At 46.4% G+C, this 1,153,433-nt stretch overlaps 2 protein-coding genes across 3 annotated transcripts in view; one reads left to right on the top strand and one right to left on the bottom strand.

Moving 5' to 3' along the window:
• Nucleotides 1-210,389, top strand: part of STT3B (STT3 oligosaccharyltransferase complex catalytic subunit B) — a 488,477-nt gene extending 278,088 nt beyond the window's left edge. Inside the window, exons 11-16 of the mRNA XM_086942109.1 lie at nt 717-904; nt 46,672-46,843; nt 47,377-47,550; nt 79,262-79,375; nt 147,635-147,847; nt 208,671-210,389. Of these exons, the coding sequence (XP_086798235.1) occupies nt 717-904; nt 46,672-46,843; nt 47,377-47,550; nt 79,262-79,375; nt 147,635-147,847; nt 208,671-208,751 (942 nt within the window). The 3' untranslated portion in view covers nt 208,752-210,389. The remainder of the gene's footprint in view (nt 1-716; nt 905-46,671; nt 46,844-47,376; nt 47,551-79,261; nt 79,376-147,634; nt 147,848-208,670) is intronic.
• A 138,861-nt stretch (nt 210,390-349,250) lies between these two features.
• OSBPL10 (oxysterol binding protein like 10) lies at nt 349,251-1,139,047 on the bottom strand. Of its 2 annotated transcripts, XM_086942107.1 has the most exons (13): nt 1,137,961-1,139,047; nt 1,137,281-1,137,885; nt 811,947-812,122; nt 792,483-792,559; nt 702,359-702,550; nt 576,221-576,428; nt 543,022-543,173; nt 480,853-481,008; nt 449,713-450,208; nt 378,612-378,798; nt 376,748-376,930; nt 356,126-356,279; nt 349,251-350,474 (listed from the first exon to the last, which is right to left on the bottom strand). In XM_086942107.1, exons 2-13 carry the CDS (start codon nt 1,137,559-1,137,561, stop codon nt 350,430-350,432), a joined length of 2,307 nt encoding a protein of 768 aa, XP_086798233.1. In that variant the 5' UTR covers nt 1,137,562-1,137,885; nt 1,137,961-1,139,047; the 3' UTR covers nt 349,251-350,429. The 2 variants fall into 2 exon arrangements, with proteins under 2 accessions (XP_086798233.1, XP_086798234.1); XM_086942108.1 differs by lacking the exons at nt 702,359-702,550; nt 1,137,961-1,139,047 and having other exon boundaries at nt 1,137,281-1,137,697.
• Nucleotides 1,139,048-1,153,433: the final 14,386 nt, after the last annotated feature.

Genomic DNA, 1,153,433 nt, shown 5'->3' with positions numbered 1-1,153,433 from the left:
GGTATTGCTGGGGTATCTATTCTAAGGTAAGGAATCTAATTTAACCTGTTTCTTTCAGATGCACAAGTTACTTACCTTCGGTAACGATATATCTGTAAGAAACAGTAGTTAGTATTAGATTCCTTACCGCCCCACCCATCCTCCCCGTTCTGCGAACTGATATCTAGGGTTAAGGTCATCCCTTTCAGGGCCCTAGTTTCATGGCACCAGTGTTGGTTTTTATTATGGCTCTGTGTTTCTGGCGCGGAAAAGCTATGTATAAGAACTGGCGTCAGCGTGCGAGGGTGGCGTCTAAGTACTCTGACGTCATCCAGGTGCAAACGACGCCGATGACTGACACGGAGCCGCAGACGACGCCTACCGACGCGCAGGGGTACTGCTACGCAAAATTTTCCAGATCCAGTCTGACGCCTGAGGATATTCTAAGGTAAGGAATCTAATACTAACTACTGTTTCTTACAGATATATCGTTACCGAAGGTAAGTAACTTATGCATTTTGTTTTTAAATGATTTTAAGTGATGTCTTGAAATGTATTTTTTATTGCTCTTTTATGATTTACTCAGTCAAATTGATAGTTATTTTGATTCATTAGTTGTATACCATAGAACTATGTTCTGCTTTTAAATGATGTGACTGTATCTGTTTGAAAGGGTAGGTTTAAATTAAATACATTAAGCTTTTTTTGTATTGATAAGAACATTGTTGTTTTCACAGGCTGGTAAAGTGAGGAAACATGTGTCTGAACAGGAGAAAACCGAAGAAGGACTTGGTCCAAATATCAAGAGTATTGTTACCATGCTGATGCTAATGTTGCTGATGATGTTTGCTGTGCATTGTACTTGGGTAACGAGCAATGCTTATTCAAGCCCCAGCGTGGTTTTAGCGTCATACAATCATGATGGGTAATATTTTTATACTTTTTAGTCCATATTGCTGTTTTGAGAAGTATATAGTTATTTAGGAAGCAGAAGATTTAATAACTGAACTGTATCATGAATTTCAGTACAATAGCTTAATGGCAGTCCTGTGCTCTTTGCGTTTGGTAGAGTGACTTTTTCTCAAGCTGTGGTTTTTAAATTACTTTAACAGCTCCATTGTGCAATGGTTGATGATGGCTGCATTGCTCACTGAAAATTCTCACTTTTTTAAAATTGAGAAGGTTGACAAGTTGTATTTTTGCAATATTTAAACGCTGCATACAGCCTATGCAACATTAGGGCACCATGAAACAGATCAAGGTCCTAGGCAAAGGATCAGCAGAAGCAACACATTTATGGGGAGAGAAAGATGTCCTATTTAGGCTGCAACCACCAGTAGTGAAGAGCACCCAACAGATTATGAATTTATTTTTTTGATAAAGATGGTACATAGATGGACAAATTTCAGCAATTATTACATACACGATAAGAATTTGATTAATTTATCCATTTCTATCTATTCTCCAATTAGTTACAGGAGCCCATAGGCGAATACCCTCCTTACGCTGCCTCATGCCTTTATATTCATAGAGGAGAAACTGGGGGGAGGCTTGGGCCCTGTCACTGACCGGCCTAGGCCACTATCAATTTGAACAACAAAACAATGACCGGACAGTATTCGTTTGGCATCAAAGTACACAACCCTAATGTATTAAATCACTAGGTTGGACGACCATTTGTATTGATTGACTTATTTTTTTATAAAATGTTTTTGCATAAATATTTTTGGCATCAAAAGTTACATCACAACATTACATAAATTTACAAACAACACATTATATGAACTCAACAAAAAATCAAAACATTGCAAAACACAAAGAAATTGTCATCATTACTAACAAAGACAACTGTGAAAAAGGCCTCAAATTAATCGCTTTACAGAGGCTCCAATCCTGAATTTCTAATGGACAAGGGGAAAAATTCTAAACGTAAACCTCCTTGTTACAACCATCACGAGACACATAAAAAGATACCACATCCGGTGCTAAGGCTAGGATAAACATAGGAACAGTAAAACAATTCCAAAATGATTTTTTGTGTTCAATCCTAGCGTGCCCTGATAGTTTCGTGTCTCGGAGGTGCAAACGTCGACGCGTTTCGAACCCAATGTTTATTCAACGGGTTCTCCTCAGGACAGGGACTGGGGGGGCGTTGTCACTGTGAATTAATTAAGACATTGTGTAAGTAAGGAGTTTTCAAAAAATAAGCTCAGCGTGTGGACTCATCCACTTTTAAATCAAAAAAGGTACCTTATTTGTGAAACGGGAAACTTCTCCCTGCAGGAAGAATAAAAGATTGAATTTACATTAGATCCACTTGCCCTCTATATGAGATGCGCTATAAACACGTTGTGGCAAAAAATCACGTTGTGGCAAAAAATCAAAAACGTACCTAGATACTGGGCGGGTTCGCCGCTATACAAGAACGTTGTGCCGGCCTTGAGTTGAGTCTCTCCGTGTAAATCTGAGGACTATGGAGAGTTTAGACTTAATATTTGTTTTTAACAAATTGATGTGTTAACACCGCATATGGTAGAAGAAAGTGATCCTACCTTTAAACGTGGTGGATAAATCGAATTAGGCGCGTGGGAGGCGGCGGCCTCCGCACGGGTTGGCGTGCTGTTAAAAAAGAAAGTTGGGCGCGTTTAGAATTAGTTTGTGAACAGCCGTTCAACAAAAGAAAAACGCGTTCCTGGCGGGTCACTTACTTTTCAGCAATAGATGCTGGCTGTAATGGTCCGGCACACGATGACTTCCAAGAGACTGTTTGTTTTGTTAAAGGGGGCGTGTCTCTTCTTGTATTTAAACGACCTGTTGGTCTCAGTGCATTGTGGGCAGGATTCTATGTTATGAATTCCTAGAAATCTCGAGAGCCACATCTGAAAGGATGGAGGGTTCATATCTTTCCACGCCGCAGAAATTAAAATTCTAAGTACTGCAACAGATAAAAACATTAGATCTCTTTCCGCCTCGCTTAAACACAACTTAGAGTCTGTACCCAGTAAAATTAAGGTAGGGGATAGGTCGATGGACTGACCTAGCAGCCCCTCCATAAATTTAATTATTTCTTTTTTAACATTTTCCAACTGATTGCAGGAAGAAAACATATGTATAATGTCAGCATGACTTTCATTACATCTGGGACAATTATCATTCTCGCTTAGACCCCAGGCGAATATCTTCGTGGGTGTATGGTAAAGATTAAAAATAGTCTTGTAGTGTTGTGCGCGAAGGTTTGATGCCCGGAATATTTTTTTATTCAATACAAGCGCAAGATCTAGATCGACATCAGAATCTCCTAATTTTGTCGCCCAGTTAGACTCAACCTTCTCAATATCATCCGGGATTTGGTCCAATAAGCAATTATATAAAATCTTAATCTTCCTACAGCCTCTATTTAATAACTCAATCAGTGGAAAATCCGCTGTGTGTGAAGTCTGTGGCCTGACTGCCTTAATTGCCCTGGTAACTTGACCATACACCAGCCATTGACTGTCTGGAATACCAAATCTTTCCTGCAGCATTTCGAACCCCAGAATTTCCCCTTCCATTAAATCTCCCAAGGATCTAAGCCCCAGCCTTTTCCACATCAGCAAATTATTATCATTTTTGAGTTGAGGAAAGAGATGAATTATACAGTTGCAAAAAGGAGTTGATTTTCGGGATATTAAACATTTTCATAATTGCTTTCCAAACCTTCCATGCGCCAATCAGTGTCTTCAATCTTGTTTTTTTATAGAAGCTTCGTTCCAATTCACACTGAAATACATTTACAGTCTTTTCACCCAATAACATCCTATATATCTGGGGCGGACATTGTTGATCTACAAACCCAGGTGTTATATCAGGTACAGATGTAGATTGAAATAGAGTAGTCATTTGGGTTAGCAAGCAGGCCCAATGATATAACTTTAGATTCGGCAATCCCATCCCACCCCTTTCTCTGGGCAGTGCCATTAAGTTTGTAGATCGCCTTACCCTTCCATATTGCCATACAAATCTGATAAACATAGGTTCAAGATGTTTCATGATCCTGCCCTCTATTGCTAAAGGGATAGCCCGAAATAAGTAGAGAACTCTAGGCAACATAGACATTTTAACTGCATTTACCCTTCCTATTAATGGGGTTAACCTATGCAATATTACTATACTGTTTGTGGAGACAACCCTCTTTAGCATCAGATATGGCATACACACTGAAATTTTCTCTCATAATTTGGCGCCAAAGGAAGGCCACAAGAATGGCACGTTTGCATTGCTTTATGGGTCAGATGGCATTGAATATAATTGTGAATCAGCTTGGGCTTTTGTTACTAAATTTCTTTTACAATGGCAAATACTTTAGTATCAGTTGTTTTCTAAACGTTAATTTTATTGTATTCAGAGATGTTGTGTTGACTTGTTTTGAAAAGGTTAAACCATGCACATACACCAGTGAGATTAGTCACTGAAACGGAGACCCTCCAGACTGTTTTTTTAGTTTTGCCATTTGGGATCTGAGCAAGGTTAAAGGTCCATCTATTTAAGTTGATGCAAAGGAAAATGGGAGGAAAAATGGAATGTGGTGGAAAAAGGAGTTGAATATAGTACAGTAGGGTCATGAGACTGGAAGATTGAATTGGATACATAACCATACATTGTGAGACCACCAAACTTAACACACAAACTAACTTCAGATCTGCTAAATGTATTAATTTAGCAACTGAACTCTATCTGTTATGTTCTTTCAATGAAATCCTCAAGTATCTATCTTCAACGTAAATAATTTAATCGGGTAATCTTGTGAATGACACTACTATTGTTACTGCACCTGGAGTTTGGTACTTTTTATAATGATTGTCTAATGTTACCACCTCTTGCCTGGGGTGTCTGGTAGTCTTTGGACAATGGGGCCTACATCTCAACCCTTTTGGGACCAGCAGTGGAGTAAGGAAATGCCTGTCCTATGGTCTTATTTTGTAGGGCAAACACACAAAATAGAATGTCTTAGCTGGTGCGTTTTTCATTGAAGAACAAAGGCTAGTCATAGTAAACTTACAATGTTCATAGTGGGGTGTAAAATGCTGTTTTCTCAGTTAAGCTAGTTTCTGTTTATCGTGCAAAAATTCCCATCTCACCTCATTCAGCTTCATACATCTCCTGTGCATTCCACGAGGGCGACTTTTAAGTTAGTTCATTTGCATTTTGAGTGGTAATTTAGTTACAGATCACACTCCTTGTATCACCAGATTGAGCTCAAAACTGCTTCAGTATAATTTTAAGATTGAGCACATACTGGGGAAAAAGATAAGAGCAGACTATTTGTCTAGATCACCATTGCAATCAATGTACAAAGAATTTTTTTCCCTTGGATAATTAATCCTGAGTGTCAAAACGGCACTACATTCAACCATACATAGTTTGATTTTTTTTAATGTTTTACTTGTTTCTGGTCTCTCGTATATATTAAGACTAAGCATTTCTCTGTTTGTTACATGTATGAATTTGTTGAACATATTTTTTAATTAGTTTAAATATGGTTTTTAACTTTTTAATTGTGATTTTAATAAATTAATCTTTGTGATATCCAAAATAGTTTTTCTGTGGGTTTATAATTGATTTATGGGTCCTAAATTCTAAGTGCATTTAATACAATCGAATGTTTGTAGGGTTTTTGTATGGTTAAAGGTAGTGCAGTTTTGTCCCTTAGGATTAATTATTCAAGAGAAACTTTTTCTTTTTACATTGATTGTGTTTGATACCCTGTCTCTTGGTGAGTGGGGCCACTCCCTTCTTGTTTTATATAGATCACCCTTACCACTGGAAGGAGAGGATGCTTTACCTGAGGATGAGTGCTTGGACGCAAGAATTGCTGCCTGTTCAAGTGGTGGGTTCTTAAAATGTAAATGGTTTGAAGAGCTCAAGTTAGATAAAGTACTCACTGCTTTAACTGCGTAATACAAGGCTGGTTTAAGGAAAGGAGCCTGCCAAAAGATATAAAACTTTGTCAAAATCGTAAATGAATTGTCATTAGAGGAGGGTAATATTATGCGAGGTGATATGTTTGTTCCACCAGAAAAGTTAAGGGTACGTATTGTTGATTTAGGACATGAAGGTCTCATTGGACAAACCAACACTAAGAGGAGGATTTGTATTATCTTTTGGTGGCCGTCAACGGATAAGCAGATTTTTGAGGTTAAGGAGTGTATGATATGCTGCACCAGTGACATTGCGGGTAAAGCCCTTTGCCCCACCATGTCAAGCTGTGGAGTTACCAGAAGGACCATGGATGAAACTAGCTGTGCTTTTTATTGGACCGTTTTACATATTTCCCAACAAGTATAAATGTTGTTGTGGTTGCTAATTATTATTATAGCAATTGGTGGGAAATACTGTTCATGACGGATCCCAACACAGAGGGTGCTATAAAATATTTTCATAGAATTTTTGCAAGAGAAGGATTTCCTGAAGAAATTGTATCTAACTGGGTACAATTTGTATCAAAGGAAATAAGTGAATGTTTGCAACAATTCGAAATCCAGCATCGTAGAGTATACCACCTTCACACAAACGGTTTTATTGAGCGCATGAAACACATCTTAGTGGGACATACAGTTGGCTGTAAGTAATAGGATGAACCTTTTTAAAAGCAATACAAAGTGTCATGGGCACATCACACTACACCAAATTGTTAATTTGATTTTTTTGTGGGATAGTAGCTACGTTTGAAATGTATCCTGCTTGGATAAGAAAGTCTGCATTACGTATGTTGCCTGCTGCTGAGAATGAATCTGAAACTGATACCAAATTTACGGTGTATGATAAGAGTGGAGCTGGAGGTGAGGAAATTCAGGAGAAAGCACCTAAACTGCACATAGATGATTGGGTTAGTATCAGCCATCCCCATAAGGTTGTCAAGGGTTTGTCTACCTTTGATTCACCAATAAGAGCAGTAACTGTATCACGCTGATGGGTGGAATATATCCAGAGTCTATAAATTACCTAAACAAATAGTTTTGAAGATGAATGGTTAGTTAAATTAATTTATTTTGTAAAGTGCAACAATTACCCGTAGGTGTTTTGGCGCTAAGCTCGAGCAGAGCCTACTTAAGTGTCAAGCCAGGAGAAAACTAATGTCAAAGATGTTGCTCAAATGGATGAACCACATTGAAGTAACAGGAAGATTAATCATCCAAAACGATTTTAATACCAGGGTCCGGAAGATATGTTTCCTCTTTCAGACTTTGTGTTTTGGCTGAATTTCTGCTTAATAACTAGTTTAGCATTAAACTGTAGCTTTTTATTGTAAATCGGGTTTCTCTTTCTGTTCTTCATTTTTCAAGTTTTTTATTCGTAGCTCCTTCAGGTCAAATTACATTTAGTTTTCATTCTTTCTCGGTTACTTCAGAACAATTTTAGTATATTATGCATATTTGTATATTTCTTAGTATTATATAGAAAGGAGATATTGTAGTGTGCTATATTCTGTGGTTAAGATCAGCTCTATGTCACACATTGTGACATAATTGGTTCTACTATGGAATGTTCAACTGTAGAGTAGAGGTTGGGGCGGTTAGTCTTCATGGAGCTGTTGTATAGTTGGAAGCCATATTAACGTGTCTTCTGCAACTCCTGCCTACGTGATTTTACTACACCATGCCGTAGCAACCTATTGGACCAATAATACATTTTGAAGGCCTGGTACAGACACAGCTAATACCCATAGATCTCCAACAACCTAGGAATTGCTCAAAAGCAACATTTAAGGCTCCACTACGAAAATAGAAACTATATTCTCCCCAAGGATCGCAAAGGAGCAGGTCTTTCACCTCATAGTTTTTCTTTCTTGAGAAGTAACAACTTACACCCAGGCTTGTTCTGATTCTGTACTTCCTAGTTGTCAAAGTGCCAGTCAAACCTGTATCATCCTTTAGTAAACCTCTGATTCATCACCAAAGACATTCTAAGAAGTGAAATTCAGAATGCTGGCCCTTCATCAAATTTTTCACACACATTAAAAGGATTGATTGGCTCTGTTCTGTATATCCTCAAGGACTCTTATTTTGACATTCCAATTGCAGATCAACACAGAAAATTCCAGTGATTCTTCACAGGCGATTCTCCCTGTCAGAACCTATGTCCTTAAATTCAACATAAAATCTGCTTTCAGGACGTTCTGAGTGCATGGAAATTGTAACAACCTATCTGATAAAGAAAATACTATTTGTTTATCTGTACATGGATGACTGGCTCATAAAAGCAGCCTCACAACGAAAAGCAGCTCAAAACGTCCAGTCTGAATATCGACTCGGAGAAGTCAATCCCAATTCCAGTCCAATGTCTCACATACTTAGGAGTGAAAATAGACACAAGGACACCGTGAAAAAGTGTATCTTTCGGAGGAGAGTTTTCATTTCTAGGGACCGGTTTGTATTTGAAGGAAAACACCAGCTTGTTAAGTTGCCTCCTTCCTATAATCCATAGCATCTTTCATATTCATAGCCACAATTCAAGACGATTTGACACCTTTTCAACAAGGATCGGTGGTCTCAGAATTAAACCAAATGGGAGGACCATGTATCGACCTAGACTATTTGATCGGTAGCATGATGGTGCAACAATGAAAATTCATGCAAAGGAGTATTCTTCCGAAAGAAAATTCCAATACAGATCATAGTGACTTAATCTGCAGTGTCAGGATAGGAGGCCCACGTTGATCCCCTGACTATTCAAGGCCTTTGGACAGCAATAGAAAAGACTTGCACCTTCAGTCTGTTAGAACTGACAGTTGTGCGCCTTGCCCTCCAGGCTTTTCTACTCTCCCTAGAAACTTCATGATTCAAATGGAGAACCCCACCACAATGCTTTATACAACAAGCAAAGGGAAATGAGACCACGGCACTTCTCTCTAATCTCAAACAATGTATCACTGGGCCTTGGTATCGCCCTGACAGCAATACACATCCCAGGAAGTCCGAACCAAGAAGCAGATTCTGTCGACATCCCCAATAAAATCCTGAATGGGTCCTGACTGACAAATTAGTACGAAAAGTCTTTCAAGAAATAAGATTCCCCGTGTTGGATCTTTCATAAACTAACCATATTAAGGATCACCAGAATATGGGATGCATGGTTTAAAATGTGTATTTTAAAACTAAAACACTAGTCTACTGCATTCGAAATAAATTGACACAAGGAATATGAACAGTAAGGCAGCCAAGGGATTGTATGAGCAACAAACAGTAAAAAGAAAATTACATTATTATTGCTTTGGAAGCTAAAGTATTAACGACCTCATTTACTAAGTGCTATACTAATTCTAGCACATTGGTATGTTAATAATAAAAGCCTATTTTGAGTTTCAAAGATGGTTCTCACCTGCACACCTAATTTAAGAACAATAAGATCCATTGTTGCCTCACAAAAAGCAGTTGTGTTTGCTCATGGTACAGCGGTATAAGCATCATTTATTCAGTGCCAAGTTACCCTTCTGGGTGAGCGTCCGCTTTGCAAATGCATTTTATGTTCTATATTATTGTGTGGTGTGTACTGGCCAAGGAGCTAGTGAAAACCAAATGCTCCACAGCTTCAGTTAAGGCAGGTGTGCAGTCCCATTCCTGTGTCCTTCTGTCACCTATGTGAAGTCCACTCTAACTTTTGGCTTTCTCAGACTGTTTTTTATAAAATTTCCGGGTTTTGTTGAAGACTTTCACAAAAAGTACTAAGCGAAGAATGGCATAATGCCGTTTCAGCTATTTGCACTCTCAGACCATGTTTAGAAAGATCACAAACGTGCCACTTAAATATCCTCCTTCTAGTAACTCTTAATGTTTCAAAATAAGGATGAGACTCAAAGGATCGAAGGCAATTATAAAATACGACCGATATATTAATGTAAGCTTGATTATCCTATCTGCAAGAACAGAACAAAACGAAAAAATGTGCATCTGATTAAATTGCACATTCACGTTTGATTAATTAGCTAGTTTTTATTATTATTATTATTATTATTATTATTATTATGTTTCTTATATAGCGCCAGAATCGACCCCCGAAGGGGTGTCTCCGCGCTTGCCTTGGGAACCCGTCCTGGCTTTTCCCTGTGAGATAGCCCCTACAGGGCATCCCCAAGGTGAAAGCCAGGCATCCCGCCGCGGGGGGCCGTTGTGGAGATTAAGCAAGCTTAATGCCCAGAGTTGCAGAGTGTGAACCCATGATTAGGTCAGGCACCGAAGTGAAAATTATCGAGTCCATGGACATTTGAGCTCAAGACCCTGCCGCGTCGGGAATTGAACCCTGGTCCCGGGTCTGACCTCTGCTTCAGGGTCTGCCTGCTCTAACCAGTGAGCCACACTTCTCCACGCAGAAGGGGAATTCAGGCATTAAAATGGGAAAGGCAAAAAAATATTTAGGACAATATTTTGTTGCCGGGACACAGCAAGATAAACATAAAATTTGTTAAACTTCTTTTAAAATTTTTTTTTTTTTTTTACAGTTTTATATAGTGTAAACTTGACCCGAACCGGGTATCCGAGCGCTTTACATTGCACCAGTTGCATTACATGAGGACACTTCTCCGGTGAGCTTGACAGTTTCATAAGTTTTTTCTTTTATCAGAGTTACCCTTTGGTGGGAGGCTACATAATTGAGACCACATGAGATTGTTGTATATTCCTTCCTCGACTATTTGCTCTTTATGGCTTTCTCGTTATCAGCAGGCAGAGTTTGAACAATTCTCGGGTCTTAATATGGTTAGGTCTCACTCAAGAAGTCCGTCCTTTTGACTTGATGCAAAATGTGTTCTCCTATTGGGGGATCTCCATTGATTATCATCCGCTTGAATAGTCCCGCCTACGCGCTTCAACCTGGCGCCTTTTTCAAAAAGCCAGATCACCAAAAGGTTTTTCTGCAAAGTGGTGAAATTATTTGATGTCTATTCGAGTTTTCCCCACTTGTTGCAGGTCTTCCACTGGTTGAGAGTCAGTAGTGTCAGCTGTGATGACGGTGCCCTTTGAGCCCATAGGTCAAATCTAGCACACCAATGACCTGCATTTAAAAGTAGTTACTAGCAACATTGTGTTGCTGTTAAGTGCAAGTGTGCATGATTCAAATTTGGAAAAAGGGATACTACCCTCCTGGTAGCCACAAACGTACCAGTTTACTTGAAGTTTCATTAAAGGTAACAACAACCCTATTGGCTAAGGTTGGAGCAGCTAGCTTGAATCTCTCACTGATGCACCGCTCCAGGTTAAAGTGGAGGACTGCTAGAGTAAGAGAAATCAGCAGAAGTTTTGTCAAACGAGTGCCTTCTCTAAAGGAATTATAGATCAACAATAAAGAAGTCAAGAGCTTGACCCACATAGATTGAGCAGTGCAGGTATTTTAACTCTCCTGCTGTGTACTGCTAGAGCTCACTTTTTAATAACATCAATTGGGAAGAGAATTACCATTTCCTGTGCCTCTGAGGACTTCATATTTGTACTCCTAGTAGAAATCAATATTTATTTATACTTAATTTAGTCGCAAACAGTTGGAGCACGAATTTCTCTTTTAATTATTTTTTCAGCAAGGTAGCATCTCAAACAAAACCCTCTCATAGGTTTAACGCATAATAGCTGATCATGTTGGCATTAGTACTCTACTCCTTCCACATGGAGAGTTAGACTTGTAAATAGTTTTGCCTTGTCTGTAGATCCAAGGACTGACATTTTTGTCAGTATGAGAGTGCAGCAGCTTTTCTGTCAAGCACACTATCCCTGTATCCGTCATCTGACAGGGGCATAGTGTTAGAGGAGTTGCAGGGGTTACTGATGTCTGGACAGGAGTATGGTCTTTAAGCACCAAACCAAGAATTTGGATGTGGTTTGCTCACAATTTGGTTTCTAGTTATCCCTGATCCTGTTTTTAAAATGTCTTTCACTTGCCTTAGACCTGCCTACTAGGATGTACATATCCTAAGTGTACGTGAAATCAGCCAGAATTTCTATAGAACGATTTTGCCAGTACTGCAAAGTAGTTTTTAAGTGTATATTACTCTTAAGTCTCCCATGCAATTAGTTTTCCCAAGTTTTGTTAGGCCGTTCCATGGGTGATTTATCACTGGTGTGCTGGCAGGGTGTAGGTTAATAGTTGTAGTGGACTGTACGGTTTTGTGTTGTTAAAATGGTTCTCCAGAATTGGGGTATCTTTCATAGATTCACATGCTTGAATCATTCACTGTCGTTGAAGTGGGAGTCCCACGGTACATTAAAAGCAGTAAGTGATAACTTTAACATTGATGTTAATGGAGAAAAACATTCACGTTAACATCTTGTCCTAGTTATTATGAATGGTCAAAATTCCAGCCAATCAGGTGACAGCACTCCCTAGAACCTCCTCCACACAGGTTCCAGGCTCTTCGATTTTCTTCCACACGTTGTGTGAAGGGAGTCTCCCTGAGCTCTGCTCAGTACTTTCTCTTTTGGCCTACTGAACAATCCTCTTCTTCAGATCAACATGTCTTCTACTAAAACGCTTTTGGGGCATTGTGACTCCTGTGGGAAGCCCAGACTACACTCTGAGGATCCCCGCAAGTCGTGTATTTACTACCTTCACCCTGATCACCAGATGAGAGACTGTAAAATCTGCATAACTTTGTCTCAAAAAACTTTGAGATAGAGAGGGATGTCCTCTTCTGTGGCCACAGAATTTGAAGGCCAAAGACAATCCTCTGTCTGACAACGATAGTGATTCCTCCCTCAGAACTAGTGCTTCTAAAAAGAGGGCAAGTGATGTGCATTTGGCTCTCCTAAGCCTGTAAAGGTGCTTAAGAAACACCACCATTCTGTAAAATCTGATGATCAACTCTCCTCATCTACAAAGGAGTATGCTTCTCACAAGGGTGCCTCTGTGCCCTCTACTCCTACGGCGTTATCTAAGGTAAAGACAACTTCCAGGTCTCTACCGGAGACAATTTCGTCACCTCAGAAATACTCCGTCAATGAAGTTGTTGACGATGCCCTAGTCAGCGAAAGCTTCCGTCACTACGACGACTACGCATACCTTCTTATCACCTCAAACTAAACTTATAATGTCATCATCTACTTCTCCGTCGCCCATAGTTACAGTAAAGGTGAGACCTACGTCGACGACAGCATAGTCTATGAAGACAATGACGAAAAAAGGACTATCATTGAAAGATTTGTCGACGGATGGGTAATCGCCGCTGCATATGTTGGTGGCTCCTAAAAACAAGAATCTCTCGTCAACGGCAGCCTCTTCGACGGTCATCCTGTTGACTGACTCAAAGCCCTATAACCACGGACCTGCGTCGACTATCTTCGTTGACGTCAAGGATGTTGACAGAAGAGTAGTCGACGAAGACACTGTCGTCGACCTAGACGGTTTGTTTGACAGTCTTTGTTGGCTCCGTCGACTGTTCTTTAGTCGATTATTTTGCCCGCAACTCAGGATAATGGATCCATTTCTACATCAACAAAGATGCAAATTGCTGAGGACACTGTTTTCTCATCTACAGTTTCCTAGCCAGAACGAAGAGCTTTACAAGAATTACTTCTGCCCATCTACACTTCTTGTAATTTTTCCCCCAGTCCTTCAGAAGAAATTTTGATTATGGGAGTGACGAGGAAGGAGATTTGGAGGAGGAGGGCATGTTTGTTGTGGCTCACAGCCCTTTGTTTAAAGACCCCGTAGGATGATGAGAATGTTTACTACCATCAGGACCCCAACTAAGATAGACAGAGGGAACAAATCATTCAAATGCCTGTTTCCCTAGTGTCAAATCTACAGCATATGGTGGAAGATTACTACCGCAGATTCCCTCCATCATAACCTGCTACTTCAGTCCCTCAAATTCCTATTGCTCAGCCATCTTTGATAATAAGATCTCCTGCTCCTTTTTCTCCACCACCTTCGGCACCTCAACTGTAGGGTCAAGAACATCAAACTATTGATGATGAAAGAGAGGAAGGAGAAGTGGATGAGGTATCACTGCCTAACAAATAGGACGGTTATCAGATACAGACACCGTCTCCTTCAGCCCCACTTCTGGTGGAGTCGCCACCTGAAGACATAGGAGTTTTTCATACCCTTATGGAAAGAGCGACTAAGAAATTTCAGCTTCCCTTGACCACCAAACAAGCTTATCCGTCCCTATACAATTTTAAGGAGCAGACTAAAAGACAGGTTTGTTCATTCGCCATAGTAAATTTCATATGGGAGGAAGACCTAAAGGGTAATGAGAACACCTGCTTAAATTCCAGCACTGTTACCAAACTTGGAAAATAATTATAAGGCACCTGACAACTCGCCTGCCTGCCTTGTACGGCAACTAAAGCCGGATTCAGTGATTTACCAGGCGGCTCAACGTTTTGCCAGAAATCCTGCTTCACCCCTGTTAGGCCCTCCTAATAGAGACTGAAGAATTCTTGACTCCATTGTCAAGAAATTTTCTACTATGGCAGCAACGATGGTTAGAGCGGCAAACTCTCTTGCCATTCTGGGTAGATACCACCGCCAAATGTGGTCAGACATTTCGCCGTTCATTGATATGTTTTCTGAGGACTCGAAGGCAGAAGCAAGAAACATTCTTCAGGAAGGGGAGATGATCTCAGCAGAGATGGACTGTGCTGTAGACGTTTGGTCAACAGGTTTCCGGAAGTTGGCTGGGGTCCTAAGACAGGGAAGGTTCAGATTTACCTCTTTCCACCAGGAAGTACAAACTAAAATCCTCTATGCCTTATGATGGCAAATTCATGTTTGGCCAATACATTGATGAAGTGCTGCTGCAAGCGATTAAGAAAGATACAGATACTTCTAAAGCGCAAGGCACCCTGCAGTTTAAGAAGCAGCCTTTTCGTTGAGCTACAGGCCGCGGTTCATCTTTCTTTCGGGGAGGTTATAACCAGTACAAACCTTTCTAACCGTATCAGGGACAATCCTGATATACATCAACACAACAGCACCATCAGTCGTACAAGCAACCTCCTGCTGCTTCCTACAAGCACTGTAGAGGAAAGACAGCCTTCAGAGGCAGAGATGCCACCAAGAAACAGTGACTAACGCCCGGTGTGGGCCACAATTCCCACCAGTTCTTGCGTAATTGGTGGACAGATTTTCTGTTTCCTCCCCAAACGGTCTACGATAACAACGGACAGATGGGTCCTAGATATAATTTCCAACTGCCACACTTTGGAATTTAAGCAGATCCCTCCAAATGGCCCACCCCAAAATCCTTTGCCTTCTCATTTCATGGAATTACTCTCAGATAAACGTCACAGCGATTTTTCCTCATAAGAAAGAAATCTGAAGAATTGTACCTCATCTTGGACCTACATTGCCTAAACAAATTCCTGACAACTAGACATTTTGTATGTTATCTCTTCAGGAGGTGCTTCAGTTAGTAAATCAAGGAGATCACATGACTACTTTAGATCTTCGGGACACCTATTTCCATTATACCCATTAACCCAAACACAGGAAATTCTTACGCTTCAGAGTGGCTGGGATTGACTATCCATTCCGGGTTCTCCTATTTGGCCTTCGTTCAGAGCCTTGAGTGTTCACCAAGGTTTTGGCAAAGGTGGCGGCCCATCTATACCAAGCAGAGATTCATATTTTCCTTTCCCTGGACGATTATCTCATAAAAGCCAAATTCTTTACAGTGGCAAGCAGTCGTACTCTGGAATGCCTGACCCTTTTCCTGTCCTTGGGACTGTCCATCAACGTCCCAAAGTCTTGGCTAATCCCCTCAAGGGTCAGAACGTTTTTAGGAGCTACTATAGACACTCAACAGGCCTTCGCCTCACTGGAAAGGCAGGAACAGATGCAAGCTGGCAGCTCTACACCTCGTAAAAGAAAGTCCATTTCAGTACAGAAGTGCAAATCACTTCTGGGAATGCTGTCCTCTTGAATTTGCCTTATTCCCAACCGACGATTGCGGGTGAGACCCTTGCAAGAAGAACTAGACAGTGGTTACAAATCTCAGGGTCCTTCGAGGATCTCATCTGGATAACACCACAGATGAAAGATGCGCTTCAATGCTGAACTTACATCCAAAGCATAGCTACAGGCCAGTTGTTCCTAATACGCCATTCGTCCGCAACACGCAGTTACGACCGACTACTCCCTCAGAGGTTGGGGAGCACATCTGGAGGGTTTAACAGTCAAGGGCAAATGGGGCAGTCAACAACAATACCTACACATCAATCTTTTGGAACTAAAGGCTATTTTCCTGGCTCTGAAGTATTTTCTTTAAAAAAATCCCAGGAGCATCCGTTTTAATCCGGATAGACAATACTACAAGTACGCACTATCTAAACAAACAAGGTGGAACAAGATCGACTATGCTATCTCTACATGTGCAACAAATTTGGGATTGGGCAATTCAGCACCTGATAATCTTAACAGCGGAACATGTTCCGGGAGTGCCCAATATCCTTGCAGATTCCTTGAACAGGTCAATCTCTGCCAGCCACGAGTGTGAACTACACCAACCAACCAACTTTCAATCGCTTCTTTCAATCACGGGGCAAACCGAATTTAGACCTATTTGCAACCAAGCAGAACTGCAAATGCCGATTATTCGCCAGCTGGCTACCCCATCAGGGATCGTGCGGGAATGTGTTTTTGATCGCATGGTCAAAAATATATGCTGACGCTTCTCCTCCGATTCCTTTAATTACAAGGGTGCTCCGTAAGATGAGGAAGGAATCTTGCCAAATACTGCTCCTAGCACCTAGGTGGCCTTGCCAGTTTTTGTTCTGGAGCTCTTCGTTCTCTCGGAGTGCAAACCCATTCAGTTACATCTGATACTGAACCGGTTGATGATGAATCATGGCCAGGTCAGTCATCCTGACCCAGCATCTCTTCGATTGACGGCTTGGCTCTTGAACACTGAGTTCGCCAGTCTAACCATCCCTGCAGATAGTCGGGAGGTCCCTGCGAATGCTAGAGCTCAATCTACTACAAAAGACCTACAAGCGCAAATGGAAAAGATCCGGTCATTGGTTTTTAAGCTCTGAGGTACATCCTATTCAGTCGCCACCAGAGCAGTTGCCCTTTTTCCTACAGCTGGCTAAGTATGGTCTCTCCCATTCAACCATTAACCACATCGCTGCTAAGGCTTTTCCCCTCCTGTGCTGGAAGCTCATCAAGTCCATTGATCATGACGAGCTCAGCTCGTCATCAGCACAGCTCAACCGTGCTGCATGACGAGCTGAGCTCGTCATGAGCATGGAAGGGGTTAAGGTTTTCCTTGCCACAATATCCAGATTTTAATTGCATAATGGGTCAGTCACTTTGTTCGTCAAGAATTATGGAGCAATTTTTTACAGGCTTGTTTATGATGTTCGCACCAATAAGGCGGCCACCACCACCTTGGCATCTCAACATTGTGCTGGCGCAACTTATGAAAGGACCATTTGAGCCCATTTATAGAGTAGACCTCAAATATGTCACATGGAAAACGTCCCTTCTGCTGGCCCTTACGTCACCTAGACAAGTAAGCGACCTACAAGCTTTCACTATTCGTCACCCCCCTTTCCTTCGATTTACAAGGGACTCAGTTATACTTAGTACCAATCCTACTTTCATCCCTAAGGTCCCATAGGATTTTCATTTAAATTAACCAGTCATATTAAAGACTTTTCCCAAATCCACAAACCCCATCGGAAAGATCATTACACTCTTTGGATCTCAAGATATGTATAAAATTATATTTGCAGAACACCTCCAGCATCCACAAAACTGACCAGCTATTTGTGGCACATGGGAAAGTCATGAAGGAATATCCTGTTACTAAACAGATTGTAGCGCGTTGGATATCAGCAACTATTCAGTTATTCCATTAGCAGGCAGACAAACCACTGTCTTCGACAGTGAAAGATCAGTCTGCGATAGCTGTTTCCTCTTAGACAGCTCTCTTTGCCGGTGTGCCTATACAACAGATTTGTAGAGCAGCAACCTGGTCGCACACATTTACACGGCATTGCTGTTTGGAAGCCCCAAGCAATGCTGACACAGCTGTAGGATAAGCAGTTCCCCGTAATCTTTTTCAATATGGTGAGCCTCTCTCCTTCCCACCTTCCTATATGGTTTCACTATTCCTTTTATTTTGTTTGCAACTGAATTAGGGTTGTTTTTGTGTATGCATTGTTATATGCACTTTTATATTTAAATACACAAGTGCATGTAAATGTCTATATAGGTATGTGATCAAGGCCACTTGAGGTGGCCGAAACGCGTCAGACGTGGTCTTTGAACAATAACATTTTGAAACACTAGAATCCTGGAGTCTTTCAGTTTTTACAGTGGATTGTACCAGCACTTTGGGTAATGACAAGAATGCTTTTTCTCCATCAATATCAATGTTATTACTTAATGCTTTTAATGTACTGTGGGACCCCCACTTCGACGGGGAATGATTCAAGCAAGTGAATCTCTGAAAGATACAAATACTAGAAAACCACAGTTTATAGGTAAGTAACTTATTTTGTTTTGCATTGTAAGAATCCTCCATAATTGTCATAAACCTAGAATAAATTGTGCCAGTGTACAGCGACCTTTGAACACTTCAGCCATATCACTTCCTGGGGGATGGATATATATATATATCACTCAAACACCACCAAGGCTCCAAGCAAAAGCCCTTTATTGCAGGTATGGAAACGGTTCACTGCTGAATCCTTCAACAGTCACCAGCCTATAGGATTTAGGACACGTGAACTGCAGAGGCCCATCCAGGGTCTCTTTTGTCCGGCAGAACATTTTTGCACGTAATGTATGCATCGGCATTACCACTCCCTGAATCCTCAGCACATCTCATACAGAGTAGCCCATCAAGGGGCGTGCCATTAAAGGGAAGAATTGGGAAAGGCAGTGACTGGGCTGTGCATTTCATTCGACCACACGCCTTTGAAGAAGAGAAATCGAAACGTGTCGGCAGTGGCGCAATGACTGTTAAAGGATTCAGCAGTGAGCAGTTTCCATACCTGCAATAAAGGGCTTTTGCTTGGAAAGACTTAACGCCAGTTACGCGTTTCGACTGTCAAAGCAGTTCACACTGGATTTTCTACCAAACCACATATTTACAAGCTGATATTTAGACATAGACATTGGACACCTTATACAAACCTGATATCTTGTAGTACTACTTTGGCATCCATTTTGTAACAACGATCATTTCACAGCCAATTCATATTCTATTTCACATACTTTCAAACTGGGCTTTGAGATATATCGACCGAGGCAAAATGCCACGGGTGACTGAGTATTTGATGCTAGTTTATCCTGGAGATAAAATGGTGGCCATATTGGAACAGAGTATTATAATCAAGATGGTCTAGCCACCTATTCCATTCTCCTTGTGTATGGCTGGCTAGGGTTTAATCATACTTGAATGTATGTGTTCCAGTTCAAAAGACAAGTTGGCCAGTACTTTTTTTTACGCCTGTTTCATCTTAATGTACATAATGACACCACACTTGCATATATGCTTTCGCCAAATGGCTTATTTTAGGTGTGGTGACACTGCAGGGTATGTTGTGCCACTCATGCATGTTCAAACCATTGTCATGTATAATTTGAAATACATTGAAGAAATACATAGAAAAAAACAGCAAAAAAGGGCAACTCTCCAAGTGTAAAATCTTGCATGTGTGGTTTGTGTTCACCAGCTCATCCCCTTCAGCTTGCCCCTTATCCTGTGAGGTACATATTAAAGCAAAAACAGTTGTACAAATTTCTATACATCATAATCCAAATATTAAAGACCAACAATCTTATTGCTCCAGCTCAGGCTGAAGCTCAAGTCCTGTGTGTGTTTGGTCTGTTTGCTTCTTACATCCACCTAATCACAATAGCATGCTGGATCATGACGGCTCTTCAGAGGTGCCTCTGCAGACAGTGATTCCAGCATCAAGGGAACTTAATGGAATCCATTACATTCTACTGCACTGGAGGTGAGGTGGGGGAGGAGCACAACCTGGCTCAAGGCCCTTTATATTCCCCTCCAGCAGAGATTACGGTAGTGACAGATACCTCCTACCTTGAGTGCGGTCCACTCCTTAAAGACCTGGAGATAAAGCGCCTTTAGTCTCCAGAAGAGCCGAAAATACACATCAGTGTACTGGAATTGAGGGCTACCTGGTAGGCTTGCAAAGCTTTTCTCCCTTTCATTCATGTTCAATTGATCTAAATCTTGACAGACACCACACCTGCAATATAGTATATAAGCAAACCAGGGGTAGTGGGGTTTCAGTCACGAAGCTCTGAGGCTCTGTGAGGTTCTTTTTATTGACATTTATTCACTCTGCATGTTCTGGGGGAATTGTTCTTAAAAACTAAACTGCTTCGGGGGAACTTTGTTAGTTGCTGCTACTTAACTCTATTCTGCTGCTACTTGTGTTTATACAAATTTTATGTGGAGTGTTGTAATCCTCTTAATCTTTATCGGAACTTGCTTGGTTCCCCACGCGCTGATTGCGGTCAGCGCTCCACTCGTTGCACGTCGCCCGGCCACATCCTTTACTTAATGGCCGTGGGTCGGACGCGCACGCCAAAGTCATGTTAAAGGCAAGCACGTCTGCGCTCATCCGAGACCGCATGGGAGAAAGGACCATAAACTGTGCCCAAATTTTAGTTCCTCCGGTACAGCTAATCCAATATTTATTTGAGAAATTGCTGAATCTTCATGGTAAACACCATCCTGATTGTAGCCTACTTCATCCTATTGATGACATTATCACATGTTATAATTTTACCTTCTGTACACACCCTCCAGTGAATCAAATAGTGCAGTCATAGACATTGTTTCCTTTTGGCAAGGTCACTGTCTCTCCCAAGGCTGTAATTCCTCCAACAAAGTCTTTAACTTTTAGAACATTAATTGTGGATCCCTCCCCAAACATAAAGAGGGTATTTTTAATCTATTAAGCAGTGAACAACCAGATGCAATTGTTTTTAACTGAAACATGGTTACACACCAGCTCAGGACCAGATGTGGCCACGGCTTTACCAGCAAATTATGCTATGGTCAGAAAAGACAAATATAAGGGTAGGAGGAGGCATTGCATTAATTTTTAATAAATCTTACTCATGCAAATTTGAGGATTCGTGTCTTGCAGGTTGTGAAGCAGTCTTATTCAAACTTACTCTGACTTCTCAATTTACTTTCTCTGGTATGCTGGTTTATCTCCCCCCAGGACCGACCGGTCCTTGGGCGTCATCACTCCAAGACTTAATTGCCCTCTACCTACTTAAAATGGCTAATTTCACCATTTTAGGTTATCTAAATCTTCATTTTGACAATACTGAGTGTACAACAAGCAGCACATTGATCTCGGATCTGGCTGCAATGAATCTACCGCTTTAAAATAGTGGCCCGAAGCATACGGCAGGCCACTTATTAGATCCAATCTATCCCATATTCAGTGCCTCCTGCTCTTACCTTATGTTGATCAGATCACTTTGTGGTAAAGTTTCACTGTACAGCCCCAGCAACTTTGTTTACACCTGCATCAGGATTACAATCACAATCCAGAAACGGAGGAAAATTGGATATGCAAGCCTTTAATCAAATCTTGTCCAACAGTTTTCCAATTATTGACTCCATGTCTATTTCTTCTTTGGAAACTATATACAGTTGGATTTCTAATGCAATTGAGGACTGCCTTCCACTTTCCATTAACAAATTGCATAATCATCGTCCCCCTGCTTCACTGGTTTAGTAAACAACTAAAAACTGAAAAAGCAAAGCATTGGAAAGATGTTGGAGGAAAAATTATTCATCTGAATCTAAAATGACTTATAAAATCCCTCTAAAAAATACCAAGCTAAATGTAAATTAGCTTGAGCGGAATATGTTTCCTCCACTATTTCCAATGCACAGAATTGTTCACGTACTCTTGTTTACAATGGTTAAAAAATTAGCTGGTTCAGACACACAGCCCACTTCTGTTCTAGATGAAGCTATGTTGGCTGAAAACAGGATAATGTTACTCACCGGGGGAGGCATGGATATTCCCACATTTAAGGGACATGGTAGTGGGTCAACAATTGATTTTATCTTTTTAAGTAGTACTTGTGGCAGCCATATTATCAGTTATTCCGCTGTGTGGTCTCATTTTAGTGATCACAACCCAGTTCTGTTAAGTGTGAGAGATGAAATTGTCACAACCGAGAGTAGGCTGAATATGGTTGAGAAATGTGATATCCGGTTAACTGACCAAGCCCGCAGAATTTAATGGTGTAAGATAGTACCAGATGAGTTTTTCTCAAATCTCTGTAGTAGTAGCCGGGAGGAATTGGACCTTTGTATGGATGTAGATGCAGGGGATAAAGAAGTTGTGGAGGCGTATCAAAAGATTTGCTTCCAAATTGTTTCTAATCTGACACTCAACAGCAAAGGCAAAGCCCCTGGGAATGTAGGCTGGTTTGATAAAAATTGTTCAGTGGCCAACCAAAAACTTAAGGCGGCCCTTAAATGCAAACCAGTGGACAGATTGCTTGTGGCTACTCTCAGAAAAGATTACAAGGCAGTTGTTGAAAGGAGGCGACGGGAGATTAGAGAAGACGCCTGGGCCGAATTAACGTCAATTGACGTGCTGAAAAATAGTGCCAAGTTTTGGGCCGTGGTTAATCAACCTTACTTTGCTGACTCTCGTAATAACGAATTGGACTGTGGGATACAAGAAGATAAATGGTTTTTGCACTTTAAGTCAGTCTACGAACAGGAGAACTTGGGGGCTGAGGCTTCAACCACTTTTATCAGGCACCCTTACACTCTAATAGTAAACGAAGGTGAGGTGGCCGAAGCAATTGGTAAAATGGCCAGCAACAAGGCTCCCGGGCCGGATGGTGTTCCTTCTGACCTTTTTAAATCTAACATAAAATTTTGGTCCAAAATTTTAGCAAATGTTTTTAATACAATCTCCACAACAGGCATGCCAGAGACTTGGTCCCAGTCGGTGATTGTGCCCATTGATAAAAAAAGGTGATAGGGGTGATCCGGGTAATTACCGCCCAATCTCACTCATTGATTCAGCTGTAAAGGTCCTAGGTAGAGTGGTCTTATCCAAACTAACTGATTGGCTGGAGGAAACTAATACCCTCTCTGCCTTACAATACGGCTTCAGAAAGGGGCGAAGCACAATAGACCAAAGCCTAAATTTGCAACTGCTCATCGGGAAGTACACAATAGCGAAGCCAGGAACATTGTATATCGCATTCATGGACCTGTCCTCTGCTTTTGATCAAGTAAACAGGTCCAAGTTATGGGGCCTGCTTCTAAAGATAGGAATAGATGCTAACATTGTGTACTTCTTGGCAGACCTCCATAGGGACCTCACAGCCACGGTGAGATATGACCGAAAAGGGAATTGCACGGGCAAGATTAGCATCACCAATGGTGTACGGCAAGGTTGTATCTTAGCCCCCTTGCTATTTACACTATACATCAACGATCTGGGCGGTGTTTTAGGAGCCGCATGCAAGGATATACCACGGGCAGGGAAGTTTCTAATACCAGCATTATTATATGCGGATGATGCCGCCCTTTTAGCTCGGACCGCAGTGGGACTCCAATGTCTTTTAAATTCATTTTATGTGTTCATGTCTTCTTTTGATTCAAGTGTCAATTATGGTAAATCTCATGTTATGGTGGTGGGCCCGAAAGGTAGGGTTTTGAAGAATGTAAAGACATTGCAATGTAACTGGCATAAATTGACAAGAGTCTCCAGGTTTCCTTACCTGGGGGTTGTATTCGATGATAGTTCCACCTGGCACCCCCAATTGTTGGGAAACAAAAATGCCTTTGTCCGTTCCATTCTGGCAGTTCTGGGTTTTTCCCGCAAACTGGGGGTAAAACCCTTGCAGTCAGTATTGAAGGTATATGCTGCAAAATGTATTGCCATTGCTATGTATGGTGCAGACTTGTGGGGCTTCAGACCAGTTAAGATGCTTCAGGTAGCGGAGGACAATTTTCTGAAATCGATTCTATCCTTGCCACGATCTACGGCCGGTTTCATAGTGCACCAAGAATGCGGCGTAGATTATTTGGAAGATCGAATCGCTGTGGCCCCCCCTACTAAAATGGATTTCAGTTTGGCTGAACCCGGAACTGGAGGTGAACCACGAAGTTTTAAAGGATTGTCTCACACTAGATCATTGGGACTTTATCCCCTGGCTGAAATATGTTCAACAACTATCCACAACATTAGGTCGGCCAGAATTGTTCACTGAGCCGGCAAAACTTGTGAAAGGTGACCTGAAATGGGTTAAAAGCGCCTTTATGTTGAACAGAGGGGTGGATAGAGAAGGCTTGGAGCTGGTTAAACCAACCGTGAGAACTAACCAGCTGATTGTATCCTCAGGGTGTGACATGGAATTATATCTAAAGGTTGTTAACATTCCCAATCACATATCTTTTAACAAAGTTCCGGTTAAATAAAATTCATTTCCTGATCTCCGGTCGCCCCTGTTGGACTAAGCCCCCAGATTTGGATCTGTGTAAATGTGACGGTTTTTCCCTTATGGATACTGTTCATTTTCTGTTTTTCTGTGGTCACTTCATAGATATAAGGAAAAAGTTTATCATACCCGTATTAAAGGGCAAAGGGTTTAGACAAGTGAAGCCCGCTTTACTGTACCTTCAATTACTGTCTAATACATGGGAAATTTGCAACATGGCCACATTTTTTACCATAGCTATGAGACTTAGCAAAAAGATTAATTGGTCTTAGATGAAATATTGTATATGGCGAGTTTTTAGATTATGTGTAAAATGTTTTTATCTTTTTTTCTTAAATATCCTGGCATATTGTACACACTCTTAAAATGACACCATGTGTCCGCATTTTATATATTTTCTATTGGGTACTCTTTTTTTAACTGTATTGAATGTCATTGTGTCTTCTGGTGTTTTTGGACCTCTATGTTTATATTTGTATACTTTTGTGGTTATTGATATGAACCGAATAAAGTACTTTTGACTGACTGAATTACAATGTGACACTCTTGCTAATTTTTTTATAAATAAAGTGGAGCAAATATACCGAAAACTTGTTACAATTAGTCCAATGGCTCCTACCCAGTCAGTTTCCTTCCCTGAACTCATTTCTACGGTTGAATCTACCACAAAATTGGAAACGTGGACATCTTTTAATATTAATTCTTTAAAAAAATCTTAGGCAGCATTAAATCAGGGTCTCCCTGTGATCTTCTTCCTGCTCCAGTACTTCAGCAACTTGAGTTGCCATCCATGAAAATTTTTATGGAGCTACTTAATGTTTCGCTCCAAGAGGCTATGGTTCCGCCTGATTGGAAACATGCCATGGTCCTCCCACTTTTGAAAAAGGTTAATGCTGATCCTGCCCAGTCATCCAATTTTAGGCCTATTTCCCTGCTTCCAATTTTTTCCAAAATCCTGGAAAAACATGTAAATGTACAATTAACTAAGTTTATTGAATCTTCGAACTTCTTACATCCTTCTTAGTCCCGCTTCAGAGCGGGTTTCTCCACTGAGACGACTCTTCTTGGAGTTACTGAAATGCTATAGCAACGCCTGGATACAGGTAACACAGTGGCCCTCGTATTGCTAGACCTGAGTGCTGCATTTGACAATATTTGCAGTCTCTTGGCATTACCTGTACAGCACTTGGCTGGCTGTCTTCTTTCTTATCCAAGCGGACCTTTCAGGTTTTCTCATCTCATCTAGGGCTACTTCTAAAATCCATTCTTCTCCTTATGGGGTACCTCAAAGATCGACTCAGTCCTCTTCTGTTTAATGTATAGTTACAACCTTTGGCAGCGGTTGCAGAAGAGGCTGGGATTTATTTTTTCTTATGCCAATGACACCCAAATCATTTTTTTCCCTTTCTGCAGAAAAGCTGCTGGGACCTTCAACTCTTCAAGTGGGTTTGAGTAACATTGTATCTTGGATGCAAACCAATCTACTCAAACTCATTGGTGAAAAAACTGAGTTCCTTATTCTAGGAAAAAATGCAGGCCTTTGGGGCCCCCAACATTGGCCCAGCGTAATGGGTCCTCTACCGTTGCCCACCTCTCAAATCTGCAAATTGGGATTTATCATTGATAATAAATTATCCATGAAGCAACAAGCGGTAAAAACTGCAGCCACCTGCTTCACCATTTCAAAATGGTTGAAGACAATCATCTGGATGCTCCCTAGTGCTACCCAAAAGACCGTTGTCCAGGCACTTGTAACATCTAGACTGGATTAGGGGAATATTCATTATTTGGAGCACATAGGGATGTGTTAAGTAAGCTTCAGGTTGTGCAGAATTCCGCCGCCAGATTGCTTTGCAAAATCCCAGGAATGTCTTCTACCTCTAGTGCCTTGAGAGATCTGCACGGGCTTAGAGTAGACAATTGGGCCAAATCTAAAGCCCTGAACTATATGTTCAAGATCAAGGCAAGTACTGCTCCTACCTGCGAAATCTAGTCCTTCCCTACCAGCCCTCTCGCCTGCTGCGTTCCACGCCTCAGGAAAAATTTGTGGTTCCTAGGGACAAACTCACAGGAATGGGTGGTTGCTCTTTTTTCTATCTTGGCCCACTCCTATGGAACTCTCTCCCTAAAGCGATTTGCAAAGAAACCACACAAATGTCCGTAAACTGCTAAAAACCTGTTTTTTTAATTAATCTTTTTTTTTTGGTTCCTTCAAGTCTGCGCTGCGAAACCCATTTTGGGTAGCTGTGTGCATTATAAAATTATTTTAACTTAACATGCACCCAGTTCCAATCTGTCCCTGGTACCCAATTCCTTGGTAGGCTCTTGGAACACCAGAGTGACCGCCTCAGTCAGCGTTATCTAGCCAACTACAAATGGCTTCTTCATCCAAGAATAGTCCAAGACCGCTTCAATCATTTGGGCAATCTTCAGGTTGGGGTATGTGTTTCAATTGATATGGAAATTTTCAATTCCGTGTGCGTTTCCTCTCATACCCTTAATTCCTTGAGTACTGAAGATTTACCAAAGTGTGGTCCAAGTAATTATCATCACTCCAACATGGCAGAGACTGTCATGGTGCAAAGACCCATGGCACCTAACTACAGCAGGCCTTCCTCTGTCACTGCTCAGAGGATCCCATGTCTTAATCAGACAGACATGTTCTGAACCGCAAACTTCAGAGCCTACATCATCATATATGGAGATTATGCACCATAATCTATGGTCCTTTCTGCATGTCTCCCTTCTACCAAATCTGTCTACTCAGGGTGGTGGAACAAAGTTGTTTCCTTATGTGCTGATTTAGGGATAGAACCACGTAACTCATCTCGTTCTAATGTACTACAATTTGCACTGTCCTTAACTCAACAAGGCTGTGCTATGTTGTCGGGCCATCTTTCTCATTTACCAGTGTTTCTTAGCTTACCAGACCAACCATCCCTGTTTACATCTCCTGTGGGGTCAAGAATCCTCAAAGATGTTGACTAACATGTATTTGCCTATGCCAATCAGTGTGCCACAGTAGAATTTTAAATTGGTTCTCACATTTCTCACGGGGACTTCATTTTGAACCCTTCATGATTATCAGTTGAGAATACTAACCCTCAGGACTGTTTTCTTAGAAGCCATTACTTTAGCTTGAGGTGTTAACAAGTGTCAACTCCCCCATTTACAGGTTTCTTTCCAGACACATTGGTGCTCCAGGCAAAGATTGCTTTTTTACCTAAGGTGGTGGCCCCACTTCATCTAGGAAAATCAACACTACCAACCTTTTATCATCCTCTTCTTCCTTTTAAGGATGAAGAAAGGATACACAGGTTAGACTGTAGGTAAGCAGTAAACTAATACATCATCCGTACAAAAATGATTTGAGATTATATGACCCAACTTTTTGTTGGTTACATAGGTTCTGAAAAAGTTTTAAGCAGTCTCAAAACGCACAACTGCCAGTTGGATTTTCCTGTGTAGTAAGATCTATTATGCCTTAATAAGAGTTGTCTACCTGAGCCAAAGTCTTCCACATTAGCTCTAGCTAGAAAAGTACCAGTAGAAGACCTATGCAGAGCAGCCTACATGCTTCTTTCAATATCTTTGCCGTACATGGTTTGGATTCTGAGGTAAGAAGAGATGGACACTTTGCCTTCTCTGTACTTGGAGGTTTTATTTTTTATATATAGAAACAGGTTTTTCCCTGATTTCCTTCTCTGCCTGTTTACTGCTTGGAAATCTGTTCACAGGTTAGGAATCTGCAGGTAGAAGTACCTACCAGAAGAATATTACCTTCCAAACTATCTTTCTGGTGTATGTGCCATCCTTCTGCAGATCATTCACTGCCCCTTCTGCCTTCCTGTCTACTGTAGATATAAACACAACTTGTACAGATGTATATTCTTTTAATAAATTACTCAAATTCGTTATTTAATGTACCAATATACAAGATTCAGTTCTCTCAAAATGTTTCAAAAGTCACAATAAAACAGAGCAAAACTCTCGTTAGGATGCAGGTCTCGAGGCTGTATGACTCCTGTAATGTCATCACAACTCCACATCTGACGTGGCTGAACCTATGCCAACTCCGGGCACAGTCTGCCCTTGGGATAATTAACAGGTGAGTAATCTGTAGATCTGATAGACTATTAGCCGCAGATACCTTCACGTAGAATTATCCCCAGGCATGAGACTTGATCCGGAATTTTTTTTGCCACAGCATCCCTCACGCTGGGCGACATCACGCAACTCCGCCCAGGCGTCGTCTGCATACGTGACATCCGCAAGGTCACATAAGCCCCACCCTGGCGCGCCTACGTCAGTTTTTTCTTTTTCGGCGTGCATCTCGGATCCGGTCTTGCTGAGAGCCTGTTTTGGGTCCTTTTTTCTCACCAATTGTCTTCTGTACTGATGAAACAGTGTGCGAATGCCTTCGGGCTTCAAATCTTGCACGTCGTGCGGGCGTCTTATGTCGGCGACGGACCCTCATCTCATTTGTATGTTGTGTTTGGGGGAGGATCACGGCACCACTGATTGTGAGGCGTGTTAGCAGTTGAAGCCTCAGCGGGAGTGCCACATTGAACTTCTATTGCCGCGTCTCTCCAGGTCGACTTCCTCCCCTCGATCAGCTTCGGCAGACAGCTTCAGATACGGCGTGATCGTCGTCTCCGCCCTTCTCCGATGTCGCGAGAGCATTGCTCCCTGGTTGGTAAGTGTCGCAGTTTGTCCACAGGGGCTGGTGTTCGGCCTTCCGGAGGCGGGGACTCTCCGTGGGTGATGCGGCCCGTGTGTCGTCCTCCTATCCACCGTTCCCCGGTGAAGGGGTGTCGAGAGACCAGATGGAGACATACGCAGCGGTTTTGCAGGCCTTTCTGGCGTCTCCTCCTCCACCATTCCTGGGGCGTCGGCTGATCCCTTGCCTCACGTGGGGCCCTCAGCACCAGTGCCGCCGCCTCCGGTGCGGACTGGTTCGGATACATACTGAGAGGAAGGGGTCCCAGCGTAAGTATAACAATAAACATACAATGTGAAAAAAGTTGCAAAAAGTTTACAGAAACAATGAATGAATCCACATTGTTTTTATTCACAATGGGGATAGGTATACTAAATATAGTATCAATTGATTACATATTATAATCGGTTGTACAGTGCCCCAAGGGGAGGAGGAGGTGATAAGGTGAGGATAGTGTGGTAAAGGGAATTGTGACAGTAAAATCAACCAAATATCAGAGATGCATTTGTATGTAAGTTCCAATACAAAAAACAAGACCGTTGGTTCAATGCATCAATCCACAAATATCATACTTCACAATTTACATTTAATGTCAAAATATTGGCGTGAAGTTGACAAACAAGGAGCTATTGTCGACGTTTCGTCCCTCAGTAATTCGCAGGGATTAGTAGTACCCTTGCTGCGGGGTCTTCATCAGGACGGGGTGCGGGGCAGGCAACCTATCCAATATATATTAAAGAGAATTGTTTTAATGGTTGCAGAAATGGTGTTGTGACGCAACACGGTTTAATTTGAGATCTAGTGCACACCGAAAAATAGCATACCATTAATTAGTTAATGCTCATCTGGTAAGTAGAGGACAGGACTCACGTCTCTGTGGGATTGTTCATTTCTTTAAGAACGAGGAAAGAGAATAAGAGTTCGGATACAGGCTTGGAGGATGTGGTGCTGTTTGGGTGCGACCTCTCTGGGTTCCCTCCTTCGCGCCACGGCGCCTCTGCCTCGCCGCAAACTTCTGCAGGAGTCCTTGTGACGTCGCGGGAGGTCACCGGGGCTCGGGTCGCATCCCCGAGCCTCGCTCGGCCCTCTGGGCGGGTGAAGGCCTCGTCCAAGGTTCAGCTGACGCCGTCCAGACACCGGTGTCTGCTTCAGGTAGCGCCACAAGGGTCAGTGACCTCTTTTCGTCCTGCTGTGGGCCGGGGTGGGGACTCCTCGTCCCCCTCTGGGCCATTCTCGTTCCTCGCCGCAGGCGGCTTCCTTGTCGGAGGGCAATTGGGACGTTGAGTCGTCTCTGGCGCCACTACATGGGTCGCCGGGCCGCCCCCGCAACATTCTCGGCCGAGGAGAACTTCGGTTCAGTCCCTCTCGTCCCTCCACGAGGCGGCAGCCTCGGCGGAGGTAGAGTCGGCGCTGTTCCGGTGCCGCCCTTTGCCCACTTCGGCTCTGGCCCCACTCCAGTCCTCACTCCGGTCCCCGGTGCGGTGTGACTTGGAGGAGACCTCTCCGGTCTCTCCTTCGGAACCGGATGGTGCTGGCGCCTTTCCTCAGGGTGCGGACTCCACGGCTCCACGCAGAGGTCGTGCAGCGGATTAGTCTTCGGACGTTCCCTCTAATCTGGAAACTGGCTGCATTTTAGTGTCCTCTTCCCCGGAGACTGGCCACCACGTGGTGTCTTTCATCGGCGTCGAAGGGTGGCTCCCCACCTTTTCTGAGGCTGAGGTGCTCGTCGTAGGAGCGGCAGGTGCCCCATTCTTCGGTGCCTTCTGGCTTTCAGGTCTGGCCCTTGCCCGTCCCGCTTGGCTTCTGGGACGGCAGTCTTAGTCTACAGCCGTCACCCACGGAGGAGCTGATTTTTTCTCCGTAGGGCCTATGGAGGCAGGTGCGGCCTTTGCTCAAGCGGTGTCCACAGCTGTGGCCATTCTGCTCATGGGTGACCTGATAGATCATTTCCCGGCGGACCAACTTTTGGAGGTTCTCCACCAGGGCTCTGGGGGGAGGGAGATCTTACTCCCCTTTGAGGGTTTTCTCCTTTCGTCCCTGGAGAGAGCTTGGGGGCGTCCGGCCTCGGGAGAACCGGTGCCTCAACACCTTCTGCACCGTCACCTTCTGGCGCCACGTGACCCGGCGTGCCTCTCCCGCCACCCCTCTGCTGCCAGTCGGCTTGTGAGGACCACTTTTACCTCCCTGCCGCCACTGTTTACTCCGTCGTCCCGGGAGGCCCGCTGGCTGGACTCTTGGGGGCGCAACATGTTTGCCTAAACCAGTGCGGCCCTTAGGGCCCTTAACACCTTATGTATATTGGCGAGGGCCTCCTCTTGTTTGTGGGACTCGGAGTCTCTGAGATCCACGGCTTCCCAGGAGACTGTTCAGGTGGACTTACAGCATCATGCTTTGGATGGCCGGGAGCTGGCGGCGTTTATTCTCCGCTCCGCTCTGGACATCGGAGTTGTTGGGCAGGGACATGGCTTCCTCAGTCGCCCGCCGTCTTTATGCTTGGCTTCGGGGCGGCGTGTTCCCTGAGAATATTCGGGAGAGGCTCATTGATCTTCCGTTTGGCAGCTTGTTGTTCCATGCCCCAGCTGCCTTCCAGATGTTCCTGGTGGGGCTTTGTCCTCCTCTGCCTTATTCTCCTCCTCCTTCGTGACTGCTGAGTTGAGCTGGGTTTGGGCTTTTGGATGGCCTAGCTGTAGTTGGTGTTTGCTGGCCATTGAGTTCTCCTTTCTGGGACTTTGGCATTGTTGGCTGCTGGACGGCCCTTGTTGCCTGTGTGTTTTTTGCTGGAATAAAACACAGAATTGGCCCTGAGATTAGGCCTTCTGTTTTTCTTTGGGCTGATGTCAAGCTGCTTTTTCCAGTGATGCTTTGCTTTCTCCTCTGCTGCGGAAGTTTTTCCAAAGAGGGTTCCCGTGTTTTGGGACTCACCGTACCCTATGTGGGGTAGTGGTAGCTATTATATAGCTATGCTCTGCTGGGGAGTGCTGGTTGCCTTCGGGTGCCTGTTCTCCTTGGTGTTTCCGTATGTTGCTTTTGCTTCTTGAGGTTGTGTCGTAGTAGGTCCGGCCATTTCCTCTCCTTCCTGCTCTTGTGCTGAGAGCTGGGATGCTTAAGTGTCTTCATCCTTCTGGCGGCTTATGGTTGTAGCTACTGTTCTGGCTGGCCTGTTGCCTTCCCTCTGGGTGGGCTCACCTCTTCCTTGGGCCCTCTGGGCTTCTTCTTGTTCCTCTGCCTGTCCTGACGTTGAGTGGAAGCCCGGTAGCCCTGGGGGTGGAGTGGGGTGCTTCGGCCTCTCCGGCCTTGCCCTTGGTTCCTCTGTTGTGAGTGTATGGGCCTCCACTCTTGCTTCTTCCGCCTACATCCCTTCTGGGGCTGCTGGCGTTGGCCTTGTGGGGGTCCTCTTGCCTGTTGCGGACGAGGTTAGAATTAGAATTAGAATTAGAAATAGATTTCTAGAGCGCGGTTGCTGCCTAAGGGCGTCCAAGCGCTGAGGTAAGAATTGGAAAGACATGCTGAGTGACAGATTAGAGCTCGGAGGCTTTGGCGAATAATAAAGTCTTCAGCTTTTTACGGAATGAGAGCAGGTCCGGGTTGGAACAAAGTGAGAGGGGGAGGGTGTTCCAAAGTTTAGCTGTGTTTATTGAGAACAACCTACCCCCGGATCTAGCTCTCTTCACTCTAGGAACCACTGCCAGGAAAGCCTGCCTCCCTGGTCTGCATGTCTGGTCCCCTGTAGGCCTTCTGTCCTGTCGAGACTGGTGGGGTCCTTTTGCAGACCCTCCTTCCCCTTGGGTAATGCTAAGGTATCTATTCTACGTGAAGGAATCTGTGGCTAGTAGTCTATCAGATGTACGAGTTACTTACCTCCAGTAACTGTGTTCGAGGCATATGAGCTGCAGATTGCACACTATGCATAGTGTTGGGCCCGGATGTTTGCAGTCTGTTTTGTAGAAAAGTCTCTGGAAGTCACGGGATAGGTGACTCCTCCTTTGGATGATACTGCGCATGGTCATCGGCTCCAACCCCAGATTGTTTTTCGCCATTAGGGAAGTGATGGAGGTATATAAGAGATAGTGATGTCCATGTGATATGTATCTAATTAAGATACTACTGGAACAGATAAAGGTAGCCGGGGAGGCGGGTGGGAGTGTGAAACTCTGCAGCTCTACATGCCAAGAACAGATGCATACTGGTAAGTAGCATTTTCCGTTCGAGGCACTTGAGCTGCAGATTGTACACTATGCATAGATTACATAGCAGTTCCCACACCTTGCGGCGACCACGCGTATCTGTTGCAGTTGTTTGAACCCAAGTTTTTAGTACAGCCTGGCCCACAGTGGCTTGTTGTTTAGTTTGTACATCTGAAAAAGCCCTGTGTATCAATTAACTAATTGATACACAGGGCTTTTTCTTTCTGTCTGAAGAAAGACAGTATAATATATCGCTGATTCTGGCACCCCAAACATACCTGAATTAGATGCTCTGGAGTATAGTGAACAGAAGGGATGTTCATCCTGCAAATCTTAGCAGGTCCCACCCTTGCCCCCTACCTCTTTGATTTGTTAAGAAATGACTATGAATGAAGTATGTGTTAAAGGGTCTGCAGATGATATGAAAAAGGATCTACCAACCATCATTGTTCTGGTGGCTGTTTTAGAAGCATTTGAGAGTGTGCAACATCACACTTTGATTTGCTTCTGCCGAGCTGATGTGCGGCACTAAAGTTAGTTTTTCTTATGCCCAGTGGTTATTACTCACATAGTGAGAATTTGTCTCCCCTAGGTTAATTAGAACTGATGCATCTGGCCCTGTTGGGTAACTGCTTTTTGGAAGGCCAGTCCCTGATGTGATTCTTTGACAAGGCACTCTGTTTAAAGGCACTGAGTAGTGTTCCAAGCCTCCTAAGGCTGAAAGGCACCACAGTAGTGAAGTGGTAAGTGTGAGCGAGCATCTCGTACTAATGGGCAGGAAACAGGGAGTAAGAGGACTGTGCTCCTGGATGGGGATGAATCATAACTCTGTACTGCATATACACAAATAAAGCAGCTGTATATAGCTTTGAAATTATTTTATGAAGCAGTTTCTCCAATCTACTATGAGATGTTCCAGTAAGTCTTAAGATATACAAGAAATGAAATAATCTGTAACAAGCTTAATTTGAGTGCTTGTTCTTAAAGTGGCTGCTTAAAAAATAAGCATTGGAAATGCAATAGGTCTCGCATTAGGAAAGTTTGAGCTATTGGTATTCTAAATGACACTTTTTTTATTTATGTGTTGGTTTTGAAAGTAGCAAAATTAATAGCTTTGTCAGTTACAATGTCAATAGTTTTAACTTTTGCAAATGTGACACCTATAGCATTTGTAATGCAATGTGTGTTGTATTTACGTGACTTAGATGTATTGATATTACAAATAACAATGGCTTTTAATTTTGTAAATAATTAATACTTAAATAAAAGTTATTGTAATTTATAATGGCAATAGCTTAAACGTTTGTAAATAACTTTTGTGAAGATTATGTTCAGTGTATTTTATTGTGACGAAAATCCAAGAACATTGCATTTGCACCTAAACACACACAGAGCCACACACATATAGATGTGGTGGTGGTGGATCTGGGGGATATGGTGGTGGTGGATGTGGTAGTGGATGTGGTGGTGGTGGTGGTGGTGGTGGTGATGGTGGGGGTGGATGTGGTGGTGGATGTGGTGGTGGATGTGATGGTGGTGGATGTGGCGGTGGATGTCATGGTGGATGTGGAGATGATGGTGGATGTGGAGATGATGGTGGATGTGGAGATGATGGTGGATGTGGAGATGATGGTGGATGTGGAGGTGATGGTGGAGGTGATGGTGGATGTGGAGGTGATGGTGGATGTGGAGGTGATGGTGGATGTGGTGGTGGTGGTGGTGGATGTGATGGTGGTGGTGGTGGATGTGATGCTGGATGTGGTGGTGATGGTGGATGTGGTGGTGGTGGATGTGGTGGTGGATGCGGTGGTAGTGGTGGATGGGGTGGTGGTTGTAGTGGATGTGGTGGTGGTTGTAGTGGTGGTGGGTGTGGTGGTGGTGGAGGATGCGGTGGTGGTGGATGTCATGGTGGATGTGGTGGTGGTGGATGTGGTGGTGGTGGATGTGATGGTGGATGTGGTGGATGCGGTGGATGTGGTGATGGTGGATGTGGTGATGGTGGATGTGGTGATGGTGGATGTGGTGATGGTGGATGTGGTGATGGTGGATGTGGTGGTGGTGGTTGAGGTGGATGTGGTGGTGGATGTGGTGGTGGATGATGTAGTGGTGGTGGATGTAGTGGTGGTGGATGTAGTGGTGGTGGATGTAGTGGTGGTGGGTGTGGTGGTGGTGGTGGATGCGGTGGTGGTGGATGCGGATGTGGTGGGGGTGGATGCCATGGTGGATGTGGAGGTGATGGTGGATTTGGTGGTGGTGGTGGATGTGATGGTGGATGTGGTGGTGATGGTGGATGTGGTGGTGATGGTGGATGTGGTGGTGGATGCGGTGGTGGATGTCATGGTGGATGTCATGGTGGATGTCATGGTGGATGTCATGGTGGATGTGGTGGTGGATGTGGTGGTGGTGGTGGATGTGGTGGTGATGGTGGATGTGGTGGTGGATGCGGTGGTGGTGGATGCGGTGGATGTGGTGATGGTGGATGCGGTGGTGGTGGTGGATGCGGTGGTGGTGGTGGATGGGGTGGTGGTTGAGGTGTATGTGGTGGTGGTGGGTGTGGTGGTGGTGGTGGTGGATGCGGTGGTGGTGGATGCGGATGTGGTGGATGTGGTGGTGGTGGATGTGGTGGTGGTGGATGCCATGGTGGATGTGGAGGTGATAGTGGATGTGGTGGTGGTTGTGGAGGTGATGGTGGATTTGGTGGTGGTGGTGGTGGATGTGATGGTGGATGTGGTGGTGATGGTGGATGTGGTGGTGGATGCGGTGGTGGTGGATGCGGTGGATGCGGTGGTGGTGGATGCGGTGGTGGTGGATGCGGTGGTGGTGGTGGATGGGTTGTTGTTTGTGGTGGATGTGGTGGTGGATGTAGTGGTGGATGGGGTGGTGGTGGTGGTGGTGGTGGTGGATGTGATGGTGGATGTGGTGGTGATGGTGGATGTGGTGGTGGATGCGGTGGATGTGGTGATGGTGGATGCGGTGGTGGTGGTGGATGGGGTGGTGGTGGATGCGGTGGTGGTGGTGGTGGATGCGGTGGTGGTGGTGGTGGATGCGGTGGTGGTGGATGCGGTGGATGCGGTGGTGGTGGATGCGGTGGTGGTGGATGCGGTGGTGGTGGTGGATGGGTTGTTGTTTGTGGTGGATGTGGTGGTGGATGTAGTGGTGGATGGGGTGGTGGTGGTGGTGGTGGATGTGGTGGTGATGGTGGATGTGGTGGTGGATGCGGTGGATGTGGTGATGGTGGATGCGGTGGTGGTGGTGGATGGGGTGGTGGTGGTGGTGGATGCGGTGGTGGTGGTGGTGGTGGTGGTGGTGGTGGTGGTGGTGGATGCGGTGGTGGTGGATGTGGTGGTGGTGGTGGATGTCATGGTGGATGTGGAGGTGGTGGTGGATGTGGTGGTGGATGTGGTGGTGGTGGTTGTGGAGGTGGTGGTGGATGTGGTGGTGGTGGTTGTGGAGGTGATGGTGGATGTGGTGGTGGTGGTGGTGGATGTGATGGTGGATGTGGTGGTGATGGTGGATGTGGTGGTGGATGCGGTGGTGGTGGATGCGGTGGATGCGGTGGTGGATGCGGTGGTGGTGGTGGTTGTGGTGGATGGGGTGGTGGATGTAGTGGTGGATGGGGGGGTGGTGGTTGTGGTGGTGGTGGATGTAGTGGTGGTGGGGGTAGTGGTGGTGGGGGTGGTGGATGCGGTGGTGGTGGGGGTGGTGGTGGATGTGGCGGTGGTGGTGGATGTGGCGGTGGTGGATGTGATGGTGGTGGATGTGATGGCGGTGGATGTGATGGCGGTGGATGTGGCGGTGGATGTCATGGTGGATGTGGAGGTGATGGTGGATGTGGAGGTGGTGGTGGATGTGGAGGTGGTGGTGGATGTGGAGGTGGATGGGGTGGTGGTGGTGGTGGTGGTGGTGGATGGGGTACTGGTTGTGGTGGATGTGGTGGTGGATGTAGTAGTGGTGGTGGTGGTGGGTGTGGTGGTGGTGGTGGATGCGGTGGTGGTGGTGGTGGGTGTGGTGGTGGTGGTGGGTGTGGTGGTGGTGGTGGATGCGGTGGTGGTGGATGTGGCGGTGGATGTAATGGGGATGTGGAGGTGATGGTGGATGTGGTGGTGGATGTGGTGGTGATGGTGGATGTGGTGGTGGATGCGGTGGTGGTGGTGGATGGGGTGGTGGTGGAGGTGGATGTGGTGGTGGATGTAGTGGTGGTGGTGGTAGTGGTGGTGGATGTAGTGGTGGTGGATGTGGTGGTGGTGGATGCAGTGGTGGTGGTGGTGGATGCGGTGGTGGTGGAAGCGGTGGTGGAAGCGGTGGTGGATGTGGTGGTGGATGTGGCGGTGGTGGATGTGGCGGTGGTGGATGTGGCGGTGGATGTGGATGTGGAGGTGATGGTGGATGTGGTGGTGGATGTGGATTGATGGTGGATGTGGTGGTGGTGGATGTGGTGGTGGTGGATGTGGTGGTGGTGGATGTGGTGGTGGTTGATGTGGTGGTGTATGCGGTGGATGTGGTGGTGGATGCGGTGGATGTGGTGGTGGATGCGGTGGATGTGGTGGTGGATGCGGTGGTGGATGCGGTGGTGGTGGCAGTGGTGGATGGGGTGGTGGTGGTGGATGTACTGGTGGTGGGTGTGGTGGTGGTGGATGTGGTGGTGGTGGATGTCATGGTGGATGTGGAGGTGGTGGTGGATGTGGTGGTGGATGTGGTGGTGGATGTGATGGTGGAGGATGCGGTGGATGTGGTGATGGTGGATGCGGTGGTTGTGTATATTGTCTAGAAGCCTTGTATCAGCAGAGCTGGGCATTAGAATCACTCACTCGTGGGTACAGAAGAGAAGGAGGGCACAGTTAATGTTAACGCAGGCAGACACAATGCAGCAGCGGTCAGTGGTCACACAGGGGGCTGCGTGGCGGTGAGGGGAGCGACTGGCCTGTTGTAAAGGAGAATTGTAGGCTAAGGTCTAGGGCTAGACTTGGAGTTACCCATTTGTAAATCAATGGAAAGACATGTAACAGTAAATATTAGAGGGTAGATTTTACAATTTAACGGAAAAACGATAGGGATGCTTACAGGATTAACAAATTGCCAACAAATGTTTTATCACTCATCATAATTCTCATTTAAAGTAGAGAATGAAAGCGGAAAAATTAAAATAGAATGGAGAGATGAAAAAAAGAAGTAGGAGGCAAATTATGGAAGATAAAAGTGGAACTGAAAAAATAGCAAGAGATCAAAGTAGCAAGATAGAAAACTAAGAAAAAATAGAGGAAAAAGATAAAATAATGAGGGAGACAAAGAACAACTAAGAAATAAAGTAAAATAGAGATAGTATGAGACGCAAAGAAAAGAAGATTTGCTACATACTCATAGTACGCAGAGGCAGCTTAGCGGAGAGAGAAAAAGAGAAGAAAAGACAAAGGAAGAAACAAACAAAGATAACGTATAAGTGAGAAAAGAAAGCAAGACAGAAAATGTTGGAGAAACAAAGGCGGACAGAGGGAAAGAGGCTGAAAAAGCTAGAAAGAGAAATAAAAAAAACACAAAGGTAAAGAGGTGAAGAGTTGCTAGAGAGGCTGCAGACCGAGACAGCATGGTGGTTTTGCTAGAATCCCTGCAAACGCGGACAGACTTGGAGAACAAGCGCAGTTCGTAGGTAGAGGCCGAGAAAAAAATGCAGATAAGGTACAGACGAAGAGAGGGAGACAAAGAGGGATAGAGAGCGGCAGAGAGCATCTGCAGAGCGAGACTGTGCCCACGTAGGTAAAGCGTGGCATGGCCTGTGGCTAATGTAGAAGAATGACCCCACAGCGGCAATGTGGCAAGCAGAGAGCAGCATTGTTCTGGGATAGTACCCAGGCGGATGCAGTGCCACTTCGGAGGGACCATGCACTGACATCATTGAACGGGGTACTTACAATTTTCAGCCTGATAGTCTGGCACAAACTGCTCGTCATTGTCAGGTACCTTATTCCAGGTCATTCCCGGCACTCTGCTCTGATGCAGAAGCAGTGCGCGACCATTCTCAATGGGGGGCAGACAGCAACAGGAAGGGTAAGGAGGGTGCAGATACCTACAGCAGTGGGGGAGGGGGTGTGCCCCCAGCAACAGCTACGTAAAGTGTCAAACTCGTTTCCCTTTTGTGTGCCCCCTGGAATCTCCTCGACTCGGCATACCATATCTAAACGGATTGAAGCTGCAAAAGAAAACAACAGTCCTCCCAGATCCCAGAGATGTGCCTGACTGCGTGACAGGAAGGGGGAGAAGCGAGCCAAACTGAGATTTGTAGAACGCGATTTATTCGCAATTAAATATGTGGTTTCGAGACATTCCCGCGAGTTACTTATTCCATCAAGTAACAGAGACTGAAAAAGAGATCAGCAGAAAGAATAGTTTTTTGGAATTTATTGAGAGTGCGGTTCACAGGCACTGTGTTTTCAGGAAGCAAATTAACCCATTTTCTTGGCCCCCTCTAGTTCACGACGAGCTGAAGAGAGAGAGAAACAAGACGGAGGGCATTGCTGTGGGGAGTTGGGAGGAGAAATGCGACACAGCAGCACTTCACACGGCCGGGCGGCCGTGAAACTGAAAGCACGGCTGGCCGGCCGTGAAAGCCTTTGATGCTGCAGGGGGTGGAGCGGCACCAAGCTGGGCAACAGATGGCTGACAACTTGATGCTGTGCACGCACATTTTAGGTCAATGTGCTTGCGCATTGACCTAAAAGCGCACGGGCACAGGACCAAATCGCCAGTCAGTTAAAGTTTGTTTAAAGCCCTATAGTCTCGTGACCTCAATGCTTGCGCATTGATAGGTCACGAGACCTAAAAAGCTAAGCACTTGAGTGGTGGTAATTTTCTCCTGTTCATCTACTCTGGAAGGTCTTATACTTTGAAAGCACTGTTAAGGTTTTCCAGTTAACACAAGACAAAATAGAAATGTTAGTATATTGAAAGTTGATATAATCAAGCGAAACCGCTTGACCTCTGCGCACTGTTGCTAGTCCAAATTGGATATAGAACAATTAATCAAATGTACATTTGTCAAAAAAACCATCAACACTGGACTTTTCAGTTAGTACATGTTCTTTACTTTCAAAAATTCATCACCACATTATTTTACGTCATAATGATCATTTTTCTGAATTAATAGTGTTATCTTCACATCAAGAACTGTAATTTGTCTCACGAATTGCCCTTGCCCAATGCATTTCGGGCCACACAGCCCTTCTTCAGGGGCTGTAGCTGAAAAACATAAACAATATGATCTTTCACTTTAATTGAAAGACCCACAACTGCATAGTTTACAGTTCGCTACAGCAATCAACTGAAAATTACAATATGTTCAAAAGAAAGATTCACCTTACACGGATAACAGAATAAATAAAACAACATTTTGAGATGAGTGAAAACATATATCCTATGATCTACATGATGCAATCAAGAAACAAGCATTTACAATTCAATGGTTTTGCCTTTGTTAACGTTAGAGCTATTGGCATTGCTCTTGACATTATTTTTATTTATGTTTTTTTAACATAAATGGCATTGTCATTTACAATAGCAAATTCAACCACTCATCTAACCCATCTGAACACCCAGCCACTGATCCACCCGCTCATCTATCTACGCATGCGCTTGCCAATCTTCATTCACCCACCCAGCTGCCCACTTGTCCATTCCGGTACCCACTCATCTATCAAAGCAGGCGCCCGCCGACCTCATCATACATCCACTCCCTCGTCCCTCCCTCCAGCTGCCCACCTACTCATCCATCCACTCATCCTTCCACCTATTCATCCATCCGCTCACACATCCATCCGCCCACTCATCAATCTGCTCATCCTTCCACCCGCTCATCCATCCTCTCACTCATCCATCTGCTCATCCTTCCACCCACCCATCTGCCCGCTCATCCTTCCACCTACTCATCCATCCACTCATCCTTCCACCTACTCATCCATCCACTCATCCTTCCACCTACTCATCCATCCACTCATCCATCCGCTCATCCATCCGCCTACTCATCCATCCGCCCACTCATCCATCCGCCCACTCATCCATCCGCCCACTCATCCATCCACCCACTCATCCATCCGCCCACCCTTCCACCTACTCATCCATCCGCTCATCCTTCCACCTACTCATCCATCCGCTCATCCTTCCACCTACTCATCCATCCGCTCATCCTTCCACCACCTCATCCATCCACTCATCCTTCCACCTACTCATCCACCCGCTCACACATCCATCCGCCCACTCATCAATCTGCCCACTCATCAATCTGCTCATCCTTCCACCCGCTCATCCATCCTCTCACTCATCCATCCGCTCATCCTTCCACCCACGCATCCATCCGCTCATCCTTCCACCTACTCATCCTTCCACCTACTCATCCTTCCACCTACTCATCCATCCACCCACTCATCCATCCACCTACTCATCCATCCATCCACCCACTCATCCTTCCACCCACTCATCCTTCCACCCACTCATCCTTCCACCCACTCATCCTTCCACCCACATAGCTGCCAAGGTTTCAGATTGCTCTGTGTGACATTTTCAGAATTGTACTTCAATTATGAGTGACATTTAATGACTACGAGTGACACTTTCTTACGCGCAAAATCAAGCAATGAAAATGAGGGAAATAGGTATAGGCTGAATAAATAAGACTTTCCGCAAATGAGTACAGCGTCTTAACAAAACTGTAAATATCGCAATCGAACTGCACTTTAACACTATTGAAATCATTAACCCCGAGCGGCCGCCCCTGTTGGCGCGCCGCTACCTGCCCAACCCCGCAGGCATCGGCACATATCAACATGACGCACCGGCCATCACAGAGGCTTTGCTGACAGACTTTGGCGACACCACTGGCACAGAAAATAATTGGACGGGCAGCGGCACCACTCATAGTCACAGAATCCATCAGTACTGCCACGGTCAACTGGATGTCCGAGAACTCCTTGAAAGTCAACCCGGATAAGACGGAAGTGTTGCCCATTTCTATCTCGGGCAACCCTTGGAGTGAGAAATTTTGGCCTATGGAGCTGGGTACACCACCGAAACCAGCATCCGCAGTCAAATGTTTAGGCCTATATGTGGATAACAAATTATCCATGGAAAAACAAGTTACCACGGTAGTGGGTACCTGCATAGGCCTTCTAAGACAACTAAGGAAGATCTCTGCCTTACTTTCATTCCCTACTTTGAGACACGTGGTCTCAGCCACAATTCTGGCTAGGCTGGACTACGGGAACTCCCTATACATAGGTTTGCCCCAGCGGCTGCTGGACAAACTACAGGGGGTTATGAATGATGCAGCGAGGCTGATCTATAAAAAACCCAGGACTGCTCATTCCTCTCCCCTGATGCAGGAGCTGCACTGGCTCCCAATTCGTCAGAGGATTGTCTTTAAAGGATTGTGTATCGCTCACAAGCCTCTGTATGGCAAAGCACCAAAATATCTGAAATCCCGACTATCCCCCTACACACCGGGTAGGACTTTGCGTTCGTCGGACGCTACTCTTTTGTCCCAATCCCGCTTCAAACTGACCACGGTGGGGGGTCGTGCGTTTTCCAACACGCTCCCAGCCTTATGGAACAAACTGGCTCCAGAACTCAGGAAGGAAAGTAACTTACTATTCTTCAGAAAAAAACTAAAAACTGTACTGTTTAAACAAGCATGGAGCAGATCTTAGGTGCACAGGTGGTTCCAAGTGAATGTAATATCTCACCACGTAAATCTGGACAAACAGCGCTTAGAGACCCCGGTGGTAATAACGCGCCATATAAATTAAATAAATAAATACTGTGACCCCGACCGTCTCAACAGGAGTTTGTGGGCTTAATGTCACTTAAGTCAGAGTAACTTCAGCTGTAACAGGGCACACTGTACCCTCTCAACCCTTAGTTGAACCAACAGCACACATTTTATGTGCAGACTTCTTTCTGGCATCCTGACGCCCTCAGACATCCCGAAGACTCTACCCGCTAAACCCCGCAATGGAGCAGCACTGACAAAGGCAGCAGTTAGGGTTATAAGAAGCAACAATTTTTAAGTTAGGAGGGGCACAGTTTACTAGTAATCCATTAGGGTAAGACAGTTACCGCTTTCTTTCTTTCTTTGCGATGTGTTCCGACCACCGGCCGCTGCAATCGCCGATCACTGTGTGACGTGCAGCTCAGCTGTAACTGCATTAGGCGCGGTGCTGGACCATTAGATTTTGACTGCACGCAGCAGCCCTGACCGGTGCGGGAAGCAGAAGGAGGCAGCGCTGCATGCGCCATGATTAAAGCGCCATCGCAAATTTGCCCGTAACAAACCCCCCGCCTTTGGAAGCAGGACGTGACGCGTCCCTCCTTCCGTCGTCACTCGTAGTCATTAAATGTCACTCAGACCCCCTGGGTCCGCAAAAGAGAAATCAACGCGACAGGCTACTGCCCGGGCGCCGCGTGAGACAGGAGCAGGAAGGCGGGTGCCCTCAATCCCGGAACAGATTCGGGGGCGTCGACGAGAAGAGGCTTTCGGCTGACGTAGCCAAAAGCCAAAAATTCTCGGGAACGCCCCCGAATCTGGTCCGAGATTGACGGACAGAGCCCTCTCCCAATGGCTAGCCTCCATTTATGGAGCTAGCCAATGGGAGGGGAGGCGGATACCCGACCCCAAACAGAAATCATAAAGTTTTTTGGCGCATGCCCAGTCAAAACCTAAAAAGGAGTAAACGCGCCTGAATCACACAAAAAGAAGTAAAAACGCCGGAATCACACAAAAAGAAGTAAACACGCTTGAATGCATGTCACACTTTAAGAGCATGTGCGTGAGCAGTTTGAATAATCCTGCATGCTTTATTGAATAAGAGATCTCAAGATATAGTCTGACACGCACTACAAAACCATAATTTGTCACTCTCCACTTCGGCGTGTGAGAAACAAAAGGGTTTGACTGAGAACACAGTGCACCAATAGGGATCTAGAGTGCACCGACGCATATGATGGGGCTCAGCCCTCATGCTCGTATGTAAGCACTGTACGAACTTCGTTTTTCTCTAGGTTTGTCTGTGTATGGATGTTTTCCTGAAATCCTAGTACTAATCTATATGATGGAAGTAAATAAAAGACGCTTCACTACTACGAAGCTGCATAAAAGGCATCTGAAGTTAGTGGGCATGATACGATTAAAAATCAGGGCTGTGAGCTAGTCTGGTACTTAGCCCATCAATTTTATGACCACCGAAAAAACACTTTGATGAAGCATGTCACCTACTAGGTGGGTGAGTGAGGGCTCTTTTAAAACACCCTGCAGGTGGCTATGTCCCTATAATGAACATCTAAAAGGGACAAAAAGGAAAAAGACAGGAGCAACCGTAACAGTAATAGATGATCCGTTCTATATTTGTCTTGTATCAATCTGGAAAATCTACACTCCCAAAAGTACCTGTTGCACTACACAGAGGGCTTTTCAATGAACTATGTGCTCCTCTTCTGACTTGTCCAAGAGGGTTGAGGGCCAATTTCGTCACCCTGAGATCTGTCATTTTCACACATTTATTAATGAAGGGTCAACTGGGGGGAAAGAGGGGTGGCGGCTAAGTCGTCGACCAGTCAGCCTACTCAGCTCTTGTCCCAATCCTAAAGGCTACAAGAAACAAAACATTTTCCAATTCGGATGGGGAAGGGGGGGGGGGGGGGGATTGGGGGAGGAGAGAGGTGGACGGCAGAACCACCCTCCCTAACCCCCAGCAGCTGAAACGTCTGCCCGAAGCCGCCTGTCAGGACCTACTGAAGCCACCGCACACTGCTGCTGACGGATGATGTGGGTGTGGCCAGCTCGCCACAGATGCCCACGGCGACAGGGGCAGCAGGTGAGCATGTCGCCAGGGTTGCAGAACACCCCTGCCCCCCCAACAGCTTACCTTTACCTTACTGCGGCAGCTCAGACGAGCCTGGCTTGCCCCCCTCAAAGTTGGTGACGCACCTACGCAACACAGGGCGGCCAGGGGCTGGAGGACTCCCGCTCCTCCCTCGAGACTGGCCAGAACTCCGGGGCTCCCCCTTCACTTGGGAGCCCAGGGAAGGACACGGCAGGCGGCTTCTTCTCCTTGAGCTGGAGCTCTTCTTCTCCGGCACTTCCGCTTGTCCCACCCCTGGCCTGCCTGACTTCTGGGTCGCGGCCAATCGCAGCGCCGCCCTGGGGTCGGGAGGCTGGACAGCGCCTCCTAATCTCCCACCGGGCCGGCGGCGGTGTAAACACGGGGCGCACCGGCTTCAATTAAAATATAAAGCGAGGTGGCACTCGCTCAAAGGCGGCAATGTCCCTGGCAGGGTGGGCACCTTCCAGGGGGCTCAAAAAAATCGGCAAGGGACGGGGCAACTGTATTGAGGGCGGGTGCCGTCAATGCCGGATCAGACTCGGGGGCGTTCCCGAGAACTGGCTTTCGGCTGACGTCGCCAAAAGCCAAAAATTCTCGGGAACGCCCCCGAATCTGGTCCTGCATTGACGGACAAACGTGTCTTCCAATGGCTAGCCACCATTTATGGAGCTAGCCAATGGAAGACTGGGGCGGATTCCAACCCCTATACTATACTCATTAGGTTTTTCCTAGCACATGCGTACTTCGTACGCATTGGCTAGGCAAAACCTAAAAACTCACAGTATTGACTCACTTTGATAGATTTAGAAATGGCAGGGGAAAGGTGTGGTATATTGAAAGTTGCCTAGTTGAGGTTGTTGCATTCCAGGCGAAAGTGCATCTATTAAAAGTCTTAGGGCAGTTGGCGTCCAATCAGCTTAAGTAGAAGAATGTGTTAATCAAATAATGAAAGGCAGGTGTGTACAGATTTGAAAAATGAAAGACTTGCATAGTGTCCTAATTGATTTAGCAAGTATTAATAAGCTCGGGTAGGAAAGGTACTTAATATTTTGCAGAACTCTTATGAGGGAGAAACATACAGTCAAGAAAAATTGAGAGGCAGAGTGGTTGCAGGTAGTTAAAGGCATTTTAATTATATGTATGCTAACTGGACAATAAGCTGCAAGTTCTCAGGCATTGAATATTCCTCATTGTCAGGATGGGGATCCACAGCCTGACAATGGAGATATGTCAAGATGTTCGTTTTTGAAACGTACCACTGATGTACAACTGTAGTTGCTGATATGTAATGCTTTTATTTTGATTTCCCAGTATGAATGCACACTTTTTGCCTTTCTGGGAGGTTTATATGTATATTATTGCATTGATATCGTTCACAAAATACAACCAGTCTCATTTTGTTCTGCCTATAATTAGAATTGAGATGAGTTTAGATGTTTACATTGAAGAGATTTGTTTAAGCTCCTGTACTTAAATATTTCAGCACACGAAACATCCTAGATGATTTCAGAGAAGCATACTACTGGCTAAGACAAAACACAGATGAGCATGCACGTGTGATGTCCTGGTGGGACTATGGCTATCAGATAGCAGGGATGGCTAATCGGACTACTCTAGTTGACAACAACACGTGGAATAATAGCCATATAGCACTGGTAAGTGTGAGCAAAAGTTGAACAGTTTTAGTAATACGGCAGTCTGTTCCTGGTGTTTTTTTCCATGCCCCATTTCAGTGAACAGTTTAAATGTAAAATAATGATTATCATAACTGATTTTATAATTTGACCCCGTTAATTTATAGCAGGTTGGGTATGAGACTGCTTTACGGTTTAACTAAATTTATTGTATGTGATCCTACCCACGTACAACTTTCACTTAAATTGTTTTTGTTAAGATGATAGAGAATCTTGGACCTTATGAGTATTTAAATGTAGCTGTTAATTTTTGTCGGGTTGTTTAGAATTCTGGAATTAATATAGAGTAGAATTTATTCATATTAGTAATTGATCATTGACTAATATTATTTAGGTGCCTGCACATGACATGTATACTTTATTTGTATGATATAGACTGTGGTTTTGAAGCATTTTGGCAATCAACACATTTCTTGTGGTCTTTGGCAAATAAATACTTGCAAACTAAAAATTATGTCATGTATTTGATAAGTATGATTCTTGTTATGATCCAGGTGGGAAAAGCAATGTCTTCAAATGAATCTGCAGCCTATGAAATAATGCGCAGCCTGGATGTGGATTATGTGCTCATCATTTTTGGTGGAGTGATTGGCTACTCTGGCGATGACATTAACAAATTTCTATGGATGGTTAGGATAGCTGAAGGGGAGCATCCAAAGGACATAAGGGTAAGGAGATCTGTCTGTAACATTCATGATGCAGATTATGCACTGAAATGTGTATTTTGCCATGAAACATTAGTTTAAAGAAGTTCCTCTTGCTCATCTTTAAAATTGTGTTTCCCTTAAACATTACCCTTGTTGCTAGCACTTTGGCAACAGAGCAGTTCTTGCTCCAGCTAGAAAATACATGTTTTATTGAATGAAAGAATGAATAAAACTTTTACCTTGATCAATTAAACAAACTACACATTTAGTAATTAAAAGTGAGCATATACAATTGTAAATCTGCACTTTTACGTAAAGAATATCAATCAATTATAGTGGCAACTAATAACTTATTCCTTATACGCATATTCCTTTACACACCTTGTTTTTCAACTTCCCCTGCTAATTTTAAAATTGAAGAATATATTTTTTTGCAGCAAAGCTACATTTAATTAACTTTGCTCACATCTGAATGCTTTGTATGCACCTGTCTCAGCAAATTAATTATTTGACTGTGAAGCCCTGGACAAAAGCAGATGAACTAGAACCTTGTATGTTCGAGGCATGTGGGCTGCTGAATTCATATCTGTGCATAGTCCGCCACCTAGTGTTGGGTCCGGATGATTGCACATTGTTGTCCTGGAAGAGTCTTCGAAGTATCACGAGATAGGTGGCTCCTCCCCTGGACTACAGTGCGCATGGGCATCGCCTCCATCCCCAGATTGTTTTTTTCCGCCATTGGGTTCGGATGTGTTTCGGTTCCCTCTGTCGGAACCGATAGTTGTTCTACTTTTTACTTGAGACCAAAAGGTCTTTAGGCTGGGCGTCGGTATAGTTGCGTTCGGGTTTCTTACTGACTCTCAGCTCCTATATCTCGCTGCCCTTCCACGTGCTTTCGACGCGGACGGGCCTACACTACACCCTTTGCTATGGAGCGGACTCCATTCAAGAAGTGTCCGCTGTGTCATTCTAAATATTCGCACCTCGACGTGCACCCCGTGTGCAATACATGCTTGTCACCGGATCACCGTGAAGACACCTGCATGGCGTGTTCGAAATTTAGAAGTAAGAAGACTTTAAAGATTCGCCGGGCTACTCGGCTCCAGGCTCAATTGTCGGCTTCGGCACCCCCACCCGATGACATCTTCCAGGAATCGGTCGAGGGAGAAGACGACGTACAAGGGTCGGACCCTGGCCCCGCGTCCGAGGAAGAGACCTACGACGCGGATGAGGAGGCCTGCGACGAAGCCTCCGACGAGGTAGGGGACGACGATCTGGCTTGTGCCACGATGGGTGATAGCTCGGAGGAAGAGCATCCCCAACCAGACTCCGGGGTTACTCCCCATCTTACGGCCCAGGTCGAGGGATCGCCTTCGGGCCTTACCCAAGATCTAACTATGAGTCCTACGTCCCCGCCTCCGGGCCCGGTCACGGACATTTCTAAGAAGAAACCGAAAGTGAAGCCAACTGGTCTCGCACCCTCTGATGCGAAACCGAAACCGAAAGTGGCGTTGGTGAAGAAGGTTCTGGAGGCGTCAACTTCCACGAAACCCAAAATGGCCGACTTGAAGAGCCACGCCAAAATGGCCGACCAGAAGAGCCGCGCCACAATGGCCGACCCGAAGCCCTCTGGGTCGGCACCGAAGGTGAAGGCATCCGACGCGGCTGCGTCGGCACCGAAAGGGGTCGCGGACCCGAAGACGGCTTCGAAGAAGCGTCAGGCCGACGGTGCGCCAGGCCATGGGGCGTCGGCACCGAAGAAGAGGCCTACCGGCGACCGGGCTCTCGGAGACGAAGAGTCGCTCGAGACAGTTCAGCCCTCAGCATCCCTTTCAAAGAAGGTGGGAGAATCCTTAAGGCGGATCCAACAGTCCACTGTGGTTCCCAGCCAGGACACTGTAGTGCCTAGGCCCACGCCGAAGCCTGCCAAGGAACAAACGCCCATTCGTTTTACCCTTCCTCCCAAGTCGGCGCCGAAGGCCTTCGCGCCTAAGCAGAGCGGACACTCTCAGGAAGTATTGACGCCGAAGGCTGCCTTGGTGGTGTCGAAGCTTCGGCTCCAGCCGCTTGCGGTGGAGGAACGTCGTGAGGTGATCATCGACGCCAACACCGGAAAATTGTCGCTCCTCAAACGAAAGATTACGTCGGAGCCGGCCTTGGAACCTTTTAGGATTCCACTCAAGAACAAAAGGTACTCTGCAGACTCTTCGGCTCTGATGGAACCTCTGTCTCCACAAGCCCTGGAACACTCGCCGGCCCATTCCCCCGTGCCTGATGTGGACGAGGAAGAGGCCGAGTACAACTATCCTGCGTACTCGGATCCGGAAGAGGAGCAGGTGCCCTGGACAGCAGGAGGCGACACAGACGACCCGCAGTCGGGGCAGGACACTCAACTTTTCGCCGCAAAGACGTCCCCGACAGAGGACTCGCGCATTCAATGCATTAATAGAGAGAGCTGCAGCGAACCATGACGTCGAACTGCACTCAGACCCCGTGGATGCGGACTTCTTAGTCGACACCTTCTCGGTAGCCGAAAAACAAGTCAAGACACTACCGATGCTTAAAGGGGTGCTGAAGCATGCACAGGAGGTATTCAAGGAGCCCACCCGGGCGCGGGTGGTCAATCCTCGCATCGACAGGAAATATAAAGCGGCGCCCACGGATCCCACGTATATTAAGGGATACTTGCCATTGGACTCCCTGGTGGTTTCCAACGCTCGAAAGAGGGCGAATTCGCAGACTACTGGTGACGCTCCTCCCCCGGACAAAGAGTCCAAGATCTTTGAGGCATCAGGCAAACGCATTGCTGCACAGGCAGCAAACATCTGGAGGATCTCTAACACTCAAGCCCTGCTTGCACGTTATGATAGGGCCCATTATGACACATTAGAGGCCATCCTACAACACTTGCCTGACCAATATAAGGAGGCGGGGGAGATGCTCATTCAGGAGGGTAAACTCATTACAAATGCATCCATCAAATGTGCCCTAGATGTGGCAGACACTGCCTCCAGGGCTATCAATACAAGTGTGTTACTTAGACGTCATGCCTGGCTTCGCATTTCGGGGTTCAAACCCGACATACAAACCACAATATTGGGTCAAACAGTGAATCCTGACCATCTGTTCGGCCCTGAGGTGGATGCCTCCCTAGAAAAGATGAAAAAAGATACTGAAACTGCCAAATCTATGGGGGCTTTACAAAGTCAGCAGTTTCGGGGTAGTTCCTTTCGCCGCTCCAATTCAAGAGGCACCTCGAGGGGACAGGCATCCCAATCCACACAATACTACAAGGGTAACACCCAGTCCTCGTATAACAACAACAAGGGCAGGGGTGGCTACAGAGGCAACAATATCAAAGGCAGGGGACGTGGAAACAATGCATCCAGGTCCACCACCACCAACAAGCAGTGACGTCTTGTCACTTCCCCCCGATCACACGACACCTGTCGGGGGGAGACTCCAGCAGTTATCCAGTATTATGGGTATCTTTCATAGATTCACATGCCTGAATCATTCCCCGTCGTCGGGGTAGGAGTCCCCGGTAAATAACAATAGTAATGTCACATAGACATATACTTAGTACTAGGCCAGAGGCCTCACATTAGTAGCCTATCTAGGTCCTTATGTAAAAAGGACCAAACTTTGGCCAGGAGCCAATCAGCTACCATCACCCTTCTCACCTTCCTGGAAGGAGCCCTAGTCCCTCAGATTTTCTACCGCACGTCGTGCAGAGGAGTCTCCACTGAGCTCTGCTCAGGTTTTTTCCTATATCTTTGGTTTTTTGCCTACTATTTCTTCAGGTTCAGTTGGAAAAGGAGTATTGATATTTAATATGTCTACTACTCCTAAAAAAGGACTTTTTAGGCCATGTGCCTCATGTAGTAAAATGAGGCTACACATAGAGGACAAGCATGAGGAATGTTTGTACTGCCTCTATCCTCAACATTCTGCCAAGGAATGTAAGATTTGTCGCACTCTCCCGGTCAAGACATTGAAAGACAGGGAAGGGCGACTGCTTTTGTGGCTCCAGAGACTGAAGGACAAAGACCAAGTCTCCTCAGGTGAGAGTGAGTGTTCCTTCAGAAGTTTCCACTCCTCTCCTAAAAGGCCTCGACAGACATCTCCAGGTCAGTCTGCTGTGCCTCCTCACAAGAAGCCAAAATCTATGGAGGGTCATCCTAAGGTCAAGCCTTCTCTTCAGATGACAGCCTTCAAAAAGCCTGCTGTGGTATCTTCTGGCCTGCCTGTGACGATGTCGACAGTATCCATTTCGACATCCACAGCGTCTACTTTCTCCATGGCTTCAACTGCTACAACGTCGTCGACGACGGGTAGGTCAATACCTTCTGTTATTCCTCTCACAAAACCGTCGACGACGCTCCCGTCTGCTTCATCGTCGACGAAGGCAAGGCTTCCAGCGTCGACGAAAAACCCATCGTCGACGTCGAGTTCATCGTCGACGAAGACTTCATCGTCGTCGAAGACACCGTCGACGAGGACACCGTCGACGACGAGACCGTCGACGAGGACTTCCTCGTCGACGAAGACTACACCGTCGACGACGACGCCGTCGACGACGACACCGTCGACGAGGACACCGTCGACGACGACGCCGTCGACGACGACGCCGTCGACGAGGACACCGTCGTCGACGAAAACACCGTCGACGACGACCCCGACGACGAGGACACCGTCGACGACGACCCCATCGTCGACGAGCTCGTCGACGACGACACCGTCGACGAAGCCATCGTCGTCGACTTCTGCAGTGTCGACGCCGCCGTCGACGAGGGCATTATCGTCGACGAGGACATCATCGACGTCGATGCAGTCGACGATGAAAATGTATGATACAATGTCAACAATTGTAGACGCTCCATCAGACGCTACAATGAATCTACAATTAAAGGGCTCTCCATCACTGAAGTATTCCTATACCCATTTTAAGATGTCATCATGCATGGTGACACCAGAGATGACTTCACCTAGCAAAGTCCAGCAACTGCTGCCAACGCAGTTTCTAGAAGCAGAAGACCCTGACGTGGAGAACATGTTTCCCATAGCATCCAGTCCCTCTCATCTTAACATCAAGGTTCATGAGAGTTCAGACTGTGAAGATCTTGAAGAGGTGACAATTCAAGAAGAAGTTCGACAGCATACCACTGTTCAGCCTATGGTATGCCTTCCGGCGTCAATTGTCTCTGACCTACAGTTTCTGATTTCGGACTATAAGCAAAGATTTCCGTCTTCTGCTCCTGCTTCAGGAGTGCCAGCACAGCAGGAAGCTCCAGCTCCTCAACGTCGCCAGCGACCACCTCCGCTGGTTGTGCATCAGGAGCAAGAGAAATTGCCTCCACAAATTTCTTCAGATGAGGATGAATATGAGGAAGAAATGAGACATGATGAAGTCCAAGATGAGGAAGGTGAAATACATGATGAGGATTCTGATGATAACGCCAACCTGGATCCGGCATCCCCAGAGCAAGTACAGGATGATTCTCCCCCTGAAGATTTAGGGGGATTCCATAATATAGTAGGGAGAGCGGCTGCGAGATTCAACATCCAAATAGTTTCGGAAACGCAGGACTGTTTCCTCCATGACTTTAAGGAATCCTTCAAAAGATCTGTTCGATCCATCCCAGTAATCGATTATATATGGGAGCAAGGACTTAAAATTATGAAAAATCCTTCCTCACTCATTCCAGTGCCGGCTAGACTTGAAAGGAAGTACAAAGCCCCAGACACTGCTCCCGCATGCTTAACTGGCCAGACTAAACCGGACTCAGTTATATCACAGGCCGCTCAGCAGAAGTCTAGCAACCCGTCAGCGGCAATAACAGCGCCTCCTGATAAGGAGGGGAGAAAACTTGATGCCATCGGCAAAAGATTTTCTTCTATGTCCGCCCTATCAGTCAGGGCTGCAAATTCTCTAGCATTACTAGGTCGCTACAATCGACAGATATGGGCAGATATAGCTCCATATCTAGAGGCAATCCCAGAAGACCAGAAAGAAGAGGTTAAGAAAATTTTGCTGGAGGGCGAACGCTCTGCCTCAGAGATGATCGATGTGGCCTTAGATATCGCTTCCACAGGATTTCGTCAACTGGCAGGAGCAGCGGTTTTGAGACGCCAGGGCTGGCTAAAAGCCACAGCATTCCGGCCTGATGTGCAAGCCAAAGTTCTAGACATGCCATTTGATGGCGAACTGCTCTTCGGTGAACATATCGATGATATGCTGCAAGGTATTAAGAAGGATACCGACACGGCGAAAGCCTTAGGCACCCTACAATACAAAACTAATTCCTTTCGAGGATCCAGAGGTAGAGGGCAGCAGAATAGGGGCAGCTATCAAGGTTACAAGTCCGCTTATAACTCTTCTCAGCAGTACAAGCCTCAATATCAGCAGAGACAGCAACAAGGACGAGCTTCCTACAACAAGTCGTCCTTTCGAGGGAAAGGAGGAAAGAAGGATAATTACAGACGCCAATGACTGCTTTCTCCAGCATACCTCCACCTCTTCTCCACAATTCGCAGTTGGAGGAAAAATTACCAACTTCCTTCACAATTGGAAACAAATTACAACAGATCGTTGGGTGCTGCAGTTAGTTCGCTTCGGACACACTTTGGAGTTTGTGGAACATCCTCCTCCGAACCCACCATGTCCTATGCAGCACAAGAATCTACGCCTACTTCAACAGGAGCTCTCTCTAATGCTCCAGAAAAGAGCAGTGGAGAGAGTTCCTCGAGGTCAGAAGGGGAGAGGATTCTATTCCCGATTCTTCCTGGTCAGAAAAAAGGAGAAGAAGCAATGGAGACCAATACTGGATCTGAGAAACCTAAATATATACCTCAAGAAGCAGTCCTTCCGTATGGTTACCCTCCAGGAGGTATTACACCTACTCAATCCAAAAGACTATATGGTATCCTTAGACCTCCAGGATGCCTATTTTCATGTCCTCATTCACAAGAGTCATCGACAATTTCTGAGGTTTGCAGTGGCAGGCAGGCACTACCAGTTCAGGGTTTTACCATTCGGCCTGAAGTCAGCTCCACGCATCTTCACGAAGTGTCTGTCACCAGTAGCGGCATACCTTCGCCAGCATCATCACCAAGTCTTTCCCTACCTAGACGACTGGCTCATCAAAGCTCCGACTCGGATAGGCGTAGCCAAGTCCTCTTCGGCCTGCCTTCATCTATTCAAAAATCTGGGCTTAACACTCAACCAGGAAAAGTCAACTCTCCAACCGTCACAACGTCTCAATTTCCTGGGAGCAACGTTGGATACACAACAAGAGAAAGCCTTTCCTTCCAAAGAACGTCAGGTCAAGCTGAAGACTCTGGCTGTCCACATTCAGGCCAAACAGAGAGTCAAAGTTCGACTATTCAAATCATTGCTAGGAATGATGTCTTCCAACATTTTTCTCATTCCTCACTGTCGCCTACACATGCGGCCTCTACAGGAAGCCTTAACAAATCAGTGGATCCAATCTACAGGGTCTTTCGACGACTGGATCAGGATCACTCAGGTCATGAAGAAAGCTCTGAGATGGTGGCTTCTGGGCGACAACTTAAACAAGGGTCTCCCTTTTCTTCTCCCGGTCTCTCCTCATGTGATAACCACAGACGCTTCACTGGAAGGATGGGGGGCGTTCCTGCAGGAACTGCAAGTACACGGTCAATGGTCAGTGGCAGAAAAACAACTCCACATCAATCTGCTGGAATTGAGAGCAGTGCGCCTGGCACTTCGAGCATTTCTGCCCCGTATCAGGAACTCCCCAGTGCTTGTGAGGACGGACAACACCACCACAATGCACTACCTGAACAAGCAGGGGGGTACTCGATCCAGGACGTTGTCTCGAGAATCTCAGCAAATCTGGATCTGGCTGGTACAACACGACATTTCTCTGCGGGCAGAGTATGTCCCAGGAGTAGACAACACCCTGGCAGACTCGCTAAGCAGGCAGCGTTCACTTTGCCACGAGTGGGAGCTCGACCAGCAGACGCTCGACTCGGTGTTCTCCCGTTGGGGCAAACCTCACCTGGATCTCTTTGCGACGAAAGTGAACGCGAAATGCCAACATTACGCAAGCTGGCTTCCCCAGAAAAGGTCCCTAGGGAATGCCTTTTCGATGACATGGTGCAACGTCTTTGCTTACGCTTTTCCACCGTTTCCCCTGATCCCCAGGGTTCTCCGGAAACTGAAAGCAGAGAGTTGTACCATGATCCTGATAGCCCCAGCGTGGCCGCGCCAACACTGGTATACGGAGCTACACCTTCTATCGCTGGAACCTCCAATTCTATTCAGGACATGCCCACATCTCCTCACAATGAACCAGGGACAAGTCCAGCATCCGGATCCAACATCTCTAAAATTATCAGCTTGGCTCCTGAGTTCAGAGAGTTCCAGGATTTAGATATTCCACAGGAATGCAGGGTCGTCTTAGCCCGGGCTCGGGCTGAAAGTACTAATAAGACGTATTCCCTCAAGTGGAAAAGGTTCTGTTTGTGGTGTAGAGCTCAGAATTTGCATCCGTTCACTTCTACTCCAGCACAAATTCTGCCCTACTTGCTCCACTTAGCCAATTCTGGATTGGCACACGCTTCAATAAAGGTCCACCTGGCGGCCATATCCAGGTTCAGACGATCTTCGTGTGGAGCTTCATTATGGACCAACAGACTAATCAAACAGTTTCTGAAGGGATTATTCAGATCTTTCCCTCCAGTTAGAGCACCTCCACCTACATGGCAACTAAATGTGGTACTAACTCAACTAATGAAACACCCGTTTGAGCCAATCCACAGAGCAGATCTAAAATATTTGTCATGGAAGACAGCTCTATTGCTGGCGCTCACGTCGGCAAGGAGAGTGAGTGAACTGCAGGCTTTTTCTGTGCAAGACCCCTTCATCCAGTTCAAGAACGACAGGGTCATTCTACGGACTAACCCTAAGTTTATACCGAAGGTTCCGTCCTCTTTCCATCTCAACGAACCTATTGTCCTACGATCTTTCTTCCCGAATCCATCATCTGCGGCTGAAAGATCTCTTCACTCATTGGACCTCAAACGATGTCTCAAATTTTACCTTCACAGGACGGAGCAATTTCGAAAGTCCAACCAATTGTTTGTTGCATTTAGCAGACCCAGGAAAGGCTTAGCTTTAACAAAACAGAGCATTTCCAGATGGATTTCAGCGGCCATCGCCTTCTGTCACCAACAGGCGGGCCACCCTCTGCCTTCAAAAGTACGAGCACACTCCACTAGAGCGGTTTCCACCTCCTTGGCGCTCTTTGCTGGGGTATCCATTGTCGACATTTGCAGAGCGGCGACATGGAAGACACCACATACGTTCACCAAGCACTACTGCTTGGACTCTGAACTTATGAAGGATGCAGCAGTGGGGCAGGCTGTCCTACGTCATCTATTTCATTAGTGGTGAGCCTTCTTCCTATCATCCCACCTTCCAGGTAATTTATCGCACATTTCTTATCAGGTTGTAAGTATCATGTAAACTGTGTAACAACTTGTGATAAGATTACTATGTCTTTACGAATGTATTATGCGAAATGTGCTCATTATTGCTTGCTATTCTGATTCAGGCATGTGAATCTATGAAAGATACCCATAATACTGGATAAGAAATGCGTTACTTACCTGTAACAGCAGTTATCCAGTATTGGTATCTTTCATAGATTCACATGCAACCCACCCGCCTCCCCTGGAGGGGCTCACCTTCTCCCTCTCAGTAGGTACTACTTAGCACTGTGCTTACGAAAATCTGAGGGACTAGGGCTCCTTCCAGGAAGGTGAGAAGGGTGATGGTAGCTGATTGGCTCCTGGCCAAAGTTTGGTCCTTTTTACATAAGGACCTAGATAGGCTACTAATGTGAGGCCTCTGGCCTAGTACTAAGTATATGTCTATGTGACATTACTATTGTTATTTACCGGGGACTCCTACCCCGACGACGGGGAATGATTCAGGCATGTGAATCTATGAAAGATACCAATACTGGATAACTGCTGTTACAGGTAAGTAACGCATTTCTTCCTGCCGGCGTGGAGGTCCATCACCACGGACAGGTGGGTGAGGTCTCTTATCCAGTACGGGTACTGTCTAGAACTTACGTCCATTCCACCGGACATACCGCCAAGAAGCCGTGCTATGTCCGACGAGCACTTGACCTTGTTGCAGCAAGAAGTTCTGGTCATGCTGCAAAAAGGGGCAATAGAGCTCGTTCCATTGCAAGAACGGGGAACGGGGGTTTACTCCCTGTATTTTCTGATCCCCAAAAAGGACGGATCACTCAGGCCGATCCTGGACCTCAGGCCCCTGAACTGGTACATCAACTCGGAGCACTTCCATATGCTCACATTGCAGCAGGTGCTTCCCCTGCTTCAACAGGGGGACTTCCTAGCAACGCTGGATCTAAAGGATGCCTATTTTCATATTCCCCTGCATCCTTCCCACAGAAAGTATCTCAGATTCAAGATCTTAGACCAGCATTACCAGTTCAGGGTCCTGCCGTTCGGGGTCACCACGGCACCGAGAGTATTTACAAAGTGCCTAGCGACTGTGGCGGCGCATCTCCGTCGCCAGCACGTCCATGTCTTTCCATACCTAGACGACTGGCTTATTCAGGCAAAGACGGAACAGCAGTGCGTAGACCACGTGTCACGCACCATTCACCTCCTGCACGATCTGGGATTCTCTCTGAACTACCCGAAGTCCCATCTCCAGCCCGCCCACGTGCGACAGTATCTGGGCGCGACGATCGACACTCTGGCAGCCACTGCGCAGCCGAATTCAGTGAGAATCGCCAGTATCCAGGCGCTGATCCTACGATTCAGACCCCAACACTCGCTTCCAGCGAGGGTGTTCATGCAGTTGATAGGCATGATGGCCTCCTGCATCTCCATTGTCCCGCATGCGAGACTACATATGCGTCCGCTTCAGGAGTGCCTTGCACGTCAGTGGACTCAGGCTCGTGGGCAACTGACAGACCTAGTGTTGGTGAGCGGTCGGGCGTACAACTCTCTGCATTGGTGGAATCCACAGAACCTTTGCAAGGGCCGACCATTCCAAGAGCCTGTCCCACAGATCATCCTGACGACGGACGCCTCTCTCCAGGGATGGGGAGCGCATGTACTCCACTACACTGTGCAGGGACTATGGACACTTCAGCAAAGGAAGATGCACATCAATGTGTTGGAACTGATGGCAATCTTCATGGCCTTAAAGGCGTTCAAAGTACATCTGTGCAACAAGGTCGTGTTGATCCGGACGGACAACATGACGGCCATGTACTACATCCAGAAGCAGGGAGGTACACACTCTCCACAGCTGTCTCATCTGGCTCAGAGCATGTGGAAGTGGGCCATTCAGAGGAACATCTTCCTCATGGCAGAGCATCTCCCGGGCAAGGACAATCAAATGGCGGATCTGCTCAGCAGACACAGCCATCAGATGCACGAGTGGGAGATACATCCATCAGTACTCCAACCGTACTTCCAAAAGTGGGGTCATCCAGAGATAGACCTGTTCGCCACAAAGGAGAACGCAAAATGCCAAAGCTTCGCCGCCAGGTTCCCACACCCCCAATCACAGGGCAATGCGATGTGGATGAACTGGTCAGGCAGATTTGCGTACGCTTTTCCCCCAGCACCTCTGATACCGCTGGTGGCACGCAAGCTCAGGCAACACTCGATGACGCTCATCCTGGTTGCTCCAACGTGGGCTCGCCAACCATGGTACACCACGTTTCTGGAACTCTCCGTGGTACCGCATCAAAGGCTTCATCTCACTCCCAGCCTTCTGACGCAGAGCCATGGCGACATTCAGCACCCAGATCCGCAACAGCTCAACCTGGCGATCTGGCTCCTGAAGTCCTAGAGTTTGGCTACCTCAATCTTCCTCCCGATTGCATGGACATCATTCGGGAGGCAAGGAAGCCCACTACTAGAGCTTGTTATGCGGCTAAATGGAAGAGGTTTGTCATCTACTGTGTGGACCACAGCATTGACCCGCTAGATGCTTCCATTCAGAACATCATATGTTACCTTTTTCACCTGTATCGATGTAATCTAGCGTACTCTTCCATCCGCATTCACCTGTCTGCTATGGCAGCATACCTCCAGAATAGGCAGCACCTGTCTCTCTTTAAGGTCCCTGCTATCAAGGCCTTTCTGGAAGGACTCAAAAGGGTCATTCCACCAAGGACTCCACCAGCTCCAGAATGGAACCTCAATGTGGTTCTTACAAGGCTGATGGGTCCTCCCTTTGAGCCACTGCACTCTTGTGAACTCCAGTTTTTGACTTGGAAGGTTGCGTTCTTAGTAGCAATTACATCGCTACGGAGGGTAAGCGAGCTGCAGGCGCTTACCATCCAAGAACCTTTCTTCCAAGTACATGCTAACAGGGTGGTGCTCCGCACTAACCCTAAATTCTTACCCAAAGTGGTCTCACAGTTCCACATGAACCAAACAATTGAATTGCCGGTGTTCTTCCAAAACCCAGAGACGCTGGCGGAGCGTATGCTCCACACTCTTGATGTGAAAAGGGCCTTGATGTACTATGTGGACAGGACAAAAGATTTCCGCAAAACCAAACAACTCTTTGTTGCTTTTGCCACACAACACAAGGGAAATGCAATCTCCAAAGCGGGGATTGCTAGATGGATAGTAAAGTGCATTCAGATCTGTTATGCTAAAGCTAAGCGCACTCTCACTATCCCACCAAGGGCCCACTCCACTAGGAAGTTGGGGGCCTCTATGGCCTTCCTAGGTAACATTCCCTTAGAAGACATCTGTAGAGCAGCCACATGGTCTACCACACATACTTTCACTAAGCACTACTGTGTAGACGTGCATTCCAAACAGCAGGCAGCTGTTGGTCAGGCTGTTCTAAAAACGCTTTTTCAAACTGCTGCAGCTGGCACGGGCGGCCGCCGTTAATGGAGGGACTGCTATGTATTCTATGCACAGATATGAATTCAGCAGCCCACATGCCTCGAACTGCAAATGCTACTTACCAGTATGCATCTGTTCTTGGCATGTAGGGCTGCTGACATTCATATCGCCCACCCTCCTCCCCGGCGCCTGTAGCAGCTGCAGTATTTATTCATATACACATATGCTCATAGCATGGTCATCACTCACTTTCTTCACTCCATCTCTGCCAATGGCTAAAAACAATCTGGGGATGGAGGCGATGCCCATGCGCACTGTAGTCCAGGGGAGGAGCCACCTATCTCGTGATACTTCGAAGACTCTTCCAGGACAACAATGTGCAATCATCCGGACCCAACACTAGGTGGCGGACTATGCACAGATATGAATGTCAGCAGCCCTACATGCCAAGAACAGATGCATACTGGTAAGTAGCATTTGCATTCTTGTCAAGCAAGTAACCACCTTTAGAATTTGTTTTTGCCTCAGCCCAGCTTGAAAAAATGCCATATTTTGCAGTTGGGTGATTTCAAGCCTTAAATACAAGCTCTCCCAATTGCTATTGTTAAATAAATTAATATATAATTGGTGCAGTTATATAATTGGTGCCATCCTGCCTGGGTTTAGGAGTAAATGACCTATGTGAACTATTACCCTTCACACCTTTTTTCTGAGAGGAGGTTCATCTCAAATATCTTGTTAGAACTTTGACACTTCCAATTTGTTCTAAGCACCAAAGGAAAGGCCATCTAAATTACATGCTATTGGCTATGTGCTGCGTAATTACCCTTTCAGAAATTTGAATGCATAAGGATACTTAATAATCACACCACTTATTATATTCAGTTAATTAATTGCTTTATTCTATTCTGAAAATCCAGTTTCTGCTACGCTCCCTCCCCACCCATCCCAATAACCCACCCACCAAACGCCCTACTTCCAGCATTGCATAAACCAACGGAGCAAACATTTGTCATGCAGTGTAGGTTACAGCATTTATCTGATAGACTACTAGCCGCAGATTCCTTAACGTAGAATTATCCCCAGGCGTGAGACTGGATCCGGAAACATTTTTGCCCAGCATCCATGCGTGCCGGGGGGACGGCATCACGCGACTCCGCTCTGACGTCCGCGTACGTAACGTCAGCGAGGTCACATAAGTCCCACCCTGGAGCGTCTACGTCAGTTTGTTCCTTTTCCGCATGCAACGTGGATCCGGATAGTGCTCCTAGCCTGTTTCGCGCCATTTTCACCTTCGCTTGTTGCATGTGTGTGGGACCAGTGTGCGAATGCCTTCGGGCTTTAAGGCGTTCTCATCTTGTGCACGCCAGATGTCGGCGATGGATACTTACCCCATCTGCATGTGGTGTTTGGGAGAACACCACGATTCCACTGATTGTGAGGTGTTCCAGCAGATGAAACCGAAGTTCCGGCGGAAGCGCCGGATGAAACTTCTTTCAGCCTGCATGTCTAGGTTGGCGTCACCACGCCTGCCCCCTGCAGAGGGTTTCAAGAATCGCCGCCTCCGTCTTCGACATCAGCCTTCTCCCAGGCTGCAAGAGTCGCAGCTTGTCCCCTGGGGCTGGTTCCCGGCCTTTTGGGAGCGCGGGCTCTCCGCGGGTGGTGCGGCCCGCATGTTGTCCCCCTATCCGCCATTTCCCTGTGGGGGCATCTAGAGCCCAGATGGAGACATATGTGGCGTCCTTGCAGGCCTCGCTGGCTTATTCTCCTCCTCCTCGGGCATCTGCAGATCCCTTGCCGTGTGTGGGGCCCTCCGTGGCGTCACGGGGGGCTCCGGCGCCGACTGGCTTGGATCCAGGTTCAGAGGATGTGGTGCCGTTGGGGTGTGGCCCTTCGGGGACCCTCCTTCGGCCACAGCGCCTCTGCTGCGGCGCTGGCGGCTGCTGGCCCTGGCGGCGCCACAGGGGCTGGCCGAGGGCCCTTCTCGTCCCGTCACGGTCTGAGGCCCTCGTCCCTCCCCGGGTCCCTCTCGCCCCTCCACGCAGGCGGCTGCCTCATCGGAGGTCGGGTTGACGCCTTTATGATGCCATCCCAACCCCGGTCTCCTGCACCAAGCGCTGTGGCGGAGGTCGTTCCGGCGTCTCCCCTGGCGTTGGACGACTATGTCCTGCCACAGATTGCAGACTCTACGGCGCCAGGCTGACGTCGGGCCGTTGACTTGTCCTCGGACACCTCTTCTCCAGAGGTTCGACGCTTGCTGCTGGGGTCATCCTTGCTGGAGATGGACCGGCGTGTCGTGGCTTTTTCCCATACGTCATCTAAGGATGGCTCCTTGCCGTCACCGCGGCTGCGGTCTTCGCCGGAAGCGCCGCAGGTCCCCCACTCCTCGGTCCCTCTACCTCCTTTCCGGATCTGGCCCTTCCTTCCTCCGGTTGGCTTGGTGGACGGCCACCTTAGCTTGCAGCAGTCACCTGCTGAGGAGCTGCTTTCTCCACCGTGGGGCCCTAAGACGGCGGGTGCTGCCTTTGCTTTCGCTGTTTCCATGGCTGTGGGAATTTTGCGCATGGGTGACCCCCGCTGCCCATTTCCATGTGGATCATCTTCTGGAGGTCCTCTATAAAGGTTCTGGTGGTAGGGAGCTGCTGCTTCCTTTCGATGGTTCGCTCCATTCTTCTCTTCCGGGGGCTTGGGGGCTGCACCGCCACGGGGAACCCAGTGCCCCAACACCTTCTGCACCGCCACCAGCCGGTGCCATGTGATCCTTTGTGTGTTTCCCTCCACCCTTCTACCAGGGTCCCTCTTTTGCAGAATGCCTTCCTATCTTCCACCGCTGTAGTCGCCCCGACGTGAGTGACCCGCTGGCTTGACTCCTGGGGGCGCAATATGTTCGCCTCCACCAGTACGCCTCTGAGGGGCCTTAACACTGTGTGTTTTGGCTAGTGCCACTTCTTGCTTGTGGGACTCGGCGGAGTCCCTTATGTCTGCCGCTTCTCAGTAGGGTGCCTGTGTTGATCTGCGGCACCATGTGTTGGATGGCCGGGAGCTGGCAGCGTTCATTCTTCCCTCCGCTCTGGACATCTTGGAGCTGCTTGGTCGTGCCATGGCTTCTTAGGTCGCTCTTCATCGGCATGCCTGGCTTCGGGACAGTGTGTTCCCAGAGAACATTCGAGAACGGCTGGTGGACCTTGCTTTCGATGGCGCTCTTTTGTTCCACGCCCCTGCAGACTCGGCCATTCAGAGGTTCTTGACGGGTTTCGACCTCCTCCTCCCTCACCCCTCCTCCACCCTCCCCCCTCCCCCTCCCTCCTCAACCCTCCTCCCTCCTCCCTCCCCAACCCTCCTCCCAAAAAAACGATGGATTTAGGCCCAGATCTCTGTACTGGGGTGAATGTATGACATTGTTCTGCATTCTGTCCATCAACTGTGGTTTTTGCATTTATGCACCATTATGCCTTCTGGCACTTTAGTGGGTCTGTCCACCTTGCCTTGTCTGCTTCTCTTAGTGGGCTCTGCATTCAGTTCTGCCACTCCCCCCCCCTAGGGGTTAAGCTGGTTCTTGAGTTCCTTGTCCCTCTTCGGGCACAGTCTGTCCCTGCGGGATATTTGGCGATTCTCCTTGGGTGACCTGAGTCTACCCTTTCTGCTTCCGCCTGCCTTATTGCTGAAGGCACAGTCCTGTCTTGTCCGTTGGTTTCCGATTGTAACGGGCTCATCTTCCCTCTTCACTGGGTGTTCCCGGTGGGGGAGGGGGGAGGGAAAAGAGGTAGAGACAAGGCCATTGTCTCTACCTCTTTTCCTTGGAGTCTCTAGGTTGCTCTTCTTCTTAGGTGATCCTCTTCCTCATTTCAGTGCTAGGGGTTCTGGTCCCTATGCTTCTCTGCTGCCCTTGTTCCTTATGGGGGATGTCACATTCTGTGCTGGGACTGGCTTGCAGTTTTGTTGTTCCTTGTTAGTCCCGTACCGGTCCCACTTCATGGTTCTTGATTGGGGCTGTAGTCCTGCTACATTATCATGACATTCCTTCATATGTTCTTTGTCTCTAGGGGGGTGGGGGGGGGGGGGGGCTATTTCCGTACTGGCAGGGTGGCTGATGAGGGCGGTGCTCTGTTCTTTATACATATTCTTTTTCCTGCCCTTGGGTGCTGCATTGTCTGGCACTGCCCCTTATGGTGTTGTTCCTCACAAATCCTTTGCTATGTTTCTGCTGTTTCGCCCACTGTTCCTATACTGTTCCCATACGGTCACGTTTTGTCTGATGGCTCCGCGCTGTAGCACAGAAAAGTTCTAAAAAAAAAACTGACATAGGCTGGCCGGGGTGGGACAGATGTAAACTCGCTGACATCACGAACGCGAACAACGTCAGGGCAGAGTCGCGTGATGCCGTCCCCCCGGTGTGCAGGGATGCTGGGCAAAAAAGAATTCCGGATCCAGTCTCACGCCTGGGTATAATTCTACGTTGAGGAATCTACGTCTAGAATCGTCTCTACCAGATACATCGTTACCGAAGGTAAGTAACTCATACATTAATGTCTGTGTTGGCACACCACCTGGCTTTTAATGGAGAGTGATCACTAGCACTCCTCTATTTAATAGATGCTTCAATTTAAACTTATGTTATTCTATCTTAAATGTGCTACTAGGTGTAAGAGGCCTGCCTATCCCTAGGGTAACTTAAATCAACTGGTAAAGGTGCAAGACGCTCTATCAAGACCTGACCTAGTACACCACCGGGCTTTGCCAATGATAGTTTCATATTTCCTGCTAAGCTGTAGCGGGATAATTAACTGGTGAATAGCTAACACAGAGTGGGCAGCTTAGTATTCTTTTTTTCTTTTAAGATCTTAAGTGTTTCATTCCCAAAAGTGTATATTTTGTCTGTATGTAAAAGGCTTGCAGCATGTGTAGCTGCAGATCACATAGTGTGTACACTCCTGCAATCTAGTGTATCGTTCGGAAAATTGCAAATAGTATTTCTTTAAAGTAATATCTGTTTTGTGGGGACTCATAGTACCTCCTCCAAAACCCACGATGAACCAGGGCACTGAATCCACTTCAGATTGTTTATATCCCAGCATCTGACTTTGGCGTGCTCCGGTGCTTTTTGCAACTGAAAACAAAAAATTACCAGGAGGGACAACCGGAAAACGTAGGCAGCATCAAAGACTGAATAAAATAATATACACAACACCGAGCGGGACAGCATCCCTTGACTTGAAGACAAGAGAGCCGTAAGAGGACTGGCTTGGGGGGAGGAGGGGTTATGGAAAACACTAATCTTACTCTTACATTTTGCCTCTCTTGCAATAACAAGTTCTGATCATCAGACAAGCACAGAGTCGAACCTTTGTTTATTTTATTTTTTTAAACCTTTATTTTTTTTTTTTAAACCTTTATTTTTGTTTTTACATAACAGCACAACCAATAGAGGCAGAGATTTCAGTAATAAGAGTATGGCAGAGTGAGATCAGTGACAAGCATGGTCAAAACACACTACGTGATTGTACTCTACTTTACCATACATTAGACCGCATTAGCCTGACCATAAGAATATTGATGCCTCAACAGGCATCCTCCTAGGTTGCACAGCCACTAGAGCCTGAGTCCTGCTGATCATTCAAGCATCCCAAAGGATTCAGAAACCCATTACACAACTCCCTCCAAGACCCGAGGTCCTCCTCCAGCTTCTCGTCCCTTCTACTAACCTTCATAGGCATCTCCTCAGCCAAGCATCACTCATCCAGGAATCCAGGAGCTCAGAGGCATAGTTCGAGTCCAGAACTCCAAATATTGATGATGATGGTGATTTATTGAAGTGTAAGGCAGTCATTCTGGGGATCCTCCCCAGGTTCAGGAGTGAATTTAAGAGTAACTTTGGAAATGCAATATTTATGCCTGGTGCCAGCCTTTGAAGTGGCAGAAAGATGCTCGCCTGCACCCACATTTAGTTCTGGAAAGTTCTTCCCCTCCCCTGCCAGGCTCCAATGTGTCTGTGGTGACAATACTGGTGCCAGGTTCTTAATGTGTGCTGGAGGCTGCCCCTATTGAAGTGTTAGTGTAGTCCTATCAGAATATCCCATCCTGTCCACACCTAAACACTTGTCACACTGTATGAGAAGAATTTACAATTTCTAACAGCAGAGTAATGTGGCCCGAGAGACTGACAAGTAGGCCCCAGATGGTTAGGACAAGAAAATATCAACTTTCTAAAAGCGGCATTTTCAGAACTGTGACTTAAAATCCGACAGTACCATTAAAGAGGGTTTGAAATTGCTATTTGAGTGTAAAAATGACATTCCTTCCTGTTCCCAAAGAAAAAGTAGGACTTCTTTAATGTAACAAGGTAACATAATGTTATGCAAGTAGGCCTTATAGAAGTGAAAAGCGAATTTAGGATTTTTTTACTATCAGGACATGTAAAACCTAAAAACACATGTCCTACCTATTAAATACAATGCACCATGCCCTATGGGCTTTTTAGGGTTCACCCCAGGGGTGACTTATTTGTAATAGAGGAAGGTTTAGGCCTGACAAAAGGTTTATTTTTCTAGGTCGAAATGGCAGTTTAAAACTGCAATACAAGTTGCTCTGGCAGGCTTCAGATATGTTTTTAAAGTATTTTTTCAGTGGGTGTCACAGTGAGTGCTGCAGGCCCATTAGTAGTATTTAATTTACTGACTCTAGTTACCAGTGATACCATATACTAGAGCAGGGGTCTCCAACCTTTTGTCTAGTCAGAGCTACTTCTGGCAAGTGAAAATCGTCGTGAGCTACTGAACCCGAAGCAACTCGTGCATTTTTCAGAGAGACACCCCCACGCCCAGTTTCATTGACTTTAAGCCTAATTTCATCAGAGCCCATACTGTGCACTTCTGACCTCCGTTTCACTTGTTTTTTGTGGCCTTCTGCCCTCTGTTCCACCCGTTTTCCACTTGTTTTTCGTGCCCTTCTGCCCTGTTTCACTCGTTTTCCCCTTGTTTTTCGTGCCCTTCTGCCCTCTGTTTCCCTTGTTTTTTGTGCCCTTCTGAACTGTTTCACTTGTTTTTCGTGCCCTTCAGCCCTGTTTCACTCGTTTTCCCCTTGTTTTTCGTGCCCTTCTGCCCTCGGTTGCCCTCGTTTTTCGTGCCCTTCTGCCCTCTGTTTCACTCCTTTTCCATTTGTTTTTCGTGCCCTTCTGCCCTCGATGACGTCACAGGAGTCAGACTCTCACGAGAAGAGTCTGCTGCTCCAGGAGAGGAGCGTCATCCTCTTCGCCCGCCTCCACCCTCAGCTAAGCTCCAATCCGAGCGACTGGTTTGGGTGAGGGCGGGCAAATGCAGCCGGAAAAGTAAATAGCCCATGAAGGGCTACACAAGCTACTTCCGGGGTCTCCGCGAGCAACCGGTAGCTCGCGATCGACCGGTTGGAGACCCCGGTACTATAGACTTAAAAGTGAACTAATTGTGCCAATTGGCTGTGATCAAATATTACCGTGTTTAACGGAGAGAGCACTAGCACTTCAGCACTGGTTAACAGTGGTACGTGCACAGTCATAAAATCCAACAAAAATGGATTAATGTAACAGGAGGGGTGAAGGCAAAAGATTTGAGCCAAGTCCCACACTTACCAGCTGTAGATCCTTAACATCGGGCAGATAGTTTTGTAATAAATTGTTCAAAATGTTAGTGCTATACTTTTTGCTTCTGCCTCTAATTCACATCCCAAACACCATAAGCATTTAGGAACAATACTGTGGAACCTTGTTGCAAAAGGTCATTTATTTGCGCCCCAAAGGTGCTATCGAGTGGCTATTGATTTTGGAAAGGGTAGTGGGATTTTACTAATGATATTTACTCAACCTGAAGGACGGCGGCTTCAGGCCAATTCTGTCTTTGCCATTGAATGTCTTTCGGCGAAAGGACAAATTCAATATGGGTCACAACCATTTTGTTTGCTGGTCTCCCCCACAACCTAAATTTTGCTCCCCGGTGAACACAAGTGATGGCATTGGCCAGGGGCCATCTATGGAGGTTGGGGTGCATGTATTTTTGTACCTCAACAGCTGGCTTCTGAAGTTGGGTTTGCCAGTGTCAGTGGATGGTACACCTACACAACGGTTGGTCTCTGGACTTAGTTGGGATTCCTCTTAGAGCCCATATATCACCTAAGCACCACAAGAAAGATCCAGCTTAATGGTGTAATTCATGCAAATATTGCACTGAATCATTTCCTCTACTGCAGTAAGCCTGAGACATTAGGGATATGATCCCAGTGTTTCTGGATCTTGGGTCTTGGTGAGAATGTCTCTGGGGGTTTCTTGGTCTCCTGGATTTATGCATCCTCCTCATCCTGAATTGTAGGTGGGACTTGCTGGCACTGCAGTGAGAGTTCAAACCCAAGGAGCCAAGGATCATTTACTGCTTCAAATCCATCCAGTTCTTAAGAGACTGCCCAAGATGTGGCGCAGTGGCTGGTGGATGCCAGTTTGATCTGGGTTCGACCAATCTTGTGTCCCCACCCCTTATAGTTGTGACACACGTTGTTGCTGTATTGGGCCGCTCACCTGGGAGATGTAGCAATCAATCATTTGTAAAGCGCACTACATATCCGCCAGGGTCTCAAGGTGCTGGGGGGAGGATGGGGGGGGGGGGCTACTTATCGAACAGCCAGGTCTTGAGTATCCTCCTGAAGGTCAGCAGGTCTTGGGTCTGTCGTAGGCACAGTGGGAGGGTGTTCCATTTCTTGGCGGCGAGGTGGGAGAAGGATCTCCCACCGCTGGTGGTTCTTCGGATGCGCGGGACGGTGGCGAGTGAGAGGTCGGTGGAGCGTAGCTGACTGTTGGGGATGTAGAAGGAGAGCCATCTGTTGAGGTAGGCTGGGCCGGTCTTGTTGAGTGCCTTGTGTGCATGGGTGAGGAGCTTGAAGGATATCCTCTTGTTGACGGAGAGCCAGTGCAGGTATCTCAGGTGGGGGGGTGATGTGGCTGTCGCGTGGTTAGTCGAGAATCAGTCGTGCCGAGGCGTTTTGGATGCGTTGTAGTCGTTTAAACTTGGTCGGGGCTCCTGCATAGAGGCATTTCCGTAGTAGTCTGCTGCTGACGAGGACCTGGGTGACTGTCATTATTGAACCTGTCGGGATCCATCTGTAGATCTTGCGGTTTGCTTTGGCAGTGATGGGGTCCTTGGTGAGGGAGAGTATCAGCTGAGTGTCGTTCAGTGTAGCAGATTATGTTGAGGTCGTGCTGTCGGGCTACGTGTGCGAGCGGGGCCATGTAAATGTTGAACAACGTCAGACTGAGGGAGAATCCCTGGGGTACGCCGCAGATTATTTCGGAGGATTTGGAACGGAATGGGGGAGGCAGATTCTCTGGGTTCTGCCGGAGAGGAAGGAGGTGGTCCAATCCAGAGCCTCGTCTCGGATCCCTGTGGCGTGGAGGCGTGCGCGTAGTGTGCAGTGGCAGACCGTGTCGAAGGCGCCAGAGAGGTCTAGGAGGAGGAGTGCTGCGGTCTCGCCATTGTCCAGCAGGGTCCTGATGTCATCAGTGGCGGCGATGAGGGCTATCTCGGTGCTGTGGTTAGAAAGCAAAGATGGGCGCGATACTGCTGGCCTCTTCACCGGATCGCCCCTCAGCATTCTGGAAGTAGTAGTGCGAGTAGCATCAGGAACCGGAAAGTTCAAAGTGTATCACCTTGGTTGGTGCAAATCAGTTCTAGAAAGTTCGATAATCTCTAGACCCGAGACATAACCCGGGTTTCGGGATTTATATCCCTCATCAGTAGAGATAAAGTTCAGGGGTGGTGAAGAAAGCCGCCGTAGATCCGTCAAGGGCTTTGTTGCCTGCTCGGCACGCAGGTGCGTTTACCAATAAGCCCGTCGGCTTTGGAGGCTCGCAAAAGCCCTTAAGTAGAAAGCAAAGATGGGCGCGACACTGCTGGTTGCTGCGGAACCCTGACTGGGAAGGGTCCAGGATTCTGTTTTCTTTGAGGTATCGAGTTAGCTGTCTGTTAACAATTTTGTTTATGATCTGGCCGGGAAGGGGAGCAGAGAGATGGGCCGGAAGTTCTTGAGGTCTCTTGGGTCTGCCTTAGGTTTTTTGAGTAGGGCGTTGATCTCTGCGTGTTTCCAGATCTCTGGGAAGGTCGTGGTCTCGAGGGAGAGATTGATGACGTTGCGCATGTGGGGTGCGATGGAGCTGCTTGCTCTGTTAAAGACGTGGTGTGGAAGTGGGTCTGATGGAGAGCCGGAGTGGATTGTGCGCATGGTCTTGATGGTGTCATCTATGCTCATGCTGGCCCAGGCTAGCAGGGGGTCGTGGTCGATGGTGTGCGAAGGGTCTGTTGTGTTGCTGTCTGTTGGAGCTGTCTGGGTGTTGAAGCTGTCGTGGATGTCTGCTATCTTGCAGTGGAAGAAGGTGGCGAGAGTGTCGCACAGGGCTTGCGACAGCTGGATGTCGTTGTGTTGGAGCTGGGGTTGGAGAGTTCCTTCACGATGTTGAAGAGCTCCTTGCTATTGTGTGCGTTGTTTTTGAGGCGGTCTTTGAAGGAGGTCCTCTTGGCCGCCCTGATGAGGTGGTGGTGGTTGCGGATGGCGTCCTTGTGTACTGCGTGGCTGTCCGGAGTTTGTTCACTGTGCCATTTCTTCTTTAGTTTCCGGCAGGCTTGCTTGGAGGCTAGGAGTTCTGGGGTGAACCAGCTGGCCCTCTTGCTGGTGTCTCTGTGGGGGGTGGGGGGGTTTCTTTAGCGGGGCGGAGGTTCGGGTGGCACCGCCCACGCGGCTCCGTCGGAGTCGCGGGCGCAGCATCCAGCTCCACACCCTCCGGTCCCTGGGCAAAACGCGACGCCGGAGGAAATCGAGCGCTTCCTCATGGCCGTGAGGTCCCTCTCTCCGACGACGGGCTCGGCGGCGCCTTCGGGCCTAGTGGACCCGTCTGGGGCCCCTAGCGGGTTGGGGGCTTCGACGCCGTTGAGTGCTTCGGCCCCGACGCCGCTGGTGCCTTCGGGCCCGGCGCCGCAGGGCCCCACGGTCCCAACGCCGCCGGCACCTTCGGGCCCGGCGCCGCAGGACCCCCCTGGATCCGCTTTGAGATCCGGGTCGTCGCCGGTTGGCGCCGTCCTCGATGCCTCCCTCGCTCCGGTTCCGGCGTCGGAACGGCGCCGCTGGGTGCTGCTTTCGATGCCGCTTGGGGAGTTTAGTTTGTATGAACCGGCCTCATCGTTTGACGACCCTGAGTATCAGGGGATGGGTGGCGAGGAGTATTGGGAGGGGTCTGAGGACCCTCTGACCCGAGAGTGTCAGTCTCAAGAGGACTGGACAGGTGGGCTTGGGGATACCAGTGGTCTGGACACATCGCCAGACACTGGCTTTGTCTCACCTCCTACCGTGGCTACGTAGGAGGGGGCAACTTACAGTGTGGTGTTGATGAGGGCAGCCAAGGCCTTGGGCCTTGAGCTCCCCGTCGCGGCCGTGAGGACTAACCTCCTCAAAAAAGGTCCTTAAACCGCAGTCAAGCTCGGCCGAGCCTCTGCTGCCCTTTAATGAGGCTTTGACCGACGTTCTTTTGGGCACTTGGTCCAGGGCCGCTACGGGTTCGCCCGGAGATAGGAACGTGGCCCGATGCCACCGCCTGGCCCCGGGCGACCCATGTTTCCTGTCCACCCACCCCACCCCCAAGAGCCTGGTCATCCAGGCATCCGATTCCCAGACCGCATTCCCGTCTGCTCCGCCTCACAGGGAATCCAAGAGGTACGAGCAGTACGGTAAAAAGATCTTCTCCTCCCTTAGTCTGGGACTGCGGTCTTCCAACACCGCATGCCTCTTGGGCCGCTACACCCACTCTCTGTGGGATACGGTTGCGGAAGTGCTGCCAGAGGGTCTGTTGGAGGTACGGGCCAAACTTGGCCAAGCCCTTGTGGAGGGCCGGGATGCAGCCAAATATTATATCCGGTGTGGGCTTAATACCACAGACTCACTAGGTAGAGCTATTGCAACGATGGTGGCGATTAGACGCCACGCCTGGTTGAGGTCCGCCAACTTTTCGGCCGATGTCCAAAACACACTGATGGACATGCCGTTTGATGGCCGTGGCCTTTTTGGCGACAAGGCAGACCATGCGCTTGAGCGCTTTGAGGACTCCAGCGCTACGGCCAAGTCTTTGGGCCTCTATGCCCCGCGCCAGCAAACGGGTGCCTTTCGCTCCTTTCGTGGCCAAGGAAGGGGCGCCCCCACACGTGCTGCCAGCCACACGCCGCAGACTAACATCCAGCGCGGTGGCAGGCGTGGAAATCACAGTGGAGGCGGTCGGGGACAACGGCGAGGACATTCCACACCCTCCCCCGCAGCATCCGCCTTAAACCCTCCTAGTCCGTGCTTTTCGGCCCACGATGCCAGTGGGGGGCAGGGTTCGCCATCACCACTCTCACAGGCGCACTGTCACTTCGGACAGGTGGGTGCTGCAGATCGTCCGAAGGGGCTACTCCCTCCCCTTCGAGACGACCCCTCAAGCCATGCCACTGCAACACCACTGCGTATCGGGGAATCATTTGCGGCTTCTGCAGGCGGAAGTTTCGGCCCTCTTGGCCAAGGGGGCCATCGAGCGCGTTCCTGGGCCAGAAGTAGGACGTGGTTGCTACTCCCACTACTTTCTGGTACCCAAGAAGGGCAAAGGGAGCCTACGCCCTATCTTGGACCTATGGAACGTCAACGGCTTCCTCCGGAAGGAGAAGTTAAAGATGCTGACTCTTGCTCAGGTCTTAGATGCCCTGGACCCAGGAGACTGGATGGTAGCGTTGGACTTGCAGGACGCTTATTTCCGCATCCCCATCCTGCCGGCCCGCCGGCGTTGCCTGTGGTTCACGGTTGGCCACGAGCATGTTCAGTTTACCGTGCTCCCCTTCGGCCTTACAAGGTCCCCACAGGTGTTCACGAAAGTGATGGCGGTGGTCGCAGCTCATCTGCGCAGGTCAGGGGTTTCAGTCTTCCCCTACCTCGACGACTGGTTGTTAAAGGCTGGCTCGCCCCAGACAGTCGTCAGCCACCTCCAGACGACGGCAGACCTCTCTCTCCAGCTGGGGTTCTCCATCAATGTGCCGAAGTCACACCTGTGCCCCTCTCAGAAGCTCCTTTTCATCGGAGTGGTTCTCGACTCGACGCAGTTTCCGGATTACCCACCCGAACAGCGGGTTCAGGATATATAAGCTCTGATTCCAATCTTTCAGCCTTTATCCCGAGTTTCAGACAGGTTGACGCTGCAGCTTCTGGAGCTGATGGCTTCCTGCATCCTTCTGGTGCATCACGCCCGTTGGCGGATGCGGGCTCTGCAGTGGGACCTGAAGTTTCAGTGGGCGCAGCATCAGGGCAACCTGTCCCGACCATGTCCTGATCTCGGAGGGCACTGCGAGACAGCTGCAGTGGTGGCTCACGGACTGTGATTGGGTCAGCGGCAGATCCCTCTCCCTTCCCCAACCGGAGCACATATTTGTGACAGACGCGTCCCCCCAGGGCTGGGGAGGCCACATGGGAGAGGCGGAGATCAGAGGCCTCTGGTCTCCGGCGGAGTCCCGGCTCCATATCAACCTTTAGGAGCTGTGGGCGATCTAGCACTGAAGGCATTCCTCCCCTCTGTCTGAGGGAGTGTAGTGCAGGTGTTCACGGCCAACACCACCGCCACGTGGTACTGCAACAAACAGGGCGGGTGGGGTCGTGGACCCTCTGCCAGGAGGCTCTGCGCCTTTGGCAGTGGCTGGAACATCCGGGTGTGACCCTGGTGGTTCAACACCTGGCAGGTTCTCTGAGCGCCAGAGCGGACAAACTCAGCTGCTGGTGCATGATGGATCACGAATGGCGTCTGAACTCGGACATGGCGCAAGGCCTCTTTCAGCAATGGGGAGAACCTTGGTTAGATCTATTCGCCACCGAAGAGAACGCGCAATGTCATCAGTTCTGCGCGTTGATATTTCCTAGGCGGCACTCGCTCGGAGACGCTTTTCGTCGCGAGTCGAGTTGCGGTCTGTTGTACACCTTTCCGCCTATACCATTTCTGCCCAGAGTGCTGAAGAAGATCAAGCGCGACCGGGCACACGTCATCCTTGTTGCTCCGGACTGGGCAAGAAGGTACTGGTATCCCGAGCTACTCAATATGTCAGTCGATCCCACGGTTTGTCTGCCTCTTCGGGAGGACCTTCTGTCGCAGCAGCAGGGGACGGTCCTCCACCCGAGCCTGTCCAGTCTCCACCTCCATGCTTGGAGATTGAGCGGCGACAGTTGAGGCCATTTGACTTGCCTCCCGAAGTCTGTAACATCATTCTGGCAGCCAGGCGTCCCTCCACAAAGTCGGTATACGCCTGCAGGTGGAACAGATTTGTGGCATGGTGCACAGCAAAGGCTTCGGATCCTCTCTCTGCCCCTCTTTCTGAGGATCTTCTCTCTCTTGCCCAGCAGGGCTCTGTGCACTATCAAAGGCTACCTTTCTGCTCTTTCAGCCTTTTTGAGGCTGCCTGATCAACCTTCTTTGTTCAAGTCCCCTATTGTTAATCGATTCCTGAAAGGCATCACACATACGTTCCCTCCTGTTCCCTTCGTGATGCCTCAGTGGGACTTGAACTTGGTTCTTAATTTTCTGATGTGCGCTCCCTTCGAGCCACTTCACAACTGTCCTCTCCTCCTTCTTACTTTGAAGACTGCCTTCCTGGTAGCCATCACCTCTGCCAGGAGATTGAGTGAGCTCCAGGCTCTATCTTGTAAACCTCCTTTCCTTTCGGTCCATCTGGACATGGTTGTGTTGCGGACAAGGCCCTCTTTCCTGCCCAAGGTAGTCACAGCCTTCCACATCGGGCAATCCATCACCTTGCCCACCTTCTTTCCACCTCCGCATCCCTCGAGAGAGGAAGAGAGGCTCCACCGTCTGGACCCAAAACGTGCGCTCTCTTACTATCTAGATCGCACACGCCAGTTCCGGGTGGATGACCAACTCTTTGTTGGTTACGTGGGCGCCAAGAAGGGATAGGCGGTACAAAAGCGGACCATCTCGCGGTGGATCATCTTGTGTATCCAGACGTGCTACTCCTTGGCTAAGAAGGAACCCCCTGTTGGACTTAGGGCTCATTCCACTCAGGCCATGGCGACTACCACTGCCCTGGGCCGAGGAGTGCCCTTGCAGGACATTTGCCAGGCAGCTACGTGGGCCTCGCTGCACACGTTTGCAAGACATTATTGCCGGGACAGCCAAGTCCGGAGGGATGGCTTCTTTGGCCGTTCCGTCCTCCAGGACTTTCTGGTGTGATTATTGGTTCGCAGACCCACCACCGGGGTTGGTATTGCTGGGGTATCTATTCTAAGGTAAGGAATCTATCACTAACGTGTCTCTTTCAGATACACCAGTTACTACCTGTGTAACGATATATCTGTAAGAGACATTAGTTAGTGATAGATTCCTTACCGACCCACCCACCCTTCCCGTTCTGCGATCCGATATCTAGGGTTAAGGTCATCCCCTTTCAGGGCCCTAGTTTCAAGGCACCAGTGTTGGTTTTTAGCGTAGCTCTGCGTTTCTGGCGCGGAAAAGCTGGGTCTAATAACTGAAGTCAGCACGCGGAGTCGGCGTCTAAGTACTCCGATGACATCATCACGACGCCGACGACTGACGCGGAGCCTCGAACAACACCTACCGACGCGCAAGGGTACTGCTATGCAAAAATTTCCGGATCCAGTCTAACGCCTGGGGATATTCTAAGGTAAGGAATCTATCACTAACTAATGTCTCTTAAAGATATATTGTTACACAGGTAGTAACTTGTGCGTTAATGCACAGCCTGAGACCTCAGAATCCGAGGTAACAACACCTGAACAGTTTGAGGATGAGAATGGATCCTCAGAGGAGACGGGTGGGAAACCAGCATTTTTTCACGACGAATTTCAAGTCATCCGACAGTCATGGCAACGCAACACACGGGGCAAACCCCCGGAAATAAGAAACGGAGAAAGACCAGAAGAGGGGGACAGTGGCGTAAAAGCACATGGGTCACCATTGGTCATGAGAAGCAAAAAGAAATTCAACAAGCTGCTCTGAATCAAGCTACATCCGATAACCTTACTGTCATAAATCTGACTCCAAGGACTCTCACACGAAATGAGGAAGAAGTGTTAAAGCTGGGATTCACATTTTGCCCTCAGAAGAAACTTGAATTCACGCAAACGCGTATCGATCTTTTTAAGTTTACCAAGAAGCTAAAACTTCGTAAGTTTTTCAAATTACCCCCCAAGAAAGCGAACAGGGGAGGGAGTGAGTGTCAATATGAAACTGGCATTCTCCTGGGGGCAGGATGCACCCGCCATACAGGCTCTGGAAGATCTGAGATATGAAATCGACGGCCCTGAGGAAGACTAGAACCTGGCTGGGTTCCTGGGCATTGAACAGAAGAATGTGGCTACACTGTTTAGACCAGCGTCCACTTTCTTATCACAGATACCGAATGATGTTATTGACACATTCTCAGGAAAGGTGGTACAGGAACTGGTGAACCTACAAACTAAGATATGTGATACAAAAAAGAAGTGCAACTTCACCTATGAGCAATATAAGGCGATTGAAGGATTAAAGGGAGATGTCAATTGTCTGAAAGCCCTCAGATAAAGGCAGTAATGTGGTGCTGCAGACTTTTGATGCCTACAATAAAGAGGCCTTATGCCAATTGGGTGATGTTGCTTTCTATGAGAAGGTGGGCAAAGATGTGTACAACAAAAGCGTTGCAGATTGTCATTTGCTGTTTAAAAAGTGGTATGAGAGGCAGAATAGAGACAGAGGAATATTTATTTCTGAGGCGCTTAAATCCTATAACACCCTGTTTCTATCACCTGCCCAAGGTACACAAGAATGCCCTATTACCACCAGGGAGACCAATTGTATCGTCTCGGAATTCTTCTAGAGCATATTTCGATCTACATAGATCACTTTGTAGCAAGTTTCGTAGTGAGATTGAAGTCTTATATTAAAGATACTAAAGACTTCCTGAAACCTATAACTGAGGTGGAGTGGCAAGAAGGTGACCAGATGATCATGATGGACATCACAAGTCTATACACCAGCATAGTTCGGTTCTTTTTAAAGAAATGAGCACTGAAATTTACTGAGCATAGTAACATGCTTATGGAGCTCTTAGAGTTCTGTTTGTGTAATAACATCTTTCTGTACCAGGACAAATATTTTAAACAAATGTCTGGGACGGCCATGGGCACCTGCTTCGCCCCCAGCTACGCAAACCTATTCGTGGGCTGGTGGCCTGGTCAGTGGGCAAGGAGATCTAGACCCAAAGGGTGGTGGCCTAGTATAGATATATAGATGATCTTTTCCTAGTTTGGAGGGGAACTTCTGAAACTGCTGAAGTATATGTTCAGGTACTAAATGACAATAATGTAAATCTTAGATTTAATACTGAAATCAGTGATAAAACGGGGAACTTCCTGAATTTGGAAGTCACGATTATTGAGAACAAGATCTGCACCAGATTATATAGAAAACCCACTGCGGGCAATTCGATCTTACATACCCGCAGTGGACACCTTCCCAAATTAATTAACCGTATCCCCTATGGGGAGCTATTACGGATTAAACGTAATAACAGTAGGGAGGTGGATTTTCAAAAATATGTAGGGGAGTGTATAGAGGTTAAAGCAAGAGGTTATGGTGAACAGGTATTGGATGGAGTATTGAAAAGACTAAACCTTATACCCAGGGGTGATCTTCTGGAAGATATAATTCAGAAAGAAACCAAGAATGGGAAGTTTTGTATGATTACGACCTTTTCACAAGATTCAGAGTAGCTGAGGATCATTTTCAGGAGACATTGGAATCTTCTCAAAATGGATCCTGTGATTGGAATGGACATTCCGAGTCAATCGTTGCTTACATTTCGTAAAGCAAGGTGTTTTAAAGAGACTCTGACTAGCAGTTTTATGAAAAAAGAGGTATCAAAGACACTGCACAGAGACCTAAAGGGATTTTATCCCTGTGGAAAATGTAAGGCCTGCACAGGGAGCAGAAGAGTTCTGACATACCAGGTGCTAAGAAATTAAAAAGCAGCAGCAAGTTTTTAACATGTAGCACTCCGTACACAGTATATTGCCTTGTTTGCCCATGTGGGCTCAAGTATATTGGGAGCTCGATTCACCAAACTAAAATGCGTGTTCTAGAGCATTCACGGGCAATTATGAATGGCGACCTGACATATCCTCTAGCTCGCCATTTCAAGACAGAACATAGGGGGAACAGGTCTTTGTTCACCTTCTTTGTCCTTGACCATGTACCATTAAATCCAAGAAGTGGTGACAGGGAGAATAGTCTAAGACGATTAGAATCAAGATATATTATTGATCTGCAGACTAAAACACCTGGAGGCCTCAATTCCCATGAGGAACGTGCCGCACATCTGGCGGAATGAATGTGTGAATTTGCATTTTATGAACTTGTAGATAATCTGTTGAGGGTTCTGGTTTTGAATCATGAATTCTTTGAAGTTTTTTTGATCATGGAAAGAAAGTGGGTAATTTCTGGGATTTTTGTAAGGACTGAGTAACTAGAACTTGAGGGCTTTGTAGAGGAGATATTGATAATGGGGACATCTTAGTATGGTTAGTTGCAATCAGGTAGTATGTTGAGATCTTATTTACTGTTCCTTGTTGAGAAATATTTAATTGTGCGCTTAGCAGCTGAAGTGGTCAATTAATTGAGCTACCAATTCTTTGCTTTCTACCGAAGAATGGTACAGATATGTGACTGTTTGCAACCGCCCCACCACTGTAACCCCTTCATCTTTAGGCATGCATGTATTTGTTACAATTATTTTTACTTTCCTTTTAGGAAAGCGACTACTTTACGCCACAAGGAGAGTTCCGGGTAGACAAAGCAGGTTCTCCAACTTTACTCAACTGTCTTATGTATAAAATGTCCTATTACAGATTTGGCGAAATGCAGGTAAGTGTCTATTGAGATTATTTGTTGGCTGCATTCATGTTGGTTTCTTTTAACATTAATCATAATTCTGCTTACTTCAGTAATACACTACTAGTGTTGGAAAAGCCAACAAGGTATCATAAGCTATACAGTATGCTCACATGTGTTATTCTTATCAAGAGTTTGAATCCTCGCCAGGCCTGCTTAGCCTTATACCCGCCCATTGTGGATAAATGTTATTTATGATGCATTGGAACAGCAAAACTGCTTCTACAATGCAATTCTGCAGTTATAAGTAAATCACGGAAATCATTTGCTTGTACGTAGCCCCTTCTGGTGTTTTTTTTCTGTTCAACTCCAAGATTTCTTTCCTTTTACAATTCATACTTTTTTTATACTGTCTGCATGGTTTGTTCAATGTGTCATTGAATCACACCTTAGTGTCAATTTCCACATGTTACCTTGTTTGTGAACTCTTTTGTAATCCTGCCTAGCGAGGACTTTGCTTGGTATTCATTGGATTTAGGACGAGGGTGGCTGACTTGTAGTGTTTTCCTGTGGCATAGCACTAAATAGTTGAGGCTGGACATGTGGGTTCCGGTGAACTGGTATACATGACAACTAGGAAGGGACATGGCTTGAGTGACAGTCCTCCCCATGGGGACCATTCATAGATAGTGTATTTCTGTTTGATGGGCATGACAAAACCCAATCCAAATTGCGAGGCACAATTGAAAATCCACCAAATACATTAACATGGGCAACATTGCACTTTGGTGGTTTTGAAGTATACTTCTAGCTGCAGATTCTTCACCTAGGACCTAGTGAATTCTTCAGCAAAGCTTCCATGTCCTGGTAGGTGATACATGTGACTACACAACCATGCAAGCGACAGAGCAGAGCCGGATGTGTCATCCCTACACAGTGAGGTCAGTTGCTTTCTTTCTGCGCCTATGGGTGCAGATCTGGACAAATGAGCAGCTATCAATAGTGCAGCGGCACCAGGGCATAGCGGTGTACATTAGTGACAGTTTGTTGTTTTTTTTACTGCAAAACTAGCTCTCAGATCTCTTCTGTTTTACTTGCTGGCCATCCTAGAGGACCTTAGGGTGCCACTAGTCCACACTGTACGAGAAGGTCCAGGCGCAGCCAATTATGTATGTATTTGTATGTTCTGGACACTACAGACTGCATTTCCAGATCTTTTGGCACCAGTGTTGTGCTCAGGAGGCCTGCCTGGATGTAATCAAGAATGTTTTCGGGAAACATGTAAGCGTCCTTAATGAACAAACTGTTCAGCTCTAGACTTTGTGGGGAAACCGGATTTGGTTCTAGGACAGGTGAACCACTGTCATACAATGGCATGATCTCTGGGGATATTGACACCAGCTAATCCATTTCTCCACCAATAAAGCGAGCTATTCAAACTGCAACAGCCGCACCATTCTTTTAAGGCCACCGCAGTGGCACCAACAGAAACTGTTCCATCTGGCAGAGGCAGCAATCCTTCAATTATTCCTCCATGGTGCAGCTGTTACAAGCTGCTGTAGTCTGCTCTTCCGGACTCCAGCCTGGCCTATAGGAGACAGAATACAATCTTGTCTACGCACCCCCCAACCCACCTCCCCCCCACTTCTAAAGATACATCACATAGATCAGGTGTAACCTGCAATTGTTAGAAAGGGCTATACCTTGACCTTAAAATCCTTCCCACCCCACCTTCCTCCCATACCATCGTGATTTTTGAAGGAGCTCTTCACAGTTCTGGTGCAGGAGGTTAACTTTCTGTTGTCAAGGAGTTCCACTGAGAAGGTACTGGACTTCCAGAAGGATTGCGTTACTTCCTTTTTCCAAAAAAGGATGGTGGCATCAGGCCTATTTTGGTTGGACCTCTTTCTGCTGAACACTTTAAGGATTGACAGGTTCAGAATGTTCACTTTCTTGTTTTCCTTATTAGTAAAACGATCAACAGTCATATGAATAGGGGGAGCTCTGTCTGTGAAAAATCAACAGCTAGTCAATATGCATTTTTGAGCACATACAGTACAAGGGAAGTACAAATAAACCTGATGTCCTCATAACAATACCAGGTATTGATGCAAGGTTCTCAAGGTGTCTAGATACGGCCTAAGTGGGCTTCAAGTGTCCTTGGATGGAGACTGTGGAACATAGACTACCTCATAAACCTCCGGTGTTTTGCCACAGAGGGCAGCCTCTCTAAGCCAGCCTTTTAAGTTGGATATTAGGCCCTTAATTCATGAACAGATTGTGTTGCAAGCTGCCTTACATGTTTAGTGAGGGTTTTAGCATATCAATGCAATAACAGTCCAGCAGTGGTGCTAGGCTGCAGCTCGTTCTTCCCATGAAGCTTTCCAGTTGTGCCCAGTGCATCTAAGCCCCATGAGAAGCTCTAAAAACATAGGATGTTGGCCATCTGCATGCCCTACCGCTCCAATAGAGCACTCGTACCTTGCGGCAGGAGTAGGAGATTGCCTTCTCATGTAGCAGTAGTAGAGGCTGGGTCCTGGAGCACTACAACCATGCAGCAAGTTTAGACCGCTGAAGGTCGCGCTCCTAGAATGAACACTGGACCAATTCCTGTCCGCTCTTGATACAGACTCGGTGGAATCCTTGGACTTGTAGGACACATTTCCATATACCGATCCTGTAGTCCCATAGGCATTACACGCAGTTCATGGTAGACCAGAATACTTTAAATTTACTGTGCTCCTCTTTGGCCTTCTTCCCCTTGAGTGCTCACAAAAGTGAGGGTGTTAGTCACTTCCCATATTTGAAGTTGGCTTGGGGAGGGTAGGGGGGGTTTAATGGAATTCCTTTAAGATAGTTCAGGCGTGATAGGTGCTCAATGGTGAAACTCAACAATGTCAGAAGATTATCCCGTGTCCAAAGAAGGTCGAGGATTGAACTCACAGCTTTCCTCATCTGAAAGAGACACGTTGGTGATAGATTCCTTACCTTAGAATATCCCCAGGCGTCAGACTGGATCCGGAAAGTTTTGCGTAGCAGTACCCTTGCGTGTCGGTAGGCGTTGTCTGCAGCTCCGCGTCCGTCGTGGGCGCCGTGATGACGTCGTCTGAGTACTTAGACGCCGCCTCCGCATGCTGACGTCAGTTCTTCTTTTTTCCGCGCCAGCCAGCGCAGATCTGGAAAGAGCAGTTCCCTAGTCACTTTTTGACTAAACTTTTTTGTGATCTTTTGATCCATTTCGAAGTCTGTACGACTCCGACGGTGCCGTTGGGGATGCCCGGATTCAAGCATTGCAACAAGTGCGACCGTACCATGTCGGTCACGGATCCCCACCGCCAGTGCCTGATGTGTTTGGGCGTCGACCATGACGACGAGGCCTGCTCCGACTGTCGGGCCCTGTCGAGGAAGGCCAGGCGGGAGCGGTCCCGCAGGCGACTCAAAATCCGCAAGTCGGCCCCGCGCCGTGTGAGGTCCCAGTCCCGGTCCCACGGGAGGTCAAGGGACAGGTCGCGGGGACGGAGCCGTCACAGCTCCGGGAGTCGGCGCCACTCCTCCGGGTCCAAGTCGTCAGGTAAGAAGCATAAGAAGTCGAAGAGACATCATCGCTCTTCTAACTCCCTCCGACGCTCGCCCGATGCGGCCGGGGGTTCAGGTGACACCGCCCACGCGGCTCCTCAGGAGTCGCGGGTGCCGCGTTCGGCCCCATACCCCCCGGTCCCTGTGCTGAACGCGACGCCGGAGATCGAGCGTTTCCTCATGGCCATGAGGTCCCTTTCTCCTCCGACGCGTTCCGCGGCGCCTTCGGGCCCAGCGAACCCGTCTGGGGGCCCTAGTGGGTCGGGGGCTCTGACCCCGACGCCGTCGGGTGCTTCGGCCTCGACGCCGCCGGCGCCTTCGGGCCCGGCGCTGCAGGGCCCCACGATCCCGACACCGCCGGTTCCTTCGGGCTGACGTCAGTGCAGGTAAATACCCAACCCCGCGCCCCGTAGTTAGGAAAGACACTTTAGGGTTGTAACTAAGCGCGCTTTTTATCTCTTTTATTTCACAGCCCCTGTATGCACACCACGGTGAAATCTTTGAAATATTGACTTCTCTAGTCTGGAATTATGTGAATCTGGTTCAATTGCTTAAGGTAGGCTTTGGTTTGACGCAGGGCGAGTGTCTCTCTCTTCTGAAATAGATCGCTATACTAAGCACCCCATTTTCTGATTGTTTCCACAGAACCAGTATAGGTCCTGAGGAGAACCCTATTAATCATACGGGTTCGAAACGCGTCGACCACCTTTTCTACGTATCTGGTCTACATTCTTTTCGCTTTAAATCAGCCCATGTATCAACGTCTGTAAGAAGAACACCCCTCTTTCAGAAATTCAGTTGAAAAGACTTTAGGATTATTTCTCTAAAAACACCAAGGGATTGACCCGACTGATTTATGACCGATAAGTGGTTTCATGCATTTTGTATTGTCGTATTTTTGTACCTAATTGTTGCTCGTATTGTTTTGCTGTTTTCTGTGTATGCAAGTGTTTTGTACGATTGGAAGGCCACGAATGTTGAGAGTGTGTAAATAATTTCTTCACCTGTAATTACTGTTCACTGTACATATTTATATAAAAGACTGTCGTTCTATCCATGCACTAAAAAACATTGTCACGTATAAACAAAAATATATTTTTTGAAAAGAGGAATACATTTCCAGTTGATTAATGATTCAGCAGGTTGTTTCTGCTTTATTCTGAACACCAGTTAGATTCATCCTTGTTTCCAAATAACTTCCCTCAGCAGAGGCGCTTGTGTTGCTTTTTAGTTCGTTTTGGCTCAGCCGTGCTGAGTAACGAGTCAAGACCCTTGGGTGTTTTGCGGTTATTCTAGCGGGCAGATGCTCGCGAGGTCCTGTTTGACAGAAAAAGTCTGTCTCAGGGTAATTGTGCTTTGTTGAACTTGTGTTGTGCCCAGCTGTCGGGCTTTTGTGCTTGGTCACTTGCACTTCACCACTATTCCCTAACGCACTTTTTTATTTATTTCTACACCTTCTTTTTGTTATGGCCGAGAAAGATACAGTTTCCTTTAGCGAGGAGCATATACAGAACTTGATGAGAGACTCCCCAGTGTTTGCTTCAGCCACCCTTAGCGTCACAGCCAATACACAAAACGAGTCAGACAAACTCACTCGACTACGCAAAAAACAGATCCGGACGGATCTACACGGCCACTTTTTGCTTCAACACCTGCGGGCCGGAACCATCCCAGCAGGACTAATTGTCTGTAACATACCTGTCATCTTCACAGAAGATCCAGATTATAAAAAGGATTTCAGCGGAATTGAAACTAAGTGCAGCGCGACCTTATGGTCTTGACCATCGAAACGGCACATAGGATTTCAGTCAAAGAACTGGAAGAAATATCCACCCTCCAAAGAGAGTTTGAAAACAACCAACTAATCTCAGACTCAAAAACACTTCTGGAGAAAATAGACAAGGAAATCTTAGAATTCAAAGACGTAACAGTCGCACAGAAAAGCAACAAATTCGAAATTGACAAAAAGAGCTTTTCTTTGGAATCCGCTTACCCTTACTTGAATAAGGATTTTTATACACGGGCGGACTCACGTCGATATTTACAGGGTAACCAAGGAAGATCCCGTCAAAAATTTATTACATTTTCTGACACAACTTCCTCATCTGGGAGTGAGCCTGATAACACTAATCGCCAATACCAAAACAGAACGGACAACGGACAAGGTCAATATCAACAGCAGCAAAATCAACAACCTTTTTTAGGACGCGGCCAACCGAAACCCCGCGGCAGGACCCGGTTCACCCAACCATGGGAAATGAGAACACGCCAGAAGTTCTACAAGAACTAACCAAATCCCCCATCTTCAACCTTTCGACTAGAACTCTTACTCCAGCCGAAACATCTATCTTAACCAAAGGCCTCAACTTTGTTCCTTCACGCCCTACGGACTATGTAAAAATGAAATTGGAGACACTAGAATTTTGCAGAAAAATTCGCCTGAAAACCTTCTTTCAGGAATCTGAAGAAATTCAAACCGCAGAGACGACAGGACTAAGAAAGAAATCATCGTTCTGCCCAAAAGGACCAAACATCCCCAAGGAAGTGATTACATTTGAACGAACTGTACTCTCAGGCATTTCCGCCTTAGAAAAGAAGAAAACCTTCGTGAAATACAACCTCACAAAAGCAGAGAAGGAAGCCTTAACAACCATTAAAAATGACCATAACATCGTAGTTAAACAGGCCGATAAAGGCGGAGCAATTGTTGTGTGGGACGTAAACAAATATAAGAATGAAGTCTTCCGTCAACTCAATGACCAAAACTGCTACAGGCGGATCGGCAAAGATCCCACCCTAGAAATAAAGAACCAAATGTTTGACATGATCCAGAAAGGATTCGATCAAGGATTTGTCGGGCCCAAGGAACTTGCATTTTTACAGAACAAAAGCCCCAGAACCCCGGTGTTCTATGTTCTCCCCAAAATGCATAAAGATGAGATCAACCCCCCGGGCCGGCCAATTATATCCGGCTGTGACTCACTTTTTGAACCGGTGGCGAAGTACATCGACTTCTTCCTAAAACCCTTTATTGAGACCATCCCAGCCCATTTGAAAGACACCACGGCGGTCCTAAACCGAATTGCGTCGATTGAATTCAATAGCGATAACCAACTGCTAGTGACACTAGACGTAGTGTCCTTATACACTCAGATTCCGCAAGACCAGGCACTTGAAACCTTAACTTTTTATCTGGAAAATCGTGAACGACCAATGAGTCCCAACTAATTTCATCCTCGACCTAGCCCGTCTGACACTACAAAAGAACTTTTTCACCTTTGATTAAGAATTCTTTTTTCAAATAAAAGGGGTAGCAATGGGCTGTCCCTTTGCTCCGGAGCTGGCGATAATGTTTATGGGGCTATTCGAAGAAAAGTTCATCTACAACAACAACCCATATGGCCATCAAATTTCTAACTATATGCGCTATATAGATGATCTATTTTTAATCTGGACAGGAAACCAAGAAGATCTGGACAAGTTTGTGGAATGGCTCAACTCAAGAACAGCAGATATCCAATTTTCAGCCACATCATCGAATGAATCTATAACATTTCTGGACGTGGAAATACAACCACAAGCACAGGGACTTAGCACAACATTATTTCGCAAAACAACAGATAGAAATAAAGCGCTACATTTCACCAGCAACCACCCGAGAAACCTCAAAGAGAACCTGCCCTATGGACAATTCCTTAGAATTCGACGGAATTGTTCCACCAAGGAGGAATATTTCAAACACGCAGGCCATTTAAAAGAACGACTGACACTCAGAGGATACCCCAAAAAACTCTTGAAGAATTCCCTCAAGAGAGCATGGTGGACTCCCAGAGAGACCTTACTTGAAAAGAAAGTGAAACAAAATCTTACAAGAATGGTATGCGTCACTACCTTTTGCCCAGCGGCTAACCAATACAAAAAACTAATTCTATCCAACTGGCATCTACTCAAAAATCTGCATGAAGATCTGTCAGCCCCCCCGTTGTTTGCCTTCAAAAAAGAAAAAAGCATTGCTAACCATATCATAAGAGCTGCCCTTCCTCCGGCTAAATCTCCGACCATACAAAGCCTGTTTGGATTACCCCCCACCAAAGGTCACCACAAATGTGGCACATGCATATGCTGCGATGAAACCATTGAAGACTCGGTCTTCACATTCGAAAACATTCATTGGAAGCACGAAGCTTTCACAAATTGCAAAACCAAAAATGTTGTCTACGCTATCATCTGTCCGTGCCCTTTGGTCTATATAGGCAAGACCACACAAGAAGTGAGGAGTAGGATCACTCAGCATAAATCCCGGATAAGGAGAGGCGTAGAAAACGCCCCATTGGTCAATCATTGGACAAACATGAAGCATAAACAATCGGACTTGAAATGGACAGTACTGTCGAAAATTGAAAAAGACCCCAGGGGCGGAGATTTGGATGCCAGATTAGCCCAACGTGAGGCACTACTAATAATGAAGTTCAACACTGCCTTGCGAGGATTGAATGAGATGTCAGAGATTTACAAAACCAACACCTGAACCACCCGTAGATTCACCATGAAATGAACTACAAGTCCCAGAAGCCTCAGAGAGCCTTATCAACCAGGAAGTACCAGTCTACACAGCTCTGCAGCTCTGATTCATTCTGCAGCAAGACTCCGAGGACGAAGGACCCACGGTCTCACCCGGTACGTAGTTCCCATGATGACTATCCTCCCTTGATCACACATACGGGTTTCTCAAACCTAACCTAAGGCCTCCACCTTTCCCGCTTCTTCCATAGGAAAGCAGAGGCGTAAATCAAGCCCGCTCCACGGATCACCAGAGGCATGGACTAAACGTCAAAACATCTGCTGACGTCAGTGCAGGTAAATACCCAACCCCGCGCCCCGTAGTTAGGAAAGACACTTTAGGGTTGTAACTAAGCGCGCTTTTTATCTCTTTTATTTCACAGCCCCTGTATGCACACCACGGTGAAATCTTTGAAATATTGACTTCTCTAGTCTGGAATTATGTGAATCTGGTTCAATTGCTTAAGGTAGGCTTTGGTTTGACGCAGGGCGAGTGTCTCTCTCTTCTGAAATAGATCGCTATACTAAGCACCCCATTTTCTGATTGTTTCCACAGAACCAGTATAGGTCCTGAGGAGAACCCTATTAATCATACGGGTTCGAAACGCGTCGACCACCTTTTCTACGTATCTGGTCTACATTCTTTTCGCTTTAAATCAGCCCATGTATCAACGTCTGTAAGAAGAACACCCCTCTTTCAGAAATTCAGTTGAAAAGACTTTAGGATTATTTCTCTAAAAACACCAAGGGATTGACCCGACTGATTTATGACCGATACGTGGTTTCATGCATTTTGTATTGTCGTATTTTTGTACCTAATTGTTGCTCGTATTGTTTTGCTGTTTTCTGTGTATGCAAGTGTTTTGTACGATTGGAAGGCCACGAATGTTGAGAGTGTGTAAATAATTTCTTCACCTGTAATTACTGTTCACTGTACATATTTATATAAAAGACTGTCGTTCTATCCATGCACTAAAAAACATTGTGTCACGTATAAACAAAAATATATTTTTTGAAAAGAGGAATAAATTTCCAGTTGATTAATGATTCAGCAGGTTGTTTCTGCTTTATTCTGAACACCAGTTAGATTCATCCTTGTTTCCAAATAACTTCCCTCAGCAGAGGCGCTTGTGTTGCTTTTTAGTTCGTTTTGGCTCAGCCGTGCTGAGTAACGAGTCAAGACCCTTGGGTGTTTTGCGGTTCCTTCGGGCCCGGCGCCGCAGGGTACAGCGGCCCCGGCGTCGTCGGCGCCTTCGGGCCCGGCGCCGCTGGACCCTCCTCGGGCGGTGGATCGTCACCGGTGGACCTTAAGACCCCCCCGCGTCGGTCCGTGTGGTGTCCCCTCCGGCGTCGTCCTCGGGCGACGCCGTCCCCGATGCCTCCTTTCAATTGGTTCCGACGTCGACGTATCTCGACGCCGTTTGGAGATTTTAGTTTCTATGAACCGGCCTCATTCAGTTACGACCCTGAATCTCAGGAGATGAGGGATGAGGAGGATTGGGAGGGGTCTGAGGACCCTCTGGCCAGAGAGTGCCAGTCTAACATGGACTGGACAGGAGACCTTGGGGAGGCCAGTGGCCTGGACACCTCTCCAGACACTGGATTTGTCTCTCCTCCTACCGTGGCTTCGGAGGAGGGTGCTACTTATGGTGTGGTGTTGATGAGAGCTGCCAAGGCCTTGGGCCTTGAGCTCCCTGTCGCGGCCGTGAGGACTAATCTCCTCACTGAGGTCCTTAAGCCGCAGTCATGCTCCATGTAGCCTCTGCTGCCGTTTAATGAGGCCTTGACGGACGTTCTTTTGGGCACTTGGTCCAGGCCCGCTACAGGTTCGCCTGTAGATAGGAACGTGGCCAGACGCCACCACCCGGCTCCGGGCGACCCATGTTTCCTGTCCACCCACCCCACCCCCGAGAGTCTGGTGTTCGAGGCATGTCGGCTGCTGAATTCATATCTGTGCATAGATCGCCGCCTAGTGTTGGGTCCGGATGATTGCACATTGTTGTCCTGGAAGAGTCTTCGAAGTATCCCGAGATAGGTGGCTCCTGCCCTGGACTACAGTGCGCATGGGCATCGCCTCCATCCCCAGATTGTTTTTTTCCGCCATTGGGTTCGGATGTGTTTCGGTTCCCTCTGTCGGAATCGATAGTTGATAAACTTTTCTAACTCGAGACCAAAAGGTCTTTAGGCTGGGCGTCGGTATCGTTTCGTTCGGGTTTGTCTGTTTCTCAGCTCCGAACTCTTGCTACCCATCCGCGTGCTCTCGGCGCGGACGGGCCTACTCGACGCTCCAGACATGGAACGAACTCCGTTCAAAAGGTGCCCGGTGTGCACCTCCAAGTATTCACACCTCTATGTGCACCCCGTGTGCAACAAATGTTTGTCACCGGACCATGATGAGGCCAGGTGTATGGCCTGCTCGAAGTTCCAGTGTAAGAAGACTCTCAAGATTCGTCGGGCCGCTAGACTCCAGGCCCAGTTATCGGCACCCCCGGCGCCCCCGCCGGACAACATCTTCGAGGAATTTGTTGAAGACGACGACGTCCTACAGGTTTCGGACTCTAGCCCCACGTCCGAGGGGGATGCCTACGACGCGGGAGACGAGGAGTTTGACGAAGCCGGCGACGAGGTAGGGGACGACGATAAGGCCATTGCCACCGTGGGGGATAGCTCGGAGGAAGAGCATCCCCAAACTGACTCAGGGGTCAACCCCCTTCATGCGGCCCAGGTCGAGGGATCGCCTTCGGGCCTTACCCAAGACCTCGTTACTAGTCCAGCAGCCCCGCCTCCGGGCCCGATCACGGACATTTCTGATGCGCCACTCCCGTTAACAAAAACGAAAGTGAAGCCATTGGGATCCACGCCTCCGGTTTCGAAACCGAAAGTGAAAGCTGCACTGGTGCAGAAGGCTCTGGAGGCATCTACTTCCAAGAAGTTCAAAATGGCCGACTCGAAGAGCCGCGCCAAGATGGCCGACCCGAGGGCCTCGGGGTCGACGCCGAAGGCGAAGTCGACCGACGCGGCCGCGTCGGCGCCGAAGATGGTCGAGGTCGATGACCCGAAGAAAGCTTCGAAGAAGCGTCAAGGCGATTCCACAGCTCTGGCTTCGCCGGCTCCGGCTGTCGGGGACAAGAAACGTGACGTGTCGGCTCCGAAGACGGTGCATCCCGCCGACCCGACTCCCGACCCGACGCTCGAGCCGGTCAAGCCCTCTCCAGCCTTAACAAAGAAGGTCGCGGAGTCCCTGCAACGGATTCGGAAGGACGCTGTGGTTCCCAAACCAGGGGATGTGGTGCCGAAGCACACACCGAAGCCCACAAAGGTGCAAACGCCTATCCGCTTAACCCTGCCGCCGAAGTCGACGCCGAAGGCTTTCGCTCCGAGGCATGGGGCAGGCGTGCCCTCGAAGGAGGTGTCGACGCCCAAAGCGTCATTGGTAGTGTCGAAGCCTCGGCTCCAACCACTTGCAGAGGAAGAGCGTCGAGAGGTCATCATCGACGCCAATACCGGGAAACTGTCTCTCCTCAAGAGGAAAATCACCACGGAGTCGGTGTTGGAACATTTTCGTATTCCTCTCAAAAACAAGGATTCTGCGGGTGCTTCGGCCCCGATAGAGCCTACATCTCCACAAGCCTTAGAACTTTCGCCAACGCGTTCCAACGCGGGGGATGGTGACAATGAGGAAGTCGAGTACAACTATCCGGCGTACTCAGATCCGGAGGAGGAACATGAACCTTGGTCTGCCGGAGGCGACCCGGAGGACCCGCAGTCGGGTCAAGAACCGCAGCTCTTTGCGGCAAAGACCTCACCGACGGAGGACTCGGCAGCCTTCAACGCTTTGATTGAGAGAGCTGCAGCTAACCATGATGTCGAGCTGCATTCGGATCCTGTGGATGTGGACTTTTTGTTTGACACTTTCTCAGGGGCTGAAAAGTCAGTCAAGACCTTGCCAATGCTCAAGGGAGTGCTTAAGCACGCGACGGAGGTCTTCAAGGAGCCCACTCGGGCGCGTGTCATCAATCCTCGCATTGACAAAAAATATAAGGCAGCGCCCTCAGATCCAACATACATCAAGGGACACTTGCCACTGGACTCCCTGGTTGTATCCAACGCACGCAAGAGGGCGAACTCACAGACCACTGGTGACGCTCCTCCCCCAGACAAAGAGTCAAAAATATTTGAGGCCTCAGGGAAACGGATTGCTGCGCAGGCAGCTAATATTTGGCGAATCTCAAACACGCAGGCCCTACTTGCACGCTACGATAGGGCTCATTATGACACCCTAGAAACACTCCTGCAGCACTTGCCTGACCAGTACAAGGAGGCAGGGGAAATGTTAATTCAGGAGGGAAAGCTCATCACAAACGCTTCCATCAAATGTGCGCTGGACGTGGCTGATACAGCCTCCAGGGCAATCAACACTAGTGTGCTGCTGAGAAGGCATGCATGGCTTAGGATATCAGGTTTCAAACCGGATATACAAACAACCATCCTGAACCAAACAGTTAATCCTGACCACCTGTTCGGCCCTGAGGTGGATGCGACACTGGAAAAAATGAAGAAAGACACAGACACTGCTAAGTCTATGGGGGCCCTCCAGTCTCAGCATTTTCGGGGTGGTTCCTTTCGCCGCTCCAATACCAGAGGCACCTCAAGGGGTCAGGCATCGCAGTCCACACAGTATTATAAAAGTAATACCCAAACCTCATACACCAACAAGGGCAGAGGTGGCTACAGAGGCAACAACATTAAAGGCAGGGGACGTGGAAACAACAGCTCCAGGTCCACCACCGCCAACAAGCAGTGACGTCTTGTCACTGCCCCCCGACCACACAACACCGGTCGGGGGGAGACTCCAGCAGTTCCTGCCCGCGTGGAAATCCATCACCACGGACAGGTGGGTCAAGTCTCTTATCCAGTACGGTTACTGTCTGGAACTTACTTCCACTCCACCACACATACCTCCAAGAAGCCGTCCTATGTACGGCGAGCACTTGCACTTGTTGCAGCAGGAAGTTCAAGTCATGCTGCAAAAAGGGGCAATAGAGCTCGTCCCACTGCAAGAAAGGGGAACAGGGGTTTACTCCCTGTATTTTCTGATCCCCAAAAAGGACGGATCCCTCAGGCCCATCCTGGACCTCAGGCCCCTCAACTGGTACATTCTCTCGGAGCACTTCCATATGCTCACGTTACAGCAGGTACTCCCTCTGCTTCAACAGGGGGACTTCCTGGCTACGTTGGATCTAAAGGATGCATACTTTCATATCCCCCTGCATCTGAAAGAAACACGTTAGTGTTAGATTCCTTACCTTAGAATATCCCCAGGCATCAGTCTGGATCCGGAAACTTTTGCGTAGCAGTACCCCTGCGCGTCGGTAGGCGTCGTCTGCAGGCGTCTCCTGCGGCTCCACGTCCGTCGTCGGCGTTGTGCGCCGTGATGACGTCGCTGGAGTATATAGACGCCGCCTCCGCGCGCTGACGTCAGTTCTTCTTTTTTCCGCACCAGTGGACGCAGATCTGAAGAGCAGTACTCCGGTCTTTTGACCAAGTTTTTCGATTGTTAATTCTCTAATTGTGCCTGATAGGATGCCTGGGTTCAAGCACTGTGATGACTGTGAGCGCACGATGTCGGTCACAGACCATCACCGCCTCTGTCTCCGGTGTCTGGGCCCCGACCATGACGTGGACTCCTGTGTCGACTGCCGGGCCCTCACCAACAAGGCTAGGCGGGAGCGGTCCCGCAAGCTACTGGAGCTCCGGGTGTCGGCCCCACGTCGGGACCGGGAGCGGTCCCGGTCCGGCCGGAGGTCGAGAGAGCGTTCGAGGGAGCGGTCGCGGAGCCGCGCCGAGCGTTCCGGGAGTCGACACCACTCGTCAGGCAAGAAGCACAAGAAGTCGGGGCGTCGTCATCGTACCCCCGACTCCCCCCCGACGCTCGCGCGATGCGGCCGGGGGCTCGGGTGACCCCAACCCCGCGGCTCCGCGAGAGTCGGCGGCGCGGCCTGCCTCATACCCTCCGGTCCCTGGGCACGGCGCGACGCCTGAGGAGATCTAGGCGTTCCTCATGGCCATGAGGGCGCTCGCGTCTCCGACGGGGCCTACGGCGCCTTCGGGCCCAGTGCTACCGTCTGGGGGCCCTGGCGGTTCGGGTGTCCCTGCCTCGGCGCCGCCGACGGCTCCGACCCCGGCGCCGCAAGGGCCTTCGGGATCGGCGCCGGCTGGTCTTCCGGCCTCCCCGGCGCCGTTACCATCGGGGTTACCCCCGACGCCGCCCCCGCGCGGCGCCGGTTCTCCGGTGCCGGCTCCGGCCGGCGGCGGGGTTCCGGCGCCGGCCCTGGGCGGCGCCGTCCCCTTACCTTCACCGACGCCGGACGCGGCGCCGGACGGGCGTCGCTCGACGCGGCGCCGGACGGGCGTCGCTCGACGCCGGACGTGGCGCCGGACGGGCGTCGCTCGACGCCGGTCCCGGCGCCGATGGGGCCCATGAACCCCGAGGAGCCGGTCTACATCGTTGACTCCGAATACGGAGAAGATGAAGAGTTCGGTGAAGGTTGGGAGGGGTCCGAGGACCCTCTGTCACGCGAGTGCCAGTATGACCCGGACTGGACAGGTGACTTGGGGGATGCCAGTGGTCTGGACGACTCTCCTAACCCTGGTTTGATCTCTCCTCCTTCCGTGGCATCGGTGGAGGGAGCTGCCTATTCTGTGGTGCTGATGAGGGCCGCCAAGGCCTTACACCTTGAGCTCCCCGTCGCGGTCGTGAGGCCTAACATCCTCACCGAGGTCATCAAACCGCAGTCATGCCCACAGGAGCCACTGCTGCCGTTTAATGAAGCCTTGTCAGACGTTCTGTTGGGCACGTGGTCCAGGCCCTCTTCAGGTGCGCCTGTTGATCGGAACGTGGCCAGGCGCCACCGTCCTTGTCCGGACGACCCCAAGTTCCTGTCTACCCACCCCACCCCTGAGAGTCTGGTGATCCAGGCCTCGACCTCCCAGTCCGCATTCCCGTTGGCCCCGCCCGACCGGGAATCCAAGAGGTATGACCAATTTGGCAAGAAGGTCTTCTCGTCCATTAGTTTGGGCCTGCGGTCTTGCAACACCGCTTGCCTCTTGGGCCGCTACACCCACTCTGTGTGGGATACGGTCGCGGAACTGCTGCCAGAATGCCCCATGGAGGTGCGGGCAAAACTCGGTCAGGCTGTGGCTGAGGGCCGAGATGCAGCGAAATATTCGATACGGTGTGGTCTTGATACGACCGACTCGCTGGGCAGAGCTATGTCAACGACGGTGGCGATTCGTCGCCACGCCTGGCTGAGATCCGCCAATTTTTCGGCTGATGTCCAGAATACCTTGATGGACATGCCGTTTGATGGCTGTCACCTGTTCGGTGACAAGGCGGACCACGCGCTGGAACGCTTCAAGGACTCCAGGGTCACGGCCAAGTCCTTGGGTCTCTCGACCCAGCGTCAGCAACCGGGTTCGTTTCGTCCCTTTCGTGGCCAAGGAAGGGGCGCCCCCACACGTGCTGCCAGCCACGCGCCGCAACAATCCTTTCAACGCGGTGGCGGCCGTGGAAACCGCCGTGGTGGCGGTCGGGGACAACGGCGGGGTCAGACCACACCTTCCCCCGCAGCATCTACCCCTAAATCCTCCTAGTCCGTGCTTTCGGCCCCATGTGACGCCAGTGGGTGGCAGGGTTCGCCATCACCACGCTCACTGGCGCACAATCACTTCGGACAGGTGGGTGCTGCAAATCGTCCGAAGGGGCTACTCCCTCCCCTTCGAGACCTCTCCTCCAGCCATGCCACCGCAGAACCACCGTGTGTCGGGGGACCACTTGACACTTCTGCAGGAGGAATTTACGGCCCTCTTGGCCAAGGGGGCCATCGAGCGCGTTCCTGGGCCAGAAGTAGGGCGTGGTTGCTATTCCCACTACTTTCTGGTGCCCAAGAAGGACAAGGGGGGCCTACGTCCTATCTTGGATCTAAGGAACGTCAACGGCTTCCTCCGGAAGGAGAAGTTCAAGATGTTGACGTTAGCTCAGGTCTTGGCTGCTCTAGACCCACAAGACTGGATGGTAGCGTTGGACTTGCAGGACGCCTATTTTCACATTCCCGTCCTGCCGGCCCACCGGCGTTACCTGCGGTTCACGGTAGGCCTGGAGCACTTTCAGTTTATCGTGCTCCCCTTCGGCCTTACCAGCGCCCCACGGGTGTTCACAAAGGTGATGGCGGTGGTCGCAGCCCATCTGCGCAGGTTGGGGGTTTCAGTCTTCCCCTACCTAGACTGGTTGTTGAAGGCGGGCTCGCCCCAGACAGTCGTCCACCACCTTCAGATGACGGCAGACCTCTTGCACGACCTGGGGTTCTCCATCAATGTGCCGAAATCACACCTGTGTCCCTCTCAAAAGCTCCTTTTCATCGGAGCGGTTCTGGACTCTGCGCAGTTTCGGGTTTATCCTCCGGAACGGCGGGTTCGGGATATTCAGGCTTTGATTCCCATCTTTCAGCCGCTATCCCGAGTTTCGGTCAGGTTGACGCTGCGGCTGCTGGGACTGATGGCTTCCTGCATCCTTCTGGTGCATCACGCCCGGTGGCGGATGCGGGCTCTGCAGTGGGACCTGAAGTTTCAGTGGGCACAGCATCAGGGCAACTTGTCCGACCACGTCTTGATCTCGGAGGGCACTGCGAGACAACTGCAGTGGTGGCTTACGGACCGCGATTGGGTCAGGGGCAAGTCCCTCTCCCTTCCCCAACCGGAGCACGTTGTCGTGACGGACGCGTCCCTCCAGGGCTGGGGTGGCCACTTGGGAGAGGCAGAGATCAGAGGCATCTGGTCTCCGGCGGAGTCCCGGCTCCATATCAATCTGTTGGAGCTGCGGGCGATTCGTCTGGCACTGAAGGCATTCCTCCCCTTTGTCAACGGGAGTGTAGTGCAGGTGTTCACCGACAACACCACCGCCATGTGGTACTGCAACAAACAGGGCGGAGTGGGGTCGTGGACCCTTTGCCAGGAGGCTCTGCGCCTCTGGCAATGGCTGGAACGTCAGGGCGTGACTCTGACGGTTCAACACCTGGCAGGTTCTCTGAACGCCATGGCGGACGAACTCAGCCGTCGGTGCTCGATGGATCACGAATGGCGTCTGAACTCGGACGTGGCGCAAGGCATCTTTCTGCAATGGGGAGAGCCTTGGTTAGATCTATTCGCCACAGAAGAGAACGTGCAATGTCATCAGTTCTGCGCGTTGGAGTTTCCAAGACGGCACTCGCACGGCGACGCCTTTCGGCGCGAGTGGAGTTGCGGTCTGTTATACGCCTTTCCGCCTATACCACTTCTGCCCAGAGTGCTGAAGAAGATCAGGCGCGACCGGGCCCAAGTTATCCTTGTGGCTCCGGACTGGGCTCGAAGGTACTGGTATCCCGAGCTACTCAGCATGTCAGTCGGTCCCCCGATCCGCCTGCCCCTTCAGGAGGACCTTCTGTCGCAGCAGCAGGGGACGGTCCTCCACCCGAACCTGTCCAGTCTCCACCTCCATGCTTGGAGATTGAGCGGCGGCAGTTGAGGCCATTTGACTTGCCTCCTGAAGTCTGTGATGTTATTCTGGCAGCCAGGCGTCCCTCCACTAAGTCGGTATACGCCTGTCGGTGGAACAGATTTGTGGCATGGTGCACAGCAAAGGCTGTGGATCCTCTTTCTGCCCCTCTTTCGGAGGTTCTTCTGTTTCTTCTTTCTCTTGCCCAGCAGGGCTCTGCTCTGGGCACTATCAAGGGCTACCTTTCTGCCCTTTCAGCCTTTTTGAGGCTTCCTGATCAGCCTTCTTTGTTCAAATCCCCGATTGTAACTCGATTCTTGAAAGGCATCACTCACATGTTTCCACCTGTTCCGTTTGTGATGCCTCAGTGGGATTTGAACCTGGTTCTAACTTTCCTGATGTGTGCTCCCTTTGAGCCCCTTCATTCTTGTCCTCTCCGTCTCCTGACTTTAAAGACGGCTTTCCTGGTTGCCATCACCTCTGCCAGGAGAGTGAGTGAGCTCCAGGCTCTTTCTGTCCAACCTCCTTTCCTGTCCATCCATCCTGACAAGGTGGTTCTCAGGACTAGACCTTCTTTCCTGCCCAAGGTTGTTTCGGCCTTTCACATCGGGCAGTCCATCACCCTCCCTTCCTTCTTCCCGCCTCCGCATCCTTCAAAGGATGAAGAGCGGCTCCACCGTCTGGACCCAAAACGTGCGCTTTCATTTTACATGGATCGCACACGCCAGTTCCGGGTGGATGACCAACTGTTTGTTGGCTACGTGGGTGCGAAGAAGGGACGGGCGGTCTGTAAACGGACCATCTCTCGATGGGTCGTTCTCTGCATCAAAGCGTGCTACTCTTTGGCTCGGAAGGAGCCTCCTGTTGGGCTGAGGGCCCATTCCACTCGGGCCACGGCGGCTACCACTGCCCTGGGCCGGGGAGTCCCCTTGCAGGACATTTGCCAGGCGGCTACGTGGGCCTCGCTGCACACATTTGCGAGGCACTACTGCCTGGACAGTCAAGTCCGGAGGGATGGCTTCTTTGGCTGTTCTGTCCTCCAGGACTTTCTGGTGTAGTTTTGTATTGGTTCGCAGACCCACCACCGGGGTTGGTATTGCTGGGGTATGTATTCTAAGGTAAGGAATCTAACACTAACGTGTTTCTTTCAGATGAACAAGTTACTTACCTTCGGTAACAATATATCTGTAAGAAACATTAGTTAGTGTTAGATTCCTTACCGAACCCACCCATCCTCCCCGTTCTGCGAACTGATACCTAGGGTTAAGGACATCCCTTTCAGGGCCCTAGTTTTACATGGCACCAGTGTTGGTTCTCTCATGGCTCTGCGTCTCCTGGCGCAGAAAAGCTGTGTGCAAAGAACTGACGTCAGCGCGCGGAGGCGGCGTCTATATACTCCAGCGACGTCATCACGGCGCACGACGCCGACGACTGACGCGGAGCCGCAGGGGACGCCTGCAGACGACGCCTACCGACGCGTAGGGGTACTGCTACGCAAAAGTTTCCGGATCCAGACTGACGCCTGGGGATATTCTAAGGTAAGGAATCTAACACTAACTAATGTTTCTTACAGATATATCTTTACCGAAGGTAAGTAACTTGTTCATCCTTCCCACAGGAAGTATCTCAGATTCACGATTCAAGATCAGCACTACCAGTTCAGGGTTCTGCCGTTCGGGCTCACCACAGCGCCAAGGGTCTTTACAAAGTGCCTGGCGACTGTGGCGGCGCATCTACAACGCCAAAACGTCCACGTCTACCCTTATCTGGACGACTGGCTCATTCAGGCAAAAACAGAACAGCAGTGCGCCGACCACGTGGCCCGCACCATTCATCTCCTGCACGATCTGGGATTCTCTCTGAACTACCCAAAATCCCATCTCCAGCCCGCCCATGTACGGCAGTATCTGGGCGCGACGATAAACACTCTGGCAGCCACTGCGCAGCCAAATTCAGTGAGAATCGCCAGTATCCAAACGCTGATCCAACGATTCAGGCCTCAACACTCGCTTCCAGCGAGGGTGTTCATGCAGTTGATAGGCATGATGGCCTCCTGCATCTCCATTGTCCCGCACGCGAGACTACATATGCGTCCGCTTCAGGAGCGCCTAGCACGTCAGTGGACTCAGGCTCGTGGGCAACTAACAGACCTAGTGTTGGTGAGCGGTCGGGCGTACAACCCTCTGCATTGGTGGAATCCACAAAACCTTTGCAAGGGCCGACCGTTCCAGGAGCCTGTGCCACAGATTGTCCTGACAGCGGACGCCTTTCTCCAGGGATGGGGAGCTCATGTACTCCGCTACACAGTGCAGGGACTATGGACACTACAGCAAAGGAAGATGCACATCAATGTATTGGAACTGATGGCAATCTTCTTGGCCTTAAAGGCATTCAAAGTACACCTGTGCAACAAGGTTGTGTTGATCCGGACGGACAACATGACAGCCATGTACTACATTCAGAAACAGGGAGGCACACACTCTCCGCAGCTGTCTCATCTGGCTCAGAGCATGTGGAAGTGGGCCATTCAGAGGAACATCTTCCTCATGGCAGAGCATCTCCCAGGCAAAGACAACCAGATGGCGGACCTGCTCAGCAGGCACAGCCATCAGATGCACGAGTGGGAGATGCATCCATCAGTACTCCAACCGTACTTCCAAAAGTGGGGTCATCCAGAGATAGACCTGTTCGCCACAAAGGAGAACGCAAAATGCCAAAGCTTTGCCGCCAGGTTCCCACACCCGCAATCACAGGGCAATGCGATGTGGATGAACTGGTCAGGCAGATTTGCGTACGCTTTTCCCCCAGCACCTCTGATACCGCTGGTGGCACGCAAACTCAGGCAGCACTCGATGACTCTCATCCTGGTTGCTCCAACGTGGGCTCGCCAACCATGGTACACCACGTTTCTGGAACTCTCCGTGGTACCGCATCAAAGGCTTCATCTCACACCCAGCCTTCTGACGCAGAGCCATGGCGACATTCAGCACCCAGATCTGCAACAGCTCAACCTGGCGATCTGGCTCCTGAAGTCCTAGAGTTTGGCTACCTCAATCTTCCCCCCGATTGCATGGACATCATTCGGGAGGCAAGGAAGCCCACTACTAGAGCATGTTATGCGGCTAAATGGAAGCGATTTGTCGTCTACTGTGTAAACCACGACATTGACCCGCTGGATGCTTCCATTCAAAACATCATTTGTTACCTGTTCCACCTGTACCAATGCAATTTGGCGTATTCTTCCATCCGCATTCACTTGTCTGCAATGGCGGCATACCTCCAGAATAGGCAACACCTGTCACTTTTTAAGGTCCCTGCTATCAAGGCCTTTCTGGAAGGACTCAAAAGGGTCATTCCACCACGGACACCACCAGCTCCGGAATGGAACCTCAATGTGGTTCTTACTAGGCTGATGGGTCCTCCCTTTGAGCCACTGCACTCTTGTGAGCTTCAGTTTCTGACTTGGAAGGTCGCTTTCTTAGTAGCAATTACATCGCTACGGAGGGTTAGCGAATTGCAGGCGCTCACCATCCAAGAACCTTTCTTCCAAGTACACGCTAACAGGGTGGTGCTCCGCACTAACCCCAAATCTTACCCAAGGTTGTATCTCAATTCCATATAAACCAGACAATTGAGTTGCCAGTGTTCTTTCAAAACCCAGAGTCGCTGGCGGAGCGGATGCTCCACACCCTTGACGTGAAAAGAGCCTTAATGTACTTCATTGACAGGACCAAAGATTTTCGTAAGACCAAGCAGCTTTTTGTTGCTTTTGCCTCACACCACAAGGGAAACGCTATCTCCGAAGCTGGGATCGCTAGGTGGATTGTAAAATGCATTCAGATCTGTTACGCTAAGGCCAAGCGCACTCTCACAATTCCACCAAGAGCCCACTCCACCAGGAAGCTGGGGGCCTCTATGGCTTTCTTAGGCAATATTCCCTCAGAAGATATCTGTAGTGCAGCCACATGGTCTACCACACATACTTTCACTAAACATTACTGTGTAGACGTGCATTCCAAACAGCAAGCAGCTGTTGGTCAGGCTGTTCTCAGGACACTTTTTCAGACTGCTGCAGCTGGCACGGGCGGCCGCCAATAATGGGAGGACTGCTATGTATTCTATGCACAGATATGAATTCAGCAGCCCACATGCCTCGAACTGCAAATGCTACTTACCAGTATGCATCTGTTCTTGGCATGTAGGGCTGCTGACATTCATATCGCCCACCCTCCTCCCCGGCGCCTGTAGCAGCTGCAGTCTTCATACATATACATATGTTCATATATCTGCTCGCAGCATAGGCATCACTCACATACTTCACTCCATCTCTACCAATGGCTAAAAACAATCTGGGGATGGAGGCGATGCCCATGCGCACTGTAGTCCAGGGGAGGAGCCACCTATCTCGGGATACTTTGAAGACTCTTCCAGGACAACAATGTGCAATCATCCGGACCCAACACTAGGCGGCGATCTATGCACAGATATGAATGTCAGCAGCCCTACATGCCAAGAACAGATGCATACTGGTAAGTAGCATTTGCATATCCAGGCCTCTAACTCCCAGACCGCCTTCCCGACGGCCCCGCCGGACAGGGAGTCCAAGAGGAACGAGAACTATGGTAAGAAGATCTTCTCGTCCCTTAGTTTGGGACTGCGGTCTGACAACACCGCATGCCTCTTGGGCCGTTACACCCACTCTCTGTGGGAAACGGTGGCGGAAGTGCTGCCAGAGTGTCCGTTGGAGGTACGGGCCAAACTCGGCCAAGCCCTGGTGGAGGGCCGGGACGCAGCCAAGTATTCAATCAGGTGCGGACTGGATACTACTGACTCGCTGGGCAGAGCGATGGCTACGACGGTGGCGGTACGACGCCACGCCTGGCTGAGATCCGCCAATTTTTCGGCAGACGTCCAAAATACACTCATGGACATGCCGTTCGATGGCCGTCGCCTCTTTGGCGACAAGGCAGACTACGCGCTTGAGCGCTTTAAGGACTCCAGGGCTACGGCCAAGTCCTTGGGCCTCTCGGCCCCGCGCCAGCAAATGGGTGCCTTTCGCTCCTTTCGTGGCCAAGGAAGGGGCGTCCCAACACGTGCCGCCAGCCACTCGCCGCAAACTGTTGTCCAGCGCGGCGGCGGCCGTGGAAACCGCCGTGGAGGCGGTCGGGGAAACAAGCGGAGTCAGTCCACACCTGCCCCCGCAGCATCCGCCTCTAAACCCTCCTAGTCCGTGCTTTCCGGCCCATGTGACGCCAGTGGGAGGCAGGGTTCGCCATCACCATTCTCACTGGCGCACAGTCACTTTGGACAGGTGGGTGCTGCAGATCGTCCGAAGGGGCTACTCCCTCCCCTTCGAGACGACCCCTCAAGCCATGCCACCGCAACACCACCGCGTGTCGGGGGATCATTTGCGGCTCCTGCAGGAGGAAGTTTCTGCCCTCTTGGCCAAGGGGGCCATCAAGCGCGTTCCTGGGCCAGAAGTAGGACGTGGTTGCTACTCCCACTACTTCCTGGTACCCAAGAAGGGCAAAGGAGGCCTACGCCCTATCTTGGATCTGAGGAACGTCAACGGCTTCCTCCGGAAGGAGAAGTTCAAAATGCTGACACTGGCTCAGGTCTTGACTGCCCTAGACCCAGGAGACTGGATGGTAGCGTTGGACTTGCAGGACGCATATTTCCACATCCCCGTCCTGCCGGCCCACCGGCGTTACCTGCGGTTCACGGTAGGCCTCGAGCACTTTCAGTTTACGGTGCTCCCCTTCGGCCTTACAAGCGCCCCACGGGTGTTCACGAAAGTGATGGCGGTGGTCGCAGCTCATCTGCGCAGGTTGGGGGTCTCCGTCTTCCCCTACCTCGACGACTGGTTGTTGAAGGTGGGCTCGCCCCAGGCAGTCGTCAGCCACCTCCAGACTACGGCGGATCTCCTGCATCAGCCAGGATTTTCCATCAATGTGCCGAAGTCACACCTGTGCCCCTCTCAGAAGCTCCTTTTCATCGGAGCGGTTCTCGACTCGGCGCAGTTTCGGGTTTACCCGCCCGAACAGCGGGTTCGGGATATACAGGCTCTGATTCAGATCTTCGGGCCGTTATCCCGGGTTTCGGTAAGGTTGACGCTGCGGCTTCTGGGGCTGATGGCCTCCTGCATCCTTCTGGGGCATCACGCACGGTGGCGGATGCGGGCTCTGCAGTGGGACCTGAAGTTTCAGTGGGCCCAGCACCGGGGCAACCTGTCCGACCATGTCCTGATCTCGGAGGGCACTGCGAGACAGCTGCAGTGGTGGCTCACGGACCGCGATTGGGTCAACGGCAGATCCCTCTCCCTTCCCCAACCGGAGCACGTAGTTGTGACGGACGCGTCCCTCCAGGGCTGGGGAGGCCACTTGGGAGAGGCGGAGATCAGAGACTCTGGTCTCCGGCGGAGTCCCGGCTCCATATCAACCTGTTGGAGCTGCGGGCGATTCGTCTGGCACTGAAGGCATTCCTCCCGTTTGTCCGAGGGAGTGCAGTGCGAGTGTTCACGGACAACACCACCGCCATGTGGTACTGCAACAAACAGGGCGGAGTGGGGTCGTGGACCCTTTGCCAGGAGGCTCTGCGCCTCTGGCAATGGCTGGAACATCAGGGTGTGACTCTGGTGGTTCAACACCTGGCAGGTTCTCTGAACGCCAGGGCGGACGAACTCAGCCGTCGGTGCTCGATGGATCACGAATGGCGTCTGAACTCGGACGTGGCGCAAGGCCTCTTTCTGCGATGGGGAGAGCCCTGGTTAGATCTATTCGCCACCGAAGAGAACGCGCAATGTCATCAGTTCTGCGCGTTGGAATTTCCAAGGCGGCACTCGCTCGGAGACGCTTTTCGTCGCGAGTGGAGCTGCGGTCTGTTGTACGCCTTTCCGCCTATACCACTTCTGCCCAGAGTGCTGAAGAAGATCAAACGCAACCGGGCACAAGTCATCCTTGTGGCTCCGGACTGGGCACGAAGGTTCTGGTATCCCGAGCTACTCAGTATGTCAGTCGATCCCCCGGTACGCCTGCCTCTTCAGGAGGACCTTCTGTCGCAGCAGCAGGGGACGGTCCTCCACCCGAACCTGTCCAGTCTCCACCTCCATGCTTGGAGATTGAGCGGCGACAGTTGAGGCCATTTGACTTGCCTCCTGAAGTTTGCAACATCATTCTGGCAGCCAGGCGTCCCTCCACAAAGACGGTATACGTCTGCAGGTGGAACAGATTTGTGGCATGGTGCACAGCAAAGGCTGTGGATCCCCTCAATGCCCCTCTCTCTGAGGTTCTCCTCTTCCTTCTTTCTCTGGCCCAGCAGGGCTCTGCTCTGGGCACTGTCAAGGGCTATCTTTCGGCTCTTTCAGCCTTTCTGAGGCTGCCTGACCAACCTTCTTTGTTCAAGTCCCCTATCGTAAATCGGTTCCTGAAGGGCATCACTCATACCTTTCCTCCTGTTCCCTTTGTGATGCCTCAGTGGGACTTGAACCTGGTTCTAACATTTCTGATGTGCGCTCCCTTTGAGCCACTTCACAACTGTCCTCTTCGCCTTCTTTCTTTAAAGACTGCCTTCCTGGTAGCCATCACCTCTGCCAGGAGAGTGAGTGATCTCCAGGCTCTGTTTTGTAAGCCTCCTTTCCTTTCAGTCCATCCGGACAAGGTTGTATTGCGGACAAGGCCCTCCTTCCTTCCCAAGGTAGTCACAGCCTTCCACATTGGGCAATCCATCACGTTGCCCACCTTCTTTCCGCCTCCGCACCCCTCGAGAGAGGAGGAGAGGCTCCACCGTCTGGACCCAAAACGTGCGCTCTCATTTTATCTGAGCCGCACACAACAGTTCCGGGTGGATGATCAACTTTTTGTTGGGTATGCGGGCGCTAAGAAAGGGAAAGCGGTGCACAAGCGGACCATCTCCCGGTGGATTATCTTGTGCATCCATGCGTGTTACTCCTTGGCTAAGAAGGAACCCCCTGTTGGGCTGAGGGCTCATTCCACTCGAGCCACGGCCACTACTACTGCCTTGGGCCGGGGTGTGCCCTTGCAGGACATTTGCCAGGCAGCTACGTGGGCCTCGCTGCACACGTTTGCAAGGCACTACTGCCTGGACAGTCAAGTCCGGAGGGACGGCTACTTCGGCCGTTCCGTCCTCCAGGACTTTCTGGTGTAATTATTGGTTCGCAGACCCACCACCACGGGGATGGTATTGCTGGGGTATCTATTCTAAGGTAAGGAATCTATCACTAGCGTGTCTCTTTCAGATGCACAAGTTACAACTTGTGTAACGATATATCTGTAAGAGACATTAGTTAGTGATAGATTCCTTACCGACCCACCCATCCTCCCCGTTCTGCGAACCGATATCTAGGGTTAAGGTCATCCCCTTTCAGGGCCCTAGTTTCTTGGCACCAGTGTCGGTTTTTGTCATGGCTCTGCGCTTCTGGCGCGGAAAAGCTGTGGCTAAGAACTGACATCAGCACGCGGAGGCGGCGTCTAAGTACTCCGACGTCATCACGGCGCCGACGACTGACGCGGAGCTGCAGACGCCACCTACCGACGCGCAAGGGTACTGCTACGCAAAACTTTCCGGATCCAGTCTGACGCCTGGGGATATTCTAAGGTAAGGAATCTATCACTAACTAATGTCTCTTACAGATATATCGTTACACAAGTAGTAACTTGTGCTTCTAGCCTGTTTGCGAGATATGAAAAAATATTTGGACCTCTTGACATTGTTGAGTTTCACCATTGAGCACTTGTCTAGACATACAAAGCACTAGCCATGGCCAATATGAAATATCATACATTGTATTTACCACAGTGCATTGGTATGCCAGGCAGTGTGCTCCCTCTCATCTTCTGCGATTTACTCCTTGCTGAGTTATTGGGCTAACCAGCTCATTGGGATCCACCTACACTCAGGGATTTGTACAGAAACCTGAGTAGACTGGTGGCAGCATTGCTAGCACCCCCAAAGTTCAAGGGTTACTCCCTTACTGAAGGACAAATATCCTGAAAACATGTGTCTAGAGATACACACCACTTGCTTCACCAATGATGGTGAACACTAAACATTTTCAACTTATTTGAGTGTTATCATGCATTGTATTTACCACAGTACATCTGAGCAAATTGTGTGCTGGTATGTCAGGCAGTGTTCTCTCTCACCCCTTTTAATATCTCGGTGATCAGTCCTGGGTTTCAGCCAGGACAACTCTAAGGTTTCTTGGTCTCCTGGCCTTGTGTTCTCGTTCCGAACGTCATGTGACACATGCAGTGGACCCTAGGATCCCAGTGTCCCATCTTCTGTGCTCTCTCTTGGACTCCTTTCAGATCTCAAAGATGATGGTGCAGGGTCTGCAGACATCTGGGAGACAGCAACCCGACGTCCGGCAGGCCACTCTCCCTTTCCCACACAGAGTTCACTGTAGTGCTTCTGAGTTGAAGAGGCCAAGGAAGAATGATCAGGGATCTGTGGTCTCAGTCAGGGAGCTTGCTCCATATTCATTTTCTGGTGGTCCATCTGGCCCTAAAAGCTTGCCTTCTAGCAGTCAATGAGGGGCTGGTGCAGGTCCTCAAGAACAATGTAACTGCGTGTAGTGTAATGGGATGGGCGAAGTGAGGGTCCTGGATTTTGTGCCAGGAGTTGCTATACCTCTGGAGGTGCCTGAACTAGCAGAACATCGTACTGTTCACCGCTGCCTAGTGTGATCCTTGAATGACAGAGCATGCCAACTGAGCAGGCATGGTCTTGTGGACCATGAGTGACTTTTCCACTCTAGAATGATGCAGGGCATCTTTGATCACTGGGGTACACCATGGAGAGACCTGTGCATCACTGCCGAGAACAGTGTTCACAAATGTGCGAGTTGAAGTGTACTCCAAAGCACTTTTTAGAAGACAGTTTCTTGCTGTACGGGAAAGAAAGATGCCCATTTGCATTATGTTGCTACCTCTTATTCCTTCAGCTCTGAGGAAGATTGAGGCCCACCGGCCCAATTCATTCTCATCGCCGCGACTGGGCCAGGAAGGAGGGCTGCCCAGAGCTCCTGAACTTGAGTATTCAGATCAGGAGTCCACCTAAGGATGACCTCCTGTCTGCACAACAAAGCAGGCTCCTACATTCGAGTTGCCACAATCTGTAGCTCCATGCTCACAGTTGAGGGGCAACCACTAAATGCGTTTGACTTTCCAACTAAGGTGGTTGATCTCATCTTTGCAGCCATACGCCCTTCCACTAAGTGTGGATTCTGGAACAAATGTGTTGCTTGGGGTTTTGCTCGTAACACAACCTCATACGAGCCAAAATCTATTGTTTAATTTGTTTTTTGTCAGCCAATTAAGACCTTACAGTGTTGCTGTGCAAAGGTTATTTGTTGGCACTTGCGCACCTGACTGACCGTCTTTAAATCTGCAGTTGTGATGTCTTTTATAAAAGGTTTGGGAAGCAGGTTTCCCCCTCCTGCCCCCGAACCATTTGTTATGCCCCGGTAGGACTGAACTTGCTTCATGACCGTTATCATGTGGAAACCCTTTGAGCCTTTGCACTGCTGTTCCTTACGGTTCTTAACACTAAACACCCATCTTCCGCATTGTAATTACATCTGTATGTTGCAGGGTTAAACTGCTGGACCGTTGACTTTCTTCGACGTTGGCCAGTCTATCACTGTGCTAGTGTTTTTTGCCCCATGTCTACCCTCAAAAGAAGAAGAGAAGAGGGACATAAAGGGCAAGGAGATGAGAGCCATGTCAGTGTGGCTAGTTCTCTGCATCAAAATCTGCTATGCAATGTCCAGGAAGGTATCACCTGAAGGTCTGTGGGCTCCTTTTACCAGGGCTACTGCAACAGCTCTAGCGTAATGGTGAACCTGTCCTAGCGATCTGCTAGACTGTGACATCGGTATCTGCAAATTCCTCATTATCCTTATAGGCCCCAATTTTGTGGAGTGGTCTCTTTTTAACACCTACCAATATCCCAAAGTTAGACATTTAGCACACTGTCTCAGATCATTTGTTCTACGCTCTGCATCTGAGGTGCAAAAGGCCACGGATGCTCTGCTCAGTCACTTCATTGGCAGCACAGAGCCATACAGTGCCAACTGCCAGCATAGAGGAGCATTGTTTGAAGAATTCTCTATATCCAGTCTGACTGCTAGAGATATTCTAACGGTAAGGCATCTGCGGTTAGAATATCCATCAGAAGGTTTGTTCCTGAAAGTTTCTTGTACTTTTGAAAGGTCATGGACTAGCGTAGTAGCACCTTATCCAGAAATGTGATAGTGCATTGCTTAAGACACTATCCTTATCTGGGATTCTATTTTGTTTTCGGACTAGATGCGCCCTTGTCAAAGCTACTTAGTCCTGCCAGGGCACAGTGTTTTATGTTTCTGGATGAGGTCTAACTGATGTTTGGGCTGTCTAACCATTCCTGTTAGAAGGCACAACTCTCCACCTCTATATTAGTGTATTTGTAGCATGTGTTACTCAGTAGATGCATACTTCTGTCATCTAGTGTTGAGCTCAGACGTTGGCAGTTTGTTTTCCTTCGAAGAAGTTTATAGAGTGACAAGGTATGGTGATTCGTCCTATAGTCTGTATTGCGCATGTTCATCAGCTCCTTTGTTGAATTGTTTTTCTCAGCCATAGGGTTTGGGCTTCTATCTCCGTGCTCTGAGACTGAAGGTTTAGACCTTCCATGAGGCCTTTTCAGTGCCAGATTCATAACCCTTAGACGGATAACACTCAAAAGACAACAAATGACTAGTTTTTTCCTCATATTTTTTCCTGCTCTGCCCAGTCCCACTTTGCCTTCTAACTTTGATGCCATCTTATTCGACCCGATCCTCACAAAGTGATGGCAAAAAAGTTGTCTTCGTGTTCTACCCCAAGTGCCATGCTATATCTTTTATGCAGGATCAACACTGTCTGCAGCCTCTTCCTGTCTACAGAACACAACACGACATTGTGTGAAGCTTGCCTGCCCTTGTGGTCGAAAAAGACACTTCACCAACCGAGTGTTTGCCACTAATCCGTACTACTATGCAGACTCACAGAGCCGAAGATGCGCCTGATATCTTAGGGCACCAACTACTTGACCTCCAAACAGAAGAGGACTTTGAGGGGAAGCTGAAGCCCGGGATGTGATAAATGACATCCCATCCTACTTGCAAGCAAAGCGGAAGAGTCTGACTCAGAGCACAAGCCTACAACTTCAAAGGGCATGCAAGTACACAAACAAAAGCCTCTCACACCCACACAAAAGGATTCCCACCCGCTCACGGAATCCCACCGCCCTCTGGCCATGGAGCTGCTGATGTAAAGCAAGGGAACAAGACACCCGTCTGTCCCTCTGCCTAAACGAGCACAGAAAGACACCGAAAAACCAAAGTCACCAACCGTTTCAGGGTCATAGCCGTCCTCTGTGCCGGCATCCAAAACGTAAGCCTTGGTGCCTGAAAAGCATACGGAGCTGAAAGCGAAGACTTAGGATCCGGAAATTCCCTCTGCATGCAATGCATCTTTCCATGCCAAGGACAACACCGTGCCGAAAACACCTTCAATACAGAAGCCATCGGCCCCAAAAACACACTCTGTGCCAAAAATACTAAGTCACAGAACCGGGGGATCAACTTGTGGAGGTTATACTCACCGAATTGCAAGAGAAACGAAACGCACAAAAAAGATTTAGTAGATTAGTCCAGACACTGGAAGTTTAGTTACAAATCCACCTCTAGCACCAACAATCTCCCTAAGGGGAAGAAAGCATTTCAAGAGGATATCCTAGGACCTCAGCAACAAAAGACCCCACGAACAAAACATAACGATAGGGGTACAAGCCCTATACTGTTTACTCAACCCCCCCTCCTCCTCCTCCTATTCAATCAGTACCTCTACCCTCCCCTCCACCACCTATTCTTCCTCTGCTGCAACCTTTCACCCATCATACCCACTCTCCTCATGATCACCCTTGGCTATCACCCATACCATTGTTCGGGGAGCATAGCACAGTGGATAATATAGACCCCGTGAAGCACCATATTTTCCACATCCTATAGCGACCCTGACCTAAAAACACTGACAAAGCATGAGATCACATGTTGTAAACCCACAAGATACTAGCCCTGCCTTTACCCCTCAAATCCCCCTCCACCAGATGACACAACAACTTACCATGAAGTCGTATGCAGGGCTGCACATTACCATAAAGTAGGGATGCATACACTAGAGGATGTGGATGATTTCCTCATAGAAACGCTATCCAAATTGCAGTATACAGTATAATTTTTGCTAATGCTAAAGGGCAGGCTCAAGCCCACAGCTGAATTCTTCAAGCAACCCGTAAAATCAAGGGTCTTACCCCCAAGGGTTTACAAAAATATAATGAGCCACTTCACAGGGAACTTGCGATTCTCTTCCAGGGGATCTCCATCAATAGTCCTAAGCATTAGAATATTCCTGCCCATGCGCGGGACCCCGGAAACACTATATTATATGTACCCCACATATATATATATATATATATATATGTATATATATGTATATATGTGTATATATATGTATATATATGTATATATATGTATGTATGTATGTATACCAAGCAATAGCAGCCAAATACACAATAGAGCTGGATTATGCTGTAAAGAATTTCCACCATACATGAAACATAAGCATAAGAAACATGAAAAACAACTCCAAAGATTGTTTTGAAACTGTTTTAATGCTGGAAAAGCAGTAGAAATTCTCATTATAACCTGAAAGCTCCCAGGCTGCATTGCAAACACAGTCTAAAAAGACTAAAAAAGATAACCTGTAGCTGCATGCTACAAAACACTGACACCGTGCCTTTAAGGCACTCATGACCCCCAGTACCCCATCATGCCTCAGGGGTGACAGTTGGGTCAGTTGTTCTCTCCGTCTCCTTCAGGAAGAATCCTGGTTACACAACTCCACTCTTTCTGTTTTCTGACAGAAAATTCACTCCGTTTTCAACTTTTTTGACCTTACTTCGATGTTTTTCATCTAGTCAAGTAGGTTTTCTCTTGTTGGTTGGCTTTTTCATCTTAAAATGCCTTCCCTTTTTGACAAATGCCCTTTTTGTGGCAAGAAGAAGGCAAAGACGGACAGCCATGAGGTATGCATTCTGTGCTTACCTGAAGACCATGACCCAAGGACCTGCCCTCACTGTGAATCTCGGTCATCAAGAACTTTAAAAGACAGAGAGAGGATTCGTGTCTATGGCCTAGCCCATAGGTCTTCAAGAGGGAGGTCCCCAGCCAAGAAGAGGTCCAGAGAACCTTCAAAGGGCGAGTCTTCTCGTCCTACAGCTTCAACGTCGGGCTCGGCGCTGAGAAAGGAGCAACTGTGGGTCATTCTTCAAAAAACGACATGTATCACCGTCGACGGCGGGCTCGCCGTCAAGAAGAGCAGTCGAGACGTCCAGACCTTCCGCCATCGTCAACTCGGCCACGATCGGCGTCGAGAGATAAGACCCCTCCGCCGTCGTCAACCGGGCGTCGGTCGGCGTTGAGGGGCGTTACATCTCCGCTGTCATCAACTAGGCGACGACCAGCGTCGAAGTGTGAATCCTCCGCTAACGTCAACCAGGCGATGTTCAGCGTTGAGGGGTGAGGAGCCTCCGCCTTTGTCGTCGTCACGACGTTCGGCGTCGAGAGCTGGCTCACCTCCGTCGTCGCAGGCTAAGCGACCGACGTCGAGAGCCACAAGTCCTCTGCCGTCGACAACCAGGCGTCGATCTGCGTCATGGAGGACATCTTCATCGACGTCGCGTCGACGTTCGGCGTCGAGGGCGACCAATAACCCTCCGCCGACGTCACATAGACATTCGATGTCAAGAGAGGAAGCTCCGTCGTCTGCCACACAACGCCGCTCGACGTCGAGAGACCATCATTCATCACGCCGTTCGCCGTCGAGGCAGACGACGTCTAGGTTGCTTGATCCACCGGCGCCACATAGAGAGTCGGCGTCTAAGGAAAGGACCTCGTCGATGGCGGAGCAGCGCCAGTCGAGGTCGAGAGGTCATCAACTCTCGGGATCGAGGCATGCGCCTTCGGAGCATTCGACGTCGAGGCACCATGAACGGTCCAGATCGACGTTGAGACAACGTGAGCGAGCTGAACGCTCGACTACAAGATCCAGGGATGGTTCAGTGATCCTAGTGACTGAATCAGCCTCCCGCCTCTCTACGGGCTCTTCCAGATCCCAGTCAAGATCCAGGATCCCGGCCCGCAGATCTAGAAGTCCTGCCCGCAGACCTCCCACAGAGGGTGTGCAGTTGTCTCCCAGATGGAATAGGTCTCTGCACAATTGGCGAGACTCAGGAGCCACAAGACGGCTGCAGGAATATGTCAGCCCAGTGCACAGATCTCCACTGCAAAGACTGGTCGAGGAAGTGGATAGACAGAGCCCTCTCAGGCGCAGAGAAAGATTGCCTTTGAGACAAGCTGCATCTCGTTCCCCTGCACGAGAAGAACGTTCAGGGAGGTCTCGCGAGAGGAGACGCAATCGCTCCCCTAGACAGGAGGTATCAGCCAGAAGATCTCGAGAAAGGAAAGCTCGAACACCAGGTACTTCTTCTACCTCTTCTACCCGCTCTTCCGTATGGGATTACTCCCTCACCTTGGTTGATAGCCCTATCTCTAGGGTTTCCCCGGTGGACGATATCAACACCTACCATGATGTCCTACAGAGGGGTGCACTGAAATTGAACATCGAGATGTCTGTACCACAGGTCTCCACAACAGTCATCTTTGAGACTCTTCACCAAAAGTCGGGGTCTCGTCCAGTGCTACCGTTGGTCCCAGGGATCATGGATCCTGTCAATGATGTGTTCCTGGCTCCAGCATCAGTAAAAGCGGTGCCGGCCCGCATCCAGAAGAAGTATAAGGCCGCACCCTCTGATCCGATCTTTGTGGAAGCGGACCCTCCCGCCGACTCAGTAGTTGTGGTGGTGGCTCGAAAAACCCACTCTGTCTCTCCCTCCTCCTCAACTCCTCCTGACAAGGACAGCAAGTTGCAAGACTCGTGGGGCCGCAAGGTGTGCAGTTCTGCCGCTTCGCGGCTGAAGGTTTTTAGCGCGGCTGTGCTTTTAGGCAGGTACGATAGAGCCTTATGGGACTCAATGGAGCGTTTTAATTCGAAATTGCCCAAGGAGGACCAGCAAGACTTTGAGGAGACCTTGACGGAAGGAAGCCTGGTGGCTAATCAGATAATTAGCACTGCTGCAGATGGAGCAATACTGGCGGGTCATACCTATGCCCATGGGGTATGTGCCAGGCGTTCGTCGTGGCTGCGCCTGACAGGCCTCAAGCCCGATGCGCAGCAACGCATCCTAAACCTCCCGTTTACCGGCACATCTCTCTTTGGCCAACACACGGATGACGAAATGAGTCGGATGAAAGCCGAGCTCGACACCGTCAAGGCAGTCAGCCTAGAAAAAAGGAAAGAGTTCAAACGCCGTTTCAAGACCAACAAAGGCAGAGGGGCTCAACAGAGGGTTCAAACCCCTTAGTGGTCACAGAACAAATCCCAGGGCAAGACCCAGTTTCGGGGTGGTAAAGCCAACCGAGGTAGAGGAGCTCACCAGCAGCCTTTTACCTCGACAGGAGGAAAACAATGAGCACTGGCTTCCTCTAGCGCCGTTGTCCACTCCAGTGGGAGGAAATGTTTCAAAACATCTGGCAGAGTGGGGCAGCATCACGAACGATCGGTGGGTGCTGAATACACTGCGCAATGGATATGTTCTTCGTTTCCGTGCGCCTCAACAGGACATTCACCCGAAGAAATCTCGTCCGCACCAACTCGATCTGCTCCGAAAAGAGGTGAAGGCTCTTCTCCAAAAACGAGCTATAGAAGAGGTGCCTCCCTCTCAAAGGGGAAAAGGAGTCTACTCCAGATACTTTCTTGTCCCCAAAAAGGATCAGGAAAACAAGTTCCGGCCCATCCTGGATCTTCGTGTTCTGAACAAGAACATAGTCAAGGAGAAGTTCTGCATGCTTGCTCTTCACCAAATATGTCCACATCTGCAAGTAGGAGATTGGATGTGTTCGATGGACTTGCAAGAGGCCTACTTCCACATTCCAATTGCCATGCGACATCGGAAGTTCTTAAGGTTTCTGGGGGGCAGCAAACACTACCAGTACAGGGTCCTGCCTTTCGGGCTAAAGTCAGCGCCGAGAGTCTTCACCAAATGCTTGGCAGTGGTGGCAGCCTTCCTGCACAAAAAAGGACTTTTCGTCTATCCCTACCTAGACGACTGGCTCATAAAAGGCCCATCTCCTCAACCGGTAGAGAACGACTTCCACCTTTGCCTGCTACAATTGCACAGACTCGGCCTCCACGTCAACATGGAGAAGTCGGTACAACTACCAACCCAATCCATACACTACCAGGGCTCTGTTTTGGATACAGAATTGGGAAAAGCGTATCCTTCGGAGGAGAGACTATTTTCTATGCAGCCGAAGTGCAGAGTTCTGCTACAGTGCCAGAATCCAACAGCGCATCAAGTAGCGTCTCTGCTGGGTTCCATGGCGTCCTGCATCTTCCTGATTCCTCACGCCAGGCTGAGGATGTGACCTTTGCAGCAGGCTCTGGAGGATCAATGGGATCAGTCGACAGGGCTCTGGGAAGAATGGATCTTTCTTTCCCAGGTGACGAAGACCTCCATCAAATGGTGGACTCACCCTCGCAACCTTCTGGTGGGAGTGCCTTTTCACCAACCTCTCCCGACACAGTCTATAGTCACAGACGCGTCTCTCCACGGGTGGGGAGCACACATGGGGTGTCTGCAGATTCAAGGGAGGTGGTCAGCAAAAGAACAGACCTACCATATCATCATGCTGGAGCTTCGAGCAGTCCATCTGGCTCTGAAGTCCTTTCTTCCTGCTCTCGAATCACATTCAGTTCTGATCCAAACAGACAACACGACGACCATGTTCTACCTGAACAAGCAGGGCGGAACTCGGTCGCGTCCTCTCTTTCTGGAGGCACGAGCCATATGGCACTGGCTCTGCTCGCCAGGAACCTCACAGTAGTAGCGGTGCATCTCCCAGGAGAGCTAAATATCAAGGCCGACGCACTCAGCAGGCACTTCGAAGATCAGCCAGACTGCACGACGAGGTGGTGGCAGACTTCTCCCATCGCTGGGGTCGTCCAGAAATAGATCTGTTCGTGGACGACGAAAACTCAAAATGCCACACCTTCGTGTCCAGATTCCACGGTCCAGGGACAAGGGGGAATGCCCTTTTGATGGACCTGTCAGAGACATTTGCTTACGCATTCCCTGATTCCGAAGGTGGTGTCCAAACTCATCAGATCCAGCATAACCATGATCCTGGTAGCCCCAGACTGGCCTCGGCAGTGGTGGTACCCGGACCTTCTACAGCTGTCGGTGCTTCCACCCAGGAGATTGCCCTGCAGGCCGGACCTGCTGACCAAGATGGGGGGGGGGGGGATTCTGCATCCCAACCTTCCCTCACTGCACTTAACAGCGTGGCTCCTGAGGTCCTACAATACGGACATTTAAATTTGCCACCTGATTGTATGCACATTTTAAAGGAAGCGAAACGACCCTCCACAAGAACGTCTTATGCGTTTAAATGGAAGAGGTTTTTTCTTTGGTGCAGAGAACGTCACTTTGATCCCTCATCAGCACAGGAGGAGGTGATTCTGCCTTACCTGCTGTACCTAGCAAAATCTGGTCTTAAATATGCCTCTATCAGGGTGCACCTCTCGGCCATTATGGCTTATATGAAGTCTCCTACTCAGCCCTCCTTCCAGATGGAGGTGGTCAGAGACTTCTTACAGGGGTTGAAGAAAGTGTACCCCCCTGTTAGAAACCCTTCTCCTCCGTGGGAATTAAACCTAGTATTGTCTAAGTTGATGGGCCCCCCCTTTGAACCTATCCACAGAGCTTCTTTGCAGCACCTATCGTGGAAGGCCGCTTTTCTAGGTGCAATTACATCAGCGCGCAGAGTAAGTGAAATACAAGCGCTGTGTACAAAATAACCCTACACTGTTTTCCATCACAACTGAGTAGTCTTAAGGGCACATCCATCGTTTGTACCTAAGGTTGTCTATGATTTTCATTTAAATCAGTCTATTTCTCTTCCTTCTTTTTTTCCAAACCCTACGACCCCGGCTGAGCGGTCTCTGCACTCTTTAGATCTGAAAAGAGTCCTTACGTTTTATTTGGAAAAGACCAAAGAGAGTAGGAAGACGGACCAATTGTTTATCAACTATGGTCCACTGAGAACGGGCTTTCCAGCTGCCAAGAGATCCATCTCCAGATGGATTGTTTCCTGTATTAAATTGGCTTATCAGCTTGCAGGCGAGCCATTACTTTTGTCACCTAAAGCACACTCTACTAGGGGGAAAGCGGCCACAGTAGCTCTCCTGCATGATGTCCCTATGTCAGATTTGCAAGGCTGCAACCTGGAGATCAGTTCATACCTTTACAAGGAATTACTGTCTAGAATCTGATTCCAGGGCTGATACTCAAGTAAGCCTCTTTGAGGAATCTATTTGGGTAGCCTGCAGTCTGTACAAGCTTAGTTGTTTCTAGGCTTAGTATTGTTACTACTGTATTGTTACTCCTTTGCCCGCAGGGAGATGAGGTGAGGCTCGCTATTCTATTCTAATGCTTAAGACTATTGATGAGGATCCCATGGAAGAGAAGGATTAGTTACTTAACTGTAATCCTAGTTCTCTTCCAGGGGTATCCTCATCAAAGTCATAAGCAACCCTCCCGTCTCCCCGGGCAAAGGATCTTTCTTAACTTGGAGATATTGTTAACCTATTTGTTTCCATGGTTTTTCAGTCTCCGAAAAGAACTGACCCAACTGTCACCCCTGAGGCATGATGGGATACTGGGGGTCATGAGTGCCTTAAAGGCACGGTGTCCGTGTTTTGTAGCATGCAGCTACAGGTTAGCTTTTCAGTCTTTTTAGACTGTGTGTTTGCAATGCAGCCTGGGAGCTTTCTATGCTTTCAGGATATAATGAGAATTTCTACTTCTTTTTCAGCATTAAAACAGTTTCAAAACAATCTTTGGAGTTGTTTTTCATGTTTCTTATGCTTCATGTATGGTGGAAATTCTTTACAGCATAATCCAGCTCTATTGTGTATTTAATACCCCTGGAAGAGAACTAGGATTACAGGTAAGTAACTAATCCCCCCCCCTCCTGCTCCTGTCAGAGAACGAGAGGTATGACACAGAGGGCAAAGTGTGTGGCTGCACAATCAGCCAACCACCTCAGGATAGCAAATGCAGTAGGCCTTCTCTCTACTCTCTAGAAATTACAGGGCGCAATGGGGTGAGATGCAAGATTTACTTCGGCTTCTCCCTGGCTAATGCAAGCAAAGAGGGGGAGAACTGTTAGAGGAGGGGAGGATCATATCTAAGGCCACTGTTCAGTGTTCCTTAGATGCAGCAGACCCAAGCGCAAGGGAAGTTAACACAAGCATCATTATCTACTAAATATGCTGTTGGATGGGGAACCTCTCTTTTGACCACAGGTAGATGAAATGCTGGAAAAAAATTCAAACAGGACACGGATACTGCAAAGACTGTTGATGCCTTGCAGACCTACCATCACAGGGGTTCCTTTCGGAGGGGCCAGTATAGAGGGACATCAAAGACGAGCACCTCCACAGGCACAGCCAATGCTCATAAACTGCAGAGGTCATATCTGTCTCCGTACACCAGAGGGACATACTTTAGGTCACAATACAAAGGCAATAAGGTTTGAGGTTGTGGATCTGCTTCTAAAGGGACCAACTCCACCAAACTCATTCTCTATGGCTATCCCTTCCACACTTAAAACCAATAGAGGGACTGCTACAGGACCACCACGCAGACTGGGCGCTAAATATATCAGACCAGTGGATCCTTTCCATAATAAAAAACAGATATCGTCTCTAACACACATTTCCACTTCCCAGTCTCCCACCTCGAACACAAACTATGTCCGCTGAGCATCTAGAACTTCTGTAAGCGGAGATTAAAACTCAACTTCAAAAGGGGGCCATAGAGCCGGTCCCAACACAATACTAAGGGCACGGAGTGTGTTCCCTAACAAAAGACAGTACTTTAAGGCCTACATTAGACCTCAGGCCACTCAACATATGCATCCTGTCAGAGCACTTCCACATGGTAACTCTCCAAGAACCAATACTATTGCTACAGCAAGGGGACTTAATGACATCAGTAGATCTCAAGGATGCCCATCTCCACCTTCCAATATATCCAGCCCATCGACGATTCCTTTGTTTTCAAGTAACTGGCCAGTATTAACTGTTCAAAGTATTGCCATTCAGAGTAACTACTGCCCAAGAGTTTTCACAGAATTCTACGCAGTAGAAGCAGCGTATCTCAGAAGGGGGTTGGGAGTGGGGTTGATCAGGCAAACATGTGTTCCCATACCTAGATGATTGGCAGATCAAGACTGCAACCAAACCGCAATGTCTGCAGGACACTCTAAAGATAATCAACCCTTTACACTAGTTAGGCTTCACGCTCAATACGGATTTGATTTGAGGTTATATATAGCGCTCGAATGCCCTGAGGCATCTTGGCGCTGAAGCAAATGGGGGGAGTGAGGCCGGGACGAGTATTCTTAATCATCAGTGGGAGAACAGCCATAGTTTGACTTGATTCCGAAAAATCAGGAAGTCAGAACAGCGTTTGATGGCTAAAGGTATAGTGTTCCAAAGTCTGGCTGCCTTCAACAGGAAACTCCGGCCATCCCAGCCATGATTTCTGATCTAGGAATAGATAGTAGCCTCGCTTCCGAGGATCTGAGCTTTCTGCTTGCAAGTACCCGGCTAATTTACTACGGAAATAGCTAGGTCCAGAGTCCTGCAGTGCCTTGAAAGTTATGCATAGTCTTTTAAACTCTAGGCGTTTTGCTATAGCCAGTGTTGATTGATCAAGGTTTGGGCTGTTGACTTATGTTTGGGAATTTCAGCAAGAAATCTCGCTGCCGTATTTTGTAATATTTGTAGGTTCTGAAGAGAACTCTTGCGGGTACCAATGAATAGCGAGTTGCCATAATCCAGCTTGGTCAGAATAAGAGAAGTAACAACCTGTCTTTTGAAGTTCATTTGGGATGAAAGGTCTGATTTTCCTTAGCAGTTTTAGCGTGTAGAATACTGAGGAAGCCGGGGCTTTAACTTGATGATCAAAATGGAGCTTATCATCAAAAATGGCTCAAAATCTCACCTCCCTTTACAAGTCCAACCGTTCTTAGGGGCAACCCTGGACTCCATTGCAGCCAAAGCCTATCCCAGTCCTGCAATAGTTCAAAAGTTCCAGTTAGTCTTGCCTCTTTTTCAACCACATTGTCATGTCACATTCCAAACATTGATGAGCCTTTTAGGGATGATGGCTTCATGTATCTCCATTGTCCAACACGCATGCCTATACATGGGCCCCCTTCAACTGTGCCTCCAATCACTATGGTCTTAAGCGGAGAGGCATCTGCAAGATCTTGTGTTGGTAGGGCCAGTGACACATCTCTCTCTGCAGTGGTGGAACACCAAAATCGGTTGCAGGGTTGGCCCTTCAAAGCCCCAGACCTGCAGGGTTTGAGGCATGTGGGCTGCTGAATTCATATCTGTGCATAGATCGCCGCCTAGTGTTGGGTCCGGATGATCGCACATTGTTGTCCTGGAAGAGTCTTCGAAGTATCACGAGATAGGTGGCTCGTCCCCTGGACTACAGTGCGCATGGGCATCGACTCCATCCTCAGATTTTTTTTTTTCCGCCATTGTGTTCGGATGTGTATTGGTTCACTCTAGTCGGAATCGATACAAAACTTTCTTAAGGCCAAAAGGTCTTTAGTTTTCTTCATCGGTATAGTCTTGCGTTCGGTGCCTGATTCTACCAGCTCGGTTCCGAGCCGGATTCCAGAGAACCGCGTGCTTTCGACGCGGAAGGCCCAGTCGACGCCACAGACCCTATCGACTGATCATCATGGAACGGAGTCCGTTCAAGAGATGTCCCGTGTGCAACTCCAAGTATCCCCACATTGACGTCCACCCGGTGTGCAACAAGTGTCTGTCGCCGGATCATGATGAAGCCAGTTGCATGGCTTTTCCCGTTTCATATCCAAGAAGACGCTTAAGCATTGACGCGCTGCGCGCCAGGAGGTCCAGCAGACTGCACCGGCGCCTGTGGACATCTTCGATGCCGGGGATGATGAGGGAGCTTACCGGGAAGTTGATGAAAACCTGTCGAATCCCGCATCGGAGGTCGACTATAACTACGACGCGGACGCTGAAATGTTCGAAGCCAAAGAAGTCGTCGACGAGGTAGGAGACGACGACTGGGCCTTTGGGGCCATGGAAGATAGCTCGAGCGAAGAGCTAACTCAAACTGACATTGGGGCCGTAACGCTTCAAAAGGCTCAGGTCGAGGGATTGCCACCAGGCCTTACCCAAGATCTTACAATGGGTTCTACGGCCCCGCCTTCGGGCTCGGCTACGGACATTACTATTGAGCCGCACCCTGCAAAATCTAAACCGAAAGTAAAACCAACGGTCTCGATGCAAGCAAAAACACTGGTGCCCCCCTCGAACCCGAAAGTGCGCATTACTTTGGTCGGATCGAAGGCCTCGGAGCTGTCTGCACCGACGAAGCAGAAGGGTGTTGTCGATCCGAAGACACAGGTCAAGGGCGTCGAGACGAAGTCTGCCACGCCGAAGACAAAGGTCAAGGTGGTCGAGCCGAGTAAATCGGCGCCGAAGACTGACGACACCAATAAAGGACTCGGTGATCCGAAGGTTCTCGAGACTCTGCGTCAACAAGACAAGGCCAAGAGCGGCGCAACCCACAAGTCCACATCTAGTGGTACCTCGAAGGATCCCGTCGACTAGGCGCGGCGGTCCGCCGCTTTCTCCAAGCAGGTGGCGGACTCCCTAAAGCGCATCAAGGAGAAGGCCTCGACTGTTGGCTCGAAAGATACTTCACCTTCGAAGCCGGTCGAGAAACCTCACAAGGCGTTGACGCCAATTCACTTCACGTTGACGCCAAAAGTGGCGCCGAAGGCTTTTACCCCTAGGATGGGCGCCGGCGTGCCCGAGAAGGTGCCCTCGGTGCCGAAGTCGACAACAGTGGTCCCAACCTTAAAGCATTGACCACCTTTATCGATGCCGAAACGGGCAGACTTTCCCTCCATAAACGGAAAATTGCCCCGGAACAGCCAATGGAGTCCTACAAAATTCCTTTGAAGAAAAAGGAGGATTCCACTTACACTCCTGTTCTTGTGGAACCACTTTCTCCACTTGGCCATGATGTCTCGCCCACTTACTCTGACGTGGACACTGGGGAAGGTGATGATGAGGATGAGTACAGCTATCCTGTCTACACAGACCCTGAAGATACCAATGAACCCTGGGCAGCTGGTGCTGACCCAGGTGATCCTCACTCACTTTGGAAATTGGCCTTTCGCCTTTCCAGTATGTTGAATTTCTTCAGTTGGCTTCACTTCTAATTCACATTAGGCAGACCCACTAGTAGACATAATGTAGAATAAGTATGTGAAGTATTAACCTCATTTCCAATTTGTTAATCACATTTGGGCATACGCTGTTGGCGCGATTTCTATGTCTATGGTATAATCTACCCTAGTGCAGAGCCAATGATCATTGTTCTACGTCAGTACTCTCGTGTTTCCATAACGACTATGTTCATTACCTGTATAGGCATAGCATGCTGGTGAACATAGGCTCCCTGGATGTATTGTTTCGTCTCAGGGTCTTTAACACATCAGGTGCCACTGTACCGTGCTGATTCTGATTTTCTATACACCTAACACCTAGTGTCTCCATTTCCACTATGTTCATTGCCATTATATACACAGTGTGCTGCTGTACATAGGCCCCCGTAATGCACTGTGTTGTTTCAGGGACTTTTACACATTGGGATCCACCATGCCATCTACGTGGTTGCCATTTGTCAAGCGCTCGCACAATGGGTAAAAGTGGCAGGGTTGTTCTAGTTGGGTGTTGCCATGCCCGTCGTTTTGTATTGTTTTTTGACAATCGGCGTTGACATAGCGTAACTGAGCATGCGTATCATTGAGCATGCGCGTTACATCGGAGATTCTCGTATTCACTCCGTGTTCTCGCGCATGCGCTGCTCCCTGACCGGCGCTCATAGTGTGAAGCTGGCGATTTTTTACCGCGCATGCCTGGGACTGTACCCACTACGTTGGGCAGCGGTACTTTACCGCGCATGCGCATTGATATTGACATGAATACCGGCAGCGGCGATAGGCATTCAGCTGCTGTCGTTTACCCAATCAAAGGGGGTATAAATTCATTAGTCTCACCTCTCCTCGTCGCCTCCCCTTCGGCTCAGGATCTGCCTAGGGGTACCGACGGAGAGGTGAGCAGCTTGGATTATTAGGCGCAGTGCTTAGTCCTATGTTCCTGATGTTGGCCCCCCTTTCCTCTGTGCAGGTCCAGTTTCTCTGTTTGTTATTTGCCTTTAAACAAACGCAGGTTTTGCTTCAATTTTAACCTTGAGCTGCTGCAACTCCTTTACACCAACAGATTAAAGGTCTAGGTTCATTTTACTGTATGGAACTTTTCATATGGGCACAGGAAAAGGGGTTTGTTTCATTGAGGACCCACTAGTCTATATTAGCATATCTCAGAGCCATACTGTTTACATCTAGGTTTTGGCTCAGAGTATACAACTTACTGCACAACCATAGATTGGGCACCAGACATTACAGGTGCTCTTTCCAGCTGGACTGTGCTAGTCACCTACTAGACACTAGTTTTGTCCATTAGCCAGGCCTCCCCTTGTCTCCCATTGGATGGCGTTCGGGTGGGATAGTTACACAACCAGTTTTTTTGCACAGATTGTACAACCTAATTGTGACTACAGATCTCTGAGTCTACTCAGGTTGATTAGTTCTAAAACATTTTTTGTTCTGTGAACAGAGCGGGGCCTCAATCTCCGAGCCGTTGCCGGGTGAGGTGAGGCTCGACTCCCACACATTGCTGGGTAAGTCCCAACACACCCTGTTTGAAATTTATGTTCAGCAATGACTGTTGGTTTACTTTAATATGAAACCCTTATAATATATGGCCGTCCTAATAAGGACCTGCCTAGCTGAGTCTGTTTTTTGTTCCTAATATTGTGAATAGTCTACTTCTGACTGTATGATGCACAACAATTGTTGTTTCCTGTTGTTTTTTCATTTTAGGATTACTTCCTCTATCAACTTCTAATCCGGAGGATATGGTAGGATGGTCTATTCGACCACACCAGTAGTCAGGACAGGTCTTTAACTAACATTTTGGTCTGTTCCTTTTTTCGCCTCACTTTGTATAACTTTTCTGAGTGTACCTTTGCAGTAGCAAGATCTTTTTTGTAGTTGGCCCTGAAGAATGCCGGTGTAGTTTCACCTTCGGCAGAAACATGTTGGCCTGATTTACAACATAGCAAAGCATCACAGTGATTTTTTCACACTGTTCTACACTTCTTTTTAATCTGGCGTCCTGGTGAATATCTCTAATAAAAACATTTTTTCTTTGCCTCGACCGCCATTTTAGATCACTTATTCTTTATTCCCTGTTTTGCACTGCACTTTTTCAGCACCACTCTGTGGCACGGACACGTTAACAAGATCAACCAGTAGTGTGTGTTGTCTGGCCAATTCATCTGGGCCTGGACTCACCACCCTGGTTAGAGGTCCTACATGACGAGGCTCCGCCAGATGGGTGGGCTGATAGGATTTCTAATACCTATTCGTGTCATGTGACCACTGGGCCTGGTCCAGTGCAATCCAAAAGGGTCACTTTATTAGGTCCTCATAGACTCAGCTACGTTGTCTAATAGACCTTCCAACTCTCTTCTGTTTATTGGATCCTCACTCTGCCCCAGACTCTCAACTCTATACTGTAAAAACGTCACCTACTGAGGATTCAGCAGTGTTTAATGCCCTCATTGAACGGGCGGCTAAAAATCATGACGTCCAGCTCCATGCTGACCCCATTGAGGTGGACTTTCTTTTTGACACCTTTTCCGTCTCAGAGAGAACTGTCAAGACTCTGCCTATGTTGAAGGGTGTCTTAAAACAGGCTGGGGAGATCTTTAAAGAGCCTACCAGAGCCAGGGTGATAAACCCTAGGATTGAGAAGTATAAACCAGCGCCTACTGACCCTACTTACATCAAGGGACAGTTACCTTTGGACTCTCTTGTTGTTTCAAATGCCCGGAAGAGGGCTAATTCTCAAACAACGGGTGATGCTCCTCCCCCAGATAAAGAATCAAAGGTGTTTGAGGCATCGGGGAAAAGGGTGGCAGCTCAAGCGGCCAATATCTGGTGCATTTCAAATACACAAGCACTTCTAGCGAGGTATGACAGGGCACACTATGATACACTGGAGACCCTGTTGCAGCACCTGCCAGACGAATACAAAGAGGCAGCTGAGATGCTCATCCAAGAGGGGAAGCTAATATCCAATGCTTCTATTAAATGTGCACTGGACGCGGCTGACACCGCGGCCAGAGCTGTTAACACTAGTGTCATGCTGAGACGACATGCCTGGCTTAGAATCTCAGGATTTAAGCCAGAGATCCAGACCACCATTCTTAATCAGACAGTAAACCCTGATCATCTGTTTGGCCCAGAGGTGGACACCACATTGGAAAAGATAAAGAACACTGAAACTGCTAAGTCCATGGGGGCCTTGCAGTCCCAGCAATTCAGGGGTGGTTCTTTTCGTCGCTCAAGCACTAGAGGTGTTTCCAGAGGCCAGCTCTCCCAAACCACGCAGTACTATAAAGGCAACACGCAGTCCACATACACCAAACAAAGTCGAGGTGGATATCGTGGAAACCGCGCCAAAGGCAGGGGTCGTGGAAACAACAACTCCAGATCCTCTGCCACCAACAAACAGTGACACCTTGTCACTGCCCCCCGACCATGCAACACCGGTCGGGGGGAGACTTCAACAGTTCCTGCCAGTCTGGAAATCCATCACCACAGACAGGTGGGTCACATAGCTCATACAGTACGGTTATTGTCTGGAGTTAACATCCACTCCACCCAACATGCCCTCAAGACACCGTCCTATGTCCAACGAGCACTTGCACTTATTGCAGCAGGAGGTCATAGTCATGCTGCAAAAAGGGGCAATCGAGCTCGTGCCTGTGGAAGAAAGAGGCACAGGAGTTTACTCACTGTACTTCTTGATACCAAAAAAGGACGGGTCCCTCAGACCCATACTGGACCTCAGACCCCTCAATCAGTACATTCTATCGGAGCACTTTCACATGCTGACCCTGCAGCAAGTACTCCCGTTGCTCAGTCAGGGGGATTTTCTCGCAACTTTAGATCTAAAGGATGCGTATTTTCACATTCCGCTGCACCCGTCACACAAAAAATACCTCCGGTTCACCATCCAAAACCAACATTACCAGTTCAAGGTTTTGCCTTTCGGGGTCACCACGGCACCCAGGGTGTTTACGAAGTGCCTGGCGACGGTGGCGGCGCACCTAAGGAGACAAAACATTCACGTCTACCCTTATCTGGACGACTGGCTCATCCAGGCAAAGTCGGCCCAGCAATGTGCCGCCCACATGTCCCACACCATTCACCTTCTTCACGATCTGGAATTCTCACTGAATTACCCAAAGTCCCACCTGCAACCCGCCCACATATGGCAGTATCTGGGTGCAACGATAAACACTCTGGCAGCCACAGCACAGCCAAATTCAGTGAGGGTCAACAGCATTCAATCGCTGATACAAAGATTCAGACCTCAACACTCGCTTCCAGCGCGAGTGTTCATGCAGTTGATCGGCATGATGGCCTCCTGCATCTCCATAGTCCCGCACGCGAGACTACATATGCGTCCGCTTCAGGAGTGCTTAGCACGTCAGTGGACTCAGGCTCACGGATAGTTGAAAGACCTAGTGTTGGTGAGCGGTCGGGCATACAACTCTCTGCATTGGTAGAATCCACAAAACCTTTGCGAGGGACGACCGTTCCAAGAGCCTGTGCCACAGATCATCCTGACGACTGACGCTTCTCTCCAGGGATGGGGAGCTCATGTACTCCATTACACTGTGCAGGGACTATGGACACCACAGCAAAGGAAGATGCACATCAATGTTCTGGAACTGATGGCGATCTTCATGGCACTAAAAGCCTTCAAAGTACATCTGTGCAGCAAGGTCGTGTTGATCCGGACGGACAACATGACAGCCATGTACTACATTCAGAAGCAGGGAGGAACACACTCTCAACAGCTGTCTCATCTGGCTCAGAGCATGTGAAAGTGGGCCATTCAGTGAAACATCTTCCTCATGGCAGAACACCTCCCAGGCAAAGACAATCAGATGGCGGACCTGCTCAGCAGGTACAGCCACCAAATGCACGAGTGGGAGATAAATCCATCGGTACTCCACCCATACTTCCAAATGTGGGGTCATCCACAGATAGACCTGTTCGCCACAAAGGAGAACGCTAAATGCCGAAGCTTTGCCGCCAGGTTTCCACACCCACAGTCGCAAGGCAATGCGATATGGATGAACTGGTCTGGCAAATTTGCGTACGCTTTTCCCCCAGCTCCTCTAATACTGCTGGTGGCACGCAAGCTGAAGCAGCACTCGATGACTCATCCTGGTTGCTCCAACGTGGGCTCGCCAACCACGGTACACCACGTTTCTGGAACTGTCCGTGGTACCGCATCAAAGGCTGCGCCTCACACCCAGGCTTTTGACGCAGAGCCATGGCGACATTCAGCATCCAGATCCGCAACAGCTCAACTTGGCGATCTGGCTCCTGAGGTCTTAGAGTTTGGCTACCTCAACTTACCTCCTGACTGTATGGACATCATCCGGGAGGCAAGGAAGCCCACCACCAGAGCATGCTATGCGGCGAAGTGGAAGCGGTTTGTCATTTATTGTGCAGGCCACAACATTAACCCGCTGGATGCAGCTATTCAGAACATCATTTGTTATCTCTTACATTTGTACAAATGTAATCTGGCCTATGCTTCCATTCGCATACATTTATCCGCAATGGCTGCTTACCTCCAAAACAGACAGCACCTCTCACTTTTCAGGGTGCCTGCCATCAAAGCCTTTCTGGAAGGACTCAAACGAGTCATTACTCCGCGGACGCCACCAGCTCCGGAGTGGAACCTCCATGTGGTCCTCACCAGGCTGATGGGTCCCCCTTTTGAACCACTGCATTCCTGCGAGCTTCAATTCTTGACTTGGAAAGTGGCTTTCCTTATAGCAATTACGTTGCTACAACGAGTTAGTGAACACCAGGCACTAACTATCCAAGAGCCATTTATTCAAATTCATACTAACAGGGTGGTGCTTCGCACTAACCCTAAATTCCTTCCTAAGGTAGTGTCTCAGTTCCATATAAACCAGACTATAGAACTACCTACGTTCTTCCAAAATCCAGAGTCACTGGCGGAGAGAATGCTCCACACACTTGACGTCAAAAGGGCCTAATGTATTACATTGATAGAACCAAAGATTTTAGGAAGACTACACAACTCTTTGTTGCCTTTGCGCCACAACACAAAGGTAACCCCATTTCCAAGGCTGGTATAGCCAGGTGGATCGTTAAATGTATTCAGATCTGCTATCTGAAAGCCAAGCGCACTCTCACTATTCCACCACGGGCCCACTCCACTCGAAAGTTGGGGATCTCCATGGCTTTCCTTGGAAATATTCCTTTGGAAGACATATGTAGAGCAGCCACATGGTCTACCACACACACATTTACAAAACATTACTGTGTTGATGTGCACTCCAAACAGCAGGCAGCTGTAGGGCAGGCTGTTCTAAAAACACTCTTTCAAACTGCTGCAGCTGGCACAGGCGGCCGCCGCTAATGGAGGGACTGCTATGTATTCTATGCACAGATATGAATTCAGCAGCCCACATGCCTCGAACCGAATATGCTACTTACCAGTATGCATTTGTTCTTGGCATGTAGGGCTGCTGACATTCATATCGCCCGCCCTCCTCCCCGGCGCCTGTAGCAGCTGCGGCATTCACACATACTTCTAGCATGGTCATCATTCACTAAGTTTCACTCCATATTGGCCACAATAGCTAAAAACAATCTGAGGATGGAGTCGATGCCCATGCGCACTGTAGTCCAGGGGAGGAGCCACCTATCTCGTGATACTTCGAAGACTCTTCCAGGACAACAATGTTCGATCATCCGGACCCAACATTAGGCGGCGATCTATGCACAGATATGAATGTCAGCAGCCCTACATGCCAAGAACAGATGCATACTGGTAAGTAGCATATTCGTTTCCATTACAACAGCTGTAGCTCTACACGGTTGGGGGCACATTCAAGATCCACAGTGCGTGACCAATGGCTTCCAACTCAGAAATAACTACACATCATTCGCCTAGAGTTTCTTACAATTCAATTAGCTCTCACAGCTTTTCAACAACCTCTTGAACACAGGGAGGTTCTAGTCCACACAGACAACATGACCGCCATGTACTATATTAAAAAACAAGAGGGTGTACACTCCATGCAGCTCTCCTGCATAGGCGAGCAGATATGGCACTGGGCCATACATTACAACATCCACCTCCTAGCAGAATACCTACCAGGGGTGGACAACGGCTTCACAGATATGCTCAGCAGTATGCAACAGCAAGTACACAAGTGGAAAGTCCTGTGTCTACGAGAGTTTCCAGAGGCCCATCGACAGTGAGAACTCTGCCGTTATCGAAGACAGTCAACGCATCCCTGTCGACTAAGATTGCGTCAGCGAAGATCCCGTTAACTACTGGCTTGTCAACAAGTGTCCCGCCCATGACTACATCAGTCACACTTTCATTGAGGACAGTACTGACGACAACACCGTCACCAATGGAATATGCTTTCCCAGTTACATCTGTGTCGTTGATGCCACAAGCAATGAGGATTACTCTGGTTACCAGAGTGCAAAACATTTCTACGTTCAGCCATGCAGGAATACAGTAAGGTTTCACCATTGATCTGGTCACATCTGCTGGAGGGTTAAGTAGAGGATGATGATGGCCTTTATGGTGTGGCTCACAGTCCATCGGAGCTCCATATAAAATGTCAGGACGAGGATGAGGACTAGCATTATAAATCGCAATATTATTTACGGGGATATGGTGCTCCTCGTCATCATTACCATTCATATGGTGTTCAGCCAGATCTGCGTCTCAGAGACATGGCCCATCTCCCACCGTCACTTATTCAGGATATGCAGGCTATGCTGGCAGATTACCAGCAGCAGTTTCTGCCGCAAAAGGATCAGCCAGACAGGCCAATACCTCAATCATGTGCACCAGTTCAGCCGCCAGCCAGACCTGTAAGTGTTCCTGACCCCGTGCTGACTGACCCTGGCACTGCGGATGCGTCCTCTTCGGATGAAGACAAACAGGAAGGTGAGCTGTCTGATCCAATGTCTTCTCCGGATCCTTGGGAGGATTGTCATACCAATACCCTCCCCTTCTTCGCACCTCCCATCAGATTCTCATCCAGAAAATATTGCAGGATTTCATTATTTAATGCAGAGGGCAGCCAACCAGTTTCATCTGCCTGTCATGGTCAAGCAGGCCCAATTTTTTTCTTATGATTTTAGGGAGGGCACCAGGAAATTGGTACGATCCATAGTGATTATAGATCATATATGGCAGAAAGACATCAAAATTATGAAGACTCCTGCAACCATACCACCAGTGCTCCCTCGTATTGAGAAAGTATAAGGCGTTGGAGGATTCTCCTTGCCTCATTGGGCACCTGTTGGAAAGTAGGATCTGCTTTCCTAGTCACCACCACTTTTTGCTGGTGTCATTATGTTTTTCTGTCTGAGATTCTGCTAATCAGGGCCCCAGTCTCTGTGCTTTTACCATAAATTGGGCATGGTGAGTACTTGGGTACACTCCAGATTGGCTACTGGTGTACCTCTAGAAGTCCCTAGTATATGGTACTAAGGTACCCAGGGCATAGGTTGACCAGGGGTCTCCCATGGGCTGAAGCATGTTTTATGCCACCCATGGGAGACCACTCAGATTGTGACTACAGGCCTGCCATTGCAGGCTGTGTAAGCTGGTGCCAGCACCACTTATGACATTTGTAGGTTTCCCTATATCTTATGTCACTACACTTAAAACCTATGTCACCTGTTGGACCCGGCCCTTTGGGCAGGTTCACCCCTAGACTTTTTGCTTTTTCCTAGCCTGTTTCTGGAACCTGGTGTGGGTGATTCTAGGCCTCTGCGCACTTTTTTCACTGTGGTACAGTGTAAAGTGCTTGAGCTCTCTGTATGAAGAGTGAGTGACCTGCCCTCCCATAGGAATGAATGGGGAATATGTATGCCCATGGTAGTTCCTGTTGTGTGGGGAGTGCAGGGGTCGAGTTTGATATGTGTGAACTCGTGAGAATGAATGCTGCAAAATGATGTATGCAGCATGACTGTGTCTAGTCTAGAAGTACCACTTTTGGAAGTTGGCATAATTGTGTAAGTTGGTGCTAGCGTGTGATTGGCTGGTGAGTCTGCCCAGGAGTGCCTGGACCTGCTGGTGGATGGACTGTCCGGTTTGAGTAGGACAGGGTCTGCAGGGTCTGCAAGGCCCCAGAGGAGGGGGTCTGAGTCAGCCGTGGATGAAAGGCCCCTATGCTGTCAGGGATGGGAGGAAAGAGCGTCTGGTGGTGCCGGGCCGTGCCTGTCGCCCACCCTGCTAGCTCTCCTTCCTGACGGCCCACTGTCACCTCTGGCCCTGAAGCTGTCAGGAAGACGAAAACCAGAAACATTCCATTACTCAGGGTCCCTTGCACGAAGTACTTCAAAGGCATTCCTGGGTATAAGAAGGAGCTGTGTCTCCCTCCAACTTGTTCTTGTTCTAGCTCTTGTGGCTAACTTGGATCTACCCGGGGCGGGCGCTGCCCAGCCCCTGGGTGCCTGGATTCCTGGACTCCTGGGGGACCCTTCTGCCCTGCCTGGGCTGAAGGGGGGACTTGGCTTTGCCCCTGGGGAAGCTCTGGGACCTTGGCAGCATGGAGAAGCTGCCTTTTCCTGGGGAGAGCGCTGGAGTTGGTTCCTAGCGCCTGGAGGCGCTGTGCTTCGCCTTGAGCGCCTGGGAGCACTCTGCCTGCTGTCTAGCGCTTTGGAGCGCTTCATTTCCCCCAAGCGCTTGAGGGCGCGTTTTCTGGACTTCCTAGCGCTTAGGAGCGCTTTCATGCTCGTTTATAGCGCTGGACGCGCTGAGGAGTCCTGGCCGTGTTTACTTCATTAATTACGAGTGCCCACCTCGATCTGCCGCGGAGAGAAACAAACCACGAAGGGGCCGCGACCGGATTGGCCGAGACCCGAGGAGAGGCGCGCCCTGATTGGCCGCTGGCCCGGAGAGTCGCGCTCCGGTTGGTCGAGACGCCTGCAGAGGCTCTGGCGTCATTGGGGGCTCGCCGAAGGAGCCGCGATGGGATTGGCCCATCGCTCGTGACCCAGGGAAGACGAGGCGGCGAGAAAGAAAGGTGGAGGCCGGCTAACAGGGCTCCCGTGTGCCGAGGGAGCCCTGCAGCGAGAGAAGAGACTGCCCCGGGAGCCTGGCTGGCTCCACTCTGCGTCCCGGTCCCGAGACGGGGGACCGGGCCAAGCGTGGAGAGTCTGCGAGGAGCAGGAGCTCCTCCGTTGCCGCCGAGCCCCGCCCCGCCGCGCAGGAGACCCGGTGAGTCTGGGCGGAGGGCTGGGCAGAGTGGGGAAGAAGAGAGGCGCCGGGACACGTTGTCCGTGTTCGCGCCTAGTGCCATCGCGAAGCCGTGAAGGCTTCAAGGGCGGCCCCGGTTGGCAGTGGGTCGCCCCAACGTCCACGGAGCCCGGAGAGGCTCCCCGCCTCATGTGGTATTCAGAGCCCTGAGAGGCTCTGGGGGGCATTTTTAGAAGTTAGAGTCCCCCGTGGGGGACTCCACCGTGAACGACGCAGAATCAGGGCGGCCCCGATTGGCAGAGGGTCGCCCCACCGTGGCAAAGCCTGGAGAAGGCCCTGAGGGGGCATTTCTTTGTCCAGAGTCCGACGAGGCTCATGGGAGCACCAGTGTTTTAAGAGCCTGTGTGGCTCCAACGGTTGGCATCATTGCTTTAGAGCCTCTGTGGCTCCAACGTCTGGGGCATGTGCTATGCCCAGAGCCTGTGTGGCTCCAGCAGTGGCGCAGTTGGCGCATAAGGGCCAGTGAGGGCCCTGGCGCAGTTTTATTGTTCTCCAGGTGCCCAGCACTTAGTGGGCACCTGCTACGTTTAGGCTTTTTGGTACTTTGAGACTGGCGCTGCATGGCAGCGCACCCTGACACTGAGACTCAGGGCGTCTGAGCCCCAACAAGGCCATTGGCCTAGGGACTGCCACAGGTGGTGGCTTATGTAAGTTTGCGCAATGGTATGGTTATTGCACCTCTGAATGTGATCTTTTGCATCATGTGTTATTCCTGCACCTCTGAAGGTTTTTAGGCCTCATGTGATTTTTGCGCTATTGCTTTACTCTTGACACCTCTGAATGTTTGATGCATTATGTGTCTTTCTTTTCATGCGCTGCACCTCTGAATGTTTAGTCATCATGTGTCTTCTTGCGCTGCACCCCTGAATGTATTGTGATTACATCATGTGCTCTGTCCTTAACACCGCTGAATGTGTAGGTCTATACATCATGTGTTTTCTTTCTTTGCTACTCCTCTGAATGTATATTCATGCATCATGGGTAATGTGTTCTGATTTATACCCCTAAGTGGATTTTATCCTTAGGTGGTTGTCCTTTTTAATACAGGGGGTCCTATTGAGGTCCTGGTTCCCTGCGTGACATGCTCCTAAGGGGTTTAGGGTTGCGTAGTGTGTACTTACCTGTTCCCAGTAGTTACTGGATGTGATTCATAGCTGTTACTTTGTGTTACAGTGATTTTATACTCTTTTAGTCTAAGTTCTGATAGTATTTCATTACTACTAAAGTGCTGATTGTGACAGTGGCCCTTGTGGCCCTGTCTTGTGAATAATCCCATGTGAATATTGCCCGTGCCAATTGGCACCATGTATATGTGTGATTTTATCTGATGTGCTTTTACAATACAAAAGGTATTTTTATAATAACCTGGTGTGGAGTCTCTTTTGTGGTGTACCTAGTATGTTGTTGCTATTGTGCGCTGACGCAAATGCTTTACACATTGCCTCCGAGTTTAGCCTAGACTGCTCGTGCCAAGCTACCCAGGGGGTGAGCAGGGGTTATCTTGGCGTGTGACTTCCTTGCCCTGACTAGATTGGTGGTTTCTGCCTCCAGAACCAGACAGCAAGCTGGGCTGCTGCTGGGCTGCTGCTGACCATAGACCTGCTTCTGAGCCAGGCTTGAGCAGGGGAAGGCAGAACAAAAGATATCCTGTCACAGTGAGGTGTAACCACCTCCCAGACAGAGTTAAGTGTATTAGGGCAGGGTGGGGGCGCTCGCCACATTTGGTGCCCTCCTTGCATACTCCAGTTCAAGGAGCTTTTTGCTCCCGCTGTGGCGCGAAACTGGACAAAGGACAATGGAGTATCCTCCACACTGTCCAGGCCCCCCTCTGGTGAGGGACCCCTGAATTGTCCCAACCCTCTCCCAAGGGTACTTAAGGGTTTACCTGTGGGTGGGTCCCTAGATTCATTGTGGGACAAGATTCAGATCATACACTAATGCAACTTCGACCGTCTGAACACTCTGGACTTCGCTTTGGAACCGAGACTGCACAGGGAAATATTTCTGCTGATCCTGGGCTCGTCGTCCTGGTCTTGTCGTCCTGCTGGTCTTCTGCAACGTCTGTGTCCATGCTCCATACAGGTTCTTCACCAGGCCTGTGGACATCCAAGACACCTGAAGGAATCACCCTTGGAGTGAAAGTCAATCCCCTGCATCTGCAGGCACCCCAACACAGCTGATCAGTCTGCACATCCTGGGCTCCCACAGACTCAGAAAGGCTTAGCAACCCAGGTGGTGGTTCTACAACTCCCTCAAAGCCTGCACTGTCTTCATATCAAGATTGAGGCCAGTATTCCTCTTTGGAACTGTTGGAACAGAACCCCTGTGCACCGTGTCTACTTGACATTGCCAAGGCTTGTTGACTCTCTCCTCTAGAGATCTTCGGTCTCCCAGAAGCACCAACCTCAAGCAACTACTGCAGCCAAGATCTTCGCCTTCGCCACTTCCTTTGGCCCCATGGGCCTTCTTCATTGGTGAGCTGCTCATGGTCCTCTTGCGACTCCTGTGCCTCTGGCACGTGGGTCCTCTTGAGGGTCTTCTTTGGCTCCAGTGGGCTCCCCTGCTTGCTTGGGCCCTGCTCTGACTGACCTGCTTGTGTTGACTCACTTGGACCTTGCTGGTCCCGACACTACACCTTTTTCGTCGACTACGTTGTTTGCTGCTTCCAAGACTTGTTAGAGCCCCTGCCGGACACTGACTCCCTGGCTATCGACATCCGACGTGGGACAGCTCGTAAACAGCTCCTGGTCCGTACAACTGCACTTAAAAGGGCACCGTCAACCTCTCCTGCATCTCAGACATCAATGGGAATTAGTCTTCTGTGCCTCCTAGTCACTCCTGAGTGGCATAGACTCTGTCCCCTCTGCTTGCGGGTTCTTCTCACCTTGAATCCACCTCTGGGTTCCAACTGACTCCTTCGTCGTTTTCTCCAGCAGCATCTTTCCTAAAGTCCTCCATTGTTGTCTACTGTGGTTTCCAACGTCACTTGAAACCTATGCACCGCCTTCCCTGGTGTTGGTATCCTGGTTCCTGGAGTATCCACGGGTGGGGTGACTCGCCAACCTTCTATCTTCCACAGGGTGTCTTCAGGGTCCGTTGGAAAGGGTCCTCTTTCTTTAAAACTGCAATCCCGACTTACCCATTGACTAACATTGAGCACGTTGTAGTGTTCCCACTCTGAACATTACCTCCGTGGGGGTTCCTAGATACTCACCTTGGGTGGTTCCTTTGGTCCCTGGCTTCTTCGTCTTGTGGGTTCACTCTTGTTGTGAGTCGTGATTCGCATTTCACTATTTTGGTATATGGTTTGGTCTGTCCGGGCGACCATTGTGTATTTGTGCTACTTACGTGCTCTATTTCCTAAGTATTGTTTGTATTGTTTATATATCCGGGTAGCAGATAATACAATGTGTTAGTGAATGTTGGTAATAAAATACCTATTTTTATAACTACACTGTGTGATTCTTTTTTAAATTAACCTATACCATAAGATTAAGTACTGGTAAAACAAGTTGCTTTACACTCTGGTCTAAGCTTGAAGGCTGTTCTACTCAGCTACCTCTTAGAGAGCTTTCTAAGGTGGTCTAAGACCACTAAAATCACCATAAGGGTTGCCTGGATTAGTGCAGGGTGCTACACCTACTTAAGTGAGCACTATATATTAAGCCAGCCTCTCACAGCACCCTAAGCTGGACTCGGTCATCTCCCAAGCGGCACAAAGACATTCCAAGAATCCTGCTACCTCAATCACCCCGCCACATAAGGAACAGCGCAGGATGGACAATCTCGGGAAATGTTTCTCTTCTATGGCGGTAGCTACAATCAGGGCAGCAAATGAATTGGCCATCATCGGCCGCTATGACCGCCAGATGAGGTCAGATATGGCCGATTTAATAGACCTTATACCTGAAGGTAAAAGAGAGGAGGAACGGAAGATACTTTTAGAAGAACGTGCAGCTCCGGAGACTATTGACTGCAACCTTGATGTAGCCAACACTTGCTTTAGACAATTGGCAGGAGCTTCCGTTCTCAGATGTCAGGGATGGCTGAAGGCAAACATTTTAAGCCTGGAGGATTTGGCTTTCAATGGGGAGTCCGTGTTCGGAAAGCATATCAATGAAGCATTATTGGCGATCAAACCTGATACGGATACTGCAAAATCGTTGGGCACATTACAATACATAAAGGTACCATTGAGAGGTGCTAAAGGAAGAGGCCTTACCTCTTACAAGGTGAGGTTACCAGAAAGCTCAACAGTATGAGCATTATCAATCACAATACCGGCAGAGGTACAATACTCCATTTTACCGTCAGTCGTCTACAGCTGGTTTCTCTCGCCAGGGAGGCCGCAAACGAATGCCTTAACAAGGTTGTGACTCTAATAGGAAGTAATGATCACATCTGGGTACCAGCTTCCCTACCCTCCAGCGTGTGGGTTAAACGATTTCTAACTACGTGCACCACTGGCGCAAGATAACAGATCTTTGGGTGTTGGACCGTGCCATCTTTGGCCACACTACAATTCACTCAGCGCCCGCCGACTACTCCTCCCAAATGTGCCCCTCCCCCTCAAAGAAGCTTTGGTCTTGCTTGCCAAAGGAGCAATACAAGAAGTCCCGATGTCGCAAAGGGGAAAAGGTTTCTATTCTTCTTTTATCCTAATAAAAAAGAATTCAGGAGAATGGATACCAATATTGGACTACCGGAATCTTGACAAGTTTCTCAAGAAACAGCCTTTCAGGATGGTTACACTCTCCAAGATTCTACATTGTCTAAACGAAGGGGACTTCATGACCTCGCTTGACATGAAAGACACACATTTTTATATCCCTATCCATCCGAAACATTGGAAATTCTAAAGATTCACAGTGGCTGATGCCCACTACCAATACAAGGTACTTCCTCAAGAATCTTTGTTTACCAAGTGTCTGGCACCTGTAGCAGCAGCCCTGCGATCTCAAGGTCTCCAGGTATTTCCATACCTTGACGACTGGCTTCACAAAGAACCAACAACACAAAAGGCCAGTCAAGCTACTAACGCCTGGATTCAATTGTTCAGGACTTTGGAACTCACTGTAAACGAAGAAAAATATTTGTTCCATCCCAGTCAAGTCATAGCCTTCCTGGGAGCATCCATAGATGCCCTCCAATGTACAGCATTCCTATCACACGAAAGGCAGTTACGATGGCAAAGAGCATATCAAGAAAAAGTCCGTTTCAGTACTGACGTACAAGTTGCTCCTAGGGATGTGTTCTTCAGCAATAGACCTGGTGCCCCTGGCCAGCTGTGAATGAAACCTCTTTAAAAAGAACTACAGAGACAATGGCAGCAAACCTCTGGATCCTTTGAGGATGTAATACAGATCACAACATGCATGGTGGAGACACTGCGATGGTGGTTTCTCAAATGGACTTACTTTCCCCCTAACTATCCTAGACTTCATACTGACAACGGACGCGTCCATGGACGGCTAAGGAGACCTTCTGCAAGAGTTAGATCTAGGGCAAATGGTCCTCTGTGCTTTTCATATCAACAGGCTGGAGCTCAAAGCCCTTTTCCTAGCTCTCCATGTGTTCTTTTAAAGATTAGCAGGTTCCTCCATACTAGTTAGTATGGACAATATGACCAGCAAGTATGGCTTCAACAAGCATGAGGGAACCAAATCCATCACACTATCAAAAGAAGCACAGGAGGTATGGGATAGAACGACGCAGCATGGGATCTGGTTCAAGGCAGAACATGTCTGAGGTCTGCACAATACTCTGGCAGATACGTTAGGCAGAACTCAGTCCAGTTGTCAAATGGGAACTAGAACAGCTCCAGCTCTACAAGGTGTTTCGGATATGGGGAAAACCAGCTTTAGACCTCTTCGCAACGAGAGAGAGCGCCCCAAATGCCAATACAATACCAGCTGGTTTCCTTACCAGGGTTGATGGGGAATGCACTATTAACGCATGGTCCAGGATATATGCATAAGCTTTTCCCCCCATCCCGTTAATCCCCAGGGTACTGACCAAGATGGTGACGCAAGCCTTTTGTTTGATCCTGTTAGCGCCACGACGGCCCAGGCAGTACTGGTTCTCGGAGCTTCTCTTGCTGTCGGAATCGAGGCCCATACACTTACAACCATCTCTTATGACCAGAGACCAGGGCAAAGTAGGTCACCCAGACCCGGAGTCTCTTAATTTGCACGCAAGGCTACTGGGTTCCTAAAATTCAGTTACTTGGATATCTCTCGGAATGCAGGGAAATTATTGCAAAATCCAGAGCTGACAGCACTAACTAGACATACAGCCTAAAATGGAAGTGATTCTGTTTCTGGTGCCAACGAAAGAACCTGCACCCGCATCAAGCGCCCCCCGAACAGATTTTGCCATATCTCCTCTCTTTGGGAAAGGGAGGTTTCACTTTCTTTTCAGTAAAGGTTCACCTTGCTGCTATTTCCCACTATAGAAGATCTCCAAATTCCCACTCTCTGTACTTCTAGTCTTGTGAAGCAATTTATGAGGGGCCTTTTGCGTGCCTTTGCACTGGTGCGCACCCCTCCTGAATGCAACCTCAACCTAGTCCTCGCTCCGCTAATACGGCAGTCTTTCGGACCAATTCACAAAGCAGAGCTCAAGTTTCTCACCTGGAAGGTAGCCCTCCTACTGGCTCTCACTTCTGCAAGGAGGGTTAGTGAGAGCCAAGCTTTTACAGTCCAGGAACCTTTTCTTAATTTTACTGATAACTATGTAGCTCTGTGGACGAACCTGACTTTTATCCCAAAAGTCCTGATGCAGTTCCATCTTAAACCAATAATACTTCAGTCTTTTTTTTCCAAACTCATCTAGTTCAGCAGAACAAGCGTAACACGCTGGATGTTAAAAGATGTTTACAATTCTACCTACATAGGACAAAAGACCTAAGAAAAACAGATCAGCTACTGGTGGCTTACAGACGGGCAGGAAAAGGAACAGAAGTAACTAAAGCCACTGTTGACAGTTGTTTAGCCAAAATATTTCCAAGTCTAGAGTTTTGGATTTTGGCTATCTCTTTAGCAGCACCACTAATGGTCGGGGACTAGAGGGGGCACCACTTGGGAGATTAGGGTTTACTCAGGCTTTGTCGTGGTGCAAGTTCAAGATGGAGGGAGCCTTTTCTGTTCCTGAGGCTCTAAACAAGAAACCAGCAAACTAGCCCTTGCAGTCACTCTGGTAGTCCTGGATGCAGGGCAGGCTTCTTCTGTGGGTTGAAGGCAGGCCCCAAGCAGCTAAGCAGGCTTTCCGGGTGCAGCAAAGCACCCTTGTGAAGTACACAGCAGACCACAACAGGCAGTCGTCTGAAAGGCCTTCCACAGCTCTAGAAAGTGATCTGAACGATCTGAAGAGTGAATCTGAGAATCCTGTTTATACCTGGTGACTTCTTAGAAGTAGGGGAAGTTTCTAGAGAATTCCCTTTGAAGTGCTTGTAGTATCCTACTCCCATGCCCTGGCATTAAGCTGGATGTATGAACAATGTAGGAGTTAAAAGTGCTTTGTGTGCAGGCAGAGCACAGCCTACCCAGTTGTAAGTGGGGCTGTGCCCAGCCCCACCCCCCATCCTGTCAGTTGATGGCCCATCCATGGAACACTTAGTTCCTCTATTGCGTGGCTGTCTGCAAAGAATAAAGTCCAACTGCCAACTACCAAGTCATGTGACCCCGGAGAGGCTCCTGACACCAAATAGTTTAGAGCCGGAAAATGCCAACTTTCTAACCATTGCATTTTCAAAATTGGAACTGAATATCCAACTTTGCCATTAAAGAGGATTTTTAGTTATCCAGTATTTGGGTGTCTTTCATAGATTCACATGCCTGAATCATTCCCCGTCGCCGAGACGGGAGCCTCCGGTACATAAAAAAGTAATGTCCTAAGGACATACATAGAGAATATAGGCCTAAGGGCCTCCCCTTTTGGGGCCTTTCCACGTCCTTATGTAAAAGGACCGAACTCTCATCGTTAGCCAATCAGCTCCGACCTCCTTCTAGAACCTTCCCGGGAGGAGCCTCCGTCCCTCAGATTTTTCTACCGCACGTTGTGCTAGGGAGTCTCCAACCTGAGCTCTTCAGGTTTCCAAAATTCGAAGTCTCAAACTTCACCGAAGTTCACTTTGTACGAAAAGGATTTCATCCTAGCATCGACTACATGTCGGAATCTAATAAGAAAACTTCGTCCATGGCGGACTCACAGAAGAAAGCCCTCCTGAGGGCCTGCTCCTCCTGCGGCAAGCAACGGATTCAAGCGGAGGACAAGCACGACCTGTGCTTATATTGCCTGTACCCTGACCACGTCACTGACAAGTGTAGGGTGTGTAGAGCCTTCCCAAAGAAGACGGTTAAGGAAAGGGAAACTCGCCTTCGCGAATGGCTCGACAGGCTTAAGGTCCGAGACACTCTGGAATCTTCCGAGGGTAGTGTCTCCGCGACCTCCAAAGCCTCCAAGAAGAGACCCAGGGTGCAATCCCCTGGAGAGACAGACACTCCTCCTAAGAAGGCGCACAGGAAGCCTTCGGAGGCACGCTCCACCACCTCCTCCGTGTCTGTTAAGGATGGCCAGAGGTTCAAGAAGCCCGCTCCATCTACTAAGCGGACCACCTCAATTACGACCACTGTGTCGACTACTACGGCCTCATCGCCCTCCACGGCGACCACGACGACCACCACTGCGTCCTCAGGCGCACCGGTCTCCTCGACCATTCCTCTGAAACCTTCATCCAATACGAAGGCCGCCTCTTCGTCACCTAAGAGGTCTGAATCTTCAGGTACGCCTTCGCCGAAAACACCTCATACCGAAGGCTCGTCACCGTCTCCTAAACAGTCGAAGTCAAGTTCAAGAACCACACCTTCGACAAAGATATCCCAGGTCCACGACCCTAACATCAGTAAGGCGGCGAAACCCTTACCCCCGCAAAAATTGGTACCATTAACCCTGACGGAGGTGCCCAAATCACCGGCACGCTTGGCGGGAGCGCTATCTTCACGCACGTCGTCGGAAGAGACCCCGGCGCCATCTTGGAAAGAATCGAGATTGGTCGAAGTCTCTATTCACTCGAGTCCAACGCCCTCGGTTCTCCCAACGGTGGAGTTGGCACCCGAGGAAGAACAAGACACACTACAGAGTGAGGAGTCGGACGAAGAACAGGAGGTTCACGAAGAACACCAGGACGTCCAAGAGATCCGGGACGGAGTGACGTATCAAGGCAGCTCCCTGACCGTAGACACGGTGAAAACCCCGATGATCTGTTTGCCACTGTCTCTGGTCAACGATTTGAAATCCCTGGTGCAGGACTATAAACGAAGGTTCCCGGACGCAGACAGCGGTGCCCAGGTTCCGGTCACCCAAGCGCAACCGTCGGCCTCGCACCCTTCCGCTCCCCCGGCCCGTCCTCGGAGCCAACTCCGACCGCAAACACAGGCGGAGGATTCATCGGAAAGCGAGGAGGATGACACGGACTTAGAGGAAGGCGAGGTGCAAGACGTCGCCTCGGACCACAGAGACGACGATGCCGATGCTGCGTCATCACACCATTCGTCTGCCCCGGCATCCCCGAGACCACGCCACTCTGAAGCAGCGGACGTGGGAGGTTTCCACAAACTGGTGGACAGAGCTGCAAGGAGGTTTCACATGGCGGTGGAATCCGCGGAAACGGAATGCTTCCTCCATGATTTCAAGGAGCACACACAGAAATCGACCAAGTCTATTCCTCTGATAGACTTTCTATGGGAACAGGGCAAGAAGCTGATGCTCACGCCTGCCTCGGTGCCGGCGGTGGTTCCGCGCCTAGACAAAAAATATAAGGCCCCGAACTCCGCACCTGCCTGCCTGACCGGCCACCCCAAACCGGACTCGGTTGTCACTCAGGCGGCCCAAAAACAATCCCGAAACCCCTCCTCGCCGCTGTCCGCGCCCCCGGACAAGGAAGGAAGGAAGCTGGACACCATAGGCAAGAGGTTCTCCACCACATCCGCCATGTCCATCAAGGTGGCAAACTCCATCGCCCTCCTGGGCCGATACAACCGCCAGCTATGGGAAGACATAGCTCCCTACCTGCAAGGCCTGCCGGCCACGGTCCAGGACGAGGTGAAAGCTCTTCTGGCGGAAGGACAAAACTCCGCGGCTGAAATTATCGACTGCGCCATCGACGCAGCCATGACGGGATTCCGCCAGTTGGCAGGGGCTGCCGTGCTCCGCCGCCAGGGCTGGCTCAAGGCGACGTCTTTTCGGCAGGAGGTCCAATCTAAGGTACTGGATATGCCGTTCGATGGGCAATTCCTCTTTGGGGAGAAGATAGACGAGGCACTCCAGGCCATCAAAAAAGACACCGACACGGCGAGGGCTCTGGGCTCCCTCCAGTCCCGGAACCAATCCTTTCGGGGAGGCCGCTCCAGAGGTCAGTACTCCTACAGAGGTTCCTACCAAAATCGGTCGTCCTATTCCTATGGCAACAGGAACCAACCCCAACAGAAACAACAGTCCCGACAGTCATCCTATGGGAGATCGTCCTTCAGAGGCAAATCCGCCAAGAAGGGCGCTGGCGGCCGCCAGTGACCACTTACTCCGGCCAGTCCCACCACCGTCTCAATCCTTTCGAATTGGGGGAAAACTGACCCACTTCCTCCACAATTGGCGAAAGATCACTACGGATCGGTGGGTACTACAAATAATTCAATTTGGACATTCCCTGGAACTGGTCAACACCCCTCCCAACACCCCTCCACTGAAGCGTACTCACAGACACCTGCACCTCCTTCTCCAGGAAGTCGCTGCCATGTTAGTCAAAGGAGCCATCGAAAAGGTCCCGGACTCCCAGAAAGGGAAGGGTTTTTATTCCCACTTCTTCCTGGTCCAACAGAAAGGGGACAAGTGGAGGCCGATCTTAGACCTCCGGGCGCTCAACGCCTTCCTACGGAGTCAATCCTTCCGGATGGTCACAATCCAGGAGATCCTGGGTGCACTGGAAAGAGGCGACTCGATGGTCTCCCTAGACTTACAGGACGCCTACTACCATGTCCCCATCCTCGTCAGGCACAGGAAATACCTAAGGTTCGAAATAGCGGGCAGACATTACCAGTTCAAGGTCTTGCCGTTTGGCCTCAAATCTGCCCCACGTATCTTCACAAAGTGCTTGGCGCCCGTGGCTGCCTTCCTGCGACAAAGGGGTCACCAGGTGTTCCCCTACCTGGACGACTGGCTGGTGAAGGCTCCTTCCCCGGAGGACGCGCTGGCTTCCTTCAACGCCTGCAGCGCTCTTTTCCAACAGCTGGGTCTGACGATCAACCTCAAAAAATCATGCACTACTCCGTCAACGAGGATCACCTTCCTAGGGGCAACCCTGGACACGGAGCATGCGAAGGCTTTCCCCTCAGAGGACAGGATCTGCAAAGTACTGTCTCTGGCCACGGCGGTGGCCAAGAAGCCTCGCATCAAGGTCCGGACGTTCACCTCCTTGCTAGGGATGATGTCTTCATGCATTCTCCTCGTACCGCACTGCAGGCTCCGCATGCGCCCCCTACAGGAAGCGTTGGCGAGACAATGGAAACAGTGTTCAGGCTCATTCGACGACATTCTCACAATCACGCCGGCCATCATAAAGGCCCTGCTGTGGTGGAGAAACAGGACTCACCTGACGGCCGGATTGCCGTTCCTCCTGCCGCCGGCACCACTGGTCATCACGACCGATGCCTCACTGGAAGGCTGGGGCGCAGTACTGTTAGACCTTCGAGTCAGCGGCAAATGGGACGCCCAGGAAACACAACTACACATCAACCTCCTGGAACTGAGGGCAGTGTACCTGGCTCTACAGGCCTTCCTGCCACGCATCGGCTCTTCCCCTGTGCTCGTCAAAACAGACAACACCACGACGATGCACTACCTGAACAAACAAGGGGGAACGCGATCTCTCTCTCTCTCACGAGAATCGCAAAAAATCTGGAACTGGTTGGTGGCGCACGGCCTCTCCCTCAAGGCGGAGTACGTTCCAGGGAAGGAGAACACTATCGCGGACGCCCTCAGCAGGCAGACCTCTCTCTCCCACGAATGGGAGCTCAACGGCGACACGGTGGCCCACGTCTTCTCACAATGGGGCACCCCGAGGATCGATCTCTTCGCGACGGCAGAGAACACCAAATGCCGAAGCTACGCAAGCTGGCATCCCCAACGGGGGTCGCTGGGAAATGCTTTTTCCATCGGCTGGTCCAGCGTGTTTGCGTACGCTTTTCCGCCGTTCCCGATGATACCGAGGCTCCTCCGGAAGATGAGGACGGAACCGTGCACGCTGATACTGATTGCTCCGTACTGGCCGAGACAACATTGGTTCTCGGATCTTCTTCGCCTATCCACCAGGCCCCCGATTCACCTGCGACAACTCCCGAACCTCTTGACAATGTCCGGAGGCCAGGTACACCACCCGAACCTCCGTTCGCTCAACTTGTCGGCTTGGCTCCTGAGCACCTTGAGTTCGGGGAGCTAGACATACCGCAGGACTGCAGGGCAGTACTGGCCAAGGCGAGAGCGAGCAGCACGACCAAGACCTACTCGCTGAAGTGGAAGAGGTTCTGCGTGTGGTGTTCGGAACACGACTTACACCCGCTCCGGGTCACCCCAGTACAGCTGCTACCATACCTACTGCACCTGGCTCAATCGGGACTGGCTCACGCCTCCATTAAGGTTCATCTGGCTGCGATTTCTAGGTTCACCAGGACCCCATCGGGACCCTCCCTCTGGTCCAGTCGACTGGTGAAACAATTTCTAAAAGGACTTTACAGATCCTTTCCGAGGCCTCGGAAAGTTCCTCCAACCTGGCAATTGAACTTGGTGCTAAACCAATTGATGAAACTCCCATTCGAGCCCATACACCGGGCATCGCTCAAGCATCTTTCCTGGAAAACGGCTCTCCTGCTAGCCCTGACGTCGGCCAGAAGGGTCAGCGAACTTCAGGCGCTGTCCATTCAGGAACCGTATCTCCAATTCAGGCACGACCGAGTGGTACTCAGGCCCAACCCTAAATTCATTCCTAAAGTGCCGTCAGACTTTCATCTGAACGAACCAATTGTCCTCAAGTCATTCTTTCCGGACCCTTCCACGGCAGCGGAAAGGGCGCTGCATTCCCTGGACATTAAAAGGTGTCTCAAATTCTACTTGGACAGGACCAAAGACGTCAGGAAGTCTTCTCAACTCTTTGTAGCCTACAGCAACCCGAGAATGGGACTGCCCTTGACAAAACAGAGCATCTCACGCTGGATTTCATCAGCAATTGCTTTCTGCCATGATCAGGCCGGACGGCCTTTGACAGACCGAGTGGCTGCCCACTCGACCAGAGCGATGTCAACGTCAGCAGCGCTCTTCGCTGGAGTGACGATCCTGGACATCTGCCGAGCGGCGACATGGAAGTCCCCGCATACCTTTTCCAAGCACTACTGCCTGGACATCGAACTGCAGAAGGACGCTGCAGTGGGACAAGCGGTGCTGCGCCATCTCTTCCAATAAGGTGAGCCTTACCTCGTCCCGCCATCCAGGTATGCACATTCTTCATGGTTTTCTCTGCTATATGCATGACTGTATGTTACCATGTTTCTCTCAGGTTGTCTGTAATCTATGCAGGCCTGCTAGGTGTGAGAATGTGCTTTACCACTATGCATGTATAACTGCTGGCTACTCTGATTCAGGCATGTGAATCTATGAAAGACACCCAAATACTGGATAAGAAATGCGTTACTTACCTGTAACAGCAGTTATCCAGTATTGGTGTCTTTCATAGATTCACATGCAACCCTCCCGCCTCCCCGGTAAGGACTCACGTACCTCTATGTCTACATTGCGACACCCTAGCTGGGTGCGTACGAAAATCTGAGGGACGGAGGCTCCTCCCGGGAAGGTTCTAGAAGGAGGTCGGAGCTGATTGGCTAACGATGAGAGTTCGGTCCTTTTACATAAGGACGTGGAAAGGCCCCAAAAGGGGAGGCCCTTAGGCCTATATTCTCTATGTATGTCCTTAGGACATTACTTTTTTATGTACCGGAGGCTCCCGTCTCGGCGACGGGGAATGATTCAGGCATGTGAATCTATGAAAGACACCAATACTGGATAACTGCTGTTACAGGTAAGTAACGCATTTCTTACAAATTCTCAGACACCAAACATTAAATGCTTACTTGCACTTATTGAATGAAATAAGGCAGCCCAGTGTTATCCTATGAGAGAGGTAAACTTCGTAGTGGTGAAGAAAAAAAACCTAAAAGTACATGTCCAACCTTTTTAATTTCAATGCACTCTGCCCTATGGGCTACCTAGAGCCTTCCTTAGAGGTGACTTGTATGTAGTATAAATGGAGTTTACGGCTTGGTAAGGGGGTTATATTGCCCACTCGAATTGCCAATTTAAAAATGCATACATGTTGCATTGTCAGGCCTGGGACATGTTTTAAGGGGCTACTGAAGTGGGTGGCACAATAAGTGCTGCAGCCCCGCTAGTAGCATTTCATTTCAAGGCCCTGGGTACTTGGTATTCCACTCTACAAGGGGCTTATGAACAAATTAAATATGCCAATCAGATGTTAGCCAACTTTATCATGTTTAAAGGGGGAAGCACAAGCACTTTAGCACTGGTTAGCTGTGGTAAAGTGCACGAAGTCCTAGAGCCAATAAAAACTAATTTCAATAGAAAGTGAAGTGTAAAGACAAAGTTTGGGAGTGACCCTTTAGAGACCTTCAAGTCCAACAGTTGATTTTTCTTTCTGTCTACAGAAAGAATGATTGCTCTATCAAAATGAAAGTAATGCATGCAGATATGGTGCTAATCTTTCCATCAGAAAGATAGCTCAAGAGAGCACAGATGAAAGTCTCGGGGGTAGGTATCTATTTGTAGCAAACGATGATGAGCAAATCAGCCCTCTGCAGTGCGTAGGCAGTATCCTTGAAATGACAATCGGCAACATGTTCTTGTCATGCACCACATGGTTAGAAATATTGCAAACTATTGTGGGGAATGGTCGAACACAACTGACGTATTTGACATTGCGGAGAATGGATATAATGTACAGTTGAAGAAAGGTCTTCACATGCTTCCAACCAACAAGAACGTTGAGGTAATTGCACTTTAACCAGCCAGTTGAAGTATTCTTCTAAAGAAGTTAGCTACAGGCGACCCAAATGTTAAAACCTCAAAGCTATTTATTGCGGTCACTTCTTAGTAAGGAAAAAGACACCCCCACCCTGCCCCTTCAAACTCCCCCCCCCCCCCCCTGAAAGTTTAGACTCCTCTTCAACCCTAGAGGATGTATTATCTACCAGAAATACTGTTGCTGAAGGTAAGTACCTTTTTTTTTTGGGGCCATTCATGAATGCACTCGAGGGTGCATGAACATTTTGCGTAAATGATACTCATAAAATTTGATGTAGGATCTGACTTAATCATTTTGAAACTAGGATAAATCAATGTCTATGAGAAGTCCCAAATATTTCCCTTTATATTTGGACTATGTAATGATGAACTTGTTGTGATGTATTGATGTATTGTAGGCAGGGATCTCTAACCGAGAAATCAAAGACCTCATTTGCAAATCAGTATGACCAATAAGAAATTGTTTTTTAAATTAAAAAAATATATATACTCAGTAGTCACTTACTGTGCCTGTCCTTCAGTTACTCAACTCACATCCATGCTTATCCTAAAAGCTTTGTCATCTGTAAATGACAATGGTGAAGTTGTTGACAATGTTGTGTAGATTATCGCACTGTACATCAAATTTCTAACTTTCTTTGAATCATTTTATAATATTTTTACAATATTTCTAATGATTATCGTAGTCTTAAAATTTGTGTTGGATAATATGTCTTACTTATTCAGCTTGACTTTCGGACACCACCTGGCTTTGATAGAACACGGAATGCAGAAATTGGAAATAAAGACATTAAATTCAAGCACTTGGAAGAAGCTTTTACATCTGAACATTGGCTGGTTCGGATATATAAAGTGAAACAACTTGACAACAGAGAGACACTGGATCATAAACCTCGTGTTACCAATATTGTACCAAAACAGAAGTATTTATCCAAGAAGGTAGGTGTCCTTTTAACATACTCAGATTTTAATTTTCCATGTCTTCATTTAATGCACCTAATCATTTAGCAGTATCCAGTAGGAATGGCTACTTTTTAGGTTTGGATATTCAATGTCACCTGCAATATTTCACTCCGATCTCTTTGAGCATAATGTTAAAGAATCTTCCAGTGTGTTATTTTTACGCAGTCCTCTATATCTAACTGTTGCCAACATTAGGCATTTGAGAATGTATGTTTTGTTTTATGATGCCTGTTTAGGTTTTTCGACATATGCTTTAGCAAGTGCAATTTCTGATTTTTCATTAAGCAAGCGTGAGGCTTTATGAATGGAATTTAAATGGTATGGAAAGGTAATTTAGCATTCAGGGTATTTATTGTTGCCACAGTTGAAACCTAATTTACCATAATTTTTTTTTTTTTAAAGCCATTTGATTTAATGATAACAGTTTGCAAGTCAATGCCTTGACTTCCCAGTAATAACAAGGCATCCGTTTCAAAGCATGACTTGCCCTTCATTTGCCATTACAAAGATGTACGCTTACATACACCCAGATAGCACATACAATTTCATACACAGCAGTATTTGGTAATAATTTAGTCTGCGATCAATGTTTTTCTCTGTTTTGCTCTTTACTAGTGCTTTATTTAATTCCAAAATATTCTTCTCAATAGCCAACACGTGTTTTGTCATAATCAAGACTTCCGCAGGGTTAAAGATACCAAAAAGATAAGATTGTCCAATTTCAAATGAACTGTAAGTCACTAATCTACCGCCACCAGTGACTTCAAACTTCCACACTTATCTTGTGCGAACACAGTGAGCTTACCTGAGCATAGAGAGTACGGTCAACATTAGGAGTGCAACTCAAATGCTTCCATATAGAGCCAGGTTGTTAAAGCACTCCTGAAAGTTTTAAAATCAGTGATGGATTGGATATGCAAAAGGAGAGAGTTCCAACCAGTCGGAGCTAGCACCAAGAACTGGTATTCTATGGACTTGATATTTCCAGCCTAGATAAAAGCCCTCTGAGCCACACTCCTTCTTTGATTTACCTGCAACCGCTTGGGTTGCAGAGAAAAAGACCTTGAGAGCTGTCCAAAGCAAAAGGAAAGTGAAAATAGCCAAAAGGCGAAGTTTTGTGATAGCGCCCCACCTAAGGAAAACCAAAGAGAAAACATCAACCACATCGGCAGAAAGAGGCCTCTAATGGAAACGCTAGCCTCCTCTGATTCAGAAAAAAATTTACTGAGAGATTGGAAACGTGTCAGACACTTAATCATCTAAACCTCTAGAAGCCCCAAAGACAGTTTTGGATCAACCCCAACCCATGGGCCCTTGGGTCCATGTTGACGCGCCCACCTGGATGTGCGCAACCACTTAGCTACACTTCAAAATGTTTGCGTCTGACAGTTACATCACCTTAATCATTCCTTTTACCCCTATTTCTTCCTAGCCTGCCCCTCAGTTTTAATTGTCTGTGTGCTAGCAGCTAATGTTCTTCCTATAAGGAACAATTGGGAGTCTCCTTCCTAATTCATATCAGACAGTTAGGGCGATAGATGTTTCTGGGGTGGTAATATTCGGTGTGGGTGGGAGGGGAACGTTTAGTTTCCGAAACCTAATTAAACCTACATGATAATTATACTTGACCCATGGTCCTCTCAAGTACAACAGCGGATCAGCAATTGTAGGACCTTTGTCATTTCGTGAGAGCTTGATTGAGGAAGAGCACTTTGAGCTGGCTTTTGAATCCTTTGAAGGAAGGGTTCGTCCTGGATGGCATTCCAAATTCTGGGTGCATTTCCAGAGAGAGACCGAGATAGGGTCTTTTGTTTACCGGTTTTCAGGGAGATGAGTAGCATACTGTTTGTGCTCCTGAGATTTCTTGTTTGTCCCGCTTTGTTGAGTTTGGTGGCTAGATAGGTGGGTTTGCCAGTGTGCAGAGGTTTGTAGGTGAGACAGGCAGTTCTGAAGTTAGCACACAATTCTGTTGGGAGCCAGTTGAGCTCTTTGAGAGCAGGGGAGATGTGTTCATATTTCTTGACACCCATCATCATTCTGGCTGCTGCCTTTAGGGTGGATCTAAGAGGTGTAACTTAGCCGTGCCTGTGAGGGTGGCGTTCCCGTAGTCTAATCTGGATAGCACAAGGGATTGCGTGACTTGCTCACGGTCTTGTGGAGGGATAAAGTGTTTGAATTTGTTTAGTAGTTTTAAGTTGAAGAAGGCACATCTTGCGGTGTTCTTGATGTGTTTGACCATGTCAAGGTTGGTGTCTAAAGTTATTCCCAGTGACATCACAGAGTCTGCTGGGATGAGAGTACAGTTGAGAGAATCAATAGACTTTAAGCATTCCGTGATTCGGGGGGTCTGTTCTTTGTTGGCTATGAGGAGGATTTCTGTTTTATCTTGGTTGAGTTTCCGATGGTTTTGGGACAGCCATTTTTCGACTATTCCTTCCCAAGGTTCCAATCTCCGGGATAACCTTGAGTTACTTACTAGGCTGTCACAATGCAACTGTTCTAGGCGGAGATTTCAAAGCTGTCCTGGGCCCAACTTTTGACTTAGGAAATTGGAAGGCGACCGATCCCAAAGTAAGAAAAATACTAGCAGACTAGGCGGATTAATTACAGCTCTGCAATGTGTGGCAGGTTTGGCATCCCTGAGAGCGAGAGTACACAATAGACATCAGCTGCCCATGGATCTGTGTCCAGAAAAGACTACCTCTTTTTACCTGCGGCAAATATACCAGATGCGATTAAAATGAATGTTCTTCCTCTGGGATTAGCCAACAACTCTCCAATACTCATACAAATTGAGACCCCTTAAACGTGAGTGCCAAATGTGGCAATTGAATGCATGGAACCTAACCAACATTTTGGCCAGGTATTTAAAAGCTACTTTGAACACAAAGGCTCAGTGGATTACCCTGGTACCTTAAGAGCAGAGGGAAAGCCTTGTTTCACGGTTGAGCAAAGGCTTATCTAAGAGGGAGGGATGTGATGTCTAGGCTAGATTTCTCAACCTAGAACACTAACGCCTTTTTAAGCAGGACAAAAAAGTCTGTTGGAGTTATATAAATCTTCCTTGCGACAGCACTACTTAGATGAAGCTAGCCAATGTTGGATGGCTTCCAAGGGTTTACGAAATGGGAGATAAGTCTAGAAAATTGCTATAATGGCTAGTGACCTGTGACACCGTGCTTTAGTATGATCCCTAGTATCCTAGATGTGAAAGGGATACAAATAATCAGTGGGAAGAAATTTTATCTATCTTTGTCCTCCTATTGCCATGCTCCAGACAAGAAGAAGACATGTACATCTCACACTAGCTCACGCCTAAGTGATGCGGGATAACTTAAGCCTAATGCTTATAGGCTTTGGAAAAAAACTTTGATTCCTTTGACTGGTCATGTCTGTTAAGTGTGTTGACGAAGATGTTTTTGTGCCCTGCTTTTTGCCTCTGTTTTAATCCAATCCTCGGGTTGAAGTAAAGATAAATGATTTCTTTCACGCACATTTCCCTGGTCTTACCTGGCAAGGCTGCCGCCCCCCCCCCCCCTCCCCTTCTTTCCCTAGCAGTGGTCCCTTTCTACATGGTTCAGAGGTGATGCACAACTGTAGGGTATTCAGTAGGAAGGGGATTGAAAAGCTCATAGCGCACTATGCTGAGGATGTGCTCCTCTGTGTAGGACGTCTTAGGACCCTGATTGCTCCAGACACTTAATTTGGTGATGGCCTCTGGTCTGCAAGTAAACTGGTCAGGTCACGTCAGATCCTGACTCTGTATTTGTTGGCTCAGATTCAAATATCTTGACATCCAAAAGACTCTGGAGCTTCATTTATACAGAAGCCTAAATCTTTCCTCAATTCTAACCTGCTCATAATCAGATTTGTGCAAGTGGTTCAAGCTTTAACTCCACTCTCTAAGGAGAGTGACCATTTTTAAAATGCTAGTCCGACCAAGATTTCTCTAGTTATTACAAAATGTTCCCTAATTAATACCAAATAGCTAGTTTGTCAGCTTGTGTGCCAAGATACATTCCTAAATTTTGGGCAAATTAACCCCTCCAAATTGCACACAATCGGTATATGATGGAGGTCCGGGCAGGGTGGACCTCCAGCTTTATTACTTGGCCTCCCAAATCCTAGTGCTCAATGTGCTCAATGACTGGCTGTATGGCAGACATGTAAACCATATGTTTCACACAGATGTCAGTCATTGGTGCTAAAAGTGTTCTAGGGTTAACTTTTGAAGCCCTGATCTCCCCCCCCAAAACCCCCCCCCGCCCCCTCCCTCCAACCCCCCACACTTACTGCAATAGTTACCCTAGGTTTGAGATCCACCCTTTAATACAGTGCCGAGTTGAAAGGTTTTGCATTTCTAGATTAAGAACACCCTTCAAACTGAATATGATCTACATAAAATGCAATCCTGTAAATAGCTCCAGCTTCATCAGTCACTATGGGTGGGCCCTCAGCACATAAGCAACATGTGGGGCACTATAATTGCCCCAAGAGAATTATCTTCTCCCTCCGAGCCTGCGACTCATACAACTTAACTATCAACGTGCTACTTACTTCACCCATAGAAAACTGTGGAGGCCTGGTGAGCTCCTGTTGCCCAGGTGTTTTCTTTGTGATGAAACGGATGGCAAAGACTTTTATAATGTCTAAAAATGCCAGTCATAGCACAGAACAGCTGTTATTAACCTGCTGTCCACAGACCCCTGGGAGCCTGCAGCACAATGACTTTTTACTTTATTTACTTCCCTAATAGTGTGGTTTTTCCAGCATGTTGTTTCCCTGCAGTGCGTGCTGTGGACTGGGTTGCTACTAAATATCTGTTTTCATGTTGTGAGTGGATGTTTCTACCAAACCTAATTGTAAATTTGTGATTTGAGGCAACAGGTAGTGTTTTTTTCTCACTGTGCCTATCAGTGGATCATTAAGGTGTTCAGACACTTAAACATGCGATACTTGACATCTCTCCAAAGTTCCCCGAGCAGTTGCGGCATGTGCCAAATGTAATTTGATTGTATGGGAAAGTGTGTGAAAGAGGTACAAAGCTACTGAAATATTTACAGGGCCAAAGTATTTACATTTGAACTGATTTGTTCTATTGTGTTTTGTTTATGTTGAGGGTGGTGATGTGAGTGAGGTGCCAGGAAGTATGTGCAGGAGAAGAGTTAAAAGAAGCTGCAGAAGGGGAGTAAACAGCATAGGGATCCCTGGCTTCCTGCAGTACTTAGTAGGACGTCCTCAGAAGCCAAATGTTTGAAGAAACCATTGTCTGACAATATCTGGGGGATTGCACAGGTGATTATAAGGTGGTGGGTATAGAGACTGATCAGTGAAAGAGAATGCTCAGTTAAGGCAATCAGTTAACCCCTCTTGTGGTACGTTGCCTGGAGGAAAGCCATCGACAGCTGTGCTAAAATGGAAGGGCTTTCTATAAAGCCAGAGGCTGCTCTCAGAAATGCCAAAAAAATACTGGGGGAAATGCTGAGACTACTATTAGTGGACAGTTAATATGAATTGATTATTTCTTCATTAATTAAACAAATGATATTTCCTATTGTGTTTGCACTGTGTTCTTTTCTATTTTCTAATCCATTCTGTCTTCATTTACTAAATACGTTTTGTTTCATAAAGTTTAAGTTTGTGACCTTTAGAGCCAAAAGTTGCCTGCAGAAATTGCAAGCTATGTTCGTATGTATCTTCTACCAAACATTTTAACCGCTTAATTTGTGTAATAGGTTGTTTTTCTAAAGGAAACCTCATACTAGACATCCGTAACCCGTTCTGAAATGTTAATATTTTTCATAGGCCTTGGTAAATTGTCCTACGAAATCTGAAGTACTTCACAGATTTCCTTTTATTCTACTTCCTAGGCATTCTTTCGAAATAAGTAATCTACCTGAAGAAGATAAATGGATGTCGTATTTCTGCTGGAAACATGGCTGACTGAATCTTCTGCGCCTGACATTGCTTTAGCTATTCGACAGGGTTTCCTATTCAGTCCATTAACAGGACTGAGAAAACAGGCAGAGGTGTGGCGGTAGTGTTGAGAGATACTTTTCATTGCACTATTTCCAAATTAATAAACATTGGGACCATACAAGGTATATCCTCCTCTATAGTTATAAATCCTTTTGCGCTAGCTCGGGCCTTGATTTACAAACCTCCTAATAGCACAAATAAATCTCTTGGCCTGCTTGTCGATTTGGTAGGTCAGCTCTGCATATTACACTCAAATTTTCTGCTACTTTGAGGCTTTTTTGGGGGGGATTTGTAGAGTGCGTTATCACAGTCGGGTGTCTAAGCGCTGTCAGGATAGAGAGGCACGTCCTGCCCTGGGGATGCTTGTAGATTTGGGGAAGGCCCCAAGCTTTTGAAAAAAGAACTGTTTTCAACTTCTTCCTAAAAGGGAGAAGGGTGTGCTCCTTGCGCAGTTTCTCCGGCAATTTGTTCCAGAGTGGGGGGATAGAGGTAGAAAAAGCTCTTCCCCCTTTAGAGTTGAGGCTGAAATGAGAACATGCCAGCAGGCAGGCCTCTGAGGATCATAGCACCCTGTTGGGGGTGTAAAGGTTTACCCGACCTTTAATGTAGGTCGGAGCTTGGCCATAAATGGCTTTGTGCGCAATACCGAGGCCCTTCTTTGTTCTCTGCTTGACTGGGAGCCAGGGCAGCTGGCGTAGGAGAGGGGTGGCATGGGCCCTTCTAGGCAGTCTGAAGATTAGTCTGGCAGCATCATTCATGATGACCTGAAGTCTAGCTAGTATCTTTTCCAGAAGACCGATGTACAGGGCGTTTCGTAGTCGATACTTGACACTATCATGGCCGATACGGCCAGTCTGAGAGGGGCAAGCCTCTGTAGCTGTCTCATCAGGCTGACACATGTTCCCACTACTGCAGACACTTGCTGGGTCATAGATAGTTTGGCATCAACTTTGATGCCTAGGCTCTTTACAACCATGGCTGGTTCTGGGTTGGTGCCCAATTCCTGAGGCCAGAAGAGGTTTCTCCAGGGATTGAGTCGGAGGTGATGGCCAGTGCCTCAGTCTTATCAGGCTTGATTTTGAGGGAATTGGCCGTCATCCAGTTGGCAATGAATTTCAGGATGTTTTGCATTCTTGAATGGGAGGCTGGGGAGTTATCTATCTGGATGATGATTTGAGTATCATCAGCATAGTTGTAGATCTGACACTCCATGATATTCAGTGTGGCTATCAGGGGCTGTAGGTAGGAGTTAAAGACGAGGGGAGATAGCGCTGAGCCCTGTGGGACCCCACAGGAGAGTTTGCCTGGGTCGGACGAGTGGTCCGTCAGCTGTACTCTCTGGGATCGACCACTGAGGAAGGATGTAAGCCACCTCAGGTCTATGCCCTGCATGCCTAGTTTAGAGATCGGCGACTAAAGTAGGTTGTGCCGCGAACAGGTCCAGTAAAACTAGGACACGCAGCTTTTTCTTGTCGGCCCGAACCCTGAGATCATCCAGCACTGCTTGCATGACCATTTCCGTGCTGTGATGGGCCCTGAACCCTGCCTGCAGAAGGTTGTTTGCTTCTAAATGATGGGAAAGGGATTTTAACACATGCTGTTCCAGCACTTTCGCCAGGGAGGGGAGTTCGGAGATCAGCCTATAGTTTAAGTTATTCTGATTGATTGAGGAGTAAGAGTACCTCGCTTTCGACCCCTGGTAGTGCCATCTTGAAAATCTTTGGTGGGCAAGGGTCCGCGGGTGAGCCTCATTTGACCCGCCCCATTAGAGGAGGCAGGGAGTCGCTGGTCAGTGTGGGGAATACGGTGAGGGGTATAGCGTACGAGGGGGCCGAAGGGTCATGTGTCAGCGGGCAGGGGACGATGGGAGTGACAGAGGTCTCCTTTAGTAGGTCCTTAACCTTCTCTAGAAAGAAGGTTTGAAACTTGTTGCAGTCTTCTGGACTTGGGGTGGGCTTCAGTACCTCCGCTAGTCTTAGCTCTGATAGAAAACAGAAGGTTTCCTTTTGTGTATTGTCTGCTGTGGTGATCCTAAGTTAGGAAAATTCGGCTTTCCTTGCTAGGATTGCTTTTTTGTAGACTCCGATAGGTGGAGAGGAGCGACCCTCGACCCTGTCACCAGGCAGGTCGCTCCCCTCACCACCACGCAGCCCCCTGTGTGATCTGAGCCCGCTGCCGCCAGTTTTTGTTGGTATCCCGCCTCTTTTGCCTGCATTATAGTCTTGCTCCTGTATTATTTTTGCGTCTGTATTACTGTACTGTTCTGTGGTTTTGTGTCCATTGTGCCACTCTTGTGCCCCCTTCTTTTCCTGTGTTGTCCCTTTCTGCCCTCTGTGACCCACACCTGCTCCCCAGTCAGGCTTCCGGCTGCTGCGTCCCCTGCAGCCCCGCAGCCCAGCAAACCCATTCGCCAACCCCCTCCTGCCTCCCAGCTCCTGCCTCCCAGCTGCTCCTCCCTCCCACATACCCTCATATGGAGGCCGCGCAGCAGTAGAGAGAGCGACCCTCGACCCTGTCACTAGGCAGGTCGCTCCCCTCACTGCCATGCAGCCCCCTGTGTGACCTGAGCCCGCTGCTGCTGCCGCCGGTTTTTGTGGTATTCAGCCTCTTCTGCCTGCATTATCGTCTTGCTCCTGTATTAGTTTTGCATCTGTATTACTGTACTGTGGTTTTGTGTCCATTGTGCCACCCTTGTGGCCCCTTTTCCCGTGTTGTCCATTTCTGCCGTCTGAGACCCCTACCTGCTTCCCCGTCAGGTTTCCCGCCGCTGCATCCCCTGCGGCCCTGCCCCTCTGCAAACCCATTCGCCACCCCGCTCCCGCCTCCCAGCTGCTCCTCTCTCCCACATCCCCTCATATGGAGGCCGGGCACTGGTGCGCTGAAGGCTCGCCTAAGGCAAGTCCATCCGCGCCCAGCGCCAGGACCCCTGGCCCCTGCAAAGGCCACAACACCTGCCTCTGCAACGACTCTAGCGCCCTCCACGCACTCAACACCGGACGATCACGCACCTACTGCCTGTCCGCCCTGAAGCGCCCCCAAGGACCCTTTTCCTGCCGGAACTGCAGCTTCACCAGCATCCGGTCCGCAAACACGCCCACCAAAGAACCCAACTTCCTCAGATGCATCCTGCTCAGCACCCGCTCCGCCTGGAAACAGGCCGTCGAACTCTGGGACGTACTCGACACCAACGCCCCAGACGTCGCCTTCCTGACAGAGACCTGTCTGACCCCCTCCTCTGCATTTGACATTGCCATAGCCATCCTGGAAGGCTACAAGAGCACCCGCATGGACCGCACCAACGGAGTAGGAAGAGGAATTGCCATCATCCACAGAAACACTCTCAAAATCCCGACACATGCCAACGACGCCCTCAGCACCGTCGAACACCTGCACTTCCAAATCCACACCGACCCCAAGACCACCCTCAAAGGCACCCTCATCTACAGACCCCCCCGGACCCCGACCGCAGTTCAGCGACTCAATCACCAACTTCATCAGCACTCACGCCCTTGCCTCCACGGACTACATCCTCCTAGGGGACCTGAACTTCCACCTTGAGAAAAACAATGACCTCAACTCCTCCACCCTTATCGGCAACCTCAGACTCAGACAACTCGTCACAACACCCACTCACTCCGCTGTTCAAACGCTTGACCCCATCTTCTCAGCAAGCACCCACGTCTACTTCGACCACACCACCGAACACCACTGGACCGACCAATGCTGCATCCACTTCACCTTCTGGAAACCCACCACAAACCCCCGCACCCAGCAAATGCCTCGCTGCAGCTGGGGCAGGATCACTGAGGACCAGCTAACAACCGCCCTCTCCCAGAGCCCGCCCGCAGACTCTACCGACCCCGACACCGCAGCCTGAGACAGTGGATCGACAACTGCGCCAACACCCTTGCCCCTCTCAAGAAGCCCCCCAACACCCACACCAGCAAGAGAGCCAGCTGGTTCACCAAAGACCTCCAGGCCTCCAAGTGAACCTGCCAAAAACTAGAAAAAAACTGGACCAGCGAAAGAACACCGGAAAGCTACACAGCCCACAGGAACACCACCTGCCGACACCACCAGCTCATCAGATCCACCAAAAGGACCGCCTTCAGAGAACGCATAAACAACGCACACAACAGTTAAAGAGCTCTTCAGCATCGTGAAGGAACTCTCCAACGCCAGATCCAACACCAATGACATCCCACAGTCACAAGACCTGTGCGACTCGCTGGCCCCCTTCTATCGCAAGATCGCAGACATCCACGACAGCTTCGACGCCGGCAACCGCCGACGCTCCCACGACCACCAACCGCCTGCTCGCCTGGACCAACAACGACGACGACAACATCAAGATCATGAACACAGTCCACTCTGGATCCCCGGAAGACTTCTGCCCACACCACATCTTCAACAAAGCCAGCAGCACCATCGCACCCCACCTCCGGAAAACCATCAACATCTCTTTCGAGACAGCGACCTTCCTGGAGAGCTGGAAGCACGCAGAGATCAACGCCTTACTCAAAAAACCGAAGCGGACCCCAAGGACCTGATGAACGTCCGAACCATCTCCCGGCTCCCATTTCCGGCGAAAGTCCATTGAAAAGGCCGTCAACAAACAACTGACCAGCTTCCTCGAAGAGAACAGCATCCCGGACCTGTCCCAGTCCGGGTTCCACAGTAACCACAGCACCGAAACTGCCCTCATCGCCACCACCGATGACATTAGGACCCTGCTCGGCAACTGAGAAACCGTGGCCCTCATCCTCCTGGACCTGCCAGCCGCTTTCGACAGTCTGCCACTGCACACTAAGACCACTCCTCCACAATGCCGGAACCCAAAAGAAGGCCCTGGACTGGACCTTTTCCTTCCTCTCCGGGAGAACCCAGAGTGTGTCGTCGTCGTCCCCCATCCGCTCCGAAACCATTGAGATCATCTCCAACGTTGTTCAACGTTTACATGGCAACGCTCGCCCACGTCGCCCGACGGCACGATCTAAACATTATCTCCTACGCCGATGACATCCAGCTGATCCTCTCACTCACCAAGGACCCCCACACCGCCAAATCCAATCTCCACGAAGGAATGAAGGCAGTCGCCGACTGGATGAGAAACAGCCGACTGAAGCTGAACTCGGACAAGACGGAAGTCCTCCTCCTCGGTTCCACCCCCTCGGCCTGGGACGACTCCTGGTGGCCAACAGCGCGAAGCGCACCCCCTACACCCACCGACCACGCACGAAACCTTGGGGTCGTCCTCGACTCCACCCTCTCCATAACGAGGCAGGTCAATGTCGTCTCCTCCTCCTGCTTCAACACCCTCCGTATGCTTCGCAGGATCTTCAAGTGGATCCCCACCGAAACTAGGACGGTCACCCAGGCCCTCGTCAGCAGTAGAGGAGACTACGGCAACGCACTCTACGCATGAGCCCCGGTCAAAATACTAAATCGGCTCCAACGCATCCAGAACGCCGCCACTCGCCTGATCCTCGACGTCCCCGCCGCAGCCACATCACACCCCACCTGAGACCTGCACTGGCTCCCCATCAACAAGAGGATAACCTTCAAGATCCTCACCCACGCACACAATACACTCCACAACAACGGACCAGCGTACTTCAAAAACGGGCTCAGCCTCTACAGTGCCAGCTCTGCTCCGCAGACCGCGCCCTCGCCACTGTTCCCCGCATCCGAAGAGTGACAACAGTCGGCAGATCATTCTCTCACCTCGCCCCCAAGACTTGGAACACCCTCCCCATCAGCTTACGGCAGACCAAAGACCTCTAACCTTCAGGACACTCCTCAAGACCTGACCATTCGAACAGTAGCAGCGTTCCCCTGCCACCCTCCCCCTCTCCCCCACCCCTCCCCCCCCTCAGTATCAGTAAGGTTAAAGATAGAAAATAATGACGTTATGTTGATTAGATGCCATGGCACGTGACCTGAACAGAGGTTTTGTAACGTCCAGCCTAGCTGTACAATAAAACTCAATTGGGACTGACCATGTTGTAGCATTATCATATCCTGTTCTATCATATCAATAGCAGATGATACAATGCTGTTCAGTGAATAGATTCTGGAGGACAGTCGTTAACCCATTGTCCACTACAGAAAGTGTTTTTTCCAAATGAATACGATCAATTTCTCGTACTTTTTCTGCAGTTTCAATTTGATTTAATTTCCAAGCTTCATTGTAAGCTGCGTATATACCGGCGTATATGAAACATTTTTGACGCTGTTTGCAAGGTCCCAGTACGAAATCTCGCAAGTCAGCACCTTCTTCAAGTAAAGTTAAGTGTTGCTTAATTTCGGGAAGTGTGGATATCTGTAGCCAGTCTAGGCATAGTTTTCCTACACTGTATGTTGTAACTATCCCTGGATGTTGTCTTTGGGAATATCTTGGGTCTGGCCTATTCTGTTTGAAACCCTGTACTTTGTTCAGGAATCTATCTTGACAGTTATTAGTGTCTGTGGGCCAGATCAACCATTTGTTCCAATCCGGAATTGCTCTGTTTTTTAAAAAAAAATATAGGCCACGTCTAACCCCTCATCTGTAGTGGTGTTTCTATCAGGTATAGGCTTTGGTATAGACGGGTTGTTTAAATCTTTTATCTTGGCTAAACCAAGACCGGTTGTTTGCTGAATTGTCATTCAGGAACAATATTTGTTCTGGGATCATGCAGGCTCTAAACAATACTTCTAAACCTTGTACCTGCCATTCTTTTGTACCCCAGATGGTTTTTGTCTCAATGTTTTTCCAAAATTCAAAACCAAATGTTGACATTTTTTCATAACATTTTTCAGAATAAATCAGTTTAGTATTTGTCAACATGTTTTTCATTCCTGTCTTATTTAACACTTTGAAATAGAATGTTTCAGGATCAGTGACATTAAACCCTGAGAAGTATGGGAATTTCTCATAAAATGTTTTTGAACTGCCTTTTGGCGGATTTGGACAATGTTCTCATTGATTATAACTGAAAACATTTCTAGGATTTGCAGATTTATGCAGATAATGATGCCCAAAGTGATTGTAACAATACATTTCCTCATAATTCGACGAACCCTGTAAATCATGTTCTGTAAATTTTGCTGACATTTCTAAATCTGACATCATATTATTATTTTCAAAGTCCCAATCATCAGAGAAAGTACTAGGTGATACAAAGTCACTTAAAGAAATCTTGAATTGGTGTGGATATTTCAAGAGCTCAACCGGGCCATAGATTTCATAATCAGTTTTGTCCCGTGCTATACCACCAGGTATAGGCTTTGTTGTGATGTTGACAGATGAAAGTTCTCTTTTTTCGACGTGTGAGGATCTGTGTGGTTTCAGGACCAAGTTGATGTTCTGACTTGCTGTGTCCATTGAACTATATTTTCCATCAATAAATCTACCCAAACTTAAAACCAAGATGAGTCATAGAAGGAGGAAAAGTACACCTAACACAATCAATAATTTATCCATGGTGAAGTTAGATATGTTTCTCTGAGTTGATGAAAGAGCTCTGTGATTTTATTTTTGAAAGTTTTTGTTGCTGGCATGTTGATGAAGTAGCCAGATGCAGTTCTGTCAATTGGTGGGATTGCTTCCGGATTTCCATTGATCTTTGCATTTTCTTTTGTTACATTTGTGTAGTCCGAGGCTACATTGTTGTAGACTGGTGTTTCTTGATGAACTGTTGCAATTTGGGTTTCAAGAGGCACAAGTTCCATGGCTTTGTTGCATAGTCCTTTCTTAATCACTGCAGGTTTGTCAAATGTGATTAGTCTCTCAGTTTGAACCTCTTGGATTGTAGCAAGATTTGGTCTTCTGCTATTTCTTGGGAGTCCACTGGGCCTACTACTTATTATTGGCCACATGGTTGTGGTTTCACGACGTCGATTGATACAACTCGGTTCTCCTTTTTACCAGCAAGGGGCGGTAGTGCAACTGATCTTCTTCCGCTGACAGCTAAGACAGGTACTGCTTTTCTGTAAGAAGGCCCAAATTCCTTCTTCACCGCGATCTTTTCTCTGACCAGATCCCCAATCTTTGGAATCCAGACAGGTGGTTTTTCTTCAGTGGTAGTTGGCTTTAGCTTTTCATTACTCAGACTTTTTCTTGTTTCATTTAAGTCCTGTAAAACAGCCAAACGATCTTTGATATCAAAGGCTTTTTGTTGCACCACTGAAGTCTGACAATCCAAGTCCTGGATGATCATTCTAGTAACAAATAAAAGTTTGTACGGACTGATACCTCCTAGAGAATTTCTTGGCATATTAAGACTACGTTGGACACTTATTAGATGTTTGACCTACCCGTCCCCCGAACCTAATACCCTCGCTGTTCTAGATTGCTTTATGTCCCGGATTTTTCTCTCCACTACCGCATTTCCCTCGGGATGGAATGGACTAGAATACCGCAATGCAATGCCCCTGCAGGCCATGGCCTCCTTGTAAGCCCGAGAGCTAAACGCAGGACCCTGGTCAGAATGTAGCATGCCAATTGCGTATGTGCCGATAAAGACTCGCAAATCTTTTATAACAGTTCTGGCGTCAGCCGAGCGCTGGGGCCACATCCAAATGAATCTCGTCTTAATATTTGAGACCGCATTTGTCCGTTCGGACGTCTGCGTGTAGACAGTCTAATGCTGTCTAACAGAGGTGTCTGGGCTTGTAACTGGTCCGGTTCACAACTTTGATCTCTATTGCAGTCCTGACAGTCCATTGCAAAGTTATAAACATGCACACTCATCCCCGGCCACCAGTATTGTGATTGTAATTCTATCAGACATTTCAGGATCTCTTGGTGCCTCAGACCCAATCCCATGTGTGCATCTTGTATCAAGAAGACTCTCCGGTTCGTGTTTGGAATTACTCTATCCCCCACTCCAGGGATTTGAGCAAACGGAACGGAGTTCGCATCAATTATGTATATCTGAAAGAGACACGTTCGTGATAGATTCCTTGCCTTAGAATATCCCCAGGCGTCAGACTGGATCCGGAAATTTTTGCGTAGCAGTACCCTTGCGCGTCGGTTGGCGTCGTCTGCGGCTCCGCGTCCGTCATCGGCGTCGTGGGCGCCATGATGACGTCGTCGGCGTACTCCGCGTGCTGGCGTCCGTTCTTTTTTCCGCGTCAGCAAGCGCAGATCTGGAAAAAGCAGTACTTCTAGTCACTTTTTGACTAACTTTTTGAATCTTTTTGATCATCTTTTCGAAGTCGTACGACTCCGATCGGTGCCATAGGGATGCCTGGATTTAAGCACTGCGAGGATTGCGACTGCACGATGTCGGTCACGGATCCTCACCACCTGTGTCTACTCTGTCTAGGCGTCGACCACGACGACAAGGCCTGATCTGACTGCCGGGCCCTCTCTTCGAAAGCCAGGCGGGAGCGGTCCCGCAGGCGACTCGAACTCCGGCAGTCGGTCCCGCGCCGCGAGAGGTCCCGGTCCCACGGGAGGTCGAGGGACAGGTCGCTGGTCGGAGCCACCACAGCTCCGGGAGTCGGCACCACTCCTCCGGGTCGAAGTCGTTGTCTGTTAAGATGCACAAGAAGTCGAATAGGCGACATCGCTCTTCTGACTCCCCCCGACGCTCGCGCGACTCAGCCGGGGGGTCGGGTGATACCGCCCACGCGGCTCCGTCGGAGTCGCGGGCGACTCGTTCAGCTCCACACCCTCCGGTCCCTGGGCGAGACCCGACGCCGGAGGAGATCGAGCGCTGGCGTCCGTTCTTTTTTCCGCGCCAGCAAGCGCAGATCTGGAAAAAGCAGTACTTCTAGTCACTTTTTGACTAACTTTTTGAATCTTTTTGATCATCTTTTCGAAGTCGTACGACTCCGATCGGTGCCATAGGGATGCCTGGATTTAAGCACTGCGAGGATTGCGACTGCACGATGTCGGTCACGGATCCTCACCACCTGTGTCTACTCTGTCTAGGCGTCGACCACGACGACAAGGCCTGATCTGACTGCCGGGCCCTCTCTTCGAAAGCCAGGCGGGAGCGGTCCCGCAGGCGACTCGAACTCCGGCAGTCGGTCCCGCGCCGCGAGAGGTCCCGGTCCCACGGGAGGTCGAGGGACAGGTCGCTGGTCGGAGCCACCACAGCTCCGGGAGTCGGCACCACTCCTCCGGGTCGAAGTCGTTGTCTGTTAAGATGCACAAGAAGTCGAATAGGCGACATCGCTCTTCTGACTCCCCCCGACGCTCGCGCGACTCAGCCGGGGGGTCGGGTGACACCGCCCACGCGGCTCCGTCGGAGTCGCGGGCGACTCGTTCAGCTCCACACCCTCCGGTCCCTGGGCGAGACCCGACGCCGGAGGAGATCGAGCGCTTCCTTATGGCCATGAGGTGTCTCTCTCCTCTGACTGGCTCCGCTGGGCCTTCGGGCCCAGCGGACCCGTCTGGGGGCCCCTAGCGGGTCGGGGGCTTCGGCCCAGACGCCGTCGAGTGCTTCGGCCGGACGCCGCCGGTGCCGCAGGGCTCAACGGTCCCAACGCCGCCGGCGCCTTCGGGCCCGGCGCCGCGGGACCCCACTGGACCCGCTTCAGGATTTGGGTCATCGCCGGTGGACCATACGACCCCCCCGGCGTCGGTCCGTCAAGTGTCACCTCCGGCACCGTCCTCGGGCGTCGCCGTCCCCGATGCCTCCCTCGCTTGGGGAGTTTTACTTCAATGAACTGGCCCCATCAATTGACAACCCTGATTATCAGGAGATGGGTGATGAGGTGTTTTGGGAGGGGTCTGAGGGACCCTCTGACACGAAAGTGTCAGTCTCCAGAGGACTGGACAGGTGAACTTGGGGATACCAGTGGTCTAGACACCTTTCCAGACACTGGTTTTGTCTCGCCTCCTACCGTGGCTTCGGGGGAGGGGGCAACCTACAGTGTGGTGTTGATGCGGGCTGCCAAGGCCTTGGGCCTTGAGCTCCCCGTCGCGGCCGTGAGGACTAACCTCCTCACTGAGGTCCTTAAACCGCAGTCATGCCCAACAGAGCCTCTGCTGCCGTTAAATGAGGCCTTGACCGACGTTCTTTTGGGCAGTTGGTACAGGCCCGGTACGGGTTCGCCCGTAGATAAGAACGTGGCCAGACGCCACCGATGGGCACCGGACGACCCAGTTTTCCTGTCCACCCACCCCACCCCCGAGAGCCTGGTCATCCAGGCATCCACTTCCCAAACCGCATTTCCGTCGGCTCCGCCGGACATGGAATCCAAGAGGTATGAAATGTACGGTAAAAAGGTCTTCTCCTCCTTTAGTCTGGGACTGCGGTCTTCCAACACCACATGCCTCTTTGGCCGCTACACCCACTCTCTGTGGGATACGGTTGCGGAAGTGCTGCCAGTGTGTCCATTGGAGGTACGGGCCCAACTCGGCAAAGCCCTTGTGGAGGGACAGGATGCAGCCAGATATTCTATCCGGTGTGGGCTGGATACCACCGACTCACTAGGTAGAGCAATGACAATAACGGTGGCGATTAGACGCCACGCCTGGTTGAGTTCCGCCAACTTTTCGGCCAATGTCCAAAACACATTGATGGACATGCGGTTTGATGGCCGTCGCCTTTTTGGCGACAATGCAGACCATCCGCTTGAGCGCTTTAAGGACTCCAGGGCTACGGCCAATTCCTTTGGCCTCTCGGCCCCGCGCCAGCAAACGGGTGCCTTTCGCTCCTTTCGTGGCCAAGGAAGGGGCGACGCCGCAGGCTAACATCCAGCACAGTGGCGGCCATGGAAACTGCTGTGGAGGCGGTTGGGGACAACGGTGAGGCCAGTACACACCATCCCCCGCAGCATCCGCCTCTAAACCCTTCTAGTCCGTGCTTTTCGGCCCATGTGACGCCAGTGGGGGGCAGGGTTCGCCATCACCACTCTCACTGGCGCACTGTCACTTCGGACAGGTGGGTGCTGCAGATCGTCCGAAGGGGCTACTCCCTCCCCTTCGAGACGACCCCTCAAGCCATGCCACCGCAACACTACCGCGTATCGGGGGATCATGTGCGTCTTCTGCAGGAGGAAGTTTCGGCCCTCTTGGCCAAGGGGGCCATCGAGCGCGTTCCTGGGCCAGAAGTAGGACGTGGTTGCTACTCCCACTACTTTCTGGTACCCAAGAATGGCAAAGGGGGCCTACGCCCTATCTTGGACCTATGGACGTCAACGGCTTCCTCCGGAAGGAGAAGTTCAAGATGCCGACTCTGGCTCAGGTCTTAGCTGCCCTGGACCCAGGAGACTGGATGGTAGCGTTGGACTTGCAGGACGCGTATTTCCAAATCCCCGTCCTGCTGGCCCACCGGTGTTACCTGCGATTCACGGTAGGCCACTAGCACTTTCAGTTTACACTGCTCCACTTTGGCCTTACCAGCGCCCCACGGGTGTTCACGAAGGTGATGGCAGTGGTCGCAGCTCATCTGCGCAGGTTAGGGGTTTCAGTCTTCCCTTACCTCGACGACTGGTTGTTGAAGGTGGGCTTGCCCCAGACAGTCGTCAGCCACCTCCAGATGATGGCAGACCTCTTGCACCAGCTGAGGGTTCTCCATCAATCTGCGGAAGTCACACCTGTGCCCCTCTCAGAAGCTCCTTTTCATAGAAGCGGTTCTCGACTCGGTGCAGTTTCGGGTTTACCCACCCGAACAGCGGGTTCTGGATATACAGGCTCTGATTCCAATCTTTCAGCCTTTATCCCCAGTTTCGGTCAGGTTGACGCTGCGGCTTCTGGGGCTGATGGCTTCCTGCATCCTTCTGGTGCATCACGCCCGTTGGCGGTTGCGGGCTCTGCAGTGGGACCTAAAGTTTCAGTGGGCCCAGCAACAGGGCAACCTGTCTGACCATGTCCTGATCTCGGAGGGCACTGCGAGACAGCTGCAATGGTGGCTCAAGGACCGCGATTAAGTCAGCGGCAGATCCCTCTCCCTTCCCCAACCAGAGCAAGTAGTTGTGACTGACGTGTCCCTCCAGGGCTGGGGAGGCCACATGGGAGAGGCGGAGATCAGAGGCCTCTGGTCTCCGGCGGAGTCCCGGCTCCATATCAACCTTTTGGAGCTGCGGGCGATTCGTCTAGCACTGAAGGCATTCCTCCCCTCTGTCCGAGGGAGTGTAGTGCAGTTGTTATCGGACAACACCACCGCCATGTGGTACTGCAACAAACAGAGCGGGTGGGGTCGTGGACCCTTTGCCAGGAGGCTCTGCGCCTCTGGCAATGGCTGGAACATCAGGGAGTGACCTTGGTGGTTCAACACCTGGCAGGTTCTCTGAACGCCAGGGCGGACAAACTCAGCCACCGGTGCATGATGGATCACGAATGGCGTCTCAACTTGGACGTGGCGCAAGGTCTCTTTCTGCAGTGGGGAGAGCCTTGGTTAGATTTATTCGCCACCGAAGAGAACGCGCAATGTCATCAGTTCTGCTCGTTGGAATTTCCAAGGCGGCACTCGCTCTGAGACGCTTTTCGTCGCGAGTGGAGTTGCCTTTCCGCCTATACCACTTCTGCCCAGAGTGCTGAAGAAGATCAGGCGCGACCAGGCACAAGTCATCCTTGTAGCTCCAGGCTGGGCACGAAGGTACTGGTATCCCGAGCTACTCAGTATGTCAGCCGATCCCCCCGGTTCGTCTGCCTCTTCAGGAGGACCTTCTGTCGCAGCAGCAAGGGAGGGTCCTCCACCCGAACCTGTCCAGTCTCCACCTCCATGCTTGGAGATTGAGCGGCGACAGTGGAGGCCATTTGACTTGCCTCCTGAAGTCTGTAACATCATTCTGGCAGCCAGGCGTCCCTCCACAAAGTCGGTATACGCCTGCGGGTGGAACAGATTTGTGGCATGGTGCACAGCAAAGGCTGTGGATTCTCGCTCTGCCCCTCTTTCTGAGGTTCTTCTCTTTCTTCTTTCTCTTGCCCAGCAGGGCTCTGCTCTGGGCACTATCAAGAAATGTAAAATTGTAAATTGATACTTGTATAGCGCAATACTCACACGCAAGGGTCTCAAGGCGCTTGTACGAATACCGCTGTGGAACCCATCCTGACATTCCCTGTGAGGCGTCCACTCCTGGGCTCCCCCAAGGTGGAGGCCAGGCATCCTTAGCGTTGTGGGGGCCGTTGTGGAGATTAAGCAAGCTATTGCCCAGAGTTGCAGAGTGGGACTCCATGATTGGAATAGGCACCGAGGCGAGAATTATCAGGTCCGTGGAATTTTGAGCCCAAGACCCGCCGAAGCGGGGAATTGAACCCTGGTCCCGGGCCAGATCTCTGCATCAGGGTCTGCCGCTCTAACCATTGATCCACATTCAAGGCTACCTTTCTGCTCTTTCAGCCTTTTTGAGGCTGCCTGATCAACCTTCTTTGTTCAAGTCCCCTATTGTTAATCGATTCTTGAAAGGCATCGCGCATACCTTCCCTCCTGTGCCCTTTGTGATGCCTCAGTGGGACTTGAACTTGGTTCTTACTTTTCTGATGTGCGCTCCCTTCGAGCCACTTCACATCTGTCCTCTCCTCCTTCTTACTTTGAAGACTGCCTTCCTGGTAACCATCACCTCTGCCCGGAGAGTGAGTGAGCTCCAGGCTCTATCCTGTAAACCTCCTTTCCTTTCGGTCCATCCGGACAAGGTTGTGTTGCGGACAAGGCCCTCTTTCCTGCCCAAGGTAGTCACAGCCTTCCACATCGGGCAATCCATCACCTTGCCCACCTTCTTCCCGCCTCCGCATCCCTCGAGAGAGGAAGAGAGGCTCCACCGTCTGGACCCAAAACGTGCGCTCTCGTTCTATCTGGATCGCACAAGCCAGTTCCGGGTGGATGACCAACTCTTTGTTGGTTACGTGGGCGCTAAGAAGGGGAAAGCGGTGCACAAGCGGACCATCTCGCGGTGGATCATCTTGTGTAGCCAGGCGTGTTACGCCTTGGCTAAGAAGGAACCCCCTGTTGGGCAGAGGGCTCATTCCACTCGGGCCACAGCGACTACAACTGCCTTGGGCCGAGGCAGTGCCCTTGCAGGACGTTTGCCAGGCCGCTACGTGGGCCTTGCTGCACACGTTTGCAAGACACTATTGCCTGGACAGCCAAGTCCGGAGGGATGACTTCTTTGGCCGTTCCGTCCTCCAGGACTTTCTGGTGTGATTATTGGTTCGCAGACCCACCACCGGGGTTGGTATTGCTGGGGTATCTATTCTAAGGTAAGGAATCTATCACTAACTTGTCTCTTTCAGATGCACAAGTTACTACTTGTGTAACAATATATCTGTAAGAGACATTAGTTAGTGATAGATTCCTTACCGACCCACCCATCCTCCCTGTTATGCGAACCGATATCTAGGGTTAAGGTCCTCCCCTTTCAGGGCCCTAGTTTCAAGGCACCAGTGTTGGTTTTTAGCATAGCTCTGCGTTTCTAGCGTGGAAAAGCTGTGACTAAGAACTGACGTCAGCACGCGGAGGCGGCGTCTAAGTACTCTGACGACGTCATCACGGCGCCCACAATGCCGACGACGGACGCGGAGCCGCAGACGACGCCTACCGATGCGCAAGGGTACTGCTACACAAACATTTCCGGATCCAGTCTGACGCCTGGGGATATTCTAAAGTAAGGAATCTATCACTAACTAATGTCTCTTACAGATATATCGTTACATAAGTAGTAACTTGTGCGTATTGCCGAGTGGATAGTTTAGAGGTAACGCCGCATAATTGCCTTCCATTGAGGCTATTACTGCCAGCAGCGTTTCGCCATCTATTTGTTTTTTTTGTACACTTTTTTGTGGCTACGGAAGCAGAGTTATCAGCTGCCACTGTGGCTTTGTCAGCCTATAAATTCCCTGCAACGTGAACGCCATCACGTTGCAGACTCTGCGTATGTATCTGCAAAAGAACTACTTGTTCCCATAGTTTTTTATGCTTTATTGTGGCACCTGTCTCATCTTTGTAACCGTTTTTTATCCAGGTCTGCATGGAATTATTGTAAGTTCGGATGCAGTAATGCGGATCGCACACTTTAAGTGTCGGGAATTCGCGATCGGCATTTTCACGTGCCATCTTTAAAGATCTTACTTCAGCTCGCTGAGCTGTACAGTTTCTGAGAGATTCAGTTTTTGTGACCATCGGTCTGAATTTACCTAAGCGCCAGCGACCTTTAACAATCGTGCACGCTGCATTGTAAATCTGTTTTTCCACAACGTAGTGTATTGCAAATCTGTCCGTGTAGATTGCACAGGTGTACTGTTCGAGAGGCAGAATTTCGATCGATAGAGGACATTCATTTTCATATTCCAGATATTCTAGTTTTTTCATTTTCCTATCAAATGTGTGTGTCGCGTCTTCTGTAGCAAGAGAAGTTACCCATTTTATCCATTTTGGATCTACAGCTTTAGCATTAAGATTGCCTGGTATTGTTACTGCCTCAAGGGCTGATACTGCTGTTAAAACAGATATCCTTTTCCCTTGGGATAGGGCTCTTTCTTTTGCTACAGTAGTTTGAACAGCAGTTAGAATTTTTTCAGTAGAACTGAATTTCATTTCAGCTTGTGTGTACAAATGTGATTTGTAAGCTATTGGTACCGTTTCTCCCTCATTAGAGGTCAGGTACGTGAATCCGCATCTTCCTGGGATGACTCGGATTACAAGGTTGCGTTCGTTTGTGCGTGTTTGCAGTTTTGTTTTAGTCAACATGTCTGTCTGTAATGATCTTAAAATTTCTGTGTGTTTTTGAGTCCAATTAATTGGTTTAAATTCAGGTTTTATTAGTTCGTAGAGGTTTAACCCTCTCTACATAATTTAGAACGTATGTTCTTCTGAAATTCAGGAAACCTAGTATTGATTGTAAGTTCTTCAGCGTTTTTGGAGCTTGGAGTACTGCACATTTCTCTAAGAAGTTGTCTGCTAGGCTTCTGCCTTCACTTGATAATTCATATCCTAAAAATAGGACAGTTAGATGCACAGTTCGTGATTTTTTAAAGTTAAATTTGTACCCTTCAGCTGCGAACCTAAGTATTATGGTGTTCACTCTTTTCAAGCAGGGCCGGCCCTGGGCATGTGCAAAGTGTGCACCTGCACAGGGCCGACAACACCCAGGGGCCGCCACGACGAGGATCACATTGGAAGGATCTGATCCCCTGGCAGGATTTGGCGGCCTCTGGCTCCGAGGGGCCCCTCCGCGGCCGTGGAGCAGCTAGAAAGGCCGAAAGTGTAAAGGGGGTTCATTTTTGCGCAAAACCTAGGGACACACACACAGGCACAAGTATGAGGAGAGACAAAGTGCCATGAAGTTCGGAACTGGGGAGGGGAGGCACGGCATGGGGAGGAGCTGCTGTTACAACTTGGCCATGTCGCCGGAAGGGGGGAGTGAGGACGTAAGGTCACGTCCTGCTGCCAGGGTTTTTCGGGAACCAACTGAGAGGTGGAGGCTGGCTGCAGAGCTCACTGGTTTGCAGGCAGCAGTGCCACCGGAATCATGGTGCTCGGCTGGCTGGGAGCACTACAGATCGGATTGCACCTTCTGCCGGGCCGCCTGTTGTAGTGAGGCTAAACTGGCTGCCCCCGGCCAGCCAGTAAATAATTATTTCCGAGGCGCTGGAGGGCCGGTCGAGGGAAAGTGCTGGAGCCTGTGTGTCTGACTGTGACGAGAGCGGGAGGTACAGGCAGAGTGAGGCTGCTTCTCATCGCAGCTGTACAAGTCTCCGCAGTAATACTGGGCCCTATTTCCTGTCATGTATACAGATGAGCATTAAAAAAAATGAGTAAAGTCGAGACAACACCCTCAGAGAAGCAAAGAGCAGGACCGCTAATGTCAGTCATGCACATTTGCAGCGCAACAATTAAAAGTGCTCAATAAGTCGTGACTATTAAAAAAAATACCGGAGCAGGTGCCTTGCTCTGTGGAAGGAAGGTAGGCCCAAGAGAAGCGGCTAGTACAGGGTGTTGCTGGGATTTTTGGAGCAGCAACTTAGACTGCACAAGGTAAGGCTGAGTGAGAGCAGATGCGTAGCTGTTTGCCAAAAATGTTTTCATTTTTCTTGACGGATATGGCCTCTATCGAGAACACATGACTCAAAATTAATGTTTTCATATCAAAACAAACAGTGCAGCCTGGTGCAAGAGGGGGAGAGGGATAATGACAGAGAGGAGAGGGCTAGAGATTGAGCGCGTGAGAGAGGAGAGGGATAAAAAGAGACAGAGAGGGGAGAGAGATAAAAGGCTAGAGAGGATAGAGAGGAGAGTGATAAAAGGATAGAGAGGAGAGGGATAGAGAGAGAGCGTGCGAGAGGGGGAGAGGGATACAAGGAGACGGAGACGGAGAGGGATAGGGAGCGAGCGCATGAGAGAGAGAAGAATAAAAAGAGACAGAGGAGAGGGATAAAAAGAGACAGGAGAGGGATAAAAGGATACAGAGAGAGCGCCTGCAAGAGGGGTAAAGACAGGGGAGAGGGCTAGAGAGCAAGCATGTGAGAGAGGAGAGGGATAAAAAGAGACAGAGAGGGGAGAGGGATAAAAGGATAGAGAGGAGAGAGAGAGAGCGTGCGAGAGGGGGAGAGGGATACAAAGAGACAGAGGAGAGGGATAAAAGGTTAGAGAGGAGAGGGATAGAGAGAAAGTGCGTGCGAGAGGAGGAGAGGGATAATAACAGAGGAGAGGGATAGAGAGCGAGAGCGTGAGAGTGAGGAGAGGGATAAAAAGAGACAGAGGGGAGAGAGATAGAAAGAGACAGGAGAGGGATAAAAGGATAGAGAGGAGAGGGATAGAGAGAGCGAAAGCGTTGTGGTCACACACAGAGGAAAGCTTGCATTGTGAGATATAGTTGCCGTAGTAGTTTATTCAAAAGACTGACGTGTTCCGATTGGAACGCTCTTTGTGGTGTTATTTCTGATATTTACATGTGTTGATCGTCTTCATTGCTTAATTTTGCCCGCAAGAAAGTGTCCCTCATAGTCATTGAAATGTCACTCATTATTACACTGAAATTATGAAAATGTCACGCATGGCAATCTGAAACCTTGGCAGCTATGAGGACGACGAGATGGGTGAGTCTTCCCCCGCCCCATCTCCACTCACAGGGTTACCAGCAGCATGTGTGCGGACCTCATTGTACCAGATGTATGACGTTACAACGCATACTTTTCCACGCATGCCTTTACAACGCGGTTTTTACATCGCAATCCGTTACAACGCATAGCGCTTTGGGGTGCTGGATAGTGAAAAGTTTAATTTACTATTCCAACTCCAGTCACCGTGGACACTACGGAAGGTGTTGGATAGTAAATTAAACTTATTCCCTATCCTAGAGCGCCGCCCAGCGCAATGCGTTGTAATGACCGCATTGTAATGGTAGTGCGTTGTAAAAGTTTCGTTGTAAAGGTTGTTCACCCATTGTACCCCCTGTAGTTGTAGATATGATTATTTTTTTAATGAACATGCCTATTTGTTTAACAATAACCCCCTCCCATTGCAGGCTCAGGCCTCCTGCATTTTCAAGCATGTGCTACTGTGGAGCTTCTCCTATTAGGGGTCGGATTTCAAGGCGTCTTGTTTCTTCCACTATTCAAAAGGTCGTGCTGCTTTGGATGGGTGTTTTTTGGAGGGGGCACATGCCAGCCATGTGTTTAAAGAGCTTGGAAAGACCTCGTCTTGGCAATAAATCGGGTTATAAATAAAAAAGTATGTATTCATTTGTAATGTGACTTTTCTGTCTTTATTCCCTTTAATTATCAGTCATGGATCTCATCATTCAGGCAGCCCTAGAACGCAATTAAAGTGCATTCTATTTGTATTTGCTGATCGAAGTATGCACAGATAAGTGCTGAAAATACAGCTTTAAGTGGCTGCTCATTTTGTTGGTGGGGCAAAGTGGTAGGTGGTGGGCCGGGCCACTGGGGGGGGGGGGGTGGCCTCATTGTGCTTTGCAGGGGGGCCCCCTCAAGTTTTGTTACGCCACTGAGGATAGAGTGATCTGCGGCAGCGCGCAGACTCAACCTAACCTGCTGCTTTACTTCCCCGCATGTGTAACTAACTTGTGGGACTAGTGGCGTATGACTCTCTCTGCACAGCCCAGCCATTTGGTGGTCGTCGACGTCGGAGCCGGACAAAGGCTGAGCGGCCCCTGAGCTCAGTCTGAGAATAAAGTGAAGAAGTGTGAATGCACCTGCCGGGTATGGGCAGAATAGATCCATTCTCTCAGATGATTGATAATGATATTTCTGCACACTGTTTGTGGCACTGACTAACTATTGCGACGCGTCATGGCAAGCAAGCGAGTCCTATGAAGATAGGTAGCTGGGCGTGAGTGTAGCTGTTAATGCTTGAGGTCGGAGGGGCGAATTTACTATAGCCGGGAGCTTTGCCGCATCGAGGTAGGCCGCCCGCTGTCTGTCTTCCAGTGACAGCGCCGCCAGCCACTGATTTCCTTTAGGCCCCTCTCCGCCTCTGCCTGCAGGGCCTATAATAAAGGTGGAGTCGGGGGCTGTACTCTTTTGCATTAAATTAAGCGGCAGTGTATGGCTCCCAGCCAGTGAGCGGAAGGCCTAATCATTGCCGAGTATTACATTTCGGAATCACTGACACTTTCTCCGAGTGGGGCCCGCCGCATTCAATTTGCCGGTGCCGCATCCCTCGACTCGTAGGCCGCTGTCTGTCTTCCAGTCAGTGGCAGCGGGCGCGGCCTCCCATGTAAACTGGTGGTGATTGATTTCTTTAGGCCCCCTGCTCCGCCTTTGCCAATAAAGGTGGAGAGAAAGGGTATTTCTGCACTATTAAGCGGCAGACAGTTGAAATATGGCTCCAAGTCCCAGTGACTCCTGGGGGCCCCTAGAGCTCGGGGGGCAGGGGAGCGGTGGAGCGCGGAGAGCACCTATGGTTACTCCAGGGGAAGGAACTCGCTGCTATCTCTCTCTCTAGCAGTCCTGCTGTCCGTTACTGGGACTCACCAAGCTCTGCCAGAGCACCTCACTCCTCAGCTGGGGCGTCCCGTAGACCCATGTTAGCAAATTTCGACAAAGGTTAAAAGCTTGTTGTGTCACGAGGTGGCTATGCAGTGTCTGCAACGGACGTGGTTCTGTAGTAGGGGATCTCTGTGTATAGTCATAATCTAGTGAATAGTCCCGCCCATGTGCGTGGACCCCGGCAATCAAAAATAATCTCTTAAGGTGTCAAAATAATGCAGAAACTGCAAAGACACTTAAGAGAGAATTTAAAGACAAATAATGCAGCCTATATCCACAGGCTACACTGTCCAGTACTTCAACTAGAATTTCCACCAAAAAAACATCACACACAACACAGCCTGCAGTTTCTACCATAGAGAAACTTGCCTCCCCCAGTCAAAGACTCTGGAATGATAGAGAGGAAGGTAGGGACAGACAAGCCCCATAGGCTGCCATTATGTGGCTTAAATAGGATACTGTGCCTTTAAGAGAACTTTCCAGAACTTCTCCCAGTATCCCAGAATGCATAGCAGGTCCCTCTTACTTCAGTTCTTTTTTCCGGCTCCTGCTTACAGGACCCTGGCATTGAGCTCTCCCTTTTACAAGGGTTTATTGAATTCGTTTTTGCACTTTTAACTTTTAAAAGTGTTGCTGTTACTGCTTGGTGTTCTCTTCTCACTTTTGTGCTGTTTTTAGGCGTTTTGGGGCTCCGAAATGCCTGGCCTTTTTGTCAAGTGCCCAGCATGTGAGAGGAAGAAGGCCAAAAGCGACCCCCATGATGTCTGCATCGTGTGCCTTCCAGAAGATCATGGCCCTGAGGAGTGTGTTATCTGCCAGCAACTTTCTGCTAGGACCCTCAGGGACAGATTGAAGATCAGGCTGGCTGGCCTGGAGGATAGGCGCCAACGTGCTGCAGGTGGGTCTGGGCAGCCTGGGAGGGATCCCTCTGCCTCTGCTGAGGCCCCTGGGGGGCTCCCCAGGGGCAGGAAGTCCAGCCAACGGTCCCATTCTCCGTCGGCGTCGATGGCATCGACGACGGCGTCGAGAGGGATGACGACGGCGTGCTTCCCTTCTCCCCGGGGCTCCGGGTCGAGACGGCGCGACGGCTCGACGGCGAAGGAGAAACCGGCGTCGAGGCCGCCGTCGACGTCATCGTCTTCGTCGACGTCGAGGTCATACCGACGCCGAAGGCACAGTGACGTACATCGACGCTCGCCGTCGAGGCGGCGCCGACGCTCGCCGTCGAGGCGACACCGTCGGTCGTCGTCGAGGCGACACCGTCGATCTCCATCGCGGCGACGCCGCCGATCGACGTCGAGGGGCTCCTCGACGTCGGGAACATCAAGGCGACAGCGGCGCTCGTCGTCGAGGGCGGACCGCCCGACGTCGAGAGGACGCCGAAGGTCGACGTCGAGGAGTCGGCGTTCGACGCCGAGGAAGAGGCGGTCGACGCCGAGGAGACGGCGCTCGACGCCGGAGTCCAGGAGACGTCATTCGACGCCGGAGAAGCGTCGTTCTGCGTCCAGCAGACAGCGGTCAGCGTCGGGGAGCAGGTCACCCGCTCCAAAACGGCGGAAAAGGGACTCTAGTCCCAGGAGTCACGCTGCTTCCAGCGGTGGTCGCAAGAGGAAGAGGTCGCCTGCGGATGGGGATGGATCTCCGCGCCCCTCGCCTGGAGGGACACCGGGCTCGGTGTACTCGGAAGTGTACACTCCGTCCCGGCCCAGGACTCCGACTCCTCCCCCCGTGCCTAAGGAGGACCCTCCGCCCAAACCACCACTGCCTTCAGGGGACACTCCTCCACCTCCGGTCCCTCCGCATGGGCCCGCACCGCAGCCGAAGGTTCCTCCTCCGAGGTCCACTTCCCTGCCGTCCCTGCCTGCTCCTCCCAAGGGGACTCCGAAACCGAAACCCCGGGAGGAACCGAAGACGCCTCGTGATGAGCCAAGGAAGACCCCTCCGCGCAAACCGAAGGAGCGCCCACGGGCTGGCAGGTCTCGCTCTCGCTCTGGGCGGAAGGACAGATCGAGGCACAGATCATCCACGAGATCGAGGCACCGCCATAGGAGGCGCGAGTCTCGCTCTCACACGAGGTCCTCTGGGACCAGGGATTATTCACCTACCCTATCGGGGTCTCCGGACACCAGAGTGTCCCCGATAGATGACCTGGTGGCCTTTCAGGACGTACTGTTGCGGGGCGCAGCGAAGCTCGGCATCTCCCTGACGGTGCCTACACCGAAGACATCGGTCATCTTCGAGACGCTACATCAGAGGCATCTGTCTCGTCCTCTCCTGCCCCTGGTGCCGGGCCTGGAAGAACCTGCTATGGCTCTGTTTCTCACCCCGGCTGCGACGAGGGCGGCCCCTTCGAGATTACTTAAGAAGTACCGAGCTCCCGAATCGGATCCGGCCTTCTTGAGGGCCGAGCCTCCACCTGACTCCGTCATCGTCACGGCGGCCCGCAAGCAGCATGCCACCACCCCGACCTCCACGGTTCCCCCGGACAAGGAATCGAGATGGATGGACTCGGCAGGAAGGAAAGTTTGTGGTACTTCCGCGACCTCCATGAAAGCGGCGAGTGCCACGGCTTTGTTGGGTCGCTACGACCGCGCCCTCTGGGACTCCCTTGAGCGCTTTGCGGAGCATTTGCCCCGGGAGCAGCGTGAAGACTTCACGGAAGTCCTGAGTGAGGGGATGCTGGTGGCCAACCAGATAATCAGCGCGGCTGCGGACTCTTCCCTGTTGGCGGCTCATGGATTTTGCCACGGGATCAACCAGCGGCGTCACGCATGGCTCCGGCTTACGTCCCTGAAACCGGACGCACAGCAGAGGGTGGCCAATCTGCCGTTTTCCGGCGAGACCCTCTTCGGGAAACATGCCGATGATGAAATGGCCCGCATGAAGGCGGAGGCCGAAACGCTGACGGCTGTGGGCCTGGAAAAGCCCAAAGAGACCAAGAAGCAGTACCGCCCCTTCCAACGGCGGTTCGGCGGACAGGGCCGAGGTCGAGGACAGGCCTCAGGACACTCCCAGCAGCAGCAGCAGTTCCGGAAGCCGTTCCAGAAGCGGCAGAGGGGCAGGGGAGGCCAGCAATCGGCTCCGGCGCCCAAGGGCCAGGCGGGGCCTAGGCCCTAGGAACTTACTTCCCCCGGATCCGTTACCCACTCCGGTAGGGGGAAGCATCCAACTTTTTCTGGCAGAGTGGAGAAAAATTACTCAGGACAAGTGGGTGCTGAATATTGTTTGCAATGGATACAGTCTTCGGTTCACCAGCCCTCCTCCAGCTATTCCCCCGGTCAGCTCGCAGTTTCAGCTGCGCGAGCTTCAGGCGGAAGCGGATATCCTGTTGAGGAAACGGGCGATAGAAGACGTACCTCGGTCTCAGAGAGGAAGAGGTCTGTACTCCCGGTTCTTCCTGGTTCGCAAGAAGGACAAGAACGAGTTCAGGCCCATTCTGGATTTGCGACAGGCAAACAAATGGATTCGCAGAGAAAAGTTCCGCATGCTGTCGTTGCATCAGATTTACCCTCAGTTGCAACAGGGGGACTGGCTTTGCGCTATAGACCTACAGGATGCTTACTTCCATGTGCCCATTGCACACAAACACAGGAAGTTCCTGCGGTTCCAAGTCGGCACCAATCACTATCAATACACAGTACTCCCATTCGGACTGAAGTCTGCGCCGAGAACGTTCTCGAAGTGCATGGCAGTGGTAGCAGCACACCTGAGGAAGAACAAGGTGTTCGTCTACCCGTACCTGGACGATTGGTTGATCAAGGCATCCTCCTTCTCGGAAGCGCGAGCACACTTCCAGAAGACGTGCGTTCTCTTGAACAAGTTGGGGCTGCACATCAACATGGCCAAGTCTGTCCCGACTCCGGTCCAATGCATACAGTACTTGGGAGCCTCCATCAATACGCTGTCAGCAAGCGTGTCTCCTTCGGAAGAGCGACGATTATCACTCCTTCGAAAGGCTCAGGCTCTTATGACGACTCCATCTACAACAGTGAGGACGGTGTCTTCTCTACTGGGATCGATGGCCTCTTGTATCTTCCTGACGCCACACGCACGGCTGCACATGAGACCGTTGCAGGAGTGCTTGGAGGACCAGTGGGATCAGAGGAAAGGATCTTGGGACGACAGGATTCGGCTGTCGCTGCATGCTCTTCAGTCTCTGAAGTGGTGGTGTTCGGCGGAGAATCTCCTAAAAGGGGTTCCCTTTCACAAGGACATACCCGAGCAGACTGTCGTGACGGATGCGTCTCTTCTGGGATGGGGAGCGCACTCCGGGACTCTACAGATTCAAGGCACGTGGTCACCGATGGAGGCCACGTATCACATCAATTTCCTGGAACTCAGGGCTGTTCACTTGGCGCTGAAGGCCTTTCTTCCGTCCTTCCAGACCAACTCTCTGCTTGTACAGACGGACAATACCACCACGATGTATTACCTCAACAAGCAGGGGGGCTCGATCGCGCACCCTGTCTCAGGAGGCGCAGACGATCTGGCACTGGCTTCTAGCCAGAGGACTGTCGATAACGGCCACCCATCTGCCAGGTGTGCAGAATGTTCAGGCAGACGCACTGAGCAGGCTGCTTCAGGAAAACCACGAATGGGTCATAAACGACGAAGTACTAGGAGAAGTCTTCGCAAGGTGGGGAACTCCAGACGTAGATTTGTTCGCCACCGCCGAAAACAGCAAGTGCAGAGACTTCGCCTCCAGGTACTTCCAACAAGGGACGCTGGGGAATGCGTTGTGGATCAACTGGACGAACAGCTTTCTGTACGCCTTTCCTCCCATTCCCCTGATTCCGGCGGTGCTCATCAAGCTGGCCCGGTCCAGGACTCGGATGATACTCATCGCCCCGGAGTGGCCCAGGCAGTGGTGGTTCACGGACCTACTTCACCGGTCTCTCCTTCCTCACATTCGGTTGCCGTGCAGGCCGGACCTTCTCACGAAGTTCGGGGGACGGATGTTACACCCCAACCTCTCGTCTTTGAGTTTGGCGGCATGGCTCCTGAGATAGTGCAATATGGCCATCTGAATCTGCCCGATGATTGCATGGACATACTGAAGGAGTCTAAGAGACCTTCCACTCGGACTTCATATGCTTACAAGTGGAAGAGGTTTTGTATATGGTGCCATTCTAAGAACCATGATCCTACTACCTGCAAGGAAGATGTCATCCTTCCTTATCTTTTACATTTGGCGCAGTCTGGCCTTAATGTCCATTCCATTAAGGTACATCTTGCTGCATTGACTGCCTACAGGAAATGCCCTTCACAGACTTCCTTTTTCCAGATCCCTGTGATCAAGGACTTTCTGGAAGGTTTGAAGAAAGTATTCCCTCCTGTCAGGCTTCCTTCGCCTTCGTGGGAATTGAATGTGGTGCTGTCCAGATTGATGAAGGAGCCTTTTGAGCCTATTCATAAGGCTTCGTTGCAGCACCTGTCCTGGAAGGCGGCGTTCCTCGTGGCCATTACATCGGCCCGCAGGGTGAGTGAAATTCAGGCGTTGTGTTGTAATGAACCTTATACTGTATTTCATGCTGCTAAGGTTGTTATGCGTACTCACCCTAAATTTCTTCCCAAGGTTATTTCTGATTTTCATATCAACCAGACTATAACTTTGCCTACGTTTTTTCAGAACCCTTCATCCCCAGCGGAGAGGTCTCTCCATTCCCTGGATGTGAGGAGGGTCTTGAAATTTTATCTGGATAAAACCAAAGATATTCGTAGGTCTGACCAGTTGTTTGTCAATTATGGATCGGTCAGGACGGGTCTTGCGACCTCTAAGCAGTCCATCTCTAGGTGGATTGTGTCCTGCATACAATTGTGTTATCAGAAAGCTAATAAGACCTTAGGGGGTAAGCCTAAGGCTCATTCCACCAGGGGCAAAGCTGCCACGACGGCTCTGCTCCGTAATGTGCCGTTTGCTGAAATATGCAAGGCAGCCACTTGGAAGTCGGTTCATACCTTTGCTAAGCATTACTGCCTGGACACTGACGCCAGGGCAGACGCTCAGGTTGGACAGGCTTCGCTGCGGAATTTGTTCGCACAGTAGTGGCGTTATGTATTATTCTCCACCGCCGCTTTGGTGTGGGGATGGGCTTGCCATTCTATTCACTAGATTATGACTATACACAGAGATCCCCTACTACAGAAGGAGTAGTTGTCCTGTAACTCCAGTTCTGTAGTAGGGGTATCTCTGTTATAGTCATAAGCGCCCGCCCTCCTCCCCGGTGGAGATTGTTTCATCATACAAGAATGCGACAGGTCTGGCGTGCTTCGCCTTCAAAAAGAACTGAAGTAAGAGGGACCTGCTATGCATTCTGGGATACTGGGAGAAGTTCTGGAAAGTTCTCTTAAAGGCACAGTATCCTATTTAAGCCACATAATGGCAGCCTATGGGGCTTGTCTGTCCCTACCTTCCTCTCTATCATTCCAGAGTCTTTGACTGGGGGAGGCAAGTTTCTCTATGGTAGAAACTGCAGGCTGTGTTGTGTGTGATGTTTTTTTGGTGGAAATTCTAGTTGAAGTACTGGACAGTGTAGCCTGTGGATATAGGCTGCATTATTTGTCTTTAAATTCTCTCTTAAGTGTCTTTGCAGTTTCTGCATTATTTTGACACCTTAAGAGATTATTTTTGATTGCCGGGGTCCACGCACATGGGCGGGACTATTCACTAGATTATGACTATAACAGAGATACCCCTACTACAGAACTGGAGTTACAGGACAGAAACTACTCCTTATCCGCCAAGCGTAAGACACTATATTCGATATGGCATCGATATTACTGTTTCTGGGCAAAGAGCCACCGATTATTTCTCTGTGGGGGGTTGTGGGGGTCCGGTGCCCCTGCCATGGCCCTGGCACTGCAGCTGTCTTTGCGCCCAGTCCCTCATATCGTGTGTCACAATGCCCTCCTCCTCCAAAATTGTATCGTTCTGAGACGAATTTGGAAGGGTAGGAGCAGCCGCAGGTACTGGTCATCTAACGACTTTTCTTGACGTATTATTAAAACACCTTCCTGAGCTCCGCCCCGTCCGGACCCCCTCTTCCGGGGCCACCACCTACGCTCCCTGCACAGGGCCACCATGAGCCTAGAGCCGGCCCTGTTTCAAGTGAGTCTCCAGGTCATCGTCTGTAAGATAGATGTCATCGCCATAGGATAATGCCTCGTCATCATACATTTGTAGTAATTCTGTTACCCTGGCTGAAAATAATCCTGGGCTATTCTTAAATCCCTGTGGGAGACGACAAAATTGTTTTTGGGTCCCCATGCTGGAGAAAGCGGTCAAATATCTGCTTTCAGGTGCTATGTTTTGACAGAAGAAACCATTTGAAATTTCTAATGTAGTTTTATATTTCTTGCGCACAATGTTATTCATTAGTGCTGCACTGTGTGAGTTTTGTACTGCAAAAGTTTTACAGCAGGAGTTTAGATGTCTGTAGTCCAAAACTAGACTATATGAATCGTCTGGCTTGGAGACAGGAAACAAAGGATTGTTCATTTGTGAGGTGCATGTTTCGATCACCCCCTGATATTCAAGTTGATCTACAATTTCTTGAACTTGTTTTTTAGCTTCTTGCTTAACAGGATACTGCCTCTGTGCAGTAGGTTGATTTTTTTAACTGGATTTTATGGTGAGAAGAATCCTCATCCCATCCTACATGATTTTTATAAAATGCAGGGGCTTGGGCCACTGTCCATTTTCTAGCAAGTGTGTATTTTTCTATGTATTGGAATGTGATTCGAGAAGGCAGGCATAATCATTTCTTCGCCATGTGGGCACTCCCTGACAAACTCTGGTGGCCAGTCCTTTTCTGCTAGCGATATCATAGCCTTTAGATAGGTTCTCCCAAAAAAGACCTTTTATTTTCCTAGTTTTATCTCCCTCTATACGTAATGTTATTACATATAGTTTATGGGGCACACTCACTCTGGTTTCTGCAGTTTCCACTTGAATGTATTCATTCGTGTCCACTGTCTCCAGAAGATTCATCAGGATCTTGCGAGCTATGCTCACTTCTGCTGCGCTGTCTAGCATTGTCTGGGCCCACTCTCCGTTTTTCAGTTGTGTCCCCAAAATTCTCTGCATGTTTTATTTTAATACTGGCTACCTTATTTCTGGGAAATTGTAATTTTTTACTTTGTTGAGCAGGTTTCTTGTCTTTGGACTTGACGTGCTCTTCTTTATGTTCTGACCGTCCTCTTCTTTCCCATTTCTTTGATGAAGTCTGAAAAGATCGAGAGGGACGTGTATCAATATCTTTATCTGTCAGGTTTTCTCAAATTGTCCCTATTTCTAAGGTTGTATCTTTTTTCAGAGGGCTCCCTCTTGGACCTCAGGAATGTCAATCGCTGCCTCTGGAATGAGAAGTTCAAGATGTTGACTCTGGCTCAGGTCTTGACTGCCCTTGACCCTGGAGACTGGATGGTAGCGTTGGACTTGCAGGACGCATATTTTCACATCTCTGTCCTGCCAGCCGACCGGCGTTACCTGCGGTTCACGGAAGGCCAGGAGCATTTTCAGTTTGCCATCCTCCCCTTTGGCCTTACCAGTGCCCCTCTGGTGTTCACGAAGGTGATGGCGGTGGTCGCAGCTCATCTGTGCAGGTCAGGGGTGTCAGTCTTCCCTACCTCGACGACTTGTTGTTGAAGGCGGGCTCGCCCCAGGCAGTCGTCAACCACCTTCAGATTACGACTGACCTCCTGAATTTGCTGGAGTTCTCCATCAACGTGCCAAATTTGCACCGGTGTCCCTCTCAGAGGCTCCCCTTCATCGTAGCGGTTTCTCGTTTATCCTTCCGCGCAGCGAGTCTGGGATATTCAGGCTATGATTCCGATCTTTCAGCCTCTATCCCGGGTTTCAGTGAGGATGACCATCTGGCTTCTGGGCCTGATGGCCTCCTGCATCCTACTAGTGCAACGTGCCAGATGGCATATGCGGGCTCTGCAGTGGGACCTGGGTGCAGCATCAGGGCAACCTGTCTGATCAGGTCCAGATCTCGGAGGGCACTGCATGACAATTGCAGTGGTGGCTCACGAATCGCGATTGAGTCAATGGCAGATCCCTCTCCCTTCCCCAACTGGAGCACACAGTGGTGGCAGATGCCTCCCTCCTGGGATGGGGAGGCCACTTTGGAGAGGCGGAGATCAGAGGACTCTGGTCCTGGGTGCAGTCCCGGCTCCATATCAACTTTTTGGAGCATCGGGCGATCCGACTTGCACTGAAGGCATTCCTTCCCTCGGTCTGGGGAAGTGTGGTGCAGTTGTTGATGGACAACACCTCCGCCATGTGATATTGCAACAAACAGGCGGGTGGGGTCCTGGACCCTATGTCAGGAAGCTCTGCGCCTCGGGACATGGCTGGAACATCAAGGCATTACCTTGATGGCTCAACACCTGACAGGTTCTATGAAGGCCAGGGCGGACGAACTCAGCCGCCGGTGCTTGATGGATTACAAATGGCATCTGAACTTGGACGTGGTTCAAGTTCTCTTTCAGCAGTGGGGAGAGCCTTGGTTAGATCTATTCGCCACCGAAGAGAACGCGCAATATCAGTTCTACGCGTTGGAATTTTCAAGGTGGCACTCGCTCGGCGACGCTTTTCGTCACGAGTGGAGTTGCTTTCTATTGTACGCCTTTCCGCCTATACCACTTCTGCCCAGAGTGCTGAAGAAGATTCGGGCGACAGGGCCCAAGTCATTCTGGTGGCTCCGGATTGGGCACGAAGGTACTGGTATCCTGAGCTACTCAACATGGCGATCAATCCCCCGATCCAACTGCCTTTACGGGTTGATCTTCTGTCGCAGGGGACGGTCCTCCACCCGAACCTGCCCAAACTGCACCTCCATGCTTGGAGATTGAGCGGCGACAGTTGACCGCTTTGGATCTTCCTCCCGATGTCTGTGCTGTCATTCTGGCAGCCAGGCCTCCCTCCACGAAGACGGTATATGCCTGCAGGTTGAACAAGTTTGTGGCATGGTGCACAGCAAAGTCTGTGGATCCTCTTTCTGTCCCTCTTTCTGAAGTTCTTTTGTTCCTTCTTTCCTTGGCCCAGCAGGGCTCTGCTCTGGGCACTATCAAAGGTTATCTTTCTGCCACATCTTCCTTTCTACAGCTTCCAGATCAGCCTTCTCTTTTTAAGTCCCCGGTTGTGAACCGTTTTTTGAAAGGCATTACACACACTTTTCCTCCTGTGCCGTTCATCATGCCTCAATGGGACTTCCACCGTGTCTTGATATTTCTGATGTGCGCTCCCTTCGAGCCCCTTCATAACTGTCCATTGCTTCTTCTTACTCTCAAGACGGCTTTCAAGGTAGCTATCACCTCTGCTAGAAGAGTGATTGAGCTCCATGCTCTTTCTTCTAAACCTCCTTTCCTTTCTGTTCATTCGGACAAGGTGGTTTTAAGGACCCGTCCTTCTTTGTTACCAAAGGTTGTGACGCCCTTCCACTTCGGGCAGACCATCACTTTGCCCACCTTCTTTCGGCCTCCGCATCCTTCGAATCCTTCCCTATCAGGGCCCTAGTTTTTTGGCACCAGTGGTAAGTATCTTGCATGGCTCTACGTTCCTGGCGCGGAAAGTCGTGTGCAGAAGTGAAGTCCGCGCACATGAGTGGCACCTAAGTAGTCTCTGTGAGGTCATCTCGGCTCTTACAACTCCAGCGACGGACGCAGAACTGCACGACGCCACGTACTGACATGCAGAGGTACTGCTAGCGATAAGTTTCCGGATCCAGTCTGACGCCTGGGGATATTCTAAGGTAAGGAATCTATCACTAACTAATGTCTCTTACAGATATATCGTTACACAAGTAGTAACTTGTGCAATGACACTGTGAAGCCACTCCGAACACTACAATTTGGAAAGGCTTCCTTGCATAGACACAGGAAGGGGTAGGCTTGCAAGCAGGGGAGGATATCAGCAATATAGGTATCCCTTCTACACCTCTACCTCCCAACGGTATCGTCCGCCGTACACCCAAAGACAACCCCCTCAAGCGGCGTACAATAGACCTCCACCTCAAGTTAGAGCTAACCGCCAAGGAAAAGAGGCAAATTCCCTCAAATGACCGGTCCCAGGCTTTGGCTGCCCCAATTGCATCACCTCTCGGACTCGGGGCAAAACATCCAAATTCATACACCGTAGGAGAGACATAACATCTGACCACTGGGTCTTAGACCTTGTACAATTCGGCCACACCCTAGAATTTATCCAAATTCCTCATCTCAACGCTCCACTCACATCGATTCCGAGGCCTTTACAGCAACTCCAATTAGAGGTCACAAACTTGTTGCTAAAAGGAGCAATAGAAAAGGTCCCCCTATCGCAACAAGGAACAGGATTTTACACCTGTTTCTTCCTCATTCGCAAAAAATGGAAACAATGGCAGCCTATCCTCAACCTCTGGGATCTCAACATCTATATCAAAAAGCAGTCATTCGCCATACAACGGACAGATGTTACCTTGCGTCTCAACCGCAGGAATTTGTCAACCCTTTATCTCCAGGATGCATATTTTCATATCCCCATCCATCCTTCCCACAGGAAATTCCTCAGTTTCTTGGAATGCCAGCAGCCACTACCAATTTCTAATCCTACCTTTTGGTCTAAAGTCAGTCCACAGGATTTTCTCAAAGTGTCGAGCACCGATGGCAGCGTTCTTAAGAAGACAGTGTCTTTATCTGTTTGGACAGCTAGCTAATCAAGGCAAATTCCCGCCAGGCTGCACGGAAATCTTTAAGGGCTTTTATAACCCTTTTCAAAGAGCTGGGTCTCCCACTCAATTGGAAGGATTCAAGTCCACAATCCTCAAATGTCACCACCTTCTTGAGGGCAAACCTGGACACAATAGCCAACAAAGCCTGTCCCACTGTAGAAAGTCAGCTAAAGCTCATGGTATTGGCCAAAGCCATCCAGAAAAGAGTCTCTTTGAATACGCCTTTACAAGTCATTATTAGGGATGATGTCCTCATGCATTCCGCTAGTTTCATTCTGCAGACTACAAATGTGTCCCCTTCAGGAGCAGCTAAGCCTCCAATGGACACAAGTCACGGGAAACTCTGATTATGGTCAAAACCCTAGCTTGGTGGACTCGGGGGGGGAAAAAAACTCTCAATAGGCCTCCCCTTTCTTTCGCAACCATCTCCTCTGGTCATAACCACCAATGCCTCTTAGCAAAGATGGGGTGCATATCTTTAAGACCTGGAATTCAGTGTCAAGTGGCAACAACCTCATCAGAGCTCTCACAACAATCTCCTTCAGCTGCATGCAGTACATCTGGCTTTGCAAGCTTTCCTCCCCAAGATAACCATTTCACAAGTCTTCATAAGGACGAACAATACAACAACCATGCACAATCTGAACAAGCAGGTAGGTACCAGGTCTCTGCTTCTCACAAGAAGCACAGAACATTTGGAATTGGGCCATCCAACATGGGGTTCACCTACGAGCTGTACACGTTCAAGGGAAACAAAAAGATAGCAGACATGCTCAGTAGATTGAAATCTGCCTGCCACGCGTCTGAGCTACATTAGGAAATGATCGACCACATTCTCCCAGTGGATGGGGGGACTCCAAATCTCGACCTTTTTGCAAACCCACAAAACGCCAAATGCCAATACTTCGCTAGCGAGCATCACTATCGGAGAGATCATGGGGGAATGCATTTTTGATGGCATGGTACGGAATCATTGCTTATGCCTTTCCGCCCATTCCCCTGGATCCCCAAGTTCTCTTCCAGGGGATCCTCATCAATAGTCATAAGCATTAGAATATTCCCGCCCATGTGCGGGACCCCGGAAACACTGTTATATGTACCCCACATATATATATCCATATATATATATATAAACATATATATATATATATATATATATATATATATATATATATATATATATATATATATATAAAAATAAGCAATTGCAGCCTAATAAACACCAGAGCTGAATTATACTGTAAAGAATTTTCATAAACCATGAACAAACATGCATTATAAACATGAGACAACAGTTTTGTTTTAGAACTGTTTTAATGCGCAGAAAGCAGTGTAAATTCTCATGAAACACTGGAAGCATAGGAAGCTCCCAGGCTGCATTGCAAAACTACAGTCTAAAAAGACTGAAAAGCTAACCTGCATCAACATGCAGCAAACTGACACTGTGCCTTTTAAGGCACCCATGACCCCCAGCTTCCCATCATGCCTCAGGGGTGACAGTTAGGTCAGTTGTTCTTTCCGGCTCCTTCAGGAAGGACCCTGGTAACTCAGCTCCACTCTTTTCTGGCTTTGTCAGAAAATTCCTTCATTATTCTGATTTTTTTGACTTACTTTGACATTTTACATCAAGTCAAGTAAGTATCTGTCTTTATTGGCAGTTTGTTTTTAGGTATTTTCTCTCAAAATGCCCTCACTCTTTGATAACTGCACTTCTTCTGGCAACAAAAAGGCTAAAATAGACAGTCATGATGTCTGTATACTTTGTTTGCCTGATCATCATGACCCAAAGACCTTTCCTCACTGCGAGCACCTGTTAGAAAGAACTCTTAAGACCAGGGAGAGGAATCGCATTCATGGCCTAGCCAAAAGGTCATCCAGAGGAAGATCTCCGGTGAAGAAGGGCTCCAAGAGGGCTAGATCACCTTCAAGAGACAAGTCTTCACATCCTTCAGCGTCGGGCTCGGCGCTGAAGAAACAGCTACCGGTGGGTCATTTATCGAAAAAAACGACCGTCGACCGCGCCGTCGAAAAGATCTGGTTCGTCGCCGACGTCGAGGATTCCAGCTCAGTCGTCGAAATCTCCTCCGCTGTCATGAACCAGGCGACGATCGGCGTCGAGGGAGATCACACCTCCGCCATCATCAACAGGGCGACGATCGGCATCGAGAAAAGTGACTCCTCCGCTATCGTCAACTCGGCGATGATCAGCGTCTAGGACAAAGACTCCTCCGCCGTAGTCAACCCGGCGGCGATCGGCGTCGAGGGACGTTACACCTCCGCCGTCGTCATGTGTGACCCCTCCGCCGTCGTCATCAAGGCGACTATCGGCGTCGAGGCCCAAGATCCCTCCGCCGTCGACAGCCAGACGTCGATCGGCGTCGAGGAGACTATCTTCGTCGTCGTCTCATCGGCGCTCGGCGTCTAGGGTGGCCAATACCCCTCCGCCGTCGTCGCATAGACATTCGACGTTGGGAAAGGAAGCTTCGTCGTCGGCTGGTCATCGCGGTTCAACGTCGCGAGACCATCATTCCTCGCATCGCTCGCCGTCGAGACATTAAACGCCGAGATTACTTGCTCCGTCGACGCCCCAGTGGTTTCCGACGTCGAGAGAAAAGGTTCCATCGTCGGCAGTGCAAAGAGACCAGCGTTCGTCAAAGTTGAGGCATTCGACGTCAGAACACCAGACGTCGAGGCCTCATGAAAGGGCTGATTCGACGACAAGGGACTCTGTGATTATGGTGACTGAATCGGCTTCGCGCCACTCCTCATCTTCTGGCTCCTCAAAATCACCCTCAAGGTCCAGAAGTCCGGTCAATAAAACACCTTTACGACGGACAGATCCTTCTTCGGAAGGGGTGAGGTTGTCCCCAAGATGGTACCAACCGTTGGATCGTTGGCGAGACTCTGGGGCTGCCAAGCGGATGCAAGAGTACGCCAGTCCCGAGCACAGGTCTCCACTTCAAAGATTGGTTGCGGAAGTGGACAGGCGCAGCCCTCCCAGGCGACAAGCTGAAAGATCGCCTGTGAGGAGGCCATCCAGGTCTCATTCTCCCAGAAAGGAAGATCCAGCCAGATTTCGCTCTCCAAGAAGGGAGGAGCATCCAAGAAGATCGCGTGAAAGGAGGCATGGTTCTCATCACATGAGTCGAAGAACTCCATCTTCTTCTTCTTCCTCAACCCGATCTTCCAGGAGAAATTATTCTCCCACGCTTACAGATAGTCCTATCTCCAGAGTTTCTCCCATGAGTGACATCAACACTTATCTAGATGTCCTGCTGAGAGGGGCTAAAAAACTGAACATTGAAATGTCTGTCCCCCAAGTGGCTACGACAGTGATTTTTGAAACGCTGCATCAAAAATCGGTTTCACGTCCATTACTACCCTTGGTTCTGGGTATTATGGATCCTGTTAAAGGCATTTTTCTAACTCCAGCGACTATTAAGGCGGTGCCGGCTCGCATTAAAAATAAAATACAAGCCAGCTGACTCTGACCCAGTCTTTGTGAAGGCTGACCCTCCAGCAGACTGTGATTGTAGCAGCGGCTCGGAAGACACTTGTAGTGTCTGCCTCCTCCTCAGTTCCACCAGACAAAGACAGCAAATCACCGGTCTCGTGGGGTCGAAAAGTATGCAATTCTGCCTCTTCTTTTCTAAAGGTCTCCAGTGCGGCCGCTCTATGAGGTAGAAATGCTAGAGCCCTACGGGATTCCATGGATCGTTTCAAGTCCAAACTGCCAAAAGAGGACCAGAAGGACTTTGAGGAAACGCTGACAGAAGGCTGCCTAGTGTCCAATCAAATTGCACAGCGGTGGACGGCGCAGTGCTAGCGGCTCATTCTTATTCTCATGGAGTTTGTGCCAGTAGGTCTTCTTGGCTGCGCCTCTCAGGCCTCAAACCCAATGCACAACAACGCATCTTAAACCTTCCTTTTTCGTGTTCTTCTCTCTTCGGGGAACACTCTGACGAGATGAGTCGAATAAAGACAGAGCTGGACACTGTGAAAGCGGTCGGTCTATAGAAGAAAAAGGAGTTTAAGCGCTGTTTTAAGACCAACAAGGGAAAAGGGGCTCAACAGAGGGTTCAAACCCCTCAGTGGTCCCAAAACAAGAGTCAAGGCAAGTCCCAATTTCGAGGAGGCAAATCGGGCAGAAGTGGAGGAGGTCACCAGCAGTCCTCTAACACGGAGAGGGAAGGAAAAGCTTGAGCAATAGCTTCATCTAGCGCCGTTGCCCACTCCAGTGGGAGGAAGTGCTTCACAACATCTGGCAGAGTGGGTCAGCATCACAAAAGATCATTGTGTGCTGAATATACTGCGCAATGTATACACGTTACGTTTCGGTGCGCTCCCAAAGAACATTCCTCTGAAGAAATCTCTTCCCCACCAGTTGGAACTGCTCCGGAGAGAGGTAAAAATTCTTCTGCAAAAAAGAGCCATAGAAGAAGTACCTCCCTCTCAAAGGGAGGTACTTCTTCTATGGCTCTTTTTTGCAGAAGAATTTTCACCTCTCTCCGGAGCAGTTCCAACTGGTGGGGAAGAGAATTTTCTTTTGGGAACAAGAAAATATCTGGAGTAGACTCCTTTTCCCTCTCAAAGGGGAAAATGAGCCTACTCCAGATATTTTCTTGTTCCCAAAAGAGATCAGGAGGAAAAGTTCAGACCCATCCTAGACCTTGTCTTCTAAACAAGGTCATAGTCAAGGAAAAGTACTGCATGCTAGCTCTTCACCAAATATGTCCGCATCTGCAAGTCGGGGATTGGATGTGTCCGGTGGATCTGCAAGATGCCTACTTTCACATCCCGATTGCACTGCGTCACCGAAAGTACTTGAGGTTTGTGATCGGCAACAAACATTACCAGTACAAAGTGCTGCCATTCGGGCTCAAGTCCGCACCACGAGTCTTCACCAAATGCATGGCAGTGGTGGCGGCTTTCCTTCACAAAAAGGGACTTTTCATCTATCCGTACCTGGACGACTGGCTCATAAAAGGTCCATCTCCTGTACAGGTAGCGAACGATTTCCAGCTTTACCTGCGCCAGTTGCACAAACTCTGGCTCCACATCAACATGGAGAAGTCAGTCCAGCGGCCAACACAGTCCATCCACTACCTAGGCTCTGTTCTGGACACAAAATTGGGAAAAGCGTTTCCTTCGCAGGAGAGACTTTTTTTCTATGCAACAGAAGTGCAGAGTTCTGCTCGAGTCTCGAAACCCAACAGTCCGACAGGTTGCCTCCCTGCTAGATTCCATTGCGTCCTTTACAGCAGGCCCTGGAGGACCAATGGGACCAAGCGACAGGACGTTGGGAGGACCGGATCAGTCTAACCCAAGCAGCGGAGACTTCCATCAAATGGTGGACTCGACCGCAGAATATTCTGGTAGGAGTACCTTTTCACCAACCTCTCCCAACGCAGTCAATAGTGACAGACACTTCTCTACAAGGCTGGGGGGCACACATGGGGGTGCCTTCAGATTCAAGGTCGGTAGTCTGCGCAAAAAACACAGTTGATGGACAGAATGCAGAACAATGTCTTACATTCACCCCGGTACAAAGATCTGGGCCTAAATCCATCGTTTTTTTGCACTCCACACCACCCTAGGTGAGACACTGGCTATATGCAAATCAGCCTTGACCCTGTGCCTAATGGGAACAGTCCAGCCCGAACTACCAAGCCATGTCTTTCCTAGACCGGAATCAAGCATCCAAGGACCGGTTTCTGGCTATCAGCCTTCTTCAGCCTGGATAGCTTGACTCCAGTGATGTGGAGAGCCTGGGACTCACGTCTGAGCATACCCAGCCCACTCAGGGTGAAAATTGCAAACAACACAGTTGATGGACAGAATGCAGAACAATGTCTTACATTCACCCCAGTACAAAGATCTGGGCCTAAATCCATCTTTTATTTTTTTTGCACTCCACACCACCCTAGGTCAGACACTGGCTATATGCAAATCAGCCTTGACCCTGTGCCTCATGGAAACAGTCCAGCCCGAACTACCAAGCCATGTCTTTCTGTCCATCAACTGTGTTTTTTGCTCTTGATGGATTGGTCAGAGACATTTGCTTACGCATTTCCTCCCCTATCGTTGATCCCAAAGGTGGTTTCCAAGCTCCTCCGGTCGAACATGGAAATGATTCTAATAGCTCCGGACTGGCCACGACAGTGGTGGTACCCGGACCTTCTTCATCTGTCTGCGTGTCCACACAAACGGCTACCTTGCAGACCAGACTTGTTGAGCAAGGTGAACTGGAGGATTCTGCATCCCAACCTTCCGTCACTGAACCTGACAGCTTGGCTCCTGAAGTCCTGCAGTACGGACATCTGAACCTGCCTCCTGAATGAATGCACATTTTAAAAGAAGCTAAGAGGCCTTCCACAAGAGCGTCTTATGCGTTCAAGTGGAAGAGGTTTTATATGTGGTGCAGGGAGCGTCATCTTGACCCTACTACGGGGCAGGAGGAGGTTGTTCTACCATACCTCCTTTCCTTAGCAACATCTGGGTTGAAGTATTCTTCCATTAGAGTACATCTGTCAGCCATTGTAGCGTATAGGAAATCACCAAGCCAAACTTCTTTCTTTGGTCAGTGGTCAAGGATTTCCTTCAGGGGTTGAAGTAAGTCTATCCCCCTGTGCGGAATCCTTCTCCTCCTTGGGAGTTGAACCTGGTTCTATCCAAGTTGATGGGGCCTCCTTTTGAGCCCACCCACAAGGCCTCGTTACAACACTTCTCTTGGAAGGTTGCGTTCTTAGTGGCAATTACATCAGCGCGAAGAGTAAGTGAGATACAAGCACTGTGTACAAAAGAACCCTACACTGTTTTCCACCACAACAGAGTAGTCTTAAGAGCACATCCATCCTTTTTACCTAAAGTGGTCTCTGATTTTCATATTAATCAGTCCATTTCTCTTCCATCTTTTTTTCCAAACCCTACGACCCCTGCTGAGCGGTCTCTGCACTCTTTAGATCTTAAGAGAGTGCTTAAGTTTTATTTGGAAAATACCAAAAGTATTAGGAAGACGGATCAGCTCTTTATCAACTATGGTTCAATGAGAACAGGCTTTTTAGCTGCCAAAAGATCCATCTCCAGATGGATTGTTTCCTGTATTAAGTTGACTTATCAGCTGGCGGGCAAACCATTACTGTTGTCACCTAAAGCACACTCTACTAGGGGGAAAGCGGCCACAGTAGCTTTCTTACACGATGTCCCTATGTCTGAGATTTGCAAGGCTGCAACCTGGAGATCAGTTCATACCTTTACAAGGCATTACTGTCTTGAATCTGATTCCAGGGCTGATACTCAAGTAGGACAAGCCTCTTTGAGGAATCTATTTGGGTAGCCTGCGGCCTGTACAAGCTTAGTTTTTTCTAGGCTTAATATTGATATTACTGTCTTCATTACACCTTTGCCCGCAGGGAGATGAGGTGAGGCTCGCTATTCTGTTCTAATGCTTATGACTATTGATGAGGATCCCCTGAAGAGAAGGATTGGTTGCTTACCTGTAATCCTAGTTCTCTTCCAGGGGTATCCTCATCAAAGTCATAAGCAACCCTCCCGCCTCCCCGGGCAAAGGATTATTTTAAGTTGGAGATCTGGTTAACCTAAATGTTTCATGTTTTTTGTCTCCGCAAAGAACAACTGACCTAACTGTCACCCCTGAGGCATGATGGGAAGCTGGGGGTCATGGGTGCCTTAAAGGCACAGTGTCAGTTTACTGCATGTTGATGAAGGTTAGCTTTTCAGTCTTTTTAGACTGTAGTTTTGCAATGCAGCCTGGGAGCTTCCTATGCTTTCAGTGTTTCATGAGAATTTCCACTGCTTTCTGAGCATTAAAACAGTTCTAAAACAAAACTGTTGTTGTCTCTCATGTGTATAATGCATGTTTGTTAATGGTTTATGGAAATTCTTTACAGCATAATTCAGCTCTGGTGTTTATTAGGCTGCAATTGCTTATTTTTATATATATATATATATATATTTGTGGGGCACATATAATATAGTGTTTCCGGGGTTCCGCACATGGGCGGGAATATTCTAATGCTTATGGCTTTGATGAGGATACCCCTGGAAGAGAACTACGATTACAGGTAAGTAACTAATCCGTACCCACCAAAATGAAGATCGCTCTATGCAGAATAATACTCAAAGCCCCAACATGGCCTTTTCAGCATTGGTTTGCTGAGCTCCTCATACTTTCGGAAAGACCTCTCATTCCATTGACCATCTGTCCCTGCCTTCTAACCATGAATCAGGATCAGCGCCTGCATCCCGACTCAGTCATTGCGCTTATCTGCATGGCTCCTGTGCACAATGAGTTTGCCCATCTGAACATTCCTCCAGATTGCAGGGACATACTTTCTAAAGCAAGAGCTTTCAGCACTAACAAGACTTATTCATACAAATGGAAGAGATTTTGTTTAAGGAGCCAACCGCAGCAACTTCATTCTCTCACTTCCTCACCAGAGCAGATATTGCCTTACCTGCTACACTTCGCACATACAGGTAGCTCACACCTCCATCAGGATTCACCTGGCTGCCATTTTATTGTTTTAGGCGCTCACACAACATATCCTCTCTATGGTCCTCCAGAATAATCAAAACAGTTCCTGAAACAAGTTTTCAGACCTCAGTTTCCTTCTTGGCAACTCAACACTGTCTTCGCTAAATTCATGAAACAGCCATTCGAGCCCATCCTCTGATCCACCTTAAAGTTCCTGTCCTAGAAGGAGATTCTCCTGGTAGTTCTCACTTCAGCCAGGTGCGTCAGTTAGATTCAAGCACTTACAGTTAAAGAACCTTGCTTGCAGTTTTGACAAGACAGGACTATTCTACGTACAAATCCTCGATATAACCGTTAAGTCCCCTCAGAAGTCCATCTTAATGAGCCTTTCATTTTGTAGACTTTCTTTACAAATCCTTCAACATCAATGGAAAGGGCTCTTCATTAATTGGCATTTAGAGTTACATCAAGTTCTACCTCGACATAACCAAGTCCTTCCGAAAACGAATCCAATTGTTTGTTGTGTGCAGTGCAGCAAGGAAGGGTCAGCCCCTCTCCAAACAACATATTGCTAGATGGATTTCCGCTGCGATCAGATTTTGCCATCTGGCAGCAGGGAAGCCTTTGCAATCGTCAGTCCATGCTCACTCTACTAGAGCTCTGTTGACCTCAACTGCACTGTTAGCTAGTGTGCCTCTCCAAGACATTTGCAGGACTGCAGTTGGAAAAATCGGCTTACCTTTACACAGCATTACTGTCTTGATTCCACTCCTCAAGAGGAGATAGCACTGGGCCAGGCAGTTCTAAGGCATCTTTTCCGGTAAAGGTGAGCTATCTCTACCGTCCCATGATCTTTTCGTTAGTTCTGCGCGTTGTTGGAAATTGTGTTGATTTTCTTCAAGCTCAAACTTTCTTATAAATTGACAGTTGCTTTATTTACAGAGTTGCTCACAGATATTCTTTGTATGCATTTCAGTTATTCACCACAAAAATCAAAACATGCTTCTCACTACTGCTTGATACTTCCATATTGGAACTGGAAGTAAGAAAATTAGTTACTTACCTGTAACTATAGTTCTCCAGTTTTGAAATCTTTCATAGATTCACATGCGACCTGCCCTCACCCCCAAAGAGGCTCTTCACTCCTTTTTTAGCTTCTCTGGAAAATCTAAGGTTTTTGAGCTACTCTCAAGAGTATTGCTGCCTAATTGGCTGAAAGATAAGTTTGGTCCTTTTTTAAAGTGACGATAACAGACTACAAAAGTAAAAGGCTTTTGGCTTTCTTGGTTTATATTCATCATTCTATTACTATTATATGGTACCGGGGCTCCCATCTCAATGATAGAGAATGATTCAAGCATGTGAATCTATGAAAGATTCTAATACTGGAGAAGTATAGTTACAGGTAAGTAACTAATTTTCTTATTAATGCGGAAAAAAGGAAAGCATTACTGTTTACTTTACTTTTGCATATCTGCTGTAGGTTTTCTTGGGACCTGTCCAAACTTTTTGAGGTATGGAAGAACTTGTGGCTGATCAGAAGATTCATAAACACAAATACTCAGACACAAATAGCCAAAGGTTAGCGCCTGGTTACTGTCAAGTGATTTTCAGGGCTATACAATTACTGTTTTATTGCAAGATACAAAAAAAACAATTGATGGACTGAATGCTAAACAATACAAACATTCACCCTTAGTCACAAGGACCTGTGTTTAATCCATCATTCTTTTGCTCACCACGCCGTCCCAGTTTGGACTCGGCCATATGCAAATCATGCTTGACCCTGTGCCTCATGGGAACAGTCCAGACCGAACTGCCACGCCAGGTCCTCCCGGGGCCGTAAACAAGCATCCTGGGACCTGTTTTGGGGCATCATCCCTCATCAGCCAGACTAGTTTGAATCCAGTGGCCTAGTGAGCATGGGACCCATGTCTGGGCATACCCTTGCTACTTAGGGTGACAAATGCAAAAGAAACAATTGATGGACGGAATGCTGAACAATGCAAACATTCTCCCCCAGTCACAAGGATCTGGGTTCAATACATCATTCTTTGTCCATCAATTGTTCTTTTTGCATTTGATTGATTGAAAGGCCATGGCTGAGATGCATTGTGATTGTATATTCGATTTCAGAGTATCTGATTAAATATGATCTGAAAGCAGGTATCTACTATCCCCCAAGGATTGCTTTCAAAAACCTGGTTTAACCCAGTGGTGTAACAAAACGTTATGGGGCCCTGCTTCAAGGTATGCAGAGGGGGGCCTCCATGCCCACATTCTGCCGTGGGCTTCCCATCTCATTGTGTTCAGTAACTAACCACCCACCCTTTAATATAAGCAAATGTTTTAGTGATAATTAACACTTACGAGATCAACATGCTCTGTAGTCTGAGGGAGAATGGAACTTCTAACATATTACATGTGTATTTGTAAAGCACACAACCCCCAAAAGGGCATCTTGGCGGTGAAAACAGATGTTTGTTACCCAACTCAATGGTACTCATTTTATCGACCTCTGAAAGGATGAGAGGCTGAGTGGACCGGCCGGGATTTGAACCTGTGACCATGAGGTCGATCACAGGCCTCTGCAGTGGATGCATTTGCCCACTGTGCCACAGGACCCGACTTATCAAAAGCTGATTGGGGTATTCATTTACACAGTTGTGGCTGAGTGTTTGCGTGTATCGGTGCCTGTCTGTCAGTGAATCTGTATTTTTGGTCTCCAAGACCGTAATTCATTTTTTCCTCTAAGATCTTAAGGGGATTTTTTTTATGGTACGTTTAGATTCAAATAAAAGCCATTCAACAAGAAGTCAAAACGAAACTTTCGTCATTGCTAGCATCCTCACTTGAGTAATTAGCATTGGCAATATTTTATCTTGCATCCTTGGCATTTCCCGCATGTCCTGGGACTCCTGTGGGTAATGTAGTGCTTGGCACTTATGAATTCAAAAAGTTTTTTTTTTTGTGGGTTGGTAGTGAGGAATGCGGTACTCTATTTCCCATCTACTACTTTGAACTTAATATTAATCTCAGTAGCCAAGAGGACTTTTGGATCGTTATGAACTGCATCCGTGTGATCCGACTACCATGTTTTCTGTTCTCAATTGAGCAGTCGGTTTATCACTGTTTAAATGCTGCCAGCAGTTCAGTTATGCTCCTCTCACTGGATCGTTTAGGTCTCCTCTCTGGGGCCTCCACTAGGGCTACTAATTCCATTTATTTTGTGATAATCTATTTTATCTGGATGTTTGCTTCTCCATCCTTGGTGGTTACTATTTTTTGGGCATAAATAAGCTGGCCACCGGCTAACTTTTCCTTATACTTGGACTAAGGAGTAAATGCACCCACATTCCCCCCTTCCCCTCCACACCGGAGCCCTTCTATCAGGCACTGCCGTTTCTGGCTTAATGTGATCCTGTAAAGCTATACATCGACTAGGGATAGGAAACCTGGGACTCTTAGGGAACCTCTGGATCCTTTAGGTATCTCTAATTGTGTCAATATTTTTATTTTTGTTTGTTTGTTTGTGAGGTTTGTGAGTGAGGGTTCTTTTAAATAACAGGGGTGACTCCTCCTATAACCCCATTTCTGGAAACACTCTTTTGTAGTGAAATCTCACTCACATAGGACATAAGTAAAATGATAGATGTTTAGGGTTAGATTTTAAATTAAGTTTTCAGTTTGGAAAATCTACGATAGATCAAAAGCAGTACCAGTGCAATAAAGTTGCAGCTCCATAATTCACAAAACTATACATATCATAAGGCAAGTGCACCCCAGCTTACAGAGCCTTATTGGTTGTTTCTTGCTGCATCTGTCCTTGACCTGACTGGGCGCCTTCAGAAACAAGGACTCATTTGACACTTCCAGAGCCTGTGTAGGCACATGACTACCTTTGGACGATGCTACAGACCAGTGCCTCAGAATCTTGACCTGGATACACACAGCTACATAAAATTTGGGCAAGGTGGTGCAGTAGGGCTGTACCGACACGTTGATGCCAGGGACCCTCAGAAAAGCACAAATCGTGGAATCTTTCCAACTAATGCTATGGCAGTTTTGTTAACATTGATAGTATCAAGTAGTTACATCTATCATTGTGGTTTTATTCACCTTTTTTCCTCTTTAGTAGCCTCTGTTGCTTTGGATTACTACCCTCTTCCTCTCTCATTCTCACATGCATCGCATTTCTTCCTCTATCTAACACTTCTTCCCATTTTTCTTTTCATTTTATTTCCCCAACATTCCACTCAGCTTACTCAAGTTTGTTTCTTCCCTCAGTCCTCTCTTTTGCATGCATCTCTTCCTCCTTCTTTTGCAACTTTGGCCACCCTGTCATCTCCTCATCCACTGTGCACCAGATAGCTCCATCCCCTCTACCTCGATTTTGCCTCATTTATCTCTTCCTTTCTTCGCCATTTATTATGCCTCATTGGGAGCTTAATCTGGTCTTGACTTTTTAAATGTGCACTCCTTTCGTGCCATTCCATAATTGTCCCCTCAGGCTTCCTGGACTGAAAGCAGTCTTCCTTGTGGCAATGCAGTAACATCAGCTTCGAGAGTGAGTAAGATGCAGGCCTTATTTTGTAACCCGCTTTACCTCTCAAATTCTATCTTGACAGGCTGGTGCTTTGAACAAGGGCCTCCTTTCTCCTTTCATGTAGGCCAATCTATCACACTGACTACTATTTATGCTCCTCTACATCCCTCTAAAGATAAGGACCAAATCATCCTCTGGACCGAAAGAGAGCATTGTTGTTCTACCTTGACCGCATACGAGAGTTCTGGGTGGGTGACAAACTCTTATTGGGGTATGTGGGTGCACAGAAAGGATGGGCGGTGTAGAAGCGAAATGTGCTATGCACCGTCCAAGAAACAACCTCCTAAAGGCATGCCAGCTTATTCCACCAGAGCTAAAGCTACAACCACTTATTAGCGCGCAGTTTCGGTCCTGGGCATCTGCCAGGCAGCAACGTGGGCTTCCCTGAACACGTTCACCAAACATTACTGCCTGGACAGTCTGGTCTGTAGAGATGGGCACTTCACCCGTTCGGTCCTGGAGGACTTCCTTGTATGAAATTGGTCTGCAGATCCACCTCTAGGTATGGTATTGCTTAGTTATCGAAGGTAAGGAATCTGCAGCTAGAAGTCTATCAGATTAACAAGTTACTTAACTTCTGTAGCACCATATGTGGTAGAGACTGCATCTAGCTGAATAATCCTTACTTACCGACCTGCGCTTCCCGCTCTGCAGAACAAATTTCTAGGGACAGGGCTGACACCCTTTCTGGGCCTTCGTTTTATACACCATTAGTAAGTCTACTTCATAGCTCCGCCCTTCTGGCGTGGAAAGTCGTGAAAAGAGCTGACATCGCACCTAGGTTGCACCTATATAGGTACTGTGCCCTTACTTTGGCGTGGGCGACACTGACCACGCACGTGGAGCCTTTTGAATCCACTTACCGGCACGTAGGTGTACTGCTCATGAAACATCTTCCCGATCCAGTCTGATGCATGAGAAATTCAAAGATAATGAATCGGTGGCTAGATATAATCTCTACCAGATAATTTAATACTGAAGGTAAGTAACTTGTTCTTTAACTACTTTGATGCTACTGACGGAACCGTTCCGTCACGCCCCTCGGGTGGGCTGTGCTCATGACGGAACGGTACAGTCACGGCCCGGCCGCCGCGCCTGCACGACGCTGATTTCGCGCCTGCGCGGCGGGTTTCATTAAGCGGGCAGGGCCGTGACGGAACCGTTCCGTCACAAGCACAGCTCACCCGCGAGCCGTGACGGAACGGTTCTGTCACCAGCGCAGGTGAGCCGCGCGCCCGCCCGCGACCGTTAGCGCTGCGGCGGAATAGCCGCCGCAGCGAAGGAGTTAAGACCCATGCATTGGGGCTTTGAGACCTTCCATTCATAGTTTTCTTTGCAATCTGCAGGATTTACATGTTCATAAGTTGATATTTTATTTGCCTTTGCACCACATCATATAGTGATGCAGCAGGAAAGTTGTTTTAGTGCCTCGCATGGCTAGGACATCTCACAAAGACAAACAAAACTCTCCGTCTTTAGTATCCATTCTGATATGAGAAAAAAGCTCAGTAAGGGACACTGATTCAAGACCTCTGACACTGGAGAACTACCTCACTGGTGTGGGTTGTGCCTCCGAGACCTTTCATTGCACTGTCGCGTTGTAAGATGGGATGAGTGCAGGAAGTGAAAGTAATTTTGCTGGTGAATTCATGAGCTAATGAGCACGGCGTTTCATCCCTGTCTACCCTATTTCTGTCGTTGATAGCCGTAAGGGGCCATATTCCTCCTGCCTCCTTCCACAGTCTCCGCTTAACAGTTTAAGTCCAATTTCCTTTTAAACTGTCCATTACTTATTTTCTTCACATCAGACCATGGCATGGTATCAGTGGTGCAGCTGGTGCATTGGCACTGGGGCCAAAAGGTGTGAGGGACTCTGTTCTCTATGCTGCTGCAGCAAAGCTGTTCACGTTATGTGGAGGCTTTCCCATGCTGGTGCCCTCCTGTGGACTAGGAAAATGCAATGGGAGGGGGTGGATGTAATCCTCCGAGTTTACTTTGCCAATTAAAAAGTCGTCCTCATTAAGAAAGCATAGTAACTGGCCAGTCGAGTTGCCTTGGGACTCCATATAGAGGCAGACAATAAAGCAGCATGTGCTGCACTGCTGCAGCATTGCCTATAGGCTGAAAGATTCCTTCTGACCACTTCCATCCCACCTTTTGTCCCTGTCAGAAGGTCAAGCAGCACTGCTTGAGTTCAGCTATCAGTGTGCAGCAGGTGCAATGGCACAATTATTGCTTCCATTTAGTACTTGGCTGATGGCAGAGGGGCCCTTATTCTTGGCATGCATTTGGGCCATCGCCACCCTTTCTATGCCACTGCATCGGACCCCAATTGATGTAGTTGTTTTAAATGCCCTGATCGACCACATCTGTGAGTAATAAGGGCATACCATACAGTATATTCTTTTTGCATGCTTTGGAAGAGAGGATTCATCTGTTACACATGCGAGTTGCATCCACTAGGTGAAGGGGATTCCTCCCACTTTCTCCAGTATGTTTGTTTTTAGCTTTCAAGATGTGACCTGGTTTGTCCCTGAAATCAAAAATTGCCTGGCATCTTTCAAACGAAACACCCTATTGTGATCCACCAAATAAGATGTGAATGCAGAATTGTCTTCATGTAGCGAAATGTTACAGCTAAGTGATATATACATTAAAGCATTGGTGCTGTTATATTACATCAACAATGGCAGATTGCTGGAACCAGCACTTTCTGGATGGCTAAAGGGATGCCCCCATCCAGGCAGAACCTACCACTTCAGTCAAGGCTCGGTGATTACACTCTCTGTATTAGGTGTGCTCAGCCTTGTGTAGCTTGCAAAAACAATTAATGGACAGAATGCAGAACACTGTCATACATTCATCCCAATACAGAGATCTGGCCCTAAATCCATTGTTTATTTGCTCACCATTCTATTCCACTTTGAACCCAGCCGTATGCAAATCAGTCTTGGCCCTGTGCCCAATGGGAACAGTCCAGCCCGAACTTCCAGGCCAGGTCCTCCCTGGACTGGAAACAAGCATCCTCGGACTGGTTTCGGGAGTTTCACCCCATATCAGCCAGGATAGCTTGGCATGGAGAGCACTAGATCCACGTCTTGGCATACCTGTCCCATTCGGGGTAACCCATGCAAAAACAATTGATGGACAGAATTGGGTAGCTTGGCACTGAACAGTAAAGCATTCCTCAGAGGCAATGTGTAAAGCAAAGGCACAGCAGTCACTTGTAATAAATACACTGATCGTCACCAAAGAGACTTTACACAAGATGTATGTAAATAACGTTTGTATTCAACACATATTCAGTCACTATAATGTAAATATCAGTTTTTTGGGAATAAAACACATTTGGAAATCTTACTAGCAGTACTAGGCCCACTCATTTTGTTATGATATCAGTAGTATGCACAATGTGGACAGTTACTAATTTAAACTCCATTCCCCCCAGAACCCCCCCCCCCACCCCTGCCACCCCCCACACCTTTCCCCCAAATAGAGCACCCTTATATGGTCCCACACACTGTCCACCCCATGCCCCCTCTTATCAATCCTGAAAATACAATCTCACACAGTTATAGGGTACACCCGGGTCACAACGATAACAAAAATATGTATGTAGAAGAAATTAGAACACGTTTTAGCAGCACTGAGGGCTGGAGCCACACTGGTAAAGCCAATTTCAAATGTATTGTGCTTTTGACATGAAATCTACGTATAAAGCCGCGCCACCGGCCAGTGTCTTGAATCACAGGCAGTCTGCAGACTATCACTCCCACACACACAATCTGCACCGCTACTTGTTACAACAGATTTCAGCCCAGTCAGTACAGAATGCTCTAGCACACATACACATTCAGCGCCTTAATGCTGTGCTACTGGTACCCGCTGCAAAAGCAGCAGTTGATGGACAGAATGCAGAACAATGTCATACATTCACCCCAGTACAGAGATCTGGGCCTAAATCCATTGTTTATTTACTCACTATTCCATTCCAGTTTGAACCCAGCCATATGCAAATCAGTCTTGACCCTGTGACCAATGGGAACAGTCCAGTCCGAACTGCCAGGCCAGGTCTTCTCTGGACTGGAAACAAGCATCCAAGGACCGGTTTCGGGGTTTCACCCCTCTTCAGCGAGGATAGCTGGACTCCACTGGCATTGAGAGCACAGAACCCATGTCTGGGCATACCCGTCCCACAGGGGTCAAGACTGATTTGCATATGGCTGAGTCCAAACTGGGGTGGCGTGGTGGGCAAAAGAACGATGGATTTAACCCAGATCTCTTGACTGGGGGGAGAATGTTTTAATCCTTCAGCATTCCGTCCATTTGTTGCAATTACACTTTTCACCCTAAGGGGGATGGGTATCCCCAGACGTCTGTCCCTTGCTCACTGTGCCACTGAATTTAAACTAGCCTGAAGGGTGACATACCCCGAAACCGGTCCCAGGATGCTCGTTTCCTGTCCATGGAGTACCTGGCTTGGCAGTTCGGTCTGGACTGTTCTCATGAGGCCCAGGGTCAAGACTGATTTGCATATGGCTGGGTCCAAACTAGGGTGGTGTAGTGAGCAAAAGAATTATGGATTTAACCCAGATCTTTTGACTGGGGGGAGAATGCTTGAATCATTCAGCATTCCGTTCATCATCATCCATCATTTGTTGCAGTGCTACTGGGACCCAGCAGAGCCAATAGATAACACCCTGCAGACTTTGTGGCATCAGCCTCCCTGCACTCTCTAGGTTACTCCAATTGTCCTATACCCCTGGATGTAAGCCAACCAGCCCTTCCTTCCAGGATCCTTGGCCGCACACAGCCGAAGTCACACTTAGCCACCGTCCTCGTGAAGCAGGTGGGGATATGTACCTAGTTTTAAATAGGAACCAGACCTAAACAAGGGGGAGTTTAGCACCCACTTGGGAAGTTCCCCCACAGGTCTCAAAACCCAATGGAGTCACGCAGACTCTTGACCCGCTCCCAGACTGTCTCAGATGCGTTCGTTCAACCCAGTCAATCTCTCTCGCTACTACCTGGCACCAAGATGTATTCGGGAGGGTCAAGGTGAGGAGAGGGCAGTTGGTCCACCGCGTTGAGGGTCAAAGGGGAATAACCAATGAATTGGAAGTAACACAGGGGAGACTTTCGGTAGGAGGAGGCATCCTGATTGGTACACAATCAATGTCATGCACAGGCAGTCCGGGCACAGGGTCTGGTGCATGTTGGTATGGGTCGCACCAGACACTTCAGGTCTTAAACACCAAGAGTTGCTAATTCTGTACCTCCCTGGAAATGACTCTGCTTTTTTTTGCCTCGCTGCACAGTGGATTTGTACCCCGTGATTCATGTCCAGTTAGCAGCCCAGATTAATTCAGACGCTGCTTGGTCGTCAACTTTGGCACTGACGCCGCTCCAAGTATTGATTGATGTGCCTACCCTGAGGATGACCTCAGCTCCTCGAGACACGCGTCTTTTACAATCATAAAAATCGCAGAACCTACCACGCATCGACGTCCTCGGGGCCAACTAAACTATGCCCCCCTCACGAACCTCATTAGCACACTACCAACTCGACAACCCTGTCCTGAAGAAGATCCTAATCAACCGTGGATCGAAACGCCGTCGATACCACAGCGCAATTGTTTGGCGCACTTTAGCGTTTGGCTCATAATTTTGGTAACATGTACTTTGATTGACTGAAAACTTCTACTTGCTGAGCCACCATTGTATATATATTGGTCACCTTGCACCGTTCACGCTGTTCACCTTTATCACTTGCTTCGTCACTGTTCACTTGTATATATATCACTCCGTCACCAAGTGCCTTCGGGTTGTCACATGATTCTTCTTGTACAGTGTTGCCTTTAACTGTATTTCCATGTGAAATTTCTTCCACAAATTGGTTAATTACAAGCCATGTACTAACCACTTGAGTCTCCTTGTTTCTTTCCAATGTAATGTTTTATGCATGCATATCTAAACTGCCTTAAGATTGTTATCTGTTGGGATATTGTTTTTTCTGCATCCCTGGAAATGAGGCACAATAACTGCACATTGAGATGGGTTGTCCCAGGCAATTCCGATCACGCACACAAAGTTGCAAATTTCGTAGATCGATGGAAATGAGGTTCAACTCCTGCTGCACAATGATACAGGTTGGACCAGTCCAGTCACACACACAGGCGCAAGTTGATCTGAGCCACATGAGGTAGAATGAGGCAATACTACGGGTACACGCCCGCCTGTGAGGGTTGCACCCTGTGAATCGGATGCTGCACGCAATGAGCATGCAGTCGGCGTAATGCACAAGAGAGATGTGGCACGATTATTAAAATGGACCATGCGGGGTCCTGCAACAGGTGAATCGGCTCACCACCAACTAGACGCTAATGAGTGTCGGGGTCCCTGTGGTACAGGAACCACACACCTTAGATGCTGGCAGGATTTCGGGGCACCGCACTAGACAATATGGTGTCCAGACACTAGTCTTGATTCCATTCACACCGTGCTACCAGTTGGAATTCAGTAGCCGATGTGGGCACTTGACAGGGCACTACTCTCCAGATGTTGCATGTAGATTGCGTGCATCCCTCGCGGGAGATTTTTGATGTCCCTGAGATTTCCGGGTGATCCAAAGGCCCTCTGACAAGCACTTGGAGAGCACACTTCAGGGCGCCACACTTCAGCACGTCTTCGGCATAGGCCAGCCAATAGTCTGAAAGGGCACAACACAGTCCCATTCACGGGCAGTAATCCACCTTGTGCACAACAGAGTCCTCTGGTAATGTGCACTATGCAGTCCAGCTTCTCTGGTCCCACGTCCCCTCAAGTGTATCCCACCCTTTTCTGAAGGATGACATCAGAAGTAATTCTGTTGTGTGTCTTTGCAGTTAGGGGTGGTTTAAGTACTTACCCTTTGAACCACAGATGTCTCCACTAAATTGTAGGCCTATGACGGCGTTGTGAGCACACAAATCCAAAAAACGTTCTGGCTCACCGCAGGGTCTCAGGCCAACTACGATGTCGGGAAGACCTGCAAACAGTACCTTTCAAAGATGCAGGGCAATGGGGCCCTTGACGTCACTCGCGTTGCAGGTCGAGCTCCTTGCTGATGGGATCCGAAGCGCTGGGGCCAACAGGCGTCTGGTGCTGCGGTGTGAAGTGCGGAGTGCCCCCAGGTCGCGGTGCGAGCAGTGGCTTGGTGGCAGTGACGTCGGTGAGACCAGGGTGCGAGGTGGAGGCGGTGCTCGTCGCGGTGCTAGCAGGTAACGGTAGCGGTGCTAGCAGGTAACGTTGCAAGCAGCGGCGTTGTCGTTGCTGAAGCGCTATCGTCGGCGGACGAACTAGAGTCGATGACACCGGTGTCTGTGGGCCAAGGCTGCTGTGTGGGATAAGGGTGGTGCGTCATGTAACTTACAAGCAGTGCCCCCGAAACACGGTGCAAGCAGCAGCGTCTATTTAGTCGGGGAAGTGGCGGCGCCAGGAAGGCCACGCCGTTTTCGTGTATCAAGGCTGTGCAGAGTAGTGGCTCGGTGATGGCGTCAGCCGGCGTGACCAGGGTTGCGGTGTGACGTTGCAGCAGTGCCCTCTGCAGTGCCTTCAGGACACTGGTTTAGCAGGGTCATCGTAGACGTCGAGTGATATTCTTCAGGTTGGAGCACAAAACACACAGTCCCCAGAGCTGCGGGTCGAAGAACCTGAAGTCTTTGCTGTTCCTGAGTCTTCGTGAACAGGGGGCAAGCAAGCACTACCTCAAGCCCTTGGAGAGTCTTACTAATTTGGTTGTGGAAAGTCCAGTCAAAGCCTTTCACTGCCCAGGACAGAGGCAGCCACAGCAGGTCAGCCCAGCAAAGCTTGCAGCAAAGCGTCTGTTCCTTTTAGCAGCTTCTCCGGCTCTACATCTGTGTGGTCTTCTTGATCCAGATGAGTTCTAAAGTTCAGGGGTCTGGGACCCAGTATTTGTACACAAAAATCATCCTTTGATCTTCTAGGCAGAGGGTATCCGGCCAGAACCAGTTGGGCCTTCTCTGGCGTGTATTCCTAGCAGGAGGTGGAGACCGCTTTGTCAGAGGCAGACCAGGCCCTTTGAGCTGCAAGGAAATATCCTCCCTCTTCGCCCCTTTACCCCTCAACCTCCCCACCCTTCACCCCCATCGTAACCCAGGTCTGTTTAGCCCTTTCCTGACCTACCTAGACTATCGGGAGCCACCCTGCTTCCCAGCCATCTGTCGTCCAGAAACCAGACATGCAATCCACATTCCAGCAGAGGCACACTGGATGACCGTGCAAAATAATACCCACTTTTTAAATGTGGCCTCAATGAACTCAGAATAAAAAGGGCACCCTCGCTAAAGGCTGCGTCTTTAGATGCGAAGTTCAGGCATACCAAACTTCATTCACATATACCTTTTTCGGGCTACATATGTGGGTGGCACAATCCGTGCTGCAGGCCCACGAGTAGCGGTTGACGCACAAGCCCTGGCACCCACAGTGCCCTTTACCTGGGGCTGACAAGTGTCACATCCAAACATAACACAATTTACCACAGGAGCACCAGTGCTTTACCACTGATTAGCAGTGCGAAAAGCACACAAAAACGTAATACCAGAAACAACAGTCAAAACTGGGAGGGCAGAAAGCAAAAAACTTGTAGGAAACATGCCAAAGGATGCCAAGTCTAACAACCGGCTATACAGTGGGTGGCACATTGAATGCTGTCTCACTACTAGCCCAGTGCTGTACCTGCCCCAGGTATGTGGTGTACCTGTTTACGATGCACACAGAGGTACGGTACCTAAACCCTTTGCCTACGCACTCCTTGCCTAATGTGGGATAGGCGGGCGCACGCACTCCTCTGCAAGACAGTGCTCAGATTTCTAAGGTAATGCAAAGAGTCTGCAAACACTGGGAGGAAAATTCATAAACTTTTGGGTTACATATCCCCAAGAAGGGCCATGTCCAATACAGATATATTTCTAAATGAGCAATTTGGAGTTTGTGTTTACTGTTTTAATTATGTCGTCTACATCTATTTGTAACATGCAAACTAATCGTAAAGAAAATAGTTATATACATACAAGGTTTGGTGCTTAAATGATGATGAATTTTCTCTTTATTTTCAGACTGCTAAAAGGAAGCGTGGCTACATAAAGAATAAACCGGTCGTAAAGAAAGGCAAGAAGCCAAGCAGGAAGGCTGCTTAAGTGCACTGTTAAGATTGCTGATAATGAAGCAGTTATCTCTGAGATAACCTGTCTCTGCCTTTAGAGCAAGTCATGTTTCACAGCAACATGAGGGTACAGAACCATCATGGTCCAGATTATTGTAAAAATAATTTCAGGCAATGTCTGATTTAAAAAGATATATAATGGCTTTTAAGAACAGCTGTTTTAGATTTGTAATGTGAAGCACGACAGAAATACTGTCAAGTCGGCAGTAGGTCATTGTTTTTGGTACATATTATCCTTCAAATTGGACAACAATTCGAACTAATTGCACCAAAGAACCCTGTAATTTGGTCCTTGGCACATGAATACTTGTCAGTTTTTTTCCTCTAAAATTAAATCCATTCATATATTTTGTTTTTCAGATACCTAGACAGCAATATGTATAAGTGAACGTGTAAAATATCTGACAGTAATTTATTCTTGAGTCTGTTGAAGATGTAAACAATTAGGATGCAAAGTATAGTGAGTAGCAACAAATGTCTTCTCCCCTCTAAGTTGCATTTTATTTCCTTGTGGATGATGGAGACCATGCTTGACGGATCGAGTTGGAAAGAATGATCATGTTATGTTTGTATTGCTGCTGCAAGTTAATTTAGTTGAGACTGCAAGATACAATCTGCAGCTGGGACAAATTACCATCCTTTCAATAAGTTAATCTCATGTCAAATATGTTTGTTGTGTTCTGTAAGGTAGTTTACCCAGTTGCCACTCTTGATAAGTTTACCAAAAAAACACACACATTGACGTCTTCAGCACTGGAAAGTAAGGGCTAGATGTCAAGTCACTTTCTGGAATACAGGTAATGTGGCAAGGCTTCGGGATACTGGGCACGGTGAAGGTTGTTTTAGCAGAAGTTAGAAAGATAAGCCAAATGTTTACGTTTTAAGACACATTAAGAAGTTGACAAGTTCACAAGAATACTATTCTGTGGTTGGGTGAAGGAAAAGCCAAGTGAGCAACCTGCAGCTGTTTGTTCCTGAAATGTTCCATCTTCTGTTTCTTTTTGGGGGGATTTCTCCTGCTCTTTTTATTGCTGAATCATTTTGTGGATAAAGTTTTCTTAAGTGCTTTTATGATTTAAAAAAATGTTTTTGTTTATTAATTGACAATTCTGTCAAAGGAAATGCACTAAAATGTTAAATGGGGAGATTTAAAGCTTTGGGTGAACATGTTTATTTTCTGATGGAACGCATTCTACAGACTTGAAATTTCCAATTTCTCAATAAAATAAGACATTTTCTAGATGTATTTCACGCCAGGGGACTACACAAGTTATTTTTGTACAACAAAGTTAGCATAGGACATCCTAGCCTGAGATTGTGACGTAGTAACATGCAAAATAATATTTACCTGCAGCTCTTGAAGAGATGTAAAAATGAGAAAGATCAACATATTCAAACATGACTGCCTCTCCTGGGCTGAAGGAAAACCTAATTTCTCTAATTATTTTTATTTTATATTTGTTTCACAACCCATAAAGCTCCAACATGCTCTCTAGTAAGTTCAACTAGGGTTGATCAGCCTGCACCTTCAGTCTTTTTGGGACTTTGACCTTTTTTTAAAAAAAATAATTCCGACAAGTTGACTGTAGGAGAAAATAAAAGTATAATTTGATTTTGTGTTAGTGTCTTGTTTTTGTTACTGATGTAATGAAACAAATACATGGCTGCCTTCTTCAAATTCCCATAACTGTTAGAGCATTACATTACATTTTGTAACTGAGACTGATGTGGAGGATAGAACTTTAATATTACAGATTTTGCTAGCTTTTAAGAATGAATTTCAAATTGTTTTTTTTTTTTTTACAAGGCATTTATTGAGGATGAAGTTTGAAAGCAAGCTAAATGGCCTTTAAAAAGACATCTGGAGAATATTTACTTTCAAATAAAATATACAATTTCTATTCTTATGTTTTATGTTGGTGTGATTATCTGATTTTGTTAAATTTGTATATATCTTTAATTGAAAATGCTATTGATATTTTCACTTTAGCTGAGAAGACTTAGCTTTACATTTCAAAATGATTGTTGATCTGCGCATATCTATCAGTTGTGTCTTAAGCTAAGTATAGATTGAGTGTTTTTGCATTTAGGGAAGTATGTGTCTTGTTCTGTTGCTGTAGATAAACATACTTTACATATTCCTGCCATCTAGTGTTTGGCACAGATGTTTGCAAGTTGTTTGTTTTTTTGGCAAAGTTTTGAGTCACAAGATACCCCTTTGCTGGTCCTGTAGCCCACAGTGCACCAGGAGAAAGTCTCCACCTCAGGTTGTTTTTTTCATTGTCTGAATCAGACATTCTTGTACCATCTCCGGGACTGACAACATCTTCTTTGGAAACTTTAGTGCTAGTCATCAACAATTTGCTATAGTGATGGAAGAGCTCGTCACCATATCTACCGCATAGGTCTCTGAGCGGCAGTGATGCAATTTTCTCGATTACAGCATTTTCAGAATGGGACCCCTCCCCGCCACCCCCAAACATGTTCACTTGAGGACCAACCCTAACAGCACCCTAATTTCAAGTCTGAGCACTGCTCCAGATGAAGTCTGGCATCAAGCCATAAAGCGAACCACAAGAGGCACTGACCTTCGGGTCTGGCTTCAGACTGCAAGATCTCTCAACCAGCCAGGTAGCCAGAAGTCGGGCTAGTCCAAGAACCCCCCTTCCCCAAAGGCTGCGGTATCTAAACCCCTTTAGTTTTGCAGCTCGTTTGAATGGGTTATTCCCATCCCTTTGTGAACACTCCACCACCCATGCCATCCACTTGGAACTGGCTGACAGGGAACCACCTCTCCTTGCTCTCTCAGGAAGTGCTGACTCTTAGCCAAGGGATCCATAGAGAGGGTGTCGGCATCAGAAGTAGGTTGTGGTTGCTATTCCGGCTAATTTCTTGTTCCCAGGAATGACCTCTCAACCTCTTCTTGAAAAACCAAAAATTAAAAATGCTCACGCTCACACAAGTCCTGTCTGCCCTGGATCCGAGAGACTGGATGTTACCGTTCGACTTGCAGAACACATGGTTCACATCCCATCCTACCTACAGACGTTACCTGCGGTTCATGATGGGCCATGAGCACTTTGTTTGCCATGCTCCCCTTTGGCCTTACATCGCCATTCTGGTGTTCACAAAAGTGATGGAGATAGTTGAAGCTATCTGCGAAGGTCAGGGTTTTCAGTCTTTGCCTACCCTGACGATTGGCTGTTGAAGGTAGGCTCGTCCCAGGCAGTTGTCTCCCACCTCCAGGTTATGGCAAACTTCCTGCACCCGCTGGAGGTTACTAGCAACATGCCAAAGTCACACCTGACTCCCCCTCAAACACTCCTTTTCATCTTAGCTGTTGTGGACATAGTCCATTTTGGCCCTATCCTCTCGAGAGGCAAGTACAGGATATTCAGCCTGATATCAATGTTTCAGCCTCTAGTATGGGTTTCGGTGAGACTGATTTGGAGGCTGTTGAGGCTCATGGCCTCCTGAATCCTGCTAGTTACTCATACCAATTGACTGGGGGCGAGTGTCTGAAAAGTTTCAGCGCTCTGTCCATCATCTCCTTGTGTTTGCTTTGTTCACCCTAAGTTGGCTGGCTATGCCCAGACATTGGTCCCTTGCTCACATTGCCACTGGATTCAAGCTAGCCTGGCTGATGAAGGGTGTTACCCAGAAACCGGTCCCAGGATGCTTGTTTTTGGTTCAGGGAAGACCTGGCTTGGCAGTTAGGGCTGGACTGATCCCATGAGGCACAGGGTCAAGACTGATTTGCATATAGCTGGGTCTGAACTGGGGTGGAAAAGTGAGTTAAAGAATGATGGATTCAACCCAGATCTGTGACTGGGGATGAGCGTCTGAAAAGTTACAGCGCTCCGTCCATCTCCTTGTGTTTGCTTTACTCATACCAATTGGAATATGCAGATTCTTCAGTGGGGCGTGAAGGCCCAGTGGCCAAAACATCAGGGGAACCTCTCTGACATGGTCCAGATATTTGAGGGAACTGCCGAACACCTGCAGTGGTGATCCACAAACCACTATTGGGCAGTGGCAGACCCCTTTTCCTTCCCTGACCAGAGCTAAATGTAGTGACAGATGCGTAACTCCTGGGATGGGTCAGCCACTTGGGAGAGGTTGAGATACCAGGACTCTGGTCTCTGGCGGACTTTGGGCTCCACATAAACCTGTTGGGGCTTCAGACGATCCATTTGGGACTGAAATTCTTCCTTCCTTCCTTCCTTCCTTCCTTCCCTCCTTCCTTCCCTCCTTCCTTCCCTCCTTCCCTCCTTTCTTTCTTCCCTCCCTTCCCTCCTTCCTCCCTTCTTTCCTCCCTCCTTCCCCTTGACATGGCTGGAGCACCAGGGCTTATCCCTAGCAGTTAAAACACCTGGTGAGTTCTCTGAACGTTCATGTGGATAAACTCTGCCATCAAGGCCTAGTGGCTCACAAATGGCGTCTCCATCCGGAAGTGGTGCAAGGTCTCTTTCAAGTGTAGGGAGAGCCTTGGTTAGATCTGTTTGCCACCTTCTCGAGTGGAGCTTCGGCCTCGGGTACTCCTTTTCACTAATACCACTCCTAGCCAGAGTTCTCAAGAAGATCAAGAACGACCGGGCCCGGAGTCATTCTTGTGCCTGATTGGGCACAGTGTCTGCTATCCGGAGCTGTTGAGCAAGAGCATCAATCCTCCAATCAGGCTGCCTCTTCGGGTGGATCTGCTGTCACAACAGGCAGGCTTTTGCACCTAAACCTTAAAACTCTTTGCCTTCATGTGTTAAGATTGAGCAGAGACAGTTGACAGTTTTCGATCTTCCGCCTGAAGTCTGCAATGTTACTTTGGCAGCCAGGCATCCCTCCACTAAGCTGGTGTGTGCCTGTTATTGGAGCAAATCCGTGCCGAGCAGAGACAGTTGACAGTTTTCGATCTTCCGCCTGAAGTCTGCAATGTTTCTTTGGCAGCCAGGCATCCCTCCACTAAGCTGGTGTGTGCCTGTTATTGGAGCAAATCCGTGCCATGATGTACAGACCATCATATTGATCCTCTGTCTTCATCCATTTCCCAAGTTGTCTTGCTTATTCTTTCCTTAGCCCAGCAGGGCTTTTCTTTGGACCTGTTAAAAGGTCATCTTTCCTCCATCTCTGCGTTATTAGGGTTGCCACACTAGCCATCTCTTTAAATCCCCCATTGTACATAGGTTTTTGAAAGGTCTCCAACATGTTTCAATAGCAACTTTTATTATGCCCCAGTGAGACTTGAATTTGGTTCTTATGTTTCTGATATGTGCTCCCTTTAAGCTGCTTCACAACTGTCCACTCAGGCTCCAAACCATCAAAACCTCCTTTCTAGAGGTGATAACATCTGTCCGGAGGATCAGTGAGTTACAGGCTATGACTGAAAATAGTCTGTACCTTACCATCTATCCAGACAAACAAGTTCTTCTAGCTCTAGCATCCTTTTTACCAAAGGTCATAACTCCTTTTCACCCAAGCCAGTCTATCACTCTGCCTACCTTCTATGCTCCGCCTCCTCCCTCTAAAGAAGAGGCATGATATCACTGGCTGGACCCAAAAAGTGTCATTCTACCCTGACCTCACAAAAGAGTTCCAGGTGGACGATCACTCTTTGTGGTGTATGTTGGACGAAGAAAGGAAAGGCAGTGCACCTCGCGAAGGATGGTGCTATGCATCAAAATCTTCTATGTATTGTCCAAAAAGCAACCCCATGAGGACTTACGTGTACACTCTACAAGAGCCAAGGCGGGCACCACTGCATTAGCTTGCGGAGTACCTGTACTGGAGATCTGTCAGGCAGCAACTTGGTCATCTTTGCATACATTTACGAGGCACTACTGCCTGTACAGTCAGGTCCGGCAGGATGGTCACTTTGCCCGTTCGGTCCTACAGGACGTTTTTCAGTCTAGTGCATACTGCAGCCCCACCTCTGGATAGGTATTGCTTTGGTATCTATTCTAAAGTAAGTAATCTAATTTACTCACCTTTGGTAACTTCTTTTCTGATAGATACATCTGCCGTGTGGATTCCTCACCTTGTGAATATCCCCCTTGCGTCAGCAACGTTCGGAAATTTTCTTCGTAGCACGCCGACGTGGGCGACGTCACAGGAGCACGGCATCGCGCGCGACTCCTTCTGACGTCACCGACACTACAATAGGCCCACGCCGGCGTGATGACGTCAGTTCCCTTTTTTCCGCGTCTCCGACGCTAACGGTTTTCGGGATCTTCTGCGATACCTAGTATCTTTCTGTTAAATAATTGTCATTGTTACTCTCTTACGACTTGGTTCTTCTCCGGAGATGTCGTCGAGGAAAACAGGCTTTAAGCCATGTAGGTCTTGTGCCCGCATGATGTCCATCACTGACCCACATAAGGATTGTTTGTGGTGTCTTGGTTCGAGTCACGACGTCAAGAACTGCGATTCCTGTTTTAAAATGAATCCAAAGGCGCTTCGAGAGCGTGAAGCTAAATTACTTTTGGCGAAAGTGAAACAGGATTCTGGACGATATTCGAGATCGACGTCACGAAGATCGAAGTCGAAGCAAAGGTCTCGGTCGAAGTCGGGATCGGCGTCGAGATCCAGAGCGGGTTCGAGGTCTGGAGAGGAGTCGAGATCTAAAGCGAAGTCAAAATCCAGAGAAAGATCTAGGTCTAGATCTAAGTCGGCTTCCGGTCACGCTTCGAGCTCCTCGAGGAGAAAGCATAAGAGGAGGAAGCACAGTTCGAAACATCATTCGGAGAAGGAATCCTCTGACTCGAAGAGAAGGTCTCACAAACATCGTAAAGACTTTGTCTCTCCTTCGCCTGCTTTATCAAAAGAAGGTTCTCCGGCTCCGGAGCTGGAGCCAGTATCCTCGGAGCATGAAGAGGAAGAAGAGGTGACTCCTCAAGATCCGGCTTCAGCGGAGACTCCTGTGAACCCAGAAGGTCAGGGTGAGGATGTGTCGGGGCGGCCTCCATTGGAACATCCGGTAGGTCAGTACCCTTCCTTTCCTGGTCCTGGACAGGATCCCTCGCATTTTCTCAATGCGATGTTTGGAGTATATTCTAGGGCAATGTACCCCACTGGAGCGCCTGTTGGTCCCATGGGTCCATTATCGTACAATCTGGGTATTCCTCAGTCGTACGCCCCAGCTCCATTTATGCCTTTCATGCCGGCGCCTCTTTCACCACGGCTCGGTACGGCTCCACCGAGGTCTTCGACTCCGCATGCGGCTTCGCCGACTCCGGATCGACCTCGCAGTCGAGATCGAGATACCACACCTGTTCATGACTCTCGTCCTGCTGCTCCGGCTCCTCGATCGACGTCGGAACCGGCTCCGTCGGAGTAGTTACCGGATCCGTCGACTTCGATTCGTTTGGAGTGGTCGAGGCGAAGAGCTCAGCGTCTTCTCGAACAAAAGGATGATGAAAGTTCTGATGTGGAAGAAGGCGAGCTTCCTAATCATGATGATGATTTCGATGAGCTTCAGGATGCTAGTGGTCTGGAACTCTCTCCCGAGTGGGGTCTGCCTTCGACTTCCGATGCACCATCAAGGGACGTGGCACCCTATCACGTGGTTATTAGGAAGGCTGCTGACCTTCTTAGCTTAAAGCTGCCCACAGTGGAGTACAAGCCCAACATCCTCACTGAAGTCTTGCATTCTCCTTCTTCGATTGTTGAGCCTACACTGCCATTTACTGATGCCTTGACGGATCCAATTAAGGAGATTTGGAAGAGACCGTTGTCTGCTCCTGCAGTTTCAAGGGTTATTGCAAGGCGCTATAGGGTGGCTCCTGATGACCCTGCATTTCTTTCTACGCATCCATCTCCGGAAAGTCTTGTGGTTCAGGCGGCTTGCTCTAATAGGGCTGCAGGCTCTTTCCCTCAAGTGCCAGCTGACAAAGAGTCTAAGAAATTAGATCAGTCTGCGAAGAAGACTTTCTCTTCTGGGAGCATGGCTCTTAAGTCATCAAATGCTACTTGCCTTTTAGGTAGATATGTGCACGCGCTAATGGACTCAGTGAAGCAATTGTCATCAAAACTTCCTGAGGAGGATAAGAAGAACTTTAATGAAGTGGTTTCTGACACTCAGGCTGCGGCCCGCATGGTCCTTCAAAGCGGCATGGACACTGTGGATTCTGTTGCTAGAATTATGGGCTCATCCATTGCGACCAGGAGAGCCGCATGGTTAAAGTCTTCTGATTTCTCAGCGGATGTGCAGTCTACATTGCTGGACTTACCCTTTGAAGGAACTGGCCTTTTTGGTAAGAGGGCTGATGTGGCCTTGGAGAGGTTTAAGGACAGCCGTGCCACAGCAAGATCTTTGGGTCTGCAGATGAGGGTCGACGACTAGAAAATTCAAGGGATTTGGTAAATCTTCTTTTCGTCCCTTCAAGCAGGGCCAACAACAACAGCAGCAGCAGCAGAACCCTCTATATAGGTCCTATAGAGGTAGACAGAGGGGTCGTGGACGTGGACGTCAAGTCTCCTCTTCCTCCACTTCCTCCAATAATGCCCAACCCCCACCCGCATCAGCAAAGCAGTCCTAGATCCTCCATTCTGGATCATGTAGGGCCAGTAGGGGGTCGGCTTACTCACTTTCTACGAGATTGGGAATCGGTTACATCAGATCTTTGGGTTCTCAATCTCGTAGAGAATGGGTATGCACTTCCTTTTCAGGAGTTCCCTCCCAATTACCCTCCTTGCCAAGGTTATTGTTCGGAGGACCACCTGCTTCTCCTGCAGGAGGAAGTCCTGGCACTGTTTCGAAAGGGTGCAATAGAGGTGGTTCCAGAGCAGGAGAGGGGTCAAGGGTGCTACCCCCGGTATTTGATTCCCAAGAAGGATGGCAGGCTTCGGCCGATCCTGGATCTCAGGATTTTGAACCTCTATCTCAAACAGGAGAAGTTCAAAATGCTCACCCTTGCTCAGGTTCTTCTGGCGCTGATGGAAGAAGACTGGATGGTGTCGATCGACTTGCAGGATGCGTATTTTCACATCCCTATCCTGAAGTCGCACAGGAAGTATCTCTGTTTTACGGTGGGATCGCAGCACTACCAGTTTGCGGTCCTCCCGTTTGGACTTACTACTGCGCCTCGAGTTTTCACCAAGGTGATGGCAGTGGTGGCTGCGCATCTCAGAAGGTCAGGGATTCCTGTATTCCCTTATCTAGACGACTGGCTGATCAAAGCAGAGTCGCCGGAGATGGTGCTCCATCATCTGCAGGAGACAACTCAGTTGTTACACAGGTTGGGTTTTTCGATAAACGTACCCAAATCTCACCTGGTGCCCTCCCAGCGCAACCTGTTCATAGGTGCGGTACTGGACACTTCTGTATGTCGTGCATTCCCTCCACCTCAAAGGATTCACGACATTCAGGAAATGATTCCTTTATTCTACAATGGAGCGGTTGTTCCAGTCCTGAAGGTCCTTCGCCTGCTCGGTCTGATGGCTTCTTGCATTCTGTTGGTCAGTCATGCACGCTGGCGCATGAGGGCGCTCCAGTGGTGCCTCCGCAGGCAGTGGTATCAGCACAACGGAGATCTCAGGGAGTCAGTGAAGATCTCCAGGGAAGCTGCAGCGGATCTGTCTTGGTGGGGCGTGGAAGGCAATCTGTCGCAAGGAAAGCCTTTTCAACTGCCTCCATCAGTGGCCACAGTGATAACGGATGCATCCACTCTCGGGTGGGGTGCTCATCTGGGAGACCTGGAGGTCAAAGGTCTTTGGTCTCCGGAAGAAAGGTTGTTTCACATCAACCTTCTGGAATTGAGGGCGATACGTTTGGCGCTCAAGGCCTTCCTCCCTTCGCGGTCGTTCGGTTCAGGTCCTAACGGACAACACGACTGCGATGTGGTACATCAACAAGCAGGGAGGAGTAGGATCGCAGTGTCTCTGCAGAGAGGCTCTGCGTCTCTGGTCCTGGGTTCAGGACCATCAGATTTGTCTGGTGGCAAATCATCTGGCCGGAGTTCTGAACATGCGTGCAGACAGTCTGTCGGCAGTTCTCTGCCGACCACGAGTGGAGGCTTCACCCGGAGGTTGTTCACGACATCTTTCAGATGTGGGGGACTCCTCGGGTGGATCTATTTGCCACTCGCGAGAATGCTCACTGCCTTTCATTCTGCAGTCTCCAGTATCCGATGCAAGGAGCATTGGGGGACGCGTTTCAGTTGGGTTGGGGAGATCAACTCCTTTACGCGTTTCCTCCCATACCTTTGATTCCTCGGGTTCTGAGGAAGATTCGTCAAGACCGGGCCCAAGTCATATTGGTTGCTCCGGATTGGCCAAGAAGGGTGTGGTTTTCGGACCTACTCCACCTCTCCTCTCACCCGCCGCTCCGTCTCCCTCACAGGGCAGACCTCCTCTCTCAGATGGAGGGGCAGGTTCTACACCCCCACCTCCAGACATTACACCTTCATGCCTGGAGATTGAACGGGGCAACTTGAGTTCTTTTTCTCTCCCTCACGAGGTGGTGGATGTCATTCTCTCTGCCAGGCGTGACAACACTAAGTCCATTTACTCCTATAGGTGGTCAAAATTTGTTTCTTGGTGCAGGGAGAGGGATATTGACCCTTTGAAGGCTCATTTGTCTAATATTTTACAATTTGCCCTTTATCTGGCACAGCAAGGTTTGGCTGTGGCCACGGTCAAGGGTTATCTTTCGGCCTTATCGGCGTTTCTTTGTTTGCCGGATCAGCCTTCTCTCTTTAAATCTCCGGTCGTTTTGAGTTTCTTGAGGGGTCTCATGAATATGTTTCCTCCTACCCCTTTTATTGTTCCTCATTGGGATTTGAATCTTGTGCTGACCTTTTTAATGGGTTCTCCCTTCGAACCCTTGCACAAGTGTCCATTGAGGCTTCTCTCTTTTAAAACTATCTTCCTCGTTGCAATCACCTCGGCAAGGAGGGTAAGTGAGCTTCAAGCTCTAAGTTCCAAACCCCCATTCCTGACCATTCATGCTGAAAGGATGGTTCTTAGGACCAGGGCTGCTTTTCTGCCTAAGGTGGTGACTCCTTTCCATCTTGGGCAGTCCATTACCCTTCCTACCTTCTATCCTCCCCCTCACCCGTCTAAGGAGGAAGAGAGGCTGCATCGCCTGGACCCTAAGAGGGCGGTGTCTTTCTATTTGGACAGGACTAAGGACTTCCGGGTGGACGACCAGCTGTTTGTTGGCTTTGCTGGCTGCAAGAAGGGCAGAGCGGTGCACAAGCGCACTCTTTCCAGGTGGATAATCCTGTGCATCAAGATCTGCTACTCTCTTGCGGGTAAGGACCCTCCTGAGGGTATTAGAGCTCATTCAACTAGAGCAAAGTCTGCAACATCTGCTTTGTCTAGGGGTGTACCTGTTGAGGATATTTGCAGGGCCGCGACTTGGGCCTCCCTCCACACTTTCGCGAAGCATTACTGCTTGGATACCGAGGTGAGGAGGGATGGCCACTTCGCGCGCTCTGTCCTCCAAGACTTCCTGGTGTAGCAGAGTGGGCACCCTCCTCCGGGAGTGGGGACTGCTGTGGGAATCTATTCACAAGGTGAGGAATCCACACGGCAGATGTATCTATCAGAAGAACAAGTTACTTACCTTGGGTAACGCTTTTTCTGGTAGATACTATATCTGCCTGTGGATTCCTCACTGACCCACCCGCCTCCCCGTTGTCCACTCTGCTTTACCTGGTTTTTCTGTATATATGGTTTATACTATTGTATTGATTTAGTTCTGTATGTACTGTGTACATTGTATATTTGCATGTTTGCTATCGTTGGTCCGTCCGTGTGCCTCGAAGGCACGGAAAAAAGGGCGGAACTGACGTCATCACGCCGGCGTGGGCCTATAGTAGTGTCGGTGACGTCAGAAGGAGTCGCGTGCGATGCCGTGCTCCTGTGACGTCGCCCACGTCGGCGTGCTACGAAGAAAATTTCCGAACGTTGCTGACGCAAGGGGGATATTCACAAGGTGAGGAATCCACAGGCAGATATAGTATCTACCAGAAAAAGCGTTACCGAAGGTAAGTAACTTGTTCTTTGGTTAGAGACTATCTAGCCGCAGATTCCTTCTGCGTATACACAAGAAAAATAGCACCATGTAGCCTATCCTAGATGTCAGGCCGCTAATTGGCTCCATAAAGTTTGTAAACTTATACGTGACCACCTTGCTGGATGTCATTCCACTGCTCTACACAGATCACATGGCAACCCTCTGTGGCAGGGCTGTATATTTTCGCATTCCCATACATCCAGCACATTACTGCTACCTCCGGCTTTGTGCTAAGTGGACACAACTACAAATTAAAAGTTCTGCTCCTTGAGGGTAACATCAGCCCAAGGATATTTACCAGGTGTCTAGAGGCCGTAGCTACACACCTGCAGAGAAATGTCATCCATGTCTTTCCTTATCTAAATGATTGGTAGATGGCAACTGGGAGCAATTCTTAGCACAAACGCAGATGTCAGTGTCACTGATACACAGGATAGGTGTTCCTATCAGTGCCAAAAAGTTGCATCTTAAGCTTCAGCAGCTCCAACCCTTTCTGGATCTCTTCTAAATGACATCATGGAAAAAGCCTACCCAAATAAGATAGTGATGACATGCTAAAGGCTGGGTTTTTTTTTCTCTCGTGGACCTAATCTCTTTTCATAGTAAGAGTGGTAACGAAACTGCTGTGGAAGATTTCTTCATGCACTACAGTAGTCTTGCTACAAGTTCACAAATGCATCCAATGCAATATTGATTAGCATGGAATTGGTCACAAGCTGTGGATTAATGAAAATATCTACTGTTGGTACAGCTGGGGTCTCAGCACACACTCCTGTGGTGGAACAACAAGATCTTGTTGTTGGGTATGTCTTTTATGGACCCACTACTGTAAGTGGCCTTTCTCACAGATGCCTCAGTCATTGCATGGGAAGCAAAACTCACTCTCACAACTTTTTCAGGCTAACCGGAATCCACAACAGAGTTGCCACATCAATTATCTTAAAGCATGTGTGTAAGACATTAAGCAGGGTTTGTGCACACATTCATTCTTTGAAAAACAGAAAAAATAACTGTGGGTCTAGAATGATAAGAAAGCTATGTGTGTGGAGATGGCTATATGTAGGCTTCTGAATATAAGCAGACTACTGGACAATCACCATATGTGAGTAAGTGTCCATCAGTTACTCTTCCTATACCGCCCAGTTCATCATGTGGTCTACTTCACAGTAGGTAGTCCAGATTGACCAACTCCAAGGTTGTTATTAGGAGATGGTTGGTAATGATGAAGTAATGTATAGGGTGATAGGTGGATGCTGTTAGTAACTGAAAGCAGTGCAAATGTGATATGTGATTAGTGATAAGGGAATGTGATTATAAATTTGGATAGTGAACGCAATATAACTTTATTCTGGAGTCGTGCACTTCCAACTATAAAAACAAATAGAGTGCAAAAAAGTCAGATGGTTTTAACAAATAAATACTGACTGGGTTATCTGGTCGACATGTTTCTGCGGACATTTAAAGGTCCACATTGGTACCTGCTGCTGCCTCAGGACCCATAAACTTTATTGCTACTGCTCTTGTGAAAGATTAAAAAACATTAGTGAACAAAACTGGTAAATGTCACCTGTTCACTTCTGGATTTCCTCCTTCAATCTAAGGGGAAAGTGTATCTCCTCACCTGGCAAGCAGCTCAGGACAATGGAGCACCGCTCTCTCCGTCGGTACCCCTAGCAGCCTTCTGGGCTGTTTGGGGAGGTTACTTACTCACATATGGTGATTGTCCAGTAGTCTGCTTATATTCCGAAGCCTACATATAGCCATCTCCACACACATAGCTTTCTTATCATTCTAGACCCACAGTTATTTTTTCTGTTTTTCATAGTTTCCCAGGGGGGGGTCATAACTGTGCTGAGGTCGGTAAATATTCCGCCGGACCCTCTCTCTATCCTTTTTTGTTGCACCTTCATTCTTTCTCATTTAGCTGCAGTGGCAGCCTAAATGAAAATTGGTGGATATTTGTCTCTCTAAAATACCTGTAGTCCAGACTTTCATTGTAGTTTTAAGTAAAAAACTAACATTTCTTCTGAAAACGGCTTCTATCTTTGATATGAATCAGAATATTTTGTAATATTTTTTCTTCCTGTCTCCAGAGATTCTGGCTGAAAGGACCTTGTACTCCTATGATGTCAAAAGAAGTGATATTACCACACTGGCAGAGAGCGCTTTGGGCCTTATTTAAAATATGGTGAACAAAACGTGGAGAATATTCTGTCCACCATATTACACGTGCCTAGGTTATAATACACCTAATATGGCTGCGAGCGCATCTGCCACATTTGTGACATCCGTCCGCAAAACTCTTAAATTAGGCCCTAAATCTATAAGTGGAACAAAGTAAATTGGTTCCTTTCAGAAACCTCATACAGGAATAAAGGGGCCTTCTAGAAGGTAAATGAGACTTCTGAAGGGAAAGAAAAGAGGGGTTGCATGTGCTATCACATCTGTGTCTCTAGATCCAATGCTCAAAATGTAGCTACAAGTAGCTCATATATAAAAAATACATTACATAAACACAATGGTACACAACAATCTCTGGCCTTTTTGAAAACATGTAACGAGACATCAGACTGGAGCCCTTGGCAAATATATTGACAATAGGGACATTGACAGAATTATCTGCTATGCCCCGGCCAAAAAGCATCCTTGGGAGGTCTTGTGATCTCACTTTATGTGGGCCAAAGTGCAACGTCTGCTGGTTATCGAAATTTGACGGGCTGCTACGTGGGTATCATGTCATACGTTTATGAGCTACTATTGCCTAGACCACAGCTTTCCAAACTTACCATGTTGGTGACACACCCTTTTGTGAAATAATTTTCAGGGACACGGTAACGTGAGCGCAGCAAGCGAGCATTAACCCCCCAGGGGGGGCTTGGGGGGTTCTCCCTCTGAGAAATTTTTGAAAACGTAGTGGGCAAATGGTGCATTTCCAAGCAAATTTAAGAAAGCATGAAGGTTAATAAAGCAATTGTTAATCTGGTCTAACAAAGCCAGTGACTGATAAAACTGAGTGTAGGAAAGGTTAGGTTTGTGCATAAAACAAGAATATAATAATGCACACATTGACTTATGCCCCAGTGATTTACCGCAAAAAAAGGGCAGGTGCACGACCTGCCAACCCTTTCAACCACGCACAAAGTCCACCTGCTGCTTTGCAGAATGAGTTATACAAAAATCCGTTCAGGAAGGGGGAATTGTGAGTGATAAAACAATCATGCAACCTATCAGCCGGTCTCTGCACATTCAACTCAGGTGGGACCGCTTTCCTCTGTGCAGCGCGCCAAAAGGCAACAGAAAATAAGACTAGTCATATGTTTTCCGTTCAGCACTTCGCACTAAAATTAACTGCATATAAGAGAGGACAAATACATATGTCAGAAATTGTAAATATCAAAATGTATGGGGACACAACATATAGCACGAAAGCTGTTCATTGATTATTTTTTTTAAAATGTGATTTGTAATATAAGACACCTAGATTTCCAAAACATGATGTCCTTTATGACTAACAATATGTAAATATGTGCAAGAATGAAAAACTTTGAATAAAAACAGCAGCACTTACTATTTTATTGAGATGAATGAGGTGATAAGATGAACACAGCTGGTCAATATTTGGTGGAATATTAGATAAAGACACTGCTGCTATCATAGTCTTGGATTTCAGAATTTGGAAAGTGTCTCATAGCACAAGAATTACAACATGTGAATAAAAACAACAGCACTTGTCTTACTTTTTCAATGAGATATATGAGGCTGATAGGACGAACACAGTTGGTCAATATTTGGTTGAATACTTGATAAAGACACTCGCATTTCATCATCAAGCATTTTTAAGCATTTACATTTCAGTGTCTTTAAGTTTGTCATTGTTGAAAAGGTTGAAAAGCATACTTCACAAATGTATGTAGTAGAAAACTGAAAGAGAATTTTTTAACGCTTTTTCCCTAGGTTTGGATGCATTTTTGTAACGCAAACCCAAAAGCTGTCTAAATCACCCTCTGAATGCATCATGAGCATACTTCGATCATTTTTTATTTCAGCTAATTCTTCTTCAATAAGAGAGAAGTTCCCAGGCTCCAAAACGGAGGTATTAGTGATAGGAGGAAATGATGCAAGCTGGACAAGAGAATGTTGGCCAACTTGTCTTGGCCCTCTACCTACTCCCTGTGAGGAAGCTAAGAATTTGGGTATCTGGGTTGATCCCAAACTATCTTTTGATGGCCACATTCATAGAGTAGTGGGGAAATGCTTCGGGGTACTGAAGACTCTCAATCGCACCCTGGACCTTCTACCCTTAGAGGCCAGACGAACCATGACCCAAGCCTTAGTGACTTCCTGTATAGACTACGGCAATGTGCTATTCCTAGGAACCACGGAAAAAAACATCAGGCGACTGCAGGTTCTCCAAAATACAGCAGCACGACTGGTCCTTAGACTACCCAAAAGAGCAGCTTCCAAACCAACTCTGGCTGCTCTACATTGGTTACCTATAAAAAAAGGATCTTATTCAAAGCGCTCTTAATGTGCTATAGGATTACATCGCACAAAGCCCCTCTTTATCTGGCAGACCTAGCCCTCACCTATGAGCCTAGCAGAACACTCCGCTCTAGAGGAACTGGCCTACTTAAAATCCCTTGTGTAAAGAGAGCCAGAATGGGAGGCCGCTCTTTCAGAGTGTTGGCGGCCAACAAATGGAACTTCCTTCCAGTGAACATCAGGTTAGCGGATACTGAAACTAAGTTTAGAAAACTATTAAAGACCTATCTGTACACCCTATAGTTCTGGTCCCCCGGTCACGGCTTCCTCACTCTCCACAGAGCGGGGACACGCCGGGATGGCGTCGCCATGCGCTCTACAAACTCTATTATTATTATTATTAGGTGCAGCTGAAAGGAATGGATTTCTGATCCAATCATAGTCTTGGATTGCAATATTTGGAAAGTGTTAGACCTGACATCATTGGCTTGAGTCTCTCCTCCATTTTTTTTCTGTTTGCCTCCTCTGGTTACGATGTTTTTGCTGGTATATCGCTTTGGGCACTGTGCCACTGCTGATCAGTGCCACAGTGCAAGTGCTCCCTATGTAAAATTGCTGTATTGATTGAATTCCATGTTTGGCTTATTTGGTTTACTGTCAGTCCCTAGTCTAGTGCACCAGGAGTGCCAGGGCTTGTAAATACAAATGCTGCTCGTGGGCTTGCAGCACATGTGCCACCCACAAGAGCGGCCTAGTAAAAGTATGTCTACAGGTCTGCCATTGCCAGACCTACGTGCAGTCTGGTACTGTCACGCTGACTGCGCAAGTACACCTACTTACCAGTCCCTAAACCTTCCCTTAACTTCATGTTAGTCACCCCTATGGTAGGCCTGAGGGCAGGGTGCATTGTAAGCATAAGGTAGGAGAAGCCTGACTAAGTTGGCATGTCCTAATCAGACCCTCCAGTTTATCGCGATTCACGAAAAAATCGTGAAATCAGCAGACTACCGCTATAGCCGCGATATTGACTATTTTGGCCGCAAAAAACAGGTCTTCTGGCAGACATAAAAAATGATGCCTTTTAATTGGCTGTACGCGCATACGTCACAACGTGAACTGCGCTGTACAGCCGTAATAGCAGGAAACAGGAGAGCGCCCGTATCTGAATTACAAAGAAGGGACATTAGTAGCTGACTTTGTTTGTGCCGTCGGCGACGTTGAGCATTTCAATCCTAAAGGAGGCAGTGCCAAACAAGAACAACCATATCTTATTGTGAGTTAGCAAGCCAACCCTATTTATCAAAGAAGCATACCATGCAGCCATGTGTGTTTACGGTTGAACATAAACACGAGATGTTAATTAAACGCGCATACCGGCAGCTGCCAACCCGGTTCAATTACTGTTAAGCAGGGCTTGTACTTGAGTAGTTTAGAGCTACGTTTGTGCTTCTCCTGCCTATGTTTCCAGTTGTTTTCCGATTTTTCCTATTCACTTTTGCGATCAATCTTCATACAGCACATAATAGCAAAAGCAAAACAAGTGAACATTTAAAGCCACGCCCATTGACGTGGGCAATACATGGTCATTTTATTTTTCTAGAGGAGCAAGAGGAGGATGTGAAATCCGTACATTTTACGGCACTAAAAAGTTCCAGCCATCTGTCATTTCAGAGACTGCTTTTTTATCAACATACATATTTAGGACTTCTGCACTGCTTATGTGCTTTCTGTGGGTAATGCAATGTCAGTTACTAAGTTTATTTTAGCCTGCACGCTTAGGCAAAATAAACTGAGCTGGCTAATTTGTGGTGGTGTCTAGTGTACATCTGATTCAATCAAACCAACTTCAGACGCCGCACACTAAGCCAGTAATGTGTGTACCCACACGGGCAGCTTAAAACCACCACGAATGTGTATGCTGTGTTTAGCTAATCATAATTCTGGAGAGAGTTACAGTGCCCAGCTGCACTTGCTAAAAGATGATGACTATAAAAACATTACCAGGCAAGAGACTGTGGTTACTTCGAAAATGCATGCACCTTTGTCAAACACAACCCCAAAATAGATGGGGGCAGGTTTATGAGTTCTGGCGCGTCTCTGCAAATCAGCAGGGATGCGCCAGAACTGATGCGTCACGCAATTCCCTGCTTGCGGCACCACAGATGCGCCGCATTTACAAAGCGGCGCAACATGGTGCAAGGAAGGGCAAATGCGTGACCATCTTGTGGTGTACGGGCGGCGCATTGCTGAAGTAGCGTCGCAAGTGCGACGCAACTCCTGCAATGTACAGAGGCCACCCATACATAACGTGGTGCGTCACTGACGCAGCAGCGTCGTAAAACTGACTCAGTGAAATCTTGTAGATTTCACTGCGTCAGTTTTACGGGGCTTTCCTACGAGGGAACGCCCACCCTGCGACAGAACGCCCACATGAAACCTGATGCAGGTTCCATGTGGCGCAGGGCTTTACAACATGACGCATCTGCCTAGATGCGTCACGTTGTAAATAGGTCGCAGGGATGCGCCATGTTTCTGCGCCGTTGCGTCACGCAACAACGGCGTAAACGTGGCGCAAGTCCGACATAAATCTGCCCCATGGTATTTTTCCTGCATTACAGGAGAGGGTCTGAGCAATAATCAGTTAATTGGGCGGGATATACGGGTAGTAGTATGAGGCGGAAAGGTCTTTTAGCGCAGGTGTAAATCTTCACGTGTTTGGGAATGAAGTGGGAGTGCATTTCACGTGGCCCAATACAACCAATGCTTCTAAATGCAGAATTGGAGTAACTTTGTTGACACACTGAGCCACCCAAGTTCTGCTGGAGAGTTATGTCGCCATTTGCACACGAGTTAGTCACAGCCTGGAGAAATATACTTTCACATCATTCTACCATCACATTTCTAAAAGATAACAATATGCAGATGCAGACCAGTGGTAAAGAAAATGGCACTGCGTATACGAGGGCTGGCTGGAAACCGATAGCCCACTCTATGGCACTGCACATACGAAGGCAGGCTGCAGACCAACAGCACAGCCCCAGGCACTGCATAGAACAGGGCAGACAGCAGGCAAATAGCTTACTCCATGGCACTGTACATACAAGGACAGGCAGCAGACCAATAGTACAGCCCATGGCACAGCACAATTGCAGACAGGCTGCCTACAAACAGCACTGCTCATGGCGATGCACATATGAAGACAGGCTGAAGACCAGTAGCACAGATCATGGCACTGCATATGCAAGGACACGCCGAGAAGTACCCAGGAGGCACTTTTTGAACCCCAACCCACCCCCAATACCCCTCCTCCCACTCAAAAAAAAAAAGCTTGGAGAGGCTGTTGCCACAGAAATATATATTGGAAGGTTAGGGGTTCGAATACAAATTCTATGGTAGACAGCACACACCGTCTGAACAATGCTGCATTGCTAGAGCACCCTCACAGGGGATGACACAGTGGTAGCCCAGTCCTAGGCGCTGCCTCCCCTCACTTGTGTAATGCACTGTACAGACCCTCCAGGATTTGAGGCTGAAAATTAATGATTATGAGTAAAATAAAGTGCTGCATTTGTGCCGCTAAATTTCCATATTTGTGCCGGTAAATTTCCATATTTGTGCCGCTAAATTTGCAAATCCATGCCGCTATAACCTGGGGGGTCTGCCCAATAGTGAATTACAGCCATTTTCGTTTTTCACTATTGTAAGGTAACCTGCTCTCCATCAGTTAGAATGGGCTGCCAGGATTATTAATGCTATAATCCTAGCTGGCTCGGGGAGCATGGTGCAATGTCGAGTTTGGTATCCCTGAACTCTGGGTTTAATAACGCATCAGTTTGTGTGGAAGGTTTTTGGACTCTGGGTTTGAAAATAGCACTTTTAGAAAGTGGCTATTTTCTTGTCTAACTATTTCTGGTTTCTGCTGGTTTGGTGTGTGTGTGACAGGAGCTGGGTGGCTCCAGAGGTCTGAGTGAGTCAGTGTGGGATGAGTGGGACATTTGCATTGAGAGTAGGGGGAGAGTAGTTCCTGATAGCCTGCCCTGCCTGATACAATGCTGGCTCCACCTCCTACCAGGCGACTGATGACTCTGTGCCTGCCAGGGTCGATCCTGGCCCCACCTCCTACCAGGAGGCAGATAGCTCTGCTCCTGCCAGTGACAATGCTGGCTCCACCTCCTGCTGGGCGTCTGAGGACCCAGCCCTGCACAGTGAATAGGCCAGGTGCCTCTTCCTGGCTACACCCACAACAAACCCAGGATGTGGGGAAATTCCTCTGCACGGACAAAGGGATCAAAGCCTAAAAGGGGTATAAGGCACAGTCCGGGTTCCGTGCTGCCTACAGCACTGAATCGGCTCTTGTGGAAATCTCGGAGGCGGTCAGAGAGTGTTTGGATGGTGGCGGCAGAGCGGCTCTAATTTTATTGGACCTCTCTGCCGCGTTTGACACGGTTCCCCACCAACGCCTCCTGACCAGGCTTGCCGACATTGGCATTGGAGGTCTTGCATTAGATTGGCTGAGCTCATTTCTGTCGGCTAGATCCCAACAGATTTGGCTCCCCCCTTACTCCTCATCGGCGAGACCACTCGTGACAGGAGTCCCACAGGGCTCGACTTTGAGCCCTTTGCTCTTTAATATATATTTGACACCTTTGATTGAACTAGCAGAACATCTGGGAGCCAAAGTTATAGCCTACGCGGACGACACGCAGCTGTTGTTTACCTGGCCTGGAGAGGCGCTGGACACTGAGCAGATTCAGAACTGTCTGTCCTCAGTCTTCAATTGGTTAGCGTCTGCTCAATTGAAGTGTAACGAGGACAAGACCGAAATCCTGCTCTATGGCCAGTTCCCCCCTGATTTTCGATCCCTACTGTGGCCGGTTGGCTTTCCTGCACCATGTGCCTCTAACACCTTGGCTAAAAACCTTGGGGTCTGGTTTGGGGAAGACCTTCGCTTTGAGGGGCACATCAAGAGGCTCACTGGTGGCTGCTTTGGGACTCTGAAGTCTCTTAGAAAATTTTTCCCTTATCTGCCTGCCCCGGCCTGCGAGTCAGTCGCGAGAGCTTTAATTCTCTCGCGCCTGGACTACGCCAATGCCCTGTTCAGTGGCTCACCGGCCTATTTGATCGGGCGGCTCCAGATTATTCAAAACGCCACCGCCAGACTTTTGGGGAATATCTCCAGGCGGATCAGTGTTAGAAGTTATCTGGAGAGCCTGCATTGGTTGCCGGTACAGCATCGAATTACCTTCAAAATTCTGACTCTGGCCCATAAAGCCATCAATGGGTGTGGCCCTGCCTATCTGATGAAACGTTTCACGCGGTACTTCCCTAACAGAGATTTACGCTCAGCAGCACAACATCTGCTGCTGGTCCCGCGCTTCCAGCGTGTCCGGCTGGGAGGCCACTCTGTGACAGTAAAGGCCGCGCGCGCATGGAACGCCCTCCCTGCGGCTCTGCGTTGCATTGACGAATTCACTGCTTTTAAAAAAGCGCTGAAGACTCACCTGTTTAGAATAGCTGTCTAGTATGTTTGCTGATCTATGCTCTGCGTCTACTGTTCCCCTCTTTCCGCGCCAGGATACTCCGGAGTAATTGTGCGCGCTATAAAACAGCTTAAAAAAAAAAAATAAGAGAAGGACCCCTGAACCAAGAATTTAGATCACTTCTGACAAGGAAACCTGAACCAAGGACAAGAAGCCTGCTGATCCAAGGACTTGCCTACCCCTTCTGCCAGTTTGCTGTTTGTTGGGGGAATCCTGCAGTTGCTTCTTTATTTTTGCCAAGGAACCAGGAGAGATGAACTGTGTGTACTCTCAAGCTTTGCTAAAGAAAATCTCCAAGGGCTGGAAGAGTGCCAGCCTCCTGTTGAAGTCACAGGGCTAAAGGACTTCATCTGCTAAAAGTGCTTGTTGCTGGAACTTGAGAATCCAGCACCTCTGAAAGAAACCAGCAATCTCTACGCCGACGGACGCCGCCGAATCCAGCTCGACATCGTGAGTAACGGCTCCAGTGTCCCGCTCCTCGACGCCGGGCCCTATCGACGCCAGCAGCAACGCCAGTGAGTAGCGAGTTCGGCTCCAGCTCCAAATGACCCCGTGTCTGCACCACTGCTGATCGCATCGACTTCGAGCCCTCTCGACGCCGTGAGCGCTGCTCACTCTTGCAACATCACCATCGACGACGACGGCGTATCCTGCTTCGCCTCGGGAGCGCTGCTCCTGCCTGACATCTGTCGACGCCACTGCAGGTCGCTCCGACTCCGAGGCCCGATCGACGCCGAAGACGCGACACCGGACATCTCGACGCCGCTGATCATCGTGTGCTTCGCTTTTCCAAGGTACTGTGTTGTGGGGGTCTGTGCGACTCCGGGCTCGACGTAGCGCTCCTCGCGGTCGACGCCAAACCTTTGGATTAACTTTGCCTCGACGTCGTGTGACTCCAGTGTGGGTTACATTGTTGCCAAGAACTGTGTTTTAAAGAAGAAGAGTTGCTTTTGTTGCTAAAGACTTTGTGCAAGAAGAAACTACACTTGAACTATTATTTTTCCTTCCAAGAGTATTTATTAAGATTGTGGTATAATTTTTGTCGTTATTTGGTCTTGTGCTAAGCCTTATATAAAAATCCTTATTTTTATAATACTACTGTCATGTACATTTGTAGTGTATTCACTTTATTACTGTATGTGGTCATAAATGCTTAACGCACTGCCTCTGAGATAAGCCTGTCTGCTTTGCCAAGCTACCAAGGGGGTGAGCAGGGGTTATCTAAGTGTGTGATTCCCTTGCCCTGACTAGAGGAGGTGAGTCCCTATTTGTCAGAAGTGTATACCGCTGCCAACTAGAGACAGCCAAGTCTAACATTGGTGGGTCAGCGGTGAGGATTTGAACTTTGCATTTATGACCCATGTGCAGTGATTAGTGTGCGCTACATAGTGAAAGCCGACCATAGCGCAGCCACAATCTATTTTGGTAGGATTCTATTTTTGTTCTCCGCTTTTCTGAAGCTTGATTTTTTGAACACTGCCAGTTTTGACCATGAGTGATGCCGGAGTCACTACCCCTGTTGTTGTTGTGGAGGAATTTGATAAAAATTTGATAAAGCACTACAAGAAAAAGCAGCTGCGGCGCTTCTGCAAGCAGTTTAAAGTTCCTACCACAGGCATCACAAGGAATAAGACTTTCTCAAAGCTTAGGAGGCCTAGTTAGAGGCCAGAGATCCCTCTGATGCGGTGGTGGTACCGCATGGGGAAGGGGATGAGGCGGTGCCAGTGAATGGGGCCGTGTCCTCTCCCGGTAGCAGTGTTTCTTCTAAAGGTCTTTCCCCTGAAGAAAGAGAAGAAAGGGCGAAAGAGCGAGAATACAACATGGAAATGGCAAAACTTAAGATAAATGGGCAGTTGGAGTTAGAAAATGCAAGAGGTAGGAGAGAAGCTGCTTTGGAGATCAAAAGGTTGGAGTTTGAAAGAGAAAAGTTAGCTTTGGAGCGTGACACAAGGTTGAGGGAGATAGAGCTCAAAGCTAAAAGTTTAGAATTGAATCCCTCTGGTGGCAGCATCCCATCTGTGCCTGCAGAAAGTAGGTTTTATTTTCCCAAAGATGTGATCAAAGATTATCATAAGAATGAAGATATTGGTCAATGGTTTAAAGCATATGAGTTAGCATTGTTGGCCCACCGGGTCCCTGAGAAGGATTGGGGAGCGGGGTTGTGGGGTCGCTTTGGGAATGAGGGGAGAGATAACCTGTTGGACATGCCTGTTGAGGATAGGATGTCTTATGCTCATATGAAAGATGCTTTAATGTTGAGGTATGGCCTAACCCCAGAAAAGTACAGGCAAGCCTTTAGAGAATGTAAGAAATTGCCTGGTACTACATGAGTTGAATGTGTCATTTTTTTGCAGAGCCAATGATGGTTGGGTAAAAGGCAGCAAAGTGGAAAGTTATGAAGCTCTTTATGATTTGTTTGCTTGGGAGCATTTGTCTAATAACTGTTTTCCAGAGCTGCGCCAGCACCTTATTGATAGCAAGATATATAACCCTAGAAAACTTGCTGTGGAGGCGGACCACTGGGTCAGTACCAGGGTCCACAAGGGTCCAGTGGGAGACTCAGCCAAAGGTGGGCAGGGTCCCCAGCAGAAGAGTGGGGGGGACAAGGGTAAACAAAAGGAGTCCCAGAAAGGGCCCCAAAGTAATCCCCAAGGGAACCAAGGGAAAGGTTCCCAGCCTCCCCCTGTCAAGAAGCCAGGGGCCCGACAGGTAAACCTGTTCATAGGGGCCCAATGACCTGCAGGGGTGGGGGAATCATATCGCCCGACGCCCGAACCATGTTGATTTTTATGATGGGCAAGAAGATTTAATGTCTAGTTTGTCCGACGGACAAGTAGACATTAAATCACGTAAATAATATCGGAGCTGTGGGCACTGTGAGGCTCACAATCAATCAGCAATGGGTAATAGAAAGTCAGAGAACCTTTGGAGGCCTCTAATCCACGTGAGCACTGGACCGCGCTCCCCCCACCCCCCCTGCAACGCCATAAAATTATCAGGCACAGGAAAAATCTATGCCCGCGGCCCGCCCCCTTAAAACATGGATACAGGCACTGTCAGCAGCTCAGCATCGAAATATGCGAGTTAACATTGGCCTATGGCTGCACTTCTCTACCTGCCACCACCGAGGAATGGCGTAGGTGCCTGTCGGGCCGGAATGCTACCCGTGCAGTGGGCCGAGAGGCCCGAGGTACCAGCTGCTGCAGGGGGCGTCCTCCCGCCGTCACTTATAGTAATCTGTTTTGTAGAGAACACCAAGAAAGAGGCGTGCCAGAGACATGGCAGGGCACACACTGGCTGAGGACTGTCGGAGGGAAGCAGTGAGAATCGGAGGCCATTGGGGAGGCCTGGGCTTGTGACGAGGTTAATTGTGAGGCTGCATGCGGCTGAGGCATGGGGGTTGTAGAGTGTGAGCCTGCTTGGGTGTGTTACATGGGTCTGTTCTGCCGTAGGCTTATTTGTGCAACCCGTCAGTGTGGGACACTTTGTGTGTCACTTGTTTTTTTGTGAACTGTGACTCCAAATGTCCGGTATTTATAGAGCGCGACATTGACACATTCGGCCTGTTTCTAAGCGCTCGGTTTTCAGGAGGCACTGGGAGGTCAACTTGTCTTGTCAGGGTCACAAATCATCTATAAGGGAATCCACGATTAAACAGTTTTTTTTGGGAAACAGGGCAGTAGGCGATATTAATTTAAGACTATTGCTAAACTCAGCCTGGTGGTGGGCTTAGGGGCACTGCGCAGGAAAAAATACAGGGAATCTCAATGACCCAGGAAAGTTGCACATAAAGGTGCAGGAAAACCTCGCTTCAAAGCAACGCACTTCCAGCATTCACTTGTAAGAGGCTGACTAAGGGGTGGGGCAGGAGGGGGATTTTCATTTCCTGTCTTTGACTTGTCTGGTCAGCCACTTATTTCACTCTGTGTGTCCCTGTGCTCAGAGATCTGGCCCCGTGAGCATCCTCTACAGCGCTAATGATCATACAGGATCAACGAAAAGCTCCATGGTGTGCTGCCAGCACAAAAGCCAGTTTTCACAGGGGCTACACTTCCATCTGTCTCGCTGACACTGAGGTTGAAGCAGCCAGGCCATGCATTGCTGTTTCACTTAAACTGCCTGCCTCCGATAAACTACTTTATCAGAAACTGACATGTATCCAGAATGCAGGTGCAGAGGCAGGGCCATTGTATTTATTTAGTGCTGCATCAGAGTACTGGCTCATCAACCCCAATGCTTCTGCGCCAATTAAAACAAATATGCAGTTGATGCGCACATGTGCAAGGATCTATCTGCTAGTTCCTCTCAACTGAAAATAAAAATGCTGTGCCCTGACCCTGGATCCCTTCGACATTAGAATGTAGTAGCAGATTAAGAGCTGGGCTTGTGGTGGGATGGAAAGAGTCATTCTATGGTGTGAGGGAGAACACCACATACCTGTGAGATAGCACAGCCTGTGAGCGCACTTGCTGCATAAATCTTGTGCTATGCATCTCTTAAGTGTAGGTTGAAGTACCTGGCACACCCCACTTATCCTTCAAGATGCAGAACAGAGCACCTACAGGAATGGCAATACAGGGTGCACGAGCAAGAAAAATAGCTCAGTGAGTTCACATACCTACTGCCACCATAACTGTAATTGCTTAGTTCACCCGTACTGTAGCATGGTGCTCCAACATTCCTAATGTCTTCTTTCTCTGCTCGCCCGAAAATGTGAGACGAGTTCTGGTTGCAGTAGCATTGAGGCTAAAGGCTCACTCTCAGAGTGCGCCTGGCAGCTATTAAGATCTAACTGGTTCCATAATTGCTACAGATCTATATTTTAGCAACCCACCCCTAAACCGCTTCTAGCTAAACATGTGTGAAGAAACAGTAGCGTACATATGTGTCTCTTATTTACATTTTAACTGGAATGAAGGGTGGGGGCGACTACTGGAGGGTCTTTGTGCCTGCAACCATCAGAGTAGGTGCTATATAGATTGCTATATTTTATTGTTATTAATAGGGGTGTTTACTTTATTCGTTGTCAGTGCAAGGTGCGTGTTTCTATTGTATTTATTTGAAGTGGTGGTGAGGTTCATGTTGAGAGGAGTTGTAGATTTTCCTTAATTGCTAAGGTATCAAATGCACTATACATGGAGGGGTCTTGTGTATTTGAAGACCTTTACACCATATGTGGCTAGGGCTAGGAAGCAGGGAGAGATGGGCTTGTGACATGTTGGTATTTGTGCAGTGTGCTGCTCCGTGCTCTGCTTATGGTTTTGGTGTACTTCCTGCTCCCTACCTCCAACAACCTTTTCTGGTCCTTCAGGAAAATACTAGACATGAGGCTGCAGAATAGGTTAGGTGATGGTCACAGAGCTCAATGACTAAGAGAGAGCATGAAAATGAGTAGTGGCACTTTCGGACGTTTGTTCAGCTGAATAGCTAATATTTGATTTAGACATCTTGGTAGCTGCAGCATAAATAAACATAATTTGTCAGATAACCTTTGACTATCCATCAGGCTAAGAAAGGGTTTCCAACCCTACTATGATTGAGCCCAGGTGTCCTTGCTAGGTGTGACATGGAATGCCGAGTCCTTCCAATTACTCACTAACCCTCCATCTCAATGATCCTGATCCCTTCACATCTAGATTGACAGTTTCTTCAACTTGGTTCTCCTTCCCTTTGCTGTGAAAATGGAATGAAGTTTGAGTTGCTGCTGTATGAGAGTGTGTGAGTGGTAGCCTACATATGCTACATATCTTTTATTCTGAGTGATTAACTTCCACATCTACCGAAGGGTTGCATCTCTTCATGTCAGTGAACCTTGTGCTGCTGCTGCCATTACTGCACCTGTACTGTGCAAGAGAAACTTGTACTGATACTGCCAGCTTTCTGTGTGATGCTTGTTACACCAGCCCAGGAGCATAAAAGGGGACATTGATGTAACTTCTCCATTAAAAGTATAGAAACTCGGACAAGAATTGTGGATACTGTCTCAGTGAACCACAGTAACTCTGCTACGTGATTTTGCTGCCCCATGAAGAGTTGATAAGCTCGGCCAAGAAGTGCAGTTATTCCCACCCACACATGTTTATCAGAACATCTCTTGCGTATTTTAGAAGCTGGAGAGCTAGGAGTTGGACTTCACGAAGGAGAAAATCCTTCGGACCAATAGGTTCATATTCCGACACAGTCCGCCCCAAAGACACAGCAAAAAATGTAGTCAATTACCAGTCTGCACTCTGCCTTTTTTTCTACGAATGAAAATCTGTCACCGGCAGACTGGCTGATAAGTGGGTGCAGTGCACAATGACATCTTCACACATGCTGTCCAACTAGCCAGTACAACATTTGCATGTAAGGGTGCATCACCATTCACAACTTAATTATACTGGCATTTGAAAACTATATTGCAAGGTATGTTGCACTGATTGCAGTGCAGGTGCTCTCTGTGCAGACCTATCTTAGTGATTTATGGAGTAGGTAGGGCAAGCAGAATTGACAGAGGGCAAGTAGATTTCTGTAACATTTTGTCCCTTGGCCAAGTAGAATTTTTGAAGATTTCCACACCCCTGACCTGCTATGTTTGTAAGTAGGTAGGACATCGTTTTTATGATCCCCAGTGTCCCGTCAGTTGGCGAGTGTAGCCCTGGGAGGGGAGGAGATGGTTGCCCCTGGTGGGAGGGGTCCCGCAGAGATGTCCCTGGTCTCGCTAGGAGACATGGAAATGGTCCCTCCACCCCCTCTGCCTAGTAACACTAATAAATATACGATTCAGAAAAGGGGGTGGTGATGAACAGTGTCTGAATTAAGCAGACCACTCTTACCCAGTCCAAAGATCAGGGCTTGACCCATCACCGTTATTTAGCTCACTGCACCATCCCAGCTCAGAACCTGGCTATATGCAAATCAGTCTGTCCCTGGCCCAGTGCATCATGGGAACAGGGCAGACTAAACTACCAAGCCAATTCTTCACCAGAAAGGAGACAAGCTTCCGGGGACCGGTTTCTGGCATTTCAGCCGTCGGCGGCCCGGCTTGCTTGAATCCTGATGGTGCAGTGAGCAAGGGACTCATGTCTGAGTATACCCTGCCACACCACAAGCGTGGAAGGGTATACTCAGATGTGAGTCCCTTGCTCATTGCACCATCAGGATTCAAGCAAGCCGGGCCGAAAATGCCAGAAACCGGTCCCCGGAAGCTTGTTTCCTTCCCAGTGTAAGAATTGGCTTGGTAGTTTGGTTTGCCCTGTTCCCATCATGCACTGGGACAGGAACAGACTAATTTGCATATAGCCAGGTTCTGAGCTGGGATGGTGCAGTGAGCTAAAAAACGGTGTTGGATCTAGCCCTGATCTCTTGACTGGGTGAGTATTCTGCTTAATTCAGAGACTCTGTCCATCACCACCCCTTGTTGACTAATAAATATAGGCAGTGGGTGACCATTAATGGCCATAGAGTGTGACAGCTGTCAAGTGTCACTTGATGTCCAGAGCGCAGGTGGTTCCCCACGCATTCTACCCTGTGATAGCTGCTGACAACTCCCAGAAAGAGTGTGAGGTAGCTCAGGTTCCCTTTGAATGGGGGGGGGGGGGGGGGGGGTTCAGGTACTCTTCAGGTTGCTTTGAGGCCCGCCATGCCTGTTGATTGTCTCCTGGGTAATGATTTGGAGGACTCCCCTTGGGCTAAGGTGGAGAGGGAGACACATTTGAAAATGTTGGGTGTGCCAGAGTGGGTGTGTGCAACCACTCGAACCATGACAGCTAGTAAGGGTGTTGATGGGGATCCAGAGCCTGAAAGTATGGCCCAGGACCCAGCTGTGAAGAGAAGAGGCAGGAGGCACGGGAAACCGGTCCCACTGTTCCCGTGGTCCAGGAGGAGGTAGACCCTGAGGGGGATGCCCTGGAGCCCACAGGGGAACAAGTTGCTGAACTGGGAGACCTTCCCGAGCTGACCCACTGGCAGCAGGATGGTGGTCCCTCCAGGGAAGAATTTGTTGCAGAACAGAAAGTGTGCCCTTCTCTTGTGGGTATGAGGCAGCAGGCCTCCGCCCAAACCTCAGGTGATCAGTCAGGGTCACATTTTGTCTACTGGGAGAACGATCTCCTGTATAGCGAGCCTAAGGCTGCTGAGCCTGGGTCAGCCCGTGTGCTGGTGGTACCCCAGGGCTTCAGAGCCTTCCTACTGGGTTTGGCTCATGACGTTCCGTTAGCTGGACATCTGGGGCAGGACAAGACCTATGACAGGCTTGTCAACCATTTTTATTGGCCTCAGATCAGAAGGGATGTAGACATCCATTGTAAAACCTGTCACACTTGCCAGGCAAGTGGGAAAAGCGGAAGGAAGCAGAAGGCTCCCCTCCAACCTTTTCCAGTGGTCAGTACCCCCTTTGACCGGGTGGGGATTGACATTGTTGGGCCCCTGGACCCCAAGACAGCCCTGGGCAACAGGTTCATCCTGGTCTTGGTGGACCATGCCACACGGTACCCGGAAGCCATCCCTCTCAGAACAGTGACGGACCCCGTGGTGGGACGGGCACTGATGGGTGTTTTCTCCCGCATGGGGTTCCCCAGAGAGGTGGTGTCAGACCGGGGCACCAACTTCATTTCCAATTATATGAAGTCTCTGTGGAAGGAGTGGTGGGGTAACCTACAAGTTCACCACTCCTTACGACCCTCAAGGTAATGGGCTGGTTGAGAGATTCAACCGGACCTTTAAAGGCATGATCATGGGTCTTGAAGAACCAATGAGGCGTGAATGGGACGTCCTCTTGCCATGCCTGCTGTTTGCTTACCGAGAGGTGTCGCAGAAGTCTCTATGGTTCAGCCCCTTTGAGCTTTTGTATGGTCACCCGGTAAGAGGACCTTTGAGTCTGGTCAAAGAAGGCTGGGAGCAATCTCCCAGGAAACCTCCCCAGGATGTATACAGTTACATGCTGGCCTTTAGGAACCAGACTAGGCGCTTCAGAGATCTTGCTCAGGCAAATCTGGAGGCCAGCCAGGAAGACATGAAGCGGTGGTACGACCGGAATGTCACTCTGGTCGAACTTCAGCCTGGTCAAGAAGTTTGGGTCATGTCCCCTGTGAAACCTTGTGCGCTCAAGGACAGGTGGACTGGGCCGTTTAAGGTTGTGGAGAAGAAGAGCGATGTCACCTACTTGGTGGACTTGAAATCTCCCAGGAACCCCTGAGGGTCCTGCATGTCAACCGTTTAAAGCCCCACTTAGAAAGGTCTGAAGTGGCCATGCTCCTAGCTACAGATGCTGGAATGGAGGAGGAGAGTGAGCCTCTTCCTGACCTCCTGTATGCAAAAGAGCAAGATGGGTCAGTGGATGGTGTCCTCACTGACCCTTGAGAAGCAGCAAGATTGTCGCCAACTGTTGGGACAATTCCCTGATCTGTTTTCCTTGATTCCTGGTGTCACTCATTGGTGTGTCCATGATGTGGACACCGGGGACAGCACTCATGTGAAGCACAAGGCTTATAGGGTGACTGACAACGTCAGAGCATACATTAAGGAGGAGGTCTCCAAAATGTTTGCCTTAGGGGTGGTTGAGTCCTCTAGCAGTCCTTGGGCCAGCCCAGTGGTCTTGGTCCCGAAGGCTGCAGCGCCTGGTGCTTCACCAGAACTTCGGTTCTGTGTGGATTACCGAGGACTCAATTCAGTCACGAAGACTGACGCGCACCCCATCCCCAGAGCTGATGAGCTCCTAGATCGGTTGGGGGCTGCCCGGTACCTTAGTACGTTTGATCTAACGTCAGGCAGGGCCGGCTCTAGGCATGTGCAAGCTGTGCACCTGCACAGGGCCACCAAACCCCAGGGGCCACCACGCCAATACATATCCTTAATATATTAATCCTATGAGGATGGATACATATTTGCGTGGTGGCCCCTGGCAGGGATTTGGCGGCCTTCGGCTCTGTTCCACTTCTAAACTCCCTGAACCCCTCCCCTCTTTACTGGCCTGCGCGCTCCGCCCCGCCCGGACCCCCTCTTCCGGGCCCCCTACGCTCCCAGCCCAGGGCCACCATGAGCCTAGAGCCGGCCCTGCGTCGGGGTACTGGCAGATCGCCTTAACTGATGGGGCAAAAGAGGTCAGCATTCTCCACACCAGATGGGCTCTACCAGTTCTGGGTGATGCCCTTTGGGATGAAGAATGCCCCTGCCCCCTTCCAGAGGTTGGTCAACCAGGTCTTGGCTGGACTGGAGGATTTCAGTGCCGCCTACCTGGACGACATCGCAGTGTTCAGCGCCAGCTGGGAGGAACACTTACGCCACCTCCAGGAAGTGTTGTTTGCCCTGCGCAGAGCAGGCCTCACAATCAAAGCCAGTAAGTGCCAGATTGGGCAGGGTTCTGTGGTGTACTTAGGGCACCAAGTAGGGAGCGGCAAGGTGGCCCCCCTGCAACCCAAGATTGATACCATCCTGGCTTGGGCACCGCCCAAAACCCAAACTCAGGTGAGAGCTTTCTTAGGTCTCACGGGTTACTACATGAGGTTTGTCAAGGATTATGGTAACATTGTGCACCCCTTGACTTCGCTGACTTCCAGGAAGCAGCCACGAAATGTGATCTGGACTGACGCCTGTCAAACGGCCTTTGACACCCTGAAAACTGCAATGTGCACAGCACCCATACTCCAGGCACCCGACTTTCCTAAAGAATTTGTTGTCCAGACGGACGCTTCAGAGCATGGCGTGGGGGCTGTTGTAGCTCAGGTGAATGAAGAGGGCCGAGACTTGCCAGTAGCCTTCATCAGTAGGGGGTTACTTCCCAGGGAACAGAGGTGGAGTGCGATAGAGCGAGAAGCATTTGCTGTGGTCTGGGCGCTGAAGAAGCTAAGACCCTACCTGTTTGGGACTCACTGCCGGGTTCAGACAGACCACAGGCCCCTCCGATGGTTGATGCAGATGAGGGGTGAGAACCCAAAACTGTTGAGGTGGTCCATTTCTCTACAGGGGATGGACTTCACGGTGGAACACCGCCCTGGCACAGATCACGCCAATGCTGATGGTCTGTCCAGATTTTTCCGCCTTAGTGATGAGGACTCCCTAGGTCAAGGGTAGTTCTCCCCACATTTCAGCTGGAGTGGACACGTGTTAGACCTGACATCATTGGCTTGAGTCTCTCCTCCATTTTTTTTTTCTGTTTGCCTCCTCTGGTTACGATGTTTTTGCTGGTATATCGCTTTGGACACTGTGCCACTGCTGATCAGTGCCACAGTGCAAGTGCTCCCCATGTAAAATTGCTGTATTGATTGAATTCCATGTTTGGCTTATTTGGTTTACTGTCAGTCCCTAGTCTAGTGCACCAGGAGTGCCAGGGCTTGTAAATACAAATGCTGCTCGTGGGCTTGCAGCACATGTTGTGCCACCCACAAGAGCGGCCTAGTAAAAGTATGTCTACAGGTCTGCCATTGCTAGACCTACGTGCAGTCTGGTACTGTCACACTGACTGCGCAAGTACACCTACTTGTCAGTCCCTAAACCTTCCCTTAACTTCATGTTAGTCACCCCTATGGTAGGCCTGAGGGCAGGGTGCATTGTAAGCATAAGGTAGGACACGCCTGACCAAGTTGGCATGTCCTAATAGTGAATTACAGCCATTTTTGTTTTTCACTATTGTAAGGTAACCTGCTCTCCATCAGTTAGAATGGGCTGCCAGGATTATTAATGCTATAATCCTAGCTGGCTCGGGGAGCATGGTGCAATGTCGAGTTTGGTATCCCTGAACTCTGGGTTTAATAACGCATCCGTTTGTGTGGATGGTTTTTGGACTCTGGGTTTGAAAATAGCACTTTTAGAAAGTGGCTATTTTCTTGTCTAACTATTTCTGGTTTCTGCTGGTTTGGTGTGTGTGTGACAGGAGCTGGGTGGCTCCAGAGGTCTGAGTGAGTCAGTGTGGGATGAGTGGGACATTTGCATTGAGAGTAGGGGGAGAGTAGTTCCTGATAGCCTGCCCTGCCTGATACAATGCTGGCGCCACCTCCTACCAGGCGACTGATGACTCTGTGCCTGCCAGGGACGATCCTGGCCCCACCTCCTACCAGGAAGCCGATAGCTCTGCTCCTGCCAGTGACAATGCTGGCTCCACCTCCTGCTGGGCGTCTGAGGACCCAGCCCTGCACAGTGAATAGGCCAGGTGCCTCTGCCTGGCTACACCCACAACAAACCCAGGATGTGGGGAAATTCCCCTGCATGGACAAAGGGATCAAAGCCAAAAAGGGGTATAAGAGAAGGACCCCTGAACCAAGAATTTAGGTCACTTCTGACAAGGAAACCTGAACCAAGGACAAGAAGCCTGCTGATCCAAGGACTTGCCTACCCCTTCTGCCAGTTTGCTGTTTGTTGGGGGAATCCTGCAGTTGCTTCTTTATTTTTGCCAAGGAACCAGGAGAGAGGAACTGAGTTTGTACTCTCAAGCTTTGCTAAAGAAAATCTCCAAGGGCTGGAAGAGTGCCAGCCTCCTGTTGAAGTCACAGGGCTAAAGGACTTCATCTGCTTAAAGTGCTTGTTGCTGGAACTTGAGAATCCAGCACCTCTGAAAGAAACCAGCAATCTCGACGCCGACGGACGCCGCCGAATCCAGCTCGACATCGTGAGTAACGGCTCCAGTGTCCCGCTCCTCGACGCCGGCCCCGATCAACGCCAGCAGTAACGCCAGTGAGTTCGGCTCCAGCTCCAAGTGACCCCGTGTCTTCACCACTGCTGATCGCATTGACTTCGAGCCCTCTCGACGCCGTGAGCGCTGCTCACTCTTGCAACATCACCATCGACATCGACGACGCCGTATCCTGCTTCGCCTCGGGAGCGCTGCTCCTGCCTGACATCAGTCGACGCCGCTGCAGGTCGCTCTGACTCCGAGGCCCCATCCACGCCGAAGACGCGACGCCGGACATCTCGACGCCGCTGATCGTGTGCTTTGCTTTTCCAAGGTACTGTGTTGTGGGGGTCTGTGGGGCTCCGGGCTCGACGTAGCACTCCTTGCGGTCGACGCCGAACCTTTGGATTAACTTTGCCTCGACGTCGTGTGACTCCAGTGTGGGTTACATTGTTGCCAAGAACTGTGTTTTAAAGAAGAGTTGCTTTTGTTACTAAAGACTTTGTGCTAAGAAGAAACTACACTTGAACTATTATTTTTCCTTCCAAGAGTATTTATTAAGATTGTGGTATATTTTTGTCGTTATTTGGTCTATTGCTAAGCCTTATATAAAAATCCTTATTTTTATAATACTCCTGTGTCGTGTCCATTTGTAGTGTATTCACTTTATTACTGTATGTGGTCATAAATGCTTAACGCTCTGAGATAAGCCTGTCTGCTTTGCCAATCTACCAAGGGGGTGAGCAGGGGTTATCTAAGTGTGTGATCCCCTTGCCCTGACTAGAGGAGGGGAGTCCCTATTTGTCAGAAGTGTACCAAAGTTTGTTTTGAATTAGACCACAGAATTCGTGCTGCTTATTGTCCTCAAAAAGTTTAATCATCCTGTCACGCAATTCGTCGACACGACAAAGCACTCGACCTCTTGAGAGCCAATGAACGTCTGTGTGCAGTAGAGCTTTTTAAACCTTGCCCCCATTTGTTCACAAATATGAGCAAATATTCTTGATTTAAGAGGTCGACTTAATGTAATTCACCATTTGAATCACTTTGTCCGTAACTTCCCTTAATTCATTCCCAATGGTTTGCGTGACTAGTGCCTCGCGATGTAAAAAGCAATGAGTAAATATGATAGTTTAGTTTTCTTTCTTTGTTAAAGCTATAAAACCTTTTGTTGAGCCAACCATTGACGGTGCGCCATCCGTGCATATCCCGATACAATTTAACCAGCGCAAATTATTTTCCTTCATGAAGCAATCTAAAGTTTGAAGTATATCCTCACCTCTAGTTCTCAATGGAAGTTCTAGGCAACACAGGAATCGTTCAATAATTGTGTCAGTGTGAATGAAATGTATAAAAACTAGTAATTGAGCTAACCCACTGACATCTGTTGATTCATCTAGTTGCAATGCAAAGATCATATTGTCATCTTGAAAAATATCCTTCATTTGCAGCTTAATGTTAGCAGACATATCTTGAATCCGTCTTCCAATTGTGTTATCTGCCAAATGGATTTTATTAACTTCAATCTCAAATTCAGGCCCAAACATTGTTCGAACAATAGCACAGCAAGATTGCCTAATGGTGGTTTCGGCAACAGTGTGTGGTTCCTTGTTTTTGGCAATTATTTGAGCAACCAAGTAATATACATACAGAAATACTGGCCCTGCACCTCCAGCTCTGGCGAACAGAAACCACGGCGAGTCCCAAAATTTCAGGCAAAGATGTTTTATTATCACCACAGCACAACGGTCTGACTCGTTTCAGGCGGATGCCCTTGCTCACAGATAGTCAAGCTAGTGTGTGCCATTTTTTTTATATGCAATAGTGAACACCATGTGGTCATAGATATAGAAAACATACTACTCAAAATGTCTGTAGTTCTCTGGTTTGTAACTGAAGGGCAACAGGTAAAAATATTAACCCATCAAGCAATTCATATACCGAATAAATTCAGGTAGCAATAATCTCTACTGTCAATTTCATAAAGAAATATATCTGCCTAAATGCAGGATATTACCAAGGTAGTCTGAATAGTATTTGTGCAAGAAATGCAAATGTAAACAAATACCAAATGTGCAATATATATATCGCAAATGTAAACATATTGACTGCGCAAATATATGCATTTTGATGATAATATATCGATTTGGTTAAAAATCAATAAAATAGTAATAGAAAAATTATCAAGATGAAATAACATATTTAAAAATTGAACTGTTCATATATAAATGTAAACATCATAATTGTGCAAAATACACAACATGGTATAAATACTAAAACAGACTACGGCAATAAATATAAATATCTGATTGCTATAAATAGACAAAGACAGTAGGGACATCAATGAGGATGGCAGCCCTTCATTTGATCATAAAAGACTATGTTAAAGTGTATGTTAACAATTATACGTGTATTATAAGACAAACAAAAACCCCAGGTGAATTCCATGGTGCAGTAAAAACTGTAAATCAATTTCTGCATCTAAATGGAAAATATGTACAATTAAAAAATGGCCAAGAAACAGTAAATCATCAAATGAGCATGGGAGGTGGCCATAGTTAAACTAATGTTAGCAGGAACCAAACTAAGATGGGATATAGATGGACGGAAGAAAGGCTACATAATCTATAGAAAATGATATAGATCTTCCGTTGTATTAAGGCCATTTGGCACTTTACTGTCCAACTCAAGAATCATTTTAGATTCCAATTGTCTGAGCATCTTATCTCTGTCGCCCCCCCCCCCCCCCCCCCTGCGTGGTTTGGGGACAGCAGCTAATACATAATACTTGAGAAACTCAAGGTTGTTATTGTGCATCATCTTAAAGTGTCTTGCAACAGGATAGGAGCTGTCGTTGTTTACTATAGCTCGGAGATGCTGCAAGATTCTGACATGCACCTGAAGCCTGGTACTCCAAACATACCTCAGGTGCACGTCAGAACATAAACAGCATACTCCGTCTTACAATTAACGATGCCCTTGATTGGTGACAGAGTTGGACTAAACGGAGTGGCATACTTAGTAGTATTGATTCTAAACTTGCACGCTCTACAACTAGAACATTTGGTGATATATATATATATACACACACAAATAGTCAGATTGAAAAAATGTAAGCAACCATGTACACATATATATATACTTTCTATATAAATAAATATTTGAAGGTAGCCCCACCAGTAAACAGCAAGTAGTTCAGTATTTCAAACAAAACCATTGCATCAATAGTGGTACCTGCAAGATATACGCACAATCTTAATAGCGGGGTTACACGTAAGCATAAATACAGCATTCTTGAATGTTTCAGAAATCTCCTTGCCCCATACTTTTGTTACAACCACTCAAGTAAAGTTAAGGAAATAAAAATATGAAGTGTTGAAAAACAATTTTTTCGGCAAGCCGAAGGGAAGCAGATGAGGAGCATGTCTGTGCCCTGACAACCACAGGGCTGTTTAACCCTTGACTGCATAGAATTAAAAAAAATCTTGGTAGGCAATACTATTGTGAACACACAGAGCAGGCACCTGACCTCACCTGTGCACTTTCAGCCCTGGCAGCTCACCTCTGTTTGATCCCTCGGTGCCAGGCGTCCCTAAGTTATCTCGCTCCGCCACACCCAGCCCCCTGTGCCCCTAGTCGTGCATATTTCAGGCATATAAATAACGTGTTTATATTACCAAATGAACCCCATAAAGGTGAAAGGCTGGCTCGACTCGCGTTTCACTCAAAACTTCAGGTTGCCCTCGGTGCCGTGGTGTACATATGGAAAATAGAGATTTACCGATTTTAAAAGTGCCCCAAAAATGGTTTAAGCCTCACCAGTTACCAGCCGAGTGCCTGGGATGGTGGGGTAGAGGCGGCTCTGATATCCCGGTGTCCCAGCAAGATCACGCACTCGGGGCCGTAAGCAGTGCCGTAGAACTCCCGGAGGGGGAAGGGGGGGGGGGGGTCAAAACTGATATAGATGGACACTGCCAACAAATTCATTGCAGATGTTAGGCAAGAACATGAAATGATTTTTTATTTTTTTTGAAGTAAGGAAGCATGCACAGCATTTATTCACTGCACCTTATCCAGGCGGTGGAAGAATCATTTTGTTTTCGCTTGAGGTAGAGCGTTATAATTAGGTTCTGTTTTGACTACATTTAATTGCCCACAAAGTGCACTTAATAATTTATTTTAAATAATCTTATAATGTCCAGTTGCCTTAGCGAAAGAAAAAGACAATTAAAGCCCTATTAAAAATGACGGTATTTGGACAGTTAATGGGGATTTGACAATATGTTTTCTTTTCTACTAAAAATATTGCGCCTGCCCTTCGCTTATTTTTAAACGATAAATCAGCCCTGGCAGCTCACCTCTGTTTAATCCCTCAGTGCCAGGCATCCCTAAGTCGGCTCCGATATCCCGGTGTCCCAGCAAGATTGCGCGCTTGGGGCCGTGAGCAGCGCTGTAGAACTCCCGGATGGGCGGGGGGGGTGGGTCAAAACTCTCTGGCGCACCACCTTGCATGTCGCGTCCATGTCGATGAGGGGTCTCACGTCGCATTCCCCTGATATCGGCTGGCCGGCAGACGTCATCGCGTCGCATCCCGACACAGTAACGTGTCGCGCCACACAGTTTGAAAAGCTTGGCCTAGACAATCTGGTCTGGCGGGAAGGGCACTTTTCCCACTATGTCCTTCAGTACCTTTTAGTTTGTCATTTCACAGACCCAACACCTAGGGAGGTATTACTTCGGTGTCTAATCAAAAGGTGATGGATTTATGATTAGAGGTCCATCAGAAAAACAGGTTCTCCAGTATTGTATCTTTCGTAGACTCACATGCTTGAATCTTCCCCGTCGTCCTGTTGGGAGCCCCATGGTACCAGTAATATAAGCAGTGTTAAAGTATTAGCAGTAACACCCCATTGAAAACAATAGACATTGTTAGCCAATTAATTCTTTTAAAACATCCAAATGTTGACCAATCCGAAGAGAGACCCAAAAGCGCTCTTCCCCTGCAGAGCCACCATAATTTAGATTTGTAACCACAAGTCTTGAGAGGGAGTCTCCCCGAGCTCTGCTTAGTCAGTTATTTTTTCCAGCTGCTCTACTGTTTATCTTTTGACCTGAAAGCTAACCAGTTAAAACTCAACCCTTCATAAAACATCTGTGGTACTGTGGATTTAGTTTACTCTGGCTATTTACATCATGTCTGAGGGCAAAAAAGGCTTTTCAGGCCTTGAAAGTCCTGTGGGAGGTTATGATCTTCTCTTTAGACTCCCACAAGGAATGCTTCTATTGATTATATCCTCAGCACAAACCAAGAGTGCAAGTATTATTGCACTTTTTCAGTCAAGACCCTCAAGGATCATACTGCTTCTCTGGTTGCAGAAGAAGACTTTCTCAATCATATACAGAGTTTGAGGAGAAAGGTCATTCCTCCTCAAGAAAAAGAAAAGGGATGTTGTCCTCCTCTGACAGGCTCTAAAAGATCTGAGTCTCATAGCAGGGTGGCCAGTAGTGAGAGGTCAAGAAGTAAGGAGCCAGCTGGCCCTTCTCTATCTCATGGAAAAACGATCTCCTCACCATTATATGGTCCATCAACTCCATTCAAGCAGCAGTCTATGAAGAATACCCATCGTTGATAGAGCCGTCTCCCAAGTTCACCCCTTCCACGACCACTGTGACAACGGAAATATCGACTATGGTGACAACCAGCACTACAGTTTCTTCCTCTGCGAAGAATTCGGTGGCGATGATGACCAGATAGTCTCCATCAACATGAATTTTGTTGACAGAGGTAGCAGGGCCATCGACCTCTGATGTCCTTTTGTCGACTATTCCACCTGGGGCTACGTCGTCAACCCAGCCGACGGCAGTCAGATACTTTATACATTTCTCATAATGGCATTACTTCATCTACACCGCAGGACTTATCTAAAGTATGCCCTTTGCCTCCAATACGCCTGTTGGAACTACAGGAGTCGGTGGATGAGTCTTTTTTTAGTTTCAAATTTGTTTGATTGATTTTAAGAGCAACAGTAGGCACTACAATACGAAGAAAATGCATCAGGCATGAAAGGCAATCGATACAGATAAGTACATGTTCTCTACAGATCAGAGAGCTGGCTAGTTGTAGTTGACATAACAAAGGTATAGTGCCTGGGCTGCAAATGTCACATGTAGTGAGGTGACGAAATTGTAGGAACCAAAACCAAAACACCCACCCCATCCCCTGCCCCCCCCCCCCCCCCACCTCTCCCACCCCACCCAGTGTGCCGATTATGTGAACCAATCATGGATGCATTCGTGTAGCAAATATCGCAGTCATCCGGAGGATCACAAGGGGTCATGTGTGGTCTCTGTGAGTCGTAGCAAGCGAAGGTTCTTGGGGCATGTGATCTCGTTAAATTCTTTGGACAGGAGGGAAAGCAACGGGAGCCATACCTTCCGATAGGCAGCCACGGAGTTTGTGAGCGTGGCGTGGATACGTTCCCTTCCCAAGGTGAACCAGATTTTATGCAGCCATCTCGTGTGAGTGGGCCTGGCATTTGGCCCCAGAGGGACAGAACGTGTTGTGTTGCGGCTTGCATGGCGATCCCCATCTGGCGACCTCTGGGAGACTTTAGGGGAAAGGTGATTGCATTAGGTAGGCCTAAAATGGTGTAAGCTGGGAATCTAGGGATTTCAGTATCAAAGGTAGAATCAATGTCATCCAGGACCACCTTCCAATAGTCCTGGACTTCACGGCACTCCCAGAGGAGGTGAGTCAAGGTGCCCCTTTCCCCGCAGCCTCTCCAGCACAGCGCGCTACGTGTTGGGTTACCTTTGTTGAGCCGGACTGGAGTGAGATGCCAGTACATGGCCAACTTCGTTGCCGCTTCCCTACCTGCGGTGTTGCAAGTGGTGTGAGAGGCTCTATAATACACAGAACTCCATTTTTTGGGTGACAGGGCTATCCACAGTTCTGCCTCCCATCGCTTCTGGCCTGCTGTCTTGCACGAAATAGCGGGGGTGAGCATTTTGTAGAGATCTGAGATAAGATGCCTTTCTGAGTCCTTCGTCACCAGCAACTTCTCAAAAGTCGTCATGGGTCTACCAACCAGGGGGGCGACGTCTGGATGTGTGAGCCAGTGCCTGAGTTGGAAGTACTGAAATAGGTGGGGGGAGACGTCATAGCCCTGGATTATGTCCGCGAGGGTGAGAAAGCCCTGTAAGTCGAAGAGGTGGCCGGTGGAGAGGCAGCAGACGCTGCGCCATTGCTGAAATGCATGAGGAGCATTGCCTGGCGGGAACTCCGGGTTATCCAAGATAGGGGTAAGTGGAGAGGGGAAGGTAGTCAGCCCTTTCTTGACCACGACCGCAATCCAGACCTGCACGACGGTACGAGTAATAGGGTATCGCAGGAGGTAGCGTGGCCGATGCTGCCGGGGAAGGAACGGAATTTTCCAGAGGGATGTCTGGGCCATCGCTCTGTCCTGAAATAACGATCGCTTCTCGGATTCCGGTCTGAACCACTCCACTAGATATCGGAGTTGTGCGGCTTGGAAGTATTGTAAAAGGTTGAGGATACCAAGGCCCCCTTCGTCTACCTTCCTGTATGCTAGTCGTTTATGTAGGCATGCCCGCTTGCCTTCCCAGATAAAATGATGGAAGGCAGCTTGTAGGCTCGCGATGGTGCCAGCTGGAGGGAATACCGGAAGGGTCTGGAAAATGTACAGACTTTTGGGCAGAGCTGACATTTTCACTGCCGCAACACGTCCTAGCAGGGAGAGGGGTTGCTTGGACCAGCGCGTGAGATCGGACCGAATTTGGGAGGAGAGGGCCGCGTAGTTGAGTCACCGTAGACTCCGTGGATGAAGTAAGAGTGACGCCTAAGTTTGGGAGTTGTGCGGTCGACAATAATCCTCCCCCATAAGCAGGCAGAGTTGCCCGTGTTTCGGCATTTTTGCCCAGAGGTGGTATAAGGGATTTCCCCCTATTGATTTTGAAGCCGGAGACCGCTCCGAAGGATTTGAACTCTGCCAGGAAGGCGGGGACAGAGCGGTCTGGACGATCCAGAGCAGCTATGATCTCGTCGGCGTAAAGGCCGATCACGTGAGGTTCCCGGCCAAAGGTCATGCCCTGGATGGCATGGTTGTCGCAAATCTTTTGCGCAAGGGGCTCTATGTACAGGGCAAACAGGAGAGGTGAGAGGGGGCACCCCTGCCTCGTGCCACGTTGGATCTCAAAAGGGTCCGAACGTAGGCCGCCTAGGCGAACTCGAGCGCGAGGACGGTGGTAGCAGCTCGCGATCCAGGCCTGAAAGCGGTCCCCTAGCCGAAAGCGCCGCAGGACTTGTTGAAGGTAGGTCCAGTCAACCCGGTCGAACGCTTTCTCAGCGTCTACAGCCAGCAGTGCAGAATCCGAGTTTTGAAAGTGAGCCTTGTCAATCAAATGAAGTATCCGTTTAGTGTTATCGCTGCATTGGCGATCCGGAACAAAGCCCGATTGGTCGGGTTCCAAGATCCCGGGCAGACATGGACCAAGACGCGCCGCTAGGACCCCCTTAAAGCGTTTCAGGTCCAGGTTAAGTAAGGATATAGGTCGGAACGCGGAGCAAAGTGTGGGTTTCTTACATGGTTTAGGCAGTACTACTATCTCGGCTGCAAGCATATCTGGGGGGATGGAGCTCAGGCCCTCAAAGGAATTGAAGAGCCGGGTGAGAACAGGAGCCAGAAGCTGGCTGAAGGTTTTGTAAAACCCGGCTGAAAAGCCGTCAGGCCCTGGGGATTTGAGAGGGCGAAGGCGAGAGATAGCAGTGAGTACCTCATCCAGGCGGATAGGGGCATCTAGGGCATCCGCGCTGGCCTGAGATAGCTCCGTGACCTTTGCCGATTCCAAGTAGGTATTAACATCCTCCGACGACACAGAGTCAGCTTTATATAGAGTGGCGTTGAATGTCCGGAACGCTTCCGCGACCTGGGTCTCTCCAGTGATATCCAGACCAGAGTCATCTGTGAGGCTGGTAATTTTGGAACGTTGGGTTTTCGCCTTCAGGGCGCTAGCAAGTAAGCGGCCAGTTTTGTTCCCCCCGATGTAATAGGAGTGATGGAGGAGTAAAGCGGCGAATTCCGCCCGATCTGTATCTAGGCTGGCTAATTGGGCTCTGGCGGTCTTCAATTGTCTCCAGACCCACGGGGCCCCGGTGCGACTGTGGACCCTCCCCAGTTCAGAGACCTGAGCAGTGAGGTCATCCCTTTTTGCTTTGCGGACCTTAGCCTCTACCGCTGCAATTGCGATAAGATCGCTGCGAGCCACCGCTTTCAAGGCCCCCCCAGAGGGCAGACACCGAAGTCTTGGGCGTGTCATTAATAGCCAGATAATCAGCGAGGCACGCGTGAAGTTGCTTGGTGACCTCCGGCCGTTGTAAGAGGGTTTCCCGCAATCGCCACGCTCCAGGGGGGCGGGTGGATTTGGGGACCTGGAGTGTCAACTCCACCGCGTCGTGATCAGACAATGCCGCCGGGACAATGCTCACGTCTCTGAGAGTGGTAAGTAGTTCAGAGGAACCCAAGTAGTGGTCTAACCTGGCATACGTGTGGTGTACGTGGGAGTAAAATGTGAAGTGTGATGTGTTGGGATGTGTAGCCCTCCATAGATCCACTAGGTCTCACTCGTGTAGCCATTCTTTACTGGTGGCTGTAATGGCGCCGGTGTCCCCATAGCAGTGTCCCGACCTGTCTATAGTTGTGTCCATCACTAGATTGAGGTCCCCCCCCAATGAGCAAGAGAGAGGTAGGGGACTGAAGTGCCTCGGAAATGGCGCCCTTTAAAAAGGCTTCCTGTCCCGAATTCGGGGCGTATAGGGAGACGATCGTCAAGCGTTGCCCCCCCCCCCGTAAAAAGGTGTATGCTAACAGCCTGCCCTTGATCTCCCACGCTGCCACGGAAGCGCTTGGATACCAAAATAGCCACCCCACCTTTTTTGTTGGGAGAGAGGAAAAAACTGCTGGGGAAAGGCGCGTGAGCGCATCCTATGCCAGTCTTTAAGCAGGAGACGGGTTTCCTGTAATAAACATATGTCGGCCCCGGAGTTCTCCAGGTACGAGATCACAGCCCTCCGCTTAATAGGGTTCTTCAAGCCCTTCACATTAATGGTTAATACCTTCAAACTAGACTTCATCGTAGGAGATCAAATGATCCATAGGCTATGTAAATGCAGTCCCATTGTTGGAGCCAATGACGACTCGATGAGCACTCCAGTCCCACAGAACCCTCTGGCACACTGGGTCCCTCCCGCAATCCCACTCCCAACCCCCCGTCCCAACATCGCCCGCTCAATCCCTCTCCTCCCCTCGCCCCCCCCCACCAAAGCCCCAACTCCCAAGCCTTCTTCCCCAAACCAAGACCCAAATTCTCAGACCCGAATGTTCATCTCCCCCCACCCAATGCCCACTCCCCACTCCCCAACCCCCTAACCATAAGAATGTATAGTCCCAGTCCTGTCAGTCCACCCAAGGCTGTGGTAAAGTTACTTACAAGGGTCATGTCCAATGACTGCCATTGCAGCCCCCCACCCTGCACCCCCCAGCCCATGAGCATGGTACGTGCTATGGTCAATCTCCCCATCGAGTGTAAAGATCATTTAGAGGGTGATGTCTCCCTGGTTACTTCTGCCACTGCCATTGCCCTCTCCTGCGTTATGATGTGGGCCTCGGGTTTCAAGCGTTGTGATGGGGATCGTCTACGGCCCACTGATTGCCAGTCTCCTCTGGAGGACCCTTGCGACGCTCTCACCGTTGGCGCGTCTTCTTCCAGATCAAGTCCCAGAAGAGCACAAGTGTCTTTGAGCGAGCGCATTTGGTGTAGGGCCCCATTCCATTTAAATATCAGCCGGAACGGGTGGCCCCACGAATATGGAACTTCTTGCCGTCGCAACTTTAAGCGCTTTCCGTTTTTGTAGTGTGATGGCCGAAAGATCCTGGTATAGGGCGACAGGGTGGCCTTGAAATTGAAGAGGTTGTGACCATCTGGCTTCCCGAAGAATCCTCTCTTTTAGCGGGAAGTCAGGGAGAAAGGCTAAGATGTCTGGCGGTGGGGCGGAGGCGCGTCTAGGAAGCCCAACTCTGTGTGCCCAGTCGATGCAGATGATAAAGTAAGCAGGTTCCCCCAAGATGTTTCGGAAAAGGTCCTGTAGGTAGCTAGTGACATCCGTCCCTTCTGCTTTCTGAGGGACCCCATGGACCCGTATGTTTTTGCGACGGGAGCGGTTTTCAAGGTCCTCCGCGTGGGCCTGGAGGTCCAGCTCCGCGTGGGCCTGGAGGTCCAGCTCCGCGTGGGCCTGGAGGTCCAGCTCCGCGTGGGCCTGGAGGTCCAGCTCCGCGTGGGCCTGGAGGTCCAGCTCCGCGTGGGCCTGGAGGTCCAGCTCCGCGTGGGCCTGGAGGTCCAGCTCCGCGTGGGCCTGGAGGTCCAGTTGTTGGTCCGTAAGTCTCAGGACTTCCTGTGGAGCTGTACGATTTCACTGCTTCTAGTCTGGTCGGCCTCCTCGATGACGACTATTCGTTCCCCAAGACCCTCCACGTCTCGTCTGAGTTCCCGGACCTCTCCTGCCACCTCCTGCTTCAGGGACTTGAAATCATCCCTGAGGGAATTGAACAATGTCTCCAGAAAGGACCTAGTGATGGGCACTTGGTCGCCGGATGGCTCCGGAGGCATTCTTGCGGTCTCGGGGGAGGGTGGGTCCTTGCCGGCCTTGTGTTGGGATTTTGCCAACATCTGCGGGAGTGTCTGGGTCGCTTTTTTCCCCCCAAGGCCCGCCATGTCGTATCCAGCCATCGGAACGGTCTCATCTGGTGGTCCCCGGGGGGCCGGGGGCAAGCGCAGGGGCCCGGCAATCCCGAGGGTAAGTGCGATCTGTCGTGTAGGGAAGTTGGCGCCCTCACTGCTGTCTCAGGGGTCCCTCGGCGAAGAACGAGGCGGCCAGCCGCCGCGCTGATGACTGCTTGCACTCTGCTCCTCACCGCCTGGTCAATGCCAGTCTTTTGTGGAGCGTCCGAGACCCAGGGCTCAATAGTGTGGCAGCGGCCCTCGTGGCACCAAGGGACAACAAGTCAATGGGTGGCTTCTTCAGGGAGCCTCGGCGTCCCACCGCCGGCCCCCAATGACCACCAGCAGGCGGGCAGGAGAAGCCAAGCAAGGTCGCGTATCGGGTTAGGCCTCCCCCTCCAAACGGCAGCGCTCGTCCTCAGGCGACCCCCGGGTAGCTACATGCATGGACGGCAAGAAGTGGAAGGGGCCTAAATGTCCGACAGCGCCAAAGGGAAGCGCGCTGCCCCACCATCCCCTCACCGGCGCAGCGCGGTCTTCAGGCCCAGCCGGTACCAACACCGGGAGCTCGATTATGCCCCCGAGCCTCCTCCATAGTGTCCACCGCTGCTCTCCTCACCTCTGCTCACTGGTCTGGTGCAGCCCGTCGGTCTCCGGTGTGCCTCTGTCGCAACCCAGGCCCCCCAGTTTCGTCCGCTGCTCCTTCAGGCCGATTCCGCCGGGCTTCGCTGGTGAGTTGCGGCGCTGCCGTCCCCTCCTTGTTCGACAGCCGTGCAGGCCAAAGCCGGGATTTCCCGCCTTAGGACACCCGGTCAGCCCGTCTCGGGGGCATCGTGATGTGCTGAACGTGCCTCGGATGCCGTCTCCGCACCGCAGGGACACTCCGGCAAGGTCGTGGTGTAAACTGCAGCTGCTCCGCCCGGGTAGGCCTGAGACCGGGGCCTCAATTTTCGCAACTCCCGGCCGGCCCCTCTTCCACCACCGACCGGGTAGCAATGGCGGCAATCAGCGCTCTGTGTTGGCCCTGGACCCAGGGCCGGAGGCAGTGGGTCGTCCCCGTAGGCTCAGCAGGCAGCCAGCCGGCCCCTCCAATGATCGGGGCCGGGGCAGGGAATGTGCAAACAGGTCACTGCTCCGGGGCGGCTGCCATTTCAGGAGTCGCAGCTGAGTTGTCTCCTTTTCAGAGCATCGCGGGGGTTGCGCAGAACCAGCAACAGCTCTCCGGGGGCAGCAGCCGATCTCAGCTCCGGGCATCCGGTGTGCGTGGTGCTCTGGGGAGGTTAGGCGTCACTTTTAGGGGCTTTGGGAGGTATCGGGGCAGGGAGCCGCGGAGACCTGCGTCCGATCAGGTCGCCATCTTGGACACGCCCCGATGAGTCTGAGATGAGCCCATCTCAGCTCAATGTCAAATGTCAGGAGACTGATGATGAGGAAGCGGTGTACCGGAACAGCCTACGTATTTGGAAGTTGATTTTCTGTTTGATGACATGGGTCATCAGTCAGCTCAGGAGTGAGACACTTTTCTTGAGCATTATCCATATGAGGATCAACAACACGCACAATCTATATCGATACCTGTATCATTGGTCACTGATTAATGCTCCATGATCAATTACTATTATAAGTGGTTCTCGGATGCTAATGCCCCGACTCAGCAGCCACCTCCAAGATAGGACTGTCCAGAGGTTTCTTCTACTCCTAGCCATTCTCCCACACCTCACAGATAAAGACCAGTGCTACCAGCCATAACTAAAAGGGACACACTTAGCTGACTGTGACAGAGATCAACTGCCTGAGGAATGAGAAATCCCTGCAGACTCGATCCTCCTGAATGAGATGATTACATTGCTTCTATTTGGGGTTCACTCATGTCTCCTTCTGCAGATTCCCCACCAGCAGAATTTGGTGGATGCCACAAGATTCTTAAGAGTGTCCAAATGTTTTGACCTCCTCTACCTGCAAAGCATACTGAACACTTCAGTGGTGGCTGCCATCCTGAAGCTGGATAATACAAGGCTCCTGAGAACTCACCAACTTGCCTTATTGGGCAGACCGGACTCTGTTATGAGGCATGTGGCTCAGAGGCATGCAAGAGTCCATCTTCACCATGCACAGCTCCTCCTGATAAAGAAGGATAAAGGTTTCAGAACATAGGGAAAAGGTTCTCGGCCATGTCGATGACCAACATTAGAGCCTCCAATGCTCTAGCCATCCCAGGGAGATACAATCGGCAGATGTGGTCTGACTTGTCACCGCTCCTAGAGTATCTTAGAGAATAAGGAGGAGACCCGGCAAATCTTAAGGGAAGAGAAGTCTTCGTCTGAGATAATCGATGTAGCCAAGGATATTCCAGCCATGGCCTTTTGGCAGAGGGCAGGGGCAGCAGTTTTATGTCGCCAGGGATGGCTAAAGCAGATGTCGTTTTGACCAGTGGTTCAGTCAAAGATCCTAGTTATGGTCATTGAAGAAAATCTATTCGGGAAGCACATGGACTATGCCTTGGAAGTCCATAAAATCGGACACCGGGACACAGACTGTTTGTTCACTTTGCAGCAAAGGCGATGCCAGTCTTTTGGTGGCAGAGGACAATTCACTTCCTGGCCGTCATTTCAACAAGCCAGATACCAACCATATGCCCAGCAGGGGTTTTGAGCTTTATTCTCTGCGAAACAATCTTACAGACCTACGGCAGCACCCACCTACTCTAGGCAATCAGTGTGTCAACGTGCTCTGGCTGGAGGAAAGTCTCAGGACAATTCCAGGAGGCAAAGATGTAAAGCGCCTGCTTTACATCTTTGTCGACTCAGTCCCCCCTCAATTCGGAAATCCCTTATCCATATTCTTCAATCACTGGAAGATCATCTCGTCCGACAGATGGGTGTTAGATGTAATCCAGCTTGGTCTCACCCTGGAATATGTTTAAAAGCCTCCCAATCTCCCTTCGCGCAGGTCTGTGCATAGGCATCTGGCAAGCTTGAAGATGGAAATTCATTTGCTACCATCCAAACAGGCGATAGAGGAAATTCCTCAAGGCCAGCACAATTTAGGATTCTATTCCAACGTCTTGCTCATCAGTAAGAAGTCTGGAAAGTGGCAGCAAGTAATGGATTTGAAACTATTGAACTAGTTCATCAAAAAACAGCCCTTCATGATGTCTCTTCAAAGGATTCTGCAACTTGTGGAAAAGGGGACTACATAACTTCCCTTGTGCCAGATAAATATTTTCATATCATCATACGTTTGAAACACATGAAGTATCCAAGATAGGAGGTGGCAGGGCACCGTTATCAGTTGAAGGTGCTCCCTTTTGGATTAAGGTCAGCCCCCAGAGTCTTCACCAAATGCATGGTTCCAGTGGCAGCTTTTTTCAGACGTCCTGAGCACCAGGTATTCCGGTACTTGGATGACTGGTTAATAAAGTGTACCTCTTCCCTATAGCAAAACAGTCAACCAAGGCCTGTCTTCAACTTTTCAAATTTCTAGGTCTCAAATGTAACAACAAAAAATCCTCTCACTATCAAGATCGACTGTGTTCCTGGAAATGGCAGTGTCAAAAACCTTACCCACGGAGGACTGGATTCTCTTCCTAACATCAATCGCAGAATTCCTATCTGCAAAGAGTGCACTTCATTAAGGAAGTACAAGTCCATATTGGGCATGATGTCATCCTGCATCCCATTGATTGTCAACTGTTGTCTTAGCATTCAGCCTCTACAGGAGCAGCTGGATGCTCCGTGGGTACAGGGCAATGGATCCTTCAAGGACGTAATAGCATCATCAGTGAGGTCCGCTATGTCCTGGTGGATGAGCAAGGAAAATATCTCACACGGTCTTTCATTTCTTCCTGCGATTCCACCAGTGGTAATGACAGATGCTTCCCTTGAGGGATGGGGAGCCATTTATATGACTTGGAGGTTTATAGAAAATGGTCCAGTCAAGAAGCTCTGTCACACACAAACCTTCAGGAGCTGAAAGCGGTGTTCACGGGTCTTCAAGCTTTTCTTCCCAGACTCCGCAACTCGTCTGTTTTGCTGAGAACAGACAACACCATGACCAGGTTCTATTTCACCAAACAGGGAGGTACGAGGTTGCAGCCTTTGTCCACTGAAGTGCAACATATTTGGCAATGGTTACCTCTCAAAATTTCCCTAAAAATAAAACATGTCCTGGGGGTCAAGACTGAGAGGGCAGAACAATGCCACAGGTTAGAACTAAACCACTGGCATTTAAGGCAATTTTTTCAGCGTTTTGGTTCTCCAAACCTGGATCTTTTGCCACTTGTTGCAACAAGAAGAGGAGCCTGTACACAAGCAGATCCCCTCAACCAGAGTCCACGTTCCACTACTGGTGAACAGGATTGTTCGCATGTGTTACCTCCATTTTCACTCATTCATAAAGTCCAAAAAGATCCTAATCTAGCAATCTGCACATTGGTCACTAGCAATCTGATTGGCTTACTGTCAGCAAAAGTATCAAGAAAGCAACTGATAAGCGTGTGCATGAGTGGTGCCTGTGTAGTCCCAAGCACATCACATCCGGCACAGAACATCGTCGATCTAGAGCAGCCTGCTGACACACTGGGGTACTGCTCAAGATTTTTCTTGTCCAGTCTTGCGCCTCTAGAGTATTCAACATGTGAGGCATCCATCCAGTGAATTAATGTCAAAGTAAATAGTTTAGTACTCCAGTCAACAGGTCCCTTGGAACCTGTTTGTGCTCTGTAAGGCACTGACCTACGCATTGCTTGAAATGTCTCCGAAAAGTGTGGCACACATTGGATCTTAGCCTTTTAAAAATCATGAGTTCTACTGCCAGGAATAAAAAATAAACTTAAGTCTAGTTCCATATCTAAAACTTTTTATCAAAGCACTGTGCTAATAGATGCCTTATGGTGGTGTGTGCGCGTGCAGTACATTTTCTTATTGTTTCCTGGACAAATCTCCATAATCTGGCCTGACATAAAAACGTTCCAGCTCCTAATTGACTTCTTTGAATTGTTTCTATTTACACTCCAGAGTTAGACCTCTTTAATAACTTTCAAAAATAACCATGAAGTGCTCTCCAGCCAGCTTCCCAGCCAAAAGCCTATAACCTGTCTAAGTGGCAGACCTATAGAAATTGACCGTACAGTACTCCAGACTGAGCTTTACTGCTTGTGCCTTCCGGGGGCCCAGCTTTACTGTATAAACAAAGCAGTTGGGTTTGTAAATTATCCATGAAAGGTCCAGCCATCGGGTATATCAAACAACATACCAGTCTGTGAATCTCTGCTTGAATCCGGATTAACCTGCAAGTTCAAATCTGTAATCACAATCTTCCATGGGAGTTAAGCTGCTGTGATCAGTATCCCCTCCTCCAGATTAGCTTTTCAGCAGATAAGCAATGTGCTGGACTTGTTTCTAATTACGTTATTTGCATAGAGGACCGCAGATGCCTTGTCCTTTCTCAAGACGACAGACAGAGAACTTTGTCTTTGTGCAGACAACGTATTGTGGACAATGATAATCTGCTCTAATTGATGCGTAACTGCAACGCTTCTACTGAACAATTTTCTCTGTTGGGACAGTTCTTGGGTTCAACTTGATGGTAGTGTCCAGTGCAGAGTCAGAAGTTGATCATAACCCCACATTCTAATCCTCCATATGGTTCAGCCACCGCCAGTTTTCTTTTCTAGTCTGCTACAATTGTCCTGACCTCCTGTGAGATGGCTACTCTGGAGAATCTTTACCCTCTGTAAGGCCAGGTAGCACAGCAAGCCAGGGACACCTAGCAAGCCTGGGAAAATGGCCTAGCTAGATGTCTTTTGGAACAATGCACTATTTACACCAAGCACCAGGGACTCATCTTCATTCCCAAAAGCCTTCTCAATTTTCTTGATGGAGGCTGCCCCACCCAAACTGCAAGCCAACTTTCAGCTGTACTTTTGTGAGAGAAGCCTCATGAGTTCTGCTCCAAAAATGAACATTTTTGGTTAACAAATTCCCGGCTCACTGCACGCCAATTGTGTCTCTTCAAGATTAAAGAGTGCTGCTAACACTGGCTAAACTATTTTCTTTCTGAGTGGCGCTAATTTCAAGACCGTTCGTTCATCATAACTGCGAAATGTTCCACAATGTCAAAGAAGTTCAGTTCATCCAGTAAAAGGAAAAAGGAGAACTCTATATAAGGGTAATCACCTCCGTTGCAGTTCTTTCCTGCTCCCAAGCATAACATTGGTGTCACATATCCCAGGTTGCTTATAGATTTAAACCGATGGTTGTCACTATTGCTCTTGGAGGAAGAGAGATATGCACTTTGGAGTGCTATACAAGAAAAGAAGCATAGAAAATGTCTGGACTTACTGCCTTCTCAACAACAGACTCCTGAAATGAAGGCGTCCGAGATCCTGGAAGGCTGACCTCTTAATCTCAAATATCTTTCAGAACAAAAATGCATCTACTTCATTGCACCCTTCTACACCCCAAGCATCTGAAATGACAAGGACACAGCTCTTAAAATGGGCAGAATGTACATTTTTCATCAGAGTAAGGTAATTCTTGTCAAAAAGATCAAAGCTGGCTGTCCGCAGGCTCGTCTTTTGGCAAAGCAGTTTCTCTACTGTCAAATGTGCAGCCATTGGTTCCTCTCTTGTTTGATGTCGCCACCTCAGTTCTCTGTGCCATGCATCTGCTTCAGAGCTATGAACAATGCCAGCTGCAAGAGCATCTGTACCCCAGTTCTCTTCAAACTCTTCATCCCTCATATGTTGGTTCTGAAGCAACTGATGGTGCTAAGCTGTTAATCTGAAAGAGGCACGTTAGTGATAGATTCCTTACCTTAGAATATCCCCAGGAGTCAGACTGGATCCGGAAACTTTTGCGTAGCAGTACCCTTGCGCGTCGGTAGGCGTCATCTGTGGCTCCGCGTCCGTAGTGGGCGCCGTGATGACGTCGTCTGAGTACTTAGACGCCGCCTCCGCGTGCTGACGTCGGTTCTTCTTTTTTCCGCGCCAGCCAGCGCAGATCTGGAAAAAGCAGTAACCCAGCCAATTTTTGACTAACTTTTTTGAGATCATTTTTGATCCTTCTCGAAGTCTTGCGACTCCGATCGGTGCCGTAGGGATGCCTGGTTTCAAGCACTGTGAAGATTGCGACCGCACCATGTCGGTCAAGGATCCTCATCACCTGTGCCTAACTTGTCTGGGCGTTGACCACGACGACAAGGCCTGCTCCGACTGCCGGGCCCTCTCTTCGAAGGCAAGGCGGGAGCGGTCCCGCAGGCGACTCGAACTCCGGAAGTCGGCCCCGCGCCGCGTGAGGTCCCGGTCCCACGGGAGGTCGAGGGACAGGTCGCGGGGACGGAGCCACCAAAGCTCCGGGAGTCTGCACCACTCCTGCGGGTCGAAGTTGTCGTCAGGTTAGAAGCACAAGAAGTCGAAGAGGCGTCATCGCTCTTCTGATTCCCCCCGCCCTCCCGACGCTCGCGCGACGCGGCCGGGGGTTCGGGTGACACCGCCCACGCGGGCGTCACGTCACGTCCCGCCCCGCCCCGCCCCACACCCTCCGGTCCCTGGGCGAGACGCGACGCCGGAGGAGATTGAGCGCTTCCTCATGGCCATGAGGTCCCTTTCTCCTCCGACGGGCTCCGCGGCGCCTTCGGGCCCAGGGGACCCGTCTGGGGCCCCTAGCGGGTCGGGGGCTTTGGCCCGACGCCGTCGGGTGCTTCGGCCTTGGCGCCCCAGGGCCCCACGGTCCCGACACCGCCGGCGCCTTGGGCCCAGCGCCGCAAGGTCAAGTGGCCCCGACGGCGCCTTCGGGCCCGGTGCCGCGGGAAACCGCTGGACCTTCCTTTGGCTCTGGATCGTCACCGGTGGACCTTACGACCCCCCCCCGGCGTCGGTCCGTCAGGTGTCGCCTCCGGTGCCGTCCTCGGGCGGCACCGCCCCCGATTCCTCCTTTGCTCCGGTTCTGACATCGAAGCGACGCCGTTTGGAGATTTCCACTTCTACGAACCGGCCCCATTGATTGACAACCCTGAGTATCAGGAAATGGGTGATGAGGAGGATTGGGAGGGGTCTGAAGACCCTCTGACCAGGGAGTGTCAGTCTCAAAGGACTGGGCAGGAAACCTTGGGGAGGCCAGTGGCCTGGACACCTCTCCAGACACTGGTTTTGTCTCTCCACCTACCGTGGCTTCGGAGGAGGGGGTAACCTATAGTGTGGTGTTGACGAGGGCTGCCAAGGCCTTGGGCCTTGAGCTCCCCGTCGCGGCCGTGAAGACTAACCTCCTCACTGAGGTCCTTAAACCGCAGTCAAGCTCGGCCGAGCCTCTGCTGTCCTTTAATGAGGCCTTGACCGACGTTCTTTTGGGCATCTGGTCCAAGCCCGTAGATGGGAACGTGGCCAGACGCCACCGCCCGGCCCCGGGTGACCCATGTTTCCTGTCCACCCACCTCACCCCCGATAGTCTGGTCATCCAGGCCTCCAATTCCCAGACCGCATTCCCGTCGGCTCCGCCGGACAGGGAATCCAAGAGGTATGAGAAATATGGAAAGAAAATATTCTCCTCCCTTAGTTTGGGACTGCGGTTCTTCCAACACTGCATGCCTCTTGGGCGGCTACACCCACTCTCTGTGGGAGACGGTGGTGGAAGTGCTGCCAGAGTGTCCGTTGGAGGTACGGGCCAAACTCGGCCAAGCCCTTGTGGAGGGACGAGATGCAGCCAAGTATTCTATCCGGTGTGGGCTGGATACCACCGACTCGCTGGGCAGAGCAATGGCAACGACGGTGGCGGTGAGACGCCACGCCTGGCTGAGGTCCACCAATTTTTCGGCAGATGTCCAGAACACTGATGGACATGCCGTTCGATGGCCGTCGCCTTTTTGGCGACAAGGCAGACCACGTGCTTGAGCGCTTTAAGGACTCCAGGACTCCAGGTCTACGGCCAAGTCCTTGGGCCTCTCGGCCCCGCGCCAGCAAACGGCTGCCTTTCGCTCCTTTCGTGGCCAAGGAAGGGGCGTCCCCACTCGTGCCGCCAGCCACTCGCCGCAGACTAACATCCAGCGCGGTGGTGGCCGTGGAAACCTCCGTGGAGGCGGGCGGGGACAACGGCGAAGTCAGTCCACACCTTCCCCCGCAGCATCCGCCTCTAAACCCTCCTAATCCGTGCTTTTAGGCCCATGTGACGCCAGTGGGGGGCAGGGTTCGCCATCACCACTCTCACTGGCGCACTGTCACTTCGGACAGGTGGGTGCTGCAGATCGTCCGGAGGGGCTACTCCCTCCCCTTCCAGACGACTCCTCAAGCCATGCCACCGCAACACCACTGCGTATCGGGGGATCACTTGCAGCTTCTGCAGGATGAAGTTTCGTCCCTCTTGGCCAAGGGGCCATCGAGGGCGTTCCTGGGCCAGAAGTAGGACGTGGTTGCCACTCCCACTACTTTCTGGTACCCAATAAGGGCAAAGGGGGCCTACGCCCTATCTTGGACCTACGGAACGTCAACGGCTTCCTCCTGAAGGAGAAGTTCAAGATGCTGACTCTGGCTCAGGTCTTAGCTGCCCTGGACCCAGGAGACTGGATGGTAGCGTTGGACTTGCAGGACGCGTATTTCCACATCCCCGTCCTGCCGGCCCACCGGCGTTACCTGCGGTTCACGGTAGGCCATGAGCACTTTCAGTTTACCGTGCTCCCCTTCGGCCTTACCAGCGCCCCACGGGTGTTCACGAAGGTGATGGCGGTGGTCGCAGCTCATCTGCGCCAGTTAGGGGTCTCAGTCTTCCCCCTACCTCGACGACTGGTTGTTGAAGGCGGGCTCACCCCAGACAGTCGTCAACCACCTCCAGACAACGGCAGACCTCTTGCACCAGCTGGGGTTCTCCATCAATGTGCCGAAGTCACACCTGTGTCCCTCTCAGAAGCTCCTTTTCATCGGAGCGGTTCTCGACTCTGCGCAGTTTCGGGTTTACCCACCCGAACAGCGAGTTCGGGATATACAGGCTCTGATTCCGATCTTCCGGCCTTTATCCCGAGTTTCGGTCAGGTTGACGCTGCGGCTTCTGGGGCTGATGGCTTCCTGCATCCTTCTGGTGCATCACGCCCGGTGGCGGATGCGGGCTCTGTAGTGGGACCTGAAGTTTCAGTGGGCCCAGCATCAGGGCAACCTGTCCGACCATGTCCTGATCTCGGAGGGCACTGCGAGACAGCTGCAGTGGTGGCTCACGGACCGCGAGTGGGTCAGCGGCAGATCCCTCTCCCTTCCCCAACCGGAGCACGTAGTTGTGACGGACGCGTCCCTCCAGGGCTGGGGAGGCCACATGGGAGAGACGGAGATCAGAGGCCTCTGGTCTCCGGCGGAGTCCCGGCTCCATATCAACCTTTTGGAGCTGCGGGCGATTCGTCTAGCACTGAAGGCATTCCTCCCCTCTGTCCGAGGAAGTGTAGTATAGGTGTTCACGGACAACACCACGGCCATGTGGTACTGCAACAAACAGGGCGAGGTGGGGTCGTGGACCCTCTGCCAGGAGGCTCTGCGCCTCTGGCAATGGCTGGAACATCAGGGCGTGACTCTGATGGTTCAACACCTGGCAGGTTCTCTGAACGCCAGGGCGGACGAACTCAGCCGCCGGTGCATGATGGATCACCAATGGCGTCTGAGCTCGGAGGTGGCGGAAGGTCTCTTTCAGCAGTGGGGAGAGCCTCGGTTAGATCTATTTGCCACCGAAGAGAACGCGCGATGTCATCAGTTCTGCACGTTGGAATTTCCAAGGCGGCACTCGCTCGGAGACGCTTTTCGTCGCGAGTGGAGTTGCGGTCTGTTGTACGCCTTTCCGCCTATACCACTTCTGCCCAGAGTGCTGAAGAAGATCAGGCGCGACCGGGCACAAGTCATCCTTGTGGCTCTGGACTGGGCACGAAGGTACTGGTATCCCGAGATACTCAGTATGTCAGTCGATCCCCCCGGTTCGTCTGCCTCTTCAGGAGGACCTTCTGTCTCAGCAGCAGGGGACAGTCATCCACCCGAACCTGTCCAGTCTCCACCTCCATGCTTGGAGATTGAGCGGCGACAGTTAAGGCCATTTGACTTGCCTCCTGAAGTTTGTAACATCATTCTGGCAGCCAGGAGTCCCTCCACAAAGTAGGTATACGCCTGTAGGTGGAACAGATTTGTGGCATGGTGCACAGCAAAGGCTGTGGATCCCCTCAATGCCTCTCTTTCTGAGGTTCTTCTCTTTCTTCTCTCTCTTGCCCAGCAGGGCTCTGCTCTGGGCACTATCAAAAGCTACCTTTCTGCTCTTTCAGCCTTTTTGAGGCTGCCTGATCAACCTTCTTTGTTCAAGTCCCCTATTGTAAATCGAATCTAGATTTTTAGGCATCTATTGTTTTGGCAATGTTCTATAGAAATGAGTATATCTTAGACAAAGGTTTATGTATATGTTTCTCACTATTTATATGTCTGTTTCTTTTGGGTAACATGGCCTCCGTGGCCTCTTTTTGAGCTATGTTTACATGCATTGCTTTTCTTTTCCACCTCGCTGTGGGTCCTCCCTGTAGGGTGTTTCTAGCGGGGCTCCACTGCCTGAAGTTCTTCCAGTATGCGACTAGTTTGTTTGGTCCCCTTGGGTTTTGTAGTGGAAGGATGCCTCCTGCTTCCCTAATTGAACGTGTGTTCGAGGTTTCTTCTTGGTTTTTTCACCCCAGATGGTATCAGTTGCTGTGGGTATGTGGAGCTTTGCTCTGAAACGGTTTCTGTGGCCCTGCTTTTTTGCGGGCTTTAGCTATTTATGATTCCAATTCCCACCTTCGGTCCATGTAATATGGAATCATATTGATTGGTGTATTTTGACACTGGGTTTTACATTGCCATTGGTTCTGCTTACCCATGCCTTTCAGTGTCTATTTTTACTGTTATTACCTGTGGTTCTTATGGAGGGGTGTGTTTTTATTCTCACCTTTAATTTCTCATTCCACTGGTTCTAACTGCCTTTCTTTAGGCCAGTTAGTTCTATATTCAGATTTTGTTTTATAAAGACAGTTTGCAGACCCACTTCAGGGATGGTGTTGCTTTGGTATCTAATTCTATCTTAAGAAGTTGGCAGGTAGAGGTCTCTAACAGATGGACAAGTTTCTTACCTTTGGTAAAGCCTTATCTAGTGGAGATATAGTCAAGCCGCAGATTCATCACTGACCCACGCATCCTCCCTGTCCTTTGAACTGTTTTCCTCTTACCTACAACATCATGTTCTTTATAGGGAATTGCCACTTGTAGTCATTGATTCATTATAGTTCATTACCACTGCTAGCGGTTAATTTAAAGATGGATCTATCTTTTTGGCACATAGTTTCCACAGCCAATTTCTATGGTGGCTCTGCATTTTAGTGAAATTAGTCACAGAAGAAATTGACGTCAGCGCATCGGGAAGGGTTTTATGTTCTCTGTCGACCTCACATTTGGTGGACATTGCTATGTAGTCGCATGATGCCCTCAACAGATGCACAGAGGTCCTGCTGGAAATTTTGACGAATCCAGCCTGGTGCCTGGGGAGAATTCTATGGCAAGGAATCTGCTTCTAGACTGTGTCTACCAGATATGGCGTTACCGACGGTAAGTAACTTGTCCTTTAGTCATGGTGATCATGGATGTATGTTTATTTGGAGTGGATGAAAGTTACACGACCGTATAATAGCTGGAGTATGAGATTGATTGACAGTCGTCTCAATCTGCATATTGATGACCTGGAATGTTCATGGGTTTAGTGTAAGGATTATGTGAGGGCTTGTCTCACAAAACCTAAAGCGCCATCAGCCTAATACGGGACTTTTCCAAGGAACCTACCTCTTTGGAAATGAATGCCAATGGTCATGGTTAATATGAAATGTTCACTTATGCAGGATTAATATGAGGAGGTGAGCATTTGAAGAAGGGAGTGATAAGTATAGTGAGAAAGAAACAGTGGAGAGAAAAGGATACAAAATTGAGAAGGACATGCGAGATCTGGTATGTATGGAGAAAGAAAAGGAAGAAAGCAAGACAGGAGAGGAGAACATACATACTAGGAGTGGAGAGAGAAGAGGATGGAATTGTTAATTCTGGACGATAAAACAAAAATGTATCAAAATCCTATGGCAGGTTGTATGTTTCAACACCATAGAGAACCAACTGGCCCCATTCAGTGGAAGATAAACAGCAGAGACCTGACCTAATGCCTCATGAGCGGTCCTCATTCTTGGGCTGAGAGTAGTGTTGCGACAGATGTGCAGTCATTGCTGATATCTATAGGCTTTGGGGTTCAGATGGGAGAAGGGGCACCATCTTCCGTCTCGGGCTGAGGACTGTGTCTGCTACTCACACATAAGACTCCCAGGGCCAATGTAAAGGGAAGCCGAGCCTCACTGGGGGGCCTCATTTATGAAAAGTGACGCATCGCTGCAGGAAAACAGCGATGCATCACTTTTCATTGCGCCCTCCTTGCGACATGCTGGTTGCGTCATATTTACAGTATGATGCATCATGTCGCAAGAAGTTACAGATACGTCAGTATTTCTGCCGTATCTGTAGGCGTTAAAAATGACATTGCTGGAGTGTCACGAAAGTGACACTACTCCATCAATGGGTCTTTTCACATGGGCAAGTCCAATTTCAAATGTGCCCACATCAGTCTTATGCCTGCTGTAAGGCAGGCGTAAGATATTGACGTATTTGCGTCCTAGAAGTGACGCAGTGAAATCTCATAGATTTCACTGCGTCACTTCTACGAGGCTTACTTGCGTCAGAACGCCCACCCTGCACACATTATACCTGGTGCAGGTATAATGTGGGGTAGGGATTTACAGAGTGACGCATCCACCTAGATGCGTCACTTTGTAAATAGGACGGAACCTAGCGCATTTTTACCCTGCTGGTGCGTCACAAAAAGTGACGCACCGGTGGTGCAAAAGTGACGCAAGGGCTCATAAATAAGGCCCTGGGTATTTATTTGCCCTGGAAATGTGCCCTTTTCTCAGCGTAAAACACCTATGTGTTGCTTTGCACCACTTTGTATCAAGGTGAATAAGAGAAAATATCCATAGATTTTGACAAAAAGCCCGAGATAGTAAGAAAGTCGTGCCAGGGTTTGCATCAAATACTAATACCTCTTGAAGGAGGATTTAACATGGGTAATTATGTTTATTTCTTAGTAAATAGACCCAAGTGCTATTACAATAGGTATAAGTTCCAGCTGTTATTTATAGCGTTTAGAATCCTCTGAACTTCTGTATCAAACGCAATGTAAAAAAGTTTATTAACTTTGACTCGCTTATTCGTCAGTCACTTCATATGCATATATGTATGGCATTTGATTAGCACCAACCTAGCCGAAAGGCATGCATTGCTTTATGGGTTTGGCTTATCCCATTGTTAAGCGCCCCACAGCCCATGTTGAAGAGATTGGCGAAATAGAAGAACGTTTAAAATGTACGGATGTTTACAGCCTTTAGTGAAGAGCCACTGTGAAGTCACCATTTCCCATTGAGTGAACACCTACAAAACGACAAACAAAATGGCTGTGGGTGGGAGGGTCGCCCCACAACCCTGTATTTAATCTAACAGCAAAACGGTGCAGTTCTTAAGCATGAGCCGTTTGTCCAGGAAAATTGAGTTTGCTTACCCGGAGAATTTTCCCGGCAAATTAGCGGTTTTCGAAAACACATGTTAGCTTTCCTGCACCAGTGATACCTTTAGAGATCGGTAAAGGGGTGCGCCGGTGATTCCATTAGAGGTAGGTGAGGAATGTTTCCCCATCACCTTAGCAGGCTGTTTACTAGGAAGCTCTTGGAATATTCAATGCTGACCACTAGATGCCAGCATAAGACCATCTTTGGTAGTGCCGTCGCTCCTATGGCTCCCTGCGGCTTTATTCTGTCGCAGTTCGGCTGGCCCTGAGCCGCAGCTAAACGTTGATGTAGGACCACGATTCGATTGTAGTGTTATCTCAAGGATTTTTGGGGCCCTGGGCAAGACACATTTTGGAGCCCCTTGTTAGGAACAGTTTTGAATTTTATCATCCATTTTATGCTAATTGAAGCTAGTAGAATGCCCTAAAATATTAAACAATATTAACATTTTTGAAACGGACACGCAAACACGTCTTGCCCGAGGCCACAAAAATCCTTCAGATTACATTAGAAAGGGGGAGACGTTGTGCTAGAGAAAGACAGAGGTAATACAGAGGGCGATCACCTTTCCAGGGGGCCCTTTAAAGCTGGTGGCTCTGGGCCATATCCCAGTTAGCCCATGCCTTAAAACGTCTCTGAGTCTTGCTGCAAATGTCATTGATTGTATCAGTGCTTGAAATGGAAAAATAGAAATGCAGATACACTGTCGAAGAGTGCCTGTGTGTTTCTGAGAAGTGCAGGTACTCTTCAATTAAAAGTATTACGATGCTTTGAGAAGTGCCTGTACTCTCCCTCTCAAAATAAACAAGCATTTACAATGCAATGGTCTCAGCATTATTAAAGGAAGAGCTATTGGCATTGCTCATGACTTTTTTTTTTAAATCATAAATAAATGGCATTGTCATTTACAATGCCAATAGCGTAATCGCTCGCAAATGGAGGACCTATTGCATTTACACCCACACAGAGCCACACTGTGTGTGGCGCCCGACTTGTATTTTGCTGTTTCCATCATTGTATCCAAATATGTGATACAAGTCACATCATAAATACAAAGTGTGGCGCCCGACTTGTATTTTGCTGTTTCCGTCATTGCATGCAAATATGTGATACACATCATAAATACAAAGTGTGGCGCCCGACTTGTATTTTGCTGTTTCCGTCATTGCATGCAAATATGTGATACACATCATAAATGCAAAGTGTGGCGCCCGACTTGTATTTTGCTGTTTCCGTCATTGCATGCAAATATGTGATACACATCATAAATGCAAAGTGTGGCGCCCGACTTGTATTTTGCTGTTTCCGTCATTGCATGCAAATATGTGATACACATCATAAATGCAAAGTGTGGCGCCCGACTTGTATTTTGCTGTTTCCGTCATTGCATGCAAATATGTGATACACATCATAAATGCAAAGTGTGGCGCCCGACTTGTATTTTGCTGTTTCCGTCATTGCATGCAAATATCTGATACAAGTCACATCATAAGTACAAGTCAGGACCATTGGCTTTGTCAGTAGTTCTTAGTTGCACAAGATAAATAAACAGCAACTATGGCTTGTATATAATATTGAAAAATCTTTGTGCTCGGAGGAGTCAGAATTCCACCTGGGTCCATGAGCCAAAACTGTTACATCGCCAACCATCATAGATTAGAATTGGGCCTTCCAAGCCATCACGTTTGGCGGAGTTATTAGACTCTGGCAAACAAAAAACGTAGTAACGGGAGGCGATATCATCTACTGTGTTGTAATGCCACTAACCATCTGGGACACAGCAATCGCGTGGTAACGGCATGCGATGTAATTGCGTGCTGTGTAATTGTTTTTCCGATGTTAAAACTACGTTGTAATACCATGCGTTGTTACGGTTTGTGATGTATCGTCATACATCCGTGTGCCGCCTGACTTGTATTTTGCTGTTTCCGTCATTGCATCCAAATATGTGATACACATCATAAATAGGCATAACAAACGCCCCCGCAAGCCCCGCGGTGCGGGGGCCCACTCCCTTCAGTAAATGAAGGGGGCCCGGGCCCCCCTCAACTCTTCGATGAGAGAGGCTTGCTCTGTGCTTAAGCAAGCCTCTCTCCCTCTGAAGCAGGTGCAGGTTGTCTGCAGCCTGCTTCAAGCCCCTCGCCCCCCTCCCTCCTCCCTCCTCCCTCTGACTGAAGAGAAACAAAGTATCAACATACTTTATTTCTCTTCAGTCAGAGGTGCCAGGCCCGGAAAGAGGTTGGTGGGGGGGGGGGGGCAGAGAGCAGTAGGCAGTATAGTGCACTACTGGGACTCTGACAAGGGTGGGGTGGGGGTGGGGGTGGGGCCCCAGAGAGAAGGAGGCAGCACAGAGCACTGCTGGGACCCTGACAAGGGTGGGGGTGGGGGTGGGGCCCCAGAGAGAAGGAGGCAGCACAGAGCACTGCTGGGACCCTGACAAGGGTGGGGCCCAGAGACAGCAGGAGGCAGCACAGAGCACTGCTGGGACTTTGACAAGGGTGGGAGGGGGGGCCAGAGAGCAGGAGGCAGCACAGAGCACTGCTGGGACCCTGACAAGGCAGGAGGCAGCACAGAGCACTGTTGGGACCCTGACAAGGGTGGAGTGGGGCCCCCAGAGAGCAGGAGGCAGCACAGAGCACTGCTCAGGACCCTGACAAGGGTGGGGTGGGGGCCTCAGAAAGCAGGAGGCAGCACAGAGCACAGCTCAGGACCCTGACAAGGGTGGGAGTGGGGGCCCCCAGAGAGAGCATTCTCTAGGGCAAAGCTCATATGAGAAGGGATGAGGCAGTAAAATGGTGCCCTCAGGTAAGCACTCTTGTTAGAAGGCACCATGTGGGCATCCGCAGAGGGGGGGCAAAGGGTGGCGAGAAGGGTGAAAGGCAGAGGGGAGAAGAGTGCAAGGCAGAGAGGAGAAGGGTGCAAGGCAGAGAGGAGAAGGGTGCAAGGCGGAGAGGAGAAGGGTGCAAGGCGGAGAGGAGAAGGGTGCAAGGTAGAGAGGAGAAGGGTGCAAGGCAGAGAGGAGATGGGTGCAAGGCGGAGGGGAGAAGGGTGCAAGGTAGAGAGGAGAAGGGTGCAAGGCAGAGAGGAGATGGGTGCAAGGCGGAGAGGAGATGAGTGCAAGGCGGAGGGGAGAAGGGTGCAAGGTAGAGAGCAGAAGGGTGCAAGGTAGAGAGGAGAAGGGTGCAAGGCAGAGAGGAGAAGGGTGCAAGGCAGAGAGGAGAAGGGTGCAAGGCAGAGAGGAGAAGGGTGCAAGGCAGAGAGGAGAAGGGTGCAAGGCAGAGAGGAGAAGGGTGCAAGGCAGAGGGAAAAGGGTGCAAGGTAGAGGAGAGAAGGGTGCAAGGCGGAGGGGAGAAGGGTGCAAGGAGGAGGGGAGAAGGGTGCAAGGTATAGGGGAGAAGGGTGCAAGGTGGAGGGGAGAAGGGTGCAAGGCAGAAGGGAGAAGGGTGCAAGGCAGAGGGGAGAAAGGTGCAAGGCAGAGGGGAGAAAGGTGCAAGGCAGAGGGGAGAAGGGTGCAAGGCAGAGGGGAGAAGGGTGCAAGGCGGAGGGAAGAAGGGTGCAAGGCAGAGGGGAGAAGTGTGCAAGGCAGAGGGGAGAAGGGTGCAAGGCAGAGGGGAGAAGGGTGCAAGGCAGAAGGGAGAATGATGCCAAGCAGAGGGGGGGAAGTGTGCAAAGCAGAGGGGGGAAGTGTGCAAGGCAGAGTGGAGAAGGGTGAAAGGTAGAGAGGAGAAGGGTGCAAGGTAGAGGGGAGAAAGGTGCAAGGCGGAGTGGAGAAGGGTGCAAGGCGGAGTGGAGAAGGGTGCAAGGCGGAGTGGAGAAGGGTGCAAGGCAGAGGGGAGAAGGGTGCAGGGGGGAAGGGTGCAAGGGAGAGGGGAGAAGGGTGCAAGGTGGAGGGGAGAAGGGTGCAAGGCTGAGGGGAGATGGCTGCAAGGTAGTAAAGGGTGCAAGGGGGAGGGGGAGAAGGGTGCAAGGGGGAGGGGGAGAAGGGTGCAAGGGGGAGGGGGAGAAGTGTGCAAGGGGGAGGGGGAGAATTTCAAGGGGGAGGGTGAGAAGGGTGCAAGGGGGAGGGTGAGAAGAGTGCAAGGGTGATGAAGTTAAAAATGTGCCCCTCCCACCCCCGGAAACATTTCTGCGGACGCCCATGGCAACACACACTACTTCGTGAGAGAGAGGGGAGAGAGAGTGGAGTGAGAGAGAGAGAGAGTGGAGTGAGAGAGAGAGTGGAGGGAGAGAGAGTGGAGAGAGAGAAAGTGGGTAGAGAGTGGAGAGAGAGAGAGTGGGTAGAGAGTGGAGAGAGAGTGGGTAGAGAGTGGAGAGAGAGAGTGGGTAGAGAGTGGAGAGAGAGAGTGGAGAGAGAGTGTGGAGAGAGAGAGAGTGGAGAGAGAGGGGAGAGAGTGGAGGAAGAGAGTGGAGGGAGACAGTGGAGAGAGAGTAGAGAGAGTGAGAGACAGTGGAGAGACAGTGGAGAGACAGTGGAGAGAGAGACAGTAGAGAGAGATAGACAGTATAGAGAGAGAGACAGTGGAGAGAGAGACAGTGGAGAGAGAGAGAGAGAGTTGAGAGAGTGGAGAGAGAGAGTGGAGAGGAGAGAGAGTGGAGAGAGAGAGTGGAGAGGAGAGAGAGTGGAGAGGGAGAGAGTGGAGAGGGAGAGAGAGGGGAGAGGGAGAGAGTGGAGAGGGAGAGAGAGGGGAGAGGGAGCGAGAGTGGAGAGAAAGTGGAGAGAGAGTGGAGAGAGAGTGGAGAGAGAATGGAGAGAGAGAGAGTGGAGAGAAAGAGTGGAGAGAGAATGGAGAGGGAGAGTAGGGAGAGAGAAGGGAGAGTAGAGCCAGATGGGAGAGAGAGAGAGAGAGAGAGAGAGAGGGGAGAGAGTGGAGGAAGAGAGTGGAGGGAGACAGTGGAGAGAGAGTAGAGAGAGTGAGAGACAGTGGAGAGACAGTGGAGAGACAGTGGAGAGAGAGACAGTAGAGAGAGAGAGAGAGAGAGTTGAGAGAGTGGAGAGAGAGAGTGGAGAGGGAGAGAGAGTGGAGAGGGAGCGAGTGGAGAGGGAGAGAGAGGGGAGAGGGAGAGAGAGTGGAGAGAAAGTGGAGAGAGAGTGGAGAGAGAATGGAGAGAGAGAGAGTGGAGAGAAAGAGTGGAGAGAGAGTGGAGAGGGAGAGAGGGGAGAGTGGAGGGAGAGAGGGGAGGGAGAGAGAGTGGAGAGAGAGACACTGGAGAGAGAGAGAGAGGAGAGCGAGAGTGGAGAGAGAGTGGAGATGGAGAGAGAGTGGAGAGAGAGTGGAGAGAGAGAGTGGAGAGGGAGAGAGAGTGGAGAGAAAGAGTGGAGAGAAAGAGTGGAGAGAGAGAGTGGAGAGAGAGAGAGTGGAGAGAGAGAGTGGAGAGAGTAGAGGGAGAGAGAGAGGGGAGAGTGGAGGGAGGGAGAGAGGGGAGAGTGGAGGGAGGGAGAGAGGGGAGGGAGAGAGAGTGGAGAGAGAGAGAGTTGAGGGAGAGAGAGAGTTGAGGGAGAGAGAGAGTGGAGAGAGAGTGGAGAGAGTGAAGAGAGAGTGGAGAGAGAGTGGAGAGAGTGGAGAGTGAGAGAGTGGAGAGAGAGAGAGTGGAGAGAGAGAGAGTGGAGAGAGAGAGAGTGGAGGGAGAGAGGATAGAGAGAGTGGAGAGAGGAAGAGTAGAGAGAGTGGAGAGAGAGTGGAGATGTTGAGAGAGTGGAGAGAGAGAGAGTGGAGAGAAAGAGAGTGGGGAGAGAGAGAATGGAGAGAGAGAGAGTTGAGGGAGAGAGAGAGTGGAGAGGGAGAGAGAGTGGAGAGAGTGTGGAGAGAGAGAGAGTGGAGAGGGAGAGAGTGGAGAGAGAGTGGAGAGAGAGAGAGAGAGAGAGTTGAGGGAGAGAGGAGAGAGAGAGTGTGGAGAGAGAGAGAGAGAGAGAGGAGAGAGAGAGTGGAGAGAGGGAGAGTAGAGAGAGTGGAGAGATAGTAGAGCGAGAAGGGAGAGTAGAGAGATAGAAGGGAGAGAGAGTGGAGAGAGAGTAGAGAGAATAAGAGACAGTGGAGAGAATGAGAGACAGTGGAGAGAGAGAGAGTGTGGAGAGAGAGTAGAAAGAGAGAGAGTGGAGAGACAGTGAAGAGAGAGACAGTGGACAGACAGTGGAGTGAGAGACAGTGGAGGGAGAGACAGTGGAGAGAGAGACAGTGGAGATAGAGTAGACAGAGTTGAGAGAGAGAATGGAGAGGGAGAGGGAGAGATAGAGTGGAGAGAGAGTAGAGACTGACTGACTCAGAGACTGAATACTGACTGACGGAGAGACTGACTGGCTGAGAAACTGACAGAGAGAGAGAGAGAGAGACTGACTGACTGAGACTGACTGACTGACTGACAGATTGACGGAAAGAGAGAGATAGAGAGACTGACAGAGAGAGAGAGACTGAATGACAGACTGACTGACTGACAGACTGACAGAGAGTCTGAATAACAGACAGAGAGTGAGACTGACTGACTGAGAGAGAGACTGACTCACTGAGAGAGAGAGAGACTGTGATGGAATTGGGGTCAAAGTGTGTATGAAGCTATGCAATGCCTCTTAAGATTGCTATTGTCTACTAATAAAAATGTATTATCAAAATGTGCTGTTTGTAGTTACATCTGCTTTTGAAATACTGCATTGTCGCTTTGTCTAATGTTTTAAAACGGTAACGAGAAGGAGAAGTGGATGCGCTTTTGTCAAAACTGAACGATGAGTGGGACCAATATTGTATATCAAGACAGGAGTCTGCATCAGGAAACCCACCTAAAATTGGGCAAACTTCCCCGGCCTACTGATGGCAGGGACCCTGTAATGAACGGACCACCACCTTTGATAGCCTGCGGGCAGACTAAGCCCAACCTTTACCTCCACCTTTCAGTGTTACTTATAACGGCTGGATTGGTGACAGTGGCGTAGCGATCGACCCGCATCTCCTGCAGTATGGCGGGTCGCTGGCCTGAGAGCTCTAGACTGGCACGGAGAATGGGGGGGGCCCCTCCATGTAGTTTGCAGGGGGGCACCCTCAAGTTTCGTTACACCACTGATACAAAGTGTGGCGCCCGACTTGTATTTTTCTGTTTCCGTCATTGCATCCAAATATGTGATACACATCATAAATACAAAGTGTGCCGCCCAACTTGTATTTTGCTGTTTCCGTCATTGCATCCAAATATGTGATACGCATAATAAATACAAAGTGTGCCGCCCAACTTGTATTTTGCTGTTTCCGTCATTGCATCCAAATATGTGATACGCATAATAAATACAAAGTGTGCCGCCCAACTTGTATTTTGCTGTTTCCGTCATTGCATCCAAATATGGGATACACATCATAAATACAAAGTGTGGCGTCCGACTTGTATTTTGCTGTTTCCGTCATTGCATCCAAATATGTGATACAAGTCACATCATAAATGAAAAGCGTGGCGTCTAACTTGTATTTTGCTGTTTCCGTCATTGCATCCAAATATGGGATACACAGCATAAATACAAAGTGTGCCGCCCGACTTGTATTTTGCTGTTTCCGTCATTGCATCCAAATATGTGATACAAGTCACATCATAAATACAAAGTGTGGCGCCCGACTTGTATTTTTGCTGTTGCCTTCATTGCATCCAAATATATGATACAAGTCTCATCATAAATCCAAAGTGTGGCGCCCGACTTGTATTTTGCTGTTTCCGTCATTGCATCCAAATATGTGATACAAGTCACATCATAAATACAAAGTGTGGCGCCCGACTTGTATTTTGCTGTTTCCGTCATTGCATCCAAATATGTGATACAAGTCCCATCATTTTAGTTTATTAAATACAAACATCGCAACTGCACACAGCTCCTCTTTGCATTGGGAAGACATTACATGGGTTGAGCATGGGCGTTCCCATGACCCACCCATGTATTTTGAGACAAATCCAGTGTACAAAGACTTGTAAATCTGGGTTTGCGCCAAAATGGTGCGCCTACCTGATAGTGTTATTCTGCAGCACACATGGAAAGAGCAAAATTCCTCTATGGATTATTTTTGGGCAGTGTTGGACCCGGCCCGTTGGGCAGGTTCACCCCTAGACTTTTTGCTTTTTCCTAGCCTGTTTATGGAACCTGGTGTTGGTGATTTTAGGCCTCTGCGCACTTTTTTACTGTGGTACAGTGTAAAGTGCTTGAGCTCTCTGTGTATGTATGGTGAATGACCTGCCCTCCCATAGGAATGAATGGGGAATATGTATGCCCATGGTAGTTCATGATGTGTGGGGAGTGCAGGGGCGAGTTTGGTATGTATGAACGCGTGGGAATGAATGCTGCAAAATGATATATGCGGCATGACTGTGTCTAGTCTAGAAGTACTACTTTTAGAAGTTAGCATATTTGTGTAAGTTGGTGCTGGTGTGTGATTGGCTGTTGAGCCTGGCCCAGAGTGCCTGGGCATGCTTGTGGATTGACTGTCTGGTTTGAGGATGACAGGGGCTAGAGAGCCCAGGAGGTTGTCTGAAGTCAGCCCATGGATGAAAGGCAGCATCTGCTGCCAGGGAAGTGGGAGGAGATGGCACCTGATAGTGAAGGGCGGTGCCTGCCTAACTACAAAGCTGGCGCCACCTCCCGCTGGGCGACTGTCACCTCTGTCCCTGATACTGAAGGGACTTCCCTGTAACCAGTTCTGGCTGGTTCTCACACTGCCTGCTTCAAAGGACTTCCAAGGACTTCAAAGACTTTCCTGTGTATAAGAAGGGGCTGTGTCCCTTCCAAAAGGTTCTTGTTTCTAACTTGAATCTGCCAGGGGCATGCTGCTGCTGGGCTCAGGGGAATCCCTGGGTCCTGCCCAGCTCCTGGACCTCTGATGGACGTTCCTGGACTCCTGGGGGACCCCTCTGCCTTGCTGGGCTGTGGGGGGGGACTTTGCTTGCCCCCTTGGAATCTCTGGGACCTTGTTGCAGCATGGAGGAGCTGCATTTGCCTGCAGGAAGCGCTGTGCTTTCCCCTGAGTGCCTGGGAGCCCTCTGCCTGTTTTCTAGCGCTGTAGAGCGCTTTATTTGGATTATAGCGCTGAGCAGCGCTTTGGCCGCCCTGGCGAGTGCCCACCTCGCTTATTGTTAATTTTATTTAACTTTGGCTGCCCACGCCGTGATTGCCGCTGCCCGGGGCCAGGAAGATGCCCAGAAGCTGCTGTCCGTGACCAGGAGCTGCGGTAGCGAAGATCGAGGCAGCTGTGCTCCTATTGGCCCAGCGAGACGAGCCCCTCCAGTAACGCCGCGCTGGGATCGGGCCAGCGCCGCCGCGTCATCGCCGAGGCCGCGCCCTGATTGGCTGATGGCTCAGCATCTTCCAGGGGCTGGTCCCGGGATCTGCGCTGTCATTGGCTGGCTCCCGGGCGTGTTTTGAGGATGGCCGTGATCACCGCCGGGCCCGGTAAGAGGAGAAGTCGCGTGGCCGCTGCTGGGGGCTCCCGGGTGTCGAGGGAGCCCCGGCGAGAGAGAGGAAGGCCAGCGCGAGGCTCCCCGAATGGAGGGAGAGCCTCGAGTGCGGAGAGCCCCCGCTCGCCGGCAACCGGTGAGTGGGGCAGAAGAGAGGAGGGGCGCCGGGACACGTTGTCGGTGTCCGCCCCTCCCGAAGCGGGAGCTCGCGCCGAGTGCCAGTAGGAAGCCATGAAGGCTTCAAGGGCGGCCCCGGTTGGCAGTGGGTCGCCCCAACGTGCACGGAGCCTGGAGAGGCTCCCCTCCTCATTTTGTATTTAGAGCCCTGAGAGGCTCTGGGGGCATTTTGAGAAGTTAGAGTCCCCCGTAGGGGACTCCACCATGAAGAGAGAGTCAGGGCGGCCCCGTTTGCCAGTGGGCCGCCCCAACGCGATAGAGAGCCCAGGAGAGGCTCATGGGGGCACCATTGTATTTAGAGCCCTGAGAGGCTCCAACGCTGGGTGCACAGTAGTTCCAGAGCCTGTGTGGCTCAGGTGGCGCAGATTTGTTCTAGGGGCTACTGAGAGCCCTGCCACAACTTCTTGATCCCAGTTGCCCAGCACTTTGTGGGCAGCTGCCACGTTTAGGCTTTTGGTACTTTTGGACTGGCGCTGCATGGCAGCGCGCCCTGACATTGGACACAGGGCATCCTTGCCCCATCAAGGCCAGTTGGCCTCGGGACTGCCGCAAGTGGTGGCCTATGTAAGTCATGCGCAATGTGATTTCTATGGTTTTAATAGTAATTACCTACTGTGTGTTTTGTTTGCGCTATTGACTTCTGTTCTGGCACCTCTGAATGTGTAGGTTTATGCATTATGTGTCTTTCTTTCCATGCGCTGCACCTCTGAATGCTTAGTCATCATGTGTCTTCTTGCGCTGCACCCCTGAATGTATTTTATTGCATCATGTGCTCTATTCTTAACACCTCTGAATGTATTTTAGGCATCATGTGTTTCTCTTTATTACTCTTCTGAATGTAGGTTATTGCATCATGGGTAATGTGTTCTTTTCCTAGACCCCTAAACGCTGAGTGATACTTAGGTGGTTGTCTTTTCTACTCCTCTGAATGTAGGTTTATTGCATCATGAGTAATGTATTCTTTCTTAGACCCCTAAATGCTGTGTGATACTTAGGCGGTTCTTCTTTTTTTAGTACAGGTGGTCCTAGTAAGGTCCTGGTTCCTGTTACCAGTGGTTACTGGTTGTTATCTTTGATTATTATTTTATGTACATTTATTCTTTATTCTAGAAGTGATTTTATATTCTACATTTTATCTAGAAGTACTATATCTGATTCTGACAGGTGCTCATGTGGCCCTGTCTGGTGTACATAATCCCTGTGAATATTGCCCGTGCCAGTTGGCACAATGTATATGTGTGATTTTATCTGATGTGATTTTACAATACAAAAGTTATTTTTATAATAACCTCGTGTGGAGTCTCTTTTGTGGTGTGCCTAGTATGTTGTTGCTGTTGTGCGCTGGCGCAAATGCTTTACACATTGCCTCCGAGTTTAGCCTTACTGTTGTGCCAAGCTACCAAGGGGGTGAGCAGGGGTTATCTTGACGTGTGACTTCCTTGCCCTGACTAGAATGGTGGTTTCTGCCTGGCTTTGGCGTCAGCCTTAGCCTACCAGAAATAGCCAGTTCTAACATTGTTGGTCAGCGGTGCGGATTTGGACTTGTGTTTGCGCAGTGCCATAGCGACAACTGGCTACATTACAAAACTCTGCAATTGTTTTTTTCAGATAGTCACATGTTTGGGATTATTGTTTTTGATTTTTTTCCTCAAGAGTGTCATTTTCAAGTGTGTTTCTGCGCTTTATGTTTAGTGGCAGATGAGAGAAAGTGACAGGGCGGGACGCCAGTAGAGGGGGAGGTTCCCATAGATTAGGAATAGTTGCTGGGTCCAGTGTCCAATCCCAAATCCTGTCCCTGTGTGGGTAGATGGAAGAGAGGGAGTGTGAGGAGAAATGACTAGCTCAGGAGGGTGGTTGTTCCCTGAGTGTAGTGTGTGTGTCTGGATTCCCCAGTGTGGTAGGATCCAGTGGTGGCAGCTTAAATGTGTCCAGTGCGTGTGAAGTCCCATTCCCAGAGTATGGTGCCTGGTGCTCAGTAAGAGGGGTACAGGTTGTGAGTCAGAGGCAGTGAGGAACTGTCTCACCAGTCTGGAGGGGGAGTGTGTGGGTGAGTGGTGTCTTGAACTGGAGGAGTTGGTGTGAGTTTTTTTTAAGGAGCTTGCACGTGAGGTGTACCTCTGGTGGTGTGCAGGAGGTCCTGCAGAGGCACTGGACAAGAAGGTGGATGTCTGGCGGTGTGCTAGATGTCTTGCAGAGGCATTAGAGAGTGGTTCCAAAAGGAGTGGCTTGTGTATCTGATGATCCTGTGAAGGGGAAGAGGTTCATGTGTAACCCAGCTAGGTCCCAGTAGTATGGTAGGAGTGTAGGGGCTCACGCCCTGTCTCAGTGGAGGCGGAGTGAGTGTGGGACGGTGTGTCCCACGTTGGCCTGAAACCCTATCTCAGGGCCTGGAGGGTTCCCTAAGGGAGCTCTAGGTCAGGGGCCTAAGCTGTACATAGGTCATTTGAGGAGGATCTTCCTGTGTCTAGAGGACGGGGAGTGTCTGTAACCAGACCTGCGGCGGTCCTAGTGTTGGGAAGTACAGCTCCTAAGTGGAGGGTGCAGAAGTCCTGGCTCGCTGAGCATTTGGCCGTCTAGAGTGCTTGACCATTTGTGGGGCCTCTGGAGGTCGTTCCCCGAGGAGGGGGGAAAGCCAGGTTGGGGTTGTGGCCTGACCTGGAAGGAGTACTGAAGGAAAGTGTGTCACTGATACGCCGCTGGCGTGTGCTCTGTCTAGCCTGGGACATACTGAGAATTACCCTGTGATAGGGAGTACTGGAGGAGAGTGTGTCGCTGATACGCCGCTGGCGTGTGCTCTGTCTAGCCTGAGACATACTGGAACTGGAAGGGGGTGCAGAGGGACGGTGTCCTTACTTCTGACCCCGGTGCAACCTGAGGGTTTAGATCTTAGGTTGGGATATTAGGAAACTTCTAGGTCAAGAGGAATCTCTGCCAAAGTGGATCAGCTGAAGAGACTGAGGGGGGCTGCCCTTGCTGTGTGTTCTGGGGCTCACCTGCAGTTTGTTGTTTCCACTAAGGTAGAGGAAAGGGGACTTTGCTGTGTGCTGTGTCCCCCCACCTGCTTGAAAAGGGACTGTGCTGTGTGCTTTGTACCTCAGAAGTGGAATAGTTTCCAGGTGGTAGACCAGTGATGGAGTGAGGTCCTGGTCTGGTAGGAGAATTGTGTTCTGATGAGTGCTTCTCTGTGAGGGTGCGGAAACCCAGAAGTAGAGGTAGGTTGGGGCATTCTTGCCCGTGACCTCTGGTCAGCCTGAGGGTATGGTCCCTAGGTTGTTGGATCAGTGGTAGTTGTAGCTACACTGAGAGAGAGAGTGGAGAATGGCTATTGTGTGCCAGGGGTTACTACCCCCCACTCTGTGGATTAGTTAGGACCTGTGATTTGGATGGCCTATGGCCTGGTCCTGGCTGTGGATGACTAGGGAGTACCAGTGGGGTACCCTAGTTGTGTCAGAGAGTTATTGTTTGGAGGTAACCAGGTGGGTTCAGAGTGGCGTACAACCGGAAGGTGTCCCTGCTGTGCGGGTCCGTGTTTTGTCGCCCAAAGCAAGGAAGCCCATCAGTGGAGTGATTGGTCTACCCTGCGTTTTGGCTGGAAGGGGGTTGTGTTGCACCCGGCCCGTTGGGCAGGTTCACCCCTAGACTTTTTGCGTTTTCCTAGCCTGTTTATGGAACCTGGTGTTGGTGATTTTAGGCCTCTGTGCACTTTTTCACTGTGGTACAGTGTAAAGTGCTTGAGCTCTCTGTGTATGTATGGTGAATGACCTGCCCTCCCATGGGAATGAATGGGGAATATGTATGCCCATGGTAGTTCATGATGTGTGGGGAGTGCAGGGGCGAGTTTGGTATGTATGAACTCGTGGGAATGAATGCTGCAAAATGATATATGCGGCATGACTGTGTCTAGTCTAGAAGTACTACTTTTAGAAGTTGGCATATTTGTGTAAGTTGGTGCTGGCGTGTGATTGGCTGGTGAGCCTGGCCCAGAGTGCCTGGGCCTGCTTGTGGATTGACTGTCTGGTTTGAGGATGACAGGGGCTAGAGAGCCCAGGAGGTTGTCTGAAGTCAGCCCATGGATGAAAGGCAGCATCTGCTGCCAGGGAAGTGGGAGGAGGTGGCACCTGATAGTGAAAGGCTGTGCCTGCCTAACTACAAAGCTGGCGCCACCTCCCGCTGGGCGACTGTCACCTCTGTCCCTGATACTGAAGGGACTTCCCTGTAACCAGTTCTGGCTGGTTCTCACACTGCCTGCTTCAAAGGACTTCCAAGGACTTCAAAGACTTTCCTGTGTATAAGAAGGGGCTGTGTCCCTTCCAAAAGGTTCTTGTTTCTAACTTGAATCTGCCAGGGGCATGCTGCTGCTGGGCTCAGGGGAATCCCTGGGTCCTGCCCAGCTCCTGGACCTCTGATGGACGTTCCTGGACTCCTGGGGGACCCCTCTGCCTTGCTGGGCTGTGGGGGGGACTTTGCTTGCCCCCTTGGAATCTCTGGGACCTTGTTGCAGCATGGAGGAGCTGCATTTGCCTGCAGGAAGCGCTGTGCTTCCCCCTGAGCGCCTGGGAGCCCTCTGCCTGTTTTCTAGCGCTGTAGAGCGCTTTATTTGGATTATAGCGCTGAGCAGCGCTTTGGCCGCCCTGGCGAGTGCCCACCTCGCTTATTGTTAATTTTATTTAACTTTGGCTGCCCACGCCGTGATTGCCGCTGCCCGGGGCCAGGAAGATGCCCAGAAGCTGCTCTCCGTGACCAGGAGCTGCGGTAGCGAAGATCGAGGCCGCCGTGCTCCTATTGGCCCAGCGAGACGAGCCCCTCCAGTAACGCCGCGCTGGGATTGGCCCAGTGCCGCCGCGTCATCGCCGAGGCCGCGCCCTGATTGGCTGACGGCTCAGCATCTTCCAGGGGCTGATCCCGGGAGCTGTGCTGTCATTGGCTGGCTCCCAGGCGTGTTTTGAGGATGGCCGTGATCACCGCCGGGCCCGGGAAGAGGAGAAGTCGCGTGGCCGCTGCTGGGGGCTCCCGGGTGTCGAGGGAGCCCCGGCGAGAGAGAGGAAGGCCAGCGCGAGGCTCCCCGAATGGAGGGAGAGCCTCGAGTGCGGAGAGCCCCCGCTCGCCGGCAACCGGTGAGTGGGGCAGAAGAGAGGAGGGGCGCCGGGACACGTTGTCGGTGTCCGCCCCTCCCGAAGCGGGAGCTCGCGCCTAGTGCCAGTAGGAAGCCATGAAGGCTTCAAGGGCGGCCCCGGTTGGCAGTGGGTCGCCCCAACGTGCACGGAGCCTGGAGAGGCTCCCCTCCTCATTTTGTATTTAGAGCCCTGAGAGGCTCTGGGGGCATTTTGAGAAATTAGAGTCCCCCGTAGGGGACTCCACCATGAAGAGAGAGTCAGGGCGGCCCCGTTTGCCAGTGGGCCGCCCCAACGCGATAGAGAGCCCAGGAGAGGCTCATGGGGGCACCATTGTATTTAGAGCCCTGAGAGGCTCCAACGCTGGGTGCACAGTAGTTCCAGAGCCTGTGTGGCTCAGGTGGCGCAGATTTGTTCTAGGGGCTACTGAGAGCCCTGCCACAACTTCTTGATCCCAGTTGCCCAGCACTTTGTGGGCAGCTGCCACGTTTAGGCTTTTGGTACTTTTGGACTGGCGCTGCATGGCAGCGCGCCCTGACATTGGACACAGGGCATCCTTGCCCCATCAAGGCCAGTTGGCCTAGGGACTGCCACAGGTGGTGGCCTATGTAAGTCATGCGCAATGTGATTTCTATGGTTTTAATAGTAATTACCTACTGTGTGTTTTGTTTGCGCTATTGACTTCTGTTCTGGCACCTCTGAATGTGTAGGTTTATGCATTATGTGTCTTTCTTTCCATGCGCTGCACCTCTGAATGCTTAGTCATCATGTGTCTTCTTGCGCTGCACCCCTGAATGTATTTTATTGCATCATGTGCTCTATTCTTAACACCTCTGAATGTATTTTAGGCATCATGTGTTTCTCTTTATTACTCTTCTGAATGTAGGTTATTGCATCATGGGTAATGTGTTCTTTTCCTAGACCCCTAAACGCTGAGTGATACTTAGGTGGTTGTCTTTTCTACTCCTCTGAATGTAGGTTTATTGCATCATGAGTAATGTATTCTTTCTTAGACCCCTAAATGCTGTGTGATACTTAGGTGGTTCTTCTTTTTTTAGTACAGGTGGTCCTAGTAAGGTCTTGGTTCCTGTTACCAGTGGTTACTGGTTGTTATCTTTGATTATTATTTTATGTACATTTATTCTTTATTCTAGAAGTGATTTTATATTCTACATTTTATCTAGAAGTACTATATCTGATTCTGACAGGTGCCCATGTGGCCCTGTCTGGTGTACATAATCCCTGTGAATATTGCCCGTGCCAGTTGGCACAATGTATATGTGTGATTTTATCTGATGTGTTTTTACAATACAAAAGTTATTTTTATAATAACCTTGTGTGGAGTCTCTTTTGTGGTGTGCCTAGTATGTTGTTGCTGTTGTGCGCTGGCGCAAATGCTTTACACATTGCCTCCGAGTTTAGCCTTACTGCTTGTGCCAAGCTACCAAGGGGGTGAGCAGGGGTTATCTTGGCGTGTGACTTCCTTGCCCTGACTAGAATGGTGGTTTCTGCCTGGCTTTGGCGTCAGCCTTAGCCTACCAGAAATAGCCAGTTCTAACAGGCAGGAATCAATCAGGGTTGGTAAAGCGGAACTACTCACCAGTGAGGTTCTTAAGGCGCCGGGTAGTGGGAAACCCAAAGGAATTGTACAAGGGACCTTGGGCAGTAATCTATTTTAAGGAACAGTGGTCCCTAGTTTTAAGAATCATACATAAATAGAAATACACTGAATATCATGGATGTCCTTTGTCCAGCCGGACAGAATTTTTTATTTTCCAAAATCTTTAAAAATAGCTCAAAAAGTCAACATAAATATCAAGTGGGCACATTCCGTGACCCACAATTTACAAGACAAAACAGAAGGAAGATTATATACAAAAAAACGTACAAAACGGTCTGTACTAGTACTAGATTATACAGACTTGATTCATTTTAAACACACCATTGTAAAGGCTTGTTAGAACATTATTTGGTACATATGGTGTTCACAGGTCGACAACGTTTCGATGCCGCACTTAAATACAGGGCATCATCATCAGGACAAAAATGTAAATCATGTTTTGTCTAAACATACTTTCATACATTTGCATAAATATCAAAACCTGTTGATCGAGTAATACAATCCAAACAGGGTTGAAGCCAGGGGGGCGATACTGGGTAGCTGGAGGAACTTGAGCCGTCCGCGTAATAATCGGCTTCACTCGTTGTCAGCATGGGTTTAAAAACTAGTTGAGGGGAATGGTTGTACATGAACGTTGTCCCCACATATGAATGAGAAAAGCAGAGTGTTTGGCAATTATAAGGACCTCCACTTGCATTTTTGCGTGCCGATTGGCTTTTCGATATCAGCAAGCATGTAAAAATTGATGCGGAGATATTCAACAGTGTTTACCACGTGTCATTCGACGCGGCAGGATAATCGCAAATGCAAGAATTTATGAAGCAACAGCTCAATGGCTGGCAAGACGGGGGTCTGGCGAGGTTCCCTGGGATTGACACGTGGTAAAAATGCAAGTGAGGTCCTTATAATTGCCAAACACTCTTCTTTTCACATTATTACGCTGAAGGCTCAAGTTCCTCCAGCTACCCAGTATCCAGGGGCGTAACAAACGCCCCCGCAGACCCTGCAGTGCGGGGGGGGGGGCCTCACTCTCTACAGTTAATGAAAGGGGCCCCAGGGGGCCCCGGCCCCCTCAGCTCTTCTGTGAGAGAGGTCTGCGCTGAAGCAAGCCTCTCTCCCTCTGCATCTGAAGCAGGTGCAGCCTGCTCAGAGCCCTTCGCCCCCTCCCTCTGACTGAAGAGAAACAAAGTATCAATATACATTGTTTCTCTTCAGTCAGAGCCAGAGGCAGTCCCGGAAAGAGGATGGGGGCCCCAGAGACAGCAGTCTCCACTGCTCCTCTGAGGCAGCACAGAGCCCGGCCCCCACTCTCTCCTCGCGATAAACAAAGCCCACCCCACAAGAAAAGAGAAGAGACAAGGATGGGGTGGGGGGCCCACCCCACAAGAGAAGAGAAGAGAAGAGACAGGGACAGGCCCCCATCCGAGAAGAGACAGGGACAAGGATGGGGTAGGGGGCCCACCCCACAAGAGAAGAGAAGAGAAGAGACAGGGACAGGCCCCCATCCGAGGAGAGACAGGGACAAGGATGGGGTGGGGGGTCCACCCCACAAGAGAAGAGACAGGGACAGGCCCCCATCCGAGAAGAGACAGACCAGGATGGGGTGGGGGGGCCACCCCACAAGAGAAGAGAAGAGACAAGGATGGGGTGGGGGCCCCACGGTGGGGGCCCCACCCCACAAGAGGATGGGGTGGGGGGCCCACCCCACAAGAGAAGAGAAGAGAAGAGACAGGGACAGGCCCCCATCCGAGAAGAGACAGGGACAAGGATGGGGTAGGGGGCCCACCCCACAAGAGAAGAGAAGAGAAGAGACAGGGACAGGCCCCCATCCGAGGAGAGACAGGGACAAGGATGGGGTGGGGGGTCCACCCCACAAGAGAAGAGACGGGGACAGGCCCCCATCTGAGAAGAGACAGGGGCAAGGATGGGGTGGGGGGCCCACCCACAAGAGAAGAGAACAGACAGGGACAAGGATGGGGTGGGGGGCCCACCCCACAAGAGAAGAGAAGAGAGGGTGGGGGGCCCACCCCACAAGAGAAGAGAAGAGAAGAGACAGGGACAAGAAGAGACCGGGACAAGGATGGGGTGGGGGGCCCACCCCACAAGAGAAAAGAAGAGACAGGGACAAGGATGGGGTGGGGTGGGGGGCCCACCCCACAAGAGAAGAGAAGAGACAGGGACAAGGGTGGGAGTGGGGGCCCCAGAGAGCAAGAGACAGCACAGAGCAGTGCTCGGGACCCTGACAAGGGTGGGAGTGGGGGCCCCCAGACAGAGTATTCTCCAGGGCAAAGCTCACATGAAAAGGGACAAGGCAGCAAAATGGTGCCCTCAGGTAAGCACGCTTGTTAGAACACACCATGGGCGTCCGCAGGGAGAGGGAAAGGGGGGCAGAGAAGGGTGCAAGGCAGAGGGGGAGAAGGGTGCAAGGCAGAGGGGAAGAAGGATGCATGGTAGAGAAGGGTGCAAGGCAGAGGGGAGAAGGGTGCAAGGCAGAGAGGAGAAGGGTGCAAGGCAGAGAGGAGAAGGGTGCAAGGCAGAGAGGAGAAGGGTGCAAGGCAGAGGGGAGAAGGGTGCAAGGCAGAGGGGAGAAGGGTGCAAGGCAGAGGGGAGAAGGGTGCAAGGCAAAGAGGAGAAGGGTGCAAGAAAGAGAGGAGAAGGGTGCAAGGTAGAGAAGGGTGCACGGCGGAGGGGGAGAAGGGTGCAAGGCGGAGGGGAGAAGGGTGCAAGGCGGAGGGGAGAAGGGTGCAAGGCGGAGGGGAGAAGGGTGCAAGGCAGATAGGAGAAGGGTGCAAGGCGGAGAGGAGAAGGGTGCAAGGCAGAAGGGGAGAAGGATGCATGGTAGAGAAGGGTGCAAGGCAGAGAGGAGAAGGGTGCAAGGCAGAGGGGAAAAGGGTGCAAGGCAGAGAGGAGAAGGGTGCAAGGCAGAGAGGAGAAGGGTGCAAGGCAGAGAGGAGAAGGGTGCAAGGCAAAGAGGAGAAGGGTGCAAGGCAAAGAGGAGAAGGGTGCAAGGCAAAGAGGAGAAGGGTGCAAGGCAAAGAGGAGAAGGGTGCAAGAAAGAGAGGAGAAGGATGCAAGGTAGAGAAGGGTGCACGGCGGAGGGGGAGAAGGGTGCAAGGCGGAGGGGAGAAGGGTGCAAGGCGGAGGGGAGAAGGGTGCAAGGCGGAGGGGAGAAGGGTGCAAGGCAGATAGGAGAAGGGTGCAAGGCGGAGAGGAGAAGGGTGCAAGGCAGATAGGAGAAGGGTGCAAGGCAAAGAGGAGAAGGGTGCAAGGCAGAGAAGAGAAGGGTGCAAGGCAAAGAGGAGAAGGGTGCAAGGCAGAGAAGAGAAGGGTGCAAGGCAAAGAGGAGAAGGGTGCAAGGCAAAGAGGAGAAGGGTGCAAGGAAGAGAGGAGAAGGGTGCAAGGTAGAGAAGGGTGCAAGGCGGAGGGGGAGAAGGGTGCAAGGTAGAGAGGAGAAGGGTGCAAGGCGGAGGGGAGAAGGGTGCAAGGCGGAGGGAAGAAGGGTGCAAGGCAGATAGGAGAAGGGTGCAAGGCGGAGGGGAGAAGGGTGCAAGGCAGATAGGAGAAGGGTGCAAGGCGGAGGGGAGAAGGGTGCAAGGCGGAGGGGAGAAGGGTGCAAGGTGGAGGGGAGAAGGGTGCAAGGTGAAGGGGAGAAGGGTGCAAGGCAGAGGGGAGAATGGTGCAAGGCAGAGGGGTGCAAGGCAGAGGGGAGAATGGTGCAAGGCAGAGGGGAGAAGGGTGCAAGGCAGAGGGGAGAAGGGTGCAAGGGAGAGGGGAGAAGGGTGCAAGGGAGAGAGGAGAAGGGTGCAAGGTAGAGAAGGGTGCAAGGCAGAGGGGGAGAAGGGTGCATGGCAGATGGGAGAAGGGTGAAAGGCAGAGGGGAGAAGGGTGCAAGGTAGAGGGGAGAAGGGTGCAAGGTAGAGGGGAGAAGGGTGCAAGGCAGAGGGGAGAAGGGTACAAGGCAGAGGGGAGAAGGGTGCAAGGCAGAGGGGAGAAGGGTGCAAGGCAGAGGGGAGAAGGGTGCAAGGCAGAGGGGAGAATGGTGCAAGGAAGAGAGGAGAAGGGTGCAAGGTAGAGAAGGGTGCAAGGCAGAGGGGGGAAGGGGTGCAAGGCAGAGAGGAGAAGGGTGAAAGTTAGAGAAGGGTGCAAGGGGGGGTGGAATAGGGTGCAAGACAGAGAGGAGAAGGGTGCAAGGCAGAGGGGAGAAGGGTGCAAGGCAGAGGGAAGAATGGTGCAAGGTAGAAAAGGGTGCAAGGCGGAGGTGGACTAGGGTACAAGGGGAAGGGGAGAAGGGTGCAAGAGGGAGGGCAAGAAGGGTGCAAGGCAGAGGGGAGAAGGGTGCAAGGGGGATGGTGATGAAGTTAAAAATGTGCCCCCCCTGGAAACATTTCTGCGGACACCCATGGAACGCACACTACTTTGTGAGGGAGAGTGGAGAGAGAGAGAGTGGAGAGAGAGAGAGTGGAGAGAGAGAGTGGAGAGAAACAGTGGAGAGAAACAGTGGAGAGAGAGAGAGAGTGGCTAGAGAGAGAGAGAGAGTGGAGAGAGAGAGTGGAGAGAAACAGTGGAGAGAAACAGTGGAGAGAGAGAGAGAGTGGCTAGAGAGAGAGAGAGAGTGGAGAGAGACAGTGGAGACAGAGTAGACAGTGGAGAGAGAGTGGAGATAGACAGTGGAGAGACCGAGAGTGGAGAGAGAGTGGAGAGAGCATGGAGAGACACTGGAGAGAGTGGAGAGACCGAGAGTGGAGAGACCGAGAGTGGAGAGACCGAGAGTGGAGAGAGAGAGAGTGGAGAGAGAGAGTAGAGAGAGAGAGTGGAGATAGACAGTGGAGAGACCGAGAGTGGAGAGAGAGTGGAGAGAGCATGGCGAGACAGTGGAGAGAGAGAGAGTGGAGAGAGAGAGTGGAGAGAGAGAGAGTGGAGAGAGAGAGAGTGGAGAGAGAGAGAGTGGAGAGAGAGAGAGTGGAGAGAGAGAGAGTGGAGAGAGAGAGAGTGGAGAGAGAGTGGAGAGAGAGAGAGTGGAGAGAGAGAGCGAGTGGAGAGAGCGAGTGGAGAGAGCGAGTGGAGAGAGCGAGTGGAGAGAGCGAGTGGAGAGAGAGAGAGAGTGGAAAGAGAGAGAAAGAGTGGAGAGAGAGAGTGGAGAGAGAATGGAGAGTAGAGAGACAGTGGAGAGAGAGACAGTGGAGAGAGAGACAGTGGAGAGAGAGACAGTGGAGAGAGAGACAGTGGAGAGAGAGACAGTGGAGAGAGAGTGAGTAGAGAGAGAGACAGTGGAGAGAGAGTGAGTGGAGAGAGAGTGAGTGGAGAGAGAGTGAGTGAAGAGAGAGTGAGTGGAGAGAGAGTGAGTGGAGAGAGAGAGTGGAGCGAGAGAGTGGAGAGAGAGAGTGGAGCGAGAGAGTGGAGAGAGAGAGTGGAGAGAGAGAGTGGAGAGAGAGAGAGAAGGGAGAGAGGGTGGAGAGAGAGTGAGTGGAGAGAGAGTGAGTGGAGAGAGAGTGAGTGGAGAGAGAGTGAGTGGAGAGAGAGAGAGTGGAGAGAGAGTGAGTGGAGAGAGAGTGAGTGGAGAGAGAGTGAGTGGAGAGAGAGTGAGTGGAGAGAGAGAGTGGAGAGAGAGAGTGGAGAGAGAGAGTGGAGCGAGAGAGTGGAGAGAGAGAGTGGAGAGAGAGAGTGGGGGAGAGAGTGGAGAGAGAGAGAGAAGGGAGAGAGGGTGGAGAGAGAGGGAGTGGAGAGAGAGTGAGTGGAGAGAGAGTGAGTGGAGAGAGAGTGAGTGGAGAGAGAGTGAGTGGAGAGAGAGTGAGTGGAGAGAGAGAGAGTGGAGAGAGAGTGAGTGGAGAGAGAGTGAGTGGAGAGAGAGAGAGTGGAGAGAGAGAGAGTGGAGAGAGAGAGTGGAGAGAGAGAGTAGAGAGAGTGGAGAGAGAGAGAGTGGAGCGAGAGAGTGGAGAGAGAGAGTGGAGAGAGAGAGTGGAGAGAGTAGAGAGAGAGAGTAGAGAGAGAGAGAAGGGAGAGAGGGTGGTGAGTGAGAGAGTGGAGAGAGACAGTGGATGGAGACAGTGGAGAGAGAGACAGAGGAGAGACCGTGGAGAGAGAGACAGTAGAGATAGAGTGGACAGAGTTGAGAGAGCGAATGGAGAGAGTGGAGAGAGAGTAGAAACTGACTGACTGACTCAGAGACTGAATACTGACTGACCGAGAGACTGACTGACTGAGAAACTGACTGAGAGAGAGAGTGACTGACTGACAGAGAGAGAGAGACTGATTGAGAGTGAGACTGACTGAGAGAGAGACTGACTGAGAGAGAGACTGACTGAGAGAGAGACTGACTGAGAGAGAGACTGACAGAGAGAGAGAGACTGACTGAGGTACAGAGAAACTGACTGAGAGAGAGAGAGACTGAGAGAGAGGCAGAGAGACTGACTGACAGAGAGATAGACTGATTGACTCTGAGAGAGACTGACTGACAGAGACTGACTGACAGAGAGAGACTGACAGAGAGAGACTGCCTGAGAGAGACTGCCTGAGAGAGACTGACTGAGAGAGAGAGACTGACTGAGAGAGAGAGACTGCCTGAGAGAGAGACTGACTGAGAGAGAGACTGACTGAGAGAGAGACTGACAGAGAGAGACTGACAGAGAGAGAGAGACTGACTGACTGGGTGAGAGACTGACTGAGTGAGAGACTGACAAAGAGAGAGACTGACTGACTGGGTGAGAGACTGACTGAGTGAGAGACTGACTGAGTGAGAGACTGACTGAGTGAGAGACTGACTGAGTGAGAGACTGACAGAGAGAGAGACTGACTGAGTGAGAGAGTCTGACTGACAGACTGACTGACTGACAGAGAGAGACTGACTGATTGGGTTAGAGAGAGAATGACTGACTGAGAGAGACTGACTGACTGGGAGAGAGAGAGAGAGAGACTGACTGGGAGAGAGAGAGACTGACTGACTGAGAGAGAGAGAGAGACTGACTGACTGACTAAGAGAGAGACTGACTGACTGACAGAGAGAGACTGACTGACAGAGAGAGACTGACTGACAGAGAGAGACTGACTGACTGACAGAGACTGACGGGGAGAGAAAGAGACTGAGAGACTGACAGAGAAAGAGAGACTGACCAACAGAGAGAGACTGACTGACAGAGACTGACTGATAGAGAGACTCACAGAGAGACTGACTGACCGAGAGAGAGACTGAGACTCTGACAGAGAGAGAGACTGACTGACAGAGAGAGACTGACTGACTGGCTGACAGACTGACAGAGAGAGAGAGAGAGAGAGAGAGAGAGAGAGAGAGAGACTGACTGACTGACTGACAGAGAGAGTGACTGACTAAGAGAGACTGAATGACAGAGAGAGATAGACTGACTGACTGAAAGAGAGATACTGACTGACAGAGAGAGAGAGACTGTGATGGAATTGGGGTCAAAGTGTGTATGAAGCTATGCAATGCCTCTTAAGATTGCTATTGTCTAATAAAAATAAAATTGTATTATCAAAATGTGCTCTTTGTGGTTACATCTGCTTTTGAAATACTGCATTGAAGCTTTGTCCAATGTCTTAAAACGGAAACGAGAAGGAGCAGTGGATGCACTTTTATCAAAACTAAACGATGAGTGGGCCCGACGTTGTATATCATGACAGGAGTCTGCATCAGGAAACCCACCTAAAATTGGGCAAACTTTCCCGGCCTACTCATGGCAGGGACCCCGTAATGAATGGACCACCACATATGATAGCCTGCGGGCAGACTAAGCCCAACCTTTGACTCCACCATCCACTGTTACTTATAACGGCTGTATTGGTGACACTGGCGTAACAATCGCCCGCATCCCCTGCAGTATGGCGGGTCGCTGGCCTGAGAGCTCTAGACTGGCACGGAGAATGGGAGGGGGGCCCCCTCCATATAGTTTGCAGGGGGGCCCCCTCATGTTTCGTTACGCCACTGCCAGTATCAGCCCCCTGGCTTCAACCCTGTTTGGATTGTATTACTCGATCAACAGGTTTTGACATTTATGCAAATGTTTGAAAGTATGTTTAGACAAAACATGATTTAAATTTTTGTCCTGATGATGATGCCCTGTATTTACCACCCCCTTTTGTACCGCTTTTGGCCACCATAAGTGTGGCAGGGTATGCTCAGACGTGAGTCCCTTGCTCACTTTGCCACTGGATTCAAGCAAGCCGGGCTGAAGACGGCTGGAATGCCAGAAACTGGTCCTCAGAAGCTTGTTTCTGGTCCAGGGAAGGCATGGCTTGGCAGTTCGGGCTGGACTGTTCCCATGAGGCACAGGGTGAAGGACCGGGTTTTTAGAACCCAGCGGCGTCAGGGAGAACACCTGAAACCTTTGAGTTCCCCTGTCTTGGCAAACCGAGACACAGGATACTTCTTGATGACGTCAAAGACCAAATTTATTGGCTGCAACCAGGAACAGAGATCTACGAAGCACACACGGGTGGTTCGCTAGAGACTGCACAAATTCAATAAGCGGAGCATGGTCTTTTATGCCAAAAATCAAGCCTCAGGCAACATTTCAAATTAGCATTCGGTGCATAAAAACTGACCAATGACAGTGTAACATTTCAAAAGTAGCGTATGACGACAATCCCAGACAATCCCATTTTCCGTTGTCCAGCCCACCAGAAATGACCACGCACATTCCCAGGTTTCCTGTTCGATCAGGCTGGACAAACCCATCATAAAGCCTTCAACCCAAATCAATGATTATGTCGTAAAGGAAAGACAGAAACAGATTGGAAAGGAGATAGAAAGGTGGGAGCAGTGTACCATAAACTCGGGCACGTCCTGCTCTTTGATCTTTATCGGACCAGCTGCTGAACAAGGAACTGGCTCAGCGAGGTCAGCCTCGGGCAAGGAGTCAGTTCGGCCAGGTCACCCAGGAGTCAGCTAAGGCGTACGTGTCTCAATGACTCGTTCGGCCACAGTCATCGGGCCTATGTTAGGGCAACCACAAAAATGGCTGTCGTATACAAAATGGAACCCGGAGGTTCAAACTAAATCCTTTAATACAGAGTGTTCTCCTATATCGATTCATACGAAAACACTCAGACACGCTACACTCGCCATTTGCGGTCTGCTGACACCAAAAGCGTCCATTTCCGTCAATCTTTAGTGAACGGGTTCGGAACCATCGAACCCGGTTCGCGAACCACGGAACCACAGACCCTGCTTTTGCCCTTACATAGGCAACAGACCCAAACCCATGTTAATCTGAATCCGGATCTATATTCATCAGATCATCAATATGTTGCTGTAGCATCATCCTGCTACCTAGTACCTCTCTCTGGACAGGTCTCCTTGCACACGGAGTAGCGCAGAGTACACAAATAGCAGGAGCACACTGTACACAGAGACAGAACATGAAAAGGATTGCTAAGACCATCCCAATGACCATCAAAATCTTCCAACCCCAAGTGGATATCAATCCCCATAACCATCCCATCAAAGACCAATCTCCTCTGTCCAAATGGACAGAATCGGAGATCTTATGCAATTTGGAAATGGCCTGGAAGACTGATGGAGCGTTGTCTGGAATGAAAACACAGCAGCTCGATTGAATCAGCTTGCAAACTCCACCTCGATCTGCTAGAATAACATCAAGGACAACTCTATTTTGAAGTGTCATGAGTCTATCCGACTGGAGCTCAGCAGTCAGGTTACCAAGGGCACCAGCAGTTTCAACTATGGTGGACTCAACCACTCTCGTCAACTGGCGAATATTCCTACTGTTAGCCATAGGTCCCCAGAACGGCAGAAAACCCTTAAAGAAATCTCCCAGTTCTTGTCCTGCAGTGTCTTCTTGACTGAAGACACCTCTAGCAACTCTCGTCTTATGGTAATCTGCCGCAGCTGTAAAAGTGGGAGGCAACAGAAAGGAAACAAAACATGTGCCCGAGAAGTCGGGAGGCAACCATGTATAAGCTTTGTCGTAGCAAACAAAGTAGGAACCCTTAGCAGCTAGGAACGCTGGGGAAGACTGAGACGCAAATACATAAGTCTCAGCGCAAACACTCTTCCCTAACTGAGCCTTCGGATTCTTGCCGTTGCCCTGCAGACAATAGTGGCCCTGATGGGGCACTATCCAAATCAGTGGAGAACTTTTCGCTCGCTGGTTAACACTCAGACTAACTCCATATCCAGTAATGTTCCAACCAATGTAAGCTAGTGTCTCATCTCTCGGAATAGTGTCATACGAGCTAATCCCTCTAATCATGTCAACAATGCCTTTAACTATAGCACTGTTCTTTGGGTTGTCTTTCAGTGAACGTTGGGGGTAAACACTATGGGCATAGATAAACATTGTTCTATAAGCCCAAATCAAACCGTTCAAACTAAAGGGCAAAACTAAATAAGGAATACCCTTATCGGTTGTATGAGGCATCAAACCACAAATCCAACAGTTTGTCGTATTCATCACTAACTGGTGTTGGTGCAGAAGTTGGATGAAGGAATTGTTAGCAAATTCCAATCGTCTAACTACCTCATGCTCAGACAAAGAATGGAAAGAATGAGAAGAAATAGTAGATGAAGGTGTAGGTTGTACAGTGGGATTAAACATCATTTTAAAAACAAATGTTACATAACCAGCTATAAATATCATAAAGCTCAATAGTAAAAATAAACATGGTATCAAAAAACTTTTCTTCGATATTATTTTACATATTCGTTTTCTAAAAGTCAGTGTCTGTACAGGTCTCTCCAACTCATAGAAATCCATCCTAAACTAAATGTGCTGCCCACGGTGGTAGGTTGTTTTTGCTCCGGAATGCCTCTGCTAAACCAGGAAGGCTGCCTTGGGCCAACAGAACCCTTGACCTAGTGTCTCAGGCTTGCACTCCAAAGACTGATGGCAACAGCGACCCTAGCAGCAAGAACCGGATGGCGGTTCAAGAAAAACAAAAATGAAAAGATCCTTGGTGGATAGTTTAACCTGCAAACAGAAAAAAATCATCAAACTTTATTAGTCTTTATTTATTTGTCCGTAACTCTCGGTCTCGGATTATAGCGGCTCTTTCCAGCCAATTCTTGATCAGCGAACAAAAGGTGAGGCTCTGTAGTGTCCAATCGATCTGCAGGAGGTACTGATTCTTGCATAATCCTGTCGCTCTCTTTCTCTGAGTTTGTTTTAATCAGTCGAGTATCGCTGAACGGTATAAACCGTGGGACAACTTCTGTTTCAGAGTCTGCAAGTCCCTCCTGGACCCACTTATCGTAAGGCAAGGGCAGAGGTGCCCTTTTAGTATGGGATCCGTGGATCCAGTTTCGCTTGCCTCGTACTCGGACCGCAGATCTTGTTGACAAGAGTACTTGGTAGGGCCCCGCCCAACGGGGCTGTTCGTTCTTGGTCCGCTGGAAGTTACGTACAAAAATCCACTATCCAGGTTCAATAGAATGGCCTGGATCTTCTGCAGCTTGTGGAAGGCTGCCATGCATCTGTTGGCATAAGACACTCATTTTAGTTGTCAGTTCACGCAAGTAGTCAAGCAACACAGGATACTCGAGGTCACTGAACCTCGTTGGTCTTGGTACGCCCCATATATTTGCCGGGCGACCAAACATGACCTCATACGGACTCAAACCCATTCGCGAATGCACAGTCATTCTTGTGGACAAAAGTGCTAATGGCAAGGCATCTGGCCATTGTAAACCAGTGCTCTCTTGGATTTTGGCCAATTTTAACTTAAGAGTGCCATTATAGCACTTGACTAAACCAGCTGATTGGGGGTGATTTTCAGCGTGGAATTTCTGCCTTATCCCGAGACCCTCACACACTCTCTTCATGACTTGACCCACAAATTCACTCCCATTATCACTCCAGATAATTCTCGGCATTCCAAACCTCGGGAAAAATTCTTTTATCAAGGCCTTCGCTGTGGACAAAGCAGTATTGTCCTTAAGGGGGTAAGCTTCTACCCATCTAGAAAAGGAGCAAACAACCACTAACACATATTTCAAGTTGTTGCATCTCTCCATATGGATGAAATCTAGCTGCAAAGCCTCGAACGGATACGTAGGAGGAGCAGAATGACCAGCTGGTGTTGGAGTTCCCTTACCAGGATTATGCATCAAACAGACCATACAGTTCTTGACCAAATTCTCTGCGCATTTAGGAATTCCCACATTCTGCCAAACAGGGGCCAACAGTTTGCAAATCCCTTTCACACTAATATGTGCCATTCCATGAGCCATTATAACAACTGGAAGCACATACGCGTTAGGCAACAACCATCTCTGATGCTCTGACAAATCAGTCCAACAACCATTCGAATCCAATCTACCCTTGCTTTCTCTCCATTCATTCAACTCTTTCTCTGTGGCTTCACCTTGAATGGATTTCACGCTCTCAATGGTATCTTCATACATACTCTTCTCTGGAACCCATCTCGCTGGACCCGCAACATACATTAGACTCATCACGTTTCTAGCAGTTTCTTTCGCAATTTCATCCGCGAATGCATTACCACGACCAACATCATCCGTAACCTTTTTATGGGCACTGCATTTCACAATCGCTACTTGCAATGGTAACGTAAGAGATTCGAGAAGTTCATTCACCAGTTGCCCATGTTGGATCTTCGTCCCATGCGATGTCAAAAATCCACGTTCAGGCCACAAACGTCCGAAGCTATGAGCCACACCAAACGCATACTGACTATCCGTGTACACATTCACACATTTTCCTTTCGCCAACACACACGCTCTCGTAAGTGCAATCAATTCCGCTGCTTGTGCTGAGTTATGTAGGATACGTGCAGCTTCAACAACCGTATGCAAAGTTGTCACAGCATATGCTGCAGTCGGATCACCATTCGGCAACTTAAAGCACGAACCATCAACCCACAAAGCATCATCACAGTCAGGAAGAGGAGTATCCCGGAGATCCACTCTCCCTTTCGTCTCTTCTTCGGTTCTTAGAAAACAATCATGCTGTTCTTCACCATCATCATCTGTCTCAAGCGAAATCGGCAATAATGTAGCTGCGTTTAAGGTATTACACCTTTTGATGTGCACATGACTCGCTAAAAGTGTAAGCTCATACCCTGACAACCGAGCACTAGTTAAGTGCTGTGTCTTGGTACGATTCAACAAAGTATCCACTGCATGTGGAACCATTACCACTAACGTGTTATCCATAACCAAACCAGCAGATTGTCGAATTGACACAGCCGCTGCCGCTGTGGCTCTCAAGCAACTTGGCAACGCTCTAGCTACAGGATCCAAAGTCGACGAAAAGTACGCACATGGGCGTTGCTTATCGCCAAACTGCTGAGTCAAAACTGACAATGCACATCCCTCTCTCTCGTGGACATACAATGTGAAAGGCTTACTGTAGTCGGGAGTACCCAACACAGGAGCCAAACACAACGCATTGCGTAATTCAGAAAAGCTCTTCCGACATTCGTCAGTCCAAGGAATAGGATTTGGAGTATCCTTAACAGTAAGGGCTATCAAACGCTTCGCTAACAAGGAAAAATTAGGAATCCACTGTCTACAATACGACGTGATACCAAAAAACGCACGTACTTCTCTCTGTGTCGTAGGAACACTCATTTTCGCGATAGCCTGAATTCTTTCTGGGGTCAGTTTCCTTCCCTCCTTCGATAAGAGGTGACCTAGGTAGGTAACTTCTTGTCGACAGAATTGCAGTTTCGAGAGAGAAACTTTGTGATGACAATCAGATAAATGACGTAATAATGACAAAGTGGCATCCTTACAAATCTCCTCAGTATCGGCGGCAACTAACAAATCATCAACATACTGAATAAGAGCTGCACCTTGAGGTAAAACCAACAGATCAAGTTGTGTCTTTAAAGCTTGACTGTAAATCGATGGACTCTCGCAATAGCCTTGAGGAGCGCGCTTAAAGCGGAAACTTCGTCCTCCTAAGGAGAATCCAAAGATATCCCTACTCTCCATGGCAATCGGGATGCTGAAGAAAGCATTCTTCAAGTCTATCACCGAAAACCAGGTGGCAGAAGCCGGAATCAAAGTCAATAATGCAGTAATGTCAGGCACAACAGGAAATTGTGGAACAACAATTTTGTTCACTTCACGAAGATCGATGACAAATCTATATACAGGAGGCTGTGAAGGATCAGTTCTCTTTAGAACAGGCAAAGCAGGACTATTGCACATATTACCTCGCGTCTCTTCCATAACACCCTTGTCGATCAGATCATAAATGATCGCTAAAAGTACACGCTCACCATCACTCGAGATAAGATATTGTGGAATGCGCGGTAACTTAGCATTCGCCTTCTGTGTCACAACATACGGGGGAATATCTAACAGGCCCACATCATTTGGACCCGTAGCCCACAGTGAATCCAGTAACAAAGACAATTCCGATGGAAGACAATCTTTCAATACATACATCGGAGAGATCACACTCTCACCCAAAGTAAGATGTACTCCTGCCGGAGAACAATACAAAGTTGCATACAATCTCTTCAACAAGTCCAATCCCAACAAATTCTCATTACAACCTGTAGTCAAAAGAAGGGGTGCTTCAAACCTACGAGGACCAACAGAAAGGGGCAATGGAGCAGAAATCGGATTTGTGACGGGGGCGCCAGAAAAACCTACAGAAACAGCATTAAAGCCAGACAAAGGTGCGCCAGGGAGTTTAGAATGCATAATAGAACTCTTCGTAGCACCAGTGTCTAGCAGAAAAGGCTCTGACACACCTGATGCAATCACTTCAACATAAGGTCCACTCTGATCTACTGGAACTGAAACAACTCCCTCTCTTTGTCCATGGCTGTCCTAACAATTACTACCATTTGCTTCGTCACCTTCAACGTAATAATCATCTACGTAGTACTGTGCTGTCCTACCACACGAATTCTGCTGCTGATCAAAACTATTCATCGAATTCTGCGGAGGCAAAGGACGCACGTTCTGTCCGCGCCCTCTACCTCGAGGCGCTTGCTGAGCACCTCTACCTCTCACACCAGGAGCACTATTCGCTCGTTGTAGCAAAACCGGACAACTATTCTTGAAATGACCCTCTGCTTTACAATACGCACACTGATTAGGGCCATACGGAAAACGCTGTTGAGAAGTCTCGTCTCTTTGCGAGTTTCTCGAATACTGTAGAGGTTGCTGATAATCACGCTGATTATTAACACAGGGTGGATAAGCTTGTTGTAGAAGAACTTTAGTCGTCAATTCCTTAGTCGTCTTATCCGCTTTCTCTAACTCATCCTTGCGTCTATTCTCATAGTACTGAGCCGTAGCTAAAATCTGCGCTGATGTAGAAACAGGCCAAGCACTCTCAGAATCCTTCAATTTAGTGCATAACTCGGGAAGAAGATTGTGTACAAACTTGTCGACGAACAATCTCTGGCCACCCTCGGTAGCCATATCCTGCCCACTATGATCGACAAATGTTTCTTCAAAACGCGTGAAAAAATCTGACACAGTCTCATCTTTCTTCTGCTTACATGCAGACAACTTGTCCCAATTAACACGTACTTCGGGCATCAGAGTCTTCATGAGATTAATGATCCTACCAGGAAGTTCTGTAATATTATTTTCATTCTTAGCACCTCCAACTTGTCTATCATTTGCAGCAACAAGATTAACCCACGAATCACCCAATTCATTATCATGATCCGTATGTCAAATGACATTCCAGATGGGCTGTGGAACAACATTCCCAAACAACATATCTATGTCCGCCAAATTCATGACGCACGAACCCACAGTTTGCGTAAGCTCTTCATAATATCCCGCTGGATTTTTCCGCGGATCAGGCAAAGTCTGCTTAAGCGCTAGAACTTCAGCACACTTCCATGGAACATGTACCCACACTCGCTGAAAGTGCGCAGCAACAGGCGGAACAGCAGTCGCATCAGCAGGTCTCCAAACCGGAGAAACCTCTCGCATCGGATACTGACGCGTTTTTCTCCCAACTAACGAATCGGGCTCAAACAGCCGTTCAGAAGAAGCACTATTTCGAAATGACAATAACGTTGACACCGCTCTCTCGATGTCGAGGAGACTCACAATCGTTCCCTTCGCAAACTCAGAACGCAATCGCCACAACTCTTCAGGAGGTTTACCCACTTCGTCCATCCATTGGTCATGGAGGAACGCACACATGATCTCAAAAACATATCGTTGCTTAGGTGCTTCCCATTGCCGAAAGACATCCATGATACCCTCAAGGTCGTACTGAGACGTGTACGTAACCCATCTACGTGCCATGTGATCCAAAACCACTCGTTCATCCGTATCAGGCAACTGACTACGCGACTATCTACGCTTACTCACTGGAGACATATCCAATTGTCCCAACCAAGGAGTCAGAAAACCAGAAAAGGCAGCAGTCATCCGCTGTCTAGGAGAAGGAGTAGTCGGAAGGATAAGGGAAGACGAAACAATAGTAGAAGAATCCAAAGTCGGAACTGAAGGAGTGTTAGGGACAGGCATAGAAGTAGCAGTCGTAGAAAAGGGCAAAGTTGGCGGCCCCTGAGGAGGCTGCGCCAAAGGAACAGTAGCCAACGGAAGAGCTGGCTGTAGAGGAATCGCAGGAGGCAGAATAACCGGCAGTTGCACAGCCACCACTGGTGGCGGTGGTGCCGTAGCATTCTGCGCATAGGGTGGCGGTGAATTTAACAGATGCGACATTAAAGGATCTTTTACAAGATCTTTCTCGTCTTTCTGTTCTTTAGGCGGCAAGACTGGGTAGCATCTATCTACCGCTAATTTCCTCACTCTAAGCATTTGTTCATTTTCTTGTTCCTCTTCATTATTTTTATACGCAATAGCAGCTTGCACCATTGACATACCTCTTTCTCGCTTATTCTTTTTCGCTAATTTCATTTCTTTCTGTTTGGCTTCTTTGCGCCATATGCGGAAAGAGTCAAACATCGCCGGCCGGGCTTTCTTCTTGAACAACTTCACCTCAAGGTTATCTAGAACTTCTTTTTCAAAACTACCGTAACGGGGCCACTGTAGGACACCGTCACTCTTCGTATATTTTACCCAGATTTCATTATAGCTAATAGGGCCCACACCATGTTTCACATACAACTCGTATGTAGGAGTTCAGATCGGAGGAACCGGACACGAATCTTCTAACCGGGAGTCCCTCATTGAACCACAACTAAACAAGTTTCTAAAACTGCTAAAACCAGGCATCTTGCTCACCAGTCTAGCTTCAAACAACAAGGGGAATCTTAAAACAATAGTCTCGTGAATACACAAATCCCTTGGCTTTGGAGCTTGCAGGTACCAAATCAAAGCGATCCACTAAAGGATACCAGACAAACTAAGGACTAGGAGACGCTCCGCTTATACTTAACTGAAATGTCGATGGCGTCACCAGAAGACCCGTCAATCGTCTCGCTCTACAAATGTCTAAGGCTCCAAAACAGGGAGACAGTCAGGGCAGCAGTCCTTCGTAGCCGTCGGAAAGCGGGAAACCTCGCAGCAAAGACTTTCGGACCACGACGACATACAGGGGTCGATGAAGTGGCTGGCCTTCCTCCAGAATTTTCACACGAAGCTTCTCACGAACCTCTGGCTTGGACCGGTACCGCTGAAGTCGCCTGCGTTGGGCGCCAATTGAAGGACCGGGTTTTTAGAACCCAGCGGCGTCAGGGAGAACGCCTGAAACCTTCGAGTTCCCCTTTCTTGGCAAACAGAGACACGGGATACTTCTTGATAACGTCAAAGACCAAATTTATTGGCTGCAACCTGGAACAGAGATCTACGAAGCACACACAGGTGGTTCGATAGAGACTGCACAAATTCAATAAGCGGAGCATGGTCTTTTATGCCAAAAATCAAGCCTCAGGCAACATTTCAAATTAGCATTCGGTGCATACAAACTGACCAATGACAGTGTAACATTTCAAAAGTAGCGTATGACGACAATCCCAGACAATCCCATTTTCTGTTGTCCAGCCCACCAGAAATGACCACGCACATTCCCAAGTTTCCTGTTCGATCAGGCCGGACAAACCCATCATAAAGCCTTCAACCCAAATCAATGATTATGTCGTAAAGGAAAGACAGAAACAGATTGGAAAGGAGATAGAAAGGTGGGAGCAGTGTACCATAAACTCGGGCACGTCCTGCTCTTTGATCTTTATCGGACCAGCTGCTGAACAAGGAACTGGCTCAGCGAGGTCAGCCTCGGGCAAGGAGTCAGTTCGGCCAGGTCACCCAGGAGTCAGCTAAGGCGTACGTGTCTCAAGGACTCGTTCGGCCACAGTCATTGGGCCTATGTTAGGGCAACCACACAAAATGGCTGTCGTATACAAAATGGAACCCGGAGGTTCAAACGAAATCCTTGAATACAGAGTGTTCTCCTATATCGATTCATACGAAAACACTCAGACACGCTACACTCGCCATTTGCGGTCTGCTGACACCAAAATCGTCCATTTCCGTCAATCTTTAGTGAACAGGTTCGGAACCATCGAACCCGGTTCGCGAACCACGGAACCACAAGGGTCAGACTGATTTGCATATGGCCATGTCTGAACTTGGGTGGCAGAGTGGGCTAAAGAACGGTGATGGATTAAACCCAGATCTTTTGACTGGGTGCGAGTGTTTGATTGGTTCAGATGCTCCGTCCATTACCACCCCCTTTTGTACCGCTGTATTTAAGTGTGGCATCGAAACGTCGTCGACCTGTGAACACCATATGTACCAAATAATGTTCTAACAAGCCTTTACAATGGTGTGTTTAAAATGAATCAAGTCTGTATAATCTAGTACCAGTACAGACCGTCTTGTAAGTTTTTTTGTATATAATCTTCCTTCTGTTTTGTCTTGTAAACTGCGGGTCACGGGCTGTGCCCACTTGATATTTATGTTGACTTTTTGAGCTATTATTAAAGATTTTGGAAATTAAAAAATTCTGTCCGGCTGGACAAAGGACATCCATGATATTCGGTGTATGCCTATTGATGTATGATTCTTAAAACTAGGGACCACTGTTCCTTAAAAAAGGGGAGGGGGACTGGGGCAGCCCGGTTGAGTGCTGGGGTCATCCGAAGAGCCAGGTCTTGAGGTTCATCCTGAACTGAGACAATGTGGGAGCGAGGTGGAGGGTAAGGTCATTCCAGGCTTTGGCTGCAAGATGAGAGAAGGACTTTCACCCCCGTTCTGATCTTGTAGATATGTGGGACGGCGGCCAGAGTGAGATCAGCTGATCAGAACTTCTTTCCGGTGTGTGGTTGGAGAGGTGGTTGTACAGGCATGTGAGTCCAGTGTTGTGAATGGCCTTGTATGTGAAACCTCAGCTGGCCCGGACACGGAAAGATTGACAGATTGATAGCTCTTTCTCGATAATGTGGGTGGTGGTGCATGGCCGTTCTTAGTTGGTGGAGCGATTTGTCTGGTTAATTCCGATAACGAATCGAGACTCCTCCATGCTAACTAGTTACGCGACCCCCAGCGGTTGGCGTCCAACTTCTTAGAGGGACAAGTGGCGTCCCTCTGGATAGTTAGGGTGGGAGGCGATGGAAGCGGAAATCTGGGCAGTTACACCGCAGCGCGGGGACACACTGGCCGAGTGTATAACCATGCGCTTTACAAATGTGCCTAATATTATTTGTGTGGGTGAGGAGTTTAAAGGTTATTCTTCTTTCGACTGGGACCCAGTGGAGATTGCAGAGGTGTCGGGTGATGTGACAGCAACGGGGGATGTCGATGCGTTCTGGACGGTCTGAAAGTTGTAAAAGAGTTTCTTGTTGATTCCGGCATAGAGAGCATTGCCGTAGTCTAGTCTGCAGCTGATGAGAGCGTGCGTGACAGTTTTTCTGGATTTGGATGGGATCCATCTGAACATCTTTCGAAGCATGCAGAGGATGTTGAAGCAGGTCGAGGATACCGCGTTGATCTGGCAGTTCATTGTTCATGCAGGTGGTGATGACTTTCATCCCGTCTTGGAAGTTGTGTTTGGTGATGTTGGGTTCGTTGGTGAGGGAGAGGATAGGCCGGATGTCATCTACGTAGGAGACTATTTTGAGACTGTGGTTCCTGACAATGGTTGTGAGGGAAACCATGTAGACGTTGAAGAGGGTGGGGCTGAGGGAGGAGCCTTGGGGTACTCCACAGTAGGTCTCTGTTGGTTCTGAGAGGTAGGGGGGAGGCTGACCCACTGAGTTCTGTCGCTGAGGAAATAGCAAATACAGTCAAGGACCTTGCCACGGATGCCGGCGTCATGGAGTCTGGTGCCTAGTGTGTGGTGAGAGACAGTTTTGAAGGCAGCCGAGAGGTCCAGTAGGATATGGGCTGCTGTTTTGATATGGTTGAGGAGGGAGCAGATGTCACCAGTGGCAGCGACTAGGGTGGTGTCGGTGCTGTGGAATCCCAATTGGGAGATGTCCAGGACATTGTTAGCTTTAATGAAGTTTGCTAGCTGGGTGTTGACAGCCTTTTCTAAGAATTTGGCTGTGAATGGAAGCACAGAGATGGGCCTTGAGTTCTTGAGGTCCGTTGGGTCTGTGGAGTGTTTCTTCTGGAGGGGGTTGACTATGGCGTGTTTCCAGTAGTCTTGAAGGAGTAGTTGATAGTCCAAAGTAGTTCGGGTGCGATGGCAGAGGCGGCTCTGTGGAAGATGTGGTGTGGCCAGGGGTCTGAGGGTGCCCAGGAGTAGATGTATTTCGTGGTCTTCAAAGTGTCTTCTGTCGTGAGTTGGGTCCATTTGAGCAGGGTCTGTTGGTTGGTGTCGCATGGAGGGGGAGATGCAGCAGTGAGGAGGTCTTGGTTGTCGAAGTTATTATGGATCCTCATAATCTTAAGGTGGAAGAATGTGCTGAGTCTGTTGCAGAGGTATTGGGAGGGTGGGACGCCTGTTGCTTCGCTGCAGGGTTTGACAAATTCCTTGATGATGGTGAATAGTTCTTTGGTATTGTGAGCGTTGGTGAGGGTTCAGTCTTGGAGGGATATCTTCCCTGTGGAATTGATGAGATGGTGCTGTGCAGTGGTGGCTGCATTGTAGGCGGCACATGTTTCCGGGGGTTTGTTGTTGCTCCACGTCTTTTCGAGTCGTCTGCATGAGCATCAATTCTTGGAGTGCAGGGGTGAACCAGCTTGCTTTCTTAATGTGTCTTCATGAGGGGGCAAGTGTGTCGGTGCAGTTCGTGATTCAGCAGTGGAGGTTGCATGTTGCGGTGTTTGCGTCTGGCGTAGTCGGTCGTGGGGTGCTGATGAGGGTGGAAGTGAGCTGGTCTTAGGTGACTTTCTTCCAGCTTCTGCTGGGGAAGCGGTGAGCGTTTTTGTGAACAGTGTTTTTTTTTGTTTGAAGAAGTGGATGCAGTGGTTATCTGTCCAGAGGAGTTCCGTGGTGTGGCTGTAGGAGATGCTGTTTCCTTCGGCGAAGACTTGGTTGAGTATGTGTCCTGCAGTTTTGGTGGGGGCAGTGACTAGTTGTTTCAGTCCTATGTTGGCGAGGTTCTCTAGGAGGGAGGCAGTGTTTGAGTACTCGTGGTTGTCCAGGTGGAAGTTTAGGTCTCTGAGTAGGATGTAATCTGTGGAGGCGAGGCCGTGGGGTGCGATGAGGTCGGTGATGGCATCGGTGAAGGGAGCAGGGGGCCGGGCGGCCTGTAGATGAGGGGTCCGCTGAGAGCTGTACTAGGGTTGGTCTGGATCTTTGTGTCGTCCAGGATGGTGGTCATTTGGAGGGTGCTTTTGTAGACTATGGCGATGCCTCCTCCTGGACGGATGGGCCGGTCCTTGTGCAGGATCTTGTATCCGTCTGGGATGGCAGTGACATTGGCAATGTCAAGTGCAGAGTTTGCTTTGATCCAGGTTCAGTAAGGAAGGCGATGTTGGACGAGTAGGTGTTGAGGAGTGTGTTTGTGTAGGGAAGATATCCTTTCCTGCAGAAAAACAATCCTGCCTGTAACGTAGGCACTGTTGCACTATGATGCAAGGGTGTCTGCATTGGTGTTAGACAGCATCCATTGAACCAGTGAAAGGAGAGAGCAGAAATGCTCCACATTTTTGTAAATATATAGCATTTCTCTCTTTCAAACAATGCAGCAACTTTATTTGCTGCCCTGTGTTGTGTGAAAGTTTAATAAAAGTGCCCCCGGTGACAGACCACTGATCGTGTGTACATGTATTGCCCTCGATAGCACGCTTCAACTTCACATGTCCCCATATGAAAAGATTTTGCAGCCTATCTCCCCAAATATCTGGGTGTAATGTGTTACAGGACCGTCCCTGCTTTTCATTTAAATTGATTTGCATTTGATAATCAGGGAAGATTGTGGTTCTGTGTTGGGAAAAGTGTAATTTATCATACGTAGGTTTGATTATATCATTGACATTTGGGAATGTTTAGATCGTTATTTCTGTTTATATAGGTTTTCTCGTTAAAACCAAAAACCAAATCCATCTCAAGGTAAGGTTGCATTTCAGAGAGAAGGCTATCTATGCAGGGGGCTTTGGTGCGATCAGTCAATTAGGGAACAGGCTCTCATCAGAGTAAAAAACAAATCCATCCTTTCTATCAAACCAAGGATGATGCAAAATGCTTTAAGGTAGCACAGTAGACTAATGCATCCTCTGCAGAGATCTTTGTTTCACGTGAATGTCACAAGGCTGACTCCTTGTGGATCTACCATCGCTTATCCTTCCAAGGTTAATGTTTCAGTACTGCTGAGTTATGTAAAAGCATGTATATGCTCTGTTTATGAATTGCAAAAGTTTGCGAAGTGCAGTTGAGGAAAAAAGGCTGATACAGTTGAATGGTGATTGGAGCAGAAGCTGGGTTGACAGTGGAAGTTGACTGCTGTTCTATTGTTATTAGTGCTCTTAAGGAAATGTGTCTTCAGTTCTTTCCAAACTCCCAGTAGATTTGCAGCGGTCTGATGCATAGAGAGATGCTCCAGATTCTTGGTGCAAAAATGGAGAAAGCCTGTGAAGGTGGATGTGGTGTGGTCGTATTTCTTCAAAGCCTTTTATCAGGGTGTTGCCATCTGCCAGATGGAAGAGTACAAGGGCTTTAATAGCAGTTCTGAAGTCACTTTCTAAAAGGAATGGTTTAACTTTCTTCAGCAAAGAGAGATGGCACAAGGCTATCTTATAAAGTTTTCACTATGTGTTAGAAACCGAAATAACTTGGCATTGGGTGGAAATTGGACCACCTATCCATACCCATGTGTTGTAATTTAGTAGTGACGGGGTTAGCGTTAGCAGAAGCCATCCTGTATTTAGAGATTATCTTGACCGTTTAGTGGAATCCATTTTGTATTCCTGTCAGCCATTTTGTTTGCCATGTGCTCACTATGTGCTCTGTCCTACCTTGCTGTTCTCTGCTTTTAAAATCTGCTTGGAGACAAGATCTATTTAGCCTCCTCTGCTCTGCACATGATCAGTTGAGCTTGCAGCTGTTGTCAATCTATATCTGGAAGATGTATTATTTACAAGAGAATGGCAATTTAAAACTCCGAGACATTTCATCCTCGAGTGCTGCAAACTAGCACTGAAGGAGAACTTTTTTGCCTATGGTGATGACTTGTATCTCCAAATCCATGGAACTTCCATGGGGAGCGCCTTCGCTCCCTCGGTGGCAGGGCTCTACGTCAGTCACTTTGAGGAACAACATATAACAAATAACACCAACATGTTCTCTTCCAGTATATTATACTGGAAGAGATACATTGATGATATCATCATGATTTGGGATAAAAAGCTGGACCTACAGTCTTTTATGAACTGGCTCAACAACCTTGACCCATGGCTAAAATTTACACACACAGCTACAAGTTGCAACCTTGACTTATTGGATATAACCATATTCGCAAAAGACAATGTGTTGCATACAAAGACCTTCAGAAAACCAACGGCTAAAAACAGTATTTTATCCTATAAAAGTTTTCACCCAAAACCTTTGAGGGACAATCTCCCCTACAGTCAATTTTTACGCTTAAAGAGAAACTGCAGCAACAACGCAGACTACAGAATGCAAGCTAATGAATTAAGCGACAGACTGAGGCAGAGAGATTACACAGAGAAAACAATTAGACTGTAAGAAAAGAGCAAGTAATCAGCCGAGAGAATGTCTCCTCCAAACATTTCAAAAAGAACCAACACCAGATCTAACCACCTGTGTCGCTACATTCAGCCAGGCTTCTTATGAAGTAAAGAAACTGGTAAATAAGAACTGGCATATCCTCAATACAGGACCTTTCAATTGGCCTAGACCAAGGTTCGCAAATCGGAGATCTAAAAACATCAAGGATGTCCTAGTACATACCCGACCGATAAGAAAATAAAAAACGGTCCTTACCAGAGATATAACCATGTCACCAGTAACTGGACATTATCCGTGTGGGTCATGCGTAGCATGTAAAACAACAATTGCTTCCAAAACACTACAACTTTCTGACACACTTCTCTGGCAGCAGCGTCAACACACGAACTGCAATTCGACACATGTCATCTACATGGTGAGCTGCCCTTGTGGCAAGCGTTATATCGGAATGACATGCCGCAAAGTGAAAACTAGAATTGGTGAACACCGGAGCAATATTAGATTAAAAAAGAATACCACCAAATTGTGCTCCCACTTCGTGCAAGCAGGTCATTCCTGTGATGACATCCATTGGACAGTAATTGAAATGTTAAATGAAAAGTCTCAGAGATGTGAAAGAACACTATTTGAGAAAGAACAGAGGTGGGTGGAACGCCTCAAAACCTATGAAAACGGACTCAATGATTCTATACCGTGGTACCAGTTTGCAAAATGATCCTGTCTAAATAAACTGTTCATTCCCAGTATTTTCTTTGAGTGGACACTAAAAGAATCACATTTACAACTTCAGGCACTAATAAAGCTTGTTTTCAAACAAAAAAACAAGAAACTTCGTTTGACACACCCATAACACGTTGCTCGGAGCGCCTGCCCCTTTAAAAATGTTCGCTCAGTTTGAGTCTCCCATTTCCGGGGGCAGAGTCAGCACAAGACGAGGTTGCAATTACACGCGGGTAATGGCGGAGCGAGGCTGTACAAACAACTGAATCCCGGTAAGGTGACCGCGAATATCATCTACTAATGCAATACATTTCAAACACAGCTCTGTGCCCAGTGGGTTCCCCCCGACGCAAGCGAGTGCCTCCCAGTCTCAAGGTATGACAACGCGCAGCGTGTATAAATAGTTCATTTGCCTTGCTTATGAAAATACCTACCCTTGCGCCTTTCTACATGCCAGCGCGTAAAAGTAAAGTTTTTTCCTTTCCCACCTCTCAGTGTTTCTTTACAAATTTTTGAAACTAGCGCTTTTATGTGCCAGCGCGTTAAATGAATGGAATTCCAATCCTCACAACTATGTCCACAGTGTAAATAAACTCAACCCTGTTACCCCTCCCCCAATGAGATAAGTCTCTGGAACGAATGAATAATATTTTTATTCAATCTAAAGCGCAAACCTAAATCAGGATGTTCTGAATAAGTGTGTATCTCTCTATGTACTCTCCCTATTCTATTTCAGAAACTGGAGGAGTCTTTATTCCTGGAAATTTACACAGGTTAATACAACACAAATGGTGTGAGTAATACGTACATGTTTATATGTTAGTCCTGACGAAGGCTCTATAGACCCCTGTGAGCTGAAACATGTCGACGTTTGTGTAATAATTGTATTGAAACTACTATGATCCAGTAACTCGATCTACCCAGTAGTACCGTATCTATTTTAATCAATCTGGAAATCACACCAACAATTAAAATTACTCTGGGTGATTTTTCAGTTTTTAAACCTTTTTTCCTTTTTTTGAGACTTTAATTTTGACACACTTTTTTCACTTCTCTGGACACTGCACTACAGGCGCCTCGGGCTGAGGCTGGCAACATCACTATTTTGGAGTAACCAATGATAACTGCCAACAACCCATATGCGGGGCGGACGAACCAGATATACCGCACAAACCACACTGGCATAGGGTTTTTGAGGTTACTCTAAAAACTTTCCTTACCAATGGTCTGATGTGTTACAAGTGTCTGTTTCTTTTTTGATAAATTGCCTACTTACCCTGGGGAATGAAACAGACATTCAAATCCCTAATCCCCCCTTTTTTGATTAATTGTCAATCTATATCTGTCAGGATGTGTTTACTAGAAACTAGCCACTGTTAGCTCCTCCTACTTGTCGACCCTGCATTATCTGTATGACCTTATATGTACCTAAAACCAGCATTTGTACTTGTACCGCCTTCTTTTGAGCCCCTGTGTGGGTATAAAAGGACTACGCTTCTTCCAGTCAGTGTGCTACTTCATGCATTACCGAAGGGTCCTGTGTGAATGTAGTTCCACCTCATGAGTTTTAATAAACGCTGTCTTTTCTATTCCAGTTTCTGTGCCAACTTCTTCCTATTTGTCTGAGGACTCTGTGCAGAGAAGGTTGAACCCCTAACACTGGTAGGCCTTGCTGAGGCTCACCACCACAAATTGGCGCTTCCAACGAGGGGCTCATCGGCGACTCAGATGCCCGAAGGATTGGTCGCGACGAAGGATTGGAATCTCGCGTTGGACGCGATCGCTGCCTGAGGAGACCCGAGTCTTAGCACCCACTGCGTTTTTCCTTTCTTTCTGATCTGACCATCCAGGTGGTGCCGGTCCTCGACTGAGATCTCTTCTGTTGATTCACCGTGCAGTGACCATTTGGTCGATTTGAGAACTTGGCAGTTGGAACCTGGACACCATTTGATTGGTAATAGCCATTCTGCGGCACTTGCTGTTGGTTTGAAGCCTTTGATTGGTAAAGTAGTTTAGTAACACTTACTGCGGCTTTGTTTGTACGATTGGACAATATTGAAATCTGTTTGACAATTATATATGTATTGCAATTTATATAGGCAGGTAATGAAGAGATTTTTCTCTATTTTAATTTGAACGGCGCAACGTACGAAGAGTACCTTAAGCACTACTTTGATTATAATACTGCATATTCTGCACTATTTTTGGCATGCCTGTTTCCAGCACACTTCGTAGGATGTGTTGCTTTTGTAGGGGTACCAGTTTGAAACTCGACAACGCACAACTGCCCCCCCCCCCCGAAAGGGAACGCCTGATAGGGATATGTATATCAAATATGGTCTTTCTTCTATAATGTACAGCACATTATGGAATAAATACACTCAGGAGGATTTCGAGTTACGCTGGCCTATGCATGGGTCATTTGATTTGCGAAAGATTCAGTATGTGGAGCAACAAATGTTTAAGCGAAAGGCTAGGCAAGAAATGTTTGACTGTGTGCGAATTTGGGAGAAGGAAGTGCGTGAGCGAATGAACCGTGAGCAAGCCTTGATTGAAAAGAACAACGCAAGAGTATGCATGCGAAGGCATTGGAAATGAAAAAGAGGGGAAATTAAAGAAATTAAAGAGAAGGGAAGATAAGAAGCGTCATTTACAGGTAAATGGCCAATATGTTGTTCGTAGACCTCTTTTTCCTATTCTTAATAAACCCCAAGATGATTCTCTCTTATTATATCGTTGTCCACCTCCGTATACTTTTCCTTCTGCTCCTTATGAGCCAGATGAGGACTCTCCTACAGGGCAAAGCTAGAGAAACTCGCTCAATGTTATCTGCTGAGCGTGCGTCTCAGATTAGATCTGCTCCGTGTAAAGCCGTTTCTAGTACTGCCACTGCTTCTGAACTTTTAAGGGAGCAAATATATTTTAACTAAATACCTAACGGAGAAGGAAGGGTCTGAGGGAAAACATTTGAAGACCTGCCCAGAGTGAAGTCCCCAAACACAACAGGTGATGGACTGAATGTGGATCAATGTCACACACTCAACCCAGTCCAAAGATCTGGGCCAGAATCCATCGTTTTTTTGCACTCCACACCACCCTGGGTTAGACAGTGGCGATATGCAAATCAGCTCTGACCCTGTGCCCCATGGGAACAGTCCAGTCCGAACTACAAAAGCCATGTCCTTCCCAGAACGGAATCAAGCATCCGAGGACCGGACCGGTTTCAAGGTGACACCTCTCATCAGCCCGGCCAGCTTGACTCCAGTGGTGTGGAGTGCCTGGGACCCACGTCTGGGCATCTGTTCTCAACAAAGGGCTCGGTTATGTGATCACAAACACCGGAGATCCCTTTCAGACACAAGTGGAACTTGTACAGTTCTTTCGGAAGCTTCGGCTTCGGTATTTCTTTCATGACAAAGACACCACAGCAGAACCCTCTACTAATGAGAACACTGGCCTAAAAAAGAAATCAACCTTTTTGCCTCCAGCCCATCAGATACCTCCACAGGTAGCTACCTTTGAGCAGGCTGTGAGGGACGACATTGACAAGCTATGGAGCAGTCCAAAGAATGATTTTGTTAATCTGTCAAGGGCGGAACAACAAGCCCTGCAGGCCCTCACACAGGACTGTTCTATCACGATCAAGCCCGCGGAGAAGGGCGGCGCAATCGTGATACAGAATACCAATGATTACAGAGTTGAGTGCCTCAGACAGTTAGGTGTTCTTACATCTTATGAACCCCTACCGGTGGATCCCACCGTGAGGTTATCCAATGAAATCAAGACTCTGGTAGAAGAGGCTCTTTGTGAAGGCTGGATCACTAATCATGAGGCAGTGCTTTTAGTGACTACACACCCTACAATGCCGTACTTTTACACTTTACCCAAAGTGCATAAAACCCAGTGACCACCTCCTGGGAGACCGATTATATCAGGTCTAGGCTCCCTTCTAGAGCCCCTGTCGGCTTTTGTGGATCATTTTTTGAGGCCTATTGTTCAAACCATGCCGACATATCTGAAAGATACCACCGATGTCTTGCGAGCTATACCTGATATTGAATACAAAGTAGAGACAAACTATCTGGTCTCGTTTGATGTGGAGTCGTTGTACACGTCAATACCTCAAGACGAGACCCTAGACACTATCCGAACCATATTGAGTCGAACTGATTTGGACTCCATCACTCCAGTTGCCTTCTTAATGGCCCTTGCCAAGCTAGCTATGAAGGACAATTTTTTCAGGTATGAGGACACTGTCTACTTACAGACCTCGGGGACCAGTATGGGCAGCATTTTCGCCCCAAGTTTGGCGAATCTGTATGTCCATACCTTCGAACAACAGCATGTCTTGACGCCAGTTAACCCCTTCTACCCTTACATTAAGTAGTGGAGGAGGTATATAGATGATATCCTGGTAGTCTGGAGAGGAGATCGTGAGTCAATTCTTTTATTCCATCAGTGGCTCAATATGCAAAATCAATATTTGCGGTTCACAGTGGAGATCAACAAAGAAAGGATTTCCTTCTTAGACCTTTCTATCTATGCCACCGAGTCTGGTCTGCAAAGTGAATTATTTCGCAAGCCGATGGCCAAGAATTCCCTTTTACTATATGGGAGCCAGCATCCTAAAGCCCTTAGAGACAACCTGCCTTACGGGCAATTTCTAAGCTTGAGGCGTAACTGCTCGGAAAAGGAGACTTTCGCTAAACATGCAACAGAGTTATGCCACCAACTCACTGAAAGAAAATACCCCAAAAAACTGATCAAACGCTCCCTCAAACGAGCAGCAAACAATAACCGATCAGGTCTCCTTGACCCTCCACTGTTAAAACCACCGTTAGAGCGCATCACCTTTGTTAGTACCTTTATCACCAGGTCTAACCAAATACAGCAGATAGTGAGGCGACATTGGAGGCTCTTGAATGCGAGTAATGACAAGATCTAGCCCCCGTTATCCGCTTTCAAAAGGACGACCAGTCTTCGAGATAGGTTGGTACATACTCGACCTAAAGACATACCTAATAGACCCATTGGCACTTTGTGGAACCTCCCAGCAGTGACAGGTCATCACCCCTGTGGTGCTTGTTCGGTTCGCCATAAACTGCCCGCTCTCTTCAAATAGACAAATGCACAGACCGTCCATGGGTGCAAAAAAAATTTACTAATTGTAATAGCGCCAAAGTCATTTACCAGCTTACATGTCCGTGCAACATGAAATATGTTGGCATGACCACCAGGAAGATACGCATGAGAGTCCTTGAGCACAAGAGTGTATTCAGGTGCAGGAAAATGGTGTCCAAACTATCTAAACATTTTGTTGAGCATAATCATCAAGAGACAGAGTTCACATGGACTGTCTTAGAGAAACCACATATCCCGTCACATGTAGGTGATATTTCTAGGTTTCTTTTTCTTAAGGAACAAAAATGGGTTTACAAATTGTTAACTGACACCAGGGGACTGAATGATGATACCTTGGGTCGCCCTGAATTGATTCCTCAAGAATTCCCAGGGTTACATGGCTCATACACTAAGATTGATAGATGGACATCACTCCGAATAACGATTGACGCCCCCTGTATATTATAAGAACAACATAGAGGTCCACTGCCTCCCCTGCCAAGGATCTCACTTGTTCCTGAGAGGTGACAGTAACACTGTAGATGGTCTTTCTAATTATGATAGTTCATACACAAGTCATCAATAGATAATGTTGAGTTTGTCACCTCCAGGGTTCCTCCTCTTAGTTCAGGGTTAGTATTCTACCCATTCAAAACACTCCAGCTTAAGGGGTGTTCCTTGCAGTTCACATGTAGGACTGTTCGTAGTAATAAGCTCCTGCCAATAAAGCTCTGTTAAAAACGAACTACCAAAATGGCGTCGATGACGTCATATTGTAGTTTGTACATCGTGTGGGAAAGTCTTGTTCTTTGCGAATGTATTTATTCAGCAGGCTCCTTGTTACCTACTGGTTTTAGAATCTAGCACTAATAAATTGTGACTGGTTTTTCCTTTCGAATACTATGTGTAATGAGACGTGGTTAAAAAGTGCTAACAAGTGGTAAAGAAACACCATAACATTGCTTATGCTATCGATATATTTTAATTGAGACACATTCTACATCGGCATTGTCTGGCTGGCCCATAGAGGCATTTTTGTAGGGGGGTAGTTATCTCAGTTGACTCTGTATGTGCTCGAACTACAACATGCAGCCTGATGATGTCACTCTGTAGTCCTGTCGCGTCATATCGCGAGACTACACTCACCCGGTTTCACTGTAGTCGGTTGCAATACAGACCGGCTATTGACTGAATAGGATCGATGTACTAGATGGCTTCCTCAGTTGGCCAAGGTACGGAATAAATTGTGAATATGCACGAGCACGGTATGACAGGATGCTCTTTCTCCATTTCCGCCCCTCCCCTTTATAAACGGCCACAGTAATGTCATTGTTGCATCCCCCTGAGCTCAGTTCCTGGCAAAGAGGCAACGACGGACAGGTTAGTAGTGGGCTGTTTGGAGTTTGTATTATATCCTAGAGCGTGGGGTCAGGTTGGGGTGACCCCTATGCTACTTTGCTGAAAGCTACTCGTGTTTGAGCTTAAGAGTAGTGTTATGTTAACCCCCTTTAATGATTTTAGATGCCAAGGGAGACACCTGGGACCTGTTCTTGGGAATGGGACCTGTTTCTTTTGTTAAAGACCTGCTAAGAGCTCTGGGAGGTGTAATGATGTGAGGGAACTAACTAATGTAGTCAGAGGATGATAAGTTTAGATTCTCCCATCGTTCCTTATTTATACCCCTCCATTACCTTCCTCAGAGCGGGGCCTCTTTTATCCTGAGCAAGGTTCCAGGAGAGGTGAGGTATACTCCCTGTACAATACAGGTGAGTACGATTAAGTCAAATATTTTGGTCACCTTTCTGGGATCTTAACCATATGACACCCCGCTATGTTGAGGACTCGCGCTGTATTCTGATTTTTTCCTGAACAGATATAAATGATACTGATTGCTACAGAGGAACATGAAATTTGGATTACACATATGTATCCTTTAATTGGTTTAGTTATTTTCCACTTTTTTGATATGCCGTAGCAAACGTTTAGGACTGTGGCCCTGAAGAAAGCTGTGGGATTTGTTTCCCTTGAGGCTGAAACATATTGGCCCTATATATGCAGTTATATGGTTAGACTGCTTTCTTTTCACTGTTCTTGTTTTTATTAAGGGAGAGATCAAGTTATATTAAAGTTGGTTGTATTGATCCTCTATCCTTTTTTAAACTCACCACACTTTATTATTTATGCCCTGCTCTTAATCCCATCACGATCATTAAACTCATGGTCTTCACGGCGATTGAGGATGTGACCCAAATGAGTATGGGCTATGGACCAGTCTCAATTATCATGAGACATACCATCCCTGTTTGGATGACCAAATGAGAATATTTGATCTACATTTGACATTGTTGGGAATCCAGTATTTTCTCTGTATGGGTCTATTCAACAATTGCAGTGAGTCCAAGGATATGGGTTGTTCTTTTGGCACTTTATGAGGTAGTTAGTTGTATCTAGCCCTTTTATACGCTCACTGATTTATACAGGAGAGCGCGTATTTTCGGGAGTCTAACAGGCTCTTATATAGACCCCCAGTTTGTTTTTGTTATTTGAGAAAATATATTTTACCAATACATTTGCCACAGAGGTTATCGAACGGTTTACAAAATATTCAGTAGAAATAGAACCTGATGATATAGCAGTTAATTGTAAAAAAACTATGTGAAGGTCTCTTTGTCGTCTCCCAGGTGGCTGACACGATTAGACGCTTGGTAAAACTGCGTGTTAAAGCAGCCCGTTTATGAGAGGAGAAGAAGGCCGCAGACGCAGTAGCACAAACATACCAAATCAGCATGGCACAAACTTCTACTCATGAAACAGATAAGAATGTTGTAATCAATGTGAAACTCATGCGGGAAGCCGCACCTTTATATGTTCCACCTAAAGGAACGGGTACAAGTGATGATAAGACTTCTATTGATGCTAAAGGATATTTTATTTATAATTGGGTTTACACTCCTTGGAATAGAGCAGATGTTATGGCCCTTAAAAATGCATTGCCTGATCCGTGTAAAAATCCAGCTGCTTTTTATGAGGTAGTTGAGGGTGCTATCAGCTCTTGTACTATGACTTGGCCTGACATTGATTTATTTTTCGGATTGATATTGCCGCCTGATATGTGGAGAACTGTTTGTAAAATTGATGATCGTGCAGCTTTTGGGGCGTTATGGAAAGACTTAGAGCAAATGGATGTAGAAAGGGAGCCCGCGCAGAAGCCATGTCAGTTAATTTTAGATCTTCCCGCAGCCATATTAGTTAAGTTAAAAACGATTATTCCCCCTAAAAAGATAGATAGGACAGTGTCAGCGTCTTGCAGGCTAAGCAAGAAAGCTTTGAGGAAGCATTCCACGATTTTAGTTGCCCGTCATTGACAGATGACACGGGTAGGCATCTGTTTGTCGATAAATATGTCGCAAACCTGTTGCCAGGAATAGCTAGTCGCCTAAAAGCCAGTGAGAGTTCATGGACTACCTCGTCTCCGGTTTCTCTTTTGACTATGGCTCAGTATTATGAGCGACAAGAATTAGAAGCTAAAAGTAATGAGGATACAAAGTCTAAAGAGTTGAAAACAAAGGTTATGTTGGCTCAGGCTTATGGTCCGCCTTCTAGAGGTAATGATAGAGGAGGACGTGGATCTTTTGGTTCGTCCTTTCCTCCCTATACTCATTCGAATTTGTCTGTTGAACAGAGTGCATACTGCAAGAAATTTGGACATTGGATTTCTGATTGTCCAGTGCTGCGTGCTCAGCACGTGATTGGGGACAAATGAGAAGTCGTTCAGGATATTCAGGGCCTAGAGAAAGCACGAATGATCGCGCTAGGTTTGATGCTAATACACGAGGGCAGGATGGGTTTAACACTTTTGATAGAAGGAACCAATATCAAATATCCGACTATGTTCCATCTGATTTACAAGATTCTGCTTATGCATGGGATTGCCTAGGATGGGGTAAGGAATCAATTGTAGTTCGAGTAAATCAGAGGGGTCCCTATGTTACAGCACATGTTTTGGGTTCTACTGATCAGTTTCTGGTTGATACAGGAGCTAACCGTAGCGCCTTGTCTAAACAACTGGTTCCCAGGGCCCTCCTGTCTGGCTTAACCATTACATCAATAGGTTTCGATGAAACACCTTCCCTTAGCCCATTGTCACAACCACTTGCATTCCATGTTGATAAGTTTACTGTTCCATGTCCGTTTTTATTTTCTCCAAACACACCAGACAATATTGTGGGTCTTGATATGCTTAAATATTTCAGGGCTACGATACGATGTTCTCCGGAAGGAGTCCGGGTTATTTTGAATGACAACTACCCTGTGACTGAGAGATCCTGTATTATTAAAGAGGACATTGCATTAGCTTCACACCCCAGTACTTTGTGGGCTACGTCAGACACCGATGTAGGACAAATGGTTATTCCGCCAGTGCATAGTAGTGTCAAGGAGGGTGCTTCTTTGCCAAGACTGCCTCAGTATAAAATTTCTAAAGAAGGAGAAGAAGCACTTACACGCATTGTTCATGATTTGATTAAAGTGGGGGTGGTGGAAGAAGTTCCTTACAATGTTTGCAATAGTCCGATTCTTCCCATTTTGAAAAAAGATACTGACACCAGGATTTATAGATTCATCATTGATTTAAGAGAAGTCAACAAGATTGTAGTACCGCAGTATCCTGTGGTTTCTGACATAACAACACTTCTTACTTTGGTTCCTCTGACAGCAACTACAGTCTCTGTGATAGACTTGAAGAACGCTTTCTTTTCGATTCCTATTCATCCTGATAGCCGATATTTTTTCGGTTTAACTTTGAATAATCGATCGTATAGATTTTGTAGAGTTCGTCAAGGCTATGCTGAGAGTCCTAGTCAAGCATTGAAAAGACAACTTGATTCTTTCGTTTTGCCTGAAGGTGTGGCTCTCATACAATATGTCGATGACATCTTGTTGGCAGCTGATACCCCTGAACAGTGTGAAAAATTTACTTTGTCGTTGCTTTCTTTTCTTGAATCACATCATCACAAAGTGTCACAGACGAAATTGCAATATTGTAGACCAAAGGTAACCTACTTAGGTCACCTTCTGTCTAAGGAGGGCCGTGCATTGACACCAGATCGCATTCAAGCAATTTTAGACACCCCAGTACCTTCCACACAGAAAGATGTCCGTGCGTTCATTGGATTGACTTCGTTTTGTAGGCAACGTATATTGGGCTTTTCACACATTGTTAAACCCCTGCTAGCGCTCTTGACTAAAAACACTCCGATCCCCATTCCATGGACAGATGAATGCCAAAATGCTTTTCGTCAGTTAAGACAAGCTCTTTGCTCTGCACCAGTGTTAGGCACACCAGATTATACGTAGGCTTTTACACTCTATGTACACGAGAAAGATGGGTGTGTATTGTCAGTTTTAGTACAGACACACGGCGACAAGCAGCGTCCCTGTGCATATTTTTCCACAGTTCTCGATCCTTTTGCTCGTGTGCTGCCTGGGTGCTTCCGCTCAGTTGCAGCGACAGCTGTGTCCATACTTCAAAGTGAAGGGATAGTTTTGTCACACAAACAGTTGGTGCTAGTACCCCATGCGGTTGATGCCCTTTTAAATCAGACAAAGACGCAGCATTTAACGAGCGCTCGTCTGACAGGATATGAATTGACATTGTTGGCCCCTCACATTACACTGAAGAGATGCGCGACATTAAACCCAGCCACGTTGTTGCCATACCCGGTGACTCAGTCTCAGTCAAAAGAGCCTCATGATTGTATATTCCTTACTGAAGAACAGACAAAGGATCGCATTGACTTGCAAGATACGCCCCTTTCAGATGTAGATGGGGAACTGTGGGTTGATGGGTCCTGTTTGAAGTTACCAGATGGCACGACTTCAGCTGCTTATGCAATCACCACGTTTGAGACAGTAGTGGAAACAGCTCGCATACCTCAGAAGTCGGCTCAAGCAGCTCAACTAATAGGTTTGACACAAGCGTTAACCATGGGCGAATTTTGCAGATTCGCGGTCCGCAAATTCACGCGAAATTGGCAAAAATATCTGCGAGTTTGTGTGAAAATCCGCGAACTCACGGATTTGTGACCACATGTGTCTGTAACTTTGCCACCGCGCCCATAGGCGCAGAGGTCCCTCAAGTGAGCTGTCCATCATAGTGAGGAAAGGGCAGGAAGACGTTGCATACCCTAGTGTGTGTGGGGTGGGTCAAACGGTCGGGGCTTCCATGCGAGTTCACATGCCTTGTTTATAAAGGGTCAGAGACCGATCAGAGCAGCAGATGAGAAGAAACAGCCTCCTGGTCACAGGAAGTACACGGGGATTGCGCTCGAGAAACTCGTGGATGCAAATAACTCTATCAAGGATTACATCTATTTGTAGGCGGTAGATATGGGGAGAAAGCAACCTGCCTAGTCTCGACCGTGCTCACTAGTTGTTGGGGCTGATTATAATGCGTTACTGAATTTGAGCTTCAACTCGGGCACTTTTATAATCTGTAAGTGCTTCCTGTTGAGATTTAATTTTTGTGACAGAAGCATTGTGCCAGAATGAATCCTGCCTGCATATTTATCCACGATGATGCCACCGGTTGTGCCATACCTCTACTCAACTAGAGTACTTTCTACTGGCGAATCAGTAAGTGCTACCTCATTGGGTAAATGTATAGTGCTTTTGCTACACTACAGCTGCGTAAAGGCCCAGAAGAGTTGTCTCCAGTGACATGTGTCTGTAACTTTGCAACCGCGCCGACAGGTGCCGAGGTCCCTCGAGTGAGCTGTCCATCATAGTGAGGAAACGGCGGGAAAGCGTTGCATACCCTAGTGTGTCTGTGGCGGGGCTTTTATGCAAGTTCACAAGCCTCTTGTTTATAAAGGGTCAGACCAATCAGAGCAGCAGATGAGAAGAAAGTAGCCTCCTGGTCACAGTAGGTACACGGGGATTGCGCTCGAGAAACTCGTGGATGCAAAGACCTCCATTAAGGATTACATCTAATTGTAGGCGGTAGATATGGGGAGGAAGCACACCTGGACAGTGCTCACTAGTTGTTTGGGCTGATTTTAATGCGTGACTGAATTAGAGCTTTAACTCGGGCACCTGCTTAGATCTGTAAGTGCTTCCTGTTGAAGTTTAATGTTTGTGACAGAAGCATCGTGCCAGAATGAATCCTGCCTGCATATTTATCCACGATGGTGCCACCGGTTGTGCCATACATATACTCAACTGGAGTACTTTCTACTGGCTAATCAGTAAGTGCTACCTTGTTGGGTAAATGCTTTTGCTACACTACAGCTGCGTAAAGGGCCAGAAGATTTGCCTCCAGTGACCGTAACTCTGGTCCTTTAAGTGAGCTGGCCATAAAAAAAAAAATCCACCTGCGAGCGAATTGTTCGGCAATTTCGCGAGATTTGCGGATCATGAAATTGCAGAAAATTTGCAAATTTTGCGAGCGGAACGGATTTTGCGCCCATACTTAACGAGCGTGTGAACTTAGCACTGACTTGTGTGTGAACATTTACACGGATAGCCGCTATGCTTTTGGAGTGGTTCATGATTTTGGCCTACTCTGGAAGGAAAGAGGCTTTCTTACATGCCACGGGATGCAGATAATGCATGGAGAATTAGTACATAATCTCTTGACTGCACTTACATACCCAAAGAGAGTTGCTATTATGAAGTGTAGCGCACATAAGAAAATCATTGACAAAATAGGAAAAGGCAATGAATTTGCAGATCGCGTAGCCCGTGAGACTGCGATGCAGCGAAGCACTACATCCATGTACGTAGTGAAATCACAAGCGGAGCGTTGGCATGATGCTAGAGAGGAAGTATTGGATATACAGAGATCTGCCTCTATGGAAGAGCTTGAGAAATGGTCTAACGAAGGAATGTTAGACGATGAGGGCTGTTGGTGTAACAAAGAAAAGAATAAGTGGAAATTGCCTGCAGCCTATTTGCAACCTATGGTTCAAATGGCACATGGGCTGGCACATGTTGGAGCTCTAGCAATAACTAAATTGCTTACGCAAGTTTGGGAGCATCCTGAAATTGCCCGCACAGCTAAAAGAGTGGTACAGTCCGGTTTGATCCGTTGGCAGTATAATCCTGGAAAAGGGACACAGACTCCTACAGGTGGGTTTGCTACACCAACCGCACCTTTTGAAGTTTTGCAGATGGATTACATCCAACTTGAAGGCTGCAATAATCTCAAATATGTCTTTGTGGTGGTATGTGCCTTCAGTAAATGGATAGAGGCATACCCTACAAAGGATAATACTGCTCTCACCACAGCAAAGGTGCTTCTAAAGGAGTTTTTCCCTAGATATGGTGTTTGTAAGCTTTTATGGAGCGACAACAGACCTAATTTTATTGGGCAAGTTGTTGAGCATGTCCTGAAAGGATTAGGGATCAAACAGAAATTCCATGCAGTCTTCCACCCACAATCCACAGGATTAGTGGAGAGGTACAACGCTACTTTGAAACTAAAGTTGGCGAAAATTCTGGCTTCTACGTCTTTGAAGTGGCCGGATGCACTGCCCTTGGCATTGTTGTCCATATGATCAGTGCCATTTTCACGATCGGGCCTTACGCTCTATGAGGTGGTATTTGAGAGACTGATGAACATTTGGGGAGTTCCTAAGCCACGCCCCATACATGATGTACCTTGTGTTCTGATGAATGATTATTTGGCACAGTTAACTGACAGTTTGACCTCTATTCATCAACAGGTTTGAGAAGCGCTTCCTGACAGATCTACTGGTGAGGCCCACGAACTCCGTCCTGGCGACTATGTGATGGTCAAAGTCTTCGAGAGGTCGAACAGCTTGGAGCCAACGTGGTGAGGAATCGAGCAAGTGCTTCTGGCCACGAGGACAGCAGTTCGAGCGACGAACCGGAAGAACTGGGTCCACAGCACACACTGTAAGCGTGTGTCGCCTGCCTTGGTGGAACCTGCTGTGCTGACGGATCATTGAGAGATGCTGGACACGGAGGAGAAGCAAGCCATCCCACCTGATGAATCTGCGGAAGTCTTCCCGGACCACACGATCGCTGGAGTATCCGGATACCAATTGAGACCACAGAAAGAGCCTGCATCGTCGAAATATACTGGTTGAGCTACCGCCCTGGGTTAGTGAAACGGAACGCCGATATGGCAAGGGGGGGATCAGTCCTTCATAGTGTAGTGACACCCGTCTTGACCCTCGGTGAAGAAATCAACGGCTGCCCAGGGAGAAGAGCTCCAACGATTGTTTCAACGTGTTTGCAGAAAGATCAACTGTTGCTGTTGCTAAAATGAATAGCAAAAAGATAATTTTTGCTGTAGGGTTTGTTGTTGCTTGGTGGTTATGGCAGCAATTACGTGGTACATTGAGAAGGTGGCCCCTACTCGACAGCTTTTCATTGCCACTACTCCAGTACCAGTTGAACACCGTTACTATAAGCTTCCCTACCATGAGAAGAAGCATCGACAATCCTATTTAAATAATACCTTTATCCAGATGTTGCACCATACTCACAATGCCACAAATACTACAAACTATTGGGTGTGTGGGATGATACCTGCACATCAAAAGAAAGGAGGAACACTTTTTATTCCTCTGCCGTTTTCCCATAATGGTTCATGTCAACCTTGGTACGCGCTTTTGTTTGCATCTGGAAGACGTAGAGTAGGCGGGCTTCTTTTTCCCCTTGATAAAGTATGCTACCAAGATAAGTTCGGTTATCCGCAAGCTAAAGGGACTAAATGGGAATGGGTAGAGTATCAACCGGACAATATCTCAACACCATATGTTTTCACAAATATGAGAACTTTTTCCAGCAATGAACAATTTGTGATTTCTGTTACCAGAGCCAAAGCAGATCTATGTATAAGCAGTATTGGGAGAATTCCAATGGGGAACAGTGAATGTACTGTAATTCTGACTATTGAAGGTGTTAATAACAGTAGCTTTATAGCCTCCCATAATACCTATTTTATCAGTGGTAGCCACAGATATTATCAACTACCTGCTGGGTGGTCAGGTGTGTGCTATGTGTCCTTTTTATTGCCCCCTGTGTTCCTGGCACCTGCATCATATCACCGGGACCTTACATTTTTTGATGATATCTCTAGAAATAGATACAAAAGGACAATAAGTGCTGATAAAGTAGACCAAACTGACCCTACTCTGCAACAATATGTCGATTTTAATTTTGGTTTGTTCTTCTTTGTAGGTGCTGCATTAAACAGAAGGAAAATAAGACGATTGACTAGAGTTGTGGAAGCTGTTACCAATCAGACAGCTATGGCACTTGGGAACATTACAGAGGAGCTACAAATTGCAAGAATTGTAGCTCTCCAGAACCGAATGGTGCTTGATGTGATTCTAGCTGATCGAGGTGGTGCATGCCGCATCATTGGAAGCAGCTGCTGTGTTTTCATTCCGGATCACTCACCTTCAGTATATGACATAATATCAAAACTGCATAAGATGCTGCAGAAATTCATCCAGAGACTGGTACTTGGACTGTTGCTGGATGGTTTTGTGCTTTCGTTTCTGCTTGGGGCTGGAAGCTACTGACTATCGTGTGTGTAATGATTACAATACTTTTTACATGCTGTGTGTGTATCCAATGCGGTCCAATGCTTTTCTCCATTCGCATCTCTGCTTGTATACCTGCCAAAAGGAATGTTGCAGAAATAAAGGCCAAACAAATGTTGAATAAAGAAGTGGCCGAAATAATACTAATAGATGTACAGGATGCATATCTAGATTACCCCAGTTAAACAAATGTCTTCAGCTAACGCTGAAAGGGTCGTCTGTTGTAATTTAGTAGTGACGGGGACAGCGTTAGCAGAAGCCATCCTGTATTTAGAGATTATCTTGACCGTTTAGTGGAATCCATTTTGTTTGCCAAGTGCTCACCATGTGCTCTGTCCTACCTTGCTGTTCTCTGCTCTTGAAATCTGCCTAGACGAGATATATTTAGCCTCCTCTGCTCTGCACAGGCTCAGTTGAGCTTGCAGCTGTTGTCAATCTATATCTGTCAGGATGTGTTTACTAGAAACTAGCCACTGCTAGCTCCTCCTACTTGTCGACCCTGCATTTTCTGTATGACCTTATATGTACCTAAAACCAGCATTTGTACTTGTACCGCCTTCTTTTGAGCTCCTGTGTGGGTATAAAAGGATCACGCTCCTTCCAGACAGTGTGCTACTTCATGTATTACCGAAGGGTGCTGTGTGAATGTAGTTCCACCTCATGAGGTTTAATAAACTCTGTCTTTTCCATTCCAGTTTCTGTGCCAACTTCTTCCTATTGGTCTGAGGAGTCTGTGCAGAGAAGGGAGAACCCCTAGCACTGGTAGGCCTTGCTGAGGCTCACCACTGTGAGAAGTTGGCCTGGTATATAATGCTCACTAATTCTTAGTGATCACTTTGTACCATGCCAAGCAACCCTTATGATGATGGTTGTAATTCAACCTTGTAGACCAGTTATCCTAGTGGTAACGTGGACAAAGCAGTCTTAGGCTAAACTCTGAAAGGCATGTGAAGCCAGCTGTATTACCATACACAACCCCCTTGAATACCAAATGAAAGGACACCACACAGATATATATTGAAAATATATATTGATTTATTAACTATAAAATCCCCTGGACTCTTTATGAGCACAGAAGCACAAGCGTTAAATCACAAGACAGTTTAAAATACACAAAAGTTGCACAATATGGATGAGCCCTAGGGGCCACCTAAACCATATACTAAGAAAGTGGTATAAGAGATACCAATAGGAAAGGGAACAGGCCTAGGGCCTTGGGAATCGCTGGAGCTATTCGAGACTAGCAATGATTAAGTCGGGAAAGGCCCACGGGACTCGGGTGCAGTGTTCAAAGTGCACGCACTTTCCAATGCAAAGTCTATGGTGCGTAAAAAGTACTAAGTTAGAAAGTTAGGAACCTTCCGAGTGACCTACGGAGCTGAAACTTAAGACACAGGCCCTTGAGATGTGTACCAGTGCAGGAGCACCGGCGGAGCTGAGTTACCTCACCCACAGGAAGCGGGTGCACAGGGTCGAAGTAGTGTTGGGTTTCGTCACGCTGGTCGATGGTGCTTGGAGCTGAAGATGCTGCAGGCGGCTCGATGTGAAGAGTTCCGGTGGATCCAAGGGTGGATCTGAAGATGTGAAGACCTGAAAGCAGAGGGGACAGTGTTCAAAGTCACTAGCCAGTGACTACCGTGGAACCAGATTGGAACCAGGCGATGTCGGGTGCAAACAGGCGTTGTCGGGTAGATTCTTTCTGCAGCCACGTGGATACCCGGGGTTGAGGACGTCCAGGAGTCGGTCACGAGCTGTCCCACGTAGGCTTCTCGCTGTTGGCGGTGTCGGCGACCTGATCGGAACAAACAGGCCTTGGCAAATGCAAGCCATGCAGAAGTTGAAAGATGCTTATCACTCGGACCAGCTAGGTCAGAGCGGGTGCTCCTTTTTACAGGGGCTTGGTTAGGTCTGGAGCAACCAGACCTGCTGTGTAAATCGTCGGTTTCGTTGCCAAGATGGCCGCTGACCACGTGGCTAGTGGCCGGGATGGCGCGTCGAGTGGCACAATGCAAAAGGGCCCCACGCAGATTGTGGAGATGCTGGAGGGCTGATCTTCGGTGCAAGGGCTGCTCGGTGGTGGGGGTTTTCAGTCCCCAAAGCACAACGTCGAGGATGCCTCAGAAGCTGCGCAGTCAGCTTTTCGAGTGTCTTCCAAGAGGTCCGGTCCCACGTCACTCGGTGCCTCCATGGGTCCCTTCTTTGCAGGGACTGTGGATCGGGCTCTGAGAGGTCTGGGAGTCTGGTTCTTGTCGGGCTCTGGGCTCGGGCTCCGGCGGGAGGCAGCGGCAAAGCAGACGTCGAGTTGCTGGTTGGTACCTGTGTTCACAGGGTGGCCACTCCTAGGCCACAAGGGAGATTCTCTTCAGTCTTCTGTGCAGCAGAATGTCGAAGTCCAGTCTTCTTCTTCGTGTAAAGTTGATTCAGGATGATCTGCTGTGCAATGGCACTGCTCCCACTCTTATTCCCAATCTGAGGGGTGGATCACCTACTAGGTCCCTCCTCTGGGAGGAACCAGGAAGGGGAGTGGTTACACCCCCTCTCCTTTGTCCAGCTCCTCGCCAGGACTGGGGCTGGAAAGCCCCAGAACCGGTTTGGGCTGGCTTATGCACAGGGACACCTTGTGTGCCCCAGGCATGTCTCAATCTATTCAGCCCTGTCCTACCCAATACACAAAACCCTGTCTGGGGTGGTGCTCGCACCTCCCCAGGCAGGAAACCCTTTGTCCAGGCCCTCCTCGCTGGAAGGACTCCCAGCAGCAGGAGGTCAGACATGTGTCTGTGGTGGCAGCATCCATTTTGTGATGCTGAGGCTCTGGTTAACTTTAACCGGGGTTAAGGCTACACACATGTCGTGTCCCTCTAGAAGGGTGGAATGCTATCCCCGTCGACAGAACTGTAGAGGGGATAGTATTCCAATTCGTATGACACCTTACTCGACATGTTTTGATAAAGCCAAACCAAAGATAGCATATAACCGCGAGGATTATAATGCACTTAAGAGTATATGGTATGGCAATATCCCGGAACAGCTTAGGGAGTGGTTCCCGACAGCTGCAGACAGGCTCAGCTCATGCTAGAGCACCATCTCACATGTAACCATGCACTCTGCCCCCAGGATTGCAGGGGCCTTCTATAGGAATGGCTTACAGGTTAACATGTGTCCAGTTTAAGGTTAGATATAGGGATACTATATCTAAGTAAGAGGTGATTACACCAACTTACCCCAGCTGAGTGATCAGCCAGTTGTGTCAAATCTGGAGGCCAGGCCAGGGGTGGCACAAGACGTGCTGCAGCCCCTGGTAGGCCTTGGATGCACCTATGCCCTGGGTACCTAGGGTACACTGTTACAGGGGCCTATAAGGTGAACCAGTTCCAATTATGTTATGCACCTAGGGTACATGGAGTCCATTTTAAGGAGAGAGCAATCAGCCTGGGGCCCTGAATAGCAGGATCCCAGGCCAACTATGTCAAAAACCAGCTAAACACCAGGCAAAAAGTTTGGGGGTAACCATAGTCAGATATCCACCTTCCTACAACCACCACACATGTTGCTGAGCCAGGTTTGGACTAGCTGTAATTTGTTGAAGGAATCAGTGGCGCCTAGCAAGTCTAAGATATGGTGGGGTTCGATGGAGGCAAACTCTCCATATAAGATGCGTCCCTGTTGCGACATTTCTCCTAGTGTCCACAAGCAGGAATTAAAGGACTTCCTTCTCAGTGCAACACAAATTTAACCAATCCTGGAGCTGCTCTCATCACAAGAGCAGCTCCATGATTGGTGGGAGCAGGCTAACCCAGCGCTCATTTTTAGCCTGTGGGCCTGTGCCAGCAATGCCCTGGTTGTTCCACAGACCTGTTATTGCTGGTCTACAGTGTGCATGTAAGTCTGCCTGTAGCAAGACAGCCAGCCAACCCGACATGCCCACTGAAAGGGGCAACAGTCATCATTCAATCACAGGAATCAGCCTCAACCCCTGCTCTCACAATTGCGGTGTACACAGCGTGAGCTGGTGGCAAAATAAAATGCCATTATTGTGCCATTTTATTTCTTTGTGTTTGTTAGGCTTGGGTTGAGCTCGCATACCACCGCAAGTGAGGTACGATCACTTTCGCCCAAAACCAGATGGGAGGTTTGCAGTCTAGCTGCATTATCTCTCTACTTAAACTCATGGCTGGACCGACGCGCAGTGGACGCGCTTAAGTCTACAAGGTGAACTGTATTTTGTTCGCTACTCATGGAGCGCCTGGCAAAGGGCTCCCTTTAACATTTCACTGTTTATTTGCTTCTATAATCGTTTTAATCACTCAAAGCTCAGTGCGCCTACCGGTGGCAGAGGAAGAGCGCCTGGGATAGGGCTAGGGTGCCATAGCTCTATGCTCTCATTTCAACACTGCACTGTTTTATTGTTTAATTGTGCTAAATTAATTTAGCTCAGCACGCTCACCGACAGTTGTGGCAGAGCGCCTGGGAAAGGGCTGGTGAGCCATAGTTCTTTCGCTTGCATGTTGTAAATTGCAGCAACTGCACACTCTAGTCTATAAAAGTATTGTACTTGTTACCAGTTGCACTTTAAAACTGTGGTCATCCCCGGTCCAACGCGGAAAGTTCCTATTGTTTGGAGGGAGGAGCCACCCACCGGAAGTGAGGTACGATCACTTCTGCCCAAAACCAGGCGGGAGGTTTGCAGTCTAGCTGCATTATCTCTCTACTTGAACTCATGCCTGGATCGTCTGTGCCCGTCCGTGCCTGGACTTCGCCAGGAGCAGGAACCCCTGCCGGTCTTGCCCAAGAACTAACAAATGAGGTGAGGACCTTTCACTCCTACACCAGCCAAGAATTAGTCAAGATTAACGACTACTCAACTAGTCGGAAAACAAACAAGGTATGTGCCTCATCCATAGAAGAGGCGGGCCCGTTTTCTTGTAATTCCTGTAAATTCCAGAGTATACAACTAACACCGCCACAGAGAGTCAATACCGCCACTGTTCAGGGCATTAGAACTCCTCACCACTCCATGGGCCGGAATTGCTCTCCTAGGACAGACAGTGGAGATGGTTAGAACTGTTTTCTGGCTAATGTAAGGTCTTTACCAAAACAGTCAACATATGGGACCTGCTGTCCTCCACTAACCTTTACATAGGGTTCCTGACAGAAACCTGGACTAAACCTTGCTCCAACCCTGCTATCGCAGTGGCACTTCCAGAAGGCTATCGCATACAAAAACTAGATAGATTGCACAGGAGAGGAGGAGGAATAGACATAATTTACAAAGACCCCATCACAATCTCCATCCTAGACCAAATTTCCAATGACCACATGGAAATATTGGTCTTTTAGAATTGACTTCCACCAAAGTCTCTGCTGGAAAGTTGCTTTGGTATACCACCCCCTGGGACCATTATCCAACATCACCACCACTCAGCTTATGGAATTAATTTCCGCTCATGTTATATAAGCCAGGAATTTTCTTCTTCTTGGAGACGTTAACGTGCACAGCAAAAACCCAGATAACCCAGGGGCGACTTCCCTACTGACAGAACTGTCCTCATTCAATCTAACTAGAATAACTAAGGAACCGACCCACCAGGCAGGTCACAAGCTGGATATAATATTAATAAAGTCCCCCAACATATCCTATGGAGCAACTTACCCCTTGACATGGTCAGATCATGCCATGGTCCAATAGCACAGACAGTACCTAAATACTACCCTAAAAAAAGTTATAGACAATGGCATAAACCCTCTCATTTTCAAGCTGCTTTTAGTCCACCTCAATACTCTGAAACTGACAATGTAGAGGAACGCCTAGCATCCTTCAATTCCAGCCTGCTGTCTACCATGGACTGCCTAGCCCCTTTGAGACAGTGCCACGCGAACATAATACGCCGCCAGACACCGTGGTACTCTGCCACCCTTCGGCTCGAAAAAAGTAAATGCAAAAAACTGGAACGCCAGTGGCGGTGCTCACATGACTCTACAGACAAAGAACTATTTAAGCATGCACTTGCACAGTACCACAATAATCTGAAAAACGCCCGTAAATCTCACATCGCTTCGCAACTTGAACAACCTGGGAGCACTCCAAGAATTTTCTACCAGATCCTAAAAAACATTCACCAACCCCAAGACCTGTGACATTGAATCCGCCCCATCTCAAACACTGAGCGACAATATAGCAAGCCATCTAACTCAGCGTGAGCTGGTGGCAAAATAAAATGCCATTATTGTGCCATTTTATTTGTTTGTGTTTGTTAGGCTTGGGTTGAGCTCGCATACCACCGGAAGTGAGGTACGATCACTTCCGCTCAAAACCAGATGGGAGGACTGCAGTCTAGCTGCATTATCTCTCTACTTAAACTCATGGCTGGACCGACACGCATTGGACGCGCTTAAGTCTAGAAGGTGAACTGCATTTTGCTCACTACTCATGGAACGCCTGACAAAGGGCTCCCTTTAACATTTCACTGTTTATTTGCTTCAATAATAGTTTTAATCATTCAAAGCTCATTGATATGATTTATAGTAAAATCATCTAGACCAAGAGCCCTCAGACTGACCCGAAGTCTGATCTCCCACCGGCCACTCCCATTTCTCACACGCTGGAGAACTTCCCACTACTTACTACAGAGGAGACTGAAGCTTTATTAAGAAGTGCCAAATCTGGGTCCCCACTGGATCTCATCCTGGCTAAAATAGCTGCCACACTATCTAAGCAACTAGCCGACCCCATCTGCTCTACCCTAAACTGCTCCATGAAGGACAGCTTTCTCCCACTGGATTGGAAAGCTGCATAGATCCTCCCAATTACAAAAAACTCTAAAATCCCTACGGAAGACGTAACCAACTACCACCCCATTTCCCCACTTCCCTTACACAGCAAAATCTTTGAAAAATACATTAATAAACACCTATCAAATTTCGTTGAATCCTCGAACTGCTTAGATACCTCTCAATCCTGATTCCGTCCTAGATATAGCACAGAGTCTGCGCTGGTGGCCGTCAAGGGCAACATCAGGATGCTGCTGGATAATGGTCAAGCAGTGCTCTTGGTGCTGCTTGACCTATCCGCTGCATTCAATACAATCACCCCCAGACTCTACTTAGGAGACAGAGACATTGGCTTCAAAGGGAATGCTTTGAAGTGGATTAACAAATTCCTGTCTGACAGAACTCAGACCATTAATGTAGGTCCATTTTACTCACAGACCACCAATTCTAACACTCAGACCACCTTTGTAGAGGGTATGAAGACCATCGTGGAGTGGATGAAAGAACATTTTCTCCAGCTCAATGCAGCTAAGTCAGAAATTATGCTGTTTGGGGAAGCCACCTTGAAGTGGTCCCCTAGCTGGTGGCCAGAGGAATTAGGCCCTACCCTGTGTCCTAAACAGGTGGTAAAAAACCTTGGAGTTCGATTAGACCACAACTCACATTGGGAGACCATAATCACTTCCACTGCCGGAGCATGTTTCCATAGCCTTAGCATACCCAGAAGAGTTTTCCCTTTTCTGCCACTATCAACACGGAAAACCCTGATTCAAGCATTAGTCCTAAGCCGTCTGGACTATTGTAATACTCTGCTGATCTCAGCCAATGAAAGCTCCATAAACAAACTACTTGTGGTCCAGAACACCGCGGCCGGCCTGGTGACCAAAGCCTCCCCCCCCCTCCCGAAACGCTTCACTCCCTCTTCTTCAGAAACTACACTGTTTACCAGTACGGAAGAGGATCAACTTTAAGATCTGTTGTATGGCATACAGAGCATTAAACAACCTAGGCCCCAGCTACCTTAACGACAATTTTGTTAGCTATGTCCCTTCCAGACCCTTGCGCTCTGGAGTAAAAGTACTGCTCCAAGTCCTGCGCTTTAAAAAAACCCGCCTAGGTGGCAAAGCTGCTGAACACCTCACTGTTCTGATTGTCCCTCCTTGGTTTATTGTGGCGGTCCTAGCGCGGAGATACCCTTAAGGGGTGATTCGGGTACTCTATAAGCTAAATAAATAAATAAACATAGTTCCACGTATACGCCTAGTATTGCCGGCCACCCCTAATTACCACCTCAAACTTGAGCCTATAATGAAGAAGAGGGTCTTTAAGAACTGCTAAATGGGCTATAATACTATTAAAACATTCCACTCACTTAGAGTATCAACACCATCTGTCAGTTGACTCCTACATGTTTTTCTGTACCTTCACCAAGACGTTTTCATGAACAACTAGAGTGCTAACATTCAGTGCTCAAGACAAAAGAGAGGCACTCATGAACGCCATTTTGTTGAAATATGAGCTGTTGAATTTCAAGCCTTCCCTATGAAGGAGGCTCACATAAATTAGTACTGGAGTGTTAATGCAGATATAAAACCAGCTGGTTCAAAAATGTGAGGAGAAATATTAGTTTTTATTCATTTGAGATAATGCATATTATAAGGGGGCCAAATAAAGTTAATGAGAGATTCCACTTAGGTACAGCATCCTGTTCCCAAACCGGTTTACTAAAAATACCCATCTTCTTTTTTTAATCTTCCATTTAATTGAATTTGAGTACATTTTTGTAGAGGCACTGGAAATTATTTACAGTCAAATTTCATATTTAAAATGAATACGTTTGTGCTCCAAGGTAGACCCACTAAAAGAGTTACTCTGGACTTTTTGGGGTTTATTTACAAGGCCCTTGTGCCGTCAGTGCGTCACTTTTTATGTGATAAAAAGTGACGCACCGGCCGCGCAAGGGGCTTGTAAGTAAACCCCTTAATGTTTTTGTTTTGCTTTTCCCCCCACTTACTCTTGTCACTTCATGTATCTTCCTACATAAATGCGCAATGGGTTAACAATATTTTTTTATTGTGAGTTAAATCTAAGGAAATTGTTAAACACATTTCAAATATATATGTATTCTCTATAGTATATGTTGCTCTGTGTACCTTATGAATGATTGCTTTCAAAGTGAACTCAAATATTTAACACTGTAATTCAGACAGAACAACTGGCTTCAAACCAGCAGGAATTAATGTTTTTGGGGCAGTGCTTTATTTCAGGAACTTGTACCAACAAAGATTAGAAACATTTCTATGTGCACCTATTCTGCCTTCTGCACAGGAAAGTGAATGATGCTAAAGCTGTCTTCTCCAGTAGCTCCCAGTGCAGGCACATTCTGTAAGCTGGGTGAACCTTCTAAAATAACTACATTAGTCAAGGGTAATCTATCCAGTCTGTTAGCTGAGTTACTTAAACATTGCATTGCCGAAACAGTATTTTGCAAGATAATTAATGCTTTCTAGTGTTAAACAGCGTGTGCTTTGATGCAGACTGACTGTAAATTGTTAGTGTCTCTTTTCAGCACCAGCTGTTAATACCTTTACCCGTGGAGCACTCACAGAAAACACCACATTTATTAACCTTTTTACTCTGGAAGTTTAAAGTCCTTCAACACTAAAGTCATTAACACAATTCCGACTTCTTAGCTTATTTTGTGCACCAGAAGTATTGGCACGGAAGCTGTGGAATGACAGGGACCTTCCAAGCGTGGGCTCCTCTACTTCCCACCTGTGCATTCCGGACTAAGATGGCCAGCCCTGCTTCCGCCAGTGGTTAGATCCAGGGTCTACCTGAGCTGGCTGACTTCCTCTGCACATTCGCCAGAACATCTTTGAGACCAAATACAGAGAAACCACCTTGCATGTTTATGTAGGTGGTATGTGTATGCTGTGAACCTAGCCAAAAGGCAGTGGGACACTGTGAAGGGGGCAGTGCAAAGATAAACTCAATACCGAGTGGGGCACAGCAGGGGTCTGAGACCTGAAGTGGACTGCTAATGCATCATGATGTAGTGTGCAACCCACTCTTTCCAACATTGGAGCAGGAGTCAATACAAGAACGACATTCAAGATCCTGTATACATTGACCGAGAAGGCCTTCTGCTTTTTCCTTTTTGCCTCCATCTGAGGGTTTCCTGGCTGTGAGTTTGCGTTTGTCATCCAGATACACGGGGGGCACAGGTGGCGATGACTTTGTAAAAGGTCCTGCTGGTTTTGAATATGGTGCTGGCTGCCAATTGTTTAACGTTAACCCAGTATCCGTGAAGCGGTGCAAAAGTCGGATGAATCTTGCATGGGGGTATTCTTCTATGGCCCCATGTACCAGGATGGGGTCAACTACATATAGTGGTGCACACTTACACTGTATGTAAGTGATGAGGACTTTACCAAGCAGTACTGCCATATGGCAAGATACTCCAAGTCACCAGTGAGGGGAACTGGAATCACAGCTAGGTGTGGTACGCTAGCACTGGAGTGTGCGTGGTGTTGGAGGTCAAAATTGTGGAGGGCTGTGTTATGTCAGGTTATGTTAAGTTACACAATCTATCAGAAAGGCCTCATGTGAGCGCAGCATGCAGGTAGCTGGAGCAGATTAAAAGAATAGAGATGTTGCTGCTGGTGTAGCGCAACCAGCTGCACCCCCCCCCCCCCTTTACATTTTGTATGGCCTCAGCCCATGCACCATCATGCCCCCTGTCTCAAGTTGACCTTCATCTCCTCACTGTTCAGCTCCCATGCACATTGTCAATGTTTAGATCATTTATGCTACTAGGTCTGCTACTCAAGGAAATCTTTACCATTGTTCAAAGTTTCCTTAATCCTAGAGTGGAGCGCACGGATCTGCCTGTTTCGGCAGAGTGGTGCGAGAAACTGTCAGTTTTTGTTATTGATAAAATCCAGGCAATACAGGACAGCCTAGGATCTGATTGTGTAGGGCAGGCTGAGTTCCACATGTCGAGCATGCCAGCTCCCACTTTGTTAGCTCCCCCATTGATGGATTTCCTGCCGATTACTTTGGCGGGTTCACTATTCATCCTCTTATCCCTTAAATCTGGTTCTCCTACAGACCTGTGTCCTGCTAGGTTGCTTGCAGGGGTCGCGGAGGTTGTTAACCCGGAGGTGAATGCCCTTATAAATTTATCGCTCCAGACTGGCATTGTCCCTCTGGTATAGAAGCAGGCTAACCTCCTATCGCTTCTAAAGAAGCCTTCCTTAGACCCGGATATACTCACTAGCTATCGTCCTATCTCCCTTCTTCCGGCGGTGGCCAAGGTGTGCGAGAAAGCAGTCTTTAGACAGCTAGCCACCTTTGTTGAGTCATCTGGCGCTCTTCACCCGGCTCAATCCGGATTTAGGGCGTCATACAGCACGGAGGCAATAAAGGAATGTCTGGACGCGGGCGGCAGAGCGGCCTTGATTTTATTAGACCTCTCTGCGGCCTTCGATACGGTCCCCCATCAACAACTTCTCACCGGGCTTTTTAGCATTGGCGTGTCTGGCCGGGTCTGGGAGTGGATTAAATCCTTTTTAGAAGATAGTACACAGCAGGTCTGGATGCCACCTTTTTCCTCAACCCCTCGGAGGGTGTCTACTGGAGTTCCGCAGGGCTCGACGTTGAGCCCTTTGCTTTTTAATATTTTTTATCACACCCTTGATCTTTCTTGCAGAGGAGCGGGGAGCGAAAGTCATAGCCTATGCAGATGACACCCAGCTCCTCTTGGAACCGGGTGTCATCTGGGTGTCCTGGAAGGAAAGCGATCTGTCCCCCACAGTAGCCCAGAGTGGTCTGTCCACCGTTTTCAAATGGCTGGCTAGAGCCCAGTTGAAGTGTAACGAGGATAAGTCTGAAGTCCTTCTCTATGGTTCCTTCCCTCCTTCCTTTAGGGAGACTCTGTGGCCCTCAGAGTAACCTGGCCTAATTCATCTGGCAACCCAGTAAATAATCTGGGAATTTGGTTTGGGGAGGACCTTAGGTTTACTATGCAGACAAAGCGACTTTGGGGGGGGGAGGGGGAGGGGGTGGTGGTTTGGTATTTTAAAATCACTCAGAAAGTTTTTCCCTTTGCTGCCTAGACCTGCTAGGGAAATGGTGACTCGGGCTCTCATCTTGTCCCGTATTGACTATGCTAAAGGTCTGTACATTGGACTTCCAGGGTATCAGTTAAAAAAACTACAAACAATACAGACTGCGGCAGCTAGGGTTCTGCTGCAAATCCCTGGAAGGTCAAGTATGAAACAGCATCTAAGGGACATGCATTGGCTCCCTGTGGTCTATCGAGTCCAGTTTAAGGTCCTTACTCTGGCTCATAGAGCCTTGCATGGATTAGGCCCGGCCTACCTCCGGAGGCGTTTTGCCTTCTATGTCCCACGCAGAAGTCTTCGTTCGGCTACTCAGCACCTGACAGTCGTCCCCAGTTTCCACAGGGTTCGCCTGGGGGGCAGTTCTCTCTCTGTTAAAGCAGCGGAGGCCTGGAAGTCCCTCCCTTTGGAGCTGCGTAACATTCAGGAAACTACGCTATTTAGGAAACAGTTGAAGACTTTTCTTTTTAATCAAGCCACCTAATTTGTGATGCATTGCTATTATGTCCACCAACCATGCTGGGACACTCCTGAGTATCCGTGCGCGATATAAATGTTTTGTATCATAACATAACAAGAAGCTCTTGACTTTTAACTTCGAGATACTAAGTCCTTCTCTAAATGTAAACACCTTAAATCCTACCACTTTAACTTGGACCAACCTGACACATGAAACATAAGAGTGATAGCTAAGTTCATCTCAGAATCTGTGACTGCATACAAGTATTACTTTTTTACATACTATAGACAAGACCAACTCAACTTGTCATTCTAATTCCACCTCTGCCATATTTTAGCGCCATCAACCGCAAGGGGTTCACTCATGGAGAGCCTGCCTCGTTTGGCTGGCATTGGAGTTGTAGTGCTATCTTAACTACCTCCTAATTCTGTGAATTGTAAAGCAGTGCAAAACCTCTTGCTGTAACCTCAGACTGCAGTGAATCAGATACACAGAAGACTTAAGGAGGAATAGATTATGAAATGACTATCACCCAGAGCGGTGGTATCACCTGAGAGAGTCCAACTACCACATAAGCCCATAGACACTTAAAAGTGTTAAAGTATTATTAACCCCTTGTGTGCTCATGACGGAGCCGCTCCGTCATGAGCCTCGGTTGAGCTGTGCTCATGACGGAGCGGTTCCGTCATGGCCCGCTCGGCGAGCCTGCGCGGCGCGTTCTATTGAGCGGGCGCGTTCGTGACGGAACCGCTCCGTCACGAGCACAGCTCAACCGCGGCACGTGACGGAGCGGCTCCGTCACGAGCATGCGAGCGCTGCTCGACCGTCGCCCCCTTAGCGCTGCTGCGGAATTCCCGCCACAGCAAAGGGGTTAAGGAGTCTGCAAAATGCAGGGATTTAAACTGATACCAAGCATCTGACCAAAAGAATTCATGAAAGAATGGAGGCAGGCAGAGGTAGGGCTTGCCATTAAGCTGCTTGAAGAATGGGGTTTTAGAGGCTGGAATTTGAGGAAGTCCTAGACCATGTGTAGAGGTAGAGAATGAAACCGGGATGAGCCTCGCATGAGGACGGTCATTCCCCTCAATGCCTTGTAACAGTTGGACAGACAGATTTCACATTAAAGTTGGAAGAGGTTAGGGGCCTCATTTATAAGGAATTGGTGTTGGGCACCGGCACAAGTCTTCTTGCTGCACTGCCCTAGCCAAATGTGAGGGGACAGGAGTGCACTGCATTCAGTAAATACGGTGCATTCCTGGCTTTTCTGCCAGTGCCAACACACAATTTGCTGCCTATCGCCAACGTAGGTACCTTTGCACTATGGTGCCTCTTTTGCAGGCCTCACTGTTTTTGTGCAGGAAGGGGCACCTTCCTGCACAAAAACAATCCAGAGAGACGTTTTCTTCTTTCAATGTGTGCTGCAGAATGCAGCCCACAGAACGAGGACAAAATGACGAGCAATAAAATAATTCTCCTCATTACGCCTGCTCTGGGGAGGTGTAAGGCCCTGCTCCAGGTATACACGATTAAGTAAATCTCGGGCAGCATCAAAATCCATGGGTACTGCGTGGGAAAACCAACCCATCTCGAGCGCGCATGCTACACATCTTTGACGCAGAGTAAGACAAGGCAGTGCTTTGTCTTACTCCATATCCATGAGGCCATTCAAAGCCACACATAGGGTCTTTGTGTCTCCTCATAGATATATGATTGAGAGGCCTGCTTCCCTGGACCATCAAACATGACAGATCTCGCCAGGCAGTCCACAGGTCTTACATCATACCTCTGCAGAGCTGGCGCTGCTCAAGCAAGCGATCGCAGCCCACTTGCTCTCAAGCCTCACCCATCCACATCCAACCAATCAGCTGGAGCTTCCGGTTGTATTTGGCAATGGGCACTGATTGGTGCATTCAGCACCCATGCAAATAAGGGCAGGAAAGGAATGGAGTGTGTAAGACTTGGGGAAGGTATGTGTGCAGCATGCATGGTGGGGATGGTGGCAGTTAATTTATTTTCAAATTAGAACCGCACTGCCTGCTACGACACACCAGATAGGGCATGTCCAAGTGAGAGACCCCCCCCCCCCCCCACATCCCCTTGCTGTGATTTAAATGCACAGTGCAACCTACCATGACCAGCACAATGCTGCATGCTGCTGCCTCCTATTCAAGATATTCACAACACCGGTCCATCTACCTGCAGTACTGGCCTACAGATGCGATTGGATTAATATCACGAATCCTGATTTTTTGTGTCGATTTTCCTTTGATAGTCATGCTTTTGAGATGCTTCTCACCCTTCTCCAAGGTTATCCGGAGGGTCTTTTCCCCTTTTCCTCTGGGGCTCACCATGTGTTCCCTGTACACAGGGAATGGTGTGGGGTCTTCGAGGAGGACTAGCTTTATTCACCGTCAGAGTGCAGGCAAGAGCTATTCTCACCTTCACGAGAAATGGTTTTGTCTGGATCAATCTCAGATAGCTCAATTCTTGTCTCTATTCAGATTCATTTATTTTTTCTCCATTTGTATTGATCTTGATAGTGTTTCATTACTACGTCATGTCTTGTATGAGCAGAATAAAGTCTTCAGTAGTTTTGAGCCCAAACTCTACCCATGGCACTAAAGCAGAGGCCACTTTGACGAACATCAGAGAAGAACTGCTTGCTGCCTGGACCATGCCCGGGACTTCATATTCATCGGATTCTGTCCCTCAGTGGAATCAGACACTCCCAGACCAGCTCCTTGCATCCTGCACTGTTGGCAGAAGTGTCCTTCAATGGTCCACTGTATTATTATCTGATAGGCTCGTCAAGTCAAACAAGCATCCTGCTCTTCACCACAATAATCAACAATACACAATACGTCTCGGACTCTCTTCTTTTCCTGGATGATACTCCAAACATATGGGTGTAATGGCAGGTAAAAGTAAATGTCATATTATTAATGGACTAAACGTTGGGTGCAAGTAATGGCATGGGGAAGTGAATGGGGTTGAGTAATATGGGGGCGGGGTAATGAGTGCTGGTAAAAGTATTTCCTCACATACAAACATTAAAACTCAATCTCATTTTGCCTTTCTTCCTTCACTTCTCTCCGAGAAGTGGATATAATATAATTGACTCTTTTTACGTTTAACCCCTTCTATGCACAGTCGGCTGCATGTAAATTTGACCATTCACTTGGGTTATTTGTTGTAAGTGCTGTTTGGGAAATACCTGTAAAGTAATATTTGACTTTCAGTGTTGAAAACCAGAGGTAGCAGCAGCCAAGAGCTCAAACTGTATGTAATACAGGCATGAAACAAGATGAGTATTAAAAAGCTTTCCTTACCGGAGATGATGTAGATGATGATGGCGCTGATGGGTCTTATATACCCTATGCCAAAGCATGCCCAGCATCACTTCACCAAAATTACAGGGGGTAGTAGAAATGCCACCACACAGCCATTGAAAAAACCACAGAGAGGAACATATTACCACCGCTGAACCCCTCCAAAACATTTTTGAAGAAATGTTAATGTTAAATGAACTTGCACCGCGCACAGCTGCCCCAGCCAAGGGGCGTCCCGGCGCTTGCTGTAAGAAGTGTGTCAGTAAAGAGTGTTAGTTCTGTCACAGTGAGGTGGTTGTACATTAGCAGAAAAGGTGGGTTTTTATCGCTTTCCTGAAAGGTAGAAGTTCTTCAATTTTTTGAATATGGATAGGGAGTCCATTCCAAAGTCTTGCAGCAAGGTGTCTAAATGACCTACCGCCCATTCTTGCCAGTTTGAAGCGGGGTACTACTGCCAGGTTCTGTCCTTCTGAACGCAGCTTACGTCGGGGAACGTACGATGTGAGGAGGGAACTTAGCATGGGGGGAGAGGCAGTTTTAAGGATTTTGAACGCCAAACAAAGGTTTTGTAATGGATCCTTTTTTCAACAGGAAGCCAATGAAGTTTCAAAAGGACAGTAGACACTGACTTGTAGTGTGAGAGACCGGTTAGTGCTCTCGCTTCAGCGTTCTGAACTCGCTGGAGCCTCGCTTTCTCTGCTACGTTTGCCCCTAACAAGAGAGAGCTGGCGTAGTCTAGTCTTGACAGGATTGCTGACTGCACCACAATTTGGCGGGCTTGGTGGTCAAAGAACTTAAGGATGGGTCTAAGGTTGCATAAGATACCAAAACAGGAAGCTGCTACCCTTTTGGTATGGAGAGTGAAAGACAGCTCGGTGTCCATCCAGACTCCCAAGTTTCTTACGTGGCCTCTACATTCGGGAGGATGGCTGAGAGTTTCTGGCCACCAATTGTTTCCCCAGGTCGTTGTTTCTTTTCCCACCAGTAACACTTCCGTTTTTCCAGTGTTCAGAAGGAGACAGTTTGTTGTCATCCAGCTGGTGATGTCAATAAGTGTCTGCTTAAAATGTTGTGCACTAAGGCCATTTTCATTGTCCAGTGACACCACCAGCTGGGTATCATCGGCATATGTCACTAGTGAGAGACCATGTTTTCTAGCTATTTCTGCCAAGGGTTGGACATATACATTGAACAGGGTAGGGCTCAGAGCTGACCCTTGGGGCACACCCTGTTCAATGGGGTGTTCTTTAGACAGAAAAGGAGGGGTAGAGACTCTAAAGGATCTGCCCGAAAGGAAAGCTTTGAACCATTTGAGGGCAAGCCCTGTTATTCCTATCCCCTCCAGCCTTGATAGCAAGATCTCACATAACATCACAAGGCTTTTTGATCCCAGGGAAGTCACAGGAAGTGTATAAAAGCAAGACTGGAATGGAAACAAAAATCAGCCCTAGCAAAAATGTTCAAATGAGCCCCACTCTACGGGAAGCCATGACAAGAATGGGACCTTGGGGGCAAGGTTGGGTCAAGGAAGCCCGTCCTTGTTCTGAAAGCAGCCCCCTATACAGAATCCTATTAGGGAAATGCCAAAATGGCCAACACAGACCTATATAAAATATTACTATATGTGTAAAAATTAAAATTAACGTTAAGATACCACAAAAACCGATGAGAGCAGGCATATGAGTTGCAGCGAGGTAAATATGGGGGTCACAATTGCAACCCCTGGTGATCCCATCATGAAGGCTCTACCATCAGGTATTGTACCACAGAACATCTGTCTGTCCTTCCTTGCCATGGCATGGTAGAAGGCAAACAATGGCGCTGTTTGTCCTGCTATGGATGATGAGAGTTTGGAGGTTGACCATTTGAAAGCAGAGGTAGCGCAGTAGCGATGTGCACCCAAGAAACAATGGCCATCAGAACACCCAACTTGTGGGGGAGAATTATTGGGATGAAAGGGGGCGTGGGGGTTAATATCTTGGTTAACAAGTTGGACATGCAATTTCACAATCATTCAGAGGCAAATAAACCAACATATATTCGGATAAAAAGATGGCTGAGCTCTTCTTTAATACCTTTGATTGGAGGTTGAACCGCCATCTGCATTTATCTTCAGACAATAACAGAGAAGACATACAGGGATGGGCTAGCATGCCCGTGCCTTCTTTGTGTCCGCATTCAACTGGACCCTCTTGAAACACCATGTGCTTGAATAATATTGGACACGAAGATGTAGATGACAGCACTCAACCAATCAGGCACTGGTTAGGCCAAGCGTGGCATCTGAAAGTTGAATTACCAACCATAACTCCAGGAATACTCTGGTACTGAATTGACTGTATTGTTTGTTAACCATGGCAACACCTTCAGTACCATTCATGTACAACTGATCTAAATGTTCATCATCATTTTGCTATTGACCTACCCACATGTCCGAAAGCAATCTGAGGAGCAGGGAGGAAAGGCACAGTTGCTCATTGGAAAAACAGATCATCATGCTTGAAGTAGGACCACAGGCATAGTCTTTGTCTAGCGTCACACAGAGAACTTGAATCTGGAATTTTTGAGCAGACATATATTTTCTCATCATAAATGCATTTGTTGACATCACACATTGCCGTAATTGCAAGTGTTGATCATTCCATTTGTCGCACAATTAAAACAGGGTCTTTTTTTTTGTTTTCCTTTGAAATAACATGACCAGTTGCCAATGTTCTGAGTCGAACTTGAGCCTGTCCAGCCTACCCATAGATGAGAGGTTTATACCGAAGGCGCCAACTCCATCTCCTTCTTGCCTTTTACAATTGTGCTCTCCCAAATTCCTCTTGACTACCAAGTTTCGTCACCATTGGGACTGTCGGTGCACGCTCCAAAGGCAGTTGAAAATGCAATGACATTCCCTCAGTACAAAAACCCAATAACATGTACAATTGAGTATAGTTTCAAGGTCTTCAAGAACCGTATTAGTACTGAAAAGTCTAGAGAATAAAAATAATGATAAGGAATCACTTGAGGGCAGTGACTGCAATTGTCATAAATCAGACTTTAAGCAGCAAAGCTTGGCTAGACTTGACACATAAACTAGTGTTTGCTGGGATGTCTTATTACTGTAGAGTTTTGGAATCCACTCTTTTAAACTTTACTCTTCAGTTACAATCTGTTCACATCTGTAGAAGAGGAAAAATACATGTGATAGGTGGAAATGCTTAAATCATAGTCAATATATTGTTAATTAGTCTGGGGTTTTTTCCATTCCATTGTTTTTTTAAAATTATTATTCTGTGCCATTACAGACAGGCATCAAACTTATGAAAATCGGCATTGGCCCACTCCCAAAATAGGGGCAACAAATCGAAAGTGAGAGACCACAATCCATCGGCTGGCAAACACAAGCACTCTCAGAAGCATGTCGGCCTCCACAGTGAGTTGCAGGTTAATTTCCTAGGCACACTATTAGATCTGTGGCTTGCTACACCAATGAGACGTTAAACGACCCTTCTGAAAAACTAACATGGTGATGGATGGGACTACCTAAATCACCCTCGACCACTGGTCATTACTTTTGGTAATATTCCATTTTAAGTCGTTCTGCTTGACAGCACAGCTATTTGCGAGATCTAATAATATATATATATATATATATATATATATATATATATATATATATATTTGGGTTCCCTCTCATTTTATACTGTTGAGTGTTTGGACGTATATTTCTGCGTCCTAATGCATTACATTTGGGAATATTTTATATCTAAAAAGTGCGCTCGATCATTACGCATTCAGTGATTTCCATCATAGGTGCATCCATAACAAACTATTTTTTCTTCATTAAATTAGCTTTTCCTATTGTTATCTGCATGTCAGGACTTGTGTGTTAGCGTGACCTTCATATGGCCACTTATATATATATGTTTTTTCTCAGGTTGGGAAGGCAGTCTTGGGTTCAGGTATATAACAACGATGATGTGTATGTTTTTTTCCGGCTCCCTGCAGCTTCTCATCATTGCTTTGCAGTATTTTTTTCTGTTATTCTTACACATCCAAGTGACTTTTCCTCACTGCTGATTGGGTGAAATATATATATATATTTTTTAATTAATTTCACAGCAGTTTTTCATCACTGACTCCAAAATAGCTTTTTTTCTTTTCTTTTATTTAAGTGGATGGCAAGAACACCATTACGATATTGCAGTAGTTGTTTCTATTCTGCAGAAACAAATGCAGAACTATAACGGAGCCTTCATCACCAGGTGAAGTTTGTTTTGCACTGAAACGAAAGCAGAACCATACTGAAGGATCATTTGCCTTTATTATACTTCTATATTTGTTACTGTGCAAAAAGAATGTCAGATGGTAAGATAACCTCCATTATAGTCTGGTGTTCCTTTCAGTATCATGGAAACAAAAGCTGGACCCTAATGAAGGCTCTCTCCCAACCTCCATTTCACATACAGAAAAATATATTTTTACCTCACTCCCTCCCTGATACTTTGTTACCTCTTGAAAATGATATTTCCCTTCAAGAGATAACCGATGCTTTGAAATCTTTAAAAAAGGCCAAAGCGCTGGGACCAGACGGCTTCTCAGTTGAACTATTTTTAGCCTTTTCCTCAATTTTTGCACCAAAACTATTAGATCTTTTTAATTCATTTCTCTCCAACTCTAAAGCCTATGGTTCTTTCTTAGAAGCCCTTATTATTGTCATCCCCAAACTAGACAAGGACTCTTCGTTTTGTAGAAATGTTCGCCCCATCTCCCTAATCGATTAGGATTGTAAAATTTTTGCAAACATTTTGGCTACCCGCTTAGAAAAGATTATCCATCTTCTCTTCAAACTAGATGAGGCAGGATTTGTTAAAGGCCGCCTTGCCTTCCTTCGACAATGCCAGAAAGTTCTCTAATATTCTTGCTCTTGGAAAGAAGTACTCTTCTCTAGCTGCCCTATCACGATGCTAAAAAAGCTTATGACCGAATAAATTGCCAATACATGCTTCACACTCTTCAATGGTTTGGTTTCAGTGAAAGGTTTATTTCATATATCAAATTACTATATAATGTTCCACGCACGTGGGTATTTGTTAATGGCCTTTTTTCCTCATATTTTCATCTACAAAGAGGTTCCCATCAGAGCTGACCCCATTTCTCCATTACTTTTCCTCCTCTGCTTAGAACCCTTTCTCTAAGGAATTAGACATAACCATAATATTACTTGTTTTAAACTTAACTCCCACCAAATTGAACTTTCTGCCTATGCAGATGATATCCTTATTTACATGTCTAATCCTTGCGAATCCCTTCCCCCTTTTCTACAAGAGATTGCTTTGTTTTTCACTGTTTCTGGTTACAAACATAATTTTTCCAAAACTGAGATTTTACCTTTAAATTCAACATTCTACCACTATATGTTTGACTCAACCAATTTTACTTGGTGCCCCCAAAAGATTAAATACTTAGGAACATAGTTTTCCTCAAATATTCCTGACACTCTATCCCATAATTTTACTGCCTTAAAACTTAAACTCACTAATTTGTTATCTTCCTGGTCCCCATTAGGATCGATTGTGGCACGATTGTGGCAAAAGATTTTTTAAACTTCTAAAACTGCCAACATTACACAATCCCTATATTTCATTTATAACAGAGTTGTAATTACTCCCATCTTTTTACACAAAATTGACCATTCTAAATCACCATTATGTTGGTCCTGTCGTTCTTCTGAAGAAATATTGATACATTTACTTTACTATTGTCTCAAGGTTTATGACTTCTGGAAAGCTATATGGTCGAAATGTGCTTTGATTTTTTTCTTGTGATGTTCCATTTGTTATTCACAATATGTTTTTAGGTACTTCATCTCCTGATTTTGAACAACTCCCTTCAAAAACTATTTTAATTGACCTTTTTATTGCTGTTGCTTTTAAAGTTATATTAACTTGTTGTAAAGACAATTCTAAATGATCTTTTTTACTTTGGTGGAATTTAATTTGTGATGAACACAGAATTGTCTCTGTCTCTCACTCCTCTATTCATCTAAAGATTAAGTCGGATTTATTATGGTTACCTTTTACCACATTTCTGTCCTCACACATCTTTCTTATAATACCAATTTTTAATCTATTCATTTTTCATTCTTTTCTCTCTTTCACTTCTTCCCTTCTTTCTCCCATTCTCTTCTCCTTTTTCCTTTCTCTCTCTCTTTTCTTAAAAAAATGAAATATAGATATATATATACATATAACATACTCTTCTCTTTCTAGAACACATTATTTTATACGATGTTAGGATGTTTTATTTAATTATTTTTATCTTCTTATAGTATTGTGTTTTATTATAATAGTTGCACTATGTGCTTTCTTTTATTATTCCGGTTTCAAATAGATTATACTATCCTTTGTATATCTCTTGCTAGATATCCTCTGAGATATTTAGTTTTAACCCTGTGTTCATTCTTTTAATAAAACATTATTTAAGAAAAAAAATATATACATATATATATCTTTGTATCTATGTGAAACGAAAATCCAAAGTGCACTTTGCCAGGTTTGGCAGGGATTTTTATATGCTAATGTGAACAGGCATACACAAATGTATACTTACGTATGCCAATGTTTTAACATGAAATCCAGACCTACTGCCTTTGTTTTTCCAGTGCTCGCTTGCTTTTGCACATGAAGATGGTCTAGCAGTTCAGGTTAAACTTCCTCTTTTAGGGAGGAGGCTAAGAACAATTTGCATAGGGTTGACATTTTCTGTGCTAGCACATTCGAGCAAAAGGATATTACACACCAATTATTGGGTTTAATTCAAGCATTTCCATGCAATCACTTTACATTTTTCACATTTATAGACCGAACCTGAGTGGTCCCAAATACTAATGTACTTTACAATATTTGTATAAATTTTTTTTCGGTCAAATAGGAAATATGACTCCATAAACATGAAACGTACAGAAATCTCTCTTGGACTGACATGGTGACAAAAACAAACAAACAATGTTTTGAGTTTTTTTTTATGGAATGTTTTCACATTTAACTAAATTTGACATTTTGTTTAGTGCTCAGGGTACCATTATGAAAATTAGTAGTCTATGGATAGCTGTGCAGTTACTTTATAACATTTTAGTGTGATTTAGAAAAACCCTATCTTTTACGTCAGTGTTTTTTTAACAAATTCATGTTGAATAATTACTTACATACCAACATTAAAAAATAATAATTTCACAATGAGTTGTAGTTTTTGTGTAATGCGCTGAAGCCCTTATTCCAAGTCGCATGTAACCAATTTTTTTTTTTTTTGTAAGAGACGATGATTGCTAGTCAGTTAAAGTGCACCTTGGTACATAAAGCAAGGAGAGGAGATATCTATAATGATGGTAAATGGCTTGTCTTATTTTGGCGAAGGCTCCTCCCCTTGAATTGTCAATAGCCCGCTCATATATGCACCATACCCAGCCTCCAATGATTGTGGTTGGCTGATACAAGATGTCTTGTTCTGGCAATTGAGCGCTCCTAGTGCTGTGCGATCCAACCACTGGTCAGTGAAATTCCTCACATGACTGAATAGTAAAGAAAAAAACTATCTAAATATTTAAATCTAGATCTAGGCATCTGATATACACGAACTGAATATATTTAACAGTTGAAAACATCAAAAAATGAAGAAAGTGATCATCAAAAACGTTTCAGAAAACAGGAAATAAAAATCCAGAGTTATGTAAATCGGAATCATGCTACCAAACAGGTATCTAGAAGGAATGGAGTTTCTCGATCATTCAAAAAGACAATAGAGTGATTTGAGCAGGAAGAAGTGGCCATAGAAGATCACACTGGCTAAGTGCAAAGAGGTTTTGGCAAAGTGAAAAATAGAAGAATCATGGATAGTTCTCGTTGTTCTTTAAAAAAACAAAAAAACAACCATTACCAACATATCCACTGATATTGTGTGTACCTAGGTACGGTATCATCATTTGTATGTGTAGATAAATGTATAATCAACATGGCTGTGGTACAGACTCCTGTAGCGGGCAGCTGTTTGGAGATACATCATTCACAGTTTATAGGGAAAATTTCATTTTTTAATAGGATGGCAGGATTTTCCAAACAGCACCGGAAGTTCATAGAATAAATTCAAATAAGGCCTTAAATTAGGCGTGTCTTGAGGAGGTCTGTGTCATTGTGTCTTCCACAGAGGATTATAATAAATCCAGCCTTCACCCTGAAAAACAAACACAAAATGAGTAAATGGTTGGGTAGGCTTATGGACTATCACCATAGTCTACATCCTTTAAACCCCAGAGCTTCTTACAGCTACACTTTACCTGCCAACTTCACACACTCAAACAAATAGTTTGAAACCTGATTTCATTCCTGTAAGATGGATGTCCGGTGAGACAAATCCAGTGGATGAGTGTGTGGTGAGGTAAGGGATTAATGTAGAGAAACACAATATTAACCAGCTTTTCCCCACCCCAAAACATGCCTCTTGTGCCTGCTAAACTAGTCATCCTGAACAGATGCTATGACCATGCCACCCCAATAATCAGCCCTAAAATCCATATTATAGTACAACAGAGCCCATCTGTCCTACAATATATTCACTTCCATAAACTCATATTGCCCATCCAGAAAATGTAAGACTAAAAATGGCTGCCTACAAAGATAGGAAGCAGGGTCATTTTCTAAAGAGTGCTCACTGAATATAAAGCTCTTCAGACCTCTTTCATGAACAGCATTGGCTATGTAGAAAGAATATCAAAGAAAGCGTTGATTTATTTGTGTAGCTCCCATAAACACTGCATGCAACCACATTCAAGTGCTCCCTTGAGGAGATAGTAGACCATAACGAATGTAAACAGAAAAACTAGATCTAGGTGGCTTCAGCACCTGAATATATGTTTTTGTAAGAATACTGAGCCAAGTGCCACCGGAGTGAGCCCGTGGCTGCACTCAGTGGACCAGCGCATTGTTCCTATCCCACCAGCCTGCTCAGAAGGTTCTCAGACCCAGCTCCTCTAGAGTCTTATGAGTACATCCCTGATGCACTGGCAAGGATGGTGATTTCCAGTACGCGTGCTAAGCATCAGAAGTGGAAGGGCTTGAGCGATGGCACAGAGAGTAGTGCCACTTGGCAGAGCAGACGGATATCTAGGTAATTCATGGCATTAAAACATATTTCACATACATCACTCAAGGCCCCACTGAATCTGTAAAAAGTAATGGATAAAGTTCCTTTTGTTAATCTTCATTCCCATTTAGGTGTTTCACAGGCTGTACACAGGAGGTGGGCATTGTGCTTCCACTGGTGGCCTGCATGTTGGTTTAGCCCTGTTTATGCAAGAAACATGGCGGCTCTCCTTTCGACCACTTGGCGTCCAGCTGCCCTTCGATGTCAGCCACTCATGGAACCTGGGTCCCAGCTGGACCCGGTGGTGGGATATTTGTATGGTGGCTCTGAGTGTCAAGGGTGACAAATGCAATCATTACACAGGTCTTGAAAATAGGGGACATTCTGGCCATGGCACATACTCACTCTGCAACCATTCATGCAGGGCCCAAGAATTACCATAGAAAGGTGATGGTGCGGTGTGCAGAAAATTGTTGTGTGAATACAGATTGTGAGTTGCCAAAAGCAAGCAAGGATTGTTCTCAATGTGGCTATCGGGTTTCACATGCAACTGAATCCTCATATTGCAATGACTGAACATGACATGAAACGGTGCTAGAGAACAACACAACATATTGGGGCAAAAATCATATTTCTGGTCGGTGCAGGAGTGCAAATAAATGTAATGACTGACTGTGAAATAATGAAGCTACCAGGTCATATTTCACTTTAACCTTCAAATATGGAAACATAAGCCTCTAAGAACCCAGTGAGACACAAAAGGAGTTTTTATACATCACTGAGGCACTATGGAATGACAATGAGGCATTGTGAAATTTGTTCATGAGGCCTCTACTCCAAGAATAATGCTTTTGTTCTGTGGTTAACCTGGGTTTGCTTCAGGTTCCCGGTCAACTAATCGCATGCGCTGTGACGTCAAGTGTTTTGCAGGGCTTTCTGAACCAGACTAGTAGAAGGAGTGGCATACCAGACTGATGAACCTGAAGCACAAATGGCAACATACAGGTGCAAGCTGAGGCAGGATTCTCTAGCAGAAGGATGTCATGGAAACCTACTCATGGCTGGCAGAATGGGGCTCCCCTATAGATCCCATATCCAAGGAGCAGCATGGTGGTCAGATTTGCATCTAGCGTGTCTATCTAACATAACCTGACCCATCACCCTGCATCCCATGACACAATAACCACACTTTGGTGGTTATTAAGCACAATATGAAAAAACTTCCCATATAGGTTCAAAAGCAATATAACACTCTCCCAAAAACACATACTGAATGTGTAACTTGTAACTTGTATGGGTAAACTCTTTAGTGGCCCATTTAGGGGTACAAAAAGTCAGGACATTATACATCAACTAAATAGTGCACAGGTGTACTCAAAACTAGCCCTTAATAAAGGATATTACCAACAGGAAGTGCCATCAAGATATATCACCACGACTGAAATGCTTGTGAGCCAGTTTTGATTTAAAAAAATAATTAAAAAACCTAAAATTCTGCATATCTCCTGCAGCAGACACTTTTCAGGAAGAGATCTTGTTGGGTCTGGCCCACTCTGCTTGGTCACCCACAAACATTTTGCCTTCACCTCTCTTATTTTTGATGAATTCATTTTTGTTGGCCTTAGGACTCTGCACTTGTTAGCAGTGGTAAAGTGCTTCTGCTCATTCCCTAAAACATGGTAAAAGTTGTGTACATATGATTGGCACAATTAATTTACTTATAAGTCTCTATTAAAGTAGTATAGCGTATACCCAGGGCCAGTAAATAAAATGCTATTAGTGGGCCAGCAGCGCGTATTGTGCCACTTACTTAAGTAGCCCCTTAAAACACTTACCATGCCTGCCACTGCAGACTGAATGCAGTTTTAATCTGACAGTTAGACTTTGCAATACAACCCCATTACCACGCTTTAAACTCCCCTTTTATCGCATATAAGTCACCTCTCTGTATGCCCTAGCTAGCCTATAGAGCAGGGTTCTTTGTAATTAAAAGGCTGGACATGTACTATTTCACTATTGTGAGGCCTACCTTTCCCATATGATAACATTAGGTTACCTTATAAACTTTATTAAGTGCTAACCTTTGATTGAGAACAGGTAAACATGTTGTGCTTGGTGTCTTCGAAATTTTAATTTAAAAACCTTTTAATGGTAAAGTCGTATTTAAGTTACAATTTTGAAAATGACACTTTCAGAAAGTTGGCATATCCCTGCCATAACTAATGGGTGCCTTCAGCCCATTCCTGGGTCACATGACTGGGTGTAGTTCAACTTTTTTCATTCCTCCCAGACAATAGAGGGGTTAGGTGTACATGAATGGTCATCAATGGGAGAATGGGATAGGTGGAACCAGGGCATAGCCCCACTTGCACCTAGATATGAAGTACTCTGCCTTCACACAAAGAACTTGGCATCCCTGCATTGTTCATGCAGACAGCCAGGATCCAGTGTAGGGGGAGCAGTAAACTTCCAGCAGTAAAAAGGGAATTATCTAGAAATGTCTCTTACTTCAAAGAAGGCACCAGGTATAAAAATAGGACCCTCAGACTCACTATTCAGTTCACTTTCTGGACCTGCGGAAAGACTCTCAGATGAATGCCTTCTGTGTACCTCAGAGAACTGCTTTGCTGCACTTTGAAGGAGTACTCTGCTGCCTGAAGCCTGCCTTGAACTCTCAGATGCCTTCCCTGCTGCTTTTGCCCTGTCCCACTTTTTGAACCCAGTACTTGCAGAGTGATCCCAAAGACTAGCTGGCTGGCATCCTGATCAAAGTCTTAGGGACACAAAAGGCTCTAACCATCTTCAACCTGCACCTGGACTCAGCCTGACAACATTCTAGAACTTGGCACGTCTCAGCAGGATAATGATGATGCCCTCATGAAAGTCTACCACGCTTTAGCAAAAGCATATGTCTTCGCTAAGGAGAAATACAATGTTTGTCGTCTTCTACTCAAGTTTTATTTACATATCGCTAAGGAAATAAAATCTGATCCAGACAAGAGAGAAGATATCACACTGGTGTCTGTACTCTGAAATGTGTCATGGCATCATTCTTTCATAGGCATGGCCAGTTACAGTACATAAAAGAATCGTCATCCAAGGGTGCTCCACTGTGAGACATTTTAAAAAAAGGGACATGAATTTCAGTTGCCCCCGAGAATGTCAAGCCAGGTTTGAGTTTTCTTTTTTTTGCTTGAGAACTGCAGAAGCTGACAACATGTCTTATTTTTTAACCTTTCCAGTTGCAATAAAATCATGGTGGATGCTAGCTCTGTTGGGTTGGGTTCTGGTTTCACCTAACATGACAGTGGTCACAACACTCCATTCAAACATACCTACATGAGCAGAAGCTTCAGCAAACAGAAATCAGCAAGACTCCACAAACAAGGGTGTCCAATACAGACATTTTCACTTGCTTATATATGGAAAATCACTCACAGTTTTTAATGATCACCAAACCCTCCAAATTATATTTTGAAAGCCTAAAGTATAGATACAGCCAAGGGCTAAAAGACAGGGTCTGTGCCATCAGGACTATTGGTTCTGCATTGTTCAATGCCAGGATAGGAGCAACATCTGGCTATTTTCTCTGGCTTCTCTTGGTTGCACAGCTTGTTATAGCCCTCAGCTGCTTGGGAATATCTATGGTTCTATTTTCTGGTTTCCTGACATAGTCCCTGAAACAAGAACACTTGTTGAGGTGGCCATTCCTCCTCTGAACATGATATTCCTAATGTATGGCATACTTAAAATTGTCACACCAGACAACGGACCCCGTTTCAGTGGTAAAGCCTTCAAAGAGTTGTGAGCCCATCGATTTATTTTCACAGCTCCAAAAGCACTCCATTGAAACCTCAGTGCAGAGTTACTTTTCATGGTGACTCTGCAGTTTTACCAAGCTGAGTCATGTCCCTGAGACCAGAGCACCCCAGGAAACTCTCTTCCTTAGCTGCTCTTTTGGAGGAAAATACAAACCTTACACGTCCTAACACAATCGATAGGGCACCCCAAAGGAGTATGCACATGAGGAATCACATGAAAGAATAGAACAGGAGGCAGAGAGACAAGGCGCTACACCTCTGCCAAGGGGACATCCTTGGCAGAGGATGTCTGAATCCGAATGGCTTGCATAAAAATGGCTATCCATTTGACCCTCAACTTTACACGATTGCTTTTGTTGAAGTATTTCTGCTTTTGTGGAAATTCATTATATTTCTGCATGTTAATGGAAATCCTTGTGTTCTAAGAAGATGATAATGTCCTTGGAGGACAGGCATGCAGTAAGTGCATCTTCTTAAGACTTGATTATCGACTCTTCATCAGAAATTTGCCATCTCCGCCCCCAGGTTCCCACAGCACAGGTGTCTCTCCCAGGTCTACACTGACAGCCATCCCTATTTCCTCCGCACCCCAGCCACCGTGTTCTGCTCATTATCATGTCAGACCCCTCATCGCAGTCACAGACTGATGGTTGTAGGTTGATGGCTAAATAAGGTGGCTGAAGAATCATAATGGACAGGGTGTTCCTGGTACATTGCCAATGACCGCATCTTCCAGTAGGCATTCTGCAAGTACAGGGCTCAGGAGTGGTAGTGGTGCAAGGACACATAGGGAGAGACAACACCCAGCAGAGCAGGGTTGTGTTTTGACAGCTCCTGAACTGAAGATGCATTTCATATACATTAGCACAGCTCCTGCTAAATCTAAAACCCCCATGATGCATTGCAAAGCATATCACTCACCTCCTTTGAAAAGTATTTAGGTTTCCAGGCTGCGTTGAGCGCCGCTCTCTGCTTCGCCTCCCTTCGCTGCCGCTCCTCTAGCCGCTGCTTGTGCTCTGTGGCCAGATCGTGGTCACCGGATTTTAAGGAGTTGGTGACGTGCTGCCACAGATTCCTGAAGAGGACAGAATGGGAAAAATAGGTACATTATTGTGTCGGCTGTCTCGAATAACTGATTAAATGTACAGTGTTTGGGTGGCAGACCTCTGCAATAAATTGCTAACCAGGAAGAAGGGAAGAGGCTAAAGACAGAGTGGGGCAATTACGCCGTGAAGGGCATCTTGCTATTTTTGTTCACTTAAACACAGCGTCTACATAGCAAAAATCTTCAGATCAAGTGGAACTTTGAAAACAAGCATTGGTAACACCAATAGTCTAGCCTTTTTTTTTATCCTGTAGTCTTTCCTAATGCTTTTGCCGATGTGAGGTAAATGCCTTATGTTGCTGCTTTGTAGTATTGAAAAAAAAGGAGAAAAAGTAAAAAGATGCAATGATGCAGCCACTGTTGGTGGACTCATTATTACATAGGCGCGAGCAAGCATGATGCTTATGCACACACATGCATCACCACATGTATGCTTGCCTATGGAATGACGCAGGCACCACTTTCTATTTTTTTAATTTACCAATGTACAATGCCGGGTGTTACTTGGATTCATAAATAATTTGACTTTATGAACGTCTAAAAAACGTGGAACAGCCAGGCAGCAAATGACAGCCGCAGGGCCCTAAAAAATTAAGAAGAAAACATATTATTATAAAGATCTAGAGGGGTAGGGGAACAAAGGAAAAGTGGGTAGGGGGCAAAGGAGCAATTGAGGAGCTTGAGACTGAATGAAGGGGAAAAAAAAGTGTTAAAATAAACAAAAGCTAGGTGGGGGTGGGGACCACATGCAGTTGATCATCATGCTATCTCAGGATGAGGGAGCTGCCACAACCTGGTTCATATTGGATGAACTTGCAGAATGGATGGATCAAAGCGGCCTTAAGCTCAATGACAGCAAAGCCGAAGTTCTCATTCTTGGTAAGCAGCCCCCAATCTGGTCCTCCACTTGGTGGCTAGATGTACTGGGACACGCACCTGATCCCAAGCCTAAAGTGAAGAACTTGGAAATTTAATTTGATGCTAAATTGACTTTCAAACAGTCAATTGGCCTGCCTGTTGGGGAAGTATTTTGGTATTCTTAAAACTTTGAATAAAATCATCGGCTTCCTCCCTGAGGCGGCCAGGCAAACAATAATTCAGGCCCTGGTTATGTCCAGGCTGGATTAGTGTAATGTTTTAAATATGGGGGCTATGCAAAGTACACTGTAAAAACTTCAAAGAGTACAGAAGGTGGCTGCTCGGCTATTGTTAGATCTCCCGAGGCCATCTTCGAGGGGCCCTGCTCTTACCAAGCCGCACTGGCTTCCGGTGAGAAAAAGTTTCTTTCAAAGCGTTGTGTCCATGCCATTAAATTCTAAATGATAAAGGACTCCACTCCTTATTTCCACTGGTGAAGCTGAACCAGCCTAGTAGAAGTCTCAGGTCGACTGGAATGATGCTTGCTACGGTCCCTACGTTAAAAGAGTTTGCATAGTAAGCTGCTCTTTCATCTTCCTAGCCCCAAAACTGTGGAACACTCTACCCCTGTATCTGAGACAGGAATGCTCAGAATTCTTTTTTCGAAAGTAACTCAAGACAAGGCTTTGTAAACAGAAATAGAGTCTGGCAGTGAGTACTGTGTTCTCCAGACTAGTTATTCTTGAGCTTACTCTTTACTTTTCTTTCCTTTTATGGTTAGTGAGTAACCTGCTTCTACCTTTTGGCCTCCTTTTGAGAGGCTTAATGGTTACTACAAATGGGGATGCTCCATTTGGAGTAACCATTAAGCCTCGGCAGAGTTCATGCAAAAAAAAACCTCTGCTGCGCTACACAGAGGCTAAGGAAGAGGCGGAGTGCGTTAGATAAATGCTTTTTTATGCTGATTTTCAGTGCCGAGTGTTTGTCCGCACTGTGCAATTATCGCGAACAGCACCATGTGCAGTGCAAGCGGGCGCTGCTTCCTTTCAGCCTCTTGAGTAGATTTTTTACACGAGCAGCAGAAGTTTCTCAACCCTAACAACGGTTTCTCAACGTGAGTGGTCTTGGGCATACGCGTTCACTCGCAATGAGAAATCTGACTGCCCGCGTTGAGAAATCTAGCCGGGTGGTTGATTTTCCATGCTGGCGCTGGCCAACTTGCCGTTGACAATCGCGAACGAGGAAAAATCTCGTAGGGAGATGGATTTTTCTCGATTGCCAACTTGATGTTGATGAGCTTTAGCAAGGAAAAAAACTTCGCTCAGCTGAGTTTTCCGGAACTCCCCAAGCTTCGCGTAACGCAGAGTGAGGAAGACTCTGCAAACTCCGCGTGCGGAGCAGAGTTCACCACCCAGACTTAGTAACCATGCACTTTATAAATGTCATTCATTATAATTTTTTAGGGGAAAAGAAATGGATGAGCTTGGGCTGGGGCGGATGTGAGAGCAGCACGTAGTGCATGGGGTGGGCATCAGAGGGGTACCAGCACATAAGGGAGTGGGCTAGAAAACACATGCACTCACATGGAGTGCTGAAAGAAAAAGAAAAAAGTAGTTGCTTGAATCTGAACTATAGAAGGATACAAGTCATCCAATCAAAATGATGGGAAAGAGGCTATGCTCAAGCAGATAGACAAATACAAGAAGAGGAACGAAAGTCATGGAATAAGAAACAAGCCAAAAAGTGAGTGACAAGAAAGCCAATCATTGATAAGAAATGTGTGGACTCTAAGTCCACGGTAGACTTTTAGTATGGCCAACAAGAGGTCTTTGCAAACAAGACAGTTAAAAGCTGTCTGCAGGCGAGACTTAAAAAGCTACTCCACTTATCCATTTCCTGAGGGTCTATTAGCAACCAGAAATCACTTCCTGGTGCAAGCAGAGTCAGAATTTGTTCCTTAGGCACGTCCTCCCTGCCCTCCCACCATCCCGTTTTCAATGACAATGGAGGAGCCACATGTTTCCCTGCATGTACATGTACGAGGCTCTGTTTACCTGTGCATTTATAATAGCATATGGTTGAAAACCCTTTCCATATAATTTCTCAATTTTATCCTACAGATCTATGCAGTGAACTACAGCCTGGGGAGTTCTCCACTTGCAAAGGCAGGAGAGGGGCTGGGTACTTTAACCCATCATAAAAGGGGCAGAGAATTGGCCACTTTAAGTTTATTCGTAGAGACACAATGCTGTAGGGCGGATTTTACCAGATGTTTCAACTTATTTCACATAAACTGTGAAGATTCAGAAACATCTGTCTTCCTTCCTTGACTTTGCCGGATGCACTGCTGCCCGGCACCTTCAAACCGGAAGCATTTTGACATTTTTTGCAATCCTAAGGTTACGCTGACTTTGGACACATTCTAGGCTTCTTTTTAGCTCAATTGTATGTTTTTTGTGCAAGAAGGGCCTAAGATCAGCAAAGTTTTTCACCTCGTCATCCACTGACAAACTCATTTGAAAATTATTATCTTAAATTACTCATTCACGTGTTTATCTGTGGCCTTTAAATATTTATATTACTGCCCATCTGTCTATTTTATATGGACAATGAAATACGAGTGACTTCAGTGCCCTTTGCTTCACGTCGTCAAGGCAGTGTGTTCCCAGTCCTGGTTAATTCATGGGTGAAAAGAAATTAATCCAAAGCCCAAGTACTGTCAAGAGGCTGAGCAATGTAATAAGCTTCATGGTAACTCCATTAAGGGAGCGGGACTTTAATGGTCGGTGCAGCCCACTACAGAGGGCTCTAAGGCTATTAGAACATTCCACCTCTAGAGGGCAGTATGTTCTGATTTGTAAACATAGGCCTCACAGAGCCCGATGGGATTGAAATCCATGAGGCCTTTGTTCACAACAACAGCTGTGAACAAACAATGGAATGTTGATGCTACGGCCTTCTACCGCCCATTAGAAGCCTGGGCTTCTACTGCCCATTAGACGCCTGGAGCACTCGATTTTTCTCAATGGAGCGCTCAACATTCCAATGTTCTAATAAACTTGTCATTAAGGTCATTATAATGCCTGACCCAGGACAGAGCTGGACCACACAAGTATTTTTAGGTCTCGGACCGGAAATGCTGGCTTGCCAGCTTCCGGTCAGAGAATTAATGATTTTGAGTATGGAGCTTGAACCCGCCTCTGTACTCGACCTCTCCTCAATTGGCTGGCTTCCTAAACGGAGGCCAGCCATTGGAGGAGAGATCCATCACTCCGATGTAGCCCCGTCCTTTTCGGATTTGGGGGCGTAATTTTTGCTGTTCTTTAGACAGTGACGTCATCCGTCACTCAGCACAGCAAAACACGCCCCCAAATCCAAAAATGGCCGTGCGTTTCTCCAAGGCATTTTCTCCTTGCCTCGGAGAAACGTGGTGGTGTTTTCGGAGCTGCTCGCCTCCTTAGGAGCTGCTCGGCTTCGCTCGCCTCCTCCCTTCCCTCTGCCCTCCTCGTTGCGCTGCAGCTCTCCTCCGTCGTGCTAAAAATCACATCGGACCGCATTTGGTCCACTTCTTCACTCCTCCCTAGGAGCTGCTCGGCTCCACTTGCCTCCTCCCTTCCCTCTGCCCTCCTCCGTCGCGCTCTCGCCTCCCTCCCCCTCCCTCTGCTGCAGCTCTCCTCCGTCGTGCTAAAGATCACATCGGACCGCATTTGATTTCCCCGCTTTTCAGCTCGTGATTCGATCCTGCTCCCTCCCACTACCCTCCCCGTGGGGTTGGGCTCACCTGTTTCCTGCCCGCTTGGGCAGGTGTTCCGAGTGGGTTTGCGTCCTAGAGGTGCCCCGAGCCGTGCACTATCCAGTGCGCCCGGGGCTCCTCTTTAAAAGTGTCTAAGATAAACAGTATAAACATGATCTAATTTAGCCAACAGTGAGGTCATTACTGACCTGGCAGCCTCACAAATGAAATCTTTATAATGCAGCATTTCATCACAAAAGAAAATATTGTACATGGATGGCACCACAGAATACCAATAGGGAAGTCTAGTACATCTCTCTTTTTACGTCGAGCTAAAACAGCGCATGCGCCGTTTGTTCCGCGACATTTTGTAAAGGGGAGCTCAAAAGTGCCACCCAGCCTCTGCTTCCTGGCCACAAGCATGAATGCACGTGCGTGCACCATCTGCTTTTCCTGCATTCTTTGTTGTCATGGCGCCTCTCACACCTGCCCCTCCCTCTCCCCCATCACAGAGCGGCCTCAGGCTCAAAGTACGTCGCACGCTGTGCTCGTACTCAGCAGACGTTTTGTGTATTCCAATAAACAGACACGTGTTTTACTGGGCTACTAACGCTCCCTCCCACCACTGTGCCTCGGTCACACTATTCTTCCCACCCACTCTACAGGTAGGTAGGTAGGTAGGTAGGTAGGTAGGTAGGTAGGTAGGTAGGTAGGTCGGTCTCTCTCTCTCTCTCTCTCTCTCTCTCTCTCTCTCTCTCTTTCTCTTTCTCTTTCTCTTTCTCTTTCTCTTTGTATTCTGCTCTGGCGGCCTCTTCTCCCCCATCCCTCCGCATTACCACCTCTCTCTGTCTATCCCACTTGTTACTTCTCCTTCCGCTCTCTCTCCTGCACCCTCTGTATCGTTTTCTTTGTTTCTCCCACTCTGACCAGGTTCATCTGCTGTCACCTGTGCATTGGTCCCTCCTCCCCTGCCCCTGTCACTTCTCCCCATATCTATCTGACACTCTCATCTGGCACCTTTTTCCCTCCATCATTCTATTGCCTCTGCATTGTCCACACTCTTTGTCTCTTCGGTTCCCCTCCTTTCCCTACAATCTCGTATCTCCTTTTTCTTCTCCCTAATTCCGACCTGCCCCCTCCCCCCCCCCACAACTCCAACCCACCGGAGGGGAGGGATATTTCCCATTTCTTGCGTGCTTAACTATTGTAAAACCGGGAGTGCCCAAGGAGGATATTTGTAAAGCGCTCAGCCCTCTGTGCTTCTAGGCGCTTCTTGTTATGTTAATGGTTTGAGCGGCGTGTGCACAGTACAGGAGTACAGTGCACAAGTCATTAGTCTCCGGAAGGTTAATCCAGTTGGTCCAATTGAAAGAATTTAAGGCCACAGCTCGCACACTGCATAAACAAAGCCTTGAGCTGGCTACATTGTGTTCTGACAATATTGTTTTTACTGTCGCCACCTCAATATTTAGACTCCTGTGCACCTCCTCACACATTTTCACAGAATTACAATTGCAACGGGAATACCCGCCCATTGCTCTGTGCACCCTGCAAAGAGGCCAAGCATTGGATGGCCACGTATTCCGAACACCTTTTGAAGTCACTGACAAGCACTGTGTTAAACTCGCACTGCTTTCAGCCTCACCTTCAGAGCTCTCAATTGTGCCCGCTATAAACACCTACTCAAGAGTAAATGTTTCATGGAAAAATAAAGAAACACAGCACCCTGGAAATAGTTTACTTAATCTTGCATTTCTTAAGAACGTTAAACGGGAAATAGAAACAAGAACTAAAATACTGATATGGATTACTTACATTTTTTTACATGAATTATTTAGAACTCAATCAGTGTTTTTAGCCAGTGAAGTTAAGGACCTAAATATAGGGCCCAATGGTGACCTGTTTCAAAATTAGTTTTAATTACTACCTCGTGTGAGATTCGGGGGGCCCGGCCCACTTACCGCCCTGCCAGCCCACATGTGTGTTTGCCAACTATACCACTCCAGATATTCAGGACAGACCTGGTACTGCTCCAATAGGCAGTGGCTGCTGGGGATGCTGGTGACTCTTTCAAGGTGCTTGGAATTGGTTTGGGGTTCCACTCCAGTACGTTTCTTAAAAATCAAAAGCTTGAGAAAGCAAATCAAATTAGAAAAAATAAGGACCTCAGCCTCTCCCTGCACCGTCCCTTCACTGATGCACTCTCTCCACAGCCCCTCCCTGCACCGTCCCTTCACTGCTGCACTCTGCTCAGCCTCTCCCTGCACCGTCCATTCACTGATGCACTCTCTGCTCAGCCTCCCATTGCATCGTCCCTTCACTGCTGCACTCTCTTCAGCCTCTCCCTGCACCGTCCCTTCACTTGTGCACTCTCCTCAGTCTCTCACTGCACCATCCCTTCACTGCTGCACTCTCTTCAGCCTCTCCCTGCATCATCCCTTTACTGATGCACTCTCTCCTTAGCCTCTCCTTGCACAGTCCCTTCACTGCTGCACTCTCCTCAGCCTCTCACTGCACGGTCACTTCACTGCTGCACTCACTCCTCCTCCCCACTGCACCGTCCCTTCACTGCTGTACTCTCCTCAGCCTCTCACTGCATTATCCCTTCACTGCTACACTCTCTCCTCAGTCCCACTGCACCGTCCCTTCACTGCTGCACTCTATGCTCAGCCCCCCACTGCACCGTCCTCTTACTGCTGCACTCTCTGCTCAGCCCCCACTGCACCGTCCTTTTACTGCTGCACTCTCCTCAGCTTCTCCCTGCACCGTCCCTTCACTGCTGCACTCTCTGCTCAGCCTCTCCCTGCACTGTCCCTTCACTGCCGCACTCTGCTCAGCCCCCCATTGCATCGTCCCTTCATTGCTGCACTCTCTGCTCAGCCCCGCCCCCCATCCAGGCTGCAGCCCTCACTCCTCCACTGCACCATCACTCACTGCTGCACTTTCTCCTCAGCCTCTTATGGTACCGTCCTTTCACTGATGCACTCTCCTCAGCCTCTCACTGCACCATCCCTTCACTCTCTCCTCAGCTCCACTATACCGTCCCTACTACCTCATTCTCTCTATCACTACCTCACTCTCTCTTTCACTAACTCACTCTCTCTTTCACTAACTCACTATCTCTCACACTACTACACTATCTCTCATTCACTCTCTCTCTACCTCAATCTCTACCTCACTACTCAACTCTCTTTCTCACAACATCACAATATCACTACCACAGGAACTATATCTCTCTAACACACTACTTCACAACGTAACTCTCTCTATCTCACTACCTCACTCTCTCTACATCACTACCTAACTCTATCTATTACTATCTCACTATCTCATTCTCACTGCCTCACTATATCACGACACACTCTCTCAAAAATTCACAACTCTCTCACTACCTCACAACTTCACTCTCTCTCTCTAACTCACTGCTTCACTCTCTCACTACCTCACACTCTCTCTATATACTACCTCACTATCTCTCCCTCACTATATCACGACACACTCTCTGTAAAGTTCACTACATCACTCTCTCACTACCCCACAACTTCACTCTCTCTATCTCACTACCGCACTCTCTCTCTCTCTCTCAAATACACTAACTCACTTTTACTCTCTCATACACTACCTCACTCCAGCTCACTACTTCACAACATCGCTCTGTTTCTATCTCAATACAGCACAACAACTCTCACCCTCACTACCTCATTCTTTCACGACCTCTCTCTATCTCACTACCTCACAAAGTCACTCACTACCTCAATCACTCTATCTCACTACCTCACTTTTTCTATCTCACTAACTCACTTTCACTCTCTTTCACTACCTCTTTCTCTATTTCACTACAGCACAACATCACTCTATGCTTATATCTCTCTACCTCACAACATCCCTCTCACTACCTCACTCTTTACTACCTCACTACCTCACTCTCTCTCACTCTCTCTCTATTTCAATACCTCACTCGCTCTCTCTATCTCACTACCTCACTCTCTCTCTGCTAATGCAATAGGTATCACATATGCAAAAAACAAAGCTAATGCCAATATAAATGACAATGCCATTTATTTAGGGATACAAAAAAGATAAAAAAATAATGAGCAATTCTAATAGCTCTACCTATAATATTGCAGAGACCATTGCCTTGTAAATGCTTGTTTGTGTCATGTATCCTTACTATGTGGAGTGAGGACACTGCCTTATCTTTTTAAATCAGGGACAAGAAGGCGTGAAAGCAAACCATTGAAAACGGTCGAAATTGCCAAACATTTTGCGCCCACTTACTACAGATTAAAAACAAATGCCCAGCAAGTTACTAGGAGTGTCAGTTCAACGGAAGACTACCTTGACAACAACCCCCAGTGATAGTAGGAATATGGTGATCTAATAACAATGAGTGTGGTGGCGACCTGAGCAACCTATAAGTCACATGGTGGTCTTTTCTCTTCCCGTGGTATATAAAACAGAGACCATTGAGCGGGGTAACACTAAAGCACAGTAATTACGTACCAAAAACATTTACTTTGCGATCATAAATATTCAATATGATACTCATATATGCTTTACCTCTGTAAATGCTAATAAAACCCCACAGTTTTTTTGTTTCTGAATTTGGGCTGCTCATGTCTAGTTTTCTGTCAAAAATTACTCCAGCTCTTCAGACCAGAGAACAGTGTTTTTTGCCACACCACAACATATTTCCTCTCAAATTTAGTTGTGAACCAAGAGACTCAAAAAAATAGAACTTCATATGGTGCCCGAACAGTATCTAGACTGCAAAATTAAGCTTCTCTCTCAAGTTTGGTCTTCAAGCTAGAAATCAGAAACGTCTCCTGCAATCATGGTTCTCTCTGGGATGGTGTCCAAACTCCTCTTAAGACGCGCAACGCGGATCCCAAACTGCATGACAATTACCGACCTTTCAGAAGTCTTGCATTTATCGATAACCTTTTGGAGAGATCTGCCAATAAAAGAAATACACCGTCATTTTTCTTGAGCGGTTCAGATCTTGTGTGACAAACAGATCCCATTACATCAAAACTAGAATCTCTTTCTATTTCAAATCCGGTTCCTTTTAGTGTCCCTCAAGTTTTTATTCCTAGAAAAAAGAGGACAACCATTTGCAAACGCAATAGGTTTGGGTTTAATCTGCTTCCACTCATTAGAGATGGCACTGGAGCAGGAACCAGCAGGAGTGTACCAAGGGGACTATAGTTGTAAAGTAGTCCCTCATGCATTCCCCAAGTACTCAAGTGAAGGCAAAAGGATACACTCAAACAGCCAATAAGCCATGAGCTTGCAAAATGTCCTGCAGATGGAGGTATCCGGATAGGTGATTCAATGTCTGGGCATGGTAAACACTGGGGGCCAGATTTATCAAAATTTCAGACAACACAGCAAGAAACCTTGCTGCGCTTGTTGAAAAGGACAGGGCAGGAATGCACCGTATTTAACATTATGAGGTGGATTTCCTGTCCTTTCCTTGCACTGGTATACAATATGCAGCCTTGGACCAAAGCAGGCAGCCTTGCACCATGTTGCAAAGGTACCTGCGTTGCAGACAGGATTGTTTTTGTGCAGAAAGGGGTATCATCCTGCACAAAACAATCCTCTGAGGCTTTTTAGGTCATGCGTAGCGTTGCAGCTCAATGCGCTGCTTCTCTTTGTGAGGCATGCTCTATTTGAGTATAATTTAGAAGTGGGGAGCCTAACCCCTATTTTTTCTTGGCTGGCGTCATCGTCTATGGTAAATGCTGGCTTCCGATTGATAATGAGGCTTTTAAGTCCCTCCTTGTAACCGCCCTGTCTCCTTTTGGGACTGCCCATCAGGACTGGATTGTTTACTTGCGGCAATATACTGTCTTCTTCAATTAGTCCCTTTCCCTCGAGACGTGTCTTCACTAGGCTCCGATGCACCTGATTGGGCCTCGGGCCCCGCCCCCGGCAGTGTCAACATTGCACAGATGCCGAGCCAAGTCTCCAGGAGAGGAGGGGAAACGAAGAAGGTAAACAAGCGCTCCAGCTGCCCTCTTGTCCCTCTTTCTCAGTCAGGCGCTATCCTCCAAGCGTGGTATAAATACACCCATGGCCTTCTGTCCGACCCCAGGGGTCAGATTTTTGACGTCCTCCACGGCTCATCACGTCGTTTGGTGCTGCTTGATTTGATAGGTGGGGAGAACATTTATTAAAAATACATGTGAAATCTAAGTTTAAAAATATCTTCTTAGACCTTAATCAGCTCTCCAACATTTTTATCTGGGCTTGTTGTTTTTCCTCCCACAATTGTGCGATCCTGCTCTGTGTACGTCCCGCCCTCCGCACAGCTCCCTGCATTCCACACATTGTTCTTAAAGCCAGGTACATTTGTGAAGGGCGTTCTTTCTGTTGCGTGTGCACACTGCTTCTACCATCTCGTGAAGCTCTTAAGGAGGGGCTATTCCCAGGTGGTCGGCCAGTGGAGTTGTCTGAGGCAGGATTATCCGTATTTACCTGAGCCCTTCACAGGTTCCTCTTAAAGGAGATTAAAATAGAACTCTGATCGCGTCGGGATACGAGGCTTTCAAGGGGAATCCTGGTGTAGTTTCACGTTATGAGTGGCACAGACTTAACCTGTTGACCGCGGCGGAAATTCCGCCACGGTGCGGGTGATTTATGACTGGGCGGGATTAGGATGGCCCCCGGCCATCCTCCGCACACGCCCACCGTGACGTCGGGCGGCAAGGGGCCATCCGACGCACGCAAAGGGTTAAAAGAAATACTATTATTACACCTGCCTTGAAAATAACTTTTTGTAATGTTTTGTGTACATGCCAAAATTCCGATTTACAATAAATCCAACAACAGCTAATTATATTGTGAGTCGCGGACGCGCAACGGGGGCTGAGACTACATTCTGATACTCAGAAAGAGAGCACATTCTGCTACCGGATGGCGCAATTTTAATCTTTGCCACACTTATTGTGAATAGACTGCACTGAAATGTTTTTAACAAGGAGTTGTTTTTAAACCATCTGCACTTTAAATATTGCATACCTGCTGCCTATTCTCCCCGGTCCACCGTGACAGCGCCGTTTGTGTGGAGGGAGAATACGCCCACATCCAGTTTCGGAGGTTAGCGCTCGAGCGGCCTGACCCCCATAAAACCGGATGTGTCCTAGACCGCGCAGCGGACGCGCGACAGAGGCAAGCCCGTCTGCGCCCATCAGCGTACCGGAGGCGGACTGGACAGGATACGTTACCGGTCTCATTCCTTGCCATGACAATCCGATAAGGAATGATAGCGCCACACTTAAAAAGTTTATCACCCCTTATAAATGCTACAAGCTTGCTGAGCTAGGAGTTATAATAGACCCTTGAACTGTAACATGTGTAATTGGACGACCTCTCGTTACCCAGCGAATGCTTCCGGGCCCTCGCCTATCGCATTAGAAAGTAATGGGATGAGCCATGGAAACCTTAATATCTACCTGCTCAATGTGAGATCTTTAAACAAAAACGCCCAGCACATCTCCGACATGGTTTTAGAGTCAAGGCCAGTTATACTATTTCTAACAGAAACCTGGCTCTCAGACACCTCCAATCCTACCCTGGCAATAGCAGAACCCACGGGCTATTCCATTCTTAGGAAGGACCGCACTAGCGGGAGGGGTGGGGGCGTTGCCATAATCTTTAAAAAGGACATCCTGACCAAAACTATCTCCATTATGAAATTGAGGGTGCTGAGAGCCTTTGCTTCCACTGTACATTATCCGCCCACCAATCTCTGGCGTGTGTTCTCTCATACAGTCCCCCAGGTCACCCAGGACCTTTCTTAAAAGGTATCATTAATATCATAGCACCACTTGCCCTTAGATATAACCAATTTTTGGTCCTTGGAGACTTCAACGTCCATATGGACAAGCTAGAATGCGCGGAGAGCATGACACTGAGCGAGACTTTTAACTCTCTGAATTTGCTTCCTCTCATAAATAGACCCAAACATGAGAAGGGACATATATTAGACAACATCTTCTCAAACTCCCCGTGTAAAATTGAGGAGCCCATCCCCCTTGTGCGGACTGACCATTTCTTGTTAAAAATCTCGATGGTTAAAATTAAGAAACCATCCCACATCGTCTCCAAACCTCCCCTCCTCAAATTTAGAGCTCTCCACAAGCTGACCCCGGATGCCCTCAGCTCGATACTGCAGGCATATCCCGTTGTTAGCAGTAAGAATCTAGAACTGGATGCCCCCAACCTGGAAAAATGGATAAAACAAGGAGTGGAGACCGTTGCTCCTGAGATTCTACGGTCCCAACGAACCATACAACGCTCTGCCCCATGGTTTAATGAAGCCCTGCGCAAGCACAAAAGTGCCTGTAAACAGTTGGAAAGGTTATGGAGGAAAAACTATAGTACTGATAGTAAATCTCTTTACAAAAAAGAACTAAAAATTTACCATCTGAAAATTTTGGAGGAGCAGAAACGGTTCTTTGAAGCAAAGATTGAGATATCAGCCAACAAAAGTAAGGAAATATTTAAAATTGTAAAAAACTTTACCTCACCTCCAGCAGTAGCCTCCGAATGCGAACCCTCTGAAGCCTGGACACACAAAATAGCTGATTTCTTTCACAAGAAAATAGTTGATATCAAGTCGTCCTTCAACTCTTCTGGCCCGACTCAGATCAATATACAACCAACACATGTCAATCCTTCACCTAATGCCACCTTCCTCAAATTCCCCCCGATTACGCTAATACAATCGCTTAAAATCCTGAAGAATTTAAAATCTGGTTCACCCTCTGATCCTTGTCCGGCGAAAATATTGGCATCAGTGGCCGAGGTAATTAACGCCGAGGTCAACTCGGTGCTGAATCTATCCCAGAGTAGCAGCTAGGTTCCAGCCATTTGGAAACAAGCCAAAATGTTGCCACTGTTGAAGAAGTCTACAGCAGATCCTTTGATAGTGTCTAATTATAGACCAATTTCGCTCCTGCCTTCCATAGCTAAGGTCATTGAAAATTACGTGAACTCTGTCACCACCGAATTTATGGAGTCAAACATATGCTTCCACCCGAGTCAGTCAGGATTCCGTGCAAATTTTAACACCGAATCAGCTCGCCTCGAAATATTAGAATCTATTAAAATGACACTTGACTCGGGCGGGAGAGCGGCTCTAATATTGTTAGATCTATCTGCTGCGTTCGACACCGTAGCCCATGAGAAACTCCTACGGAGACAGAGATTGTGGGGTAGGGGGCACAGTGTTGATGTGGTTCTCGTCGTTCCTAGAAGACCGAAGGCAGGAAGTCTGGATCCCACCTTTCTCCTCCCTTATGCCTCCTACGGACTCTATCTTGAACCCCTTATTGTTTAACTTATACATGGCTCCCCTCGCCTCTTTGGCAGAAACAGCTGGTGCCATGATCATCTCTTACGCGGATGACACTCAGCTACTGTTCACCTGTAAAAAGGGTGAGGCTCTGGATGGTGACATAATCAGGAACTGCTTAAGACAGGTCTTCTCCTGGTTTGGCCACAATCAGCTTCAGTGTAACTCCGCTAAATCAGAAGTAATTCTGTTCGGTGTTTCGGACCAGGAAGTCTGGAGAGAGTGGTGGCCACCTGATATGTCCCCCCCTCCCCCTCAGACCTCTGTGGGAGTAGCCAAAAACCTTGGGGTTAAATTGGATAACTCACTGAACATGAAGAACCAAGTTCGATCAGTGGTCGGTACTTGCTACGGAACCCTGAAAATGCTCCGGAAATTTCTCCCCCTCCTGTCCCTCCCCCACAGAAGGACGGTGGTCCAGGCCCTTATCACCTCCAGACTGGACTATGTTAATGTCCTTTATCTAGGTCTTCCAGACTGCCTCCTCAGTAAACTACAGGTCGTCAGGAACTCGTCCGCCAGAGCCATCCTGATGTTGAAGCCGAGAGCCCACATCTCGCTCCACCTCAAGAAACTACACTGGCTCCCCATTCACCGCAGAATCCAGTTTAAGGCCCTGTCCATCACCTTTAAGGCATTACATGGTATTGGGGCTACCTATATCAGGAGGAGAGTGAGCTACTACATACCCGGGAGAGCCCTCAGATCATCTCATCAACATCGGATGAGCGTGCCTAAATTCAATCTCGCCCGCTTTGGAGGGCGTTCCTTTCAAGTTCGGGTTACTCACCTTTGGAATGAACTCCCGATAGCAATCAGACAAGCACCAGACATTCTGCACTTTAGGAAATTATTGAAGACATGGCTGTTTCAGCAGTAAGTCTGGCCCTCCCTGTACATGTTGCCTCCCTCATTTTATCGCTCTGTTTCCGCTAGCGCCGGGACACTCTTCTGAGTAGATGTGCGCTCTACAAATATAATTAATAAATAAAAATAAAATAAAAAAATAAATGTTAGTGTGAGAGCAGTGGAAAAGAAACGCCCACCTCAACCCTCTTCATTCATTAGTAGCACTTATTTGGGGGCCAACCACAGCACAGAGACCGCCCTGATCGCAGCCACCGATGACATCCGAGCCTTGCTCGACAACGGAGAAACAGCGGCCCTCATCCTCCTAGACCTTTCCGCGGCCTTCGACACTGTCTGCCACCGCACCCTAGTGCAGCGCGTCAGCAACGTCGGAATCCAGAAGAAGGCACTGGAATGGATCATCTCGTTCCTCGCCGGAAGGACACAGAGAGTCCGGCTCCCCCGTTCAGATCAGAAGCCACCGAAGTCATCTGCGGCGTTCCTCAAGGCTCCTCGCTCAGCCCACCCTCTTCAACGTCTACATGAGCCCCCTTGCGGCCATCGCACGCCAACACAACCTCAACATCATCTCCTACGCCGACTACACCCAGCTGATCCTCTCCCTCACCAACGACCCCGCAACCGCCAGAGCCAACCTGCACGAAGGGATGACAGAAGTAGCCAAGTGGATGATAAACAGCCGCCTGAAACGGAACTCGGACAATACAGAAGTCCTCATCCTGGGATCCTCACCCTCCGCCTGGGACGACTCCTGGTGGCCCCCCGCCCTGGGCAGCGCACCCAAACTAACAGACCACGCACGCAACCTGGGCTTCATCCTGGACTCCTCCCTCTCCATGTCCAGACAAGTCAACGGCGTCTCCTCATCGTGCTTCAACATCCTGCGCATGCTACGTGAGATCTTCCGGTGGATCCCCACCGAGACCAGGAAGACGGTCACCCAGGCCCTCGTCACCAGCCATCTAGACTACGGCAACTCCCTCTACGCCAGATCCACCACCAAACTCCAGAAGAGACTCCAGCGGATCCAGAACGCCTCAGCACGACTCATCCTGGACATCCCCCCTCGCAGCCACATCTCCGGACACCTGAGAGATCTGCACTGGCTCCCGGTCAACAAGAGAATCACCTTCAGTCTCCTCACCCACGCACACAAAGCCCTGCACAACCAAGGACCAGCATACCTCAACAGCCGCCTCAACTTCTACGCTCCCACACGCCAGCTTCGATCGTCCAGCCACGCCCTTGCCGCCGTCCCCCGGATCCGAAGAGCCACCACTGGAGGAAGGTCCTTCTCCTACCTGGCTGCCAAGACTTGGAACTCCCTCCCGACCCACCTCCGCCTGACCCAGGACCACCTCGCCTTCAGGAAACAGCTCAAGACCTGGCTGTTCGAGCAGTAGCGGACCCCCCTCCCCCAGCGCCTTGAGACCCTCCGGGTGAGTAGTGCGCTATATAAATGCATTGATTGATTGATTGATTGTATCCCAAATCTCTGCAGAAGTGTTGTGTATGTGCACATATTTAAACAGAAGTTAAAAGTGCTCAAGCTTCCTTGGTCCATGAGTTAGTACCCTGTCTCGTTCATCTTTTTTTCCCCTCTGCATTCTGGAACTTGTAGTCAGGGCCAGTCTTTAGCATGAGTAAACAGTGCTCACGCCCAGGGCGCAAGAGCAACCTGCAGCAGTCTCCCTTCAACCTGGCCCTAAAGAAAATTGTAGTAAACACTGTTTTGAAGTCTGTTTTTCTCTTTTCTCTTGCACCCCCTTCCCCTATCCATCCTATTTTCCCAACACACAAAGATAAAAGCATGGACACCGGAGATTGTTCTCAGGCCTTTCCAGAACAAGTGGTGAGTTTCTCGGGTTCTGGCCGTCAAATTGGTCTCTGCTGGTTACAGGACTCAGTGAGAGCTTGGCACTGTCGTATTGGTAAATATCTGAATTCCTAGTAGTAAATATCTGAAATTACGATACACATTTTATGTTGGCACACCCAGACTTTCTCATAATGTGTTATGGGGACAGTCTTGTATGCCCTTAGCTACCCTGTAGTACGGAACCTCCAAATATTGATTGCCGGTCATTGCTATCTTAGCTTACGTTTTGGACATTAATGTGAAACTTAATGTGGTTGAAATCTGTTGTGTTGATGATGGCGCATCAAAAAGTGTAGCTTTTTGTTGCACAAAGGCGGGAGTACCCTGGGAGACCACACTTTGGAAATGATTATCGGTTGCACACTGTATTTTTAAGAACTTATGTCCAGCTGCAGATTTTCGCATCAGTTTTCGGAGTAAGGCCGGGCTTGTTTTTCTCAGAGACGTAACTTGCAGTAGTTGGCAGCTTCGCACGAGGGTCAGAACTCATTCCCGGGGGTGAGTAGCTCCACTATTTGAAGATCTATATAAACCAGTTTGGTTTCTAGAAAGTAGCGGTTGAGTCCGTGAATGAACGATTCATGGGTTCTTCCCGATCCCGGCGGAGAAGGGTAGGACGTGGGTCCGCTACACCGGAGTTTCGAGCCTTATATATAGAGGCCTCATCCTTGATGTAAGACCCGCCGGGATTGATGTTGTATATAGTTCTTGACCACTAGGCAAGGAACAGTGCAACAGAGGTACAACATTCCCACAATTGGTAATGAGCATACAATCCTGACATAGCTTTATTGTTTTTTGTTTGTAGACTTTACCACAGAGGTCCTGATGAATCGCTAGTCAATGTACTAACGCGAGAAACATGTTGACCGATTTTTAAACTCCTCCTAACTAGTCTAGAGCAAGGAAACATTAATTTCCAGTAAGCCCAGGCTTTTTAATTGAAGCAAGGGACCACCAGAATAAAGTAGTCTCAGGTACCCTTTGCTCCATTTTAATCCGCAGTTCTGTCTACAACTATCTGGCCCCACACCCTCACTTCACCCATAGGCAGTTGGATAAAAGATCTCCGGTAAAGAGCCCCTCTTTGAGGTGTGCCTGTTGGGTATTGCACCGCCTACCCAACGAGGAGCACTGCCTATGATGAAGCAAGACACCTGCAAGGGTGTGTGAGGCAACCATATCCAATATAATGGATATCCAGTGGTAGGCGCACACACGCTAACCACCACGCATCCTTTTCTTGTGACCAGCACACTACCTCTTTCCAGGAACAGCCTTTTCCATCTTCTTTGATCAATACTTTTAAACACGCTCAGGTGTTTTCCAGTGTGGAAGCGTGCTGTGTTGGCTCGCCTTATGAGCTGTCTGTGCGTTGCTCAACAGCTCCGCCTTCTACTGAGCCTTAGGATTAGAACCTGGGGGAAGCTGTGGAGCCAGGTTTGAGTCTGGCAGGACGCGCAAACATCCTGTGATTCTGGGCAACTCACTTAATCTCCCCGTGCCTGAAAAAGGTGAATGTGCCCATGTAACGCAACTGCTGTTCATGTAAAGCGCTCTGATACCTTGTTTATTTTATTTTATGTATTAGGAGTAACATGTAACAAATAGCGCGGAGGCTTGTGCCAGAGCAAAGAAAGCAACGAAAAGCGATGGCTGTGTCTTAATAACAAGCGTAGTGTTTTTTTTTGTTGCCAAGTGGTTTTGTGTGTGTTTGGCCGAAAGTAGTCTGCTGGCTTCTACCTACCCTCTTAAAGTGACAGAGCTACTGCTCTACAGCATTGAAAGTTAGGGAGTTGTAGTGATTGGATCAGAATTACAGGATCCGTGTCTGAAGTACTAAACATAAACAACAAGAATCCTACCACTAGTGTGAGGAAAAAAGGGAGGGGAAGCACTCAGTGTTGTGTAAAATACCCCTCACACACCAACAGGCCCCTTGGTGTCATGCTTCATCATCGGGGTCTTCGCACCCCGCTAGAGGGATGCGGCACGCTGCGACCTACGACTACGTGGGAGCGTTGACAGGTGTTAACTATGTGTGGTGTGTGTTGATTGTGAGTGATAAGAGGATTAAATGTGAGTGGGAAACGTGGTGAGGAAATTAAAAAGTACCTGGCTAGTGGGAAAAATGAAAAAAACTTTATTTCGTACCCCTAGCTGGTGCTATTAAAAGGTGTGCAGAAAAAGACGAGGTTGGTTTGTCTTAATTACGGACAAAACCTCTGGTGTGCGTCGACATGTTTCGGTACGTGTGTACCTTCTTCAGGACGGGGCACAACTCCCAACCCTACTCACGTATTTCTAAAAAAAGGGGGGTAATTATATTTAATAAAAAGTGAAATCACTCATTTCAAGTTGGCTACAATGTGCCTACAGCGGTTCTTGGGATCATGTATTTACATGTCTCGTAGTCTTTGATGTCTACTGCATCATGAGCAAGTCCTGAGCATCAAGGTGGGTAGGTAGATCCACAATGAAATCCGCCTGTATTGGCCTCCTTCTACCACCCCGTGCTGCTCCGCCGTGGTGGTAGAAGGAGGCCAATACAGGCGGATTTCATTGTGGATCTACCAACTTGAAATGAGTGATTTCACTTTTTATTAAATATAATTACCCCCTTTTTTTAGAAATACGTGAGTAGGGTTGGGAGTTGTGCCCCGTCCTGAAGAAGGTACACACGTACCGAAACATGTCGACGCACACCAGAGGTTTTGTCCGTAATTAAGACAAACCAACCTCGTCTTTTTCTGCACACCTTTTAATAGCACCAGCTAGGGGTACGAAATAAAGTTTTTTTCATTTTTCCCACTAGCCAGGTACTTTTTAATTTCCTCACCACGTTTCCCACTCACATTTAATCCTCTTATCACTCACAATCAACACACACCACACATAGTTAACACCTGTCAACGCTCCCACGTAGTCGTAGGTCGCAGCGTGCCGCATCCCTCTAGCGGGGTGCGAAGACCCCGATGATGAAGCATGACACCAAGGGGCCTGTTGGTGTGTGAGGGGTATTTTACACAACACTGAGTGCTTCCCCTCCTTTTTTCCTCACACTAGTGGTAGGATTCTTGTTGTTTATGTATCAGTGCCCGTGGAGTAGGAATCCTACTTTGTACTCTACCTCCCTTCTTTGTTTAAAATGAAGTACTAAACCCCAGGTCTTAACCCGGTCCCAAGATTGATTCCCAATACCCCAATACTCTTTTACATGTTGTGAGCTCCCTGTCCCCACTACCACCCTTTCCTCTTTCCCCTGTGCTTGCTATTTAAATCACATTACCAGAACACAAGCCTGCAAGTGTTACTACACCACACCTACAGCGTTCACCATACGCCTCAGCATGGACTGCAGCTTTAAGTTATTAAAAAGACTTCCATGCTTACTGATCCCTCGGTGTTCGATACGTCTCTCATTTGCGAAAGTTTGAGCTATTGGCATTGTAAATGACAGTACCTTTTATTTATATTTTAAAAACCTGCAAGCTGTCGGTAACTAGCCCTGAAAAGGGCTCGTTTAGCTCTTTGTACTCCCTGTTGCTGCCTGTGCTTGGTTACTGAAACCAGTGGTAGCAGAACTAGTGTCAGGGTTGCCAAAGGGTAAGCAAGGGTAGGAAGGCAGATGCTACTGCTGAATATCCATAGTTGATGCCCAGGACCAGAAGCACTTTAAAAGCATGGAGCCCCCTTCATTCGCCAGCAGTCTACTGTTTCATGCGCGCTCTCACCTGGATTCGAACGGTCCTTGTTTCTCAAGCGGCCGTATCTTCTTCCTGATTCCCGGAAGCTTGGTGGTATCGATCACTTTGGTTTCTCCATTGCTGTAGGTGAACTCCAGTGTTCCGTTCCACTCCCCTTGTGCCTTGCACACGATGGTGCTGGTGGGATTGTGCTTCACCTCTGCAGTAACTCTAAATAGAAGAAAAAAATTAGGAATGGAGTTAATGCACCATTCTCCCTCACACAAAAATAATATACAACTTAGGGCTGGATACATATATATCTTCATTGAAAAACCAAAGGCTGCACAGGTGTTATAATTAGGAATTAGCATTTAAAAAACCTTTGAAATTAACTGCGAATAAAAACAAAGTTACAGGAACTTTACAGTTCGGAAATGGAATTTAAAAAATAAACCGTAGAAATTGGTTACATGGATGTTGTAGTTAGACTGAGGTTTCACTCGTACAAAGCCAGTGAAATTCAGCAGTTATAGGTAGTTGAGGTTTACTCATGACATGGTCAGTAACATCTATGATGACATCACAGATGACATCTCAAATGACATCACTGATGATGCGTGACTCCCCGGCTTTAATTGTTTACATATGCTGGGAGGTGGTAGTCCCCGGGGCTGCGGGTGGGGGGGGGGGGTGGGGGAGGGTTAGATGGAGGGGGTCTGCATGTCTCCCCCATTTCAATACTTCTTAAAGCCACAGGGAGGAGGCAGTCCCCAGGGCTGCCCCCACCATGCTAATTTTTCACCTAGTCCTGGGGAGATGTCAGTCCCCGAGCACAGGGGTGCTGCATGCTGCCAGGATTTGGCCCACTGGCCGGCTTCATAAAAAAGACAAGCGGGAGCCCGTGCATCTCTCTTTATTTTAAGGTGGATCCACAGTAAATAAAAACATTTTTAAACACCTTTACCCCCCCCCCCAGCGAGTCCTTGTGGCCGCCCCTCCATATCTGGGGGGAAGGGGAGAGGGGTCCGGGTATTCCTACCCTTCCCCCTTTTCATTCGTTTTAACGTTTTTTTGTATGACTCAGCTTCAAGCCGAGTCCCAAGATGGCTGCCAACACTTCCTAGTTGAAGTGTTGGAAGGCAATACAATTTTAGTAGGATAAGCAAGTACACTGCAAGGACTCACGTCCCTAGATATCTGTACTTTTTAAACTGTAAAATCTCTGAAACTACTGAACGAAAATACACCAAATCACAAATAGCTCGCTTTCTGGGCCAACACTTAGCTTCCTGCTAAATTTGGTGTCATTTTGTTCAGCGGTTCGGGATGTAGTCTTGTTTAAAAAATGAAAAATCCCTATAGACATAACATGGGACGAATATGTTTTGGGGCGACTCTTCTTTCCCGGACCCTGCTTGACGGATCACCCCAAAACTTTCAACACAACAGCTAAACCAAAAAGGGGAAGATCGGTTAAAGACTTTCTGGGCTATGTCATTAGGTCACTTTCTAAGGCAAGTGTCAGAAATAAGGGGTCATCATGTGACCTGCCCCCTTTGCACCATCTTTAGGCCAGTAACAGAGAAAACAGGCCACTAAGTGACCTCTCTCCTCTGCAACCTTCTAAAGTCAGTGTCATAGGGGAGGGGCCATTGGGTGATTCGTCCCCTTTGAATCCTCCTAATGAAAGTGGCTTAGGAACACACAACACACATTGAGCTTGATTCACAAAGGGTTTTGGACCGCCTAGTGTTGCTTAACTGCACAAAAGAGGACTTTACAAACGTAAATTCTTACATCCTATTTCAGTTCAAATTCAGTCTGATGCTTGTAAGAGGCTGCGGGGCACTGAAGCCAGTTGCCGCAGAGAACACATGCAGTGTGCGGTGGAGCCGGGAGCAGTCTGTACCTGTGGATCTTCCCTCCATAGAAAGGCTTGGTGTGGAAGGTGACGGCGGCCGAGTAGCCGCTCTTGGCACAGACAATGTTCACTTTGCCTCCGAGTTCGACCCAAGGTATGGTGAGGATGGAGCGTGCGTAGGCGCTGGGAAGCGTGAAGACGTAATCCTCCCCGTGCTCCATTAACTTCAGAACTCCTGCAGGAAAAGAAAGGGGGGTGAGCAGGCGCTATAACCACACGGCACAGATGCACTTGTCGGTGATAGCCAACTAGCCAAGGGGTCAGGCGTGTCCATCCCACTGGACCTTGCTGATGACAATCATTGCTGTCGACTCAATGCATCTACAAAGCCGATAGCTGGATGACCACCAGAGAAAGTAGGTCCTACCCTTCAAAGAATACCAGTACCTTAACCCCTTCGCTGCGGCGGCTATTCTGCCGCAGCGCTAAGGGGGGGGTGTCGCGCGGCGGTCCCATGCTTCTGACAGTACCGCTCCGTCACGGCTCGCGGGCGAGCTGTGCTTGTGACGGAACGGTTCCGTCACGAACCCGCCCGCCCATTAAAACGTCAGCGCAGGCGCGGAATTCGTGACGCGCAGGCGCGGCGAGCGGGCCGTGACGGAACCGTTCCGTCACAGCACAGCTCACCCGTGGCTTGTGACGAAGCGGTTCCGTCACAAGCATGCAACGGGTTAAACCAGCAAAGACAGCAAAGGAAACAACAAGATTTAAATTGTCTGTATTTGTATTTGGTCACCATCATCAAAAATTATTTATTTCAGGTAAAAACCTTAACAGCTGTACAAAAATGTAAAACATCTGAAGTCACACAAGTTCATGTTTCCTGGTATCAACGAGACACATCAGACTGTTCGATGCATATCTGTGCCAAAGAGGAAACTTAATACATGTATATGTAGTGCACCACACGTACATGATGGCTCTGTCTAAAGCAATGGCACTCTGGAACATTTTCTCAGGGGCCAAAATGTATGGTCTGGAGTGTGATTGAGGGCCATATTGTTGCCATGGACCAGAGCCATGAGACCTCCCTGGTGATGTGTGTGCTTAACAAGAACAAGGGCATTTGACATCATAACACAAAGGGGTCAACCAAGGAAAAACAAACTTGTCAGGTAGTTTGTAATAAAAACACAGTCCAATGACGACAAGCATTTGCAATGCAATCAGTCCTGCCTTTGGGACCTTATATGTATTTAGCTATGCAGCACATTGGCCTGGGTGCTGAAACATCTACTGTTCTTTAACATGGAGGGAAAGTAAGTACCAAACTGCCTGACATGCCAGGTATGGAACACATGGAGAGAAATATTGACTTTCAGCTGGAAATGGTATAGGTCAAACCTCTGTTTTTATTATCAAATCATGGCCTTCAGTGGTCATATGAATGAAAATACAAGATTTGAAAAAAATAATATTGTCAACGGGTGCTCGTATTAGACAATTTCTCTGAACTGGTATCTAGAGAATGCTAAAGTAATTCTGGTATTTTACTGAACTCTGCTGGTCGTTTTCTATCAAGAAAGTTAAATAGAGGCAGTTGCCAGAAAAATAAAAAGTCCCAAAGCAGAAAGCGAATCTGGTACTGGTCGTATTTTATCAAGACCGATAAAATAGAAGCAGTTGAACAGAACAAAAAGTCTCTAAGCGGAAGCAGACACGACCTAGGGCTGGTCCACAGAGCCCACAAAGAACATACACATACAAGTATATGCTAAAGTATATACAAGAGGTCTTGAATGCTCGACCTAAAAACCTTAGCATCGGTCAGCTATGACTACCATAAGGGCTTGAAAACGTCATGTAGGACCTATAGATATACTGTCCTGAAGTGTACCATCCTCGTGCCCTATCATATATATGTTCTAACCAATCAGGGTTAACTATGTCAGGGTTTAAAAGCCACATTTGAACATAAAATGATTAGCATCAGAAGAATACATTCACAACATAAAAAAAATACATTCCTAGCATAAATAAATACATTAGATGAAAACATCACTTCATTGACCCAAACGTCTGCTATAAAATATTAAAAGTCTTTGCCTGTCTTCTTTCTGATTAGCCACACTGTTTCAAGAATCTACTCAGGCCAAAGACTAGAAGGGGAGAGGTTAGGGTACAGTGGTCTAATCCAGTCATGTCTATGCTTTGCATACACTGGCAGAAAAATCAAACTCTCTGTTGCACAATTTGTGCACAGATCACAGAAGACCCCATTATCAGAGACCGGTTTTCACTCAACCGTACGTGTAATGATTTTAAGTACTCCAAATCACAGCCTCATGAACAGGGACACTGGAACTCTGTGATTGTGTTGCTGTGCGGATTTTCGCATAATTAAAGATTTGCCACATAATCCATCATGTGCCGCATATTCTGCAGATTCTACCCCCCAAAAATTATTTCTAACTCAAGCAGTTTAAAAGTTAGTAAAAACGCAGCAACACACTTAAACCCCCGTCTCCCACCATCAGGGGTAGCAAGAGCTATATTAATACGCACCTTTTTCCCTTCTCTATCCCTCCACTTTCTCAATCTAAATGCCTGACTAATATAACCCCTACTCAAATTACTTTCAAATTTCACTATACTAATTCACCACTAACACTGTATGAGTAGTAGAGTGGCATGCTACTCACCGAAAAAAGCGCTTCAACCCCCCACCGCCAATCAGGGGTAGCAAGCGTTATATAAATGAAAACCTTTTTCCCTTCTTTATCTTTCCACTATCCTTCTCAATCTAATTACTTTCATATTTTCACTATACTAGTTCACCACTTATTATTTCTGGGTAACGAAGTAGCGTGCTACTCACCGAAAAAAGCGCTTCAATGCCTATCAGGGGTAGCAAGCGCTATATAAATTCAAAACTTTTTCACTTTGTCTATTCCTCCACTATCATTCTCAATCAAAATAACTGACTAACATATCCACCACTCAAATTACTTTCATATTTTCACTATATTAATTCACCACTAATTAATTATGGGTTCTGGAGTATCGTGCTACTCGCCGAAAAAGCGCTTTGATGCCTCATAAGGGCTAGTAAGAGCTATATAAATGCAAACACAATACAATACAATACATTTTGCAGCGCAGTAAAAAGGCACTTTGAAATAGTTGGTTAGTCACCTCTCTGTAGCATATTGCTATATGTGGGTGCTAAATTGGTACTAATGAGGTGCAAGCAATGCCAAGATAGTGCTAACAAGTTTGAAAATGACAAAATAATGAAGTAATACTATCACAAAATGTGTTGCATAATGCTGCATAATTTGCCTTTTCTTGCCACATAATTTTCTCAGCTCTGCCTCAAAATTTGAGCTTCCCCTGCCACATAATTCCAGTGGCCCTGTTCATGAACAAAGACCTAGCCAGAGTCTACATATGCTTTGTACATGGGGAAAGACTTTGGAAGAATCAAACTATTTGCAAAATTGCTCTGGAAAGTATATGTGTGCGGGATTAGTTGGACATATTCCCAAAATGCGGCTTTAACAACTCACTTTAAACTGCAAGTAATTATTGTATGGGAGTCGTTCCATAGTTCGCCTATGCCCGGGATCTGCAACCAGGGCCGGCGCCAGGCATGGGCAGCGTGGGCAGCTGCCCAGGGCCCTGAGCCTGCTCGCAGCTGTGGGGCCTCGCACCTCTAAAGACTTCAGAGGTGCGAGGCCCAGGGGGGCCCCTGAGAGTTTATATGTTTTCTCTATTTAATCAATCTCCCCTGCAGGCCGGTCTCTGTGGGCCTAATGGCTGAATCTGCATGTCGATGACAGTACATTAGACAGGTACTGTAAGTGCCCTTACGCGTGAAGTGCGCCCTGCCCCTGTATGAATGAAAAGTGGGATATCCTGCAGGGCGCACAACAAACGGCAGCGATTCACAATGGAAACTGCTCACCTAGGAGGAGGGGGAAAGGCAGCAGAGGGGTGAATTAAAGGGGTAAGAGGAACGAAATAAAGTGAGGGGGAGCAGATAGGTGTGAGTGTGGCAGTGAGATGAGGTGCACGCAGAGGAGCAGAATCAGCATGTAAACGAGGATGGACCAGGGTTTAAAGTGTGCTGGGTCACTCAAGTCTCAGACCCGGTAGTAAATTAAAATGGACATGGAAAAGGGCCCTTATCTGGCCCTATATTCATGTCCTTAACTTTGCCTGCGAAAACATTGATCCAGTGTCTGCACTATGAATGTATAACATGTCAGCAGGGTCAGACTGGTCTATAGGGCAGTCAGGCTGTGCCCCACGGTCTAATCTGTCAGGCAGGGCTTTAAGTGGGCCAGGTCCTGCTAGTGCACAGCACCGGCAGTTCTAGATCTGGTGCTGAGACGAGCCCGCTCTCCATTTTTGCCCTAACCCTCTGAGTGAAAAAAGAAATCTTAACTATGCAGCAGGGCCCCCCTTCTCCGCCTTTAATGTAACTTTAAGACTTGTTATAGTTCTTTCACAGTCTTATCATGTCAGAATGGAAGCATTTTCAATATTATTTACAACTAAGCCGTAGATGTTACTTATTCATCTTATGCAACTAAGAACCACTGGCAAAGCCAACATTCCCAGGTGTAATTTTACTTGTTGTATTATTTATCTGGAGGCAATGACAGAAGCAGCAAAATACCAGTCGTGCAGCACGCTATGCTATGCACAGATTTATAGCTTACATGTTTTTAAGCTACGCCCTTAATTACATCAACCATGCCATGCCCTTTTGAAAGACCCCCCAGTTTTTTCATCCCACTTAAAGCACTGCTGTCAAGTCAGTATGTAGGTCGTTTTTTTGGGTATGTGTTGACCTGCTTTATGGTTAGGTGAGCCGGTTTTTACTGTCGATTTTCATTATATTAAAGCAAACATCTTACCTTACAAAAAACTTATATAGCATGTCTTTACAAGTTGAAAACTGTCCTATTTTGCAAACATTAGGCACATTTCTAGCTAACTAACTCGCAAATGGGGGCCCCTTTTATTTTGGTACTGTGGGCCTTTTTTTTTGTCCCAGTCTGACGCTGCATGTTACGCAGGGCCACTGGAATTATGCAATTTTTGCATAATTAAACATTTGCTGCATTTGCCACAAAATCCATCATCTGCGGCACAAGCTACAGATTTTAACAAAAAAAGTTGTTTCTAGCTCAAACAGTTAAAATGTTACTAAAAATGCAGTGAGACGTCTTCCTGCATGTTGGAAGGCCCTTTGCAAAGCTGGAATAGTCAACTTTCTGTTTCCCACTGCTAAATTTGGGTTTGGGTGTTAAATTGGTACTAATGGTGTGCAGCCAATGCCCAAAGAGTGTTACCAAGTTCACAAAATGGCAAGAAAATGAAGTAATACTATATCAAAATGTGCGGCATATGCCGCATAATGTGCCTTTTTCTTTCCACATAATTTGCTCGCCTTGCCACATAATTTAGCCCTCTCCTGCCACATAATTCCCGTGGCCCTGATGTTAGGGTAATCCATGGCAGTGATTTTGTTCCAGTTTATATTTCCCATGCTTTACTTGTTCTAGCATTCCCCAAGAGGGCTAGCTATTTCCAGCATGTGTGTTCCTGTATTTCATTTCACCGCATTTTACTCTTGGATGATGCACCCTTGGATGAGTCCCCTCCAGGTGTTTATAGCAGACTACAGTTGAGCACTTTGGAGTTGAGGCTCTCACACATTGCCTGTCTGTGGGTCAAAGAGGTGTTCAGATTACACGATCATTCAATATATGGCCTCTCTTCAGAATACAAAGAGCAATGGTTCTGCATTTCAGTTGTGATTCAATGCAAATGTGTGTAAAGGAGCTACTTATTGTTCAAAACAGTGACAAGGTGAAAGTAAAACAATTTATTGTTGTTACTTATTTCAGCTTAAACAGCTAACAACAATTGACAAAACCAATACTCCTGGCTGTTTTTAGGTGTATGTCAGCTGTTGTGTTATATTTCTGGATTCATTCACAGAAAGCACAGAGAGGAACCAAAGTACCAGTCAGATGGAACACTATGGGAATCACAGAAATGTAACTTATGCGTTTAAGCTACGCCCTTAATTACTTAGTCCACACCTCTTTTAGAGACCCACCCATTTTTTTCAGCCCACTTAACACCCTGGGCTTGTGGAAAGGGAAACAGGGTAAGAGGAGAGATGTAATGTGCAGAATCAATGCAAACAAGGTGGTAGAGAGATGAGGTGAAGGGCATTGCATGTAAAAGACAACGATATAAGAGGAACAGAATCCACACAAAAAAGGTAAGAGGCTGGTGAACTTTGAAACTATAAAACATACAATAATTTGTGGTGTGCCAGGCAACCTTCCCATTTCCCCGTGGATTTGGGTATTAACCCTCCCCAAGAATACTTTGAAAAGTGGCAGAAGATAGTATTTGTGGCTCAGGTTCCATAAATATGTGAAGCCACATGTGTGATCTATTCTAACCCATCTGCATCACTTTCCTGTGCCTCATTCTCATGTAAGATCTGCACTCCTGTCTTTTCCCTTCTTCCTTTTGTAATCCCCACTTTCCCATGTGCTTCAGTCTACCCTTTCAATCAATACACTTTCCTTTCTGCAACATTCTCCCCCAGTAATCACCTCTCCTTATTGTGTACTGTTCTTTACAGGGGAGGCTCCTCCACAAGGGCGGAGGAGCATCGCCCCACTGCTTTCTCGCACTGAGAGAAGCAGAAACATAAAATGGTAATAACTTCCATTGTATGTTTCTGCTTCTCACACTGTGAGAAATCAGAAGGGTTTGGTTGGGGGTGGGCGGGGCAGCTCTAGGGCAGGGGAGGAGGGGCTTGCCCACTCCTGAGGGCGCTGAATATTTGATCGGCCCTCTGGGACCCCCCAAACCAGTCATGCGCACTCTGCCCTTTCTCCATGTTGGCTGCAATGCAGCCTACATGGCACAATCCACTCGCCACCTATTTCTGTTATGTACTAAACCTCTGGCCTGTGGATTTTATTGGATCTCTGCTATTTAATTTTTATCATCCCCAGTTATCCTTACTCATACAGTCCTTTGGTTTCTTGCTGATATCTTGCGCATATTGATACTCAAACATGATTTCCCTCAGTGGCAATCAGGTCTCTGCCGAATAATATGATTGTACGTGCATGCTAGCAGTTGATTTCTAAATGAAGACAAATTCATTAAAACCTTATAGTACACATCAAGGGTTCTCATTTTTAAAAGATCTCAAACCATATGGTGTTCTCTTTGGTGGCTGATGGAAGTAGGTCAATTGCCTACATTGGCAGAGTCAGCAAAAAAATCTTGGATTCATTTTCCAGCATACATGTTTCATCCACTTGCCTTTACTACATCCATAAGCAACAGAAAATTCTTTTTCTGCCCTTTCACTAGGGTGAGGCTGTTGTACAGTCAATTATCTTCTCACTTGATTATGCAAATGCCCTCTTTCTTTGGCTTCCTGCCTTTTTGCATTCAGTACCATTCAGAACCATGCTGGGTTCCTCATCTGACATGGCTGCAATGCTCTGCCATTTCTTCTCACCTTTATGCTGTCTGCTGGGTTTTTGGTCCAAAACCCTCTATCTGCAAAGCACTATCCATTTGTCATTGTGCACTGCATTAAAAATGTTCTCTCTTTCTACTGCACTCCTTACTTTCAGTCCAGAACCCCATACGCTGTGCCACCAAACTCCTATACCATCCTACAATGTATATGGCCCGGTTGTGCAGGACTGGAACTAGCTCACTCTTGAGCTATGGTGTAGCTCCAGTCTTTTGGAAAAACTGTCTTTTCTCCACATTAATAAAGTCTGCACCTCTCCTTTGGACATCTCATCCCATTCAATAGAACAATAACCATGTTTAATTCATTTAAACTACATTTAAACGTCATTCAATCTACCTAATAGCGATTTAATATCTATGTACATTTTATTAGGATTATTAATGCTACTTTAACCATTTTACTGATATCCAAACTAGGTAAGTAGCTTCTTGCAAAGTAGCTTCATCAATGCCATATAAATAATGGCCAATTTATATTACTTTCTATGATGTCACTTCCTGTGAGGTTAAATCGTATGCAAATTATAGGGGCCTCACATGTTCCTAATCTGCCGGGGGCCCCAAATATCCTAGGACCGGCCCTGTCTGCAACTAGTGACGAATGTGTTGGAACCAGGGAAGACTTGTGGCACCGGCTAGAGGTAGTAACTCCTTTGAGGCGTCGCTGTAAAAACACTGTTCCTGAGTGGCCCATAAACTTATTCAGAATAAAAGAGGTCGCTCGGCGGCACAAAACTCAATACGTTTAAGGGGGATGTCCAGGAATAAGGGAATTAATGGGGTTCTCTGGGTGGAATTACTTAGCCATCTTAAAAATTTATTTTCTTGTACTGTTAGAGGGGTTGCTGTAGTATAGCCCCAAATTTCCGCCCCATAGAGAGCGGATGTTTGGCTTGATTCTTTTTTTTTTGCAGATATATAAAACGCGAACTCGACCCAAAGGTATTGGAGCCCAATACATGAGCACCAGTTACGTTACACAAGGACACATTCATCTTTTTTTGGTAGGCACAGGGAGATTAAGTGATTTGCCCAGAATCACAGGATGTGGACGCGACCCCGAGGCTCGTACCTTGGTTTCCCAGCTCCAAAGTCGGCAGCTCTAGCCATCCGAAAACATCCTCTTCCCTATTTACCTCGACAGCTACTGGAAGAGCCCTACTTTCTTGCCCCACAGAATTCAGCAGGAGTCCGGGCCGTGCAGCCCCTCTCTTTACATGGGTCGCCTGGGGTGTCGGCACAATCGCCAGGACCCCTTGGTCCACTCTGGCAACTACTGAAAGTAGGGCACAGTCACAAACATCACACTTTCTGCTCTTAGAAAAGTCCTCAGAGTTTTCCAATTTTTCCTGCAGAGTTTTTCCAAGACATTTTGCTAACAATATACGTTTTCAAGAAAATGATGCTATTAAAAGTGTTTTTGCAAACATTTGTCTCCTGTAAACACACTTTTCACCAAAGGTTTTTCCTGCTTTGTTGTAACTTAACAAGCATGAGTTTGTGGACATTACAACATTTGAGGAAAAGAATCTTTGCTAGGAGCAAAATCTTTTGACTATTGGCATACCTCGGGTCAGTGCTGTTTTCTAAAAGTTGTAGTGTTGAACATAGCAGTCTTTGAAACAATATATACAAGCCAACATATGAAACGGCCCTTGACTATTCTGCAGAAAAGAAGCACAATCACCACAAATCACTCCTATAGCACATACAGTGGATCTGTTGTGATCACCAGGACACACGTTTGAACCCCAGCAAGGCAAACTCAGCTTTCCATCCTTCTAAGGCTGGTAGATTGAGTACTATAAGGAGATCCATATGCCTTACACTTTTGCCCCGAATTTTACGTTTATTGAACTAGCGTAGCTGCTATTTGGACCACTCTGAAGTGAGAAACTGTAATGAAAACTCCCAGTCTCATAGTGCTTAAATTTGAAGTGTCAGCTGTGCAGTGCTGGGAAGTAGGGGGATTGCACCGATTCCAACAGCTATTTGTGGGCTGGATCTGGGATCCGACCGACCCAGGGAAGCATGCTAAATTTGTCCTGGTGTTATTTTCCAACTCCGGGACATAATTAGGCAGTGCCCACACGTTGTCTACTTATCGTTTGGAGCAGCAACATGCAGGCTGCAGAGGTCATTCTTATTTTCACTGCCAGCCAGGCCCAAAGCAAATGCTTAGTTAAAGGGCCATTAGCGCTTCTTTTGTTCAAACATCACTCTGGCTAGGAGCTATCAGGAACCCATTGCCTATATGCCAATGCAGGGAAAGGAAACGAAGGCACATAGTGTAAGGCCTGGCATCTGTTGGCGTCTTTCCCCAGCCTTTTTGCTTCCGACCTCTTGGTTTTTGTGGTACCCTAGATATTATTTTTGCTGGTTTAGTGTTTCTGTGCACTTTAATACTGCTGATCAGTACTAAAGTGGAAGTGCTCCTAATGTAAATTGTGTTGATGGATTAGTGTTTCCATGATTGGGATATTTGATTTCCTAGTAAGTCCCTAGTAAGTGCATTGTGTGGGCCCAAGGCTTGTAAATCAAATGCTACTAGTGGACCTGCAGCACTGGTTGTGCCACCCACACAGTAGCCTTTCAAAGGTGTCTCAGACCCGGCGCTGCAGTGTCTGCACACAGTTTTCACTGCCCTGTTGACCTGGCAAGTGCACACATTTGTCAGGCCCAAACCTTCCCTTTTCTTACATGTAAGGCATCCCTTAGGCAAGGCCGGATTGAAAGCCAAAGCAGCTCTGGAAATTTTTGTGGGACCAGCCCCTTCACTGCATAGTCAGTCTCGGGCAGTGTCGTTCGGCTGCTCTGAGACTTGTATTTTCATTGCACTTCGCTGCTCTTACTACTGTCACCCACCCAAGCGTTTAGCAAGAGCTGCCCTGATAGGTTAAAATTAGTCCCCCTGGCCTCCACCCACCAGGGAAACGCCCGATGCCTAATATGGACAGTCCGGCCCTGCCCTCAGGTAAGGCCACGGTAGCCCTTGACAGGGTGCAGTGTATGTGAAAGGTAGGACATGTACTGGTGTGTGTGACATGTCCTGATAATAAAATACTGCCAATTTTGTTTTCACTATTGAAAGGTTATCTATCCCATGAGCTAACATGCGAGTTGCTTTGTAACATCTTACAAGCATAACTTTCCATTGGGTCAAGATGGAGAAGTGGAGTTTAGTAAATTTAAAGATACATCTTTTACTAAAGATGATTTTTATGTTGTGTGTTTGAAAATGCAATTTTAGAAAGTGGGCATTTTCTTGCTTAACCATCCTGTGTGCCTCTGCCATTTGGTATACAACGGTTAGCACACATTTTTTACAACGCGGTGCTGTTACCACGCTACTTTTACCACGCAAGTCGTTAGAACGACTTGCGCTGGGGGGCGCTCCAGGATAGTAAATAGTTTAATTTACTATCCAACTCCTTCCCTAGAGTCCACGAGGACTGGAGTTGGAATAGTAAATTAAAAAATTTACTATCCAGCGCCCCTCCACGCAAGTCGTTGTAACGACTTGCGTGGTAAAAGTAGCGTTGTAACGGTACGCGTTGTAAAAGTACGCGTGGTACCGTCATACATCCCTGCCATTTGTGTATTCACTGTCTGGGTTCAGAGTGACAGGAGCAGGGATGTGCATTCACACTAGTCAGACACTAGGGGGAGGGCTGTGGTGTGCTCTACCTTTCCTGGGTGACTCATAGCCAGGCTAAATAGACCTGGCAGCATTTAGAGTAGTGGGAGGAGTTGTCACTTGCACCTAATTGGACTGTGGCTGCCTTCTACAAAACTGTCTCCACCTCCTGGAGTGAACGTAGCCGGAACCAGGCAGAACTGATTTATGTATGCCAGTGGAACTTTTTTACTGCCAACTTCAAAGGGAAATGTGGTATAAGTATTGGGGCCCTGACATCAGAACTTTAGAACTCTTTTGGATCAAGAAACCTGACAAGAAGAAGAGATTGGATAGCTGCGAGGCGGGAATACCACTTTGCTGTGTGCTTCGCAGTGTTAGCCTGCAGTGGCTGCTTCTGTCTTGGGCAGTAAAAAGGCTGGACTGGATTTTCAGTATCTGTTTTCCATGAGTTTCTCCAAGGGCTTGTGGTAAGACGCCCCCTGTTCAAGAAGTCTCATGAACAACAAAGACTTCAAGTTCATCTACTACCAGCACTGGGAACTATGTGTTTCGTGCTGCAACAGACGTTAAGCAACCTGACGCCATCAATGATGCTGCTGCTGGCTCCGTGACCTGAAGGCACCACAGAGGGCACCGCCACACATCTAACCTCAACCCTGGCCTCACTGACTTTGCCGCCACCGAGCCGCTGCTTGCAATGTGTCCAGTGGGCACCGCACTCAGCACCGCCTTGCTTCACACTGCCACCCTGGTAGTCACCGATGCATGATGCTGCCACCGACAGTGCTGCCTGCACAGTGACCGGTGGACACCGCTCGTGGGGGAAAACAGAGCACCGTCCCTGGTCGCACCTCAGCCTTGGTCCGACCGACACCGCTCCAGGCTGACATCAATGCTGCTGCCTGCACCGTGGTTTGGGGGCACCGCTCATAAGTTACACAATGAACCACCCGTCTCACATGGCAGTCTTAGCCCACTGACATAGGCGCCATTGACTCCAGTTCGTCAGGCGACAACAGCACTTCGGCAATGACTGTGCCGCTACCTGTACCGTTACCTGTTAGCACCGCAACAAGCACTGCCCCACTTCCCACCACAGTCCTGGTCTCACTGACGCCCCTGGATGCCGTCACCAAGCCGCTGCCTGCACCGTGACCTGAGGGCATTGCACGCTGAACCGCAACCCTGACTACCACCGACGCTCCCGTCTTCAACCGCACTGAGTTTGACTTGCAAGTCTTTTGACTTCAAGGGCCTGACGACTCCTGCATTTCTAAAGGTACTGTTTTGTGGATCTTACCGACACTAGCTGGCCTGCGACGCCGCGGTCAGCCAGTACTGTTGGATCTGTATGTTCACAATGCTGTGAAAGCCCTGACAGGGCTATCGACTTCAAGGAACTGTTTTTAAAGTGTTTTTTTCTTTATGAGTATTTTGAATCACCGTATGTTGGATTTTTATCGTTTTGGTCTTGTTTTATACAGTTAAATATTGATTTCTTTTATTCCAAAAATGTAGTAGGAAAAGATAGAACAGCCGACGCGTTTCGTCCCAGCTTGGGACTTCTTCAGGGCGGTTTCTGATTCGAAGGGTTGTATTGGTAAGTCCTAAAGAATGAGGTTATCGTACCGGACCACAATCTTGAGTCTGGATAATGGATATGTGATAAAGATATCCAAGGGTCTCAAAGAAATGATCAGGAGATGACTGATAAGGGCAAAGGACAGTCAGAGATTCCAAAATATAAACTGAGCCAATCCTTTCAATGTCAGAGAGGGGGTATGTACGTCCCAGAGTTCCAAATCAGGAATTGTGGCGCAAAGGCCAGTGCCGTTTTCATGGTATCACTGTTCAATTTTCCTATGAAAAATTGCATGGGGAAATTGTGTTCTGGGAACCCTCTTTTTCTCAACCACCAGTTGATGAATCCCCGCTAAACTTTGCAAGAAGAAGCTGAGACACATAAACCTTTGGGTTTGTAAAAAGCACATTTGGGGTTGAACTTTGCCGCCAGCTCTCACCAGGCTCCCAGTTGTCACCGGATTGCCCCTCCCGACGCCGCTATCGCTGCTCAGCGGCCGCAGAGCGGAGGACAGGAGAAGCGAGGACTACCTCCCCCAGGCTGCCCAGCGGCATCGTGACCAGCCGCCGCCTGCTACCAATCATGCGCCTGGAGGCGCTACTAATTGCGAGCACAGTCCCGGGGGAGCGGGGTTTGTAAAAAGCACATTTGGGGTTGAACTTTGCCGCCAGCTCTCACCAGGCTCCCAGTTGTCACCGGATTGCCCCTCCCGACGCCGCTATCGCTGCTCAGCGGCCGCAGAGCGGAGGACAGGAGAAGCGAGGACTACCTCCCCCAGGCTGCCCAGCGGCATCGTGACCAGCCGCCGCCTGCTACCAATCACGCGCCTGGAGGCGCTACTAATTGCGAGCACAGCCCCGCATCGCGGGAGCGCGCGGGAGAAGCCCGGGGCGTAGCCCGGGCAAAGGGCGGGCCCTCTGTGGCCCTCAGAGGACAGAGGAGACCGGACCGGGCCAGTCCCCTTGGTTTTGTCTGTAAGGTAAAATGTGACACCGACATTATGCTTATTTTCACTTGCTCTCCCTAAAGCCCTCGCTACTGATCCCATTTCGAGACTGTACTGTTGATCTACACCATCATGTCACGTAAGGTGGCTTCTAAGAGATGTGGTACGCAGAGGAACGAGGCCACTGGGCCCATGGATTGCTATCTAGAAAGGGTAACCTCACCTATCACGCATGAACTAGATAGATTAGAGCAACGCCTGTCCAGAGATAGCGTGCTTCGCAATCTCCCTGTTACACAGACGGCCGATGGAGCATATGGATCAGCCTTGCTTGACGAACTGAATGCCCTTTGTAAGACCCAGTATGTCGCTGCAGACTATGTAACCAAGCCACTCCATGCTCTGGTTAGTCCCCTGGCAACCCCTAATGTCCAGTCCACTACGCCATTATTGATAGACTGTAACACACCAGATGCTCTCTCTCCATCTCCATTTGTAACAGCTAACAGTAATCATACAGGGCCCCCTCACATCCCACCCGCCAATAGGAAGCGACATGGGTCTACACGCTTGGGGAGTGAAGCCAAACAACGGAAATCGTGTCTAAGTTCCCTAGCAACGACTACACCTACCCCGACAGCACCTAAGATACATAAAAGTTTGGATTTTCCTGTTCCCACCTTCCAGCCAATTTTACTGGACTTTATAGAACGGCTGGTTACCTCTATTATATCCCCACTGATAGCAAGAATAAATAGTCTAGGAGAAAAGCTTAGTGAAATTGAGATGACAATTAATGCCAGTACGTCACTAATAAAGAACATGGCAGAACCCAGCCAGGAACCTGCTCTACCTGCCACTGTGGCGCACCAATCACCTACTAACAGTGGGAACAAAACAATAGCTGCACATAGGACAACTCGGAAAAATCCAAATGTAGTTAGCCGACCCACTACAACCCAGAGGCCTAGCCCAAAAGCAAGGTCTACCTTAGGCCCAATCCCTCATACTGTGATAGCCGATAAACAAGGTATTATCTCTGGCAGAAGTGACCATATAAATTTACCCCCAATAGCCGCCCCTTTTGTATGTGTCCTCTCGGGTGTCCCAGCACTTAAGAAAGGAATACCTGAAAGACAGCACGACTTAAGAAACAAAGTCATCTTTTGGCTAACGAAAAATAGACCCCTGCCACCTAATATTGACGGCTCGATAGTAAGCGTCAGAAAGGTGGGTTGGCTGGGACCGCTCCCTAAGGACACTAAAGGGGACCTTGTCCTGGTAAGATTTAGAAATGAAAGTGTTGTCCCCTATCTACAATCCTGGCAGCCTCAACTGGGAGATGGCCCTATATCTACATGGCAATTACATGACTTTTATCCTAGGGAGTTTTACCTCACCCCGTCAAGATCAATAGTAGAGAGTAATCATCAGCTAGCTAGAAACGTGTATGTACAAAATGGATATAAAATGAACTAATTTAATGTTAAACTCTGTACCTTTTAACCGTGTAAATAACTATTTTTAGTGAGATGTAATTACTGTGACTGTTTTTAATAATCTGTATGCTTTTATGATTTATATTTTTTTTTAATCGAATAAAGCTTAATTGAATTGAATTGACATAAACCTTTTTTTCAGAAGTTGGGTGACAATTCGTCAATAATGCCAAAGTTATTAGCAAACCTAAAAAGTATCTTACTATGGTAACTAGGTCTTTACTTTAACTAGATAGTGGTAACTATATATAACATGCATAGATATGTAAAATATAGATGCCAGTAGTTGTGGTTATCTCAGAGCTTCCCCAATGAAAAGAGATTTTTTGTTTTTCTAATCACTTTGGTGCCATTTTACAACTCAGAAGGAATCCTTCCATGAAAGGTAAACCCTATTGGGCTCTTCGTTGTAAGTTTCATGTTGATCCATCAAGCGAGAACCTATAAATGGGGAGGGTGGGGGGGGGGCAGGGATTGGGGAACAAAAGTGACATGTCGCATTTTAATTCCCATAGGATTATATGTAACAGAAAATAAAACAGCTGAACAGACTTAGACCAAAATTGACGTACAAATCGAATGTTACTCTAAGAATTGCCTTGACTGGATTTTGTGTAAATCCTTTCAGTAGTTTTTGAGAAATTAGCATTTAAATGTTGTTCTGCTCTGAGAATAAAGATGTAAATTTGTATAGCTATTTGGACCATTAATCCACAAATCCCTCACGAATTCACAAATACACAGAAGATTTACAAATCCAATAAAAATATAACTGGGCCTCATTGGACTAGGGGGCTTTTCTAACTGCTCATTGCAGATTTGCAAATCCTCATAGCTCTGTCTGGCTGTCGCAGACATATTTCTGTTGTGGACACTATTCCCCAACACAGTGCACCGAGCAGCTTGTTAGGGAAAATACATGAAAAATGGCATTAAACTACCTTGGCTGAGGCCCATATGGAGAGCTCCATCTTGCAAAAGGAATATGCTACTTACCAGTATGTATCTGTTCTTGGCACAGAGGGCTGCAGAGTGGTACATTATGAATAGATCGCCATCTGGTGTTGGGCTCGGATGATTGCACTTTGTTTTTCTCTTGGAGAGTCTTTTGTATCTTGGTGACTCCTCCCTTAGTTGGCAGTGCGCATGGGCATCGGCTCCATCCTTAGATTGTTTTGCCATAGTAGGGTTAGATGGAGTAGTATAGTAGAATACAGATCAGAGTGCCCATGTAAGTGTATCTAAATAAGATAATGTTGGAACAGACACAGGTTTCCGGGGAGGCTGGGAGGGCATGTACCACTCTGCAGCCCTCTATGCCAAGAACAGATGCATACTGGTAAGTAGCATATTCCGTTCGAGGCATATGGGCTGCAGATGGTACATTATGAATAGACTATACAGCAGTTCTCTCCCTAGCGGTGGTCGCCCGTGTCTGTTGCAACTGTCTGAAACAATGTTTTTAATACTGCTTGTCCCACTCTAGCTTGTTGTGTTGTGTGCACATCTACACAATAGTGTTTTGTGAAGGTGTGCGGTGTAACCCAGGTAGCTGCTTTGCATATGTCATCTAGTGGAATGTTTCCCAAAAATGCCATAGATGCTCCTAGTTTACGTGTAGAGTGAGCTTTAGGAGGAACAGTTAATGTTCTCTTTGCCTTTAAGTAACATATTTGAATGCATTTTACAATCCATCTGGCAATGCCCGCTTTGGAGATGGGATTGCCTTTATGTGTAGGAGAAAACGCAACAAATAGCTGTTTTGTCTTTCTGAAAGTTTGTGTTCTTTCTATATAGTACAATATGGCCCTTCTAACATCCAATGTATGTAGGGCTCTTTCTGCTACTGTTTGTGGTTTCGGAAAGAAAACCGGTAATTCCACTGACTGATTGATGTGGAATGCTGAAATAACCTTCGGTAAGAATTTTGGGTTTGTTCTAAGAACCACTTTATTTTGGTGTAGCTGCATAAATGGTTCTTGAATCGTAAAAGCCTGCAGTTCACTTACTCTTCTAAGTGACGTGATAGCTATGAGGAAGGCCACCTTCCATGTGAGGAATTGTATTTCACACCTATGCATAGGTTCAAAGGGTGGCCCCATTAGTCTGGTAAGCACTATGTTGAGATTCCAGACTGGGGAAGGTGGTCTTCTTGGTGGAATGACTCTTTTGAGTCCTTCCATGAAAGCTTTAATTGCTGGTACTTTAAACAGTGAAAGATGTTGTCTGTTTTGTAGGTACGCCGCTATGGCTGCGAGGTGAACTCTGATAGAGGTATATGCTAGGTTACATTGCTGTAAGTGTAGTAAATAGCAAATGATTTGTTTAGTGGATGCGTCCAGAGGGTTGATGTGCTTACTGTTACAGTGTATAGCGAACCTCTTCCATTTTGCTGCATAGCATGCTCTGGTGGTAGGACGTCTTGCTTGTTTAATGATTTCCATGCATTCTGGTGGTAAATCTAAATACCCAAACTCTATGACTTCAGGAGCCATATCGCTAGGTTCAGTTGTTTGGGATCTGGGTGCATTATTTCTCCATGGTTCTGTGTAAGATGCATGGGTAATAATCTTAGCTTTTGATGTGGTACTTGTGAGAGTTGTAGCAGCGTGGTGAACCACGGCTGTCTTGCCCACGTGGGTGCCACTAGTATCATTGTCATTGAGTGTTGCTGCAGTTTCCGAACCAGTAATGGAATTAGTGGTAGAGGAGGGAATGCGTAAGCAAATTTGTTGGACCAATTTATCCACAGTGCATTGCCCTGGGACCGGTGGTGTGGGTACCTGGATGCGAAGTTTTTGCATTTTGCGTTCTGATGATTGGCAAACAGATCTATCTCTGGTTGCCCCCATTTTTGGAAGAATGGCTGCAGTATTTGGTCGTGCAGCTCCCATTCGTGTAGTTGTTCTGACTGTCTGCTTAGAATGTCTGCTATCTGATTTTGAACTCCTGGTAGGTGTTCCGCTAACAGGTAGATCTTTTGAGGAATGGCCCATCTCCATATGTCCTGTGCTAGTCTGGACAGTTGGAGAGAGTGTGTCCCCCCCTGTTTTTGAATATAATACATTGCAGTCATGTTGTCTGTTCTGATCAGGACTGCTTTGCTTGTTATTTGCATTTGGAAAGCTTTTAGTGCTAGAAATATTGCTAATAGTTCTAGGTAGTTGATGTGCAGTTTCTTTTGCTGCACACTCCACCTCCCCTGTACTGTGTATCTGTCCATGTGCGCTCCCCATCCGGAGAGCGATGCGTCCGCTGTTATTATCACTTGTGGAATTGGCTCTAGGAACGACCGTCCCTTGGAAATGTTTTCTGTGTTCCACCACTTCAGAGAGCGATACGTCCGGTCGTTTACCAACACCAGATCTGTAATCTGACCTTGAGCCTGATTCCACTGTGTCGCTAGACACTCTTGTAGTGGGCGCATTTGTAGTCTGGCATGTGGTATTAGCAGTATGCAGGAGGACATCATGCCTAATAGTTGCATAAACACTCGTGCTGGTAGTGAGTGTTGTGGTTGAAATCTTTGTATTAACCCGACCATTGTCTGTACTCTGATTGGGTTGGGGTATGCTATTGCTTTTTCTGTGTCTACTGTAGCCCCCAGGTATTGCTGAATCTGGTTTGGTTGCAGGTGTGATTTTTTGTAGTTCACCGTGAATCCTAGGTGGTGCAACAATTGAATTGTCTTCTGTGTGTTGTGAAGACATTCTTCTTTTGACCTGGCCTTTATTAGCCAGTCGTCCAAGTATGGGAAGACATGTACTTGTTGTCTTCTTAGGTGTGCTGCCACCACAGCTAGGCATTTTGTGAAAACTCTTGGTGCTGTTGTGACACCGAAGGGGAGGACTTTGAACTGATAGTGTTGTCCTTCTAACACAAACCTTAGGTATTTCCTGTGGGCTTTGTGAATTGGGATATGAAAGTAAGCGTCTTTTAGATCCAGTGTAGAAAGAAAGTCCCCTTTCTTCAGTAAAGGGAGTACTTGTTGGAGCGTGACCATGTGGAAATGCTCCGAATTTATGTAAGCATTGAGAGGTCTGAGGTCTAATATTGGTCTTAGGGACCCATCCTTTTTGGGGATCAGGAAGTATAGAGAGTATACTCCTGTTCCTTGTTGATCCTTTGGAACCTTCTCTATTGCATGCTTTTGTAGAAGTGCTAGAACTTCTTCTCTTAACAATGTCAGATGATCTTGACTCATTGGACGCTGTTTGGGGGGGATGTTTGGTGGGGTAGCTGTGAGTTCTAGGCAATAACCATGTTGGATAATTTGTCTCACCCACTTGTCTGATGTGATGTTCTCCCAGACAGGTAGGAACTGTGATAGACGTCCCCCGACCGGTGTTATGTGGTCTGGGGGGAGTTCTATGAAGTCACTGTTTTGGTGTTGAGGCGTTGCGGTTGTTATTATTCCCGCGGCCTCTACCTTTATTGTTGTTACCTCTGTAACTGCCTCTTGAATTACCTCTGGGTGATGTTGGTGTGAAAGAGGTGGATTGCTGATTCGTTCCTGTATTCTTTGAGCCCCCTCTATAGGTGGATCTACGAAAGGAACCTCTGTGTGTTGGCTGTTGCAATGTTCCCATTGACTTAGCCGTTTCTGTATCTTTCTTCATTTTTTCTAAGGTCTCGTCTGTGCTTGAGCCAAACAGTGTCTTCTGATCAAATGGTTTGTTTAGTAGGGCTGTTTGTACTTCTTGTTTGAATCCCGAGATTCTAAGCCATGCATGCCTTCTTAGCATGACACTGGTGTTAATAGATCTTGCTGCAGTGTCTGCTGCGTCTAATGCACACTTAATGGAAGTATTGGTTATTATTTTACCTTCCTGTATTAATTGATCTGCCTTCTTCTGATGTTCTTTTGGGAGATGTATGAGAAGTTTTTCTAACTCATCATAATGTGCCCTGTCGTAACGTGCGAGTAGTGCTTGTGTATTGGCTATACGCCAGCTATTCGCTGCTTGTGATGCTACTCTTTTGCCTGATGCATCTATTAACTTTGATTCTTTATCTGGTGGAGGAGCCTCTCCTGTAGATAATGAATTTGCTCTTTTACGAGCGTTTGAGACCACCAGCGAGTCTAGAGGTACATGCCCTTTAATAAATATTGGGTCCTTTGGAGCCGCTTTGTATTTTTTATCAATTCTTGGGTTTAGCACCCTGGCTCTCACTGGGTTTTCGAATATTTCCTCTGTGTGACTAAGAAGACCCTTCAACATAGGAAGAGTACCTGATGTTCTCTGTGCATTAGGTAGAGTCTCTAACAAGAAATCCTCTATTTGAGGTTCTGTATGCATATCTAGTTTGTGATATTTTGCTGCCCTATTAATGAGCTGCACAAAACCTGTGTTATCATCAGGTGGTGAAGGCTTTGAGGGATATAGCTCTGGGTCGTTGTCCTCATCTGACCCTACATCATAATTTTCCCATGGGTCCTCCTCATCTAGGATAGTTTCGTCATCCTCTTGAGGTTCTCCCTCCCCTATATCACTGTCTACATCTGACTGAGGTGTAGCTGGTCTTGGTGTGGAGGGTGTAGGAATATTTGGCCTATTGTGAGGAATAGGAGAAGAGGGTGTGACTCTCGGTCGAGGAGAAGCAGGAGGAGTTATATTTGTCCCCATTGTTCTCTTTTTTGAAGGAAGAGGTTTATCTTCTGACTGTTCACTCTTTCTCTTCTTTGTGACCACTTTCCCAGTTTGTGGATCAATAAACAAGATCTTTTGTTTGGGATCTGTCTGTTGCTCCTGAATCGGTACCGAAGATCCTGGTTCCGAGAGCTGTTTTTGTTTTCGATCGTCAGATCTTGTTGTTTTCGACACCGAATGTCTGCTCGATTCCGACTTTCTGGGTATCGAGTGTCTTTTGGGCGATAAATCATATTTATGTTTCGACATGGAATGTTTCGATACCGAGCTTTCCCTTGTTTGTTGCCTCGGTGCCGAAGTCGATGTCGCCCTTTTCTCGGATCCGACATGATGGGATTCCGAGTGTTTCGGTTTCAGTTTCGGTTTCGTTGCCGGGCCCGAGGGCGGGGCGTCGGAAACTTTTTTCTGCGGTTTGACCGGGCCCGAGGGCGGGGTCGTTACCGCACGGGGTCGGTTTTTCGGTAAGGGGACGTCGTCACTCACGGTTTGTTGCTCGATGAGTTCTTCGACTTCCGACTGGTCCCCTTCCGACCCCGACTGGTCTTCTTCTTCCTCGATTTGCTCGTCTCCGAACAGCTCCGGGATCGCCTCCGCCTGCATTCTGGAAACCTCGTGTCTTCGAGCTCGACGATTTCTAATCGTTAGCTTGGAGGAGAATGCTGCACAGGCTTCGCAGTCCCTGGATTCGTGTTCAGGCGATAGACAGAGGTTGCACACCTCGTGTAGGTCCTTGTGTGGGAACTTAGCACCACACGTTGGACATTTTTTGAATGGAGTCCTTTCCATGGACCCCGGGCTTGACTGCGTCGAGAAAGGCCTTCTGTTCTTCGACGTAGATCCAAGTTTTTCTCTTCGATTTTGAATTTGCAACGCGTCGGAATGGAAATGAATGCGTTCGATAACAATACCGTCGAATTGGAAAGGGAATACGCGCCGATAAATCACTTTTTTCTGAAGTTGATCTGGAGCGTCTCGATCCTCATCCGAACCCGATGGCGGAAAAAAACAATCTAAGGATGGAGCCGATGCCCATGCGCACTGCCAACTAAGGGAGGAGTCACCAAGATACAAAAGACTCTCCAAGAGAAAAACAAAGTGCAATCATCCGAGCCCAACACCAGATGGCGATCTATTCATAATGTACCATCTGCAGCCCATATGCCTCGAACATAAATTTAAAAAAAAGATTTTTATCACAGGATTTGCAAATCCTATGCAAGATAAAAAATTTAAAAAAGTATTTGGTGCCATACGGCTGCACATGGCGAACAACCACAAATGGGAGATGGCTGCACACAGCAGGTTGGGGCAGGACTAGGCCACAGTTTCTGCCACCAACCCCCGATGTCCATAGCCAAAGCCCCTGCACAGAGGGGGTTGACTGTCCAGGGAAGTATGGGCCATGCATGTCATACCCTGCTGTGCACAGCAAGATGCCTTGTGCAGTGGGGTTGGCCATACGCTGTGGGATTGGTGCGGGCCTGACCATATTAGGTCAAACCTCTGTGCATGGATGAAGTTCCTGTGTAGAGGTGCTTGGCCTCCACACTGGGTTATCTGCTGAGTCTGACCAAAGGCCATGTGTTGCATCCCACCCCTCTGTGGGGTTTGGCCAGACAAAGATATGAAAATCTGCCTTGGTCCTCCTTTAATAGGAACAGTTCAACCCGAACATCCAAGCAAGATTCTCTATGAACCGGAGGACAAGTAACCAACAATCGGTTAAAACCTATTTGGGCTTCATCAGTCGCGGACAACTTGGCTTTAGAGACACAGTAAGTACGGGACCCACGCTTGGGTATACCCTAGACACACACAAAAGGTATGGGAGGAACGCTTTCAAATAATCTCACCACTTGCAATCACTCGGGCAGCATGCCAGCCCATTGTTTTCTGCCCACCTTGCCACCTAAGTTTGGACCCAGCCATATGCAAATCAGCCTTGGTCCTGCTCTAATAGCAACAGTTCAGCCTGAAGGGTAAGGTCAGGTCCTCTCTGAACAAGAACACAAGCAACCCAAGACCAGTTATTGCCTATGTGGGCCTCTTCAGTCGGATGCAGCTGGGGTCCAGTGCCATAGTGAGCCTGGGCATGCCCTTGGCACTTTAGGGAGTTATATCAAATCCAAAACTAGCCAATCAATGTCTGAAGGTGCACACATAAGACATTATGGACATTTATCTTCCCCAAAAAGGAGGGAACAAAATCAGCATTTTATTGGCCACTTCTATATTCTTTTATTTTAGTTTCAGGAAAATCTGCTTCACACAAAGACAGAGTTGGTTACACAGAGATAGTCCAAAGGTTTATTCTTTCCCTGTTGAAGTGGGATCATAATGGTTTTGACAGATTACTACAAGTGTTCTTATTGGCCTGTAGACATCCGTTCTAATCTGAATGAGCCCGTGCCAAGCAGAGCAGCGAGGCAGAGAGTGAGATGTATTGTCTGTCCTCTCCCTTCGCCCCTTCACTTATTTGATCTATTTTCATTGTATATCATGTAGTGTGTGGTCAGTAGTGGTTGCAGTGAGGGGTGGAAGAGAGAGTCATCCCTTTTGAAGCCTGATTAAAAGGTTAGTTCTCAGTGTTGTAACGAATGTTGAGGGGGCCCGTCCGCTTCGGACCCTGTCAGAAGCTCAGGCCAGGGCCCGTGCACATTGCCGGAGGGGGCCCCCTATGCTCCAGACCCTGTCAGAAGCTCTCTGGCCAGGGCCCGTGCACATTGCCGGAGGGGGCCCCCTATGCTCCAGACCCTGTCAGAAGCTCTCAGGCCAGGGCCCGTGCACATTGCCGGAGGGGGCACCTTATGCTTCAGACCCTGTCAGAAGCTCTCAGGCCAGGGCCCGTGCACAGTGACATAGGGCCCCCCAATGCTCTGGACCCAGGCCAGTGCTCTCAGGCCAGGGGCCATGCACATTGCCGGAGGGGGCCCTTGTAGCTCCCGACCCAATCAGGAGCTTTCAGGCAAGGGGCCGTGCACAATGCCGGAGGGGGCCCCCTGGAGCTCGGGGGCTGTGGGGGATAATTAAGTGCTGTATTTGTAAAAAAACAAGTGCCAGGGCTCTCGCCAGGAGGCCACTACAGCTTGCACCACAGATTGCCCCAGCCATGCTGCCAATGATTGAAACACAACTACTGAGCATCACACTCCTACGAGTGTGACGATTAGGACTATTCAAGGCCCCAAAAGCTGTGAGAATGGCTTGAGCTGCTGGTAAAAGTCACTGTTAATGTATATTGGAATAATAATGGATTGCTGTTGTGGTCATCTCTAAATTTGCCAGACAGTGCCACCTTGTGGTAGGCTGTCACAAGCCCCGGTGTTGACAATTAAGTGCTGGTACTGAGCACCGGAAACCACTGGCTCAAATTAAGCACAGGGGCTATTGTTACACCAGTGTTAGTGCTGCTTTACACTACCAGCCATTCTGCTTTGTTCTGAATTACGTTCGTAATGATGTTATTATTCCATTAATCTCCATAATGCTGCTCATAATGTATTTCTCATTTAAATCCAGTCACAATGGAATACTTCCACATTATCCCAATGCTCTGCTGTGCTCAAACAACCTTAACTACCTCCATTGCTGTGCACATACAGAACAAGCTCGTTGTTCATCTAGGTTTCCCTCCAAACATCTGCTCACCATGTATTATCTTCATAATTCTGAATTGCTTCCACAACTCTGCCCTTCATGATTTGTCTTCATTAGCATGACATACCAAACTACTTTCATTCTGTGCCTTAAGAATCACTGGAAGGCTAGATTCATTGCAGAAGGTGTGCTCCTTAAATATGCCTAACTTAGCAAGAAGGGTTAAGGGTCACATGTTTGACCGGTAGGTTATCAGGCACTGCACCCTCCCCCACAAAAGGATTTGGAAACTGTGGGAAATCGCAAACGACGGGACATCTGTCATGGCAGCAGGCATGTGCAGGACACAACCTCAACGCGTACACACCTTCATTTAAAGTATGATCCTTTGTGTATGGAATCTGCAACAGATGGCAGCATTCCGGCTGGGTGGCATTGCACTTTTCTGTAACTGTGAACCAAAATAAAATAAATCCCAACTCACACAACCATGCACGCCTGATCATCCAGCGCTGGGTGGCTTTGTGCATCTTTTCAGTACAAAAAGAGATCAGATGTACATCAGTTACAGGGCCTGGGGTTGCAGCCGACCTGTGGTCTCATTGGCCATGAAGTCAACAGCAGGAACCGGAAGTAACCCGGGCTCAGCCTCGGAGTCCATTCCCTGTGCTTCCCAGAGCACCTCAGCACAAATGTGGACAAGGTCTCCACATCTCTGCTTCCTTGAGGGGGCAAAGTATGTTTAACGTCAATCCTGTTGCCCTTGGCATTGTGGCGAATCAAAGGCCCTACATTTACAAAATATTCTGTATAAAAATGCCACTTGCATGTGTCAGTGAGTTAAATGTCTGCTGCTGACATATATGATATATGCGGGCAAGGATGAGTTAGACCTCGTTGCTTCTGCTGTAGAATTGAGGACCACTAAATAAGGCAATGTGGCAATTGCAACACCTCCTATTTACAGCACTTTGAAACGGCAAAGGCGCTATATAAAAGCAAATTATTATCATAAAAATAGTATTTTGGATTACTTGAAAGTCTTTATATAAAAAATAATATTGTTACCAATCCAGCTCATCAAAGAACTTTGAGGAGCTTTCCTGTTACAACGAGGTGGTTAGCATTTTTGTGGGGATCCAAGAATGTTAAACATACAACATACGTTTTAGTAGATGCGGTGAAAACATTTGATAAAGGGCTTAATAATGCAGGATGTTACTAGGTGGTAACTGTAGTTTGTAAAACATTTAGAATTTTTAGAAGGTAAATGAATTAAAGCACTCTTAGACAAAGTGCTTTGCCATCGATCACACAATTGAATCAAGCATGCGAGCCAAGATTAAAATGTATGTACACTGGGCCCAATAACCGCAGTATAGCCACTGGATCACATCTCTTCTGTTTTTCGACAAAGTGCATGTAAAGTTCTTGAAAAGATCAAGCTCTATACAAAACAAGCATTGGCATAGCCCATAGGTCTAGCCTTTGGGACCTTATAAGTGTTTAGTTATCCAGCACAATATCCTTGGTGCAACAACATCAACTGTTGAATGGCTAAACGCTTATACAGATACAGTCCTAAAGGCGAGACCTATTGGCCAGGCCAATGTTTGTTTTTCTTTAGACAAAGTGAGACTAAGTGATTTGCCCAGAATCACAGGATGGTTGAGTTCCCATCAGACTCGAACACCTGGGTCCCCAGCTTCCAGGTCGGCCACTCTTGCAGTTAAGCCACATCCTCTGCCTTCAGCATCAATCAACTAGGCAAGCACTTCCTCTCTCTCGCGAGGACACGCTGCGTTGTCATCTTTAGAATGCACGTTGCCATTTACAATGCTGGCACAGTTCGCAAATTCAACTGAATAAAATCTTGTCACTTTTTATTATTATATTTGAATGAGCAATGGGTGCCACGGTATTAGTCAAAAGTTTAGAACGGAAAACACAATGATGTCGGACTATGCTTACGCGGGAGCACAGACTGATATGGAATAGTACTTGCACCGCTCCCTGTTTTGGAAATGAAGGATAGGTCCTTAAGAGTTCACGATGGCCCTTGGAGTTGATGGGGGCCTATGGAGGGTTGGCAGAGTCGCAGGGGCGCAGTGATGAGTCCAGTGTGACAACAGGAGAGATTACGTCAGTGCTTGCTGTGTCCAGCTCTTCAGTTTACCAGCCAGATTTTAACAAACAATGTAAAGATGTTATTGTCATGCACTTTTTTTGTTTTTTTGCCAATTGATGTTTGATTTGAGAATAAATATGTCCTGACAACGCGCTCTCAAACACCCGGCTTCCATTGTCTCAGTTCGGGTGTCGTGGTTGGTACCATGCCCTTGGGGGGGGAACTAGGCTCAAAGGGCCCCCTCATACAAATAGGCGCTTTAGACTACAGGACGAGAGAAGAGTGGATTCAATCTGCGCTGGTTTTAAAACCTTCGATTATGAAGACCCAAGCGCCATGTGTGCTGGGTGTGGTTTTAGCCAAGGTGTTTCACACCAGGTTTGATTGGTGGTGCCAGCTACACTGAAAAGCAGAGCACAGTGTTTGCCAAACATCCTCGAAAACATGTGTGCGTTTTAAGTGTCCTAACACTTTTTCACCTCACCAACCACTGTTTTCCCATCATTCCTCTTTTAATGCCCACCCTCCCAAAAAAGGAACATTTGCTCTTTGTTTTGCTCCGCCTCCTGTACATTGTACATGCATCTCTCAATATTCCTCCCCTCCGTTTAAGCTGGGTTTTTTTGCACCCCCTGCCTGCATATTACTACAACCACAGTTTGCATCCATCGGATCTTACTTTTAATGCTGTGTTTCTCCTTTCACCCTCTGTACATTTTACCCCTGATTTGGCCACTAGATTTATTTTCATTTTTTCTCTGCACGCTGGTACGATACTCGTATGTAAAGCGCTTGACGCCGCCTGGCCTGTGTGGGCACTATAATACAATATCTCAAAAACATTAAAAATTATGATAGAGGAATCAATTTGGTGAAACGCTCCAACCTACATCTGTTGTAAATGTCATTTGCACCAGTTTTTTATTGCACGTGACAATATCTCGTGTGTCTGAATTACAAAGTTTGTGGTAAAAACAAAACTCCATCATATCAAAACAATGGTAACGTTGGAGCTCAAATGCAAGTCTACGAGTGGAAAACAAAAAATCCAAACAAACATACATGCAACAGGAAAGTGAAGAAAAGATTAGAAAAGGATCAAAGGAAACTCAAGCCAGAGGCATTGAACACAAGGCTGCGCCTTCGAATACAAGGCTGTGTCTTCGAATACAGGCATTAATTATATTTTTAGAGCAAAACGAATATTATCCAATGAAAATATGAAAGTTTTAAAAGTTAATGGCCCCTTGAACTGAACTTCCCAAAGCTTTGACAAAGTAAACAAGCAGAAGGGTGCAAGAGGTGACAGGCATAAAGCAATAATTAACAAGCGTGCCCACGCTGATGAAAAACAGATTGCCTCTGTGCGCGCTGCTGGCTCCCGAGAGCAAAAAGCTCTGGGAGTAAACCTTTTAAAAGAAGCCGGGACATGCACACTCCTTTGGCCAATTGCGTAATAAAGCCAGACGCAAAGGTCAATGGCGTGTGAGCCCCACATGCACAAGCTTTTACGAAAGCTGAAGTGATTGCAAGAGGTCGTTTTCCTAGTGCAGCGCATGTCCTGCGTTAGGCTCGACCTAAAAATGATGAACTATTTTCTAAAAGCAAAATCAACAGCTATAGACAAGCACAGCTGTGAGCTAAAACATGTATTTTTTTCTAGACTAGTAGTGAGCTCTTGAGGACACATCAACACGAAAGGTTGAACATTGCTCCATCAATGCCCACACACTGTATTGTATTGTAACATTAGTATAGTGCTGACTACCCCCATGTGTGGCTCTGAAGCACTTGCCTACCTGGGTAGCACGTTATACCATGTATATGTGATTGGAAGGGTGTTGTCTTTGTTTTGATACTACATGTTTTCATGCCATGCGTGGTGTCCACCGAGGTGCGATTATCATGTTATAGGACGCAGCTCTTAGCAGTGTGATGAGTGAAGAGGTGTGGGAGGCATTTCTTATGAGCACAGTCCACTAAACTGGTTACTATTTTTTGTTTGTCCTCATCAAGCAAGAACATTTCTTAGAATATGGAGGAGTCAGAGGGCCTTTATCTTGTTTGGATCTGTTCCACAACGACCGCCTTCTAACTCTCTGGGGATGCGGTTTGCCTTGTCCTCTGGGGCCCCCTTTTTTCCATATCTAGGTATACGATTTTCGGAAGTGGGGGGAGCAAGTCATTATGACTACTCTATTCAAGAGTCCGCTTGAAATCGTTGTTACCATGGCCTTAATTATTGGACCCCCAAGATGTTGCCAAATTGTATTTTTCCCAAATATTCCAGAACCTATTTTTCTTACTTTGCCTCCCCTTTTTATCCAGGTTGTATACCCTTAATACTGGGTTAAGCCAATCGGGGTATCTTGGTGGAGTTTGTTTTATCCAATTAATACAAATTTCCCTCCTGGCTAGGAGAACCAATAAAAAGAGGATTCTTTCTTGACCCTTCGACAAGTTAGTAGCATGCAAATTATTTCTGACCCCAAAGATAAACTGGTTACTATTACTTACAAAACTTAACAGGGCTACTGGCCCGCTGACACTGGTAAAACTGACATTGATCCGGGCAAAGTTTCCAGCTCAGACATGAAAACAGCACATTTTGGCCCTTTTTAGTTTGCCGGAAAAGGGTGTTTTTACCTGAAAACATGCATGCGCCTATAGCAAGAATTGTGTGTTTTCTTTCATACATAATGTTTATTTCATGATGAAAGAAGGTGATTTGCTTTTCACAGGGCATGTCAGAATCCGAAATACTTTTATCCCTTGTTATTGAAAATGACACATTTGTAAAGCTCCTTCTTGGGTGGACAGGTTTGTTTGTTTAGAAGTGCTAAGATTTAGTTTTGAAATTTGGTAAACAGTTGGAATTGTTTGATAACAGGTTATTTGTAATAGGTTTGACCAATGGAATGGAAGCAGGGCTGTGGATTAGGGCAAACTGATTGGTCTCCCCTGCAAACTGTGATGAGTGGCCCCTGAGTCTTCATATCTCACAGATATTAATTGAACTTGGCCTAATTGGGCCACTTGAAGGGTTGGGGGCCCCTGAACGGGTGAGGTTGCAGGGCCTTATGGTAACTCCCTGATGCAGGGAAGGAAGCCAGCGGATCACCTAGTGCACAGGTTCACGATTTTACAAAGATGCAAGGTGAAAACTGGTTCTGCTGTTCTAAATGACACTCCTTACATTAGATAGGTAGTTGTATAACACATGAAATACTATCAAAGCAAGTAGACCTCACTTTTCTTTTTAAATAAGCAGTAGCAAATCCAATAAGCCTTGCTTTTTAGGGGAAATGTTTGGTAAGAGTTGAGTGACTTTGTGTGTCTTATTCCCAGCTGTCCTAGAAAGTAAAAGACACAGTAAAGTGACCTCCTGCAAAGCAAAAATATGGAAGCTGACAGTAGGACACCACAGCTGAACTGACTGAATTAGCAGAGTTAAGCCATACCCTCCAATAAAGAGCATTATAAAACGAATAAGGACATCCAGGTTGCCCTGCACATTTTAAATTGGCAAACAAGTGTCAATAGAACATGTCATTATGACAGCAAAGTAAAGCAATGAACGTACAAGGGTGATGAGTGAATACCCTTAGCCTAGCTTAAAGACACTTCCAACAACACTTTCAAGACAAAAAAGCCATAGAACAGCAGTTAAATTACACAAATCACACACTGGCCGAATGACTAGCAACTGGTAATGTTGCTTTGCGGTCTAACAAATGGGCTACTTCAGTCCAACTCAAAATCCATGGGGGGACACAAAAGGGACAATGTAGCCATCCATGAACATCCATGGCCTCTTCATAATAAATTAACGTATTTAATGTATGCCCCTACCTCCATTATTTTCTGAGAGGTTGTTGCAGTACCGGTGGTTGTCCATGTGTTGGCCATGTGTGATGCTGAACTTAACTACACGCATTAGTTTGGCTCCACCCCTTTTTCAGTCAGTAGAAACCAGTAAGTCCACACTTTTGAGTATATTTACACTCGCATTTTGTGAATGCCCAAAAGTAGTAAAGTTACTAAAAACTGTAAGTAAATTACAGGTGTAAATTACTCAAAAGTGTAATGTACCTTAAATAGCTTCGCTTGTTAGGTCTCACCTGAGACAGTGCACATGCTGTCCTTTGCGTGTCATATTGTTTGCTTACAGGGAGCTTAAAACCCACCCATGGCTTACCATTAGTTGGATTCAATGTAATTCTCAATTGCTTCCTAGTCTTTGGTCAGCCGGTGCTGGCTTGACATCCTCTTCTTGTCCCTGCCACCCGGGAGTAATACTTCCTTGCCCAGTGCCCTTGCACTGATTGTCCTTTCAGAGCTACTTTTTAATTCTTGTGGAAATATTCCATAAAATTGCATACATTTTCTCCTACTGTACATCATGTCACTTGTTCTTCAGACACTCCATCGTGTTGCTTGCCCCCTCCCGCCCACCTCCCACTGTCCGTCATTTTGCTTGCCCCCTCCTGCTATCTGTGGTGTTGCTTGCCCTCTCTTGCCCTCTTCCTACTGTGCCTCGTATTGCTTGCCCCTCCTGCGCTACTGCTGCTATCATCTATCTTCTTGCTTCCCCCTCCAGCTGTTAAGATATGACTCTGGCCCCCTCTTGTCTTCCTTCCGCAGTCCCTCATGTTGCTTATCTCTCCTGTGCTCCTCCTGCTGTCTATTTTAGTCCGCCCACACCCGTCATAACCAAGAAAAAACAATATAATGCGGATACCGCTACCGCGTCACAGTGGGATTTTGTCTAACTTTTTTTTACTTAATCTGCGGCCTACCCAGACTTGTGTTGTTGCTTGCCCCCTCTAACCAACCCATTAAATCCTGCGTTGTTTGCATCTACCGCTCCAAAAAAAAGCATTGAAAAATGATATTTGGCAGTGTTAATGTCTTTTCTAGCCAACTGTGCAGCATGGTTGAATGTAAAACTCTGACACGGCCAGCGTGGACTGCGAATTATCGCTTTTATTTTTACTTTCAGACATGTTGCACAGCAGCAGCACTGCTGTACAACATGGCTAAATAACATTGAACAAGCCAATAGATCCCACAAAGGCGAAACTTATTGGATTTGTCAATGCTTGCTTTAAAAAAGGAACTCAGAAACATTCATGTTACTCCCAAGTCCTGGCGACAATGCCTTTAGAGAAGTAAAAATCAACTTAGTTTTCAGGTCTACCCTATATGTGGTCTAGAATCTTATTACAAATAAACAATTGGAACGGTCTCAAAATATCAACTACATTTTCGGCACTCGTTGTTTCCATTTGCATGTATTTGGAAGTCAGCGTACCAAGTTGGAGCGTGACTCCTTTAAAATACAATAGAATTGTGATTGCTTAGATGCAGTTGGTAAAAGAATCTCTCTCGGGCAGTTAAAAAACTTAGTCAGCTAGCACCTGACGTTCGAAGGAACCAATTTTTACACACTTAAAAACCTGCTTGAAGTGTTCATTATAGCAGGGCTCCCGGTTTTATGGTATTTATTTTTTTAACATTTCCGTCTGTATTTATCCATATTTATTTTTGGGCCATTTTATCTGTATTTATCCATATTAATTTTGTGTTTTGCATATCAATGTAGTTGTAAAACTATACATTTCCATATTTATTTAAATGATAGACGCGCACTCATACTTTAATGTCTGTCGTATTTTAGCTATTTAAGTTACCAAATATTACATAACAGTACATATACTGGCAAATATTAGCATTATACCTCAAATGTGTGTTGAAAAATGCCAATTTTTAAAGAAATTTCATCCAGTTTTTTAATTTCCCATGCTGTCCATCTGCTCAGCTGTTGGGCAGTAATTCATGAAAGACAGCACATAGAGCCACTTAAAAGAAGCACATTTTCTGTATTTATCCATTTTTAAAAATAAATGCAGACAGAAAGCACATTGTTTTTTGTCTGTATTTATCTGTAAAAATTTGTAAAATCAGAAAACAGGGAGCCTTAATTTATACCAGACACCAAGTGACACAGTTAAGTCTATAAAGCAGAGATTGAAGTCACTGGTGCTGAACGGGTTAACAAACCCTAGGCCAACCTCTGATGTTATCACGCTACGCAAGCGTGCGGCACCAGTCCCGGGACCCGGTTAGTGAAAAGCATTCAGAAACGAGAAACGGCCATGAGCATATCTACGGGATCCTGTGCTAGGATCAAAGTAATCCTGTAATCAGGCGTCATAGCACCTAGGATGCGCTCGGGATCCCTGGTGGGAACCCTATGATGAAGCATGCCACCAACTAGGTTGGTGAGTGAGGGTTCTTTTTAAAAGCGTATTGGTCTGTCTTTTTCATAATGCTTTTTTGTATGAACTTGAAATTGTGAGCCCATTCCAATTAGTGATTTGACTTAATCAGGGAGTGAGAACGAGCTCCCAAAAAACTCCTTGCTCTCTGTATTTGTTGTACTACATTCTTAATGGCCATTAAATCAAACGCAAGAGATATTTTTTAACAGCACACATCTGAACTCACATCTTTCAAGATGTTCTCATGTGCAATAATGAAGCAAAAAGGAGGCATGATGAAATAAAATATTTGCCGAAGATAACCGAAGTTGGCTAAGAGGGAAAACTGAATTCATCCCAGATTTTTGGCATTTGTGCATTTCAGCCACTGCATCAGTATCTCCTTCTCTATCATTTTTCGAATCAAAGATTAATGTTTATCTTTAGTTCTTGGAGCATTTGGTTATGGCGTGGGTGGAAGGCAGAAACCACATGAAAGCTCTGTTCTTTTTGGTGTAAGAGTCCAAGAGACCTCAATATAGCCAGAGAAAGTCATTTGGCTAGAGGCTTTTGTGACTTTTCCACCTATAAGTATAAATCTCCGTAGCTTATTTGATTACATCAGCCATATACCGTAAAGCAGTGGTTCCCAAACTTTTTCGACCCGCGGCTCACTTGACCCATTGGTCATTGCCCGTGGCTCCCCCCTGTTACTTTTTTTAGAGGGTGGGGGTGAAGTAAGCCCGGCCTCAGGACTACTTGCATTTTTTTCCCTGAAAATAATTGGGATGAAGTTGATGAAGGTAGTATAATCAGATATGCAGGGTGTTTCGTATTACTAAGGCGGCGCCTCTAATAAAATATTCCTAGTTACATTTCTTTGCCCATGCCTTCTTTAGAGTACCTTCTCAAGCCTTTTTATCCGACTTACAGAGCTAGATAGCACCCCTATGCTTGTAGGCCCCATAGCCAAAGTGTATATGCGCTTAAAGGATATTTGCATGCACTTCCATTTCTACCCATGTCATATGTGTCAACACACCTATCTCAGCAGGGTGACACATGCTTTTTGCTGTCTCCTCCCTACAATTGGCTCCAAATCAATGCATGTAAAATAAATTCCTCAGATTTTTTTTTAAACGTCCCTCTTTCTTGCTTACAAATGTTGCCATTATGCTGTATATGATGTTTACTTCCCTGTGCTCAAGGATAGAGCAGGCCTGTCTGAAAGTGTGTGTACTGAAAGAAATGTGTACTGGAAGTACCTATGATTCAAGTACAAATGTCAATACTTAATAATACTTATTGTGTTTAATAGACAGGACAACTGTACTATCCTGATAACTTGCATTGGTGTAAAATGCATTTGGAAAAAAAAGAAACTATTAATGAGTCTAACAAAACTAATCAGGCATCTTCCTCTTACTTTGGGAGTGTTGTAATGTGTGGATCCAGTAAAATATGGAGGTCATCTCCCTCGACATGCCATTAATTAAGCACTACATTTACAGCTTTAGACATATCACTTACAAATCATCCACATCATGCGTTTAAATCTAATAATTTTATCTGAAACCAACAACCCCTTCAACATTGAAGGTATTAAAGTGGTTGGTGCACGGCTCCCCTGGCTAGGTTTGACGTCTCCCCAGGGAGTCACGGCACACAGTTTGGGAACCACTGCCATAAAGTATCTGGTGAAACACTTGCCAATTGACCAAAAGTATTCGCCAACATGGGTCCTTTGCTCAGCGCCCGCGGGAACCAACCAGCACCTGAATGACCAGCCACAAGCAGGGCAAAACCAATCTTGGATTGCTTATGTTCCAATTCAGAGAGGATCAGACTTTGCAGTTTTGTCTGGACTTTTTCTATTGGAGCAGGGATAAGACTGATTTGCATATGACTGGGTCTAATCTGAGGTGGCATGGTGGGCAAAGACCCATGGGTTGGAATGATTCTGTAAGTGATAGTCAGTGGTTATACTTATTGCAAGCATTCCTCCTTTTGTGTGTCCGATGTATCGCCCTAAGTAGCCAAGGCTGTGCCCAGATGTGGATTCTTTGTTCGCTGTGTCATTGGAACCAAGCTGCTCTCGACTGAAGGGCCCAAGTCAGGGTGGAACTGGAATTGATTGCTTGTGTTTAGGTTCAGAGAAGATATTGCTTGGCAGTTTGGGCTAGATTGTTCCGACTGAAGCAGGGTCAAGACTGATTTGCATATGCCTAGGTCTGGTGGGCAAAAGAATGGTGGGTTTGATTGCTACCCTGAGCGAATGCCAGTGGATAGACTGATCGTAAGCATCCTTCATCACCTTTTGTGTGTTTACCTTTAACTTCAGCAAGTTCATTTTGCACATGCTGTTTGAGATATGATAGATATGACATTAAAGACATATGGCAAAATGCAATTGATATTTTTGTTTACAGATTGATAGAACTTTCTTTTCCCAACATCACTGACTAATAAGAAAGGAAAGAGGGCGCCGCTAGGCCCCCCCGAACGTATTGCGGGGCGCAGCCCCCTCCTTCATCTGACCTCTATCGGTGGTAGGGCGCGCCCCTGCCGCGTCTTGATGACGCGGCGGGCGCGCCCCGCCACCGATTGGTGCTGGCTCCCCGGTTGACCCGGGAGCAATAGAATTGCTTCCGGGTCAAAGGGGGGAGCCAAGGGGGTGGAAAAGTTGCAACTGGTCTGCCCCGGAGGGGTTAAAAGGCTGGGGAGCGCGGGAGGCGTCCTTATATTCCCGCGCTCCCCAGGCTTGCCCCTTGCCCTCATTTCCGTGAGGCTCCAAACAATTTTCTGCTTTTGTATTGCTCCAGGTGGACTCCGTGAACAGGGACCGGAGACCTTCTACGGAGCTCCGGCATCGGCGGAAGGACAGCGGGAATGGATATCTGTACACCGGCGGTGTCGTCATTCCCCGGCCCTCTCCCGTCAGCCCCCCTTGTGCTTTGTATCACTCTGGAGGCGCGGCTGACATCAGGAGCGGGAGCAGATCGGCGATCAGCATTCGTGAAGGTTTGATCGCTAGCAAGGTACAGGGTTCTCTGTTGGGCAGTGTTTACGGGCTGAGGTCGCAGCGCGGGTTCAGATCCAAGCTCAGCCTGAACTGCCGCTGCGTGTGAACTTGGGGCTTGGGGCACAGCAACACGCATCGAAAAGAACAGCGCGCACCATTTGTTGGACATTTGTTTAAAGCTGGTGGTGATAAAAAAAATAGATGCTCTGCTTGTCTTTAATCAAGTAGAAGTGCTCAATGTGCCGAACGCGTGTTCCCCTTTTAGCGATCTAGGAATTGTTTGAACTGGCCACACAAGGGCACGCGATTATTTAAAGGACACAGTGTGCATGCGACAGGCATTGGGCAGCTGGGTTAAATCCTGAGTGGGCGGGGATTTGTGCAGGTGAAACGCGATATCTAGGAAGTGAAGCAGGGTTGGCCATGGTTAGTACTTAGATGGGAGACCACATGTGAAACGCTTGATTAAGTAAAGCGAAGCAGGGTCGGGCCTGGCTACTACTTGGATGGGAGACCACATGTGAAATATCAGCAGCCTTCTAATTTTTTACATAGCTTGAGGGGGATACACAGGGCAGCTTTGCATATTTTACTCTGTGGGGGACAATGTTGGAGTGAGTGTGGCAACCAAAGGACATTGTTTTAATAAACATGGTTGTGGGTAAGCGAGTGTCTTCAATGGGAAGGGGAGTAATCGTGTTGTAGTGTAATGCTTGCCTATTTCTTGGTTCCCCAGCTTGGAGGTTGGTCGCATTGCATTTGAAGGTTATACTTGCTTTGTTTCTAATCGTCTTTTCATCATAGGATTTCAGTGCCAGGACTGCGGGGACCAACGCGGTGGACAATGCAATTAGGGGACACAGGCAGGCCTGCATTTCACTGCTTCTGTTGGGCCGCCGGGCTAGAGTGAGCTCGCCCAACACCCAGGCTAGCTGGTGTGTCGCGGTCACAGTTGCGTTGTTCTTCCGGCCAATCTGTCTACCTCCAACTTGGTACAGGTAAAAGCAAGGTCAGGTCCTGGTGGGTTCAGGAATACATCGTGCTCATAGGTTTGGCGCAAGTGTAGGTGGTTTACCTGTTGCAAGGCAAAAGAGTATGGCTAGTAGACGTGGCGCTAAGCGTTCCAGCGTGGAACATATGCTGCAGGGTATGATGCGTAGTATGGCAGCAATGGACAGGAGATGGGGGAAAGTGGACCAGATAGGAAAAAGCGTGGCTGAGCTCAGACTGAGGTTTGATGATCAGGCTGGGCCATCTGGAAGGCCCAAGCGAATAATAGTGCCCCTGCAGCCCAGAGGGGAATTGGATCCTCTGCCCAAGCGGGCCAGGGCCAAGAAGAGTAATGGTCGGGTCCCCAAGCAACAGGGGGAGGGAGGTCCTTCTGGGGGGGGTCCCTAAAGGGGGGCTTTTCCCACCGTTAGTTCCTATATCTACTCCCCTAATCCCGGCAAGTGTACCTGTAACACCGGCACCTGCCGCACTGGTGCCAGCACCAAGCACAGTGCCTCTGGTGGTCGCAGCGGTAGTCCCGGTGGTACCCACGTTTAACCCGGCATCTATCCCGGTACCCAGCACGGCATCCCCCAGGGTGGAGGATACATTGATCAACTGGATTAGGGCCTTTTCTGTGTTTATGGCGATTACAGCCGAGCGTTCCCCTAATTTGCAGGCAGAGATGGCATGTTACCAGAGTAGGATCACAACTTTCAGTGATAAATATGGAGGGGAAGGGTGGAAGGAGTATGACAAGAGTTTTAGGAAGGCTAAAGAGTTTAACCCCTCACTTTCCTGGGATCGGGTTGATTCCATTTCATGGTATGGCCAGTTTACAGCAGGGCAACCTGGTAGTGCGGGGCCAAGTTGGAACAGAAGCTACCCCTCCAAACCTCAAAAGCCCTTTCTGCCAGCACAGGGTGGTGGCACGGCCCCTAAGACAGGTAGCAGTGGGGGGGCGAGAAGGGATGTGCTGAAATTTTAACAAGCGTTCATGCACCAGGGCACAAGGCACTTGCAAGTTCAGGCACGCATGTTCCATTTGTAACCAACCTTCCCACCCAGAAACAACTTGCCGCAATAAAGGTAACGCCTCTGGAAACAGAGGAAGAAAGAAACTGGACTAGGGAGGGAGGAAGGCTGGTATCGCATTCACCCATTGACGTTCTGGCTATGACTCCCTGGCTGAACAGGTACTCAGACCATGCCTCTGCGAGGATGTTGCAAGTAGGTTTTTTGCGGGGCTTTAGGATCCCAGCGGTGGGATACACCGGAACAGCAGAGTGTAGGAACCAACTATCTGTTAGGGACAACCCAGATGTGGCAGCGACAAAAATTGCTAAAGAGCTGCGCCTAGGATGAATAGCGGGTCCTTTTAATCACATCCCTGTGCCTAATTTTGTTTGCTCGCCTCTTGGCGTGGTGCCAAAGAAGGAGGAGGGCGAGTTCAGGCTCATTCATATCTTGTCAGCACCTTGGGGGTGCATCTTTAAATGACGCCATCAATAAAGACATTTGTAGTGTTAGGTGTGTGTCCTTTGACCAGGCAGTGGATATGTTGAGGATTCTGGGACCTGGAGCCTTGTTGTCAAAGTCAGACATTGAATCTGCTTTTCGGCTGCTGCCGGTTCATCCCCTAGATCAGCATCTGCTAGGCTTCTCTTTTCAAGGCAAATTCTATATGGATATGTGCATGCCCATGGGTTGTTCTGTTTCCTGCGCCTACTTTGAGAAATTCAGTTTTTTTTTGGAATGGGTTTTTAGGCAAACGACAGGACACCATCATGTCATGCATTACCTGGATGACTTTCTCTTTCTCGGGTCGGCGGGCTCGCAGGAGTGTGCATGGGCATATACAGGAATTTTGTGTGCTCATGCGGGCCTTTGGGGTCCCGCTGGCGCCCGGGAAAACTGTGGGTCCAGCAACCACATTGGAATTCTTAGGCATTGAATTGGACTCGGTCGAGGGTTGCTTCAGGTTACCCAAAGACAAAATCATGAAATTTAGAGCAGCTCTACAGCAATGTCTGACCAAAGACAAAGTGACACTACAGCAGCTACAGAAGACAGTGGGCCAGTTGAATTTCGCACTGAGAGTGATACCCATGGCACGCCCATTCTCCCAAACCATGACGGGTCTGCAGGAGAAACACCATAGCACGAGACTGCCGGCTGAGGTCCGCCAGGACATGCGTATTTGGATTGCATTTCTGGAGGGCTTCAACGGCAGAGTAGTGTGGTCCGGTCCCCCACTACGTCTGCAGAGTTAGGTTTATGGACTGATGCTGCGGGCAGTGTGGGATTTGTCGCCATACTTGGAAACAAGTGGGTGGCACACGGTGGCCCGTTTGGTGGGAGGAGAGCGGCCTGACAACTAATATCGGTTTCTTGGAGCTATTTCCAATCTGGGTTCCATTAACAGTTTGGCCTGATTAGTTGTGTAATCAATATGTAATCTTCTGGTCGGATAACATGACGGTAGTTGAATGTATCAACCAGCAGGCGGCACCATGTAAATTTATACTTCGCCTACTGAAAGAAATTGTGCTGGTTTGCATGAAACTCAACATGCAGTTTAGGGCCAAACATGTTCCAGGGGTGTTAAATAATGCAGCTGACGCCCTCTCTCACTTTAAGAAGCAGGTATTCAGGGAACATCTACCATCCGCAGAGGCGAAAGATAGCATGCATGAAGGTATTAATTCTTGCCATTGTGGCACGTTGGAGATTTTAAATTGGCACCAAATAAAGAGGGAAAACCACCTCTGTTCAAACCCTTCAACCAGCCCCTCAGCAAGAAATATGATATAATTGAGGGTGTCAATGGGTACATTATGTTACTTCCCCCTGTCTACAAGGTCCCTCATTTAACAACAGGCACAACTAAATGTCGGGGTCCCGAATTCTAAAGCTTGTAGTCCTAAATACACCCCAGTCCTCTTTAATCCCCCAACAGACACACTTTTTCCCCTCCTCCCTTTGTCTTTCAGGTTTGTTGTTTTTCTCTCTCTTGATTTCGGGAAAAGTCTGATGCGAAAAATATAAGTGCCAGTCCCCAAGCATTAAGGGCCCACAGGCAACCACCGGCTCGAATTAAGCACTGCAGGGCACGATTCTGTATGTATATATTTTTTACACTAATGGTGCTGAGACAGACTAGTCAAGCTTTTCAGCTGCAGCCCTGAGTGCAGTAATGGATTCATCCAGGTCTGGGCCTGTGTTCACTGACCCGGAAGCTCACCGGCCCTGAGGGGCGTGCGCCGCCCGCGCTCGGTCGGTGGTGAGGGAGGCGGGTGAGCTGCAGCTGGAAAAATCCCTCGGACACGTGTGCCCCACGTGCCGCGCGCTCACACCGATCAATGACAGCTACACAGGGAAAGAGCTATACTGACTGGTGTTCTGTTTGCTGTCACCAATAAAGGATGCATGTGCCAGTCGAGTCAACATCTGCAGTGCGTGTGATGTGCAGCACCCCTTTCATCACGTACTGCATAGTAAACCACGCTGACACAAGCTTCGTGAGGGGACATTTACTAACAAACAGCTAGGGAATTCAATTCGCTTTATTGGCACCCCCATGGTGCTGGTTTTCTGCAACCTTCACTTTGACCAGCGCTATATGGAAGAAGAGGCCATATGACTTCTGTTAAAAAATAACCTTTATCTGCACCCAGGGCTTTTCATGGGATGAAAAAAGTGTGCTCCGGGGAGGGAGGGAAAGGCTCCAAAAGGGGCCTGGCCTATAAAATTAAACCAGGAAACCTAGATATGGATCGGCCTCCCAAACGGTTTGCAGTCTTCACTGGCTGCCAATAAGAAAACATATCAATTTTAAGGGGTGAATTAAAAAAAACGTACCTTTAGGCCGGGTACCGCCTCCCTGCTCCTGCCCTTCTGTCTCCGACTCCAGGAACAGGAAGCAGGCAGCCAGGCTCCAGCCAGGGGCTGGAGCAGTGGGCATGTTCTCCATGCAGGCACCATGCAGCCTGCATGGAGAACGGGGAAAGTGCGCATGACTGGTTTGGACGGCCCGTGAGGGCCAACCAAACAGTCATTGCGCACTTGGGAGTGGGCAAACCACTCCAACCCTTCTATGAGAGCACAGCAGCCCCGCCCGCCCTCAAAGCAGCAGGACACGAAGCATAAAATGATAATGACTTAAAGTTATTATAATTTTATGGTTCTTCTTCGCATTGCTTAAAAGCAGTGGGGTGACGCTCCTCCGCCACAGTCGAGGAGCTTCCCAGTCTTGCACCACACCTGACAGTTCCTTCCCACAGACTGACGACCTGGGGAGGGAGGAGCCTGGCGTGGCCTGCCGTTCAGCCTTACACTGGAATTGTCTTCCTTTGAAGTTGTGCTGGGGGGAGGGGTGGCGCGCACAGCGCCCCGGTGCTCGTGACGAGCTCAACTCGTCATGCAGCAAGGTGACGCTGTGCTCATGACGAGCTGAGCTCGTCACGGCCACACCCGTTTCCTCAGAACGTTCAGCACATCGGGGGAATTAGCCCCGCGTGCGAGCGTTGCGGCCGTTATGACGAGCTGAGTTCGTCATGAGCACACGGCCACCATGGCTCATGAAGAGCTGAGCTCGTCATGTGTATGGCAGGGGTTAAAGCCTGCAGCACTTTGTCGGACTTCTGGTCATGATTCAGAACAAAGACGGCTCTGGGCAAATGTTTGAGCTTTACAAATATTAAATCAAATCAAATCAAGAGGCGTGGCCTATACATTGAAGGGTGTGGCTTAAAACAAGTTAACTAAAGCCCTCTGCTTCCCATTGCACACCACACAAGTAGCATTTTGCCGCCTCTCTGAGGTTTCTGTTACTGCATCCAGGCAAAATACAGTCATGACCCTTAAACGAGCTAAACATATTGGCTTTGCAATCAGATAAACGGCAACAATGATTTAGTTGTGAATAAGGAAGTCTAAAAATGTTTCAATTCTGGAAATATGAGACTGAATTAAATATTTCTCTGGTTGTGGAAGGTGTGGTGGTCTTCGGAGTGCCTCAATCACTCCTGTTCTTCCTTTCACACCACTTTCCTCTGATGTTTCTCCGTTAGACACTTATGCCCTTTTTCACCCCATTCTATATAAAATCCTCCATCTGCACATCTCATACCTCACCTCTTTCCTCTTCAGCACGGTCTTTTCATTCACTCCTTCATGCACTTCCTTGCATCTCCTTCACTTCACCATCCATCCTACGCACAGGACACACCCACTCTCACATCTAAGCACTGCATTTCCTTTACTTTCCCCCTGTCTATAGTTCAACTGCATTGTTCGGCCTTCACACACTTTTTTGATGTAGAATCACAACTGGCACAAGTAACCAGTGCTCCGCGAGATCTGCAGAGAGGCCAAGGATTGAATGAGCATGAATTCTGAACACCTTTATGATCGACTGTGAGAAACTCGCACTGCCTCCAGTTCATCTATAGATATTTTAATCATGTCTTATTATAAATGACCACCCACAACTCACACAGACACCGAGAGGAGACACATTTCACAGAATGCACCAAACCAACGTAATATCCTGCACACAAAAATACAGAAACATAACATCTGGAAAAAAGCTAACGATTTTAGGGAATAGAAGATTGGGTAAAATGTGTGAGCCGTAAACAGAACTACATCGCTAACATGGATTACCTTAACAGTCTCTGCAGTCGTTGCTTTGAAATTGATCAGTGTTTTTGCCTTTAAAGTTGAGGACATCAATATAGGGACCAACTGTATTGTCAGCTTTAATTACAATTTAAGTTTGACAACTGAAGGGGCCAGCCCCACTCAAAGCCTTGTATGCACTTGTACACAGAAGGGTGCTCTTTGCAAATAAGGCGGATAAGCAGACCTACATTTATACCTGTGCTTCACAAGCATGTTGGATGTCAAACATCACATTACAACTGCATAAGGCATTAAGGAGACAGCAGAACAAAGGACCACATGGCGGCACACATTTTGCCTAAATATAGTACTGCTTGATCCTATCTCTTTTTAGGTCTGGCCTATATAGCTTAACCTCTCACTCTAGCCTGATGTATTAAAATATATATACATATACAGAGGGGTTTTTGGTCAGCCATCTCATTCTATTGGTCTGATAAACTGTTAGCCACACTTAACTTCCAGCCACCACTGCATACAGCATGGTGTAATGGATCAGCCTACTTCAGCAATTGGCTGTCTTGCACTGTGAGTGATTTGTCCATCACATATAAGCATCTGCCTAAAAAGTAGTATATTTTAGAGCCAGGTCGAGTGGGCCAATCTCTCCTGTCGTTTCTTTTTTAAGGTACTTTTATCTTAACCATATATTTTTGTTACAGATGCTGGCAAACAAATAAATAAAAAAGCAAACTTTCCAAGCCAGACCTATTGATGTTTTGCAAATTTTACGTTTTTAGCAAATGTGTTTATAAAGGTATGGTTGGAACTAAATAGTTTAGCAGCCCTGTCCCAGGATGATACATTGGGAAAGCCTGCCTATATTTTCAGAGATCAGGAAGAAACGGGTCTGCTGTAGTGTCCCGCGAGAGAATGCATTTGAAGCCAAAACAACAGGGAAGCCCATAGGCCAATTGCATCCTAACAGTAGATGATAACTATTTCTGTCCTTAAAGGCAAGAGTGCAACTGCAATGCACTTACTGCAAAACAGTACGGAGCCCAATTATCCTGCCTGGAAGCCAACACTACCAGTTTCAAGATGGCCACCGGAGGGGAGCTCCTCCACTGAGCTCCTGGGTTAAGGGATCACCTTTTGGTAAAAATCCCTGTTTAACTTGGCCCCTCCAGCGCTCTCCTTTGCCCCGCTGCCATACATCAACATCGGCAAACTTGGCCCCCGCAGCACCGCACTGACCAGCCTCAAGAGACCCCTCTTACTTCAGCTGTCCAGAAGAGCGGGCTGCTGATCGATTTCCACGAGCCCACTGGATGCTGCTGACGGTGCCCCAACGAGCCAAGTATCCTGCGGGCAAAGGCTGCTGGTGGACCAACCTAGGATGCCTTTCCTGATCTGGCGATCTCAGTGAGTCCCGTCCTACCCTCCCCCTCTGCCCTGCTGCAGACCACTTTTCCGTTTTTTGGACCCCCTTGTCCTGGGTATGATCGAGATCAGGCGGGGCTGCGCTGACACCCGGGCGAAGTTCTCTAGCCTAAAGACGGACGATCTGGGAAAAGGCCGAGGCGCTGGGAGGCTGCCTTGCCAGGTCGCCCTCCTCCCTCCCCCCCACCCCGTATAACGCTCCCAAGACAATCGCGCTCGGGCCTCGGGGGCTTCAGGGAGCAGAGCGAGACAAACGGAGCCTGGGCACTATTGGACCGTATACTCAACAAGGAGCCTAGAGGGAAAAAGGAACAACGGGTTGCCCTCCACTCACAAAATCCTCTCAACAATATAACCCCGTACCTAAAATCAGAAATCTCTTCTCATGCATTTCTGTTTGCAAATTGTGTGAAGATTTGTAGTTTTCTACATAATCATTACTCAACTTTAGTTTGTCATCAATTTAGTTATCTATCATAAAATCCCCATTAACTTCGTCGACAGTCTCAAAGAAATCTGGGACTATTAGAGTAAAAATTGAATAGAATCTTAATGCAAACAGTCCCCCACACACATACGTTGTGAAAAAATGTGAAAAGGCAAAAGGACCCCTCACGGGCGTACCACCAACTGGGTAACTGGCAGGTACTTACCAGATAAGCCCATTTTTCTCATCATCGGCGGTCATTTTGCCAAAAGAAAAAGTGTCCAAAATTAAAGAAAGAAAGAAAGTGTGTGCAGTGAAGTGACAACAAATCAGACTCCACGTTGTGGCAAACAGTGATTAAATTTGAAGGGTTCACTCTTATCGTAACAACTTTATTCTTTACTCAGTGAAACCCGTCAAGAGTAAAACAGGGTAGGATGCTATTCATGCACACCATTACCATATGCCAACATGTTTCTTTGCCAACGTATTTTTAGGCAAATTCTTCAGGGCCAGACTCTTCGCCACAGCACCTAAGTTGGACACGTCATTCTGAAAGACCTCTATAAGCCATTGTGTCTCCTACCAGCTTAGAGGTTCAAGAGAAAAGGACAGGGCTCCTCATGTGAGTCCTCCTGTATGATCCAGCCTTCAGTCGTTGTATGAATCAACCGAGGCCTCACGGAGCGTATCGTCTCCACCTCTGCAGAGGTCTGTGTGTGTGGGGGGCTCTATGTGTGTGTGTGTTTGTGTAGCGTATTGTCTCCACCTCTGCAGAGGTCTGTGTGTGTGTGTGGGGGGGCTATGTGTGTGTGGGGGGGGGCTATGTGTGTGTTTGGGGCTGTGTGTGTGTGTGTGTGTGGCTGTGTGTGTGTGTGGGGTGGGGGCTCTGTGTGTGTGTGGGGGGCTCTGTGTGTGTGTGTGGGGCTCGCTGTGTGTGTGTGGCTCGCTGTGTGTGTGGCTCGCTGTGTGTGTGTGGCTCTGTGTGTGTGTGTGTGGCTCTCTGTGTGTGTATGTGTGGCTCTGTGTGTGTGTGTGTGGCTCTCTGTGTGGCTCTGTGTGTGTGTGTGTGTGTGTGTGTGTGTGTGTGTGGCTCTGTGTGTGTGTGGCTCTCTGTGTGTGTGGCTCTGTGTGTATGGCTCTGTGTGTGTGTGTGGCTTTCTGTGTGTGTGGCTCTGTGTCCGCTAATACTCTCTACTACTCTCTAATGCTCACCTATTGCCATTGTAAATGACAATACCATTTATTTATGTTTTTAAAAAACATTTAAAATTAAAAAAATGCCATTTGCAATGCCAATAGCTCTGACTTTAACAAAGCCGAGGCCATTGCATTGTAAATGCTTGTTTTCTGAGGAATAAATTCCTAAGCCCTATGAGGGATTCCTCCACTCATTGAAGCAGGTGTTATAGATTGAAAAAGCTTAGACTAGCACATAGGGTCATTTAAATACAACGTTCTCAATCATAAACTGCACTAATACAGGAACTCCAACACATTGCACATTTGCGAGGACTTTATAAGGCATTCTACGAAAGGGATTCTGATTGGATCATCACGAATACCACCAGCGCTATCATAAAACTTCTGGATCATACAAGAATCAATATGTGAGAAAAACAAGGACCCCCTGGGTATCAATATAGACTCCTAGGGCAGGGTAAACACGTATGTGGGTAAAAAACCTAGGACATAAATGAATGACCAATTAACTTAAAATAGTAGGTGTGAAGAAGGAACGAAAAATTAAAATTGTATACAAATATATATTTAATAAATATTGAATAAAAATCATATAGAGAGGCAAACTATATGGTCAAATAAAGATATAATTCATTAAAAACAAACACAAGTGTCATAATACAGTACAGTGCCTAAGAATCCTACACATGGTAGCAAACAAAACATTCATAAAATTAAATGACATAAGAATACAATTATGAAGCAACTCGACGCGCGTTTCGGCAGAAAACCGCCTTCTTCAGGAGTCTCTGCTGATAATCTAGAGAAGCATATGTAAAGAAAAAGATATATGTCACATAAAGCTTGGTATTTTCATATGACTAACATACTTATTTAACAGAATCTAAAAAATTAGCATGACTGAAAATTCATAAACTACGAATACATATTATGCATAGCGACTTTGTCAAACTTCACAACATACCAGATTTAAACATTAAAAATTTGGTCATTTCATGTCATATGATTGACAGATATTTACAAAATCATTGTACAGTACTTAACCATCTCGGAATCTTATTGTTCTATACATCAGGAATGATGTCATAATGTTTAACAATGGATTTATATCAAAACCTTTTTATAAGCGGATTTTTAACCAAAAGGTTTCTATTAATCAGGGACAGCATTATTACCTATATCATACCTATACACTTACATTGATGTATTATTCTTGAAGTTGTAGATGTCTTCATATATATATAGAGTCAGAGCCACTTGATAAATGCTGATACCTGGTCAAAGATAATGCACTTAGCTGAGAATAAAGGAGGGGCCAATTGAAAAATAAAGAATAAAAGGATCTCTTTGAACACATGGTGCCATTGCGAACCAAGGAGAAATGCATGTTTTATATGTCTCAACTGATGGCTTTATAATGCTGGAGGGGGCTGACTAGTAACAAGCCCAGATATGTCTCTAACCGGATAAAACAAATTACCTTAGTTTGCATAGACATCGTCTTATTCTCCACACGTGATGTTCAATGACAAACCACAAACGGATAGAACTGAGGGTCGGGCGATGATCAATGAGTCATCTCAACAATCCTGGTGCTATATTAATACAAAAACGAGAGACTAGGGGATAAGGTGTCGACCCAGCAGCCTAAACATGTAAATGATAACTCACTAAAAATTAATCGCTATACATGAGAAGAAATAGAAGTTACCTCTAAAATTCTAAAGATGGGACTTCAAAGTTAGCCGTGGATGCTGATACTGCCAAGTGAAACAACTGGTTTATAGCTGTGAAGTTGAAGAGAAAAACCAGAATCGGTTATAGATGAGATTGCAGATATAAAACGGGGGGAGTTTTTAATACAGGCTAGGTACGGTGGCTGTTATATAGTGGTCTTCGCTACATACAGAGAAAGGCGTACACATACCTTTCGTATTCACAAGGAATATCTCAAAACGGGATTCTTAATCATGATAGATAAAACTCGGCGATTTGAGGATAGCGGAACCAGTAAAGCTGTAGAGATAAAAGAAAGTTTCAGGGTGGCTGAGAAACCGTAATCGATATTTATAAAAGGAATGGCAGATACAGAACGGGGAAAGTTTCTAGTTCAGGCTGGGTAAGGTGGCTGTTATCTATTGGTATTCGCTAGATATAGAGAAAGGCGCACACATACCTTTCGTGTACAAAAAGGGATATATCATACGGGATTCTTGATCGCTGCAGATAAAACTTGGCGATTTAAAGATAGCGGAAACAATAAAGCTGTAAAGATAAGGGAAAAGTTTCAAGGTGATTGTACTCTATATTTACAGGTTAATAACAGAAGAAAAAGATCTGGATATATATCCGGCGGAATACGGGAGTCCTCAAAGTAACCTCGCTAAATCTTACCTTTTTCAAAAAATGGATCGTACGGACAGCAAGATGGTGCTGCTCCAATTAGCGTGGACCGTCACATTGGATCCTCCAGCCGTAAAAGTGAGCTCAGTTCATTAAGGCTCGCATTTAAAGCCCCGATATTGGCGCGAACCGTGCGGGGAAGTGGTAGACAGTGATGATGGACTGTTATCCACAAAGTATAAGTAAAAGGGACCGTTCCAACATGGCGCTACAAATCGCCAACACCGTAACGGATTCAATTACTGAAATGAATCATCATACCAATTCAATTTATGGATGAAAACCTAACATAAAATAATTAGTTGCCAGACAATATATATACGCGGCAATGTCTAAGTATCGGAGAAACGATAGTTAACATATAATCTATAAGAATATTTCTAAAACGGCTCGTTTCAAGATGGCGCTACATATAGCTGCCAGCGTTTACAGATCTAAATACTGAATAATTAAAACAAAATAAGATAAAGTTACTACAAGCTTTGAATTATTCCAGTGTACAGACTAATTAGTTATTGTGTGAACGGAAGGTATTCCCAATAGGAATGTAAGCCAGAAGCTGAGTCCCATCCGTGATGGTGGGGACTGAGAACCTTTCTAGGATAATGTTCCTAATTCTAGTTTGTGTATGAAACCGGGTATGCAATCTATGATATACGTGGATATCAATTGATGACATAGATAGATATATGCATATATGCTTCATGGCGAAAAATCGGTGGCAATAAATAAAAATAGCAGCTGATGAACATAAAGATAAAAATTAGTAATATAAACAAACAACAAACTAATTAGAGATAATCAGTAGTCTATGAGTCGGCATTTAGATGTGCCACTATGTTCATAGTTATGTAATACATGTAGATATACAGTTAGTAAACATCGAAGATTCGTGTCACCAATAGAGCATGATCATACATTGTATAGTGACAGTTGGGAATATACCAACACACATAAGAGGTACCATTATCTAAAAGAATGGTGATAGTTCCAAAGAATACATCACTTAAAAGGAACATGTGAATTAGTGACAGTGATATAGGTTTTAGGGGTGCTAGTGAACGGGACGGTCACTTGTCTGTTAACGGTTGTCAGATTAGGTTATAGCGTTCTCCCACGGGATTTCTGCATTTAATCCTTTTTTAAAGGTACCCATGGCAAAAATCCAAAAGACTTCTCTCTTTCGTCTGACTCTATCACCACCCTTGTTGTCAGGGAGTCTGATCTTTTCCAGAATGCGCCATTTAAAATCATCAGGTCCATGTTGTTTCTCTGCAAAGTGTTTGACAAGGGGTACCAGGGTTTTGTTTGTACGGATGGCAGACCGATGTTCAGTAAGCCTGGTCTGTATGGGTCTAGAGGTTTCACCCACATAGCCCAGATGGCAAGGGCACATGATGAAATATATGCAATTAGCTGTTTTGCAGTTCCACATATTTTTGGCGCTAACAAGGCAGCCATTGTGTTCAAAGGATTCTCCCGTGATGATATTATTGCAAGACTTACAGGATGAGCATTTAACAGTGCCTCTGACTGGAAAATTGTTCGTAAGAGATCTTTGAGCAAATTCTGAACAGACTTTATTAGTGGTAAAACGAGAATGCACAATCAAATCCTTAAGATTTTTGTTCCTACGGTGGGCGAACATGGGTTTATCTAGTTTGCAATTAGTTGGGTTCGAGTTTAATATATGCCAATTAGAGTTCACAATGTGTCGAACCGTGTTGTCAAGAGTAGAGTGTTTCGTGATGCAAACTAACTGTGTGTTTGTATTAGTGGGCTTAGGTCTAAGGAGAGAGTCTCTATCGTAGAATCTTGCTCGCTTATATGAGTCTCTGACTAGCCTATGAGGATAGCCTCTGTTCAAAAACTTTTGCCGCATAATGTTTGCTTGGATGTCAAAGTCAGCTAAGCTGGAGCAGTTCCTTCTGACTCGAAGGAACTGGGAGAAGGGTATACTTTCTCTTTGACACCGAGGGTGGAAACTTTTGAAATGGAGAAGAGTATTCCTTGCAGTAGATTTTACGAAGAGATCGACAATTAGTTTGTTATTCCAATGTTTTATAATTATGTCCAAAAATTCAATCTGATTATTGTTGTACTGTGCTGTGAATCTAAAAGTATACCCTTCTCCCAGTTCCTTCGAGTCAGAAGGAACTGCTCCAGCTTAGCTGACTTTGACATCCAAGCAAACATTATGCGGCAAAAGTTTTTGAACAGAGGCTATCCTCATAGGCTAGTCAGAGACTCATATAAGCGAGCAAGATTCTACGATAGAGACTCTCTCCTTAGACCTAAGCCCACTAATACAAACACACAGTTAGTTTGCATCACGAAACACTCTACTCTTGACAACACGGTTCGACACATTGTGAACTCTAATTGGCATATATTAAACTCGAACCCAACTAATTGCAAACTAGATAAACCCATGTTCGCCCACCGTAGGAACAAAAATCTTAAGGATTTGATTGTGCATTCTCGTTTTACCACTAATAAAGTCTGTTCAGAATTTGCTCAAAGATCCCTTACGAACAATTTTCCAGTCAGAGGCACTGTTAAATGCTCCTCCTGTAAGTCTTGCAATAATATCATCACGGGAGAATCCTTTGAACACAATGGCTGCCTTGTTAGCGCCAAAGATATGTGGAACTGCAAAACAGCTAATTGCATATATTTCATCATGTGCCCTTGCCATCTGGGCTATGTGGGTGAAACCTCTAGACCCATACAGACCAGGCTTACTGAACATCGGTCTGCCATCCGTACAAACAAAACCCTGGCACCCCTTGTCAAACACTTTGCAGAGAAACAACATGGACCTGATGATTTTAAATGGCACATTCTGGAAAAGATCAGACTCCCTGACAACAAGGGTGGTGATAGAGTCAGACGAAAGAGAGAAGTCTTTTGGATTTTTGCCATGGGTACCTTTAAAAAAGGATTAAATGCAGAAATCCCGTGGGAGAACGCTATAACCTAATCTGACAACCGTTAACAGACAAGTGACCGTCCCGTTCACTAGCACCCCTAAAACCTATATCACTGTCACTAATTCACATGTTCCTTTTAAGTGATGTATTCTTTGGAACTATCACCATTCTTTTAGATAATGGTACCTCTTATGTGTGTTGGTATATTCCGAACTGTCACTATACAATGTATGATCATGCTCTATTGGTGACACGAATCTTCGATGTTTACTAACTGTATATCTACATGTATTACATAACTATGAACATAGTGGCACATCTAAATGCCGACTCATAGACTACTGATTATCTCTAATTAGTTTGTTGTTTGTTTATATTACTAATTTTTATCTTTATGTTCATCAGCTGCTATTTTTATTTATTGCCACCGATTTTTCGCCATGAAGCATATATGCATATATCTGTCTATGTCATCAATTGATATCCACGTATATCATAGATTGCATACCCGGTTTCATACACAAACTAGAATTAGGAACATTATCCTAGAAAGGTTCTCGGTCCCCTCCATCACGGATGGGACTCAGCTTCTGGCTTACATTCCTATTGGGAATACCTTCCGTTCACACAATAACTAATTAGTCTGTACACTGGAATAATTCAAAGCTTGTAGTAACTTTATCTTATTTTGTTTTAATTATTCAGTATTTAGATCTGTAAACGCTGGCAGCTATATGTAGCGCCATCTTGAAACGAGCCGTTTTAGAAATATTCTTATAGATTATATGTTAACTATCGTTTCTCTGATACTTAGACATTGCCGCGTATATATATCGTCTGGCAACTAATTATTTTATGTTAGGTTTTCATCCATAAATTGAATTGGTATGATGATTCATTTCAGTAATTGAATCCGTTACGGTGTTGGCGATTTGTAGCGCCATGTTGGAACGGTCCCTTTTACTTATACTTTGTGGATAACAGTCCATCATCACTGTCTACCACTTCCCCGCACGGTTCGCGCCAATATCGGGGCTTTAAATGCGAGCCTTAATGAACTGAGCTCACTTTCACGGCTGGAGGATCGAATGTGACGGTCCACGCTAATTGGAGCAGCACCATCTTGCTGTCCGTACGATCCATTTTTTGAAAAAGGTAAGATTTAGCGAGGTTACTTTGAGGACTCCCGTATTCCGCCGGATATATATCCAGATCTTTTTCTTCTGTTATTAACCTGTAAATATAGAGTACAATCACCTTGAAACTTTTCCCTTATCTTTACAGCTTTATTGTTTCCGCTATCTTTAAATCGCCAAGTTTTATCTGCAGCGATCAAGAATCCCGTATGATATATCCCTTTTTGTACACGAAAGGTATGTGTGCGCCTTTCTCTATATCTAGCGAATACCAATAGATAACAGACACCTTACCCAGCCTGAACTAGAAACTTTCCCCGTTCTGTATCTGCCATTCCTTTTATAAATATCGATTACGGTTTCTCAGCCACCCTGAAACTTTCTTTCATCTCTACAGCTTTACTGGTTCCGCTATCCTCAAATCGCCGAGTTTTATCTATCATGATTAAGAATCCCGTTTTGAGATATTCCTTGTGAATACAAAAGGTATGTGTACGCCTTTCTCTGTATGTAGCGAAGACCACTATATAACAGCCACCGTACCTAGCCTGTATTAAAAACTCCCCCCGTTTCATATCTGCAATCTCATCTATAACCGATTCTGGTTTTTCTCTTCAACTTCACAGCTATAAACCAGTTGTTTCACTTGGCAGTATCAGCATCCACGGCTAACTTTGAAGTCCCATCTTTAGAATTTTAGAGGTAACTTCTATTTCTTCTCATGTATAGCGATTAATTTTTAGTGAGTTATCATTTACATGTTTAGGCTGCTGGGTCGACACCTTATCCCCTAGTCTCTCGTTTTTGTATTAATATAGCACCAGGATTGTTGAGATGACTCATTGATCATCGCCCGACCCTCAGTTCTATCCGTTTGTGGTTTGTCATTGAACATCACGTGTGGAGAATAAGACGATGTCTATGCAAACTAAGGTAATTTGTTTTATCCGGTTAGAGACATATCTGGGCTTGTTACTAGTCAGCCCCCTCCAGCATTATAAAGCCATCAGTTGAGACATATAAAACATGCATTTCTCCTTGGTTCGCAATGGCACCATGTGTTCAAAGAGATCCTTTTATTCTTTATTTTTCAATTGGCCCCTCCTTTATTCTCAGCTAAGTGCATTATCTTTGACCAGGTATCAGCATTTATCAAGTGGCTCTGACTCTATATATATATGAAGACATCTACAACTTCAAGAATAATACATCAATGTAAGTGTATAGGTATGATATAGGTAATAATGCTGTCCCTGATTAATAGAAACCTTTTGGTTAAAAATCCGCTTATAAAAAGGTTTTGATATAAATCCATTGTTAAACATTATGACATCATTCCTGATGTATAGAACAATAAGATTCCGAGATGGTTAAGTACTGTACAATGATTTTGTAAATATCTGTCAATCATATGACATGAAATGACCACATTTTTAATGTTTAAATCTGGTATGTTGTGAAGTTTGACGAAGTCGCTATGCATAATATGTATTCGTAGTTTATGAATTTTCAGTCATGCTAATTTTTTAGATTCTGTTAAATAAGTATGTTAGTCATATGAAAATACCAAGCTTTATGTGACATATATCTTTTTCTTTACATATGCTTCTCTAGATTATCAGCAGAGACTCCTGAAGAAGGCGGTTTTCTGCTGAAACGCGCGTCGAGTTGCTTCATGATTGTATTCTTATGTCATTTAATTTTATGAATGTTTTGTTTGCTACCATGTGTATGATTCTTAGGCACTGTACTGTATTATGACACTTGTGTTTGTTTTTAATGAATTATATCTTTATTTGATCATATAGTTTGCCTCTCTATATGATTTGTATTCAATATTTATTAAATATATATTTGTATACAATTTTAATTTTTCGTTCCTTCTTCACACCTACTAGTTTAAGTTAATTGGTCATTCATTTTTGCTGATGTCCTAGGTTTTTTACCCACATAGGTCATACAAGAATCAAACCAACAAGACCAAAGCCGCCTTGTCCAGGGTACTAATGTCAACCGGCAGAAAACCCCACTCCCTTACCACACATGCCTTTACCGCACAATTTTGTGGTAAAGGCATGACCGGTAAAGGGATGTGTGGCAAAGATCACACCTGAGGCCACCTGCCCTTAGCTCGAAAAACTACTGTGAACCCCCCCGGCACTAAAAATTTCCCCTGTCCCACCCTGAGTCCTAAAAACTACCCAACCCCCTGAGCTCTAATAACTTCACTGACCCCCGAGCCCTAAAAACTACTCTGACCCCCCTGGCCCTAAAAAGTGCCTGATCCTTCCTGAGCCCTTAAAACTAACCTAACCCCCGAGCCCTATAAACTACCATGAAACCCCCAAGCCCTAAAAGTAACCAGAACCCTAAAAAGTACCCCAACCCACCCTTGAGCCCTTAAAACTATCGACACCCGGCCCTAAAAACGACCCCAGCCCTTAAAAACGAATCCCACCACCTCCCCAAACCTGGTCCCAGCTCCACTTACCAGACCACGTCCTCTCCGGATCCTTCGTCTTCCTGTGCCCGCCCATCGCAGCATCTAGACCGCGAACTGCCTTAACCATGGATATAACTGGTTAAGGCGTAAGAGTGGTTAAGACAAGAATGGTTTTGCTTGTGGGGAAATGGCACACGTGGCTCAGCACGCGTTGTTCAGGAAGTTTCCCATCCCCCTCATTTCCTTTGCTGGGAGATCAGGGAAGCAACTTTTTTTTTATTTTTTATAAAAACCTTTATTGTACCTTACAATATTACACAGCCATTGGCCTACAACCCATAGGGCCGGCCGCAATCATGTACTGATGGATACATTGCACCAGGTTAAGGCCTAAAACTGGTTATAGTGGTTAGAAGAAAAGTGACAATTACAAGGCAAATTGAAAGGCACAGAAATAGCGATAAGTTGCTGATCAATAGAGGTTTTAGTTTTCTATTTTTTATGAAAACAACAAAAAGAAATCAACAAAGACATCACATTGCGGTCGCCAAGGAATATGTAGAGTTACATTAGTTGAATATAGGGGCGTTCCCCTTATGCGTACCACTGTTTACACTGATGAATCAAACACTTAATGAAATGTCGGGAATGCTTGGGCTTCCTTGTAGTGGCTTTCCATGAGTCCCGCCCTTGTCTACCCTCAATTCCTATCCTCTGAGTCCTGGGTCCCTCCCCCACTTCCGTTGTCATCATCTCCCCTGTCACATCCTTAGAGCACATCAGTCTCCCCCCCCCCCTCATCTGATTCTAGTGGGTCATCCTCCGGCAGAGGCTCACAGATCTCCCCTCTATACACATTCCATGGGGTCCAGATTTTGTTCCATTTCCCTGGGCATGCTCGGCTTAAGTATACCGCCCTTTCCGTCACCATCACCCTATCCATATTCATGCACCATTGTGTTTCCGTTGGTAATTCTGCAACCCCCCAGCGCTGTGCGGTATCACGTTTGGCTACTATCATGCCCAATGTAACCCCGAGTTGGCCATGTCTGGACAGGTCGTTTGGTCCCCATACGTTTAGTAGACATTTTCGTGGCTCGGGGATAAGAGAGGTCTCCAGGGTCTGTGATACAGTGCGCATTATTTGCCTCCAGTATTCCTGGATACGTGGGCAGTCCCATATTGTGTGGAAAAAGGTACCGTCCTCCCCACAGCCACGAAGGCAATAAGGGTGTTGTGCTCTGTGTGTGTGGTGTAGCGTTGTTCTTGTGTAGTATGGTCTGTGTAAAATTTTGAGTTGTACGAGCCTCATTCTGGCTGAGATGCCCACTTCTCTTGGGGACGCAAGCGCTTCATTCCATTCGTGCTCGTCCATTGCATTTACGTCCCCCTCCCATTTAACTTTCAATGGAGTCATTGGGTCAGGCAAGTTGTTAATTAGCTTGCTGTATGTCAGCGACGTCGCGCGCTCAACCATAAAATCTGTGAGGAGACGATCCGCGATAGGGCATGATTCTGGTACACCCTCCCCGGGGGGGATGGCAGTGAGCAGTGCGTGACGTATCTGAACGTAGCGGTAAGATTCCTGTGTTCCCAGATCGTACAGTTTCCTCAAACGGGCAAATGATATAACCTCTCCCCTTTCCCATAGGTCTCCCACCGTGGATATCCCTATGGTGTCCCAATGAGAGAAGCCCTTACTGTGTCTCAGGTTTCCCAAGGCACGAGAGTCCCAAAGTAGGGTGAGCTTGGTTATTTTCCCCTTCCAGCCTAGTGCCGCCAGTGCTGTGTGCCACAGCGCTGCGGTGAGTCTCGTGGGTCCTACCAATTTTTGTACTCGGCGTTGGTCATAGAGCCGGGCTAGCATACTATTGGCGCCTAGTTGTGCCCTATCTGCCTGGAAAGCCGAGTTGTTCTGTGAAACATGGATCCATTGATTAATGGGCTTGAGTTGAGCCGCCCAGTAATATAATTTGAGATTCGGCAGTGCGATACCCCCGTCGTACCATCCCCTGTGCATTTTGGCTTGTGCAATACGCGCCGGGCGATTGGCCCATAGCAGACCAGATACCAAGGCCGCCACCTTCTTGAAGTATCCCGGTGCCACTGGATACGGTGTGTTCTCTAGTATGTACGAAAAACGGGGTAAGGACATCATTTTATAAAGTGCCGCTTTACCCAGCATCGTTAAAGGCAATCCCGCCCAGAACTTAACGTCTTGTTTAAGCCGCTCCATGGGTGGCGTCAGATTTTTTTGCGTAAATTCCGTTGGGTCCTTTGTAATGTGGATCCCCAAATATTTAAAAGAGGAGCCAGCTACCCTGAAGGGGCAGTCTGCGCCCAATGTCGGGACCGGGCCCTTCAGAACATACATCTCTGATTTATTCCAATTTATCGTATACCCTGAGATTTTGCCGTGGGCATCACAGAGGGTCAGGTGAGCCGGCACCCCCCGTTCTGGGTCTGTTAGGTACACCAGCATGTCGTCCGCGTAAAGGGAGAGCCAGTCCTCCCAGCCCTCTTTCCAATGGATTCCTTTAAGTAAAGGTGTTTGTCTTATCAGAGTTGCTAATGGTTCTAAGGGGATTGCAAAGAGCAATGGTGAGAGGGGGCAGCCCTGGCGGGTGCCTCTCCCCAGAGGGAACGTTCGTGAAATATGACCATTTGCCACCACATGAGCGCCCGGCTTAGTGTATAGTAGTCTGACCCACGATATAAATTTCGAGCCAAAACCCAAACAAGCAAGGACCTTAAACAAATAATTCCATTCTACTAGGTCGAAGGCCATTTTTGCATCCAGGGCCAGTATGACCGCCTGTTCAGGGATCATGTCTGTCCTCGCCAACACCCCGTGCACTCTGCGAAGGTTCATTGCCGTGTTTCTGTGAGGCATAAATCCGGATTGGTCCGGATGTATGAGGTCGGGTAGATGTGCCATCAGCCGGGTAGCAAGGAGTTTGGCCAGGATTTTAACCTCCGCATTTAGCAAAGAGATAGGGCGGTACGAGGAGCATTCCTCTTGCGGCTTCCCAGGCTTGGGAATCGCTACTATGGTAGCTATTCTCTGGTCGAGCGGGAGTTCGCCTTTCTCTAAACATTCTTCATACATGGCTAGTAGGTGTTCACTTAGCTTCTCCGATGCGGTCTGGTACCATTCTATTGGAATGCCATTTGGTCCGAGCGCTTTGCCGGGCTTCAGTGCTCGTATAGCCATGTGTATCTAATCCCTAGTTATGTCCGCATCCAATTCAGCTGAAGCCTCCGGTTGTAGTGTTGGAGTTTCTATTCGTTCTAAAGCTGCCCTAGCCATGTCAGCGGATATTTCCCGTTCAGGGGTATAAATCTCTTCAAAGTGCACCGCCAGTGCCTCCACTATTTGTTCAGGGCTTGTCTGAATCACTCCTAGGCTATCCCTCACCTGCTGGATGCCCCTGGAGCTCCCCCCTCTCTTATCTAGCCAGGCTAACATCTTTCCCGCCTTGTCCCCTATATCATATATCCTGTTCTGTGTGTCAGCTATTTGACCCTTCACCTGATGCCGGACGTGATCCGTGTACAGTTGTTGTTGGAGTGAAAGTGTGTGTGACGCGTCCGGTGTAGGATTCGTCTCATGTAAAGTTGTCATGTCTCGGAGAGCCAATTCGAGCCTGGACAGCTCGGCTGCTATGTCTCTTTTGTGGCCCGTGATCGAGTTTATGGCTTGCCCCCGCAGTACCGTCTTATATGCTTCCCATAGAACCTCCGAAGAACGCACAGAGGTGACATTTTCTTCGAAGTATTGTGTTGTTGCCCTCTGAAGGGCCTTCCTGACCTTTGGGACCTTGAAATATGCTGCTTGTATGGGATAAATTCGTTTTCGAGACTTTTCTTGAGTGGAGATTGTCAGGGTGATCGGAGAGTGATCCGATATGCCTCTAGGGTGAATGTCTATGGTATCTACATGTTGTATGCCATCACCTAGCGCTAAGAAATAGTCGATTCTCGATAGACTGTTATGAACCGTGGAGTGAAATGTGTATTGCTTCTCCTGAGGGTGGACATGTCGCCAGATGTCTATTAGACCCATAGCTGTTAAGAATCGTTGAAACCGGGAAGGTCCCCCAGTCGGGCCCGTCACCGGGAATTTGTCGAGTTGTGTGTCTATTGTGGCATTAAAGTCACCCCCAAGAATTACATCTCCCTCGGGAAGGGTCAGTAAAAAGTCACTGAGTGCTGGAAGCTTCAGTGAGTGAAGTGACGGTGGGATATACACCGATACCACGTTAAGAAGTCGTCCCTCCCATTGTCCCTGTAGTCTGCGAAGCAACCCTGCCCGTCAGTCTTTGTGCCTAGGGGGATGAATTGTGAGGACTTCTTAATTAAAATGCCAGTACCTCGAGAGCCTGAAGTAAACTCCGAGTGTACTATCATCTTATATCCTCTCCTGTCCAGGGCCTTGGACGCCCCTCCCGTTAAATGTGTCTCTTGTAGTAGTGCTAGGCTAGGCTTTTGCCTCTTTAGTGCGGTTAATACCAGGCCAGGCTTCACCTTATCCCCCAGACCTCTTACATTCCACGTCAGTATTCGTAGGGGGGAGCCATGTGAATGTGACTCGGTCCCCTCTGCACTACGTATCAGACCATCCGCCATTTCTAATCATGTAGATGTATATGAGCGTATCCAGGTTCCGGACCCGGACCCTTTGCTTCATCTTATCAGCTAGATTGCTCAAATGTAAAACTCCATTTCTCGACCGTCGTTGTGAATTTCTAACAAACAACAAACAACCCCCCCTCTCCCTCCCCCTCCCTGCCTCCCTCCTTAACGTACCTTCAACTGCCCGCCTCCCCAACTGAGCAGAGCGCTTAACCCAAGGGAAGCAACTCTATGGTCTAAATGTGTGTTTACTTCTTTGGGGTATGTGCTACCTAGGTCAGAAAGGACCGTACCCCTGCCACATTTTCAGCCTAAAACAAGCTGCTAAAACTGGTTCCTCTTGGATTTGGCGTAGATATATTTATCTAATGGGGATATTTGGGCATTCTGGGATTCGTCTCTCTTGGACCTTCATTGTACACCCTTCTGCACAAAGATTTGCTTTGCCCCGGTAGGATTCCATGAGGGTGGAGCTACCAATAAGGCCAAATATAAATGGATGAGCCTCTAGCTGTGCTGGCATGGTGCTGCCATGAGATTTATCACTTCATTGAGATCAAGAATAGCCCATCAACTCCCCTCTTCAAAATGATATATTCAAGTGTGGTTGCCTTCCTCAGGCTGCTTCACTCAGCTAAAGAAGGTCTCTGTTTAATAGCTCTTCATTTCTTATGCTGCTGCCTGCCAAAACAGCCCCTGGGATTCCTTGAGGGTCTAAACGCTTGGGAATTATTTATTTGCAGAGTTTGGAGACGATATTAAGCTATTTTCGTCTTGAATCAACATCTTTAGCTTCTTGTTTAAGCTTTCTAACCGACTCCTATAAAGAAAAAAGAACAAGTTCTCTTAAGGTAGATCAGTGGAGCACACAAACAGAAACTTTAAAGATGGGCAGCGTGCCTCATTTTCTCCAAATTAGACAAAAGGAAAGTGACATCACAGGTCCATTGCCTCAATGATATCACGTGACCTCTCATCGAGATTAAAGGCGAGGGTACTTTTTTATACAGTATTTTGCAGAAAAGTGAGTCTGCAGCATGTTTGTCAATAAATAGTGATTGCTAACAGGAACAGCAGCCACCTGCAAAAGAAGCATCTCTTCTGTGTACTTCATTCTTAGAGATCAGAAGCCACATTTGGTACAGCACAGGGGTTGTAAAGCAGACCAGAGAGGGTTTAAAGCAGACCAGAAGGGGTTTAAAGCAGCGATGTAGCTGCAGCAGAGCTTGGATACTACTTCTGGGATGTCACCAACCAGATCCAAAACAACAGGGCATTTTTCGGAACAGGCAGATGTTTATATTATGTTATGTAATGTTTATAGTGCACTAATCACCTGTGAAGCCATCCAGGTGCTTTGTAGGTGGACAGGCCGCTGTCATCTGGTGAGGGTAATCAAAGAGGCAGGTTTTCAGCTTCTTACTGAACTCAAGAAGTAATAAGGAGGCTCTGATGTGGTGAGGGAGGTGGATCCAGGGAGGGAGAGGTGTGGCGCCGCGGCCAGGGTGACTGACTCCGGAATCTGGGGATCACGGTTTGATCCCCGGCGCCGGCGGCAGATTAGCCCAGCACCATGTGACTCTGGGCTTGCTTAATCTTCCCGACGGCCCCCAGCGCCTAGAGACCCTAATGGGTGATGGTTCGCGCTTTACAAATGTGGATTATTATTATTATTATTATTATTATTATGATTCCATGCTTTGTGGGAGAGATTTGAGAAGGCCTGGCCTCCGGCTGTGGCGTTGTGGATACGGGCTATGCATGCCAGTGAGAGTCCGGCTAACTTGAGGTGCCTGGGAGCTTAGAAGAGTATGCGGCCGTTAAGATATGCAGGGCCGGAGCTGTGCAGTGCTTTGTATGTGTGGGTGAGCAGTTTAAAATGGATGCTTTTGTTGAATGGGAGCATTTGCAGTTCTCTAAGGTGTGGGATGGTGTGCATGTGACAGGAAAGGTTGAGTATGAGACATTTGTGTTGTTTAGAATGGTCTGGAGCCAGTTTAGGAGCTTCTTAATGATTCCTGCATAGAGTGTGTTGCCGTAATAGATTCTGCTGGTGATCAAGGCATTGGTAACCATTTTCCGGCTGTTTCCAGGTATCCATTTCAAGATCTTTTGTAGCATCCTAATGATGTGGAAGCAGGTGGAGATCACTGCATTTACTGGGGCTGTCGTGTCGAACTTGCAGTCAAGAATGATTCCAAGATTTCATGCATTGGTGATGGGGTGGGTGAGGGTCCGAGGTTAGTTGGCCACCAGGTGGAGTTCCAGGCAGAGGCCTTCCTTCCGAAGATCACTACTTCAGTTTTGTCTGTGTTTAGTTTGAGGCAGTTAGTTTTTATCTATGACCTTACTGCAGTCATGAATGTGGCAAAGTTGTTTTAAGTAATAGGGTTCTTGTCGGACAAGGAGAATGTAAGTTGGGTATCGTCTGCGTAGCAGAGTACATTGATGTTGTATGATCAGTCAGCAGAGTCACAATAAAGGTGAATCATTTTGGACTGAGTGTTTATTCTTGGGCCACTCCACATGTAAGGTTTTCGGCCTTCTGTGTGTAGGGTGGTGGGTTGACTCTTTGTGTTATCCCTGAGAGTAAGGAAAAATCCAGTTGAGAGAGGGTCTTTGTATGTCTGTCTCGTGTAGTCTTCTGATTAGGGTGGTAGAGGTTAGGTAGTAGAAGATTTGCTGTGTCTCCATTGTCTAGGATCAGGCTCGGTGCTGTTATTTGGCAGACACCTTATTGTGTGTTGTCTAGGAGCTGGTGTGCTCTGAGATGGTAGTTTATGGATTTTTCCATCACTTTGGCCATGTAGTGCAGAAGGGAGATTTGGCAGTTGTTTGCCAATTGTGTGGGGTTCTGTCAAGGGTTTCTTCAGCAGTGTATTGATCATCGCATGTTTCCAAGCATCCAGGAACATATCAGAAGTGATGAAGCTCTTCATGATGTGAGTGAGGACTTCACTGATAGAGGCGGCTCCCATGTTGTGGATGTGGTGGGCGCAGGGGTCTGTAGGTGCCCCGGAGTGGATGGTTGTTATGATGCTGGATGTTTCTTTCATGGAGAGTGTTACCCAGTGTTGTGACAGTCTCAGGTTCTCTAAGCTCTCAAGGAATCTAGTAGTGTGCGAGTTGCTCTTGTCTTCAAGGTGAAAGTCTCCTAGTAGGATGTAGTTGCTGGAGTCAATGGTGAAGGGGACGATGAAGTCTGCGATGTTGTCGGCGAAAAAAGTTATAAGTCTCGCAGATCAGTATACAAGGGTTCTGCGTAGAGTGCATGTCGCTGACGTATGTAGCTTGTAGTACAGATGCTCCATGTAGAGGGTGTGGCTTGTTTTATTGTAGTACAGTGTAGGAGTCCTTGAATATGATTGTGATTCCTCTTCTGCCGTGGCGATGTTCAGTGCGGACTCGAAGGTCAGCCATGTTTCCATAAGGAAGAGTAGATCCTGAGCATTGTTGTGTAGGATGTCCCAGATTTCCATGGTGTGTTTTCTGAGTGAGGTGGTGTTGAGGGGCATGCAGTAAAGCCTGGCTTGGGGTGCATATTTGTGGGTTGGTGTGGAAGGAGCTCTGTTAGTGGTTGGTGAGGGCATGGTGGGTCTTGTGTTGCAGGTAAAGTGGTGGTCAGATCAGGTGAATGCTCCTTCCATGTGCCGGGGTACAGCATAGTAGGTGTGCGTGGATGGGCGCCCTAGGTTCAGAAACTGGAGGAGCACTGCAGAGTAGCCTGCAGTGGTGGAAAGACAAGTGTTTGTTGAGCTGGGCACAGTCCAGGCACGGATGGGTGCAGACAGGTTTGCCTTTGGTGCTCCCGCTGTGGCCACTCTTAAAGAGGCCCTGGGATAGGGGAGGAGTGCATGGGGCAGTGGGCGGGGCTAAACTGGAGTGCAGGAAGGAGTGGCACCATGGGAGGGAGTATGTGCAGGCGGTGGAGGTGGGATAACAAAGCATGGGTGAGGTAGAGAAAGGCAGCAGGATGCTGAAAAAAGAGCAAATAGCATAAAAAAGGGTGACAAAGCACGAGAAAAGAGCAGAGAACGGCAATAGAAGGGTTAGAAAGTGCAAGAAAAAAGCAAAGAGACACAAAAGAAAGTGTGAGACAAGAGCAAAGAGGTACAAAAGAGAGCGAGACAAGTGCAAAATGGTAACAATAGGATGAGAAAAGGAAGGAGAAAACAGCAAAATGCAACAGAAGGGTGTGAGTGAGTGCAAGCGAGCGGACAGCAGAAGGGTGAGAAAGTGTTGAAAAGAGCAAAATTTAACAGAAGGGCAAGCAAGAAAGGCAAAAGATGGAAATCAAAGAGTGGTTGAGTGTGAAGGCCGAGAGAGCAAGAGGCGTCACAAGCAGGAGAGGGAGCGTGCATGGGAGAGGAGGCAGGAGCCTTAAGGCACTGGAGCCCGGTCCATGATGAGTGCGACCGGTAGGAGGACTTGTCAAGGTAAGTCAGGGGACAGGGGCCTGGGCACCTCCTTAAAGCAGGTGGACTACAGTTGATCAGTTTTAGGCATAGGTTAACATATTTAGGACCCAAAGACTGAAGAAACCCATTGAGAGCCCATATTGCATTCCTGTACAATACTGAACAAATATTAACGCACTTGCACAATGCTGTATAAAAAGGAACCTTGAGCGAACCTTAGCTTGTAAAGCTCTTCTTTAATACAAACAAACAATAATACTGTGAGAACTATAGCTTGCAAAGCTCTCCTTCAATACCAAACAAACAATACTATTGAGCACACCATAGGTTGTAAAGCTTGTCTACAGTACTGACCAAAAACAAAACTGAGCTCACCTTCTCTTTCACCGCTTTTCTACCATACTGAAAAAACAATAGTATTGAGAGAAACCATAGCTTGTAAAGCATTTGTATAATATGAACAAACAATATTACTGAGAGAACCATAGCTTGCAAAGTTCTTGTACAATGCTGAACGCACAGAAACACTTAGCGAGCCATAGCTTTTAAAACTCTTCTACAGTACTGAATAAACACTAATACTTAGTACATCTTACCTTGTTAAGCTATTAAACAATGCTGAATGTACTGAGCGCACATAAAGCTCTTCTACAATACCAACAAACAATAATGCTGAGCGCACCTTTGCTTGTAAAGCACTTCTTGTATACCAAAGAGGCAATATTACTAAGATCACCTTAGCTTCTAAAGCACTCCTCGCATACAAACAGAAAATAATGCTGAACGCGCCTTAGCTTGTAAAGCTCTTCTACAATACGAACAAACAATAATGCTGAGCGCACCTTAGCTTGTAAAGCTCTTCTACAATACGAACAAACAATAATGCTGAGCACGCCTTAGCTTGTAAAGCTCTTCTACAATACGAATAAACAATAATGCTGAGCGCACCTTAGCTTGTAAAGCTCTTCTACAATACGAACAAACAATAATGCTGAGCGCACCTTAGCTTGTACAGCTCTTCTACAATACTAATAAACAATAATGCTGGGCACGCCTTAGCTTGTAAAGCACTTCTTATATACCAAACAGACAATAATACTGAGAGCACCTATAGCTTGTAAAGCTATTCTACAATACGAACAAATAATATTGCTGAGCTTGCCTTAGCTTGTAAAGCACTTCTTGTATTACAAACAGACACTAATACTGAGCACACCTAAAGCTTGTAAAGTTCTTCTACAATACTAACAAACAATAATGCTGGGTGCGCCTTAGCTTGTAAAGCTCTTCTACAATACAAACAAACAATAATACTGAGCGCACCTTAGCTTTTAAAGCACTTCTTGTATACCGACAATAATACTGAGCGCACGCTAGCTTGTAAAGCACTTCTTGTATACCGACAATAATACTGAGCGCACGTTAGCTTGTAAAGCACTTCTTTTACACCCAAAAGACAATAATACAGAAAGCACCGTAGCTTGTAAAGCACTTCTTGTAAACCAAACAAACAATAATACTTAGTGCACCTCAGCTTGCAAAGCACTTCTTGTATACAAACAAACAATAATGCTGAGCGCGCCTTCACTTGTAAAGCACTTCTTGTATACCAAACAGACAATAATACTGAGCGCACCTTCGCTTTCACAGCACTTCTACAGTACTGAACAAACAATAATATTGAGAGAACAATTGCTGTAAAGCTTTTCTATAATATGAACAAACAATAATCCTGAGGGAACCCAAGCTTGTAAAGCTCTTTTATAAATGCACAAAAAATATTACTAAGAGAACCATAGCTTGTAAAGCTTTTCTATAATATGAACAAACAATAATCCAGAGAGAACCCAAGCTTGAAACGCTCTTTTATAATATGCCCAAACAATATTACTGAGAGAATCATAGCTTGCAAAGCTCTTGTACAATGGTGAATGCACAGAAACACTAACCAAGCCATAGCTTTTAAAAGCCTTCTACAGTACTGGATAAACACTCATACTGAATGCATCTTACCTTGTAAAGCTATTGAACAATGCTGAATACACAGAAACACTGAGTGCACCTTAGCTTGTAAAGCACTTCTACAATACAAACAAACAATAATGCTGAGCGCGCCTTAGCTTGTAAAGCACTTCTTGTATACCAAAGAGGCAATAATACTGAGCCCACATTAGCGTATAAAGAACTTCTTGTACACCAAACAAACAATAATACTGAACTGTAGGTTGTCAAACTCTTTTACAGAACCAAACAAACAATATTACTGAGTGCACCTTAGCTTGCAAAGCACTTCTTGTATATAAATAGACAATAATACTGAGCACACAGTAGCTTGTAAAGCACTACCTGTACAACCAAAAGAAAATACTACAGAACACACCTTAGCTTGTGAAGTACTTCTTGTATACCAAAGAGGCAATAATACTGAGCCCACATTAGCGTATAAAGAACTTCTTGTACACCAAACAAACAATATTACTGAGTGCACCTTAGCTTGCAAAGCACTTCTTGTATATAAATAGACAATAATACTGAGCACACAGTAGCTTGTAAAGCACTACCTGTACAACCAAAAGAAAATACTACAGAACACACCTTAGCTTGTGAAGTACTTCTTGTATACCAAAGAGGCAATAATACTGAGCCCACATTAGCGTATAAAGAACTTCTTGTACACCAAACAAACAATAATACTGAGCGCACCTTAGCTTGTAAAGCACTTCTTGTATATAAATAGACAATAATACTGAGCACACAGTAGCTTGTAACGCACTACCTGTACAACCAAAAGACAATACTACAGAACACACCTTAGCTTGTGAAGTACTTCTTGTATACCAAACAAACAATATTACTAAGCTCACTTAGCTTGTAAAGCACTTCTTGAAAACCAAAGAGACAATAATACTGAGCGCACCTTAGCTTTAAAGCACTTCTTGTACACCCAAAAGACAATAATACAGAAAGCACCGTAGCTTGTAAAGCACTTCTTGTAGACCCAAAAGGCAATAATACAGAAATCACCCTAGCTTGTAAAGCACTTCTTGTAAACCAAACAAACAATAATACTTAGTGCACCTTAGCTTGCAAAGCACTTCTTGTATACAAACAGACAATAAGGCTGAGCCCACTGTAGCTTGTAAAGCACTTCTTTTACACCCAAGAGACAATACAGAAAGCACCCTAGCTTGTAAGGCACTTCTTGAAAACCAAACAGACAATAATACTGAGTGCACCATATCTCGTAAAGCACTTCTTGTATACAGACAATAATGCTGAGCGCACTGTAGCTGGTAAAGCACTTCTTGTACACCCAAAAGACAATACAGAAAGCATCCTAGCTTGTGAAGCACTTCTTGTATACCAAACAAACAATAATACTAAGCTCACCTTAGCTTCTAAATACTTCTTGTATACCAAAGAGACAATAATCCTGAGTGCCCCTCAGCTTCTAAAGCACTTTTTGTATAGACAGAGAATAAAACTGAGCACACCTTAGCATGTAAAGCACTTCTTGTATACCAAACAAACAATAAAGCTGAGCACACCGTAGGTTATGAAGCTCTTCTATTGACATATGGGAATATGGGAACACAGGAAATGCGAGCATCATGTAACAACAAGAAGCCCCCAATATCAATTGAATACACTTGCACTTTGAGTGTTGTGTGTTCAACTGTGTTAACAATCACGGACAGAACCACAAGGACCATGTCTCTGAAACTACCAGCATTCACCTCCAACATGTCACCACCAGTTGCACCATTCGTCTCCAACATGTCACCACCAGTTGCACCATTCCTCTACAACATGTCACCACCAGTTGCACCATTTGCCTCCAACATGTCCTCACCAGTTGCACCATTCGCCTCCAACATGTCACCACCAATTGCACCATTCACCTCCAACGTGTCACCACCAGTCACACCATTGGTCTCCAACATGTCTCCAGCAGTTGCACCATTCCTCTCCAACATGTCACCACCAGTTGCACCATTTGCCTCCAACATGTCCTCACCAGTTGCACCATTTGCCTCCAATATGTCAACACCAATTGCACCATTCACCTCCAAGGTGCCACCACGAGCCACACCATTCGTCTCCAACATGTCACCACCAGTTGCAGCATTGGTCTCCAACATGTCACCACCAGTTGCACCATTTGTCTCCAACATGTCACCACCATTTTTAACCATTTGCCTCCAACATGTCTACACCAGTTGCACCATTCACCTTCAATGTGTCACCACCAGTTGCACCATTTGTCTCCACTATGTCACAACCATTTGCCTACAACATGTCACCACCAGTTGCACCATTCGTCTCCAACGTGTTACCACCAATTGCACCATTCACCTCCAACGTGTCACCACCAGTTGCACTGAACTGTGTAGCAGTCTCTGATCAGATAAAGTGCTAAAGTAGACAAAAAGTGTGAGGGTTGGAATGCTTGGAATCATCTCAGCCGCTGGCAATTACTTGGGCCACATCCAGGTCCTTCGGGATTTTTCACACCTTGCCACCTCAGTTTCGACACAGCCATTTGCAAATTAGTACTGACCCTGCTCCATGCAGCCCGAGTTACTACCAGTAGCTAAGATTAGCGAAGGCATTCCAGTGCATTACAAAAAACACCAAATAAATACATACATGTACATACCATAATAAAATGCCCCCTTGAAATTACAATCTGGGTCAACAATAACTCTCTTTAGTGAAATACACTTTGTAGAAACTAGATGGAGATTAAAATGATGATCCTGTAGTAATGATTCTGAGACTACTTAGCCACCTGTAACTCCTAACGGGAAAAAAACGTAAGAGTTTGGTCGATTACCACTTGTCAATGCAAGTCTAAGTCCTATAGGGGTTCTGACCCATATATTTAATCTTGGATATCTCAGACAAATCATAAACATAGCTCTGCATGCTAGATTGTTAGATAGGTCCCTACTAAAAAAAAGTCTGGTAAAGTTACAAAATTTGAAAAACATGAGAGTCAGACGGCAACAGGAGACAAGAGAAATAACCAAGTCTCATCTGCCAGGAGGGCTCTTCAGATGTAAACTGTTGTTTTAAATCCACAAACGCACTTCAGGTGCTGCATCAAATGCTTGATCAATAAAACTAAGACATGGACGCCTAGTAGGAGTCTCTGCACCTCAGACAGAAATTACACATCAATCGAAGAATCCTTGTGCCACTCTCTCCACCATGGGTCACGGCAGAACACAACCCTTAACTTATTAAAATAAAATGTAGGGTCTTCTGAACCACTCCAGGTAACGCTTCCTAAATCTGGTAATGACAGACAGTGTAATTGAGAAAAGCGCGTCAGAAATTGCCGTAATAATGATGTTAACTGATTATTGTGGTGGTGTTATTACTTATTTCTATTAACTGTAATTTAGGTATTAATATGAACAGAGTTGCCACATTATACTGGATTTTAAGGATTTTTCTGATGAATTTATGGAAATGTTCTTACATTTTGCATATAATTGTGAAGTTACCCGAATTGACTCTACATTTTACAGTGTTGTAATGGCTTTCCAATAAACTGAAACTTCATATCATAATAATGGTGATGATGACAACAGAACTCAGCAGCAGAATGTCATGGTGGTTTCTCTAGTCTAAAGTCATCTAATTTTCTTTTTTTGCTTATTCATTGCGGGTTGGTGTTCTGTATAGCGCCATCTCTGTGTGTTTTATTATTTTTATTCTTATTACAACTTCAACAAGTTTTGGGCATGTTTCTCTGGGCAAATCATCCCTAGGGAGCACCGCAGGCCTCTCAGGGAGACTAGACTTTGTCCAACATTTTCCAAGGTCTTATTGACACAACAGACTCCTGGTGGGCACACTTGGAGGTTGGTATAGTTATTATAAAATGAATAATAGGGTTAAAAAAAATGATGCACAAATTGTATTGACCCAGTCTGAGTTAAAATCATATGGACTTTATGTATCCTTATAAAGGCAAACAGCTTTCAAGTTATCTATGCCAATTCAAATCTTTATTCGACACTTAAAAATGCCATAAAAGTGATCACTGATAAAATACGTGCATACATAGGACAAATTCAATAAAATGTCAAAATAATTTAAAACTACATCTCATTAAAATCTTAAAAACGAGAGCAATAGAATCAGGTGCATAAAGCTAAAAGGATCTGTTTTAAAAGTTTAGCTGTTCATAATGATTTATTATTATCGAGGTGCCCTTAATAAAATTCAATATTCCAGTGTATATTTCGAAAGAGGATAGCCTTTGTAAAAATGCCATTGTAGGCAAATAATTTTGAGTCATCCATGCACTTTGTTAAGATGTTAAAATCACCCACAATAGTGAGTGATGGGATTTCCCGGATTTCCCGCCTTTACGTCTAGCATTAATTGAGCTGCCAACTCAATGAGATTGTCCAAAGAATTGGACCAGCAAGATGAAGGTCTATGATCAGTAAGATGATTTCCATATTGTAACAAGGGGATTTACAGAGAATGAGGGGAGGTTTTTTGGGGGGTTTCATTTGGGGAGTTTTACATAGCATGAACTAGACCCAAAGGTATTAGAGCGCTTTACCTCAGCACCATTTACGTTATAGAAGGACACATTCATTTTTGTTAGGCACGGGGAGATTAAGTGATTTGTTCAGAATCAAAAAATGCTGAGCATCCCTGCCGAGACTCGAACCTGGTACCCCTGCTTTGAGGCCGACCGCCCTAGCCGTTAGGCAACATTCTCTCCCCAAAGAGGGAGAGGGAGGCTGAGCCTTATCAAACTTTAAATAGGGCAGAGGTGAGAAGAACTGTAGTCTTTCTTTATTGCCAGCCACAAGTCCACATCATCTCTCTGGGACCAGGGGGAGCTGGCAGAACGCGAAACCCGCAGGGACCAAACCAGGTGCTGTATTCAGTAATCCAAGTCTCTCTGATGAAGAGCTCTTACCATTGTGAGCATTCAAGATTGGAATGGACGGAACATTTTTCTGTTATCAAATATTTAATTCTTTATCACTACAAATTTGTGTAATGCATCAAAGTACTACTTCAGTTTCCCAAGTTGACTCTTCAATCTGTGGCTGGCTTATCCAACCAAGACGAAGATTCCTAAGCCCTTCTTGCTGTTTTCATCGGTGTGAGCCAACATGCCCTTTTGAGTTGGGCATCACTCACTACTGTCCTCCATTCTCCCTCCTCTCCTTTCCTCTCTCAGTTTCGGTGGCTGATATGGCCAAAAACAAAATTTATTTTGACCACCAGTACATATCTGTGCTACAGAGATGTGGGTCCGGCCGCAGGCTGGTGTGCAACATCATACTGAAAAATAATAAAAACGATAAGAGTTGCCCTTGTCTCCACTGGGATGAAAAAGAAAGATTTGAAAAATGGTGCCGCTTGCATAAACCAATATACTCAGGACCATTGAAGGACACCTTTCCTAGGTGCTGTGCCTGATCAATATAAGTACGCACCCTACGGTTGCCCATGCGAACCGCTGTTCTTCAACAAGCATAAATATTATAAGTAAGAACAAGATATGATTTCAAAAAAGTATTTTCTTACCTTCACCCACCATGGAAACACCAATGGACATTCCAAGGAACTTGCTCTTGGTCCAGATGTGAGCGTTCACACACATTCGCTTCTCCTTGCACTCGCAGTAAAAGCACGACACTGGCGGGTGATGCGACACCTGCTCAGCCACGAACCTCAGCTTGTAGTTCTCGGGTTCCTCCTTCCCCGACCCCATGGCCTGGGGCGTGGCTTGTTCCGAGGTGGCTGCAGAGCCACCAGTAGTCCTAAATGATTTCACTTTGGCCTTAGGCACGTCCCAGGAGCAATGAAATGTCTCTCCGATGAGAGGGTTGTACGGCTTCTTGGCAATGGCACCTTTCCGGCCCTCGTGGAAGGCCGTCAGGTAGTATTCCACAAATCGGATAATTCTGTCCTCCGGCGTCACCCCTGCAGCAATGGACAGAAAGAGGTCTGGGTGGGCCATGAAATTTGCATACATCTCCAGCAGGGATCTCTTCTCCAGGATGAAAGTTGGAAGCACCACCTATGGTCAAAGTGGACAACATCATTCCCACTCCTTTCGCAATTGAAGGAGGCATGAACAATCGAAATGTACAGAATGCACGTGATTTAAAATGGTTTTTTGCATCACATGCCAAAATGTTTATGAAGAGACAAAGCTTAAACATATTTACAATTGCTATTCTCAGTATGTATTGTAATACAGTACATGTATAAACACATCATTTAAAATAGAGAAGGCCAACAAGAGGGTTCCTTGAGTTAAACGAAACAAAAGGTGATGAGAAGCTGCTTGCAACAAGTCTAACCACAGGCTCCAGCTTGGGGTAGCATTCCAGCCCATCGTTCTTTTGCTCACCACGCTTCCTCAGTTTGGACCCGGCCATATGCAAATTAGTCTCGACTCTGTTCCTCCTGGGAACAGTCCAGCCCGAATTACCAAGCCAGGTCCTGCCTGAACCTAAATACAAGCAACCCAGAACTGGTTTTGCCCTAGCTATGGGCTCATCAGCCGGATATAGATTGGTTTCAGTGACACAGTGAGCATGAGACCCACGTCTGGGCATACCCATGCCACTTGGGGCAGTACATGAAACACACACATGGTGATAGGCGGCTGCTTGGAATAAGTCTGGGATGCTTGTGTTCCAGCTCAGGATACCTGTGTCATACTTTGTGGGAACAATCTTTCGTCTTGCCTCGGTCTATAAAATGAGTACCAGTTTAATTAGGCAGCAACTACTGTGCCTACCTTAAGTGGTTGGAAACAGATGGCAGGATATGAATCACTATATAAATAAATCTCAATAAAGCGGCTGTTTCATGAGTTGGGGAAATCACACATAGTCTAATCTAAATATTTTTAGATTGGATAAGCAGTCTTTACCCTCTGCCAACATTTATAGTTCTAAAAATGTATCATTGTTTGTGAACTACCCAAAGTACAGACTCTGCAAAACCGCACGGATGACTTTCATGATGGAGGAACCAAAATGCCGGACGGAAACTGCTTGCTCTAGCCAGAGGAAACATTCTGGACCCAGCTAAGTGCTTACTATTGTCTGGAGAGCGTCGAACGTTTATAAACTGCAATCACAAAATAAGTGTATAATACACAAAACAAATAATGAATGTACCAGTAGGCAGGTGAAAAGTTATTGAAGAGGAGGCGAATACCGCAGTGTATTGTTGCGATTCACACACTACATTAGCAAGAGGGGGGGATAGCAGCAGACACATTTGAAATTCAAAGATGGCCGCCGTGTTTACAAAGGCTTGTACTTAGGGTGATCTCAGTAGATTGCTGGGGGAGATCAGTGAGAGCTCAACAGCAGGAGGAGGAGGAGTGGTGGTGGTGGTGGTATACATGCCTTTTTATTCAGAGGAGCACACATAAGTGAAGGTGAGCAGAAGAATTAGTAATGAGTGACTTAGAGGGAAGGTAGTCTCAGGCAATAGTTAGCACATCATTGGACACTACGAGCAAATACCACTCAGTTTTAGTGGACCCTGTGACTCCAGGGGCCGTTCTAGCAGTCACAGAGTGCTTCCAGAGGGGCCGATTCACAAAAGAACCCCACACTCATGGCGGAGGCTCCGCAGCGCTGGTGGGGGCCCATACTCGTGACGGGACCTCCGTACTGGAGCTACCCAGGGCAGAAGTCCTGCCACGAGTGCTTGACACCCCCACAAGTGCAGGACCTCTGCCACCTACTGCGAACGTCCTTTGTGAATCAGAATGTTTTACGACAAACCACTCTCACATTTTGTAGAGTGCTAGTTGAGCTTTTATGTGTGGCTTGAGAGCTCACTTGTCTGCCACACCTATTGTTACCAGTTCATTAAAATTCACATGGATTGGGCTCTGGCTCCGCCCAGGGGAGTATGCCTCTCTTAGATTACATCTACCTCCCAAAAAGTCCTTGCATTGCAATGTGGGAGTGACTATTTCACAAATCAGAAGTACACACATTACATTGTATATCTTGTACGTGGATTGTATAGAAAAGCAACAGTTTTTGTTTTGCTTTTTTCGCTGCAGCGGGCTTATTAAAAATGTAGTCCAGACTCAAAATGTGTGCTAGGCCTATTGGCTTTGCCAGTGCTCTTTCAAAATGACATTTATAGCAGAGGCAGCCCCCGAAGCGGGCTTCAAGGGCCGGCGCCTTAATGGACATCGGTTTGCGCAGGTTAGCGCCAACAGAACTTGCCGCGTGGCGAAAAGCGCCCAACGCCCTCCCCCTCCCCAAGAACAAAGGGAATAAGGAAGGGGGGAGGGGGATATAAGGCGACGCTCCCCCTGGGCAGCTCACCTTTTTCATCACGGCGCTGATGAAAAACTGCGGCCAACAACCACCACAAAAACAATGTCTGTTGGCTGTGTGTAGGAATACAGGTACACAGGTATAGTACGGTTCCGGGAATGGGCGCAGTGCGGCCGTTAATATACAGAGGCTGTATCAATGTATGTAGAGCTAAAAAAAGTCAGCTATGTGTTTGGCACGTCATTCAGCAAAAATAAGCTGGCAAGCAGCCGCTTATTTTAGCACCAATGTACACCCCGATATTTTGTGAAGTGTATTTTCCTGAAAGGCAGCCTATTCATACCTGCCTGCTGAACCCCAAATGCCATGGAACCTTTCACAAATCCTGAAAGCTTAAGCCCAATAATAAGCAAAGCCTATTCCACCGCAGTGCTAAGGGGGAGGGGGGGCCGCGTGGCGCTCCCGTGCTCGTGACCGAACCGCTCCGTCACGAGCCTCGGGTGGGCTGTGCTTGTGACTGAACGGTTCCGTCACGGCCCTGCCCGCCTAATAGAAACTTCAGCGCAGGCGTGGATTTCGCACCGCGAGGCGCGGCGAGTGGGCCATGGCGGAACCATTCCGTCACCAGCACAGCCCACCCGAGGTTCGTGACGGAAGGGTTCCGTCACGAGCACGCAAGGGGTTAAGAAAGGGAATGTCTGCCACCCCAATGATTGAATATTAGTTTGAACAGATAGTATTCTATGTTTCATATAAGTTTAGTGGTCATTTTTACACCCAACATGAAAAACATTAGGTATTAAATAGTTTTCTTTAATGTGTGGAGTCACAAGCATTTTTAAGCAGATTCTTGTGCCTCTGCTTCGAGGCACAGTCGATCAATCAATCAGTAGATTTGTGGAGCGCTACTAGTCCCCGTGAGGGTATCCAGGCGCAGTAGAGTACAAGACCTGGTGCACTTGCTCCCCTTGCATTCAGCAGACTCAGGGAGCTTGACGACCACCTCTGAGAAGCGTATCTACTCCACCCCGACCTGTCGTGAGTATTACGCCAAGACTGCACAGAGGAGGAGAATACTACACCACACACACTGCTTACAAAGTGGGGGTGGCACCCATGAATAACACTAAACTAGTAACTTAAAAGGAATACAACTTTAACACAATATATATTCTATTTCAGAGGATGAAATCAGGGCCGGCTTTGGGGTGGTGGAACCGTGCGGGTGCACTGGGCGTTGACTTAAAAATTGATGTAAATTGATACTTGTATAGCGCACTACTCACCCGCAAGGGTCTCAAGGCGCTTGTACGAATACCGCTGTGGAACCCATCCTGGCTTTCCCTGTGAGGCGCCCACTCCTGGGCACCCCCAAGGTGGAGGCCAGGCATCCTTATCGTTGTGGGGGCTGTTGTGGAGATTAAGCAAGCTATTGCCCAGAGTTGCAGAGTGGGACTCCATGATTGGAATAGGCATCGAGGCGAGAATTATCAGGTCAGTAGAATTTTTGAGCCCAAGACCCGCCGAGGCGGGGAATTGAACCCTGGTCCCGGGCCAGACCTCTGCATCAGGGTCTGCCGCTCTAACCATTGAGCCACACTTCTCCGGGGGGCATTGACCTCAGGGGGGGGCCTGGGTTTAACAATAACTTATTATTTAAATGCACCTGCTGCAGTGTCTTGTGTGTCCAGCATCCAGGCAGCAATAGCAATGTTAAGATAACTCTTGTGATTAGTGATCCTGCTAGAGAGAGAGAGAGAGAGAGAAACTGGAGTTTTGTCTAGTGTCAGTTTTGACTCGCCATAAAGTACCACAGAGGGTTAATAATGCTGCTACAAAGAACAGATCTGTATTTCCTGTGAATAGCTGAATGGATTAGTAAAACTATCCTTTACCAGCTTTTAAAACAAATTAAATGTATTTGAGAGATGGGCTGTGGAGAGATGAGGGGCACTTTTACGGGTGGTAGTAGGGGAATCTGAGGAGGTGGTCTTGGGGTCGCACCAAAAAAGATTATTGCACCAGGCCCTGGAAGAAACACAGCATTGAGTACTTTTGTAGCGAAAGCAAAGCCATTCATTCACCTTATCTGATGACCACCGTGTTTAATACAAGTCCACCACAAGACAGAGTATTGTTGAAGTTCTGCCAAATGTCAGAACCAGTTATCAACATTATGGAGAAAACAGAGAAGGAAAACGCTATTCAGACATAGCCTCATTTAGAGTTCGGCAGACAGGTGACTCCACCACAAACATGACGGGTATACATTCGGTCCAACGTATTTCAAGTGCATGCAAATTTGAGCGCTCGAATTTACGTATATTTTGCCGTCCGAGATGCAGTGCTTTGGCACAACAGCCATTTAATAGTTTTCGTCGAATTTCTCGGATACAACCACAAACAGTTTGATAGCCCTGACAAAGGTCTTGTCTAAAAGAACGAAACGCGTTGGCTGCCTGGTGCTCTATTTCCAATAAAACAAGGGAGGAATAAAGAAATTTCAAATATTTCCTACATTGGATGGACATTTAATCATTATTTTTGGAGACATGATTTGGTGGTGCAGCCCACAGTTGTAAATAGTATATTTTGGTCATTCAGCCTGCTCCTTGGAAACGGCAGGGGCAGTGGTGCTGCACACCCTGGGAGCATAGTGCTCAGTCTTTGTTTAACTCCTTTAGGGTATGAGAATAGAGAATACTGTCTTCTAAATAGAGGGAGGTGCGTCACATACACTCTTTAGTGTTTGTATGGTTTTGCTGTTTCCCTTTTCTGTATGTTATATATACTCAATATAAATACTGTTAAAAGCAGTCCAAGTACAAAGTAGCATTGATGTTTGGACTCCATAAAATACAGAAACTGGGGTCTTTCTCAGGACAACATAGATGCACAATGATTTGCCATTAACATGCCATAAAGACACTGTAAACAACAAACATTGGCAAAGCCAATAGGGATTGGCTTTGTCAATGGTTTTTTGCATGTTTCACAGTAGTGCGAGCTGCTGTGCAACAAGGCAAAGAAAATATTTTAAAAAACATGCGCAATGACGCTGCCAGCGTTGATGCGTCATAGAGATTTTTCTTTTCTACTCTAAACCATGTGGCACAACAGCTTGTGTTGCTCTGCAACAAGTAAAAAGAAAATTGACAAATCTAACAGTTCTCGCATAGGCGAAACCTATTGGTTTTCCAGATTGGTTTTTCCCACCTCCCTATGCTCTTGTGGTCTAGTGCCAGACAGAGCTCTTCTGCTGAAAGCCCTGACTTGCCAAGTGGAACCAAATGCAGTTCCTGGGCCCTTGGAAGGGCAAACTGGTGAGAAAATCCACACATCAACTCTCAGCACTGGTTTTCTCAATGTAGCACCACCGTGAGGGCTGAAAAAATCGACGCATCACTGATGTGCGACCGAATAATCAATGCAGCACCTGCTGTGTGGCTGAAAAATAAAAGCAGCCCGAGTCCTGAGTACTGTGTCACCAATGTCCGTGGCACCCGCTCCGAATCCGACACAGCCCCTGCTTTGTGGCCGAAGAATCTATGCATTGCCTGCCTTGCAGCTGTGAAATAGACGCGGCGCCTGCTTCGCAGCTGCCGCATTGACACAGTAAGTCTTGATTTTTGATGCATCGTACTTCGATGCTGTCTCTTCATCGGCGTTGCCCAGCAGTAAGGAACGAGGGTGCATGTCCAAAGATCGACACATCACCTCCCCTTCCAGTAAGGAACCAATGTATCACCTCTCCTGCATAGCAGTAAGGAACCATGCATCACCTCCCCTGGGAGTAAGGAACCAATGCATTGCTTTATTTTTCCAGAGTCTCACATCCCCTATCCCTGTTTCCGTCCTTGAATTTTGATACACCCCTAGGTATTTTGTGCTAAAAGTGATGCGTCCATAGATTTCTATGGATAACGATTGCTTAACCCCTAAAAAGTGATATCTTTACTTGTGTATGTTGGATTTTTATTGAGTTGGTCTTGCTTCATTCAGATAAATATTGGCTATTTTTCTAAATTGGTGTGTACTCATTTTGTAATGCTTTCACTGTGTTACTGTGTGTATATGTACAAATACTTGCACATTGCCTCTGAGGTAAGCCTGGCTGCTCGTGCCAAACTACCAATGGGGTGAGCAGGGGTTATTTTAGCTGTGTAATCCCCTTACCCTGACTAGAGTGAGGGTCCCTATGTGGACAGGGTGAAAAAACCACTGCCAGCTAGAGACCCCATTTCTAAAAATATGCAATAGAAGGGTGCCTGCGTGGGTTAATGCAGTGCCCCCACACTTTGTCTGTTTGTTCTAAATTTGACATCTCCATAAAATACATTCAGAGCTCAGCAATTCTTATTCTGTACACAAACACCCTTAGTGTGCACTCTCCGCTGCCTTTCCAGTAACCGCCTTGAAATAGGAGAAAAAGCAATTTGCTTTAACAAATAAAAATTGAAGAACAAGAAGTAACATTTGTGGATATAAGGCAGCCAGCGCTGGCTGGGGGAGAAAAAGAACGCGGGAGGGGGCATGAAGGGACGAAGCGGGAGGGGGTGGGAGGGATGGAAAGGGCCTGAAAACACATTCACTCTTATGGAGTGCTAATTTCAAAGTAACAAACAAGTACCTCTGCAAGTGGGTGGCCAGTGGAAGAACACTAGCGCAGAAAACAAACTGTATTTGGTTCAAGCTCCATTGGAAGACTGGAGGAACTGAAGAGAAAGTGGAAGGTGGATGGACTGCCTAATGAGAAGCAAGGAAATGAGAGTGATGTCAGAGCCAACCAATGGTAAGTAATGGGCGGGCTCTAAACCTGTTTAGGCATTTTTTCTATTTACAAGAGATTTTGCAAGCATAGTGGAGGCGAAACCTAAAAAATGGGGGAAAACATGTTTTGACTGTGGCGAGAAGAAATGTGTGCTCAAGGTAAAGAATCCAATTTAGAGACTTACCCAGGGTACCTGAAAAATGAATAAGACGTATTTCAAGGTACCAAACAATGTGGTGGTTATCAACATAAAGCCCAGAAGAAAGGCTCACCAGATATAAAGAATATTGATCTTATAGTTTGCATTAAGAGGGTTTAAAAAGGGTATGTGGAGAATAGAGAAACATGGATCAACGCTAAAACATATTGGATTCTATCTGTATGCAAAAATTGCGCTAATTTGATAATCAAAAGCACTAGCCAGCACTCACTATTCCATCAATTAAAGACTGGAGCCGGCACCGAGCGCACAAGCGCAATGGCTCTCATATAAAGCGTAGTCCTCGGACAGGCATGCGTGCATGCGTATCTTAGGTTTAAAATGTCTCCGTTTGATGTAACGTTCTGATATCGCTAACAGTCCAATGATCATTCTGCCAGCCTTATCAGCCAGTTTGTTCACAATATTGCCATCGTTCTGGAAGGAATTGAGGGATTCCAGAAATATTATGCTTGATATATTGTTTCCATTCAATAATTTATTGACATCTCTGAGAACCTCTTGTTCGAAAGCTAATATCTTGGTTGCCACCGATTGTGTGGGAGGAGTAGTTGCAGGTGGTAGCCTGAACTCAGTGGCAGTGATTTTCATTTCAAGTGGGTGTTTGTTGACATAGTATCTCAATCGAACTTTATGACAAACGTGTTGAAATTCCCATTTAATATTAAAGTCATCATGTTTGGTTGTAGGGACAAAGGAGAGACCTTTGGATAATAAGACTAAGGCCTCAGATCCAATAAGGGCGTATTTTTAGAGGTTGAAGATGGGGGCCATGGAGGCGTGTTTAGTTTGGGAGTATGCCATGACCGTAGTTTGGGGAGAGTTTAGAAACTAACGAGCCAAATGGTATTAGCAAGTTTCTTCCAGAAGAACCGCATGGCCCAATCAGAAGCCATGGCTACAGCGATTGAGGACAATTTGCACAGCACCAAATCCACAGTGATAGCAGATACTTGCCCAACAAAGGGCAGGCTAGTGTGAAGCTATGCATCACGGCACCAGAGCAACGCGTGCCTAGCATGAGATGTGTACTCGAGTATCTCCAATGCAAGGGCAAACACCCAATGGTATTTCAATCAAGATGTGCAATTTTGCAGCAATCCGACTTCTTACATGTATTAATATCAGGCAATATTCTGTTTGCCTCTTGCCTCTGCTTTACCTTTGTGGTAGAATTCTAAACAAAACCAGGTGAGGCTCATTCAGTTGACCTGTGCTTGTGACCGATGGGCATTTTTGTGAGTCTGCCTGCATAAATTATAAAAGGGGGTGCTGCTGCACAGGGCAAACGGATTTTGGCGCAGCACGTGCATCAGATTTCGATGGAAAAAGTTGTTGCACGCAAATTTTGACTGGTGCTGCAGTTTGCACCACTTTCTGGTCTCTTCTCCTCGCAAAAAGATAGGAAATTTGGACCCAGAACTTCATGTGGGTTTTGCTTGTGAGTCACAACAGCAAAGCAGATGAAGCAAATATAGATTTCTTAGAAAAACACGGCCCTGGCCTCCCACGCGCTGCCTCCGCATTTAACCCCAGCGCTTTAGGTGTCTGGCTTTCTGGCTTTTTTTTATTCCTTTCCTGGCAATGAAACCCAATTAAAAGTGGAAAAAGCAGCATGGCGATGATGGACTGTCAAAGGAAACTTTCCCACTGCGCGCGCGGATAATAGGAAGGACATGAGCTGGAAGCAGCACTGCTCGGTGCTCAGCAGCAGTGATCTGCTGTCAACAAGCAACCTTTGACCCCGCGTCTGGGCGCCAACAGGACTGCAGTTTGAAAACCCAACCCTTACCTGAAGAACAAGAATTCTTCTATCCTCTAGTGTTTGAAAATAAAGAGCCCCAAAAAGTTACATGTATGAGGCCTAATTCACAAATATGTGGAAAGCTTTGAAGTGCCTGTGCATTAGCACTTGCATTTTAAATTCTCCACCAGTACATTTGCTGTGCAAGCAATCTGCCTTGAAAGTGCTGGTGGTGCAAAATGGGGAGGAAGAAAGAATAATTTCCTAGCCTGGCTGAAGACACGCAGGACACAGGATATAGGTCAACGCACCAAATTAAAAGCGGTCCCAATTAGCGACTCAGATTGCTAAATAAACAAGCATTGGCAATGCAATAGGTCTCGCATTGGCGAGAATTTTAGCTATTGGCATTGTAAATGGCAAAGCCTTTTATTCATCTGTTTAGAAAACTAACACATAAATAAAAGGCATTCCCATTTACAATGCCAATAGTATAAACTCTCGACCTCCAAGTGGGAGGTAGTACTACCCAATGGCGGCCACTCGCCTTTATGTGCAGAATGAAGACCTCCCCACTCCATACGTGCGGCCACCATTGGCTAGTTCTTGGATAAAAAGAAAAGATGGCAGCCGCTACAGTTGAAGCGGAACGCCATGGCAAATTAAAGAAAGAAAAGAGCATGGTCGCTATAGTCAAAGCGGACCACGCTGCCAATGTAAATAAGGAACGGAGTGCTGCCACTATAGTTAAAGCAGTATGAGGGCTTTAAATGTGACCCGGCTAGCAATAGGCAGCCAATGAAGACTGCTCAGGGAACTGTGACATAAGCACATGCCGCTAACTTCAAGATCAGTTAGGCTGCTACATTCTGAATAATCTGCAGGTGGTAAAGCAGATAGGATGGTAACCTTAAGTACAGGCTGTTCGCATAGTCTAGTTTTGATGTTACCAGGGCAACGTATGAACACAGCTCGGAGACACTGTTCTGAGGCACAAATGATAAATTGCTACCGTTGCAGGTGGGGTGTGGGGGGCGAGCTCCGAGGTCCACCAGTTGAGGGTGTCAAGATGAGGGTTAGTGCCAAAATATAGTCTTTTATAATGTCACCCATTTCTTTTCCAGGGCTATGATGTGTGTGTTGCTGACTGTTAGACCTAGTGTCCTTGGTGTGGTTCCCCCGCTGACTTTTTGCCTTTAGACTGTCTGTTTTGCTGACTTCGTTTTTGCTGCACACTTTACCACTGCTGACCAGTGCTATAGTGCTTATGCTCTCTCACCTGAAGACATGGTAAAGATTGGCTTGTATCCATTTGACAAATTTAATTTACTTGTAAACCCCTAGTAAAGTGGCAATACCCGTGTCCAGGGCTTGTAAAACAAATGCTACTAGTGGGCCTGCAGTACTGATTGTGCCTCCCACTTAAGCAGCAGGTTAAGCATAACTTAGGCCTGCCATTACAGTCTGTGTGTGTGTAGTTTTAATCTGCCATTTCGACCTGGCAAAATAATCCTTTTGCCAGGCCCAAACCTCCCTTTCTTAATGTACATATGTCACCCCTAGTGTAGGCCCTGGACAGCCGAAGGGCAGGGTGCAGAGTATTTAAAAAGTTGGGCATGTACTTTAAAGTTTTACATGTCCTGGTAGTAAAGAAAACTCTAAAAGTCATTTTACACTACTGCAAGGCATACCTCTCCCAAAGAATAACATTTGTGTTATCTTATTAAATTTTAGAAGTGTAGTTTCAAAATGGGAACAGGTAACCAGTTCATGTTTGGTACCTTTTGAACTGTAATGAAAAATTGTAACTTACATGAAGTCTGGTTTTAAATTACAATTTTAAGAATTCCACTTTTGGAAAGTTACCATTTTTCTGCCTTAGCCTTTTGGTGCCTGCAGCCTGTCTCTGGGTCAATTTGGCTAGGTGTGGGTGACAGTTGGGCTTTGTGTATTCCTCCTAGGCAGCCACGCATAACAAGGAGCTTAGGTGTGCCTGAATCCACACAAAGGACTGCATACCCCCTGTAGTTAGTTAGTCTGGAGCCAGGGCCAGAAAGGTAGACCACCTGTCCACTTCAAAGGCATGCCTCTAGAAGCTTCTCCCTACTTCAAAGGCACACTATGTATAAATACTGGGCCTCAGAAACATCATTTCAGTATACTTCTGGACCTGTGGATACTCTGCCAGTCAGGACTGCTGTGCTGATGGAAGGATGCCACTCTGATGGACTGCTGTCCTGCTGGCATATTTCCTGGGTGAGAAGGACTGGACCAGTATCTCTTGACCCTGAACCTAGAGTGACTCCAAGGGCTAGTTGGCTGGCCTCCTGATCTGATGCCTCAGGGAAACAGGCTTCCAACAATCTTGCACCTGGACGCTGCCATCTGCAATTCTACCATGTCAAGTGGTGCCACCCCAGTCCTCGACCCTTGAAGGTGAGCTTAAGGTGCTCTGCTATCTTCTGTGGACCAAGCAAAACTGCAGAGCACACCTGAGCAGCACCAATGATGCTGCATGGATTGGATCCATCCGAAAAAGGCACTCTGCCTCCTTAGACTCATCAGACCTGTCGCTGCATGACACATTCTTGGTGCATGCCCTTGCATCCCATTGATGGCAGCCTTGACAACTAGACCGGACTCTGCACCGCAGCCTCATAGCTTCTCGGAACTGACGCATTGCACCGACTGCACTGCATCTTTGATGCCAGACTTCTCATCACACGCCCCATTAAAAGTATCTTCGACGGCGATGCAGACCCTCACATCGCAGCCTTGCCGCATCTGGAACTGACAGATTACTTTGGCTGTGTGCTGCATCTTAATCGCACTCTCCACCTTGCACTGAAACGCTGCTAGTTACCTCTCTGTTTTAAATTCTGATTTGAATTTTACTGTGTTGAATAACTTGTGTTTTTAACTTGAAAAATAACTGTGAATCTGTCGGGAATTTCCTGGGGGCACCGCATTGGGCTGAACTTCGAAGTTAGCGGTCTAGTTCTTAGACAATAACTGACGCTAACTGACTGACGTCAGACGCCACATATTAGGCGGCCATGTCACGTCTGCGCACAGGCTCCTAATCGCACTCTCCACCTTGCACTGAAACGCTGCTAGTTACCTCTCTGTTTTAAATTCTGATTTGAAATTTACCGTGTTGAATAACTTGTGTTTTTAACTTTAAAAATAACTGTGAATCTGTCGGGGAATTTCCTGGTGGCAGTGCATTGGGCGGAACTTTGAAGTTAGCGGTCTAGTTCTTAGACGCTAACTGACTGAGGTCAGACGCAACATATTAAGCGGCCATGTCGTGTCCGCGCAGCGGATTCACGCAGCGGACGCGCCTAAGGCAAGCCCGTCTGCGCCCGTCTGCGCCCGTCTGCACCCGTCTGCGGTCGGCCGGGGACAGGGGCAGGGGCAGGGGGCTATGCCGGTTCCGACAGGGAAAGGGTTAGCTTTGATAAGGCCCAACTTCTCACGTTATGGAAAGAGGTACCTCTGAATTGCGTGTATTCTATACTTCCTTGGGGTAATGGACAATGTGTGAGCTGTGCTTATAAGTATCAACCTACCCTTGTCAAGACCACAGGAAAGGAAAAAGTGGAAAAAATAATAAATATGTTGTTACTAAATTGTCGTTCTCTTAGTAAGCATGCTGTAGAAATCCATCTGCTTTTGGAAGAACGTCAACATGAAGTATTATTTCTTACAAAACTTGGTTAAATGGGGACTCAGACTATGATATAGTCCAATCTCTCCCCCCTAACTATGCCATAGAAAGGCATGATCGAATTGCTGGAAGGGGTGGCGGGATAGCAATAATCTACAAAACTGATCTGGTGTGTAGAACCAAAGCCAATCCAGTCCCTGACTGTGGGAGTCTCTCTTTTGCTATTGGTTTGAGCTCTACATTTACCTTTTCAGGTATTTTGATACACCGCCCCCCGGGTCCCCTAGGTTTGTTAAAAAATGAGCTCCCTGAAATTGTAGCAAGTTTAGCCAGTTCCACGTCTAATTTCACGATCTTGGGTGATTTCAATATACATTTGGATGAGGTCTCCACTACAGCCATAAAAGATTTTACGGATGACTTAGCTAGTTTCCAATTGTTACTAAAAGTAGAGTCCTACTCATGTTAAGGGCCACTTATTGGACCCGATTTTTTTAAAATATAGATGACCTTAGATTGGAAGAGGTTGTTCCTGTTCCATGGTCAGATCATTCACTGCTGTCCTTTTTAGGTCTCGGCTAGAAACTAGCGAAGCGCGTTCTCGCCAGAGAACTATAGTCGGCGTCTCAGAACGACGAAGGGAGACCAGACCTGGCCGCATGCAGCGTTTCCCCATAGGATAACGTTGTGCGTGCGGCCAGGTCTTGTCTCCACAGCTTGGCATGGCAGACCGGATCGCGACGCGCGCCTCTCTGGAATGCAGGGGGAGTCTGCAGAGAGGCGCGCGGCGCTGATAAACAGCCATGCTTTTTTTTTTTGTCCCGTCTCTGAGCATGGAATGCGGCCGGATTCAGATTACAAAGCATTTGCTGGGCGTGTGTGCGACCAATTACCTGCGCCATCCTGTCAGAGCGACAGACAGAGCACCACTCTGAAGAGCCCCGATGCCCACAGGAAGCTCCATAGCCAGAGAAGTCCCTCTGGGTCAGGCCTCACAGTCCAGCCATTTCCCGAACTTTTTTCCGCACCAGAATCGGAGCACTGCTCCGTGTTCCACGCCCGGCCCAAAAAAGCACACTGGAGAGGAATGCATGCAGGCAGAATAATTAAAGTTCCAGGCCGGGAGAAAATGTTGCAGGAGAAAAGGAGCCGATAAAATTAAGAACCAGCTCTAATTAAAACCACTGGACACAAAAGACCAGGGGATGTGAAGCGGGCATAAATATTTTATATGGGTGTGTCTACGAGACACAAGGGTCTCACTGCGTAATGGAAATAAGCGAGAGGAACGAGGTAATGCCATACACCGATATTGCGGGTGCATTTGTTGCGCGTGCATTTCTTTTGTGCTGTCGTACCCGACACTTTCACGTTGCAAAATGTCAGAGGTACTAAAGGTAATAACAAAGTTGTGACTTGCTGCCCTCCGGGCTTCTGAACCAGCGACATTAGCATTCTTGGGCTTGTAGTACACATATACAGTGTGTTTAGCGTAACTACAAGTCCCAGCATCCGTGTAGCTGAAGGCCGAAAAACCAGGACAGGCTTAAAGTCTTCCCACAACACTTACTTGGAAAGACGTTAACATGTACGCTATATGTCAAATATGGCGCTTTCATAGAACCTGGTGGAAAGAACTGGGCACCAATGTTGGAATAAAGAACGGCAGGCCATTTTTCGCTGTGAGCAGAACAGCACCCCCTTCGCCCACCCCATTTTGCATTTTTTATTTAATACTGTCGACCTCTTTTTCCAGTCAGCTGCTGTAAATGTGCGGAATCTTGTGTGAGTAACCAATTTACTGTTGTTACATTTGACTGGCACTTCATTTACCCAGTCCTTGTAGTATCCTTCTCACCCTCATTAGAAGGTGTCCGAGAATTGAGTCTCATAATTGTCACTTTTGCCTCATCTAACTTAACTTTTGCTTTTGTAATTGTTCACTTGTAATGTTCTCCCCATGTATTATTTCTGTTCCTATTGTGAAGCCTTTGACACCTTCGGGTAAAGTCTGCGCTGTATCCAAACGCATAAACGTCCCCTACCCACAGGACTGCATCCGCCTCCCAGTGTGTCCTTGATATCACCCGCCCCCCGCCCTCTGCCTAACGCGCTCTCAATCCGGGATGCCAGCCGCCATGCTCCTCATGTTGCTGCTCCAGCTTTTGCATATTTTCACACAGGGGTTACCTGCAGTCGCCGTGGGGTGGCACACCACACAGGATTCACATCTCTCTGATGTGCTCGTGGGGCCGGCGTCCTTGGGGTGATCTGGGCTTGCTTGACTCTTATGCTCTCGTTGTGAGGTGCTTTTAACACGGGCCATGCTTTGTTGGGGAGGTGCTCACGGGGCAATGGTGGTGAAGTCTCAACGACACGGGGTTTCCCACTGAGCTGGTGGCGGGAGGGACCGGGCTCCACTATGGAGAAGTGTGGAGCGATGCTCTAGGAGGGCTCGAGGTGCTTCTTTGTGGGTGCGGTACTTGTGGGACGAGATAGTTTGCGGAGAAGTTGCTCCTGACACGGGGTCATCCATGGGGAAAGTGAGTGAGAGTACGAGGTGCTTGGGTGGGGTTCTCTTTGAAGAAAGTATCCCTGTAAACGGGGCCTTCTCAGGGTGGGGGGGCAGGTTGTGGGGGCTTGTCCTCTAGGCAAGAGGTGCTTGTGGTCGGTCCTCTGAGGTGAAGGTTCTGCCATGGCCATCATTGCGTGAGGTGCGTGGGCGGGGTTCTCTTTGAAGATAGAGCCCCTGTAAATGTGGCCTTCTGATGGTCGGGGTTGGTTGTGGGGCTTGCTCCTCTAGGCAAGAGGTGCGTGGGCGGGGTTCTCTTTGGAGAAAAACCCCGGTGCCCACGCTTTCTGCATGTTAGTGTTGGTTGTGGTGCGGGGCTCAATGTGAGTGAAGTGTTCGTGGGGCAGTAGCGCTCCGCAGGTGAGGTGACTGTAGGGTTGGCATTCTTTGTGTGAGGTACTTGAGGGGCATTAGCCCTCTCTGTCTAGCCTGCTCCCAGGGGGTGTTCCAAGGGGCGTAGGGCATCAAACAAGAGAGGGGAATGGCCCCTAGCGTTTCTCGGCTGGTTGTCCAGAAGCCTGTTTGGTTGGAGCGGGCCCTTACACTACACGACCTTCCATAACTAATACACCAATTTTTATGTCCCTCAAGGAAGTGACTCTGTGTGTGTATGTGAGGGTGGCTCTGTGTGTGTGCAGGTGGGTCTGTGTGAGGGTGGCTGTGTGTCTGTGTAGGTGGCTCTGTGTGGGTGGCTCTGTGTGGGTGGCTCTGTATGTGTGTGTGATTGGCTTTGTGTGTGTGGCTGCAAATGCAGTAGGTCTCGCATTTACAAGAGATTAAGCTATTGGCATTGTAAATGACAATGCCATTTATTTATGTTTTAAAAACATAAATAAAAATAATGTCATGGGCAATGCCAATAGCTCTAACTTTAACAATGCTGAGACCATTGCATTGTAAATGCTTGTCTATTACAGTATCTGATACTCAGACTCAGACTGTCAGGAGGACTAAGACGGTACGTCAATGGTCTAAACTTTCTGCAGAGCCTTTTATTAAGATCTTAAAAAATACAGTCCCCACTTTTCAGTCGAATCCAACACAGGCTAATGACAACTTTATTAATTGGATGGACCAGCCACTTAATGTGGTGCTTCCGAAAATTAAAATGTCAGAAAGAACTAAGGCTGATAAAAATCCTTGGTATTCGGCTAAGCTCCGCCAATTAAAACAAATATGAAAAAAACATGAAAGACAGTGGAGGAAGGACTTCTCTGAAGGAAAGAGAACCCAATATCGCATTACTATTAGACAGTATAAAAAGGAAATTAAAAACGCTCAAAGCTTGTACTACCAGGATAAGATCTTATCGGCAAACTTTTCAGGAGAGGTATTTAAGATCGCTAACAGACTTCTCACATCAGCTACTCCTATAGTTAGTACAAGTTCACCTCAAGCTAGATGTGACCTTGTTGCCAATTTTTTTGCAGAAAAGAATTAATTGATATACAAGTCACTTCCTAAAGTCCCCCCTCCTTTTCAAGAGGCAGGAGTAAGTGAATGCAATTCTTGTTGCCCAGCCCATTTGTTGGAGGTTTTTCCTGCACTTGATCTTATAAAACTGCAATCCCTTCTGAAGGGACTTAAATTGGGTTCACCGACAGGTGTTGCCCCTCCCAAAATCCTGCTGGAATTTTCTGAAGTAGTGACCCCAGTATTATTAGATTGTATCAATTCTTCTCTTGAATCAGGCATTGTGCCTCAACAGTGGAAACAGGCCAGAGTTAGGGCTTTCCTTAAAAATCCTAGCCTGGATCCGGAGAATTGGAGTAACTATCGGCCTATTTCCCTGCTGCCTGGTATTAGTAAGATGGCAGAAAAAATTGTAAATTTTATCTAGCTGTTTTTATCCCCCCCCCCCCCCCCCCCCGATCCCTAAGAAACAGGTTAAAAGCTTTGGAGTCTGGATCGATACCAACCTTGACTTCGAAGAACAGTCATTCAGAGTAGCAGGAAGTGGCTTCAGACTGCTCAGGAAATTCAGGAAAATACTTTCATTGCTTCCTTTTGGGGCAAAACGCATCCTGATGCAGGCAATAGTGCTCTTGCGGCTTGATTACGCGAACGCATTATACTTGGGTGCTTCAACGGCCACTATTAAGTGACTGCAGGCAATGCAGAACTGTGCAGCTCGCTTCCTGCTGAATGTTCCTAAACAATCTTCTGAAAACCTGCTCTGGCCAAATTACATTGGCTCCCTGTCCAGCAGAGAGTGCAATTTAAGGCCCTCTGCATTATACACAAATCTGTTGAGGGAAATGGTCCCCCTCTGATGAGGTCCTGGAATCAATGGTACACTCCTAACAGGAATCTGAGATCGAGTAGCAAGGGTCTCTTGTCTGTGCCTAGAATTAAGCATGAGAGGACTGGAGGTCGTCTGTTCACGTTCAATGGACCCAGATTGTGGAATTCTATTCCACTTCATATACAGCGTGAGTCTGATCACCTCAAGTTTCGTAAACTTCTAAAAACGTTTCTGTTCTAGCTGATTTGTGTTGTATTAGGGTGCCCAGCGCTGGGATGCCTCGGGGTATCTATGCGCTTTAAAATACTACTCAATAACAATAACAATCTTGGACGCAGACCCTCCCAAAGTTCCACAAGTCAGGACTAAAGGTACTTTGTTCATCGAGCCTAACTGTGTCTCTGTAGCTGGCCTTTGCTCCATCATGGTCGACCTAAACTGTGATTTTGTCCCAGTCTGGCGCAATCAGATATCCACAGTTTTCTCTTTCTGCGTTTTGCCATTATTTTCACTAAAACCTTTTAAAATGCATATCTCCGATTTTACTGATTGGATTTTTGTCATTTTGATCTTGTTTTACTTAATACAAATCACTCTCACACTGTTGTTCTAAATTGGTATGGGATCCTTCTTGTGTGGGGATTATCACCTTTTTACTCTTTGAAGTGCTGCACAAATACTTTAAACATTGCCCCCAAGTTTAGCCTGACTGCTTGTGCCTCACCATGACCAGGATGGTGGTTGCTTCTTGACCAGGGTTCACACCTCAGTCAAACAACCCAATTTTTCACACCGAGTTTGGGTACTACCGCAGGGAAGGCTGACCGGGGTGTCCACTTCGGATGTACCTGGGGATCCTTCCAAAACCAGAGTCGCAAGGACTCATCTGCAGGTAGGTCAGTTAAAGGTTCAACATATACAGCCTGATCTTAAAAATCTGTAAAGCTAGAATCCTGGGTTTTAATGTATCCTTTTAAGAGTTACACATTTATGGGACTTCTCACTAGAACTCTTATGCATAAGCATTTCTAAAGGTTTACATTTATGCACATATAAATGATTAGTAAAAGTGCATTTAAGTATGCTATGGTCTGCTTTTCCTCCATTTGGAAAACGCCATCACTGCAGAGAACACCCTCTATGCACCCACCAATTTTGAGAGGTTCCATTTCATCCCCAACTTGAAATGTACCCCTGTCCAAGGTAGGAGTTAATCTTTGATCATATCCAGGGTGGGAAGGTGCATTGTAAACTTGTATTTATACATACAAAATGGCACATTTGTGGGTGGGTGTTCGACCACTTTGCATGGCATTCCCTCCATATAACACCCTTTCTCCAACTACGGGAGCAGATTTACTAATATATATAATGACATGGTTCTGGAAAAATATTATGCATAAATAAAGTCTTTTATGACTATAAATTCATTTTTGCGACTGGCAAATACGATTTTGCAACTGCAAATCATGTAGCCGTATTTTCGCCATATTTGAACCTTAGAGGTCATAAGGTTTTGCGAATCAGCCATGGTGATTGCACGGTATGCACGTGCATTGAAAGACAATTAATAACATATGCAAGCATAGAAAGTATATGACATATGTTAATCATATTTATTAGGAACCTTTCTAAATCTGCTAGTGATTTGCGGGTACAGAGCAAATAACAAGAACCAGGAGCAAATCCAACATGCACCTCATAGCAGGCAAACAGCGCCTTGAGTAACCACAACCTGCAAGCGAGAATACCAACCACATGCATCGAACATACGATGCACTTCAGAGGTGACCTCATGGGAGACACCAAGCATCTTCAATGAATGCATCCTGCATTTCAGCCCCTGCACTAAACACATCCAGCACTTCGATGCAGTCACTAAGCACCTGCAGTTAACCTAACATGCATCTTGGAGGAGGCAGCAAGCACGTTCAGTCCCGCATCCTGCAAGCCAGCACCTGCACTAAACGCATCCGGCACTTCAAAGCAGTCACCAAGCACCTGCAGTGAACATACCATGCACTTCAGAGGTGACCTCATAGGAGACACCAGCACCTTCAGTAAGCGCAGTCTGCATTCCAGCACCTGCACTAGATGCATCCGGCACTTCAAAGCAGTCACCAAGCACCTGCAGTGAACATACCTTGCTCCTTAAAGGAGACACCAAGCACATTCAGTAAACACATCCGGCACTTCAAAGCAGACACCAAGCACCTCTAGTGAACATACCATGCACCTCAGAGGAAGCACCAAGCACCTTCAGTAAACACATCATGCATGCCAGCACCTATTCTAAACGCATCTGGCACATCAAAACAGTCACCAAGCACCTGCTGTGAACATACCATGCAACTCAGAGGGGATACTAATCGCCTGCAGTAAACATACCATGCACCTCAGAGGAGATACCAAGCAACTGCAGTAAACCTACAATGCACCTCAGAGGAGACAACAAGCACCTTCAGTAAACACATCCGGCACTTCAAAGCAGACACCAAGCACCTGCAGTGAACATACCATGCACCTCAGAGGAGACAACAAGCACCTTCTGTAAACACATCCGGCACTTCAAAGCAGACACCAAGCACCTGCAGTGAACATACCATGCACCTCAGAGGGGATACCAAGGGCCTGCAGTAAACATACCATGCACCTCAGAGGAGATACCAAGCGCCTGCAGTGAACATACCATGCACCTCAGAGGAGATACCAAGCGCCTGCAGTGAACATGCCATGCAACTCAGAGGGGATACTAATCGCCTGCAGTAAACATACCATGCACCTCAGAGGAGATACCAAGCAACTGCAGTAAACCTACAATGCACCTCAGAGGAGACAACAAGCACCTTCAGTAAACACATCCGGCACTTCAAAGCAGACACCAAGCACCTGCAGTGAACATACCATGCACCTCAGAGGAGACAACAAGCACCTTCTGTAAACACATCCGGCACTTCAAAGCAGACACCAAGCACCTGCAGTGAACATACCATGCACCTCAGAGGGGATACCAAGGGCCTACAGTAAACATACCATGCACCTCAGAGGAGATACCAAGCGCCTGCAGTAAACATACCATGCACCTCAGAGGAGATACCAAGCGCCTGCAGTGAACATACCATGCACCTCCGAGGGGATACCAAGCGCCTGCAGTAAACATACCATGCACCTCAGAGGAGATACCAAGCGCCTGCAGTGAACATACCATGCACCTCAGAGGAGATACCAAGCGCCTGCAGTGAACCTACCATGCACCTCAGAGGAGATACCAAGCGCCTGCAGTGAACATACCATGCACCTCAGAGGAGATACCAAGCGCCTGCAGTTAACATACCATGCACCTCAGAGGAGATACCAAGCGCCTGCAGTAAACATACCATGCACCTCAGAGGAGATACCAAGCGCCTGCAGTGAACATACCATGCACCTCAGAGGAGATACCAAGCGCCAGCACCTCAGATGAGACACCAAGCACCTTCAGTCAGATCTGTCCTACATTTCAGACCGTATGCTAAACAGTTGCAGTAACATACTATTGACCTTAGAGGGGTCACTAAACACCTTCAGTAAACACATCCTACATCTCAGGTACCAACCATCGGTTTAAACATGATATGCACAGCAGAGCAGAAAGCAAGCACCTGCCACAAACACAAAGTCCATCTCTAAGCAGGCACCAAGCACTCGCAGTAAATACAATTTGCATCTCAGAACGGACACCAGCATCTGCAGTTAAAACATCCTGCACCTTACCACAGGCAGCAAGCCAACAACCTGTAGTAAACACAATGCACACGACAGAGTAAACAACAAGCACCCACCCAACGCTTCAGAGGAGACACCAAGCTGCACCTCAGAACAAACAACAACCAACAGCAGTAAACACAACTTGCACCTCATGGCAGACACGAAGCACTTCAGTAAACACATCCAGCCCCAAACATTTGAGGCAAAATACCGAGCACCTCAGAGCAGGAAAGAGCAGACACAAAGCACCTGCAGTAAAAATACAATGCGCCTCTGAAGAGTCACCAAGCCCTTCAGCAAACACATGCTACATCTCCCATTAACACCAACGTACACGTCAGAACAAACACCAAGCACCCACAGTAAACACACTGTGCACCTGCGAGCAGGCTCCAGTCACCTGCCCTACACAGTGCACTTCCGAGTTGGCAGCACGCATCTACAGTAAACAAACGGGGCACTTCAAAGTAGGCAGCAAGCCCCCGCAGTAAACACGTCCACCTCAGAGCATGCGCCAAGCGGCCACAATGAACACACCACGCGCTACAGCTGCTCGACAGGCTTAAATACTATCCAGGGCAGTCAGCGCGAGCGCTGTAAATCTTCCCGTGGAAAATGAGGGCGATTAGCTGTTTTGCTGTAGTGGACACGGCAGATGCGCCTCGAGCCAAACAGCAGGAAGCAGATGTCAGTGAGTGATGGGCGGAGCGCGCGCCTCAGCGCCTTCTGCACGCGCAGGCCCAGCGCGCGGAGTCCATGAATCAAGGCACGCTCCACGCAGCGCTCAGCAGAACGCCAGGCCGGGGGCAGGCGCAGCACTGCTGCGGGTCACGAGGCGAAATATACCGATGTGTGCAGCTGCGCCCGAGACACACACCACTGGAGCTCAGCTGCAAGCTAGCAGCGGCAAAGCGTGCATTGGTGCAGCAGGTGCAGTGCACCGGGGCACAGAGGCTTGAGGGGCCCACTGGAACCTGATTTATTCTCTGTTTCATAATTTGAAGCAACAGTCAGGGGGGGCTTTTCTTTCCTTGTACTAGGGCCCAGGGAACACTGGCTAGCCAGCAGAAAGCTAGGGGTTAAATTTCCATGGCGTGCAAATAGAAGTTGGGGATTCTGAGATGTGTGATAATCCTACGATCCTGTAGTTTGGAGGAGGGTAACAGCAAGTTCATAGGGAGAGCTGAGACAGAGCCTGCTACACTCAAGGCACAAGAAGTCACTCAAACATTTGACATGTAAATGACATGTATACATATACACACATTTCATCCTCGTTCTATAGGTGTACTATGCATGCCCTCAGCATATGGCCTACAGTGTTGCTATGGCCACATGTATGAATGGGTGCACAGACATAATATCGACTCCAAAATATCGACTGGACATAATATCGACTTTTAAATATAGACTGGACAAAATATCGACAGGACAGAATATAGATGACCAAAATATCGTTTTTAAGGTAAGTGATATAATATCGACTGTTAAAAATATAGATAGTAAAAAATATCGAATTTTTAATAATATCTAATTTTTTATAGTGTATTTATATGGTATAATATGAATCATTGCGTAATTTAATTCTGTAGCGGGTTGTGGGTTTATAGGGGAATAGGGTGGGAAGTATTTTAATTATAATTAATTAAATATTTAAATTTATTTATTGATAGTAAATTTAAATTAATACTTAATTAATTTATAATAGTTAATTAATTAAATTTTAATTGGTAATTAATTTTAATTAATTGATTAATTGGTAATTATGTAAATTTTAATAAATTATTTTTGTAGCGGGTTGTGAGTTTATAGGGGAATTGGGTGGGAAGTGATTAAATTATAATTAATTAATTAATTACATTTATTTATATTTATTTAATTTCAAATAATTTTTAAATACTTTTTCATTATTAAATAATTAATAGTACATATTTTTATTAATTAGTATTAATAGGTGATCAATAGAAATAATTATTGTTAATTAGTAAATATAATATATTAATTAATAAATTGTATACAATTATTAATTATTTTTAATTAATTATTAATAGATATTCAATAATACATTTTATAATTATTTATGAAGTATTTACTTTCCCTAATGTTGTATTCTCTGGAGTGGGAATTGTAATTTTAACCCCTACACTATCCAACTTTTTCCCTACTGTTGCACCCACTGGAGTGGGAATAGTAATTTTAACCCCTACGCTATCCAACACTTTCCCTACTGTTGCACCCACTGGAGTGGGAATAGTAATTTTAACCCCTACGCTATCCAACGCTTTCCCTACTGTTGCACCCACTGGAGTGGGAATAGTAATTTTTACCCCTACGCTATCCAACGCTTTCCCTACTGTTGCACCCACTGGAGTGGGAATAGTAATTTTAACCCCTACGCTATCCAACGCTTTCCCTACTGTTGCACTCTTTGGAGTGGGAATAGTAATTTTAACCCCCACGCTATCCAACGCTTTCCCTACTGTTGCACCCACTGGAGTGGGAATAGTAATTTAAACCCCTACGCTATCCAACCCTTTCCCTACTGTTGCACTCACTGGAGTGGGAATAGAAATTTTAACCCCTACGCTATCCAACACTTTCCCTACTGTTGCACCCACTGGAGTGGGAATAGTAATTTTAAACCCTACGCTATCCAATGCTTTCCCTACGCTTGCACTCTTTGGAGTGGGAATAGTATTTTTTACACTTCTGCTATCGTACGGTAATATAATAGTATCTTATTTAATTATAGTATGTTACTATATATATATGTTTTAACAAATATGATAGTAAAAATTTATTTTTATTAATTTCATTTATTTAATTATTATAAGTTAATTTAAGTATTTTTAAGTATATTTTAGTAATTAAATTTTAATATTAATTTAATTTAACACTGTTTTTAATAAAGTCGATATTTTTTAAAACTATATTATTGTAAACGATATTTTGTACTCGATATTTTTGTACTTACCTGTTTGTAGATACAAACTCGATATTTTGTCTGTCGATATTTTGTCCACGATATTTTTGCAAGTCGATATTTTGTCCCTCGATATTATTTCAGTGATCCGTATGAATTTTTTTTGCATTCACAAACGATGCGATTCAGTAAAATCGTCCATTTGAGAATGGAAGATAGCCTTTCAAGATGTATGAAAGGCGTTGTAGTCGCAATTTTTATTAATCGCACAAACTGGTATTGCCTAAAATTGCAACTACAAATAGGGAGTCGCAAATTGCGATTCCCTTAGCACATGAATGAAACATTTTCCCAAATGCAAACTGTGCATTTAGGAAAACGCAATTACCATCGACATCAAGTCAATGCAAACTTTGAAAAATGCACAAAACATGCATGTGTGTGCTGTACATGTGCACATTTATTTTTTTGGGTGGCTTCAGGGTGGCCTTAGGCCACTGGGCACCCTTGGCTTGGCATTAGCTAATTTGCGATTGGAGTAATATTACCTAATAGCGATTCGCTATTTACAGAATCGCTATTAGATAATATTAAGGGATTGCAAAATCTTTGCAATTTCTTACATACATAGCATTTTGCGATTACTAAATAGCGATTCAGTAAAAATCGCTATTTGGTAATCGCAGAATGCTTATTTGATACATGTGGCCCTATATGTGGTACAACGTTAGTTTCTAGTAACTCACACAAAAGTGAAGTTTTAATATAGCACAAATAATTACTTAAAGTTGCATTCACATCTGACAGTGAAACTGAAACACTATTAATTAAAGTGATTTGCCAAGGATCACACAATTTTTTCTAGTGATGTAGCCGGAACCTGAACCTAGGTTTTCTTTTGCCACTTTGTGCAATTCAGCCACTGGATGAATAACTCTGTTTCTCTCTTTCAGCATCAAAGGGAAATATTTCTGTTTAATTATCTCAGGACCTAGATCAGTGCACCATGTTCAGTAAATACACGTTCCACATATATAAAAAAAATCAATTGAGATCAAAGTTTTCCAAAATGATCAAAATATTTTTTTTGATAAAAGTACAAAATAAAGTGTATAGTCAGGCAATAACCCATATTTATGCTAATATCCTTGCCATCCCCTGTCTTAACAAGCAGTGCAGAAAGAGATGTTGAACACCCCAATGACTGCATTACATGGAATAACAAAACAAAGGGGGCCCACCCCTTAAGAGCTTACATTGATTAGTAAAACAAAAGGGGGAGGGTCTCTTGTATTCCTCAGAGTTGTTGTCAATTACAGGTCTTCAAAGACATACATCTAACTTGCTGCTCATCTGCTAACAGACACACAGGCAGCAGAAAAGCCCTCTTTTAGATGTCAGGCCCACACCTGGCCTGAGGTTTTTCGGATTTTGTCTTTTAAAACTATGGGCCCGATTAAAATGTTGGTGGTACGTATACTGCGTCGCAAAGGTGAGAGTATACATACATGCAACATGAAGGCCCGCCCGCCCGCCTTATTTGAATGCGGGAAGAACTTCGGCTGGACTACTCCGTCACAGCCATAGGCAAACCTCTCAGACGGACCATCGGAGAAACGGCTACATCTCCACCCACTCTATCAGGATGGGCAGACATGTACCCATGTTTTTTGCTGTCAACACCACCAGGCAAACCCTGGCAGTGAGGGACAATAAAAACCAAACAATGCTCCCCGCCATGACCCCCATGGCTGGGGAGCATTACTTTTTTTTTCTTAACAAGAAAAACCTGTTTTGGGTTTTTCTTTTTGAAAATAAAAAAAAGAATACAGTTTGGTGGAGGGTTCCTTCATGCTGACTGAGCCCTGCACCAAACAGCAAGATACATAGACAGGAACCGCCGTGCGGGGGCTCCAGCCAATGCTTTTTAAATGACCGCCAGCTTGGCGGCCATTTATACATTTGGTGGACGGTCCCTCCATCATGGGGATGGAGGGATTTATTCTGTCCCTGTGGCGGAACAGCGGACCAAACGTGAATATCTAAACCAGGCCCTATGTTAGGTAGAGAAAATAGCAATGTCTGGGATGCTTGGATCAGCTCTGCGTCGGCTCACTAGTCCATAATATACAAGGGCCGACCCAGAGCCAGACATTCAGCTCGAAGGACTCTCACGCCTTATTTGCTTGCCCACCTCTACTGATGAATTCCTCTGATAATTTTGGGCAGGTAACACTAAGAATGTTTTGGAGAAAAGACCTGGAAAAAAATGCATAACAAGCAATGGCGGCTGGCAGGGAACAAGGGTGGTGGAGGGGGGAAAGGAGGGATTATATATTTTGTCTTTAAATTACCTTTAAAATGGCCGACGTCTTGAAGCTTCTCTTGTAGGCGATGTCCAAACCAGGAAGCAGCCAGGCTCCCCATAGCCAATCACTACTCCGCAATGCAGCATTGTGATTGGTCTGAGCGCCGTGGTTCGGCGCTCAGATGGGGACTGGGAGCTTCTGCATGTTCCTCACTAGGCTGTGCAATACAACCTGGTGGGGAACATGCAAAGTGCACATGACTGTTTGGCCGGGCCAAGACGGCCGGCCAAGCTTTTATGCGCACTTGGAGTGTGCAAGCCACTACGCCCCGTAAGACCCCAGCCCCACCCCAACCAAACTCAGTAACAAACAAAAACAATATGATAATAACAAGATTATATTATTTACATTAGTTTCTGCTCTGTGAGCAGTGGATCAACGCTCCTCCACCTCAGCGGAGGAGCCGCCCCTGAAAATCTGTGGAATTAGGAGTGGTAAATACCAATATTGCTTGCTTTTTCTAAATTGCTTACCTCCAGAGAAGTGGTATTTACCAGTTGTAACCGACTTGGAATCAGGGCTTGGTTTTCGTACGGTGGTCATACGCGTACAATGCTGCCACACGCCTGCATTTTCATAGCACTGTTCACAAGGCTTGCTGTTACTCAATTCAACAGTACTTATGTTTACCATCCTCAAAAGGATAATCATGTGTGGTGCTAATGTGACTAAGTCTGAAACACCCAGGGCCACTTTGCAGATGCACAGAGTATTATGCTATTAATTTCTACTCTTAAGGGGGCCACAGCTCCTGAAAATCAAACCCTATGAAATCAAGAGGCCCCTCCACTCTCTCAACAATGGTAATAAATAACATATCAGTCTTTGCAAATCTGCATAAAAGGCGTACACCACGCCCTCTTTTCCAACAGAGATGACTTTACTAGAACCAGGACACAGGGCTTCCCATCCCTGAAGTAAGATAATGTCAGGTACTAGGAAGCGCTTTCTCACATTAGGGCGCGTTCTCGAAGTAAAATACAAATGTATCTTCACTCTACAGAAATAAATGGGCGAGTACACCTTTATTAGTACTGTTTTCCCGAATGTTTAATTTGGCTACATTTATTTTCACTGGCATGGCATAAATAGTGTATGTGCAGTTGCGCAGAGTGAAATATGCTATTAATTTCTATCGTTGAGTGGGGGAGGGGCTGTGATCCACAAGAGGTGACGCATATTACACTCTTTGCCTCTGCATATTGGCTTGTTATGAGTTATGCCATGATACATTTTTCGTGTGCATTTGTCTTTAACTAAAACTAGGCCACCAGGTGTTCAGACTGCAGTGGATACACCACAGTGAGCCGCCTCCTGGCTCCATAGGAGCCTGGCGTCCATGGGTGAAGTCACTGTACAAGCCATCTGTGAGGGACAAACAGCCCTGGCCTCATGTCAGTGTGTCTCTACTGTGATACTACACTCCAATATGACCGTTACACTGCAGTAATACATGTGTGAATGTGTGTTTATTGGTAAAGCTGCTCTAAATAACATGTTATTGGGTCGGGTTTATTTTCACTGCCATGGCAGACATGTTGAGATCAGTATGTTTATACTAGTGAAGGTTAAGGGGCACTTTCCTTTGGGATTTTAAAACTTATGAGTTAGTTATATAGTCCAGTAAATCTACACTAGCTTCTTGAAGCTTACAAGCACATTGAAATGTTAAGGACTTTATACAATAAAAGCTGGTTTCCGGTTAGTTCTTAGCACAAGTCTGGCCAACACCAAACTCATTGGACTAGAAATGATCATAACTTTCCACAACAAATTGCACAAACATTTGGCGCACACACACACTGACCCCTTCACTTTCTGAAAGCAAATTCAGACCTTCCGAATTCTGCATCCACCAACTCGTCCAAGGCATGTCTTTAACTTTACCTTTAGATCACAGCCCCATGGTGGACAGTATCCTCAAATTCAGAAAGGTACTGGAACAGGTGCAATTACAAAGGACCGAGTATTTTTTGATCAGGTAGCATACCATGAGGGTTCGGTCAGGCAGTTTTTAGGGTAAGTGGAGGGAAGTTCTAGAGTGGTGTTTGTACAAGCAAGAAGTAGGATGGATAAAACAAAAACAATACTTCTGGACCAGGTAAAGAAGCTGAAAATAACACTTAGCAAATATCACATAGCTCCACATAAACACCTGTCCAGAATAAGAAACACACTGCAGCTCTTGAAAGCAAGAAGGAAGGTTGTGGGTTCTGAATATTGAGTTGGCAATATCAGTAACCTCAATTTAGTAGGCATAATATCAAAGACAAAAATACAACAGGTGAGTATGTATGGATCTTCTATATGTGACTCAACATCTACGTACCTTGAGGATGCTCATACATAGGTACCTTATGATATACAGACGTAGGTACCTTTATGATACACGTATGTAGGTGCATAGGTGTGGAGTTAAAAAAAAGTGAATCTATACTTTGCTACATGCACATACATTTCGATATATTTTTCCTCAATATTTAGGCTACGATAATAAGGTATAATGATATTCGCTGCTCGATATTCCACACTACAACTAAATGAAGTAAACAGGACGTGTAGGAATAACTGATTCTGGAGAGAGGTATCAGACTTAAGGGCGCGAGTATCGATGGAGCAGGATCTCAGCCACAGTGGAGCTTCTACCCAAATACCTTTATGCTAAATCAATTTTTTTTAAATTCTGTTACACAATATATATGACATTTTTCCAAAACAAGCAAAATCAGACACACTTCACATATGAGGTGAATTTTGGGTTTGTGCAGCTAAAGTTTTCTGTCTTGTGATAGTCCAGGGAATTTCAAGGTTTGGCTATTTGGGGTAACATTTGTGAATGTATCGGCATCTGTGGTATTGCCAAAATATTAATCAAACTTCATTTTTTGAGCTATTTGGCAATATTTACACCTGCACTGCAGAACAGGAAAGCATAATCCCTACCTGTTTCATGGCCGCATTCGGCAAAACAAAAACAAAAATCACCCAACCCTAATAATGAAGCAAAGGGTGCGCCCTATCGATGCCCTGGATTTTTATAATTTCCCTGACATAAGAAGTAACCCTGGGCGTAGTGGGCGTAGCGGGGCTACGCGGAGGTCCACTGAGTCTCAAACATACTCCGTGGAGATCCGCTACGCCACCCGCCTCCACCCACCACTGTTACAAGTAAGTAAATATTAAGTAAAAATACATTTAAAACCACTTAACTATGTACTGCGGCATCCCGGGGTTTCACCAGGATTACCGATATGCCAAGGAAGATGGGGACTGCAGCCCGGGGACGCCGCGGTACGTAGGTAAGTGGTTTTAAACGTATTTTTATTTAAAGTTTACTTACTTGTAATAGTGGGGGTGGAGGCGGGGGGTTGCCAACTCCGCTCCGCCCGCAGAGTGTGCGGAGATTTGCCTTCTCCGTGTTCTCTGCGGAACATGGAGAAGGCAAATCTCCGCAAACTCCGCGGGTGGAGCGGAGGTCTCCGCCCGGGGTTATTAAGGAGCTGTGTCCTAGTGAAACCATTGATTATAAATACTAAGGGGAATATTCCTGTTTAAGCCTCGGCTACCCTATCAATAAAACACTCTTTGATTCATGCTAACTAGAATTTGCCACTAGAATAGTGCCAAGTGGGCTTTCCAATGGGCAGTCCCCTTACCTGCAGGCCAAGGGGAGAATCCCAGGAGGGCAGAATGGGTGGATATCCTGGGCTCATATGTTCTTCACCTAAAATTTATGTTGGGTAGGATTTCATTTTTTTAAGGTTTGCACACTTTAAGGCACAAACAGGCCATTTGGTGAGCTGTTGAATACCATTTTAATCTACTGCTTATGCTGTGTTGTTATGTTGTTGGTGCATCTTACGAACCCATCTTCAAAGGCTGACAAAATCAATGAGTTGAACAACATCACCATAGCCATCAGGGCCGCCACAAGCGCGCTTGACTTCAGGAAACATTTGAAGACGTAAAGAATCATGATGCTGTAAGAGTTCCCAAACCAGCTACCTCTCAAATTACCTGTTGACTCCATCCCTACTTTTGACCAGGTAGAGATCTCTGCTGCCAATGGCTAGGTTTGTGCTATGCAAATACCATATCCAGATGTGCACACATGCATGCATAACGTAACCACTGAACATACCCGCGTAAGGTCCATTCCCAGTTTCAGCTGTGAAATGAGATGAAGAATCACGCTGCGTTGGTCCTCCATGACGCCTATGTCGTCTTCTTCGTTGTCTTCATGATCTGTCATCTCATCTCCAGCATTGATCTGCTCTGGTGGGCCGGACTGCGACAGCTGAAAAAGAAAAGTATTGTGGCATCACCATCGGAATGTGCACGGTGATATCTGGGAGCGCAAGACGCGTTGGGTGACGTCGAGTGATCCAGAATAGCCAACGTTCCATGAGATCATCATTGGGTACAGCGGCAAATACAATACAGTTGCAAATATACTGCATTTAGGGAAGGTTTACTCAATTTTTTACATAACGCTGCACGGTAACAGAATTTTTGGCTGCATTGCACAAGGGGAAAAACAGCAGAGTCAAATCCATTAGCATTGGCCTGCTGTTACCTTACATGGCTCGTCATCTCGCAAAGGTCAGTGTGCTCCATGTAGCATAGCATTTGTACTAGACGCGTTCCCTTACAGTAACGATTCCTATGTCTAGGCAGACATAGAAATATCCCACGCACCAGATGCAGACTGTACACATCTGCACACATGCAATGCATGGGGTTTTAGGAGAAATTGAAACATTTCTCCTTGATAGCACCTGATTCAAGGAGGCATTACGTTTTTGACGCAAATCCCGTTCTGGCCACCTTAGTAGATCGGGTTTTGTGTCAAAACTAATGAGTGCTGACGCTGATCCACCCAAGCAGCATCCAGCGCACAAGACCTTTGCGCTGAAAAGTAAATTCCCAGGGCCTTATCTACGGTCAAGTCACGCAGCGCAGCGATTCGTCTTGCTGCTCTGTACTGTGTGACAGGGAAAGGGTAGGTATGTGCCGTATGTAAGCCAATACAGTGTATTCCTGCCTTTTTTCCCTGTGCTGGCACCTTTTTGGCTGCCCAGCACCATCGCAGACACCCTTGCACCATGCTAAAAGGGTGCCTAAGTTGTAAGGAGGATTGTTTTGTGTAGGAAGTGCCACTTTCCTGCAGGAGAGCAGAAGGAGCCTCTGTACCTGCTAGTCTAAGGCAGAAGCATGCCAGACAGTGGGGAGCGCCAGCAAGGATGTGCCGTAATGGCGGTACTGCAATACCTTTGGAAAGGAGTGTATAAGTATTTAAACATTACAGAGGCCCAGCAGGAAGCAGGGTGTTCTGGGGGACCACCTAGGGCACTGGTGGGTTCGAAGCTCTTCGTTGTTAGACAGATAAGTGCACTCCTCCGTCTCCTCTCGGGAAGAATTAGCAACAGCAGGAGAAGTTGAGACATTGGGGCCGATTCACAAAGGGCCGCCGCACTCGTGGAGGAGGCCCCACAGTCGGGGCAGGGGTCCCGCAATGGGTAACAGCAGTACATAAGTCTTGCCATGAGCAGGGCCGGACTGGGAACCAAAACCGGCCCTGGCAAAGTGCTCGCCCCCCCCTCTCCCCCGCGGGGGGTTGGGGGTGCCGCCAAGCTCTTTGCCGGGGCCGGTTTTCTCCCGATTTTGTTACAGGGACGATATTGCAGCTATGCTGCAGAAACGGCCCTGTAACAAAAACGGCCCCCAGGGGCCCAAAACCAGCCTCCACCCGTGCGGCGCACCGGGGGATTGCCCGGTGCCCGCTACGGCCAGTCCGGCCCTGGCCATAAGGACTCCGCACTCGTGGTGGGACCTCCACAATGGGTAACTGCAGTACGGAGTTCCCACCACGAGTGCGGGACCCCTGTAATGGGTAACGGCAGCACGGAGGTCCTCCCGCAAGTGCTGTACCACCGCCTTGACTGCAGGGCATCCATCAGGAGTGCGGAGGCCCTTTGTGAATCAGGCCCTCTGTTTCAGGACATGTGGTGTAGCAGTGGTGTTAGGGTTTCGGGTCTGCTAGCACTCAAACGGTTCAAGGTGCCTCCGAACTCCGTGGTCTCCTCTGGGTTTAGGCAATTCATTGTTGAATGTCTTCTTTTTGCATGGTATGTACTTTGCACCTCGTTAAGTTTGCAAGGTCCCTTAAGGAGGGGGTGCAATTGTTTTTCCAGCTGCTTACCACTTGATTCTATGCTTAGTATAAGCCCCATATAACGCATGTCTAGATTTTACGATTGTGCTGACTATTATTCATGTTTGATTATTCATTTAATAACCTTATATCACCACGTTACGCTATATAGCCCCCTTCATGCTCTCTGGACTATAATTGATTTGTTATGCGTGAACTATTGATCTTATGTTTATTTTACTACCCATGTTTTGTCTCATGATCAGACTGTTACCTTCCCTACAACTGTAAAGCGCTCTGATATCCTTTGGGATCTAGTCTGCGTTATATAAAACTTTATACATAAATAAATTAAATAAATTATTTACATATCATGTAGGTATGTGTATTTTAAAGTACTTTCCTTTTTTAAAAAGAAGAACCCTCACTGGGCAATTGCTAGTGGAGTGTTATGTGATGTATTGCTCACTTCTGAGTTTATAGCTCACAGTGCCTTCCTTATTCAGCCTCGCACTCTTCTGCCTCACTACCCTGAGAGTCCAGTCCTAAAAGGGGCACTTAGTGACAAGTTTGAGGGACTGCAAGACACCAGAGGCAAACGAGCCAAATTGGTGTCCCACTAACCTCTAATTGCCCAGGGATCCCTCCAGTGCTTAATTTGACCCAGTGGTTTCCGGTGCTCGGCCCCGGCACTTAATTGCCAACACTGGCACTCATGACAGCTGTCTCATGGTGGCACTGTGTGTGTAATTCAAAAATGAGCAGAAAAGCAGTTGTTTATTTCAATATACATTAAAAACAACTAATACCTGCCATCCAAGCCATTCGTATAGCATTGGGGGCATTGAACAGTCAGATTTGTCACACTTGTAGCAGTGTGATGTTTTATTTTTTGTGACACATGCCTTCTGTTCTGTGCTGCTTAAACTGGGAAACTTTCCATTTCTTCCCTGCTGTATATTACCAGTGCCTAAAGATACATGACACTGGAAGCAGTGGGCCATGCAGTCTATCAGGATGTTCAACTGAGGGCCTTTGGACTGCAGCAGGTGTGCAGGTGTACTACACGGCTCAACAGTAGACAGCCTGTTAACCTGATGCTACAAGGCACACAGAAGACTAATTGATTAGGAATGTGTGATGGATATTGTTTGAGGTTTATATTGTATTCAGCTTGGTAACTTACATCATCACTGATTTATTTGTTATTATGGGGAGCATTTCAGTTTGCATGCTATATATAAGATTAGCAGAAAAACGGCATAGTAAACTACCGACGTTTGTGTGTATGTGTTTCTGTGTTCAATAAAATGATTCAAAAAAGTTGTTGTCCAAATACTATTTATTATTCAATAGTTTTCATGATGGTTTTTTCGGTGATATTAACATCATATCAATCCAATGTATGGTGCTGATCCCTTTAGAGTAAAAGATAAATGCGAACTCCTCCAATGCATTTCGGGCGAGGTGCCCTTTGTCACGGAGTGTTCATATCAATGGTAGCGGAGTCCGCTACTCCAGGTGTGCAGGGAAGGTGATCTACGCTGATGCGTAGATCACCTTCCCTGCACACCTGGAGTAGCGGACTGGAGGTGTTCGCATTTATCTTTTACTCTAAAGGGATCAGCACCATACATTGTAAATGTAAATGTAAATGCCCATTTGTATCGCGCGGCAATCGCTCCAAGGAGCATCTAGGCGCCCAAAAGAAGACCACCAGATGTTAGGTAGTCTCTATGCTTACTTGGATTGATATGATGTTAATATCACCGAAAAACCATCATGAAAACTATTGAATAATAAATAGTATTTGGACAACAACTTTTTTGAATCATTTTATTGAACACCTACGGAGTGCCTCACCTGGGGATGTATCAGCATTTCTATGCGTACACTACAGACTAGGCACTTGCCATCGTCTTACAGGTTTTCAGAAGTGGGATGAAAATTGAATCTCGATCTGGATGACATCAAATCAAACCTGTTGAAAAGCTACTACTAAAATTTGAACTAGACACGACACAAACATTTACCTATCTGCAACTAAAACAGAGAGTGGGCAAATATGCACGCCTAGATCTTTCATTGTTGGCTTGGATACTTGAGGAACGATTGTCGAGAAAGGCAATATCTTTGATACATAACACACCGCTTTAGAAAACAATCCAGAGAATGGGAATGTAAAAACTGGAAGAGAACAAGAGTATAGAGCATAAAGGACAAGCAAAGGGAAGAAGCCGCCCGTACCCGAGACAGGTCACCGTATGATCAGGTTTATGATTTGTACAATTATAAGGATGCTCCATAGAATAAAATACACAACAGGACATCTCCTCAGATTTAGGAATAGGTGAAGGGACACTTGCATCAGATGCTGTGGGTAATGCTGAAATTGTTTATAAACACTGGCCTTGTGGCTACTACACAGTCCAGACATGCGGACATCACCAAACCCCTAGGATTAGGGAATGGTCTAGAAATATGGATTGAAGCATGGAAGTTGAACAGCTAAATACATGAGCAGAGACTGGCCCTAAAGAAAACTGGTAAGGCATGGGCATTATGGTAGACGTTTCATATTCTGCATTGAGAGATAATAATATTGCAGCGTGACACTAGGCTGGCCCACACACTGGTTTCTGCCACCAAGGTTTGTTATGGAAACCTACATATGACGCTCAGAAGACAAAGTTAGACCAACATTTATTCCAAGATCATACATTACAAGAAAAATGTGATATTATTTTGCTATGTGACCTGCGAAGAAGCTGTCTTTTATTGTACAACTGTTCTTGTTTATTAGTTGATATTATAAAAATAGGAAAACCAATCAAATGTTTTATTAAAAAAAAACACTTTTAGACTTTATCCTTTAACACACTGCACTTGCAGCAGTTCTACAGAATGCGCCCTGCCTTGAACAGGTGCAACACTTGATGCAGCACTGCGACGGCGGCAAATATTCGGCTGCCTTGGGGTTCAACCCTATCTGTGGGCGCTGATTCCTTCTGCAAATAACTCTTTCAAACAATACTCATCTACTAATGCTTAGGTGGTCAAAAAAAGAGGTTTTATGTACTATATAGGAACCCCACCCATTTGACACTACACAACTATTTTCTAAAGTAGAGGTATTCCCCGCAGAGACGTCAGAAGCTGTTTATTTTGGAGGGGCTACAGGTTCGCCTGGTCAATTTGTGGGTTTAATTCCATAGCTCCTTCCCCTAAATCAGGCCCCACGTACCTTTAAAACATATAGCTCTGATCCTATAGTGATTTTCTTACGCGTAGTTGCCATGTCATGCTTCCGCCTTTATTCCATTGGTTGCAAACAATGGGAGAGCTTAGAAACAGACATGATGCAGGCAAGAAAAGACATCTTGCATAATGGCCAAAAGGTTGGGTAATTCACTGGGGTGGGCAGACATCACCACTCGATCAGAAAGGTTTTAAGGCATGGGGAAAGTGAGCAGCTACCCTGGGCCAGCTTCTTTTAAGGGGCCCCAGGGAAAGTGAACTTTTTCTCTCTCACTTCTGTCTGTTTATCTATCTCAATACTTAACATATAATTGACCATTATTTTGGACTTGAATTATCAAAATATGAGTAAGAAAATTCAAAGTTGTTTTCAATAGGGTTCCCAAAAATAATTATTGCCCGGGGGCCCCCAAAATCCTAAATCACACAGTGTCAAATGTACTCTAGTGGGAACGTCTCAGCCAAGGAATAAGGTGTGAGATATTCTAGCGTACTGGTAGAAAAAAACGGTCACAAATTCAGCACATGACTGTTTTCGACCAATATTTTATTTTGTGAACCAACCTATGTACCTGTCGGTCAGTTAGTAAAATAAGAAATCGGGGAAAAATGCAGAGTGAACTGCGTAATTAATATTCACGAGGCAGGTCGCAATTTGTGGGCCCCTGTGATTGGCTACAATGACAGGGATGCTGCTCAGCAAAGGACAGCAGGCCACCATCCCTTTCATTGCATTTCAAAATGGAAAACCTGTTTTCTTACCTAGCACGAGTTCCTTAAAGCAAACAGGGCTGATTTAAAAAATAAAATAAAAATAAAAAAAACTTTCGATTTTGAAAAACTTCAGTGAAAAATGGCAGTGGTTCTCTGGACCACTGCCAACCCCCCTCGAAGCTGCCACCTCGATTTACACGGAGAAAGATTGAAAGGTTATGCCTTCCCCTTTGCAAATCAGTTACCAACCCAACGTGTGAGTCGGAAACTGATCAATGGTTTGTGAACCAAATTATTGTTGAAAACCAACGATACACACATTACCAATTCACAATTCTTAAAACACACCCCTTCCAAATTGCAAATGGGTAATCATTTCTAAATACATTTTAAAACTCGGAAACATATTTCTAAATTGCAAAACAGGTTTGAAACATAAGAAAAAGCAATTACAAACCCTGTAATTTAGAGATTTGCGACCACTAATTCACTCAGAACATCTGTCCCCCTCTGACCTAACATCTAATCCCAGCGTTGCCACTTTACCAAATTATGCTGGTAATAAGCACTGGATTAGAAAATGATTCTAAGGGTAGGACTACACAAACCAGATAATGTACAGTGAAGAAACGTAAAGGAATCTGTGCATCACTCTATGAGCCAGATGCATGAAGCAGTAGTTCCAAAATAATGTAGGCGATTTGCGGCCAGTGTGGTATTTTGTGAGCCAACCTAAGCGCTAATAGGTCAGTTCACAAAATACCAAATTGAAGTGGCTCGCAATTAGACCTACCTCATTAATATTGACTAGGTAGGTCCCGAATTGACCCCCACAAAAATTCTAACCCATCACAGGGACAGTAGCCTGCTGGTGTCAGCAGACCACCATGTCTAGAACTTCTTTGAATTAAGCAAACTATTTTATTTATTTTTTATAGATGCAGCTTATTTTCCTTAAAGGAATATGGGATGTGTTATTAAAAAAAATGAAAAGTTTAAGTAACATTTTTAAGAGTAGTTAGTGGCCCATTGGAACACTGCCTAGTCTTAAAAAAATATTTTTGTCAACATACACAATGGGGAAGGGGTCCTTTGCAAAGGCTGACTGGGCACCTTTCTGTTGCTTATTGGTTGCTTATTACTTTTTTGGGTGTTAAACTGGTACTAATCATGTGCAATCAATGCCCAGACAGTGTTAACAAGTTTAAAAATGAGAAACTAATGAAGTAATACCATCAAAAAATGTGTTACATTACACTGCATAATTTTCCTTTTCTTGCCACATAATTTACTCCACCATGCCACAAAATGTGGCTCTCCCCGCCGCATAATTCCAGAGGTCCTGAATATAATACACATTCACACCCAAATGGTGTGATTTGGCAGTGTCCGGTTAGTCCGAGTACATGTACTAGTATCTTCGTATGATCAATGTGCTGTGTCATGTCACGTTGCCCTTCTAGCCCGTCCTTTACTAATCAATGTTGCAGAGCAGCTGTATTAGTGTGGGCCAAGACCTAGTCAGTCATGTTCAATGTTCACCCTATTGGCTTATTTCTATCTTTTAAAGTCCCAATACATTGGCAGAGACAGCACAAGCACAGAGAGGGCTGAAGTCAGCAGGACCTGCAGAGAGAAGCCTTAAGGCATAAAACAAACCTGTCAGTACCTTGGTTCTCTGCTGGTGCATACATCTTTTATATGAGAGTGATTGAAAACCCTTTAAAGGTAAGATTTATACCAAGACTTTAGTGCAGTAACATTAATTTTGAGAGCATTCTTTATAATCAAAACATAAAAACAGACAGACGTAAAAACATAGGCCTGTTTTTCTCTGATGGCAGGGCAGATGGCGAGGGCCCTTCGTGGAGCAACCAACTGCTTAAAATAGACACGTGTCGGCTGCCAAGGAAACAGTGCATAGAAACGCAGGCTCCGACAGCAGTTACCGACCAGGAGGCCCGGCGAGCCATTGCCCACTCTTAAAAGTAAATACCACACCTCCTCTCCAGCTCCCACCCAACTTTTCCCCTTCTGTACTGCTACCCTGTGGATTTTTTGGGCTTGTTAGCATTTCAGCCTCTATTATCAGTCACTTGGAGGCAACTGCAAATACTCTCAAGTCACTAAAATCAGGACATTCACAAGGAGAGGGCAGATAACACAACATAACGTGTTTTTGTATAGCGCACGGTCACCCAGAAGGGTATCTTGGCGCTGAATTACAGATGTTTATTGTTACCCAACACAATGATACTCATTTTATCAACCTCGGAAGGATGAAAGGCTGGGTAGGCCAGCCGGGATTTGAACCTGTGACCAAGAGCCCAAACACAAACCCTACAGTAGACACATTAGTCCATTAAGCCACCAGACCCGGCCAAATGGGGTCTTATCCCCGGACCCCACACATGTTGAGACCCCGTTCTCCTGATGCAACATATTTTTAAACAGTAAAACAGAAACTGGACTTATTATTGCCTAAATCAGCTAATGCAGCAACACCACCAGATGGCAGCAAATATGGTGTTTTCCCAAGAGAACCTCTGTTACTAATTACCAGCTGTTTTGTGGAACAGAAACCTAAGAGAGACCCGCAAAAGTACTGACCCCTGGCTCCTCTAAAGCTTCTGATGTGCCTCAAAAAGTAGCTCTCTGTAACATGGCGCCAAAGAACCACGCTGAGGCATATCTATCAAGCATAAGTGCCCCATCAAACTGTGCAGCCGCATTTGCATAGCAGGCATTTCCCATCAGTGTGGCCCCTTGGCTCTGAACAGCCCTAGAAGCATATCTAATATACATGGCTGGGAGAGTATACAAGCAAGTAAATAGGCGATATCCCCAAAATAAAAGGGTCTCCTATTAGTGAATTAGAAAGCTATAAAAGTGGCCCACGTTTGGAACTCCCGGCAGTTTTGAACTTGTAAAGACAAACTGTATAGGTGTCTTGCAAAGTATGGAAGACTGCGTGCATCTGTGCTTGCTACAGGCAATGTTTGCTTTAATTAACAGTGAAATCAACAGTAAAAAAAAAAACACCCACAACACAACAAAACAGGGCCACAAAGACCTAAAAAGTAGCCCATACAATGACCTGTCAAACCAGCCCACCAAGCACGGTCTGGTTGGCCCTATATGCCAGCCCCACTCAACAAACCCAAATAATTAGGATCACGACATGAAGGACCACAAGGACGCCACTCTCACACGCATCAACCGTAGAAACTAAAATTCTATAGCGCACAGACACAGGGCGCAGAAGCGCCAGGCGCTATTTTGCAGAAGTAGTTAGCGGGGGCAGAAGGCAGACTAGGTACCAGGCAGAGGGGGTGCACGGCGGACTCACGGTAGGCGGCGTCTGCCGGGGGGGTCTCAGCTTCCTCCGGAAAGCCCTCATTCAGGCGCCGGCGCTGCCCCGGGAGCGGTGCGGGGGCCGCTGCTGCGGGCGCTGGGTACCGGCGGCCGGCGCGCGGGAGATGGCATTAGCGGTGCCATGGAGGAGGCAGCGCCCTCCCCTCAGCACCACTCCCCCCCTCTCTCTCTATTAATTGGTGAAGTGGAGGAAGTGAGGTGCGCCGTCAGAGCCTCGAACAGCCGCCGCCTGCATTTTTGTGGGGCTCGTGACTGGGATCAGTCGGCTTAGCAGCAATTAAGAGCCGCTGCTGCCGTCCGTCAGTCAAGCGGCTTTCAGCCGTCGTGGGCACGGACTGGCTGCAGCCGACCGAGCACGGGAGGATGGCGAGCCCCGCGGGCGGGCGGGCAGCGAAAGTGGGCCAAGGCGCGCAGCGGGCCTCCTGCGGGGCAGGGTCATGCTTGGGCTTGTAGCTCCGGGCAGGCACTGGCCCTGTGCCCACCACGAGGGGCTGCCATTGTGACCTGTTCTTTGCTGTATAATGCTGTAAGAAGTGAGCCTGGGCAGCAGTGCACGCGCTCTCCGTCTCCTCCACGCATTGTTTCCACCACTATTTCATGTCATTCATTGGGGGAGTTTTGCTGCTCACTTTAGCCAGCAAAGAACTAAGCTGGGATATTCACATAAGACAACATGCAGCTGACTAGTAGCCTTTAACATTTGCCTCACATGACTGACTAGCAGCCTTTAATATTGACCTCCCTTGACTGACTAGCAGCCTTTACCATTTACATCCCTTAACTGACTAGCAGCCTTTAACATTTACTTCCCTTGACTGACTAGCAGCCTTTACCATTTACCTCCCTTGACTGACCAGCAGTCTTTACCATTTACCTCCCTCGACTGACTAGTAGCCTTTAACATTTAACTCCCTTGACTGACTAGCAGCCTTTAACATTTACCTCCCTTGACTGACTAGCAGCCTTTAACATTTACCTCCCCTGACTGACTAGTAGCCTTTAACATTTACCTTCTTTGATTGATTAGTAACCTTTAACACGCACCAGTACTACACACCGGAGAGACTACAAATATATGGGCTGAGAGAGGAGGCAACCTGTGAAAGATGTCACTACCCATCAGCAGATTTCATGCACTTAGCGTGGAGTTGCTCAGGTGTTTCCCAGTACTGGGGAAAGGTATTTCGCAAGCTAAGCACCATAGTGGAGTCAGAAGTTCCTCTCGAACCAGCCGTTGCGCTGCTGGGATATTCCCCAAAATTGCCAAAGGCAATCCGCAGATTGGTGGACATGGGCTTGCTGATGGCGAAACGCAGAATCGCAATGTGCTGGATGCGGGGGCCTCTGCCCACATACCGCAGTGGTCACATGATGTTCTTTTCTGTTGCACGCAATAGTAGAACTTCAGCGAGCTGCTTCCACCTCAGAGCAGACCGAAGAACTTCTGGGGGCTATAAACAACATACCTGCAGGATAAGGGAACGCATTCTGCTGATGAGACAACGACAGAGCCTGAAGTAGGGACTAACACCACTGCTATATAGAAGATAATGTAGTCACACGCTCTTGGGCACACATAAAATGCAGGGAAAGGGGCTGTGCCTAACTGGCAGACTGCGTGGATTTCTTGAGGTGGGTGATCAGGCGACATTGGAGGTGATCAGTGGGGGGGATTGGGTTCAGATGGTTCAGTATACGTAGGATCCAAGGTTAAAAGCTGATGCTTACAGTAAGGGTCCTGATAGTAGTAAGTAGTGTTGACATCTCTTTGTTTGTTATAACACTTGTGCACTGTTTACGGTCGCTGGTACAAAGCCTTGGACACATTGATGAGAGATACAATCCTTAATAGTGACGCTGCCCTGCCTCTGGCATGTGGGCTACGAAGCTGTGTATACTGCCTCATATTGACAAGCTGCCGGCCTCAGGGTTGTGGGCGCACAGCTGTGTATTTCACGGACGATTTTTGCAATAAAAATTTATTAAAAATGTAAAAAAAAAACTTTAACACGCACCTTCCTTGACTGACTAGCAACCTTTAAAATTCACCTTGTTTGACTGACTAGTATACTGGAACATTCTCCTAGGTAACCTTAAACCCTCCCACGTTTTTGCCGCAATCGGACTAGTCTCCTCGAACAGCCACATAGTTTACAAGTCTATGAGCCTCACACATTCACCCAGTTGACTGAAGTGTCATCTTAAGGATTTGGGGGCCCAGGCAAGACATACTCAGGGGACCTCTGTACAGAACAGATTTCAATTTAATTACCCGTGTCTGGCTTATTCAAGCCCGCATATTGCTAAATATTATTGAAATGAGAAATTAAGCTTCATCAACAGGTCACACACACAAAAACAGTTGAAATATGTCTTGCCAGGGACCCCAAAAATCCTTAAGATGACCCAGGATAGAAAGGCAGACTCAGGGGTAGCGGCAGGCATAGAGGGAGAGAGGTTTAGCTAGAGAAATATAGTAGACCGGGATTAAATATAAAGCAGGTTCACTTTCCCAGGGGGGCTTGGAGGGTGGAGACCCGGGGCAATTGCCCACTTTGCCCAGGTCTTAAAACATCTCTGGTTGACCAGGGTAGAACCCTCAAACATTCACCTACTTTAGTAGCCCAGTATCCTTTAATAATTTACTAACTTACCACCAGTATTGCCTGAGGGGGTGACAGGAGCAGGCAAACCGCATTTCAGCAGAGGAGTCTGTATGGACTACGCATCATTTGCTAATCTGCCCCAGCTGACATGATTGCTGCTGCATCTGGCCCCCAAGATTGCTTTTCCGGGAGTTCCTGCCTTCTCCTCCCAGGCGTCTCCCAGCTGTTGTTCAGGGACCACCCAACTGCTGGAATCCATTGCCTCAGCTGGCTCTTCTCGGCGGTTGGGTGCAGGCACCACTGAGGAGGCCACATTCCCGCCAGGGCTGGCCTATCCTGTCGCCGAGGATCCAACCAGCCAACGGGGTGAGGGAGGCAAGGCGAAGCTATCTTCTGAAGGCTGTACGGTGGCTGGGGAGAAAGCAGTGTGTTGCTTTCCCCCCTCCCTGTTTCTGGGTGGAGCCGGGGCCAGCCTGGTACTGTAGCGGTGGTTCAGCAGAACCAGTATTTTATTCTATCTTGTCTGTCTCAAGGTGAATCGGGGCTTAATTTGTGCCTGTGGTTTCCAGTGCAAGGCACCAGCACTTATTTATCAACACCAACACTTATGGCTGTCTGCCACATGGTGGCTCTGTTTGCCTGATTTAGAGATGAGCACAACAACAGTTATTTATTAATTCAAAATACATTACAAATGACCAATACCGTGTCCAAGCTATTCTTATGTCTTTGGGGCCTGGAACAGTCTGACTTGTCATGCTTGTAGGAGTGTGATTGTCAGAATTTGTGTTGATACTGTCATTGACAGTGCTGGCAATGGGGGGTGCGAGCTGTGGTAGCCTCCTGGCACTCATTGTTATACAAATTAAGCACCGGGTGAACCCTTCACAGATTTAAATCCCAGCACCACCAGTCACATTTGTTTTTAAAGCAAAAGGGTCACTGGTGTCTTAGGGCTTCATATATTGGCCTCCCAAGCTCAAGGTTAAGAGATCCAAATTTCCTGTCCCCATGGTCATGTTTTTGGCTTGAGGGTCTCTTGGCCACAATAAGGATACTCGTAGCACATGATTACATATTTAAGTCTTTGTGTCTGGATGGACACGTGCCTGTCCTAATGTTCAACGGGTGACATTTTTGAAACATTGTAGTGCTGTTGTGATAGGGTAACCCCCCTTGCACAGTCCATCTCTGGGGGCTTGCTATTGTGCATATCGTTCTTTAAAGACCCCTTAATTTTGGCAAGCTATAGTCTGTCTTGTTTTAAGAAGCCTTAACCTGTGTTGCATGGTGCCCTGGTGGACACGTTACCAGGCATTGTTTACACCTGTAAGGCGTTCCAAAGCAAGTAAAAAGTAGTCGGGGAATGGGATTCAGACATGGCGGTGGTAATGGGATGCTAGACTCCACTGGGGGAACTGTGATCTGTACTCCTCCCCTCTCAGGGCAGCCCAGATCCAGCAACCCTAGTCTAACCCAAAGCCAGTAACTAGTCTCGAACAGGCACCATTCACCACAGGGGGTCCAGAAGAGGCATTTCCACCTGTGTCTATGCGGGCAAAGAAGAGAGAACCCGTGGGAGTGAGGGTGGCAAGTGCCTGCACATCTATACCCCATAGCTTCAAGCCAGGGCATCACCTACCTCCCCAGGATGAGGTCATCACAGTACAGGTAGGTGAGGAAGGACTATGACAAAGCTTTCCGGCTAATGACAGGTACCAATCACAACGTGTTTGGGGACCAAACTGAGTTTAATTTATGTTTGTGCTGTGTGATGCTAAGGAAAAGTGGTTTTCATGGGCACCTGTCTGCAGACGTGGTTGGCGGGGGACCATAAAGGGGCATGTTGGGCCTTCTAAAAGAACAATTGAACAAGACCACAGGGGGCTGTAAGTTCAACTAAGTGTTCATTTTGTGGGACAGCAGATCACCCACAGATCTAGAGAAAACGGTAGCCAGAAGTGAGCACCCCTTCCACTTGGTAAAGTTCCAAGGCTCCTGTTTCCTTACAGGCATTGAACCCATAGTTAGACTCCCATCCAGGAATGACATAGCTTGTCAACTCTACTGTGACTTACATTACAATCGCGGAATGCTGACCCTACAACCATTAACATTTGTCAGCTTCTTGCCTTAGGATGTTCTGCGTGTGCAGCAACCTACAGCAACAAATGATCACCTGCAGTGGTGTTGGGCGACCTGAACGCCTCCTCGGGCGAAGTCAGGAACCTTTACCCACTTTTGCAAGAGGGATAGACTTTGCAGTTTAGGGTCCTGTCTAGAACACCAGGGGGTCATCAGTACCAGGGTCTCTTCCTCAACACCATCACCCTTCCACAAGCCCTGAGCTCTCAGGAACAGTTCACTGTTAGATAAGCAGGGTCTCTTATGCCACTGTGACACTGAGCCAGACAAGACATACATCCCACACCCAACACGGACACTGGAACAGAGAAGACACACGTCCAACACTCAACACTGACACTGGAAGAGAGAAGACACACGTCCCACACCCAACACTGACAGTGGAGGAGAGAAGACACACGACCCACACCCAACACGGACACTGGAGGAGAGAAGACAAAAGACCCACATCCAACACAGACACTGGAAGAGAGAAGACACACGACCCACACCCAACACGGACACTGTAAGAGAGATGACACACGTCCCACACCCTACACTAACACTTAAAGAGAGAAGACACATGTCCCACACCAAACACTGACGATGGAAGAGAGAAGACACACGTCCCACAGCCAACATTGACACTGGAAGAGAGAAGACACACGTCCCACACCCTAGTCTGACACTAGAACAGAGAAGACACACATCCCACACCCTACACTGACACTGGAGCAGAGAAGACACCCGTCTCATGCCCAACGCTGACACTGGAGGATAGAAGACCAACATCGCTCACCCAACACTGGAACAGAGAAGACACATGTCCCACACCCCACACGGACACTGGAGGTGAGAAGACAAACATCCCACATCAAATACTGGAAGACAGAAGACACACGTCACACACCCAACACAGACACTGGAAGAGAGAAGATACACGACCCACACCCAACACGGACACTGGAGGAGAGAAGACAAACATCCCACATCAAATACTGGAAGACAGAAGACACACGTCCCACACCCAACACAGACACTGGAAGAGAGAAGATACACGACCCACACCCAACACGGACACTGGAGGAGAGAAGACAAACATCCCACATCAAATACTGGAAGACAGAAGACACACGTCCCACACTCAACACAGACACTGGAAGAGAGAAGATACACGACCCACACCCAACACGGACACTGGAGGAGAGAAGACAAACATCCCACATCAAATACTGGAAGACAGAAGACACACGTCCCACACCCAACACAGACACTGGAAGAGAGAAGATACACGACCCACACCCAACACGGACACTGGAGGAGAGAAGACAAACATCCCACATCAAATACTGGAAGACAGAAGACACACGTCCCACACTCAACACAGACACTGGAAGAGAGAAGATACACGACCCACACCCAACACGGACACTGGAAGAGAGAAGACACATGTCTCATTCCCAACACTGACACTGGAGGAGAGAAGACAAACATCCCACATCAAATACTGGAAGACAGAAGACACACGTCCCACACCCAACACAGACACTGGAAGAGAGAAGATACACGACCCACACCCAACACGGACACTGGAGGAGAGAAGACAATTTAGTGTAAATAACAAGGACCCCCTGTTTGCGCAACTGAATATGTTTGACAGGGAAAGCTAGACAATGTAAAAAGTGGTAACAAATATAACATTATCAGGGAGAAAACGACAATTATAAAGCACAACAATGAATTAAAAAATACAAATTTTGTTTATTAGTAAGTATATATACTCCAGATAAAAACATAAAATTTATGACACATAGTAAAATGAGACATATAACCTATTCTACAAACAATCAATATAATGCATAAATGACACCGTTAATTATTAGTTCATAAAAATGTAGTCCTCTTCTCGACGCGCGTTTCGGCGTTTTTCACAAGAACGCCTTCTTCAGGAGCCTCATATACATTCTGAAAAATATATACAATAATTCAAGATCATGCTATGGTGAGTTTCAATTACCTATCATCAATATCTTCAAACAATTGCATATAAACAGACATATTTAAACACATGAAAACATATAAAAGAAAGCTACTTTACACATCGTAAACTCCCTACTTGCGTGGCCATATATAAGGCCACTCAAGGTACAACCTATGTGGTGTTATATTTGAGCAGTAGTGTAGTTCACCTATACGTATGCTTTATGCAATAGAAAAACCCCATACCTCTATTGCATATATGACTCAGGGGGGTAGATCGCTTGGAGTCATGGTATTAGTAATGTTAGAAGAACAAAGCGGATGTAGTCTTCTAACTATAGCAGAGATCGTTAAATGATATATAAACCGATTCTCCACACTTCTATAAATAGATACTGAGAGTGGAAAAGGGGGGCGATATTGTTTCAATGGATACATTTCATCAATTCAGATATTTAGCATTCAGTGAACAGATTTTATCAAGTAAAGTCGAATGCATGTACCTATTCTAAATTTGATTTCATGGTATAGATACAAATTCAATACGGCTGTATAATAGTTTATATACACCTTTTCCCTAACAAAAATACTTCACAAAAATACTAGATGTCCTATATGTTTCCAACAGATACAGGGAACACTAGAACGCAAGTCTGTTCTCACTTGGAGTGGTTGAAGAAACTCAGAGTATTATATTTCTACCCAACCAAGGAGCCGATTTACTAAACAATAAAGAATGTATAACAATTTTAGCACCATACTTGTAAATTGCGATTCATCCTTACTCTTTCAATGTTAAATCTTATCATAAGAATCCTTACCTAAGTTCTAAGTGGACGATACTCCTACTTCCACTGTACTCGTTGTGCCTCCAAACGATCCTTATACTCTATTGCACAAGAAAACATGGACAAGGTCCGTTTTATTTATACATAGTTTCGGGTGAATGGGAACGCTTTGAAATTTAAGGGGTCAGTACCTAATGCGGAGGTAGTAGGTATCAAAACGGGGAAGCCGCTGTAAATATAGCGCTTGTTTCTATATGTAGTCAGTTTTAGGCTGCAGACGTAAAAAATAAAAAGTCCTACGTTTACTTTTGGGCGTTTTAGACGGACGAGCATTCATTACCATTCGAGCGAGGTATAACCTATCGGCATGCAGTTAGCGAACTTACATGAATAGTGTTGGATTAAGTCGATACTGTTTGACTAACTGGGGACCGCAGAGGGTATATCTGCTTCCTTCGCGTTGTTTAAATAATGCTGGCAAGCAAAAGAAAAATGTAATAAAAACATTACTATGGGGTATCTTTAAGGCAGGTTTCTAGTATCTTAACATACAAGTGGCGAACTTACATGTTTAGTCTCTAGTTGAGTCGATACTGATAGGATGACCTAGGACTGCAGTAGGTATATCTGCTCCCTTAACGTTGTCTCAGTGTACTTGTCGGTTAAGAGAAAATATAAAATATAATTGGGTATTACTACAGGGCACCGAACTTCAAAGACTCTAATACAAGAATGTTAAAGCGGGTTTAACAGAAATTCGCTTACCGATAATTAAAATTCACACTACGTGAACATCAACCCGCGGGCGTCACGATCAAGGATTCTAGCGGCGTCCCGCAGCCGTTGGGAAGGGTAATCAATTTGCTAATCTCCCTCCCTTCTTTTTAAACGGAATTCTCTTAATCCCTTGAGTGGAGTAATTGGTTACCTTAAAGTGTCCACGTCAGGGGAGGCGGTCCTAAATTAAGGCATGCAGACAAAGGACTCCGATAGTAAAGGTAGCTGGGTTGCTAACACTAGAAATAGAAAACGGGTAAAACATCCCGAGTAACATTGTTGCATTCTGTCATTTGCGTGTGAAATTGAAAGCATTCATCTTTGCGGATAGCAAACATTTATTAAACATCTGGTATTCACTAACCAGAAAGAAAACAAAAAGAGAAGACAAACATCCCACATCAAATACTGGAAGACAGAAGACACACGTCCCACATCAAATACTGGAAGACAGAAGACACACGTCCCACACCCTACACTAACACTGGAGGAGAGAAGACAAACATCCCACACCCAACACTGTAACAGAGAAGACACACTTTCCACACCTCCTTCCCGATGCAGCGGAGCGGGTAGGTGAGCCAGACTGCTCTGAGCAGGAGCAGCGACACGACGTTGAGTGTCTATATACTCTGCTGCGGTCTGATGAAGCAGCACTTGAATCCTTAAGAGGTTGGCTGCTTTTCTACCGAGAGAAGAAGTGGTATGTCGAACCACACCACACACTTTAGATAGTTTTCATTTAGTCACTAGGTCCTGAGGAATTGCCAACTGATATATTAGAGACATTTTATAGGCGAGAAATATGTTGACCACTAAGGGGTGGAGCGTAATTTTTGTCAAATTAAAACCAAATAGTCTCCCTCCTTCTTCTTTTTACTTTTTAATCAGGCTGTGACCTCCCCAGAATAAAAATAATTATAGAGGATTCCCTTACCTGTTTTAACCCACACAAACATCTACATCTTACCAGGCCCCTCACACCCACAGCACCTATATGGCAAGGAACAAAAGATCTCCAATTAAGAGCCCCTTTAAGGGTGCCCGCGTTGCATTGCAGCACCGGCTCGATGAGGAGCAGACCCATATGATGAAGCATGACACCTGGCTTGCTGGGTGTGTGAGGGACCTAGTTCCGAAAGGTGGCATTCCCCACCTCCCCACCACTCTGAGTACTTACCAGGTGGCCAACTTGCCACCCAGGAACACAGTACCTCTTTTGTTTTCTAGTTCTATCCAGGGCAAGTACGGTGGACCTTTATCAAGCCCTCATTGTCCCCCTTGTTGTTTCCAAACACTGGAAGAGAAAAGACACATGTCCCACACCCAACACTGACACTGGAAGAGAGAAGACACACGTCCCACACCCAACACTGACACTGGAAGAGAGAAGACACACGTCCCACACCCAACACTGACACTGGAAGAGAGAAGACACACGTCGCACACCCAACACTGACACTGGAAGAGAAAAGACACACGTCCCACACCCAACACTGACACTGGAAGAGAGAAGACACATGTCCCACACCCAACACTGACAATGGAAGAGCGAAGACACACGTCCCACACCCAACACTGACACTGGAAGAGAAAAGACACACGTCCCACACCCAACACTGACACTGGAAGAGAGAAGACACACATCCCACACTCTACACTGACACTGGAACAGAGAAGACACACGTCCCACACCCAACACTGACACTGAAAGAAAGAAGACACACGTCCCACACCCTACTCTAACACTAGAACAGAGAATATGCACATCCCACACCCTATACTGACACTGAGAAAGAAAAGACACTTGACCCACACACTGGGGCACAAAGAGAGAAGACAAGTGTCCCACATTCTACATGGCACCGTACAAACATACATTGGGAATGGAAGACAGTGACACAAACAGGAAAATGAACCACAATGCCCACTGATTATCCCAATGAGAATCAACCCCCTGCCCCCCAAACCAGCAGATAACAATCTGCATCGAGGACACCCAATACTGCCAAGAAACCATGGAAATAGTGAATAATGAGCTACAGAAAACATTGCATGACAAGACAGTTAGAAAGACAAGTATCTCTGACATCTGCTCATGTTCACAGACCAGTATTCCTAAATTTACTCATGCTTCCTGTCAAGTATTCCTAAACTTATTCATGCTTACAGACACGTGTTCCTAAACACTGGCAGATGAGTATCTCTGATATTTACTCATGCTTACAGACAAGTATTCTTAAGCACTCAATAGCCTCATATTTATTGCTGAGAAGCTAGGGGTGGGTACTACAAACAAGCATTTGCTATGCGATAGGTCTAGCATTTGCGAGAGTTTAAGCTATTGGCATTGTAAATAACAATGGCTTTTAATTTATCTGTTTTGATAATTAATACATAAATAAAAGGCATTGTCATTTACAATATCTTAAACTCTTGTAAATGCGAGACCTATTTCACTTCAAAGAAGCGGCCGCCATTGTCCCAGGGTGCTTTGAAAGTGAAAACGTGCTTGGTGTGCTAAATGTTGCAGGAAAGCTTGTCGTGCCTGCAGTAGGAGAAACTCATTAAAGAAAATAGGGCTTACAGACTAAATAGGACTTACCTTGTAACAACCGAAGTAAAAGGCCCAGTCCTCATGGGAGGTTACAAATGAATACAAGGCGGTACTGAGCAGGGACTAACAAGCCTATTAATGAATCAGAAGCAATCATTTACGAAGGACAATGACACAAGTCAATGACAAATATGGGCCGAGAGTGGGGGGCTTCAAGTCCATACTCCAATACAGTGTGCCGCCTCGCAGAGCAGCGCATGCGCTGCTCAGGCTCGACCTAAATAGGGAAGACAGCTCTTGGAGCCCGGTTTACTTTCTGTATCTGTGGCTACCTTCATGACCCTTGAAATCAAGTTAGGAATAGCGATGGCAGGGGTACCAACTCCAGAACAGGTGAATGGATTTGCACTGCTGGATACCTACCAGATACAGCAGCCTACCAGGAACCTGCAAATGTGTGACTGAAAATCTGGTCAAAAGTCCTTAAAATCTGTTGCGGTGCGCTGCACTTGGCCAAATAAACAAGCAGCAAATAACAGAAACTGAAAAAAGACTCTCTGCCGGAGAACAGCACACCTTGACAGCACTTCTGGTGATTGCACTCTGGAACATGCGTTTCAGTAATGGCTGCTAAGGACTTCATCAATGCATGTTAAATACAATTTTAGGGTAATTAGGCGAGCTATCGGTCTACTGCCGAGCACTTTACGAGGTGTTAACTGGCACAGTGATTACATTTTAATCAGGCGTAGAAGCCATTTACTGGGATGGGACTCCAGACAGATGCTGCCCTATGTCAGAGGTTTCATCTGCCTAGAAACTAAAATAACACATGTGAAGCTCGGGCGATGATGATTCCAGGCAACCTCCGAGTCTAGGATTCTGACAACAGCGACGAGTATGTGATAACTGAGGTCAACATACAGAGCCACTGCCCTTTTACAGACCTTTCCACTTGTAGCAACTTGTGCTCTCTGTAAAAAAAAAAACACACATAAAAACCTTAATACCTGATATTTTAATATGTACCATAATATCAGGTGGTTTTTAAAGCATGGCAACCCTGCACTTGCTTCAAGGAGCTATAGAAGCAAATGTGCCAGAGTAAAAGGTATTGCAGATAGCTAAAAAGTGGAATAAAAAGGCCGAAGGAAGAGCCAGGGTCTCCCCTTAATCTACATTGGTGGAGGGAGCTAATTGCGGATATAGGCGGTGGATGCTTATATAGTTCTGCATCCTAATCTTACCCGTTTGATAGTGAGGACGGAACACTGTGCTTTCTCCTGATTGACATGCCGTGTTATGTTACATTGATTTGTATAGAGCACTAATCATTCGAGGTGGTATCCAGGGGCGTGGTCAGGTGTGAGTTACCCAAGGTGCTTATGCGACTGACACTCCGATTGTCGTTTCTATCTCAGACAGTCTAAGCACAGCCGGACTGGGAACCAAAACCGGTCCTGGAAAAGTGCGTGGCCGATACTGCCGCAATGCCCGGTGCCCGCTACGGCCAGTCCGGCCCTGAATCGGAGTGAAACCCAGGGTCGCTTATTGTATTTATGCTTACCTTAGCTAAGTGGATGAACTGCAGCTTCCTGAAGCTTGACTCTGGCAAGACCAAAATTCTGCTATTTGGGTCCAACTCTTCCATCTGGTGCTCAACGATGTGGTTTTAAAACCCTCTGCCTGGCCTATAAAGCCATCAAAGTGGCCAGTGTACATATCCAGAAAAAAGTGTCTTGACTCTCTTTCATGGACCCTCTGCTCTTCTGGAAACACGTTTTACAAGTGCTCCTATTTTGGCGCTCCTGTTTCGGAGGCGGGTCTTTCTTCTGTCACTCCATGAAGATGTGGAACTCTCGGTCTTCTACTTTAAGACACTGTGCTGGTTGCCAGGCCTTAAAAGAGGCTCTTTGAGCCTGGATTTTATGTTCTGTCAATTCTAACTGCTCCATTGGGAAGATCAAGATTTTAGATCTTGACCACCCCTTGTTGGGGTAACAGTGCACTTTACAAATATTCATTCATTCATTCGTTTCAGACCCGGTGTAATGTGACAATAACAGAGAGACCAGGATACAGTCTGGCTAGCATTCTCCACCAGCTGGCCTAGGAATTCCAGTTTCTTTGAGACTGGGGAGGGAGGGTAGTGTTTCAGTAGCCCATGGGGGAGGAAATTAAAACATTCATGAACGTGACCTGGTGGGAAGACTGAAATACTTAATTATTTATTTTCGGAGTTTTACATGGCACACGCAAAGCCTCATTTGGTTTCGCACTTCCAGAAATGGGGTAGGAGGTAAAAAAAGAAACTGGACATTTATTGTTTCGGAGTCCGGTGTGATAATTAAAGCACAACTAAAATTCGACAGCGAGGTGTCTGGTAATTATTATGTCTGAGAATTATCATCTGTTACAGTTTTGCCTGAAAAATGGGGTATAACATGTACATTTTTGGTGTTTACAGCACAAAAAAAGTGCAGGCCTTGGTATTTTCGATGTGTATTTCCACCAGCAACTTTAAGAAAGGTTTGACCTTCTGAAATTGATCCCGAAGACGCAAATGTGATTGCACCCGCTATTTCCCGGGTACAATGCAATCTCCACAATTCATAATTTCAATATTTGCGATAATAGAAGTTACCACAGACATCTGAATGATATGAGGCGCTGATAGTAAGACCCATAGGAGCATCTCCCAGGATTGTGCTTTATAAACAGTAGGAAGGGGTAGGATGTAGCCTCACGGCTAGAGCAGTCGACCTCGGACCTGAGGAACCGGGTTTGAGTCTCCGCAACCAACGACGCTCAACAACCTGTGATTCAGGGCAAATCAATTAATCTCCCCGTGCTTAACAAAAAATGAATGTGTTCATCTGTAACGAAACTGGTGCGCCTCGATACCCGATGTCTTGGCTCTAGTTCGTGCTATATAAAACTCTAAAACAAAAAAAAAATAGGACATGCAGTACCATGTTGCATGGTGGCGATTTTTAAACAGCAAAGAGACAATCACTTAAATGTGAGAGCGAGCTTGACTACTTTTTATGACGTGTGCTGTAACAGGAGTATATAGAAGAAAAAAAGAAAAAACAATGTACGAACCAATAGCAGCACCAGCACGCAGACGGTGGTTTTATGAACGTTTTGATTGTGCATTGATTTTCTGGAAGAGCCTTCTGCTTCATTTCAGACACAGTTAAACCATGGGAGTTTCATTGCTTTAAGATCAGACGTGTACATAAATGCATAGGCTTATTTTCTTCTGAGAGCAAAATTGCATATACTTCCACAATTTATATCAATCCAGGACGTAGAAAGGGCGGTGTTATTCAAATCGTGGCCCACACTTTTAGGACATCTCTTTGAGACATACTAGTCTCACGACAACTTTTGCCAACCAGAATCTTGGATAGCGCCTTGCAGCAGTGGCGGTGATGCCTCTAAGAGCTATCCTAACCTGGACTTCAATTCTGCGCTTTTCATCGGTATCTGCCACCCTGATGACCACCTTTGCGCATGTAGCTTCTTAAAAATAAATTAAAATCAGTTTTTGTTGGATTCGCACATGTAATACTGTCAGTTGGGAACCCCCATAATCTGATTGGTCTTTATATTTTCATGTACTTTTTGATTCTCTGTATTATTGTCTCCATGGGAACATAGAAAAATGTACTCTTTGAAGTAGAACCTTTGGCAGGGGCATACCGGCAACTAAAAACAGCCCTGAAAACATTTAAGCACCAATTCCATAATGCATTGAGGATATGGTACTAGAATATCGAATTTCAAATACTGTGATGCCAAAATCTCACACTAAAAATATTAAACGAAAAAACTGCAACCCGATATGTACAGGTTTACTAGACTTGTAAACAATGGGATTCTATCAATGTGGGTGGTGACTAATTTTATATGATTTTGTATATTCTCTAAACTCGTGGATACACTGCAATTTGAAAATCAGGCCTCTCTGCGAGTGGCAGAACGAGGGCACTGTGTGTTTTTAAAATACCCCTCGTACACACAGTGTGTGCAAGGGGTATTTTAAAAACACACAGTGTGATTCTATCATCTCCTCTATACTTCCCCAATTGAAATGAAATGAAATGAAATGAAATGAAATGAAATGAAAAATTCCATTTATATAGCGCATAACTGCCCGGAGGCCTCGCAGCGCCAATTGATTGTTCAGGTTTACTATACTTCACTCCACATGCATCTACCACATAGATGTATCTTGACGAGATATATAGCTTCAAGGTAGGCAGATGTGGAGTTAGCAATGGTAAATCTATTCTTACAGATCTATACTGCACTCCACAATATTTTGGTTGTGGACATTCATGTTAGAATTATCTTGTTGCACAATATTTCTGCAGTCGATATTCTGATGTACAACCTCGCTGAGCGAAGGGACTGATGAAGCCCAACCTTTTCAGGCCAGTTCTGGTCAGGTTCTCTCATGCCCACCCCAAATGTTTATGAAGGACGCGGAATGTAGGCCAACATGTGCACTTTATTTCCAAATATACTTACTAAAAAGCACTTGTGGTAGAAGCAATCCTTAAGGACAGCTTATAAAATATTAAAACAAGCAAGAGTTGCTCAAGTAGAAAAGAGCATTATTATTCGACTGGAGCAAATCCATCCAGCATACATCAGAGCATGGTGTGTGGGGGGGGGGGGGGGGGATTTCTAGTGACCAGAAGTCAAGACATCTCTGCCTCCAACTGCTCAGAACTGTCAGAAGAGAAGAAATACTGCGAACAAGTGGAGATGCCCACTTCTCAGCCATTGTGTACCTGAAATTGTGTTACAATGGGAGATAATTGACCCCTAACCTTTTCCTGATGCAAGCACACATCTGGCTGAGCAGGTTGAGTGGCAGGATGTCCATGGCGGGCTCCAATTGCAAGAGGTAAACAAAAGGTAGAAAGGTGGCATAAAGACCCTACCCTAGACTAGCTAGGATTAAAGGTGTAGGGTAGCGTGCCACACCAATGTATGGAAATAGGAACCTGAGCACTGCAGTCCCTTTCCATCTGTTGTAGTAGAACAGCAGAGAGAAGAAGATCAAATGAGGGAGGAATATTTACTACCTGAGAAATAGGTAGTTCAATGATATGAACCTTGACAGCTCTGAACCCCAACTTTCACCAAGTATCAAGTCACTTGGATTCACTGTGTACACAATCCTCACCCTAAAAGATAATCACTCATCAAGAAAACAAAAACAAACCTACTCTTTGGTCCTCCTTCCGCCCCATCCAGGAAAAAGAGATTAGCAATCTGATCGCCGCTGCTAAACCCTCTTCCCACTCCCTAGATCAGCTACCCACGAGCCTGGAGAAAGATCTGAAGCTTACCCTAGCCCCAATCTGGTGCAAGATCATCAATAGTTCACTGAGCACAGGAATCATTCCAGACTGCCTCAAAGTAGGACAAGTCACGCCGCTACTAAAAAATCCTGGCCTTGACACTAAGGATATGAACAACTTTAGACCGGTATCAAACCTTCCTCTTTTATCCAAAATTCTAGAAAGATTTGTTCTTCCACAGCTAAACCAACACCTAGAGAATATCAAACTACTAGACCCACACCAATCAGGATTTAGAAAGGGATGCAGCACCGAAACCGTAATCTTAAATGTCCTAGACGACCTTCACATGTCACTTGACTCTGACCAATGTAGCCTTCTCATCCTACTTGACTTATCGGCCGGGTTCGACACAGTTGACCACACCCTGCTCCTCAAAGTCTTCCAGGAGTGAGCGGGCATTGAAAGGACGGTACTTAAATGGTTTTCCTCCTTTTTTCACAACCGCACACAAAGAACAAAAAGCAATAACTTTGAGTCTGACCCCCCTTCCCCTTAGCAGAGGAGTTCCACAAGGGTCAGTACTCTCTCCACAACTTTTCAACATCTACATGGAACCCCTCACCACACTTCTATGGAACTCCAACATCCCCTTCTACCTCTATGCGGACGATACACAACTTTATCTGGAAACTACCTCGATCGAAGACATACACAGACTAAATGTCACGCTCAAAGAGGTCCAACATTGGCTCTCAATGAACCACCTCAAACTCAACCAAGAGAAAACAGAAGCTCTCCTCATCTCTAATAGAGACGAAAACCCTCGAATCGAAGAATGGCTCAAAGCCATAGACGCCCTCAATGGTGCCCTTGCGCCAGCGGACTCGGTGAAATACCCTCGACCCCAAGCTGGACATGAAAAAACACATCTCAAAAGCTGCCGAAAGTGCGTTCCTAAATCTGAAACTGCTTTACAAAATAAAACCCTTCCTCCCCCCGAAAGATCTTAAACAGGCCACACAGGCATTGGTGCTTTCCAGAATTGACTATGGAATCGCAGCACTGACCGGGACAGCTAAATCTCACCTAGGTCCCCTGACCACTACCCTCAACGCCACAGCAAGAATGGCCACAGGAACCAAGAAATTTGAGCATATGTCGCCGGCACTCAAGGAACTGAAGTGACTTTCCTATTGATCAACGAGCCAGCTTTCGCACAGCATGTCTCACACACAAAGCCTTGCACACAGGTAAACCAGAATATCTGGCCGCCAAACTCAAAAGGGCCGGTCAGTCCAGGAACCTCAGAAGTTCCAACACGCTTCTACTCATCCCACTGAAATCACGGAAACACAAAACCGCAAACAAATCCTTTGCGGGTATGGCGCCAAAGATTTGGAACTCCATCCTCCCCCACATCAGAACGACCACCTCCTTCCCGAAATTCAAGATACTACTCAAAGCCCTCTTCCTAGAGCGCTCTCGATCGTAACGAGTAATCCACAAATGACTTGGGGAAGGACAACTAACTCCCCTTCTTGAAACCCCACAGCCTGAAGATATGTTCTGTAACTGTGTACATATTGCTTTTAAGTTGGCAAACTGAAGATTATTTTTTTTTTCTCTGTTCTCGTTTTCCACCCCAAATTTTTTTGTTCATAAATGTACATGCTGTGAAGAGCTCTGATAGTCCGAGAGTTTGAGCTATTGCATTGTAAATGACAATGTCTTTAATTTATGTGTTTTGAAAAGGCGCAGTAACTGCCAGCCTGGCTTCTCGTAAGCAGCGTCTACAAGTACAAAGTGCTTGTTTACACGCCACTAGTAGGTTTTCAAAATACATAAGTAAAAGGCATTGTCATTTACAATGCCAATAGCTCCAAACCTCGCAAATGCGAGTCCTATTGCATTGCAAATGCTTAGCAAATCGCCAAACTGTATTTCATGTGGCTCACTCAGTTGGTTACTGCTTTTGTCACAGAGATCCTTTTGGTACTTGCAACTTCTAATTTATAACACTAATAAAGCACCGTGAGCTATGAACTATCATGAAAGAGCTGCATGCAAACTGCATGCTACAGGTTAGAATGTTATGTTTCCTCCAGTCTTTCATTAGCCTAATGTCGCTAAAAATGTTTTTTCTGGGTAGAAATACATTCTTAGCTCCTAGTATCGGTGACACACTATGCCTTGTAATCCTCATTATTTTATGAAATCTTTCCTATAGATTGATTTACACACGAATGATTCATTTGTTCTTTGTGAGAGATATAAAGTGCTCCAACACCTTACGCTGGTCTGAGTAACGCAATAAAGCAAATGGAATGCTGTGAGAGAGTGGATATTGAGAGATGAGGGGCACTGGTGGAGAGTGGTAGTGAGGGAATTAGCAGGATGGGGGTTTTGAAGGGGGCGCAATAAAGAAGTTCCACTAGCGTCAAAGCCGGAGCTTTTCCTAGTAATTTCAAAATTTAAATAATTAATACTATTTTTTGGGGTCGCAGAATGTTCGTACATTATGTTGTAATCTTTGGTGGAGGGAGGGTACCTCAATTACAAAGATATATCATGTTCTGCAAAAGTCCATCAGATGAAAAAGACAGACCCCATAACCAGTGTCTGGCTAGCAACCATAAGCAACCTACGAAAAACGATCACACTAGACCAACCCTGCTGGAGGTTGCTGCTAAAATGAGACCATGGTTCTCGTGAGTCCTTCCTCCTCTGAAAGCAACCACCTAGCCTGCAGCTTGACGATTAAATACCAGGGGGGCAGAATGGTCAGTAAGGATCTACCCACATAGCCAAAACACAACTAAATTACAGAACCAGCCCTCTGCGGGTAGCCTACCATCTGTCCGAAAGACGCTGTGACAATGTTATATAATTGTGCTTGAGAGTATACAGAACTTATGGTTAAATGGAAGCTGAAAGAATGCCTGACTTTCTCGTGTGCCTCCACTTCACCCCCAGAGTTCGCCTGCCTCTTAGTTTTACATTTGAGTCAACACGCGCCATTACTTACCCCTAAACGGCTTGCTCAGGCAATGCTCCCACTTTAGATACGTGACAAGTATTAAAATATAAATTAAATATATAAAGCTGCTCCCGCACCATGAACCGGCAGCAGACACCATTTTCTTCTCTCTCACCTGCGCACATGGAATCTGTGAACACACCTTGCAAATTTATACTCAATCGTGAAGGAGGAGCAGACATATGTTGCGCTGAAGCGCGGCAGCTTTACGCACAGGCCACTGTGAAAGTAAAAGTGGGCACCGTGCTGAACCATGAAGCACAGTGGCTGGGGGCTGGATGGGGCTGATGGGCTGTGAGCCATGATTTCTTGAAAAAAAACGTGTAGAAAAAACAGGCGCATTATGATCAGCATGGTGTGCGTTGAGAGGAAAAATGTTTTAGGTACACAATGACCCCTAACGCTTTTTCTTTTGCGCATTGGAAGTGGTAAAACAAGGCGTGCCATGCACAGACTGTCCCGCGAGTGGTGCATGTGGCTCCATTGTGAAAGTGAAAGCGCACAAAGCGTGCTGCAAATACCAACAAAAAGAAAGCACCCGCCATCTCTAAAGCTGGCGTCCCACCAGTGCTTGTTAGAGTAATAAAGTAAAGAGTTCTGCTGAAGGGCTAATGCAAGCTTTACAGTAAGGACACAGTAAAAGGTCCAGTCCTGATGGGAGGTTACAAAAGAAGCTAGGGAGTTACTAAGGAGGGATTAATAAGCCTATTAACAAATCAAAAGCCAACATTTACATAGGACAGTCACACCAGTCGATTGAAAAGATGGGCAGAGAGTGGGCGGAGCTTCAAGTTCATACCTGAATACAGCATGCCTCGCAGAGCAGCACATGCGCTGTCCAGGCTCAACCTAACAACCTTGTACTTGAAAATTCAATAAACGCAAATTAAAAAAAATTAAAAAAACAACCTTATACCAGCTCTCTTACCTGAATAGAGTGAAGACGATCCACCCTTGCACTCTCTCATCTGGATGTTGGTAATGCCTGCTCTTTGACCTCCCAAACTCCCACTGGCCCTCCTAAAGGGCATCTTGGATGATGGAGCACTTCTCATCCAGGACTTGAAGATATAAGATAACATTAACCCATCAGACTCGCCTTGCTGGTCTGCACCTTTTTCAAATCCAGCTGCACCCTTTACAAAGCCATCACGACCTGCACTCTCTCCTTCCTGGCTGACAAGCTACCCATCTCTGGTGGCTCTGGACATGCCCATAGCCAAGCCACTATCAGACTGTAGACAAAGAAGAGTAAAAAAAACAAAAAAAACAAGGCAAAAGGCTTCTCCATCTATGCACCCAGGACCTGAAACAATGTACCTGTACCCGCCAGGACTGCCCCAGCCCTGATGCAACTCAGGAAAGAGTTGAAGACGCGCCTCTTTAAAGAAAGCTACATTATGATGCAGTTGCAGTCCACAAACCAGACACCTTTCAAATCACTTGTTGATTGTATATTTGCCTCTGACACTGTACAGCACTTTGCTGCCTTTGTCTAGGTCCGCTCTATACAAATGCCACTTATATGCAAAGGCTAGGTCAAGAGGCTTTCAACGCGGATACCCAGTGATCTGACTTTATAGAGACAACATTAAAAAGAAATTAAAAAATATTGTGTGCCCAGTGGAAACAGTGGAGGAAGAACAGACGAAAAAATGGCCACTGGAGTAATGGTGTCAAATGCATTGTTACCTGAATGGACTTAAAGACCCTAGGAACATTCAAGAGGGAAGCTCACTTATGACCTGAATATGAGGCTGATTTGCAGTAAATTTGAAATTCGAGCAGAACAAGGAAAGGACCAGGCCTAAAGTGAGCCATGAGTGCAAGTTCATTCTCTGGAAATTATTGTAAATAAGGTTAACAAAAATATAGAGTGGTGTAGCAAAAGGTTAATAGTGTATGAGATCATTTCTGCACAGTACTGATCTCAAATTTGATTAGTTAAATCATGTAAAAACCCTGAAGAAAAGGTTTGATTCATCTGAAATGCACTGAGGATTATACATGACTGGCAATTGGCATAAAGATGATAGAATCTTTTCAATGTTTAATTATGAAAGTCATGTTGAAAATGAAATGTACGTGACAGTCCATCCATATTAAGAATAAAATAAGAGGACTTGAAGAATAATTAGTTCAATAGGAGGAATTTTTTAGTTGGGCCACACACAGAAGAATGCCTCACAATGTTTACTTTGAAACTGGTGTTTGAAGAACAGAGAAACAGGATACGGACACTATTGATAATAGAGGGTACCAAGTATTTCTTTGCCTCTTTGGGCACCGAGGTTCGGTTATTCTTTTTTTTTGTTTTGTACTTGTATAGCGCACAGCTACCCGCAGTGGGTTTCCCGGCGCTTGTACGAATACCACAAGGGAACCCTTCCTGGCTTTCCCTGTGAAGTGTCCACTCCTGGGCACCCCCATGGTGCAAACCAGGCATCCCTCGCGTTGTGGGGGCCGTTGTGGAGACTAAGCAAGCTATTGCCCAGAGTTGCAGCGTGGGACCCATGATCAGAATAGGCACTGAGGCGAGAATATCCGGTCAGGGGAATTAATGAGCCCGAGACCCACCGGGGCAGGAATCGAACCCTGGTCCCTGGCCAGAGCTCTGCATCGAGGTCTGCCTGCTCTAACCATTGAGCCACACAACTCCACATTCTTCACTAGTAGTTCTTGCATACTGACATTGGGCAAATATTCTGGTTTTACATATATTACAGCCACATCTATTTATTTTCTGGCTATTCGATTCGTTTAAATCAGAATTAGAATATAGTTATATTTTCTCATTGTTTACCTTTTCTATTTACATCCCTTTAATCAGCAATTCATCATAGGTAAAACAATATTTATTACGCTTAATGACCAAGCGGTAAACGTTACATCGGTTTTACCGTGGGTTGCTGATGGTTACAATGATAATCTGTACCATCAACGTATTCTTACGCGATCAAAACACAGAACAATTGGGAATTGATTCTTTCCCTCCACTTTGCGCCTTGTGTGGACTGAGAGGGATTTCCCTTTAAGAAGGAGCGTCTTTGTAATTCGTCATCTCTTGAGACGTTTCGAGTGGTTTGCTTATAAAGGCGGTTCCGTGTATGCGTCAGGTGATATATCTTTTTCAACGGCTGCGGGACGCCAGTAGCCATCTTCTGCGGTGCCTGCAGGTTGCTTTGAGTAATACCTGATCTTTTTACCGGTAAGAACACTCTCTCGTGTTAGACAACCTTCCGTGTTTCGTAATGTCTTTGGTATATTGCTTGCATTATTAGCCTCGCATTGATATTATTCCATCTGCCTTCACATATAGATCTGCATCTAGACTACCTTCGATTAGCAACGAGACGCCGGCAATTATCCTTTGCAGCGCCCGAGTGATACATTAATGTAATATATTCCAGTTTCTCCGGCAAGGATATGCAGATACAAGAAAGCATTTTTTCATGCGTAACAGGAACATAATTTGGAGTATTGTATTATAAACAATCATCTGACTTTGTTTCGCACAACTGACGGCTTAAAATCCTTGGTAACCCGTCTATAAAAGTAACTTCTGACTGATACATCTTATCTGCTTTTACATTTAGACTTGTACCTTAACTACTCTCTAATAAGCTACGGGACGTCGGCAAACCCCTTTTGCAGCGCCCGGGTGAAATATTAACACGACACAGCCTTTCTCCCGGTAAGGATATGTAGACACGGGAACGTAGTTTTAGGTCGTGCTAAACGGACAGAGTTTAGAGTTTATATGAAAACAGTCATCTCACTGGACTTTGCGTAGCTAACGGCTATTTATTTTGCATTTACAATCAGCTTCATTGTGCAAGAACTAAATGCCCACATAGAAGGACACGGCAACTTGTGCAGTATCGGAACGCCAGTTACCGTCTGTGTAGCGACCATACATAAAGAAACCACCATTTTTGTATCGGTAAGGATATCGAGCAAGGGGAGGTCTCCCCAATCTTATTCTAAACTCACTCACCAATGATATGGTTCTCATTTGTGACGATCCACGTATTCTGTTTTTGATTCATTTTTAGATCTAATTTCACAAAAATAATTATATGGGAGTCGTCTAAGGGGAGAAAGTGAGAAAGCAACTTCATTGCAAGTAGCCAATGCTAACTCATAAAGGTAAGCATAGGACTTAAATTCTCAACAGTTTTAGTTCCCTTGTCATCTGGGAAATTATAGTATGAAAGCAATAAATTTAATGCAGAGATGAGCTAAAATTACACAATTGAGTTTAACTATATGCATGGATCTAATCGACTAGTATCGAACATGCCTTTTTCAACTTTAGGAGATGATTACCTTTGCTGCTCTTAAGCCTTTTATAAGAGATTTGTGGCTTTCTCATTAATCGAAAAAGATGTTTTGTGCATTGCAGTAATTTATTTGTCAGTAGGGTTTACATTTTTTCTCTCCTTCCTTTTTTCCTATCGTTTGATTTCATGTAAAGACCATAATCGAGGGATAGTAAAAGGGAAAAACGAAGAAAGCACAGTCTTGGGTTCACTGATTTCATTAGAAACAAAGACTAGGTAAGTGAGCTAGGCATCAAATAATATGTGCTTTGAATCTCTAATCAACCCACGAGACATCCTTTATTGTAAAGTATAGATGGTGTGAATACAAGATGCCACTATTTTCTATGCATCTCCAGGCATTGTTCCCGTAGGGTTATCTCCACATCCTAAACATATCTGGTAGTAGGAGACACTAGGGGTTTAATGTATAATCAGGTAAATCTCCTTTTTTCCTCCCTTCCACCCCCCTTTCCCCCCCCCCCTTCTCTCTCCTTCCCCCCCCTTTTTCCCCTACTCGTAGTTTAAATATCTTTTTACGAGTCACAACCTGAATATACACATATCTTGGGAAGTATTTTGTGTTGTCTTCAAATGCAGGGTGGAGACCATGGATACAGGTACCCCCCCTTAAAACTGACTAGTTTTTCATTTGATTACTACTGCTCAAATATAGCTATGTTAGTTTTGTACCTTGTTTAGCATTATTTAAGCTGCTATACGAGTAGGGAGAATACCATTAAGGAACTTGTTTTGATTCGTGTATGTTTACAGTTTAGTATATTGTTGTAATAAATATGTGTTGCTAAAAATAAAAAGACCAACATATTGCTTTTACTAATTTGTATTAATTTGAAATAAATTATATTTTCCAGATTTGGTGGCTCCTGAAGAAGAGGTTCTTTGTAACTCCGAAACGCGCGTCGAGAATATAATTGATTGCCACTATATTTTTTTATATATATAATTTTCTATTTACTGTAAATAAATTGTATTTTGGTCTCTTTGTAATCTGTTTTTCATTTTTGTTGTTTTATTGATTGATTTTAATATGAATATCTGTATACTTATTAAATGAAACTACGTTTTTTATAATTATTGGTGTTTTTTGGTTCCTTTATGCACCTTCTCCCTTTTCTGTTTTGTGAATATTATGCCATGCTTTTTACATTGCAAGTTAACTCTCTGGCCAGTTAGTGCTTCATTGTGTTGCACCTTCAGAGATGCACCCTTCTTTTTCTTCCTACAGACCCATGTCACTGCTGTGGTCTCCTAGGTATTGTCTAAGTTTAATTATTAGCCTTTAGGCTACCACAAAGAGTTCAGAACCTTGCAGTGGGGATCCTTACGCATCTGCACCTATCGGACCATTGCTTTGATGTACAAAACTGTTTTGCAGTTGCAATGCCTACATTTACAGAACCACAGACTCCATGACTGCAAATCAGGGGGCTGCAATGCACCAATAATTCTTTGCATATCAAAGATGTGTTTCTGAGTCACGAAGTACAATTTGCGAATCAGCACATTGGGTAAGCGCGGAAGTGGATTACACTTCCTTCTAAGAACTCCTAATACATGTCTCCATGATTCCACTGTAATTGCTGTCATAACCACTGAAGAGTAATTGACAAGGAAAAGGGGGTATTACCTATGTAGCGCCCCGTGGGAAGGCTTCCAAGTTGTGAATGTAGGCACTTGGCACTGCAGAGAGCAGACATCGGGCCAGTGAACTGCAGCACGCGGCCCCCCAAACCACTGGCTGAATGGCATTTTTTTCTTAATGCAAACTCTCCCTTTCAGTGTGCTCTTATTCACAGACCTTCATGCCTGCATTCACTGGGAGTTGTAAATATTTGATGATTGGCCATTTTGTGCTGCAAATGATCAGTACTTCAGTTGCAGCTCAAAAAGAAAGTGGTGTCTTAAGGAGGCGCAGTGAAAAAACACACAGACTGCATTGCAATTACATTCGAACTCTGAGGGCAGCATGTCTCTGTGTGCCATGAAATGACACCCAGAGTTCTGTCTAATGGTCTCCACCTGCTGTGTGAGTCTTTTTACAGGAGTAATGCTCCCTGTCCATCTGAGTGCTTCGCTCATTACAGGCCCTCCAGGTCTCTCCTCTCTGAGAACCATCTTTTTCTCCAATAACCATATATTAAGAGGTTGGGCTTAGGGGTCTGTTTGAAGTTTAGCGCTTTCTGCAGGGTCACCCCGGTATTATTTTGCCTTTATACTGAACCCTATTTTTGCTGGTTGAGAACTTTACTCCTGCTAACCAGAGGTAAAGTACTTGCATTCCTTCTTTCAGCATAATGATATTAGTGTACACCTAACTGGCATATTTAACTTACCTATGTGTCCTTAGTATAGGGTACCAAGGTGTACCCAGAGCCGGTGGGTTAAATGTTGCCAGTGGGTTGAGCACTCATTGTGCCACCCACTGCAGTGGCATTGCAAACAGGACTGCAGGCCTGCCACCAAAAAAACCATTTTGACAGACCTAAAACCATCCTTTTAAATCCTTACAAGTCACCCCTAAGCAAGCATTACTGCCCACTAAGGCAGGGTGCACGGTATTTAAAGGTAGGACATATAAACCTGTTTACAGTGACTAGCCCCTCAAAGCTATTTTCATAGTAGAAGGGTTGGCTACTCCATAGGAAAGCACTGAGATACAATATTAAGTGTAATACATGTTATCATCACAAAGGAAACTACCACTAATTTCATTTTGGGACTTTTGGGGACAGGACTTTTATTAGAAGCCCAATTCACCAATGAAGCTGAATTTGGAATAAATAGTTTAGAAAGACAACTTTTAAAAACGTCACCTTTGTCCTACCAGGGGGTGTATTACAGAAAATGCCCCCAGGGTGCAACGGGCTAGAGTTAGCCCCAGGAACCTTTACCACATTGGTTAGGGAGTCCCCGGGGACCATTCCTACCCATTATCTCATACCAGGCATAAATGGGGTATCTTCATAAAACTCCTGGACCTGTGGAGATCTGAAGAGGACTGAACCTGCTGAAAGAGACCTGAGAGAAGCCTAGAGAACTGAACCTGCTCTCTCTAAGAGTAGGGGATTCCAAGGGGCACACGGCTCACCTCCAGTTAAAGCTACAGGGACACAACAAGCTGCAAGAGGTGTTTTCTTGCAACTGTCCAGCTGACCAGTGACTTGACACTGCTGTTGCCTCTGCCGGATACCTCGTGAGTCTCTTCGAGCCAGATGTACAAAGCATTGGTTACAAAATTATGGTCGCAGTTTTTGACCCATATTTTTTGCAACCAGTGTGGTATTATGCAAACAACCGATTTAGTAATAGGTGGATTTTCACAATGAGGATTTCTAGTGGGTTGCAATTAGACCCACCTTATGAATATTAGCGAGGTAAGTTGAAAATTGCGACCCAACATGAATCGGAGCCATGATAGGAATGGTGGCCTGCTGAGGTCAGCTGAACCACCATGCCTATGATAACTTATAAATAAAGCAATTTTTTGCAACCTATTTTCCTTATAGAAAAGTGAGATGCGTTTAACAAAAACTAAAATATTACTAACATTTCCATGAGACCACTGCCACTTCTTAATTTTTTTAAAATATATTTTGTTCTCTTGGGGAGGGCTTCCCATTTGCGAATGCCTTACTGCCTGTCAGCAGTCAGTAAAGTGATAATGTTCTGCAATCAGATTTCTTTTGCGACCCATTAATATATACCAATCGGATTCATATTTGGAAGGTATGCCCCAAATACGGTGTTGTAATCCATTCAATTATAGTTCTCTATATCTCTCTTCCATGGTTCCTTCCTCTTTCTCTTCCCCCTTCCCTCTGCTCCTTCTTGGAACATTCCACTAGAGCTTGAGTTAGAATGTTGGTGATTGTCAGTTGAGGAGATCAGATAATCAGAGAATAAAGAAGTTTTCCACTTACCTGCAGTCAAGTCTTCTTTTATTTCGAAATTATTATGCACGCCCATTCCAAATATGGAATCATTATTGGGTCACAAACCCAAATTGCGATTCAGTAATATGTTACTAAATTATAATTTTGATTTCATTCATAAAGATAAAACCTTTTTGCAGTTACCATGTGTGCAAAAAGGCTTCATACCTCTGGCCATAAGTGCCTCCACTGAGTTCCTGAGCGGTTAGAAGGGTACTCATGTAGTGGATTGGGAGGTAAGAGACTAATGTCAGAAGGTAAAAACTTTGACCAGGGCAAATTTGGTTAGTGTATGAGGTCTGGGCTCCATCACGTTCAGCATCACACTGCACCAAGATCTTGTTTTAACCCAAGTAGCAACTATAAAGGCGCTATCTTTACTTACAACTTTACAAAATTCATATCTCTGGTGCCTCTTATTGGATTGTTCTCATTTTGTTTATTAAGTTTTCCTCTATTTTTATAATTCATTTTGGGATTTTATTTTTGCATTTTGACTTTAATACTTTTTTTAGTGGTGCATAAGTACTTTACACATTGCCTCTAAGTTAAGACTGTCTGCTCGGTGTCAGTGCTAACACAAGATTTAGTTCAGGTTTATTTAGTGGCTTTAATGGTTGAACCTGACAAAGATTGTGATTATTATTCGAGGTGGGTACATAAAACCTTCAATTGATAACCCAATTTCTTAAAGGGTCCTTTGTTTCTAAACTTCGTATATTGCTAGATTGAAAAATATTTTGCTTTCTGAAAACAATTGAAGGCATGTCTATTCCATTGGCATCTCCTCATCCTCTCTCTTTCCTGGACCCTTTCAATAAACTTTTATTAGGTTAATTTAGATGGTTTTTCAATTTTCTGGTATAGCTATAGAACACTTTAGTTGTTTGAAGACCACATGTCTTCCAATCTTAAAAAAGTAAAGTAAGAAGTACAAAGAAACCACGGGCTTTGAGACGACCTGTTCAACCACTTGCTTCCAGGTGATTTAATGATTTGCAATTACTTAACTATATTGTCCTTCAAGTTGTGACATTTTCTACCCACTTAAATTGACCCATTTGAGTTGGCATTAGGTTTTAATGTGGGGGCATCGAATAGTCCAGTTAGACTACAGATGGAAAATGCTGAAACGTTTGGGCCAAGAAGTCACCATCCTAAGTGGCTGACTCAGTCTTTCTTGTGTATGACGAGCAATACAATTAGTATTTAATACAGTTTAATTAGTTGTGTGAGCTCTGGTATCCATGCGTGTAGTATGTACAGACACTGTTATTACACAGTGGCAGTACTTCAGGAGTACAGAGGCACAACAACAAAAAAAGGTAAATGTAAGGTTGAGGTCCATGTGGGGAGGGTGTTGAGTGTCAGTAGGGGGGGTTGAGTCAAGGGCTTGCCTGCAGCCAGAGCCCTGAGGTCATCCCCTTACTGCGCATGATCCAAAAGCCTCAAGAACTCACAGAAAAGAAGAAAGGCTAAAGTGATATTATAGTTAGGCCTAGTATTATTACAACCCTGATGACATGTTAAATGACATCACTGATGAAATCTCAAATTCTATTTAGCGAGGATGTTTATAAAGTGTAGCTTTAGATTACCAGAACTTTGTAAAGATTTTGAGCCTTTGGAGACTGGTGAATAATATAGAATGTTGGGGTCCCCAGCATAGATGTTGTAAGCATGGCTCTAAGGTCGTTTGTCACTGTGTCCACTCATTATTGTGTATAGGGTATCTTGCTACACTACAGAGTGTAGTCGATAGAGCCTGAAAAAAAGTGTCCTTACAGTGGCAAATATATATTGGTCATCCTCTTGACTTAAAATTTCTGGACATTTGAAACATTTAAGGGGATAATTCCATCAAGGTGAATGGTGTGCTGAGCTACTTCAATGCCACAAACCGTGTAGGATGGTGTCACAATAATTTTACCTAACTATATCAATACATTTCCCTTTTGTTTTTTCAGTGAATTTATAAAGCTTTTCTAAAGGAGAGTAAGATATTATTACCTAACTATAACTTCACTTTAACCTTTAGTTTTTTTCTGTGAATTCTAGTTAGGATAACCTATTAATGTCCACAATGGACGGGGCTCAGGAACGTCTAAGGCATATCTGCAGCTTCCTTTCACGAGGGCTTCGAAAGCAGAAGGAGACCAACACAAAAAAGTATCAAGAGTTAACCTATAAGTATGCTGGATGGCTCAGTGAGTTGAACGCTCGTCACTGAAAAGGGCAGTTGTATGCACATCACAAGTTCAAAGCTTGGAAATGGATCTTTCAGGAGGTAAATGAACTCAGCAGCATAAAGTCGGGCAGAGTGACATCTGTTATCTGTAACGCTTAGAAGGGGAAGATATGTGGCATGTTGCTGTATAGAAAAAACAAGGTATAGTGCCAGCTCAATAAGCTTAAAAGTGCGGGGAGCAATTGTTACATTTACCCTAACCATGGCCACTAAATGCGTCAAATGCCACCATAAAACCTGAGAGCTGTAGGCTGCATACAGTTCCATGCAGCAGGCACATTATCCCACTAACCTACCATGGCAGCTTTTCCAAACAGAATTAATTAAAGGGGTCTGCTACCACACTGCTCTAGGTATTTGAGTAGTAGTACCTTGAATTTATTCAACTTGACATTTTACAAAGAAATATTTTGCTGATCAGTTTTTCCTATTAAAAATACCAGAGAGCTGCACTTTACGTCTTTTGGCTTCGTGTAGGTGTACAGATGAACCAAGGGCAAATGCTTTTCATGAAGTGCATAGATCCCAAACTAAAAGCTTAATGAAGCACAATAGCAAACACAGGGTGCATTAAGAAATGTTCTCTGTATCTGCAGCACAAGTGGGTGGAACAAACAGCCTTTCAGGATTCGATCAGTCATGTTTGCATTCGCATGCTCATCCTCTTAGTCTTTCTTTGCTGCTCATTAACAGAGGTCTACTCATCCGCAGGTAACATCTGGAGATTTCCCAGAAGGCATGGGGCCCCCAAAACACTGATGGTTCAGTCAGCGGATGTCAGGAAATGTGTATTTTATATATACCGCACGCTGCCCCCTGCTGGACATTGTTCGGTACAGAGAACAGCTTCAGCAAAGGAATCATTAGTACACTGGAGAAGCCCGCAGCCGGATACAAGCCACTTTTGAAATACAGGCTATTATCCTCCGATGAATGGTAAAAGTCTTGGGGCTTTACATTAGAGGCTTCACGAACAATAATTGTATGGGGGCGTGACCTAAAAAGCATAACTACCTCAGAGGATATGGTCTAAGCAACAAACAGAGTGGCTTAATGTATCTTGTCTGACATATTTCTAAATAGAACCTTCGTTTATAAACAGTAAGACTAAAATCAACAACATTACAAAATATGTTACCAAATGCATTTATAGCACCTTCCCTCGGGTCAGGTGGTCATAAGTTTGCATTATAACAATTGTTACATCCTGTAGTTAAAACAGTGCCTTTATTATCCTGAACAGCAAAGGATCAGACGAGCAAGTATCCTCGTAATCCTAATGCAACACCACTCTCGACCAACTGCCTTTCTATAACACCAGGTAATACCTCACAAGAGACATCACAGCCATATAACCCAGAGCATGAAACATTCTATAAAGAACATAGAAAACATACACAACAGAACTAACGCCCACTGCACATAACCCCCTTTTCAATTAAATCCAAGCAAAGAAATAAAAACTGCAAAAAACGCAAAAGGATAATCCATGGAACAAATACAAGTAATGGATAGGTACTTATTTTATTTATTTAGAGTGTTTTATAAAGCGCGAACATGACCCAAGGGTATAAGAGCGCTGTACATATGACTGAATAAACAAAACTAAACATAGAAAAGTAACACAACATAAAATATGTATTTGTAAAGCGCAAGTTCAGCCGTAGGTATCTTGGCGCTGAATAACAGATGTTTATTGTTATCCAACTCAATAGTACTCATTTTATCAACCTAAAAAGGATGAAAGGCTGAGTGGACCCTCCGGGATTTGAACCTGTGTCCATGAGGTCGAGCACAGGACACTGCAGTGGACGCATTAGTCCACCAAGTCACCAGACCCGTACATCCAGAGAAAAGAAACAATGGACTATTGAAACAAATAGCAAAATAAACGTCCATCATTCAATTATTAGTCACTGGTCTAGATTCTTCTTGGTGGATTTTCTGATGCTGCTTTGAAACCATTCAGTTCCAGGTTTGGGGAGCAATGTTTGAGTGGGGTTCACCTGTGAAGGATGTGCTTCCGACCTATATAGAAATTGCTGTCATTGTGGAATCTGTTGAGCCTGGGGATAGGCTCCCCAAGAGATTATGAGAGGAATCTCTTCATTCAGATATTTTTCACCTCATTTTTGAAGGAATGGGTTGATGGGTTTGAAGGTACTTTGGGTGGTAAGGAGTTCCAGATATGTGGTGCTCATTCAGAAAAGGAGCATATGTAGGTTTTTTGTTTTCTAAATCTAGGGGCTTCAAGCCAGAAAGAGTTCGCGCTTCTAGGGAACGGCTGACACCCGAGATTCAAATACTTTCTGCCAACTACCTCGGTTCATTAAAATGTAACCCTTTGTGTGTGAGGCAAGCGATTTTCAGTTGAGTTCTGGCCATAAGTTGGCAGGGTATGCTCAGACGTGAGTCCCTTGCTCACTTTGCCACTGGATTCAAGCAAGCCTGGCTGAAGATGGCTGTAATGCCAGAAACCGGTCCTAGGAAGCTTGTTTCCGGTCCAGGGAAGGCATGGCTTGGCAGTTCGGGCTGGACTGTTCCCATGAGGCACAGGGTCAGACTGATTTGCATATGGCCATGTCTGAACTGTGGTGGCAGAGTGGGCTAAAGAACGGCACGCCATAAGTTGGCAGGGTATGCTCAGACGTGAGTCCCTTGCTCACTTTGCCACTGGATTCAAGCAAGCCTGGCTGAAGACGGCTGTAATGCCAGAAACCGGTCCTAGGAAGCTTGTTTCCGGTCCAGGGAAGGCATGGCTTGGCAATTTGGGCTGGACTGTTCCCATGAGGCACAGGGGCAGCCTGATTTGCATATGGCCAAGTCTGAACTGGGGTGGCAGATGGGCTAAAGAACGGTGATGGATTAAACCCAGTCTGTTGACTGGGTGTGAGTGTTTTGATTGGTTCAGATGCTCCGTCCATCACCACCCCTTTTGTAACGTCAAGGGGGTGCCAGGCAAGACACCAAATTGATGGAGTGATGTGGTAAAAGAGTCCAGTGCCTGTTACCAGCCTCGCTGCTGTGTTAAGGGCCACTTTGAGTGGAGCTGTTTTAGCCTTAGGAAGACCTGACAGGGTCACGGATACCTATTCTAGTGTGGAGACCACTAATGATTGTACTGTTTGTTTGAAGTCGTGAGGCGGCACAAATGGTTTTAATTTCTTCAGTAATTTGAGTGGGTAAATTGGTCAAATTGACTTTAAGTACAATCATACATTTAAAAATTCTTAGGTACCTTATTACCAAAACACTCACTCTCCATTTTCCAAAGGGAAAACCATATCTGTTCTCACTCACATCTGAGCTCCTTGCGAGACCACATGACTGACCCTAGACAACACTACTTTCACCATTTGCATTAACTACAAAGTCCACATAACTAGTCAAGCAAGCACACCTGGACGTAACCGAAGATGGTACCAAATTATCATCCACACATCCTTCTTCACCCAGAATACATATTTCCATCCATCAGCCACTAGTAATAGCTCCTCGCACTTTGGTGACCAACAGCACGTTGAATACCATCGACATAAGAAGCCTCACCCCTCATAGTTGCAATCCTACTTATGTGCAGTACACTTCCATCCTCCCGTAACACCATATTCTTCAAAACCTTAGCATTGTTTGGATCACGGAACACAATTTCCTCCTTGGAACTTCTCACCCTTTTTTATGTTTTTTTAACTTGCACCCATTGCCCACAGTGAGTTTCTTATCCTTTACACCATGCTTGGCATCATAGTACATTTAATATTTATTTTGGAATGCAGTAATTTAAATTTTGACTTCTATGGGATCCCAATGAACAGATCTGCTTTTACCCATCCTCCCAGGGTTACTCTCAGAATACCTTATACGTCCTTTCAAGATTACAAAATGACTCTCTCCGGTGGAATCACAAGTTATATGACAAGGACATAACATCCTCATTACTTCATTCCAGCAGCTATTGCTGCCATCATTGCCCAGTTGTGGTGTTCACTTAATAATTCTACGACCCTGCATTGGATGGTACAAAGCCGCACACTTGTGCTTAATTCCAGAACATTTCAAGATTTTAAGTAAAAGAATGGGCTCTGTTATCCATTAGAACTGAAGCTGGAACAACTCTCTTTGAAATCCTGAAAGTTAACCTCACGTTCCGTGTCTACCCTGCTCACAAACTTTAACTCAATCCATTTGTTAAAAAAAATCCAACAGAATTATGATATGATTGCTTTACACTTTTCCCCACACAATATGCCTCATTTGTACAGTGCAACATTCTGATAAGTTGAGTTAGGGTATTCTAGAGGACTCAATGGTGGTCTCAACGTTTTCCATGACTGGACAGCAGAGCTTAATTTGAGCTAGTGGTTGCAGGTGGGGCCCACAGGCACTCCTTTATGGGGACCAGCTCTTTTTTTCTCCAATAGACTTTTATCCAAAGCAAGAGGAAGAACACAAAACATGTGGTTGATAATCTCGCTAACCTTGGGGTCATTCCAGATACATTCCTTCCCCTAAGTATGAAAATCAAAGGTTTGTGATCAGTCTGTACGACAAGCCTCAAAGGTAAATCCTAAATTTCGTTACAGCCCACCAACAGGCCAGCAATCTTTTATCACTGAATAATGCATTTCTGCATTAGACAACACACAAGAAGCATAGGCTATTGTCAGTGTTTTATTTTTTACATCTCTGGTTCAGAACTGCACCTAACTCAATATTGCTTGTATCCACCATAACGACACATGCTAACTCTGGATCATAGTGCTTCAAAGGTGTTTTGACGCTCAACATCCCAGTTGAATACCACCCCTTTTTTGAGAAACTTGAATAAAGTTTTAATTGTGATGCAAAATTAGGTATAAAGCATGAATAAAACTCACAGAGACCTAAAAACAACTTCGACTAACCCATATCATGTGGAGGACTAACCTTTACAAACTGCTGATAAAATTAGATGTAGGTTAGACTCCCTTTCAAGAAACCAAATGTCCTAAGAACTCCACTTTGTTAAAAGAAAAACACAATTCCCGCTTTTCACCACGACATCATATTGCTGAAATCTGGTCAACACTTTATCCAATACTTTATTATGGGTCTCACGACTGTCAGCTAAAATAAGAACATCCTGGAAGAAAAAAATCCCTAAAATTCCCTTCAGAATTTGAAGCATCAGCCTTTGGAAAACAGACGTGATGAAAGCCGGCCCAAAAGGCATCCAACAGCACTGGTATGTACCAAATGGTGATACAAATGCAGTATGGGGACATGACTCCATATCTAGTTCAACCTGGTGATAGGCTGATGCAAGATCTAAGTTCATGAGCCAACTAAATTCCCTCAAACTCTATAGCATTTCGATTACATTGGGCAAAGGATGGGAATCTGCCCAGATTTCCTTGTTCAAGGAAAAAAGGTCTACACACACTCGTAATTCACCATTCTGTTTTTGGGCCACCACCAAAGGTGATAACCAAAGAAATAAATGACTCAATAGTTTCAATAATCCCTTTGGAACATAGAGAAATTCCAACTCCAAATCCTTGGGAATACTGAAAGAAACTCCTCTCAAAGTGCATTTCACCAGTTGAGCCCCTCTTCCAAAAATGGGTTACCTATGCTCAACAATTTATGACATATACTTTTATCATTACAATGACTGCTGAATTGGTCCCTCACTAACTGATCCACAAAATTTTCAAACTGACAATAGGCCACTAACTGTCTAAGAGAAGAAATGTATGAGCCACAGTTTCCCCTGAACATTGGACCTTTTTTAGGAACTTGTCCTTGAGGACTACTAAACTGGGTTGAGCATAAAACCTGTCCTCAAGGTTCTTGACAGTTTCTTGATAAACATCCATCTCTTCATCCTGTACCACCATTGAATTAGGAAGATGTTTCAAAATGTATTTTCCTTCAAAGACCAATGAATGGAGCAAAACATATTTATTTCACTTCCGACCAAAACATAAAGCTTTTATAGGTCCCAGGTACGTTTTAAAAGCATCAAATGATTCAATGCATGTTGGAGGATCACCTAGTCAATCAATCATAAAATGTTGTGCAAGCAAAATTTTACAATTTCAGCAAAAACACTTAGTGCCTCCGTTCAAACATGTTACAGTAGCATCCATTTAAGCAGGTAAAAATTCCTGTGCTTAAAACCCAAATACACTAGCATAGAACTACCTGAAACCAAATAGGATGTAGTTTGAAAAGGTTTGTGTATCACCGCACAATTACAGTACTGTGAAATTGTGCTATAGTAGCTAAATGGTGTGTATATCACAGCAAGAAAACTAAGCAGTAAATACCACAAACTGTGCTGAAACGCATCCCAAGTCTGAAAACAATATATTCCTCGTAGGCGTCAATGGACTGGTGCGCACATCACCATGATGCACTGCAGCAAGTAAGATAGAAGACATTAGTGGACCGGTACGTGCATCACTGTGATGCACTGAGACAAGCAAGACACAGGAACATAATTTATCTGCAGTGAGAACCGCCCAAAGCAAGATGGCCGCCACACCCACAACATGTGCGCTAGATGTCATACAATGTGTGGTGTGTGTGCGTACAACGCATGTTGTACTGTAGTTCAGCAAGCCTCTGGATTATTAAGTTTAGCAAACCCCTGCATTCCACATATGTGCAGAGCAGGCCTACCAAAATGAAATGGCCCATGGGACCGATGTCTGCAGGGAAAGAGACTCCTGCACCAAGATCGGCTCCAGCTGCACGAGGAGTAGCTCTGAGACCTGGGAAGGGTTCTGGATAAAGACTTCTTGGGCGATCGGTTCCTAAATGCAGCAGGCTCCTTTCCAGACGATTCACAGAAGACATGCCAGCCTACAGGTAGGCAGCTTGTGATAGCTCATTGTCACAAATATTGTAGTGAAGAAGCAACTTTGTTAAGACTGGAGGAAAGATTGATTGCAAATCCAAGACATAATGAGCTGCATAATTGCACGTGTCCTGCCTCAAACTCAACTGTTATTTTCAAAATACATCATTCCAAACATTTCATAAATGTATGTAATGCTTGTACATGAGCATTTATGTCTCTTTAATACTACACATATGACAGACAGCTCTGTCATATAGGCAGTCAGAGAGCACTCGTCTACAGAATGACACACGCATGTTCAATCACTGCTACTTATAGGGCCGAGGCTGACAAGTCGCTCAACGTCCCTTCATACAAGCTGTGGCCAGACACTGGCTCTGATTACGAGTTGAAGGGTACTGGCAGAGTGCAAACTCTGTACACACAATTACCATTAGCATGCAGTAACACCCCATCAGTGCTGTGTAATTAGGAGTTGAACCCCTTCCCCTCAGAATGGGGAACGACTCTTTGACGCAGGGTGGAGAGGGGAACAAAGGTAAAAGGGGGCTCATCATTCCATGCAGAGCTCTATCGGTCAAACAGCATTTTCTCTCAGAAGCCTCATCCTTGTAATTAGAAGTGCACAGACCCATCAGCAATGTATGGCTGGGCACGAGCATGCAGCATTTCAATGCAGCACATGCAAGTTGCACAGATTAAACTGGTGACCAAGTAGAACATATCATACCTCGTCTATATGTTGTTTGCCTGTAAGTGTTCATCTGCAAAATTAAAGTGCTTCAGCCCATAAAATAATTAAACCAAGGGTGGAAGCGGGAGCCTGCCTGGACTGAGTCCAAAAATATTGCAAGTGAAAGATCTGCTTGAACCTACCCTCCAGGATTCATTCCTTAAATGCCTGAGATGTGTAAGAAAACATTTCTACAGGTCATTATGCTGAAAATATGTTTCCTGGATAAATCAAGTTCCTGTTTCGGGTGGATGTGTTTTATTCAACAATTTGCACACAGACCCAAATGCAATTCAGACATTTGAGAAGATAATTTAGAGGGTTACCAGTGGACTATGGATGCGTTTTATTGAGAACAATCTCATGTAAATGAAGAATATCTTCTATTTTTTCACAATTATTGTGGCTCCATAAGCTTTTGAGGAATTGGTTAACGTATACTGAGTTCATGGAAGAGCAAAACTTGTCATAATTTGTTTTATTCCAGGCAAGGAAGGACGGTATGTTACTAGTTCATACACGTAAGTATTTTTCTTGGCATGGTGTATGCTGCATTCACTTTTATGGTCAGTCGGAGTAATATTTTACCAAAGACTCCGCCAGAAAAAAAACACTGGTAAAGGCATGGTCGCGTGGTGCTCGTATACCATAGTGAATGCTCTCCGATTACATCTGGGACAACCAAGACTTCTTTTATTGAGTCCCTATATTCAGGTGTTTCTAGATTTCCATTTGTGAACCAAATGTCCACATGGTACATTCCACACATTCCATACGTGAAATATGAAGATTTGGCCATGTTCCGACTCTGCAAAATTAGGGGGCTCTGTAATTTGCTTTTGCGTAATTATGGACAATTTCTACAAACTTGAGTGATATTACAAAATGTTATGAAATGCAAAACTGGCGTTGTATTTTAGGATTAAATGCATCCTCATACCACTTTGGACATATTTTGCACAGTAACAAAGGTGGCGTGAACAACAGTTGCTTGCACATTCATTAGTGGTCAATTCTGACAGCAACAGAGTATTTGTGGTAATTGTTTTTCATCGAACAGCCCGTAATTAAGCAATCTTGAAGCTATTTACGGCAGCAGACCACAACTTTCTCCTGCGCCTCACTTAAAATGCAGAACTGGAAGTGTCGGCGATACCGACATGCAGTGTAGGGCAGTGGCGGCTCCTCCGTTATGGCAGAGGAGCGTCACCCCACCTGCTGCAAGTGCAGCAGGCACACACATTATTAAAAATGGGGAAAAGTACCATTTTATTAATGTGTCCCAGGCTTGTGCTGTGACAGCACAAGGGCAGGGGGCGGGGCTGGTTAGTTCAATTGCACTATTGCTTCAACCCCTGCCAGTGCGCATGTGGGATTGGCCGGCTGTTTACAGCTGGGCAATCTCACAAACTCACTTCAGAGCCTACAATTCCAAGGTATTGCAGCCGCAAGCCCCCAGCTTCAAAATAAGCACTGGGTTAGCCTACTACAGCTGCTGCAGCTCCAGGATTGGCTGGTTTCGCACTGTACAAGAGAGGAAGTCCTTCCCCTTCCTCCCTAGCGACTGCCAACAGAGAAGAGCGCCAGGAGGAGAAAGACGGCAGCCGGACCCTCCAGCAAAGGCAGAATGCATATGGTGAGTTTTTTGGGCATCGCACCCCACCATATTTAAATGTTGCCAGCCGCGGCTGGCGTAGAAAACACTTCCGGAAGCCAAAAAGCATGTGCAGCGCATGTGTCAGCTTCGTTTGGAGGGTTTTGGAAAAGACAGCATTTTCCTCAGTTTTTAAGTTGCAAAAAGTATTATTAACCACTGCATTTACATAGCCAATGAGTAAAATGTGTTTGTTTAATCCAAGATCACCCAGGACAGTGTGGGGAAGAGAACAGTACATTTCAGCCAGAGATGTTAAAAACAACATATTTCTCTAAATGTATTGCATCAGCTTCACAAGCATTTAAGAGACGAAAGAATGGAGGAAATGGGCCACTAAAACAGGCACCCTAGTGCCTGTCGAGAGATACAGTCTGTAAGGGACACATGTAAGAATATATTTTCCCATAGACACAGGATGAGAAAAAATACTTTGATACATATTCAAAAGTTGTGTGCCAGACCTCTTCTAATATTCATTTTTATTTGCATTTTAGTTTTTGATTCCAGCTTCCTGTGCAAACAGTTGACTTGTGTTTCACATTTGTTACTGTTTTTTCAAGGCTTTCAAGACACAGTGGAATGATCATCTGCCAACTGCAGTAAACTTTGTATATTGCTAACGGAATAAAAGATAATCTAGTAAATCTGCGCCTACGGTCATCAAAAAATGTCATAAAATAGAAGAGCATAATACAATTAAAGAAGAACATAGGAAATTATTTACACTTGTTTGTGTTTTTGTTGTCTGGATTACGGATACAATTAGTACTTTTGAGGTATGTAATATCAATTTATATCATTCAACGCTTAGTGACAATTCAGTATTTGCAATACATATAGTTATTACTATTATTCATAGTTTCTCTGCGATTGTGAAACCCTGCTGTAAGGAACCATTGATTTTGTTTTACTGTCAGCGCTTACTTCTCCCAACTAATTTACTTTAATTTAATTGCGGGTTTCTAACGCGCTAGAATCGACTCCCGAAGGAGTATCTCTGAGCAATAGACCGCTGCAGAACCCATCCTGGCTTTCCCTGTGAGATGGTCCCTACTGGGTATCTCCAAGGTGAAACCAGGCAACCCCGGCGTATGTGGGGGGCCATTGTGGAGATGAGGCAAGCTAATGCCCAGAGTTGCAGAGTGTGATCCCTGGTTAGAGTAGGCACCGAGGTGAGAATTATCGAGTCCGCTGACCCTGGTCCACGAGTAAGCCAGCACCCAGTGCTTAATTTGAGCCAGTGGTTTCTGGTGCTCGCACAGGCACTTAATTGTCAACACCAGCACTTATGAAATCTGCCACATGGTGGCATTGTTTGTGTATTTAGAAATAAGCAGAACAGTAGCTGCTTATTAATTCAATGTATATTAAATCCAACTAACTGCTGCTACCCAAGCCATTCTTATTGCTTTGCGGACCTCATATAGTCTGAATTGTCACACTTATAGCAGTGTAATCATTCTAAGTTGTACAGGTACTGTCATTGGCAACGCTGGCACAATGTGATATTACTTTACTGTGATGATAAGAATTTGTGTGTACGCGCAATGTTCTCAGTGCGGGCAAGTTCTTGTTTGCGCTTGTACTCTGCCCGAGTGCCATATGTATATATTTGAAAGTGCTAACTTTGGATTTCCCCACGAGTGCTTCCACTGCAGTTAGCTTGTTTCCTGTTACTCCCCAGTAACCTGTTGGGATCCGAGCTAGCCGCACACGGAGAGTCGTGGGTCTGAAGACTTACAATAAAAGATACCTTATACTTCACAACGCCTCCTAAGGAATTAATCACATTTTGGTGACAATCTTCTTCCCTTCGATCCACTGACACCATTACTCATTTTAAGTACTTTTCACCTTTTTTGGCAACACCTTTCTGCTCGCCTTGGGGTATCACGCTACTGCCGACTTCTCTGGCCGTCTGCGTTGAACCATGTTGCTTTCTATGGGATGTTACCGCCCACTTCTTCCTGCACCCTGATTTGTTGAGCTCCTCCTGGATTTTCCTTCCGGAGCTTTGCCTACTGTCTACTATCTGGATTGCTTGGGCGGTGACAACATTCCCTTTCCGGATCTATTAAATAGTGTGTGCATATTAGCTTCAACACTCACTAACCCGCCAGGTTTTCCAGGGGCATGCCTCCAGCAATCTCTACGCCTCATTGGCTGGTTGCTTGCAGCACTCAACACTGCAGGCCTTCCCCAGCTAGAACCGCGTGCAGCCACTTTCGGATCCGTGGATTTCCATTGCTCATAGCGTCAGCGCAAAAAGCGTGGATGTTAATTTCATCAGCTGTTTACAAGCGGTTTGTATTTCCTGGCAAGCAGTTGGCTAGTGTTTGATGGCAGCATTTGGAACATACCCATGGTCCTACCATTGGACTGTGATTTTATTTCATTCTGCTTCATTTGTTAATTACTTTTACCACGCCAACTCACCTCACTTCTTCAGAGTTCTCGGAAGCCTGTTTCTTTGCTATTTTTCTATTTTACCATGGCTACTCCGCAGAAATCTTCCATTACGCAACCACCTCCATTTTTAGGCCAGTTGTAGTGACCTCTTCACCAATAAGACGACATCCAAGAAGTGGTATTAAGAATTTATTTGACTCGTAGTTCAGGAGATAAAAAGTGCATGCAGCAGAACAAGCAGGTAACAGTATAATGAAGTCACGACATTCCTACTATGCTCAGAACAGCACACAAGATTCCATTGCATTTTACAGTTCTAATAAACCTTAAAGCAACATACCATCACTACACCAGTCTAGCAGACTTTTCATTAAATAGGTACATTGACTCAGACTTTTTGAACACCATTTAGTTGCAAATAATTGATGCCAAAGGCTTAAGTCCTGCTCGAAATTTGCAATGTTATTTGGTAGTTTGGGTCATGCTGCTCAACGCATTTTCGATAGCTTAGCTCCCTAAAATTCAGGAGTTATTATCTAAGCTAGGGGAGCATAATGTTTCCACTATTGATCTCCTATGTGCATATCACCAGATTGCTCTTACTGTTGATTACTACATTTGTGACACCATTTGGCGCATACAAGTATTTGGTTTTACCCTTTGGACCGGTGTCTTTTGCCGCAAGCGTGTTCCAAGAACTTATGGATAGCTTATTTGGGACATGACTTGTGTGCAAGCGTATCAAGCTGACATTCTTGTTTACACCAAGGATTTGGCAGAGCATAACAAAATATTGAGGAAGGTACTAAACATCTTGTTGGATAGAGGATTGACTGTCAGGATAGATAAATCCAACTTTGCTGCGAATGAATTAGGCTACTTAGGTCATACATTATCTCTACCACAGGTATCAGTCCCAAGATGTCTTTTAAGGGCTCGCAGAGTATTAAACTTGCTTTGTGCCTGGATATGCTCCAAGTGTTGAACCCTTACGCTTGTTGCTCAGAAAGGGACATACAACCGCAATGCTGGTTCTAGGATTCGTTTAATTGGATAGTCTGGTCCTACCAGAGCTAGTTGCTACGCCTCCTTGCTATCAGAGCAACCAAGTGCTCTGTTACCCCCGTCAGCACGGACCAAGATGCCTCGGGTCTCAATTATCTGGGCCAAATTGGACCCGGTTTTCTCACTGCAAAGCTGGTTACTATCCAATTAAACGAATCCTAGAACCAGCATTGTGGAAGTGCTAGAGTATAATCAAACATTTTACAACTGTCCTGATGAAGTGCGACCAGACCTGATAGGGGCTACTCTTGGCATGAAACATGTCCACCCTATGCATTGCACACGCCCTGTAGAATCATTACATCCAGTCGGGCTGACTTCTTTTAGTTAGGCTAGTGCCCCCTTGGAATAAAAGTATTAGACAGGGTTGCTCTAGACCTATTTCAGTTTTCACACTCACTGCACTACCTAGCCCACACACCCGAATTCACCCTACGGCTTCATCAACAAAAGATCTCTGCCAAAGAGCCCCTTCGCATGCACCCGTCAGGCATTGCAGTGACGGCCCGACAAGGGGCAGGTCCAATGGTGAAGCATGACATCCTTCGAGGTGTGTGAGGGCACTTTCTAAAAAGACCTCAGTCCTCTCTCACTCCTAGGAACTGCATACCCTCGGTTTTCTCATATTACCTAGGAGCCTGTATGCATGACCTGGTTTCTTTCATTAAAAAAGACAATTTACACATATCACATACCACATATCAAAGCTTCTAAGCATACATGTCAAATGTTTTTGCGGACGTGGGTCAACAAACTGAAGCGCGCCTCTGTATAAGATATGGACCTGTTTCTAGGATTAAAAAATGTCCTGCAAGGAAAGTGAAACATGACAGATACAGCATCTGGCGCCATCTAGTGATATTTGCAGCTTCTCAAATAAATAGGTCAGTTTTGGTTTTAAAATCTATTAATAAATGTAGCTGCACTAATGGAGGTCCCTAGGCCTACCTTTATGTTTTTTACTTTCTCCAGTAAGATCATCATTGCCACACAATGTGTTTTCAACTTGCCTGTTTTGTATATTTTTGAGTTTGTTTTATATTTCTAAAGCTATCTAGCAAGTTCCAGACCGCTGGACAGAGACCACTATGAATTCACTAAACAAAATCCGATCTATATCTATATGTTCGGAAAAATGACTAATCATGTCTACAACATGAACTTAAAACCCTTCACCCATCCGCATGACTTCCCTTCCCCTTGTTTTTTGCTCCCCTCCCTCTGTTGTCTCCTCACCTCACTGCCTTGTCAAAAGCTGTATGTGTGTTTCTGTACAGATCCCCTCACAGTTTCCAATCTCAAACTGACCTTTGATCCAGTTGCCTGTCAATTAGTTAGTCAACTGCATCCCATTCGGGCCAACTGGAATCCTGCAGCTCTGGACATTCCATCAGGTCTATGACATCTGGCCCATTGAGAGCAGGTCACTGCTGCACCTGATTCTTAGAGAGGTTTCCATGCATTGGAGTCAATAGATAAATGCACAATGCATGGGTGCCTGGTGATGTGTCAGTACATCAGAGCATAGGACCAGGAAAGAGGTACAGAAGTGTTAGCAATGAGCGATGGCAGAAAACAATACTTCAGAGTGACCAATCACAGGTAATGTACAACCACCCTACCTCACTTCCATGTCTTCCTAGGCAAAGCAAGTTTCAGATTGAATTTCAGCCCTCAGGATTGCCATCTTAATTAGCATTTCACTGCTAATTTAGTTTACTTTGGGAGGTATATGGAATGTGGCACACACTGATGCACTAAGATTTCTTAGCAAATTATGCTGTTGTCCTCTTGCTCCTGAATTAAAAAGATGTGGATAAAGTATTGTCAGTTTCTATTTTCAAGGTTACTCAAGGCTTTTTCCATGAGGGGGTTCTTGCCAACCAGTCTTTTCAGGTGTGGTGTGGTGCAGCGGCCAGAGCGACTGACTCCGGAGCGTTTGACTTGAGGTTCGATCCCCGGTGGCAGCTCAGCTCAGCATCATGTGACTCTGGGCAATAGCTCACTTAATCTCGCCAATGCCCCCCAGGGCTTAGATACCCTTAGGGGTGATAAGTCGCACTTTACAAATATGGGATTTAAATTTGGATATAAATGTATGTAAATGTAAATGTGTTTGTATTTTATATAGCGCACTTCTACCCAGAGGTCTCGTAGCGCTGTATTCATACCGCTGTGGAACCCATCCTGGCTTTCCTGTGAAATGTCCACTCCTGGGCACCCCAAGGTTAGGCCAGGCATCCAAGCGCTGCTGGGGCCGTTGTGGAGATTAAGCAAGCTATTGCCCAGAGTCACAGAGTGGGACCCATGATTAGACTAGGCGAGAATTATCAGGTCCGGGGAAATTGAGTCCAATAGCCACCGAGGCGGGAATTGAACCCTGGTTCAGACCTCTGCATCAGGGTCTGCAGCTCTAACCACTGAGCCACGCTTCTCCACTTCCTTAGTACTAATCCATACAGAAAACAATAAGTGGGAAGTAAAAAGTGAACCCTGAGCATAAGTGTAGAGGGTTGCACACTACTAGATATATATTTTAGATGAGAGGTCATAGTACAGTTGGCGGGGGAAGATGGGCACCATATCACTCTGTTAAGCCACACTATCTCTGCTTGTCATCGCTGCAGGCGGTCTTTATGACCCCGTCCGGTCCACCTCTACAGATTCACAAAACATTTATACATTTTCGGGAAGGCTGGATGCATGCTGAATGTATCGGGTAAGGTTGGATCATGCCTGTTCTCTCCATTGTGTGGAATTGAGGGAAGCAAGAACCCAGGACATCAGCAGCCGCCACCCCTGCAGGTGCTGGGGAGATCACGAATATTTTTTGTTTCATTTATTTACTTATTTAGTTTCATAACAATCTTAACCCCTTCGATGCTCATGACGAGGTCAGCTCGTCATGCAGTACACTGGTCGTGTGCTTATGACGAGCTGAGCTCGTCATGGAGCATGGGCTTCTGAATATTTCAGCACCCAGCGGGAATTGCTCTAGCAGCCAAGGTGTTAAATAGGTAACTAGCAGTGGGCTTTTAGGTGCTTTACTATAGGAAGCAAGATTAAGAATCAGGACAGAAAATTATTTTGAGTGCATTTATTCTAAAAGTACATGATCAAGCAAACCCTAACCTGGACATAGTGGAGGACATTGGGGGATGGGCAGAATAAAGAGAGAGAGAGAGAGAGAGAGGGAGGCGTGTGTGAGTGGTAGGAATAACAGGCTTTTAGCTGCTTTCTCACAGCGATGAAGGAGGCTTGAGTTCTAATGACGAACAGAAGAGTTCAGAGCTGAAGTTGCTGTTCCAGAAAAAGATTTTGGACAAATGAAGTTTTGAACCTAGAAGCTTCGATCCAGAGAGAATTCTGAATTTCTCTGGATTCCAGAGACTGATAGCCAAACAGAGAAAATGATTGGGCTGTCTGGATTATTGCTTTACAGGCAACAAAGAAGAATTTGAATGTGATTCTTACTTTTTAAAGAAGCCAGAGACACTCCCAGAATATGGGGGAGATATCGTTGAAATTTTCTCAGGATGCACCATTCTTGCAGCAGAAGGACGAATGACTTTGAACATTGCTATGGATTATTGAGGACTACCTGAAAGAATAGAACTGCCAAAATCCAGCCTGAATATCACCAAGGAATGTTCATTTGAAAAGGTGTGTTTTTTGAGGGAGTAAAGGAAGAAGTTTGTAGCTTATGTTACATTGTTGATATGTGGTATTGGTGCCACAGAGCGGAATAGGGTCAAATGAGGGATGTGACCACTGTCAAGAGAGTGGATGAGAAATCATCATCCAGATGCTCCAGAAATTTAGGATTTAGCTTGTATTTTTGTGAAAGAGAGAAGGAGAGGAGCAGCAAGAAGTTTTTGGCCATCTGAAATAGGGTCAAATTGTCCAGATTAGTCAATGTTTTAGGGTACATTTATGTGTTATCAGTAAGTCTGGGCGGTGAACTCCGCTCCGCTTGCTGAGATTTCTGCACTCCGCATTACGCGGAGCTTGTGGACTTCCCAAAAACTCTGCTCCGCATTCTTCAACGTCAAGTTGGCCAGTGCGAGTGAGGAAAATCCACTTCCCGTGAGATTTTTCCTCATTCGGGATCGTCAACATCAAGATGGCGAGCGCGAGCATGGAAAATCAACCTCCGGGCGAGATTTCTCACAGCAGGCGGTCAGACTTCTCATTGCGAGTGGTTGCATAGGCTCGCGACCGCTCACGTTGAGAAACAGTCCATTCACATTGAGAAAGCTGCCGCTCGAGTTAAAATCTATTTGAGTGGCAGAAAGGAAGCAGCGTGCGTGGTGCCATTTGCGATAATTGCACAGTGCAGACAAGCACCTGGGACTAAAAATCACAGTGAACAGCATTTATCCAACGCACTCCACTGCTTGCGGAGCTCCGCGTAACACAGCAGAGGTTTTTTTTGCACTTCGCGGAGTTCCGCGTAGCAGAACTCTGCCCAGGCTTAGTTATCAGTACACTCTTTGAAGGACACACCCAACTTCTCTAGTAGAAAACTTAGGGGTTCCTTGTACAACTTAAAAAGATTAGATGTGAGGGTCAAGCTTTGGGTACACCATATGGGAAACACCCATTACAACGCAGTCATTACATCGCTCTGCTTTTACAAAGCAGCTGTTACAACGAAGCTGCCTTTACCTCGCATGCCGTTACAACACATGCATTACACTGCATGTCACTACAACGAATGCCATTAAAATGCATACCATTACAACGCATGCCATTACAACGCATTATAAGGTAAGTAATAGTGTTTTTTTTTGTTTTAGAGAGGGTATGGGTTTTGGGGTAGATGGGAAAAGTAATTTTTACCACTACGCTATCCAACACTTTCCCTACTGTTGCATTCACTGGAGATGGAATAGTAATTTTTACCCCTACACTATCCAACACTTACCCTACTGGTGCACTCACTGGAGTGGGAATAGTAATTTTTACCCCTACACTATCCAACACTTACCCTACTGTTGCCCTAAACGTGTTATGCATTGTAATGGTGTGCGCTGTAATGGTGTGCGTTGTAATGGAATGCGTTGTAATTGTAGTTTTTAAAAATGCGTTTATAATGGCATGTGTTGTAAAAGCATGTGATGTAATGGTAGTTGCTATGTAAAAAGCACATTGTAAAAGCCTGTGTTGTAAATGGTTACATTGTAACGTCATATATTCGACCATATGTGCTGCAGCAACAAATGATGGGCGGAATGCTGAATGAAGCAAACATTCCACCCCAGCCAAAAAACGATCTGGTTTAAATCTATCATTCTTTTGCTCAGTATGACATCCAGGTTTAGACCGAGCCAGATGCAAATCAGTTTGACCCTGTTCCTCATGTAACAAGCCTAGCCTAAGTTGCCAAGCCCGGCCCTCCCTGGACCGGAAACATGCATCCTGTGAGTGGTTTTGGGGTAACACCCCTTATCAGCCAGGCTAGCTTGGATGGATTTAACCCAGATCTTGACTGAGGGTGAATGTATGATTTATTCAGCATTCCGTCCATCATTTGTTGCCGCAGCACTTTTCACTCTAAGTGGGATGGGTATGCCCAGACGTGGGTCCCTTGCTCACTGTGCCACTGGATTCAAGCAATTGAGATCTAATTGGGATTTTGCAAAACCAAATGGATCTTGATTAATTCTTGAGTGCCTAAGTTGATGTTCTTAGAACTGTAGGCATAGAATATTGTATTTTTTTTAATCTGAACGTTTCTTTAGGCATAAATGACCAAATTGATCATAGACGTGAAAGTTTATGGGAAATGCACTTGATGACACCACTGTCTTGAAGGAGATTGATCATAGTTAAAAAGCTTTTTTTAAGTTTACTGCCTCCAACCCAAGGCTTAGTAGAGAAAAAGGTACATCCCCATATTATCACCCTTTAAGAATGATAAGGATGATTATGATGAGGATGAATCGGAGTACCGTTCATGGGAATGTTTTGATGGAAATATGGAACTGGAAGTGAATTGATCAATCAGTTTTGATATGTCTTAATATTGTGCAAATAAATACAGCAAGATGGGGGGAGAGGGGTGCACTAGAAATCATTGGATTAGGGTAACCATAGCTTGCTTCAACCACGCTCTTGTGCTCATGCTAATGATGCCCGCAAGAAGTGCCCATTCCTGATGCTGAGGTGCGACCACGTCCTGGCCTCGAGGCGAGAAAATAAAGACTCATTAGCTCAACCAGATTTTTTAAATATTATTGTTACTATTTTACTAATTGAAGGTCTTTTCACTAATTCACTTGCTTTCATGAATGCAGTTCAAGTACCGGCTTGTATTTATTTAAGAATCAGTAACCTGACCATATCAGAAGCCCATGAGTGCTGGTATATATGTGTGTGCTCTGCCATTTCTATAGGTGCTTGTTCCATCTAGATGTATGAATGGAAATTATGACCAACTAAATCTGAGACTCATTGGCTATAAATGGTTTTATTTATAAACAAACCCTTTCAGACTTTGATTAGCACGTGAGAAGATATTATTTGACAGTGAATCCAAGGGATGCATAAACTGAAGAAGGTTTAATCTAGGAAGTAAAAAAAAAGGTCAAATTGTAGCACTTTGTCACATAGTAAATATTTTTCGATGAAATACAATCACAGCAAAATCCACTCACTTTTTTAATCTGCCAGAGGAGTGAAAATTGTTTTGAAAATTAACAGCATCTGCTCCTGAGGTGTTGGGATCTAGAGAAAAGGCTGGATTCCTTGCCATAATATGGAAACCTACAACTTTGGGCTGCTCTCGCCGCTCTGGAACACTAAACGGGGTCCAGGGATGCATGGCTACCTGCAGGTATTCTAACTGTCTGAAAGTAGCCAATCAAAATGATACTAGCACATCAGCCTCTTCTTATTGAATGAAAGGAGAGCCAATCAAATTGTAGACAATGTTGTTTCGGCAATATGGCTGGCCACCCTTTCAACCTACAGTCGTAAACGGCTAGAGATATGGCACATTATAGCAAAGGACTAGAAGGAGGTCGAATTGGAGCTGGCAGGGAAAATTATATCTTTTCGCAAAAATCTAGATGCAGGGAAAAATGTAGAAAACTTTAAATTGTAGGAAACTAGCAAACAAATGATGGCAGAGTACTTTGTGGCAAACTGTAGCAAGAGACTGCAGGCAACGTATATTGTAACAAACTGTAGCAAAGTCCTGTGAAAATTGTATTTAACTATAGCAAAGGACTGGATACAAGAACACCTGTAGCAAAGAGTAACAAAAGACGAAAGGTATCTGAGCAAATAACTGAAAGCAGAGACAATTGGAGCAATATAAGAAAAGGAATGGAGGCAGGTCAAAGGGTAGCAAATTGTAGCAAAGTGATAGAGTTGGGACACATTGTAGCAAACTGCAAAGAACTGGAGGTAGACACATTATATCAAACTGTAGCCAAGAGCTGAACAAGCTAACATCGGGTGAGGATAGGAACATAGAGACAGAAGTACATAACAAGCATTGGTAAAGCCAAATTGGTTTCGCATTCTATTTGCCGAAGCAGGTGAATCAGCTTCTCCAATGTTTATTTGCTTTGGCCTTATGTATGGCCACATGCATTTCAGGGTAGCCATCCGTAAGGGCGGACACACCAGTTATCCAAGTATAAAAAAAAAAGCAATTACAAAACAGCCATCATGCGTATGTATGCATGCACACAAACTTGAGGCCATCTTGTAACGATTTTTGTAATTGCTAGGTTAAAGGAACATGTAAAGACTGACGTCCATGGATCTACATTCATAGGCAGGCATAGGCAGCCTTCTTGAAATATTTTTTAGCAAGCGGTTACCAAAACCATTGCAAGACAGCTGGCGGCGTACAGGCATGCGTGCTGACACACAATGTTCGTTTTGTGATTATTTCGTGCTATACTTTATACTTTTACATTTTTCTTTCCAAAAGGGTTGGTGGCCATTTTTAAAAAAAGAGTGAAAAAAAACAAGTGTGAGCAGGATGCCGGCAGCCGTGTAAATGAGCATCAATGAGCTGCCCAGCAGCAGTATGCAGGTGTTTGGCGCTCGCACAAGGAAAAAAAATAAGATGGAGGATGGAGTGAGGTGTTTAATGACACTGAATGAAATGGGCAGGAGCAAACAACGTATTATCAGTCTGCAGCTGCTGTACCTTGTAAACAGAATTTTAAATAAAAGAATAAAGCAGCGGAAGAGAACAAGGAAAGCAATGCACTCCCAAGGAGTGCTAAAAGAAGAAGAAAAAAAGAGTTCCCTTATGTCAGCAGTGGGAGAGTAGAATGTATCCAGTCAGAAACAATGTCTAAAAAAGAAAATTGTCCAGCAGTTCAACACCCAAAGAGGGAGGAAAACCATCTAATAAGGACCTGGGAACTGAGAGAGGCAAGAAAGTCATCATATCATGAGCAAGGGTGTGAGCCAAAGACCACGCTGTATGTTGTATTGTAGCCAATAGGTCTTCGATAACATAAGGTTCCTGTAGGCGAGACCTAAAAAATTGTATGAAGCCTGTGCGGTAAAGCCTCCGAAAACACACACCATACAACAGGAAAAGATGTACAGAGAAGAGAAGAAAGGGAAAAACAACTGGACGTTGCTGGAACTGAGTCTTATGTTGAGCTGGAATCTCCAGGTGAGCAAGACGCAGCAAGGACACTGCAAAAGAAGCTACAGGCTGAAACCATAACAGAGAGAGCTGGAGACTGTCAAAACACACCCACAATCGGCAGCTTAAAGGGGTCATGACAGAAGGCAAAGCAAGTGGAAAACTACAACTTTTGCTGAATCCAGGAAACGCTGCAGATGAGATCCCAGTAAATATTAACGTTTCACTTCATTTTCTTTTAGTCAGGGTGGGCTAGGACTTTATTACGGTTGGTGACTGAATACAACCGCCTTATCCGGAAGAAAGTGCCAGAACCCAACAAATGGACTCTTGTTAAGAAATGCAGAGCACCTGAAAGGAAACATTTCATTTTACTTAGGGTTTTAAAAATCTTGCATCGAAGCTGTCGTCATTTGCTCCAGACAACAAAATCAATCCACCTGTGAAGATTTACACAGCCTGCTAACACATCAAGACAGCCCAGAGCGTTCAAACTCTGCTGGGCGCTCTCCGTGAGTCGCAGTATCAGCGAAGGGGAAAAAAAAACAAGCTGAATGTGATTGATTAGATGTCACTCTCTCCAAACGTTCCTGTCAGCGAGAAGCGCTGTACATTGTAAACAGAACGTGGCGTCCGTCTTTGCTATCGTACAAACACGTCTCTTCTTGGTGGCATAGCGTCAAAACATCACCTGAGCTGAGAGCGATTTGACTGATAAAGTTATTTTTAAAATGCACTGGGGAGAGGGGTTCTGTCAGTCAGGGACAAAACATAAACATGTTTATGCCTCATCATCTACTAGGAGACGTTGAGTGGCTCTCATGCATATAGATATATAAATATGCTTTCATAAAATGATAGTGCGAGTATGAACTGTCTGCGTTGTAAACGCAATTTCTTGGTTCATTCCATGGACAGAGATGGGTCTGAGTCTCATTGCACACACCTGTCTTTGCAGCTGGTGGCAGTGCCTAATTTGTAAAAAAAAAAAAAAAGAAATAAGTGCCAGGGCCCTCTTCAGGAGGTTACTGCATCTTGCACCACCCGTTGCCCTTGCCAGCGCTGCCAACGACGGTGCCAACGCGACAACTGACCGTCACACTCTTGCAAGTGTGACAATTCAAAATATCCCAGGCCCACAAAGCTCTACGAATGGCTTGGGTAGATCATCTTAGTCATTGTTGATGTATATTAAATTAAAAACTGCTGTGTTCATCTCCAAATTTGACAGACCTGCTGGTGTTGATTATTAATTGCAGGTGCTGAGCATTGGAAAACACCAGCTCAAATTAAGCAATAGCTGCTATCCGTCTTCTAGTTAAGCAGTGGGTACATGTTGATGTTGAAGACCAAAAGATAAAAGACTGAGACCTGAAGACACTGTAAGACACTTTCCTACTTGTGGGCTCAACAGACCGTATTATGATAATCACAGAACAGAGTAATCATGGTGAACATGCTGTACACTAATAAGGAAAGGAGTAAAACAAAAAGCAATTTGTTTGTGATGTGTGGGAGGTGGTGGTGCAGGTTTACCAAACCTGGTTCCTCAACAATACAGTGGAGGAGAAAGGAGAACATTCTTGTCACCAGTTTATGCGTAAGAGTAGTGAACAACTTAGGTGATGCGGTGAATAGGTGACTGAATGAGTCGGTGTGAGGGGGTGAGCCTTCCAGTGAGTGGCACTACCGCACTGTGAATCGAACCAACTATTGGCTATGGTGAAATGTATGTACTATTTCCCCGTGAACTTACCACTAAAACGTCCCGCAGTTCTTGGTCATCATGGAGCACAGTCGGCATGGTGGGCCATGTCATGTTGGCACTGGTGGCAGTTGGCAAGGTGGCGAGTCCTCCGTTCCGCACATGCTCAGTTGACTGCGATTTTGGCCATCCTAGGATGTTTTCTGAAAGAAACACATGGATTTTTTGCATTATTGGAACTTCAGCTATAGGTAGAATGATGTTCTCTATTGTAGTGAGTCCACACATTATTTTACATTTGTGCAACTTTGACTTAAGGGCCTGAATACTCATTGCTATTGCTGAGCGCTCTTGTGAAATTACTCACATAACTATATCACAATGTACTACTCATGTTTTATTCAATTTTTGTGTATTACAGTGTTTTCTTTTCATTTACTTTCATATGTATTTTCTCATATAAGACTGTAATAATTCACATGACATTCTTCACATGCTGTTTCACATATGACAAGTACACCTCACGGTTCCCCTGCAAAACAATACAAAAGGGGAGCCTTGAGGTCCCAGAGACAGAGAGGTGCATGTGCTTGAACCAACAGAGTTATTTTTTCCAAGAACACTGGCTGATGACCTAGATAGGCTCTCAAAGAGAGGACCTGGCAGTGCGAGCTGAGTGTTGTCCGCCCTCACCAAAACAGTATGTTATGTTCTATTCCACCTTCGCGAGAGATGACCTTTTCAGTGCTTATTTGTGTTATCAGAGACTCAGTAACACATGTAATTATCACAAAACTCATTTCATCTAATCTTAGAACGTTTAGGTTCTGCATTTTATTTATCCATGTTGACACTGTAGCTGTGATATGTGTCACTATAATTTGGCATACATTCTGCACTAGCTTGGCTTCTACTAAAGGCATCTACTGGCTCAGATGTTCATTGTGTAAGTTAGTTCTAGAAAAATTGTAAGGGAATCAGACAAAGATTTACCTGTTGCCCTTGACAGTTTCATCATATACTAGAATATATCCTTTTCGAGGTAAGTGTGGGCGACATTCATGCGTCATCTGTCCAAATGTTAAGCTGGTATACCTGCACTGCCCAAGGTTCGCAACGACCGACATACATCAGTGGAGATTCTGTGGCCCAGCCAAAGGGTCGGCAGAAGGTTGGACGTAATTTACTCCTTGCTTTGGCCTTTCAAGGGGTAGAAAAGGGCTACATAAATGACAATACAATACTATACACTTGATGGTGGAGGTTCTGCCCTGTGATCTGATCTACGGATGTATGTCGTTACAACGCATACTTTTACTCCGCATACCATTACATCGCGGTATTTACAACGCATACCGCTACAACGCATAGCGCTTTGGGGTGCTGGATAGTGGTAAGTATAATTTACTATCTAACTCCAGTCCCCGTGGACCCTAGGGAAGGTGTTGGATAGTAAATTAAACTTACCTCTTATCCTAGAGCGCCCCCCAGCGCAATGCGTTGTAACGGTATGCGTTGTAATGCCTGCGTTGTAGTGGTAGTGCGGAGTAAAAAATGCGTTGTAACAGGTGCATACCCTGATCTACCACTATGTATAGTGGAGTCATGTCCGCGACAGACCACCATGGAAATGTTCGCAAAACTTTCAGTATAAGATAAATATAGTGTCTGTGACATACAGGGAAACACCCTCCAACAAGTTATAGAGCCAACATATAAAAGCACTGCAGTGTACCACTGCTGTCGAGGTACATTTCAGGGCCCACATTTGGTGGCAGACATTCCACTTTCCAAGGCAGTGGCAGGCAGTACATCTACAAAGTGTCCCCCTTCCATGTACCTACTTCCATGGCAGATGAAAGAAATTTGGTAGAGAACCCTATGTACCTTTTATCCTGTATATGAGTGGACCCAAAAGGGGTGAAATATTTTACTGCACCAGCTAAATACCATTACCCCAGGGTGAGGTATTTACCTAGAGTGGTAAATACCACCTGTTCAGGTTTTTCAGTTGGAAATATAGAATAACGTGAAATCGGCATTTAACTTGAAGAATTGATGGCCAGATGTAGAACAGTGTTAGAGATACTGTTTGCGAATTCCAATGGGGTCGCAAATTGGATGGCTCATGCATAATAATGAGGCTGTCGCAATTTGCGACCCCATTGGGAATGGTTGGCACTCACAGGGATGGTGGCCTGCTGGGGTCAGCAGACCACCCTGTCTGGGACTGCTTTGTCAATGAAGCAGTTTTTAAAAAAATGCAGCAAGTTTTCCTTAAAGGAAAACAGGATGCATTTAAAAACAAAAGAAATGAAACGTTTTTGTTTCATTTTTTCAGGGCAAGTAGTGGTCCCTGGGACCACTGCCTGGTCTTAAAAAATGTTTGGGCACCCATTCACTAAGGGGAAGGGGTTCCCTAGGGACCTCTTCCTATTTGCAAATGGTTTTCCACCCTCTTGTGATAAACTGCAAGTGTTTTGCAACCACAAATGCGGTTGCAAAACATTCTTACATAGGGTTCAGAGTCGCGATTAGGAGGGAACGCCCCTTCCCAATACCGAGTCACTAACCCTATTTCGCGAGTCGCTATTACATTAGCGACTCGCAAAATAGGTTGGTACATTGTGCTACCATTTTTTGCAGTCGCAAAAAGGCAAAATGCCCCTCTGCAACTGCACAAAACAGTCATACATCTGGCCCTCTGTCTTTTGCTTTTTTTCTGGGTCTTTTCTCCTAATACATTTTGGAAAGTTTGACCCACAAAAATATCTAACAAAGGCCAGATATCTTATAACAATGGCACAATTCAGTCATAATTATGATGCCTCTGCAAACTTGTTTGCGCGGGGATTGGGGTTTAACCACCAGCCATGATAAGGACCTAAGTAGAGAAATCAAAATTAGCAGAAGTCTTCGCTACTGATTCCTAATAGTACGGAAAGAAGCTGCATCAGCTCTAAATCTGACCAATATCAGAGTTACTACAGGATCTGTTTGCTACAGGATCTGTTTGTTCTGTAAATAGAGATTGGCTAATTTTCCCACTTTCATCTTCATCAAAATTCATGCCAAAGTGGTCTGAACCAATATGGAGTCTCAGTTTAGTCACAGCGGCATCACCTCCCTTCTCCACTGCAATGTAGGGAGGGAAAAGAGAGACACTCAACACTACAGACAGGCTCCTCACACAGTAGGGCCCACACCATTGAAAAGCTGGAGTTACGGAGCCAGGGCCACCTCACTCCACGTTATCACAAACATGGCTTTCCATTTCATGTTGTTGGTATCATTTGCGTTAGTCTCATTAGTGGAACAGAAGCAAGCCAAGAATACATACACAGGAGGCAATATGTTACAACACAAGAGACCAGTACTGGAAACTGTTGCCTGTGATGGTATGGAATGAGGTGGTCACTCTAGACGTGAGAGACTGAGATGCCAGATAGTTCCATGGACGCCGACTCCAACTCAGTGTTTTCTTTTTTAAATCATTCTTACAGGCGTGCTAGTTTGAATAGTTCAATACAAGAAAAAAAAGCAATACAACTCCCAGAATGCACTGATTCAGTGAATTGTAGCCGAGGCAATGACAGCTGCAGGAGCCTGGGAAGTTTAGCTATATCCTCCTTAGGACAGGCTAGAAAGGGCACTGCTCCAAGCCCTCGGGACTCTCAATTGATCCCCACTTTAGTGCCAGTCTTTTCTGATGGTCTCCATAGAGAGAGCCTCCAGACCGGGGAGGGAGGGAAGGTCTGCCACCCAGGGGACTACATCTAGGGAGTGATTTACTCCTGTAACTGAAATGCTACTAGTGGGCCTGCAGCACTGATTGTGCCAGCACTTTAAGTAGTCCTTTAAAGTATTTCTCTTACCTGTAATTGTAGCCTGTGTGTTCAGTTTTAAACTGCCATTTTGACCTGCCAAAATAAACCTTTCTCGAGGCACAAAACTGCCTTTTTAATATATATATACACGTCACCCCTAGGTTAGGCCCTAAACAGCCCCCAGGGAAGACAGGGTGCATTGTATTTTAAAAGTAGGACATGCCATTTTACGTTTTACTCCTAGTAGAGAAAAACTCTTACATTTGTTTTCCCTTCTGCAATGCCTGAAATGTCTCAAATGGGAAAACATTGCAGTTGCTTTATTACATTTAAGAAGGTCTAACTCTCAAATGGGAGCAGGCAAACATTTCTTGATTGGTGTCTTTGGAATTGTAATGCAAATTTCTCTTTTATGGCAAAGTCCGATTTTGAATTACAATTTTGATAATGCCACTTTCAGAAAGTTGGCAGTTTCCTGCCCTAGCCATTTAGTGATTGCAGTCTGTCTCTGGGTCACATGACTGGGTGTAGTTGGCAGTTGGTCCTTGGGCATTTCCCCTAGGCAGCCACACACAATCGAGAGCTTCAGTGTCCCTGAATGAGCCGTTTCTGGCAAGATGGGAGGGCTGGGTTAGTCACAGCCCCACTTAAACCTGAATAGGTGTTCTTCACACAAACGATTGCATACCCCTTGTGGTTAATCTGGCGTCAAGGCAGGCAGGAATCATGTACACTCTAAAAGGAAACCCTGAATAGCTTCTCCCACTTCAAAAGAGGCACTGTGTATAAATAATGGACATAAGACACCAACTCTTCAGTACATTCCTGGAATTGTGGATGCTACAGAAGAAGGACGGCTGTGCTGCATGGCTGCCACAACGACCGCCATTCTGCTGCCCTGCTTGCCGAGAAGGAAGATTGGATCTACACCCTTCATCACAGGCTGAAGTGACCACAATGGTCAACCAGCTGACCACCTGTTCTGAGCTGCTGAGACATAACTTAACTAACATAACTGCACTCCTTCATGTGCATGTGTTTTCCCTTGCTCCCCGGATAAGATCATTTGGCTTCTCACTCACATTGTTAAAAAGGGTTCCAAAGACAACCGGTAACCAAAGACCCTTTTATGTTGCCCGGCGGTATCGCCTCTATGACCCACCAATATTAGTCAATGAAGAAGCAGGCGCTGGAGACTGGAAGACGGGAAACGAGGATTTTATTCTCTCCGGAGGAGAACACATCAATTCAGACAGCAAGTATCGTCACGAGGTGCTCTAACCACATCTCTGAGGCCGGGCCTCTTATACTAGAGTTTACAACCTTTATTGCACATAACACATTCTCGTAATATTTTAATACTTGAAAGAACATCCTCGGAATCTCCCCTCCAGACCCGTTCCCACATACATTTACAGTTGGATTCCCCACCCCGGTCACAACAGGTGATGGTGGTCGCACAGCAGGGCATTCCGCCGATTCACGGAATGTGTGGGGTTGATCGGATCTCATGGGGTGGGGGCTTTGATCGGTTCGGGGGTCTTTTGATGGGGAGGGGAAGCTTCCTACTGTACGGGGTAATAAACAGTATCCGCAGGGTCAGGTGGCAGCCTGGGAACGAGGAAGACAAACGGGGACACAGGAAAAGGGGGTTTGCATAAAAAAAAGGTTTGAGGCCATGAAAGGAATGAAGGGAGGTGTCGCGCTGGGAACAGGATGGGATTCCGTGGTGAAGCTGCGCTGGAGAGGGGTTTATGACCCAAGGCATGAGAGAGCGGGGGGGTTGTCAGCGTGCGGGGGAATGCTTGCGAGGTTAAGAGAGAGAGAGACGCGTTGGCTATTAGTGAGGGGCAGGGAGGCCATGGTGCTCAAAATGGCTGCTGCTTACGCGCATGAATGGGCCTGGAAAGGGGCAAGATGGCGCCGATAATGTTCACCAAGTTTGTATTTATTTTTCACAGTCCTCCCTTTAACATTTCCAAGACATCTTGCTGGCCTATTTCCTATCTACCCCTATATGCAGTGATCATAAGTAAGGGAGAGGGGACTTGGGTGAAAGAACTGTACGTAAACATCACATTATAAACATCATATAAAAAAAATCTCATCAGTCAGTAGGCGGGTTCATTGTTAAGTTGGTTGCAGGAAAAAGTCATCGTAATGCAATATCAGACTAGAATCACGTAGCGAGGACGTTGGGTACAGATCATAGAATAAGAACTGGTAAATTATCATATAAATAAGTCCTTTTTGTATACGGTGGGTGCATAGTCAGTCCAATGGTGATTGGGAGAGAAAGGAGAGATAGAAAAAAAATATCAGAGTTCTCGTTGTCTTTTGTCGTCTTCTGTTGGCACTGTTAAGCACCTGGATTACAATTCGGTCTGTCAACAGGAATGTTCATGTGGATTGAGTCGTTGGAGGTCTGCGGGCAGGGGCTTGTTTCGCCAGGCCTCATAGGAGCAATGCGTTACTGTTTTGGAGCAGATGCATTTTCTTCCGTAATGCAGAGCATAGATTTGCAATGGAAAATGCAATTTGTTCCAGAACTGTGAGATCTGTTCGTTCCTTGAGTCTCTGTGGTGGGCACTTCCTGTTGCTTCCATCATCTTCAGGGTGCTTGGTAGCGGGCAGAACCACAGACTTTGTTTATCTTTTCTTCGGGGGTGATCCTTGGTGGAGTTCTAGGTCACCGTTCTGGGATTTAACATAGTTCGTGGTCTACTTAGTCGGAGCTCCCCCCCCTTTCTGACGCAGGGAGTACTCTTCTCTGGGTAGCTCAGTAGGTTTTGGAGGAATTTGGGAGTTCGGATGGAAAGGTGCGGGTGTGAACAGTCCTTATGGTAGGTCGGAGGAGGAGGGGATGGAGCAAGGCCAAGTCGGGGACAGATCAGGGGGAGGCGGAGAGTTTGCGACAGGCGAGTCCGTAACCATGTTCAGAGAGCGGGGACTTTTTGGCACACGTTGATCATAGAGCAGGGGCTTCAGGTCCGCCCTTTCCTTAGCTTTGTTTGAAACAGTGCCCCGTCCTGCGACTCCTTACTGCCGTGGTCTCGCCTTGGCCTCCGTTGCTGACGTTCCACAATCCGCAGTCAGGCCGCGTGCTCCCACATCCGGTCTCTTTCTCCTCCGACAGTGATATCCTTAAATGAGTGTTGAAAAGACAGTCTTTAGAGATTTTGCAGAAAAAGGTAATTACATGAATCTATTTTCTCTCCCAACACCAAGCGACTAGCGTAAGCACTCGCTACATTTGAGATTTTTGCGGCTTTACGTATAAACAATTGATGATGGGTTTGCTGGATTCCTTGCAACTTCCTTTTGTTGGCTAATTCTTTGATGCTTTGATGATTATTACGTTCATTTGTCATATGTCTATTATAGTAGATGTCAGTTCTTCTGGCAGAGACCCATTTCTCTAGTACGAGTCTTGCAAGGCTAGGCTAGTCTTCAGGGCCTTGTATTTTACAAAAAGTGCAACGTGCTATTCACCATAGTCTGATAAGCATCCTTCTGAGGGATGAACATAGGCTAAACGAGTCTGCATTACATAAAAACATCTTATTTTCAACCATGCCTACTGCAACAAGTTCTTTCGTTTTTCAATCTAATTTTCAACTTTGCACACATCCTTCTAACTTTCTATATAAATCCTCGCAACCTGGTTACTACAAAAACTCGGGAGGGGTGGTTTGCAATAATTATTAAACTTATCCTCGGGGAAGGAGGGATCTGATGGATACCAAACCGGGGGCATTTTGGGTAGATGGGGGTGTCTCGATCATTTCTTACAGCTTGGGGTACGGAGACAATTTTCAATGGGGATGGTCGCATCACCACAGACACATTTTTATCATAGGAGCCACTGACAAAGAGTTCCCTGAGAGTGGGTCAAATTTAGGGAACCTTAGTCGTCTTACCTGTCCCTTTCCTATCGGCCAATTTAAATTTCATCCATATTTTAGTAGAAAAGGAGAGGTAGTAACGTGGTACCAATACAATTTTATTTAGGACAGATTTGCACAAATACTTGTGGTATTTGGGGCCAATCAGGAGGTGCACCAGGTTCGCCAATTAGGTGCCAGTTGCTAGGAAGAGGGAAAGTGTGGAGGGGTGGAAGAGTGAGTGAGAGAAAGAGAGAGAGAGAGAGAGAGAGAGAGAGAGAGAGAGAGAGAGACAATAGGCCGAACAGTACACGTGTGACATAGAGAATGACCGTGTATTGTTTGGGCTATTCAGTGCGTTACCCAACGTTAGACGTTTCGGGTCTGTGTTAGGAGGTGGGAAGCATGCAGTTTTGGGACAGAAAAGCGTTAGATTTGGTAAAAAGGTCGTGAGAGCGTCCTTGTCGTGCCATTTTGTAGCGCTAGTCCGTCTTCATGCATCGGGCGTGACGTGGTTCCAGATCCCTTATGATACTCTAATCGGGATTCTAATGTAACCTGCAGAGGGAAAAAAGGGGGAGAAAAAGGGGAGGTAGGGGGACAACATTCGAACACATCAAATGTAAGGGCACGAAAATCCTTTACTTACCACATAATCGTACTTGTCTCTTCGGGATATAATCCCTTAGGGTTCTGGTTTCTTAAAGTCATGGGGGCAGGCAATGTGATAGGTGGTTCATGGGGAGGTTCGAGGATGGCGTTAAGGATCGTGTGTAGTAAAAAAACGCTAAAAAGAGGAATCAGAGGTGCCTAGCGCGAGGTACCCGGTTTCGTAGATGTATCCGGTCATCGGGGTCCCAAAATCATTCCCAAAGCTGTGATGTTCTTAAGGCATACCAGTTCTTTGTTCAACCCTGTACCTTAGTACCTTCGACCACCATATCCTTATAGCAATTTATCAATCACACCATTTTACTTTACCCATTCTCTGAAGTCGAGGTCCTTCTTCATAAGCAGCGTATCATACCTTCGTTTTGACCATCAACCCAGGGCCGAACAACCATTTCTCGGATAACCTTAAAAAGAGAGCAGAACAGTTGCGCACAGAAAAACCCTCCCACCGATACCCGTATTTACAAAAGTACGCGGAGCCTATCCATAGCTTCTAAGACTTTTATTTGTAGAGTTATTCAGTACGTAAAAGGTGAGAGCGCAATTCATATTTTGGCCTGACTTGTCGTCGATGGAAGCACATACAGTAGGGGGTTATTTTGTAGTACAAGAACATGTAAAAAGGTCTAATTAATTATTTGTAAGTAACCAAAAACATTTCATTGCGTGACGAAGGAATCAGGGGCATTTCAGTTCATAGATGGAAACACAGTCAAGCTCATCGTAATCACATTTCCTAAATGCAAACCGCGGGCGTGCATCATGAGCGACGTTATGTATCAGTTACAACAAATATCAAAAATAAATTGTTCATTGAAATCAGCATTTTTACAGAACCTCTTCTTAAATGTTTGCCAAGTGCACCCTCCTCCCTTTAACATTGAGTGCGCAATGGTTCATATATATATACATATATATCTTAGTACATCAAGTTTCATTAGCTAAGGAACACCATGTGGCACCCGTAAGTTCCATTGATACCAGCGCCATTTTGGGCGAGGCCGGTTTAGTCCGGAAGTAGCATCAGGGGCAAAATATCCCCGACAATTGGCGGTTGGACCAGAGTCCCTTTCGGTAGTCCAAAAGAAAACTGTGCTAACAAAAGGGGCTGGTGGTGTGGACCGTCAATCAAGAGAGGGAGGGGGTAAAGTCTCTCTTACCGGGTCATGTTGATGTTCAGCCGGAACTTGCTCGAGTTCGTTAGCCCATAATGTTCCTGGGTGGTTCAGACGGAAGCTGATGCAGACACGAGAGCACCGCCATCTTGTTGCTGTGCCGTGGTTATTTCATTTGAGATCAATGCAGCTGTTCCTCACCGGAAGCCTGAAGGGGCCGAGGGCTCTTGGGACTTTGGTAGAATCTTCAAAGTCGAGGGGATGTTTTGTCGATGGTGGGGGCTTGCGCCCAGGTGGGCAAGCGCCCGAGTTGCAATTTCGGACAAAGTTACTCCAGCGGCCTAGACCCGCCTTTCGAGGGCCCAGACGCCATTTTGAGGCCCTGCAGCAACCTTTGCCGTACCCATCAGGAGTGGAGGAAAACTTCTTGTGATGGCGAAAAACAGAGCATCATGCGGTTGGAGCAGGACATTTTGGTTCGGGGCGCCAGGGTGCAGCAGTGGAGCCTTCATCTGGGGAGGTGAGGGAGGCTCACCGTGCCGTCTTCCTCTCCCGGTGCATCCTACGCCGTCTCTTGGAATCAGGGGCGCACATGATGACCACCCTACACCCCTGATTCCGACTCTTGGGGGACCACTGTACATCCGGTACTCCGGAAGTATGCCTATCGGACATTGTGTGTCCTGTACCACGCAAGTATACCAGCCGGGTCTTGTATATCCTGTACTGAGAAAGTATACCAGTCGGGCATTATATGTCCTGTGTTACGGAAATATACCAGCCGGACATTATATTTCCTGTGCAGCGTAGGTATATGGCCGTCGCCCGGCTGGAGGACATCGGCGTCGGGCCAGGGCAGGGAAGCCTCCTACCTGTGGAGGTGGAAGAGGCTCGTCCGCGTCGCCTCTTCCTCCCTGCCCACCCTGCATCCGTTCGATGGAGGAATTCGTGATGGCCGGACCAGGAGATATGAGGGAGGGGGTCATTTTCATCCGCCCCCCTCCCTACTCGCGGCCCGGGGGACGCCATCCCTGGAAGGGCAATATGGGAAGACCATTTCATTGCCCGCTGTGTGGGGTCTCCAGTACCTTCTCGCCAGCAATCTCTTTTTGGGCTCATGGTTGCTGGCAGGCCCCGCCCCACACGTGCTATGCGTTTCGGATGGGCGGGACCATCGAACTGTTACATTTCGAGGACTTCCGGAGTGAGCATAACATGTTTTGTATTTTTCCTATTAGTCAAGTTTGCTTTTTAGAGAGTTCTACTAGTTATTCTATTTACTGTTGGTTGTGTGTTTTACCGTAATTAAATCCTAAGTTATATAATAGACGCTTGGCTTTCTTGAATCTTTTCTCTAACGGGGGGGGGTTGTTTACACTGACCTGCAGTTGTGTTTGTTTTTCAGAGTGGGGGAGCAACAGAGAGCAATCAGTCCCAGAACTCCAACATGTCGTTAAAATTTGTCTGACGAAATCTGTGCCACCGAGCATAATCGAACGGGGTGGTCCTGTCTGTTCTGTCTGCACTAGTCTGATTGGTTTTTATCTCACGTCTTTTTCCTTTCTGTCGGTCCGTCCTTTCTGTCACCCCTTCATTCTTACCTATGCTTTGCAGAGTCGGGCATTGGGCTTTCCAGTGTCCAAGATATTTACAGAAAGCACATTGGTTTTGTTTTAAATCTGTCCGTCCTGTGCGTAATGTCGGGGGATTACCTTCAGGTCGTTGTGTTCCGGGGTTGGCTTGTCGGCACATCCCCTTACACCATTCGCTTTTCATGTCTACTCCTCGGGGCTGTGCCATCGCTGGCCCTTCCCTTTGCCTACTAGACGTTTGGAGGTTTGTCCGTCGTGTCCCTTCACCTTTTCTAAATTCGTCGCTTTCCCTTCGTTGCGTGGCTTCTTTGCGCCACATACCGAGACTATCGAGCATAATAGGTGTTGTTTCATTCCTACGAAGGGCTATTTCTACTGTTTCTATTTTGTCGAGATCAAAGGATCCTCTCAGTGGCCACTGTCTTTCTCGATCCCTTTTCGTATATTTATGCCACAGCTCACTATAGGCTATAGCAATTAATCCATGCTTCATGAACATGTCCTTATTAGGGGTGCCTTCCAGCGGAGCCGGATGGTTCATCTCTAATAAGCGGTCCGGGTTAAACAGGCTACTGACCAGTGGGGAGAAGACAGGCATGACGGATCACAATGGGATAATAATCAGCACTACCTATCTTATCACTGCGCGCAAAGACTAGACAGAATATTTCTATTCTACGTTGTTTGCACGTAGTGAATACCTCATGAACCAATTCTGAGCAATCAATCAACGTTAGGTCAAAAATAAAAAATCAATATGGTCAATGGGGAGAATAAGTAGGCTCGCAAAGGTTCGCGTCACCTACCCTTTCACTATCTGTAAAGAGGGGACCTAATCTTCCCTGTTTTCAGATAGAGAATCTCCAGAAAACAATCTATAACAGTTAATCAATGGGGCGAAGGGGCAATTGTTCAGTGGGGGAGAAAAATAGGTCCGACGGGTGCGTACCTATCCTTCGCTGTTTATAAAGGGAGAGCCTGTTGTTTCTCCGTTTGTAGACAGTGAATCTCCAATAAATTAACAAAGAGTAATACTAGTATTTTCACAACAATTATCAATTTCTTTCAATTATCTATCACTTTCGCAATTCGTCGTGTGTACACGACCTTACCCGGACCGCATGGACAGTTTCTCGTCTTCCGAATCCAGCGCCCGATCGTCCTCTTCTCTTCGTACTTCTCGTGGCACTCCTGATGGTTCCCAGTCAGGACCGCAGATCACTCGAGAGAGGTCTGTTCGGAACCAGTGAAGTTCGGATGATCGGCTGTCAGACAAGGGTCTATCGGACAGGGTACCTTCCGATCGTTGCAGTCGTTCACTCTGTCGTCAGGACCTCTCCCACTGGATCCACGAGTCGCTGATGGGCCCCACGTTTGGGACGCCAATTGTTAAAAAGGGTTCCAAAGACAACCGGTAACCAAAGACCCTTTTATGTTGCCCGGCGGTATCGCCTCTATGACCCACCAATATTAGTCAATGAAGAAGCAGGCGCTGGAGACTGGAAGACGGGAAACGAGGATTTTATTCTCTCCGGAGGAGAACACATCAATTCAGACAGCAAGTATCGTCACGAGGTGCTCTAACCACATCTCTGAGGCCGGGCCTCTTATACTAGAGTTTACAACCTTTATTGCACATAACACATTCTCGTAATATTTTAATACTTGAAAGAACATCCTCGGAATCTCCCCTCCAGACCCGTTCCCACATACATTTACAGTTGGATTCCCCACCCCGGTCACAACAGGTGATGGTGGTCGCACAGCAGGGCATTCCGCCGATTCACGGAATGTGTGGGGTTGATCGGATCTCATGGGGTGGGGGCTTTGATCGGTTCGGGGGTCTTTTGATGGGGAGGGGAAGCTTCCTACTGTACGGGGTAATAAACAGTATCCGCAGGGTCAGGTGGCAGCCTGGGAACGAGGAAGACAAACGGGGACACAGGAAAAGGGGGTTTGCATAAAAAAAAGGTTTGAGGCCATGAAAGGAATGAAGGGAGGTGTCGCGCTGGGAACAGGATGGGATTCCGTGGTGAAGCTGCGCTGGAGAGGGGTTTATGACCCAAGGCATGAGAGAGCGGGGGGGTTGTCAGCGTGCGGGGGAATGCTTGCGAGGTTAAGAGAGAGAGAGACGCGTTGGCTATTAGTGAGGGGCAGGGAGGCCATGGTGCTCAAAATGGCTGCTGCTTACGCGCATGAATGGGCCTGGAAAGGGGCAAGATGGCGCCGATAATGTTCACCAAGTTTGTATTTATTTTTCACAACTTGGTATGCCAATAATACACGAATTGTTGCATCTCTTTCCAACCAGGACACAGACACAGGCAACAGATTGTGTAACTGTATGTGCATTGGGCTGATGTAATAACGTCATGGTATGTGGAACCCAATTTGGACTCCTGAACCTTTGTGTTAACATGTACGCCTACCAAAAGATTGAGTAAAATGAATTGTTTATAAAATAAGAGTAAAGGATTAAAACGGGTTAAATAATGAAGAAAAGCAAAAGAAAAGCAGAAAAACATATTGATTCATTTGATTCAAATTCATAAATGTTGCTGTGCAGCCTGATGGAATTGGAAAAGGGGTTTCTTGTGAAAATGTTATTTTGACACAGCGCACCGAGACGAAGCGCGAAGCAGGTCATTGCACGCCATTGAAACCAAAACGGTTAAGAAAGGATTAAACAAGGATGACTAGGTGTGCATCTCTTTTCTTGAACTCGTTAACTGTATGTGGGCCATCAGCACTTGGACAAGCAATCACTACCCAAATTTAAACTCAGGAAAAATGGAACTCATTCTATTTGGAAATAAAACTTCCTTCTGGTCACCATCATGGTTGCCAGATGAATTAGGCCCTCTGCCCTCGCTGGTGAAGAAAGTCAAAAACATGGATGTCCAAAATCCAAATGGATAACAAACTATCCTTTGGAGACCAAGTAAACTCAGTCAAACCTCCATTAGTCTCACCCTAAGGATGATTAAAAAGATTCTCTGGTTCATTTCGTATGAATCATAAAAAACAGTAGTGACTTCATTGGTCCTTTCAAAACGAGATTACTGCAATGGACTTTACTTAAAATTACTGCAGCAACACCTTAACAAATTACAAATGCTGCAAAACGCTGTGGTTAGACTTCTATTCAGTATACCTAATTTCAAGTCCGTCACATGTGGGAAATTCGTAAATTGCACTGGCTCCCAGTGAGGCATCGCATAAAATTTAAGCTACTTTGTGCAGCCTTCAGGGCCCTCTAAAATACAGGTCCCCACCACCTTAGACAGAATCTTAAATGGATGAACCGAACAGAACACTTCACTCCTTGGGAGCTAAAATCCTTGTAGGTTCCGAATTCAAGAGAACCAACCAGGGTGGTAGAAGTTTCATCATTGATACTGCCAAGGAATGGAACTCATTGTCTTTCCATATAGATCCTAATCTGCTTACTTTCAGAAAGGAGTTGAAATCATGGCTATATAACATCTTGGCCCTGGCCCCTGAACCATTCTTGTTCAAATCTGACTTTCTTCCAGTCTTGCATGACCAGATAGCCATGAGGGTTCACTGACAAAATATCAACCCCAAAAATATCCTCATACCAAAATATCAATGTCAAAAATATCGTCATCCTATACTTATAATGGTAAGTACAAAAATATTGGGAAATATTTATCTCATTAATATAGTTGAAATAAATATTGATATTTAAATATATATATATATATATAAAAGAAAACAAATATTAAATTAAATAAATACAATTCTAAAAAATAAACTTTAGTTGAAAAAAGTTAAACATATATAATTTATATATATATATATATATATATATATATATATATATATATATATATATATATATATATATATATATATATACATACTAAAAGTTATTAAACTAATAATTTAAATGTACATTATAATTAAAAAATAATATGAAAACAAAACTATATATATATATACATATACCATTAATATAAAATCATTACAACATATAACATTGTAATTAAAGAGCAAAATTAACTTAAAATTCATTACATTTAGTAAAAAATATTTTACACATAATAAATATCAATAATTAAAAATATTTTTTTTTATAAAAACATAATATACATTTTACCAGTTTAAAATACATTATAAAATATAAAACGTAATAAATATACTAGTCCCACTACAGTGTATACAAAACATGCAAACTCTTAAAATAAATATATTAAAAATGTACTACTCTAAAGTCACACAAAGCAAAAATAATAAACCTGGGTAACATTTACAAATCTCCTCCAATAAATGCAACAGTAGTAAAAGTGTTGGATTGTGGATAGGTAATATTTACTGTACCCATTCCAGCCAGTACAACGGTAGGAAAACTGTTGGAGTGCAAAGGGGTAAAATTTAGTATTACCACTCCAATCACTATAATGGGAAAGTGTTGGATTGCGGAGGGGTAAAATGTGCTATTCCCACAACAATGAGTGTAACAGTAGGGAAAGTGTTGGATTTGCAGAGGGGTAAAATTACTAATCTCACTCCAGTCAGTATAAAAGTAGGGAAAGTGTTGGATTCTGGAGGGTTCAAATTAAGTATTCCCACTCCAATCAGTGCAACATTAGGGAAAGTGTTGGATTGCAGAGGGGTACAATTTAATATTCCCACTCCAGTCAGTACAAAAGCAAGGAAACTGTTGGATAGCGGAGGGGTAAAATGTACTATTCCCACTCCAATAAGTAGAACAGTTGGGAAAGTGTTGCACCAATAAGTGCAACAGTATGGAAAGTGTTGGAAAGTGGAAGAGTAAAATGGAGGAGTAAAATGTACTATTCCCACTGCAGTCAGTACAACAGTAGGGAAAGTGTTGGAATGCGGAGGGCTAAAATTTACTATTCCGACTTCAAAAAAATACAACAGTAGGGAAAGTGTTCGATGGTGGAGGGGTAAAATGTACTATTCCCACTCCAGTCAGTTCAGCATTAAAACAAGCAAAACATCTTCAACAAAATAAAACTATTTGTAAAACAAAGTAAATAAAAGAAATATATAAATATGTTGAAAAACGAAATACAAATATATTCAATATAAAAAAAATAACAATGTTAAATACATATCACAAATACCTACAAATATTATTATAACTAAAATACAAAAATTATTTTCATGCAAATACATTTTATTTAGAAATTATTTAACAAAAACATTTATTTTATTTTAGTTACTTCCCACTCTACCCACAAAACTCACAGCCTGTGCCTAAAACATTATTTTATTAATCTAAATATTCAAACTAACTGTCATTAATTAAATATTAATGAATTATAATAAATGTACTTCCCACAATTTAATCTTACAAAACTTACAACGCTCATAACATTTAACAAAAACATATTCACACAATTAACATAATTAATTTAATAATTATTAAACAAAATAATTATTAATTGCTTAAAATTAATTTACTTACCACCCCATATCCCTACAAAACCCACCACCCACATCTAAAATCTAAAAAAACAAATTACACAATTAACATAATTAATTACCAATTGAACAAATATTCTTAATTAAAAAACAAATTATAATTCATTAGAATTTATGGATGCCTCACCCTTTACACCTTTAATCCCCACAATCCGCACCTAAAATTACACTTTAAAAAAAATAACTACACATTTAAAAATTATTTTCATTTAAATAACTAGTAGTATTTAACAACTAATTATAAATTAATTTTAATTAATTTACTCCCCAGCCTTAACCACTATAAACTCAAACTCACTATAATTTTTTTATTACACAATAAACACGATTAATCAATATTACTTGATATTGACTCATTAAAAATAAATTACTTCCCACTCTTTACCCCTATAACCCCACACCCCACTGCTAATAAAAAGAATCACACAGTTAACACATGTTCAATTTATTAATTAATATTAACAACTAATTATTAATTCATTAAAAATAAATTACTTCCTACCCTTTACCCCTATAAACCCCACAACCCACACATAAACGTTACCAGAAAATACATTAAAAGCACAATTAACACAATTAAATATCAATTAAATAAATATTATTAAATACAAAATAATCATTCATTGATTATAATTAAATTACTTCCCACTGTATTCCGCTAAAAACCCACAAGCCACTACAGAACTAAAAAACAAAAAATTTAATTAAATGTAATTTAATATCTACAAAAATGTAAAACGTATTAAAAAACAGAAACAATAGTTATATAAACAAACTACATAACTAACATGTAAAATATATACCAAAATACATAACACTAATTAAAAAATGATATTTTAAACAACTATATTTTTGCAAATGATTTTAATGACTTCTATATTTTAAAAATGGGTATTACCTTAAAATCGATATTCTTGACATTGATATTCTTGATGACGATATTTTCATATAACGATATTTTAAGCTCAATATTTTGATATTGGTATTTCTGTTGCGAAATTCTGTCTAAATATCAGCCGCAAGGGATGTTTTCGGCTTTTCGGCATTATCACTTAAATATGTTAAAAATGCATATTTCTAGTTCACCTAATTGGATTTTTGTCATTTTGGTGTCAAAGTGTGTATTAAATTGTACTCTATTGGTCTAGATTGGTGTGGGACTTTGTGTTGATTTTGATGTTATCACTATTTGAAGTGCTGCATGTATACTTTACACATTGCATCAGAGTTAAGCCTGACTGCTCTGTACCAAGCTACCGGGTTGAGCACAGGTTAATTTGGGGTTTGCTTGTGACTTAACCCTGGCAAGGATTGTGGTTGCTGGTTTAGTATGCCCCTCAACCAGTAACCCTACTGCTTACAGCACCTAACTTCTTTTACTACCAGAGCCCAACATAGGCTCTGAGTGTACATGAAGAAGACGGTCCTAGGACAGTCAGAGAGAGGTAAGTGCCCATTTCAGCTGCATGTGTCTGCTAGGATTGTGTCTGTCCTTACCCCAATGTGCTTATAGTTCGCAGTCAGGGGGGAAAGGTTAACCCTCCAAGTCCACTGTGTATTGCCCCACCTTCCCACAGTACCTGACCACCAGAACTTTGTCTGTCAGCCAGAGAGGGGAAGCAATCTGTTTTGCTCTGAACAAACAAGTATGTAGGCTCATTAGTGCCATAGGGCTTTCTTCTACTCAATACAGGGAATATCACTTCATTCATTCATTTATTTATACTTTATTTCGGTTCAAGATAAAACCATAAAAGTCACATTAAAAAAACAATAGAAGAGAATACATATCATGCCGGCATCAATCGAGGGAATTTGTATGAGAATAAACAACTCTATTTAGTTAAAAAGGCAATCATGATCGATAGTGCATTAACACACCAACCAAAAATAAATTCTATTTAAAATCTTTAAATAGCTAAAAAATCTAGACATAGATATTTACAATAATTCATTGGATCAATAAAAAAAACGTAATTACTGCATGGCATAATATTCCATTTAAGTATTTTTTGCAATTTGTGCCATAAACTTAAGCTAGTAAGTACGTAAAGTAATACCATTTATATTAAAATCATGAATTTTTATACTCCTTCTTCCCCATCAGTAATTATTAACGTGTTAGCCATGGGACATAAGTTCATTTAGAATTGAAGTCCTGCTTTAGCTCTTATGAGACTCACGTTAAATAAAAACCTACTTATGATAAAAACAATTTTGTGGGATGAATCAGTTTTCAGTATTCTTTCTGCCTCTGTGCATATTCTAATGTTCAAGTTAAGGCAAATTGGTTTGATCCATTTATTCCTTGCGTTGCCATATGCACTGCAGAATACTAAAACATGCAAATTGTTCTCTTTTGATGCATTCTTACATAGTTCACACCCAGGCGCGGTGCGTCCATTGGGGCGTGAGGGTGTAGCCCCCACCCCCCCGCCCACAGCTCCCTCGGCGTCTTAGAACTTAAGTAAACTGAATCAGTTTACTTAAGTTCATAGACGCTGAGGGAGAACTGACATTCATGAGAGTCAGCATGACGTTGGACCGCCCACCCCCTCAGAGACTGAAGGGGTGGGCGGTTTGGCATCATGTTGACTGACATGATTGTCGTGTCACCACGGCAGCAACACAAGTGCGCATGAGTAGGGACGGAGGGCGAATTTTTGCACCGTGCCCACTCATGCGCACTTGTGTTTTCCTTTGTTTGCATATGCCCATTAGGAGCCCCTCGGGCTCCTAATGGGCGTGTTGCGGGCGAAGATTAGCCGTGCCTTAAGCTACGCCTGGCGCTGCTGGCAGCGCCAGGATTGGCTGGGAGAGGCTGCCGGGCCGTTTGTGCAGGCGCCAAGGGGAGCAGCAGTGGTGGCGCGGACCGGCTGAGGTAAGTTTTCCTTTCTATTTATTCTATTTATCCCTACCAGGCTGCCACCCACCCCCGCGCGAACCCCCACCCCGTGACTGCCAAGCATTACTTACTTTTAACGTGCGCAGGGTTTTCGTTTGAAATTTTACTTTGGCGACCTCCAACCTGCCAAGGGTTTTCTGTATCTGTTTTGGGGGCCTGGCCTCCTTCCTGAGGGGGCCGCCATTTATCCGGACCAATTTCTGTATTTAGCATGTGGGGCAGGTGCAGACTATGCAGCGTGAGGCATTAGTGAGCGAGGTTATTGCTGGCGGCACCAGCCTCACAGCTCTCTCTGCCCTGATTTACAGAGCGATAAGCAACTTTTACCAGCGTCCTTGAAGCCAAGGGCGGGCCGGGCCCACACAGGCTTCCCCTCAATCTGGAAGAAGGCCTGTATCCGCCCGATTCTGAAAAAAGACTCACTCAATCCCTCCGGCCCATCTCCTGTCTGCCTCTACCAGCTAAAATCCTCGAGAAAGCCATGAACTTCGAACTAATGACTTTCCTTACGAAGAATAATCTTCTTGACTCTACACAACATGGCTTTCGAGCATGCCATTCAACTGAGTCAGCCCTTATCATGGCATCAGAGGATATCAGGAAGACCATGGACGAAGGTGGGAAGAACGGCCCTCATATTACTTGATTTAACCGCGGCGTTCGACACCGTCAATCATTCGGTCCTACTGAGTCGTCTGGAAAATCTGGGCATCTCCGATGCCGCTCTAGCCCTCTTAGCATCATTTCTGACAGGCAGAATCCAACAAGTCCACTGGGATGGACTTAAATCAGAGGAATTTACTCTTCCCGGAGGAGTCCCACAAGGGTCGGCATTATCACCAACCTTGTTCAATTTATATGTCACCCCCTTGGCGAAACTGATAAAATCCCATGGCTTGAGATTAGTGTCTTATGCAGACGACATGCAAATCATAGTGTCGGTCTCCGATTCCATTGAAGCAACCGCAGGCCGTTTCAGGAATTGCCTTCTCAGTGTAAAAAACTGGATGAGCCAAAACTTTCTCAAATTAAATACTGAGAAGACTGAAATCATAGAATTCGGTCAGAAGCCCTCGATATGGAGTCAGCTATGGTGGCCCCCGGAAGCCGGCTGTTGTCCTACCCCAGCCGAGAAGGTCAGAAACCTCGGATTCTTACTGGACAAAAACCTCTCCTGCACAGCGCAGGTGAACCAAGTCACTTCAGCTTGTTTTCATATGATGAAGGTACTTAGAAAGATCTTGCCCTTTATTCCACCCACCTTAAAAAAGACTGTCATTGCTGCCCTAGTAATGTCTCGGGTTGATTATTGCAACTCTCTCTATCTAGGTATGGGAGAGAAGCAATTGATCAAGCTGCAGGCTATCCAGAACGCGGCCGCCAAGGTTCTCCTGAACCTGCCAAAGCGTCACCCCACCTCCCGGGCCATTCGAGAGCTGCACTGGCTGCCAATTAAGCGCAGAGTCCAGTTTAAAGCCCTCTGCTTAGCCCACAAAGCCGTTCACGGAAAAGGATCAGATGATCTGGCCAAACTCCTCCCGCGCTATGTGCCCAACCGAACTCTAAGATCGGCCAATCAAGACCTGGTCTGCGTGCCTAGAATCCGGAAAGTGCATTGGGGTGGAAAATCATTTTCTAATCAGGCCTCCAAACTCTGGAACTCATTGCCTATCGAACCTCGCTCACAAGCCTCCAAACTGAGATTCAGAAAATCCCTGAAAACATATCTGTTCTCCCTGCCCTGATCTGTCTCGCATCACCTTCTATTTTACAGCGCCAAGACGCCGCGGCATTCGAGCGCTTAATAAAAACTTCAGTCAGTCAGTCAGTCAGAGGCGCCGCCTGGGAGGGACCCACTTCCTTTGTCATTAAAGACAGCTCCGTGGTTAATGCATCACCTGCAGTGGTGGGGTGCAATTTGAAGGTCACGCGTGGGATCCTAACAGGGGACTTGCTGGGGAAGTCACTCAGTGTTACAAGGATGAATGAGCAGCAGGGCACACAAAGTGATGAATGAAGTCAGATGGATCATTCATCGGCAATACATACTGCATGAGATGTACTTGCTTTTTGATAGCAATGTTCCAGTACTAGAGTGTTTACTCCACCAGTGCACCCTGTTTATGGTATGGAAGACTCAGTGTTGTACTGAAAGTTGGTGTGATGCTTCCATGGTGCCAGGAAACAAGCGAATTCAGCGGTTACCAGGGTGCATCAAAACAGGGCGGTGCGTGTTAGCAGGGGGTGTAACACAGACCCCCGCAGCCCCTGCTGTGCAGATGTTGGCAGGAAGCTTTCCTCCATCTCTGTTGACCTAGAGCCCCAGGGGGCCAGCGTTGCGCTTGTCTGTACACACCAGCATCGGTAAATGATGTCCCCTACCAGAGCAGAGTATTGTTGCCTTGAGAGGTGCGAGCTTTAATTTGGGGACACTATTTATGAGGATTTCCTAATCAGTTTTGTTTAAAACCAGTGCTTGCACCACGTCTGTGAGGTCTGGCTTGGGACTCAAAGGTTTAATTTTTTCTTAACTTCCACAGATCATACTGATCAACCCTGACAATATGTTTAGCCAGATATAATATATAATTGAGGGTGAATGGCAAGATGATTTAAGTTTGTTACATTTAATGGCAACAAACCACTTTCCTGCTGCTCCATGGAAGTTACTGTACAGTGTTCTTATGTGTGTCACTCTGCTGTCTGCTAATCATCTACCATTAATTTAGGCTTATTGTCAGTCAGTTTTCAAATATCATTTTGCCGTTTTACAGTTGCAGTCTAATTTTATATGTTTTACTCATTTATGTTTTACTTATTTCTATTGAGTAGAGGTGTTTGTTTTCCTCGTTTTACTTATTTCTATTGAGTAGAGGTGTTTGTTTTCCTCATTGCATTACTGTCCGCACTTCATCTCAGTAAATGGAATGTTTACTTGTATGTATGCTTCGTTAACTCTAATCAGGCTGAATGTGGCTGACTCTGGGCCTTTCTTGTGTATTCATTTTGTTCAATTTATTTCTTCTGAGTTGTTGTGTTGACATAAGATCTGGCACAGTGGCACTACTAAAGCTGCCATCTACAGAGGGGCCGGGTCAGTCCAAAGTAAACTTCAGAACCCCAGGTTTTGCTGCCCTTTGTTGCAAGCGTCTTCACTGGCACCATTGCGACTCAATGCGACCCCCATGTTGGCATAAGCTTTCCTTTCAGTGTGGCTTACAGTACAGCGATAACTTTACGCCCCACCACTTTCAAATGTCACCATCCGCCCCTGTTCACACCAATCATTGTTGTTTTTATTGCTATTTACTGCCCAATTCGACGAATTTGCATTAATGTTTAGTACACTATACGTAAACTTCATATATAGGGCTTTAGCCAATGGAGGACGTATCTCATCCATAAACATTTCAAAGTTGGCTGTTTGCTTATATAAAAGAAACTTTGATGTCAATATACCATTATTTGCACCACACATCAAGGTATTTTGGATGTAAGACCAAAAAGTGGCTTTTAGAAGTGTTTTACTACACCCAGACAATTGTGTCGGTGCTTCCCAAAAATGTTTGAGACCTAGTTCTTTGAACCAGAAGTAAATATGTTTTACCCATGGAGTACCCCTACCTTTATCGACTTCTAAAATCTCTTTGAGGCCCTCTTTGTAACTGGACAATTCAAGGGTTGTCCAGAGTCGCACCCAAAATAAAAGGGGTCTTAATACTGCGTGGTAATCCAAACGTTTGATATTAAAGTCCATCAGAATGGGTATCAGTGGTGTTCTTACTGGAAACCCTAACACCCTCCTTATGAACTTGTTTTCTCCCAGTTAAAATGTCTTTTTACAATGTGGTCCCCAAATGTTGGCACCGTATAATGCGGCTGCTTGTACTTTGTACTTCTACACTTCCAGGGCAGGGATTATTGCTTTTGAGCTGCTAGCCCCATGCATCTTTACTATTGGGAACGAATTTTGAACTTGGGCAATTATTTTTTCCAGCTGTTTCCAGGACAACTGTGCATCCAGTGTTATCCCTGAATAATTAAAAAATGTACGTACTCTAGCTTTTGGTCCCTAATAGATATATTCTGCTTAAAAGTCTAGTGTGGGTTTATGGCCATGTACTTTGTTTTTCCAGAATTTATCTCAAGGCCCTTTTCATTGCAATATATATCAAATAAATTCAGCAAGGATTGTAGACCTTTAGGGGTTTGAGATATCAGAATGGTGTTGTCAGCAAATAAAAGGACTGGCATTAAATCCCCCCCCCCCCCCAGCTTAGGAGAATCATGTGCACAGCCCAATAGATAACTAGGGATGTCATTAACATTAAGAGAATATAATGTGGGTGCCAGAACACACCCTTGACGTACACCCCGTCTGACAGGAATTGCTTCTGTTAATTCGCCCCTGAGGCCCCATCTCACTTTTGTGAAATTGTCCTCATGGAGTCTTATTATTTGGTTCAATATCTTGATGGGAACACCCTGTTTTTTTTAAGCAGTCCCAGAGCAAATTTCGAGGCACAAGATCAAAGGTGGCCTTAAGGTCTATAAAAGCTATATATAAATGGCCCTTTCTTATATTTATATATGTCCAGCATAAACATAAAAATCTAAAAACCTGATTGATTGTGCTCGTTTTTATTCTAAATCCAGCCTGGAATTGTGAAATCACTTTATTTCCATCGAGCCAATCGTTTAATCTCCCTAAAATATGTCTGGAGATTTTTTTTTGTAAAATATCGATTAAACTGATGGTCGATAATTTCCGTGATCATCACGATTACCCTTCTTAAAAATTGTCACAATTTCCGCCCCTTTCCATGTTTCCGATATCGGCGAACCACCCGCTATTGCGTTACAAAGATAATTAATATAAGTACCCCAAACACTTTCATCATGTTTTAATAAATCCGCCGGGATTTTGTCAGGTCCTGGGGCTTTGCCTGGTTTAAAAGCTCTTATTGCTAAGAGTGTGTCTTCCAAGCTAAAGTGCAGAATATTTGTATTTGGACTAAGGACCACTAATGTTGGGCCCGGTTATTCAACCGTTTGATTGTCAGCATAAAGCAGTGGTTCCCAAACTTTTTCAACCCGCTCCTCCCATGACCTATTGGCCATTGGCCGTGGCTCCCCATTATGTTTCTTATTTTACACATTTGAACTGGGGAGCCACACCATGAAAGGAATGCGAACTAGACAATACCAAGGGCCCAGAGTCCTCAGTTTTCTCAATGCAAAACAATGTAAACTATTTTAACCAGGTTTTTTTCCGTTAAACAGAGCATTTTTAAGCCATGGCAAAATAAACATATACCTGACCCAAGCCATTTCAAAGTATAAATCGGATTACAAATAGAGGTAAGATGAGTATGAAAGGTGAGGAAGTGAGCACTGCTCCTGAAGGGATCTTCTTAGTAAAAAAGAAGGGGTGTAGGCTGTAAGCATGGGCGAATTTTGCGGATCTCGCGTTCGCGGATTTTGCGGATTTGCGAACTCGCAATCCGCAAAATCCGCGAATTCTCGCGAATTTGCGGATCTTTTTTTTTTTATGTTCGCACGGGTTTCTGCAAGTTCGCGAGGGTTTTGTACAATTTCGCAAGTTGCGAAATTGTACAAAACGCGTGCGAACTTGCAGCAACCCGTGCGAACACAATAATATGAAGAGAAAGAAGCTCCTGGTCACAGGAACAGCACGGGGATTGCGCTCATGAAAGTCAAGGATGCAAAGGCCTCTACCCAGCATCACAGCTGACTTTCCACGGTAGATTTGGGAAGAGGCACACCTGTCCAGCCTCGAAGACGCTCATGATTGTTTTTGGGCTAATGAATGAGTCACTGAATTTGAGCATCAACTAGTTCGAGCGCCCATGTGTGTGTTACTATGCAATCGCCCCGAAGGGCGCAGGGGTCCCTTGAATGAGCTGTCCATCATAGTGGGTGAATGGCGGGAAGACGGTGCAAACCGCGAGCGTGTGCGCGGGGCCAAACGTGCGGGGCTTCCATGCGAGTTCACATGCCTCTTGTGTGCATAAAAGGTCAGAGAAAGATCAGTTCAGCCTGGCCTGTTGTAACTATTTTAGGATGGCGCCGGCAAGCTGCCAGCGCCATCCTAAAATAGTTACTAAGTTAGCTTCAACAGGAAGCTCTAATAGATAAAATCGAGCACCTGCTTTATTTTATCTATTAGAGCTTCCTATTGAAGCTAACTTAGTAACTATTTTAGGATGGCGCTGGCAGCTTGCCGGCGCCATCCTAAAATAGTTACAACAGGCCAGGCTGCAAGTTTTGAACTTTTGCCCCCGGAAAAATCCGCCGCTCGCGGATTTGCGGATTTTCGGTAAATTCGCGGGAGTTCGCGGATTGCGAATTTACCGAAAATCCGCGAGCGGAACGGATTTTCCGCCCATGCTTAGTAGGCTGCTGGGCCCGAGTTCTGAAGGGAAGGCATACAACTGATGACTTTCCTGTGCCAAATTTGCGTTTCGCATACCTAAAGAACACTCATTGTCAGCTGGGCTTTGCTTCCGAAGATTAGCGGAACCTGAAAAGTGACGCTGTGTGTTAATTTGGTGCTCATCCTGTTTGCCAAAAGAAGTATACATGGCTAAGGAGGGCACGGTTTGTAGCAGTGACCAAAGAAAGTCCATTGACTTTCTAGATGGGTATCAGACATACAGCTGTCCAGGATCACAAAATGCATGACAGCCTTCAAAGCTACCAATTCGGGCCTCGCCATCTAAGACATAAACTTACAATTTCCTTTTCCAGGCAAACTTCTGTTTATTTAGAAAACATGGCCGTCTGAAGGAAAAAGAAATGAAATGAAATTAAATGAAATGAAATGAAAATGCGTTTTATAAAGCACGAAATAGTTGCCCGGAGGCGTCCAAGCGCTAAGATTGCAGTATGTTCTAAGCAGAGGAACCAAAGAGACATGTGCATGCGGTTTCGTCCAGAGACAGGGTCAGCAGGCACACCGCTGTTCAAGGTTCAGGCAGAGCCAGTGGTTTGCTGCGGAGCCACAGCGACCGCGCCACAGTTGCGAAAATAGCACTGCAAGGCACCTGCGAGGAACCGAGCCTGCCATGTAGCGAACGCCCGACTCCCGAGTTATACCAACATATCCTGCATTGTCATTAAAAAAAAACATTGGTGCAGTTTGATAAAGTTTAGAATTAAAGTGTTGCTAATGAAAGTCTGCTCTCAGATGTAAACGACTTTTGAAGAATCGAGTTGCCCAGCCCACTTTATTACCGCAATGTGCTAACGTAAGGACGTTTGCATATTTATCTTGGCTCGAGTCCCTGAAGAAAACAAAACAGGTGATGAAAGTGACATAGTGGTTCCCAAATTGTGTGCTTTGGTGCACGGCGCCCCTGGCATGTTTTGCTGGCGCACCAGGGTGCCGCGGGGCAAAGATTGGGAACCACTGGCATAAAGTTTAGAAAAATGCTTCTCCTAAGTATTTGCATCTAAGAAAAGGTCCTTAGTATCCCTACTTGTCTTACTACCCTTGGCTATTATACGCCAGAACCCTTCTTGGTCTTTAGATTTGGCCGCTTCAATTAATGCTGTCCAAGTATCGTCCTCCCACTCTTTGCTTGTTCTTGGACTTGCTTATATTTAATTCTCGTATCTATTACATTATTCTTTTTTATTGCCAGTAGGAGATCAGCTTTTGCCTCTCGGCACTCCTTATTATACCAAGGGTTGGGACCTGTTTTTGCTCCAGTTCCTTCTCTACCTTGTACTCCTGGTATTTTACTTAATATGGGTACCAGTGCCTCCTGCAACTGAGAATGTGCAGCCATTATCGGAAATACCACTTCTGAGACGTCTAGATGTGTCTGGATAATATCGGAAAAGGAGTTATATATTTGTAACATGGATTCCACATTGCCTAATATATTCGGCCACTTTAAGTCGCGACGATTGTTACTTACTATGCTACCACCAGCTAGGGGCATTATTCCCTCTTTATTCTCAGCTTTACCAATAAAGAGGTCTGGTTTTACTGACAAGTGCAAGGGTTGATGGTCACTGTCAGATCTATCCTCTATCATCATATCTAATATATTTGGCCAAAAATTAACTATGAAAGGTGGCCACCTGAGCTGGATCTTCCGATGGCTTCGCCCCCCCATCACTGCCTAACGCATGCGGAAACTCCATAAAACAGCAGCCAGAATCATCCTCGACCTCCCCAAAGAGACACACATCACCCCTCACCTCAAGAAACTCCATTGGCGACCAGTCATGAAGAGATGCCAGTTCAAGCAGCTCTCCACTCTTACTAGGCACTACCCAATGAAAGACTGGCGAACCTCTACAAACGAGTGAATTTCCACCAACCTACCAGGGAACTCCACTCCAAATCCCTCTCCCAAGCAGCTACCCAGGGCATCCACTGGGCAAACAGCAGAGGCCACTCCTTCCATCTGGTGGCTAAGACCTGGAACACCCTCCCCCTGCACCGCAGAGCCTCACTATTGCACAAACAGTCCAGGAAGGACCTCAAGAGTCTGGATGCTTAACCAATAGGAACAGGCAGCGTGATCACGCAGCATAACCCCACAGTGCCTCGACATCCTCTCAGGTGCAGTGGCAGTGCTATACAAATCCTGTCTTTTTGATTGATTTATTGAAGGAGGAAGGAATAGCACATCTTAGATGCATGTAGCTGGATAGCAGACAACTGATTGATGCAACAAGTTGATCTAAGGATAACCTGAAGTGAGGCAGCCACGCTGGAGGATTTAGAAACCAGGTTTGCGGTAAACAGCCTTTACAACGAAACCTTTACAACGCACTACCATTATGACGCAACCATTACAACGCAAACCATTACAACGCATTGCACTGGGGGGCGCTCTAGGATAGGGAATAGATTTAATTTACTATACAACACCTTCCCTACTATCCACGGGGACTGGAGTTGGAATAGTAAATTAAACTATTCACTATCCAGCACCCCAAAGCGCTATGCGTTGTAATGGTATGCGTTGTAAAAACTGCGTTGTAACAGCATGCGTGGTAAAAGCATGCGTTGTAACGTCATACATCCCACGTTTGCATTCCCAGTGCAGTTACCAGCTTTCTTCTGCAAGCCAAGAACAGCATAAGGAATATTGTGGCATACCGCTGACTCACAGACCTCAAACGTCAGCCTGTAGAGAGGATAGGGAAGCTGTTTTTAAGGGATCTCAGTCTCACCAGTGCTTTACTTGTAAAGCATGGGGCAAATTATGAAATGCCTAGCAGCATTAGCAATGGTAGTAGGTCTGGCATTATAGGGCTTCACCCTGGAATCACTCAAGCACACCACTCATCTGCATGCACACCTCTCAATCTGCACTCACGAAGGCTCAGCTCTAATCCTGCACTCGCAAAGACACACAGCCCAATCTGCACTTCACAAAAACTCATACTGCAGACACACAGGCTTACGTCTCTCTAGACTCAAACAGGCCCAGCCTGAAAAATAAAATACTTTTGCCCACAAAACAAGATATGTGTGGAGTTACTATAGAGAGAGTGCACTTACTAATATTATAAGGGATGCTTCCTGCTTGGCAATAGCACACGGATTGAGGAATAAATGGATGGAGGACTGGATGTAAGGATGGATGGACAGACTGATTGTTTTTAGTGTGGTGCAGATGGGTAATATGATAGTGTGGAACTGGTGTGTGAAGTGGTCTTCCAGTGGAAGCGTGGCAATACCAGGGTGTGAGCTGATAGTGTGGGGCTGGAAATGGCAGTACAGTTCTTGGAGTGGTTGTCTGGCTCAAGGAAGGCTGAAATTGAGTAGTGGTGTGTGATGTGGGTGGTAAGTCAGTAAGGTGGGCATTAGCAGCAGTGTGCTACTTGCATGTGCTGGAGTGCTGGTTGTGTGCCTTTGGGAACAATTAGTGATTTGTTACTGCACTGCAATGTGATGCTGAGGTTTGAGAGCAATGCCAAAGAGGTAATGTACTGCATGACCCTGGTAGTGTGGTGTGTGGAATAGTATTGTAATACTGGAAGAGGTAATGCAGTGCTATGATGCTATGGTGCAGTAGTACTGTAGTAAAGAAGCTAGTCAGGTAGCATTCTGAGGCAGTAGTGCAAGGTAAAGAGGTAGTGCACTGCAGTGATGAGGCAGTACCGTAGCAATGTGGGTGGGTCAGGAGCAGGTAGCATGTTCAAAGTAATATTGTAGTCATGGTAATGCAGCACTAGTGGTGGTAGTAGGACAATAGAAGTATTATTGGTGTACTTAGGGAAGCACTGTTAAGGCTTTTTGTGCATTCATATTTTTTTGAATCATTAAACCATGCAGAATGCAGTTTTGTTCTTGATTACACATATACACATTGATATTGTGCTATGCATTTAAAACAAAATACATATGAAATGTAGAAATGTGTTTTGCAGAGCCTTATAAACAATACCTCGATTTAGGCCTGGCAGCCATGTTTTGCAAAATGGATGTCTTCCCACTGCACATTTCACTGTTTGTTATTTCTGCATCACACAGAGAAGCAGCGTCTGCTCTTTTTAATTCCACAATCATTGTTCACTCTTCTTAAAGCAATCTTCCAAGCTGGGTCACAAAATTGTATCTTATGTTAAGGTCCTTCCGTTAACTCACTGTACCCTATTCGTTCTTAATAGCTTGCAGTTGTTCATGTTGTTCAAGTGGCTACCACTGCACACAGACCCACCATGACACAGGTCCTCATCACCTCAACGTAGGAATCACCGCAGACCTCCTACAGAGACTCCAAACCATACAGAACGCCTCAGCCAGACTCATCCTCGACCTTTCCCGACAAACCCACATCACATCCCACCTCAGGCAAGTCTACTGGCTCCCCCGTACAGAAGAGATGAAAATTCAAGCTGCTGGCCCACACACACAAGGCTCTACATAACCAAAGATCCACCTACATAAACCACCACCTGAACATACACCAACCATCGATAAGACTACGCTCTGTCTCCCTATCACATGCCCAGATTCCCGCATCTAGTGAAGCAAAAGGGGAGTTCGTTCCTACTCCCACATTGCAGCAAAGACCTGGACCAGTCTCCCCACACAACTCCAGACCATCCCCTCACTTCCGAAATTCCGAAGGACCCTCAAGACCTTGCTGTTCAAATGAACCTCCGTGGCCTGCAAGAGTCTGGATACCCTGACGGGTGATTAGCCATGCTTTATAAATCCTGATCGATTGATCTACTTCAATTTACCAACTCCAGCTGGCATTGGCAGAGAGGGCAGAATCAATATTCATGTAGTGGGATAGGGCTTAGGTGCTACAATAAAATTATGGGTAATGAAACTGTTCTGATTTGCTAATAAGCAGATACATTTCTTCAGACCATGATGAATTTGCAGTTTCTATTCTTTGGGAACATTTTCTATATAAACCCTTGATTCTGGAAGGGAGCCAAAAGACTTTCGGATTCTACTAGAGATGCTCTGTAATGCTCTATTTGACAAGAGCCTTTAGTCTGTGCCACAACTTTCCCATTTTGTAATAAAACCTTGAGTTGTATTTCACGGATCTAGAACTCGGTTGAGTGAGCCCTGTACTTAATTGACTGTATTTCTAATATTTTGACTGTTGGCAGGTGCATTACCTCAGGAACACATTGCCTCAGGAAATTGAGGTTTAACACAGTTTACAATTGATCAATCCATGGGCGTTCTGTTGAAGTACATTTTTGGGTGGAAAGAATTGCCGGAGGCCAGTGCCCACGGTACTCATCCCTCCCAGGAAATACTTTGCACATGTGGGGGTCAGGTTCGAGGAGCAATCACAGCAACTAGCTGGACTGCTATTGGCCCATTTCTGGTGCCACATAATTAATGCCCAGGAGAAGTGTGTTTGCTTTTTCATCATACAAGCTCACCAATCAGAAAACATGTTACACTGAGTGTGAAGTTACTTTTTTGAATACAAATTACATATAATGTCCTCAATCAAATAAATGCATTCTAGGAATTGAAAGAAAAAACACCATTCTCTCAAGGAATACCATGATAAAGTATGTGAAAATGCATGTAAATTATCTTAGCATTGGGCATCCCATAAAAGACCACAAACAGAGAACCATACTCTGAAAATAATTATGGAACAGGAAAGTGGGTTCTGGTACTGAAAAACAGCATTATGCACCTCATCACTTCCCTACTCCCACCTCTGCTGCTGCCAGAAAAGAACACATACCGTAATTATATAATTAGTTAAGAGACTTGGTTAACAGCTTCACAGTGGCATGTGTGTGACCTAAAGGCCCAGCTCCATCCCACAATATCTCAGTAGCTTGACTTGATACTTTGTGAGTGTGAATGAACCTTCTCCAGCCGGCCATAGCTATACTGACTCTCACAGCTTTATCAATGGATGATCACAGCTGCTTGGAGAGCAAGCATCATTTCGGTGGAGGCCAACAGGTTTCGCCAAATCAAAAGCTAGACTCAAGTGAACGAACATCTGGATGCAGCCATAGTCCATCTCTCTGTAGAACTCCTGAAAGATCTTGGTTCTATTGATCACATGACATAAATGACAGCTGTGCTGTCAAGCCAGACCTAAAAATGTGGGTTTCAGCTATGGAGGGGAGAATCTTGTATTGGAATTTTACTTTGTCATGTGTCTGGAATTGTAAGGTAGAGGAAGCAGACCACAGGTGTCCCTCACTCTCAGACACACTGGGGATCTAGCGCGTCACACGGTACAAAACACAGACATATCCACATCTCTGCTTCAAAACACTCAATGCAAACTAATGTATTCTGAGCTGGTGATCTGGATGTATTAGGTTTTTCTGATGTTAAAATTATGCTAGCTCCTGAGATTGAAAGGCACATAAAATGTACACTGCTTGATTTGAGACGTGGGATGGATATACAGCACAAAGTCACAGAACTAGAATGTGCATTGCACTCAAACAACCAGCACAGGCTGTTCTTAGAAGCCTTTTAGCCGGTTATGACATTTTCAACATGTATGTTAAAAGGTGAAAGGCTTTGATCCAGCCGGTCTAAAGAAATTCAGTCTCATATATACAAACTCTACACCATGATACTCACCATTATTTATAAAATTATCACTAGGCCCATCCTCAACTGAGACTTGTATTTTGACCTACTGAATCATATGACCTAATTAATCAAATCAAGCAAACACTTTAATTAAGTCACATTTAATAGGCAATGGATTAACTCAATGAAACGATCAAGACATGCAAAGAAGCTGTGAACATCCTCCTTGGGGCAGATTTCTAGGATTTTTGTAGGCAAGGTCATATATGCTGGGGTTTTTCGGTTAGAAATCTAGAATCTAGAAAATATATCATTAAACTATCTGAGATGCCAATAAACTCTCTTTGTTGAAGATTTAACAATGATTTGTTGGATGAAATTATCTTCAATTTTGCTATTAACCCTTTCGATGCTGATGACGGCTACCAGTCGTCATGAGTCACGGTGGGCGTGTGCTGATGACGACTGGGAGCCGTCATGACCACGCCCGCAATCGGAATGTCCAGCATGGGCGCGGAATTCCAGCCTCAGCCAAGGTGTTAAAATGGTGATCTCCCTTCCTGAAGAAAAAATATTTTAGCTGAAGCTTACATTTTAGTGTATTCTGTGCAATGGTTAGACAAGGTTTTACTACATCAAATAAAATACTTTGAAACCAGATATTGTTAATTCAACTAAAATAAACGTTGACACTTTGCCAATATTAGAGGCAGCTTTCCCAGGAGGCATGGGCCTTACCTGATGTTGCATTCTTGTTCTGTTGTCCCACCTGGTACATGCTCTGCTGTAGCAGGTTTAGGCATTCTCCCAGGCAACTGAGGGTAGCAGCAGAGGTAGCTTTGAGGAGCAGCAAGTCCTGGTCCAAGGCAGAGAGCGGGCCAGAGCCAGGGAGAGATTCAATGGCATGCACAAGGGTTTTCTGCTGTCCTTCCACTTGGCTCATGACCTGCAAAGGGAAGACAAGAAAACAGAAAGACACAAGGTTAGTGGGTGTGGCATCAGCATTAATGGGAGGTTTAACAAAGACAGAAAAAATAAGATCTCATACCGCGGGGCCTCGATAAAGGTAGGGTCCATTTACACCTGAGCCTACAAACCTCAGGTGTGTCTCAAGGGGGGGTGCCCTGCAGAACATCAGTAGGCAGGCCATGTGACGCTCAAGAAAGTAGTACGGTAGGTAAATATCTCTCATTTTAGCCACCTATTGTACAATAGTTAAGTGCGGCTATTGGTCAGTGCACAACATTTGTATTACCCTCCCCACTGTATGACGCTATAGTGAGGTCACAGGTCAGCTTCACTCATACCATTATCCATACTACAGTACGAAGCTGATGCGGTCTCACAGGTTAGTGTCCCTCAATTGTAAAATCCATCCCAAGAGAAGATGTTCAAGTAAGGTGGTAGGTCACTTCCCTTCAATTGCATTATTCACCCCAACATATGATGCTGAGGTGAGGCCATAGTCAGTTGCCCTCAACTGCATTATCCTCCATGCAGTATGATGCTGAAGTGAGGAAATGAGATCAAAGGTCCGTTTCGTTTATTTGCATTATCCATCCTAACCTGTGGATTTGGAGTGGTGCCAAAGGTCACTTTCCTTTAATTAAATCACTCACCCATTGTATGATGCTGAAGTGGTGCCCAAGGGGCACATTCACAAATTTACACCATCCACCCGACCATATACATATTTAATGACTATGTAGCAATCAGTATTCCTAAGTGACATCATTGACCTTAATATCATGGGTGGATTTCCCTACCAGAGATCATACAACTCATTTTATCATGCTAAATTGATGCCATTGAGGGCTTTTTCCCGCAGTGACGCCATGCACCCTACTTATAATCACAAACTGATATCAGCTGGGTCAAATTCCTTAGATTACATCACTCACAATATTTCATAAGAGTCTAGTGATCCTCCATCGATGAGTATGAGTATTGTTAAGTGCCGTGGCCTCATAAACCCTGCTATATATTTATGAAATCTTATCACATACTTCAATTTCCCCCAAATTATGGCATTTGTCATGTCTTACAAGAATTAACTGGTGTCCCGTGTGTTAGTATCTTGACCAAAAAAAGCACTTTACTATATTTTAAAATACTGAATTGTCATAAAGAAATGTTTTCCTACTTTGCAGTATGTATGCAATCTTACAAGAACAGAGCAATGACCCAAAATATGTCTTTCCATGATTCAGAATCACTGCCAAAGAAGAAGAGATGCAATCTTAGAAATTTCTAAGCACAAAATTACTATCCCATACCCATTAAGAGGTAATATCCCCCAAGTGATATATAATTCACATTATCATATAAAGCTGAAGCACTGTTAATTGGCTAAGATGGACTAAATGAAATAACTTATTTCTAACGTCTAATGCTGAAATGTTTCAAACTAATGGTAAGTAAAACATAAATCAAGAGAGATCAAAGACAATGAACTCTTTACAGCTACAGGATGGGAAATAAGAAATCAAGGAAATGCACTTTGTGGCCAAACTAAGCATCACGAGCTCTGATATTAGCCCTTTACATGCACTGACAAAAATAGCTAAACACATTTTTTTGTTTAATAAATCACAGAAAGCAACAATATTGGGACACTAATTTCAGTTTGACAAACCAGGAAAGCGTGTTGTATCAATGGTATGCAGATATTTTTGGAAAGTTGGCCAATAGAAAAGAAGGAGGAGAGAGTGAGATAAAGAGTGAGGACCAAGAAAAAGAGGAAAAACGACAGAAAGAAAATTTGACAGAGTTTTAGTGGCCAAAAAAAAACAAATACTACAAAAACAACGGTACAGAAATGAAGAGTTTGTGTGTAATTGGTTCCTCAGAAAGCGCGCAATTGCCCGGAAGAAGTAAATATGTGATTGTGTGTGCATGAATGTGTGTATGTAAGTTTGTAAGAAAGTGAATTTGTATCTTTGCTATCACAAGAAGGGAACAATGGGACTCTAAAGGGTAAATCATTGTACCATTGCTGTCTATTATTTTCAATTCATCCAGATAAAAGGTGTCAAAATCTAGTGTAATGTAAACAGCAGAGACAAACATAGAGAGTCGGAACAAAAAAAGAGTGAAAATGGGAATTAGGCAGCTCAGACATTAAAACAGCGAGGAGATTATATGTGATATAATAAAAGAGACACAGTGAGAGGAAAGTGGAGTGAGATAGAAAAAAGGAAGGAAATACAGAGTCTAAGAGAAAGAGAACAAAGCAGAATGAAATGTGTGAGAAAGAGGATAAGGACAGGCAGGGAGAGGCAGTAGGAATTATTGGGGGAGGAAAAGATAGAAGTGGGGGGGGGGGGGGGGGGTCAAAGAAAAAAATGGGAGTGCCAGGGAGAGACAGAGGAAGTGAAGTTTGTATGTGTTGAACTTGGCAAGTACTTTCACTGCATCGTTAAGAAAGCCTATGCATATACATCTTTAATTTGTGAAGAAAATAGCAGAAAAAACATAATGTTACCCTGACAGCAAAGTAAGACAAATGAATGCTCAAGGGCAATTTCTGAATAGAACTGTGTCTTTAAGACAGAGTAGGGCATCCACTTTATCAACAAAAAAGTCATGAATCAGCAATTAAAATGCCATCTTGTCAGCAAAGTGAATACATCAAAGAAACCCCACTGGTTCCCAGTGACAAGCTACACATCATGCCACATCCATATTCTAACTAAACAAGTGTTGTTTTGATTGGATTAACTGTAAGAACTGTATATATTTCAGGTTATTGTGGGTCCTTTTCTCAGGCTATGAACAGGAACTGCATAGGACCTTGGTCAGCTTTGCCAGCTCTTGTGGTCCATGCATTGGTGGAGAAGAGTTCATGCTGACCCTCTGTGAACAGTTCTACGTTACACAACTTTTGATCTTGCTAATGGACAACATACTTCCGTATACAGTTGTACTTTCTCTAGTACGTTCCTGCCCTCTTCTTCTTCCCCCTATACACATACTTCCCCATCCTACGTTGGGAAATATTGTCTCGTAAGGGATCCCTTAGATGCCCTGAGCAGATTGCACTTTTCATGATGTTGCACTGACACTGTTCATACCAGGGGAACCATTCCATTCTTAGTAGGTATCATTAGGATGCATCATATATTTGCATGCATCAAATCCAATAAAAATACTAGAACTAGAAAATACAAAAAACTGTATATAAAGTTGGTGAATCAAAGAATACAGATTTTTCATTTTAGTAATACACACAATATATTTGAATTGGCTGAAAAAATAAATTTGTCACTTGGGACTTAACGGTGCCCTCATTTTTACACTACTGGAACACTACCATTTGGTCTTCTTAAGTGCTTCCCTGCTGTCTGCCACTGTACAGTGCCTCCCCTGAAGAAGCTCCATCTAGACAAAAAAGCTCACATTAGTCATCTAAAGTGGCCAAATTAAACACAAAAATAGAACAATTCACTATGTGGCTGATATACTATTGTGAGCTATAGTGTGTTATGGGGTGGTGTGTTAGGGTGTGTCATGTAGCACAATGCCATGCTGTTACATTGTATCATGCTGTGCTATGTTAGGGTGTGTTATGTTGTGACACGCTATCTGATGTTTGGTATGCTAGGGTATTTTATGTTGGGTGGTCTGTGCTATGCTGTTCTATAGTATGGTGTAAGGAAATACCCTTTTTGTATAGTCACCCACAAGTGTTTGGACTGATGCTGCTGGTGTTTCGACTCAGAGTGCACTGAGGCTTCTAACCAGACTTCAGTACCTGTACCCTTACCCTAGGGGTGTGGAATTTAATCAAATATCTACTTGTCCACGGGTCAGGTTGCTTCATAAATGTACTTGTCCTGTAACATATTCCACTTTTCCCTTTGGTGCCATGCAGTGGGGTGACAAAATATGGCAGCAATCTCATTATGTAGGAACTCTGATATAGCCTCCCTGATTATGCCAGGGCTAATACCATAGTAGTGTTTAAATACTTACAATCCCCTTATGTTGCCACATTTCACCGACTTACATACTGGGTAATGGTAAGCAATAGTTCCAGGGCCCTTTTGAGTCTGTGCAAACCTACTAACTTGCATGTTTTAAGGGTTTTCAACAACTCTTCTCTAATCTTTTTCTATCCTGAGAAATGTTGGAAATTTACTCCAGACAATGGCAGATGTAAGCCTTCTCCTAGAGTTGAGAAAAAAGTAGTTGGAGGAAAAGTGAACTTGCAAACACTCAGATTTTTGCATGAGCAAATCTACACAAGCAAATTTACTCATGCAAAAATGCAATTCACAAATATTTTCTAGGAGTACTATTTCTTGTCCTACTTCTGTAAACTCTTGGGAATTCACGAAAACCGTATAGCTGCACTAAATGCAAGGACATACACCATGGGTGCACGTTCGAGGCTTTCTTTAATAAGTGGGCCCCTAATTTGATCTGGCATTGATCATGACCTTTTGCTTTTATTAAAATTCTGTCTCTCTCTGTATTGGCTGGCTTTACTGTGAGTAAAAGCATTCTCTTTCACAAGGGGCATATCGACACACAACCTAGTTTTCTTCAGTGCCAGTAACTACTGTGGAAGTGTGTGCTTTTTGAGACTGAAAACAATTATTGCCATTGTAAATGGCAATGCCTTTTATTTATCTGTTTTTAAAACCAACACATAGACAAAAGGTGTTATTTACAATGCCAGTAGCTAAATACCATTGCAAGAGAGAGACACGTAGAGCTCTGCCAGTGTGCCTCGATGTTACCCAATTCCAGTAATAAAACAAGAACACCGTACTATCCCAGTGCTGAAGACCCACTGTGTGCTCTGCCAGTGCCCCTCAATCCTGAGCCTTGCTACTGTACTTGTGGGGCTAATTCACAGCTCTGCCAGTGTAACTGAACCCTGATTTGTGCGACCCCTGCTATGCCACAAAGATCCACAAGCAGCTGTCTCAGTGTATCTCAATCAATCCTGGACTGCAGCCCCCCATTTGATTCCAGCTCTGAGACCACACACTGTTCTTCTAATGCACCTCCTTCCAAAACGTACACCCCTGACGTTATATTATATACAGCTCCCCAAGTGTACCTGCAGCTCTGATCCCACATGGCGCTGTTCCAATGCACCTCACTCGTAACTTACACCACTCCCTCCATTCCACCTAGATGAAATACAGCTCCCACAGTCTACCTGCAGCTCTGAGATCACACGCTGCTACAGCTCCCCCAGTCTACCTGCAGCTCTGAGATCACACGCTGCTACAGCTCCCCCACTGTACCTGCAGCTCTGACCCCAGACGCTGCTCCTACAATGCAACTCCTTTCTAACTTACATCACATCTGCCATTCCATCACATATAGTGTCCCAGTGTACCTGCAGCTTTGACCCCACACACTGCTCTTTTGAGGTATCTCACTCCTAACTTATTGTGCAGCACAAGAAAACTTAAACGGCCAAGACACATAAGCCCACAGCCGGGTGAGCTGCGAGGAGCAGGCAAAGATGAGTGTCCGATGCTCCGAGGCAGGCTGCAGCATAATCCGCCTTCTCCGTCCCCTGGCTCCGCTATTCTGCTGGAGTCCCATGACTGATTGGGAGGGAGGAGCTCAGAAATAGAGAACAAAGAAAGTGAAACCAGCTACGGCATCGCTGCTGGTTGATATTGGACTCGATCTTGTTTGGGAGGCGGGAGGGGTGTTATTGGCATGCAAGTATTTTGGGTGCTGTAATGGGGCGCTTATACGTTTTTTTTTAAATACTCCCTAAACAAAGAAGAGATATCCGGTTTTGGTGCTTGCTGTAAGGAGCGCTACCCGTGGGTGTCCTAGTCCCGGAGCAGGACAGCGCGAAAGACAGAGGTGCATTGTAGCGTTAGAGTGCCCGTGCACTGAAGAAGCCTATCCATTGCGGGAGGAGTGTGTGCTCAGTGACATGGAAATTGGATGCTGCTTATCTCTACCGGCTCCGAGGCAGCAAGCGGAAATAAGGAGCAGTGGTGCACTGCATACCGGAGTTGGCAGCAGCATTCTAGGACCGGAGCTGCCTCTATGTGAGCTCTATTATGTAGCGAGAGAAGCCAAGTTCCAGGCTAGCACAAAGCATTGTAGCTTCTTCTCAGGGGAGGGACGGAGGGTATTAATGAAAGTTCCTGTGCAGCCCAGGGACCAGGTCCGTGTCAGCAGAAGCCTAGTGACCGTCCTTTTAACAGTTAACCCACCACCAAGTATTCCTTGATGCACTGTTACTGATATGACGGAGAGGAGTGGGAGAGGAGGGGGAAGTGCTCGGAAAAGGCACCCTCGGAATGCCTGTGCGCCGCCTGGCTCTTGTGAAGACATTTCTTACCAGGTTGTCAAATAAACAAGCTGATAAGAAATGTCTTAACGACAGCCGCAAAGCAGGCAATGGTGTCCGGAGTCGGGTGGGAATGCCTCATGAAAAGAACGGCAAGTATGCTCCCTGCAAGAATGCTCCCTGAAAAGCGCGTGTGCAGAGAATGCTGTAACTCCGAGAATGCTTCATGAAAAGCCCGAGCCAGGGTAGGCAGGGCCTTATGCCGACAGGGCGGATACCAACCCCGCTTCCAGAAAAGCCGGACACAAAAGCGACGACAATAGATCTCGCCAAGGCGAAGCAGCGCATGCGCGATGGAACGCAGGCGAGACCTAAAAAGTAAAAATGAAGTGCACATGAGGTGTGAAAGAAGAAGCCAAGTGACCTGTCGAAACTTTGCAGGAGCTGGGCCTTCATACAAATAAATAAGAAAATGGGCAATGTGGAGCAGGAAGGAGAGCGGGACAGAGAGCAGGGTGTAAAGCAGGACGGGTAGCACTGGGAGATGGTCAAGTGAAAACTAAGTATGAGAGGCATGTCAGGCAGACGAAAAGACGGGGAGGGAGCAAAGAAACCTATGCGCTACCATGGAACACTCAATACAAAGTAACCAAAGTACCCCCCTGTAGCATGCAGTGGAAGGATACAACTCATCCAGTCAGAACACTCTGAGAAGGAGATGTTCGTGGGTGGGACAACAGAAGAATAGGGAGCAGAGCTACTGAATCAAAAGCAGACAACTAAGATAGACAATAAAGCCAACCAATCATGAGCAAGCGGCTGACCTAAAGCACATTTTAGGTATACGCTTTCCATTGGAAACGAAAAGGTCTGCTTATGGACAGATAAACTGTGTGTAGCTGAGACCTAAAAAGAACCTTTCACTCTGGAAGATCTTGAGTGCCCTCTTATTGTCATCACCAATAGTTATCCGAATTTCAACTCTAAGCGACAGATGCACTAAACACAGAAGCGCCTGGAAGGTCAAGGGAGTGACTCCAACTGAGGTTTATGTACCGGTAAAATACACCTGAAAGTTCAGTTGTGGATTATTAAGTTTGTTGTGTTGCAATGAAAAAAATGCACTATTTAACCAACATCAATAAAAAAAAAATTCCAGTTTCCCAACCCAGCTTCCTGAAATAATTCACATGATACCGAGCTCAATCCCATACCAGCAGAGGTCAGTCAATAGGTCTGGGTTTATAGAAGCTCTACCTCCATTCATGATAACTTTAATGTGAATAAAATATATAGGCAGGGAACTCCGGAATGAAGATGGGGGTGTATCTTTATGTCTACAATCTGTACTTCAACATACTTTACTATTCTACCTTTACTTTGTTGTTCCTTTAATTTTCCACCAATCCAGAACATTGCAATGACCTTTAATTCACCCATGTCATTAACCCTAAACTTTATCATAAATATAACCTTTTCTTTCATCTTACATTTATTGCAATTAAATTACATACATTTCACTACTGCTAGCTTCAAACTGCATTGAAGTGCCTTTTATTGTTTTAAATAGGTAACCTTGTACTAGCACTAAAAACCCTAACCCTAAATGACATTACATTCATTTAAATATTTATTTGTAATAAAGTAATATTATCTCCAAATCTAACCATATTTTAATCTATTCAATTAAACTGAAACATTTAATAAACTTACAATAGTCATAATACAAATCATGACCCTGCATTTAATTCAAATAATTTAAATTAACTGTGATTGCATTATATTAATTCTCATACAAACTCTAAATTAAATGAAAGTATTGGAAACCCAGTACTTACCCTAACCTTGTATTTTAGTGAATACAGTTATATCTAATCAATTTGTTTCAAATTAATTTAATACGAATCCTAATTCTAGCAGTAAATGTTATTGAGTCTTGACTAAATTAAGGGTCATTAAACTATTAAGTAATGTTATTCAGACAGTGGCTCTGATCCTTAATTGGTTTAAATTCAGTTACGTTTCAATGGATTTCTCCAATACTAGCCATAACTCTGAATTATACAAAAGTTCTTCGGTATAAATTATTTACTAATAAATTGTTCATTTTTCAATCCAAAAAATAAGGTATACTTACTTTACAGGTTGTTTTCCTGAAGCTTTAGGCAAAAATAAGTTTTATGTGCAGTGCCTAATTTCTAAAAAAACAAAATAGATACCAGGGCACCTGATATTGCAAAAGATGAAATTTGTGCTTGTACCTCCCACTGCCCCTGCCAGTGCTGCAAAATGCCTTGATCAATGGACCGGGGAAGCATTGCTATTTCTATTTTTAGTGCCTGATTCATTGCTAAACTGACGTGTGCTACTGAAAATAGCCAGGGAGCACCACCATGAGGTGGACTGTCATATTCAAGCGCCAGTGCCAAGAATTCAGCACCGGCAAACACTGGCACACATTAAGCACCGTTTATATGCACCAAAGAATAGGTGCTATCAAAGTTGTTGCAGGAAAGATACCGTCAGATAAAGTAAAGGGAGCCTGGCAGAGGCTGGCATTCTCCCTCACAAACAAAAGGTTATGTGCTCTAAAAGACATGAAACTGGGCCAAGGTTTTCCAGGCTTAGACAATTGCGATGACTTGGCGACCTTTTTTGTCAACAAAGTGCGTCCATCTATCTTTCCTTTCCTGATCCTATTACCTCTCCGGTCTTTGTGAGGCCTAGCGGGGGACCGGGGGTCTATCTGGCATCTATTCTGTCCCTCTCTGAGGCGGAATTTACCCGGCTAAGTAGTAAGATTAGGTCGGGCTCCCCTCTGGACCCCCTGCAGCCTTCACAATTTAAGGAATCCCTTTCCTTCTTTAGGGTACCTCTCCGCAAAATAATTAACTCTTCCTTGTCATCTGGAACCGTTCCTGCTTCTTGGAAGCAAGCTTGGGCTTCTCCCATCCTGAAAAAAACTAATCTGGATTCCACAAAACCAGAGAGTTTCCGGCCTATATCCCTCCTTCCTTAGATAGCCAAAATCACGGAAGCACATGTCAACAACATGCTTACTCAGTATGTGAATTCCCATAACATCCTGGACCCTTCTCAGAATGGGTTTCGTCACGGCCATAGCATGGAAACTGCCCTTCTGGCCACTACTGAGCACCTGCGATTTCTTATGGACAAGGGTCAAAGTGCTATCTAACAACAGTGGTCCCATGCATAGATAACTACCAGATAAGATGAATATAGACATAATGGAACTATATTGAGAAGCGTGATTTGTCCAGCCGGACAGTGATCACAAATTTTTACTATAAAATAAATTCAACAAGGAAAATACCTTACATTCACAAAGAGTGAGAAACAAGCCTGTGCGCTCACGCTTACAAATTGGCAAAGTAGGAAGATAGGAAAAGGCAGAGGAGAAATGTTTAGGCAGAAAGTGAGCGATTGAAAAAGTTACAGAAATTCAGTTACACCATTAATTGCATATCTCATTCGGTATACATTCACATATATGGTGTTACAGTAAGTCGACGGCGTTTCGATCCCTTAACCATAATACACGGGATCATCATCAGGACAAAAATATTGTGCCTAAGGAGTACATTACACAATAGCCTAAAGAAGAAAGGAAAAAACGGAATGTATCAGCAAGAGAATATCACAACAGAGCGTATTCGGTGACATCAAGTGAATAAGGTGAGTGAGAATTCCTTAAGGGAATAGCTAATCACAGCATGCGTGATCTCATCAGTGGAGGACAATCGGGGGTACGGCGAGTGTCTAGAAAAGTGGCCAAACGCTGGCGTGAATAAGTCACAACAAGGATGCAGTTTCAAGAACAGTGGACCTATGCGGTTGTCATCGCAATCATAATTGCTCAGAGGAATATAGTAAGGACCATATCATGTAGCACTGTTGTATACATGATTTATGCAGTTTTGTTGAACGTCAGCATACAGGTGATCACAGTGAGTGCCCCAAATTGTGAGATCGCAGGTACGGCGAGTGTCTAGAGGAATGGCCAACCGCTGGCGTGTATGGATTACATCATGGATGCAGTTTCAGTGAACCTATGCGGTTGTCATCGTAATCGGGTCTGTGCATAACTGCCCAGTGAAAACCGAAAGTGAGGGACAGGAAGGCTACCTGTTAACTTGCGGCTAAGTGAAGGATCGTGGCTTGCTGTGCAGGACCGGCGGCTGGAAGGAGTATTTGCCAGGATAGTGGCACTGCTGAGGAAAGAAGGCCAGTCAGTGCTATCCAGCTAGGAGTATGCTTAAGAACCGGCTCTAAGGTATTGGACTCACCCGGATAATGCCTGGATAGGGCACTGAGTAAGTTGCGAATTAATGAAATAGCAGTAAGGCAGCTCCAGGGCGGGGCCGTCTGCCGGGCGTGTGGGCTCCCGCGTTGGGGGACTTCCGTAAGCCGAGTGGAGAGTCTAGAGGGAGAAAGGGTTAAGGAAGGGAGATTAAGGTGGTGCCCTAGACGTGGGAATGGTGGGACATGGAGACAGCTGAATAAAGCTAAACTTACCACAGGAGGTTCGAGTGTGAACCTTAGTTAATACGCAATCGCGAATTACGATACCCACAATAGGGGAGGATACACATCAAGCGCCAGGAATAAGGCGCGGGAGTTCGAGCCTGCAAGTGGGAAAAATAATAACTTGCGTTCAGGGCAATGCTCCGGGGTGGGAGTGTCAAAGACGTGCCCACGGGATAACAGGACTTACCCAGGGCTTCGTGTATGGATCCGGCTGTGTCCCCGAAGGGCGGGGAACCAGGAAGTTAAGCTGGGAGGTGGAAGCTGATAGGCGAGTGATCCAGCCTCAATGGTCATAAAAATAAAGAAGGGACTGACGGCGGCGGCCATCTTCAGTGAGTGGAATAAGGCAGGGAACCAGGTAGTGAGTGATGGAGCTTAATGGGAGAGGAATTAGAAGAGGGAATTGCGGCGGCCATCTTACGTGAATGAGTGAGAGCTTCCATAAAAATTACATGAGCATGCATGGAAACTGCATAATGCAGAGTGATTAAAAACAGAAATTATTATAGACACATTTACATGTACTGCAGGATTGGAAAAGCATTTGACCCAGTTACAGTAGGCTGGTCCAGTCCTCCTGTAGATTCAGACCTGTATTTAAACTGTCAGTTCTCAGTATCCATTTCAGTTCTTCTTTGTTGAGCATCCTATGCAAGTCACCTCCCCTGGGTGGTATCGTGATATGGCTGATTACAGTCCATTTGATCTGGTTCTCTGAATGTCCTTTTTCCACAAAATGTTCGACGAGTGGAGCATTGGCAGTTTTGCTCCTGATTCTGCTCCGATGCTGCGATATCCTGAGTTTGATCTTTTGCTTTGTTTGGCCCACATAGATCATGTTGCAAGGGCACAGAATCGCATAAATCAGGTTGCAGCTGTTGCAGTTGGTGAAGGTCTTAAGAACATTTTTGACATCTTTAAACACAAACTCCTTACTTTCAATACAAAAGTCACACACCACACACGTGTCACATTTAGAGTGGCCCCTCAAGGGGGGAAGGGACCAGAGGTCGTTTAAAGTGGTATTAGTCTTTTTTGATGGTGGTAGTGCTGCTCTAACCAACTGGTCTTTTAGGTTTTTGTTGCATTTGAAAGCAAATAGTGGTAATTCCAAGGAAAGATTTCCAGAGTTAATGATATGCCAGTTTTTTTTAATATTTTTCTTTATTTTATTGGACGCAGAGGAAAATGTTGTGACACAGACTAGTTTGTTAGATTCTTTTTTAGCCTTGGGTTCAAGAAGTGTCTCACGGGGGCAGTACCATGCCCTCTTCATGGCATTCCTCACCAGTCGTCTGGGGTAACCTCTGAGTCTAAGCTTGTTGGCTAAGATGTTTGCCTCCCTAAAGTAATCAGGTTTTTGGAAACAGTTTCTAGGGAGTCTTAAAAACTGCGAGTAGGGAAGACTGTCCCTAAGGGCTCGGGGATGGCAGCTATCATAACTAAGGAGTGTGTTTCTCTCAGTCGGTTTTCGGAACAAAGAGGTGAATAGTAAGCCATCTTTGTGTTGAATGCAGAGATCCAAGAATGGGATATTGGCTTTGCTCTGATCTATGGTGAAGGTTAGTCCATTGCAATTGCTGTTAAGCCAATGCACAAAAGTTGGAAGGATTTCCACAGGGCCTCCCCATATCATAAAAACGTCGTCAATGTAGCGTTTCCACATGAGGACGCCCTGATGGAAAGGATTGGTAACTGGGAGGATGGTGGTGCATTCTAGCGAATCCATATACAGAATAGCTAGCGTGGGAGCAAAAATTGCCCCCATCGAAGTACCCTTATTCTGTTGATAATACTGGTCTTCAAACATAAAATAGTTGCGGGTCAGCCAGATTTCTAGGAGCTGAATTATGAACAGAGTCGGCACAGGGTGTGGACGGGGACGTTTGTTCAATATTTCTTCCATAACCAGTAAGGAGTCTCTTTGGGGAATGTTGGTGTAAAGTGACTCGACGTCTAATGTCCACAGGGTTTCTGAGTCAGGGTCGAAAGGATGATTTTCAATAAGGTTTATCATATTCATGCTATCCCTAACATAACAGGTGACTGGTACAAAGTCTCTCAAGAAGAAATTAACGTAATGACCAAGTGGTTCTAACACCGAGCCACATCCAGATACAATTGGACGGCCTGGTGGATTATTGAGGCGTTTATGGATTTTGGGCAGTGTGTAAATGACCGGTATTCGAGGATGGCTAACATTAAGATAGTTGAATTCATGTTTGGAGATAAAGCCTGTTTCTAGGGCCTCAGATGTCACCTGTTTTATCAGGGTTTGCAGTTCTTTGGTGGGGTTGGTGGGGAGTCTGCTATAATGATCAGTATTTGAGACTTGGCGAGAGAGTTCTGTCTTGTAGCTATCTATATTTTGGAGTACAATGCCACCCCCTTTGTCCGCTGGTTTGATAACCAATTCACTTTTGTCTCGTAGTGATCTGATTGCATTCTTCTCATCTAGAGTGATGGTATAGGGGATGAACATGTGAGCTTGTGATAGGCTGATTGTCTCCTTGAGGATAACTTTTTCAAAAGTAATGATCTCCTTCTGGATCATACTGGCCGAAGGTGAGAAGGTTGGCACAATCAACCGGGGGAACGCCAAACGAGACAGAAGTTTTACAAATGGTGAACAGCCCTGAAAATCCTGATATGTCTATCCCACTGTTCAATTTGTCTGACCATAATCTCTCCTCTCAAGAGGTTTCTCTACTGAGTAAGGGACTCTCATTTGTGCCCACCTCTTACCCAAATTTCTTAGAAATACAGTCTGAGCTTCTAGGCTAGGGGCCTTTTTTGATTTAAACTCTACTCAACCCAAGATCACAACTACACCATTCAGACCTCCCTCTACCTTCTAACCTTCACCATAGATCAGAGCAAAACCAATATCCCATTCTTGGATCTTTGCATTCAAAACAAAGATGGCTTACTATTCACCTCTTTGTTCCGAAAACCGACTAAGAGAAACACACTCCTTAGTTATGATAGCTGCCATCCCCGAGCCCTTAGGGACAGTCTTCCCTACTCGCATTTTTTAAGACTCCGTAGAAACTGTTTCCAAAAACCTGATTACTTTAGGGAGGCAAACATCTTAGCCAACAAGCTTAGACTCAGAGGTTACCCCAGACGACTGGTGAGGAATGCCATGAAGAGGGCATGGTACTGCCCCCGTGAGACACTACTTGAACCCAAGGCTAAAAAAGAATCTAACAAACTAGTCGGTGTCACAACCTTTTTCTCTGCGTCCAATAAAATAAAGAAAAGTATTTAAAAAAACTGGCATATCATTAACTCTGGAAATCTTTCCTTGGAATTACCACTATTTGCTTTCAAATGCAAGAAAAACCTAAAAGACCAGTTGGTTAGAGCAGCACTACCACCATCAAAAAAGACTAATACCACTTTAAACGACCTCTGGTCCCTTCCCCCCTTGAGGGGCCACTCTAAATGTGGCACGTGTGTGGTGTGTGACTTTTGTATTGAAAGTAAGGAGTTTGTGTTTAAAGATGTCAAAAATGTTCTTAACACCTTCACCAACTGCAACAGCTGCAACCTGATTTATGCGATTCTGTGCCCTTGCAACATGATCTATGTGGGCCAAACAAAGCAAAAGATCAAACTCAGGATATCGCAGCATCGGAGCAGAATCAGGAGCAAAACTGCCAATGCTCCACTCGTCGAACATTTTGTGGAAAAAGGACATTCAGAGAACCAGATCAAATGGACTGTAATCAGCCAGATCACGATACCACCCAGGGGAGGTGACTTGCATAGGATGCTCAACAAAGAAGAACTGAAATGGATACTGAGAACTGACAGTTTAAATACAGGTCTGAATCTACAGGAGGACTGGACCAGCCTACTGTAACTGGGTCAAATGCTTTTCCAATCCTGCAGTACATGCAAATGTGTCTATAATAATTTCTGTTTTTAATCACTCTGCATTATGCAGTTTCCATGCATGCTTATGTAATTTTTATGGAAGCTCTCACTCATTCACGTAAGATGGCCGCCGCAATTCCCTCTTCTAATTCCTCTCCCATTAAGCTCCATCACTCACTTCCTGGTTCCCTGCCTTATTCCACTCACTTAAGATGGCCGCCCCCGCCAGTCCCTTCTTTATTTTTATGACCATTGAGGCTGGATCACTCGCCTATCAGATTCCACCTCCCAGCTTAACTTCCTGGTTCCCCGCCCTACGGGGACACAGCCGGATCCATACACGAAGCCCTGGGTAAGTCCTGTTATCCCGTGAGCACGTCTTTGACACTCCCACCCCGGAGCATTGCCCTGAACGCAAGTTATTATTTTTCCCACTTGCAGGCTCGAACTCCTGCACCTTATTCCTGGCGCTTGATGTGTATCCTCCCCCATTGTGAGTATCGTAATTCGCGATTGCGTATTAACTAAGGTTCACACTCGAACCTCCTGTGGTAAGTTCAGCTTTATTCAGCTGTCTCCATGTCCCACCATTCCCACGTCTAGGGCACCACCTTAATCTCCCTTCCTTAACCCTTCCTCCCTCTAGGCTCTCCACTCGGCTTACGGAAGTCCCCCAACGCGGGAGCCCACACGCCCGGCGGACGGCCCCGCCCTGGAGCTGCCTTACTGCTATTTCATTAATTCGCAACTTACTCAGTGCCCTATCCAGGCATTATCCGGGTGAGTCCAATACCTTAGAGCCGGTTCTTAAGCATACTCCCAGCTGGATAGCACTGACTGGCCTTCTTTCCTCAGCAGTGCCACTATCCTGGCAAATACCCCTTCCAGCCGCCTGCACAGCAAGCCACGATCCTTCACTTAGCCGCAAGTTAACAGGTAGCCTTCCTGTCCCTCACTTTCAGTTTTCACGGGGCAGTTATGCACAGACCCGATTACGATGACAACCGCATAGGTTCACTGAAACTGCATCTATGATGTAATCCATACACGCCAGCGGTTGGCCACTCCTCTAGACACTCACCGTACCTGCGATCTCACAATTTGGGGCACTCACTGTGATCACCTGTATGCTGACGTTCAACAAAACTGCATAAATCATGTATATAACAGTGCTGCATGATATGGTCCTTACTATATTCCTCTGAGCAGTTATGATTGCGATGACAACCGCATAGGTCCACTGTTCTTGAAACTGCATCCTTGTTGTGACTTATTCACGCCAGCGCTTGGCCACTTTTCTAGACACTCGCCGTACCCCCGATTGTCCTCCACTGATGAGATCACGCATGCTGTGATTAGCTATTCCCTTAAGGAATTCTCACTCACCTTATACACTTGATGTCACCGAATACGCTCTGTTGTGATATTCTCTTGCTGATACATTCCATTTTTTCCTTTCTTCTTTAGGCTATTGTGTAATGTACTCCTTAGGCACAATATTTTTGTCCTGATGATGATCCCGTGTATTATGGTTAAGGGATCGAAACGCCGTCGACTTACTGTAACACCATATATGTGAATGTATACCGAATGAGATATGCAATTAATGGTGTGACTGAATTTCTGTAACTTTTTCAATCGCTCACTTTCTGCCTAAACATTTCTCCTCTGCCTTTTCCTATCTTCCTACTTTGCCAATTTGTAAGCGTGAGCGCACAGGCTTGTGTCTCACTCTTTGTGAATGTAAGGTATTTTCCTTGTTGAATTTATTTTATAGTAAACATTTGTGATCACTGTCCGGCTGGACAAATCACGCTACTCAATATAGTTCCATTGTGTCTATATTCATCTTATCTGGTACTTATCTATGCATGGGACCACTGTTGTTAGATAAAACTATGTTACCCGAGGTCCTGTGCTGACTCGTTGGGTGCCCTTGTTGTTTTCTTGCTAAGGGTCAAAGTGCGGCGCTGCTTTTGTTAGATCTCAGCACCGCCTTTGTCCCATGTCATTATACTCCGAAGGCTTGAGGAGGCATGGATAGAGGGTTCAGCCTTGGACTGGCTTCGCTCCTTCCTGTCCAACAGATCCTTCCGAGTCTCGGTTCCCCCTTTTTCCTCCCAGATCCATACTATTGATCAGGGGGTGCCTCAGGGCTCGGCCTTGAGTCCACTACTCTTCAACTTATACGTCCAGCCACTGGCTGCGGTCGCCAAGCTGTGGGACCTCACGTTGGTCTCTTATGCCGACGATACGCAGCTGGTGATTACCTTGGCGGACGGTTCCTCCCCCTCTGCCTCCAGATTTAAAGATGGTATGACTGCGGTAGCCGATTAGATGGCTGCTAACTGTCTACAGCTGAATGCTGGGAAAACGGATGTTCTGCTGGTAGGTAAGAATGTGGATCTGTGGAACGAGCAGTGGTGGCCGATAGCCCTAGGGTCAATACCATCTCCCAAGAGTGTGGTAAAGAACCTTGGTGTCCTGGTGAACTCCTCTCTTTCTTTTCAGGCCCATACTAAGCAGCTAGCCGCCACGTGTTTTGGCACCCTGTGAGGCCTTAGACCCATCCTGAAATACTTTGATCCTCCGATACGCCAACTCATCATGCAGGCAACCATTCTCTCTGGCCTTGACTACGCGAGCTCCCTTCTAATGGGGGGGAAAAAGGCGGAAATTCAGAGAATGCAGCGCATTCAAAATGCTGCTGCTAGAGCTCTGGTGGGCCTGCCGTGCTTCTGCTCTGCTACCAGCACCATTCAGAGGCTGCACTGGCTTCCTATTGAAGACGCATTCACTTTAAGACACTCTGTCTTTCTTTTAAAATCTTGAAACTCTCGAGTCCTGCCCTGCTGGGAAACTTGATCACCCACTATGTTCCGTCTCATCCTCTCCGCTCTGCAGAGCTTCACTTGGCGGTTGTGCCCAGAATTAGGCTAGCAACTGAGTGCAGCCTCTCGATTTATTGCTTGAATAGAAGACGATTTGTTCCTTCTCCGTGCGATTCAAACGACAGCTTGAAGATAATTGATTTCCTCGCCGCCGAAGTGGACGTTCTTACGCCACCCAATGGCCTACGTCCGGTCTGGACCACCCGCTACCCCAGGATTCTGCTGTTCTCCACGACCAGGATCAGAACCTTTACTGGCTTAACTCCCATTGAGTCCACTCTTACTGGTCAGATATTCACTGGACCACGCACTGCACCCAGCCCACCCTGTCCTGAAGATGATCCTCAGTGATACGGATCGAAACGCCGTCGACTAAACAGCCAGACTCTAGGCGCCCTCCCACAGTGGTTCTCCTTATGAACATTGAACTAAGACACTATTATTGAATTGGAAACCATTGTGTACCTTCACTGTATATATTTGCACCTTGCACTTTGCGCCGTTCACGCTGTATTCCTTGTCACTTGCGCTGCCGTAGTGTCACCACCCACTGCACTTGTGCACCTTGTACAAACCCTTTGGGCTGATATATGTCATTTGTTTAATTGTTTATACAGTGCTGAAACCATTTGTATTTATCTGTCCCCTCTCTCTACAATTTTGTGAATTATAAAATGATGCTTTTCAGCACAACCATGAACAAAATAACTGACTCCTTGATCTTTTTAGGATAATACTGTATAGATATCCTTACCAGGTATTGTTTACTGTTTTATTTAATTATACCCTTTGGGATATTGTTTTGTATACACTTCCTTATACCCCAATCCCAATAGGTTGATGGGTTCATACTCCTGTTTCTCTGTATATACAGAATTAGGCTCGCCAGGGCGGGCGGGCGCGCTTTCAGGTACCTCGCGCCCAAGTTGTGGAATTCCCTTCCAGTACATATCCACGCCATTGACTGTCTGTCTGTTTTTAGAAAAGCCATCAAGACCTTCTTGTTCCCTTCATCTTAGTCTCCTGTAGCTCCTTTCTTCGTCTCAGTCCGGTTCATATCTGTGTGCCCTTCGTGGCTAGCGCCGGGACGCCCCTTCGCTGGGGCAGCTGTGCGCTCTACAAAACGGTTAACATAACATAACATAACATTCCTGAACATAACTGTCTAGGAGCACAGTGGTAATTCCAGAGCACATGGAAAAAAACGTTTTATAAACCATATGATACTTATTTTCTGCCTGAAGAAAGAATACATTTTTAAATACATCTCTGTGTTTGGGAAGTAATGAATTTGAACTCCATGCATTAAAAAATATAAATTTAGGAGGGAGTCCCCTTCAGTCACAAATGACCTTCTTTCCTACATGCATTTTCCTTTGTTGGGTAGAACCCACCCGTAATGAAAACAGCATTTCTCTTGGAACATGCGGGACTCGAAGCCATTGTTGGTGCATTTTTGGAATGAGTGTGATGTGTGAAGATAGTTACCTCTGGTGTCAGGAGTGTGCAATCTGTAAAGTATCTACTTGTCCAAAGGATGGAAGGTTTCATATATCTACGTTCCCTGGATAAAAATCCACTTGTCCCATTCGATGCCATTCACTGAGGTAACAAATCCTGCCAACCTTCTCATATCAAAGTTCTGAAAATATCCCCTTTGATTATGGCCCGGGTTTGTGCTATGGTAGGGTTTGGAATCTACCAAGGCTTTGACAGAGCCACATTTCCAATTTTACCAAACACTGAGCATACCAGGGTTTCATTTTCGAACATTGGCAGGCTCTGTTTATGAATGGCATCCTGAACTCTGAATATGAAACACTTTTGCTAGGCTGAAATTATGATTGTAGCAGAATTATATATTTGGATTCTGAGGAAGCATCTAGTGAAATCCTTTGAAGAATATACTTTCGAGCTTTTAGTCTAACAGAACGTTACTGAAAATAAACCCAGGTTATGTTTGCGGTCCAGGGTCTAGGTTGACATCCGCCGATCAACGAGACCACTCACAGTCTGGACTTCTCCACTCGGGCAGTCTAATTCTCAGGAAAATCACTTCAATTCCCTGTGCCTCTGTGTTACGTTGGCACTTTCTCCGTTTGCCTTTTGTCCCTCTTTTGCCCCCGTCCCTGCCGCGCGACTCTTGGCATTTGCATGCGTTACGTCAGAGAGCTATCTGACAGTTGTGTTTACAGTTTAACGGCATTGATTGTGAGCCGGTGACCGGAGCGCTCTTTCCTTCCGGTGTGTCATATATAACTTGAAATAAAGTGACACCTTAAAGTATACCGTGTGTTTACTTTACAAATTTGGCGACGAGGATGGGATACCGGAGAACCCACAACTTGAGGAATATATTTTATGACGTGACAAAGTGCACGACGGCATCGTGAAGAGTTTATTCCCTAACACGAAGCATTTCTAAGTTGAGGAAAAAGAGCAGCCACCGTTATTTCCGGTAATTTTGATATATGAGTGAGTTGAGATAATTTCCCATGGACTGTTTGCGGATTATATGAGACCGGTGAATTCTAATTGAACTTTGGGCGTTCTCATGAAATTGAAAAAATACAGAAAAGTAAGACCCAAGTTGATGTACACTGGAATCTGCGCAAGTTCATGAGGTGAGCCCTTTAAGCTGGGTGAGGAGATGTGAGCGGTGAAGGGAACGAAGTAAAATCTCTGACACTGCATTGAAATTGATCTGAAACTACGCATGCGTGTGAAGCATGTTTCTCCTCATAACTTCAAATTAAAGTTAAAAAAAAAGAAATTGATTACATACAGGAGTCAAGGGGCCATTTTGAGTAAAAAAGTCACCGTGTTGTGAAACTATTAAAACGCGTGAGCCCTGTATGCCGGGAGGAGGAGCAGTGAGCGGAGCTGCGAACGCGATTAATTCTCTTAAACCGCGTTTGAATGACAAAAGAGCGTGAAAATCTCCTCAGCGTGTGGCGCGAACAGCAGCGCAACGAGTTGAAGTGAATGGCGCCACCTAGCGATGAAGGAATAATGAGCAGAGGCAAACAGTAACTGGACGAAGATAATAAGAAGAATAACTAGTGATTCGAATCGAAGCTTTGCACTATAGCAGGAGGAAAAAAAAGAAGATTATAACATTTTGCAAGTAACCCAGCAAGTGAATTTAAAATTAGGAAGTGTAGTTATAAAAGGTGTAAAGAGTAATACAACAAGTGAAATTTTAATGAACATATACAGTAAGTAGTAACTGTACGATTGAATAACTAATATAAAAGTTGGAATTTATTGCAAAATTAACATGGATAAAAACAAAATGTATAATTTACCGCCACCGGAGCCATTTATGGAAGGAGATGGTACTAATATTGCAGAATGGGAGGAGTGGAAGGTATATTTTAACAATTATATATCCATATTTGACGAGGAGGAAGAACCATTAAAACCAGAGGAGAAGGTAGAAATATTGTTACACAGTTTAGGAGCCAGTGGACAAAAAGTGTACTATAACATAGAAAAGGATGTCAGTGAGGGTGCAGACAGGAATGCATTTGAAAATGTAATGGATGTTTTTGATGAACATTACAAGCAAGTAATGAAGGTCAATGCAAAAAGGAACGTAGTATACAGGGAGGATGAAGATCACAAAATGGAAGTGGAAAAATTTAAGGAAGAACCATTAAAAACAGAGGAGAAGGTAGAAATATTCTTACACAGTTTAGGAGCCGATGAACAAAGAGTGTACTGTAACATTGAAGTGGAAGTCAATAAGGGAGCAAACAGGAATGTAATTGAGGATTTTATGGATGGAATAGGTGATCATTACAAACAAAAAATGAATGTCAATGCAAAAAGGAACAAAATTTACGAGGAAGATGGTGATTGCAATATGAAAGAGAACAAAAGTGAGACCAAACCTAAGTGTAGCATTGACATAGATGGAGTAGAAATTGACTTTATCGTTGATTCAGGGTCACATTGTACAGTGATAAGCAAAAGTATATGGAAGAGTAAATTAGAAGTAACACTTGGAAATGAATTAGAAGAAGCTGACACGTCCCTGACGACATACACAGGAGAAAAAATAAACTTAATTGGATGTAGAGTGGCGAAATTGAGTTACATGAAGAGAAGTACATGGAGTAAAGTATATATTTCAGAAGAAGGGACCTCTGTACTGGGGGGGGAAGTGCAAAAGAAACTAAAAATAACGATAAATCCCAACGGTACAGAACCTGTTAGTAGGCTGGCAATAAACAACAGTAGACAAATTACAAGGTTGAAGAAGTCAAGTGAGAGAACACCACCATCTAAGGCAAATGTTGGATGGACAAGGGCTGCATGGAGTAATGAATGGAAAAATGAAGCAGCAAATGACGGATCCGTACAAAAACAAAATACATTATGGAGAAAAGATGTGGTAGATAATATTAGCAGAGATTACAAGGAAAAGATCAGTGAAGAAGATGTGGTAGAAAAAAGCGAACTTACCTATAAAGGAACGTGTATGGTATCACAATCTACGATGGAAGAGGTGGACCTTTGCAATGCGAACTGCCTCAAAGATGGGGAAGCATGGCGCTCTGCTGCACTGAATGAGTCAAAAACTATGACAAGAAAGAAATATGCTGATGACATTGACCAGGAAGAGGAAGATGGTCAGTGTCTGGTTGGGTCAAAACGTAACATGCAAGGAGAGTACTATGACTGGTTATATAGAGAAGTGTCAGAGAAGGAAAGTAAGGAGGCACACAAACACGTACAATGTCCACACCCCAAAGTTCAATTAGGAAAGAACAGGGTGCTTAAAGAATGCCGGAGAGAATATGAGTTAAGAGACACAGATGACTCAACCACATTCTTATGCGGAACTCACTTGATGAAATTGGAAGAAGGACAGGTCTTTGATGTGGCATGTATTGAAGGAGGAGGATTTATTGGAAAGGAGAGTACAAGTGGCATTGGGACAGAGTACAACAAGAGACCTGACGTTAAACCTAACACTGATGGTGAAAATGCGAGGGAAATCAGTTGTATGAGTAGGCGCAGACGCAGCGTAATATGGTCCAGGAAATATCCTAAGAAGAAGGATCCCAAGGCTGTTGTCTCTCACCGAGATGGAGAAGTTGATACGAGTAATAACAGACAGGAGCACAATACCGAAATGGATTGCCGAGGCGGGTTGAACTATGAGGAATCGGAGGAAGAAAATAAGATGGCACACAAACCCGTACCATGCCCACATCATGTGGTAAACTTAGAAATTGATTAGACGCATACTGGATTTGTGGGTCGGCTCGAGTACAGTGGATCAGAAGACTCTGCGAGTCCTTATGTGAAGTTCATTCATCCACGTGGAGGATGGACAGGACTTAGTGTGGGCTAATATGGAATACAGACTGCGTTGACAGCAACACCACCAGTTGTTCTAGAACTAAGAACAACCAAAAGTCTGCAGTTAGACTCTCCCCAGATGATGTCAACGAGGATGAAACCAGTTACCAGAGGCAACTTGCTACCTTGTGAACTGACCCATAGAGTGCTAAGATGTATTGTTGGACTTACAGTATATGTTCTTTTCTCTTCCCTTTTCTTTCCTCCCTTCGGAAGGTGAAGTGTTACGTTGGCACTTTCTCCGTTTGCCTTATGTCCCTCTTTTGCCCCCGTCCCTGCCGCGCGACTCTTGGCATTTGCATGCGTTACGTCAGAGAGCTATCTGACAGTTGTGTTTACAGTTTAACGGCATTGATTGTGAGCCGGTGACCGGAGCGCTCTTTCCTTCCGGTGTGTCGTATATCACTTGAAATAAAATGACACCTTAAAGTATACTGTGTGTTTACTTTACACTCTGTTACCCTGGTGTATATAATCAGAGCATCTCCCATGGACTAGATCAATGGATGGTTTACATTTTGAAAGTAGATTAATTTGGCAGGCTGTCTCCTATGGACCTAATTCTTGAAGCTATTTATGCACGGAAAGAAAGCTAACATATGCAAAGAGGTTGGTCTTGAACTCATCAATGGTTACTCTCATGGAGATGTTTGTGTGACCATATCTACTCATCAGAGCTAGAAGCAGATGGAAAGTGATGATTGCAGAGCTGCAATGTCCCGTGACTTTGTCAATGCCCACAAACGTAAATGTCAGGTCATTCACAAACCACTCTAGTACCTCTTCCCATCCCTGAAAAGGTTAGGTATTTATTCCTGATATGTACAGGGGTAAAACCTTTTCTAGGGGGAAATGGGCACCCACATCACAGCATTAAGATGTTGGTGCATGGAAAGGTGTTTCTCTATGGGGCAAACGTTCTCCTACTGGAGAAAAAAAGATTTTAACAAGAAAATTCATATTCGCACTGCAAGTTTTCACGAGAGCACAGTTACGTGAGTCTATTCTACTATTACAAAATAAAATTCACACCAGCCTGCTAAGAGTATAGTTTCCAGGCCTACTTATATGAAGTTTAGAATTCATGAAAGACAAATCTGCAGAAATGCAACGTCATAGATCTTTTGTAACATGCTGCCCACGATGTGCCCCTTGTTGTTTTTCCCTGATTATCCATTGTCATTTTTTAAATGCTCACTTGCCTCAAACATATTTTACAAATCTATGCCTCAGACAATTGGTGTTTGAAGCCCTCCTTTAAATTTGCAGGATAGTTTAGCAAAGCTGCCGGTGGCTTTCATATGTTTTTCGTTCTAACTGTAATTAATAGTTAGGGGCTTTTTATATTGAAACAGTCACCAATCCTACCTTCTTTCTTCTGAAAGTATTTGCAGACAGTCAAGGAGACATTTGGGACCATTACAAATAGCCACAAATTGTTAGAGTTTACGAATATCTATACATGTTTTTGTACTGGAATTTTAGCCTGAAATGCAAGTTGGTTTTACATTTTAATATTTTTCCTCAGAGTGTCCGTTCTAACAGTAAAGCCTTTGCATTAGTGAGCCATATCTACAAATTTGAACATATTATCCATGCAGGTGCATACCTTTATTTAGCAGCACACTTCTTTCCCACAGCCACAATGTATATTAGAAGCAGGCAGCCACAAGATTCAGGGTGCAGGGGCTCGGGCAAACTTGTCCAGTGAATGAAATAAGCATGAAAACGTGTTGACACTAAAGAACGTCGTGGATGTCGGCTTTAGAAATCTCAAATCCCTAGTTATTTTTTCCTCATTTAAAATAGTCTCCCCACATTAGATTATCAACATTCTGTTTCCTAAAATAAAAGGACTGATTATTGAATTTTGTTGCGCTCCTAAGTATAATTTAGGGACTATGGGCCACATAAATGTATGAAAGCATTTTGCATTTGCAATGTAGGTAATTGCAATTTTTAGCAATTACCTCAAGTGCGAATGCAAACAGGGAATAGCAATCTGCGATTCCCTAATGCACATGTAAGAAGCCTTTCCTAAATGCAAATTATGCTCTTAGGATATTCTATTACCATCAACTTCGAGTTGATGGTAACCATGTGCTAACTTTAGAAAATGCACAAAACAACCTTTTTCAAAGGGCCATGTAGCGCCCACATGCCCCTAGAGCATGTGTGTGCCTTACATGTGCATCTTTTTTTGTTAGGGGTGCTTCAGGGGGGCCTTAGGCCCCCACGCACCCTTGGCTTTGCATTACCTCATTTGTGATTACCAATTAGGTAATCCCAATTTAGGTAATGCAAGACCATTCTCAGCTATGAGCCTTGAGGCCCACAGGAACAAATGGAGTCACAATTACAAATAACGATTCCCTAATTGCGTTTGCGATTTTTAGGAAATCGCAATAAGGGAATCGCTGTTTCCTGTCTGCTTTGTTACATCACATTTTGAGATTACTAAATAACAATTTCTTAAAAATCGCTATTTGGTAATCGCAAAATGATATTTTCATGCATGTGGGCTACAAAGATTTGAAAGGGCAAAGCTTCATTGCTCATGTACAAAATCAGCAATGGTATTTTTGCAAATAAACTCTGTTAATGCAGACATTTCACATGTGTCAGTCCTGGGTTAGGGTCAGAGTCGCCGGGTCTGTGTCAGGACATCTGAAAACAAGCGCCTTGAGACCCTCCGGGTGAGTAGTGCGCTATACAAATTAGTGAACTTGAACTTGAACTAGACAGCCGAGGAGTTTAATACAGTTATCAAAAAGAACAACCTGTGAATGCTTATATCAGTACACCTGTGACATGACCCTCAATATATAGAATAAACTAGCAAGTAGAATGTGCCCGACTTCTTTCCCGGCATCATACCTCCCAATTCACTCTAATCCATCATTTACATGGGCACTGGGGGCAAAGGCTTCTTTAAATGGTGCCGGGGGCTCTAGAATGCTGTCAGATATGTTCCTTAAAGGGAAAATTAAATCTTTCACGCAATGTAATCTAGTTTGGGCTGGACGATAAGGAAAAGTTCAGGTGTGCACAGATCCGACCCTTGAACCAGAGGACAAGCAGGCAGGTATCCAAGAAAAGACTATTTGAGAAAGAGACCTGGAAGAAAATAGGGAGAAAAGAAAGTATTAAAGTGAGGCCAATAGGGTACCTCAGATGGGCATACATGGGCACATGGGAAAGAATACTTATGATATGCATACAACCCAAACAATGGGAAATCCTTAGAAGAGATTAACAAAAGCTTGCGGATTGCTGAAAACAAGGGACCTACACTACAGAGTAATGTATGGCTGGTATTACAAACAGGGAAGATTGAAATACATATATTGGAATGCTAGACATGCTGGAGAGGTTGTGGCGGTCGCGGTATATAAGATTGCATATATATAATATGGTGGGTGCACCCCACCATAAAGGTAAAACCCTTCTGAAGGAGCTGGGAAGACACTAGCGCAGGTCCTGGGTAATCCTCTCCCCGAGAATCCAGGCGCATGGAAACTAGGTTTGCGATCCTTGGAAATCAAATGTCTACATAAGCAAGAGTGGGAAGCAAAACTACAGTGTTCAGGGGCAGCAAAACTGACACTGATAACTATAAGAAACACGTAAATTGGAGAAGCTGTTGGACGTGCTTAATAAGTGGTTATTTAGAAGTATGGATCTGTATGTCACTCGCAACTCTGGGGAAAACGGATATTCACTTTATTCCCTTTGACTTTTTGTGTTGAAATTATAACAGGTCAGGATGAAAATTCAATAAACATAGTGTGGACAAAACTACTTTAGGGAGGGAAAATGACAGTCTGGAATGCCTGGCTCAGCTGTTTATTGGCTTGTTAGACCATACAGGACAACCGCCGAGCCAGGTTCTTAATTTCTGCCTTTCTTAAACTTTAAAATGATTTCCCAGTTCACCTCGGAGGATGCGAGTTCATTTTTGCTTGATGGCAAGACAATGTTTCGAGATTATTTTCACTCTGATCAAGCTCAGCCAAAATGCACTGTGTATGCATAATTTTAACTAACAAGTTTGCCTTTTCCAACATTTTCGCAAACGTTCCAATTTTCATACAAAGGTAGGGAATTGTAAAATGTCGTAAATTCGTGAAGTGCAAAGTTTTCTCTAGCACTTCGCGAAAGGTGCGAGGAAAAAGAACTTTGCAATTTCACACCTCTCTGCTATGGGGAGGATGCTTTAAAAAAAGAGGCAGTAAACTGCATTATCAGCCTGTGTCCTCTAGCCTTTCACTAGCTGGACATATGTAGAAAACTGGTGGTGGCACGTTCAGTGAGTTAGGGTGGCAGTAGTTGCCAACAAGGCCTGACACTTCAATTTGCAACCAGGCTGAGATCAATACGTTCCAGTTCACATTGCATTACAAAATTAACCTGTAACCAACAATGCTGCTTGAGGGGTGGCAAGCGTTTACACTGCATACAAAGAAAAACAACGTTTACAATCCCGGGTGTAAGTCAGGCAGGCCGGGGGCGGGACGTCAAGACACACCGGAAGCCCGGCCGGGCTTCCGTGAGGTGAGAACCTCGCACGCACAGAAGGATGAGACCGCCGCCGCCTGCAACGAGCCCTCGCCTGGAGACGAGTACCGCTGAGTGGGGGCCTTTGCTGAGCTGCGAGGGCGGGGGGCATGTGTGTGTGCGTAGGGCGGCGGGGGCTCTGTATGTGTGTGAGCGTGCGTGTGTGTATGTGTCTTGGAGTCTGTGTGTATGTATGCGTGTGTGTGTTTAAAAGAGCCCGATGACTGTGGCATGGGGGGGGACGGGGGGGAGAGTGTGTGTGTGTGAGCGAGCGAGTGTCTGTCTGTATGCGCACGCATGTGTTTATGTGTGGGGATGTGCACGGCGCGGGAATTGCTGCGAATGTGGACGGAGCCGACGTGCGCGTGCACGAGGTCAAATCCACAGGTTAAAGCGCGTGGCACCCTCTTGTCCCTAATACCCCCGAAGTCGATGACTATAGTTGTCGAACTTGGACAGCATCCTACGGATGCTAGTCCAGCTCGACCTAAAAAGTTAGTGAACATGCACAAACTTGTAGGCTTCTATGTATTCATAAACCACCTATAGGTAGTTTTACCTCCGGAAGGGCACACAAATAACTCCTGTCAACAAAAGGGTTAATTGAGTTTTTACGGTAGAGATGGGGACCCCCAAAATTGAACGAGCGCAATGGAGTGCGTGTTCCCCAAAAGACAAACATATTTTTACTGTGGAAAAGCCAAAAAGAAAAAATATTAGTAGTACTTAATAATATTTGCATTGCATTTCTACGTGCAGGACTATACACTTGGGGGCACATTCACTATTGGTTTGCACAATGTGGCACAGTAAGGGAACTTTTCTGCTCTCTCCTTGCGCTGGTGCACTGTGTGCTGCCTAGTTCGCAGTCACCTATGCACAATAGATAGGATAGTTCTGTGCAGGAAGGAATACCTTCTTACACAAAATAATGCAAAGAGGAATTTCCCTCTTTTTATATGAGCTGCATCATGCAGATTAGATCAAAAGAGGAAATAACAAGGAGAAATATAGATATTTCTCCTCCTTATGCATCTGTCGGGTACACGCACCATTTGGCTCAAATCAGGTTTACAAGTCTTTTTAAATCTAGGTTTACCTCAAAATACATAGGTGGATGCGTGGAAACGCCCATGCTCCATACACGATGCAGAGTAATGCAAAGCAGTGCTATGTGCTGCCTTGTGTTACTTTGTATTTACTGAACCATGCAATGTGGCTTCGTGTGGCTTAGTAAATGCCAAAAATGATTGTGCATTGGAGCTGCGCCATGAAAGTGGTGCAGCCTGAATGCAAAATCATGGTGAATCTGGGGCCAGGTCTATGTCTGGAAATACTAAAGTGTTACTGCAGAAGTTCTGGAGCACTCTTAGAATTATTTGTGAATTCCCCCCAAAAGAAATTGCGCAAACAAATTTCTGAATATTCTTTTCAATTTTTTTACAACTAGGCCCATGCACATTAGGACAAGTACTCAATTTCACACATTCCACACTAAAAAAAACTTTCTGGAAACTCTTACAGATGACGTCCATTCCATGCCAGCTGGAAGATAAGACTACATTTAATTTGTTTTTCTAAATTCAAGACACTGAAGTTTGGCACAACAACTCTAACCAGCTCAGGTCCGCCAGCAGCGTGTAGATTCCCCACAATCAGAAAAAGTTCACTCATTTCCTCCATTCTCCATCAAACTATTTATTAACCGTTAGATTGTGATCCAGCCATCTCATGACAAGTTTACAAGAGCATGACTGGAAATACATCGCTAACAAAAATGAAAAGCTTCATAACGTAGTCCAATTGACAGGAAAAGCTTTAACTCTCCTAGCCTGTCACCCTTCCCCTCTCCCTGGACAAACCAAATTGAAGACTATTCATCCTTTTTACTTGGCAAGCTGGACTGGGAACCCAAAGCAGCCCTGGCAATTTTGTCAAACCAGCTTCCCAGGGGAAGGTGGGTGCATGAGTGAAGCCCTGCAGCTTTAGTTACTGGGGGCCAATATTGCAGCACCGCTGCAAAACCACCCCAAGTATCAACATCACCCCTTCCCATCACTTCAAAGCCAGCCCCCACCCTTCCGGCCTCCCGGGGAAAAGCCTGATGCCCGCTACGGCCAGTCCGGCCCTCAACTTGAACATCCCATTCCTTGGACAGGACGTACAAAGCAACCTGCTCACCGGCACAAAGAAACCTAATGGCAATAAATACAGACTGACTGTTAATTGTAGATCATACACTGCCAAACTCAGCCTTAATCCAAGCAACCAATACTGCTAACACCAAAGCACACATTGTACTTAAAAAGACCAGGCCTATTGGCTTTGTCAATGCTTGTTTAAATAATTGATTCTCAACAGGCTGTAAAATAGTGGGCAATAGAAAGCGAGAAGCATGAGTTTAGGTGAAAGATGGAGAAAGAGGTAGGAAAAAGAGGGAGAGAGGACATCTCAGTGCCGCTCCATGTAGAGGTCACTTAGGCAGCCCGCATCTGATGTGCCACATCAAGCAAGCACGTCCAACTAAATTTTACAGATAAAAAGCGTGAGGAAAGATGAAAGGAGAGCATGAAGTGTGTAAAGGGAAATGATGAAAGGACAGAAATGATGGCGCTGTGACAGAGTACAAAGAGAAACAACAAGAGAAGACGCACTCCCGGTCAGTTTCAGTGAATACGGGAACTTCCAAGCTGAGAGGCCTCGTGTAGGTTCCCATTTCAGCATGACCCTTTCTTAGAAGTCCTCCAATACATGATATTCCAGACCAATGTACAGCCAAGAAGCCCTGCATAACTTCAGATTCCTGGTCTGAATCACTTATCTGAATATTAGAGGTCAATACTCGAGCCGAGATACCCTGCATCACTGGATATTCCAGTTAGGTACTCCAGCCGAGGACCCAGCCATATGCAAATCAGTCTTGACCCTGCTCCCCATGGGAACAGTCCAGGCCAAACTGCCAGGCCAGGTCCTCCTTGGACCAGAAACAAGCATCCTGGGATCAGTTTCGGGATCTCACCCCTCATCAGCCAGGCTAGTTTGAATCCAATGGCACAGATCACCGGACCCACGTCTGGGTAGATCCTTGGCCACTTAAGGCAAACATAGAAAACACAACAAGATGATGGACGGAGTGCTGAAACTTTTCAAAAACTCAGTCCCAGTTTAGAGAACTGGGTTTAATGCATCCTTCTTGTGCTCACTATGCCACTCCAGTTTGGACCCAGCCATATGCAAATCAGTCTTGACCCTCCTCCCCATGGGAACAATCTAGTCCGAACTGCCAGGCCAGGTCCTCCATCCACCGAAAACAAGCATCCTGTGACTGGTTTCGGGGTACGAACCCTCATAAGCCAGGCTAGCTTGAATCCACTGGCACAGCAAACAAGGGACCCATGTCTGGGCGCGCTCTTGGCCACTTGCGGGACTGAAGATACTCGGCCTGCTCTCAGCTACTGAAAGGTGATCCATTGTGTGAATTTCTTCAATAAGTCCATGGTAGCCATGACATTTTCTACCTTCGGTGTAACTTCAGACGCAGAAGTGGAGGCCACGATTTCCACTTTGGGGTAGCAGGAGAAGACAACTATTCTGATGAGTGTGTTATTGGCGAGGTTGCCAAAATCAGCACTCGGCATTGCCACGGGCCTGCTCGGCCACCTTCTGTGATGACCAGGGAAGAGCATGTGCACAGTCTTAAGCGAGATGTATAGAAAAAATGTAGGTGTCCCACTTAGCATTCTTCACAGAGGTTGGGAAGGAAGCCTCATGAACATGCTCTGACGATGATTAAGGTGCATCTGCATTTTAGAAAGATTTGGCTTTATACTGTCTAGGCAGCCCTTTAGAATGAGTTGGATGGTTTGCCTGACACTGATCATTATGGGATGACCGTGACTACAGTGCCCTCATGCCTATGGGTAAATGTTGCGCTTTATAAATTCAAATCAAATCAAATGCTTATGGCAACGTGCTGGCACTTTATAACGCACCCAAACAAATGTGTTTTCTAACCTCAGTAAATTCACCCCTAAGTCCTAGGTCAAGAGTTGCTCTTAGCAGGCCGCATGTCTCTTCCAATCCTTCGCTTATCACAAATATGAAATAATGAAGAACTTTCTCAAGAGACAGTAACAAAGAGAGGTTTTTTTGTGGTCCAAGCCTGTGCTTTAAATGGGCAAGTACTGTTGTCAGGTGATTTGAAAGGGAGGGTCCCAGCAGTTCTCAGCAGGAGTGCAATACACTTAATGGAAGAGTACAGTCACAGAGTACAGAGTTGGGAACAAGTACGCCAAGATATTTAGTTTCAGCACTTTTACATTTCGATTTCATGACCTGGTCCAGGCAAAACAGATGTTTGCCTTAGAGACGGCTCCCCGTCCATTTAAATTAAAAAAACTGTTTTTTGGAGTTCAACAGTAATTCAAATCTGCACTAGGTGGCGCCCTTGGGCACATTATAGAATAACCAACACTGTAACAGAGCATATCCTTGGATTTTGTGCAGTTTTTTAAATGTTTTTTTATTTAATCTTCACTACTCAGAGTAGAATTGTACTTATTAACCTAATATCACCACCCTATGCCTTCTCTATTACCTAGTCGAGGGATGGTGAATTGTTTGTTATCCCAGGTTGATTCCTGCCGAGAGGCCCGACTCTATTAGCAGTTGGGAAGCTAACTCCTAGTTCCAGCTGAGAGGCCAATATCACTTCCCATTGAGGCCCTGACCCCATTCTCATTCCAACTGTGTTTCCAACTAAAACTCTTAGCTTCACTTCACACTCCATTTATGTGGAAAATGTATTCTGCCACATACCGATGGCTCCATTCTCTGGCACAATGGTGAACATACTATCTGGAACAAAGATGAAATATTCAAGCATTCTGATTATGCCATACAATAATGAGCTTATCTACTGCATGCTTTATTATAATTTTCTAATTCCCCAAAAAACTATGAGAAAGGTGTTCCACATTCACACAACGATGGCCCTATTCCTACACCACATAATATCACTGCTCAGGGCATCTTACCCCTAACCCAGTATTTCCTGTGCTAGTTCACTGTGAGGAACATTGCTTCTGATGACCACATGCCTGATTATGGTGCGATGATACACTGGCTTAATTTCACCAAGATCACAGAGGTGGTGGAAGTGACGTCACACAACCTCAGGCCACAGTGACAACACAGAAAGTCAATCACCTTGAACCTCCAATGGCTGGCTTTTATATTTTGTTATCGCTGACTGTTGGAAACTTATGTCTCTTCATCTTCTTGGAGCAAAGCATTTCTCTCGACCCAGTATGATTATTTTAAAGGAGTAATCGGTCTCAAATCTGTATTTACATTTCAAAAACAATTGTTGTTAAAGTCAACATGGCGTCGAAATCTCTACTGCTGAAAAAGGGGATGTCTTCTTCAACCTGTCAGTCCATAGCGGGCTGATGCCAGGTCACCTCTGGCCCCAGCAGAGGCAACTTTCAAATCTTACGGCTGACAAGCAGAAGTGTACAACGAAATTAGAGGATGTTTTTTTAGTCCATGACTGGTTTCACTCTTGGGCGTATTCTTACGTTTAAATAGGTATTTCTCCATAACAAGTCTGTTGTCATAATTTTATTATTTTAGAATATTATTACTGTTATCTTCCTTCTCCTCATTGTTCTTGTCTGTTCCTTTAAGATGAAAGACTAATGAGATTCATGCTTGGTTATCTAATCTAATTTCTCTTTGAACATATATTTTCAAAGAATGATACATTAATGTTAAAATGTTGCTTGTTAATAAACAGTGCTTGGTGACAGACGCAAATACATTAGCAACAGCAAATGCCACCTTTTCTTTTGAAAGATTAACTCGTCGAGTAAACCAGGCTGGTTTCAAGGAAGCTCTCAGAGGCTGTGAACAGCATCTTAAGGGTAACAACTGTTGCCTTCATTTAATGCCTCCCACCTGGTGAGTCTGGTCACCTTCTGTGCAAGACAGAACAGGACTAATCAGGTCTAAGTAATAAGGCAGAAATGCAGAGAGAGTGAAAATAAAAGGAAATTACAATTTGACTAAAAACCACACTTGGGTGCAGTGAGAGGTGGGTGGGTCTGATACTTAGCAAAACTAAATGAAGGTGGAGTGTAATGTTTTGAATTTGTGGAACTTTTAATGTATTCATTCAAGTTTCTTTACTTGCCAGTTGAATGTCTTTTACGTCTAGATCTGACAAATTGGTATACAAAATGATGACAAAAATTCCCACCTCTTCTCTCCCAAGCTATCCTAGGCCAACAGCCCTCATCTATTTCCTGTTTTTATCTATAGAAAAAAGTTCACAGTGATTCGATAATTCTGATAGGAACGTAGAACAAGTTCAGTCCAGTTCACTCTGATTAAATATTGCCCGTTGGCAGGCCTCTAGGCGCGCTAAGGAAACAAAAGTGTAGGGAAAAAAGTGACTTGGCAACAATGTGCTCAGGTTACAAAAGTGAAACTCAAGCTCTGGTCTCCAGAGATGCCAACCTACCCCTGGATGACATCTTTGTGATAACCTAACTCTAGTCTGTGTAATGGACGGGGGTGGGGGGGGGGGGGTTGTGGGGGTTCCAGGAAAATAAAAAAGAATGTTAACAATAAAGATGTTGATATTAGCTTGGTTTTATATAGCGCTAAATGTGGTGCCACTGACGTTTCTAGGCTCAGTATATTAAAAACAGGGTTTTCAATAAAGATGATGATGATAACAATAATAGCTTATTTTTACATAGCGCTAAATACGAAACTGGTGTTTCTAAGCACTGTAAAGAACAGATTCTAAGATGTCAAACTATCTGATGTATCACAGGTGCTGTTCTCGCAAATTAACCTTCTGGCCTGACTCTGCGCATATGACCACGTGCATCAAGGAATTCTTTTTTTTTTACAAGAACTTACCTTCTAACCCACATTTCTTTTAAAACGCTATATTGTTTGCATCACAAAGAAAGTTCTGTCAAGAAGGTTTGCAGATAGAATGACTAACACACGCCATCGGTCAAGGATTGCTGCCCGAGTCACAGATTAGTTCATTTATGTTCCTTTAGACTCGTTACTTAAATAACACTTTAATTAAAAAGAGCTCATGGTTTGTTGAAATGAAACAATCTCGGGGGTCCAGCCAAATTCCTCTCATAGCTCAGTTTCCAACTGAATGAAACACATTCTGATGTACTCCGGTGTCTAGAACCTGAATATCTCATTTATATAAAAGTTTACTTAAACGTTTTGTAAAAGTTCGTATCACACATAGGCTGAGGTATCATAGCACTGTACAGCGCATGCGTGGTAAACACATTCGCAGTGAACTCATGTGCAGGGCTCAGCATCCTTCCCTTCCAACATGTGTCCTGCCCTTTTAGGACAGTTTCTAGAAATGGGGTGTGTTTGCCCTCCAGTGCCCTGGTGTGTGCTGTCTGTGGTGTTGCGCTCTAGTCTACGAGCGTGAATGCGATGACGCGTCACGCTGTAGACGAGAGCGAGACACGCGCGCATGCGCAGATGAGCTGAAAACGAAGAGCGCGAAAGCAGAAACGGCAGTTGGCGACCGGAGCAGTAGATGTCAGACGCTCGGCGCTCTATGTGATTAGTAGATGTTGCTGTTAAAGGAATAAACCCTGTTCCAAACATAAGAGGCTCCGAGCACTGTGTGGGGGGACAAAACGACTTCATTACAGTGCCGACAAGGACTGGGATCACCCCACTGTCCACACACAGTCAAACTGGGAGTTGGTCCTGAACTCCAAGAAACCACACCAGGCCCAGAGAGCAGCGCGCAGAAGCAGCACCTACGAGGAAGCATAGAGCATGGCAGCAGTGCACCCCCACTACTCAGCAGAGGTCCAGTCAAGGAAATCCTCAGGTCAGTGCTGCCCCAGAGGTGGAGGGTCTCTCAGCCAGCACACTGGCAACCAAGGGAACAAATCAGAAGCCAGAGGAGGGCGAGCAGTCCACCAACCCACCGCAAGGGACAGGGGATAACACCCCGGGCAGCCCCAGAAGCCAAGGAGACGCCGCAGGTGTAGTGGAAGCCTCCAGCACGCCCAATAGTCCCAGGGCACAAGTAGTAGCACCTAGAGACGAGCCAAAGATGGCAAACCAGTCCTCAGCGTTGATGGCTCCTATCCCATTCCTACCCAGACCAGGTGAACCCCAAATGAAGTGGGAAGACTGGAGGGAGTACTTCAGGAATTACATAGAAGCACTAGAGGATGAGAACGGAGAACCATACGCCCCAGCACGGAAGAAGAGGTTGTTGCTCCACAACCTGGGTCCCGAAGGGGTGAGGGTGTTTGCCAACATAGTGCCCAAGGAACGTGACGCAACAGAAGATGACGTTTTCAAGAATGCGCTAGAAGACCTAGACAACCACTTTCGACCAGCCGTGTGCGTGTCCATAGACCGTTACAACTTCCAGCAAAGGAAACAGGAAGCTGGTGAATCAATAGATGACTACGTGGCCGCACTACGGCGTCTGGCCATCACGTGCAAGTATGGAACACTGCAAGACGAGTATATAAAGGACCAGATAGTTATGCATACTACCAACAAATCGGTCCAGGACAAGCTATGGGCACAGAGCGAAACATCGCTTAAGGACGTCATAGCCATGGTGAAAAAAGCCGAGATGTCGAAGCGCTGTGCAGACGCAGCCAAACGAGAAAGCACGCAGAAGCAGATGGTCAACAAGATCGATGAGGCCTCGACCACACACAAGCAAAAAGGATCATACGGAGACCAGAAGCAGGAACCCAGATGGGCAGGGAAGCAAATGGGACGACCGTCCACAGACAGCAAGTTTTCATGTTATAGGTGCGGGAGCACAGCTCACTCAGCTCAGGACAAACGTTGCCCTGCGTTTCGCGCCAGATGCGCGTTCTGCAGCCTGGTTGGTCATTTTGAGAAGGTATGCCGCAAGAAGGGGAAGAGGTCAACAGTAAAGTGTGTGGAGTCAGCACCGTCAGACATCTGTGCGGAGGACGATCTGGAGGACGGCGACATGGTACTGTGCATAGAAGGTCAGGTACTAGAGGTAACAGGAAAACGCACGGACAAACCACGCACGGACATGTTCATCGGCGGAGTAAAAGTGCATGTGGCCGTTGATTCGGGGTCCCCCTGGACGATAGTGCAACGGTCCATATGGGAAGGAGACTTCGCACCGGTAGTAGGGCCCGAACTACGCCCACCGGACATTCGTGCTATCTCATACACCGAAAACACCATTCCCATGATAGGCTTTCGCCCATTGAAGTTCGAGTTCAGAGGAAGATCGGCAACCTGCAAATTGTATGTAGCGGAGAGGGGTCCCTCGGTACTCGGGTGGAGAGATGCCGGAGACCTAGGAATCAAATTAGACCCAGGCGGAAAGGAACAAATCCTCCTTACAGAAGAACTGCGAACCACCAACGGTGAAGAGTGGAAATTGACCTACCCAAAGGTATTTGACAGAACAGTTGGGAAACTGGACAAATTCGTCCACAAGATAATACTCAAGGAAGGGGCGACACCGGTGTCCCACAAGGTCAGAAACATCCCCATATCCACAATTGAAGCTGTACGACAGGAACTCCAGAGGCTGGAAAGACAGGGCATCATAGAACCCATAGACAGTTCAGAGTGGTTGGCCCCCCTGGTGGTAGCCAAGAAGCCCAAAGGCAAAGTCCGTCTATGTGTGGACCTCCGCGAACTCAATAAGTGTCTCGTTGTCGAAAAGTTCCCCCTCCCTAGAATTGAGGAAATGCTGGCGAGAACAAAAGGCATCACCCACTTCTCTACTATTGACCTCACGTCGGCGTACCACCAAATCGACCTGCATCCCACAAGCAGAAAATACACCTCTTTCATCACGCCCTTTGGGTGCTACCAATTCCGCCGCATGCCTTTTGGCCTGGCATCGGCAGCCGCGGTCTTCCAAAAGTTGATGCATCGATTATTCAAAGAAATTCCAGGAGTCCAGTATTTCCAGGACGACATCCTGGTAATGGGGTCCACCCGGGAAGATCACGACAATAAGCTGACCAAGGTCCTCACCGTGCTGCAAGACAAAGGCCTCACGGCGGAATGGAGCAAATGCAAAATAGGGATGTCATCGGTCACCTACTTGGGACACGAGATTGGGACACACGGCATATCTCACAAGGAACAGAACGTGAGAGCCATCAAGGAAGCCAGAGCCCCGAGAACCAAAGAAGAGGTACGGTCGTTCCTCGGTATGGCTGAGTATTATAGTAAATTCGTGAGACACTTCGCCACAAAAACGCACAGGATGCGCCAGCTCATCAGAGACAAGTCTAAGTTCGACTGGGATACAGAAGCTCAAAGTGAATTCGAAACCATAAAGAAAGACATCAGTGAGGCCATCCCCTTGCAGGGTTACGACCCCTCAGGCAGCACCATCCTAACAACTGACGCCAGTGACCAAGGCCTGGGAGCGGTGCTAGCACAGGAGAGGGCGGATGGCTCAGTTGAGACTATCAGTTTTGCTTCACGAGCTCTCTCTCCCACGGAACAAAGATACAGCATCATTGAGAAAGAGATGCTAGCGGTCACCTGGGCAATGTGCAAATTCCGGCAATTCATCTGGGGCAGCAGGTTCAAACTCCAAACCGACCACAAACCATTGGTCAAAGTCCTGACGTCCTCTGGCCATGACACTGCTACCTCGCGCATTGCAAAAATGACGCTCAAATTATTGGACTACACGTATGATATCGAATATCTACCAGGAACTCAGAACAGGGTAGCTGACTACCTCAGTAGAGCTTCCGCCATGGAGGATGCTCCGGAAATCACACCGGACATGGATGAGATGGTAGCGAACATGGCTGACAATGAGATGACAATAAGCAGGCAAGAATGGGCAGCAGCTTATGAGCAAGACGAGGAGAAGTCTGAGGTCAAACAACACCTCACGTCAGGATGGCTGGACAAACGGAGGCTCACGGCGGGGATGAGGAAGTACTATGAAATTCGGGATGAACTATCCCTGAGCGACTCGGGAGTCTTCCTGTACAGAGGTGAGAGAGTCATTCCACCAGAGGCCCTTGTACCGACGTTATTGAACCAACTGCACGAAGGACACCTGGGCATCGTGAAGACTAAGGCCCGGGTGAAACAAATGTATTGGTGGCCTGGCATGGATACCCAAATAGAAAGGCAGGTGAGAGAATGTGAACAATGCCAAGGAGCTGACAAAATACTTCGACCTCTCAGACCAGAGCTAGGGAAATTTGAGAACCCCCAGAACCCGTGGGAAGACTTAGCTGTTGACCTCCTAGGACCAGTGCTTGACAACAGAGGAATAAATAAATTCTTGTGTGTGGTCATCAACAAATACTCAAAATGGCCGGAGGTGGACGTGCAAGAGTCCATGGACACCGAAACAGTGCTGAAATTTCTAACTTCCCTGTTCTTAAGGGAGGGAATACCCAAGACAATACTTAGTGACAACGGACCTCAGTTCGTCTCAGACAAATGGGCCCGATTCATGAAGAGGAATGGAATCAAATCAAAACACACCGCCATCTACCACCCAGCGTGTAACGGCCAAGTGGAGCGGTTCAACCGCGTGCTCATGGGCTCCATACAGGCGGCCATCATGCAAGGGAAGGACTGGGAGGCAGAAGTACAGAGCATGTTGTGGGCGTACAGGATCACCCCCACGGTGGTAGGGTATAGCCCCTTCCAAATTTTGAGAGGTTGCCTCCCGTTCACCCGGGACAACGTGGTGTGGAGAGAAAAAACTGTAACCAGCAAATGGTCCCCAGCAGTGGTGCAGCACAACCTAGAAAAGGCTCAAAAGATATATGCAGCCCATTACGACAGGCGGCGCAACACTAAAGAAACCGTGTTGGAAGAGGGAGAATGGGTCAGAGTCAAACTTCCCACCCTGCAAAAGAAAGGAGAGAGCAAGTATAGCCAACCCTTACAAGTCAAGAGGTACGGGGAAGAGCCGCTCTACTCAGCGATGGCAAGGTGTGGTCCCAAGACCGCATGGCGAAAGTTAACAGGATTGTACGGTGGCCCAAGTCCGAGGAAGATGAGATACGCATAGGAGGAGAGGAAGAGATGTCCACAAATGGGGAAGGCCAGAGTGAAACCTCAGATGATAGAGAAGAAGGTGGAGAAAGAGAAGCGCAGACAGCAGAGTTAGCGGGAGGCCACTCCATCCCAGCTACTGACGAGGCGAGAGAGGATCAGAGAGACAATGAGAGGTTTCCAGGAGGAAGCGATGAAGAAGAGAGCAACCTGGTAAGGCGCACGCGCATGGGCAGAACTGTCACCTTACCTTCAAAATACAGAGACTTTGACATGAGTGGACATTAGAGATGGACTCTAGAACTGTTTAAATGTTAGGTGCCAAAGGGGGGGAGATATGTGGTGTTGCGCTCTAGTCTACGAGCGTGAACGCGATGACGCGTCACGCTGTAGACGAGAGCGAGACACGCGCGCATGCGCAGATGAGCGGAAAACGAAGAGCGCAAAAGCAGAAACGGCAGTTGGCGACCGGAGCAGTAGATGTCAGACGCTCGGCGCTCTATGTGATTAGTAGATGTTGCTGTTAAAGGAATAAACCCTGTTCCAAACATAAGAGGCTCCGAGCACTGTGTGGGGGAACAAAACGACTTCATTACACTGTCGTGTCCCTTTCTCTTGGTGCTCTGGATACAGACCACGTCAGTGTGCACGGGCACATTGAACGTAACGCCCCCAGCGCAGCCGCAAAGTCACGCCTCCAGGCACTACATTTATTGAACGGTGTGCTGGCTGTTTGAAACCTCCAGTGCACCTTTCACAGCACAGGCAACAATGCGGCCTGAACTTCAAAAGGGAACAGATTAGAAACCCCCCTGCAGGCGGGTACAGTGAGTGGCTCCACCCACCTCCAAGGAGACGTGTGACAGGAGGGTGGAGCCACTCACTGCACGCGCTTTTAGCGGCCACACTCAGATGGGAGCACTAACTGTACGGCACCTCATTGTTGGGCACAGTCAGCGAGCCCCCAGACAGCTCCTTTACCTCTGCATGTGTTGTGTTTGTAAAACACTACAAGCCCAGGGGCAAAGTCCTTCGTCAATTGCACGGGGCCACGCCCCCATACAAATGAGGGATTGCTCCCTTGAGGTCACCGTGGTGTATATGAAGTGATGCTGCAATCTGTATTATGCACCTACGGCTATTTCTGTAATACCAAAGTGTACCGGGACATAAAAAGCAGACAACCACACCTAATGTTTCCCCGGGGCACTTTTAAAATTTTGGCCCTAGATATTGACATTTTTTTGAAAAAAGACAGGTAGGCTGAGGACCTTTAAAAATGGTAGACTCTTGGTCTCCAAAGCAAATAGCTGCACACGATTCACTTGATACAATAGGTCAGTAGGCTCAGTGATCCACCCAGGAACTCATGGGCCACAGTTTGGCATCAAGTTCATCTTTTAAAGTGGGAATGCCATAAACAACTGCAGCAACCGATCTTTGAAATGGGTGGGGCATTGGCTTTCAGGACATTTTTCACCAAAACGTTTCTGCAGAATTAGACCAAATTGTTTATTATTTGATAGAACTGATGAAATGATTTCATGGCAGAGTGTCAAGGCCAGCATTATACCGGGGTGGCACCTTCACCCCCACAGATGTCCACAATATGCCAAGGATTACCAGCATTATCCAAAGGGCGCTTTCCATCATGCCACTGAAACCAGAATGAAAACAGGGGTGGGCATCCAGGGACAGCAAAGTATCAATGATGGGCATCAAGATGCCAGTGGTGCCCTCAATATGCTAAGGATTACCATTTTTATGCTAAGGCCAGGTTTATTTGAAGGGTGGATATCATTAGGCCATGGGGGCATTCAAAATATTACATATAACCACCAAACTGCCATCTTTAAAACAGGGGTTTGTACCATCTTTCATATCATGTGCACCAACCACATGTGAACACACACACAAACGCAGGCACAAGAATGCCCACAACCTTGTTTCTCAAAACATGTGGCCTGGTGACAAAGCTATGTGGGGCCCTCGGGATGCTTCTCTTTTTTAGGTCTAGCATATGCAGTGCACATGAACTGTCTGCAGGACCTGTTGTTATCTCCTCTATTGGCTTTTGGCATGCCCATGAATTGTAATTTGTTCGTTGTTGTGCCATTTAGAAATCCAGGGTTTTTATTGGTGCATTGGGTCCGATTCTCCCGCCTTTGCGTGCTTGGGTCATGCTCAAGCGATTTCACTCCTTGTTTGCTTGCGTTGGCCAATCCCAATAGGTCCACGGTTTCTCCTGGTCATCCTGATCGCCCTTTTTATTTTGTGGGCTATCAACATCGTTTTAGGCTTTCTGGCCGTTTTATGGAGCAATGCTCTGTTCGCCACCTACAAAGTGGCAATTTCTGTGCAGTAGTTGTTGAGCTGTGCCAATAGCTCTAACTCAAAAAAAAAATGCGAGACCTATTGCATTTCTAATGCTTGTTGGCAGGTGTGCTCAGTATTTGTTTCTTTTGTTAGTAAAGAGACATTATGACATTTGGTGCCATCTAGTGGCGGGGTCACGGAAACTGCCTGCTTAATGAGGAAGACAACAGGCTTGCCTACAATTAAAAATCTATAAATACATTTTACTGAAAAAGTACTGCATTTTTTTTATTTCTGCTTCTTTTCTTGGGAAGAAAACCTTCCTCTAGACCCCATTGAATTTGAGGTGATCCCACTTCGACGTTTTCCACCAGTTTCCCTTTTTTGTCTCCTCTTCCATGTTGTTATTCAATTGGAAAGCCCTCCTGGCAATCAGAATTTTCCCTTGGAGTAAGTGGATGTGCTCAGAAAATCAAGATTCTGGAAATCAGTATTTCCATTTGTAAAGAAGAGATGCATTTATTTTTACCATAAGTGAAGGCCATGTGTAAAAATAAATGTATTGACTAAACTAAGTGTTAAGGAATGACTAATTGTGCGGAAGAGAAAAGCAATCTGTACTGAATATTATGAAATCAAAGCCAATTCATGCGAAACATTGTGTGGTATGACTATCCAGCTATTTTGACACCAGCACGCGCCAGTAATAATAATAATACTGCTACTGAAAATGAACAGCCGTCTTTAAAAATATACACGTGAATCAGAAAAGTACAATTGCTCTAATGCGAAGGCATTTTTGTATGTGCTTTTGCACACTAGGTAGAATTACATAAGCCAAAATGCCTTCAGGAGGAAGTAATTAGGAATTTACAAACCTTTCACAGGTGTACTCCTGGGAATCTGTGCCTATCACAGGCTTCCTAGAGCAGTCTTTGACACTTTTCTGTTTTAAAACAAATATGTCCTAGATCTGCATCCAAGCAAGAAAGTAAACTCACAGATGCAAGTCTCTGAGTTATCTGGGCAGAGGGAAACGCAGGCCCCAGGCAGGCTTCTAGGTGGGCAGGGAGTTGTGTGTGTGTGTGTGTGGGGGGGGGGGGATGCTTGGCATGCAGTCTTTTTAGATCTTTGAGGTGGTCTGAAATAGAGTATTTTAGAGGCATCTCATCAAATGTCGCAGCTGTGGCTTCATTATATGTTACAACCTTGATCTGGGTGACCTACATCATTGACTGAAAGGCGAGTTCCTTCCCTTTTAAACCCCACAAAATTAGAAGACAGAAATGAAACATGAGCTTGGAAACATATGGAGCCTTGAAGCACTGTGTTAAGTTGGTGGGAGGAGAAGGCCCCAATTTTAAGTAAAGAACATAACATTACAGCAAGGAGCCTCAATGGCACAGTATTGTGGTCCAGGGGAATGAGGTCCAAGTACATTTCAAACAGTAGGGCCATAAATGAATGACCCTTACCTTCTGCCTTCAAAGCCAGCCTCAGATGTCCATTATATCTGGATATCCATCAAGCTAGCTTCTGTAAGAAGTTGGTAGAACCCTCACTAACGTGACCCTGGCAGCGAAGCGTCATCGCAACAGATAAATGAGTCACTACCTTCTACGGCATGTTAGTGGAACCTCTGATCCTCCACCTGTGCCCTATGAATCCTCCGTCGGCGGCACTCCTTCATGTGGGCCTGCTTGCCACTAATCTGTATAAAGGTGGGTACACTCCCTAGTCTATATCTTAGGAGTAAGGAAGTAACATGCTATGTGCACATCAAGTGCCTCCATTCTGTGATGCAAGTCCTAGTGTCGTGTAGTTCCTAAAAATAGATAGGAAATGCATGTTTGTAGGTAACATAAACTACGGGATTGGTATCTAGACTAATTCCGGACACCCCCAAAGGGGGTAGCTCACAGTGCCACCTTTAGCCCCTAACCTTACCAAGGAGCGAATAGTTTCTGGCAATAATCGAACATGACAACCTTTGACCCTTCAGGGACCGTGGAAATAGTACAGTACTTTTCGCGCAGTCAATCGTGCTTACTTAGTCTCAGAGAGACGCACAGAATAAATGTTGGGGACGTTTTCAATCGGCATTTATTGAACCAGTGTCATTTTAATATAAAACACGCTTGCTGCAACAATCATTAGACAGAAGCAAATGTAAAAGATTACAAGCACCAACAGAGTAAATAGGAGGTAGAATTCTACCATGGTGCTAAAACAGCGAATATATGCAGGCATATAAACATGACAGTAATCAAGCGTACTTCTACTATACGGAACCTACCTAAGTGTACCTAGTATGTATGTGGGTGTGAAGCCAAGAATCCCATAAGGAAGAGCCAACCTCATTAACTTATGGGAGAGTGAAGGACCCCCCTTGGTCACAAGTTGAACACCCCGCAAGGGATGTCAGATTGCTGTGTATCTTGAAGCTTCAGCAGGCCGGGACCTAAGTGTCTTGTGTCAGCGTGGAAGTGTCTCCTCTACTTCTCTAATGAAGGTATAAAGAACCCTCAGAGTTCCTACCACAATCAAAATGTTGTAAGTACAATTATGTAAATGTGCCTAAATCAATACCTGCAACTATGCAAAGTAGTTCTGTCGTCCAAGGATGAAGATGACCATGACTTTTATACAGAGTATGTTAATCCTGTTATGTGCGGGGGACTTTTCTAAGAATCCTCATGCATAATAAATGAGGCTAGTTCCAAGGAAACTGATCGACATTTATTCAGCACATAACTGGGTAGAAGAAGGTCAGTGCTAGAACCCTTATGCATATCAAGGTAGGACAAATGTAGGTGAAAGGTTATTTTGCTACTTAGGCCTAGGTTGGGGTGCATAAAACTAGGGAACTAGAAGTGAAAGATCCCAGGTGTCACCATTGGGGCCCAGTAACTCTGATTCCCCGGGTACCCTCCAGTCCATATTTCTCACAACCAGCTAGTGGAGCTTCATCGCTGAAAAGGCTACGATAAGTAACAAGGCAATCATCAACGACTGTACAGTAATCGGTCTCCCTCACCTATTGCTTACATATTTCACCTTAATTTCCCCCTTGTACCCTCTCATCCCCTTTCCCCGCGATCTTACTCTATCTCATCTGGCTTTTCCTCTCTCTCTCTCTCGCTCTCTCTCTCTCCTTCGAGGTTCCATTTCTCATCCACTTCATGAGATCTTTTGCAACAAAAAGGTCAATCTAAGTCCAGAGGACTACAACTTCGCCTTTGTGTAGATTTACTCATTTCCAGAATTCACAAAAGTTGGCCAGATTTTGCCTTTTCATTCTTACACCTTGAACACATTTCTGAATTACATTTTCACATGCATAATTATACAAGTACACACAAGTACATAGTTTTCACGTGATACAAGCTTAAAGCAAGGGCAGTCAATAACTTTTTTTCTTCTTTTTTCCTCGGCAGGAAGTTCTTCTATAGAGAGATCCGGTATTCTACACCCCCACTAATTTCTGGCACGTTTCCTTCCCCTTACCATACTGGAACGAGATTTAGGGCCTGATTTAGAGTTCGATGGTAGGGTTACTCCGTCACAAACGTGATGCATATCCCGTCCACTGTATTACAAGTGCATTATATCTAATGGCACTTGTACTACGGAGGATGGGAAATCCGTCACAATTGTGTTGGAGTGACCCGTCTTCTGAAGTCTAAATCAGGCCCTTAGACTTCTCCTTCACAAGAGTAAATGTCCGATCTTTGCCAGGGTGAAAAGAAGCATGAGACTAGTTTAATACTCACGATGCCCGTTTAATTCTACGACAGCCCTAATACTGCCAAAACAGACTTAAATGTACTCCAGCCCAGCCTTGGATTAAGGGCCTGATTTAGAGTTCAGCAAAATGGTTACTCTGTCGAAAACGTGGCAGATATGCCGTCCGCTGTATTACGACTGCATTATATCCAATGGAACATGTAATAAGGAGTGCGGGATAACCGTCCCGTTTGTGATGGAGTAACCTGTCCGCCGAAGTCTAAATCGAGCCCTTAGACTTCTCCTTCAGAAGAGCAAATGTCCGACTTTTTCCAGGGTGGAACGAAGTGAGAGAGACTTTAATACCAATAACCAGGTCTGTTTGTTGAAGTTCACAAATCCACAGATCACTCCTTTCTTGTAAGGCCCACTCTCCCTCTCCTCCCCACCACTGACCATGAATGCACATCTGCTTATGTGTGCTTAAATACCATTGAGAATTTGGCCCTGTAGGTCAATGCCTGGAAGGAGCGAACAACTCAGTATAACAGCTAAAGGCCAAACCAGTAATTTCAGCTTCTGTAGGGGCCAATGACAAAAGAAATGTGAATACCAAAATAATACACATCAGCTGCTTTTTGACCTACTGAGACCCGTAGAAGCATCTGCTGGTAGTTGAAGTCACCTCCAGTAAACGTTCTTTGCTAATCTTGCTTTGCCCTTGTAGCCCAGGTGTAACATCCAAACCCTCTGTAGTCAGTAGTCCAGCCCTCTCCTGACTCCCAGTGTAAACACAGATGCACTGTGAGTGATCTTCAGAAGCGCAGGCCCCTGCTCCCAGGGCGCGGGAAACAATGCATTCATTCCTTCAAATACCCAGAAGAGTGTATGGTGATTTCAGGAGGATGTTTGCCTTTAAGAAAGAGGCCTTTAAGGAATACTGCTGAATGCTGTCACTGTGCAAGTCCCACTGGGAACTCTTCTCAGAGAAGGGCGGATGCTAATCCACAGAATCTGCAAGAGGCGCCCAATGAAGGTTCAGGCCGATTTTTAGGTCGGATCTTTGTGGGCATTCTGAAAGCTTCCCTGGTAATGCATTCTGCCCATTTCTTACCATTTCATTGGCTTTGTGGTTTGCAGCTCACATTTGCTTGCTTTTTATTTGCTGGCTTGATTTGGTTTAGGCTGTCTAGCTTGAGTGTGTCCCTCTGTGGAGATTAGCCTATTTACTGGAGTAGTGCTTGATTTCTGTAAACAGACCATTACATCTTGCTCTTGTCACATTTGCTGTGCATTCAAAGACAGAGGTAAAATGTCAGGTTTTGTCTTCCAAGGGAGCTTGGTGTTTACTACTACCCATGCTCGTGTGGTTCAAATGATATCATACCTAAAAAATGTTGTGGCTCGAAGCACTACGTTCCCCAACCTTCAGCGAAGTAAAACAATGCGTGTGTGCAGTTCCCAAGCTCAAAACGTCCTATTGTAGCGTTCCCTTGTCCATCAAGTAGCCTTCGCTGAAGGTTGGGGAACGTAGTGCTTCGAGCCACAAACATTTTTTAGGTATATCATTTGAACCACAGGAGCATGGGTAGTATGTTACAGGCAGTTTTACACAGGGGGTGGATGAATTAAGGGTGTTGCGCTGTATTTGAATTATATATTTTTTCATTATAGTGGCGTTTGACGTTCGAATCAGAAAACATTGAAAGAGATATCTTAAGAAACAGAGTGGAACTCGTAGGGATTAATATTGGTAAGAATATTAAGAAGGATGTTAGGTGGATAATTGAAATGGGTTTTTAACAGGAATAGTGAGAGGTCTTACAAATGCTTCCAACATTTCTTGCAGGATCGAATGATCCTGGATATTGCCATATGCGCGGAGCACTATCCATTATAATTGGACACAGAGATAATTTATCTTGATGATAGTGACGGCCGTATTAAGTAAGGTGAGCTGGAGTTTAGTTTGTGGCTAACATACCAGTACAGAGGGGTACAGTGGACCATTGGGGTGGAGTTTTGAACGCTCAGATCTCTACATGATACACATGGGAAACATGCAATGTTGGGCAAGAAATAAAAGTTCTCCATGTCAGATTAGAGGGAAAGAGTGGTGTAAAGACTTAGTACTTATGCTAAATGACCCTGGCAGGTGACTAATAATTTGATGAATACAATGTTCAATAGGTAGGGTGGTATCTGTGCAGAGTTCTGATTATACAATGGAACTTTTTGATGTTAAATTGTATTATGAGATTGTGGAAAATTATTATGTTTTGACTGTATGGTGACGATATTTTATTTTTATTTTTTCCTTGTTTTCAGCCCTGATGATGTCCCGTATGTGGACGAAACGCGTTGGCTGTTAATCTGTTAATTTTGGTTGTACATGAAAAAAGTGATGTGTCTTCTGGAAGCTGACTGAAATTGATATATGCTTCAGAATAAAGAAAAAACAACGTCAAATTTTTACTTGTTTGGAGGAGTATTTATGCGAACTGTTGGCCTATTAATACTTAATTCAGAAATTGTTGTAAATTGAATTTATTTTGCATACTCCCTCTAATTTTCAGTTTTCACCCAGCATTTTTGAGGTTAGGACGGTGTACCTTGTGGAGGTTGAGTGTGGGCGTAGATTCTGACTAGTGATAAACATTACTTTTGTGGGAATAACCCCTTGGGTGCACACCATGAGACCCTACACCGTCGCGTATAGATTTAAACATTCTACGTCATTTCACACTAGGCCCCTCCACCCTATTTTATTTTTATTTATTTTTAAAGTTTTATATAGCGCGAACAAGATCTTTGCAGATATCAGAGCGCTTTACAGAAACAGTAGGTAGGATAAACAAACTAATCGGTAGGGAGTGCGTTGCCAATAGGGTAATAATCGCACAAGAGTATGCACGCTAATAACAATCAATAAGTAATAATATTGCACAAGAGTATGCACACTAATAACAATCAAGAAATAATAATATTGAAGCCATGCAATGTCGACTCAAATAAGATTATAGTACCCCAGAGGGAGAGTAAACACTCTGTTGAAAACAGAATAGTAGGCAATAGTGAGTGGATTGCAGTTAGTAAGTCACTCAGGTCATAGTGTACAGACCTAATAAACAATCTGGAAACCAAATAATAAAGCATCCGTGCAAAGATTTTGGTCCAGTAGCAGTCATAAAAGAGTCAAAAACATAGATAAGCATTCGGGTAGCCGATGAAATAGGAGCCATGTGCTGTGATTGTTCCAGTAACAGTAGGGTTCAGGTGAACTTAGCCATAAGGATGGCTTTGACCTCTTTCTTGAAGAGTACAGAGGAGGGGATAAGCCTAGTTTCTGGCGGGAGCGCATTCCAGATCCTGGGTGCCATTCCTGAGAAGGAGCGTTTGTATGTTTTTTCCTTCCGGAATCTACGAGGTTTCAGGAGGAGATTCTTTGTGCTTCTGTTGGACCTTGTGCCTCCTGATATAGTTAGCTTGTGAGTGAGGTAGTTGGGTGACTTGTGGTGTACGGCCGAGTGTGTCATACAGGCAATTTTCAGCTTGACTCTGGCTTCAAAAGGCAGCCAGTTTAGGGCTTTTAAGTCAGGGGATATGTGTGAGTGTTTTCTTGAACCAGTGATGAGTCTCGCGGTCGCGTTCAAGGAGGCGCGTAGGGGTGCCGTTGTTGTTAGGGGGAGCCCGCTGAGAGCCACAATTCCGTAGTCTATGCGAGGAATGACTAGGGCTTGTACAACAGTTCGGAAGTCCTTGGGAGGCAGGAAGGGTTTGAGTTTTCTCAGCGTGTTGATTTGGAAGTTGGCTCCCTTGGTTGCTTTGCTAATATGCTGCTGCATGTCGAGATTGGAGTCAAGTGTGATGCCAAGGGATTTCGCCGAGTCCACGATGGTGGGCTGGACATTTAGTGCGGTTAGATGATTGAGCCAGGTTTGGGTGATGGCCTTTTTCGCAGGAGGTGAGATCAGAAGGAACTCAGTTTTCAGAGCATTTAGTTTAAGGTGATTGTCGGCCAGCCATGCTTGGGTGTTTCTTAGTGTGGCATTCAAAAGTTTGATGTCTTCAGGTGATTGAAGCTTGAGGTAGAGCTGAGTGTCATCGGCGTACATATGGAAGTGTACATTTGATGCTTGCAGCAAGGTGGTGAGTGGTTCCATGACAAGGTTGAACAATGTGGGGGATAGGGAGGAGCCTTGTGGGACGCCTAGTGTTACGGGCACAGGCGAGGACAATGCGTTGTTGATCTTGAACTTCTGAGACCGGTTGTGCAGAAAGGAAGTGAACCATTTGAGAACAGTCCCGGATATGCCCATTCTGGTGTTCAACAGCTCCAGTAGATTCTCGTGTTTGACCGTATCAAATGCTGAGGAGAGATCAAGGAGGATGAGGAGGCAGGACTCATTGTGATCAAGGATTTGAAGGGCGTCATCAATTATGTGTGTCATAGCCGTTTCCGTGCTATGTTTTGCTCTTAAACCTGATTGGTGCGGGTTGAGTAGGTCAAACTGCTCAATGTGTTTTGTCAGTTGGAGTTGTACGCATTTTTCTAGCAATTTGGCCAGAGTGGGGATATTGGTGATGGGTCGGTAATTGTTTAGGTCGGCCAGGTCAGCTGTGGGTTTCTTGAGTATAGGCGTGACTTGCCCTATCTTGAGGGAGTCTGGGATGAGTCCTTGTTGCAAGGAGCAGTTGATTATTTTAGTCCAGAGTGGGAGGAGCATGGGGGTGAGGGCTTTAACAGCGTTGGCAGGTAGGGGGTCTGTGAGGTGATCGGCGGGTTTCAAGGTGCCGAGCAGCTTGTGAATTGATTCTTCAGTATACGTGTCGAAGGACGTCCATGAAGCGTTGTTTTTGGGTTGAGTGTTAGTTATGCACATGGAGCAGGAGTAGCGACTTACATCGTTGAGGAGATCACTTCTTATATTGTCGGTCTTTTGCTTGAAGAAAGCAGAGAAGTCTTCACAACTTGGTGTATCCTTTGCTGAGTTGTTAGGTTGTAGAGGCTGCGTCTTTGTTTGAGTTTTGACTAACTCGAACAGTTTTCTTGGTCGATTTTTTGCTTGATCCAGCTGTTGGCTAAAGAAGACTGATTTCGAGCGTTTGATTTTCCTGAAATAAGCGTTTCTCTTACTCTTAAGCGCTCTAAGGTGCAGTGCTGATGGGTCTAATCTCCACGTGCGCTCTGCCATGCGCATAGCACGTCTGTCTTCATTGAGTCTACCATCATACCATGGGTTCGAATTCTTGGTGGTGACTCTCTTCATTTGCAGGGGTGCAGCTTCATTGATTATTGCAGACATAGTGTCTAGGTAGTGGTCGGTCAGTGAGTGCACATCAGAGACGCCCGTCGGGGGAAGAAGGAGATTGCCTGAGTGGGCAGGCAAGGAGTTTGGGTTGAGCTTTTTCATGTCCCTCTTCCAGATCTTGGTTTTGGCAGGTTGAGCCGGGATAAGTTTGACCTTTTCGTTGATGAAGAAGGTGATGATGTGGTGGTCTGACCAATCACAGGGTTCGATTGCCTCCAGCTGGGTAGAGTCTTCTTTGGCGATGATTAGGTCAAGGATAGAGCCTTTTTCATGTGTCGGATGGTTGCAGATTTGGGTGAGGTCAAGCGCGTTGAGGAAAGTCTCAAGGCTATTCACCACAGCGTCTTTCTGGTCGTTCCAATGAAGGTTGAAGTCTCCCAAGTAGATTTGATTGATCTGACACCCGGCGTTGGTGGATATCGTGTCCATGATTTGTTGGGAGAAGGTGAGGTTGTCCCTGGGTGGGTGGTAGATAACATGAAGGGAGCACACAGGTTTGCCTTCGCTAGTAATATCGAGGCAGATGAGTTCGCAGGAGGAGAGGGAGGGGGAGGGACCTTCAGTGATGGCGAGGTTGCTCCTGAAGATGCATGCGATTCCCCCGCCCGTCTTGCCATTTCTGTCGAGTCTAATAATGTGATAGTTGGGGGGGACTAGTATGTCCATAATAGGTGTGGAGGCTTCAGTTAGCCACGTTTCAGTCAGAATGGCTAGATCGAGGTCCCTTGATGAGATGAGATCCGCGATGCCGGAGGAGTGTTTCGGGGCCGATCTGCAGTTGAGCAGGATACACTTTAGTCTGGGGGTGAGGAGAGTGGGTGAGTGTTCTAGAGAGAGGGGGACTTTTCTGAGATTACAGGGGACGGAGCTTCTGTTGCTCCGTGTGGGGGGCCTTAGGGGATTTGTGAGAATCGTGGGTATGGGAAGGTGTGTGGTGGGTGGGAGTTTTGTGGGACTTGGGCCATATGAGCGGAGTAGAGTGTGCAAGTCTCGATCAGAGAGGGGGTGTAGGGTGCGACGGGGGCGGCCGGTGGCCTTGCGGTCGGGGATTGAGGGCCAGGGTGGAGAGTGATGAGTGAAGCGGTTTGAGGGGCGAGTGATGCACTTGTTGGGCGCAGAAGTGGAGGGAAGGGGGTGTCTGGGGTGCGTGAAAAGAAGTTCTTTGATGGAGTGAAGATCTTCTTTGACTTGTAGGAGGGTGGATATGATCATATCCAGAGTTGGATTGGGGATGGTATTGGGAGTGAGCGCAGTGGGTGAGTGATTGAGTGCAATGGGGTGGGCACTGGATCGAGTGGGGCGGGATGTGCACGCGATGGTACATGGCATTGCGGCCGTAGTAGGCGGGGTACAGGGCTCTGCGGCCATAGTAGGTGGGGTGGCATTCGATGGATGAGGGAGTTTGTGATCAAGGGGCGTGGATGGCGTGGATGAGGACAAGGGGCCATTGGTAGCGTAGGTGATGGCGCTGGCAGAAGGCGGCGTAGGTGAGTTGAGGGATGAGTGTAGGCTGGAGAAGGAGGGAGTGACAGTAGGATGGTGGGGGCTAAGAGTGGGGGGGATTGAGGATAAGGGGTTGGGTCGAGGGAGGTGGTGTGTTCCGTGAGTCTGGCCGGTAGGGTGGGGTAGTAGGGAGTGAGAGTGGGGGGGGAGAAAGGGTGAGAGTTGGTCGTGTCGCGGGTCGTGGGAGATGTGCTCAGTGCGGTGGGGGTGGATTCTGCGAGACTCATGTGAGGTGTGGGATGGGGGTAAGGGGGGAGGGGGTATAGGGGATGTGTGAGGGGTGGTGATATTCGCCAGTGCATGAGGGGTGTGGGGAAGTGAGATGGGATGGGTGATTGATTACAGTGGGATCTGAGACGTTCGCAGGAGTCGTGAGGCGGGGGGTGAGGAGGGTGGGGGTATGGGGAATGTGCGTGGTGGAATGGTCTTCGCCAGTGCATGGGGGATTTTGGGAAGTATGATCGGGTGGGTGACTGATTACCGCGCTGGTCAGAGGGGAGAGGTGTGAGATGCTCCTCTGCTGTGAGGGTTTAGGCAAGAAGTATTGACGCTTGGAGTTAGTGGGTGTTGTGTAACCCGTGGTGTTAGGCGTGGCGGACCACCTGTTGGAGATATGATTTAGGAAGGTGGGGAACAGATGGTCGAGTAGGTCGAGATTCCTATCTGTGGATTGGAATAGGATAATCCCATTGTTATAGATGGAGATGGTCGCTCTGCCCGGGAAAAGTTGGGATGGTGTAATAGTGAGTGTTAGGCCATGAGCGGTTTTTCTAGAGGTGGAGATGGTAAGGGTGGCGAGGAGCATTTTCCTCCATTGTGCTCTGCGTAGGGTGTAGAAGATGATATCCGTGCTCGTGGCCCCATTAGTTAGCGAGAAGTAGGAATCCACAAACAGGGTTTCGGGATGGACGCCAATCACGCCAATCTTCAAAACGTTATGCAACTCCGTTCTATGACACTCTATGCCACTTTACACCACTCCACCTTATGCCACTCAATTTTATGCTACTTAAATCCATTCTACACTATGCCACTCCACTCCACAGCACACCTCTCCATAGCACTGCACTTTAAAATACTTTACTCCACTCTATGATACGCCACTCTATGTCCCTTCCTCTATATCACGCCACTCCATAGCACTCTACTCCACTCTATGCCACTGTACTTAATGCCACTCTATGCATCTCCAATCTACAACACAGCACACTACGACACTCTTCTCTACAACAATCCACTCTACGACACACTACACCATTCCACACTACACCATTCCACTCTACACCATTCCACTCTACACCATTCTACTCTACACCATTCTAGGAGACACAATGCCACTTCACTCTAGACCACTCATCACAACTCCACTCTATGCCACTCCATGCAATGCCACTCCCATCTATGGCACTTTACTCCACTCTAAGCTATGCTACTCTATTCCCCGCCACACTTTGGCACTCCACTCTACTGCACTACCCTCTACGATACTCCACTATGCAACACTCTACGCCACTTTACTCTACTCTACTCTACCCCACTCTATACCACTTCACTGTGGGCCACTCTACAACACTCCACTCAACAATATTGCACTATATGGCCCTCTACTCTATTCCACTATACTCCACTCTACCCTACAACACTTTATGACATTCTAAGCCATTTCACCCTAGGCCACTCCACTCCTGAACACTTTATTACATTTCTACCTGCCACTTTACTCCACTCTACACCACTCCACATTATACTTCTCCTCTTTATGCTACTTGAATACATTCTATGCTACACCACTCTACCCGACAACACTCCACTCCATTCTACAGCACTCCACTCTACTACACTTTACTTCACTTTATGCTACCCCACTCTACGCCCCTCCCTCTAAATCTCTCCACTCCATGACACTCTACTGCACTGTATGCCACTTCACTCTGTAACTGTACTTCAAGGCACTTTATGCCCCTCCAATCTACAACACAACATTATATGCCACTCTACTCTACTCTGACACTCCACTCTACAACACTCCACTCCATTTTATGACACTTTATGCCTCTCTATGCCACTTCACTTTAGGCCACTCTAATCCACTATACAACGCTTCACTCTACTACACTCGACAATACTCCACTCTATGACACACTACTCCATTCTACTCTACGCCATTCCACTCTACGACACTCTAGAAGACACTATGCCACTCCACTCTAGACCGTAGAACACCACTCCACTCTATGCTACTCAACACTATGTCACTCCACTCTATGACACTTTGCTCTACTGTACGCTACGCCACTCCACTCTACGCCACTCTTTGGCTCTCCACTCTACGGCATTCCCCTTTAGGATACTCCACTCTATGACATGCCACTCTACGCCACCCTATCAAACTTTACTCCACTCCATGCTATGCCACTCTACACCCCTCCACTTCAGCCCTCAAATTTCAGTGGAAATGATTGGACAAAGGGGAGTATAAGACTTGCCATGACTCCTCTTTTCTCTGTTTGAGGTGAAAAGAGATATAAGATCTGTACGCCACTTTTATTTTCAATACAGACATGGTCAATGCTCAGGTTAGATTACACCTACTGTCCATTTGTATTGCATCTCTAAAGACCTAGGATGCTTTGCTGTGTCCCCCAGAAGGTAGGCACTAAGATCCTGTGTGACACGAGCAGCAAGTGGAACAGGAGGAAGTAATCTTTGCCAGGGAGAAACCAAAACAAAGGTAGACATGTTGCAAGTCTGTGAGAGACAGATTAGGACCAATAGGGTGTGCAAACGCCTGGTGTTACAAGACACAGGGAAAACATATTATGAGCTGCAACCGTGCCAAACAGCAGGGACACCTGGTTTATAGAATGCTGAGGCACAGGGGCTCAGGGAGGGGGAAGTGCCAGGACTGCGTGGCGCAGAGGTGTCAGTGCTATACGGCACAAGAGCAACAGGGTGGGGGAAGTGACAGGATTGCTTTGTGCTCAGTGTCAAAGCTATAGTGCACAGAAGCAACAGGGTAGGGATAGTGCCAGGACTGCAGGGCATAGGGGTGTCAAGACTGAAGGGCACAGGTACATCAAGATGGGGGAAGTGCCAGATTTAACTAGTGCAGGGGCATTAAGTCTGTAGGAAACAGGAGCACCAGGAGTAAAGGTTGTGGGGTGCAACCACTACATGAGGTCACCAAAGCACTAAGTAGGCAGAATATTGAACAATGTCAACAGGAAGACTGAAATAGTTTTGCAAGTTAAAGAGACTTCCATGAGCTCCTGAGGGATGAGGATCTAAATATTAGATTCCCGGATTGCAAACCAAAGTCTCTGCTTTGGACGTTCTTCAATGTGGCACTGCGAGTAAAACAGGCATGAAGTGTCACATGACCGTCGGTGCTCTGGTCACCAGTGTGGCTTTCACCTGGATAGAGGGCTTTGGGTAAACAACATTATTGACTTTCTTTGCCATTTACAATTGTAGTCTATCATCCACTGACATCCAAATGAGTCTCTTTAGAGTTAGTGGCATGAGCTGAATTCTTGATTTTTGGTGTCCAATCAAGCAGTATTGGCTTGCGTCTTCTGTATCTTTGTTGACTTTCCCAGGTAAGCTATCCTAAAAGTCCAGCTTTTCTCCATGATAGTTCACCAATTGCTGTTATTTTATTAGCTTCTAGGGCAGCCTGTGTTTTTCTGAGGTCCCTAATATTTCAAAGGCTGTTCCGTGAAACCCGCCCTCTCTGAATTGCAAGACTATATTCTAAGGCGCTTCCTCATCAGGAGACAGAAGTACCAAAATTACACGCTTTCCATGATGTGGGCAATCACAATCAGCAGAATCCCCACAGTCCCTGACACTATGCGCTTCATGTGCATATAACCTTGTCTTTTCACTCAGCTTCGTCGTTTAGCAAGGCGGCCCATGGCCATCTTTGTTGGTAGTTAAGAAGTTGCCGCCATTTAGGACAGATAATTCCTCTTAAGCAGTTGAGACCAGTCATGAAAGCAGTTTACAAGATGAGGATTGGCTCTTGCTTCCTTCTGGTTCTGAGGTTAAGAAGAGCTCTCTACCCAAGCAAACATGCATTGCTGTTGTCATCCTCTCTGATGTGAGCTGCTGCCAAAAACTAAAAAGGGCATTCTAAGACAGGACGGTCACGTCTGTACCTTGTCTACTGCAGCTCCCACTAAAGGGCAGGACATCATGTGGAAAAAAGCAGGTACGTCCTAGGCGCCTATGATACTGAAGGTGGGGCAAGCCTCTGAGGGACAGAACAGCAGATAGTGTCAAGAGACATTATAGTAACTTGGGTGAAGCCTGGTGTAAGGGTCTCAAGTTCATCTCGGTAAGACACCGAGGACTGCCACAAAGGCAACTTCATTCAAATCACAGTCCTAAAGGATTTCTGCAAGCAAGGAGGAGAGGATGTAGCCTTACAGCTAGAGCGGCCGACCTTGAAGCTGGGGAACTGGCTTCGAGTGTCGGCAGCGACGCTCAACATCCTGTGATTCTGGACAAATCACTTAATCTCCCTGTGTCTAACAAAAATGTATGTGTCCTCATGTAACAAAACTGGAACAAAACTAGTGCTCATGTAAAGCCCTCTGATACCTGATCTCTCGGGTCTAGTTCGCGCTATATAAAACCCTAAAAAAACAAAAAACACACAAAGAGTGTGGTTGGGCAGCCAGCAGTCTAGATGCTTGGCAAGGAAGGGCCAAGAAGTGTTCGGGTTGCAGAGGTACCCATTTTATTTGGCCAAGTCTGGGCTAGGCAGAAAGGCTTTATCTCGAATGACTGCTGGATTGGACATCCCATGACCCTGGCAAAAGAGGGACTGGAAAAAGTCACACAGCAAGAGCAATGAATATCCTGCGGGACAACATTTCCAGTTGACTTGAATATTTAGTAGGGAATATTGTTATAAATATTAGCTGAACATCAAGGACCAAACTACCGAAAGCTAAGTGCATATTGGGACGTATGGATTTACTATTCTTAACTCCATATCAGCATACCTTGAAGCTCGCCTCTCTCTCTCTCTCGAAAAATATATGTATATATATATGTCTCTCATTCCAAGGTATTGGACAGGCTCTAACCCACCGCATCCAGTCTCAGTAAGGTGCCGCTGCACCATTGGCAGTTCGTGACTTCAGGCCGACATTGAGTTTGGACCAAATGTGGGTGAAGCGTTGGGGACCCAGGAGGACAATTTAACTCACCAGCTTCTGCCTGCCAAGAACCGCAACCCACGCTCTCATATTGCTCAGGGCCCACTTAAGGCCACAGGGTTTGGGAGAAAGAAACTTACCTGCAAGCCGCGAGAGGTGCATGCTGCCTATGCAACTGCAGTACTGTTCGTGACTTTACTCCGCCCACCTGAGCATCCACCAACGGAAGAACGATTGGGACTACTTTGCGGGTGCCTGTTGGGATTGGCTGTGATGAAGGCACAGACCGAAACGCGTCATGCCATGGCTCCCGTGATATTACATTTTCTTCTGGTATTCCCCGCTGTCTCTCTCCGATTCTTTCAAGTAAGGAATCTTTCGTGACATAATCCCGCGCCAGTCCTGGGCGCATTGGAGCAGACCCGCTTCGTCTAGGGGAAGAGCCACAAGGACAGCTTCAGCAAATCTCTCATTCCAAGGTATTGGACAGGCTCTAACCTACCGCATACAGTCTCAGTAAGGTGCCGCTGCACCATTGGCAGTTCGTGACTTCACGGAGGGATTGGGATCACTGTATCATCTCTCTCAGGCCGACATTGAGTTTGGACCAAATGCGGGTGAAGCGTTGGGGACCCAGGAGGACAATTTAACTCACCGGCTTCTGCCTGCCAAGAACCGCAACCCACGCTCTCATATTGCTCAGGGCCCACTTAAGGACACAGGGTGTGGGAGAATGGAACTTACCTGCAAGCCGCGAGAGGTGCATGCTGGTACTTGCAGTCTGCCTACGCAACTGCAGTACTGTTCGTGACTTTACTCCGCCCACCTGAGCATCCACCAACGGAAGAACGATTGGGACTACTTTGCGGGTGCCTGTCGGGATTGGCTGTGATGGAGTAGGCATCTGATGATGGCACAGACCGAAACGCGTCATGCCATGGCTCCCGTGATATAACATTTTCTTCTGGTATTCCCCGCCGTGTCTCTCCGATTCTTTCAAGTAAGGAATCTTTCGTGATATATATGTATATGGCGGCATTGGCAAAAATAAAATAATGCACTCACAAAACTGGGTCCACGCTTGTCTGTTCGTTTTGGAATTGGAAGTTGAAGATGAGTTGGAGTGATATATATATATATATACATACATATATATATATATATATATATATATACATATATATATATATATATATATATATATATATATATATATATATATATATATATAGTGTGTGTGTGTGTGAGCTATAGCATTTCTGCTTCTACACACTCCTTGCAGGCATGTTACATAAGCGTTGCTGTGTTCGTCAAATAACCCAATGCACTATCCACTGCTGATGCTAGACATTGGCCATGGACTTAGCACAGTGTTGGCCATTCACAGCCGTGCTGGTGTATCCTATGTTCTAGTAGCATAGCAAGAATCTCGTGGACTTGATGCTAGCAAGCAAGATGCTCCCATTGATGAATGTTGGGATAGTAAAATACAGGAATTATCAAGGTTCAATCGACCCCCTGGGCCTCTAGGCCCCAGTGCCACTGCACCTCCTGCACCAATAGGATTTACGACCCTGGGCACCACAGATTTTAGCATCCTAGTTACGATCCCGCAAAGCAGAAAGCAAACAACTTGACCTCCATTATCGCTAAAGCGCACGTATATTGGCTTTTTGTACCTTTAAGGCGGGCACTAATAATAATATGCGATACTAAATTCCAAGCAGTTATCCACGCAGGCGGATAAGGTATTGACTTTTGGATCGAAGAGCCTTTGCAGAGCTCCTGTGAAGGTTTCTTTGTATGAGACGCCATTAGGTGGTGGGCTGTTTTGAGGGCGGCAGCACACGTTGCCCTATTAGATGGTAAAAGTTACATTATCAATAGATTCCAAGTGTTTCGTCAATAACAGCCGTGGGCAATTATAGTAGCTGCTTCACTTCAAGAACAATTTCTTCCCTGTGAGGCATCTTGACATAAAAATACAATATTAATTTTTGTTGCATGAATGGACTGCTAACCAGAGCACCCTGAAACTATCAAATGCAGGGAGCCAGTTTCCCCATATGGGCTTAGATAGACCTCTATTTAATGGCCTCTTGCCGGTTGTACACTAGTTGTGTACAGGTGCAGCACAATGTTGGCAGCCAGCTGCCCAACTCCTAGTGTGTTAATCCTCTCCCTGACAGCCTGAACAGTACCTGCTTCCAGCAAATAATTACAGCTTCTGGGTGGTTCACTGTGAAAACATCCGAAACAGGGAAGGGGCCAAAACATATTGTAGAGACGTCAAAATGACCTATTGCAAAGCGACCTGGTTTGGACAGGGGGGGTCACCTGGGTTTTTGCCTACCGGGCTCGGTGGCCATCTAGGGAAACCTACCAAACCCAGACATTTCTGAAAACTAGACACCCGGGGGAGTCGAGGGAGGAATGGTGTGCATAAATAGGTAATTTTGATGTCTCCATAATACGTTTTGGGGCCTTATCTGCTGCGGGCACTTGGTCCACCCACACAAGTGAGGTTCCATTTTATCAGGTGACTTGAGGAAACGCTGGGTGGTAGGAAATTTGTGTCAGCCCGGTGATCCCACAACTTTCCCACACAGAAACGTGAGAAAAGTTTTACTTTTTCAGCTACTGCACTGCTGCAATACCAGCCTCCAGTGACACAATCGGACCCCACAGCCAGAAAACCGGACCCCACCCTTCCGGCCCACCGGGGAAATTCCCAGTGCCCACTACGGCCATTTTGCCCCTGCAGCCAAGCACCATCCATGCACACAGCCAGCCAAGCACCAGTCCACGTACACCGCCAGCCCACTCCACGCACACCACCAGTTAAGCACCAATCTGCACACACTGTCATCAGTGCAAGTCCACACACAAAGCCAGCAAAATGTCTGCCGAAGGTCAGTTTACGCAGACTGCCAGACAAAATCCAGTTTACACACACTCAAACTTTCCCTGGTTTCTAGTGGTTTTCTGCCCTGGCCTGGGTGCAGAAGAGACTAAAAATATCACTGAAACAGCCAAAATGTGTGTCTAAAAAACAGGAAGCAACCCTTGCCTATGGGGCTTCTCACTGGCATGCCCATAAACATATGCCAGGTGCCTAGTGGGCTTTCTGCCCCCTTCCCCCGGGGCTCGACAGATAAGGGGCCATTGCCCAGATCTGCCTTCTGGGGTTGGCAGAAAGACTTTTTGGGGGTGGGGGCATTAACATGCCCAGTCTCGACAGTCACTCTCCCTACGTATATTAAAAGAAAAATCCCTGTTGTCTAGTGGTCTTTCTGACCACCCCGGGGGCAGATCAGGGACTACTGCCCCCATCTGCCTCCCAGGTGGGGCAGGACGACTGTGGCAATATTTTTTTGGGGGGTGGGGGCATTGGAATGCCCATTCTGGGCAGCTCCCACTCCTAAATATAATAAAAAGCAAAGTACATGGTGTCTAGTGCGCTTTCTGCTGACCCCTCGGTGGCAAGCCAGGAGCGATTGCCCCAATCTGCCTCCTGTGGGGAGGGGAGGGGGGGGGGAGAAAGACTGTGGATTTTTTTGTGGGTGGGGGCATTGGAATGCCCATTTTGGGCAGACCCCTACCTATATACATTAAAAAAAATCCCTGGGGCCTAGTGTGCTTTCCGCCCCCCTGGAGGGGCAGTTCGGTGGCTTTTGTCCCCATCTTCCTCCCAGGGGAGGCAGAAAGACTGTTGCAATTTTTTATTGGGGAAGTGGGGGCATTGGAGTGCCCATTTTGGGCAGCCTCCACCCCTACATATAAAAAAAACAACAATAGTGGACTTAATGCCCCTAATGGGCAGATATGGGATTAATGCCCCTATCTGCCTCCTATGGGGGGGCAGGAAGACTGAAGCATTTTTTTTATTGGGGGTGGGGACATTGGTGTGCATATTCTGGGCAGACACCACCCCTATATATTACAAAAATCACTGGTGCCTAGTGTGCTTTCTGCCCACCTGCTTCCCAGGTGGGGCAGAAAGACTGACATTTTGCAGGGGTGGGGCATTGGCATGCCCATCAAGGGCAGCCCCCACCCCTAAATATGCACTAAAAATAAATCCCTGGTGCCTAGTTCGCTTTTTGTTTCCCCCGGGGGGGGCAGATTAAGGGCTACAGCACCTATATGACCCCGAGGTGGGGTAGAAACACTCATTATGCCTCAAAAATTGTAATTAAGGGAAGCAAAGGCCCTTGCCCAAGGGGCCTCTTTCCCCTCCCTGGTGTCCAGTGGGTGGATCCCTACTTGGGGATCGCACTCTTGATGCAGACCTCAAGCAGGGATCCACTAGGGAGGGGTACCATGGGAAAGGGGTGATTTTCAACTTTCCAATGATACCTTTTTCTGCCTTTCTACGTGCTTGGGGGCTGAGATAGCCCCACGAGAACATAGAAAGTGAAACTCAAATTAGCCTATCTGCTCATTTCAGTTTCGGTTTCACTGAAATGACGTCAGCGTGATGTGCACGCTGATTGTGATTTCAGGGAACCAGCTAAACAGCCTCAGAGGGGGGGGGAGCTCTTCTCCAGCTCCAGAGGTTGTTTAAGGGGAAAGGAAATCCCCCCTGGTGCCCGCACCAGAACGACTTCCTGTGCTATGGCGTCGGACGCGCAGGAGCCATTTGATGCACATGAGCACTTTTGCGTTGGACAGCTCCTGCGCGTCCGACACATGGAAAGGGTTAACAGGGTCTATGGAGTCTACCACACCTGATAATGAGTGAGTAAAAAAGTCTACACAACTTGTAATTAAACAGGTGTACACAAATCAATCAGCTTATATCAGGGCACTCGTATTTGAGGTCTTAGAGTGCAAATTAATCATGAGGGAAATATATGAGGATTTCCTTCAAAATGTCTCCTGTTCCACTGCCATGGCCAGAGAACTAGGGGTGTGTGACATTCGCGTAATTTGTTTTGATGTAGATACGCATAATTCCAGCAAAATTAAATGAAATGCAAATCCATCGTTTTTCGCTGTATGTTAGCATGACATGCATCTTTGCAATAATATTCGACACAAGACGCATTTAACAAAATTGCCATGAAGAACGATTGTTCACATTCTGGTGTTGCCATCCATTTGCGATTTGCGCTTTTATCTGTAAATTCTTACAAGGAATGGCCCATAATTATGTGAAATGGCATCATTTTAGGAATTTCACATTACAGGAGTAACGAAATGCCCAAACATAGACAAACTGTGCTGGCATAATTTAAATTTTGCCCAGGCCTAAAAAGAATAACACCCACTGGCATGGTCTGGCAGGGCGTGTAGGTGCCAGTAGTCGCTAAATACTTAAGATGTCACCCAAAATGGCACAACCACGGGAAATCAAGAAAAGATTAAAGAAAGGAAGGATTTATTGCTGCACGATATGTCCTTACAGTTCATTGGGCGCTGCCAGCAATTCCATTTGTAAGTCCTGATGAAACTGTCTCTCTTGTAGAATATTTTACCTCTGATCTGGCAACTCTGTCGTTGAGGTTAGTACAGCTCCTTGGAGTGGATCCTCCACATCTCTCAGATCAGACTCACCATAAACCCCGTCTGCTGCTCCTCGCATTAAGTCACTGAAGTTTTGATGGGAGCACAGGAGGCGAAAGGCAGCTAACCAGTGCTTAATTTGAGCCAGCGGTTTCCAGTGCCCGGTTCCAGCACTTAACTGTCAACACAGGCACTTATGACAGTCTTGCACATGGTGGCGCTGTCCGTCTAATTTAGAATTAAGAAATACAACAGTTGTTGATCAATTCAGCACATATAAAAAACAACTAATACCTGCCACCTACGCCATTCTTATATCTTTGGGAGCCTGGAATAGTTTGAATTGTCACACTTGTAGGTGTGTGGTGTTTAGTAGTTGTCGTGGTACTGTAACTGGCGGCATTGGTAGGGGCAATGGGTTGAACAAGCTGCTGTGGCCTCCTGATGAGGGCTCTGGCACATATATTTATTTTTACAAATTAAGAACTGAGCTACACAGAACGAATTTATCATGCTAAGTGAAGATGTTGGGTGCGTTCCATCTCCACCCTCACTCACACTGTGCCATGTGCTTCACCCTTGACCCACAGTATCCTAAAATGAGCCCCAGAACCATCCCTGCAAGCTGCTGTCCCACTGCACATCCAAACTAACAGCTATATCCATCTTCCTGGTGTTGATTTCTGAAATTGTGAAGGATGCTGTAAATTTCAATGGAGAAATAAAAAGTCACTCCCTAGAAGTATGGAAGGATAGGGCACCTTCCAGAGGTCTTAAAGTGTCAGGATCCTGCACAGGCACTGAGATTTTGTGCCATTTATGAATTTCGCAGAGAATCTCAAGACGAAGAGGTAATTTTTACACCACCCACTATACACTTGATCAATGTAGGGATTAACAGCGCGGACAGAGCTCTTTGATCTTTCCTAGTCTCTCCAATTTAACCAGGATAATAATGACAGTGGTGTAAGATTGAAAGAGGTTTCATTGGCTAGAGAGGTTGTAGCTTTAGCAGTATTTGCAGATGTCAAGCACACATCATTTAAGGTATAGCGGCTTCAGGAATAGTCTGCTGCGGAAGGCTGTAGGCGCTCTTACACCAGGAAGCACTAGTGCATTAGGCTTGATTGTGAGAGCACCAGTCATGCAACCAAGTGGATTCACCTACACAGAATGCCCCATTGGCTCAATGTTGTAGTTTTAATTCCATCAAGAAATACCCTTCTGGCGGGTTGCAGTTCACGTTGCATTAGGGAGCAACAGGTGTGTACATTTCTATGTTTAAGCCGGGAGTGAGATCTGATTCAGTTGCAGCTCACATCAGGACACATCAATTTGGTGAGGTTTGAGCTCCGGGCTCTTGCTGTGGGAGGTTGAACATGTGCATACGAGGAGAACCTTGCCCGCGAGGTGGCTGCCTGAGAAGGCCACCTCTGTTGTCTGCTACCATTCCACGGGTATTTCTGTAGACGCTTTAACAGTGATTAACTTATGACCAAGATGATGGACTGCGTGTATTAGCCCACTCTGATATCTCGTCGGATGTTTAGGACATGGTACCTTCACGAAGTGTTTAAACATTCCTGAAAACAACATGTCCGCTGAAGGTTGCTAACTCTGGAAGGAGGTCCATGCTGGGAACCATAGATGAGCAGTTGGGAGATGGATAGAGTAGGGAGCTCACGGCGTCTTGGCACAGGGGAGAACGACGTGGGATTTCAGCGCTTTGCAAGCGCCTTCAGAACGGAACTTTGCGGGCTGACCGGGGTGAAAGGACACAAACTGCTCCACACGCCGAGGGACTGCGAGGTCCAGCAGGCTCTGTGTCTCCCAGCTGCTGCCTCTTCCCTCGGCGTTCCCGCCCCCCCACCTGGTGATTTCAAATACCTTTCGCGGCCCCCGCTCCGCGGGAGCCGCTCACGGCGTCTTGGCACAGGGGAGAACGACGTGGGATTTCAGCGCTTTGCAAGCGCCTTCAGAACGGAACTTTGCGGGCTGACCGGGGTGAAAGGACACAAACTGCTCCACACGCCGAGGGACTGCGAGGTCCAGCAGGCTCTGTGTCTCCCAGCTGCTGCCTCTTCCCTCGGCGTTCCCGCCCCCCCATCTCCTAGCGAATAAATCCAGCACCTATTCTCGCGACGCGGGACGCGCGCGGGACATAGCCCGGGGCTAAGCCCGGGCAAAGGGCGGGCCCTCTGTGGCCCTCAGAGGACCGGAGGAGGACGGGATGGGCCACCCCACTTGGCCCTATCAAAAGGACGAGGTATAGAGACATTCTACTCTTTTGTTTTTCTTTTGCGTTGTGATTTGCCTATTGACGCCAGGGACCCCCTTTTGTAAATCAACCACCATGTCTGTCTGGGACGAACTTAATGCCCTGTGTGGCACAAACTATGTCCCCGATATTCTTACTTCCCCTACAATGGACAGAGATATGCTTCTCACAAACTGCACCCCACAGACCCTTGAAATATTCCCGCCTCAATCTGATACACTGTTTCAGAAACCAATCAGCAAAAGGAAAAACGAGGGTACTCCACCAAATGCCACCCGTATGTGCTGTAGCCCCTCTTATTCCCTCGTCAACCCAAGCGTATTAACGCCATCCAAAGCGGGGACCACTTCAAATGACTCTGTTTCCCCCCTCCATTCGACCCTATTGGCCCATATTGAGCGACTGTTGAATGTGGCCTTAACACCCCTGCTCTCAAAAATTACAGATCTGGGAAACAGGTTGTCTGATGTCGAAAAAATAGTACAAAGGATTGCACCTTTACCTGTAAATACTGTTACTCTCTCTCGCCCTACGTTCTCTCCTGATCTTGTAAACCCCGTGTCCATCGAACTCAGGAAAGATCCCTCTCTTAGCACATCCATTCAAAGCGGCAGGAAAGTTACTCCTAAGCCCACCCGCCTCCCACGCAAAGCCTCGAGGCCCCCCCAAGAAAGAAGACACCAAATGAACTTACCCCCTGAAGCCGCCCCCTACGTGACTGTTCTCTCCGGGGTCCCCGAACTTAGTCAGGATAAACGTGAAACAAGCCAGGACCTGCTGAATAAAGCCATCTTTTGGCTCAAGAACAATAGACCGCTACCACCCGAACTAGATGGCGGAATCCTGAGCGTCAGGAGGGTGAGATGGCTAGGGATGATGCCCAAAGACATTCCGGGAGACCTGATACTAATTAAATTCAAACATAGGAACATTGTCCCATTTTTAAGATTTTCCCAGCCCAAAATTGGAGATGGCCCTATTTCTATCTGGGACTTGTTTGATTTTTACCCTGGCCCAAGGGTATCGAACTATAACACCTGGTGAAAGGGGTTTCTGTTTACCATGCGTTCTTAATTTGCACTAGATTGGTTTTACTTTTGTTTTTAACATCCGGTCTTTTCTCAATATTGCAATGAACTGTTGATTTTTGTATACATGTATGTATTTCTTTTTGCTGCTTTTATGGTTTTAAACTCAAAAACCGAAATAAAGCTTATTTGATTGATTGATTGAGTAGGTCCTTGTTGCTTTTCATGTCTCTTCAAGCTGGGTCTCGAATATGACTTGCGTCTTTTGACCCTCAGTCAATACCTTCTCCAGTCTTGTTGTCCACAGATAACCTTCTCTTGACTGTCTAGCCTTACAAGGCTTCGCTTGTCATGATTACAATAGCAATCAGCCAATCAATAGGGTTGAAATGCTGCCACATATTACTTTTGTTTGCATGCTAAGTCTGAAAGAGGGGCAGGAAGACGAATTGGATGGCCTGCCTGCTATAAAGAGGTGGGATTGTGAGGCTGGGTGCCAAAAGCCATTTTGTCCACATGCTACTGAAGATGTTTCACTTGGAGTTATTTATAGTTTTTGGATGCAGCTATTTGATAGGTGGACATTCACATAAGGCCAGAATTCGAGTGTACAGGGAATCGAGACAGGGGCACCTTCAGTATTCATGCAGCTATGCCAGTGGCTTCTACAGATCGCGTGTTATGTAGTAACCAGCAGCAAGCGGTGAAGGCTCATGGAGTAGTAAATTCTGGATAGCTGGGAGCGAATGCCTGTTGCCACCAGCTGGTGTCTTGTCTAAACCATATCTGTTTGGGTCCTAATGCCAGGAAGAAATATGGACTTGCAGCCTCAGCGCCACAGAAAGTGTTGGAAGGCAGATGGAGGGGTTGCCATGTACTTCATCCTCCTGTTGCAGCACTAGAGTGGCAGCTGCCAGCACTCACTCAGCACTTTGAAGGCTTTGTAGGGGTGGGATGTCTTCCAATCATATAGCTCGGTCTTGATATTAAACTTGCGGCTCTAAAGCCATGTCGGAGATGGGCCTGCCGCAGGCTACCATACTGGTGCTGGGTACTATGAGGCCACCTTTCTATAAGCATAGCACTGGGCACATTCAGAGCCCAAAGTCCGACAATGAAGTAAATGATGTGGTTTATATGGAGAAACAGTGACAGGTGATAAATCTTGCTGGAATGTACTCCTCGGGAGGCTCTTCCCCTCTCAGAGCATCCCAAGGTTTACAGCAGATCATTTACATCAGGAGCTTCAAACTTTACTCTCGGAGTAGAGTGACCAGATTTTTTAATCAAAATGCCAGAACATTCCACAAACATAGACGTAGGACTTCAATTTTGCATTGACTGAGGGGCAGAGAATGACTTAACTGACTGTGTTCACAAACATACAAGACACATTAAAATGAGAAGTTATTGGCGGAAATTTTTATAAATGTTTCTCCTGTTGGCCTGTTAATGAAATGCATTTAGCACTTTATGTCCTGTCCATATATATGACCAAGGTTACTTTTTTAATGCATTGTAAAGCCTAATATGTAAATATGTACTGTGGACTTTTATGACAAATTATGTATCTTTTATATTGGTGCATACTTTTATGACTCCTTTTTGGAAACGAAATAAAGTTATTTGAATGAATGGAAATGAGAACCCTGGGGAAAACGAAATGCAACTTTTAAACGCAGCTTTATCTGTGCTAATTAATTTGCTTTCTGATGAGGGCTGCAAAATAATCCTGCACTGGGACACATAAAAACTTGCCACCCGTTTAGTCAACCCTCTCTGAAAATCGAGTTGTGCCAGAAGTTGCCGAAATCTGCCGCAACAGATGGATACAAACTGGAACGGTCAAATTCACAGCACCTGCTAACCCTATTCAGAAGGGCTGGATCCACTCCAAATTTTAAGGATAGCCTCAAACTATGTGCAAGATCCTTAGTTTGGTTACTAGTGTGTAAACGTATCTGAGGCGCGAATCCTGGAATTCTGGCAGGTATCTGAGACTCGTGAATCACTGTAGGACACCCCTGGATACAATCTTAGATCCTGCAGAATTTTCTTATTTATTTGCCAATGTTTGTTTTCCTGTTCCCACCCAATTTGTTCAGAACAATGGATGAAGCTCTTGCTGCCCTCAAGTCACTAACTTGTGTTCATTTAACCAATGTTATGCCTTTTACTTCACAAATAGTAGACAACATAATGAACCCAGAGGTGATTTCACGGTTTTTATGTCACACAAAATGGCAGCCCAGCCTTCCTCAAAAGAGTGAGCAACACTATAGCCGGAGAAAATAAAAAATGACAAAGGCATAACTAGTTCACAAAAGAATGTGGTAGCAGGGAGTATGCGCAGCGGCTTCTCAGGAGGGGGCCATGGAAGCGGCGATGTGAAGCGGTGCTTTCATGCCACAAATTGCTAAAAAGTACCTCTTTGAATTGGATCCGACGCGGGGCACAAAGCCATGCCTCCATCTGAAAGAAGATGAAAGAATGTTATTACAGAGTGCGGTGAGCAATGCGGTCAGTCTCTCCCCTCTTGGTCACGCTTTGATCTTCTGAAGATGATATTTGTGCACAGAAAATGAGTCACTGCGCGGCGTGCGAAGGCGGACCCAGTGTCAGACAATGGCTTTGTCATAGGGAGGATGCGCGCCAGGCTTTTGTTCATCCCTTGTTACTTAGGAGATCAATAGAGTCCATGAAGATATTGAATTTAAAAGAATAAACACAGGAAGGACTATATCAACATGTCCCACCATTCCTCCGTCTCTTTCAGCATCTCCCACAGTTAAGAAAACAAAAAAGTTGGTATTTTTAGCCCGGTTCCCTATCTGGATATCTATGATCAATCTTTTCAGCCACTTCTGGGCACAATGGAGAGCTCTTAGCTGCTTTTCAAATGATAATAGATAGAAAACATAATCCATTGTTTGCAAAATTGCTTAGACATTGGTAGAGGCGTGCAGTGGGAGCCCCCAGTAGAGCAGCAGAATACCAATGGTAAATTACTGCGTTCTGGAAGAGGAAGACAGGCCTCTACTGATAGGATTCTGTGGTCTCTCCTGTCCTGGGGGAGTCGGGAAGGGGGGATTGCAACTAATCCTTCTTTAGATCTCGGCGCTGTCTCAAAGAGATGTGTTGTGTTCTATCTGTGGGCATACAGGTCGCCCATCTCCTGCCATTGGTACACTTCAGCGTCACTCTCATTTTCTTGGATTTCATTTGTCATGGTATGCAGGTGTCATGCCCCCTTCTTGTGTTTGGCCCTCCCATAGCGGAAGGACCAAGTCCATGTCTCCTTACACTGCTCCCAGTTTGCTGAGCTATTTTTTTCTTAATTTTCAAACACTCCATAGGAATACTTATGTTTTCAGGCCGTCTCCTTTGTACACATACGCACAGAGTACTAAAATGCATGCACTAAAAAGTTGTTAAAACATGAGCAGCACTTGTCTATTTTGTTTTGCACGATCTGATGGTATTGGAGTGCTTGCTCCATCTTGCGATAGCGCGAACGCAGGCAGATGGTATTGGAGTGCTTCCTCCTGCCCTCCCCCGTCATTGCCTGCCCATCTCCCCATCCTCTCCTGCTTCCCTGCTTGACCCTACCCCCACTACCTCCCTCGTCACTGCTGCTTTTATTTATTTTTTGCAAGATCCGATGGTATTGGAGCGCTTGTTCAGTCCTCCATCTTGCCATAGCGCTAACACCAGCCGATGGTATGGGAGCACTTTAAGTGCTCAACAGTTACATTACACAGTGACACATTCATTGTCGTATGCCGCTTCACCTCCAGGACTGACCACTGCCGCAGGATCCCACACAATACCGTCTGCACCGGCCACGACTCCATCGGACCAACTCAGATGCCTCCTGCTCAACACCAGATCGCTCAGCAAACATGTCACTCAAATCTGGGACACCATCTCCACCACTACTCGGATGTAACCTTCATCACAGAGACGTGTATATACTCACGCACCATAACCAAGTGAGTCACTCCGTAGTGTGTGTTTTCCGCAGCTGGTGCCGGTGTCGAGGGTGGACGGCCCTCAAGACCAATAATCCATCAAAATATGAAGAATACCACACTCTTGAAAGGGAAGTTTCTTTCAATGTATTCAATCAGTACAAATATCGCCATATCACCACCACCTATGGCGAATCACGGGTGATATTTGTACTGATTGAATACATTAAAGAAACTTCCCTTTCAAGAGTGCAGAGTTATTCATATTTTGATGAAGCATATATACATATATATATATATATATATATATATATATATATATATATATATATATATGTATATGTATATATATATATATATATATAGATATATATATATATCTATATATATATATATATATATATATATATATATCTATATATATATATCTATATATATATATCTATATATAGATATATATATATATATCTATATATATATATAGATATATATATATATATATATATATATATATATATATAGATATATAGATATATAGATATATATATATGAACAAAACATCCAGCTCCCAAAACGAACTCCATGGAAGAAGGCACAGGCACAAAGTGGTTGCAGGATTAGGCATCAGTTTAATCAATCATGTCGCCCTCAATCCCAGGTATATATATATATATATATCAAACCGCGAGGTACCCTGCGACGGAAGAGTCGATCCGCAGCGTGAAATACACAGAGACACTGCTGGAACCTCGTGTCCTGTTGGGGATTTGAAATTTCAAGGCGGCAAGTGGGCAAGTGGGGTGCTCGAACAACTGCCCACTGTGGATTTTAAACTTGGTAAGGGAACCAACGGCGAAATCACTATGAAGTCACCACTGTAGAACTCAGTCTACCAACATGCATCTGTGCTCCACGCCCACCGGGGCAGAACAGATAAATCTGCGCAGCTGTGCAGAAAACATTGCTGCCGTTTCCCGACTTTGCCTGTGCCAGTGAGAAAGGGAGATGAACTCTCGAAACGCGTATGGTTTGAAGGCTCAAGAAAATGTTGTTCATGCATGCAGCTGCAACCTTGTGAAAATCCCCAATAAAAGGTATTGAAGCACGAAGTGTGTGGCACCTCAATGCAGAGAGCAACTCTTGTTTGATGTTAAGCGGTCCGCTCTGACCGCGAGGTACCCTGCGACGGAAGAGTCGATCCGCAGCGTGAAATACACAGAGACACTGCTGGAACCTCGTGTCCTGTTGGGGATTTGAAATTTCAAGGCGGCAAGTGGGGTGCTCGAACAACTGCCCACTGTGGATTTTAAACTTGGTAAGGGAACCAACGGCGAAATCACTATGAAGTCACCACTGTAGAACTCAGTCTACCAACATGCATCTGTGCTCCACGCCCACCGGGGCAGAACAGATAAATCTGCGCAGCTGTGCAGAAAACATTGCTGCCGTTTCCCGACTTTGCCTGTGCCAGTGAGAAAGGGAGATGAACTCTCGAAACGCGTATGGTTTGAAGGCTCAAGAAAATGTTGTTCATGCATGCAGCTGCAACCTTGTGAAAATCCCCAATAAAAGGTATTGAAGCACGAAGTGTGTGGCACCTCAATGCAGAGAGCAACTCTTGTTTGATGTTAAGCGGTCCGCTCTGACCGCGAGGTACCCTGCGACGGAAGAGTCGATCCGCAGCGTGAAATACACAGAGACACTGCTGGAACCTCGTGTCCTGTTGGGGATTTGAAATTTCAAGGCGGCAAGTGGGGTGCTCGAACAACTGCCCACTGTGGATTTTAAACTTGGTAAGGGAACCAACGGCGAAATCACTATGAAGTCACCACTGTAGAACTCAGTCTACCAACATGCATCTGTGCTCCACGCCCACCGGGGCAGAACAGATAAATCTGCGCAGCTGTGCAGAAAACATTGCTGCCGTTTCCCGACTTTGCCTGTGCCAGTGAGAAAGGGAGATGAACTCTCGAAACGCGTATGGTTTGAAGGCTCAAGAAAATGTTGTTCATGCATGCAGCTGCAACCTTGTGAAAATCCCCAATAAAAGGTATTGAAGCACGAAGTGTGTGGCACCTCAATGCAGAGAGCAACTCTTGTTTGATGTTAAGCGGTCCGCTCTGACCGCGAGGTACCCTGCGACGGAAGAGTCGATCCGCAGCGTGAAATACACAGAGACACTGCTGGAACCTCGTGTCCTGTTGGGGATTTGAAATTTCAAGGCGGCAAGTGGGGTGCTCGAACAACTGCCCACTGTGGATTTTAAACTTGGTAAGGGAACCAACGGCGAAATCACTATGAAGTCACCACTGTAGAACTCAGTCTACCAACATGCATCTGTGCTCCACGCCCACCGGGGCAGAACAGATAAATCTGCGCAGCTGTGCAGAAAACATTGCTGCCGTTTCCCGACTTTGCCTGTGCCAGTGAGAAAGGGAGATGAACTCTCGAAACGCGTATGGTTTGAAGGCTCAAGAAAATGTTGTTCATGCATGCAGCTGCAACCTTGTGAAAATCCCCAATAAAAGGTATTGAAGCACGAAGTGTGTGGCACCTCAATGCAGAGAGCAACTCTTGTTTGATGTTAAGCGGTCCGCTCTGACCGCGAGGTACCCTGCGACGGAAGAGTCGATCCGCAGCGTGAAATACACAGAGACACTGCTGGAACCTCGTGTCCTGTTGGGGATTTGAAATTTCAAGGCGGCAAGTGGGGTGCTCGAACAACTGCCCACTGTGGATTTTAAACTTGGTAAGGGAACCAACGGCGAAATCACTATGAAGTCACCACTGTAGAACTCAGTCTACCAACATGCATCTGTGCTCCACGCCCACCGGGGCAGAACAGATAAATCTGCGCAGCTGTGCAGAAAACATTGCTGCCGTTTCCCGACTTTGCCTGTGCCAGTGAGAAAGGGAGATGAACTCTCGAAACGCGTATGGTTTGAAGGCTCAAGAAAATGTTGTTCATGCATGCAGCTGCAACCTTGTGAAAATCCCCAATAAAAGGTATTGAAGCACGAAGTGTGTGGCACCTCAATGCAGAGAGCAACTCTTGTTTGATGTTAAGCGGTCCGCTCTGACCGCGAGGTACCCTGCGACGGAAGAGTCGATCCGCAGCGTGAAATACACAGAGACACTGCTGGAACCTCGTGTCCTGTTGGGGATTTGAAATTTCAAGGCGGCAAGTGGGGTGCTCGAACAACTGCCCACTGTGGATTTTAAACTTGGTAAGGGAACCAACGGCGAAATCACTATGAAGTCACCACTGTAGAACTCAGTCTACCAACATGCATCTGTGCTCCACGCCCACCGGGGCAGAACAGATAAATCTGCGCAGCTGTGCAGAAAACATTGCTGCCGTTTCCCGACTTTGCCTGTGCCAGTGAGAAAGGGAGATGAACTCTCGAAACGCGTATGGTTTGAAGGCTCAAGAAAATGTTGTTCATGCATGCAGCTGCAACCTTGTGAAAATCCCCAATAAAAGGTATTGAAGCACGAAGTGTGTGGCACCTCAATGCAGAGAGCAACTCTTGTTTGATATATATATATATATATATATATATATATATATATATATTACCTACTGGCGGTCGCCAGTAGGTATATATAGTTAGGATTTTTTCTCTATGGAACTTTTGAAAATTCTATGTCTAATAACTTTGGCGTTTGTGGACGGAATTGGCTGAAATTTTCAGGAAAATGGCACATTTTGTTTCTGATCAGCCCCTGAAAATTTGGGGGGGTTTCGTCAAGGGGGAGCCGAGAAAAAAGGGGGGTCCCAAAACGCGTTTTTCCCATTCATTTTTCCATAGGACGTTTGGCCTCACTTTTAGCTTGAACGACTGAATGGATTTACACGAAACTTGGCAAAATTGTAGGGACTGTTAGCCCGATGTGCCTTTGCTGGGTCTCAATATATGTGCTCCAGTGGATTTTGAGAAATTAACGTTTTAAAAAACAGATATATCTGTGACAGCGTCCTGGATAGCGCACTAGTTCGCGTACTATTCGCGTAACGGAGCTTTGCAAAGTGAAGCTGATTGGCTGTCCGGTGTCTGTCAACATTCTAAACAGTCCGGAGCGGCCGCCATCTTGTCTCTCAGTAGGATCGAGAGACAAGAGGAGGCCAAAACGAAGGGGGAAATGAAGGAAAGGGGGCAAGGTAGACCTCTTCTGACACCCTAGGATTGATGAGGGGGATATTAAAGTGCCCCGCGGGGCCAAAAAAAAAAAAAATTGCGATTTTTTGTCGTAGAGGCGCAAATCGGTACGTGAACCGGGCAGCTAACCGGGCAGCTAACCGGCAGTGTAACGGGAGAATGAGGAGAAGCTGAATGGGTGTCAACATTGTAAACAGTCTGGAGCGGCCGCCATCTTGTCTCTCGGTAGGATCGAGAGACAAGAGGTGGTGAAAAACGAAGGGGGAAATGAAGGAAAGGGGGCAAGGTAGACCCCTCCTGACCCCCTAGGATTGATGAGGGGGATATTAAAGTGCCCCGCGGGGCAAAAGAAAAAAAAAGAAAATTGTGGTTTTTCACGGTAGAGGCGCTTCCCGGTACGCCAACCGGGCAGCTAACCGGCAGCGTAACGGGAGTCCGACATCTTGTGTTTTTGGAGCGTCCGGTTTGCGTACCGGGTAGCGTTCCGGTAAGCGTAATAAGGGGAAAACCAAGAGAAACAGTAAAATAAAATTTAAAGGAATAGATTTCCACCAAACTTGGCAAAATTGTAGGGACTGTTTGTTTGATGTGCCTTTGCAAGGCCTCAAGATATGTGCACGTGTGGATTTTGTCTAATTAAGGTTAAAAAAATATATATATATCTGTAAGCGTGCTCTGGCGCGCTTACGTTACGGGTTTTGTTTGCGCTGCAGAGACGATACGTCACGTTTATGCGACGCGTCATGAGGCGTCTCACGTGGCTACGTGATACGTCACGTAATAAAGAATATATTTTACAGCTATAGATATTAGCTTTTAAAAAACCAATGAAATTCACTGAAAAAACCATAGGTTATAGACCATATATAGTTAGGAATTTGCATTTACAAAACCATGAAAATTCACTGAAAAAACCATTGGTTATAGACCATATATAGTTAGGGATTAGCATTTACAAAACCTTAATTTACTCGCACAAAACCATAGAAATTCGCATATATAGTTAGTTGCAATAACTATATATCGTGCACCCGCAATCCACTGCTGATGATGTCACATGCTACATCATTCATGACATGGTCAGTGACATCACTGATGACATCACTGATGACATCTCAAATGACATCACTGATGACATCTCAAATGACATCACTGATGACATCACTGATGACATCTCAAATGACATCACTGATGAAATCACTGATAACATCTCATTTGACATTACTGATCACATCACTGATGATATCATTCATGTGATAATACGATGAACCTCTTCAGACTCTAATATAACCTTAGATACAATCAGTGTAAACAGACACTCACAGACTGTCACTCATCCATGGAGTTACTCACACACCTAGTCAGTCATGCAAAGAATCAATCACACCTCCATTTCCTCAACTATACAGTTATACACACCTTACTTAATCAAACATATACTAACACATATTTACTCTCTTATACAATCACTGATACAAGTTCACAATGATCCATACAGCCACTCACACATTCACTGGCTCTTATGCACAGTTATTTATATATGTCAACTCTTACATGTACTGTGTTGTACATATGTACTTACTTTGACATGTAGCACTGAGAAATCCAATCACTCACCAATACACATCTTGCAGACAGTCAACCGCCCATACAGCTGTTTCCACATGCACTTTTGAACCCATACATCTACTGAATCAACTGCTCACACATCTATGCACAGAGTCACATACCTCCCAGCCACCCCCACACACACACTCACTCTCCCATACAAATATTTGGGCAACCAATCAATAACCCATATAGTTACTCATATAGCTACTGATCAACACATGCAGCAGTTTACAGAACTACAGAAATAATGATGCACAAATTAAGACTGTTTAGTCACTAACCCATGCACTCAGTGAGACACATTTAATCATTCTCTCATACAGTCAGTCATGCACCTACTAAATCCTTCATCCAAACACTTATACATCCACTCATTCTTCAATATGTAAGACATATTTTAACTTTACAGAAACATACAGTCACTGGATGTTGTCATCAGTGATGTCATTTGAGATGTCATCAGTGATGTCATCAGTGATGTCACAGACCATGTCATGAATGATGTAATATGTGACATCATCAGCAGTGGATTGCGGGTGCGCGATATATAGTTATTGCAACTAACTATATATGCGAATTTCTATGGTTTTGTGCGAGTAAATTAAGGTTTTGTAAATGCTACTCCCTAACTATATATGGTCTATAACCAATGGTTTTTTCAGTGAATTTTCATGGTTTTGTAAATGCAAATTCCTAACTATATATGGTCTATATCCTATGGTTTTTTCAGTGAATATATATATATATATCTATATACACACACACATATATTTCTTATTTTAATATATGATTTTACCCTCATTCTTCATAAAATTGCCTAAACCGTGGGAAATAATTGATATTACTATGGATCTAATAACTCTACATAATCCTAAGGAATTCAACGGATTCCATGGTATATCATCTTGCAGACCAGTTTTGTACGTGCCAAGCCTATAAATCCATCTCTGCTCATGATCTAATAAAGTTTTTTTGCAATGCAATGCTTCTTTTCACTTTGTCAATCACGGTCCAGAAAAGGCCAGTGTCCTGAAATCCTTTGTCTAGAAAGTGTTTCGTTATTTTCGTGGAATCCCTTTTGCAGCGAATGTTGCTGCATTCTTGACTCATTCAAATTCTGGGTTTCCTTGTGGTCATGCCTACATAGCATAGTTTGTATAGGCACTCTATCAGGTTAAGCATATTATTAGAATTGTAGTTAGTGTGTGTCCTCTGTTGCCATGGTATTCGTAAATTCAATCAAGGGATTTGGTGTATTTTCTCAAGTGGCATACTGAACATTGTCCACATGGGTAATTCCCCATTACCGTAGGGAGGCTCCATAGGGTATCTTGGTGCTCTGGGGCATTTTTGTCTTGGCCTGGTGTGAGCTACCAGGTCTCCAAGACTGGGGTTGAGTTTGAAAGAAAAGAGTGGTTTTGTGAACTTCATCTCGTTACATGCAAGAAAAGGCCAATTGTGCATGATGAATTTCCTGACTTGATTAGAAATATTACTGTGTGCGCTTACACAGATAATACCTCCTTTGTCCTGTTTGCTATGTTCCATAAGGTGCTTTTCCGGGTGGTTATTTCTGGCCCTCTTCTCTGATTTACGGATTATCGTGGTGGGATACTGTTTCTCCATTATTTTCATGATAAGAGCATTAGCTTCTTTGTGTTTTGCCAGTCACAGTGAAAAGGCCATAGGTGTACTTGCAGGAAGTGAGCCCTAATTCTTTCAAATTCGAGACTTCAATGCAGTTTCCCTTTACTTAGGTTCTGTGGAAGTCTGTCTGAGAGAAATCTGTTTTTAATTTAATATTCTCAGGTGACATAAAATGCGGAACATGTACAACAGCTAGTACTGTTCTTCCCCCAAACTATCAATTGAAATATTGTCCTTGGTGATATTAATACTTTATCATCAACCGAAAGACTGGATTAAGCAGCTTATGCACAACAGCAGTACTGTCTGTTTCTAGCAAGACACTAGCAGAAAACATTTACTACGCGTAGAAAGATTTGTGGCAGGAAAAAAAAAATGACTCACCTGATGAAGTAATTTCTGTATTGTGTATTCAGTCATGGATAGGAACAATGCCACCTTCTGTATAGAAATAGTTGCAAAGCTAACGTGATAAGAAAGGCCAAGGATGCATCCACAGTTCTCGCCTGCGCCGTCCTTCCATTACTCAGGACCCCCTCTCTTCCCTCACCCCAGAGTTACTTAACAATTGCCAAGATGTAGGATGTCATCCCAAGTAGGCCTAGGTGGTGGCGTTGGAATGGAGGGAGTTTGGGATTTTAGGTACAGAGTTTGTATTTATTTATTTAATTTATTTGAGTTTTATATAGCGCTGGCTAGATCCGGAGGTATCAGAGCGCTTTACATGAGGTTCCACATTGTTACAAAGATATATCAGTTACAAATTACATTTGTTGCAAGCATTAAAGAGCATAGAAGACAAGATGAAAGGAGCGTAGAAGGGTGAGGTCAACGGGTGGGAGGGAGATACGGTAAAACATGCCTAGATGATTCTCACTCTTGCATTTAACCATGACCACTGTAGGCAGTCAAATGTCCCAAAGCAGGAAACCGATTGAAAGACATCATGGACAGCTTGACTGGATCGGAAAAACATGTTCCGAGCATAATCTGACAATATTGCAAAAGTAGAAATTATGCCTTTTTCATAAAGTATGTTTGGTAGCCAAAGTGGCTGCCCGACACATGACATTAATGGGCTCTTGACACTGAAGAAAGACTACAGCTGCCTCGTGATTGATGAAATTGCCCCACATGCTCCTCAGGAGTGAGGTTGTTCAGTAGAGAACCCCTTGGAAGTCCTGGAGAATATTGACTGGTCAATGAATGCCTTTGAAACCTTCTTCCAATGAATATTACTATATGGCTTAGATTTAAATGTTGGGGGGTGAATGACTCTAGTTATACCTACCAAGGGTTTCTCACACATTTTTTAGGTGGGTTGAGGTGAAACTAGGGCAAGGTTCTGTGATGGCTCACCCTTCGCCCAACCCCAAGCTCTTCAATCTCCTAAACTGGCAGCTGTGACCTATTCAGAGGGAAGCAAATTAATATTAGCAGAGTAGCATCTCTGCAACCCTGTGGCTGGAGTACCTCACTCCTGCCACCTTCTTGCTTCTAGGGAGCAGTGGTGAGCCTCATCCAGTGCTAGGTGTCTCATGAGGGAGAGGTGTGGCACCCCGGCCAGGGTGACTGACTCCGGAATCTGGGGATCACGGTTTGATCCCCAGGGCTGGCGGCAGATTATCCCAGCACCATATGACTCTGGGCAATAGCTTGCTTTATCTTCCCGACGGCCCCCAGAGCCTAGAGACCCTAACGGGTGATGGTTCGCGTTTTACAATTGTGGATTATTAAAGATGGAAGAGGAATCGCCCAGGGTTTCCTGGCCCCTGTGTTTTGAACGGGAGAGTCACACTCCTCTCTCTCATCCCTCGTCCCCCCAACTCTAGAAGAAAACATTGAAACCATCCTTAGCATCCATCCATTCTTAAGCATGATAAAAGTACTACATCCTGGCCCGAGGACGGATAAGTGGTACATTGTTCTGGCAAACCGCGACAAAGAGCCTGGCTGGTTCTCCTGTTATGCGTGGTCCGGTCCATGAAGGTCTTTCCTGATGTCTTGTTCGTGTAGTAGGTCTACACCTCTGAATGTCAAGAGAACAAAGAAGTGAAACTGAACATTTGGATGATATAAAAGAATGAAGGTTCTTTGGTGACACTTTTTCACTAGGCTGGGTTATTTTACATCAAACAGGAACAATGGGTCACATACAATTAATCTTCATAATGAAGGCTAGAAGACATCTTTGAAATTCACTTCTCTTTCTCATGATCAGGAAAGGCAGTGGCGGTTTCTTCACGAGGGCGAGGGAGCATCACCCCACCCCCCACCTGCTGCTAGCTGAGCTAAAGCGATGTGAACAATGAAATGGCAATGAAATGATTTCCTTGTCATTTTATCATTCACAAAGCGACCCGCAGCGGTCAGCCTGCCCAGGAGCTGGGATGAAAGAGGGGCGCGTCCTCTGCTATTGGAGACTGGGGACGTGGCTGCCCTGACACTGCAAAAGTACTAGGGTCAGTTTGGCCGGCTGTCGTGAGCCAGCCAAAGTGACATGCACACTTCACAGGCCCTGTAGGCTCCAATCACAGGCCTACAGGGCCTAAAGGCGTGCAGTCAGGACGCTCCATCCACTTCAGGTGCTGCTCTACTGCAGCATGAGAGCAGCGCCGGGATTGGTTAGGGAAGATTTGGCTTCCACTGGAGCGCGTCAGAGCTACAGACTGCAAGGTCACAGATGCAGCAGCACAGGTGAGTGGATTTATTTCATTTTGAATGTAATTTTAATGTATCCGAATCTTATTATTTTGTATTCTTTTTTTATGTAAATGTGTTTTGTGATGCGGTGGGCACTTCTCTCAGCCCACCGCTAATATATGTTACCAGCCGCTCCTGCAAGCGATCTGCATCACCGAAGCAGGATGTACTTTGTTTCCGTTCCCTTCAGACTAAAAGAACAGCAGATGCCATTTGAAGAACATGGTGCTGAGGTGAAAGCGGTCCCTGAAGCCATGATATTAGGATCTGAACCAGATCACAGAGCCAGCATCTAACACCCCGCTCCCAACGGCCAGCATCTAACACACCGCTCCCAAGGGCCAGCCTTTAACACACAGCTCCCAAGGGCCAGCATCTAACACACCGCTCCCAGGGGCCAGCATCTAACACGCCGCTCCAAAGGGCCAGCATCTAACACACCGCTCCCAAGAGCCAGCATCTAACACACCGCTCCCGGGGTCCAGCATCTAACACCCCGCTCCCAAGGGCCAGCATCTAACACACCGCTCCCAAGAGCCGGCATCTAACACACCGCTCCCAAGAGCCGGCATCTAACACACCGCTCCCGGGGCCAGCATCTAACACCCCGCTCCCAAGGGCCAGCATCTAACACACCGCTCCCAAGGGCCAGCATCTAACACACCGCTCCCAGGGGCCAGCATCTAACACCCCGCTCCCAAGGGTCAGCATCTAACACACATCTCCCAAGGGCCAGCATCTAACACACCACTCCCAAGGGCCAGCATCTAACACACCGCTCCCAAGGGCCAGCATCTAACACACCACTCCCAAGGGCCAGCATCTAACACCCCGCTCCCAAGGGCCAGCATCTAACACACCGCTCCCAAGGGCCAGCATCTAACACACCGCTCCCAGGGGCCAGCATCTAACACACCGCTCCCAAGGGCCAGCATCTAACACCCCGCTCCCAAGGGCCAGCATCTAACACACCGCTCCCAAGGGCCAGCATCTAACACACCGCTCCCAGGGGCCAGCATCTAACACACCGCTCCCAGGGGCCAGCATCTAACACCCCGCTCCCAGGGCCAGCATCTAACACCCCGCTCCCAAGGGCCAGCATCTAACACCCCGCTCCCAGGGCCAGCATCTAACACCCCACTCCCAAGGGCCAGCATCTAACACACCTCTCCCAAGGGCCAGCATCTAACACACCTCTCCCAAGGGCCAGCATCTAACACACCTCTCCCAAGGGCCAGCATCTAACACACCGCTCCCAGGGGCCAGCATCTAACACACCGCTCCCAGGGGCCAGCATCTAACACCCCGCTCCCAGGGCCAGCATCTAACACCCCGTTCCCAAGGGCCAGCATCTAACACACCGCTCCCAAGGGCCAGCATCTAACACACCGCTCCCAGGGGCCAGCATCTAACACACCGCTCCCAAGGGCCAGCATCTAACACCCCGCTCTCAAGGGCCAACATCTAACACCCCGCTCCCAAGGGCCAGCATCTAACACACCGCTCCCAGGGGCCAGCATCTAACACACCGCTCCCGGGGCCAGCATCTAACACACCGCTCCCAAGGGCCAGCATCTAACACACCTCTCCCAAGGGCCAGCATCTAACACACCGCTCCCAGGGGTCAGCATCTAACACACCGCTCCAAAGGGCCAGCATCTAACACACCGCTCTCAGGGGCCAGCATCTAACACACCGCTCTCAGGGGCCAGCATCTAACACACCGCTCCCAAGGGCCAGCATCTAACACACCGCTCCCGGGGCCAGCATCTAACACACCGCTCCCGGGGCCAGCATCTAACACCTCGCTCCTAGGGGCCAGCATCTAACACACCGCTCCCAAGGGCCAGCATCTAACACACCGCTCCCAGGGGCCAGCATCTAACACACCGCTCCCGGGGCCAGCATCTAACACCTTGCTCCTAGGGGCCAGCATCTAACACACCGCTCCCGGGGCCAGCATCTAACACCTCGCTCCTAGGGGCCAGAATCTAACACACCGCTCTCAAGGGCCAGCATCTAACACACCGCTCCCAAGGGCCAGCATCTAACACACTGCTCCCAAGGGCCAGCATCTAACAAACCGCTCCCAAGGGCCAGCATCGAACACACTGCTCCCAAGGGCCAGCATCTAACACACCGCTCCCAAGGGCCAGCATCTAACACACAGCTCTCAAGGACCAGCATCTAACACACCGCTCCCAAGGGCCAGCATCTAACACACCGCTCCCAAGGGCCAGCATCTAACACCCCGCTCCCAAGGGCCAGCATCTAACACACCGCTCCCAGGGCCAGCATCTAACACACAGCTCTCAAGGGCCAGCATCTAACACACCGCTCCCAGGGGCCAGCATCTAACACCCCGCTCCCAAGGGCCAGCATCTAACACACCGCTCTCAAGGGCCAGCATCTAACACACCGCTCCCGGGGCCAGCATCTAACACCCCGCTCCCAGGGGCCAGCATCTAACACACCGCTCCCAGGGGCCAGCATCTAACACCTCGCTCCCAGGGGCCAGAATCTAACACACCGCTCCCAAGGGCCAGCATCTAACACACCGCTCCCAGGGGCCAGCATCTAACACACCGCTCCCGGGGCCAGCATCTAACACCCCGCTCTCAAGGGCCAACATCTAACACACCTCTCCCAAGGGCCAGCATCTAACACACCGCTCCCGGGGCCAGCATCTAACACACCGCTCCCAGGGGCCAGCATCTAACACACCGCTCCCAAGGGCCAGCATCTAACACACCTCTCCCAAGGGCCAGCATCTAACACACTGCTCCCAGGGGCCAGCATCTAACACACCGCTCCCAGGGGCCAGCATCTAACACCCCGCTCCCAAGGGCCAGCATCTAACACACCGCTCCCAAGGGCCAGCATCTAACACCGCTCCCAGGGGCCAGCATCTAACACACCGCTCCCAAGGGCCAGCATCTAACACCCCGCTCTCAAGGGCCAACATCTAACACCCCGCTCCCAAGGGCCAGCATCTAACACACCGCTCCCAAGGGCCAGCATCTAACACACCGCTCCCGGGGCCAGCATCTAACACCCCGCTCCCAGGGGCCAGCATCTAACACACCGCTCCCAGGGGCCAGCATCTAACACCTCGCTCCCAGGGGCCAGAATCTAACACACCGCTCCCAAGGGCCAGCATCTAACACACCGCTCCCAGGGGCCAGCATCTAACACACCGCTCCCGGGGCCAGCATCTAACACCTCGCTCCTAGGGGCCAGAATCTAACACACCGCTCTCAAGGGCCAGCATCTAACACACTGCTCCCAAGGGCCAGCATCTAACACACCGCTCCCAAGGGCCAGCATCTAACACCCCGCTCCCAGGGCCAGCATCTAACACCCCGCTCCCAAGGGCCAGCATCTAACACACCTCTCCCAAGGGCCAGCATCTAACACACCTCTCCCAAGGGCCAGCATCTAACACACCTCTCCCAAGGGCCAGCATCTAACACACCGCTCCCAGGGGCCAGCATCTAACACACCGCTCCCAGGGGCCAGCATCTAACACCCCGCTCCCAGGGCCAGCATCTAACACCCCGTTCCCAGGGCCAGCATCTAACACACAGCTCTCAAGGGCCAGCATCTAACACACCGCTCCCAGGGGCCAGCATCTAACACCCCGCTCCCAAGGGCCAGCATCTAACACACCGCTCTCAAGGGCCAGCATCTAACACACCGCTCCCGGGGCCAGCATCTAACACCCCGCTCCCAGGGGCCAGCATCTAACACACCGCTCCCAGGGGCCAGCATCTAACACCTCGCTCCCAGGGGCCAGAATCTAACACACCGCTCCCAAGGGCCAGCATCTAACACATCGCTCCCAGGGGCCAGCATCTAACACACCGCTCCCGGGGCCAGCATCTAACACCCCGCTCTCAAGGGCCAACATCTAACACACCTCTCCCAAGGGCCAGCATCTAACACACCGCTCCCGGGGCCAGCATCTAACACACCGCTCCCAGGGGCCAGCATCTAACACACCGCTCCCAAGGGCCAGCATCTAACACCCCGCTCCCAAGGGCCAGCATCTAACACACCGCTCCCAAGGGCCAGCATCTAACACCGCTCCCAGGGGCCAGCATCTAACACACCGCTCCCAAGGGCCAGCATCTAACACCCCGCTCTCAAGGGCCAACATCTAACACCCCGCTCCCAAGGGCCAGCATCTAACACACCGCTCCCAAGGGCCAGCATCTAACACACCGCTCCCGGGGCCAGCATCTAACACCCCGCCCCCAGGGGCCAGCATCTAACACACCGCTCCCAGGGGCCAGCATCTAACACCTCGCTCCCAGGGGCCAGAATCTAACACACCGCTCCCAAGGGCCAGCATCTAACACACCGCTCCCAGGGGCCAGCATCTAACACACCGCTCCCGGGGCCAGCATCTAACACCTCGCTCCTAGGGGCCAGCATCTAACACACCGCTCCCGGGGCCAGCATCTAACACCTCGCTCCTAGGGGCCAGAATCTAACACACCGCTCTCAAGGGCCAGCATCTAACACACCGCTCCCAAGGGCCAGCATCTAACACACTGCTCCCAAGGGCCAGCATCTAACAAACCGCTCCCAAGGGCCAGCATCTAACACACTGCTCCCAAGGGCCAGCATCTAACACACCGCTCCCAAGGGCCAGCATCTAACACACAGCTCTCAAGGGCCAGCATCTAACACACCGCTCCCAAGGGCCAGCATCTAACACACCGCTCCCAAGGGCCAGCATCTAACACCCCGCTCCCAAGGGCCAGCATCTAACACACCGCTCCCAGGGCCAGCATCTAACACACAGCTCTCAAGGGCCACCATCTAACACACCGCTCCCAGGGGCCAGCATCTAACACCCCGCTCCCAAGGGCCAGCATCTAACACACCGCTCCCAGGGGCCAGCATCTAACACACCGCTCCCAGGGGCCAGCATCTAACACCCCGCTCCCAAGGGCCAGCATCTAACACACAGCTCTCAAGGGCCAGCATCTAACACACCGCTCCCAGGGGCCAGCATCTAACACCCCGCTCTCAAGGGCCAGCATCTAACACACCGCTCCCAAGGGCCAGCATCTAACACACCGCTCCCAAGGGCCAGCATCTAACACCCCGCTCCCAAGGGCCAGCATCTAACACACCGCTCCCAGGGCCAGCATCTAACACACAGCTCTCAAGGGCCAGCATCTAACACACCGCTCCCAGGGGCCAGCATCTAACACCCCGCTCCCAAGGGCCAGCATCTAACACACCGCTCCCAGGGGCCAGCATCTAACACACCGCTCCCAGGGCCAGCATCTAACACACAGCTCTCAAGGGCCAGCATCTAACACACCGCTCCCAGGGGCCAGCATCTAACACCCCGCTCCCAAGGGCCAGCATCTAACACACAGCTCTCAAGGGCCAGCATCTAACACACCGCTCACAGGGGCCAGCATCTAACACACCGCTCCCAAGGGCCAGCATCTAACACACCGCTCCCAAGGGCCAGCATCTAACACACCGCTCCCAGGGGCCAGCATCTAACACAGCGCTCCCAGGGGCCAGCATCTAACACACCGCTCCCAAGGGCCAGCATCTAACACACAGCTCTCAAGGGCCAGAATCTAACACCCCGCTCCCAAGGGCCAGCATCTAACACACCACTCCCAAGGGCCAGCATCTAACACACCGCTCCCAGGGGTCAGCATCTAACACCCGCTCCCAAGGGCCAGCATCTAACACACCGCTCCCAAGGGCCAGCACCTAACACCCCGCTCCCAAGGGCCAGCACCTAACACCCCGCTCCCAAGGGCCAGCATCCAACACCCCGCTCCCAAGGGCCAGCATCTAACACAGAGCTCCCAAGGGCCAGCATCTAACACACCGCTCCCAGGGGCCAGCATCTAACATCCTGCTCCTAAGGGCCAGCATCTAACACACCGCTCCCAGGGGCCAGCATCTAACACACCGCTCCCAGGGGCCAGCATCTAACACCCCTCTCCCAAGGGCCAGCATCTAACACACTGCTCCCAAGGGCCAGCATCTAACACCCCGCTACCAAGGGCCAGCATCTAATACACCGCTCCCAAGGGCCAGCATCTAACACCCCGCTCCCAAGGGCCAGCATCTAACACACCGCTCCCAAGGGCCAGCATCTAACACACCGCTCCCAAGGGCCAGCATCTAACACCCCGCTCCCAAGGGCCAGCATCTAACACACCGCTTCCAAGGGCCAGCATCTAGCATCTAACACACAGCTCCCAAGAGCCAGCATCTAACACCCCGCTCCCAGGGGCCAGCATCTAACACACAGCTCCCAAGGGCCAGCATCTAACACACCGCTCCCAGGGGCCAGCATCTAACACACAGCTCTCAAGGGCCAGCATCTAACACCCCGCTCCCAAGGGCCAGCATCTAACACCCCGCTCCCAAGGGCCAGCATCTAACACACCGCTCCCAGGGGCCAGCATCTAACACACCGCTCCCAGGGGCCAGCATCTAACACACTGCTCCCAAGGGCCAGCATCTAACACACAGCTCCCAAGAGCCAGCATCTAACACCCCGCTCCCAGGGGCCATCATCTAACACACAGCTCCCAAGGGCCAGCATCTAACACACCGCTCCCAGGGGCCAGCATCTAACACACAGCTCTCAAGGGCCAGCATCTAACACCCCGCTCCCAAGGGCCAGCATCTAACACACCGCTCCCAGGGGCCAGCATCTAACACACAGCTCCCAAGGGCCAGCATCTAACACACCGCTCCCAAGGGCCAGCATCTAACACACCGCTTCCAAGGGCCAGCATATAGCACACCACTCCCAAGGGCCAGCATCTAACACACCGCTTCCAAAAGCCAGCATCTAACACACCGCTCCCAAGGGCCAGCATCTAACACACCGCTCCCAGGGGCCAGCATCTAACACACAGCTCTCAAGGGCCAGCATCTAACACCCCGCTCCCAAGGGCCAGCATCTAACACACCGCTCCCAAGGGCCAGCATCTAACACACCGCTTCCAAGGGCCAGCATATAGCACACCACTCCCAAGGGCCAGCATCTAACACACCGCTTCCAAGGGCCAGCATCTAACACACCGCTCCCAAGGGCCAGCATCTAACACACCGCTCCCAGGGGCCAGCATCTAACACACAGCTCTCAAGGGCCAGCATCTAACACCCCGCTCCCAAGGGCCAGCATCTAACACACCGCTCCCAGGGGCCAGCATCTAACACACCGCTCCCAAGGGCCAGCATCTAACACCCCGCTCCCAAGGGCCAGCATCTAACACACCGCTCCCAGGGCCAGCATCTAACACACAGCTCTCAAGGGCCAGCATCTAACACACCGCTCCCAGGGGCCAGCATCTAACACCCCGCTCCCAAGGGCCAGCATCTAACACACCGCTCCCAGGGGCCAGCATCTAACACACCGCTCCCAGGGGCCAGCATCTAACACCCCGCTCCCAAGGGCCAGCATCTAACACACAGCTCTCAAGGGCCAGCATCTAACACACCGCTCCCAGGGGCCAGCATCTAACACCCCGCTCTCAAGGGCCAGCATCTAACACACCGCTCCCAAGGGCCAGCATCTAACACACCGCTCCCAAGGGCCAGCATCTAACACCCCGCTCCCAAGGGCCAGCATCTAACACACCGCTCCCAGGGCCAGCATCTAACACACAGCTCTCAAGGGCCAGCATCTAACACACCGCTCCCAGGGGCCAGCATCTAACACCCCGCTCCCAAGGGCCAGCATCTAACACACCGCTCCCAGGGGCCAGCATCTAACACACCGCTCCCAGGGCCAGCATCTAACACACAGCTCTCAAGGGCCAGCATCTAACACACCGCTCCCAGGGGCCAGCATCTAACACCCCGCTCCCAAGGGCCAGCATCTAACACACAGCTCTCAAGGGCCAGCATCTAACACACCGCTCACAGGGGCCAGCATCTAACACACCGCTCCCAAGGGCCAGCATCTAACACACCGCTCCCAAGGGCCAGCATCTAACACACCGCTCCCAGGGGCCAGCATCTAACACAGCGCTCCAGGGGCCAGCATCTAACACACCGCTCCCAAGGGCCAGCATCTAACACACAGCTCTCAAGGGCCAGAATCTAACACCCCGCTCCCAAGGGCCAGCATCTAACACACCACTCCCAAGGGCCAGCATCTAACACACCGCTCCCAGGGGTCAGCATCTAACACCCCGCTCCCAAGGGCCAGCATCTAACACACCACTCCCAAGGGCCAGCACCTAACACCCCGCTCCCAAGGGCCAGCACCTAACACCCCGCTCCCAAGGGCCAGCATCGAACACCCCGCTCCCAAGGGCCAGCATCCAACACCCCGCTCCCAAGGGCCAGCATCTAACACAGAGCTCCCAAGGGCCAGCATCTAACACACCGCTCCCAGGGGCCAGCATCTAACATCCTGCTCCCAAGGGCCAGCATCTAACACACCGCTCCCAGGGGCCAGCATCTAACACACCGCTCCCAGGGGCCAGCATCTAACACCCCTCTCCCAAGGGCCAGCATCTAACACACTGCTCCCAAGGGCCAGCATCTAACACCCCGCTACCAAGGGCCAGCATCTAATACACCGCTCCCAGGGGCCAGCATCTAACACCCCGCTCCCAAGGGCCAGCATCTAACACACCGCTCCCAAGGGCCAGCATCTAACACACCGCTCCCAAGGGCCAGCATCTAACACCCCGCTCCCAAGGGCCAGCATCTAACACACCGCTTCCAAGGGCCAGCATCTAACACACAGCTCCCAAGAGCCAGCATCTAACACCCCGCTCCCAGGGGCCAGCATCTAACACACAGCTCCCAAGGGCCAGCATCTAACACACCGCTCCCAGGGGCCAGCATCTAACTCACAGCTCTCAAGGGCCAGCATCTAACACCCCGCTCCCAAGGGCCAGCATCTAACACCCCGCTCCCAAGGGCCAGCATCTAACACACCGCTCCCAGGGGCCAGCATCTAACACACCGCTCCCAGGGGCCAGCATCTAACACACTGCTCCCAAGGGCCAGCATCTAACACACAGCTCCCAAGAGCCAGCATCTAACACCCCGCTCCCAGGGGCCATCATCTAACACACAGCTCCCAAGGGCCAGCATCTAACACACCGCTCCCAGGGGCCAGCATCTAACACAGAGCTCTCAAGGGCCAGCATCTAACACCCCGCTCCCAAGGGCCAGCATCTAACACACCGCTCCCAGGGGCCAGCATCTAACACCCCGCTCCCAAGGGCCAGCATCTAACACACCGCTCCCAGGGGCCAGCATCTAACACACCGCTCCCAGGGCCAGCATCTAACACACAGCTCTCAAGGGCCAGCATCTAACACACCGCTCCCAGGGGCCAGCATCTAACACACCGCTCCCAGGGGCCAGCATCTAACACCCCTCTCCCAAGGGCCAGCATCTAACACACTGCTCCCAAGGGCCAGCATCTAACACCCCGCTACCAAGGGCCAGCATCTAATACACCGCTCCCAGGGGCCAGCATCTAACACCCCGCTCCCAAGGGCCAGCATCTAACACACCGCTCCCAAGGGCCAGCATCTAACACACCGCTCCCAAGGGCCAGCATCTAACACCCCGCTCCCAAGGGCCAGCATCTAACACACCGCTTCCAAGGGCCAGCATCTAACACACAGCTCCCAAGAGCCAGCATCTAACACCCCGCTCCCAGGGGCCAGCATCTAACACACAGCTCCCAAGGGCCAGCATCTAACACACCGCTCCCAGGGGCCAGCATCTAACTCACAGCTCTCAAGGGCCAGCATCTAACACCCCGCTCCCAAGGGCCAGCATCTAACACCCCGCTCCCAAGGGCCAGCATCTAACACACCGCTCCCAGGGGCCAGCATCTAACACACCGCTCCCAGGGGCCAGCATCTAACACACTGCTCCCAAGGGCCAGCATCTAACACACAGCTCCCAAGAGCCAGCATCTAACACCCCGCTCCCAGGGGCCATCATCTAACACACAGCTCCCAAGGGCCAGCATCTAACACACCGCTCCCAGGGGCCAGCATCTAACACACAGCTCTCAAGGGCCAGCATCTAACACCCCGCTCCCAAGGGCCAGCATCTAACACACCGCTCCCAGGGGCCAGCATCTAACACCCCGCTCCCAAGGGCCAGCATCTAACACACCGCTCCCAGGGGCCAGCATCTAACACACCGCTCCCAGGGCCAGCATCTAACACACAGCTCTCAAGGGCCAGCATCTAACACACCGCTCCCAGGGGCCAGCATCTAACACCCCGCTCCCAAGGGCCAGCATCTAACACACAGCTCTCAAGGGCCAGCATCTAACACACCGCTCACAGGGGCCAGCATCTTAGACACCGCTCCCAAGGGCCAGCATCTAACACACCGCTCCCAAGGGCCAGCATCTAACACACCGCTCCCAGGGGCCAGCATCTAACACAGCGCTCCCAGGGGCCAGCATCTAACACACCGCTCCCAAGGGCCAGCATCTAACACACAGCTCTCAAGGGCCAGAATCTAACACCCCGCTCCCAAGGGCCAGCATCTAACACACCACTCCCAAGGGCCAGCATCTAACACACCGCTCCCAGGGGTCAGCATCTAACACCCCGCTCCCAAGGGCCAGCATCTAACACACCGCTCCCAAGGGCCAGCACCTAACACCCCGCTCCCAAGGGCCAGCATCCAACACCCCGCTCCCAAGGGCCAGCATCTAACACAGAGCTCCCAAGGGCCAGCATCTAACACACCGCTCCCAGGGGCCAGCATCTAACATCCTGCTCCTAAGGGCCAGCATCTAACACACCGCTCCCAGGGGCCAGCATCTAACACACCGCTCCCAGGGGCCAGCATCTAACACCCCTCTCCCAAGGGCCAGCATCTAACACACTGCTCCCAAGGGCCAGCATCTAACACCCCGCTACCAAGGGCCAGCATCTAATACACCGCTCCCAAGGGCCAGCATCTAACACCCCGCTCCCAAGGGCCAGCATCTAACACACCGCTCCCAAGGGCCAGCATCTAACACACCGCTCCCAAGGGCCAGCATCTAACACCCCGCTCCCAAGGGCCAGCATCTAACACACCGCTTCCAAGGGCCAGCATCTAGCATCTAACACACAGCTCCCAAGAGCCAGCATCTAACACCCCGCTCCCAGGGGCCAGCATCTAACACACAGCTCCCAAGGGCCAGCATCTAACACACCGCTCCCAGGGGCCAGCATCTAACACACAGCTCTCAAGGGCCAGCATCTAACACCCCGCTCCCAAGGGCCAGCATCTAACACCCCGCTCCCAAGGGCCAGCATCTAACACACCGCTCCCAGGGGCCAGCATCTAACACACCGCTCCCAGGGGCCAGCATCTAACACACTGCTCCCAAGGGCCAGCATCTAACACACAGCTCCCAAGAGCCAGCATCTAACACCCCGCTCCCAGGGGCCATCATCTAACACACAGCTCCCAAGGGCCAGCATCTAACACACCGCTCCCAGGGGCCAGCATCTAACACACAGCTCTCAAGGGCCAGCATCTAACACCCCGCTCCCAAGGGCCAGCATCTAACACACCGCTCCCAGGGGCCAGCATCTAACACACAGCTCCCAAGGGCCAGCATCTAACACACCGCTCCCAAGGGCCAGCATCTAACACACCGCTTCCAAGGGCCAGCATATAGCACACCACTCCCAAGGGCCAGCATCTAACACACCGCTTCCAAAAGCCAGCATCTAACACACCGCTCCCAAGGGCCAGCATCTAACACACCGCTCCCAGGGGCCAGCATCTAACACACAGCTCTCAAGGGCCAGCATCTAACACCCCGCTCCCAAGGGCCAGCATCTAACACACCGCTCCCAAGGGCCAGCATCTAACACACCGCTTCCAAGGGCCAGCATATAGCACACCACTCCCAAGGGCCAGCATCTAACACACCGCTTCCAAGGGCCAGCATCTAACACACCGCTCCCAAGGGCCAGCATCTAACACACCGCTCCCAGGGGCCAGCATCTAACACACAGCTCTCAAGGGCCAGCATCTAACACCCCGCTCCCAAGGGCCAGCATCTAACACACCGCTCCCAGGGGCCAGCATCTAACACACCGCTCCCAAGGGCCAGCATCTAACACCCCGCTCCCAAGGGCCAGCATCTAACACACCGCTCCCAGGGCCAGCATCTAACACACAGCTCTCAAGGGCCAGCATCTAACACACCGCTCCCAGGGGCCAGCATCTAACACCCCGCTCCCAAGGGCCAGCATCTAACACACCGCTCCCAGGGGCCAGCATCTAACACACCGCTCCCAGGGGCCAGCATCTAACACCCCGCTCCCAAGGGCCAGCATCTAACACACAGCTCTCAAGGGCCAGCATCTAACACACCGCTCCCAGGGGCCAGCATCTAACACCCCGCTCTCAAGGGCCAGCATCTAACACACCGCTCCCAAGGGCCAGCATCTAACACACCGCTCCCAAGGGCCAGCATCTAACACCCCGCTCCCAAGGGCCAGCATCTAACACACCGCTCCCAGGGCCAGCATCTAACACACAGCTCTCAAGGGCCAGCATCTAACACACCGCTCCCAGGGGCCAGCATCTAACACCCCGCTCCCAAGGGCCAGCATCTAACACACCGCTCCCAGGGGCCAGCATCTAACACACCGCTCCCAGGGCCAGCATCTAACACACAGCTCTCAAGGGCCAGCATCTAACACACCGCTCCCAGGGGCCAGCATCTAACACCCCGCTCCCAAGGGCCAGCATCTAACACACAGCTCTCAAGGGCCAGCATCTAACACACCGCTCACAGGGGCCAGCATCTAACACACCGCTCCCAAGGGCCAGCATCTAACACACCGCTCCCAAGGGCCAGCATCTAACACACCGCTCCCAGGGGCCAGCATCTAACACAGCGCTCCAGGGGCCAGCATCTAACACACCGCTCCCAAGGGCCAGCATCTAACACACAGCTCTCAAGGGCCAGAATCTAACACCCCGCTCCCAAGGGCCAGCATCTAACACACCACTCCCAAGGGCCAGCATCTAACACACCGCTCCCAGGGGTCAGCATCTAACACCCCGCTCCCAAGGGCCAGCACCTAACACCCCGCTCCCAAGGGCCAGCACCTAACACCCCGCTCCCAAGGGCCAGCATCGAACACCCCGCTCCCAAGGGCCAGCATCCAACACCCCGCTCCCAAGGGCCAGCATCTAACACAGAGCTCCCAAGGGCCAGCATCTAACACACCGCTCCCAGGGGCCAGCATCTAACATCCTGCTCCCAAGGGCCAGCATCTAACACACCGCTCCCAGGGGCCAGCATCTAACACACCGCTCCCAGGGGCCAGCATCTAACACCCCTCTCCCAAGGGCCAGCATCTAACACACTGCTCCCAAGGGCCAGCATCTAACACCCCGCTACCAAGGGCCAGCATCTAATACACCGCTCCCAGGGGCCAGCATCTAACACCCCGCTCCCAAGGGCCAGCATCTAACACACCGCTCCCAAGGGCCAGCATCTAACACACCGCTCCCAAGGGCCAGCATCTAACACCCCGCTCCCAAGGGCCAGCATCTAACACACCGCTTCCAAGGGCCAGCATCTAACACACAGCTCCCAAGAGCCAGCATCTAACACCCCGCTCCCAGGGGCCAGCATCTAACACACAGCTCCCAAGGGCCAGCATCTAACACACCGCTCCCAGGGGCCAGCATCTAACTCACAGCTCTCAAGGGCCAGCATCTAACACCCCGCTCCCAAGGGCCAGCATCTAACACCCCGCTCCCAAGGGCCAGCATCTAACACACCGCTCCCAGGGGCCAGCATCTAACACACCGCTCCCAGGGGCCAGCATCTAACACACTGCTCCCAAGGGCCAGCATCTAACACACAGCTCCCAAGAGCCAGCATCTAACACCCCGCTCCCAGGGGCCATCATCTAACACACAGCTCCCAAGGGCCAGCATCTAACACACCGCTCCCAGGGGCCAGCATCTAACACACAGCTCTCAAGGGCCAGCATCTAACACCCCGCTCCCAAGGGCCAGCATCTAACACACCGCTCCCAGGGGCCAGCATCTAACACCCCGCTCCCAAGGGCCAGCATCTAACACACCGCTCCCAGGGGCCAGCATCTAACACACCGCTCCCAGGGCCAGCATCTAACACACAGCTCTCAAGGGCCAGCATCTAACACACCGCTCCCAGGGGCCAGCATCTAACACCCCGCTCCCAAGGGCCAGCATCTAACACACAGCTCTCAAGGGCCAGCATCTAACACACCGCTCACAGGGGCCAGCATCTAACACACCGCTCCCAAGGGCCAGCATCTAACACACCGCTCCCAAGGGCCAGCATCTAACACACCGCTCCCAGGGGCCAGCATCTAACACAGCGCTCCCAGGGGCCAGCATCTAACACACCGCTCCCAAGGGCCAGCATCTAACACACAGCTCTCAAGGGCCAGAATCTAACACCCCGCTCCCAAGGGCCAGCATCTAACACACCACTCCCAAGGGCCAGCATCTAACACACCGCTCCCAGGGGTCAGCATCTAACACCCCGCTCCCAAGGGCCAGCATCTAACACACCGCTCCCAAGGGCCAGCACCTAACACCCCGCTCCCAAGGGCCAGCACCTAACACCCCGCTCCCAAGGGCCAGCATCCAACACCCCGCTCCCAAGGGCCAGCATCTAACACAGAGCTCCCAAGGGCCAGCATCTAACACACCGCTCCCAGGGGCCAGCATCTAACATCCTGCTCCCAAGGGCCAGCATCTAACACACCGCTCCCAGGGGCCAGCATCTAACACACCGCTCCCAGGGGCCAGCATCTAACACCCCTCTCCCAAGGGCCAGCATCTAACACACTGCTCCCAAGGGCCAGCATCTAACACCCCGCTACCAAGGGCCAGCATCTAATACACCGCTCCCAGGGGCCAGCATCTAACACCCCGCTCCCAAGGGCCAGCATCTAACACACCGCTCCCAAGGGCCAGCATCTAACACACCGCTCCCAAGGGCCAGCATCTAACACCCCTCTCCCAAGGGCCAGCATCTAACACACCGCTTCCAAGGGCCAGCATCTAACACACAGCTCCCAAGAGCCAGCATCTAACACCCTGCTCCCAGGGGCCAGCATCTAACACACAGCTCCCAAGGGCCAGCATCTAACACACCGCTCCCAGGGGCCAGCATCTAACTCACAGCTCTCAAGGGCCAGCATCTAACACCCCGCTCCCAAGGGCCAGCATCTAACACCCCGCTCCCAAGGGCCAGCATCTAACACACCGCTCCCAGGGGCCAGCATCTAACACACCGCTCCCAGGGGCCAGCATCTAACACACCGCTCCCAGGGGCCAGCATCTAACACACTGCTCCCAAGGGCCAGCATCTAACACACAGCTCCCAAGAGCCAGCATCTAACACCCCGCTCCCAGGGGCCATCATCTAACACACAGCTCCCAAGGGCCAGCATCTAACACACCGCTCCCAGGGGCCAGCATCTAACACACAGCTCTCAAGGGCCAGCATCTAACACCCCGCTCCCAAGGGCCAGCATCTAACACACCGCTCCCAGGGGCCAGCATCTAACACACAGCTCCCAAGGGCCAGCATCTAACACACCGCTCCCAAGGGCCAGCATCTAACACACCGCTTCCAAGGGCCAGCATATAGCACACCACTCCCAAGGGCCAGCATCTAACACACCGCTTCCAAGGGCCAGCATCTAACACACCGCTCCCAAGGGCCAGCATCTAACACACCGCTCCCAGGGGCCAGCATCTAACACACAGCTCTCAAGGGCCAGCATCTAACACCCCGCTCCCAAGGGCCAGCATCTAACACACAGCTCTCAAGGGCCAGCATCTAACACCCCGCTCCCAAGGGCCAGCATCTAACACACCGCTCCCAGGGGCCAGCATCTAACACACAGCTCCCAAGGGCCAGCATCTAACACACCGCTCCCAAGGGCCAGCATCTAACACACCGCTTCCAAGGGCCAGCATATAGCACACCACTCCCAAGGGCCAGCATCTAACACACCGCTTCCAAGGGCCAGCATCTAACACACCGCTCCCAAGGGCCAGCATCTAACACACCGCTCCCAGGGGCCAGCATCTAACACACAGCTCTCAAGGGCCAGCATCTAACACCCCGCTCCCAAGGGCCAGCATCTAACACACCGCTCCCAGGGGCCAGCATCTAACACACCGCTCCCAAGGGCCAGCATCTAACACACCGCTCCCAAGGGCCAGCATCTAACACACAGCTCCCAAGGGCCAGCATCTAACACCCCGCTCCCAAGGGCCAGCATCTAACACACCGCTCCCAGGGGCCAGCATCTAACACACAGCTCCCAAGGGCCAGCATCTAACACACCGCACCCAAGGGCCAGCATCTAACACACAGCTCCCAAGATCCAGCATCTAACACAAAGCTCCCAAGAGCCAGCATCTAACACCCCGCTCCCAGGGGCCAGCATCTAACACACCGCTCCCAGGAGCCAGCATCTAACTCCCCGCTCCCAAGAGCCAGCATCTAACACCCCGCTCCCAGGGGCCAGCATCTAACACCCCGCTCCCAAGGGCCAGCATCTAACACACCGCTCCCAGGGGCCAGCATCTAACACCCCGCTCCCAAGGGCCAGCATCTAACACACCGCTCCCAAGGGCCAGCATCTAACACACCGCTCCCAGGGGCCAGAATCTAACACCCCGCTCCCAAGGGCCAGCATCTAACACCCCGCTCCCAAGGGCCAGCATCTAACACACCGCTTCCAAGGGCCAGCATCTAACACACTGCTCCCAAGGGCCAGCATCTAACACACTGCTCCCAGGGGCCAGCATCTAACACCCCGCTCCCAAGGGCCAGCATCTAACACCCTGCTCCCAAGGGCCAGCATCTAACACCCCGCTCCCAAGGGCCAGCATCTAACACACTGCTCCCAGGGGCCAGCAACTAACACCCCGCTCCCAAGGGCCAGCATCTAACACACCGCTCCCAGGGGCCAGCATCTAACACCCCGCTCCCAAGGGCCAGCATCTAACACACCGCTCCCAGGGGCCAGCATCTAACACCCCGCTCCCAAGGGCCAGCATCTAACACACTGCTCCCAGGGGCCAGCATCTAACACCCCGCTCCCAAGGGCCAACATATAACACACCACTCCCAAGGCGGCAGAGAAATGTATGTTCTAGAGAAAAGGACAGAAACGTGGTGATGATAAACCCACTTCAGCCAGGCTGAGGGTAATCCAACGCTGACAGAAAACCGACAGCAGGCACAGAGCGAAAGGTCACACAGAGCCAGCGGATGTGCTGTTGGCAAGGAAACCCAACAAGAGATGACCCTTCCTGCAGTCAGCTTCCATGCATCTGGGCCTTTTGTGGAAGGTGTTCTTTCCTTCTTGCAAATGCTTTCTTTTGTAGAAAGAAATCTCTAGCTGCAGGAATAGCGAATTTTTATGTTCTTTTCTTTCACTCAGGGTGTTTTCAAAAACCTTATCTCAAGAGGTATTTGGGAAAAGCCCTTGAATGTATGTATTGGTACCTTGACCTATCTGCGGCGTTTGTTTGCTTGTACCTGCTTTGTTCTCTTGTGCGGCTACAGTAGCTACCACCCTTACTGAGAGGAGTAGGCTACACCAATCTGAAAAGATTAAATACCAGAATCTGAAAGTCAAGCACCGTGACTCTAGAATCCCATTTGCTTTCATATGTGTCTCTAAATAACAAATACAAAATAATGACCACCGAGCCCAAGAAAAAAAACAGCTCATATTTTCAATCCATTTTCCTTGTCCCTATTTTAGATAACTCACAGGACATGAACTCGGCTCTAACTCAGTTTCGTGACACTTTCTTCCAAAGCCTTAAGCAACTTCCTGTCAAATTATGTAGAGCTAATGCTCCATGGATACCGCCGAATTGAAAATCGGCAAAGCAAGTTGAAAAAGATAAGAACGCAAATGGAGGGCTTTAAAAACAAACACAGAAAACAAATTAAACAAATATACAAATCAGCAATACGTGCCTACCACTGTAAAATAAAATCAGCACGTAGTCATTTTGTTGTCGACAAGATAGAGCAAGCAGGAAAGTCCTTAAAGGAATGATTTAAAATCCTAAATAACTGCCAATCCCCAGGCTGCTCATCAGTCATTCCTGCCTCGCAATTACTTTGTGACACTTTAGCTGCCCTCTTTCAAACTAAAATAGAGAATATGTACCATCGTTTTCATTCCGTGGCTAATTCTTTAGCTCACCTCCACACCATTGAATTATCAGGTCCGTGGAATTTTGAGCCCAAGACCCGCCGAGGCGGGGAATTGAACTCTGGTCCCGGGCTAGTCCTCTGCATCAGGGTCTGCCGCTCTAACCATTGAGCCACACTTCTCCACACTTTAGTTTATCAAAAGTGCAAAAATGTCAACATGTGCATTGCATTGTAAAAAGCGCTTAAAATGTTAGGGGGCAAGTGTACCGAAGTCATCATACAAGTTATGTAATAAGGACTGTGATAGAGGCAAGCTGGAAATATGTGGATGCAAAAAAAATGTAAACAGCTTAAATAGAGACAGATGCAAACAAAAAAACAACGAGCTAGAATGAAATGAAATGAAACAGTTTCGGGAATGCTGTTTGTTACTCAGAGCAGAGAAGTGTCTAAGGGGAGAAGTGGACCACAGATGTAACTTGTTCTGCATCTGAAGTGAAACTGTGGCCCGGAGCGAGGGACACATTAAGGATAAGAACTGAATATGCAAATGCTTCTCAAGTAGATTATATTATGGAAATTTACATGATGTCTATACCTTTCACATCTGGGATGGCCACGGACCCCATGGCTCAGTTCTGGACAGCTCTGGTAAAGTATAAGAAATCAGCGCCTTGACACAGCCAGGTTGAGGGGTGTGTGTGCTATGCTCTCGAATCTCACCTGTGCTTGAGTCAACCAGGCTGTGTGAGCTGGGCCTCTGCAGAGGTGCTGAAAAGGTAATGTGTGAAAAGACCAATGCTTGCCATCCCTGTCCTCAGCTCTCCAAGCAAAGCAGCTGCAGCAGGCCTTAAGGCCACGTGCTCGCACACGCACACGGGCACACACTCGTGCAAATACTCGCCAAGACGCAGCAGTCTACGGATGCTTGAAGCCAGTCCATTAAAACGCACATTGACTAAAGCTTTTACCTGCATAAAGCCAGTCACAGACAGCAAAAATTCAAACACCAATCCAGATACAGACTGCAAACGTACAGGTGCCCTGCACACAAGAGTGCACACATGTACGGGTGCCATGCACACGAAGGTACACTAACATACAGGTGCCATGCACGAGGGTACACACACATACAGGTGCCATGCACACAAGAGTAATTCAAAAAGAACAATTTATGGACAGAATGCAGAACAATGTCATACATGTACCCCAGTACAGAGATCTGGGCCTAAATCCATTGTTTTTTGCTCCCCATGCCATTCCAGTTGGGACCCAGCCATATGCAACTCAGTCTTGACCGTGCACCCAATGGGAACAGTCCAGCCTGAACTGCCAGGCCAGCTCCTCCCTGGACTGGAAACAAGCATCATTGGACCGGTTTCGGGCTTTCAGCCCTCATCAGCCAGGATAGCTTGACTCCAGAGGCATGGAGCGCATGGGACCCACGTGTGGACATACCCGTCCCACTCGGGGTGACAAATGCAAAAAGAACAATTGATGGACAGAAAGCAGAACAATGTAGAACATTCACCCCAGTACAGAGATCTGGGCCTAAATCCATCCATCCTGAAAGCCCGAAGGAGATTTTGAACATCACTATAAAAATGTATAAAAATGCAAATATTTATCTGGATCGGGGGTATTTCCCTGGGAGGTCCTAAGTTTAAGACCGATGGCTCCCTATTAAGGTTGAAGTACCTGCAGCTGTCTTCCTGGCTAGCAAGCACCACTCGGGATATGGGAAGTGCCTGGGAATGACCCAAAAGTAAGGAGGTCTCCATTTGGTATTGGAAGTTTTTTGAAGACATGGATAGGAAAATGAAGGCACCGTACTCCTTTTGGGAAGGAACTATGCAGGAGAAGGAAATCCAACTTATCCGGTATACTTTGAAGTTATTGTACTCTGTGAGTCTGTGGTCAAACCAGCAAATCTCAAACAAAAACATTTCTTTACCATTAATAGACTATATTGGACCCCTCAAAAGATTGCAAAGTTTGCACAGGAGCCGACCCCAAGATGTAAAAGGTGTGGCCTTTTAAGCGCTAATGACCAACATTTTTTTTCACCTGTTCTGAGATCATGGGTTTTTGGCAGGATGTTGAGAACATTGGTACGGACATCTTGGATGTTAACCCCTTCGCTGCGGCGGCTATTCCGCCGCAGCGCTAAGGGGGCGGGGCGGCAGCGCGGTGGGTCCATGCTGGTGACGGAACCGCTCCGTCACCAGCCGCGGTTGAGCTGTGCTGATGACGGAGCGGTTCAGTCATGGCCCCGACGGCTCAATAGAACGCCCAGCGCAGGCGCGGAATCCGCGCCGCACATTCACGTCGGGCGGGCCATGACGGAACCTCTCCGTCATCAGCACAGCGCCACCGCGGCTGATGACGGAGCGGTTACGTCATCAGCACGGAAAAGGTTAATATCACTTTAAGGCTCGAGTTGGTCTTAGTGGGGGTGGAAATGACCTAATGTAGTCAGTCATTTGAGCCAAACGCAGAAATATCTTTTGTTCTATCCCGTGCTCTTAGCCAGGAGGTAGATCGGTAGGGATTGGACTTATCCAACTCCTCCCAGTCCAACAGACTGGCTTAAAGCAGTACATTGGTTTTGCTGCATGGATACTGATGGTAAATCTGATGGGGCGAATGCAAGTAAGATATGGGATGGTTGTTTTCAGGTCGAGCCGTATGATGGTTTAGGAATCGATAGAAGGAGAGGTCCTATGATTACACCGAGGTGCAGCTCGGAGGCCAGGCCTATTGGGTCGGCTGGTGCGGTGAGGGCCAGTGTAAAAGCGGCGGCTGAGAGTTGGATAGTTATCGTCAAAAGGCCAGAGCTTGCAGAAGCCATGGTGTTATGAGGACAACAATATAAAAAAAGATTCAGGATCACTTAGTGCCGAGTAGAGACCCCTACTGAAGGAAGTTCTAATGTTCATCAAAACCTGCCCTCAGAATGAACATTGCTTCCTCTCCTAGCTGAACCAGTGGCGTAACGAAACTTAAGCCCCCCCCCTGTAAAGTATATGGAGGCGCCCCCGTCATCCTCGACCCACCACCTTGCTGAGGGGGCCCTGGAGCTTGGGGGGCCCCATCACTGTGGGAGCTTGTGTTACACCACTGAGCTGAACCAAGATGATGGCCTCTGCTTCTTCTGGGCTGAATTGTATGTCGGCACACAGAGAAGCCCCCTCCCCCCCTGACCAAAAAAAGAACTGGTGATGCCAGAGAGGAGCAATACACAAGGGTAGGGCACCTCCCTATTTCCTTTTAGTTAGGGATGACGGGCAGTAAGGGTTTCCGATATCGCTTTAAAGCCATCGAAGAAGGTACTAGGCACCTGGCCCAGTAAACCTTAAACACAGGAGGCAGGGCTTTACGTCGATTGAAAGAAATGTGTGAAGGTGGGGGGAGGGTTCTCTAACAGGGGTGTGGCCAATGTAGCATATCTGGGCATCCTTTCCATCTATACTACTATTATAAAGAGAGAACTGTGTCCTTTGAGCCAGGTAAACTCGAAAAGTACACCACCAATCACAACACCCAATACAGCGTTGGAAAGGGGAGGTCCAGGAGATGGACATAGGCTATAGAAAACCACACTATATACATTAGGGGGGGGGACGTTAGGGGAAAAGTAGTCCATATAGGCGTATGGATACAGTGATTGCGCGTGGCGTTCGGCGTCGTCACAACGCTTGGGAGAGGCGTAATGGCGTGTGGGCGTGAAGTCACCTCAACACGACGTTCGCTGTCGGACCGTAGCGCAGGAAGGAGCAAGGGAACAGTGGTGTGAGAGGGGAGAGAGTGGTGTGAGAGGAGAGAGATGAGAGTGGTGTGAGAGGGGCGCCGTCTCCTGAGCCCGCTCATTAATTCATGGCCTTAGTGGCTCAGTACAGTGCCTCGAGGCCACGACAGGGTCATTCCAAGTGTTTACTCATGTTTTTAAAGTGCTTGGGTTTGTTTAGCTCAACTGTTAATCGTGACAGGAGGCGAGGAAGTGTGTACCCCGAGGCCAGCAACATTCTTAAAGGCTTGGTTTTGTGAACATTGGAATGTGCGGCCTCATGAGACACAATAAATGCGGAGCCCGGGTCCTCGAGAGACACACGTGAAATGCGGAGCCTCGGGACCTCGAGAGACACACGTGGTAAGCGCAGCTTTGGAGTCTCCTCTGCCATTACAAGACTGCGCTCATCTCAGCTCAAGGGGTTTAGTGCCTGCTGCTGAGGTCTGTTTTCTGCCTGCTGAATGCTATGTCCGCTCAGACTTTCATCATTGTGTGGTCGATAAGATGCGCGCTGCTGGGGTCTGTCTCTTTGCTGATCAAGGTTATGCCCGCTCAGCCTTTCATCATTCTGCGGTCGATAAGATGCGCGCTGTTGGGGTTGGTGACGGTAGCCTGTGGCACGCACACACTGTAACCAATGACGTAGGCGGCCCGTACAGCCCCTGAGCATAGCTGGCACGACGGGTCCCGTGCTTGCTGAAGGCGTGCACTCAAGTGTTTGCTTTTGGAGTTTTGGGATTTTTGACACACCTGATGGATGTTTATTTATTTATTGGCTTCTTTGCGGCGCTGCTGCCTCCCCATGCCAAAAGAGCCCACGTCAGACAAGATGAAAGGCGTGCCACAGGTAGCGCCTCGGGTGTGTGGAGGGGGGAGGCGCCATCGCAGAGGTTCCAAAGTATTCACACTGTTCCCCTACAGTGCCCCACCCTGCCAAATTGCCCTCCCGGTGCCAAAAGCCTGAGCTGAGAGCCCACGTCAGACAAGATGAAATAGGTGCCCGAGGGTAGCGCCTCAGGTGTCTGAAAGGGGGAGTCGCCCTCACAGAGGCTCTAAGGTATTCACACTGCTCCCCCCCCCCCCCACACTGCCCTCCTCCCTGCTGGGGTCACCTCTGCCAGGTGGTGCTTGCACGTGGTAACTGGACATCCCCACCCCCTGCCCAGATAATCCCCACTCAGCCCCACCGGGGGCTCACGGTCCCGTCTGCTGGGTGGGGGAGGAGGGGGCGTCAGTAACCCAACAATGAACGCCTCCTCTGATCCGAGGATGGGGTGTTTGAGGAAGGCACGGCAGGAGGGCTACTAAAAGGCCTTTATGGGTTGTTAATGTCTGGGCGGGCAGGATACAGCTGAGCACACCTTTTATCCAATCCCTCTCTCCTCTCTACACCTTAAATATCCCATATTCTCATTGCGGTTACCTAGATTCACAATAGGCCTGGGTGAGAGTTGCGTATTTTGCTTTGCGGAAATTACACAAAATGACCAACGAGTTACACAAAATTACATGGAATGCCAGTCGACATTTTGCAATATTTTTTAGTGGGAATGTGTCCCTATGATAGGTGTGAAATTAGTTTTTGCATCTATTTGGGCATGAGGTTGCATTTTGCGCAAGAATAATGCTGCACAATCGTGCATCAACTCGTGTTCTGTTAATTTGTGTTGGGCCACACTCCTGCATTGGTATTTTTACCCGTACATTTCAGTTGTGCAACGTTGAGGAATCTCAGGCATTTTGCCTAACAAGCATAACGCAACATGCCAGCAATGACACGAGATTACGCCAGGGTAAACATTTCGCCTGGGCCTCATTTACATGCGTTTTGGCCAGAATGTTTGGATTATTATGGTTTAGGGAAAAAACGCACAGTGGCACCAATTTTCTAAGGCATGCAGGGTGAGGAATGGAGAAGGGGATGAAGTATCACAACAGCCGCAAAGAGCTTTGTGCACCATGCCAGTCACAGTTTTGCAGGGACCCACACAGCCATTATAAAATGGATGCAACAGAGGTATGTTCTGAGTAACGCACACTATGCAATTACCAGTCAGAAGTTCACTTTTTGTTGTTCGCTTTACGACCTGTCAATGTTATTAAGAAGTTGGCTAAAGTTGTATTGCATTGAAGAGTCTTCGGGGTCCAACAGACGTGTGGAGAGCGAGAGAGACAGGTGTGTCTAGAGAGAGAGAGAGGTGTGTGTAGAGAGAGGTGTGTAGAGAGAGAGAGATGTGTGTAGGGAGAGAGGTGTGTGTAGAGTGAGAGAGAGAGATGTGTGTGTAGAGAGAGATGTGTGTGTAGAGAGAGAGAGATGTGTGTGTAGGGAGAGAGAGAGAGAGAGAGGTGGGTAGAGAGAGAGGTGGGTAGAGAGAGAGGTGGGTAGAGAGAGAGGTGGGTAGAGAGGGAGGCGGGTAGAGAGAGAGAGAGAGGCGGGTAGAGAGAGGCGGGTAGAGAGAGGGGTATAGAGAGAGGGGTGTAGGGAGAGGGGTGTAGAGAGAGGGGTGTAGAGAGAGGGGTGTAGAGAGGTGTGTAGGGTTTAGAGAGGTGTGTAGGGAGGAGAGAGGTGTAGAGAAGAGTGGAGAGAGGTGTAGAGGAGTGTAGAGAGGAGAGAGGTGTGGAGAGAGGTGTAGAGAGGAGAGGTGTAGAGAGGTATAGAGAGAGAGGTATAGAGAGAGGTATAGAGAGAGGTATAGAGAGAGAGGTATAGAGAGAGAGGTATGGAGAGAGAGGTATAGAGAGAGGTATAGAGAGAGGTATAGAGAGAGGTATAGAGAGAGGTAGAGAGGGAGGGAGAGAGCGGGAGGTAGAGAGAGAGACAGAGAGCGATGGGGAGAGAGCTAGAGAGGTTGGAGAGAGAGTGAGAGAGAGAGAGAGCTAGAGAGGGTGGAGGGAGGGAGAAAGGGAGAGAGAAAGATAGGGTGGAGGAAGCACGTGTGTGTATGGGTCCAGGGAATAGCGTAGGGTCTCACCCAGAGGTAGGAAGTACGCAAAAATTAAGGGTACCAGGGGTGAGCCACCCAGGTAGTTGCTTGGAGCCCTTAAAGGCAGATGCAAATAAGAGGAAAATTGGACAGTACAACTTTTGCAACTGATTGTGGGGGTCCTAGGCCAATGAAACCAAACAAACTAAACAGAAAAAAAGACACCCAAGGTCAAAGAAATGCCGATCCTTACAAACCAAAAATGGTAAATTGCACCCTGCAGAAGTGTGCGCATTTTTTAGGCATGCATATCAGCCCACTTAGAATGATACAGCTATACTACTATTATAAAGAGAGAACTGTGTCCTTTGAGCCAGGTAAACTCGAAAAGTACCCCACCAATCCAAACACCCAATACAGCGTTGGAAAGGGGAGGTCCAGGAGATGGACAAAGGCTATAGAGAACCACACTATATACATTAGGGGGGGACGTTAGGGGAAAAGTAGTCCATAAAGGCGTATGGATACAGTGATTGCGCGCGGCGTTCGGCGGCATCACAACGCTTGGGAGAGGCGTAATGGCGTGTGGGCTTGAAGTCATGTCAACGCGACGTTCGCAGTCCGGACCGGAGCGCAGGAAGGAGCAAGAGAACAAAACACGACATGCGGGGAGGAGCGGCGGCGCGGGACCGACACACAACATTGGAGTGCCCAGCGTGGGGAGGAGCGGCGATGCTCGTGGGAGCGCAGGAAAGAGCAAGGGACACACACCCGACATGCGGGGAGGAGCGGCGGCGCGGGAGCTGGTATGTACGCTCTGCTGCTCCCGCTGATGGCCGCTCTGCTGCACGTCTCCTGCAGCGGTGCTGCCCCCAGCCCCCTTCTGCCACGGACAACGTCGGGGCGGGCTGATAGTATATAATAAAGGGTGTGGCGTAATCCTGTGCTTATTCAAGAGGAGTGGATCTCGCACAGCTCAGGTGATCTCAAAATGAGGATTTGTAATGAGCTTTCGTGTGCCGCAGGGTGATAAACACTGTCTAGCCCAACAGTGTGTAAAGAAGAATCCAAAAGAAGGTCTCCCGCCTAGGGAGAGGAAAACCCAGCGCACTACTTTAAAGAGACCAGTGGTCTAGTCCATATTCCATTTAAACAATGAATGGTAGTCTGATATAAGTTTATCGATTATCCAGATTTATTCAAATAGATGTGACGATGTTGAAGCAGGTATAGCACATCAGTAAATAACATTCCACATATATGTAATTTCGGGTGTGTTAACCCATCACACGACCCAATGCATTTCGGGCGTAGCCCGTCGTCAGGGGAATTACTCTACAAACAAAAGACAAAAGTCAACTGTAGTATCCGGATAATATGCAAGATCAAACAGAACTAATAATAACTGGATATGGTGCCAGATTATAACCCAATAAAAGAAAAGCCGAGATGAAAAAGAACGACGTGAACCAGGTGCATAGATGTAGAAACGGATATGCAAGCATAGTGACAGGAACAAAAAGTCGTGAGCTAGAAGTACCCGGTAACCGCGATCGATATACAGTAATTAACTCAAATGCTGTAGCGAGAATAGGAAACATACCAAGAGACAGCGTAGTTCGTAACCGCCACCAATATAGCGGAATTAGCAACGAGCTCAAGACAAGCGTACTCACCGGTGTGAAGCTAACACGGACTCCGCTGAGTTCCGAGAAGGTGAACGCTCGGAGAGTGAGCGGGGAAGTAAATAATGATAGGGGTAAACATAGAGGTAGGACTGCGTGGTGCAGGAAGGATAGGCGCCATCTTAGAGTGTGTGAAAGTAGTAAAGTGCAAAACATGTAAAAGGGTGCCATCTATGAATGTGCACAGCGGTAAACAAATGAAAAACATGGCAGTATAAACAGGAGAAACGAGAGTGATAATACAAAATGCAACAAATAACCAGAAATTATAAATAACATAGAAATTCCATTCGATCGTTAAGACCCGAGGGGGCCATCGTGGTTAAGTAACGAATCCAAAAGTTCTCTCTTTTAAGGAGGTAGTTCTTGTTGTTCACTGTGATGGGAACTTGTTCTAGTACTTGGAATTTAAGTTGAACAACTGAATGTCTGTTCTCCATGAAATGGATGGCCACACTAGATTTCTGATTTTCAGTCCGAATATTACTCTTGTGTTCCAAGATTCTCGTGCGAATCTTCCTCTCTGTGTGGCCCACGTAGCACTTGCCACATGGGCATTTAAGAGCATAGATTACATTCTTGCTGTTGCATGTAGCGTTCACTTTCAATTTGATAGGAAAACCTTTCATGGGATGGTTCACTATATTACCCTGTAAATCCTGTGCTTCCCATAGTATTTTGACACAGCTATGTGAACTTTCTGGTACTTCATCTAGACATATCACATAGTAACGGATATGCGCCTAAAACAAGCCAAACCTATTGGCTCTGCTAGTCCTAGTTAGTTGTATAAAATGAAGGAGTAACAACAGTGATTTGTTTTTTGTATAATTAGAATTCAAATTGCTTTGATTCTGAAAATAGGAGACAGAATGATTTATTACTTAAGTCTATGGAAGGGGTGGTGATATTCAGAATGTCTCAATCATCCGCGTTCTTCTCTTCACATCAGTGTCCTCTGTAGTTCTCTCCGAGACAAGCATCCTTTTTCTCCCCACGTCTTTCTGAAATAGTAGCGTCTACTACCAATCTGGAGTGGTAGGGAGGAGGTAAAAGGCAGCGGGGTTGGGAAGGAAGTTAAAAAAAAACACTTACCTGGGCCAGCAGGCGGCTGCCTCTTCTCCATCCTCTTCTTTTTGTCCCCGCAGACAGCAGGAAGTACCCGGGATGCTAGGCTCCCCAAAGCCAATCACAAAGCTGTAATGTGGTTCAGCGCTCAGACAGGGACTGGGAGGCTTAGTGTGTTCCTCACCAGGCTGCGTAAAACAAGCCTGGTGGGGCGGTTGCAAAGCGCGCAAGACATCATTTTATTTTAACTTGTGAGCAGTGGGAGGACGCTCCTCCGCCTTAGCGCAGGAGCCGCCACTTTTCTAAAATCCTCCTTCTGCATATCTACCTTCTCATCTCCTTCCCCTTCGGCACCCTCTTCTCTCTAGCATGTACTTCCCTGCATCTCCTTCACTTCACCATCCCCCCAAACCCAAGGTTCTCCAACCTTTTTAGTAATAAGAGCTACTTATATTCAATGAAAGTCATCCCGAGCTACTAACATTATTAGCGTTGTATTAGTGACCACGTCAGACATGATTACATTACTGGCACCATATACAAGATTACCAGCCGTAATCGTCCTGACGCATCGGCCAGGGTTGCCAGCAGTAATGTAAAAGAGGCTAGGTTAATTTGGAATGTCGCTATTTGAGTAATACAGCTGTGCCTGCAATGTCCCTGGCACCAAGGCAATAAAGGTAATTACAAGTCTCCCCAATGCAATATGATTTATCCCTCAAATATCAGCTTTTAATACATGTCAGAATTTTACCCATTTTTCTCCAAACTTCACTCGTGAGTTCTGAAAATACACACAATTGTGTCTTGAATACACTCACTCAAAAATAACTTTATACGGCCAAGGGCCATAAAAGACAAGTAATGCAATAATCAGGATAACAAACAGTTATGAATCACATCCTATAGAGAGATTTGCATAAAAAACAGTATTCCAATATGACAGAAGCTATAAAAGTGTCAAAGTGTTGTGTGCATGGTGTAGAAAAAGATGTCAGCATGTCACATTAAATAATAATCAGGAAAAGGACACATTCAGAAATAGACACATTCGGAATGCAAAAAACATTGAAACACCCTTCGTGTCAGCATAAGACATGTCCATTACTTTGCAGATACATTTCCTTTGCTTGAAAACGTGCGTTATATAACTCACTATAGTCAAACAGACCCTTAGGGATGGAAGGGATTGTAAATAATGAAAAGCTGTCTTACAGGCTCTAATATTAATATCCTTTAAAAATGGAAGTAAAATAGTTTCCGAAAACTACAGTAAAATGTGCAGAAGAGCATTAGATGCGGCTTGGTTTGTGCTGAGGGGTTATCGCATGGGCACGGGTCGCGAGTCGAGGGTTGCCCAACAGGATCAGGAAAAGGCACCATTTAATGCAGGGCACTGAATCTCAGCCTGGTTTACAGGACTCGCTGGCAGTTGTTAAGTGTCCATGTGACATATGTTTCCATAGCGTGTCCAGATTTCGAGGCGCTGTACAGGGGCACCGCGAGTTTTTACCATCTCAGTGCGATCTCTGTAACTCTCAGCTCAGCTCCAGGGATGACCTTTAATAGTCTGGCTAGGAGATGAATTAAAGGCCTCAGGGCTGCAATAAAAATCAGGGAAAACCAGAATATTACACATAATTTAAATATAGATTAGCCAAGGGATGCAGGTAACTTTATCTAATTTCATTCAATCCTTAATCACATTACGGCTGAAGTTGGCTTCCGCTTTGTCCAGATTGCTAGCCACAGTAAAAGCGGTTGAATGCTAATGAGATCGATGACCTAGTCAAGGCCAAGTTCTGCATGGGTAATGCAAGTGATCTACCGGCAACAGACTCACCTCAAATCGCAGGTACCAATGAGAAAAGGTAGAGCCTCAGGTACTAGTGGGAAAAGGCTGAATTTCAGGTACCGGTGGGAAAAGGCAGAGTCTCAAGTACCAATGAGAAAAGGCGGAGTCTCAGGTACCAGTGGGAAAAGGCAGAGTCTCAGGTACCAGTGGGAAAAGGCAGAGTCTCAGGTATCAGTGAGAAAAGGCAGAGTCTCAGGTACCAGTAGGAAAAGGCAGAGTCTCAGGTACCAGTGGGAAAAGGCGGACCCAAGGGACACCTCTTCTTGCTTTGACATGGACTGAGTTTCATCCACACTTGCTGTGTCATCCGAGGGTGTTCTGCCACTACTTTATTGGACAACAATCTCCTTGTGCGGGTCCTCCAGACACAGTTAATATACCTGGCAGGTCAGCAGACTGCTTCATCCTCTCAAACCTGAGACAGGTCGCCTGGACTCTGGCATGTTACAGTCGTGGCTGAGCCCCCCGTGATACATATGCTGAACATCATTCGAATTATGTTAAATCAGTCGGGTGATGACATCTCCAGCAATGAAGCATTTCTGGGGAGAGACTTTTTGTCCTTGTTCCAACTAGTTAAATGAACCGTGTTAATCGTATAGGTTAGCAGGTTCTGAATGCCTCATAACAGATGGAGTCGTCTCTATACCTCTCTATATTACAGTTCACAGCTTGTCAGTATCTCAGCAGTGCCTCCATCCGAGCAGAGTAACATCCAGGGCTGTCAGATAGAGGACACAGCCCCCCATTTAAGTGACAGGATGTAATCTGGCATGTGAAAATAGCGCCTCCAAGGATGCTGAGGCGCGCAGGGGTTGGATGGTTACTGTGGTGATGGTTGCAGTGGACAGGCTGCAGGATCTTAGCGGTAGATTGGCTGCTGATGGATAAAGGACTGTTATAGCCTGGATCTTTGATGCAATTAATTAAAGTAATTAGTAACTGAGATTAACACAATGCCAGCGCTAATGATATACTGTCTACTACACAATGAATTCATTGTAACAATAATGTACAAGGTGAAGCCTGAGGAAAGAAAAACAGAACGAAATGTAAAATCACAAGTCACTAAAAGAAACAAAAATGAAGTGTTTGAAGGATAATGGAACCAGACTTTGCAGAATTCCCATTTCACGAAGGTGACTGGTGCCACATGGTCTGTAGCACAGCGGGGGCTCCGCGGACACCGAAAGCAGCCAGGTCTCGCGTGGGCGTCCTGGGACCGCATGAGTGGGCAGTGATGGGTTCATGGATTTACAGGCCAATGGGAGCATTGATGACTGAAACAAGATCAGCAACAACAGAGCTTCCAGAAGTGGATTGTCTAATGGGCTGAAGAAGGCAATCTTGGAGCACAGATGAAGCAGCAGGGACTCTGCGCCCAGACATTAAAGGGCTAATGTCACCTTCAGCTTACCTCCATTTCGGATAACCACCACCGTGGCAAAAGAACTAAAGGGGACTTGCGAGACTGAGGAGGATAAACATCACTTGCGGATTAGAAACAGACACCTGTGAGGTCTCTCAAAGTCAGCGATGGGTCGCGGATCAAGAAGGTTCACCAAATCTGCAGGCCAGGAATGCGCTCATCCCACAAGATGCTCTTTGGCCAATCACTGCAGTCTGGGCTGCAAGGTCCTTGTCCTTACTGATTGGCTTTCGCCCTTGAGATGACCTCCACGCAGACTTCAGCCAGCTGGGATTTGCTCTCCAGCCCACAAGGACCAGGATATTCTCATGCAGTTCCCCCTCTTCTTCCAAGGCATGTCACAGCGGCGGGGCTTCTCTAGGTCTTAGGCGTGCTTCTGGCCTTGAGGGGGAACGGCAGCACCTGGAGCCTTACCCCAGGTGCGTCTGTCTTTGGGCTGGAGCACGCAGTTTCCATCCGAAATCTATTTAAGGTGCAACTCCAGCCTAGATGGTGCTAGCATTTATCCCGCTCTGAAGACCCTAGTAGGATGTCAGAGCCAGCCAAAGCATGGCTCTTCCTAGCATTTCAAGACAGTGTGCATATCCTCCTGCAATGTTTACCTGTTTCACAGGCTTTCTGCATAGGCCAGCAAGGGGGAGTGGGGGGTGGGTGGGTGGGAGGCAACTGGTTATGCTTTGACCAAAAGTACAGGGTACTATAACGCCTCACTAACGTGTGGTTCAAGAGTTTTATACTTCACTAAAGTACTACAACGCCTCACTGATGTGTGGTTCAAGAGTTTCATACTTCACTAAAATGCTGCAACGCCTCACTGATGTGTGGTTCATGAGTTACATACTTCACTAAAGTACTGCAGCGCCTCACTGACGTGTGGTTCATGAGTTACATACTTCACTAAAATGCTACAACGCCTCACTGACGTGTGGTTCAAGAGTTACATACTTCACTAAAGTACTACAACGCCTCACTGACGTGTGGATCAAGAGTTTCATACTTCACTAAAATGCTGCAACGCCTAACTGACGTGTGGTTCATGAGTTACATACTTCACTAAAGTACTGCAGCGCCTCACTGACGTGTGGTTCATGAGTTACATACTTCACTAAAATGCTACAACGCCTCACTGACGTGTGGTTCAAGAGTTACATACTTCACTAAAGTACTACAACGCCTCACTGACGTGTGGTTCAAGAGTTTCATACTTCACTAAAATGCTGCAACGCCTAACTGACGTGTGGTTCATGAGTTACATACTTCACTAAAGTACTGCAGCGCCTCACTGACGTGTGGTTCATGAGTTACATACTTCACTAAAATGCTACAACGCCTCACTGACGTGTGGTTCAAGAGTTACATACTTCACTAAAGTACTGCAATGCCTCACTGACGTGTGGTTCAAGAGTTTCATACTTCACTAAAATGCTGCAACGCCTAACTGACGTGTGGTTCATGAGTTACATACTTCACTAAAGTACTGCAGCGCCTCACTGACGTGTGGTTCATGAGTTACATACTTCACTAAAATGCTACAACGCCTCACTGACGTGTGGTTCAAGAGTTACATACTTCACTAAAGTACTGCAATGCCTCACTGACGTGTGGTTCAAGAGTTTCATACTTCACTAAAATGCTGCAACGCCTAACTGACGTGTGGTTCATGAGTTACATACTTCACTAAAGTACTGCAACGCCTCACTGACGTGTGGTTCATGAGCTACATACTTCACTAAAGTACTACAACGCCTCACTGACGTGTGGTTCATGAGCTACATACTTCACTAAAGTACTACAACGCCTCACTGACGTGTGGATCAAGAGTTTTATACTTCATTAAAGTACTACAACGCCTCACAGACGTGTGGCTCATGAGCTACATACTTCACTAAAGTACTACAACGCCTCACTGACGTGTGGATCAAGAGTTTTATACTTCTCTAAAGTACTACAACACCTCACTGACGTGTGGTTCATGAGTTACATACTTCACTAAAGTACTACAACGCCTCACTGACGTGTGGATCAAGAGTTTTATACTTCACTAAAGTACTACAACGCCTCACTAACGTGTGGTTCAAGAGTTTTATACTTCACTAAAGTACTACAACGCCTCACTGACGTGTGGTTCATGAGTTACATACTTCACTAAAGTACAACAACGCCTCACTGACGTGTGGTTCATGAGTTACATACTTCACTAAAGTACTGCAGCGCCTCACTGACGTGTGGTTCATGAGTTACATACTTCACTAAAATGCTACAACGCCTCACTGACGTGTGGTTCATGAGTTACATACTTCACTAAAGTACTGCAACGCCTCACTGACGCGTGGTTCAAGAGTTACATACTTCACTAAAGTACTGCAACGCCTCACTGATGTGTGGTTCAAGAGTTACATACTTCACTAAAATGCTGCAACGCCTAACTGACGTGTGGTTCATGAGTTACATACTTCACTAAAATGCTGCAACGCCTCACTGACGTGTGGTTCATGAGTTACATACTTCACTAAAGTACTGCAATGCCTCACTGACGAGTGGTTCATGAGTTACATACTTTACTAAAATGCTGCAACGCCTCACTGACGTGTGGTTCATGAGTTACATACTTCACTAAAATGCTGCAACGCCTCACTGACGTGTGGTTCATGAGTTACATACTTCACTAAAGTACTGCAACGCCTCAATGACGTGTGGTTCATGAGTTGCATACTTCACTAACGTACTTCAACGCCTCACTGACGTGTTGTTCAAGAGTTACATACTTCACTAAAGTACTACAACGCCTCACTGACGTGTGGATCATGAGTTACATACTTCACTAAAATGCTGCAACCCCTCACTGACGTGTGGTTTGTGAGTTACATACTTCACTAAAGTACTGCAACGCCTCACTGACGTGTGGTTCATGAGCTACATACTTCACTAAAGTACTACAACGCCTCACTGACGTGTGGTTCATGAGTTACATACTTCACTAAAATGCTGCAACGCCTCACTGACGTGTGGTTCATGAGTTACATACTTCACTAAAGTGCTGCAACGCCATGAAAACACATCCTACTTGCTCAAAATATGCAAAAATAAGTGCATGGTGTGCACTGCAAAGTCCCTGCAAGATGTCTGGCCAGGTCTTCAAGAGCTACTTTGTAAGGGAGCAAACCTCCAATAATTACCTGAACCCCAGAATTTGATCACCCCAATATTTACCAAGCTATTTCAGCTCCCGAACCTCCAGTTGAGCTAGAGACTACATTTCTCATCAGGAAACAAAAACAATTTAGCAAAGTTGACCAGAATAAAAATATATGCATAAAGGACAGAGTTCTAGATCAAAAATAGAGCTAAAAGAGGTTTTCATAAAAAAATTATCAAAGGGCAGTACAAAGGGGGAAATGCATGAACTGCTATGAAGCCCAATACAGAAGTACAGAATAAATGAAAAAACCATAAAACCCTCGCTAGGCATGTTCTAAGCAAACATTTTAAGTGTCCGATTCATGAAGAGCACCAACAGCATAACACCTACGAGGACAATGATGCCATCCTACGTAACACAGAATCCCAGAGGTGTTACAGGCAATTCAGACAAGCTATTAATAGATTCTGCAAATTCAGCACAGTATGATCATGGTTAGGGTCGCATTTGGCAAATCAGGAACAACAACATAATAATTAAAACGACTTAATTATTTAGCACTAACCCATTTCTTACAGTAAGATAAATCTACCACTTGCTGCCACAGCAACTGCACTCCGGAGATGTATAATATAAATTAAACATTTACTTAACATTGGCTCATAGAACTAACCGCATCAGCGGAACATCCAGCAGAAGTTCTTAAAAGTATTACTTTTGGTATATCTTGGAAGCTTCATTTACAATACATACTTTCTAACAAGATGTTGTACACTTGATGCTCCAGGAAATAAGGGGAGAGATGGCTTTTCAGCAGGACACTGATTGGGAGCGGGGATGAGCAGGAGGAACTGAATAGAACACAAGAAAACTGCATCCATTTTATAATAAACTAGCAGCCCGTCCCGACGTTGTCCGGGTATGAATTGCTGCCGGCCAGTAGTATATTGTTTCGTAGGATTTCGTTTTAATAGCATTTCTTATTTGTGACAGGCCTGTGAAAGCTCCGATTCACAGTGCACTGCTGATGCACTTAAGAGTGCGCGTTCAGTAGTGTGTGAATTAGAGTTTCCCTACTTTATTTTTCCTTGCAATATTGTATAGCGCGAACTCGACAACGTGGCATGAGCACAATTTACATTACAGAAGAACACATTCATTTGTGGTAGGCACGGGGAGACAAAACGATTTGCCTGGAATCACAGGATGTTGAGCTGATGCCGAGTTTCGAACGTAGCTTCCCAGCTCTAAAGTTCGCAATTCTAGAACTTGGGCGGGAGGTGTGTCTAAAAGTGTATGTCGGTGCTGGCCATCAATGAGAGAGACCTGTGCATTTTTCAAATGGGTGGTGAAAAAATATGAGTATGTTGCTGGAGATGTGGGCCGCCGTGCCACCAATGTACTTACCGGGGAGGGTAAACACCCATTATTCCACAACTTTCTTTCCGCATACCATCACTCCGCATACTTTCATTACGAAAGTACCATGACTCCGCAATGCCATTATAACGCATGGCATTACATTTTATATGCTTTTACCACGCATACATTTACAACGAAATTCGTTGTAAATGCATGAATGGTAAAAGCATATTTTTTTTTTAATGTTTGGATAAGGTAAGTATGGGTATAGGGGTATATGTTTTCGGGTACTGAGGTATATGTTTTGGGGTGTTTGGGTATTTTAAGGGTTCAGATATAGTTTTGGGTTATGGGGTACAGGGGTATTTTAGGGTTCAGGGATAGGTTTGGGTTTTGGGGTACAGGGTTATTTTTAGGGTTCAGGGCTAGGTTTGGGTTTTGGGGTACTGGGGTATTTTTAGGGTTCAGGGGTAGGTTTGGGTTTTGGGGTACAGGGGTATTTTAAGGGTTCAGGGCTAGGTTTGGGTTTTGGGGTACAGGGGTATTTTAGGGTTCAGGGCTAGGTTTGGGTTTTGGGGTACAGGGGTATTTTTATGGTTCAGGGGTAGGTTTGGGGTTTGAGATACAGGGGTATTTATAGGGTTTAGGGCTAGGTTTGGGTTTTGGGATACAGGGGTATTTTTAGGGTTTAGAGCTAGGTTTGGGTTTTGGGGTACAGGGTATATTTATAGGGTTAAGATGAGTTAGTGTTTAAGGGTGTTGGGGTATTTTAAGGAGTAAGGGTGGGTTATGATTATGGGTGCAGGGGTATTTAAAGGGAGCAGGGTGGGATTAGCACACGATATGAGACATGGCATGAAGGGCGGAACGTACCACACGCCCCCAGCGTTTGTCACGCCCCCAGCACACGCCCACAGCACAACGCAGACACGCCTACAAGGGACTACTTTGCTGGCACAGTTCTTTTACCTTTTAAATGTATATGGTGGGCGTCTGCATAGCCTATGCCCGTCTGCTGCAACTGCCCTTTCCAACGCTGTATTGGGTGTTGTGATTGGTGTTGTGGTTCCTGAGATTACCTGCCTCAAAGGTTTGGGTTCTTTCTTTATTATATTAGTATGGATGACGTACTGCACAGAATTGTCCTGTGCTCTCCATGTCAAGCTATCCTGGCTGATGAGGGCTGAAAGCCCGAAACCGGTCCTAGGATGCTAGTTTCCAGTCCAGGGAGGACCTCCCTGGACTGTTCCCATGGCACAGGGTCAAGACTGATTTGCATATGGCTGGGTCAAACTGGAATGGCATGGTGAGCAAAAAAACGAGGGATTTAGGCCCAGATCCCTGTACTGGGGTGAATGTATGACATTGTTCTGCATTCTGTCCATCACTGTTAATTTTGCATTTAACACTCCGAGTGGGACGGGTATGCTCAGACGTGAATCCGGTGCGCTCCATGCCACTGGAATCAAGCTATCCTGGCTGATGAGGGCTGAAAACCTGAAACCGGTCCTAGGATGCTTGTTTCCAGTCCAGAGAGGACCTGGCGTGGCAGTTCGGGCTGGACTGTTCCCATGGCACAGGGGCAAGACTGATTTGCATATGGCTGGGTCAAACTGGAATGGCATGGTGAGCAAAAAAACGATGGTTTAGGCCCAGATCTCTGTACTGGGGTGAATGTATGACATTGTTCTGCATTCTGTCCATCAACTGTTGTTTTTGCATACTGCACAGAATTGTGGCATAACTATTCATAACCTTATTACATTTCTAAATGACGTAGATAACTCAATTCAGGTGCAAGTTCATTGGTTACAGCACCAGTGAAACTAAACGTTTCAAAAATAATTTTCACACGATATTTGCAGTTTAAATATTTTGAAAAAGACTATAGCATTTATATAGAATAGATGAAGCCCAAATAAATCATATTTTATTTCAGAGCTTCAGTAATGAACCTCATGCTATAGTGTTTTCGGTTTCGTATAAACAACATATCAGCAGACAGTTTAATGGCATGTTCAATTCAATTCTCAAGTTACCTGGTTGAGCAGCACCACTTACTTGTGATGCTCCACCTCCCAAGGAAATAAATGTGATAATGTGTGAAATGATACATACCTTATACTACAAAGACATATCTATAAATTGCAGAGTTATAGGTCAGATAAGACTTTTTTGTTTCAGATTTTACTTTCAAACTATTTAACGGAATCAGTAAAAATCCGGAAGATACTTGGTCTATCTATCTCTGGTTCTCCATGTCCAATTTGGCCCAAGGGCTTTTGAAGAAAATCCCTTATGCGGCATGCATATGAAATCCCAATTTTAATTCTTGCTTTCTCCACTACAACTAAAACTATCCGGATCGCAGACAGAGCTCATGCCAGAACAGGACATTTGATGTACATCTGTACAGTGAGTTTTGAGACATTTGCATTAAAAAAGTAAACATTCTTTAACAGGTTGATATTAAGTATATCTGTACAGGTAGGTTCATGAGCCAGTTCATAAAAGTGTGTGGGGAAAACAGTTTGACAGAAATGGTTTAGAAAGTTTCTGGTTCATGAACAATTAGACCTCATCTGATAGGATAAAGAGGAACTACATTTTGTCTCTGTCCGCCGTCCCCGGTTGGTGTTCAAGAACGTGCTGTTTACAAATCTTGCTCTACCAAAAGCCAGTGCTACAAACACTTTTCAAAACTCTCTCTAGGTAGGGGCAAGCTGGTCACCCACTGACCCCAGGAAGGAGGAGGACACTTACGATAGTTGTAGGAAAAGTCCCTCGTTTTCCAGGAGTAGCAAGGTAAGTAGCAGGGCAGCGTTCATGAATCAGAGCCGATGATGTCCTAGGGCAGACTTCGCCAACGAGTAGCTTATGAGCTAATGGTAGCTCTACAGCTACCTGTTTAGTAGCTCTCCTCTGTGCAGCCCATCATACTAAATTTGATTTGCTAGATTGAATTAACATGCTTATACCAAAACTGATAATGTATCACAATTCCAGCAGTGTGGAGAAGACTGCTTCGGGAGATGCAATGAGATACGAGACTCCCCCCCCCCCCCCCCCCGCCCCCCCCCCTCTGGGAAGGCACAACACTGAGACAAGCCCTCAAGGGCTTTCAGGGCTGGGATACAATAGGTATCTTCTCACTCGCTGACATGTGGGATGCTAATGTGGTTCCCTTTGAACACCTCCAAGGGGAATATCAAATGCCGACTACTCAGTGGCTGAAGTACAGACAATTAAGGCATGCGCTTATCGGGGGCTTAGATAAAGACGGGGAAACACAGGAGGACTCTCCGTTAGAGAGGAGGCTGCTAGATGTGCGAGTCCGACACAAACTGATATCTCTACCAAATGGCACGTTACTGTGGAACAAACAGGGGGCATTAACACAGCTGAAAGATAGGTGATAACAGGACATAGGGGAGATTGATGATGAGGAGTGGAAGGAGGCATTGAGTTTCCGAACGGTAGTTGCAATTAAGACCAACTACCAGCTAATTCAGCTAAAATTCCTCCACAGGACACCCAAACATTGCTTCACAAAATTGGGAGGGCGAAGGACGCCCATGGTCTTAGGAAGTGTGGTATAGACGGTACATTTATTCATACCTGGTGGCAATGCCCTCGAGTCTGCTTTTTTTGGGAGCAGGTGGCAAGATCCCTGAAGGGGGAAGCTGGAGCTGCCATTGAGTTGATACCTAAAAAGGCTCTACTGGGAGTGTGGGAATCCTCAGACCTCATTCGATACCAGAATATTCTGGTGAATGTGGGATTTATGGTGGCAAAAAGCGACATTGGCCAGAAATGGGGATGCAAGACCCCATAATCCCCAACACCCCCTCCTCCTGTCACTCAGAGAATGGGAAGCAGGATGGAATGCTGTAAAATACTAGCGTTAGAGCTATAAAAGGGCAGAAGTTGCGAAAAAAAGTTTGACCTGGCTAGCTGCTTTGGGGTCACGGGATGAGGATTACAAGAGGGTTGGGACTCCATAAACAAGAAAGACCACACTTATTTAGTCTGTCTTAGACATTTGCATCTGTGGTTTAATGGATTATAGTGGGTTGAAGGAGGGAAGGTGAGGGTAGAGACTTATACGATTGCCACTGTGTCGCAGTGTCAGAATGGTGTGCATGTACAAATGTTAAAAAATTATTAAAAAATAACCTGATAATGTATGCAAGATAAACATTTATGTATTTTCAAACTCATAAGATGTTTGGAGAAAGCAGATGAATTTCCAAACTCTATTTAAGGCCAACATTTGTGTAATAAATCGTATGGCAGTGGGGAGACTTAACACTAGTATCAATATCTAGAAGCCATAGACAATACAAATGGATCTGTTAAATATTACCCATATGGAGGGCATTCAAAATTGACCAAAGCATTGTTAAATTACTGCTGGCAGCAGTGCCCGAAGCACAGAGGTGGTCACTGCTGCTGATCTTGCATGGATGGTCACAAATGTAATCTTTTCTGAAGTGGTCACTATTACGACACCAATAATGTTAGTAGCCCTGGGTGATTTTCATTGAACATAAGTAGTTCTTATTCCTGAAAAGGTTGGAGACCAATGTCCTAGTGAGTCAAAAACAATTTATGAACAACGGCCCAAAGAAGATGTGGTTCAAGAAGTTTATGAACGGCATTTTTATCGCACTCACCAAGAATTAGGCCTTGCTCATGAATAGCAATGGTGCTGGAAATGCTTCTGCATTACGAATCAGAATTTTGCCGATGCAATCCAAACACTACATTTTTGCATTTTGTTCCAAATAAGGTATCAGCATTCAAACTAGAATTACCCTTTTCTGACAGTAGAAGCTGCATTATTATCCAGGATATGAATAGCAGGCGTAGCACAATGATACACAACTAAATATCAAAGGCATGGCCATAAGCAATTAGACTGCTCTCCCAAGATAGTTTCAAAATTAGTCAAAGTGACGTTCACTATTCTAGGACTGCATAATATTACAATAGTAAATACAACTGCTTAAAACATTATTGAGTATGTATGCGTTATCAAGGCTAAGATGCAGAAAAATGGCTACAAAAAAAGTTTCTATTTTGAAATGATATTTGGGCAGATAAACATTGTCATCACTTTGAGATATCGAAAATTGTTTCATATATTGCTTATCTAACCCTCAATGTAAATGTAGGGGTTTCTACTAGAGAACTGAGGTTTTAGTATCAACTTGCCAAAATATTGACTACCAAAAAATTGTGAAGGTCAATATTTATAAGTTTGCTATACTCAAGGTACATATATGTGGAGTTAAGAATAGTTAATCTATACTTATCTAAAAACTGACTTTCATAATTGAGTGGTAGAGAATATTTTAGCAATTATATTTCAGTAGGTCATTCATTCTTGAGATCTCAAAGCTTTAATTCAGCTTGCATGAGAATACTTTACAACAATGGCGTCTTACAAATGTATTATTTGTGATATTATCATAGCCATAGTCCTGATAAGGACTATTTACATGCAATGTGGTTGGTGTTGCTCAAAGCTGGTTTTCAACAAGCCGTACTGCCCAAAGTTCTATTTTTTACTTATACTTTCATGTTTAGGAAACCAATATGTTCTCTGTACAAATGAATGTTAAAGATTTGTTCTACTTGTTTGTATTAAAGAAGTAAATGTAAAGATGTGGATCCTTTTCCGAGTGGTAATTATATTGTCTATAAATCTAGTTCACAAAACAATTTCATTTTATAGTTCCCTCAGAAAGCACTGACTAGGTAAGCATAAAAGAAAGCAAACAGAGTACCCATTATAGTACAACATTTCTACATACGAAGATAATACTCACAATTCAAAAGACGGTTAACAAGTAACAAATATATTATGCCTATCAATATTTCAGTCGGCTTCGTCTAGCTTACTTAGCATGTACTAAGCTTTTTGCCCTAGAGTCACAATGCTTCTCCATAAGATCAAAGCATCAAAAACAGTTATTGTGACGAAGTTGATGGCAAATAAAATTGGCCCCGTTGGAAGCAAGCTGTCCAGTTTGTGGATTTTCAAGGGCAGATATATTTTGGATATAGTGTGGTACCGTGCTTGAGTTTGTCTGTGTGTATCAATCCATTTTAATGTCACTTATACAAATGCTAATTAGCAATACCATTAACATAAAAGGCGATTCCATCTGTTATGATCGCATTTTGGGTCATCTACGTATTTGGTGATTTAATTAAATAATATTGCATATTCATCACTACAGCCCAGTTCCTTGTTTGACACTTTCATAAAATATTCATCGAGTGGTGCTTTTTGTATGGAAGGCCTCATGTCATAACCACCAGGGATTTTGGTAAGATTTATGCTCGCTCTCTTTTGTATCAAGTATTTGAAAGCCTTTTTAATTGTTTCATAACATAAGTAAATGGCATCACATTTTGATATATCAGGCGTAAACTGATTTAGGTATAATGTCAAATTCCTGGCCTAACTACAAAAGAGAACAATCATCAGTTAAAGTCCCTGAGTGTTTAAAGTGGCTTATACAGATAGCTCTGATAGTGTCTGCCCCAGGACACAGTGCTATATCTTCATATATATTTTTAAAGATCTCAGTTTTCATTAATGCAGATCAACACAAAGATCAAATAATGAACATTTGCCTAGAAGTTTATTTACTTAATTTATCAGATCATAGTTTGAAGGATTTGTTTGCAGTCCTACTATCTGTAACTCAGAGGTTGTTATTTAAAGGGCAAGAAGGTGGTTAGTCAAATCGCTGGGTTTGTTCTCTATGCTTCTTCAAAAAAGTTCACGCATTACCCTATAACGACAGGAGTTCTTGTTCTAGCTCCTAGTCGTTTTTTCAAACGCATTTCTTTGTATACGTACAAAAGTATTAGAGATAGCTTTCTATGTTGTTGTGGTCTAATTGAAAATGGTCGAAGAAGGTGCGACGGCTGGGATAGTTGGCGCATTCTACCACATAAGTCTAATAAAGTCTCAAAGTCTTATCCATTCTGTGTCCAAGTATTTTCTGGTTCTCAGGAGTAGGAAGAGCCATCCATTCTTCCTCAACTGGAGAAGTCCAGGAATCAACAACAAAGATTAAAATTAAAATTAAAATTAAAATTGAGGTTGTGGTTTCAATAGTTATTTTCTTTTCTTGTAGTTATGTAAACCCCTTGCCAACACATGTTTCGTCTCAGGCTGTTCCTGTTACAGCAGACTTCATCAGGGCTTAATATCCAGTCTCTTATGCCTATTCCTGAGTTGTATAGGTGAAACATTAGCAAATATATTCTATTGATCATCTTATGTCATCCCAATTCTGTGCTGCGGCAGTGGAGAAGATAGAAGATAACATACCTTAGAAATGAGTGACTAAATATACTACCCACAGTGTCAGACTAGAGCCACATATACAGAATTGGGACATCATAAGATGATCAATAGAATATATTTGCAAATGCTTCATCTGTACAACTCAGGAATAGGCATAAGAGACTGAATGTTAAGCCCTGATGAAGTCTGTCTTAACTGGAACAGCCTGAGACGAAACACGTGTTGGCAAGGGGAATACATAACTACAAGAAAATAAAAGAACTATTGAAACCACAACCTCAGTTTTAATCTGTGTGCATGAAGAACTTTGTTGTTAATTGAAAATGGTGGTGTAATACTTTGTTACATTAAGGTGCTGCCTCCTCATTGCAATGAAATTTAGACAGAATATTAGTTTACAAATCCTTATGTTCAACAAAGCATTTCTTTGTGAGCTTTTTAGAGAAAGTAAAATACACTACTTAGAATTCCATACATAGGATATGAAATTGGTTTAGCATTTCATTGTCCTAAAGTTGTTAATCTGCACACACATCATCATTTCATACCAGTTCCTTGTATCTTTACCCATGAAAAATCACACATGATCTAGCATGCAAAAAATGTTGGTAAATGGTATATGGAAAATTCACAAACAAATTGTCAACTTTATTCATTATTTAAACATGAAATGAAATGAAATGAATGAAATGAAATGAAAAGGCGTTTTATAAAGCGCAAATTGCTGCCCTGAGGCGTCCAAGCGCTGAAAAAAAGAAAAAGAAGGACAGCGCTAGCTAAAGGGGATCCTAAGTCGAGGGGAGTGGGGTTCTATCTGTTAAACGGGAAGGTTTTTAATTGTTTCCGAAAGGAAGACAAATCCGGGTTAGCCCTCAGATGCAGAGGGAGGGAATTCCACATCTTGGCTACGTTATAGGAGAATAGCCGGCCTCCTGCTCTGGATTTCCTTATTTTAGGGACTGTGGCAAGAAAGGAGTTAGACGAGCGCAACTGTTTAGTCGGATGGTATGTGGTAATTAAAGAATAATTAATCGCTGGGCCTGTTTTCCAAAAGGCCTGTTGCGCAATACACAGAGATTTCAAAGTAACTCTCTCTCTGACAGGAAGCCAGTGGAGGCTCCTCAGTCCAGGCTTGGCTGAGAGTCTGCGGGGAAGCTGGAGCAATGTGCGCGCAGCGCACTTTTGAATTATCTGGAGTTTCTGGAGGATATAGTCTGGGGCTCCTAAGTACAGGGCATTGCCAAAGTCAAGGCGGGATTGAATCAAGCCTTGAATCACAATTTGTTTGGCTTCAAAAGGCAAGAGAGGCAGAATCTTTTTAAGGAGTCTAAGAAGGCCAAAACAGATGGCAGACAGCTTGGTAGCCTGACTGTCAAATGTCAGGGACTTATCCAGCCATACCCCAAGACTTTTTAGTGTCTTTGGGGGTAGGTGGCTGACCTAGACAGGAGGGCCATATGGAGTCAATTGTGCCTGGAGCAGAGTGGCCGAGGAGCATCAGCTCAGTTTTTTCTCCATTGAGCTTAAGGCATGACATAGTCATCCAGTTCTTTACTTCCTGTAAACATCCTAGTAGATCAGTCATTGCTTGAGTGTCACTTCCCTGAGCAAGAGAGACTACCAGCTGAGTATCGTTCGCATAGGTGATGATCTTAATACCATAATGACGGACGATCTCAGCCAGTGGTCTCATATAAACGTCAAACAACGTCGGGCTTAACGATGAGCCCTGTGGGACTCCACATCCCAAAGATTTGCTAGAGGAGATTGTATCTCCCTCAAAGACTTGAAAGGATCTATCGCTCAAGAAGGTGTGGGCCCAAATTGGTTTTGTATAATTAGCAAAATTTAAGTTTTCAACTGTTTTCCAGATTCATATTTCTGTACGGCTGTAAAAAAGAGTCCTTAAAGTTTTCTAAATTCACTCAATGAGAACAATAAAGAATATAAACTTAGGAAATCAACAAAATGATAGTCCAAAAATCAACTCAAGCGTAAACTAGAGGTCTGAAGGTGCAATCAGGCTCCGAACTCCAAAGCTCACTAATCTCTAAAAAACGGTCAGTTCTACCTACACTTACTGACTATATGCTGTCACTATATGTTTGTGAAGGTGATGTATTTGTGAAGGTGAGAGTTTACTTTTCAGTCATAGCCTGAGAATTAACCTCTGCTTCTTTTCACTGGTGCCCTGTCTCTAAGGCCAGTCCAGTTTTCTGCAAGAATCAAGAGAGAAGCAATTCTTCCTTCTATTGCTAACAAGAGTATCCATCAGAAAACCCAATGAATCATCCAAATTCTCAAGTGAGGGCAGAGTTCCCAGAAGGACAGTTTTGTACACAGGAAGAGGGCACATGATAAAGGGGACTTACCATTTAAATCAATGGAAAAAGAATAGAGAAGCAATTTATAAGAAAAAGAAGCACAGCTTGGGTCAAGAAGACAGATGCTGAAGGAGGCCAAGAAAGAGGCAATTGCGTTTGAGGAAGGCTTTTGATTGTATTGCTGATTTATCTGGGACAGGTTGCCCGAAGGGAAGAGAGATGAGTCTCCTACCTCTTTGACTTGATGGAGTCGGTCAGGATACGGGCTCTTGGTTCTCCGGGCGGCAGCGGGTGATTTATGGTGGGTGATGGTGACAACGGTCGCCCCGCTGGGAGCCTGCTGTCTCTGGCTACCGGGAGATGCAGATATGGGCGTCCCGGGTGGAAGCAAAGAGACACTTCTGGGTCTTGAAGACGTCGAGCTCTAGAACAAGCAACAAAGTATTACCGTCTACCCCTGGGCTACATGGCTATGATTAACACGTCTTCTTCTAATAGGGGCCTAATCTCCCTCACCCAAAAACCTGCAGCCATGCTTAGTGCAAATGCTGCTGCATTTTATACTACAGGCTACAGCTTGCTGCTGCTAAAAACACCTATATTAACTGTAGTGCCCATCATTTCTTCTGCTTTCATATTTAGTACTTTGTAGCCTGCATTAGAACATATAAGCATCTAAGAGACAGAGCAGAGTCTGGAAGAGATAAACACACATGGGGCACTGGCTAGTCTGTTTCTAGAAGTAGTTATGATAGAGAAATCTAATTAGTCCGGCAGGAGTCCTATGGGAGACGACCCAGAAGGATCAGAGCCAGAGACTTGTATGGATGTATGGTTGCAAGAATAGTGTAAGGTTGACTGCCTATTGAGTCACATATCACAGAATTTTAAGTAGTAAGATTGGTGATATGGTTCAGTATCATGAACATGAAGTCCTGGTACACAAAAGAACATATTTACTGCCACCTCCATGGAATCCTTTTGCAAAGAAAAACTGAGGGTAGAGAGAGTGTATTACCATTCAGTCCTCTCACAGTTCCCTTCTTTCTTGGAGTTGAGGGAGCACCTAGCACTTTGGGAAGTCTACCTTCACTACTACCACTCCAACCTACCCGCACTGCCCAATATCCATTAGCCTATGTTAGTCTGTAACTCGATAGAGCACTTAACAAAAAGATACAAAAGTAGACAAAAAGAAGATTAAGCAAACAGGTGCTCCTCAAAGTGAGTTTGGGAGCAGTTGGAAATGTACCCTCTCCACAGGGTCACCCCAAATGTTTTATCTCATTGCTGAACCCTATTTTTGCTAGTAACAGAACGGTGTGCTTTACCACTGCTAAGCGGAGGTAAAGTGCTTGTGCTCCCCCTTCAACTTAATGAAACTGGTATACACCCGATTGGCATATTTAACTTACCTATAAGTCCCTAGTGGTACCAAGGTGTACCTTGGACCTGTAAGTTAAATGGCACAAGTAGACCGAAGCAACCATTGTGCCATCCAGTACAATGACAATGTAAACATGACTGTAGGCCTGCCACCATTAGCCTGGATGTGAAGGTTTTAACTGAAAGGTTTGACTTGTCAAAATAACCTCTTTTGACAGGTCTAAACTTTCCTTTTAAATATTTGTAAGTCCCTTCTAACTAGCCCTTATTGCCCAAGTTGCAGGATTCATGATATTTAAAAGAAGGACTTGTAAAAGTTTTATGTTAAACATTTCCCTTTAGTGACTAACACCATAAAGCTGTTCCAAATGAAATCATTGAGATATAATATTAGGTTTTAAAAATGTTATATCTGCCTAGGGAACAGCTACAAATTTAATTTTTGGAGTTTTTGAAATATTTTTTACAACCCCAATCCAATGGTGAAGTTAGATTTGTAATAAATATTTTGGAAACATGATTTTTTTGCCCTGCTTGAAGTCCCTAGAAGCAAACTCTGCTTGTTGCTCCCTCTCTCTGCCAGCCAGTAAAATAGCAAATCAAATATGTGAATGAGGTGTAAGCTCACTTGCAGGACAGGGACAAAAGGCTTTAGGAGTGGGCCATGTTATTGTGCCCTTGACAGGATGGACCGCGGTTTGGGCGCAAGGACTTGATTAACTTCAAAGAGACCTACTCTGCCAATGTAGCTGGCACTCAGGCCTGCATCTTTTTTTTATCCCCTTTGCGAGACTGGATTCCGTCATAGTGGGCTTCTTATTCACATTTCAGCTTCAGACTCTTCTGGAGTATCAAGACCTGTGTGACAGATCAGCTTGGGTTTTTCATATCACACTTGGGGTGTACTTCAATTGAGGAAACCAGACCGGCAAAATAATTTGTGTGTATCCACTGAAAGTTCATCTTTTGTTTAACCAAACATCTGTCTTTGAGTTTGTTGGGGGTGAATTGACTGCCTAAAATTGGATTTTAGTGTTAGATGTGGGAAGACACTGGGATTACCATAATACACTCACTGCACACAACCTCAGCTCTCAGAGCACAAGTGGAATGTGGCTGAAGCCTTTAACCAGCTTGAAAATGACCAAAGTGGGTAAGGTTAGCCCCACTAGGATGCCCCAGGCATTCCCAGGGGTCATTCCTACCAACTAGTTCATGCCAGGCATAAATATGGCATCTCGAGTCATCCAATGCAGAACACTCCTGGACCTGTGGAAGATCAGAAGAGGACTGAACCTGCTGTCTGAGACCTGAGAAGAGCCTAGAAGACTGGACCTGCTCACCCTCTTCTACCCAGGGCAAAGTAGATTCCAAGGGTCATAAGGCTGACCTCTGGTTCAAGCTACAATGACACAACAAAATACAAGAGGCCTTTCCTCCAACTGCCCAATGGACTAGTGGCAACTTGACGTGGACTTGACTCTGCTTGCTACCCTGTGGGTTTCTAAGTGCCTCCACTGAGGACCTGGGGGACTTTTGAAGTGAACTTATGTGGTGGATTGGGACTTAGTAAACGAAAGTTACATGGTAAAATCTTTGACCAGGCTGAACCTGGTTAGTGTATTCGACCCGCACATCACGGTCAGAGTCAAACTGCCCTTATGTCCCCATCTACTGTGATCATTGACTGTCATTGGCACTTCGTGCTTCTTGGCGTCCTTCCTATTTAAAACTTTCAAAATGAATATCTCCGGTTCTCCTTATTGGGTTTTTGGTATTTTGTCTATTAATTTGTACTCTATTGTTCCAAGTCATGTGGAATTTTTACAGTTTTCCATTTTAACTTTATTGTAGTCATGCAGAAATACTTTACCAATTGCCACTAAGTAAAGCCTGTCGGCTCTGTACCAAGCTACCAGGGTTTTATTAAGTGACTTTAATGGCTCACCCTGATAAGGATTGTGATTATTACTTAAGGTGGGTACTTTGACCCCTCAACTAATTATCCAAATTCTTACAGGATCCCATGGTCCGAAGCAGATTATGCAAATGAGTCAGTGAGGTCAAAGTTAAGTGGCTGGTGTTTTCTAGGAGAAAAGAACGTTTTTTTAATTTCTATTTAGGTTACGTCAAGTTCTGCTAAGCTCCAGAATCTGTCCGTCAAAATATATATATATATATTTTTTTTTGAGAGGAGGCAACCTCTAATGTTATCATCCATCTCACAAACCACAGGCAGTTAGCACAAACGCTGTAGAAATGTCTGAAGATGTCTCTTTAAGCCTTACTAGTCCCAACAAACACACTGGCCATCTTTCAGTTACCGTCTGTGAGTAAAGTGTGCTCTTCATGAAACAGGGAGGAGTCAGTTTGTCTGGACTCAACCACCAAACACACATGCCTAGAATGCAATGGGATTGCTGTATGATCTGTAGAACTGGCGCCTCCAGAACTTACATGGTTTGAGGTTTGTTATGTCCAGTCAAGAACACCATATGAAGCGAATAAGCTCTTCCCCCTCTATGGCATTATGGAGAACCTAAACAGTGATGGGTAACCCCGCAGCCCACCAAATTAGGATTCTTACAGGGCTGCTTCACGGCTAGGCCTCAGAAAGGCCTTGCTGTACAGCAGTGCAACTTTAATGTTTACGAACAGAGTACATGTACTTGGGTCCCACTGGTTTCCATGGCCATATGATGAAGGTGACATCACTGACAGTCCAGGGAAGAAGATGGTATCCCTGGGGTAGGTACACTGTGCATTAGATGGAGCATTCCTGCCCTTCGGGGATTGGCTAGGGAGGAATGGAATACACAAGCCTTCTAACAGGGGTCTGGGATTTTCTGAGAAGACATGCTGAGATGGAAGACTTGCTGCTGGTGTTTTTCTAGACAGACATGATTTCTACTGAGGTGCGGCTACATTGCTGGAGGGCATAAGTAAACGACAAGACCCTTACCAGCCTGAAGTGACACTTCTGCCACTGTAGACTCTAGCTCGGGGTCATGGACTGGGCTGCCTCCCTTCTCCTAGATGCTGGACCTCTGCCTGCTGGTCCAGTAATTACCAACTTCACACCAATTTCAGCTTAGACAAACTGTGTGCTTATAAAACCCATGTTTACCTCTACAAGTGAGATCCTGTCTGCTGGAAGGATACTGGGTGTGCTACGTCAGGGCTATTGGGCTTTCTGGGACTACAGAAGGTGTTAGTGCGCAGTATGAATCATTACGTTGATTATTTTCAATGGGTTCCGCTCTGAATGATCGCCGTTTGTTGCTGTTTGAACTGTTAAACATCCTGGTTTGGCCAATAGTAATATGCTATTGCTATGGGTCTATCATTAATAACTTCAATCCAACCAGGCAGCCCCTGATGCAACTTTTAGTGACACCACCAAGTGTGTCCCATCCGTGATCTAATTCATCTATACTAGAACACAGTCCTTGTAAATCGCTCTGCACTGACAGTAACTGAAATCAAGAGACAACAAGACATCAAGGGCCAGATGTAGGACTCCTTTTGCATGCGCAAGCGGGTTTGCAACCCCGTTTACGCATGCAAAAACCAATATTGGTATGTACCATACCAAAATAGCAAGTCGCAATTTATTTGCGACTCGCTATTTTGGAATTGTGAGTCGCTATTAGGTAGGGGCGCTCCCTTCCTAATAGCGAGCGCAACCCCATGTAGAAATGTTTTGTGACCGAAAGTGCGGTTGTAAAAAAACTCGCAAATTACCACCCTCTTCAAGAGGGTGGTAATGGGATCACAAAAGGGAATCTTTGCAAACGCAGGGGAAACTATTTTTCTTATCCCTGGGACCACTGCCTGCCCTTAATTAAACGAAAACATTAAATTTTTTAAAAATGCATCCCATTTTCCTTTAAGGAAAACGGCCTGCATTTAAAAAATAAACTGCGTTATTTAAAAGCAGTCCCAGACATGGTGGTCTGCTGAGCCCAGCAGACCACCATACCTGGGAGGGCCTGCCACTTCCAATGCGGTCGCAAATTGTGAGAGGCTCACGAATATTCATGAGCCTTTCAATTTGCGACCCCATTGGGAATCGCTTACAGTGTGCTACACACTGTTGTACATCCAAAATAGCGCCTAGCAAATTGCGAGTCGCAAAAGACTCACAATTTGCGAGGGTCTATTTTGGGCGTTGTACATCTGGCCCCAAGTTTCTTTTTCACTGCAGATCATTAACTTCTGTGGACTTACTACCCGTCAGGCCAGCCGTCGAGAGATCAGCTCGCCTTGTGGTCCCATATGGTACAGAGACCACGCTCTCTGCCACTTCAGTGTTGCACCCTTACACTTCTAGTCTCAATTATCTTCATTACCAGCCTGCGCGTGCTGCACCATCAAACAATATGATGCTTCCGAACAGGACTCCGCATTTTTTGTATTTCCACATCACTCTCTATCCGTTGGCATGCGTAAAACTTAATAGCAATAGCGATTCATGGCCCACGCTCCATGTTGACTGGCAGACAAGGTACATCTATAAATTTGTATGTATGCTACCTAACTCAGTCCTCCAACCGGAGTAATGCATGGTGGCTTTTTATAATTACTGCTGGGATAGTGTTATATGTTCTTCCATGCATAATTATTTATGTTTATTTGTAGTACTAGGTTACAAGAGCTGCAGATTCCCTGTTCAGAGCTCTACCCAACTGTTTTATCCCCTCTAAGGGTGACCTATGGGTGGGGCAAACACACTCACTTAGAAACATTAGAGGTGGGCAATCCCTATTCTAACCCCTCCCCCCCCCATGTAGCCCCTTAACTGTATGCACAGGTTTTATAACCAGAACTCAGGACACTTTGGTAGTAATTTAGAGTTTGGCAGAGCTCCCGCCTCACTAAACTTGTAGTTCTCCTGCCAATTTAGAAATGGGAATCACTGGGTTTCCAGTGGGAAGACTCGGCTGCTTCTTCCCTCAGAAACTCTTTACACAATTGTTCATCCATCGCAGGACCATCAAGCAATGGTAAATGATTTTCCCTGCCCAGTCCACCACTCAAAGCAAAGAGAACAAAGGCAGAGAATACAAGCAATGGTGCGACACCCTCTTGAAGTAAATCTCCTGGGCATCTTGGCCATTGTTATTTTGTTTTACAGACACAAACCCTCATTTTGGGGATAGTTTTGAAAAAGCTAAATTAAATGTTGACCAGGTAGAAAAACATGGTGCTGGCTTGGTGTTCGAGTTGTGCATATGGTTCATTAACCCCACCCGCGGATCCACTCTAGGCACAAAGGTCTCGAAATCTAGCGGGCGGTCCTTCAACAGGGAGTTCAAGCCTGGACCTCTGCTGAAGTGGAAGGATGAGGTCTACAACCAGAAGATAAATGAGCCAATTAGTCCTTTCTTGGCTAATTACCGTTAAAGTGGTTGGGACACGTGGGCGCCCGTCACTTCTGGAACCACCTATCATCCCACAGCAGATCCTTTATAAGAGGAGCAGTCTAAGTAAAGAAGGACTTGACCTAACCCACGTACAGTACAATCCTGGGCTTGATAAAGTCCTAAGCATATCCTCCCTTTTAGAGAAAATCACAAAAACCAGAGGACAACAAGATACTGATGTAAAAGTTACATTACTGAATTCTAAAAACTACCATCCTCCTGTCATGCCTCATAGCTGCTCATTTAAAAAATCTAGATAATATTTTAGGAGACAAGGCAGGACAGTATCAGACTTCTATTTTAATTTATTTATTTGTGGGTTTGTAAAGCGCTTGAATAAACTCCCGAAGGAGTATCTCCGCGCTGAGAGACAGCAGAAGCAAGAACCAGGACGATACAACAGTACAGGACCAAAAAATCACAAAGTGGCAGATCTTTGAGTGCCACTTGACTTAACTGGTTAAACCTGAAACAAAAAGGTTTTCAATTGTTTTCTGAAAACAGAATGGTCGTGACACTGTCTTAGTTGGAGAGGAAGGCTATTCCACAAAATAGGACCTACCACTGACAGAGCCTTGCCACCCAGTCTGGTCCTGCTAACCTTAGGTACCCTTAGCAGCAGCTGCTCACTTGACCTAAGGGTGCGTGTGGGAACATATGGAACAAATTTATTAGCTAAATAGACAGGGCCTAGATCATGTAGTCCTTTATGTACAATACAGCAAGTCTTGAATTTCACTCTTTGGCGGATGGATAACCAGAGAAGTCTCTCCAACAGAGGTTTAGAGGAGGATCTGGGGGGAGCATTGAGGACTAGCCTGGCTGCTGTGTTTTGTACCACTTGTAGTCGGTCCAACACCTCTTCGTTTGCAGACACCAGAAGACCATTACAGTAATCAAGTCGGCTGATCACTAGAGCCTGAACCAGAGTCTTTCTAATGGAGTCAGGAAGGAGCGGGAATATCCTGCGGAGGAGTCCTATCACATGGAAACAGGACCCCACCGTATTATTTCCATGTTGTTTCATAGTCAGCTCCGGCTCCAGATGTACCCCAAGGTTCTTGATTACTAGTTTTGGTTCGGGGACTGGTCCTAAATCTAAAGGCCACCAGTCAGGGGACCATAGTATGTTGGCCTCACCGAAAAGCATCACCTCAGTCTACCAACGTTACACTGAAGAAAGTTGGAAGACATCCACTGGGATACTGCTTTCATCCCCTCGGAGAAAGATTGTATTACCTCCGGGGTCAGTGATTTAAAAGGAAAAAGCAGCTGGGTATCATCAGCATAAGACACTGGACAGAAACCAAAGGCTCTAGTTATATCTGCCAGGGGTGCCACATAGGTGTTAAAGAGAGTTGGGCTCAAACATGAGCCCTGTGGCACCCCCTTGGTGATCTTAACCTCATCCGACCGAAATTCACCCATGGTGACACATTGGGTGCGGTCGGAGAGTTCATTCACAGTCAGTCGTTCGATCAAGATCTTATGAGAAATAGTATTGAACGCTGCTGATAAGTCTAGTAGCACCAGGACAACGGAAATACCTCTGTCCTGGTACATACGAGATCGTCAGTTATCGACAGCAAGGCCGATTCAGTACTATATTTCGGCCTGAAACCAGACTGTGAAGGATCAAGGCTTCCCGATAGTTCCAGGAAGTTAGACAAATGCTTATTAGTATGCTTTTCAATGATTTTACCCAAAAAAGGTAGCAGGGGGATGGGTCTGAGATTGGACAGGTTAGTCCAAGGGATGGCGCTGTTCTTCCGAATAGGTCTAACTAGATCCTTTTTCCACTCCCGTGGGACACGTCCCGTTTTTAACGAGAGGTTCACCAGGCTCTGAATATCCGGACCAAGCACTTTCCCCACCTCTCCCATTGATCTTGCTGGTAATAGATCAGAAGGGCTCCCACTTTTGATGTTATTGATCAACATCTCTACCTCTGGCAGAGTGATATTCGGAAAGTTAAGGAACAAATCAGAGTTAGCAGCAACTGCTTGCCCCGGTGTGTGACTGTCAAGATTATTATTTATAGATGGAATAGATGCCTCAATTTTTTCATAGATAACGTCAATCTTATCGGTGAAAAAACTTGAGATGTCGTCACATAATTGTTGGGACGACATATCTGCACTTTCACATGCCACTAGCTTTAGAAAGATGTTTATGATTTGATATACCACTTTCGGGTCGTTACCTGCCGCCTCCAATTGTGAGGTAACATGGCTCTTCCGTGTAGCTCGGATGGTTTTATGGTAAGTGCTTATTGCCTTCTGATAATTGTTTTTATCGATCTCCAGGTGCGACTTTCTCCAAACTTTCTCAAATTTCCTGGCAGTACGCTTAAGGCACCGCAGCTCTTCTGAAAACCAGACTTCCTGTTTTCTTGCAGGACGGCTTTTAAATATTTTAAGTGGGGCGATCTGCTCCACTGCAGAGCGAGTGGCAAAATCATATTTAAGTAGGGCAGAATCAATGTCTTCAGTGGGTAGAATTTTCGGAGCAACATACACCTTTTTAAAAGTTACCTCAGATATTTTATGCCATTGCCTTTGTCGAGTCGGAATCTGTACAGGACGGTTAGAGGCCAGTCAATCACCCCAGTGTCAAGGCACTTGTTCATCCTTCCTCCCACCGTTTCCTCTCCCTAGTTCCTTTCACTGTTCCACCTGGCCCCAACTGAGCAGATGCTTTTGAGGTCACTGCGTTCTTGCTTTACTTCCACTTGGTACCTCTGCTTGAGGGTGGGCAACTCTATAGCACACAAAGTTAAGATCCTGCTTGGACCAAGCTCATTACCTCCGCTTGATCTACTTGTGGGGGGCTTTGGTTTGGACCACTTATGTTCATTCCTATCATATGGCCGAGATACCCGCCACCCCCTCTCAACACAATCCCCAAGGATGGGAAACCGGAAACGGTTCTGAACTTTTGGAAGGCGGGAGGGAGTGACCCTCCCGGCCGTATTTATTAAAATATGAAACAAAATCAAAAACATTAAAATAACAGTTTCATATTATGTACAATTTCATTTCCACATTCCGATGTTTGGCTAACCTTAACAGATCTCTAATACAAAGGTTCTCCTAGCCGAACTAACATCCTACAAAACATTTGACTTGAAATTGTACATCCTAACGTTAAGGGCCAACGGCAAGGTCGTAACCGGTGTCAGATCCCTAAACCAGAAATACCCCCCTCACTTGTGAGGGGAGCGACCGCACAGAGGCGTACCTCAAGTGCATCTACCAATTTCCCTTGGACTTGACGGGGGCCCCAATGAACTCGACGCCATTTAACGGTCGTCCGAGGACTCGTGTGAGGTGTCTAAAAGGTAGCGTAAACCCCCTCCCGAACCCCACACAAATTACCCCATCTGCCGTCGCAGATGTCCTGGCCCCGGGAAATTCCCCAGGAGGGCCCGTAGCCCCTCCTATCCAGGAAGGGGCCTTGACCACCTTTCCTTTCCTTCCGGCGGCCTATCCTTAGAAGGGACCGCCTCCCCGTTGAGGGGCCAATGGCCACCTCCCCCGAGCGCTCCCATCCGTAATGGGTGACGCCCCCCCATAGGGATCTTCCAATTACTGCTCACCGATCATGACCTTACCGCCCGACCAAAATAAATACGACAATTTACCTAAATTACTAAATTACAAAACAACCATAACTATTACAAGCATGATTACTGATCAACACTAGTGCAGAATTACTTTATTTGAAAAAACATACTGAAAATGACCATTCTTTATTGCATACTCAAAATATCACGACAATCATCACCACCTGCAAGAAATAGAGTTACCACATCAAAACTTTATTCAAAACACCTAGCTGTCCTCAGGGGCTGGTGGGTGGGTCAAAATTGGCTCTTCGTTCCGTCTCGAGCTCACGTGCAGCGGGGAGGTGCAGCTTCAGAGCACGGGAACAAGAGGATGCTTTCTTGGCTTGTTGCTCCTTTTATCCGTCTTCGGGCGGGCGTAAACCCGCCCCCGCCTGCCTCCGAGGGCGTGGCCGGCCGCGTCAGTGTCTAGGACAACCCACTCCAGGGCGGGAAAAGGCGCGCCCCGGCTACACCGCTTCGGGCATACCAGCCGAGACTCGCCTCCCGCCCAAGATGGCTTCCCGGGGGGATCGGGGTACTCCACCATACGTTCGGGGGGACCGAATGGTCGCCCCTTTCCATATGGCTGAGATACCCGCCACCCCCTCTCAACACAATCCCCAAGGATGGGAAACCGGAAACGGTTCTGAACTTTTGGAAGGCGGGAGGGAGTGACCCTCCCGGCCGTATTTATTAAAATATGAAACAAAATCAAAAACATTAAAATAACAGTTTCATATTATGTACAATTTCATTTCCACATTACGATGTTTGGCTAACCTTAACAGATCTCTAATACAAAGGTTCTCCTAGCCGAACTAACATCCTACAAAACATTTGACTTGAAATTGTACATCCTAACGTTAAGGGCCAACGGCAAGGTCGTAACCGGTGTCAGATCCCTAAACCAGAAATACCCCCCTCACTTGTGAGGGGAGCGACCGCACAGAGGCGTACCTCAAGTGCATCTACCAATTTCCCTTGGACTTGACTGGGACCCCAATGAACTCGACGCCATTTAACGGTCGTCCGAGGACTCGTGTGAGGTGTCTAAAAGGTAGCGTAAACCCCCTCCCGAACCCCACACAACTTACCCCATCTGCCGTCGCAGATGTCCTGGCCCCGGGAAATTCCCCAGGAGGGCCCGTAGCCCCTCCTATCCAGGAAGGGGCCTTGACCACCTTTCCTTTCCTTCCGGCGGCCTATCCTTAGAAGGGACCGCCTCCCCGTTGAGGGGCCAATGGCCACCTCCCCCGAGCGCTCCCATCCGTAATGGGTGACGCCCCCCCATAGGGATCTTCCAATTACTGCTCACCGATCATGACCTTACCGCCACAGGCCGGATAGTTGACCGGCTATCCGGACCCCCCACAACAACTCCTGCCTAAAGGTCATATTTTACACTCCTTAGCCAAGCTATGAGGTCTCCTATGAGTAACTCATTCCCCACCCGGGACAAATGAACCCCATCCCCCAAATACATACTGTCCCCTTTGATACAACCATGCGAAACAGAATGCAGTGTACTTGAACGAAACAATCTACTCAATTTGTTATTTATTTTCTTTACTGAATGATTCAGAGCAGAAACCGAAATAGCCCCCTGCCACACTTTCCGTGGGATCATATGGGACCATGCAATTGTGCACCCTGGAACTCTTCTTGCCAACCAACTTACTGTGGAAAGCATTGCCTCATGAAGAAGTCGTCTACCAGTGGCCACCAAATCGTTGCCCCCAAGATGGACTATGATTATAGACGGCGGTGACCTTGTCCGCCCTAACAAACCCTCGAAAAAGGATTGAAACTGGTCAATACAGAGCCCGCCCCTTCCGTAGAAGGACACCCTGTACCCGTATTCCCCAGCCACGTGAATCAGGTCACCTGCTTTGAATACGTCCGCGGCACGCCTCACGTATGAGTGGCCCACGACCCACACCTCCTTTTTCGCAGCCGGTGATGTCTGACCGCTGGTCCCCAGGTGTCGGGTCGACTGCACAGTCCGCCCCGCCTCGTAAGCTTGCGCAACTGAAACCAAACAAAAACAAGAAGCGTGGGTACATTATTACAGCTTCACAACATGTGCAACCGCACATACCTTTTATAACAGTTCGAGGACCAACGCCCCAAACGTTTTACTTCTTCTACACTCAGACCCCTGGCTGTAGCCTCAGTAGCAGCCCCTATCCGAAAGGAATGGGTCCCGAACTCGCCGGGGTTCAAGCCCGCGGCCGAAATCGACATCGCAAGCACCCGCTGGAACTGAAACCTCGTCAGTGGGGTGGCGTCAGCGTGTCTCAACAAGGTCCCCCCCATGATGCCACCCTCTGCGCTAAATATTCCTCTACGCACACCACAGGGCACATGGAAGACCCGGGGATCCTCTGAATGATTATGCAGTCCCCAATTGCACCCTGGTCGGTTTTGGACCTAACAAACGAGACCGTCATCGTCTCCCCCCTGACCTGAATGTGCTCCCGGCACAGTCCCCCCATCGTATCCTGCTTGTTCTTTGCCACTAATTCGCTTACCCGCATAGCCCCATGGAATGCTAGCGCAAATGCAGCTCGGAATAACACTGCTTCGTACTGGGATGAACACGTTGCCGGGAGTACGGACAATAACAGGGTCAACCTATCCAGACCTATCGGGTGCCTCTCATCTACTCTGCGACCCTCAAGGCGTTGCCACCCACGTAGCGCTTTCTGCACCACAAAAGACGCTGTCGGGTCCTGGATCCCATGAACCCTTGCCATAAAGGAAATGGCGGCCCGATGCCTCTGGGCCGTAGCTACTGATTTGCCTGCCTGATGTAAAGACAGCAGAAATTTTACGACAAGCTCTTCCTGTCCCCAAAGCTCCCCCCCAGCAGAACCCAAAAAGGACAAATAGGAACGGAACGCCCCTTCGTATGCCTTCCTTGTCCTGGGTGCTAAACTCTCTCCCACGAGGTTTTGTAGTTCGGGGCACCGAGAGACCAGAGAGCTTCGGGAAAGGGTGCTGCCACCAGGCCCGCTGTGGGCAGAAAACCCCAGAAGGCCTGCATACGGAAACGAGAAAGCGCATCAGCCGCTTGGTTCAGTACCCCCGGGACATGTCTTGCCCTAAAGAGCACATTCAACTGCATACACAATAACACAATTTCTTTGAGCAGTCTCAGAATCCATTTACAACGTGCTGCCTGACTATTGATACACTCAACCACAGTCATGTTATCAGACCAGAACACCACAGAATGATCCCGAAACCCCTCCGGCCATGTTTTCAAGGCCACCAAAATAGGGAAGAGTTCAAGGAAAGCAATGTTACTCGTCAGCCCGCACTCGTGCCACCATGACGGCCATTTTTGAGCAAACCATTGTGTACCAAATATGGCACCAAAACCTACACTCCCCGCCGAGTCTGTCCAAAGCCCCAGCTCCTCGGAGGACACCGCCGGTTTGTTCCAGACAATTCGACCATTGAAATCCGCCAAAAATGCCAACCAAATGCGCATGTCCTGGCGAACCTCTGCCGAGAGCCTCGTGCGGTGATGTCCTTCCTTCAGGCCGACCATGGCTTGTGCAATCGAGCGGGAAAAGGGGCGTGCCATTGGCATCACTCTCAGGGCAAAATTCAACTGACCCACCACCTGTTGCAATTGATGCAGGTTTACTTTCGTGGCACGAATACATGTTTCAAGGGATGTCCTGAATTTTAACACCTTTTCCCTGGGTAATCTAAAACAACCTTCTTCCGAGTCGAGCTCGATCCCCAGAAACTCGAGCAAAGTTGAGGGACCCACAGTCTTACCTGGCGCCAATGGCACACCGAATTGATTCATTAAGACACAAAATTCATGTAAGGCCTGTCCACACTCAGGATCCCCGGCTGCCCCCAAAAACAGAAAGTCATCAAGATAATGCATAACATGCTGAAAACCCGTCTTCCTTGTGAATACCCATTGCAGAAAACAACTGAACTTTTCAAAATAGGCACAGGATATCGAGCACCCCATTGGCATACATCTATCCATGTAATAGCGACCCTGAAACATAAAACCAAGGAGACGCTGATCGTCTGGGTGCACCGGGAGCAACCGGAACGCTGACTCGATGTCTGATTTTGCCATCAGCGCCCCGGGCCCCAGGCGATTCAACATGGCAACGGCCTCATCGAAAGATGCGTACCGCACCGAACACACTTCCGGGTCTATCGCTTCATTCACGGAAAGACCACGTGGGGCTGACAAGTTATGTATCAGCCGAAACTCACCCGGGTCCTTCTTGGGGACCACCCCTAGAGGGGAACAAACAAAGTTAGCAACCGGTAGCAAATCAAATGGACCGGCGACACGACCTCGAGTCACCTACTTCCCAATCTTTACCTGTACCACCGCCGTATGCTGCAAGACCGAAAGTTGATTCTTACAGTTTGCTACACCCTGAAAATCCCCCACTGGGATGCGGAAACCATATGAAAACCCGTCTCGCAACACCCCAGCGGAAGCATGATCCGGGTATTCGTTGAGCCAAGGAATCATTGCCATGGTATCAATCGGAGTAGGTAAAGGCGCCCCTCGGACTATTTCAGACCTGTTTGGCACTTCCCTTACCCCCGTTATCACCCGTTTTGGCTCTGCACATGGACTCAGGATGGGATGGCTGCCCACACCCCCCACATTCATGTCTGAACTTGCATGACCCCTGGGGCCTCGTACATTTTCCCCTGCTAAAATTCCAACAAATCCCCCTTTTACCTGCGTTGCCACTCGACTTCGAGTGGTGCTCGTTACCTGCACCCGTCCGAAAGGGTGTCCCAGAGGATTGGCGGGAAGATTCACCCCCGTTACTCCCTGACAACGGCACTTTTAACATTCCTGAACTCTCCATTTTTTGCCATGAAACAGAGTCGAAACAATCCCAAGTCAGATCTGGGTCGTGCTCCTTAGCTTTTCTAAAAATATTGTCATAACAGAACCACTGATTGCCCCCGTACGATACGGAATACTCCATGATACGTGACTGATAAATAGGCAACTCGGTCAGCAACTCGGGCCTGCGCTCGCCCACGATGGAGGTAGAAAATGCCCCACGCTCTGCCCCAAGTACCTATGTTTTCATCAACCTTAAAGGCGGCCATTTTTGCGCGCCAAACACTCGGATGCATTAGCTCCTTTTGGCTCTTAACATGCTCCATCTCGTAATGGTCGGTAAGCAAAGAAAAAATGTTCACATACTTATTCGCCCAAATCTTTTCCTTAATTTCCAGTGGAACATGCTGAGCCACCTTCTCCCTTCGTGAAGGTACAGACCCCTCCCCCGCGATCGGCAATGGCCGCTTACCTGAACCAGATGCTGCATTTGCCGCCGAACTTGGGCCTGTTGCATTTTCCGCCGCCGGAACTGGCGGGGTAACAGAAGATGGTGCCTTCGCAGACTCTCTAGATTCCCGCAGTTGTCTCATTACTGCCCGGGCGTCGTCAGCCGTGGTGCCCTCACTATCTTTTCCCAACCACGCTGCTAATTGTGCCGCTAACTCGGGAGGCATATCTTCCCCGGTCACGGGGGTGACCACCACGGGGATCGGATGCCCCTCCTTCGGAACCGGGGTTGGCTCCTCAAGTGGGGTATCGGGAACCGGGGTTTCCCCCCCAAGTGCCCCCCTTTTGGACCTCTTGCCTCTCCCACCAGGGACTACTCCTGGCAAAGCTGGTCCGATGACTCGCTTCGGTCCTCCCTCCCCGTTCTTAGCCGCCATCTGCTTCTTCAAATCGGCCACCTCCTTTATGAGCATGCGGAGCATCTGATCGGTACCGACCCGCTTTCCGACCTTCTTGCCTGGCATTCTCAAACGAAGATATCTGTAAAACAAAAGAAAGATTATAACGCTCAAAATTGGCTCTTCGTTCCGTCTCGAGCTCACGTGCAGCGGGGAGGTGCAGCTTCAGAGCACGGGAACAAGAGGATGCTTTCTTGGCTTGTTGCTCCTTTTATCCGTCTTCGGGCGGGCGTAAACCCGCCCCCGCCTGCCTCCGAGGGCGTGGCCGGCTGCGTCAGTGTCTAGGACAACCCACTCCAGGGCGGGAAAAGGCGCGCCTTGGCTACACCGCTTCGGGCATACCAGCCGAGACTCGCCTCCCGCCCAAGATGGCTTCCCGGGGGGATCGGGGTACTCCACCATACGTTCGGGGGGACCGAATGGTCGCCCCTTTCCATCATTGTGATACCAATCTTGCCTTTGGGTGTCTTTTATGCCGATCATCCGTTAGGTTGCTTAAAATCATTGGTGTTCTATAAAACCAAGTAAATACAGTTATTGAATGTACAATTTACGCTTTAAAGTGCCGACTAAAATTGTACAAAGAGATGCAGAAAACGTCTTCCTGCATCCATGGATGGCTTAGTGGGCCAACAAAGTGAAGCAAATGACCAGTTGTGCAATCTTCACCTAAAAAGTATGTTTCTGGAAGGGCCTGGAAACAACAAGTCTATATCAGGAGGAGTCTCCCGCCCTCTGTTTATCCATGAAATACATTTCCTGCTACAATTCTGGGAATAGATTAAAATGATTAGGTCAATCACATCATCAACAGGCTGACTGCAGGAGGTTCAGGAGGAGCCTTTCTCCACAGGGGTGTTTGTGGGGGGTCACTTCCCCTAAGAAAGGCATTCCTCATTATTAGTTGCATCAAAGTGTTCAGGTTGAAGTGTTGCAGTGCCCATGTTTGGGGTTCATCCAGGGGGAGCTGAAGGTGTCTGTGCATGTCCCACTCGACCACTGAAGTGCTTGTTTGAACCTTCACCCCCTCTCACACTCGTAGGGGAAGGGGAAAGGAAGACATTGATTAGATCTATTCAAGCTGGGTGGTTCTGTCATTAGCTGTTGTGGAGAAACCCTATGTTTATCATCAAGTCTGCTGAAAGAGAACTTTTCACTTGTTTATTTTTTGATCCGCTATTTTGAAGCTCGCAGACACAAAATGTCAAAATATCTTTGCTGAGACAGGAACAGGAGAGTTGGATAAATACCAGCATTGCAGTGCTTGCCAACTCATCTGCTCCTTGGGAAGGAGGCGGCGTGGGAGAACAGGACAGAAGTACACAACATCTTTCCTTACATTTTCATGTTTTGATAAGAGGGGATAAGGAATCAACTAAGAGATTCCTAATAATCTGTGCATATTCATATTCAAATGCCCATCTTTGGCAAAAAAAACAATCTTCTATATTTGGCTACGGCTTTTTACCTCACAGCTCGAGAAACAGATTTCATTGCTGCCATTATTTAAATGTGCTAATTTTGAACTTGGAAGCTCGTATCTTGGTTCCAATTATAGGGTCACGTGGCCAAAAAATCATGCGATTTTGAGCAAATCAATATATCGCCTTGTGAATCAAATTGTTAACAAGTACAATGAAAACAACTTGCATTATGCAAACACTAAGGGGGCTTTCCATTCCTACTAGGACATTCCCAGCTGCCCGGTGGGGATATCAGTGATCAAAGCCCATCCATCCGTTGGCTCAGATGAACCCCGAGCTGGAAACCATGTTTACGCGGCTCACTCATGCTTCTCTTGGTGGGATCATTGCTTCCGTGGCATGTGATGAACTTACATAGCTACTTCCATCTTTTGGCAAGTGTCTTTGATGCAACCCACAGATACCTCAATGCTTGGAAAGATCTGAAGGTCTTCAACAATAATACTTTTCAGAATCTCAATTTCCCTTCATTGTGACGGTCAACCTCAAAAATAACCCACCATTGCAGTTACAGCATCTTCTGTCCACCTGCTATGTATATGCAAGGAACTTTTGCACAAACGGAGAGCATTGCTGGCGCCACTCTAACTTCAAAAGAATACGGACATGTAGGCATGCGGTAACGGCGTGCTTCTCTGGTGAGGATGTGCAACTGAGCTACCGCATGGTAAAGATCCTGAGAATAGTCGAACAAAGACTAAAAACTAGAGGTATAGTGGAAGGATTTAGCAATTGTCAGATTGAACTACCAGGGGCCACACAGGAATAAACCACAACCATCCAGCAACCGCTGATAACCACCAGCTCTACAGAACTCAAACGCCCACTAATTGATTGTGCTGCAGACTCAATGTCATCCATAACCCTTAGGAGTGTTTTAATCTGTATTTGAATTGTTTACATTTGCACTGACATCAAGTAATTCAGAATTTTAATTGCAGCAGCTTTGCACAGTCTTAATAATCTCAGCTGACCGGGCGAGGCAGTTGGTTGGGGCACAGTTAATTTATACTACTGTACCATAAAACAAAGGCTGGAGTTCAACCTCTGCATAGGGGGGAAGGAAATTATTCCTTGTAGATGACCAAACTCCCTTTTTAGTTGTCAATTTCAATATGTAACATATACAAGGAAACATGAGTTATGAACTATCGCGGATTGTACAATCTCTAACCTGGACTTTATATTTTGTATGTGCATCACTGCAATGGGTTTAATTAACCAAGCAAATAAAGTGACTTACTTACTCACTTTATAACACCATCTCTTTTAAAGTCTGGCCAGGAAACCTCATGTCCACCCCATCCTCTCCAATAACAGACCTGATATCTTTGACATGGTTACCACGTGGTGATTGAGGAGGCGGGGTTTCCGAGGCGATGGGGTCTTAAATAGGACAGGGCGTGTGGATAGTCACAGCTATAGAGTGACATTGAAGGAGGCGGGACCTGGTGTGGGGGGTGGGGTTTCATGTCTATCCTCATCCAAGCAAACACTCATATCCTGCCCAAACAACAAACAAAATGTATCTGAAGCAGTCTGCCATGTCTCAGGGATGTTGCAAGAATGCCTGATCAGTTAATTTTCACCTGTATAGCTCCAAGGCTACTGTGTGTAGAGGATTCCAGTTTACACTGTGCTCACTGTGTGATATTGGCTCTTCGCTATCCAAATTGTGTGAAGAGAGTCGACATTGTGAGACACATAGTGACACTCCGCGAGTTGGCAGGTCGGCAATAATATTACTAGAACAAGCCCCTTCTATTCATGTGTCACCTGGGTTCTAGTTCACAAGAAACATGATGTGAACAAATTACAAGTAAAACCATGATAAATCAACAGAGGAAAGCTTATGTGCTTGGCCAGTTGTGTCCAATCCCACCCTCCTGTCTTCTCCGACACAAGGAGACCAGCCGAAAGCATCACCATGCTCATTGCAATCTTCAGCCCAACATCTGCCAATAAAACTCCTCAGGGGAAGGCAGCGGTTTCGTATATGTATCCTATCTGTCTTCAATGAACTAACACCTCTACTGAGCACATATTGCATGCATGCTAAGGTACTCATATTTTTACTCTGGAGTTAAAATAATAAATAACCTAATCGTCGAATATTAAAGTGTTTTGTTTTTTTAACTCCACCCACCCCCTCTGTTCAAAGGAGGGAAGGCGTGATAAGCTGAGATGGGCAGAACAGTGGTCTTCAAACTTTGTAATGCCGCATCTCCACCCTCGTCTAAAGGAAAACATGCAGCCCTCCTTCCCGAATGACTTTGTTTTTCACAATTATTCTACACAATTGACAGCTCTAAAAATAAAAAATGCAATCAAATACCATATTAATAAAGTGCTATACAGAGCCTGGTCTCCATAAAATGTGAACGCATCCATAGTGTGATCATTATTCAGAAATATGGGGGGTGGAGGGTTTGAGGATGATTTGGATATCCCCCTCCCCCTCCCCCCCCCCAAACCCCTCCCCACCCTGACCCCCACTGCCAGCCAGAACCTGAGTGCCAAAAGTTGCTTCGGATAGCCCATTACAAAATGGCTTACAGCCATTCTATTTTTTCACCAAAACACAGCATTGCTTTCAGTATGATGCTCTGCTAGGGGAGTGCCTGGCGCTCCCACAGTCACCCCTCGAGATCAATTCTGCCCCCCCAACCCCACCCAGGGTGGCCCACTTCTCTAGTTTGAAGATCTCTGGGCTAGACCACCTGCAAACCATGAAAGGGATAAAAAAAAAAAAGTTAATATTATATGTCTTAAAGATCATAATGGAACGGTTCCTAACACAACCCGCATTCCTTCTACTGAAAAAGGGAGAGGCACGTAAAACGGAGCACTGTGTCAGATCAGAGCTTCATATACTGGAATGCAGGCCGGTGACAGCTCGAGGCATGCCTGCAGGCCTGCTGTCTGTGAACACACTAGTGTATTGGTCTCCCAGTCAGCAGGTCCCGAGGGGCAGCCTCCGCGCATGCGCGCGCTCTTCCGGGTCTGATCAATGCCACGCTCTGCAATCACTGAGTAATGGCTGTCACTTTAATTAAAGGGCAGCCCGTCCCAGGCTGGCAATTGTAATTTACAATTAGCAAAGAGGACTCACATAATTAAAGGCTGGCAAGGGAACCAGAAATATATGTTGCTGTCAAGTTACTTTAACTCGTACCCTTCCAGTAAACCAACTGCGGTGAACATCTTTGGATTACAGTGTGGAAGGGAACCTCGGCCTTCTCTTTAGACCAAATCGTGCTTCAGTATTGTATTGTACTATTTGTCTAGTGTTTACCACCCCAGTGCGGGTCACTTACGAGTATGTTCATATGGATAGGAAATTGCACCGTGGAGGGTTGGGGTGGTAGGGTGTTTCGGAGACTATGTGAGAAGTATTTTCAAGACTGGGTCACCACGCCTGGGTGGTGTGAGAGGCATTTAGTATGGGAGAGAAAGACACACAAATTGAATTTGTAGTGAGGTCTGAAACATATAGTGAGCTGTACGACGCCACACTATCAGGATGAGAGAGCTAGAGCAACTTGCATACTAACAAACATTCTCCAAGACCACAACAATCCATACCAAACTTATGGCAGTAGAAATAGCACTGAATCAACTAGAATTCATGCCAACAAGACCATTTTGAGAAACATGGATGGAAAAATCTCACATATTATTGTGTCATTCTTCATCATAAGCGATTCCGTTCCACCTTGGTAGGATGTTACCACCAAGATGGTCTTGACCTCAAGATGACCAAACAATCCGTGTTGGATAGGTGAAGGATCCAGACAGTGCAATAAAACTACCTTGCTGTAGACCCAAAAGATATTTTTTTATTAAAAGTGTACACTGGGCAGGATTAAATCCTTAAGTGGATGGATCTGAAGAGATCCTATCTTGCTCATCCTTCCTACCACGTACCCTCTAAATAAGGAGATACTTTTGGGTCTACACCGTAGTAATGTTGTTGCACTGTCTGGATCGCTCCTCGCCTATCCAGCCTGGATTATTTCGTCTGGTCTGCTTTTATTTGTAAAGTTTTAAAAGTGCATACTTTTAAAAACCTATTTTTTGTTTCTTAAAATGCTTATCAAACTTGACAGGGAAGCCCCTCGGGCCAGTTACCTTTCCGTGCACTGAGAAGTCTGGCGGGAGGCAGGTTCATTACTTCACATCATGAAAGGGGAAGAGAATTACATGGCCAGAGGTTGGGTAGCAGGATTGTTTGTTTAGTCCCTCTTGGGAGTGTTTTCTCTTTGAAAATGTTGTCTAAAACAGGGTCAGGCCATTGAAAAATAAAACTACATACAAGGGTCATGCATTTCCAAACAGTACTGAAAGCCAGACTTCTTCGGTCACTACCAACAGCGTGCTTATTGTCTGAGCGCGTAACTAAGGGCCTTATTTAGAGTTTGAAGGATGGTAAACTCGGTCACAGTCGACACATCTGCCATATTACAAGTGCATTAAAGCCCATGGCACTTGTAAGACAGTGGACGGGATATCTAGCACACTTTGATGGAGTATACCTTCCTAAAAACTAAAAAAAAAACATAAGCAATCTTAACACCGTGCTGCACGTGCTTCAAAGGCAGCAAATTCACTGGCTCTGGTCTATGGAGATATATAGTCCTAATAATGTTTCAAGAAGCAATTTGCTTGGAGATACACTAGCAACAAATAAATCCAAATCACAGACAGAACAATTACATGACAATGTCAAAGAAAAGGAAAGAAAAGCAATTTTAGGAGAAACCCATATGCAAGAGAACAGTTGTTATGAAAATAGTACACATTTATTTACATATTATATCTGATCTATGGAGAGCCTGGTCAGCTGAGTGGTCCTGATGTCCAGTAAATGCACGGAATTGATAATGTATGGTTAATCCCAATAACAAACAATCACCACTAACCTTGGGTTCCGGAGTAGCGTGGCACTCACCATAAGGCATTTAAATGCCTCGCTAAGGGTGGTAAGCACTATAGAGATACAATTACAATATAATACAGGGGATGAAAGTCAACCGCAGTGCAAGTAGTGATGGGCGAGTGCTGCAATGATCTGTAGTAAGGCCCATTTTAAGCTACAATATCTTGAAGGCTCTGGAAATGAAGGTATTTATTGAGAAACACTGTGATCTGTTGTGTGTCTAGGGTAACAAGGCATCCTCGATAATCCTGATTTTCCCCATCTGGCTCAGTACATTTCAGTAAAATTAGCACACATCCCTGTTTTCAGACAGTCGACAATACAGAAGCATTAAGGTTTTCATGTGTTGCAGTGCAGAATTAGTTAAGAGCCCTAACAGAAAGCAATTTAGTTGACACAGATTCTCTTACTTGTAAATTTAAGGAATTCTTGAACTAATCTATTATTTAAAAGGGGCAGTCTTCATTAGTTAAGTAAATTGATTAGGAAGACATTAAAATGTGCTATTGTTATGTACAACTGGAAATGGTTAAAGCAGAATCTATTTTAAAGTGAAATAGGTATGATTGTGCGCAGAAATTTGTACTTGTTATACAAATAAAATAAACTGCTCAGATTTTAATACTTAATGAGCATTCTCCTGCACTACATTGCATGAGGATTTAACATGCAGTGAGAAGCTTTCTAAAAATGGCCCAGTTAAATTATGATAGAAGTCTGTTCTCGAAAGCCTTGACGGGGAGTGCAACCTACCACCCGGTAAGAAGCTCAAAATATTGTGGGTGGTCTGGGCTGGCTCAACCTGGTGTATGGTGCCTGCTGAGTAACACTTTTCATCAGGGACTAATAAAGTATGGCCAGTCCTGTTGTCAACTTGAGTGTCCGTTTGTCGATGGCCATCGCTCTTACCGGTGCTCCACGACCAACCATTTTGTCCTGCTGTCTGTACACCAGGGCTTTTCTTGTTTCAACTTTTCCTCATTTCGCATATCAACATCCAAAATTAGGTATAAAGCAGAGTAAGCTTTTTGAAAGGATGTACTTTCTGGGTTTTGACCCCAAATCTTCCCCTAGTTCCTCCACTGCTGTGTGTCAGCCTTAACTAGGCACGCGGATCTGCCCAGTTTTTGACGGTTTCTGCTGTGTGACTATTTCTTATGATCATCAGCGAAACATGGTTGGCGATTTATATAAAACCAGTAAATACACAAAATAAATGGAGAGAGAGCAAGAGAATAGCTGTGAGCTCAAGCAGTAATGACAGCAGAGAACTGCAGTGATCAGTCTGTTCCCAGGTGATCCACACAGGAGCAGAGTACTCTTGGGTGTATTAGGGTCAAGATGCCCTATTGGGTGATAAAAGTGCTCTATACTTCCTTTCATTTATTTATTCATCCACCCCATAACGGTGCCGGCGACATTTGGACCCTCATCCACTATGCAAACTGCAATACGAGGGTGTGCGCATAAATATGGAATCCACAGTATGGATGGGACACAATATCAAGAACAGAATATCCCCAGCCCGCAGCTCGAGCCCACGTCACTTCCTTGTTATCATCTGCGATGGGACGGGTGCGCTGTAATAGGACAGGGTGCAGTCAGTGACAACTGACATGTGGCCAGTAGGTCCCTCATATGTTACACTATCAAATCAGCTAGAATTCTGACTCCGAGGTCATTGACCTCAATTGAAGTCAATTGGATGCAAATTGATCAGAAATATGCAGCAAGTAAAAACCTTTATCATGTTGTTTTGTGTCAAAAAACAACACTAAGGAGAGGTTCATTAAAAAAAAGTGAGTTTTAAGTCAAAAGAAAGCAGGATGAATGAAATATAGAGCGCAAATCTCATCATTCTCACTATTGTTTTCATTTGTCATCTTTTCCTTCTTATTATTATAATTGTTATTAGCAGTAGTAGTACCACTAGTAGTAATAATGCTAATAGTAATAACGAAAACAACAATGTAATAAAGATGAAGAAAACTCTCCAGGAGACAAATTGAGTAGATCCGGTAAGAAGAGCCTTTAATGAAGCACCTACAGTCACAGCGTACAGTCTTGAATGCCGTTCAACCGCACGGCAACTCTATTTAACTAAAGCATCTTCATTCAAGTAACAACACACACACACGCGACACACACACGCGACTCAGACTTGCATCCACGCCTCAACATTCAAAGAACAAGATACAGACACGCGGCACAAAACTACATACACACCTCACGCGAACACAACACGCGACAATAACACATTCAAACCATAACGCGATGCTTATTGTTGTGAATGACGCGCGTGCGTTCACGCGCGTCATTTCTAACAATAACCATACACTACACACCTCCCTCTTTTTTTTTTTTAAGAAAGAACAAAGTCATTGAATCTTGAAGGAATCTTGCGACATCTTGAACTCCTCAACAACTCTTGTGAATCACAATCAGTGGAGACAGTAGGTAATTCACTGTCAGTGGAAGCAGTAGGTAACTCAGGTGACTTTGAGTCATTAGCGTCAACATCCAAAAATACATTGAATGAGTCATCTTCATTCAAAACAGCATTTGATAAAACATCTTCAGGAAATTCCTTGCTAATATTATATTTTGAAACCCTGCTGAAATGCCACACACTTCCATCAGTCACCCTTACAGCATTCTTAAATACTTCAACAACTTTAACAGGGTCAGACCACTTCGCTAGTCCTTAATGTACGTAACTGCCTTTTTTCAACCTCACCAAATCGCCAACATGAACAGGCACACAACTCCTTGTTCCATCTCTTGACAAATCCTTCCTCATCTTTTCCTTATAAATATCAACTTTCCTGCGAATTTCTTCAAAGTCCACTTCTGCAAAATCAACACGATTACTGTCCTTATTCTTTAACCACCAAGGAACTAAATTAGTACTGGGTTTACGCCCTCTTAACATCTCAAAAGGAGATAGCAAAGTAATTGCATTGGGAGCAGTCCTATAAGATAATAACATGGACTGTAAAGCCTTGTTCCAGCACAATCCACCTTTGACAGCTAGTTGGATAGCTTCCTTGACAACTCTATTGAATCTTTCTATTTGACCATTGGCCTCAGGATGGAATACTGCTATTCTTCTGTGAAAGATGCCACATCTACTGAAATACTTTTCCATTTGCCTACTAACAAACTGCGGACCATTATCTGTCACTACCTCCTGAGGAATACCCTCCCTGCAGAAAACTTCATCCATAAACTGTATAATAGCCTCGCTAGTAACTTCCTTGACTGTTTTTATCTCCGGCCATTTTGAGAAATAATCTATAAGTACTATACCAAAGGAATGTTGTTGTGGTAAAACACCGAATGGTCCAATAATATCAATGCCAATCTTATTCCATGGTGATGCTGGTAAACCAACCGGTTGTGGTACACTGGGCAAAGCCTTAGCTGTTTTATCACTGTTAGCACATAACCCACACAATTTCACCTGTTGCTCAACAAAATAATCAATACCTGGCCACCAGAAATTATTCTTTAAACGTCTTCTAGTGACTGATATTCCAAAATGCCCAACATGAGCCAAATCCAAAAATCTTTTCCTGAGACCAAAAGGTGGGATAAATTTATCATTCCTTAATAATATCCCATTTTCTATGGCTAATTCATCCTTAATCTTGTGATAACTCATTAAACCACCTGTAAAGTTCCTTCCTTCAGGCCAGCCTCCCAACACATATTCCTTAACTTTTTTGAGTTCTAAGTCTTTGTTCATTTCTTCATTCCATGTCTCCTCTTCTACTATTGAATTTTCTCCAAACACCAAATTAACATCATTATAAACATGTGCTACTTCGCATTCATCTTTGTCAACCACATCAGAATCTCTACATGCCAATGGAAGCCTTGACATACAATCTGCATGAACATTCGATTTCCCAGGAATATATTCCAAGGAATACTGAAAATTTTGTAACCTTGATGATAATCTGGCCAATCTTGAAGAAAGAATACGTCCTCCACCTGGTGATAGTATATGTACCAAGGGCTTGTGATCGGTTTTAATGGTGAATTTCGTTCCCCATAAGAAAGGTCGGAAATGTTCGGCACCCCAAACACACGCCAAAAGTTCTCTTTCAATCACTGAATAATGACGTTCAGCCTCTCTCAACGTTCTTGAGGCATACGATACAATCCATTCTTTACCCCATTCCTCTTGAATCAGTACGGCACCCAACCCACAACTACTTGCATCTACTGTCACAATACATTTTTTGCCAATTACAAATGGTTTAAGACAGGGTGCCTTGGTAATCATTGACTTCACAGCATTGAAAGTTTCAGTCATAGTTTCTGTCCATTCAAATTTTGCATTCTTCTTCAAGAGCATCCTGAAAGGTTCAATCACACTTGCATAGTTCTGGATAAATTTTGCATAGAATTCAACAAGGCCTAAAAATGCAACCAACTGTTCCTTGTTCTGAGGAATAGGAGCTTTGCTGATGTTTTCCAAATGTGAATTTTTAGGTCTAATGCCATTAGCACTAATGCAATGTCCAAGATATTCTACTTCATCTCTCCTGAATTTGCACTTGGACGCACGTAGAGTTAAACCCTTCTCAGATAAGGCGTTCAATACTTTAAATAAATGCTTGTCATGTTCAATTATGTCTTTTCCAAAGACTAAAATATCATCCTGGAATGCAATTGCCTCAGTTAATCCATCCAGTGTCTCTTTCATCAGCCTCTGAAAAACCGCAGCTGCACTTGCTAACCCAAAAGGCATCCTGCAAAATCTATATAGCCCTTCAGGTGTAATAAAAGCAGTCAAATCTTTTGAATCCTCATGCAAAACCACTTGATGATACGCACTTGCTAGGTCTAAACATGAGAAAACCTTGGCATTATTCAATGTAGAAACCATTTCGTGTAGATTGGGCAAGGGATGTGAGTCCACACAAATTGCATTGTTTAAGCTGCGTAAATCTATGCATACACGAAGATCTCCCCCAGATTTGATCGAAATTACAATGGGAGAAACCCATGGAGATGATTCGATGGGTTCTATAATATTCTTTTTACACATGTCATCTAGAATTTCTTTTAATTTTTCTCTGTAAGAAAGAGGCACATTCCTCACTTTATGGCGGACAGGTAAAGCATTTGCATGCACTTTTATCCGATGTTCGAATCCTTTATATTTGCCTAGAACATCACAAAATAATTTCGGAAATTCTTCTTTGATTTTTGAAATTAAATCTTCTCCAGTTTTACTTTGTACAGATTTGCTAGGTTCAGAATCAATAGAATAAACAGGTGGATCAGCATTAGGATCAAGTTCCATTCCTAATTGTTCTGCATGTGGCCAACCTAATAATGAATCACCAGATTCCGTCATATATACCTTCCCATGTGTGGAGTAACTTTTAAATTTAAGTTCAGCAATGAAATATCCAATGAGTTGCAATTTATGCCCTGTATATCCACTTGGTGTGATATCTGGTAGTATCAATTTAATATTAGGCCAGTTGGATTTAAACAAGACATTAGGCAGAATTGTGTACCATGAGCAAGAGTCAACAAATACTTTGGTAGAGACTCCATTAATAGTGATAAAACATGAAGGAAATTTCCTTACTTTTGGTTCTTTAGTTATACACATTATGGTATTCACATCAAATTCGCAATCACTTGAGTTTTCTTGTTCTTGATCTTGAATTAAACTGACTTTCCTTGGTGCTGATCTGCACACTTTTGAAAAATGCCCCTTTTTTTCACATCTTGAACAAACTTTGTCCAGAGCTGGACACAAATTTGAATTTCCTAAATGATAACTACTACCACATCTGAAACAGTACATATTATAAGTTCTTGAATCAGCTCTTTGCCACGTATTCATCCTTTGATCAGATCTTTGCCATGTATTTGTTCTCTGATCAGGTTTTTGCCATCTATTCTTGTATTCATTTTTATACTGGTTATCATTCCTTGTCATAGCATATTTCCCATATTTCCCTGAATCTTTAAATTTCTCATTTTCTTTATTTATAATTAGAATATCAGATTTACTGTTGTTTTGCGAACGTATTTCATCTACAAATTTTTCTGAATGTTCTATTGATTTTGCAATTTCAATTGCTGTATTTAAGGTCATATCTGAAGTTGTCCATAGTCTTTGTTGTATCTTCTTGTTATTGGTACACATAAGCATCTGATCTCTTAAGACTTGGTCATAATTAATGTGTTCAAAATCGCAAGTGACTGCTAATGCTCTCAATGAAGATACGTAGTTGTCAATGGACTCATCTGCTTGTTGTTTTCTTGAGTAAAATTTCAATCTTTCCATAACCATATTAATCTTTTTTCCATATCTAATAGCTAATTGCCTGGTAGCAATTTGATATACATCTAAATTAGAAGTGTCACTTAACGGAGGAAGACTTTTGAATTCTTTAAGTGCTATTCCACCAAGACAGTGCTTTAATAGAGCTAGTTTCCTTTCTGCTCCACATTCTTCTTCCTCTAAAACTTCAACATATGCCAAAAACATAGGTTCCCAAATGTCCCACTCAATAGGAGGATCACCTTTACTAGCTAAGAATGAAGGAGGGGGCTGAATCCCAGTCATGGTTAATAAAAGACAAAAGATTTAAACAATGGAGAGAAATAATATTTAACAATCCAAATATTTGTGACTCACAACAGTGTGTGCGAATCACAGATGTCACTTACGGTTAATTTCTTCCTTGTAAATACCCTCGAAGGCAGAAAAGTTCCAGTTGTTGGTAATCCACAATGAACTGAATAAATAAAGTGTTCCCCTCTTTTTTTTTGTTGTTGTTTTGGTGATGATGCGAAGAAATAACCAATGAAAAGAGCTCTTATTGATCCAATAAGTATTATCCAATGAAAGACGTTGAAGAGCATCCAATAGAAAGTGCTAGTGTAAAACTTCCCAAGTGTAACAGCCAATTAGAGCGATTTGTTGAAAAAATAGAAAAACCCTTGAAAAATGTACTCGTTGCACGCATGGAAACGTGTTTCCGATCGTCGCCAGTGTAATAAAGATGAAGAAAACTCTCCAGGAGACAAATTGAGTAGATCCGGTAAGAAGAGCCTTTAATGAAGCACCTGCAGTCACAGCGTACAGTCTTGAATGCCGTTCAACCGCACGGCAACTCTATTTAACTAAAGCATCTTCATTCAAGTAACAACACACACACACGCGACACACACACGCGACTCAGACTTGCATCCACGCCTCAACATTCAAAGAACAACATACAGACACGCGGCACAAAACTACATACACACCTCACGCGAACACAACACGCGACAATAACACATTCAAACCATAACGCGATGCTTATTGTTGTGAATGACGCGCGTGCGTTCACGCGCGTCATTTCTAACAATAACCATACACTACAAACAACACTTATTTTTTCTTTTAAATATTGCTTAATGCTATTGTTTGTCCCATTTCTAAGCATCGTGAATAGCATGTGTTACTATTAACCATTTTTTAAAACATGTTTTTAACAGTACAAGCCCAAGGTGACTGCGCATATGAGAAAATATAGTATAACACATATAGATGCCTCAAATGGGTCTAGGTTACTGCCATCCCAGTGTCTATATCAGACACATGACATGAGACCTAGGAATGCCAAATACAATACGCTCAATGGGCTTTTGTAAGATATATATATACATACACCAGCACCATGAAACATTTCGGCTGGCAAGTGGATATATATGTATATATTTCATGGTGCTGAAGTAAACTTCTTCACAACAACGATATTCTGCATGAATGTCATCCTTTGTTGCACTTTCTGCATTTTGCAGTTGCCCTCTGCCAGCTTGGTGCTCCACCCCTGAAGGGTTCCATAGCAGGAACTGTGTTACGTTCGAAGAAATATAGATAGATACACTCCCGCTCATATGTACATGTGTGTGTGTTTTCCGGCGTGAGGTGAAAGCAATTGGTGAATCTTGAAGATATATATATATATATATATCCATCCACACAGGGTTCCTCTCGATTGCACATGCTATATGTGAACTATATAAATAAATAAATCTGCATTTGTAGAGCACAGCACTTTCCCCCCTGGGCGTATATCGGTGCTGGGACCTGGGGTGTGAGGTCTCAGTTGAAAAGCCAGGTCTTGATGAAACGGCAAGAAGAAACAAGTAGAAAAATGCAAAACAGAGGGCAGACAAATGAGCAGAAAAAGGCAAACAAAGGGCAGAGAGATGAGCAACAAAGGCAAAACCAAGCAAGAAATGAGCAGAGGAGGCACAAACAGAGGGCGGCCGGTAAACAGGCAGCAGAGGGTGGCAGAGTGAGGGCAAGCTGCACCGGGGAACTGTCGCAGGAGGAGCTGGCAAGAGGACCTGTTCAGTTCATCAATGAACACCATCCAGTTAAATCCTCCTCCAGCTAATCGTCCCTCCTAGTTATACTTATGCAACTGGGCTCGGCCTCCGACCGCTCCATGACAGCCCTTAGCAATGCATCTAACCCCAGCGTGTCCATGAGCAGCCATCTGATAGCAACGCAGCACTTAGAAACCACTGGCCCAATGTCATCACCTTTTTGCTAGTTTTCCCCTTTCCAACAAGGGACGATCTCAGATAATCAGGATTTCGGGTCAAGTGAGCGTTCCACTTTCAGTGTCTTCCTCAGCGTATCCGCAAATGATTCCCAACATCCAGAAACTTTCGGCTATTTCCACAGTAAGCACAAGAAGTACTTCTTTACTAGTAGGAATGCTTTTCACAATTCTGCTTCCATAAGCCTAGTGCCACAGTTGGTTTTCCAAAGTGGCTTGGCCTCCATAGTTGTTGTATCTATTTCAAAGAAAAGCACCTGTAAGGTGGGTATGGGTTTGCCCACCCACTACTAGATCTAGTATGCTTTTTTATTTTTCTGGACATAATGGACTCCTTTGGAAACTAATCCTACTTATACCTGCTATGTTGCAGAAACTAGAGCCTCTCTAACTGTTATTGTTTTGTCATCACATTTATGTAGTGCTTACTACCTCTAACAGGGCATTGACATGCTTTACACCAGGCAGCAAACTGCAGGCAGCCCAAGGTTAATGGTTAATCCAGTGGTTATTGGCTATTGCGATTAGTTTGTGCTTTCAACATAACTATCCCATGCATTTCCTTCAGTTGTTTGTCGTTGATTAAATTAATAGGAGTTAGGTGTAATAATTAGTAAGGGGGTATGTGTGTTCATGCAGATGCTTGGTGGGATTAACAAATGAGACGAAGGTACTGATTTGTTGCAGGTATGGCTTTCAGTGGAAAGGTTGTGTTTTTTTTAAACAAAAATTAGAATACAATGAGGACAATTTACAGAAATCCAATTACTAAGATCAACATGCATGTAACAAAGTGGGCTGTGGTCAGAGAGAGGAGACATGCGGAGGATGGAAAATAAGGAGCGGGTCAGTCAAATGAAAGGGAAGGGGAGTTTTTCATGCAAGGTTTTGGAAATGCAGAGCAGAAAGTTTGCAATCACATGGAATCTGGGGGTGCAAAACATTAGACGGAGGCAACATTATTGGCATGTGAGATAAAGCTATATTAGGGACTTCAAAAAGACCTAGAAAAGTCAAACAGCCCATCCGCTGTTATGGTATTGCTAGACCATTACTTCAGCAAGGACAGCTAATCAGCTCAGAAGTTGGAAATCATGAAGTAATTGCCAGACACATATATAGGAAAATATTGAGAGATGTCGGCTGTGCTCAAAGGAATCAGTATCCTCATGATCAAAGCAACATGAGAGAATATTTATAATAAATAATGCAACCACCGAAAATAAGATTCTGCAAATGCTGGAGTGCATGTCTTCTGATGTTCACCCTTAAAGTTTGACTCAGATTATTAATAAGAAGAGCAAATCAGAATTCCTACACATGTCACTGGGTTAGCATGCCAAAAAATGTGATTAACCCCTTGCGTGCTCGTGACGGAACCAAACCGGTACGAGCCACGGGCGCACTGTGCTAGTGACGGAGTGGTTCCGTCACGGCACGCCGCCCCGCCCACGCTGCAGTGATTCCGTGCCTGAGCGGCCGTTTTACTGAGCGGGCGGGGCCGTGACGGAACCACTCCGTCACAAGCACAGCGCGCCCGTGGCTTGTGACGGAGTGGTTCCGTCACGAGCATGGCGGCGCCGCGCGGCCCCCCTCCCCCCCACGGCCCGGCGGAATTACCGCAGCTGCCAAGGGGTTAAAGACAGCTTCCCTAGTCAGAGGAAGTGTATTACCTGCATTCCTGTTGCTAGAAAGTGAAGATCCAGACACATAAGTGAGGAGCTTGGAGGAAGGGCCCCCTTTAGAGATTTAAGGAGCTGATCATGAGTTCTTCCTGTGCACTGCTATTTATTGGTTGCTGGAGTATTCCATTCATAAAGAAGTCTAAAATTACTGAGCAGTTCCTATTTTCCATCTAGTGATGTCTATATTGTTAGCTGCAGCTTTTAATTCGGACAGTTCTCAGAGAAAGGGCAGCCATAGCAGGAGGTGTGTCAGCATCATTTTTTTGTCTCCAATTTCCATAGTGGAGTCGCTAGTATGTTCAATCGCGAAATTGGGGGCGTCATTAAAACAAGAGAGCACTGCAGTATTAAGTCAACATCAATATGGCATCAAAAGATTTATTTGACCGGAGAAAGGAAATTATTTAAACCTTTTATTTTTTTATTTTACAAATTAATGAGACAAATGGGTTCATTGTTGATTACTATTTGTTTTGGGAGAGTCACTATATCTTTGTTCATTTTTGTCTGCAAACACGCCATATTTCATGAGACTACCTGAAATAAATTAAAAATTAATTTTTAAAATAGCCAGTTATTACCAAACATCCTGATGAAGGCAAGAAAATCAATCCGACAAAACTTTACAAAGTTGATGTACTAGATAAAAAAAATTTACATGATGTTTAGTTATATAATTACAGCTACCTCAATCAATTTTTGGGTGAATTCTTGATGAATAGCATTGGGACCCAAGGCAATGTCTCTCCTCTCGTGTTTATAATGAATTATACGGATTAGATGAATGAATATTTAATAGTTAGGACCATTTTTACATAGGAAAAGTAATTTTAGACTTACCTAGATCTTTGACCCGGTTTGACAAATCTTCACAAAATGTTCACAAAAAGTGTCAAACTGGATCTTGTTGTGCATGGAAAGTTTCGATCCAACAAGCGGGGGCCGAGAAAAAGGGGGGGCGGGGTCAATAAAAGGTGCATTTCCCATTTTTATTCCCATAGGACCTTTAGTCGAATCTGCAGCCCAAAGTACTGGACGGAATTACACCAAATTTGGCAGAAAGGAAGATTTGGTTATGCAGATCACGCTTTCAGTTATTTGGTGTGAATTCGTTTAGTAATTGTTGAGACATTTTAAAAAATACAGTTAGTAATATCTGTGGCTGCGATGGCTTTGTGAAAAATAATGAGGTTGTGCAGGGAAATGCAGAGCTGGCAACACTTCAACCTTAGAAATTCACAGAAAAAAGCAAAGGCTAGAGGGACATTTTGATTAGGAATCTACATTAAAAAACCTTAGCAATTCAGTAAAAAAAAACAAAGGTTACAGGGGCACTAAAGTTAGGAAATAGCATTAAAAAAACCTTAACATTTCTCTGAAAACACCAAAGGTTACATAGTCGTTATAGATAGGAAACAGAATACAACAGCCTTGGGAATTCAATGAAAAAACAAAGGTTACACAGACGTAATAGTTAGGCTCAGATTTCACTCGTACAAAACCATAGAAAATAAGCAGTTATAGGTACCTGAGCAAACTATAACATACGCCTCCACAATGTACTGCTTATGACCTGTCATATTACATCACTCAAGACATAGTCAGTGACATCACTGATGACATCTCAAGTCACATCACTGAAGACTATAGTTTTGTATGAGTGAAAACTGAGCCTAAATATAAAGTCCCAGTAACCTTTGATTTTTCCACTGAAAGCATGTTTTTTCTTATGTAGTGTAAATCTATCCAGCATCGAGGAATATGAAGAGGTGGTTGGGGTGGGAGTGAAGGGATTAAAAATAGGTATATCTGGACTGTCTGTGTGCTGATATGCTCTGATTGGTCAGTTTAAAGGGGATAGTCAATCCTGACTTGCTGACCACAACATTCACAATATGAGCATGTTGTGGCAGCCATTAGAGGTCATGGGTCCCTGCATTCGGAAAATGAAAGGAAAAAAAGCATATTCCACATTCTCTTGTTTCTACAGATGGTTCCTTTGACTTCACTTGCGACTGTAGCATGCATTCGGGCTGGGAATGCACCTATTCTTTAACCAAACACTCTGCTTATCACTCAAACAAAAACACCCCCAGAAATTCTGTAGTCAAACGTATTTATTGTGATCTTGGAGGCCCCCAACAGCCAAGATCACAATGAATCACTTTTGCTGCTGAATGTTTGGAGAAAACAGAGCATATAGAGGGAGATTTTTCACTTTCCATCACCGTAGCACTCATTTCCGCCTGAGCGCACACTTTTAATTTTGATTCTGGTATTGATGATACGGTCACAACTAGCGCTTACTCAGTGGAGTACTTTGCACTTTATTTATTATTTTCATTTTTTCCATTAGTTTGAAACCACTTTTGTAAATACAAGCACCGTTTGGTTATTGTTCCTAGTATTACGTTTGAAGACTAGGTTAAGATGGCGCCTAACGCCAGTTCCGATAGTCCGTTTTTAGTTTCTACCCGGAATAGATAGCGAGCTTCACAGGCGAGGGTTAGAGGAGGCGTCTTTTCGAACGCATGGCGGCGATTCTCAGTCAAGGCTCGAGATAGCGAGGTAAGCAGCAACACGCGTGGGACCTTGGGTGGGACAGGAACCCTCGGGTTAGTGTGGCACTAAAACGGGATGTGCATTTATTGCAGAGTTAGAACATAAGAAGGAGGACTACTAGATGCTTTTCACCTTGGGGAACAAGAGCAACTCGAAGAGGTAGGCGGTGCCTGATTTTAGCTTTATACAGTTGTGCACATTTTTGTTTAGAATGACATGGTCTGGTGTGTCCTTTACCTCATTAGTTACCTTAGCGTTTTGTTATTCAGGAACATCTCATGAAACGCAATGCAGTAGTTTACGACATTCAGACAGGTACAGTTCTGGTCACATTTTTGAATTTGTGTGCAGTGTCACACGTGGTGACTTTTAGTTATAAAGCACAGTGGTGGAGGTCACACTTAGTTGGTACTTGTTCTGACAAACTTGCAAACAATGAAAATTGTTTTTTGGTGGAATGTGGGGTTCCCACATTGACGGTTCTGATTACCATTGTTGTATTTGTTTAGAGCATCCCCTGACGAAGGTATTGCTATACCGAAATGCATTGGGAGCTACTGACAAGATGTATGTACATGAAGTAATGTACCAAGATTGAAGGATCAATTACAAGACAAGAAAACTTCGATTAAACAAAAGATGTCTTGCATCCGACTGGTCACATGTTATTGTTTGAAATACTAAAACTGTTTTATTTAAAATTTGTTTGAAATTATTGTCACAACAGTTGAAACTACCGACAAGTGTGGTTGATAAAATACCCTGCGGGGATGTGTGTATAGTGCATCGTTTACAAGCAGTTTTCTGTTTGAATTACATGTTATGTCACTGACTTGAGCCAGTCAGAGCAAACGATAGCACCTATAAACAAGGATTACTAGATTCATTTATAAAAAAGGAGTGCAGGGTGTCAAATCTCACATATAGATTGATGATACGGTACCAGTTTGTGTACTTTGATGTCGACTAGTCATTCGACATTCCCACGAGCTAAAAACGATAGCTTCAGTGCACTATTGTGTACTCAACAACACAGATGTATACAAACATAACCACTTTATTGTACCAGCCTTAGGCTAACTCACCAATGTGCACAGGCACCCGTTTGACCACTCTAGTCTCGATCACTCACTGGCATGAATATCTTTATGGCACTTTTTTACATCGATGAGACAGATTGGCGATGCATGGTTGCTAAGAGTCACCACCAGCACACAATTTTAAGACCCCTCAGTTTTGTACTGCAGTGTGGGAGAGCAGACAGACCTGGTTACAGTTTAGTTTCCCTTTTACACTTTCTAGATCTAATGCAATTCCCCTGATGAAGGGCACGGTCCCGAAATGCATAGGGATGCACATTTCTCAATTTGGTTATAGCACAAGAAGAAAATATAATTTGTGCAAAGCAAGAATGATATGAAGAATTTACCAGCATTGTGAAGGAACAATGTAAAGAACATAATTTTTTTTTTTTTTTTTTTTTTTTTAAAGACGTTTATTAGAGATTCCAGTTGTACACAGCGTCTTGCACACAACCCTGAGGCTGGCCGCTATTAATCATATGTAATTATCACGACAGTAATACAATGTTAACGACCATCCCCGCCAAGTCGTAGATCGTTGATACATCATCTGGATACATTCGGACAGTAATATTCACAGACCTAGTCCGTCTTATTTTATAATAAACAGCCATAACTTTGTCTCTATCAAAAGTATGATTAAAGCATTCAATGTCACCATCCTAAAGGGTCATACATCACAAGCATTTTCAAATGGGTCCCAAGTACATCTATCATACTATGGAAACATTTCCTATCCCAAGCTATACCACCCGCCTTAATTGGCCTTCTCTGCGCCTCCTCCCGTCCAGCACGACATACCTCATAATTCCAACCACGACCCCCCCCTAGGTGCATTCCAAGTCACATACGCTATATCGCATTTTCCTTAACCACTTCTCAGCATACGCATTCCCAAAGAACCTCCCCTCCGTGCCCCAAAACACATAGAAGGCCATAACAGAGCAAAGTCACTGTATCATCCCCTCTACGGGCCATCATCAGGTTCCAGCAGTTCCTACGGGGGTTCACATAAGTTCCCTCGATATTCGTTCCAATTATTCCATATTCTCGACCATTTCTTAGGGCACCCTCTACGCACATATACTGCCTTTTCTGCCACCATTGCAGAATCCATATCGTTACACCACCGATTACATGAGGGTTTCACACCAGATCCCCATCTCCTAGCAATGTTACGCTTTGCAATGGCCATACCCAGTGTCGCCCAGAGTTGTAATCCCCTGTTCATATCAGTAGTTGACCAGATATTCAGTATACAACACTTAGGTTCATTCTGCAACACAACCCCCGTCGCCTCCGATATCTCAAACAAAACCTCCTCCCAATATGATTGTATTTTGGGGCAATCCCATAGTGTATGAAAGAAGGTCCCTGGGGATCCACAACCTCTGAGGCAAGTAGGTTCCAGGGTGCGCCCCAGCTTGTGTAGTAGAGTACGCGAATAATACACTCTATGTAGTATTTTTAATTGTACCAGTTTCAGTCGCGAAGGTATGGTGGTCTCTCTGGGCGATGCCAATGCATGTAACCAGTCCTCATCCTCTATGTCTCCCAGATCCACCTCCCAACGACAGGATTACCGTGGGGTCAGGAAGATTATTGACGAGCTTCCGATATGTAAGGGAGATCGCCTTCTTATCCAAGTGGTCAGTAAGGAGTCTATCCTCCAGGGGGGAGGATGCGGGAAGAATTGTACCAGACGGGATGGCCCCCTGCAAGGCATGTTTGATTTGTGCATATCGAAAGCGTTCATTTTCTCCCATTCCATACTGCTCTTGGAGGGCTGGGAATGAAATAATCTCCCCTCTCATCCATAGGTCTCCAATTGTCGAGATGCCAATTAGATCCCACTGCTTGAAGCCTTTCGAATTTGACAGCGTGCCAAGTTTGCGGGTATCCCAGAGTGGTGTGGCTAGCGTAAGGACTCCCTCCCACCCTAGAGCTCTCTGTGCAGTGTGCCAGATCTTGATTGTGTGAGCCGTAGGGCCCGTGAGTGTGCGCCGGCGTTTGTCAGAGTATAGCGCCTTCATTAGTTTGTCTGGGGGTAGGACGTTCCTGTCAAGAGCGTAGGCCGGATCTTGTTGCGGGGCATGTATCCACTGATTCACCACCATAAGCTGTGCTGCCCAGTAATATAATTTGACGTTCGGCAAGGCAATGCCCCCATCGTACCAACTACGTGTCAATTTAGCCTGTGCTATGCGGGCCGGTTTACCGTCCCATAAGAGCGCGGTGATCTCTGCATCGATCGATTTGAGGTAAGTGAGAGGGACCGGAAATGGGGTGTTTTGTAAGACATAGAGGAGTCTAGGAAGTGAGAGCATTTTAAAGATGGCCGCCCTGCCCAGTAAAGTCAAAGGAAGGGAGCGCCAGTGCTTCACATCCGACTTTAGCCTCTGTAGAGGTTTCAGTAGGTTTTCTTCCATAAAGACTGTGTCCTGTGGGGTGACGTATATACCGAGATATTTAAACCCTCTGGTCACCGTTTGCAAGGTGCAACCATGGGGTAGCATGGGCGTTGAACCGCGCAGGACATACAAGAGCGACTTGGCCCAGTTAATTGTATAACCCGAGACTTCTCCATAGGTCTTAAGTATGGCCATTAGCGTCGTTAGGGACGGGGTTGGAGACATTAAATACAGCAGCACGTCATCAGCATAAAGGGAGATGCGGTCTTCCCAGCCCTCTCCCCACGAGATGCCCCGGATCCGTGGATCCATACGGATTTTCACCGCCAGTGGCTCTAGTATGAGGGCGAATAATAGCGGGGACAGGGGGCATCCCTGTCGGGTGCCGCGACCCAAAGTGATCACTCGTGACGTGTGCCCATTCGCAATGATCTGTGCCAGGGGTGCTGTATAAAGGAGCCTAACCCAGCCACAGAATTTAGGGCCAAAGCCCATTTTCCTGAGCACCGCAAAGAGGAACGGCCACTCCACAAGATCGAATGCCATGGTTGTGTCTAATGAGAGAATTGCGGCATCTTCCCTGAGTGAGGGAATGCGGTGTAGTATCCCATTTAGACGTCGCAAATTAAGGGAGGTGTTTCGCCCTGGCATAAAGCCTGATTGGTCTGGGTGGACAAGTGTTGTGAGGTGAGGTTGCAGACGCTGAGCCAGGAGTTTCGCTAGCACTTTAGCATCTGCGTTCATCAGCGAGATCGGCCGGTATGAGGATGTCTGGTCAGGTGGTTTACCAGGCTTGTGTATAGTGACAATAGTGGCTAACCTCTGATCCGGCGAGAGGGAGCCCCGTTCCAAGCAGTCTGCATACATGGGAAGCATATGTTGGGTAAGGGTTGACGACATCGTCTTATATAGTTCGATTGGTAGGCCGTTAGGTCCCAATGCCTTTCCAGTGTTTAGGGCTGCCAGGGCCAGCCCCAGCTCCTCCCCCGTTAGGTCATCTTCTAGTGACTGTGCGTCTTCCTGCGAGAGTGTGGAGAGAGGAATGTCATGTAGGAAGTGTGTGCATTCGTCTTCTGAAACTTCTGCACGTGGTGTGTACACTGATTCATAGTAAGAAGCGAGTTCCTCCACTATTTCAGGGGGAGAGGTTGTGTGTGTGCCATCTGAAAGTGTTAAGGCGGCTATCCATCTACTCGCCCTTTCCTTCCTCTCAATCCATGCCAGCATTTTCCCCGTCTTATCCCCTAATTCATAGACCCTGTGTAACGTATCAGTTAACCTCAACTTTGTCATGTCCTCTGCATACGCTCTGAATTCCTGAGATGCTAACGTCAGTGTGTGTGCTGTGTCCTCCGTGGGGTCGGAGGCGTGCGCCAACTCCGCGGTCTGGACCGCTGTTTCGAGTGACTCAATGGTTGCCCTCTGTGATATTTTATGCCTAGTGATGGTGGAGATAGCTTGTCCCCTGATCACTGTTTTGTATGCCTCCCATAATACCGACGGTGAGTCGACCGAGCCCACATTGTCTTCGAAGTAATTCGCGGTAGCCGTTTATAGCGCTTTAGCAATGGTACGATTTTTAAGATACCCAGGATAGATCGGATAGATCCGTTGTCGTCTAGTGGGATGTACTGAGTAGGTGAGTAGCACAGGGGAGTGGTCAGATATCCCCCGCGGTAAGTGTTCAATGGATGCAATCTTTTCTGGGGGAACGGCTAGTGTCAGTAAGTAGTCTAACCGGGAAAGACTATAATGTACTCCCGAAAGAAATGTGTAATGTTGATCCTGGGGATGTTTGAGTCTCCATACATCTAACAGTCCCAATGCATCCAAGAATTCTCGGAACAGGTGGTCCGCTCCGGTAGCCTCTCGAGGAGGCTGTCGATCCATGGCAGCGTCTAGCACCGCATTGAAGTCGCCTCCAATAATTAATTCCCCTTCCGGGAGTCTAAGCAGTAAGTTACCTAGGTCTCGGAAGGCCCCTTGATGCAACGCCGGGGGGATGTATACCGTCAGTATATTATATGGCCGCCCCTCCCATTGGCAACTGATCGCAGCAAAGCGTCCCTGGTCGTCAGCCCATGTGTGCTTGATTAGTAGGGGTGCATTTTTGGAAACCAGGATACCAACCCCACGTGAACCAGAGGAGAATTCTGCGTGAGTGACCATTTTAAACCCCCAGCGGTTAAGGGCCTTACAGGCTGTACCCACCAGATGTGTCTCCTGGAGCAATACTATTGTCGGTGCCTTTCTCTTAAGAAATTGGAGGACCAAACCCCGCTTAATTTTGTGGCCCAGCCCATTGACATTCCAGGAGATGATAGTAAGTGGGGGAGTAACCAGTGATTGTGAGTGGGGGTGAGGCGTTAAAAGGTTTTGGTCAGCCATGACTGTAGGTGCTCCTGTGTGTCGGTGGCGCTGAATATAGCATTCGGACCGGGGTCCAACAACAGTGCGTATGGGAAGTTTTGTCCGTGGCTATGAAGAGTGCTTGGCCTTGTGTAGAGGCAATACAGAGAGTGTTCTGCGCTTGTGTGTAGAGCTGGCTTAGATAGGAACCTGAGACTATTGGAACAGTGGGACCCAATTACTGAACAATCATTTTTAACTAAGTGCCGGGGCGTCAATGCCCCCGAATAAGACACTCGGGCCGGGGTCCCACACCACCTATCGTATCGTATATTGCACAGAGAGGTTCCAAACCCCACCCCCTGTCTAGCTAGATGGTCCATGGAGAATACTAGGCTCACTAGAAAGCCTCGTCTGTGTCGGCGTTGAAGACCCAGCAGTTTGCACTGGTGCCAGAGTAAGTGCTCTGTGGTCGTGTATAAATATAACCCTAGGAAAAACATGAGACTCAAAAGGGAACAAGAGAACTTTGCAAACAATCCCCCCTGCCCACCCCCCCTCCCTGCCTCCCTGCTATACGGACACATAACCGCCCGCTTCCCCAACTTAGCAGAGTGCCTACTCCCATTTCTCCCCAATGTACTTGCTTGCGGGGTAAGTGGTCCGTGGTACGAGTGACCCCATCATTCACAGTCTGCTCTTCTCGTTCATAGTCCAACGGCAGCCCTTTCACCTCTTGTTGCCACCGATGGATCTTACTGTGCCAGTAAGGAACTCATATTTCAGGACATTGTTCGTCGGCTTCCGGTCCCTCTTCCAGCTCCTTGTCACGATTGTCCCCACCCGATGCTGGTGAAGTTCCTGCATTTTCGAATCGTTGGTTTCGTTGGCCTCTGCCCGTGCGTCTAGTTTCCTCCACCCGACGCCAACCGTCCAGCCAATCCCACGCCGCCTCCGGGGTATCAAAAAACCAAGCTTTATGATTATCCACGACCCTCAGTTTCGCCGGGAACAGCATCGAATAGGGCAATTCCTTTGCTCGCAAGGCCTTTTTTACCTCCATGAAGGTTTTGCGTCGTCGGGCCACCTCGGCAGTATAGTCAGGAAAGAAGGCCAACGTGGAGTTTTGTATTTTGATGGGTGGGGTATTCCGAGCCGCTTGGAGTATGACATCCCTGTCCCGGAAATTAAATAGCCTGGCCAGGACAGGCCTTGGCGCTGCTCCCGGTTTCGGTGTTCCACCTGGGACCCTGTGTGCCCTCTCCACCGAGAAGAAGTTCGATAGACCTTTCGGTCTCAGTTCGGTCTTGATAAGGTCTTCTATGTAAAGGTCCATCGCCTGTTTGCCTTCCGATTCCGGTATTCCAAGGATTCGGACATTGTTACGCCTAGCCCGCCCTCCTGATCGTCCAGCTTGTCCTGCAGTTTCTTAGTGACCGCCTCCATCCGTTCCATGGCCAGCTGTAGTTCGGAGGTGTCCTCAACCAGGGATTTCGCGACCACCTCAACCTGCGCCACCCTCTCGGTCATCTTGTGAAGGTCCGCCCTCAGTAAGCCGACATCCGAGGAGATGGCCCCCACTGTAGTTTGGACATTAGTGAGAGTCCTCATTAAGTCCTCGAGTGTCACCTTTTTTCCTCCGTCACCTTCGGGGCTCTTGCCTGTGGACGGGCGTCCTTCTGGGTGTTGCGAGGGGGTCTTCTCGAACGCGAATTTTTCCAGTCTCGACTGAGCAGCATTGTGTCGCGTTCCTTTTCCCGCCATTCTACCGTCCCCTCGTGGGCCGTCAGGCGTGTCAGCTCCGGCTAGTGTCCTGATAGTGTCTTGGCCCCCTGAGGTTCGGGCGTGCAATTAGGACGGTCCGCCGAGGAGGCAGGCCCGGTCAGGCGTCAGGGGTAGGCTCTGAGAATGGCTCAGCGGGCGGGATCTCCCAATTCCGAGGTCGGCCAAAGTAGCGAACAGCGACAAAACGGGGCGAGACGAGCCTCGGATAGATGGGAACCCCAATGCAGAGCGTTTCGTGATTTGCAGGCCTCTACGCCACAGCGTTCATACCGTCACCCCGGGCGATCAATGTCTCTAGGGGATGAGGGTGCACACAATGGTCAGTACTTGCTCTCCACGTGGTGGGACATTCTCTCTTGTCCAATGCATCCCCTCAAAGCTGTTTCAAGTCCGCAGTATGGGCTGGTGCCCGTGCTACAGAGCCTACACGTCGGTGGCCCCCGTCTGGGGCGTATCGTTACCTGCACGTCCCCAGGCACAAGTCCGGTAAGCCGTCACCTCACCAGCGCGGTCCCTGGAGCAGCAGCAGCACAGGCGAGGTCGGCGCCGCAGGAGGGACGGCACGCCAGGCAGCAAATGGTCGGGTTCGCCCCGGCACCGTGGCAATGTATTTCTCACCTCCCGCCGGTAGTATAGACGGTGGCAGGGGTGGCGAGGGGTGGATCGGGTGCAGGCTCCAAGCCACAGCGGCAGCCTCACCCGCCGTCAATGATGTCGTCGATCCCCCCGCCTCAGGATGTTCTCCACTGGCCCCCTCGATCACACCCAAGTCAAGGGAGGGGGGGTGTGGGGGAGCCGCCGACCCACCTCAGGAGCGCTCCGCCACCGGTGTACTTGTCCGCCGTCCGAAGCAGGATGTTTCCTCCGGGCGATGGTCGGAGACGCGATGCGGGAGCTTCCGGTCCGGTCTCCCGGCGGCCTTTCACTTCCAGCTGGACAGGGCTTCAGGACAGGCCGGTGCAGCCACGATGCGAGCAGGCCGCAGGCAGGCACTTCACCGCGGGGCAGATGCCGGTGTCGGATCAACACCGGGGTTTCGGCGGGGGAAGCCGCTTGAAGTCCTTTCGCGGAAGCAATCGCCTGAGCAGCAGAGATCACGGATTAATGTGAGGATACAGAGATGGGGTCTCGTTTACCACGGAGCTTCTCTGCTAGGCAGCCATTCCAGTCGGCTGCTAGCCACGCCCCCTCGTAAAGAACATAATTAAAGATGAACATTTGAACACATGAATGACAAACGGAGTTTTGTGTATCATTGTTATGTCCACAAGCGGAACTAACTTTGTGTACCCAGCGTGAGACTACGTCACAGGAGGAGTGCCAACTGTGCACAGTGTCATTTAATTGACATTGCATCTTTGTTATTTCAAGGTTCAACTCCCCAGGGTCAGAGGGAGTTCACCCACTGGCACCCAAAAGAACTTTCAACTTATAACAAATTGCTGAAGAAGAAGCAAAATAAACACAGAGAAACAGAAAGTGTGCCGCACAATACACATTATGTCCTACTGGGGGAAACAGGGAACCTTACAAATGATGAATCAGTGACTGGAATGGTAGAAAGTATGTAAAAATAAAAATAAAATATTCTGCAATGATCAAAGCTTTTGAGAAAAGCAGAATAATGTTTAACTGAATGTGTTGTGGGTGACTCAGAAGTTGGAGTATGCAGTCTTTGTCCCACTGTTAAAACAGATGGGCAAAATAGGTTGCACCAGTTTGAACAACAGTGTAAAATTGCAGTATCGGCGTTTAGGTGAAACCGTGTTGTTTAAAATGGTTTTAAATATATTTTCAATTTGCCTCAAACAATAAAAACAGTTCACATTTTTAATATCTCTAAATACAAAGTAAAATATCCTATAAATACTTTTCCTTTAAGAATTGAATATAATTATCAAATAGGCGCAGAGTCTCATCCTGTCATCTGACCTCTCTAACATGACATATGAAAGCTCTGTTAAGAGGGGTGAAACAAGGGAAGAGGGATTTGTGGGGTTATATTTTTTGTGGGGTCTTCTAAAGGCCAATTACATGAAAAGAGTTTGGAATCTTAAAATTAGATGATCAAAAGTATAGTCACAGAATACTACAGGATGGTACGTAAAATGACATTTACACCCAATTCAGAGTTAATGGGGGAGATTGCATGTCCTTTGGAAGTACATATTGTTATCAAACTACAGTTATTACACACCTACAAAGGTTTCCTAAATATGAAGGAATCTTTGTTTTTCAGATTTCAGTGTTTTTGAATCCTTAATAATAACGTGCATTTTAGATATCATTATAGTGAATGTCTTAGCTTCCTCATTAATTTATAACCCAAGGCTCAAGAACTAAATCCTATATCCTAGATCAATAGGTTGATTTGTTCTGGTGAAAGACATGGCTGACAGTTCTTGTTCATTTGACTAGCTTATATACTTAAATACGCAGCTGCCCAGATGTGTCATTTGTGTATAATTCCAGGGCTTCATATGACTCTTTAACGTATGCATTTGATTTTCTGTGTTTTTATGGATTTCTTGCTAAAATCAAAATAAAGTTTGATTTGATTTGACTCTTCCCAGAGTTGGATTGCTAGTCTTTTGAGTTTATTGTACAGTGAGGGGTGTTGTCAGGGACTATCCGGGACTATGTCAGGAACACAGTCCGGGACTTGGGCAAGGACTGGGAACTGGGTAGAAAACGTACAGTGCACAGAAAGAGCAGTACAGCGCTGCCCAGTATCACACAGCGAGTCAGAGGAGAAAAGGGATCAAAAGGGGAAGCCTGTACAAATGAACAAGATGAGTAAGGCTCAGAAAGGAAGGGCACTGACAAGGCAATTTAGCATTCAGAATAACTACACCCAGGACGAATGTGCAAGACATATATATGAAACAACATTAACAATAAAGGGGTGTGTGGGGTAAGGCACTCAGGAGCTCCACAGGTAAGACTGAAACTCAATAAGTTCCTCACCTCACGTTACAGATACTGACTGCAAATACCCACATATAGGCTACGCATGCAAAGGCAGGGTCTGTGGAGCGTATAGCTATGGTGATGTTATAAATGTAACTCAAAGATAATACTCACAGCGAATAAGAAACCTCACCTAGGTAGTCAGCTGTGCCCACGGATCCTGGTGATCAAACAGGAACACACAAGGCAGTAACAGCAAGGGGGTGGAACTAAACACAAGCACAATAGACAAGGAGCTAACAAAGAGGAGTGCTTAACAGGAAAGGAAGGAAATCACAGGGCACACTTGGCAGAAAGCAGATAACAAGCATACAAGGCAATAGAAGCAAGACAGCAGAATAGAAAGACAGCAAACTAGGAACTGGAACCAAGGAAATGGGAAGAAAGGCAGGGACTGGAAAAGGATATACAGAAGGGGAGGCTAGAAGGGTATACTAGAATAGTGCAGGTTAAGGAATAAAGAAAACAAACTAGCATAGAAGGCAGTGCTGGGGCAGGAACAAGAATTGAGCTGAGGCTCAGGAGTTAAGGTAGCACTGCAGGCAGTGATGGTTCAGCAACAGGGAATTACTAAAGCTTCAGGAGTCAAGGTAGCACTGGAGGCAGTACTGGTTCAAGGAAACAGGATATAGCTACAGCTCAGGAAACAAGGAGTCACGAGAGCACTGCAAGCAGTGCAAATCAGGAACAAGAAATAGCTGAAGCCCAGGAATAAAGAATAACTATAGATCAGGAGCTCTGGAAACAAGGTAGCACTGCAGGCAGTGCTAATTCAGGCACAAGGAATAGCTATAGCTCAGGAACTCAAGAAACAAGGTAGCACTGCAAGCAGTGCAAATCAGGAACAAGAAATAGCTGAAGCCCAGGAATAAAGAATAACTATAGATCAGGAACTCAGGAAACAAGGTAGCACTGCAGGCAGTGCTAATTCAGGCACAAGGAATAGCTATAGCTCAGGAACTCAGGAAACAAGGATTAACTATATAGCTCAGGAATCAAGGAAGATCAAAAGCTCAGGAAACAAGGATTGGTCTCACCGGAAAACAGCTACAATGACCAATTCGGCCTAAAGGGAGCTGGGCTTAAAAGAGCTCAGAGTAATCACATGCAGCAGGTGTGAGCAGGCAAGCAGCAGCCAGCCATAGGTGAGCTGAATTCCTAAATAGTGTCTTAATGGCTGGAAGTCAGGATATGCATGCAGGGGAGGGTCTGGAAGCTTATTAGAACTCTGCAAAGTCCCACTATACGGTCCACCGGTGGTGGGTACGAGAGCACAGGGAGTGAATCGTGACAGGTGTATTTTATTTATTCATTTTGAAAAGTATTGCTGAAATGAAGGTAGTAGGGACAACATTTCCTTCTATAATAACCCAATCAAAATTCGCTCGCTGCTGACAAGCAAGTATGTTGACTGAGTCACAGCAAGTGCAGCATTGTGATATTTAAAGTCTGGAATGTCTAATGCTCACTCCTGAGATCATTGTCAGAGCTTCTCTGGTGCTAATTAGATTTTGCTGCTTCTACCCCACAGGAATATCCTCATTCTTTGTTTGAAGTTGGAAAGAAAGCATCTTCAATCCAAGGACAGATACAGGGGGAAAAGTACCACATACCGTGGAATATTGAGAGTAATTAGGGAATTTGTATAATCTTACTTCATTAAAATGTAAGAACAGTAAAAGAAGGTTTTACATGGCTCATGCTCTGCTCACATCATCTGAATTTCACAAATTAGCCTGTCTGGAGAAGCTGAAACAAGAGCTTCACCTAGGAAGTACCTGCACCCAAATGGACTTACATGAATACAGATGCACAATTTCTGAACGAGTAAATAATCCCAGGTAACAGAAAAGCAAGTGACGTGCATAATGGGGTTCTGATGTGCACTATAAATACATAACGTGTCACACTTTAACAAAGTGTGGTCGTAGAAATGTTCTTCTACTACCAGGGGTGCCCATGAATGATCAGTGAACGCTGAAAACAGAACAACCACTCATTATGCTAACAATTCATATATAGATGAATTGTATGTAAATAGATCTCAGATGGGGGACCTCACTAACTCGCTAGTTTGAGCTATCACACATCAATGTTTGAAATCCCTCGCCTCCCTCGTCCAGTCTACATCCTCAATAGAGTAAACCAACATAAAAAAGAAGTACATGATTAACTCATTTTTATTTTCACCAAACTTAGTAATGATCTGATTTCATTTTGATCAGAACCTCAAGATCCAGAGTGGTTGGTCGAAGCCGCTAAACCTGTCCTCACTGAGTTTGCACACTGGGCCCTTTTGAGCTCTGCAGTAACTACCCTGAGTTGTGGGTAAATCAGCCCCAAAAAGCACTAATCCTTGTGTTTTATAAGAGGGTGGAAGCTGGAGCTCACTCACAGGTTTGTCTATCAAATGAGGTACAAAAGGGGGTGGTAATGGACGGAGCATCTGAATAAATCAAACACTCACACCCAGTCAAAAGATCTGGGTTTAATCCATCACCGTTCTTTAGCCCACTTTACAACCCCAGTTCAGACATGGCTATATGCAAATCAGTCTGAACTGGGGTGGTGTGGAGTGCAAAAAAACGATGGATTCAGGCCCAGATCTCTGTACTGGGGTGAATGTATAACATTGTTCTGCATTCTGTCCATCAACTGTAGTTTTTGCATTTGTCACCCCGAGTGGGATGGGTATGCTCAGACGTGAGTCCCATGCTCTCCACACCACTGGATTCAAGCAAGCCGGGCTGAAGACGGCTGGAATACCAGAAACCGGTCCTCGGAAGCTTGTTTCCGGTCCAGGGAAGGCATGGCTTGGCAGTTCGGGCTGGACTGTTCCCATGATGCACAGGGTCAGACCGATTTGCATATGGCCATGTCTGAACTGGGGTGGTGTGGAGTGCAAAAAAACGATGGATTTAGGCCCAGATCTCTGTACTGGGGTGAATGTATGACATTGTTCTGCATTCTGTCCATCAACTGTGGTTTTTGCATTTGTCACCCCGAGTGGGATGGGTATGCTCAGACGTGAGTCCCATGCTCTCCACACCACTGGATTCAAGCAAGCCGGGCTGAAGACGGCTGGAATGCTAGAATCCGGTCCTTGGAAGCTTGTTTCTGGTCCAGGGAAGGCATGGCTTGGCAGTTCGGGCTGGACTGTTCGCATGAGGCACAGGGTCAGACTGATTTGCATATGGCCATGTCTGAACTGGGGTGGTGTGGAGTGCAAAAAAACGATGGATTTAGGCCCAGATCTCTGTACTGGGGTGAATGTATGATATTGTTCTGCATTCTGTCCATCAACTGTGGTTTTTGCATTTGTCACCCCGAGTGGGATGGGTATGCTCAGACGTGAGTCCCATGCTCTCCACTGGATTCAAGCAAGCCGGGCTGAAGACGGCTGGAATGCCAGAAACCGGTCCTCGGAAGCTTGTTTCCGGTCCAGGGAAGGCATCGCTTGGCAGTTCGGGCTGGACTGTTCCCATGAGGCACAGGGTCAGACTGATTTGCATATGGCCATGTCTGAACTGGGGTGGTGTGGAGTGCAAACAAACGATGGATTTAGGCCCAGATCTCTGTACTGGGGTGAATGTATGACATTGTTCTGCATTCTGTCCATCCACTGTGGTTTTTGCATTTGTCTATCAAATGAGGCACCTCCCTCTTCGCCTACGAGTGCAAAACCTATTCACACTGGTTCCCTTCCTTTGATACCCTCTTTCAAAGGAGCCACAGTGGCTGGGAAAGAGTCAGATTCAAAGACACACCCACACTACCTCTGCATGTCCTTTGCGTGTGCCAGTGTGACTCAACTTCCCTCTCTTCGTGTTACAGACAAGAGCAATCAGGTATTTCTTGGGTGCAGAAAGACCAGTAATGCTCTTTGCCTTGTTCTGCTGATCGGTATTGCCCAGCAGGACAGGGATCCCAGAACTCCCTTTTTAGGTCGAGCTATTTATAGCTCTGACATATTATAGGGGAAACAACACTTTTGAACAAGCGGATTCCTCCCAATGCATGTGATCTATTGAAGCGTGACGCTACGCCAGCATGCGCTTATCCTCACTCACACCCCATATGCTCGTTCCCTCCCACTCGCTCGCTCCCCCGCCCCCTCCACCTCCATCCGACTTGCAAGTAAGCCTCGCACACCACCAGGCTCTTGAAGCGCAACGCTTCGCCAGCGCGCGCTTGGCCTCACTCACACCCCATATGCTCGTTCCCTCCCACCCGCTCACTCCCCTGCTCCCCCGCACCCCCATCCGACTTCTTTCGCTCTTATGGTTACCTCTTGCCTGTATCACATCACCTCATTATATATTTTACTTTTCTTTCACCTGCCCCTGTAACTTCTGACATTCATTTCTCCATCTTTGCCTTTCCATGTTTTCCATATTTCCCTTCCTACCAACACTTTCCCCTCTAACTTGGGACTCTCATCTGCCTTTCGCCATTTGTTTCTTGCGGTGTCTCTCCCTTTTGCTTCTCTTACCTGTGTTTTTTGTTTGTTTCATTTTTTTGCTAAATCACTCTTTTTTCCTTCTTGTCAGAGGCGTAGCTAGAGCTTGTGGCGCCCGGGGATATCCCTCAGATTGCCGCCCCTTGGGGGGAGGGGTTGCTGGGGAAAAAGGATGGCGAGCACTTAAAAGATGTCCGAGAGACACGTAGTATTGCCGCTAATAGTTACCTCGATCATGCAAGTTACATGCACATACCTGACACAGTCAAAGGCTAGACAGTTGAATATACCGGTGACTGGCAGTACAAAAGAGAACACACAGACTGCATGACCTATCTGGGGACTCAGATAAACCGCATGTGACATCCATCAGAGAGCACAATGCAAACATGCACATACATGACACTGTTATGCGAACCATCTTCTCTAATGTATAATTTAGTCATAATGTGTGGTATTATTTTGGCAATATATTTAAATAGACACACCTAAAGCATCTCGTGTAAGTTTAGCTGCATAATGCAGCCTACCTGGTTTGCTCAAGACTCATCTATGTACATCTACTTCCTTTAATATAGATGTATTTCACATGTATTTTAGCAGCTGACAATCACACTTAACGTGCTTCATGTCAGTGAAGTGTGTTGTAAGTGCATCTGTGATATATAAGGAGAAAAGGAGTAGGTTTAATATACACCTTTGCCTTAAGTTATTTGGTTTGTGTATTTTTCTTGATAAAGCTCAATTCCTGCCCAATTTAATTCTCATCCATGACCCTCATGAAGTTGAATGATCAATTTTAACAACTGATATATATATATATATATATATATATATATATATGAAATCCAACGCGTTGCCGGCGGCAGCCGTCAGCCAGCATACAGGTACACAGACTCCTTAAATAATCACCGCAAGCCAGACTTCAATTCAAAAGATTTATTTCCAACAAATGGTGATGGTGGCGCCAGTCATCAGACGCGTTTCGGACTTGCGTCCTTGCTCACTGATGAGCGAGTGAAATGGAGGTCACGTATATATACAAAGTAGGTACACATTCGAATTTCGCGCCTTAACAAAAGCTAGACATCGATGGTGGACTAACGTAATGTGTCACATCCCAAACCCAATATACGGGCGCCATTTTGTAATGGTGAAAGGTGGAATACAAATGTGTGCCATAACCATCTCATATATAAGTCAAATACATTGCATCAAGTTAAATCAGATTAAATCACATCAAAAAGTAAATCATAATGCCATGTTATAAAATAAATGGGGTTATATACCAAATATTTAAACATTAATGTGGTGTTTGTAGCATTATGCATATGTATACAAATGTCATCGGTACGAACTTTAGAAATGTATACACGATGTACTGATTCAATGCATAAATGCAAAGCACAGTAAAGTGTTATGATACATAATGATGTGAATGCGAGAGGTGGAACAAATTCATTATCCGACATCCTGTCGCCAAAGAGCTTGATGCAACCTGTGTATAGAATACGATGTTTTTAATTGTTGTGTTTTGGTAAGTGGGCAAATGTCCGTACAAATACGTTTGACAACACGATGCAAGTTTAAATTCCCCTATCGGAAACATGTTAAGTTTATTGTATAGGGAATATCAAAACACAATGTGTGAATGATCATAGTTCGGGTTAATTCCATAGATATACTGTACCCCATGGTACCTGGTATGGAATTTTATTTAAAATAACTCGAACCTGATCATATTATGTAGGGTAGTCATGGTGATATGGCCAAGGGTGTCAAGACCTGTCAACCATTTCACCCCGCAATACCTAAGCAATCATGTGTTAACCAAAAACAAGGCCCAACTAAACCTGATTAGGACAATGGATGGTTAAGTATTAATAGTTGGACACTCCTAATAAAAAGTGAAGGCTTAAAAACGGAATCTCTCATAAAAATACCATGAGAGCCGTAAAGATGCGATGTGTGAAAAATAAAGTGCTAAAGTGTGAATATATAATGTATGTACATGAAGAACTCTATATGCCCAAATAATTTCATTCATCATCTGATTTTCAGGATCTTATTATAATTTGAGCTAGACAATACTGTTGCAACTAATAAAAGGGAAGGGGAATCACGTAGACAGTTCAATTAGAAAACCATACGATCTAGTTATGCATATCAATTGGCACGGACCTAGAGTGCAAAATCTAAAATGAACACTCCAGCTTGCAAATACTGCTTATACAGAAGCCATAACTCTTATGGATACCCAAAATAAGCAATAAACATAATTGTAATTACAAAAAATTGGAAGGTCCTCCCCTATATTCAATCCCCCCGGATGTTTACTATTAAGCATGACAATATACCTCGATTCTAGTTGACGTAGACGTTTTTCATTATCCCCTCCTTTCTTATTAGGGATAATAGCATCGATCACAAAATATTTTAGATGGTTTAAATTCTGGTTGTGAACAGATTGAAAATGTCTGGCGACCGGGTAAGCGGAATCCGCATTAACTATGGCCCGTAAGTGCTGCAGAATACGTAGGTATACCGCCCCTTTTGTACTCCCCACGTACATAAGGTTACAGCTGCATTGTAATACGTAAACCGCTAATTCTGTGCGGCAAGTGTAATGGAATTTGAGCATGATAGGTTGAGTGTCAAAAGGTGTCGGGCAAGATCTAGTATTAACACCGAATTTACATGCTCTACAACTAAAGCAGCGGAAAAATCCTTTACGTGGAGATAGCCAATATATATATATATATATATATATATATATATATATATATATCCACCGCTTGGCTCCCTTTCCCTTCGCTAGGCGCTCCTTGGTTCTCGGTCGCGTTACTCCTGCGGTTGAGCCAACCGCTGTAAATTATCACAGGATTTCCCCGGTCCCGGGGAAGAATGGAGTCGCAGAAAGACGGCTCTGACACGCTTGTTTCAATGAAGAATCACAGTTTATTTCCAATCCATGTGGGGGGATTTAAACAACAAAAAGCTTTTCACCGGTCCTCCTCGCGCTCCTGGACGCCGCTCCTCCCTGCGCTCCTCACGTCGGGCATGCACATCGCGGCCGGCGCTTCTTCCAAGGGACTACTTTTTTTCGGTAAATTTTTTACATAACGTATATTTATTACGTTTATATAGCCTATGTCCATCTGCACACCCTGACGATTACAACGATGTATCGGGTGTGTGGATTGGCACTGTGGTTCCCGAGTTTACCCGCCTCAAAGGTTCAAAGTTCTTCCTTTATAATAGTGGTATAGATATATACACTCCTATTTGTATTTTTCCCCAAAGGAGGGCACCGTTAATGGTGTTGTATGCTGTAGGTAAGTCTATATATGAGACATAGAGGGTCTGTTTTCATCTAAAGGCTTATTCTTTGGCCAGCAATTTCAATATCAGGAAACCTTCCACCGTTGAATATCCTCTCCTAAAGCCTAACTGTGCCTTCCTTCGGGCACACTCCCTCCTCGACAGCCCATGTATCCAGTGATTGTAATAGGTATCAAACTTAGATTTTGCTTGGTATTTCCAACAGGGTGCTCATGCGGTAGCTCTTTGTAACTCTTGAGGGCCTTTTTTGTTTATTCAGGACCTGTATGCTTCCATTTCAGTATTCTGGAATTTCTTGACCTCTTATTTCAGCTTCAAACACTAGGGTCAACACTTCGGCCCACAGGTTTGGGTTGCGCTTTTGTATATCAGCAGATAATCCAACTATGCCTTGTGCCTGCAAACTATTTAAGTTCTATCACCATTGGATTCAGGGAGAGATACTCCAAATCCATTCTATATTGTCCATTTGAATTATGGGGATCTCCATGAGGGCTACATTCTATTGGACTCTGTTTCCTTACATAGCTCTCTTTTGACCCATTATTCCTCAGTCACAAGAGTTGTTACTGGTTTACTCATTGATCCCAAAAGTTTGCGCACAGTGTCCCAGAAACACTTTGATCTTCCTTTACGTAAATCTGTTATAACCTTGGACCAGGCTGTGTCTTTCTCTGTCCAGGTAGTCTTACTTATCTACTTTCTAAACCCCTTCCTGTATAGTTTGATTAGGGCTTTTCTGTTGGCTACACTCAATTTAAAAGCCTCCCTTATCTGTTTATTTATCTCTGTCTGTGCCTTGTCCCTAGCTGACCATTGTTTACCCTTGAGCCTCTTTCCATAATGTAAGGCCTTAGATGCAGTATCTCTCACTGAGTAAATTAATCTTTTGTATTGCTCTAATATTGCCCTTGGGGTTTTACCTTGATATGTTCTCAGTTGGTCGCAGATTTTTTTTTATCCTTTGGGTTTTTAGGCTTTCTGCTCATATGATCTGCCATTTCTTCTTCCACTGTATTGAATAGCTATTCTGCCAACACCCTCCTTTTTTTTTGAAGAAACGTTCAGTGATGGGGCTTATGGTCACTTCCTCGTAACTTTCCAATTTCATGATCTTTTACAGTGTCAAGATCTGAAGATAAAATGATGGTGCAGTCAATAAGTGAACATGACTTCCCATTATCAAAGGCTTATTTTGTCAGCTGGTCTCCTTTGATTCTCCCATTTATCACGGTCATACGCAGACTTTCCAGGTTTGTGCCCAGTTTTCTACCTTTACCATATCCCAGGTTTGATGTTAGGATCTGGAAAAGAATACCCAGGGAATTTCTAGTTTCTGATTGGAAGTTGTCTCACAAGGGTTGGCTGGAAATGTTTGCATCAAAGTCTCCTAACAGGAGAATTGTTACCTTTGGAAATTTCAGGATAATTTTCTCTTCCAGATCTATCATGTTTATTAATTATTTGTCCTGGCCTAGGGAGGGAAATATGCATTTTTGACCATCGCGCGCTGAAGTACCTGTTGCTGCATTGTTCGTTTTTACTATTTTTTAAAATTACTTGTTCTACTGCGCGCTCGCGCTGACGATCTTGGCGCTAGGCGCAACCTTTCTTAGCTTGTCATTGGGGGGTGCAATACTTAGATTAGATCTCACCTGCACCATAATTGGACTTCACCCCGCATTTTGCGGGAATTAGAGCCCTTCAGGGCACCTTGGGCTCTTGGGGACATCGCGTCGCGGTGATTGTAGCCACCATCTTAGGTGAGGGAACCAGGGAGTGCCGAATAGCAGGCGCCATCTTGGTTGGGGGGCTAGTGATCTCATTGCAGGACTCCCGTGTCTGAGAAGGGTTTAAAAGCGGAGCCTTCTTATCGACAGGTCAGACTAATTTGGCCATCGCGCGCTGAAGTACCTGTTGCTGCATTGTTCGTTTTTACTATTTTTAAAAATTACTTGTTCTACTGCGCGCTCGCGCTGACGATCTTGGCGCTAGGCGCAACCTTTCTTAGCTTGTCATTGGGGGGCAATACTTACATTAGATCTCACCTGCACCATAATTGGACCTCACCCCGCATTTTGCGGGAATTAGAGCGCTTCAGGGCACCTTGGGCTCTTGGGGACATCGCGTCGCGGTGATTGTAGCCGCCATCTTAGGTGAGGGAACCAGGGAGTGCCGAATAGCAGGCGCCATCTTGGTTGGGGGGCTAGTGATCTCATTGCAGGACTCCCATGTGTACGGCTATATTAGATGGCTGATTCTAAAGCGCGCAGCGGGCGCGCCGGAGGTGCGCCAGAGGTAAGCCTGTTTGCGCCCGTTCGCGCACAGGATGCGTCGGGTGCCGGAAACTCTGCCTCTCTGCATCGAGCCGCATTATCATACTCCCGTGACGAACTTGTAAGCCTCAATCTCGGCACTCTCCCTAGCTGTAAGCCTAATACCATCGGTAGGCACCCAGATTCCTTGTCCTGTGGCTTGCTGAACGTGAGATCTCTTATCAAGCACTGTGAAGAAATTGCGTTACTCATTGAGTCTTACGAACTAGACGTACTCTTCAAGACAGAGACTTGGACCACAGCGAACAGTTCGGTGGAACTGGGGATAGCCTGCCCCCCCGGCTTTAAAATAATACATAATCCTCGAGTGGGGACCAGAGGAGGTGGAGTCGGGCTAATCTTTAGGGAGACATTAGATTTCTCCCAGCTCAACATCAAGGCCATTTCTGGATGTGAACTGCTGGGTTTTTCTCTTAAGGGTCAGGGAGGTGTGTTACACACTGGGCTGCTATGCTACAGACCCCCGGCTGGCACGCTATCTGCTGTGCCTGAGCTCATAGATTTAATCTATGATTTTTCTCATTCTCACACAAGGCTGATGGTGCTAGGGGATTTCAATCTTTGGCCGGACGGACCGACGAACTCGGCTTTCGTAGAGCTGGTCCAGGCCTATCGTAGCATCGAGTTACAGCAGCTCGTACTCTCCCAAACCCACTCAAAGGGTCACACCCTTGATTTGCTCTTCGCCGACGTACGTCAAACGACTCTGCGGGATGTCCTAACCAGTGCTGGATGGACCATGCTCTCGTCCTTTTTTCTCTCTCATGTACAGCCGCTATAGCAAAGAAAAGTAGTGCGGGCGGTACAAGGATGGGTAGACAATGGTCTAAACTCCTTAAACAATCTACCCTACCTACTTTGCTTCTGGACGGCTTCATACTGGGAGACAGTGTGGACGTGAGCTACGAGACTCTTTGTCAGCGAATTTTGGCTTCTCTGGACTCCTTGGCCCCAATGCGTAAAATTAGAGCTAGGACTAATCTTGCTATGCCATGGTACTCAGAAGAACCTCAGCAGCTCAAGCTTCAGTGCAAACAGGCTGAGCGCGCCTGGAGAAAGCAGTATCTGGAATCAGATAGAGTCCTCTTTAAACAGGCATTGGCGACCTATAAAGTCCAGATTAAGCTTGCTAAAGCTAGATTCCTAGAAGAATCGCTGAAGGCAGCTGCAAATAAGTCTCAGGCCCTATTTAAGATCGTTAAAGACCTGGCCCACCCAGCCTGCACTATAAATGACATCCCGGCCTCCCAAGCTCTTTGCGACTCGCTGGCACAAGCCTTTGAGGACAAGATTGCCACCATCTTAAACAATCTTGCCTCGTCATCTGGCCATGCCGTGCACAATCCCATTCCGATTGAGAATACGAAGGATGGTGCCAAGTTAGCTGGATTGAACAATTTCCCCCTACCGTCCTTTGAGGACTTCTGTGCACTGGCTGACGGTGTGTCTTCGGGCTCACCGCTTGATCCTCTTCCACCTAAATTTTGGAAACTGTTCCGGGAAGAGCTCTTTCCCCCACTTTTTTCCATTTGCTGTCGGTCCCTCATTTCGGCACGGGTCCTAGACTGCTGGAAACTGGCTGTGGTCTCCCCACTGCTAAAGAAGGAAAACCTGGATCCTGCCTGTCCAGCTAACTATAGGCCTATTTCCCTGTTGCCATTTCCAATTAAAATTCTTGAGAAACTGGCCACAAAACATCTTTCCAACTTCCTTGAGACCACCGATTGTTTGGATGTGGCCCAGTTTGGCTTTAGGCCAGCACATGGGACTGAATCGGCACTGGTGACTGTTCTTGATGACCTTCGGACGCGTGCCGACCAGGGTCGAGCAGCCTTTCTAGTGCTGCTCGATATGTCGGCCGCGTACGATGCGGTCAGCCACGTGATCCTGATCAGGAGACTGGCGGAGGTTGGGGTATCTGGCCTGGCCCTTGAGTGGCTGGTGTCGTATCTCGATCACAGGCACCAGGTAGTAGCCCTGCCACCCTTTAAATCTAACATCAGGAGGGTTGGACAGGGCGTACCTCAGGGGTCGGCCATCAGCCCCATCCTATTTAATCTTTACCTCCGCCCCCTGATCACGTTGATAAAATCCTTTGGCATAGCAGTCACCAATTACGCCGACGACACCCAACTTATCTTCTCGTTTGAGGGTAAGGAGGCTGTGTCACAGGAGGTCTTCCATCGTTGCATGAGCACCACGGCAGAATGGTTGGGCCATAATTCCCTGCCATTTAACAGCTCCAAAACCGAGGTGCTGCATTGCTCCATGGATCGTACCCCTAGGCCTCTTCCACAGGATTTTTGGCCTCCTGATTTTCAAGGTACCAGCTTGCCTGCTGAATCCGTTCGAAACCTGGGGGTGATGTTTGGCTCCAATCTGCAGCTAGACGTATCAGTAAATAAAACGGTGGCCACTTGTATGGCACTGCTCTGCTCGCTGCGGAAGATCTTACCTATGCTCCCTGTAAAGGCTAGACCAGAGGTAGTGCGGAGCATAATTTTAAGTCGGCTTGACTACTGTAACGCACTACTTCTGGGGGCGCCTGCTACTTTGGTGGGAAAATTGCAGCGCGTACAGAATTTCGCCGCCAAACTAGCACTTTCGTGCCGACGCCTGGACTCTTCTGCCACGGCACTTAGGGACCTTCACTGGTTGCCAGTCCCTCAACGGATTGACTTTGAAGCTTTGTGCTTGGTATTTAGGGCTCTTCACGGACAAGGTCCGTCCCCTCTGCAGGACCTCTTCTATTGGTACACCCCGTCTAGATCACTCCGGTCAGCCTCGGCCTACTTGGTAGTAGTGCCCAAGATTCTGAGGTCCCGGATGGGTGGTCGGTCCTTCAAGTTCACCGCAGCGAGACTGTGGAATTCCCTTCCGTTGGGCCTGAGGGGTTTGGAAGACCTCCCTTCTTTTAAGAAAGCCTTAAAAACATACTTGTTCCCTAGAATATTGTAAATGGATCGGATGCTGGAAACATCATGTATGTGTCATAACAGTCTAAGCGCCAGGATGCCCGTCGGGTGACAGTTATTGCGCTATACAAGAATGCCAATACATACATACATACATACATTTACTATTACTGAAACTATACCACTGGAAGTCAAACATCCCCCTTTAGGTTATTCAAACCTGAAATTATGATTTCAAATGTGTAAATTCACTGAATATTCTTGCACCCTTTACTTCATGTTTCACTCCAATTAGAAGTGTCAAACAGGGCAACCATGTTTTCCCTTTACTTCGTTTAGATTATAAACTAATAGGGCTTTAAGTGGAATGAAATAATTGGAGGGTCTCTCAAAGGGCGTAGTCAATGTAATTAAGTGCGTGGCTTAAAAACACGATGAGCTAAAAATCTGTGTTTCGGATAGTGTGCCGCCCGACTTGTATTTTGCTGTTTCTGTCATTGCATCCAGATATATGATACAACAAGTAACATCATACATACAAGCCAGAACTATTGCCTTTGTGAACACTGCATCTTTGCTCAGTTATCAGTCTGAATGCACACTTCAAAAAACGAAAGGCCACATTCAAGAAATTTGAAATGTGGAAAATAAGGGTTCTCAGTGCTGGATGCACACTTCAAAGAATAAATAAAAAACCACGTTCGAGTCCCCCTGGTGTCACCAGTAACCTTTCATTTTTTTCACTGAAAGCATGTTTTTTCTTATGTAGTGTAAATCTATTCATCCAGCATCGAGGAATTTGAAGAGGTGGTTGGGGTGGGAGTGAAGGGATTAAAAATAGGTATATCTGGACTGTCAGTGTGCTGATATGCTCTGATTGGTCAGTTTAAAGGGGGATAGTCAATCCTGACTTGCTGACCACAACATGCACAATATGAGCATGTTGTGGCAGCCATTAGAGGTCATGGGTCCCTGCATTCGGAAAATGAAAGAAAAAAAGCATATTCCACATTCTCTTGTTTCTACAGATGGTTCCTTTGACTTCACTTGCGACTGTAGCATGCATTCGGGCTGGGAATGCACCTATTCTTTTACCAAACACTCTGCATATCACTCAAACAAAAACAGCACCAGAAATTCTGTAGTCAAACGTATTTATTGTGATCTTGGTGGCCCCCAACAGCCAAGATCACAATGAATCACTTTTGCTGCAGAATGTTTGGAGAAAACAGAACATATAGAGGGAAATGTTTTCACTTTCCATCACCGTAGCACTCATTTCCACCTGAGCGCACACTTTTAATTTTGATTCTGGTATTGATGATACCGTACCAGTTTGTGTACTTTGATGTCGACTAGTCATTACGACATTCCCACGAGATAACAAGCATTTGCAATGCAATAGGTCTCGCATTAGGAAAGTTTGAGCTATTGGTATTGTAAATGACAATTTTTTTATTTATATTTTGTTTTTGAAAATAACTAAATTAATAGCTTTGTCATTTACAATGCCAATAGTTATAACTTTCGCAAATGTGACACCTATAGCATTTGTAATGCAATATGTGTTGTATTTACGTGACTTACATGTATTAATATTACAAATAACAATGGCTTTTCATTTTTTTTCAATAGTTAATAATTAAATAAAAGTTATTGTAATTTATAATGGCAATAGCTTAAAGTTTTGTAAATAACTTTTGTGAAGATTATGTTCAGTGTATTTTATTGTGACGAAATTCCAAGAACAGAAGTGAAATATTAACATGTTTTTGTTACATTTGTAATAAAGCTTCAAACATTGAGAGAGCATATTTGAACCAGGTGTTGTTGAATGGTCGCAGAGATTGATGATGTGGTGGCGCTGAGTGATGTTGTGATGGCAAACGAGTGATGCTGTGGCGTTCAGTGATGCTGTGGTAGCACATAGTGATTTTGTGAGGGTGAGGGGGTGTGAGGGTGAGGGGGTGTGAGGGGGAGGGGGAGTGAGGGGGAGGGGGAGTGAGGGGGATGTGAAGGTGAGAGGGGGTGAGGGTGTGTGTGAGGGTGAGGGGGTGTGAGGGTGAGGGGGTGAGAGGGTGAGGGGGTGTGAGGGTGAGAGGGGGTGAGGGGGTGTGAGGGTGAGGGGGTGTGAGGGTGAGTGAGGGGGTGTGAGGGTGTGTGAGGGTGAGGGTGAGGGTGGGGGGTGAGGGTGGGGGGTGAGGGTGTGTGAGGGTGTGTGAGGGTGAGGTTGTGTGAGGGTGAAGGGGTGTGAGGGTGAGGGGGTGTGAGGGTGAGAGGGGGTGAGGGGGTGTGAGGGTGAGGGGGTGAGAGGGGGTGAGGGTGTGTGAGGGTGAGGGTGTGTGAGGGTGAGGGTGTGTGAGGGTGAGGGGTGTGAGTGTGAGAGTGTGGGTGAGGGGTGCAAGGGTTTGAGGGGGAGGGTGTGGGGTTGTGAGGGTATGGGGTGTTGAGGGTGTGGGGTTGTGAGGGTGAGAGGGTGAGAGGGTGAGGGAGGGTGAGGGGGTGACAGGGGTGACGGGGGTGAGGCTGAGTGAGGATGCGGGTGTGTGAGGGTGAGGGTGTGTGAGGGTGAGGTGGGTGCGGGTATATGAGGGTGAGAGGGTGTGTGAGGATGAGGGTGAGGGTGAGAGGGTGTGTGCGGATGTGTGTGAGGGTGAGGGGGTGAGGGTGTGTGAGGGTGAGTGAGGGTGAGAAGGTGAGTGAGGGTTTGTGAGGGTGAGGGGGTGTGAGGGTGAGGGTGTGTGAGGGTGTGTTGGGGTGAGGGTGTGTGAGGGTGAGGGTGTGTGAGGGTGAGGGTGTGTGAGGGTGAGGGTGTGTGAGGGTGAGGGCGTGTGAGGGTGAGGGGGTGTGAGGGTGAGGGGGTGTGCGGGTGAGGGGGTGTGAGAGTGAGGGGGTGTGAGAGTGAGGGGGTGTGAGAGTGAGGGTGTGTGAGAGTGAGGGGGTTGTGAGGGGGTGAGGGTGTGTGAGGGTAAGGGGGTGTGAGGGTGGGTGGGTGAGAGGGAGGGTGAGGGTGAGAGGGTGTGTGAGGGTGAAAGGGTGTGTGAGGGTGGGGGTGAGGGTGAGTGTGTGAGTGAGGGTGAGGGGGTGTGAGGGTATGTGAGGGTGAGGGGGTGGCGACTAGGGAGGAATGGACAGCAACATCCAATCTATATATACTGAAAGGTCTTCCCATACACTGTTACCTATTTGAAGATCCTTAACCCACTCACAAATTGCAATTTCTGGAATTGCTCTGAAAGCAGGCTTAATAAGGTATGTAGAACCAGAGCGGTAGACACACATTGCTCCACGATAGGGTAACTTGCCTTGAAGCAGAATTAATAAAATTAAGCCATGAATGTTTTATATGCTAAAACAAATTAGCTACGTTATCTGCATCAACATTAGTTGAGAGGCCAAAGAACAGTGTAAGAAAAATAGGCCCCAGAGGTTTTATTTGTGTGACTTCACTGCATAACAAGATAAGACCCCTGTTATAACCTATTTTAAGGCACTGTGGGAGGAAGCGGGCCGTATATATAATTATACTTCAAAACGAATACAGATTATGTAAAAAGCGTTTTCATATGAAGAGTTATGAATAGTAAAAAAAAAAGTATAACTACGTGAGTTAATGGATGCCCAACGCTTCAGCAATTTAATTAGCAGGCTTGAAATCCAAAAATAAATCCACGGGCTGCTTCATAGTTCAATAAGAGCACAGACCCTGCTCTTGTAGTGATAGGGAGGGTGCCGCCGCGCTGCCCGCGGCGACCCGGAAGCTCTGGGCCGGCCGGCCAATCCGCTCGCGGCCGACCGGAAGTCCCGCCTCCCGAGGTCCGTAAAGAGGCATGCCGGCGCATGGAGCGCCCTGCCGGTCCGGGGTAGCCCGGGTCCCCAGAAGGGGGCCGGGGAGAAGGAGGAGTGTGGCGCCTGTTGCGGGGCTCCTCTGACCTGAGGGAGCCCCGATTCAGAAGAGGAGACGAGACGCGCCGCGCCGTGAGGAGCGGAGCGCGAGAGGAGCCCCGCCGGAAGAGCGCAGTCGTGAGTGGGGCCCAGGGCAGATGTGAAGTGCGTGCGTGCCTGTGTGTATGCCTGGGTGCCTGGGGGGGACGGGGGGGGGGGGAGGGGCAGGGGGCGAGTGTGTGCGCGAGTGTGTGCGCGAGTGTGTGCGCGTGTGTGTGCGTGTGTGCGCGAGGGAATGTGTGTGCGCATGCGTGAATTGAGAGAGAATGCGAGGTAGGGGATAGTGTGCCGTGTGCCTGTATGTGTGCCGTATGCCTGCTTGTGCATGCCCGCGCCTGTGTGTGTGTGTGTGCGTGCGTGCGTGCGTGCATGCAGAGGGGTGGGGGCTGCCTGTGGCTGTGTGTGAGCAAGGGCTTTGCTCCGCGCAAGCGCAGCTCAGATGCGCGCTCCCGAGGTGAAATCTGACATCGTCAAAGCGCGCGTCTGGTAGCTGTCCACATTCCTAAATATGGGACACAATAGGTCTGAAGCAGACACCTTCAATGCTCACGCATTGAGGGTAGGTCTGCTCGACCTAAAAAAGAGGGAAAGCGAAGGAAACAGAGAGAGATATTTCATAAGTGAAACGCACAGATTACCTATTCTTAAGTATGATCTTAACAATGCTAACTCAATAATTTTACATTGGCTAACAGACAACAATAAAAATTAAAGTATTACGATTTTAGATGCTAATACTTGAGATCAAAGTACTGCACATAATAACCAATGAAAATGATCTCACCAGCTTCATGTTAGCCTCTTGAATTCTTAAACATGATAATTGACGTAATGTAACTGTAAAATGATTTTTAATTTATGAAATGTAAAGTTCTGAAAACATTATTAATGTGGGTATCCAATGGGAGGGCGTGTCTAATGGTGGTTGGTGGGACAAGAAGTGGCAGAGAAAACAGACAAGTTTTGATTGTGAGCCCCTTTTGGCAGATTTAAGGGGGTGCTCACTCTCGGTGCTTGACGAAGTAGTGTTGGAACTGTGACGACCCTAGTCAATAGACGACGCCTGTAATAGGCTCCCCCTGGCCTGCAGCAGCAGGGAAAAGGCTTTACCTCGGATGACAAGGTCAGCTCCTGCTTCTGAAATAGGAGCCATTAGGAAGGATCCTGCATACACCCCATTATTCTTCTTAACAGAAGCATCTATTTCAAGGTGCAGCAGCATTGGATCAGGGATCTGAGGAATAGGAAAGAATACAAGTTAAAGTTAAGTGCATTTTTTATTTGAATGGGCCATGCTTCCTTTTTTGCTTGAATAGGAAAAGAACGACGACCTTGCTCCTCTTTTAAAAACCATGATGTATTGCTTTACCAAGGAACACAGGTGAATTCTCTTTTTAGTGACACCATGGTAGAGGATAGACTCATTCATCTTAATCTAGTCTATAAGTGCCATACAAAATTGGTTTCCGATTACAGGGAAGTATGTACCTTTTATAGAAGCTTCAAAAAGTTTATTTTCTTGAACAGCATCGCAACAGTATAAATGCTACTGGTAGTATTATGATAATGGTTAAGTGAGGTAAACCCACCTAAAAAATTAAAACTGCAACATTCTGCTGGTTGCATATGGAAGGAAAGCATATTTTGTGGACTTTTAAAATATTGTCTTTCGAAACGGGAAACCTTGAATAGGATGTTGGCCTCTTTTCCTCTTTTAAAACCTTTTATTCAAGCGTTTATACAGAACACGGATCACGAATGTTGTCACAATTGTTTATCACCAGACAAAACATAAGAATAAGTAAATAAAACAAATCTGTCTTTAGCAGGCCAGTGCAACAGACAGACAGAAACAAGCCAGCAACAAAACAAAAATATTATAGGGCGCCGCCGCGCTGCCCGCGGCGACCCGGAAGCTCTTGGCCGGCCGGCCAATCCGCTCGCGGCCGACCTGAAGTCCCGCCTCCCGAGGTCCGCGAGCTGCCGGCGCATAGAGCGCCCTGCCGTCCGGGGTAGCCCGGGTCCCCGGGAGGGGGCCGGGGAGAAGGAGGAGTGTGGCGCCTGTTGCGGGGCTCCTCTGACCTGAGGGAGCCCCGATTTAGATGAGGAGCCGCGCCGCGCCGTGAGGAGCCCCGCCTGAAGAGCGCAGTCGGTGAGTGGGGCCCAGGGCTGATGTGAAGTGCGTGCGTGCCTGTTTGTATGCCTGGGGGGGTTGGGGGGGGGAGGGGGGGAGTGTGTGCGCACGTGTGTGCGTGTGTGCGCGAGGGAATGTGTGTGCGCATGCGTGACTGTGTGTGATTGAGAGAGAATGCGAGGTAGGGGATAGTGTGCTTGTATGTGTGCCTGTATGTGTGCCGTATGCCTGCGTGTGCATGCGCGCGCCTGTGTGTGTGTGTGTGCGTGCGTGAATGCAGAGGGGTGGGGGCTGCCTGTGTCTGTGTGTGAGCAAGGGCTTTGCACCGCACATGCGCAGCTATCAGACGCTCGCTCCCGAGGTGAAATCTGATCTCGTCAAAGCGCGTCTGATAGCTGTCCACATTCCTAAATACGGGCCACAATAGGTCTGAAGCAGACACCTTGAATGCTCACGCATTGAGGGTAGGTCTGCTCGACCTAAAAACGGGGCACGGTCCCGAAATGCATAGGGATGTACATTTCTCAATTTGGTTATAGCACAAGAAGAAAATATAATTTGTGTAAAGCAAGAATTATATGAAGAATTTAACAGCATTGTGAAGGAACAATGTAACGAACATAATTAAAGATGAACATTTGAACACATGAATGACAAACGGAGTTTTGTGTATCATTGTTATGTCCACAAGCGGAACTAACTTTGTGTACCCAGGGTGAGACTAGTCACAGGAGAAGTGCCAACTGTGCACAGTGTCATTTAATTGACTTTGCATCTTTGTTATTTCAAGGTTCAACTCCCCAGGGTCAGAGGGAGTTCACCCACTGGCACCCAAAAGAACTTTCAACTTATAACAAATTGCTGAAGAAGAAGCAAAATAAACACAGAAAAACAGAAAGTGTGCCGCACAATACACATTACGTCCTACTGGAGGAAACAGGGAACCTTACAAATGATGAATCAGAAACTGGAATGGTAGAAAGTATGTAAAAATAAAAACAAAAATATTCTGCAATGACCAAAGCTTTTGAGAAAAGCAGAATAATGTTTAACTGAATGTGGTGTGGGTGACTCAGAAGTTGGAGTATGCAGTCTTTGTCACACTGTTAAAACAGATGAGCAAAATAGGTTGCACAAGTTTGAACAACAGGGTAAAATTGCAGTATTGGCGTTTAGGTTAAACCGTGTTGTTTAAAATGGTTTTAAATATATTTTCAATTTGCCTGAAACAATAAAAACAGTTCACATTTTTAATATCTCTAAATACTAAGTAAAATATCCTATAAGTACTTTTCCTTTAAGAATTGAATATAATTATCAAATAGGCGCATAGTCTCATCCTGTCATCTGACCTCTCTAACATGACATATGAAAGATCTGTTAAGAGGGATGAAACAAGGGAAGAGGGATTTGTGGGGTTATATTTTTTGTGGGGTCTTCTAAAGGCCAATTACATGAAAAGAGTTTGAAATCTTAAAATCAGATGATCAAAAGGTCAGGCCCTTGCTGTTGTCCCCAGATTCAGGCTCAGCAGGATGGGGGGCCGCTCCTTTAGGGTGAGAGCCGCGTTGATCTGGAACACCCTTCCAGTTGAAATTCGGCTGCTTGAGGACTTGCTGTCTTTTCGTAGAGCCATAAAAACCTTCCTGTTTTAGCCTCCCCGTCTAAATACTTTTCTGTGGCATTATCTCCATGTTGTGTTATGATTGCTCCGTGTCTCTGCGCCGGGATGCTCCTTCGCTGGAGTCGCTGTTCGCATAATAAATTGTTATAACATAACATAACATAACATAACATAAAAGTATAGTCACAGAATACTACAAGATGGTACGTAAAATGACATTTACACCCAAGAGTTAATGGGGGAGATTGCATGTCCTTTGGCAGTACATATTGTTATCAAACTACAGTTATTACACACCTACAAAGGTTTCCTAAATATGAAGGAATCTTTGTTTTTCAGTGTTTTTGAATCCTTAATAATAACGTGCAGTTTAGATATCATTGTAGTGAATGTCTTCGCTTCCTCATTTATTTATAACCCAAGGCTCAAGAACTAAATCCTATATCCTAGATCAATAGGTTGATTTGTTCTGGTGAAAGACATGGCTGACAGTTCTTGTTCATTTGACTAGCTTATATACTTAAATACGCAGCTGCCCAGATGTGTCATTTGTGTATAATTCCAGGGCTTCATATGACTCTCACGTATGCATTTGATTTTCTGTGTTTTTATGGATTTCTTGCTAAAATCAAAATAAAGTTTGATTTGATTTGACTCTTCCCAGAGTTGGATTGCTAGTCTTTTGAGTTTATTGTACAGTGAGGGGTGTTGTCAGGGACTATCCGGTACTATGTCAGGAACACAGTCCGGGACTTGGGCAAGGACTGGGAACTGGGTAGAAAACGTACAGTGCACAGAAAGAGCAGTACAGCGCTGCCCAGTATCACACAGCGAGTCAGAGGAGAAAAGGGATCAAAAGGGGAAGCCTGTACAAATGAACAAGATGAGTAAGGCTCAGAAAGGAAGGGCACTGACAAGGCAATTTAGCATTCAGAATAACTACACCCAGGACGAATGTGCAAGACATATATATGAAACAACATTAACAATAAAGGGGTGTGTGGGGTAAGGCACTCAGGAGCTCCACAGGTAAGACTGAAACTCAATAAGTTCCTCATCTCACGTTACAGATACTGACTGCAAATACCCACATATAGGCTACGCATGCAAAGGCAGGGTCTGTGGAGCGTATACCTATAGTGATGTTATAAATGTAACTCAAAGATAATACTCACAGCGAATAAGAAACCTCACCTAGGTAGTCAGCTGTGCCCACGGATCCTGGTGATCAAACAGGAACACACAAGGCAGTAACAGCAAGGGGGTGGAACTAAACACAAGCACAATAGACAAGGAGCTAACAAAGAGGAGTGCTTAACAGGAAAGGAAGGAAATCACAGGGCACACTTGGCAGAAAGCAGATAACAAGCATACAAGGCAATAGAAGCAAGACAGCAGAATAGAAAGACAGCAAACTAGGAACTGGAACCAAGGAAATGGGAAGAAAGGCAGGGACTGGAAAAGGATATACAGAAGGGGAGGCTACAAGGGTATACTAGAATAGTGCAGGTTAAGGAATAAAGAAAACAAACTAGCATAGAAGGCAGTGCTGGGGCAGGAACAAGAATTGAGCTGAGGCTCAGGAGTTAAGGTAGCACTGCAGGCAGTGATGGTTCAGCAACAGGGAATTACTAAAGCTTCAGGAGTCAAGGTAGCACTGGAGGCAGTACTGGTTCAAGGAAACAGGATATAGCTACAGCTCAGGAAACAAGGAGTCACGAGAGCACTGCAAGCAGTGCAAACCAGGGACAAGAAATAGCTGAAGCCCAGGAATAAAGAATAACTATAGATCAGGAGCTCTGGAAACAAGGTAGCACTGCAGGCAGTGCTAATTCAGGCACAAGGAATAGCTATAGCTCAGGAACTCAAGAAACAAGGTAGCACTGCAGGCAGTGCTAATTCAGGCACAAGGAATAGCTATAGCTCAGGAACTCAGGAAACAAGGTAGCACTGTAGGCAGTGCTAATTCAGGCACAAGGAATAGCTATAGCTCAGGAACTCAAGAAACAAGGTAGCACTGCAAGCAGTGCAAATCAGGAACAAGAAATAGCTGAAGCCCAGGAATAAAGAATAACTATAGATCAGGAACTCAGGAAACAAGGTAGCACTGCAGGCAGTGCTAATTCAGGCACAAGGAATAGCTATAGCTCAGGAATCAAGGAGCAAGGATTAACTATAGCTCAGGAATCAAGGAAGATCAAAAGCTCAGGAAACAAGGATTGGTCTCACCGGAAAACAGCTACAATGACCAACTTCGGCCTAAAGGGAGCTGGGCTTAAAAGAGCTCAGAGTAATCACATGCAGCAGGTGTGAGCAGGCAAGCAGCAGCCAGCCACAGGTGAGCTGAATTCCTAAATAGTGTCTTAATGGCTGGAAGTCAGGATATGCATGCAGGGGAGGGTCTGGAAGCTTATTAGAACTCTGCAAAGTCCCACTATACGGTCCACCGGTGGTGGGTACGAGAGCAGAGGGAGTGAATCGTGACAGGTGTATTTTATTTATTCATTTTGAAAAGTATTGCTGCAATGAAGGTAGTAGGGACAACATTTTCTTCTATAATAACCCAATCAAGATTCGCTCGCTGCTGACAAGCAAGCATGCTGACTGAGTCACAGCAAGTGCAGCATTGTGATATTTAAAGTCTGGAATGTCTAATGCTCACTCCTGAGATCATTGTCAGATCTTCTCTGGTGCTAATTAGATTTTGCTGCTACCCCCACAGGAATATCCTCATTCTTTGTTTGAAGTTGGAAAGAAAGCATCTTCAATCCAAGGACAGATATAGGGGGAAAAGTACCACATACCGTGGAATATTGAGAGTAATTAGGGAATTTGTATAATCTTACTTCATTAAAATGTAAGAACAGTAAAAGAAGGTTTTACATGGCTCATGCTCTGCTCACATCATCTGAATTTCACAAATTAGCCTGTCTGGAGAAGCTGAAACAAGAGCTTCACCTAGGAAGTACCTGCACCCAAATGGACTTACATGAATACAGATGCACAATTTCTGAACGAGTAAATAATCCCAGGTAACAGAAAAGCAAGTGACGTGCATAATGGGGTTCTGATGTGCACTATAAATACATAACGTGTCACACTTAAACAAAATGTGGTCGTAGAAATGTTCTTCTACTACCAGGGGTGCCCATGAATGATCAGTGAACGCTGAAAACAGAACAACCACTCATTATGCTAACAATTCATATATAGATGAATTGTATGTAAATAGATCTCAGATGGGGGACCTCACTAACTCGCTAGTTTGAGCTATCACGCATCAATGTTTGAAATCCCTCGCCTCCCTCGTCCAGTCTACATCCTCAATAGAGTAAACCAACATAAAAAAGAAGTACATGATTAACTCATTTTTATTTTCACCAAATGTAGTAATATTCTGATTTCATTGTGATCAGAACCTCAAGATCCACAGTGGTTGGTCGAGGTCCCTAAACCTGTCCTCACCGAGTTTGCAGACTGGCCCCTTCTGAGCTCTGCTGTAACTAGCCTGAGTTGTGGGTAAACCAGCCCCAAAAAGCACTAATCCTTGTGTTTTATAAGAGGGTGGAAGCTGGAGCTCTCCGACAGGTTTGTCTATTAATTAAGGCACCTCCCTCTGCCTACGAGTGGAAAACCTATTCACACTGGATCCCTTCCTTTGATACCCTCTTTCAAAGGTGCCACAGTGGCTGGGAAAGAGTCAGATTCAAAGACACACCCGCACTACCTCTGCCTGTCCTTTACGTGTGCCAGTGTGACTCAACTTCCCTCTCTTCGTGTTACAGACAAGAGCAATCGGGTATTTCTTGGGTGCAGGAGGACCAGTAATGCCCTTTGCCTTGTTCTGCTGATAGGTATTGCCCAGCAGGACAGGGATTCCAGAAGTCCCAGAAGTCCCTTTTTTGTCCAGAGACAGCCTAAAAAGAGCTGTGCACATATTTTTCTTAAGTGTGAGAATCATACTTACAGTCACTGCAGTCAAAGCTTGGCAAATCCATGGGATTTTGCCAGGGTTTAGACACTGATAAACAAAACTCATATTTTGGTGAATTTATAGTATAGTCATCAATCAATTTGATAATATCTAAAACATTCTAGGTTGATAAATGTATTAGCTTATCTCAAGTCAAAAAAAACGACGGCTTTTATACACAAAAATGCCTTTGGAAATGGAAAAGCTCCTTCAGCCTGTGCAGTAAGTAACACTCTTGAATTATGTTACTGTAGAGGTATGCCAGCTCCAAACTCATTTCTAAACGTTATACTGCAAGGTCTCGTTGGCTCAACGGCACCTGTTAAAGGTGATTTAATTAATATTACAACTAATAGGCTCTTAAACATATCAAAAGAATTACACACGCTTGCCACTGCTTGGCGTACAGCAGTGCAGAGCTCCTAGGGCAGCCCTGATTCCATGATTTCTAATCTCAGGTGTTGGTGATGCAAAACAACACTGCATCCCATGGGCAACATTTGGCTTTTATGGCCTTTGTACAGCTTTGTGCATTTTTACTGTGGCCTTAGCAAACCTCATGTTAACTACTTGAGGTTTACCAATTACTCTGTGCTTTAGGGATCAGATTCACTGGAGTGTGTTTAGCAGCATCACAGGGCTCAAAATTCCAAATAGGGTGGCAAATCTGTTCAGAAATGAAATAAATATTCTGTGAAGAACAAGAGAAAAGGTGAATTTTCCTACATTTATGCAGTGGCTAAAATATCAAAATATGCGTAGAATAAGTGAGCTCAAGGTTGCATGAACCTTTATCACTTGATTCCTAAGTCTTTATCATATACCAATGATTGATAAAAAAAAAAAAGACAAAATATGAAGGGATAGGCATTAGGGCTTTCAGAATGTAATTATGCAACCAAAAACTGGGTGCGTAAAGAAAGATCTGCAGGGTTGTTTAATACAAAGGTGATGGGGAAAAGCATGCCAGGCTGTGCTTGTATTGTAGGTGTGAATATGGACAAGGATTCTGGACGGAGACCCTGGATGGCCTTAATATGGAAAAGTAACCTTTTAAGAGGAGGCCCATTAATGATATGAAGATTTATGCAGAAACAGCTGTACAAACAAAACACACAGGAGGAAAGAAAGAGAAACTATTAAGTAATCATTGGGATCTTCTGTCTGGAGCACACGTTTAAATTTTTGAAAATTATGGAATTGGTAGAGAGTTTCATGATGGCGAGAAGGGTTGGGGTTACCGAGGTAAGGCAGGAAACTATAGCCAGAGGGGGGGTTTTCATGTGTGCATGAACATTCCTTAAATAGGTTGTTAGAGGTTTCTTGTAAATGGATATTGTTTTGGGTACAAAAGGGTTAGCCTTGTTTCAGGACAGGTGGGATAGCTGAAGGAGTGTAGCCGTGGTGAGCCCTTAGGTTGTGGAGGACAGATAATCCTGAATTCATCACCGGCACTGCCGTAGAAGCTCAGTATTAAGTACACAAATAAGGCAAATCTGTTTCTGTCCCATCCCGCCCAATGCCAACATTTGTCAACACAGGTACTCCCCGGATTCGAACATTGCAACAGCCTGCTTGTTGGCCTTCCTCAATGACCTCTCCATTGGAGAAGGCTATCAATGTCACCACTTGAGCTTTACTCAGCCTTCCACACAAACTGAAGACACTTGCATTTAAAGAGACCTGGCTCACATTTTGACACAGCAGCTCCTCGCCAAGAATCTTCGATCTCCCAGTCTGAGTCCCCCAGCAACATCCAACCCTCCCTAGGCATCAACCTGGTTCGGATCCCTCCATCTCCTGGGTCCCCTTCATTGGCGCCCCATGTCTCCCGTCACGTACGCCTGCTCCCCGCTGAGCGAGTTTAAGTGGGTCCTGACGGGGCACCTAATGTGGTTTGAAAAGAACAACAGCTAATTCCATAATGGCATGCAGACTGTTCATCGTCTGTGCTTCTGTGCACTGTTTTGTAATTTGCTGTCCGCTTATCACAATATAGCTCATTTGTCCAATACACTTGTTTTCCATTCTGGTTTTAGGTCACTAATCGCATTTGACTCTCATGCTTTCTGCTTTTATTGCTTTCATGCACAACATGTCTGCTCAAAAGGTTCACCTTGACCCCATCAATAAAAAAAAATAAAAAAGAATCGGTAGGTGCAGGACTGAATGAGGACCGATGCGTCCAGGATGATGAACTAGCAGCAAGGAGGGGGCTGGGAGAGAAAAGATGGGCAGAAGGTCATGGTAAATGGGATAGGTAGCCATGGACGTCATTGAGGGGTTGCCAGGGGTCCCTGCTAAGACCCTGGGCTTCCCCCTTGCGACATCTGTCACTGCCTTTGGTACCCCCGCCCCCAAAGGTGGTAAAAACAGTGCAAGTTACATTGGGGCAACTCGCCCGTACGGGCGTTGGTTGGAGACCTACTTTTTTTGTTTTCAGTCAATTTTTTATTGCACTAATAGTGAATAATAATATACTATTCACTATTAATGTAACATAAAATGAACAATTAGCTGGAATAAGACCGTCCATGGCAACGGAGGTAAGTATAAATTATTTTAAATATATACTGCGTGTGTGCTTGCGGGCGAGAGCGCGTTTATGTGAGAAAGCGCGTGTGTTTGAGTGAATGTATGCGTAAGTGACTGAGTGAGTGAAAGTAAAGGTCAAATGGTGCGTGATGTCGCTTGTGATGTCGTTATCCCTACCTCTAGCATTTTGGTGAAATGACGTCCATGTGGTTAGCCCGAATGGAGAACCTGGAATCCCTCCTAGGTGGCGGCATAAGATTTTTGATGCTTTCGCATTTTGGTTGGTTCAGATTTGCAAGGGTAGGCAGTCTGGTGGCAGCATTTGAGTGAGCTCAGACCTGTCACATTAAAGCAGCCTTTTACCTACCACCCTTGCATCTGTTATCAGACCTATTTGTCCATTGAAGGCGCGCGGTGAGTGGGGAAAGTTGTGTCTCCCCTCGAGAAACTGGAATGTCTTTTCATTGCAAAATATGTTTTCCTTAACAGTTGTGTGAGGCATCCGCAGGGAATGTTACCTAAGGAGACACTTGAACAATGTGTTAGTTTTGGTTGATACAGGAGGGCTGGGCCGGGGACAGTGGGAGCAGCAAGTAGATAGGTCTGGAAGGAGTAGACGGTCCATTGGGTCCAGCATGGCAAGGCCGTCCAGTAGGCACAAGATGTTATGGTTGACCGGTAGATCTAGGATGTGGACTAAAGGGTGTGAGGTCCACGGAGCGAGATCGCTTTCCTAAACATGACCCATATGGACCACAGGGATGGGCACAGATGCTTTCCGATTAGGGTCAACTTACGGAGAGAGCGCCTGTGCGAGAACACTGGAGAGTGACCACCAGTGCATACATGTACCGAGCACTGGGAGTGTGTGCTGGAGCAGTGCAGAGTGCCCTCTTGTAGGTCCTGGTTCTCTAGATAATTTTTTTGTCTTAATCAATGCTGTTGCGAATATGTCAGTGCATCCACCTTCTTTAGAGAAGAACAAGTAACGAAGGAGCCAGTAAAGCTCAGACTGCTGTCTACAAGAGCGCCAAGAAGACTCGCAACAGGCATGACACTCCTTCCCAGGCAAATGAGGCCCAGTCAAGATCCTATGGGCAGGTCATAGCTTCCTACTGGGGAACACAGTGCCCCTCAAAATCACATAGGGTGTATCTGTAACAGAACTCACTCACGACCCAAACACACCTTTTATTAAGCGCAATATAGAAGGGGCATATAGCACATATAGGGATACGTGGAGCTCTCTCTGCCATCAGGCTCCGAGACCAGCATATCACAAACCCTAGGAATGTAACTTAGAGGACTTGGCCACCCTAGGGACTGTGAGACAGCAGCAGAAGCCAAGCGACAAGAACTTCCAAACACCTTGGAACTTTACCTCACTCATTCCTGTCTGGGTGAATGGGTTTGCATTGCCATGACGACCAGCATTCCTAGGAACGTAACAAATTAGGAAGGGAAGCTAACTAACACTATAAGGTTAGCTCCTGCCACACCTGGCGCCCACGGTAAAGTCATATGGTGGAGTGCACACGGCACACAGATGCAGCATCGCCAGACTTGAACCCAGACAATGCTGGAAAGAGACAACAAACCAGGCATTCCCCTAAAATACTCCCATGGTCTGGAGCAGGGTTGTTCAATGTCAGTCCTGGAAGGCCGGATCCATGCCATATTTTTAGCATATCAACACTTAGATAAATGTAGTTATCCTAAAACTCTAGCATGAATTCGGCCCTCCAGGACCGACATCGCAGAACCCTGGCCTACAGTACCACATATAACAGATTGGGCAGTATTTATATTTTCTCCCCTTCTTCAAGGAACTGAAAACCCATCTCTTCAGCAACATATCATCAGTGTAACCATTTGGTATCCAGAACTCCCATGAGCACCTCTTTGCGATCCTCCCTGTAAGTCACCCTCAGAAAGGGGCCAATCCTCCCCTTTCTGCGACAGACAAACACCCTTCATAGTGTTACACACTTCCCCTTAGTTGTTGGTGGGTATGCCAATGTGTAACTGGCTGTACTTTGCAGACGTCACATACATACACATACATACACTGAGTAGAAGTATGTGCATGATTGTATTTACCCAGGCGAGTACAAATGCGAGCATGCAAGCAGGTATGACTGGAACCTTATTGGTGTGTTATGTCAACAAGCACAACATTCAGCAACCCTAGCCATCAACATGTTTTTAATATATCATCCACCCTCAGCACCTAGTCACAGTAATAGAAGATATGGGGCCAGATGTACAATGCTTTTTTACGTTCGCAAATGGTCTGATTGACATAATCAGGTCTTTTGGGAACTCAAAAAGGCATTCTTAAATGTGCAAAGGCCCAATTTCGATTCGGTAACCTATTGCTGAATCACAACTTGAGTTTGCGATTCAGTATGAGGAAGTTGCGTGTTTAGGGCATCCCTGTCTAATACATAATCACAGTGGTATGAGTGAATATTTGACGACCAAATTGGGGTTACAAAACATTTGTATTTTATTGCCTAATTTAAGTATGTGGTAACCATTCACAAATGGGAAGGGGTCCTTAAGGACCCCTTACCCTTTGTAAATGCTTGTTAAAACATGTTTTAAAAGTAGGCAGTGGTCCCACGGACCACTTCCTACTCTTAAAAAATGGAATGAAAACTGTTAATTTTTCTTTTTTTATAACGGGCTGTATTAAAAAAAAAAAGAGATTGGTTTATTTGAAAGCAATCACAGACATGTTGGTCTCGTGACCTAGCAGGCCACCATCCCTTTGAATTTTGCGATTTCCAATGGGTCGCAAACCGAGACCTACCTCATTAATATTCATGAGGTAGGTCTATTTGCATCCCACTGGGAAATGCAGAATGTGTCAACCACACATTTGTACATGGGTGTTTGAGATTACCAAATATCAAATTGCAAAACTTTGCTATTTGGTAATCGCAATCGATTACCTACGTATATTTGCCCTTAGCACCGAAAGCATGAATCATCCTTGGGCAACGGGAATCAAAGATGGACTGCTTTGCAGTGGTGGCTCCTTCGCTAAGGCGAGGAGTGTCGCCCCAAAGGAAAAATATAATGATAACAACACTATGTAATTATCTTTTCATTTTTCAGTACTGGCTCTGTTGTGTAGGGTGTGTCAGGGCTAACATGCTCACCTGGCAAGGAGAGGAGTGGCGGGCACTTCCTAAGTGCCCAAGACAAGTTTGGCCTGCCGTCTTGGGGCGACCAATCAGACATGCGCACTTAGCATGCACAAACTCCTACTACTTGTCTGGGTACTGAACCAGGCCACTCAGACCAATCATGACGCTGCTGTCATGCTGAAGACCGCAGCGTCATAATTGGCTCAGAGGAGTCTGGGAGCCTGTTTGCTTCCTCCATCGACGGAAGAGGATGGGGTAGGGGCGGTGGCTGGCCCGTAAATTTCCTTTTTTTCCTTTTTTCTTTTTTAGGCCCCAGTCCTCCCTGCCCTACCACCACTGTCCCTTAGCAGCCGCTCCTGCTGGTCTGCCTGTGGGACACTCCATCATCATTTGATTATATCAGGAAAGTAAGCAGTAGCGGCCTGCCATTGCACTGGTGTCACTCTCCATCATAATATTAATTATCAAAGCAGAAACGAAGGAGCGCGCGGAACCTTATCCCCGAGTCCATTCAGCTGACTGTATACTTTAGTCTGCCTTCACATTAGGACTTGCATTCCTAGATGCCACTTTAATAAATAAATCAAAAAACATCTCTTTGACATGGCCTATCTCAAAGACAAAGGTTTGTGTGAGAACAGTAATGCCGCAAGGGCGCCATGGGCCTTAATACAAGCGAGAGAAATATGTTGCCCTGCCCCCAATATGTTGTAAGCACCTGCAGCCCTAAACTGAAGCAAGGCACTGTACAAGGAGGTGTGTCTGCTAAATATCGATTAGGGAACATGGTGGGTCCATAATATCGTAGACAGACTCTTGAGGGACAAAATATTGAAAGGTAAATATGAATAGATTTTCTATACTTAACTTCACATATGTGTTCCTTGACTATATATAAATATCATATCTTCAAAGTACGTAAATTTGGAGTTAAGACTAGTAAATCTAAATTTCCTCTATATGCACTCATCTTCGATACTTTCCCTTGATATTGTTTACGGTATTAGGATACCACAATATTCCTAACCTTGATATTACGGAGTGCAATCGTACAATGGCAGACATATGCCAGAGGTAGAAAGGCCACCTCACTCTCAGACTGTTTTCCTACAGACAGCTATATGGATCCTCCTGTGCTGTCCTCTCTAGTCTTCCATGCTTGACTGTGGAAAGGAGTTTTGGAGAAATTATAGGATTGAGTTAGTTAGTTAGTTAGTCAGTTAGTCAGGTAGTTAGGAAGACAGGTAGTTAGGTAGACAGGTAGTTAGGTAGTCAGGTAGTTAGGTAGTCAGGTAGTTAGGTAGTCAGGTAGTCAGGTAGTGAGGTAGTTAGGTAGTGAGGTAGTTAGGTAGACAGGTAGTTAGGTAGTCAGGTAGTTAGGTAGTCAGGTAGTTAGGTAGACGGGTAGTTAGGTAGACAGGTAGTTAGGTAGACAGGTAGTTAGGTAGACAGGTAGTTAGGTAGACAGGTAGTTAGGTAGTCAGGTAGTTAGGTACTCAGGTAGTTAGGTAGTCAGGTAGTTAGGTAGTCAGGTAGTTAGGTAGACAGGTAGTTAGGTAGTCAGGTAGTTAGGTAGTCAGGTAGTTAGGTAGTCAGGTAGTTAGGTAGTCAGGTACTTAGGTAGACATTTAGTTATGTAGTCAGGTAGTTAGGTAGTCAGGTAGTTAGTAGGAGCAGTTGACTCCACAGGGGCTACAGGCATGTCTTGCATCACCCCTGGTGGCTTCTATTGAGGGCGAGTCTGCTTCTTCCTACCGTGGTGGCTGCTCTCACGGAGTGATGACACAAGCAGGGCCCAAGCGTTGATATCATATCATTCACTTTCAGCAGATGTGGTGAGAGCGGATGAGGACCAACAGCCTGAGGACACATGTATGTAATGCACCCACTGCCTCTTAGTTCGCTACAGGTGATTGACAGCTACAGAAGCCTCTGTGTGGCTCAGATTCCACCAGTCCTTCAGTGATAGCTGAAAAACCACCACTGGGTCTGGGCTCCCAACAGCACAGCTTGCCACAAGCTAATAATAAACAAAAGAGAAGTGCACGTGCTGCTACCTAGTTAAATGCCTTCGTTTTTGCAAAACATCTGAAATCAAACCAATGTTTTTGGATCGAAAAGTATCGTATTTGTATTTTTGCTTTAGTCAAATGTTCAATATTCAGCTTTTTTTGAAAAAAATAAATTTTTACAAGTTTATATTTTTAAGACCTTATGTACAACATACAAGAAAAACAACTTTTAGTGATCTTTGTATTTACAAACAGCATTCTATATACATTTCAAAGTATCTCATCCCACATTCAAACACACCACTTTCATACTACACAAAAATGTACATACAACAGAGAATGCGAAGAAACATATAAATTATTTTCTAGTTGGAAGAACCAATATTCACAACAAAGCCATAAATTTTTTCTATAATCAACAAAACATTGTTTGTGTTTCTTAGAATCTTTTACTTATTTCAGGCTTTAACAGTCTACGCGTTTCGAACTCAATCAATCTTGAGTTCTCATCAGGACCATAGTCTCTCACTCAGAGAAACCAGAGTACGTGAAGTTATCCCCGTCGCCAGCATAAAACCGCTTCCGGGTCCGCAAAGGATCAAGGGACGTCCCTTGATCCTTTGCGGACCCGGAAGCGGTTTCAATCCAGACGCAGTTCTTCAAAACAAACTGTGAAAGGAAAACACGGCCTCGTCTGACAAAGATTCGCAGGCGAAGGCTCAGAACCCACAGTCCACACAGCCTGAACCTCCATTGAAGAAATGGGAATTCCAGGCTTCACTAAACAACACACGTGGATATGGACAATCGATAAAAAATGTATGCTGGCGACGGGGATAACTTCATGTACTCTGGTTTCTCTGAGTGAGAGACTATGAGATAAGATTGATTGAGTTCGAAACGCGTAGACTGTTAAAGCCTGAAATAAGTAAAAGATTCTAAGAAACACAAACAATGTTTTGTTGAATATAGAAAAAATGTATGGCTTTGTTGTGAATATTGGGTCTTCCAACTAGAAAATAATGTATATGTTTCTTCGCATTGTCTGTTGTATGTACATTTTTGTGTAGTATGAAAGTGGTGTGATTGAATGTGGGATGAGATACTTTGAAATGTATATAGAATGCTGTTTGTAAATACAAAGATCACTTAAAGTTGTTTTTCTTGTATGTTGTACATAAGGTCTTAAAAATATAAACTTGTAAAAATGTCATTTTTTCAAAAAAAGCTGAATATTTGACTAAAGCAAAAATAAAAATACGATACTTTTCGATCCAAAAACATTGGTTTGATTTCAGATGTTTTGCAAAAACTAAGGCTTTTAACTAGGTAGCAGCACGTGCACTTTTCTTTTGTTTATCTTCAGTGATAGCAGCCAACAGGTCAGCAGGTGAGGACACAACATCCTTGTAGGGACCCTCTCGGCTGGCTCCATTAGCATTAGAGACCTGTGCAGCTGTAATTAACGTGCAGATAATTGCCTATTAGCCATGACAAATGTTGGGCAAATATCCCATGATAATACTGGCTGGACTGTATCCATTAATAATATATCCAAAGACTGCAGCCTTCGCTTGTTAAATACTATGACACATTGAAGAAAGCGAGCCAGTGAACAAGAGTAAGCAAAGAGGGTGTGATAATACATAATCTTTGGGAAAGCACAGTGCCTGGGCTGTGTTGTGGAACCTCTGACCCGCCCTTACTGAATTATTGACTTCAGGAGGGTTACTGCTCAGAGCATCCACCACAGTGTCATGAGCAACAGAAGCAAAAAGCATCCATGGCTATCCCTTGAAGCAAGTAAAGTTAAGGCTGGTATTATTACACCAAGAACCATCAAAATCCATCGATGTGCAGACGACACACAACCAACAACATTCAATGACTAAAACCTAGAGGAGGGTGATAAATTCTGCTTCACCTGAGGATTTGGTGGAGTTTTGACCACTCCTTGTTATGCATGTGACACAGAGTTCTGGACAAAATCCGTCAAAAGCTGCATATCAGAATTTTTCCTTGGGCGCAGCACACGCCAATGGTAAGTTGGCGAGCATGAGAGAGAATTGGCATCCCCATCGCAATTTTCGGGTGCAAGGAAAGCACCCAGCAAGATTTTCTCAACATGGGTGGTCGTGACGGTTTGGAGTGAGAGAAGTGCCACTTGAGTAGACAATCTACTTGAGTGGCAGCAAAAAAGCAGTGACCTGTGGCATGCAACATGGTGCCGTACGCACTGATTTTGTAGCGTGGAGAAAGCTCCTGGCACTAAAAAACAGTGCCAGCAGCGCGACATACTGATTTCCGCCTGTTGGCGCAACTCTGCAGAATTTCACTGAGTTTTCTCATATAACTCCGCAGAGTGAAACTCCACAAGTTCCGCCCAACTTTACTCAAAACCTTACTCACGCCAATTAAGAATTGGATGTCATGTACCAAACTTGCATTTCTGCAAATACCACTTCTGCAAATAAAGCTAGTGCCGGTATTACATCAAGAACCATCAACATCAATCAATATGCATACGACACATGACTAACAACAATCAATTACGCAAAACCTTCCTCATTCTATTCCAGAAAAATTACCAAACACTCAACCACACAAAGTATGAATTCCTCTACTTTGCCAAAAGCTTCAAGGAACCACAGATTCAAACCAGGCTCCCCATCATAAACCTCCATGACCGTGCCCTGCCCAGCTGACAGACCATGCAAACTTCCTCAGATTTACTCCCGAAAGAGGCAACACTGCTTAATGGCCAGTAGGACCTTGTCACCACCGAAATGAGTAACGATGGCCCTGCATATTTTGCATGATTTTGCACTGAAAGAGCACTAGACTCACGCTCCCATGGGATAATGGACCCTGCACATTGTTATGTGCTTCCTAATCTTAACTTTAGAACCCATTGAGTCGCACATATAAACCAGAGGGGTACAACCATTTCTCTTCACTTATGTTTGTATGTTTTTATACTCTATACCATGTGCACTTTATCCAATTTGCGCATGTATATACATTTCTCATTGTTTACAGGTTACTCACTGGGAGTAAGCTACTCTACCACTAGACCTGAGCATTTACTCAGAGTATGACTACGTTCTACTCCCCAAGTAAGTAGGTAGGGATAGTTTCTAAGGGATCTGTCATAGTCCTGATGAAAGCCGGGTATTTCATGTTAGCCGGCTGAAACATGTCGACATTTTGCAGAGTGGAGGGGTAGATGGTTCATATATTTCCACCAGACCACCATCCACTGGTCCTGGAATGACCTTTTAACTAGACCAGGGAATGCATCATGAAAGGGATTGCTTTGGAGATCCTGTGGTCTATTTTTAACATTGTTTTGCACTTCTCACTTGATCCTGCACACTGTCTTTTTGTGTTGTGTCTTCCCCCCCCCTATTGCTCCACCTCTAGAGTTGGCTTGCGCAGAGTTGTGCCAGCGGCCCTATGATGAAGCATGCCACAGATTTCTGTGGGTGAGGGCAGTATTAAAACACATGTAGGTTTGTCCCCCCTTTTTTCTTCTCAGCAACAGTACTTACGAAGCCCTATTTCTATGTGTGTGTAGCGGTATACCTAGGAGGGCGGAGTCGGGCACTTCCTCCAACTCCTTAACCATTGTGTGTTTAATTAACTACTGAAATGCACCCAGAATACTGTGGACTATCTGGTCAATGGCTTGAAGAAGTTCAACATTATCACCCTGCAATGCAGGAACAGCACTGACTTCCCCTCCAGGCCTGTATCACCTTCAAGAACAGGAATATCACTTACGAGACTATCAGAAAGGATACCGGGAGGTGCCTGGTCAAAAAAACAATCTACCTCCAGTCGACAATGCACACCTGGAGCCCTGACAGCACCAACAGGAGACAAAGGGGGGCAAAGCAGAAAAAAACCATAATCCAGACCTCCTCCATCAAAGAACCCAGCATCTGGAACAATAAGCTGATTAACTTCAAAACTGGTCCAAACTTCTAGTAATTGAGAAAGAAAATGGAGACACGTGTCTTGAAGTGGTATCTCCCTTGCCTGTTGCCTACATCAGCGCGAGCTCTGGTTCTGCACTCTGTTCTTGCCCAGCTTGGCTCCAAAGCACCACTTCACACACACACAATAAGGCCAATGTAATCCCCACTACAGGAACCCACCAGACTACAACATATGGCTAAATAAAAGGCTGGACAAATGGCCACCCATCCTCTGGCGTAGTCTCCAAAAATAATTGCACTGGGACCAGCTAGTGCAGAACCACTAGACCGATAAAACAGAACAAACACGCAGCTTGAAGCAAGGCTAGAAAGGATGGGGTGGCTCAGCGAGCTAAGCAGCTCACTGCTGACACACGGTGTGACCCTCAGGTCACAAGCTCACATCATGGGTACCGCAGTTTTTTGGTCTCCCGAGATTGTTTTAAGTAATATCTGCACTGAGAAGCGGTAATAACCGCCGCTCTAAGCACTAAATATAAACAGTTTATTTTACAATCGCTCTCTCCCAAATATTAGGGCAGAATATGCTCTTCGGCGGAAAGAGGAACAGGAAAAAATAGTGTTCTTCCGTATTGATAGGATACCGTGGGATTTAGATGTGGCGCCAATTTACTCATCATTTTGAACAACACGGACGTCTGTCTCCAGCTGCCTGCGTCACAGGCGCACGTGAGTCAGTGGCAGGCCCCCTGAAAGATCTATCTCTCCCCAAGTGTTTCCTCGGTTTGTTTTCTTTCGTGTTGTATCTTGTCCTGGTTTGTCATTAATATTCATGCAAAGATCAAGAAGTCCCCCGGCGCGCGCTGTCGCGCTCAGGCCCCCTCTGAGCCCTGGCACCAGAGGCTGTGTGACCCCGAACAAACGCTTTCCTGAGGGAAACACAACACGCCCAATCACTGCATCAACATCCCGAAAGTAGCGTCCAAGTGACCTATCATCTGTCCCCAAGCTAGAACATGGCCTTAGCTGTCAACGGGTTCCATGTGATGATGTAAGACCCTTCCAGCCAGTCCTTGGTTTTAAAACATAATTTTGCATTCTGATTCTAGTGGCTCCTATTTTAAAATTCAAAGTATAAATTCAAAAATCTCAGCATTCAAAGCCCAGTTGACTAAAAATGCCAGGGCCAAGGTGGCAGATATGACACAGGGCAATTGGCAACCAATCACAGCCACAGCAGTCTTCCCCATGTTACTCTGATACAGTGGTGTGCCAGACATATGGCTACCTGTCAACACCTGAAGGTCAAACTGGTCTTTAAGCCTCCCACACTATACCTCCAGGGACTTGCAGTTTTACTTTTCCCTTTTTAAAGTTACCAGATGACACTTAAATCTAGTTGTGTATTATCTTTTAACACCCGTTGCATTTTGGAACTTGTAGTCCTGGTTTACACCAAATGATCCAAAGAACAAACACCTGTAAATAAATGTTTTTTTTTTTTTAAAAAAAGCTAAGGATTAGCGCATTGTGGCCTGTGGCACGGATTCATCGGGTGACCTTAACCATATTAGCGAGGTCATTTAGACTTTAGACACTTGGGCTAAATCTGCCCAAAAATGCACAGGGCACTAACACCTGCACAGGGAGTCCTCTGAGTATTTTTTCCCATTTTAAGGAGTTTTGTAAAAAAAAAAAGGGACTAAAAAGCGCAGATGGTTGTTGCACCTGCTGTAAGTCCATGGCCGCACACTCTAACCAGAAAGAGAACACTTTGCAGCTCATGTCCCGTGCCATGCCAGGATGGGCAACTTTCCCGCCCTGGCTGGCTGCCCTGGCATTGTCCAGAGTGCTAGATCCCGTGATATCACCCTTGATACTCATCTAAACTTCCACAGCCACATCACAGCCATGGCCAAAAGCTCACAACACCAACTCAGGCAGCTGTGGGGCGCCAGAAAATTGATCTCAGAACAAGACCTCAAAACAGTGGTGCAGTCTCTTGTCCTCTCCTGACTCGATTACGGTATTGTCCTCTCTTAAGCATGCCCAAAGTTCTTCTAGGCCCACTGAGAGCAACTCTACATGCAGCAGCGCACTTCATGTTAGGTCTCAAGAAAGGTGACCACATTTCCCCGGCCCTTCTAAACCTCCAATGGCTTCCCATTGAAGTGCGGGCCCAATTCTAAACCGCCTGCATTACCCACAGAGCACTGCACTCGTGCTCACTTTCCTATCTAAGTGAGAAACTGAAAATCTCTACAGCAAATAGAGGTTCCAGAAATGCCCACTCCCTGCTCCTCAAACCCCCACCTTCAGTCGAGAATGGTACACGAGCCAGTCATTCTCTGGTAATGCCACAAGAATCTGGAACTCCTTACCTCCCTTCCATCACCTAAGAACCTTCATAGCCACCTTCAAAAAGGACCTCAAGCTCCTCCTATTTGACAGACACCTGGGTTAATCACCCTCAACTATACCTAAGTACTCTATCCTGGAGACGAACTACCTTCATTGTGTGTCTCCACCATCCTCATGAATGCTTGAACGGTGTATGGCCCTTGGCCAACGGCTGCATTTGTCCAGGTCGCAGCTGCTGAGTCATTATTGTAACTGTAACTCGCATACCCTTGTAACATGCTACTGTTGTAAAGCACACTGATTCCTTCGGGCCATGTCTGTGCTGTATAAAATTGCAAACATAAAATAAATAAATAAAATAAAGAATTTGCTCATGACCAGGATTACTAAGGACCACCACAGGCTGCACAGCCTCCTTCTCGAGGCAAAGGGCAGCAAAGTATGTCTCGGCGTGTCCCCAGAAGAGACAGGGCATGGGAAAAAGCAGTATTTCACAGGAGACACCTTGGAATGCCAATGCATAATACTGTACTTTTTTGGGATCTTGGCACAAAGGAGCATCGTATGCAGCCAATGTGTTTTACGTCATTTCAAACGAGGTGCATTTATGCCACACCACCGTTACTCACCTCCACTGCACCTCCCGCAATGCCCCCGCTTCTTTCCTGGCCAGAGCCGGGCTGGGAAGAACAAGCAGCAGTGGCAGAAATGATTAGACTAGCTGTTCTCCTAGCTTCTCTTTTTCTTTCCATGAATTCACCCCAGCTGTGGCTGTTGCCATGCATCCAGAGGTGGAAGAGACAGAAAATAACAGGGAGAACCGAGTCAGAGCCGAGCCAAGTCTTGGCTCTAAGAGCCTGGGCATGAGCTGAGCCAAGCCAAGAGAAAATTGGGTATGTAAACCATGCAACAAACATGTAAAAATATGATAAAGTCTTATCAACTAAAAAAAAAAGTATTTCTTTAAAACACAGAAGAGTTTCACCTTCGTGCATCAGATTATATTACTGCATTGAGAGGCCTTTCTTAAAAGTGATAGTTTTAAGCTTGAACTTAGAAACATTCACCCCCCCCCACCTTCACCCCGCATTGAGGACAAGATCATTAGCAAACTAAGAGGCAACTTAGAGTGTCCCGAGTACCCTTTATGTGGCCTAGGTTATTATCACAGATAGTGCAACCTTACAGTTTGTTCAATCAAACACAAGAGGTTTGTGTACAGTGCACATCCTGAACTCGGATATTTTAAGGTGATTTCATTGTGTTATTTTTTCTAACATTTTTTATAGTAATTTATCATAAACATATATGCATAATACATTCAAGCACAAGTCAACCAATACTCTTGCATACAGTTTTAGTAAGCAACCACTTGGTTACAGAAAGATCAAGCGGCTTAGGTGTAGTATCAGAAAAGCCATGAGACAAATACAAAGAAACTAAAAAATGAACGAAAACCAAACATGCAACAGCTGTCCCGAGAATAGGATATTCCCATGATACGAATAAAGATAGAGGCCGAGTTGTGTGTCTGTGGGGGGGTCGCTGATGCTACAGTCCCCAAATGGGGAGAAGATCTGAGAGGAAATGGGGGGGGGGGGACAAGGTCCTGTCTATATAGGGGGAGCCGAGGGCACAGCATGGCCCCAACTGCCCATGGCACCACAGGCCCAACAGGCTCTGTGTCCCCATCGGTCTCCATTGCCGGACAGTGATTCCGATGGGTGCTTACTATTCATCCACCACTTCAGACCGGAGGTCAGATATGGGTCTCCTGAAAATACCCAGAGCCTGCTCCTCTGCCCTGGCCCACAGTGCAACATACCTGACCCACATCTCAACATTAAGCCCCACATTTGCTTCACATGCCATGGCTATGGGCCATTTAGCCAGGATAAGGTTGAGGTCGAGAAATATATTCCCAACTTTCTTGGGCACTGGTCTCGGAAACGCCCCCATCAAGCACACCTCAATGGCATGGCCAAGTGTCCTGTTCCAAGTGGAGTTTAATTTCAGTAGAACTGATCTCCAGAAGGGCTGTAAGCGGGGGCAGTCCCAGGTCATGTGTATGAAATCCGCATCTAAGAGATGGCAACCGAGGATCTTCCCAGGGTCTCCCTCATATATATCTCCTTTTTTATGTGGTGTTAGGTAAGTTCTATGCGTGTAATTGAACTGTATGCATTTGAGATGTGTGCTAAGGGAGACCTTATGTGGGTATGCTAACACTCAGCCCCATTCATAGTCATTACCGCCGCCTTGGTCCACTCAGTCAGTTGACCAGCTGAAAATACAGTCAGCGGTTCCCGATGTGGTAACCCCACTAAAGGGAGTTCTGGGGCATAAAGAATGTTGGCCAGCTACGCAGGGCCGCTGAGAGGAGAACCCCAGGTCGTGGGAAATGTGTATGCCCAGATATTCAAAGGTATAACATGTCCACACAATACCTAGTGGGCACCCAGCTGATCTGGGGGTGTCTCAGACAAGCGGGTTATGGCATAATTAAGTTGAAGGCCACATTATGACCCCAAACCCTCAAGGAGACGTAACGTAGCAGCAGTATCCTCCTCCCCGTTATGCATATACACGAGCAGATGGTCAGCACAGAGCGATATGATGTATTCCCTCTCTTCCACCATAATTCCTTTGCCCTGGCCCGCATCAGGATGACTCTGCCAGCAGTTCTATTGTGAGCGGAAAAAGAGCGGTGACAGCAGGCACCCCGGTCTCGTTTCCCGATAAATGTCATAGTGGTCTGATATTGTGCATCATGTCTTGATGCGAGCCTTGGGCCTCGTGTATAGCAATCTCACCCAACGGACCCAGCCCACTCCCAACCACATATGAAGCATAACTGCTTCCAGGAAGTCCCACCATACATTGTCGAAGGCCTTCTCCAAGTCCATCGACATGACCATGGCTCACGGGTTGGTCTGCACCATACAGTGGGAAATGCTGTTATAAAGTCACCAGAGATTTATGGAGGTGTCCCATGGTGGGATAAACCCATTTCGATCCGTATTGATCAATTCTTGCATATGCGGTTGGAGCCTGGTATCCAGTGCTTTGCTAAGAATTTTGCAGTCCATATTGAGCATTGACAATGGGGGGAAGGGTGCAGCTGACGTAGCTAGAGGGAACGATTTAGGTAACAGGACAACCAGAGCCTCCCTAGTGGAGTCCGGGAGCAGCCCCATTGACAGCACCTCCACATAGAGCGCCTCAAGTCTAGACGCTAATATTCCAGCGTACGTAGAATAGAACTCTTCTGGGAGCATGTACCAGTGGCCATACTTTTGATTGCACTAGCAATTTCCTGGGCTGCAATAGGTCCTCCAAGTCCTTCTAACACATCCGAAGGGAGGTGCCGAAGGTCAAGGCTATCCAGCAGGTCATCAGGTGTACAGGAGGGGGCCACCTCCAGGGGGACCATACAGGGAGACATAATAGTCCTGAAACACCACATAAATGTCCGCAGGCATAACTAGAGAGGTACCATCCTGAGACATCAGCCTTGTGATGGGAGTCCCTCTACCTTTCGGTCGGACTTGTCGTGCCAACAATCTCTCCGGTCTACCCTCTTCTTCATGGGCTAGTCTGACATACTCCGTGTAGCTATGGCAGCAGAGACACGCCAGAGCAACATTATATTGCTCCTGATCTTCAAGCAAACTCTGAGTAGCGGTAGGATCAGCCCCCAGTGCATTATCCAATGCATGGAGTATACCATCAAGGCGCGTGATTTCGCTTCAAGGTGCATCAAATTCCTACCATCTGGGTTAAACAGTACCCCCTGGACAACCACCTTCAATGCCTCCCACTCTGCCCATTGGCACGAGGCTGTACCCTGGTTTGTAGCCCGATATTGCTTCCCGCAGGGTCTCCCGAAAGGGGACATCAGAGAGAGCAGATGTGTGTAAGTACCACATAGGTATTGAGGCATGCACATCAAACGGGCGGAAGAATAACAAAAGTGCACTATGGTCAGAAAGAGTCCGTACATGATATTATGAATGAGTGACATATTGGCACAATACTCGGGAGCAGACAAAGATACAACCTCGTATGCACTTGGTATACGTTTGAATAGAAGGAGCAGTCCCTAACTGCATGTGTTGGGTGTGACAAACTTCTTCCAATTCCCAATAGGGTCATCGCTGGGCACCACTACACAGGGGTCCTCCTCTGGCCCAAGTCTCAGTCATGCAGCATGGGTGAGCACATGACAACCGCTTCTGGGTCTCCAGGCAGCTCCGGCACTTGACGTGTGAGGAGCTCAGCAGCAGGCCACTCAGCAGCTCTGGGCGGTGTTGAGCGCCAGTGTTTACTCCTCAGGGGCACTGCAGCCCACATTGAAGCACCTGGGGGTGTCAGCAATCTTCCCCCAGGAATCTCTGATACCAATGGTGCCCCTAGGTGGGCAATGGACACAGGATCACCCTAGTCTGGCACGGAGCTCGAAAATTACGCGGCCACCATGTTGGTCAGTGAATTACTATATTTACCTAGGATCAAACAGTCTGGACAAGCGATGGTTACCAGGTTTCTCTTTGTGCAATCCAGCCACCAGATGGTATCACTCTCTCGGTTTACATCAAAGGTTAATGCTATGGTCTTCAATTCTTGGTGCATAAAGTTAGAGCATTGGTGTCAGGCAGCAGCAAAGATCAATTTATTTTGGGTTCAAGGGTCTCAGAGGACCTCTAGCTGAGCCAGAAAACAGGCATCTGGCGTGAGCATTCAGAGACTCACCTACCTCTACATAAGCTCCAGGGAGCTAGGGACCGGTGCAGGAGCCATAGGCACTCAAAACAAGACTCCAGAGGTTCTACCTCCAATGGGGTAAATTACTAGTCTGGCCCTGTGTCTGGGTCATATTATACTGGTTCAACTGCTCAAACAAGTTCTGAACACTGGTTACACCACTATATTCAATCAACAAACACATATGAGGTGAGGAGGAAACTAGATTTGGCAAGCAAAGATGTGTGAAAGAGACACAGAGTTTACAGAAGAAAACGTGTCTACCTTTTATTCAATGATGCATGCTGCAGCACAGATCTTGCAAACTAAAAACATTGTCACCAATTGAGGAGGGGGCAGGTCTTGGAAGGAGGGAGGGCTGCATGCCGATAAGTCCCCAAGAAGCACTTTTAGCCCCTCGTCTCCCACAAAACCCTTCCTACAAAAAAAGAAAATCTTGCTGAGGCAGCTGCCATTGTGCTGGGTGTTTTCAAACCCCAAATGGCAGGAGCTTTTCAATGTCTTAAAAGGTGAGCTGGGAATCCAGTCTAAACAGTGGTTCCCAGCTCGTTCTCTCTCCCACCATGTGATATTTCCTCCGCACCGAGTGACCATGTGAAGGGAGCTGATACCGTGTGACACATAGTGACACTGTGTGAGCTAGCAGTGCCCTATAGGAAATCAACTTTAACATCAACTGATGCCTACAAACCAACCACTCCATATTTTGAAAGTGCTTTTAGAGCTAAGTGATTGGATGAATAGAATACTGTGCACCCCCACAAGGTGCCCCTCACCACCCACTAAGGTACAGCATCCTTGGCTTCCCCAGGGCACTTACCTTGGAGTTCTCTGTGTGAAACTTGGCACAGGCCTGCAGCTGGGCCATCCAGAACTGCCTCTCCTTGGCATCAGCAGCTGAAAGAGAGATACGCGCCCATTTAAAAAGCCATCATTTTATGTCACCAGGGGACAGGGAATCACTTTCCTGCTCTCAGTCTGATATCAGGTTGAAATGGAGCACAAAGGCAATTTACAGCAATAATAGCAGGCACATCACTCAGCGCTGCCAGCCACGAGGGACTGGCATGCAAGTTCATGTTCCAGCAATATTGTGGATAAATGTCTCCGTGTCCTGTAAATGGAGGCAACAACGACAGTACAAAGTGCAGGTTGTGCAGAGATTTAAAAAAAAAACATAATCAATATTGCAAGTCACCCAGGTGGATATTCCAGTTGACCAGTTACAAATGTCAATGAAGCGTTTTCAGGCGTATGGGATTTTAAACACTGGACTATAGATTAAAAAAAGAAAAACAGAAACAAATAAACAGTTGACCAGTTACAAAAGGTTTCTACTGGCCAAAAAAGCCATGTAGGAAGCTGGCTCTGTATATACTATACCAAAGTAAGGTATTGCGTGCACAGATTCCAGTGGATCCCCAGAGGCCTTACAGAGGCTAAAGTAGTTAATACTAATGTTCTGTTTTGTGGTAGTGTGGGCGAGCAGTAAGGCTTTATCAGAGGGCAGTGCTAAGCATTTGTTGTACACACACAGGCAAGGAATGATTACACACACTCAAAGACTAAATTTCAGACCAATGGTTTGTAAAAAAAGATTACTTTTGTGTGTTTATTACTTAGAACCAAAGATACTTAGTTTCAGTAAAATATGTTTTGCAATATCACAATTTTTCAGTATTAAAAGTGGACACTGCATTTTTCAAACAGTTCAATGTTAACATATGGAAGGAAAACAATAATGCAATTTCACAGGTAAGTATACAACTTTCAATTTCAGTCTTCGGGTTTTGGGATCAACACTTGGCAAGGGTCAAGTAAGGACAGAGATTGAACCACTGGCACTGGGGAAGCTGGGTGCGGAGGTTAAATTCAGTATTGGCGGTCCAATGTTAATCAATGGGGACTGGGGAACACAAAATGTGCTGGTTGGAGGTAGGTTAAATCGGAGTTAGGGGTCAGTCTCCAGGGGTTTCACTAGCACCGGGAGGGGGGGGGGGGTGTGGGGGGGGCATGACACAGCACCAAAACATACACTCAGGGGCCCACAGAGGCAATCGGTTCACAGTGGAAACACAGCATTGAGCACCCAATACAAATCAATTGAGAACAACTGTTTCAAACAAAGGCTGCAGGTTTGGACCTGGAAGCTGGACGGAGGGAACTGGTTGCCCAGGGGGTAAGTTGGGATGCTGAAGGACTCAGGGACACCATCGGTTTAGCTCCACACGGCCTGGGGGCTGCAGGTGCAGGGGTGTCTTTGGACATCGGAAACGTCTTACCGGAGCCGGTTGCGTAGTTGGGGGACCCTTCATGTTGAGGCTGCAGGCGTTGTCGAGGACTCCAGCAGTGGTCAGTCTGGGCTGAACAAGAGGTCACGACAGCTGGAGAACCTTCTTGGGACCGGTGGGGCTCATTGACTCGGGTCGAAGGTATCGGGTGCACAGGTGGGTCTGGAGGTCAGGGTGTGCGGTTCAGCAGGGCATTAGAGTTCTTGACTGTTGGTTTCTTTGTGGACAGGACCACTGCCCTCTGGAGTTCTTGACCTTTAGGGAAGGCAGGCAGCCCTCTGTGGGTTCTGGAGGGCAGGTCCCGCAGGACGAGTTGCTTTTTGGAGCAGGTTTCTTCAAGGGCTGTAGACAGGCCGGTAGGGCTGGGGCCAAGTCAGTTGTCGTCTAGTGTCTTCACCAGTGGTATGGCTCTTCGGTCTTTCTTCTTCTTTAGGTTGCCAGGATTTTGAAAATTAGGGTTGGGGGGGGCCAAAATACTCAATTTAGGGGTGTTACAGGGACTAGAAGGTAGTAGCAAATGGGCTACTTACCTTTATGGTGACTACACCGTTTTAATGTCCACTACCTTAGGACAGGGGGTTTACCCTTAATTCTATTGGGTAGAATCCTCCAAACCAATATAGAGGACTCTCAAAGGAGGGGTCACTTTGGCCCAAATCAACTTAGAGGTGGTCCTGGCTGAGAGGGAACATACATTTCCTGCTTACTAATTTTATAGCCACCCTGCCGCCAAAACGTGAGGCTTGGCAGGAAGCCTTTGAGGCTCATTGCCCTTCAATGCTGTTCCTGCTTGGGGGTAGGTGTGAAGCACCTCCGTCCAGAGCAGGCTTTGTTTCTGACCCATGAGAGCACAAGGTTCCAACCTCAGGGGCTCAGAAATATATCTAGAAGTGGCAGGCTGGAGCAGACCAGTCAGGCACATAGTAGGCGATCGGTAGGTTTTCAAGGGATACCTTTGAGGTGCCCTCTGAGTACATTTATTAATTAATCAAACACTGGCAACAGTGTGATCTCATTCATCTGAGATGTTTGATACCGAACATCTTAGAATTCAGTGAAGCCATCTTGAAGCTGTGGAACTCGCATTGACAAGCTCCCAGCCCATATATGGAGTATGGCTTCATTGTGCACTTATAATGTCCAAGAATGGACTTAAGAAACTGTAGATGCAGTTTTACCCTCACAAGAGATATAGTGAACCCTGCCTTAGGGCCATAAGGCCTGCTGTAGGGGTGTATGACCTATGCCTCTTGCACTGATGGTAGGCCTGGCACACAGGGATGTGTGTGAGGTCGACTCAACTTTTATCTGCACCAAAATATGCAGGCTGCTGTGGCAGTGTGCACGTATATCTTATGAGGTCTCTTAAGGTGGCATAATATATGCTGCAGCCCTTAGAGACCCTCCCTGGTCAAAAAGCCCTGGGTACCCCTGGTACCTTTTACATGCGGCTTACATGCGGGCCAGAGAAGTGCCAGTTGTGGAAACAAAGGTGCAGTTGTGGGAAAGAACGCTGGCCCTGATTAGCAGGAATCCACTGCACATTCAGTCAAAGTAGCATTCCGAGTCAAGCATAAAGTGGAGGGTAGCCGTGCCAAAAGGAGTACTTTCCTACAAGCCATTTAAAAATGTGTGCAGGGGCGGCTTCACCGATAAAGCGGAGGAGCGCCCCCCACTGCTTTTCAGCACCGCAAAAAAGGAAAAATAACATGATAATAAAGCGATGTTATTATCATTTTATTTTTCCGTGCTGAGGCAGTTTTGTGGGGCGGGTGGAGCTGGGCTGGGCAGAGCGGGGGGAGTAGTGGTGGCACTCTCTAAGTGCATATGGCTGTTTGGCCAGTCGTCTTTGCCGGCCAAACAACAATGCGCACTTTGCATGTTCTCCATCTGCTGTATTGTACAGCCTGGGTGGAGAACATGCCCAGGCTCCCACTCCCTGTCTGAGCACCAAACCACAGCTCTCAGACCAATCACAACGCTGCTTTGTAGCATTATGATTGGCTATGGGGAGCCTGGGTGCTTCCTGCTTCCGTTCACCCAGAAGGAAGAGGACGTAGGAGAAGCGCCGTCTGGCAAATTATTATTATTTTTTTTAAACCCCTCCCGCCCCACTACTGGGAGAAGTGTGGCTCACTGATTAGAGCGGCAGACCCTGATGCAGAGGTCTGGCCCGGGACCAGGGTTCAATTCCCGACGCGGCAGGGTCCTGAACCCAAAAATGTCTTTCGCCACAGCATCAAATCATAGGCGCACTCAAGAGAAAATGATGTGCCTGAAAAGAACAGCAGCATCGGGTATGAGACACTTTCTTCTCATTCACCCATTTCTCAGACCCTGGATTGGACAACTAACTAACCAAGTGATGCGGTCACCTTATTTTACAGAGCATTGCTCTGCAATCGCAATGCAAAAAATGCAATACTAAAAAAAGCAGTCCTTTTACTTCAAAAGAAGACCCCTAAAAAGAGATGCTAAAATCTTTGAAGCCTAAGATGGCACAGAGGCTGGATTGACAGAGGCTACAAATCTAGAACGACGACGTTGGATAAATATGTGGCAATCTATCAATTACTTTCATTTTTTAAAAAATATATAGGGCAATGTTTCAGGGTTAAAATAAACCTGCATTACAGTACATAATGTGTAAAATATTAGGTGCCACTGCCCAGAGTTTTCTCAGTAAAGCCGCAGCAGATGTACCGCCTTGTTGGGGTTGCCAAATACTAAGGTTGTCTAGTCTTGCTTCTATCTCAAGCCTCTTTCGATCACCCCCAGACACCCCTGCCTATTTTCTAACTCTAGCAAGTTATTTGTATCCCTTTCTCCCTTTCCCACTGCTTTTCTCTTTCTCTTCCCCCCCTTTCACCCTTTTCTGCCATTGATCTTGGTCAAACTGTGATGAATGAAAAATAAGTACCTGTCCCCAAGAATGAGTCCCGGTGGGCCCCACCGGCTCAATTTAAGTACTGCCTACATTGCAAAGCGTTTACGCAAACCATATATCTAGTAAGCGATCTGACAAGGCTGGAGGTTTGCCATGGAATATATTTAAATAGGACTACATCAAACCTTTGCACAACCCTGCCTACTGGAACAGGCCATTGCCCAAGAGGAGGTGGCACATAAAAACAGGAAAATTATTCTAGAGCCATGTTTCAATTCAATTTATTGCACTGGGCTAAGAAAATTTAAAAAAGCTTACAGCACAAGAATGAAAAGGGGCCCAAAGATGTGGCAAAAGCTATGATTGATCGATTTTATTGTCACCACAGTGGCTTGCCTAAGGATAACAATCTGGGGCAACATGTCTACCTTGAACATGAGGTTCAGCCTTGTGATAGAAGGTGAAAGCTCCCTGCTTGGTACTTGGGAAGTCCGCTGTGAAGTCCTCAGAGTTTTCTAGGTGTGGGGCCAATACAGAAGCAGAGGATTAGGAGGAAGGTTAGCAGATGACTCCATCCTACCAACAATGCACTTTTCCAGTCTGGGCCTTTCCTTTCACAGACCATCTTAGGTTATCTATTGACTCCATGTCATCGGTGACTCCATGTTCCAGTCCTGGGCTTACATTTTACAAACCATTGCGTTTAGGTGTGTTAATACAATTGTTTCAGCTCGAATTCCCCAACACTACAATTATGTTGTTAAACACAAGAAGGTAAAACAGTGTGTCCTTGATACCTGGGTGTAATGTAATGTGGCATCTTACTTACTGACTCTTCATTCTAATTGGTTTGTTTGAAAATAAAACTGCAACTACCAGAATGCATTAGGTTAAATAAAAGCCCAGAATCGCGTTCTTGGTTACAAGGAGTCATCTGATAACCATATTTCAGCCCAATGCTCATTAACAGCCATATAACCTTTTTGAGAGTTCCAAATGTCTTGCATTGACATTTCACATGAATTTTGCACCAGCGGCGGTTCCTCCATTAGGGCAGAGGAGCGTGGCCTTCCTCTGCGAGTGCAGCAAACATGAAAAACAAAATGGTAATCAAACATATTTATCACCATTTTATTCTTCATGCTGGCAGTCAAGCCTGGTGCGGGGCCATTGAGCTGATCGGCAGCAGGGAGGATTGGTGTGCACTTCAATTTAAAGTGTGCATGTCACTTAGGCTGTCTGTCTTGTGAAGACCAAAGTGGCATGCACACTTGAAACCTCTACAACCTGAGCTGTCAGACACAGTGGCAGCCGGCATGACTCGTGGGGAGGGGCGAGGTTGCGCAAATGTAAAACAAAAAAAACAAAATATTATACACCTACCTCGCCACGGGGTCCAGCGTCTCTGCTCCTTTCTCCTGCTCTCGTGGGGCAGGAAGCCAGGAAAAACAGCCAGGTTACCCGACTAATCACAACACTGCAATGCAGCGTTGTGGTTGTTTTTGAGCGTCCCGGTTCGACGCTCAACCAGGGAATGGGGACCTGGGCTTGTTCTCCATAGAGGCTGTAATGCAGCCTGCATGGAGAACGGGGAAAATGCGCATGACTGATTTGGGCAGCCAGAGAGGATCGACCAAACAGCCATTGCGCACTTAGGAGTGGGCAAAGCACTCCTCCCCTGCCCTGCTCCGTAAGCAGAGCAGACCCGCCTACCCGCCCGCAAAGGAAACATAAAATGATGACTCTAAGTTATTATCATTTTATATTTCCTTTCCTTTCCACTGCTCAAAAGTAGTTAGGCGACGCTCCTCTGCCACAGCGGAGGAGCCGCCACTGCTTAGACAGCTGGGTGGAGAGAAGGCACAGGCCCCCAGTGCCTGAGTGAGCGTCGAGCAAGCCTGCTCCTGCCAGTCCTGATCCTTCTCTCACGCTGTCTACCATTGTCAGCAGTATGCAAGCAGCGTTTGGATTGGTGGAGTGGAGTTGGCTGAGGCTCTGGGGGCCTGTGCTGGAGCCATGCACTGTCGAGACGGAGATGAGCACCATAACCGTGGGTAAGTAAACTCTTTATTTTTTATTTAAAGTTAATTTAATTCACTGACAGGCACTGTGAGAAACTCACACCGCGCCTTCAGCCTCAACGCCAGAGCTCTCAATCATAGCCCATTATAAGTACTGTTTAAAACAAACCACAATGGAGAGCATTGACTTTGAGCCGAATGGCACTGCTGTTTTTTTTTATCAGTGCCTGTCAGTGGGTGAAATATTTGCCCCACCAGTTTACTTTTGTTAGCAGCCGCCACTGTTTTGCGCTAATAATTCTGAAGTAAATATTGTGGTGTTTACCTAAAAACAAACTGCAATGAATATACAAGGCAACCAGCATAACAATCTATAGTAGATGCAAAAATGTACAGAAGATATGAGAAGGGATTCACCAACTGCATTTTGTAGAATATTAACTGGTACAACACCAGTAATACCCAATTAATACAAAGTGAAATCCACAAGTCTACAGTTTGATACCATTTTGTCGAGTGTACTTACACGGCATGGTTTAATCTTTGAAACAAGCATATGCTCCTGGCAAGCTCACCCAGGTACACACAGTCAAACTATAAATGGCTCATTAAATCAGCTATTGTTCCTTTGATCACTCCGGTTTCTTTATTCTTGACAAAGTCATTTTGGCTATGGAAATCATTGGAAGTTTATTAGCCTGCAATTTTTATCCAAGGATAATTTATGGTAAAATGTAATGATGCCAAGAATAAAAACAGGGTGTTTTTACACTTAAAAAGGACTAATTCACTTTACTGTTTGACCCCTTCTCAGTCTTTTAAAATTTCTACTAAGCTGGGTTAGGCAAGGGAAACTGCAGGTGGAATTCTGAGTCTGTTACGTAGAGCCACACTGCTATTTTGCGTATTGTGAATTTAGAATTAGCGGTACACCTGCCTCCTAACGGCTCTCCATTTTGTTCTGTTTGTCTGTTTTTCTTCATACCTTTGAACTTGTTGTAAAGCGCTCTGATACCCCCGGGTCCTGCCAGCGCTATATAAAACTCTCTAAAACAAAAAAAAAACTGGAACCTAATGTCATATCTCAACTCTGCGCTCACTGTTTTATTCAGTAAGAAATTAGAATGCTGATTACCAGATTTGAAAGTGATAGAACTGTTTAAATTTGGTAAAGCATGAGATAGTGTTAGGAGAGGTGACATCAGGTTAGCAAAATTAAAGGAGTATGTATTTTGAATTTAGCACCTAAGCGACTGTTTGCATTTGTTGCATTGTATCCTCATTGAAAAAGGATTTTACATCATTGGCTGACATCCATCCATCATAAGAAAAGGGCTAAGAAACCTATTTTAAAAGCCACCGACGCTGTAGCCAAGAATTGGAGGAGGCTCATTTGCCTGATTTCGACAGAACCTGAGAGGCAACTAGAAGTTCAGAGGGGAAATGTAGGATATTTGTGTAACATAATCTATAGCCATCACCAGACAGCACCTAGGCTGAGGCAGAGAGCTTAAGAACGCGCCTTTCTATACCCTGGGGCTTTACATTACTCGACTAATGACTGTCCATTACCTGTAACACGTGAGAGAGGAGAAAGGGACTGGTTCAGTGGTCATCTGCTGGCCCAGGGGTCCTTTCAAGGTGGGGACAGGAGGGCTGCATCACACAGAAAGATTGTAACCCAGTGGGTCATTTCCCACACAGCCCCATCATAAGTAAACACTTAATTTAATTAAAAGAATGAGCATATGCGTAGGCTCTCATTTTCACAGCAATTAAGTCTAGTCCAGGACTTACCATCTGTGGGGTGAGTAACATGTCAATTTGAGATTAAATTAGCATTCAGAGTGTCAGAGGTGCAATGTAGGGTCAGACCTCTCACTATGGAAACACCACATAATTTTAATTAAAAGTTCTCACTGGGTAATGGGTGCTACTTTTCAATACCCATACATTTGAACTATATACAATGATCTCCCATCTTAATTGCCTAATACGGTTTTAGAGAGATTAATGGGTATTTATTTGTGTGCAACACATTTTTTTCAAGACACATTTATCTGGTCACACGTAGGTTGTTTTTAAAGTAACATCACTGAGCTCTTTTATCCAACGTATTCTCAATGGTCTTGGTTTCTGACATGATTCTACACTGGGTCCTGCTTCCCGGCATACACCTAGGATGCTGCAGTGTAAGATGACCATCCGTATGTCGACCAGCACCGACAACACCCCTCCCCGCTCCCGCCTCCCAGCTGCTCCGCCCCCCCGCGCACTTCGCCATATATGGCGACCGTGCGAACGCGCAGCGGTCACGCTCAGCGGGCGCGCCGATTGTGCGCCGAAGGCGCGCCAAAGGTAAGCCCGTCTACGCCCGTCCGCGCCTGGACCGCGCCCAGTGCCAGGACCCCTGGCCTACGACGCCGCAACACTCATCGCACTCAACACCGGCCGAATCCCAGGATGCTACCGAGCCACCCCACGACGCACCCACGGACCCTTCAGCTGCCACGCCTGCAAGTTCACCTGCATCCGGACCTGCCCGGCACCAGCACCCGCCAAGCCGAACACCAGCAGCAACCACCTCAAGTGCATCCTGCTCAACACCCGCTCCGTCCACAGACACGCCATCGAACTCTGGAACCTCCTCGACACCACAGCACCTGACGTTGCCTTCCTCACGGAGACCTGGATGAACGCCTCCTCAGCGCCCGACATCGCCATCGCCATCCCAGAGGGCTACAAGATCACCCGGAGAGACCGCAACGCCAACCAGGTGGGAGGAGGCATCGCCATCATCCACAGGAACACCATCCGTATCTCAACCAGCACCGACAACACCCCACCCTCCGCCGAACACCTGCATTTCCAGATCCACACCGACCCGAAGACCACCCTCAGAGGCACCCTGATCTACCGAGCTCCGGGACCACGCACTCAATTCAGCGAGGACATCGCCGACTTCGTCAGCCCGCATGCCCTCCCCTCCGCTGACTACATCCTCCTGGGGGACTTCAACTTCCACCTGGAGAACAACAACGACTGCAACACCAGCACCCTGCTCGACAACCTCGCCAACCTTGGACTCAAGCAACTGGTGAGCACCCCCACCCACCTCGCCGGACACACACTCGACGCCATCTTCTCATCCAGCAAAGACATCGCTTTCAGCCATGCCACAGAACTCCACTGGACGGACCACAGATGCGTCCACTTCACCTTCAGAAGAACGACGATCCACCACCACCAGCAACAGGTTGCTCGAAGAAGCTGGAACAAGATCACAGCCGACCAGCTCGCCGCTTCCCTGAGCCAGCACCCTCCGGCCAGCTCAGCGAACCCCAGCCAGGCCGCCGACAACCTCACGAAGTGGATCAGCAACTGCGCGGACGAACTCGCCCCTCTGAAGACCCCGCCCAGCAGACCCGGCAGTAAGAAAGCCCCATGGTTCACCGACGAACTCAAGAGCTCCAAGAAGAACTGCCGAGCCCTCGAGAATGTCTGGAGAAAGGAACCCACACCGGACAACAGGACCACCCTCAAGCTCGCCACCCGGAAACACCACCAACTGATCCGCACCGCCAAGAAAACAGCTTTCAAGAACCGACTGGACAACAACGCACACAACTGCAAGGAACTCTTCAACATCGTGAAAGAGCTCTCCAACCCCAACGCCGGAAACAACGACATCACCCCATCGCAAGACCTCTGCAACTCCCTCGCCTCCTACTTCCACAACAAGATCGCGGACATACACAACAGCTTCAGCACCCATCCGACCCACGCCAAGACCACAGCAACGCCGCCCACCACCACCCTCCGAGCCTGGACCCCGATCAGCACCGACGACACCGTCCGCATGATGAACTCCGTCCACTCCGGATCTCCGACCGACCCCTGCCCCCACCACGTCTTCAACAAAGCCGACGCTGTCATCGCACCCCACCTGCGGGACATTATCAACACCTCATTCGACACCGCCACCTTCCCCGAGAGCTGGAAGCACGCCGAACTCAGCGCTCTACTCAAGAAACCTACGGCAGACCCCACCGAACTCAAGAATTACCGCCCCATCTCACTACTCCCGTTTCCAGCCAAAGTCATCGAGAAGACCGTCAACAAACAGCTGGCCGCCTTCCTCGAGACGAATGGATCCCTCGACCCATCGCAGTCCGGCTTCCGTGCCAACCACAGCACCGAGACCGCCCTCATCGCCGCCACCGACGACATCCGAGCCCTGATGGACAACGGAGAAACAGCGGCCCTCATCCTCCTAGACCTCTCCGCGGCTTTCGACACGGTCTGCCACCGCACCTTAGTGCAGCGCCTCAGCAACGTCGGAATCCAGGAGAAGGCACTGGAATGGATCATCTCCTTCCTCGACGGAAGAACACAGAGAGTCCGCCTACCACCGTACAAGTCAGAGGCCACCGAAGTCATCTGCGGCGTCCCTCAACGATCCTCGCTGAGCCCTACCCTCTTCAACGTCTACATGAGCCCCCTCGCGGCCATCGCACGCCAACACAACCTCAACATAATCTCCTACGCCGACGACACCCAGCTGATCCTCTCCCTGACCAACGACCCAGCCGCCGCCAGAGCCAACCTGCACGAAGGGATGAAAGAGGTAGCCGAGTGGATGACGACGAGCCGCCTGAAACTGAACTCAGACAAGACGGAGGTCCTCATCCTGGGCTCCTCGCCCTCCGCCTGGGACGACTCCTGGTGGCCCCCCGCCCTGGGCACCGCACCCAAACTGACGAACCACGCACGCAACCTGGGCTTCATCCTGGACTCCTCCCTCTCCATGACCAGGCAAGTCAACGCCGTCTCCTCGTCGTGCTTCAACATCCTGCGCATGCTTCGGAAGATCTTCTGGTGGATCCCCACGGAGACCAGGAAGACCGTCACCCAGGCCCTCGTCACCAGCCGACTGGACTACGGCAACGCACTCTACGCCGGAACCACCGCCAAGCTCCAGAAGAGACTCCAGCGGATCCAGAACGCCTCAGCCAGACTCATCCTTGACATCCCACGGAACAGCCACATCTCCGGACACCTGAGAGACCTGCACTGGCTCCCCGTCAACAAAAGAATCACCTTCCGGCTCCTCACCCACGCACACAAAGCCCTACACGATCAAGGCCCGAGCTACCTCAACAACCGAATCAACTTCTACGCTCCCAAACGCCACCTCCGATCTGCCAGCCACGCCCTCGCGGCCGTTCCACGCATCCGCAGAGCCACAACAGGAGGAAGGTCCTTCTCCTACCTGGCTGCCAAGACCTGGAACTCCCTCCCGGCCGACCTGCGCCTGACCCAAGACCACCTCTCCTTCAGGAAGAAGCTCAAGACCTGGCTGTTCGAGCAGTAACGGCACCCCCCTCCCCCAAGCACCTTGAGACCCTACGGGTAGGTAGTGCGCTCTATAAATGTCATTGATTGATTGATTGACGTCATTGAGAGATGAGGAGCGGGTGATTTCAAACAAGTATGATGACAATTGGCCTCACCCAGTGTCAAAGTTGTGCACTAACATATCTTCTGTACAAAGCACATGTCCCAACTGAAATTTGCTGCTGGTCATGACTCCATTTCATTAGCATTTCGTTTTTGGGGTAAGCGGTGCGACTCATTTCCTATAGTGAACAGCATTATTCCAGATAGGACCAATGGTGTAAGAATTAAGTGGGCGGGCATTGATCCTAGTGACATTTTATGGTAACTAGTAGCAACTAATTTCATGGAAATTAATTATTGTTTCAAGAAAGTTGTTATACCAAATATGTTGGTCACAAATTTGAATCACATTATCAGTTCCATAAAATCACTTCTGACCAATTACCCAACTACAATAAAGAACAACAAAAAAACTACTCCCTAATATTGCTTTTTAAACAAGGTAATAAATCCAAAAATATACACATCCCATAGACCAATTAATTATCAAAATGTATTCTCAAAAAGATACATTTCATATAAATCACTTCATTTTCAGACACGTGCATTTCTGTCTTCTTTGTAGTTTGTATTAATCAGTGTGTATTATATATGTGTATGTAGGTCATATTGTGTTCATATGATGTTTTGTGCAGTTCTTACCATTTTTTTGTTTGTATTGCTAACTTTTTTTCTCCTCTGTCGCTGTGTATAATGTAGTTCATTGTTCCTCATTTATACTTTTGTGGGACTCTTCATGTTGAAATATTTATCATATTTTTATAAACATTTGTGATATCTGAAAATGAAGTGATTTATATGAAATGTATCTTTTTGTTAACACATTTTGACAATTAATTGGTCTATGGGATGTGTATATTTTTGGATGTATTACCTTGTTTAAAAAGGATGATTATGGAGTAGTTTTTGTTGTTCTCTATTGTGGTTTACCCTGCTTTCTTCTACTTATTATTTTATAAACCAGGGACCCCTTCTTGTGTTTTTTTGAAGCCATTACCCAACTACACCACGGAAAAACAGAATGGGATGGTTTGATAATGACTGCACTAAAACTTTTTGGCCCCTCAAATATGCTCCATGTAGTTCCCCATGGGACACCTTGGTTATTCAGTTCCAGTGCATTCATTATAAACAGGCCCGGCCACAAGAAAAAAACACTCCAGACCGAAGCATGGGAAAATCTTGCTTTTGCCGCAGAAAACAAAAGCACCAAGTTGTTCAGGGGCACAGGGAACGCACCATTTTTGAAAAATGACGATAGTCCTGAGCTCTGTTCTTTTGTTCCGTGACAGATGGGTGACACATTTTTCTGGAATTTTTAAACAGAGTGGTGGGGATGTCACAGGGTTTTTTGGGGAGTTGTATGAATTTGGACCCATTCCGTAGGATATCACTAAGGAAGAAGTCACGCTGGCTCTACAGGACAGTGCTAGGGGACCGGCCCCTGGACCAGATGGGGTACCCGTTAAAGTTTTTAAATCTGCTCCGGAACTCTGTGGGCCTATCCTAACGAGGTTATTTAATGCAGGTGCGGTAGATACGATTCCACCTTCTTGGGGAACATCTACTATCATACCCATATATAAAAAGGGGGATAAAGCAGATCCTAAAAACTATTGCCCTTGTTCTCTCCCGGACTCGTCAATGAAAGTAAAGAGTACAGTTGTATTGACAAGGTTGGAGGAATGTGCACACAAGCAATCTATTCTGTCCCCAGTACAGTTTGGTTTTAGGAAACAGCTGGGACTGTCAGACAATGTGTTCATTTGGAGCTCTTCATCTGGAAATACACTAGGGCTAAAGGGGACGCCCTATATCCTTGTTCTGATAATTTAATTAGCGCCTTTGATTTATTGACCATAATTTACTTTGGTCAACATTGATCTCCCTAGGCGAACCCAGGCCAATTATTGGGTTTCTTTCCCACCTCTATGAGAATTTATCTAGCCAAGTTCGCTTTGGCTCCCAAGGCGAATGTACAACCAAATTTAAAGTGGTGCATTGAATTTCGGAAGGCTGAGTGCTAGCCCCATTGTTATTTTCTCTTTATATGAATGGAGTGCATAGCCACCTACAGTCTCTGCAAGTCGACGTTCCTCAGGTCACAGGATGCCTTATACCACTAGCGTTATAAGCTGATGATGCTGTACTTCTATCGAGAACACAGGTGGGCCTGCAGAGATTGATTAGCGCCTTTGGAGAATTCATGGCCTCTAAGAAAATGGTAATTAATAAACCTAAAGCATTCACCATGGTCTGTGGCCTAAAGTGGAAGCCATGCAGAATTTTTTGATTGAACCCAATTGTTTGGTGAATTCTTTTTTTATCTGGGTATTTTATTTGCTGGTAATGGTTCCTGGACACAACACATATTGAATATCAGTGCCAAAATGAGTAGGGTCTCATCTGGGATTTTTATGTTTTCCTCCAAATTGGGTAAGGAAATGGTTGCAATATACAAAGCAAAAGGAGTGACTACTGCCTCATATGGGGCAGGCTTTTGGGGTTTGCTAATGGTACTGCTCTACAAATAGAAGAAAATAGTTTTTAGGATGGCTTTTATGTTAACCTTCTTCTGTTTCAAATACGATTGTCCATCAGGAGTGTGGCCTGCAGTTTCTAGTTGATTTCCTTCTGGTTAGACCTTTGATAATATGGGTTTCTTTATGGGCAAAAGAAGAACTATTATTTCAGACTGGCTAGCCTTGGATAATGTCTTAAGCATTCCTTGGCTTTCTTACATTAATTCTTCCTTGGTAGGCTGTTTAATCTATCTATTTGGTCAGATCCCACCCAGGTAATATCATTAACCAGAGCAGGATAAAGGACACCTTTTTTACAGGATAGACTGGATAAGCAAGTGTAGTCTTTTATAAGTCCTTGGAACTAGAGAGGGGAGAGAATAAATACTTACTACATGTGACAAACATGCAGCATCGTTTTGTGCTGGTAAGACTGAGATGTTGCATTGTGCATAATCTAGTTGCCTCTCTAAACATGAAGTCTTGCCCTTCAGACATGGTTTTCTGCGATGGCCAAAGTAAGCAAAGCACATTGCGCTTTTTATTGTTCTATAAATTTTACCAGAATCTCAGTTCTTTTATATTCTTAAATCTATGTTTATTGCTCAGATTATTACATTACATAAAGCAGCTATGAAATTTATTTTGACATTAAGTGAACCTTCTGTGATTTATAATGTTGCCCTTTTCATTTTGAATGTGATTAATGTGAGAAAAAGCATCATGCAGTAGCCAAAGCAAAGTAAGCACAATGCACTTTTTACTGTTCCGTTAATTTTACCTGACTCTCAAGTGGTGGGTGGAGGGAGGCTGTAGGAGTTGAGGCACGCGAGTCAAAACTATTTTTTTTTAATTACCTTCCGAACGGGACCCGCGCGTCTCTGCTCCTGCTCTTCTCTTCCAGGAACAGGAAGCACCCGGCACACAGGCTCCCCTAACCAATCACAAAGTTGCAATGTAGCATTGCATTTGGTCTGCACGCTGTGACAAAGCACCAGGGGCTGTAGGGGTGGGCATGTTCTCCATGCAGGCTGTAATGCAGTCTGCATGGAGAACAGGGAAAGTGTGCATGTTTTAAGCAGCCCGAGAGGGCTGACAAAAGTCATTGCGGACTTAGGAGAGTTGTACCCTCCTACCCTGCTGTTCAGCCCTGCCCCGCCCCTCAAACAAGCTGTTGCAGCAGAAGGAAAAAATGAAATTATAACATTACGCTATCATTTTATTTTTTCCTTTCTTTTCCTGCCTGAAGGCAGTGGGACGTCGCTCCTCCGCCTTATTGGAGAACCCGCCACTGCTCCTAACTATGGGCCTCATTAGGATGGCGGACGGACCTGCGTCCGTCCGCCACCCCCGGGGTGGAGGGACCATCCGCAGGGGCAGCGGCGGTCCCTCCTTCCAAATTAGGATGTGACCGCTACCCTGGCGGTCACATCCCGTATCTGTAACCTTGCGGCGGGTGCTGCTTTAAGCAGCGCCTGCCGCAAGGTTAAAATTGCGTGCTTTGCATATGCATGCACAAAGCGGCAGGCACAGCGCGGTGCCTGCCACTTTGTGCATGCATATGCAGGGGGGTACCATAGGTACCCCCCATGTGCACCCTCCCACCCCCAACACCCTGGGGGCACGCAATGGGCCCCCAGAAGCAAAGGTCCACATGCTTTTCCACGGCAGAAAATCCGCCGCGGAAAAGCATGTTTCCTCACCCTTCGTAATTTCACCGCCATCCTAATTCGACCCCTTAGCCTGGTGTCACTGTAGATGACATGGGCAGGCAGGCCCAGGCTGCGCATGATTGAATTGTGTAGATCCTCTTATCAGGGCACATGTCAAGACCCAGTTTCCAGGGTTGGACCGGTCTAAAGGGTAATCAGGTAGTACCAGTAAGGCCTCTGACAGGTCAGTGTGACAGCCATTTTATTTTCTGCTTTCGGGCCTATTTTATAGTCTGGTTGGTCGATTTTTACTTTAGATTTCCTTGATATTACCAGAAAGAGTGCATGCAGTCCCCCATACCTTGCAAAACATCTAAACAGCGTGTCTTTACAAATTCAGAACGGTCCTGATTTACAAATGTGGGGAACTTTTTTGGTGCCCAGGCCAATTTTCTGTCTTAGTCCAATCCCATTCACATGCGCGGCCAATTCAAACTTCTCATGCACACATACAAAGCCCTACACAACACAGGACCAGAATACCTGAACAGAAACATACACTTTTACCAACCCACCAGACACCTACGCTCTGCCTCACTCTCACTCACACACATTCCCTGCATCCGCAAAAGCAAAACTGGAGGTTGCTCTTTCTCCTACATTGCAGCCAAGAATTGGAACAACCTCCCTCAACACATCAGAGCCTCCTCCTCGCTTCTTGAGGTCTGCAAGAAGCTAACGACCTGGCTCTTTGAATAAGCACCTAGGGAACCGCACACCTACACTCCTGCCCAAGCGGCTAGATACCCTCTCGGGTGATTAGTGTGCTATACAAATCAAAACAACAGAATATCCTGCCAGCCTTCATCACTGTCTGACCATTGTGTGAAAATGTCCATCTGTCTCTCCAAACGCCAGAACAAGAGATCACTTTTGGGTAGCAGAGACACTCTGAACTGATGGCAAGAGGACAAGGGCAAGATTGAGACCCCATCTGATGATTAAAAAGAGTAGACATCATTGGACCCTCAGTAGGTTCAAGAAGTACTTTCATGCAGAGGTTACATGAAGAGTGTAGATTGGGGTGTTAGTGTGATGTCTAAGCTGTGTGATGAGGAGTGTCACTGGGAGAACGCGGACTACAGGACTTTCCAAGTCACATTTGAGCATGATGCATACCCTGATGACGATGGAATTCAATATCTCCATTCCAGGAGATCAGACTCAAGGGAATATAGGTGCGGAGTGCCACGAGGCGAGACCATCGTACCAGTGTGTGATGAGAGCTGGCAGCCATGACAGCGTACAAAAGTGAGCAGAGCTGAATGTTAGTTCTTAATATTTTCACTCTTAAAGATTGTGCATAGGGCCAGAGTTACCTCTGCCAAAAATGATACAAAATATGAATCATGACACTGTAGGTGGGGTGGAATTTCCCACACAATCTTTAACAGGCCCATGCAGCATCACAGAGAACCCAATGGCAGAGGAAGGGGTGCCTCCACTAGGTGAAAGTACATCATTAATTCTACTCACAATATGGCTGTTAGACATTTTTTGACAGATACTTTGCGACGGTCTACTCCAAATCCTGCCATTGGCCTCTGTTTTCATTTGGCATTTACTAAGTGATCAACTCCTCAATGTATGTTTACTTGATTTTATCTGCGCCTATTATAGACGGCTGTTCTTGTTTTATCCTGTAGTTTGCACCTGGTTATTTTGCAATTCCCCCCTGTTTTCCTCGATGTGGGCTCTTCTCAAATGGGGACAGATACATAGGTCAGTCTGGGGGATACAATCTAGTCCCATGAGCTGGAGCCTTCCAGGACCTGAGCACAGCAAAGTCCGCCCCCAAGGGGCGGCCTTAGGCATGTGCAAGCTGTGCACCTGCACAGGGCCACCAAACCCCAGGGGCCACCACGCCAATATACATCCTTAATATAATAATCCTCTGAGAATGGATACATATGGGTGTGGTGGCCCCTGTAGGGATTTGGCAGTCTCCGGCTCTGTTCCACTTTCAAACACCCTGACCCCCCCACTCTCACCCTCTTCACTTCACAACAGGAGGGTATATGGAGGAATAGCCTGGTACATCCTTTCGTGGAATAAAAAAAAGACAAGTAGTCTATAAAGTAATGTTTACTTAGAATCAGGCCAATTGGAATTTTGTGATTCTGTGGCTGCAGAGTTTTATGCATAAATATGGATTTGCTAGATTTGCCACTAATTCTACTACTCCACAATCTGCTGCTTAATTTGCACATTTTAATAAAAATAAATTGTTCCTAGCCAAATGGATCCAAAGTTACAAAACATTCAGTGACGTGTTCTGCGCAGTAGAAGGCCCTTGGTTGACTGATCACCCTCCAGCCATTTATTACTGCATGACGGTGTTTAGCTAGAACCAAAGAGCTGAAACCTTTGCTCAGACAGTGTTAACATGTGTAAAAATGTCAAAATGATGAAGTAATACTGTTGTAAAATGTGGCACATTCTGCTGCATAATTTGCCTTTTCTAGCCACATGATTTAGTCAACTCTGCCACATAGTGTGGTCGATCACTGTCACATAATTTCAGTGGCCCTGCTTATTGGTTAATAAGCAAACTGTCAGATGAAGTTCACATTAAAGGAATGCGAGAAGGAAATACAGTTATTACATTTTAAAACATCCATGACTAAAGTTTTTCAGGGAAGTGTTAATTCTCATCACACCTTCTTCAGCTGTCCGAAGTAAAGTGACATCAGAGGCAGCCGGATGCATGTTATTACTGGCTAGTATTTCATAATAATGAACCTGCATGCGATACCATTGGGCGGTTCTACTGTCCAAAGCAGCGTCGGCTCCTCAACTAAGGCGGAGGAGCGTCGCCCCACTGCTCTCTGAGCAATGTAAAAAAGGGATAATAAAATGATAACACAACGTTATCATCATTTTATGTTTAGTAAGGGTTATGGAGCCAGGTTAGGGTGGGTGGGGCCACAGCAAGGAGGAGTGGTTGATGCACATGAGAGTTTGGCCGGCCATCTTGGGCCGGCCAAACAGACACACGCACTTAGCATTCTAGCCCGCCCCCCACCCACCCCCGCCTGTGTTGCATAGCCGGGTGGAGAACTGTCCCAGGCACTGCCTGAACAGCCAAACAGGCTGCTCAGACCAATCACGACGTTGCTATCATTCTGGTGACACCAGCATTGTGATTGGCTTAGGGGAGTCTGGGAGCCTGTGTCTTACCATGCTGCTGGAAATCATAAAGAGAAGACAACGGAGGAGAGGCGGTGGCCATTCACAGGTAAGTGATTTTGTAAAAAAATGTAACCGCCATGCCCCACCACTCCCATTTCGTAGCAGCCACCACAGGTCCCAAGTAGCTCAATAGCAGTTGCTTGACATTAGAACCAGAGTATAATAAAAGTATAATAAAGTATTTGGTGGTAGACCCTACCTCTGAGCTTGTACATCTCTCCATTGGGAGACGACACCACCAGCATGTTTGGTACTTCATCGCCAGTGGCGATTAAAGATCCGGCTAGGGGCAGGGTTCCGCGCGGCTTCTGGCTTTTACTTGCTTCCGTTACAAAGTACTGCAGCACCCCAGATTCGAAATCCAGCAAAAAGTACCTGCCAAGAGAGACCAGACGTTAAAATCAGCAAATCAAAATATCAACAATATAAAATGTATAACTTGGGTCATAACTATCGCAGCAAAATATATATGATCCAGATCTTCTACTTAGAATTTAGGGAAACATAGGGGCTTCCGCAAAGCGCCTTTCAAGAACATACATTGTCTTCTCATATTTTTTAGGGCATCATCCACAGTTTGATGTGATCAAAATAACGTTCCCTTTGGAGAATAATGAATTTTGGCAACATTTAGGGCCTGATTCCTATGCCGTTAGGAAAGCATTCCCACCTAGGGCCCGATTACGATGCGGTTAGTAAGGCCTCCCTACGACGTTTGCTCATTCCAAATCGGATCGGGAACGTGTCTTCCCGACGAGGGCCAGATTACGATGTGGTTAAGAACATAGGCTCCCATAGAAGTCAATGGGAGTCCAACCAAATCGTATCTGGAAGCATCCGGATGTATCATACTCGGTCGGTCGGACACTCCACATCCGAGTTGGTCGGAAACCATTTCCAAACCGATTCAATCGGGAAGATTTCCTAACCGCATCAGAATCGGGCCCTTAGTTGTGAACATTGTTGCACATTGGTGTGTGCAGGCATTTTAGGTCAGTGGCTCACTTGGTTCATAAAAACTAGAGCCCTTACTTTTAGATTGTCTTCAGTCACCACCACTTACATCTCAGAATCTCATTTCCAGGGCATGGCACGAGTAAAAACACTCCATATTGGTTGAGTTTTAACATACTGTGAATTAAATCCCGAGGACATTGTGTTAGGTTCAATTTCATGACTACTCATACTTTTTGCCATTTCTGCTCTCCAACCCCGTCATCCTCCCCAAATTTGAGACTAGGTCTCTGATATCAATTTATGAGATTGCACAGACTGCAGTGGAGTGAAAGATTCTATCAGCTCAATGTCATCACTGTGCCACATTTATAATACAGAGGCCAAGACCTGTTCAGGAGGCCCAGCCACCTCAATCACGGATTGTGTGCAGCGTTGAGGCATCGTTTCACCCTACTGCTCCACATAATTATCCACACTGGAGAAGGTCGCCAGTGCTTCCAGCATTTCACTTAACGCCACATAGAATACTTGTGCGCTGACGTCAGTACATGGACATAGGCGCACCAGCCTCCCCGGGATGAACGTGAAACGTGTGGCTTCCAGCACTCTTGGGACTACATATAAGCCCCGGTGTTGGTGTGTCTTGGAAGTGAAACATGAGAGGCTTGGGTGACACCTTCCTTGTCCCGCAAGACCTTCCTTTCCCTTCACTTTGTCACTCTGTCCACTTTGTGCTCCTCCCCACCCCAAAAGCACCCCGCAAGGAGGCCGCAACCCTAAGTCCCCATTGTGTATAAGCCAGCATTGACTGGTCTGGCCCTTCTGGTATAAATTAGCCTAAACAGCTAAACTGTCCCTTCCATCCTTAAGAGTGGGTTGTTTATCACTGACTCGTGGAGTGGAGAAGGGGAGGGGCGGCTTTATGTCAGACCCTCGCCCTCCAGGACCTGTGTTTTACCCATGGGCTCTTTCCTCTAACTTAAGATGTACAATATTCTGTTTAGCCTGGGAGAAGTTTAAACTTGGCTGTTTAATCAGGACACATCACAGGAGAAGAACGTCAAGGGAACAGGGTCATTGTTAAGTTATTAGCACCCCAGGCAAGATTACCTTTTGACACTCCATTGCAGGCAAATTCTGGTCCCCCCCCAAGGCTCAGTCTTGGGTGCTTCTCTTTCTTACTTCACACCATCTCCATCAGTAGCAACCACTCTCCTGTAGGCTTTTTCAATCACCTCTCCATCATCAACACCCACATTGTGTTCTCTTTCACAACTTTCTCTTCACATGTCCAGTCTGTCCAGTGACTGCTTGACTGCCATTGGACGACTCTGAGATCCATCATGAGTGACTGCTTCATACCAGGCCTTCTTCCTGCTTTAGACGCCCACACCTCCCTGCCTGGTCCCATCATCTCTCCTCCAGGCCTTCCCCATCCCCACAGACTTCCGCTTCAGGGCCACCACTGCGGGCAAGTGTCAGCGACTGACAGCTAGAGTGTAGTGGTCCAAGATGGCCCTGGTGAGCTGTGAGTGATGGGTCCACATAAGCAAGTGTTCAGGACTCTGAGGAACCGGTGGTGGTTATCGATGACGGGGAGTTGTGACGCAATAGAAGAAGTGGGCCACTTCCGAACAGGTTTCGTTATGGCCCTATGTTTGTTTGGCTTTAGTTCCTGGATATATTTTTTAGCTTCCTTTGCTTTTTTTTAAAAATAATTAAGGGGAGGGTTGTAAAGGTTATTTGATGTGCGCGCTGCCCATGCTTGTTTTTACTGTTGTTTTTTTCTTTTTATTTGTAAGTTTGCGTGAAACAGGGACGATCAGTGAGATTCTCACTTGTGGATGTTATTCTCACAGTTCTTGTAGCCTTGGAAACAGATGCTAGGATTGAGGACTTTTCTGGAATGTGTTCTGTTTTTGGCAGGCGAAAGTTCTCATGGGTTCATTTGAGCTCCTGCTGCTGGACAGTGGGTTGTCAAAGTTGTAACGATTTCCATCCGACCATATTCAGTCTTCTACAACAACAACACCCTTGCGCTTCTCTAAATTGCTTAACCCATGGGGAGAGGATGTAGCCTTGCAGTTAGAGCTGTCGACATCGAAGCTAGGGAACCGGGTTGGAGGCTCGGCAAGGACGCTCAACATCCTGTGATTCTGAACAAATTAATGTGTCTGTCTCAGGGTATAAGTCCTAAAAAAAGAAGTGGGGGTGGGATGCTGACGTCACGACAGGAAGTGATGTCACAAAAGGGGGCTTGCACCATCAGACTCATTGCCTCCCCTCGCTCACCACTTAGATGCCATTGCATCAAAGAAGCGAGCGGTGACATACAGCTGAGACACTTCATGTGTACTGTATTTTAGTGGGGGGGGACACCATCCACCCACGTGGTACCCCGACTCGAGCCCTGGTCCGTCTGTAAGGAAACTGGTACTCATGTAAAGCGCTCTGATACCCGATGTCTCGGGTTTAGTTTGTAGTTTGCGCTATATAAAACTCTTATTAAAAAAAAAATGCAAGTGTACGAAAAATGCAGTCAGAAAATGACCCCCTCCAAACAGCTCCTAAACCACCGTTTTCTGACCCTTCCTCCTACTGGTCCCTTACACTGGTATCTCCCTCCTGCCGAGCTGCAAGTCACGTGTGCCCTCCCAGCATGCAGTACTGCACTCAAAGCCCCTCCCCTCCTGTTTATTTGTCCCTCTTCTTGAAAACCACCAGCAACTCAGAAATACTGTGAAGAGATTGCAGCTCTCCAAGCAAAAGAGCACACCCCATATACTGAATAAAAGCTATTTTACAGCCTCTGTGCGGCAGTGTTGTGCCAGCGCCATGAAAAGGCCCACTGGAATATTATTCAAGCAAGCCGGGCCGACGACGGCTGAAATGCCAGAAACCGGTCCCCGGAAGCTTGTTTCCTTCCCAGTATAAGAATTGGCTTGGTAGTTTGGTTTGCCCAGTTCCCATCATGCACTGGGACAGGAACAGACTAATTTGCATGTAGCCAGGTTCTGAGCTGGGATGGTGCAGTGAGCTAAAAAACGGTGATGGATCAAGCCCTGATCTTTGGACTGGGTAAGAGTGGTCTGCTTAATTCAGACACTCTGTTCATCACCACCCCCTTTTCTGAATCATTTTGTCCACCATAAGCGTGGAAGGGTATACTCAGATGTGAGTCCCTTGCTCATTGCACCATCAGGATTCAAGCAAGCCGGGCCGACGACGGCTGAAATGCCAGAAACCGGTCCCCGGAAGCTTGTTTCCTTCCCAGTATAAGAATTGGCTTGGTAGTTTGGTTTGCCCTGTTCACATCATGCACTGGGACAGGAACAGACTAATTTGCATGTAGCCAGGTTCTGAGCTGGGATGGTGCAGTGAGCTAAAAAACGGTGATGGATCAAGCCCTGATCTTTGGACTGGGTAAGAGTGGTCTGCTTAATTCAGACACTCTGTTCATCACCACCCCCCTTTTTTGAATCACTGGAATTATACGGCAGGTTTGGAGCAAATTATGCTGCATAGTTGATCAAATTATGCGTCAAGAAGAGGAAAATTGTGTGGCGTAATGCTGCACATTTTGTGATAGTATTACTTCACTATTTTGTCACTTTGACACGTTAACACCGTTTGTGCCAAGGTTTAACTAAATTAATGCTAATCAGTACACAAATACAGCAAGAAGTGACCTTTGCAAAGAGCCTTTCTTTGCGCTGCAACACGTGTCGCAGCGGTTTTAGCAACTTTCGATCGGTTTGAACTGGAAACAATGTTTTATGTAAAAAGCAGAAGGTAATCCATTGGATGATGGATTATGTGGCAAATGAGGCACATCTATACCTATGCCGAATACGCAGAGGCCGCCAAATCAGATAATTCTAGTGGCCTTGACTTTGAAGCACCCTAAAGCTTCCTGAGGTTGTTTCCTTGCCTTGCAACATGAGGGGCGTTGCCTATATCATAGCTAGGCTTCTGCACACTTTTTGTTACAATACTGCCATACTCCCTCGTAATTCATCAAATGTATATTACACGAAAAGAGGAAACTGTTTGGTACTTCGTACGAGTCAAAATTGTACCTGGGGAGACTGGTTTGAGTAGAAAATGTCTGCAGAAAGAAATGTTCAATGCTTGACAAGGGTATCCACCTCATGTACCGAAGATTGTGCGCTCTACACTCGGCAACCAGAGTGGCCAATATTAGTCACAAAGCTTCTTTCTGAGTATTTGTGTAGATTCTCCGAGTACCATACTAGGGTCTGACTTACACCTGAATTTCCAGGAGTCAGGCACACTTACTCACTGAAATAGAACGTAGCCAGTGGAATCTATAGGTCCTTTCAGACAGGTTTCTGTTCAAAAAGTTATTTTGACAGCCCAACAATAAATAAATAAATATCTGGAGCCTTACTACTGGTGCACCATAGGCGGCAGCCTGGCAGTGTGGCCCTCTGTTGGAAGCAGCACAGTCATCGAGACTGGAATCAACTTGTGAGACTGCCTCGAGTTTAGGAAAACTCAGACATCCTTATGTTGACAGGTAGTGAGGTAGATGAAGGAGGGTCAGTACTTTCATAAGGGGTGGTAAGGCTTGGGGCACCACCTACTGGTGGTATGAAATTACAGTACAAGAGGCCAAAAACAACTTTTATGTCACATATGGAGAGGGCTCCAAGAGGCAAAATTATACTTTGCCTGTACTACACAAAGGCTTTCCGCATTCTAGGGGGAGGATGATGAGAGAAACGAGAGAGACATATAAATACCTCAAGATTAAAATACTATGGAGCCGAGCCTGGATATAAAGGTGTTGCTCTAAAACAAAAGGTCAAGAGAAAAGAGGGCGGCTCAGGAGTAACGCATAGACGTTCTGCATTAAAAAAAAGTCCTTCCAGGTGGAGGCAAACTAAGTAAAAGACGTCAAAAGGGCATGGAACAGTCAGAGAAGTTTGAAGACAGTACTGATTCTGTTGGACCTGTCGGCGGCGTTCGACACCCTATCGCCCGATATCCTGGGAGACAGATTAGAATGCAGCGGAATAAAAGACAAGGCTTTGGCCTGGGTTACATCTTTCCTAGATAAAAGGCATCATATCGTCACACTGGGCAGTTACAAATCAGTAGAGAAATGGTTGTCATCAGGGGTCCCCCAGGGTTCTTTCCTGAGCCCTACCCTGTTTAACCTTTATATGACACCACTTCTCTCTCTGATAGCCACCTTTGATATTCAGCCAATTGCATACGCCGATGACACCCAGCTGATCCTCACTCTGGACAAAAACTCCTCAGCGGCAGAGGAGAGGTTCCATTACTGCCTCACGGCAGTAATGAATTGGATGAAACAAAATCACCGTAAATGTAATAGCTCCAAAACCGAAATTATGCTGTTTGGAAAATCAAATGTCTTTAGAGCCCATCAATGGTGGCCCTCGGACTCTATGCCCCACCCACAACGGCTGATACAGTCAAAAACCCAAGAATACAATTCAACCCCACACTTTCCTTTAACAAGCATGCGCTCGCAACTGCAGGCATGAGTTTCCAAATCATCAAAACCCTCCGGAATATTTTTGACCTACTTCCACTGCCTGCTAGGAAGAATGTTGCAGTGGCCCTAATTCTATCTCGCTTGGACTACTGCAACAGTCTCTAGGCAGGAACAAAAAAGATGGTTGGGAAAAGTTTACAAGTGGTCCAAAATTCTGCTGCGAGACTGGTACCCAAGATCCCTAGGGACTCCTCCTCATCTGCAGCACCCAAAAAGCTTCACTGACTACCGGTTCACAAAAGGATTCTCTGTAAGATCCTAACCGTCACATACAGGGCCATAAGCGAAACTGGGCCAGAATATCTAAGACCCAACATCGAGCCATATAGACCCAAACACACTCTGCAGTCCACATCAAAAAATCTGCTAACTGTCCCCAACTTCAAATTGGCCACACGGGGGGAAGACCATGGCGGTACTAGGGACAAATGCGTGGAACGCCCTACCCACTCAGATGAGGCACACACAAACAGAACTAACTTTTAGGAGCCTTCTCAAAACATGGATCTTTGCTACCCCAGATCACTTAGCGCTATCTCTGATTTAAAGTTTCTCCCTCTGTCACCCTTTCCTCTGTAATACATCACCAGTTGTCTCTTTTTCTTTCCACTAAGCGCCAAGATGCTCATTGGAGTGAACGTTGCGCTATACAAAAAACCCTTTCATTGATTCATTCATTCATTCATTCCCAGAGCAGAATGAAAGACAGAGCTGGAAACTAAGAGCCTGCTTTAGATCTTGGTGGTACGACTGCCAACCCGTTGTGGCGGGCTTCAGTACTCCGTTGGGTTGACGGAGTCCCGCCCGCCGTATTTAGGTGGATGTGCAATACACTTCTGTGCTGGCAACCTGCCCTCCATCACCATTCTGACGGCGGGGTCCAGCTGAGACAATTTGGATGTTCCCGTAGGTCTGGTGGTGTTTTGTTGGCGGAGTGAAGATGGAGGGCAAGATTGGTGGTGGGGAGACAGGAAAGTGACATTTTATTTTTTACCTATAACACATATGTTTTCATTTATCTATGCAGGTTATGTGGAGTGACCTCTATGTTGTACATTCTGCACTGCACTGCACCCTGCCAACATACACACAGCCTTCAAGTCCATCAAAACAGGGTGCCAGTCCATCGTGTTCAAGGTGCACCTGGGCAAGGGGACCTGGGCGAAGGTGAAGAGGAGGAAACAGGAGCCTGCATCCCGAAAAAAGGGTGGGTTTTAACCCTTTTTTGTCTCTTTACAACGACTCAAAGTAGGAGGGATTCACATCGGAATTCCCTTTGAAATAAGCCAGTATTAAATACCGATTTCGGGAATGCTGGCTGGAATCCCGTTGCCAGGTGCTGCAGCCCACCCCGCCGAAGGGGCGGGGAGCGAAGCCCTGGTGGAGTCTACGGGACCGGGCGGTCTTTTCACCCATTGCACTCCAGCATCTAAATCAGGCGGACAGACTGACTAGGTAGGCAGCCGGGAAGACGGCCAAGAAAGCCCACTCTGTTGGGAAATGAGCACGTTGATGGGTGCGGATCCAGTATCTGCCTTTGTTTCTCTCTAGCTATTCAGAGAGAGTTTTGGGGAACCAAAACTCTTAGCGGCAAACGCTTTCTGATCACTAGAACTTGGTGTTTTTCAGCTGGTCTGAGCTTAGCAGCATGCTGTGTGCATGATTATGTGGTAGGTCCAGAGCACTAGGCATTGACAGACGAGCTCCCATATCGGTGCATATTTTGTAAAAATATAAGTGCCAAGGTCCAAGGTATTTCTCAGGAGGACACTGTGGTTGGCACTACCCACTGTCCCTGCCAGCACTGTCAAATACTAAGAATCAGATACAATTATGATGTTTTGGACTATCACAGGTCTTGATAAGCTGGAAAGATGGCCTGGACCCAATGATTTTATTATTTTATTGTTGTGCATTACACTATTTATTGATGAGCACTTTTCGAAAGTAGAAAAACAGCACCACCATGTGGTAGAATGTCTTAAATAAGTGCCAGTATTTAGAAGTAAGTGCTAGTGTCTTCACCGGCAAACACCAGCACATATTAAGCGCTGCCCTATATTCCTCCACTGCTGACCGCATGATTCACTTTAATCACTCGAGATATTCTGCAGAGATCAACTCTCCCGAACTCTCATTAATAAGACAAATCAGCTCTTTCTGTAGCCGCAGAGGCACAGCCCGGAGAAAGGACACGGCAAGTGCATCTGCAGTCCCTGGTCGAGTGTGCGTCACTTTTCATATCTTAATATAAGGTGCTGTATGTGCTCTCAAGGATGCCTTTTTCTAGCATTCTATAATAAAGATAACTACAGTGCACTAAGTAATTAGAGTGACTAATACTAGGGTTTTGCAAAGTTTTTAATCACACTAATTACCTATAATTCTCTTCTTAGTCTGTCCAACTGCATTTATAACGTGCATTGGCAAAGTCAATAGGTCTCGCCTTTAGGACCTACTGTCAATTGTTTTTAGCCATGAAGCAAAGCATCCCTGATACTGTGCATCACGGCTTAAGAATTTACGAGAAAAGCTTTTGATGTGGCCAGTCGCGTCATTTTGTAGGCGCAAGCACTATGTACACACACGCCTACAAAATGACATAGCCACTTTAGTTTCATCTTAGTTACTGATTCAAGATGGGTGTAAGCAAGGGGGTCAGAAGCAACATGAGGGGCGTTAGTAGGAGGGGTGAAGCCACACGGGCACAGGGGCGAAAGCGCCATGAAGGGCGTAGGTTGGAGGAAAGCACACAACACAGAGACAGCAAAGGTACGCACTGGAAGGGGGCCAAACAATGTAAGACCAATCGGAAGCTGGTGGGAAGAAATACAAGAGTAAGAAAGCAACCAAGCAGGAGAGACCATGGATGTGGCAGAAGGCGTGGAAGAGAACTGCCCAAGGTAGGTAGCTGGAAAATACATGCACTCTTGAAGAGTGCTTAAACAAAAAGAAGAAAGTAGCACCTGAAAAAGTGAGCAGTGAAAGCACACAGTGAATCATCCATGCTCCCTGGTTGGGGGGGTGGGTGGTGGGGGGGTGGACAAACAAAAGTAGGAGGAAAGGCCAAACAGGGAATGAATAAGAAGCAAGCAAATGAGAGTGACAATGAAGCCAACCAATGGTAAGCAAGGGGGAGGATTTAAGCCCACTGTAAGCTAACAATACGTCTCGTGAAAAACAGAGCATGCACTATCTTAGGTGAGGGCTAGAAATCATTGAACTCTCCAGATGCATAAACGGCTTTCATGAATGATGTGCTAATTACATAAATCAATATTTCAAAAACTCGACAGTATGATGATCACTCTGATATGGGCCAGTACCCTTCATAGAATCAAGCTTAATGCTGTAAAGCTACCATATAAGCTAGGGGGTTCACCCTAAAAAAACCTAAATGCTGCTGCCTGGCATCCCAGCTGCAGCATATACTAAGATGGCCACAGGAAATACTTTACTGGGCACAATTACAATTTGCAGTTTGCCACCCAGACATTGATTTTGATCTTTTGTTTATGCTTGTAAAACTAAAAGCAGAAGGTGTCCCCGCTTTATTGAATAAACTAGGCCTGGGCGGTAAATTCCGTTCCGCTCGTGGAATTTGGGTAATTTTGCATTCGGTGGAGAACGCAGAATTGGCAAAAATTCACAGAAGTTTTTTTCTTGTTTGCACTTTCAAAATGCGTGTTTGTGAGATATTTCTCCCTGAGCACGCAAACCGCATTCGTGAACAGGAAAAAAGCATTGCAAACGGGCGGAACAAGCAATTCCGCCTGTTCGCTGAACTTTTGCGTGCTCGCTGAGATTTTTTACTGTTTCGCTGAGCTTTGTGTAGTGAGAGTACGCAAATTCCGCCCACCCCGAATATAAACATCTTGCCTGAACCACTGATGAAAATACACATCATGAAAGGGTGTCCCTAGGACGCCCTTATGACGCATACATCAGGGGCAGTCAAAAGGAGTCCCCACCATAAACAGCTGTTTTTTTGTGTGTTTTAAATTTACCACCACCCACTACCCCGTGGGGGCCAAACTCCTGCTGGTTCTAGGTTTGTGCAAAATGACTTTGCTGGTGTATGATCCTTTCTGGGTGCCAGCAATCTCCCAATGCACAGGGCTAAGGGTAGCTATCAATGCCCTTTACTGCAGCTTTACTGCCCTCAGGACCCTAGCCATGCCACCAGCACAAGTCACTTTTCCCTGAGCGTAAAAGGGAGGCAGGTGGAACAGCGGATGGGAGGAGCATTACAGCACCTCCCGCTCTCCCTACCGGGACCACTACAATCCCACCCACAGGCGGCCAGGAGGTGAGGATTAGAAGGGAATGGACTTGGGTTGTCCCTCGCTCCTTCCTTTCCAATTGCCACTCCCCAATTCAGTTCCAGACAGTTCCTTCATCTCCCAGTGCTTCTCTATCCAAGAGCAGCCTTGGGATAGGAGTGAGCCGCATGTCTGGGCCCCGGGAAGGCGTCAGACTCTGTTTGGACCCTCTTTGCGTTTAAAGAGCTTTATTGAACTAATTAGAAACATAGGTACAGTATACAACGATAGTCATAACAGGTAGCCAAGGATTTGCAAACTAAATAGATCATTGAAATGAATAAATGACCCAGGAATTCAGTCATTAATAAAGAAATGCTCCAAAAAGGGAAAGGCAATAAGAAAAAAGTTGTACCTAATAACCAAGTAGCATTTTACATTTTTGTTTGGATCGTCTATAACCTAATAAAAATCCAAGCACACAAACAGGATCTGACTACATTCTGGGGCACAGCCATCCAGGTGTGTACCCCAGAAAGGAGTCAGAGGCTGTTTGGAAATGTTCTCATCCTAAGAAAAGAAAAAACAGCGCCTGGCTCATTGAGGCTGATGCAGACACACTTGTGGCCCAGAGATAAGCCGAGTAGCTATGTTGTTTTTTCCCTAACCTCAGAAAAAATCCAAATGTCATCTTGTTTCTTGCTGGGGTGCAAACACATGTAAGAGCCTCAGTGAGGAGCCTAGATGCGACTTGGATTTTTTTTAACCTCAGAATAAATCCAAACAGCGCCTTGCTGGAGTGCAGACTCTGTGCACCGGTGAAGCGGCGAGATGCAGTTTCCATTTTTCTTAAGCTAAAAAAATCCTAACAGCACCCCGCATCTTGCTGGCTTGCAGATACATGCATATCTGTGTCCCAATGAGGAGCCTAAATGCTGTTTGGGTTTTTCCTTAGACCGCAAAAAAATCCAAACAGCACTCAGCTCCATGGTGGGGCAGAGAAACACACATATGTGGTCATCAGGCGCCCAGGGAACTCATCAACCCCAGACAATTGTGCATACTAGACACCTTAAGGTATCTTAAGCGTCTGGATACTCTCACGGGTGATTAGCCGCGCTCTACATATTCACATGCAGAAAGAACAATTGATGGACGGAATGCTGAACAGTGTCAAACATTCACCCCTACTACAGAGATATGGACCTAAATCCTTCATTTTTTAGCTCATCAAAACATTCCAGTTTGGACATATTCAAATCAGTCTAGACCTTGCTCCTCATGGGAACAGCCCAGCCCAAACTCTTAGGTCAGGTCCTCCCTGGACCAGAAATAAGCATCCTGGGACCTGTTTCGAGGTTTCACCTCTCATTAGCTAGGCTAGCTTGACTCCAGTGGCATGGTGGGCATGGGACCCACATCTAGGCATACCCATCCCACTTTGGGTGACAAATGCAAAAAGAACAATTAATGGACCGAATTCTGAACAATGTCAAACATTCACCCCAGTACAGCGATCTGGGCCTAAATCCATCAGCCTAGCAGTTTGGGCTGGACTGTTCCCATGGAGAGCAGGGTAAAGACTGATTTGCATATAGCGGAGTCCAAACTGGGGTGGTGTGGCGAGCAAAAGAATCATGGATTAAACCCAGATCTGTGACTGTGGGTGAATGCTTGACAATGTTCAGCATTCCGTCCATCATCTTTTTGTGTTGCTATAAGTCGCGTTAATGGGAAGGGTATGCCCATACATGGGTCCTTTGCTCACCATGCCACTGGATATAAGCTGGCTTGGCTGATATGGAGTGATACACTAAAGCTGGTCCCAGGATGCTTGTTTTTATGGTCCAGGGAGGACCTGGCCTGGCAGTTCGGGCTGGATGGTTCCCATGGGGAGCAGGGTTACGACTGATTTGATATATGGTTGGATCCAAACTGGGATGGCATGGTGAGCAAAAGAACGATGGATTTAACTCCTTCCATGCTCGCGTCGACCAACCGCCATCCCAAGCACTACCTCGCTAGTGCTGCGCACGTCTGTTGGCTGACGCAGCCCCGCCCACTCATTAGAACTCCTGCACCCCGGCGGAATTTGCGCCGTGGTTAAGGAGTTAACCCAGATCTATTGACGGTCGGAGAATGTTTGACAATGGTCAGCATTCCGTCCATCATTGTTTAGTGTTGCTATATACTCACATAACATAACGTCCTGGGTGGTGTGCTTTGCTTTTTCATAACCAGAATTCACTGTAGAGGTCTAGCTTTTTGTTACAAATAGGATTTTCTCAAATTTCTATGATGGAAAGGTCCAAAATGTGTGGGTCACTAAAAACCTTCCAATGCTGAGTGTTCCCACACATGTGCCTAAAAAAACAGTAACTCATGTGTGTGTGGGCCTAGTGTAACTGACAAACACAGCTCAAATATGGGACAGTGTGAAGCCAATAAAGTGTCAGCATGATCTTCACTTGGTCGTAATTTTGACGTATTCCTGTGCCACGCGATAGGACCTGTCGCACATTTGGAGCATTGTTTTAACTGGGCGAAGTGGGAACACTGGATGGTAGGATATTTACTGTTTGCCTGAAGGTCTGCAATTTCCTGTCACAGGAATGAAATAATTTGTGATTCTTTTACCTACTTTTACAAGGGAGTCTGGGTAATAAAACCGCTTGAGATTCATGAAACCCCATCACCATTGAATCCCCTAAGACTCTAGTTTTCAGAAATGTCTGGGGTCGGGAGCCGATTGACCCTGCACCCAATTTTTAGACATCCCCAATGTACTCTTCCCCCTTAAAAAACATTCCCTGGTGTCTAGTGTGGTTCTCCTCGCTCAAACCCACTGAAAACCTGCTTAAATCTGATACCCCATATAATCGGAAGACCTAGACTTGGACACAGATTTGGTCAAGCCTTTGGAGGGATATGTTCCTGTGAGAGGGAGAATGAAGGAAACAATCCTATGTAATAAATGTAGACAATTCAACAAACATCTTGTTCAGCTCATTGTCCGAGCTCGCTAATTATGGCGAGGGTGGCCTGGCCCCAACAATAGAAACATTAAGAAGTGTCAAAGTTAAAATATAGGGTGTGGTTTGTTTCCTTGCAGCCCAGGGGAGATACCTGTGGCCAAAAGAGTGGTACCCTAAACCGGCATTTTGCCTGTAGATGCTTTATAAAGTACCAAAATGCATGCCAATGGCAAACAGTTAATCTTCTGGGGACCCTAAGCAGATAGAAACCCCTTCATGCCTGGCACCTGGATGCTCAGGAGACTCAGAGGAACAAGGCTGGGGGTAAGTCTTGGGAGCAAAATGTTCCTCGAGGGAAACTACAGGAAAATATCTTGTTTTATAAATAAGTGTGATCGCCTGGCCAGCCAATTAAGGAGGTATATAACTGAGCAATAGAAACCATAGGCTGTGTAGGTGTAAAGAATATATGGGTGTGGGGTATTTCCTCACAACCGGGGGGGATATTTGTGACCAAAAGTCTGAGACTCTAAACCGGGACTTCCATTGAGCTTCTTTCAGAAAAAATGCACTACACCTTTAACCCACAGAAAATCAATACATGTCTGGTACTGCTATGGTCACACAGACACAGTGGAACAAAGTTTAAGGCAGTTTTGGAGAAAGACAAATACAAAAGCTGACAAACATGTTCAGCACAATTCCGCATCCAAGCACTCAGTGAGAGGGAGATCTGACAACAGCGATTGAAACCTTAGGATGTACAGATGTTAAAAGTACACAGTTGAAGCCAGGTGTAATATCCGTGACCATTGTCATATTCCTTCAAGTTGAGTGCATGTTAGCACCCTGAACACTCCAAAAACACACATTGCACTACTGCTGAGCAGGCCCAGAGGAGCAAAGCTTTTTGACAAGTCTTGGCAAGAATATATTCATGTGTGAGGAAGACTTGATGGGATTATGTTTTGGAAAACAAATTGCTACATATCTAACAAATATCATGTTCAGAGTGTTCTATTGGCCAGCAGTCAAGGCAAGGGAGGTCTGGCTCGTATCCGTGGATTCCCTAAAGCATAATAAAGAATTAGGAAATATATAGTTGTTATGCTTTCCTGGAAGTTCTGAGTTTTATAATTGTCATCAAATGAACAGTACACCATAAACCAGATATCTTCAAACCGGGGGCGGGTCCCACCTGGGGTGGGGGCGGGGTCCTTAAGTGATCTCAAGGGGGTGCCTGTCTCTGGCCACGAGAAGAACCAGGCTTTGTTTTTAGTGTTAAAAATATAAACAGCAGTAAGCCACTTTGTAATGGGCCATCACTAACAACTTTTGTCATTTATATCCTGACTGGGAGTACGTTTGAAAAGGGTTAACCTTAAAATCAATCAAATATGTTTTAAAAAAAACCTAGCTGAACTGCAATGTTTAAATATGTTCAGACATATTTCAACATTGCCAATTTAGCAGAATAATTGTGAAAAAATTCAGGGGTGGCCCGAGGGATTTTTTTTTTTTTTACAGGGGGGCTCAGTATTAAGAAGTTTGAAGACCACTGCCATAAAAAGTGATTTTGCCTCAATTTTTTGTGAACAGTGGTAATGCTGCATAAATGATTATGCCGACATCTTTCACTAGGAAACTCTCACACATCTGGTATTTGCAGACTCCGGGACACCATGCATTGGTTAGCATTTCAGGATTGTGCATTTAAGAGATGCAACAAAATACTGAGAAAATCTGTTTAGAAATTAAACTAATGAAACTATCTCCACATACTTCATTATATCTTCAGGCTGCAGTGAGATATTGATGCAGGTTTTGCACCAATACATAACCCTGAATGTGCCAAAATAGTAATTTGTTGGATGCAGATAGGCACCAAAGAGTTACATTAGACAAAACAACTTAATGCCCAATTTTTGCTAAAAAAGCTCCAGCACACAGCTGTGCAAACACCCTGGAAGAGAAAGGTTTAATGTTCTTAATAAGGATGGGCACTTAAGCCAGTCCTGAATACAGACCCTGTTCCTGGCAGGTGCTAGGGTCCAGGGTCGCCACCACTACCACATGTCCTCATGAAGCAGGTGCAGCTGGATGAATAGAAGGGATGTCGTGTAATGAGAGACCAGATCCTCACATTTGAGGAAGCTAGACATCAGTTTGGGATAAAAAAGGTTCAGTTCTTGACCTCCGAGAGAATTACAGAGGCCGCCACCTAGCTTTGGAAGGATTCCTGTCTAGACTGCCTGCTGCTCACACTGGCAGTCATGAGTGTACCTACACTGGGTGGTAAACCTACATCTACACTCGAGCAATCAATCATTTAAGACTGCCCAATGGCATCGCTATGCACCTGCCAACAGCATCGCTATCCACCAGCCAATGGCATGGTTATCCACCAGCATCCACCAGCCAACAGCATCGCTATCCACCAGCCAACAGCATCGCTATCCACCAGCCAACAGCATCGCTATCCACCAGCCAACAACATCGCTATCCACCAAACAACAGCATTGCTATCCACCTGCCAACGGTATCGCTATCCACCTGCCAACGGTATCGCTATCCACCTGCCAACGGTATCGCTATCCACCAGCCAACAGCATCGCTTTCCACCAGCCAACAGCATCGCTATCCACCAGCCAACAGCATCGCTATCCACCAGCCAACAGCATTGCTATCCACCTGCCAACGGTATCGCTATCCACTAGCCAACAGCATTGCTATCCACCTGCCTACGGTATCGCTATCCACTAGCCAACAGCATTGCTATCCACCTGCCAGCCCATCGCGATCCATCTGTGCGAAATTGTAAAACTAATGAAAAGCCCACTTGTTTGCCACAAAATGGCAACCGATAATGCAAAGTTTCATTTCACCCAAGTCAAGAAAATCAATACCCAATACCTGACCTCAGTAATTCTAGGTAATAATACTATCCAGCAAGGTTGCAGAACTGCCCCAGATGCCAATGGGAGAGGGCTGACTCTCCCCAGGTGATATAGGAACATCCAACACTCGCAGTAAATTGGAAACAGGTACTGAATCCCCTGAGAAGCGCAGTAGGAACCATCGCTACTTAGGATCGTAAGCATTGCATCTTGCAGCTCCACTCCGAGTCCAAAATATCCGATTCAAATGTGTTGCCCTTTCGTTGCCGCTGTTTAGGAGGTTAATGGTAAGGTTCATGTCCTAGACTCATGGAAACAGGAGAGAAGAGACAATGGACTCCAGGAACACCTTTCAGCAAGGACAACATTTCATGGCAGAGACAGAGCTGGTACTGGAATCCACTGGACAGATTGGTGAACCAAAAGGGAAAAGCTGTGTGGGAATTTGGATATCTTAAAAATGTGTAATGCTATGTATTATCCCTGCTCCATGTACTTGCTGTACCTGAGAACTGATTGCTAAAATATGCTGACTGTGTATATGTAATTTTGATTCTCCTTTCATCCTACAAATGTGCACAGGCTTTGTAGAGTTATTCAAAGTGAAGGGAGCCAATGGGTGAAGTGTGTTTCTCCATATCCCCATGCTGAATGCTGCGGTGGGTAGAAGTAAAATGTGAATGACAGTTTGATCAACCAATGGATGCATTCCGCTGACCAAAAGCCACTCTCTGTATGTATATTATGAATGAATTTGTTTGGAAAAACAAGAGTCTACCTGGACCGCTTATGTAACGTTGTCTCAAAGGTCAGACTAAAAAATGGATGTAAAGAAATAAATTGAGTTATAATAAAAATAGTGAAAAGTGTATTAATCAGATGCCACAAAAAAATATTAGAAAATGTAAGTGTGGCTGATACCATGATGAGTCCAGCTGTGCCACAGAAACACAAAGAAAGGCATTATCAGAGTAGGTCTCCCACCTTGCCATATCCAGCTAGCTTAACAAGACAACGCTTCCTTTAATCACGCCACCCTCCCAGGCTCTCCCCCGCGTGGTGCGAAGCTTTAGTGAGCAGTGAAGCAAAGTCTTACCAACCATGGGAATTCATTTGCATTTTATAATTAGATTTTCCTTTCAGACTCTGACCTGACAATTGTGACTGGATTAAGTGTAAAACTTTTAGCCTCCTAAAACTCAATTTCCAATATAATTATTATAATTCGGAGTTCATGTTTTATTTAATCCCAAACCAATATTGCCTCCAACAATGACGTTTGCTGCTGCCTTGTTTCAAAAATTAGAATTTAGTAAGAGTATGTCTTCAGGAGGCATTCAGATGTGAGCTCCACAGAACCACGACTGGAAAAAAAGTCATATGCAAAGGCAATATAAGGACATGAGGAAAACTGGGGCAATTGGTCTCCAGTTTCATAACACAAATGTTCCCTAGGAAAGGGTGACTTTACACATGGACATTAAATTCACACTGTACACATGAGGCATGCTTGGTGGGCATTTGGCTCTCCCGAAACTCTAAATCCAGTGGGTCAAAAAGAAGAAATATGGATATGTACCTCGGGCAGAGGAGATTGCTCACATCAGGAAAGGAATATGCTACTTACCAGTATGCATCTGTTCTTGGCATGGAGGGCTGCAGAGTGGTACATTATGAATAGTTCGCCATCTGGTGTTGGGCTCGGATGATTGCACTTTGTTTTTCTCTTGGAGAGTCTTTTGTCTCTTGGTGACTCCTCCCTTGGTTGGTAGTGCGCATGGGCATCGGCTCCATCCTTAGATTGTTTTGCCATAGTAGGGTTAGATGGAGTAGTATAGTAGAATACAGATAAGAGTGCCCATGTAAGTGTATCTAAATAAGATAATGTTGGAACAGACACAGGTTTCCGGGGAGGCTGGGAGGGCATGTACCACTCTGCAGCCCTCTATGCCAAGAACAGATGCATACTGGTAAGTAGCATATTCCGTTCGAGGCATATGGGCTGCAGATGGTACATTATGAATAGACTATATAGCAGTTCTCTCCCTAGCGGTGGTCGCCCGTGTCTGTTGCAACTGTCTGAAACAATGTTTTTAATACTGCTTGTCCCACTCTAGCTTGTTGTGTTGTGTGCACATCTACACAATAGTTTTTTGTGAAGGTGTGCGGTGTAACCCAGGTAGCCGCTTTGCATATGTCATCTAGAGGAATGTTTCCCAGAAATGCCATAGATGCTCCTAGTTTACGTGTAGAGTGAGCTCTAGGAGGATAAGTTAATGTTCTCTTTGCCTTTAAGTAGCATATTTGAATGCATTTTACAATCCATCTGGCAATGCCCGCTTTGGAGATGGGATTGCCTTTATGTGTGGGAGAAAACGCAACAAATAGCTGTTTTGTCTTTCTGAAAGTTTGTGTTCTTTCTATATAGTACAATATGGCCCTTCTAATATCCAGTGTATGTAGGGCTCTTTCAGCTACTGTTTGTGGTTTTGGAAAGAAAACCGGTAATTCCACTGACTGATTGATGTGGAATGCTGAAATAACCTTCGGTAAGAATTTTGGGTTTGTTCTAAGAACCACTTTATTTTGGTGTAGCTGCATAAATGGTTCTTGAATCGTAAAAGCCTGCAGTTCACTTACTCTTCTAAGTGACGTGATAGCTATGAGGAAGGCTACCTTCCATGTGAGGAATTGTATTTCACACCTATGCATAGGTTCAAATGGTGGCCCCATTAGTCTGGTAAGCACTATGTTGAGATTCCAGACTGGGGAAGGTGGTCTTCTTGGTGGAATGACTCTTTTGAGTCCTTCCATGAAAGCTTTAATTGCTGGTACTTTGAACAGTGACAGATGTTGTCTGTTTTGTAGGTATGCCGCTATGGCTGCTAGATGAACTCTGATAGAGGTATATGCTAGGTTACATTGCTGTAAGTGTAACAAATAGCAAATGATTTGTTTAGTGGATGCGTCCAGAGGGTTGATGTGCTTACTGTTACAGTGTATAGCAAACCTCTTCCATTTTGCTGCATAGCATGCTCTGGTGGTAGGACGTCTTGCTTGTTTAATGATTTCCATGCATTCTGGTGGTAAATCTAAATACCCAAACTCTATGACCTCAGGAGCCAGATCGCTAGGTTCAGTTGTTTGGGATCTGGGTGCATTATTTCTCCATGGTTCTGTGTAAGATGCATGGGTAATAACCTTAGCTTTTGATGTGGTACTTGTGAGAGTTGTAGCAGCGTGGTGAACCACGGCTGTCTTGCCCACGTGGGTGCCACTAGTATCATTGTCATTGAATGTTGCTGTAGTTTCCGAACCAGTAATGGAATTAGTGGTAGAGGAGGGAACGCGTAAGCAAATCTGTTGGACCAATTTATCCACAGTGCATTGCCCTGGGACCTTTGGTGTGGGTACCTGGATGCGAATTCTTTGCATTTTGCGTTCTGATGATTGGCAAACAGATCTATCTCTGGTTGCCCCCATTTTTGGAAGAATGGCTGTAGTATTTGGTCGTGCAGCTCCCATTCGTGTACTTGTTCTGACTGTCTGCTTAGGATGTCTGCTATTTGGTTTTGAACTCCTGGTAGGTGTTCCGCTAACAGGTAGATCTTTTGAGGAATTGCCCATCTCCATATGTCCTGTGCTAGTCTGGACAGTTGGAGAGAGTGTGTCCCCCCCTGTTTTTGAATATAATACATTGCAGTCATGTTGTCTGTTCTGATCAGGACTGCTTTGCCTGTTATTTGCATTTGGAAAGTTTTTAGTGCTAGAAATATTGCTAATAGCTCTAGGTAGTTGATGTGCAGTTTCTTTTGCTGCACACTCCACTTCCCCTGTACTGTGTATCTGTCCATATGCGCTCCCCATCCGGAGAGCGATGCGTCTGCTGTTATTATCACTTGTGGAATTGGCTCTAGGAACGACCGTCCCTTGGAAATGTTTTCTGTGTTCCACCACTTCAGAGAGCGATACGTCCGGTCGTCTACCAACACCAGATCTGTAATCTGACCTTGAGCCTGATTCCACTGTGTCGCTAGACACTCTTGTAGTGGGCGCATTTGTAGTCTGGCATGTGGTATTAGCAGTATGCAGGAGGACATCATGCCTAATAGTTGCATAAACACTCGTGCTGGTAGTGAGTGTTGTGGTTGAAATTTTTGTATTAACCCGACCATTGTCTGTACTCTGATTGGGTTGGGGTATGCTATTGCCTTTTCTGTGTCTACTGTAGCCCCCAGGTATTGCTGAATCTGGTTTGGTTGCAGGTGTGATTTTTTGTAGTTCACCGTGAACCCTAGGTGGTGCAGCAATTGAATTGTCTTCTGTGTGTTGTGAAGACATTCTTCCTCTGACTTGGCCTTTATTAGCCAATCGTCCAAGTATGGGAAGACATGTATTTGTTGTCTTCTCAGGTGTGCTGCCACCACAGCTAGGCATTTTGTGAAAACTCTTGGTGCTGTTGTGACACCGAATGGAAGGACTTTGAACTGATAGTGTTGTCCTTCTAACACAAACCTTAGGTATTTTCTGTGGGCTTTGTGAATTGGGATATGAAAGTAAGCGTCTTTTAGATCCAGTGTAGAAAGAAAGTCCCCTTTCTTCAGTAAAGGTAGTACCTGTTGGAGCGTGACCATGTAGAAGTGCTCCGAATTTATGTAAGCATTGAGAGGTCTGAAGTCTAATATTGGTCGTAGGGACCCGTCCTTTTTGGGGATCAGGAAGTATAGAGAGTATACTCCTGTGCCCTGTTGATCTTTTGGGACCTTCTCTATTGCATGCTTTTGTAGAAGTGCTGTATGAAAACAACAGGAGAAAACCCATAAACCACGTTGGGATGGGTGCAATATGTAGATAAGAACAGTTCCCAACAGGTATTATGTAGAGACAGTTTGAAAGATGTATGCAATAAGCATTACAAAGAAAGGAAGAGCCAAGGAGTCAAAAAAGTTTTTCATAGACAGTGGTATTATTTCCAAAGTGGTTGAGGGTCAATACAGTTAAAGCAGCACTGTACAGAGTGGATCGTGTGACAACCCGGTGACACTTGGTGCAGGTGCTATATACAATCAGTGACATGTGAGTGTGCAAGTGTTTTAAAATGACAGCAGTTGCGACGCATTAAGACAGAATTCACAACATCAAATGATGGCCCCAGTAGAGACAAGTAATCGTTACTCGAAACAAAGTTATTAGGATGGGAGCACAAGATGTGGAATGCGTCGTTAAATTCGAGCTGTCTAGTCGACGGCGTTTCGATCCCTGTTGTTCGGGATCCTCATCAGGACGGGGTTGTCGATGAGAACAGTGCTGTGGGTATAAAGGGGAGTTTGAGCGCGTGGACTGGGAAAGAAAAACGCGCAGGGGAGGAGGTGCAAGTTTGTGAAGTTCGGACTGATTTGCGAACTAAGGCGTGTTTTGAAGTGGGGAGTGGAGGGCCGGACCGTGACAGGGAAAGGTGATTTTAGGGGGTGTCTAGGGTATAGTACACTATGGAGTATCCTATCCGTTTTGCATAGGTTGAGTCATGGTCGCGCCATGCGGATGACTGTAAAAACTTACGTAGTAGCTTTCCTAGGATGGCAAGGTCCAACTCCTGGGCTAAAACTCAGTTTTTCAAGGTTACTAGGGGTTGAAAAGTGATACGTCAGAGATTTAGAGGGAGACTGCCTCCATTAGTGACGATCAGTTACCTAGGTAGAAGTAATTACCTGGATGATTCTTCCGTCTGGGCAGCGAGCAGCGTTGGCGAGTCCTGAAAGGGCCAAGGGAAAAAGGGGGGAGGTTGTTTAACGGATAGCCCAAGTCGCCAAAATTAAGTCAAGCAGACTTCTAAGTTCTCCGAGCGTGCTCAGGGCATGCTTCAGAGAGTCCATTACCTGAATGAATCAAGGAGGATGGCCGTAACCGGGGTCTGCTGTCACAGCGGGTTGCAGGCAATGAATGCACTAGCTATCCGCGGTAGTGAGCCTGCTTAAAAAGTCAGGAGAGGAGCGGCCAATGAGGTGGAGTCACGTGGTATTCGAAGGTGGGGCAGGGCCGTGTCCCGGCGAGCCATAGGCTGTTTCGGGGCCGAGCCTCTGGTGGGAGTGAGGGAGGATTCTGGGTAGTTTATTAGGTTACCTAGGAGATGCTCGAGAGGAATGAATAAGCAGTTTTGGAGCGAGCGCGCATGATGCGGTGGGCGGGCCGGATGGGACTGATTACGTACAGGTATGGGCGTGATTGGGGCTGGATTACGTAGTAATCAACAGACAACATACTCTGTAATACATTTGTGACATTATACAATATACATCTGTGAATTTAGTGAAGGAGTATTTCATAAAAACAATTTCACATACGTTCACATAGTCACGAAAGCATTTGTGGGAGAAAGGAACGGACATATAGTTAGAGACAGAGTTAAGAGGGATTAGATGGAGATGGTACTTGTCCATTCATCAAGGGTATTGAGCCCTCGGTTAACAGAGTCCGTCTTTGCTATCCATTTGCATTCCGCCCTGTTGAGAAGGGTGGCCATGTTGCCGCCCCTGATGGGCAGGGTAGGTTTTTCAATGACCAACCATTTAAGGTCAGTGTCTGAATGTGATTTCTCCAGGAAATGTTGGACCAAAGGAGCTGTAAGAACTTTGCAATTAATTCTACTTTTATGTTGAATTATTCTTTGCTTGACCATTTGTGTGGTCTGGCCAATGTAGATTAATTCACATGGGCAACGGATGGCATATATGACGTTTTGAGTCTTACAGTTCGAATGGTGAGTGAGTTGGTGGGTCTGTCCATTGTAGACAAACTCCTTGGTATTGTGGGTAAGTTCACAAACGCTGCATGATTGGCATTTGAAGTGTCCTTTCACAGGTGGCATTCCCCAGGCTGCAGTAATGCTTTGTTGGTCCGTGGAAGTAATGGGCCATGTGATAGCCCGGACCAGATGGTTCGCGATGTTGTTACCTCTCTGGTATGAGAACAGTGGTGGTTCGCGGAATTGTTCATCAGACCTCAGTATTGTCCAGTTTTTTTTGATTATTTTTGCAATCCTGTTGCTTTCCGGGTTGAAGACAGAGACAAATGGGATTCTGTTCATGGTTTTACGGTTTTCATTTGGGACCAGTAGATTTTCGCGATGGTAGTACCATGCGCGTTTCTTAGCTTGGTTGATTAGGCGGCGTGGATAGCCTCTGTTGATGAGTTTGGTGGCCAGGATGTCAGCTTCTCTGAAGTAATCTTTTCTCCATTTGCAATTGCGCCGGATTCGGAGGAATTGGCCAAATGGGAGACCATCTCATAGGCCTCTTGGGTGGTTGCTCGTGTAGTGCAGCAAGGTGTTGCGTTCTGTCGGTTTTCGGAAGAGCGAGGTTCCTAGTTTTCCATCTTCTGCATGTATAATCACATCAAGAAATGGAAGGTCATTTGTTTTGGTTTCACTGGTGAATTTAAGGTGTTCCTGTGATGAATTAAGCCAGGTCATGAATGGTTGTAAGGATTCAGCAGTTCCATTCCAAATCAAGAGAATGTCGTCAATATAACGACGCCACAGATGGATTTGTGGCTGGTACGGATTGATAGGGTTCAGGATCAATGTTTTCTCTAGGTTATGGACATACAGGATGGCAAAGTTCGGGGCAAAGCAAGCGCCCATGGATACTCCCTTGGTTTGGAGGTAGTATGTGTTCTTATATAAGAAGTAGTTGTTTTGTAGTGCCACCCTCAGTAGGTTCATGATGAATTCGGTAGGAATTTTAGCTGTTTGGGGTCTAGAGTTTAACAGGTTTTTGATTACCTCTAGACCTTCATCATGAGGTATGTTCGTATAAAGGGACTCGATGTCCAGACTGGCCATGATTTGGGTGTCTAGCTCGAAAGGTTTGTCCTCTATGGTGTTGATGAGGTCCATTGTGTCTCGTATGTAAGTGTCCGTTGTTGGTACAAACTCCTTAATCACAGCATCCAGATATTTGCCAAGGGGTTCCAAAATGGAGCCACACCCTGATACGATGGGGCGTCCAGGTGGGTTGTTGGCGTCCTTGTGGATCTTGGGTAGGATGTACAGGACCGGTGTTCGGGGGTGGGGATTGTTCAGGAATTCAAATTCCTTTTTCGTAATGATGTTCATATCTTTGGCTGAGGTGGTGATGTCAAGGATCTTTTGTCTGATATCGGCCAAAGGGTCTTTGGAAAGAGCCCGATAGTGTTCACGGTTGGTGAGCTGTCGCTCCACTTCTTTGTCATATTGTGTGTTATTCAAGATAACGATTCCGCCGCCTTTGTCTGCAGGCTTGATGACAATTTGTGAGTTGTTTTGTAAGGTCGTTAGGGCTTCTTTTTCTGCCAAGGGAAGGTTGTACGGGATAAATCGGGGGGAAGATTTTAAATCCATTACTTCTTTCATGACCAGGCGTTCGAAAGTGAGGATTTCGGGCGTCATCTGGTTGGAAGGTGGATTGAAGGTAGAAGGGAGCCTAAAGGGGGAGATTTGATATTGTTCGATGCTGGGTTTATCAGAGAAAAAGTATTTTAGTCGTATTCTTCTGAAGAACTTGAGTAGGCTAGATTGTAGTTCCAAGAAATTGGTTCTTACAGTAGGCACAAATGAAAGGCCACGTGAGAGGACTTCGATTTCTTTTTGGGTCAGAATGTGGTCCGATAGGTTGAAAATCGGGATGGTCATGGCAGTATCAATCGTCTCCTGATTGTTGATTACTGCGGTTGTCCCCATTGGTAATATCTGTTGCGGGTCTGCCGGAATCCTGGGGTTGGCGGTTGGTATGTTTTGGTTTTGGTTTGTCGGTTCTGTGGCGGTTGTGGATATTGTCCGCGTCCGCGGCCTCGTCCTAAAAAACCGGGGGTAGCAGTGGTTGTGGTCCGGAATTGGATGGCCCCGCGTCCTCTGCAGAGCTGTTTGAGGAGACAGAAAAAGTAACTCGTTGGTTGTTCCTATATCTTCCCCAGTTTTGTGTTCTGGGAGGGTTTTGTTGGGTGTTATAGAACTCCTCGTTCAAATAGGGGTATGTATTTTCAACCTTGTAATTTTTGATGTCTTTCTCCACTTTGTTGACCTTTTTGTTAAGTTCGAATGTGTTAAAGGTGGCGATGGTGTTGTTGATTTTATCCAACAAGCTTTTTGCGTCCGTGAGAGTAGTATCTTCTTGAATTAGTTTTTCAAGTTCTTCAATTTCTTTAAGTTCCAAGCGACTATGTTCAATAGCCGTGTCTATCCCCAAGACCATCCAATGGCGGGAACATGTAGTTGCAAGATGGCTGAAACTGGTCCTAAATTTAACGTCTTGGATGAAGATCGCCGGGGTGTTATGAATTTGGAGCCCCAAGGGAATAACACCTGAACGTAGGTAATCCGTTAGCATCCGTGCATGCAAGTCAGTTCTGATCTGCTTTTTCTTCAATTTCTCGAGTTTATCCAGAAGTACACGGGAAGAGTTAGGGGTGGTAGTGGATGTAGACGCTGACTGGGGGGTGCCCGACAGTAATGAAGGGCCAGTCAGACGTGATTGGATATAATCCTCTGTGTAAGTGAGTGACTCCTTGGACATCGTGTGTAGGCCAAGAGGTAGTACACAGATAGATACCTAATTAAATGAGGTATATAGATTGTGGTATACAAAGATACCGCTCTCGCAGCGATAGCTGCTCCTAGTATGTATGAAAACAACAGGAGAAAACCCATAAACCACGTTGGGATGGGTGCAATATGTAGATAAGAACAGTTCCCAACAGGTATTATGTAGAGACAGTTTGAAAGATGTATGCAATAAGCATTACAAAGAAAGGAAGAGCCAAGGAGTCAAAAAAGTTTTTCATAGACAGTGGTATTATTTCCAAAGTGGTTGAGGGTCAATACAGTTAAAGCAGCACTGTACAGAGTGGATCGTGTGACAACCCGGTGACACTTGGTGCAGGTGCTATATACAATCAGTGACATGTGAGTGTGCAAGTGTTTTAAAATGACAGCAGTTGCGACGCATTAAAACAGAATTCACAACATCAAATGATGGCCCCAGTAGAGACAAGTAATCGTTACTCGAAACAAAGTTATTAGGATGGGAGCACAAGATGTGGAATGCGTCGTTAAATTCGAGCTGTCTAGTCGACGGCGTTTCGATCACTGTTGTTCGGGATCCTCATCAGGACGGGGTTGTCGATGAGAACAGTGCTGTGGGTATAAAGGGGAGTTTGAGCGCGTGGACTGGGAAAGAAAAACGCGCAGGGGAGGAGGTGCAAGTTTGTGAAGTTCGGACTGATTTGCGAACTAAGGCGTGTTTTGAAGTGGGGAGTGGAGGGCCGGACCGTGACAGGGAAAGGTGATTTTAGGGGGTGTCTAGGGTATAGTACACTATGGAGTATCCTATCCGTTTTGCATAGGTTGAGTCATGGTCGCGCCATGCGGATGACTGTAAAAACTTACGTAGTAGCTTTCCTAGGATGGCAAGGTCCAACTCCTGGGCTAAAACTCCGTTTTTCAAGGTTACTAGGGGTTGAAAAGTGATACGTCAGAGATTTAGAGGGAGACTGCCTCCATTAGTGACGATCAGTTACCTAGGTAGAAGTAATTACCTGGATGATTCTTCCGTCTGGGCAGCGAGCGGCGTTGGCGAGTCCTGAAAGGGCCAAGGGAAAAGGGGGGGAGGTTGTTTAACGGATAGCCCAAGTCGCCAAAATTAAGTCAAGCAGACTTCTAAGTTCTCCGAGCGTGCTCAGGGCATGCTTCAGAGAGTCCATTACCTGAATGAATCAAGGAGGATGGCCGTAACCGGGGTCTGCTGTCACAGCAGGTTGCAGGCAATGAATGCACTAGCTATCCGCGGTAGTGAGCCTGCTTAAAAAGTCAGGAGAGGAGCGGCCAATGGGGTGGAGTCACGTGGTATTCGAAGGTGGGGCAGGGCCGTGTCCCGGCGAGCCATAGGCTGTTTCGGGGCCGAGCCTCTGGTGGGAGTGAGGGAGGATTCTGGGTAGTTTATTAGGTTACCTAGGAGATGCTCGAGAGGAATGAATAAGCAGTTTTGGAGCGAGCGCGCATGATGCGGTGGGCGGGCCGGATGGGACTGATTACGTACAGGTATGGGCGTGATTGGGGCCGGATTACGTAGTAATCAACAGACAACATACTCTGTAATACATTTGTGACATTATACAATATACATCTGTGAATTTAGTGAAGGAGTATTTCATAAAAACAATTTCACATACGTTCACATAGTCACGAAAGCATTTGTGGGAGAAAGGAACGGACATATAGTTAGAGACAGAGTTAAGAGGGATTAGATGGAGATGGTACTTGTCCATTCATCAAGGGTATTGAGCCCTCGGTTAACAGAGTCCGTCTTTGCTATCCATTTGCATTCCGCCCTGTTGAGAAGGGTGGCCATGTTGCCGCCCCTGATGGGCAGGGTAGGTTTTTCAATGACCAACCATTTAAGGTCAGTGTCTGAATGTGATTTCTCCAGGAAATGTTGGACCAAAGGAGCTGTAAGAACTTTGCAATTAATTCTACTTTTATGTTGAATTATTCTTTGCTTGACCATTTGTGTGGTCTGGCCAATGTAGATTAATTCACATGGGCAACGGATGGCATATATGACGTTTTGAGTCTTACAGTTCAAATGGTGAGTGAGTTGGTGGGTCTGTCCATTGTAGACAAACTCCTTGGTATTGTAGGTAAGTTCACAAACGCTGCATGATTGGCATTTGAAGTGTCCTTTCACAGGTGGCATTCCCCAGGCTGCAGTAATGCTTTGTTGGTCCGTGGAAGTAATGGGCCATGTGATAGCCCGGACCAGATGGTTCGCGATGTTGTTACCTCTCTGGTATGAGAACAGTGGTGGTTCGCGGAATTGTTCATCAGACCTCAGTATTGTCCAGTTTTTTTTGATTATTTTTGCAATCCTGTTGCATTCCGGGTTGAAGACAGAGACAAATGGGATTCTGTTCATGGTTTTACGGTTTTCATTTGGGACCAGTAGATTTTCGCGATGGTAGTACCATGCGCGTTTCTTAGCTTGGTTGATTAGGCGGCGTGGATAGCCTCTGTTGATGAGTTTGGTGGCCAGGATGTCAGCTTCTCTGAAGTAATCTTTTCTCCATTTGCAATTGCGCCGGATTCGGAGGAATTGGCCAAATGGGAGACCATCTCGTAGGCCTCTTGGGTGGTTGCTCGTGTAGTGCAGCAAGGTGTTGCGTTCTGTCGGTTTTCGGAAGAGCGAGGTTCCTAGTTTTCCTTCTTCTGCATGTATAATCACATCAAGAAATGGAAGGTCATTTGTTTTGGTTTCACTGGTGAATTTAAGGTGTTCCTGTGATGATTAAGCCAGGTCATGAATGGTTGTAAGGATTCAGCAGTTCCATTCCAAATCAAGAGAATGTCGTCAATATAACGACGCCACAGATGGATTTGTGGCTGGTACGGATTGATAGGGTTCAGGATCAATGTTTTCTCTAGGTTATGGACATACAGGATGGCAAAGTTCGGGGCAAAGCAAGCGCCCATGGATACTCCCTTGGTTTGGAGGTAGTATGTGTTCTTATATAAGAAGTAGTTGTTTTGTAGTGCCACCCTCAGTAGGTTCATGATGAATTCGGTAGGAATTTTAGCTGGTTGGGGTCTAGAGTTTAACAGGTTTTTGATTACCTCTAGACCTTCATCATGAGGTATGTTCGTATAAAGGGACTCGATGTCCAGACTGTCCAACGTGGTTTATGGGTTTTCTCCTGTTGTTTTCATACATACTAGGAGCAGCTATCGCTGCGAGAGCGGTATCTTTGTATACCACAATCTATATACCTCATTTAATTAGGTATCTATCTGTGTACTACCTCTTGGCCTACACACGATGTCCAAGGAGTCACTCACTTACACAGAGGATTATATCCAATCACGTCTGACTGGCCCTTCATTACTGTCGGGCACCCCCCAGTCAGCGTCTACATCCACTACCACCCCTAACTCTTCCCGTGTACTTCTGGATAAACTCGAGAAATTGAAGAAAAAGCAGATCAGAACTGACTTGCATGCACGGATGCTAACGGATTACCTAAGTTCAGGTGTTATTCCCTTGGGGCTCCAAATTCGTAACACCCCGGCGATCTTCATCCAAGACGTTAAATTTAGGACCAGTTTCAGCCATCTTGCAACTACATGTTCCCGCCATTGGATGGTCTTGGGGATAGACACGGCTATTGAACATAGTCGCTTGGAACTTAAAGAAATTGAAGAACTTGAAAAACTAATTCAAGAAGATACTACTCTCACGGACGCAAAAAGCTTGTTGGAAAAAATCAACAACACCATCGCCACCTTTAACACATTCGAACTTAACAAAAAGGTCAACAAAGTGGAGAAAGACATCAAAAATTACAAGGTTGAAAATACATACCCCTATTTGAACGAGGAGTTCTATAACACCCAACAAAACCCTCCCAGAACACAAAACTGGGGAAGATATAGGAACAACCAACGAGTTACTTTTTCTGTCTCCTCAAACAGCTCTGCAGAGGACGCGGGGCCATCCAATTCTGGACCACAACCACTGCTACCCCCCGGTTTTTTAGGACGAGGCCGCGGACGCGGACAATATCCACAACCGCCACAGAACCGACAAACCAAAACCAAAACATACCAACCGCCAACCCCAGGATTCCGGCAGACCCGCAACAGATATTACCAATGGGGACAACCGCAGTAATCAACAATCAGGAGACGATTGATACTGCCATGACCATCCCGATTTTCAACCTATCGGACCACATTCTGACCCAAAAAGAAATCGAAGTCCTCTCACATGGCCTTTCATTTGTGCCTACTGTAAGAACCAATTTCTTGGAACTACAATCTAGCCTACTCAAGTTCTTCAGAAGAATACGACTAAAATACTTTTTCTCTGATAAACCCAGCATCGAACAATATCAAATCTCCCCCTTTAGGCTCCCTTCTACCTTCAATCCACCTTCCAACCAGATGACGCCCGAAATCCTCACTTTCGAACGCCTGGTCATGAAAGAAGTAATGGATTTAAAATCTTCCCCCCGATTTATCCCGTACAACCTTCCCTTGGCAGAAAAAGAAGCCCTAACGACCTTACAAAACAACTCACAAATTGTCATCAAGCCTGCAGACAAAGGCGGCGGAATCGTTATCTTGAATAACACACAATATGACAAAGAAGTGGAGCGACAGCTCACCAACCGTGAACACTATCGGGCTCTTTCCAAAGACCCTTTGGCCGATATCAGACAAAAGATCCTTGACATCACCACCTCAGCCAAAGATATGAACATCATTACGAAAAAGGAATTTGAATTCCTGAACAATCCCCACCCCCGAACACCGGTCCTGTACATCCTACCCAAGATCCACAAGGACGCCAACAACCCACCTGGACGCCCCATCGTATCAGGGTGTGGCTCCATTTTGGAACCCCTTGGCAAATATCTGGATGCTGTGATTAAGGAGTTTGTACCAACAACGGACACTTACATACGAGACACAATGGACCTCATCAACACCATAGAGGACAAACCTTTCGAGCTAGACACCCAAATCATGGCCAGTCTGGACATCGAGTCCCTTTATACGAACATACCTCATGATGAAGGTCTAGAGGTAATCAAAAACCTGTTAAACTCTAGACCCCAACCAGCTAAAATTCCTACCGAATTCATCATGAACCTACTGAGGGTGGCACTACAAAACAACTACTTCTTATATAAGAACACATACTACCTCCAAACCAAGGGAGTATCCATGGGCGCTTGCTTTGCCCCGAACTTTGCCATCCTGTATGTCCATAACCTAGAGAAAACATTGATCCTGAACCCTATCAATCCGTACCAGCCACAAATCCATCTGTGGCGTCGTTATATTGACGACATTCTCTTGATTTGGAATGGAACTGCTGAATCCTTACAACCATTCATGACCTGGCTTAATTCATCACAGGAACACCTTAAATTCACCAGTGAAACCAAAACAAATGACCTTCCATTTCTTGATGTGATTATACATGCAGAAGAAGGAAAACTAGGAACCTCGCTCTTCCGAAAACCGACAGAACGCAACACCTTGCTGCACTACACGAGCAACCACCCAAGAGGCCTACGAGATGGTCTCCCATTTGGCCAATTCCTCCGAATCCGGCGCAATTGCAAATGAAGAAAAGATTACTTCAGAGAAGCTGACATCCTGGCCACCAAACTCATCAACAGAGGCTATCCACGCCGCCTAATCAACCAAGCTAAGAAACGCGCATGGTACTACCATCGCGAAAATCTACTGGTCCCAAATGAAAACTGTAAAACCATGAACAGAATCCCATTTGTCTCTGTCTTCAACCCGGAAAGCAACAGGATTGCAAAAATAATCAAAAAAAACTGGACAATACTGAGGTCTGATGAACAATTCCGCGAACCACCACTGTTCTCATACCAGAGAGGTAACAACATCGCGAACCATCTGGTCCGGGCTTTCACATGGCCCATTACTTCCACGGACCAACAAAGCATTACTGCAGCCTGGGGAATGCCACCTGTGAAAGGACACTTCAAATGCCAATCATGCAGCGTTTGTGAACTTACCTACAATACCAAGGAGTTTGTCTACAATGGACAGACCCACCAACTCACTCACCATTCGAACTGTAAGACTCAAAACGTCATATATGCCATCCGTTGCCCATGTGAATTAATCTACATTGGCCAGACCACACAAATGGTCAAGCAAAGAATAATTCAACATAAAAGTAGAATTAATTGCAAAGTTCTTACAGCTCCTTTGGTCCAACATTTGCTGGAGAAATCACATTCAGACACTGTCCTTAAATGGTTGGTCATTGAAAAACCTACCCTGCCCATCAGGGGCGGCAACATGGCCACCCTTCTCAACAGGGCGGAATGCAAATGGATAGCAAAGACGGACTCTGTTAACCGAGGGCTCAATACCCTTGATGAATGGACAAGTACCATCTCCATCTAATCCCTCTTAACTCTGTCTCTAACTATATGTCCGTTCCTTTCTCCCACAAATGCTTTCGTGACTATGTGAACGTATGTGAAATTGTTTTTATGAAATACTCCTTCACTAAATTCACAGATGTATATTGTATAATGTCACAAATGTATTACAGAGTATGTTGTCTGTTGATTACTACGTAATCCAGCCCCAATCACGCCCATACCTGTACGTAATCAGTCCCATCCGGCCCGCCCACCGCATCATGCGCGCTCGCTCCAAAACTGCTTATTCATTCCTCTCGAGCATCTCCTAGGTAACCTAATAAACTACCCAGAATCCTCCCTCACTCCCACCAGAGGCTCGGCCCCGAAACAGCCTATGGCTCGCCGGGACACGGCCCTGCCCCACCTTCGAATACCACGTGACTCCACCCCATTGGCCGCTCCTCTCCTGACTTTTTAAGCAGGCTCACTACCGCGGATAGCTAGTGCATTCATTGCCTGCAACCCGCTGTGACAGCAGACCCCGGTTACGGCCATCCTCCTTGATTCATTCAGGTAATGGACTCTCTGAAGCATGCCCTGAGCACGCTCGGAGAACTTAGAAGTCTGCTTGACTTAATTTTGGCGACTTGGGCTATCCGTTAAACAACCTCCCCCCCTTTTCCCTTGGCCCTTTCAGGACTCGCCAACGCCGCTCGCTGCCCAGACGGAAGAATCATCCAGGTAATTACTTCTACCTAGGTAACTGATCGTCACTAATGGAGGCAGTCTCCCTCTAAATCTCTGACGTATCACTTTTCAACCCCTAGTAACCTTGAAAAACTGAGTTTTAGCCCAGGAGTTGGACCTTGCCATCCTAGGAAAGCTACTACGTAAGTTTTTACAGTCATCCGCATGGCGCGACCATGACTCAACCTATGCAAAACGGATAGGATACTCCATAGTGTACTATACCCTAGACACCCCCTAAAATCACCTTTCCCTGTCACGGTCCGGCCCTCCACTCCCCACTTCAAAACACGCCTTAGTTCGCAAATCAGTCCGAACTTCACAAACTTGCACCTCCTCCCCTGCGCGTTTTTCTATCCCAGTCCACGCGCTCAAACTCCCCTTCATACCCACAGCACTGTTCTCATCGACAACCCCGTCCTGATGAGGATCCCGAACAACAGGGATCGAAACGCCGTCGACTAGACAGCTCGAATTTAACGACGCATTCCACATCTTGTGCTCCCATCCTAATAACTTTGTATCGAGTAACGATTACTTGTCTCTACTGGGGCCATCATTTGATGTTGTGAATTCTGTTTTAATGCGTCGCAACTGCTGTCATTTTAAAACACTTGCACACTCACATGTCACTGATTGTATATAGCACCTGCACCAAGTGTCACCGGGTTGTCACACGATCCACTCTGTACAGTGCTGCTTTAACTGTATTGACCCTCAACCACTTTGGAAATAATACCACTGTCTATGAAAAACTTTTTTGACTCCTTGGCTCTTCCTTTCTTTGTAATGCTTATTGCATACATCTTTCAAACTGTCTCTACATAATACCTGTTGGGAACTGTTCTTATCTACATATTGCACCCATCCCAACGTGGTTTATGGGTTTTCTCCTGTTGTTTTCATACATACTAGGAGCAGCTATCGCTGCGAGAGCGGTATCTTTGTATACCACAATCTATATACCTCATTTAATTAGGTATCTATCTGTGTACTACCTCTTGGCCTACACACGATGTCCAAGGAGTCACTCACTTACACAGAGGATTATATCCAATCACGTCTGACTGGCCCTTCATTACTGTCGGGCACCCCCCAGTCAGCGTCTACATCCACTACCACCCCTAACTCTTCCCGTGTACTTCTGGATAAACTCGAGAAATTGAAGAAAAAGCAGATCAGAACTGACTTGCATGCACGGATGCTAACGGATTACCTACGTTCAGGTGTTATTCCCTTGGGGCTCCAAATTCGTAACACCCCGGCGATCTTCATCCAAGACGTTAAATTTAGGACCAGTTTCAGCCATCTTGCAACTACATGTTCCCGCCATTGGATGGTCTTGGGGATAGACACGGCTATTGAACATAGTCGCTTGGAACTTAAAGAAATTGAAGAACTTGAAAAACTAATTCAAGAAGATACTACTCTCACGGACGCAAAAAGCTTGTTGGATAAAATCAACAACACCATCGCCACCTTTAACACATTCGAACTTAACAAAAAGGTCAACAAAGTGGAGAAAGACATCAAAAATTACAAGGTTGAAAATACATACCCCTATTTGAACGAGGAGTTCTATAACACCCAACAAAACCCTCCCAGAACACAAAACTGGGGAAGATATAGGAACAACCAACGAGTTACTTTTTCTGTCTCCTCAAACAGCTCTGCAGAGGACGCGGGGCCATCCAATTCCGGACCACAACCACTGCTACCCCCCGGTTTTTTAGGACGAGGCCGCGGACGCGGACAATATCCACAACCGCCACAGAACCGACAAACCAAAACCAAAACATACCAACCGCCAACCCCAGGATTCCGGCAGACCCGCAACAGATATTACCAATGGGGACAACCGCAGTAATCAACAATCAGGAGACGATTGATACTGCCATGACCATCCCGATTTTCAACCTATCGGACCACATTCTGACCCAAAAAGAAATCGAAGTCCTCTCACGTGGCCTTTCATTTGTGCCTACTGTAAGAACCAATTTCTTGGAACTACAATCTAGCCTACTCAAGTTCTTCAGAAGAATACGACTAAAATACTTTTTCTCTGATAAACCCAGCATCGAACAATATCAAATCTCCCCCTTTAGGCTCCCTTCTACCTTCAATCCACCTTCCAACCAGATGTCGCCCGAAATCCTCACTTTCGAACGCCTGGTCATGAAAGAAGTAATGGATTTAAAATCTTCCCCCCGACTTATCCCGTACAACCTTCCCTTGGCAGAAAAAGAAGCCCTAACGACCTTACAAAACAACTCACAAATTGTCATCAAGCCTGCAGACAAAGGCGGCGGAATCGTTATCTTGAATAACACACAATATGACAAAGAAGTGGAGCGACAGCTCACCAACCGTGAACACTATCGGGCTCTTTCCAAAGACCCTTTGGCCAATATCAGACAAAAGATCCTTGACATCACCACCTCAGCCAAAGATATGAACATCATTACGAAAAAGGAATTTGAATTCCTGAACAATCCCCACCCCCGAACACCGGTCCTGTACATCCTACCCAAGATCCACAAGGACGCCAACAACCCACCTGGACGCCCCATCGTATCAGGGTGTGGCTCCATTTTGGAACCCCTTGGCAAATATCTGGATGCTGTGATTAAGGAGTTTGTACCAACAACGGACACTTACATACGAGACACAATGGACCTCATCAACACCATAGAGGACAAACCTTTCGAGCTAGACACCCAAATCATGGCCAGTCTGGACATCGAGTCCCTTTATACGAACATACCTCATGATGAAGGTCTAGAGGTAATCAAAAACCTGTTAAACTCTAGACCCCAACCAGCTAAAATTCCTACCGAATTCATCATGAACCTACTGAGGGTGGCACTACAAAACAACTACTTCTTATATAAGAACACATACTACCTCCAAACCAAGGGAGTATCCATGGGCGCTTGCTTTGCCCCGAACTTTGCCATCCTGTATGTCCATAACCTAGAGAAAACATTGATCCTGAACCCTATCAATCCGTACCAGCCACAAATCCATCTGTGGCGTCGTTATATTGACGACATTCTCTTGATTTGGAATGGAACTGCTGAATCCTTACAACCATTCATGACCTGGCTTAATTCATCACAGGAACACCTTAAATTCACCAGTGAAACCAAAACAAATGACCTTCCATTTCTTGATGTGATTATACATGCAGAAGAAGGAAAACTAGGAACCTCGCTCTTCCGAAAACCGACAGAACGCAACACCTTGCTGCACTACACGAGCAACCACCCAAGAGGCCCACGAGATGGTCTCCCATTTGGCCAATTCCTCCGAATCCGGCGCAATTGCAAATGGAGAAAAGATTACTTCAGAGAAGCTGACATCCTGGCCACCAAACTCATCAACAGAGGCTATCCACGCCGCCTAATCAACCAAGCTAAGAAACGCGCATGGTACTACCATCGCGAAAATCTACTGGTCCCAAATGAAAACCGTAAAACCATGAACAGAATCCCATTTGTCTCTGTCTTCAACCCGGAAAGCAACAGGATTGCAAAAATAATCAAAAAAAACTGGACAATACTGAGGTCTGATGAACAATTCCGCGAACCACCACTGTTCTCATACCAGAGAGGTAACAACATCGCGAACCATCTGGTCCGGGCTATCACATGGCCCATTACTTCCACGGACCAACAAAGCATTACTGCAGCCTGGGGAATGCCACCTGTGAAAGGACACTTCAAATGCCAATCATGCAGCGTTTGTGAACTTACCTACAATACCAAGGAGTTTGTCTACAATGGACAGACCCACCAACTCACTCACCATTCGAACTGTAAGACTCAAAACGTCATATATGCCATCCGTTGCCCATGTGAATTAATCTACATTGGCCAGACCACACAAATGGTCAAGCAAAGAATAATTCAACATAAAAGTAGAATTAATTGCAAAGTTCTTACAGCTCCTTTGGTCCAACATTTCCTGGAGAAATCACATTCAGACACTGACCTTAAATGGTTGGTCATTGAAAAACCTACCCTGCCCATCAGGGGCGGCAACATGGCCACCCTTCTCAACAGGGCGGAATGCAAATGGATAGCAAAGACGGACTCTGTTAACCGAGGGCTCAATACCCTTGATGAATGGACAAGTACCATCTCCATCTAATCCCTCTTAACTCTGTCTCTAACTATATGTCCGTTCCTTTCTCCCACAAATGCTTTCGTGACTATGTGAACGTATGTGAAATTGTTTTTATGAAATACTCCTTCACTAAATTCACAGATGTATATTGTATAATGTCACAAATGTATTACAGAGTATGTTGTCTGTTGATTACTACGTAATCCAGCCCCAATCACGCCCATACCTGTACGTAATCAGTCCCATCCGGCCCGCCCACCGCATCATGCGCGCTTGCTCCAAAACTGCTTATTCATTCCTCTCGAGCATCTCCTAGGTAACCTAATAAACTACCCAGAATCCTCCCTCACTCCCACCAGAGGCTCGGCCCCGAACAGCCTATGGCTCGCCGGGACACGGCCCTGCCCCACCTTCGAATACCACGTGACTCCACCCCATTGGCCGCTCCTCTCCTGACTTTTTAAGCAGGCTCACTACCGCGGATAGCTAGTGCATTCATTGCTTGCAACCCGCTGTGACAGCAGACCCCGGTTACGGCCATCCTCCTTGATTCATTCAGGTAATGGACTCTCTGAAGCATGCCCTGAGCACGCTCGGAGAACTTAGAAGTCTGCTTGACTTAATTTTGGCGACTTGGGCTATCCGTTAAACAACCTCCCCCCCTTTTCCCTTGGCCCTTTCAGGACTCGCCAACGCCGCTCGCTGCCCAGACGGAAGAATCATCCAGGTAATTACCTCTACCTAGGTAACTGATCGTCACTAATGGAGGCAGTCTCCCTCTAAATCTCTGACGTATCACTTTTCAACCCCTAGTAACCTTGAAAAACTGAGTTTTAGCCCAGGAGTTGGACCTTGCCATCCTAGGAAAGCTACTACGTAAGTTTTTACAGTCATCCGCATGGCGCGACCATGACTCAACCTATGCAAAACGGATAGGATACTCCATAGTGTACTATACCCTAGACACCCCCTAAAATCACCTTTCCCTGTCACGGTCCGGCCCTCCACTCCCCACTTCAAAACACGCCTTAGTTCGCAAATCAGTCCGAACTTCACAAACTTGCACCTCCTCCCCTGCGCGTTTTTCTTTCCCAGTCCACGCGCTCAAACTCCCCTTTATACCCACAGCACTGTTCTCATCGACAACCCCGTCCTGATGAGGATCCCGAACAACAGGGATCGAAACGGGGGGAGGAGCCAAGATGGCGACCTGAGCGGACGTGCAGCTTTCGGCTCCGCCGGCTCCGGATTCCCGCACCACGATCCTGACTGCCTTGCCTTCCAGTTCTTGTCCTGAAAGGTGCGGGCGACGTAGCTGAAGCTACCGGTGTTCCGCCGGCCCCTCCACCCGCCCGGGATCCGCAGCAGTGGACGGATGAGCCCCGGCCCGGGACCCAGCCTGCATCGCAACGAGTCGCGGACCTCACGTCCCCTTCCGTGATTGCTCTGCTGCGGGGGTGGTGCGACAGAACAGCTCTTCCCTGTGGTGCCGCGGTCTGTGCGTTGCCTGCCGACAGCCACCACTGCGCACGTCCTGGGCTGACACGGTGACGGAGGACGGAGGTGCCGGACCAGCGGGTCCTTTGTTCTCGGCCGCCATGCACCGTTCCCCAAGTCACTCTGGCTGATGATGGTACGCCCTGCCCGGCTCCGAGCACCTCGCCACGCAATTGCAGACCTCCCAGCACTGTTTTCGACTGAACTGCGGAACGCTAGCCAGGGGACGCGCCCCGCTGCCTCACTGGATCTCCCCCCGCACTATCTCACTGGGAAGCGGACAAGATGGCGGTTTGCTGCTAAAAGTAAACCTACGCATCCCCCTTGCAGCAGCTAGCTCCCCGACGGGAGAGGGGTCGGTGTATAACTTTCCAACAGAACTGCCGACATGGGTGCTCCACAGCCTGAACCCACCCTCGCAGACGTGATGGCGGCCCTGGGTGAGTTACGAGCAGCGATGAATAATGGCTATGGCGCGCTGAGGTCACGACTCGATGTATGCACTCAAACTTCCAGCCAGAAGCGAGGGGACTGTCTCCTTCAAAACTCCGGCCAGGAGCTCTCGCAGCATACTACCGCAACATTGTCTCAGAGAGAAGCAGTGGCTGATACAGTAACTATTGCAGCGGCTGGTGGCGGAGTGTTTCCACTTCCTAGTACTGTCACCGATACAGTGTTTCCCCCCTGCCCAGTGCTTGACTGTGTGAGATCCTTCGAGATGTCGGGGAATTGGCTGCTAATGTCCTGTCCTCCTGCTTCAGTACCAGCATACTTGTTCTGGATTTTGACCGCCTTGCCTCGTGACTTTCACGGAGGGACTATGCTAGATACGACTGAGACCGAGGGGGATTTCTTTCCTGGGACCGGACGCCATTCTTTCTTCGTGTATGCACCTCCCCCCTCCTTCGAGCGGCCATTTTCTCCTGTTCTCCAGAGTTCCAGATCTGGCCAGGGCTAGGTGACTCTCTTTGTTTGGTGGCCGGGCGGGTGGGTGGAGGTGGGGTGGACCTCGGATTTGGCCTGTTTTGCCGCGAACTGTACATTGACTCTCCCCAGTTGCTTGCTTATTGATGTTCAATCTAATGTTGCTAATGGGGCGGGGAATGTTTATTGGACCGGCGGAGTTCGTAAGTGTGTATAATGTATCCTCCTCCCAGATCTTCCCTTATGGGAGTTCAGGGACGGATTTCTGTTCCTACTCCCTAAATCAGTGGATTGTACTTTTATTTTTATTTTTTCTTTCGCTTTCTCTTCTACCCTTTCTTTCTCTCACTATATTTCGGGTTTATGGGGCGACAGACACTCTGCTGGGGGGGGGTAGGCCATAGCCTCTGCATGTGTGCAGGGTGGGGGGTTAACTTTTAGTTCGAGGTTCTTTTCTATGGTGCCTTTTTTTGCTCTTTTATGATTTTTCCCTTCTTCTTTGGCCCGTGCTAGGCGTGCTGGGGGATGGGTGGCGGTGTGTATACAGATGGGTTGTTGAGGCAGCTTCCTGTGGACTGACTATTTTGTTGCCATCCTCTGGTCGGGACTTGCATGTTATGAATCGAATTGCCTGATGATGATGTTTCTTGTCAAGTCCCACCTGCATGGACCTTGCTCTCCTTTTCTCATTGATTAAGTACGGAATATTATGACCTGACCTTAATGCTCGCACAAAATTTAAAATTAACCTACATTGCTCCTGTGCCTGGGTACCGCGGCGTTTTCCAGTTTGCTCTAATACCGTAATAATTGCCAAGCCGCAGTGCCTTATCGCCGTATTGCATGCACTGGTGCTACACGAGAGTTTGTGGCCGGCCGGATGGTTGTGGGCCCGTATTTGTACTGTTTCTGTGCACAATAAAGGTTTTCAAAAATTTAAAAAAAAAAAAACAGGGATCGAAACGCCGTCGACTAGACAGCTCAAATTTAACGACGCATTCCACATCTTGTGCTCCCATCCTAATAACTTTGTTTCGAGTAACGATTACTTGTCTCTACTGGGGCCATCATTTGATGTTGTGAATTCTGTTTTAATGCGTCGCAACTGCTGTCATTTTAAAACACTTGCACACTCACATGTCACTGATTGTATATAGCACCTGCACCAAGTGTCACCGGGTTGTCACACGATCCACTCTGTACAGTGCTGCTTTAACTGTATTGACCCTCAACCACTTTGGAAATAATACCACTGTCTATGAAAAACTTTTTTGACTCCTTGGCTCTTCCTTTCTTTGTAATGCTTATTGCATACATCTTTCAAACTGTCTCTACATAATACCTGTTGGGAACTGTTTGTAGAAGTGCTAGCACTTCTTCTCTTAACAATGTCAGATGATCCTGACTCATTGGACGCTGTTTGGGGGGGATGTTTGGTGGGGTATCTGTGAGTTCTAGGCAATAACCATGTTGGATAATTTGTCTCACCCAATTGTCTGACGTGATGTTTTCCCAGACAGGTAGGAACTGTGATAGACGTCCCCCGACCGGTGTTATGTGGTCTGGGGGGAGTTCTATGAAGTCACTGTTTTGGTGTTGAGGCGTTGCGGTTATTATTATTTCCGCGGCCTCTTCCCTTATTGTTGTTACCTCTGTAACTGCCTCTTGAATTACCTCTGGGTGATGTTGGTGTGAAAGATGTGGATTGCTGATTCGTTCCTGTGTTCTTTGAGCCCCCTCTATAGGTGGATCTACGAAAGGAACCTCTGTGTGTTGGCTGTTGCAATGCTCCCATTGACTTAGCCGTTTCCGTATCTTTCTTCATTTTCTCTAATGTCTCGTCTGTACTTGAACCAAACAATGTCTTCTGATCAAATGGTTTGTTCAGTAGGGCTGTCTGTACCTCTTGTTTGAATCCTGAGATTCTAAGCCATGCGTGCCTTCTTAGCATGACACTAGTGTTAATCGATCTTGCTGCAGTGTCTGCTGCGTCTAATGCACATTTAATGGAAGTATTTGTTATTATTTTACCTTCCTGTATTAATTGGTCTGCCCTCTTCTGATGTTCTTTTGGGAGATGTGTAAGAAGTTTTTCTAACTCATCGTAATGTGCCCTGTCGTAACGTGCGAGTAGTGCTTGTGTATTGGCTATACGCCAGCTATTCGCTGCCTGTGATGCTACTCTTTTACCTGATGCATCTATTAACTTTGACTCTTTATCTGGTGGAGGAGCCTCTCCTGTAGATAATGAGTTTGCTCTTTTACGAGCGTTTGAGACCACCAGCGAGTCTAGCGGTACATGCCCTCTAATAAATATTGGGTCTTTTGGAGCCGCTTTGTATTTTTTATCAATTCTTGGGTTTAACACCCTGGCTCTCACTGGGTTTTCGAATATCTCATCTGTGTGAGTAAGAAGACCTTTCAACATAGGAAGAGTACCTGATGTTCTCTGTGCATTAGGTAGAGTCTCTAACAAGAAATCCTCTATTTGAGGTTCTGTATGTATATCTACCTTGTGGTATTTTGCTGCCCTATTAATGAGCTGCACAAAACCTGTGTTATCATCAAGTGGTGAAGGCTTTGAGGGATATAGCTCTAGGTCGTTGTCCTTATCTGACCCTACATCATAATTTTCCCATGGATCCTCCTCATCTGGGATAGTTTTGTCATCCCCTTGAGGTTCTCCCTCCCCTAGATCACTGTCTACATCTGACTGAGGTGTAGCTGGTCTTGGTGTGGAAGGTGTAGGAATATTTGGCCTATTGTGAGGAATAGGAGAAGAGGGTGTTACTCTAGGACGAGGAGAAGCAGGAGGAGTTATATTCGTCCCCATTGTTCTCTTTTTTGAAGGAAGAGGTTTATCTTCTGACTGTTCACTCTTTCTCTTCTTCGTGACCACTTTCCCAGTTTGTGGATCAATAAACAAGATCTTTTGTTTGGGATCTGTCTGTTGCTCCTGAATCGGTACCGAGGGTCCTGGTTCCGAGAGGTGCTTTTGTTTTCGATCGTCAGATCTTGTTGTTTTCGACACCGAATGTTTGCTCGATTCCGACTTTCTTGGTATCGAGTGTCTCTTGGGCGATAAGTCATATTTATGTTTCGACATGGAATGTTTCGATCCCGAGCTCTCCTTTGTATGTAGCCTCGGTGCCGAAGTCGATGTCGCCCTTTTCTCGGATCCGACATGGTGGGAGTCCGAGTGTTTCGGTTTCAGTTTCGGTTTCGTTGCCGGGCCCGAGGGCGGGGCGACGGAAACTTTTTTCAGTGGTTTGACCGGGCCCGAGGGCGGGGTCGTTACCGCACGGGGTCGGTTTTTCGGTAAGGGGACGTCGTCACTCATGGTTTGTTGCTCGATGAGTTCTTCAACCTCCGACTGGTCCCCTTCCGACCCCGACTGGTCCTCTTCTTCCTCGATTTGTTCGTCTCCGAACAGCTCCAGGATCGCTTCCGCCTGCATTCTGGAAACCTCGTGTCTTCGAGCTCGACGATTTCTAATCGTTAGCTTGGAGGAGAATGCTGCGCAGGCTTCGCAGTCCCTGGATTCGTGTTCAGGCGATAGACAGAGGTTGCACACCTCGTGTAGGTCCTTGTGTGGGAACTTAGCACCACACGTTGGACATTTTTTGAATGGAGTCCTTTCCATGGACTCCGGGCTTGACTGCGTCGAGAAAGGCCTCCTGTTCTTCGACGTAGATCCAAGTTTTTCTCTTCTATTTTGAATTTGTAACGCGTCGGAATGGAAATGAACGCGTTCGAATAACAATACCGTCGAATTGGAAAGGGAATACGCGCCGAAAATCGCTTTCTTGTGAAGTTGATCTGGAGCGTCTCGATCTTCATCCGAACCCGATGGCGGAAAAAAACAATCTAAGGATGGAGCCGATGCCCATGCGCACTACCAACCAAGGGAGGAGTCACCAAGAGACAAAAGACTCTCCAAGAGAAAAACAAAGTGCAATCATCCAAGCCCAACACCAGATGGCGATCTATTCATAATGTACCATCTGCAGCCCATATGCCTCGAACATTATGTTATAATACATAGAAATCTTTAATCCCTGTATCAAAACTCGTCTTTAATTTCCTTATTCCATTAGACTTGTGGCGTCTCTAGAATGAAGCAGCTGCTCAACAGTAATAACTTATTACAGTTGAATTGCAACGTCATAATGCCTTCTGACACATCCAGCATCCAAGTTGCAAGATCTGGCATGGAGTATCATTACAGCTGCAGTTTAAACAATGAAAACGAGAACTAGCTTTTAATTTTTATGCTCTCTTTTTCTAAAATGAACAGTGATCAGCAGAAAGGAGATATTTATGACAACATGATCATATTTGTTGATCACTATAGTTGATGTTATGAAATAAATATTGTCATTCATGTATCTCCTCATTCAGAGCTATAGCCTTTTTTTTTTAAATCTGGGATTAAACATCCCTGTTCCTCATTGCCAGACGTTGATAGACCGAAACAAGCATTTGCAATGCAATCGACCTCGCCTTTGGGACCTTATATGTATTTAGCTATGCAGCACATTAGCCTGGGTGCTGAAACATCTACAGTTCTTGAACATGGAGGGAAAATAAGCACCAAACTGCGAGACACACCAGGTATGGGAACACTTGGAGAGAAATATTGACTTTCAGCTGGAAATGGTATAGTCCAAAGCTATGTTTTTAATATAAAAGCAGGGCCTCGGTGGTCATATCACTGAAAAAACAAGATTTGAAAAATATATTATTGTCGATTGGTGCTTGTGGAAGACAATTTCTATGGACTGGAAACCAGAGAATGCTAAAGTGATTCTGGTATTTTACTGACCTCTGCTGGTCGTTTTCTATCAATAAAGTTAAATAGAGGTAGTTGCGGGAACATTTAAAAAAAAGTCCCTCAGCAGAAAGCAATTCTGGTATTTTACTGACCTCTGCTGGTCGTGTTCTATAAAGACAGTTAAATAGAGGCAGTTGAACAGAAAAAAAGTGCCTAAGCGGAAGCAGACAAGTCCTAGGGCTGATCTCCAGACCCCACAAAGTACATACAAATATATATACTCGCCTTCAGGAGAGCTGTTAAACCTTTCTCTTTCCTTTAGTTTAGTTTAGTTTACGGTGTTATGGCAGCTGAAACGGTTTCAGGGTGTGTGTTATACTTCGTAGCTGGAAGCGCCGAGACGCCCCTTTGCTGGGGCAGCTGTGCGCTATATAAGAATCAATTACATAACATAACATAAGTATACACTAAAGTATATACAAGAGGTCTCGAATGCTCGACCTAAAAAAGGACATTACACTGTCCACCCAGTGTAATGTCGTTCTTCTGAGAGCATCAGTGGAAACTTTCCGTCGATGGAGACGACATCTCCAGTTTAATGGACGGCTCCAACAACAGAACGCTGGTGGTCCTCCGAAACTAAATTGGGCAGGCAGAATTACTTTGATGGACAGGGTAATCAATTGCGTTTGCAATGAAGTGCCTTGTCCGCCAAGCTCTAAATCACCCCCTTATTTTTCATCATCAGACTCTGGCCCAGATAAAAAGAAAAAAAAAGACAGAAATCAGAGAAAGGAGGAAACGAAAGAAAGAAAATCAGACACAAAATGAGAAAATAGGGATGGAAAAGAACCTGCACGTGTAGTATAAAGAGACGGCAACTGTTTAGAGGCGGAAGAGAGAGCCATGAGATGGAATCAAGACTTGGCAGCTTTATAACTTTGCATCCCCGGCATCTGGTTGCAGCAGTGGCTGAACATTAGCCCCCACAGCCCCTGCGGTGCGGTGGGCCCCCTGAGCTCCAGTGGGCACTCTTCGGCACTCTGCAGGGGCGTGGCTGAGAGCTTCTGATTGGGTCTAGAGCATGGGGGGCTCTTTCTATGTACTCTGCAGGGGGGCCCACTCAAGTTTCCTTACACCCCTGGGTTGCAGGTTCCTAATCTTTGGAATCCTGCACTTATTTTGTTTTACAGATTAAGCAACAGCCTTCGTATCAAATAAAAATTAAAAAGTGGTCAAACTCCAGATCTCCTTGGCCGAAGCTCTTCTGCCAGGAATCTCACTCAAAAGGGACCATGTCTTCTAAATGAGGCCATTTCAATAAGTACTTACTTAGCTTCTTGTTTTGTAACCTCGCAAGGATGAAAGTCTGAGCTGGCCCGAGTACACTCATTCTGTGCAGTGGGGGTGCAAAGCAAAAGCTGCCTCACCAGCGGGCAGGTGACATGCAGGCGCAAATGCTCATCACAGCAAGGAAAACATAAATACTTGGAAAGAAATATAATTCTCTTTTCTCCCTGTGCCGAGATGACTCATCTTCAATCATATCTCGGCTATGTTTATGAGGCTCCTCTCGCCTATAAAATTGTAATTTATTTTTTATCTCGGTGACTGATTCTGATCTTTGTTTTACAGTACGGGTTTGGTGCTGTATATTTATTATAAAGTAATAACGGGATACCGGAAATGAGGAATACAAATAAGGCGGCTGCCAGGATTCTGCACGCAGGTGACGCACGGAGCGTGACTCGCGCGCTGGCAGACATTTTGAGTTTTGCTGATAAAGAGCTTAACTTCCTGGGGAAGAGGAGCAGCTCCTTGGACCCGCACAACAACAATTAAGTCAGTGCTGGTGATGCGAACATGGGGCTGTTTGCTGCTGGTGCAGACATGATCCACGCTGAGCTCAGCAAAAAGGAGCACAAATAAGTAATGTGAGCGGGCTGGATGCTGTGCTAATAATCTATCCAGCAATTCCCTGCCAGGCTCTTGACACAAAGATGGCTTGACGGAAGTGAGAGCTTAGACCCAGCAAGAAAGTACAGCTGGGTGTAATGTTGCGACCGCACAGTTGCGGTCTAGTTGATCAGCGCACGTAGACGTGCGCATACGCGGTGGCGCACGGCGCCGCGTACGTTACATAAAATAAAGGTGGGCGTGTCCCCGAGTTAGTCGGGACCACGCGACGAACCAAGCAAGGTGTCCGTGTGAGTCCTTCATGGCGCGCCCTTAGCCCGCGCGCCCCTCAGGTTTCACGGACCTGACAATGGCGACGAGGGGTGTCTGACCCCACGCTGTGCCCCCCGCACAGCCCGTACTACATTGACGATCCGGCCCAGGGTCCATGTACTGCCCTGCCTGGCCCGGCGAGGCCCTGGCCGTGACCCGCGTGAGGCATATGACTGAAGCCGCCTCATGATCACCCTGCCACGCAACCACGTGGCGCCTCATGGTCACAGCGCCTGCCGATGATGTCTAGCGGCAGCGGCGCACATCCACGCTGATCCGCAACACGTGCCCAGCAGCTGCTGCCCTGCCGGTGGCGCCCGTCCCCACGTGGTGGAGCCTCGCCTCACGACCCGGAGCGCAGCGCCCCTAGTGGAGCAACCGGTGCCCGCGCCACGATGACGACCATCCCTCCAATCGAACCCTTCGTGATCGACGGCGCACCCGCCTCTTTGGCGCCAAGATGGAAGGACTGGACGGAGCGCCTCAACTTCTACTTTGAAGGTGCGGGGACAGCGAGGGACCGCCGCCGAGCACTCCTCCTGCACCTAGGGGGTAAGGACATTCACCGCATCTACAAGACGCTGACAGAGGCCACGCCACACACCTACATCACTCTACTGCAAGCGCTCAACGCCTACTTCGAGCCCATGGTCAGCAAAGATTACAATCGCTTCCTTTTTCGCCAAGCCCGGCAGGAGGCGGATGAGTCTCTAGACGCCTTCCATGGGAGACTGATGGAACTCGCTAGCACCTGTGGATTCAGAGAAGAGCAAGAAGAGATACGCGGTCAGATAATCCAGAACTGTTATTCATCCGATCTCAGGGTCAAAATTCTCCAAGAAGATGGAAAACCCCTTGCAGAAATCCTGAAACTAGGCCGCTCCAAGGAACTATCGAAAGCGAGAGCCTCTCACATGGAGGCAGCGCTGCACAGGCCAGCTAAAAGGGAACAAGTCAACGTTGCAGAACAAGTGCATGTCGTCCGCCCCAAACAACGGTCACTCGGAGGGAAGAAGCCACCGGAAAGGCGGAAGGAATGTGGATACTGTGGAGGCACACCTCACAGAGCAAAAGACTGCCCGGCGAACGGCAAGAAATGCAGCGCGTGTGGGCGGTGGAACCATTTCGCCTCGGTATGCAGGTCCTCGAAACAGAGGACGGAGGCAGCGCACGCCATCAGAGACAGCCCAGATAGCGAAGACATGGACGACGATGTCCATGACTACCCCGTACACTATGTGTTTGCCATCGATCAGCCAGCCAGGAAGAAAAAGCGCCTCCCGAAGTGCCGCATAAGGGTGAACCAGCAAGAGGTGAGAGCCACTATAGATACAGGGGCATCCATCGAGTTAATGGCAGCAGACGTGTATAACCAACTGCGTGACAAGCCAACCCTGAGCAAGGCAAAGATCCGAGTGTTCGCCTATGGACAGAAAACCCCAATACCACTCATCGGGTGTTTCAAGACGAACATTTGTCATCTGGACAGGACAGTCCCCTCCACCATCTATGTGACAAAAGAAGGGAGTGGCATGCTACTCAGCGGAAAAGCCGCCGAGGAACTCCAACTCATCTTCTACGCCATGGCCGTCCTAGAAGATGAACTCGATACTATCATCGAAGAATTTGACGACATGTTCAGAGGCATCGGGTGCCTCAAAGGGAAAGAGGTTTCGCTGCACATCGATCCATCCATACAACCCGTGGCACTCCGGCACCGGAGAATTGCCTTCCACCTCCGAAAGAAGGTCGAAGAAGAACTCGAGAGCCTAGAGAGGCAAGGAATAATCGAGAAGGTGGATGGGCCCACGCCTTGGGTGTCACCGATCGTAGTAGCGAGGAAGCCCAAACAGCCAGGGCAAGTGCGCATATGCGTGGACATGCGCCTGCCCAACGCCGCAGTCAAGCGAGAGCGTCACCTGACACCCACTATTGACGACATATTGAGCGAACTCAATGGAGCCCAATGGTTTTCCAAAGTCGATCTCCGCTCGGGCTACCACCAGCTTCCACTCCACCCTGACTCCAGGTACATCACTACCTTTTCAACTCATGTGGGCCTACGCCGATATCGCCGGCTCAACTTCGGCATCTCGAGTGCTGCAGAAGTTTTCCAAAATACTATCCGTGAAGTGCTCAGCGGACTCCCAGGCGTACTCAACGTCAGCGACGACTTGCTGATATATGCCCAGTCTGTGGAAGAACACCACCAGCGGCTGAGGGGAGTTCTACAAAGACTCAAGGATTCAGGCCTCACCCTGCACCGCGAAAAGTGCCAATTCCTCCGCAACACCATCAGTTTCTTCGGGTACACATTCTCAGACAAAGGCATTGCCCCCGATCCAGAGAAGGTCAAGGACGTGCAGATGGCTCCCGCCCCGACAAACATCTCCGAGGTGCGGAGCTTTCTAGGCATGGTCAATTTCTGTGGTCGCTTTATCCCTGACCTCTCCAACATCACCCGACCTCTCCGCGAGCTCACGAAGACATCCACCCCCTGGCAGTGGGGCAAAGAGCAAGAGGAAGCGTTCCAAAACACGAAAGCAGCCCTATCGGCAGAGAAGACGCTCTCCTACTTTGACCCCTCCAAGCAGACCAATATCGCTGTCGACGCCAGTCCCTTCGGTCTGGGTGCTGTCCTTACACAACGTCAAGGAGAAGATAACTGGGCGCCGATTGCATACGCCAGCAGATCGCTGACAGAGACGGAACAGAGATACTCTCAGATAGAACGTGAGGCCATAGCCATCCACTGGGCGTGCAGACATTTCCACATGTACGTGTATGGACACCCGTTCACCGTCTCAACAGACCACAAGCCCCTAATTCCACTATTCAGGGGAACGGTATCAAAACCACCGCCCAGGATTGAAAAGTGGATTCTGCAGCTGCAAGAATATGACTACCTGCTAGAGTTCAAACCAGGAGCCACCAACCCAGCGGACTTTCTATCCCGCCATCCGAGGGCGGCCACCCCGGGAGAGAGGGATGATGCTGAAGACACTGAGTCATTTGTGAATGCAGTGGTTGAAAGGTCCAGGCCGCTCCCCATGAGCATGGAAATGATCATCGAAGCCACCCAAAATGACGAAATCTTCCAGATTGTCTCGAATGCCATACGCACGAACGAGTGGAAAACGCTCCAAGCGTCATTGGGCCAGAGAACGCCGCAAGCGAAAACAGCCTTAGAAGCATTCTTGAGGGTCAAGGAGGAGCTGTCAGTCGATAGCCAGGGTTGCGTGCTAAGAGGGCCCAGAATCGTGATGCCAACTACTCTCACACAGCAAGCCATTGCCCTCGCTCACCGAGGACACCAGGGAGTGGTGAAAACAAAAAGCAGACTCCGTGCCAAACTATGGTTTCCAGACATGGACTCGCAAGTGGAACGGGCCGTCAAAGAGTGCCAGTGGTGCCAAGCAGCGGGACTCCCAGAAAACCCACCACCAGTCATCACAGAAGTTGGCCCGGAAAGACCATGGGAACACGTCAGCGCCGATTTCGGCCACCTGCCCGACGGAAGACACATGCTCGTCATCATGGATGACTACACGAAATATCCGGAAGTGGAGATCGTCGCGTCCCTCACGGCAAAAGAGGTGATCGCCAAATTCGAGAAGACCATCGCAACCCATGGCATCTTCGTGAGAGTCAAGACCGACAACGGTCCCCCCTTTCAGAGCCAAGAGTTTGCGGAGTATCTAGCGGAGTGGGGGATTCTACACCGGAAAATAACACCCAGGTGGCCGCAATCAAACGGAGAAGTGGAAAGATTCATGCGCACATTGAACAAGACCATCCGGATTGCCCATGCTGAGGGGACATCGGTAGAAAGGGGAATCTACTCTTTCCTCCGAGAGTACAGGCTCACCCCACACCGCACCACTGAGGCCGCCCCAGGCCCGTCCACGATGGGACGTATAATCCGAGACACCCTCCCAAATCACCCCACCTGGAGCCCCACCAGTGCGGAATCATGGAGGACTGTGCACAACAGGAAAAAGTCTAATGACTATGCAAGCTTCCGGCGGAAGTCCAAAGAGTCATCCATTGCCGAAAATGACCGGGTGTACGTCCGAGACAGGTATCCAGGAAGCAAATTCAGACTCCCGTTTGAGCCACAACCATGGACTGTCACTGCCCGGAACGGGACCATGGTCACCGCCCAGCGAGAGGGAGAAACAGTCACCAGGAATGTTTCATTCTTCAAAAAGGCGGCCGACCCCCGGAGTGATCCAGCCAGCTCCGAGAGGAATGGGGGATCTACAACATCACCAACCCGGCCAGGAAGCAACCAAAACACCCCCGAAGCCGCCGTCCAGGAATGGGACGTGGACTCTGCAGAGGAACCGCGAGCCTCCGGTACCCCAAGTGCCACTCTCCCTGAGAACCCCCAGAGCCCCCTGGGCACAAGCACTCCCTCCAGTGAATCACCCCGGAGAGTGCTGTTCCGTGGCCAAGCTGCAGGCTATGGACTGAGAAGAAACCCGGTGCCCTCCTCCCGGATGGCCGACTACGCAGTGGGCTGAGAGATCATGGAGAGACTGGTAACAGGCCGGACGGCCATGTTTTATTATTTGGTTGGACATTCAGCGCAATACTTTTGTTAAAAAGGGGGGGGGGATTTTTGTTCATACTAAAGGTGAAAAGGAATGTAATGTTGCGACCGCACAGTTGCGGTCTAGTTGATCAGCGCACGTAGACGTGCGCATACGCGGTGGCGCACGGCGCCGCGTACGTTACATAAAATAAAGGTGGGCGTGTCCCCGAGTTAGTCGGGACCACGCGACGAACCAAGCAAGGTGTCCGTGTGAGTCCTTCATGGCGCGCCCTTAGCCCGCGCGCCCCTCAGGTTTCACGGACCTGACACTGGGGAACCAGGGCCTATGGGTTAAAGTGACCCACTGCAGAGGGCCTATCACAGGCCACTGCAGTGCATGGGGGGGGGGGGACCTTTCAGGCCCCCAAATGCTTCAGAACGTCTTTATTCTGCAAAAACCAAAGAACCTGTGTGATATGGGCCGCCTCAGGGGCCCAACATCACATTCTGCTGGGGGCTGCATCATTTTGCATTACGACCAGGGGTGGCCTTAGGCATGTGCAAGCTGTGCACCTGCACAGGGCCACCAAACCCCAGGGGCCACCAAGCCAATATATATCCTTAATATAATATTCCTCTGAGGATGGATACATATTTGCGTGGCGGCCCCTGGCAGGGATTTGGCGGCCTCCGGCTCTGTTCCTCTTCCAAACACCCTGACCCCCCCTCTTCACTGGCCTCTGTGCTCCGCCCCGCCCGGACCCCCTCTTCTGGGGCCCCCTACCTACACTCCCTGCCCAGGGCCGCCATGAGCCTAGAGCCGCCCCTGATTACGACACTGGCCTTTAGACTCCTTCCCCCAATTCTATCTTTCACTTAGGGTTAAGTGGGCCCATTTTCCTTGATTCCATTAGGGTCCATGTCAGCAGAATCCCATTCATATGGGCTGAGGGGCCAAGCCCCCACCTTTTTCCAGACAAGGGTGTGTTATACTGAACAAAAGTCAACCTGGCAGACACTTTTCTTATTCAGGTCTGGCAGGCAGAAGCAAGACATGCGCTAAAAGTGTAGGCTTCCAGCTGCCTGAGCTTAACTTTGCCAGGCTGAGGATTTCACAGCCCTGTGGGCAGGACCTCCTCAGCCTGTCAAAAGTGCATCAGGGCCCTCCTCCTCTTTGTGATGAGGGGACAGTGGCGTGGCCCTTGTGCCGCCCGGCGGCTGTGTGGAAGAGCGTGGGGGTGCTGGCGGTTTTTGTGTTGCCGCCTGCGGTAGCTGCATGAAAGAGTGGGGGGTGGAGGCTGCAGCCCCCAAACTTGTGTCACTGATTGAATCGGACCTGGGCACTTGAGTTTTAAACCTTGAAGTGCCCAGGGCCGAGTATCAATCAGTGACACCTCGTCTAAGAGTGGGTGGGTTCAGCAGTCTCGCTGACCCCATCCCACTCTGTGATGAGCTTGGAAGTGCTGCCTTCCCTCATTGGCTGACCTAAGGTGAGCCTGTGAGGGAAGACAGCAGTCCCAACCATCTTGGAACCTCCAAGGCTTCAGACCTTAGATCAGCCAATGAGAGAAGGCAGCAGTCCCAGTCCTCCAGCCACGGCTTCACTACTTTTAGGCCCGTTGTGCATGCCTCCGGGATGCCGCTTTCTGGGCCTCGCTGACCCTCCCCACCTTTTCCGAGTTTGTTGCCAGGCGCAGCCCGATGTGGTCCTCAGAGGCCCAGGCCGGGACAGGGCCAGCGGGTGAGCCTGAAGGAGGAGCAGCGCCATGAAGGCCGGATCGCTGCTCCTACACTCCGCGCCATGCTGGTGTGACAGGGAGGGGCGAACGACCTTCAGAGCTGCAGCCTGCCTGGTCCCTGCAGCCCTTGGCCTGGTGAGTGCGTGTCTGCGGCTTGGGTCGGGGTGGACGCTGCCCATCGTGAACTGCAGTGGAAATTGGTTCGCTGTCTGCATGCAGGCCACTCCCGCCTCCATTTGCATTGCATTGGGTGTGGGTGACCTGCATGGGTGCCTTCTCGCCTCTCTCTCTTCACTGCAGCCTACCTCCTAGCCCCAGTGTTTCTGCCAGCCCAGTCCTCGTCTCCCTAGTACAGATCCACTGCTCTCCCATGGAGCTTTGGTAAGGTTTTCTCCTACCCCCATCCACTAGCACTACTTACCTGCAGGAGACGTTCTGGCACTCATTTCTGAGCTGTGAGGCTGACTTTCGGGGCTGGTGCCTGGGGCGAACTCACAGTGTTTTGAGTCCCATTTTGGTGGTGCACGGATCCCTCCCTCATGGCAGTTGATTCTGGCTCCCTTGCCCGAGCTGTTCATTCTGCAACTAACTCTTGCCTGAGGTCACAATCTGCCTTTGACTGCACCTCTCTTCTCTGCTGTCTGGACTGTCCAGCTGTGCCGTGCCCTCCTCCCCTACTGAAGAAGGACTGTGGCAACATCAAACAGAAGCAGCTCAGTTTTCGAACCAAAACCATCAAACCGCCGCAACGCCAGCGTTCACCTTCGGGCTTGGAGGATGCCCCTGACCAGGCAACTGCTTATCCACTTCTGGACGGTATAACGGCCTACATGTCTGAACTGCATGCCGGGTTCAGGGCTATTGACTCCAGATTCTACTCCCCAAGACATCATTTTGATACCATGAATAAGCGACTGGAGAGCCACAGTGCCAGAATAGAGGCTACGGAGCACATAATCTCACAGGTGGAAGAAGACGACGCCACCACAACGAAGCTCCTTGAACTCGTTGAGCGCATCCAGAAAACCATCGCTGCTAAAAATGAGGACTGGGAAGCCAGGCCCCGCCACAACAACATTCGCATAGCGGGAGTTCCTGAGTCCACAGATACCATTTATGTGCAACATTGATAATATGTAGCAACCTGAATGTTACTGTGATATTGGAAGCTTATATTGCGATCATTTAGTATATTGTGATTGATATGCACTTCCGGCCCTCCCTTTCTGCTCTCTTGCACTATTGTTTTGTTTCCTTTGGTGATCCACTGCGCCACCTTGGTCAATAATTGCCGTGCTGACTTAAGTTGATGCTGATGTAAAAAAATTGCAAATAAAGATTATTAAAAACTCTCACCTGTATCCTCCCAATAATGTATCGCAATGGTGTTATAGTTAGGACCACTGGACGTATGAGGTTCAACAGCTGCAGCATTTTCCTCATAATTATGGATTTAGAGCACTTTTGCATTATTCATGATCTGCTGCATACCTTGCAGATGTCCACAAAGAAATTGTTTCTATCTCAAACGCAATAAACGTTACTTAAAAAAGGACAACATGCGGGGCAACATATGCCCTGATGTATTACTTGTTCTGAGCAGGCGATCAATGGAAGCAGGGGTGTCTATAAAGGGTAGGAATAGAGAGAGGGTGACTAAGTGCCCTGGCAGGGAGAATCCCTGCATGCTGCCCCCTCGCCAAGGAAGGAGATTGGGCAGGCTCAGGGGACGAGGGCAAGCTGCATTTGCAGTTGAAGTCTAATTCAATCTTACCAGCCAGTTTTCTGGCTTATATACTTGGGTACGGTGAGCACATGAGAAGACAGTAGGCAAAACACTAGGCCTCTTGTGATCCATACAGGAATTCTGTCAGACTCGTAGTGAAGACCACAGCAGCAGGACCATTGCATAGGTTAACGGCTCCCTTTTTAGCTCCAATATTCAGATGTTAAACTGGTACTAATGAGGTGAAACATTTGCTTAGATGGTAATAATGTGTCAAGATTGTGCAACAATCCTGCACAGAGTGTGCCGCATTGCTATGCATAATTTGTATTTTCTTGCCACATAATTTAGTTAACCCTGTGGGATAATGTGGTCCTCCACTGCCACATAATTGCAGTAACCCTGGTTATATCCTACTCTCCTTCCTGTACGGGGCTAACCACAGGTGCCTTGACAGAAAGAGTTTGCAGGTCCAACAGTTCAAATGATCAACTACTATCTATCTCCCAAAAATTTCTTTACCCAATGGGGTGCCTCCAAATATAAAGCATTTTCGTGAAGGCTGTAGCACAGAGCTCCAAGAAACCGTCTGGTGAAGGTGCACTCAAGAAATATAGTTTAACATAACATAACACAGAGACCACCGGATAGTAAGTGAATATCTGTCAAATGCCCTATGTAATGGGTTCTCTTTGTTTTACTTTAGTAGCTCATGACTTAAAGGCTTGACCATCATTTGGAGTCCTTTCTGTCGTCTATTCTCATTATTTAAATTAAGGCAGGTGGCACAGGGTACCTTAAACTGCACACAAACATCTGAAGTTGCAGTAGAATATGTATCAGAGAGTGAGCGAGCACTAAGAATCTAAGCTTTCAAAAAACTTGAGCTCTACAAGCCAAGTTCCCCAACCTTGGCAAAGTCAGACATCTTCTTTGGGTGCTTAGACACTATTTCTTCGACTCAGCATACAACTGACATTCAAAGAGGTAGGTCTTGGTTTTCCTCTGGCATGGGAGAGAAAGTATCACGGTGAACATCATAAAAGGGAATGAACGACCTAGGATTCACATACCCAAGAAAGCATCAGTCAGTACCTAGAGCAGTCAAGGCTCTAGCAAGAGGTATCAATCCAAAACGTGAGTGTACCCATGAGAGTAGGTCTCTGTGTTTTGCCCAATGCTAGCAGCCCGGATTTTTTCATTTGAAAACAAATGCATTCCAGGATATGAATTCTTGAGCAGTGCTTAATTTATGCAGGTGGGTCCCGCTGACACTCATTTTTGGGGACTGGCATATAGTTTTCCTCATAGGACTTTTCGCAAGAGTTGGAAAAACACACAAAATGCAAGGTAAGAGGAAAAGAAAGATGAAAACACTATCAAGAAGGGTGAATGCAGGAACCTGCAAGAGTGAGCTAAGGGGCAGGGAGTGTCTGGTAGTGGAATAAAGAGGCATGAGGTGGATTTAAGACAACCAGCCTTGGTATTCTGCAAACAGGCATCAGCTTTGGGTAGCGGCACTCATTCCTTTACAAACTAAGCACTAGTCTTTAGACAGATAAACTATCTACCTCAAAGTACGTCAAAATAAGTTCAGTACTGGAAAGCAGGTGCCTCTGGTCACATGGGGTATTATGATCCAAACCAAGCTACTCGAGGACCCATAGTGGTTTCCAGTGCTTACTTTGTGTAAAAATAATAATAATAAGTGCCAGAGCCCTTGTCAAGAACCCAGAGCAGCTTGCACCAACCACTGTCCCTTTCAATGCTGCCAATGACAGTGTCAAACCAACTACTAACCATCCCACTTCTACTGAAGTGAAAATGGTGACTTTTCCAGGGCCCCAAAACTATTGGGATGGTTTGGGCGACAGGCATTTGTAATTTCAATGTATACTGAAGCAATATACAACTGCAGTATTGCTCACGTATAAATTAGACAAACAGTGCCAGCATATGGCAGACTGTCGTAAGTGTGGGTGTTGACAATTAAGTGATGTTTCCGAGCACCAGAAACCACAGGTTCAAATTAAGGACTGGTGGTTTCAGTATTTCTTTTCGATGTCTTGCCTAAAGACACACTCGCTCCTGCCTACATTTACATATCATAATCACATATCATTTATATTGCAAGGGGTGGGCAAAGTCTTGCGAAGGTTTGCAATTTACACAGTTTGCAAAGACTACCGCAGCCCCCAACTTTGCTTGCATGGGAGGATTCCTCTCACCCAATCCTACCCCTAACCGCCCAAAAGATTTGGAAGAGAAGTTTTGTTCAAAACTTGTTTTTCTACCGCAAAGCTAATTTTAGCAGAAGTTTTTTAAACGTATAACTTTTCAGACTTTGTGAGGTATGCAAGGAATATAATGTTTAAAATTGTTGTGGAGGACAAACTTTTGAAACTTCACTCACCTAACTATGCAACAGGGTTAAGGTATTTTAGCTTGATTTTAATTGAAACCGAATTGTGGGCACAAACAGCATACCTGAAAATTATTGTTCCATGGGGTGTATTAATGGATGCACAGTTTATACCCAATTTTTAATAAGACAACTCGAAAAGTGCTAATTACTTACCAGTAATCTTTATTACTCTGATTTCCCAATATTGTCCCAGTACTTACATGAATGTGGCGTTGTCGCCTCCATGCGGCACCTTCTAATTTGGGAAAAGTGGTACCAAAAGCAGTTACAGATTTCAACCAAAGATGTAAAGTTGAAGGGGAAGGCTTATGTCCTTGTTCAAACAAAATGACTGGAGGAAGAAGATTCTTTTTATAGGCCATTGTAGTGGAAGCGGGACATGGGGAAAATTGAGGAGGGGGGGGGGGGGGAGTAGGAGTGGAAAAACAGATTTTCCTTTTATTTTACTAACTTATAAAGGTGCCTCAACTGAGGAGACAATCCTCATTCATGGGATGACTTGAACAAGGTGGAGGAGGTAATGGGTAATTATATGCAAGGTCTATATGAATGTTCCCATGTTACAATTCTACACAATTGCTTTCATACCATGACGCACATTGGCAGTTGTCTTGCAAATTACAGGCTATCACTCACAAAGGAGTTGTCTTCACTCATACCACACGGACTGCCCACACGATCACAGCTAGCCCCTGAAACGTGAATGTGCAGCATTAGTGGGCAGGCAGACCAGATAGCTCAAATGAAACACAAGTTGAAGCCAGTGGTACATTGTTGGTAATTAATAAAGCCTGACTTATGGTTAAGGGACTGTCCCTTCCCCTATGGATCTCCTAGAGATCCTGCACCTGTGTGTGTGTGTGTGCACACCAGTGCTTAAAATGATCTGGTGGTTTCCTCTGGTGCTCTGCACTAGCACTTAATTGTCAGTCTGACACATGGTGGCACTGTTTGTCTAATTTAGAGATGAGAACAACAGTGGGTTATTAATTCAATGTACATTAAAATGACTAAACCTGCCACCCAAGCCATTCTTATAGCTTTGGGGGCCTGGAATAGTCTGAAATGTCACACCTGTATAGAGTGATGGTTAGGATTTGTGTTGGCACTGTCATTGGCTGTGCTGGAAGGGCAAACGGTGGCACTTATATTTTTACAAATTAAGCACTGCCTGGTCTACAAAAAGGAGTGCCTGGTGGCGACCTGCTACTACTGGCACAATTTAAGCACTGTAACACACACGTGTCCTGTCCAAAATGCACTCCAATGAGCCGTATCTAGAATGGACTTTCACAATATAGAGCAGAAAACCAACGTTGTTTTTGCCGGCTCACATACTAAAAATGTTTACAACTAATAAATCACTTCAACAAAGAGAAAGCCACAAGAGAGTTAAAAGCACCTTACACTGCATGTAGCTTACATTCGGTTTTCAAAGAAAATAAATCATAGTTATGCAAGTCTCTTTGGACCTTAAGTTGCTAACATTTATAAACTTTAGGATTACAATGTTGCAACAATCCATGTCCCTGGATTTTTTTTTTCAGGCTTGAACCACTGGGGCACACCAATGAAACCATACTTCTGCGTAATGTGTGCAACCTTGTGCCTCGAAATTAATGTAAACATGTTCACAAATCGTTTGCAAAGCTCTTGTACACGGTGGTACACGTTGTTGTTATTGTGCTTTACAAAACGTTGGCAAACCTTTCAACCCGTGCATTTGTCTCGATGTGATTCACAATGGTGCAAAACATCATGAACACCTGCTTTGGATCGAGCTTCAATCATTGTAAACCTCTTACAAACATAACGTACATCCCATAACATGTGTGGACACCATGTAAACATTACATTTAACAACGTTTGCAACACCTTTATAAACTCTTGCAAATATACGATTTTGCAAGGGCTTACAAGTGTGAAACAATGTGTGAACTATCGCTTCCCGTGTAGTATCGTCACAGTCAGACATGAAACCAGCAGGAGATTGACGTCTGGTACAATGATTTATAGCGCCTTTACAGACCCATTCCTTCCGAAGCTGTCCTGTTTGATGCTTCTTTCTGTAGGATACGACGCCCCTTTGTTTGCCCAGGCGGCCTTCATTCGTGCCACTGAGGCCAGGTGGTGGGCTGGAGCACTCATTTTAATTTAGAGAACTTTTTTATTTTCATCATCCGACTTTGACCCTGAGCAAGAGCGAGAAAGTCAGAAGAATGGAGATAAAGATAGCTAAACAGTAACAAAGAAAGAAAGCAGGGATACAAAAAACTTGCAACAAAAAAGCAGCCTTGGTATTCAGCAATTCTGGCTTTCAGCAGTACCAGCAGTGGCTCTGTAAAAATCCTTTCGGCATGTGCACTTTAAAAAAAAAAAAAACAATTAGTTACTGCCCAAAAATAACAATCCTATAATAGCAGTGCTCTCAAAGTACCACCTGCACAGATGGCTTTCTTTGACCAATAGATGCAGTCCTTTGAGAGGCAGTGCTTGAAAAGGTCCCATATGCCTGGGAACAGTGAAAACCATGTCTGGATCGGGAATAGTGAGACCCATGGCTGGACTGGGAATGAGACCTGTAGCTAGACTGGAAATAGTGAGACCCGTGTCGGGTCTGGGAATAGTGAGACCCGTGTTGGGTCTGGGAATAGTGAGACCCGTGTCTGGACTGGGAATAGTGAGACCCATGTCTGGACTGGGAATAGTGAGACCTGTGTCGGGTCTGGGAGTAGGGAGACCCATGTCTGGACTGGGAATAGTGAGACCTGTGGCTGAACTGGGAATAGTGAGACCCATGGCTGGACTGGGAATGAGGCCTGTAAATAGACTGGAAATAGTGAGACCCGTGTTTGGACTGGGAATACTGAGACCCATGGCTGGACTGGGAATGAGACCTGTAGGTAGACTGGAAATAGTGAGACCCGTGTCGGGTCTGGGAATAGTGAGACCCGTGTCTGGACTGGGAATAGTGAGACCGGTGGCTGAACTGGGAATAGTGAGACCCATGACTGGACTGGGTACCAAAAGCAGCCCAGGCAAAAATGTTCATGCAGTTTGTCTCTTTTCGCCTCCCCACAACCTTTCTCCCTCTGTCCATCGATTCTGTCTCTCATCTACCACTCTCTGCTCTCACACCATCCTCCCTCTCAACTTAACTCCTCTCTTTGCTTCTGTCCTGGCTATCCCATTTACAATAAACTCTGGAGAGCTGCAGAGAGCGACAGATGCTCTAGAACCTTGCTGGGCCGTTAGAACAAGCCACCCATTGGTCCGACCCCCCTTGCGAAAATGCCCAATGAAATAATGGGCCGGTCTAGTCCTGATGAGAACATTCCCAAGAAATGTTAGTTATTCCAACTGGCCCATAAACATGGTAAATTCCTTCTGGCTTTGGAAGGTGGTACTTAACCCTAGATGTCAGTTCACTTAAAATCCAAGGAGTCGCAGAAGTGATAGCATCAGCCACCGCTTGACCCCTCCTCCCTCCCAATGATTCTGCAGGGTTGAGCTGATGTCCCTCCCCTAAGCTCTCAGCAGCTTAAGATAGTTACTGTAGAGGAACCAGGGGAAGGGCAAGAAATGGATGGACAGTATTTTAGGTCCAAGATACTGTGTTTGCTTTTTTTCTTGTTGCTGCCTTCATGAACACTGCAAACTCTGCTAGCAGAGGCAGTATCACATGCACCAAAGGGCAAGCCACTTGGCTACCTTAATCGCTCTTCATGTGTTGGTCTTCTCCTCAGGGCTACCTTCAAGGGAGCCACTTATAAATGGCCTCGCTAGCTGTATGGAAGCCAGCTACAAAGCAGGCTGGCTTCACATGAAAAGATGACACTATGCCAGACAGATGAGGCTTTGAGAAACCATCAAATATGCTGTTATACTGGTGGGAAAATCCAGCACAGGGAGAGTTTCTGAAATGCATTCATCACCTTGAAAGAAGATTAGATATTGTGTATTGCTCTGTGGATATTTTTAATATCCAGAAACACACTGACTCATCATCCCCACCTTCAGGAGGAAGAGCAGCTTCCTTCCCCTGCAGGCATCCAATATCTGCTAAGTGGTATTGACATTGAACCTCTCATCTTCACCCTCCGCAGACACTTATCTCTCATAACGTGAGGTGAATCTCACTTCCTGGAATCATAAGGAGCGTTAATTCTCTACCGCCAGAACACTCCCAGTCTGTACATGTGTTGAGGGATCTGCCAGCTTAACTGCTGAAGAGTATGCCCTTAAAGGGGAATGACACCACTCATTTATAGGTCTGGCTAGAAGGAGTTTTAGCTTCTTTTCAGAAGCTGATAACTTTATGGGCACTGACCAGGAGGGCATTCAGTCACACGTGGCAGAAAGGACACAGTGGTGTCATTTCTCATAACTTGACATCCTTAGATGTGGTACATCCTAGCATCCATAGGTCTGTAGCACAATGCACATGATACAAACAAGACTATTTGAATGTCTAGGACACAAAAGTGGTCACCTAAGGCTGGGGAGGGGTGTGTCAATGATTAACTCCTTGCTCAAAGATGTGCCAAAATCCTCTAGGATGGGCTTGATTCACAGTTGTGATGGCCTACATTAAATGCATTCTGCAAGTAGTGTAGTATTCGATTTATGTGCCTGCTTGCACAAAACCTTTGAATCAAACAGTGCTGGGTTTACTCTGTATCTAGCTCCGGCTATATTAAACATAAACTGAATAACTGTGCTCATAAAACCACATACAAATTCAGCTCTATTGGCTTTGCAAATGCTTATTTGGAAGGGCAGAATTTATCTTTGGGATTGACCAAGGGGTCTTATTTTGTTTAATTCAAAGTCCAGGGAAAGTCTGAATAGGTTTCTGAAACTACTCAGAAGATCTTCCTGGACAATGCAGCATTGCTGGGTGAGAGTAACTGTCTTACATGGGACCAACCTTCTTCCCCTTGACATGAAATATACTGTGTGCAGGGTCACACAGTCAGAATTATAGAGGCATCTTTTGTAAGCTGTGTCCGAAATTATTTCGACCAGAATTTGCTCTTGAGGATTGCAAAATTAATTTTAACATCAGCAACTTTAATAATGTTATGATATGCATTAAAATCGCGTCTTCACCGGCGGTCATTGCCTTCTAGCTTTTCAATATAAAGATGCTAGGGTTTTTTTGATGATACATAAAAAAATTGGAAAATAAAATCTTAACGATAAGTAATCGTAGTAATAAAGATGATTCCTGTACCAAGATTGGTGATAAAACTGTTTTGTGTTATAAATATGTAAAATGTAAAAAATTTATATCCGTATTTGTAAAGCGCGAAGTACTCACCCTTACGGGTCTCAAGGCGCTGGGGGCCGTCGTGGAAATTAAGTGAGCTATTGCCCAGAGTCACATGGTGAGGTGATGAGCTGCCGCCGGAGCCCAGGATCAACCATGAACCCTGTGCTCTGAAGTCAGCTGCCTTGGCCCCTGCACCACACCTCTCCATTTAAATGCTAAATATGTAAGTGATAGTCATTTAGCAGCACCTAGGTCATGCCCTGCAATTGGCAAATATTGAAAAAATTGCAGCAAAAACGACATTTCACTATGGTTTATAGGGATATGAGAAAATGAAAGATTAGCGTGTGTCTGAAGCGGAGGTAGATTGATGGTACAAGAGGGAGTGTTAATTTGTCAATCTAAGGGTGTCATCCCAATAGGGTCATTAAAGGAAATGACAGTAAGTAGTGAAATGACCACCTACGTGTCTAGTATCAATTTTGGGAAAGTACATAACATTAATGTCTGAGTCCCCATAGACTATCACTACTATGACTTGTTTCAGGCGAAATGTGGGAATTTTAAAGGAATAGAAGAAATAAAATAAATCAGACATTGCTGCTGAAATCTTTTGATGATTGCAGCATCCGCATGATTGGTTCCTGTATAGTGAACCTTGCATTCAAGCATAGATATTCCTATATTAAATTGTCAAAGGAGTGAATGTCATGGGTTGGAAGGATCAGTGGAAGATAGCTTCAATACTAAACCCTCCTACTAGAGATAAGTGTTAGTGGAGAGAGTCCGTATGTGTTGAGTGATTTGTAAGTAAATTCCCATTAGATTTTTCAGGAAAATCAGTATTGCTGAAGGCTTTTCCTCATAAGATTAACTTGAGGAAGAGAGACATTCCCGTCAGATGCAAATTGAGTGTGGGGACAATAAATGTGAAGATAAAGTTGAAGAAAATGCTAGAGAGATTGGTTAAAGAGGGTTTCATTAAGAAGCAGAGTCATCAGACAGAGTGTCACCAGTAGTTGTATCCAGGAAGGAATATAACAGTTGAAGACTCTGTATGGATTTGAGGGAACTCAGTTGTAATGTACTGGTGGATAGTCACCTTTTACAGAACGTTAATGAACTTGTGGCCGTTCTGGAGGGTCCTACTGTGTCTACTTCATTAGGTCTGTTGTTGTGTTTCATCGAATTGTGCTATAGATGGACTGCAAATCTCTGGCTGAGTTTGAGCTGGCTTTGGCAACTTAACTATTCCAGCAAGCTATGCATCACATTTTTAAAGATGTGGAAAACTTTGTCAGGTGTTTCCAAGATGGCATCTCAATTTACTCATAGGATGAAGGAGCACATCAATGAAGTCTATAGGATGTTGGTTGAGGCTAGCCTAAAGCTGGGGGAGGAGGAAGTAAGCTTTCCTCTAGTTGACTAGATGGGCCCATCCCATCTCTTGGTCTTGGGTCCAGGACACTCTTCAAGTATATGAAAGGGATGGGAAGATTGTGGTGCAATAGTCCAATCATAAGAAGGTCGCTGCTCCTGCTTGCTTCATTGGTAGCTGGAGTGCAGTAGCAGACCACCACCATGAGCTCATTCAGTTGGTAGTTTGCACCCTTGATTATTGGAATAATGTAGGAACTTCTGAATAATGTTTCCATGCTCTTTTCGACTGGAGAAGACTTCACTAAAGCTCAGTGACCAAGCTGCAGAGACAAAGTTTTTTGTCCACAATTTTTTCTCATAAAAAGCAGTAACAATTACATCTTGGTACTCCTTTTTCTGAAGAAGAAGAATGTGCATCAGGTTTGCACGTTCCTCAGAATTAGCCCGATATTTTTTACTTCAATGGTATAAATAGGGTTTTTTAGATGAAACACATATCGGCATTCATACGGTACAGAAATCGGAGCAAGAAGACGAACCATGCTGTATAGGTTCCTTCAGAAGTTTTCTTTACTTGTTTTGAAAGACGGTAGAACGAACCTAGAAGTAGAAAAAGTGCGGAGGAGATATAAGCCCCTCATAGGTTGTGGAGACATACGCCACAACGGATTAATAAACCATGTCTGATCAAGTGCTACTGGCTTTCTAATAAGCAGTTTTGGACACATTAAAACCCTAATTATACCATTGAAGTAAAAAATAGCTGGCTAATTCTGAGAAAAGTGCAAACCTGACGACTTAACAGCAGATGACCCCGGAAGAACAACAGTGGGGGATTTTTTGGGATTGTACATAGCCCCAGGAAGAACCTCCTTTTGATAGCCTACGTTCTTTTTAATTGTGACTTTATTGAGTCCTGAAGAAGGTGGCTTGAATTGGGGAAGGCCGCCGAAACATATTGACGCCTTTAAAATACGAATGGTGCTACAATTTCTCGATATAGTAGATGTGTATGTGTGCAGTAGATCAAATATCGAGTTCAATGTTTGAAGTAGATTGGTAGTTGTCTAATAGACAATTGTTTGCGGTGTTACCTATCTTTCTCCCTTTATGTTTAAACTGTTTTGTATTATTTATGTGTTTTGCACCTTATTTTAAACTTGTCATTGCTGAATAATGTTTACATTTGGGTGCTGAATTTATGATACACTGATTTTCTGTATGGATTTTAAACTTTGAAACTACAGTGTATATGAAATATTTCATTTAAAACTATGAGTTTTCCCATATTTGTTGTGGTCCGGGTTGTTTGAAGCCTGGTGTGGCTCAGATGACGGTTCTTGACAGGCAGTGATTGATTGGTGACTGATGTATTGCTAGAAAAGTTGTAAATCGATAAAGGGAGATTTAATTTAGCAGTTTGATAACGGTGCCCTGTCCTGCTGGTTGTGGGAGCCTCTCTTTTATTTTACTACCTTCTGCACATGGACTCCAGGCTTTCTTGGATTGGCTCATCAATTATTCCTAAATTAGTACCAAATGCATTTCTTAAATAAGCAACCAAAGTAATTCAACCCAGGTGTGTCTGTCGGCGTCGGGGGGAGGAGAGGGGTAGTTTATGGTCACCTCTTTGACTTGTGGACAAATCCTATTGAATGTGACCATTGAAAGAACCCCAGAGCCTTCTCCTGTAGAGGTAAGGTGTGTCGCACAGCCCTAGGAGTGGAATGCTGAGCTCATATCACGCACAGCACATCTGTCCACCAAGACTTCAACATGGTCAGATTCCCCTAAGGATATCAGATTCTATTTTACACACAGACATATCACAAAAGTATGTCCTTGGCATAACCCGATTTTTTAAACACATTTGCATTTTTATTACATTCCATGCCCTATGACGCCAGGTTGTACTTGTTCCAAAGCACCATTTTATCTACTGAAGTCAAAGTTTAATCAAACTTGCATTACTGTCTTCGCCCACAACAGGAGTTTCTTCTGCCTTGAGGTTGTACATTTCTAAGTTCTGTGCAGGATCATTTGATGCCAGAACACAACAACACTCATATGAAGTGTATGAAAGCTCACGGCCCTGGGGCGAAGAGAGGATTTTGGTTTGCGGACCTTTCCTCCAACCTTTACATGTGAGGGAGAGAGTCAGCGAAGATTGGCTTCTTGATAATGCAATTTAGAGGCTAAAGAAAATACACCATCTGCAGATTTGGTGGTGCTTTTTAGAGGCCCGAAGACATTCTCCGAGTACCTGGAGCTGTTGGAGAGGATCAGTGACATTAAGATCAACCATATTGTGGCTTTGGTACAGATTTTCTCCTACTGGATCCACAGTAAAATGAAAACAGGGACATTACTCCTGAGTTTGGAGTGCATCTCCTAACACGGCCAGACCAAATTTAGTGAAATTCGCGAAAGTGTCAAACTTGTGCATGCAGGATAGGGTGACCAACCATCCGTAAATTTCACGGTCCGTACATTATTTTAGTATGCTGTCCACAAGGGGTTGGTAATTTGGGGTCCCCAAATTACAAATGCCTTACAGACATCATAGTGAAATCTAATTGGGAAATTTCAGTAAGGTATGCTGTTTCCCTGCGAGAGGCCCCACGAGTCTAAAAGTTTTCACTCAGGCCTCTGGCACTTCTCTTTTAAACTGAAGAGGAAGCCTGCAGCGGCCCCTCCCTAACCTCGCACAGACTGTGGACTGGATCATTGCCATTCTGAGACTGCAGCTGATTAGCACTTATTGAATGACAATGGAGGGCCCTATTGTAGTGACATGACAGCATGTGGTGTGCCTTCTCCTGCATCAGACTAGGGCAAGGCATTCTGCTTTTGTCTTGGCGCCATGCTGGAAAAAATAAAAAATAAAATAACCAACAGCTTTTTCACTGTACATTTAAATATTTCAACATACAAATAAAAAAAATACTATTTAATATTTATTGTTACATCAGCACAAATCTTGATTGCAGAAAGGTCCTGATGTCGCTTTGGAAAGCTGCGCACATACTGAAAAACTATGAAGTGGTTGATTGTCTCAACCTTATATAAACTTATTTTGACTTGTACTTATTTAGGTTGTTATTTACTTACTTATATATTATTGTGCGACCTCCTCTCATATTGTGGAGAAGTGTGGCTCACTGGTTAGAGCGGCAGACTCTGAAGCAGAGATCGGGCCCGGGACCAGGGTTCAAGTCCTGACACGGCGGATCTCGGGCTCATTTGTCTGTGGACTCGATAATTCTCGCCTCGGTGCCTACTCTAATCATGGGGTCCCACGCTGCAACTCTGGGCAATAGCTTGCTTAATCTCCACAACGACCCCCACAACACTGGGATGCCTGGCTTTCACCTTGTGGTTGCCCAGGAGGGGCATCTCACAGGGAGAGCCCACAACACTGGGATGCCTGGCTTTCACCTTGTGGTTGCCCAGGAGGGGCATCTCACAGGGAGAGCCAGGAAGGGTTCCACAGCGTTATACAGCGCCGGGACGCCCCGTTGGGGGCAGCTGTGCACTTTACAAAATACACTACTTTTACATATGTCTGTCAAACGTATGTTTTGTCCAAAATTTTTGTCCTGAATTTTCACACTGACCGTCCTGAATTTGCACCCATTCCAGTTGGTCGCCCTAATGCAGGATTTTAAGCAGCAGGAAAATTCTGCATAAGTGAACGCGAAGGAAATGCGCATTTGCATATTCAAGTGTGTATATTATGCGCCAAACTGAACTTAGGCTGGTAATATGTTTTGTAACTACATTCAATAGGGCTGCCTAGGTTTAGCCCCCACCCTGGAAAAAGATAGAAAAGGATGGCTTTTGTTGGTGTTAAAAATTGAAGAGAGGTCTTTGATCATCTTAAGGGATGCGATTCTTGGGAGGAGGAAAAGTCAACAATACAGAACTGTCCCTTCCGAAATCACATGCACATGCAACAAAGAGGATCTTGTTTAAACATCAAGCACACCTCACCAATCGAACATACTATTGCTTTGTAGGATTCTTATGGAGTCGGTAAGTAAATAGGACGCAAACCTCGGCCTGCTGTTTGTGACCAGCACACCATTTCAAACCCAAATTCATAGGACATATTTCTGGATGTTTTTCTAATAGCCCTAGATAGCACATCAGTGATACCTGGACTAGTTGCACTGTCAGTGTTGACCTCAAAAGACATAACTCCAGGTTTAATATGCCCAGGGCAAATCTATGTAACTGGGAGCCTCAATCCACTTTCCAATGCAAAATATACTTTGTGTGAAATGTTAGAGCGATTGCAACTCCCAATGGCTTTATGTCACACTGCACCAACCCTCTGATAATTAATACAAAGGTGGTGTAAAAGGATAGGAACCGAGTCTGCATAGGGTAAGTACTGATGCGAATCCGTAGGCTGTGGTCACATGAGGTCTTGCGTTTCAATGCCCACAACAAAGAATGTAACTGTGCTGTTGTAAGGCAGGCGGGAAACATTGAAGCAGGCTCAGATGGCACTATGCTATCGCAAGGCATCTCACCCACTAATTTACACTTGAGCAGGACAAAATGATATGATCATATATCAATCATCTGGACATATCATCAATTCTTTAGTATTAAAGGGACCACAGGCTAGTCTACAATCTACTCAAATCTGGGGTACTGGGTTCGAGTCTCAGCAATGACGCTGAACATCCTGTGATTCTGGGCATATCACTTAATCTCCCTGTGCCTAACAAAAAATAAAACTAATGTCTCCTCATGTAACGCAACTGGTGCTATGTAAAGCGCTCCGATACCTTCGGGTCACGTTCACGCTGTATAAAACTCTGTACAATAAAAATGTAACCTTAGGGTCTAGGAAAAGGGTAGGGGATTCCTAGAGGGCTAAACCTTGTACAGGGAAGGTCCTTCCACCAAATGTTTTTAACTTTATTTTATGTTCCACCAGGAATTTGTTATTCTAGCTAACAGTAGATTTTGCAGTATTGTCTAGTAGTTTTGTTTTGCTGGTTTTGTATATCAGTCACCTATTGGCCACCTCAAAGTGCCTTCACTCGTTCATCATTGGTTGTTTAATAGCTCCTCCTGCCACCAAGATTCCGGAGCCGGGATGAGGGCTGGAGATCTCGCGAGGGTGTGGTGCCTCAGTCTCTCACCGTGCTTGTGGTGCATGTGCACAAGGGAGGCCGCCTATTTCCTCTTCCGCGGTTTGTTTGCAAGTCCTTCTCTCTGGTGGGCCTTCCCAAGTGCAACCGATACACGTAAAAGGAAAGTGAGACGCTCACCTTGCACTTCCTGGCAATAAATGCTGCTTTCCATGACTTTGCATCTGTTTAAATCCTATTTTCACACAATGACGCACTTGCTCTGTTAATCTCCTGGCTTAATATTAAAGATATGGCTGGTACGTCAATGCTGACGAGATCACAGCGTCTAGCTATCAATGTTGAAAAACAGTGATGTCACCACCAGGTACCGCCTCATCTGAAGCTTTCTTAGCGTATGGGTGATTCAGTGTCGCGAGCTAAGCACCGACTCTAAGCTTCAAACTGCACGTCAAAAAGAGGAAAACAATACTGACATACGCGCAGATGTTCAACTTAATGTGTGTTATATTATTGTAGATATCTCAGCAACACTATATTGACATTAGTGTGGCCTCACTGCGCAGTTAGAGTACCTTCGAATGTCCTTCCAGAAAGATATATTGATTTTCTCTTATAAGGGTGCATCAGGGAAATAGTGATTAAACACTTCTAAGTGGTAAGTGAATAAAACCAAAGGAAATAACTTGATCTACCTCCTGATATTGTACTTAAATTATGTGCTGTACAGCTACGGCAGACAACGTATATTGAAGGCCAGTCACCTATAACTTACCCCGATGCTAGGACAACCCGACTGCCCAATCCAACCATCACCCCCGGATTCCTATGACTGAGATGAATCAACCGATGGCCCTTTTCTACGCTGAGGCTCCTACATATGTGTCCTTCCATCTAATGAATCATTTTGCATTCAGTATCTTCTAGGACTGCATGCTCGTACTGATAGTCAATACGTAGATTCCTGCACCTACTGCCCCAAGTTAGAGAAAAGACCATGGGCTGTATGTATAATTCAAAATTGCGTTCGCAAGTGGCGTAATTCGCAGAATTTCTGCGTTTACAATCGCAATTTAGCTAAGTGGGATGTATGAATGGAAAACAGCCTCGCAAAATAAGGAATCGCAAATTTGCGATTCCCTATTTTGCAATTGCAGTCAAGGAATTGCAAATTGTGATTCCTTAAATGCAATGTAAGAGGCCCAGAAAAAGTGCAATTTGCCCATAAGGAATCGCAAATTACCACCAACTTCAAGTTGGTGGTAATTTGCAATTTCTTTGAAAAATTCACTTTTTTGCATTTTTCAAAGTGCCATGTGGTGCACATACATGCCCTTAGGGCATGTATGTGTGCCACATGTGCACACATGCACATTTCAGGGATGCAACAGGATGTCATTTTGACACCCTGGCACCCTTGAAATTGCATTCTCAATTTGCGATTCTCTAATTGAGAATCGCAAATTGGGAATGTCTCCCCATTCATCCTATGGGCCTTTAGGCCCATAGGATGAATGGGGAGGTATTCCTTAATTGTGAATCACAATTTGAAATTCGCAATTAAGGAATATGTAGGATTCGCAAAATTATTAGCAAATCCTACATACATAGCGTTTTGCGATTCTCAAATAACGATTCGCAAAAAATCACTATTTGAGAATCCCAAAACCAAAGTTTCATACATATGGCCCTATGACTGCCTACAACAGAGCAATCTCCAGTCCTACAAACAGGAGGATATGCTACAAGCCACTTGGCATGTCCAAATATTACTAACATTTAGACATCTAAAAGGGTCTCCTTCCAATACGGAAGCCACTCAGAAAGTTGGTCACCTCAGAGGCAATTATCAGGAATTAGAAATTAAGGAAAACCCGCTGTCATCCTCGGTATTGGATACTTTGTATTTTAATCTGTACACTACTCATAAAGTACACATTTACCTGAGCTAAATATAACTTACACCCCCACAATGCACTACTTATGACCTCATATATTACATCACTCATGACATGGTCAGTGACGTAACTGATGACATCATCCAGTGAGTGAAAGTGTTTCGAAAACATTTCGGAGACATAAAGATATATAGTAAGCTATGTATATGTTACATTACTATTCTTTCTGTACTATTACTGAGTGATAGTATTTCTAACATATGTCATCTGAGCAGCTGTGAGACTGTCTGATTCTGTGTGTGAGTGCCTGTCTGAGTTGTTGTATTGGTGAGTGGGTGGGTGTGTGAGTAGCTGTATGGGTGTGTGAGTAGCTGTATGGGTGTGTGAGTAGCTGTATGGGTGCGTGAGTGGCTGTATGGGTGGATGTGTGCATGTGTAAGTAGCTGTATGGGTGTGTGAGTGGCTGTCTGGGTGTGTGAGTGGCTCTATGTGTGGGTGAGTGTCTGTGTGAGTGGCTGTATTGATGACTGAGGCTGTGTGAGTAGCTCTATGGGTGCAGTAGGTATGTAAGTAGGTGTGTGAGTGAGTGAGTGGTTTGAGTGTGTGTGTAAATAGTTGCATTGTACAGTCGGTGTCTGTATGAGTGGCTGTATAGGTGAGTGATTTCACATGTTAGTGCTTGTTTCGACGTGTAAATGGGTTTTTTAAGTGGTTTTGTTAAAGACAATGCATGTGTGAGTAGCTGTATGGGTTCGTTAGTAGCTTCGTTAGTAGGTGTATGGGTGGAATTATGGATGAGTGAGTGGTTGTGTGAGTCGCTATATGGGTGAGCGAGTGGATGTGTATCAGTCAACAGCCAATGGCACCAACAGAATTACTAATACTACACACTGCAATTCTGCTGTTTCCAAGCGCTGTAAATCACAAGTGTTACTACTACCCTATTTAATGGTACTCAATCTCCCAAGCTCAGAGTGACGGTAGTTCAAAATACTGCATCCTTAACTATTTCATTGGTTTATTGAGAGATTTTCGTCATGTAAATGTTAAACCCGTTGATAAACACACATGTGAAGCTAATTTAATTACATATTACTTGCTCCAGCTCCAAAATTGACTAAGATATAACTCACTCAGGATTTAGGGGATGTGTATGTTGTTGGCATTTTATGGTGTTTTGAGAGCTCACTATCGATGTTCGTCTAGAGATAAAATCCAATTAAACTGAATGTGGGTTTCTTTTGCGGTATATAAATGTGACATTACACTGTAGATAAACTATATTGGGTAGTTATAGGTAGGACCACGTTTCCTTAGAAAACATTTTTGGTTGCTTTTGGTGCTGTTTGAAGAATCTTCAGGAAACTTTTTTATCCACCTCTACTCTTTTCTGGAAATTTATGGAGTGATTTATCAAGAGGGAGCTGAGAAAAAAGGGAGTGCCCCAAAACCATGTAATTTTTCATGGGAACTATAGACACAGCTGCAGCCAAAATTGCACCGAATTTGGCAGAAAGCTAGATCTATACTTGAAAGCGTGTGTTTTGTGATTTGATGTTAATCCATTCAGTAGTTTTTGAGAAATTAAGGTTCAAAGTGTGCATGGCCAAGCAATTTGATTGGCAGGCAGAAACTTGTTTTGCTAATAACTTTGGCACCATTTGATGGATCTTCACAAAACTTTCTGAAAGATTCTTTAGGATCAGCTCCTTCCTGGAAAGTTTTGAGATGATCCATCAATTGGGGATTAAAACAAATTAAGGGGCACCCTCAGTTCCCATTGAACTAAGGTAATGAAAGACATATGAGGAACAGTTCCAGAGGAATTACTTACAGAAAATATTTGATACTACTGTGGGGGCTACTCAACGTAAAGGTCTGATTAACACAAACAATGTGCTATTGACTCATGATTTATGAAATGTAATCCTTTGTTAATGATTGTACATTGGTTGTGCATGTATATCAAGATCGCAGTTTGCGATCGAAATACGTCTTGGTAGGCACTATGCCTTAGCTATATTGGAGTTTCTACACATTGAAAATAATCACTGCACCGGATACCTGGAATTGGAGTTGCCGTATCTTCTTTTGTGTGGCCCGTACCTGGGCAGTCCAGTTGGAAGCAGTGGCGGGCCAGGATATATATATATATATTTTAAACACAAATCCAATTTCAAATATGAAATAAGCGATGCGGCACACCAGTGTTAGCATAATAGTTTATTGTGCAAACAACCTACGCATTTCGGTGGAAAGCCTTGGTCAAGTGGTACAATGCGCTCTAGTGCCTTAAGAAACTAGAAGTAAGAAACTGTTTCTCATGGAAAAATTTTGCAAAACGTGAACTCAACAAATGGAGGGAGGTAACCTCTCTTACTAATTACATCGATGTAGGTCAAATCCCTAAAGGTCTAAGAATATCGATCATACCTACATATGAAAACCCCAATCCCGAATTGCATAAGGAATGGGCAGGTTACATGGCAAAAATATGCAAAGGTATGCTAGAAATTTTTATCAAAAACGCCAAAATTGTTTTTGAAGCAACATCGAAGAATTTGCAACTGGTCAGACAAGACCTGGAGAAACTCAAAGGTGACAGCACAGTTACAGATTTTTTTAAAGCTTTGGAAGGTAGACTAAAAACGTATGAGGAAACAATAAAAGCAAAGAAGCAACGCAAATGTTTGCGTGATAAAAAAGACTATGCTGAAGGTCGAATATTAACATATGCTAGGCGGCTTGATTGGGCACAAAGAGATTACCAAGTCACTCATAAGCAAAGACAACAAGATATCTTGTCAACTTTCTCCAGCTCCCACCTAAGCTCAAACACTGAAGAACTGAATACTGGTGTCCCTTTAGGAGTACGACCTTTAACCTTCTTTCACGAGTTCTAGCTTCTGAAACAAAAGAAGGAGCAGTAGCCTCATGAGAAAGCACCAGCGAAGGCAAGAGGAAGAGGAAAAGGCTACAAAAGAGGAAAAGGCAAAGGAACCAAAAAAGACTCAGATTAACCAGAAGGAGAGGTGGAAGAACAAAACCACATACATCATCCACAACAAGCATCATTGAAGATAGATCAATTGTGAATTTATCATCACGGACACTAACTGCAGATGAGGAATCACTGCTAAAGCTTGGTCTGTCCTTTTGTCCCACAAGTGACATGAACTATGTCGATATGCAAATTGACCTGTTTTTGTACATAAGAAAGTTAAAAATGAGGAAACTGTATAAAATGACAGTCAAAGAAAAGATTCAACTATGAGACTATCGCCAACTGATCCCTCTGATTTTCAGCTTGAGGAGATTGATGCTATTCTTATGTTGCATGATTTAGAACAAAATAAGGAAGTAACTACTCATGAAGATATAGGTTGGAACTTAGCACAATTGGGCTTCATTCTAAACAGATCAAACAGCAGCGGTTTCAAAACAAGTTCTAGGTTTAATCCTAATGCTCCACATGACAACGCTAAAGCCTTTAGTACTGTGATGATTCAGTAACTTGCAAAATTGCGTAAACAATATGATCACAATGGCAGAGATAATCTGACAAGGGAACAAAGAAAGGCACTTACCATTCTGGAGAAAGACCCCCAATATCATTATAAAACTCTCTGATAAAAGGGGAAATATAGTTATAATGGATGTTGACAATTACAGAAGGGAAGCATTGAGGCAGTTGTTTGATATTGATTGCTATGAAGAAATTGGGTGTAAAGTTTATATAACTTCAATTACCAAATACCATGATCTACTGAAAGTGTTGGTGGTTTTTAGGCCTATTGGATGAGTAGGAATATTGTTTCCTCAAAATGGACAATCACTGAAACCCATGCCTGTATTTGTTACCCAAGATTGATAAGCATTTCACTAGACCTCAAGGACGGCCCATTTCATCTTCAAATGGTGGGTTTTTGGAAAATACTTCTATTTTTCTTGATTATTTTCTAGCACCCTTTGTGGCTAATCTGGGATCTTATTGTAGAGACCGTACTGACTTTTTTTAAGGAGAATTTATGATGTTAAATGGGAAGACAATTATATGATGATAGCACCAGATGTCCACTCCCTAAAATTTGTATTGATCAGAGGAAGGGAGTAGAGGCCTGTATGTACTTTTTCCATGACAGACATTTCCTATTAGATCATACCACAATGCTACAATCTATGATGCTATATTGTCTTGAAAAGAACATCTTTCTTTAAAAAAAACTCGATACCAACAGAAATCCAGGACAACTAAGGCCACCTGATTCACTCTCAGCCTAGTCAATGTATTTCTAGGCTGGTGGGAGGAACAAGTGGTATGGATGGAGGACAATGACAGGTAAACCGAATATATACCAATTTGGATCAGATATTGATGATCTCTTTTTGATTTGGGATAAATCGGTGAGTCTGGCATTGGAATTCATCAATATTCTAGGAGTCAATGACTTTAATTTAAGATTTACACATAAAATTAGCAAAACATACTGCGAATTCCTAGATGTGGCAATTTTCATTGATAACAACAAATTGACTACAAGCCTGTTTAGAAAAGAAATTGCTGGTAAAACCATCCTACATGCCCACAGTAACCATGCCATCCTATTAATCCACAGCACCCCTTACGGTGAACTTTTAAGAGCTCGCCGAAACTGCAGTACCAATGCCAATTTTGCCTAAGAAAAGAGTTATATGGAAAATAAATTCAGACAACGAGGCTCTAACATCAAAAATGTTGTTACAGGCTACAAAGGAAATCCAAAACTTAACACAGAATGAAGGCCTATTTGGTAAATATCAAGTTAGAAAAAACAAACATTGGGCTAACACTTCAAGACTGATCACAACATACAATAAGACATCCAACAACTTCAAGAGAATTTTGAAGCGCCTTTGGGGTCTTGTAGAAACTGATCCAGTGATGGGGAAAGACATAGGGAATTCACCCTTGGTTACTTATCGAAAATCAAGATCATTAAGGGACAGGTTAGTCCATAGGTATCAAGAAAAACCCATTACTGCTTCCTCGCTAAGAACACAAAAGGGCTTTTTCAAGAGCAATTCTTGTAAGGCATGTAAAAACAGCAAAAGTCGCAAAAGCTATGTTACTTACAATAGCAAGATCAAACAAATCAGCAAATTCATTACATGCACCACAGATTTTGTCGTATACATATTGGAGTGTCATTGTGGCCCAAGATATGTAGGTAGCACCAAGCTACAATTAAAAATTAGGGAGCTTCAACATCTATGAGCGAAAATTAACCAGGATTTTAGTTATCCTGTGACCTGCCACTTTTACAACAAACACAACAGCAATTGCAATCTGATAAAATGTTTGGGTATCGATAGAGCTATGGCAAACACCAGGGGTGGCATCAGAGAAAAAAACTTTGCACTATCGAATCACTACACATAATTCATCTAAGTAATAGGATCCCCAATGGCATGAACAGTGGATAGGAATTAGCCACACATATTGGGTCTTGAGTGACCATACATAGATTTAGTTCTAACTGTTTCCTTTACCCCCTCTTTTTTTATAAGAAATAATCTTATATTATTATTTTTCTCATTATTTTACTTCACACATTACCACTTTTAGTAAGAAGGAATCACACTACCCAGAGGTAGAAATATCTAGGAATAATAAAAAGGGGTTTCAATTCTCCGTCACCATGAGCATTTGCTCGCTATCAACTGCATTGTTGTCTAATAATATCAATATTAGAAATGTTCTAGGAGTTCACTATAGGGGCATATGTCCCAGTAAGGGATTCCATTTTTATTTTAGGGTGCCTTTTGCTAATATTGATATTAATTGTCTAATGTTACACCCCTTTTTGCCTATGGAGCTAGTCCATCATTCCTATGAGCACTTGCTTGGCATTAGCCATATAGATGCCAAATGGTAGGAATACATTTACCAGGGCACTTGCCCAATTTTGAAGTCTTCGACTCTAATTCAGAGACTTTTTGCGATATAATTATATCTATTTGCAATTACAATACTCCCTATCTGTGAAGCGCATCTATTTAGCTTATTGTATGCATTCTTTATAGATACGGGACCGTGCAATTGGGCAAGTCTGCATCGGTCAATTGGAATTAATTACAGAACGACTAGGACTAATACAGTTGATTGTGGAATCATTGTTATTACTTCAATATTAATTTTCTTCATTTCTCTAAAGCACTAAACTGCACAAATGTGGTAACACTGATGATTTGTGCTCATATGCTGCTGCCGACTGTATCTAGAAATAGAAATAATGCTGATGATTTTGAACAATGAAATCTTTATTGAATGTCAATCTTGAAACATGAATAAGGCTGACTAATTTGAATAATAAAAACTTTATCGATTGTCAATGGATCGTTTTCACAATTACTTTTATTCTTATTAACTCGAATTAATGTGAGGAAAGTATTTACATTCAGAGAAATACCATCAACCAATATTTATGAATATTATGATTGGTGAACAAAAGGTCACTTTTTAATATTACACTATTGACTAGTATTTTGTCAGTGCCTATTAACTCAGAAATTTATTTCTTAGGGCTCTAAAGAGCACTGTCGGTCACCAGTAGGTAGTTATAGTTAGTAACTAGTTTCCATAGAAAAGGCATTTTTTGATTTGCCAATAACTTTGGCCGCGGATGACGAATCTTAGCAAAATGTTCAAAACTAATGGGGCGCTCCGGTCAGCTCCTGTCTTGAAAGTTTCAGGGTGATTCGTCAAGCACGGGCTGAAAAAAAAAGAGGGGTCCCAAAATGCTTTTTCTCCACGTTAATTTCAATAGGAAATTCTCGAGAAGGCTACAGCCTGAACTGCGGAATGGAATTACTCCAAAATTGGCAAACAAGTAGCTCTTGGTTCAGAAAGTTTAAATGGTGTAAATCCATTCAGCAGTTTCTGAGAAATAAAAAAATTACAAAATATCGATATCTGGTGAACACCTTGGTTCCGTGAAATCTCCCAAGCACGAGCTTTATTCTGATTGGCTGCCAACACTCCTAACCAAAAAGTGTTGGCAGCCATCTTGTGACTCGGTTCAACCGAGTCACAAGAAAAAGGTTAAACATGTAGAAATAGGGGCATTGTAGAAACACCCTGACCCCCTTGGCCTGCTCAATGTGGACCCACAGGGTCCCCAAAAAGTTTTTTTTTTCATTCGGTGGGATTCACGTAGTATCGGCCAATCCTGTCAAATTTGTTTTTAAAAAATAAAGCGCTGGCTCCTGAACTTTGTTTTAATAAGCCCTGGGTGGGCCAGGTCCTGGGGGCAATGAGGGAAATATATGCATGGGCCCACAGGGGCCCCCGCAGCCCCGGGGACCACCACCTCCAAGGATTTTATTAATGAGGGAGGGGGCCTCGCAGGCCCCCCAAGCCTCAGGGACCACCACCTCCCTAGAGCTTAATTTAAAAATAATTATTTTACTTCACACATTACCACTTTTAGTAAGAAGGAATCACACTACCCAGAGGTAGTAATATCTAGGAGTAATAAAAAGGGGTTTCAATTCTCCGTCACCATGAGCATTTGCTCGCTATCAACTGCATTGTTGTCTAATAATATCAATATTAGAAATGTTCTAGGAGTTTACTATAGGGGCATAAGTCCCAGTAAGGGATTCCATTTTTATTTTAGGGTGCCTTTTGCTAATATTGATATTAATTGTCTAATGTTACACCCCTTTTTGCCTATGGAGCTAGTCCATCATTCATATGAGCACTTGCTTGGCATTAGCCATATAGATGCCAAATGGTAGGAATACATTTACCAGGGCACTTGCCCAATTTTGAAGTCTTCGACTCTAATTCAGAGACTTTTTGCGATATATTTATATCTATTTGCAATTACAATACTCCCTATCTGTGGAGCGCATCTATTTAGCTTATTGTATGCATTCTTTATAGATACGGGACCGTGCAATTGGGCAAGTCTGCATCGGTCAATTGGAATTAATTACAGAACGACTAGGACTAATACAGTTGATTGTGGAATCATTGTTATTACTTCAATATTAATTTTCTTCATTTCTCTAAAGCACTAAACTGCACAAATGTGGTAACACTGATGATTTGTGCTCATATGCTGCTGCCGACTGTATCTAGAAATAGAAATAATGCTGATGATTTTGAACAATGAAATCTTTATTGAATGTCAATCTTGAAACATGAATAAGGCTGACTAATTTGAATAATAAAAACTTTATCGATTGTCAATGGATCGTTTTCACAATTACTTTTATTCTTATTAACTCGAATTAATGTGAGGAAAGTATTTACATTCAGAGAAATACCATCAACCAATATTTATGAATATTATGATTGGTGAACAAAAGGTCACTTTTTAATATTACACTATTGACTAGTATTTTGTCAGTGCCTATTAACTCAGAAATGTATTTCTTAAGGCACTAAAGAGCACTGTCGGTCACCAGTAGGTAGTTATAGTTAGTAACTAATTTCCATAGAAAAGGCATTTTTTGATTTGCCAATATCTTTGGCCGCGGATGACGAATCTTAGCAAAATGTTCAAAACTAATGGGGCGCTCCGGTCAGCTCCTGTCTTGAAAGTTTCAGGGTGATTCGTCAAGCACGGGCTGAAAAAAAAGAGGGGTCCCAAAATGCTTTTTCTCCACGTTAATTTCAATAGGAAATTCTCGAGAAGGCTACAGCCCGAACTGCGGAATGGAATTACTCCAAAATTGGCAAACAAGTAGCTCTTGGTTCAGAAAGTTTAAATGGTGTAAATCCATTCAGCAGTTTCTCAGAAATAAAAAAATTACAAAATATCGATATCTGGTGAACACCTTGGTTCCGTTATGTTATGTTATGTTACATACATTTGTAATGCGCACTGCTGCCCCAGCTAAGGGGCGTCCAGGCGCATGGCAGGTAAAAATGCAACACCACAGGAAACAGAAAAGGGAGAAAAGTGAATTTATTAAAACAAAACGGTTTTCAAGGCTTTACGAAAGACTAGCAGATCATCTAACAGTCGCAACTCTACAGGAAGGGAGTTCCAGAGCTCGGCTGCTCTGACCCGGAAGGAACGGCCGCCAACCCGACACAGCCTGTATCGGGGAACCACAGTAAGTGCATGACCCAAGGATCTCAGGGGCCGAGTAGGCACATACCATGACAGAAGGTCCGCAAGAATGGGGGGACCTGCTCCCTTCAAAATCTTGAACGCGAAATCTCCCAAGCACGAGCTTTATTCTGATTGGCTGCCAACACTCCAAACCAAAAAGTGTTGGCAGCCATCTTGTGACTCGGTTCAACCGAGTCACAAGAAAAAGGTTAAACATGTAGAAATAGGGGCATTGTAGAAACACCCTGACCCCCTTGGCCTGCTCAATGTGGACCCACAGGGTCCCCAAAAAGTTTTTTTTTTTTCATTCGGTGTGATTCACGTAGTATCGGCCAATTCTGTCAAATTTGTTTTAAAAAAATAAAGCGCTGGCTCCTGAACTTTGTTTTAATAAGCCCTGGGTGGGCCAGGTCCTGGGGACAATGAGGGAAATATATGCATGGGCCCACAGGGGCCCCCGCAGCCCCGGGGACCACCACCTCCAAGGATTTTATTAATGAGGGAGGGGGCCTTGCAGGCCCCCCAAGCCTCAGGGACCACCACCTCCCTAGAGCTTAATTTAAAAATAAAGTGTGAGGGAGCTCACGCCCCCCCACACAGTCACGGAGACCACCACCTCCGCGGGCACTCATTATTCAAATATGGGGGTCCGTTGCTGACCCCCGGGCTCGGGAACCACCACCTCCCGGGGGATGTTCAAGTTGGGAGGGGACCATGTAACCCCCCTCCTGGAGTCTTCAATGGCCCTGGGGACCGCCACCCCCCAGGCCCAGCTCCAGCAATGTCCAGGGGTGCCTACCCCCGGGACTTTGCAGTATGCAACGGCAGGGCGGGAGCATTGCTACCGCCCTGCCATTGCAAACTTCTGGTTTGCTTCATGGAAGCGAGAGCAGAAAACCGGCTCTCGCTTCCATGAAGCAAAGCAGATTTGCTTTTGGGCAAAGGGAGCTGCATGTTTGCAGCTCCCTTTGTCCGAAAGCAATGCCGGCTCCTGCAACAGGCGTGGTGACGGCAGGGACCACAGGGGCATTGGGGCTCCCCCTGTGGTCCTCAACATAAAGCCAGGCCCCGGGGGATGGGGTCCCTGGGGCCAAAACTGGTCAAGGGCATCAAGCTTTAAGAAGTTTGTGGGTAGGGTGCTGCATGACTATGTATTAAAAGGAATGAAACACCCTCTGCTGTACATTAAAATGATATGACAAGCCACCTCAGAATTACGAGACCTTATAAAGAATTTCAGCCTTCTGGCTTGTTCCTTTATATGGTTATCGAACTCCTTGGTGACTGGTAATATCCCTATAAAGTAGAGCACAGGGTTATTTATCCCATATATATGTATAAATAACAAGCCATAATTGAGGAGACGCTACTGCTGCCTCTGTAAAACGCACAAATAACCATAATTACAGTGGTGCGATCACCGTCTCCCTGCCTCCTCAAAGCACAGTTGTCTGTTGGTTACTTGAAAGGTTTATTTATTCATGTGTGTTTGTAGGCATGCAGACAGTTAAACACCCACACATAAATAAATCACTCCGTGATCTCCATTAAGGAAAACACAGACACAACTGTGTACATATAGCAGACCAAGCTATCTGCAGAAGGAAATATATAGGTTTTACTTATTCATGGTATGTCTCTTTATTACTGCTGATCCATCTTTGGTACATCAGAGAATGCAAAGCACTGCCTCCCTGGTGCATAAAAACACACAGAGTGCTGTCATTATACATAGATGCACTCTCATCGCTTTGAAAACATAGATGCCAGACAATGTTAATGGAACGGGTGCTTCCTAGGTGCGCTTGCGTACTTATGAATTTTGCACCTGTTTCAGGAACAGTGATTCTCTAGACAGGCCATTCAAGCTCACTGAAGGTCAGTTTTAAATGTAGCTCTTAATACTGAGAGTTGGCCTGTTTCTAGGCTCTCCAAATCAAGCACATAAACAGGAGGAAACTCAAGAAATAAACCTGGTAATCACTCCTGCTGGAACAGTGGGAAGCCAGGGTTAGAATCATCGTCTTCTGGTTTGAGTTCATCCACTTGGCTATTAGGCCATATATCCTCCAACTTCATGTGGTCTCTTCTTACCACCAACCTTTTCTTCGAAGCTATGGACCGGTTACTGCTGCAGGTTCCATGGCAATGGCCATGAGAAGCGATGGTCACCCAGGAAGCTGTTTTGAACTGCCGCCATCTTAACTCTTCCTAGCCTGCCTCTTCGTACAAACATCGCTTCTGCTGTAGACTTTTCACAGGAGGGTGTGTCTGCAGGGAGTTCTTATTCTACGATCCAATTCTTGGATGCGCTTATTGTGCTAAGCCTCTTTGTTTCAGATGAGAGTAAATGGTTGACCATTAGCATTTTGGTGCCCACATCTGTACCTGAAAGGCCATCCCTGCCTTCTTCCAAGATATTCTAGATCACCATTGATTGCCTCCAAGAATGTGGTCGCTCCTTTTCAATGTAAACTGAAGAAAACCCCAGGTCATGTCCGACACCTTAATCCTTGTATGATTTACTTTTTATATCAGTGTGCATTCTGGGACATGTAGTTTTTTTTGTTACAGTCAGCAAGTGCTTAAATTGAGCCGGTGGTTTACGGTGCTCAGCACTAGCACTTAATTGTCAACACCAGCACGTATAACAGTCTGCCACATGGTGGTGATGTTAGCCCAATTTAGAAATGTGCACAACAACAGTTTCTTCTTAATTCAATATACTTCAAAAATGAATAATACCTGCTACCCAAGCTATTCTTATAGTGTTGGATGCCTGGAATAGCGGAATTGTCACACTAGTAGGAGGGTGATGATTAGTAGTTGTGTTCGTACTATCATTGGCAGCACCGGCAGGGGCAATGGGTGCTGCAAGCTGCAGTGGCCTTCTGATGAGGATTATTTACAAATTAAGCACTGGTTACAGCTATGGGTTGGTTAACACTTTGTCTCATGGCTCTTACTAATCGCGTCATGCTCTGGGACCTCGTCCCTGTTGTCCTCATCCTCCTCACCCCCACAGCTCTGCATCCTACATCGCCGGTCCGAATGTTATTCTGTGCTTGGCCCGGTGGTCCTTGTGCTGCGGGCTGAGCACAAGTTCTCGAGGAGATCTCACTTCCAGCGGACAATTAAATGAGACTAGCTTTGAAAGAGGTCAACCACTAACTACCACTTCAAATCTCAACCAAGAACAAACAATGATGTGGATTACTGACCTTGAGATAATGAATGGAGGGGGTGATAAACAAGGCCTTTCAGTTCTGCTGACACAATAAATCACACAGTGATTGAATCAGGAGTGTCCGCTGAGTGGCCAAAGTCACTGGATCCCGTCTGACCGTGGCACATGGAGAGTGCCAGTCTAGCTTGAGCCTGGCGTTACGTCGACAGGACTCAGCTGGCCCCATGCCTCCTTTCAGACACTGCATGATGATAAAGATGAGAATGAAAAGGGCAGCATGGCGAGATGATTGCTGTTTGATCTGTGAGATGTTTCCATGGGATTCTGTTGTGACTCCAGTGCCTCAAAGTTCAGTTGCAGGTGAGGTTTTTGAAGACTTTTGATCCATCTGTGTTTTGTACCACATGTAGTTCGATTCAGCTCTCATGTCTAGGTTTGAAGAGTTCTGGATTCATCTGACTTCAGAACCACGAATAGTTTGATTCAGATCTCGGATCTGGGTTGAGAGCGGTCCATAGTCGAGGACCCAGGACTCCCGCGGGTCTGTCTCCGAGTCCTTTTGAGATTGCTGGGCAGTACAGTGTGAAGGGTCCTACTTTCTCCGAGGAGGATTTGTGGACAGTACAGATACTCTAGAAAGTAATCCTTGCTCCACCGGGTGCTTTCAGTGCTAATTTTATGTAGTTGTGATTGAAAAGATTCCAGCATATTCTCGCTGCCTAAGTTTGCAGCTGTCGCAGACTCTCATTGACTGTCAATTTTTATGGGCAGATGCCGATGGAGTATTCAACATTTGCCAAGGATACTGCGATCTCGAAGGCTTTAAAGGCCTTATTGACCAAGTAACACATGAGGGTCATAACAGACCCCCGCTCCCCCCCCCCCCAACAAAAAAAAAAAGTGCCCTCTCCATGCCACTGCCTCGCACCATTCTCTGACACGTGTTTCGTCGTACTTTGTACTAAACTCACATTTCTCGTTAATGAGCTTTGCTAATATACCCCTGTGGCTGGTGCAGTGCTAATTTAATATCTTTAATACAGACATTAATTAACGTGAAGCGTGAAATGTACTTCATAAGAAGGTATTAGACAAGTAACAGATTGCTGAAAAACAATGGGTAACGCGTGCCCTCTGACTCCAGGAACGGTGTTTCGCGAGTTTCATGCATGGATTTGCTTCCATTGCTTTGATTCAGCCTAATGCACCCCAAAGCCAGCACTACATAACCCACCTAAATAAATAAAGCCATTTGCCATTTTATTAGACCTGAAATCAGCAGCAGGCGAATCAGAGGCCATTATGCGCATCACAAGCCAAGTGAAAATAACAAATCGAGTCCATTGTCGACTCAAAGACACAGCCTGTCAGTATCAGGCAATGAAAAGAGGTGTGCATTTATGTTAAAGAGACCAGCCGGTCAATGACGTCACAAGAAGGCCCAGAACCCCAGCATGCGACATCAAACAAAGTAGCATTCCAGAATACCTATTGTCGGCGAGCGTTTGTGACGCAAGACCGGGTAAAGAGAATTGATTTTTTCCTCTTCAAGTATTGTCCCATTTAATACAAATGTCATCCTGTCTTTTTGATGTGATTTTTCATGAACTTGGTTCCAAAGCGAATGGATAATTTGTCGAGAAGATGTACATTTGTAACCGTGGACCAACCCCCAGTTGCCACATTACATCACATTCCACACATTCACCGGTAGGCTGGCAGCCCCCTTAATTGCCGCCATCGGTCTCCGGAGCGGGCTGACGCAATGAGGCTCGCTCTCAACGTGAATGATTTACAGCCGTGCCACGCGCCGCCTGCACGTGCAGCTTTGCATAAATGTCACGGCGCCGTAGGACGCGCATCATCCGGGCTCTTTGGGCAGCTGCATAAATCACGCGATAGAGAGGGAAGCATGAATTCACTTCCAGATGGATGAAGCGCGAAGCGCGTGCAGCGGAGAATGAGCGCGCGCGCGCCGCTAGACGCGGTGGGAATTGAGCCCGCACATAAATATTTTATATGTCCCACTAACTTCTTTCCTGAGACACCACTGTGCTAAAAGTGCCAACCTTTGAATATAGCAAATTGTGTTTATGTCATAGCAGTGGAAATAAATGTGGCCCACTAACAGACGTAACTTAAAGCAAACATACTAAAAACACGCCTTTACTGCTATAGTCAATGGTCAAATTCGAGTTTATGGCCACAGTACAGAAAAAGTGACATGAAAAAAACTTTGTATTGCCTAAGTGATTGCACCTAACACTTATAATCAGTGTTACAGGTAGGGAGGGGCGTCCTGACTCACTCGAGGCTTTACCTCTGGTGAGTAATGGCGGCTCCTCACGTTCAGCAAGAATAGAAAACAGCATATTACACCGTGTGTAGTGATGCTCAAAGCACAGCCTGGGGCCGCTTGCAGCACCAACTTACCTCTAGGAAAGCCTTTATTTTTAAAGGCATCTTACAGTAAATGTGTAAAAATAAAATAAAGCCTTTTCAAAATGAAAAAAGAGCATTTCGTTAACATGGAGAAGTGTTTCACCGTAGAACATCAGATTACGTCAGTGCATTGCGAAGTATTTTTTTTAAGTGATAGTTTTAAAAAATGAAGATAGAAACATCCATCACCCAACCCCCCCCCCCCCCCCCCTCCCGCCTCACCCTAACAACAATGCCAGTGGTGCACTAAGAGGCAAGCCAGTCGTCATGTGGCCCCTATGGGTGGCCTGGGTTGGTATTATACACATACTTTCTTTTTGCATGCCCAGCATATTGCGCACCACGACGGAAATGGCTCAAACCCATTTGCAGAAGGGTCAATACACGTGCGCTGTTAATCCTAAGATTTAATACAGCAGAATGGTTGTCCATAGGTATGGCAAAATATCTTGGATGGACAAGGACCATCAGAGCCAGGTATCTACAAGGTGATATATGAGAGAATTGTAACAGTAGTAATATACTAATACTTATGACCTATTGAATGAACTATTATATTTTTATCAACTGGAAAAAACGTCTTTCTATGTTATTTAATTGACTTTTTTAAACGGATATGTGATTGTCTATATTGTATTTTTTAAGATCTGCACTTATTTGTGTTGTATTTTTTGTATACATTTTATCTGTTGTCTTTTATGAAGAAAACTTCGAAATAAAGACGTTAAAAACTGAACTGAAACTGATTATACACAGACAAAATCATGGTTTACTTCAAAATCAAAACACAGGAGCGCAGATCCCGAGCTAATGTATTTCAGGGTGCTCTTATATGCGATACTGAAGAAAAAGGAGAGGATTTATATAGACCCAGATAAACTGTGCAGATGTCCGTATGGAATTCCCAATTCCATGGGATTTACTGCATACATTTACCAACTGTTCCATAAGCAGGTGGTAAATGGAAGGGGTGGGAAGAATGAATGAGGAAAGGGGGGTCAGGCAGGGAGCACTGCAGTCCTTTCCCAAAGAAATTTTACTGTCTGGAATTTCAGGACGGTAAACCGGTCCCATTTATAATTGAGCAGAAGTCGTAATCAGGGCCTTAGTGAGATCGACACTTGGATTTCACTTCAGTGGGATTTCTATTAGAGACACTACAGACAGCATTCAATGTATAAATGTATGTGTTTGTATTTGTATGAGGGCAAATCTAGCTTGAGAGAAGCGAAGAACTGTTGATCAACCGGGGGCATGGGAGATGGCTTGAGATTGCATTCATCAAATGCGACTTTACTTTATTGCATTACACTGCTTTTATATTACACTAACACATTATTTTACACATATTTATAGTTTTAAATATCGATAATTTAAGTGGTTTACCTAGAATCATTCATTTTTAGGTCGAGCAGACCTACTCTCAATGCGTGAGCATTGAGAGTGTCTGCTTCAGACCTTTTGTGGCCCGTATTTAGGAATGAGGACAGCTACCAGACGCGCGCTTTGACGAGGTCAGATTTCACCTCGGGAGCGAGCGTCTTGTAGCTGCGCATGCGCGAATCAAATCCCTTGCTCACACACACACACACAGGCAGCCCCGACCCCTCTGCATGCACGCACACACACACACACACACAGGCGCACGCATGCACACGCAGGCATACGACACACATACAGGCACACATACAGGCACACTATCCCCTACCTCGCATTCTCTCTCAATCACACAGTCACACATGCGCACACACATTCCCACACGCACACACGCGCGCACACACACTCCCCCTCCCCCACCCCTCCCAGGCATACACACAGGCACGCACGCACTTCACTTCAGCCCTGGGCCCCACTCACCGAGTGCGCTCTTCCGGCGGGCTCCTCTCGCGCTCCGCGACAGGCGCCACACTCCTTCTCCCCGGCCCCCTCCTGGGGACCCGGGCTGATTCGGACAGGCAGGGCGCTCCATGCGCCGGCAGCTCGCGGACCTCGGGAGGCGGGACTTCCGGTCGGCCGCGACCGGATTGGCCGGCCGGCCAAGAGCTTCCGGGTCGCCGCGGGACTTGTTTATAATGGAAGGTCGGTTGAAATATCACTCATAATTACACAAAGCAATCTCAAACCTTGTTTTAAAAGGTGTGGAGGTACTTGCCACCGTTTGTGACAGCGCCCGTGTTTTACATAGGTTGTACGTGTACGGTATAGTTTGTTCATTTTTATGCAATGTTGCGCTATTCCGATGTTTAAGAGCCGAGTTCAATGTGTTACACAAAGACTTCGAGAAACGTGGTTCAAAATATGAAATCCTTGCCAAGTGCTCGCCAGATTCCACATGCTGAAGGAACCCGCTGGAACCTTTCGAAATTCGGTGCCATTTGTTTGAGAATGAACTGTTATCGGCAAAAAGCGATTGCTTTATTTCCGGATAGAAGGTTCAAAGCAATCTTAACTATAATTGAATTACAACAGACCTAGATTTGTGTCTATCTAGATATATATTTAGTTATAACTTATTTATAAGGGCAGGTGTTCTTCTCCGCATCTCCATATACACCACGCCATGTATTTAAATATCTGTAATTATAACATCGTTTTATAAATAACCAGAAGCAATACTGTAGCTGATAAAGGTTGTAAGGCGTTTGCAACATCTCACGCTGCCATCCAAAGTGAGTCCATAGTGTGAACCGTGCGGCAGCCGGTGCGCCAGAGGCATCCGGGCACCTGTGGACGGGGCACGGTGCTGCCTCCTTGGCGTGTGCAATAGAGGGCGTCGGTGCTTGGAAGCTGCAGCCAGCATCTGCCGGGGAACGACCTCTTTAAACCAAGGAGGAATTCACCCCTGCCTGTACTCGTCCACCGTAAGCCCCCTAGATCCCAGCCAAGCAGTGCAGCCGAGCTCACCATGTGATTCCCGGCTGATTCATCCCAGCTCAGCTCTTCACACCGGCGCCCTCCTGACTTCCCAGGAATAAAGCCCCGCCATCTCTTTAAACCCCTTTCATCTTGAAATGATTTATGGGAAGGCCGGGCTTGCGGTGCCTGTGCCAGAGGCGGCGCTCATGGAAACAATAATATAAGCGAGAAGCAAAATACGGGGTATTTAAGATTTAAGCGGGGGAGCGCGAGATATGCGCCCTCCCCATCTTGCTTTTACATCTCTACCATCCTCCTGTTGCTTTGGTGTCCCTCTGCCTTTCCCCGTTTTGCTACTGTGTTCGCCTGCCCTCCCCATGTTGCTTCACCCCTTGTTTCTTTTTCCCCGATTGCTTTAAAAAGTATTTAAAAACGCTTTTGCATGTTTTTTTTTTTGATTACCGATCTTACTTGGATCAGTATCTCAAAAACAGAAAGTGTCCATGTAATTTTGTCAACGAACATGCATGATGCTTACACAATGAGGCTGGCAGCCAGGCTACGTTTTTTACATTTGACTTTAGCTATGCTGCACAGCATTGCGGACGCTGTGTAGCGTGCCTACAAACCATTGGGCAGACCTATTGGCTTTGCCAATGCTTGTTAAACATGGAAGTGACACCCGATGTGGAAGGGCGGGAGGCAGAGGAGGGGCTGGTTGTGCAGAAGGTCAGTAGCGAAACCTCTCTGTTTGAGTTAAAAACATACAACTGGCTCATGATAAACACATTTTCTTAGCGGTTCCTGCGCTACGTGCGGCCACTTTTATGACGAGCGATCCCTGCTGACTGACTCGCCTATTACAAGCGCTCACTGCGGCTTTTGTGTGAAAACCAAAGCGCTCGCTGATGGGAATGCGGCCAGAGATAAAATGAGATAAACAGACGTGGTTTTCACGTCCTGCTTTGTGCATTTCTCGCTCTACTCCGAGCCAATTGCCAATACACCAGCACCATCCGATACATCTGCAGCTCCACTTTTCACTCGCTTACATTACCTGCAGCCCCACATCTGGGCGGCACAGATGTTTTCATTTATGGTACGAAGGGGTATTTATTCACTAGGCAACCGGTGCCTTGAAAATAAATTAACTCCAGAGGACACCCAGGGATTTCTCTCTAGGTTCCAAGGCGTGCGTAGGGCCATCCTGCGTTAAAAGCACAAATGCAGACAGTGATCACTCATCACTCAGCACCACTCAACGCGACAGCACCACTCAACGCCACATCACCACTCAACGCCACAGCACCACGCAAGACCACAGCACCACAGCACCACTCAGCACCACAGCACCACTCAACGCCACAGCACCACTCAACGCCACAGCACCACTCAATGCCACAGCACCACAACGCCACAGCATCACTCAGCGCCACAGCATCACTCAGCATCACTGAATGCCACTGCACCCCTCAATGCCACAGCACCACTCAACGCCACAGCACCACTCAACGCCACAGCACCACTCAATGCCACAGCATCACTCAGCGCCACTGATTGCCACAGCACCCCTCAACGCCAAAGCACCCCTCAACGCCACGGCACCACTCAACTCCACAGCACCACGCAACACCACAGCACCACGCAACACCACAGCACCACGCAACACCACAGCACCACGCAACCGCACAGCACCACTCAACACCACAGCACCACTCAGCACCACTGAATGCCACTGCACCCCTCTATGCCACAGCACCACTCAATGCCACAGCACCACTCAATGCCACAGCACCACTCAATGCCACAGCACCACTCAATGCCACAGCACCACTCAATGCCACAGCACCACTCAATGCCACAGCACCACTCAATGCCACAGCAACACTCAATGCCACAGCAACACTCAATGCCACAGCAACACTCAATGCCACAGCAACACTCAATGCCACAGCAACACTCAATGCCACAGCAACACTCAATGCCTCAGCACCACTCAACGCCTCAGCACCACTCAACGCCTCAGCACCACTCAACGCCTCAGCACCACTCAACGCCTCAGCACCACTCAACGCCTCAGCACCACTCAGCGTAACAGCATTACTCAACGCCACAGCATTACTCAACGCCACATCACCACTCAATGCCACAGCATCACTCAGCGCCACTGATTGCCACAGCACCCCTCAACGCCAAAGCACCCCTCAACGCCACGGCACCACTCAACTCCACAGCACCACGCAACACCACAGCACCACGCAACACCACAGCACCACGCAACCGCACAGCACCACTCAACACCACAGCACCACTCAGCACCACTGAATGCCACTGCACCCCTCTATGCCACAGCACCACTCAATGCCACAGCACCACTCAATGCCACAGCACCACTCAATGCCACAGCACCACTCAATGCCACAGCACCACTCAATGCCACAGCAACACTCAATGCCACAGCAACACTCAATGCCACAGCAACACTCAATGCCACAGCAACACTCAATGCCTCAGCACCACTCAACGCCTCAGCACCACTCAACGCCTCAGCACCACTCAACGCCTCAGCACCACTCAACGCCTCAGCACCACTCAACGCCTCAGCACCACTCAGCGTAACAGCATTACTCAACGCCACAGCATTACTCAACGCCACATCACCACTCAATGCCACAGCATCACTCAGCGCCACTGATTGCCACAGCACCCCTCAATGCCAAAGCACCCCTCAACGCCACGGCACCACTCAACTCCACAGCACCACGCAACACCACAGCACCACGCAACACCACAGCACCACGCAACCGCACAGCACCACTCAACACCACAGCACCACTCAGCACCACTGAATGCCACTGCACCCCTCTATGCCACAGCACCACTCAATGCCACAGCACCACTCAATGCCACAGCACCACTCAATGCCACAGCACCACTCAATGCCACAGCACCACTCAATGCCACAGCACCACTCAATGCCACAGCAACACTCAATGCCACAGCAACACTCAATGCCACAGCACCACTCAATGCCACAGCAACACTCAATGCCACAGCAACACTCAATGCCTCAGCACCACTCAATGCCTCAGCACCACTCAACGCCTCAGCACCACTCAACGCCTCAGCACCACTCAACGCCTCAGCACCACTCAACGCCTCAGCACCACTCAACGCCTCAGCACCACTCAACGCCTCAGCACCACTCAGCGTAACAGCATTACTCAACGCCACAGCATTACTCAACGCCACATCACCACTCAATGCCACAGCATCACTCAGCGCCACTGATTGCCACAGCACCCCTCAACGCCACAGCACCACTCAACGCTACAGCACCACTCAACGCTACAGCACCACTCAACGCTACAGCACCACTCAACGCCACAGCACCACTCAACGCCACAGCACCACTCAACGCCACAGCACCACTCAACGCCACAGCACCACTCAACACCACAGCATCACTCAGCACTACTGATTGCCACAGCACCCCTCAACGCCAGAGCACCACTCAACGCCACAGCACCACTCAACGACACAGCACCACTCAACACCACAGCATCACTCAGCACCACTGAATGCCACAGCACCACTTAATGCCGCAGCATCCCTCAATGCCACAGCATCCCTCAATGTCGCAGCATCCCTCAACATCGCAGCATCCCTCAACGTCGCAGCATCACTCAATGCCACAGCATCACTCAACGCCACAGCATCACTCAACGCCACAGCATCACTTGGCACCACTCAATGCCACAGCACCACTGAATGCCACAGCATCACTCAGCACCACTGAATGCCACAGCATCACTCAGCACCACTGAATGCCACAGCATCACTCAGCACCACTGAAGGCTACATCATCACTCAGCACCACTCAACACCACAGCACCACTGAATGCCACAGCATTACTCAGCACCACTGAATGCCACATCATCACTCAGCACCACTGAATGCCACAGCATCACTCAGCACCATTGAATGCCACAGCATCACTCAGCACCACTGAAGGCCACAGCATCATTCAGCACCACTGAACGCCACAGCATCACTCAGCACCACTGAAGGCCACAGCATCACTCTGTCCAACCATTCAATAACAACTGGTTCTAATATGTTCTCTCAATGTTTCAAGCTTTATTACAAATGTCACAAAAAGGTGTTAATATTTCACTGCTGTTCTTGGATTTTCATCACGATAAAATACAATGAACATGACCTTCCCAAAAGTTATTAACAAAAGATTAAGCTATTGCCATTATAAATTACAATAACCTTTATTTAAGTATTAATTATTAAAAAAATTAAAAGCCATTTTCAATTGTAATATTAAAACTTCTAAGTCATGTAAATACAACACATATTGCATTACAAATGCTATAGGTGTCACGTTTGCGAAAGTTAAAACTATTGGCATTGTAAATGACAAAGCTATTAATTTCGCTATTTTCAAAACCAACACATAAATAAAATATTTGTCATTTACAATACCAATAGCTCAAACTTTCCTAATGCGAGACCTATTGCATTGCAAATGCTTGTTTGTCAAGTGCCTAAACTAGGACTAGAACCAAGGTCTTAGGTTCAACAACTAGCAACCTAGAACCTTAACCAAAAATAGTAACATCTTCTTACATCTGAGCTTGAATAAAAACCGAGTTATAAACATAAATACCACTGTAAGGGAACAAGTCTTGAAGACAAATTAGACCCCCCTACTTAAACAATGCATTTCCGATCAAACTGACACTTCTGGGACCTTGGCTGCCTATAGGATACGCACACTCGCTTTACCACTTTTACTGATGCCATCATGAAGTGGCTTCCTTGAAGATGGTAATGCAGAGAAAGAGGTCCCATGGAGCCCCACTGCAAAGGAATGTGTATTTGTTATGTGTATTTCTAATGTGCACTATGACTAGCGAGGGTATCAAGTCGCTGAGCAGGTGTGTGCATGGCCCTGCCTAGGATAGGTTGGTTAACTGAGAAGCCCGGTCTTCAGCTTCTTGTGGAATTCAAGAAGAGAGAATGCGACTCTGATGTGGAGCAGGGCATTGTTCCATGCTTTAGGAGTGATGTAAGAGAACACCCGTCCCTCTGATCTGGTTCTAAGTATGCATGGGATCTTTGCAAGTATGAGTCCTGCGGATCGGAGATGTATGGGTGGTTGCTGGAAGGAGATGAGACTTTTCAAGACTATGGGGCCCTATTTATTTAGTGCCTTGAATGTGTGTGTGAGGAACTTGAAATGGGCTACCTTGTGTATTGGAAGCTAGTGGTGCTCCCTTATGTGTGGTGTGATGTGATTTCTGTGTGGGAGTTTGAGGGTGAGTCTTGTTGCCAAGTTCTGGAAGGTTTGTAGCTTTCTAGTGGGTTGCTTGGTGATCACAACGTAAATGGTGTTCCCGTGGTCCAACTTGCTTGTGACTAGGGTGTGAGTGACAGTTTTTCTTTTTTCATTTCAAAAGAATTTTATTGTTATAAAGAAGCAAATGAAGATACAGATTATAAGTAAAAGTGATACAATTGATAACAGATATGTAGCAATCAGAAGCTGACATACAAAAATGAGTCATAGCAAATACATCCAGAGATAGAAGCAATCTGCCAAAAACAGAAAAATGAATCAATTAATAGAAATTAAATATCTGAGGCAGACTCCACAACCAAGAGTATCACTATCAGTTGGTATAATCAGGGGAAGAGAGTAAAGGAAAGAAGAAAGAAGAAAGAATGAGAAAGAAGAGGGAAAGAGTGGAAAAAAGAGATAGAAGACAGAGAAGGAGGAGAAGAAAGAAAGATATAAGGATTTCCAACAAACACACCCGACAGACAAGACGCCATTCATCCAGACGAATCGAAGGGATATTGGTCAACCAACCCCTTGGATGACAACTCCATATAGTTATCCAGAGCATTCCAAACCTCACTAGCAATAGATGGAGAAAGGTGAGCACGATCGACCGAGGTATGAGCACTTCGTAAAAAGGAAACCCAAGCCCACCAAGTATGGTAAGAAACAGAGGAAAAGGATTTCCAGTCCATAAGAATCACTTTCACGGCAATAGTCAATAGGAGATCCAACAACTGTATTTCCATGGGTTCCAAGGGGAGTGACAGTTTTTCTTGAATTCATCTTCAGGGTGTGGAAGTAATATCCAGTGACAATGATGACTTGTGCGGTCATGCCCAGTTTGCTGTCAATGATGATTCCGATCTTCTTGGAGTGAGTGCTGGGTGTGGGTCCGAGTACAGCTGGCCACCAGTTAGAGTCTCATGGCGAGGTGTTCTTGTTGAAGATCACTTATTCTGTCTTATGTCCCCTAGATACCAAATAAACAGATCAAGGCACCTACGATAGTAACTCCATAGGAAGGGCACCCTGGTTGGTACTGGAGTGAAAAGATGGCTGCCACTACTAGACTGGGTTGAGCAGCAGCTGAATTAAAAGGCTTTTGCAGGATGTTAAACCTAAGTCTTGGCGGAGTTTGCAGAGTTTTACTCCATGGAACTCCGCTAAGTGCCGAAAAAAACTCTGCCACGCTCCATGGAGTTCCGCCAGCGTGGAGTCTGTTAAGTCGTGCTGCTCTCACTGATTTTTAGCGCCAGGTGTTTGTCTTGTGCTGTAAAATCAGGGCAAACGGCACTACGCATCGTGCCAGAGGGTGCAGCTGCTTTCTGCCACTTGAGTAGACATTCTACACGAGAGGCAGCTTCCTCAACGCGAATAGCAGATTTCTCAATGCGAACAGTCGTGACCTGCCACGACCATCCCCAATAAGAAATCTCACCAGGAGGAGGTCTAGCATGTTATTTTTTCTGTCAAGCGCTCCCCAACTTACCGTTGGCGAGCCGCTCGAGAAACAAAACTCTGCTCCACATCGTTTCGTGGAGTTTTTCAGAACTCCGCACAGGGCGCGGAGTGGGCAAAACCCCATGAACTCCGCCTGCGGAGCAGAATTCTTCACCTACCCCTACTTTAAAACTGGTACACCTGCTGCCTAGGGCAACTGAATATCCTCTCCCCAAAAGGAGACAGACAAATGTTGTGGAGGTGGGCTACTATGCCAAAGAACGCACAGACTGTGAAGTATATTTAAGCAAGATCATCATAAGCCTGGCCCATCCAGGGGGGCGTGGCTTGGACGCCGATGGCGGTGGTCGCCTGAGAGCTCGGCTCCGAGACTGAGCCCGCATTTATCCTGAATCTCGAGGGTTTTAGGCGCCCCGATCCCCGCAAATTGAAGATCGAGATGGGGCCGATCTGGTGAGGCGCCTGAGGAAACCCGAAAATCGACTGATCTTGTCGAAAAGCGAAGTTGCGGAGGGAGCGGAGCGGAGCTCAAGATGGCGCTTGGTCCGGCTCGATAGAACTGGCGAGAAACCCGGCCCGGAAGAGGCCGCCGGCTCTGTACTTGCCTTCTCTACATCTCCCCTCTCGGAGAGACGGCAACCCATCCGACGACCCGGGAGTTTCCGGACACCGAAGACCTCCCCGGAGGATTGCTAGTCGATTATTCGGCATTGAGTAGGCCCTAGCGACCGGGGGGGCGTGGCTGGAGACGCCGAGCCGCCCGAGACGGCCGACTTTACTCCGCTGAGATCCTGTAACTATCGGTGAGGGGGCCCGACGCCGTGAATCCGGCCCCCTCGGGTCCCGAGGAACTTTACAAGCGACAATACAACACTTGGTTGCCCTGTCGGAGACCCGGCTTTATCGGTGGCGGAAGACCGAGGCCTCACTCGGTCCGGCGAGACTACGTCGTCTGGCGGTGATCGCCCCTACTTCCCCCCTAGTTGCTTCCGGGGGCTCGGCTGTGGCTCATCCCGAGAGATCTGGTTAATGGAAGACCCTGCACCGCTACGCTGGGAACGGTAGAAGGCCCGTATCACCACGGCTGCTCACCGGAGGATCAGCAGCTGAAGCCCCTTCCTAGCGGGTCGTCTGTCGAGCCTCCTATCACAGAGCACGACCGCCATGGGGAAACCAAGGGGCCAAGGGGACCTAAAGGGACCACTCCAGCCGCCTCGGACACGGAGGCTCCGGATAAAGATGATCCACATGACCCGGAGAGATCTGGAAACCCTCACCTACAGCAGCAATTTGATAGGATCCTTGAGGCGATCGCAGATACACGATCGGCCCTACAGCAAGACATCGCCCAAGTTTCAGCGAGTTTGGGCCTCCTCAGAGCGGACCACGGTAAGCTCACGGACATAGTCAAAGAGGTAAAGAGCTCGGTGAAGGTCCTAGAACCAGCGCAAAAGACCCTGGCCGCTACGATGAAAGATGCCCTGACCCGGATCGGTGAATTGGAGAGACGGGCGGAGGACGCTGAAGGGCGTAATAGGAGAAACAATATTCGTGTGGTGGGCCTACCGGAGAAGATTGAAAATGGCGACATGGTGACCTATCTAGAGACTTGGCTCCGGACTGTAGTGGCACCGGAAGGTCTCTCCTCCTTCTATACCCTGGAGCGAGCACACAGGGTACCGGCCAGACCTCCTCAACAAGGCCGTTCCCCACGCCCGGTGGTGGCGCGACTATTACATTTCCGGGACAGAGATCTTCTCCTCAATGCCGCCAGACACAACGGCCCGTACCAGGTGGAGAACAGTCAAGTGAACTCCTGACTATACTTATGAGACCCAGCGTAAACGGACCTCTTTCCTAGCGGTCAAACGAGAACTGCGGAGCGAAGGTATATAGTACTCCCTGCTCTTTCCAGCGAAGCTCCGCATCATCCTTGATGATACGACCAAATTCTTTGAATCTCCGGAGGATGTTTGCAACTGGCTTGAACTGTACAGAGCTGGTAAAGATGGCTTCGGTTCCTCCTTCCAAGCGACGTCGGAGACTGGACAGCAACGGAGATCCAAAAGACTTCGGAGCCGCCGCAGTAAACCGGGCAAACCCTCGAAGATAGAGACTATGGCCGAGTGGCGAGGAGTGTTGGAAATGGTTTCCAACTTATCTGACTCCCAAGGCGGACCCATCGTCGAAGATTCGGAACCCGGCGGAGAAGGGGTCCAATCGGACACTGAGGATTCGGAAACTGATAGTGTGAATTTACCTGTGATTACTCTGGACTCGGCAGAGGGCCTGCTAGATGGGCAGGGATGAACTCGGGTGAGCTGACTCCATTTGGGCGGGGGAATGTGGCGGGGGGTGAAGGGACTATGGAAGTCGCTGCTGGGCCACGGATCACCGGAGGGGTTGGGGCGGCTTGCTATGCCTGATACTCATGATCTGGAGCTCGGTCTAGTCTCGGTAGCCTGAGACTCGGTGACCCATTGCTGGCGCCCGACCCCCACTCGGCCCTTAAGGCATACCTGAGGTGGCTACCGTTGGGTTAGTTGGGAAAGGGGGGTTTACTGAGGGTACGGTTTGGATGGGAACTAGATGGCACTATTTGGGACCTATTCTGGGGTGGGTGGAGGGGAGTTTGTTTCAGGGGGAAGTTCTGTTGTTCTTGGTGGGGGAGGCCGCCATTGGTGCTGAATTGACTGTTACACGATCCATAACTGAGCATTGTTGGGGGAACCTGGATGAGACAATTTGGGACAATGGCTGAGATCACTAATCTGAAATGCGTCACTTGGAATGTGCGAGGCCTTCACACCATGTCCAGACGGCACAAAATTCACGCTTATCTGGTGCGTAGAGGGGTGCAGATAGCGCTGCTACAGGAGACACATCTTACTAAAGCGGAAGGGGTGGCGCTACAGCGTAGATGGAGAGGGCAGGTATACTACACCACATATTCAGCTTATGCGAGAGGGGTGTTGATCTGGATACGGGCTGGGGTGCCCCTACAGGTTTCCAAATCTGTGGTGGAGCCGGAGGGACGATACGTGGCAGTCTCTGGCACATTGGGGGGTAGGGCTCTGAATATTTGTTGCATTTATGCGCCTAACGTGGATCAACTCGCCTTCCTGACCGCGTTATCGGGCTCCTTGGCCCATTTCCTATCGGGAACCCTCCTGATGGGAGGAGATTTTAACTCGGTGGTGGATGTTGACATCGATCGTTCACACCCCCCTCTTCCAGATTCCCCAGTCCGACGGGTGGCTAAAGGCAGGAAGGAATGGCAGACTCAATGGGGGGCTGACAGACATTTGGCGAGCGCAGCACCCCTGTGCTAGGGATTACTCATACTTTTCTGGTATGCATGAACTGCATGTGAGACTAGATGGGTTTCTGGGGTCGACGGAACTAGTGTCCGCGACTGTGCGGTCTGAATACTTGACTAGGACCATCTCTGACCACAACCCCCTGTTAGTGGATTTCAGATGGTTACCAGGGGTCCCTAGTGTACCCACTTGGAAATTGCGCCCCGAGATATTGGAAGATATAGTCTTCAAGGCGGACCTAGAGGATAAAATTACTGACTATTTTACGACAAATGAGGGCACAGCTGGGTCGAGGGCCTCAGAGTGGGATGCTTTTAAAGTGGTGGTCAGAGGCTATTGCATAGCCAAGAAGGTGGGAATGCGAAGAGTCATCCTCGATGACCTGGCCAACGCAGACCAGAAGCTCCGCGAGATGGAGCTTCGCCGCCCCGGCCGCCCAGAACTTCAGGAACGAACTTCCGCAGCGAGGGAGGCGGTGGCGGTGGTGGTCGAACGATTGCGGTGTTTCGACTATAAGGCCTATGTCACCAGATCACTCACAGAAGGGGATAAATCGGGCGCACTCCTAGCCTGGCTAGCCAACCCCATGAGACGAACCATCCCGACGGTGTCCATGCGCACCGCGGAGAGAACTGAGGTACACACCCAACCGGAGATACTCGACTGCTATTTGAGGTATTACGAAAGGCTATATCGTAGTAGACTGACTCATGATCCTGCCCTGATTGATGACTACTTACAGTCCTTACAGATCCCCACACTGGAACCTGAAACAGCGAAGGACTTGGGCAAAGACATAGAGATTGGAGAAATCCGTAGCGCCATAAAGGGGATGGCGAGAAACAAGACCCCGGGCCTTGACGGGCTCCCGTGGAATTCTACTCCGCCTATGTGGACCTCTTGGCTCCCCGACTGTTAGTGGTGTATAGGGAAGCGAAACGCCTGGGACGCCTCCCCGGCTCGATGTGTGAAGCCTTGATAGTCCCCCTTCTCAAACCTGGTAGGGAGTCCGAGGACCCAGCGTCCTATCGACCGTTATCGATGCTAATGGTTGATTATCAAATTCTGAGCAGCATATTGGCGTCGAGACTGTTGGGTCACATGAGTTACTTAGTACATGAAGATCAGGCAGGATTCATCCCTAAACGCAATACGACTATAAAAATTCGGCACTTATTCGGTTTACTGGAGGAATCCCACACAGAGGCCCCGTGCCCCTTAATCCTTTCGATTGACCTGGAAAAGGCCTTCGACAGCCGGGAATGGGAATATTTACGTAGAGTGTTCGTGCGCTTCGGTCTGGGAGAGGGATTTGTTAGATGGACCATGGTACTATATGCCTCGGCGACGGCCAGAGTGAGAACGGGCCCGATGGTCTCCCAACAATACCCAGTGGAACGAGGCACGAGACAAGGTTGCTCGTTATCCCCCCTGCTCTTTGCGCTCGCGGTAGAACCGCTAGCGTTATCGATCCGGAATGGAACCTACTTCGGCGGGCTGCAGACTTTATCGTGACAACAATACATCTCTCTTTATGCCGATGATCTGCTGCTCTTTCTCGAGGACTCGAGCAATGCCCTGGTTGGGGCTGATACGGCCCTCACGACATTCGGAGAGATCTCGGGCCTCAAGGTAAATTGGGCCAAAACTTGCCTATTTCCGGTTCGAAAAGGGGAGTCCAGACCTGACACCGCTATAGAGATCAGATGGGAACCTAGCTGCCTCAAGTACCTGGGAGTATATGTGTACCATGACCCTGCCGATCTCCTAGACGGCAATATAGCCCGCTGTATTCGCGCGCTACGAGGCAGTATGGACTTCTGGGCCACCTTGCCGCTATCAGTGGCTGGGCGTATAGCACTGCTGAAAATGGTGGCACTCCCTCGACTGTTATATTATTTCCGAGCGCTCCCGATTTGGATTCCGCCGGCCACCTTCCGGCTCTTGAGATCCATGTTGGTGGGGTTCCTCTGGGGATCGGGCCGCCGAAGGGTGGCGCTCAAGACCCTGATGAGACCAAAATCGGAGGGCGGCCTAGCGGTGCCGGATTTCGAAAAGTACTATCTAGCGGCTCAATTGCAAACCTTTACTCAGGAGATAGTGAGAGAGTTCTGAGGCCCGGAAGAGAGGAGGGGCAGGGGTATGCCCAGACACATTATCTCCTACATTGCATTAAGCCAGCGTTTAGCCCTGAAAGACCTTACGCTCGAGGAACGTACTATACGACTGTGCTGGAATCGTGCACATGGCCGGGGGAGCTGAAACTCCCGTACGCTCCGGAGATTCCGTTGGGGATGATCACTGCCTTGCCGCACGGTGGAGACTGGTCGCGCTTAAGGCACTGGGAAGATGCAGGGTTGCAATTAGTGGGAGACCTCTATGAAGATGGAGTGTTACTGCCCTTCCAGGAGATTCTGGACCGCTTTGACGTTCCCCGAGGCGACTTCCTTCTTCACACAGCAGTTACTCGAGCAATTCAGACGCACTGGAAGAAGGGTATAGAGCAGGGGTACTCATAGTACGGCCCGCGGGCCGGTGGCGGCCCGGCAAGCCTTCCTTGGCGGCCCGCCGGACCTTGCAGACATGTACCAGTTTAAAAAAAAAAAATTCAAGAGTTTTAGTAAACACCGCCGTTGATGCAGCCTGACTCGGAGATGCTCTGCTCTAGGGAGACCGGGAAATTCCAGCCATAGAGTGGAGCTGCAGGGGCCTCAGAAGAGGTGAAACAGAACAAAGCCTCATTAACGATTTAATGGTCTTTTAAAGACCTGTGAAGTGCTCCGGCTGTGTGCGTGCGCGCCAGGCAAGCTGACTCATCTCGGACTGCCACAGAGGAGGAGGGGGGGGGGGGGCAGGGGGGGAGGGGGGGATTGTTGGACAATTACAGTGATCAGGACAAACCCCGTGACTGATTGAACCGAGCCACTTGGAGATCACTCTGCGCAGCCTCGAGTAGCATTTGTTTTATCGACACTGAAGGGATGAAAGTCTGAATCAGCCCAGCCTTATTTGGAATCTCTGCCCTCCGGATTACACCTGATCTCTACTGCAGTGGTCCAGCCAGCTCTCGTGCACCCTCTACATTAGGGAGTCACTAATAATGTGCTGCAGATTTTGGGAAGGCTTGGGAAGGTGGTTCGATGTGTGCAGCAAATAGCTCTTGCTTTTCGTGATATTTCTAATATAATTAATACACCTTGCCTAGACAGAGATAGGGAGACAGAGATGGAGAGAGAGGGCGAGGGAGGGAGGAACAGAGGGAGGGAGAGTCAGGGGAGGTTGAGGGAGTGAGAGAGTCAGGGGAGGGCGAGGGAGGGAGTGAGAGAGGGAGGGGGAGTCAGGGGAGGGTGAGACAGAGGGAGGGAGAGACAGGGGAGGTTGAGGAAGGGAGAGTGAGGGCGAGAGAGGGAGGGTCAGGGAAGGGAGACAGAGGGAGAGCCAGGGGGGTGAGGGAGGTAGAGAGAGGGAGAGTCAGGGGAGGGAGAGAGAGGGAGAGTCAGGGGAGAGGGAGGGAGGGAGGGAGAGCCAGGGCAGGGTGAGGGAGAGGGAGAGTGAGAGTCAGGGGAGGGCGAGGGCGAGGGAGGGAGAGACAGAGGGAGGGAGTGTGAGGGGAGGGAGGGAGGGAGAGTGAGGGGAGGGAGGTAGAGCAAGGGAGAGTCAGGGGAGGGAGAGAGAGGGAGAGTCAGGGGAGAGGGAGGGAGGGAGAGCCAGGGCAGGGTGAGGGAGAGGGAGAGTGAGAGTCAGAGGAGGGCGAGGGAGGGAGAGACAGAGGGAGGGAGAGTGAGGGGAGGGCGAGGGAGGGAGAGACAGAGGGAGGGAGAGACAGAGGGAGGGAGAGTGAGTGAGGGGAGGGCAAGGGAGGGAGGGGAGGGCGAGGGAGGGAGAGAGAGAGGGAGGGAGTGTGAGGGGAGGGAGAGTGAGGGGAGGGAGGTAGAGAGAGGGAGAGTCAGGGGAGGGAGAGAGAGGGAGACTCAGGGGAGAGGGAGGGAGGGAGAGCCAGGGCAGGGCGAGGGAGAGGGAGAGGGAGAGTGAGAGTCAGGGGAGGGCGAGGGAGGGAGAGACAGGGAGAGACAGAAGGAGGGAGAGTGAGGGGAGGGTGAGGGAGGGAGAGACAGAGGGAGGGAGTGTGAGGGGAGGGCGAGGGAGGGAGAGACAGAGGGAGGGAGTGTGAGGGGAGGGAAGGACTGTGAGGGGAGGGACGAAGAGAGAGTCAGGGGAGGGAGAGGGAGAGAGAGAGAGTCAGGTGAGGGCGAGGGAGAGAGAGAGAGAGGGAGAGAGGGTGAGTCAGGGGAAGGCGAGGGAGGGAAAGAGAGTCGGGGAGGGAGGGAGAGAGAGGGAGGGAGACTCAGGGGAGGGGAGGGAGGCAGAGGCATAAGGAGGGAGGGAGACAAAGGGAGGGAGGGAGAAAGAGGGTGAGAGGGAGAGAGAGAGGAAGACAGGGAGAGAGAGGGAGGGAGACAGTTAGAGAAAGGGAGGGAGACAGTTAGAGAAAGGGAGAGAAAGGGAGACGGAGAGAGGGAGGGATACAGAGAGAGGGAGGGAGACTAGAGAGAGGGAGGGAGATGGAGGGAGGGAGGGAGGGAGGAAGTGGGAGGGAGTGAGGGAGACAGAGAGGGAGAGAAAAAGAGAGGGAGGGAGAAAAAGAGAGGGATGGAGAGAAAGAGAGGGATGGAGACAGAGAGGGGAGGTAGAGAAAGAGAGAGGGAGGAAGACAGAGAGGGAGGGAGGGAGATAGGGAGGGAGGGAGGGAGACATAGGGAGGGAGGGAGACAGAGGGAGGAAGACAGAGAGAGGGAAGGAGACAGAGAGAAGGAGGGAGAGAGGGAGGGAGACAGGGAGGGAGGGAGACAGAGAGGGAGGGAGGGAGACAGAGAGAGTGAGGGAGACAGAGAGAGTGAGGGAGACAGAGGGAGTGAGGGAGACAGAGGGAGTGAGGGAGACAGAGGGAGTGAGGGAGACAGAGGGAGTGAGGGAGACGAGAGAGGGAGGGACGGAGAGAGAGAGGGAGGTAGAGAAATGGAGAGAGGGAGGGAGGGAGACAGAGAGAGAGATATGTGTGTATGCTCGGTCTGGTGGCTCAGTGGACAAAGACATCCGCTGCCAGGGCCTGTGTTCAACCTCATGGTCACTGGTTTTTTTTTGTCTCTAGCCCCGCCCCCTCTCTCACTGACCACGCCCCCACCGGTGCGGCCCTCGGCCACAAACTACACTGTAAATTTGGCCCCTTAGAGAAAGTTTGTGAGTACCCATGGTATAGAGGAACCACCAACATCACCGGTGTGCCAATATGTCATGATGTCCTCGGGGACGGTCAAAGCGGTCACGTGTTTATATACTAGATTAATCAATGAGGGACTGCACCCGCTCGACATACTACGGAACCGGTGGGAGGCCGACATTGGGAAAGATATACCGGAAACGGCGTGGGCACAACGAATGCGTCGTGCCTGGAAAGGCACGCGCCACGCCCGGTTTCAATTGGTTCACTTTTACGTACTCCACAGGGCCTACCTGACTCCGGCGAAAATTCAACAATACTTCACCTCAGACACAGCGGCTTGCCCCAGATGCCGATGACCTGCGGCGGACCTTATACATATGCTGTGTTCCTGCCCAGCGCTGTCCTCATACTGGCTCCTGATAGGGGACACCCTCAATGGGGTCACTGGGAGATCCTTGACCTTTGACGCGGCGGTGGGGATCCTACATTGGTTCCCTCATACCCCTAAAAACAAAATCTCTAGTAAGTTTATTGACCTAGGGCTCATTCTGGCAAAGAGAGAGATTACCAGGCATTGGAAGGCACGAGTTGGTCCAACAGGCACTAAATGGCACAATGAACTTCTGAAGTGGGCCACGGGGGAGAGCACCCTGCGGTACCAACTGGCGAGGCGACAGCAGAATGAGAGGGCGCTAGAAGCTGCACAGGAATGGGAGACACTAGTGCAGGCCTTGCGAGATTACAGCGCTTCCAGCGATTCCGAGAGTGATGACGCAGCACAACCTGAGTCCCGTTAGACATACATAACACTGGTTTCTATGCAGTAGATAAAGGTTTCTTTCCACAAGCTATTCTCACACACACAACACACTGATGGCGGGGCTAGGCGAGGGGAGGGGGGTGGATGGAGGTAGAGGGGAGCGTAGGTTGCTTTCATTTCATTTCACTACCATCCTGGGTCTTTTGATACTACGTGATTAGTCCCCGTTCCTCCGGGGGACGTTGGGTCGGGTGGGTATTAGGGGGAGTTTTTAGGATGATTTAGAAAAGCAGACGAAGATCGATCGTTTATTTAGATCGACCCCAGCAAACTACCAGATCCCCGTATGCGACCTTATCGCAGGCGCCGCCCGACCCTCGGGTTGTGGGCTGAATGGCTGTGTACGAGAAGTATTCCCTCACGGGGGATCTGATGTTTTTCTTTTCCTTTGAAGTTATGTCTCTGATCTATTATGTAATATTGGCTAATTCCTGCAATAAAAATATATTTAAAAAATAAAAATAAAAAAAATAAGCCTGGCCCATCCATGGAGAAACAGGCAGCCTGATGCTTCCATACAATAGAGCACCCACAGTGTCATATACCATGTTGAGCCCTTGTCTTAGTATTCCTGGCTGAGCCTCATCACAGTAAAGTTCTTAAATTCTTGTTGGGCTGTGCCAGCAAGGAGTGGTTGGGTGCAACCAACCAGCATATATGAAGGTTGTCAAGCTGAGCAGGTGGTGTTGTTTCTGTAGAGGATAAAAATAGCTAAGGCCAACAGCGTCAAAGTGAGCGCATGTGGAGTTGAGTTGGCACACCAGTCCAAAGGAAACACGGTCACTGCACCTCTGATCTGCAGCCCCAACCTATGGTTGTCTATGAAGTTGGTAGTTTGGCAGTACACTAGCAGTCCTGCACGACAGAACTACCAGGAGGCATGCTCTGATGGGGTTTAAGGGAGTCTCATTCCTTCCCTTCTAGGGAGCAACTGACAGGCGCTGCCTGTGCTACCATTCAAGAAGGTTGTCTGTGGGCATTCCAGACCCTCTAACCCAAGAGCTGCCAGTGGGTCCCCCCGTGGGATCTAAGGGTCTATCAACTGAAGGTAGGTTTGGTCAATCATCTTTTCTACGCCTATGGGTAGGTCAGGCCAAAAGGTCCCTGTTACAGCCCCTGCCATGCTGGTGTGATTTAAACAATTTGGGGATACACAACACATGTACTGTAAACAATGATAAGGCAAGAGAAACACAAAATGGGGGCTAGAAGAGGTTTAGGGACCAGCGAGGGTATACTCCCCTTACTCAATCGAAAACACAAGAGCCCTCAGGTCTAGATAGAGAGGTAAGGCTACAAGAGACAATAACAAGACCTCAAGAGGCATCCCTGTAAAGGAGGGTTTCCCTCACCCACCAAAGGTGGCATGCTTCATCACTGTGGAACCTCCTTGCACCATGAAGCCTAGCCATGGTGCGGCCTACAACCCCCTTACTGAGAGGAAGGAGCGCAGGGATGTTTTATTTGCCAGGAGGGTATCTACTTAGTACCCAAGGCTAGCTGGAGGGCATGGTGAGAGGTGCAGTGCAGCAACTGAGTGAGTATGAAACTAGCTACAGGGTTCGCCTTATATATTTGTTAAGGCGAGACTGTGCTAGGATTAAAAACAAAGGCAGACAACCCGCTTGTGTTGCTTAGAGATCAGAATGTTTCGGCCCTTAACTCTATTGGTGTCATAGCCTTCATCAGGATCTAATTAATGCTACTGCAAATTAAAATGAAGTGTGAACCAGAAGATGTAAAGAAAATGTATTAAAAAGAGTCATAGATACAAAACAAGTGATCCAATTGTTTATGAGTGGTGCATTCACTGGTAGTACCTGTTGGAAAACATGAAAAAAAATGCTTAGAATCTGGCAGCTACCATTATCCACCTTATGCCTCTTTAATCCACCTCCACACACTTATTTCCCATTTATCTCGCTCCTGTTGGTTCTTTTTCATGCCTGCCTTCTCCCTACGTCACTGTTTTTCATTCTCTCTCTTCCTTCTTTCCCATTTTGTGTTTTTCTCTCTTTTGGTCAAAGATTTTACATTTTGTTTTCTAAAACGAGAGATTTTCTTAGATTGACAGCCTGTGGCTAACTGCCCATTATCAGTACGCCATAGTACAGCCTAATGTATGGAGTGTTAGCCAGGCAGCAAGTGATGGGAAGGTGTACAACTGAAATGGAAAACCTGCAGGAGTTTTTTTTCTGGCTAGTGAATTTCACAATGTACTAAAATTTCACTAACCAGAATGTAATAGCAATAAACCCAAGTTTCAAAACACAAACTAAAACATCAAGGCCAAGTATTAAAAGTGTGTACCTTGAATATGGGTACAAATAAAGACGGGACACATTTTCAAAGACAAAACATTGAAAAATTACATTGACATGTTTTCTTTACCTAACTCTTCATGGTTGTAGATGTGTAGTTAAGAATAGTAAACCTATACTTTCCTATATTCACCTAGCTTTGATATTTTCTCCCTCGATTTTCTGTCCTCAATTTTCTTGCACCACAATATTCTGGGGACGATATTCAGTGGTGCAAACAGTCTTAAAACTCAATCCTATGGCATTCTAACAGTAGTAAATAGTATCTCAAAAGTAGAACAACACAGAACTCAGAGAGACCTGTCAATATAGGACAGAATTCACTCCCTGGTTTGGATGCGGACTCACTTCAGTCCCTGGTTCATTTATCCGCACCCCTTGTTTGGAAGCCATCTTCGAGACACCTGTGAATGCTTCTTCAAAGTGCATTGTTTCTCCATAGTCCGCTTTCTCCATTAAAACATTATTCACATTTCCAATGACTATCAATATTAAAACAATTCATTTGCTATCGATCAGCGTTGTTTTGTGGTAACTCCACTACGTTATTTCCCTATAGATCTCGTTAAAAGCACCAAACGTGTAGCTCTCTGTGCCATAATTAACATCTTTGTCTTTTGCGGACAGAACAAAGTAAAGAGCTTCCAGTATTGTCGTCGCTCTAGTTCAATGCTTAATTTGAGCATGTGGTTTCCAGTGCTCTGCGCCAGCACTTAATCATCAACACCGGCGCTTTTCATGAGCACCAGTGAGCAACAGTTTAATGTTAATAATATTTATTTAGCAGGACATTAAGTGATTTGCCCAGAATCACAGGATGTTGAGCCGACGCAAGACTCAAACCTGGTTCCCTAGCTCTGAAGGCGGCAGCTCTGGTAATTATGCCACATCCTCTCCCCATTTTCATGGTTTGTAGTTGGTTCGATTTTAGGCAGTGGTGTAAGCTGCCTCCCGACAAGAGCCATGGCAAATATTTATTTTTCCACAAATTAACCACTGCTCTAGCTTAACACGAAGTGGCTTCAGTGGGTTTCTGACCATGTACTAACTGTAGGTGAACACAAAGGTCCTTGAGGGACCTCATGTCACGTGTACAACTGAGTGTTGCCAAGTGATTCTGTTCTTTCACCCTAAAGCAAGCATTTGGGTTGCTGTTGAGCCAGTGACTTCCAGCTTCTCGGGTTCACACTTCCTATTGGTTACTTTCCCCTTCCACCAGGACTTTCTACCATATGGATTGCATTTTTTTTTTATTGTAGTTGCATGTATATACTGCTTCATACATCTCTTGAGGTTCCGAAGTATGTGGATGGAAGGGCAGCAAGGTACTACGTAGGTCTGTTTGCCTGGAAGGGTTTAGTTCGTCTTCCGGCTGATGCGGGAAGTGTTCTGGTTTCGGAGTGTGATGACCAAAGTGGTGCCTTTACAGTGTCATTTGTCATTGGGCTTGAGCCTGTGGTAGAGTGCAGAAGAGGTGGAGACACAATGCTTCGGTGACATGGTACTAATCATAGACCTATTGACACAGTCATAGTCTGAGCTAAGATCCATGAACGCCCAGGACAGACATATATGTACAAATGACATACAAGGTGGTGTCAGCCATGGCTGTGCAAATATGTCCTTTTGAAAGCACATGTTCAAAGTCAAGAACGTTAGTACAAAAAACATTCACCTCTTGGCCGGTGCAAAGCAAAAATACCAAGAGTCTGTTGCATGCAATTAGCCAATGCTCACAACCGTGTGGAGGCTTCTTTTATTCTGGTTTAAATACCTGGAGACGAGGGCATTGAAAAGCCAAGGAAGTCCTTGCTTCTAAATCTACCAATAACGTTTACAACACAGGGCTTAACAACAAAGAAATAAACCAAAGAAAGTGACCTATTTACAACTACATTAGAGACAGGATTGGAGGCAGACTTGTGCATTGTAAATTGCGGACTCCTCTTGTTTTGATATCTCCCATAAAGCACTATAATTAAAGTACCTTGACGCAGAGACTGGAATAAGATTAAAAACGTGAGCTTCCCAGGCCTCCTTGGAACTGCAAGCAGAGCAGCTCATGAATGCACAGCTGTGCATCCAGGTGCAGCAAGAGGCTGTCAGTGGAGCACTGGGCATACACTCCTCACATGAGAACAGCTGAAGAAAGAAAGCCTTCCCTTGGAAGTCTTGCAAAAAAAGGATCAGAAAAACAGTCCATCAAACACAAGCCTTGTGCAGCCCAATACTAGGAAACACTGCACAGGACAAATGGCATCTCTCACCCTCAGTCAAACTCCAGTGACTGAATGGCTGGCCAGTGGGCTGGCCTACAAGGAGACTGGCACTGCCACCAAAACTCATGTACAAAGGTGACTGACCCAATTCCCAACTCTATGTGTGTTAATCTGTGGAAAAGGATATATGACGCATGTAATTGGCCTCTTAAAAATCAGTAGTGTTCCTTCAGAAGGACTTTGAGTGGAACACACAAGGCCATTCTTAAGAGTGCAGCTAATTGTAACCCACTCTTAAAAGTCCAAATCAATGTACAAGGAATAATTAAAAAGTTTGTTTATAGCAACACCTGACTTCAGGATACTTCTGTGGAACCCAAACTGTTCAGAGAACAATCATTTGGGAAGCAATATGCTTTGGACAGTAAAATCCGATAGGTAGCGCCAGCCCGGCAGCAGAAACACTGTAGTACAATTTCTAAGAATAGGATGACCAGAACCTTATACCTGAAGATCCAAGAATCTCTAGACAAGCGAGAGTTTGTGGGATGCTGCGCACTGCAGTTCAATGCCACACACCACCTCCTGCGGGCACGGGCAGCCTGAATCCAGGCAGCATTGGCACTCCCTGGTGACCGGTAAAAATGAAGGTGTTCCCTGGGTCATTTTATATTTATCTATTGGAGCCATCTAATCAGTTATACTTCTCTCATCAAGATTAACCACTCACTTTTTCAACCACATATAATCTACTTCACTCTTACCCCGCACATGTAAGTAGAACCACAAAGGCATAAACTCAAAATGAATCACTAATTCCAACTGTACATAAGAGTGAAGTAGATTATATGTGGTTGAAAAAGTGAGTGGTTAATCTTGATGAGAGAAGTATAACTGATCAGATTGCTCCAATAGATAAATATAAAATTACCCAGGGAACACCTTCATTTTTACTGTATGACACCCAGTTCCTGTGGGTTCAAGGGTTACTCTCTCTCTCTCTCTTAAATCTGTACTCTGTGGTGACCACCGGCTGTACTTCACCAAAGAGCACCCAGTCGGCCGCGGTGGCTTCAATTCATGTATCCCTCCGCGTGGACCGTACAAGCAGTAACTCCAGTCCCACTTCCTGACATTTCCATTGGGACGGTCTGATCTTTTGAACCAGTGCTTCCCCACGTTTCTCCAGTTTACTGGTCTCCTGGCCAGGACAAGAAACTTTTCAGGATGAACATACACAACATATAGGTCCCTGAGATCAACATGAATCGATAAGATAGCAAAACATAATGATGTAAACGACATAGAAAGAAAGGGAAGAACCAATTCACATATGCCGACATGGCAAGATGTATAACTATACGGCTAACACTGGGATTTGGCAATTAGGATACCCGTTTTTTCTTCGCACATATATATGAATTGGTTCTTCCCTTTCTTGCTATGTAGTTTATATCATTATGTTTTACTATCTTATCGATTCATATGTTGTGTATGTCGATGTACTTTAGATATACTTACGTGTTGGTTACCCACGCACTTCTCTTTGCCATAGGTGCTGACCCAAGGGTTGACATGCCCTTGGTCTCCTCAATTTAGGAATCATTTACGAAACTGACTATTCCGGATAGAGCTTATTGAAATTAGACCTTTTGTTTGATTATTTTTTCCTATGATTTGTGAGTATTAATAAGTTTTATTCCCAAGTTTGTATATTTCTTGGGGATATGCCAGAGTTAATTAGGATTTGGATTTACTATATGAAGACACAATAAAGGTTTTCTCCCCGCAATTGGATGGGAGGATCGATGGCCTTGCAACTTCTCATATAACACTAAGTGCATGATGGGTATGGTCAAGCTTCCCTTATAGTCAACCCCATTCAGTTCTATAAGGGAAACATCCTTTACAATGCAACTTTTACAACGCACTACCATTACGATGCAACTTTTACAACGCAAGTCATTACAACGAATTGCGCTGGAGGGCGCTCTAGGATAGGGAATAGTTTAATTACTATCCAACACCTTCCCTACTATCCACGGGGACTGGAGTTGGAATAGTAAAGTAAACTATTCACCATCCAGCGCCCCCCAACGCAAGTCGTTGTAACGACTTGCGTTGTAAAAGTTGTCTCGTAATGGCATTAGTTGTAAAAGCATGCGTTGTAATGCCATACATCCGTTCTATAATGATGTAGTCTTTATTGCACTGGGATAGTCTATCTTATACTCCAGCTTCATCACTGCTCTTCCTTTCTATTCCTTTTCTCCCGCTTTATTGCTTAGGGTTTTTTACTGTTTATAATTTTCTAATCTTTTATCACCGCTCTCCCTTTCCACTCTTTTTCTCACGTTTTACTACGTAGGGTTTCAACTTTCCACAGTTTTCTAATAGTCATTATAATTTCTTTTATATTTTGCAACCTTTCGAATTGTTCTATATGTACACATTGCACTGTGTTGAATGTGTCTAATATATATGATGTACTGTCACTATGGTATAGTAATAACCGTGTATGTTAATACTTACAGAAATGTGTTTGAATATATAGTATGTCTCAAATTGTTCTTTGTATCCTTGTCTTGGTGGTTTGTTCATGTTTAAAGTGGAACAGATTTGCCCCTGTATTTAACACTGCTTTTAGTCTAAATTGTGGATGTAAATGTGTCATGGTGATACATGACGATAGGTTATGTTTTAAGTCATGTCTTTTATATATATGTATCTACATTTATGCATGTGTATATATGTCACTTTACAGCCCTGAAGAAGTCCAATGTATTGGACGTAACACAGCTGTTTTACCCTGCACAAGCATATCACGCCTGAATCTATTGTGAATAAAAAAGAAGATTTGGAAATACAGCTCTGAAATTGTATCTGAGTTTTTTGACTACCGTTTAGTGTTTAAGTACTATTGGTGCATCGTTTATTCTTTGTTTAGAATTGTATAGTCCTGGCAGGACCACACCTTGACAGTGGGTGCTTTAACTGTATGCACATTGATACATATAGGGCAATTGCTAGGGAGACCAGAATTTTAAAGCCAGAAACCGTGACATTTCCCTAAAATAGACGAACTACATTTTTACTTCAACCCAGCGCACAGAATGACAGTGCTCCTTAGCACAGAATTACAGAAGAGGCAGTAAGAACATACATAAAATGCCATTAACGCAAGTAACATGCCTGTAAATTAAATTGCTTGCTTCTAACAGCTGCTTACAATCCCTGCTTTGCAAAACATAAAACGATTTATTAAGCGCAACAAATACCCTTGGGTGTCTCGGCGCTGAGGACAGAAGAGGATAGGACAACTACAGATTAGTGGATTATTGGTTGAATACCAGGTTTTGAGTTGTTTGCGGAAGGACAGGAGAGAGGGGGCATTTTTGATGTGGAGGGGAAGTGTGTTCCATAGTTTGGTGGAGGCAACTGTGAATCTTCTGTTGCCCCAAGAGGATTTTTTAGTTCTGGGGACATTTATCAGATTTTCTGCTGATGATCAAGTGAGGTGACAAACCCTGCCCTGACCCTGGCCATTCCTGATGGCTATAGTATATTATGTGCCAATCGCCAAAATGGCAAACACGGAGGAGGGGTAGCCATTATTTATAAATCTAAATGGACGATTATCTCGCCCCATTATGAACAAATTGGCTGCATTGAGGGTCTTCCCTTCTGCATCAAAGTGTCTGCGTCGCTTTCCTGTTCTGGCCTTTTGATCTATCGACCCCCTAATTCTAGTCCCTCACATCTACCAACTCTAACAGACTACATCAGAGGTATTCAAACTTTTCCAGGTTGAGCCCCCCCAGCTGAATTCCCCCAGATGTTGGGCCCCCCCGCCACCCGACCGAAACCTCGGGAATCCGGCACACCACATGATCGACTGCAACGCGCACACCACGGGCCATATCCGGCAAACAATGCTCAACACAACAAGAGTGCCTAGCAAACTGCAGGCCTGTGAGTGGGTGTGGCGAAACGACAGAGGCGTACCACACAGCTCAAAACACAATCCTCCAAGGCAAAGGAAGTCATCACAACCCTCCCCATCCATGTACACCTTGTCATCCACCAACTCCCCCACCATTCATTCCGTCCCTCCATCTGTGCCCCATCCACATCCAAACCCCTTCAACCACTTGCAAACCCATCCACCATCCATCCCTCCATCCATCATCTCACCCATCCATCCCTCCATCCACCCCCTCACCCATCCATCCATCATCCATCCCTTCACCCAATCCATCCACTCTTCCACCCATCCATCCACCCACTCATCCATCCAACCACTCACCCCTTCACCCAAGCTATCCTCCCACTCATCCATTGACTCCTCCATTCATCCATCCACTCTTCCAACCATCCATCCACTCCTCCACCCATCCATCCTTCCACTCACTCATCCATTCAACCACCCACCCTCTCACCCATCCAGCCATCCCCCCACCCACTCATCCATCCACCCAGTCACTCATCCGTCCACCCACTCAACCCCCACTCATCCATCCACCCACCCATCCATCCCTCCCGCTCTCCACCCTCCCCCCACTCATGCATGCACTCTCTGACCCATCCATCTCCATGCCCCTCTCCTCACCCATCCTTGCACACACCTGCCCATCCACTCTGCCAATCATTCATCCATGTCCTCACTCATCCATGTACAATTGCCGCACATCCAGTCACCTTTGCTAAGTAAGTTGTGCCTTACTGAGGTATCGCTCTCTTCTTAAACAATTAGCTTTAAATGTTATCAATAGCGCTAGCGCGCCGCCTGTACTGCCATTCTAATGACTTGTGTTATTTCAAGTTAAGAAAGCCTCATCAGTGGACATACAATACAGAAATCGCCAAAAGGGATCCGTCTAGTTAGGGGCCGACAGTTCAATATAGCAGCAACTGAGCCCAGTGGGGAGAGGGCAGTGCAGGGCGTAGTCGGAGTCATGACCCTCCTTACTAAAGGTAAGGGCCATCCGATTCATTGCAGCGGCTGCCTGGAGAGGACTCGGGACACGCTGCCTGAACTAACTAAGTACTGGCGGCATTAAACCAAGAATGATTGCTGTGGAGGGTGGTTCAAGGCATCCTAAGTGCAGAGTCACGCGAAGATCTGAATACCAAAATATTTTTAAAGTAAACTAGTTACCAGTTGCCACCCCCACCCGAGTAGTGTACCAGGTTAGTGGTGTACTTTCATTTCCAGTGCTGTGCAGTTATTTGAAGACCCTTTTAAAGTTTCTCGTTGTCGAAATGAGTGTATATTAAATGTCACTCATAATTGCACTAATATTGTGAAAATGTCACACGCACTGATCTGAAACCTTTGCAGCTATGGAGGGGGCCAATTCACGAAGTCGACAGCTTCAGCTGCAATGGCAGGCAAGGGGTCTCCTCTGCTAAAGCTGAAAGCGTCTGTTTGTTTGCTTTCGTTTTTAGCAGAGGAGACTCCTTGCCTGCACTGCAGCCGAAGCTGTTGACTCCATGAATTGGCCCCCTCCTGGGAGAATCACCCAGACAAAGGAACGGGCATAAAGGGAAGATCGGAGTGGAGCGCGCGCCCCACCTGGGATGGTGCCGCGCCCCCCCAGGGGGGCGCGCCCCACAGTTTGAAGAACCCTGGACTACATCATTCAAGCCAGCATGCGGTATTCTAATTTTACGTTGTTAGGGGACTTGAATCTTCATGTGGAAGATGCTACCTGCTCTCTTAGCTCGAATTTTATCTCCACACTGGCAGGCTGTGATCTCATTCAACTAGTAACTCTCCCTACTCACAAAGCCGGCCACTTGCTAGATCTTATCTGCTCTAACCTTTCCGACATTTCGGTCAAGGAACCCAGACCAGTCATATGGTCTGATCATTATTTTATCCCATTTGTCGTTCACTTGACCCATCATGATAGACCCTTTATAACCCCTAAGGAATTCGGTAGAAACTGGAGTAAAATCAACCCGGAACTCCTACATGATTATTTTAAAGATTCTAATCCTCTCTTGGCTTCTGACCTCGACTCATGCATCTCTAACCTTAACGAGTGGGTGACCAAAGCTATTGATTCATTAGCACCTCTCAGACCAATTAAAACCTTTAGATCTGCTCCAGCAGCCCCCTGGTACTCGGAGGAACTCAGACAAAAAAAGTCTGCTTGCAAAACACTGGAACGCTGCTGGAGACTGAATTTCTCAGCAGAAAGTAAACTTAAGTACCGGACAGCTCTCCGAGAATATCGTAAACTGATTATAACACACAAAAGAAGCTTTTTATCTGATAGAATTGATAAAGCTAGTAATTCCTCCAGAGAGATATTCAATATTGTCAAATCTTTTACTGATCCGCAGGCCTTGAACCGTCGCCCGCCTGTGTCTCAGTCCCTCTGTACCCAACTCTCTGATTTCTTTGAAGAGAAAATTGCTCTTATCTATGCCTCCTTCCCCAAAATGGACTGTTTTGATATCGGGGAAGAACAGCCAGCTAATCTTGACACGGCACCAGTTTTCGCGGAATTCTCTGAAATACCAGAAGATCTCTCCCTTCAGGAACTACTTAAATGTAAATCCGGATCTCCTAATGATCCGTGGCCAGCAAAACCATATAAAATTCTAGCAGCACTTCTAAATCCTCATCTTAATTCCATATGGAACGCCTCCCTGAGCTCGGGCATTCATCCAGAGGCGTGGAAACATGCATTTCCAGTCCCGATACTGAAAAAAGCTAATACGGATTCAGAGATCCCGGGAAACTATAGACCTATTTCTCTACTCCCTGCCCCGGCCAAGATCCTGGAAAAGGTTGCCCATCAGCAATTGCCAACTTTATAGAATCCAAGGGCCTCCTTCACGATTCTCAGCATGGATTTCGTTCTGGCTACAGCACAGAGTCGGCCCTGACTGAAATGGCCGATTCTGTGCGGTGGACACTTGACCGGGGATCGAGGGCGGTGTTAGTGCTGCTGGACCTTTCGGCAGCATTTGACACCGTCTCTCACCCGATCCTCCTGAAATGACTGAGATCTATTGGAATCCAGGGTACGGTCCTTAACTGGATTGCATCATTTCTTTCTGACCGTAAGCAACAAGTTTACACTCCTCCTTACACCTCCTTAATTAGCACACTCAAGTGGGGTGTCCCGCAGGGCTCCTCATTGAGTCCGCTCCTTTTCAATGTTTATTTTACTCCTCTGGCCGAAATGTTATTTCAGTCGGGAATCAAAATGACATCATATGCTGATGATATCCAGCTTCTTTTCTCCTATAATGAGCCATCCCCTACAACTTTCGACCCCCAAAAAACTTGTCTCAGGAATATTGCGAAGTGGATGGATCTCAATTTTCTGAGACTCAACGCTGGTAAGACCGAGGTGCTCTTTTTTAACCAACCTTCCCCTCTAGCCTCTAATCTTTGGTGGCTGGAAGACTTGAGTCTTGCCCCTTCCCCCCAAGGACTCGGTCAGAAACCTGGGTGTCAGATGGGACAATTGCTTGTCCTTCCCCAATCAAGTCTACACAGTCTCTGCTGCTTGCTTCTGCAAAATTAAAATGATTTAAAAAAATCATCAATTATCTGCCCAGCAACTCCCGAAAAACCATAGTCCATGTGCTCATAACATCACATTTGGACTACGCCAACGGACTCTATCTGTGCCTGACAGCAGGACTGTGCCACAGACTCCAGATAGTTCAAAATGTTGCGGCCCGTCTGGTTTGCGGCATTCCACTTAGACAACACATCTCCCCGTATCTGCGTAAACTACATTGGCTTCCCATCCTTAAAAGGATTGAGTTCAAAGCCATGACCCTGGCTTTCCGGACTACTAAAGGCCTAGGACCAGCCTACCTTACCTCGAGTCTCCGCCTATATAGTCACTCCAGAGCTCTCTGCTTTAATACCAAACAGTTACTAGTCATTCCCAGATTAAAAAAAACCCGATCTGGAGGCAAAACCTTCCAAGTGTGCGCTACCAATCGCTGGAATAAACTTCCGCTTTCCCTCCGCATGATTCAGTCGGAACCTGAATTTCGCAGATCCCTCAAAACTTTTCTTTTCTGCTAGGATCCTCTCTCTTGTATCCACAGCTATCTGCTCATCAGCGCCGGGACACCCCTTTGGGGTAGTGGTGCGCTTTATTAAATACACAAATAAATAAATAAATAAAATAAATGATCGTACAGGTCTATTTGGCTTGTAGGAGCATAGTGTATTTTTTAGGTATTCAGGTCCGGTGTTATTTACTGCTTTGTAGGCGATACACATGGCCTTGAACTTTGTTCACCTTCTGATGGGCAGCCAGTGGAGCTGATGTATTATCTTAGATGTTGGTTTGAATTTGGGAGTGTTGGTCAGGAACCTTGTTGCTGCGTTTTGCCCATTTGCAGTTTGTTTAGGACTCTTTCCTGGGCATTGAGGAAAAGGGCATTGCAATAGTCAACCTTGGACACGACTAGAGTGCTCATGAGGGTTTTTCCAGCATTTAAAGGTAGGTACGGGAGGAGTTTCTTTATCATTTTGATGGTATAAAATAAGGAGGAGACGACGTTGTTGGCTAGATGGAAAAAGGATAATTTGTCGTGAAAGATGATACCTAAGTTTCTGACTTTTGTGACGGGGATTGGAAAGGGGCCCAGCTCTGTTGGCCACCATGATGGAGACCAGCTGGGGGAGAGGTTTCCGAAGATCATTACCTCCGTTTTCTCGGAGTTCAGTTTGAGGTAGTTGTTTGCCATCCATGTGCTTATTGCGATCATTCTGGTTTGGAAATTTGCAGCAGCTTTTTCTCCGTCGTTGTGGGTCTCTATTACTAGTTGTGTGTCGTCTGCGTATGTAGTCAGACGCATGCCCTGAGACTTAATGACCCTCGCCAAGTCGGACACATATATGTTAAATAAGGTCGGACTGAGCGAGGATGCCTATGGTTCCACACTCTAGGGTTTTTGTTTTTTGCACTCTGATGTTGTCTTAAACAGAAGGGTTGGCATTCTACCAATACGTTGGACTTGCAACTGACTGCCCTCAAATGCCTACAGTTGAATTTCAAAAAATGCCTTTTGTTATACAATCATGCACACAGAATTGATTATGACGTCAGGATGTGGGTTGGGAGACGGCTTGCGCGCGATACAGTAAAGTGAATGGCCCTGGATGACACAGAGTGTGGCAGAGCCAATATCCTACACTCGTGACCTTTGTTCTCAAGGTCAGTAGTTGCTTCCCGTCCACCAGTCCTTGCCGTCTCCTCAGACCGCGCCCCTCTCTCGGATATCTGATTCCCTACATCAGGTGACCTCCGAGGGCATCTGAATTGGCACAATGCGTGTGGTTCAGTCAATCAGTTTATAATTCTGTACCAGATAAGGTGTTACCTCACTAGACAGATGTCCCAGCAGACCTCTGCATGAAGGACAATTAATTCCATACAGTGGCCTCGCAGAGAAAACGAGTGAGCCCCTCAGGCGGTCGTGCTGGCGAACTCTGCTCATAAACAGACGGGACGATGAGGCCTTTGCTGGTTGCATGCGTCAGGCCCCCCTGGTATCTGGCTACAGTATGGATCATTTCCCACTTTGAACAGGAAGTGAAGTACTTTGAGCGGACAGGTGCCGTGCTGGGAGCTACAATGCAGCGCTTCCCGTGGCGAAAGCGGAGCAGGGCATTAATGCCTCACCATAATGGACCCGAGCCGGAGACATCCCTGATACGGCAGCTTATCAACACAAGACATTTATTTCCCTGGCGAGCCTCACGCCTTTCAATTCCTGTCTTTGCGGACATCATTTCATCCCTTAAAATTGAAAACATTCGTCCTGTGCTGACAGGTCTGGCTGCAGGTCAGGCCTGTAATGGCCCCTGTCATCCGACCTCTTTATCCCATTGTGGTATATTGATAACAGGGCCCACGTCATAATGGTACGTCACTGCGTCTGGTGCAGCGGACGTGACTCAGCAACAGGTGAGTGCTAAAAACCTGAGGGCTAGGTTTACCTTGGGACTGCTGCGAAAGGCCTGCGCGTGCGCATTCTGCTGTTTCACTAACCTTCACAAACCGCATCTAAACTGAGAACTGAACAAACTCTACGGACTTCAAAGGGCAACAAACAGGCACGATTGCCAATGGCTTGACAGCGCACCCAGACTGAGAATGCGCTGGGAAGACCAAATCATTGTACCAAGCGCTATACAAACGGCCATAACGTCTCTCTCACGCTGAAAATGTCAACACGTTCCGCTTCTGTACCAGAAAAGACAAGGAAAACAAGCATGACGTGGCAGTAAAGTAAACAACCGGAAATGCATGCAGATAGGTCCGTATTTTGCGCGGGTAGTTTGGCGAGGAGCAGCTGGCGGGCTGCCTGATTTATGCCAGACAGGCCCAGAGCGCAGGTGTATGTATAGAGATGTGTCAAAACAAACGCAACGAAAAAATGTACTTGAAGGATAATTATATACTATGAATTATTAATTACTGCCGAGATGGTAGAACAATATCAAAAACAGTACGGTGGTAAGCCGATCAGCCAACTCTTTTTTATAGAACTACTGACATGTTCACTTTGCCGCATCTCAGGAGTTATTCGTATTTTTTTTTAAACTTTTAATACACGTGTACCTGTAAACCCTGTATAAAAGCAAGAATCTGCATTCCTTATTACTGTCGGTAGTGATGTCTTTTGGTGCCCGTAATAAAATAATTTAGCTGCTCAACTGTAATAAATTATTACAGTTGACCTGTAATATCATAATGCCTCCTGCCAGAGTCAGAGGCCAAGGTGAAAGGTAGGTCATACAGTATAATTACAGCTGCAGTTTAAACAATGAAAATAAGAACTGACTTTTCCTTTTTCTGATCTGGTTTTCCTAAACTGAACAGTGATCAGCAGAAATAACATAATAATTGTAGCATGAATATATATATATATATATATGTTTTGCACACAATAGGTACTTATAGGAAAGATAGAATCTCCCTGCATGTGTCTACATATTCTGACCATCAGCATTTTTAATCCGATTTACATTAAGCTGATTCTAATGTCTTTTAATCAGGTTACTAAATGTTTTTTTAGTGTGCTTAGTTTCGCATTCCAATTCTGTTTTTATTCTTCATATGTCGCTATACTGCCTGTTTCATATGAAGGGCAAGGTACCAAGAATTTAAGCAGCTGTTGGAAAGGGGATGGTGTGACCATGAATTATAGCCTTATAGCCTGCCGTAGCGGGCTATACCGGCTATTAAAGGCCCGCTCCAGCGTCGGCTTGGGCCTTTAACAATGGAGCGGGACTTTAATAGCCAGTACAGCCCAGCTAAGAAGGGCTATAAGGCTATTAGATACAGTGGTCTGGATACCCTAATACGTATCTATCAAAACCACGCCCTGCACTTTCGTTTTAATAATACCAGCCGGGGATTTAATAAAGTATTTTTTTCCCACGTGCCAGGTATTTTTTAACCACTCACTTTTTTCACCTCACCTCACTCACACTTTTGTAACAAACACACACCCCCACACATAGTTCACTTCAAGTGCTCCTGCGTATCCGCGAGTCGTAGCACGCCGCATCCCGTAGAGGGGTGCGAAGGCCCCGATGATGAAGCATGACACCAAGGGGCCTGTTGGTGTGTGAGGGGCATTTAAACAACACTGTGTGTTCCCCATCACTCTAGGGATCACTATCACTTTGAGTGGATTCCACTTTGTTTATTCGTATAAGGCTATTAGAACATTCTGCCACTGGAGTGCAGAATGTTCTAACTCCGAGAGGCCTTTGTTTAAACAACATTGGAATGTTGCTCTGTGGGCCTTTACTGGCCCTATAAGCACGGAACACTCCATTGTGTGCAATGGAGTGCTCCACATTCCAATGTTCTAATATGACTGAACAAACTCTACGGACTTAAAAGGGCAACAAACAGGCACGATTGCCTAATGGTTTGACAGTGCACCCAGACTAAGAATGCGCTGGGAATACCAAATCATTGTACCAAGCTCTATACAAATGGCCATAACTTCTCTCTCATGCTGAAAATGTCAACACGTTCCGCTTCTGTACCAGAAAAGACAAGGAAAACAAGCAGGACATGGCAGTAAAGTAAACAACAGGAACTGCATGCAGATAGGTCCGTATTTTCCGCGGATAGTCTGGCGAGGAGCAGCTGCCGATCTGCCTGATTTATGCCAGACAGGTACAGAGCACAGGTGTATGTATTGAGATTTGTCAAAACAAACGCAACGAAAAAATGTACTTGAAGGATAATTATATACTATGAATTATTAAGGACTGCGAGACGGTAGAACAGTATCAACAACAGTATGGTGGGAAGCAGACTATTGTGTGCAATGGAGTGCTCCACATTTGAATGATCTAATATAAGGAATAAAATACCATATGATAAAAGGATACAAGTCACCTCAGAGTTCCATGACCTTATAAAGGAACTCAGCCGTGGGCCTCATTCCTCTACATGATCACAGAGCTCCTCAGTGACTTACAATATCCTTATAATATACAGCAGGGGGTACTTGTTCCCACATATAACGAAGATTAAAACGTCAAGTTCCTGGAGGGCCGTCACAATGCTGCCGGAGGTTGGGGGGGGGGGGAGGGGGGCAGAGCCCATTATGCTCAGGCCTCGTGCTTTCCAGGGTCCTGATATAGTTCAGAAACATTTATTTATGCAATCTGTATTACAAGCAAAGCTGCCATCTTCATTGATAATTAGGCTGCTTGTGTGGCCACACCAATGGGTGGTGCCAAATGCCATATTTTCATCTTTTCTTGAACTTCACCTGCCACAGCAAAAGAGGCATCCAAAGGGCCCAAGATTAAGCTGTGGCCCAGGCCTCAACGTAACTTCTGAAAAGTCTGGGTCCAGTCCTAATGTGCTTCCATGTATTCTGCAACTTGTAGTCTGCTTCCACATTATACATACAGGGCTACTAACCCTGAATAAAAGGAAAAACAGGTCTCAGTGAGCTACTTGCTCCTGACCTGGGCAGTTTGATATCTGGATGTGCTTTGAGATTCTGCGCTAAATGCATGTTCATAGTTTAAGCTTGATCAGCAGCACACCACCTCACAAGCCACACCAAACCATGCTCTCTACCCGGCCAAAGATCTGGAGAAAACCATCAACCAGCAGTTCATCCAATTCCTGGAACGAAACTACTTACTGGATGCCTCTCAATCAGGATTCCGTGCCAACCACAGCACCAAAACCATGCTGATCGCCGCTACTGATGACATCAGAACACTCCTTAACTGCAGAGAAACCGTGGCCCTGAACACCCCCATCAACAGACTCCACAACATAGGCATACAGAAAGACACCCTCAAGGGGATTGCCTCCTTCCTTAGAGGATGCACCCAGAGCATCTGACTGCCTCTCTTCCCGCGGTACCCAAAGACATCATATGCGGGGTACTACAAGAATCATCCCTCAGCCCCACCCTGTTTAACATCTACATGACCCCCCCTAGCAGACGTCATCCAATCCCACAGGCTCAATATAATCTCCTACGCAGATGGCACTCAAATGATCATCTCACTCACAGAGGAACCCTCCGACACCAAAACCAACTTCTGCAACGCCATGACCAACGTAGCCAAATGGATGAGCGACAACTGCCTCTAACTCAACTCCAACAAAACTGAAGTACTGATTTTCGGGACGAACACTTCACATGGGACCACAGCTGGTGGCCTGCAGAATTTAGACCCACACCAACCGACCACGCATGGAACTTCAACATCAGCTGTGACAGCCAACTGACCATAAAACAACAACTTAACACAGTCGCCTTCTCCTGCTTCCACTGAATCTTCAGATGGATTCCAACCAACACCAGAAAGACCGTCACTCAGGCCCTCATCACCAGCAGACAGGTCTACAGCAACGGCCCCTATGCCAGCATCTCCACCCAACTCCCCAGAAGACTCCACCCACCTCTAGCCCTCGTGTCCACCTGTTGTACTCGCAGGCCTCAATTGAGACCCAGTGAGGACTTGTTCTATGCTCAAGCTTACCCCTGGGTCCTAGTGCTTAGACAGGGCATACTGTGGGTGTGCCCCAGCGGCCAGAGTGGCTGGCTCTGGAGCGCAGGCCCACAGACTGATCCCCAGAGCTAGCTGCGGCTCAGCTCAGTACCATGTAACTCTGGGCAATAGCCCACTTAATCTCCCAGATGGACCCCAGTGCCTTGAAACCCTTGAGGGGTGATATGTTCGCACTTTACAAATACCAATATTATTATTTATTATTATGAGTTGTGGCATGCAAAGATCTTTACACCATTAAAGATTTTCAAAGTTCCTGTTTACTGCCATTTCAGCATTTCCAACGCGTCCCAATTTGACATGTAAGATTTTTTTGCACACTCTGAGGCAGTTTTCAATGCAAAGAACACTGCATCACCACAGAGGAACAGTTCACTTTCACTCTCTGAAACCACCACTCTAATAAAATACTTATTTATCTAGGACTTTGCCCTCTGCGCAGTGCAAATTTGAAAAAGCATCGGTGCTGCGGCCCAACACTGTGCTTAGAAGCCCACGGTTGGTGCTACAGAGTGTCGAAGGTGCCAACTACCACCACGTCATGCCTTTTTAATCCACCACTAGACTCACCCTGCCCCTCTCTGTCACTCTTGCAGTTTTGCTTTCATACCTTCTTTCGCCCATCATCACTGGCTTCTTTCTTTTCCCTGTTTTGTGTTTTTCTCTCTCTTGCTCCGGACTCGGCCTGCCTATATTTGCAATGATTTCTGATACACCACCCAAAAGGGCAGAGGAGTTCTAGAATGCTTTTCACCAGAAGGCTTCTACCGCCCTTGGATTCCCACCTCATGTCCTAGACATGGGCTGAATATTATCAGGGTCATTTGGTTCAATGGAAGCAAAACAAGTCTACAACACCCAGAATGATTGCAGGAAACATACTCACTTTGTTCTGTGTTATTTCAGAGCAAGCATTGGCAAAGCCAATAGGTATAGTTTTATTTTTGCAGCTTTATATAGCGCAAACTCGACCAGAAAGTATCAGAGCACTTCACATGAGCACGAGTTGCATTACAAACGGACACATTCACTTATATGCAGGGGGAGATTAAGTGATTTGCCCAGAATCACAAGATGTTTGAGCCTCCCACCAGACGCGAACCTGGTTCCCCACCTTCAAAGTTGTCTGCCTTAACCGTTAAGCCACATCCTCTCATAGGTATTGAATTTGCAACACATTAGCTTTGCCAATGTTTTTTATCTATGCTGGCCAGCATCTGCAAAGCCTAAAGTTAAGAAAGAAGTACTTGACGGGACTGCAGCATCACTTTTTAGGCACTCGCACCATGCAGTTGCATCAGTAACAAAACAGGTAAGGGGTAATATAACAACATGGAAGGGTTTGCAAAATCCACAGGGTAGAGAGCTAAGGTGGACACGAAAGCAATAGGGGGAGGGAGGAGCAAGCAACACTGGAGTTGGGAGAAAGTAACACGGAGGGCACAGGTGGGGGAAGCAATGAGGAGAAGCACACAAGCAAATGCAAGAGGGAAGGAGGTTGGGTGAAGCAGTCAGCCACAGAAAGCAACACAAGGTACAGGGGGAGAGAAGTACATGAGGGAGACGGTGCGAATAGACTCTAATGGAATGCGGCACACAAATGAAAAAAGTAGTGCTTGAAAATCAAGATGTGGAAGCAGAAATGCCAGCCAATCAAAAGAATGTAAAGAGGCAATGCTTCACGGGATAGACACTGGATTAACAAACTGGGACACCAATAAGGAACAGGCAAATGAAAGTGACAAGGACAGCTAACCAATAGTAAGCGTGGAGGGGCTCCATGCCCCACTATGATCTTGGTAAGTCACAATATGCCCTGCAACAGACCGTGCATGTGCTCTTTAGCAGGCTTGACCTAAAAACCAGCCCCCGATTCAGAATAAAAAGATACTTTACTAAACAGTATATCTGCATGCACCGTCTGGACTAAATCATCAAATTGACAATTGCCCATGGTGATTTTGATACTTATCTCTATGCTTCAAGCCTGCGACCTTCAAGTAACATGCAGCCCTCTGCAACTGTACAGAAGTACCGTAAGTAAATCGTAAATCAAACGTTCTTATATAGCGCCTTTCACCGTAAGGTCTCAAGGCGCTTGCTTTGGGAACCCGTCCTGGCCTTTCCCTGCGAGATTACCCCTACTGGTCATTCCCAAGGTGAAGACCAGGCATCCCATCACGGTGGGGCCGTAGTGGAGATTAAGCAAGCTATTGCCCAGAGTTGCAGAGTGTAAACCCACGATTCGAGTAGGCACCGAGGCGAGAATTATCGAGTCCGTGGACATTTTGAGCTCAAGGCCCTGCCGCGTCGGGGATTGAACCCTGGTCCCGGGTCTGACCTCTGCATCAGGGACTGCCTCCTCTAACCGGTGAGCCACATGTCTACACGGTTCTGTACTCTATGTTGTCTGCACCAGTGTCGGTAGCAAAAACTTAATCAATGAATCAAAATGCATTCACACACTTGTGAAATAAGTGTTCTGGACCACATTTTAATGCCTTAGCGTCGGACTACCCCTTTGGTAACCAGTAGATTTCATGCACTGAGATAGCGTTTAAAAGGACATTCAGAGAATTTAAGCCAGGCCAGTCTCTGAAGGATGTGTGGAGCATACCCAATGCACTAGCAGTCTAGCACCCCCTGCTGGCGCGGCCTAGCCGAAGGCGTTGCCTTGCCTAGTACCTGCCTTGTGGGGACAATTAGAGGGTCACAGCCGCCCACACTCTGGCTCTTTGTCCACGAGCGGTCAGAGCTGCCCACCTTCTTGTTCCTTTTCATTAAATACATGTATTTATGCTTCCCTGCTGCCATTTTGCCTGTTTCAGAGTGCTTTGAAGTACCCTATGCCTGCAGAGAGGCAAGCGGCAACAGAGTGGCTTAAAAGCCAGAGAATTGTCGCAAGAAGACTGTGTCCTTTCTTCTGTAGGACTGCAGCCAAGGTCTACTGTGCTGCCACATATAGTTAAGTTGTTATATACCTGCATGTATTTATTATCGCACTTTATTTGCACACCAGAGACAAGGGCATTGGCAACAAAGCAGACTAATCAGCAGTGGCTCCTCTGCTAAGGCAGGAGAGTGCCCCCGACGCTTTTCAGCAGTGCAAAAAAGGAAAATAAAATGATAACACCATATTATTATTTTATTTTTCCATGCTGAAGCCAGTTTTGGAGCAGGCTTGGCTGAAGCAGGGGGAGGAGGGGTTGCAGCAGCAAAACAGACACGTATAGCCTGGGTGGAAAACATGCACAGGCTCCCACTCCCTGTCTGAGCGCAGAACGCGGCTGCTCAGACCAATCACGACACTGCTGTCATGCTGGTGTCATGCTGGTGACAGCAGTGTCAAAATTGGCTAGGGGAGTCTGGGAGCCTGTGTGCTTCCGGTTGACATAAGAGGATGGAGGAGAGCGGCAGATAAGTGATATTGTCTTTTCTTTTTTTTTGTAGCCCCCCCACTCACCACTACTGACCCGGAGCAGCCGCCACTGAGACTAAGTTTGTCATGTATAACAGATGGTAACTATGGTCCTTATGGGTGTCTGTCAGGGTGGTGGAGGCCATTACCTCCACCACCCCAACAGACTACCACCCGCCATATTTAGGGCCAGATGTACAAAGCTTTTGTTTGTTTACAAATGGCCCGATTTGCAGAATTGGGGCGTTTGGGAACATAAAGGCATTTTTTAATGTCCCAAGGCCCAATTTGCGATTCGGTAACCTATTACCAAATCGCAAATTGGGTTTGAGATTTGGTATTAGGAAGAGGCGTGTTTAGGGCGTCCCTTCCTAATACCGAATGTGTAAATGTTTTTCGACCGAAATGCGGTAGCAAAACATTCAAATTTTACCACCTATTTCAAGTAGGTGGTGACCCATCTGCAAATGGGAAGGGGTTCCTAGGGGACCCCTTCCCCTTTGTGAATGTTTGTAAAAACATTTTGTAGGAGCAGGGAGTGGTCCCACGGACCACTGCATACTCTTAAAAAATGAAAAATTTTAATTTAAGGAAAACGAGATGAGTTTCAAAAAGATACAATTGCTTTATTGAAAAGCAATCACAGACAAGGTAATATGCTGACCCCAGCAGGCCACCATCCCTATGATTTTTTGCGATTCCCAATGGATCGCAAACCGAGAACTACCTGATGAATATTAATGAAGAGGGTCTATTTCCATCCCACGGGGAATTGCTTTGTGTTAAACATGCATTTGTACATTGCTGTTTGCGATTACCAAATAGCGAATCGCAAAAGTTCGCTAGTTGGTAATCGCAACCACTTACCTTCGTACATGTGGTCCTTAGAGGTCTCCACTGGCCTGGTGAAGATCCCTGTAACTTCAGGGGCGCTGCAGCCACACCGGCTCCGCTGAAAGTGCTAAAATTTGTCTGAGCGGCTTGTATGTTTCGCACAGCTGCTCAACCAGCTTTTATGTTCTACAAACACGAACTCCCAGAGCTCGTTTGTTTTAGTAAAATAAAATGCTAATGAACCTGACGCCCTAGGAATTCTCAACCACAGTGTTGGGTGATTTTCTTTTTTTCTCTTCAGGATGGTCAGGGTTTTTCAGGCAACCCAGAGGAGAAAAAAGGTACATTGACCATACGCTCCAAATAAGATAGGTAGTCTGATGTACTTACACGAACGACCCCAAGTCCGTTGGGCCATTGGCGTAAGGTTTCCACTAGTAGAGCCAATGGAAGCATTGACAGCAGAAACATGGCAGTCTGTCTGACTCTAAATACTAAAGGGGGGGGCTTCAATTTAGAGGACAGGGTACTCCACCGCTTTTCTGGCAGAGTATATAGTTTGTCACACTTTTTAAAGGTGTAGATTGCACTCACTTGCCCATGTCTCACCACTGTCAGGCAGGAGTGTGCACCCTACAGCCCATACCAGGGAGCTCAGATAAATCCCTCCATTTCAAGCCATTCACACATTGGGACCTATTCACAAAGGCATTTTGGTGTAAAAGGTAGTACTGCTGTAGTACTATTTCAAATACCCTTACAGGCCTTTGTGAATCAGCCCTAAAACATCTAAAATTGGAATATGTAGGAAATATTTATATAGACTTAGTATAAGTAGAACAAGCACTTGCAATATAATAGGTCTTGCATTTGTGAAATTTAGAGCTCTTGGTGTTGAAAATGCTGAAAAGCCACTGCGGTATGTGCTTTGGGTGGTGTTTGCAGCAGGATGTAAGTTAGGAATATTTAATGGCGCAGGCAGTGGCCAATTGGAGGAGTCGCCCGGGAGGACAGCATGCATGTTACAGGGACACCTGGCTGAGGAGCCATAAACAGGACAAAATCGGTCCAGGGTTGCTTGTGTTATGGTACAGGGAAGACCCAACATTGCATTTGGGGCTGGACTGTTCCCATTGGAGCAAGGGCTAGACTGATTTGCATAGGACTGTGCCTTAACTGAGGTGGCACGGTGTGCAAAATAATGATGAACTGAGATGCAGCATCAAGTAATTACCAGCGGCTTAGATTAATTCAAGCAATCCATCCGTTTATGGTATTCTTCATATAAGCCCAGCAGCTGCAGCTGCTTGCATTGATTCAGTAAATAACATATTTTTTGCATTCTGATTTGGGTTTTTTGAAGGAGTGCTAATGTTATCCCATTAGCAAGTATATGCTCTCATCTGCATTTGAAAGGGACCTCTATGCTCTCTCACACTGATCTGTTTAATTTTTGAGTGCCTACTGGAAAATTAGCCAAAGGTCAAGAGTTTCATTTTAATTTGCATGTTTGCCAGTCTTCCAGTGGCACTATGACACAACACCATCAGCCAATACTGGTATTTCAGCCAGCAGCATGTTACATTGTGGGGTTTTGCTTTTAACGCCGCTATTATAAGCTAAAAAGGCATGCAAAGTGCAGTTGGACAAAGGTGCTTTACACAACACAGAGTCACTTGTAACAAATTGGCCAGCAATAGCGCAAGCTTTGCTCCTCACAGAACATGTACAGCTTGGCTGCAGGAAAGCAAGATTCACATTATCACAGAACGCATTAAGTGTAATTTATTTTCCGTGCACAACAGTTCACTCATATTGAAGTAGGTTGTACCACTGATGAGGTCTAACCAGGACTTTGAGAGCATCCCTCTCGAACCCTGACTTGTTGTGAATCAGTTGACTACACAATGAACTTACTACTGAAAAAGGACCTGCGAGTCCTGGCCCGCTACTTGTGTCGCATTTTTCAGAATAGCGTCGTCCATGGGTGCTAGTGCCCAGCCTGACACGCACACGGGTCTCTTCCACTCCCACTGCCGGATCTCACGGTGCAGCCTACCTCAAGGGGTGACAGGAAGCTGCCGCCAATGGAAGCCAGGTATAAACGGCAGACCAATCACGACCCACACACATTACGCCACCCGCCCTCCCTGCGAGCCGGGAAAGCTTGTATGGATAACACAAGATATAGGGCAACATAGTAGAGTTTTTCCTCTGGTACAGGCAAAAATAACTAATAATCAAAAATAAATACGTCATTTAATGTTTGTATATATTCATTTTGTGTAAGAAATATGTACGACCATTGTGATTTGCAACTCGCAATTTGTGAGTCGCAAATCACAATGTAATACAGTGTCTCAGTCACTGTTTGCGATTCCCAATGGGGTAGCAAACTGCATCCCTCATGAATATTAACGAGGAACTCGCAATTTGCGACCCCATTTGGAATGACTGGCCCTCCCAGGTATGGTGGCGTGCTGGGCTCAGCAGACCTCCATGTCTGGGACTGCTTATAAATAAAGCAGTTTTTTTTATTTAAGTGCAGCCTGTTTCCCTAAAGGTAAACGGGATGCATTCAAAAAAAAGAAAAATTAAACATTTTTGTTTCATTTTTTTTAAGGGCAGGTAGTGGTCCCTGGGACCACTGCCTGCCCCTAAAAAAAATTCCCCCTGCATTGACAAAGGGGAAGGGGTCCCCGTGGGACCCCTTCCCTTTTGCGAGTGCTTTACTACCCTTCTAAGAAGGGTAGTAAACAGTCATACATAGTGCTCAGACTCGCTATTAGGAAGGGACACCCCCGGAACGCCCCTTCCTAACAGCGAGTCGCTAATCCTATTTAGCGAGTCACAAATAAATTACGACTCGCTAAATAGGGTTAGTGCATGGCACTATTGTAGTTTGCATGTGCAAACGGGTCGCAAACCCATTCGCACTTGCAAAATTGGGTCGTACATTTGGCCCATGATCTTTTAAATTGTTAAAAGTTATTCCGTTCCGTATTAAAGCAGGTACTCTTGGAGATTCCCGACATTTTGTTACAAAGCTGCTTGAAGAACTAGAGATATTTCTCTTTAGAACAAAAGGTAGTCCATTTTCTAACGCTAAAAGAATATGGAGTACAAAAAAACAGGGACCATGGTGATGCTGTTCCATTCTCTGCATAGTGTGGAGGGGTGAGTGTCTGTAGGTAGGAGGAAGGGCTGAGTGCTGGGAGTTCAGCGGGCTACAACACAGCATTTAGGCGGGTGGAAGGAGCGATGGCGGAAAGCAACCACAGAAGCCTGCGTTTGTCTGGGAGGGCAACATTGAAAACAAGCAGTAACGGCCCAAAAGACAACTGCTGCAGGGGCTGTGTGCCCTCAGAGGAGGCGGGAGGGGTTTATAACAGTGAAGAAAAAGGGGAATAAAAACTGGCAGAACAAGCAATGGCATCAATAAAGATAAAAAAAGTTCTCACAAATAGGAGATAAAGGCAGGAGCCAGCAAAGAAGACCAATGCGGGAATGAGCCAATAGTAAGCAGGGAATGGTGGTTTTATCGAATACAGCAGGTCTTGCAGACTGCGCATGCGCACTGCCAAGACTTGACCTAAAACACAGGGCCTCCTTTGCGCTTTTGTCTAATTGGGGGTTGGACGTTTCGGGGGCCGAGTCACAAAGGCGTCTAGGATCTGATGGCCCAGTGTACCAGTGTATCAGCAGATCTACTGCAGGAACCTGCTTTGGCCACATGTTTGCACTTCTAAATGTCCTTGAATCCACTCAGCCTTTTATTCCCCAGAGGGTAATAAAAATAAGTAACAATGAACTAGATTATAATAAATGTCTGTTACATAGATAGTCCTTGGGGTGAGTGTGTTCTTTAGAAATACATGTTATGTTATGCACAGGATTATAGTTCGCAGTTCCTACAGGCCCTTGCTTGCTAATTTTCCTGCGGGGTTTTAGATCGGGTCTAGGTCTGGTGTAAATCTAGTTTAGCCATGTGCAAGAGCTCATGTTATGAACATAAAAATTAAGACATAGAGAGGGGGTTTGGGTTCAGTCCCCTACAGCCATTGGTTGCTTCTGGTCAGCTCCCTTTAGCTCTGGGTCAGACTCCTTCCCGCCATTGCTTGTTCTGAAATCAGGCAAAATGTTCTGGAACTCAGTTGGTAAATTATAGTCATATTAGTATTGTGGATTCTATGGCAGGGCTGGAGGCTTCAGATTATGCTTTCTCTATTTCTTTACTGACTCACAGCAGCCAATGAGAATAAAGTAAACATTGTTTCCCATGAGGCTTTGAACCACGCCTCCTCAAACAACCAATAGTAACATATAACATACAAAACAGTGAGGCACCATCTTGGCTTCCTCTTTCTTTGCTGCTCAGCAGTCAAGATAAGTGTCTCTCTACTTTGTTCAGCTTTATCTAATTTATTAACTTTTTGATACCTTAATTGGTTTTATATGCATTTTATGTCATAATATAGATCGATGAGTGTATTTATTCATGTTTGTGCAGCGAGCTAGCGCTGCGCCGTGTTCACTGCGCGCGATCTTGTCTTTCTAATGTGATTATCCCAGCGCATGTTGTGAAGTAGTTTTTTCCACGTATTTTTTGCCCGTTTCCTCCAATTTTCCATGCTGCCAACTCGCGCTAATAGCGCATTGCTCGTCTCGCGCTTCGGGCTTGGGATGCGATGCCCCCAAACCCCCCCGCCCCCCCCCCCCCCCCCCCCCGGAGCGAGACGCATGCCGGAGCCCACCTGCGTGCGTCTCAGGAGCTTGCACGTGTACGTGAGCAGCTCCCTGTACAAGCCGGACAGACGCCTCGCCCCGGGCTGGTTCGTGGGTAATCGCAGCTGGCAGTCAGAGCAGATACTGGGCCTTAATGATATCTGGCAGCTTTTTTCAGGCATCGCTTGGGGAGAGCTTAACCCCTGCAGTACCAGTAATATTGGGAACTAATTTTTGGCAACCCTTCTCTGCACAGGCAGGTAGGGGTTTCTTCCCCTCCATTAGTCCTAGCGCCTAGAGCTTCTTAGATATCTGTGTGGCTCCACCACCCCGGCTTTGCTCCCGACCGACTCCCAGGTTCTGGAAGACTTGATGGCAGAAATAATTGAGCTTCCCCCTGGGGGGAACTTTGAGACATATATATTTCTATATATTTCACTGAGACATGTCAGACTGCGAGGTCTACGAGGAGGAGGTGGCTGCGTGTGATGTCCCTGATGAAGAAGGGTATTATTATGATGAATCTATGGAGGATATTATTGACAAGAGGTTAGATGACAAACTTGATAAGGTACTCTCCTCTGCCTTATGACCTATTTCCCAGCGTTTAGAACAACTGGTGGCAAGTAACCCTATCCCCTCGGGTACTCATACTCCTGCTTCTACCCCCGAACCAGCTGGGCTTCCCTGGCCTCACGTTCAAGCTTATTCAGCTCTATACAAGTCCAAAGTACAGGCCCAGGAGGATGCCTCTGCCCCCTCTCCTGCTCTTCTGATCCCTATCCCGGATACTACCACTGATACAGGCACAGACCCCGACTCTTCCCAAGAGTCTAGGCCACGTAAATGCGTCAAGAAGCGCAAACACTCTTCCTCTCCCGTCCATCCCTACCCCTTTTCATTTGACCCTTCAGACATTGTCCATCCCCGCTCTGCTGACCGGGCCTCCTCCCCAGCGGTAGCAGAGTTTAAGTAAACACATCTGAGGAAAAGTTTTATTAAGTTGGTTAGAGCCCGCCTAAAATCGGAATGTCCCCATCCAGACCTAGCGCATAAAGTGGCAGTTACCCCCGATATTGACTCTTCGATGACCACCTTTTTGAAAAAATACAAGAAAGACACCAAGGTGTTGGATGTTGCTGGCACTCTAGCCAACATTTTTGAACTAGCCCTGCAGGCGCAAGAGACGGGAACTGTTATTCATCCGGAGATCCAGGCTGGGTGGACCCAGAGGGCGAATTGCCTCCTTGGCAAGGCCAACTGCGCCCTCTCCTCAGAACGCCGCAAATCCGTTCTTTTGAGAATCGACTCGCAGCTTGTGGAATTGGCTGCTGCCGAACCAGGCCCTCTGGCTGAGGGGCAGTTATTTGGCGAACAATTCGTCAAGGACATAGCACAATTTGTCACTACCTTTGCTTCCTTAGACAATTCCCAGTCTTCACTAAAAAGACTGGGAGACACCAGGTCTCTGGTAGGGCCGGTTGTGGCAGGGGACGCTAGACCGTCCGCTACATCAACTCCAGTCCTCAGCAAGGTTTCACCCCTTGGCGCAGGGGGAACACCCAAGAGCCAGACCAGGCAGGCTTCTAACCATCCAGGTCTCGCAGCTTCCGTGGCCGCTTCAACAGAGGCGTCAAAAAGGGTTACAAAAACCTCTATGCCCAGTCATCTGGTAAGTCCTCTTCTGTTTCCAATGATCCCCCTCGGGGGCAGACTGTTACATTTTGTAGTGAACTGGACACGTCTAACCACAGATGAGTAGATTCTCCACACGGTCCAGGGGTATCATATAGAACTAGTAGATTCCAAGTGTCAGGTGGCCCCTCTTCGTCCTCTCCTTTTTTCCCTACAAGAACAAACTTTTATAGATTCCGAGCTTCAAGAGCTTTTGGCCAAGCAAGCTATTGCCGTAGGATCCTTTATTCCCGAAGGGGTTTGCAGCAATGTTTTCTTGGTGCAAAAGAAGGGAGTAGGCCAGAGACTGGTTCTAAATCTCAGGGAGTTCAACCCTTTTGTGGTGTACAGGCATTTTAAGAAGGAAGGGATCCATCTATTGTGAGTTCTTCTGTTAGAACAGGACTGGACGGACGGATTGGATCTGAAGAATGCCTACCTCATGGTCCCCATTTGCCCTTCTCATCAGAAGTTCCTTTAATTCTACTGGAAAGGGCAATGGTACCGGTATCGGTATCGCACACTACCCTTCGACCTGCCTCAGCGCCTTGGGTGTTTACCAAACTGTTAAAACCAGTGATAACTCGCCTATGAGAAATGGGAGTGTGCATGATCGTCGAGATGCTTCTTCTGGCACAAGATAGGAACCTTCTCCTCACTCACTTACGGTGGACAATGTCACTGTTACAGGAATTAGGTTTTGTCATAAATAGCAAGAAATCCACGATCATCCCGAATCAACAGGTAGAGTTCTTGGGGTTTCAGATAAATTCAATATCTGCCCATTTGCTTCTGCCCGCGACCAAACTCAGATCCATCAGGAGAGAGATCAGCTCCACCCTGTCGAAACAGATGATCTTGTTGCGAGTCTTAGCGAGGATTGTGGGCCTTCTTGTGTCCTCTATTCAGGGCATCTTTCAAGGTCCCCTCCATTACAAGGCCTTGCAATGCCTCAAGATTTACTATCTACAAAAAAGGTTTTCGTACAACCATCTGATTACCCTGTGCCCAGATGCTCGAGAGGAGTTTCTGTGGTGGTTAGAGCACATGACAGCTTGGAACGGAAGAGCGATTTTTGGTGCCTCCCCAGACGTTATAATAGAGTCCAATGCCAGCCGACGGGGTTGGGGCACTCCATGTGGAGACTTTGACACCAGCGGGTGTTGGTCAGCCGACGAGTTAAAGTTGCACATCAATTGCCTGAAACTGCTAGCAGGCTCCTTTGCCATAAAATCAATCTCTCCATTGAAGAGCAATTGTTGCATGCTTCTCAGGATGGACAATGTGTCAGCGGTGAGATACATCAATTGCCTAGGAGGGACGAGATCTCAAATGCTGGCAAACATTGTGAAGGAATTTTGGCATTTTTGTCTGGACCACAAGATCAGTGTGATAGCGGAATACCTGCCGGGCAAGCTCAATCAGGTAGTGGATTGGAACTCCAGGTTCCTGAGGGATCTCAGTGACTGGAAGCTTCACCCTTCCTTGTTTGTAGAGAACATTAGTATGCAAGGTCCCTGCATGATAGACCTCTTTGCTTATCACCTTACGGGATGCGTTCCTTCAACATTGGGGACCACATGGGAACTATGCCTTTCCCCCCATTGCTCTAATCCAGAGAGTGGCGGCCCAGACCAGTCTACAGATGGCATCAGTAGTGTTGGTCACACCCTTGTGGAAGGCTCATTCTTGGTTTCCGACATTATGGAGTTATCAGTGGACTTACCCTTTCAGCTTCCTGTGTTTTGGATGCTTCTCCAGGACCCAGTGGGGGCTCCTCATCCGCTGGTTCTGCAGAACCAACTATCCCTCATGGTTTGGACGCTCTCAGGAGACATGAGCGAATTGAGGGCCTTTCACCGGCGGCTGCCGAATTTTTACAACAAGCTGGGGGTCCATCCACTCGCAAACAGTATTCAGCTTCATGGATGTGATGGATGGGTTGGTGCCTTCCACGGCAGGTGGATCCCACGGGATCAGATGTAAAAGAAGTCTTAAATTTTTTATCAGAATATGCTGAATCTGGTCGTTCATATAGGTCTGTTAACTTCAGATCAGCGCTTTCGGCGGAATACAATCTTAGTGATGGTAAGCTGGTGGGGATGCATCCCCTGGTGTGTAAGTTGCTCAAGGGAATAAGGGTGGCTAGGCCGCCATGGCCCAGGTATACTACGTTATGGGATGTTTCTAAAGTTTTATTCTTATTGGAATCTTTGCCAGATAACAAGGATTTATCATTAAAGCAATTATCTGCCAAACTTACAATGTTATTGTGTTTGATCTCCTGTCGCAGAGTTTCTGAGGTGCGTGCTTTAGACTTGGCAGGAAGGATGTTCTCTCCACAGGGTGTCTCTTTCATCATTACGAGACGGACCAAGACTATGTCACGTTCGGTTGAGTATCCTGCTTTTCCACACCATGATAAATTATGTGTTTTGCAATGTTTGAACGTTTATGAAGAACATACACTGGTGCATATGACTGAACCCTTGGGTCAATTATTGTTAGCAATCCAAAAGCCCTTCAGACCTGTTTCAGCAGCCACCTTGGCAAGGTGGTCAGATGGGTTATGTCTGAATCAGTGTATGGTGCTGATTCTGCCAGAGGCGCTATCGCCTCTAAAGCATATATGTTGGGATCTCGATTGGAAAACATCCTGAAAGCTGCTGATTGGTCTTTGGATTCAATGTTTAAGGTATTTTATTACAAACCTATTACGCATGTTTCATCTGTTGTTGTTGATGAGCTTCGAACCAGCATAATCTGAAGCCGCCGGTCCTGGCATAGAATACAACATTTTCCAGCTATTGCAACAAGAATTTTAGATTCTATTAAGGACACGAAGGCAAGGATTATCCCACCCGTTGGGACAGGTAAAAGGTCAACTGTTACGTTGTAAGAGATGCATTTATGCAATGTTATACCCACCCTGAGACATCAAACCTTTCGGGTTCAGTATTTCAAACTTGTTTCTGTTTACAGGGACCGATTCTAAACAGAATTAATGTTCTGCTGTTCCTTGTGATGGATTGGCTCGTTGTTGGAGGATGGATATTGTACCCAGGATTCTTGGATCGTGTTCTCCGTTGAGAATTGGATCTGCTGTTATTACTCTCCGTTGAGAGTCAGGACTGTTACTTGTTTATTGGACACTTAAGGACTAGTTTGAAAAGAAAGAGAAAGCCAACATGGTGCCTATTAATTGTTTGAGGAGGTGTGGTTCAAAGCCTCATGGGAAATGAAGTTTTTTACAATGTTTACTTTATTCTCATTGGCTGCTGTGAGTCAGTAAAGAAATTTAGAAAGTATAATCCTTGCCGCCGTGTCCTTAATAGAATCTAAAATTCTTGTTGCGAAAGCCGGAAAATGTTGTATTCTTTTTTCCACTCTGGTTCTTTGGGAGTTGGGTGATTTGTTGAAGTCAATGGCTATACACAATATATTTTTGATTTTTATGCTTCGAAACAAACTGATGATGTATTTTCTTGTTCATTTATTTATAATAATTATTTTAACATTATTGTTGTACACACTTATTTAAAGCATCCATGGGCGTATTTTTGTATTTACTGTTATTGATACTGGTCTGTTTGAAAAGCTGCACGTTTTATTGTGGTTTTATGAATTTGCATCAATCCTTTTTGACTCACTGACTTTGTGAACCTAAATGGTACTTAGCTTCGCCTTTGCAGAAGTAATTTTTTTTGTCCTCATTTGCCTCATCCCCACTAACAAAAAAAAGGAGTAACCGCCATCTTTCATTTCGTGTCCTGGTGTTCTCGTTGTTTGCTGCCCTCAACCAAAGACACTAGATTACTCAAAGGAGGCTCGTGGGAAAAAGATTTATACTCCATCTAGGTTATTGCAAAACCTGTCGGACAATACAATATGGCTGGGAGGACCCTTTAGGAAGTCCGAGGAGCATTACAGGCATAATCATAGGACCCGGGGGGAAAAAAAAAACCTGACTCCTACTTCCAATTTCTCAACAGGTCCCAAAATGCCAAGTTGTTCTTATTACAGGACCTGGCCAAGTCAACCTTGGAGACTTCATACAGTGAGGACAGCCATTCTGAATGATTTGGTGCTGTTAGTTCCACCCAATGCTTGCATATTTGTCTCCTTGCCAGAAGCATTGCGTAGAAAAGCAAAGATTTTGCTGGGCCCACAATACTATCATCCAGGCCGAAGATAATTAGATGTAAGCTGATGGTCAAAGGGATTCCCAAGATGGATTCCATAGATGGCCTTTGCAGACGTTTGTTGGGATTCCTTTCTGCTACCCTGTATTTAGGATTTCTCAGTCAGTCAGGGATTTGAGACCTAGATTGGGATTGGGGCCTTGTGGACTTTCTGAGATGCTCTCACACTTCACTTTATAGTCTTAGCCTTTTTCTATTTTTTTAGAGTTCTTGGGCAGTCAAAAGATATTTATTTAACAACTGCTTACAAATATTTGTCTAAGGTTAATAGCTTGGAATTCATTACCCCACACTTTCTGGCACCCCAATTCTATACGTTTTTTTAGTGTGGTAGTGTGCTTACTAAATATTGTTGGTGTCAGGTCTGCAAACCACAAACCTCAAACACAACTTGGCCTGACAAGACCTAATACCCTGCATGTCACCCCACTTCAGGATCCTGGAAAGACCTACTTCTGCTCCTCATGGGTGACCGTCGACAGATTGCTTCTTGTGGCTCGACAATCCACCCTGCCATCACTGCACTCTGTCGTTGCATACTCTGCTGTCGCAGTTCGTGTCCACCACCATCACTTATGCATGGGTATATCTGGGTGAGCTGTCTTCCCACTATCAGTCACTCCACCACGGGTGATTATTCTGCATACTTTCTATAAATATTCTTGTACACTGTACTAATGTCTGTGGGGAAATGTTTTCAACTACTACAAAAGGAGATGTGTTTATAAAATAATTTTGCACATTATCTTCTTCACTTAGACATGTACATGGATAAAATTGCAAAAATGACTCTGGAAGATTGGTCGTACTGTCCCCGGGTTGGATCAATAGTCCTAATGACCACAACACCACCTCTGTCGATTTACAGTACTGTATGCAACTTATCAGCCAGAGAGACCTGCCAGGTTCTTGTCTATAGCCTCCCGAGCCACCACTTCCTGGTTTAGTCGATGAGAAAACGGAGGCAAATGGAGGTAAATTATTGTCCCAGGACGGTACAATTTGGGTCAAGCGTGGAATCCAGAACTTAAAGTTAGGTCTCATGGTTCTGTAGCCAACAACTTACTAATTGGACAGCGTCCTCTCACCACGTACCTGTTGGTGGAAAGAAGCCTGTGGTAAACTACTTCTCTATTATTCCTCACAGTACTGCCCTGTTGGAATGTTCACGACATCATAGAATGCCTGAGTGCCCATCTGTGGCTAGAGTGTCAGTTGGTCATCTCAGGCTGAGCTGCTGGGAGCTTGCTCCTGGTGGGGCTGCATCTATACCTTCCATCGTATCCTACTCACCTATCCTAGAACCAAGCTACAATAAATGATTTCTAAACTATACAGCTGGACTCTGTATCTTCCTTTACCACAAAGCCCTTGCATAAAACACTGAATTACCACTGGTGGTAATGATGGGGGTGATTTGCAAGACAAACCCAAACAAAGGTACCATCTCAAAAGCCTCTAAGTTAAATGTTCTGCTGTCATAGAAACGAACAACATAGCAGCAAATGGATGTTGTTCCCCCTCTCCATTTCTGCCATTATCTCTTTCAGCTATCAAGTGGTTTCTTTTTCTACTAATTGTCCTCGCTCAATACGTATTGTCCTGGTTAGTTAGAGCTCTGCTGTCCTTATTTGCTTGTTTTTTTATGCACGGTTCCATTTTAACTAAAATCCTCATTTATTTTTTATTGTCCCCTTTCACTCTCTACTATAATAGTTTGCTTTCAAATGTCCTTTTTGCTATCAAGTGCATTTTTATTTTACCTTGCCTTCTTTTGCAACATGTCCTCTTCTGCTACATTTTAGCCTCTATTGCTTTCCATTGTTCGCGTTTGTCTTTAGTGTCCTTGCTTTCTATTGGTCGGTTTTGCGGTCTATTGTCCTATTTTGTTATATGATGTTTATTATCCTCTTTTGCTCTCTGTTTTCTTTTTCTTCCTTTGTACATGTGCCTTATAGTCCTCTTGTGCTCTTTGCTGTCCTCTTTTGATATCTATGAATCTTTTGTGCATTCTGTTGGCCTTTAGGTTCTTTTTCTATTCCTCCCACCCATCTTTACCCCAACTCATTACTCTCCCTTGTCGCGCCACATAAAATGCATGGAGTAATCCATCCCCCATTACTTTTTTCCCTCTCTTCCCGCATATTAATTAGTATTAATGTATCCCTTCTTCTCCAGTCTCTACAAAATGGAAATCCATATAGTGATCAGTGTTCCTGCATATGCCTTATGGTTGCGCGGTTATAAATTGAGCGGTACTGCTTCGGTCTGATGGTGACGATACCATTAGCCTCGGCCACACAATGTTGTGCAGAAGTCGTTTGTCCTTTCCCAACATTATTGAAATTCTGTGGAGCTGGATGGATGGAGTTACACATTTGGGTTATGATTTATTGGTTCCTATATTGGTCTATAATGCAGATTTATATATTACTGGTCTCCTTTATTTAGCATATTTTGAATCTAACTGTATTAGTAAATCTCTGGGACTTGAGCACATTATGTCCCAATATTCCTTTATATGGTAAACTCAATTTTTTTTTATGCACTATGGTGTAATACAGATTAGTTGCTGACGGCAAGTTGTGCTCCCTTTTTGCACTCACTCTTACTTACCACTAGCTTAGGGTGAACACCTCAGGTGCTGAAATGTTCACCTACAAATCACTGATTTCAGGTGTGTTAGTCTAAATAGTTCAAAGGAAGCAATTCAAAACAACAACCCCCAGAATCCATTTGGCTATCGCACAAAACTGTAGTCAGGATTGGAAATACTGTCCATTCTGACCTGGGGGGAGGTGGGCACCCTGCACTAGGGTGGAGTTCTAACATTGTTCAATTACTTGCATACTTAAATAGATGGGTTTTGACTGCTTTTTTTAAATTCCTTCATGTTACATTTAACCACTTTGATGCATATACTCAACATTTATACTTCACACTAGTAACTGGATTCCTCTTGGCGTGTAAATGAAATCAACTCAATGGAACTCATTTAAAGAACCTTCAAAGGCTGAAAGGCTGCGTCAAGTTTTTCGGGACTGGAACCGTAGGCTGTAGGCTTTACTCATACCTCCATAACAGATGCTCTACATACTGAGATGTTTTAGCAGCAAGCAAGAAAGAATGGCCTATAAGGGACCTGTAAACATCTGACTGTGCAGATCTCACATGCACAAGGGCAGCTTCACAATACTTCCTCCTAGGAAAACTTGAAGGGTGGATGAGGAAGAGAGAAAAAAATCTTCATAGGTTTTTGGGACGTTGTTTTCCCACATAATGGCAACCCACACACCTTATTTTGCCAGGATGGCAGGGCTCTGAGTTTTCCCAGGTCCATACTTGAGTAGCTCGTCCAGTCCAGGTTTTTATTTCGCATTCTGTAACTTGCAGCAATGTTTTCCCATTATAAAATCAGGACTACAAGTCCCGGGCTTATGTCCTCCATTTTTAGGTCGAACCTGCAAGAGCATGCAAATTTGCTTGCGAGACTCTTGTCTCTAATATTGGGCTAGGAACCCGCCCATAGCTTACCATTCGGTGGCATCATTGTCGCTCTTCTATGCTGCCTTCTCATTAGTCAACGTTTCCCATGCGTCACTTCTATTTCTAACCGTGGCACACGCAAGGTGTACAGATTAATTAGTTTGATTAGTGTTCCTCCAGTGGCTATCCGCTGCTCGCGCTGTGATTGAGGTACTATTTCTCCTTTTGCTTATAATTCTGATTTCTTGTTAGTACCCTGCATGTGCCCCTGTTACTTCCACCATGTGACAGTTATTCTTAAGAAAGGCAGAAAGTTTTGTGTACAAAATAAACAGAGGAGAAACCGGGGAGAGGAGGTGGCGTAACACTCAGAGCTGCCGACTTTGGTGCTGGCAAACAAGGTTTGAGTCTCGGCATTGACTCAACATACTGTGATTCTGGGCAAATCACCTAACTCCCCGTGGCACAGAAAAAGAATGTGTCCTTGTGTAATGCAACTGGTGCTCATGTAAAGCGCTCCAATACCATGGGGCTAAGTTTGGGCTCTATAAAACTACAATAAAAAAATAAACCGGTGTAACTTGATCCTGTTTGTCAGGGTGTTACTTGTCAGAATGAAGGCCCAGATTAATACCCATAAATGCAGTACTAAACCGCTTCAATAATGTCCTAGTATCTCATGTGTAAGGTTACTTAATGTACAGGAAACATTCAAATCTTCTAATTATTGTTTTCTAGGTGTGCCCAGAATAGGTTTCTAACATTATCTAAATGCCCATTTCTCTCGGTAATATATGATTAAAAGAATGTTGGGGTTGGGCAGGGTAGTAAATGAAAGCTATAGCATACCTTACCTTACATACATCGTATGGTTGAAGTTGTTTCAAGCTGCAAAAATTATAGTGGTCATTGTGTTGTAATATTGCTTTACATTATAACGCAGTTACTGGGTCTGTGTATATGATGTAGAACTATCTTTCCTCCGAGGGGTGGGGGTGCTATAAAAGGGAAAGGCCAGACTCTAAATAGGTTCATCTTTGTAGAAACGCTGACTCAACCATGCTTAAGGAATATAAAAAGGTGCCACTAATAAACAAATTGTGTTTATATAGCACTATAACTAATTAGTATATGCAATATATAAACCTGAAAGAATGAAAAGATGAGTTGGTCCAGTCGAGATTAAATTATTGAGCAGCAGATCATACCAAATGCCCCCAATAAAGGATTATTGTGAATAGCCATTTTATCTTGTGTTTAAGTGTTAAAGTCCCAAAATAAAGTGAAATAAGATTTCACTGTGAAATCCCAAAACCGTCAAAAGTGGAAAAAAAGTAACCACTAATATGAGAATAAAAATTGCTTTCTGTATTTTTTAGATATGTAAGCTTCCAGATACCGTTTCCTTTCCCCACATTAGCACCTATCAGCTTTTACTTTCACAATAAGTTGTCCCTTTTAAACTAGATCCTATGGCAAGATGTAGTAGCAGTTTATTTGTGGCATCTGCTCTAGGGGCTTTAGTCACCGTATTCCTGCTGTCAGAACTGTGCAGTGCTTTATTAGGTTGAGCTTAGGCAGCACACATGCGCTGACTTTGAGACATATGGTAATCAGTCTATGTGCTCCAAGCACGCCGAGTGCTTACATTGGTTCTTTCCTCTGCTTTTAATAATTCCTTTGCTTTTGTTGGTGAATAGTATACATTTGTCCCACCTTTTGGCTGTTTTGTTCCGCCCTGGAGACTGCCCCTGCTACATGGGTCCTTTCACCATTCGCCATATGCTTAATTTTGGTGCAGTACTCCTTTACGTTCTCTCCTGGCTGCTACACATTTTGTTCCTCGGCACGCTTTCACTGGGAGGGAGTTCAACCATTGCCGTAGTACGATTGCCATTTGTAAGGCATTTGCAATTTTATTCGGTTTTGCTTTTGTTTAATTCCATTTGTTCCGAACAGCATATTTTTTGTAGGCATGGGAAGAGCCGATGACAAGAGTCAAACCCAGTTCCCCAATCCCATAGTCGATATCTCTATATGTTACGCCATGTTGCCCAATATTTTGAAACAAATTAGTTATGTTGGATTCATTTTATGAATGATTGCTTTTTATTAGGCACACACAGGATTGCAGAGGGCACTTCGTATTGCAGGATTCATATAACGCTTCATACCCCATTACGGAGTATCCTCAGAGCGGTTGCACAAGATACCGTGGTGGTGTGCCTGGTTATCTGGAAAACACACCAGAGGATTATTTCTTTAAGCAACTTTAATGTTATTTTTGAGCAAATTAACAAATACTCTCGTCAATTTGCTAGGCTTAGAATGTTTAAACTAACTGCAGGCACAGCATTTTAAGAAACTTTAAAGTGTTTGCATTTTAAAGTAACTCTTATCAACATGAAACGTGTTGAGATCGTTTTTGAGCAGGAAAGTCCGATTGACTGAGAGAGCGATGGATTACAGTCTCATTGGGCTGCGCCCACCGGTCCCCAGAGGGTTTGTGGGAGGCGGCACTGTCAAAGTGGCCTACACTGAGCAAACTGCTTCAGTGTGAGCACTAGAAAAAAAATTCTGCATGAAAACAAAACAGGTTTCAAGAACAACCAACAATAGTGCACATTTTCGGTGCTCTTGTATGTGCTCTCGGTGACGGGGGATTAGAAGGTTTGGGTTGCAAACGTGCACACCCCTTCTCTGTCCACAACCTTACTGGTGCATTGAGGCACTCTCTATGGAACCACTTGGAAAAATCTTCCTAGCCATATTTCAACGGCAATGTCCTCTTGTGATGCAGAGCATTTTTAAGTTTAAAACGTAAAGGAAGTGTGTGTGTCTACACAGCCTCCAAATAAGTAACTCACTGTTGCCACCATCTATTTATGATGGAGCTTTGGGGCACTGGATGCCTGTCAGCAAGATGTAAACATTAAACAATAAGGCAATGAGTCAAAATGGTGCCGTATTGTTTAACTTTTACCTGTAACACGTGGTGCTATTTCAAATCCTAAAAAGAAATGTCCTGTGAAGTTGGTAGTGGTTTGTTCTTTTTAAGGTAAGCAAGCCAACAAAGGAACATGGAGAGCCGAGCCGAGGGTTGGCTCTAGGTCTAAGAGCCCACATATGAGCCGAGCCGTGACACTATTTGGTATGTCTTCAAAATTTAGAAAAGGACATTTATTTCGCAGTGAACAAGTTTTACCTTAAGACATGGGATTAGATCTCTGCTTAGAGAAGGATTTATTAACAGTGATAGATTTTAAACATGAACTGAGAAACATTCCTGCCCCCACCCTTATGACAATTCTAGTAGTGAACTAAGAGGCAAGGCAGTTGTTATGTGCACCCTCCATCTAGCCTAGATTCTTATAGATGGATAAACATTAAAGGCTCAATTCCTTGGTTGGCATATGTAAAAGATTCACTCAATGGGGTCGATCTTTCGCATGCATTTTCTGACACAGTCTCATGCAGGGCAGGACTGAGAACCAAAACCGGCCCTGGCAAAGTGCTCGGACGGCCTCCCTCCCCCCAAACACCCACCCCGGGGTTGGGGGTGCCGCCGAGCTCTTTGCCGGGCCGGTTTTCAGCCGATTTTGTTACAGGGCCGATATTGGCCCTGTAACAAAACCAGCCCCACCCTTGCGGCGCACCGGGGGATGCCCATGCAATAATGGAGCTAATCAATCAATGGTTCATTTTCTTTTCTTTTGTACATTGTATGAATTGTATACTAAAAGTTTTCTGGTTCCTTTTATGAGACTAAGGAATTTAAGATATTGACTTCCTGCTTACCATTTTCTCCAGCGACTCAGACCAAGAAACTTGTATTGCTGTAAGCTGATTTCTTCATGCTGCTGTACGATCACAGGCACTAGGCACTTTATTTAAATGTGATAATTGTTTCATCCGGATTTTATTGTGTGTGTTAATTTTTTAATCTGTGTCAATTGGCGGCGTATTTTATCACTCTGCATTTTATATCTTGTACTTATATGTATGCATATTATTATAGTTGTATTATCAGCCCAATAATGTTATTCAAAATAAAAACTAATCATTGAAGGCTATTAAATCAAACAAAATTAGACATTATTGTATAGTGTACATCCTGAACTTTCATATTTTATGTTTTTCACATATATGATAATGAACAAAATGGAGGCTTGGTGAAATTTTTTTCGGCCGAGAATCATACAATTCGGTCAAGCAAGGAAGCTAGGATTGTTCCCAGCTTTTCCATTTTACACTATCTACTTCAGCCACTGACGAGTATCTTTTTCTGACATTAAAGGTTAATGATTTGGCCTTCATACCCATTGAGACTTGTACTAGCTAAATAACCGCATTACCCTGTTAAAAAGGTGTCTGTCTGTACCCCCAGATGTTTTGTCGAGAGGCAGGAATGTGTGCTGTCTGATCCCACCCACCCCAGATTTGGAGTGCTGCTTTTCTCTATCCAGGATGTGGCATTACAGTGATAACTTCTAACTGTGAAACCGGGTTCGAGTCTCCGTGTCGGCTCAGCATTCGGTGATTCTGGCCCCTGAGATAAAAAAAAACTTTAGCATAAAGAAAGACTCATTGACACTCATTTATTGGCTGATTCGTACAAAGTGAAACCAGAAAACCTGGAAGTATTGTGGCTTCCTCGCTTAAATTGTGATATCAGGCAATATTTCACGTAAACTTTTTTTTTCTTCATTATCGCGTACCAAAGCACTTCCAGATATTTGAGTTAAGACTACCAGTTGTAGAAAAATAACACTTTAAATAACTGCTTCTCATTGTCATGCTATAACATGCCTACTGGTGTCGAAGCTTCCACGTTAATGAACAGTAGATATTGTAGCATCCAGGATAATGTGCTGCATGACTAAATACTTAAAAGGTCCCAAAGGCGATACCTATTGACTATGCCAATGCTTGTTTCCATTGTTTGTCTTTCTGTAAAGGATACAAGGTCTGCGCAAGTAAAGAGCGGTTTCCACCCATCTACCCTGTTTTGCTTCTGCATCCATCCTCAGCATATTTTGTTTTTTAGTCAATGAAAATTACACGACCGTCCAATTCAATAAAAAAAAATTTTTTTTAACCATGTTGGACAGCATCAGAGATACTATACAGCATGGCTATAATACATTGGCACAGCCAATAGGTCCTATATGTGAAACCTACTGTATTTGCCAATGCTTGTTGGCATTTGTCTGGATAAAGTAGATCCAGGGAGTATACGCTTGCTTGCCACAGATTTTGTCCGGCTCAGCAATTCCTGTTGATGTAAAGGGATGGGAGAGTGAGTCATCAGCAGTCTATCAGGGGCACCAATGCACGCCTGTTGGTGCAATCCCCTCTTTAGCTCAGCTGTGGCGGCTACGCCGCAACATCCATTAGCCCACGCCATTCCCACGGGTAGTGTTGGTTAATAAATAATGCCTTTTACAGTTTAACTGCAACCTGGCGGAGAGGGAGGCTAGCAGAGAGCAAGTCTTTTATAAAAGAGTGATTTCAAACGCAGGCCTGTGTTCATCAATTGTGTTATGTGGTTTCTGATATAGCGCCTTACAAAGCCTAGACCACCTGAAAGCGCACAGAGGCCACTATGTTTACATACATACCAACATTTTTAAATAGAAAAGTCTGAGATTTCATAAAAAAATCTGGGGAAATCCATTTTCCCCCATTGACTTCTATTGAGGCAGAGGCAATTTTATACAGGAGACGGCTCAAACAAAGTAATTTATGGTTTTAAAAATCATGTTCCTCCGGCCTGAATTGGGTCAGTTGGCATGTATGTGTTTACAGCCGGCATTGATTACGAATTACATTCATCAGCCAGCCATTACTACCTATTCTTCAGTTTTCTTCTGGGAACCTTTAGCATGGGCTACCTCTTGGGGGCTAGTCGGCAGCATGAACACGACAGAAGCTAGAGCTTTAGACAGTTGTCCTTCATCCGGTCGGCGACGTTCATCATACATCCGTGGAAGCTGCCTTTGGTGGTGGAGGGGTCTTCTCACAGCAAGAGGCTGAGCTGTGTGTCATCGGCAAAGGAGATGATACTGAGTCTGTGTGATCTGACTGTGTCGGCCAGGGGAGGTCATGTAATTGTTGAAGAGGGTGGGCTGAGGGACAATCCTTGGTGGGCACTTACACTTCCCTGAAGATAATCTTTTCCACAACTTTACTGTACTGGGGCCCTACTGCATCTCAATCATATCTCGATTGTCATGTTATGATCTCATATTGTTTGAAACTTGAAAACTCATACTTTTTATTAACAAAAAAAAAAGACACAGGGAAAGGTGGTTAAAACCGGAAGCCTCAACAATTCACCTCTGCACATTCTGCACCCACTTTGCATTTTCAACACTTCCTCAAGGGACCTACTTTGCACACCATAAAAGCACATAAACAAACAGGTCTCACAAGGTGAGTATAACTCTACCGAGCTTATGTGGTCTTCAGCTGTGGGTTTAGATACAAGGGAATGTTCCTGGAAGGAAGAGGATGGTGAACTCTCCCTGGTGAAGGGGGGCAACGCCAAAAATATTGGTGGCGAAGGCAGCAGTGGTGACGCTTCCAGTGACAACAGAGAGGAAAGGCGTGCAGATGAGCAAGTGACAAGCTTTGCACGGTTGATGATGTGCTCAATTCATAATTTACTAGGAGTCACCAGCTGCAGACAGGGGGGAGGATGCTCAGCTGGTGGAGTGGAAGCGCATAAAGTTCTCCAACTGCTTCCTCCATCTTTGACTCCACTTTGGAAAGTGTGAATAAGACTCGAGTGAGGAAAAGGTCCTGATGAGTTTAATGGACTACGAGAACCATCAGGTCAATGAGAAGGTAAGAGCTGGGTCTGGGGAGACATGGGGCGATGGTTGACACATTTCATAACCAGAAGGAAAATTTGACCAAGGTGTGACGTCCCCGGGAGCTAGACCCCCTCTTTCATGTCTAGCCAGGTGAAGGCAATGAGAGGCACATCCTATTACTACGCTGAACATGGATGGAAATCATGTAGTCAACACTGTGTCCGAAGCGGTTTATGCAAGGCAGGTAAAAAAGAAATAGGATGCTTTGGTACCACTGATTAAAACCCACCTCACCAACCCCCACCCGTAACAGCCAGGGAGACCCACTACTTTCGCACATTGTCTTAATTTATTTATTCACCAAGCTGCAAGTGGCTGAATCAACCAAAGGTTACCAAATGACCACAGGAGTGCTTCAGGCAAAGAACCTACTTTTAAAGGGCTTGTTTCTTTTACCAGGAATAAAACCCATAGAAAACGTAAGCAGACCACGTCATTGAGGTTCTAAGGTAGCAGCTCACAAACATATAAGGCTCTTAGTTCCATAAGCTTTGTTTTCATTTCGCCGCAGGGTGGCATCACACAGGTAAGGCCTTTCATCCTTTTTAAAAATGAATGTAGGAGATTTCACTTTGAGGTGTAGGTTAAGATAGCTGCTATCTTTGCAATAATGGCTATATATAAAATATAGAAGGATGCCATCCAGGAACTAACCTCACCATGACACATCGTCAGACGACTATGCCAAGTCAAGGAAAGTACAAGCAGTTCAACCGGGCAGGAGCAGTCAAAATGGCCTGTTGGGCTTCCGGCCAACAATTGTAGGGCCCTTCGGGATGTTAATGGACTGGGCATCAAGAAAAGTCAATAGCTACTCAGAATGGAAGCTATAATTTGAAACAATAAGAACCAGAGCCAAGGAGGTGGAGGGATTGCTTCCCCGTGATGTTGGTTTCGGGAAGCCTCGCCTAGGTTGGAGGAGCACACTGGCCATTTGTGGAGACGGTGGTCTCTAGGGGGTACCAGCCCTGAACAAGTACTGGCCTGTTTATGATAACAGTAGGACAGCTAAGGATGACCTCGCCAGGGTTGAAAGGTGCTTTACTGAACTGAGGAGACTTTAGAATTCTTGAGTCGTCCAAACAGAGCACTCCCCGGAGGCCAGCCTGGGATATCTAAGGTGAATACATTGGAAGGAACACCTGCCACAGAGTAACAAGTGAGAAAGTGTCAGAAGAGAGCAAGAGGGCATAGAAACTATCTTGATATATCATAAATTTGCAATCCTTTAAAAATTATAGAATATACTTGGCGGTTCGGTTTGGCTTTTAGCGATTTTCAAAGGAAATCTGTGCACGCGCCAATTCCAAGCCTGCGGGTGCTTATTAATAAAATAAACATGAGTCAGAGAATCACAGAGTCAGGCGACAAGGGGTTCCCCAGCAACCCATGGGAATAAAGCGGAGATAAGACATCCATTTATATGTTTACATACATAGGGCCGCAATGGAGATCATGGGATGAGAATGGAACAAAGATGGTACATTCCTACAAGATCTGAAACTCAAGGAAGAGTGCAAAAAAGAACCTTGAAATGATACAGAAATGTACACTTTAGGCGCAGGGCTAGCTATTACATCATTTCACACATACACCGCCAGGCACAGGAGCCAGGCTTTACATGTCAGGGAGGGAAACACAGTTGGCAGCATTGAGCATTAAGATGACTGCCATGGATACAGTAATATTTTTAATTAAACACTGAATTAGTGGCATGGAGTGGCACCACGTAAATGTAAATGTATTTGAGCTTATATAGCGCACAGCTACCCGCAGTGGGTTTCCCGGCGCTTGCTTAGGGAACCCGTCCTGGTATTCCCCTGTGAGATAACCCCAGCAGGGTATCCACAAGGTGAAAGCCAGGCATCCCGCCGCGAGGGGCCGTTGTGGAGATTAAGCAAGCTATTGCCCAGAGTCGCAGAGTGTGAACCCGTGAGTCGAGGAGGCACCGGGACGAGAATTATCGAGTCCGTGGAATTTTTGAGCCCAAGAGCCGCCAAGGCGGGGAATTGAACCCTGGTCCAGGGCCGATCTCAGATTCCGGGTCTGTCGCCTCTAACCCCTGAGCCACACTTCTCCACGTAGGAATGACGGTTTTGTGTGATATGTAATAAACCATGAAAACCTTTTGCATGCAGCATTTCATGAATTATTGATGTATTTTAGAAGGATCCAGAGAATCGTAAAATCACAAAACAACTACAAAACAAAATACAACATTTCAAAGTCATCCTGTGCAATCAACAATAAAAGATGTGTCATGTGAAGTTCACTGTACAAACTGTATTTTTCTAAAAATCCTGGGTAAAGATGGAGTAGGAATATTCAATTGATTGAAAATTGATCGCCTGTAAATTTGATTCGCAAAGAAGTAGCTTTTTGGTTGTTTAACCAATTCCTGCTAAACTAACAAGGATGAACTGTACCGACGCACTACTTTTAATTCATTTATTTGGCCAATTCTACAAAATTTTATCAGATTCAGTGCCTAATTCCAGTACATATATTGTTTAATGTTAGAGATTTAAGTTCACCAGATCGGGTGAGTTAGGGGATTAATGCATCTACTCCAGGGAGTGTATTTGGCCTAATGGTTTTAATCCTGGCATGCCCGTTTAGACTTTTATCCTTCCCGGGTCAATAATAGTACCATTGAGTTGGGTACCAATAAAGTTATTCACCACCAAAATTCCCCAAGCTGAGAGAGTGCGTGTCACAATGACAGATGCTATTTTATGGTGCAGTCATGTGCCCCATCAGTGCCAGCCAGCTAACATCTATCTCTGTAAGTATCAGGAAGGCCAAAGGTTGCTGAGATACTGTACTGCTGTGCCTCTGCACGTGGGCAAAGGTCCATGCAGTGCATTATGGGTAGTTGACCTTTGAAGAGTCCTCTTGGGGGAGGGGAAGGATTACTTAATCTGGACGGCTGATTATCTCATATTGTGGACACACCGATTAGTAGCTGGACCTATGCCTAGCTGCTTGCATTGAGTAATAAAGCTGGAGCTGCCCTCCAGGTCTCTGACCATCTTCTGGGCTGTGACCCTTTAAGGACACCGTTGATGTGTGGTGCATCCTCCCTCCCTCCCAGAACCAAGCTTGAAGGTTCTGCCGGCCTGCCCTGCTAGCATCTCATGAGGACATTGGAGGAGGACTCCTTAAGAAAGGAGCAGGACGACAACTGATTTTCGCGAACCCCTGGAGAACCCCGCCAACTCCTTACCCGAGACAGAGGTGGACTGCTGGACAGATGAATGGCCATAAGTGCAGGTCAGACAGATGGTGGCTCTCCCTGGTGAACATTCCCTTCACCCTAGTTCCGTGGTCCAGGACCTGTTTGGATATCCCCCTAGTAGGATCTAGAGAGCATCGTACTCTACCGCGAGCCCCCGTGTGCTTGTTACTCACACTGATCACTATGGGTCAGTTTGTGCCCGCCTGCACGGACAATGTATCTTTCCTTCGCAGGTCGTCCTGAAGGAACAGCCTTTCTCAAACATGGAAAGGGAAAGAACTAATACACTTAAAACAGCAGCAAAACATCTCCATAAAAGACGTATTGGATATCCTTAGTGCATTAACACTCAAAGTAGCCTCCCTGCTTCATTTGCTGTGTTCAAGAGAAGCATGTCCAATAAATTAATTAACATACAAATGTAAATGAACCAGTAGTCTACAGGGGCTCATTTGCAAAGTTGCATGCATAATAACCTTCGTGATTCAGAGTAGGCTTTGGTGGTAATAGAAACCACTAATCCTCCTCATCAATGGATTTTTTTCAATGATTATATACTTCAGATTAACCATTATGACTCCCAAAAAAGTTTATAATGCACTTAGCAGGTGGCTTTCCCAAAACAAATCCTTCTATCTTTTCCTACACATATTTCATACTTTCTTGGCATGTGTGGCCACTGTATATTGCACTGCTGGAATGCCTGTGGAGTGCTAAAATAGATTGTCAAGCCGCCTCAAACAAACACAGAAGAAACACAAAAATAATGAAGAGAATGAGAACGAAAAAAGGATCCCAGCTATAGATCTCAAGTAAAGTGTGGGATATGAAGACTAATCCCGGCTCCCAAAACTGTGTGATCCTCGCCAACCTCTGCTCCCTTATTTGCTAAAAAGGGGGAGTTGGATTCGAAAATACATTATTAAAATAATAACTGGCCTTGACTGTTCCTACCATCCCAAGATCCAGTGGTCTAATCAATCAATCATAGAATTTGTAAAGCGCACTACTTACCCGTGAGGGTCTCTAGATGCTGAGGTGCGGGGGCTGCTGCTCCTGCTCGAAGAGCCAGGTCTTGAGGAGCCTCCTGAAAGTGAGCAGATCCTGGGTCTGCCGCAGGTGGGTGGGGAGGGTGTTCCAGGTCTTGGCGACGAGGAAGGAGAAGGATCTGCGGCCGGACTTTGTACGTTGGATTCGCGGGACGGCGGAGAGGACGAGGCTGGCGGAGCGAAGCTGGCGGGCGAGGGTGTAGAAGTTGAGTCTGTTGTTCAGGTAGTCTGGTCCGGTGTTGTGGAGTGCTTTGTGTGGTTAAAACTTATGCTCTTGGAATACAAATTGCCCTTAATACAGAGCCCCTTTGACCTTCCTCATGGCTCCTAACCTGGGTTTATGGAAGTTGGAAGATTGCAACACCTACTCAAGGAGTCCAAAACATCTTAGAAATTTAAATAATATTGGCAGATTAATAAAGAATTCAGACAGACAGACAGACAGACAGACAGACAGACAGACAGACAGACAGACAGACAGACAGACAGACAGATAGATAGATAGATAGATAGATAGATAGATAGATAGATGAAATGCAAAATTGAACAGTTTAAAACATTGTATAAATGGGAAGGTATTTGAAATTGGAGTGTAAAAATTAACTTGGTCTCATTAGCTTAGTTTCTGGGAGTAGTTCAAGCACAACAAACAGAATCCAATATGGAAAATTGGTGGCCCCAATTGAAGTACTGTATACTACTGTCCAGCGTATCACTTCATCTTTTAGAAATAAACCAAATTTTGAAAAGCTCCAACATTCCCATTAAAATAAAAATGTCTTTATTTGTATCTTTTTTTTGTTTGTGAATTAAAATATTCCATAATACGAGTATTTGTTTGATGTGTATTTTTTATCTGCAATTTTTTTATTGACTGATAATAGATATTGCATAGGCCAGGGTCCTTGACTGGTAGAGATTCAGTGGAGCCCCACAGATATCAAAAGGTTAAGACCCACTGCATTAGAGCCTTCATGAATATGTTGTCTTTAGCATCATTTTCAACAAGGAAAGCTGAATCCTGGTGATATTTTGATCACTTGCGCATGATCAGTCTCAGAATCACTAGAGGATCAGACCTGAAGGTCTCCTTCCTTCTATCCCCAGTGTTACACCAACAGACCACATCCTTGGCGCACTACGGAAGAGTTCGGCGAGGACTTGCATCCGTGGCCAACCACAACCAACCGCCTCCACTCAGGACATGTGCCAACAAGCGGTGAGCACATTAGCCAAGTCATGCTGCTTTTCAGGACAGAAACAGAAGAAACCATATTTGCACCTTCAGCGCGTGCAGAGAGTACATCGAAGGCAGAAGGCCACGCGCTCAGAAGATGTAGGGTTCTCCAAACCAGTACCTTTGAGGGGGTCGCTTTTTTCTGTATGAGTTTTCTAGAGTTTCAAGCGCATGCTTGTGCAAAGGTTTGCAGTCAGGGACGGACTGGCCGTAGCGGGCACCGGGTGTTTCCCCGGTAGGCTGCCAGGACTGGTTTTGGGCCCCTGGGGGCTGTTCTTGTTACAGGGCCATTTTTGCAGCATAGCTGCAATGTCGGCCCCTGTAACAAATTCGGCCGACATTGGCCTTGGCAAACAGTACAGCCGCACCCCCAACACAGCGGGGGGTGGCCAAGCACTTTGCCAGGGCCAGTTTTGGTTCCCAGTCCGGCCCTGTTTGCAGTGGTAGTGGAGGGGGGAGTCATCACTGCTGCGGGAGTTTGCCTGATGTTTGCACACAACTGGTCCAGTCCTTCCCAGGCACAGGACTGACTGTTGGCCTGTCTCAGTCCTGGAAGCGAGGATGTGAGACTGACAGGAGAGGCCAAAGGACAGAAAGGCTGGTCTCAGCTCTTAAACTTTCTAGGTTGTTCCTAAACAACATAAAGGTAGTTAACAGGTTTGAGTTGAGGCGTTCGCAAATGCTTTGATTTTAGAGACATTAGAGAGCAGAAACAACACAATCTAAACAAGCATTGGCAAAGCCAATAGGTCTTACTTATGCAAGAGCTATTGGCTTTGCCAATATGTTTTAGCCATCTTGTATAGCAGAGTGGCAGCTGTTCAGAATAGCTATAAGTTAGTAGGGTAATGGAGAGTGGTGTGGAGTTTCATAAAGTGGAATAGAGTGGAGTGCTATAGAGTGGCACAGAGTGGCCTACAGTAGAGTTGAGTGGAGCGGGGAGGAGTGAAACGGAGCGTCATGGAGAAGCACACATTGTTGCAGAGTGTTGTGGAGGGAGCACAGTTTTATACAGTGGAAGGGCATAGAGTTGAGTGGCGTAGAGTGGAACACATTGTCAGAGTTGGGTAAAGTGTTGGAGTGAAGTCGCATAGACTTCATGGAATAGTGTAGAGCAGAGTGGCGTGGCATAGAGGGCGTGGCATAGAGGGCGATGCATAGAGTCGAGTAGAGTGTTGTAGAGTAGAGCAGTGTACAAATCCGTAGATTGTCAGAGTGCAGTGGAGTGGAGAAGCGCATCACAGAAGATAGTCACGCAAAGTGGCACAGAGAAAGTTGCGTAAAGTGTTGTAGAGTGGAGTAGTGGAGTAAAATGGCATAAAGTGGAGCAGAGTACTGTAGATTGGAGTGGCATAGAGTGTCAGTGGAGCAGAGTTTAATGGCGTAGAGCATCATAGACTGGAGTATTGTGGAGTGGAGTGATGTAAAGTGGAGTAGAGCGGCCTAGAGTGAAGTGGCATAAAATACAGTGGTGCAGAGTAAATTGGCGTTGAGCGCAGTGGTGTAGGATGCCTTGATTTTGAGTAAAGTGGTGTTGAATGTATTGGCATAGAGAGCAGTGGCATAGAGTAGAGTGATGCAGAGTAAACTGCAGTGTTGTAGAGTGGCGTAGAGGGTGGAGTGCAGAGGTGTAGAGCAGAGTGGCATAGATTGCAGTGGAATAGAGTGCAGTAGAGTGCAGCGGTGTAGAGTAGAGGCCAGTGGTACAGAGTTCTGTCATGCAGAGTAGAGTACCAGAGTGCAGGGTCGTAGAGTATTGCAGAGTAGTGGTGCAGAGTAAAGTGGCCCAGAGAGCAGTGACAGAGTGCAGTGGCGTAGAGTGACATTGCGTGCAGTGGCATAGAGTAGAATGCTGTAGAGCATAGTGGCGTAAAGTGCACTGGTGGAAAATAGTTGGTGTAGATGTAGGGTGCATTGGTTTTGAGTCAAGTGGTGTAAAGTGCATTGGCATAGAGTGCAGTGGTTTAGAGTACAGCGGCATAGAGTACACTGCAGTGATGTGGACTAGAGTGGTGGAGAGTGCAGTGGTATAGAGTAATTTGTTTCAGAGTAGAGTGGAGTGGTGCAGGGTAGAGTATAGTGGTTCCGGGTAGAGGGCATCAGCATAGAGTAGAGTGGCGTAGAGTAGAGTAGAGCGGCACAGCATTGATTGCAGCGGCAGAGTAGAGTGGTGCAGAATGGAGCAGAGTGGCGTAGAGCGTAATGCCATTGAGTGCTGTGGCGTAGAGTAAATTGTTTCAGAGCTGAGTGAAGTGGTGTTGAATGGAGTGGTGCAGCGTAGGGTGGAGTGGTATAGAGTAGTGTCATAGAGTGCATTTGCATAGAGTGCTGTGTTGCAGAGTGGAGTGTCGTGGAGTGGAGTGGAACAGAGTGGAGTGGCCTAGATTGGAGTGGTGTTGAGTTTAACATCAGAGTGCAGTAGTGCACAGTAGATTAGAGTGGCGCAGAGTGCATTGGCATAGAGTGCAGTAAAGTGGTGTAGAATGGTGCAACGTAGAGTGCAGTGGCATAGAGTTGGGTGGCATATGATTTAGTGGCAGAGAGTGCAGTGCTGCAGAGTGGGGTAAAGTGCGGTGGGGTAGAGTAGAGTGGCATAAAGTGCATTGGTGTAGAGTTCAGTGACAGAGTGCAATGGCGTAGAGTGTAGTGTCAGACTATAGTGGCATACAGTGCAGTGATGCACAGTAGATTGGTATAGAGTGCAGTGGCATAGAGTGTATTGGTTTTGACTAAAGTGGTGTAGAGTGTGCAGTGGCATAGAGTGCAGCAGTATAACATTGAGTGGAGTGGCGTAGAGTGGAATAGAGTGGGGTAGACTGCAATGGCATAGAGTAGATTGTTTCAGAGTAGAGTGAAGTGGGGTAGAGTGCAGTGGTAGAGTGTCAGAGTGCAGTGGAGCAGAGTAGGTTGGAGTGGCTAAGAGTGATTGACGTGAAGTAGAGTGGTGTAGAGTTTAATGGCAGAGAGTGGAGTGGTGCAGAGTAGAGTGGTGTGGTGCAGGGTAGAGTGCATTGGCATAAGAGTGGAGTGATTCAGTCTATAGTGGTGTAGAGTGAATTGGCATAGAGTAAAGTGGTGCAGTGGTGTAGAGTACAGTGGCATAGAGTGCAGTAGTGTGGTGTAGAGTGCATTGGGTATGAGTGCAGTAGTGGGGCAAAGAATGCAGTGGCATATAGTATAGTAGTGTAGAGTGCAGTCATGCAGAGTAGAGTGTCGTAGAGGGCAGTGACGTTGGCTGGTGCACATTAGAATAGATTGGTGCAGAGTGCAGTGTCAGAGCCCAGTGGTGTAGAGTGATGTAGAGTGCAGTGCAGTGCAGTGGTGTAGAGTGACGTAGCATGCAGTGGTGTAGCATGTAGTGACAGAGTAGAATGTTGTAGAGTATAGTTGCGTAAAGTGAGTTGGTGCCAAGTAGTTGGCATAGGTACAGTGGCGTAGGGTGCATTGGTTTTGAGTAAAGTGGTGTAGAGTGAATTGGCTGAGAGAGTGCAGTGATGCCTAGTAGTGTGGGGTAGAGTGCATTTCCATAGAGTAGAGCAGTGTACAGTGGAGAAGCATAGAGTGGAGCGGTGCAGATAAGATTGGTGTAGTATAAAACGCAGTGGGGAAGAGTGCAGTTGCACATAGTAGTGTGGGGTAGAGTGCATTGGCATAGTGTAGAATGGTGTAGAATGGAGAAGCATTGAGTAGAGTGGTGCAGAGAAGAATGCAGTGATGGATGTGGATTGGCACAGTGTGGAGTGGTGCCGAGTAGAGTGCAGTTGCATAGAGTGGTGCTGAATAGAGTGAAGCGGGGTAAAGTGGAGTATGCATGGGTTGGTAGCGTACTGCCATTACAGACAACACATCTTCAATTGAAATGACCAATCGATTTTTGAACACACATACAGCTCTACTGATAAAAGTATATAGCGTACAAGCAAAAAATATGTGGAAATGTATTCACCCAATATATTTATAAATGATGTTGTCTGCTAGAAAAAAATAATAACATGTGTGCAGCCTTCCTCAAGCAGGCCCCTACTAGCCAGCATGATTGTCACATAAAACCTCTCACTTTGAAGTCAGAGAAAGAAAAATAAATAAACACCAAGCTCCCGGGAAGACACAGCCTGACATTTGACCTCTGTCTTTGAATGCACAGCAAATGTGACAGGATATGATATAAAGGCCTGTTTGCAGAAAGCAAGTCGTGGAAGAATACAGTAAACAAAGTTTAGGGCAACGGGAGGGACGAACTTGAGCTGGACAGTGTAAAGCACATAAAGCCAGCAAATAGAAATCCAGTAAATGTGAGTAACAAACCACGAAGCCAATGGTAAGCAATGGGTGGAATGCATTCCTAGGTCAACATTCTGAATATCTCCAAGATATCTTTAGCATACAGGCTACGACCTAAAGTGGTTCAGCCTGTCTTTCTGCAAATGCACATTCCGCTGAGAAAGCCATGCCCTCCAGCAAGCAGATTCATTTGGTAAAAAGATTTGCAGATGCTCAAATTTGTTTGAAGGGGCCCACCTCGTGCCTCCTCCTTTCACTGTCCTACACTTCCGGATTCTGTACCTCATTCTCCTAGGTTTCTTTTCAACCCTTCTTTCTCCATTTGTTACTATTTTCCTTTCACCTTCTCCCCCCCCCCTTTTCCCCGTTTACTGACTATATCTCTCTTGCAGAGTCAAAGCCTGAGTATAAGAAACAGTTCTTGACCCTAAAAAGTAAGTGGTATGTGCTGCACTACCTGCAACCACCGACCCAAATTAAGCAGTTTTGTTCTGTAGCTTGTTAATCGCAGAAACAACACAAAGTTGCTCCCACCAAACTCCACCTGAATAGAGGCAACAGGATAATGTGGCACTAATGGTACAAAAGTAGAAACGAAAAGAGGTCAGATGTGCCAGACTGATTTAAACATTAAAATCAAAGCTCAACATTCCACCTACCCCCTCCCCCATTAACAAAAGTAATTGAAATCAAAATAACACCACTAATGTCAAGCACTTCGATATTTGTCACATCGGGATCATGACACAAAACCTATCCTGTCTGATTGTGAGGTAGCTCCAGAGGCCGTAGACGAGCCACCTCCCTCACTATCAGCTCATGCAGGAAGTCCTACCACTCAAAGATGGCGGCACCCACATCAGTGATCACCAGAGGCTGTGGACGAGCCATCTCACTCACTATCGTATCCTGCAGGAAGTCCTACCACTCAAAGATGGCGGCGCCCACATCAGTGATCACCAGAGGCCGTAGACGAGCCATCTCACTCACTATCAGCTCATGCAGTAAGTCCTACCACTCAAAGATGGCGGCGCGCACATCAGTGATCACCAGAGGCTGTAGACGAGCCATTTCACTCACTATCGTATCCTCCAGAAAGTCCTCCCACTCAAAGATGGCGGCACCCACATCAGTGATCACCGGAGGCCGTAGACGAGCCATTTCACTCACTATCGTATCCTCCAGGAAGTCCTCCCACTCAAAGATTGCGGCACCCACATCAGTGATCACCGGAGGCCGTAGACCAGCCATCTCACTCACTAGCTTATCCTGCAGGAAGTGAACAAAAGAAGCTGCAAACCTCTCCAGAAGAATGGTCATTGTCTGGCAATTCCGGTGGACTACTTCCACATACACAGGAGGACAAAAGTTGATTTGCATATGGTTGGTCTATATTGATACTGCAAGCAAAATATAGATGGACAGAAATGTTGCCCAGAGTAAATACCAGTGGCTGAAATTAATTCAATCAATCCACCAATCACCCATGTGTTTTCCTCTGTGAGACAATATATGTGTGAAGGTTATACCAATGCATGGGTTCCTACACCTGATCAGGCTGCACCTCACCGGTTACACCCAAAGCCGGGACCAATATGGGGTTACTTATGGTCCTCTGTATTTGTGTAGGATTTTGTCTAGCAGAGCACGGCTATTCCTATTGGAGCAGGGCCAAAGCTGATTTGCATATATTTATACCTGCTCTTTAATGGGACAGGGTGCAGAAAATATAAATGAACTGGAAAACAGCACAGAATGCCCCAGAGTAAATCAAGCCAACAACCCCTGTCACTTTTTCTAAAAGATGTGGTTATTAGTCATGTCTTTTTGACCTGGTGTAAGTCTGTATTACACTAAAAATTAAAACAATCTGCAGAAACAATTTATGCCACAAAAATCAACCGCTACACGCAAACATGATTGCGTTAAGTTAATTGGTTAAACTATTACTCAATACTTTGAAACTCATGTTTTACATCAAGAATGACAAATATCTGTGGCATTGTACTTTGGCTGTTGAGCAAGAACTACCCGTTTGAATAAAAACAGATGCGGAACTCTTGTTTCAAAGCTAAAAGTATATATATATATATATATCCAGCAACACAAAGCAACAAGAAATTGCTGGCGCACTCCCCTCCATTTCTCCATAGTCACACGCATGGTAACACGAGCTGGATGTAAAAAGGGTTTTACATCCAGCTCGTGTTACCATGCGTGTGACTATGGAGAAATAAACCCGTTTTATTTTGCAAACTGGAAATGGAGTGGTAGCGTTTTTTGTCTGGAGGGGAGTGCGCCAGCAATTTCTTGTTGCTTTGTGTTGCTGGATAAACGGAAAGGGTGACCTTCGACCCTTGGGCGCACCGCTGTCCTGGTGTCCCGGCTACTTCGAAGGAAGTGTGGAACCGTATATATATATATATATATATATATATATATATACATATATATATATTCCTGCTCCTTGCAGACAAAAGACGCTGTTCGCCTAATCCAAGTGCCATAATGAAAGTTCTTTATTTTTAGATTTCCAGTAATGCGGCAGGCCACCACAGACCAATGCGTTTCGGCTCTGACAAACAAGCCTTTATCATAGCTGGGCAGAGCCATCCCCATCATATATTTAACCCCTTCACTGCGGTGGCTATTCCGCCGCAGTGCTAAGGGGGCGTGGGGGCGCGCGGCGGGCGCATGCTGGTGACGGAACCGCTCCTTTACCAGCCGCGGTTGCGCTGTGCTCATGACGGAGCGGTTCCGTCACGACCCCGCCCGCTCAATGGAATGTTCAGCGCAGGCGCGGAATTAGCGCCGCGCAGGCGTTCTGAGCGGGCCGTGACGGAACTGCTCCGTCATCAGCACAGCGCGACCGCGGCTGATGACGGAGTGGTTCTGTCACCAGCAGGGGAGGGGTTAAAGTGACCACGTGCATTTCTACCAAACAATACAAAAAAAGACTCTTAACATCATGTAGTCTTTCTTTATCTGATACTTCACTCTTATCCATTAATTCATTTTGGACATATACAGTTTCAAAAATCAAATCAAACAAAGGGAAACTCTCTTCTCATTAAAATAATACATACATACATTCTGGTAACATGTTGTGACACAAATCAGTGCCGTTTGAAGAATGGCTAAAACTACATACTTGTTCCTCGAATAAAAAAAGATCCTCGCTCATGTTGAGCCCATTCGGTTCTATTGTTTCCAAATTGACAATATATTTGAACTCTTGCCTCCATGGTGCTAAACCCATATCTCCCCCTCTCTGCTGTTTCTTCAGCATGTCTAGTCCAAAGAAACTCAACAACGTCCAATCACTCCCATGAGTGGTTTGAAAATGGCGTGCCACTGGATATTTTTGATCTTGGTTGGTTATCGTTTTTACAGGAAGCGCTGTTACCAAAGCTTGCTCATTTTTTCCCGCCGGGTGGGCCAAGTCCCGATTGAAATTTATTGATTTATTAGGAGGAGGGGGGCACATGTTACCCCTTCCCCATGTCAATTTCGAACCCCTAGAACCCCACCCCCACGGCCTTGTCAAAATTGGAAGGTGGGAGGGGGGCCTCACGACCCCCTTATTGGTCCGATATTAGCACCGGAGTCCACTACACCCCAGGGCCAGGCCATCTAGAAGAAAAAAAAGAGGAAGGGGGGCCATGCACTGCTAATTACCCCACATATTACGTAACTTATATCTTCCATGACATCATAGATAATATCAGTGCAGCATTTGATATCAAATTATCGATGAGAAAGCTACGGCTGGCAGGGCGCGAGTTATAGTTACCCTATAGCACAAGTTATAGTTACTTGAGATAACTAACTAGAACTTCCTGAATTTCTGTGATTTTGTGTGTATAAAATCTGAATCTAACTAGAATGTCCCTGTAACCTTTAGACAGACAGACAGACAGACAGACAGACAGACAGACAGACAGACAGACAGACAGACAGACAGATAGATAGACAGATAGATAGATAGATAGATAGATAGTGGTGGGGCAACTGTGGGAACCTGGCTGTAAGGAAACTTCTCCAGTACAAGGTGCCTTAGACAAAATATTTGTCATTTGAGTGGTCTCTCTCCACTAGCAAAATGGCCATTTATTGCGTTCTGCCACCCTCTAGTGGTGATTTGTGGGTTATGGTTTAAGGAAGCTGTCTGTACTTGCCTTAATGCAGCAATGGATCTCAACAATTTTGCAGTTTCGGTTCTATGGTAGAAGGAAGGGAATACGAGTAACCTTCAAATAATCAAATGTACTTCCAGAACTAGTGAGGACCAGAAAAATGAGGGGAGCAACCATCTCTGCACGTGTCCTGTGGCACAGCTAAAAGAAACTCTCCCAGCACCTGTAGCTTGGAGATGCTGCTGCAGGAAACTCAGAAAGTTCTTTTTTTTACTTTAAAGGATGGATTTGGGGAGTTAAAATCCAGATGTAAAGTGGAGATTATCAACGTCGGCAGAATGAAAGGTAACAAAGTATCAGTGAGCATGTTTTGGGGGAGAAAAGGCCCAGGGGCACAGCTATCATTAGGGTAGAAAATACAGTGTCCTGGAATCACTGCATTCCAAATATGGTTGTCTTTTACTACTCAACAAGGCCTATTTCAAAGTTCACATTAGGGTCCATAGCCCCAGTGCTGCACCAGTGAGAGGAGCAGTATAACCTAGACAACATGGGCAAAAGCAGGGAAGCGGAGAGACCATGCCAGTGGACGCAGATGTGGAGGTACGCTGGTGCAGGCGAGCGGTGGCCCCGCGGGGAAGCTACAGAGCTGCCAGAATAGGTAGGGCATAAACAAAATCTGCTTTGAGGTCTGGTATTATCCTGCAGGGTAAAAACTTTCATTAACACAAGGATCCTGTTTCCAGTGCAGTTGTGTCAATGTTATGAACAAACACTGGCAAAGCCAATGCTTCTGGCTTGGACTGTGTCTGTGTGATGAGTACATTCAGCTGGAGTGGGTTAGTTGAGTAGTCAGAGCTGGGGAAGGTGCTTCTGCTGCTGACAGACACGCGCTGGCTGAGTTTGCGATAGGGAACTACTTTTTCACATCACCAAAGCCATAATGTAAAGTCAATGGCAGAGTGTAACCATTCGCAAAATGCCAGGACACTCTGTTGATCACATTAGCGCTCACAAAAAAAGCTGTCTGTAGCCAGGAGTAAATAGCAGAACTCTGGCTCCAGTTCCAACAAGGCGGCGTATCAGCCAGAGGAGCCCTATGCTGCGGCATAATGCACAACAATGGGACAATTATTTGCAGGGGACAGCCAAGTGTGTTTGTCTGCTTGGGATGAGATGTGTGTGGTCTGCCGCTTGTTGTTCAGAGCTCATTGGCTTGTATGCCAAGGCTACAGTAGCTCTATGCATCACTATGCCAAAACTGAACAGATGGCTGTAGTATTCAGCTCCTGGCAACTTCAGTCCTCTGCTGTTCGACACACTTTCCCAAGGAACCAGAAATTTGGTGGAGGATGCAGTAACAACAATACAAGAACAGACATTTTATGCAACGTTTGCAGTTTCGTAGCGCTGCAAATGACAGGTGGGGCTTACCCCGAACTCCATGGCTTCATTTTATCAGCTTCAGACGCATGAAAGGCTGTGTTAATGAGCTGAGGCTCAAACATGTGACTACATGGTGCAAACAGGTGCAGGAATCTTAAGCCATCAAGATATCCCTGGATACTGATTTAGCACTGGAAAGTTGCAAGGGGCTGATGTGGAGGTAGATCCAGATTTTGGGAATGCTTATTATTAGGTTTGGTGTTAGCCAAGACATTTTGATTTCACTAAAAGTATGTGAATAACGTACATACTTGTAGGGGCTTTCGGGCAGCTCACTTCATCTATTGGTCTGTTATTATGTCATTCACATTGTGGCAGTGGGGCTGTGGGTCAGCCCACTTTAACCATTTTCTAATCTCTCTGTGAGTGACGGCAGTCTTCCCTTTTACAATCAGCATATCCATCCACAAAATAGTTCCCTTAAGTGCCAGGGACTATAATGACAATGTGTGCTTTTTGAGACAAAAAAAATATTTTTGCTTTTAACCAATCATTTTTTTAGATCGATAAGGACCCAGAAGCTTCCCCAACAATCATGTTTTGCAAAAACTATGACTAAACAAAACAATCATTGACAAAGTCTAAAGGCCGGGGGCCAACCACGGACCTATCGGCTTTGCCAGTGCATGTTGATCTAGACTCTGAAAGGATGGATGTGCTCTATGACAGGCGGCTCTAGTATTGTTTAAGGACTGTCATCCACTGCTTGGGAGATGAGAGCGAGGTTGATTACGTGCCACCAGGTTCCTTAAGTCATTATTGATCATAGAGTTCTTTGTGGTGAAAATAAGAGACAAGTGAATAAACAATATTTGCACCCTAGCAGTACAGTGTTCAACTCTTAGGAATGAGGGTGACTGACTTAGAATCCCACTCTCACACACATGCATGTATCTGTCAGTGGTGCAGCAGGTGCAATGGCACTAAGGCCCAGCAGCCTGGGGGTCCAGTACACCCCTAGTGTGTCTGTCTTTTACTACCTAGTAGATGGGCAGGGTCTCCTATCAGCCTTGATCACACTAGGGAACCTTGTTACCCTAGCTGTGCCACAGGTCATGCACAGGGGCGTAGATGTCAAGTGTGCAGCAGGTACAGTGCCACCTGAGCCTAATGGTCTGAAGGGCCCACTCTAGAGTGTCTGTCTTTTACTACCAGGAAGGTGGGCAGGGGCTCCTATAAGCCTTGATCACACTAGGGCCCTTGGCACCCTAGCTGTGACACAGGTCAAGCAACGGCGGCGAAGTAAAACAGGAAAAAACACTAACATTCACAAGTTATGGTTAGCCACGCAATACAAAACTCACACAACAGCCATGCAAGCCATTACTGAAACACCAAATGTAATGGTTAACGTTTGGTGGTCATGCATTGCCTTTTGTGCTGCTGTGTCGTTGCATTACTTTATTGTGTTAGTGTTCTGCTGTACTGTGGTTGCTGCGTTGTATTCCCTTTTGTGATACTGTGTCGTTGCATTACTTTATTGTGTTAGTGTACTGTGGTTGATGTGTTGTGTTCCATTCTGACTGTTTAGTTGTGCTGTGCCATTTTATTAGGTCGAGCCTAGACGAAAGCAAAAGCGAAGCTTTTGCTGTCTAGGGCTCGACAACTTATGTTATCACTCTGGTTAGGTCGAGCCTAGACGAAAGCAAAAGCGAAGCTTTTGCTGTCTAGGGCTCGACAACTTATGTTATCACTCTGGGGGAATGTGGACAGCAGACTGACACGCGCTTCTCCTGCCGGAGATTTGACCTCGTGGGCGCGCTTTGGCGCCATGGCTACTTGTTGCGCTTTCATTCATGTGTAACGTGCGCATGTCAGTTTCGCTTTCATTTATGTGTCATCAAAGGGGCTGGCGTCAACATTGCGGAAAAGGCTTGAAGAAAACGTGCTCGCACTCTACAGCCCCCGACGCCACAATGCATGTGAGGATTCCAAGTGTGGCTCGTTATTTTTAATTCACGCATTTTGGGAGGGGGGGAAGAGGGTTGACAGCTAAGCTTTTCGGGTTGAGAAGTTCGCTGGACGAGGGTATATGAGAGTCTTAAATACTCTTACTCGCCCCTCGGTGGGTGCAATTTCGGTGTGTACCGAAAGAAGATACATTCGTTTTTTCCGAACCTCATTCTAAAAGGTGAATTTATTTAGAGATTGCTTGACTGTGCTGAATTACAACAGGGAAGGAATGAGGGGTTGGTTTAGGGGGCGTAATGTAACTGTGCACATCTCCTAGGGAACCTCCCAACGTGATTTTTTAGCAGTCGCTTACCAAATGCCCTTCCTTCTGTGCATCACATGCATGATTTTTTAGGTCGAGTTTACTCGTTTAGGTCGAGTTTACTCGAACCTATTGTTGTCAACCCAAAAGCTGACTTTTTACGAGCGGATTTTCGAAAGTTCACGTGAAATCACGTGACCACAAGCTCCTTCGTGCACGAGCTTCCACCTGCCAGCAGCATTTGCCACCGCTGCCCCGCCCCCCGCCGTCACTTATTCACGGCCGCAGGTCGTGACTTCAAAGGGTTCCGCTGCCCCGCCCCCTGCTTCACGGCCATCTGTTCCCCAGCACCTTCCCTCTCTCTCCCCTAATTATTCACTGCTGGCCGCCTGGCCGGCCGGCCGGCACATCTAGTTTTCCACGGGTGCTCTGCGAGGGCCGGGGCTTTGAGCGCCTAGGCGTTTTTTTTCCTTGTATTATTTTTAAGTTGCTTACAGACTAAATTCTCTGGATTTAAAATGTGCTTTCCTCGTCACCACTCTCTCCCCTCGTAACTATCCCTTTTCCCTAATCTCGTTTCCCAACCCCTCTTTTCTCTTTATCCCCTCGCCACAGCTTCATCCTTCTTTCGCGCACTCAGAATATTTTCTGTCACCCCTTTCTCTACAGATCATTTCACTGCACCCTCGCCCTTCATTAGTGCACCTCTCCCTCCCTTTATTTCCTCTGCCCGCCGTTTCGTGTCTCCTCAGCTACCCCAGGGCCTTGATGATGCACAGTGCCTACTGACGCCTCTACAACGGGGTGTATCTCCATATTCCCTCTTTCTACCCGTGTCTCCTTTCACTCTCTCCCCTCGTAACTATCCCTTTTCCTGGTTCTCGTTTCCCTTCCCCTCTTTTCTCTTTATTCCCTCGCCGCCACTTCATCCTTCTTTCTCGCACTCTGAATATTTTCTGTCACCCCTTCCTCTACAGATCATTTCACTGCACCCTCGCTCTTCATTAGTGCACCTCTCCCTTCCTTTATATCCTCTGCCCGCCATTTTGTGTCTCCTCACCTACCCCAGTGCCTTGCTGATGCACAGTGACTACTGACGCCTCTACGACGGGGAGTGATTTACGTTTTTGGTTGGGTGGGGGGTTGCTTGCATAGGTGGTGATCATCACATGTAGGGTTGACTCTTATTTTCTTCTGTTCCTCATTCTCACTGCACCTCACGTTCCGCCCTTTCCCTGTTTCTATAAACACCTCTTCATTTTCTCCCGCCCGACACCCACTGACCTGCCTCTCCCGCAACCCTCATTCGAAGTGTCTGCCACGTCTTTCTCTCTCATTCAACCAGTCCCCACCTCTTTCATTCTCTCATTTACGTGTATCTCCATATTCCCTCTTTCAACCCGTGTCTCCTTCCACTATCTCCCCTCGTAACTATTCCTTTTCCCTGTTCTCGTTTCCCTTCCCCTCTTTTCTCTTCATCCCCTCGCCGCCGCTTCATCCTTCTTTCCCGCACTCTGAATATTTTTTGACACCCCTTCCTCTACAGATCATGCTCCCGTCATGGTGTGTTAATGTACACAACACCGTGTTTCATGAGACACAGCCTTTATTGGCCTTTTTACTAATACACATTTCCTAGCAGACATAGGATTATGGAGTTGGCCTAATGGCTAGGGAGCTCGACCTCGGGCCTGGGGAACCCGGTTCGAGTCTCATTAATGTCGCTAAACTTCCTGTGATTCGGGGCAAATCACTTAATATCCTCGTGCCTAACAAAATGACTGTGTGTCCTTGTGTAACGTAACAGGTGCTATGTAAAGCGCTCTGATAACCAGTTCGGTTCAATTTCGCGCTATATTAAAGTTTGCAACAAAAAAAATATGGAGCGCTACGAATCCATAGACATGATAGCTATGTGCTACACTGATGACCTTACTGCATAGCTCCTAGTGCGTCCTGACATGGGGATAGCGCTGCAAGGTCTCAGCAGTGGCATCGGAGCACTATGCAAGTGACACACTTTCATGTATACAACACTGTTGTTTTTATTATCCTTTTAGGCTGTTTTTTGCATTTGCTAAAAAAAGCATTCTCTGTGGAACTTTTTCTTGTGTTATAGTGATTTAAACGTGATTGTAGATTTTTGTTTTGCATCTCATTGATGCTGGGATCGAGATTACTATCTTTAGTGGCGATCGTCAAACACTTAATTATCTTGCCTGTTTCGTTTCTCAGCTGACATTTCACACTCTACCAGACTTTTTTTCTTCATTCCTTTTAACATCCTATGCCCAATTGAAGCGTTATGCAAAGTGGCTGCGTGCGCGTTGTATGTACCCGGTCAAAAAAAACACTTATGTTATGGTGTACATCTGTGGTAAATAAAATTACCGGGACTATTTTTCTATACATTAAATGACAATAAGGATAGCTCAATAAAATGAGAGGCAGAGTCCGTGGTATCTGAGTCATACAGGCTTTAATTAAGCATCTCGAGAAGCTGGACATCGAGTTCCATCACCACTAAGGTTCAGGAAGGGATATTCAACATTTTATTAACATCACACATTATATATAGTAAAACTGTACAGTTGAAATGAATACAGTAGGCGTAACAAGTGAAAAGAGAAAGATAATTACATATGGGCGTAAAAGAAGGCGTGCACAGGGGCGTACACGGAGGTGTGTGCTAGAAACGTCACAAAAGTGTCATAGGTGGGTGGATGCATAGAAAGATTCTGCAGGGTCAGCAGAAATCTTTACCCTGAGTGCGTGCGCAGCTGGGCATGACGTGGTAAAGACGTGTAACTGGGGAGAACTGGAAGACTTGACTTTAGCTCTAGTAGAAGAGTCTTGGTGTCTGGGATGTCAGAACGACCTGTACCTATAGCATATCTGGTATCTCATGTTTGGAGGATGTATTATCTGGAGTAAAAGGTCTCTCGGGCAGGGGCCGTTCAATACTGAATGCTAGTGGGTGCATACGTGTCTTGGTGCAATGCGCAATGCGCATGGGCCTACCATGGTAACGGGTGCTGTAAATTACTTGCAAGGAGACAGGAAGGCAAGGCCCTTTGCTCTGCAGCCGGAAACATGTTTACCTATTTCACTAGACTGGAATGTATTTTCGAGGGGGCTGAGCAGATAACTGTAGGCAAAATACTGTCCTGGCAGGCAGGCCAGGCCGAGCCGGGCACCGCTTCGCTGGGCAGGAAGTAAGGCAGAGGTCAGGGATGCATACCTAAACTGCAGCTTCAGAGACAGAAGAGACTCTGAGCCTCAATTAAGGGCCTGGCTCGACTGAGCCAGAAAAACGTGGAAAAACGTGTGCTTCGCGTTATTTAATAGTGCACCATGTAAAGACGTTGGCAACATGGGTCTAAGAACCAAATTAATGTTGCTTTCATGAAGGACGTGGTAGATGACATGTTAACGTTGGACGCAAATGCAAATGCGTCTTCATTTTCGGCCATGGAGGGAAAATGCATGGAGGTCATGCACATACATTGAACGTTGGGGTACACGATAGGGGACATACTTGACCATAAAAATTCAATTTTCCTCACATCAGTGCAGCGCATTATGCAGTCTTACAGTTCTTCCCTGTCCTTCTATGAAATCATCTAAAATGGCACGTCATGTACTGACTTTGTTAGGCTACTAGGGTGAATTAAGTGTTGTAAATATTTTAACAAATTAGAATAATTAGCGAGCGTGAAATGTGTTCACATGTCTCATGGCAGTGCATTTTCACAAAACTAAACGTTTGTATTTACAAGCCTGTTTCTTTTTATAGACAATACATGTTTATGCTTTGATGCACTTTCATTCCCAATAAATAACAAGCTGTGAATGCCATGTACCAAATGCCATTTGCGTGCGTGAACTTTGCTTATGTTTTCCAATTCACATTCACTTACTCTCAATGTTATGCTATGTACCCAGTGTCTAAGGATAGAATGGTAAGTTCTTTTTGGAAATGAGTTCAATACATATGTTATCTTAGTTGATGTTAGCAGCGAGCGTGAATATTTGTTAGCTTCTGAATTGCATGTTTACGTGCTCTTAATGGTATGCTATGTACTAAGTGCGTAAGAATAGCATAGCGACTTTTTGTTCTTATTTCTTTTTGTAAATATACTATCTTACTTGATGTCAGCAGTGAGCCACTATGTACTGACTTTGTTAGGCTAGTAGAGTAAATTACGTCATGTAAATATCTAAACAAATCAGAATAATTTTCCAGCGTCAAATGTATTCACATGTAGCATGGCTATACATTTGCACAACGGTTTTTGTGTAAAACAATGTTTCTTTTTAATGCCTTATTTAAAGTGATGGGAAAAACAGCTCTAGTCAAAATGGACATATTGACGCACTTCCTGTACCTTATGTAAAGTTCGTTATATGAAATCCTTTGTCATGTTTTCGAGTGCTGTACAGTTTTATGTGGCATGATTATGGTCTGAAAAACGAAAGACAATTAGCCTAGAAACGCTATAAACAATAGTACAGCACAAGCAACAGCAGTGCAAGCTTCCATCATATGAAAATAGTACAGCACAGGCAGCAGCACTGCAAAAGCAGCACTGAAAACTTGAATTATATAAAAAATAGTACCACAGGCACAGCACCACTCAATGCCACAGCACCACTCAACAGCACCCCTCAATGCCACAGCACCCCCTCAACGCCACAGCACCCCTAAATGCCACAGCACCCCTCAATGCCACAGCACCCCTCAATGCCACAGCACCACTCAATGCCACAGCACCACTCAATGTCACAGCATCACTCAACGTCACAGCATTACTCAACGCCACAGCATCACTCAACGCCACAGCATCACTCAGCACCACTGAATGCCACAGCATCACTCAGCACCACTGAATGCCACAGCATCACTCAGCACCACTGAACGCCACAGCATCACTCAGCACCACTGAAGGCCACAGCATCACTCAGTACCACTGAACACCACAGCATCACTCAGTACCACTGAACGCCACAGCATCACTCTGTGCAACCATTAAACAACAAATGATTCTAATATGTTCTCTCAATGTTTCAAGCTTTATTACAAATGTCACAAAAAGATGTTAATATTTCACTGCTGTTCTTGGGTTTTCATCACAATAAAATACACTGAACATAATCTTCCCAAAAGTTATTTACAAAAATGTAAGCTATAGCCATTACAATTTACAAAAAGTTTTAATTAAGTATTAATTATTAAAAAGGATAAAACCCATTGTTATTTGTAATATTAATACATCAAAGTCATGTAAATACAACACATATTGCATTACAAATGCTATAGGTGTCACGTTTGCGAAAAGTTAAAACTATTGGCATTGTAAATGACAAAGCTATTCATTTAGCTATTTTCAAAACCAACACATAAATAAAATATTTGTCATTTACAATACCAATAGCTCAAACTTTCTTAATGCGAGACCTATTGCAGTGCAAATGCTTGTTCTATCTTTAATTCGACACACGGCACGGCAACACATCATGGCGCACCTTTTCGAATCTACACAATTTTCAATGAAAGACGCCACTTTCCTCAGACTGGTACCCGCACCCTTCTCACGTTATATAGATATTTCTGCATCACTTCAGCCAGCGGCGTTTGTTACAGAATTCTCCTGCGACGAGAAGAGAACCGAAAGTATGTTTAATTCAAGTACCCTCTTCTGCCTGCAATAATTTCGCCACTTGTCCCAAATTGACGTGCACAAAGGGAAGGGGCAGGGCAAAGTGTTGATTACTTTGTGGAACGCTGATGATAAATAGTCGAAATGTTTTGTAACAAAGTCTGTCCTAATTAAGCGTGTACTCACCCAGGCGTGAGTACATTGTTGGGGGTAATGGCCCAATTGAGGTAACGTTTCTTCGGACGCAGTTTGAGGAAGGGACCTGTGGCAATACATTCAGATACAGGCTTACCAGAAACTACAAAGAAGAAAAAGAGTGAGGCAATAGAAGCAGCAGGGGTTTGCTGACACAAGACACGCCTGTCTGTGGGCAGGAGTCAGCCCTCCGGTGGGGGCAGGTCTGCCCACTCCCCTGACCCCCTCACTGCCTTTTCGCATGCGTTTTCCTGGTCCACTTGAATTATGAGGGACTGAAGGTCCTGGTTACATGGCAGAGTTGGATAAATTATGCGGCAAGAAAAGTCACATCATCCGACATAAAGTAGTACATTGTTTTCGTCATTTAACAATTATTAATAACGTGTGGACGAAGTTCCTGTTTAACACCTGAATGAAGCAATCAGCAAATGAAAAGTAACCAGTAAACATTTGCAAAGAATCAGCCACTGTCATTCTTAAAAATCGTATAATCAGTTGAACCAGAAACTTTTCTTGGTGAAGTCTGCAATGTGTGCTACAGATGGTAGATTATGTGGCAAAACCATAATTCTGCTGAAAACGCCACCGAATAACATAATTGCAGTGGCCCGGATCATGCTTCAGAGCATCAAGGTGCGCCATGTCAGTTCTTAATCCTGTTCTCCCCCTTGCATTTTGGTACCTAACCATCGACACAAAAGTGGTGCGAGCTAAAAAGGCTGCACCAACTGTACATCTGACTCAGGAGATTTGCATTGCTGTTGCTCTGCTAAGCATGCCATGTCCTTAATATACATATCACTCATAAGCGAATGTAGCCCTGCAGTTAGAGCTGTCGACCTCGAAGCTGGGGAGCTGGGTTCGAGTCTCGGCAACGACGCTCAACATACTGTGATTCTGGCCAAAACACGTAATCTTCCTGTGCCTAACAAAAAAAAGCATTTGCAATGCAATAGGTCTTAAGTTTAAGCTACTGGAATTGTAAATAACAATGTGTTTTATTTATGTTTCAAAAACCAAAACAAGGCCTATTATTTTTGATTTTTTAAAGCATACATAAAAGGCATTGTCATTTACAATGCCAATAGTTTAAACTCGCCTAACCGCTAGACCTATTGCATTGCAAATGCTTGTGTTTTACTTTCTTGTTAATTTGCTGTATTGTGCTATGATGTGTTCTGTGATTACTTTAGAGATTAAATAAATGTTCCATCACTCAGAGCCCATTCTTGCCCTTTCCTGTCATTACTCCTATTACGAGGGTTCGCCCCCTCAGACAGATACTACTTTGTCCAGGTTTTCTTGCATTACCTGTCTTTTTGTGTGTGGCCTCTTTGAGAAAGCTGGGTTCGTGGTTTCTAAACTTTGGTCTAGCCAGAACAATGCTTAAGCCTCCCAGCACCACTTTGTGTCTGTGGATACTTCCACTGTTACAACAGCTTAAGCGGAGACCCACACTCCTGGCCCTGGTGGGCTTCAGGGAAGTTGCCTGGGAGCAGGTCTGCTTCTTTGTCAGAGGGGGCATCTATTGCAGAGATCCGCCAGGCAGCCTCTTGGGCATCCTCTCCCACTTTTGTTAAACCATGATGGTATTCTGTGACGATAAAGGTGAAGAATTCTTTTAGTTCTGTCACGTCTATGCACATTGCTGGGTTACACTCTGTAGCAGGTGTTGCATCATTAATTTTCATATGTGTGTGTTTTTTGCCATAAGATATGATTTATTTGGCACAGATTATTCTGCATTGGCATTCATCGTGAGAGTGATGACTGGCACGAGGAGGTGGACGAGGAAGTACAGTTTTAATCACTTACCTGTCCCAGTTTTTAGGAACCACCTGGTCTCGCTTTAGATTTGCAAGTGTTGGCCATTATGAGGAGGGACGCTCGGGGACAGTACAGTATATCTCCGGCTTGGAGGTTCTTTGGTTAACTTATGGTTTGTTAGGGAGGAGTCATATTTTTTCAGCAAAAGGAAAGTAGGACAATGGTTTGTCTGTTTGAGGCCGGGACCCCACTCGTGAGGGTGACAACTTGAACTAGGAAGTGGAGGAGGGGGGAATGCTGCTGCATTTGGTGTCAAATGCACCACAAACCCTTAAAGTTCAAGTGACAATAATTTACCACTCACTATCCAAGGCGATAAATAAGGCACTGCTCCAGTTCTGAACCCTTTAAGACATGAGTCAGCCCAAAACGGCGACACAGATCTTTCTAAAATTAGGCCTGGCAGTGCCCGGTTTACAATATACCACAATATACCACCTCCTGGGATCCCTTACCCTTTCAGAATCGAGTTGGCAGCATCAAAAAAGGCCTCCTGTTGTTTTTCAAACAAAAATGTTTTTTTGCTTTTAAAAAGGAGCACCAGTCCCTTTGAGGAACATCAGTTGCTTAAAAAAACATTTTCTGTTTGGATATGAAAACAAAGAATAGAGATCTGCTGTCCCTTCCAGGCCACCATCCCTGTGTTTGTAGCCAATCACAGCTGGTCATAAACTGTAACTTTCCTAATGAATATTCATTATGCAGGTCGTCCTGAGAACCCTTGCAAACGGTGATTTTGTGAACCGACCTAATACTCTACATAGATCTTTTTGAAAACTCAGAATCGGTTATAAAAAATTGATGTGCAATTTGCTGCCACTTTTAGCAAACAAACTTTGTACATCTAGGTGCACATGCATCAAGCTAGGCAAATGAGATTTCTTAATAGCGATTATTAAGGAATCACTATTACGGATTCACAATTACCTATGCATGTACCTATCACTAAAATATTAGCGATTCCTACACATTCCTTAATTGCGAATCGCAAATTGAAATTCGCAATTAAGGAATGGCTTTCCATTCATTCCTATGGGCCTAGCGGGCCATGGGAATGAATGAGATTGCATGCGCAATTTGCGAGTACCAAATAGGTACTCGCAAATTGCGCATGCAATTTGAAAGGTGCAAGGGGGCCAAAAGGACACCCTGATGACCCCCAAAAAAGGTAAGTATGCACTTGTGATGCACACACATGTCCTAAGGACATGTGTGTACCACAATGTACTTTGAAAAATGCATTTATTTGCATTTTTCAAAGGAATTGCAAATTAATATTAACTTGAAGTTGATAGTAATTTGTGATTCCAAATTGCAAAAACACAATTTGCGAATGCATAGTGCATCACAATTAGGGAATCCCAATTTGCGTTTCCCTAAGTACATTCACAATTCTGGTAATCCCAAAAAATTGCGTTTACCTAATTTGCTAATGAATTTTGTTTGATGCATCGCAAATTACATTTTACCAGTCGCAAATGGGGCGATTCTCAGAATCTGCCTGTTTGCGACCGGTAAAATGCTTGGTGCATGTGCCCCTTAGCGCCTTCTCCTTCAATAGCCTGACTGTTGCTTCAGATGTTAGAGACAAGCCAAACTGCTGGCACTGCTCTCCCTATGAATTTATCAGCTCGCCCATCTCCAAGTGTGGTACAGTTCATGCTCTTTTTAGTATTAATCAGTGCATGATATCAGAAGAGAAACAATAGGAGTTTTTTGCTAAAACAGATGCTTGTTGGCCATCTGGCACAATCTTAGAAACCATTAGATGAGAAACAGATCCAAGGTTGACGCTCTTTTCCTGCACCTGCGCTGTTTGCGTAACCCCGCTTTGCCTCTCTGAACCAGTGACTTACAGATTTATTAAGATTTTATTGGTAATACAGCTAGAAAACAGTACCAGGATAGAAAAAGAGATAGCTAGCATTCAACATGGGTACAGCAAGCGTGGGTGGCTGAGCAAGCACTACAGCTGGACTCAAGCGGCAACAAGCTCGATGAAAGTGCATTAATTACGTATTAATTGCCTGAAGACACAGATATAACAGATTTTTCGCTTTGCTTTTGCCTTTCTATATTCCCACCTGTCCCACCAACGCAGTATATTAATGTTTTTATTTCTGGGAAATAGATACACATTTCTATATGTAGATGGCATTTACGTAGGGTTAATTTTTGTAAACGCGATTACAAGAGGTGTACATTGATCTTAAAGCCACTGTTTGCTTCTTGAGGGAATTTAAATAAGGTTACCAGATGACTACATGTCATCAGAGACTCCGGGCCCGATTCACAGAATTAACTTAAGACTCAATCCTAAATTTACTACTGTTTTGGTATTCACAGATTGCACTTGCTACTTTTGGCATTCACAGAATGCACTTACTCATTTCGGTATTCACAGAAGTGCCTCTGCTTCTGCACCTCAATTTAGTAGTAGTAAAGTTAGCACTCCTAACTTTACTACTACTAAATTGAGAAAAATCCTAATTTTAAGACTTTCGGTATTCACAGAAGGCATTTAGGAGTCCTAAAGTTAGTAGTCCTAACTTTGCTACTACTAAATTGAGAAAAATCCTAATTTTAAGACTTTCGGTATTCACAGAAGGCAATTAGGAGTCCTAAAGTTAGGAATCCTAACTTCTGTGAATACCGAAATGAGTAAGTTCATTCTGTGAATACCAAAAGTAGTAAGTGCATTCTGTGAATGCCAAAAGTAGTAAATTCATTCTGTGAATACCAAAAGTAGTAAATGCAATCTGTGAATACCAAAACAGTAGTAAGTTTAGGATTGAGTCTTAAGTTCATTCTGTGAATCGGGCCCTCCATGTTCCAGTCATTTACCAATCCAATGCTTTTTGGGAATTGTAGTTCAAGTTCGCCCCAATTATACTACAGTCCCCAATCACAATGAGCCCTAGGTAGAGCAGTTGGTTATAATTCTTCCCCCGTGTTCCCCCATGCTGTGGTGATCTCAGGAGCCAGTGAGTAGACCCTACTGGAGGGGCAGATGGAGATAACCGTGACATCACCAATGAAAGGCGGAGCCCCGACAATGAAGGGATCCAAGAGGTGATCGATAAAATTTAAAGTGGAGCTCAAAAGAGGCAGCCCTTCCATGGGCTACAATGGGTCAACTGGACTTTCTGTGTCGACTGCAGGCTTTAACAATTGTGCCCGTGTGAACAGGCACCACTGCTGTTGCCCAAAATGTGAGGCTTCTTTAAAATAATATAATGAAAAACGTATTGAATTCTGTGAGTAGATTGTGACTGTGGAATATTGCCCACGTGGAGATGGGCAGGAAAATCCTGATTCTCCCAGCAATGGTGCAGATGTGTTTAACCCATGCTGCACTTGTCGTAAAACAAGCTCCTGTGGATCTTCTGAGAAATCAGAAAATACTCTCAATGAGGAGCCATCCATCAGGAGAAAACCCCTTATGTGTGCAACAAAATATTAATAATCAGGAGGACAAGATGACCTGTGTGCAAGTAAAACTGGATCCAGGGATTAAAGGTCACAAACTTGGGGGTGGGGGGAAAGATGATGACTTTGGAGAAGAAGAACAAGGTGACGAATGGCATAATCAGTAGAAAAGCCCCACTCAGTCCATGAGAAAAGAGGTCGAAAAATATAAATGGGCGACCAGTATTCAGGTCTCGGGCATGACCTTTATGGAAAGAGAAGATGTACAAACAGACGTGAGATCCTCCAATCACAAATCCTTAAGTCAAGTCAACATTGACAGCATTAGACTTAAATTTCCCAACACTAGAGAAAGGGGATGGAACCTTCAGGAAGGAAGTGTCCTGATGATGCTTGGAGATCCCATGAAGAGAAGGAAACTTACAGCGCAGCAGACACGAATAACCGCAAGATGTGGCAAGCAAGTGAAGCTTTTCCCAATCGTGTTCCCAGACTTGTAGATTCAATGTACAGGCAAACTGGGTGTGTTCCTCATAAGTGGACACTGCCATTAACTTCATAGCGAGCATTAGGATTCAGAGAAAACCAGAGTCATTTTAATTTTTAGGCTGGTCAATATTCGCCAATCACATGAGTAGTCCTGCTCGGTTTGCTTATGTTTGTAGGCGCTCTAAGTTGAGCATTGATAGGGTCACGTGATGCAATCTAATGTCTTTTGAGGTTGAGCGAGTGTGTAACACGAGGTCAATGGCTGACTCCAGTATTATGCGGATGATGAAGGTCTGTGTTAAATGTAATGTTGATGAAGAGTTGCACCTCCTTAATGTTGTCTTATTCGTCCACCTCCATTACACCATGAGACAGAATGTGTGGGGTTTGGACACATGCTGATGGTGAATTACTATTAAAGCAAACCTCACTGTACAGAAGAAAGTGCAAAGTGAGTAAAAGAGAATCTGTGATGAGTACATTTGTGTAATATTGAAATTCACAGTACAAACACCTGTGAAATCGATGCTCCTTCCTTGCACTGAGGACATTTATAACTTCCTATGGTCTGTAGGAGTGTAAATTGCTCACATCTTCTCTCACTCTCTCCCCCATTCATCCCTCCTTGAACGTCTGCCCATAAATGCCAAGATACCCCCCAAATTATCTCCCACCCTCTGTTCCTCTCTAGCTGTCTAGCGTAAACCAGTGAAAATGTAGTAAATGTAGATGGTAAACACAAACAAAGGTACACTTGTTGTGAGCTGCATTAGAACATGAAGCTTTTCTAGCTGCTAAAGAGCTCAGCATGTCGGGCCACTGTTCTGATAGAGGAATGCAAAACATTTTTAACCCCTTGCGCGTGTTATACATTTCATAATCAGTTCAGGAAGGACCTCAAGGCATGGATGTTCAACCAACAGGAGAACCAGCGGATCGATCTCCCAGCGCCTCGAGACACTCACAGGTGATGCAGTTGCGCTCTACAAATCCGATTGATTGATTGATTGATATAGAAGGCGTGGATTGGCAGACTGCAAACAATGACATCATTTCCCTTCTGAACATGCCACGGGTGGAGTACCAGAGAAGAGAAAAAATGGAATCCGCCATTTTAACAATTGGAGACCAAGAGCTCATGTACTGAAGCACAGTATTGATTAATTGGGGGAATGTTCACAAACACATTTTCTATTTAAATACCCCAGGGATATTTTGGAAGTGTTTTGGAGACACTGAACTTTTATGAACCATTTGCGAAGCCAGCAGTTCTTCCCTTTTGGCTTTACCAATGGAGACCTACTGACTTTGTCAATGTTTTTTTTACTGCTGTTGTCCAGCATTGGCAGAAAAAGTATGGTAATTGCGGGTGTTGAACAGCACTGGCAAAAAAAAAACATGATGATGTGTATGTGTGCAAGGGATTGGTGGTATAGGTCATAGTAGAATTAGTGTACTTGGCATCCGTGGCGGCATTAGTAGTAGTGCAGTATTAATGGCGGTGGTTGTCGTAATTATATGGTGTTTCTGGTGTCATGATATTGGTGGTGGTGCGGTATTGGTAGCTGTTGTATTGGTGGTGGAATAAACAATACCAAACAATTGGGAGGCCATTTTAGGGTCAGGCTTGCTCTCACGTGGAAGAGGTGTAGAGCAGCGGCCAGGGTGCCTGACTCCGGACTATGGGGTTCTCGGTTCGATCGCCGGCGGCAGGTTAGCCCAGCACCATGTGACTCTGGGCAATAGCTCGCTTAATCTTCCTGAGGGCCCCCAGCACCGGGACACCACTTCGGAAGGAGCTGTGCGCTTTACAAATACTGATATTTCAAGTCCTGACTAAAACATTAAAATATTATACCTGGTGCAGGAAAAAATGATTTCTTTCTGCGTACAATATATGTATGTGATAATGCAGTGAATGTGAGAAAAGGTCTGATGGTTTAGTGTACCTTTTATATGTGAAATGGTTGCTTGTGCATTCCAATGCAGCCCACTCCATGTTAATGATACTAAAAATAGTCAATAGCATGATGGTGAAAGCAAAGTATTCCTATGGGCTGTCCTAACGTGATTGACAATGCTTCAAGCCAATGGCTGAAAGAGGCTGATGCACGTAAGCCAACGATTGAAGGGGCGGACCCAAAGCCCACTCTGTGTAATGTAAGCAAAAGGTCTTGCAGATGCCTGGTCTACTCCCTCACACCTAATGGTGTACCAGTCGTTAGTTTAGTAGGGCTTGCAGTCCGAGTTTGACTGCAACACAAGGTCTCCCAGTGACACTGTGCTTGCAAACATATGAAGACCAGAAACAACTCTTTTCTTTTTTCTTAATTTGTCTTCAAAAACACCCAAACCTTCACGAAGCCGCTCAAAAAAGGAATAACTGCTAAAAAATGGCTAAGACTGAATATTCCCAGCATCTGTCGCTGTCTGTTCAATCACAATAACAGTGCATCTGCATTGCAGATGAAAGCTGCTTTGGGAAACTACTGAAAAGCTGGTTGTTTGTGTAATTGGGACTTAATGAGCACTGAATCTACACTGAGCCCAGGGGGAGGGGGCCTTCTGGGGAGCCCTGCACCACACAAGAACCAATGAATTGAACTGGGGGAGCCCTGCACCATACAAGAACCAATGAATTGAACTGGGGGAGCCCTGCACCATACAAGAACCAATGCATTGAACTGGGGGAGCCCTGCACCACACAAGAACCAATGAATTGAACTGGGGGAGCCCTGCACCATACAAGAACCAATGAATTGAACTGGGGGAGCCCTGCACCATACAAGAACCAATGAATTGAACTGGGGGAGCCCTGCACCATACAAGAACCAATGAATTGAACTGGGGGAGCCCTGCACCATACAAGAACCAATGCATTGAACTGGGGGAGCCCTGCACCACACAAGAACCAATGAATTGAACTGGGGGAGCCCTGCACCATACAAGAACCAATGAATTGAACTGGGGGAGCCCTGCACCATACAAGAACCAATGAATTGAACTGGGGGAGCCCTGCACCACACAAGAACCAATGAATTGAACTGGGGGAGCCCTGCACCACACAAGAACCAATGAATTGAACTGGGGGAGCCCTGCACCACACAAGAACCAATGAATTGAACTGGGGGAGCCCTGCACCACACAAGAACCAATGAATTGAACTGGGGGAGCCCTGCACCACACAAGAACCAATGAATTGAACTGGGGGAGCCCTGCACCATACAAGAACCAATGAATTGAACTGGGGGAGCCCTGCACCATACAAGAACCAATGAATTGAACTGGGGGAGCCCTGCACCACACAAGAACCAATGAATTGAACTGGGGGAGCCCTGCACCACACAAGAACCAATGAATTGAACTGGGGGAGCCCTGCACCACACAAGAACCAATGCATTGAACTGGGGGAGCCCTGCACCACACAAGAACCAATGAATTGAACTGGGGAGCCCTGCACCACACAAGAACCAATGAATTGAACTGGGGGAGCCCTGCACCACACAAGAACCAATGAATTGAACTGGGGGAGCCCTGCACCACACAAGAACCAATGAATTGAACTGGGGGAGCCCTGCACCACACAAGAACCAATGAATTGAACTGGGGGAGCCCTGCACCATACAAGAACCAATGAATTGAACTGGGGGAGCCCTGCACCATACAAGAACCAATGAATTGAACTGGGGGAGCCCTGCACCACACAAGAACCAATGAATTGAACTGGGGGAGCCCTGCACCACACAAGAACCAATGAATTGAACTGGGGGAGCCCTGCACCACACAAGAACCAATGAATTGAACTGGGGGAGCCCTGCACCACACAAGAACCAATGAATTGAACTGGGGGAGCCCTGCACCACACAAGAACTAATGAATTGAACTGGGGGAGCCCTGCACCATACAAGAGCCAATGAATTGAACTGGGGGAGCCCTGCACCATACAAGAACCAATGAATTGAACTGGGGGAGCCCTGCACCACACAAGAACCAATGAATTGAACTGGGGGAGCCCTGCACCACACAAGAACCAATGAATTGAACTGGGGGAGCCCTGCACCACACAAGAGCCAATGAATTGAACTGGGGGAGCCCTGCACCACACAAGAACCAATGAATTGAACTGGGGGAGCCCTGCACCATACAAGAACCAATGAATTGAACTGGGGGAGCCCTGCACCACACAAGAACCAATGAATTGAACTGAATTGCAACTCCTTCTGGTAAAGGGTGCCTCAGAAGTTAACATCTTTACACTTATCACCAAAAATGACATTAATCCTAGCAGGAGTTCAGCTGTTCCACATGCAGAAGAAGAGAAACAATATCAGGTCCTCAGAATTCATGGGCTGTGAGCTTCCTCCATCGCTTGGACTGAATTTTTGGCCCCATCAGTTCATGTTCTTCCAACCTACCAGGCAATATCAGTCTAAGTGGATCAAATCTTTGCCCCAAGAGGCTGTAATTGCAGAGCTGGCAGTAGGGCTGTTTCAGTGCTGGCTGCTCACCTCTGGAATAGTCTCCACATATCAGTGAAAACACATTAAGACAATTTGTCCTTCAAACACAGCCTGAAAACATTTGAGATATGCATAAACTTAATAGCTACAATCAGGATGTCATGGATGAATTAGGGCTCTAGGTTTAGATGTACAGAGCTGTGTCTATATATCACCACCCCCTTTTCTGAATCGTTTTTGGCCACTATAGGTGTGGCAGGGTATACTCAGACATGAGTCCCTTTCTCACTGCACCACGCCACAGAACTCCACTGGACGGACCACAGATGCGTCCACTTCACCTTCAGAAGAACGACTATCCACCACCACCAGCATCAGGTTGCTCGAAGAAGCTGGAACAAGATCACAGCCGACCAGCTCGCCGCTTCCCTGAGCCAGCACCCTCCGGCCAGCTCAGCGAACCCCAGCCAGGCCGCCGACAACCTCACGAAGTGGATCAGCAACTGCGCGGATGAACTCGCCCCTCTGAGGACCCCGCCCAGCAGACCCGGCAGTAAGAAAGCCCCATGGTTCACCGACGAACTCAAGAGCTCCAAGAAGAACTGCCGAGCCCTCAAGAATGTCTGGAGAAAGGAACCCACACCGGACAACAGGACCACCCTCAAGCTCGCCACCCGGAAACACCACCAACTGATCCGCACCGCCAAGAAAACGGCTTTCAAGAACCGACTGGACAACAACGCACACAACTGCAAGGAACTCTTCAACATCGTGAAAGAGCTCTCCAACCCCAACGCCGGAAACAACGACATCACCCCATCGCAAGACCTCTGCAACTCCCTCGCCTCCTACTTCCACAACAAGATCGCGGACATACACAACAGCTTCAGCACCCATCCGACCCACGCCACGACCACAGCAACGCCGCCCACCACCACCCTCCGAGCCTGGACCCCGATCAGCACCGAAGACACCGTCCGCATGATGAACTCCGTCCACTCCGGATCTCCGACCGACCCCTGCCCTCACCACGTCTTCAACAAAGCCGACGCTGTCATCGCACCCCACCTGCGGGACATTATCAACACCTCATTCGACACCGCCACCTTCCCCGAGAGCTGGAAGCACGCCGAACTCAGCGCTCTACTCAAGAAACCTACGGCAGACCCCACCGAACTCAAGAATTACCGCCCCATCTCACTACTCCCGTTTCCAGCCAAAGTCATCGAGAAGACCGTCAACAAACAGCTGGCCGCCTTCCTCGAGACGAATGGATCCCTTGACCCCTCGCAGTCCGGCTTCCGTGCCAACCACAGCACCGAGACCGCCCTCATCGCCGCCACCGACGACATCCGAGCCCTGATGGACAACGGAGAAACAGCGGCCCTCATCTTCCTAGACCTCTCCGCGGCTTTCGACACGGTCTGCCACCGCACCCTAGTGCAGCGCCTCAGCAACGTCGGAATCCAGGAGAAGGCACTGGAATGGATCGTCTCCTTCCTCGACGGAAGAACACAGAGAGTCCACCTACCACCGTACAAGTCAGAGGCCACCGAAGTCATCTGCGGCGTCCCTCAAGGATCCTCGCTGAGCCCTACCCTCTTCAACGTCTACATGAGCCCCCTCGCGGCCATCGCACGCCAACACAACCTCACCATAATCTCCTACGCCGACGACACCCAGCTGATCCTCTCCCTGACCAACGACCCCGCCGTCGCCAGAGCCAACCTGCACGAAGGGATGAAAGAGGTAGCCGAGTGGATGACGACGAGCCGCCTGAAACTGAACTCAGACAAGACGGAGGTTCTCATCCTGGGCTCCTCGCCCTCCGCCTGGGATGACTCCTGGTGGCCCCCCGCCCTGGGCACCGCACCCAAACCGACGAACCACGCACGCAACCTGGGCTTCATCCTGGACTCCTCCCTCTCCATGACCAGGCAAGTCAACGCCGTCTCCTCGTCGTGCTTCAACATCCTGCGCATGCTTCGGAAGATCTTCTGGTGGATCCCCACGGAGACCAGGAAGACCGTCACCCAGGCCCTCGTCACCAGCCGACTGGACTACAGCAACGCACTCTACGCCGGAACCACCGCCAAGCTCCAGAAGAGACTCCAGCGGATCCAGAACGCCTCAGCCAGACTCATCCTCGACATCCCACGGAACAGCCACATCTCCGGACACCTGAGAGACCTGCACTGGCTCCCCGTCAACAAAAGAATCACCTTCCGGCTCCTCACCCACGCACACAAAGCCCTACACGACCAAGGCCCGAGCTACCTCAACAACCGAATCAACTTCTACGCTCCCAAACGCCACCTCCGATCTGCCAGCCACGCCCTCGCCGCTGTTCCACGCATCCGTAGAGCCACAACAGGAGGAAGGTCCTTCTCCTACCTGGCCGCCAAGACCTGGAACTCCCTCCCGGCCGACCTGCGCCTGACCCAAAACCACCTCTCCTTCAGGAAGAAGCTCAAGACCTGGCTGTTCGAGCAGTAACGGCACCCCCCTCCCCCTAAGCGCCTCGAGACCCTACGGGTAGGTAGTGCACTCTATAAATGTCACTGATTGATTGATTGATTGATTGACTGTTTTGTAGAACGAAAAAAACACCTCCCACCATTTTTAGTCGACTCTCTTTAAAAAACAGGACATGTGCTACATTTCTTGAAATTTGCTGGGACAGCTGGTTAAAAACTGGGACCGTCCTGGCAAAACGGGGATGTCTGGTCACCCTAGGCTGAAGGGGAGTTAAAAACTGCACCTGCAGCACTGGGGCCAGGTGACAGGGACTCTGCTGCCCGCATGGCCTTAATACAGGCAGCTCCTTAGGCCCCTCTGAAAATTGCCGCCCGGGGCCTGGGCCCCGTTCGCCCGCACCAAAAGTCGGCCCTGGTTCTGAGGTAGAGTGGTACTCGTCGTAAAGCGCTTTAACGCCTTGTTGAGAGCAGTAAGCGCTGTGTAAATGCAATCAGAATAGCGTTTTGTCTAAAAGCAGCATCAGCCAGAAAGGCGGTGGGCGGAGGAGACGAGGCCGCATCGGCGATTTAACAACGTGGTCTCGTCTTGTTATTTCAATTCCAATCTTCTGTAATCATGAAAGGCATTAAATCTGTTTATCTCATTTCAGGCTTGGAAGAACGACAGCTCTTTATGAGCCCACATCTCGGTTGTGGGAGTGCGTTCCAGGGTGCTCCCTGCTGCAGGACCTGCTGGGTTTGGGCCCAAGTTTTATTTTTATGTTATTTGGGACTCACTGCTCTAGGGAAGCTCCGTGTGAGAGTCTGGAAAAGCAAGCCCCTATACCCCGCCAAAATGACATGGGTTGCTGAAGTGGCAACACTCGCCCTTTGACCCCTGATGACTTCACAGGGTTGTCCCCTTGTGCCACCCTTTGCCCCTAGTGGCTGCTGAGAGGTCAAGCGGATGACAAGAAATGGAAACTACTGCCTGTTCTTGTCACTTCTTTCAAGACGCCCAAGGCCACAAGTACAGTTGAGCAAGCCAAGGTTGTCTATCTGCTACCCCCCACTTCACGCCATGGTGTGCACGTGTCAGCTCCCTCGCACTGCCTACAATATCCCCTTAACCGTCTTGTGGTAGAACTGCCACTGCCCAATCTATGCCCATTCCATCATTGACCTCTCTGCTGATTAGTACGTGTTCGGTATTGTAACAGTGCTTGTCACCATCTGCACTCTAAGGCACATCGATTTGATTTTGTGCAGGTGCTCCAGAAGCCGCATATGTTAAGGTTTTTATTTTGCGACATAGATGTGTAGTGCAGACTGAGTTGCCCCACAGTAGATTCCAGCCTCGACATTCAGGCTAACGTACCAGTCCCGTGTCCCACACCGCAGACTCTTCCATTTTAAAATGTAAACCTTGATTTCAGCGTGAGCTCCGCTGAGCTGACAGATCACACCTTAACGTCACGCCGAAGGCGTCCATGCAACACACCAAAGGGCCTCTGGGTGTTGTAGTCCTTCATGTGAACTAATGCACCTGATAGGGAAAGCCTGGGACTGAATTTGTGCTGTGCTGAAATTGACCCCTGTGGGAAATGTAATGATGAGAGATGTGTAACTGGGAGCTGAAAAGGTCTCAAGTTTAACGGATTCCGGAACCCTATTCCCGGCTCCTCCGCTGGCAATCTATGTTGCCTCGTGAGTCTCCATTCACTGCTGGAATCGGCCAATCATTGCACGCCGCACCCGAGAATTGCCGCACAAAGTCCATGCAGCTCTTCCGGTTTGTGCACGCGACAGTCCCTAGCGGAAGTAAACGAACGGCGTGACACTGAACAAACAACCTGTACTCACGAGCAAGGAGGGTCCTGGCAGGCGCAGATAGTGCACGGTAACATGGAAGGCTTTCAGCCCAGTGAACCCGGGCCTAGCACGAGCTCTTGTCAGTTCTGTGTACAAAGCACTCCATTTGGTCACTTTCATAAAATAATGCAACTCAAAATAAACTAGATGCACTACAACATTTTTAATGGAGAAAAGCGGCTATTTTTACCTTCATATTTACTCTTTTTGAAGTGTAGGTGCAGAGGCTCCAGTGAATGCATGCAGTCTACTGCGCTACGCAGAGTTCCGCAAGTTGTCGAGTGCTTTAGATCGCGCCGGTTATGCTGCTTTTTTGTGCTGGGTGTTTGCTCTGTGCCGGAAAATCAGTAAGAACGCCCCCATGCGCAGGGCAAGAGGGCGCTGTTTCTTTCTGCCGTTCAAGAAGATGTTCTATTCGAGCAGCAGCTTCCTCAACGTGAACAGAAGGTTTCTCAACGCGAGCAGTCGTGGCCATCGCACTGGCCCACGTTGAAAAATCTGGGCTGGAGATGCTCGCGCTCGCCAACTTAATGTTGGTGCGCACGAGCGAGGAAAAAACTTTTCTGATCTCAGCGCGCTGCACGGAGTGGGATAAACTCTGCAAACTCTGCGAGCGGATCTGAATTTCACACCCAGGCCTAATAATAAACACTTAGTACCGAACACTGACAAGTGATTGGTTAAATGGAAAGCTCACATTTACTATCGACTGGTTTCAGAGAAGGAAGGAAAGCGTGCTGTGACAATGGATCTCTGCATGATTCCCTGTGCCTCAGAGACTGAGTAATGCTATTCTTGCTTACCTGCCTGTGACCTTAACAAGTTTAAAAGGCATCCCCTCAATGTTACTTTGTGCTAACTTATGTGATCAGCATTTGTACTCACTGACACCATAATGCCATTGGAATGGCCTCTTAGAACTTTATGCAGAACAATAACTTAGTTCTAATGTAGAAATGTTGATGGCGTCCCCTCGTAGTTATTGGTGCTGAGATTATTCAATAAGCACAGTCGAAGTCAGAGTGAATCTGGCGTCTCGTCCGCTCGCGTCTGCCATTGGACGGTGCTTCGATGGTGCTTATTGAATAATCTCAGCACCAATAACTACGAGGGGACGCCACCAACATTTCTCCACCTTTCGGATTCGTCTCCGGATCTCCATTGCCCAACGTCCCCCGGGCCTTTAACTCGATTCCTGCCTAAACGCTGATCTTTAAATTTAAATGATTCTAGGCTCCCATTAATGAGGTAATCCGTCCACTTCACCATCACAGTGATGTTGAGCAACGACTAATTAGGTTGCCTGCCCCCCGCCCTGTCCTGATGAAGACCCCCAGCAAGGGCACAATTAATTCCTGCACAACCCGAGGGTCGAAACGTCGACAACTATTCTTTCTTCTATCAGCTTCACGCCAAAACTGCTACATTTATGCATTAGGTGGAGCATGTTTTTGATCAAGTGATGAATTGATGTTCTTTTGTCTGTTCAAATTCACATACAAATGCGTCTACATCACTGTCTGTTTTTATTGTCACAATTCCCTATTCACACTATCCTCACCGTATCACCTTTCCCTTGTTCCTTGGGGCACTGTACAACCTTTGGAATGTTTATTGCTGGATACTATATCGAATTAACATCTACATTGTGAATAAAAACAGTGTAGATTAATTCAGTGTATTACTATTTTTTTGACTATGCGTTGCGGTAATTGCTAATTTCACACTGGGACCCCTCTTCTCTCAGTACTGCTATGACCCAGGTTCCAGTGACTTTGTTCGGGTGAACCCCCTAGTTATACTCTGTTCTCCACGCAGGCTGTAATGCAGCCTCCATGGAGAACAGGGAAAGTGCGCATGACTGTTTTGCGCGGCCCGAGAGGGCCGACAAAACAGTCATTGCTCACTTAGGAGGGTTGTACCCTCCTCCCCTGCTCTTCAGCCCCACCCCACCCCCTCGCACAAGATGCCGCAGCAGGAGGACAAAATAAAATGATAATAACATTAGTTATTATCATTTTATTTTTTCCTTTCTTTTGCTGCTTCAAGGCAGTGGGGTGACGTTCCTCCACCTTAGAGCAGGAGCCGCCACTGATAAAACTGCTCCAATTTGCAAACATGGGCCACTTTTTAAGGTTGGTACTTCACTAATGGGCACCACTTACATTTTGGTGCCCAGGCCTATTTTCCATCCCAGCTTGACCCTGGTCTGCATCACTGCAACCTAGCGCCTTGAGACCCTCCGGGTGAGTAGTGCGCTATATAAATGCTTTGATTGATTGATTGATTGATTGCAACAACTACTCTAGTGCTCCTCGATTACTTATCAGCAGTTGTGCGAAGAAAGAAGGAGCAAGCCCCTGATCTGTGCAGGTCCCACCATTGATTATGTGTGAAGGAACTGATCGCATTTATGAACATTTATAGGTCAGACAGAGCATCATCAAGAAATCAAACACTCCTTACGACGGCTGACCTAAGGTTCAGCACATCAATCCCTATCTATACAAATTTGGAGTCCCGTGCATCTGCTTCCGGCACTCGCCGCCATTAAGTGTCGCTGGTATCCAAAGTAAACAAATTCTTTAGAAGTAGAAGGTGCACCAAGAATGGAGTCAGAATCGTATGCTTTAGTCCATTGGTTCGCTTTATTAGCGATAGGAGTAAAAATGGCCATTTTTGCTCCTATCACTAATAAAGCGACCTAACCGGCCTTTTTCAGCTCCCCCCCGTCAATAAACCACAGGAGTAGCTATCAGCGCCAGGATACCTGCCAGGTGACAGTCGCGCTTTATAAATATTTTAAATAATAATAATAATAATGGACTATGTCTCACTTACTCACTGTAAAAATTATCCACCATCGGGCTGGGAAATTTGAGGTTACAAACTCCGCTCCTCCGGGACCATCTTGTGCTTCCCCCTCGGTCGCCAATCTAATATCCTGAAACTCAGGCAGAAGCTTATTTTCCAAATGCCTCTTCTCTGCTGGGTTTCAATTTTTCTTGGTGGCATCTCCACGTCTTCTTGAGGACGGCGACCAGCACCTTAAGATATTTTAGTCTGAAAGAAAGAGCTTCATGAACCTTCTCCACTTGCTCACAACCATCTGACTTTGGACAACCAAGGGGATGTTAATAAAAATAGAAAGCAGGAATTGTCCACAAGAAAAAATAATAATAACAAGAGCATAGGGCTATGTGTGAATCATCCCCCTGTTGTCATGCATGTGGCTGGTTGCTGAGTGCTTGCGTCACCATCTTGATTTTCTGTCACAGTGAGACAGGTCTTTTTGTTAAAAAGCAGCTTCACTTAATGCATTGATTCTTAATTTAACCTACAAAAAGAAGGCTTTTCCATCCATGGCGTTTAGTGACTAATAATTGAATTTGTGATAATGAAGTAATGGAAAGGGCGCCTTAATGTTTTCTGAGACAGGGAAAATGAGACAGGAAATAAAAAAAGAACGACACCCTCAGAATATGTTCTGCCTATTTTAAAAGGGAAAATATTCATTTATACTCTGTTGGCCAGGTCTTTCATACGTTCTCTAGAATATTTAAACATATACTTCTCGAAAGGTCATTTTATACCGTTTGTTAAACGTTACAGAACGTGCAAGTGAGATTTGCACCCTCTTTCAATAAAAAAAAGAGCAAACCACGTTTTATTATTATTATCATTATTGTTGTCGGGTCAGACACCCAAACATGAGCCTGGCCCACCCAAACATGAGCCTTGGCCCTGGCAGTAATTCTGCCACTGATGTACAACAATAAAAAATGTTCAGATAACTGGTGATTTATGATCCTGCTGGAGAGAAATCATTTGTCTTTTGGTAGTTTTTAAATGTAGATTAACTTTATTTTATGTGGATAGCTTAGTGGGTTACTGACTTTGTAACAGAGATCATTGTGTTACTTACAGTTCAGAAGTTACTATCCTAACATAGAACAGTGACCGATGAACTGTCATTAAAGAGCTGCATACAAACTTCGCTTTCTTGTGTTGTGATATAGTTAGAACTTCCCCAGTCTTTCATTATTCTAATGTTGCTAAAAAGAGTTTGTTTGGGCAGTTATACATTTTTATCAGTAAAGCCAACCCCCAACCACTGGAACACTCTTTAAATCCTGAGTTTGTGCTTCTCCGGACTAAACCCTTGTAAAATATATTGCGAACCAGTATGGATGACGCGATTTCTACACCCTGTAATCCTCATCGGCTCATGGGACATTCCCTGTAGACTGATTTATTGTCTCTGTATAATGTGTATATGATGTAAAGTACTGTGACACCCTACACTGATAGGAGTAGCGCTATACAACAAATGAAATGCATATGAGAGATGGGCAACGGAGAGAGGAGGGGCACTGGTGGCGGGTGGTAGTGAGGGTATCCGACGAGGAGGTATCAACAACAAGAGAGTGAGGATAAACAAGAGGTCACTCCTATATCCCCAATGATAAATGCAAAAAAACAACTAAAGAGTGACTTGTCTCCTGACCACAGCGCCGACAAGTCACTCTTTAGTTGTTTTTTTGTATTTGTTTTTTTGCATATCCGAGGAGGAGGTCATGAGGGGGAGGGGCTACGTAGAGACGAAGGACACTTCTTTAGGGTGGTAGTAAAGACATTAATAGATAAAGAGGTCATTGGTGGTGTGCCAAAAAAGGATTTCGCACCCGCACTAAAGCCGTCCCGGTCATGGACTTTCCCATTTTCGTTTATTTAATTAACAGTTGGGTGATTAAGAAAACTGTGGAGCATACTTTAAAGTGCATGCTAATTACATTTACTGCTATATTCAATGTTTCAAGTTTGAAGGTGATTTAACTAATGTTTTTTACCAGGAATAATGAAAGTGGAACCGGATGGTGGCTGGTATGGGGCTGGGGACCACGATCAGCTGTGAGATAAGGTGCACGGGAGAGGGATGGTAGAAAAGTGGATATTCAAGCCTGTAAGGGAGTGCGCTGCAGAGTCAGGGGTGAGGTGGAGGTAGTAATGAAGAGGGAATCTCCCTGAAGGCTCGGACAGAGGGAGCCCGAGTAGTATCACTTGGCTGATACTCTCAACTTAGAAACCTCCTCTTCCCATCAAAGAGGCATTACATGGAACAAAACAGCTTTTGAGAGTGATAACATTTAGAAAGATTTGGAAAAGAGTGTGTTTTCCTGGGCCCAGTAAGACTAAGGAGAGATAAAGGAGGGCCCAGAAGCAGTCCTGGCTAGACATAAGCGACAAATCGGGCCCGCAGTGGCCCACCCGAATGTATCCTTGGCCCACCCAAATAAAACTTCCTGGAGCCGGGCTAGGTTCTCCACCCCACCCCACCCCACCCCACCTTGAGATGAGTGAGAGGCGTGCATGCGCGTTCATTAACGCTGCTTGCAGCCACTGCGTGGATAATGAAGGGTCAGCACTTGATGAGGAAGCGGGCGCGAGCGGCTCTCCTCTCATCAGGCTAATTGAATGCTTGAGGTGCACGAGCGCACTCAGAGCTAATCAGCGCTAATAAACGCTGCCCCAGGTGGGTGGGGCGTGGAAATCCCGCCTCGAGCCTTAAACTGGCTTCGAAGCACACTGACAGGATAGAATTGCGCCCCCCTCTGCTCATAATTTGTGTCCACCACACTCTAGCCGAACCAACTAGAGAAATGGTTACATGCAAATTCTAACAAGCAACGACAAAGCCAATAGGTTTCGGCTATAATAGGCTGAGTTATTAGCCCTATCAATGGATTGTTAATTTCCTATAAAATGCGTCATGACGCATGCGCATATATCGGCAGTGATCAGCAAATGGTTTTACTCAGTGTTAGAAGTGGGCGGGGACGGAAGGGCACGGCGTGCCCCTACTTCTAAAAATTATGCTAGTCCGTTCCCCTACTTCTTGGTTTTGAAAGGGCGTACCTGGACTGTAGGAATAGCCACTTTAAAATGACACCTTTTGTTTGTTTGAGTGGTTCAACGTGAATATTGACGAAGGTCGGGCGCGTGATGCAACGTGAATATTGACAAGGGCCTCTGCACTGCACCCGACCTCCTCCCCTTCCCTGTTGTGTCTCGGGGCCTACAAAGTGAGACTGAAAGGGCCATCAGTGTAGCATAGCGCGAAAGCGGCTACCTCTGATGGCCCTGCTGCTGCCACGAGACCGTGATTCACACCTCATTTGTGAGGACACTGCCTGACTGCCCGCCCCCCTGTGACCTGTGACAAAGGATTCTTTGGTGTCAAGCAGACTGACAGACCCCACCTGGGGGACTTTGTGACTTGCTGTAAATCTGCTCTTTCAATGTGTAGTGCCCTACTCAGAAGCCAGTGCAGTTGGTGGCACCACCCATGCCAGGCTCACTGCGGGCATTTAAAATTCCTGGAGAGCACTATATGTAAAACAGTGCACTGGTGCCATTATATATAGAAGCGTGTACTGAAATCACTATTATGTATAGCGGTGCACGGGAGAGAACTGCATATAAACAAGGCACGGGACTGAGTGTTTTTACATCAGTTCAACGGAGATCGTTATATGTAAAGCAGTGCACCGGTATTATTATATATAGAACTGTGATTGGTGCACTGGAGAACACTGTATATAAACAGGGCTCAGGAGCGAGTACCTATAAATCTGCTCACCAGAGGACGTCATATGTAAAGCAGTGTACTGGGATGATTGTATATAAAAGCAGTGTAGGAGAGGTACTGTATGTAAAGTGGTGTGCTGCCTGATTATATGTAAAACACTATTTTAGGGCCCGTCCTTCTGTTTATCTTTGCCGTTTTGCACTAGCATCGCACTGCCTTTTCTTGATCCAGATGTATCTATTACTTATTTCGTGGTTCATTATATCGTAATATATACTGTATATATTTCTACTTGTCATGTAAAGCGCTCTGGTACTCGCAAGAGTCTTGTTCGTGCTATATAAAACCTTCAAAATAAATCAAATAAATACATGTCAATAGGCCCGATTTGGGCGGGAGACGCCCAACCTTTAAAGCCAAAACCAGCTTTATTTCTGCAGCCTGCGGCTTCTGCAGAAGTCATTGGGGGAAATTAATTCTTCCGTTTATTTTAAACAAATCTCCCTCTTTACTCTTCTAAAAGGTTGGCATTTTGCTCCACCGAAGGGCATCTATCCCGATCTGCCAATGCTCTCTGTGCTGCTGGTAGGGGCCAGACACTTCTGTCCCTGCCTATCTCAATCCAGACGTGCAGTTTAACCTATAATTACAGTAGAGAGGCTCTGCTGATGCCCTTGAAGTATTTTTCATGCCCTCGCCCTATGTGCCCCATGGGCAGTTTGCAGTCTATGGATGAAATGCCAGGAAGTGAGTGTGGTGAGGGATGGCTGGATCTGGGTATACTAGAAGCAGGGTAATAAGAAATACCAGGGAGTGAGGGGGAGCTAGGGGAGGGCAGGATGTGGGTATGCTAGAAGCAGGGTAATATGTGATGCCAGGAAGTGAGGGGGAGCGAGGGGAGGCCAGGATGTAGGTATGCTAGAAACAGGGTAATGAGCATTGCCAAGAAGTGAGGGTGGCGAGGGAGGGCTGGGTCTGGGTATGCTAGTAGCAGGGTAATGATATGCTAGGAAGTGAGGGGTGGCGAGGGGAGTGCTGGGTGTAGGTATGCTAGAAGCAGGGTAATGAGTGATGCCAGGAAGTGAGGGGGAGCGAGGGGAGGCCAGGATGTGGGTATGCTAGAAACAGGGTAATGAGCATTGCCAAGAAGTGAGGGTGGCGAGGGAGGGCTGGGTCTGGGTATGCTAGTAGCAGGGTAATGATATGCTAGGAAGTGAGGGGTGGCGAGGGGAGTGCTGGGTGTAGGTATGCTAGAAGCAGGGTAATTCCAGAGAGCATGGGAGGCGTGGAAGGGTTCAATGTGTGGAAGCTAGAAGCAGAGTAAGGAGCGATGTGAGGGTGAACAATTGGGTATTCTAGAAGCAAGGTAATGGGTGATACCAGGAAGTTTGGGTGGGGAGGGTGGGCTGGAGTTGGGTACTCTAAATATAGGGTAATGAGCGATGCCGGGAGGTAAGGTTGAGGGGGATTGCAGGATCTGGGTATGCTAGAAATTGGGTAATGAGGGATGCCAGGATACAGAGGGATGAAGAAAGGGCTGAATCTGGGTATGATGAAGCTGTGAAATGAGTGGTGCTAGGAAGCAAGGGTGGAAAGAGGAGAAATGAACCATGTAAGCTAGAAGCTGGGGGAAATGAATGATTCTAGGAAGTGGGGGTTCCGAAGGGAGGTCGAGATCCAACTATGGCTAGACCTAGGGTAATGAACGATCCCGGGCAGTAAGGGCGGCGAGAGGAGGGTGGGACGTGGGTGTTCTAGAGTAGGGCAATAATAAGCGGTGCAAGGAGGTAGAGGACGAGGGAAGGGCTGAACCTGTCTATGCTAGAAGCAGGGTAATTATGTCTAAAAAGTAAGGGTAGTGAGGGGATGGTTGGATCTGGGTATGCTAGAAGTAAGGTAAGTTGGGATACTTTTAAGTAAGGTTAGCAAATAGGGTTTAACTCTAGTAATGCTATAAGCAAGGTAACTAGCAATGCCAGGAAGTAGCGATGGCACCGGAAGGGCTGAATCACTCCTAGAACTAAGGTAAAGAGCAATGCCAGGAAGTAAGGGTGGTCAGAGGAAGGCTGAACCTGGGTATCCTCCAAGTTTTGTAGTGAGTGATTTCAGAAACTAAGCAGGACGAGATGAAGGCTAGATCTAAGTTTGGTAGAAGCATGGCAATAAACTAGAACATGAAGTAAAGGCGGTAAGGGAAGAGCTGAAGCTGGGTATGCTAGAAGCAAGGTAATGAGTGCCAGGAAGTAAGGGTGGTGATGGGAGGGCTGTATTTGGGTATGCTAGATGCATGGTAATGAGCAGTGCTAGAAAGTGAGGAGGGTGAGGGGAGAGCTGGCTCCTGACATCCAAAAAGTAAAGTAATTACCGTTGCCTTCAATAAGGGTGGCAACAGAATGGTTTGATCCTGGGGTGCTAGAAGTAGGGTAAAGGACAATGCCAGGAAGTAAGGTGACAGGAGGGATATACCCTGTATGCAAGGAGTTGGGTAGTTAGTGAAGCCAGAACCTAAGGGTGACGAGATGAGGGTTGGATCTAAGTATGGTAGAAGCATACTAACGACTATGCCAGGGGCTAAGGGTGCAAGGGTAGGGCTGAACCTGGCTATGCCAGAAGCAGGATTTTGTTCAATGCCAGGAAGTGAGAGTGGGAGAAAGCAAAGCTAGATCTGGGTATGTTAGAAGCAGAGTAATGTGCGATGGCAGGAATTAAAATTGGGGAGGGCTAGATCTGGGTTTGCTGGAATCAGGGTTAAGAGTGAGGCCAAGATGTAGGTTGGCAAGAGGCGGGCTCAACCCTGCTATGCCAGAAGTACGGTAATGAGCGATGCCAGGAAGTAATGGTGGCAAAGAGAAGACAGAACATGGGTATGTAAAAAGCAGGGTATTGATTGATGCCAGAATGACGGTGGGAAGGGGAGGCTCGATCTGGGGATGATACACAGGACCCTTGAGGCCAGTCCACCTCACCCATTGGTGCCTCCATTTTGCATTGCAAACTCACCAGGGATTTGCAATGCAGGAAGTGCCAATGAAAGAAACTGCATGGCTCGGAGACAAATGGCTTATGATTCCACTTATAAGCGTATTTGGAATATTCTGTGATTGGAAACATGTCCCACATTGTAAATGAATTAAATATAAACAACTTCTATATTAAACCTCAAATGAACATGTTTATCGATTGTTTGAATTAAATAACGTTATAAGCATGTAACTGGTCAGTGAAATGCCAAATGCAATAAAAATTGGTATGTTTTGCTATTTTTAGCCACACCTCTGACTCCGCCCACTAATTCAATCCTCTGCTTATTCCCGCCCCCTGAGTCTCCGCCCACAGTTCCCCTACTTTTTTGTCCCCACTTCGACCACTGGTTTTACTACTAAACAAATCCACAGTCCAAGAGGCCCTCAGGATTGTGCACACTAGTGCAACATGGCGCGCACAGAGAACGTATTTCATTGTATGTTCAAGCTTGCCCTACTGCCTTATTATTATAATAGTAGTTGAAAAGTAAAATAAAGTGAAGACAACTGTGCACACCAGTGGGAAAAAAATAGAAACAGGCATCTTGGTAGCACTTTGCAGCTGCTGGGCCATAGCAAATATAATTTTAAAAAGCTGCAAGTGGCATAGGGAGTGAGTGAGTACAAACAAAGTACATGGACGTGGTAGTAGTTTGCAACTGCCAGGCCCTTGTTTACAATTAAAAAAATTAAAATCCAAAGTTTGAAATAGGGAGTGGGCGACCTAAAGGAAATCGCACAAAGGCATGAACTCCCACGAACTGCTGATGAATATAGAAAGTAAGTGGGGAAGAGAACAAAGAAACAAGTGCGCTGCAATGCAGTGCTGCTACTTAAAGAAAAACAAAACTGTTCCCTCAAAGCAGCAGTGGAACAACTAGTCCATTCAGAACACTTGGAGACTGAACCCCTTCTAGGTGGGACAAGCACGTGATTATAGTGGAAGGCCATCGAATCAAGAGCAGGCATCTGAGATAGACAGCAAGGCCATCCAATCATGAGCAGCGGCCTGAGTCACAGCCTACTCTCGTTTTCTTACGCATTAAACACACTATAGTTCCTACAAAAGACAGATGAAACTGCCTGCCGTGGCGTAACTTAGGCCCCCAGCAGCCCCTGCGGAGCAGGGGGGCCCAAGCTCCCCTCCCCTTAACACAGTACCCTGGTCGGAGAGCTCCAGGTTGATTCCAGAGGGGGGCCCCTCCATGCACCCGGCAGAGGGACCCCCCTCAAGTTTTGCTAGCCCTTGACTGCCCGTAGCCAAGACCTAAAAGGGAGCCTATCAGGACTCAGTTCCCCATGGCGGACACTGCTTAGGAACCTCCCAGAACCTGGCAACAGCCTTAAACTCTTGTTGGAAAATCAACATTTACACGGATTTCTGTTGGCAAACCTTCCTGTCCACTTTGGTATCAGACACACTCCTTGCACCCTTTCTGTGATTTTATCATTTTAACAAAGTGTTTATCAAGCTGAACGACCCAAACATTTGCCTCATCAATGATCAATCAATCAATCAAAGCAATTATATAGCACACTACTCACCCGGAGGGTCTCAAGGCGCTAGGGGAGGGGGGGGTCCGCTACTCCTCGAACAGCCAGGTCTTGAGCTGCTTCCTGAAGGCGAGGTGGTCCTGGGTCAGGCGGAGGTGGGTCGGGAGGGAGTTCCAAGTCTTGGCGGCCAGGTAGGAGAAGGACCTTCCCCCTGTGGTGGCTCTTCGGATGCGGGGGACGGAGGCGAGGGCGTGGCCGGTCGATCGAAGCTGGCGTGTGGGGCGTAGAAGTTGAGGCGGCTGTTGAGGTATCCTGGGCCTTGGTTGTGTAGGGCTTTGTGTGCGTGGGTGAGGAGATGTGGTCCTTCCATTACCTCAGCACTGGCTGAAGAGTAACTAACTTAAGACATCTGAACACCAGCAAAGCTCCGAGGCTGGGCTTTGGGAAAGAACACTCCAGCTATCACTGTGCATAAGGCCTCTGCTCTTACAACTACCTTTATGACGTGTTCCTGGACCATATTCATTTGCTGAATTCCTATCTGGGCAAACCCATTTGTATATAACCAGGCAACGCCACATTCTGAAAGAAGATTATGTTAAAAGAAAGCTGTTGAGATTAAGAGGTGATTCACGAGATTTACAGATTTTTTGATACATTTTAACAAGAAGTCCAAGGGATGCTGGCACAGAGGTCCAATGCTTCACAGAAGAGACAAGAAAAGCCTCCCTCCATGGCGGGCAATCTGAAATCGGAGATGGAAATCTAAGCTTAAATTGTTGAACGCTGATTAAAGCCGGAGGCATCGCGCTGAAGTTCTCCCGCTATGACATCAGGAGACTCTTAATAAAGGGCTTTATGCTTTTTGACCTCTCACACCACACCTTCCCTTTAGGACCATTGCATCCGACTAGGGGCGTTCTGCTTTTAGTTAGGTTAGTGCACCCATAGAATAAAATTTAGACTATAGGGCAGCCCTAACCTATTTTAACATCACCTTTACACTTGCAGCACTACCTAGTCCACACACCCACATGCACCTTACGGCTTTATAAAAAAAAATTATCCGCTAAAGAGCCCCTTCACAGGTGCCAGTCAGGTATTGCAGCGCCGGCCCGACGAGGAGCTAAGCCCAATGATGAAGCATGACATCCCTCGGGTGTATGAGGGCACTTTACCAAAGACCTGAATATCCCCACCCTCACTTAGGAACTGCACACTCATTTGCTTTACCAGTCTACGTTTGGGAGTACGTGTGCAGGACCTGGCTAAAAATACTCCTGGTTCCTCTTATTTGAAGAACTTTATGCGTAGTAGTCATGGTGTAAAGATGGCTCCTGGGCAGATGTTTGCATAACCCTTTTCAGAGCAGCCAGCTGCTGACGGAAGCATATGTCAGTCACCTCTCCTGATTGGCTTTCAAGGAACACATTGCTCTCTCTGTAGATTCCAAGGTTCTGATAGATGTCGCTCGGGTGAGTGGCCAGAGATACCTCACCCAGGGCATCTTAACGGCATTATAGGCCCCCGGGCAAAGCAGTGCAGTGGGCCATGCCTACACCAACACTCACAGGAATAAAAATGTTTAACGGAAAATTAGTGTTAAATTATGGTCTGCATGGGGCTCCTCTGCTCGGGTGGCCCCCGGGCCACTGACCAGCGTGTCCAAGTGTTAAGACTGCACGGACTTCACCCGATTGAGTAGATCATAAAGCCATATAAGAAAAGCACCACCATCTTGGACGAGTTCAGTTCAAGAAAGTCAGTGAATATCCTCCAACATGTGAGTGCCATTCTGTCGAAGGCGGGGGAAGCAGAAGTTGGTATTACTTTTCGTGCACATGCTGAAGCAGATTGAGAAAGTACAAAGATGAACTGGGTGCCATCCGCATACAGGTAATAGAGAACCCCTGACTGCTGCAGCAGTTCAGCTGGGGATGCATAGAGCTATGAGATATGAATGGCAGTAAGATGGCACCTTTACAAGTGTCAATAGGTAAAGCCTGATACCTACCTCAGAAACTGTCTTGTTTTTATTCCGGCACTGAGGGTATCTAGTAGCCTGTTGTTTCTCTTCTTAGCCAGTCTTATTTATGACAGCACACCTGATCTATTCTGACCTGTGCTGGCAGTTTCCTTACTAGCTCCATATTCTAGTTTTTTGTAATTTCCATAAGCCGTCTATTTGCATGTCATTGAAAGCAGTACTGTTTCTGTGATGGCAAGGCATAAGCGACTCTTGCATGCGGGGACCTGTCTGTTTTTGCCAATTCTCTTGGCTATGATTTTGCTATTTTGGCTGCAGTCTCTGTGTGAAGGCTGCTCCCGCGAAGCAGTGGTGGGGCGGGGAGAGGGGGAAGCGGAGTGGGATGGGGGGGGAGAAAAAAAGAAATGAAAAAAGATCACTTACTAGCAGGCCGGATGTCGCCTCTCTTCCGTACTCTTCCTGGCTTCTGTTCGAACAAGAAGCAGGTTAGGCTCCCCTAAGCCAATCACATCTCTGGAATGCAGCACTGGGATTGGCCTGAGCGCTGTGAGTGCTGTGGTTCGTCGCTCAGATGGGGAATGAGAGCCTCAGCATATTCTCCACCCAGGCTGTAATGCAGGCTGGGTGGGGAACATTGAAAATGCGAATGAATATTTGGTTGGTCCCAGATGGCCAGCCAAACATTCATGCGCACTTAGGAGGGTGCCAACGCTCCTTCCCCCTGAGCGGTCTAGCCCCGCCCACAAAACTGCCCCAACACAGAAAAATAGAATGATAATAACACTGTTATTATTATTTTATTTTTATTTTTTTGCCATGCAGAAAGGCAGTGCGACAACGCTCCCCTGCCTTTGCGGAGGAGCCGCCCTTACCTGTGTAGTTCCTATGCTGGGGCTGATTTATTTATTTATTATTTATTTATTAATACAATTTGTAAAGCGCATACGTTTGCCCGTGGGCGTCTTGGCGCTATAAATACAAAATAGGATTTCTGAGGGGGCAGCGTCTAAACATTGAACCCATCAGTGGTTAAACAACCAAGTCTTCACCAGTTTCCGGAATTGAAGGAGCGATTGAGCTGCTCGGATTGTCAGTGGGAGCGAGTTCCAGAGTCTGGCCGCAGATACCGTGAAACGCCTGTCTCCCCATGTGACCGTCCTGGTGCGTGGTACCACTATTTGGGGGGGGGGTGCAGGGTGTATTGTGAGAAAGCCCTAAGACCAGATGAGAGACAAAACCAGCCTGCAAGATATTAAAGTGAGAATGCTCCGGAAGAAAAGGAACGACCCTTTTCAGAAAGAAACTAGACAAATAGATCTTGCAACTGACAAGGCAATAATGATTTACGTATAAAATGACCAGACCCTTTGCCAAGGCTTGCCTAGTTGGTGAGTAGGGGGCGGGGATTCTGTCGGAGCAGCCAGGGAGCAAAATTGGATACAAGGGTGAATGCAAGGTCAGATAAACAGCTTTTCAAGAGCAACGAACAGACCAACCCTGATGCGAATGTCAAAGCATAGTAAAATAAAAAGTCAAAAACAACCAGGATGTCTGTAAAATACAAACAAAAAAGAGCAAGGAAGTAAACACAGAAAGCAATTATAAAGAAATAAAAGGCGTGCTTTATGATGCTGTCAGATTTCGCGGACTGTCATCCAGCTGTTAGCAGCTGTGGCGGCAGCGGGCCCAGAGCATCCTAGAAAGGGGGCAGCTGTCAGCACCTGCAGTGGGGACCAAAATCAGCTCTGATAAAATTGTGTAAACCCACCCCAGGGCCAGGAGGAGTGGTTAGGCATGCTCTGCTGCTTTGGTAGTGGTCCCCCTAGCCCAACAAGCATTTGCAAAGCCAATACTTCACCCCTAGCCCAACAAGCATTTGCAAAGCCAATACTTCACCCCTGTGCGAGAGCTATTGACTTTGTCAATGTCTTTTAGCCATGTTGTACAGCATCACCACTGCTGCGCAGCATGGCAGAAAGAAAAACAAGCACTGGCAAAGGCAATAGGTCTTGGCGATGCGAGAGCTATTTGCTTTGTTAATGTCTTTTAGCCATGTAGCCCAAAAGCACACAATTTAAGCAGGGAAGCTGTGATTTATCCTCGTTTTCTGGGTTTGCCCCTTTATTTTTGCTTAATTTCTGGTTTGTACAAACCGCGTTAAGGCAGTTGTAAAGGAAAAAGTCGCTGTCCAAATTTCTTTTGATGTTTAAATGTATTGCCCAACTAACCTGCAGTGACTCTGTGTAAGGACTGCTGGTGTGTGAGTGGTGGCTCTACCCTACGCCGCTGTGAGTGCGCAATCTGTATTCTGGAACCCGGGCAGTGCAACAAATGCTGATGCTACACTGCCTCGGAGCAACATTACCTTTGTATCATGAGACACAACATAGCTTGGTGGGTTGATGCACCTGCTGGAGAAAAATATATGCAGCCTGAAAGACGCCATGGGGACGGTTCTGTTACTTGTTCCTGCTCTGCACAATATCTTTAAGCGCGAATAAAAGGTTGAGTACGTGGGATGTGTGACATATCTATTTCTATTCCGGTGTCTTCCCTCAAACACATTGTGATTCTGGCCTAATTACATAATCTCAATATCTTCAGTTTCCTGCTTCTTCTAAAAACTGAGAGCAGGAACAGAGATGTTTAATGAACCAGTTTAGCTGCCTGATTGCTTAAATCCGAATGTAATTTTGTGTTGATTGTCCCATGCGGTTTGCGGCTGCTGCAGAGACCCGCTTTTGAGAATCGTCACTGTTCTGCCTCGGTCGACATTCATACCCTAGTTGTGTTCGACCCTAATAAACCTTGTTGTAAGCTCGGTGTAACTGCATGATATCGCAGATGTTCTCTGCGGTGATTGGGAGAGCGGTCTGCCACCCACTCCCGATCCCCCCCACACACACACACACACCATCAGCTGGTCCAAAATGCAGAGCGAGTTTTTTGCTACAATTGCCCAGATCTTCTGTCTCTGGACACCAGAGAGAGCTGCTGAAATTATCACACTGCCCAACCCCACCCACCGAGTGTCTATAGGGGGCGGGGCCAACATGTGAATGACACATCAACTGAGCACAGACTGAAGGGGGCGACCATAAAGCCCCTCCTGTTAGGAAGGTAATTATTATATAATATCTTAGAACTGTAGGAGGCTGCCCGATAACTAAAGCTACATCTAGACCAGATGTAGGAACTGCGGTGCACGACCACTGCATAAATTCCATACTTCCATCTTCCACTACATCGGAGGTACTACATCAAAAACACGACTACTGGGAATGCTACTTCATCAATTGGGGTGGGGGGCCAAGGGATGGATGGAGTGCTTACATTAATCTCAGCCATTGGTCAGGACTCAGGACAGTTTTTACTTCCACTAAACACTTATCTTGACATAGCATACTACGGTAACAGAAAAGTATTGTTACCTGAGTTAGTGAAGAGGTTTTGTTCACCTCTAGGGCTCCCAAAATGGCGCCCAAATTGGACACACTAACCATCAGTGCAAGCTCCTGGTGATGACAGGGAGAGGAGAAGCTTTTGGCACAGTGAGAAATAGGGGCTCCAACACGCTGCAGGTGCCAGACCCATGGATTATTGTATCACACGCCCATAAATACATAGATTTGATAGAACTTCCAATTCATACCCTTCCAGTTAACCCAGCTCGGCACCCTAGTAGCAGGGCTTAATTTGTAAACAATTAAGTGCAGGGGTAAAGTTTTTATTAGGATCCCACTACTGGTGCTACCAAATGCCGGGGTTGCTGAATACTAGGACTGTGTAGTCTTGATTCCATATCACACTTTATTCATCCACCACCTTTCACATCCTGTCTCTATCTCACTAGTGCACATAATATTTTATCCATGCTTTCCTCCCTTCTCACTGTTTTCCTCTCTTTCTATTTCTCCCTTTTTAGGTCTCGCCTAGGCAGCACGCATGCACTACTCTAGGAGAGGGCCTTTAGCAATCGTCATTCTATTTTCAAGCACTCACGCTTGTGGCGGCATCCACCTTGTGGGAGCGAGCTGCGGCGCGGGCACGTTAATTACAAACAGATGTCCCCTGCGCGCCGATATTCGCTCCCGCAAGGTGGATGCCGTCACAAGCACGAGTGCTTGAAAAGTGAAAACCGCTTGTTTACGATAGATGCAGGAGGTAGGGGTCAGCTTTCTGTACTGTATAAAATTAATAAAAGTATGCTACGCATTAGCGCACAAAATAAACATCTTCTGATGACTCTGTATACAGTGTCTCCCATCCAATCCTGTAAAGCGTTTAATGGAAAATTGGCTACTCTACAATTACCCCACTCGTGCACTTACACATGCCAACATTTAGGATTAGGCAGGATCCCCCTGATTTTTTAAAGAGAAAATTGCTGCATTTTAGCTTTTTAACACTTAAAACTTCTGCCACTTTAATAGAGACCAATGAGGAAATAAAATCCCCTTTGTCCAACTCTTCCCCATACTGTCATTTATGCGCTTTAGATTTCTGTGCACGAGGCGAACGATAACAGATGAAAGGCACGGCTACTGTAATGCTAACAGTGTCCCTATTTTCAAAACGCATGCCTTCTCGCTCTCTCGCTCCACGAGCTGATCACTACTGTTCAACCCGGCAGCTCGAGAGACCGACACCGTTCGTACCTGCTTCTCTAGTCGTCCATTGATAACGTTTCGGCAGATCGCTTTACCAGCCCTTCTGGAAAGCCTCAGCATGGACGTCACCATTGCAGATACAAAACAGACATGGTATATCACTCCGCCGGCTGATAAATGCTTCTAAATTGTCTCAGGCGGGACAGCCCTCTCTGCAGTTGCGCTGGCATGGCGGCCATCTTGAAATGTTGTTACTGTCCACTGCAGTAAAGCCACAGTAAAAGCAACTAATGCATTTCTTACTAACCAGTTGCTGCCACAGAGTAAAAAATAACAAGCATTGGCATAGCCAATAGGTCTCGCCTTTGGGACCTTATAAGTATTTAGTTATGCAGCACAAAATCCTTGGTACAACAACATCAACTGTTGCATGGCTAAACACTTATAAGGTCCCAAAGGCGAGAGCTATTGGCTATGCCAATGCTTGTTCATTTTCCTCTCTCTTGCTCTGGGTCAAAGAGCCACTACCAGCAACCACAGGCACAAGGGAGTGCCAGTGCCCACTGCAAGCAACCTCTGGCACAAGGGATGGTTATTGCTCACTAGCAGCAAACCTCAGGCACAAGGGGGGGGGGGCAGTGCCCACTGCCAGCAACCACTGCCACAAGGGGGTGCCATTGCCCACTGCCAGCAACCACCGGCACAAGGGGGTGCCAGCGCCCACTGCCAGCAAACACTGGCACAAGGAGGTGCCAATGCACACTGCCAGCAACTTCCAGTACAAGGGGGTGCCAGGGCCCACTGCCAGCAACCACTGGCACAAGGGGGTGCCAGTGTCCACTGCCAGCAACCACCGGCACAAGTGGGGCCAGCGTCCACTGTCAGCAACCACCGGCGCAAGGGGGTTCCTGTGCCTACTACCAGCAACCACCGGCCCAAGGAGGTGCCATCGCCCAAACCAGCAACTTCCAGTGCAAGGGGGTGCCAGTGTGCCTTGCCAGCAAACACTGACACTAGGAGGTACCAACGCAGACTGCTAGCAACTTCCAGTAAAAGGGGGTGCCAGTGCAAACACCCTCTGGCACAAGGGTGGGCCAGCGCCCACTGCCAGCACCCACTGGCACAATCGGGTGCCAGCGCCTACAGCCAGTAACCACCAGTGCAAGTGGGGGCCAGAGCCCACTCCCAGCAACCACTGGCGGAAAGGGGTTCCAGCACCAACTACCAGCAACAACCGGCACAAGGAGGTGCCCTCAACCACTACCAGCAACCACCAGCACAAGGGGGTGCCAGCACCCACTACCAGCAACCACCAGGACAAGGGGTGCCAGCACCCACTACCAGCAACCACTGGCACAAGGGGGTGCCAGTGCCAATAACCAGCAAACACCAGGGCAAGGGGTGCCATTGCCCACTACCAACAACCTCGGGCACAAGGGTGGGCCTGTGCCCTCTATCAGCAACCACCAGCACAAGGGTGGGCCTGGGCTCTCTATCAGCAACCACCTGCACAAGGGAGTGCCAGCACCCACTGCCAGCAACCTCTGGCACAACAGGGTGCCACTGCCCTATACCCACAACCTCCAGCTCAAGGGATGCCAGTGCCTACTACCAGCATCCTCCAGCTCAGGGGGTGCCAGCACCCACTATCAGCACCCACCGGCACAAATTATGTACTGTGAACCATTTTGAGAGCCTCTGAAGTAGATGTATGCTGTTAAATTGGGCCGCTAACTGCTTAAGAGATGTCACTCCGGATGACGTAATATCCACTATAATGGAGAGAAATATGTGCCAGGGAGAGCAGTTTTTTAGGTCGAGCAGACCTAAAAAGCATGCGAAGCATGCTTTGTCTGCGAAGACATCTTTTGCTGGCGTGTCTGGGGGAATGTGAGACAGCTATCGCCCACGCGCATCGCAGTCTCAGATTCCTCCTCGAGGGCGCGCACGTCGCTGTGCTATCCCCTGCCTCTCATTCTCTCGCAATCACACACAGTCACGCATGCGCACACACATTCCCTCGCGCACACACATTTCCTCGCGCACATACACAGCCCCCCCCGCGCGCCGCACGCGCGTGCACACACACACATGGCTTCCCCCGCCCTCGCAGCTCAGCAACAAGGCGAAGCCCCACTCACCGGCTTCCTTGGTGCGACGGCTCTCCTCTCATCGGCAGCTGCAGGGCCCGGCAGCAGGACTCTTCCTCCCTCCTTCGGCACCGGGGCGCAGGGTAGGCTCCTGCCTGCTCCGGTGCTCAAAAACGCCGCGGCTCTTCCGTGGGAGGCGGGGTAGGCTCCCGCCCTCCTACTTCCTGTTTCCGGTTGTCCCGCCCGGCCTGCCTGACTTCCTGGTCGCAGGCCGGTGGCGCGAGCTCTGGACGGACTGCAGCACGCGCTCTCGCAAACATTTCCCTGCCCTCGCAGTTGTTGTAAGGTAAGAGAAAACTGCAATCCGAGTGCTCGGCCTTTCTCTTTAAGGCCTGCTAAACAAAGTGTCTTGCCTTTGCCGGTTGAGCTGTGAGTTTAGTGACTGATCAAAATGGGTGATTTTCTAAGTGCAGGTCTGTCTTAGACAGGTAAAATAAACATTTCCTTTCAGGCTGGATAGGGAAATCGAGTGTTTTTAAAAGACAAAAGAAAGTTACATTTTGGTCAATGGTTTGAAAAAAAGGGAGCTAGTTCTGTTAATGTTTTGGACAGTTAACCTGCTATAAAGAGCAAAGCGAAGCAAACTAGTTCTGTGCAGACTCAGCCTACCACATCAATGCGTCCTTTTACTTAACACTATTTCATTCTTTGTGAGCACTGAGATGTGAGTACACCTCCCAACATAGCAGACCGCAATGAATTTAGGGTTGTACCAAAGGTAGTGTGTGTGTTAGGTGTGGAAAACTCACCTGGGCTCGGGTTAATATAGGCTTTTTTTATTTTAAGTGGCCAAGGCTTGTTGCATTTGTACGTGTCACTGCGTCGGGATCTGGCGAGTCCCCTCCCTGTATTTTCCGGGTAATTATCTGCAGCGCTAGGAGTGCGTTACTAAGGTAGAATGTGTAAATACAAAACTGTCTGTTCGTACAAGTGCATATGCTATACATGTGTGGTCACATGCGTGTAGGTGAAGTTGAATTTATGTAGGGGTTTCTGATCAGACCAACTAACATAGCTTCATTCTGTACTTTGCGTACAACAGTTTTACATGCATGCTAGTACACGGCACAACTAACAATGTGGAGTTTTCTGTACAATACAAAATTATAAAGTTGTGTGTGCATGCTAGTAGCTCCTACAGTATGGAGACCTTGTTTGTGTGCGCGAGGGTATATGTTTACTAAAAAAACTTTGTACACATTTGCGGTCATGCTTTTGTTACACAGTTTGTGCGTCTTGGTGCATACTTAAAAGGAAATACTTGTTTTGAGTGTGCGAACTGTGTGTGTATAACCATCAGAGTGCATTTGTTTGTTTCGGGGTATATTTTCTTGTAAGTGGCTTACGTTTCAAACTAGTGTGCAATTAGGCGTTACGGGCACTTTGAAGATTGACTTTGGAGTCTGTGAAAGGCACTGGAACGACCGCACTAGACGATCAGGATGGACATGTTTTACCTCCGGAGTTTTGATGTTCGTTTCCACCTTTTGAGTGCTGTGTTGCTGCTAGTGTCTTGATGTAGTAGCTCTCCATTGGTGGTGATCCCTGTGATGCAGTGAGTTGTTAGGTCGAGCGACCTATCTCAATGGGACATCCACCACCACATCCACTATAACCACCACCCCATCCACCACTACCACCACCACCGCATCCACCACAGCCACGCATCCACCACATCCACCGCATCCACCACCACATCCACTGCATCCACCACCACATCCACCATCACCACCACATCCACCATCACCACCACATCCACCATCACATCCACCACCACCATCACATCCACCACCACCACCACATCCACCACCACATCCACCATCACCACCACATCCACCACCACATCCACCATGACATCCACCGCCACATCCACCACCATCACATCCACCACCGCCACATCCACCAGCACCACCACATCCACAACCACTTCCACCACCACCGCATCCACCACTACCACATCTACCACCACCGCATCCACCACCACCGCATCCACCACCACTACATCCACCACCACCACCACTACATCCACCACCCCATCCACCACCACCACCACAGCATCCACCACCACCACAGCATCCACCACCACCACCACCGCATCCACCATCACCACATCCAGCACCACCGCATCCACCACCACATCCACCATCACCACCACATCCACCACCACCACCACATCCACCATTACCTCCACATCCACCATGATATCCACCGCCACATCCACCACCACCACATCCATCACCACCACCGCATCCATCACCACCACCGCATGCACCACCACCACTACATCCACCACCACATCCACCACAACTAACACCCCATCCACCACCACCACCACATCCACCACCACATCCACATCCACCATGACATCCACCGCCACATCCACCACCACATTCACCACATCCACCACCATCACATCCACCATCGCCACATCCACCACCACCCCCACTTCCACCACCACCGCATCCACAACCATCGCATCCACAACCACCACCACCACTACATCCACCACCACATCTACCACAACCACCACCCCATCCACCACCACCACCACCGCATCCACCACCACCACCGCATCCACCACCACATCCACCGCATCCACCACCACTGCATCCACCACCACATCCACCATCACCACCACATCCACCATCACATCCACCACCACCACCACCACATCCACCATCACCTCCACCACATCCACCATCACCTCCACATCCACCATGACATCCACCACCACCACATCCACCACATCCACCACCACCGCATCCACCACCACACCCACCACCACTACATCCACCACCACATCCAATACAACCACCACCCCATCCACCACTACCACCACCACCGCATCCACCACCACCACCGCATCCACCACCACCTCCGCATCCACCACCACCTCCGCATCCACCACCACCTCCGCATCCACCACCACCACCACCTCCGCATCCACCACCACCACATCCACCGCATCCACCACCACATCCACCATCACATCCACCACCACCACATCCACCATCACATCCACCACCACCACATCCACCATCACCTCCACATCCACCATGACATCCACCACATCCGCATCCACCACCACCACCACTACATCCACCACCACATCCACTACAACCACCACCCCATCCACCACTACCACCACCACCGCATCCACCACCGCATCCACCACAGCCACCGCATCCACAACATCCACCGCATCCACCACCACATCCACCGCATCCACCACCACATCCACCATCACCACCACATCCACCATCACCACCACATCCACCATCACCACCACATCCACCATCACATCCACCACCACCATCACATCCACCACCACCACATCTGCCACCACATCCACCATCACCTCCACATCCACCATGACATCCACCGCCACATCCACCACCACATCCACCATCACCACCACATCCACCATCACCACCACATCCACCATCACTTCCACCACCATCACATCCACCACCACCACCACATCCGCCACCACATCCACCATCACCTCCACATCCACCATGACATCCACCGCCACATCCACCACCATCACATCCACCACCGCCACATCCACCAGCACCACCACATCCACCATCACCTCCACATCCACCATGACATCCACCACCACATCCACCATCACCACCACATCCACCATCACCACCACATCCACCATCACATCCACCACCACCATCACATCCACCACCACCACCACATCCGCCACCACATCCACCATCACCTCCACATCCACCATGACATCCTCCGCCACATCCACCATCACATCCACCACCGCCACATCCACCAGCACCACCACATCCACCACCACTTCCACCACCACCGCATCCACCACCACCGCATATACCACCACTTCCACCACCACCACTTCCACCACCACCGCATCCACCACCACCACATCCACCACCACCACCACCACATCCACCACCCCATCCACCATCACCACATCCACCACCACTGCATCCACCACCACATCCACCATCACCACCACATCCACCACCACCACCACCACCACATCCACCATTACCTCCACATCCACCATGACATCCACCGCCACATCCACCACCACCACATCCAACACCACCGCATCCATCACCACCACCGCATCCACCACCACCCCCACCACCACTACATCCACCACCAAATCCACCAGAACCAACACACCATCCACCACCACCACCACATCCACCACCACATCCACCATCACCTCCACATCCACCATGACATCCACCACCACCTTCACCACATCCACCACCATCACATCCACCACCGCCACATCCACCACCACCACATCCACCACCACCACCACCACATCCACCACAACCACCACCCCATCCCCACCACCACCGCATCCACCACCACCACCGCATCCACCACCACAACCACCGCATCCACCACCGCCACATCCACCACCACATCCACCACCACCACATCCACCACCGCCACATCCACCACCACTTCCACCACCACCGCATCCACCACCACTTCCACCACCACTGCATCCACCACCACCACATACACCGCATCCACCACCACATCCACCACCGCATCCACATCCACCACTTCCACCGCATCCACCACTTCCACCACATCCACCACTTCCACCGCATCCACCACCACCCCATCCACCACCACATCCACCACCTCATCCACCATCTCATCCACCACCTCATCCACCACCTCATCCACCACCACCACATCCACCATACTCACCACCATCACTTCCACCACCACATCCACCACCACTTTCACCACATCCACAACCACCACCACCACATCCACCACCACTTTCACCACATCCACAACCACCACCACATCACCACATCCACCACATCACCACCACTTCCACCACATCCACCACTTCCACCGCATCCACCACCACCCCATCCACCACCACCACCACATCCACCACCACATCCACCACCTCATCCACCACCTCATCCACCACCACCACATCCACCATACTCACCACCATCACTTCCACCACCACATCCACCACCACTTTCACCACATCCACAACCACCACCACCACATCCACCACCACTTTCACCACATCCACAACCACCACCACATCACCACATCCACCACATCACCACCACCTCCACCACATCCACCACCACATCCACCCCCACATCCACCATCACCACCACCACCACATCCACCACCACATCCACCAGCACCATATCCCCCAGATCCACCACCACCACATCTATATGTGTGTGGCTCTGTGTGTGTTTAGGTGCAAATGCAATGCTCTTGGATTTTCGTCACAATAAAATACACTGGACATAATCTTCACAAAAGTTATTTACAAACGTTTAAGCTATTGACATTATAAATTACAATAACTTTTATTTAAGTATTAATTATTTACAAAATTAAAAGCCATTGTTATTTGTAATATCAATACATCTAAGTCACGTAAATACAACACACATTGCATTACAAATGCTATAGGTGTCACATTTGCAAAAGTTAAAACTATTGACATTGTAACTGATAAAGGTATTAATTTTGCTACTTTCAAAACCAACACATAAATAAAAAAAAAGTGCCATTTACAATACCAATAGCTCAACCTTTCCTAATGCGAGACCTATTGCATTTCCAATGCTTGTCTTCCAGTGAGGTTCTATAGCAAGGAGTTGAGGTGCTTATGGGACTTTCCCTTGAGTGGATTCTAGGAGCCCACACAAAATCAAAATGGGCTGTAGGCTACGGGGACTTGTCGCCAATAACTCCTTTTCTAGCGCTGTCGCTGATTGAAGTGGATACATTGAGGACCTTTACAACAGGGCCTGTACCACACGTATATAAAAGGAGAGAAGGGATGACAAATAGGCAAGACCTTCATGACCACAACATGATCTTTAAGGAGCACTTGAACACCTCAAAGTTCAAGTGCTATTAAAAACAACAGCACCAATATAAAAGGTTCACTGAACTGAATGCTCAACTCTGTGTTAAATGGGAATCACATCATTTTGGCTTGTATTGCAAACTTCATTCCTTTATTTTTTAGGAGCAGTGGAACATTAAATTAATTGACTTATTTGATGATTATTCTGCTGTTAGGTGTTACTGCGTGGTTTGATGACATCAAATGTAATGTATTAATCTTTTTAGATTTTTTACTAGCATTGTTAACAAGTAGCTGAATTTCTATGTTGTTTCTTAGAACTGTGGGCCCTTTTTTCGGAAGGCGGAATAACCCTTTGTTCCCGCTGGCTTCTATAGGTTTCGCATACAGACAACTCTAGTGGTCTGTTATCGAAGACCTATTGTCTACAGTACGATAAAATGTATGCATATAGTGAGCTTTGGGTCAGCCTACTGCTTATTAAATGTTGGTCAACTTCATTTGGCTGCTTCGGCAGTATTCCGTCCTCTACTTTTCTCTTTTTCTTTTAGCACTCAATGAGAGTGCATGTGTTTTCCTGCTCTCTCCCTCATGTGCTGCATCCTCCATGAAACTCCTCCTGCTCACCATGATGCTCCCCTAACCCCCAGCTGTTCCACTGCTTTCCCCGCCATTCGACATCTGGCTATTTTTTTATTTTTATTTTCAATCCACCTTCTCCTCTGTTGCTCTTCTGGCCCTTCCCCTGCTCCCGCCATTTAGTGGTGTTGACTTGCTCATCCCCTTCCCCACTCCCCCCTCTGTTGTGCCCCCTCCCCTCCTAGTTTCATTCTTTTTAAAAAAAATATAGGTTTTTTATTTTTCGAGGGCCTGGCAGCTGCAATTTCCTCCCGACCCACTCCTTTCTCTTTCTTGCGCTTTCACACATTTTTATGAATTTACTGCTTATAATACAAGAAGAGTTAGGCTAGAAATCTGAAACGCAGGAGTTAGTCCTAAAGAAAACAAAATATGAATAAACAAATGACTATATAATTATCTTCAAGACTTCGTCCATGTTATGATTGATATTCTCGAAACTCTTTGTGATATCAGAAGAAAGCGTGTAGCACAATGATGACTGGCCCCTGCTGGTAGCTCTGGGTACCACTCACTTCAGTTGCATTTTAGCAGGTTGAGTGAGCAAAGCACAAACCCCAGAAGGAGCGCGATTCGCCTCCACACAGCTCCGGCTACCAATGTCTAAGCAATGGCCCTAGAATCCTCCACCCACGGAAGGTGGTTGAAGATTTGTTTTACTTTTCATCATCAGACTTTGACCCAGAGCAAGAGCTAGAACTGTAGAAAAGGGAGAAAGTTGGGACAACAGTGAATAGAGAGAAAGGGATGAAAATTACCAGCATGAGTGAAATAAAGAGACTAAAGTCTAGTTTGAAGGAAAAAAGACAAAAAGGTGGAATCAAGATTAGGCATCCTTGGTTTTCAGTAGTCCCAGCGGCGCCTCCTAACAAACCTTGGACCCCTACAATTTTATTTTTTAATGAGGCACTGCCTTCTACCCCTCAGGGCACGTACAACATTACAGCTACACACTGAGGCATATAGATAACAAACTTACATAGCACTCAAACATATACACAGCAACATGCCCTCTTAATAATAGAATTCAGATTGTGAGTTTTGCTCAAGCACTACTATAGCCTTCGAGCCGGACGTTGCGAGCTTTACCAACCACTAAAGGCCCGCTCCAGCGTTAAAGGCCCATGCCAAATGCGAGACTCAACAAGGGAGCAGGCCTTGAATGGCCAGTAGAGCCTGCTATGGAGTGTTTTTAAATTATTAGAACATTCCGCTCCTAAAGGGCAGTGTGTTCTAATTTGTAAAAACAAAGGCCTCACGGAGCCCAAGAAGGTTGAAATCCCTTGGGCTTCATCTGGCCTTTGTTCACAGCAACAGCTGTGAGCAAACATTGGAATGTTGATGCTCCGGGCTTCTATCGGCCATTAGAAGCCAGGAGCACTCCACTATCATCAATAGAGTGCTTACCATTCCAATGTTCTAATCTGCAAGGGACTTCTCAGTGTGAAGAGCCAGATACTTGCGTCATCGTTCATTGTTCGTTCAATAGTGGTCTGCTCTGTGACAACATCTCCTGTTCAATTTATCTTCCAACATCTTTCACTAGATACAGATAAAGCGCCTTTACTATCTATACTACTATTATAAAGAGAGAACTTGCACCTTTTGGCCAGGTAAACTCGGGAACCACAGCGCCAATCTACACACCCGATACATCTATGAAAATGTCAGGGTGTGTAGATGGACATGGGCTATATAAATTTTTTTTTAAAAGTAAATTAAAAAAATTAAGTTTGTAAACAAAGTAGTCCCCTGAAAGTAGCGCCGGCCGGGACCTAGCGCTGGCCGCTACGTGACGTGCGTGATGACGAAGGAGGAGGGCAGTGCAGTGACGAGCGGCTGTGCAGTGAGGAGCGGCGGCACAGGTAAGGAAAGGGAAAGTGAGACTGTGTGATGCAGGGGGAGGCAAGAAGGAGGCAGCAGTAAATGAAAATGTCGGAGCGCGAGTGAGTTGGGGCGGGAGGGGGGCGCGAGTGAGCCCGGGAGGGGGGCGCGAGTGAGTTGGGGCGGGAGGGGGGCACGAGTGAGTCGGGCGGGAGGGAGTCGGTGTGGGAGGGGGTCGGGGCGGGAGCGGGTGTACTGCCCCCAGCCCTTTCTGCCCCAGGCAACGCTGGGGCGGGCTGCTAGTTTTATATAAATGTACTGTTTATGTGTTCCTGTGCTTTGAAAAGTTAAATAAAACTCATCCATGCAGGAAGAGTCTGCCTGCGGTCACTGCAGAGCAGATGTCATCATAACAGGTCTGATGATACATCATCCCAGAACATCTTCCCATGCTGGTGTCGCAAAGCTGTCAATAGAAACAGATTTCAGACCTTAAGCAAAAACTAAGCTGAAAGTCTATTTCCATTCATTGGAACTGCTGTCCCTTTGGGTAGGTCTGCAGTGCACATTTGTTGAGATCAAAATTACACAATATGAAATTTCAAGCAAGTATTTTTATTATTACTGAATCAGGTTAAACATCAATAAATAGGTAGAACCTCCTGGAAGTAATGGACTCCACCTCCATTCTGGATGCTCACTGTCTGTCTATTCACGTGCCACAGTGTGACCTACAGACAGAAACTCATGGCCTCTTAAAAATATCCAGGTCATGGCTACCTACTCGTGACAGACCCATGTCGTTCACGTCCAATCATGACACTTCATGATCTAACTACTCGTGGCCAAAATACAGTACCCCATTAACCGCTATTGGCACATTGTTTGCTTCGGGCAGGATCCCAATATGTTGCACTCTGAGTCTCCCTGTTACTGTGATGTGTCTATATTCTGTCGTGTATTGTAAATGTTTCATAATTCCTTGCGGACCCTGGCTATTAGTCTCCTGGTGGTCTTGCATAAAATGAGATGGTTGTGCCAGGAAGGGGCAAAATATGGCATATGTCATGAGCTGGTAGAAAACCAGAAGTGTGTCACTGGTGGCCAAAAAAAAGGATGTGTGTAAGTCCCAGGTAGCCATAAAATGATGTGAGAAGCTGATTGTATGTTTTAGGATCCCGGCCCCTCCAACTAGGCTACCTAGATCACAATCCACAAGGTAAATCCCTGCTTCTAGCTTCACAGAAACCATGAAATGCAGCACGCGTCCGCAGGGCAAAATTATAGCCTCCCCCAAATGCCCCCCAACAGTTTTCCATATATGTCAATGGAATTGATAACCATGACTTGTTTTACGATAAAAGGGCTCAACCTTATACATATAGATGCTGCCTGGGTTGCCAATGGCCCAGACCATTCTGATGTATATATTGATGGGCCATCACAAGGGCACCAACCTGTACTTGGCTAGTGATTAAAAGTCAGCGGATCTCCGTAGTACAAGTTTGACATGTTCACCACAGGATCTGTTTACAACCACCCGTGCAAACATAGCTTTAGATTTTTCAGCAAACCACCAGAAAGGTTTTGAGGGGTTCTCACAAATGGAAGTAAAGAATCAGGAGCCCTCTATGGCCTCTGCTACGGTGGCCCCGTTTCCCTCAGACAAGAAAGGTTTGAGCTTTGTCAGGTGACAAACATAATACCCACAGGTCGTAGGCAGCTTGTGTGGTCTCCACAGTCAGCTGACCATCGAAAAATGCGACCCACCAAAGTGGAAGCACGGCCTGGGTAACATCCGTGTAGATGTGAAAATCTACCCCTTCATGGAACCCGAAGATCATGGTGTTTTTAGTACACGTTGAACAGGGGATGGAGGAAGCCCCGCAGCACACTTGAAATGAATACCTAAGCCATCCCTAACACCTGAAAGGTCCTTGAAAATGTTTCAACTGTTTGTGTGAGCAATGGCATCAATGCAGCTGGGAGGTCAAACCAGAAGATGAGTGTTTTAGTTTCAGGAAAGCAATTAGGGGTGGACTTAGACGCTTCAAGCAGTTCAAGCTGGGTGTCCCTATAATCACTCCGCACAAAGTCTTGCAGACAGCCCTGCACACTGTATGCATTTGCTGTGCAGAGGTGCAGGCAAGTGGGTTGTCCTCTTTTTTTGAATTATGGTCTGGCTTGATAGCACAGCTGTCTCCAGACAATGATGTGAGCATCCCTAGAGGGGAGCTTTAGCTCTGCCCACAAGTTGGGAGCCAGTGGTCTATGTTTTGATTGGGCAGAAGTTGTGTAGTTCCACCAAAAGTGCTTCCCCTCCATGCAACTGTGATCATTTCATTTATACAGCTGCCTAAGCTTGAACTTTCAGGGGCATACGTATGAAACTGGAATGCTACTGAAGTGTCTTAGATAATTAGATAATTTATGCTGTTCTTCTCTGTAATTGTTTCGCACTTTATTGTCACCTTATTTTTTCACTTTCACTGCGCCATCACATGTAGCACCTTTTGTCTGACTGGAATTGTCTTTTTACCGATGTGATTTATCTTAACATTAAACAGAAGCAATTTAAATACTGTTTGATGTGATAGCAGGGTCTTTCATATTGCCTATCCCTGCTAACTTGAAAAACTCTCTCGGAAGGATTGCCTCTGGAACATATGTTGCATTTATGCTCTGTGCAGCATTCTGTCCATCAACAGTTTTTTTTTCATTTGTCACCTCGAGTGGGACCGGTATGCCCAGACGTGAGTCCCGTGCTCTCTATGCCACTGGAGTCAAGCTATCCTGGCAGAAGAGGGGTGAAGCCCCGAAACCGGTCCCAGGATGCTTATTTGCAGTCCAGGGAGGACCTGGCCTGGCAGTTCGGTCTGGAATGTTGAATGAATGAATGAGTACAGATTTGTATAGCGCTGGCTACCCGGGGACATCCCAGCGCTCATGTTCCCATGAGGCACAGGGTCAAGACTGATTTGCATATGGCTGGGTGTGAACTGGAAAGGCATGGGGAGTATAAAAACGATGGGGTGAATGTTTACCATTGTGCAGCATTCTTTCCATCAATTGTTCTTGTTGCATCGGAATCTCAGAGGAAATTAATTCATCCACTTCCCGATCTTGCTGATTTTGCTCACACTTTTTGGATACAGACCTAACCAAGTGCTTTTGTTTAATGATCAAAAATTCCTATGTAACGAATCAAAGGGATCCCCTGCTTCCTCTGCATTAGTAATACTTTCAAGGAATGCAGGGTGAGAATCCTATTTTTTAGGAGAAGGTGTTGACAGCACGGCTGGTAATCAGACCTATTGCTATCAATATACAATGGGTGGGCTCTAGGTCTTTTTTTAAACTGCTGCCTTTCTTTGACCAACCTCTTTCAGCCTTTGGCTTGAGACTCTGTTAATCATGTCTTAGCTCAGCCCAGTGGAGTATTCATGGTACTGGATATTTGGGTGTCTCCTGCTGCTTGCACTCAAGTGTTTGTACTCAACTGCATGAGGGGCTACTTTTCAACCATTTCCCTCTATATGAGCTTGTGTGGCTCTTCTGTATGTCTCAGTCTATTATGCTAGTGCAGATGGTGTTAGCACATTAAACCCAGACCTACTGGCTTTGCTGATGCTTTTTACCTACAAGGTATTAATTCAAGCATTGCTTCCATTCACATTCCGTTCCCCTTACTCTCGTAGTAGTTGCATTCACTGCCCTCTTTCTCCACATCTTCACACCTGGCTATTCTAATTGTCATCCTCTCAATGCCATCTTTCGCTCTTGGTTGGTCGATTCTGTTATCCATGGCTTCCTCAGGAAGCCTCTATTATTTACACCAGATTCTAAAACTGCTAATTCACTGTTATGATGCAGCAGCAGTTGATAACCAAACTCGTTACCCATAGTTGCTCCATCGTGAATGCCTTCCAGGCCAGGTGACATGGCTCTCATGGGGCCTGTCAGTGCAGCTCTGCCTGTCTGCAGGGCCGGCCTTAGGCATGTGCAAGCTGTGCATCTGCACAGGGCCACCAAACCCCAGGAGCCACCACACCAATATATATCCTTAATATATTTATCCTCTGAGAATGGATACATATTTGCCTGGTGGCCCCTGGCAGGGATTTGGTGGCCTCCGGCTCTGTTCCACTTCCAAACACTCTTACCCCCCCACCCCCCTCTTCACTGGCCTCCGCGCTCCCCCCCGCCCAGACCCCCTCTTCCGGGGCCCCCTAACTACGCTCCCTGCCCAGGGCCACCATGAGCCTAGAGCCGCCCCTGCTGTCTGCATTGACTGAAAGCAGAAAACACTTCTACAGGGAGGGGGGAAGGGAAACATGGAAGGTGATGGAGGTTAAGGATGGCAGGTACGGTGTTTTTTCACATATGGGACAGTGAGGAGAGGCCATGTTTGGTATGGCTTCCCCATCACTCCTTAGCCTCAGCCTAGCAGTTACAAGCAAGGGGCCATACAGAACACAAAATTATAGATGGGTAACTGTGAGCGGACAGGGATGTTTTTCACCTCAAGGTTCCGAGTGACATCACAGTCAAGTAAAGACTTGTAGCATTTACATGTGTCAGAATTAATAAAGGATTAATCTTTCTAAATTTAGATTAAATGCACTGCAGGAAGGAAAGAATAAAGAGCAAGGATAAGGTATTTGTGCTGAGTAATGGGGGAGGCACAGGGAGAAACATAATAAAGTTATGCTCGCATCTCCCATTTACCAGGGCAACTGCAAACTGGTCCCACCCCTTCTTAGCCAGACAAAGTGGTAACACGGTCAGCTTCTCCACATAATAATGAAGTAATGTGCCCCATAAAGGAACCAAGCTGTGGCAAAAAAAGGTGTGGTTCTGGCCAACAACAGCATCTGCAGGGTTTGTCTAGTTGCAAAACAGAGTGGTGAACTAAATATAATCCCTGGTGTTCAATGTCATCGACAAAACACTAGATTGATTGATTGCAAATGCTGGTTCTCATTGCATAAGCATTCTCAGAAAGTGCAGCTCTCGAGAGCATCCGGGCACTTACGTTTGGCAGCGACCCAGTGGAGGAACATCATTAATGCCCTCCGGGTCCTAGTGCCAGCCGCGCATTAGTGTTCTAACGGCAGGAAGCCCAGCAGCCGTAGTGAAGGTTGTAGAAGGTTTATTAAGACTCAGTTACAGTCAGATCCATGGGCCTATACATGGAGTGAAGCTACACTGATACAAACTGAACTGTGCAAATTACACCAAAAAGGCACACTTTGAGGCATAAAGCTGCTTATTCTGTGGCTGTGTTATTCTTCTATTTTGTCACTTTAACACATGAACACTCTATGTGCAAGTTCCATTTCATTACTACCAGTTGAACCCTGGAATACCGCAGCCAGCAACTGGACAGTGACCGGTTCACCATTGCAAAGGGTCTGCCGCTGAGCTGCACCACCTGTGGGCTTTTGTTTCAATAACATTTCATCCATTTCAGCTAGAAACATTTGTTTTGTTGAACTCTACAAATTATGCGGCAAGTGTGGGAAACTCATAACTAGCTGAAAAATCAGCAGCCGTATAATGTACAATTCAGTGGCTGTGATCATGACCCAACAAAGTATATACATTCAAAAGTAGCAGTTAACCCAGTTTAGTAGGTTTCTCATTTTTACCATCAAATCATTTTTAAAGAAATAAAGCTGTTAGAAATAATTGGTATCATACAGGAAATAACTTTTGAATGGTTTCCCCAATGTCACACTCTGTAGAGCTATGATGCGGCAAGTTGCTCCAACAAGTCAGTGACCAAGATCCACGCGACGGCGCATCTGACCCAAATGGAGTCTCCGCGGGAAGACGGATTACGTCGGGATTACCATTTTTGGAGAAAAATGCACAGCACCTGGGTTCACATATACTTGTCATACTCCTTTGCAGGTGGCGTTACACTGACGTTCAGCCACCTCACCTGGCTGCTACTTTGTCAGAGTAAAAGTGCCAGCCATATTTTCATGTTTTGGGATTCTAGAAGGGCCAGGAGGGGGTATTGAAATGAGAATGTTTGGAAAATCATTTGGATTCTATTTTCACAATGGCAATGCTGCACCTGCTTGCTTTAAAATCATTTAGGAATGAGACAGCTCTAAAAACCTTTGAACTGATTTCTTTTTTTATATACTGTTTTATTTTTCAAAGAGGATGAAAATCGGATTTTGCAGGTTTTCAAATATGTGTACCACTTTTGACATAAAACTATTGGACGTATTGGTAAAATACAAACCAGGTGGGAATCCTGTTCAGAGAATGTCCCCGTCTGAATAAGTTATCTTTGTGCTGCAATCTGTGCGTAATGCCCCGGCACTATTTAGGAGGATGGGGGGGTTCCGCCTGTGGAGTTCACTGTGATTCAGTAATGGTTTGAATTGCACTTCAGGTCTTTGCACCTCATCCATTGGCATTGCTGCCAAGTTGTCCCACGGCTTGACTCCTTCAGGCGGTCCTGCCTTCTTATCCAACCTCACAGTACATGAGTGTTTTTTTGAGTCCACACTTACGGCTCTAAATAACACTTTGTTCAGATACTCGTGTTTATACCAAAATTGGTATTACGAAGCATGAAAATTTCGAGCATCAGATCTTGCCAGGTCTGGTAATCTTGCATTTTTACTTTTAACAAATTCTCTAGGACATAAGATTTCTTTCACTTTTTTTTTTAGATTTTCTTTATTTGATTTTCTTTATTATTTATGTTAATCTCAAGCCAAATACATGATATATTTTTTATTATACAGAGTTTACATAGCGCGCACCTGACCAATCGGATATCAGAGTGCTTTACGTAGCACCAGTTGCATTACATAAGGACACAGTCATTTTTTTTTAGGCACGGGGAGATTAAGTGATTTTCCCAGAATCACAGGATGCTCAGCGTATTGCCGAGACTCGAACTCAGTTCCCCAGATTCAAAGTCGACCGCCCCAGCCGTTAGGCCAACTTCTCTCCCCTATATGACTTAGGTTCGATATATATGGCCTGTCAGTCGGGCAGAAATTCCATAATGTGGCATTCATTGCATCTGTACCCCTCTGCTTGTGTTTGCCAATATTCTGCGTATTGACCATCACCGTTAGTACGTTCGGTTATGCCGCGGGCAGATGTTCGGCCCGCGAAACCTCCAGCTACCCCGTTGTGCTCCACGGTTCTGCCCGCAGCGGCTCCCTCCTCCTCTCGGACATGCCGCGGTTCCTCACGGTGGCCTGCTCTAGTTTTCAAAGCATCTCTGGTGCACCCTGTGACGCCCACTTCTACACCACAGCGGTTCAACCCAAGACACCTCCCTCCACTCAGGCACGCCACGGGTCCATGCAATGGCCCGCTAATATTTCTGTAGCGTCTCAGGTACGCCGGGGTTCCTGTTTTGTAGCCGCAGCTCCCTGCACGACCCTCTGTTTGGGCCCCAATATTCTTACCTCGTGCCTGGGGGGCAGATATAATGACCCCTCCAGCAACCATTTGCCTGCCCAGGGCCCTTTTCCGGAGGTCTTCTTCCCATGATTCCATAGCCTTATTTCCAGAATGCCTTGAGAAGGTTTTTCTTGCACCATTCTAAGATAATGGCCTTTCTTTTCTTTTGCAATACTACTTCCCTATACAAGATGGTGACGGCTTCCTGTCGGATCACTTCCCGTCTATGAGTGTATAAGCTGCTGAATCTTTCAATTCCTTGCATTGCAACACTCATTGCTCCTGCTGGTGTATCCTCACTCTGTTGGTGTATGTTCGTTCCTGTTGGCTCTTCTAGTTCCTATTTTCGATTTCCTTTTGGACCTTTGTTCCTGTTGGACTCTTCTCTGTTTCCTGATCTAACCTCTCCTTGCTGGTTATTTTTCCTTGCCCGATTCCGCTCCCTGTTTTTTTTCTGTTGGCTTCTTTCCGTTCCTGAAGTCTTCCCTTCAGCCCAAGGTTTTTTCCCTTGGGGTTTTTCCTCTTGGGCACTCCTTCTAGAAGGCACAGTCTGCCCTGATGGTACATTGTCAGCAGCACCGTGGCTACCAGAAAGGGCGCCTGACCTTGAACAGATCACAACCTTCAAGACCCAGGACGGGGAAACATCTCTGCGCACTGGAGTCAGAAAGAGAAGTTACGAACCTGACAACGTTCATATGTCCACTATTTCAGCATAAATCTATATTGCCATATAATGCTCCATGTTGACAAGTCTCACCAAGTAAAGAGAAGCAAACATGTTGTATAACTAGTAACACAAAAGATTGCTCAGTAGATATCAACATGGAGTTGATTGCCTTAGTTAGCGGAAGGTTCATCGGATCTCCCCTTAACCCGTCCGCCGCGGTGCGGCGGGTTTAATGAGTGGCCGGGGCCGCTTCGGCCAACGGACGTGCGCAGCACTACAGAGGTAGTGCGCGCAACGGCCGTGGCCAACAGGAGCACGCAACGTGTTAATAGTATGCCGAGGAAGAAAGGGATGGAGATAAGGTGGGGCAGGATTTATTTTACTCAATACAAAGTTTAAGTGATCAAAAATTCTAAAATAAAATGTATCTATTCTTAGTCCTCTGGAGATCATATTAAAATATCTTAGTTGCACTGAAAGGAGATACAAAATAGTGACATAAGATGCAGCAATTTAGTCCTAAAACAGATAAACTATTGTAAAGGTTTCTACATCTCCCTAGGTGGACTTCTGAGAAGGGACCTTTTTCTATCTAAGCAGATATTGAAACAATCTGAAATAGAGATCTTCAATAAAAGATCTGGAGTAATTAGAGAAGAAACCTTCCATCACCCTTAAAATACACCAATTGTGTGATGAGGGGGTTCCACCCCACATCACTTGGCTGTGTGACCATGGAGTGTTTTTTATTCAGACTTGGTCTGAGTCCCTTGCTTTCAGTTCTATATGTGGTGGCAAATGTTTCTGTACTTTAAATAATGCATGTGCAGGTTCTCACATTATGTTGGATTGTTTTATGTTCCTATCGCATCGTTTGATTTTAAAACCCTTCTCCATAGCATATGGTGTAACGTCGCAGTCCGCTGAAATGATGCATTTAGTCGGCGTGCTATAAAGGATGGGGCGATTGGAAGTCCAGGGTTTTTAACATCTGTGAAAAACGTTTTCTTATGTGATTTTATATGTTGCTTGTGATTATGCATGATATACATTTATGGAAATAATTGTATAATGAACTTAAACTGAATTGAAGATTGATATTCAAGTGCTATACCCTGGTGTTCAACCATAAATGCAGGGCTGTCGGTCCCCTTTACGCAATGTTCTCTCAGCTTGAATAAAATAAATGTAAGGCTGGGAGCTATATAAGACACAGCTCTGTACATCATGGTTCTCAATGAGTTCTCTCTACCGGCCAGGCAGAGATGTGAGGTAATTGGAATTTTTATGGTCAATTGTGTCCCCTAACGTAGACCCCAACGGCTCCATGTACGTGCTTCAAGTACATGTAATTTCCCTCCATGACCAGATATGAAGACGCAAATACATTTGCGTCCAACGTTAACATGTCCTCTTTCAGATCCACCATGAATGGGTCGATAATTCTGTTCCTAAGTATGCCGTGCCACCGTCTTTACATGGTGCACTTTCACGTTTTCCTGGCTCTGTTGAGTTAGGCCCTGATTTCTGCCATCGAGCCCTTTCTGCCTTCTGCCTCAGAAAGCTACAGCCTGGATCTGCATCCATGACCCTTACCTTACTCCCTGCGCGGCGAGCGGTGCCCGGCTCTGCCTGCTTGCCTGCCAAGACAATTTAGCCTTCAAGTTATCTACTCCGCTCCTCGAAAATACATTCCTGTCTAGTGATTTAGGTAAACATCTCCCCAGCTGCAGAGCAAAGGGCCCGGCCTTTCTGTCTCCGTGCGAGAAATTCATTGCTCCCGTTACCATGGTAGGCCCATGGCCCCTCGCATTACACATAGACACGTAGACACATATGTACGCACTAGCAGTCAGTATAGAATAGCCTCTACCCGACAGACCTTTCCTTCTAGATAAAACAGTTCTCCAAACACAAGATATCAGATATGATTTGGGTTTAGGTTGTTCTGACACGCCAGACTTCTGTCTCCCCTTATAGTGCTAAATGTCAAGTCCCCTTCACCCTCCAGTTCCACGTCAAGCACACGTCATGTTGCCTGCGCGCGCATCCAGCCATATATTTCTGCTGACACTGCAGGATTCCTCTATGAATCCACCCACTTGTGACACTTTCATGTGACGTTTCTAGCACACACCTCCGTGTACGCCCTTGTGCACGCCTTTTGTTACGCACATGTGTTCTTATCTCGTTTCTATCAGCTGTTACGCCTTCTGTATCCTTTACCATTGTATGCATTTACTATATATATTGTGCACTGTTAATAAAGCATTGTCTATCCCTTCCTGAACCTTCGTGGTAAAGGAACACGATACCATGGTTCGAACCATTCCATTACATGGAATAAAACCCTTATAAACTCAGATTCCACGGACTCTGCCTCTCATTTGATTGAGCTATTTTATTGAACTTATACCGCATAGAAATTCAGTATACGGTAAATCTTTATTTACCACATAATTTGGCGCCCGAACAGGAACCCCTCCCCCACCTTACGCGCCGGCGATGCGTCGCAGGCTTTGCCCCCTGCCACAGCCGTGACGGACAACTACGCGTACCCGCAGGATTTCCTGTATCTCCCTCAGGCCTACGGAGGTGACGGAGACTGCGATCGACATCCAGACGAGGCGGTAAGGAGTGCGGAGGATCCAGACCAGAGCCCAGCCGAGAGAGCAAGGTCCGAGGTGTCTAGAGGCCCACCAGTTCCGAAGTACCTACGTCACGTGTCGAGTCGAGTCCAGTCCGGTCCAGTCCAGTCGAGTTTCCGAGGCCTTCCGTTCTGTGCTTCCCGGTGAGTACCGTTGCTGGGGACGCATCTAGACGGGTGCATTAATTTGTGTCCGGTCAAGACGGGTTTGGGTACACAGACCCGGTCTGCACTGTTTTAGCAGTGTATCTGTACTGTTTAGCAGTATATCCAGTATCCAGTTATCCAGTTATCTAGTAAATGTTTTAATGTGTGTTAATGTCGTGGTATGAGTGATTGTTTGCATTCTTCTTACTGTGTTTATTGTGTATAGAGGTAGCAATGCCTTTATTCTCGAAATTGAGACAGATAGGAACTAGAAAAGGGATACTTGAGGAAGCTGTTCCCATCCCACCCAGGGACACTCCTGGCTATTTTATGTACCACAAGCACGGCTTAGATGCCATATTATTTCTCGACTTGTGGGTGGAATATACGAAAGACTTGGCAGAGAATCAAAGATGGCCCGTTACAGGGACATGGGATGCCGAGTGCATCATGAGAGTAGAAGAAGCGTTATGGAAAAAGAAAGCCAGACAGTCACAGAAAGATGCCATCGAACTATGGCGTAAAGAATCACATAGACGGACAGAGAAAGCACTCAGAAAGACAGAGAAAAGCAGAGAGGATTCTGAAAAAGCCAAAGAAAAGGAACTACTAGAAGAAGGAGAACGAGTTAGAATGGAACAACACGACAGACAGAGTAATGCCATTATGACAGGACTGTATCCGGTCCTGGCCGAGGGCCTGCCCAAGGCGACCCCGGAAACCCCGAAAAATCTGCCCCCTCCATTGGTTCCGACTAAATTACGTCACAAGACCGCAGCCGATATTTTCCTTTCTTCCTACTTAGACGACGTAGCTCCCGCATATACCAATGTACCTGCCCGTGTACCTGTACCACCTGCTGACCTTAACCTACCCCATGATCATCTGCCCCCGGGTCCGCAACAGCAGACCCCTCCTGCACCGCTTCCTATTCATCCGCTTAATCCTTTTGGGGCTGGCGCTGCTCAGGCCCCAACCCCTTTACAGCAGATACCGACCATACAGCCAGGTTATGCCCAAGCCTCCGCATCAGGAGGTGCAACAGGAGGTTATCGCACCCCGCCACAGTTACATCGAGTGACAATGAGAGAGTTAGCAATGTCGCGAACACCTAAAGGTGCCCCAGCCGAAAAGCTCAGAGAACAGCTTACAGATTGCAGATATGACACAGTGCCTGGAAAAACAGGACCCATGTTGTTAGCATCTCTACGTTTAAGACGTGTTACAGATTATTTGCAATTGCTACCAGAAATGCCAGACCATCTAGACAATTTGTATCATTTTATTAGAACAGGAGAAAGATCAGAGTGTGTTGGTGAAGCCATGTCACGTCAGAAAGTTGAGAACAAAGGTTTAATTATGCGATTTTTGGTTAATTGTTTGATAAGGGAACAAGATCAGACAGGTTTTCCACAAGATGAGATGGATAGATTGAACAGATGGAGCCAGAATATTGCTGATGGTAAACATGATAAAGAGAAATGTGTACATGCTATGGTTAGAAAGATCCGTAAAGAAATAATAGCAATACATGCCCGTCGAGAGTCTGAAGAGCCACTCGAATCAGGCGATCAGGACTCCTCGCAGGAGGATGAACCAGAGAAGACAGCAGAAACATCGCAACTAGCAAATAGAGACATGATGGCATATGTAGGTAGAGAGAAACTCCCTAGACCGTATCCTATTGAGAGGCCCTTCGATAGACCCATTCGTTTAGAAAACAAGAAACGATATCTTTGTCCGATACCAGAGCGATGTACCCTTGAACATGTATTCCAGGTTACTGATAAAGTCCTGAAAGAGAGAGTAGGTTATCACGAACTCAATACTTTACGTGATCAGGAACTAGCCCGGTCCGCAGTACAGTGGGCCGGGGATGACAGCATATATAAAGACGATTCAGTAGTGCAAACATTTTTAAGTCTTACTCCAGAAGAACAGCGACTAGCTGGTATATACATGACCCAACACCTCATTATACAGTACGAAAACCAAGCATCTGATCCAGGTCCGTTATATAGTTTATTGCAAGACTTACTCCTGAGAAGATGGAGAGGTCTGGGTACTGATCTAATTGAAACGATTTTAGAACAACGCCATAAATATAGAACTTTCCTGACTCCTCATCTTGTTTCCGTCCCACCTCTAGTCAGGCAACCATATCACCTTGACAAACAGAATCCTTTACGAGAAGTACACCCAATCCGGAACCCTGATGATACCTTTGCACGTGTGTATGTATACACGCCCATAACTAAAATGGAATTATTGGAAATGAAGAAAATAGTGCCCAGTCATGATAAAGACCCTGCAGGTTTCCACCGTGAAATAAAAGACATGTTACTCATGGGAGATTACACCTATCCCGATATTATGAAAATATTGAAAGTGTTATTGCCTGCCGGTATTTACGAGAAACTCAAAGAAAAAGAATGGGAGGTGGGAGATAAAAAGATTGATTGGGCTGCATTAGAAACCGAAGAAACGACTCGAACCCCAGGTTTAGGGCTTGGGGATAAAACTAAAGCATTACCAGGATTGTTAGTACAGGTTTTGCCAAGATTGTTAGCAACTAAAAAGGAGGACTGGGATGCAATCTCAGCCTGCAAACAGAAACCCGACGAAGACACTAGTGATTTTTATTCCCGATTTGAGAAATGTTTTATTATTAATAGTGGCCTGAAAACAAGTAGCGAGTCATACCCACACCTTTTTGTATCCAAATTAGTCGAGAATTCCCTGCCCCAGGTTAAGAACCGTGTACTGAAAGTCGAGAGCACATGGCAAGCTAATTCGCCTTCCCAAATGTTACAAATGTTACAGTATCACCAGAACAGAATTAGAGAAGAACATGATCACGAACAGAGACGTATGAAAGACACGAAAATGAAAGTACTAGTTGCTCAGTCAGTTCCAGCCGACGGTCATAAAAGGGGTACTACACAATCCAATAATTCAAATTCAGCAGCTCCTGTTAAAGGGATATGCAACTATTGTAAACAGCCAGGTCACTATGTAAACGATTGTGCAGTTTTGAAACATAACATATCCACAGGTAAAACTAAGGAGAGACCGCGTCCTCCTAGACAGGACCAGGCCCAACAACACGTTCCACAGAATGTTCAGCCTATGCAGATTCCACAACAGACTGTAGCGGTACCACAGCCACAACCCATTGCCGCAACACAACATGCAACCCAGCAGATGTACCAATATGCACAATCCGACTATCCCGATTATCAGCGATATACATGAAACAGCCTAGAGAGGGAGGTTGGCTTGCCTCTTATTGAGGTTCCTGTAGATCAAGAGGGTCCTTACGTACATAGTCAGGTATTAGGAAAGGATAGAAAGTTTTTGATTGACACAGGGGCAAGCAGGACGACAATCAGTCACGACGAGGTTCCAGGGGCACCCCTCTCAGGCTCACAGAATGTTTCTCTTGGATTTTCAGGAAAGCCTATTGTTAATGAAGTTTCAAAACCAGTTCCCCTTGCAGTTGGTCCATTGTCACGTACTACAGATTTGTTGCTCACGAAATCATGTCCAGAAAACTTGCTTGGTATACAGACCTTGAAAGCTCTAGGGGCTGTAATTTGTTGTTCTCCGGAAGGAGTAAGGTTGTTTCTTCGTGACTTTAAGGGTCACTATGTGTTGAGAGATATTGATTCCAGATTACAGAATGTTCCTGCACATTTATGGGCACAAGGCCCCACTGATGTAGGTTGTATGCACATTACACCATATCGAGTTACACTCAAACAAGGAGTGGTACTACCACGCATCCGACAATACAAGTTACCGCCAGATGCTGTAGTGGCTTTACTGAAAATCATTGACGAGCTCATTGCACAAGGAGTGGTTGTAGAAACTGACTCCAACGTTTGTAATTCCCCTATCATTCCGATTCTTAAACGCACTGATCCGAATGCACCTCCAGTTTATCGATTAGTGATCGATTTACGAGAATTGAATAAATGTATTGTACCACAGTACCCTGTGGTTCCAGACATTTCCTCATTATTGACAGCTATTGATTCAGAGGCGACGTTCTTTACTGTAATTGACCTCAAGAACGCCTTCTTTAGTGTCCCCATTGATCCGGAAAGCCAATACCTTTTCGGATTCTGTTTAAATGGCCGAAGCTTCAAATTTGCACGCGCACCTCAAGGATTCACAGAAAGCCCCAGTATCTACAGCCAAGCATTGAAAAGACAACTTGACAGTATCCACATGCCTGACAACACTGCCCTACTCCAGTACGTCGATGATCTATTGATCACTGCCCGTAGTGAACCAGAATGTGAACAAGCGTCACTGACAGTTTTGCTTTTCCTGGCGGACAAGGGACACAAGGTGTCTCCTTCGAAGCTACAATTCTGTGCCCAGCAAGTGGTGTACCTTGGGCCCTTGCTGTCCAAGTGGGGTAGGCAGCTGACACCTGAACGAATTCAGTTAATTGCACATCTTCCGCAAGCCAAGACACAGAAAGAAGTACGAGCCTTCATTGGACTCACTTCCTATTGCAGACAATGGATTCCACAATATGCATTCCTAGCTAAGCCACTTATACAGTTGACAACACAGGAGGCAGCGTCTTCGTCTGTACTTCCATGGTCTCAGGAACATACACAAGCCTTTGACGAATTAAAGAAAGCCTTATGTCAAGCACCAGTTTTAGCAACACCATGTTACAGCAAGCCTTTTACACTTTTTGTCACGGAACGCGAAGGTACTGCATTGTCAGTACTCACCCAGGATCAAGCAGGTTCACACAAACCGTGTGCTTATTTTTCTAGTACATTAGATCCAGTAGCCCAGGCTCTGCCTGCGTGCTTGAAATCTGTAGCAGCAACAGCTCTAGCAATCCGACAAAGTGATTCCATAGTGTTAGGACATCAATTGACAGTACAAGTTCCACATTCCGTGGAAGTCCTTTTGAACAGAACACAGACTCAGCACTTGACTATAGCACGACTGACAGGTTATGAATTGACATTGTTTCAGCCACACATAGAAATCAGGCGCTGCAATACATTGAATCCTGCTACACTTCTACCATTAAGTATGACAGACCCTATGGCACATGATTGTGTAGAAGTCATTACCACTACGACGAAACCCAGACAAGACTTAACAGACATCGCATTACCAGATCCAGACCTGACACTTTATGTGGATGGCTCATGTATGAGAACAAGTACAGGAGAGTTGGTGGCCGCATACGCTGTGACCACCGAAACAGAAGTCATAGAAACACATCGCATTGACACACTGTCAGCCCAAGCAGCAGAGCTCATTGCTCTGACTCAAGCCTGTATACAAGCAAAGAACAAGAGAGTTAACATATACACGGATTCACGTTATGCATTCTGAGTCGTACACGACTTCGGTGTCCTCTGGCAAGAAAGAGGTTTCTTGACCTCTCACGGAGCCAAGATTCAGCACGGTCCCCTCATTCAAGGTCTGTTAGAAGCAATACATTTGCCTACAGCCATAGCCATCATGAAGTGCAAAGCACATACGAAAGTTACAGATACCATTTCCCAGGGTAATGACCTGGCAGATCGAACAGCCAAGCATACAGCTCAGACCCATACGCACACAACTGATATGACAAAGACAGTAGTCCCGACACCGACACATTGCATGACAGTTAGGGATCCCGCCCTAGATGTAATTGACATACAGACACATGCTACACCAGACGAAATCAAGAAATGGACTGAACTAGGAGGGATACAGACAGAACAGGGATGGATGACAAAGGGAAAAGCCACATGGTTTCTCCCCGACTCTATGGTTCAAGTTATCATTAACACAGCACATAGTCCTGCACATTTAGTAGAAAAAGCCATGTTAGACAGTATTCAAAACCTTTGGTTCAATAAGCATTTACGAGCAGCAGCAAAACAGAAAGTGCGTACTTGCATGATCTGTTGTCAGTTCAACCCAGGTAAAGGCATTCCCGTAGAGCAAGGTGGATTTCATCCTCCCGATCACCCTTTTGAAGTCCTCCAGATGGATTATATCCAGATGGAACGTTGTCGAGGATTCAAGTATGTCCTCGTAGTTATATGTGCACTTTCCCGATGGACCGAAGCATATCCAGTCCCAGATTACACTGCTCCGACCACTGCCAAGCAGCTGGTACGTGAATTCTTCCCACGGTATGGTTTGCCCCGTATCGTGTACTCAGATAATGGTCAGCCATTCTCGTCCGAGCTTATGAAGCAGGTATCACTCCTGCTAGGATATCAGTGGAAGTTCCACTGTGTCCGACATCCCGAGGCAGCAGGTCTCGTAGAGAGACACAATCAGACCCTGAAAACACGTCTCGCCAAAGTGTGTAAAGAGAAAGGCGTAGATTGGATAGTTGCTTTACCAGTTGCCCTTTTTTATATGAGAATGGTAGCTCACTCTAGGACAGGGCTATCCCCGTACGAGGTGGTCTTTGGCAGGCCACCGAATATGTGGGGGACGCCTCTGCCTCGTAAGATCACAGATGTTGACTGTAATATGCTGACAGATTACCTTGCCTCCTTGATGTCTGCACTACAATCATGTCGTTCACAGGTAGCTGCAGCCTTTCCCGACAACACCGAGGTGAAGCCACACGAGATCGTCCCTGGAGACCTAGTGTTTATCCGGAATTTCGATAGGAGGAGTCCGCTGGAGCCCCGCTGGCAGGAGCCGAAGCTTGTTCTGTTAACAACAAGGACTGCCGTTAAGGTGGAGGGCCGCAAAGGCTGGCTCCACTCGAGTCACATCAAGAAATACCATGGACTTCCGCCAAAAACAGACTCCCAGCCCTGCCCCATTTCAGAGACTGATACTAAACTCCCCCTGGTAGAAAATACTCCTCAGCAGGAGTTCCGAATGAAATTGAGGTCTAGCAAGTCAGACAGTTTAATTGTTTAAGTCCTCCCCTAGGTGAAGCGGTTAGACAGGTTCCTGACATGTACAAGTTAGACCCCAATAGAGAGAGAGATAGACAGAAACAGATCAAGAAACGAAAATATTGTAAATCTCTCCGCAGCCACTGCATTGTGACATTATTGATTATGTTTTTTCTGAGTCTTACGATTATTATTACAAGTTTATTGTTACACATGTACTTTCCTATTTCCATACGTGCACATTCTTCCTCAAATGACACTGTCGAGCATACTTTCAGTGAATTGCCCCCTCACGAGTTATCATACCGACTTGCGCTGCGCAACAATACTTTCATCAGTATGTTACATCATTCCCATCAGACCAGTAATGCTACAAATTGTTGGATATGTGGCCGACTCCCTCCCTATCAGAAATACAAGGGAGTTCTGCCCCTCTTTCCGTACCCGTTCACACACAACGGTTCCTGTGGTGCATGGTTTAGTTTAATGAATTCATTAGACTCTGATTTCATAGTTTACCAGGGCAATTGGGTATGGGGAAATCTGAACACAGTTATGAATAGAGCATGTTTCCCTGACAAGGAGGGTCTTCCACGAAGGACAGGGACCGATCTAGAAAACGAAGTGTATGGATTAGATAATTTTTCACTTAACCTCATGATTCTGAATGTCCAGTCCGATACAAAACCAGACTTACCCGCTATGTCAGTATTACCAGTCAAAGGTGAATTATGTGTCAGAAAGAATGGTTCAGTACACCTAGGTCATAGTGAATGTACTACTGTGATTGAATTCAGTGATAAAGGCAAGTCTACATTCAAAGCTTCCCGTCATTCCTATTTCATTTGTGGTCAGACAGCTTATATACGCTTACCTCTAGATTGGGATGGTACCTGTTACATTGCATTCCTTCTGCCACCTGTTTTCCTAGCCCCACCTGATTATCATAGGAACTCCCATCTAGTACACAATAGACCCAAGAGAGATCTCCCGATTGTCGACTTTACTGAAACGGCATGGGAGCAGTATACAGACTTCAATAAAGGTTTCTTTCCTTATTAGGTACTGTCTCGAATAGTAAACTGATACGTAGATTAACCAGAACCCTTGAAGCAGTAGTAGATGAAACTACTTCCGCCTTAGGCAACCTAACAGAGGAACAGTCTGCTACGAGACTTGTTGTTCTTCAGAATCGTCTCGTTCTTGACGTCATCCTGGCCGATAGGGGCGGAGCTTGTAGAGTCATCGGATCGAGTTGCTGTGTTTTCATTCCAGAAAACACACCATCAGTATATAGAGCCATAACCCGTCTCCACAAGATTGCAAGTCAGATACACCAGAATCCAGGCACCTGGACTTGGTCCGGTTGGCTCTGGAGTGTGTTATCAGCCTGGGGATGGAAAGTCCTATCCTTCCTCGGAATAGCCCTTCTCATAGTATTCAGTTGTTGTCTATGTTTACAGTGTGGGCCAGCGATTTGCGGCTTGTGCGCCACATCATGTATTCCCCATCCAAGTCCACGTTCTAAATCCAGCCTGAAAAAGGAAGAGCAAATGATGTTATATGAACAAATAGATGGACTAATGAAGATTGATATATCATGAAGGGTCCGTAGGGGACAAGGAGGGAATGAGGTAATTGGAATTTTTATGGTCAATTGTGTCCCCTAACGTAGACCCCAACGGCTCCATGTACGTGCTTCAAGTACATGTAATTTCCCTCCATGACCAGATATGAAGACGCAAATACATTTGCGTCCAACGTTAACATGTCCTCTTTCAGATCCACCATGAATGGGTCGATAATTCCGTTCCTAAGTATGCCGTGCCACCGTCTTTACATGGTGCACTTTCACGTTTTCCTGGCTCTGTTGAGTTAGGCCCTGATTTCTGCCATCGAGCCCTTTCTGCCTTCTGCCTCAGAAAGCTACAGCCTGGATCTGCATCCATGACCCTTACCTTACTCCCTGCGCGGCGAGCGGTGCCCGGCTCGGACTGCTTGCCTGCCAAGACAATTTAGCCTTCAAGTTATCTACTCGAAAATACATTCCTGTCTAGTGATTTAGGTAAACATCTCCCCAGCTGCAGAGCAAAGGGCCCGGCCTTTCTGTCTCCGTGCGAGAAATTCATTGCTCCCGTTACCATGGTAGGCCCATGGCCCCTCGCATTACACATAGACACGTAGACACATATGTACGCACTAGCAGTCAGTATAGAATAGCCTCTACCCGACAGACCTTTCCTTCTAGATAAAACAGTTCTCCAAACACAAGATATCAGATATGATTTGGGTTTAGGTTGTTCTGACACGCCAGACTTCTGTCTCCCCTTATAGTGCTAAATGTCAAGTCCCCTTCACCCTCCAGTTCCACGTCAAGCACACGTCATGTTGCCTGCGCGCGCATCCAGCCATATATTTCTGCTGACACTGCAGGATTCCTCTATGAATCCACCCACTTGTGACACTTTCATGTGACGTTTCTAGCACACACCTCCGTGTACGCCCTTGTGCACGCCTTTTGTTACGCACATGTGTTCTTATCTCGTTTCTATCAGCTGTTACGCCTTCTGTATCCTTTACCATTGTATGCATTTACTATATATATTGTGCACTGTTAATAAAGCATTGTCTATCCCTTCCTGAACCTTCGTGGTAAAGGAACACGATACCATGGTTCGAACCATTCCATTACATGGAATAAAACCCTTATAAACTCAGATTCCACGGACTCTGCCTCTCATTTGATTGAGCTATTTTATTGAACTTATACCGCATAGAAATTCAGTATACAGTAAATCTTTATTTACCACATGAAGGCAGATAATTCGAGTGGGAATTGAGAAATCAGTGGGTTAAAGTGAGGAAAGTGAAACGGGAGGAAGCTGCCAGGGAAGGACAGGCTGACTTTGAGCGAATCCGCTTGAGGGGAGGGGGGGTGGGGGGGGGGGAGAGACCATCTGGAAATTGAAGGCGTGCTGAGAGATGGCTGAGTCTATTTCTGTACCTGGGCCCAGTTTATTGGAGGGGGTTGATGTGTGATATGGTAAAGAACACGGATCGTAGGTCTGGCTGGTCTGTAGGTGTTACTACATGCCGAAACCGAGTACTAGAGCAGCGCCACTATGCTGCCCAGACCAACAATGCAATGCCACTGTGTTGCACAGACCAACAATGCAATGCCACTGGGCTGCACAGATCACACATGAAGTAATACTATGTGGCACAGATCAATGGCATATTGTCACTGTGTTGCACAGGCCAACCATTCAATGCCACTGTATTGCACAGACCAACAATGCAGTAATACTATGTAGCACAGATCAATGACAACAGGTCACTGTGTTGCACAGAGCAGTGAGGTAATGGTACTATGTAGCACAGACCATCAGTAAAATACCTCTGTGTTCCAGGGACCAATGACACACCACCACTGCAGTGCACAAAACAACAACATAATGCTTCTTTGTTGCACGGACAACACAATACCGAAATATTGCACAGATCAAATGTCGCCTTGCTACAAAGGCCAACAGCACAATGCCACTGGGTGACACAGACCAACAACACAAAGCTGCCAAGTTGCACAGAAAGATGACACATCCTGGAAGGCGTGGCCAAGAAGGAAATCTTAAACTCTTCACCTCACATCCTTAAGTGATAATTGACAGGTCCGAGTGGAGGCTTGCTTTAGTGGCGAGACTGCAAACCATGGCAGAAGGACACCCTCCTCCCATTCAAAGCTCTGTAGTCAGCCCAGATTGTGTCCTGGCGAAAAGTTGATTCAACCCCCCGAACATCATTCACTTTTTATCAAAATCAGAACTGCTTTGAAGCAAGTACAGATTAAGTACTATAGAAAACACAGTGGGGCTGATTCCAAAGAGGCGTTTTCATTTGTAATTTATTCTTACCTCCATTTGCACCGGTCAGGGATTCGCAAACAGATTCCTGGAGGGAGCCACTGGATTCTCCGCTGCTGTTTTCGTCGCATTAGTAAATTCCACTCAAGTTTGTGAATGTCCAGAAACGCATATATTTGTGGGTATCAACTAATTGAAATCCCACCCTTTGCCTCTTTGAAAATGGCTGAAGATTTACTCCAGCCAAACCAGGGACAAAACCCTAAAACTCTCTACTCCCCTTCCAGGGAGGGAAGGTGAACGGATCACTCCCTGATGTGGAGGAAGGGGGTCTAGCCTAGGGGTAGGGCTCTCTGAAGGGGCCTTAAAAAAGACACCTCACTGACGCAACTGTGTCAGGAAACCTACACCTGGTGCAGTTTGTCATTCATATTATTAGACCTGTTTTGTGAATTGCAGCGTGAGAGTAACAGCACATTCATGTGGGTCACAGAACTCTGCCCTCGCTTTTACAGTTTTCTTCGTGAATCGGCTCCTATATGTGCAGGCTTAAATATGTATGGTCCTGAGAAGCCATCTTGTTATCAGTGCTGATAACCCTGGGTCTGTCCTTTGTCGCTATTACCCGTATTATTCGTATTATTCGCTCACTGGATTGCAAAGCTTCATAGTGACAACTCCTCAGATGTGATGAGCAAGGTCGGACTGGCTGTATCGGGCACCGGGCATTTCCCTGGTGGGCCGCCAGGGTGGGGGCCAGTTTTGGACCCGTGGGGGGCCGTTTATGTTACTGAGGGCCAGCTTTACCGCATAACTGCAATATCGGCGCCCTGCAGCAAAGGCAGCTGCAGTATTTTCCACCACGTGCGCACCCAATCCCCCCACCCTCCCCCTCTTGCAACCGTGACGACTCATTTGCCAGGGCCGTTTTGCGTTCCCAGTCCGGCCGTAGTGGTGATATAACTCTATTGCACTGGTTGTCTGGAGCAAGATCCGGCCTAAAGAGGATGTAGGAAGCAGCAGCACCTCCAATGCCTGGACATGGTGCTCTTCTGCTTGCCTTGGGTTCCACACCAACGAGGAGGAGGTTTGGCCACTTCTAACTCCCCCTTTTTAACCCTAATGGGAAGAAACTCTGCAATGCCCCTTTTTCTTTTCTCTTTTCTTTTTCGCCAACTTTACTAGTTTTCTTCAGGTTGTTTTTGCTGCTTTTTCTTCTACTCTCGTTCTCTATTCCTATTATTTTCTACTTTCCTGATCCATTCCTCTAGTATTTTTTTATTTTTAGAATGTTGAATGCATCTATTTAATTTGATGAAAAGAAAAACCTTAGAAGGTTAAAATTGCGAAGTACTAATTTCAAAGCCGTGAAGTAATAGTCTTACAGCGCTTTACTGCATGCAGATTAAGCACTTTGTTGAGCCAATGGCATGGATAAGATGAAGGAAATTGAATGCTGATGGGAGGAAACAAAGCTGATATCTGTTTTGGATCCACCAGGGTAACATTTGTAGGCTCAACGAAGTTCAATGCAACTTCTGTTCTTTGTCAAGTCTATCAAAGGGTGATTCGTATTTCAAGGCATGACGATGCTACCTGTGGTACACAAGAACTGAAGCTTCATCCCTCCAGCGACAACCGCTTCAATGCCTCATTAGGGTATAGTAAGCACCAAGTCAATACAATGTACGATTATAAGTACAATCAGCTATTCAGAAAAGGGTCCTAGGTTGCTAACTATCCTGTGCAGGGCAAGTGTGGCCTTACTATTTAGGGTGGGCTGTTCTGCCTAAAATTAGCCCACCATAAGAATATATATGCCGCCCGTACCGCCACTCACACCCCTTTATTTGAGAAGGTAGCACCAATCCAGAGAAAGTTGTCTGCAAGCCATCGTGAACCCGGGGATATATGGCAGCTGGTTTAGATTAATCAACGAGAGCAAGTCAGTGAGAGTTGGGCACCTTAAAAAAATGTGCATGCCTAAGCTCTGGCCCACCAACGTGGATGCACATGCAGACTTGTGGATTTAGTTATGAATCTATATGTTTAAGTGTTTTGTTGAGCACCACACGTTACCGTGTGTACGTGTCCTTCAAGGAGATATTGCGGTGATGCAGTGTGGGTCACTACGTTGCTCCAATGTGAAGTTTCTGTTGGTCAGTCGATGACTATGTAGTCTAAACACAGGATAAGGATAAGGAAGCATCAGCTGCCCCTACTCTCCTTACGGGGCCTGGTCCCTCGATCTATAATCCATGGTTCCTTAACAAAGGTTTGGGGAATGTTCCCAGTCTAAAGTGGATGGAGGGCACAGGCTTTCTTGATCAGCTCCTTGTTGAGAGTCTTCCTAAAGATGAGGAGGTTTGGGAGAGATCCGAGGTGGCGGCTCGGGGAGTATTACAAGTGGCTGCACCGTGCCTTGGTGTCCATAAAGATGGAACAAGAACCTGAACCCACTGTTTATTTCCGTGGTCCGTTTTCCCATCTGACTCTCCTTCATGGGATCTTCCTCTTACTGATACTCACAAGAATCATGCCTTCCATGCTGGATGATGGAATAGTTTACAGGGGTCCCTAAAATGTCCTGATGAGCCATTTACAAGTGAGTTCAGAACCCAAGGGCTCCCATCATAATGAGGGTCAGCCAGTAAGAGAATCTATATAATGCTATGTTGGACTAACAATGGCTCCAGCTGCTAAGCGATTCAGTCTGAATTCCTTGTGAATCATCCATAGGGATTACCACCTTTAAGACCCCTCTTTTCTGGGTCTCGCCGACTAGATAGTGCATGCCCTGTCTGTTGCAAGACATATTGTTCAAAACTGTGTGCAAGATAAACCCTCTAGACCTATAGCTAATGGCTTCTCAAAGCTCTAAAATTGGGGCATACAAAACATGATTTTCCACACGGACCAGAGGATCCTTCTAACAGTTTTTATTTCATTTATTACTTTTTTGACTTTACTTTTTTATCTAGTATTTCACATTATGGAAAATATATAACTTATTGCATTTGAAATCACAATATTTTGTCTTCATTGTTCAGATATTGTCATCACTATAACAACATCTTAGAAATCCAAGCTATGTACAAAGACACCCCCACACATTCTCACCACTTGCTACTACTACAAATATTGTGATATCAAGTGTAATAAGTTATATATTTTCTATAATGTGAAATACTAGATAAAAAAGTAAAAATCAAAAAAGTAATAAATGAAATAACCCCCACCCCCAACTCCCCCATTGTTACTTCTGGACCCCTGTGTTGCTTCAGCCCCTACTTTCCACCTGTGATACATACATGCCCCACGCACGTTGCCTGCATTGTCCACCACCCGCTTTGCCCACATGTTGCTCCAAAGACCCTTGCCCCTGCTGCTTTTCCCCCATCCGCTTTGCAAAAGAAAACACTTTCATAGGTTTCTGCTACTCTAATTTGAATCAGCGACAAAAAAGAATTTGGCTGCGTCATCTTGTAGGCACATGCAAGATGGTGGATGCGCCTTACTTCCAGATTCTCTTCCTAATAAATCTCCAACAAAGATCCCTGCTATTTCCCCTCCTCTTCGATATTTGATTAGGGCCGTTTGTGAACCTCCAATGAGACGGCTTTCCAAGGTTTGGTCTTTGGGAGGTGATCCATGCAATAATTTCCAGATATTCGAATTAGATGCATCTGGATGCAATTAATGTAAATTGAAGTCATTTACATAGTGTTATCATGTAAAGCTGGTTCATTTTGGCCCAATGTTGACCAAGCCCATCCCTATTCAACATCACCTACTCTTCCGCTCCAGCACAGATGGTATGCAGCCCTACTTGTGGGTCTCCACCACCAGCAACCATCGACACATTGGTCCTTCAAGGCATGGAAGCCATCATCAAGACATAGATGGGCCAGAATACCCCAAGTGCAACAATTTGAGCGTTGTCTAAATGTTTTCAAAATTATTATAAAAAGGAAAGGGAGGCATAACTACCATTGCGAGCATGATAGGTCTGGCTTGCAGAAATAACACAATACAAAAACTTGCAACAGTAAAAAAAACAAAAAAAAAAACAGTTGTTTTTAACAAATGCAGTTATGAGATGACGAATTGAATGTGTGATCATTCAGTGTACGTTTGGGATGTAAAATAGTGAGTCCGTGTATCTTTGAGATGTAAAATAATGCCCCGGCTTTACAAAGCGAGCATTCCCTAGGAGGTGAAAAGGCTAATCAAATGGCCAATAGCAGGTGGTGTGAGAGAGACGTTGCTATGCAGAGCCAAAGCCCACTCTATGTACATATTTAGACTGAGAATAGGTAACAATAAACATGTAGACAGCTGCGTAGACAGGCCAGACCTAAACAAGACTGTGGAAGGTTTTATCCAACTCTCATTCACCTAACCAGCTCTTGGCCCTTCCAGAAAAGCAAACCGTGTACAAATGGCTGGTATTTTATTCAGGGAAAGTTGGCAAATCTATCACCAGGTGACTGTGCTTACAAACCTGAGCTGTGGTGGGCCCTCTTGCCCCATTATAGTTATTAAGTACACCTGGGGTCCATATGTTGTTTGCCGGCAGCTACCTGACATAATGGGTATCGGAAACAGCGCCTTTTGTATGATAAATTGTACTAGGATTGTTGATGTTCAAATTTACTTGGCCATTTTCATTTTTGGGAGTGGTACTGACACTTTTTGTGCATATAAAATATAAGTCCCTATTTTGAGAACAAGCGTAGGGGAACCTGTGCATTAATACACCAAATGACCAGAATGGAGCAGGAAGGGTGTAACCCAGTTTAGAGCAAGACATGTAAAAAGCTGTAAGCTTGAGAGGCCTTGACGCAGAAAACCTGTGTGAAGGTCAGATAAGTGTCCAGTGCGCCCTAGGCTATTACATGCAACATATGACTAGACTGAAGCAATGAGGGTGTATCCCATCTTAGAGCTGTGCCTCTGCAAAACTGTAAGGCAGAGTTTCTTGACGCAGGAAACCCTTGCAATGGTCAGATAAGTATGGCCAGCACTGAACTTTATATACATAGTATCGATCAATAAAGCATTGTAAGAGCTTGGAACTCAGTACTGCTTTTAGTGCACAGTGCACAGTTCCCATGCCTTCATGATTGGCGTTCACTCTGCCCATGAGCTACGGAGAGAAAGATTCTGTTTGCGCATAGTAAATATACAGTTTACCTGATGTTTGTACAGTCACTGCTTCTGTGATTGCCCTTTACTTAGTGCAGTAGAAAAAAGGGTATTTATAACACAATGTTTCTTTCTTTTTCAACAAATAGAATCCTAGGAAGCCGAGTCAGACCTGCTGGAATTCACAGGCATCAATCCCCCTCTGGTTCCACATAAATTCTGCAGGACAGGAAGTTTTCGCAAATATATTCAATGTGGATACTAGTGGTATGAACCTTCAGTAAAACAAGAATTAGAAATGCAATAGGTCTTGCATTTTTTTGAGTTAGAGCTCTTGGCATAGCTCAACAGCTACTGGACAGAAATTGCCACTTTGCAGGTGCCGGACAGAGCATTGCTCAGTGAAACGGCCTGAAAGCCGTACAGGATGTCGATAGCCTACAAAATAAAAAGGCAGATCAGGAGGACCCAGCAACCCTCTTTGCACACCTCTACAGACATGTATTGAATGTGCCTTGAAATACTATAATAAATCTTGTTTTCAACTGGACTCTCTTATTAAAACTGTTGATGCGTTTCAGCTCCCATTCCTTCCAGGCCTCATCTGGACAAGGTTGAAACCTTGTGTGCAAAGAGGATTTCTTCACAGTGTATTGCCTAGATTAAGTGTGCGAACACTGATTCATTGTAAAAATAAGTGGGTATGGACAACAAAGACTTTGTTTATGTTCATGTTTATATATGTTTGTGAGGTAAATGTCTATATATGTGTATTTTCATGTTTTTGCTATTTAAACAGAAACAAAAATAACGATTGGTTTTTTTCAAAGAAAGTCATCGTGGTGTGTGTATTGTTTGAATTGGTCCTTCATAAATTGAAATGTGACAGTGTACCATTGATAGGGTAATTTGATTTTCCCTATGATGAAGTAAATGAATAGATATTTGTTCCTCTATACCAGTTTTTCTGCGTAATATGTAGTTTCTTTGCCCAGGTATAGGAGGGTGATATGGGCAAACCCCGCTGTTTTTATATCAATACAATAAAACATAACAATACAAATAAATAAAATTAAACTTCTAACAAATAAATTGAAACAGTGGCGAATCTGAAACAAGCCGGCCACAAAGTTAACATAGAACAGTAGGGGGAAGTGCACGAACACACGCCCTTGGAACCCATCCGATGAGTAGAAACCAAGAAATAAAAATGCCAAGTCTGTTAAACGGAATCGGCCTGCCATTGCTGAAGCTGGCGTCCTGTGAGAGTTGTGTACATTAATTAAGTAAATAGTTCTCCGAACTGCTTATGAAAGCTCTCAAGTAAAGACACATGTAAGAATGCCAGTCCTCATGGGAGGTAACAACAGAGTAAAGGGAGGTCCTAAAGAGGTACTAATAAGCCTATTAACAAATCAGAAGCCAAAATTTACAAAGGATGTTGACACAAGCCAATGAAAAATATGGGCATAGAGTGGGCGGGACTTGAAGTGCATAACTAAATACAGCATGTCTCGATAAAACAGCGCAAGCGCTGCCTAGGTGAGACCTAAATAAAGCCATCCGTTCTCGTTGTGTGCAGTGTTCAAAAAGAAGTTCAAATCAAGTATTTGTGGCTTCTCTGATGTGAAAGTAAAAAAGCAACTGATGAAAATATGCCAGTGGGGGGAAGAAAGTTAAATAGCCAAAAGCTAAAAGTAACCTAGATATTCTAAACAGAACTGTGCCAGCTACCGGTCTCTTTATCTGCTGTCAAAGAGGGAGGGAAAGGGATAAAGTGGGAGGAAGGAAAGTGGGAGGAAGGAAAGGAGGAGGAAGAGCGAAAGAGGGAGCAGGAAAGCAGATAAGATTCACCTTATGCAGGAACTTACAGCGAGCACGATGGCTGCCACCTCAGCAGAGAGAGCAAGGACTGCCTGTACGTTGAAGCTAAACTCTGCCATCAGCATGTAGAGCAGATATGGTGTACATAGGAGGGTAGCGTGATTACTGTACACTGGTGGGTAGCATGAGCTGCAAATGGTGGGCAGTATGAGGAATCGCAATACTGGTGCTGGGCAGTGCGACGTGACGTTGGAGAAATAGGCACTCATGGTTTCAATAAGGCTATGCCTCTGGATGGCAGAGGGAGCGCTGGCAGTTGTGGTTAGTGTGTTGAAACTGGCACAGGTGGACAAAGAGCAGTCTGCAGAGGGGAGCAGTATGGGGCAGGCACTACAGAGCAGCGTGAGGAGCTGGCAGTTGCTGACAAGTGTACGTGTGTGGAGCTGGCACTGGGGTAGTGTGAGAAGCCGTCACTAAAGTACAGAGTGTGTAGTTGGCACCGGGGTAGTGTGAGAAGCGGTCACTAATGGACAGTGTGTGAAGCTGGCACTGGTGGTAGTGTGAGATGCTGTCACTAATAGACAGTGTGTGGAGCTGGCATTGGGGTAGTGTGAGACGCGGTCACTAATGCACAGTGTGTTGGGCTGGCACTGGAGTAGTCTGAGAAGTGATCACTAATGGACAGTGTGTTGGGCGCGCACTAGGGTAGTGTGAGAAGCGGTCACTATTGGACAGAGTGTGTAGTTGGCACTGGGGTAGTGTGAGAAGCGGTCACTAATGGACAGTGTGTTGAGCTGGCACTGGTGGTTGTGTGAGAAGCGGTCACTAATGGAGAGTGTGTGAAGCTGGCACTGGTGGTTGTGTGAGAAGCGGTCACTAATGGACAGTGTACGGAGCCGGCACAGTTGGTACTGTGAGATGCTGTCACTAATAGACAGTGTGTGGAGCTGGCACTGGGGTATTGTGAGACGCGGTCACTAATGGACAGTGTGTTGGGCTGGCACTGGAGTAGTCTGAGAAGCGATCACTAATGGACAGTGTGTTGGGCTGGCACTGGGGTAGTGTGAGAAGCAGCCACTAATGGACTGTGTGTGTAGCTAGCACAGGTGGTAGTGTGAGAAGCGGTCACTAATGAACAGTGTATGGAGCCGGCACTGTTGGTACTGTGAGATGCGGTCACTAATGGACAGTGTGTTGAGCTGGCACTGGTGGTAGTGTGAGAAGTGGTCTCTAATGGACAGTGTGTGTAGCTGGCACTGGTGGTAGTGTGAGAAGCGGCCACTAATTGACAGTGTGTGAAGCTGGCACAGGTGGTAGCGTGAGAAGCGGCCATTAATTGACAGTGCGTGGAGCTGGCCCAGGTGGTTGTGTGAGCAGCGGTCACTAAAGGACAGAGTGTGTAGTTGGCACGGGGGTAGTGTGAGAAGCGGTCACTAATGGACAGTGTGTTTAGCTGGCACTGGTGGTATTGTGAGAAGTGGTCACTAATGGACAGTGTGTGTAGCTGGCACTGGTGGTAGTGTGAGAAGCGGTCAATAATGGACAGTGTGTGTAGCTGGCACTGGTGGTAGTGTAAGAAGCGGTCACTAATGGACAGTGTGTGTAGCTGGCACTGGTGGTAGTGTGAGATGCGGTCACTAATGGACAGTGTGTGTAGCTGGCACTGGTGGTAGTGTGAGAAGCAGTCACTAATTGACAGTGTGTGGAGCTGGCACAGGTGATAGTGTGAGAAGCGGTCACTAATGGACAGTGTGTGTAGCTGGCACTGGTGGTAGTGTGAGAAGCGGTCAGTAATGGACAGTGTGTGAAGCTGGCACTGGTGGTAGTGTTGGAAGCGGTCACTAATGGACAGTGTGTGTAGTAAGGGTGGGCGTAAAATCCATTTCGCGGGCGGATTTTTCACGATTTTGCGATCCGCGAATCTCGCGAAATCGCGGTAAAATCCGCGATTCAGCGGGGACGAATTTTCAGCCAAGCAAGGGTTACAGCAGCAGGTGCAAAAGTTGAACCTAATTTCTTTGTAACCTTTTACAAAAGGGTTACAAACAAATTAACTTCAACTTGGACACCTGCTGCTAATTGCTTCCTGGCGCCTCGTTGCCTACTTGCAACTATTCTCTGACCCTGCTCTGACCCTTGAAGCAGGGTCAGAGAATAGTTACAAGTAGGCAACGAGGCACCTGTCCAAGGAATTAAACCTCATCAGGAAGCACTTACAGATACAAAAAACAGGAAGAAGGGAGAGGATGGCAAATACACCCATTTTGAGTTTTCAGGAGGGGTTAAACTAAAAGAGACCTTTACAGCACAATTTTCATATGCATTTTGCTAAAAATAAAAAGCTGTATGTTCTGTAGGGGCAACTCAGGAATCTGGCCCTTCAGAGATCCGGCCTCTCTTTCTTTCTCTCGTTCTCTCTCTCCCTCTCTCTTTCCCTCTCTTTATCTATCTATCTATCTATCTATCTATCTATCTATCTATCTATCTATCTATCTATCTATCTATCTCTCTCCCTCTCCCATAAACGACTGCATGGGTAACTTCGCTATGCAAGCGACTCGCGAAGACGCAAAAATCCCCGCGAACACGCAAAAAACCCCGCGAACACGCAAAAAACCCCGCGACCACGCAAAAACCAAAAATCATCAAATTTGCGAATTTTGCGGATCGCGAATTTGCAAATCCGCAAATTCGCGGATCGCGAATTCGCAAACTTCGCCCATGCTTAGTGTGTAGCTGGCACTGGTGGTAGTGTGAGAAGCGGTCACTAATGGACAGTGTGTGTAGCTGGCACTGGGGTAGTGTGAAAAGCGGTCACTAATTGACAGTGTGTGTAGCTGGCACTGGGGTAGTGTGAGAAGCAGCCACTAATGGACTGTGTGTGTAGCTAGCACTGGTGGTAGTGTGAGAAGCGGTCACTAATTGACAGTGTGTCGAGCTGGCACAGGTGGTAGTGTGAGAAGCGGTCACTAAAGGACAGAGTGTGGAGTTGGCACTGGGGTAGTGTGAGAGGCGGTCACTAATGGACAGTGTGTGAAGCTGGCACTGGTGGTAGTGTGAGAAGCGGTCACTAATTGACAGTGTGTGGAGCTGGCACAGGTGGTAGTGTGAGAAGCAGTCACTAATGGACAGTGTGTGAAGCTGGCACAGGTGGTAGTGTGAGAAGGGGTCACTAATGGACAGTGCTATGAACTGACAATGGTGGTAGTGTTAGATGCGGTCACTAATGGACAGTGTATGGAGCCAGCACTGTTGGTACTGTGAGATGCGGTCACTAATGGACAGTGTGTGGAGCTGACACTGGCGGTAGTGTGAGACGTGGTCACTAATGGACAGTGTGATGAACTGACAATGGTGGTAGTGTGAGAAGGGGTCACTAATGGACAGTGTGATAAACTGACAATGGTGGTAGTGTGAGAATGGGTCACTAATGGACAGTGTGATGAACTGACAATGGTGGTAGTGTGAGAAGGGGTCACTAATGGACAGTGTGATAAACTGACAATGGTGGTAGTGTAAGAAGCGGTCACTAATGGACAGTGTTTGGAGCTGGCACTGGTGGTAGTGTGATATGTGGTCACTAATGGACCGTGCTATGAACTGACAATGGTGGTAGTGTGAGACGTGGTCACTAATGGACCGTGCTATGAACTGACAATGGTGGTACTGTGAGATGCGGTCACTAATGGACAGTATGTGGAGCTGACACTGGCAGTAGTGTGAGATGCAGTCACTAATGGACAGTATGTGGAGCTGACACTGGCAGTAGTGTGAGATGCGGTCACTAATGGACAGTGTGTGGAGCTGGCACTGGTGGTAGTGTGATATGTGGTCACTAATGGACCGTGCTATGAACTGACAATGGTGGTACTGTGAGATGCGGTCACTAATGGACAGTATGTGGAGCCGACACTGGCGGTAGTGTGAGAAGCGGTCACTAATGGACTGTGTGTGTAGCTGGCACTGGGGTAGTGTGAGAAGCGGTCACTAATGGACAGTGTGTGGAGCTGGCACTGGTGGTAGTGTGAGAAGGGGTCACTAACGGACAGTGCTATGAACTGACAATGGTGGTAGTGTGAGACGTGGTTACTAATGGACAGTGTGATGAACTGACAATGGTGGTAGTGTGAAAAGCGGTCACTAATGGACATTGTGTGATGAACTGACCCTGGAGTGGAGTGAGGAAATGGCCCCCGTGGACTGTAAGAAGTTTTTACTGGTGGGACAAAGTGTGAGCTTCTAGTGATGGCCGGCGAACAGTAGGTACTGGGAGGCAGTGAGTAACGAGCACAGGTGGCCAGTGTGAGGTGTTCACACCTTTGACAGTTCGTCCACGGACAAAGAATTATGGTAAAGCAACATTGTTATCCCTGGTAACTGAACCTACAAATTAATTGCAAGAATGGACATTTCCCAGCCTGGATGGATTAACAATACAATTGTAGTAGCTTTTCAAATTGGAAATAGATACTTCACTTGTTTTCTTCAGTGATTGCAAAAACAACAACAAAATCAAAAAAGCAGCAAGTTACCAGACTTCTATCAGCAAGAAATATTAGAAGACATAAACAAGCAAAACTAAAAAAGAGTAAGGAAAACTGAACCAGTTAAAAGCCTGTGTAATAAAGAAACCTCAAGGCCGACTCTTTAACCAGGATTTGGGCCAGTACACTAAACACAATAATGACTAACTTAACTGGCGTAGACGAGGCTGGTTTCATACAAAGAGGCTTTGGCTGCAACGACGCTGGACAGGTAGGAGACGCAGGTGAACGCCTCCATCAGATGCGGATGAGTTTAGACACGGCAAGAGCTTTGGGCGAAAGTAATTTTGGAAAAGTATAAAGGGATGAAAGCAATATATGAAGAATCTAAGGCCTTTTACCAAAATGTCCACCGCTATCCAGGGTAAACACACTACACAAAGGAACCCAACGCGGCTGCCCACTACCACCGCAATTATTGAATTTTGCATTTACAACCCTTAGCAATCAAACCCTTGCCCTAAGCATCATTAGCACAAGTGATATCCGGGTGCGCTTATACACTAGGACGGACATTAGAAATCCACATCTAAACTACATTGAAGAAGTATTACCATCCTTTAAATCAGTTTCGAAACAATGACACAAACAGGTTTTGTGGTAAAATCAACAATATGAAAATAAATGTTCTTTAAATGATTCTCATGATATTTCAAAATATTTTTGCATTACAATAACCATTTTGTTCCTTATAGTCGAAATTCTAATGACTCATTTGGTTGGGAATCTAATAAGTATTTCTTCAATTTTTTTTACCCAGGGTCGAATTCATTTAAAAAGAATACTTCGATTTTTCCCAGGAAAGATAGGACCATTTCGCCTTTTCATTTTTTCAAACGAGACATTGGTTTAAACTTAATACATATGAATGTGTTCAAATTGAATAATGGGCTACTAAATACCTCTCTATTAGGAACTTAGATTTTACAAACCCAGACAGTTACAATAGGTTTTACACAAGGATAATGCTTTCTGTGTGCATGGAGGATTGACACCACTTGGAGACTGGCTTTTGTGCCTTCATTGGACGCGCTACATGAGAAGCCAAAAGAAGTATATGTCTCATGAAGCTCTGGGGACTGCCATAAGATTTTAAGGGCTGGCAACCATTTTGCGACGACATAGAATAAGTTCCTCATTGTCCAGACCATCTTTGAAAGGCAAACAAGATAGAAAGTTGCAGCAGAGCTAAGTACACCTTGACAACTGTTTGTATTAATCTTAGATTCAATGGACGTTTGAACAGGATACAGAGAAGTATTCTTAAGAATTCATTTGTGTTTGTGATGTTAATGTGTATTGTTGGAAGAAGTATCCTTTAAAGATTAGGAAGCTTGTTATTGATCATACCTTTTAAGAGTGTCTATCAACTGCTGAATTTCACAGGGATCATTGCGATCACCGCTGCTTGTCAATAGCTATGTGCGCTCCTTTACGAAGAAAATATAAGATAATTCGGACTGAAGACACTATTATATGCCAACGATACACAAATAACCATCAGACTCAACGACTAGGCCCCCAACGTGTACGGTATGGATTGCTGACCATCCAGAAGTTGACAGACATCAACTTTTTAAACTAAATGCAAACAATACCAAATTATCTCTAATATAGGGCTGCATCCCTCAGCCAGCGAACACTATCTACTGATCCGAAGGAAGCCAGAGTTCCTTGTAGTTACGATCTAATCTGACTCTTCACTTTCTGCACAAATTAATAGGGTTAGCTATTTCTGTTTTCTGATATTGAGAATTTTCAGTGTTTTACCTGGTAAGAAACACTCAACAATTGCCTTTATATATCATGTTTAGACTATCATAATAGTGTATTTCTGGTTCACCAGGGTTATCACCTAGCAAAACTGTACGTATCCAAAAATTTGGTGGTTTGTACAGATTGTAAGCTCTGTAAATTTGATCACATCTAAGTATCATAATCTATGGGGTTCCAGAGTAGTGTGCCACCCAGGAAAAAGCACTTATACCCAATCATGGTTAGCAAGTTCTATATTAATGCAAACCTCTATCCCTCCACTATCCTTCTCAATCCAAATAACTGACTAACATATCCAAATTTCCACTACACTAATTCACCATTAATCCTTTATGGGTTCTAAAGAAGCGTGCTACCCACTAAAAAAGCGATTCAAAGCCTCGTCAGGGGTAGTAAACACTATATAAATGCAATTACAATACAATATATAGAGAGCCATATACAATTTCAGACCCTCTATATTATCCATAGGGTATTTTAAGTCCTCAGAAAATTGCTAATCCTATCCAGCGCCCTTTGTGCTCATGGTTTTAGTTCCTAAGCAGCAGGAAACTTCCAGGTGTCAGTCTGCGCTTTTTAAATAAATTCATGATAAAAACATGATCCTCATTCCTTCAAAGACTCGGATATATTTTTTCTTTAGATAAATGGATGGATAGATGGAAAGATAAAGTGATTTATTGTTACCAGGTGAACCTTATGATTCTACTGTGTTATTAAGTTGCAATATATAAAACCATCACCATTGTATTTTGAATTACAGAGTGTGCTATTAAAAGACAGAAGATAGTTGCCTGTAGTGATAGAAACATAACAGTACTGCATACTCTAGGCACCAGTTTCATACATAATATTTTAGTTTGAGCCCTAGGAAACTCAGAGGTTTATGATTCAGAAACACAGAGATATTGTGAAGGTGCAGTATGTGCAAAATAAGATATATATATATATATATATATATATATATATATATATATATATATATATATATATATATATGCACAATTACCACTCCAATGCTAAATCCACCCAAAGGAGAAAGACACGGACTCCAGAAATCACTTGCTCACTGCTGGCTGCAGTGACTTTTTATTATGCCAGGTGCGAAATGCTCTCAGCCAGGATGACGCGTTTCGGCTAACCTGTAGCCTTGCTCACATACCTGAGCTGCTCAAGCAATAACGTTTAAATACATTGGTGCATAAAATCACGTGATTGGAAAACTACACAAATAATGAAAAGTGAAGACATACTGCATGCACGGAAACTAGAAAAACGCCGTTATTTTTGGGTTTAGTAGGATCGAACTTTTTTCAACAATTCAAGTTCAATTGTCTTTGTATATTTCATGTTGGTCGTAAGACGAACAGAAAAATTTATACAAGAAATATATATTGTCATTTAGCTTCTATGTACAAATACATTTGCATAATTTCGTGCTCGATGTTTGATTGTTACACCCATTGATAAATTGCTTACATGTACAAATACATTTCTAGATAGAAATAGGGGGTACAACTAAAATTCATTTCATTGCGGTTAAATTTTAAAAGTGTGTTGTTGTAGATACACCTGGCCCAATGGTGGGGATAATTAAACAGCCTTTTTTTTCCCTCTCACAACGGTATACAGTATTTTTCTTGCACAAATGCATTGTATATAACCGCAAAGAGTAGTACTAAGTGGGCCTCATATTCGCTATCAAGTTATGTTAGATGTCACCCCCTGTACCTAATTCAATGGTGTTTAGGCCCCCTATCTCGTCCGAGTGGAAAGACCTTTTGCAATCTTAATGCAGTGAGTGAAAAAATTATAAAGTGAAACTCCTGTGCGTTAGTGTAACTAAACCCAGTAGTGTAGTTAAGAAAAAAACAATGTGTCATTACACATTAAACTATTCTTAGGGAAAAGCTGGGGTGAGGCCTGTTATACACTCTATTCTCATATGCTACTCCACATATTACTCTAGGCTTCCCCTCTATCTAAGGGTAAAAAACATTGTCCTAGGGAGAATACTCGTGTAAATGCTCAAACTCTAAGGAATGTCAGGACGATAAATAACAATTGTGTTTCATACAATCAATATATTGTCTCAACGGACAGCTGCGCCGCCCCTAGTCATAGGTGTATGTTTTCAATCAAACCCCATATCATATTCAACCATAGAAATTTAGGTGTGGGTTGATGTGCCACATGATAAAATTTCTCAATTTCAAACACAAAAAAAAATAAGAAAAAAACACAATACAAAATGCAAGTATAAAAATTGCAAGTATAAAGACTTTCTACCGGTTCAGTTCATCATCTGCCTAAAATATAGAGGACATCACTGTAAAGGGGAACTCAAAGCTGTTACACTCAAACCCATTGGTCTTCTTGCATACTCTCTTGGAGGAAATGGTGTATATCTTCAAAAATATTTAATCCCCTTGGGGTCTTAGTGTCGAGTTTGAGTATGTATTTAGTTTCCAGTTGTCTTAATCTCTTTTCGCGGTCACCTCCCTGCTTACTAGGTGGTACATTGTCAATTACGAAATATTTTAGCATGTCCAGATTACTGGCATGCTCTTCATTAATATGGCGAGCCACCGGATATGTGCTGTCTGAATTTACAGTAGCCCGCAGGTGCTGTAAAATTCGTTGGTGGACAGGCAGCTTGGTGCTGCCTACATAACGTAGGCCGCAATCACATTGTAGCACATAAACCGTGTATTCTGTGCGGCAAGTATAGTGTCCTTTCAGCTTGATAGGAATGTCAGAAAAGCCTGTTGTGTATGTTTTGGTGTTAATTCCAAATTTGCATGCACGACAGGTGCTGCATTTATGGAATCCTGCACTGGCGGTCAGCCAATCCTTCCTTATGTCTAGTTCTGGACTGGTTCTTACAAGGTCATTTCTCATGGAACGTGCCTTTCTATAGGTATAGTTAGGTCTATTGGGTAGTGTCTGAGCTAGTACATTGTCAGTGAGTACAATAGGCCATTGGGCATTGATGATACCCTTAATTGCTTTTGCCTGTCTATTGTAAGTAGATATAAATCTACACAGTACTTTGCCTCTGACACTATCCTCTGGTTCGTGTCCGTCCCCCGTCCCTAGAATGTGACAACGACTCTGTCTCTTCTATAGCCAGGGTTGTTTTTAATAGTTCTTTTCTGTCCCTGGAATTGGCCTTTGTTAATGCTGAATCTAGCAACTTGGCTTGGTAGCCGCGTTGTAGAAGTCTATTTCTTGTGGCTTTTTGTGCAGACTCCATAACTGAAGATGTACTACAGGCTCTCCTTATTCTAAGAAACTCGCCGTAGGGCAAGCTGGTGATGGTGTGCTGTGGGTGGAAGCTCGTCGCATGTAACAGGGAGTTACCTGCGGTCGGTTTACGGTACAGCTGGGTTGTAATCTTGTTGTTCTCAATGTTAACTGTGATATCAAAAAAATTGGCCTGATTCTGATCAATATGTGCGGTGAACTGCAGGTTGAGATTGTTGTCATTGATAGTATTGACAAAAGTCTGTGCCTCTGATTTACTCCCTTTCCAAACAATAAATATGTCGTCGATATATCTCCATATATGCATCAGGTGTTTATCTGCCAGGTCTCTGTGCTGTCCCCTAAGTACATGCTCCTCCCACCAGTCCACGTGTAAACACGCGTAGCTGGGGGAGAAGCATGCACCCATGGCGACTCCCTGTCGCTGCCTAAACACCTTCCCATCAAACAAGAAAAGATTGTTGAACAGACACCAACGCATCATAGTAAGTAACATTTTGTTATGATTATACAAGGAAATATTCCTCTTTTGCAAAAAATGCTCAGTTGCTGTTAATCCATCCTGGTGTCTAGTACTTGTATACAGGGAACAAATATCCAGAATGGTTTTGAATTGCCCTCCTGGAACTCCATCCCTCCCTCTGCTCAGACAACTGCAAAGGTTGCCGATTCAAAAGCGCTCTATGTTCAAGATCTGCTGCTTGTCCTTCAAAGCTCTTAGAGGTGAGGGCCCAGTCTATCTTAGGGATAAACTTTCTAAGCACTCTAGCGAATGCAATCTAAGATCTATCGCCCTGGCCCTCCTGAACATCCCTCGGATTCGGCTAACCCGCACAGGCGGCAGAGCTTTCTCATTTCTCATTCTCATTTCTCACCGGTTAGAGGCGGCAGACCCGAGAGCAGAGGACGGCCCGGGACCAGGGTTCGATTCCCGGCGCGGCAAGTTTCTGGACCAGGGTCAGCGGACTCGATAATTCTCTCGCCTCGGTGCCCACTCTGATCAGCGATCACACTCGGCAACTCTGGGCATTAGCTTGCCTCATCTTCACTAACGGCCCCACCAGACCGCCGGGGATGCCTGGTCTCACCCTGGAGATACCCATTAAGGGACCATCTCTCAGGGAAGCCAGGAAGAGTTTCGCAGCGGTCGAAGCGCCTTGGGACCCTCCGGGTAAGTAGTGCGCTATATAAATGCCTATACATTACATTACATACATTACATTACATTACATTTGTAGCACCCAAATACTGGAACTCACTTCTAGTGATGCTGCGAAAATCTACCACCTACTTGTCCTTTAGGAAAGAATTAAAAACTTGGTTGTTCTGAAAACTTCTGACCTGCAGTATTCCCCCCTCCGGTAAGCGCTGAGATGCCCCTGGGTGAGTCATGTGCGATACAAAAGCCATTAACATAACATAACCTTAGATGGTTATGGTGCACAACCAGGTGATATGGGGAACAGGTAGATGGTGGGAGGAAGGTTAGAGGATGATTCAAAAGACCCACTAACAAGTATGTCTTCATATCCTTCTGTTCTCTTTGCTCCTCCAAATCAACATTACTTTTGTGCATTGAGGTCCCACCTCAACATTGACACTGGAACCATTAACAGTCACATCGCTAACAGCGTCTGTTTGGTCGCTCCACTGTGTATCAAACTGAGCCGGAAAGGTCTTAAAGTTGCTGGCAGGCATTTTCATACCAGTGAGCAGCCTCTGCAAAGTTTGAGGACTGGAATTACAGTAGGATGCATTCACTGCTTTTGGCCGGCAAATAAGCCACAGCACCTGAGAATATCATTATTTTGTTACAATTCTAGTTATGACTCAGGTGAGTTTGAAAGTCTTTTTATAGAGCTGCAGGAGCCACAGGAATTGCCTCAGGAGAATCTTTAGTAGAGCACAAAATGCCTCAGGGCTTCTGTAGGATGTGAGGGGAGAGACTGATTTTTAGCCCCAGCGCCTGAAACCACAGATGTATCATGCTGAGTTTCCATTTATAAACAGAGCATCGCCTGCTATTCCACACCAAAGAGACTGTGAATTTAAAACGACTGGTACAAACAAGAATTGACAATACCAATAGATCTTGCATTGTTGATTTTTCAAAATCATGGTCAGACATTCTCAGTGCAATCATCTGCAAATGAGTGAAAATGTATAACACACTAAACCCTAAAATTACCCTTGGCACCCCAAAACCCATACCCACCCTGAACCCTAAAATTACCCTTGGCACCCCAAAACCCATACCCACCCTGAACCCTAAAATTACCCTTGGCACCCCAACACCCATACCCACCCAGAACCCTAAAATTACCCTTGGCACCCCAAAACCCATACCCACCCTGAACCCTAAAATTACCCTTGGCACCCCAAAACCCATACCCACCCTGAACCCTAAAATTACCCTTGGCACCCCAACACCCATACCCACCCTGAACCCTAAAATTACCCTTGGCACCCCAACACCCATACCCACCCTGAACCCTAAAATTACCCAATATATACACACCTTATACTTACATGTAAAACACATATACCTTTACCATTCATACCTTTACAACAAAACTCATTGTAAAGGCATGTGGGGTAAAGGTATATGCTTTGTAATGACATGCGTTGTGATGGCAGGGCGTTGTGATGGCACTTGTATTGTAATTACATGCTATCTAATAGCATGTGTTGTAATAGATTCGGTATAATGGATGTTTCCAGTTTTCCAGTGGAGACCAGGCCTAGGTGGAGATCACAGAACTCTGTGAAGTGACCAAAACACTCCACTGCGCTACACAGAGTAACATAAGTGGCAGAGTGTGTTACGTTGTGCCATTTACACTGATATTTAGCACTGGGTGTTTGTTCTGCGCTGTAAAATCAGTGAAATCACCACCACGCCCAGCACAAGAGGGCGCCGCTTCTTTCTGCCACTCAAGTAGATGTTCTACTCGAGCGGCAACTTCCTCAGCGTCAGAGGAAGGTTTCTCAATGTGAACAGTAGGGGCCAACAGTGAACGCCCACGTTGAGTAATCCAGCTGGGAGGTGGTCTGGAGTAAGATTAACGTTGGCAAGCCACGGGAGTGAAAAAACTCCACTATGCGGAATTTTTCGGAACTCTACGCTCTACGTGGAGTGGGAAAAATTCCATGAGCGCAGCAGAAGTTCACACCCAGGCCTAGTGGGGACCTTGCATCATCTCCATATCTGGTCAATGACTCCAGCAGTGGTCCTCAGAACTTGATACAATACAACAGATTCGTGTTTTAACAGCCAGCAAGCCAATTAGATTGCTGGATAATGGTGCACACATATTAATCAATCAATCAATCAAAGACATTTATATCGCGCACTACTCACCCGGAGGGTCTCAAGGCGCTTGGGGAGGGGGGGTCTGCTACTGCTCGAACAGCCAGGTCTTGAGCTGCTTCCTGAAGGCGAGGTGGTCTTGGGTCAGGCGGAGGGGGGTCGGGAGGGAGTTCCAGGTCTTGGCGGCCAGGTAGGAGAAGGACCTTCCTCCTGTTGTGGGTCTTCGGATGCGGGGGACGGCGGTGAGGGCGTGGCTGGTCGATCGGAGCTGGCGTGTGGGAGTGTAGAAGTTGATGCGGCTGTTGAGGTATTTCGGGCCTTGGTTGTGTAGGGCTTTGTGTGCGTGGGTGAGGAGACGGAAGGTGATTCTCTTGTTGACCGGGAGCCAGTGCAAATCTCTCAGGTGTCCGAAGATGTGGCTGCGTCGGGGGATGTCGAGGATGAGTCTCGCTGAGGCGTTCTGGATTCGCTGGAGTCTCTTCTGGAGCTTGGCGGTGGTTCCGGCGTAGAGGGCGTTGCCGTAGTCCAGTCGGCTGGTGACGAGGGCCTGGGTGACCGTCTTCCTGGTCTCGGTGGGGATCCACCGGAAGATCTTACGTAGCATGCGCAGGATATTGAAGCAGGACGAGGAGACGGCGTTGACTTGTCTGGTCATGGAGAGGGAGGAGTCCAGGATGAAGCCCAGGTTGCGTGCGTGGTCTGTCGGTTTAGGTGCGGTGCCCAGGGCGGGGGGCCACCAGGAGTCGTCCCAGGCGGAAGGCGAGGAGCCCAGGATGAGAACTTCCGTCTTGTCTGAGTTCAGTTTCAGTCGGCTGGTCATCATCCACTCGGCTACGTCTTGCATCCCTTCGTGAAGGTTGGATCTGGCGGTGGCGGGGTCGTTGGTGTGGGAGAGGATCAGCTGTGTGTCGTCGGCGTAGGAGATGATGTTGAGGTTGTGTTGGCGTGCGATGGCCGCAAGGGGGCTCATGTAGACATTGAAGAGGGTGGGGCTGAGCGAGGAGCCCTGAGGAACGCTGCAGATGACTTTGTTGGCCTCTGACCTGAACGGGGGTAGGCGGACTCTCTGTGTCCTTCCAGCGAGGAAGGAGATGATCCACTCCAGTGCCTTCTCCTGGATTTCGACGTTGCTGAGGCGCTGCACTAGGGTGCGGTGGCAGACAGTGTCGAATGCTGCGGAGAGGTCTAGGAGGATGAGGGCCGCTGTTTCTCCGTTGTCGAGCAGGGCTCGGATGTCATCGGTGGCGGCGATGAGGGCGGTCTCGGTGCTGTGGTTGGCCCTGAAGCCCGACTGTGAGGGGTCGAGGGATCCATTTGTCTCGAGGAAGGCGGCCAATTGCTTGTTGACTGTCTTCTCGATGACTTTGGCTGGAAACGGGAGGAGCGAGATGGGGCGGTAGTTTTTGAGTTCGGTGGGGTCCGCTGTTGGTTTCTTTAGTAGAGCGCTGAGTTCGGCGTGCTTCCAGCTCTCAGGGAAGGTGGCGGTGTCGAAGGAGGTGTTGATGATGTCCCGCAGATGGGGTGCGATGACAGCGTCAGCCTTGTTGAAGACGTGGTGAGGGCAGGGGTCGGTAGGAGATCCGGAGTGGATGGAGTTCATCGTGCGGATGGTGTCTTCGGTGCTGATCGGGGTCCAGGCGCTGAGGGTGGTTGTGGGGGGCGTTGGTGCGGTCGTGGGGAGCGTTGTTTGTGTGCTGAAGCTGTTGTGTATGTCAGCGATCTTGTTGTGGAAGTAGGAGGCGAGGGAGTTGCAGAGGTCTTGCGATGGGGTGATGTCGTTGTTTGCGGCGTGGGGTTGGAGAGCTCTCTCACGATGTTGAAGAGTTCCTTGCTGTTGTGTGCGTTGTTATCCAGCCGCTCCTTGAATGCTGTTTTCTTGGTGGCGTGGATCAGTATTACACTATTACAAAGCTTCCAATGCGTTCCGTTTTGTACTATGGTTCCTGCTGGAAGCTCTAATTCCGAGTCTATGGAAGACCTTTTCGAAAGTATGCTCACAGAATGAAATGAGAAATGCAAAGATGAATATCTGAGCGGCACCCTTTACTTATGGGTGTTAATTCACCAAATTGTCAGGGATTGCAGAAATTAGTGCCCATGCCTTCTGACCTCCCAGTGGCACCACATTGTAACCCACAGCAGGCGCTGCCAAATGCCAGGTCTGCCACACACCAAAGGTACCCCGTCTTGATTTTATTTCATCCCCTGCCACTTTCTTTCACCACCCTATGCTTCCTGTTTGCTTACCTTACTCTTGCTGGTTGTTTTTAACTGCTTTCCTTGCTTTGCTGTTTTCCAACCTTTCTCTTCCTTCTTTCTCTTTTCTGCCTTTCTCCCTCTTGCTCTGGGTCTAAGTCTGATGAAGAAAACTTAGAGCCGCTTCCCAAAATGAGCACCAAAGACCAGCATCCGCAAACACCACTACAAATTAAGCAAAGTATTTGAGGTGTGCAGCCACTCTGACTTCAGTCCCCACTTTTCAATAAATCCTTCAAACGCTACTAGTGAACTCTTTTTTTGGGGCAAAAATAAATATCAGTGGTTTTAATCACAGGCTACAGACAACCTCGTGGCAGCACTTAGACACCTCACATGTTAAGAAGGTAGTGGGTAAAGGGGCACGATTACATCCACTGCAGTACAGGTAAAACAAACAGACTGCAGCCGAGTCAGAGATTCAAGCTTCTTGTTTAAAAAGCACCTGTTTAAAACAAATCATTTTAAAATTGCTTAGAAATGTTAGCTTTGACTACATCTTAGACCCTTATGCAGTTCCCTTGATGATGAGGTCGCACGAGAACCATATGTATAGCGACTGTGACCAAACATTTGTCCCGTGTGATCAATAAATCAACAGCCACAATTAAAATGCATCAAAAAAGGTTCTGCTTTAGTTTAAGTTTCTACCTCAATGTATTGGCTTTTAAGTCTGTGGACAAGGTGACTCGAACAAAATGAAAAATACAAAGAGTTAAACTTTTCGCATGTGCTACCATCTACTTCCCAGATTCTGACTCATGTTGAGTACATTGTCACTTTGCAAAGGTGTTCTCTGTGTCTGACCTTGCCTCAGGCCTGGAGTAAGACACAACTTCTCACAGGAGGGCTTTGTGTATTAGGCTTGGATATCCAGGTCTAATTCACATACAAGACTCAAGTAGGTAACAACTGCTCAGAGAAAGTCATTCTGAATCAGGAAGGGAGAGGTACTGCTGACTGAGACATTATACATATTCTTGCTTTTATAGATGTCATTACCGTGATGAAGCACAACTGTTACATTTATAACTCTGGTTTTGCACCAGGGCCTTGCCTGTAAAAGGTGAAATGTGCTGTTATCTTCTGTATGGAATTGGTTTGTTTGCTAATGTTTGCATTCTGCATGAATACATTAAGGATTGCATTATTTATTACGTTGCACTAGATTCGAGGTTTAATACGAGGGAGTTGAGTCATATCAATAAGTGGGTCAAACAACAGAGCTTACTGGGTCCTCCTGAGCAGAGGGAAATAAATTAAAGAGATGCAGGAAAAACGAAAAGTAAGAGATTTCAAACAACTGAGGATGCTTTGTTGTGGGAAAATGGCGATGTAAATGTCGAAACGAACAAAGACTGGATGTTTGTAGTGCCAGGAGCACTTGAGTTGATCTTGTACTTGTTTGATGTTTAGATGGGACCGCTCCCATGCGCATGACGAACTCAGCTCGTCATAATGGCCAAAACGCTCGCACACGGGGCTAATTCCCATGCCCTGCTGAACGTCCTACAGAAACTGGTGTGGCGGTTACGAGCTCAGCTCGTCATGAGCACACGGCCACCGTGGCTCATGACGAGCTGAGCTCGTCACGAGCAACGGGGCACTGTGCGCGCACCCCCGCCCCGCAGCACAGCGGGGGAATTACCCCCGCAGCCAACGGGTTAAGGAGGCAAATGAGAAACATACTTGTTCTGAGTGTGATTATTGGTTGGTTTTGCTATGCATCAATTTGGAGGAAGTTGGTTTTTGTATTTTTTAGATGTTTTTGTGAATCAATTCTGATTTTAGTCAACATGAGTTACATTACCTTTGATTGCCCAATGTGTAGAATAGTTTGTCCATTTTCCAGAGATGCCTTGGGAGGTAACATCATGGGAGTGTTTCTTCCATTTCATTTGCATGTGACCAACTTGTGCCCCTGAACAGATGTTTTTATTGAACCCGTTCTAATAAAAGCATTAGATGGACTATGTCTATCTGATTCTTGGATACTTGGTTCCTCTTGAATATGGCGAGTATATAGAAATACTGAAACAGCTTTCCTTTTCATAAAATATTGTACAACTTTTGTATGTTTTAAGTGGGGTCACCAACTGGAAAAAGAAAATAGGATGTCAAAATCCTGTTTATGCCTGCCACATGAGTGGGTGAGGCTAAGAGCGACTGTAACTTTCTTTTCTTTTGTCTTATTTCCACAATAATACGGGGCAGATTATGTTTTGCTATGGGATCTTGTGTTGACTTAATTTATTTGTGAAATTTATTCTATTTTTGATCAATATATACTGATTTTGAATCTATGAAATAGTTATTTTACCCTCTTGTCCACATATGTTCATTCTGAGACTTTCAGGGGAATTATTCCTCTCTGTCATATGACAAATATGAGGTTTTCAAATGATTTGAATATTTTAAAACCATATGGTAAATAAATACAAATGCCCAGATCTCTGTACTTGACATTGAGTTATTGCCGTTGTTGCCTTTTAACACAGCTTCTCTAACTTTACGTAATATAATCAAAGTGTGGGCGCGAGCACAGGCTTGTAGACTTAGGAAAGTCCAATCTATATGATCAACCAGGGGAATGTGCTAATTAAATGTGCCTGGACTTTTCAATCAGTCTTACTTAGGTTTCCACACATATACAAAAGCTAGCCTGCAAGAAGATCAAAACTTTTAAGCTAGAATAGTTAATAATCTTCAAATATGTGATCTCATTTCTGGTGCTTGGTGAGCTCTGCAATGACTACTAATCACACAAAAAGTACAGTTTAGGGCCCTGTGCATTAGCCATACAATCTTTATGACACGCAGAAATCTCCAAAGTATTAAAACCCTACAGCCCAACCCATTACTTGCATTCTAAACACATAGCCCTGTTGATGGTTAACTGGGTAAAAAAGCAAAGCACAGCAGACCACTCTTCCTACTTTCTGGATCCCAGCCTCTGGAACACTCATCCTTTGGAGCTAAGAACACAGAAAAGGCAGCTACTGTTCCCTTAGGGGCCTAACATCTAATGGTTTCTACTAGAAAGATCATACACAGGTGGGTGTGACTATATCATGTTTAAAATTGTGTGGCATCCCTGTGTTGTCCTTCAATGTCTCGTCTTTCCTTAGTGGCTGGAAGCCGTATAGTGTCAGTGTGCTGCATAAACAAACAAACTAATAAATAAAATGTTGCAAAATGACAATAGCATGAATCGTGTGAGAGGCAGAGGGGGTGAGTAACATAAACCTTGGTTACTTATTTAGGTATTGTACAAACATACTATTTTGTGATAACTACACATGGAAACATCAAAACAATTAGATAAGTTAGATGGTAGTTTCAAGATAAACGTATTGTACTTCATTAGTTTTTCTTACGTTCTGGTCTCATAAAATAGTTGTTTGTGTAATCTTAAATTCACTGAGTGAGGGGCAAGCCTGCAAGTCAAGAAGTAGTGTGTCCTGTAATGAGAGACTAAGAAGTACGGAAAACGGAACTTGGACACAGCACAAGGTGATTTAAATTAAGTCTGGGCGGTGTACGCTGTTTGCAGAGTTTCTGCACTCCGTGTTATGTGGCGCTCACAGAGTTCCGAAAAGGAGTTTTTTCCTCACTCGCGCTCGTCAACATCAAGTTTGCTAGTACGATGGAGGGAAAACCACCTCCCAGCGAGATTTCTCGACATGGGTGGTCGGATTTCTCATTGTGAATGGCCGCGTATGCTCGTGACCTCTTGCGTTGAGAAACCGTCCATTCGAGTCGAGAAAGCTGCTGCTCGAGTAGAAAATCTACTCGAGCAGCAGAAAGGAAGTAGCGCCCCTTGCGCTGTGCATTGTGCCGTTCGTGATAATTTCACCGCGCGGACAAACACCCGGTGCTGAAAAGTACTGCTAACTGATTTTTTCTAGCACACTCCGCCGCTAGTGGAGCTCTGTGTAGTGTGCAGTTTTTTTGCACTTCAAAGGGTTCCACGTAGCAGAACTCTGCAAACTCCGCCCAGGCTTAATTTAAATGTGACAGGCACGCTAAGGTTGGTGGCTTGCAAATTCCTTGCAGGTGTGAAATGGCTCAGAATGTTGGTAAAGTAGAGCAGGGAGATGATGTGAACCACATTGAACACAACTGTCAACAGCTGGTAGACAACTGTGGGCTTGATTTAGGGTTTTGCGCACAGATACTCTGTCACAAATGTAAAAGCTACCCCTGTCCTCCTTAATCAAAGTGCACTGGGATATAACTGACGTTATAAGGTGGGTGAAAAGGCTGTCATATTTATGAAGGCGTATCCCTCCACCAAACTCTGAACCAGGCGCCTGTTTTTAGCTGAGACCCACAAGCTTGTTGAAGAAGTGGAGTGAGATGGGTGTGGGCACAGGTATGATGAATATAGTTCTTATAGCAAAGATCAAACCCTTGTCCAATGGAGAGAAGGGAAATTGAGGACGGTATAGGGCAGTCCAATTTATTAAGTAATATTGAAGTAAATCGGGCACTAGAGCTATGCAATGGGAAACATTAGTTGTTTTATCTTGGGAAACATCCTTTACATCGCGGTGATTACACCGCAATGCATTTAGAACGCTGCAATTACAACACAAGTGTTACATCGACTTGCACTGGAAGGCGCTATAACCTAAGGAATAGTATTTATTTATTTAAGGATTTGTAGAGCGCCTGGTGACCCGAAGGCATCCCCGCGCTAAAGAAGTAAGTAAGATTTACTATTCCAACACCTTCCCTACTACCCGTAGACTGGTGTTGGAATAGTAAATCTTACTACTCCTAAGTCCAACGACTTGCATTGTAAAAACTGCGATGTTACATACCGCAATAATTTTGATTGCGTTATAACATCACATATTCTTTTTCTCACTGTTAGAAATGGGATCCCTGGCTGGCCAGGGCTTGCGCCAAAGTCAGTCAGAGACCACCACTCCTAAGTCAGGGCAAAGGAGTTACACGCCAAGATAACCCCTGCTCACCCTCTAGGTAACATGGCACGAGCAGCAAGGCTAAACTTGGAGGCTATGTAGGTTAAGTGTTTGCGCGCGCACCAAGCAACAACACCCAAGGCCCACCACAAAGGAAACTCCACACAAGCTTATATATAAAAATAGCCTTTGTATTATACCAAAACACATTAGATAAGAACACACACTTTACAATGTGCCAACAGGCACGGGCAGAATTTACAGGGGATATGTGCAAGACAGGGCCACATGGACCACTGTCAGGAATAGGCACTTTTAGAACGTAGTACTGGGTAGAATTAGCACTTAGAACATAGAATATAAATCACTGTAGCACAAAATAGAACATAAAGCACACACCCAGTAATCACTGGTAACAGGTAAGTACCACCTACGCCACACTAACCACCTTAGGAGAATATTACGCAGGGAACCAGGACCTCACTAGCACCACCTGTACTAGCAAGAACAACCACCTAAGTATCACAATACCTGTAGGGGTATAGGCACATTACACATGATGCATCACAACACATTCAGAGGTGTAGGGAAGGAAAACACATGATGCATAAACATACATTCCGCGGTGTAAGAACAAGGTACATGACGCATAATCAACACATTCAGAGGTGCAGCACAGGAGAACACATGATGTATACCCAACACATTCCGAGGTGTAGAAAGAACAATTGCGCCAAACTCACATAAGTCACCACCTGTGACTGTCCCGAGGCCCTCTGGCCTTGTTGGGGCTAGGACACCCTTTGTCCCAATGTCAGGGGGGCCTAAACGTGGCAGCTGCCCACTAAGTGCTGGGCAGCTGTGTAGAGGACGTGGCCAACACACTGGAGCCTCGCAGGCTCTGGCCAAATCACCTGTCCCCTTGGAGCCTCACTGGGCTCTACAGCAAGGCAATGCCCCTGAGCCTCTCGGGGCTCTTAAACAACAACTATGGCCCCCTTAGAACTTCGTGGCTCTAACACGATGTGGGGCGAGGTGGGAGCGGCCCGCTGCCTGCTGGGGCCGCTCTACCACCGAGAAACGAATGCCCCCTGAGCCTCTCTGGGCTCGCAAAACAAATATGGGCGGGGAGCCTCGCAGGGCTCAACAAATATGCCCCCAGGAGCCTTGGGGCTCCAAAACAAAGCAACGCACCAGTAGGGGGGGGGGGGCACCGGCAATGTGCCCCGACGCCTCCCCCTCTTCCCAAAGTAGCACGGGGCCCTTCACTCACCGGGTCAGTGGCGGGGCTCTACTCTGGTGCTCCGGCTGCTCCCTCTGTGCTGCGGCCGGTCTCCTGGGGGGGCTCTCCTCCGTGCACGGGAGCCTCGCTCCCTACAGCACTCCTCCGCCGGTCGCTCTGGGGCAGGTTACCACGGGGCTCTCCCTTACTCCTGGGAGCCCCATGGAAGGCGCCGGCTGCGGGGGGGGGGGGGGGGGGGGGGGAATGTGCAGGACTTCCGGTCCTTCTCCCGGGGCCGCGCTGTGATTGGCCGGCCGGCTAACCACTTCCGGGTCGTCGCAGGCAGTGCGGCAGCCCGTCCAGGCACTGTAGGTGGGGGCTAAATTAACCGAGGGGTGGGCTCCCTCGAGTTGAATGATAAACGGGGTGAGCTCCCGTCCAGGGCGCGGCAATCTCTGGGGCAATGCCGGGTGGCGGCCGTGAAAAGTGCGGCAATGAGCAAGGGTGGCACCCGCGCCGTTTGGCACAGACCAACTTGCTGGGAGAAATGCCGGGTGGGCACCGGCTGCGAGGGGAAAGCGCCCCCAGGCGCTTAGACAATGCAGTGCTTCCAGGCGCTATAGGTGCAAAGAAAAGCGCTCCCAGGTGCTAAAATAGCAAATAAAGCGCTCCCAGGCGCTTAGAGGCCCACAAGTACAGCAAAAGTCCTCCAAGAGGTGGGGGGGCAAGGCTGGGCCCAGAGCCAGCTCACTGGGCCTCCAGGCAGGGAGGCAGTCCAAGTGGTGGTCCTCCTGGCGCCCAGCCACAGCAGCAGCCCCCCTCTAGATAGGATCAAGATGAGAACAAATTGTAAGGGGACACAGCCCCTTCTTATACTAGAAAATCCTTTGTCTTTGCTCAGGGTGAGGGGAAAAACCAGTCGCAGCTGGTTTGTGAGCACCCTTGATGTGCTCAGCCCCTCACTCTATTCACTGGCAGGGCTAGGGTCATTAGACACACCACAGGGGGCGGAGCCAGCATTGTGTGGGGAAAGCCCAGCCCTATTCAGGACCCAGGTGCACTCCTCCCCAGTCATCAGCATTCTAATCTCCACACTCACCACCGGGCAGGCCCATCCAGACTCCTGGAGCCAGGCTCACCAGCCAGCTCCAGCCAATCACGTGCCAGCACACTCACTGCACACGCACACCCATGTCTAGAAGTGGCACTTCCACACAAGATACATACACGCTGCACATATCATTGCGCAGCATTCAATCTCACGAGTCCACACATACCAAACTCGAGCCTGCACACCTCACGCATCAGGAACTACCAGGGACACAGACATTCCCCATGCATTCCTATGGGAGGGCAGGCCAACCTTCCTCCACGCACGCAGAGTGTGCATGCACTTTCCACTGGGACACAGTGAAAGTGCGCAGAAACCAAAATCACTACCACCAGGTCACCATTTCAAGCAAAAAGTTTAGGAGTGAACCTGCCAGAAGGGCCAAGTCCAACACTCACGTCTAGTACCCCACCCTTCGTCAAGCGCCTTGAGACCCTCTGGGTATGTAGCGCGCTATATAAATCCTTTGACTTTGACTTTCCATGCTGCAGAGGCTGTGGTAGCAGTAAACATTTCCAAAGACATCAACACTTTCTACCCAAAAAGCTGAAAGTCAAAATATGAGGTGGTAAGCTGGTAGACCTATGTGGGAGAATAGATGCAGAAGAGGAGGAAACCCAGAGTTATGACACAGTACAACATAAGAGACCCGAGAGCCACGCAATGTTAATTATCAGCAAGGTGGTCAAAGGAGTGAAGGTATGGTAGGAGAAGATTTGCGTCTCATCAGATGGTAGGAGAAACCTCAACTGGTAGGGAGATCAGGGTGGGTATTTTAGAATCCCAAGCACCTGAGAAGTAATGGCCAGGTGGACATGAGGGGAAGCATTACAGAACAAGTTTGGAGGTGTTACATCTGTGCTGAGAGCTTACCAAAAGGGTGCAAAGGTTCAGGAGAATAGGATGTGCCCCTCACATAACCAGGCAGCATGTTGTTGGATGTCGCCCTCACTGCACAAGTCGGTGCCCTTGCTGCCAAGCCTGCACTACCATTTCTGCACTCGCGTTCATCCGATGGGCTGTTCCGCAAATCATAGAGAGCGTCGGGTGTGAAAAGTGGCACGGTGACCGGAATTCAGCGTTGGGCAAAGAATGTCTTGGGCTGCTTCTTTATGTGCCAAACTGATGCCATGAGTTTCTGGAAAGGAAAGTGCACAGGTGTTAGAAATGGCGATTTCCGGTTGGCTAAGACTTGTGCCAAAGCCAGGCAGAAACCGCCATTCTATGTCCGGGCAAGGGAGTTAGACGCCAAAGACCCCCTGCTCACCCTCTAGGTAACGTGACGCGAGCACTAAGGCTTATCACGTAGGCAATGTAGGTTAAGTATTTGCGCACGCACCCAGCAACAACACCCAAGGCCCACCACAAAGGAAACTCCACACAAGGTTATATATAAAAATAGCCTTTGTAGTATACCAAACACATTAGATAAGAAACATACACTTTACAATGTACCATAGGCACGGGCAGAATTGACAGTGGATTAAGTACACGGGACAGGGCCACATGGACCACTGTCAGGAATAAGCACTTGGTAGAACTAGCACTTAGAACATAGCACATATAATAACTGTAGCACCAAATAGCAACTGTAGCACACAACCAGTAACCACTGGTAAAAGGTAAGTACCACCTACGCAACCCTAACCACCGTAGGAAAATATCACACAGGGAACCATGAACTCACTGGTATAACTATACTAGGAAAAACAACCACCTAAGCATAAAGGTACATTTAGGGGTATAGGCAAGAAGCTTCACACATGATGCATAAAAACACATTCAGAGGTGTCAGAACACAGGGTGCGCAAAACATACTACACACAGTACATTTCCCAAGACCCAAAGCATTAGCGCATAAATCACATTTAGCACAAAATGTCACATATGGCATAAACATATGAAAATGTCCCTAGGCCAACTCGGCCTCTCAGGGGCTAGGACGCCCTGTGTCCACAATGTCAGAAGATTGCGCAAAGGGGCAAGCCTAAACAAAGCAGCTGCCCACTAAGTGCTGGGCATCTGGAGATCTCCTCTGGGCTCTAGATAAACAATATGGAAGCCTCCTGGGCTCTGTACAATTACTGGGGCCTTAGGAGCCTCGGGGGCTCTGCATACAGTAGCCTCCCTGGGGGGAGCGGCCCGCTGCCAGCCGGGCCGCTCCACCACCCAAAAATGCCCCCAAGAGCCTCTCGGGCTCGAATTCAAAATGCCCGCTTCATTGGAGCCCTCCTTCTGGGTTTCGAAATAGCCAAAATGCCCCCCGAGCCTCGTGGGCTCTAAAAAACAAAAATGTTCCCTTCGTTGGAGCCTCTCCGGCTCGAAGAAGGAATGCCCCCAAGAACTTGGTTTGAAGGGGGAGCGGGCTTGGGGCGTTGAAGTCCCTTGTGGACTCTGAGGAAATGATGCAATGCTGTGGGCAACAGGGGAGCGGCCCGCTGCCAACCGGGGCCGCTCTACCCCAACAGACACTGCCCAAGAATGAAAATAGCACCACTGTGGGGGGGGCAGGCACCAGCAATGTGCTCCGACGCCCCCCTCTATCCCCACCTGAACACCACGGGCCCCCACTCACCCGGACCTGTGGCGGGGCTCCTCCCCCGGTGCTACTGCTTGGGGCGGCTCTCCTCCTGGGCTGCGGGGCTCTTCCTTCTTCACAGGAGCCCCGCCAGCCACTCCAGCATGCCTTCTCTCTCGCGGTGGTCCTCAGGAGCTTCTCCTCTCCCGGGGAAGCTCCGGCCGCCCTGCTCTTCCTGTTTCCTTGTCAGGACCCGCCTCTGTCTCGAGGAGGGCTGCCTGACTTCTGGTCTCTGCTCCTCACCGGGTCGCTGCGGTGATTTCTCGGGGTGGGCTCCCTACTTGGAAATACGGTCCCTGGAGGGGTGGGCACCCGTCAGGGTAATCACAAGGTGCAATCTCCTGGCGGGGTGGGCACCCATCAGGGGTTAAACTACTGGGCAAAATACAGGGTAGGCACCCGTGCCGGTTTTAGAATAACGCAGACGCAGGGTGGGCACCTGCGCTCTGAAATAAAGAAACAAAGGGGGGGTCCCCCAGCAGCATCTCTGCGCTGCCGGCCCCCAGCAGTCCTCCTAGAATGACAAGCAAAGCGCTCCCAGGCGCTATAGGCAAAAGGAAGTCCAGGGAAGTTCAGCAAAAAGTCCTTAGGAAGGAGCAGGGGGGCAAAACTGGGCCCAGGGTCCAGCTCACAGGGCCCTCCAGGCAGGGAGGCAGTCCCCAGTGGTGGTTCCTCCTGATGCCCAGCAGCAGCAGGCCCCCCTCAAGACAGGATCAGGAAAGAGAACATTTTGTATGGGGTCACAGCCCCTTCTTATACCCAGAAATCCTTTGTCTACATGGGTGCAGGCAAGGGGCGAACCAGATACAACTGGTTCCTGAGCACTTTGTTTTGCTCAGCCCCTCTGCCTATTCACAGGATGGGTAGGGTCATCAGTCGCACCACAGGGGGCGGAGCCAGCATTGTGTGGGGCAAAGCCCAGCCCTATTCATTGTCCCAGGTGCACCCCTCCCTCACATCACTCATGCAGATCTTCCATTCACCACCGGGGCAGACCCATCCGGACTCCTGGAGCCTGGCACACCAGATTGCTCCAGCCAATCACAAGCCAGTCAGTCATTTCAACTTTATTACACAGACAGGCCAACTTCTAGAAGTGGCACTTCCACACTTGTCACATTCACGCCGCACACATCATCGCACAGCATTTAATCACACGAGTCCACACATTCCAAACTCGAGCCTGCACTCCCCACATATCAGGAACTAACATGGGCACATACATTCCCCATGCATTCCTATGGGAGGGCAGGCCAACCTGACCAAATGCACGCACTTTACCCTGGGACACAGTGGTAAAGTCTGCAGAAACCAAAAATCACTAACACCAGGTCACAATTAAAATGCTAAAAGTTCAGGGGTGAACCTGCCAGAAGGGCCAGGTCCAACAACAGGCCGTATAAACTGCTTTTTCCAAGACAGTGGTCCATCTAGATAATTCAAGATGAAGTTGAGTATTTTGCTGTGAGGTCAGTTCCTGAATCATGTACAAGAAGGCATTTAGAAGTGATGGATGCAGTTCAATGCATTTGTTCCTTTATTTTTTGTTGCATTCTTCACTCGCTTGCTACCATTTTTTCCCCTCATGTTTGCTTCTTGAAGTTGCAACTTCAAGAAGCATCATGTGTTCATTCTACCAACTGCTCAGAGAAAGCTGTTAATATCTCTGCACTGCAGGACAGGGATGCCTCTGGAATGTTCACTGATCAGGACTTTTCCACTAAGAAGAATATCAGTTGCAAGTCTCTCTTGGACATCATATTGAAATGTGTTTTTTTAAACATTTCTGCCTCTCGCAATTATGCTGTGATTTTTGGATTTCTTTGGATATAGAGTTATAATCCATATGTCATTTGGTCTACTCGAAGGAAAATATTTGTCATCACAGTTTTGTTGCGGTTATTGTGATACCTCAGGAAATTATTGGTTACCTATTGTGAAGCTAAATATTTCTCTATGTAGATCACCCCCTTCTAAACCCTTAAGGGCATTTTACTCTACCATCCACCAGGATCTAGGACTCTACACTAAGCACAGAGTTTCTCTCTACCTAGAACCTATGGCAGCCGAACCCACCCTCACAATTTTAGGTGATTTGAACTTTCACCTTGAAAATCATCTCGACAAGGACACAAACACACTACTTTCAGACCAGGAATTAGTGGGTCTATCACAGCGAGTTCCAAACGCCACGCTTGTAGCTAGCCACACTTTAGATGGCCTTTTCTCCAATTCCCAAGCAATTTTCCTAAAGAGTATTCTCCCATTGGTCTGGACTGACCATCATGAGATTATATTTAATATTCGTATTGCTAACAAGTCCTCTCCTAACACTCTGTTAAATACGCCTGTTGTAATCAAAGCCTGGAAGAGTATAGACCATCAGCTTCTTAAGACACACCTATCTTTAACCCAACCAGATGTCTCCTTAGACCCCAACCTTGCTTCAGCAAACTACTCCAACTGGCTGCACAATGCACTCAATTGGCTGGTGCCAAACAAAAATTTCTCAAACAAACTGTGTTCTCCTTCAGCCCCTTGGTTCTCTGAACTTCTCAGAGAACAAAAGAAACTGTGTAGAAACCGTGAAAGACAATGGCGGAAATCTTACAATAGTCAGGAGAAACTCCTTTATAAAGAAGCACTCACTAAATATAAACTACTGATTGTGCAGGAAAAAGTAAATATTATATTGCACAGATTGAATCCGCGTAAGACTCTAATAAGCAGCTCTATCAAGTAGTCGCTAAATTATCAGGTCAAACATCCTCCTGCAATCCAGACCCTTCACAGAAACTGTGTGACTCTCTAGAAAACTACTTTTTTGAAAAAGTGAATGACATCTATTCTAAATTTGCATACCAGACCAACATTGCTGACCAGTCTTTAATAAGTGGTACTACTGAATATTCCTTATTACAATTTGATAACACCACACCTGACCAGATTGCCAATCTAATCTCCTCTGTTCTATCAGGCTCCGCTATCGACCCTTGTCCTCCGGCTGTACTCATACCAGTCGCTGGACTGGTTGCACCTGTTTTATCTAGCATCTGTAATGCTATGTTTACTTCAGGCATACACCCCACAACCTGGAAGAAAACTATTATTAAACCGCTACTAAAAAAAGCAAACCTGGACCCGACTGACACAAAGAATTACAGGCCAATTGCCAGTTTGCCTTTCCCGTCCAAAATCTTTGAAAAGGTGATGAATACTCAACTCTCGAAGTATACTGAAGACCATCATCTGTTAGATGATACTCAATTTGGCTTCCGTAGGGGCCATGGAATGGAGACCACGCTTATTAAAGCGTCTGAAGATATCAGAATCATTCTGGATCAGGGAGGGACAGCCGTTCTTATACTGCTGGATCTCTCAGCAGCTTTTGACACAGTCGATCATACCATCTTGATCGACCGTGTCACAAAAATGAGTGTCCAACATAAAGCTAGAGCCCAGCTAACCTCTTTCCTCACCAACCACACACAGTTTTGGCACTTTTCACTCTGCCCAACTGGCCCAGGCCCTCCTGTGTGGTGTTCCTCAATCTTCATCCCTAAGTCCGACACTTTTTAACATATATGTGTCGGAGTTAGCTAGAGTCATCAAAGCACACAGGATGGGCCTTACACCGTATGCCGACGATACGCAATTAGTGCTGACTATACATAATGATGGTGAAAAGGTAGCAGCTAATTTTCAAAAGGGCATGCTGGACATCAGTAGCTGGATGACCAGCAATTGCCTTAAGCTGAACTCTGATAAAACAGAGGTTATGACATTCAGCAAGCTATCCCCCATCTGGTCCCCCTCTTGGTGGCCTTCCTCATTAGGTACCCCCCACTTCCAGTGACCAAGGTTAGGAATCTGGGCATCATATATGATGACAGACTGACCTTTGTTCCTCATGCCAACTCTGTGGTCATAGCTTCATTCCATAAACTGCGAATGATAAAAAAGATTCTACCATTTCTTCCCCTGACTGCGGGAAAAACTTTGGTCATTACATTAGTCATGTCCACCATTGACTATTGTAATGGGCTTCTTATGAATGCCCAAAACAAGGTCATTCATAAACTACAATCAGTCCAGAACGCAGCAACCAGAATGCTATCAGGAACCCCCAAATACAAGCCTATCTCTCATGTCATTCAGAGGTATCATTGGCTCCCTGTGAAAAACTGCATAAAGTTCAGGGCCCTGTGCATTGCTTACCAGGCTTCCCGCAATTTTGGACCTCGGTTTCTAATCAAGGAGCTAGCAACTTATATTCCGACTTGGGCCCTTAGCTCATCTACTACACTTCTGCTTAGGGTTCCACGTACTAAAACCGCCTCATGGGGCGACAAGCGTTTCATTGTTGCCACAGCAAAACTCTGGAACTCCCTTACATTTAAGATCAGATCCAGCCAGTCTCTACTAACTTTCAGGAAAATGACAAAAACCTGGTTGTTTAAACAATAAATCCCTCTGTTGTTTGGTATAAGCCCGCTGTCCTTAGCGCCGAGACACCCACGGGTATTTGAGCGCTTTATAAATCTCATCAACATAAACCTACTGACGAGACAAAGAACTTCACCTCCAACTTAATAGCGGGTAATCCTTCCTCAGTGCCACTAGAGTACCATGCTTTGCTCAAATTAAGTCGTGTTCACTTCCCGCTCATTGGGAATATGATTGCACTTTGACAATCAATCCTGGCACTATTGTTCATTTTGGACATATTTAATCCTTCACTGAGAAAGGAAAGGTGACATTGAAGATTCACTTGCAGAAGAGTTTGCAAAACAGATTAATTGTAACATCTTGATATTCTGCTGGGGCACCATTAATTTTTATTCCCAAAAAAAAAGATCAAGACATTTTACTTCCTTTATAACAGATTACGATAAAGACAGATATGACCTTAGAGTAGGACAGATTGTATACCTCTAATTAATGACATCTTGGAGTCTATCCCTGGAGCACATGTCTTACTTAACTACATTTCATATATAGATGGTGTATGATCTGCTATGTATATAGGAAGGTGGCATGGGTAAAACAGTGTTCTGCCCCCATGAAAGGGCACTTGATTTGTGCAAGCAAAGATCATGCTATATTTCAGAGTCTCATGGATTCAATATTTTCTGTGGTCTTGAATCACCTTACACTGCTCTGTCTACACGAAATTCTATTATATTCAAAGACAACTGTGGAACATCCATAACATGTGGGCTTGGTGGTAACAAGACTTCAGCAACATCACTTGTCTTGCAACTCCAAAAGTGTGAGATTGAGAAGGAAGAAGGTGAGTATGTTGGATTTAGATGTCCCTGGCCTGTCTATGGACCCACAGAAGGTGTCAGCTAATTTTGATTGATGGTCACCTACTAATGTTTTAACGTTTCCTTGGATCTACACATTTTTATTGTCAAATTATCACACATTTTGAAGAGATAAACAGCAGCATCACCCATTTTGACAAAATGAAATCTAAAAAGAGGCTTTTGATGGGATGATCAAGCTGAAAGAATTCCTCATCGACTCAATTAGATGTTTACTCAAGCACCACTTTTATGTCAACCAAAGTCGTAAATTGGCTGACGATAGAGGGTATAGCCCTCTGAATAACAGTAGTTACATGTTAATGAAAATTTCATTGGATTCTCCTTTGTTTTGATGTTGCTGACTAAGACTATATTGTCAGGCATAGTGGACTGGAATACTAGTTGTCTTATTTTATCCCATTTTAACGGGAACATAAGCGAGAGCATGGCTTGCTGTGATGCAAGTCAAGAACGTGGGCTTACCATTAACCAACTGCAGAACTTTCTAATGGTAATGCACTCATATTGCTTCAAAGTTTCACCATGGTTCTATATGCAGGAAAACATCCAGGAGTTTTTCCTACTTCTTCTGACTGTGATCCTTTGGCTCCAACAGTTAATGTTTATTTGAATCCGTTACAGAAGAATAATCCACTTGTTTTGAAAGTTTACACTGTTCTATAGTAATAATGTAGTCATATGCTGATAAATCTAGATAAAGTTATTTTCCTTTGGCTCTCGGAGGGAAAGGTTGAATGTCTTCCTGTACGCTCCCTGTTAATACACTGCCGGTTACATTTCAACCACAGATTTCTGTCCTTCGTTCATCAAAACTGAATCCATATGTTTCTGATCATCTGTATCATCGGCTTAGGCCTGAACCTGCCAAAGTTACAGTAAATGAGCAACCAGAATAGGAGGTTCAAGAGATGTAGGATTTGAGGTCATCTTCAATTTCTGATCCACTGGAAAGTGTATCCTTCTAGTGAGCATTTGTCAGTAGATGTTTTTTTTGTCAGCGGGTGAGTGTGAGGCCTATGTGCATGCCTAGCTGAGCGCAGGGTGGCATCTATTTGACGCCACCAGATGTTTCCATTCAGATTGGTGATGGCTTTGAGTGAGAGCGGCCCAAGTCCCTGCTCGCTTGAGAGACCACACTTGTACAGTCCTTTCCCGCATGCCCCTAGTACTACTGAAGGAGTGAAATATCGACAGTGCGTCTGTCAGTGGGTTGTTACCACTCAGCCTACCTGAACCCCCTCTTCCTGCCAGGATTTGTATATCTCTGGTGAATCTGGACCCATCTTTCCCTTTATTAGCTACTTTCAAGAATTGGGTCTGTATTCCCCTGGAGAGGCAAATCTATTCAAGGAATGACTGAGTAGAAAATTTGAGACTAATGAAACACCCCCATAAATGAAATACACATAAGTCAGATGGAGTAGGAAACTGTGGTTGGGGGGGTTGAGGTTGAGGTGAAGGTGGGAGGTGGAGCGGTAAGTAACGTTGTGAAAGTTTTCCAGCTAGTAATGATCTTGGAGGACAAATATGATGCAAAATCCTTGGATGAGAGTGAAGGATGAGTGATGGCTGCTCATGACGGGGAGATTGCGTGACTGACGTCTCACACAAGACATGGAGTATGGGGTTGTAGTGAGGAGAGGATGTCTGAAAGTAGGGAAAGTGTTGTCATGCCTTCCATGATAGCAAGAATCAATCAACCATGTGGAAACAACACAACCACACTAGCCTTGAAAAAGCTGTAGGCAGGACTATTAGAGGGAAAGATGTCAACTGCTTATTAACAGGTCATTCAAAAGCCTTATTTACAAGAGTATTCTGGACTTGGATATTAATTAAAAATGTGCCTAGACACCTCATTGGAGCGCTATGATTTCCTAAAATCCCTACCCGTTTTTGTACACTGTACGCACAATGAAAGACATTTCAGCCTGGATTCAATTTTAATCTGTCTTTCAATTATGAAAGCATAAGACCGCTACACTAGTCAGTCAAGGGTTAGACCAATATTTAGAGCCACGGATAATATTTAGAAAACATCTTTGGAGTGCACCTGTGTCATCTCATTTTATCAGCGATAAATAAGTGACATATATTAAGATAGTGAGTTTATCCAGTCCCTCAGATGGGTATGCAACAGCGCTCTACAGACACCAACATTACACAAAGGCAGGAGGTTAACATTTGATCCTTACTTCCATGGAGTCAGTGTCTGTGATGTGTCTTTTTTTAACCACATATTTTTATGCATTTCGTTGACTTAACTAGCTGTAAAAAGTAAGGTCTACACAGGATACATACTTTTTTGCTCTTAATGCCCACCTGATCGAAATAATTTAATGCTACATGCCAGTGTTTTTGTTTTCTTGTATACGTTTTTGCAAAGCACATGCTACCTTTCTGCAACATGTGGATTTTGGTGAAGAGCTCTGGAATTTGTTTTTTTTAATTATTCCTTGAAGTCCACACCCAAAAATATAAAGGGTAAAAAGGGTTCTGGAATTTTATTAAAACAATAAACTAACTTAATATTTAATTCTTAAAACAAACAGAAAAAGAACCAAAAAGCTATATAAAGTGTCAAAAAAACCTAAATAAATGTAGACGAAATAATTGCATAGGTACTTGCCTGGTCAAAAAATTAAAGTATTCCAAAATTAGAGATCGGATAAGAGATAATCCGAAATTATGGGGGTCGAAGTTGTAACACAGCCACTAAAATACTATGTGCGTGCAAAGACACGTGTAGGCACCGACTCCCTATGTTTTACCGACAAACCACACACTTTACATATTGTACACCTGCTTCTTGCGAGGCCTCGGGCAGGAGTTTGGCGGTTCATGTAAAGTGGCTCAAAAATGAAGTCACACCAGAAATACTTGGGATGGGTCAAAGTGTTGCTTGTGTTTCCTGTTGGCTGAATTGCTGCCTCTGGCAAATAACCGGGCATAATGAAATCACGACAGCTGTTCCTTTCTCCTCCCCGCGCCTCTATGAATGGATTAATACTAAACATCTACATAATGCGCTGGCCAATTGGAATTTGAGGTTACTCGTCGTTTCATCCTGTGATTGGGCATGTTTTAGACAATTTCAAATATTGACAAATGAAGCAAAGAAGCTGCAGAGTAATGGATCGGGGAGGCCAGGGTGACACGATCAGAGCTAATTGTAGCGCCGGGATTCAATGTCATACTCAAGCGACCCGGTTCCGCAGTGACAATGTTACTCCTGGACCAGGATTTCCTTTTGATGTTCTGATGTTTTGTCGTTAAAGCGCCTCGACTGTTCCTCAGTACGTGCTACTCTTCCTACTGTCTAACCCCGCCCAAAAACAAGACCGGCACTTGGGGCCTTCAGATGAAAATCCAAGTTTAAAGTGGGTCTCTGCAACAGATGCATTCGCCCACCGAGCAATCTCTTCAGAATTCTAACATGCCACATACAAGTTCCACAAAGATTTTTGCAGCAGGTGCAAGAACTGATTGAGCTTTAGGGCATATTTTGCTGTCATCTGTATTGTTCCCGCTATAGGAAGGATGAAACAGAACGTTTCAACAGCAACAGAATAGACGTTATTTACATAATAACCGTTAGGTGATAGTGCACTGGGTTCTGAAACACAGAATCTTTGTGGGTGTAGGGGGGGAAGGCCATACAGTGTATTTACCCACCTAGATAACTCACGCGCACTCTGTACCCGGAAACAGAGAGAGCATATCTCTCTGCATCTAAGAGACAAAGAGGGGCAGGAGGTGACGTGGCACAAATGTTGCAACCACTGCTCAGTTCTTCAATATAGAAAGTGGCTGATCAGGCGGAGGGCACCGCACCGCCACTAATCTGTAGTTCAGTGGGTTGAGCTCCTGCTGCTGAGATTTGTGCAAAGTCAGCAGGTTACATATTCCAACCCAGACAAGGCGCAGGTTGATGGGTTGTGGAGGGCGAAATGTATGCAAGGTCAACATTTAGCAATCTATACTTTGGAGTATATGGGGTCGATTCAAAAAGGTAAATTTACACCAGTAAATCTACAAAGGCTAATTTACTCTGATGCTTTGTAGTAAATTCCCTACTCTTGGTTATTCAGCATTTCAGAGTGTTAAGTTATTGCAAAGTGTAAATTACATGTTCCTGCCCCGTGAAACAGGGAGTGGAGCAACAATGACCAGTGCAGAGTTACTGGTAGTAACTTTTCATATGTGTGCCCAAGTCTCTCCCACCACGGCAGGGATCTTCCCACGGTAAAGTATGGGGGATTTTAAAAAGTTCATTAGATAAAAGAAAATCTGTTAAAACATTTTCATGTTAAATATTAATATAAATGAATTGTTTATGTGTATTTTAAATGTGGAAACGATAAAAACAAGCATTGTCAAAGCAAATAGGTTTCGTCTATGCAGGTGCCATTCGTTTTGCTAATGCTTTTTAACCATGTTGTACACTGGAGTGGCTGCTCTTCAGCATGGCTAAAAGTGTGTGGCATAGAGGAAGTGGCATAGTGTGGTATATTGGAGTGTCGTAGAGTCGAGTGTTGCAATGTTGTAGAATGCAGTGGCGCAGATTAGAGTAGTGCAGAGCAGACTACAGTGCAGTGGCCTAGAGTGCAGTGGCGTAGAGTAGACGGGCATAAAGTGCAGTACTTTAAAGTACAGTTGTGTATAGTACAGTGGCATTGGGTAGAGTGGTGCAGAGTGGAGAGCAGTGCGTACCGTGGATTGGAGCAGAGCGACAGAGCGCAGTGCATAGAGTGGATTGTTTCAGAGCAGAGTGAAGTCGCATAGAGTGGAGGGGTGGAGGGTAGGGTACGCTGCACCACTGCAGATTAGAGTGGCATAGAGTGGGCTGGTGTAGAGTACAGTGGCGTGGAGTGGTGCAGAGTAGAGTGTTTTGCCTTGGAGTGCATTGTCACAGAGTTTATTGGCGTAGGGTGCAGTGGCATAGCGTGCAGTGTTGGAGGCAGTGAGAGTAGTGTGGAGTGGCGGAGAGTAGAGTGGTGCAGAGTGGCATGGCGTGGTTCACAGAGGGGTGGCCTAGACCCAAGTTGTGTGGAGTGGAGTGGCCAAGAGTGCAGTGGTGCAGAGCGGCAAAGAATGCATTGGCATAAAGAAGAATGGTGCTTAGTAGAGTAGAGAGACGTAGAGTGACGTGGCATAGAGTGGAGTAGTACAGAGTAGAAAGCAGTGATGTGGAGTGGCGTAGGTTGGAGTAGTGCAGAGCAGAGTGGGGTATGCATGGTGTGGTAGTGAACTGCCATTACAGTCAACACATTTTCAATTTGAACGAGCGTTACATTTGCACAGACATATAACTTTATTGATAAAAGTATCTGGCACACAAATGATAATGTGTGAAAATGTCCTCAGCTAGTGTATCGATTTGTTTTGATCGTATTAAAATATTTGTTTCCACCCAGGCGCGCACCGTCGTGTCTCCCAGCCCGGCCTGCTGCAGCTTGAGCAGCTGTGGCAACGGCTGGGCAGTGTCTGGAGTCTTATCTCAGCCACACCAGAGTTTTTCACAGGTCTTTAAAGACATTTAAATGCCTTTTGTGAACTTGTTAATGAGGCTTTGTTTCTTTCACTCCTTCCAGTACCCCTGGGTCCCCTCTATGCCTATTCCTTACATTTGTAAGTGGGCGAATGCATTTAGTGAAAAGGCCTCTCTTGAGTAGGATGCCACCTTTCCAAAAGAAAAATATTGCCAATTTGTTGTTTAAAGAGTCTGCAAAGGCCTCGCCTCACAATAAATTGGGCTGTAAATAAAATAGTATGTATTCATTTGCAACATGCCTTTTATGTCTTTGTTTCAGTTAATTATTAGTCATGGATCATTAATGCAGCCCTGGGACACATTTGAAAGTGCTTTCTATTTAGATTTGCTGTTTGATGTATGCACAGATAAGTGCTTAAAAAACAGCTTTAGGTGATTTTGCTTATTTTTATACTGGCTGGGAAATCAAAATACCGGTGGTGCCTGTAGTAATCCGATCAGCTGGAATCCTAATCAGGAGATAGAAAGTTTGTTGCAGAATCAGCACATTATTTATTTCCTCCACCCTCCATCCTGAATGATGCCATAAAAGCAAGTTTGGCTTATATCTGAAACCCTACAACTCACTCCCAAAGCTGAACTGGGAACCGAAGTCGGCCCTGGCAAACCGCTCGGCCAACCCCCCTTCCTCCGGGGAGCTAATTGTAAGGGCCAGTTTCGACCGATTTTGTTACAGCGGGAGATATTGCTAGCCCCCAGTAATAAAAACGGCCCCTATTGGTCCAAAACCGCCCCCACCCTGGCGGCCCACCGGGGAAACTCCTGGTGCCCGCTACGGCCAGTCCGGCCCTGCTCACTCTTCATTCTCACTGCTCACCCTTCACTTTCACGCTCACCCTGCACTCACAGCGATCACACTGCACTCCTGCTGCTCACCATGCACTCATGCCATTCGCTCTTCTCCTACCCTGCACTCACACAACCACACCGCTGACCATGCAGGCCCATTACACTCCATTCACTTGTCACTTTCACCACTCACCCTACACTCACAGCGATCACTGTGAATTCACACAGTTACCCTGCACTCACACTGTTCATCCTATTCTTACCCTGCACTCATATGAATACACCGATCACACTGCACTCAAAGCGACCACATTCCACTTATCCTCCTTTGCCATGAACTCATGCCGTTCTCCCTCCACTTACCCTGGGGTCACATGAGAACACCGCTCACCCTGTACTCACAGTGATCACACTGCACTCACACCACTCACCAATGACTCGTGCTTATTTTAACCCTGCACTTACACGAGCACAGTACTCACCACGCGATCATACAACACTTTATTCATCTGTCACTCTCACCCGTCACTCTGCAATCTCCCTCAAACAAGCACATCCCTCACCATGCATTCATTCCTCCCTAACACAAAAGAGGCAGATTGACTAATGGAAGTGTGAGTGGCTGTGTGTCTGTGTGTGGGTGTGACATAGTACAAATGTACATACGAGTTCCAGAGATATAGTGATGCCCAGACATGAGTGAATTTGCCATTTGTATATATTTATAACTCTGACCACTAGTATATGTAGTAGACCTTTATATTTACTAGCATTCCTATGTGATTTTAGAGTTTATCTAATTGCATCTCTTCCTTGTGTGACTTTACAACTTTTACATTTGCAATTTGTTCCCTCCTCTCACTCCACTTGTATATATAACTCTAACCACTAGTATATGTAGTACACCTTTGTACTTACTACCATTCCTATGTGATTTTAGAGTTTATCTGTTTGTATCTCCTTCTTGAGTGACTCTCTACTTGTACATTTGCAATTTTTCCCTCCTTTCGCTCCACTTGTACATTTGCAATTTTTTTTCCTGTTTATATCTCGTATGTAACTCTTGTAATCCAAAGTCCTTATGCAACGCAACTGGTTCTCATGTACAGCGCTCTGACACCTTTGTGTAATGTTCGCGCTATATAAAATCGCATTAAATAAATAAATTAAATAAAAATCCATAGCAAAATGTTGGAACTCATATTTGAGGTAACTCTTGTCATAAGAGTTCCTGTAATCATTTTAAAGGTGGTGTCAATATCAAAATGCTGACCTTTATATCCTGGAGAGTATATCTAGAGGTACCCATGACTGTGGCTAAAGTATCCATGTTCAATTTCTGGCGCGGTCATACTGAATGTACTCCTTGGCATAAGGGGCTCACCCATGAAAAAATGATGAACTTGGTATAGTGGAAGTCGGACTTGAATCATTTGAAAAAAATGAGATCTACTTCTAGGAAAGGGCAGGCTTCCCTGGTGCACCATGAAAGTACTGTAATATTTCATGAATGCCCTACACGGGTCTGCAGTGTTTTAGCAAATTTGAATCCGAAAGGTTTCAAAAAAGTGCTGTTGCATTCTCCCATTTCCCAATGGGAGCTTCTCTTATGGCCGTAAACCAGCCGTAACACAAGCTCCCATTGAGAAATTGGAGTCTGTGTTCTTCCCGGCACCCCGTGGCAGGCACCTCGAGGTGTCTGCTACAAGGTGCAAGGATCAACAGGGGGGCACCCAACCGAAGGCCAAATACAGAAGGGTGTCCTACAAGGGGTCCTCAGACATGCTTTCCAACAGGGTTTCCATGTATCATAATCAGCCAGTAGGAATTAAAACCGACGATGTTGGTCGTAAGGCCTCCGACCTAATGTCGGAGGCCTTACAACCGACATCGTAATCGGGCCCTAAATGTAGAATTCATTTGAATATACTTAACAATTTTTTAAAAGAACGTTACATTCATGTTTACCATAAAAAGGTCACTAAAATATTTTACAATAAAATATTTCTTTTTTATTTAATTGTTAAGTTGAAATTAAATGTATATATTTTTTTAAAAGTTTAAATACATGTATTTCTTTTAACATTATTTCCTATGAGGATTTATTTTAAATTCCTGCCTCCATTATTTTCCAAGGGAGTGTGATGTAGTATCTGTGAATGGCCATGTGGGTTGCTGTACTTACTCCAAGGCTGGCTTTTTGAGCTGTTGTAACTTCGGAAGCAGATTGTGTGACTAGCAATGGGTTTACTAATCCACCTAGAATTTGACTTCACCCAACAAAATCTGGAAGGGCTGGCTACTTTGGCCAAATATTCCTACCTGGCAACAGCAGCCCCAGATAACTCCATGAAGGCTCTCATAAAAATAATTTTCAACAGACCAAATAATCCCTGGTCTTCACAACTCAATGCAGCAAAGTAATCCCAACATATGGCCACGGAGAACTGGGACCCAAACATCATTGATTATACAATGGGCAAAACAACAAGAAAAAACACAACTACGCCTTCTGTCTCGTTCTCTAGATTTTGAATCTCTCTAGGCAAGGGATTACCATGAAACCATGACATTTCCACAAATATTTTCCACAACAAAGCATCACCTCAACCAGACCGTGAGGAAACAAAGCCTCAATCGGATCTTAGCAGCAAGGCTGCACACGCTTCCCCTACGAAAACTATATCCAACTTGGAAGCCACTTGGTCACTTCAATCAATCAATCAATCATAACATTTGTATAGCGCGCTACTCACCCGGAAGGGTCTCAAGGCGCTTGGGGGAGGGGTTCATAGAGTGCAGGCTGTGCAACTTCAGAAGGGAATCACCGGTACACATCTTCTTATGCTTCCCGGCACTGCGACAGGCCCGTCAAGTCCATCTAAGGCCGATCTTCCTCAAATGGGGCACTCGCACAGCCAATGAGGACGTTTGTCAGCTCTACACCTTGGACACTGTCGTCAACGACATGGCCAGCCTTTGCAAACTTGTTCAACATGCGTGGTGCCTTCTGAAAGACACAACGGCTGTAGCAGGGAGCGACCAACAGCCAGATGAGGGTCAGGCCATTGGGGGTTCTCGTCCTACATGATTAGCTCACTACCGGCAGGGCCCAAAGCCACTATGGGCGCTTCAGCTCCCACACTATCAATGCACGGTAGACTTGACACGAGGCACATGGGGGCAAAGAGCACTGGAACTTTATTCGAAGACCTCTTAACGACAACAGCCACTGCTCCGTTTCAATCCCATCACAAGAAACTTGACTAAGCACCAACATACCACGCGTGAAATTATGGACAAGATTTTATAAGGAACTCTCTTATTCCAAATTGATTTTAAATTTGATTGTCTTCCAGTTTTGAATGCCTTTTTGTAATGATTTTAAGTAATCACACTAAAAAATGTATTCACTAATTCATTCATTCAGCTTACTCTTTTGTGGGCAGGTGTTTGTATTAGCATGTCCCCCCAAACTCCTTCTTACCCCACTCTAAAGCCCTCATGACTCCTTACTAAACTCCTCCCATTTTGTAATAGATATTCCCCATTTAACCAGCACTCCCCAGGCCACGCCCACATTTACACTAAGTTACAAACTTACATGTGTAGAAAAGATCGGAGAAGTGGAGACACACACATCTGAGTTTGTGAATTGCATGTTGTAGTTAGTAAGCTTTACTACTGCAGCACTGACAAAGGCTGTTTGTGAACCGGGCCCTATGTTTTTGCAAAAGCAGTGTATGTTTTCAGGTGGAACAGAGCTATTAAAGTGCAATGACATAATTTAGTTTGTGGTGCGCACTATTTGCTTCAACGAGCGAGCAATCCCAGGATTTAAAACACCCTCTCAATGAGAAAGTGGGCAAAATGGTAATTTTTCTGCAGAGGTGGAAGCGGAACAAGATGTCGAAGGCTGCTTGCTGGCTTTTAGTGGCGGATAAAGGTTTCCGGAGAGACAATCCCCTCTGACAAACAACTGCATTAGTGTATGCAATTGTCGACATGAATATCCGTCAAGCTGGGCAGAGAGAGGCTGGGGGCGCGCGCGCCGCCTGCCGCGTGCACGCGCTGCTTCACTCAGAACTGCACATCTCTCCCTGGGAGTGATGCACGCGCAGCAGCTGGGCTCTTCCGCAAACGCGCGTGGCTTGTCGTCGTCCACGTGCAGCGCGGTGTACGAATACAACACAAGACAGCGCAGGCATTGCACAAAACGCACAATAACCAACGGAAACAACATCATCATTTCAGGGGTTGTGCGCTGAGAGCAACACTGACGGAAGCAACTTCCATATTTCTCTATGAACCAACCCTCCATTGCTTCACAGGTCCATATTCCCGCCATCAAGCAATGATGAAAGGTGCAAAAGAGCATTGTGCATAGTTCAACACAAAACAGAATATAACGAACATACTACATGACAACATGATAAACTATGCCAACACAATAACAAAGTGTAGCACGCTGTCCATGACACAAAATGGCTGCATAGCACAACACATCACATACCAGCAGGACACAATGCACTACTTTACATGTATCACACAATGTAATAGAACACAGTGCAGCATCAGAACATTGCGCATCAGAACACAACACTGAACAATATTGTACATCACAACACAAATCACGAAATAGCGCAATTTAACACATCATTGCACAAAACAATACATTGCAATATATTGTGTACCATAATGCAAGACAATACACAACATAACAAACCATAGCATGGCACAGCACAATATAACACAACAAAGTGCAACAGAACACAACTGTAGGGAATGGAATGGTTGCCACAGAAGTGAGCTCATTTCCATGCGCTCTGTCTCACCCAGGTCTAGAGCCTACAATGATCTGAGTCATGGGACTCTTAGGGGTGTCCTTCATCATATTCTGCAGGGGGGACGTGGGGGGGGGGGATCATGCTGAGTTAAGTCTCTGGTGAGATGAGTTATAGGACTCCCAGGGGCCCTTCACCACCTTCTGCAGGGGGCATTATCTGGTGACACGAGAAGAAAGCCTGGGCCCCCAATAAAAATTCATCAAGTGTAGTGTTTGACCAAAGCAAAGGGCAGTAAGAGTGAAAGTGAAGAACCCGCCCGTCCTAACGACTAACAGAATATGTTTATGATGTTTGGAAATGGTGCTTTGTAACTCAGCATCCAATTCTCTATTCAGTTGTTTCTAAATGTCTCATCTGAGTTAATAATAGACAATCTGCACCGAATGAAGGCCATGATATTTATGTCGGATATTGTTATGGATCGTCTGAGGTGCAGCCCCCGTGGACAGAGACTGGGTCTCCCATCCATTGGTCTTTCAGAGGACATGGATGGCTGCTGATCCGTCTGGGCGCTGGGGTTCAGTTGAAGAGCCAGGTCTGGAGATCCTCCCTGAATTGGGTCAGCGAGCTTGCTCGATTGTGGGGGATTCCTCTTTAACGGGGGAAAGGCAAATGGCTTGAGGGGACCATCTGTATACAATAATTAACTTCTGCTCTCAAGTGCATAGATGGAAACACAACCTAGAAACTTCCTGGCTGCATCTGAAAAGAATAGTCCCTTATCTCTCAATGTTCTGCTCTTCTTCGTATTTAAATAAAGGTTTAGGTGTATGATTTGGGCTTAGATCTGCCCAACCACACCAAACAGACATATTTGTCTCCCCCTCAATATAATTCTAAGTTTATGGTAACATATTACAAGTGTATGAGTCAATTCCAGAGTGGTGCAGACCCCAGGGAATGCCAAGGGGGCAAGAGTCCACGCCAGTGCTTCGAAGCATAACACAGGGTTGTGACCCTGTGGTCTCATGTCAGCCCACAGCCAACCCATACTATACGTAGGTACAAACTGAGGTGCTGCTGTGTCAGCTTTAGTGGCTTGACTAGAGGCCTGGCGAGAAGCGCAGGAACCTCTTATGCTTTTCACAGAAGGCATAGGACCGAGGCCTGCATTTGGGCCACAGATTCCGGAAGCATCAAACTCCACAAGGCTTTAGAAAACCTCACCCAGTGCTCATAATTGTAAGAAACTAGGGAAGGGAAAAATGACCAAAAGAGATTTCACTGGATGGGAGGTGTCTAGATCAATCAAAAGTATCAGTTTTGGCAGGATAGAGGATGTGGTCCTGCACACATCAAGAAGAAACTGGAACATCTCAAGTTAAGGGCCTCGGTTAACCTCCCTCTTGACCCATTTGCAGTAAATCTAGCAAAGGTTTAGGGAGAAGGCTGCATGATAATGGAATTCATCACAACACAGCATAGCAAACCAAAGCAAACATAGCATAATGTAACATGTCAGAAAACATTACAGGATTACACATCATAAAACAAATTAAAATACCATGCCAGAAGCCACCTCACACCATACCAACACATCACAGCGTACTATACCATAACAGAAACACAAAATAACATAACCAAACTTTGCACATAATTTATTAGTATGGAGCGCCAAACCCTCTCAGCCTGGCCCTATATCGCTGTCTCCCCTCCAGCCCTTCACTCCCCTCTGCAGAGTCCCCTCTGTTCCAAAGATACAACACATCCTCCTTTTCTCCAGAAAATGTATATCATTCAATGCAGATTCTAAAACCCACACAATAAAAACAAAGTATATTAAATGACCATAGTTAATATTTCCAGAACTTGCACAAGGACTGCACATTCAATTGCTACTTTATTTTACCATTTAAAAAGTGCCCTTAAAGACTCAGTTTTTTGGCATAAAGTGTGCAGTCAATGGGTCGCTCACTACTGACCTCACCAGCGGGTGTAACCCAAGAGCATCCCGGTAGATGCAGTCCTTCTAGGCGTGTGCGCCTTTCGTAGCTCTGGAAGTGTAGAAAGCAAAGTTGCAGCACCAACTCTGTACACCAGTGTTTCGGAATTATTGTTCCTCATCAGCAGAGTGTAGGTTTCTTCAGGGTTTGCTGGGCAGGCTGCCAAAGTATTCACAGGTATGGTACCACTCATGGCACGTAGGAGGCTAGCAGAGTCGCGCCCATTGCTGTTTTCTTTTGGCATAAAGTGTTCCAATTGCAACAAATGATTCCGCCTGAATCACCCTACTTTACCAACTCACAAGTCAGGGTTTTGCCAAGGCTTGTAGACACTTTCAATGCTATACAAACTTTACCTAGATTGCTGTATGGTTATAACATTTGCTTGCTCTGTATAGGTAGCACTATGTTTCTCTATTTACTTAAATTTACTTTTGAATAATGTCATAATATGTCATAAATCCCCAGTGACATCATCAAACAAAGCAGCAGTCTAATACGCCCCTCGCTGGCGATTGTTAGCAAAGCAAGACTAGGTACAGAGATCTGTTTTTTTTCTGTACGCTGGATGACGCTTCAAAGGAGCCACCAAGATGAATGATGTGACAATTGGTCACAAAGCTTAAGCTGACGTCATCAAATAAAGGAACATTCTAGAACACCAATTGTTGGTGATTGTTAGCCATGCAGGATGGGTAAAGAGAAACGTTTTTTGTCTCTGCGCTAGGTGACCCTTGCAAAAGTAATGCCCTCCAAATGACATGCTCTCCACCTAAATTAAGAGACCCCCCAGAACTCTTCAGGTGCCCCTGTCTGTTCTGCATATTGTATGCAGTGTGTCACCTAAGCGACTAAGCATGGTGGCCTCAACGCTGAATGCACTGGTCATGTCAATTTGCTGAGCTCTAATGGCATCACAACGCGCCAGGAGTTGATTTACTTACCCAGGGATTGCTTGGATGGTATTTTACTACCCGAAAAGCTGCAGTACTTTACTTTGAATGGTTTACACGTCATGGTCTTGCTTGACGTACAATGTACAATACAATCCATTACCTTAAAAGACATAGGGCATTCAATGAATAACAGGGTGCTGGCTGACTAGGGGGGGGGGGGGGGGTCCCCTTTGAATGTACACATTCCAAAACAGCACTCTCCAACCTCTCAAAGTATCTTTTTCAGTTTAGTATATTTTTAGGTCTCGCCTGTCGATGCGCATGCGCATCGAGCTTGCGAGTCTATGGTGGCTTATCCACTCTTTATCCCCAACTTGCAAGGAATCGTGGCGATTCCTTGCAGTGCACGAGAAATTTAAGCTCAATGCGCATGCGCATTGAGCTTAAATGCGCGTGCACATGCCCCCAGCCGCCTGCCTTGCCTACTCTCCCAGCTGGTGCCGCTCCACCCCCTGCGACATCAAAGGCTTTCACGGCCGGCCGGCCATGCTTTCAGTTTCACGACCGGCCGGCCGTGTGAAGCCCGCTCTCCCTGCTCCGCCCCCTGCTCCGGCCGAGACGCATTTCTCCTCCCTCCTCCAGTTAAAGGAGCCTAACCCCAAACCAATCATGCATCGTGGTCGCACCATAATCTGCATTTGTTTTATTTTACCTATAAAATGTAAACCATTAACGAGTCTGAGCATTCTTACAATTAAACGCTCTGATGTGTTCACATCCCCTGCTAAAGCCCTTGGACTTGCTCTTCCTATGGGCTACTTCAAACATGACTCGTTATTTTGCCTTACTTGGTTGCAGTGTTACTAAAGCCATTGAATGCAGCCCAATCTGTAGACTAGTGTAAAAGCATGCACCGTGATGTTGAAAAAAGCGATGTCCTGGCGAATGCTTTCCAGTGCCTTATTTATTTCCGTTGTGTTTTCTCTTTGTCCTGAACTTTGACCCGCCTCCTTGCCTGGAGGCTCAGAAAAGAGACAGCGCGCGGGAGCCTCTGTCAGGCACGCAGCATGTCGCGCACGGTTGAGTTCACCGTGAGAGCGCCTACCCCCCTCGCCTCACCACTCGGTTCTTAAGGTTTGTTGTCCAAATGCGGCAATGCCCGGGGCTGGGACCAATTACCATCTGCTGTTGTCATTAACATTAATACCAAGATACAGTTGCACATTTGTGATTGAATTGACGGGAAAATATGACAGGATATTGTGGTATTCCAGTCTCTTAATTTAACGTTCGTTTTCATTGTGTAACGTAGCTTGGACCTAACCATGACGCGTTTCTTCTAGCATGTTCCCAAATCATGTCTCTTTGTTGCTTTAGGTGCGGTACGCTAATGAGAAATGATGATCGTTGTCTGAGAGAAAGCAATTGTTAAATTGTTGTAGACTCTAATGGCTTACAGCTGGGTATGTTTTCGAATTTGTTCTCGCTAGCCCAGGCTCATTTTTAGCCACCGTTACCAATCACAGTCAGACGGATGTGTTCTCTTTGTGCAGCCCAGTTACATACATAACAATAAATAATAGAAGGGTGTTGTTTTACATACATTCAGATCTGTGGCGCTCACCCTCAACCCCTCACCCTCACCCTCACTCACCCTCAACCCCTCACCCTCACTCACCCTCACTCACCCTCAACCCCTCACCCACCCTCACCCTCACTCACCCTCACCCACCCTCAACCCCTCAAACTCACCCTCACTCACCCTCAACCCCTCACCCACCCTCACCCACCCTGACCATCACTCACCCTCAACCCCTCACTCACCCTCAACCCCTCACTCACCCTCACTCACCCTCACCCTCACTCACCCTCAACACCTCACTCACCCTCACTCACCCTCACCCTCACTCACCCTCACCCTCACCCTCACTCACCCTCACCCTCACTCACCCTCAACACCTCAACCTCAACCCCTCACCCTCACTCACCCTCACTCACCCTCACTCACCCTCACTCTCACTCTCACTCTCACTCTCACTCACCCTCAACCCCTCACCCTCACTCACCCTCACCCTCACTCACCCTCACTCTCACTCACCCTCAACCCCTCACCCTCACTCACCCTCACTCACCCTCACTCACCCTCACCCTCACACAGTGCAATAGTTCTCAGACCATTTCAGTTAGAGCTTTTAGAAATGTTTATGGCTTTTTTTATTTGTAATACTTTAGCATTGGCTACAGGAAACAAAAATGCTAAACATTTACAAAAAAACCCATAAACAATTCTAAAAGCACTAACTCTAATGGTGCGAGACCTATTGCATTTCCAATGCTTGTTTGCAGTGCAGCTGTTTAGTGATTGTTTTTCAGAATATTGTATGGCTAAACACTCAAAACCATATTTATCATGGTCTATTTTGAAAGTTTCTCCAAAATCCTTCTCTGAGGGCTCCTGAACCTCTTCCAACAGTCTAGTGTCACTCTCCGCTCTAACTCCACCCCCAAGCTCACATCCGTCCACCCTGGCAGCGCTCTACCACAATCCTCTTTAACCAATGTCTCCTTTCCTCGGTTGCACAGCCACTCATTTGCATGTCATGCCAATTCATCCTGCAAACCACAGGCGTTTCCTTCCCAGCCAAAAGTGTCCAGCTGTATTGGTCATTTACAGTGGGCATCATTTCTTGCAGAGCCGGCTGCTATTGCGTCGCCAAAAATAAAAATACAACTTCTTTAACTGTAATAGATTGGTCAAATTTGGACGTGTCCCTCCTGCACCTTTCAGAAACAACATTCTTGACACACGCAACACTGTACAGATAGAAACATCATAAAAACTGGTGTCCGCTGACTTTTACTTTGCACTGGAATATCAAGTAGCTACCCTATAGAAATCACATTAATGTTCAGCTTGAAGCCTTGTGACATCTTTCTGCGAGTATCTTCGTACTCTTTAACCAGCTCCCCAAGGAACTTTTATCACATGCAACAATTCCCACAAAATTTGCAAACTGCCCGCATAACTAGAACAAGCATTTGCAATGCAATAGGTCTCGCATTAGGAAAGTTTGAGGTATTGGTATTGCAAATGGCAAATATTTTATTTATGTGTTGGTATTGAATGCCAATATTTTTAACTTTTGCAAACGTGACACCTATAGCATTCTAATGCAATATGTGTTGTATTTACATGAATTTGAAGTATTAATATTACAAATAACAATGGCTTTTATTTGTTTTAATAATTAATACTTAAATAAAAGTTATTGTAATGTATAATGGCAATAGCTTAAACTTTTGTAAATAACTTATGGGAAGATTATGTTCAGTGTATTTTACTGTGATGAAAATCCAAGAACAGAAGTGAAATATTAACATTATTTTGTAACATTTCTAATAAAGCTTAAAACATTGAGAGAGCATATTAGAACCAGTTGTTGTTGATTGGTTGCAAAGAGTGATGCTGTGGCGTTCAGTGATGCTGTGGCCTTCAGTGGTGCCGAGTGATGCTGTGGCCTTCAGTGGTGCTGAGTGATGCTGTGGCATTAAGTGGTGCTGTTGCGTTGAGTGGTGCTGTGGCGTTGAGTGTTGCTGTGGCGTTGAGTGTTGCTGTGGCGTTGAGTGGCGTTGAGTGATGCGGTGGTGTTGAGTGGTGCTGTGGTGTTGAGTGGAGCTGTGGCGTTGAGTGGAGCTGTGGCATTGAGTGGTGGTGTGGTGCTGTGGCGTTGAGTGGTGCTGTGGCATTGAGTGGTGGTGTGGCATTGAGGGGTGGATTTGGAGGTTGGAGTTTGAAGATGAGTTGGAGCGTGGAGTTGGAGCGTGGAGTTGGAGCGTGGAGTTGGAGCGTGGAGTTGGAGCGTGGAGTTGGAGCGTGGAGTTGGAGCGTGGAGTTGGAGCGTGGAGTTGGAGCGTGGAGTTGGAGCGTGGAGTTGGAGCGTGGAGTTGGAGCGTGGAGTTGGAGCGTGGAGTTGTATGTTGGAGTTGTAGGGTGGAGTTTGATTTTGAGGGTGGACTTGGGTTCTGTAGTTGTCTTGCGTGTGGATTTGGAGGCTGGAGTTGTAGTTGGAGGTTGGATTTGTAGGGTGGATTTGGATGTTGTAGTTGGAGGGTGTATTTGGATGTTGTATTTGGAGGGTGGAGTTGTAGGGTGGAGTTTGAGTATTGTGAGGGTGAGGGTGTGAGGGAGGGCGTGTAAGGATGAGGGTGTGACGGTGTGTGAGGGTATGGGGATGTGTGGGTGAGGGGGTGTGAGGGTGAGGGTGTGTGAGGGTGACTGAGGGTGAGGGTGTGAGGGTGATTGAGGGTGTGAGTGTTGTGAGAGGGGTAAGGGTGTGAGGGTGAGTGAGGGGGTGTGAGGGTGTGATGGTGAGTGATAGTGTGTGAGGGTGAGGGGGTGAGGTGTGAGGGTGAGTGAGGATGTGTGAAGGTGATAGGGTGAGGTGAGGGGGTGAGAGGGTGTGTGATGGTGTGTGATGGTGTGTGAGGGTAAGTGAGGGTGTGTGAGGGTACGTGAGGGTGTGTGAGGGTGAGGGGGTGATAGTGCGTGAGGGTGTGTGAGGGTGAGGGGGTGTGAGGGTGAGAGGGTGTGTGAGGGTGAAAGGGTGTGTGAGGGTGAGAGGGTGAGAGGGTGAGTGAGGGTGAGACGTGAGTGAGGGTGAGGGGGTGTGAGGTTGAGGGGGTGTGAGGTTAAGGGGGTGTGAGGGTGTGTGAGAGTGGGATTTGTGAGGGTGGGTGAGGGTGTGAGGGTGAGTGAGGGTGTGTGGGTGAGTGAGGGTGTCTGAGGGTGGGTGAGGGTTGTGCACAGAGGAGACGAGTAGGGTGAAAAACGGAGCCATTGCTGGGACTTTTCTGGTAAAATACTTGATGAGAACCCAGGCCAGTATAATGCTGTCTTCTGCCTGCAAGTCTGGGCGCCCCCCTCCAATCGGGGGGTGGGGGCGAGTTGGCAAGCAGCTGGGGAGGGTTTACATAAGGGCACAAAGCCCTGAGTTACCACAACCCCCCCCCTTGCAATGAGAAGAAGGAATGAGGAATCTCCGGGAAGAGGAACAACTGACCTGAGGACAAGACCTGAAACCTGACCGTGAGCAGCGAGTTGGAGCAGAGCAAGTGCGATTCGCAAGGACCGGAGGTGCGAGGGCAGCGATTCACAAAAACCACGGGGGGACAAGCTGAAGAGTTTTCAGGACTTACGGGGCACTTGAAGTCAATACAGCAGTGCCTTGGGTTGAGGCAGGAGGCCCAGCTTGGAGTTACGAGGACCAGCGATGCAGTCATGCATCGCAAGGCGGGTATAGGTGTGGGCGGCGGTGCCCCCGATACGGCGGATGTGTGAGAATAGAGCTGACCTCGGGTCGGGATCCAGAAGGGTGCTGGTAGCATAGGCGGACAAAGGGGGGGGGGGGGGTGCAATGTAGCTTAATCAAATATGGCTTTACATGGAAGGGGATTTAATTACAAGCACCCCCATTTGCAAAGGGATCAATCGGCGCACCACGTCTGGAAGTGTCTTCATTGCGAAAGTCTCTTTGTGGATAGTTGATCATAAAGGCCACGCTGCTATGTTAATTTTCGCGACACCGCGGGGGTAAGAGTGGAGTTGAGTCAAAAACAGCTGAAAGTTCCCCCCTCCCCCAATAAAACGGCCCCCATAGGAGGCGGGAACCCCTTGTCTAGTAAGGGCAATGTAGCATGTTGCATAGTGCCACAAGAGAATTGTAGCTAAGCTTTTATTGTTGTAACCAGAACACGATGAGCACGGTTCCAGCAGCGCGCAGGGTTTGCTGCGAGGTGTTCGAGGCAGCAGTGAAACAGGGGGCGGTTCAACTCACAGGGAGCACGGTACTCGGTAATTTAGCAGATAACGTTTGTTCAAGTGGGTTTAAGTACGTTCTCAGTTGGAGCAGACAGCAGCTAATTCTTGCTATGGCAGCATACGGTGATAATAAAAAAGTGTTTTCCGTTTCTAAGGTGCTTTTAGAAGCGCAGGTTGTTTATAATGTATCACAAATTATTGTTTTTTGTATACTGATAGGCATGCAAGCACAACAGAAGCAAGTTTAAATTGGGGCAAGATGCTCTTAACAGTAATAACCACAGTGACTGATAAGTATGCAAGCAGAATGGAAGCAAGTTTTAAGGGGGGCAAGAGAGGTTCTTCACGGGGCCAGCATCACAGCGGGTTATGAATCCAGCGCAAAGCAGAGAGCGGCCGTGAAAGAAGTGAAAACAATGGAGGAAGGGTGACGAGACGCATGGGGAGCAGCAGCCTTTGATGTGCCGGCCGGCCATGCAGTGAATAATTAGGGGAGGAGAAATGCCGGCCTGAGGCCGAGCGCAAAGCAACAGATGGCTTTGATGTGGAGGCAGGCGGCAAGCTCGTGCACGAGGTGTGCACTTCTCAAAATCCGTTGGAGAGCCCCTTGGCAGAAAGTATGGTTTGGCTGCATTAGGGCTCTTTTCCTATTCCTGCGGAATAGAAAAGGGGCGAGCCCTAAAAAAGACCTCAGTTCACTTTTCTTTTTGGAACGGCGAGCTTGTTCTATCGCTTCTACTGAGTCGCTATATGGTTTTTTTATAATTTAGAAAACTCCTACAGCTGAAATACTCCACTTCATCATATGGAAATTTGCATTTTTCTCTCCTCTACATTAAACCCCTCCAAAACACAACACCAATTCCACAATATGATTTAGGTTATTCCTTTCTTGCCCGTGAACCAAAATGTCATCGTAAAAAAAACCACAGCTTGGGTCCTGCTTTTTAACATGGCACAGATCAACCTTTGGGAGATATACTTGCCAGGGTCAAATCTAAGTCTTGCCTCATAAGCAAAGGCTCCTTGTGGTATAACAAAAGCAGTCAGTCAGTTGCCTGCAATCAGCATGTAGTCCACCTGGTGGCACTCAATTTTAAATTCAACTCAGTGAACCACTTCGCCTTCTTCACTGTATATACAACATAAACATGTTGAGAGCATCAACAATCCACATTGGTGTTACTATTCATGTTGCACAAATCAACGCGTAATCATACTCCCTTTTGTTTTGCTCAGGACTTTCAGAGACAGCCTCTGCAGGGAATAAATGGATTCAATCATTTTATTTTCTTTATTTCCTTTGACATCCTCCTCGCATTTTCCGGCAGGGCTGTTGGCACATGTTTTACCATTATGCATAACCTGAATAGCCTCATTCTTCTGCTTAAATGCCGGAGGAAGGCCATCAAATTAACTTAAGGATTCCTTACAAAAGCTTGTATTTCTCCAAACCCCTGTTCCAACTTTGTTCGCCAACTTTCAAAATGTGCTCTGTTCCTCAGTAATCCAATGAATTGATTCTGCTGTGCTTGCCCCAAATAAAGCACACACACAAGTAACTCTGGCGCATAATTTCTTTCAAAAGTATCTTTGCGCAGAAATATTCTCGTAGCTATTTTCAATGCTCCGTATGGCTCTCTCACTGGCAACAGTGCTCACCAGATTATTGTTCTCGACAATTAATAGACCCTCTTTCAGACACTCTGGAATAATTGAGTATTGTGACATTCAGCCTTGAGACATCTCCAAGGCGAGGCCATTTCCTGAAACACATTAACGAACACTTCTCTTTATTCATCAAACAACAAAAGGAAATTCTAACCCGCCTCTTATCAGTCTTCACATTATGTGTCCTACTGGTCGATGTATCCCTTGCAGCATTTGATAAATGGGTCTCTTTTTGTCGATTCCATTCTATTTGTTAATATACATTTTAACTTCACAGTAAACAATGTACAATACAACACAATTTATTTTAACAAGCACAGTTATGCTATGAAAATATCCAAGGAAGGAGGGCACAATGGCACGGTCTCTTTGTGCCTTAAGGGGAGGTAATTCACCACACATTACTTTAAAGTTAGGCCTCTTTGATATAGGTTACCATATAGTATAAGCCGCCCTAGTTTTGCTGTTTGCAGGACTTGGGTGTCTTAAAGTGTGGATAATGTACTGCATAAGGGGTCAAGAGGAAGGTTAGCTGAGGTTGTTAACTTGAGAAGTTCTAGTTTCATCTTGATGTGTGCAGGACCACACACCCTATCCTGTCAAAATTGATAATTTTGATAAACATTGGCTCCTCCCATCCAGTGAAATCTCTTTTGCTAATTTTTTCCTTCCCTAGTTTGTTACAATTGGGTTCACTGGATGTGGTTTTGCCAGTTTCCACATGATTTGCCTGCTCTTTCAACCCCTCCCTAGCGTATGTGATTCTCTGGTCCCAACCTTGGTTAAGTTCCTGAATTAGCAATTTTTACTCCCTGCCATCTCTCAAGTGAGAGATAGTTTTTTTACCTAATTTCCAATCAATGTCACACATGTGGACATCCTTAAAAAAATGGTCACTACTAGCTTGGAACTCCCTGCATTCTTTGACCAGACCTTAACATCTGCTTCCAGTTTATTTGGTGTATCAATTATTTTAGTCTAACATTAATAAATGACAGCAAACAGAGTGACATGAAAGTCCAGCTTATACCCAACTAGAAATACAAATTTTGATTGTGATTCATAATTAGCAAACAACACTTAAATACAATATTTAAAAGAGGTGAAAAAGGAAGAGAGGGGTGAGAGAATAAGCTATAGAAGGAAGAAAGTAAAGAGAGGAAGGGAAGAAGGACAGAGACAAAAAGGAGGGAAAAAAGACAAACTACAAAGTAGGGAAGAAAGAGAGGGGAGGCTTTCCGTTTTGAATTGAAACCCATTGTCTCCCCTTTATTTCTTTGCTTTAATCCTTTTTTACACCCAGCGCACTCTCCTCAATAATGCTTTTTTAGAATCTCCAGACTGTTGCCTACCTATACTTCAAAGTGTTGAATGCTATGATAGACTGGGGCGCCAGAGGTTTTGCAGGTTCTGAGTTCTCAACTGCACCAGAGCCTCTGATTGGACAAGCACTTGTTTCAGAGTTTAACAAAACGGAATTTGCGTAGTCGCGCTATGCAAAGCTCCGCAAAATGGTAAAAAACTCCATGAGCACGCAAAAGTTCTGCAAACACGCAGAATTGCTTGTTCCGCCCATTCGCAATGCTTTTTTCCTCTTCACGAACGTTGCTTGCGTGCTCGGGGAGAAATATCTCACAAACACGCATTTTGAAAGCGCAAACAAGCAAAAAATTCCGCGAAGCTGCGGATCGCAGAATTTTCTGCAATTCTGCGTTCTCAGTGGAGTGCGAAATTACCCAAATTCTGCGAGCGGAATGGAATTTTTACCGCCCAGGCCTAGTCCTGCAGGGAAAGAGAAGGCTCAGCTGACTCAGCATTTGGTACCAACTAGTGATATTAGCTGTCATTATCAAACAGGACAGTCTTGATTTACCATCTATGAATAAATGTTTCAGCTTGAGAGCAGGCCCTGAAAAGTGTGAGGCTTTGGGAATAATGCCCCCACGTCCTCCCGCATCGCCTTATGATGGCCCAGGCAACATTCCCTGAAATAGGTGATCTGCGAGCTATTCACAGTATCTCCTAGATATTTTTGTTGCTATATCTTGCAGTTAGTGTATCCCTGAACCACTGTCCACAAAGGTGCTAAATATTTTTCTATTCCACGAGTTGCTTAATATTGTGTATAAAATCAGGCTGAATTACCAGCAGAAAAACAACCCAGTAGACAGTTTCGAGAACTCACCCGTTATGGTGAGCCTTCCGGGAAGCTGAAACACAAGGCACCCAAAAGTGAGAATAGGAAGTCACCAAACAGCCGCAGAGTGCAGAACTCACCTACTAGGGTGCACCTGAAGCGGTCCAAAAATGTGGATCCAGAAGTGAACATGATCAACAGTGACAGCAGGAGATTTGTGGTAAGAATAAAGTCCCCAGATTTGTGGTAAGCATAAAGTCTCTAAATTTGTGGTAAGCATGACGTCTCTAGATTTGTGGTAAGCATGACGTCTCTAGATTTGTGGTAAGCATGACATCTCTAGATTTGTGGTAAGCATGAAGTCTCTAGATTCGTGGTAAGCATTAAGTCCCCAGATTTGTGGAAAGCATGAAGTCTCTAGATTTGTGGTAAGTATGAATTCTCTTGATCTGTGGTAAGCATGACATCTCTAGATTTGTGGTAAGCATGAAGTCTCTAGATTCGTGGTAAGCATGAAGTCCCCAGATTTGTGGTAAGCACGAAGTCTCTAGATTTGTGGTAAGTATGAATTCTCTTGATTTGTGGTAAGCATGAAGTCTCTAGATTTGTGGTAAGCATTAGATCTCCAGATGTGTCGTAAGCATGAAGTCTCTAGATTTGTGGTAAGCATGAAGTCTCTAGATTTGTGGTAAGCATTAAGTCTCCAGATGTGTGGTAAGCATGAAGACTCTAGATTTGTGGTAAGCATGAAGACTCTAGATTTGTGGTAAGTATGAATTCTCTTGATCTGTGGTAAGCATGACATCTCTAGATTTGTGGTAAGCATGAAGTCTCTAGATTCGTGGTAAGCATTAAGTCCCCAGATTTGTGGTAAGCACGAAGTCTCTAGATTTGTGGTAAGTATGAATTCTCTTGATTTGTGGTAAGCATGAAGTCTCTAGATTTGTGGTAAGCATGAAGTCTCTAGATTTGTGGTAAGCATTAGATCTCCAGATGTGTGGTAAGCATGAAGTCTCTAGATTTGTGGTAAGCATGAAGTCTCTAGATTTGTGGTAAGCATTAAGTCTCCAGATGTGTGGTAAGCATGAAGACTCTAGATTTGTGGTAAGTATGAATTCTCTTGATCTGTGGTAAGCATGACATCTCTAGATTTGTGGTAAGCATTAAGCTCCCAGGTTTGTGGTAAGCTTGAAGTCTCCAGGTGTGTGGTAAGAACGAAGTCTCTAGATTTGTGGTAAGCATTAATTCTGCAGATATGTGGTAAGCATCTAGAATTGTGGTAAGCATTAAGTGTCCAGATGTGTGGAGAGCATGACGTCTCTAAATTTATGGTAAGCCTTAAATTCCCAGATTTGTGTTAAGCATGAAGCCTCCAGATGGATTTTCCCAGTAAGAAGAGTGGAAAGTCATCACATATCAACAAGGAGGAAGTCGTCCGACATACTGAGAATACAGATGAAACTGGGGGATGCATGTAGGTGGATATAGTTTCGGTAAAGGACTCCATACAAGAGACCGGCTTCAATCTGAGCGATCATTAACCAGATCCTATTGGTGTTGGTTGGAAGTGAACCAATCCAAGACAAGACAGGGTTTACGTGCTCTGCCAACCGCCTCTGGCTGGTGCCATATCACAATCCTGAGATTAAAAAGAAAGCAAAACGTTCCACAGGTTTGCAACTGTCACAGGAGACTGCCAGGCTGCCACTGTAAATGTAAATGTAAATTGATACTTGTATAGCGAACTACTCACCCGCAAGGGTCTCAAGGCGCTTGTACGAATACCGCTGTGGAACCCATCCTGGCTTTCCCTGTGAGGTGTCCACTCCTGGGCACCCCCAGGGTGGAGGCTAGGCATCCTTAGCGTCGTGGGGGCCGTTGTGGAGATTAAGCAAGCTATTGCCCAGAGTTGCAGAGTGGGACTCCATGATTGGAATAGGCACCGAGGCGAGAATTATCAGGTCCGTGGAATTTTGAGCACAAGACCCGCCGAGGCGGGGAATCGAACCCTGGTCCCGGGCCAGACCTCTGCATCAGGGTCTGCCGCTCTAACCATTGAGCCACACTTCTCCACTGGAATATTATTGACCAGCAGTGAACTCCCAATGACAGTTCAACACAAGAACCACTGCTGCAGGACCACAAAAGCCCCCGGGTACATGGCTCTGAGACGCCAATAGACCATCGCTGAGGCATAAACTACCAAAGGGTCAGAAACAACCTGATATTGCCTTTTCAAACAATCCTTCAGCCTTCGCCATGAGAAGTAACATCCACCCCCGTCTAAAGGAACGGCGCCAAGAGACGCTCCAATAGGGCCAATGATGCCTCGTTGGTGCACCTGAGGACCAATTCAGCTCACACGCATCGCCAATGTCAGACGTCCCTTGCAAAAGCTCACATTTTCCATTAATTTTAATGGTGGTCCTTCTGAATGAGGGCTTTAATGCCCTGTTGATTTTGAAGTGCATCATAAAAGTGCTGCTAATGATGTTGACAGGCAGAGTTCTCTGTTGCATGAAAGGATCACATACTATGAAAAACATTCCCCTTGGCAGGGTCACTGAGGAGCGGTGAACTCTTTGGGAGAAGGACCACGCTGGACCACTCTGGACGTTTTTGCTTTTGTGCAAAAGGCTTTAATGGAAGCAAGCAGAGCTCACAATTACAGACAATCCATCAGCTTAGCCACACACACTAAATAATGGTCTAACAATAAATGTAAACCTATCCCCCACCCCTAAACATTACCAACCCATTAAGTCTCAAACACCCACTACCCCCTTTAATGCCCAACCCTTTCAACACGTTTATTTATCAATTTCTTAAGCTCCTGCTCCCTACTTCTGAATCCCCATCGCCTTCCTTTCTAGCCTACCCGTGCTAGCCCCCAGGCTGCTTCCCGTTTCATCCATGTTAATTTAGTTTCCCATACATCTCTTCTCTTAACCTACACAGGACTCCCCCTGCCTTACCCCCAGCTGTCTTTCCAATACCAGAAAAACCCTTCCCTGAGGTATTCTTGTTGCCCCCCAACATCTCAATATCTCTCTCCCCATCAACCATCCAAATCTCCATCACCTTCACTAAGCACCCCTATTTCCAGCAAGCAGAAACAAACCTATTCATGCCTGAAATGCATGTTGGGCTGCAGGGCATAACCCACGTCAACTTGCCCCAGTAGCCCCCCCACCCCCCCGTCACCCATGAAGCCAAACCAGGCATCTCCCCAATACCAAGCATACACACCCTTATAACAGCTTGCAGCGTGCGCAGTCATCTCCAAAACCACTTGGGCTGATCCCATCTCAGTTGCATCACCCTAAACCATTCTACCACGATTATCACCACTCTAATCCGGTAAACCTTCACAGGATCGTAATCCCCAAGTGAACATACCCATCAATTACTAAAAGATGCACCACAACTAAACATACCCCATAACTACTAGAAGATGAACCATGACTGCTTTGACACGCATCACGACTAAACATACCCACCAACTACGAGAAGCAGCGCCACGACCACTAGGACATGCACCATGAGTAAACATACCTCACAACTACGAGTAGCAGCGCCACGACCGCTAGGACACTCACCACGACTAAACATACCCCACAACTACTAGAAGATGCATCATGACTGCTCTGACCCGCACCATGACTAAACATACCACACAACTACAAGAGGGTGCACCATGACTGCTCTGACATGCACCTTGACTAAACATACCACACAACAACTAGAAGATGCACCATGACTGCTCTGACACGCACCATGACTAAGCATACCCCAAAATTACTAGAGGATGCACTATGACCGCTCTGACACGCACCATGACTAAGCATACCCCAAAATTACTAGAGGATGCACTATGACCGCTCTGACATGCACCATGACTAAGCATACCCCACAAGTACTAGAGGATGCACTATGACCACTCTGACACGCACCACGACTAAACATACCCCACATCCACTAGACGATGCACCACGACCGCTTTTGACACGCACCATGACTAAACATACCCCACAATTAAGAGAAGATGCACCATGATCGTTCTGACATGCACCATGACTAAACATACCAAACAACTACTAGAAGATACATCATGACTGCTCGGACACGCACCATGACTAATCATACCACACAACTACTAGAACATGCACCGCGACAGGTCTGACGCGCACCATGACTAAACATACCACACAACTACTAGAGGGTGCACCATGACTTCTCTGACATGCACAACGACTAAACATAACACGCAACTACTAGAAGATGCACCATGACAGCTCTGACATGCACCATGAGTAAACATACCCCACAACTACTATAATCAGCGGCACGACCACTCTGACATGCACCACGAGTAAACATACCCCACAACAACTAGAAGCAATGCCATGACCACTCCGACACACACCACGACTAAGCATACTCCACAAGTACTAGAGGATGCACTATGACCGCTCTGACACACACCACGACTAAGCATACCCCACAAGTATTAGAGGATGCACTACGACCGCTCTGACACGCACCACGACTAAACATACCACACAACTACTAGAACATGCACCGTGACAGGTCTGACGCGCACCATGACTAAACATACCACACAACTACTAGAGGGTGCACCATGACTGCTCGGACACGCACCACGACTAAACATACCACACAATTACTAGAAGATGCACCATGACAGCTCTGACATGCACCATGAGCAAACATACCCCACAACTACTAGAGGGTGCATCATGACTGCTCTGACATGCACCACGACTAAACATACCACACAATTACTACAAGATACACCATGACAACTCTGATGCGCACCATGACTAAACATACCACACAACTACTAGAGGGTGCACCATGACTGCTCTGACACGCACAATGACTAAACATAACACACAACTACTAGAGGGTGCACCTTGACTGCTCTGACACGCACAATGACTAAACATAACACACAACTGCTAGAAGATGCACCATGACAGCTCTGACATGCACCACGAGTAAACATACCCCACAACTACTAGAATCAGTGCCACAACCACTCTGACATTCACCATGAGTAAACATACCCCATAACTACTAGAACAATGCCATGACCGCTCTGACACACACCACGACTAAGCATACCCCACAAGTACTAGAGGATGACTGCTCTGACACACACCACGACTAAGCATACCCCACAAGTATTAGAGGATGCACTATGACCGCTCTGACATGCACCACGACTAAACATACCCCACAACAACTAGAAGATGCACTATGACCGCTCTGATACGCACCATGACTAGACATACCCCACAGCTACTAGAAGATGCACCACGACCGCTCTGACACACACCATGGCTAAACATACCCCACAACGACTAGAAGATGCACCACAGCCACTCTGACAAGCACCATGACTAAACATACCCCACAATTACTAGAAAATGCACCATGATCGTTCTGACATGCACTACGAATAAACATACCAAACAACTACCAGAAGATACACCATGACTGCTCTGACACGCACCACAACTAAACATACACCACAACTACTAGAGGATGCACTATGACCGCTCTGACAGGCACCGTGACTAAACATACCACACAACTACTAGAAGATGCACCATGACTGCTCTGACACGCACCACGACTAACATACCCCACAACTACTAGAAGATGCACCACTCCGGCTCTGACATGCACCATGACTAAACATACCTCAAAACTACTAGAAGATGCACCATGACCGCTCTGACACGCACCATGACCAAACATACCCAACAGCTACTGGAAGATGCACCACAACCGCTCTGACACACACCACGACTAAACATACCCCACAACTATGAGAAGCTAGGCCACGACCGCTGGGACATGCACCATGAGTAAAAATACCCCACAACTACTAGAGGATGCACAATGACTGCTTTGACATGCACCATGACTAAATACACCCCACAACTACTAGAACAGTGCTACAACCCCTCTGACACGCATTACGACTAAACATACCCCACAACTACTAGAAGATGCACCACAACTGCTCTGACAGGCACCACGACCAAACATACCCTATAACTACGAGAAGCAGCGCCACGACGGGTGGGACATTCACCACGAGTAAACATACCCCACAACTACTAGAATTAGCGCCACAACTGCTTTGATATGCACCACGAGTAAACATACCCCACAATTACTAGAAGATGCACAACAACTATTATGAGATGCACCACGACTAAAACATACCACACAATTACTAGAAGATGCAGCATGACCGTTCGGACACGCACCACGACTAAACATACCCCACAACTACGAGAAGATGCACCATGACTGTTCTGACAGGCACCATGACTAAACATACCCTACAACTACTAGAAGATGCACCACGAACGCTGACAGGCACCATGACTAAACGTTCCTCACAACTACTAGAAGATGCACCATGACCGCTCCGACACGCACCAGGACTAAACATACCCCAAAATTACTAGAAGATGCACCATGACCGTTCTGAGACGCACTACGACTAAACATACCCCACAACTACGAGAAGATGCACCATGACTGTTCTGACAGGCACCATGACTAAACATACCTCACAACTACTAGAAGATGCACCATGTCTGCTCTGACACGCACCACGACTTAATATACCCCATAACTATTAAAAGATGCATCATGACCGCTCTAACATGCACCACCTACACGAGGTGTAAAATAACATCATGGAAAGTGGGGCTTTCCAGAAGAAGGTCATTTATATCCACATAAAAAGGAGAAATTATGGAGAGATGCTGTCGGTGAGTTTAGGAGTGGGTGATACATGCATGGGCGATGAAAGCAATATGATTCACAGAATTCAGAAAACAAGGTCCGGGAAGGACACCACGGGATAGTCACAGACTAAGAGCAAAGACAGAGCTGGAGACTTGTCTATGGGCGTGCAACAGACATGAAGACCGAGTTGGGGTCATTTTACATTCTGACATCAACATAGAGTGACCAGATTTTCAGAATGAAAAACCGGCACACAGCCATCGAAATAGGACTATGTTTTGGCTATGGCCGGATTATGGTCATGGAAGGATATATCTATCTATATATATATATATATATATATATATATATATATATATATATATATATTCACTGAAAAAACCATAGGTTATAGACCATATATAGTTAGGAATTAGCATTTACAAAACCTTATTTTACTCACACAAAACCATTGAAATTCGCATATATAGTTAGTTGCACTAACTATATATCGCGCACCCGCAATCCACTGCTGATCATGTCACATATTACATCATTCATGACATGATCAGTGACATCACTGATGACATCACTGATTGGTTTTGTGTGAGTAAAATAAGGTTTTGTAAATGCTAATTCCTAACTATATATGGTCTATAACCTATGGGTTTTTCAGTGAATTTTCAAGGTTTTGTAAATGCTAATTCCTAACTATATATGGTCTATAACCTATGGTTTTTTCAGTGAATTTCAATGGTTTTTTAATAGCAAATATCAAAAGCTGTAAAATGTATTCTTCTTTTAAAGGAAAAATATATTTTATATGTATTTAATATAATTTTTTTTATGTATATCCATTTTTTGAGGAAACAAATTTATCAACTATCATGCTGAAGAAGAGTGTGGGGGAAAAAAAACAAAGAGGAGGACTAAGAGGAAAGAACAATCAGTTCAAAAATACAATTGCTTTAAAGCATGAAGTGCTTTTCCACACATTTACATTTAAATAACCCATATTAGAACATACAAAATATCTACAGAGGAGACGGTGTACATTGAATTTTAGACTCTTCATTGGTACCTACATGTTGGTACTTACATCACCCACACAACACAACAGCTCTATTCAGAGCTACCCTACCTCAAAGCACTCTAAAATATTATTTTACTATTTCCCTTGGTTTTCCCCTTGTTACGCTTTCCGGAACGCTACCCGGTGCGCAGACCGGGCGCTAACCGTGCGAAAATTTGGAAAAAAAGGTGTTTTTTTTTTTACATATATGGGCCTCCTCAGCCACCCTCAGAAAACCTAGGGGGTCAGGATATGTCTCCCATGCCCCCTTATACCCATTCCTAAACTTTGTTAAATCCCCAATCTTGTGACTAAATTCGTCCGAAACACAAGATGGCGGACTCCCGTTACGCTACCGGTGAGCTACCCGGTTCGCGTACCGGGTAGCGCTTCCACCGCGAAAAATCGAAATTATTTTATTTTTTTGCCCCGCGGGCCTTTTATTAGCCACCACATCAATCCTAGGGGGTCAGGAGGGGTCTACCTTGCCCCTTTCATTCATTTCCCCCTTCGTTTATTTCCACCTCTTTTCTCTCGATCCTACCGAGAGACAAGATGGAGGCCGCTCCGGACTGTTTAGAATGTTGAGAGTCACCGGAGAGCCAATCCGCTTCTCCTCGCGAAGTTCCGTTACGCGTCTGGTACACGAACCGGGGCGCTAACAGGGACGCTGTCACAGATATATATATTTTTTTTAATGTTAATTCCCCAAAATCCACTGGAGCACATATCTTGAGACCTAGCAAAGGCACATCGGGCAAACAGTCTCTACAATATTGCCAAGTTTCATAGAAATCCATTCAGCCGTTCGAGCTAAAAGTGAGTCCAACCGCCCTATGGAAAACTCAATGTTAAAAACATGTTTTGGGACCCCCCTTTTTTCTCGGCCCCCGCTTGACGAAATCCCCCCCAAACTTTCAGGGGACGCTCAGAAACAAAATGTGCCATTTTCCTGAAAATTTCAGCCAATTCAGTCCATAAACGCCAAAGTTATTCAACATAGAATTTTGTGTATCAGAGCATCAAAGAATATGACATTCTTATCAAAAAATGGTACGATCTTCAGATGCTGGGAAAAGATGAACACCTATTCCTACGTAACAACTGTCCTATGATTCCCACCTTTTACCACCTCCCAAAGCTGCACAAAAGTAGAGATAGTCCCCCAGGATGTCCGATTATCTCCTCTATTGGCAGCCTTACAGAGAACATGTAGATAACATCCTTTTCCCTCTGGTGCTGAATCTGAAATCTTACATCAGGGACACCAAGGATTTCTTGATGAAAATACAAGATCTACAATGGAACACAGGGTATCTGCTTTTGGTGCTGGACATTACAAGCTTATACACGTGTATCGAACATCAGCATGACCTGAAAGCAATAAGACATGCTCCCGAACAGCGTCAAATGCGATTCGCTAGACACAATACGATGATTCTAGAATTTGTTGAGTTCTGTCTAACTCATAATATATTCCTGTTTGAAGAGCAAATGTATTTACAGAAGTCAGGAACGGCGATGGGCACCTGCTTTGCCCCCAGCTATGCGAACCTATTCGTGGGCCGTTGGGAGGAGCAGGTGCCCAGGAGCTGTATGGTTGGACAGGAGATGGGCACTACCGTATGTATGTATGTATGTATGTATGTATGTGTGTTCTTATATAGCGCTCGACTTACCCTTGGGCATCTCGGCGCTTGCATTGGGAGCCCGTCCTGGCTTTTCCCTGTGAGATAACCCGTACTGGGCATCCCCAAGGTGAAAGCCAGGCATCCCGCCGCGGGGGGGCTGCAGTGGAGATTAAGCAAGCTATTGCCCAGAGTTGCAGAGTGTGAACCCGTGATTCGAGTAGGCACCGAAGTGAGAATTATCGAGTCCGTGGACACTTGGGCTCAGACCCTGCCGCGTCAGGAATTGAACCCTGGTCCCGGGTCTGACCTCTGCTTCAGGGTATGCCTGCTCTAACCAGTGAGCCACACTTCTGTCTTGGCATCGTTACATCGATGATCTCTTCATTGTTTGGAACGGTAGCATTGAAACAGCTTTAGAGTACATTAAGGTACTAAACAAAAATAGCCTCAACTTGCACTTCTCAGGCTCGATTAGTCCGGTGGCAGCGGAGTATCTAGACCTGAAAGTGTTTGTTGAGGGAGAAAATTTACACACGAGTCTATTTAGAAAGGAGACTGCTGGCAATTCCACACTCTTTGCCAGCAGCAGCCATCCACCACAACTCATCAATAACATTCCTTACGGAGAGCTCTTGAGACTCCGAAGGAATTGTTCTAGAGACTCGGTTTCGAGGCGGCTGCCTTGGAATGCATTTCCCATTTCAAGATCAGGGGATATGGCGAAGATCTACTGCAAAGAACACTTAAAAGAGTCAAAAAGATCCCAAGAGGTACTTTGTTCACTGCCAAACCCATGGTGGCTGGCTGTGAGAAGGACACAAACACTAATAAAAATTAAATTTAGAATGATCACCCCCTACTCTGCCGGGGCTAATGATCTGAGAAGAATGTTAAAAAAAAAACGGGCACATTCTACAAACTGATACTGTACTCAAAGAGGATCTACCTACCAATCCACTGCTAACATTTAGTAAAGCCAGGTTGGTAGGAGACATGCTCGTCACTAGCCACCTAGAAAAACCCCTACCCAGAATGAACACCCTAAGGGACCAGAAAGGATTTTACCCTTGCGGCAGGTGCAAAGCTGTGCGGGCAGTAAGAGGGTTCTCTCATATACAATATCAGATACAGGAAAGAACATACGTATCAAAAAAGTCATCACTTGCAGTACGCAATATGCGGTTTACTGTTTGCACTGCCCATGTGGCCTTCGCTACATCGGCAGTACAATCAAAGAGTTAAAACTAAGGATATTGGAGCACCTCAGGGCCATCGATAAAGCCGACCCCAGTTATCCAGTGGCCCGTCACTTCGCTGAAGCACATGGACGGGACCGCCAACTATTACAATACTTTGTCCTTGACACCGTACCGCCAAATGTAAGGGGCGGAGACCGCCTGAGACGGCTTCATAGATTAGAATCTAGATTCATCATAGATCTTTCTACGAAATATCCAAGGGGCATGAACAGCGGGGAGGAGATGGCGTTCCATCTGGGTAAATAAAGATCATATCACTAGGGTAGTACAGTATAAAGGTAGCCCACGTTGATTATAAGAACTAATTTATCTATTTACCTTTCTGTAGGTAATGGTGATCATGTAGTCTGCAAATGATTCTTTAGATGTGCAATTTGTTTGAGTTATAGACATTTCTTTTCACTGAATTGATGAACTTGACCCGTGTACCGATACAAGTATTTTGTCTTGTTGTATTTGCTTTATGAGCAACACATTGAAGAATATGGTATACGAGCGAGAATTATTTCTGCGGTGTTATCTGGTTGCTGCTAATTGTTACTTTCAAAGTACCACCAATACTGTTTTGAAAGCATTTTTGTACATAGAATCAAATATGCAAGGGAATATAAAAATGAATTTTTAAAGTAATTTTGAATTATTACCCAGATATGCACTTTTGATGGACCAATCTTGAAAATTGGGTTGTACAGTCCGGTACAAAAAATGATATGTATGGTTGTATGTATGTATACCAGGCCGCTCGCTTGGTGTTCCACCAACCTAAACACCAGCATGTCTTCCCCCTTCTGAGGAGCCTCCACTGGCTCCCAGTGGCTAAACGGTGCTCCTTCAAACTCGGATGCACCATATTCAAATCCCTTCATAACCGCTCCCCTGAGTTAATCTCCTCCAAGCTAAAGCGATACCTCCCAACCCGCAATTTACGATCTTCTGCTGACAATCTTCTATGCATCCCATCTAACCGCCGCAAAAAACACGGCGGATTGCGCTTTTCTTTTTTAGGCCCTTCCTTCTGGAACTCCCTCCCTTCCTCCTTTCGTCACTGCCCCTCTTATGAGTTGTTCTGGAAAAACTTTAAAAACCTACCTTTTCAAAGCGGCCTTTGAGTAAAACCTTCTGCCCTGGCTCGATATGTCTGTTATGAGCGCCAAGAAACCGTCTCGGTGTACGTGCGCGGTATAAACTCTTTAACATAACATAACATATGTATTTGCACACAGATTGATTATCACATGATGAATTGAGATAGAGGACCTTAGCCGATCCACGGCTTGATTTTTCTGTTTGTTTATATCTTAAACAATTTAGATGCCATTTATACCCACTGTTTATATGAATTTGCCCATCTATGGGCTCAATTGCACACCCTGTCAATATCTTATGGGTGCATTTGTACCATTCTAAGATGGCGCCTAGAGCGACCACAGTGGGGTTGTCCTCTGTCTGTTTTCATGATTAGAAAAAATGCTTTATTAAATCACTGTGATGTATGCACTGATGTTATCCACCCTGACGAAGGCAGCACGCCGAAACGCGTCTGTGTAGAGCGCCTGCAAAATAAATCTTGCATGGTTGAAAGGACTCCTCGAGTGCTGTTGTTTTCTTCCTATGTGAAGAGAAATTGGAGCGTTATATATATATATATATATATATATATATATATAAATAACATTTCTTTGGCAAAATGAAACCCCTCATTTTGATCCTTTGCAAATTAAATGTTTTAAGTGTTAACACTTTATTCCAATCAAGATGACTTCAGGTGTGCCATACTTTTGTCATAAGTAAGACTGTTAGCGCTCTAGTTGTTCTTTAGAACACTCTGGGACATTCTGTCACTGGGCTATAGTTGGGCTACATCTGGCTGATATTTGGGCTACATTTGCTTTTTTTGTCTCTGGTGGCCATCTTTGGGCTACATTGGGCTACATTTGGGCTCTAACATATATATATAGCCCAATGTAGCCCAATATATATTTTTCAAAGTTAATTTTCGTAAAAACCACTGGAGCATATATCTTGAGACATAGCAAAGGCACATCGGGCTACCAGTCCCTAAAATTTTGCCAGGTTTTGTGGAAATCCATTCAGCCGTTCGAGCTAAAAGTGAGTCCAACCGCCCTATAGAAAACTCAATGTTAAAAACACGTTTTGGAACCCCTCTTTTTTCTCGGCCCCCGCTTGACGAAACCCCTCCAAACTTTCAGGGGACGCTCAGAAACAAAATGTGCCATTTTCCTGATAATTTCAGCCAATTCCGTCCCTCAACGCCAAAGTTATTCAACATAGAATTTTCAGAAATCCCTATTCAAAAAAAATCCTAACTATATATACCTACTGGCGACCGCCAGTAGGTAATATATAACATTTCTATGGCAAAATGAAACCCCTCATTTTGTTCCTTTGCAAATTAAATGTTTTAAGTGTTAACACTTTATTCCAATCAAGATGACTTCAGGTGTGCCATACTTTTGTCATAAGTAAGACTGGGCTATAGTTGGGCTACATCTGGCTGATATTTGGGCTACATTTGTTTTTTTTTGTCTCTGGTGGCCATCTTTGGGCTACATTGGGCTACATTTGGGCTCTAACATATATATAGCCCAATGTAGCCCAATATATATTTTTCAAAGTTAATTTTCGTAAAAAACACTGGAGCATATATCTTGAGACATAGCAAAGGCACATCGGGCTACCAGTCCCTACAATTTTGCCAGGTTTTGTGGAAATCCATTCAGCCGTTCGAGCTAAAAGTGAGTCCAACCGCCCTATGGAAAACTCAATGTTAAAAACACGTTTTGGGACCCCCCTTTTTTCTCGGCCCCCGCTTGACGAACCCCCCCAAACTTTCAGGGGACGCTCAGAAACAAAATGTGCCATTTTCCTGAAAACTTCAGCCAATTACGTCCATCAACGCCAAAGTTATTCAACATAGAATTTTCAGAAATCCCTATTAAAAAAAATCCTAACTATATATACCTACTGGCGACCGCCAGTAGGTAATATATATATATATATATTCTCCTTCCTTCTTGTGATGAGACCCAGGAGCATACTGCTAATGAGGCGATTGGAAACCTATTCACCCCTCATTAAATCCTGCTGTGCTGCACGGAGTGAGGTGAGGCAGCACAGCAGGTGGCTTTTTAAACTACTAAACTTCTTTAGTGGTGTGAAGAGAGAGCTCTTTAAACCACTCAGCTTCACTGAATGAGTACATTTCTAAAGCGCACAGCTACCACGAGAGTGCCAAGTGCTAGGCAAAAGGAGAACATCCCCACCCTACAGTTTGAACAAATGTGTTTTCACTACAACAACTTGAAAAGGAGCGTTTACTGTATTATTCTGTTTCCAGCCACAATTCAGGCAGTCCACAGTCTGGAAAAAGAAATATACAGTAAACGCTCCTTTTCAAATTGTTGTAGTTTATGTTGGTAAGTTGTGGCTGCTAGGCAGTGGGGGCCTTGAAAAGTAGAGCGTAGGATTGCCCATTATATTCAGTACAATACACTTGTGCAACTTTAGGGCCTACACTGCTGGTGCTTATTTTTTGCAAATGTGTTTTCAGTGGTTTTTTCAAAATGTACTTTTTTCTGGGATGCATCTATGTCTATGTAGGGATATTTATAAAGTGCAACGCTACTCCAAAGAGTGTCCTGGCACTAACAGATGAAGGATAGCAGTGGGAAAAGGAAGGGTTACTCCCCTGCTTATCTCGCACAGAAACGTGTGGTATCCTGCGGAACCAGAAACTCCTGGTCCGCCAGAGACCTTTTTCTCCAACCTGCACGGTTCCGGAAAAAAAAACGTTTAACCAGGCTTTCTCTGGAGCCGCTGCAAGTATATGGAACACTCTCCCGCCCGCCATCAGAAGCATCCCAGGGAAGCAAGCACAGCGAGGGGGCAGGGAAGCAAGCACAGCGAGGGGGCAGGGAAGCAAGCACAGCGAGGGGGCAGGGAAGCAAGCACGGCCAGGTGGCAGGGAAGCAAGCACAGCCAGGTTGCAGGGGAGCAAGCACAGCCAGGGGAATGGGAACCAGGGGGCGGGGGAGCAAGCACAGCCAGGGGGCGGGGAAGCAAGCACAGCCAGGGGGCGGGGAAGCAAGCAATGGCAGGGTAGCAAGCACAGCCAGGGGGCAGGGAAGCAAGCACAGCCATGTTTCCAGTGCTTGGCTATTCTGAACAAACCATTGGTATCCTGCCTGCCACTCAAACGAAAAGAACTCCCAGAATACCTTAAATAGCTAAATGAAACCTCAGAAGTAGAAACATTATGTCCTGATTACACGAGAGAGGCTGCAATTGTAACTCCGAGGGACAAATACCACTGAACTGGGAAGAAGACGGCGTACAACTATAGTGGAGGAATAACAACCTCGTACACTACTGCATACCACTGTGCTTTGGATCCAGGAACACCACAGGCCCAGGTTTGGACGCTACTTCAGAAATGCCACAGCACAGAAAGAATAACATTACCTAATGTACTTGTGTAATGTAGTTGGTGCTCACGTAAAGCACTCCAATACCTACTTTCGCCTTCTTTAAAACTGCCCAAAAATAGAAGCGGGGTTGAAGTCCTGGCAATGTGTTACAAATGCAGTTAATTAAAAAATGTTTTTTCTTGTTATTGAGGCCACAGAAACAGCCAGCCTCGAGGAGCAGCTTCAAGCATGGGGAGTAACAGTGACGGTGAGTAAGCGGTTTTCTGGGCTAGTTCTTTAGATGCTTACCGTGCAGCGGGGACGGGGCTTCGTGATAGGAGAATAAAGACTCTGCAATGGACAGAGGCTGGTAATCTATAAGAGCGGCATACGTGGCATTGTGTGAGGAGTTGGACACGAGGTGACTGACTCTGTGAAGGGAGCAGGACTTTGTGGCCATTTGAGGATCGGAAAAGCGAACGCCATAAGTGGACTGACTGGGGTTGTAATAGAAGGTTTTCGGCGCTACAAAGGGGAACCTACTCAACTGGGCATTGGGTTAAGGAGAAGTGGACTGCTCTATGAAGAAAGCGGGGTTGGGGAGTAGGTGAGACTAGGTTTTCAGGCTGTGGGCTCCCTGGGGCAATTGTTTGACGTTATCGTTAGCGAGAGCGGGACGGAGAAGAGCTGCGGGGAGGAGAGCTGCAGGCAGAGGGAAGGGGGGCCACGCACGACAACAAACCGAGACCACAGGACACCCAGATGACCAAAACAAAGACAAAAGACACGAAGAACAGCACACAGGGATGACAGGACACGGACAAGACCTACAAAGTAAACAACCAGAAAACAAAGACAAGCCACGGACGTACAAAATGCCGCTTACCTGCTAGCAAATCAAGGAAACTGAAATCGCGCAACCCACCCCTGCAAAACACACGTCCAAAATGGCCAAAACATGCCGAGAAAAAAAACAAAAAAAACATCCGCCCACCGCCGCATGACGTTCTAAAAGGGGCGGAATGAGAAAAAAATCTACGGAACGCCCACAAATCTGCTCGGAGAATAACGGACAGATCTCTCTTTCAATGCTTAGCCTCCACTTATAGAGCTAGCCAATGGAAGAGACAGGCGGGACTAAGCCCCGTACTGCTAAACAAAAGATTTCGCCTGTGCGAACACTGCTGCGCAGTGGACGCCAGGCGAAACCTAAAAAGGAGGCCAAAACATTCCTTATGGGTAAATTCCTCTCCTGAATGCTGCCTCCTACGAACACAGAGACCCTGACAAACTACCGACTAGCACCTCCCTTCGGAGTACCGAGCTACCTCATCAAGAAATCTGGGGCCTTATCTTGAGTAACTTAAATGTAAATGGTACATACGTGTCATCTACCCTTAATGTGATTCCTTGACTATTGTACACTGCTATGATCCAACGCAAAGTGCTCTGATACCCTAAGGGGTCAGGTTTGCGCTCTATAAAACAATAAACAAAACAAAACACATGAATAGAGCCAAGTTTTCAGTGTTTTCCAGAACCTGAATCTGAGTCAATGGTACCACAAATATTTTCCCAAGAGCCAAATTGTTTGGTTTGTGATGAGACTGAGGGGCGCATTGATGCCAGCAGGGTGGTGGTCAGAGGAGGAGAGTTGGTGGGTGGTGTTTGTGATACGATGGGTATAGGGAAAGTGAAGCATATATCCTCAGAGCATCTCCCCACTGATTTAAAAGCCCCCATTCCCCAGATATGAGAAATGAAAAATAAAACGGTAATAAAGTTAATTTGTTACCATTTTATCTTTGAACAGCCCCATCCTAAGGCAAGTGTCCGGATGGTGGCGGGCCGCTGTAGACTGGCAGCAGCAGAGCACAGTGATGGGCAGGGCACTTTAAGCTTAAAGTGCGCATGTCTCTTTGGCCAGCTGTCTTACGTCGGCCAGCCACACAAGCGCACTTTACACCTCTACAAGCAGGCCTTCTGTGCTCTTTGGAACGCTGCGAGGGCCCGCTCTATCCAAACCTGGCGCTGCTCTCCTGCTGATTAACTGTATGGGAGCATCGCCAGGATTGGTTAGTGGAATTGGCTGAAGGAGAGAAGTACCCCGGAGCAAAGACGTGCAGCAAGTGAGTGAGCTTTCTTTTTTTTATGTTTTAAATGTATTTTATGTGTGTGGTAATGTGCACTAAATCGCTGACATGCATTACATTACCGTTTTAATGTTACGATAATGTAATGCATGTCAACAATTTTGTTAGTGTAATTTTGGGCAGCATTCACCCACCACCCATTTGCCCACCCCACCACTCTCCGTGGGTGGCAGCTGCCACTGATATCTATCTAGTGACTGAAATGCACAATGTGTAACCAGAAAACCTGGGATTAATCCCGGCTTCCCCACTTTACTAAATTGTCTGATCCTAGTCAACTGTTTTGACTTTCCCTTCTGTTTCTTCATTACCACATAGAAAAAGACCTTGAAATGTATATGTCTTCAGGATGTGCGCTTTACAAAATCCTCTCCAGTGTTTGATTTAATAAATTATAATGTTATTCATGTATAATAATAGGAACCCAGGCCACACAGAGGATGCACAGAACAACTGACTTAACCCTTAGCTCAATATTGGCATTGTTGTCGGGGGAGGGGGATGAATGTTTTTATATTCATGTTTGAAAACTATCACTTTAAACAAATAAATACTTCTCACTGCACTGATATAATCTGATGTACTAAAGAGAAAAGGTTCTGAATGTTAATGTAATACACTTTTTGATTTTTGAAGGGATGTTATAACCTTTTTACACTTTTACTGCAAGATGTGTTTAAAATTAGTGTTCCTAAAGTTCAGAGGTGCAGGACACCCTAGTTTCTTCCTTTCTGTAACTTCTCTTAACATTTAAATTAATCGGGTTGGGGTAGTCTCTCCCTTCCTCCTCAGGGGTTCTTTGTGTAGATTCAGATGGGGCGACAGGCACACTGCAGTTTGGGGTGGCTTCTTAGTCAGCAGGGGTGCAGGGTGGGGGGTGTTGTAACGGGTTCTTGGTTGGGGGGTGGGAGGTGTGGACTCGGTTATGTTTTGTGTTCTATGTTTTCTTTTTCGCATGGTACTGTATCGCTTGTATGCATCCTTGCTCTGAGGTTCCGGGAGGGGGTGGTTTGGGAATCTTTCTGGGATGGGGGGGGGGGGTGACGTGAAAGTTCTATCCTGGAACGTTAATGGTTTGGGAGACAGGATCAAACGTGGTATTGTGCTGCAATTTATAAGACGCCATTCCCCTGATGTTGTATTACTCCAGGAAACCCATTTAATTGGCAATGCCTGTAAAGCTCTTGATCGCCGAGGTTATCGACTTGTTGCTCACGCTGGTTTTACATCTGGCTCCCGAGGGGTTGGTATAATGGTGAAATCCTCCTTAGCCCTTGAAATAGACGATGTCACACTCGACGATCGAGGTCGCTATGCTGCTGTCTCGGGGAGATGGGAAGGGAAACTGATTGTAATTGTTGCTGTCTATGTTCCCCCGGGACTGCAGGCTACCACTTATGCTGACCATGGTAAGACTCTTCTAGGGCTTCCAGATGGACTCCTGATCATAGGTGGGGATTTCAATTCGGTAATGTCGGGCGAGTGTGACCGGCTGCCCCCTAGAGTTCTGCCGTTGTCACAGATGTGGCTCACTGACTTGACGGAAACCTTCGGGTTGGTGGATGTTTGGCGGATGCTGCACCCCTCACAAACTCAGTACACTTTTCACTCTGGAGCTCATGGCAGCCTCTCAAGGATCGATTATTTCTTTATGCTAACTGCTAATTTATCCTTGGTGCGTGAAATCCGTCATCTCCCCAGGGGTATTTCTGACCATTCCCCCTTGTTACTCCAGGTTTCGGTGGGAGGTCTTTCCGGAAGCAGAGTTCCCCCTGTTCCACCCTGGCACTTTAGGAACCCTCAGCTCCGCTCGGATTTGGTTAAGGCGATCGATTGTTACTTTGATGAGAATGTGGGTTCGGTTGCTTCCCCTACGGTTTTGTGGGAGGCATTTAAAACTGTTATACGGGGTTCCGCGCTGTCCCTTATTGCAGCTGATAGGAAAGCTAGGAGGGAGGCTGTGTCGGCCCTTGAGACCGAAATAACTACGCTCGAAAGTGAGTTGGGTGGAGATGATACGCCTGCACTTTTACACTCCTTAGAACTGAAGCAGGCAGATTATAGAGCCCTTGTGACTGATGCTGCTAAGGTGATGCGTATGAATCAGCTAGGCCGTCTGTATGATGTGGGTGATAAGGCTAGCAAACTCCTGGCGTGGCTGGACAAGGCTGAAAGAATGAACCGCGTGGTGCCCGTTGTCACCAGTGAGAATGGTGAATGTGTGACTGATCCCAGGGAGATTGTTGAATGTTTCGTGGATCATTTCAGAACGGTGTACAGTTCAGTGAGTGACCGTGATGAGGCCGACTCCCGTTTACTTTTGCTCAACATTGCACTACCCTGTGTCTCAGAGGAGGACAGATTGGCTCTGGAGGCTCCTATTACAGTGGATGAGATCGCTCTTGCCATTAGGTCCTTGCGATCGGGCAAAGCGATGGGGCCCAATGGTTTGCCGATCGAGCTCTATAAACTCCGACCAGACAAAATGGCTGCTCATTTGCGCACTATGTTTCTTGATGCATTTGAGGCGGGCGTCCTTCCGTCTGAACAGCGCTTGGCTACCATAGTGGTCATTTATAAGGATGGCAAGCCCCGTGACTGCTGCACCTCTTATCGCCCCATCTCATTGCTCAACGCCGAGCCTAAAATTCTGGCCAAAGTCCTGGCTAATCCTCTATTGTCTGTAATCTGCGACCTGATCCATCCGGATCAGTCCGGTTTCATTCCCCATCGAAACACAGCTCTTAATCTTCGTAGACTCCACAGCGTTCTCGCGAGAGCTGGGACTCTCACTGAGCCTGCAGTGGTGGCCTCCCTGGATGCTACAATGGCCTTCGACACCATAGAGTGGCCATATTTGTGGGCGGCCCTTTCCAAGTTCGGGTTTGGCCCTAATTTCATTGCATGGGTGCGGCTCCTATATGAACAACCGTTAGCCCAAGTCGTGGTAAATGGCAGAGGCTCTGATCCGTTTCCATTGGGACGTGGCACCCGTCAGGGGTGCCCGCTCTCCCCACTTCTTTTTGCATTGGCATTGGAACCCCTTGCAGCATGGCTTCGATGGGAGCCCTCGATTAAAGGGATCCGGTGGGCACCGGATCTGGAGGATCGCGTCTCACTTTACGCGGACGATATCCTTCTCTATTTCACCTCACCCCAGAAGTCTTTAAACGTGCTCTTTGACGTTCTCACCTCCTTTGGTAAGAACTCCGGGCTTGTTATCAACTGGACCAAGTCATGTGTCTAGGTTATAGCAGGGGTGTTGCCTCCGCTGCCTAGTAGGTTTCCTATCCAGGTGGCAGGAGATGGTTTCAAATATTTAGGGATTTTTATTTCCATGGACTCTTCAGTGCGATACGATCGTAATCTTTACGCTCCCCTTCATCGCCTCAAGCAGGATGTACGGCGGTGGCGTGAATTACCCTTGTCTCCATTGGGTCGAGCGGCACTTTTTAAAATGATGTCGCTTCCCCGGTTTTTATATGCCTTGCAGAACTTTTTCGATCCTGTCCCCGCTCGCTATTTCCGTGATATTGAAGGCCTACAGAAGCAATTGATTTGGGACGGGCGAGCCCGTATCGCCCTATCAAAACTTACGCTTCCCTGGTATGATGGCGGTATTGCTCTGCCTGACATCAGACGATATTACTGGGCCTCACAATTAAGTGCAATTAACCATGTGACGTATTCCCCGGGACCCGCTCCCGCTTTCGCTATGGATAAATTCCTGTTGCCGGGCGGCAACTTCAATAGAGCTCTATACTCGAAGTCATCACTCCGTCTCTTGACTGGTCCCACGAAATGTGCCGTGCGTGCCTTTAAGGATGCGAATGTGGCTACAGGTTGGGGCGATAGATTGACGCGTGTGACCCCGCTGTATGATTCTGAACGGCTGGGTAACCTGTGGCGGACAAAAGGGTTTGATAAATGGGATATGATTGGGATTAGCAAGGTGGAGGATCTTTGGGCCAGAGGAACAGTGAAATCCTTTGAGGCTCTAAAGGTAGAATATCAATTGGATGACAAGGGGTATTTTCGTTATCTTCAGGTGCGGCATGCCCTGTTCTCTGCCTTTCCCCCCGGGACTGACATCCCCCAGTCGTCCCCGTTGGAAGATCGTATTCTTGACGGCCATGTCCCGGACAGTACGATTTCCTTAATTTATAAAAAACGTATTAACAATAGGGCTGACCTTCTGGTGAAGCTTCGGGCCTCCTGGGTGGCGGATGGGCTCGAACTGGATGACGAAGACTGGCAAATGGCTATTTCTTCCCCTAAGGAGGTGGCTATTCCGGCTCGGCTCCGTTTTGTGCAACTAAAGATCCTCCATTGTGTCTATGTGACTGGTATGCATCTGGTACGAATGGGACTCGCGACAGATGGATTGTGTAGGCGTGGCTGTGGTATGAACGGTACCTTTTTTCATATTTTGTGGGAATGCCTGGTTGTTTCTGCTTTCTGGTCTAGGATCCACGATGTAATGGGACGTGTTACTGGGGTCCCCCTCCTTCCTGAGGCGAGGCGCTGCCTGCTTAATGTGTGGGAGACTACGGACTGTACGGCCGCTCAGACCTTCTGGATCACCCTGGGCAATATGGTTGCCAAAAGGGACATAGCGCAACTTTGGGGCTCCCACAGGCCGCCTGGACTCAGTGCTTGGAAAGATAACATGGATTGGTGCATGTTTCGAGAGAAGACGGTGTATGAGGCTCGGGGTCGTCCTAGGAAGTGGAGTAGAATCTGGGCGCAATGGAATGAGTACCGGGGTGACATTTGTACCCCGCCACTTGATTACGCCGACGCCATTCCCTCCTCCCCATAGTTGACGTTCCTTTCATTAGCTTCCATTCTTGATCCCCTTTCATCGTTCCCCTCCCCTAGTGGACTTGCCTCCATTCTTATATATTGTTTCCCGCTTTTCCTCCCCTCCCGTGAACTTGCCATTGCTTTACCATGTGTTTGTTTTTGTTGTTTGTTTAACTCCGACAAAAGTACAAAATTGAACCTCAGTATCCTCTGATTGTTGCTTTATGCACTACACCATAATAGTGCGCGAAGCGGCCTTCTCCGCAGTATAATGTGATGTACTCTTTGCTCTTTTGTCATAGCGGCCGGCCCGAAGGGGTTGTAGGCAGACACTGTGTACTGTGCATTTGATAAATAAAGGTTTTAAAAAAAAAAAAACACATTTAAATTAATGATTGCCTGTTTGTTTAACATCTTGTTAATATTAGTGCTGAGTCGAGTAAACAGCAGCCCAGCACTGCTGTTAATTGGGGAACGGAGGGGGGGCTCTTATAAAGATCAGGAGAGCCAAATACGCCCCCGGGCAGTACTTTGAGTATCAGTGTTCTAAACCCACAGTGGTTACTTGCACTTTCATCCTCGCGAGATCAAGAAAATGAGTATGATCGACTTGGCCAATAATAAACATGAATGAATGAGTACATTTCTAAAGCACGCAGCTACCACAAGAATGTCAGGAGCTAGGCAAATGGCTGAAAGGAGAACATCAACCACCCTACCGTCTGAACAAATGTGTTTTCTTTTTTTTTTTTTTTTAAATATATTTTTTTATTTCCACACTTTGCACATTGCACATTATACAATTAAACATTTCATATTAATCGTATGTAAAATGAAAACAAAGAAATAAATCATTCTATTATATATACAGTACATCTTTTAACTCTTCATTACAATAAGAAAAAATGTAAGTCTTACTGCGAACCCATATTCTCTTTCCATCTAGATATAGGTTCCCAGATTCTCAAACCTCTAATTTTACCCCTTACCCCTTTCCGAGCATATATAGATTTTTCCAGATTATAAGCCGCTAATAAATTAGCCAACCAATTTTGCATGACAGGTGGATTTTTATCGAGCCATGCTCTAGCTATAGTCAATCTGTAGACTGCGGCAGCCACAAAGATAAATTCTCTCTGTGCAGTTCCCCTGTCAGGGTCTATCCCCAGCAATAACAATGGGGGGGTAAGGGTTATTTGTATATCCAGTGATCCATTTAAGAAGTGTTCTATATTTCCAATCAGGGTATACAGTTGTGGACAGGTATCAAAGACATGAACTATATCTGCCTCGAGGAAGTTGCACCTCGGGCAGGTGATACCAGTAGTGCCTCCCCATTTAGCTATTCTTGCTGGGGTAAAATATAATAAGTACAAAGTTTTGTAGTGCTGGGATTGAAGGGGAGCAGAACACAGTATCATACGAGCAAGTTCAAGTGACTCCTGAAATATTTCATTCGGTATGCTCAATTTATCTACCCATTTGTTACAGTACTTTTCCATATCATCTACTTTCCCTTTCACCAAACATGCATACAAACTCCTAATTGTACAGTCTGCAGAGACTTGTATTTTCTCCATAATTTCGTTTTTTTGGTACCCTGCGGGTCCTCCTTGTTTATTACTCAAAAAGCTCCTAACCTGGAGACATTTGAAAAACGACCTCCTATCAATATCGTATTTCGCCGTAAGGTCTGTAAACTGTACTCTCTCTTCCGTATCCCTCAAATCCCCAATCTGTACTATTCCTCGTTCAGCCCAACTAGCCATTGTACTGTCAGCGAAGACTGCCGCAGGAAATGACCTATTCTTATATAACCTAGTATATCTATTGAACCTTCCAAGCCCTGTCTTTTTTAAAAAAGCATTCCAAATTCTGACTGCTGCATTAAGTGTTTTAAATCTGGTCCTTTTGTAATACCCATAATCCGTGCATTTTAAGAAGCAATTTTCTGCTTCCTCCCCTAGAACAGCCGCATAAATTTCTGTAGACATGGTTGTCACTTTTTGCTCATTACCACCCCCTCTTATTAACCCCTGCATATATTGTAGGGCAGCCGCAAATAATACATCCTAAAATCAGGTACTCCCCAACCCCCTCTCTCTCTCGGTAAAGCCATAAATCTGTAAGCCCTTCTGGTCTTGCCCTGTGCCCAAATAAATCTATTCAAAATAATCTCTAATGAATTGAACCATTTAGTTTAAAAAAAAAGGGGGATAGCTCTAAACAGGTAGAGGAACTTGGGGAGGATTAGCATTTGAATAACATTAGTAGTACCTACCAAGGATAAATGCAGATTGTTTAGCCTTTCCAAATCAGTTTTAACCTTTGATAATAGGGGGCAATATTGTTTTCAACAATGTTATCTAAGTCTGATGAGATAGCCACCCCTAAATAAATTGCTGAGGTAACCACCCGTGGGTCATTGCAGCTAGAGTGTGCATTTTCTACAATCTGCGTCTTTGATTTGTTAAGACTATATCCAGAAATTTGTCCAAACAACTCAGCTTCACCTTCGACTTCACTAATTGACAAATGAGGATCTGGAGTAAGTATTGCCACATCATCGGCATAGGCCAGTGATTTGACCACACAACCATTCACCCTCACAGGCGGGATCAGTGGGTTAACTTCGAGCCTACGGAGCAGTGGTTCTAAATAAAGTGCAAACAACAAAGGAGATGAGGGGCACCCTTGTCTCGTCCCCCTGCTGATTTTAACATCTGCCGAGTACCCTCTATTAACTCTTATTTTAGCCGCGGGCTCCTTATACAACGCCTGTATAGCCCTAATGAATCCTTCTCCTATCCCAGTCCACCTCATAGTTTGCCATAAGTACTCCTAGGAGACCCTATCGAATGCCTTTTCAGCATCTAAGAAAAGCGCTGCCATAGGGTCTCCCAGGTTACCTGCCGCGCCGAACATAGTTACTACCGTCCTAATATGCTGCGTTGTCCCTTTACCGGGGATAAATCCATGTTGGGTAGGATTTACCAAGCTCTCAATGATCCCTGACAACCTTGTGGCTAAGATTTTAGAGTATACTTTAACATCAGCGTTCATCAGTGGATTTCAGCATCTCAAAATCATGCTTCTTAGTCTTTAAGGCTGGAGAGGGGAAAGGTGCGACTGCTCACAGCAATCCAGCGTCGGCCATCTTGCCTCAAAATTGACTTTTCTATAAGAACAAATGTGTTTTCAGTTGTTTTCGAAATATGTGTTTTTGGACGGCATCTGAGTGGAAGAGGGAGCTTGTGCCAGTACTTGACACACGTTCAAGAAGGACCTCAAGACTGGGCTCTTCGACTGATCCCAGGGCCGGCTCTAGGCATGTGCAAGCTGTGCACCTGCACAGGGCCACCAAACCCCAGGGGCCACCACGCCAATATATATTAATCCTCTGAGGATGGATACATATTTGCGTGGTGGCCCCTGGCAGGGATTTGGTGGTCTCCGGCTCTATTCCACTTCTAAACTCCCTGACCCCCTCCCCTCTTTACTGGCCTGCGCGCTCCGCCCCGCCCGGACCCCCTCTTCCGGGCCCCCTACCTACGCTCCCTGCCCAGGGCCACCATGAGCCTAGAGCCGGCCCTGCTGATCCGGAGCTGCCCCTCTCACCTTCCCCCCCAGTGCCTTGAGACCATCACGGGTGAGTAGCATGCTTTACAAACCCCTGATTGAATAATTGACTGCCAGAACAGAGTAGGCGGTCATCAGTTATTTTGCGCCAAGATACCCGAGGGTGAAAGTGTACTTTATAATTGTGTTATGTTGTGTCATGCCATGTATTTGTAGAATGTGCGATCACCCAGGAGGGTATCTTGGCACCGATGCAGGATCAGCCGGTACTCAGCTGGGCCTGGCCCACCTGGAAAGCTGCATCTTCTGTTATTTCGCGAAGTAGGTAAAGGCACAACCGCTGGTTCTGCGTATGCGGGAGATGCGCTCAAGTAAGAGTCTGGCGGAGCGGGGGTGTCTGGTAGGTCTGTGGAAGCTGATGTGGTTGTTGAGGTACGTGGGGCCAATGTCCAGTGACTGAACACAAAATGATGCCCCCTCCCCCTGCAGAATGTGATGAGGCGCCTCGAGTCTTGAATATCTTACAGATATACATTGGTCTTGGGCTGAACGGGGGCCGCTGAAGGATAGGGGGCCCACCTGCCCCGCAGGGGCTGAGCTGCACCCTTGCCAATGTTGTGTAAGGCTTTAAAGTGTGCGTGAGGAGTTAGAAGAGTGCTGGTCATACACACAAAAATGCCTACAATCCCGATAATAGTAAAACAGCCCAACAAGAGAGCCCAATGCAGGAGAATCTGGAACTCACTGCCGCCTCAGCTCCGGACCACCTCCTCCTCCCAGGCCTTCAAAACTGACCTCAAAGTTCTCCTCCTTCAAAGAGACGTCCAAATGTAATTCATGCCCTCTCTATTATCTGAAGGAAGACCTTTTATTATAGAAAATTCTATTTTCCATGACTATGGAAGTGCCTTCCCAGTGTGTTCTTCTGGTTGGAGTGTCTGACATGTATTGCAGTATTATCCTTCTAACTGTGTTTGGTACTCTTTTGTAACATGCACACGTCACTTTTCTCTTGTAACACACTGTTTGCTACCTCTTACATTTTGTTTGCTTTTGATACTTGCACAAGTGCCACCATTGCCTACGTAACGTTTGTTCTTGTATTTGAATTTCTGTCATGTATTGCAGTATTTTACCTCCACTTGTACTTTGGACGCTTTTGTAACCTGCACATATGTCACTTTTTTCTCCTGTAATGCACCGTTTGCTACCTCTTGCATTTGTTGGCTCACGATTGTCACTTTTGCCTCATCTAACTTACCGTTTGCTTTTGTAATTTGTTCACTTGTAATGTTCTCATGTATCAATTCTGTTCCTATTGGGAAGCGCTCTGACACCTTCGGGTAAAGTCCGCGCTATATAAAAACGCATAAATAAATAAATAAATAAATTAATTAATACATAAATACTGTAATGGCCTGAGTTTGTCTCTGTGTGCAGAAGAGGGGGTCTCTAGTCAGGTGCCCCCGCCCCCCTCCGCTTTGTGGGTACCACTGTATTTAGATGACTTTGAGCCTCGCGTTATCTTGAATCTGTGTGCACAGACAGCGACCCCCCAGAGCAGCCTTCCAGATGTGGTCGAGGCCCGGCCCCTGCTGCAGCGGTGCATGTCCGCGATGCAGCATCCAGCTTCATAAACACCCCTCTCACCACTACGGGCTCTGACGCCTGCCCTGCCTTGAGCCAGCTGAAGGTGGCGCTGCTGCAAGTTCAAACGTGCTGGTGAGACGCGAAATGGAAAGACAACACCGAGGGTTAATGCGCCTCCTGCAGAGTGCTGCGTGCAAACGCATTCCAGGGAGAAACTCAGCATTTCATCCTTTTGATCTCGTTAAAATAAGTATTGCTGCCCAGAGTGACTGCTACTGTTACTGCAAAGCTTACACATCGTACTGAGTTTTAATATATGAATAAGGATTTTTAAATTCAAATTCTTTATTAAATTTTTTTCAAAAAATATAACAAAATAAACGAACGAGTGACACGTTTAGGGTACTGAGCAAAATGAAAATGGGTGGCAACAATATAACCTAGAAACCTATAACCAATGCAAATGACCAAAATTATAATTCCATAACCTGTAACCCCAAGATGAAAAATGTATATAAAACCAATCGAAAAAGAAATAAAGAGGAAAGGGCAGAACGGAAAAGAGAGAAAAAGAAGTGAAAGAAGAAAAAGAAGTACAAGAGGGAAAAGAAGTAAAAGAGGGAAAAGGAGGAAAGAGAAAGCCTATACAGAGAACAACAGGAGCATCCTATAATGAAAAAACCTATAGGGATTTAATAGGCCTACACAAGTTCTAAAAATCACAATAATGTGCCAGTTTATGGGATTGATAAGGCGGTGGCCATTTCATAGGGAAGTACTTCGGGCTCTTGCATCACCTGAGCAGCCCTGCGGGGTACCTGCAATGGAAGGCCCTGGGGTCAGCTTCTTACTCCCCCCGCAGGTGTCGGGGGCGGAGCCTCCTCTTACCTGTTCTGCCAGCCCTGCAGGAGGTTGGTGTACTTGCTGAGCACTCCCTCCAGCGCCTGCTGGTGCTCCTTGGCCCCGGTGCTGCCACCCCCGGGCCCCAGGGCGCCGTCTCCGGTGCCGGCTCCGTTCAGCCTCCCCACCACGGCCTGCAGCCGGCCGGCCCCGGACACCCTGCGGCTCCCGCCGCCGCCGGAGGAGGAGGGCGACGAGCCGGCCGATGTGGCCCGGCTGCTGCTCCGGCTGCTGCTGCCGCTGCCCGGGCTGGACTGGGGCTTCTCCATGGGGGGCTCCCGGCCTCCTCCTAGGGAGGGGGCAGCTGCAGGGGGCTCTCTGTGGCTGAAGAACGCATAGATGGGGGCCGTGGAGACCAAGGCTCCCTCGCTGTCGGCCCTGGGGCTTTTAAATGAGAAATGCCCCTCTCCGCCCCCCGGGAGGCTTCAGAGCAGGTCCTGCTTCAATACAACAACTCCCAGCTCTTCCGTTCCTGCAGCATTCACTCCCTCCACGCTGCAAGAAACATTCAAAGTGAGTTCCTGCAGCTCTGCCCTGGAAACTTCCTGCGAATATTTGAGCCGCACAGCAGTTCCTTTGGCTATGCTCGGACCCTTGACAGCAGTCCCTGCAGGTGTGCTCGGATCCCTGACAGCAGTCCCTGCAGGTGTGCTCGGATCCCTGACAGCAGTCCCTGCAGGTGTGCCTGGATCCCTGACTGCAGTTCCTGCAACAATACACCTCAACTGCTTGGGATATTCAGAGTCAGCTGCGGACGCTCTGCGTTGGTCTGTTCCTGCGTGTCTGCTTCTGTCCCCTCGGGCAGGTCTCCGTGTTGAACAGCACTCGCAGCAGCGGCTGTCCCTGCAGCACTCCCTTCCTGCCACTAGATATATTCAGGTTCAGGCGTGCAGCTCTGCCGCGGCTCGCCCCTGCAGGTCTGTGAGCTGGACAGTAGTTCCTGCAGTTCCGCTTTCACCTGTTCCTGCCGATCCACTGACATCCGTTCCTGCAGCTCAGTTCTCTGCGGCACGTCCCTGCTGCTTGGAAGCCCCAACGTCTCCCCTGAAACTTATCCGGGTTGACAGTCGCCAAGTCAGGCACAGTTCCTGCCGCCTCGCCCCTGCGCGGGGCACTCTGGAGCGTCAGGTCCTGCAGCGCCCAGAGGCGGTTCCTGCGGGTCTTCTGATCTGCAGCCCATCAGAGAGACAGCCCCCGCTGCCCCTCGTGTGTGCGGTGCGTCTGCACCATCTCCCGTGTCCTGCGGCACTCCTGTGACTTTACACACCCTCTCATGTGCCGCGGGCACCCCGAGTCTTCCGGGCACCCCTGGGGCGCTTTAATGATACCTCAAAGCTCATGAGTGATGGGATCACCCTAGGACCTGCCCCTGCAGCCCCCTTCTGGCCGCTGCGGGGATTCCCAGGCTGTGGTGCCCGATGCAGAACACTCCCAACTTAGCTTCTAGTTCTGTTCAGTTCCCAGGTTTGGCTCATAGCGCCTCTACACTTACAGGCTACTAGCGCCTCTCCAGTCCCAGGCTTGGCTCCTAGCGCCTCTTCTCTCATAGGCTTGGTTCCTAGCGCCTCTTCTCTCACAGGCTCCTAGCGCCTTTCAGTCCCAGGCTTGGCTCCTAGCGCCTCTTATCTCACAGGCTTGATCCCCAGCTCCTTTGCAGCCCTTGACTCGACTCCCAGCTCCGGCCTCCCCACCGGTTCACTCCCCGCCTCCGCTGCGTGCAGTTGCACTCTCCCTGCGGTGGGAGTGTTTGTGTGTCTGATGACTCTTCCTGTAGTGCCGAGGGAGGCAGCTCCTGGGGCCGTCCCTCGCCTGAGCACGCACACCCACTCACCCCGAGACGCACTCTCACTCTCTGGCGCCTGTGAGTGGCTGAGCGCCGAGGCATGCCGCTGGAGGCTCCCGGGGAGGGCGCTCTCCGCAGCCCTCCCCTTCGCGTCCTCATGCCTGCCTCTTCCCAGCCCACTCGGCGTGAGGAGGGAATCTCCGTGCTGTCACTCACGCACCGGTCCTCCCCCTGGTCTGCACATCAGGTGCCTCGCCGTCACCACCCACGCAGCCTCTCCCTCCCCTCTCCAGGGCGAGAATCCCAGCGCGCCCTCATCCAAACCCTTCCCACACCTCTCACGCCTGCCTGCCCCCGTGACCTCCCCCTCCGGTGCCAATCGATGCCCATGCAAATATAATATCACTGCTTGCTTTCCTACCTCATCTCCCCCCCGTGACCCCTCACTGTCCCCACCCAAGCCCCCCTCCCCCTGTACCTCGGTGTCACCTCCTCTACCCATGCCACCAGCCAGCTCGCCCCTGCATCTACCCTGCGCCTCCATCTTCCATCCTTTGTCGCCCCCCATGTGCACCATCACCCACCGCTCTCTTCCTGTGTCTATCTGGAATGGTAACTTTAGCCTACCCTCACCCACCCCCTCCTAGTTCCCCAGGCTTTCTTTCCCATGGCTGCCTCTCGTCCTGGTGATATCCAAGATTTATCGTTTATCACCCCTCGGTCGATTTCCCCCTATTTCATCTCTTTATTCTGTTTCTGTAAGATTTTCTGCAAGAAACTGATTATTATTGCGGGTGGGTGACTACCCACCTCAATGAATAATGAGTACCCCTGTCTGGGTGAACCCTCAAAGTCACTAAATTACCATGAGCTCGACCCCCCCCCCCCCCACCCCCTTAGCTATGGCACCCAGCAGGCTGGACTAACAGTAGAGCAATCTGTTGAGTGTGTATGCAGCGCCCAAACAGTATTAAAGCCAAAGTACAAAACAATAAAAGTCCAGAACTGAATTATAACAGTAGAATAAATTCTATAAAAGCATTAGAACATTTCAATAAGGGGAATCAGAGATATGATTTTTAAAAGTTTTATGCATAAATACTGCCAAAAAGCACTAAGTGAAAATGATAATGGTTTGAGTTTGACCACAACATAGGTGCAATTAGAGGGTTACTTCGATTTAGCACAGGTCGGATACACCAACCAGGCTAGCGCTGGTCATTGATTGTACCTAGTAGCTTTGGGCCAGATGTAGGTGGCCAAATACGATCACTAACGCTGAAATTCGCAGTCTTTCAGCGTTTGCGATCAGTATTTGGCTGTGAGCAATGTAGGTGAGTTTGAACCTACTACCAAAATAATGAATTGCAAAATTGCGATCCCTTATTTTGCTATTGCATTTAAGGAATCGTAAATTGCGATTCCTTAAATGCAATGTAAGTGGCACATAAGAAAGGGCACTTTAACCTTAAGGAATCGCTAATTACCACTAACTTAAAGTTGGCGGTATTTAGCGATTTCCTTTAAAAAAACACTTTTTTACTTTTTTAAAGTGACATGTGGCACAGATTCATGCCCTCAGGGCATGTATTGTTGTGAATGTATCTAGGACCCTAATTAAATATTCCTGATTCATGCCTTCATGTGGTTATGATAAATCGTGTCCTAATGAAGACATACGAATCTTGCCCATATTCAGTCATAGCCCACACAGCCCAAATACGGCAAGGCTACTTCCTTAGATTGCTAGAGAGCACAACGAGTTCTTTCGACACACCAAACCTTCAGCAACCTGGGAATTCCCCATAACTTTGTTTTGATTTGTCACTGAACTCCTGCGAGCACTAAAGGAACAGTCAGTTCTTAGTGACATCTTTTATTGACGTCTTATGTCCAACTTTACGTCAAACACGGCACCTTCCAGGTATAAATATACCAACACTTGCCTTAAGCAACACACGGTGGTGTGGAGCAGAGCGGCTATCTACTTATCCGAAGCCCAGCTGATGCGAGAGCCGAAGGAAGTCGCCCCTTCCCTTTGACACACTGGAGAAGCTGCCTTTTCTCATGCTGACAAATCCAGCTCCGGTGTTTCCAGTCACCTTTGCGGGTTACTGGGAGATCGAGTCCTAAGAAACGAGATACAAGACCTCCTTCATTCTGTAACGAAGGTACAGAGCTGATTCAAACCTTAAAGAGAATTCTTGATTCAGATTCTTGGCAAAAACCCAACTTAACTTAAAACTGCAACTTACTTACTCCTTCCCACATATTAGGCTTAGGTCAGGTACACCGGGGTAGGCGTATCTTAGAAGCACCAGTTGAGTTTGTTAGTCAATGTTTTTATGTATGTAAATATTTTATCCATTTTAAAGTATCATATGGCTAAGAAACCATATCAATGCTTTTACAGTATTATTTTATAATACTCCTTTTACTGTACGCACTTTACTTTATGATAAGTATTGCAATTGTGGCAATTCATTTCTCTTGCATGAGAAAGAAGACTGCTCAATAAAATAACACCTTTTATTGAAAACGCCCGTCTTTCTATTTCTCTGCACACTGGTGAAATTAAGCATGCACGATTGACTGAGTGAAATAGCTGTCTATTGTTTTCACACGACTCTGGAGATACACTCCTTATTCTGGGGGAGCAAAGTTGTCATGTTATATGGTTGTCAGAAGCTAATCCCTTCTTGTCTAAATCAGGGAAGTTAACCCCTCCCTATTCATTCAAGAAAGTTTCTAGTGACCTCTGAGCTAGCTGGCAAACACTAATTAAGTCTAACATAGTCAGTAGAGACCTAGATGACCTCAGTCCTACGTCTACACTGCTGTTTATGTTATTCCAATGCGCAGAGCCTATTGGGAATATAGGAACTACACTACATGGCGCCCAACGTTTGATAAGGCGATAATCTAACGCAAGATACTAGAGTAACTCAGTCGTGCTTTTCACACAGACCCCTTTCTCCCGTAAAAACTCCAATAGACGTCTGGAGTGGGTGAAAGGTTAATATCCGCCGAAACTTAGTAGGATGAGAATCCTATGTATTAGTTTACGGTATAGTCAATGTTGAAGGATACAGTGTTCCAAAATATTGTGCACCTAATCTTTGTTTCCTTGAAACTTGATCTGCAACAAAAAACCTTTCTGTCAGTAAAAATGTCAGACAGTGAGGATGAAAGGGAAAGAGTTAGACTATCAGCTCAACTCATAGCGGAGGACACAGTCGTCCAAAATACAGAACCGGATGCAATACTCATCCCGGTCAATATAAGAAAAACCATAACTATAAAACTTATAGAAAATGGGGTATCACCGAGAGGTGGTACAGTTGTATTTGTGGTAGGGGCACATGAGTATCGGCAGACAGAGGTATTCTATTCCTGGATAACTTTTCCAGCAGCACATACTGTGACACGTGAGTTCCACTATTATAAAGTAGCGGAATCTCCAGCGGAATACTCTCCTTTCGAGGAAATTAAAATTCCACTAACATACCAAGAGCACCTGCTCTTATTTAATGGCGCCCTAAAACATCAAAATCACATTACCAGGCTCGGTCCACTAGGTAGACCAGGAGCCATGTGGCCGGTTCTAGCCAGCTACACACCACACCCGGACATTGAAACAATGTCAAACGAAGAACTCTTAGTTAAAATAAAAGAATTAACAAAAGCATATAGAGATTTAGTTCAAATTACACTTGACAGTACAAACTACCGATTAGACCAACTAATTGAAAATCCTGAAAAAACCTTTATTAAAAACAATCTCAATTATCAGAAGAAGAAATGGGAGGGTAATAAACAAACTACTCCCAGAGAAAAACAATTTCTGTCCAGAGGAAGGTCTCCCCAACGGAGAAATAAATCTCCAGGAGGAGGGGACAAGTCTCCCCAAAGGGAGCCCTCTGAAAAAAGATATAACCTTAGAGATAGGCATAAATTAAGAAAACCTGACAGATATCAATATATTGATACACGTCCCTCTCGATCTTTTCAGACTTCCTCCCAGAAATCGGAAAGAAGAGGATGGTCAGAACATAAGGAAGAGCACTCAAGTCCAAAGACAAAGAACCTGCTCATCAAAGAAAAAAAATCACAATTTCCCAGAAAGAAGGTAGCAAGTATTAAAATTAAACATGCCGAGAATCCTGAGGACACAACTGAAAAACGGAGAGTGGGCCCAGACAATGTTAGACAGCGCAGCAGAAGTGACCATAGCTCGCAAGATCCTGATGAATCTTCTGAAGACAGTGGACACGAATGAATACATTCAGGTGGAAACTGCAGACAAGCGAGTTAGCGTGACCCATAAACTATATGAAATAACATTACGTATAGTGAAGAACTGGGATGTCAAATACCCAGCGGCGCCAGGGACATGCCTAAAGTCCTCTGGGTTCCATTGCCTTGGTATACAGAGACACGGAATACTTCTAGGTGGCGTCAGAGATCAAATTTATTAGCTGCAGCTAGTAGCAGAAATCCCAGCAATACAACACGGTGTACAACTCAAGAAACTGCTCAATTTTACTAAGGCGAGACATCCCTATTTATACACAAAAAGGTACATTTAAAATGCACGCCCCTGCACCAAAATTCAACCAATAGAAAATACATGACATCACACAGCATCATATAGTAAAGCTAATTTTACAGTGTCCCAACCCACAAGTTAATATTTAGGCATATCTAAATAATAACCTGGAAGGCCCGGACAAACCCTTAATTGAAAGCGTAACCCATGAAATGAAGAAACAGTAAAGAAAAGTAGTTGCATATAATGTGCAAGATAACAGAAACGTAAAGAAACTTAAAAGTTAACAAATGTCTTGAATGGTGATTGGGAACGTGGATAACGATCTTGCAGGGTAATTGGCTTGGCAGGGTCAATTCCAGGTGAAAGGCCAGCTTCTGAAATTAACTCCAGCGCACGAAGAAAACCTTAGTTAATGTATACATGACCCACAAAAGGTCAGACTGCTTTGCTCGCAGACTAACTCCTGAGGCCTACCTAAAAGGCAACACCAGATGGCAGTCACGACGCATGGCAAAAACCCATGTTTAGAAAAGAAAGTCGTAAGGAAAGAAACAATTTAGATATTGTTTAGGATAAGATATGTGCAAGGAAACGAAAGGTTAACAAGCTCCTGAACAGTGATTTAAAAACTCAGACAACGATCAGCTAGTGAAACTGGTTTTGCAAAAGGTCAGTTTCAGGTGAAAAGGGTCACTCTCTCTGCAGTTCATTCAGAGTCAGAAAAACCCAAGTTCATATATGCACAGACTCAGAAGGCCAGGCCACTTGTTCGTTGGGCCTACTTCACAAGCCTACGTGAGGGCAAGACTAAAATGGAGTCAAGTTTGAGAATTACAGAACCACAATAGAGGGAGATAAAACTAGGAAAATAAAAGGTCTCTTTTGGGAAAATCTTTCTAAAGGCTATGACATCCTGTTAGCTGAAAAAGACTGGCCACCAGAGTTTGTCAGGGAGTGCCCTCATGGCGAAGAAATGATTATGCCTGCCTTCTCAAATCATGTCCCGATTCATAAAAAATACACATTTGCAAGAAAATGGGCAGTGGCCCAAGTTCCTGCTTTATATAAAAATCATGTAGGATGGGATGAGGACTCTCCTCACCACAAAAAACAGTTAAAAAATCAACCTACTGCACAAAGGCAATACCCAGTTAAACAAGAAGCTAAAAAGCATGTCAGGGAGATCTTAGATCAACTTGAATATCAAGAGGTGATTGAAGCATGCACCTCACAAATGAATAATCCTTTGTTTCCTGTCTCCAAGCCAGACGATTCATATTGTCTACTTTTGGACTACAGACATTTAAACTCCTGCTGTAAAACTTTTGCAGTCCAAAACTCTCACAGTGTAGCACTAATGAATAACATTGTGCGCAAAAAATATAAAACGACATTAGATATCTCTAATGGATTCTTCTGTCAAAACATTGCACTGAAAGCAGGTATTTGACCGCTTTCTCAATAATGGGGTCGCAAAAACAATTTTGCCGACTCCCACAGGGATTCAAGAATAGCCCAGGATTATTATCAGCAAGGGTAACAGAATTACTACAAATGTATGATGATGAGGCATTATCCTATGTCGATGACATCTATCTTACAGACGATGACCTGGAGACTCACTTGAAAAGAGTGAACACCATAATACTTGGGTTCGCACCGGAAGGTTACAAATTCAACTTTAAAAAGTCAAGAATAGCCCATCTAACTGTCTTATTTTTAGAATATGAATGATCAAGTGAAGGCAAAAGCCTAGCAGACAATTTCTTAGAGAAATGTGCAGTACTCCAAGCACCTAAAACGCTGAAGAATTTACAATCAATACTAAGTTTCCTGAATTTCGGAAGAACATACATTCTAAATTATGCAGAGAGGGTTAAACCTCTCTACGAATTAATAAAAGCTGATTTCAAACCAAATAATTGGACTCAAAAACACACAGAAATTTTGAGATCATTACATACAGACATGTTAACTAAAACAAAACTGCAAACACGCGCAAACGAACACAATCTGGTAATCCGAGTCATCCCAGGAAGATGCGGATTCACATACCTGACCTCTAATGAGGGAGAAACGGTACCTATAGCTCAAAAATCACATTTGTACACACAGGCTGAAATGAAATTCAGTTCAACAGAAAAAATTCTGACAGCGGTTCAAACTGCTGTAGCAAGAGAAAGAGCCCTAGCACAAGGCAAGAGGATAACTGTTTTTACAGCAGAATCAGCCATTGAGGCATTGAGAGGCCCACGCAATCTAAATGCTGTGGCATTAGATCCGAAATGGATACAATGAGAAAATTCTCTTGCTGCAGAAACGTAAAACACTATTTTGATCCGAATATGAAAAAGCTAGAAAATCTGGAATATGAATATGAATGTCCTCTGCCGACCGAAATCCTGCCTCTAGAACTATACACCTGTGTAATCTACACAGACAGATATGCACAACATTTTGTTGTGGAAAAGCAAATTTACAACAACGCATGCGCGATTGTTAAAGGTCGTTGGTGCTTAGGTAAATTTAGACCAATGGTCACTAAAACAGAATCATTCAGAAACTATACAGCTCAGTGAGCTGAAATAAGATCCCTAAAGATGGCGCTTGAAAATGCCGATCGCGAATTCCCCACACTAATAGTGTGCGATTCATATTACTGCGTCCAATCTTACAATAAGAACCTGCAGACTTGGATTCAAAACAGTTACAAAGATGACACAGGTGCCACAAAAAAGCATAAAAAACTTTGGGAACAAGTAGTTCTTTTGCAGAAAGAACTACAAAAGACTCATGTGATACATACACTGAGTCATCGACGTGATGGCGTTCACGTTGCAGGGAATTCATTAGCTAATAGAGCCACAACGGCAGCTGGTCAACCGGCTTCCGTAGCCACTAAAAAGCGTTCAGAAAAACAAATAGATGGAGAAACCATGCTAGCAGTAAAAGCCTCATTAAAAGGCGACTATGCGGCATTACCTCTCAACTATCCACTCAATATACATACATAATTGATGCGAACTCCGTTCCGTTTGCTCGAATCCCTGGAGTGGGGGATAGAGTAATTTCAAACAAGAACCGGAGAATCTTCTTGATAAAAGAAGCACAAATGGGATTGGGTCTGAGACACCAAGAGATCCTGAAATCTCTGATAGAATTACAATCACAATACTGGTGGCCGGGGATGAGCGTAGAAATTTACAATTTTGCAATAAATTGTGAGGACTGCAACAGAGATCGCAGTTGTGAACCGGACCAGGCACCAGCCTAGACACCACTATTAGACAGCATCAGGCTATCTATGCGCAGACGTCCCACCGGACAAATGCGGTATCATAATTATTAAGACTAGATTCACTAAAGATGTGGCCACAGCACTCGGCTGACGCCAGAACTGTTATAAAAGATTTGCGAGTCTTTATCGGCACATACGCAATTGGCATGCTACATTCTGACCAGGGTCCTGCGTTTAGCTCTCGAGCTTACAAAGAGGCCATGAGCAGCATGGGCATTGAATTGCGGTACTCTTCTCCCTTCCATCCTGAGGGAAATGCGGTTGTGGAAAGAGAAAACCGTGACATAAAGCAATCTATAACAGCGAGGGTATTAGGTTCGGGTAATGGGTGGGTCAAACATCTAACAAGTGTCCAACGTAGTCTTAACAATCTGCCAAGAAATTCTCTAAAAGGTTTCACTCCATACGAACTATTGTTCGGCACTAGAATGAGAATCCAGGACTTAGACTGTCATACTTCAGTGGTAGAAGGAAAAACCTTTGATATCAAAGATCGTTTGACTGTTTTACAGGACTTGAATGAAACAAGTAAAAGTCTAATTAACATAATGTCTAACCCATCAACCAGTCAAGAACCACCTGTCCCAGCAAGACCTGTCTGGATTCCAAAGATTGGGGATCTGGTCAGAGAAAAGATCGCGGTGAAGAAGGAATTTGGGCCTTCTTACAGAAAAGCAGTACCCGTCTTAGCTGTCAGCGGAACAAGATCAGTAGTACTACTGCCACTTGCTAGTAAAAAGGAAAACAGAGTTGTTTCCATCGACCTGGTGAAACCACAATCATGTGGCCAATAATAAGTAGTAGGCCCAGTGGACTCCCAAGAAATAGCAGAAGACCAAATCTTGCTACAATCCAAGAGGTTCAAACTGAAAGACTAATCACTTTCGATAAACCATAAGTTACTAAAAAAGAACTATGCAACAAAGCGATGGAACTTGTGCCTCTTGAAATCCAAATTGCAACAGTTCTAGAAACACCAGTCTACAACGATGTAGCCTCGGACTATACAAATGTAACAAAAGAGAATGCAAAGATCAATGGAAATCCGGAAGCAATCCCACCAATTGACAGAACTGCATCTGGCTACTTTATCAACTTTGATGACTTTTCTGATGATCCGAGTGAACATGGAGACAAGCCAGCAACAAAAACTTTCAAAATGAAAATGAAAGAATTTTTTCATCAACTCAAAGAAACATATCTGATTTCCCCTTGGATTGAACTATGGATTGTGTTAGGTGTACTTATCCTTCTACTGTGGCTAATCCTAGTTTTAATTTTGGGTAGATTTATTACAGTACAATGGACACAGCATGTCAGAACATCAACTTGGTCCTGAAACCACACAGATCCTCTCACATAGAGAAAAGAGAACTATCATCAGTGAACATCACAGCAAACCCTATACCTGGTGGTATAGCATGGGAGAGAAGTGACTATGAAATCTATGGCCCTGTAGAGCTCCTGAAGTATCCACACCAATTCAAGATTTCATTAAGTGACTTTGTGACACCAAGTTCTTTCTCTGATGATTGGGACTTTGAGAATATTAATAATATGATGTCAGATTTAGAAATGTCAGCAACATTTACAGAACATGATTATTTACAGGGCTCATCGAATTATGAAGAGATGTACTGTTATAACCACTATGGTCATCATTATCTGCATAAGTCGGCGAATCCTAGAAATGTTTTTGCTTATAATCAGTGGGAACATTGTCCAACTCCGCCAATAGGCAGTTCGAAAATGTTTTTTGAAAAATTCCCATACTTTTCAGGGTTTAATCACACTGATCCAGAAATTTTTTATTTCAAGATGTTAAATATGACAGGAATGAAAAACATGCTGACAAATACTAAATTGATTTATTCTGAAAAATTTTATGACAAAATGTCAACATTTGGTTTTGAGTTTTGGAAAAACAACATTGAAACAAAAATCATCTGGGAACAAAAGAATGGCAGGTACAAGGTCTAGAAGCATTATTCAGATCGTGCATGATCCCAGAACAAATAATGTTCCTGGATGACACAATTCAGCAAACAACCTGTCTTGGCTTAGCTAAGATAAAAGATTTAAATAACCCGCCTATACCAAATCCTATGCCTGATAGAAACACCACTACAGATGAGAGGGTTAGACGTGTCATATATTTTAAAACAAAACAGAACAAATCCTGATTGGAAAAAATGGTTGATCTGGCCCATAGACACAAACAACTGTCAAAATAGATTCCTGAACAAAATACAGGGGTTCAAACAGAACAGGCCAGACCCTAGATATTCCTAGAGACAACATCCAGGGATAGTAACAACATATAGTGTAGGAAAACTATGCCTTGACTGGCTACAGAAATCCACACTTCCCGAAATAAAGCAACACTTACCTTTACTTAAAGAAGGTGCTGACTTGCGAGATTTCATAATGGGACCTCGCAAACAGCGTCAAAAACATTTCATATACGCCGGTATATACGCTGCTTACAATGAAGCTTGGAAATTGAAACTGCAGAAAAAATACGAGAAATTGACCGTATCAATTTGGAGAAATCACTTTCTGTAGTGGACAATGGACTCTGTCCTCCAGAATCTATTCACTGGACAGCATCGTATCATCTGCTATTGATATAATAGAGCAGGACATGCTAATGTTACAACATGGCCAGTCCCAATTACGTTCTGTGGTACAGCTAGGTTGGAAGTTGCAAAACCTGCGTTCAGGCTATGTGCCATGGCGTTTAATCAACACAACGTCATTGTTTTCTATCTTTAACCTTACGGATAAACAAATCAGTTTGGCACAAAAAGGAGCGACTATACGATACTGAGCATTGAAAAACATGAGAGATTTCCATTGACAATGTCAGAAAGACCTGTCATTGAATGTATAATACATGGTACCATTACAATCCCGATTACGACTTTTCAGTTTCAATACTGCCAAAAATATATACCAGCAGGCCTGTATGAAAGGTTGGGTAAAGGATACATCAAATCGACCTGGAATTTACCTTATACACACAAATGGTACAGTGAAGGAAAAAAAGAGGTATTTCTTAGTGGTAATGATTGTAAAAAATCACTAAGCAGTACACTCCTGTGTCAAGGTATTAACTTGCATGGGGCCTGTGAAGGTTCTTCGAACAACCTTTCATGTCATCTTCAGGGCACCCCTACTACACAGATAGAGCCATTTTTCAGACAGCTTTCCAACGGTAGCTACGTTTTAATAAGTGATCACAGCTGCTGTGGCATGGTGCCAGGAAAAGCCTATCTCGTAACTGTGACGGCCAGGGTCATTTGCTGTATGCAAGTATTGTATCCAAACAGCAATCCAGACATGGAGGCGGCAATATGGCCTTATGTGAATATCTCTTCTATTCGAATTGATACTTTAAGCAGAATGAAGTCTATTCTTTTACAGACAAATGTGCCTTTAACCTCGTCCAAAGAGACATATGACCTGCATGTTGCAAGGACAGCGGCAGAGATACATACCCTATTATTGACAAATTGCCCGGTGCATTTCGTAGAAATGTTAAGTCAAATCTTAAACATGTCAGATACCAGTAGCATCGCACATGTATTTAAGACAATTTTTTCGGGACTGCTAACACCCTTCGAAGCAGTTCTTGGCATCTTCCCGAATTTTGTGCATTCACTCTTCGGTGGCCTGCCTCTTATTTTGGGACTCGTAGCAGGAATTTTATTTTTGTTCCTCCTGCTCCGATATGGCAAGCCAAGTCACAGACAAACCTCTGGCAACGATGGAAGAAACGATCCTAGCAATACGATATCGAGACCGTATCACTAAGGTCCTCGGATTGGCCCGGCTAAGAGATCTGAATACTACCTGGTTTCTTTCATTCAGACCAATTTGGCAAAATTGCATCTTACCTGTGCTTCGATGTCTGTTATGCGAAGAAGAATGCGTGTTGGACATCTGTCTTACACTACCATCAGCAGTACCAATGGATATCGACGCTTTGCTTTGTCCTGTAACGACTCATGCAACGTGTTGTCCCCAGCGGCTACCTATTCTGATGACGGCATTCGTTGAGACTTCACCATTACGATTAAGTGGCGGTGAGGTACGAGATGAAAGCGGCACCACACAGGTACAACCTTCTGTGAACATTGCTGATCCTGACATCGATGATGGCAATGCATCGCACATATGCACTATTTCCACATTTTCGGAGTTGGCCCAACTTTCACCTACTGTGTTGGCAAATTTTTTACCGGCCTATCAGAAGTAATGTTCTCCCCTAACAACGAGAATAATATTTGAAAAAACAAGCTCACAGCGTTCCCTGAACTCTGAATTCGGCCTTCAGTTTTTGATAAACAGAACTCCAAAAAGACAGTGACACTATTTTATTTCTCCCTTCCCGAGAACGAAATTATTTTCCCCTAATTTCCAAAATATTTACCATTTTTTGGCACATGGTACTATGCTTAAAGTAGAACTATTCTTAGAGAACAGAAGTTCTATTTTTAGAGACTCTAGAGACAATATTTTGAATCAGCCTCTAGTATATGTACAATATTATATAACTTTGTGATGAAATGGTCTCGATTTTTTTCTGTATTCAGAGCCATTTCATAAATTTACTTTTTGCAAATTCATTCAGCCTATATTCATATTTGCATTTCCTGAATGATAACTCTGCTTGAAAGCGTACAGTATAATACTCATTTCGTGTATCTATACCATTTCAAATGCATTTCATTGTATTTTGGGGTGGGTTGGAAAACACATGCATATCTATATGTTTATATATTGCTTAGTATTTAGTAATGATGGACATTATACGTGGAGTGGGTGTTGTGAATGTATCTAGGACCCTAATTAAATATTCCTGATTCATGCCTTCATGCGGTTATGATAAATCATGTCCTAATGAAGACATACGAATCTTGCCCATATTCAGTCATAGCCCACGCAGCCCAAATACGGCAAGGCTACTTCCTTAGATTCCTAGAGAGCACAACGAGTTCTTTCGACACACCAAACCTTCAGCAACCTGGGAATTCCCCATAACTTTGTTTTGATTTGTCATTGAACTCCTGCAAGCACTAAAGGAACAGTCAGTTCTTAGTGACATCTTTTATTGACGTCTTATGTCCAACCTTACGTCAAACACGGCACCTTCCAGGTATAAATATACCAACACTTGCCTTAAGCAACACACGGTGGTGTGGAGCAGAGCGACTATCTACTTATCCGAAGCCCAGCTGATGCAAGAGCCGAAGGAAGCCGCCCCTCCCCTTTGACACACTGGAGAGGCTGCCTTTTCTCACGCCGAGAAATCCAGCTCTGGTGTTTCCAGTCACCTTTGCGGGTTACTGGGAGATCGAGTCCTGAGAAACGAGATACAAGACCTCCTTCATTCTGTAACCAAGGTACGGAGCTGATTCAAACCTTAGAGAGAATTCTTGATTCAGATTCTTGGCAAAAAACCCAACTTAACTTAAAACTGCAACTTACTTACTCCTTCCCACGTATTAGGCTTAGGTCAGGTACACCGGGGTAGGCGTATCTTAGAAGCACCAGTTGAGTTTGTTAGTCAATGTTTTTATATATGCAAATATTTTATCCATTTTAAAGTATCATTTGGCTAAGAAACCATATCAATGCTTTTACAGTATTATTTTATAATACTCCTTTTACTGTACGCACTTTACTTCATGATAAGTATTGCAATTGTGGGAATTCATTTCTCTTGCATGAGAAAGAAGACTGCTCAGTAAAATAACACCTTTTATTGAAAACGCCCGTCTTTCTATTTCTCTGCACCCTGGTGAAATTAAGCATGCACGATTGACTGAGTGAAATAGCTGTCTGTTGTTTTCACACGACTCTGGAGATACACTCCTTATTCTGGGGGAGCAAAGTTGTCATGTTATATGGTTGTCAGAAGCTAATCCCTTCTTGTCTAAATCAGGGAAGTAACCCCTCCCTATTCATTCGAGAAAGTTTCTAGTGACCTCTGAGCTAGCTGGCAAACACTAATTAAGTCTAACATAGTCAGTAGAGACCTAGATGACCTCAGTCCTACGTCTACACTGCTGTTTATGTTATTCCAAAGCGCAGAGCCTATTGGGAATATAGGAACTACACTACAGTATGTGCGCCACATGTGCACACGTACATTTCAGGGGTGCAACAGGGTGTCCTTTTGACACACTGGCACCCTTGAAATAGCTCCCGCTATTTGCGATTCTTTAATAGCGAATCGCAAATAGTGAATATCTTCTCATTCATTCCTATGTGCCTCCTAGCCCATAGGAATGAATAGCTAGGTATTCCTTATTAACAAATCTCAATTAGCTATTCGTTAATAACTAATATTAAGGAATCGCTAATATTTTAGCGATTCCTACCTACATTCAATTTTGCGAGTCCTTAATAGCGAATCGGTAAAATTCGCTATTAAGGACTCGCAAATTTGAATTTGCCAACATCTGGCTCTTAGTCGTTTATATCTCAATCCACCACTGGA

Source organism: Lissotriton vulgaris, chromosome 10, assembly GCF_964263255.1.
Source record: "Lissotriton vulgaris chromosome 10, aLisVul1.2, whole genome shotgun sequence".
In the NCBI taxonomy this organism is placed as follows: Eukaryota; Metazoa; Chordata; class Amphibia; order Caudata; family Salamandridae; genus Lissotriton; species Lissotriton vulgaris.
This window is presented reverse-complemented; position numbering and strand designations above follow the sequence as displayed.

What these genes read in the sequence shown, in the direction of transcription:
- OSBPL10 (XM_086942107.1), bottom strand. Translation starts at nt 1,137,561, where the DNA reads ATGGAGAAGCCCCAGTCCAGCCCGGGCAGCGGCAGCAGCAGCCGGAGC. An exon ending in TGTTTCCATGGTGGGTGAAG is followed by an intron (nt 378,799 to 449,712) that starts GTAAGAAAATAC and finishes CTTTTCCTGCAG; the next exon opens with GAGTTCTGAAGTTAATGGAG. An exon ending in CAAGGACCGTTCGAATCCAG is followed by an intron (nt 356,280 to 376,747) that starts GTGAGAGCGCGC and finishes TGTCCTCTTCAG; the next exon opens with GAATCTGTGGCAGCACGTCA.